Source organism: Pseudophryne corroboree, chromosome 11 (genome assembly GCF_028390025.1).
Source record: "Pseudophryne corroboree isolate aPseCor3 chromosome 11, aPseCor3.hap2, whole genome shotgun sequence".
Taxonomy (NCBI): Eukaryota; Metazoa; Chordata; class Amphibia; order Anura; family Myobatrachidae; genus Pseudophryne; species Pseudophryne corroboree.
This window is the reverse complement of record NC_086454.1, coordinates 338,166,028-339,317,140: the sequence shown is the minus strand read 5'-3', so window position 1 is coordinate 339,317,140 and position 1,151,113 is coordinate 338,166,028. Positions and strand designations below refer to the sequence as shown.

The 1,151,113-nt window shown below is 48.3% G+C and overlaps 5 protein-coding genes and 2 non-coding genes across 10 annotated transcripts; 3 read left to right on the top strand and 4 right to left on the bottom strand.

Annotated features, from left to right (window-relative positions):
* Window positions 1–149,807: 149,807 nt before the first annotated feature.
* On the bottom strand, window positions 149,808–256,613 carry VAC14 (VAC14 component of PIKFYVE complex). 2 transcript variants are annotated; one of them, XM_063945859.1, is made up of 19 exons: window positions 256,361–256,613; window positions 254,698–254,848; window positions 254,395–254,562; window positions 253,842–253,904; window positions 250,482–250,589; window positions 250,292–250,401; window positions 249,159–249,265; window positions 248,455–248,589; window positions 248,192–248,335; window positions 214,451–214,520; window positions 201,697–201,841; window positions 198,228–198,293; window positions 169,057–169,198; window positions 165,772–165,904; window positions 165,150–165,324; window positions 160,784–160,902; window positions 160,626–160,705; window positions 154,679–154,829; window positions 149,808–150,596 (listed from the first exon to the last, which is right to left on the bottom strand). In XM_063945859.1, exons 1-19 carry the CDS (start codon window positions 256,462–256,464, stop codon window positions 150,440–150,442), a joined length of 2,328 nt encoding a protein of 775 aa, XP_063801929.1. In that variant the 5' UTR covers window positions 256,465–256,613; the 3' UTR covers window positions 149,808–150,439. The 2 variants fall into 2 exon arrangements, with proteins under 2 accessions (XP_063801929.1, XP_063801930.1); XM_063945860.1 differs by having other exon boundaries at window positions 214,460–214,520.
* TRNAG-GCC (transfer RNA glycine (anticodon GCC)) lies at window positions 215,945–216,015 on the top strand. Its single transcript has one exon. It is a non-coding gene; the product is annotated as a tRNA-Gly (tRNA).
* Window positions 216,779–216,849, bottom strand: TRNAG-GCC (transfer RNA glycine (anticodon GCC)). Its single transcript has one exon. It is a non-coding gene; the product is annotated as a tRNA-Gly (tRNA).
* A 38,368-nt stretch (window positions 256,614–294,981) lies between the features above and the next one.
* HYDIN (HYDIN axonemal central pair apparatus protein) lies at window positions 294,982–773,180 on the bottom strand. Of its 2 annotated transcripts, XM_063945857.1 has the most exons (86): window positions 773,050–773,180; window positions 760,212–760,355; window positions 757,927–758,052; window positions 754,778–754,897; window positions 752,561–752,695; window positions 726,827–727,026; window positions 719,718–719,842; window positions 710,287–710,488; window positions 704,038–704,221; window positions 699,379–699,478; window positions 693,937–694,055; window positions 691,050–691,273; window positions 687,331–687,398; window positions 686,470–686,705; window positions 677,950–678,050; window positions 677,736–677,871; window positions 648,864–649,028; window positions 648,274–648,426; window positions 608,737–608,975; window positions 592,273–592,513; window positions 590,686–590,829; window positions 590,464–590,604; window positions 589,998–590,308; window positions 589,223–589,318; window positions 581,764–581,857; window positions 578,801–578,869; window positions 577,977–578,186; window positions 576,952–577,089; window positions 571,150–571,327; window positions 568,245–568,333; window positions 564,041–564,159; window positions 562,326–562,462; window positions 562,115–562,242; window positions 561,846–562,037; window positions 561,606–561,755; window positions 561,239–561,478; window positions 560,999–561,161; window positions 559,645–559,788; window positions 555,219–555,389; window positions 534,906–535,079; window positions 526,286–526,506; window positions 526,050–526,184; window positions 516,056–516,239; window positions 509,335–509,476; window positions 495,425–495,584; window positions 494,581–495,192; window positions 493,692–493,901; window positions 491,509–491,723; window positions 491,245–491,427; window positions 490,091–490,210; window positions 488,948–489,107; window positions 488,391–488,563; window positions 467,556–467,754; window positions 459,840–459,939; window positions 456,397–456,496; window positions 450,551–450,719; window positions 449,523–449,764; window positions 435,593–435,713; window positions 434,749–434,953; window positions 434,427–434,662; window positions 420,085–420,236; window positions 416,596–416,785; window positions 412,205–412,310; window positions 407,502–407,753; window positions 407,262–407,404; window positions 405,526–405,744; window positions 364,302–364,462; window positions 364,116–364,225; window positions 363,695–363,905; window positions 360,558–360,782; window positions 359,551–359,689; window positions 359,234–359,399; window positions 358,614–358,761; window positions 356,510–356,717; window positions 356,145–356,366; window positions 330,878–331,047; window positions 308,441–308,639; window positions 305,666–305,824; window positions 304,377–304,657; window positions 301,812–302,031; window positions 301,477–301,689; window positions 299,474–299,637; window positions 298,374–298,524; window positions 298,047–298,277; window positions 296,236–296,460; window positions 294,982–296,154 (listed from the first exon to the last, which is right to left on the bottom strand). In XM_063945857.1, the coding sequence occupies exons 2-86, from the start codon at window positions 760,332–760,334 to the stop codon at window positions 295,666–295,668; spliced, it is 15,126 nt and encodes a 5,041-aa protein (XP_063801927.1). In that variant the 5' UTR covers window positions 760,335–760,355; window positions 773,050–773,180; the 3' UTR covers window positions 294,982–295,665. The 2 variants fall into 2 exon arrangements, with proteins under 2 accessions (XP_063801927.1, XP_063801928.1); XM_063945858.1 differs by lacking the exon at window positions 559,645–559,788.
* A 59,185-nt stretch (window positions 773,181–832,365) lies between these two features.
* On the bottom strand, window positions 832,366–851,529 carry CMTR2 (cap methyltransferase 2). Its single transcript, XM_063945855.1, has 2 exons — window positions 851,261–851,529; window positions 832,366–834,975 (listed from the first exon to the last, which is right to left on the bottom strand). Exon 2 carries the CDS (start codon window positions 834,942–834,944, stop codon window positions 832,719–832,721), a length of 2,226 nt encoding a protein of 741 aa, XP_063801925.1. The 5' UTR covers window positions 834,945–834,975; window positions 851,261–851,529; the 3' UTR covers window positions 832,366–832,718.
* Window positions 844,761–990,220, top strand: CALB2 (calbindin 2). Its single transcript, XM_063945856.1, has 11 exons — window positions 844,761–844,916; window positions 881,018–881,094; window positions 885,290–885,379; window positions 889,286–889,366; window positions 893,462–893,518; window positions 897,166–897,243; window positions 900,423–900,478; window positions 925,934–925,973; window positions 930,007–930,060; window positions 977,029–977,100; window positions 988,160–990,220. The coding sequence occupies exons 1-11, from the start codon at window positions 844,823–844,825 to the stop codon at window positions 988,280–988,282; spliced, it is 822 nt and encodes a 273-aa protein (XP_063801926.1). The 5' UTR covers window positions 844,761–844,822; the 3' UTR covers window positions 988,283–990,220.
* A 131,404-nt stretch (window positions 990,221–1,121,624) lies between these two features.
* On the top strand, window positions 1,121,625–1,150,695 carry GOT2 (glutamic-oxaloacetic transaminase 2). Of its 2 annotated transcripts, none has more exons than XM_063945853.1 (10): window positions 1,121,625–1,121,696; window positions 1,140,521–1,140,677; window positions 1,145,706–1,145,834; window positions 1,148,060–1,148,119; window positions 1,148,599–1,148,760; window positions 1,148,868–1,148,972; window positions 1,149,209–1,149,359; window positions 1,149,470–1,149,635; window positions 1,149,714–1,149,864; window positions 1,150,130–1,150,695. In XM_063945853.1, exons 2-10 carry the CDS (start codon window positions 1,140,543–1,140,545, stop codon window positions 1,150,250–1,150,252), a joined length of 1,182 nt encoding a protein of 393 aa, XP_063801923.1. In that variant the 5' UTR covers window positions 1,121,625–1,121,696; window positions 1,140,521–1,140,542; the 3' UTR covers window positions 1,150,253–1,150,695. The 2 variants fall into 2 exon arrangements, with proteins under 2 accessions (XP_063801923.1, XP_063801922.1); XM_063945852.1 differs by lacking the exon at window positions 1,121,625–1,121,696 and adding an exon at window positions 1,128,051–1,128,180.
* Window positions 1,150,696–1,151,113: the final 418 nt, after the last annotated feature.

Here is a 1,151,113-nt window from a genome sequence, read left to right as displayed (position 1 = left end):
TGTCACTGAGGAGCCTGTCACTGAGGGTCTGTCATTGACGGGGGGAAGGGGGGTTACTCGGGGGTCTGTCAGTGGGTGGTGGTGGGGGGGGGGGGGGGTCTGAGGGGTCTGTCACTGCAGGGGGGTCACTGAGGGTCTGTCTCTGAGGGGGGGGTTACTGAGGGGACTGTCACTGACTGAGGGTCTCTCACAGAGGGGGGGTCTGTCACTGAGGAGTCTGTCACTGAGGGGGGGGGGGGTTAACTGAGGGGACTGTCACTGAGGAGCCTGTCACTGAGGGTCTGTCATTGACGGGGGGGAAGGGGGGGTTACTCAGGGGTCTGTCAGTGGGTGGTGGGGGGGGGGGGTCTGAGGGGTCTGTCACTGCAGGGGGGTCACTGAGGGTCTGTCTCTGAGGGGGGGTTACTGAGGGGACTGTCACTGACTGAGGGTCTCTCACAGAGGGGGGGTCTGTCACTGAGGAGTCTGTCACTGAGGGGGGGGGGGGGGGTTACTGAGGGGACTGTCACTGAAGGAGCCTGTCACTGAGGGTCTGTCATTGAAGGGGGGGTTACTCAGGGGTCTGTCAGTGGGTGGGGGGGGGGGGTCTGAGTGGTCTGTCACTGCAGGGGGGTTACTGAGGAGCCTGTCTCTGAGGGGGGGTTACTGAGGGGCCGGTCACTGAGGAGTTTGTCACTGCGGGTCTGTCACTGAGGAGCCTGTCACTGACTGAGGGGTCTGTCACTGCAGGGGGGTCACTGAGGGTCTGTCTCTGAGGGGGGGTTACTGAGGGGACTGTCACTGACTGAGGGTCTCTCACAGAGGGGGGGTCTGTCACTGAGGAGTCTGTCACTGAGGGGGGGGGGGGGTTACTGAGGGGACTGTCACTGAAGGAGCCTGTCACTGAGGGTCTGTCATTGAAGGGGGGGTTACTCAGGGGTCTGTCAGTGGGTGGGGGGGGGGGGGTCTGAGTGGTCTGTCACTGCAGGGGGGTTACTGAGGAGCCTGTCTCTGAGGGGGGGTTACTGAGGGGCCGGTCACTGAGGAGTTTGTCACTGCGGGTCTGTCACTGAGGAGCCTGTCACTGACTGAGGGGTCTGTCACTGAGGGGGGGTTACTGAGGAGCCTGTCACTGAGGTGGGGTTACTGAGGGGTCTGTCATTGAGGAGCATATCACTGAGGGTCTGTCACTGAAGGGGGGTTACTGAGGGGCCTGTCACCGAGGGTCTGTCACTGAGGGATCTGAGCATAGCCGGCCCTAACCAATATGATGCCCTAGGCAAGATTTTGGCTAGTGCCCCCTAGCACCGCGCTAGTTCCGCCTCTGACCCTGCATCCATTTTCCCATCACTATCACCCCTCACCCAATGCAGTCCTCATTTTGGTGTTCCTACTCACTATATTTCTCTAACGTCCTAGTGGATGCTGGGGACTCCGTAAGGACCATGGGGAATAGCGGGCTCCGCAGGAGACTGGGCACTCTAAGAAAGATTTAGTACTACTGGTGTGCACTGGCTCCTCCCTCTATGCCCCTCCTCCAGACCTCAGTTAGAATCTGTGCCCGGACAGAGCTGGGTGCTTTTAGTGGGCTCTCCTGAGTTGCGGCTAGGTTGCGCTTCTTAGGCCACTGGACACCATTAGCTCCAGAGGGATCAAACACAGGATCTTAACCTTGGTCGTCCGTTCCCGGAGCCGCGCCGCCGTCCCCCTCGCAGAGCCAGAAGACAGAAGCCGGCAGAAGCAAGAAGACATCGAAATCGTGGCAGAAGACTCCTGTCTTCATATGAGGTAGCGCACAGCACTGCAGCTGTGCCCCATTGCTCCCACACTACCCACACACTCCGGTCACTGTAGGGCGCAGGGGGGGGGGCGCCCTGGGCAGCAATTAAGTACCTCCTGGCAAAAGCAGCTTATATACAGTTGGACACTGTTATATGCATGAGCCCCCGCCATTAATTTTACACAAAATCGCGGGAGAAGCCCGCCGCTGAGGGGGCGGGGCCTTCTTCCTCAGCACTCACCAGCGCCATTTTCTCTCCACAGCTCCGCTGAGAGGAAGCTCCCCAGGCTCTCCCCTGCACGATAGAGAGGGTGAAAAAGAGAGGGGGGGGGCACATAAATTTGGCGTAAAAACAATATTTCTCTAACGTCCTAAGTGGATGCTGGGGACTCCGTAAGGACCATGGGGAATAGCGGCTCCGCAGGAGACTGGGCACATCTAAAGAAAGCTTTAGGACTATCTGGTGTGCACTGGCTCCTCCCCCTATGACCCTCCTCCAAGCCTCAGTTAGATCTCTGTGCCCGAACGAGAAGGGTGCACACTAGGGGCTCTCCTGAGCTTCTTAGTGAAAGTTTTAGTTTAGGTTTTTTATTTTCAGTGAGACCTGCTGGCAACAGGCTCACTGCATCGAGGGACTAAGGGGAGAAGAAGCGAACTCACCTGCGTGCAGAGTGGATTGGGCTTCTTAGGCTACTGGACATTAGCTCCAGAGGGACGATCACAGGCCCAGCTTGGATGGGTCCCAGAGCCGCGCCGCCGGCCCCCTTACAGAGCCAGAAGGCAGAAGAGGTCCGGAAAATCGGCGGCAGAAGACGTCCTGTCTTCAACAAGGTAGCGCACAGCACTGCAGCTGTGCGCCATTGCTCTCAGCACACTTCACACTTCGGTCACTGAGGGTGCAGGGCGCTGGGGGGGAGCGCCCTGAGACGCAATAAAAACACCTTAGATGGCAAAAAAAAAAAAAATGCATCACATATAGCTCCTGGGCTATATGGATGCATTTAACCCCTGCCAGAATACATAGAAAAACAGGAGATAAGGCCGCCGAGAAGGGGGCGGAGCCTATCTCCTCAGCACACAAGCGCCATTTTCCCTTACAGCTCCGTTGGAGGGAAGCTCCCTGGCTCTCCCCTGCAGTCACTACACTACAGAAAGGGTTAAAAAAGAGAGGGGGGCACTAATTAGGCGCAGTATTAACTATACAGCAGCTATAAGGGGAAAAACACTTATATAAGGTTATCCCTGTATATATATAGCGCTCTGGTGTGTGCTGGCAAACTCTCCCTCTGTCTCCCCAAAGGGCTAGTGGGGTCCTGTCCTCTATCAGAGCATTCCCTGTGTGTGTGCTGTATGTCGGTACTTTTGTGTCGACATGTATGAGGAGAAAAATAATGTGGAGACGGAGCAGATTGCCTGTAATAGTGATGTCACCCCCTAGGGGGTCGACACCTGAGTGGATGAACTGTTGGAAGAAATTACGTGACAGTGTCAGCTCTGTATAAAAGACAGTGGTTGACATGAGACAGCCGGCTACTCAGCTTGTGCCTGTCCAAACGTCTCATAGGCCGTCAGGGGCTCTAAAGCGCCCGTTACCTCAGATGGCAGATATAGACGCCGACACGGATACTGACTCCAGTGTCGACGGTGAAGAGACAAATGTGACTTCCAGTAGGGCCACAAGTTACATGATTGAGGCAATGAAAAATGTTTTACACATTTCTGATAATACGAGTACCACCAAAAAGGGGTATTATGTTCGGTGAGGAAAAACTACCTGTAGTTTTCCTGAATCTGAGAAATCAAATGAGGTGTGTGATGATGCGTGGGTTTCCCCCGATAACAACTGATAATTTCTAAAATGTTATTGGCATTATATCCTTTCCCGCCAGAGGTTAGGGTGCGTTGGGAAACACCCCCTAGGGTGGATAAAGCGCTCACACGCTTGTAAGGGCTCTACCCTCGCCTGAGATGGCCGCCCTTAAGGATCCTGCTGATAGAAAGCAGGAGGGTATCCTAAAAGGTATTTACACACATACTGGTGTTATACTGCGACCAGCAATCGCCTCAGCCTGGATGTGCAGTGCTGGGTTGGCGTGGTCGGATTCCCTGACTGAAAATATTGATACCCTAGATAGGGACAGTATATTTTTGCCTATAGAGCATTTAAAAGATGCATTTCTATATATGCGTGATGCACAGCGGAATATTTGCCGACTGGCATCAAGTCTAAGTGCGTTGTCCATTTCTACCAGTAGAGGGTTATGGACACGTCAGTGGTCAGGTGATGCGTATTCCAAACGGTATTTGGAAGTATTGCTTTATTAAGGGGAGGAGTTATTTGGGGTCGGTCTTTCAGACCTGGTGGCCACGGCAACAGCTGGGAAATCCACGTTTGTACCCCAGGTCGCCTCTCAACATGAGAAGACGCCGTATTATCAAGCGCAGTCTTTTCGTGGACAAGCGGGCAAAAGGTTCCTCATTTCTGCCCCGTGACAGAGGGAGAGGAAAAAGGCTGCAGAAATCAGCCAGTTCCCAGGAACAGAAACCCTCTCCCGCCTCTGCCAAGCCCTCAGTATACGCGGGGGCTTTACAAGCAGAATCAGGCACGGTGGGGGGCCCGTCTCAATGAATTTTAGCGCGCAGTGGGCTCACTCGCAAGTAGACCCCTGGATCCTTCAGGTGATATCTCAGGGGTACAAATTAGAATTCGAGACGTCTCCCCCTCGCCGTTTCCTAAAGTCGGCTTTACCGATGTCTCCTTCTGACAGGGAGACAGTTTTGGAAGCCATTCACAAGCTGTATTCCCAGCAGGTGATAATCAAGATACCCCTCCTGCAACAGGGAACGGGGTATTATTCCACACTGTTGTGGTACCGAAGCCGGACGGCTCGGTGAGACCGATTCTAAATCTAAAATCTTTGAACACTTACATACAGAGGTTCAAATTTAAGATTGAGTCACTCAGAGCAGTGATTGCGAACCTGGAAGAAGGGGACTACATGATGTCTCGGGACATCAAGGATGCTTACCTTCATGTCAAAATTTACCCTTCTCACCAAGGGTACCTCAGGTTTATGGTACAGAACTGTCACTATCAGTTCAGACGCTGCCGTATGGATGGTCCACGGCACCCCGGGTCTTTACCAAGGTAATGGCCGAAATGATGATATTCCTTCGAAGGAAGGGAATTTTAGTTATCCCTTACTTGGACAATTCCCTGATAAGGGTAAGATCCAGGGAACAGTTGGAGGTCGGTGTAGCACTATCTTAGGTAGTGTTGCGGAAGCACGATTGGATTTTCAATATTCCAAAATCGCAGCTGGTTCCGACGACGTGTCTTCTGTTCCTAGGGATGATCCTGGACACAGTCCAGAAAAAGGTGTTTCTCCCGGAGGAGAAAGCCAGGGAGTTATCCGAGCTAGTCAGGAACCTCCTAAAACCGAGCCAAGTCTCAGTGCATCAGTGCACAAGGGTTCTGGGTAAAAGGGTGGCTTCCTACGAAGCAATCCCATTCGACAGATTCCACGCAAGAACTTTCCAGTGGGACCTGCTGGACAAATGGTCCGGGTCGCATCTTCAGATGCATCAGCGGATAACCCTGTCACCAAGGACAAGGGTGTCCTTCCTGTGGTGGTTGCAGAGTGCTCATCTTCCAGAGGGCCGCAGATTAGGCATTCAGGACTGGGTCCTGGTGACCACGGATGCCAGCCTGCGAGGCTGGAGAGCAGTCACACAGGGAAGGAATATCCAGGGCTTATGGTCAAGCCTGGAGACATCACTTCACATAAATATCCTGAAGCTAAGGGACATTTACAATGCTCTAAGCTTAGCAAGACCTCTGCTTCAAGGTCAGCCGGTGTTGATCCAGTAGGACAACATCACGGCAGTCACCCACGTAAACAGACAGGGTGACACAAGAAGCAGGAGGGCAATGGCAGAAGCTGCAAGGATACTTCGCTGGGCGGAAAATCATGTGATAGCACTGTCAGCAGTATTCATTCCGGGAGTGGACAACTGGGAAGCAGACTTCCTCAGCACGACCTCCACCCGGGAGAGTGGGGACTTCACCCAGAAGTCTTCCACATGATTATAAACCGTTGGGAAAAACTCGACAGGTATTGCGCCAGGTCAAGGGACCCTCAGGCAATAGCTGTAGACGCTCTGGTAACACCGTGGGTGTACCAGTCAGTGTATGTTTTCCCTCCTCTGCCTCTCATACCCAAGGTACTGAGATTGATAAGATGGAGAGGAGTAAGCACTATATTCGTGGCTCCGGATTGGCCAAGAAGGACTTGGTAACCGGAACTTCAAGAGATGCTCACGGAGGATCCGTGGCCTCTACCTCTAAGAAGGGACCTGCTCCAGCAAGGACCCTGTCTGTTCCAAGACTTACCGCGGCTGCGTTTGACGGCATGGCGGTTTTGAACGCCGGATCCTGAAGGAAAAAAGGCATTCCGGATGAATTCATCCCTATCCTGATCAAAGCCAGGAAGGATGTAACCGCAAAACATTATCACCGCATTTGGCGAAAATATGTTGCGTGGTGCGAGGCCAGTAAGGCCCGACGGAGGAAATTCAACTGGGTCGATTCCTACATTTCCTGCAAACAGGAGTGTCTATGGGCCTGAAATTGGGGTCCATTAAGGTTCAAATTTCGGCCCTGTCAATTTTCTTCCAAAAAGAACTAGCTTCAGTCCCTGAAGTTCAGACGTTTGTAAAAGGGGTACTGCATATACAGCCTCCTTTTGTGCCTCCAGTGGCACTTTGGGATCTCAATGTAGTTTTTGGGGTTCCAAAAGTCACATTGGTTTGAACCACTTAAATCTGTGGAGTTAAAATATCTCACATGGAAAGTGGTCATGCTGTTGGCCCTGGCCTGGGCCAGGCGCGTGTCAGAATTGGCGGCTTTTTCCTGTAAAAGCCCTTATCTGATTTTCCATTCGGACAGGGCGGAATTGAGGACTCGTCCTCAGTTTCTCCCTAAGGTGGTTTCAGCGTTTTCACCTGAACCAACCTATTGTGGTGCCTGCGGCTACTAGGGACTTGGAGGACTCCAAGTTGCTAGACGTTGTCAGGGCCCTGAAAATATATGTTTCCAGGACGGTTGGAGTCAGAAAAACTGACTCGCTGTTTATCCTGTATGCACCCAACAAGCTGGGTGCTCCTGCTTCTAAGCAGACTATTGCTCGTTGGATTTGTAGTACAATTCAGCTTGCACATTCTGTGGCAGGCCTGCCACAGCCAAAAATCTGTAAATGCCCACTCCACAAGGAAGGGGGCTCATCTTGGGCGGCTGCCCGAGGGGTCTCGGCTTTACAACTTTGCCGAGCAGCTACTTGGTCAGGAGCAAATACGTTTGTAAAATTCTACAAAATTGATACCCTGGCTGAGGAGGACCTGGAGTTCTCTCATACGGTGCTGCAGAGTCATCCGCACTCTCCCGCCCGTTTGGGAGCTTTGGTATAATCCCCATGGTCCTTACGGAGTCCCCAGCATCCACTTAGGACGTTAGAGAAAATAAGAATTTACTTACCGATAATTCTATTTCTCGTAGTCCGTAGTGGATGCTGGGCGCCCATCCCAAGTGCGGATTGTCTGCAATACTGGTACATAGTTATTGTTACCAAAAAAATCGGGTTATTGCTGTAGTGAGCCATCTTTTCTAGAGGCTCCTCTGTTATCATGCTGTTAACTGGGTTCAGATCACAAGTTGTACGGTGTGATTGGTGTGGCTGGTATGAGTCTTACCCGGGATTCAAAATCCTTCCTTATTGTGTACGCTCGTCCGGGCACAGTATCCTAACTGAGGCTTGGAGGAGGGTCATAGGGGGAGGAGCCAGTGCACACCAGATAGTCCTAAAGCTTTCTTTAGATGTGCCCAGTCTCCTGCGGAGCCGCTATTCCCCATGGTCCTTACGGAGTCCCCAGCATCCACTACGGACTACGAGAAATAGAATTATCGGTAAGTAAATTCTTATTATACAGCAGCTACTGGGTTAACACTAATACCCCTTTTCCACTAGCGTAGCACGGGTCGCAGCCGTGTCGTCTGACACGGCTGCGACCCGTGCTACAGCCCCCTGCAGACAGCGCTCACCAACCCGGCAATTGCCGGGTTGGTGACGCGCTAGTGACGCGGCAGGGGCGGCGCTGGGAGATCACATGATCTCCCAGCGCCGCCCTCCCTATGCACTGTGAATGGGAGCCGTGTCGCCTCGACACGGCTTCCGTTCACACTAGACAGCTAGCCGGGTTGAACACGTGTTCAACCCGGCTAGCTACCAGGGTAGGATTCCCGGATCACTTGATCCGGGAATTTGCCGGGGGACCCATTTCCACTAGGAAAAAACACGGGTAAATGCGCGCCCCCGCGCATTTACCCGTGTTTAAAAGAGCTAGTGGAAAAGGGGTATAAGTTACTGTGTGATTCCTGGGTCATATAGCGCTGGGGTGTGTGCTGGCATACTCTCTCTCTGTCTCTCCAAAGGGCCTTGTGGGGGAACTGTCTTCAAATAGAGCATCCCCTGTGTGTGTGGTGTGTCGGTACGTGTGTGTCGACATGTCTGAGGTAAAAGGCTCCCCTCAGGAGGAGATGGAGCTAATATGTGTGTGGGAGGGTGTCTCCGTCGACAACGCCGACACTTGTTTGGATATGTGTAAGTGCTGAGGTGAATTTATTGCACAAAAGATTAGAGAACAGACAGGAAATCTACCCATGTCTGTCCCTATGTCACAGAGACCTTCAGAGTCTCACAATGCTCACTATCCAAAATAATAAACACTGATATCGACACGGAGTTTGACTCCAGTGTCGACTACGATAATGCAAAGTTACAGCCAAAATGGCTGAAAGTTATTCAATATATGATTATTGTAATAAAAGATGATTTGCATATCACTGATGACTCATTTGTCCCTGACACAAGGGTACACATGTTAAGGGGAAGAAAGCTGAGGTAAATTTCCCTCCTCTCATGAGGAAAAAGAGCGGGAATCTCCAGACAAGAGACTGCAGCTTCCCACAAAAATTCTCAGGCAGTATCCTTTCCCCACTAGGGCCAGGATGTGTTGGGAAGCTTCCCCTAGGGTGTCCTGTTTGCACAGAAGGTAGCACTAGCTATTCTCAGGGATCCTGCAGATAGCGTGCACATTCTAGTATACTACTCAGACCGGCGATTGTGTCGGCATGGGTTTATGGCGCTGTGGCAGCGTGGACATGTACCTTATCAGCAGAGATTGAGACCCTAGTATGCATATAGATATATATATATGTATATATAGATATATATAGATATATTAAAGATGCTGTCTTAAGTGATAGATATATATACAGGTTGAGTCTCCCTTATCCAAAATGCTTGGGACCAGAGGTACTTTGGATATAGGATTTTTCCGTATTTTGGAATAATTGCATACCATAGTGAGATATCATGGTGATGGGACCTAAATCTAAGCACAGAATGCATTTATGTTACATATACACCTTATACACACAGCCTGAAGGTCATTTTAGCCAATATTTTTTATAACTTTGTGCATTAAACAAAGTGTGTGTACATTCACACAATTCATTTATGTTTCATATACACCTTATACACACAGCCTGAAGGTCATTTAATACAATATTTTTATTAACTTTGTGTATTAAACAAAGTTTGTGTACATTGAGACATCAAAAAACAAAGGTTTCACTATCTCACTCTCACTCAAAAAAGTCCGTATTTCGGAATATTCCGTATTTCGGAATATATGGATATGGGATACTCAACCTGTATATATATAAAACATGCCCAAAGAGACATGAGTATACTGGGTCCTAGAGTCAAAGCTATGTCGATTTCTGCTTGACGTGTCCTGTAGAGTATGCAATGGACAGATGATGCCGACTTAAGAGGCATGTGGAAGGCTGAGGATTGTGTGGAGAAGGGTTCTCGGACCTGGTCTACACAGCTATAGCTGGTAATTCTGATATTTTGCCTTATATTCCTGCACAGCCTAGGAAAGCACGACATTATCAAATGCAGCCTTTCGAATAAAGAAACAAGAAAGTCCGAGGTGCGTCCTTTCTTGCCAGAGGCGGGGGCACAGGAAAGAAGCTGCACAACACAGCTAGTTCCCAGGAACAGAAGTCCTCCCCGGCCTCTACAAAAATCCACCGCAAGGCGGAGCTAGGCCCGGTGGGGGCACGCCTTCGTCAGTTCAGCCACAAGTGGGTTCACTCCCTGTTAGATCCCTGGGCAATAGATATTGTGTCTCAGGGATACAAGCTGGACTTTGAGAAGATGCCCCCTCACCGACGGCCCTGCCGGCTTCCCCCCACGAGAGGGAAACAGTGTTAACTGCAATTCATAAATTGTATCTTCAACAGGTGGTGGTCAAGGTTCCCCTCCTTCAACAAGGAGGGGGTTATTATTCGACCATGTTGTAGTCCCGAAACCAGACGGTTCGGTCGGACCCATATTGAATTTAAAATCCCTGAACATATACCTGAAAAGGTTCAAGTTCAAGATGGAATCGCTAAGAGCGGTTATTGCAAGCCTGAAAGGGGGAGATTTTATGGTGACTCGGGACATGAAGGATGCATACCTTCATGTCCCCATTTATCCACCTCATCAGGCGTACCTCAGAATTGTGGTACGGGATGGTCATTACCAATTTCAGACGTTGCCGTTTGGTCTCTCCACGGCCTTGAGAATATTCACCAAGGTAATGGCGGGAATGATGGTGCTCCTGCGGAAGCAAGGTGTCACTATTATCACGTACTTGGACGATCTCCTCATAAAAGCGAGATCAAGAGAGCAGTTGCTGAACAGCGTATCACTTTCTCTGGAAGTGAAACGGCAACACGGCTGGATTCTATATATTCCAAAGTCGCAGTTGGTTCTTACAGCTCATCTGCCTCTCCTAGGCATGATCCTAGACACAAACCAGAAAAGGGTTTATCTCCCGATAGAGAGAGCTCAGAAGCTCGTGACACTGGTCAGGAATCTATTAAAACCAAAACAGGTGTCAGTGCATCACTGCACTCGAGTCCTGGGAAGGAGGGTGGCATTATTCGAGGCCATTCCCTTCGGCAGGTTCCATAGGAGGACCTTCCAATGGGACTTACTGGACAAGTGGTCCGGATCACATCTTCGGATGCATCGGTTAATCACCCTATCCCCAGAGCCAGGGTGTCTCTCCTGTGGTGACTGCAGAGTGCTCACCTTCTCGAAGGTTGCAGATTCGGCATTCAGGACTGGGTCCTGGTGACCACGGATGCAAGCCTCCGAGGGTGGGGGGCAGTCGCACAGGGAAGAAATTTCCAAGGGCTGTGGTCAAGGCAGGAGACTTGCCTTCACATCAGTATCCTGGAACTAAGGGCCATATACAACGCCCTAAGTCAAGCGGAGACCCTGCTTCGCGACCAACCGGTTCTGATCCAGTCAGACTACAGTGGCTCATGTAAACCGCCAAGGCGGCACAAGGAGCAGGATGGCGATGGTAGAAGCCACCAGAATTCTTCGCTGGGCGGAGAATCACGTAAGCGCACTGTCAGCAGTGTTCATTCCGGGAGTGGACAACTGGGAAGCAGACTTCCTCAGCAGGCACGACCTCCACCCGGGAGAGTGGGGACTTCATCAGGAAGTCTTCACGCAGATTGCAAATCGATGGGAACTGCCACAGGTGGACATGATGGCGTCCCGCCTCAACAAAAAGCTAAAAAGGTATTGCGCCAGGTCAAGGGACCCTCAGGCGATAGCTGTGGACGCACTAGTAACACCGTTGGTGTTCCAGTCGGTCTATGTGTTTCCTCCTCTCATACCAAAGGTGCTGAGAATCGTAAGAAAAAGAGGAGTGAGAACAATACTCATTGTTCCGGATTGGCCAAGAAGGACTTGGTACCCGGAACTACAAGAAATGCTCACAGAGGACCAATGGCCTCTGCCTCTCAGACAGGACCTGTTGCAACAAGGGCCCTGTCTGTTTCAAGACTTACCGCGACTGCGTTTGACGGCATGGCGGTTGAACGCCGGATCCTAGTGGAAAAAGGCATTCCGGATGAAGTTATTCCTACGCTGATAAAGGCTAGGAAGGACGTGACAGCAAAGCATTATCACCGTATATGGCGAAAATATGTTGCTTGGTGTGAGGCCAGGAAGGCCCCTACAGAGGAATTCCAGCTGGGTCGATTCCTGCACTTCCTACAGTCAGGAGTGACTATGGGCCTAAAATTAGGGTCCATAAAGGTCCAGATTTCGGCCCTATCCATTTTCTTTCAAAAAGAACTGTCTTCACTGCCTGAGGTTCAGACGTTTGTTAAGGGAGTGCTGCATATTCAGCCCCCTTTTGTGCCACCGGTGGCACCTTGGGATCTTAACGTGGTGTTGGGTTTCCTGAAATCCCACTGGATTGAGCCACTTAAGACTGTGGAGCTAAAGTATCTCACGTGGAAAGTGGTCATGCTGTTGGCCTTAGCTTCGGCTAGGCGTGTGTCAGAATTGGCGGCTTTGTCATGTAAAAGCCCCTATCTGGTTTTCCATATGGACAGGGCAGAATTGCGGACTCGTCCGCAATTTCTGCCAAAGGTGGTGTCATCTTTTCATTTGAACCAACCTATTGTGGTGCCTGCGGCTACTTGTGACTTGGAGGATTCCAAGCTGTTTGACGTAGTCCGGGCTTTGAAGATTTAGGTAACCAGAACGGCTGGAGTCAGGAAGACTGACTCGCTGTTTATCCTGTATGCATCCAACAAGATGGGTGCTCCTGCTTCAAAGCAAACTATTGCTCGCTGGATCTGTAACACGATTCAGCAGGCTCATTCTGCGGCTGGATTGCCGCATCCAAAATCAGTGAAAGCCCATTCCACAAGGAAGGTGGGCTCTTCTTGGGCGGCTGCCCGAGGGGTCTCGGCATTACAGCTTTGCCGAGCTGCTACTTGGTCGGGTTCAAACACCTTTGCAAAATTCTACAAGTTTGATACCCTGGCTGAGGAGGACCTTGTGTTTGCCCATTCGGTGCTGCAGAGTCATCCGCACTCTCCCGCCCGTTTGGGAGCTTTGGTATAATCCCCATGGTCCTTACGGAGTCCCCAGCATCCACTAGGACGTTAGAGAAAATAAGATTTTACTCACCGGTAAATCTATTTCTCGTAGTCCGTAGTGGATGCTGGGCGCCCGTCCCAAGTGCGGACTTTCTGCAATACGTGTATATAGTTATTGCTTAATAAAGGGTTATGTTATGTTGGCATCCATTGGTTGATGCTCTGTTGTTTGTTCATACTGTTAACTGGGTAAGTTTATCACAAGTTATACGGTGTGATTGGTGTGGCTGGTATGAGTCTTACCCTGGGTTCCAAAATCCTTTCCTTGTAATGTCAGCTCTTCCGGGCACAGTTTCCTTAACTGAGGTCTGGAGGAGGGGCATAGAGGGAGGAGCCAGTGCACACCAGTAGTACTAAATCTTTCTTAGAGTGCCCAGTCTCCTGCGGAGCCCGTCTATTCCCCATGGTCCTTACGGAGTCCCCAGCATCCACTACAGACTACGAGAAATAGATTTACCGGTGAGTAAAATCTTATTTTTAAATAGGAACAGTGCGCACATTTGGCGCACAGCCCAAAAAGGAGTGTGTTCTTGCTGGGAAGGGGCATGGTCACACAATAGAACCCCCAATTCAAATGACGCCAAACAGTAGTGCAACTTTATTCACATTTTATCATGCGATAGTGTCCCTTATTCATGTTACATCACACAGTAGTACCACTTTACCTTATATATGTTACTCCTAAAAGTAGTGCCCCTTATTCACATTACACCACACCATATTGCTCTTTATTCACATTAGACCACTCAGTAGTGCCCTTTCTATATGTTACGCCACACAGTAGAGCACCTTATACACATAATGCCACACATTAGTAATGAATTTATACACATAATACCATACAGTAATGCCCCTTACACATTATGCCAACCTTTACTAATGCCCTTATACACATAATGTCCCTTACACATATGCCGCACATTACTAATGCCCTTATTTATTTATTTATTACCAGTTATTTATATAGCGCACACATATTCCGCAGCGCTTTACAGAGAATATTTGCTCATTCACATCAGTCCCTGCCCCAGTGGAGCTTACAATCTATATTCCCTACCACATGTACACGCAGACACATTCACACCTAGGGTAATTTTGTTGAGAGCCAATTAACCTACCAGTGTATTTTTGGATTGTGGGAGGAAACCGGAGTACCCGGAGGAAACCCACGCAAGTACGGGGAGAATATACAAACTCCACACAGTTGGGGCCATGGTGGGAATTGAACCCATGACCTCAGTGCTGTGAGGCAGTAATGCTAACCATTACACCATCCGTACTGCCACCTAATGACACACATAGGGCCCCTTACACATTTGCCGCACATTAATGCATTTATACATATGACACACATAATGCCCCTTACAAATATGCAGAACACTACTGAACAACTAACCCACCCGCACACAGCACTCACATGGCTGTAACACTGTGACCTCTGCCTCTGCTTGAATACAGATGTATCCTCATACATAACGCCTCAATACGCCATGCAGCAGGAGATGCCTGGCGTGAGTCAGCTGGCAGCTCTGCTAACGTCGGGCGCCTTTATTTTTTTATGAAAATGCATCTTATTTGCATTACTTTGTGGCTAGGATGCACACGCAGCTTCTGCTGATTAAAATGATATGCGGCATGCCAATATTCTGTGTGTGACTGTGGCTGTATCTGCATATGAAATGCTACGTTACAATGATTTCCAAGAATACACTGTAAAGTAGCATTTCGTATGCAAATACAGCCGCAGTCACACACAGAATATAGGCTTACCGCATATCATTTTAATCAGCAGAAGCTGGTTGTGCTCCTAGGCATAGCAAATACCCTAGGCATTTTCCGAGTTTGCCTATGCCTAGGGCCAGCTCTGGGTCTGAGGGGTCTGTCATTGAGGGGACAACCTGTGGAGGCTATTACCCAAAATGTCTGCACCTACCCTGTTCTCTACGATTTGTTGTTATTAATTACCTCTGTGTAGCTTTGTACTTGCTGTAACTCTAAATCGTCTGCATAATGGGGGTCATTCCGAGTTGATCGCTAGCTGCCGTTGTTCGCTGCGCAGTGATCAGTGTAAAAAAAACAGCTAATCTGCACATGCGTAGGCACCGCAATGCGCACGCGCATCCTACGGGTACAAAGTCCACTGTGGTTTTGCACTGGTTCTAGCGACGATTCCAATCGCACAGACGGCCGCAAGGTGATTGACAGAGGGCGTTTCTGGGTGTCAACTGACCGTTTTCAGGGAGTGCTTAGAAAAACGCAGGCATGTCGGGAAAAGTGCAGGCGTGTCGGGGAAACCGCAGGCGTGGCTGTGCGTTCGCTGGCGGGTGTGTGACGTCAAAAGCCGTCCCTCCGTTGTTAGAATCAACGCACAGGTTAAGTAACGACAGGGCTGGTCTTGTTTTGCACAAAAGGATTTCTCATACGTCCCAGAGGATGCTGGGGTCCACTTTAGTACCATGGGGTATAGACGGTTCCGCAGGAGCCATGGGCACTTTAAGACTTTTCAAGGGTGTGAACTGGCTTCTCCCTCTATGCCCCTCCTCCAGACCTCAGTTTTAGAAATGTGCCCAGGCAGACTGGATGCACTCCAGAGGAGCTATACTGAGTTTCTCTGAAAAGACTTATATTAGGTTTTCTCTAACGTCCTAAGTGGATGCTGGGACTCCGTAAGGACCATGGGGAATAGCGGCTCCGCAGGAGACTGGGCACAAAAGTAAAAGCTTGAACTAGCTGGTGTGCACTGGCTCCTCCCCCTATGACCCTCCTCCAAGCCTCAGTTAGATTCTTGTGCCCGAACGAGAAGGGTGCATGCTAGGTGGCTCTCCTGAGCTGCTTAGAGTAAAAGTTTATTTTAGGTTTTTTATTTTCAGTGAGTCCTGCTGGCAACAGGCTCACTGCATCGTGGGACTAAGGGGAGAAGAAGCGAACTCACCTGCGTGCAGAGTGGATTGGGCTTCTTAGGCTACTGGACATTAGCTCCAGAGGGACGATCACAGGTTCAGCCTGGATGGGTCCCGGAGCCGCGCCGCCTGCCCCCTTACAGAGCCAGAAGAACGAAGAGGTCCGGTGAAATCGTCGGCAGAAGACGTTCCTGTCTTCAACTAAGGTAGCGCACAGCACTGCAGCTGTGCGCCATTGCTCTCAGCACACTTCACACTCCGGTCACTGAGGGTGCAGGGCGCTGGGGGGGAGCGCCCTGAGACGCAATAAAAACTGAAATACCTTAGGATGGCAAAAGAAATACATCACATATAGCTCCTGGGCTATATGGATGTATTTAACCCCTGCCAGTTTTCCAGAAAAAAGCGGGAGATAAGGCCGTCGTGAAGGGGCGGAGCCTATCTCCTCAGCACACAAGCGCCATTTTCCCTCACAGTTCCGCTGGAAGGACGGCTCCCTGACTCTCCCCTGCAGTCCCTACAGAATCAGGGTAAAAACGAGAGAGGGGGGGCACTATTGGCAGCTAAATTATAAACAGCAGCTATAAAAGGGAGTAACACTTATATAAGGTTATCCCTATATATATATATATATATATATATATATATATATATATATATATATATATATATATATATAGTGCTCTGGTGTGTGCTGGCAAACTCTCCCTCTGTCTCCCCAAAGGGCTAGTGGGGTCCTGTCCTCTATCAGAGCATTCCCTGTGTGTGTGCTGGGTGTCGGTACGATTGTGTCGACATGTATGAGGAGGAAAATGATGTGGAAGCAGAGCAATTGCCTGTGTTAGTGATGTCACCCCCTAGGGAGTCGACACCTGACTGGATGGTTGTATTTAAAGAACTACGTGACAATGTCAGCACTTTACAAAAAACTGTTGACGACATGAGACAGCCGACAAATCAATTAGTGCCTGTCCAGGCGTCTCAGACACCGTCAGGGGCGATAAAACGCCCGTTACCTCAGTGGGTCGACACAGACCCAGACACAGATACTGAGTCCAGTGTCGACGGTGAGGAGACAAACGTAATGTCCAGTAGGGCCACACGTTACATGATCACGGCAATGAAGGAGGCATTGAACATTTCTGACACTACAAGTACCACAAAGAAGGGTATTATGTGGGGAGTAAAAAAACTACCAGTAGTTTTTCCTGAGTCAGATGAATTAAATGAGGTGTGTGATAAAGCGTGGGTTTCCCCCGATAAAAAAGTGCTAATTTCTAATAAATTATTGGCACTATACCCTTTCCCGCCAGAGGTTAGGGTGCGTTGGGAAACACCCCCTAGAGTAGATAAAGCGCTCACACGTTTATCTAAACAAGTAGCGTTACCGTCTCCTGATACGGCCGCCCTCAAAGAACCAGCGGATAGAAGGCTGGAAAATATCCTGAAGGGTATATACACACATACTGGTGTTATACTGCGACCAGCAATCGCCTCAGCCTGGATGTGCAGTGCTGGAGTGGCGTGGTCGGATTCCCTGACTGAAAATATTGATACCCTGGATAGGGACAGTATATTACTAACTATAGAGCATTTGAAGGATGCATTACTATATATGCGTGATGCACAGAGGGATATTTGCACCCTGGCATCAAGAGTGAGTGCTATGTCCATTTCTGCCAGAAGAGCGTTATGGACGCGACAGTGGTCAGGGGATGCGGATTCCAAACGACATATGGAAGTATTGCCGTATAAAGGGGAGGAGTTATTTGGGGCCGGTCTATCGGACCTGGTGGCCACGGCAACGGCCGGAAAGTCCACCTTTTTACCCCAGGTCACCTCTCAGCAGAAAAAGACACCGTCTTTTCAAACTCAGTCCTTTCGTTCCCATAAGTACAAGCGGGCAAAAGGCCACTCATTTCTGCCCCCGGGCAGAGGAAGAGGAAAAAGTCTGCACCAGGCAGCCTCTTCCCAGGAGCAGAAGCCCTCCTCTGCTTCTGCCAAGTCTTCAGCATGACGCTGGGGCTTTACAAGCGGACTCGGACACGGTGGGGGCCCGTCTCAAAAATTTCAACGCGCAGTGGGCTCACTCGCAAGTGGACCCCTGGATTCTGCAGGTAGTATCACAGGGGTACAAACTGGAATTCGAGACGTCTCCCCCTCGCCGGTTCCTGAAGTCTGCTTTACCAACGTCTCCCCCCGACAGGGAGGCGGTATTGGAAGCCATTCACAAGCTGTATTCCCAGCAGGTGATAATCAAGGTACCCCTCCTACAACAGGGAAAGGGGTATTATTCCACGCTGTTTGTGGTACCGAAGCCGGACGGCTCGGTGAGACCAATTTTAAATCTAAAATCCCTGAACACTTACATAAAGAGGTTCAAATTCAAGATGGAGTCACTCAGAGCAGTGATAGCAAACCTGGAAGAAGGGGACTATATGGTGTCTCTGGACATCAAAGATGCTTATCTCCACGTCCCAATCTACCCTTCTCACCAAGGGTACCTCAGGTTTGTAGTACAAAACTGTCATTATCAGTTTCAGACGCTGCCGTTTGGGTTGTCCACGGCACCTCGGGTCTTTACCAAGGTAATGGCCGAAATGATGATTCTTCTTCGAAGAAAAGGCGTTTTAATTATCCCTTACTTGGACGATCTCCTGATAAGGGCAAGGTCCAGGGAACAGTTAGAAGTCGGAGTAGCACTATCTCAGTTAGTGTTACGTCAGCACGGGTGGATTCTAAATATTCCAAAATCGCAGCTGATTCCAACAACACGTCTCCTGTTCCTAGGAATGATTCTGGACACAGTCCAGAAAAAGGTGTTTCTCCCAGAGGAGAAGGCCAGGGAGTTATCCGAGCTAGTCAGGAATCTCCTAAAACCAGGCCAGGTGTCAGTGCATCAGTGCACGAGGGTCCTGGGAAAAATGGTGGCTTCTTACGAAGCGATTCCATTCGGAAGATTCCATGCAAGAACGTTTCAGTGGGATCTTCTGGACAAATGGTCCGGATCGCATCTTCAGATGCATCAGCGGATAACCCTGTCGCCAAGGACAAGGGTGTCTCTTCTGTGGTGGCTGCAGAGTGCTCATCTACTAGAGGGCCGCAGATTCGGCATTCAGGATTGGATCCTGGTGACCACGGATGCCAGCCTGAGAGGCTGGGGAGCAGTCACACAGGGACGAAATTTCCAGGGCTTGTGGTCAAGCATGGAAACATCTCTTCATATAAACATTCTGGAACTAAGGGCCATTTACAGTGCCCTAAGTCAAGCAAAACCCCTGCTTCAGGGTCAGGCGGTATTGATCCAATCGGACAACATCACGTCAGTCGCCCACGTAAACAGACAGGGCGGCACGAGAAGCAGGAGGGCGATGGCAGAAGCTGCAAGGATTCTTTGCTGGGCGGAGAATCATGTGATAGCACTGTCAGCAGTGTTCATTCCGGGAGTGGACAACTGGGAAGCGGACTTCCTCAGCAGACACGACCTTCACCCGGGGGAGTGGGGACTTCATCCAGAAGTCTTCCAAGAGATGGTAAACCGTTGGGAAAAACCAAAGGTGGACATGATGGCGTCCCGTCTCAACAAAAAACTAGACAGATATTGCGCCAGGTCAAGGGACCCTCAGGCAATAGCGGTGGACGCTCTGGTAACACCATGGGTGTACCAGTCAGTGTATGTGTTCCCTCCTCTGCCTCTCATACCAAAAGTACTGAGAATCATAAAAAGGAGAGGAGTAAGAACTATACTCGTGGTTCCGGATTGGCCAAGAAGGACTTGGTACCCGGAACTTCAAGAGATGCTCACGGAGGAACCGTGGCCTCTACCTCTAAGAAAGGACCTGCTCCAGCAGGGGCCTTGTCTGTTCCAAGACTTACCGCGGCTGCGTTTGACGGCATGGCGGTTGAACGCCGGATCCTGAAGGAAAAAGGCATTCCAGAAGAAGTCATCCCTACCCTGATAAAGGCCAGGAAGGATGTAACCGCAAAACATTATCACCGCATTTGGCGAAAATATGTTGCATGGTGTGAGGCCAAAGAGGCCCCTACAGAGGAATTTCAACTGGGTCGCTTCCTACATTTCCTGCAAACTGGACTGTCTATGGGCCTAAAATTAGGGTCCATTAAGGTTCAAATTTCGGCCCTGTCGATTTTCTTCCAAAAAGAACTGGCTTCAGTGCCTGAAGTCCAGACGTTTGTCAAAGGGGTACTGCATATACAGCCTCCTTTTGTGCCCCCGGTGGCACCTTGGGATCTCAATGTGGTTTTGGGGTTCCTAAAATCACATTGGTTTGAACCACTCACCACTGTGGAATTAAAATATCTCACATGGAAGGTGGTAATGCTGTTAGCCCTGGCTTCAGCCAGGCGTGTCTCAGAATTGGCGGCTTTATCTTATAAAAGCCCTTACCTGATTTTTCACACGGATAGGGCAGAATTGAGGACTCGTCCTCAATTTCTCCCAAAGGTGGTTTCAGCGTTTCACGTGAACCAGCCTATTGTGGTGCCTGCGGCTACTAGGGACTTGGAGGACTCCAAGTTACTGGACGTAGTCAGGGCCCTGAAAATATATATTTCCAGGACGGCTGGAGTCAGGAAATCTGACTCGCTGTTTATCCTGTATGCACCCAACAAGCTGGGTGCTCCTGCTTCTAAGCAGACGATTGCTCGTTGGATTTGTAGTACAATTCAGCTTGCACATTCTGTGGCAGGCCTGCCACAGCCAAAATCTGTAAAAGCCCATTCCACAAGGAAGGTGGGCTCATCTTGGGCGGCTGCCCGAGGGGTCTCGGCTTTACAACTTTGCCGAGCAGCTACTTGGTCAGGGGCAAACACGTTTGCTAAATTCTACAAATTTGATACCCTGGCTGAGGAGGACCTGGAGTTCTCTCATTCGGTGCTGCAGAGTCATCCGCACTCTCCCGCCCGTTTGGGAGCTTTGGTATAATCCCCATGGTCCTTACGGAGTCCCAGCATCCACTTAGGACGTTAGAGAAAATAAGAATTTACTTACCGATAATTCTATTTCTCATAGTCCGTAGTGGATGCTGGGCGCCCATCCCAAGTGCGGATTGTCTGCAATACTTGTATATAGTTATTGTTACAAAATTCGGGTTATTATTGTTGTGAGCCATCTTTTCAGAGGCTCCTTCGTTTATCATACTGTTAACTGGGTTCAGATCACAGGTTGTACGGTGTGATTGGTGTGGCTGGTATGAGTCTTACCCGGGATTCAAGATCCTTCCTTATTATGTACGCTCGTCCGGGCACAGTATCCTAACTGAGGCTTGGAGGAGGGTCATAGGGGGAGGAGCCAGTGCACACCAGCTAGTTCAAGCTTTTACTTTTGTGCCCAGTCTCCTGCGGAGCCGCTATTCCCCATGGTCCTTACGGAGTCCCAGCATCCACTACGGACTATGAGAAATAGAATTATCGGTAAGTAAATTCTTATTTTTTTATTTTCAGGGAGAATTGCTGGCAACAGTCTCCCTGCTTCGTGGGACTGAGGGGGCAGAAGTAGGAACCAACTTCCTAAAGAGTTTCATGGCTCTGCTTCTGGCTGACAGGACACCATTAGCTCCTGAAGGGAACTGAACGCTAGCCGTGCCTTGATGCTCACTCCCACAGCACACCGTCACCCCCCTCACAGAGCCAGAAGTCAGAAGACAGGTGAGTGTTAGAAGAGAGATCTTCAATCAAGGTGATGGCTAAAGGTACCGTGCGGCTGGCGGGAGCGCAGCGCGCCATGTTGCCCACACATACACAGGCACTGCAGGGCGCGGGGGGGGGGGGGGGGGCGCCCTGGGCAGCATGAAACCTATTGAAACTGGCATAAATAAGGGGCATAAGTTGCTGAGACACAGTTCTACCCCCGCCAGTATAAAAAATTACCACATAAAAGCTGAGGAGAAACATGCCATTGAAGAGTGGAGCTTCCTCCTCAGTCAGCCAGCACACTGCTCAGCGCCATATTCTCTCCAGGCTGCAGATAAGAACGCTGGTCCTCCTCCACTGCTGAACAAGTATCAGGGTGCAAAACAGGGGGGGCCACAGTGAATTTGGTGCTATAAAATTGTGTGATTAACATTATAAAAGCGCTGAATGTCAGTGGGTATTTTGTGTTCACAGACACTGTGTTACTGGCGCTGGGTTGTGAACTGGCAAATCCTATCTGTGTTCCTCTGACAGATTTTACTGTGGGTCTGTCCCCTATAAGTCCCAGAGTGTCTGTGGTGTGGTTGTGCATGTGTGTGACAAGTCTGAGGCAGGGAACTCTTCCTCTGTGGGAGACATGTTAGGGACACAGAGGTGTAATATGACACTTAGAGCCTGACTGGGTGAAAGGTTACATGATAGTGTGAATCATACCAGTAAGAGGTTGGACTAAATCTCATGCAGAAAACTGAAAATAATCTGTTGAAGATGTGATTTTGAATAGTTCTGCCTTTCATCCACAGGGACCCCTCTGGGTCACATACAAATTTGCACAAGCAGTACAAACTGATACCAACACGGACTCTGATTGCTGTGTCGACACTAGTGATTCCAGGGGAATAGGTCCTAAGTTAGTAAAAAGCATTCAGAACATGTTTTAGCTATAAAGGAGGTGTTAGAAGTTACGAAGCCCCCTCTTTTACCACAAGGAGAGTGTTTACTTTAGTAAAGAAGTAATGTAATTTTCCCTCCACCTCAGGAGTTGAACAGTCTCTTGGAGGGAGTCTGATTTAACCTGAAAATAAATTTCAGATTCCCAAAAGGAATTCAGGCAGCTTACCCTTTTCCAAAAGGTGGGAGTCACCCCGCATTTTAGACAGGGTCCTGTCATAAAAGAGAAAAGGTGTTTCTCCCTGCACCTGGAATGGCTTCACTTAAGGAGTCGACAGACCGCAAGTAAGTGAGGTGATCTATTGATGTGGCCAATGGGACACTACTCAGGCCTACCATTGTCTGTGCGTGGGTGAGTAGTGCTATTGAAAAGTGGTCAGAAAACTTGTCATTAGACATTGACACAATAGATGGAGACGAGATACTCCTAACGTTAGGTCATATCAAAGACGCTGATGCGTACGTACTAGAAACCATGAAATATATTGGTCTCTTGGGATCACGAACCGCTACCATGGCAGTATCGGCTCGGAGGGCGTTGTGGATTCGCCAGTGGAATGCTGATGCAGATTCCAAAAGAAATATGGAGGCTCTCCCGTATAAAGGTGAGGCCTTGTTTGGAGATGGGCTGGATGCGTTAGTCTAGGCGGCTACCGCAGGTAAGTCGACATTCTTGCCTTATGCTCCTACACCGGCGAAAAAGACACATCACTCTCTCATGCAGTCCTTTCGGCCCAACAAATACAAAAAGGCCAAAGGTTCCCCCTTCTTTGCAGGTAGAGGGAGGGGAAGAGGAAGGAAATCCGAAGCGTCTCCAGGATCCCAGGAGCAGAAGTCAACACCTGCTTCTGCCAAATCTGCAGCATGACGCTGGGGCTCCCTTGCGGGAGTCCGCTCGGGTGGGAGCACGTCTGAACCTTTTCAGTCAAATCTGGATTCAATCTGGCCTGGACCCATGGGTCTTACAAATAGTGTCCCATGTCTCCACGGCACCGAGGGTATTCACCAAGGTGATGGCGGAGATGATGGTCCTCCTTCGTCAAAAAGGAGTCAATATAATTCCTTATCTGGATGATCCCCTGATAAAAGCGAGATCCAGGGAACAGTTGGTGCAGAACATCACACTCTCCCTGTCAATACTCCAACAACACGGTTGGATCATGAATTTTCCAAAGTCGCAGTTGGAACCGACGACAAGATTGTTCTTTTTAGGGATGATTCTGGACACAGAAGTACGGAGAGTATTTCTTCCAGTGGAAAAGGCTCTGGAAATCCAGAAAATGGTGAAATAAATATTGAAACCAACAAGCGTGTCGATCCATCAATGCATTCGGTTGTTGGGGAAAATGGTAGCGGCCTGCGAGGCCATACAGTTTGGCCGATTTCATGCCAGAGTATTCCAGTGGGACCTGTTGGACAAGTGGTTCGGATCCCACCTACACATGCACCGGAAAATAATCCTGTCCCCCAAAGCCAGGATTTCGCTTCTGTGGTGGCTACACAGTTCTCACCTACTAGAGGGACGCAGGTTTGGGATTCACGACTGGGTCCTAATAACCACGGATGCAAGTCTCCGAGGCTGGGGAGTTGTCACACGGGGGAAAGCTTCCAAGGAAAATGATCAAGTCAGGAAGCCTGCCTTCACATAAACGTTCTGGAATTGAGAGCCATTTACAACGGCCTTCTACAAGCGGTACATCTTCTTCTAGATCATCCCGTGCAGATCCAGTCAGACAATGTAACAGCAGTCGCGTACATAAACAGGCAAGGCGGAACGAAAAGCAGAGCGGCAATGGCAGAGGTGACAAGGATTCTCCTCTGGGCAGAAAGACATGTAAGAGCTCTGTCAGCAATTTTCATTCCGGGAGTGAATAACTGGGAAGCAGACTTCCTCAGCAGACACAATCTCCATCCAGGAGAGTGGGGCCTCCTCCAAGAAGTCTTCGCAGAGGTGACAAGTCTTTCGGGAGTTCCTCAAGTAGACATGATGGCATCTCGTCTAAACAAGAAGCTTCAGAGATATTGTTCCAAGTCGAGAGACCCTCAAGCAATAGCAGTGGATGCACTGGTGACCCAGTGGGTGTTTCGGTCGGTATATGTTTTCCGTCCACTTCCACTGATTCCAAAAGTTCTCAAAATAATAAGAAGAACAAGAGTTCGAGCAATCTTCATTGCCCCAGAGTGGCCAAGGAGGGCTTGGTATCCAGATCTTCAGGAGTTGCTCATAGAAGATCCTCTGCCTTTTCCTCCTCGAGAGGACCTACTACAGCAGGGGCCGTGTGTGTATCAAGACTTACCGCGGCTACGTTTGACGGCATGGCTGTTGAGCGTCGGATCCTAGCCCGAAAGGGTATTCCCAAGGAAGTCATCCCCACTCTTATTCAGGCCAGGAAAGGAGTAACGTCTAAACATTACCACCGTATTTGGAGAAAATATGTGTCTTGGTGTGAAGCCAAGAAGGCTCCTACGGAAGAGTTTGAGTTGGGACGTTTTCTCCATTTTTCTGCAGGCTGGTGTGGATGCGGGCCTTAGATTGGGGTCAATCAAGGTCCAGATTTCGGCCTTATCAGTTTTCTTTCAAAAAAAATTGGCCTCCTTTCCAGAAGTTCAGACATTCATGAAAGGGGTTCTGCACATCCAGCCTCCATTTGTGCCTCCAGTGGCACCATGGGACCTGAATGTGGTGTTGCAGTTCCTTCAATCAGATTGGTTTGAACCACTGCAGGAGATAGAACTGAAGTTTCTCACTTGGAAAGTGGTGATGTTTTTGGCCTTGGCATCCGCAAGGCGGGTGCCTGAGTTGGGTGCCTTGTCTCACAAGAGCCCTTACCTGATCTTCCATGAAGATAGGGCAGAGTTAAGAACTCGTCAACAATTTCTTCCAAAGGTGGTTTCGTCCTTCCACATAAACCAACCTATTGTGGTGCCAGTAGCTACTGACACTTTCACTGAGTCACAGTCTCTAGATGTGGTTAGAGCTTTGAAGATTTATGTCGCAAGAACAGCTCGGTTACGGAAAACAGAGGCTCTGTTTGTCCTGTATGCTCCCAACAAGATTGGGTGTCCTGCTTCTAAGCAGACTATTGCGCGCTGGATCAGAGGGACAATTCAGCACGCTCATTCTACGGCAGGCTTGCCGGTACCGAAGTCGGTGAAGGCCCATTCTACTAGGAAAGTGGGCTCATCCTGGGCGGCTGCCCGGGGCGTCTCAGCTTTACAACTTTGCCGAGCAGCTACTTGGTCAGGGTCAAACACATTTGCTAAATTTTATAAGTTTGACACTTTGGCCGATGAGGACCTCAAGTTTGGTCAATCGGTGCTGCAGGGTCATCCGCACTCTCCCGCCCGTACTGGAGCTTTGGTATAACCCCATGGTACTGAAGTGGACCCCAGCTTCCTCTAGGACGTATGAGAAAATAGGATTTTAATACCTACCGGTAAATCCTTTTCTCCTAGTCCGTAGAGGATGCTAGGCACCCGACCCAGTGCGTAATTTACCTGCAGTTTTTTGTTCATTAGAGTTACACAAGTTGTATTACATTTGTTTTCAGCATGTTGCTGTAAATGGTTCATGCCTGTTGGCGTGTGTTATGTTGAATGCCATGTTCTGCGGCATGGTTGAGGTGTGAGCTGGTATGAATCTCACCATTAGTATAAAAGTAAATCCTTTCCTCAAAATGTCCGTCTCCCTGGGCACAGTTCCTATAACTGAGGTCTGGAGGAGGGGCATAGACGGAGGAGCCAGTTCACACCCTTGAGAAGTCTTAAAGTGCCCATGGCTCCTGCAAGACCGTCTATACCCCATGGTACTGAAGTGGAACCCAGCATCCTCTACGGACTAGGAGAAAAGGATTTACCGGTAGGTATTAAAATCCTATTTTTGCAGGCGCTCTGCTACAAAGCGAAAATACACTTCACGGTGGGCGGCGACAATGCGTTTGCACGGCTGCTAAAAACTGCTAGCGAGCGATCAACTCGGAATGACCCCCAATGTACAATGTTTTGCATGTCTGTAAAGCGACTTTGAGTCCTGTGGGAGAAAAGCGCTATATAAATATAATTTATTATTATTATTATTATTATTATTATCTATGCATATAATAAAGTTGTAATTTTTGTTGTATGTTTGTTCAGTCCGGCATCACGCAAAAGATACTGGATAAATGTGAATGGCGTTTTTACTATTGTATAGTAGTTAGGTAGGTATGGATAGAATGTAGGTAGGTATGGATAGCATGAGGCACGTAGGATCTTGATGTGATATCAGGAAGTGGAGCAATAAAGGAGAAACCAGAGGCTTTAGACTCGGCGAGTGCTTTGTATAGGCTCCTCAAGTCCATAATACTATATGCTTATAAATATACATTTTTCTGGAGAAATATACTTGTAGGGACTGTTTATAAACTATGGCAACAACTTGTTATTATTAATGGTGATGAGAGTGGCCAGAAGGTGGCCTGTAAATATTTTCTTATGGTGGATATAGTGGCAGGAAGGCAGCCTGTAGATATCATCTAATGGTGGTGAGAGTGACAGGAAGGCGATCTTAGATATTATCTAATGGTGGTTAGAGTGACAGAAAGGTGGGCTGTAGATATTATCTTATGGTGGATATAGTGGCAGGAAGGCATCCTGTAGATATCATCTAATGGTGGTGAGAGTGACAGGAAGGCGGCCTGTAGATATCATCTAATGGTGGTTAGAGTGTCAGAAAGGTGGGCTGTAGATATTATCTTATGGTGGTGAGAGTGGCAGGAAGGCGGCCTGCAGAGATTATCTAATGGTGGTGAGAGTGACAGGAAGGCGGCCTGTAAATATCTAATGGTAGTGAGAGTGGCAGGAAGGCTGCCTGTAGATATCATCTAATGGTGGTCAGTGTGGCAGGAAGGCGGCCTGTAGATATCATCTAATGGTGGTTAGAGTGATAGGAAGGCAGCCTGTAGCTATCATCTAATGGTGGTGAGAGTGATAGGAAGGCAGCCTGTAGCTATCATCTAATGGCGGTGAGAGCAGAGCCGGCCATAGACAAACTAGGCAATTGCCTAGGCTAGGGCATTTGATATGCCTAGGGGCATCAGCAGCTTCTGCTGATTAAAATGATATGTGGCATGCCTATATTCTGTGTGTAGCATTTCATATGCATATACAGCCACAGTCTCACACAGTATATAGGCATGCTGCATATCATTTTAATCAGCAGAAGCTACTTGTGCATCCTAGCCACATAGCAATGCAAATAATTTTCATTAAAAAAAAGGTGTGCCCGACGTTAGCATTGAGGCAAGATTTATGAGGATACATCTGTATCCAAGCAGAGGCAGAGGTCACAGTGTTAGTGGCAGTGTGAGTGCTGTGTGCATGTGAGTGGGTTGGTTGTGCAGTAGTGTTCGGAATATGTGTAAGGAGCATTATGTGTGTCATGTAAAAATGCATTAATAATGTGCAACATATGTGTAAGGGGCACTATGTGTCATTATGTGTATAAGGGCACTAATAATGTGCGGCATATATGTAAGGGACATTATGTGTAAAAGGGCATTAATAAAGGTTGTCATAATGTGTAAGGCGCATTATGTTTATAAGGACATTAATAATGTGTGTTATATGTGTAAGGGGCATTACTGTGTGGTATTATGTGTATAAATGCATTACCAATGTGTGGCATTATGTGTCTAAGGTGCTCTACTGTGTGGCGTAACATATAGAAAGGGCAATACTGTGTCGTCTAATGGGAATAAAGATCAATAGGGTGTGGTGTAATGTGAATAAGGAGCAATTCAGTGTGATGTAATGTGAATAAGGGGCTCTACTGTGAGGAGTAACATTTATAAGGTAAAGTGATACTACTGTGGGATGTAATATGAATTCTGGACACTATCATATGATCAAATGTGAATAAAGTTGCAGTACTGTGTGGCGTAATTGGAATTGGGGTTATTGTGTGGCCATGCCCCTTGCCAGCAAAAACACACCCCTTTTTTAGGCTGTGCGCCAAATGTGCAAACTGTTCCTATTTAAAATATAGGGGGTACAAACACCAAAATAAGGACTGCTACGGGTGAGGGGTGATGGTGCTGGGAAAAAGGTGCAAAGTCAGAGGCGGACCCAGCAGTGGTGCTAGGGGGCACCAGCCAAAATCTTGCCTAGAGCATCATATTGTTTAGGGCCGGCTCTGGGTGAGAGTGACAGGAAGGCGGTTTGTAGATATCATCTAATGGTGGTGAGAGTGGCAGGAAAGCGGCCTGTAGATATCATCTAATGGTGGTTAGAGTGGCAGGAAAGCGGCCTGTAAATAACATCTAATGGTGGTGAGGGTGACAGGAAGGCAGCCTGTAGATATCATCTAATGTTGGTTAGTGGCAGGAAGGTGGCCTGTAGATATCATCTAATGGTGGTGAGAATGGCAGGAAGGCGGCCTGTAGATATCATCTAATTGTGGTTAGAATGGCATAAAGGCGATCTGTAGATATCATCTAATGGTGGTGAGAGTGGCAGGAAGGCGACCTGTAGATATCATCTACTGGTGGTGAGAGTAGCAGGAAGGCAGCCTGTAGATATCATCTCATGGTGGTGAGAGTGACAGGAAGGCGGCCTGTAGATATCATCTAATGGTGGTGACAGTGGCAGGAAGACGGCCTGTAAATATTATCTAATGGTGGTAAGAGTGACAGGAAGGCGGTCTTAGATATTATCTAATGGTGGGTAAAATGGCAGGAAAGTGGCCTGTAGATAATAATGGTGGTTAGAGTGGCAGGAAGGCGGTCTGTAAATATTATCGGATTGGTGATGAGAGTGACAGGAAGGCGGTCTGTAGATATTATCTAATAGTGGGTAAAATGGCAGGCAGGCAGCCTGTAGATATCATCTAATGGCGGTTAGAGTGACAGGAAGGAGGCATGTACAGTATACATCATCTAATGGTGGTTTCAATGGAAGGAAGGTGGCCTCTAGATATTATCTAATGGTGGCTAGAGTAGCAGGAAGGTGGTATGTTTATATCATCTCCTGGTGGGTAAAATGGCCGAAAGGCGGTCTGTAGATAATATTTAGTGGCAGGAAGGCAGCTTGTAGATATCATCTAATGGTGGTTAGTGGCAGGAAGGCGGCCTATAGATATCATCTAATGGTGGTTAGTGTGACAGGAAGGCGGCCTGTAGATATAATCTAATGGTGGTGAGAGTGGCAGGAAGGTGTCCTGCAAATATTATCTAATGGTGGTAAGAGTGACAGGAAGGCGGTCTTAGATATTATCTAATGGTGGTTAGAGTGTCAGGAAGGCGGCCTGTAGATATTATCTAATAGTGGGTAAAATGTCAGAAAGGCAGCCTGTAGATATCATCTAATGGTGGTTAAATTGACAGGAAGGAGACATGTACAGTATATATCATCATAAGGTGGTTTCAGTGGAAGGAAGGTGGCCTGTAGATATCATCTAATGGTGCCTAGAGTGACAGGTAGGTGGCATGTTTATATCATCTAATGGTGGGTAAAAAGGCTGAAAGGCGGTCGGTAGATAATATTTAGTGTCAGGAAGGCGGCCTGTAGATATCATCTAATGGTGGGTAAAATGGCAGAAAGGTGGCCTGTAGATATCATGTAATGGTAGTTAGAGTGACAGGAAGGCAGCATGTATATGCCATCTAATGGTGGTTAGAGTGGAAGGATAGCAGGGTGTATATATCATTTAATGGTGGGTAAAATGGCAGGAAGGTGGCCTGTAAATATTTTCTTATGGTGGATATAGTGGCAGGAAGGCAGCCTGTAGATATCATCTAATGATGGTTAGAGTGGCAGGAAGATGGTCTGTAGATATTATGTAATGGTGGTTAGAGTGTCAGAAAGGCAGTCTGTAGATATCATCTAATGGTGGTGAGAGTGACAGGAAGGCAGCCTGTAGATATTATCTAATGGTGGTGAGAGTGACAGGAAGGCGGCCTGTAAATATCTAATGGTGGTGAGAGTGGGAAGGCTGCCTGTAGATATCATCTAATGGTGGTCAGTGTGGCTGGAAAGCGGCCTGTAGAAATCATCTAAAGTTGGTTAGTGGCAGGAAGACGGCCTGTAGATGTCATCTAATGGTGGTGAGAGTAATAGGAAGGCAGCCTGTAGCTATCATCTAATGGTGGTGAGAGTGACAGGAAGGCGGTCTGTAGATATCATCTAATGGTGGTTAGAGTGGCAGGAAAGCGGCCGGTAGATATCATCTAACGGTGGTTAGAGTGGCAGGAAAGCGGTCTGTAAATATCATCTAATGGTGGTGAGGGTGACAGGAAGGCGGTCTGTAGATATCATCTAATGTTGGTTAGTGGCAGGAAGGTGGCCTGTAGATACAGTATCATCTATTGGTGGTGAGAATGGCAGGAAGGCGGCCTGTAGATATCATCTAATGGTGGTGAGAGTAGCAGGAAGGCAGCCTGTAGATATCATCTCATGGTGGTGAAAGTGACAGGAAGGCTGCCTGTAGATATCATCTAATGGTGGTGACAGTGGCAGAAAGACGGCCTGTAAATATTATCTAATGGTGGTGAGAGTGACAGGAAGGCGGTCTTAGATATTATCTAATGGTGGGTAAAATGTCAGGAAGGCGGCCTGTAGATATCATATAATGGTGGTTAGAGTGGCAGGAAGGCGGTCTGTAAATATTATCGGATTGGTGATGAGAGTGACAGGAAGGCGGTCTGTAGATATTATCTAATAGTGGGTAAAATGGCAGGCAGGCAGCCTGTAGATATCATCTAATGGTGGTTAGAGTGACAGGAAGGTGGCATATTTATATCATCTAATGGTGGATAAAATGGCCGAAAGGCGGTCTGTAGATAATATTTAGTGGCAGGAAGGCAGCCTGTAGATATCATCTAATGGTGGTTAGAGTGACAGAAAGGTGGTCTGTAGATGTCATCTAATGGTGGTTAGAGTGTCAGAAAAGCAGTCTATAGATATAATCTAATGGTGGTGAGAGTGGCAGGAAAGCAGCCTGTAGATATTATCTAATGGTGGTGAGAGTGGCAGGAAGGCGGCTTGTAAATATCATCTAATGGTGGTCAGTGTGACAGGAAGGCGGCCTGTAGATATCATCTAATGGTGGTTAGTGGCATGAAGGTGTCCTGTAGATATCATCTACAGTCATGGTGGTGAGAGTGGCAGGAAGGCAGACTTTAAATAGTATCTAATGGTGGTGAGAGTGACATGAAGGCGGTCTTAGATATTATCTAATGATGGTGAGAATGGCAGGAAGGTGGCCTGTAGATATCATCTAATGGTGCTTTGAGTGGCAGGAAGGCAGCCTGTAGATATCATCTAATGGTGGTTAGTGGCAGGAAGGCGGCCTATAGATATCATCTAATGGTGGTTAGGTGTGACAGGAAGGCGGCCTGTAGATATCATCTAATGGTGGTGAGAGTGGCAGGAAGGTGTCCTGCAAATATTATCTAATGGTGGTAAGAGTGACAGGAAGGCGGTCTTAGATATTATCTAATGGTGGTTAGAGTGTCAGGAAGGCGGCCTGTAGATATTATCTAATAGTGGGTAAAATGTCAGGAAGGCAGCCTGTAGATATCATCTAATGGTGGTTAAATTGCAGGAAGGAGACATGTACTGTATATATCATCATAAGGTGGTTTCAGTGGAAGGAAGGTGGCCTGTAGATATCATCTAATGGTGGCTAGAGTGACAGGAAGGTTGCATGTTTATATCATCTAATGGTGGGTAAAATGGCAGAAAGGTGGCCTGTAGATATCATCTAATGGTGGTTAGAGTGACAGGAAGGCAGCATGTATATGTCATCTAATGGTGGTTAGAGTGGAAGGATAGCAGGGTGTACTGTATATATCAATTAATGGCGGGAAAAATGGCAGGAAGGCGGCCTGTAGATAATATTTAGTGACTGAAAGGTGGTCTGTAGATATTATCTAATGGCGGTGAGAGTTGCAGGAAGGCAGCCTGTAGATATTATCTAATGGTGGTGAGAGTTGCAGGAAGGTGGCCTGTAGATATCATCTAATGGTGGTTAGAGTGACAGGAAGGTGGCATGTTTATATCATCTAATGGTGCGTAAAATGGCCGAAAGGCGGTCTGTAGATAATATTTAGTCGCAGGAAGGCGGTCTGTAGATATCATCGAATGGTGGTTAGAGTGGCAAGAAGGCAGCCTGTAGATATTATCGAATGGTGGTGAGAGTGGCAGGCAGGCGGCCTGTAAATATCATCTAATGGTGGTCAGTGTGACAGGAAGGCAGCCTGTAGATATCTAATGGTGGTTAGTGGCATGAAGGCGGCCTGTAGATATCATCTAATGGTGGTGAGCGTGGCAGGAAGGCGTCTGGTAAATATTACCTAATGGTGGTCAGTGTGACAGGAAGGCGGCCTGTAGATATCATCTAATGGTGGTTAGTAGCATGAAGGTGGCCTGTAGATATCATCTAATGGTGGCGAGTGTGACAGTAAGGCGGCCTGTAGATATCATCTAATGGTGGTGAGAGTGAAAGGAAGGCGGTCGTAGATATTATCTAATGGTGGTGAGAATGTCAGGAACGCGGCCTGTAGATATCATCTAATGGTGGTTAGAGTGGCAGGAAGGCGGCATGTAGATATTATCTAATAGTGGGTAAACTGGCAGAAAGGCAGCCTGTAGATATTATTTAGTGACGGAAAGGCGGTCTGTAGATATTATCTAATGCTGGCGAGAGTTACAGAAAGGCCGTCTGTAGAGATCATCTAATGGTGGTGAGAGTTGCAGGAAGGTGGCCTGTAGATATCATCTAATGGTTGTGAGAGTTGCAGGAAAGCGGTCTGTGGATATCATCTAATGGTGGTTAGAGTGAAAGGAAGGTGGCCTGTAGATATCATCTAATGGTGGTTAGAGTGACAGGGAGGTGACATGTTTATATTATCTAGTGGTGGGTAAAATGGCCGAAAGGCGGTCTGTAGATAATATTTAGTGGCAGGAAAGCAGTCTGTAGATATCATTGAATGGTGGTTAGAGTGGCAGGAAGGTGGCCTGTCGATATTATGTAATGGTAATGAAAGTGATAGGAAGGTAGCCTGTATATATTATCTAATGGTGGTGAGAGTGGCAGGAAGGTGGCCTTTAGATATTATGTAATGTTGGTTAGAGTGACAGGAAGTGGCCTGTAGATATCATCTAATGGTGGTTAGAGTGACAGGAAGATGACCTGTAGATATCATCTAATGGTGGTTAGTGGCAGGAAGGTGGCCTGTAGATATCATCTAATGGTGGTTAGTGACAGGAAGGTGGCCTGTAGATATCATCTAATGGTGGTTAGAGTGACAGGAAGGCCACTCTAGATATCACCTAATGGTGGTGAGAGTGGCAGGAAGGCAGCCTGTATATATTATCTAATGGTGGTGAGAGTGGCGGGATGGCGGCCTGTAAATATCATCTAATGGTGGTTAGAGTGACAAGAAGTGGCCTGTAGATATCACCTAATGGTGGTTAGAGTAGCAGTAAGGCGGTCTGTAGATATTATCTAACGGTGGGTAAGGTGGCAGGATGGAGACGTTACCACTCTTGCATAATTTATTAGCACTTACAGTATATATTCCCCTGTGTCCGCCGTGGCGCTCTGTTACCTCTATGTTTCCTGTACTGTAGCTGCAGGTATCAGTCCTGTACCAAACCGTGGGGGTGAGAGTATATTAGGGACACTGGTCTTGGTGACCCCCGTAAGATGCTGCCAGGAGTTGCTGGAACCTGACGCCAATTACAATCTGATTTCATCCTTCTCAGAGTCCAACCAAATTGTACAATAAGGTCTGTGGGTGTGCTCGGTGCTTATCTGGGGAATGTTAACATTGTATGACTTATTGGCCCCGGTTACTCTGCACTTTATCCAGGGTGTGCTATGTGAGGCTGACTGTGGGGTCAGAAGCGTCCAGCAGTAATGAATGCTGGTGTGTGTAATTAGCGTTGTATGACAAGCCGAATATCTGGCTGCAGAGACCGGAAGGGTTTATGATCTAATCTCTTCCCAAGCAGCCGGACACTGGGATATTCCTTAATACCAGCTAAAGTAATTTGTCTTTATTAACCAGGAATTAATTGTCCACCCTCCCCGCGTGCTTACAAGTACGGACGTAATACACACCTGTACACATGTATGACCAGAGCACGCCAGTGTCCTCTATGCAGGGATCTGCATGGTGCGGTTTCTGGGCATTGTGGAGCAACATCCAATACCCTCAGAATCATGGTTCCATGATTCAGCGATGGTAGACTATTGTAATACAATGAATGCGATAATATATTGCTAGACCTGTGATCAGTTGTGCGCTGCAGGTGATTTGTTTAGCTGAGATTCACAATCTAGTTCACCTGTAGTTGGAATAAGAATTTATGTTACTAGGATTCACGTGTTCCCCCATCCAGCCTAGCGTCACCCTGGTGGAGTGCCTGTATTAAAGGACCCGTCTACAGTGTCTTAGGACTGACGGTCTAAGCTGTTATAGGCAGTGGGGGCAACGCTTATTCCCATAAATGAGCCCAGGTCTCCAACTTTGCTGCAGAATAATCCCCAATTGTCACAAACTCTCAGAACGATTCCTATAGTATAATCTGTATTCTCCACCCTTGGGGCTCCCTGCTATAAACATTCACTGTAACCTTGGGTCCTCAGACCCTGGTCACCCAGCAGGAGCACAGGTGTACTCATTACTCACACATTTCCCAGGTCACCCAGCAGGTGCACAGGTGTACTCATTACCCACTAACACATTTACCAGGTCACCCAGCAGGTGCACAGGTGTACTCATTACTCACTGACACATTTCCCAGGTCATCCAGCAGGTGCACAGGTGTACTCATTACTCACTGACACATTTCCCAGGTCACCCAGCAGGAGCACAGGTGTACTCATTACCCACTGACACATTTACCAGGTCACCCAGCAGGTGCACAGGTGTACTCATTACCATACTTGCCTACCTGACCCTCTCCATGAGGGAGAAAATGCTCTGTTCCTGGACTTTCCTGGTAATGTATGATTGCCATCACCTGTGGTGAAACACCTTTCTTATCAATTACCTAGCTCACCACAGGTGATGGCAATCATACATTACCAGGAAAGTCCAGGAACAGAGCATTTTCTCCCTCATGGAGAGGGTCAGGTAGGTAAGTATGCTCATTACCCACTGACACATTTCCCATGTCACCCAGCAGGAGCAAAGGTGTACTCATTACTCACTGACACATTTCCCAGATCTCCCTGCAGGAGCACAGGTGTACTCATTACTAGCTGACACATTTCCTAGGTCACCCAGCAGGAGCAAAGGTGTACTCATCACTCACTGACACATTTCCCAAGTCTCCCTGCAGGAGCACAGGTGTACTCATTACTCACTGACACATTTCCCAGGTCACCCAGCAGGTGCACAGGTGTACTCATTACTCACTGACACATTTTCCAGGCGCACAGGTGTGCTCATCACTCACTGACACATTTCCCAGGTCACCCAGCAGGAGCACAGGTGTACTCATTACTAACTGACACATTTCCCAGGTCATCCAGCAGGTGCACAGGTGTACTCATTACTCAGTGACACATTTCCCAGGTCAACCAGCAGGTGCACAGGTGTACTCATTACTCATTGACACATTTCTCAGGTCATCCAGCAGGTGCACAGGTGTACTCATTACTCACTGACACATTTCCCAGGTCATCCAGCAGGTGCACAGGTGTACTCATTACTCATTGACACATTTCTCAGGTCATCCAGCAGGTGCACAGGTGTACTAATTACTCACTGACACATTTCCCAGGTCATCCAGCAGGTGCACAGGTGTAATCATTACTCACTGACACATTTCCCAGGTCATCCAGCAGGTGCACAGGTGTACTCATTACTCACTGACACATTTCCCAGGTCATCCAGCAGGTGCACAGGTGTACTCATCACTCACTGACACATTTCCCAGGTCACCCAGCAGGAGCACAGGTGTACTTATTACTAACTGACACATTTCCCAGGTCATCCAGCAGGTGCACAGGTGTACTCATTACTAACTGACACATTTCCCAGGTCATCCAGCAGGTGCACAGGTGTACTCATCACTCACTGACACATTTCCCAAGTCTACCTGCAGGAGCACAGGTGTACTCATTACTCACTGACACATTTCCCAGGTCACCCAGCAAATGCACAGGTGTACTCATTACTCACTGACACATTTTCCAGGCGCACAGGTGTGCTCATCACTCACTGACACATTTCCCAGGTCACCCAGCAGGAGCACAGGTGTACTCATTACTAACTGACACATTTCCCAGGTCATCCAGCAGGTGCACAGGTGTACTCATTACTCAGTGACACATTTCCCAGGTCAACCAGCAGGTGCACAGGTGTACTCATTACTCATTGACACATTTCTCAGGTCATCCAGCAGGTGCACAGGTGTACTCATTACTCACTGACACATTTCCCAGGTCATCCAGCAGGTGCACAGGTGTACTCATTACTCATTGACACATTTCTCAGGTCATCCAGCAGGTGCACAGGTGTACTCATTACTCACTGACACATTTCCCAGGTCATCCAGCAGGTGCACAGGTGTAATCATTACTCACTGACACATTTCCCAGGTCATCCAGCAGGTGCACAGGTGTACTCATTACTCACTGACACATTTCAAAGGTCATCCAGCAGGTGCACAGGTGTACTCATTACTCACTGACACATTTCCCAGGTCACCCAGCAGGTGCACAGGTGTACTCATCACTCACTGACACATTTCCCAGGTCACCCAGCAGGTGCACAGGTGTACTCACTACTAACTGACACATTTCCCAGGTCACCCAGCAGGTGCACAGGTGTACTCATTACTCACTGACACATTTCCCAGGTCACCCAGCAGGAGCACAGGTGTACTCATTACCCACTGACACATTTCCCAGGTCACCCAGCAGGTGCACAGGTGTACTCATTACTCAGTGAAACGTTCTAAATGATTCATAGGTGCAGCTAATAATTTCACTTGTGATTCTGTGAGGAGACCAGGAAAATATTCACTGTTATTGTCCTCAATGACACCATGATCAGTAGGCATGTGATAACGGGGGTTGTGGTACATTAGGATCCATGTAGTCAATACACGTGTGACGCACTTATATGCAGTGTACCTGCTGAATATCTGAAGCAGAATCGGATCATCCATCAGGCAACCTAGGCTCCTGCCTTAGGCCCAGGGTGCACTGGGGGGGGGGGACGACGACTCTGATAAGCCTATCCTGCTTCTAAGGAGAACGCCTGTATCTTGCCTACAGCCCCATAGGGTATTTGTTGTGGTGACAAGTGAACATATAGCCTTAGGGTCAGGGAGACGAGCCCTAGTGTATAATGGCCCTCATTCCGAGTTGATCGCACGCAGCAACTTTTTGCTGCTCGTGCGATCAACTAGTTGCCGCCTATGGGGGAGTGTATTTCTGCGTAGCAGGGCTGCGATCGCTTGTGCAGCCCTGCTATGCTAAAAACGTTTCCTGCAAAACAAGACCAGGGTCAGACCTACTTACCCTGTGCGACGGATCCAGCGACGAAGGTCCCGGAATTGACGTCAGACATCCACCCTCCAAACGCATGGACACGCCTGCGGTCGGCTCTCCACGCCCGGAAAACGGTGAGTATCCGCCCGAAACGCCTCCCCGCTGTCAATCTCACTTTCTTCTCTCTTCTGGTGGTTGCCCGGCGACGGCTGTCGCTGGGCAGTGACGCACGTGCGCATTGCGGGCGCAGTGCATGAGCAGTTCCGACCCATTCGCACCACAGCAAAGAACCGCTGCGTGCGAACGGGTCGGAATGACCCCCAATACATCTTATTAGTACACAGCTCTAGGTGCAATCTATAGGGAGAACCGCTGGATGCTTTATTAAATATTATGGTGATTTTCTATTAAATACACCCCATGTTCCTGATTGTATGTATGTATGTATGTTTGTATATATATATATATGTGTGTATGTGTGTGTATATATATATATATATATAAAATCTAGATATAATCTTGTATGTGTAGCTTATGTGTTACAGTAGACGCTGAGTGACAGCCGGTATACCACAGTACCCCATCCAGAAACGTGCACAGTGTGTGGAACATTATCTCCGTAGCTGTCTGTGGGACAGGACACAATGGCGGCCCTTCCCCGGCATCCGTTACAGCTGGGTTCAAGGTGAAATTCCAGAGACCTGCACATCCAAGCACAACTATCCTGTCTTGGGTGGAAATATTCCGGCAAACAGGATCCATGGCTGATCATAATAAAGGACGTTCCGGCAGACCCCGCAGCAGCACCAGCTATGTGCGAGTTTCAGTTACCTTTTATATTAAACACCTTGTTATGTCATTCATATCAGTCCCTGACCCACAGGAGCTCCCAGCCATATTCCCACAGGTGCCGCACACCTACCCTAGGGTCAGCTTTGTCCAGAGCCTACTTACCTACCAGTATGTTTTCCTTTTATGGGAAGAAACTTTCTCAAACATGAAGAGAACATACAAACCCCCGCCCAAATGGGCCACAACCGCAAACTTCACATTCAATCCAGGATGGAGCAGTCCAGACAGCACGTCCCAGCCCCGCTCGTACATTCTGGGTGAACCGAGAAAGACTCAACACCAGAGGTCATTCAAATCTGCGCATGTGTATGCACCGCAATGCGCAGGTGCGTCAGACAGCTACAACGGGCATCGGCGGTCAGTGGCGGTTAGTGTGCGACGGATCCATTCGCACAGGCGTGCACAAGGTGATTGATAGGAAGAGGCCGTTTGTCAACTGAGCGTTTCCAAGGAGTGTCCAGAAAAACGCAGATCTGAGTTAGGCCCACCGTTCTCACTGATCCGCAAATTTCCAGCGACCAGCTCAGAACGTTAATTACTGTGACAAGCGACTGACCTGGCTAATTACCCCGGGGGACATCTTCAGTAATAGCCCTGTGTGTAGCCTGCACATGGTTTGAGCATCTCTCAGTAGCTCACTGATGTCACTACTATAACCCCTGGTCTCTGAGATTTCCCCATTCCCAGGTGGGAATGTTACTACATATCTAATCCGTCAGGGGGTGCCATGTGAAGATGGGGGGTTATATGGGGCACCCTGCATTTACCCTTCTCGCTATAACCAGTACTGGCATCTGGGTGTCTGGGGCTTTAGGAGCATCTAGAATCAGAGAACATGGGAAATCTGAGGCCTCCGATGCACCAGCCCCTGCACCCCCTCCGTTTCCCCACCGCAGAATGGCAGTCTCCAATGTCTGCCCCAGGCTATGTCCTGGCTGTGCTGCTATCTCTTTGTGCGGCTAGAGCTTTTCATTAAGCCAAGCAGAGCGCTGGCAATGATTCGATTTCACAGAGAGGATCTGTTTGTATTTATTTCTCGCTGGGCTGGATGGAATTTCCTCACCATCTTAGGGGATCTTCACAGGCAGCATACGTGGAACAGACCTGTCAGTAGCAGTTTAACCCCCTGGCAGCCGGCTGCTACCGTGTTCAGTCCTCAGATATAAAGCTGGAATTCCAGACTGCCCAGCTCCCTGGACTGCCCTGATTGGGTCTTAAGCATGAGAACAGGAGGCTGCACCGTAATTACTCATATCTCTAAAACCGGTACACAAGTATATCTGTGCCCTGTCCCCACAGTAAGCAGTAATGCATGGCATGCATACCATACGCAGAGCTGCAACGCTGAACCTTATGTAAGGCAAGTAACGCTGTCTCGATGAAAGCGATGCTTGGTGACGCACCATCCCCAGTGACGATGCTTGGTGATGCACCATTCATGTCTAAAGCCAGAAGAATCTGTTTTCTCTGGCGTTAACCCTTTAATAAACGACATGAACAAGGCTGCGGGCCGCCCGCAAACGCGCCCTCTCTCTAATCTTCTATGTCTTTACACATTGATGCAAATATATGAGCAGTCCGACACCCAATCTGTCCCTGCCCATCTCCTCTAATAGCAGGTTGGTGACTTTTGCACCCCTGCAGACATCACAGTATTGGCCAGAAAATTCCGTAAAATGAGGCGTAATTCATTTAAAAACAAAATGGCGCTAGCCAGGTCTACACTATGCGCCTTTTTCCCAGAGCCAATAGTATCTGGCTGACCTAACGTTGGAAATCTGTGAAGTCCAACATGGACCTGTCTGTGGCTTTCAGGGATAAATGAAGCAGCTGAGAACCAGAAGGTAAAACTGGTGGAGCAGCTGAAATGATTAGATCCTCTTAGATGTCTCGGTACCAGGAGGCTCCATTATTTAGAGCTTATCCTAGTAAATGCTTCATCTTCTAAAGATGGACTCTACGAGATTAGGTAAGAGCATCAGGACAGGAGGATGGTTCCTCTCTGTCTTCTTCCTGATTCAAGGCTGTAGGAGGAAGTTGGACATCCGTGTGGCTTGACGTATTTGAAGCACGTCATTCCATTTGGAGAGCACTGTAGATATTTTGATGGCCATAAACTGAAGGTGAAGTGCAGAAGACATCTAAGACATGTTGTGTGGTGGGTTTAGGCCGGCCATTATGGCATCACTGAATCATGTTCCTTCACAGATGATAGAATAACTCATTTTGCACAATCCAGAACTGGCAAATCCACTGCCTGCCACCCTTGACACGAGAAGCAGGGAGACCATATAGGTAGGAGGACGTGATATGTTCTTTCACCAGAGCTTGGCTGGGTGTTGGAGTTATCAGAAGGAGCTATAGGAAACAAAAGTCTCCCAACTCTCTTTACAGAGTGCGCTACTGGATGCCGATTGTAAGCATCTGAGCCCTCCTGCATTCTTGCTACCAGAACTGCCCTCAGACAGAGTGAGAGACACAAACTTTTACCTGTATCTATTCCAGGGGGTCTCATTGGATGCAGGAGGTAACTTCTCAGTATAACCAGTCACATATCATCTTCCACTACGTGCGAACCAATTATCCTCCCAGGGTAATCCAGGCTCATATACTACTGCTCTCTCCCGGTGTAACCCAGGCGCATATACTACTGCTCTCTCCCGGTGTAACCCAGGCACATATACTACGGCTCTCTCCCGGTGTAAGCCAGGCGCATATACTCTCTCCCGGTGTAATCCAGTCGCATATACTACTGCTCTCTCCCGGTGTAACCCAGGCACATATACTACTGCTCTCTCCCGGTGTAACCCAGGCGCATATACTACTGCTCTCTCCCGGTGTAACCCAGGCGCATATACTACTGCTCTCTCCTGGTGTAACCCAGGCGCATATACTACTACTCTCTCCTGGTGTAACCCAGGCACATATACTACTGTTCTCTCTCGGTGTAACCCAGGCGCATATACTACTGTTCTCTCCTGGTGTAACCCAGGCGCATATACTACTGTTCTCTCCTGATGTAACCCAGGCGCATATACTACTCTTCTCTCCCGGTGTAGCCCAGGCACATATACTACTGCTCTCTCCTGGTGAAACCCAGGCTCATATACTACTGTTCTCTCTCCCAGTGTAACCCAGGCGCATATACTATTGCTCTCTCCCGGTGTAACCCAGATGCATATACTACTGCTCTCTCCTGAATCTTATACTACCCGTATGGAGACGGATGGCTCTTGAGCTGTTGCACAGAATGCGTGCAGCACCACCTCAGTCCATACGACGGGATAAGTAAATATAGGGCTCGTAACCAGAGCTGTACAACTGAAATCAGAAAAACATAAATAGAAAATAACTTATTGGCATAAAAGTGTAACAAGCACGTAAACAACAAGAAAAGAAACCACAACAATATGATCATTCTGGGTCAATAAATCCCAAATGTGGAGAATGGGGGGAGAACTGACCTCTCACTTTCCTTTCACTGGTTTTTACAAAGACTAGAGGAATGCTGGGAAATGTGTAGTGTTAACCCATTGTATGGCAGTAGCTATGGATTGTCTGTCTATGGAGGGCCCAGCGATGCCCAGAGACAAACTAAAGAGGCCTGGCATCTCTTCCCCTCATAAGTGACCCGAGATCGGTTGTGAGCGGAATAGTAAGGGAGATATCCTCCATAGACCCTTAAGCCAGTCAGGACTCAGCGCCATAGTGTAGTACTCTGGATCCAGGCCATTCAGTAAGTGACATATGCCTGGTTCTGCGTCATGCACTGCAACCATGTGCTTGCCCGGCGCATTGTGGGGATGCTGGCATTAGCGTAGGTGGTACATGTGTAACACCCCGGTGTTGGCAGGTGTCCAAGTGGTTGGAAGAGGTATCACAGATGTTGGGTGGCCAGGTGATAAACCCTTTCCCTAAGATGTTTTCCACCCGTACCTTGTTCATTGTATCTGGTGCAGAGACATAGGACAGATTAATATGCAACAGTGATTCAATGACAGCAATCTCCAACAGGTAGTTTCTTTACTAGGTCGCAAAGACATCTGGATTAAATATAGTAATTAGTTTACAGCAAGAACTGTAAAATCACAATAATGAAAAAAAAAATGATTACAAAGATTGAAGATTACAAGTAAATCACATTTAGCTATACACTAGGACATTCAATAATTCAGTGATTTAAATCAGTCTATGAATATTCCAAGAAAAATTATGCCACAAGAAAAACAGTGAAGAAGGTGATTAAGAATGCAATGTTCAATACCAACTGCTATTTTTCTAAATATCCCTGTCACTCATAAATGTCCCAATCTTCACTGGCAATATACGTTGGAGCTCATAGATCCTACAGTGTCACAGTATTGCAATGGGGGGCTGTGGTATAACTGCATTTTTAGAAGAAAGATTGATCCTGGATTAAAGTTAGAAAAAATCACTATATTCTAATGTTGTATAAGGATGTAGGTAACGAAGGTGTCTTAGAGTCTCTCTAACAAGCAACTGCCTCTGTAGTAATTATCTCTTGAAATAACAGTCTTTCACTCTTTAAAGCAACTCAATGTCTCTACAAAGTTCTTCTCACAAGTAATGCCTTTGTATTGGTTGACACTGAAGGGGTCATTCTGGGTGATTCTCAGTTAAGGGTCTGGGAGCACCCCTTTTCTCCACGCGGTTGTGAGTAGTATGTGTGTGACAATGGACAGTAGGGTTATGCACTCGCCCTCTTGCAGTCCACAACAACAAACAGTCTTGGCTACTCACTCCGAACCTCACAGGTTAGTCCGCTCTTCCGCTGGATCTTTCTCAGTGGTTTCAGCTCTCTCAAGATTGCCATGGCGTTCGCGCCTCTGCATAGTCCTGGCAGTGTCCCATCCCCTGCTGCAACGTCTCACGCCCGCTCTCCCGGTACGCCACACTCACAGAAGCACCCCGCTGCTTCAGCTGTGCAGCGAGGCACTTCACCGCCCTGCACGAGCACTCGGGGTGCTACACATGGGCAGAGAACTGGCTGAAAGGAGGGCAGTTCTAGACAGAACATTGAGCTGCGGTGTAAGTGATATAGCAGTCAATGATGTGCTGGGACAAAGGGTCCATATTAAATAGGTTGAACATCATGGACTTTTCTCTGAACCTTAAGAATTAACGTCAGTCACTGCCATGGAATAACGCACGCAGCGACACAATGCAACTAATGTCGGACACTGACCTATCGTCTCCAGTGTCGCCCCCCTTATTATGTGACCGTTTAAGGTGTCTCTTTCTACACCCAGGTATCTCTGAGTTCTTCCTAATGATTTGGGTCTATGTTGGGACCATTGTAGAGATAGACCACATATTATATGTGTGACTGGGTCCCTGTGTGTGGCCTTCTGGTCTATTCCCGGATTTACAGAAACGTAACCGGATCTCCTGTCACAAGGCAGTATGTAGGCTCTTATGCTGGATGTCTTCTGCTTGAGGCCTGATGCACAGACCCGAATCCATGCCTATACTTTATGTGTCCAACGTAAGAATGAGGAATATCATTAGCACAGAGTTAGATAAATGCTGCACCAAGAGGAACAATAATGCAAGCAGACTAGAGCCGACACCGAATAAGTGACACCAGCTACTAAGTAGACTGAGGGAACCGCAACAAGATGACAGACAGACCATCCTGCGTGCCTTACAGACTTAGGTGACAATGTATTCCCTAATACAGAACCTCCATGTGGCCTGTACAACCCTCTGAGCCATCTCATTCAGGCATTGCAGGTTGGGTATGCTGCTGGTGGAGAAGACTGTGTTGGCACGTTTGCTAACATAGGGCAGGGAAACGACTCACAGGCCGCCCGACCCTGGAGAATAGTGATCATCTGCTTCTGGGCGCTCAGAAAGGCGACAGATCCATGGAACATTCTCCCAAAAGATTTGGTGGGGACTGTAAAGGAACTCGGGAATCACTGGGACAAACGCTGGATATTACTATAAAGAAAAATTACTCCAAATGAACAGGTCGGATGAGACAGCTCTGCAGGCCACACCACACACTGCTCTGCTTCTAGGTATAGCGCAGGGACGTGCAGTCAGGGGAGGCAGAGGAGGCAGTGCCTCCCCTGTCATAATGATTAAAATAATAAAAAGAAGATATTTATAACACAGTCTGTTATAAATATCTAAAGCCCATTGAAAATGAATGGGGAAGCGGCACCTATACTGGTGCCGCAATGACAGGGGCGTGCATTCAGCCCCGATGAATGCACGCCCCTGTCAGTGCCCCAGATGTGATTGGCCCAGCGGATCCAGTGCTGGATCCGCTGTCCAATCACTAGCGAGCCCCCTTCCCGGCTGCAGCGGGCGCCGTGGGCTGTGTGGGCGCCCGCTGCAGCCAGCGCCGCTGAGCGGCGCTACTATGGGAGAGACGTCATGAGTGAGTCATGACGTCTCTCCCAGGGTTCACTACGATATGCCGGCGGTCGGGCTCCCGGCGACCAGCATACCGGCGCCGGGAGCCCGACCGCCGGCTTACCGACAGTGGTGAGCGCAAATGAGCCCCTTGCGGGCTCGCTGCGCTCGCCACGCTATGGGCACGGTGGCGCGCTACGCGCGCCACACTATTTTATTCTCCCTCCAGGGGGGTCGTGGACCCCCACGAGGGAGAATAAGTGTCGGTATGCCGGCTGTCGGGCTCCCGGCGCCGGTATGCTGGTCGCCGGGAGCCCGACCGCCGGCATACTGAAGACCACCCCTCTCCCATAGTACAGCAGAGACGAGCCGGCGGACGGAGACGGAGGACAGCGCTAATGGAGCTGCGCTGCTGGAGCGGTAAGTATGTGTTGGGGGCAGAGCAACAGGGGTTCAGCAACTGGGGGGCACAACAACAAGGGGCACAGCAACAGGGGCACAATTATAAGGGGCAGAGCAACAGGGGCACAGCAAAAGGGGCACAACTATAAGGGGCACAGCAAAAGAGGCACAACTATAAGGGGCACAACTATAAGGGGCACAGCAAAAGGGGCACAACTATAAGGGGCACAACTATAAGGGGCACATCAAAAGGGGCACAGCAAAAGGGGCACAACTATAAGGGGCACAACTATAAGGGGCACAACTACAAGGGGCACAGCAACAGGGGCACAACTATAAGGGGCACAGCAAAAGGGGCACAACTATAAGGGGCACAGCAACAGGGGCACAACTACAAGGGGCACAGCAACAGGGGCACAACTACAAGGGGCACAGCAACAGGGGCACAACTATAAGGGGCACAGCAAAAGGAGCACAACTACAAGGGGCACAGCAACTGGGGGGCACAACTACAAGGGGCACAGCAACTGTGGGTCACAACTACAAGGGGCACAGCAACTGGGGGGCACAACTACAAGGGGCACAGCAACTGGGGGGCACAACTACAAGGGGCACAGCAACTTGGGGCACAATTACAGGGGTCACAGCTACTGGGGGCAAAGCTACAGGGTGCACAGCGACTGGGGTCATAGCTACTGGGGGCAAAGCTACAGGGGGCACAGCGACTGGGGGCACAACTACTCGGGGCACAGCTATTGGGTGCAAAGCTACAAGGGGCACAGCGACTGGGGTCACAACTACTGGGGGCACAGCAACTGGGGGCAAAGCTACAGGGGTCACAGCGACTGGGGGCACAACTACTCAGGGCACTGCTACAAGGGGCACAGCTACAACAGGCACAGCTACAGGGGTCACAACTACTGGGGGCACAGCCACAAGGGGCAAAGCTACAGGGGGCACAGCTACAAAGGGCACAACTACAGGGGTCACAACTACTCGTGGCACTGCTACTGGGGGCACTGCTACAGGGGGCAAAGCTACTAGGGGTACAGCTACTAGGCTCACAACTATTGGGGGAGCCTGCTCCATCATCCCAGCTAGCAGCAGCACTCTCCCCTGTCTGTGCTAACGTCCTCCCGCGTCAGCGAGTGTATAATATTCATTAATTTCTCTCTCTCCTCCTGTGGATTACTTTGTTTGTAAGTATAATTTTCATTTCTTATGTCCTAGAGGATGCTGGGGACTCCGTAAGGACCATGGGGTATAGACGGGCTCCGCAGGAGATAGGGCACCTAAAAAGAACTTTGACTATGGGTGTGCACTGGCTCCTCCCTCTATGCCCCTCCTCCAGACCTCAGTTAGATCTTGTGCCCAGAGGAGAATGGGTGCACTGCAGAGAGCTCTCCAGAGTTTTCTGTGGAAAAATAATTTTGTTAGGTTTTTTATTTCAGGGAGTCCTGTTGGCAACAGGCTCCCTGCATCGTGGGACCGAGGAGAGAGAAGCAGAGCTGGCTTGTAAAGTTGGGCACTGCTTCTAGGCTAATGGACACCATTAGCTCCAGAGGGAGTCGGAACACAGGTCTCACCTGGGGTTCGTCCCGGAGCCGCGCCGCCACCGTCCTCCTCACAGATGCCGAAGATAGAAGCCGGGTGAGTATTGAGGAAAAGACTTCAGGCGGCAGAAGACATCAGATCTTCATGAGGTAAGCGCGCAGCGGTAAGCTGCGCGCCATTGCTCCCAGTCACACACACAAAGCAGGCACTGAAGGGTGCAGGGTGCAGGGGGGGGGCGCCCTGGGCAGCAATAAACCTCGTTTTGGCCATAAATAAGGTGGATTAGGCTGGGGGACAGTAAATCCGCGGACCCCCGCCATTTTATTAATATATGATGAAGGGACCGAAGCCCGCCGTCGGGTGGGCGGGGCTTGATCCTCAGCACTAACCAGCGCCATTTTCTCCACAGAGGCTGCATGAGAAAACGCTGGCTCCCTGTTCTCTCCCCTGCTGAGCTTCACAGGTTGGAAAAAGGAGGAGGGGGGCACTTTGGCGACGCAGTGAGTGGAGATTACGATTATAAACATATAAAAGCGCTATCTGGTTGTATATTCCAGTGTTTTTAAGCGCTGGGTGTGTGCTGGCATACTCTATCTCTCTGTCTCTCCTAAGGGCCTGGTTGGGGTTTTGTCCCCTTATAGGTAAATCCCTGTGTGTGTGGGGTGTCGGTACGTGTGTGTCGACATGTCTGAGGCGGAAGGCTTCTCCAAGGAGGAGGTGGAGCAAATGAGTGGTGTGTCCCCGTCAGTTGTGCCGACTCCTGATTGGATGGACATGTGGCATACGTTGCATGCAAGTGTGGCATCTTTACATAAAAGGCTTGATAAGGCTGGTTTAGGGGGGGACATCAGGCAGTCAATCCTCAGATTGGACCGACTCACAGGGCCCGTCGGGGTCTCAAAGGCATCCCTTAACACAAGACACTACTACCGACACGGATTCTGATTCCAGTGTCGACTATGACGAAGTAAAATTGCACCCTAGGGTGACTAAAACCATTCAGTGTATGATTGTGGCAATAAGGGATGTGTTACATATTGAGGATGAACCCTTGGTCCCCGACACAGGGGTACACATGTTTAAGGAAAAGAAACAGATTATTAATTTTCCCACATCTCATGAATTAAATGAGTTCTTTGGAAAAGCTTGGGAAACTCTGGATAAGAGACCGCAGATCCCCAAAAGAATTTATATGGCATACCCCTTCCCTAAGCAGGACAGGGAGATTTGGGAATCATCCCCCACTGTGGACAGGGCCCTGACGCGCTTATCCAAGAAAGTCACGCTACCGTCTCCTGACACAGCGGCCCTTAAGGACCCTGCAGATCGCAGGCAAGAAACTACCTTAAAGGGTATTTATTCTCATACGGGTGCTGTGCTAAGACCGACAATTGCGTCGGCATGGGTGTGTAGTGCAATTGCAGCTTGGACAGATGAGCTGACAGATCAATTTGATGATAAGGATACTATATTCCTAACTCTAGCCCATATAAAAGACGCAGCCTTATTTATGAGGGATGCTCAAAGGGACATTGGATTGCTAGCTTCTAGGGCCAATGCCATGGCTATCTCAGCGAGAAGATCCTTATGGACTCGCCAATGGACGGGTGATGCGGATTCCAAGAAACATATGGAAGTACTACCCTATAAGGGGGATGTATTGTTTGGGGATGGGCTGACGGACCTGGTTTTCCACAGCTACAGCAGGTAAATCGAATTTTTTACCATATATTCCCCAACAGCAAAAGAAAGTAACACCCTATCAGATGCAGTCCTTTCGGTCGCACAAGTCCAAAAGAGGTCGGGGTTCCTCTTTCCTCGCCAGAGGTAAGGGCAGAGGCAAGAGAGCACCTGCTGCGGCAGGTGCCCAGGAACAATAGTCCTCCCCGGTTGCTCCAAAACCCACAGCATGACGCTGGGGCTCCCCTGATGGAGTCTGCACCGGTGGGGGCACGTCTTCGACTTTTCAGTCAGGCCTGGGTCAGTTCGGACCTGAATCCCTGGGTGTTGGAAATAGTTTCCCAGGGTTACAAACTGGAATTCGAGGAGGTGCCCCCGCGCCGATTTTTCAAATCGTCCCTACCAGCTTCCACATCGGAAAGGGATGTAGTGTTAGCTGCAATTCAAACGCTGTGTATACAGCAAGTGATAATCAAGGTTCCCCTGCACCAGCAGGGAAGAGGTTACTACTCAACCCTATTTGTGGTCCCGAAACCGGACGGTTCGGTCAGACCAATTTTGAATCTGAAATCCCTAAACCTGTACATAAAAAGATTCAAATTCAAAATGGAATCACTCAGAGCGATAATAGCCAACATGGTGTCTTTGGACATAAAGGATGCGTACCTTCATGTCCCCATATATGCCCCCCATCAGGAATACCTGAGATTCGCTGTACAGGATTGTCATTACCAATTTCAGACGTTGCCGTTTGGACTTTCCACGGCCCGAGGATTTTCACCAGGATAATGGCGGAAATGATGGTGGTCCTGCGCAAGCATGGAGTCACAATTATCCCATACTTGGACGATCTCCTGATAAAAGCGAGATCAAGGGAGAAATTGCTGAGCAGTGTGGCGCTCTCTCTGAGAGTGCTCCAACAACACGGTTGGATTCTAAATCTACCAAAGTCACAGTTGATTCCGACAACTCGACTACCGTTCCTAGGTATGATACTGTATACGGAACAAATGAAGGTCTTTCTCCCAATAGAGAACGCCCAAGACATCCAGAACATGGTCAGAGAACTGCTAAAACCAAAAAGGGTGTCAGTTCACCAATGCACTCGAGTTCTGGGAAAAATGTTGGCGGCCTACGAGACCATTCCCTTCGGAAGGTTCCATGCACGGACTTTCCAATGGGACCTTCTGGACAAGTGGTCAGGGTCCCATCTGCACTTACATCGGAAAATAACTCTGTCCCCAGGAACCAGAGTGTCCCTCATGTGGTGGTTGCAAAGTGTTCACCTACTGGAGGGTCGCCGGTTTGGGATTCAGGACTGAATCCTGGTTACCACGGACGCGAGCCTCCGAGGATGGGGAGCGGTCACACAGGGAAAGACTTTTCAGGGTCTTTGGTCAGACCAGGAATCCTGTCTACACATCAATGTGTTGGAACTCAGGGCCATTTACAACGGCCTTCGACAAGCGCAGAGTTTTCTTCGAAACCTACCGGTTCTGATTCAATCAGACAATGTCACAGCAGTGGCTCATGTGAACCGCCGAGGCGGGACAAGAAGCAGAGTCACGATGGCGGAAGCCACAAGGATTCTGCGCTGGGCGGAGAATCATGTAAGCGCTCTGTCGGCTGTCTTCATTCCGGGAGTAGACAACTGGGAAGCAGACTTCCTCAGCAGACACGATCTCCATCCAGGAGAGTGGGGACTTCATCAAGAAGTCTTTGCAGATGTAACACGTCTTTGGGGAACCCCTCAAATAGACATGATGGCGTCACGCCTCAATAAAAAACTTCGGAGGTATTGCGCAAGGTCTCGGGACCCTCAGGCAGTAGCAGTAGATGCACTGGTAACACCGTGGGTGTTCGAATCGGTCTACGGGTTTCCTCCTCTTCCTCTCATCACGAAAGTGTTGAGGATCATAAGATGAAGAAGAGTACAGACGATACTCGTTGTCCCAGACTGGCCTCGAAGGGCCTGGTACTCGGATCTACAAGAGATACTCACAGGAGACCCCTGGCCTCTTCCTCTGAGGGAAGACCTGTTGCAGCAGGGGCCATGTGTATTTCAAGACTTACCGCGGTTACGTTTGACGGCATGGCGGTTGAACGCCGAATCCTAGCAAAAAAGGGGATTCCGGAAGAGGTCATCCCTACTTTAATAAAGGCTAGGAAGGAGGTGACGATAAAACATTATCACCGTATCTGGCGAAAGTATGTGTCTTGGTGTGAGACCAAGAATGCACCTACGGAATATTTTCATCTGGGTCGTTTTCTCCACTTCCTACAGACAGGAGTGGATATGGGCCTGAAATTAGGCTCGGTTAAGGTACAGATTTCGGCCCTCTCGATTTTCTTTCAGAAGGAATTGGCTTCTCTTCCAGAAGTCCAGACGTTTGTAAAGGGAGTGCTGCACATCCAGCCCCCTTTTGTGCCTCCAGTGGCACCATGGGACCTGAACGTGGTGTTGCAGTTCCTAAAATCACACTGGTTTGAACCGCTTAACAAGGTTGAGTTGAAATTTCTTACTTAGAAGGTGGTCATGTTGTTGGCCTTGGCATCAGCAAGGCGAGTGTCAGAATTGGCGGCTCTCTCACACAAGAGCCCCTACTTGATTTTTCATGTGGATCGAGCTGAATTGAGGACACGTCCGCAATTTTGGCCTAAAGTGGTTTCTTCGTTCCATATGAATCAACCTATTGTGGTGCCTGTGGCTACCGGTGACCTGGAGGATTCCAGATCCCTAGACGTGGTCAGGGCCTTAAAGATTTATGTAGCCAGGACGGCTAGAATTAGGAAAACAGAGGCTCTGTTTGTCCTGTATGCGGCCAATAAGATTGGCGCTCCTGCTTCAAAGCAGACTATTGCTCGCTGGATCTGTAATACGATTCAGCAGGCTCACTCTACGGCTGGATTGCCGGTACCGAATTCGGAAGGTGGGCTCTTCTTGGGCGGCTGCCCGAGGCGTCTCGGCATTACAACTTTGCCGAGCGGCGACTTGGTCGGGGTCAAACACTTTTGCTAAATTCTACAAGTTTGATACCCTGGCTGATGAGGACCTAGCGTTTGCTCAGTCGGTGCTGCAGAGTCATACGCACTCTCCCGCCCGATTGTATGCTTTGGTATAAACCCCATGGTCCTTACGGAGTCCCCAGCATCCTCTAGGACGTAAGAGAAAATAAGATTTTAAACCTACCGGTAAATCTATTTCTCCTAGTCCGTAGAGGATGCTGGGCGCCCGGTCCCAGTGCGGAAACTCTGCAAGACTTGTATATAGTTGTTGCTTACCTAAGGGTTATGTTACAGTTGACATCGGTCTAGGACCGTTACTGTTGTTTTTGTTCATACTGTTAACTGGTTATGTATGTTCCAGGTTACATGGTATGATTGGTGTGGGCTGGTATGAATCTTGCCCTTGGATTGCTAAATCCTGCCTTGTATTGTCCATCTCCTCTGGGCACAGTTCTCTAACTGAGGTCTGGAGGAGGGGCATAGAGGGAGGAGCCAGTGCACACCCATAGTCAAAGTTCTTTTTAGGTGCCCTATCTCCTGCGGAGCCCGTCTATACCCCATGGTCCTTACGGAGTCCCCAGCATCCTCTACGGACTAGGAGAAATAGATTTACCGGTAGGTTTAAAATCGTATTTTTTACAGGTACCGGCCCTATTGGATTCTACTGGACAAGTGGACGTGACCGGCGTGGGATGTAGGTAAGTAATCTCTCTCTCATTTTTACAGGAACCACCTATTGGATTCTACATGGACAAGTGGACGTGATCGGCGTGGGATGTAGGTAAGTATGTGTGAGTGTGTAAGTGTGTTTTAATAAATTTTTACTTTCACGGTGTGTGTGTTGTGTTTTTATTTGGGTATTTTTGTTGTTGTAGAACTACAGGTACCAGCGGGCCCGTTATTTCCCAGCATGCTGGTACTTGAGGTTCTCCAAGCACCAGCAAGCAGGGGAGGCTTGCTGGGCCTTGTAGTTCCACAACAAAAAAAACAATATTCTTTTTTATACACACTTATGGCTATCAGCCCGGCACCCACCGCCCAGGGGTGCTGGGGACAGCCTCGGGCTTCACCCCTGGCCCTTGGGTGCCTGGAGGGGGGGGGACCTCTTGATTTAAGGGGTCCCCACTCCTCCAGGGAACCCCGGCCAGTGGTGACTAGTTGGGGGGGGTAATGCCACGGCCGCAGGGACCTACATAAATGTGTCCCCCGGCTGTGGCATTATGTCCCTGGCTAGTGGAGCCCGGTGCTGGTTTTAAAAATACGGGGGACCCCTACATCTTTTGTCCCCCGTATTTTTGGAACTAGGACCGGTCTAAGAGCCCGCTGCTGGTTGTCTAAATATGGGGAACCCCTGTCCAATTTTTCCCCAGTATTTAAGCAACCAGGACCGGCTCAAAGAGCCCGAGGCTGGTTATACTTAGGAAGGGGGACCTCACGCATTTTTTTTTACATTTTTTAACCCATTCAGACCCTTCTCCATTAAGTTAATGGAAGCCCTGGACAACAAAATTGCATTCATGTCCTCCTCCCACTCCCTTCCCAAACACTAATTTTAATTTTTTTCTATAAAAATGTACAATATATCACAAGTATGATGAGCAGGCAGGCAGCGGGCATTGGCGGCATCGGATTGAGATGCAAATTAGTGGAGGAGGGCTGGGTCAGTTGATGATGGGCGAGTTTGTAAGCCATTGGCGGTGGCAGCAGGCATCGGCTCAGAGGCAGTAGCAGGCATTGGCTCGGCGGTGGTAGGGGTCATCGGCAGGATTCGGCGGACATTATGGCTGTAGTGCCTCACCAGCCTCTGACCTCACCGCACGCCACTGGTATAGCGGTGGTCACATCCAGACAACAGAACTTAGCTCAGAGGAAATACAGAGAAGTAAGATGGGAATTAGTTCTTAGCTTCTCAGGACTCAGTGACTGTCATCCATGAAAGGGCAGGGTAGAAGGGTAATATGTTCTCCACCCAAGGCCTGCGGACACTAATTGTACCACACAACACATGAGCTAGAGCTGCAGCCACTGATACCTGCTGGTGTCCAAGCTGGAAGATCTACTCTATAGGGTTCTATAGTTGTATAGTCCAGAGCAGCAACAGGATCCTGGAACCCCTGTAACTGCTCCACCACAGGGTGGAGTAGGGACAGATTTATGGAAGAGAGGCTTCCGGACAGTCATGTTGTCATGGCGGTGGAGAAGGATGTTCTGTGAAACGCGTAGTGTCAGATTGGGACGTATTACTGTGGGTGGGTGGGGGTCAGCCTGACAGAGGCTGCTGGTGGTTATATCTACGTCATGGTAAGAGCATATGGTTCTCCATTACATATACCATTACAGACCCTCCATCCATGAATCTTCACTGCATTAATACCTCTCTGAGTGCCCACCACACGCGTGTGGTATGTTGGCATGTAGTGTGTTTGTGCTTTTTACACTGGTACTGTAATCACACATATATTGTGCAGGATAGAAAGCAGCATTTACTATATGCTGCCCATTATCAGCTATATGCTATAAAATACTCGTACACTATGAGCTGCGTCCGCTGAGACCCTAACGTTACGTTTACGGTGCTGTCTCCCTCTGGGGACCCCCATCTGCAGCCAGTCAGTTCCTGTAACGCTCTACAACTGAACAGAGGGATAAATGCTGACACAGATCCCATAGCCGATGCCGTATTTGTTGTACCCATGGTAACATCTGGTGCCACTGTAACCACTTCACTGCCAGGAGCGCTCTCTGATAGAGCAATTCTGTGCCCAAGTGCGTCCGGGAGGCCGGCTCGTGTCATTGGCCACGTCTGTAATGTGTTGCCATCTGAGACTAATCACACACCAGGAATCCTCTCACCAATGTGACCTGCTGCAGCAATCCCAGGAACGGTATCTGCCAACCACAGCAATGACCTATAATTCAGCCCGGAGATCAATAAATGGGCCTCGTTACTATGGATACAGCCCCCAGATCATAGAATGTGGCCCATCATGGTAACTTCAGCACCAGAGATCACTGTACGTGTCACATTATAGTACATTCAGCACCAGACATCGCTGTACGTGTCACATTATAGTGGATTCAGCCCAGAGATCACTGTACGTGTCACATTATAGTACATTCAGCACCAGACATCGCTGTACGTGTCGCATTATAGTGGATTCAGTCCAGAGATCGCTGTACGTGTCGCATTATAGTGGATTCAGCCAAGAGATCACTGTATGTGTCGCATTATAGTGGATTCAGCACCAGAGATCGCTGTACATGTCGCATTATAGTGGATTCAGCACCAGAGATCGCTGTACGTGTCACATTATAGTGGATTCAGCCCAGAGAGCGCTGTACGTGTCGCATTATAGTGGATTCAGCACCAGAGGTCGCTGTACGTGTCACATTATAGTGGATTCAGCCCAGAGATCGCTGTACGTGTCTCATTATAGTGGACTCAGTCTCGAGATCGCTGTACGTGTCGCATTATAGTGGATTCAGCCAAGAGATCACTGTACGTGTCGCATTATAGTGGATTCAGCCCAGAGATCGCTGTATGTGTCTCATTATAGTGGATTCAGCACCAGAGGTCGCTGTACGTGTCGCATTATAGTGGATTCAGCACCAGAGATCGCTGTATGTGTCGCATTATAGTGGATTCAGCCCAGAGATCGCTGTACGTGTCGCATTATAGTGGATTCAGCACCAGAGGTCGCTGTACATGTCGCATTATAGTGGATTCAGCACCAGAGATCGCTGTACGTGCCGCATTATAGTGGATTCAGCACCAGAGATCGCTGTACGTGTCGCATTATAGTGGATTCAGTCCAGAGATCGCTGTATGTGTCGCATTATAGTGGATTCAGCACCAGAGGTCGCTGTACATGTCGCATTATAGTGGATTCAGCCCAGAGATCGCTGTATGTGTCGCATTATAGTGGATTCAGCACCAGAGATCGCTGTACATGTCGCATTATAGTGGAATCAGCACCAGAGATCGCTGTACGTGTCGCATTATAGTGGATTCAGCACCAGAGATCGCTGTACATGTCGCATTATAGTGGATTCAGCACCAGAGATCGATGTACGTGTCGCATTATAGTGGATTCAGTCCAGATATCGCTGTATGTGTCGCATTATAGTGGATTCAGCACCAGAGGTCGCTGTATGTGTCGCATTATAGTGGATTCAGCACCAGAGATCGCTGTACGTGTCGCATTATAGTAGATTCAGTCCAGAGATCGCTGTATGTGTCGCATTATAGTGGATTCAAACCAAAGATCACTGTATGTGTCGCATTATAGTGGATTCAGCACCAGAGGTCGCTGTACATGTCGCATTATAGTGGATTCAGCACCAGAGATCGCTGTACGTGTCGCATTATAGTAGATTCAGTCCAGAGATCGCTGTATGTGTCGCATTATAGTGGATTCAGCACCAGAGATCGATGTACGTGTCGCATTATAGTGGATTCAGTCCAGAGATCGATGTACGTGTCGCATTATAGTGGATTCAGTCCAGAGATCGCTGTATGTGTCGCATTATAGTGGATTCAGCACCAGAGGTCGCTGTACGTGTCGCATTATAGTGGATTCAGCACCAGAGATCGCTGTATGTGTCGCATTATAGTGGATTCAGCCCAGAGATCGCTGTACGTGTCGCATTATAGTGGATTCAGCACCAGAGGTCGCTGTACATGTCGCATTATAGTGGATTCAGCACCAGAGATCGCTGTACGTGTCGCATTATAGTAGATTCAGTCCAGAGATCGCTGTATGTGTCGCATTATAGTGGATTCAGCACCAGAGATCGATGTACGTGTCGCATTAGAGTGGATTCAGTCCAGAGATCGCTGTACGTGTCACATTATAGTGGACTCAGTCTCGAGATCGCTGTACGTGTCGCATTATAGTGGATTCAGCCAAGAGATCACTGTATGTGTCGCATTATAGTGGATTCAGCACCAGAGATCGCTGTACATGTCGCATTATAGTGGATTCAGCACCAGAGATCGCTGTACGGGTCACATTATAGTGGATTCAGCCCAGAGAGCGCTGTACGTGTCGCATTATAGTGGATTCAGCACCAGAGGTCGCTGTACGTGTCACATTATAGTGGATTCAGCCCAGAGATCGCTGTACGTGTCTCATTATAGTGGACTCAGTCTCGAGATCGCTGTACGTGTCGCATTATAGTGGATTCAGCCAAGAGATCACTGTACGTGTCGCATTATAGTGGATTCAGCCCAGAGATCGCTGTATGTGTCTCATTATAGTGGATTCAGCACCAGAGGTCGCTGTACGTGTCGCATTATAGTGGATTCAGCACCAGAGATCGCTGTATGTGTCGCATTATATTGGATTCAGCCCAGAGATCGCTGTACGTGTCGCATTATAGTGGATTCAGCACCAGAGGTCGCTGTACATGTCGCATTATAGTGGATTCAGCACCAGAGATCGCTGTACGTGTCGCATTATAGTGGATTCAGCACCAGAGATCGCTGTACGTGTCGCATTATAGTGGATTCAGTCCAGAGATCGCTGTATGTGTCGCATTATAGTGGATTCAGCACCAGAGGTCGCTGTACATGTCGCATTATAGTGGATTCAGCCCAGAGATCGCTGTATGTGTCGCATTATAGTGGATTCAGCACCAGAGATCGCTGTACATGTCGCATTATAGTGGATTCAGCACCAGAGATCGCTGTACGTGTCGCATTATAGTGGATTCAGCACCAGAGATCGCTGTACATGTCGCATTATAGTGGATTCAGCACCAGAGATCGATGTACGTGTCGCATTATAGTGGATTCAGTCCAGAGATCGCTGTATGTGTCGCATTATAGTGGATTCAGCACCAGAGGTCGCTGTATGTGTCGCATTATAGTGGATTCAGCACCAGAGATCGCTGTACGTGTCGCATTATAGTAGATTCAGTCCAGAGATCGCTGTATGTGTCGCATTATAGTGGATTCAGACCAAAGATCACTGTATGTGTCGCATTATAGTGGATTCAGCACCAGAGGTCGCTGTACATGTCGCATTATAGTGGATTCAGCACCAGAGATCGCTGTACGTGACGCATTATAGTAGATTCAGTCCAGAGATCGCTGTATGTGTCGCATTATAGTGGATTCAGCACCAGAGATCGATGTACGTGTCGCATTATAGTGGATTCAGTCCAGAGATCGATGTACGTGTCGCATTATAGTGGATTCAGTCCAGAGATCGCTGTATGTGTCGCATTATAGTGGATTCAGCACCAGAGGTCGCTGTACGTGTCGCATTATAGTGGATTCAGCACCAGAGATCGCTGTATGTGTCGCATTATAGTGGATTCAGCCCAGAGATCGCTGTACGTGTCGCATTATAGTGGATTCAGCACCAGAGGTCGCTGTACATGTCGCATTATAGTGGATTCAGCACCAGAGATCGCTGTACGTGTCGCATTATAGTAGATTCAGTCCAGAGATCGCTGTATGTGTCGCATTATAGTGGATTCAGCACCAGAGATCGATGTACGTGTCGCATTATAGTGGATTCAGTCCAGAGATCGATGTACGTGTCGCATTATAGTGGATTCAGTCCAGAGATCGCTGTACGTGTCACATTATAGTGGATTCAGCCCAGAGAGCGCTGTACGTGTCGCATTATAGTGGATTCAGCACCAGAGGTCGCTGTACGTGTCACATTATAGTGGATTCAGCCCAGAGATCGCTGTACGTGTCTCATTATAGTGGACTCAGTCTCGAGATCGCTGTACGTGTCGCATTATAGTGGATTCAGACCAGAGATCACTGTATGTGTCGCATTATAGTGGATTCAGCACCAGAGGTCGCTGTACGTGTCACATTATAGTGGATTCAGCCCAGAGAGCGCTGTACGTGTCACATTATAGTGGATTCAGCCCAGAGAGCGCTGTACGTGTCGCATTACAGTGGATTCAGCACCAGAGGTCGCTGTACGTGTCACATTATAGTGGATTCAGCCCAGAGATCGCTGTACGTGTCTCATTATAGTGGACTCAGTCTCGAGATCGCTGTACGTGTCGCATTATAGTGGATTCAGACCAGAGATCACTGTATGTGTCGCATTATAGTGTATTCAGCACCAGAGGTCGCTGTACGTGTCGCATTATAGTGGATTCAGTCCAGAGATCGCTGTATGTGTCGCATTATAGTGGATTCAGCACCAGAGGTCGCTGTACATGTCGCATTATAGTAGATTCAGTCCAGAGATCGCTGTATGTGTCGCATTATAGTGGATTCAGACCAGAGATCACTGTACGTGTCGCATTATAGTGTACTCAGTCTCGAGATCGCTATACGTGTCGCATTATAGTGGATTCAGTCCAGAGATACGCGTCGCATTATAGTGGATTCAGCCCAGAGATCGCTGTACGTGTCGCATTATAGTGGATTCAGCCCAGAGATCGCTATACGTGTCGCATTATAGTGGATTCAGTCCAGAGATACGCGTCGCATTATAGTGGATTCAGCCCAGAGATCACTGTACGTGTTGCATTATAGTGGATTCAGCACCAGAGATCGCTGTACATGTCGCATTATAGTGGATTCAGCCCAGAGATCGCTGTACGTGTCGCATTATAGTGGATTCAGCACCAGAGGTCGCTGTACATGTCGCATTATAGTGGATTCAGCACCAGAGATCGCTGTACATGTCGCATTATAGTGGATTCAGCACCAGAGATCGCTGTACGTGTCGCATTATAGTGGATTCAGTCCAGAGATCGCTGTATGTGTCGCATTATAGTGGATTCAGCACCAGAGGTCGCTGTACTGTTATGCACACCAGTGCCTGCAGGAATGTACTGGTGTCAGAACTGTTATGCACTCCAGTGCCTGCAGGAATGTACTGGTGTTTGAACTGTTATGCACACCAGTGCCTGCAGGAATGTACTGGTGTCTGAACGGATAGGTATGCAAAACAAATGAACTCACAGACAGACTGGGGAATATGACATTACATACACAGAAGGTGATAGGGTAACAAAATACACACAAAGTGAACAGAGAAGCCCAGAGGCTAAGGAACTGGGTGTCTCCCTAGTATTAGTAATGCTCAGATGGGAAAAGCAAGATGTTGTGTTTTAATACGTAGAGAACCCGAAATGCTGTTGCTAAGGGCAACAGCAAAACCCTAAAGGGTTACCAACGGGTGTGGCAGTAAACTCCTTGGTCAGAGATTGAATGATAGACACAAGGAGAGTCTCCACAATCCTAATTCTCACTTGCAGTGCACAGGTTCAGCTTACTGCCACTAAACTGACACCTGACACCTTGCACAGTGAGACAGGATTTAGGCAGGCAAGTCTTAGAATACAGCTGCAAACTTGCTAAGTTCACAGAGTAGTAAAAGAACCCCAGCAAGTTAAACGACTGACTCCAGTCTTACTGCTAGGTCTGGATTGGCAGAGTGTAGTACCAAATCCCCAGGCCTATTTGCAGTAAGCAACAACAAATACAAAGCTACACAGTACTGGCTAACTTTCAGGAACTGACTAACCAACAAAGATTCAGCAGCATCTGCTTAACCTGAGAAGAGGCCTTATAAAGCAGGTGCTGTCCACGCCCCACTCAGACCTCACAGACTGTGAGCACAAAAACCAGCACCGGATCCCCTGCCGTGCACAGAACCTGTAACCACTGCACAGCAAAAGACCCGAACCGGAGTATCAGCTGCGCTCAGGTTACTCCGCTAGCACTTGTCTCCCGGTTGCCATGACGACGTGGCAGCACAGGGCAGGAGACCCTAACAGTACCCCCCCTCTGACGAGAGGTCAAAAAACCCTTACCACCGGGTTTATCGGGGAACTGCGAGAAGAAAGAGCGTATCAGTCTAAGGGCATGAAGATCACAACTGCGCACCCACGACCGCTCCTCCGGGCCATACCCCTTCCAGTGCACCAAAAATGACAGCCGACCCCGAACCATCTTGGAGTCAAGAATCCTTTCAACAACAAACTCCCTCTGGCCACGTATCAGAAGAGGGGAAGGTCTTCCACTGGAAGAAGGATTACTAATCGCCCATTTTAAAAGGGAACAATGAAATGTTTTATTGATACCCAAAGAACGGGGCAGATCTAACTGAAATGCCACCGGATTGATAACCCTGGTGATCTTATAAGGGCCGATGAACCGGGGGCCTAACTTATGAGATGGCTGTCTCAACTTCAAATTCTTGGTAGACAACCAGACGAAGTCTCCTAATTTGAAGCTGCAGGGTCTTTTCCGCTTATCAAAAACCCTTTTGGTCACTAATGACACAGACACAAGGGCTTTCTTCACTTTCCACCAAATACCTCTGAGGACCGAAACCACAGAGGAACCACCAGGCGTGGAGTCCAGGGGGTCAAAAGAATTGGCCTTAGGATGATGCCCATACACACAAAGGAAGGGAGAGATCCCTGTAGCAGAGTGAGCCGCGTTGTTATAGGCAAACTCCGCCATGGACAGATGAGCAACCCAGTCAGTCTGACACTTGGAGACATAACACCTGAGGAACTGCTCCAAGGACTGGTTCACCCTTTCAGTCTGCCCATTAGACTGCGGATGGTAGCCTGACGACAAGCTGACAGAAATCTGGAGATCGGAACAAAATGCCCTCCAGAATTTGGCCACAAACTGGGATCCGCGGTCAGAGACCACATCAAGTGGCAACCCGTGGAGACGCACAACATGCAGCATAAATAATTCAGACAGGCGTCTGGCCGATGGCAGCCCAACCAGTGGAACGAAGTGCGCCATCTTCGAAAACCTGTCAACGACAACCCAGATGGCTGTCATCCCCGAGGATTTGGGCAAGTCCACCACAAAATCCATTGAAATGTGGGTCCATGGCTTAGATGGGATAGAGAGTGGATGTAATGGGCCAACAGGAACCCCTCTAGGAGTCTTATTTCGGGCACAGATGTCACATGCCCGAACCCACTGATCCACATCCTTAGCCACCGAGGGCCACCACACCGCCCTAGATAGCAACTCCCGAGTTCTGGCAATACCCGGGTGACCTGCTGACTTCTTGGCATGGAATTCCAGGAACACTCGCTGTCTTAACCTAGGAGGCACAAACAAAAGACCTACCGGAAGGTCTGGAGGAGCCTGCTCCTGTGCTCTAAGGACTAATGATAAGAGGTCCTGGGTAATGCCCACTTTAATACATGATGGGGACACAATGGGCAACGGCTCCTCGGTGGTCTCCTGGATTGGAGCAAAACTCCGCGAGAGCGCATCAGCCTTGATGTTTTTTGACCCAGGGCGATATGTTATCAAAAAATTAAAGCGAGCAAAAAACAAAGCCCATCGTGCCTGCCTGGCATTGAGACGCTTCGCTGACTCTAAATATGCCAGATTCTTATGGTCGGTGAGAATTGAGACCACAAACTTAGCCCCCTCAAGCCAGTGTCTCCACTCCTCGAGTGCATCCTTAATAGCCAACAATTCCCGGTTACCCACGTCATAATTCATCTCGGCAGGCGAAAATTTACGGGAAAAGTAAGCACAGGGATGAAGGCGATTATCAGACACTCCCATCTGAGAAAGCACTGCCCCAATTCCCATCTCAGAGGCATCCACCTCCACCACAAAAGGACGCTCTGGATCTGGGTGTCGCAGCACCTTGGCCGATACAAATGCCCTTTTGAGACGAGCAAAAGCCGCTTTAGCCTCACAAGACCAGTGAGCAACATCCGCCCCTTTCTTAGTGAGTGCCACCAAGGGCGCCACTATAGACGAAAATCCAGCGATAAATCGTCTATAAAAATTTGCAAAGCCCAGGAAACGCTGAAGCGCCTTCAAACTAGTGGGCTGCACCCAATCCAGGACTGCCTGTACCTTGGAACCCTCCATTTGGAAACCTTCTGGGGAGATAATATATTCTAGAAATGCGATTTGCTGAACTTCAAATTCGCACTTCTCCAGCTTCGCCCCAAGCCGGTGGTCTCTGAGTTTCTGGAGGACTAAGCGTACATGCTTCCGATGTTCCTCCAGGGAATGGGAGAAGATTAGGATGTCATCTAAGTATACAACTAAGAATCTATCCAAATATTCCCTGAGCACATCATTCATGAAATCCTGGAAGACTGCCGGGGCATTACAGAGCCCAAAAGGCATCACCAAATATTCATAATGCCCTGAGTGGGTATTAAAGGCAGTCTTCCATTCATCCCCCTCTCTTATTCGGATTAGATTGTACGCACCGCGTAGGTCAATCTTAGAAAAAATGGTGGCAGTACGAAGCTGGTCAAACAAGACCGAAATGAGGGGCAGTGGGTATGAGTTTTTAATCGTGATACGGTTCAATTCCCTGAAGTCGATGCAGGGTCGCAACGAACCGTCCTTTTTACCCACGAAGAAGAACCCCGACCCAACTGGAGACTGTGAAGGTCTGATAAATCCCTTAGCCAAGTTCTCCTGAATGTACTCTGCCATAGCCTGAGTCTCAGGACGTGACAGGGAGTACAACCTGCTCTTGGGAAGCTTAGCATTTGGCAACAAATCAATGGCACAGTCATAGGGGCGATGGGGAGGTAGTACCTCTGCAACTTTTTTGGAGAACACGTCCGCAAAATCTGCATAACACCCTGGCAATCCTGGCAAACTTAGCTGCGAGAGCCTGACTGTAAGGCTCAAGCAACTCCTGAAACAATCAGTACCCCAACTAAGAATCTCCCCAGAGACCCAGTCAAATTGAGGATTGTGGGCCCTTAACCAGGGTAACCCCAACACCAATGGGGCAAAAGTACAGACAGTCACATAAAAGGACAATTTTTCAGAGTGTGTGGCTCCAATAAACAAAGAAATCTGGCTAGTGCAAGAGGTAATTTTACCTTGGGATAATGGTTCCCCGTTTAACCCACAAATCTCAATTTCCGATGCCAAGGGTACTAAGGGAACAGAGTGTTTCAGGGCGAATTGGCGGTCCATAAAAACCCCGTCGGCCCCACTGTCCACAAAGGCCTCAGTCTTGACAGTTTGACCGAGGATCTTCAAGGTCACCGGAATGATAAAAGTCTTCTTGGGAAATTCTGACTTCTGGCCTGACAGGATATTTCCCATCACCCTCAGGCCCTGAAGTTTTCCGGCTTTTCTGGGCATGATACTACCACATGACCTTTATTCCCACAGTACAAACACAACCCCTGCTGTCTCCTCCGCGTCTTCTCACGCGAGGAGAGGCGGGTAGCCCCAATCTGCATAGGCTCCTCAGAAAATTCCTCAGAGTCTGAGGTTCCCTTGGGAAAGAAGGAAACCTCAGTCTCCCTTTCAAGCCTACGCTCTCTCAGCCGTCTATCCACCCGTATGGATAACTGCATGAGCTGATCCAAGCTATCAGGCAAGGGATTTTGTACCAGTTGGTCCTTTATCTGGTTAGAAAGACCTCTTCGGTACTGGTGTCTCAGGGCTGGGTCATTCCACTGGGTATCATGGGCCAACCTCCGAAACTCCGTACAGTAAACCTCAACTGGCCTTCGCCCTTGCTTAAGGATCGAAATCTAAGCCTCGGCTGAGGCCGTCTTGTCAGGGTCATCATACAACATGCCCAGTGCCGTAAAAAAAGCATCAACACTTTTAAGCGACGGACAGTCAGGCTGCAACCCATATGCCCAGACCTGTGGGTCTCCTTGTAGCAAGGAAATCACTATGCCCACCCGCTGAATCTCCGACCCAGAAGACTGAGGCCTAAGCCGGAAGTATAGCTTGCAGCTCTCCTTGAAACAAAAGAACTGCGAGCTATCTCCAGAAAAACGATCCGGGAGATTTACTTTCGGCTCCTTAACCCCTGAAGGTGCTGCTGCTGCGGGAGCTCCGCCAGCGGCCTGGGAGGTGTGCATTTTAATGGACAAATCATTAAATTGTCGAGTCAGGACCTGCACCTGATCGACCACCTGTTGCAACGTATTTTGAGGGGTATGCTCCATATTCCCACAAAATTTCAACAGGAGTATTAGGCTGCTGAATATGTTATGCACACCAGTGCCTGCAGGAATGTACTGGTGTCAGAACTGTTATGCACTCCAGTGCCTGCAGGAATGTACTGGTGTTTGAACTGTTATGCACACCAGTGCCTGCAGGAATGTACTGGTGTCTGAACGGATAGGTATGCAAAACAAATGAACTCACAGACAGACTGGGGAATATGACATTACATACACAGAAGGTGATAGGGTAACAAAATACACACAAAGTGAACAGAGAAGCCCAGAGGCTAAGGAACTGGGTGTCTCCCTAGTATTAGTAATGCTCAGATGGGAAAAGCAAGATGTTGTGTTTTAATACGTAGAGAACCCGAAATGCTGTTGCTAAGGGCAACAGCAAAACCCTAAAGGGTTACCAACGGGTGTGGCAGTAAACTCCTTGGTCAGAGATTGAATGATAGACACAAGGAGAGTCTCCACAATCCTAATTCTCACTTGCAGTGCACAGGTTCAGCTTACTGCCACTAAACTGACACCTGACACCTTGCACAGTGAGACAGGATTTAGGCAGGCAAGTCTTAGAATACAGCCGCAAACTTGCTAAGTTCACAGAGTAGTAAAAGAACCCCAGCAAGTTAAACGACTGACTCCAGTCTTACTGCTAGGTCTGGATTGGCAGAGTGTAGTACCAAATCCCCAGGCCTATTTGCAGTAAGCAACAACAAATACAAAGCTACACAGTACTGGCTAACTTTCAGGAACTGACTAACCAACAAAGATTCAGCAGCATCTGCTTAACCTGAGAAGAGGCCTTATAAAGCAGGTGCTGTCCACGCCCCACTCAGACCTCACAGACTGTGAGCACAAAAACCAGCACCGGATCCCCTGCCGTGCACAGAACCTGTAACCACTGCACAGCAAAGGACCCGAACCGGAGTATCAGCTGCGCTCAGGTTACTCCGCTAGCACTTGTCTCCCGGTTGCCATGACGACGTGGCAGCACAGGGCAGGAGACCCTAACATGTACATGTCGCATTATAGTGGATTCAGCACCAGAGATCGCTGTACATGTCGCATTATAGTGGATTCAGCACCAGAGATCGCTGTACGTGTCGCATTATAGTGGATTCAGCGCCAGAGATCGCTGTACATGTCGCATTATAGTGGATTCAGCACCAGAGATCGATGTACGTGGCGCATTATAGTGGATTCAGTCCAGAGATCGCTGTATGTGTCGCACTATAGTGGATTCAGCACCAGAGGTCGCTGTACATGTCGCATTATAGTGGATTCAGCACCAGAGATCGCTGTACGTGTCGCATTATAGTAGATTCAGTCCAGAGATCGCTGTATGTGTCGCATTATAGTGGATTCAGACCAGAGATCACTGCACGTGTCGCATTATAGTGGACTCAGTCTCGAGATCGCTGTACGTGCCGCATTATAGTGGATTCAGCCCAGAGATCGCTATACGTGTCGCATTATAGTGGATTCAGTCCAGAGATACGCGTCGCATTATAGTGGATTCAGCCCAGAGATCGCTGTACGTGTCGCATTATAGTGGATTCAGCCCAGGGATCGCTATACGTGTCGCATTATAGTGGATTCAGTCCAGAGATACGCGTCGCATTATAGTGGATTCAGCCCAGAGATCACTGTACGTGTTGCATTATAGTGGATTCAGCACCAGAGATCGCTGTACATGTCGCATTATAGTGGATTCAGCACCAGAGATCGCTGTACGTGTCGCATTATAGTGGATTCAGCCCAGAGATCGCTGTACGTGTCGCATTATAGTGGATTCAGCACCAGAGGTCGCTGTACATGTCGCATTATAGTGGATTCAGCACCAGAGATCGCTGTACGTGTCGCATTATAGTGGATTCAGTCCAGAGATCGCTGTATGTGTCGCATTATAGTGGATTCAGCACCAGAGGTCGCTGTACATGTCGCATTATAGTGGATTCAGCACCAGAGATCGCTGTACATGTCGCATTATAGTGGATTCAGCACCAGAGATCGCTGTACGTGTCGCATTATAGTGGATTCAGCACCAGAGATCGCTGTACATGTCGCATTATAGTGGATTCAGCACCAGAGATCGATGTACGTGTCGCATTATAGTGGATTCAGCACCAGAGATCGCTGTATGTGTCGCATTATAGTGGATTCAGCACCAGAGGTCGCTGTACATGTCGCATTATAGTGGATTCAGCACCAGAGATCGCTGTACGTGTCGCATTATTGTAGATTCAGTCCAGAGATCGCTGTATGTGTCGCATTATAGTGGATTCAGACCAGAGATCACTGTACGTGTCTCGCATTATAGTGGACTCAGTCTCGAGATCGCTGTACGTACCGCATTATATTGGATTCAGCCCAGAGATCGCTATACGTGTCGCATTATAGTGGATTCAGTCCAGAGATACGCGTCGCATTATAGTGGATTCAGCCCAGAGATCACTGTACGTGTTGCATTATAGTGGATTCAGCACCAGAGATCGCTGTACATGTCGCATTATAGTGGATTCAGCACCAGAGATCGCTGTACGTGTCGCATTATAGTGGATTCAGCCCAGAGATCGCTGTACGTGTCGCATTATAGTGGATTCAGCACCAGAGGTCGCTGTACATGTCGCATTATAGTGGATTCAGCACCAGAGATCGCTGTACGTGTCGCATTATAGTGGATTCAGTCCAGAGATCGCTGTATGTGTCGCATTATAGTGGATTCAGCACCAGAGGTCGCTGTACATGTCGCATTATAGTGGATTCAGCACCAGAGATCGCTGTACATGTCGCATTATAGTGGATTCAGCACCAGAGATCGCTGTACGTGTCGCATTATAGTGGATTCAGCACCAGAGATCGCTGTACGTGTCGCATTATAGTGGATTCAGCACCAGAGATCGCTGTACATGTCGCATTATAGTGGATTCAGCACCAGAGATCGATGTACGTGTCGCATTATAGTGGATTCAGCACCAGAGATCGCTGTATGTGTCGCATTATAGTGGATTCAGCACCAGAGGTCGCTGTACATGTCGCATTATAGTGGATTCAGCACCAGAGATCGCTGTACGTGTCGCATTATAGTAGATTCAGTCCAGAGATCGCTGTATGTGTCGCATTATAGTGGATTCAGACCAGAGATCACTGTACGTGTCTCGCATTATAGTGGACTCAGTCTCGAGATCGCTGTACGTGCCGCATTATTGTGGATTCAGCCCAGAGATCGCTATACGTGTCGCATTATAGTGGATTCAGTCCAGAGATACGCGTCGCATTATAGTGGATTCAGCCCAGAGATCGCTGTACGTGTCGCATTATAGTGGATTCAGCCCAGAGATCGCTATACGTGTCGCATTATAGTGGATTCAGTCCAGAGATACGCGTCGGATTATAGTGGATTCAGCCCAGAGATCACTGTACGTGTTGCATTATAGTGGATTCAGCACCAGAGATCGCTGTACATGTCGCATTATAGTGGATTCAGCACCAGAGATCGCTGTACGTGTCGCATTATAGTGGATTCAGTCCAGAGATCGCTGTATGTGTCGCATTATAGTGGATTCAGCCCAGAGATCACTGTACGTGTTGCATTATAGTGGATTCAGCACCAGAGATCGCTGTACATGTCGCATTATAGTGGATTCAGCACCAGAGGTCGCTGTACATGTCGCATTATAGTGGATTCAGCACCAGAGATCGCTGTACGTGTCGCATTATAGTAGATTCAGTCCAGAGATCGCTGTATGTGTCGCATTATAGTGGATTCAGACCAGAGATCACTGTACGTGTCGCATTATAGTGGACTCAGTCTCGAGATCGCTGTACGTTCCGCATTATAGTGGATTCAGCCCAGAGATCGCTATACGTGTCGCATTATAGTGGATTCAGTCCAGAGATACGCGTCGCATTATAGTGGATTCAGCCCAGAGATCGCTGTACGTGTCGCATTATAGTGGATTCAGCCCAGAGATCGCTGTACGTGTCGCATTATAGTGGATTCAGCCCAGAGATCGCTGTACATGTCGCATTATAGTGGATTCAGCACCAGAGGTCGCTGTACGTGTCGCATTATAGTGGATTCAGCACCAGAGATCGCTGTATGTGTCGCATTATAGTGGATTCAGTCCAGAGATCGCTGTATGTGTCGCATTATAGTGGATTCAGCACCAGAGGTCGCTGTACATGTCGCATTATAGTGGATTCAGCACCAGAGATCGCTGTACGTGTCGCATTATAGTGGATTCAGTCCAGAGATCACTGTATGTGTCGCATTATAGTGGATTCAGCACCAGAGGTCGCTGTACATGTCGCATTATAGTGGATTCAGCCCAGAGATCGCTGTATGTGTCGCATTTTAGTGGATTCAGTCCAGAGATACGCGTCGCATTATAGTGGATTCAGCCCAGAGATCGCTGTACGTGTCGCATTATAGTGGATTCAGCCCAGAGATCACTGTATGTGTCGCATTATAGTGGATTCAGCACCAGAGGTCGCTGTACATGTCGCATTATAGTGGATTCAGCCCAGAGATCGCTATACGTGTCGCATTTTAGTGGATTCAGTCCAGAGATACGCGTCGCATTATAGTGGATTCAGCCCAGAGATCGCTGTACGTGTCGCATTATAGTGGATTCAGCCCAGAGATCGCTGTACGTGTCGCATTATAGTGGATTCAGCCCAGAGATCGCTGTACGTGTCGCATTATAGTGGATTCAGCCCAGAGATCGCTGCACGTGTCGCATTATAGTGGATTCAGCCCAGAGATCGCTGTACGTGTCGCATTATAGTGGATTCAGCCCTGAAATCGCTGAACGTGTCGCATTATAGTGGATTCAGTCCAGGGATTGCTGTACGTGTCGCATTACAGTGGATTCAGTCCTGAGATCACTGTATGTGTCGCATTATAGTTGATTTAGCCCGTGAAAGGAGGCACGCGCTACTTAAAAGGGGGTGCACGGACACTACTCATGGGGGCGTGCTGTAAGTCAGGAGGGGCCTCGAGTCACTGCACGCCCCCATATTGCTTAGCAACAGGGCGCACGCAAAGTAATAGGGGCACGCAAAACGTAAAAGGGGCGCACGGACACTGCTCACGGGGGCGTGCCGCGAGTCAGGGGGGCTTGAACTCGTGGCACTCCCCCATATTGCTTAGAAATGGGCACTATGTTTGGCAGGGGACAAACCAGAGATCCGGGAGGTGCGCTGTGCGAGGCCTTCCCTTCTCTGTGTTGGCTGGACCGGTCCACCAGCCCATCACCCTTCTGCCATTTTCCAGAAGTGCCAGATGGGCAGTCCGGCCCTGCCATGAATTTTTACCTTCTGATGGCAGCCGCCATTGCGTGGTGTGGAAGGGATGGAAATGAGATGTCTGTGTACAGCTGAATTCAGCGGTTTCACCTTCTGCATGGGCAAACCAGGTTTCTTGTACATACAAGAGGATGACTAGACACTGGCCCTCATTCCGAGTTGATCGCTCGCTAGCTACTTTTAGCAGCCGTGCAAACGGGGGAGTGTATTTTAGCTTAGCAGGAGTGCGATCGCCTGTGCAGTAGAGCGCCTGTAAGCACATTTTGTGTAGAACAAGACCAGCCCTGTACTTACTTATCCTGTGCGATGATTGCTGCGACGAATGACACGGTAATGACGTCAGATACCCGCCCAGCAAACACCCGGCCACGCCTGCGTTTTTCCAAACATTCCCAGCAAACGGTCAGTTGACACCCAGAAACTCCCACTTCCTGTCAATCTCCTTGCGTCCGCCAGTGCGACTGAAAGCGTCGCTAGAACCTGTGCAAAACCACGATGCTGTTTGTACCCGTACGCCACGCGTGCGCATTGCGGTGCATACGCAGATTTGCCTTTTTTTTTAATGATCGCTATGCAGCGAACCCTGCACCCAACAATGCGGCCACCACCACAGAACAGAGCGGGGCAATTAGCCTTACAGCATGAAGTGTATTTCCCCCAGTTCTCTGCACTTGCCCCAGTTACAATCGCCCCAGGGGAGACAGGCCTGCTCCATACAGCGTGTATGAAGCTGTTCCAGTCTGCTATTAAATCCAGCAGTAATGGAATATCAGCCATTTAGGTAATTAGGTCACTGCAGCCTTTTCCCCACAGCAGTTTAATTAGCAGTTTACTCATTAGCATACTATAACTCGTTACGTGTGTCGGCGGTGATTGGGTTACTGGCGGCTGTACAGAGTGTTGTGGCGAGGAAGGGGTTACACAGATTGCACAATGACTGTCCCAGCTCCCCAGGGGGAACGCTCCACACAAACCATCCGTGAGAATAGTGCTCAGACCGTGGGAACCAGATCCCCCCTCCCCATCCCTGACCCTGCTATCCCTACAGCAATACAGAGGTGGCAGCTCCCGCCCGGCCTGACATCTGGGGAGGGGGCTCAACATGGGATTTCTCAGTAACAGAGGCAAAATGTTTACACGATTCCTGGTCACATTATTCACATTCACTTCCAGACTCAGACTTATTACCATAATCACAACATATCGTAACAATTACTGACACCATTTCCTAACGAGAGACTGTGACATGACCATAATACATCTATTACACCATATACATACAAAGTACACTACACCCCAACATGACCTGACCACTGGCCATGACCATAATACATCTATTACACCATATACATACAAAGTACACTACACCCCAACATGAACTGACCACTGACCATGACCATAACACATCTATTACACCTTATACATACAAAGTACACTACACCCCAACATGACCTGATCACTGACCATGACCATAATACATCTATTACACCTTATACAGACACAGGACGCTGCATCCCCAACATGACCTGACCACTGACCATGACCATAATACATCTATTACACCCTATACATACAAAGTACACTACACCCCAACATGACCTGACCACTGACCATGACCATGATACATCTCTTACACCTTATACAGACATAGGACACTGCATCCCCAACATGTCCTGACCACTGACCATGACCATAATACATCTATTACACCCGATACAAACATAGGACACTACACCCCAACATGACCTGACCGCTGGACATGACCATAATACATCTATTACACCTTATACAGACATAGGACACTATACCCCCAACATGACCTGACCACTGGCCATGACCATAAAACATCTATTACACCATATACATACAAAGTACACTACACCCCCAACATGACCATAATACATCTATTACACCATATACATACAAAGTACACTACTCCCCCAACATGACCATAATACATCTATTACACCATAAACATACAAAGTACACTACACCCCCAACATGACCATAATACATCTATTACACCATATACATACAAAGTACACTACTCCCCCAACATGACCATAATACATCTATTACACCCTATACATACAAAGTACACTACAGCCCAACATGACCTGACCACTGACCATGACCATAATACATCTATTACACCTTATACAGACATAGGACACTGCACCCCCAACATGACCTGACCACTGGCCATGACCATAATACATCTATTACACCCTATACAGACATAGGACACTACACCCCCAACATGACCATAATACATCTATTACACCCTGTACATACAAAGTACACTACTCCCCCAACATGACCATAATACATCTATTACACCCTATACATACAAAGTACACTACACCCCAACATGACCATAATACATCTATTACACCCTATATATACAAAGTACACTACACCCCAACATGAACATAATACATCTATTACACCCTATACATACAAAGTACACTACACCCCAACATGACCATAATACATCTATTACACCCTATACATACAAAGTACACTACTCCCCCAACATGACCTGATCACTGGCCGTGACCATAATACATCTATTACACCCTATACAGACATAGGACACTACCCCCAACATGACCTGACCACTGGCCGTGACCATAATACATCTATTACACCCTATACAGACATAGGACACTATACCCCCAACATATCCTGACCACTGGCCATGACCATAATACATCTATTACACCCTATACATACAAAGTACACTACACCCCCAACATGACCTGACCACTGGCCATGACCATAATACATCTATTACACCCTATACATACAAAGTACACTACACCCCCAACATGAACTGACCACTGGGCATGACCATAATACATCTATTACACCTTATACAGACATAGGACACTACACCCCCAACATGACCTGACCGCTGGACATGACCATAATACATCTATTACACCTTATACAGACATAGGATGCTACACCCCAACATGACCTGACCACTGGCCATGACCATAATACATCTATTACACCCTATACATACAAAGTACACTACACCCCAACATGACCTGACCACTGACCATGACCATGATACATCTCTTACACCTTATACAGACATAGGACACTGCATCCCCAACATGTCCTGACCACTGACCATGACCATAATACATCTATTACACCCGATACAAACATAGGACACTACACCCCAACATGACCTGACCGCTGGACATGACCATAATACATCTATTACACCTTATACAGACATAGGACACTATACCCCCAACATGACCTGACCACTGGCCATGACCATAAAACATCTATTACACCATATACATACAAAGTACACTACACCCCCAACATGACCATAATACATCTATTACACCATATACATACAAAGTACACTACTCCCCCAACATGACCATAATACATCTATTACACCATAAACATACAAAGTACACTACACCCCCAACATGACCATAATACATCTATTACACCATATACATACAAAGTACACTACTCCCCCAACATGACCATAATACATCTATTACACCCTATACATACAAAGTACACTACAGCCCAACATGACCTGACCACTGACCATGACCATAATACATCTATTACACCTTATACAGACATAGGACACTGCACCCCCAACATGACCTGACCACTGGCCATGACCATAATACATCTATTACACCCTATACAGACATAGGACACTACACCCCCAACATGACCATAATACATCTATTACACCCTGTACATACAAAGTACACTACTCCCCCAACATGACCATAATACATCTATTACACCCTATACATACAAAGTACACTACACCCCAACATGACCATAATACATCTATTACACCCTATATATACAAAGTACACTACACCCCAACATGAACATAATACATCTATTACACCCTATACATACAAAGTACACTACACCCCAACATGACCATAATACATCTATTACACCCTATACATACAAAGTACACTACTCCCCCAACATGACCTGATCACTGGCCGTGACCATAATACATCTATTACACCCTATACAGACATAGGACACTACCCCCAACATGACCTGACCACTGGCCGTGACCATAATACATCTATTACACCCTATACAGACATAGGACACTATACCCCCAACATATCCTGACCACTGGCCATGACCATAATACATCTATTACACCCTATACATACAAAGTACACTACACCCCCAACATGACCTGACCACTGGCCATGACCATAATACATCTATTACACCCTATACATACAAAGTACACTACACCCCCAACATGAACTGACCACTGGGCATGACCATAATACATCTATTACACCTTATACAGACATAGGACACTACACCCCCAACATGACCTGACCGCTGGACATGACCATAATACATCTATTACACCTTATACAGACATAGGATGCTACACCCCAACATGACCTGACCACTGGCCATGACCATAATACATCTATTACACCCTATACATACAAAGTACACTACACCCCCAACATGACCTGACCACTGGCCATCACCATAATACATCTATTATACTCTATACATACAAAGTACACTACACCCCCAACATGATCTGACCACTGGGCATGACCATAGTACATCTATTACACCCTATACATACAAAGTACACTACTCCCCCAACATGACCTGATCACTGGCCGTGACCATAATACATCTATTACACCTTATACAGACATTGGACACTCCACCCCCAACATGACCTGACCGCTGGACATGACCATAATACATCTATTACACCTTATACAGACATAGGACACTGCACCCCCAACATGACCTGACCACTGGGCATGACCATAATACATCTATTACACCATATACATACAAAGTACACTACTCCCCCAACATGACCATAATACATCTATTACACCATAAACATACAAAGTACACTACACCCCCAACATGACCATAATACATCTATTACACCCTATATATACAAAGTACACTACACCCCAACATGACCATAATACATCTATTACACCCTATACATACAAAGTACACTACACCCCAACATGACCATAATACATCTATTACACCCTATACATACAAAGTACACTACTCCCCCAACATGACCTGATCACTGGCCGTGACCATAATACATCTATTACACCCTATACAGACATAGGACACTACCCCCAACATGACCTGACCACTGGCCATAATACATCTATTACACCCTATACAGACATAGGACACTACACCCCCAACATGACCTGACCACTGGCCATGACCATAATACATCTATTACACCCTATACAGACATAGGACACTACACCCCAACATGACCTGACCACTGGACATGACCATAATACATCTATTACACCCTATACAGACATAGGACACTACACCCCCAACATGACCTGACCACTGGCCATTACCATAATACATCTATTACACTCTATACAGACATAGGACACTACACCCCAACATGACCTGATCACTGGCCGTGACCATAATACATCTATTACACCTTATACAGACATAGGACACTACCCCCAACATTACCTGACCACTGGCCATGACTATAATACATCTATTACACCCTATACAGACATAGGACACTACACCCCAACATGATCTGACCACTGGGCATGACCATAATACATCTATTACACCTTATACAGACATTGGACACTCCACCCCCAACATGACCTGACCACTGGGCATGACCATAATACATCTATTACACCATATACATACAAAGTACACTACTCCCCCAACATGACCATAATACATCTATTACACCATAAACATACAAAGTACACTACACCCCCAACATGACCATAATACATCTATTACACCATATACATACAAAGTACACTACTCCCCCAACATGACCATAATACATCTATTACACCCTATACATACAAAGTACACTACACCCCAACATGACCTGACCACTGACCATGACCATAATACATCTATTACACCTTATACAGACATAGGACACTGCACCCCCAACATGACCTGACCACTGGCCATGACCATAATACATCTATTACACCCTATACAGACATAGGACACTACTCCCCCAACATGACCATAATACATCTATTACACCCTATACATACAAAGTACACTACACCCCAACATGACCATAATACATCTATTACACCCTATATATACAAAGTACACTACACCCCAACATGACCATAATACATCTATTACACCCTATACATACAAAGTACACTACACCCCAACATGACCATAATACATCTATTACACCCTATACATACAAAGTACACTACTCCCCCAACATGACCTGATCACTGGCCGTGACCATAATACATCTATTACACCCTATACAGACATAGGACACTACCCCCAACATGACCTGACCACTGGCCGTGACCATAATACATCTATTACACCCTATACAGACATAGGACACTACCCCCAACATTACCTGACCACTGGCCGTGACCATAATACATCTATTACACCTTATACAGACATAGGACACTACACCCCAACATGACCTGACCACTGGCCATGACCATAATACATCTATTACACCCTATACATACAAAGTACACTACACCCCCAACATGACCTGACCACTGGCCATGACCATAATATATCTATTATACTCTATACATACAAAGTACACTACACCCCCAACATGATCTGACCACTGGGCATGACCATAATATATCTATTATACTCTATACATACAAAGTACACTACACCCCCAACATGAACTGACCACTGGGCATGACCATAATACATCTATTACACCCTATACAGACATAGGACACTCCACCCCCAACATGACCTGACCGCTGGACATGACCATAATATATCTATTATACTCTATACATACAAAGTACACTACATCCCCAACATGAACTGACCACTGGGCATGACCATAATATATCTATTATACTCTATACATACAAAGTACACTACACCCCCAACATGAACTGACCACTGGGCATGACCATAATACATCTATTACACCCTATACAGACATAGGACACTCCACCCCCAACATGACCTGACCGCTGGACATGACCATAATACATCTATTACACCCTATACAGACATAGGACACTACACCCCAACATGTCCTGACCACTTGCCATGACCATAATACATCTATTACACCTTATACAGACATTGGACACTCCACCCCAACATGTCCTGACCACTTGCCATGACCATAATACATCTATTACACCATATACAGACATTGGACACTACACCCCCAACATGACCTGACCGCTGGACATGACCATAATACATCTATTACACCTTATACAGACATAGGACACTACACCCCAACATGACCTGACCACTTGCCATGACCATAATACATCTATTACACCCTATACATACAAAGTACACTACACCCCCAACATGATCTGACCACTGGGCATGACCATAATATATCTATTATACTCTATACATACAAAGTACACTACACCCCCAACATGAACTGACCACTGGGCATGACCATAATACATCTATTACACCCTATACAGACATAGGACACTCCACCCCCAACATGACCTGACCGCTGGACATGACCATAATACATCTATTACACCCTATACAGACATAGGACACTACACCCCAACATGTCCTGACCACTTGCCATGACCATAATACATCTATTACACCTTATACAGACATTGGACACTCCACCCCAACATGTCCTGACCACTTGCCATGACCATAATACATCTATTACACCATATACAGACATTGGACACTACACCCCCAACATGACCTGACCGCTGGACATGACCATAATACATCTATTACACCTTATACAGACATAGGACACTACACCCCAACATGACCTGACCACTTGCCATGACCATAATACATCTATTACACCCTATACATACAAAGTACACTACACCCCCAACATGATCTGACCACTGGGCATGACCATAATACATCTATTATACTCTATACATACAAAGTACACTACACCCCAACATGTCCTGACCACTTGCCATGACCATAATACATCTATTACACCCTATACATACAAAGTACACTACACCCCCAACATGACCTGACCACTGGCCATGACCATAATACATCTATTACACCATATACAGACATAGGACACTACACCCCAACATGTCCTGACCACTTGCCATGACCATAATACATCTATTACACCTTATACAGACATAGGACACTACACCCCCAACATGACCTGACCACTGGCCATGACCATAATACATCTATTACACCCTATACATACAAAGTACACTACACCCCCAACATGAACTGACCACTGGGCATGACCATAGTACATCTATTATACTCTATACATACAAAGTACACTACACCCCCAACATGATCTGACCACTGGGCATGACCATAATACATCTATTACACCTTATACAGACATTGGACACTCCACCCCCAACATGACCTGACCGCTGGACTTGACCATAATACATCTATTACACCTTATACAGACATAGGACACTGCACCCCCAACATGACCTGACCACTGGGCATGACCATAATACATCTATTACACCCTATACATACAAAGTACACTACACCCCCAACTTGACCTGACCACTGGCCATGACCATAATACATCTATTACACCATATACAGACATAGGACACTACACCCCAACATGTCCTGACCACTTGCCATGACCATAATACATCTATTACACCTTATACAGATATAGGACACTACACCCCAACATGGCCTGACCGCTGGCCATGACCATAATACATCTATTACACCCTATACATACAAAGTACACTACACCCCCAACATGAACTGACCACTGGCCATGACCATAATACATCTATTACACCCTATACAGACATAGGACACTATACCCCCAACATGTCCTGACCACTGGCCATGACCATAATACATCTATTACACCCTATACAGACATAGGACACTACACCCCAACATGACCTGACCACTGGACATGACCAGATACATCTACTACACTCTATACAGACATAGGACACTACATCCCCAACATGACCTGAACACTGGCCATGACCATAATACATATATTACATCCTATACAGACATAGGACACTACACCCGCACACGGTCCATGATACAAGAGGTCCAGTTACAGTGGAACTCCAACTGAGAGGCACGGTAGGTTGGAGAACCAATGACATCTGGACCATGCTGGGGCCCCCACAATGAGGTTGCCGCCTTTCTGTTTGAATTTCCGTAGAACCCTTGGCAGAAGGGACACTGGAGGAAAGACGTTCATAAGACGGTAAGTCCACTTAACTGAGAGGACATCCATGAATGCTGCTTACGGATCCAGAGATCGGGATCCGTATACCGGAACTTTGTAACTGTGTTGGGAGGTCATGAGGTTGACATCTGGGAGACCCCACTTGTCCACTAGAAGTTGAAAGACTTCTGGATGTAGGGATCATTCGCCTGCGTGAACATCCTGGTGACTGAGGAAGTCTGCTGTTGTCCACGGAATGAAGACGGCGGAGATGGCTGGAAGGTAACGTTCGGCCCATCTGAGAATTCGGGTCACTTCTTGTATTGCCATCTGACTGCGAGTGCCGCCCTGATGATTGAGATAAGCCACTGCCGTGGCATTGTCGGACTGAACCTGAACAGGTCTGCCTTGAAGAATGCTTTTTTGCCAGTGTTAAGGCTTTGTATACAGCTCGTAGTTCCAGGACATTGATTGGGAGATGAGATTTTGACGGCGTCTAATGCCTCTGAAACGAGTGCTGTTCAGTCACTGCCCCCCAACCGTGGAGACTGGCATCCGTGGTGAGGAGTACCCAGTCCGCAGGGGCGGAACTACTGGCGGGGCAGGCAGTGCATTGCACTGGGGCCCCGCCGCACTCAGGGGCCCACAGCCGCCGGCCGGCATTTAGAACAGATTGACATGCGGACGAACGTCCGCATGTCAATCTGCGGTCTCCTCTCCCTCCCTGCTGCGGTGCCTGCTCCCCCGGCCCCCCCTCCACCCCCCTATGTGTTGGAGGGACACGAGCGCATCGCGCGTCTCTCCTGTGTCCCTCCTGGCTCTCCCCCAGGGGCCAGCTGTCTAAGGAAGCATGTGCCGTTCGTGAGCTCTGATTGGCTCACGAACGGCACTTCCTTCATTAGACCGGCCGGGGGGAGAGCCAGGAGGGACACAGGAGAGACGCGCGATGCGCTCGTGTCCCTCCAACACATAGAGGGGGGAGGGGGGGCCGGGGGAGCAGGCACTGCGGCATATACCTGGCACTGGGGGGACAGATCTGGCACTGGGGACATATACCTGGCACTGGGGGGACAGATCTGGCACTGGGGACATATACCTGGCACTGGGGGGACAGATCTGGCACTGGGGACATATACCTTGCACTGGGGGGGCATATACCCGGCACTGAGGGCATGTACCTGGCACTGGGGGGGCATATACCCGGCACTGGGGGGGGGGGGGCATATACCTGGCACTGGGGGCATGTACCTGGCACTGGGGGGGGGGCATATACCTGGCACTGGGGGGGGGGCATATACCCAGCACTGGAGGCATATACCTGGCACTGGGGGGGAAGCAGGCACTGGGGGGGGAATATCTGGCACTGGGGGCATATACCCGGCATTGGGGGGGCATATACCCGGCACTGGGGGCATATACCTGGCACTGGGGGGGAATATCTGGCACTGGGGGCATATACCTGGCACTGGGAGCATATAACTGGCACTGGGGGGCATGTACCTGGCACTGGGGGCATATACCTGGCACTGGGGGCATATACCTGGCACTGGGGGGGAATATCTGGCACTGTGGGAGAATATCTTGCACTGGGGGCATATACCTGGCACTGGGGGGGGAAGCAGGCACTGGGGGGGCATATACCTGGCACTGGGGGCATATAACTGGCACTGGGGGCATGTACCTGGCACTGGGGGCATATACCTGGCACTGGGGGCATATACCTGGCACTGGGGGGGAATATCTGGCACTGTGGGAGAATATCTGGCACTGGGTGCATATACCTGGCACTGTGGGGGAATATCTGGCACTGGGAGCATATGTGGCACTGGGAGCACGGCCCTAGCAACAAGCACTACCCACTAGCAACGAGCATGACACCCAGTGCATGAAACCCCTGGCAACGAGCATGACATCCTGGCACCGTGCATGGAACCAAGTGCATGAAACCCCTGGCAACAAGCAGGTAATTTAAAAGTAATTGGAAGCCTTACTGTAGAACTTAATGTGTAATGGGCATTACGGTGTGTGGCATAATGTATCACGGACATTGCGGTGTGTGTCATAATGTTTCAGGCATTACGGTGTGTTGTATACTATATCACGGGCATTGTGGTATGTGGTATAATGTCTCAGGATCATTGTGGTGTGTGTCATACTGTGTCACAGACATTGTATGTGCTATAATGTATCAGGGGCATTGCAGTGTGTAGCATAATGTATAACGGGCATTGCGATTCCTGGCATAATGTGTCACACGCATTACGGTGTGTGGAATAATGTGTCACAGGCATTACGGTGTGTGGCATAATGTGTCGGGGGCATTACGGTGTGTGGCATAATGTGTCGGGGGCATTACAGTGTGTGGCATAATGTGTAGGGGGCATTACGGTGTGTGCATATTGTGTCATGTGCATTATTGTCAGTGATCGCAAAAACGCGCTATGGCGCGTATTTTACCCAGAAACAGCCGCCCAGGACTCACATTTAGAAGATGAGCGGGTCCCACAGGACGCGCTCATCTGAATATGTGTTTGCATGTGTTAAGCCTGTCAGCGGAATGCAGGAGGTGACTGGCTGTTTCCTCGGCCAATCACCTCCTGTAGTCTCCATCCAATCACAGCCTGCAGCATCTCCCGCTTTGAATCCTGCTCCCCGCCAGCACATGAATCTGTGCTGCAGGGCTGACAGACTAGCCCCGCTCATCCGGCTCCACTGCCGCTCTGCCGCCAGCACCCTCCTCTGCGACTGGGAGTACAGCTCCGGATCTGCCCGCCGCCACCCCCCTACCCGGGACCCGCTCAACGCCCCACCGAGACCCGACAACTACCTTCCAGCAGGAGCCGGCCGGGCTGCGCAGCTCCCGCTGTAGGTAAGCAGTAGACAGTGCTGCATCGCCCCGCTTCACCTGGAGTAGCTGGTGCAGATGCGGGATGTCCGGGGGCTGCAAGCTCCGTGTGTGCAATGTGAGGCCGCTCAGAGTGTCAGGGCGTCACTGACACCATTTTTCTGACAGCACAGTGCAGTGAGTGCACTGGCACAAGTAGCCAGCCTGCGCCGCAGCATGAAGGAGCTATCTGTGAAATCGCAAGCAGAGGCTGGCAAGAAGGAGCTCCTCCGATCGCTTCCCCTGACGGGCTGGCCACTGCTAAATATACCAGTAATCAGTACAACTGTGCAGTGACACTGACTTTCCCATTGCACCTGGGGCTCCACTACTTTGACACAGTTGGAACTGATTATCGGTATATTTAGCAGTGGCCAGCCCGTCAGGGGAAGCGATTGGACGAGCTCCTTCTTGCCAGAGAACAGCCTCTGCTTGCGATTTCACATAGAGCTCCTCCAGGCTGCGGCTACTACAGGCGCAGGCTGGCTACTTGTGCCAGTGCACTCACTGCACTGTGCTGTCAGAAAAAATGGTGAGTGTCAGTGAGTTGCTGCTGGGGGCGGAACCACTTGTGTCAAACGGCTCCTTCGTGCAACTGGAGGTGATAAGTGAGTGGTTACTGCAATGTGCCTCAGTGCTCTACCAGGCGCATTGTGTATAATAACGTGTTCTACCTGGCGCAATGTGTATAATAACGTGTTCTACCTGGCGCAATGTGTATGATAACGTGCTCTACCTGGCGCAATGTGTATGATAACGTGTTCTACCTGGCGCAATGTGTATGATAACGTGCTCTACCTAGTGCAATGTGTATAATAACGTGCTCTACCTAGTGCAATGTGTATAATAACGTGCTCTACCAGGCGCATTGTGTATAATAACGTGCTCTACCAGGCGCATTGTGTATAATAACGTGTTCTACCTAGTGCAATGTGTATGATAACGTGTTCTACCTAGTGCAATGTGTATAATAACGTGCTCTACCTAGTGCAATGTGTATAATAACGTGCTCTACCAGGCGCAATGTGTATAATAACGTGCTCTACCTGGTGCAATGTGTATAATAACGTGCTCTACCTGGCGCAATGTGTATGATAACGTGTTCTACCTAGTGCAATGTGTATAATAACGTGCTCTACCAGGCGCATTGTGTATAATAACGTGTTCTACCTGGTGCAATGTGTATGATAACGTGCTCTACCTGGTGCAATGTGTATGATAACGTGCTCTACCTGGCGCAATGTGTATGATAACGTGTTCTACCTGGCGCAATGTGTATGATAACGTGCTCTACCTAGTGCAATGTGTATAATAACGTGCTCTACCTAGTGCAATGTGTATAATAACGTGTTCTACCAGGCGCATTGTGTATAATAACGTGCTCTACCAGGCGCATTGTGTATAATAACGTGTTCTACCTGGCGCAATGTGTATGATAACGTGCTCTACCTGGCGCAATGTGTATGATAACGTGTTCTACCTGGCGCAATGTGTATGATAACGTGCTCTACCTAGTGCAATGTGTATAATAACGTGCTCTACCTAGTGCAATGTGTATAATAACGTGCTCTACCTGGTGCAATGTGTATAATAACGTGCTCTACCTGGCGCAATGTGTATGATAACGTGCTCTACCTAGTGCAATGTGTATAATAACGTGCTCTACCTAGTGCAATGTGTATAATAACGTGTTCTACCTGGCGCAATGTGCATAATAACGTGCTCTACCAGGCGCATTGTGTATAATAACGTGTTCTACCTGGTGCAATGTGTATAATAACGTGCTCTACCAGGCGCATTGTGTATAATAACGTGTTCTACCTAGTGCAATGTGTATGATAACGTGTTCTACCTAGTGCAATGTGTATAATAACGTGCTCTACCTAGTGCAATGTGTATAATAACGTGTTCTACCTGGCGCAATGTGTATGATAACGTGCTCTACCTGGCGCAATGTGTATGATAACGTGTTCTACCTGGTGCAATGTGTATAATAACGTGCTCTACCTGGCGCAATGTGTATGATAACGTGCTCTACCTACTGCAATGTGTATAATAACGTGTTCTACCTGGCGCAATGTGTATGATAACGTGCTCTACCAGGCGCATTGTGTATAATAACGTGCTCTACCAGGCGCATTGTGTATAATAACGTGTTCTACCTAGTGCAATGTGTATAATAACGTGCTCTACCAGGCGCATTGTGTATAATAACGTGCTCTACCAGGCGCATTGTGTATAATAACGTGCTCTACCAGGCGCATTGTGTATAATAACGTGTTCTACCTAGTGCAATGTGTATGATAACGTGTTCTACCTAGTGCAATGTGTATAATAACGTGCTCTACCTAGTGCAATGTGTATAATAACGTGCTCTACCAGGCGCAATGTGTATAATAACGTGCTCTACCTGGTGCAATGTGTATAATAACGTGCTCTACCTGGCGCAATGTGTATGATAACGTGTTCTACCTAGTGCAATGTGTATAATAACGTGCTCTACCAGGCGCATTGTGTATAATAACGTGTTCTACCTGGTGCAATGTGTATGATAACGTGCTCTACCTGGTGCAATGTGTATGATAACGTGCTCTACCTGGCGCAATGTGTATGATAACGTGTTCTACCTGGCGCAATGTGTATGATAACGTGCTCTACCTAGTGCAATGTGTATAATAACGTGCTCTACCTAGTGCAATGTGTATAATAACGTGTTCTACCAGGCGCATTGTGTATAATAACGTGCTCTACCAGGCGCATTGTGTATAATAACGTGTTCTACCTGGCGCAATGTGTATGATAACGTGCTCTACCTGGCGCAATGTGTATGATAACGTGTTCTACCTGGCGCAATGTGTATGATAACGTGCTCTACCTAGTGCAATGTGTATAATAACGTGCTCTACCTAGTGCAATGTGTATAATAACGTGCTCTACCTGGTGCAATGTGTATAATAACGTGCTCTACCTGGCGCAATGTGTATGATAACGTGCTCTACCTAGTGCAATGTGTATAATAACGTGCTCTACCTAGTGCAATGTGTATAATAACGTGTTCTACCTGGCGCAATGTGCATAATAACGTGCTCTACCAGGCGCATTGTGTATAATAACGTGTTCTACCTGGTGCAATGTGTATAATAACGTGCTCTACCAGGCGCATTGTGTATAATAACGTGTTCTACCTAGTGCAATGTGTATGATAACGTGTTCTACCTAGTGCAATGTGTATAATAACGTGCTCTACCTAGTGCAATGTGTATAATAACGTGTTCTACCTGGCGCAATGTGTATGATAACGTGCTCTACCTGGCGCAATGTGTATGATAACGTGTTCTACCTGGTGCAATGTGTATAATAACGTGCTCTACCTGGCGCAATGTGTATGATAACGTGCTCTACCTACTGCAATGTGTATAATAACGTGTTCTACCTGGCGCAATGTGTATGATAACGTGCTCTACCAGGCGCATTGTGTATAATAACGTGCTCTACCAGGCGCATTGTGTATAATAACGTGTTCTACCTAGTGCAATGTGTATAATAACGTGCTCTACCAGGCGCATTGTGTATAATAACGTGCTCTACCAGGCGCATTGTGTATAATAACGTGTTCTACCTGGCGCAATGTGTATGATAACGTGCTCTACCTGGCGCAATGTGTATAATAACGTGCTCTACCAGGCGCATTGTGTATAATAACGTGTTCTACCTAGTGCAATGTGTATAATAACGTGCTCTACCAGGCGCATTGTGTATAATAACGTGCTCTACCAGGCGCATTGTGTATAATAACGTGTTCTACCTGGCGCAATGTGTATGATAACGTGCTCTACCAGGCGCAATGTGTATAATAACGTGCTCTACCAGGCGCATTGTGTATAATAACGTGCTCTACCAGGCGCATTGTGTATAATAACGTGTTCTACCTAGTGCAATGTGTATAATAACGTGCTCTACCAGGCGCATTGTGTATGATAACGTGCTCTACCTGGCGCAATGTGTATAATAACGTGCTCTACCTAGTGCAATGTGTATAATAACGTGCTCTACCTAGTGCAATGTGTATAATAACGTGCTCTACCAGGCGCATTGTGTATAATAACGTGCTCTACCAGGCGCAATGTGTATAATAACGTGCTCTACCTAGTGCAATGTGTATGATAACGTGTTCTACCTGGCGCAATGTGTATGATAACGTGCTCTACCAGGCGCATTGTGTATAATAACGTGCTCTACCAGGCGCATTGTGTATAATAACGTGTTCTACCTAGTGCAATGTGTATAATAACGTGCTCTACCAGGCGCATTGTGTATAATAACGTGCTCTACCAGGCGCATTGTGTATAATAACGTGTTCTACCTAGTGCAATGTGTATAATAACGTGCTCTACCAGGCGCATTGTGTATAATAACGTGTTCTACCTAGTGCAATGTGTATGATAACGTGCTCTACCAGGCGCATTGTGTATAATAACGTGCTCTACCAGGCGCATTGTGTATAATAACGTGTTCTACCTAGTGCAATGTGTATAATAACGTGCTCTACCAGGCGCATTGTGTATGATAACGTGCTCTACCTGGCGCAATGTGTATAATAACGTGCTCTACCTAGTGCAATGTGTATAATAACGTGCTCTACCTAGTGCAATGTGTATAATAACGTGCTCTACCAGGCGCATTGTGTATAATAACGTGCTCTACCAGGCGCAATGTGTATAATAACGTGTTCTACCTGGCGCAATGTGTATGATAACGTGCTCTACCAGGCGCATTGTGTATAATAACGTGCTCTACCAGGCGCATTGTGTATAATAACGTGTTCTACCTAGTGCAATGTGTATAATAACGTGCTCTACCAGGCGCATTGTGTATAATAACGTGTTCTACCTAGTGCAATGTGTATAATAACGTGCTCTACCAGGCGCATTGTGTATAATAACGTGTTCTACCTAGTGCAATGTGTATTATAACGTGCTCTACCAGGCGCATTGTGTATAATAACGTGTTCTACCTGGCGCAATGTGGCTGATAACGTGCTCTACCATGCGCATTGTGTATAATAACGTGTTCTACCTGACGCAATGTGTATGATAACTTGCTCTACCTAGCGGCAATGTGTATGATAACTTGCTCTACCTAGCGGCAATGTGTATGATAACATGCTCTACCTGATGCAATGTGTATGATAACTTGCTCTACCTAGCGGCAATGTGTATGATAACATGCTCTGCCTGGCGCAATGTGTATGATAACGTGCTCTACCTGGCGCAGTGTGTATAACGTGTTCTACCTGGTGCACTGTGTATGATAAAGTGCTCTACCTAGCGGCAATGTGTATGAAAACGTGCTGTACCTGGTGCAAAGTGTATGACGTGCTGTACCTGGTGCAAAGTGTATGACGTGCTGTACCTGGTGCAAAGTGCATGACGTGCTGTACCTGGTGCAAAGTGTATGACGTGCTGTACCTGGAGCAAAGTGTATGACGTGATCTACCTGGATCAGTGTGCATAGGAGGTTTTACCTGGTGCAATGTGTATAAGCGCCACTACTGTGTGGTGTAATGTGAATTGACACTATTATGTGGTCACGCCCCTTCCCTATGGGGAATCTGCCTGCCGCTATGTATAAAAATGGGGAATCTGCCTGCCGCTATGTATAAAAATGGGGAATCTGCCTGCCGCTATGTATAAAAATGGGGAATCTGCCTGCCGCTATGTATAAAAATGGGGAATCTGCCTGCCGCTATGTGTAAAAAGGTAGAATCTGCCTGCCGTAATGTGTAAAAAGGGCACGCTATCTGCCGTTATGTGTAAAAGTGTATGGTGTCTGCCGTAATGTGTAAAATGGGGACACTGTCTGCCGTAATGTGTAAAATGGGGACGCTGTCTGCCGTAATGTGTAAAAAGTGCACGCTGTCTGCCGCTATGTGTAACGAGGGCACGCTGTCTGCCGCTATGTGTAACGAGGGCACGCTGTCTGCCATTGTGTAAAAAGTGTATGCTGTCTGCCGCTATGTGTAACGAGGGCACGCTGTCTGCCGTTATGTGTAAAAAGTGCACGCTGTCTGCCGTTATGTGTAAAAAGGGGAATCTGTTCGCTGTAAGGAGTAAAAGGGTCTCTACCTGGTGTAGTGGTGCTACTGTGCGGCGTAATTTGAAGAATGGAGACTACTGTGCACCGTTTTATGAATTGGTATTATTTTGTGGACACACCCCTTCCCCACGAAGCCACGCCTACGGCGCGCACTGCCCATGGGGTGGACTTGGATGGGATGGGGGGGGGGGGGGCCCAAAGCATTTTGTTGCACCTGGGCCCACCGCTTGCTTGTTCCGCCACTGCCAGTCCGGGATCCAAAAAGGTACTCTTGTCTAGTTGGGTCATGTGGAGCCACCAAGTAAGAGATAAGCGCACTTCCAGAGTTGCAAAAGAGCAGCCCCCTGTAAAAGGTGCATCCAGCTTCCTGCTGGCACCATAAAAAAACAGTCCTGCCTGAGCATGGAGGCGGGGTTATAGGGAGAGGGAACGGGGCATCCTGGAAAATCTGAAAAGGCTTAACTGTATGGTGACCAGGACCTGATTCCACCACCTGTAACCCAGATGTTATCCCTGTGGAGCCCTATGGAACCCGAAGAAGAAAACAGGATTTTGATACCTACCGGTAAATCCTTTTCTCCTAGTCCGTAGAGGATGCTGGGGTCCACTTCATGACCATGGGGTATAGATGGTTCCGCAGGAGCCATGGGTACTCTTAAGACTTTTCAATGGGTGTGAACTGGCTCCTCCCTCTATGCACCTCCTCCAGACCTCAGTTATAGGAACTGTGCCCAGGGAGACGGACATTTCGAGGAAAGGATTTACTTTAATACTAATGGTGAGATACATACCAGCTCACACCTCAACCATGCCGCACAACATGGCATTCAACATGCCAACAGGCATGAACCAATTACAGCACACATGCTGAAACTAACACAACATGTGTAACTCTAATAAACAAAACTGCAGGTAAAGTACACACTGGGACGGGCGCCCAGCATCCTCTATGGACTAGGAGAAAAGGATTTACTGGTAGGTATCAAAATCCTGTTTTCTCATACGTGCTAGAGGATGCTGGGGTCCACTTCATGACCATGGGGTTTATACCAAAGCTCCAGTACGGGTGGGAGAGTGCGGATGACCCTGCAGCACTGATTGACCAAACTTGAGGTCTTCATCGGCCAAGGTGTCAAACTTGTAGAATTTTGCAAATGTGTTTGACCTCGACCAAGTAGCTGCTCGGCAAAGTTGCAATACCGAGACCCCCCGGGCAGCCGCCCAGGATGAGCCCACCTTCCTAGTGGAATGGGTCTTCACCGACGTCTGTAACGGCAATCCAGCCATAGTATGAGCGTGCTGAATCGTACTTCTGATCCAACGCGCAATAGTCTGCTTGGAAGCAGGACACCAAATCTTGTTGGGAGCATACAGGACAAACAAAGACTCTGTTTTCCGTATTCGAGCTGTTCTAGCGACATAAATCTTCAAAGCTCTAACCACATCTAGAGACTTTGACTCAGTGAACGTGTCAGTAACTACTGGCACCACAATAGGTTGGTTTATGTGGAAAGATGAAACCACCTTTGGAAGAAAATGTTGACGAGTTCTCAACTCTGCCCTATCTTCATGGAAGATCAGGTAAGGGCTCTTGTGAGACAAGGCACCCAACTCACACACCCGCCGTGCGGATGCCAATGCCAAAAGCATCACCACTTTCCAAGTGAGAAACTTCAACTCTATCTCTTGTAGAGGCTCAAACCAATCCGATTGAGAAACTGCAACATCACATTAAGGTCCCATGGTGCCACTGGAGGCACAAATGGAGGCTGAATGTGCAGAACCCCTTACAAGAAGGTCTGAACCTCTGGAAGAGAGGCCAATTGTTTTTGGAAGAATACTGACAAGGCCGAAATCTGGACCTTGATTGACCCCAATCGGAGGCCCGCCTCCACACCAGCCTGCAGAAAAATGGAGAAAACGTCCCAACTGAAACTCTTCCGTAGGAGCCTTCTTGGATTCACACCAAGACACACATTTTCTCCAAATACGGTGGTAATGTTTCGACGTTACTCCTTTCCTGGCCTGAATAAGGGTGGGGATGACTTCCTTGGGAATACCCTTACGGGCTAAGATCCGGCGCTCAACAGCCATGCCGTCAAACGTAGCCGCGGTAAGTCTTGATACACGCACTGCCCCTGCTGCAGCAGGTCCTCGCGAAGAGGAAGAGGCCGAGGATCTTCTATGAGCAACTCCTGAAGATCTGGGTGCCAAGCCCTCCTTGGCCAGTCTTGTGCAATGAAGATTGCTCGAACTCTTGTTCTCCTTATGATCCTGAGCACCTTTGGGATCAGCGGAAGTGGAGGGAAGACATACACCGACCGGAACACCCACTAGGCCACTAGCGCATCCACTGCTATTGCTTGAGGGTCTCTCGACCTGGAACAATATTTCTGAAGCCTCTTGTTGAGACAAGATGCCATCATGTCTACTTGAGGAACTCCCCAAAGACTTGTCACCTCTGCGAAGACTTCTTGGTTGGGGCCCCCCACTCTCCTGGATGGAGATCGTGTCTGCTGAGGAAGTCTGCTTCCCAGTTGTCTACTCCCGGAATGAAAATTGCCGACAGAGCCTTTACATGTCTTTCTGCCCAGAGGAGGATCTTTGTCACCTCTGCCATTGCCGCTCTGCTTTTTGTTCCGCCCTGCCTGTTTATGTACGCGACTGCTGTTACATTGTCCGACTGGATCTGCACGGAATGATCTTGAAGAAGATGTACCGCTTGTTGAAGGCCTTTGTAAATGGCTCTCAATTCCAGCACGTTTATGTGAAGGCAGGCTTCCTGACTTGACCATTTTCCTTGGAAGTTTTCCCCCTGAGTGACAGCTCCCCAGCCTCGGAGACTTGCATCCGTGGTTACCAGGACCCAGTCCTGAATCCCGAACCTGCGTCCCTCTAGTAGGTGAGAACTGTGTAGCCACCACAGGAGTGAAATCCTGGCTTTTGACGACAGGATTATCTTCCGGTGCATGTGTAGGTGGGATCCCGCCCACTTGTCCAACAGGTCCCACTGGAATACCCTGGCATGAAACCTGCCAGACTGTATGGCCTCGTAGGCCGCCACCATCTTCCCCAACAACCGAATGCGCTGATGGATCGACACACTCGATGGTTTCAATATCTGTTTTACCATTTTCTGAATTTCCAGAGCCTTTTCCACCGGAAGAAATACTCTCTGAACTTCTGTGTCCAGAATCATCCCGAGAAAAGACAATCTTGTTGTGGGTTCCAACTGTGACTTTGGATAATTTATGATCCAACCGTGTTGTTGGAGTATTGACAGGGAGAGTGTGATGTTTTGTAACAACTGCTCCCTGGATCTCGCCTTTATCAGGAGATCATCCAGATAAGGAATTATATTGACGCGTTTTTGACGCAGGAGAACCATCTCTGCCATCACCTCGGTGAATACCCTCGGCGCTGTGGAGAGACCGAAAGGTAACGTCTGGAATTGGTAATGGCAATCCTGAACCGCTAATCTCAGATAAGCCTGGTGAGGAGGATAAATGGGAACATGCAGGTAAGCATATTTTATGTCTACAGTGTCAAAGTCGAAAAATATAGCGACCTATGATGCCTTGTATTAACCCCATGCGCTTGCCCACTGCACGTGCACATTCTCTCCCGTGTGTGCGCATATTCGCAGTTGCGTGACAGCGCCTCCACGGTCGTGCGCTCAGGCGCGTGGTATGCGCATTTACGGTAGAGTTTGTGTGCGTCTGGCGGGCGACTCGATCGTTACATAGTTAATCCAAATAGTATATTTTATAGGTTATGGTCTCCTTAATAATATCTGTAAGTTTGTGTAGTGTAACTGGTTCATGGACAGAGAGATCCCTCTTTACATGATACGAAGGGTCAGACAGGTTTTGAGCAGTGGTGTTTAGTATGCAACGGAAGAGTATATTATTAGTAACATTCCGGTGTTGGTTTGCAAGAGATTAATCGCTCCTGCGTATAGTTATGTTTATAAGAAGTTTATGGACATTTACTATATTTTCAGGTCATTATCCATGCGGCGGGAAACCTGAGTTTCCCTCCCACCTGAGCAGTTTGAAATAGTCACAGCCCACCTGTTCGAACCAACCTATGACCTTTTGTTATAATGTGAAGACAGATTCCTGTGTCCAATGAATAATGAGATTGTAGGGCCCTTTGTAGTGTACTGTATGTAGTGTATATATAAGAACAGCCAGCCTGGGCCAGCTCAGTCTACTCTCCACAAAAGTTTTCATCATTGACTAACTAGAGAGCTGGTTTCCAGGACTGCGCAGCGATCATTCCCCAGTGTGTAAGTTTCTCTGTGACCACATTATTCTCTGTCTGTATTTGCCATACTCTCTCTCTCTCACTGTTATTGTTTATGATTATGCCGCTATTGTATATTCATGTCTAGATATTCTGTTTAGGTATTAATGTTAGTCTTGTAGTGTATAAGCTGTTAACTGTTTTCCCCTTTTACATACAAATTATCGTAAGTAAAGGTTTTGGAACCTTAGCAAGGAGTGGGTGTTTTACTAGTTATTATATAGGGTTTCTGAGCGTCTTAATCGCTCCAACAGCTTTCATATGATAAGGGTTAATCAGCGTTGCATTGTGGTAATATTACAGTAATAAGCATATCCTTTCAGTGTGTTGCTAGCAAGGTTTACTGAGTGTCATTCTGTGAGCATCTGCGCCGCTCGTGTTCTCGTGGGCACAGCGTCTGCTACGCTATAAGCGTACCATTGCGGTACTTCATACGCCAATTGCGTACTGAGTCTGGTACAAATATATAGTGAATGTTATAAGGTAAAGAATAGGCTTTATCAATTGGGGCCTCGTCCTTCCTCCACATATCCGCACTAGCGAACACAGACTTTATCTGTCAGCAAAGGGCGGGGAGGTAGTATCCCTTCGTATCCGTGTTGGTGGTGAGGGATACGGTAGTGCTGACTAGATAAGCGCCTGCATCGCTACGCTGTAGGAGTGCTGGTGGAATCCGGAACCGGAAGGTAAGAACAGTACGCTATTGTCTTTTAAAACTGTTTATTTCTGTTTGATACACATTGCGTACGCAACACACGCACGCACCTGCATTTTCCATTTCTGTAATTTCACATCTCGCCTTCCTGTTTGCCATTTATCATTGATAACGTGCTGAGAAAGATTTGTTGCTATTGGTAGTTAAAAGTAAAATTAATGCGTAAGGGAGTAATTTGTAAAACACGCACACGGCTTTGCCTAAGATACAAGGGAGACCTGTGTGGTGCTTGGTAAATGATTACAGTTAAAAATCATTTGCATTGATAGAAACGTGTTACTTGTGTTACTGTGGACGTGTCTGGCCTGTGTACACGTGTCCCTAACAAAGGGCGGGACAAGCGTACGCGACGCAAGGGTCGACACACGTAGCGTATATTACGCAACGGAGCGTATGGGTACGCCCACGTAATACGAATCACACGATAGTATTGTTTTAGTAGGCGATACGGAAGCAACGCGATAATAGCGCAAATTAATCCCAGTATCCTAAATTTTAATCTAAAAGGAACCTTCTCTAGTTGCAACTCCTCTGGGACTAGACTGCGATACTGAATGAAAGGGATTTCTGTACAGAAACGAAAGTAAAGAGTATATGAGGTGAAAGAGTGTGTGTATATATATATATATATAAGTTTCTCATTTTGGTTGGAACCTAGAAATCGAGTTCTCGTAGAGGTACATCCGTGAAAGTGACAGCGCGTGGTGGCTTGGGAGGCATCCCTTGTTAGTATTGAAATAAGAGCATTAGAGTATAGCAGACCAGAAGGTCACGGACCAGGAGGTCTAGGTACAGCGGACTAGGAAGTCCGCTATAGATAGAGTCAAGAAGCACAACCCCAGGAGGGTTGGTGCAATACCCATATAGGCCATCAAGCTCTGGCTGAAGGAATTCGCAGCCGTAATTTTCGATTCCGTTGGTCGTTCCGCACATAAGATTAGTTGCTTATGTGCAGTACGATTGTACCGCATGTAATTGTGTGCATTAGTTTGTAACTTGACCCAGTACCGTTTGCGTATGAGAGGGGTCATAAACGCTATTTGTACATTCTAACGTGATTTGTGTAAATTTTTTTATTTTAAGGGAGGTTCGCTGGTCACTCAGGAATTCTCTAACAACCGATACTTGCTGGGGACGGGTAACCTACTCCCACACGCCCCAGTAAATAAAGGTTTATAGGGGCCCTAGGTTGGGTACAGCAGCTCTGAGTCAGTGATTGAAGTACTGGCCATCGTGGGCGAAGAGTGGGTGAAAGCACTCGGTCGAACTTTCACCGTCGGCCTACCCCGGACATCTTGGTTTTTGTAAGGGTTCGCTGAAGACCCTGATTTGAAGGTCAGAGGTAGTGAAAGCAACACCTGCAAAGATGGGGGCCAGTTGTTCAGGTAGGGGGCGATCAACCTTGGTTCAGGTTGATTTAGTAAGCCGGCCAATAGGGTCGGCAAGGTATATCATGTGTGAGAAATACGGTTCACACACAGAGGTTTTGTGCGATGAATGGGAAAGAATGACTGTGCATGACGGGGAAAAGTTCCCACGGGTAGGCAGTTTTTGCCCCGAGGTGTTACAAAATCTAAGGAGAAGGATATGTCTCATTAAATCTGCAAAGAGACAGATCAGACATTATGATTATTTACAATTATGGCAACAGGAAGGTGAAATACAAAGAGGATTGGCTCAAGCGGCTGAATCTAACCCTATCAGGAAACTGATAGCCACCGCACCACCACCACCATACATAACGGGGGAGAAAGTGGTTACAGAGAATGGCACACTGGTGTATGATAAACATGCACTTAGTAAATGTATGTCAGAAACATCGCCATGCACTGCCCTTTTTCCCGAACGGAATTAAGATCAATGATGTCTGAATTCCCTGATCCTAGGAAAGATCTAGCTGCAAGCCAGAGATACATTAGAGAGCTAGGTAACTCTGCAGAGCCCACTAACAAAGATTGGCGGACATTGCTGAGGGCATGTTTACCCTCCAATGTCGACTCAGTGAAATTTATCGCTGACTGTAAATTAGACGAAGAGGTACCCCTTACGGATGCGTACAACCAAGATAATGTAAAAAGAATCAATTTACAGTTAGGAGAATATTTCCCAGCTGTTGTCAAATGGAACAAAATTTTCTCCATCAAGCAAAAAGAGGGAGAAGTAGCTGCTGATTATTTCCATCGGGCACTGCAGGAAATGGCTAAGTATACAGGGATAGAAGACATTAAAACAAATGTGAATCATAGAGAAGTAGCAGTATCTGTGTTAATGGATGGTTTAAAGGAAGTATTGAGGACGAGGGTACAGACCACCCAACCATGTTGACGGGGTTTGTCGGTGGCTACTTTGAGAGAGGCCGCTATTGATCATGATCGGAACATCACCAGACACAGGGAGTCGCAGAGTGATAAGCTGATGGCCGTAAGTATACAGGCCCTTACCACAAGGCCAACTCAGCATAAGTCTCAGACCCCTGTGGGTAAGTCAAATGTGGTAGTTTGTTATAATTGTCACAAAGAGGGACATACTGCACGAGACTGTAGAGTGAAAAATATACAAAAATCATACCAAACCCCTAGACAACGACATGACACACGAAATTGGGATCAAGGACCACAGAGACGGAGTTATGAGCCACACACATGGGAAACAAAAAGTATCCCCCAAGAAGAGACTGGCAAGTCTCTGATAGTTCCCATTTACCCCCTTCACAGGTAATAGCTGTCAGCGCGATGCAGGGAGGTCACCACACACCATAGGGGTGGGGCCACACCTGTAATCTGCAGCCAGTGAAATTAATTGCGAGCCTTGGAAGTGAACCCGAGGTCACAATTGATGTAGCTGGTAAATCTCTAAATTTCCTTGTAGATACGGGGGCGGCCAAGTCAGTGATAAATTCGACCGTGGGCATGAGAACCACTGGTAAAACAATTCCAGCCATGGGAGTAACAGGAGTAGTACAGCACTATCCTTTAAGCAAACCAGCAGAGATTACGATAGGGCCCTTGCATACCAAGCATTCCTTTTTGCTAGCTGCATCGGCTCCGACTAATCTCCTTGGGAGAGATTTACTGTGCAAAATGGGATGTGTCATATATTGTACTCCTGAAGGTGTGTTCTTGGACATACCCGAAAACCACGCTCAGGAAGTGCAGGATATGCTAGACTCCCCAACAAATTAATGTCACACACTGTTATTGTAAATAGGTGTCCGTCCAAGGTAGAAGAAATTACTTCCCAGATACCGGAGTCACTTTGGACCAAGGATGGACAAGACACTGGATTAATGGCAAACGTAGCCCCAGTAGTTGTACAAGTAAAATATGGTAGGATAGCTCCAAAAATCCCACAATACCCTCTGAAGCCAGAGGTGGAGTTAGGAGTTTACCCTGTAATAGAGCGCTTGCTACAACAGGGCATTCTGGTAAGGACGTCCAGCACTGCCAATAGTCCCATCTTCCCTGTTAAAAAGAGTGGGGGGAGGGGTTACAGACTAGTGCAGGATCTAAGGGGGATCAACAAAATAGTTGAGAGTCAATTCCCTGTAGTGCCAAATCCAGCTGTTATCCTTATGCAAATCCCTCCCACTGCCAAATTTTTCACTGTGATTGACCTCTGCTCCGCCTTCTTCTCGGTACCTCTGCACCCTGACAGTCAATACTTATTCGCATTTACATACAGAGGAGTTCAGTACACCTGGACTCGCTTACCACAAGGTTTCATTGACAGTCAAAGTATTTTCTCACAGGCCTTGCATGATTGTTTACAGTATTTTCAACCTGAGAGTGGATCAATATTAATACAGTACGTGGATGACCTACTGCTGTGTTCAGATTCACTTGAATCGTCCCTGAGAGATACGAAACAACTCCTGTTTCATCTTTCAGACACAGGACACAAGGTTTCCAAAGATAAGTTACAATTATGCCAGACCAGGGTGAAGTATTTGGGACACTGTCTGACACAAGGACTGAGAGACCTTACCGCTGATAGAATTCAAGCAATTCGTGACATGACTCTGCCACAAACCCAGCAACAGATTAGAACGTTTTTAGGAATGTGTGGGTATTGCCGTAACTAGATCCCAGGGTTTTCTATACTGGCCCTGCCTTTGCAGGAGATGGTCTCATCAAACAAACCTGATCGGATTTCGCACACAGACGAGTCTGAGATGGCATTTGAGTGCCTAACGCAGGCACCAGCATTAGGTATGCCAGATTATGGAAAACCCTTTGAGCTGTACGGAACAGAGAGTGCTGGGTGCGCGGCAGGTGTCTTAACCCAGAAGCATGGTGATGCCAGCAGGCCGGTAGCCTACTATAGCGCTCAGCTAGACACAGTAGCGCGATCCCTCCCCACATGCTTGCAAAGTGTTGCAGCGATAGCATTGCTAGTAAGTAAAAGCGAAGATGTAGTCCTAGGACACAATCTCACAATTAATACACCACATGCAGTGTCAGCTTTACTGAATTCTGCCCAAACCAAACACGTCTCATCAGCGCGGTTTACAAGATGGGAATTGGCATTAATGGCCCCGGTAAACATCACCATAAGGAGATGCAGTGCATTAAATCCTGCAACATATCTCCCAGGTGTGCCTGGACAGGCACAAAGGGTGGAGGATGAGAGTGATGGTGAAGGAGGATTTAGTACAGGAGATGACACACATGATTGTATGGAATATTTGACCCAAAATTTCACGGCAAGGCCTGACATCAGTGACAACCCACTGGAAGATGTAGATTTTACTTTCTACACTGACGGTAGTTGTCACAGACAGACGGACTCGGGAGACTTGTGTACTGGATACGCAGTCGTAGATGACCAAGGTACCATAGAAGCGGAACCCTTAGGCCCACCACACTCAGCACAAGTTGCTGAGCTGGTTGCCCTAACCAGAGCATGCGAATTGGCTAAAGGCAAGTCAGCCAATATCTACACGGATTCTAGGTACGCCTTCGGAGTAGTCCATGATTTCGGGGCCCTATGGCGCCTCAGAAATTTCATGACGGCAGCTGGCACACCCGTAGCGCATGCAGCCCACATCAAAAGACTTCTAACAGCGATACAGGAACCCGACAGAGTGGCTGTTATCAAGTGTAAAGCTCACACGTATAGCCAAGACCCGGTATCACTTGGTAACAGCCGAGCAGACGAAGCTGCCAAATCAGCAGCCGGTACCCCCACACAGACAGACATCACACAACTGATGGTATTCAATACTGTCAACACACAGAAATTGTGTGAAATGCAACATTTGTGTTCACCACAAGAGAAGGCAGTCTGGAGGTCAAAAGGATATGGCCAGGAGTCCTCAGGACTCTGGACAGATGGACAGGGTAAGCCAGTGGCACCCAGAGCATACCTTCCAAGTCTAGCGGAAGCGGCACATGGGCTGACTCATCTAGGCAAAGAAGGAATGTGTAAATTGGTAAGAGCTTATTGGTGCGCCCTAGGATTTTCTTCCCATTCGGGTAAAAGAGTGATGACATGTCTCACCTGCTTGAGGAAGAATATCGGAAAGGCAATACCAACAGAGCCATCCCATATCCCTCCTACAGATGGCCCTTTCCAGGTAATACAAATTGATTTCATACAATTGCCACCTTGTAGAAATTTAAAGTATGTATTGGTCTGTATTGACGTGTTCTCAAATTGGGTTGAAGCATTTCCCGCGGCCACAAATACCGCTGTGTTTACTGCAAAGAAAATTGTGCAGGAATTTGTGTGTAGGTACGGTATCCCTAGAATCATTGAGAGTGATAGGGGTACCCATTTTACAGGTGAAGTTTTTCAAGTAATGTGTAAGTTGATGGGAATTAATAGTAAGCTGCACACTCCGTACCGCCCCCAGGCGAGTGCGAAAGTGGAAAGAGTAAACAGCACTATTAAAAATAAATTAAGCAAGGTAATGGCTGAGACAGGATTGTTGTGGCCCGAAGCTTTGCCAATCGTATTATACAGCATCAGAACCACCCCCAGGTCCCCTCTTAATCTGTCTCCTTTTGAAATTCTGTTTGGTCGACAACCCCATGTTATGATTAACCCCCAGGATGATTTGAAATGTAACAATGAAGTAACTGTAAAGTATTTGGTTAAGATGAGTAAGCAATTGAGGAATCAGAATGATAATCTAAAGTTGGTGATTCCTGATTTGCCAGACAGTAATTGTCATGACATTGAACCTGGGGATTATGTAATGATACGGAATTTTCTACGCTCAGGTTGCCTTATTGACAGATGGGAAGGACCATACCAAGTCTTATTGACCAGCACGACAGCATTGAAGGTTGCCGAGAGAGAGACTTGGGTCCATTCGTCTCATTGTAAAAAGGTTGCTGACCCAGAGAGGTCCCGTGATAAAGAACAGACGGTAGAGGTTGTATCACTAGAGTGTCTGTTCCGGGAAGGTTGAGACGACACCTGAGCGCTGAGAATAATAAGATCGGAGGCGTTTGTCGAGCCAGATTTCTTTTTCCCTTTTGTTATTTTCTCCAGTTCCCATCTCCCTCCTATTTTCCTCCCCCCTTCTTATTTTTCTCCTTTTCCTCCTCTAAGATGGACTTGCCCCAAGAGACTGTGATCCGGATTTTCCTGTTGACCCTATTGTTGACCAGAGCAGTCTGTTTCGGTGAGAGTACCATGGAGGTCGAGAAAGGATCTGGAATGGGTTCTGATGACCAGGATGGAGGCGTAGTTTTCCAAGAGCAGCACAATCACCGAGTAAAGGCGAGTATCAGAAAACGATCTGGTAGCATTGACAATAGAAGGAATTGTGAAGGATTGTTAGCTGAAGAAAACTGCATCTGTAGGCATTGTGACAATATAGTTGAGGATGGGTGCATCAAGAAATGTCAGTCCAGTTTTAATATACACATGGACCGGCATCCATTGAGTGATTATCACTCCTTAGTGGGTAAAGTGTTAAACCAGACAGACTGTTTGGTATGCTCTCAAGTACCTCAAGGTCATAGCAAATCAGGACTAGTACCATTCCCTTTAACTGTAGGAGAGGTACTTGAGTTAAGTGGTGGGAGGCCGGTGGACAAGAGATTTAATATCTCTAGTCCTCCTAGTTTGAAGCTCCACCAATATCATGTGGATAGGTCCTTAGTATGCTTTAACATTTCCAATCCCCGAAAGCCGGGAAATTGGGAAGTGTCATGGAGTTCGAACCATGACATTTTCATATAGAGCCGATAGAATGCCCATAGACACAGAACTTATACGCCAGATAGCCGACAGTGGAATATTTTCCCGGTATAGATACACTCTAGGAAGTAGGACCATGCGAGTTGGTAAAGTATCACCAGGATACTGTGCACATATCATACAATCGGATACGTGTACTAGACAGATGGGAGAATTAGGGTTAGGAGATTTCACATGGAAAGTTTGTAACATGGTTATGTCATACTCAGTCCCATATGTTCTCCCCGATGATGCATATTTCATATGCGGGAGAAAGGCGTATAAGTGGCTTGCCCCAAACTCAGAGGTATGGTGTTACATTGGAAAAGTACTGCCTGAAGTAATGACTGTATCCCATATCAAAATGAAAGACATTCACCGCGGTGCCCAAGCTCCTTATACTCACACTCATTACGAGCACATCGTTAAACGGCACCTGATAGAGAGGACAGAGCATCCAGCCTCTGATCTGATCCATGAATCCACCGGGATTCAATTCCTACTCGCGTTAGATATCACTCGTACCGCCAGAGGAGTGATAAATTATAGGTATATATCTGCGCTAGCAAACTTGTTAGACAATATCACCGAAATGTATGACGACACGTTCAGGTATACTGGGAGAGAGTTACAAGCCTACAAAACAGAGCTGGTTCAGCATAGGATGATTCTCAATTATCTCACAGCAGTGACAGGCGGGTATTGTGTTACCCTAGCGCAGCGGTGGCCAACCAGTGGCTCTTGAGCCGCATGTGGCTCTTTCTTCATTTAGATGCGGCTCCTGACACTTGAGGTCAGGTGACCGCAAAAGATCCAGAAACCACAGTGCTCCAGCCGGGCACGCAGTGCCAGCGCCACCAAGTGGACTGAGGGAGCCGGATACTAGGTGAGAACCCACTGGCAAGCAAAGGGGGACTACAGCTACCTCAGCATGGACCACCTCGGGTTTGGAGCAGGGGCTACTGGACACATGAAGGGTGACTACCGTGGCATGGGGGGCTGGAGTGACACATGGAGGAACTGAAGTGTATTATGTTAATCTTGCTTTTAAATGTATACTTCGCCATACCTCGAAGCTTGATTTAAAACACGTACGGCACAATGATACATGACCCCTCAGACATGGATTCATACACACACGCTTCTACTATCTCACTAGGTCATATCTTTCTCACCTTCTCCTCTCCTCCCTTACCCAATCATAAAAAGGTATTTACATGATGACATATATTTTTCTGTTTGAATTGTTTAGGAAGTGGCAGTTATTGGTGACTGCCAAAGGGTGGACTGTCAAAGTCGAAAAATATAGTGACCTATGATGCCTTGTATTAACCCCATGCGCTTGCCCGCTGCACGTGCACATTCTCTCCCGTGCGTGCGCATATTCGCAGTTGCGTGACGGCGCCTCCACGGTCGTGCGCTCAGGCGCGTGGTATGCGCATTTACGGTAGAGTTTGTGTGCGTCTAGCGGGCGACTCGATCGTTACATAGTTAATCCAAATAGTATATTTTATAGGTTATGGTCCCCTTAATAATATCTGTAAGTTTGTTTAGTGTAACTGGTTCATGGACAGAGAGATCCCTCTTTACATGATACGAAGGGTCAGACAGGTTTTGAGCAGTGGTGTTTAGTATGCAACGGAAGAGTATATTATTAGTAACATTCCGGTGTTGGTTTGCAAGAGATTAATCGCTCCTGCGTATAGTTATGTTTATAAGAAGTTTATGGACATTTACTATATTTTCAGGTCATTATCCATGCGGCGGGAAACCTGAGTTTCCCTCCCACCTGAGCAGTTTGAAATAGTCACAGCCCACCTGTTCGAACCAACCTATGACCTTTTGTTATAATGTGAAGACAGATTCCTGTGTCCAATGAATAATGAGATTGTAGGGCCCTTTGTAGTGTACTGTATGTAGTGTATATAAGAACAGCCAGCCTGAGCCAGCTCAGTCTACTCTCCACAAAAGTTTTCATCATTGACTAACTAGAGAGCTGGTTTCCAGGACTGCGCAGCGATCATTCCCCAGTGTGTAAGTTTCTCTGTGACCACCTTATTCTCTGTCTGTATTTGCCATACTCTCTCTCTCTCTCTCACTGTTATTGTTTATGATTATGCCGCTATTGTATATTCATGTCTAGATATTCTGTTTAGGTATTAATGTTAGTCTTGTAGTGTATAAGCTGTTAACTGTTTTCCCCTTTTACATACAAATTATCGTAAGTAAAGGTTTTGGAACCTTAGCAAGGAGTGGGTGTTTTACTAGTTATTATATAGGGTTTCTGAGCGTCTTAATCGCTCCAACAGCTTTCATATGATAAGGGTTAATCAGCGTTGCATTGTGGTAATATTACAGTAATAAGGTTTACAGCATAAGCATATCCTTTCAGTGTGTTGCTAGCAAGGTTTACTGAGTGTCATTCTGTGAGCATCTGCGCCGCTCGTGTTCTCGTGGGCACAGCGTCTGCTACGCTATAAGCGTACCATTGCGGTACTTCATACGCCAATTGCGTACTGAGTCTGGTACAAATATATAGTGAATGTTATAAGGTAAAGAATAGACTTTATCAATTGGGGCCTTGTCCTTCCTCCACATATCCGCACTAGCGAACACAGACTTTATCTGTCAGCAAAGGGCGGGGAGGTAGTATCCCTTCGTATCCGTGTTGGTGGTGAGGGATACGGTAGTGCGGACTAGATAAGCGTCTGCATCGCTACGCTGTAGGAGTGCTGGTGGAATCCGGAACCGGAAGGTAAGAACAGTACGCTATTGTCTTTTAAAACTGTTTATTTCTGTTTGATACACATTGTGTATGCAACACACGCACACACCTGCATTTTCCATTTCTGTAATTTCACATCTCGCCTTCCTGTTTGCCATTTATCATTGATAACGTGCTGAGAAAGATTTGTTGCTATTGGTAGTTAAAAGTAAAATTAATGCGTAAGGGAGTAATTTGTAAAACACGCACACGGCTTTGCCTAAGATACAAGGGAGACCTGTGTGGTGCTTGGTAAATGATTACAGTTAAAAATCATTTGCATTGATAGAAACGTGTTACTTGTGTTACTGTGGACGTGTCTGGCCTGTGTACACGTGTCCCTAACAAAATGCGGGACAAGCGTACGCGACGCAAGGGTCGACACACGTAGCGTATATTACGCAACAGAGCGTATGGGTACACCCACGTAATACGAATCACACGATAGTATTGTTTTAGTAGGCGATACGGAAGCAACGCGATAATAGCGCAAATTAATCCCAGTATCCTAAATTTTAATCTAAAAGGAACCTTCTCTAGTTGCAACTCCTCTGGGACTAGACTGCGATACTGAATGAAAGGGATTTCTGTACAGAAACGAAAGTAAAGAGTACATGAGGTGAAAGAGTGTGTGTATATATATATAAGTTTCTCATTTTGGTTGGAACCTAGAAATCGAGTTCTCGTAGAGGTACATCCGTGAAAGTGACAGCGCGTGGTGGCTTGGGAGGCATCCCTTGTTAGTATTGAAATAAGAGCATTAGAGTATAGCAGACCAGGAGGTCACGGACCAGGAGGTCCAGAGAGACAGACCAGGAGGTCTAGGTACAGCGGACTAGGAAGTCCGCTATAGATAGAGTCAAGAAGCACAACCCCAGGAGGGTTGGTGCAATACCCATATAGGCCATCAAGCTCTGGCTGAAGGACTTCGCAGCCGTAATTTTCGATTCCGTTGGTCGTTCCGCACATAAGATTAGTTGCTTATGTGCAGTACGATTGTACCGCATGTAATTGTGTGCATTAGTTTGTAACTTGACCCAGTACCGTTTGCGTATGAGAGGGGTCATAAACGCTATTTGTACATTCTAACGTGATTTGTGTAAATTTTTTTATTTTAAGGGAGGTTCGCTGGTCACTCAGGAATTCTCTAACAACCGATACTTGCTGGGGACGGGTAACCTACTCCCACACGCCCCAGTAAATAAAGGTTTATAGGGGCCCTAGGTTGGGTACAGCAGCTCTGAGTCAGTGATTGAAGTACTGGCCAACGTGGGCGAAGAGTGGGTGAAAGCACTCGGTCGAACTTTCACCGTCGGCCTACCCCGGACATCTTGGTTTTTGTAAGGGTTCGCTGAAGACCCTGATTTGAAGGTCAGAGGTAGTGAAAGCAACACCTGCAAAGATGGGGGCCAGTTGTTCAGGTAGGGGGCGATCAACCTTGGTTCAGGTTGATTTAGTAAGCCGGCCAATAGGGTCGGCAAGGTATATCATGTGTGAGAAATACGGTTCACACACAGAGGTTTTGTGCGATGAATGGGAAAGAATGACTGTGCATGACGGGGAAAAGTTCCCACGGGTAGGCAGTTTTTGCCCCGAGGTGTTACAAAATCTAAGGAGAAGGATATGTCTCATTAAATCTGCAAAGAGACAGATCAGACATTATGATTATTTACAATTATGGCAACAGGAAGGTGAAATACAAAGAGGATTGGCTCAAGCGGCTGAATCTAACCCTATCAGGAAACTGATAGCCACCGCACCACCACCATACATAACGGGGGAGAAAGTGGTTACAGAGAATGGCACACTGGTGTATGATAAACATGCACTTAGTAAATGCATAGATGTTAAGAATAATGTAACTAAGATTGTTGATGCTAATACTAACCCGTGCAAGCTGTACCCTGTTTTAAACTTTCCCCAGGATTGTGACCAAGAGGATGAGCCCACAACAATATCGGCACTCTCTCTAGCAGCCACCATAGCAGAAACAACAGTGGGCACGGCCCAACCCGTAAGAGTAGTATCAAAGGCCCCTAGTGGAGGGACAGGTGAGGTGGTATCAACTGGTTAGTACGGCACTGTACACTATGCAGAAACCATTACACCACATGTTGTAGAATCTACTCAGAATGATGTTATTGAACTTAATCCCGTTAGGGTAATTGCAGTACCAAATGGGAAAACTGACACTTCAGGAGTCACTCCTGTCAGAAACATCGCCATGCACTGCCCTTTTTCCCGAACGGAATTAAGATCAATGATGTCTGAATTCCCTGATCCTAGGAAAGATCTAGCTGCAAGCCAGAGATACATTAGAGAGCTAGGTAACTCTGCAGAGCCCACTAACAAAGATTGGCGGACATTGCTGAGGGCATGTTTACCCTCCAATGTCGACTCAGTGAAATTTATCGCTGACTGTAAATTAGACGAAGAGGTACCCCTTACAGATGCGTACAACCAAGATAATGTAAAAAGAATCAATTTACAGTTAGGAGAATATTTCCCAGCTGTTGTCAAATGGAACTAAATTTTCTCCATCAAGCAAAAAGAGGGAGAAGTAGCTGCTGATTATTTCCATCGGGCACTGCAGGAAATGGCTAAGTATACAGGGATAGAAGACATTAAAACAAATGTGAATCATAGAGAAGTAGCAGTATCTGTGTTAATGGATGGTTTAAAGGAAGTATTGAGGACGAGGGTACAGACCACCCAACCATGTTGGCGGGGTTTGTCGGTGGCTACTTTGAGAGAGGCCGCTATTGATCATGATCGGAACATCACCAGACACAGGGAGTCGCAGAGTGATAAGCTGATGGCCGTAAGTATACAGGCCCTTACCACAAGGCCAACTCAGCATAAGTCTCAGACCCCTGTGGGTAAGTCAAATGTGGTAGTTTGTTATAATTGTCACAAAGAGGGACATATTGCACGAGACTGTAGAGTGAAAAATATACAAAAATCATACCAAACCCCTAGACAACGACATGACACACGAAATTGGGATCAAGGACCACAGAGACGGAGTTATGAGCCACACACATGGGAAACAAAAAGGTATCCCCCAAGAAGAGACTGGCAAGTCTCTGATAGTTCCCATTTACCCCCTTCACAGGTAATAGCTGTCAGCGCGATGCAGGGAGGTCACCACACACCATAGGGGTGGGGCCACACCTGTAATCTGCAGCCAGTGAAATTAATTGCGAGCCTTGGAAGTGAACCCGAGGTCACAATTGATGTAGCTGGTAAATCTCTAAATTTCCTTGTAGATACGGGGGCGGCCAAGTCAGTGATAAATTCGACCGTGGGCATGAGAACCACTGGTAAAACAATTCCAGCCATGGGAGTAACAGGAGTAGTACAGCACTATCCTTTAAGCAAACCAGCAGAGATTACGATAGGGCCCTTGCATACCAAGCATTCCTTTTTGCTAGCTGCATCGGCTCCGACTAATCTCCTTGGGAGAGATTTACTGTGCAAAATGGGATGTGTCATATATTGTACTCCTGAAGGTGTGTTCTTGAACATACCCGAAAACCACGCTCAGGAAGTGCAGGATATGCTAGACTCCCCAACAAATTAATGTCACACACTGTTATTGTAAATAGGTGTCCGTCCAAGGTAGAAGAAATGACTTCCCAGATACCGGAGTCACTTTGGACCAAGGATGGACAAGACACTGGATTAATGGCAAACGTAGCCCCAGTAGTTGTACAAGTAAAATATGGTAGGATAGCTCCAAAAATCCCACAATACCCTCTGAAGCCAGAGGTGGAGTTAGGAGTTTACCCTGTAATAGAGCGCTTGCTACAACAGGGCATTCTGGTAAGGACGTCCAGCACTGCCAATAGTCCCATCTTCCCTGTTAAAAAGAGTGGGGGGAGGGGTTACAGACTAGTGCAGGATCTAAGGGGGATCAACAAAATAGTTGAGAGTCAATTCCCTGTAGTGCCAAATCCAGCTGTTATCCTTATGCAAATCCCTCCCAGGCTCCCACTGCCAAATTTTTCACTGTGATTGACCTCTGCTCCGCCTTCTTCTCGGTACCTCTGCACCCTGACAGTCAATACTTATTCGCATTTACATACAGAGGAGTTCAGTACACCTGGACTCGCTTACCACAAGGTTTCATTGACAGTCAAAGTATTTTCTCACAGGCCTTGCATGATTGTTTACAGTATTTTCAACCTGAGAGTGGATCAATATTAATACAGTACGTGGATGACCTACTGCTGTGTTCAGATTCACTTGAATCGTCCCTGAGAGATACGAAACAACTCCTGTTTCATCTTTCAGACACCGGACACAAGGTTTCCAAAGATAAGTTACAATTATGCCAGACCAGGGTGAAGTATTTGGGACACTGTCTGACACAAGGACTGAGACACCTGACCGCTGATAGAATTCAAGCAATTCGTGACATGACTCTGCCACAAACCCAGCAACAGATTAGAACGTTTTTAGGAATGTGTGGGTATTGCCGTAACTAGATCCCAGGGTTTTCTATACTGGCTCTGCCTTTGCAGGAGATGGTCTCCTCAAACAAACCTGATCGGATTTCGCACACAGACGAGTCTGAGATGGCATTTGAGAGACTTAAACAGTGCCTAACGCAGGCACCAGCATTAGGTATGCCAGATTATGGAAAACCCTTTGAGCTGTACGGAACAGAGAGTGCTGGGTGCGCGGCAGGTGTCTTAACCCAGAAGCATGGTGATGCCAGCAGGCCGGTAGCCTACTATAGCGCTCAGCTAGACACAGTAGCGTGATCCCTCCCCACATGCTTGTGAAGTGTTGCAGCGATAGCATTGCTAGTAAGTAAAAGCGAAGATGTAGTCCTAGGACACAATCTCACAATTAATACACCACATGCAGTGTCAGCTTTACTGAATTCTGCCCAAACCAGACACGTCTCATCAGCGCGGTTTACAAGATGGGAATTGGCATTAATGGCCCCGGTAAACATCACCATAAGGAGATGCAGTGCATTAAATCCTGCAACATATCTCCCAGGTGTGCCTGGACAGGCACAAAGGGTGGAGGATGAGAGTGATGGTGAAGGAGGATTTAGTACAGGAGATGACACACATGATTGTATGGAATATTTGACCCAAAATTTCACGGCACGGCCTGACATCAGTGACAACCCACTGGAAGATGTAGATTTTACTTTCTACACTGACGGTAGTTGTCACAGACAGACGGACTCGGGAGACTTGTGTACTGGATACGCAGTCGTAGATGACCAAGGTACCATAGAAGCGGAACCCTTAGGCCCACCACACTCAGCACAAGTTGCTGAGCTGGTTGCCCTAACCAGAGCATGCGAATTGGCTAAAGGCAAGTCAGCCAATATCTACACGGATTCTAGGTACGCCTTCGGAGTAGTCCATGATTTCGGGGCCCTATGGCGCCTCAGAAATTTCATGACGGCAGCTGGCACACCCGTAGCGCATGCAGCCCACATCAAAAGACTTCTAACAGCGATACAGGAACCCGACAGAGTGGCTGTTATCAAGTGTAAAGCTCACACGTATAGCCAAGACCCGGTATCACTTGGTAACAGCCGAGCAGACGAAGCTGCCAAATCAGCAGCCGGTACCCCCACACAGACAGACATCACACAACTGATGGTATTCAATACTGTCAACACACAGAAATTGTGTGAAATGCAACATTTGTGTTCACCACAAGAGAAGGCAGTCTGGAGGTCAAAAGGATATGGCCAGGAGTCCTCAGGACTCTGGACAGATGGACAGGGTAAGCCAGTGGCACCCAGAGCATACCTTCCAAGTCTAGCGGAAGCGGCACATGGGCTGACTCATCTAGGCAAAGAAGGAATGTGTAAATTGGTAAGAGCTTATTGGTGCGCCCTAGGATTTTCTTCCCATGCGGGTAAAAGAGTGATGACATGTCTCACCTGCTTGAGGAAGAATATCGGAAAGGCAATACCAACAGAGCCATCCCATATCCCTCCTACAGATGGCCCTTTCCAGGTAATACAAATTGATTTCATACAATTGCCACCTTGTAGAAATTTAAAGTATGTATTGGTCTGTATTGACGTGTTCTCAAATTGGGTTGAAGCATTTCCCGCGGCTACAAATACCGCTGTGTTTACTGCAAAGAAAATTGTGCAGGAATTTGTGTGTAGGTACGGTATCCCTAGAATCATTGAGAGTGATAGGGGTACCCATTTTACAGGTGAAGTTTTTCAAGTAATGTGTAAGTTGATGGGAATTAATAGTAAGCTGCACACTCCGTACCGCCCCCAGGCGAGTGCGAAAGTGGAAAGAGTAAACAGCACTATTAAAAACAAATTAAGCAAGGTAATGGCTGAAACAGGATTGTTGTGGCCCGAAGCTTTGCCAATCGTATTATACAGCATCAGAACCACCCCCAGGTCCCCTCTTAATCTGTCTCCTTTTGAAATTCTGTTTGGTCGACAACCCCATGTTATGATTAACCCCCAGGATGATTTGAAATGTAACAATGAAGTAACTGTAAAGTATTTGGTTAAGATGAGTAAGCAATTGAGGAATCAGAATGATAATCTAAAGTTGGTGATTCCTGATTTGCCAGACAGTAATTGTCATGACATTGAACCTGGGGATTATGTAATGATACGGAATTTTCTACGCTCAGGTTGCCTTATTGACAGATGGGAAGGACCATACCAAGTCTTATTGACCAGCATGACAGCATTGAAGGTTGCCGAGAGAGAGACTTGGGTCCATTCGTCTCATTGTAAAAAGGTTGCTGACTCAGAGAGGTCCCGTGATAAAGAACAGACGGTTGAGGTTGTATCACTAGAGTGTCTGTTCCGGGAAGGTTGAGACGACACCTGAGCGCTGAGAATAATAAGATCGGAGGCGTTTGTCGAGCCAGATTTCTTTTTCCCTTTTGTTATTTTCTCCAGTTCCCATCTACCTCCTATTTTCCTCCCCCCTTCTTATTTTTCTCCTTTTCCTCCTCTAAGATGGACTTGCCCCAAGAGACTGTGATCCGGATTTTCCTGTTGACCCTATTGTTGACCAGAGCAGTCTGTTTCGGTGAGAGTACCATGGAGGTCGAGAAAGGATCTGGAATGGGTTCTGATGACCAGGATGGAGGCGTAGTTTTCCAAGAGCAGCACAATCACCGAGTAAAGGCGAGTATCAGAAAACGATCTGGTAGCATTGACAATAGAAGGAATTGTGAAGGATTGTTAGCTGAAGAAAACTGCATCTGTAGGCATTGTGACAATATAGTTGAGGATGGGTGCATCAAGAAATGTCAGTCCAGTTTTAATATCCACATGGACCGGCATCCATTGAGTGATTATCACTCCTTAGTGGGTAAAGTGTTAAACCAGACAGACTGTTTGGTATGCTCTCAAGTACCTCAAGGTCATAGCAAATCAGGACTAGTACCATTCCCTTTAACTGTAGGAGAGGTACTTGAGTTAAGTGGTGGGAGGCCGGTGGACAAGAGATTTAATATCTCTAGTCCTCCTAGTTTGAAGCTCCACCAATATCATGTGGATAGGTCCTTAGTATGCTTTAACATTTCCAATCCCCGAAAGCCGGGAAATTGGGAAGTGTCATGGAGTTCGAACCATGACATTTTCATATAGAGCCGATAGAATGCCCATAGACACAGAACTTATACGCCAGATAGCCGACAGTGGAATATTTTCCCGGTATAGATACACTCTAGGAAGTAGGACCATGCGAGTTGGAGAAGTATCACCAGGATACTGTGCACATATCATACAATCGGATACGTGTACTAGACAGATGGGAGAATTAGGGTTAGGAGATTTCACATGGAAAGTTTGTAACATGGTTATGTCATACTCAGTCCCATATGTTCTCCCCGATGATGCATATTTCATATGCGGGAGAAAGGCGTATAAGTGGCTTGCCCCAAACTCAGAGGTATGGTGTTACATTGGAAAAGTACTGCCTGAAGTAATGACTGTATCCCATATCAAAATGAAAGACATTCACCGCGGTGCCCAAGCTCCTTATACTCACACTCATTACGAGCACCTCGTTAAACGGCACCTGATAGAGAGGACAGAGCATCCAGCCTCTGATCTGATCCATGAATCCACCGGGATTCAATTCCTACTCGCGTTAGATATCACTCGTACCGCCAGAGGAGTGATAAATTATAGGTATATATCTGCGCTAGCAAACTTGTTAGACAATATCACCGAAATGTATGACGACACGTTCAGGTATACTGGGAGAGAGTTACAAGCCTACAAAACAGAGCTGGTTCAGCATAGGATGATTCTCAATTATCTCACAGCAGTGACAGGCGGGTATTGTGTTACCCTAGCAACTCAGTATGGAATAAAGTGCTGCACGTACATTACAAACAGCACGGAGGACCCAGCCGAGGTCATAGACCAAAAGATGGATGACATTTTACAATTAAAGTGGGAGTTCCGAAGGAGACACAATCTCACACTTGCTGCTGTGGGTAATGAGCTGACCGGTTGGGTGTCATGGTTGAACCCACGAAATTGGTTCTCTGGTTTAGGAGAATGGGCCCAAGGAATTATTATGGATGTAGGGAAATTTCTCTTGTGTATTCTGGGAGTCGTCATATTGGTCAGTTTGATATTTAGATGCGTTCGGACTTTAATGAAGTGTAAACGGAGTACTAGAGTGATGAGTCTGAGGAGCGAGGACACTGTAATCCCAATTGGTTTAATTTATGACCCAACGATAGAGACAATGTTGTGATGAAAATGTGATTCCACGGTCCGTTTCTTTCACCCGTTTCTCCTTTGTTTTCCTCCAAGGTACAAAGACATCCGCTTGGAAGAAGAACTTGACAACCTCTTCTATACAGACCATTGATGAACTGTGTCACAGACCCCCAATACCTTTAGTGACTTTAACTATCTACGGAAAACCCAAAACTTTAGAGACTGTAATTTTACGGACACTGGAACAGCTTTTGCTCGCCACTTACAGCAAAAGCACCGCGAGACATCAGACAACATGTACATCAAGACAGGACATCAGACAAGACCTCAATCGGCGACTGTCTATTAAAACTCACATAGTTTTACGACTGCATTTATAACGATTGTTTCTTATCTTCATCTCTACAACCTCCAGGTAGTATCTCACATAGTCGACAGGTGATCCTCACATATTAGCATCCACATATTCTCCCCCTTCATGTATCATCAACTAATGTGCACCCCATTTGTTGCAACCAAAAGCCGAAAAGAGCTCGGTAGAGTTTGACAGCCCATCCACAGACCCTTAATACGGGATAAGAAGGATTCAAATGTATACTTCGCCATACCTCGAAGCTTGATTTAAAACACGTACGGCACGATGATACATGACCCCTCAGACATGGATTCATACACACACGCTTCTACTATCTCACTAGGTCATATCTTTCTCACCTTCTCCTCTCCTCCCTTACCCAATCATAAAAAGGTATTTACATGATGACATATATTTTTCTGTTTGAATTGTTTAGGAAGTGGCAGTTATTGGTGACTGCCAAAGGGTGGACTGTCAAAGTCGAAAAATATAGCGACCTATGATGCCTTGTATTAACCCCATGCGCTTGCCCGCTGCACGTGCACATTCTCTCCCGTGCGTGCGCATATTCGCAGTTGCGTGACGGCGCCTCCACGGTCGTGCGCTCAGGCGCGTGGTATGCACATTTACGGTAGAGTTTGTGTGCGTCTAGCGGGCGACTCGATCGTTACATAGTTAATCCAAATAGTATATTTTATAGGTTATGGTCCCCTTAATAATATCTGTAAGTTTGTTTAGTGTAACTGGTTCATGGACAGAGAGATCCCTCTTTACATGATACGAAGGGTCAGACAGGTTTTGAGCAGTGGTGTTTAGTATGCAACGGAAGAGTATATTATTAGTAACATTCCGGTGTTGGTTTGCAAGAGATTAATCGCTCCTGCGTATAGTTATGTTTATAAGAAGTTTATGGACATTTACTGTATTTGCAGTTCATTATCCATGCGGCGGGAAACCTGAGTTTCCCTCCCACCTGAGCAGTTTGAAATAGTCACAGCCCACCTGTTCGAACCAACCTATGACCTTTTGTTATAATGTGAAGACAGATTCCTGTGTCCAATGAATAATGAGATTGTAGGGCCCTTTGTAGTGTACTGTATGTAGTGTATATAAGAACAGCCAGCCTGGGCCAGCTCAGTCTACTCTCCACAAAAGTTTTCATCATTGACTAACTAGAGAGCTGGTTTCCAGGACTGCGCAGCGATCATTCCCCAGTGTGTAAGTTTCTCTGTGACCACCTTATTCTCTGTCTGTATTTGCCATACTCTCTCTCTCTCTCTCTCTCTCTCTCACTGTTATTGTTTATGATTATGCCGCTATTGTATATTCATGTCTAGATATTCTGTTTAGGTATTAATGTTAGTCTTGTAGTGTATAAGCTGTTAACTGTTTTTCCCTTTTACATACAAATTATCGTAAGTAAAGGTTTTGGAACCTTAGCAAGGAGTGGGTGTTTTACTAGTTATTATATAGGGTTTCTGAGCGTCTTAATCGCTCCAACAGCTTTCATATGATAAGGGTTAATCAGCGTTGCATTGTGGTAATATTACAGTAATAAGGTTTACAGCATAAGCATATCCTTTCAGTGTGTTGCTAGCAAGGTTTACTGAGTGTCATTCTGTGAGCATCTGCGCCGCTCGTGTTCTCGTGGGCACAGCGTCTGCTACGCTATAAGCGTACCATTGCGGTACTTCATACGCCATTTGCGTAAATATATAGTGAATGTTATAAGGTAAAGAATAGGCTTTATCAACAGACACCATGTAGTCCCCCTCCTCCAGACTGGAAATCACTGCCCTCAGTGATTCCATTTTGAAGTTGAATTGTTTCAAGTAGAGATTCAGATTTTTCAGGTTTTTAGGATCGGTCTGACCGAGCCGTCCGGCTTCGGAACTACAAAAAGGCTTGAATAAAACCCCTCCCCTTGTTGTGACAAAGGTACCAGGACTATGATCTGATCCTGACATAATGTTTGGATTGCCGCTGTTACTGCTTCCCTTTCTGGAAGAGAAGCTGGCAAGGTCGATTTGAAAAATCGGCATGGGGGAACGTCTTGAAACTCCAGCTTGAATCCCTGGGACACTATTTGCAACACCCAGGGATCCAGGCCAGACAGAATCCAACCTTGGCTGAACAGTTTGAGACGTGCCCCCACCCGAGCGGCCTCCCGCAAAGGAGCACCAGTGTCATGCTGAAGATTTGGCAGAAGTAGGGGTAGACTTCTGCTCCTGGGAACCTGAAGCTGCTGTGGACTTTTCCCTTTCCCTACCCGCAAAGAAGGGGGAACCTCTCGCTTTTTTGTATTTATTGGGCCGAAAGGACTGCATGTGCGGGTGATATGTCTTTTTTGCCGGTGCAGGCGCAGAGGGCAAAAATGTCGACTTACCTGCGGTAGCCGCCGAGACTAACGCATCCAGTCCATCGCCAAATAAGGCCTCACCTTTATATGGGAGAACCTCCATATTTCTTTTGGAATCTGCATCCGCGTTCCACTGGTGAATCCACAACGCCCGCCGAGCCGATACTGCCATGGTAGCGGCTTGTGAACTCAAGAGTCCAATATCTTTAATTGCTTCTAGCATGTATGCGGCAGCGTCTTTGATATTCCCTAACTTAAGGAGTTTCCACCATTTCTCTAACGTCCTAGAGGATGCTGGGGACTCCGTAAGGACCATGGGGAATAGACGGGCTCCGCAGGAGACATGGGCACTTTAAGAAAGACTTTGACTCTGGGTGTGCACTGGCTCATCCCTCTATGCCCCTCCTCCAGACCTCAGTTTGAGACTGTGCACAGAGGAGATGGGTGCACTGCAGGGAGCTCTCCTGAGTTTCCTGCTAAGAAAGTATATTTGTTAGGTTTTTTATTTTCAGGGAGCACTGCTGGCAACAGACTCCCTGCATCGAGGGACTGAGGAGAGAGAAACAACCCTACTTCTCTGAGTTTCAAGGTCTTGTTTCTTAGGCTACTGGACACCATTAGCTCCAGAGGGAGTCAGAACACAGGTTCGCCCTGGACGTTCGTCCCAGAGCCGCGCCGCCGTCCTCCTCACAGAGCCAGAAGAAAGAAGCCGGGTGAGTATGAGAAGAAAGAAGGCTTCAAAAGGCGGCAGAAGACTTCGTGAGCTTCACTGAGGTAATGCACAGCACGGCAGCTGTGCGCCATTGCTCCCATACACCTCACATACTCCGGTCACTGTAAGGGTGCAGGGCGCAGGGGGGGACGCCCTGGGCAGCACTATAAACCTCTTATTTGGCAAAAGAGAGCATATATACAGCTGGACACTGTATATATGCAGGAGCCCCCGCCAATTTTACACTTTTAGCGGGACTGAAGCCCGCCGCCGAGGGGGCGGGGCTTCTCCCTCAGCACTCACCAGCGCCATGTTTTTCTCCACAGCACCGCTGAGAGGAAGCTCCCCGGACTCTCCCCTGCTTATACCACGGTAGAAGAGAGGGTTTTAAAGAAGAGGGGGGGCACATAATTCGGCGCAGATAATAATAACAGCGCTACGAGGTAAACATTAAATTGCTGTGTTTTTCCTGGGTCATATTGCGCTGGGGTGTGTACTGGCATACTCTCTCTCGGTCTCTCCAAAGGGCCTTGTGGGGGAACTGTCTTCAGAAGAGCATTCCCTGAGTGCGTGGTGTGTCGGTACGTGTGTGTCGACATGTCTGAGGTAAAAGGCTCTCCTATGGAGGAGATGGAGCAAATGTGTGTGTGTGTGTGTGTGGTGTCTCCATCGACAACGCAGACGCCTGATTGGATATGTGAAATTAAGTGCTAAGGTAAATTTATTACACAAAAGATTAGAGAACAGACAGGGAATCTACCCATGTCTGTCCCTATGTCACAGAGACTTTCAGAGTCTCACAACGCTCACTATCCAAAATAATAGACACGGATATCGACACGGAGTCTGACTCCAGTGTCGACTACGAAAATGCAAAGTACAGCCAAAACTGTCAGAAAAGTATTCAATATATGATTATTGTAATAAAAGATGTTTTGCTTATCACTGATGACTCATCTGTCCCTGACACGAGGGTACACATGTTTAAGGGGAAGAAAGCTGAGGTAAATTTCCCTCCTCTCATAAAGAAAAAGAGCGGGAATCTCCAGACAAGAAGCTGCAGCTTCCCAAAAAGAATCCTCAGGGAGTATCCTTTCCCTAATAGGGCCAGGATAAGATGGAAATCTTCCCCTAGGGTGTACAAGGCATTGACACGTTTACCCAAAAAGGTAGCGCTGACTTTACAGCTATCCTCAGGGATCCTGCAGATAGCATGCAGTAAAAAGTAGTTTGAAGTCCATTTACACACATTCTGGTACACTACTCAGACCGGCGATTGTGTCGGCATGGGTTTATAGCGCTGTAGCAGCGTAGACAGATATCTTATCAGCAGAGATTGAAACCCTAGATAAGGATACCATGTTATTGTCCTTATATATATATATATATATATATATATATATGTAAAAGATGTTGTATATAAGACATGCCCAAAGAGACGTTAGTCTACTGGGTTCTAGAGTCAAACAAGGGTGAGGAATTGTTCAGAGAGGGCTTCTCGGATCTCGTATCCACGGCTACGGCAGGTAAATACATTTTTTTGCCATATATTCCCTCACAATCTAAGAAAGCGCCTCATTATCAAATGCAGTCCTTTCGTTCCAATAAAAACAAGAGAGCACGTGGTTCGTCCTTTCTTGCCAGAGGTAAGGGCAGAGGGAAAAAGCTGCACAACACAGCTAGTTCCCAGGAACAGAAGTCCTCCCCGGCCTCTGCTAAATCCACCGCATGACGCTGGGGGCTCCCCTGAGGGAGTCAGCTCCTGTGGGAGCACGTCTTCGACTGTTCAGCCACGTCTGGATCCACTCCCAGGTGGATACATGGGCAATAGAAATTGTTTCCCAGGGTTACAAGCTGGAATTCGAAGAAGTGCCTCCTCGCCGTTTTTTCCAAATCGGCCCTACCGAAACAACCCCTGGAAAGGGAGATAGTGTTACATGCGATTCACAAATTGTGTCGGCAACAAGTGGTGGTAGAGGTTCCCCTGCTTCAAAGAGGGCAGGGGTACTACTCAACTCTGTTTGTGGTTCCGAAACCGGACGGTTCGGTCAGACCCATTTTAAATTTAAAACCCCTGAACCTTTACTTAAAATGGTTCAAGTTCAAGATGGAATCACTCAGGGCGGTCATCGCCAGCCTAGAAGGGGAGATTTTTTGGTATCTCTGGACATAAAGGATGCATACCTACATGTCCCCATATATCCTCCTCAGGCGTACCTGAGATTTGCGGTACAGGATTGTCATTACCAATTTCAGACATTGCCGTTTGGGCTTTCCACGGCCCCGAGAATTTTCACCATGGTAATGGCAGAAATGATGGTGCTCCGGCGCAAGCAGGGTGTCACAATTATCCCGTACTTGGACGATCTCCTCATAAAAGTGAGATCACGGGAGAAGTTGCTGAGCAGCGTATCACTTTCACTGAATGTGTTACAGCGACACGGCGGGATTCTCAATGTTCCAAAGTCGCAGCTGAATCCTACAACTCGTCTGCCCTTCTTGGGCATGATTCTGGACACAGACCAGAAAAGGGTTTTTCTTCCGAAGGGAAAAGCGCAGGAACTCATGACTCTAGTCATGAACTTATTGAAACCAAAACAAGTGTCAGTACATCACTGCACTCAAGTTCTGGGAAAGATGGTGGCAACATACGAAGCCATTCCAAACGGCAGATTCCATGCAAGGGCCTTCCAATGGGACCTATTGGACAAATGGTCCGGGTCGTATCTGCAATTGCGTCAGCGGATCGCCCTGTCCCCCAGGGCCAGAGTATCTCTCCTGTGGTGGCTAAACAGTGCTCACCTTCTAGAGGGCCGCAGGTTCGGCATTCAGGACTGGATCCTGGTGACCACGGACGCGAGCCTCCGAGGTTGGGGAGCGGTCGCACAGGGAAGAAATTTCCAAGGACTTTGGTCAAGTCAAGAGACTTATCTTCACATCAACATCCTGGAACTAAGGGCCATATACAACGCCCTACGTCAATTGGAGATCTTAGTTCGCAATCGACCAGTTCTGATCCAGTCAGACAACATCACCGCAGTAGCTTATGTAAACCGCCAAGGCGGCACAAGGAGCAGAGTGGCAAGGGCGGAAGCCACCAGAGTTCTTCGCTGGGCGGAGAATCATGTAAGCGCTCTGTCAGCAGTGTTCATTCCGGGAATAGACAACTGGGAAGCAGACTTCCTCAGCAGACACGCTCTGCATCCGGGAGAGTGGGGACTTCATCAGGAAGTCTTCGCGCAGATTGCAAGTCGGTGGGGACTACCCCAAATAGACATGATGGCATCCCGTCTCAACAAAAAGCTACAAAGGTATTGCGCCAGGTCAAGAGACCCTCAGGCGGTAGCTGTAGACGCCCTAGTGACACCGTGGGTGTTCCAGTCGGTATATGTGTTTCCTCCTCTTCCTCTCATACCCAAGGTGTTGAGGATAATAAGAAAAAGAGGAGTGAGAGCAATTCTCATTGTTCCAGATTGGCCACGAAGGACCTGGTATCCGGATCTGCAAGAAATGCTCACAGAAGATCCGTGGCCTCTTCCTCTAAGGCAGGAATTGTTACAACAAGGTCCCTGTCTGTTCCAAGACTTACCGCGGCTGCGTTTGACGGCATGGCGGTTGAACGCCGGATCCTAGCGGAAAAAGGTATTCCAGATGAGGTCATTCCTACGCAAATAAAGGCTAGGAAGGACGTGACATCTAAACATTATCACGAATATGGAGAAAATATGTTTCTTGGTGTGGGGCCAGGAATGCTCCTACGGAAGAATTCCACCTGGGACGTTTTCTTCACTTCCTACAAACTGGAGTGAATTTGGGCCTAAAATTAGGCTCCATTAAAAGTTCAGATTTCGGCCTTATCCATTTTCTTTCAAAAGGAATTGGCCTCATTACCTGAAGTACAACTTTTGTGAAAGGAGTACTGCATATTCAGCCTCCTTTTGTACCTCCGGTGGCGCCTCGGGACCTTAACGTGGTGTTAAGTTTCCTTAAGTCACATTGCTTTGAACCACTTAAGACAGTGGAGTTGAAATATCTCACCTGGAAGGTGGTCATGTTGTTAGCCTTGGCTTCGGCTAGGCGAGTTTCGGAATTGGCGTCTTTATCACATAAAAGCCCCTATCTGGTTTTCCATATGGATAGAGCGGAATTGCGGACCCGTCCTAAATTCCTACCTAAGGTGGTCTCATCCTTTCATATGAACCAACCTATTGTCGTGCCTGTGGCTACATGTGACTTGGAGGATTCCGAGTCCCTGGATGTGGTCAGGGCATTGAAAATTTACGAGGCCAGAACGGCTAGAATCAGAAAAACAGAAGCACTGTTTGTCCTGTATGCAGCCAACAAAGTTGGCGGCCCTGCTTCAAAGCAGACTATTGCTCGCTGGATCTGTAACACGTTTCAGCAAGCGCATTCTACAGCAGGATTGCCGTTACCAAAATCGGTTAAGGCCCATTCCACTAGGAAGGTGGGCTCTTCTTGGGCAGCTGCCCGAGGGGTCTCGGCACTACAGCTGTGCCGGGCTGCTACTTGGTCGGGGTCAAACACCTTTGCAAAGTTCTATAAGTTTGATACCCTGGCTGAGGAGGACCTCCTGTTTGCTCAATCGGTGCTGCAGAGTCATCCGCACTCTCCCGCCCGTTTGGGAGCTTTGGTATAATCCCCATGGTCCTTACGGAGTCCCCAGCATCCTCTAGGACGTTAGAGAAAATAAGATTTTAAACCTACCGGTAAATCTTTTTCTCGTAGTCCGTAGAGGATGCTGGGCGCCCGTCCCACGTGCGGACTACTTCTGCAAGACTTGTATATAGTTATTGCTTACATAAGGGTTATGTTATAGTTTCATCGGTCTTGGACTGATGCTATGTTGTTGTTCATACTGTTAACTGGGTAGTATATCACAAGTTATACGGTGTGATTGGTGTGGCTGGTATGAATCTTGCCCTTGGATTACAAAAATCCTTTCCTTGTACTGTCCGTCTCCTCTGGGCACAGTTTTTCTAACTGAGGTCTGGAGGAGGGGCATAGAGGGAGGAGCCAGTGCACACCCAGAGTCAAAGTCTTTCTTAAAGTGCCCATGTCTCCTGCGGAGCCCGTCTATTCCCCATGGTCCTTACGGAATCCCCAGCATCCTCTACGGACTACGAGAAAAATATTTACCGGTAGGTTTAAAATCTTATTTTTTTCCTGTCCTCCACTGGGAAAGGATAAGCTATCTGAATTCTCTTGGGAATACGAAATTTCTTTTTGGGATTCACCCACATCCCTTCAAAGAGTGTATTAAGCTCGTGGGAAGGAGGGAAAGTGACCTTAGATTTATTTTCTTTATAGAAATAAGCCTTCTCCTGAGGTATAGGAGTGGCTTCCGTGACTTCCAGAACTTCCCTTATAGCCACAATCATATATTATATACTTTTTGCCAATTTATGATCTATTTCCCTGGAGTCACTATCGTCGACACAAGAATCAGTGTCCGTGTCGGTATCAGTATTCACAATATTCGCAAATGGTCTCTTATGTGACCCAGAGGGGTCACCTGCGAATGGAAGAACAGAGCCCTGAAAAAGCACATCTTCCACAGATTTTCTCCAGCACACAGCATGAGATTCAGATTTATCTAATCTCCTATTGATATGATGCATACTATCACGTATTTCTTTCACCCATGCAGGCTCTTGGTGTGCCGGCAGCGCCACCACATTACACTTCTGTGTCCCTAAAATGGTTTCCTCCAGGGAGGAACTCCCTGCCTCTGACATGTCTTACACACGTGTACAACACACACGCAGACACACTGGGACTTATAGGGGACAGACCCACAGTAAAAATAGGATTTTAATACCTACCGGTAAATCCTTTTCTCTTAGTCCGTAGAGGATGCTGGGGTCACCATTAGAACCATGGGGCTTATGGGGTATAGACGGGATCCGCAGGAGACATGGGCACTTTAAGACTTTCAAAAGGTGTGAACTGGCTCCTCCCTCTATGCCCCTCCTCCAGACCCCAGTTATAGGAACTGTGCCCAGGGAGATGGACATTTCGAGGAAAGGATTTATTGTTAAACCAAGGTGAGCACTTTTCCAGCTCACACCTCCAGTATGCCGCAGAACGTGGCATTCAACAGAATACAAGCCAACGGCATGAACAATTGCAGCAACATGTTGATCAGAACCGTCACACAACAAGTGTGTAACCACAATTAATAACTGCAGATACCGTACGCACTGGGACGGGCGCCCAGCATCTTCTACGAACTAAGAGAAAAGGATTTACCGGTAGGTATTAAAATCCTATTTTCTCATACGTCCTAGAGGATGCTGGGGTCACCATTAGAACCATGGGGTTATACCAAAGCTCTAGAACGGGCGGGAGAGTGCGGACGACTCTGCAGCACCGAATGACCAAACTTGGTCACCATCGGCCAAGGTATCAAACGTGCAAACTTAGCAAAAGTGTTTGCTAAATAGCTGCTCGGCAAAGTAGCAATGCCGAGATCCCTCCCGGGCAGCCGCCCAGGACGAGCCCACCTTTTTAGTAGAATGGGCCTTCGTCTATTTCGGTAACAGCAATCCTGCCGTGGAATGAGCGTGCTGAAACGTACCACAGATCCAGCGCGCAATGATCTGCTTGTAAGCAGGACACCCAATCTTGTTGGGAGCATACGGGACAAACAGAGCCTCTGTTTTCCTAATCTGAGCCGTTCCGGCGACATAAATCCTCAAAGCTCTGACCACATCCAGAGACTTTGACTCAAGGAAGGTGTCAGTGGCCACAAGCACCACAATAGGTTGGTTCATGTGGAAAGATGAAACCACCTGCGGCAGAAATTGTTGACATGTCCTTAATTCTGCTCTACCTTCATGGAAGATCAAATAAGGGCTCTTGTGAGACAAGGCTGCTAACTCCGACACCCGCCTTGCAGAGGCCAAGGCCAACAGGACGACCACTGTCCAAGCGAGGAATTTCAACTCCACCTTCTGTAAAGGTTCAAACCAATGTGATTGAAGAAACTGCAACCCACATTAAGACCCTATGGTGCCACTGGAGGCACAAAAGGAGGTTGGATGTGCAACACGCCTTTCACGAAAGACTGAACTTCCGGAAGGGATGCCAATTGTTTCTGAAAGAAAACCGATAAGGCTGAAATCTGTACCTTAAGTGAGCCCAATTTTAGGCCCGCATCCACACCCGCTTGTAGAAAATGGAGAAAATGTCTTAGCTGAAACTCTTACGTAGGAGCCTTCTTGGATTCACACCAAGAAACATATTTTCTCCAAATATGGTGGTAATGTTTAGACATTACCCCTTTTCTAGCCTGAATAAGTGCGGGAATGACTTCACTGGGAATACCCTTATGGGATAGGAGTTGGCGTCCAACCACCATGCCGTCAAACGCAGAAGCGGTAAGACATGATACACACACGGCCCCTGTTGTGACAGATCCTCGCGCAGAGGAAGAGGCCAGGGATCTCCTATGAGTAATTCCTGAAGATCTGGATACCAAGCCCTCCTTGGCCAGTCTGGAACAAGGAGGATTGCTCGAATCTTTGTTCTTCTTATGATCTTTAGAACTTTTGGAATGAGAGGAAGCGGATGGAATACATATACCGACTGAAATACCCACGGTGTCACCAGTGCATCCACTGCTATTGCTTGAGGGGCCCTCGACCTGGAATAATATCTGAAACTTCTTATTGAGACGAGATGCCATCATCTCCACTTGAGGAAACCCTCAACGACCTGTCACCTCCGTGAAGACCTCTTGATGGAGGGCCAACTCTCCTGGACGGAGATCGTGTCTGCTGAGGAAGTCTGCTTCCCAGTTGTCCACTCCTGGAATGCATATCGCTGATAGAGCGCTTGTATGTTTTCCGCCCAGCGGAAAATCTTAGTGGCTTCTGCCATTGCCGCTCTGCTTTTCGGTCCATCCTGACGGTTTATGTAAGCTACTGCTGATACATTTTCGGACTGGATCAGTACGGGTAGAACTCGAAGAAGATGTTCCGTGTAGAAAGCCGTTGTAAATGACCCTTAACTCCCGAACGTTTATGTGGAGACAAGTTTCCTGACTTGACCATCTTCCTCGGAAGTTTTTTCCCGTGTGACTGCTCCCCAGCCTCAGAGGTTAGCATCCGTGGTCACTAGGATCCAGTCCTGGATCCTGAACATGCGCCCCTCTAGGAGGTGAGAACTGTATAGCTACCACAGGGGTGAGATTCTGGTCTTGGAAGACAGGATTATCCTCCGGTGCATGTGTAGGTGGAATCCGGACCACTTGTCCAACAGGTCCCACTGGAACAGTCTGGTATGGAACCTGCCAAACTGAATGGCCACGTAGGCCGCAATCATCTTCCCCAGCAACCGAATGCATTGATGGATTGACACTTGCTGGTCTCAGAATTTGTTCGACCAGACTCTGGATCTCCAGAGCCTTTTCCATTGTGTCCACTTACATTCCCAAAAATGACAACTGCGTCGTTGGGACCAACTGTGATTTTGGCAAGTTTAGAAGCTAACCATGTTGTTGAAGAACTGACAGGGAGAATGCAATGTTTTGCACCAACCGGTCCCTGGATCTCGCCTTAATCAGGAGATCGTCCAAGTACGGGATAACTGTGACTCCTTGCTTGCGAAGGAGAATCATAATTTCAGCCATCACCCTGGTGAAAATCCTCTAAGTCGTGGACAGACCAAACGGCAACGTCTGAAATTGTTAATGACAATTCTGAATTGCAAAACTTAGGTAAGCCTTATGCGGAGGAACATGGAAAATGTAAGTAGGCATCCATTATGCCTACCGAACCCATGAAATCTCCTTTCTCCAGACTGGAGACCACTGCCCTGAGAGATTCCATCTTGAATTTGAATTTCTCTAGGTAGAAATTGAGGGATAGCAGAGCTAGGAATGGTCTGACCGAGCCGTCCGGCTTCGGGACCACAAAGAGGCTTGAATAAATGGCTTCTTCCTGTTGTGACGGGGTAACCAGGATAATGATATGATTCTGACACAACTTTTGTATTGGGTCGCATACTACCTCCCTGTCCGGAGGAGAACTGGCAAGGCCGATTTGAAAAAAATCGGTGAGGGGAAACGTCTTGAAACTCCAGTTTGTACCCTTGGGACACTATTTGTAAAACCCGCGGTTCCAGGTCCGAATGAATCAAGAACTGACCGAAGAGTTTTTTATACGTGCCCCCACCGGTGCGGGCTCCCGCAAGAGAGCCCCAGCGTCATGCGGTGGATTTGGCAGAAGCAGAGGATGATTTCTGCACCTGTGATCTTGAAGAGGCTGCGGACCTCTTCCCTCTTCTCCTTCCTCTACCTGCAAAGAAAAGGGAATCTAATTGTGTATCTATTGGGCCGAAATGACTGCATCCGATAATGATGCGCCTTCATTCGTTGTGAGGGAACATAGGGCCAGATGGGTGACTTACCTGCGGCAGCTGCTGAGATTAAATTAACTAGGCCGTCACCAAACAAGGCTTCACCTTCATAGGGAAGAGACTCCATTTCTTCTTGGAGTCAGCATCAGCATTCCACTGGTGAATTCACAACGCCCTCCGAGCCAAGACCGCCATGGAATTGGTCTGTCCAAAAGCCCAATATCCCTTGCAGTCTTACATAAGTATGCTGCAGCGTCCCTGATATGACCCAACTTAAGGAATATCCCATCTCTGTCCAGGGTATTTAAATCGGATGACAAGGCATCCTACCATTTATTTTTTATTTATTTTTTACTACTACTCACCCCTGCGCCTGTAATGGCAGGTCTAAGTAACGTACCCGTGGTTACATTACTAGAAGACAACGTAGCTTCCTGCATACGATCCGCTGGATTTGTGACAGGGCCCCGTGCAGAGCAGGGGGATGACTCCCACTTTATTCTGTCCGCGGCGGGAAATTAATAAACAACCGGAATCCTCTTGGGGATTTGAAACCATCTTGTCAGGGCTGACCCAGACTTTCTCAAACAGAGCGCTCAGCACATGAGATGGAGGAACGTTACTATATCTTCTATATATTAGCCCTGTGACTCTGTGCCTGCATTTCTAACGCGGTGCGGAGTCACAGTCACAGATCTGGGTGGCTAGATGCAGGCCAGGAACAGTCCCCTCCCTCGGTCCGCCCATCCCCACCCAGTCCCCTCCCCATCTCCGCCCAGTCCCCTCTTTCCCTCCTCCCCGTACACTCCCTGCACCCTGGTGACACTGCAGCCGGTGAGTCTTGCAGCTGCCGCACAGTCCGGAGGAGAATGGCGTGGACGACCACTGACTGCCGCCCCCCTCCCACCCGCGGCACCCACAGCCTTCACAACATCCGCCACCCACCTGCGGCACACACCCCGCGCAACCCCCCACCCGCGGCACCCACACCTGCAGCACCCCCCTCCCCCACCCGCGGCACTCCCGCCCGCGGCACCCACACCTGCAGCACCCCCGCCCCTCCCCCACATGCAGCACTCCAGCCCCTCCCCCACCCACGGTACACGCCCCTCCCACACCTGTAGCAACCACAAAACCCCGTCACCCCCACCCCTCCTACACCCCCATACCCACCTCTCCCCCCTGCTACACCCCCATACCCACCTCTCCCCCCTGCTACACCCCCGCACCCTCCACCCGTCCTTCCCCCACGGTCGGCTCCCCCAACCGCGGCACCCACAGTATCCACCACATCCGCCCCCCATGGTCGGCACTCCCACCCCCTCCCCCACACGCGGCACTCGCGCACCTCCCCCACACGCCGCACTACCACATCCATCCCCCACCCGAGGCACTCCTCCCCCCTCCCCCCTTGTATAACCCACAACCCGCAAAACCCCTGCCCCTCCCCACCCGCAGCACCCCCGCACCCACCCGTATAACCCACAACCCGCAAAACCCCTGCCCCTCCCCCACCCGCAGCACCCCCGCACCTCCCCCACCCCACCCCCATCTCTCCCCCCCACTACACCCCTGCACCCTCCCACCCGCGGCACCCACACCTGCAGCACCTCCCGCCCCTCCCCCACCCGCGGCACTCCCGCCCCCTCCCCCACCCATTGCACCCCCCCCACCCACGGCATCCACCACATCCGCCTCGCACCCCCTACCCCACCCGTAGCACCCACACCCGCAGCACCCCCGTCTATTCCCCACCCACGGCACTCCCACCCCTACCCGCAGCACCCACCACATCCGGCCCCCACCCCCGGCACACGCCCCTCCCCCACCCGCGGCACTCCCGCCCCCTCCCCCACCCGTATCACCCACAACCCGCAAAACGCCCGCCCCTCCCCCACCCCCTTACCCACTTCTCCCTCCGCTTCACCCCTGCACCCTCCACTCCACCCTCCCCCAACCCACCTCTCCCCCCTCACCCTCCACCCCACCCGCGGCACCCACAGCATCTACCACATCCGCCCCCCACCCGCGGAACACGTCTCTCCGCCACCCGTAGCACCCACCACCCCTCCCCCACCCGCGGCACCCCCATCTCCTCCCCCGCTACACCCCTGCACCTGCATCCTCCACCCGTGGCACCAACAGCATCCACCACATCCGCCTCCCCAACCGCGGCACACGCCCCCTCCCACCCACAGCATCCACCACATCCCCCTCCCACCTGCTGCACTCCCGCCCCCTCCCCCACCCGCAACACCCCCCGCCCCTTCCCCGATCGCATCTGGACCCCCACCACACCCCCGCAGCTGCCACTCCCCCAACCACAGCACCTCCGGCCCCCTCCCCCACCCACATCATCTATAGACACCTTCCCCCATTCGTGGACCTACCACACCTCCCCCACCCGCAGCACCTCTGGACCACCTTCCACAGCACCTCCGGACCCCATCCTCGGCTCTGCTGCAGCCACCCCTCCTCCATCCGCAGCACTTCTAGAACCTATCACCCAACCTCACCCCCCCTGCAACCCCACCTCCCCAAACACCCCCCCACTACATTGCCCCTCCCCCATACACACCACCTCCAGACCCCCTCCTTCATCCACAGCCCCCCTCCCCCACCAACAGCATCTACACTCCCCTTCCACACCCGCACCTCCCCCACCCGCACCCTTTCCGCCATCCGTGCCGCTGCACCCACCCCTCCCCCACCACCTCTGCACCCTTTCCGCCATCCGTGCCGCTGCACCCACCCCTCCACCACCCGCAACACCTCTGGACCCCCTCCCGCACCCACCCCTCCACCACACGTAGCACCTCGGACACCATCCGCAGCCGCTACAAGTGATTCCCTGAATCGGGGTGATCAGCGGCACGGATAGGCACCTCCACCTCACTGAACCCACCCCCTTTCCAAACACCCCACACACACACACACTGAACTTCTGAGTATAGTTGCTACCAGTGGACATTGGATTAATAAAAAAAAGTAATACTGTGGCCATTATGTGTCTAAGCGACACTGCTACCTGTGGCCATTGTGTATAAGTGGCGCTGCTACCTGTGGGCACTGTGTGTATACGCGGCTCTGCTACCAGTGGCCATTGTGTGTATAAATGACACTGCTACCTGTGGCCATTGTGTGTATAAGCGCCACTGCTACCTGTGGCCATTGTGTGTATAAGTGGTGCTGCTACCTGTGGCCATTGTGTGTATAAGTGACACTGCTACCAGTGGCCATTGTGTGTATAAGTGGTGCTGCTAAAAGTGGCCATTGTGTGTATAAGTGGTGCTGCTACCTGTGGCCATTGTGTGTATAAGTGGTGCTGCTACCTGTGGCCATTGTGTGTATAAGTGGCTCAGCTACCTGTGGCCACTGTGTGTATAAGCGCCTCTGTTGTTACCTATGGGAATTGTGTGTAGAAGTGGCACTGCTACCGGGGGCCATTGTGTGTATAAGCACCACTGCTACCTGTGGTCATTGTGTGTATAAACTGCTTTGCTACCTGTGGCCACGTTGTGTATAGACGTCTCTGCTACCTGTGGGCACTGTGTGTATAAGCGGCTCTGCTACCTGTGGGCGCTATGTGTATAAGCGGCTCTGCTACCTGTGGGTATTCTGTGTATAAGCGGCTCTGCTACCTGTGGGTATTGTGTGTATAAGCTGCCCTGCTACCTCTGGCCACTGTGTGGATATGCGGCTCCGTTACCTGTGGCCATTGTGTGTATAAGCTGCTCAGCTACCTGTGTCCATTGTGTGTATAAACGCCACTGCTACCTGTGGCCATTGTGTGTATAAGTGGTGCTGCTACCTGTGGCCATTGTGTGTATAAGTGACACTGCTACCAGTGGCCATTGTGTGTATAAGTGGTGCTGCTAAAAGTGGCCATTGTGTGTATAAGTGGTGCTGCTACCTGTGGCCATTGTGTGTATAAGTGGTGCTGCTACCTGTGGCCATTGTGTGTATAAGTGGCTCAGCTACCTGTGGCCACTGTGTGTATAAGCGCCTCTGTTGTTACCTATGGGAATTGTGTGTAGAAGTGGCACTGCTACCGGGGGCCATTGTGTGTATAAGCACCACTGCTACCTGTGGTCATTGTGTGTATAAACTGCTTTGCTACCTGTGGCCACGTTGTGTATAGACGTCTCTGCTACCTGTGGGCACTGTGTGTATAAGCGGCTCTGCTACCTGTGGGCGCTATGTGTATAAGCGGCTCTGCTACCTGTGGGTATTCTGTGTATAAGCGGCTCTGCTACCTGTGGGTATTGTGTGTATAAGCGGCTCTGCTACCTGTGGGCACTGTGTGTATAAGCGGCTCTGCTACCTGTGGGTATTATGTGTATAAGCTGCCCTGCTACCTCTGGCCACTGTGTGGATACGCGGCTCCGTTACCTGTGGCCATTGTGTGCATAAGCTGCTCAGCTACCTGTGTCCATTGTGTGTATACGCGGCTCTGATACCTGTGGCCACTGTGTGTATAAGCTGCGCTGCATACACTAGCAGTATATACTACACTATGTTATTCATTATGCCCTGCGGCCACTCTTCACGCCCTCGCAAAGGGCTACGCCCCCTTGACAATTGCACGCCCTTCGCCCTTGCAATATTTACCCAATAGCATAAACTTTTTTGAAGGTAATACTCCATATAACAACAATTATAGCACAGCTGAAGCCCGTACAGCTGAAGCCTCTTGCAACGCTATTTTCTGTCTAACACCTTCCCTCTCTTTATCCTCTCCCTACCACCCTGACTCTCCCTATCCTTTACCGATCGCACAGAGTTTCTGTAAATTCCCTTTCTCCCCCCCCCCCCCCCCTACACCTGTCTATCTTTTCTCAACCGGACACCATTTCTGTATGCCCTCTATACTGCTCTGCATTTCTGGATCTGTTATCTACCGGCCTGTGTATGTTCAAAGGCGTGCAGGGGTTAATGGGGCGTAGCCCCTAACGACGGTGTGAAGAGCGCCCGTAGGGCGCGATGAATCTCCTAGTATATATATATATATATATATATATATATATATATATATATATATAGACAAATGGTCCCGGCACTCTTTCCACAAAGTGAAGATACTGCGGTGCCTTCCCTGAGGGGTTACCTCATAGATACATGTGGGGAATAAAGGCGGCACTCACGCAGATTTTTGCTGAAGTAGAAAAGTTGTCAGTTTTATTAGACCGACATGTTTCGGGGACTCGCCCCGTCCTCAGGGCATTAAGGACGGGGCGAGTCCCCGAAACATGTCGGTCTAATAAAACTGACAACTTTTCTACTTCAGCAAAAATCTGCGTGAGTGCCGCCTTTATTCCCCACATGTATATATATATATACATACACACATAGACCCCTTTGTCAGGAACAGCGGGGTCCTCAGGGACGTTAATACGTCCTTAATATCCACAATCATGTACTGAATGCTCTTTGCCAATATTGGATCTAATCGGGAAACATTATGGTCGACATAGGAATCCGTATCCTTGTCAGTATCAGTAGTAACTGGGCAAAATAACATTTGTGCGACCCCGAGGGGCCTGAGGGAAAAGAAGCATAGATTTCCTCCCAACCTGTGTCCGGGACACAGATTTATTCTGATATGAATCACATTATCAATCAAACTTACACCCAGTCAGTTAACGGTGGTGCCGACAGGGTCACCACCACATGTCTGCGTCCCCAATATATATATATATATAGCCCAGGTAATTGTCCGGCACTCCAACACCTCCAACAGCTGCTATGGTGCCCGCTCAATGTAATGAACATACACCAGGAGAATGAGCCGCACTCACAGACTGATAAATGGCATAAGCACTCCGGCGTTAGACCAAAAGAAGTCACATAGCCTGGATGTATTTCCGACGTTTCATGTCTTTATGACATTTTTTCAAGGATACAAACAAACAATAAAAAGTATTACACTTTTATACACTCACCCAAGTTCGTGCACTGGCTGCCGTCCCGCTCCGTGAAGAGACGTGATGACGTCACTGACATGCGACTAGCGCTGACGTACCGTCTCTAGGCAACGGAGGCGTATTGCTGATAGTGCTACCATCACCATGACTACAAACAAGTTTTATGTATTGTTTGTAGTCATGGTGATGGTAGCACTATCAGCAATACGCCTCCGTTGCCTAGAGACGGTACGTCAGCGCTAGTCGCATGTCAGTGACGTCATCACGTCTCTTCACGGAGCGGGACGGCAGCCAGTGCACGAACTTGGGTGAGTGTATAAAAGTGTAATACTTTTTATTGTTTGTTTGTATCCTTGAAAAAATGTCATAAAGACATGAAACGTCGGAAATACATCCAGGCTATGTGACTTCTTTTGGTCTAACGCCAGAGTGCTTATGCCATTTATCAGTCTGTGAGTGCGGCTCATTCTCCTGGTGTATGTATATATATATATATATATATTACAAAACAAAAAATCAACCCTAATATCTTGCGCTATACCTCTAGTCTCAAACCAACAAGAAATACCCTCTGTCAGATAAGGTATTAAAAGTAGATTACAAATAGAAATGGATTCTCGTGGGAGCCAATATGCCTTTTGTATGACAATAATTAAAAGTTTTTATTGTACAGAAACAAACGATATTTATCCTAAGCGTTCGTTATTGACACAACCTTCTAAAAATTCATATAAAACAATATTACAATCTTATACATAAATTACAGTTGGATGTGAGGTTTTTACAGCCAGGTGATCAGTCAGAACTCGAAATGGATGTATCTCCAACCAGATGCTTGTGATAAGGACTTTGTTAACCAGACGTTGCAAAACCCAACGCGTACATTCTGTAGTTGGTATTCAGTGAGGTTGCACTTGTTCCTGTAAAAAGGAATAGTATCATTCAGGATTTGAAATTTTTCCTAAGTCCTCTTTTTGGTGACATGTATAAACAGAGGTAGACTATAAGGTTCCACCATTCTTGATTGAAAATAGGGAATAGTTTCGTTCAGGATTTGAAATTTTCCTAAGTTCTCTGTTTGGTGACATGTATTAACAGAGGTAGACTATAAGGTTCCACCATTCTTGATTGAAAATAGGGAACGTAACATCATCTAATTTCAACCAAATTTATATATATTTTTTTTTAAGTCTATCTAGATATTATATTTATCGAATTGAATATGTGATTGGATGTAATCATTGGATATTCTAAACCTTTCTAATCAATGGTAATCACTCCTACTATAAGAACTGATTCCAAACCCCTGATGAAGTCCTAACGGACGAAACGCGTTGGGTTTTGCAACGTCTGGTTAACAAAGTCCTTATCACAAGCATCTGGTTGGAGATACATCCATTTCGAGTTCTGACTTTGATCACCTGGCTGTAAAATCCTCACATCCAACTGTAATTTATGTATAAGATTGTAATATTGTTTTATATGAATTTTTAGAAGGTTGTGTCAATAACGAACGCTTAGGATAAATATCGTTTGTTTCTGTACAATAAAAACTTTTAATTATTGTCATACAAAAGGCATATTGGCTCCCACGAGAATCCATTTCTATTTGTTATATATATATATATATATATATATATATATATATACACACACACACACACACACATATATATATATATATATATATATATATATATATACAGTAAATCTGTCAGAGGGACCCAGAGGATTTTTCAGCTCACAACCCAGCGCCAAAAGTACAGAGTCTGGGAAATAATAAATTCTATAGTGACAGGCTTGTAGCGCTTTTAGATTAATATCAAGAACCCAAATTGCTGCACCCTCCTCACTGTTTTGCACCCTGATCTTGTCAGCAGTGAAGGAAGGACCAGCGTCTCTCTGAGGAGAAAATATGGCACCGAGCAGTGTGCTGGTAAGGTGAGGAAGAAGCCCCGCCGCCGTAATGGAGCGCTGCTGTCCCACTTAGATTTATCACACTGGCGGGGTAAGGACCGTGCCTAGGCATTAATGTCCGCTTTTGCCAGCCGTATTGTGAGGAATTTATGCTGCCCAGGGCGCCCCCCGCGCCCTGCAGTGCCTTGTTTGTGTGGGAGCATGGCGCGCAGCGTTCCTTTCGCTGCGCGGTACCTCATAATGCCGTCACCGGAGAAGAAGTCTTCTTTTCTTCTGCTACTCACCTGTCTTCTGGCTCTGTAAGGGGGTGACGGCAGGCTGCGGGAGTGAGCATCTAGGCGTACCCAGCGATCATCACCCTCAGGAGCTAATGGTGTCCTGTCAGCCAGAAGCAGAGCCATTGAACTCACTAGAAGTGGGTCATACTTCTCTCCCCTAAGTCCCACGAAGCATGGAGCATGTAGCCAGCAGGTCTCCCTGAAAATAAAAAACCTAACATAAGTCTTTTCAGAGAAACTCAGTAGAGCTCCCCTGCAGTGCATCCAGTCTCACTGGGCACAATTCTAAAACTGGGGTCTGGAGAAGGGGCATAGAGGGAGGAGCCAGTTCACACCCTTTGAAAGTCTTAAAGTGCCCATGTCTCCTGCGATCACTTCAGACTGTTCAGTTCCTGGTTTGACGTCACAAACACGCTCTGCGTTCGCCCAGCCACCCCTGCGTTTTTCCTGGCACGCCTGCGTTTTTTCTAACACTCCATGAAAACGGTCAGCCCAGAAACGCCCACTTCATGTCAATCACTCAGCGGCCAGCAGTGCGACTGAAAAGCTTCGCTAGAGCCTGTGTGAAACTACATAGTTTGTTGTAATAGTACGTTGCGCGTGCGCATTGCGTTGCATACGCATGTGCAGAAGTGCCGTTTTTTTTGCCTCATCGATGCACAACGAACGAATGCAGCTAGCGATCAACTCGGAATGACCCCCCATGGGGTCTGAATTAGACCCATGGTGCGATTTGCACCAACTTTCCTTCCGATTTTGACTATATAGTTACATCGCACCGTGTGTATGCACTTTTAGTCTCACCTTTGATAATGTAACACAACTGTATTTACTATGGTGAATGATATTGTTGTATGTAATGCCTCAGCAATTGTATTGGGGGCCAAACGTCAGGGACTATAGAAAATGAACTATTTTTCCTGTAACAAAACTTAGAAGCGAAACAGACGATTTTCAGTCTCTGCAGATTCATCTCCGGAGATTAATTGCTTAAGAAGACTGAATGCGGCTGCTGGATTTCCAGCAATTACTCTCAGGAGAGTGATCAGCCCAGAGGGAAGAAAGCCGCTATGTTCTCAGTGGCGGTTCACGTATTCTGCTCACCTCGTCTCGGATCTCCGGAATGACTGCGTAATCTCTCACATAGAGGTAAATGGGCTGAGTGATTAATCTGTCATTCAGGGGATTCCAGCCAGTTATGGTGCAGGAACGGACGCGCTGCGTAATTGGGAGAACCGTGCACTACACAGGCAGTAATAGCATTTGTCTAGCAAAGTACATGGCGCATAATCTCATGATTTATCATCAGGGACCGCTGCAGACTTCTGACAGAGCCTGCAGCCCCCCTAGTTCTGTATGGGGGGTGTGTGATGCTGCCAGATGTACCAAACTTTACACTCTGTATAATTATCCGGCAGAGGGTTCTCCCAGAACCCTCCCCAGGACTGGGCGTTACACATGCATGGTTAGCGGGGCTGTGTATGCGCAGTAATCCCACTCCGAGCACTTTGTAGGGACCGTTCAGGGCCCCTCCCTATGATAAAGGCCGCAGCTATAATCGCATTGCAATTTTGGGAGAATAGATCATGCCCAGATCGCAATGCAAATATTGATAAATGGGCTGCTGAATGAGAAGCTGTCGGGGTCCCGGCAGCTAAAGCTATCTGAGGATGGCGTTGTGCTGTTGTAGCCTATGGGCTACACTTAGCAATATTAGCCGGCAGTGGGCTCCTCTGGAACTCTCCCCAGCTATGGCTGGCACACGTGTCAGTAGTGCACGTGTGGTCCGGGTACCTTGCCTGTCTGGTCAGGGTGCCGCGCACGTGTGGCCCGGGTACCGTGCCTGTGTGGTCAGGGTATCGTGCCTTTGTGGTCCAGGTACCGTACCTATGTGGTCAGGGTACCGTGCACGTGTGGTCAGGGTACCGCGCACGTGTGGTCAGGGTACCGCGCACGTGTGGTCAGGGTACCGCGCACGTGTGGTCAGCGTAGTGCACAAAAGTCCAGTCACCCCCAGCACATCACAGAGGCCCCTGTGGCTGTTCCTTCATACATCTGGGTGGTGTAATGGCATCCTGCAATGCCATTATTGATAAGTGGCCCCCTACATGTTATCAAAGTCACCAATCCTGAGAATTTCTCTCACTCCACAGGTTTTTATTTTGCAGATGGAGAACAGAGTCCGTCAGCCAGCAGATTTATAGGATGGATTTGAGCATTTGGCGCAGTTCATTGTTCGTAGTCTGTGCAGCCGGTCAGTAAGGAGTGGTCCTGATGCAGGTGGAAAAGAAACCACAATGTAGGACTCCAGGAGGCTGAGGGACTCATAAGGGGATGGAGAGGAGTCAGCAGTGGGAGAGGCTGGAGATGCAGACTAGATTAGTGAAGGTAAAAGGTCGGACCGCCGGAGGATTTGAGTTTTGCTGGGCAGATCCAGGTGAGGGGGGCAGGAGGCTGGACATGGGTGGTATGGAACGTAAGTGGTGCTGCACTAGTTACTGAACCCACAGCCTAGATTAGTGTAAAGTCGGAGGGTTGAGTGCGGGCAGGAGCTCAGTGCCTGTATAATAGCTGGAATGGTTCTGAGTGGTATAATAATTGCCAGGTGGGGAGCTGAAATGGGGGGGGCAGAGCAGCTGGTGGAAGGGACTAGGCTTAGATTAGGAAGCCAGAGTGAAGCACAGGTCGGAGAAGGTGGGAGCCAGGGACCGATATGAGAAGGGCAGGTGCTAGGAGGACGACAGCGGAGTGCAGAGCAGAGTCTGGGCTGACACAAGCTACTACAGAACCCATTGTTAAAGCAGGGTCCCAATCAGGAGCTCACAGGGTACAACTTCTTTGACTGGTCTCCAGAAGAGGTGTGAGAATAGATTTTCAAGGTCTCTTAAAATAAGCCTGGTTACTCGTACAGGTGGATATGGGCAGCAGGTAGAGCTGAATGTCCAGATTTCAGCATGGTAGTTCTTCTGAGGAAATTCAATGTTTCCTGAACTACAGACTATTTCTGTTCCATATTTAGGCCCCATTCAGCTCCTTTGCGATCTAGTGTGTCTGTACTCTGTAATGCTATCTGCTGGAGTCAGTACAGTTGGAGAGTCTTACTTGGAAAAGTTTTGGACCTAGAGCATCTTGCGCAGAGCCGTATCTCATTTCTCACACGCACAACTGTATCTCATTTCTCGTATAGCCTAATTTCTCACACAGCCGTATCTCATTCTCAGTTGTATCTCATTTGTCACTCGCACAGCCGTATCTAATTTCTCACACGTCGTATCTTCTCACTTCTCACACACAAAGCCGTATCTTATTTCTCACACGTCGTATCATCTCAACTCACTTCTCAAACGCACAGCCGTATCTTATTTCTCACACGTCGTATCTCATCTCACTTCTCACACGCACAGCCATCTTATTTCTCACACGTCGTATCTCATCTTATTTCTCACACGCACAGCCATATCTTATTTCTCACATGTCGTATCTCATCTTATTTCTCACACGCACAGCTGTATCTCATATCTCACACAGCCGTATCTTTTTTTTCTAATTTCTTGCTCGCTATATCTCGTTTCTCCCACGCACAGACGTATCTCATTTCTCCCATAGCTGTATCTCATTTCTCACAGTCGTATCTTTTTTTCTAATTTCTTGCACGCCGTATCTAATTTCTCAGTCGTATCTCATTTCTCACACTCGTTTCTCATTTCTCAGTCGTATCTCATTTTTCACAGCCGTATCTCTCGCACGTCCTATCTCATCTCACTTCTCACACGCACAGCCATAGCCTATTTCTCACAGGTCGTATCTCATCTCACTTCTCACACGCACAGCCATATCTTATTTCTCACACGTCGTATCTCATCTCACTTCTCACATGCACAGCAGTCTTATTTCTCACACGCACAGCTGTATCTCATTTCTCGCACACTCAGCCGTATCTTTTTTTTTCTAATTTCTTGCACACCGTATCTCATTTCTTACAAAGCCGTATATCATTTCTCCCACACACAGCCGTATCTCATTTCTCTCACGCACAGCCGTATCTCATTTCTCACAAAGCCGTATCTAATTTCTCCCATGCACAGCCATATCTAATTTCTCCCACACACAGCCGTATATTATTTCTCACACGCACAGCCGTATCTCATTTCTCACTAAGCTGTGTCTAATTTCTTGCATGCCCAGCTCTCATTTATCACACTGTATCTCATTTCTCACACATTTAGCAGTATCTCATTTCTCACACAGCCATATCTTATTTCTCATTTGTTACATGCCGTATCTCATTTCTCAGTCGTATCTCATTTCTAGCACAGCCGTACCTCATTACTCACACGCACAGATGTATCATTTCTCACACAGCCGTCTCTTATTAGTGCATTTCTTACATGCAGAACCATATTTCATTTCCCGTATAGCCTAATTTCTCACACAGCTGTATCTTATCTCACTTCTCACACGCACATCATATCTCATCTCACTTCTCACACGCACAGCTGTATCTCATTTCACACGTCATATCTCATCTCACTTCCCACACGCACAGCCGTATCATTTCATACGTCGCATCTCATCTCACTTCTCACACGCACAGCCGTATCTCATTTCACACGTCGTATCTCATCTCACTTCTCACACGCTCAGCCGTATCTCATTTTTCACATAGCCGTATCTTATTTCACATGTCGTATCTCATCTCACTTCTCACACGCATAGCCGTATCTCATTTCTTGCATTCTCAGCCGTATCTTATTTCACGTTGTATCTCATCTCACACGCACAGCCGTATCTTATTTCTCACGTCGTATCTCATCTCTCACACGCACAGCCGTATCTCCTTTCTGACATGTCATATCTCATCTCACTTCACACCCGTATCTCATTTCTCACACGCACAGCCGTATCTCCTCATCTCACTTCTCACACGCACAGCCATATCTCATTTCTCACGTCATATCTCATCTCACTTCTCACACGCACAGCTGTATATCATTTCACACGTCGTATCCCATCTCACACGCACAGCTGTATCTCATCTCACACACACAGCCGTATCTCATTTCTCACTAAGCAGTATCTCATTTCTCACAGGCACAGCCGAATCGTATTTCTCACTAAGCTGTATCTAATTTATCACACGTTTAGCAGTTTCTCATTTCTCACATAGCCATATCTTATTTCACATGTATCTCATCTCACTTCTCACACGCACAGCCGTATCTTATTTCTCACGTCGTATCTTATCTTACTTCTCACACGCACAGCTGTATCTCATTTCTCACAGACGTATATTATTGCATTTCACATGCACAGCCATATTTCATTTCTCGTATAGCCCAATTTCTCACACAGCTGTATCTCATCTCACTTATTACACGCACAGCCGTCTCATTTCTCACACGTCGTATCTCATCTCACTTCTCACACGCTCAGCCGTATCTTATTTCTCACACATCTTATCTCATCTCACTTCTCACACGCACAGCCGTCTCTCATTTGTCACACGTCGTATCTCATCTCACTTCTCACACGCACATCCGTATCTCATTTCTCATACAGCCGTATCTTATTTCACATGTCGTATCTCATCTCTCACAGCCGTATCTCCTTTCTGACATGTCATATCTCATCTCACTTCTCACACCCGTATCTCATTTCTCACACGTCGTATCTCATCTCACTTCTCATACTGTGAATGCCAAATTGCTTTCTCACAAATATTTAAAATGCCGCTCTAATATATATTGTAAACGCCTACACCTCTTATTACCATGTGCCATGAATGTGCGCTATATATCGCAAAACACTGCATCCCATAAGAGAAAACAATACACTCACACATTATCTGAGTTCCAAAGCTCATTGATGTATATATTTGTTATTAAAAGGATATGTATTCAATATATCACAATGCACAGTATACACATAATTACATGGTTACAACTCACACAGTAAGCAGTTAAAACATACAGTTACATACAGTTACAGGCCAGCAATACAATACCATTCCCTCAATGCTTATGTCTCTCTCTCTCTCTGTAAAATCATGCTGGCACTCCATCTTTCTCTGAGACCAAACAGCAACTGGCTTCCTGTGTGATCAGCAATGTGTTATCTAGTTTGGGGGAGGGAACTTACTCATTCATGATGAATCACTAGTCTCTTTGTATATGCTAATCAGGTTCAGCCTTGAAGACATCCAAAGGGCTGGCCTGAGCTTCCTGTCCACTACCTGTTTGGAATATCTATTGTTCTAATAAAAGTGATTTTAGCTTTTATACATTTAATCATAATTATTTGTTGCAATGTCCTACAACTTAACAACAAGTATCAAATGAATCTACACATTAATCTGCTTGCTTTAATACCAAATATGACAGGTGTATCTGGTTTCGTTCAAATAATACACATACATGACATTACTTCATTATATAATTTAAATCATCATGATGTCTGGCGCTTGATATTATTATAATTATGTACTGTATGAAATAAGTGTCGAATCCATCTCTGTGGCATGTCTGTGTAAATGCGTGTGTTACCATATATTGCTGTGCTTGCTGCGCGTATTTGCAAGTATAGCGACTTATAATGTGTGTAGTTTGTATGTTCTTTTTATGTAATATTTTTTACTTTGACAGTCCACCCTTTGGCAGCAAACAATAACTGCCATCAATTATTAACAGAAGAAAAAAAATATTTCATACAATAATCGGTGACCTAGACACAAGTATGTATTAATTTTGCAAATCAGACACTTGTCTATATTTGGGGAAGACAGGGAGGAGGACGAGACATCCTCTATATGCACTCGGCGGTCACGGGACCACTGGTTGGGTATGGGACAACATTCAACCTATAGAGTATGCTGGGACAGTGCTCTGGCCTATAATGTCTGATTTGCGACGAACATTTCACACATACATGTACCTACGTCTTTGTACACTGATGTTTGGATTCGATTGAGGTTCTGCTGGGTAGATGAAGAAGACACAAACAAATCATGACAGTGACATATAACATTTTCATGATCTACCTATCCCTATCATTTTCTGAACATTGTTTCCATTTCTGGAACGTATGCTAGGTCTGTTTAATAATTGAACAAGGGTTATAAGTAATGTCCTTCCTAAATAACATAAACCTTCGGAGTTTGGGGAGAGCCACTCATAAACCTTTCTTCCAGATATATTAATGAGCTCTTTATCTGCAATGTGTGAATAGCCGTTGTCTGATTGTTCCGGATTACCTCTGAACTCCATAACTACTATACCTTTGATTTTTCTCTGACTTTAACAAACAGATCGGCTAATCCTGGGATCCTATAAGGAAATCACTCCTTCCTCCAGAACCAGTTCCAGTCCCACACTCGACTCCTCATAAAACCCCCCAGCAAAAATAGAATATCCTGAAAAAAAATGTTTGTCAGCGGGAAAGAGAGAAAAGAGAAATAGAACAAAACAACTCTTGTTCATAACAAATCAATTACAATGACTGGTCTTTCTGCAATCCTTTAGTACGCTCAGGTAGTGTTCAACAGTGCCGCCTCTCAGTCTTCACGGAACAGAGTCTCTGGTGATACTTTTGCGATCTCACACCATTTACGAGTTCCTTCCGGACTACTGACTTTCCTGCAATGGGAATCGTGGACCCAAATCTCGCTCTCGGCTACTTTCACTGGGATAGTGCTGTCAACAAAACTTGGTATGGTCCTTCCCACCTGTCTATTAGGCAACCTGAGCATAAGAACAATCACACAGTCTCTTAGTTCACAATCAAGACAGTTAGTATTTGGCATACCAGCAATCTACAGTTTCAAGTTCTTTTGTCAAGTTCTCAAATGCTGGCTCATCTCAATAAGGTACTGTACTGTCACCTCATTGGTGTATTTCTGATCATTGTGCGGATCAATCATGACATGAGGTTGTCTTCCAAAAACAACCCAAAAAAGACACAAATACCAAAACAAAAACAACAAATTTCGAAGAGGGTGATTCGTTGAGTGAAGATCTGGGAGTGGTTCCGAAGCTACATAATACTAGTGGCAGTATCTATGATCACAATAGTACAATTTCAAGCTTTGCTCCTACTTCTAGGGGTACCATTATCTACACATAAATTTCTGCTCAATTTTTCTTTGCGGTAAACACAGCAGCATCCGTGGCGGCAGGAAATGCCTCTACCCAGTTTGAGAAAACATCAGTGCACACCAATACATAACAATAATTCCTAAAGGGTGTTAACTGTACGAAGTCGATTTGTATTTCCTGAAAAGATCCGTCTGCAGGAGGGATATGGGATGGCTCTGTTGGTATTGCTTTACCAATATTCTTCCTCAAGCAAGCAAGACAGGTCATTGCTCTCTTACCTGCATGAGAATAGAATCCCAGCACACACCAGTAGGCTCTCATCAGCCTGCACATACCCTCTTTGCCTAGATGAGTCAGACTGTGTGCCACCTCAGCTAGACTTGGAAGGTATGCTCTGGGGGCTACTGGCTTACCGTGTCCACCTGTCCACAGTCCTGAGGACTCCTGGCCATACCCCTTTGTCCTCCAGACTGCCTTTTCCTGTAGGGAACACAAATTTTTCATTTTAATTTACTATCGTGTGTTTGCAATGTAGAGTACTATGAGCATAACTCAAAAAAAGAAAGAAAAAAGAAACATTTCTAGAGGAGAGAAGGAAGAAGAAAATGAAAAAAAAATAAAAAATGTCAGGTTTGCCATTCACCAACAGGCATATCAGTGTCTATATAAAATTTCCCTTCACCAGTATTCCCATTCTCCACCCTTTGTGCATGACAAGGCACACTGCAGTAATACTGGTGTTATCGTGCTGTTGAGATATACTGGGTTCGGGCAGAACTCTGAAGGACCTAGGCATGTGGAATTTGAACTGTAATCGGGTCCATGTATTGTACCACCCTGTGTGAACGCAAAAGATGAAGAGGAAAACTGTAGAGAAACAGAATAGAGGTTGGTGACAGATGAGTTTGCAGAGGTGAAGAAGATTTTATAAAAATTTGACAACTGGATTGGGCACTACGGGGAAGTGATTCTCTACTTGGTCTACTCCCCTTAAAAAAAATTCTGTGTTTGTCGTATCGCTATTGGGACTATCCCAGCCATCAATCCAGTGTCCTGTCCATCCTAAGTTCATAGGGAACCCGGTATCTGTGAGATAATTTCCTCTACCTGTGATGGACATGCATCTAGAACAGTAGAATGCGACATTAGTCTTCGTGGGTGTCTAAAATACTTTTTACTTCCTGAGGGGGAGCATAGTACTGTATATGTATATCATATCTAACAAAATTAAGTTAATCAGGGGCCATTTCTGCTAGGAAAAAGAAGCAAAAGTTTAGAGGCCCCATCTTAACCCCAGCAAGTTTTGTCAAAGGGTAATGTTGCATTTATTTTGTTCTTCCCATTAGCCGAATCTGTGTTTTCTATATGGCTTATGATTCCTTACTATATGTCCCTTGGTCCCGTCTATGTGTTTAATAATGTGGCTTGTGTTTTCTGTCTAGGGGATCTATATTGACTATGTGTCCTACTACTCCTACAATCTCTGGCAAAATGCCCTTCCTTCCTACAAGTGTAACATATTATTGACCATTAGGGATCTGGGGTTTGGACTGATGGGTCTTTCCTGTATGTGCCAGTATACTTACCGTCCTCAACCTCTCCACCTGTTGTTCTCTGCGTCTAACACTATTCTTGTGATGTTCAATAGCACACTATCTTAGATTAGCTACTGTGACCTTTCCAATTTGGCAAAGAAGTCTGCACCCTGACACTCAATGCCTTATTGAGCCCGTCCATTTGCAGAGAGACAGCCACCTCCCATTTGCCGAATAAGTGTTTACCAGTGATCTTATCCAGATGGAGAGTTTTCTATTACTGCAAGAGACAAAAGCAAAAAAAAAAAGTTTAACAAGCTTCTAGGTCATGCGAAGTATTCATTCAATCCTTCTCATCCCGTATTAAGGGTCTGACAATGGTCCAACAAACATTTCCGAGCTCATCTTGACTAGGGGCATTACTAGGAATGAATACTTCTTATATGGTAACTAAAAAAAATACCTGGGTGTTACCTTGTCTCTGTCCGCTTTCCTATTGGCAAATACTAATGTGCGGACAGGTTTTTTTTCTCCATTTCTGACGTTACTTTCTTGATTTTTTTTGTTTTATTTTTGGGTTTTACTATGTATGTACACAAATGATACCATACTTACCTGTTCCACTGGTCTCAGCCACTTCCCCCACAGGCTACTGCTCTTCTTTTACCGGTTGGATACTCCTCTGGGTACATGAGAAATGGCTGAAAACAATCAGGTCACCTTCTCCTCCTAAATAAAACTTCAACATTCATTAGTACATATATAGGTTACAGTCATATTTTTCATATTTTTATTATTTTCTATAGTTTGTATGCTGGCCGTAACTGCTTCCACATCTACATATGGCGGTGTACTTGCATTCTCTTTTTTTGTCTTTTCTACTTGTTTATTGTTGCTACAAGTTCAAACAGTTCTTATATTTCCGTTCTTGTCTTATATGACTTTGGTTAGACATACCACCTGCAATACCTTAGGATCAAACTCACCAACCCCTCTTGCTGTCACAGGTTTAAACAATTTGTATGTCTGACCCTTTGTTTCTTGGATTTTATCAGACATATTCTTATCCTTAAGTTCTGCAATACCTCTGGTTCAAAGCTGCCTACCCTAGGGAATGGTACCCTATCTTTGTCAGTCATACATACCCATTCAGACAAAAAGTCTTCAGCGTGTGGGCCATATTTCCCACACATAACAAACCTCGCTGACCCCTTGGGCCGCGGCTCTTCAACCTAACCCCTGGCTACCATACGTCCACCGCTTGTGCAATTGGATCCCATCGCGGACTTTTTCCTTTTACGCAATCCCCAATGCACGACACGGATAAGACGGTGAAAGTTCTCAGAGCGCTTCACCCACTCCTTCTCCGCTGAGTACCACGACTCACTCCAATAGTGAACACCGCGTACCCAGTGAGGCCCTATTGGTTTCTATTTACTGGAAGTGTTAGGAGTGACTTACCTTTTCCAGTAAATATCTGCCGCTGGAGATTTTCCTGAGAGAGACCAGTGAAAACTCCCTATACACTTATACACAAATCACGCGCTAATGATACCGCGATTTTACGCAAAAGCTCGTAAAAGGGGTATCAAGTTGCGCTATGTACCGCACCCACAAACGCACGGTCCAATCGCACAGCGTATAGGTACTTGTTACCCATCTGCCGTACGACCACGGGTCGATGTACAAACTGCGACCCTCAGCTCGGAGCGTAACAAAAAACCTTTTTACTTCAATACTACACAATGCACAATTCCCTATTACGCTCCTCTGCAAATCTCCTCACGATTTGCGTATTTCAATCTATATTAACGTGAGTCAGCCGCCTCACGCCACCAAGCCTCCACTTACTTGGTGTACCACGGGACCAGATTTCCGGGGTTCAAATCCACTCACTCCTACGTTCGCTCACTCAAATACACTTTGGTTTTTCTGTACAGAAAATTTTAATTCATTCAGATAGGCAGCTTTACCCCAGAGGCAATACAGTTTAAACAAAAGTTTTATACTAATCTGCTTTAGAAACCGGGTAGTTTTGTGCTATTGTATTAAATGTCTACTATCCCACCTTTGAACTAAACGACACTAATTGTGTAATTTGTACTTAGCGCCCGCACTCTTACGCACTTTGCGTAAACACGCGACCGTGCGTGTCTTACGCTGCGTGCGCAGTCCTGTACTTTGTCCGAGACACGTGTACAAAACCCTGCGTCCGCAATAAAAGAAATCACACAGCTCTATAAATGTGAACAATAATAATTACTATTGCCCACTAGACACAACTTGTTCTGTATAAACTTTTATGCAGACCTGCGTTTGTGTCTTTACACTTACTTCCTTAAAATACTGTTATTTCAAATGTACCTATATAGCAACAAATGTATCCTATTTCACACAGATCTATAATGACTCTGGCAATAATCAATAATTTAAATGATATGATTCAGATTGGATAGCTATCTTGCAGAACATACACTGATATAAATATACACATAATTATAATAATAATAATATATATATGTACCATTCACTGGTCTCCTATGAGACACCTTACCTCTTATTTGCATATCAAAGCTATTTGCTTTTCCACTGCTAAAAAAAACCCAGTTACACAGGTTAATTTGCATTTCAATGGCTATCCTCCCTGTAAGCAGATTCTACAAGTCTTGGAAGGAAAAAAACAAAAACAACTCTTTCTTTCCTTTTTCTATCTGTGTGCAACCCCCTCACTTGATGTAAAGTAATTACGCACAGACAAGAAGGACAGGGAAAAAAAAACTTCTCACCATTTAATCTCACTAGGCCTAACTGAAACTATTTGTAATTGACTATGGCATGGGTTAAATAAATGCATTGGTAACTCATAAATGGTGTTTGATGTGACCAAGGAAACTGATTATTCTGAGCAGACTGAAAATCAGCTATTTCGAAAAAGACCTTCCTAAAATGGCCACTGCTCCTCCCCCTTCCACATCCATGAGGTTTACACAAAATGGTGGACAGGCCATGTGGTTAGTCCAAAATGGACGACAGACCATGCGGTTTCCTTTGTCACAAAGAAATCACACATTATACAAGCACCTGAAGTTATTTTAGGCCTGAGTTTAAAAAAACTATATCAAGGCTATGCAGCAACTTTTAAATGTACTTTTAAACCTACTTAACAGATAAACAATCCAATCTGAATCAAACACAATGACTTATTTGAACTTTGTTTTGCAACAATAAAAATACATTTTAGCATCTTAAATATTATGAGAAACGCATTGTCCCTTGAAATTTCATATCATTGGCTTACTGATAACACAACAATACACGTGGATGTTATTCATCAGCGTCGCGATGCGTCCATCGGAGCCGGTCGATCACAGCCGCGTTTGTACTGTACAGTGCATCATTAAGACCCTGATATCGCGGACCAGCCCCCATCTGTGAATGCCAAATTGCTTTCTCACAAATATTTAAAATGCCCGCTCTAATATATATTGTAAACGCCTGCACCTCTTATTACCATGTGCCATGAATGTGCACTATACATAGCAAAACACTGCATCCCATAAGAGAAAACAATACACCCACACATTATCTGAGTTCCAAAGCTCATTGATGTATATATTTGTTAATAAAAGGATATGTATTCAATATATCACAATGTACAGTATACACATAATTACAACTCACACAGTAAGCAGTTAAAACATACAGTTACATACAGTTACAGGCCAGCAATGCAATACCATTCCCTCAATGCTTATGTCTCTCTCTCTCTGTAAAATCATGCTGGCACTCCATCTTACTCTGAGACCAAACGGCAACTGGCTTCCTGTGTGATCAGTAATGTGTGTAATGTGTTATCTAGTTTGGGCGAGGGAACTTGCTCATTCATGATGAATCACTAGTCTCTTTGTATATGCTAATCAGGTTCAGCCTTGAAGACATCCAAAGGGCTGGCCTGAGCTTCCTGTCCACTACCTGTTTGGAATATCTATTGTTCTAATAAAAGTGATTTTAGCTTTTATACATTTAATCATAATTATTTGTTGCAATGTCCTACAACTTAATAACAAGTATCAAATGAATCTACACATTAATCTGCTTGCTTTAATACCAAATATGACAGGTGTATCTGGTTTCGTTCAAATAATACACATACATGACATTACTTCATTACATAATTTAAATCATCATGATGTCTGGCGCTTGATATTATTATAATTATGTACTGTATGAAATAAGTGTTGAATCCATCTCTGTGGCATGTCCGTGTAAATGCGTGTGTTACCATATATTGCTGTGCTCGCTGCGCGTATTTGCAAGTATAGCGACTTATGTGTGTAGTTTGTATGTTCTTTTTATGTATTATTTTTGACTTCGACAATACGCACAGCCGTATATCATTTCACACGTCGTATCTCATCTCACTTCTCTCACACACAGCCGTATCACATATCTCACACGCACAGCCATATCTCATTTCTCACACGCACAGCCGTATTTCATTTCTCACTAAGCTGTATCTCATCTCACTTTTCATACGCACAGCCGTATATAATTTCACACGTCGTATCTCATCTCACTTCTCATACACACAGCCGTATCACATTTCTCACACGCACAGCCGTATCTCATTTCTCACTCCGCTGTATCTAATTTCTCGCATGCACAGCTCTCATTTATCACACAGCTGTATCTAATTTCTCACATGTTTAGCAGTATCTCATTTCTCACAAAGCCATATCTTATTTCTCATACAGCCATATCTTATTTCACATGTTGTATCTCATCTCACTTCTCACACGCACAGCCGTATCTTATTTCTCACACGCACAGCCAAATCTCATTTCTCACACAGACGTATCTTATTATTGCATTACTCACATGCACAGCCATATTTTATTTCTCGTATAGCCTAATTTCTCACACAGCTGTATCTCATCTCACTTATTACACGCACAGCCGTCTCATTTCTCACACGTCGTATCTCATCTCACACGCACAGCCGTCTCTCATTTCTCACACGTCGTATCTCATCTTACTTCTCACATGCACAGCCGTATCTTATTTCACATGTCATATCTCATCTCTCACGCGCACAGCCGTAGCTCCTTTCTGACGTCATATCATCTCATTTCTCACACGTCGTATCTCATCTCACTTCTCATACGCACAGCCGTATCTCATTTCTCACACGTCGTATCTCATCTCACTTCTCACATGCACAGCCATATCTAATTTCACACGTCGTATCTCATCTCACTTCTCACATGCACAGCTGTATCTCATTACACATGTCGTATCTCATCTCATACACACAGCTGTATCTCATTTCTCACACGTCGTATCTCATCTCACTTCTCCCACGCACAGCCGTATCTAATTTCTCACTAAGCTGTATCTAATTTCTCACATGCACAGCCGTATCTCATTTCTCACAGGCACAGCTGTATCTAATTTCTCACACGTTTAGCTGTATCTCATTTCTCACACAGCATATCTTTCTCATTTCTCAGTCGTATCTCATTTCTCACACAGCTATACCTTATTTCTCATTTCTTACACGCCGTATCTTATTTCTCCCACGCACAGCTGTATCTCATTTCTCCCATGCACAGCTGTATAATTTCTCCCACGCACAGCTGAATCTAATTTCTCACATAGCCGTATCTTATTATTGCATTTCTCACATGCACAGCCGTATCTCATTTCTTCCACACACAGCCGAATCTCATTTCTCACACAGACGTATCTTATTACTGCATTTCTCACATGCACAGCCATATTTTATTTTTCGTATAGCCTAATTTCTCACACTGCTGTAGCTCATCTCACTTCTCACACACACAGCTGTCTCATTTCTCACACATCGGCTCTCATCTCACTTCAAACGCACAGCCGTATCTCATTTCACACGTTGAAACTCATCTCACTTCTCACACGCACAGCCGCATCTCATTTCTCACACAGCTGTATCTTAATTCACATGTTGTATCTCATCTCACTTCTCACACGCACAGCCGTATCTCACTTCTCACACACACAGACGTATCTCATTTCTCACGTCGTATCTCATCTCACTTCTCACACGCACAGCTGTCTCATTTCACACGTCGTATCATCTCACACGCACAGCCGTATCTCATTTCACACACACACAGCTTTATCTCATTTCTCGCACGCACAGCCGTATCTCATCTCACACGCACAGCCGTATCATTTCTCACACGCCGTATCATCTCACTTCTCACATGCACAGCCGTGTCTCATTTCTCACACTTCGTATCTCATCTCACTTCTCACACGCACAGCCGAATCTTATTACTCACACGTCGTATCTCATCTCACTTCTTACGGTTGTGTGTGTGTGTGTGTGTGTGTATCTAATTTCTCACATGCACAGCTGTATCATTTCTCGCATGCTCAGTCGTATCTCATTTCTCACATGTTGTATCTCCTCTCTCACACGCACAGCCGTATCTCATTTCTTGCACGCAGCCGTATCTTATTATCTAATTTCTCACACGCAGTCGTATCTTATTTCTCGTATAGCCTAATTTCTCACAGTCGTATCTTGTTTCTTACACAGCCATATCTCGTTTCTCACACAGCCGTATCTTTCTGAAACGCACAGCCGTATCTTTCTAAAACGCACAGCCGTATCTCATTTCTCGTATAACCCAATTGCTCACACAGCCGTATCTCATTTCTTGCACAGCCATATCTCCTTTCTCGCACTGATGTGCGGTTCTATGGACAGAACCCTCTGTTCATTAGAAGTTGGTATCCAGTAAACATCTCAATGAGGATACTATCATTACGACCATAGGTCATGAGCGATAATTTCCTGAAAATGTAAGGCCACACTCCGCCAGGCCAGTGATGGTCTCCTGGGTGGCATGCGGTGCCTCGGCTGGGCAGTCACTTACCCATTACTTTACCATGGTCTCAAGGTTTAACATTTTCACACTGAAAGATGTACGTTCAAAATGGAAGGTTTTGCGCTCACGCCCATCAGAGCGGCAGATGTGTGTCATCCCCATGCTCTGGTGTCCTTCAATGGGCTGCTCGATAAAACTTCCATTAGACCCTTTTCTCTGAGGTCATTGGGTTCCTGTGCTCTAAGGTAACAGTTGTTTGTTGTAGGACTTCATTTCTCCCCCTCCTCCTATCTGCATTTGCCCCTCTCCATTGCCCTGTGAGCTTTGGCCCTAAGTGGAGAATTTTCAGACTTCTATGACGGAACTCTGGCCTGCACCTTTATACCCTACGCCTCCAGTGTCCACCAATGGACTTTACGAGTAAAAACATCACTTTATAACAAAGATGACGCACCATAAAAAGTACAGAGAGGAGATGGTTAATGGCCTGCGCTGGCCGATGCGTATTTACACCCGCACTAAGTAACGACACACCCTCAGTAAGATCCAGCTCACTTTTTATTCAATCAGATCATATAAAAAAATAAGCAATTATACGGAGAGGGAACGTGCGAGTCTGGGTCACACACTGTCCGTCGTCTGGTGTGTCTTAGGCTTTACCCCTAAGAGGAGACAGGAGAACGGGCACAAGTCGGAATACATATACCTTCGCTGGAGATGCTCTATGGGGACCCTGAATATACTGTGTTTAGTACTGGAAACTACACACGACTCCGCGCACCGCAGTACTAACGCAACCGCCGGGAGCTGGGGCAATTCTCTCTGCTCTGTCACCACCTGCACCCCTGCGTATTCCCAGGCTCACAGAACGCCCAATAACATAGAACATGCTTAGAGACTGAGATGCCACCTGCGCTGTCGCTGTAAGGCCACATCATACCCCCTGGTCCCTTCCCACCAGCCAGATGCAACCAGAGGACAGGAAACACTGATTTCCCTGCTGATTCCGCTGGGAAAGGAGAACACCTGGAGCCGTCTATGGGGCTGGGAGGACATATTACAGGGAAAAACTGATTGTGAGGCCCATGAGCCCAGGTACTAGAGGTCGCTATGGGGTAACAAGGACTCCTCTACAGAAGCAGGAAGGAAGTGAGGTGATAAGAAGGGTACAGTCATTGTCCCAGACGTCTCTCCAATATATCTCCTGCTCTCTGGTGTCTGATTTCCAAATGTTTGTTCTGGACCTTCTCAAAGTGCTGCAGTAGCTCTGTGTAGTCTATCCTCACCGAGTCTTCCTTAGCGGAGCCCTCGGCTGCTGGTTCTGTGTGCCTGCGGAGGGCAGAGAATAGATTCAATATACACTTATCACAGCGCTGACACCCCTCCCCGCACACTTACCCTGCTGTGTCACCCCGCACTCTGTACTGATATCACAGCAGAAGCCGCCCCTCCCCGCACACTTACCCTGCTGTGTCACCCCGCACTCTGTACTGATATCACAGCAGAAGCCGCCCCTCCCCGCACACTTACCCTGCTGTGTCACCCCGCACTCTGTACTGATATCACAGCAGAAGCCGCCCCTCCCCGCACACTTACCCTGCTGTGTCACCCCGCACTCTGTACTGATATCACAGCACAGCCACCCCTCCCCGCACACTTACCCTGCTGTGTCACCCCGCACTCTGTACTGATATCACAGCACAGCCGCCCCTCCCGCACACTTACCCTGCTGTGTCACCCCGCACTCTGTACTGCTATCAGAGCGCAGCCTCCCCTCCCCACACTTACCCTGCTGTGTCACCCCGCACTCTGTACTGATATCACAGCACAGCCGCCCCTCCCGCACACTTACCCTGGTGCGTCACCCGCACCCTGTACTGATATCACAGTGCAGACACCCCTCCCCGAACTTACCCTGCTGTCCTGTACTGCTATCACAGTGCGGCCTCCCCTTCCCGCACACTTACCCTGCTGTGTCACCCCGCACTCTGTACTGATATCACAGCACAGCCGCCCCTCCCCGCAAACTTACCCTGCTGTGTCACCCCGCATTGCTATCACAGTGCGGCCTCCCCTCCCCGCACTTACCCTGCTGTGTCACCCCGTACCCTGTACTGATATCACAGCACAGCCTCCCCTCCCCGCACTTACCCTGCTGTGTCACCCGCACCCTGTACTGCTATCACAGCGCAGACACCCCTCCCCGAACTTACCCTGCTGTCCTGTACTGCTATCACAGTGCGGCCTCCCCTTCCCGCACACTTACCCTGCTGTGTCACCAGCACTGCTATTGCAGCGCAGTCTCCCTCCCCGCACTTATCCTATGTCACCCCGCACTCTGTACTGTTATCACAGGACGAACAACCATCCCCACACTTACCCTGCTATGTCACCCACACCCTGTAGTGCTATCACAGTGCGGCCTCCCCTCCCCGCACTAACCCTACTATGTCACCCCGCACTCTGTACTGTTATCACAGCGCAAACACCCCTCCCCGCACTTACCCTGCTGTGTCACCCACACCCTGTACTGCTATCACAGCGCAGACACCCCTCCCTGCACTTACCGTACTGTGTCACCCGCACCCTGTACTGCTATCACAGGACGGACACCCCTCCCTGCACTTACCCTGCTGTGTCACTTCGCACCCTGTACTGATATCACAGCGCAGACACCCCTCCCTGCACTTACCCTGCTGTGTCACCCACACCCTGTACTGCTATCACAGGACGGACACCCCTCCCTGCCATTACCCTGCTGTGTCACCCGCACCCTGTACTGCTATCACAGGACGGACACCCCTCCCTGCACTTACCCTGCTGTGTCACCCGCACCCTGTACTGCTATCACAGGACGGACACCCCTCCCTGCACTTACCCTGCTGTGTCACCCGCACCCTGTACTGCTATCACAGGACGGACACCCCTCCCTGCACTTACCCTGCAGTGTCACCCACACCCTGTACTGCTATCACAGGACGGACACCCCTCCCTGCACTTACCCTGCTGTGTCACCCACACCCTGTACTGCTATCACAGCATGGCCTCCTCTCCCAGCACTTACCCTACTGTGTCACCCCATACCCTGTACTGCTATCACAGGACGGACACCCCTCCCTGCACTTACCCTGCTGTGTCACCCCGTACTGCTATCACAGTGCGGCCTTCCCTCCCCGCACTTACCCTGCTGTGTCACCCCGCACCCTGTACTGCTATCACAGTGCGGCCTCCCCTCCCCGCACTTACCCTGCTGTGTCACCCCGTACCCTGTACGGATATCACAGCACAGCCTCCCCTCCCCGCACTTACCCTGCTGTGTCACCCGCACCCTGTACTGCTATCACAGCGCAGACACCCCCCCCCGAACTTACCCTGCTGTCCTGTACTGCTATCACAGTGCGGCCTCCCCTTCCCGCACACTTACCCTGCTGTGTCACCAGCACTGCTATCGCAGCGCAGCCTCCCTCCCCGCACTTACCCTATGTCACCCCGCACTCTGTACTGCTATCACAGGACGAACAACCATCCCCACACTTACCCTGCTATGTCACCCACACCCTGTAGTGCTATCACAGTGCGGCCTCCCCTCCCCGCACTAACCCTACTATGTCACCCCGCACTCTGTACTGTTATCACAGCGCAAACACCCCTCCCCGCACTTACCCTGCTGTGTCACTTCTCACCCTGTACTGCTATCACAGCGCAGACACCCCTCACCACACTTACCTGCTGTGTCACCCCGCACCCAGTACTGATATCAAAGCACAGCCTCCCCTCCCCGCACTTACCCTGCTGTGTCACCCCGTACTGATATCACAGCACAGCCTCCCCTCCCCGCACTTACCCTGCTGTCCTGTACTGCTATCACAGCGCAGACACCCCTCCCTGCACTTACCCTGCTGTGTCACCCCGTACTGATATCAAAGCACAGCCTCCCCTCCCCGCACTTACCCTGCTGTGTCACCCCGTACTGATATCACAGCGCAGACACCCCTCCCTGCACTTACCCTGCTGTGTCACCCGCACCCTGTACTGCCATCACAGGACGGACACCCCTCCCTGCACTTACCCTGCTGTGTCACCCCGTACCCTGTACTGCTATCACAGGACATACACCCCTCCCTGCACTTACCCTGCTGTGTCACTTCGCACCCTGTACTGCTATCACAGGACGGACACCCCTCCCTGCACTTACCCTGCTGTGTCACCCGCACCCTGTACTGCTATCACAGGACGGACACCCCTCCCTGCACTTACCCTGCTGTGTCACCCCGTACCCTGTACTGCTATCACAGGACATACACCCCTCCCTGCACTTACCCTGCTGTGTCACCCCGTACCCTGTACTGCTATCACAGGACATACACCCCTCCCTGCACTTACCCTGCTGTGTCACTTCGCACCCTGTACTGCTATCACAGGACGGACACCCCTCCCTGCACTTACCCTGCTGTGTCACCCCGTACCCTGTACTGCGATCACAGGACGGACACCCCTCCCCGCACACTTACCCTGCTGTGTCACCCCGTACTGCTATCACAGGACGAACACCCCTCCCTGCACTTACCCTGCTGTGTCACCCCATACCCTGTACTGCTATCACAGCGCAGACACCCCTCCCTGCACTTACCGTACTGTGTCACCCGCACCCTGTACTGCTATCACAGGACGGACACCCCTCCCCGCACACTTACCCTGCTGTGTCACCCCGTACTGCTATCACAGGACGGACACCCCTCCCTGCACTTACCCTGCTGTGTCACCCCGTACTGCTATCACAGGACATACACCCCTCCCTGCACTTACCCTGCTGTGTCACCACATACCTTGTACTGCTATCACAGGACATACACCCCTCCCTGCACTTACCCTGCTGTGTCACCCGCACCCTGTACTGATATCACAGGACGGACACCCCTCCCCGCACTTACCCTGCTGTGTCACCCCATACCACGTACTGCGATCACAGGACGGACACCCCTCCCCGCACTTACCCTGCTGTGTCACCCACACCCTGTACTGCTATCACAGGACGGACACCCCTCCCTGCACTTACCCTGCTGTGTCACCCCGTACCCTGTACTGCTATCACAGGACGGACACCCCTCCCTGCACTTACCCTGCTGTGTCACCCACACCCTGTACTGCTATCACAGGACGGACACCCCTCCCTGCACTTACCCTGCTGTGTCACCCCGTACTGCTATCACAGGACGGACACCCCTCCCCGCACACTTACCCTGCTGTGTCACCCCGTACTGCTATCACAGGACGGACACCTCTCCCCGCACACTTACCCTGCTGTGTCACCCCGTACTGCTATCACAGGACGGACACCCCTCCCTGCACTTACCCTGCTGTGTAACCCGGTACTGTTATCACAGGACGGACACCCCTCCCCGCACACTTACCCTGCTCTCATGAGCTGGGGGTTCGGCACACATTGCAGCCGGTGTGACAACAGCTGGAAGGCACTGCTCTGTGGCAGCAGCATGAGTAGTCCGTACAGGGCTCTGATCAGGTAGGGGTGTTTCTCCACGTCCAGGAGCTGCAGGCGCAGATCTATAGGAAATGAGCAGAGATGGCTTCTACATTACACATCCTCTCGCAGTACTGCATGTAGCCTGTCTGTAGCCTGGCCAGAGCGTTTCAGCACCCTGCACCAAACACACATTCCACCCATGTAATCCTGTTGTGCACTCCGGCTGTACAGCTGTATATGTATCTGTCTGTGTGGTGCTGCAGTGTACTCCGGCTGTACATGTATCTGTGTGTGTGGCGCTGAAGTGTACTCCGGCTGTACATGTATCTGTGTGTGCGTGGTGCTACAGTGTACTCCAGCTGTACACGTATCTGTGTGTGTGTGTGATGCTGCTGCAGTGTACTCCGGCTGTACATGTATCTGTGTGTGTGGTGCTGCAGTGTACTCCAGCTGTATATGTATCTGTGTGGTGCAGTGTACTCCAGCTGTACATGCATGTGTGTGTGTGATGCTGCTGCAGTGTATTCCGGCTGTACATGTATCTGTGTGTGTGGTGCTGCAGTGTACTCCGGCTGTACACGTATCTGTGTGTGTGAGATGCTGCAGTGTATTCCGGCTGTACACGTATCTGTGTGTGTGTGTGGTGCTGCAGTGTACTCCGGCTGTACACGTATCTGTGTGTGTGAGATGCTGCAGTGTACTCCTGCTGTACATGTATCTGTGTGTGTGGTGCTGCAGTGTATTCCGGCTGTACACGTATCTGTGTGTGTGAGATGCTGCAGTGTACTCCTGCTGTACACGTATCTGTGTGTGTGTGTGTGTGTGTGTGAGATGCTGCAGTGTACTCCGGCTGTACACGTATCTGTGTGTGTGTGAGATGCTGCAGTGTACTCCGGCTGTACACGTATCTGTGTGTGTGTGTGATGCTGCAGTGTACTCCGGCTGTACACGTATCTGTGTGTGTGTGTGTGTGTGTGTGTGTGAGATGCTGCAGTGTACTCCGGCTGTACACGTATCTGTGTGTGTGTGTGTGGTGCTGCAGTGTACTCCGGCTGTACACGTATCTGTGTGTGTGTGTGTGTGTGTGTGTGTGTGTGTGTGAGATGCTGCAGTGTACTCCGGCTGTACACGTATCTGTGTGTGTGTGTGTGTGATGCTGCAGTGTACTCCGGCTGTACACGTATCTGTGTGTGTGGTGCTGCAGTGTACTCCAGCTGTATATGTATCTGTGTGGTGCAGTGTACTCCAGCTGTACATGCATGTGTGTGTGTGATGCTGCTGCAGTGTACTCCGGCTGTACATGTATCTGTGTGTGTGGCGCTGCAGTGTACTCCGGCTGTACACGTATCTGTGTGTGTGTGTGTGTGTGTGTGTGTGATGCTGCAGTGTACTCCGGCTGTACACGTATCTGTGTGTGTGCGAGATGCTGCAGTGTACTCCGGCTGTACACGTATCTGTGTGTGTGTGTGATGCTGCAGTGTACTCCGGCTGTACACGTATGTGTGTGTGTGAGATGCTGCAGTGTACTCCAGCTGTACACGTATGTGTGTGTGTGAGATGCTGCAGTGTACTCCGGCTGTACACGTATCTGTGTGTGTGTGAGATGCTGCAGTGTACTCCAGCTGTACACGTATGTGTGTGTGTGAGATGCTGCAGTGTACTCCGGCTGTACACGTATCTGTGTGTGTGGTGCTGCAGTGTACTCCGGCTGTACACGTATCTGTGTGTGTGTGTGTGTGTGTGTGAGATGCTGCAGTGTACTCCGGCTGTACACGTATCTGTGTGTGTGATGCTGCAGTGTACTCCGGCTGTACACGTATCTGTGTGTGTGTGAGATGCTGCAGTGTACTCCGGCTGTACACGTATCTGTGTGTGTGAGATGCTGCAGTGTACTCCGGCTGTACACGTATCTGTGTGTGTGTGAGATGCTGCAGTGTACTCCGGCTGTACACGTATCTGTGTGTGTGAGATGCTGCAGTGTACTCCGGCTGTACACGTATCTGTGTGTGTGTGAGATGCTGCAGTGTACTCCGGCTGTACACGTATCTGTGTGTGTGAGATGCTGCAGTGTATTCCGGCTGTACACGTATCTGTGTGTGTGTGAGATGCTGCAGTGTACTCCGGCTGTACACGTATCTGTGTGTGTGAGATGCTGCAGTGTACTCCGGCTGTACACGTATCTGTGTGTGTGTGAGATGCTGCAGTGTACTCCGGCTGTACACGTATCTGTGTGTGTGTGAGATGCTGCAGTGTACTCCGGCTGTACACGTATCTGTGTGTGTGTGAGATGCTGCAGTGTACTCCGGCTGTACACGTATCTGTGTGTGTGTGAGATGCTGCAGTGTACTCCGGCTGTACACGTATCTGTGTGTGTGGTGCTGCAGTGTACTCCGGCTGTACACGTATCTGTGTGTGTGATGCTGCAGTGTACTCCGGCTGTACACGTATCTGTGTGTGTGTGTGAGATGCTGCAGTGTACTCCGGCTGTACACGTATCTGTGTGTGTGTGTGATGCTGCAGTGTACTCCGGCTGTACACGTATCTGTGTGTGTGTGAGATGCTGCAGTGTACTCCGGCTGTACACGTATCTGTGTGTGTGTGAGATGCTGCAGTGTACTCCGGCTGTACACGTATCTGTGTGTGTGTGTGTGTGTGTGAGATGCTGCAGTGTATTCCGGCTGTACACGTATCTGTGTGTGTGTGAGATGCTGCAGTGTACTCCGGCTGTACACGTATCTGTGTGTGTGTGAGATGCTGCAGTGTACTCCGGCTGTACACGTATCTGTGTGTGTGTGAGATGCTGCAGTGTACTCCGGCTGTACACGTATCTGTGTGTGTGTGTGTGAGATGCTGCAGTGTATTCCGGCTGTACACGTATCTGTGTGTGTGTGAGATGCTGCAGTGTACTCCGGCTGTACACGTATCTGTGTGTGTGTGAGATGCTGCAGTGTACTCCGGCTGTACACGTATCTGTGTGTGTGAGATGCTGCAGTGTATTCCGGCTGTACACGTATCTGTGTGTGTGAGATGCTGCAGTGTATTCCGGCTGTACACGTATCTGTGTGTGTGTGTGTGTGTGTGTGAGATGCTGCAGTGTACTCCGGCTGTACACGTATCTGTGTGTGTGTGTGAGATGCTGCAGTGTACTCCGGCTGTACACGTATCTGTGTGTGTGTGAGATGCTGCAGTGTACTCCGGCTGTACACGTAGGTGTGTGGTGCTGTACATGTATCTGTGACTCAGGATTGGAACCCTCTCATCACTTCTGTGTTATTTTCCACCTGTTATGTTGGAAATGTGTAGTGTGTGACGTGTGAGCAGGACATGAGGATGAGATGCCTCGTCCACGTGTACACACAGTGTGCCGTGCTATTACTCCCAAGACACAGTGTGGCATGCTATTACTCCCAAGACACAGTGTGGCATGCTATTACTCCCAAGACACAGTGTGGCATGCTATTACTCCCAAGACACAGTGTGGCATGCTATTACTCCCAAGACACGTATTACTCCCAAGACACAGTGTGGCGTGCTATTACTCCTAAGACACAGTGTGGCGTGCTATTACTCCTAAGACACAGTGTGGCATGCTATTACTCCCAAGACACAGTGTGGCATGCTATTACTCCCAAGACACAGTGTGGCATGCTATTACTCCCAAGACACAGTGTGGCATGCTATTACTCCCAAGACACAGTGTGGCATGCTATTACTCCCAAGACACGTATTACTCCCAAGACACAGTGTGGCGTGCTATTACTCCTAAGACACAGTGTGGCGTGCTATTACTCCTAAGACACAGTGTGGCGTGCTATTACTCCTAAGACACAGTGTGGCATGCTATTACTCCTAAGACACAGTGTGGCGTGCTATTACTCCTAAGACACAGTGTGGCGTGCTATTACTCCTAAGACACAGTGTGGCGTGCTATTACTCCCAAGACACAGTGTGGCGTGCTATTACTCCTAAGACACAGTGTGGCGTGCTATTACTCCCAAGACACAGTGTGGCATGCTATTACTCCCAAGACACAGTGTGGCATGCTATTACTCCCAAGACACAGTGTGGCATGCTATTACTCCCAAGACACAGTGTGGCATGCTATTACTCCCAAGACACAGTGTGGCATGCTATTACTCCCAAGACACAGTGTGGCATGCTATTACTCCCAAGACACAGTGTGGCATGCTATTACTCCTAAGACACAGTGTGGCATGCTATTACTCCTAAGACACAGTGTGGCGTGCTATTACTCCTAAGACACAGTGTGGCGTGCTATTACTCCCAAGACACAGTGTGGCATGCTATTACTCCCAAGACACAGTGTGGCATGCTATTACTCCCAAGACACAGTGTGGCATGCTATTACTCCTAAGACACAGTGTGGCATGCTATTACTCCTAAGACACAGTGTGGCGTGCTATTACTCCCAAGACACAGTGTGGCATGCTATTACTCCTAAGACACAGTGTGGCGTGCTATTACTCCCAAGACACAGTGTGGCATGCTATTACTCCCAAGACACAGTGTGGCATGCTATTACTCCCAAGACACAGTGTGGCATGCTATTACTCCTAAGACACAGTGTGGCGTGCTATTACTCCTAAGACACAGTGTGGCGTGCTATTACTCCCAAGACACAGTGTGGCATGCTATTACTCCCAAGACACAGTGTGGCATGCTATTACTCCCAAGACACAGTGTGGCATGCTATTACTCCTAAGACACAGTGTGGCGTGCTATTACTCCCAAGACACAGTGTGGCATGCTATTACTCCCAAGACACAGTGTGGCATGCTATTACTCCCAAGACACAGTGTGGCATGCTATTACTCCTAAGACACAGTGTGGCGTGCTATTACTCCCAAGACACAGTGTGGCATGCTATTACTCCCAAGACACGTATTACTCCCAAGACACAGTGTGGCGTGCTATTACTCCCAAGACACAGTGTGGCATGCTATTACTCCTAAGACACAGTGTGGCGTGCTATTACTCCCAAGACACAGTGTGGCGTGCTATTACTCCCAAGACACGTATTACTCCCAAGACACAGTGTGGCGTGCTATTACTCCCAAGACACAGTGTGGCGTGCTATTACTCCCAAGACACAGTGTGGCATGCTATTACTCCCAAGACACGTATTACTCCCAAGACACAGTGTGGCGTGCTATTACTCCCAAGACACAGTGTGGCATGCTATTACTCCTAAGACACAGTGTGGCGTGCTATTACTCCCAAGACACAGTGTGGCATGCTATTACTCCTAAGACACAGTGTGGCGTGCTATTACTCCCAAGACACAGTGTGGCATGCTATTACTCCCAAGACACGTATTACTCCCAAGACACAGTGTGGCGTGCTATTACTCCCAAGACACAGTGTGTCATGCTATTACTCCCAAGACACGTATTACTCCCAAGACACAGTGTGGCGTGCTATTACTCCCAAGACACAGTGTGGCGTGCTATTACTCCCAAGACACGTATTACTCCCAAGACACAGTGTGGCGTGCTATTACTCCCAAGACACAGTGTGGCGTGCTATTACTCCCAAGACACTCCCAAGACACGTATTACTCCCAAGACACAGTGTGGCGTGCTATTACTCCCAAGACACTCCCAAGACACGTATTACTCCCAAGACACAGTGTGGCGTGCTATTACTCCCAAGACACGTATTACTCCCAAGACACAGTGTGGCGTGCTATTACTCCCAAGACACTCCCAAGACACGTATTACTCCCAAGACACAGTGTGGCGTGCTATTACTCCCAAGACACTCCCAAGACACGTATTACTCCCAAGACACAGTGTGGCGTGCTATTACTCCCAAGACACGTATGGGAGGTAGCAGCGACTGGCTATGGGACTCACATGTGAAAATGGGACACTCAATCAGCTGCACCAACTTATCCACTTCCGTCAGGAAATCCACCGTCACCTCTAGGTCACCGCTGGATACGGGTGCTAAGGACAACACGTACACAGTGCGGCCAGGTTACACTAGCCTGGTGCTGAGTGAGAAAGGATACAACTTCTGGATGAGGTGGTAGGCGTGCTTGTAGTTCTGCGACAGGAAACAGAGAGACACTGTGGCTACAGGACTGTGACACCAGGAGCGATACAGGCAGCAGAACAGGTTACAGCTCTCCTGCAAGAGAACACAGTCATCACAGTCCCTCACCACTGCACAGCCACACTGCGCCGCTCAGGACAGTTAGTGCTGCGCAGTCAGGGCGGCACGCAGGGCCAGTTAGTGCTGCGCGGTCAGGGCGGCACGCAGGGCCAGTTAGTGCTGCGCAGTCAGGGCGGCACGCAGGACCAGTTAGCGCTGCGCAGTCAGGGCGGCACGCAGGACCAGTTAGCGCTGCGCAGTCAGGATGGCACGCAGGACCAGTTAGCGCTGCGCAGTCAGGGCAGCACGCAGGGACAGTTAGTGCTGCGCAGTCAGGGCGGCACGCAGGGCCAGTTAGTGCTGCGCAGTCAGGGCGGCACGCAGGATCAGTTAGCGCTGCGCAGTCAGGATGGCACGCAGGACCAGTTAGCGCTGCGCAGTCAGGGCAGCACGCAGGGACAGTTAGTGCTGCGCAGTCAGGGCGGCACGCAGGGACAGTTAGTGCTGCGCAGTCAGGGCGGCACGCAGGGCCAGTTTGTGCTGCGCGGTCAGGGCGGCACGCAGGGCCAGTTAGTGCTGCGCAGTCAGGGCGGCACGCAGGACCAGTTAGCGCTGCGCAGTCAGGGCGGCACGCAGGACCAGTTAGCGCTGCGCAGTCAGGATGGCACGCAGGACCAGTTAGCGCTGCGCAGTCAGGGCAGCACGCAGGGCCAGTTAGTGCTGCGCAGTCAGGGCGGCACGCAGGGCCAGTTAGTGCTGCGCAGTCAGGGCGGCACGCAGGACCAGTTAGCGCTGCGCAGTCAGGGCGGCACGCAGGACCAGTTAGCGCTGCGCAGTCAGGGCGGCACGCAGGGCCAGTTTGTGCTGCGCAGTCAGGGCGGCACACAGGGCCAGTTAGTGCTGCGCAGTCAGGGCGGCACGCAGGGCCAGTTTGTGCTGCGCAGTCAGGGCGGCACGCAGGACCAGTTAGTGCTGCGCAGTCAGGGCGGCACGCAGGGCCAGTTTGTGCTGCGCAGTCAGGGCGGCACGCAGGGCCAGTTAGTGCTGCGCAGTCAGGGCGGCACGCAGGGCCAGTTAGTGCTGCGCAGTCAGGGCGGCACGCAGGGCCAGTTAGTGCTGCGCAGTCAGGGCGGCACGCAGGGCCAGTTAGCGATGCGCAGTTAGGATGGCACGCAGGACAGTTAGTGCTGCGCAGTCAGGGCGGCACGCAGGGCCAGTTAGTGCTGCGCAGTCAGGGCGGCACGCAGGGCCAGTTAGCGATGCGCAGTTAGGATGGCACGCAGGACAGTTAGTGCTGCTTGCTCGGGCCAGTGTTCAGGATAGTTAGTACTGCGGGTATGGGCCCATGCTCAGAATAACTAGTGCAGTGCGCTCAGACTGGCATGGAGGATAGTGTGGCACGCTCGGAATGGTGCAGAGGATAGTGTGGCGTGCTTGGACTGGAGTGAAGGATAGTGCATCATGCTCGGACTGGCGCCAAGAATAGTTAGTGTGGCGCGCTTGGACTGGCATGGAGGATAGTGTGGCGTGCTCAGACTGGTACGGAGGATAGTTAGTGGCGCGCTTGGAGTTGTGTGGAGGACAGTTAGTCTGGTTCGCTCAAATTGGTGCGGTGCGCTCGGAGTGGCGCACTCGGTTTGGCGCGGAGGATAGTTAGTGTGGTGCGCTCTGGCTGGCATGGAGGATAGTGTGGCGCGCTCTGGCTGGCATGGAGGATAGTGTTGTGCGCTCTGGCTGGCATGGAGGATAGTTGGCACGCTAGGGTTGGCATGGAGGATAATTAGTGCAGCATGCTCAGACTGGAGTGGAGGATAGTTAGTGTGGTACGCTCTGACTGGCATGGAGGATAGTTAGTGTGGCGCACTCAGGCTGGCATGGAGGATAGTTAGTGTGGCACGCTAGGATTGGCATGGAGTATAAATAGTGCGGCGTGTTTGGACTAGAGTGGAGGATAGTTAGTGTGGCACGCTCTGACTGGCATGGAGGATAGTTAGTGTGTTGTGCTCAGACTGACGCAGAGGATAGTTAGTGTGGCACACTTGGACTGGCATGGAGTATAATTAGTGCGGCACGCTCGGACTGGCATGGAGTATAATTAGTGCGGCGCGCTCGGACTGGAGTGGAGGATATTTAGTGTGGCAAGCTCTGGCTGGCATGGCGAATAGTGCGGCATGCTCGAGGTGGCTTGGAGGATAGTGTGGCACGCTTGGACTGGCATGGAGGATAGTGTGGCACGCACGGACTGGCTCAGAGGATAGTGTGGCGTGCTCAGACTGGTTCGGAGGGTAGTTAGTGGCGCACTTGGAGTGGTGTGGAGGACAGTTAGTCTGGTTCGCTCAAACTGGTGCGGTGCGCTCGGAGAGGCGCACTCGGATTGGCGCGGAGGATAATTAGTGTGGTGTGCTCTGGCTGGCATGGAGGATAGTGTGGTGCGCTCTGGCTGGCATGGAGGACAGTTAGTGTGGTGCGCTCTGGCTGGCATGGAGGATAGTGTGGTGCGCTCTGGCTGGCATGGAGGATAGTTAGTGTGGCATGTCCGGGCTGGCATGGAGGACAGTTCGTTGGCACGCTCGGGCTGGCATGGAGTATAATTAGTGTGGCACGCTCTGACTGGCATGGAGGATAGCACGACGTGCTCTGGCTGGCATAGGGGATTGTTAGTGTGGCGCGCTCTGGCTGGCGTAATGGATAGTTAATGTGGCGCGCTCGGACTAGAGGATAATTAGTGTGGCACGCTCTGGCTGGCATGGAGGATAGCACAACGTGCTCTGGCTGGCGTAAAGGATAGTTAGTGTGGCGCGCTCTGGCTGGCGTAAAGGATAGTTAGTGTGGCGCGCTCTGGCTGGCGTAAAGGATAGTTAGCGTGGCGCGCTCTGGCTGGCATGGACGACAGCACGGCGCGCTCTGGCTGGCATGGACGACAGCACGGCGCGCTCTGGCTGGCATGGACGACAGCACGGCGCGCTCTGGCTGGTGCGCACTGGCAGGCATGGACGACAGCACGGTGCGCACTGGCAGGCATGGACTACAGCACGGTGCGCTCTGGCTGGCATGGTCGACAGCACGGTGCGCTCTGGCTGGCATGGACGACAGCACGGTGCGCTCTGGCTGGCATGGACGACAGCACGGTGCGCTCTGGCTGGCATGGACGACAGCACGGTGCGCTCTGGCTGGCATGGACGACAGCACGGTGCGCTCTGGCTGGCATGGACGACAGCACGGTGCGCTCTGGCTGGCATGGACGACAGCACGGTGCGCTCTGGCTGGCATGGACGACAGCACGGTGCGCTCTGGCTGGCATGGACGACAGCACGGTGCGCTCTGGCTGGCATGGACGACAGCACGGTGCGCTCTGGCTGGCATGGACGACAGCACGGTGCGCTCTGGCTGGCATGGAGGACCGCACGGTGCGCTCTGGCTGGCATGGAGGACCGCACGGTGCGCTCTGGCTGGCATGGAGGACCGCACGGTGCGCTCTGGCTGGCATGGAGGACCGCACGGTGCGCTCTGGCTGGCATGGAGGACCGCACGGTGCGCTCTGGCTGGCATGGAGGACAGCACGGTGCGCTCTGGCTGGCATGGAGGACAGCACGGTGCGCTCTGGCTGGCATGGAGTATAATTAGTGCGGCGCGCTCTGACTGGCATGGAGGATAGTTAGTGTGGCACGCTCGGACTGGCATGGAGGATAGTTAGTGTGGCGCTCTCGGACTGGCATGGAGGATAGTTAGTGTGGCGCTCTCGGACTGGCATGGAGGATAGTTAGTGTGGCACGCTAAGGTTGGCATGGAGTATAATTAGTGCGGCGTGCTCAGACTGGAGTGGAGGATAGTTAGTGTGGCACGCTCGGACTGGCATTGAGTATAATTAGTGGAGCGCGCTCGGACTGGAGTGGAGGATATTTAGTGTGGCACGCTCGGACTGGCATGGAGTATAATTAGTGCGGCGTGCTCGGACTGGAGGATAATTAGTGCGGCGTGCTCGGACTGGAGTGGAGGATATTTAGTGTGGCACGCTCGGACTGGCATGGAGTATAATTAGTGCGGCGTGCTCGGACTGAAGGATAATTAGTGCGGCGTGCTCGGACTGGAGTGGAGGATATTTAGTGTGGCACGCTCTGGCTGGCATGGCGGATAGCACGGTGCACTCTGGCTGGTATGGAGGATAGTTAGTGTGTCGTGCTCAGACTGGCGCAGAGGATAGTTAGTGCGGCACGCTCAGACCGGCGCTCGGGAATGCGGGTGACGAGGTAAGGCCCCAGGACGGAGTGCTGGAACATACGTACAGGGGTCTGCAGGTCTTTCAGCTGACTGCGGAGCTGGAAAAGTTCAGATGAGGTCAGTAAAATGCTGTTTAGGTTCTGGACCATGGTAGACGCAAACTTTAGATTCTCCTCCCGCAGCAAGATGTCCGCCATGGAGTGGAAAATATTCTCAGCATTCAGGAGTAGACAGAGCTGCCTGAGACAAAGGAGGGAACACGGATATACATTGTCCAAGCACTTCCAATATCAGAGATACAGAGATGCCTACAGCATGGTCATTCCAGCTCTGTGCCGGCTCATACTTACCTGGGCGCTAGTCACATGTATTATTCATTACTACCAGTCAGAGCGGCCTCTGATCGCCCCTAATAACGCTCATTAGCTGTGGGCGGCTCAGGAGTGGGCAGGAGAATGAAACAGAATCTGGCACACAAGCGGTAAATGGCAAGAACAGTGCTTCCTCCCCACTGCCCAAATAAAGACCATGAACTGCCCGGTAACTTCTAACCAGACAGATGGACAGACGCGTGTGATCGATACACCGTCCCAGTAACCACATCTTGCAGGCACCAGGTATTAGTCACATGTGGCAGATATCCCAGTGCCCGGTGCTACAACCAGGACACAACAGACGTGTAATTACCTGATGATGAAGGCCCCCCGGGTCTCCAGGAGCTTCCTCTCGCTGCTAAATCTCTTCAGCAGGTTCACCATAAAGCGGTGGAAGTAGGAATTCATGGTGGGGGTGGAGGGGGAGCTCTCTAGGCCACGCCAACCTGGAATGATTATAGGAGACATGGTTCCTCATTATCACATACACGGGTGCCGCTCATTCACCTCTTTCACATCTGTCACAGTTCCTGGAGATGCCCAGATACCAATCTACCCACTTACGTGAGGTACAAGGTGTCCTCATGAAATGGCAGATAAAAACCAAAACCAGCCTGCCCTTCAGGGTTAGAGTATTAGGGATAGTAGTTAGGATATCAGGGTTAGAGTATTAGGTTAGTGGTTAGGGTATCAGGGTTAGTTTAGGGGATAGCCTTAGTGTATTCAGGCTTGGGTTAAGGCATTCTGGTTAGGCCTTTGTAAGGATATTTATATGCCCATCCCATGCATGTTTAATTTGCTCTACTGTCTTATCCTCTACCACCTCTAACAGGCGGCTATTCCACTTATCCACTACCCTTTCTGTGAGGTGATGTTTCCTCTGATTCCCCCTGACCCCCCCACCTCCAGTGTCAGCGCATGTCCTCGTGGTATAATACTTCTCTCCCTGTGAGGAATGTCTCCCCCTGTACCGTGGTGATACCCCTGATATATGTGACAATCTCTCTCATGTCCTCGTGGTCTAATAATTCTCTCCCTGTGAGGAATGTCTCCCCCTGTACCGTGGTGATACCCCTGATATATGTGACGGTCTCTGTCATGTCTTCGTGGTCTAATACTTCCCTCCCTGTGAGGAATGTCTCCCCCCCTGTACCGTGGTGATACCCCTGATATATGTGAGTGTCTCTCATGTCCTCGTTGTCTAATTCTTTTCTCCCTGTGAGGAATGTCTCCCCCCTGTACCGTGGTGATACCCCTAATATATGTGACAGTCTCTCTCATGTCCTCGTGGTCTAATACTTCTCTCCCTGTGAGGAATGTCTCCCTCTGTACCGTGGTGATACCCCTGATATATGTGACAGTCTCTCTCATGTCCTCGTGGTCTAATACTTCTCTCCCTATGAGGAATGTCTCCCCCTGTACTGTGGTGATACCCCTGATATATGCGACAGTCTCTCTCATGTCCTTGTGGTCTAATACTTCTCTCCCTGTGAGGAATGTCTCCTCCCAGAACCGTGGTGATACCCCTGATATATGCGACAGTCTCTCTCATGTCCTTGTGGTCTAATACTTCTCTCCCTATGAGGAATGTCTCCTCCCAGTACCGTGGTGATACCCCTGATATATGCGACAGTCTCTCTCATGTCCTTGTGGTCTAATACTTCTCTCCCTGTGAGGAATGTCTCCCCCTGTACCGTGGTGATACCCCTGATATATGTGACAGTCTCTATCATGTCCCCCCTTTCCCTTCTCTGCCGCACACTATACATAGTAAGATCCTCTAGTCCCTCCGGGTAAGTTGTGTGATGTCGGCCATGCTCCATGTTAGTTGCCCTTCTTTGTACAGTCTCTAATGTATTAATATTTTCTGAAGATATGGCCTCCAGAACTGGACACAGTATTCCAGATGGGGCCGCACCAATGACCTATACAGTGGCATTATTACTTCTTTCTGCTGCTGATTCCTCTCCCTATGCACCAAGCATCTGACTAGCCTTTCTCATTGCTGTGTTACATTGCTGAGCTGCCTTTATGTCACCTGAAATAGTGACTCATAGATCCCTTTCCTCCTCAGTAGTTCCCAGTATAGTGCCATTAATACTATATTTAAGCCTTCGGATTTCTGAGACCCAAGTGCATGATTTTGCATTTTTTGGCATTAAACTGTAATTGCCACACTCCTGACCATTCCTCTAGTCCACCTAGATCCTCAGTCATTTGTTTTACCCCTCCTGGTGTGTCTACCCTGTTGCATTTTGTTGGTCACCTGCAATAAGTCACGCCGGGTCCTGCCCCTCCGCACACATATGAAAGCATTGCACGCGGCGATGCTTTTGCATGTTTCGAGTAGCCCTCTGCCTACGCAGCTAGGCAGACGGCTACCCGCCATGTTTTGGGTCGCAGCGGCTGTGTGACGCCACGCAGCTGCCGCAACCAACCCCAGCAATGGTCTAAACACGCCTCCGTTGTCTGGACAGCTCCCCTTAAATGCAGGGTTGACGCCCACAAAAAGCGACATCGTCGCCGTTCCTGCCCGCCTCCAGGTCTTAAACTACGTTCAGATAAAAACGCAGTTTACGACCTTGCACATTGTGCGTACCGGCATGTGTGCAAAAATAGCTTCATAGCGATCGGCGACGGGGTCTGAATTAGGCCCCAGGTACGGAGTCACCGCTCAGTGGGTATATAACCGGACTACAGCTGTCATGGCTTCCTCTGCAGAGCGGTCAGTTATTACATCCGCACAGTATAACTTCTCCCACCAGCCCTGATAGGCGGCCACTGAATAATGCTCATAACACAGGGAATATGGCAGCCGCTAATTCCTGGGGCTGGGATTCCGGGGAGAGATGAAAGGCGGAGGGTCTCCATCAGCACCCCCCAGGCACAGCCAGTAAAAGGTGGGAGGATGCTGCTTGCCTATTGAAGCCTAATCAGCCGGAAATCTCTGGAAACGCTGTGACGGCAGCTAGGAGATCAGATACACGGTGCCATACAGGGGCGGGCGCAGGCCAGCAGCCGCAGATTATTATATGAGGAGACCCCTGCCGGGTAATCACCAGCCAGCGTAATACAAATATAGCTCACTGATCCACAGGCATCACCCTCTGCGTGCAGGGTCCCATGTGTAGAGGCCTACCGTGGGGGGGGGGGGGGGGGGGGGGGGAATTATCCCCTCCCACCCCTATAATCTACAGACATTGTGCTGGCATACACCGCTGTCTGCTCACCAAATGTTCTGTTCAACAGTCAGTGGGGCAGATGTATTAACCTGGAGTAGGCATAAGGAAGTGATAAACCAGTGATATGTGCAAGGTGAAAAATGCACCAGCCAATCAGCTCCTGACTGTAATTTACATATTGGAACTGATTGGCTGGTGCATTTTTCACCTTGCACTTAACACTGGTTTATCACTTCCTTATGCTTTCTCCAGGTTAATACATCTGCCCCAGTATCTGCTATGTAGATGGATGTCGTTATCCCATGCCCAACGCCACCCTACAGCTACCACCACGCGCAGGGACCCCTGCAGCGCCCACCACAGCTACAATTCAGGTCACATCAACCTTACATCTGTACACAGCAGAGAGCACTCACCCTCGCCGCTGCCGCGCGCTGGGGACGGCACATGGAGCTTGGCCTGGCCTGGGGTAATGTCACTGCCGTCACTGGAGGCCTCTGTCTGTCCACCTGGAGATGAGGCAATTTCCGCTAGAACTTCCAGATCCTTTAGGATGACCTATAGAGTTATAAAACAACCAGAGATTAGTACAACAGAGAGGTAGGAGGTATCGGAATATACTACAGCTGTAACCTCATCCTCTGCCAGCACCTCATTCCCAGTCACATAGAGCAGGGGAGGCACAGAGGTAGGAGGTATCGGAATATCCTACAGCTGTAACCCCATCCTCTGACAGCACCTCACTCCTAGTCACATAGAGCAGGGGAGGCACAGAGGCAGGAGGTATCAGAATAACCTACTGCTGTAACCCCATCCTCTGCCAGCACCTCACATATACTTTCCCATCTGCAGCTATCACTGCCACGCTGACACTGCCCCGATCTCTGCCACACACTGACCTATAGATGTATATTACATATACGTTCCCATCTGCAGCTATCACTGCCACCCTGACACTGCCCCGATCTCTGCCACACACTGACCTATAGATGTATATTACATATACGTTCCCATCTGCAGCTATCACTGCCACGCTGACACTGCCCCGATCTCTGCCACACACTGACCTATAGATGTATATTACATATACGTTCCCATCTGCAGCTAGCTATCACTGCCACCCTGACACTGCCCGATCTCTGCCACACACTGACCTATAGATGTATATTACATATACGTTCCCATCTGCAGCTAGCTATCACTGCCACCCTGACACTGCCCCGATCTCTGCCACACACTGACCTATAGATGTATATTACATATACGTTCCCATCTGCAGCTAGCTATCACTGCCACCCTGACACTGCCCCGATCTCTGCCACACACTGACCTATAGATGTATATTACATATACGTTCCCATCTGCAGCTATCACTGCCACGCTGACACTGCCCCGATCTCTGCCACACACTGACCTATAGATGTATATTACATATACGTTCCCATCTGCAGCTAGCTATCACTGCCACCCTGACACTGCCCGATCTCTGCCACACACTGACCTATAGATGTATATTACATATACGTTCCCATCTGCAGCTAGCTATCACTGCCACCCTGACACTGCCCCGATCTCTGCCACACACTGACCTATAGATGTATATTACATATACGTTCCCATCTGCAGCTAGCTATCACTGCCACCCTGACACTGCCCCGATCTCTGCCACACACTGACCTATAGATGTATATTACATATACGTTCCCATCTGCAGCTATCACTGCCACGCTGACACTGCCCCGATCTCTGCCACACACTGACCTATAGATGTATATTACATATACGTTCCCATCTGCAGCTATCACTGCCACCCTGACACTGCCCGATCTCTGCCACACACTGACCTATAGATGTATATTACATATACGTTCCCATCTGCAGCTAGCTATCACTGCCACCCTGACACTGCCCCGATCTCTGCCACACACTGACCTATAGATGTATATTACATATACGTTCCCATCTGCAGCTATCACTGCCACCCTGACACTGCCCCGATCTCTGCCACACACTGACCTATAGATGTATATTACATATACGTTCCCATCTGCAGCTATCACTGCCCCGATCTCTGCCACACACTGACCTATAGATGTATATTACATATACGTTCCCATCTGCAGCTATCACTGCCACCCTGACACTGCCCGATCTCTGCCACACACTGACCTATAGATGTATATTACATATACGTTCCCATCTGCAGCTAGCTATCACTGCCACCCTGACACTGCCCCGATCTCTGCCACACACTGACCTATAGATGTATATTACATATACGTTCCCATCTGCAGCTAGCTATCACTGCCACCCTGACACTGCCCCGATCTCTGCCACACACTGACCTATAGATGTATATTACATATACGTTCCCATCTGCAGCTAGCTCTCACTGCCACCCTGACACTGCCCCGATCTCTGCCACACACTGACCTATAGATGTATATTACATATACGTTCCCATCTGCAGCTATCACTGCCACCCTGACACTGCCCCGATCTCTGCCACACACTGACCTATAGATGTATATTACATATACGTTCCCATCTGCAGCTATCACTGCCACCCTGACACTGCCCCGATCTCTGCCACACACTGACCTATAGATGTATATTACATATACGTTCCCATCTGCAGCTATCACTGCCACCCTGACACTGCCCCGATCTCTGCCACACACTGACCTATAGATGTATATTACATATACGTTCCCATCTGCAGCTAGCTATCACTGCCACCCTGACACTGCCCCGATCTCTGCCACACACTGACCTATAGATGTATATTACATATACGTTCCCATCTGCAGCTAGTTATCACTGCCACCCTGACACTGCCCCGATCTCTGCCACACACTGACCTATAGATGTATATTACATATACGTTCCCATCTGCAGCTAGCTATCACTGCCACCCTGACACTGCCCCGATCTCTACCACACACTGACCTATAGATGTATATTACATATACGTTCCCATCTGCAGCTAGCTATCACTGCCACGCTGACACTGCCCCGATCTCTGCCACACACTGACCTATAGATGTATATTACATATACGTTCCCATCTGCAGCTATCACTGCCACCCTGACACTGCCCTGATCTCTGCCACACACTGACCTATAGATGTATATTACATATACATTCCCATCTGCAGCTAGCTATCACTGCCACCCTGACACTGCCCTGATCTCTGCCACACACTGACCTATAGATGTATATTACATATACATTCCCATCTGCAGCTAGCTATCACTGCCACGCTGACACTGCCCCGATCTCTGCCACACACTGACCTATAGATGTATATTACATATACGTTCCCATCTGCAGCTATCACTGCCACCCTGACACTGCCCCGATCTCTGCCACGCACTGATCTATAGATGTATATTACATATACGTTCCCATCTGCAGCTAGCTATCACTGCCACCCTGACACTGCCCCGATCTCTGCCACACACTGACCTATAGATGTATATTACATATACGTTCCCATCTGCAGCGAGCTATCACTGCCACCCTGACACTGCCCCGTAAGGACCATGGGGTATAGACGGGCTCCGCAGGAGACTGGGCACTCTTAAAAGAAAGATTAGGTACTATATCTGGTGTGCACTGGCTCCTCCCTCTATGCCCCTCCTCCAGACCTCAGTTAGGGAAACTGTGCCCGGAAGAGCTGACATTACTAGGAAAGGATTTGGAATCCAGGGTAAGACTCATACCAGCCACACCAATCACACCGTACAACTCGTGATAACTATACCCAGTTAACAGTATGAACAATAACTGAGCCTCTCTCAACAGATGGCTCATACAATAACCCTTTAGTTAAGCAATAACTATATACATGTATTGCAGAGAGTCCGCACTTGGGACGGGCTCCCAGCATCCACTACGGACTACGAGAAATAGAATTACCGGTGAGTAAATTCTTATTTTCTCTGACCTCCTAGTGGATGCTGGGTACTCCGTAAGGACCATGGGGATTATACCAAAGCTCCCAAACGGGCGGGAGAGTGTGGATGACTCTGCAGCACCGAATGAGCAAACTCAAGGTCCTCCTCAGCTAGGGTATCAAACTTGTAGAATTTTGCAAAAGTGTTTGAACCCGACCAAGTAGCAGCTCGGCAAAGTTGTAAAGCCGAGACCCCTCGGGCAGCCGCCCAAGAAGAGCCCACCTTCCTCGTGGAATGGGCTTTTACTAATTTAGGATGCGGCAGTCCAGCCGCAGAATGTGCAAGCTGAATCGTGCTACAGATCCAGCGAGCAATAGTCTGCCTTGAAGCAGGAGCACCCAGCTTGTTGGGTGCATGCAGGATAAATAGCGAGTCAGTTTTTCTGACTCTAGCCGTCCTGGAAACAAAGTTTCAGGGCCCGGACTACGTCCAGCAACTTGGAATCCTCCAAGTCCCTAGTAGCCGCAGACACCACAATAGGTTGGTTCAAATGAAACGATGATACCACCTTAGGGAGAAATTGGGGACGAGTCCTCCATTCTGCCCTTTCCATATGGAAGATCAGATATGGGCTTTTACATGACAAAGCCGCCAATTCTGACACACGCCTGGCCAAAGCCAAGGCCAACAGCATGACCACTTTCCACGTGAGATATTTTAGCTCCACGGTCTTAAGTGGCTCAAACCAGTGGGATTTTAGGAATCCAACACACGTTAAGATCCCAAGGTGCCACTGGAGGCACAAAAGAGGGTTAAATATGCAGCACCCCTGTAACAACGTCCGAACTTCAGGCAGTGAAGCCAGTTCTTTTTGAGAGAAAAAGGGATAGGGCCGAAATCTTGGCCTTTATGGATCCTAATTTTAGGCCCATAGTCACTCCTGACTGTAAGAAGTGCAGGAATCGACCCCCCTGGAATTCCTCTGTAGGGCCTTCCCGGCCACACACCAAGCAACCTATTTTCGCCATATACAGTGAAAAAGTCTTGCTGTCACGTCTTTCCTAGCCTTTATCAGCGTAGGAATAACTGCATCCGGAATGCCCTTTTCCGCTAGGATCCGACGTTCAACCGCCATGCCGTCCAACGCAGCCGCGGTAAGTCTTGGATCAGACAGGGTCCCTGTTGCAACATGTCTTGACTGAGAGGCAGAGGCCATGGGTCCTCTGAGAGCATTTCTTGCAGTTCCGGGTACCGAGTCCTTCTTGGCCAATCCGGAGCAAAGAATATTGTTCACACTCCTCCGTTTATTACAATTCTCAGCCCTTGGGTCTGAGAGGAAGAGGAGGGAATATATAGACCGACTGGAACACCCACGGTGTTACTAGTGCGACCACAGCTATCGCCTGAGAGTCCCTTGACCCAGCGTAAAACCTTTTTTATCTTTTGATTGAGGTGGGACGCCATGTAGTCCACCTGAGGCAGTTTCCATCAATTTGCAAAACTGCGTGAAGACTTCCTGATGAAGTCACCACTTTCCCGGGTGGAGGTCGTGTCCACTCCCGGAATGAACACTGCTGACAGTGAGCTTACTTGATTCTCCGCCCAGCGAAGAATTCTGGTGGCTTCTACCCTCGCCACCCTGCTCCTTGTGCCGCCCTGGCGGTTTACATGAGCCCCTGCGGTCTGACTGGATCAGAACCGGTTGGTCGCGAAGCAGGAACTCCGCTTGACTTAGGGCGTTGTATATGGCCCTTAGTTCCAGGATATTGATGTGAAGGCAAGTCTGTTGGCTTGACCACAAACCTTGGAATTTTCTTCCCTGTGTAACTGCCCCCCACCCTCGGAGGCTTGCATCCGTGGTCACCAGGACCCAGTCCTGAATGCCGAATCTGCGGCCCTCGAGAAGGTGAGCACTCCGCAGCCACCACAGGAGAGACACCCTGGCCCTGGGGGATAGGGTGATTAACCGATGCATCTGAAGATGTGATCCGGACCACTTGTCCAGTAAGTTCCATTGTCCTTGCACGGAACCAGCCGAAGGGGATGGCCTCGTATGATGCCATCATCCTTTCCAGGACTCGAGTGCAGTGATGCACTGACACCTGTTTTGGTTTTCAATGGATTCCTGACCAGTGTCATGAGCTCCTGAGCAAACCCTCTTCTGGTCTGTGTCTAGGATCATGCCTAGGCGAGGCAGATGAGCTGTAGGAACCAACTGCGACTTCGGAATATATAGAATCCAGTCGTGTTGCCGTTTCACTTCCAGAGAAGGTGATACGCTGTCCAGCAACTGCTCTCTTGATCTCGCTTTTATGAGGAGATCATCCAAGTATGTGATAATAGTGACACCTTGCTTCCGCAGGAGCACCATCATATCCGCCATTACCTTGGTGATATTGGTAATGACATTCCCGTACCGCAATTCTGAGGTACGCCTGATGAGGTGGATAAATGGGGACACGAAGGTATGCATCCCTTATGTCCCGATTCATTTCAGGCTTGCAATGACCGCTCTTAGCGATTCCATCTTGAACCTGAACCTTTTCAGGTATATGTTCAGGGATTTTAATACAATATGGGTCTAACCGAACAGTCTGGTCTCGGGATTATAACATTGTCGAATATAACACCCTCTTGTTGAAGGAGGGGACCCTTGACCACCACCTGTTGAAGATACAATTTACGAATTGCAGTTAACACTGGCTCCCTCTCTTGGGGGGAAGCCCGCCGAGTCCTCGGTGAGGGGGCATCTTCTCTCACAGTCCAGCCTGTATCCCTGCGATACAATTTCTATTGCCCAGGGATCTAACAGGGAGTGAACCCACTTGTGGCTGAACTTACGAAGGCGTGTCCCCACCGGGCCTAGCTCCGCCTGTGGAGCCCCAGCGACATGCGGTGGATTTTTGTAGAGGCCGGGGAGGACTTCTGTTCCTGGGGACTAGCTGTGTTGTACAGCTTCTTTCCTCTGCCCCCGGCTCTGACAAGAAAGGACGCACCTCAGACTTTCTTGTTTCTTTATTCGAAAAGCTGCATTTAATAATGTTGTGCTTTCCTAGGCTGTGCAGGAATATAAGGCAAAATATCAGAATTACCAGCTATAGCTGTGGAGACCAGGCCCGAGAACCTTTCTCCACACAATCCTCAGCCTTCCATATGCCTCTTAAGTCGGCATCATCTGTCCAATGTATATTCTACAGGACACGTCAAGCAGAAATCGACATAGCTTTTGTCTCTAGGACCCAGTATACTCATGTCCCTTTGGGCATGCTTTATAATTATATATCTATCACTTAAGACAGCATCTTAAAATATTTATATGCATACTAGGGTCTCAATCTCTGCTGATAAGGTACCTGTCCACGCTGCCACAGCGCTATAAACACCCATGCCGACACAATCGCAGGTCTGGGTAGTATACTAGAATGTGCACACTATCTGCAGGATCCCTGAGAATAGCTAGTGCAAACAGGACACCCAAGGGGAAGATTCTCAACACATCCTGGCCCTAGTGGGGAAAGGATACAGCCTGAGAATTCTCTCGTGGGAAGCTGCCGTCTCTTGTCTGGAGATTCCCGCTCTTTTTCCTCATGAGAGGAGGGAAATTTACCTCAGCATTCTTCCCCTTAACATGTGTACTCTCGTGTCAGGGACAGATGAGTCATCAGTGATATGCAAATCATCTTTTATTCCAATAATCATATATTGAATATCTTTTAGCCCTCTTGGCTGTAACTTTGCATTATCGTAGTCGACAGTGGAGTTAAACTCCGTGTCGATACTTTGTTATTTTGGATAGTGAACATAGAGAGACTCTGAAGGACTCTGTGACATAGGGACAGACCAGGGTAGATTTCCTTTCTGTTCCCTAACCTTTTGTGCAATAATTTTACCTCAGCACTTACATATATCCAAACAGGTGTCGGCGTTGTCGACGGAGACACCCTCCCACACACATATCCGCTCTATCACCTCCTTAGAGGAGCCTTTTACCTCAGACATGTCGACTCACGCGTACCGACACACCACACACACAGGGGATGCTCTATTTGAAGACAGTTCCCTCACCAGGCCCTTTGGAGAGACAGAGAGAGAGTATGCCAGCACACACCACAGCGCTATATAATACAGGGATGTACACTATACGGAGTGATTTTTCCCCTATAGCAGCTTATATACACAGTTTTGCGCCTAAATTTATGTGCCCCCCTCTCTTTTTTACCCTTTGTGTACCAGGATACTGCAGGGGAGAGCCTGGGGAGCTTCCTTCCAGCTGAGCTGTGAAGAGAAAAAATGGCGCCGGTGTGCTGAGGAAGAAGGCCCGGCCCCCTCAGCGGCGGGCTTCTGTCCTTTTATGTACTTTAATGGCGGGGGTTAATGCACATACACAGTTTATCAGACTGTATTATGTGCTTTTCGCCAAGTAAGGTAATCTAATTGCTGCCCAGGGCGCCCCCCCCCCCCAGCGCCCTGCACCCATCAGTGACCGGAGTGTGTGGTGTGCTAAGGGAGCAATGGCGCACAGCTGCAGTGCTGTGCGCTACCTTAATGAAGACCGGAGTCCACAGCCGCCGATTTTCAACTTCTCTTCGTTCTTCTGGCTCTGCAAGGGGGACGGCGGCGCGGCTCCGGGACCGGACGACCGAGGACTGGGCCTGTGTTCGATCCCTCTGGAGCTAATGGTGTCCAGTAGCCTTAGAAGCCCAAGCTAGCTGCAAGCAGGTAGGTTCGCTTCTCTCCCCTCAGTCCCACGTAGCAGTGAGTCTGTTGCCAGCAGATCTCACTGAAAATAAAAAACCTAACAAATACTTTCTTTTCTAGGAAGCTCAGGAGAGCCCCTAGGGTGCATCCAGCTCTGGCCGGGCACAGATACTAACTAACTGAGGTCTGGAGGAGGGGCATAGAGGGAGGAGCCAGTGCACACCAGATATAGTACCTAATCTTTCTTTTAAGAGTGCCCAGTCTCCTGCGGAGCCCGTCTATACCCCATGGTCCTTACGGAGTACCCAGCATCCACTAGGACGTCAGAGAAATTACATATACGTTCCCATCTGCAGCTATCACTGCCACCCTGACACTGCACCGATCTCTGCCACACACTGACCTATAGATGTATATTACATATACGTTCCCATCTGCAGCTATCACTGCCACCCTGACACTGCCCCGATCTCTGCCACACACTGACCTATAGATGTATATTACATATACGTTCCCATCTGCAGCTAGCTACTGCTGCCACCCTGACACTGCCCCAATCTCTACCACACACTGACCTATAGATGTATATTACATATACGTTCCCATCTGCAGCTAGCTATCACTGCCACCCTGACACTGCCCCGATCTCTGCCACACATTGATCTATAGATGTATATTACATATACGTTCCCATCTGCAGCTAGTTATCACTGCCACCCTGACACTGCCCCGATCTCTGTCACACACTGACCTATAGATGTATATTACATATACGTTCCCATCTGCAGCTAGCTATCACTGCCACCCTGACACTGCCCCAATCTCTGCCACATACTGATCTATTGATGTATATTACATATACGTTCCCATCTGCAGCTAGCTATCACTGCCACCCTGAAACTGCCCCGATCTCTGCCACACATTGATCTATAGATGTATATTACATATACGTTCCCATCTGCAGCTAGCTATCACTGCCACCCTGACACTGCCCCGATCTCTGCCACACACTGATCTATAGATGTATATTACATATACGTTCCCATCTGCAGCTATCACTGCCACCCTGACACTGCCCCGATCTCTGCCACACACTGACCTATAGATGTATATTACATATACGTTCCCATCTGCAGCTAGCTATCACTGCCACCCTGACACTGCCCCGGTCTCTGCCACACACTGATCTATAGATGTATATTACATATACGTTCCCATCTGCAGCTAGTTATCACTGCCACCCTGACACTGCCCCGATCTCTGCCACACACTGATCTATAGATGTATATTACATATACGTTCCCATCTGCAGCTATCACTGCCACGCTGACACTGCCCCGATCTCTGCCACACACTGACCTATAGATGTATATTACATATACGTTCCCATCTGCAGCTATCACTGCCACGCTGACACTGCCCCGATCTCTGCCACACACTGACCTATAGATGTATATTACATATACGTTCCCATCTGCAGCTATCACTGCCACCCTGAAACTGCCCCGATCTCTGCCACACATTGATCTATAGATGTATAATAAGAATTTACTTACCGATAATTCTATTTCTCGGAGTCCGTAGTGGATGCTGGGGTTCCTGAAAGGACCATGGGGAATAGCGGCTCCGCAGGAGACAGGGCACAAAAGTAAAGCTTTCCGATCAGGTGGTGTGCACTGGCTCCTCCCCCTATGACCCTCCTCCAAGCCAGTTAGGTACTGTGCCCGGACGAGCGTACACAATAAGGGAGGAATTTTGAATCCCGGGTAAGACTCATACCAGCCACACCAATCACACCGTACAACTTGTGATCTAAACCCAGTTAACAGTATGATAACAGCGGAGCCTCTGAAAAGATGGCTCACAACAATAATAACCCGATTTTTGTAACTATGTACAAGTATTGCAGATAATCCGCACTTGGGATGGGCGCCCAGCATCCACTACGGACTCCGAGAAATAGAATTATCGGTAAGTAAATTCTTATTTTCTCTATCGTCCTAGTGGATGCTGGGGTTCCTGAAAGGACCATGGGGATTATACCAAAGCTCCCAAAGGGGCGGGAGAGTGCGGATGACTCTGCAGCACCGAATGAGAGAACTCCAGGTCCTCCTTAGCCAGGGTATCAAATTTGTAGAATTTAGCAAACGTGTTTGCCCCTGACCAAGTAGCTGCTCGGCAAAGTTGTAAAGCCGAGACCCCTCGGGCAGCCGCCCAAGATGAGCCCACCTTCCTTGTGGAATGGGCATTTACATATTTTGGCTGTGGCAGGCCTGCCACAGAATGTGCAAGCTGAATTGTATTACACATCCAACTAGCAATAGTCTGCTTAGAAGCAAGAGCACCCAGTTTGTTGGGTGCATACAGGATAACAGCAAGTCAGTTTTCCTGACTCCAGCCGTCCTGGAACATATTTTCAGGGCCCTGACAACATCTAGCAACTTGGAGTCATCCAAGTCCCTAGTAGGTGCAAGGCACCACAATAAGCTGGTTCAGGTGAAACACTGACACCACCTTAGGGAGCGAACTGGGGACGAGTCCGCAGCTCTGCCCTGTCCGAATGGACAAACAGATATGGGCTTTTTTGAGAAAAAACCACCAATTTGACACTCGCCTGGTCCAGGCCAGGGCCAAGAGCATGGTCACTTTTCATGTGAGATGCTTCAAATCCACAGATTTGACTGGTTTTAAACCAATGTGATTTGAGGAATCCCAGAACTACGTTGAGATCCCACAGTGCCACTGGAGGCACAAAAGGGGGTTGTATATGCAATACTCCCTTGACAAACTTCTGGACTTCAGGAACTGAAGCCAATTCTTTCTGGAAGAAAATCGACAGGGCCGAAATTTGAACCTTAATGGACCCCAATTTGAGGCCCATAGACACTCCTGTTTGCAGGAAATGCAGGAAACGACCGAGTTGAAATTTCTTTGTGGGGCCTTCCTGGCCTCACACCACGCAACATATTTTCGCCACATGTGGTGATAATGTTGTGCGGTCACCTCCTTTCTGGCTTTGACCAGGGTAGGAATGACCTCTTCCGGAATGCCTTTTTCCCTTAGGATCCGGCTTTCCACCGCCATGCCGACAAACGCAGCTGCGGTAAGTCTTGGAACAGACATGGTACTTGCTGAAGCAAGTCCCTTCTTAGCGGCAGAGGCCATAAGACCTCTGTAAGCATCTCTTGAAGTTCCGGGTACCAAGTCCTTCTTGGCCAATCCGGAGCCATGAGTATAGTTCTTACTCCTCTACGTCTTATAATTCTCAGCACCTTAGGTATGAGAAGCAGAGGAGGGAACACATACACCGACTGGTACACCCACGGTGTTACCAGAACGTCCACAGCTATTGCCTGAGGGTCTCTTGACCTGGCGCAATACCTGTCCCGTTTTTTGTTCAGACGGGACGCCATCATGTCCACCTTTGGTATTTCCCAACGGTTTACAATCATGTGGAAAAAACTTCCCGATGAAGTTTCCACTCTCCCGGGTGGAGGTCGTGCCTGCTGAGGAAGTCTGCTTCCCAGTTTCCATTCCCGGGATGAAACACTGCTGACAGTGCTATCACATGATTTTCCGCCCAGCGAAAAGTCCTTGCAGTTTTTGCCATTGCCCTCCTGCTTCTTGTGTCGCCCTGTCTGTTTACGTGGGCGACTGCCGTGATGTTTTTCCCACTGGATCAATACCGGCTGACCTTGAAGCAGAGGTCTTGCTAAGCTTAGAGCATTATAAATTTACCCTTAGCTCCAGTATATTTATGTGGAGAAAAGTCTCCAGACTTGATCACACTCCCTGGAAATTTTTTCCTTGTGTGACTGCTCCCCAGCCTCTCGGGCTGGGCTCCGTGGTCACCAGCATCCAATCCTGAATGCCGAATCTGCGGCCCTCTAGAAGATGAGCACTCTATAACCACCACAGGAGAGACACCCTTGTCCTTGGATATAGGGTTATCCGCTGATGCATCTGAAGATGCGATCCGGACCATTTGTCCAGCAGATCCCACTGAAAAGTTCTTGCGTGAAATCTGCCGAATGGAATTGCTTCGTAGGAAGCCACCATTTTTACCAGGACCCTTGTGCAATGATGCACTGTTTTTAGGAGGTTCCTGACTAGCTCGGATAACTCCCTGGCTTTCTCTTCCGGGAAAAAAACACCTTTTTCTGGACTGTGTCCAGAATCATCCCTAGGCACAGCAGACGTGTCGTCGGGATCAGCTGCGATTTTGGAATATTTAGAATCCACCCGTGCTGTTGTAGCAGTATCCGAGATAGTGCTACTCCGACCTCCAACTGTTCCCTGGACTATGCCCTTATCAGGAGATCGTCCAAGTAAGGGATAATTAAGACGCCTTTTCTTCGAAGAAGAATCATCATTTCGGCCATTACCTTGGTAAAGACCCGGGGTGCCGTGGACAATCCAAACGGCAGCGTCTGAAACTGATAGTGACAGTTCTGCACCACGAACCTGAGGTACCCTTAGTGAGAAGGGCAAATTTGGGACATAGAGGTAAGCATCCCTGATGTCCCGGGACACTATATAGTCCCCTTCTTCCTGGTTCGTTATCACTGCTCTGAGTGACTCCATCTTGATTTGAACCTTTGTAAGTGTTCAAAAAAATTTTTAGAATAAGTCTCACCTAGCCTTCTGGCTTCAGTACCACAATATAGTGTGGAATAATACCCCTTTTCTTGTAGTAGGAGGGGTAATTTAATTATCACCTGCTGGGAATACAGCTTGTGAATTTTTTCCCATACTGCCTCCTTGTCGGAGGGAGACCTTGGTAAAGCAGACTTCAGGAGCCTGCGAAGGGGAAACGTCTCGACATTCCAATCTGTACCCCTGGGATACTACTTGTAGGATCCAGGGGTCCTGTACGGTCTCAGCGCCATGCTGAGAACTTGTCAGAAGCGGTGGAACGCTTCTGTTCCTGGGAATGGGCTGCCTGCTGCAGTCTTCTTCCCTTTCCTCTATCCCTGGGCAGATATGATCTTATAGGGACGAAAGGACTGAGGCTGAAAAGACGGTGTCTTTTTCTGCAGAGATGTGACTTAGGGTAAAAACGGCGGATTTTCCAGCAGTTGCCGTGGCCACCAGGTCCGATGGACCGACCCCAAATAACTCCTCTTCCTTTATACGGCAATACACCTTTGTGCCGTTTGGAATCTGCATCACCTGACCACTGTCGTGTCCATAACATCTTCTGGCAGATATGGACATCGCATTTACTCTTGATGCCAGAGTGCAAATATCCCTCTGTGCATCTCGCATATATAGAAATACATCCTTTAAATGCTCTATAGTCAATAAAATACTGTCCCTGTCAAGGGTATCAATATTTTTAGTCAGGGAATCCGACCAAGCCACCCCAGCTCTGCACATCCAGGCTGAGGCGATCGCTGGTCGCAGTATAACACCAGTATGTGTGTATATACTTTTTATGATATTTTCCAGCCTCCTGTCAGCTGGTCCTTGAGGACGGCCCTATCTATAGACGGTACCGCCACTTGTTTTGATAAGCGTGTGAGCGCCTTATCCACCCTAAGGGGTGTTTCCCAACGCACCCTAACTTCTGGCGGGAAAGGGTATACCGCCCATAATTTTCTATCGGGGGGAACCCACGCATCATCACACACTTTATTTAATTTATCTGATTCAGGAAAAACTACGGTAGTTTTTTCACATCCCACATAATACCCTCTTTTGTGGTACTTGTAGTATCAGAAATATGTAACACCTCCTTCATTGCCTTTAACGTGTGGCCCTAATAAGGAATACGTTTGTTTATTCACCGTCGACACTGGATTCAGTGTCCCTGTCTGTGTCTGTGTCGACCGACTAAAGTAAACGGGCGTTTTAAAACCCCTGACGGTGTTTTTGAGACGTCTGGACCGGTACTAATTGTTTGTCGGCCGTCTCATGTCGTCAACCGACCCTTGCAGCGTGTTGACATTATCACGTAATTCCCTAAATAAGCCATCCATTCCGGTGTCGCCTCCCTAGAGAGTGACATCACCATTACAGGCAATTGCTCCGCCTCCTCACCAACATCGTCCTCATACATGTCGACACACACGTACCGACACACAGCACACACACAGGGAATGCTCTGATAGAGGACAGGACCCACTAGCCCTTTGGAGAGACAGAGGGAGAGTTTACCAGCACACACCAAAAACGCTATAATTATATAGGGACAACCTTATATAAGTGTTTTCCCTTATAGCATCTTTTTTATATATTTCTAACGCCAAATTAGTGCCCCCCCTCTCTGTTTTAACCCTGTTTCTGTAGTGCAGTGCAGGGGAGAGCCTGGGAGCCTTCCCTCCAGCCTTTCTGTGAGGGAAAATGGCGCTGTGTGCTGAGGAGATAGGCCCCGCCCCTTTTTCGGCGGCCTCGTCTCCCGCTCTTAACGGATTCTGGCAGGGGTTAAATATCTCCATATAGCCTCCGGAGGCTATATGTGAGGTATTTTTAGCCAAAATAGGTATTCATTTGCCTCCCAGGGCGCCCCCCTCCCAGCGCCCTGCACCCTCAGTGACTGCCGTGTGAAGTGTGCTGAGAGGAAAATGGCGCACAGCTGCAGTGCTGTGCGCTACCTTTAGAAGACTGAGGAGTCTTCTGCCGCCGATTCTGGACCTCTTCTTACTTCAGCATCTGCAAGGGGGCCGGCGGCAAGGCTCCGGTGACCATCCAGGCTGTACCTGTGATCGTCCCTCTGGAGCTGATGTCCAGTAGCCAAGAAGCCAATCCATCCTGCACGCAGGTGAGTTCACTTCTTCTCCCCTAAGTCCCTCGTTGCAGTGATCCTGTTGCCAGCAGGACTCACTGTAAAATAAAAAACCTAAGCTAAACTTTTCTAAGCAGCTCTTTAGGAGAGCCACCTAGATTGCACCCTTCTCGGCCGGGCACAAAAATCTAACTGGCTTGGAGGAGGGTCATAGGGGGAGGAGCCAGTGCACACCACCTGATCGGAAAGCTTTACTTTTGTGCCCTGTCTCCTGCGGAGCCGCTATTCCCCATGGTCCTTTCAGGAACCCCAGCATCCACTAGGACGATAGAGAAATTACATATACGTTCCCATCTGCAGCTAGCTATCACTGCCACCCTGACACTGCCCCGATCTCTGCCACACACTGACCTATAGATGTATATTACATATACGTTCCCATCTGCAGCTATCACTGCCACCCTGACACTGCCCCGATCTCTGCCACACACTGACCTATAGATGTATATTACATATATACGTTCCCATCTGCAGCTATCACTGCCACCCTGACACTGCCCCGATCTCTTCCACACATTGATCTATAGATGTATATTACATATACGTTCCCATCTGCAGCTAGCTATCACTGCCACCCTGACACTGCCCCGATCTCTGCCACACACTGACCTATAGATGTATATTACATATACGTTCCCATCTGCAGCTAGCTACTGCTGCCACCCTGACACTGCCCCGATCTCTGCCACACACTGATCTATAGATGTATATTACATATACGTTCCCATCTGCAGCTATCACTGCCACCCTGACACTGCCCCGATCTCTGCCACACACTGACCTATAGATGTATATTACATATACGTTCCCATCTGCAGCTATCACTGCCACCCTGACACTGCCCCGATCTCTGCCACACACTGATCTATAGATGTATATTACATATACGTTCCCATCTGCAGCTAGCTATCACTGCCACCCTGACACTGCCCCGATCTCTGCCACACACTGACCTATAGATGTATATTACATATACGTTCCCATCTGCAGCTATCACTGCCACCCTGACACTGCCCCGATCTCTGCCACACACTGACCTATAGATGTATATTACATATACGTTCCCATCTGCAGCTATCACTGCCCCGATCTCTGCCACACACTGACCTATAGATGTATATTACATATACGTTCCCATCTGCAGCTATCACTGCCACCCTGACACTGCCCCGATCTCTGCCACACACTGACCTATAGATGTATATTACATATACGTTCCCATCTGCAGCTAGCTACTGCTGCCACCCTGACACTGCCCCGATCTCTGCCACACACTGATCTATAGATGTATATTACATATACGTTCCCATCTGCAGCTAGCTACTGCTGCCACCCTGACACTGCCCCGATCTCTGCCACACACTGACCTATAGATGTATATTACATATACGTTCCCATCTGCAGCTATCACTGCCACCCTGACACTGCCCCGATCTCTGCCACACACTGACCTATAGATGTATATTACATATACGTTCCCATCTGCAGCTATCACTGCCACCCTGACACTGCCCCGATCTCTGCCACACACTGACCTATAGATGTATATTACATATACGTTCCCATCTGCAGCTATCACTGCCACCCTGACACTGCCCCGATCTCTGCCACACACTGACCTATAGATGTATATTACATATACGTTCCCATCTGCAGCTAGCTATCACTGCCACCCTGACACTGCCCGATCTCTGCCACACACTGATCTATAGATGTATATTACATATACGTTCCCATCTGCAGCTAGCTATCACTGCCACCCTGACACTGCCCCGATCTCTGCCACACACTGATCTATAGATGTATATTACATATACTTTCCCATCTGCAGCTATCACTGCCACCCTGACACTGCCCGATCTCTGCCACACACTGACCTATAGATGTATATTACATATACGTTCCCATCTGCAGCTATCACTGCCATCCTGATACTGCCCCGATCTCTGCCACACACTGACCTATAGATGTATATTACATATACGTTCCCATCTGCAGCTATCACTGCCATCCTGATACTGCCCCGATCTCTGCCACACACTGATCTATAGATGTATATTACATATACGTTCCCATCTGCAGCTATCACTGCCATCCTGATACTGCCCCGATCTCTGCCACACACTGATCTATAGATGTATATTACATATACATTCCCATCTGCAGCTATCACTGCCACCCTGACACTGCCCCGATCTCTGCCACACACTGACCTATAGATGTATATTACATATACGTTCCCATCTGCAGCTATCACTGCCACCCTGACACTGCCCCGATCTCTGCCACACACTGACCTATAGATGTATATTACATATACGTTCCCATCTGCAGCTAGCTACTGCTGCCACCCTGACACTGCCCCAATCTCTACCACACACTGACCTATAGATGTATATTACATATACGTTCCCATCTGCAGCTAGCTATCACTGCCACCCTGACACTGCCCCGATCTCTGCCACACATTGATCTATAGATGTATATTACATATACGTTCCCATCTGCAGCTAGCTATCACTGCCACCCTGACACTGCCCCAATCTCTGCCACATACTGATCTATTGATGTATATTACATATACGTTCCCATCTGCAGCTAGCTATCACTGCCACCCTGAAACTGCCCCGATCTCTGCCACACATTGATCTATAGATGTATATTACATATACGTTCCCATCTGCAGCTAGCTATCACTGCCACCCTGACACTGCCCCGATCTCTGCCACACACTGATCTATAGATGTATATTACATATACGTTCCCATCTGCAGCTATCACTGCCACCCTGACACTGCCCCGATCTCTGCCACACACTGACCTATAGATGTATATTACATATACGTTCCCATCTGCAGCTAGCTATCACTGCCACCCTGACACTGCCCCGGTCTCTGCCACACACTGATCTATAGATGTATATTACATATACGTTCCCATCTGCAGCTAGTTATCACTGCCACCCTGACACTGCCCCGATCTCTGCCACACACTGATCTATAGATGTATATTACATATACGTTCCCATCTGCAGCTATCACTGCCACGCTGACACTGCCCCGATCTCTGCCACACACTGACCTATAGATGTATATTACATATACGTTCCCATCTGCAGCTATCACTGCCACGCTGACACTGCCCCGATCTCTGCCACACACTGACCTATAGATGTATATTACATATACGTTCCCATCTGCAGCTATCACTGCCACCCTGAAACTGCCCCGATCTCTGCCACACATTGATCTATAGATGTATATTACATATACGTTCCCATCTGCAGCTAGCTATCACTGCCACCCTGACACTGCCCCGATCTCTGCCACACACTGACCTATAGATGTATATTACATATACGTTCCCATCTGCAGCTATCACTGCCACCCTGACACTGCCCCGATCTCTGCCACACACTGACCTATAGATGTATATTACATATATACGTTCCCATCTGCAGCTATCACTGCCACCCTGACACTGCCCCGATCTCTTCCACACATTGATCTATAGATGTATATTACATATACGTTCCCATCTGCAGCTAGCTATCACTGCCACCCTGACACTGCCCCGATCTCTGCCACACACTGACCTATAGATGTATATTACATATACGTTCCCATCTGCAGCTAGCTACTGCTGCCACCCTGACACTGCCCCGATCTCTGCCACACACTGATCTATAGATGTATATTACATATACGTTCCCATCTGCAGCTAGCTACTGCTGCCACCCTGACACTGTCCCGATCTCTGCCACACACTGACCTATAGATGTATATTACATATACGTTCCCATCTGCAGCTATCACTGCCACCCTGACACTGCCCCGATCTCTGCCACACACTGACCTATAGATGTATATTACATATACGTTCCCATCTGCAGCTAGCTACTGCTGCCACCCTGACACTGCCCCGATCTCTGCCACACACTGATCTATAGATGTATATTACATATACGTTCCCATCTGCAGCTAGCTACTGCTGCCACCCTGACACTGCCCCGATCTCTGCCACACACTGACCTATAGATGTATATTACATATACGTTCCCATCTGCAGCTATCACTGCCACCCTGACACTGCCCCGATCTCTGCCACACACTGACCTATAGATGTATATTACATATACGTTCCCATCTGCAGCTATCACTGCCACCCTGACACTGCCCCGATCTCTGCCACACACTGACCTATAGATGTATATTACATATACGTTCCCATCTGCAGCTATCACTGCCACCCTGACACTGCCCCGACCTCTGCCACACACTGACCTATAGATGTATATTACATATACGTTCCCATCTGCAGCTAGCTATCACTGCCACCCTGACACTGCCCGATCTCTGCCACACACTGATCTATAGATGTATATTACATATACGTTCCCATCTGCAGCTAGCTATCACTGCCACGCTGACACTACCCCGATCTCTGCCACACACTGACCTATAGATGTATATTACATATACGTTCCCATCTGCAGCTATCACTGCCACCCTGACACTGCCCCGATCTCTGCCACACACTGACCTATAGATGTATATTACATATACTTTCCCATCTGCAGCTAGCTATCACTGCCACCCTGACACTGCCCGATCTCTGCCACACACTGACCTATAGATGTATATTACATATACGTTCCCATCTGCAGCTATCACTGCCATCCTGATACTGCCCCGATCTCTGCCACACACTGATCTATAGATGTATATTACATATACGTTCCCATCTGCAGCTATCACTGCCATCCTGATACTGCCCCGATCTCTGCCACACACTGACCTATAGATGTATATTACATATATACGTTCCCATCTGCAGCTATCACTGCCACCCTGACACTGCCCCGATCTCTTCCACACATTGATCTATAGATGTATATTACATATACGTTCCCATCTGCAGCTAGCTATCACTGCCACCCTGACACTGCCCCGATCTCTGCCACACACTGACCTATAGATGTATATTACATATACGTTCCCATCTGCAGCTAGCTACTGCTGCCACCCTGACACTGCCCCGATCTCTGCCACACACTGATCTATAGATGTATATTACATATACGTTCCCATCTGCAGCTAGCTACTGCTGCCACCCTGACACTGCCCCGATCTCTGCCACACACTGACCTATAGATGTATATTACATATACGTTCCCATCTGCAGCTATCACTGCCACCCTGACACTGCCCCGATCTCTGCCACACACTGACCTATAGATGTATATTACATATACGTTCCCATCTGCAGCTAGCTACTGCTGCCACCCTGACACTGCCCCGATCTCTGCCACACACTGATCTATAGATGTATATTACATATACGTTCCCATCTGCAGCTAGCTACTGCTGCCACCCTGACACTGCCCCGATCTCTGCCACACACTGACCTATAGATGTATATTACATATACGTTCCCATCTGCAGCTATCACTGCCACCCTGACACTGCCCCGATCTCTGCCACACACTGACCTATAGATGTATATTACATATACGTTCCCATCTGCAGCTATCACTGCCACCCTGACACTGCCCCGATCTCTGCCACACACTGACCTATAGATGTATATTACATATACGTTCCCATCTGCAGCTATCACTGCCACCCTGACACTGCCCCGACCTCTGCCACACACTGACCTATAGATGTATATTACATATACGTTCCCATCTGCAGCTAGCTATCACTGCCACCCTGACACTGCCCGATCTCTGCCACACACTGATCTATAGATGTATATTACATATACGTTCCCATCTGCAGCTAGCTATCACTGCCACGCTGACACTACCCCGATCTCTGCCACACACTGACCTATAGATGTATATTACATATACGTTCCCATCTGCAGCTATCACTGCCACCCTGACACTGCCCCGATCTCTGCCACACACTGACCTATAGATGTATATTACATATACTTTCCCATCTGCAGCTAGCTATCACTGCCACCCTGACACTGCCCGATCTCTGCCACACACTGACCTATAGATGTATATTACATATACGTTCCCATCTGCAGCTATCACTGCCATCCTGATACTGCCCCGATCTCTGCCACACACTGATCTATAGATGTATATTACATATACGTTCCCATCTGCAGCTATCACTGCCATCCTGATACTGCCCCGATCTCTGCCACACACTGATCTATAGATGTATATTACATATACGTTCCCATCTGCAGCTAGCTATCACTGCCACCCTGACACTGCCCCGATCTCTGCCACACACTGACCTATAGATGTATATTACATATACGTTCCCATCTGCAGCTATCACTGCCACCCTGACACTGCCCCGATCTCTGCCACACACTGACCTATAGATGTATATTACATATACATTCCCATCTGCAGCTAGCTATCACTGCCACCCTGACACTGCCCCGATCTCTGCCACACACTGACCTATAGATGTATATTACATATACGTTCCCATCTGCAGCTATCACTGCCACCCTGACACTGCCCCGATCTCTGCCACACACTGACCTATAGATGTATATTACATATACATTCCCATCTGCAGCTAGCTATCACTGCCACCCTGACACTGCCCCGATCTCTGCCACACACTGACCTATAGATGTATATTACATATACGTTCCCATCTGCAGCTATCACTGCCACCCTGACACTGCCCCGATCTCTGCCACACACTGACCTATAGATGTATATTACATATACATTCCCATCTGCAGCTAGCTATCACTGCCACCCTGACACTGCCCTGATCTCTGCCACACACTGATCTATAGATGTATATTACATATACGTTCCCATCTGCAGCTATCACTGCCACCCTGACACTGCCCCGATCTCTACCACACACTGACCTATAGATGTATATTACATATACGTTCCCATCTGCAGCTATCACTGCCATCCTGATACTGCCCCGATCTCTGCCACACACTGATCTATAGATGTATATTACATATACGTTCCCATCTGCAGCAAGCTATCACTGCCACCCTGACACTGCCCCGATCTCTGCCACACACTGACCTATAGATGTATATTACATACACGTTCCCATCTGCAGCTATCACTGCCACCCTGACACTGCCCCGATCTCTGCTACACAAATGGTTAAAGCGGCTTTTCCAGGAGGATGTGGCAGCAGCGATGGTGGGAAAGCCTGGAGAAGAATGGCTGGACATTAGTATGCAGGGGCGGCATCCTGCGCGGTGTAATGCTCTGCAGAACAGCCCTGGTCTTCTGTTACCATGGCAACAAGAGCTGCCATTCCGCAGCTTCGTCAACGTGGAGGAGGGTTCTGGCTACATTAACTCTTTCAACCATTAACGTCATTTATTACTCCGGGGAAGGAACGAATTGCTTTAGAAAACAGCAGCATAAACCGAGTAAGTTCCTGGCTGCCTAAATTACAGCCAGGGCGCCCGTCCCATCACTACCGCCAGCGCTCCCGTCCCATCACTACCGCCAGCGCTCCCGTCCCATCACTACCGCCAGCGCTCCCGTCCCATCACTACCGCCAGCGCTCCCGTCCCATCACTACCGCCAGCGCTCCCGTCCCATCACTACCGCCAGCGCTCCCGTCCCATCACTACCGCCAGCGCTCCCGTCCCGTCACTACCGCCAGCGCTCCCGTCCCGTCACTACCGCCAGCGCTCCCGTCACATCACTACCGCCAGCGCTCCCGTCCCATCACTACCGCCAGCGCTCCCGTCCCATCACTACCGCCAGCGCTCCCGTCCCATCACTACCGCCAGCGCTCCCGTCCCATCACTACCGCCAGCGCTCCCGTCCCATCACTACCGCCAGCTATCCCGTCCCATCATCCCGTCCCATCACTACCGCCAGCTATCCCGTCCCATCATCCCGTCACATCACTACCGCCAGCGCTCCCGCTCCATCACTACCGCCAGCGCTCCCGTCCCATCATCCCGTCACATCACTACCGCCAGCGCTCCCGTCCCATCACTACCGCCAGAGCTCCCGTCCCATCACTACCGCCAGCGCTCCCGTCCCATCACTACCGCCAGCGCTCCCGTCCCATCAGTCCCATCACTGCCGCCAGCGCTCCCGTCCCATCACTGCCGCCAGCGCTCCCGTCCCATCACTGCCGCCAGCGCTCCCGTCCCATCACTGCCGCCAGCGCTCCCGTCCCATCACTGCCGCCAGCGCTCCCGTCCCATCACTGCCGCCAGCGCTCCCGTCCCATCACTGCCGCCAGCGCTCCCGTCCCATCACTGCCGCCAGCGCTCCCGTCCCATCACTGCCGCCAGCGCTCCCGTCCCATCACTGCCGCCAGCGCTCCCGTCCCATCACTACCGCCAGCGCTCCCGCTCCATCACTACCGCCAGCGCTCCCGTCCCATCATCCCGTCACATCACTACCGCCAGCGCTCCCGCTCCATCACTACCGCCAGCGCTCCGGTCCCATCACTACCGCCAGCGGTCCCGTCCCATCACTGCCGCCAGCGCTCCCGTCCCATCACTACCGCCAGCGCTCCCGCTCCATCACTACCGCCAGCGCTCCCGTCCCATCATCCCGTCACATCACTACCGCCAGCGCTCCCGTCCCATCACTGCCGCCAGCGCTCCCGTCCCATCACTGCCGCCAGCGCTCCCGCTCCATCACTACCGCCAGCGCTCCCGTCCCATCATCCCGTCACATCACTACCGCCAGCGCTTCCGCTCCATCACTACCGCCAGCGCTCCCGTCCCATAACTACCGCCAGCGCTCCCGTCCCATCACTACCGCCAGCGCTCCCGTCCCATCACTACCGCCAGCGCTCCCGTCCCATCACTACCGCCAGCGCTCCCCAGCGCTCCCGTCCCATCACTACCGCCAGCGCTCCCGTCCCATCACTACCGCCAGCGCTCCCGTCCCATCACTACCGCCAGCGCTCCCGTCCCATCACTACCGCCAGCGCTCCCGTCCCATCACTACCGCCAGCGCTCCCGTCCCATCACTACCGCCAGCGCTCCCGTCCCATCACTACCGCCAGCGCTCCCGTCCCATCACTACCGCCAGCGCTCCCGTCCCATCACTACCGCCAGCGCTCCCGTCCCATCACTACCGCCAGCGCTCCCGTCCCATCACTGCCGCCAGCGCACCCGTCCCATCACTGCCGCCAGCGCTCCCGTCCCATCACTACCGCCAGCGCTCCCGCTCCATCACTACCGCCAGCGCTCCCGTCCCATCATCCCGTCACATCACTACCGCCAGCGCTCCCGCTCCATCACTACCGCCAGCGCTCCGGTCCCATCACTACCGCCAGCGGTCCCGTCCCATCACTGCCGCCAGCGCTCCCGTCCCATCACTACCGCCAGCGCTCCCGCTCCATCACTACCGCCAGCGCTCCCGTCCCATCATCCCGTCACATCACTACCGCCAGCGCTCCCGTCCCATCACTGCCGCCAGCGCTCCCGTCCCATCACTGCCGCCAGCGCTCCCGCTCCATCACTACCGCCAGCGCTCCCGTCCCATCATCCCGTCACATCACTACCGCCAGCGCTTCCGCTCCATCACTACCGCCAGCGCTCCCGTCCCATAACTACCGCCAGCGCTCCCGTCCCATCACTACCGCCAGCGCTCCCGTCCCATCACTACCGCCAGCGCTCCCGTCCCATCACTACCGCCAGCGCTCCCCAGCGCTCCCGTCCCATCACTACCGCCAGCGCTCCCGTCCCATCACTACCGCCAGCGCTCCCGTCCCATCACTACCGCCAGCGCTCCCGTCCCATCACTACCGCCAGCGCTCCCGTCCCATCACTACCGCCAGCGCTCCCGTCCCATCACTACCGCCAGCGCTCCCGTCCCATCACTACCGCCAGCGCTCCCGTCCCATCACTACCGCCAGCGCTCCCGTCCCATCACTACCGCCAGCGCTCCCGTCCCATCACTACCGCCAGCTATCCCGTCCCATCACTACCGCCAGCTATCCCGTCCCATCACTACCGCCAGCGCTCCCGTCCCATCACTACCGCCAGCGCTCCCGTCCCATCACTACCGCCAGCGGTCCCGTCCCATCACTACCGCCAGCGGACCCGTCCCATCACTACCGCCAGCGGACCCGTCCCATCACTACCGCCAGCGCTCCCGTCCCATCACTACCGCCAGCGCTCCCGTCCCATCACTACCGCCAGCGCTCCCGTCCCATCACTACCGCCAGCGCTCCCGTCCCATCACTACCGCCAGCGCTCCCGTCCCATCACTACCGCCAGCGCTCCCGTCCCATCACTACCGCCAGCGCTCCCGTCCCATCACTACCGCCAGCGCTCCCGTCCCATCACTACCGCCAGCGCTCCCGTCCCATCACTACCGCCAGCGCTCCCGTCCCATCACTACCGCCAGCGCTCCCGTCCCATCACTACCGCCAGCGCTCCCGTCCCATCACTACCGCCAGCGCTCCCGTCCCATCACTACCGCCAGCGCTCCCGTCCCATCACTACCGCCAGCGCTCCCGTCCCATCACTACCGCCAGCGCTCCCGTCCCATCACTGCCGCCAGCGCTCCCGTCCCATCACTGCCGCCAGCGCTCCCGTCCCATCACTGCCGCCAGCGCTCCCGTCCCATCACTGCCGCCAGCGCTCCCGTCCCATCACTGCCGCCAGCGCTCCCGTCCCATCACTGCCGCCAGCGCTCCCGTCCCATCACTGCCGCCAGCGCTCCCGTCCCATCACTACCGCCAGCGCTCCCGCTCCATCACTACCGCCAGCGCTCCCGTCCCATCATCCCGTCACATCACTACCGCCAGCGCTCCCGCTCCATCACTACCGCCAGCGCTCCCGTCCCATAACTACCGCCAGCGCTCCCGTCCCATCACTACCGCCAGCGCTCCCGCTCCATCACTACCGCCAGCGCTCCCGTCCCATCATCCCGTCACATCACTACCGCCAGCGCTCCCGCCCCATAACTACCGCCAGCGCTCCCGTCCCATAACTACCGCCAGCGCTCCCGTCCCATCACTACCGCCAGCGCTCCCGTCCCATCACTACCGCCAGCGCTCCCGTCCCATAACTACCGCCAGCGCTCCCGTCCCATCACTACCGCCAGCGCTCCCGTCCCATCACTACCGCCAGCGCTCCCGTCCCATCACTACCGCCAGCGCTCCTCAGCGCTCCCGTCCCATCACTACCGCCAGCGGTCCCGTCCCATCACTACCGCCAGCGGTCCCGTCCCATCACTACCGCCAGCGGTCCCATCCCATCACTACCGCCAGCGGTCCCATCCCATCACTACCGCCAGCGCTCCCGTCCCCATCCCATCATTACGGCCAGTAGTCCCGTCTCATTATTACGGCCAGTAGTCCCGTCTCATTATTACGGCCAGTAGTCCCGTCTCATTATTACGGCCAGTAGTCCCGTCTCATTATTACGGCCAGTAGTCCCGTCTCATTATTACGGCCAGTAGTCCCGTCTCATTATTACGGCCAGTAGTCCCGTCTCATTATTACGGCCAGTAGTCCCGTCTCATTATTACGGCCAGTAGTCCCGTCTCATTATTACGGCCAGTAGTCCCGTCTCATTATTACGGCCAGTAGTCCCGTCTCATTATTACGGCCAGTAGTCCCGTCTCATTATTACGGCCAGTAGTCCCGTCTCATTATTACGGCCAGTAGTCCCGTCTCATTATTACAGCCAGTAGTCCCGTCCCACTATTACAGCCAGTAGTCCCGTCCCACTATTACAGCCAGTAGTCCTGTCTCATTATTACAGCCAGTAGTCCTGTCCCACTATTACAGCCAGTAGTCCTGTCTCATTATTACAGCCAGTAGTCCCGTCCCACTATTACAGCCAGTAGTCCTGTCTCATTATTACAGCCAGTAGTCCTGTCCCACTATTACAGCCAGTAGTCCTGTCTCATTATTAAAGCCAGTAGTCCTGTCTCATTATTACGGCCAGTAGTCCTGTCTCATTATTACGGCCAGTAGTCCTGTCTCATTATTACGGCCAGTAGTCCTGTCTCATTATTACGGCCAGTAGTCCTGTCTCATTATTACAGCCAGTAGTCCTGTCTCATTATTACAGCCAGTAGTCCTGTCTCATTATTACAGCCAGTAGTCCTGTCTCATTATTACAGCCAGTAGTCCTGTCTCATTATTACAGCCAGTAGTCCTGTCTCATTATTACAGCCAGTAGTCCTGTCTCATTATTACAGCCAGTAGTCCTGTCTCATTATTACAGCCAGCAGTCCAGGTGTCCGGTCACAGCTACACGTGTACAGCATGAGGTGTTATATGTTATTAGCAGCACATTCAGGCCACGCCCTGTACGATCTACGGACGGACGGGGAAGGGGGGTGGGGCAGTCACACGTCTTCTTACGGCAGCTGGGGCCCCATACATCAGTATACAGAAGAGGGCATGTCACACTGCAATACTGGGGATAGGCCTTACTCCGGAGCGAACTGGGAAGGAAAACCTGCCCAGGAAATGTGTAGAAGCAGCCCTAATGGGGGTGGGGCCTGTTGCGGGGGTGGGGTATGTTGTGGGGGTGGGGATTCCTCCTCATAGGGTCTGATTCTGAGTTGAGTGCAGTTGTGGCCCTCCTTACGTCTTTTGCTGCAATTGCGTCTGTGACTTTATGCTAATGACGCTACAATGCCCTTCCCTGGTGTACATACGTGGATCCAAATGTGCCAGGACAGAGACGCCCCCTGGCAGCTTCTACAGATGCTGCAATCCTGCTTTGTACGTCTTTAGATGCCACCATCGGCCGCACCATTGTAACTTTCCCCACCCCTATGCCAGGTACAGATCATCCGTCTGAGTATGGCCTCCAATGTGAGCAATTAACCGTCTCTATACGTAACCACTATCAGCAACACGCCCACACTACATTATATCTGCGTCTGATCTGCCAACCCCCTGTAACCACACAGGAATACCCAACACGTGTCTAGTACACTCTTGTCGTGTCTGAGTCTATACGAACACTATCGCGGTGCATGCGTGGTGCAACTCCGACGCCAGCGCAGATGAAAAACATTACACAAGAAAAAGATAAAGACATTGGCCCCCACAGGAAACGGGATGCAGTCACAATACCGACGCCGTGATTCCGAGCCCTTGATATCCCACCGGTCAGCATGCCGACCAACAGGGACTATTCCCACTCGTGACACCCATGGAAATAGAACCTGTGGCCAGAACAGCGAGCTTGCAAGGGGCTTCGTTTCAGTCCCCCCCCCCCTCCCCTCCCCCGGGATCTAAAAGCCAGGATCCCGCCATCGGCATTGTGACCTCACACATACCCAGCCCCAGAAAACACACACATTGGCCCCCACAGAAAACAATGAAACAAATTAGCCCTCACAGGAAAATTAAGTAAATGTATAATACAGCTTTTGATATTACAATTTGTGTGTAATTTCCACTGCTGTATGACAGGCCCACTGACTCCAAGAGGTTTTATAATTCTATATATTAATTTATTTATTAATATATCTCTAGCGCTAACATATTACAGTGCACATTCTTTCAAAGTCGGGCAGGGGCGGATTGGGGACTGAATGTGGAGCTGAAATGTGTAGAAGTGACCTCGCATGGGCTGCACCAGGTATAGAGTGTAACCATGGCGACAGCACCACCACTCACAAGTCACCAAACAAAAGAAGCCCCACATGCCCGTCAGCCCACCAGAAAAATGCACACAGACAGCAGCAGGGGGACAGCGCCGCCCCGGCACACCCCCAGCAGCATGGGGACAGCGCCGCCCCGGCACACCCCCGGCAGCAGGGGGACAGCGCCGCCCCGGCACACCCCCGGCAGCAGGGGGACAGCGCCGCCCCGGCACACCCCCAGCAGCAGGGGGACAGCGCCGCCCCGGCACACCCCCAGCAGCAGGGGGACAGCGCCGCCCCGGCACACCCCCAGCAGCAGGGGGACAGCGCCGCCCCGGCACACCCCCAGCAGCAGGGGGACAGCGCAGCCCCGGCACACCCCCCGCAGCAGGGGGACAGCGCAGCCCCGGCACACCCCCAGCAGCAGGGGGACAGCGCAGCCCCGGTACACCGCCAGCAGCAGGGGGACAGTTTTACCTGGGGTTGTAAGCAATCACATGGCAATAAATCAGTCAATTCCAAGGTGTACAGACGGTAAAGTCACTGGTGGCCGTGACACGGACATGACATACTGTATGGTGCCACAGTGTCACATGAAGCCACCTCAGCTTCCCAGGGACAGACACAAGCAGAGTCCTCACCTCATCAGACTCATCAGACAGGGTCTTCAGCAGGATGGGGAAGAGCAGGTCCGTGTGACGGAACATCTGCAACAGAAACATTACAGGGTCACATAACGGAACAATCAGTGTGATGTGATGACAGTTCTTCCCTCCAGCCACGCACTCACACCTCGCTGTCCCAGGACCTGTCCGTAAACTGCCCCCGGGATCCAGATAAACCAGAGGAGATCTATACCTGTCCGTATACTGCCCCCGGGATCCAGATAAACCAGAGGGGATCTATACCTGTCCGTATACTGCCCCCGGGATCCAAATAAACCAGAGGGGATCTATACCTGTCCGGATACTGCCCCCGGGATCCAGATAAACCAGAGGGGATTTATACCTGTCCGGATACTGTCCCCGGGGTCCAGATAAACCAGAGGGGATCTATACCTGTCCGTATACTGTCCCCAGGATCCAGATAAACCAGAGGGGATCTATACCTGTCCGGATACTTCCCCCGGGATCCAGATAAACCAGAGGGGATTTATACCTGTCCGGATACTGCCCCCGGGATCCAGATAAACCAGAGGGGATCTATACCTGTCCGTATACTGCCCCCGGGATCCAGATAAACCAGAGGGGATCTATACCTATCCGTATACTGTCCCCGGGATCCAGATAAACCAGAGGGGATCTATACCTGTCCGTATACTGTCCCCAGGATCCAGATAAACCAGAGGGGATCTATACCTGTCCGTATACTGCCCCGGGATCCAGATAAACCAGAGGGGATCTATACCTGTCCGGATACTGTCCCCAGGATCCAGATAAACCAGAGGGGATCTATACCTGTCCGTATACTGTCCCCGGTGTCCAGATAAACCAGAGGGGATCTATACCTGTCCGTATACTGTCCCCAGGATCCAGATAAACCAGAGGGGATCTATACCTGTCCGTATACTGTCCCCAGGATCCAGATAAACCAGAGGGGATCTATACCTGTCCGCATACTGCCCCCGGGATCCAGATAAACCAGAGGGGATCTATACCTGTCCGTATACTGCCCCCGGGATCCAGATAAACCAGAGGGGATCTATACCTGTCCGTATACTGTCCCCGGGATCTAGATGTACCGGAGGGGATCTATACCTGTCCGGATACTGTTCCTGGGATCCAGATGTACCGGAAGGGATCTATACCTGTCCATATACTGCCCTCGATATCCGGATGTGCCGGAGGGGACCTATATCTGTCCGTATACTGTCCCCAGGATCCAGATGTACAAGAGGGGATCTATACCTGTCTGTATACTGTCCACGGGAACCAGCTGTACTGCCAGAGATCTATACCTGTCCATATACTGTCCCCAGGATCCAGATGTATGGGAGGGGGTCTATACCTGTCTGTATACTGTCCCCAGGATCCAGATGTACGGGAGGGGATCTATACCTGTCCATATACTGTCCCCAGGATCCAGATGTACGGGAGGGGATCTATACCTGTCTGTATACTGTCCCCAGGATCCAGATGTACCGGAGGGGACCTATATCTGTCCGTGTACTGTCCCCCGGGATCCAGATGTACAAGAGGGGATCTACACCTGTCTGTATACTATTCCCGAGATCAAGATATATTGGAGGGGATCCATACCTGTACGTATACTGTCCCCAATATCCAGATGTACCGGAAGGGAGCTACACCTGTCTGTATACTGTCCCCAGGATGCAGATGTATGGGAGGGGATCTATACCTGTCATTATACTGTCCCCAGGATCCAGATGAACGGGAGGGGATCTATACCTATCCGTATACTGTCCCCAGGATCCAGATGTACCGAAGGGGATCTATACCTGTCCGTATACTGTCCCCGGGATCCAGATGTCCCGGAGAGGATCTATACCTGTCTGGATACTGTCCCTGGGATCCAGATGTACCGGAGGGGATCTATACCTGTCCATATACTGTCCCCAGGATCCAGATGTACCAGAGGGGATATATACCTGTGTGTATGGTGGCCACGGGATCAAGATGTACCGCCGGAGAGCTATACCTGTCCGTATACTGTCCCCAGGTTCCAGATGTATAGGAGGGGATCTATACCTGTCTGTATACTGTCCCCAATATCCAGATGTACCGGAGGGGGATCTATACCTGTCCATGTACTGTCCCCGGGATCCAGATGTCCCGGAGGAAATCTATACCTGTTCGTATACTGTCCCCAGGATCCAGATGTCCCGGAGGAAATCTATACCTGTTCGTATACTGTCCCCAGGATCCAGATGTCCCGGAGGGGATCTATACCTGTCCGTATACTGTCCCCGGGATCCAGATGTCCCAGGGGGATCTATACCTGTCCGTATACTGTCCCCGGGATCCAGATGTCCCGGAGCGGATCTATACCTGTACGTATACTGTCCCCGGGATCCAGACATACCGGAGGGGATCTATACCTGTCCGTATATTGTCCCCGGGATCCAGACATACCGGAGGGGATCTATACCTGTCCGTATACTGTCCCCGGGATCCAGATGTATCGGAGGGGATCTATACCTGTCTGTATACTGTCCCCGGGATCCAGATATACCGGAGAGGATCTATACCTGTACGTATACGGTCCCCAATATCCAGATGTACCGGAGAGGAGCTATACCTGTCCGTATACTGTACCAAGGATCCAGATGTAATAGAGGGGATCTATACCTGTCCATATACTGTCCCTGGGATGCAGATGTCCCAGAGGGGATCTATACCTATCCGTATACTGTCCCTAGGATGCAGATGTCCCAGAGGGGATCTATACCTATCCGTATACTGTCCCCGGGATGCAGATGTCCCGGAGGGGATCTATACCTGTCCATATACTGTCCCCGGGATGCAGATGTCCTGGAGTGGATCTATACCTGTCCGTATACTGTACCTGGGATCCAGCTATAACAGAGGAGACCTATAACGGTCTGTATACAGCTGCAGGGAGAGGCAGGTTATGAAGCCTGGTATATAGCTTGCACACAGTAGTACACATGCTGTGAGGAGGGGTCAGATATATAGCCAACAGAGTTACATATACACAGTTTACATACCAGCACAAAGCTTCCACTTACGGAGGGGGGGTCTTGATGTACAGGTGATAGAGCCTATATACAGGTATATAGGCTATACACTGCAGTACACACCTTACGAGGGTCTCGATGTACAGGTGATAGAGCCAGGTATATAGGTTACACACTGCGGTACACACCTTACGGGGGGTCTCGATGTACAGGTGATAGAGCCAGGTATATAGGTTACACATTGTGGCACGCACCTTACGGGGGGTCTTCATGTACAGATGATAGAATCAGGTATATAGGCTATACACTGCGGTACGCACCTTACGGGGGGTCTTGATGTACAGGTGACAGAGCCAGGTACATATGTTATACACTGCGGTACACACCTTACGGGGGGTCTTGATGTACAGGTGATAGAGCCAGGTATATAGATTACACACTGCGGTACGCACCTTACGGGGGGTCTTGATGTACAGGTGATAGAGCCATTTCAACACACAGATCCGGGTCATCATTCCCGTGCTGGGCTCATGGAGGTACAGATCCAACACTTGGACAATTCCATCCAGATTCAGGGTGACTGCGCCGGCCGGGGAGCTGAGGGACACACAAACAGTAAAACGATACAGTACCACTGATATCTATGCATGGTGCATGTAGTCACAGAGCTATCCGGCGCAGAGTCACACTGCAGGAAACAGCACGCTACACAATCACACCCTAACTGGCCGCAGGTAACCAGAGAACATTACATGTGTACAGGGCCATGGAGGGGGAGACATATGGTTGTACAGTAATTAACAGGTACCAAACATCAGCATTATGTAACTCATGGTTATGTTGTGCTGGGGCATGTAGTTCTACAAAAGCTGTATGGCCCCTGGCCATGGAATCCTGCCTCAGTACATCCAGTACGGGTGTTACCTACAGCGAGAGGACAGGCTACATCCGCACAGGGACTATACAGCAGTGACCGGTCACCAATCACAGTTACCCACATGTTGTCCTATACAGAACGATAAAAGAAAGGTTACAGCGCCACCTAGTGTGATGGAGACAGTAATACACTTGTGCGGAAAGCTGTGAAAGGAGACTTGTATACAGCACAGACAATGGACTTTCTTCAGTAAGGATTGCAATTTCTGCTAAACAGCAGTTTCTGCGATCAAATATTTGCCGCCCAGAAATAGAGAAGAAACGCCCGTTGCCGAAATTGTGAACGCTTCGTAATATGCAAATGTGCGCAGAACCATACGTAATTACCAGAACACGGGAGATTTCTTCTATATGCGCCAGGTAAGGTTGCCCACCATTCCTGCGACACAAGAGGCTGGAAGTGGTCATCGCTGACATCAGAGGCCCTCCTTATAAACGCCTGGGCACGCCTGCGTTTTATCACCCCCCTCCAGAAAACGGCGGGTCTTCGCCCTGAAACGCCAGCTTCCTGTCAGTCAATCAGCGGCTGCATTGCGATCACGATGTGTACGCATTTTGTGTCGCTATTTTACTCACGCGTGTGCAATGCAAACATGCGCAGTTGTTCGGTAATCGGACAGACTGCGATTTGCAAATTTTGCAATCCTTACTGAATGAGGGTCCAAAATACGTCTGTAAAGGACAATACACACTAGACAATGCTTCTGAATCTGAGGATATCAGCAGCAATCGCACACTCCTTAAGCATGGATCACAAAAGCAAAATCTTCCTCTAATGGGCAAAACCATGGCCCTCATTCCGAGTTGATCGGTCGCAAGGCGAATTTAGCAGAGTTACACACGCTAAGCCGCCGCCTACTGGGAGTGAATCTTAGCTTCTTAAAATTGCGACCAATGTATTCGCAATATTGCGATTACTAACTACTTAGCAGTTTCAGAGTAGCTCCAGACTTACTCTGCCTGTGCGATCAGTTCAGTGCTTGTCGTTCCTGGTTGACGTCACAAACACACCCAGCGTTCGCCCAGGCACTCCCACCGTTTCTCCGGCCACTCCTGCGTTTTTTCCGGAAACGGTAGCGTTTTCAGCCACACGCCCCTGAAACGCCGTGTTTCCGCCCAGTAACACCCATTTCCTGTCAATCACATTACGATCGCCGGAGCGAAGAAAAAGCCGTGAGTAAAAATACTTTCTTCATAGTAAAGTTACTTGGCGCAGTCGCAGTGCGAACTTTGCGCATGCGTACTAAGCGGATTTTCACTGCGATGCGATGAAAAAGAACGAGCGAACAACTCGGAATGAGGGCCCATGTGCACTGCAGGTGGGGCAGATGTAACGTGCAGAGAGAGAGATTTGGGTGGGTTATATTGTTTCTGTGCAGGGTAAAAACTGGCTGCTTTATTTTTACACTGCAATTTAGATTTTAGTTTTAAACACACCCCACCCAAATCTAACTCTCTCTGCATATGTTACATCTGCCCCACCTGCAGTGCACATGGTTTTGCCCATCAGAGGAAGATTTTGCTTTTGCGATCCATGCTGATTCAGGCCCTTATTCATTTGTCCAGGAGTTCAAGGGAAATCAGTCACATTGCATCATTTGCAAGTCGTCTAGTGCCTTCTCAGCATAACAGCGCCACCTAGTGCTGCGAACACCATAATACACACTCCCAACACAGAGGACAGCAGAGGAACAGTCACTTGGGTATGATCTGAACGGTGCCACGTGTGAGTGCAAAACGGCACGATGCTCCATAATCCATCAGTGACTCTGCTGTGTACGACACTTGTTATCCTGAGAACTAAAACACCGGTGACACCGGCAATATGCAGAGAAGAGGTTCCCAGGAACTATGCTCCGTCACTCCCATCATATATCTACCTTTCTAACAGTCACCTGGCATCTACCCTATCCGACACTCGGCACCTACCCTGCGTCTCCTCTGTCCGACACCCAGAGCCTACCCTGCATCTCCTCTATCCGACACCCAGCACCTACCCCGTGTCTCCTCTATCCGACACCCAGCACCTACCCTACGTCTCCTCTATCCGACAGCTACCCTGCATCTCCCCTATCCGACACCCACCCTGCGCCTCCTCTATCCGACACCTACCCTGCATCTCCCCTATCTGACACCCGGCACCTACCCTGCGTCTCCTCTATTCGACACCCGGCGCCTACCCTGCGTCTCCTCTATCCGACACCCGGCACCTACCCTGCGTCTCCTCTATCCGACACCCAGCACCTACCCTGCGTCTCCTCTATCCGACACCCGGCACGTAGCCTGTGTCTCTCCTCTAGCAGACACTCGGCACCTACCCTGCGTCTCCCCTATCCGACACCCGGCGCCTACCCTGCGTCTCCCCTATCCGACACCCGGCACCTACCCTGCGGCTTCTCTATCTGACACTCAGCACCTACCCTGCGTCTCCTCTATCCGACACCCAGCACCTACCCTGCGTCTCCTCTATCCGACAACTACCCTGTGTCTCCTCTGTGCTACACCCGGCACGTAGCCTGTGTCTCCTCTAGCAGACACTCAGCACCTACCCTGCGTCTCCCCTATCCGACACCCGGCGCCTACCCTGCGTCTCCCCTATCCAACACCCGGCACCTACCCTGCGGCTTCTCTATCTGACACTAAGCACCTACCCTGCGTCTCCTCTATCCGACACCCAGCACCTACCCTGCGTCTCCTCTATCCGACACCTACCCTGCGTCTCCTCTGTGCGACACCCAGCACGTAGCCTGCGTCTCCTCTATCAGACACCTGGCGCCTACCCTGCGTCTCCTCTATCCGACACCTGGCACGTAGCCTGCGTCTCCTCTATACGACACCTGGCACGTAGCCTGCGTCTCCTCTATCCGACACCTACCCTGCGTCTCCTCTGTCCGACACCCGGTGCCTACCCTGCGTCTCCTCTGTCCGACACCAAACACGTAGCCTGCGTCTCCCCTATCCGACACCCGTCTTCTCTGTCCGACACCCGGCACGTAGCCTGCGTCTCTTCTGTCCGACACGTAGCCTGCGTCTCCTCTATCCGACACCTGGCACCTACCCTGCGTCTCCTCTATCCATCACCTACCCTGCGTCTCCTCTATCCATCACCTACCCTGCGTCTCATGTGTCCGACACCCAGCACCTACCCTGTGTCTCCTCTATCCATCACCTACCCTGCGTCTCCTGTGTCCGACACCCGGCACCTACCCTGCGTCTCCTTCCTCTATTCATCACCCAGCACATACCCTGCCTCTCCTCTATCCGACACCTACCCTGCGTCTCCTCTATCCGACACCCGGCACCTACCCTGCGTCTCCTCTATCCGACACCCCGCACCTACCCTGCGTCTCCTCTATCCGACACCTACCCTGCGTCTCCTCTATCCGACACCCGGCACCTACCCTGCGTCTCCTCTATCCGACACCCACCCTGCGTCTCCTCTATCAGACACCCCGCACCTACCCTGCGTCTCCTCTATCCGACACCCCGCACCTACCCTGCGTCTCCTCTATCAGACACCCCGCACCTACCCTGCGTCTCCTCTATCCGACACCCCGCACCTACCATGCGTCTCCTCTATCCGTCACCCGGCACCTACCTTGCGTCTCCTCTATCCGACACCCGGCACCTACCCTGCGTCTCCTCTATCCGACACCCAGCACCTACCCTGCGTCTGTTCTATCCGACACCTACCCTGCATCTCCTCTATCCAACACCCAGCGTCAACCCTGCATCTCCTCTATCCGACACCCGGCACCTACCCTGCGTCTCCTCTATCCGTCACCCGGCACCTACCTTGCGTCTCCTCTATCCGTCACCCGGCACCTACCCTGCATCTCCTCTATCCGACACCCAGCACCTACCCTGCGTCTCCTCTATCAGACACCTGCCCTGCGTCTCCTCTATCAGACACCCGGCACCTACCCTGCGTCTCCTGTATCCGACACCCCGCACCTACCCTGCGTCTCCTCTATCAGACACTCAGCGCCTACCCTGCGTCTCCTCTATCAGACACTCAGCGCCTACCCTGCGCCTCCTCTGTCCGACACCCAACACGTAGCCTGCGTCTCCCCTATCCGACACCCGTCTCCACTGTCCGACACCCGGCACGTAGCCTGCGTCTCTTCTGTCCGACACGTAGCCTGCGTCTCCTCTATCCGACACCTGGCACCTACCCTGCGTCTCCTCTATCCATCACCTACCCTGCGTCTCCTGTGTCCGACACCCAGCACCTACCCTGCGTCTCCTCTATCCATCACCCAGCACCTACCCTGCGTCTCCTCTATCCATCACCTACCCTGCGTCTCCTGTGTCCGACACCCAGCACCTACCCTGCGTCTCCTCTATCCATCACCCAGCACCTACCCTGCATCTCCTCTATCCGACACCTACCCTGCGTCTCCTCTATCCGACACCCCGCACCTACCCTGCGTCTCCTCTATCCGACACCTACCCTGCGTCTCCTCTATCCGACACCTACCCTGCGTCTCCTCTATCCGACACCCCGCACCTACCCTGCGTCTCCTCTATCAGACACCTGCCCTGCGTCTCATCTATCAGACACCCGGCACCTACCCTGCGTCTCCTCTATCAGACACTCAGCGCCTACCCTGCGCCTCCTCTGTCCGACACCCAACACGTAGCCTGCGTCTCCCCTATCCGACACCCGTCTCCACTGTCCGACACCCGGCACGTAGCCTGCATCTCTTCTGTCCGACACGTAGCCTGCGTCTCCTCTATCCGACACCTGGCACCTACCCTGCGTCTCCTCTATCCATCACCTACCCTGCGTCTCCTCTATCCGACACCCAGCACCTACCCTGCGTCTCCTCTATCAGACACTCAGCGCCTACCCTGCGTCTCCTCTATCCGACACCCCGCACCTACCCTGCGTCTCCTCTATCAGACACCCCGCACCTACCCTGCGTCTCCTCTATCCGACACCCCGCACCTACCATGCGTCTCCTCTATCCGTCACCCGGCACCTACCTTGCGTCTCCTCTATCCGACACCCGGCACCTACCCTGCGTCTCCTCTATCCGACACCCAGCACCTACCCTGCGTCTGTTCTATCCGACACCTACCCTGCATCTCCTCTATCCAACACCCAGCGTCAACCCTGCATCTCCTCTATCCGACACCCGGCACCTACCCTGCGTCTCCTCTATCCGTCACCCGGCACCTACCTTGCGTCTCCTCTATCCGACACTCAGCGCCTACCCTGCGTCTCCTCTATCCATCACCTACCCTGCGTCTCCTCTATCCGACACCCAGCACCTACCCTGCGTCTCCTCTATCAGACACCTGCCCTGCGTCTCATCTATCAGACACCCGGCACCTACCCTGCGTCTCCTCTATCCGACACCCCGCACCTACCCTGCGTCTCCTCTATCCGACACCCAGCACCTACCCTGCGTCTGTTCTATCCGACACCTACCCTGCATCTCCTCTATCCAACACCCAGCGTCAACCCTGCATCTCCTCTATCCGACACCCGGCACCTACCCTGCGTCTCCTCTATCCGTCACCCGGCACCTACCTTGCGTCTCCTCTATCCGACACCTGGCACCTACCCTGCGTCTCCTCTATCCATCACCTACCCTGCGTCTCCTCTATCCGACACCCAGCACCTACCCTGCGTCTCCTCTATCAGACACCTGCCCTGCGTCTCATCTATCAGACACCCGGCACCTACCCTGCGTCTCCTCTATCCGACACCCCGCACCTACCCTGCGTCTCCTCTATCAGACACTCAGCGCCTACCCTGCGCCTCCTCTGTCCGACACCCAACACGTAGCCTGCGTCTCCCCTATCCGACACCCGTCTCCACTGTCCGACACCCGGCACGTAGCCTGCGTCTCTTCTGTCCGACACGTAGCCTGCGTCTCCTCTATCCGACACCTGGCACCTACCCTGCGTCTCCTCTATCCATCACCTACCCTGCGTCTCCTGTGTCCGACACCCAGCACCTACCCTGCGTCTCCTCTATCCATCACCCAGCACCTACCCTGCGTCTCCTCTATCCATCACCTACCCTGTGTCTCCTCTATCCATCACCTACCCTGCGTCTCCTCTATCCATCACCTACCCTGCGTCTCTTCTATCCATCACCTACCCTGCGTCTCCTGTGTCCGACACCCAGCATCTACCCTGCGTCTCCTCTATCCATCACCCAGCACCTACCCTGCGTCTCCTCTATCCGACACCTACCCTGTGTCTCCTCTATCCGACACCCCGCACCTACCCTGCGTCTCCTCTATCCGACACCTACCCTGCGTCTCCTCTATCCGACACCTACCCTGCGTCTCCTCTATCCGACACCCCGCACCTACCCTGCGTCTCCTCTATCAGACACTCAGCGCCTACCCTGCGCCTCCTCTGTCCGACACCCAACACGTAGCCTGCGTCTCCCCTATCCGACACCCGTCTCCACTGTCCGACACCCGGCACGTAGCCTGCGTCTCTTCTGTCCGACACGTAGCCTGCGTCTCCTCTATCCGACACCTGGCACCTACCCTGCGTCTCCTCTATCCATCACCTACCCTGCGTCTCCTGTGTCCGACACCCAGCACCGACCCTGCGTCTCCTCTATCCATCACCCAGCACCTACCCTGCGTCTCCTCTATCCATCACCTACCCTGCGTCTCCTCTATCCATCACCTACCCTGCGTCTCCTCTATCCATCACCTACCCTGCGTCTCCTGTGTCCGACACCCAGCACCTACCCTGCGTCTCCTCTATCCATCACCCAGCACCTACCCTGCGTCTCCTCTATCCGACACCCAGCACCTACCCTGCGTCTCCTCTATCCGACACCCAGCACCTACCCTGCGTCTCCTCTATCCGACACCTACCCTGCGTCTCCTCTATCCGACACCTACCCTGCGTCTCCTCTATCCGACACCCCGCACCTACCCTGCGTCTCCTCTATCAGACACTCAGCGCCTACCCTGCGCCTCCTCTGTCCGACACCCAACACGTAGCCTGCGTCTCCCCTATCCGACACCCGTCTCCACTGTCCGACACCCGGCACGTAGCCTGCATCTCTTCTGTCCGACACGTAGCCTGCGTCTCCTCTATCCGACACCTGGCACCTACCCTGCGTCTCCTCTATCCATCACCTACCCTGCGTCTCCTCTATCCGACACCCAGCACCTACCCTGCGTCTCCTCTATCAGACACCTGGCACCTACCCTGCGTCTCCTCTATCCGACACCACGCACCTACCCTGCGTCTCCTCTATCAGACACTCAGCGCCTACCCTGCGCCTCCTCTGTCCGACACCCAACACGTAGCCTGCGTCTCCCCTATCCGACACCCGTCTCCACTGTCCGACACCCGGCACGTAGCCTGCGTCTCTTCTGTCCGACACGTAGCCTGCGTCTCCTCTATTCGACACCTGGCACCTACCCTGCGTCTCCTCTATCCATCACCTACCCTGCGTCTCCTGTGTCCGACACCCAGCACCTACCCTGTGTCTCCTCTATCCATCACCTACCCTGCGTCTCCTCTATCCATCACCTACCCTGCGTCTCCTGTGTCCGACACCCAGCACCTACCCTGCGTCTCCTCTATCCATCACCCAGCACCTACCCTGCGTCTCCTCTATCCGACACCTACCCTGCGTCTCCTCTATCCGACACCCCGCACCTACCCTGCGTCTCCTCTATCCGACACCTACCCTGCATCTCCTCTATCCGACACCTACCCTGCGTCTCCTCTATCCGACACCTATCCTGCGTCTCCTCTATCCGACACCCCGCACCTACCCTGTGTCTCCTCTATCCGACACCCCGCACCTGCCCTGAGTCTCCTCTATCCGACACCCCGCACCTACCCTGAGTCTCCTCTATCCGACACCCCGCACCTACCCGGCGTCTCCTCTATCAGACACCCAGCGTCTACTCTGCGCCTCCTCTATCCGTCACCCGGCACCTACCCTGCGTCTCCTCTATCCGACACCTACCCTGCATCTCCTCTATCCGACACCTACCCTGCGTCTCCTCTATCCGACACCTACCCTGCGTCTCCTCTATCCGACACCTACCCTGCGTCTCCTCTATCCGACACCCCGCACCTACCCTGAGTCTCCTCTATCCGACACCCCGCACCTACCCTGAGTCTCCTCTATCCGACACCCGGTGCCTACCCTGCATCTCCTCTATCCAACACCTAGCGTCTACTCTGCGCCTCCTCTATCCGTCACCCGGCACCTACCCTGCGTCTCCTCTATCCGGCACCTACCCTGCGTCTCCTCTATCCATCACCTACCCTGCGTCTCCTCTATCCATCACCTACCCTGCGTCTCCTCTATCCATCACCTACCCTGCGTCTCCTGTTTCCGACACCCAGCACCTACCCAGCGTCTCCTCTATCCATCACCCAGCACCTACCCTGCGTCTCCTCTATCCGACACCTACCCTGCGTCTCCTCTATCCGACACCTACCCTGCGTCTCCTCTATCCGACACCCCGCACCTACCCTGCGTCTCCTCTATCAGACACTCAGCGCCTACCCTGCGCCTCCTCTGTCCAACACCCAACACGTAGCCTGCGTCTCCCCTATTCGACACCCGTCTCCACTGTCCGACACCCGGCACGTAGCCTGTGTCTCTTCTGTCCGACACGTAGCCTGCGTCTCCTCTATCCGACACCTGGCACCTACCCTGCGTCTCCTCTATCCATCACCTACCCTGCGTCTCCTGTGTCCGACACCCAGCACCTACCCTGTGTCTCCTCTATCCATCACCTACCCTGCGTCTCCTCTATCCATCACCTACCCTGCGTCTCCTGTGTCCGACACCCAGCACCTACCCTGCGTCTCCTCTATCCATCACCCAGCATCTACCCTGCGTCTCCTCTATCCGACACCTACCCTGCGTCTCCTCTATCCGACACCCCGCACCTACCCTGCGTCTCCTCTATCCGGCACCTACCCTGCGTCTCCTCTATCCGACACCCCGCACCTACCCTGCGTCTCCTCTATCCAACACCTACCCTGCGTCTCCTCTATCCGACACCCCGCACCTACCCTGCATCTCCTCTATCCGACACCCCGCACCTACCCTGCGTCTCCTCTATCCGACACCCCGCACCTACCCTGCGTCTCCTCTATCCGACACCTACCCTGCATCTCCTCTATCCGACACCCAGCGTCTACTCTGCGCCTCCTCTATCCGTCACCCGGCACCTACCCTGCGTCTCCTCTATCCGGCACCTACCCTGCGTCTCCTCTATCCATCACCTACCCTGCGTCTCCTCTATCCATCACCTACCCTGCGTCTCCTGTGTCCGACACCCAGCACCTACCCTGCGTCTCCTCTATCCATCACCCAGCACCTATCCTGCGTCTCCTCTATCCGACACCCGGCACCTACCCTGCGTCTCCTCTATCCGACACCTACCCTGCGTCTCCTCTATCCGACACCCCGCACCTACCCTGCGTCTCCTCTATCCGACACCCCGCACCTACGCTGCGTCTCCTCTATCCGACACCCCGCACCTACCCTGCGTCTCCTCTATCCGACACCCCGCACCTACCCTGCGTCTCCTCTATCAGACACCCCGCACCTACCCTGCGTCTCCTCTATCCGACTCCCCGCACCTACCCTGCGTCTCCTCTAGCAGACACCCAGCACCTACCCTACGTCTCCTCTATCCGACACCTACCCTGCATCTCCCCTACCCGACACCCGGCAACCTACCCTGCATCCCCTCTATCCGACACCCAGCGTCTACCCTGCGCCTCCTCTATCCGACACCCGGCACCTATCCTGCGTCTCCTCTATCCGTCACCTACCCTGCGTCTCCTCTATCCGACACCTACCCTGCATCTCCTCTATCCGACACCCCGCACCTACCCTGCGTCTCCTGTGTCCGACACCCAGCACCTACCCTGCATCTCCTCTATCCGACACTCAGCGTCTACCCTGCGCCTCCTCTATCCGACACCCGGTGCCTACCCTGCATCTCCTCTATCCGACACCCAGCGTCTACCCTGCGCCTCCTCTATCCGACACCCGGCACCTACCCTGCATCTCCTCTATCCGGCACCTACCCTGCGTCTCCTCTATCCATCACCTACCCTGCGCCTCCTCTATCCGACACCCGGCACCTACCCTGCGTCTCCTCTATCTGTCACCCGGCACCTACCCTGCGTCTCCTGTATCCGACACCCAGCATCTACCCTGCGTCTCATGTATCCGACACCCAGCGTCTACCCTGCGTCTCCTCTATCCGACACCCAGCACCTGCCCTGCGTCTCCTCTATCCGACACCCAGCACCTACCCTGCGTCTCCTCTATCAGACACCTGCCCTGCGTCTCCTCTATCCGACACCCGGCACCTACCCTGCGTCTCCTCTATCCGACACCCAGCACCTACCCTGCGTCTCCTCTATCAGACACCTGCCCTGCGTCTCCTCTATCAGACACCCGGCACCTACCCTGCGTCTCCTCTATCAGACACCCCGCACCTACCCTGCGTCTCCTCTATCCGACACTCAGCACCTACCCTGCGTCTCCTCTATCCGACACCCAGCGCCTACCCTGCGTCTCTTCTATCCGACACCCAGCGCCTACCCTGCGTCTCCTCTATCCGACACTCAGCACCTACCCTGCGTCTCCTCTATCCGACACCTACCCTGCGTCTCCTCTATCCGACACCTACCCTGCGTCTCCTCTATCCGACACCTACCCTGCGTCTCCTCTATCCGACACCCAGCACCTACCCTGCGTCTCCTCTATCCGACACCCTGCACCTACCCTGCGTCTCCTCTATCCGACACTCAGCACCTACCCTGCGTCTCCTCTATCCGACACCCTGCACCTACCCTGCGTCTCCTCTATCAGACACCTAGCACCTACCCTGCATCTCCTCTATCCGACACCCCGCACCTACCCTGAGTCTCCTCTATCCGACACCCAGCACCTACCCCGAGTCTCCTCTATCCGACACCCCGCACCTACCCTGCGTCTCCTCTATCCGACACCCCGCACCTACCCTGCGTCTCCTCTATTAGACACCCCGCACCTACCCTGCGTCTCCTCTATCCGACACCCAGCACCTACCCTGCGTCTCCTCTATCCGACACCCAGCACCTACCCTGCATCTCCTCTATCCGACACCCAGCACCTACCCTGCGTCTCCTCTATCCGACACCCAGCACCTACCCTGCGTCTCCTCTATCCGACACCCAGCACCTACCCTGCGTCTCCTCTATCAGACACCTGCCCTGCGTCTCCTCTATCCGACACCCGGCACCTACCCTGCGTCTCCTCTATCCGACACTCAGCACCTACCCTGCGTCTCCTCTATCCGACACCCTGCACCTACCCTGCGTCTCCTCTATCCGACACTCAGCACCTACCCTGCGTCTCCTCTATCCGACACCCTGCACCTACCCTGCGTCTCCTCTATCCGACACTCAGCACCTACCCTGCATCTCCTCTATCCGACACCCGGCGCCTACCCTGCGTCTCCTCTATCCGACACCCAGCGCCTACCCTGCGTCTCCTCTATCCGACACCTACCCTGCATCTCCTCAATCCGACACCCAGCGCCTACCCTGCGTCTCCTGTATCCGACACCCAGCGTCCACCCCGCGTCCCCTATGTCCGCCAACTACTGTTGATCTCTCCCGTTCGATACGCTGTGCCTGCACTGTCATTACACCATGCTACCATCAGTAGGTGTATAGCAGCCTCTATTTCCAGTGATTGACCTCCATAAAATAATGACGGTGAATTACATAGTGCTGCAGGGACAGCAGGATTTCACCGGCGTAAATGTGGAACAGCAGTTGAACATGGATCCAGTCCAGGTTTTCTTTAGGTCAGAGATGAACTGCAGCTTAGCTGATTAACAGCACCTGGTTAGCTAGCTTTACAAATGCTGTCTGTGCACAGGGATAACGCTCCTGATGGTAGACAAGCTGCCCAGGCGATAGGCTGGGGGTGTGGGGTTATGCTAAGAGCCATTGGATTCTGTACCAACTTGATTGCCGGAACATGGAATATTATGCTGTGACCTGCTGTTACACCATGTGAATGACCTAACCTATAGGAAATCAATGACGTTCCCTGTGGCCCCTATGTACTTCACAGAAAGCGTTTACAAAAGGTAAGTCTACCATAACTCTTCTTGTTGCACCATGTGAGTGACCTACCCTATGGGAAATGAATATACTTGCTGTATGTGATCATTGTCACAATAGTTATGGATTCCAATACAATGAAATGTATTATAAAGAGAACAGGGCAGAAGTAATTACCCTCCTAACCTTCTTGGTGCAAACACGTTGATGTTGTCCAGGCTGGAGTCATTTGCCATGTCTGCCGTTCCTGCAAAAAGACACAGGACGGATCAGTTACTGCCTGCTGGCTAACGGACACAGAGCACCCTGCACTCTCACAGAGAACCGGGGGTGGACCACCGCCACATGCACACCGGGGGAGGACCGCCGCCATGCGCCAGGGGAGGGACACCGCCACACAAACACCGCCACGCGCACACCAAGACAGGAACACCACCACGCACCAGGGGAGGGGCACTGCCACGCGCACACCAGGACAGGAACACCGCCACGAGCCAGGGGAGGGCACCGCTACACAAACACCAGGACAGGAATACCGCCACGCGCACACCAAGACAGGAACACCACCATGCGCCAGGGGAGGGGCACTGCCACGCACACACCGAGAGGAACACCGCCACGCGCCAGGGGAGGGGCACCGCCACACGAACACCAAGACAGGAACACCACCACGTGACAGGGCAGGGGCACCGCCATGTGCACACCAAGACAGGCACACCACCACACGCCAAGACAGGGACACCGCCAAACACACACCAAGACAGGAACACCGCCACACACACACCAAAACCGCCACGCGCACACCAAGACAGGAACACCACCATGCGCCAGGGGAGGGGCACCGCCACGCACACACCAAGAGAGGAACACCGCCACGCGCCAGGGGAGGGGCACCGCCACGCGCACACCAAGACAGGAACACCACCACGTGACAGGGCAGGGGCACCGCCAAGTGCACACCAAGACAGGCACACCACCACGCGCCAAGACAGGGACACCGCCACACACACACACACACCAAGACAGGGACACCGCCACACACACACCAAAACCGCCACGCGCACACCAAGACAGGAACACCACCATGCGCCAGGGGAGGGGCACCGCTACGCACACACCAAGAGAGGAACACCGCCACGCGCCAGGGGAGGGGCACCGCCACGCGCACACCAAGACAGGAACACCACCACGTGACAGGGCAGGGGCACCGCCATGTGCACACCAAGACAGGCACACCACCACGCGCCAAGACAGGGACACCACCACACACACACCAAGACAGGAACACCGCCACACGCAAACCAAAACCGCCACGCGCACACCAAGACAGGGGCACCGCCACGCGCGCCCACCGGGGGGAGGGACACAGCCACACGCGCACACCAAGACAGGAAAACCGCCACGCGCACCCACCAGGAGAGGGACACCGCCACGCGCACCCAAACAAGGGAGGGATACCGCCACACACCAAGACAGAAACACTGCCACGCGCGCCCAACCAGGGGTGGGACACTGCCACGCACGCCCAACTGGGGGAGGGAAACCGCCGCGCACGCCCAACCGGGGGAGGGACACCGCCAGCAAAACTGTCCAGGGGCAGCACTTTGCGGGGGGGCTGTACACGCGGGGAACTGCACACAGTGGGAAACTGTACACAAAAACATATCTGCAGCATTGGTGGTTCAGTGGTAGAATTCTCGCCTGCCACGCGGGAGGCCCGGGTTCGATTCCCGGCCAATGCAAGATACATTTTTCTTTTCACTTTATTTTTCCCCGTTTACACAGCTGTCTGGAAGCCTGACGCCACCATTCTCCCCCAGCGTGCGTGCGTGTTATATATATAAGTACCCTGAAGACGGGACATCTGGATACACAGCCTCTCATTGGCTACTGCTGCAAAGAGACAAAGATGTTCCTTTCATCCCGACACCCTTATACAAAAGAGAGTGGGCCCATTAAATGATGTGCCTTGGAGAACCCCCTTTGTTACTCCCTGCACCCCCTTCCTTCAGTAAGTGTACACAAGCAGCACACCTAAGAGAAGGTGACGTCTATTTACTATAATAGCGACTCAAAATCTTAATGGACAATTCTTTCCATAACAGGGAATATCGCTGCAGCCCGACTGGTCTCCAATGTCTGTAAGTAGCCGGCCATTCTTCCCACTGGGCTCTGACAATATGGCTGCCTGCTAGAGACGGGAAAGAAGCAGATGAGTGGGAGCGATGGCACCAGTGTAGATGCTGGACTGGTGAAGGGGTGACACAGGACACAGCTCTGTAATATCACTCCAAACCTTCACATCGGAGGTCCAAACATTCTCCCCAGACCTCTGGGCCTCTAGTTAGGGTGCTGTGGGTATAGGCAGCTCCGTCAACTCTGACAGTAAGTAATGTATGTATCTTACAGCAATGCAGAGCACGCAGGCTCCATAGAAACACAGTCATTCATGCTAGGGCTGTTTGGTTATTTTAAAAATAAACTAAAATGAAATAAAACATATCTTGCATTGGCCGGGAATCGAACCCGGGCCTCCCGCGTGGCAGGCGAGAATTCTACCACTGAACCACCAATGCTGCAGATGCTGGACACTGCACGGAACACTACTCATAGAGCAGGTAGAGGGAACACACTCAGGAATGTAACACAGGGGCCTCTGCCACATCAGCAGGGAATAGCAGCATCTGCTCCATGCACGAAGCACAAGTGTGTATTGTAATATCAGCGAGGAGCGTTTACTGTAACGGTGAGAGGGGCTCATCCCCAGGAGCTGGACCGCTAACACCACACAAGCGCAGGTTTCTAAAACTAATTTTCCTGAAGACAACACATGTGGAATAGAGGTGCACAGACAGTCCCAAATATGCACTAGCGGTCCCCATTATACAAGAGGAGTTCCAGCCATGCACTAACAATCCCTGATACATAGGAGAGGTCCCCGACATGCACTAGCAGTCACCGTTATACAGGAGAGGTCCCCGACACGCATTAGAGGTCCCTAATATACAGGAAAAGTCCCTGACATGCACTGACAGTCCCTGTTATACAGGAGAGGTCCCCGTCATGCACTGACAGTCCCTGTTATACAGGAGAGGTCCCCGTCATGCACTGACAGTCCCTGTTATACAGGAGAGCTCCCAGACATGCACTAGAGGTCCCTGTTAAACAGGAGAGGTCCCTGCATGTAATAGAGGTCCCTGTTATACAGGAGAGGTCCTCGACACGCATTAGAGGTCCCTAATATACAGGAAAAGTCCCCGATATGCACTGACAGTCCCTGTTATACAGGAGAGGACCCCGACATGCACTATCAGTCCCTGTCACACAGGTAAGGTCCCCGACATGCACCATCAGTCCTTGTTATTCCGGAAAAGTCCCAGACATGTACTAGCAGTCCCTGTTATACAGGAGAGGTCCCAGACATGCACTAGAGGTCCCTGTTATACAGGAGAGGTCCCCAACATGCACTGACAGTCCCTGTTATACAGGAGGGGTCCCTCTTATGCACTAGCAGTCCCTGTTATACAGGAGAGGTCCCCGACATGTACTAGTGGTCCCTGTTATAGAGAAGAGGTCCCCAACATGCACTAGAGGTCCCTGTTAAAGAGGAGCGGTCCCTGACATGCACTAGAGGTCCCTGTTAAAGAGGAGAGGTCCCTGACATGCATTAGAGGTCCCTGTTACAGAAGAGAGGTCCCCGACATGCACTAGAGGTCTCTGTTATACAGGAGAGGTCCCCGACATGCACTAGAGGTCCCTGTTATACAGGAGAGGTCTCCCGACATGCACTAGAGGTCCCTGTTATAGAGGAGAGGTCCCCGACATGCACTAGAGGTCCCTGTTATAGAGGAGAGGTCCCAGACATGTACTAGAGGTCCCTGTTATACAGGAGAGGTCCCCGACATGCACCGACAGTCCCTGTTATACAGGAGAGGTCCCTCTTATGCACTAGCAGTCCCTGTTATACAGGAGAGGTCCCCGACATGCACTAGAGGTCCCTGTTATAGAGGAGAGGGACCCCCACATACACTAGAGGTCCCTGTTATAGAGGAGAGGTCCCCGACATACACTAGTGCTCCTTCTTAAAAAGGATTTATCCCTGAAAAAATAAGAATTTACTCACCGGTAATTCTATTTCTCGAAGTCCGTAGTGGATGCTGGGTACTCCGTAAGGACCATGGGGAATAGACGGGCTCCGCAGGAGACTGGGCACTCTTTAAAGAAAGATTAGGTACTACATCTGGTGTGCACTGGCTCCTCCCTCTATGCCCCTCCTCCAGACCTCAGTTAGGGAAACTGTGCCCGGAAGAGCTGACATTACTAGGAAAGGATTTGGAATCCAGGGTAAGACTCATACCAGCCACACCAATCACACCGTACAACTCGTGATAACTATACCCAGTTAACAGTATGAATAACAGCTGAGCCTCATTCAACAGATGGCTCAGAACAATAACCCTATAGTTAAGCAATAACTATATACAAGTATTGCAGAAGTCCGCACTTGGGACGGGCTCCCAGCATCCACTACGGACTACGAGAAATAGAATTACCGGTGAGTAAATTCTTATTTTCTCTGACGTCCTAGTGGATGCTGGGTACTCCGTAAGGACCATGGGGATTATACCAAAGCTCCCAAACGGGCGGGAGAGTGCGGATGACTCTGCAGCACCGAATGAGCAAACTCAAGGTCCTCCTCAGCCAGGGTATCAAACTTGTAGAATTTTGCAAACGTGTTCGATCCCGACCAGGTAGCAGCTCGGCAAAGTTGTAAAGCCGAGACCCTTCGGGCAGCCGCCCAAGAAGAGCCCACCTTCCTCGTGGAATGGGCTTTTACTGATTTAGGATGCGGCAGTCCAGCCGCAGAATGTGCAAGTTGAATCGTGCTACAGATCCAGCGAGCAATAGTCTGCTTAGAAGCAGGAGCACCCAGCTTGTTGGCTGCATGCAGGATAAACAGCGAGTCAGTTTTTCTGACTCTAGCCGTCCTGGAAACATAGATTTTCAGGGCCCGGACTACGTCCAGCAACTTGGAAGCCTCCAAGTCCTTAGTAGCCGCAGGCACCACAATAGGCTGGTTCAAATGAAACGCTGATACCACCTTAGGGAGAAATTGGGGACGAGTCCTCAATTCTGCCCTGTCCATATGGAAGATCAGATAGGGGCTTTTACATGACAAAGCCGCCAATTCTGACACACGCCTAGCCGAAGCTAAGGCCAATAGCATGACCACTTTCCACGTGAGATATTTTAGCTCCATGGTCTGAAGTGGCTCAAACCAATGTGATTTTAGGAAATCCAACACAACGTTGAGATCCCAAGGTGCCACTGGAGGCACAAAAGGGGGCTGAATATGCAGCACTCCCTTGACAAACGTCTGAACTTCAGGCAGTGAAACCAGTTCTTTTTGAAAGAAAATAGACAGGGCCGAAATCTGGACTTTTATGGATCCCAATTTTAGGCCCATAGTCACTCCTGACTGTAGGAAGTGCAGAAATCGACCCAGCTGAAATTCCTCTGTTGGGGCCTTCATAGCCTCACACCAAGCAACATATTTTCGCCATATGCGGTGATAATGTTTTGCTGTCACATCCTTCCTAGCTTTTATCAGCGTAGGAATGACTTCAACCGGAATGCCCTTTTCCATCAGGATCCGGCGTTCAACCGCCATGCCGTCAAACGCAGCCGCGGTAAGTCTTGGAACAGACAGGGCCCCTGCTGCAGCAGGTCCTGTCGGAGCGGCAGAGGCCAAGGGTCCTCTGAGATCATTTCTTGTAGTTCCGGGTACCAAGACCTTCTTGGCCAATCCGGAACGATGAGTATAGTTCTTACTCCTCTCTTTCTTATTATCCTCAGTACCTTTGGTATGAGAGGAAGAGGGGGGAACACATAAACCGATTGGTACACCCACGGTGTCACTAGAGCGTCCACAGCTATCGCCTGAGGGTCCCTTGACCTGGCGCAATATCTTTTTAGCTTTTTGTTGAGGCGGGACGCCATCATGTCCACCTGTGGCCTTTCCCAACGATTTACAATCAGCTGGAAGACTTCTGGATGAAGTCCCCACTCTCCCGGGTAGAGGTCGTGCCTGCTGAGGAAGTCTGCTTCCCAGTTGTCCACTCCCGGAATGAACACTGCTGACAGTGCTATCACGTGATTCTCTGCCCATCGGAGAATCCTTGTGGCTTCTGCCATTGCCATCCTGCTTCTTGTGCCGCCCTGTCGGTTTACATGGGCGACCGCCGTGATGTTGTCTGACTGAATCAGCACCGGCTGGTTTTGAAGCAGGGGTTTTGCTTGACTTAGGGCATTGTAAATGGCCCTTAGTTCCAGAATATTTATGTGTGGGGAAGTCTCCTGACTCGACCATTGTCCTTGGAAGTTTCTTCCCTGAGTGACTGCCCCCCAACCTCGGAGGCTTGCATCCGTGGTCACCAGGACCCAGTCCTGTATGCCGAATCTGCGGCCCTCGAGAAGATGAGCACTCTGCAGCCACCACAGCAGAGACACCCTGGCCCTCGGGGACAGGGTGATCAGCCGATGCATCTGAAGATGCGATCCGGACCACTTGTCTAACAGATCCCACTGAAAGATCCTTGCATGGAACCTGCCGAAGGGAATTGCTTCGTAAGAAGCTACCATCTTTCCCAGGACTCGCGTGCAGTGATGCACAGACACCTGTTTTGGTTTCAGGAGGTCTCTGACCAGAGATGACAACTCCTTGGCCTTCTCCTCCGGGAGAAACACCTTCTTCTGTTCTGTGTCCAGAATCATACCCAAGAACAACAGACGCGTCGTAGGAACCAGCTGCGACTTTGGGATATTCAGAATCCAGCCGTGCTGTTGTAGCACTTCCTGAGATAGTGCTACTCCGACCAACAACTGCTCCATGGACCTCGCCTTTATAAGGAGATCGTCCAAGTACGGGATAATTATAACTCCCTTCTTTCGAAGGAGTATCATCATTTCGGCCATTACCTTGGTAAATACCCTCGGTGCCGTGGACAGACCAAACGGCAACGTCTGGAATTGGTAATGGCAGTCCTGTACCACAAATCGGAGGTACTCCTGGCGAGGTGGGTAAATGGGGACATGTAGGTAAGCATCCTTGATGTCCAGTGATACCATATAATCTCCCTCTTCCAGGCTTGCAATAACCGCCCTGAGCGATTCCATTTTGAACTTGAACTTCCTTATATAAGTGTTCAAGGATTTCAAATTTAGAATGGGTCTCACCGAACCGTCTGGTTTCGGTACCACAAACATTGTGGAATAGTAACCCCGTCCCTGTTGAAGGAGGGGAACTTTGATTATCACCTGCTGGAGGTACAGCTTGTGAATTGCCGCCAGTACTACCTCCCTGTCCTTGGGAGTAGCTGGCAAGGCAGATTTGAGGTAACGGCGAGGGGGAGACGTCTCAAACTCCAGCTTGTATCCCTGAGATACCACTTGTAGAACCCAGAGATCCACCTGTGAGCGAACCCACTGGTCGCAGAAGCTCCGGAGACGGGCCCCCACCGCACCTGGCTCCACCTGTGGAGCCCCAGCGTCATGCGGTGGACTTAGTGGAAGCAGGGGAGGATTTTTGTTCCTGAGAACTGGCTGTCTGGTGCAGCTTTTTCCCTCTACCCCTGCCTCTGGGCAGAAAGGACGCGCCTCTGACCCGCTTGCCTTTCTGAGGCCGAAAGGACTGTACTTGATAATACGGTGCTTTCTTAGGCTGTGAGGGAACCTGAGGTAAAAAAGTCGACTTCCCAGCTGTTGCTGTGGATACGAGGTCCGAGAGACCGTCCCCAAACAATTCTTCACCCTTATAAGGCAAAACCTCCATGTGCCTTTTAGAATCAGCATCACCTGTCCACTGCCGAGTCCATAATACTCTCCTGGCAGAAATGGACATTGCATTAATTCTAGATGCCAGCCGGCAAATGTCCCTCTGTGCATCCCTCATATATAAGACTACGTCTTTAATATGCTCTATGGTTAGCAAAATAGTGTCCCTGTCAAGGGAATCAATGTTATCAGACAGGGAATCAGACCATGCTGCTGCAGCACTACACATCCATGCTGAAGCAATTGCAGGTCTCAGTATAGTACCTGAGTGTGTATACACAGAAAGCAGGAGGCTATCCTGAAGTCTATCTGCAGGCTCCTTTAAGGCGGCCGTATCCTGAGACGGCAGTGCCACCTTTTTTGATAAGCGTGTGAGCGCCTTGTCCACCCTAGGGGATGTCTTCCAGCGTAACCTATCCGTTGGCGGGAAAGGGTACGCCATTAGTAACCGCTTAGAAATCACTAGTTTCTTATCTGGGGAACCCCACGCTTCTTCACACAATTCATTTAACTCATCAGATGGGGGAAAAGTCACTGGCTGCTTTTTCTCCCCAAACATAATACCCTTTTTTATGGTAACCGGGTTAATGTCAGAAATGTGCAACACATTTTTCATTGCCGTAATCATGCATCGGATGGCCCTTGTGGATTGTACATTTGTCTCATCCTCGTCGACACTGGATTCAGACTCCGTGTCGACATCTGTGTCTGCCATCTGAGGTAGCGGGCGTTTTTGGGCCCCTGATGGCCTCTGAGATGCCTGGGCAGGCGCGGGCTGAGATGCCGGCTGTCCCAAAGCTGCGTCATCGAACCTTTTATGCAAGGAGTTGACACTGTCGGTTAATACCTTCCACATATCCATCCACTCTGGTGTCGGCCCCGCAGGGGGCGACATCACACTTATCGGCACCTGCTCCGCCTCCACGTAAGCGTCCTCATCAAACATGTCGACACAGCCGTACCGACACACCGCACACACACACACGGAATGCTCTGACTGAGGACAGGACCCCACAAAGTCCTTTGGGGAGACAGAGAGAGAGTATGCCAGCACACACCAGAGCGCTATATAACAGAGGGATTTACACTATACACAAAGTGAATTTTCCCCCAATAGCTGCTTATATCACAATTTGCGCCTAAATTTATGTGCCCCCCCTCTCTTTTTTACCCTTTCCGTAGTGTATACTGCAGGGGAGAGCCTGGGGAGCGTCCTTCCAGCGGAGCTGTGAAGAGAAAATGGCGCTGGCTGTGCTGAGGAAGATAGCCCCGCCCCTTCAGCGGCGGGCTTCTCCCGCTTTTTTAATAGTAATTATGGCGGGGGATTAGGCACATATACAGTTTAGAACTGTATTATGTGCATTTTGCCACTTAAGGTATACTAATTGCAGCCCAGGGCGTCCCCCCCCCCCCCCAGCGCCCTGCACCCACCAGTGACCGGAGCGTGTGGTGTGCTGTGGGAGCAATGGCGCACAGCTGCAGTGCTGTGCGCTACCTTATTGAAGACCGGAGTCTTCAGCCGCCGATTTTCTCCGGAATCTTCCGTCTTCTGGCTCTGCAAGGGAGACGGCGGCGCGGCTCCGGGAACGGACGATCGAGGTCGGGCCCTGTGTTCGATCCCTCTGGAGCTAATGGTGTCCAGTAGCCTTAGAAGCACAAGCTAGCTGCAAGCAGGTAGGTTTGCTTCTCTCCCCTAAGTCCCACGTAGCAGTGAGTCTGTTGCCAGCAGATCTCACTGAAAATAAAAAACCTAACAAATACTTTCTTTTTAGTGAACTCAGGAGAGCCCACTAAGTGCATCCAGCTCTGGCCGGGCACAGATTCTAACTGAGGTCTGGAGGAGGGGCATAGAGGGAGGAGCCAGTGCACACCAGATGAAGTACCTAATCTTTCTTTAAAGAGTGCCCAGTCTCCTGCGGAGCCCGTCTATTCCCCATGGTCCTTACGGAGTACCCAGCATCCACTAGGACGTCAGAGAAACCCTAATGGTCCCTGTTATACAGGAGAGGTCCCAGACATGCACTAGAGGTCCCCGTTATACAGGAGAGGTTCCTCAACACACAGAGGTCCCTAATATACAGGAAAAGTCCCCGACATGCACTGACAGTCCCTGTTATACAGGAGAGGTCCAGACATGCACTAGAGGTCCCTGATATACAGGAGAGGTCTTCGACACGCATTAGAGATCCCTAATATACAGGAAAAGTCTCCGACATGCACTGACAGTCCCTGTTATACCGGAGGTCCCCGACATGCACTAGAGCTCTCTGTTATAGAGGAGAGGTCTCCCGACATACACTAGATGTCCCTGTTATAGAGGAGAGGTCCCCGACATGCACTAGAGGTCCCTGTTATAGAGGAGAGGTCCCAGACATGCACTAGAGGTCCCTGTTATACAGGAGAGGTCCCCGACATGCACTAGAGGTCCCTGTTATACAGGAGAGGTCCCCGACATGCACTAGAGGTCACCGACATGCACTAGAGGTCTCTGTTATAGAGAAGAGGTCCCCGACAGGCACCTGAGGTCCCTGTTATACAGGAGAGGTCCCCAACATGCACTAGAGGTCCCTGTTATAGAGGAGAGGTCCCTGTTATAGAGAGGTCCCGACATACACTAGAGGTCCCCGTTATAGAGGAGAAATCCCCGACAGTCACCTGAGGTCCCTGTTATAGAGGAGAGGTCCCAGACATGCACTAGAGGTCCCTGTTATAGAGGAAAGGTCCCCGACATACACTAGAGGTCCCTGTTATAGAGGAGAGGTCCCCGACATACACTAGAGGTCCCTGTTATAGAGGAGAGGTCCCCGACATACACTAGAGGTCCCCGTTATAGAGGAGAGGTCCCCGACAGGCACCTGAGGTCCCTGTTATAGAGGAGAGGTCCCAGACATGCACTAGAGGTCCCTGTTATAGAGGAAAGGTCCCCGACATACACTAGAGGTCCCTGTTATAGAGGAGAGGTCCCCGACATACACTAGAGGTAATTGTTATAGAGGAGAGGTCCCCGACATGCACTAGAGGTCCCTGTTATAGAGGAGAGATCCCCGACATACACTAGAGGTCCCTGTTATAGAGGAGAGGTCCCTGTTATAGAGAGGTCCCAACATACACTAGAGGTCCCCGTTATAGAGGAGAGGTCCCCGACAGGCACCTGAGGTCCCTGATATAGAGGAGAGGTCCCAGACATGCACTAGAGGTCCCTGTTATAGAGAGGTCTCGACATACACTAGAGGTCCCCGTTATAGAGGAGAGGTCCCCGACAGGCACCTGAGGTCCCTGTTATAGAGGAGAGGTCCCAGACATGCACTAGAGGTCCCTGTTATAGAGGAAAGGTCCCAGACATACACTAGAGGTCCCTGTTATAGAGGAGAGGTCCCCGACATGCACTAGAGGTCCCTGTTATAGAGGAGAGGTCCCCGACATGCACTAGAGGTCCCTGTTATAGAGGAGAGGTCCCCGACATGCACTAGAGGTCCCTGTTATAGAGGAGAGGTCCCCGACATGCACTAGAGGTCCCTGTTATACAGGAGAGGTCCCCGACATGCACTAGAGGTCCCTGTTAAAGAGGAGAGGTCCCTGACATGCACTAGAGGTCCCTGTTATACAGGAGGTCCCCGACATGCACTAGAGGTCCCTGTTATACAGGAGAGGTCCCCGACATGCACTAGAGGTCCCTGTTATACAGGAGAGGTCCCCGACATGCACTAGAGGTCCCTGTTATAGAGAGGTCCCGACATACACTAGAGGTCCCTGTTAAAGAGGAAAGGTCCCTGACATGCACTAGAGGTCCCTGTTATACAGGAGGTCCCCGACATGCAGTAGAGGTCCCTGTTATAGAGGAGAGGTCCCCGACATGCACTAGAGGTCCCTGTTATAGAGGAGAGGTCCCCGACATGCACTAGAGGTCCCTGTAATACAGGAGAGGTCCCCGACATGCACTAGAGGTCCCTGTTATACAGGAGAGGCCCCCGACATGCACTAGAGGTCCCTGTTATAGAGGAGAGGTCCCCGACATGCACTAGAGGTCACCGACATGCACTAGAGGTCTCTGTTATAGAGAAGAGGTCCCCGACAGGCACCTGAGGTCCCTGTTATACAGGAGAGGTCCCCGACATGCACTAGAGGTCCCTGTTATAGAGGAGAGGTCCCCGACAGGCACCTGAGGTCCCTGTTATACAGGAGAGGTCCCCGACAGGCACTAGAGGTCCCTGTTATAGAGAGATCCCCGACATACACTAGAGATCACTGTTATAGAGGAGAGGTCCCTGTTATAGAGAGGTCCCGACATACACTAGAGGTCCCCGTTATAGAGGAGAGGTCCCCGACAGGCACCTGAGGTCCCTGTTATAGAGGAGAGGTCCCAGACATGCACTAGAGGTCCCTGTTATAGAGGAAAGGTCCCCGACATACACTAGAGGTCCCTGTTATAGAAGAAAGGTCCCAGACATGCACTTGAGGTCCCTGTTATAGAAGAAAGGTCCCAGACATGCACTAGAGGTCCCTGTTATAGAGGAAAGGTCCCCGACATGCACTAGAGGTCCCTATTATACAGGAGAGGTCCCAGACATGTACTAGAGGTCCCTGTTATACAGGAGAGGTCCCTCTTATGCACTGACAGTCCCTGTTATACAGGAGAGGTCCCAGACATGCATTAGAGATCCCTGTTATACAGGAAAGGTCCCTCTTATGCACTAGAAGCCCTGTGTGGTATAAGTGACGGATAGATGTCACCGCCATGAAAACGCGCGCTGTGTACGAGTGCCAGCACAGAATGTTTGCACAATATAGACAAAAAGAAAAAGGCGTTACAGAAATAAACCATTAAAGATAATGAATCCAGCGTTAGCATTCCTGATGGGAACTGTATCGATGTGTGAGACTGGGGACAGATCTAGAGGTCAGCGTGGGCGCCTCACTATCGACCTACAGGAACGGTGGCACTTGGAGGGTAGACACTTGGCGCTGTGGCGAATGTGGGAGGGGACGAGTGACCGCTCTAAGCTGCGGTGCGACTATAAAGCTTCCCAGTAGCTCTGCTACATGTATGCCCCGCAGGCAGAATAAATAAGAATTTACTCACCGGTAATTCTATTTCTCGTAGTCCGTAGTGGATGCTGGGAACTCCGTAAGGACCATGGGGAATAGACGGGCTCCGCAGGAGACTGGGCACTCTAAGAAAGAATTAGGACTACTGGTGTGCACTGGCTCCTCCCTCTATGCCCCTCCTCCAGACCTCAGTTAGGGAAACTGTGCCCGGAAGAGCTGACACTACAAGGAAAGGATTTGGAATCCCGGGTAAGACTCATACCAGCCACACCAATCACACCGTACAACTCGTGATAACTTTACCCAGTTAACAGTATGAATAACAATTGAGCCTCGCTGAACAGATGGCTCATAACAATAACCTTTTAGTTAAGCAATAACTATATACAAGTATTGCAGACAATCCGCACTTGGGACGGGCGCCCAGCATCCACTACGGACTACGAGAAAATAAGAATTTACTTACCGATAATTCTATTTCTCATAGTCCGTAGTGGATGCTGGGGACTCCGTAAGGACCATGGGGAATAGCGGCTCCGCAGGAGACTGGGCACATCTAAAGAAAGCTTTAGGACTAACTGGTGTGCACTGGCTCCTCCCCCTATGACCCTCCTCCAAGCCTCAGTTAGGATACTGTGCCCGGACGAGCGTACACAATAAGGAAGGATTTTGAATCCCGGGTAAGACTCATACCAGCCACACCAATCACACCGTATAACCTGTGATCTGAACCCAGTTAACAGCATGATAACAGAGGAGCCTCTGAAAAGATGGCTCACAACAATAATAACCCGATTTTTGTAACAATAACTATGTACAAGTATTGCAGACAATCCGCACTTGGGATGGGCGCCCAGCATCCACTACGGACTATGAGAAATAGAATTATCGGTAAGTAAATTCTTATTTTCTCTAACGTCCTAAGTGGATGCTGGGGACTCCGTAAGGACCATGGGGATTATACCAAAGCTCCCAAACGGGCGGGAGAGTGCGGATGACTCTGCAGCACCAAATGAGAGAACTCCAGGTCCTCCTCAGCCAGGATATCAATTTTGTAGAATTTTACAAACGTATTTGCTCCTGACCAAGTAGCTGCTCGGCAAAGTTGTAAAGCCGAGACCCCTCGGGCAGCCGCCCAAGATGAGCCCACCTTCCTTGTGGAGTGGGCATTTACAGATTTTTGGCTGTGGCAGGCCTGCCACAGAATGTGCAAGCTGAATTGTACTACAAATCCAGCGAGCAATAGACTGCTTAGAAGCAGGAGCACCCAGCTTGTTGGGTGCATACAGGATAAACAGCGAGTCAGATTTCCTGACTCCAGCCGTCCTGGAAACATATTTTCAGGGAACTGACAACGTCTAGCAACTTGGAGGCCTCCAAGTCCCTAGTAGCCGCAGGCACCACCAATAGGTTGGTTCAGGTGAGACGCTGAAACCACCTTGGGGAGAAACTGAGGACGAGTCCTCAATTCCGCCCTGTCCGAATGGAAAATCAGATAAGGGCTTTTTCAGGATAAAGCCGCCAATTCTGACACGCGCCTGGCCCAGGCCAGGGCCAACAGCATGACCACTTTCCATGTGAGATATTTTAACTCCACAGATTTAAGTGGTTCAAACCAATGTGACTTTTGGAACCCAAAACTACATTGAGATCCCAAAGTGCCACTGGAGGCACAAAAGGAGGCTGTATATGCAGTACCCCTTTTACAAACGTCTGAACTTCAGGGACTGAAGCTAGTTCTTTTTGGAAGAAAATTGACAGGGCCGCAAATTTGAACCTTAATGGACCCCAATTTCAGGCCCATAGACACTCCTGTTTGCAGGAAATGTAGGAATCGACCCAGTTGAATTTCCTCCGTCGGGCCTTACTGGCCTCGCACCACGCAACATATTTTCGCCAATTGCGGTGATAATGTTTTTGCGGTTACATCCTTCCTGGCTTTGATCAGGATAGGGATGACTTCATCCGGAAAGCCTTTTTTTCCTTCAGGATCCGGCGTTCAACCGCCATGCCGTCAAAACGCAGCCGCGGTAAGTCTTGGAACAGACAGGGTCCTTGCTGAGCAGGTCCCTTCTTAGAGGTAGAGGCCACGGATCCTCCGTGAGCATCTCTTGAAGTTCCGGTTACCAAGTCCTTCTTGGCCAATCCGGAGCCACGAATATAGTGCTTTCTCCTCTCCATCTTATCAATCTCAGTACCTTGGGTATGAGAGGCAGAGGAGGGAACACATACACTGATTGGTACACCCACGGCGTTACCAGAGCGTCTACAACTATTGCTTGAGGGTCTCTTGACCTGGCGCAATACCTGTCGAGTTTTTTAATCATGTGGACGACTTCTGGGTGAAGTCCCCACTCTCCCGGGTGGGGGTCGTGCTGAGGAAGTCTGCTTCCCAGTTGTCCACTCCCGGAATGAATACTGTTGACAGTGCTATCACATGATTTTCCGCCCAGCGAAGAATCCCTGCAGCTTCTGCCATTGCCCTCCTGCTTCTTGTGCCACCCTGTCTGTTTACGTGGGTGACTGCCATGATGTTGTCCGACTGGATCAACACCGGCTGACCTTGAAGCAGAGGACTTGCTAAGCTTAGAGCATTGTAAATGGCCCTTAGCTTCAGGATATTTATGTGAAGTGATGTATCCAGGCTTGACCCTAAGCCCTGGATATTCCTTCCCTGTGTGACTGCTCCCCAGCCTCGCAGGCTGGCATCCGTGGTCACCAGGACCCAGTCCTGAATGCCGAATCTGCGGCCCTCTAGAAGATGAGCACTCTGCAACCACCACATGATGGATACCCTTGTCCTTGGTGACAGGGTTATCCGCTGATGCATCTGAAAATGCGACCCGGACCATTTGTGCAGTAGGTTCCACTGGAAAGTTCTTGCGTGGAATCTAACGAATGGGATTGCTTCGTAGGAAACCACCATATTTACCCAGAACCCTTGTGCATTGATGCACTGAGACTTGGTTCGGTTTTAGGAGGTTCCTGACTAGCTCGGATAACTCCCTGGCTTTCTCTTCCGGGAGAAACACCTTTTTTCTGGACTGTGTCCAGGAACATCCTTAGGAAACAGAAGACAAGTCGTCGGAACCAGCTGCGATTTTGGAATATTGAGAATCCAATCGTGCTGCCGCAACACTACCTGAGATAGTGCTACACCGACTTCCAACTGTTCCCTGGATCTTACCCTTATCAGGGAATCGTCCAAGTAAGGGATAACTAAAATTTCCTTCCTTCGAAGGGATATCATTTCGGCCATTACCTTGGTAAAGACCCGGGGTGCCGTGGACCATCCCTACGGCAGCGTCTGAACTGATAGTGACAGTTCTGTACCATAACCTGAGGTACCCTTGGTGAGAAGGGTAAACTTTGACATGAAGGTAAGCATCCTTGATGTCCCAAGACATCATGTAGTCCCCTTCTTCCAGGTTCGCAATCACTGCTCTGAGTGACTCAATCTTGAATTTGAACCTCTGTATGTAAGTGTTCAAAGATTTTAGATTTAGAATCGGTCTCACCGGGCCGTCTGGCTTCGGTACCACAATAGTGTGGAATAATACCCCGTTCCCTGTTGCAGGAGGGGTACCTTGATTATCACCTGCTGGGTGAATGGCTTCCAAAACTGCCTCCCTGTCAGAGGGAGACGTCGGTAAAGCCGACTTTTGGAAACGGCGAGGGGGAGACGTCTCGAATTTCAATATGTACCCTTGAGATATTACCTGAAGGATCCAGGGGTCTACTTGCGAGTGAGCCCACTGCGCACTGAAATTCATTGAGAACGGGCCCCCACCGTGCCTGAGCTTGTAAGGCCCTAGCGTCATACTGAGGGCTTTTGCAGAGGCGGGAAAGGATTTCTGTTCCTGGGAACTGGGTAATCTCTTCAGCCTTATTCCTCTCCCTCTGTCACGAGCAGAAATGAGGAACCTTTTGTCCGCTTGCCAACAAAGGACTGCGCCTGATAATACGGCGTCTTATTTTGAGAGGCGACCTGGGGTACAAACGTGGATTTCCCAGTTGTTGCCGTGGCCACCAGGTCTAAAAGACCGACCCCAAATGTCCCCTTTCAAAGGCAATACTTCCAAATGCCGTTTGGAATCCGCATCACCTGACCATTTTACTGGTAGAATTGGACAACGCACTTATACTTGATGCCAGTCGGCAAAAATTCCGCTGTGCATCATGCATATATAGAAATGCATCTTTTAAATGCTCTATAGGCAATAATATACTATCCTTATCTAGGATATCAATATTTCCAGTCAGGGAATCCGACCATGCCAACCCAGCACTGCACCTCCAGGCTGAGGCGATTGCTGGTCGCAGTATAACACCAGTATGTGTGTGAATACATTTTTGGATACCCTCCTGCTTTCTATCAGCAGGATCCTTAAGGGCAGCCATCTCATGAGAGGGTAGAGCCCTTGTTCTTACAAGCGTGTGAGCGCCTTATCCCCCCTAGGGGGTGTTTCCCAACGCACCCTAACCTCTGGCGGGAAAGGGTATACAGCCAATACTTTTTAAGAAATTATCAATTGTTATCGGGGGGAAACCCACGCATCATCACACACCTCATTTTATTTCTCAGATTCAGGAAAACTACAGGTAGTTTTTCCCTCACCGAACATAATACCCCTTTTTGGTGGTACTCGTATTATCAGAAATGTATAAAACATTTTCCATTGTCTCAATCATGTAACGTGTGGCCCTACTGGAAATCACGGTTGTCTCTTCACCGTCGACACAGGAGTCAGTATCCGTGTCGGCGTCTGTATCTGCCATCTGAGGTAACGGGCGCTTTAGAGCCCCTGATGGCCTATGAGACGTCTGGACAGGCACAAGCTGAGTAGCCGGCTGTCTCATGTCAACCACTGTTTTTTTATACAGAGCTGACACTGTCACGTAATTTTCAACAGTACATCCACTCAGGTGTCGACCCCCTAGGTGGTGACATCACTGTTACAGACACTCTGCTCCGTCTCCACATCATTTTTCTCCTCATACATGTCGACACAAACGTACCGACACACAGCACACACACAGGGAAAGCTCTGATAGAGGACAGGACCCCACTAGCCCTTTGGGGAGACAGAGGGAGAGTATGCCAGCACACACCAGAGCGCTATATATATATATATATATATATATACAGGGATAACCTTATATAAGTGTTTTTCCCCTTATAGCTGCTGTATGTTTTAATACTGCGCCTAATTAGTGCCCCCCTCTCTTTTTTTAACCCTTTCTGTAGTGTAGTGACTGCAGGGAAGACCCAGGGAGCTTCCCTCCAACTGAGCTGTGAGGGAAAATGGCGCTGAGGAGATAGGCTCCGCCCCCTTTTCGGCGGCCTTATCACCCGTTTTTCTGTATATTCTGGCAGGGGTTAAATGCATCCATATAGCCCAGGAGCTATATGTGATGTATTTTTTACAATGTAAGGTATTTTTATCGTGTTTTATTGCGTCTCAGGGCGCCCCCCCCAGCGCCCTGCACCCTCAGTGACCGGAGTATGAAGTGTGCTGAGAGCAATGGCGCACAGCTGCAGTGCTGTGCGCTACCTTATTGAAGACAGGAACGTCTTCTGCCGCCGATTTTTCCGGACCTCTTCGCTCTTCTGGCTCTGTAAGGGGGCCGGCGGCGCGGCTCCGGGACCCATCCAGGCTGAACCTGTGATCGTCCCTCTGGAGCTAATGTCCAGTAGCCAAGAAGCCCAATCCACTCTGCACGCAGGTGAGTTCGCTTCTTCTCCCCTTAGTCCCTCGATGCAGTGAGCCTGTTGCCAGCAGGTCTCACTGAAAATAACAAACCTAAACTAAAACTTTCACTAAGAAGCTCAGGAGAGCCCCTAGTGTGCACCCTTCTCGTCGGGCACAGAAATCTAACTGAGGCTTGGAGGAGGGTCATAGGGGGAGGAGCCAGTGCACACCAGTTAGTCCTAAAGCTTTCTTTAGATGTGCCCAGTCTCCTGCGGAGCCGCTATTCCCCATGGTCCTTACGGAGTCCCCAGCATCCACTTAGGACGTTAGAGAAATAGAATTACCGGTGAGTAAATTCTTATTTTCTCTGACGTCCTAGTGGATGCTGGGAACTCCGTAAGGACCATGGGGATTATACCAAAGCTCCCAAACGGGCGGGAGAGTGTGGATGACTCTGCAGCACCGAATGAGCAAACTCAAGGTCCTCCTCGGCCAGGGTATCAAACTTGTAGAATTTTACAAACGTGTTTGATCCTGACCAGGTCGCAGCTCGGCAAAGTTGTAAAGCCGAGACCTCTCGGGCAGCCGCCCAAGAAGAGCCCACCTTCCTCGTGGAATGGGCTTTTACTGATTTAGGATGCGGCAGTCCAGCCGCAGAATGTGCAAGTTGAATCGTGGAGCAGATCCAGCGAGCAATAGTCTGCTTAGAAGCAGGAGCACCCAGCTTGTTGGGTGCATGCAGGATAAACAGCGAGTCAGTCTTTCTGACTCTAGCCGTCCTGGAAACATAGATTTTCAGGGCCCGGACTACGTCCAGCAACTTGGAAGCCTCCAAGTCCTTAGTAGCCGCAGGCACCACAATAGGTTGGTTCAAATGAAACGCTGATACCACCTTAGGGAGAAATTGGGGATGAGTCCTCAATTCTGCTCTGTCCATATGGAAGATCAGATAGGGGCTTTTACAGGACAAAGCCGCCAATTCTGACACCCGCCTAGCCGAAGCCAAGGCCAAAAGCATGACCACTTTCCACGTGAGATATTTTAATTCCACGGTCGGAAGTGGCTCAAACCAATGTGATTTTAGGAAATCCAACACAACGTTGAGATCCCAAGGTGCCACTGGGGGCACAAAAGGGGGCTGAATATGCAGCACTCCCTTAACAAACGTCTGAACTTCAGGCAGCGAAACCAGTTCTTTTTGAAAGAAAATAGACAGGGCCGAAATCTGGACTTTAATGGATCCCAATTTTAGGCCCATAGTCACTCCTGACTGTAGGAAGTGCAGAAATCGACCCAGCTGAAATTCTTCTGTTGGGGCCTTCATAGCCTCACACCAAGCAACATATTTTCGCCATATGCGGTGATAATGTTTTGCTGTCACATCCTTCCTAGCTTTTATCAGCGTAGGAATGACTTCAACCGGAATGCCCTTTTCCACCAGGATCCGGCGTTCAACCGCCATGCCGTCAAACGCAGCCGCGGTAAGTCTTGGAACAGACAGGGCCCCTGCTGTAGCAGGTCCTGTCTGAGCGGCAGAGGCCAAGGGTCCTCTGAGATCATTTCTTGTAGTTCCGGGTACCAAGTCCTTCTTGGCCAATCCGGAACGATGAGTATAGTTCTTACTCCTCTCTTTCTTATTATCCTCAGCACCTTTGGTATGAGAGGAAGAGGAGGGAACACAAACCGACTGGTACACCCACGGTGTCACTAGAGCGTCCACAGCTATCGCCTGAGGGTCCCTTGACCTGGCGCAATATCTTTTTAGCTTTTTGTTGAGGCGGGACGCCATCATGTCCACCTGTGGCCTTTCCCAACGATTTACAATCAGCTGGAAGACTTCTGGATGAAGTCCCCACTCTCCCGGGTGGAGGTCGTGCCTGCTGAGGAAGTCTGCTTCCCAGTTGTCCACTCCCGGAATGAACACTGCTGACAGTGCTATCACGTGATTTTCCGCCCATCGGAGAATCCTTGTGGCTTCTGCCATCGCCATCCTGCTTCTTGTGCCGCCCTGTCGGTTTACATGGGCGACTGCCGTGATGTTGTCTGACTGAATCAGCACCGGCTGGTTTTGAAGCAGGGGTCTTGCCTGACTTAGGGCATTGTAAATGGCCCTTAGTTCCAGAATATTTATGTGTAGGGAAGCCTCCTGACTCGACCATTGTCCCTGGAAGTTTCTTCCCTGAGTGACTGTCCCCCAACCTCGGAGGCTTGCATCCGTGGTCACCAGGACCCAGTCCTGTATGCCGAATCTGCGGCCCTCGAGAAGATGAGCACTCTGCAGCCACCACAGCAGAGACACCCTGTGTTCAAGGATTTCAAATTTAGAATGGGTCTCACCGAACCGTCTGGTTTCGGTACCACAAACATTGTGGAATAGTAACCCCGTCCCTGTTGAAGGAGGGGAACTTTTATTATCACCTGCTGGAGGTACAGCTTGTGAATTGCCGCCAGCACTACCTCCCTGTCCTGGGGAGTAGCTGGCAAGGCTGATTTGAGGTAACGGCGAGGGGGAGACGTCTCGAATTCCAGCTTGTATCCCTGAGATACCACTTGTAGAACCCAGGGATCCACCTGTGAGCGAACCCACCGGTCGCTGAAGTTCCGGAGACGGGCCCCCACCGCACCTGGCTCCACCAGTGGAGCCCCAGCGTCATGCGGTGGATTTAGTGGAAGCAGGGGAGGATTTTTGTTCCTGGGAACTGGCTGTATGGTGCAGCTTTTTTCCTCTACCCCTGCCTCTGGGCAGAAAGGACGCGCCTTTAACCCGCTTGCCTTTCTGGGGCCGAAAGGACTGTACCTGATAATACGGTGCTTTCTTAGGCTGTGAGGGAACTTGAGGTAAAAATGTCGACTTCCCAGCTGTTGCTGTGGAAACGAGGTCCGAGAGACCATCCCCAAACAATTCCTCACCCTTGTAAGGCAAAACCTCCATGTGCCTTTTAGAATCCGCATCACCTGTCCACTGCCGAGTCCATAATACTCTCCTGGCAGAAATTAAGAATTTACTTACCGGTAATTCTGTTTCTCGTAGTCCGTAGTGGATGCTGGGAACTCCGTAAGGACCATGGGGGATAGCGGGCTCCGAAGGAGGCTGGGCACTCTAGAAAGATCTTAGACTACCTGGTGTGCACTGGCTCCTCCCACTATGACCCTCCTCCAAGCCTCAGTTAGGTACTGTGCCCGGACGAGCGTACACAATAAGGAAGGATTTTGAATCCCGGGTAAGACTCATACCAGCCACACCAATCACACCGAACAACTCGTGATATGAAACACAGTTAACAGTATGAAACGATGGAGCCTCTCAACAGATGGCTCAACAATAACCCGATTTAGTTAACAATAACTATGTACAAGTATTGCAGATAGACCGCACTTGGGATGGGCGCCCAGCATCCACTACGGACTACGAGAAACAGAATTACTGGTAAGTAAATTCTTAATTTCTCTAACGTCCTAGTGGATGCTGGGAACTCCGTAAGGACCATGGGGATTATACCAAAGCTCCCAAACGGGCGGGAGAGTGCGGATGACTGCAGCACCGAATGAGAGAACTCCAGGTCCTCCTCAGCCAGGGTATCAAATTTATAGAATTTTGCAAACGTGTTTGCCCCTGACCAAGTAGCTGCTCGGCAAAGTTGTAAAGCCGAGACCCCTCGGGCAGCCGCCCAAGATGAGCCCACCTTCCTTGTGGAATGGGCATTGACAGATTTAGGCTGTGGCAGGCCTGCCACAGTATGTGCAAGCTGAATTGTACTACAAATCCAACGAGCAATAGTCTGCTTAGAAGCAGGAGCACCCAGCTTGTTGGGTGCATATAGGATAAACAGCGAGTCAGATTTTCTGACTCCAGCCGTCCTGGAAACATATATTTTCAGGGCCCTGACAACGTCTAGCAACTTGGAGTCCTCCAAATCCTTAGTAGCCGCAGGCACCACAATAGGCTGGTTCAGGTGAAACGCTGACACCACCTTAGGGAGAAACTGGTGACGAGTCCTCAATTCTGCCCTATCCATATGAAAAATCAGATAAGGGCTTTTACATGATAAAGCCGCCAATTCTGACACTCGCCTGGCTGATGCCAGGGCCAATAACATGACCACTTTCCACGTGAGATATTTCAGATCCACGGTTTTTAGTGGCTCAAACCAATGTGATTTTAAGAAATTCAACATCACGTTGAGATCCCACGGTGCCACAGGAGGCACAAATGGGGGCTGAATATGCAGCACTCCTTTCACAAATGTCTGAACTTCAGGTACTGAAGCTAGTTCCTTTTGAAAGAAAATCGACAGAGCCGAGATCTGTACTTTAATGGAGCCTAGTTTTAGGCCCATATTCACTCCTGCTTGCAGGAAATGCAGAAATCGACCCAGTTGAAATTCCTCTGTTGGGGCCTTTTTGGCCTCGCACCATGCAACATATTTCCGCCATATGCGGTGATAATGTTTTGCCGTAACATCTTTCCTGGCTTTTATAAGCGTAGGAATGACTTCCTCCGGAATGCCCTTTTCCTTCAGGATCCGGCGTTCAACCGCCATGCCGTCAAACGCAGCCGCGGTAAGTCTTGGAACAGACAGGGGCCCTGCTGTAGCAGGTCCTGTCTGAGCGGCAGGGACCAAGGGTCCTCTGAGATCATCTCTTGAAGTTCCGGGTACCACGCTCTTCTTGGCCAATCCGGAACCACGAGAATTGTGTTTACTCCTCGCTTTCTTATTATTCTCAGTACCTTTGGTATGAGAGGTAGAGGAGGGAACACATACACTGACCGGTACACCCACGGTGTCACTAGGGCGTCCACCGCTATCGCCTGAGGGTCTCTTGACCTGGCGCAATACTTCTCTAGTTTTTTGTTTATGCGGGACGCCATCATGTCCACCTGTGGACGACCCCATTGATTTACAATCATTTGGAAGACTTCTGGATGAAGTTCCCCACTCTCCCGGGTGGAGGTCGTGCCTGCTGAGAAAGTCTGCTTCCCAGTTGTCCACTCCCGGGATGAACACTGCTGACAGTGCTAGTACATGATTCTCCGCCCATCGGAGAATTTTTGTGGCTTCTGCCATCGCCGTCCTGCTTCTTGTGCCGCCCTGTCGATTCACATGGGCGACTGCCGTGATGTTGTCTGACTGGATCAGCACCGGCTGGTGTAGGAGCAGGGATTTTGCTTGACTTAGGGCATTGTAAATGGCCCTTAGTTCCAGAATATTTATGTGAAGGGCAGTCTCCTGACTTGACCATAGTCCCTGGAAATTTCTTCCCTTTGTGACTGCCCCCCAGCCTCGTAGGCTGGCATCCGTGGTCACCAGGACCCAGTCCTGTATGCCGAATCTGCGGCCCTCCAGAAGATGAGCACTGTTCAGCCACCACAGAAGAGACACCCTGGTTCGTGGAGACAGGGTTATTAAACGATGCATCTGAAGATGCGATCCGGACCACTTGTCCAACAGGTTCCACTGAAAGATTCTGGCATGGAACCTGCCGAATGGAATTGCTTCGTAAGAAGCTACCATCTTTCCCAGGACTCGCGTGCAGTGATGCACCGATACCTGTTTTGGTTTTAGGAGGTCTCTGACTAGAGAAGACAACTCCCTGGCTTTCTCCTCCGGGAGAAACACTTTTTTCTGGGCCGTGTCCAGAATCATTCCCAGGAACATTAGACGTGTCGTGGGGACCAGCTGTGACTTTGGGATATTCAGAATCCAACCATGCTGGCTCAGCACTTCCTGAGATAGTGCTACTCCCACTAACAACTGTTCCTTGGATCGTGCCTTTATTAGGAGATCGTCCAAGTATGGGATAATTAAAACTCCCTTTTTTCGAAGGAGTATCATCATTTCCGCCATTACCTTGGTAAATACCCTCGGTGCCGTGGAGAGTCCAAACGGCAGCGTCTGGAATTGGCAATGGCAATCCTGTACCACAAATCTGAGGTACTCCTGGTGAGAATTGTAAATGGGGACATGTAGGTAAGCATCCTTGATGTCCAGGGACACCATGTAATCCCCCTCGTCCAGGCTTGCAATAACCGCCCTGAGCGATTCCATCTTGAACTTGAATTTTTTTATGTATGTGTTCAAGGACTTCAAATTTAGAATGGGTCTCACCGAACCGTCCGGTTTCGGTACCACAAATAGTGTGGAATAGTAACCCCGGCCTTGTTGAAGTAGGGGTACCTTGATTATCACCTGCTGGGAATACAGCTTGTGAATTGCCGCTAGCACTGCCTCCCTGTCTGAGGGAGCAATCGGCAAGGCGGATTTTAGGAAACGGCGGGGTGGAATCGCCTCGAATTCCAGCCTGTATCCTTGAGATACTATTTGAAGGATCCAGGGATCCACCTGTGAGCGAACCCACTGATCGCTGAAATTCCTGAGGCGGGCCCCCACCGTACCCGGCTCCGCTTGTGAAGCCCCACCGTCATGCGGCGGACTTGGAAGAGGAAGCGGGGGAGGACTTTTGTTGCTAGGAACCTGCTGTTTGCTGCAGCCTTTTTCCCCTGCCTCTGCCTCTTGACAGAAAAGACCCTCCTTTTCCCCGCTTATTTTTCTGGGATCGAAAGGACTGAACCTGATAAATTGGCGCCTTCTTAGGCTGCGAGGGGACATGGGGTAAAAATGCTGACTTCCCAGACGTTGCTGTGGAAACTAGGTCGGAGAGACCATCCCCAAATAATTCCTCCCCTTTATAAGGCAAAACTTCCATGTGCCTTTTGGAATCTGCATCTCCAGTCCACTGGCGAGTCCATAAGCATCTCCTAGCAGAGATAGATAGTGCACTTACTTTAGATGCCAGCCGGCAGATTTCCCTCTGTGCATCTCTCATGTATAAGACTGAGTCTTTTATATGGTCAATTGTTAACAGGATCGTGTCTCTGTCTAGTGTGTCAATATTTTCTGACAGGTTATCTGACCATGCAGCGGCAGCACTGCACATCCAAGCTGACGCAATTGCTGGTCTGAGTATAATGCCTGAGTGTGTATATACAGACTTCAGGATCGCCTCCTGCCTTCTATCAGCAGGTTCCTTAAGGGCGGCCGTATCCTGGGACGGTAGTGCCACCTTTTTTGACAAACGTGTGAGCGCTTTATCCACCCTCGGGGGTGTTTCCCAACGTAACCTATCCTCTGGCGGGAAAGGGAACGCCATTAGTAATTTCTTAGGAATCACCAATTTCTTATCAGGGGAAGCCCACGCTTCTTCACATACTTCATTTAATTCATCTGACGGGGGAAAAACTACAGGTAGTTTTTTCTCCCCAAACATAATACCCTTTTTTGTGGTACCTGGATGTAAATCAGAAATATTTAACACCTCTTTCATTGCCTCAATCATGCAGCGAATGGCCTTAACGGGCATTAAATTTGACTCATCGTCGTCGACACTGGCGTCAGTATCCGTGTCGACATCTACTTGTGCCACCTGAGATAACGGGCGTTTTAGAGCTCCTGATGACTTTTGAGACCCTTGGACAGGCACGAGCTGAAGACTCGGCTGTCCCACAGTCGGCATGTCGTCAAATTTTTTATGTAAGGAGTCTATACGTGCACTCATTTCTTGCCATAATACCATCCACTCAGGTGTCTGCCCCGCAGGGGGTGACATCTCTGCTAAAGGCATCTGCTCCCCCTCCACATCATTATCCTCCTCAAACATGTCGACACAGCCGTACCGACACACTCCACACACACAGGGAATGCTCAAATAGAGGACAGGACCCACAAAAGCCCTTTGGGGGGACAGAGTAAGAGTATGCCAGCACACACCAGAGCGCTATATATATACAGGGACTAACTGAGTTATGTCCCTAATAGCTGCTTATACTGTATACAGTGCCAATTTAGTGCCCCCCTCTCTTTTCCCTCTTACTGTACTGTAGAAATGCAGGGGAGAGCCAGGGAGCTTCCTTCCAGCCGAGCTGTGAGGGAAAAATGGCGCCAGTGTGCTGAGGAGATAGGCTCCGCCCCTTTTTCGCGGCCTATTCTCCCGCTTTTTTTGGGATTCTGGCAGGGGTATTTACCTCATATATAGCCCCAGGGGCTATATATTGAGGTATTTTAGCCAGCCAAGGTGTTTTTATTGCTGCCTCAGGGCGCCCCCCCCCAGCGCCCTGCACCCTCAGTGACCGGAGTGTGAAGTGTGTATGAGGAGCAATGGCGCACAGCTGCAGTGCTGTGCGCTACCTTGGTGAAGACAGGATGTCTTCATGCCGCCGATTTTCCGGACCATCTTCCTGCTTCTGGCTCTGTAAGGGGGACGGCGGCGCGGCTCCGGGACCGAACATCAAGGCTGGGCCTGCGGTCGATCCCTCTGGAGCTAATGGTGTCCAGTAGCCTAAGAAGCCCAATCCGGCTGCAAGCAGGCGAGTTCGCTTCTTCTCCCCTTAGTCCCTCGCTGCAGTGAGCCTGTTGCCAGCAGGTCTCACTGAAAAAAAAAAAACTAATTCTAAGACTATAACTTTCTAAGAGCTCAGGAGAGCCCCTAGTGTGCATCCAACCTCGGCCGGGCACGAAATCTAACTGGGGCTTGGAGGAGGGTCATAGTGGGAGGAGCCAGTGCACACCAGGTAGTCTAAGATCTTTCTAGAGTGCCCAGCCTTCTTCGGAGCCCGCTATCCCCCATGGTCCTTACGGAGTTCCCAGCATCCACTAGGACGTTAGAGAAATGGACATTGCATTAATTCTAGATGCCAGCCGGCAAATGTCCCTCTGTGCATCTCTCATGTATAAGACTACGTCTTTAATATGCTCTATGGTTAGCAATATAGTTTCCCTGTCAAGGGAATCAATGTTATCAGACAGGGAATCAGACCACGCTGCTGCAGCACTGCACATCCATGTTGAAGCAATAGCAGGTCTCAGTATAGTACCGGAGTGTGTATATACAGACTTCAGGATAGCCTCCTGCTTTCTACCTGCAGGCTCCTTTAAGGCGGCCGTATCCTGAGACGGCAGTGCCACCTTTTTTGACAAGCGTGTGAGCGCTTTATCCACCCTCGGGGATGTCTCCCAACGTAACCTGTCCTCTGGCGGGAAAGGGTACGCCATCAGTAACTTTTTAGAAATCACTAGTTTCTTATCGGGGGAAGCCCACGCTTCCTCACACACTTCATTCAACTCATCTGATGGGGGAAAAACCACTGGTTGCTTTTTCTCCCCAAACATAATACCCTTTTTAGTGGTACCTGGGTTAATGTCAGAAATGTGCAACACATTTTTTATTGCCGTAATCATGCAACGGATGCCCCTTGTGGATTGTGTATATGTCTCATCCTCGTCGACACTGGAGTCAGACTCCGTGTCGACATCTGTGTCTGACATCTGAGGTAGCGGGCGTTTTTGAGCCCCTGATGGCCTTTGAGACGCCTGGGCAGGCACTGGCTGAGAAGCCGGCTGTCCCACAGCTGTTATGTCATCGAACCTTTTATGTAAGGAGTTGACACTGTCGTGTAAAACCTTCCACATATCCATCCACTCTGGTGTCGACCCCGCAGGGGGTGACATCACATTTATCGGCACCTGCTCCGCCTCCACATAAACCTCCTCATCAAACATGTCGACCCAGCCGTACCGACACACCGCACACACACAGGGAATGCTCTGACTGAGGACAGGACCCCACCAAGTCCTTTGGGGAGACAGAGAGAGTATGCCAGCACACACCACAGCGCTATATAAACAGGGATTTACACTATTACAGAAAGTGATTTTCCCTATAGCAGCTATACAATACAGTTTTGCGCCTAAATTTAGTGCCCCCCCCTCTCTTTTTTACCCTTTGAGCCTGGAAACTGCAGGGGAGAGCCTGGGGAGCTGTCTTCCAGCGGAGCTGTGAAGAGAAAATGGTGCCAGTGTGCTGAGGGAGATAGCCCCGCCCCTTTTTCAGCGGGCTTCTCCCGCTCTTATATTAATATTACACATATATAGTTTATTAGACTATATTATGTGCTTTTTTGCCAAAGTAAGGTACTCTAATTGCAGCCCAGGGCGCCCCCTCCCAGCGCCCTGCACCCATCAGTGACCGGAGTATGTGGTGTGCATAGGGAGCAATGGCGCACAGCTGCAGTGCTGTGCGCTACCTTAATGAAGACCGGAGTCTTCAGCCGCCGATTTCCAGGACGTTCTTCTTGCTTCTGGCTCTGCAAGGGGGACGGCGGCGCGGCTCCGGGACCGGACGACCGAGGCTGGGCCTGTGTTCGATCCCTCTGGAGCTAATGGTGTCCAGTAGCCTAGAAGCCCAAGCTAGCTGCAAGCAGGTAGGTTCGTTTCTCTCCCCTAAGTCCCTCGTAGCAGTGAGTCTGTTGCCAGCAGATCTCACTGAAAATAAAAAACCTAATAAATACTTTCTTTTCTAGAAGCTCAGGAGAGCCCCTAGTGTGCAACCAGCTCGAGCTGGGCACAGATTCTAACTGAGGTCTGGAGGAGGGGCATAGAGGGAGGAGCCAGTGCACACCAGTAGTCCTAATTCTTTCTTAGAGTGCCCAGTCTCCTGCGGAGCCCGTCTATTCCCCATGGTCCTTACGGAGTTCCCAGCATCCACTAGGACGTCAGAGAAATGGCATTTACCCCACAGGCCAGACACACCAGGAACATCTGCTAATGTGATGAATTCTGCAGGGACGTGCGGTATATACACATGTGGGCATTATACACAGATGCAGCAGTATATACACGTGGGCATTATACACAGGCGCAGCGGTATATACACATGTGGCAGTTATACACAGGCGCAGCGGTATATACACACGTGGGCATTATACACAGGTGCAGCGATATATACATATATACATGTATACAGGTGCAGCGGTATATACATGTGGACATTATACAAAGGTGCAGCAGTATATACATGTGGGCGTTATACACAGGCGCAGCAGTATGTACATGTGGGCATTATACAGAGGTGCAGCAGTATATACATGTGGGCTTTGTACACAGGTGCAGCAGTATATACACACGTGGGCTTTGTACACAGGTGCAGCAGTATATACACACGTGGACGTTATACACAGGTGCAGCAGTATATACACATGTGGGCATTATACACAGGTGCAGCAGTATATACATGTGGGCATTATACACAGGTGCAGCAGTATATACATGTGGGCATTGTGCACAGGTGCAGCAGTATATACATGTGGGCTTTTGTACACAGGCGCAGCAGTATATACACATGTGGGCATTATACACAGGTGCAGCAGTATATACATGTGGGCTTTTGTACACAGGCGCAGCAGTATATACTGCAGGAAATGTGATCCAGAAATGTGTGAAGAGGTGAAGGGAAGTGTGAAGAGAAGATGGGGGGGAAGCATTGACTCACTTGCCATAGACTTTTTACTACAGTCATATTCGAATGACAAATCGATTCTATCACCCAATTCAATTTAAATTCCACTTAAAATCAAAAATTCCTAAAAAACATTAATGTTTCTTCATAGTCCAATACAGAATCCCCTCATTTACTGAAGTTTGATTTGAAATTGAACTTGAAATCGTACTTGAAATCCCCAAATGAATTGAATCATGTTAGAAATTCGATTTGAGCTTCTAAACACCATTCTAGTGGTAGGGAATTGATTGTGATGACTTTTAAAGCACCCAAATGCATGTGGAGCAGTGTGAATGTAGGAATAATGGCTGTCCAAGGTCATGGTATGTTGTGCACCTACCTGCACAATGCAGATCACCACCTGACAGAGATCCCAGGAGCATTAATCAGAGCACCATCAGCAGCTTCATGAGATGAATACTGCACAAGGTTATACAAATAGCCATCACACCCAGTCCATGAATATGCAATAGATAGCAGCGTAGCACAATATCTGCCAGGTTTGTCGGATGATATAATGAAACTTAAAATCATGAGTGATGTAACTGGCTATCCTGGTTTGTGCCATGTTGCCTACATCCACAGCATATCATCCCTGCCTGCAAAATTTAAGGGGGGTGAAATGCCAGAGGGATGGTTGTTGGGTAAGTTACCTACACATATAGCCACCCAATCCATTACAGTACGCACCTTTGGTCTATTAAAAATAAATAATTTGGGAGGCATATTTTATCATTTGTCAAAAGTGTCCGGTATTGTGCTCTGCTGCCGTCTATTACATAATCATGCATTAAATAAACCACCCCAATCCAAATTATGCAATGAACAGGGAGCAGGCAGAGGTTGTTTTTTTTTTTACTAACAACTGACTATGGGGGTCATTCCGAGTTGATCGCTCGCTGCCGATTTTCACAGCGCAGCGATCAGGTAAAAAAACGGCAAAACTGCACATGCGTACGCACCACAATGCGCGTCGAACGGGTACAAACAGCATCGTTGCTATGCAATGCTTCTAGCGACTAATCCATTCGCACAGCTGATCGCAAGGAGAATGACAGGAAGTGGGCGTTTATGGGTGTCAACTAACAGTTTTCTGGGAGTGGTAGGAAAAACGCAGGAGTGACCAGGCGTTTGCAGGGCGGGTATCTGACGTCAATTTCCGGGACCTCCGTCGCTAGGATCATCGTACAGGATAAGTAACTTCAGGGCTGGTCTTGTTTTGCACAAAAAATGTTTTTATAACGCTCGGCTGCACATGCGATCGCACACTTGCAAAGCGAAAATACACTCCCCCGTGGGCAGACACTATGCGTTTGCACGGCTGAAAAAAGTAGCTAGCTAGCGATCAACTAGGAATGAGGGCCTATGTGAGCACAGAAAGTGGAAGGCAGGCAGGAAGGCAGATCAGGGATAAGCTTATTGCCAAATATTTCAGCTGTAAGTATTTAAAAAAGTCATCAGTTAGGTTTTCATGTATAAAACAACGTAAAGAGAAAGCTTTTCCTCTAATTAGTGTGCATGTGATACATCTGAACCAATAGGAAGCAATGAGGAAGTCCATACAGTACGGATGGTGTAGTGGTTAGCTTTACTGCCTCACAGCACTGAGGTCATGGGTTCCATTCCCACAATGGCCCTAACTGTGTGGAGTTTGTATATTCTCCCCGTACTTGCGTGGGTTTCCTCCGGGTACTCCGGTTTCCTCCCACAATCCAAAAATATACTGGTAGGTTAATTGGCTCCCAACAAAATTATCCCTAGTGTGAATGTGTGTGCGTGTATGTGTGGTAGGGAATATAGAGTGTAAGCTCCACTGGGGCAGGGACTGATGTGAATGGGCAAAATATTCTCTATACAGCGCTGCGGAATATGTGTGCGCTATATACATAACTGGAAATAAATAAATAAAGTCTGGTTCAATTTTGCTGGGGATTTGAGGTTTGATTTTGGAAGGGATTTCAAAATCTTAACACAAAATCCCTTCTAAACATGAATCAAAATCGAATTCGATTTGAAAATCAAACGCAAAGTAAGTTTTTTGTAAATGAGGGATTTTTTTCAGGGATTTAGAAAATCAATAGAAGCGATTTCAGTTGATTTTGTAGATTCATAAAAGTGACCTCAACATCGAATTTTAGTAAATATATGGGCCACCGGGCAATCGGTAACGGAGGCCCGCGTCCGAAAACGTATGCCTGTAGGATGGTCACCGCAATCCATCACAGAGCACCGAGAGGATATCTGTCTTATGAAGGTACTCGCTGGAACGATGTGACTGCCGATTCTGCCAATGATGGAACACAAACAGTGTCATGCACACACACTAAAGGGCCTCATACACTACCGCGACATGTCCATCTGACACATCGCAGGCGATCACCCCGGCAGCCTCCCGGGTGGCAGGATCACCCAACATACACTGTATGCTGTCCTTTTGCACACGATGAGGATGGGGGGGGGGGGGGAAGAGAGAGAGAGAGAGAGAGAGAGAGAGATGTATCCCCCCCCCCCCCTCTCTCTCTCCCCCAGCCTCTATCTCACACAAGATACATCGTATGCTGTCCTTTTGCATACGATGAGGGGGGAAGGGGGGGAGAGAGAGAGGGAGGGGGAGAGAGAGAGGGAGGGGGAGAGAGAGAGAGGGAGGGAGAGATGTACCCCCCCCCCCCACACCCTCTCTCACACAAGATACATCGTATGCTGTCCTTTTGCATACAATGTATCTTGGCCGATCCCAGCCATGCCTGCGGGGTCGGACCAGATTGAATGTGCAGCACATTCAATCTGCAGGATCCGATCCAATGCTCACAGGGCCACGCATCGGAACGGATCAGATACACAGCCAAAATGCCCGATTTCACCCAGTATATCGGGCTGAAATCGGGCAGAATCGTTCTAGTGTATGGGGCTCTTCAGAAATCATAGTTCCTATCTGAAAAGTGTCTGCGCAGAGGATCGTGTCCCTGTATACGCTGCCAGCTCGTCTGCACACACTGCACATCAGCAGCGACATACCGTACAGACGCAGTATATCTGTACACACCTAAAGATGGTCGCTATGAAATATCGCTGCTCGCCTCTATACACCATGTCGTCAGCGTGTACCCAGCATTACAGAACACTGCAGGGCTACCCACACAGGAGCGCAGGGCTCAGACAACGCCAGAAGCTGCGCTGGCTCAGCTCCGGAATCACTGCATCCTGGCCGAGATGTGATACGACCTTGGGATGATGTGAAGAACCGCCCGCTATGATGGAGACCCACAGGAAAGGGCCACAGAACAGGAATACTGAGGAGCTCGCCCCCATCGGATGTGGAGGGGAGGAGGCAGCCCACAAACACGTTTAGTTTATCTACTCCTGGCACAGCGCCCCCTACACCCCATGATGATCTAGCGTCACTCAGATGGGGGCAGCTGGGGGGGGGGGGGTGTAGAACTTCCATAAATCTTCAGAGCACACAAATGAATGGGCAGAGATGAGCTCAGAAGCAGCGGTGTGCCAGATAAGTTTATTATCAGAACTGGGGAAGATCTGGTCTCTGTAGCACGTAGGCCGGCTGGAATGTTAGTAATGACTTATGGTTAGCGGGAAAGGGTCTGTAGCCTTCACCCCACAGAAATGCTCTCACACATGGTGCCTCACACAAGTTGGGTCTCCATCTCCCTCACACTAATTCTGCACCACTCATCTGTCTCAGCATGGCCCACACACACACACACACTGGGATGAGCCGCCGGACTTCCTTCTGGAAAGTGGTAAGAGCCAGTGTAGCCTACACATACAGATACCCACAGCAGGCTACTGTCAGTGGTCTCCAGACATATTCTGTAGCATGCAGAGTTCCACATGAGGATCACAGGGCTGGATGGTCCCTAATCTGAAGTACAATGGCGTGTCCCCTCCACCACACAACACCAGAGCGCTTTCTGCCATCAGACTGTCTAGGCGTCATGTTCTGTACTCCGCCACTAGTAATGCTGCCGTACGTCCAGCACTATACGCCGGGTCTCACCGTGATCCGTGCTCTCCTGCTGTAAGGACAGGTCTTCCTCTGACGGCAGAGTCGGCAAGTGACCCGTGTCATCAGTCTCGTCATCCTCTGGGGTCACCAGCTTCATCAGGCTCTGGTTACACACGTTAGCCACCTCTTTTATGCCTGGAGATGGGGTGATGTAAGGAGAGTAGGCGCCTAGACGTCTTCCACATACAAGAATCAGATACAAATACCCAGTAACCAGTGCTCATCCCGACACCCAGATAAAGGATAAAGGATACTCTTCTTGCGGTCGTCATAGGACAGACAGGGCAGAACGGCGGTAAGAATCCCAGAGGAGTATGGGAGCATCACTCTGCCGGCCAGCTGCAGGAACTCTCTCATCCAGGACATGGCAGTCAGCTGTATCAGGTCATCTGCGGACAATGGACATCATCAGCGTCATCACCCACTGCGCCCGGTAATACTCTGCCCATAGATTACCAGTATGCGGCACTCTAGAAGAGTAACCCTGCACCGGGCACAGGGCACCGCCAGCGGGGTAACTGCATTCAGCATCATCACCCACGCCACTGTGCCTGGAAATACTCTGCCCCACACCCGGAATATATATTACCAGTATGCAGACATTAAATGTGCCCAGCTAGAGGAGTAACCTGGCACAGGGCACCGCCAGCGGGGTAACTGCATTCAGTATCACTGAGGCTTGGGGCTAAATCCAGTATGCAGCGCTTAAATTCATTACACACAGGGCTGGATGTGTGCTGTATATAATTACCCCTTTATATCCAGTGGCCAACCCCCCCACCCCGGTAACTATAGTAACTTTCATATGTGCTCACTCTAGACCGTAAGCGACACCTACTACCTGCCGTCTTCCGGTAATCTTACGGAGGCCCAGGGGGTTCCCTCCCAAGCCCCCAGGAGGTACCAGAATCCAGACACCGGGGGGAGCCCCTGGGTGTGTGGCTGTCACGTGACTCACCAGATGACTGACAATGTATCACCAGGATATTGGCCATCTCAGCAAACTTCACACAATCCGGCATTTTCTTGATCTCTTTCAGGAATTCCCCCAGTGATACCTCACACCTGCAGGAACAGAGAAGGAGGCATCACACACCACTCACCTTCTAGCCACTTGCCCTCTGTTTCTTATTACATTTAGACATAGCTGGCAAGGAACCTGACATGACTAGAACAAAAACACACAATCCCACAGCGCACTATAATGGATCAGAAAATGAGATTTACATCCTACGATAGTAGTAATGCAGAGATCTTACTTCCATACCAGTTACCTGCCCGGCAAATTAACACAACATCCATTTCAGCACCCACGCATTCTGTCCCTCACACCAACACTTCTGTTTTCCGCCACTCACACCGACACCCCTGCCTTCCTCCACTCACACCGACACCCCTGCCTTCCGCCACTCACACCGACACCCCCCGCCTTTCTCCACTCACACCGACACCCCCGCCTTCCGCCACTCACACCGACACCCCCGCCTTTCCGCCACTCACACCGTCAGCCCCGCCTTCCGCCACCCACACCAACAGCCCCGCCTCCCGCCACTCACACCAACAGCACCGCCTGCCGACACTCACACAGGCACCGCTGCCTCCCGACACCCCCACTCACACAGGCACCGCCGCCTCTCGACACCCCCACAGGAACCGCCTCCCGCCCCTCACACAGGCACCCCCTCCACTCACACAGGGAGTCCCGCCCCTCACACAGGCACCCCCGCCTCCCGCAGACACCCCCCCACTCACACAGGGAGTCCCGCCCCTCACACAGGGAGCCCCCGCCTCCCGCTCCTCACACAGGGAGCCCCCCGCCTCCCACCCCTCACACAGGGAGCCCTTCGCCTCCCGTCCGACACAGGGAGCAACCCCGCCCCTCACACAGGGAGCTCCCGCCTCTCACACAGACATCCCCGCCTCTCACACAGACAACCGCCTCCCGCCACTCACACAGGCACCTCAGCCACTCACAGATACCCCCGCCTCCCGCCACTCACACAGACACACCCACCCACCTTGCCCCACTCACACAGACACCCCTGCCTTACCCCACCATCACAGACACCCGCCACTCACACCGATACTTACATCTTACGGATCTCTTTACTATTATCTCCCAGAATCTGGAAGAGACCATCCAGTATCTCTGGTAAATAATCCAGAAGATTGATGTCAGGAACAGACTCCAAAACGAGTATCTGAGAGAAGAGGACAGCCGTTACTACCAGCGGTACAGCAACAAGCCTTGGCCGAAGCACACTGCCGCAGACACACTCACCCAGGAGATAATAAACTGGCGGGCGTACTGGTTGTTGGAGTAGATTCTCTCGCGGAGAAGAGGGACAAAACTGACCAAATCAAACTTGTTGCTTTCTGTCACTATGTCCTGAAATGACAGCGTAAGTGCTGAGGAAGGTTACCCTGTGCACACCCCAAAGTGTCACCGGTGAAGAGACAGAACAGACACAGGAAACGGTATTGTGTGTAATGTACAAGGAACAGCCTGATCGGCGATACCACAGCATGCATAACATTACAGGCGAGTAACATGACAGTGAAAGCTTGCAGGCTTTAATAACGCAAGAATGATGAAACGCGTCAGTCCATGCTCATCAGGACGGATACTGCAGGCTCATGGCTTTGTATTAAGGCTATTCTTTCCCACTGAAAACACTTTTTGGCATTTGGAACCTATATGAAACTACCTAGGCTGATCTACTGCAAGACAGAATTTCACCAAAAGGAGCAACGCGTTTCGCATGAGCAGGGAGTCACTACTTGCTGGCGGTGGCCTTGAACTGCAGGTCATAACATTCTTATGGGCGAGATTAAACCCTAACACACTTTGATCACCCCTTAGGAAGTCAGAAGGATGAGACAGTTCCTCCTAGACGAAACGCGTTGAAGGTATCCTTGCTGCCATTCAGGTAATCTGTCCTTTTCCATTTTTTAACGCACGGGCATTTATGTATATTTGTGTGCACTTATTTTTTTATGTAAACTGGATCACACTGTGTTTGTCCTTTCATGATTTTTATGTACACTGCTCAAAAAAATAAAGGGAACACTAAAATAACACATCCTCGATCTGAATGAATGAAATATTCTTATTAAATACTTTGTTCTTTACATAGTTGAATGTGCCGACAACAAAATCACACAAAAATTATCAATGGAAATCAAATTTATTAACCCATGGAGGTCTGGATTTGGAGTCCCCCTCAAAATTATAGTGGAAAAACACACTACAGGCTGATCCAACTTTGATGTAATGTCCTTAAAACAAGTCAAAATGAGGCTCAGTAGTGTGTGTGGCCTCCACGTGCCTGTATGACCTCCCTACAACGCCTGGGCATGCTCCAGATGAGGTGGCGGATGGTCTCCTGAGGGATCTCCTCCCAGACCTGGACTAAAGCATCCGCCAGCTCCTGGACAGTCTGTGATGCAACGTGGCATTGGTGGATGGAGCGAGACATGATGTCCCAGATGTGCTCAATTGGATTCAGGTCTGGGGAACGGGCGGGCCAGTCCATAGCATCAATGCCTTCATCTTGCAGGAACTGCTGACACACTCCAGCCACATGAGGTCTAGCATTGTCTTGCATTAGGAGGAACCCAGGGCCAACCGCACCAGCATATGGTCTCACAAGGGGTCTGAGGCTCTCATCTCGGTACCTAATGGCAGTCAGACTACCTCTGGCGAGCACATGGAGGGCTGTGCGGCCCCCCAAAGAAATGCCACCCCACACCATTACTGACCCACTGCCAAACCGATCATGCTGGAGGATGTTGCAGGTAGCAGAATGTTCTCCTTGGCGTCTCCAGACTCTGTCACATGTGCTCAGAGAGAACCTGCTTTCATCTGTGAAGAGCACAGGGCGCCAGTGGCGAATTTGCCAATCTTGGTGTTCTCTGGCAAATGCCAAACGTCCTGCACGGTGTTGGGCTGTAAGCACAACCCCCACCTGTGTACGTCGGGCCCTCATACCACCCTCATGGAGTCTGTTTCTGATCGTTTTAGTAGACACATGCACATTTGTGGCTTGCTGGAGGTCATTTTGCAGGGCTCTGGCAGTGCTCCTCCTGTTCCTCCTTGCACAAAGGCGGAGGTAGCGGTCCTGCTGCTGGGTTGTTGCCCTCCTACGGCCTCCTCCACGTCTCCTGATGTACTGGCCTGTCTCCTGGTAGCGCCTCCATGCTCTGGAAACTACGCTGACAGACACAGCAAACCTTCTTGCCACACATTGCATTGAAGTGCCATCCTGGATGAGCTGCACTACCTGATCCACTTGTGTGGGTTGTAGGGAGGTCATACAGGCACGTGGAGGCCACACACACTACTCAGCCTCATTTTGACTTGTTTTAAGGACATTACATCAAAGTTGGATCAGCCTGTAGTGTGTTTTTCCACTTTCATTTTGAGGGTGACTCCAAATCCAGACCTCCATGGGTTAATAAATTTGATTTCCATTGATAATTTTTGTGTGATTTTGTTGTCAGCACATTCAACTATGTAAAGAATAAAGTATCTAATAAGAATATTTCATTCATTCAGATCTAGGATGTGTTATTTTAGTGTTCCCTTTATTTTTTTGAGCAGTGTATTTTGGATCTGTATTAGGGACGTCATATGGATCATTACAAGACCTCAGATAAGATGTCTTAAACGTTATGTGGCACGGGTCCACTTTCCTGTAAAATCTCCCAGGCTGGCGATGTTTTTATAATACTGCACTAGGAAGCATTTTTCTATCCGCTTTATGGGGGTCATTCCAAGTTGATCGCTAGCTGCCGTTGTTCGCAGCGATCAGGCTCAAAATCTGCATTTCTGCGCATGCATCGCAATGCGCACGCGCGACATACGAGTACAAAGACCTTTGTGGTTTTGCACAGGTTCTAGCGAAGTCGCACGGCACAACGCATGAAGATTGACAGGAAGGGGGCGTTTCTGGGTGGCAACTGACCGTTTTCAGGGAGAGTTTGGAAAAACGCAGACATGGCTGGGCGAACGCTGGGCGGGTGTGTGACGTCAAAAGCCAACCCTCCAACGTTAGAATCAACGCACACGAAGAGTAACTACAGGACTGGTCTTATTTTGCACAAAATGTTTTTGCAGGCGCTCTGCTGCACAGGCGTTCGCACTTCTGCAGTGCGAAAATGCACTCCCCGGTGGGCGGCGGCGACTACGCGTTTGCACGGCTGCTAAAAACTGCTAGCGAGCGATCAACTCGGTATGACCACCTATATTCCAGATTGGAAGGATCGGATCCTCATCTAATAAATTCCCTGCGAATGTGACTTTCGTAAGGACCAATACAAGATTTGAGATAAGCCGTTTCACATTTGATATATGTACGGGTCCACTCACACCTTCTCATTACACACTGGTGGTGTTCCTATACTACTGCACTAGGAGGCGCTTCTGTCACTTCTTATACTACAGGCTGAAGGAGACGGTGTTTATCAACACAAAGAAGCCGCCGTCCTTTATATGTGGCTGTTCCTATGCACAACACTGGTCATGGACTAAGTTTTTGATATTTTTGTAATTTTTACACCCTGGTGTTAGTGCCTGATTTGTTTATTACTGTACGTCCCACATGGAGCAGTACAAAGGCCTCATAGACGCAAGACGCACCTTCAGCAAACGGTCCAGCAGCTCGGAACCGCTCTTTACGTTTGGGTCGGGATCAGCCGCGAGCTGGTAAACAAAGGATACAGATTTATTATATATATGCAATCAAATATATTCATTCCGTTATTGATTTATTAGAAGTTATGTATATAGCTCACACATATTCTGCAGCTCTGTACAGAGAATAGGTCACATCATTCCCTGCCAATGGAGCTTACACTTTCCCTATCACATGTCCACATACGAAGACACCAGGGTACTTTTTTGGTCATTTATTACAGTCCCATCCATTCAGAGACTTGCCCACGGGAGCTCCCCATTAATTACTGCAGATGAGGGGTCGCTGCCTCTATTCCCCATACAACGTTCTTTATCCATTCTTTAGACGACAGCTATACGCTCAGACTCTAGTCTCCTGCCTGAACGGGTGGCCTCAGATGCTGGTTTTAAAGGGGCAATAATATTAAATACAACACCAGGCGCGTTCTGTATTCGTCATAGTGGCTCTGCACAGCACCGATTAGTGAATTAGGGATCGGCTCCGTCGTGCCATTACCTTGCTGAGTCCGTCAAACAGAACATTGAAATGAGGCAGGACTGAGCCCCGAGCCACCTTGACGATGTTGTAGAGGGCCTCGCAAGCGTAGTACCGCAGCCGGCTGTCAGCGTCATTGAAGCAGGTGAGTACGGGTTCGATGAGCTCCCTCAGGTACTGGCCAGAGTCCTGCAAACAGACAGAGATGGCCATGTTACTAGCAGATGGATGAGATGTGCTGCAACAGCCATCCTCTGTGGGCTAATTACCAGGAGGCCAGGGCTCGACGCCAGGGCAAGGCACGGACAGCGAGGACCCGCTTACCTTGCCAAGGGCGATAGAGCATGCAGCCAGGCCAATCAGACCCCCCTTCCTGCTGTGGGGGTGCTGGGACAGAGCAAACTCCTGAGATAGTATCTGTATCACGTGCTTGATCTGAGCAGCGTTATTCTGTGCTACAAACTCCCTCACCAGCCTGCAAAGACAGAGGACACGTTACATTATTATCCTAGATTTATATGGCGCCACAAGGGATTCGCAGCGCCTAACAACGTACATAAACACATGAGTAGAACAAGAAACAGCGACTTACAGCACAAGACAATGCAGGACAAGTACATGGTATGTACACATCGCTGCATCAGGGGCCAGAACAGGCAGCAGCAGGGAGACAGAAACCGAGGGTTAGGTGCCGCTCTAGGGAGTATGGAGCGGATGTTAGTCTTATAGGCCCTACACACTGGCCGATTTTCTGACAGATATGAACGATCTCGTTCATAAATGAACGAGAACTCGTTCATATCTTTCAGTGTGGAGACTCCAGCGATGAACGATGCGCGGCCCCACGCTCGTTCATCGCTGGTCTCCCGTCGGCTGTGCATGCAGGCCAATATGGACGATCTCGTCCATATTTGCCTGCACTTCAATGCAGCTGAGTGACGGGGGGAGTGAAGAAACTTCACTCCCCCCGTCACTGCCCCCCCCCCGCCGCCGGGTCGCTCGTCGGCCGTTTCGGCCATCGGGCACCTCGGCGGCGCATCGTCAAATGTGTAGGGCCCCTTTGTAAGAGAAGGAAAGGCACATGAGGGGAGAGGGACCTACTCCTAAGAGCTTACATTCTAAAGGGGAGGGGCAGACAGACAGGTGGGGTAGGCAGTGAGCGTGAGACAGAGGGTTAGGATGAGATTTGGCTGGGTTTGGGGAAGAAGTGAGTTTTGAGAGCCCGTTTGAAGTTTTGTAGAGAGATGGAGAGACTGAGGGGGAGAGGTAGAGAATTCCATAGATAGGCAGCAGCTCGTGAGAAAGCTTAGAGGTGAGCCACTATGACACAGATGTTCTGTTACACGTCACAATACACAGCACTTCTGTCATATATCCAACAGTCCCCTAATCACACACACCCCCAACACCCCAAACCCTCAGGGGTCCCCCTATCCTCCCTCACCTCCTGAGGGGCACTCCAGCCTCACTTGCCACCCCTCAGGGTTTCCCCCATCCCCTTCTCATGGCCCCCCCCCCCCCCCCATGGTCTCTCACCACCCACTGCTCAGGCCCCCCAACCTCTCTCTTCCCACACACTTCAGGGTTACCCCCCCCCCCCCACAGGGGTCCCCCCCATCCTCTCTCCTCAGGGGTCCCCCCCCATCCTCTCTCCTCAGGGGTCCCCCCCCATCCTCCCTTTCTCCCCACCACAGGGGTCCCCCCCATCCTCTCTCCTCAGGGGTCCCCCATCCTCCCTCCTCAGGGGTCCCCCATCCTCCCTTTCTCCCCACCTCAGGGGTCCACCCCCCCATCCTCTCTCCTCAGGGGTCCACCCCCCATCCTCTCTTTCTCCCCCACCTCAGGGGTCCGTCCCCCCATTCTCTCTGCTCAGGGTTGCCCTCATGCTCCCTTTCTCCCCCACCTCAGGGGTCCCCCCCATCCTCTCTCCTCAGGGGTCCCCCCCATCCTCTCTCCTCAGGGGTCCCCCTCCCTCCTGCTCGCTCACTTCTCTATCTCCAGCGCCGCCACCTTCCGCTTCTCGTACATCTTGTCATTCAGGGCCCGCACGATGTTGGGGGTGAGCGGGGTGAGGTCCCGCTCCGCGTTCATCTTCCCCCAGGTGACAGCAGCCGCAGACGCCGGTTACTCTATGACAGGAGCGCAGCCATCATCACACAGCCAGCCTGCAGCAGTCACATGCTCTGCCCCGCCCCGCCGTCATGTGACCGCGCCGCCCGGAGCATCACGGGACTTGTAGTCAGCAGCAGCAGGACTTGTAGTCAGCAGCAAGAGCAGAAGGTGAGGTGGCGGGAAACGCGTGTATGAGGTGAGCCGACTCAGCTGAGTGCTGGCGGCCTCTCAGTGAGTGTCGGTGTATGGCCTTGCCTATTATTGCCGCTCTCTGGGAGAGATTTTTGAAGCAGTAGAAAGAAAGAGTGGAGAAGTTGCCCATGGCAACCAATCAGCTGCTACGTATCATTTTATAAATTGCGCATGGTAAATGCTACTTCAAAGCTGATTGGTTGCCATGGGCAACTGCTCCACTCTTATCACTGCTTCATACATCTCCCCAGGTTTATCCACTGTCTCTAGACACCACTGTTTTCTATACCCCTGTACCGTATGTGCCGGGACTCGGAGACGTCCCAGGGACACAGTGACTGACAGGCGGCTATCTCCAGCTTCCATGGCTGTGCAAGCCCTCAGTCATATATAGAAATAAAATTCAAAGTGTACAAACGCTTTTCCTGTGGCCACACCCCTTTACCCTTGGTGACAGCGCCCCCTTACCTCATGTGTACCGATTTGTTTTTACTGGAAAATGTTGAATTATCTGCATAATGTAACATATACACAACGGAGACATAATGCAGGCTGCCAACTCCCCCTGATGTTCCTGCTGAGTCACGGAGTTGGGAAGCAGTGAGTTCCACAGAAGTTTGGGACAATGGATGAAATCTCAGACCAGAGGGTGAGAGGAAGTGACAGGTGGTGATCTAGGAGGAGGAGATGGCACAAAGTGACCCGGTGGTGATCCAGAGGAGGAGCGGAGAGAGGAGGAAGTGACCTGGTGGTGATACAGAGGAGGAGCGGAGAGAGGAGGAAGTGACCTGGTGGTGAGCCAAAGCATGAGAGAGGAGGAAGTGTCCCGGTGGTGATCCAGAGGAGGAGAGGAGAGGAAGTGACTAGGTTGTGATCCAGAGCAGGAGAGGGGAGGAAGTGACCCAGTGGTGATACAGAGGAGGAGCGGAGAGAGGAGGAGGTGACCTGGTGGTGAGCCAAAGCATGAGAGAGGAGGAAGTGTCCCGGTGGTGATCCAGAGGAGGAGAGGAGAGGAAGTGACTAGGTTGTGATCCAGAGCAGGAGAGGGGAGGAAGTGACCCAGTGGTGATACAGAGGAGGAGCGGAGAGAGGAGGAGGTGACCTGGTGGTGAGCCAAAGCATGAGAGAGGAGGAAGTGTCCCGGTGGTTATCCAGATGAGGAGCAGAGAGGGCAGGAAGTGATCCATGTCACGGTCCTGACTGTAGTTCTCATATTTGGTGACTTACCTCTGCCTTTTGTCTTGGATCCTGCGTCTTTTCTGCTCACTGGGATAAACTGCTTGACAGTGCCATGGGTTTCCTGAGTGCTGAGTTCTCTCCCTGGAAGGTGAGAGTTAACGAGCTGTTGATTAACCTTCTGTGTGAATCTGAATTCAGTAGGTCTCTCTATGCTGTGCCTACACAGCAATCATTGTTGTCATTATACTATATGATCTCGCTGACTCCAGTGGTCACCAGATACTTTCTCCTCTGTGCTCAGCTATCTGGAGTTTAGGCCTAAAAGTCAGCATCCTCTGTTCATTTGTAGAAGTTCAGACTTCAGTGTTTTTTTGGCCTGCTAGGCCTCACTCCACATCAGAGCCTAACCTGGAGTACTGACGTGACAGGGTCTGATCACCTGACCTGGAGCTATCCAATCATGTGCCAGCCTAAGGCTCTCTGAATCACTGACTCTGTTCACCATTCACCAAGGACCAGGAAGTATAAGTCAATAGACTTGTGTTGAAGAAACTGCTAGTTCCTTGTGTCACACAGCTCTGTGTGAGCTTAGTAGCGGAGCTCCCTAAGAGGTAACACTTTTACCTTGGTTCCTGTAAAACTCTGCTCTTTAGCTACCCAGTCTGGATTACAGTTGTGTTACCAGTTATATCCAGTATCCTTCAGTCTCATCTTAAAGCCACAGCCACAGTATTCATCAGTCACGTCTTAAAGTCACAGCTACAGTCTTCAGTTCATCTTCAGCTTTATCTTAAAGTCGCAGCCACAATCATTGTTCTACATACAGTTGCGTTTCCAGTTATATCCTGTACCAGCACAGATTACAGTTGTGTTCCAGTTATACCAGTACCCAGCCCGGTTCACAGTGTGGTTCTCAGTCTCACCGGTAACCAGTCCGGTTCAACGTCTTCAGTTCTCCTCCCCGTTCTGCGCAACGCCAGAGAACCTATTTCATAGTAACCTTGAGTTGAGGACACAAACACCTACTCCTGTGACAGTATATCCAGTTAATTCTCACCAATACATTCACCATCCTATCAACACCAAGTCCCTAGTGATCCAGTGGTCAGGATATGGCTCCCTCTGCCGAGGCCCGGGTTCGACCCCCGGTCAGGGATTTCTTCTTACTACTTCATCTCACTGATTCCCACAGGTCAGCCAAATACACAGATAGTCCTCCAGTTACCCGCGCGGACTTCACATACATGCCGGGTTTACAAAAACCATAGTCATGATAATCCAGAGGAGGAAGTGACCTGATAGTGAGCCAAAGCAGGAGAGGGGAGGAGGTGTCTCGGTGGAGATCCAGAGGAGGAGAGGGGAGGAAGTGACCCGGTGGTGATCCAGAGGATGAGCGGAGAGAGGGGGAAGTGACAGGTGGTGATCCAGAGGAGGAGCAGGCAGGGTAGGAAGTAACAGGTGGTGATCCAGAGCAGGACAGAGCAGGAAGTGACCCGGTGGTGATCCAGAGGAGGAAGTGACAGGTGGTGATCCAGAGGAGGAGCAGAGATGGCAGGAATTGGACAGGTTTTGATCCAGTGCTGTACACATCGTTCAATGTGTACGCCACGAACGGCGAGCACTCCCAAGCGCCATTTTCAGCACACGCTTCAAGCAGCACAGAGCTGGAAGCACTTCAGCTGCATCTGAAAACTGATCATAATAACATAGTTAATGAGGCTGAAAAGAGGCAAAATGCGCATCAGGTTCAACCTGTATTCTATATTAAGCTGAGCTCACTACCATGTCCCTGCTGAAGTTAAATTTTTAGGATTAATTAACAACTATAATTCATGTACCTCCCAGTTTATCAATGCCAATTTTTTTATTTTTATTTTTTTAAATGATGTAACCTTGGATATCTTTTTTAAGTTAGAAATTTTATCCAATCTGTTTTTTTTATGTATTTTTCCCGAGTCCGCCATTACCACCTTCTCTGGCAGGGAGTTCAAAATCTTTATTGCCCTAACTGTGAAGAACCCTTTCCTACGTTGTGTGCAGAATCTTTTCTCCTCTAGCCTCAGCGAGTGCACGTGTCCTATACAGAGTTTTTTTTAAAGAACATATCCCTTGATAACTCCTTGTATTGCCCCTTTACATATTTGAAGATATTAATAATGTCTCCTCTTAGACGCCTCTTTTCTAGAGTATACATATTCAACCTAGTAAGTCTTTCTTCGTAATCCAGTGCCTCTAGCCCTTTAATTAATTTAGTAGTTCACTCTTTCGATTTCCCAGATATCTTTTTTATAATGCGGTGCCCAAAACTGAACACAATTTTCCAGGTGCGGATGATCATGTACCAATGATTTGTACAGTGGCAGGATTAACCCAATTCCCCGTTTTATGCACGCTAGCACCTTACTTGCCTTCTGTTTGCACTTTGACATTGTGTACTGTTATTAAGTTTATTATCTATGAGTACCCCCAAGTCTTTTTCCACTAATGTTACACCTAGATTTTCCCCATTTCTCTAACGTCCTAAGTGGATGCTGGGGACTCCGTCAGGACCATGGGGAATAGCGGCTCCGCAGGAGACAGGGCACAAAAATAAAGCTTTAGGATTAGGTGGTGTGTACTGGCTCCTCCCCCTATGACCCTCCTCCAAGCCTCAGTTAGGTTTTTGTGCCCGTCCGAGCAGGGTGCAATCTAGGTGGCTCTCCTAAAGAGCTGCTTAGAAAAAGTTTTTAGGTTTTTTATTTTCAGTGAGTCCTGCTGGCAACAGGCTCACTGCATCGAGGGACTTAGGGGAGAGAATTTCAACTCACTTGCGTGCAGGATGGATTGGATTCTTAGGCTACTGGACACCATTAGCTCCAGAGGGAGTCGGAACACAGGTCTCACCCTGGGGTTCGTCCCGGAGCCGCGCCGCCGACCCCCCTTACAGATGCTGAAGATTGAAGGTCCGGAAACAGGCGGCAGAAGGCTCTTCAGTCTTCATGAAGGTAGCGCACAGCACTGCAGCTGTGCGCCATTGTTGTCACACACTTCACACCAAGCGGTCACGGAGGGTGCAGGGCGCTGCTGGGGGCGCCCTGGGCAGCAATATTTAATACCTTTATGGCAAAAGAATACATCACATATAGCCATTGAGGCTATATGTATGTATTTAACCCATGCCAGATATCTAAAACTCCGGGAGAAAAGCCCGCCGAAATAGGGGGCGGGGCTTATTCTCCTCAGCACACAGCGCCATTTTCCTGCTCAGCTCCGCTGTGAGGAAGGCTCCCAGGACTCTCCCCTGCACTGCACTACAGAAACAGGGTAAAACAGAGAGGGGGGGCATTTTTTGGCGATATTTTGATATATTTAAGCTGCTATAAGGAACAACACTTATATAAGGTTGTTCCCATATATATTTTAGCGCTTGGGTGTGTGCTGGCAAACTCTCCCTCTGTCTCCCCAAAGGGCTAGTGGGGTCCTGTCTTCGATAAGAGCATTCCCTGTGTGTCTGCTGTGTGTCGGTACGTGTGTGTCGACATGTATGAGGACGATGTTGGTGTGGAGGCAGAGCAATTGCCGATAATGGTGATGTCACCCCCCAGGGAGTCGACACCGGAATGGATGGCTTTGTTTATGGAATTACGTGATAATGTCAGCACATTACAAAAATCAGTTGACGACATGAGACGGCCGGCAAACCAGTTAGTACCTGCCCAGGCGTCTCAGACACCGTCAGGGGCTGTAAAGCGCCCTTTACCTCAGTCGGTCGACACAGACCCAGACACAGACACTGAATCTAGTGTCGACGGTGATGAAACAAACGTATTTTCAAGTAGGGCCACACGTTATATGATCACGGCAATGAAGGAGGCTTTGCATATCTCTGATACTGCAAGTACCACAAAAAGGGGTATTATGTGGGGGGTGAAAAAACTACCTGTAGTTTTTCCTGAATCAGAGGAATTAAATGATGTATGTGATGAAGCGTGGGTTAACCCAGATAGAAAAGTGATAATTTCAAAAAAGTTATTAGCATTATACCCTTTCCCGCCAGAGGTTAGGGCGCGCTGGGAAACACCCCCTAGGGTGGATAAGGCGCTCACACGCTTATCAAAACAAGTGGCGTTACCGTCTCCTGATACGGCCGCCCTCAGGGATCCAGCTGATAGGAGACTGGAAACTACCCTAAAAAGTATATACACACATACTGGTGTTATACTGCGACCAGCCATCGCCTCAGCCTGGATGTGCAGTGCTGGGGTCGTCTGGTTGGATTCCCTGACTGAAAATATTGATACCCTGGATAGGGACAGTATTTTCTCTATCGTCCTAGTGGATGCTGGGGTTCCTGAAAGGACCATGGGGAATAGCGGCTCCGCAGGAGACAGGGCACAAAAAGTAAAGCTTTCCGATCAGGTGGTGTGCACTGGCTCCTCCCCCTATGACCCTCCTCCAAGCCTCAGTTAGATTTTTGTGCCCGGCCGAGAAGGGTGCAATCTAGGTGGCTCTCCTAAAGAGCTGCTTAGAGAAAGTTTAGCTTAGGTTTTTTATTTTACAGTGAGTCCTGCTGGCAACAGGATCACTGCAACGAGGGACTTAGGGGAGAAGAAGTGAACTCACCTGCGTGCAGGATGGATTGGCTTCTTGGCTACTGGACATCAGCTCCAGAGGGACGATCACAGGTACAGCCTGGATAGTCACCGGAGCCTCGCCGCCGGCCCCCTTGCAGATGCTGAAACATGAAGAGGTCCAGAATCGGCGGCAGAAGACTCCTCAGTCTTCTAAAGGTAGCGCACAGCACTGCAGCTGTGCGCCATTTTCCTCTCAGCACACTTCACACGGCAGTCACGGAGGGTGCAGGGCGCTGGGAGGGGAGCGCCCTGGGAGGCAAATGAAAACCTATTTGGCTAAAAAATACCTCACATATAGCCTCCGGGGGCTATATGGAGATATTTAACCCCTGCCAGAATACACTAAAGAGCGGGAGACGAGCCCGCCGAAAAAGGGGCGGGGCCTATCTCCTCAGCACACAGCACCATTTTCCTTACACAGCTCCGCTGGTCAGGACGGCTCCCAGGTCTCTCCCCTGCACTGCACTACAGAAACAGGGTAAAACAAGAGAGGGGGGGCAAAATAGTGGCAAAAATTATATTATAAAAGCAGCTATACAGGGAGCACTTATTATAAGGCTATCCCTGTCATATATAGCGCTTTTGGTGTGTGCTGGCAAACTCTCCCTCTGTCTCCCCAAAGGGCTAGTGGGGTCCTGTCTTCGTTAAGAGCATTCCCTGTGTGTCTGCTGTGTGTCGGTACGTGTGTGTCGACATGTATGAGGACGATATTGGTGTGGAGGCGGAGCAATTGCCAAATATGGAGATGTCACCTCCTAGGGGGTCGACACCAGAATGGATGCCTTTATTTATGGAATTACGGGATAGTGTCAACACGCTAAAGCAGTCGTTTGACGACATGAGACGGCCGGACAATCAGTTAGTGCCTGTCCAGGCGCCTCAAACACCGTCAGGGGCTGTAAAACGCCCTTTGCCTCAGTCGGTCGACACAGACCCAGACACAGGCACTGATTCCAGTGGCGACGGTGACGAATCAACCGTATTTTCCAGTAGGGCCACACGTTATATGATTTTGGCAATGAAGGAGGCGTTACATTTAGCTGATACTACAGGTACCACTAAACAGGGTATTATGTGGGGTGTGAAAAAACTACCTATAGTGTTTCCTGAATCAGAAGAACTAAATGATGTATGTGATGAAGCGTGGGTTGCCCCCGATAAAAAGATGCTAATTTCAAAGAAGTTATTAGCTTTATACCCTTTCCCGTCAGAGGTTAGGGCGCGCTGGGAAACACCTCCTAGGGTGGACAAGGCGCTCACACGCTTATCTAAACAAGTGGCGTTACCCTCTCCTGAGACGGCCGCACTTAAAGATCCAGCAGATAGGAGGATGGAAAATATCCAAAAAAGTATATACACACATACAGGTGTTATACTACGACCAGCTATAGCGACAGCCTGGATGTGCAGTGCTGGAGTAGCTTGGTCAGAGTCCCTGATTGAAAATATTGATACCCTGGATAGGGACAATGTTTTACTGTCTTTAGAGCAAATAAAGGATGCATTTCTTTATATGCGTGATGCACAGAGGGATATCTGCACACTGGCATCACGGGTAAGTGCTATGTCCATTTCGGCCAGAAGAAGTTTATGGACGCGACAGTGGTCAGGCGATGCGGACTCAAAACGGCATATGGAAGTTTTGCCGTATAAAGGGGAGGAGTTATTTGGAGTCGGTCTATCAGATTTGGTGGCCACGGCTACAGCCGGGAAATCCACCTTTTTACCTCAAGCTACTCCCCAACAGAAAAAGACACCGACTTTTCAACCGCAGCCCTTTCGTTCCTTTAAAAACAAGAGAGCAAAGGGATATTCATATCTGCCACGAGGCAGAGGAAGGGGGAAGAGACACCAACAGGCAGCTCCTTCCCAGGAACAGAAGCCCTCCCCCGCTTCTACAAAAGCCTCAGCATGACGCTGGGGCTTCTCAAGCGGACTCGGTGGGCGGTCGTCTCAAGAATTTCAGCGCGCAGTGGGCTCACTCGCAGGTAGATCCCTGGATCCTGCAGATAATATCTCAGGGGTACAGGTTGGAACTAGAGACAGATCCGCCTCGCCGTTTCCTGAAGTCTGCTTTACCAACGTCCCCCTCCGAAAGGGAGACGGTTTTGGAAGCCATTCACAAGCTGTACTCTCAGCAGGTGATAGTCAAGGTACCTCTTCTACTACAGGGAAAGGGGTATTATTCCACTCTATTTGTGGTACCGAAGCCGGACGGCTCGGTAAGACCTATTCTAAATCTGAAGTCTTTGAACCTGTACATAAAGAAGTTCAAGTTCAAAATGGAGTCACTCAGAGCAGTGATAGCGAACCTGGAAGAAGGGGACTTTATGGTGTCCTTGGACATCAAGGATGCGTACCTCCACGTTCCAATTTACCCCTCACACCAGGGGTACCTCAGGTTCGTTGTACAAAACTGTCACTATCAGTTTCAGACGCTGCCGTTCGGATTGTCCACGGCACCTCGGGTCTTTACAAAGGTAATGGCCGAGATGATGATTCTTCTTCGAAGAAAAGGCGTATTAATTATCCCATACTTGGACGATCTCCTAATAAGGGCAAGGTCCAGAGAACAGCTAGAGAGGGGATTAGCACTGTCTCAAGAAGTGCTAAAACAGCACGGCTGGATTCTGAATATTCCAAAATCCCAGTTAATGCCGACAACTCGTCTGCTGTTCCTAGGGATGATTCTGGACACGGTTCAGAAAAAGGTTTTTCTCCCGGAGGAAAAAGCCAAGGAGTTATCCGAGCTTGTCAGGAACCTCCTAAAACCAGGAAAGGTGTCTGTACATCAATGCACAAGAGTCCTGGGAAAAATGGTGGCTTCTTACGAAGCAATTCCATTCGGCAGATTCCATGCACGAATTTTCCAGAGGGATCTGTTGGACAAATGGTCAGGGTCGCATCTTCAGATGCACCAGCGGATAACCCTGTCTCCAAGGACAAGGGTATCTCTTCTGTGGTGGTTGCAGAGTGCTCATCTATTGGAGGGCCGCAGATTCGGCATACAGGATTGGATCCTGGTGACCACGGACGCCAGCCTGAGAGGCTGGGGAGCAGTCACACAAGGAAGAAACTTCCAGGGAGTGTGGACGAGCCTGGAAACGTCTCTTCACATAAACATTCTGGAACTAAGAGCAATCTACAATGCTCTAAGCCAGGCAGAACCTCTGCTTCAAGGAAAACCGGTGTTGATCCAGTCGGACAACATCACGGCAGTCGCCCATGTAAACAGACAGGGCGGCACAAGAAGCAGGAGTGCAATGGCAGAAGCTGCAAGGATTCTTCGCTGGGCAGAGAATCATGTGATAGCACTGTCAGCAGTGTTCATCCCGGGAGTGGACAACTGGGAAGCAGACTTCCTCAGCAGACACGACCTTCACCCGGGAGAGTGGGGACTTCATCCGGAAGTCTTCCACATGCTGGTAACCCGTTGGGAAAGACCAATGGTGGACATGATGGCGTCTCGCCTCAACAAAAAACTGGACAGGTATTGCGCCAGGTCAAGAGATCCGCAGGCAATAGCTGTGGACGCGCTGGTAACGCCTTGGGTGTACCAGTCGGTGTATGTGTTTCCTCCTCTGCCTCTCATACCAAAAGTATTGAGAATTATACGGCAAAGAGGCGTAAGAACGATACTAGTGGTTCCGGATTGGCCAAGAAGGACTTGGTACCCGGAACTTCAAGAGATGATCACGGAAGATCCGTGGCCTCTACCTCTAAGGAGGGACTTGCTTCAGCAGGGTCCCTGCCTGTTTCAAGACTTACCGCGGCTGCGTTTGACGGCATGGCGGTTGAACGCCGGATCCTAAAGGAAAAAGGCATGCCGGAAGAAGTCATTCCTACTTTGATTAAAGCAAGGAAGGAAGTAACCGTGCAACACTATCACCGCATTTGGCGAAGATATGTTGCGTAGTGCGAGGATCGGAGTGCTCCTACGGAGGAATTTCAACTGGGTCGATTCCTACATTTCCTGCAATCAGGATTGTCTATGGGTCTCAAATTGGGATCTATTAAGGTTCAAATTTCGGCCCTGTCGATTTTCTTTCAAAAAGAATTGGCTTCAGTTCCTGAAGTCCAGACTTTTGTTAAGGGAGTGCTGCATATACAGCCTCCTGTGGTGCCTCCAGTGGCACCATGGGATCTCAATGTGGTTTTGGAATTTCTAAAATCTCATTGGTTTGAACCACTAAAAAAGGTGGATTTAAAATATCTCACATGGAAAGTGACCATGTTACTAGCCCTGGCTTCGGCCAGGAGAGTGTCAGAACTGGCAGCTTTATCTTACAAAAGCCCATATCTGATTTTCCATTCGGACAGGGCAGAACTGCGGACTCGTCCGCATTTTCTCCCTAAGGTGGTGTCAGCATTTCATCTGAACCAGCCTATTGTAGTGCCTGCGGCTACAAGTGACTTGGAGGACTCCAAGTTACTGGACGTTGTCAGAGCATTAAAAATATATATTGCAAGGACAGCTGGAGTCAGAAAATCTGACTCGTTGTTTATATTGTATGCACCCAACAAGATGGGTGCTCCTGCGTCTAAGCAGACGATTGCTCGTTGGATCTGTAGCACAATCCAACTTGCACATTCTGTGGCAGGCCTGCCACAGCCTAAATCTGTAAAGGCCCACTCCACAAGGAAGGTGGGCTCATCTTGGGCGGCTGCCCGAGGGGTCTCGGCATTACAACTTTGCCGAGCAGCTACGTGGTCAGGGGAGAACACGTTTGTAAAATTTTACAAATTTGATACTCTGGCTAAGGAGGACCTGGAGTTCTCTCATTCGGTGCTGCAGAGTCATCCGCACTCTCCCGCCCGTTTGGGAGCTTTGGTATAATCCCCATGGTCCTTTCAGGAACCCCAGCATCCACTAGGACGATAGAGAAAATAAGATTTTACTTACCGATAAATCTATTTCTCGGAGTCCGTAGTGGATGCTGGGCGCCCATCCCAAGTGCGGATTATCTGCAATAATTGTACATAGTTATTGTTAACTAATTCGGGTTATTGTTGAAGGAAGCCATCTATCAGAGGCTCCGCTGTTATCATACTGTTAACTGGGTTTAGATCACAAGTTGTACGGTGTGATTGGTGTGGCTGGTATGAGTCTTACCCGGGATTCAAAATCCTCCCTTATTGTGTACGCTCGTCCGGGCACAGTACCTAACTGGAGTCTGGAGGAGGGTCATAGGGGGAGGAGCCAGTGCACACCACCTGATCTGGAAAAGCTTTACTTTTTGTGCCCTGTCTCCTGCGGAGCCGCTATTCCCCATGGTCCTTTCAGGAACCCCAGCATCCACTACGGACTCCGAGAAATAGATTTATCGGTAAGTAAAATCTTATTTTATTGACTATAGAGCAATTAAAGGATGCTTTCCTTTATATGCGAGATGCTCAGAGAGATATTTGCACTCTGGCATCGAGAGTAAATGCGATGTCCATATCTGCCAGAAGGAGTTTATGGACGCGACAGTGGTCAGGTGATGCGGATTCCAAACGACATATGGAAGTATTGCCGTATAAAGGGGAGGAATTATTTGGCGTCGGTCTATCGGATCTGGTGGCCACGGCAACTGCCGGAAAATCCACCTTTTTACCTCAGACCCCCTCCCAACAGAAAAAGACACCGTCTTTTCAGCCGCAGTCCTTTCGGTCCTATAAGAACAAGCGGACAAAAGGACAGTCATATCTGCCTCGGGGCAGAGGAAGGGGTAAGAGAGGGCAGCAAGCAGCCCCTGCCCAGGAACAGAAGCCCTCTCAGGGTTCTGCAAAGCCCTCAGCATGACGCTGGGGCCTTACAAGCGGACTCAGGAGCGGTGGGGGGTCGACTCAAGAATTTCAGCGCACAGTGGGCTTGCTCACAGGTGGACCCCTGGATCCTGCAGGTAGTATCTCAGGGTTACAGGTTGGAATTCGAGAAGTCTCCCCCTCGCAGGTTCCTAAAGTCTGCTTTGCCAACGTCTCCCTCAGACAGGGCGACGGTATTGGAAGCCATTCACAAGCTGTTTTCTCAGCAGGTGATAGTCAAGGTACCCCTCCTACAACAGGGAAAGGGGTATTACTCCACGCTATTTGTGGTACCGAAGCCGGACGGCTCGGTAAGACCTATTCTAAATCTGAAATCTTTGAACCTGTACATACAAAAATTCAAGTTCAAGATGGAGTCACTCAGAGCAGTGATAGCGAATCTGGAAGAAGGGGACTTTATGGTGTCCCTGGACATAAAGGATGCTTACCTGCATGTCCCAATTTGCCCTTCACATCAAGGGTACCTCAGGTTCGTGGTGCAAAACTGTCATTATCAGTTTCAGACGCTGCCGTTTGGATTGTCCACGGCACCTCGGGTCTTTACCAAGGTAATGGCCGAAATGATGATTCTTCTGCGAAGAAGAGGCGTATTAATTATCCCTTACTTGGACGATCTCCTGATAAGGGCAAGGTCCAGAGAACAGCTGGAGGACGGAGTAGCACTAACCCGACTAGTGCTGCAACAACACGGGTGGATTCTGAATTTTCCAAAATCTCAGTTGACCCCGACGACACGTCTGCTGTTCCTGGGAATGATTCTGGACACGGTTCAGAAAAAGGTGTTTCTTCCGGAGGAGAAAGCCAGGGAGTTATCCGAACTTGTCAGGAACCTCCTAAAACCAGGGAAAGTGTCTGTGCATCAATGCACAAGAGTCCTGGGAAAGATGGTGGCTTCTTACGAAGCGATTCCATTCGGCAGATTCCACGCACGAACTTTTCAGTGGGATCTGCTGGACAAATGGTCCGGATCACATCTGCAGATGCATCAGCGGATAACCTTATCGCCACGGACAAGGGTGTCTCTTCTGTGGTGGTTGCAGAGTGCTCATCTGTTAGAGGGCCGCAGATTCGGCATACAGGACTGGGTCCTGGTGACCACGGATGCCAGTCCGAGAGGCTGGGGAGCGGTCACACAGGGAAGAAACTTCCAGGGAGTATGGTCAAGCCTGGAGATGTCTCTTCACATAAATATACTGGAGCTAAGAGCGATTTACAATGCTCTAAGTCTGGCAAAACCCCTGCTTCAGGGTCAGCCGGTGTTGATCCAGTCGGACAACATCACGGCAGTCGCCCACGTAAACAGACAGGGCGGCACAAGAAGCAGGACAGCAATGGCAGAAGCTGCAAGGATTCTTCGCTGGGCGGAAGATCATGTGATAGCACTGTCAGCAGTATTCATTCCGGGAGTGGACAACTGGGAAGCAGACTTCCTCAGCAGACACGATCTACACCCGGGAGAGTGGGGACTTCATCCAGAAGTCTTCCACATGATTGTGAACCGTTGGGAAAAACCAATGGTGGATATGATGGCGTCCCGCCTCAACAAAAAACTGGACAGGTATTGCGCCAGGTCAAGAGACCCTCAGGCAATAGCTGTGGACGCTCTGGTAACACCGTGGGTGTTCCAGTCAGTGTATGTGTTCCCTCCTCTGCCTCTCATACCAAAAGTACTGAGAATTATACGGCAAAAGGGAGTAAGAACGATACTAGTGGCTCCGGATTGGCCAAGAAGAACTTGGTACCCGGAACTTCAAGAGATGCTCACGGAGGATCCGTGGCCTCTACCTCTAAGACGGGACCTGCTTCAGCAGGGACCGTGTCTATTCCAAGACTTACCGCGGCTGCGTTTGACGGCATGGCGGTTGAACGCCGAATTCTAAGGGAAAAAGGCATTCCGGAAGAGGTAATTTCTACACTGGTAAAAGCCAGGAAGGAGGTGACTGCACAACATTATCACCGCATTTGGAGGAAATATGTTGCGTGGTGTGAGGCCAGGAAGGCCCCCACGGAGGAATTTCAACTGGGTCGATTCCTACATTTCCTGCAAACAGGATTGTCTATGGGCCTCAAATTGGGGTCCATTAAGGTTCAAATTTCGGCCCTGTCGATTTTCTTCCAGAAAGAATTGGCTTCAGTTCCTGAAGTCCAGACTTTTGTAAAAGGAGTACTACATATACAGCCCCCGGTTGTGCCCCCAGTGGCACCGTGGGATCTTAATGTAGTCTTGGATTTTCTCAAATCCCATTGGTTTGAGCCGCTCAAATCGGTGGAGTTGAAGTATCTTACATGGAAAGTAACCATGCTACTGGCCCTGGCTTCAGCCAGGAGAGTATCAGAATTGGCGGCTTTATCGTATAAGAGCCCATATCTGATTTTCCATACGGACAGGGCAGAACTGCGGACGCGTCCTCATTTTCTGCCTAAGGTGGTGTCAGCGTTTCACCTGAACCAGCCTATTGTGGTGCCTGCGGCTACTAACGATTTGGAGGATTCCAAGTTGTTGGACGTGGTCCGGGCATTGAAAATATATATTTCAAGAACGGCGGGAGTCAGAAAGTCTGACTCACTGTTTATTTCTCTATCGTCCTAAGTGGATGCTGGGGTTCCTGAAAGGACCATGGGGAATAGCGGCTCCGCAGGAGACAGGGCACAAAAAAGTAAAGCTTTACTAGGTCAGGTGGTGTGCACTGGCTCCTCCCCCTATGACCCTCCTCCAGACTCCAGTTAGATTTTGTGCCCGAACGAGAAGGGTGCAATCTAGGTGGCTCTCCTAAAGAGCTGCTTAGAGAAAGTTTAGTTTAGGTTTTTTTCTTTACAGTGAGTCCTGCTGGCAACAGGATCACTGCAACGTGGGACTTAGGGGGAAAGTAGTAAACTCACCTGCATGCAGAGTGGATTTGCTGCTTGGCTACTGGACACCATTAGCTCCAGAGGGATCGAACACAGGCCCAGCCGTGGAGTCCGGTCCCGGAGCCGCGCCGCCGACCCCCTTGCAGATGCTGAAGCGTGAAGAGGTCCGGAAACCGGCGGCTGAAGACTCCTCAGTCTTCATAAGGTAGCGCACAGCACTGCAGCTGTGCGCCATTTTCCTCTCAGCACACTTCACTGGGCAGTCACTGAGGGTGCAGAGCGCTGGGGGGGGGCGCTCTGAGAGGCAAATATAAACCTTATACAAGGCTAAAAATACCTCACATATAGCCCATAGGGGCTATATGGAGATATTTAACCCCTGCCTGACTGGAAAAATAGCGGGAGAAGAACCCGCCGAAAAAGGGGCGGGGCCTATCTCCTCAGCACACGGCGCCATTTTCTGTCACAGCTCCGCTGGTCAGAACGGCTCCCAGGTCTCTCCCCTGCACTGCACTACAGAAACAGGGTAAAACAGAGAGGGGGGGCACATTAATGGCTATATATATATATATTAAAGCAGCTATAAGGGAGCACTTAATATAAGGATATCCCTTGTATATATAGCGCTTTGTGGTGTGTGCTGGCAGACTCTCCCTCTGTCTCCCCAAAAGGGCTAGTGGGTCCTGTCTTCATTAGAGCATTCCCTGTGAGTTTGCGGTGTGTGTCGGTACGTGGTGTCGACATGTATGAGGACGATATTGGTGTGGAGGCGGAGCAATTGCCAAATATGCAGATGTCACCCCCCAGGGGGTCGACACCAGAATGGATGCCTTTATTTGTGGAATTACGTGATGGTTTATCTTCCCTTAAACAGTCAGTTGAGGACATGAGGCGGCCGGACAATCAATTAATGCCTGTCCAGGCGCCTCAAACACCGTCAGGGGCTGTAAAACGCCCTTTGCCTCAGTCGGTCGACACAGACCCAGACACGGGCACTGATTCCAGTGACGACGGTAGAAATTCAAACGTATTTTCCAGTAGGGCCACACGTTATATGATTTTGGCAATGAAGGAGACGTTACATTTAGCTGATACTACAGATACCGTAAAACAGGGTATTATGTATGGTGTGAAAAAACTACAAACAGTTTTTCCTGAATCAGAAGAATTAAATGACGTGTGTGATGAAGCGTGGGTTGCTCCTGATAAAAAGTTGATAATTTCAAAAAAGTTATTGGCATTATACCCTTTCCCGCCAGAGGTTAGGGCGCGCTGGGAAACACCCCCTAAGGTGGACAAGGCGCTCACACGCTTATCCAAACAAGTGGCGTTACCCTCTCCTGAGACGGCCGCACTTAAGGATCCATCAGATAGAAAGATGGAAGTTATTCAAAAGAATATATACACACATGCAGGTGTTATACTACGACCAGCTATAGCAACTGCCTGGATGTGCAGTGCTGGAGTAGTTTGGTCAGAATCCCTGATTGAAAATATTGATACCCTAGATAGGGACAATGTTTTACTGTCGTTAGAACAAATAAAGGATGCATTTATCTATATGCGTGATGCACAGAGGGATATTTGCACACTGGCATCTCGGGTGAGTGCTATGTCCATTTCAGCCAGAAGAGCCTTATGGACACGACAGTGGACAGGCGATGCGGATTCAAAACGTCACATGGAGGTTTTGCCGTATAAAGGGGAGGAGTTATTTGGAGTTGGTCTATCAGACTTGGTGGCCACGGCTACTGCCGGGAAATCCACTTTTTTACCTCAAGTCACTCCCCAACAGAGAAAGGCACCGACCTTTCAACCGCAGCCTTTTCGCTCCTACAAAAATAAGAGAGCAAAGGGCTTGTCGTACCTGCCACGAGGCAGAGGAAGAGGGAAGAGACACCAACAGGCAGCTCCTTCCCAGGAACAGAAGCCCTCCCCGGCTCCTGCAAAAACCTCAGCATGACGCTGGGGCCTCTCAAGCGGACTCGGGGACAGTGGGGGGCCGTCTCAAAAATTACAGCGCGCAGTGGGCTCACTCGCAGGTAGACCCCTGGATCCTGCAGATAATATCTCAGGGGTACAGGTTGGAATTAGAGACGGATCCTCCTCATCGTTTCCTGAAGTCTGCCTTACCAACCGTCTCTTCCGAAAGGGAGAGGGTGTTGGAAGCCATTCACAAGCTGTACGCTCAGCAGGTGATAGTCAAAGTACCCCTATTACAACAAGGAAAGGGGTATTATTCCACTCTATTTGTGGTACCGAAGCCGGATGGCTCGGTAAGGCCTATTCTAAATCTGAAGTCCTTGAACCTCTACATAAAAAAGTTCAAGTTCAAGATGGAGTCACTCAGAGCAGTGATAGCGAACCTGGAAGAAGGGGACTTTATGGTATCCTTGGACATCAAGGATGCGTATCTACACGTTCCGATTTACCCCGCACACCAGGGGTACCTCAGGTTCATTGTTCAAAACTGTCACTATCAGTTTCAGACGCTGCCGTTCGGATTGTCCACGGCGCCTCGGGTCTTTACCAAGGTAATGGCCGAGATGATGATTCTTCTTCGAAGAAAAGGCGTATTAGTTATCCCATACTTGGACGATCTCCTAATAAGGGCAAGGTCCAGAGAACAGCTGGAGACAGCTTTAGCACTATCTCAAGAGGTGCTAAGACAACACGGGTGGATTCTGAATATTCCAAAATCCCATTTAATCCCGACAACTCGTCTGCTGTTCCTAGGAATGATTCTGGACACGGTTCAGAAAAAGGTTTTCCTTCCAGAGGAAAGAGCCAAGGAGTTATCCGATCTGGTCAGGAACCTCCTAAAACCAGGAAAAGTGTCAGTACATCAATGCACAAGAGTCCTGGGAAAAATGGTGGCTTCTTACGAAGCAATTCCATTCGGCAGATTCCATGCAAGAATATTCCAAAGGGATCTGTTGGACAAATGGTCAGGGTCGCATCTGCAGATGCACCTGCGAATAACCCTGTCACCAAAGACAAGGGTGTCACTTCTGTGGTGGTTGCAGAAGGCTCACCTATTAGAAGGCCGCAGATTCGGCATTCAGGATTGGATCCTGGTGACCACGGACGCCAGCCTGAGAGGCTGGGGAGCAGTCACACAAGGAAGAAACTTCCAGGGAGTATGGACGAGTCTGGAAAAGTCTCTTCACATAAACATTCTGGAACTAAGAGCAATCTACAATGCTCTAAGCCAGGCGGAACTTCTCCTGCAAGGAAAGCCGGTGTTGATTCAGTCGGACAACATCACGGCGGTCGCCCATGTAAACAGGCAGGGCGGCACAAGAAGCAGGAGTGCAATGGCAGAAGCTGCCAAGATTCTTCGCTGGGCGGAGAATCACGTGATAGCACTGTCAGCAGTGTTCATCCCGGGCGTGGACAACTGGGAAGCAGACTTCCTCAGCAGACACGATCTTCATCCGGGAGAGTGGGGTCTACATCCAGAAGTCTTCAACATGTTAATAGACCGTTGGGAAAGACCAATTGTAGACATGATGGCGTCTCGCCTCAACAAGAAACTGGACAAATATTGCGCCAGGTCAAGAGATCCACAGGCAATAGCTGTGGACGCACTGGTAACTCCTTGGGTGTACCAGTCAGTGTATGTGTTTCCTCCTCTGCCGCTCATACCAAAGGTATTGAAGATCATACGGCAAAGAAGAGTAAGAACAATACTAGTGGTTCCGGATTGGCCGAGAAGGACTTGGTATCCGGAACTTCAAGAGATGCTCACGGACGAACCGTGGCCTCTACCTCTGAGAAGGGACCTGCTACAGCAGGGTCCCTGTCTTTTTCAAGACTTACCGCGGCTGCGTTTGACGGCATGGCGGTTGAACGCCAGATCCTAAAAGGGAAAGGCATTCCAGAAGAAGTCATTCCTACCTTGATTAAGGCACGGAAGGAAGTCACCGTGAAACATTATCACCGCATTTGGCGAAAATATGTAGCGTGGTGCGAGGATCGGAGGGTTCCGACGGAGGAATTCCAACTGGGTCGTTTCCTACATTTCCTGCAATCAGGATTATCTATGGGTCTCAAATTGGGATCCATTAAGGTTCAAATTTCGGCCCTGTCAATATTCTTCCAAAAAGAATTGGCCTCTGTCCCTGAGGTCCAGACTTTTGTCAAGGGAGTACTGCATATACAGCCTCCTGTGGTGCCTCCGGTGGCACCGTGGGATCTAAATGTAGTTTTAGATTTCCTCAAATCCCATTGGTTTGAACCATTGAAAAAGGTGGATTTGAAATATCTCACATTGAAAGTGACTATGTTACTAGCCCTGGCCTCTGCCAGGAGAGTATCTGAATTGGCGGCTTTATCTTATAAAAGTCCTTATCTAATCTTCCATTCGGATAGGGCAAAACTGCGGACTCGTCCGCATTTTCTCCCTAAAGTGGTATCAGCATTTCATCTGAACCAACCTATTGTGGTGCCTGCGGCCACTAGCGACTTGGAGGACTCCAAGTTGTTGGACGTTGTCAGAGCCTTAAAAATATACATTGCAAGGACGGCTGGAGTCAGAAAATCTGACTCGCTGTTTATATTGTATGCACCCAACAAGTTGGGCGCACCTGCTTCTAAGCAGTCGATTGCTCGTTGGATTTGTAACACAATTCAACTTGCACATTCTGTGGCAGGCCTGCCACAGCCTAAAACTGTAAAAGCCCACTCCACAAGGAAGGTGGGCTCATCTTGGGCGGCTGCCCGAGGGGTCTCGGCATTACAACTCTGCCGAGCAGCTACGTGGTCGGGGGAGAACACGTTTGTAAAATTTTACAAATTTGATACCCTGGCAAAGGAGGACCTGGAGTTCTCTCATTCGGTGCTGCAGAGTCATCCGCACTCTCCCGCCCGTTTGGGAGCTTTGGTATAATCCCCATGGTCCTTTCAGGAACCCCAGCATCCACTTAGGACGATAGAGAAAATAAGAATTTACTTACCGATAATTCTATTTCTCGGAGTCCGTAGTGGATGCTGGGCGCCCATCCCAAGTGCGGATTATCTGCAATACTTGTACATAGTTATTGTTAACTAATTCGGGTTATTGTTAAGGAGCCATCTTTAAGAGGCCCTTTCTGTTGTCATACTGTTAACTGGGTTTAGATCACAAGTTGTACGGTGTGATTGGTGTGGCTGGTATGAGTCTTACCCGGGATTCAAAATGCCTCCCTTATTGTGTATGCTCGTCCGGGCACAGTACCTAACTGGAGTCTGGAGGAGGGTCATAGGGGGAGGAGCCAGTGCACACCACCTGACCTAGTAAAGCTTTACTTTTTTGTGCCCTGTCTCCTGCGGAGCCGCTATTCCCCATGGTCCTTTCAGGAACCCCAGCATCCACTACGGACTCCGAGAAATAGAATTATCGGTAAGTAAATTCTTATTATTGTATGCACCCAACAAGATGGGTGCTCCTGCTTCTAAGCAGACGATTGCTCGTTGGATTTGTAGCACAATTCAACTTGCACATTCTGTGGCAGGCTTGCCACAACCTAAATCTGTCAAGGCCCATTCCACAAGGAAAGTGGGCTCATCCTGGGCGGCTGCCCGGGGGGTCTCGGCATTACAACTCTGCCGAGCTGCTACTTGGTCAGGGGCAAACACGTTTGCAAAATTCTACAAATTTGATACCCTGGCTGAGGAGGACCTTGAGTTCTCTCATTCGGTGCTGCAGAGTCATCCACACTCTCCCGCCCGTTTGGGAGCTTTGGTATAATCCCCATGGTCCTGACGGAGTCCCCAGCATCCACTTAGGACGTTAGAGAAAATAAGAATTTACTTACCGATAATTCTATTTCTCGTAGTCCGTAGTGGATGCTGGGCGCCCATCCCAAGTGCGGATTGTCTGCAATACTTGTACATAGTTATTGTTACAAACAAATTCGGGTTGTTATTGTTGTGAGCCGTCTGTTCAGAGGCTCCTACGTTTGTCATACTGTTAACTGGGTTCAGATCACAAGTTATACGGTGTGATTGGTGTGGCTGGTATGAGTCTTACCCGGGATTCAATATCCTTCCTTATTGTGTACGCTCGTCCGGGCACAGTATCCTAACTGAGGCTTGGAGGAGGGTCATAGGGGGAGGAGCCAGTACACACCACCTAATCCTAAAGCTTTTTTTTTTGTGCCCTGTCTCCTGCGGAGCCGCTATTCCCCATGGTCCTGACGGAGTCCCCAGCATCCACTACGGACTACGAGAAATAGAATTATCGGTAAGTAAATTCTTATTTTAATGTTTAGGATGCTAGTTTATTCTTTGTCCCAAAATGCATAACTTTGCATTTTTCTATATTAAACCTCATTCTCCATTTGCATGCTCAAATTTCCAGTTTAAAGAAGTCATTCTGTAGAGACTCCATACCGATTTCCGAATGAATTACTTTACACAGTTTAGTATCATCAGCAAAGATTGACACTGTGGGGTATATTTACTAAAATTCGTAATTTTCGGAATTTGGTTGAAGATTAAACACGAATGACATCGGGAGTGATAATTTGCAACTTTTTGGGTTTTTTACGCCTCATTTACTTATGCTGTCGTATTCTGCATTGTTGTGTTTTCCGAGTCGATGTTATTCGTAATGTCTGGCAGTGTTTTACGGGAGTGATTAGTAAAACACTGCCGGACTTAACACAATGAATCCCGGCCGGATCAGTGTGATCCGTGCAGGGCTTCATTGTGTACCTTAAAAGAAGTGTGGAAAGTGTTAAAAATCACAAAAAAAATTTGCGTGAGGTCCCCCCTCCTAAGCATAACCAGCCTCGGGCTCTTTGAGCCGGTCCTGGTTGTAAAAATACGGGGGGGAAATTGACAGGGGTTCCCCCGTATTTTTAACACCAGCACCGGGCTCCACTAGTCAGAGAGATAATGCCACAGCCGGGGGACACTTTTATATTGGTCCCTGCGGCCCTGGCATTAAATCACCAACTAGTCACCCCTGACCAGGGTACCCTGGAGGAGTGGGACCCCTTAAATCAAGGCCACCCAAGGGCCAGGGGCGAAGCCCGAGGCTGACCCCCCCCCCCCCCCCATCCAAGGGTGGCAGATGGGAGGCTGATAGCCATAGTGTAAAAAAAAAGAATATTGTTTTTTGTAGCAGTACTACAAGTACCAGCAAGCCTCCCCCGCAAGCTGGTACTTGGAGATCCACAAGTACCAGCATGCGGGTGGGAAACGGGCCCGCTGGTACCTGTAGTTCTACAAAAAAAAACAACACCTTGATAGTAAAATTTTATTAAACATACATGCACACTTACATTCATACATACTTACCTATGTTGACATGAAGCAGTCGGTCCCCTTGTCCAGTAGAATCCAGGGGTACCTGTAAATAAAAATTATACTCACAAAAAATCCTGTGTAGATCGGTCCTCTTCTTTAAATTTGTAATCCAGGGACTTGGCAAAATAAAAAAAAACAGATTATCCGGACCACGCACTGAAAGGGGATCCATGTTTACACATGGATCCCCTTTCCCTGACTGGCGGGACCCCCCGTGACTGCTGTCAAAGAGGGTCCCTTCAGCCAATCAGGGAGCGCCACATCATGGCACTCTCCTGATTGGCTGTGCACGCCTGAGCTGTCAGTCAGGCTGCGCACTGTAGATACAATGTAGCGCATAGGTGCTCCATTGTATCCAGTGGTGGGAACTTTGCGGTCTGCGGTAGACCGTGCGGTTAAGTGGGGTCACTCTTGTGGTTGGCTGCCAAGATTTCAGTTTAGTAAATTCCCGAGATGACACTTTGATGAAAAAACACCAAATCGGCCAAAATCGGGAGCTTAGTAAATATACCCCTGTGTTTTTCAGGCCTATTCCTAGGTTATTAATAAATATATTGAACAATAGTGGCTCTAGTATGGATCCTTGTGTTATTATGCTGACTACTGTTGCCCAGCTGGAAAACATCCCATTGGCAACTACTCGCTGTTCCCTGTTATCCAGCCAATTATCCTTGTACAAATAGTTTTTTCTAGGCCAAGCTCCATTAATTTGACAGTCTCCTGTGCGGCACTGTATCTAAGGCTTTTGAAAAATCTAAATAGACCACATCCACAGCTTTCCCCTGGTCAAGATTGTCGCTCACTTCCTCGTAGAAACTAATTAAGTTAGTTTGGCATGATCTGTCCCTCACAAACCCATGCTGGTTTATGCTAATAATTTTAGCAGTCTGCAGATAATCCTCTATGCAATCTCTTAAAATTCCTTCCCATATTTTCCCCACTATAGATGTCAAACTAACTGGTCTTTAGTTAACAGGATGTTTTTTACTTCCCTTTTTAAATAATGGCACTACCTCCGCTATTCGCCAGTCTTTTGGTACCATGCCTGATCGAATTGAACTATAGAAGATCAAGTATAGGGGTCTTGCTAGTTGTGACTTAAGCTCCATAAGAACCCTCGGATGAAGTCCATTCCATTAGATTTAAATGCTTTGGAAGCACGCCTCTTTTTAACCATTTCTTCCTTGACCTTCTCATTAAGCCACATCGGTTTGATTTTAGTACTCCTGCGTTTACTGGCCATGGGAATGAATTTGCGAATGTTGCTATCGAGCAACCCTTTTAAAGCCTCCCACATTTCCGTAGTATTCTTACCATGAAACAAAACTTCACCGTCGTTTAGTGCGCGTCTCAGCATACTGAAGTTAGCTTTTCTAAAGTTAAATGTTTTGGTTGATGCCTTGTAGCAATGTTTCTTGAAACTGATGTCAAATGTGATCATATAGTGATCACTGTTTCCCAAGGTCCCCCCAACTTTAGTGTCTGATATAATGTCCACATTATTGGTAATTACTAGATTCAGAATAGGATTACGTCTAGTCGGGTCCTCAACTAATTGAGACAGGTAGTGATCCTCTAGCGCAGGGGTTCTCAAACTCGGTCCTCAGGACCCCACACAGTGCATGTTTTGCAGGTAACCCAGCAGGTGCACAGGTGTATTAATTACTCACTGACACATTTTAAAAGGTCCACAGGTGGAGCTAATTATTTCACTTGTGATTCTGTGAGGAGACCTGCAAAACATGCACCGTGTGGGGTCCTGAGGACCGAGTTTGAGAACCTGTGCTCTAGCGTATTTAAGAACCTGTTACCCCTAGCTTTTACACATGAATCGTTACTCCAATTTATATCAGGATAATTAAAATCCCCAATCACTAGGATGTCCCCTAATCCCGCAGCTTTTTCAATTTGCTGCAAGAGTTGTTCTTCCTCCATGTATGCTAACATCTGGCTGTTTGTAGCACATGCCTATGACAATTTGTTTTAGCATCAGTCCCCCCACTTGAGATTTCAACCCATAGTGACTCCACGTTATCTCCTGTCCCTTCATAAATAACCTCCTTTATGTATGGTTTTAGAGATGGTTTAACATAAAGACATACACCTCCTCCCCTTTTGTTAACTCTGTCCCTCATGAAAAGAGTATATCCCTCCAAGTTTGCAACCCAGTCGAGAGATCATTCATCATTCACTGTGTATGCTCAATATCGTTTGCACAGGGACACTTCTTCAGTTTAAGGGAAATCGTCAACGATGATTGCTGACTGTGTGAATTGTCTAGTGTGTATGTATTTGTTACAAGCCGCTAGTGGCACATCTGTGTTACTACACTCCAGCAGCTAGATTCCTGCATGTACCCCTGTGTTCAGCCTCAGCTGCTGTATAATTTGCAGTTTGCCTCTGTGTGTCTAGCTGTCCAGCTGCATTGTATCTCCTCATCAGAAGGCATGGTTTCTCTGGCTGTTCTAATTGGGAGTGTCTCCCTTTATTACCCAGCTTGCCCTTTACCTGATGCCGGTTATAGGTTCAAGTTCCTGTTTGTACCTGGTCCTGGTGGATATGGGTCATTAGGTCGACCACACTTAGGTTGACAGTCATTAGGTCGACCACTATTGGCCGACATGGCCACTAGGTCGACATGTACTAGGTCGACATGGAAAAAGGGCGACATGAGGTGTTTTTTTTACTGTTTTTTGTGTCGTTTTCTTCATAAAGTGACGGGGAATCCCAATTAGTGCACCGTGTCCCCTGAAATGGCTCGCTTCGCTCACCATGCTTCAGGCAAAATGCCTTGCTGCGCTCGTCACAGGTTACCATTCCCAATTGTAGTCCACGTGGATCGTAAAATATGAAAGTTTAAAAAAATAAAAAAAGTGAAAAACTCATGTCGCCCTTTTTCCACGTCGACCTATTGACCATGTCGACCTAATGCATGTCAACCTAATGACCGTATCCCGTCCTGGTCCTGTGGTTGTGAATTGAACCTGTGCTGTTTGCTCCAGTTGCCAAGCTTGCTATCGCTGCACACAGTGAAATCCTGCTCTGAAGCCGGTCTCAGTCTCATTGTCTCTGGATCTCTGCTCCCCTTCTGGGGGTTCTGTTCCAGCTCCCGGGCTTCTTCAGGATTCACATCAGACAGTTTAAGTTACTGTAAGTCCTGGGATTTTGCATTAGTTATTTTCTGAGTCTGAGTTACCTCTTGTATTTGATTATTTATATATCATCCTGTGCATTGTTGCATTTATAATCAATTGATATTCAGTTGCTTATATCACCCTGTGCATTGTTGCATTCATATACAGTCTATATTTAGTTGCTTATACCACCTTGTACATTGTTGCATTCGCATACATTCAAATGCTTATTTCCGTTGTGCATAATGCAGCTTTATCCAGTATTATCTGTCCTACTTCTCATCCAGTGAGTTTCTCTCTAGTTTCTATTTTTGCCCTTGCCCAGCCTCCTATAGTCGCCTTGTCCTTCTATAAGACCTGGGGGCATCTGAGTACTGGGTGAACCTAATTCACCTGGGAAAGGCGGCTGCTATAGGTGAAGCCTAGTATTGCAGAAGGCTAGAAGACTGCGGGCAAGCATAACAGTACCTTTACCTCACAAGCAGCAGAAACACACACACACTGTACCTCACAAGCAGATTTGCAGCAGCTCCATCTCAGTCTCTTAACATCAGCCCTACCCTTCTCTTTGTGTGTAGCTCTGCCCCCTGCTCACAATGAAATTGCTGTCCCACTCCAGGTAAAAAAAAAGAATAAAAAAAATGGCCCACTGTTCAAATGCAGCGGGAGGGGGGGTGGGGTTTCAGCCTGCTGTGCCATCCCCAGCAAGTGGCGCCTGTGACCAGATGCCGGCCCTCACTGCCTATGCCCTGCAATCACAGGTTTGGGTCACACGGGGACCTGGCCAATAGGGGATTCCCTCTTACAGTTACTGGCTCCACCCACTGCACAGTGGGCGGGTATGTCGCTGCCACCACCAGGCTCCTACTACGTGGCGCCTGGAACCACCGCTTGCTGCTGTGTATGCGTCGACACGCTTCTGCCACACCTCCTAACTGGCGTTAGGTAACCCCCACTGGTCGCTAACCTGGACCAAGCATGCACAGTAGCCTGACAGAAGGTGGTGCTTGGAGACGCTGGGCTCAAACCAGGACATGCTCAGAACGGGACTACTCTTATCATATTCCGATTGATGGAGAAACTGTCTTCTTGAAGGCAAAGATGTTTATTGCTCACAGTCTTAGCGAAGACCCTTCCTACTTGTAAGCATTGCTCAGAGGGGACAGCATACAATGTTACAGCAGTTCCACATCTTGTGTACATTTACACAGGGCTCTCAGCCCTCCTTTTTATCTTACTCCAACACACAATACCACAGGGGTTAGCTCTGCCATGTTCTCTTTGACCAATCAGTTTAAGTGACTAAGTCATGTATGTCTTAGGCATGATCATCTTTAACATTGTCTTGTATGTGCAGTGTGGAGTGCTCACACCTTTGTGCCTTGTCCCACCTGCTGTGATAGTCACAGCCCAGGTGCTAGGCCATCTGGGGTGGGGGGGAAGGTTCCCTCCAAAAATAATGAGAATCTGCCAGGGGACCAAGCCACCTACCTCTAGCCTGAAATTGAGCTCATGAGATGGGCAGCCCAGTGCCCCTAGCAGGGTTTACTGCTCTCTCCCTGATCGTCTCTATATTCCCAGCTCACAGCTGCCTCACCTCTGCTCTCTCCCTGACATGCCCTGTAATCCCAGCTGCCCACCTCTGCTCTCTCCCTGACACTCCCTGTATTACCAGCTCACAGCTGCCTCACCTATGCTTTCTCCCTTACACTCCCTGTACTCCCTGCTCACAGCTGCCTGACCTCTACTCTCTCCGACACTCCCTGTATTCCCAGCTCACAGCTGCCTCACCTCTGCTTTCTCCCTGACACTCCCTGTATTACCAGCTCACAGCTGCCTCACCTCTGCTTTCTCCCTTACACTCCCTGTACTCCCTGCTCACAGCTGCCTCACCTCTGCTCTCTCCCTGTATTCCCGGTTCTCAGCCACCACACCTCTGCTCTCTCCCTGACACTCCCTGTATCCCCAGCTCACAGCCACCTCACCTCTGCTCTCTCCCTGACACTCCCTGTATCCCCAGCTCACAGCTGCCTCGCCTCTGCTCTCTCCCCGACACTCCCTGTATTCCCAGCTCACAGCTGCCCCACCTCTGCTCTCTCCCTGACACTTCCTGTATCCCCAGCTCACAGCTGCCTCGCCTCCGCTCTCGCCCTGACACTCCCTGTATTCCCAGCTCACAGCTGCCTCACCTCTACTCTCTCCCTGATCGTCTCTGTATTCCCAGTACACAGCTCCCTCGCTTCTGCGCTCTCCCTGACACTCCCTGTATTCCCAGCTCACAGCTGCCTCACCTCTGCTCTCTCCCCGACACTCCCTGTATTCCCAGCTCACAGCTGCCTCACCTCTGCTCTCTCCCTGACACTCCCTGTATTCCCAGCTCACAGCTGCCTCGCCTCTGCTTTCTCCCTGACACTCCCTGTATTACCAGCTCACAGCTGCCTCACCTCTGCTTTCTCCCTTACACTCCCTGCTCACAGCTGCCTGACCTCTACTCTCTCCCTGACACTCCCTGTATTCCCAGCTCACAGCTGCCTCACCTCTGCTTTCTCCCTTACACTCCCTGTACTCCCTGCTCACAGCTGCCTCACATCTGCTCTCTCCCTGTATTCCCGGTTCTCAGCCACCACACCTCTGCTCTCTCCCTGACACTCCCTGTATCCCCAGCTCACAGCCACCTCACCTCTGCTCTCTCCCCGACACTCCCTGTATTCCCAGCTCACAGCTGCCCCACCTCTGCTCTCTCCCTGACACTTCCTGTATCCCCCAGCTCACAGCTGCCTCGCCTCCGCTCTCGCCCTGACACTCCCTGTATTCCCAGCTCACAGCTGCCTCACCTTTACTCTCTCCCTGATCGTCTCGGTATTCCCAGTACACAGCTCCCTCGCTTCTGCGCTCTCCCTGACACTCCCTGTATTCCCAGCTCACAGCTGCCTCACCTCTGCTCTCTCCCCGACACTCCCTGTATTCCCAGCTCACAGCTGCCTCACCTCTGCTCTCTCCCCGACACTCCCTGTATTACCAGCTCACAGCTGCCTCACCTCTGCTCTCTCCCCGACACTCCCTGTATTACCAGCTCACAGCTGCCTCACCTCTGCTTTCTCCCTTACACTCCCTGTATTCCCAGCTCACAGCTGCCTCACCTCTGCTTTCTCCCTTACACTCCCTGTATTCCCAGCTCACAGCTGCCTCACCTCTGCTCTCTGACACTTTCTGTCTTCCCAGCTCACAGCTGCCTCACCTCTGCTCTCTCCCTGTATTCCCGGTTCTCAGCCACCACACCTCTGCTCTCTCCCTGACGCTCCCTGTATCCCCAGCTCACAGCCACCTCACCTCTGCTCTCTCCCTGACATGCCCTGTAATCCCAGCTGCCCACCTCTGCTCTCTCCCTGACACTCCTTGTATTACTAGCTCACAGCTGCCTCACCTCTGCTCTCTCCCTGTATTCCCGGTTCTCAGCCACCACACCTCTGCTCTCTCCCTGACACTCCCTGTATCCCCAGCTCACAGCCACCTCATCTTTGCTCTCTCCCTGACATGCCCTGTAATCCCAGCTGCCCACCTCTGCTCTCTCCCTGACACTCCCTGTATCCCCAGCTCACAGCCACCTCATCTCTGCTCTCTCCCTGACATGCCCTGTAATCCCAGCTGCCCACCTCTGCTCTCTCCCTGACACTCCCTGTATTACCAGCTCACAGCTGCCTCACCTCTGCTCTCTCCCCGACACTCCCTGTATTCCCAGCTCACAGCTGCCTCACCTCTGCTTTCTCCCTTACACTCCCTGTACTCCCTGCTCACAGCTGCCTCACCTCTACTCTCTGACACTTTCTGTATTCCCAGCTCACAGCTGCCTCACCTCTGCTCTCTCCCCGACACTTCCTGTATCCCCAGCTCACAGCTGCCTCACCTCTGCTCTCTCCCCGACACTTCCTGTATCCCCAGCTCACAGCTGCCTCACCTCTGCTCTCTCCCCGACACTTCCTGTATCCCCAGCTCACAGCTGCCTCTCCTCTGCTCTCTCCCTGTATTCCCAGCTGCCTCACCTCTGCTCTCTTCCTGACACTTCCTGTATTCCCAGCTCACAGCTGCCTCACCTCTGCGCTCTTTCCCTGACACTCCCTGTATTCCCAGCTCACAGCTGCCTCACCTCTGCGCTCTCCCCCTGACACTCCCTGTATTCCCAGTACATACAGCAGCTACCTCACCTGTGGTGTCTCTGAATGGCTGGGTGCTACCAGTGAATAACTGCCTCACCTCTGCTCTCTCCCTGACAGTCCCTGTATTTCCTGCGCAGCGCTGCAAATTTGGTGAGTTTAGATTTTGAAAAGGAATAGAAATAATACAGAGATGATATTTATAAATTGTTAAAATCTTTGTGTTATTCTAATCATTTTTATAGTCAAAACTATGGAGTACACTGGAGTGTCACAGGTGAGGCTCTCCTTCCCCTGCCTACCCTGCCTGCACATCACTCCCAACAGCTCACAAGCGTAGACAATAAGGAAATGTATACACAGACTTACCAAAAATTACTTGTATTACCAGCCACATGTCAGAAAGCACCAGACTCTCAGGACGAGACGGTTTCTTTGAGGGAGAACTGAGAGCATCATATATGACGTCAGAATTGATTTCTCTAGCAAGAGGGGGCATCTGCGTTAATCACTGAGCATTGCAAAGTGCATAAGTCATTGTCATTAGGTGTATCTCAGACCTGTACCATTTATTGTGTGACAGGCAAAGTAAGAGACCAGACCAAAGAGTGTGATTCTGGCCATGGGTTTCAGGGTCTGTCATCCGGCTGTACTAACTGGTTATAGCCAGTTTTTTACCATGCTGTAAATGACCCATTTTTGGGCGATAACGTGGGATCCGGGATAAGTTCCCGGACCCATTTGTTATCACAGAAAAACGGTCTCTAAGCGCTGGTTATCGACTATAACCCCTGATTAATGCCTGCTATCAGGGATTATTGGAGGATCCACCCCGGAGGATCTATTAGCTGCAGCAATTTATCCGTGGCTAACTGGATATCCCCCCCCCCCTCTAAATGGGAAGAGGAAGGAATCGATATTAGGAAATAATAAAATATAAATGGTCTTCCAAGACGGCAGGTAGTGTTAAATGGGGAGCCGAGTACTTAAAGAAGTGCTGGTAGCACCATTGACAGAATTATTCAACCAGTAATTAGCTACAGGAATAATTCCAGAGCACTGGAAAAGAGCGAACGTAGTCCCACTGCACAAAAATCTCAAGTCCAGCAATTTACAGGATCCCAAACAGCATGGATTCACTGGGGGGAGATCATGTCAAACAAATCTTATTGACTTTTTTGACTGTGACTAAAGTGATGGATAAAGGTGGAGCCATGGATATAGCTTATCTAGACTTTAGTAAGGCTTTTGACACTGTCCCACATCGCAGACTGCTAAATAAACTTGGAAGCTTGAGATTGGATACTAGGATTATTGAATGGATAAGATCTTGGTTGCAGGATAGAAAACAGGGAGTTGTGGTAAATGGAGTGCATTCACAGGAGGGAAATGTTACCAGTGGAGTACCCCAGGGATCTGTACTTGGACCAGTGCTTTTTAATATCTTTATTGGTGACATTGCAAATGGCATTAAAGGTAAAGTATGCCTTTTTACAGATGACATAAAGGTATGCAACAGGGTAGACACACCAGGTGGGGTAAAACAAATGATTGAGGATCTAGGTAGACTAGAGGAATGGTCAGGAGTGTGGCAATTACAGTTTAATGCCAAAAAATGCAAAATCATGCACTTGGGTCTCAGAAATCCAAAAGCTAAATATAGTATTAATGGCACTATACTGGGAACTACTGAGGAGGAAAGGGATATAGGAGTCACTATTTCAGGTGACTTAAAGGCAGGTAAGCAATGTAACAAAGCAATGAGGACGGCTAGTCAGATGCTTGGCTGCATTGGGAGAGGAATCAGCAGCAGAAAGAAGTGATAAAGCCACTGTATAGGTCATTGGTACGGCCTCATCTAGAATACTGTGTTCAATTCTGGAGGCCATATCTTCAAAAGAATATTAATACATTAGAGACTGTACAAAGAAGGGCAACTAAAATGGTGCATGGCCTACATCACAAAACTTACCCAGAAAGACTAAAAAATCTCAATATGTTTAGTTTGGAGCAGAGAAGGGAAAAGGGGACATGATAGAAACTTTCAAATATATCAAGGGTTTTAACAAAGTCCAGGAGGGAAACAATCTCCAAATGACGAGAAGCATTACTTCACAGAAAGGGTAGTGGACAAGTGGAATAGCCTGCCATCAGAGGTGGTAGGGGATAAGACAGTAGAGCAATTTAAACATGCATGGGTTAGACATAAGGATATCCTTACAAAGAAATAAGGATCAAATAGGGTTTGAGATAAAAATATGGTAAAAAAAAAAAAAGGGGGCAGACTAGATGGGCCAAGTGGTTCTTATCTGCCGTCACATTCTCTGTTTCTATGAGTATATGTGACATGCAGGTATACGCAATATACTGTAATAGTTACTACAGAAGTCACATGAAAGTGACGGGCAGAAGATCTGTGACCTGAGATTAGTTATGTAGATAGATGTGTGTTATATGTTCTGTAACGCAGCTGCGGCCTTCGTATGTCAGCTGCACAACTGAAAGCGCATAGGTGGAATATCCTGAGGAGCATCCAGAGACAGGAAGAATCCAGAGGAATACATAATAATAGTGATCAGTAAGAATAGCTCCACGCTCACACACAGTGCAATAGAAATACTGTGTTATATACTGGGCTGGGGCTGTTTCACAGTTGTACGGAGGTGTCACCGCATTGCATGCTTTGCTTTATGGACTGGGCTCAGCCGTGGAGGCGGATCAGCACATCGCAGGCAGTGCATAGAATATTCCCGGGGCACCATCTTGTCCCCCCCTATCTAGCACGGTGGCCTGCGAGGTGGCACTGCGTACAGCTCTGAGACGCTCCTAGTTGTGACATTTACTAAACACAGCTCCGGAAGCCAGGATGGGATCTTGTGACTGCAGGAAGGACTGCTGGTATAATATACAGTAATTACATAGGTAAAAATAAGAATTTACTTACCGATAATTCTATTTCTCATAGTCCGTAGTGGATGCTGGGGACTCCGAAAGGACCATGGGGAATAGCGGCTCCGCAGGAGACTGGGCACAAAGTAAAAGCTTTAGGACTAGCTGGTGTGCACTGGCTCCTCCCCCTATGACCCTCCTCCAAGCCTCAGTTAGGATACTGTGCCCGGACGAGCGTACACAATAAGGAAGGATTTTGAATCCCGGGTAAGACTCATACCAGCCACACCAATCACACCGTACAACTTGTGATCTGAACCCAGTTAACAGCATGATAACAGAAGGAGCCTCTGAAAAGATGGCTCACAACAACAATAACCCGATTTTTGTAACAATAACTATGTACAAGTAATGCAGACAATCCGCACTTGGGATGGGCGCCCAGCATCCACTACGGACTATGAGAAATAGAATTATCGGTAAGTAAATTCTTATTTTCTCTAACGTCCTAGTGGATGCTGGGGACTCCGAAAGGACCATGGGGATTATACCAAAGCTCCCAAACGGGCGGGAGAGTGCGGATGACTCTGCAGCACCGAATGAGAGAACTCCAGGTCCTCCTCAGCCAGGGTATCAAATTTGTAGAATTTAGCAAACGTGTTTGCCCCTGACCAAGTACCTGCTCGGCAAAGTTGTAAAGCCGAGACCCCTCGGGCAGCCGCCCAAGATGAGCCCACTTTCCGTGTGGAATGGGCTTTTACAGATTTTGGCTGTGGCAGGCCTGCCACAGAATGTGCAAGCTGAATTGTACTACAAATCCAACGAGCAATCGTCTGCTTAGAAGCAGGAGCACCCAGCTTGCTGGGTGCATACAGGATAAACAGCATATCAGATTTTCTGACTCCAGCCGTCCTGGAAACATATTTTCCAGGGCCCTGACTACGTCCAGCAACTTGGAATCCTCCAAGTCCCTAGTAGCCGCAGGCACCACAATAGGCTGGTTTAAGTGAAATGCTGAAACCACCTTAGGAAGAAATTGAGGACGAGTCCTCAATTCTGCCCTGTCCGTATGAAAAATTAGGTAAGGGCTTTTATAGGATAAAGCCGCCAATTCTGAGACACGCCTGGCTGAAGCCAGGGCTAACAGCATTACCACTTTCCATGTGAGATATTTTAAGTCCACAGTGGTGAGTGGTTCAAACCAATGTGATTTTAGGAATCCCAAAACTACATTGAGATCCCAAGGTGCCACTGGAGGCACAAAAGGAGGCTGTATATGCAGTACTCCCTTGACAAACGTCTGAACTTCAGGAACAGAAGCCAGTTCTTTTTGGAAGAATATTGACAGGGCCGAAATTTGAACCTTACTGGACCCTAATTTGAGGCCCATAGACAGTCCTGTTTGCAGGAAATGCAGGAAACGACCCAGTTGAAATTCCTCTGTAGGGGCCTTCCTGGCCTCGCACCACGCAACATATTCACGCCAAATACGGTGATAATGTTGTATGGTTACATCCTTCCTGGCTTTGATCAGGGTAGGGATGACTTCATCCGGAATGCCTTTTTCCTTCAGGATCCGGCGTTCAACCGCCATGCCGTCAAACGCAGCCGCGGTAAGTCTTGGAACAGACATGGTCCCTGCTGGAGCAGGTCCTTTCTTAGAGGTAGAGGCCACGGGTCTTCCGTGAGCATCTCTTGAATTTCCGGGTACCAAGTCCTTCTTGGCCAATCCGGAGCCACGAGTATAGTCTTTACTCCTCTCCTTCTTATGATTCTCAGTACTTTTGGTATGAGAGGAAGAGGAGGGAACACATACACTGACTGGTACACCCACGGTGTTACCAGAGCGTCGACAGCTATTGCCTGAGGGTCCCTTGACCTGGCGCAATATCTGTCCAGTTTTTTGTTGAGGCGGGACGCCATCATGTCCACCTTTGGTTTTTCCCAACGGTTCACAATCATGTGGAAGACTTCTGGGTGAAGTCCCCACTCCCCCGGGTGAAGATCGTGTCTGCTGAAGAAGTCTGCTTCCCAGTTGTCCACTCCCGGAATGAACACTGCTGACAGTGCTATCACATGATTCTCCGCCCAGCGAAGAATCCTTGCCACTTCCATCATTGCCCTCCTGCTTCTTGTGCCGCCCTGTCTGTTTACGTGGGCGACTGCCGTGATGTTGTCCGACTGGATCAACACCGGCTGACCCTGAAGCAGAGGTCTTGCCTGACTTAGGGCATTGTAAATGGCCCTTAGTTCCAGGATATTTATGTGAAGTGACGTTTCCATGCTTGACCACAAGCCCTGGAAATTTCTTCCCTGTGTGACTGCTCCCCAGCCTCTCAGGCTGGCATCCGTGGTCACCAGGACCCAATCCTGAATGCCGAATCTGCGGCCCTCTAGGAGATGAGCACTCTGTAACCACCACAGGAGAGACACCCTTGTCCTTGGAGACAGGGTTATCCGCTGATGCATTTGAAGATGCGATCCGGACCATTTGTCCAGCAGATCCCACTGAAAAGTTCTTGCGTGGAATCTGCCAAATGGAATCGCTTCGTAAGAAGCCACCATCTTTCCCAGGACCCTTGTGCATTGATGTACTGACACTTGGCCTGGTCTTAGGAGGTTCCTGACTAGGTCGGATAACTCCTTGGCTTTCTCCTCCGGGAGAAACACCTTTTTCTGTACTGTGTCCAGAATCATCCCTAGGAACAGCAGACGTGTCGTCGGAATCAGCTGTGATTTTGGAATATTTAGAATCCATCCGTGCTGTCGTAGTACTACTTGAGATAGTGCTACTCCGACCTCTAACTGTTCTCTGGACCTTGCCCTTATCAGGAGATCGTCCAAGTAAGGGATAATTAAGACGCCTTTTCTTCGAAGAAGAATCATCATTTCGGCCATTACCCTGGTAAAGACCCGGGGTGCCGTGGACAATCCAAACGGCAGCGTCTGAAACTGATAGTGACAGTTCTGTACCACAAACCTGAGGTACCCTTGGTGAGAAGGGCAAATTGGGACATGGAGGTAAGCATCCTTGATGTCCAGAGACACCATATAGTCCCCTTCTTCCAGGTTCGCTATCACTGCTCTGAGTGACTCCATCTTGAACTTGAACCTTTTTATGTAAGTGTTCAAGGATTTCAGATTTAAAATGGGTCTCACCGAGCCGTCCGGCTTCGGTACCACAAACAGCGTGGAATAATACCCCTTTCCCTGTTGTAGGAGGGGTACCTTGATTATCACCTGCTGGGAATACAGCTTGTGAATGGCTTCCAATACCGCCTCCCTGTCGGGGGGAGACGTTGGTAAAGCAGACTTCAGGAACCGGCGAGGGGGAGACGTCTCGAATTCCAATTTGTACCCCTGAGATACTACCTGCCGGATCCAGGGGTCTACTTGCGAGTGTGCCCACTGCGCGCTGAAATTCTTGAGACGGGCCGCCACCGTGCCTGAGTCCGCTTGTAAGGCCCCAGGGTCATGATGAGGACTTGGCAGAAGCGGGGGAGGGCTTCTGTTCGTGGGAAGAGGCTGTTTGCTGCAGTCTTTTTCCCCTTCCTCTGCCCCGGGGCAGATATGAGTGGCCTTTTGCCCGCTTGCCCTTATGGGGACGAAAGGACTGAGCCTGAAAAGACGGTATCTTTTTCTGCTGCGAGGTGACTTGGGGTAAAAAGGTGGATTTTCCAGCCGTTGCCGTGGCCACCAGGTCCGATAGACCGACCCCAAATAACTCCTCCCCTTTATACGGCAATACTTCCATATGCCGTTTGGAATCCGCATCCCCTGACCACTGTCGCGTCCATAATCCTCTTCTGGCAGAAATGGACATCGCACTTACTCTTGATGCCAGAGTGCAAATATCCCTCTGTGCATCTCGCATATATAGAAATGCATCCTTTAAATGCTCTATAGTCAATAATATATTGTCCCTGTCCAGGGTATCAATATTTTCAGTCAGGGAATCCGACCAAGCCACCCCAGCACTGCACATCCAGGCTGAGGCGATTGCTGGTCGCAGTATAATACCAGTATGTGTGTATATACTTTTAAGGATATTTTCCAGCTTCCTATCAGCTGGTTCCTTGAGGGCGGCCGTATCAGGGGACGGTAACGCCACTTGTTTTGATAAGCGTGTGAGCGCCTTATCTACGCTAGGGGGTGTTTCCCAACGCGCCCTAACCTCTGGTGGGAAAGGGTATAATGCCAATAATTTTTTAGAAATTAGCAGTTTTTTTATCGGGGGAAACCCACGCTTCATCACACACCTCATTTAATTCATCTGATTCAGGAAAAACTACGGGTAGTTTTTTCACACCCCACATAATACCCTTTTTTGTGGTACTTGTAGTATCAGAAATGTTCAAAACCTCCTTCATTGCCGTGATCATGTAACGTGTGGCCCTACTGGAAAATACGTTTGTTTCCTCACCGTCGACACTGGAGTCAGTGTCCGTGTCTGTATCGACCTGAGGTAACGGGCGTTTTATAGCCCCTGACGGTGTTTGAGACGCCTGTACAGGTATTAACTGATTTGCCGGCTGTCTCATGTCGTCAACAGTCTTTTGTAAAGTGCCGACACTATCACGTAATTCCTTCCATAAGACCATCCAGTCAGGTGTCGACTCCCTAGGGGGTGACATCACTAACACAGGCAATTGCTCCGCCTCCACACCATTTTCCTCCTCATACATGTCGACACAGCGTACCGACACACAGCACACACACAGGGAATGCTCTGATAGAGGACAGGACCCCACTAGCCCTTTGGGGAGACAGAGGGAGAGTTTGCCAGCACACACCAGAGCTCTATATATATACAGGGATAACCTTATATAAGTGTTTTTCCCTAATATAGCCAATATATATTAATATGCCAATTTAGTGCCCCCCCCTCTCTTGTTTTACCCTGTTTCTGTTGTGCAGGACTGCAGGGGAGAGTCAGGGAGCCTTCCTCCAACGGAGCTGTGAGGAAAAAATGGCGCTTGTGTGCTGAGGAGATAGGCTCCGCCCCTTTTTCGGCGGCCTTTCTCCCGCTTTTTTGTGGAAAACTGTCAGGGGTTAAATACATCCATATAGCCCAGGAGCTATATGTGATGTATTTTTAGCCATTTAAGGTATTTTCATTGCGTCCCAGGGAGTCCCCCCCCAGCGCCCTGCACCCTCAGTGACCGGAGTGTGAAGTGTGCTGAGAGCAATGGCGCACAGATGCGGTGCTGTGCGCTACCTTATTGAAGACAGGACGTCTTCTGCCGCCGATTTTCCGGACCTCTTCACTCTTCTGGCTCTGTAAGGGGGCCGGCGGCGCGGCTCCGGGACCCATCCATGGCTGGGCCTGTGATCGTCCCTCTGGAGCTAATGTCCAGTAGCCTAAGAAGCCCAATCCACTCTGCACGCAGGTGAGTTCGCTTCTTCTCCCCTTAGTCCCTCGATGCAGTGAGCCTGTTGCCAGCAGGTCTCACTGAAAATAAAAAAACCTATTTAAACTTTTACTCTAAGCAGCTCAGGAGAGCCACCTAGATTGCACCCTTCTCGTTCGGGCACAAAATCTTAACTGAGGCTTGGAGGAGGGTCATAGGGGGAGGAGCCAGTGCACACCACCTGATCCTAAAGCTTTTACTTTTGTGCCCTGTCTCCTGCGGAGCCGCTATCCCCATGGTCCTTACGGAATCCCCAGCATCCACTTAGGACGTCAGAGAAATCTAATTATGACTGATCTGCGACTGCTTCACTGTACGCTTTAATCAAACTATGTGCATCCCAAAATTAGCTGCTAAAATGACATTATGTAGTGTATTCAGCATGCGGGCCTGCAGCTGCTGTGGAACTACTCTTCCCAGCATGTCTTGCCACAGTTCTAGCATTCCTTAATAGCAAAATGATGGCAGGGCATGCTGGGATGTGTAGTCCCAGAGCGGCTGGAAGACCGCATGTTCAATTCCCCCGATGTAGATTATGTAGCACTCATTCTCTCTGAGGCCCATTGTAATGGTCATGGCTCAATGGCTCGACATGGAATAGGTCAACAGTCAATTGACATGGTGGATCTGGGAAAAAGGCCAACACAGTAGAATAGGTTACTATTCCCAATCCTAGTCCACATAGATGGTAAAGTATGAAAAAGTTAAAAATCTATTTAAAAGATAAATCCGTTATGTTGACCTTTTCATGTGTCGACCTGTCCCGTGTCAACTACCCCCCCCCCCCCCCCCCCCCCTCCACCGATGTTGGCCAATAGTGGTCGACCTATTGACTGTAGACCTACCACCCAGATACCCTATGCAATTGTGTCTCACCACATTCTGTCCCAGGCTCTTCAGCTTTCTCAGCACTTGTATAAAGATAGGTAAGACGGGTATAGATGGCTAAAGGCCGATACAGAAGAGCAGAGACACACTGGAATTGTATTTTTTATTAATAAACACTGAAGGCTTCAGCAATCATGTGAGTGGCACATCCTGGTACTGCACCGGACACTCAGAGGAAGGCACGCTGGAGGCACCAGCAATCAAGTGAGTGGCACATCCACCGGACACTCAGAGCAAGGCACGCTGGAGGGACCAGCAATCACGTGAGTGGCACATCCTGGTACTGCACCGGACACTCAGAAGAAGGAACGCTGGATGCCCAAGAAATAACGTAAGTGGCACATCCTGGTACAGCACTGGACACTCAGAGGAAGGCACACTGGAGGCACCAGCAATCAAATGAGTGGCACATCCTGGTACTGCACCGGACATACAGAGCAAGGCACGCTGGAGGCACCAGCAATCATGTGAGTGGCACATCCTGGTACTGCACCGGACACTCAGAGGAAGGCACGCTGGAGGCACCAGCAATCACGTGAGTGGTACAGCACTGGACACTTAGAGGAAGGCACGCTTGAGGCACCAGCAAACACGCGAGTGGCTCATCCTGGTACTGCACCGGACACTAAGGAGAAGGCACGCTGGAGGCATCATAATGACATTTCTGGATTATGAAATAGTGGCTAATCATTTGCAGGTAAATACAGAACATCATGTTATACTGAATATGTGACCATGCTTGTAAGCAGATGGCTGCCTCTGGGCCACATCACTTCTCAGGTGCCACGCCCTTTAGGTAATACACCCAGTAGATTCCCTGAGCAATGCCAGTGGCACGAGGACAGGAAACGATGAGTCTTCCTGTCACAGGGGCCTTGCTTCCACCTGGAGGAGCTTCATATGACACAGATATGTTATGGGTTTTTTTGGGGCGCACAGCCTCACAAGGTTTCACTGTGAAAGCTGCAGGGTCCGTCTGAAAGCTGAAGGTTGTGGGCTGCAAGAAAACATTCTTGAAAGGGATAGTAACACTGGAACCAGCGCGGATCTGTATGGGTCCCTGAGGCTTCGGGGCCACTGCTGAGCCAAATAGTGGAATGGTGTATTCACCACCCAGGGGGGAGGAGATGAGCAGGACCGCACGCGATTCTCCAAGCTGGACTGGTTCATATGTCACCTCCAAGCTGACCTCCGACCCGCCTTGTGAACCTGGTGCCGCCATAACCACCTTGTCTACGTGGAAATCTGTGTTATCAACCTGCAGGGAAGAGACAACGACATTTAAAGTATATGATAGTTGTCCAGCGGGCCGTAGCAGCACTCTGGCAGAGTCTCTCACCTTGCAGCTGTACTCAGTCTTCACACGAGTGTAGTTCATGAACTTGGTGCTGAGCGTCTGACTGGAGCCGAGCGCTGTTCTGAAGTAGAGCGGCCTCTCAGACACGGCAGCCGTAGCTTTCAGGAGAAGATCGTACTGGAACAACCCTAGATCGCTGCTTTGCAGAGTCAGCCTTCCAGTGGCCTCACCAGCTTTCAGAGGCTGGTACTCAAACATCAGGGCACCCTGGCATGAAATAGGAAGGTGACAATATAAATGTTGGTTGAGTACGTATAGCCTTGCTTAGTGGTTAGTGCATGTGTAGAGCCTTCAGCGGGTTCAGTCTCAGATTATTATGTAGCATGATAAACTGCCTGACTAGAGTAATTTTGGGTAGGCTGTATAGAGGTATAAATGGGTGTAGGTTACAGAGGTATAAATGGGTGTAGGTTACAGAGGTATAAATGGGTGTAGGCTGTGTAAAAGTATAAAGGTGTAGCCTACGTAGAGGTATAAATGGGTGTAGCCTACGTAGAGGTATAAATGGGTGTAGCCTATGTAGAGGTATAAATGGGTGTAGCCTACGTAGAGGTATAAATGGGTGTAGGTTACGTAGAGGTATAAATGGGTGTAGGTTATGAAGAGGTATAAATGGGTGTAGGCTACGTAGAGGTATAAATGGGTGTAGGTTACGTAGAGGTATAAATGGGTGTAGGCTACGTAGAGGTATAAATGGATGTAGGTCACGTAGAGGTATAAATGGGTGTAGGCTACGTAGAGGTATAAATGGGTGTAGGTTACGTAGAGGTATAAATGGGTGTAGGCTACGTAGAGGTATAAAGGTATAAATGGATGTAGGTCACGTAGAGGTATAAATGGGTGTAGGCTACGTAGAGGTATAAATGGGTGTAGGTTACGTAGAGGTATAAATGGGTTTAGGTTACGTAGAGGTATAAATGGGTTTAGGTTACGTAGAGGTATAAATGGGTGTAGGCTACGAAGAGGTATAAATGGGTGTAGGCTACGTAGAGGTATAAATGGGTGTAGCCTACGTAGAGGTATAAATGGGTGTAGGCTACGTAGAGGTATAAATGGGTGTAGGCTACGTAGAGGTATAAATGGGTGTAGGCTACGCAGAGGTATAAATGGGTATAGGCTACGTAGAGGTATAAATGGGTGTAGCCTACGTAGAGGTATAAATGGGTGTAGCCTATGTAGAGGTACAAATGGGTGTAGGTTACGAAGAGGTATAAATGGGTGTAGGCTACGTAGAGGTATAAATGGGTGTAGCCTACGTAGAGGTATAAATGGGTGTAGGCTACGTAGAGGTATAAATGGGTGTAGGTTACGAAGAGGTATAAATGGGTGTAGGCTACGAAGAGGTATAAATGGGTGTAGGTTATGTAGACTGGCGCTAGCAGAGTTACACGGGACCTAGCGGCTCAGTCACGATAGGCATCTTGCATCACATTACGTATTGAGGCTAGATGTATGAGGACACATCTGTAGGTAAGGTATATCAGGATGGTCATATCACAATGTATGTCACATTATTCCTGTTGAAGGCTAAAGATGTAGTGATCTGAGGGTACACTATAACAGGGGGCCCCATTCAGAGGTGGGCACTAACTGGATGCAATGGCGGAGCTTGCGCAGTTGGACAATGATTTTTGGTGGTACGTCGCAGTGACGCATGGTCTTCTAACATGAGGGAGCAGCAGCAGCACACACTTGTCTCACAGACTCAGCCATGTAGGTAACAGGACACACGGCCGGCTCAGTGAGTCAGTTAAGCTTCCCGCAGTGAGCATAGTGATAGGGGGGAGCATTACCTCGGATTGGGCGGGCACTGTAATTTGTGGCGGTAGGTTAATTTCTGGAACTCTGCAGTCAGTGGTGAAGGTGACTGGTACAGACAATGGGTTCTCCACCTGTACCGTTGCTGCCGTGCTTTGCCGCACCGGCGTCACCATCTCAATGGTGCTGATGATACCGGGTGGTGTGGACTTAAAAGTAACATAATAGAAGAGAGATTCCTGGGTTGTCTCATTCCGGAAAGTCACCTACAAGCAGAAGGCAGAAGAAGATCAGAAATGGGGCAAGACAGCAGTGCCAGGACACTGGTTGGCTCTTAGTTACGCCACCACCACATTGCTCACCTTGGAGGAGAAGGTGCCCTCCTTGTGCGAATGAAAATTCAGCTTGTAGTCTCTCTTGGCAGCGCCCGGCACTTCCAGATAGTCCAAACCCTTAATGGTGGTGGCGCTGTCCAGGCGTTCAGACTTCACCATCTCCACTGTGACCCGAAACCTGATGAGAGGGGGATATCTATGAGCATGCCCTGAGAGTAGCAATGTCCTGTTTATTAAGGAAATAGCAGATAGTGGTGGTGCCCACATCAAGCTCCTCTCCCCAGGCTCAGCCTCACCTCTGGGCCTGCTCCTCTCCCCATGCTCAGCCTCACCTCTAGGCCTGCTCCTCTCCCTAGGCTCAGCCTCACCTCTGGGCCTGCTCCTCTCCCCAGGCTCAGCCTCACCTCTGGGCCTGCTCCTCTCCCCAGGCTCAGCCTCACCTCTGGGCCTGCTCCTCTCCCCAGGCTCAGTCTCACCTCTGGGCTTGCTCCTCTCCCCAGGGTGTGGCAAAACCACACTCTGCTCCTCTCCACGAGCTCAGTCACACCTCTGGGCCTGCTCCTCTCCAATAGCTCAGTCTCACCTCTGTTCCTGCTCTTCTCCCCGGGCTCAGTCTCACCTCTGGGTCTGCTCCTCTCCCCGAGCTCAGTCTCACCTCTGGGTCTGCTCCTCTCCCCGGGCTCAGTCTCACCTCTGGGTCTGCTCCTCTCCCCAGGCTCAGTCTCACCTCTGGGTCTGCTCCTCCCCTCAGGCTCAGTCACACTTCTGGGTGTTGTGCAACCACACCCTGCTCCTCTCCCCTGGCTCAGTCTCACCTCTATGTGTTGCGCAGCCACACCCTGCTCCTCTCCCCTGGCTCAGTCTCACCTCTGTGTGTTGCGCAGCCACACCCTGCTCCTCTCCCCTGGCTCAGTCTCACCTTTGTGTGTTGCGCAGCCACACCCTGCTCCTCTACCCTGGCTCAGTCTCACCTCGGTGTGTTGCGCAGCCACACCCTGCTCCTCTCCCCTGGCTCAGTCTCACCTCTATGTGTTGCGCAGCCACACCCTGCTCCTCTACCCTGGCTCAGTCTCACCTCAGTGTGTTGCGCAGCCACACCCTGCTCCTCTCCCCGGACTCATTCTCACCTTTGAGTTTTGCGCAGCCAGTTGCTGACAGTCAGCAGTTCAGTGTAGGAGGTCTTACATGGAACCTCTCTAACGATCGTGCCGGAAGACTTAGGAGGCTCAGCAACCCCATTCAGAATATAGAACAATCCTGTTCCATCTGGCAATGGGAAGAAGATGGATCCCTGAAATCACAAGAACACAACGTCACCAAGGGAAATATATATTACTCTTCTCATGTGTCCTATTAAACCTCAGCAGATTGTGACAGTAATGGGGTACAGCACACAGCAAAAGGCTGATACTGGTCATATAGAAACTACTGGAGATTTTAAAACGGAGTTAAAAGGCTGATTTGTAAAAAAAAAGGTAAAAAGGTAAAAAAAAAAAATTATAAAAATCTACTTGTCGTTTACTTTTAACAAATTAATGACAAATTAAAAATAACAGTAGGAAAAAAGATGCTTTTGGGTTACTTTGAGGAGACCTTAAAAAAATAATCATAAAAAGCTATTTGTTTTCAAAAAATAAATAACTAATTATATTTGGGGTGCATAAAGCTATGAAAAAGTTGATTTGGGGGTAATTTGAGGCCATTTAAAAAAAAAAAAACCAAATTAAGTAATTATTGGACTAATTATTAAGCCAAATGGAAACTTCCGATTGCTTAATTAGTCATTAGGGGGTTGTGCAGGGTGTTCCGCATGGGGTCCTGACATTTTAACCTTAAAATAAGGATTTTTCCTGACATCTCTCACCCTCACCTTACCGCCTGGTTCAATGCGAGTTTCTAATTGAATAGCAAAATGTGAATTTGCAGAGAAAATGGCAACACTTATTCTGCAAATCACATCTAATAGGATTGCCCCCATAGCGTGGGCCGTAATAAGACAAAACACAGCAGACTGTAGTAATACACACAGTAGACTGTAATAAGACCGCACACAGCACACTGTAATAAGACAACACACAGTGGACTGTAACAAAACCACGCATGGCAGACTGTAATAAGAGTTCTGTAATAAGACAACACGCAGCAGACTGTAATAATACACACAGCAGACTAATAACACAACACACAGCAGACTGTAATAATACAGACTGCAGACTGTAATACACTCTACATACTGTAATAATTCACACAGCAGACTGTAATAATACACACAGCAGACTGTAATAATATACACAGCAGACTGTAATATAATTTACACAGCAGACTGTCGAAGTCAAAAATATTACATAGAAAGAACATACAAACTCTACACATATAAGTCGCTATACTTGCAAATACGCGCAGCGAGCACAGCAATATATGGTAACACACGCATTTACACGGACATGCCACAGAGATGGATTCGACACTTATTTCATACAGTACATAATTAATCATTCACACAGCAGACTGTAATTATACACACAGCAGGCTAATAAGACACAGCAGACTGTAATAATACACACAGCAGACTGTAATAATATACACAGCAGACTGTAATAATATAATTTACACAGCAGACTGTAATAATACACACAGCAGAGCAGACTGTAATAATACACACAGCAGACTGTAATAATATAATCTACACAGCAGACTGTAATAAAACAACACGCAACAGACTGTAATAATATAATCTACACAGCAGACTGTAATAATGCACACAGCAGACTGTAATAAGACAACACGCAGCAGACTGTAATAAGACAACACGCAGCAGACTAATAATATAATCTACACAGCATACTGTAATAATACACACAGCAGACTGTAATAAGACAACACGCAGCAGACTGTAATAAGACACACAACTGATTTTGCTGGAACACACAAGCAATCTTTGTAAAACATACACTATTTTATACAGAGCTAGCTATACTGGTGTCACCTATTCCATTCATCCCACAAGACTAACAGCCGTTACTAAACGTAGAACATCAACATCTGCTGCCACCAGTGTAACTCTCCTATATACGATGCCGCATTATACATACGACTGTCGCCACAGAATGTAATACTGAAGCCATATTACCTGGTGCTTCTTCCCCTCTGCACTCATGGCCAGCGGCTGATAGGTAATCTCATAGGGCTTATTCTGCTGATGTGCTTCCACGGTAATGACCTCCGGCCCCCGCCAGTGCTCCCCATCGATGACGGGCTGCAGGTGCCACGTGTGGTTGGTCTTGTTGCTCAGAAGGATGGTTTGAGTCTGCTTACTTCTTACATTGCACTGGAAGTTCACCACCTGCAGTGAAAGAGGTGGCACAGAGCTCCGTCACTGGTGCACATTGACCTGAACCCAACAGCCAATCTCTGCAGTGGCCCACAGTACAGGATATTACCACGGAGGCCATGGTGATATATTACCTCCTTAGTGGAAGGCAGTCCCACGCAGGACCCGGAGAGAGTCAGGGTTAATGTTTTGCTTCCCTCAATGAAGCAGTTCAGGTTCTCGTAGTGAATATCAGAACTAATCTCATGGGGGTGAAAGACAACATCAAAGGTGACCTCAGTCCCGGCTGTGATGTAACCCGTCACCGGTGAGATGGTGAAGTCTGGTTGGAACCGTTTTGTGTCCCATTGAAACCTGGCAGTAACAGAAATGGCACAGTGAGGTATGAGGAGACAATGCAGGGAGAGGAATGGCACAGTGAGGTACGAGGAGATGATACAGTGAGGGAAATGGCACAGTGAGGTACGAGGAGATGATGCAGCGATGGGAATGGCACAGTGAGGTACGAGGAGATGATGCAGCGATGGGAATGGCACAGTGAGGTGCAGTGAGATGAATGGCACAGTGAGGTATGACGACAAGGTGCAGTGTGAGGAATGGCACCGTGAGGTGCAGTGAATCGGTGCAGCGATGGGAATGGCACAGTGAGGTACGATGAGACGGTGCAGCGATGGGAATGGCACAGTGAGGTACGTTGAGACGATGCAGTGAGGGGAATGGCACAGTGAGGTATAATGAGATGATGCAGCGATGGGAATGGCACAGTGATGTACAATGAGACCGTGCAGCGATGGGAATGGCACAGTGAGGTACAATGAGACGGTGCAGTGAGGGGAATGGCACAGTGAGGTATGACGAGACAGTGCAGCGATGGGAATGGTAGAGTGAGGTGCGAAGACGGTGCAGTGAGGGGAATGGCACACTGAGGTACAATGAAACGATTCAGCGATGGGAATGGCACAGTGAGGTATGATGAGATGGTGCAGTGATGGGAATGGCACAGTGAGGTGCAGGGAGACGGTGCAGTGAGGGGAATGGCACAGTGAGGTACGATGAGACGATGCAGCGAGAAGAATGGCACAGTGAGGTACGATGAGACGATGCATCGAGGTGAATGGCACAGTGAGGTGCAGTGAGGTGATGCAGCGATTGGAATGGCACAGTGAGGTACGATGAGACGATGCAGCAAGAGAAATGGCACAGTGAGGTACGATGAGACGATGCAGCGAGAAGAATGGCACAGTGAGGTACGATGAGACGATGCATCAAGGGGAATGGCACAGTGAGGTGCAGTGAGGTGATGCAGCGATTGGAATGGCACAGTGAGGTACGATGAGACGATGCAGCGAGAGGAATGGCACAGTGAGGTACGATTAGACGTTGCAGCGAGGGGAATGGCACAGTGAGGTGATGCAGCGATTGGAATGGCACAGTGAGGTGCAGTGAGGTGATGCAGCGATTGGAATGGCACAGTGAGGTACAAGGAGACGATGCAGTGAGAGGAATGGCACAGTGAGGTACGATGCGATGGTGCAGTGAGCGGAATGGCACAGTGAGTTACAATGCGATGGTGCAGTGAGGGGAATGGCACAGTGAGGTATGATGAAGCGGTGCAGTGAGGGGAATGGCACAGTGAGGTACGAGGAGACGATGCAGTGAACGGAATGGCACAGTGAGGTACGATGAGACAAAGCAGTGAGAGGAATGGCACAGTGAGGTACGATGAGACGATGCAGTGAGAGGAATGGCACAATGAGGTATGATGAGATGATGCAGTGAGGGGAATGGCACAGTGAGGTACGCTGAGACGATGCAGTGAGGGGAATGGCACAGTGAGGTACGATGAGACGATGCAGTGAGGGGAATGGCACAGTGAGGTACGATGAGACGATGCAGCGAGGGGAATGGCACAGTGAGGTACAATGAGACGATGCAGGTAGAGGAATGGCACAGTGAGGTACGGTAAGATGGTGCAGTGAGGGGGATAGCACAGTGAGGTACGACGAGATGATGCAGTGAAGTACGATGACACGATGCAGTGAGAGGAATGGCACAGTGAGGTACGATGAGATGATGCAGTGAGGTACGATGAGACGATGCAGGTAGAGGAGTGGCACAGTGAGGTACGATGAGACAATGCAGGTAGAAGAACGGCACAGTGAGGTACGATGAGACGATGCAGTGAGGGTAATGGCACAGTGAGGTACAATGAGACGATGCAGGTAGAGGAATGGCACAGTGAGGTACGATATGACGATGCAGGTAGAGGAATGGCACAGTGAGGTACGATGAGACAATGCAGGTAGAAGAACGGCACAGTGAGGTACGATGAGACAATGCAGTGAGGGTAATGGCACAGTGAGGTACGATGAGACGATGCAGCGAGATGAATGGCACAGTGTGGTACGATGAGACGATGCAGGTAGAGGAATGGCACAGTGAGGTACGGTAAGACGGTGCAGTGAGGGGATTGGCACAGTGAGGTACTATGAGACAATGCAGGTAGAGGAATGTCACAGTGAGGTACGATGAGACGATGCAGGTAGAGGAATGGCACAGTGAGGCACTATGAGACGATGCAGTGAGGGAAATGGCACAGTGAGGCACTATGAGACGATGCAGTGAGGGAAATGGCACAGTGAGGTACGATGAGACGGTGCATTGAGGGGGATGACTCCCATCACCCCGTGTGACAGTACCTGGCTCCCAGCTCTCCCGTGTTGCTCAGGATAATCTTACGGGTGGCTTGGCTCTGCAGCACCACAGCTCCGAATGAGAGATAATCCTGGTCCAAGCTGAGCTCCAAGCCCTGACTGCAGCCTTGTATTACCAGCAGGGAACGCAGCAAGCCGGCCACTTCCAGCATCACCTCCTCTGCAAACGGGGCTATCCGACTCCGGGGGGTGAACTGAATCTCCAGCTTAAACACTCCGCCGCGGGCAGGGATTGTTATCTCGGAGGTGGGTGACAGACTGAGGACCTGCCAAGCAGACACAGAGGAACATTTCTTACACACACAGTATAATAGACCAATCTCCTACGGGGTGTCCAGCATCAGTTCTCATTGTGTATTGTGCCACTAAGAATCGTATCTCACCCGTGTTTGACCAAGATCAACCATGGGTGGGATCAATTAAACACGGGTGGTGTTTTCTAAGTAAAACATGGGAATTTACTATAGTCCCATGTTTTACTGAATCGGGCTCTCCGATGGTGTATGTTGTCGTGTTTGGCTGCCAGGTTTGCCTAAGCATATCCAGCCACAAGCTCTTTGCGCCGGTCCTGATTCTAAAAATACAAGGGAGAAAAAGTGCGGTCCCCCTGTATTTAAAGAACCATCAGCGGACTCTTGGACAGGTCTTGGTTTTAAAAATACGGGGGGACAAAAGACGTGGAGCACCGGGCTCCACTAGCCAAGGAGGTAATGCCACAGCCAGGAGACACATTGGTCCCTGCAGCCCATAACATTACTCCTCAAACTGGTCAGCCCTGGCCGGGGCACCCTGGGGGAGGATCCGGCAACCAATCAGGGAGCAACACATATGTGCCTCTCATGATTGGCTAAGTGTAGCAGGAATGTCAATTATTGGTTCCCATACACTTCTATGGGGAGAACGTCCCACAGAAGAGTATTGTGGGAACCGAGAGTATAAGAGAAAATTAGACGTTAATTGAGGTCAATCTTGTGGTTCCCCTCAATTAACCTTGCCCTTTGTGTCTCTTCTCCCCAGCTTGCTGAAGCTCCTTCTACAGATCAGGCTGGGGCTGCTGGTAGAGTAGACAATAACAGTCTTCCTTCTGGATACTAAGACAGCAGACACGGGCTGATCAGCATCAGTAAGCCGGAGGAGGTGAGGCATTTCTGAGTCTCACTGCAGGAATATATATGTGCACTGACAGCATATTACACTTTGGGTTAGATTATGTGTCAGGTGGTATGTGTCACATGATAATAGGAGATATGAGATGCGGGTGTCCTGTACTGTACCTTGGGGTCCTGCAGTGCGGGAACACTAGGGCTCAGGTTTAGGACACAGGTAACAGGGGCTGCACTATTATTCACAACAGGCAGAGTCCTCCTCACAGTCTGACCAATCTTTACAGCTCCAAACTTTATTACTTTATATTTCGGATCAGCTACTTCCACCTGCGAGAAACAGACGTGTATTTGTCATGTAGAATGTACGTGACGTGGATGATACTGGATGTCATACGGATGACACGGTTTGTTACATAGATAATAATGTGTGCTATATACTGTGGCCACCTTTTATGTGGTTACGCTGGAATGTTGGCAGAAAATCTTAACTGATGGCTCCAACTGGGCAAATCTGCGTGCCGTCATTGGTAGGGGCTAATTCACCCACCCCTGGGACCGCTTATACTTTTGGGTAGAGTTTAGCTGCTGCAGTGTCTCTTTGCTACTTGCACTGACTAAGTCCTCCTGATAGCTTACTATGTATCAGAACTACTTTCATCCTTTAATAAGAGAGCAGGGGAAATGGCACCAGTTCAGTCCATTCTGGAAACGATTTGTGGTTTGCGTTTACAAGATGCCTGGATGTCTGTAGCGCCCAGACCTAGAGGTTGGTTCCCGATTACAATAAATTCCCGGGAAACGGGAATAAAAAATGATCAATCCTGGGATACCCGGGACTGGCTGCTTTTCAATGTGTCCCACCCCCTCCTAACCCTAATCTGGACGGGAGGGAGGGTTGGCCACTTGCTGTGAGGTCCGGTGGCTGGCCTCCTGAGGACGCTCAACGCTGCCCGGCATAGAAAATACTAAAGTGGTGGCCAATCCCGAAATCCCCGGGATTGGAAGCTCCAATCCTGGGATTGAATCCCGGCCAATTTTAGGCCGGAATCTCGGGATCCTGCTGATCACGGGATTAGCCACCCTAGTGTCTAGTAAAATGGTCCGTAGGTCAACACCAAATGGTCGACATGGTCATTAGGTCGACCTATGAAAGGTTGATGGTGCTTGTGGTTGACAGATTCAAAAGGTCGACATGCCAATGATCGACACATATGGTTGACATGACATTTTTTTTTTTTTACATTTTCTAATTTTTGATACTTTACCATCCACGTGGACTACGATTGCAAGGGGACACGGTACACTACTGGGGTTCCCTGTGCTCAGATGGCGAAAAACGACAGCCGGAAAGAAAAAAGTGTCGCCCTTTTTACGTGTCAACCTTTTCACTGTTGACCATATGGTTTTAGACCTTCTTACTGTAGATCTACTAATTGGTAACCTCACAGAGACAGCACTAAAGTAGTGAATGATCTGGTCACTGGTAAATCTAAAGGCCATTATTTCTTCTAGATCTCTCTGCTGCATGTGACACTGTGTCCACTTTCTTCTCATACACACACTACAATTCCTAGGTCTCCAGGACACAGCCCTATCCTGGTTCTCATCCCACCTTTAATCGCTCTTTCAGTGTCCGCTTCTCTGATTCCACCTCCTCTTTGCTACCTCTCTCAGTTGGAGTACCGCAGGACTCAGTCTTAGGTCCTCTGCTTTTCTCTATCTATACCTCATCTCTTGGGAAACTAATCAGCTGTTTTGGATTTCAGTATCATCTGTATGTGGATTATACCCACATCTACCTATCCTCCCCAGATTTATCACCATCTGTATTGGCCCGGGTCACTGATGCCGCTCTGCTGTTTCATCTTGGATGACATCTCGCCACCTCAATCTTAATATTTCCAAAACAGAGTTAATTATATTTCCACCAGCCAATAGCAGTTACCATCCTGATATCTCTATCACTGTTGAGAACTCTACAATCATCCCTACCCCACAAGCTCGCTGCCTAGGTATCATCCCTGACTCTGATCTGTCCTTTGTTCCCCACATTCACTCTGTCTCAAGATCATGTTACATATATCTAAGAAACATATCCAAAATACGCCCTAATCTTACACAGGACACAGCAAACACTCTAATCCACGCTCTCATCATCTCCCGCATTGATCATTGTAATAGTCTCCTGACCGGTCTTCCCAAACATAGGCTCTCACCACTACAATCCATTCTGAATGCAGCCGCGAGGCTAATCTTCCTCGCTAGACGTTCATCGTCTGTAGATCCGCTCTGTCAGTCCCTGCATTGGTTACCAGTATTCTACCATATTTAATAACATACAAGGCCATTACCCAAAATACACCTATGAACATCTCTTCTCTTATCTCATAATATCTCCCTACCCGACTTCTCCACTCTGCACAAGATCTGCGTCTCTCATTCACACTCATTACTCGCTCCCACTCACGATTGCAGGACTTTATCCAGGCTGCACCCACACTGTGGAATGCCCTACCACGCACAATAAGACTCTCCTCTAGTCTCCAAACCTTCAAGCGTTCCCTGAAGAACCACCCACAGAACCTCCAATGCCTCCCTATCTAATTAAATCCCCTCTGTACAGTCCACACATAACCTCACATATTTTGTCTTTCCTCACTTTCCCATCCTTCTGACCCCAGGCCAACATTGCTGTGTGACCATATCATACAGCCAACCATCAGCCTCTGCAATCTGGTGGACCATTATGCAACAGATAGCACCTATCCTGGTGTATCAATGCCTGTTTCCCTAGAGTGTAAGCCTGCGAGCAGGGCCCTCCTACCTCTATGTCTGTCTGTCATTACCCAGTTTTGTTCTATTACTGTTGTAAAGCGCAATGGAATATGCGGCGCTATATAAGACACTGTTAATAAATCAATAACTCTTTCCAACATTTCCAACCTTCATGGCGATCCCATGGCCTTGGAGCTGCACGAGCTGCTGGGAATGGCTGTTCATCTGAAAGACCACAGTCTCCTGGTAGTGGACGGCTGCCCGGGGATAGAAGGTGACGGGGACCTCCATATTCTCCCCAGGGGACAGCACCGATGGGTCAAACTCAACTTCCATGTGGGCGGTGTTACTGTACAGACAGTCAATGCTATAGACAGGGGAAGAGACACAGTTACATGGAGGCTGGAGGAACAGGTCAGTCACATGTATGAAGATATCGCTGTATCTAATGATAGTATTATTACCACCTGTACCGTCACTGTATATAATAATAGTATTATTACCAACTGTACCGTCACTGTATATAATAATAGTATTATTACCACCTGTACCGTCACTGTATATAATATATAACCACAGACACCGCTATACTGTCACTGTATATAATATATAACCATAGACTCCGCTATACCATCACTGTATCCAATAATAGTATTATTACCACCTGTACCGTCGCTGTATATAATATATAACCACAGACACCGCTATACTGTCACTGTATCCAATAATAGTATTATTACCATCTGTACCGTCACTGTATATAATATATAACCACAGACACCGCTATACCGTCACTGTATATAATATATAACCAAAGACACTGCTATACCGTCTCTGTATATAATATATAACCACAGACACCGCTATACCGTCACTGTATATAATATATAACCACAGACACCGCTATACCATCACTGTATCCAATAATAGTATTATTACCACCTGTACCGTCGCTGTATATAATATATAACCACAGACACCGCTATACCGTCACTGTATATAATATATAACCATAGACACCGCTATACCATCACTGTATCCAATAATAGTATTATTACCACCTGTACCGTCACTGTATATAATAATAATAGTATTTCTCTATCGTCCTAAGTGGATGCTGGGGTTCCTGAAAGGACCATGGGGAATAGCGGCTCCGCAGGAGACAGGGCACAAAAAAGTAAAGCTTTACTAGGTCAGGTGGTGTGCACTGGCTCCTCCCCCTATGACCCTCCTCCAGACTCCAGTTAGATTTTGTGCCCGAACGAGAAGGGTGCAATCTAGGTGGCTCTCCTAAAGAGCTGCTTAGAGAAAGTTTAGTTTAGGTTTTTTTCTTTACAGTGAGTCCTGCTGGCAACAGGATCACTGCAACGTGGGACTTAGGGGGAAAGTAGTAAACTCACCTGCATGCAGAGTGGATTTGCTGCTTGGCTACTGGACACCATTAGCTCCAGAGGGATCGAACACAGGCCCAGCCGTGGAGTCCGGTCCCGGAGCCGCGCCGCCGACCCCCTTGCAGATGCTGAAGCGTGAAGAGGTCCGGAAACCGGCGGCTGAAGACTCCTCAGTCTTCATAAGGTAGCGCACAGCACTGCAGCTGTGCGCCATTTTCCTCTCAGCACACTTCACTGGGCAGTCACTGAGGGTGCAGAGCGCTGGGGGGGGGCGCTCTGAGAGGCAAATATAAACCTTATACAAGGCTAAAAATACCTCACATATAGCCCATAGGGGCTATATGGAGATATTTAACCCCTGCCTGACTGGAAAAATAGCGGGAGAAGAACCCGCCGAAAAAGGGGCGGGGCCTATCTCCTCAGCACACGGCGCCATTTTCTGTCACAGCTCCGCTGGTCAGAACGGCTCCCAGGTCTCTCCCCTGCACTGCACTACAGAAACAGGGTAAAACAGAGAGGGGGGGCACATTAATGGCTATATATATATATATATTAAAGCAGCTATAAGGGAGCACTTAATATAAGGATATCCCTTGTATATATAGCGCTTTGTGGTGTGTGCTGGCAGACTCTCCCTCTGTCTCCCCAAAAGGGCTAGTGGGTCCTGTCTTCATTAGAGCATTCCCTGTGAGTTTGCGGTGTGTGTCGGTACGTGGTGTCGACATGTATGAGGACGATATTGGTGTGGAGGCGGAGCAATTGCCAAATATGCAGATGTTACCCCCCAGGGGGTCGACACCAGAATGGATGCCTTTATTTGTGGAATTACGTGATGGTTTATCTTCCCTTAAACAGTCAGTTGAGGACATGAGGCGGCCGGACAATCAATTAATGCCTGTCCAGGCGCCTCAAACACCGTCAGGGGCTGTACCAGTGACGACGGTAGAAATTCAAACGTATTTTCCAGTAGGGCCACACGTTATATGATTTTGGCAATGAAGGAGACGTTACATTTAGCTGATACTACAGATACCGTAAAACAGGGTATTATGTATGGTGTGAAAAAACTACAAACAGTTTTTCCTGAATCAGAAGAATTAAATGACGTGTGTGATGAAGCGTGGGTTGCTCCTGATAAAAAGTTGATAATTTCAAAAAAGTTATTGGCATTATACCCTTTCCCGCCAGAGGTTAGGGCGCGCTGGGAAACACCCCCTAAGGTGGACAAGGCGCTCACACGCTTATCCAAACAAGTGGCGTTACCCTCTCCTGAGACGGCCGCACTTAAGGATCCATCAGATAGAAAGATGGAAGTTATTCAAAAGAATATATACACACATGCAGGTGTTATACTACGACCAGCTATAGCAACTGCCTGGATGTGCAGTGCTGGAGTAGTTTGGTCAGAATCCCTGATTGAAAATATTGATACCCTAGATAGGGACAATGTTTTACTGTCGTTAGAACAAATAAAGGATGCATTTATCTATATGCGTGATGCACAGAGGGATATTTGCACACTGGCATCTCGGGTGAGTGCTATGTCCATTTCAGCCAGAAGAGCCTTATGGACACGACAGTGGACAGGCGATGCGGATTCAAAACGTCACATGGAGGTTTTGCCGTATAAAGGGGAGGAGTTATTTGGAGTTGGTCTATCAGACTTGGTGGCCACGGCTACTGCCGGGAAATCCACTTTTTTACCTCAAGTCACTCCCCAACAGAGAAAGGCACCGACCTTTCAACCGCAGCCTTTTCGCTCCTACAAAAATAAGAGAGCAAAGGGCTTGTCGTACCTGCCACGAGGCAGAGGAAGAGGGAAGAGACACCAACAGGCAGCTCCTTCCCAGGAACAGAAGCCCTCCCCGGCTCCTGCAAAAACCTCAGCATGACGCTGGGGCCTCTCAAGCGGACTCGGGGACAGTGGGGGGCCGTCTCAAAAATTACAGCGCGCAGTGGGCTCACTCGCAGGTAGACCCCTGGATCCTGCAGATAATATCTCAGGGGTACAGGTTGGAATTAGAGACGGATCCTCCTCATCGTTTCCTGAAGTCTGCCTTACCAACCGTCTCTTCCGAAAGGGAGAGGGTGTTGGAAGCCATTCACAAGCTGTACGCTCAGCAGGTGATAGTCAAAGTACCCCTATTACAACAAGGAAAGGGGTATTATTCCACTCTATTTGTGGTACCGAAGCCGGATGGCTCGGTAAGGCCTATTCTAAATCTGAAGTCCTTGAACCTCTACATAAAAAAGTTCAAGTTCAAGATGGAGTCACTCAGAGCAGTGATAGCGAACCTGGAAGAAGGGGACTTTATGGTATCCTTGGACATCAAGGATGCGTATCTACACGTTCCGATTTACCCCGCACACCAGGGGTACCTCAGGTTCATTGTTCAAAACTGTCACTATCAGTTTCAGACGCTGCCGTTCGGATTGTCCACGGCGCCTCGGGTCTTTACCAAGGTAATGGCCGAGATGATGATTCTTCTTCGAAGAAAAGGCGTATTAGTTATCCCATACTTGGACGATCTCCTAATAAGGGCAAGGTCCAGAGAACAGCTGGAGACAGCTTTAGCACTATCTCAAGAGGTGCTAAGACAACACGGGTGGATTCTGAATATTCCAAAATCCCATTTAATCCCGACAACTCGTCTGCTGTTCCTAGGAATGATTCTGGACACGGTTCAGAAAAAGGTTTTCCTTCCAGAGGAAAAAGCCAAGGAGTTATCCGATCTGGTCAGGAACCTCCTAAAACCAGGAAAAGTGTCAGTACATCAATGCACAAGAGTCCTGGGAAAAATGGTGGCTTCTTACGAAGCAATTCCATTCGGCAGATTCCATGCAAGAATATTCCAAAGGGATCTGTTGGACAAATGGTCAGGGTCGCATCTGCAGATGCACCTGCGAATAACCCTGTCACCAAAGACAAGGGTGTCACTTCTGTGGTGGTTGCAGAAGGCTCACCTATTAGAAGGCCGCAGATTCGGCATTCAGGATTGGATCCTGGTGACCACGGACGCCAGCCTGAGAGGCTGGGGAGCAGTCACACAAGGAAGAAACTTCCAGGGAGTATGGACGAGTCTGGAAAAGTCTCTTCACATAAACATTCTGGAACTAAGAGCAATCTACAATGCTCTAAGCCAGGCGGAACTTCTCCTGCAAGGAAAGCCGGTGTTGATTCAGTCGGACAACATCACGGCGGTCGCCCATGTAAACAGGCAGGGCGGCACAAGAAGCAGGAGTGCAATGGCAGAGGCTGCCAAGATTCTTCGCTGGGCGGAGAATCACGTGATAGCACTGTCAGCAGTGTTCATCCCGGGCGTGGACAACTGGGAAGCAGACTTCCTCAGCAGACACGATCTTCATCCGGGAGAGTGGGGTCTACATCCAGAAGTCTTCAACATGTTAATAGACCGTTGGGAAAGACCAATTGTAGACATGATGGCGTCTCGCCTCAACAAGAAACTGGACAAATATTGCGCCAGGTCAAGAGATCCACAGGCAATAGCTGTGGACGCACTGGTAACTCCTTGGGTGTACCAGTCAGTGTATGTGTTTCCTCCTCTGCCGCTCATACCAAAGGTATTGAAGATCATACGGCAAAGAAGAGTAAGAACAATACTAGTGGTTCCGGATTGGCCGAGAAGGACTTGGTATCCGGAACTTCAAGAGATGCTCACGGACGAACCGTGGCCTCTACCTCTGAGAAGGGACCTGCTACAGCAGGGTCCCTGTCTTTTTCAAGACTTACCGCGGCTGCGTTTGACGGCATGGCGGTTGAACGCCAGATCCTAAAAGGGAAAGGCATTCCAGAAGAAGTCATTCCTACCTTGATTAAGGCACGGAAGGAAGTCACCGTGAAACATTATCACCGCATTTGGCGAAAATATGTAGCGTGGTGCGAGGATCGGAGGGTTCCGACGGAGGAATTCCAACTGGGTCGTTTCCTACATTTCCTGCAATCAGGATTATCTATGGGTCTCAAATTGGGATCCATTAAGGTTCAAATTTCGGCCCTGTCAATATTCTTCCAAAAAGAATTGGCCTCTGTCCCTGAGGTCCAGACTTTTGTCAAGGGAGTACTGCATATACAGCCTCCTGTGGTGCCTCCGGTGGCACCGTGGGATCTAAATGTAGTTTTAGATTTCCTCAAATCCCATTGGTTTGAACCATTGAAAAAGGTGGATTTGAAATATCTCACATTGAAAGTGACTATGTTACTAGCCCTGGCCTCTGCCAGGAGAGTATCTGAATTGGCGGCTTTATCTTATAAAAGTCCTTATCTAATCTTCCATTCGGATAGGGCAGAACTGCGGACTCGTCCGCATTTTCTCCCTAAAGTGGTATCAGCATTTCATCTGAACCAACCTATTGTGGTGCCTGCGGCCACTAGCGACTTGGAGGACTCCAAGTTGTTGGACGTTGTCAGAGCCTTAAAAATATACATTGCAAGGACGGCTGGAGTCAGAAAATCTGACTCGCTGTTTATATTGTATGCACCCAACAAGTTGGGCGCACCTGCTTCTAAGCAGTCGATTGCTCGTTGGATTTGTAACACAATTCAACTTGCACATTCTGTGGCAGGCCTGCCACAGCCTAAAACTGTAAAAGCCCACTCCACAAGGAAGGTGGGCTCATCTTGGGCGGCTGCCCGAGGGGTCTCGGCATTACAACTCTGCCGAGCAGCTACGTGGTCGGGGGAGAACACGTTTGTAAAATTTTACAAATTTGATACCCTGGCAAAGGAGGACCTGGAGTTCTCTCATTCGGTGCTGCAGAGTCATCCGCACTCTCCCGCCCGTTTGGGAGCTTTGGTATAATCCCCATGGTCCTTTCAGGAACCCCAGCATCCACTTAGGACGATAGAGAAAATAAGAATTTACTTACCGATAATTCTATTTCTCGGAGTCCGTAGTGGATGCTGGGCGCCCATCCCAAGTGCGGATTATCTGCAATACTTGTACATAGTTATTGTTAACTAATTCGGGTTATTGTTAAGGAGCCATCTTTAAGAGGCCCTTTCTGTTGTCATACTGTTAACTGGGTTTAGATCACAAGTTGTACGGTGTGATTGGTGTGGCTGGTATGAGTCTTACCCGGGATTCAAAATGCCTCCCTTATTGTGTATGCTCGTCCGGGCACAGTACCTAACTGGAGTCTGGAGGAGGGTCATAGGGGGAGGAGCCAGTGCACACCACCTGACCTAGTAAAGCTTTACTTTTTTGTGCCCTGTCTCCTGCGGAGCCGCTATTCCCCATGGTCCTTTCAGGAACCCCAGCATCCACTACGGACTCCGAGAAATAGAATTATCGGTAAGTAAATTCTTATTTATTACCACCTGTACCGTCACTGTATATAATATATAACCACAGACACCGCTATACTGTCACTGTATCCAATAATAGTATTATTACCACCTGTACCGTCACTGTGTATAATATATAACCACAGACACCGCTATACCGTCACTGTATATAATATATAACCACAGACACTGCTATACCGTCACTGTATATAATATATAACCATAGACACAGCTATACCGTCACTGTATATAATATATAACCACAGACACCGCTATACCGTCACTGTATATAATATATAACCATAGACACCGCTATACCATCACTGTATCCAATAATAGTATTATTACCATCAGTACCGTCACTGTATATAATATATAATCATAGACACCGCTATACTGTCACTGTATCCAATAATAGTATTATTACCATCTGTACCGTCACTGTATATAATATATAACCACAGACACCGCTATACTGTCACTGTATCCAATAATAGTATTATTACCATCTGTACTGTCACTGTATATAATATATAACCAAAGACACCACTATACTGTCACTGTATATAATATATAACCACAGACACTGCTATACCGTCACTGTATATAATATATAACCACAGACACCGCTATACCGTCACTGTATATAATATATAACCACAGACACCGCTATACCGTCACTGTATATAATATATAACCATAGACACCGCTATACTGTCACTGTATCTAATATATAACCACAGACGCTGCTATACCGTCACTGTATATAATATATAACCATAGACACCGCTATACTGTCACTGTATCCAATAATAGTATTATTACCATCTGTACCGTCACTGTATATAATATATAACCAGACACCGCTATACTGTCACTGTATATAATATATAACCACAGACACCGCTATACTGTCACTGTATCTAATATATAACCACAGACACCGTTATACTGAAACTGTATCTAATATATAACCACAGACACCGCTATACTGTCACTGTATCTAATAATAGCATTATTACCATCTGTACCGTCACTGTATATAATATATAACCACAGACACCGCTATACTGTCACTGTATTTAATATATAACCACAGACACCGCTATACCATCACTGAATATAATATATAACCAAAGACACAGCTATACCGTCACTGTATATAATATATAACCATAGGCACCGCTATACTGTCACTGTATCTAATATATAACCACAGACGCTGCTATACCGTCACTGTATATAATATATAACCATAGACACCGCTATACTGTCACTGTATCCAATAATAGTATTATTACCATCTGTACCGTCACTGTATATAATATATAACCACAGACACCGCTATACTGTCACTGTATATAATATATAACCACAGACACCGCTATACTGTCACTGTATCTAATATATAACCACAGACACCGCTATACTGTCACTGTATCTAATATATAACCACAGACACCGCTATACTGTCACTGTATCTAATATATAACCACACACACCGCTATACTGTCACTGTATCTAATATATAACCACAGACACCGCTATACTGTCACTGTATCTAATAATAGCATTATTACCATCTGTACCGTCACTGTATATAATATATAACCACAGACACCGCTATACTGTCACTGTATCTAATATATAACCACAGACAGCGCTATACTGTCACTGTATCTAATATATAACCACCGACACCGCTATACCGTCACTGTATATAATATATAACCACCGACACCGCTATACTGTCACTGTATATAATATATAACTACAGACACCGCTATACTGTCACTGTATATAATATATAACCACAGACACCGCTATACCGTCACTGTATATAATATATAACCACAAACACTGCTATACTGTCACTGTATATAATATATAACCACAGACACCGCTACACTGTCACTGTATATAATTATAACTACAAATATCGCTATATGGTCACTATATAATAATTACTGCATATCACTACTACAGATATCGCTAAATATCACTCTATATAATAATTATATCAATACTACAGATAGCTATATGGTCACTGTATATAATAATTATATCACTACTACAGATATCACTATACCGTCACTGTATATAACATATAATTACAGATATCGCTATACGGTCACTGTATATAATAATTACTGTATATCACTACTACAGATATTCCTATACTGTCACTGTATATAATAATTATACCACTACTACAGATATCGCTATACCGTCACTGTATATAATATATACCGTAATTACAGCTATCGCTATATGGTCACTGTATATAATAACTATTGTATATCACTACTACAGATATTGCTATACATCATGTATATAATAATATGACTACTACAGATATCGCTATACCATCACTGTATATAATATATAATTACAGGTATCGCTATACGGTCACTGTGTATAATAATTATTGTACATCACTACTACAGATATTCCTATACGGTCACTATATATAATAATTATATCACTACTAAAGATATAGCTATACGGTCACTGTATCTAATAATTATATCACTACTGCAGAAATCGCTATACGTCACTGTATATAATAATTATATCACTACTACAGAAATCGCTTTATGTCACTATATATAATAATCACTACTACAGATATCACTATATGGTCACTGTATCTAATAATTATATCACTATACGGTCAATGTACATAATAATTAGATCACTACTACATATATCGCTATACAGTCACTATCTAATAATTATATTACTACTACATATATCGTTATACGTCACTGTATATAGTATAATAATTATATCACTACTACAGATATCGCTATACGGTCACTGTATCTAATAATTATATTACTATTACATATATCGCTATACGGTCTCTGTATACAGTATAATAATTATATCACTACTACAGATATCACTATACGTCACTATATAATAATTATATCACCCTACATATATCGCTATACGGTCACTGTATATAATAATTATATCACTACTACAGATATCGCTATACGGTCACTGTATATAATAATTATATCACTACTACAGATATCGCTATACGTCACTGTATACAGTATAATAATGATATCACTACTACAGATACGCTATATGGTCACTGTATCTAATTATTCTATCACTACTACATATATTGCTACACGGTCACTGTATATAATAATTATATCACTACTACATATATCGCTATATGGTCACTGTATATAATAATTATATCACTACTACATATATCACTATATGGCCACTGTATCTAATAATTATATTAATACTACATATATCGCTATACAGTCACTGTATACAGTATAATAATTATATCACTACTACAGATATCACTATACGGTCACTGTATATAATAATTATATCACTACTACAGATATCGCTATATGCTCACTGCATCTAATAATTATATCACTACTACAGATATCGCTATACGTCACTGTATATAATAATTATATCACTACTACATATACTGTATACAGTGACGTATAGCGATAGCTGTAGTAGTGATATAATTATTAGATACAGTGACCGTATAGTGATATCTGTAGTAATGATAGAATTATTATACTGTATACAGTGACCGTATAGCGATATATGTAGTAGTAATATAATTAGATACAGTGACCATATATCGCTATATGTAGTAGTGATATAATTATTATATATCGCTATATATATATAATAATTCTATCACTACTACAGATATCGCTCGCTATACGGTCGCAGTAAATAATAATTCTATCACTACTACATATAGCGATATACGGTCGCTGTATCTAATTATATTACTACTACATATATCGCTATATGGTCACTGTATAAAGTATAATAATTATATCACTACTACAGATATCGCTATACGGTCACAGTAAATAATAATTCTATCACTACTACATATATCGATATATGGTCACTGTATCTAATTATATTACTACTACATATATTGCTATACGGAATAATTGCATACCATAATGAGATATCATGGTGATGGGACCTAAATCTAAGCACAGAATGCATTTATATACCATATACACCTTATACACACAGCCTGAAGGTAATTTTAGCCAATATTTTTTATAACTTTGTGCATTAAACAAAGTGTGTCTACATTCACACAATTCATTTATGTTTCATATACACCTTATACCAGTGATGGCTAACCTTGACACTCCAGCTGTTGTTGAACTACATATCCCAGCATGCCCTGCTACAGTTTTGTTATTTGGCTATGCTAAAACTGATGCAGGGCATGCTGGGATGTGTAGTTCAACAACAACTGGAGTGTCAAGGTTAGCCATCACTGCCTTATACACACAGCCTGAAGGTCATTTAATACAATATTTTTAATAACTTTGTGTATTAAACAAAGTTTGTGTACATTGAGCCATCAAAAACAAAGGTTTCACTATCTCACTCTCACTCAAAAAAGTCCGTATTTCAGAATATTCCATATTTCGGAATATTTGGATATGGGATACTCAACCTGTATATGGTCACTGTATCTAATAATTATATCACTACTACAGATATACTGTATACAGTGACGTATAGCGATATGTAGTAGTGATATAATTATTATATACAGTCACCGTATAGCGATATCTGTAGTGATATAATCATTATACTGTATACAGTGACCGTATAGCGATATCTGTAGTAGTGATATAATTATTATATACAGTGACCGTATAGCGATATCTGTAGTAGTGATATAATTATTATATACAGTGACCGTATAGCGATATCTGTAGTAGTGATATAATCATTATACTGTATACAGTGACCGTATAGCGATATATGTAGTAGTGATATAATTATTAAATACAGTGACGTATAGCGATATCTGTAGTAGTGATATAATTATTATATTTCGCTATACGTCACTGAATACAGTATAATAATTATATCACTACTACAGATATCGCTATACGGTCGCGGTAAATAATAATTCTATCACTACTACATATAGCGATATATGGTCACTGTATCTAATTATATTACTACTACATATATTGCTATACGGTCACTGTATACAGTATAATAATTCTATCACTACTACAGATATCACTATACGGTCACTATATATTATAATTATATTACTACTACATATATTGCTATACGGTCACTGTATACAGTATAATAATTCTATCACTACTACAGATATCACTATACGGTCACTATATATTATAATTATATCACTACTACAGATATCGCTATATGGTCACTGTATCTAATAATTATATCACTACTACATATATCGCTATACGGTCACTGTATACAGTATAATAATTCTATCACTACTACAGATATCACTATACGGTCACTATATATTATAATTATATCACTACTACAGATATCGCTATATGGTCACTGTATCTAATAATTATATCACTACTACAGATATACTGTATACAGTGACGTATAGCGATATGTAGTAGTGATATAATTATTATACTGTCACCGTATAGCGATATGTAGTAGTGATATAATTATTATATACAGTGACGTATAGAGATATCTGTAGTAGTGATATAATTATTATATACAGTGACCATATAGTGATATCTGTAGTAGTGATATAATCATTATACTGTATAGTGACCGTATAGCGATATATGTAGTAGTGATATAATTATTATATACAGTGACCGTATAGTGATATCTGTAGTAGTGATATCATTATTATACTGTATACAGTGATGTATAGCAATAACTGTAGTAGTGATATCATTATATAGTGACGTATAGCGATATCTGTAGTAGTGATATAATTATTATATACAGTGACGTATAGCGATATCACTACTACAGATATCGCTATATGTCACTGTGTATAAAATTATATCACTACTACAGATATCGCTATACGTCACTATATAATAATTATATCACTACTACAGATATCGCTATACGGTCACTGTATATAATAATTATATCACTACTACAGATATCCCTAATACGGTCACTGTATATAATAATTATATCACTACTACAGATATCGCTATACGGCGACTATATAAAAATTATATCACTACTACAGATATCGCTATACGTCACTGTATATATTAATTATATCACTACTACAGATATCACTATACGGTGACTATATAATAATTATATCACTAGTACAGATATCACTATACGGTCACTGTATATAATAATTATATCACCACTACAGATATCGCTATACGGTCACTGTATATAATAATGATATCACTAGTACAGATATCACTATACGGTGACTATATAATACTTATATCACTACTACAGATATCGCTATACGGTCACTGTATATAATACTTATATCACTACTACAGATATCACTATACGGTCACTGTATATAATAATTATATCACTACTACAGATATCACTATACGGTGACTATATAATACTTATATCACTACTACAGATATCGCTATACGGTCACTGTATATAATACTTATATCACTACTACAGATATCACTATACGGTCACTGTATATAATAATTATAGCACTACTACAGATATCCCTATATGGTGACTATATATAATAATTATATCACTACTACAGATATCACTATACGGTCACTGTATATAATTATAGCACTACTACAGATATCACTATACGGTCACTGTATATAATAATTATAGCACTACTACAGATATCCCTATACGGTCACTGTATATAATAATTATATCACTAGTACAGATATCACTATACGGTCACTGTATATAATAATTATATCACTACTACAGATATCCCTATATGGTGACTATATATAATAATTATATCACTACTACAGATATCACTATACGGTCACTGTATATAATTATAGCACTACTACAGATATCACTATACGGTCACTGTATATAATAATTATAGCACTACTACAGATATCCCTATACGGTCACTGTATATAATAATTATATCACTAGTACAGATATCACTATACGGTCACTGTATATAATAATTATATCACTACTACAGATATCACTATACGGTGACTATATAATACTTATATCACTACTACAGATATCGCTATACGGTCACTGTATATAATACTTATATCACTACTACAGATATCACTATACGGTCACTGTATATAATACTTATATCACTACTACAGATATCGCTATACGGTCACTGTATATAATACTTATATCACTACTACAGATGTCACTATACGGTCACTGTATATAATAATTATAGCACTACTACAGATATCCCTATACGGTCACTGTATATAATAATTATAGCACTACCGCTGGTATAGGTGAAAGCGGGGGGAGAGGAAGTATATTTTGGAGACACGCCTTGGTGTGCGGAGATTCCTCACTACTTCCAATTGATAAAAATAAGAATTTACTTACCGATAATTCTATTTCTCGGAGTCCGTAGTGGATGCTGGGGTTCCTGAAAGGACCATGGGGAATAGCGGCTCCGCAGGAGACAGGGCACAAAAAGTAAAGCTTTTCCAGATCAGGTGGTGTGCACTGGCTCCTCCCCCTATGACCCTCCTCCAGACTCCAGTTAGGTACTGTGCCCGGACGAGCGTACACAATAAGGGAGGATTTTGAATCCCGGGTAAGACTCATACCAGCCACACTAATCACACCGTACAACTTGTGATCTAAACCCAGTTAACAGTATGATAATAGAAGAGCCTCTGAAAGATGGCTCCCTAAACAATAACCCGAATTAGTTAACAATAACTATGTACAAGTATTGCAGATAATCCGCACTTGGGATGGGCGCCCAGCATCCACTACGGACTCCGAGAAATAGAATTATCGGTAAGTAAATTCTTATTTTCTCTATCGTCCTAGTGGATGCTGGGGTTCCTGAAAGGACCATGGGGATTATACCAAAGCTCCCAAACGGGCGGGAGAGTGCGGATGACTCTGCAGCACCGAATGAGAGAACTCCAGGTCCTCCTTTGCCAGGGTATCAAATTTGTAGAATTTTACAAACGTGTTCTCCCCTGACCACGTAGCTGCTCGGCAGAGTTGTAATGCCGAGACCCCTCGGGCAGCCGCCCAAGATGAGCCCACCTTCCTTGTGGAATGGGCCTTAACAGATTTAGGCTGTGGCAGGCCTGCCACAGAATGTGCAAGTTGAATTGTGTTACAAATCCAACGAGCAATCGACTGCTTAGAAGCAGGCGCACCCAACTTGTTGGGTGCATACAGTATAAACAGCGAGTCAGATTTTCTGACTCCAGCCGTCCTTGAAATGTATATTTTTAAAGCTCTGACAACGTCCAACAACTTGGAGTCCTCCAAGTCGCTTGTAGCCGCAGGCACTACAATAGGCTGGTTCAGGTGAAACGCTGATACCACCTTAGGGAGAAAATGCGGACGCGTCCGCAGCTCTGCCCTATCCGAATGGAAAATTAAATAAGGGCTTTTATAAGATAAAGCCGCCAGTTCAGATACTCTCCTGGCGGACGCCAGGGCCAGTAACATAGTCACTTTCCATGTGAGATATTTCAAATCCACATTTTTTAGTGGTTCAAACCAATGGGATTTGAGGAAATCTAAAACTACATTTAGATCCCACGGTGCCACCGGAGGCACCACAGGAGGCTGTATATGCAGTACTCCTTTGACAAAAGTCTGGACCTCAGGAACTGAGGCCAATTCTTTTTGGAAGAATATTGACAGGGCCGAAATTTGAACCTTAATAGATCCCAATTTGAGACCCATAGACAATCCTGATTGCAGGAAATGTAGGAAACGACCCAGTTGAAATTCCTCCGTCGGAGCACTCCGATCCTCGCACCACGCAACATATTTCCGCCAAATGCGGTGATAATGCTTCGCGGTGACTTCCTTTCTTGCCTTAATCAAGGTAGGAATGACTTCTTCTGGAATGCCTTTTCCTTTTAGGATCTGGCGTTCAACCGCCATGCCGTCAAACGCAGCCGCGGTAAGTCTTGGAATAGACACGGTCCCTGCTGAAGCAGGTCCTGTCTTAGAGGTAGAGGCCACGGATCGTCCGTGACCATCTCTTGAAGTTCCGGGTACCAAGACCTTCTTGGCCAATCCGGAGCCACTAGTATCGTTCTTACTCCGCTTTGCCGTATGATTCTCAATACCTTTGGTATGAGAGGCAGAGGAAGAAACACATACACCGACTGGTACACCCAAGGTGTTACCAGCGCGTCCACAGCTATTGCCTGCGGATCTCTTGACCTGGCGCAATACCTGTCCAGTTTTTTGTTGAGGCGAGACGCCATCATGTCCACCATTGGTCTTTCCCAACGGTTTATTAGCATGTGGAAAACTTCTGGATGAAGTCCCCACTCTCCCGGGTGAAGATCGTGTCTGCTGAGGAAGTCTGCTTCCCAGTTGTCCACTCCCGGGATGAACACTGCTGACAGTGCTATCACGTGATTCTCCGCCCAGCGAAGGATCCTGGCAGCTTCTGCCATTGCACTCCTGCTTCTTGTGCCGCCCTGTCTGTTTACATGGGCGACTGCCGTGATGTTGTCCGACTGGATCAACACCGGTCTTCCTGGAAGCAGAGGTTCCGCCTGGCTTAGAGCATTGTAGATTGCTCTTAGTTCCAGAATGTTTATGTGAAGAGACTTTTCCAGGCTCGACCACACTCCCTGGAAGTTTCTTCCTTGTGTGACTGCTCCCCAGCCTCTCAGGCTGGCGTCCGTGGTCACCAGGATCCAATCCTGTATGCCGAATCTGCGGCCCTCCAATAGATGAGCCCTCTGCAACCACCACAGAAGAGATACCCTTGTCCTTAGAGACAGGGTTATCCGCAGGTGCATCTGAAGATGCGTGCATTGATGCACAGACACCTTTCCTGGTTTTAGGAGATTCCTGACCAGGTCGGATAACTCCTTGGCTTTTTCCTCGGGAAGAAAAACCTTTTCCTGAACCGTGTCCAGAATCATCCCTAGGAACAGCAGACGAGTTGTCGGCATTAATTTGGATTTTGGAATATTCAGAATCCATCCGTGCTGCTTTAGCACCTCTTGAGATATTGCTAATCCCATCTCTAGCTGTTCTCTGGACCTTGCCCTTATTAGGAGATCGTCCAAGTATGGGATAATTAATACGCCTTTTCTTCGAAGAAGAATCATCATCTCGGCCATTACCTTTGTAAAGACCCGAGGTGCCGTGGACAAACCAAACGGCAGCGTCTGAAACTGATAGTGACAGTTTTGTACAACGAACCTGAGGTACCCCTGGTGTGAGGGGTAAATTGGAACGTGGAGATACGCATCCTTGATGTCCAAGGATACCATAAAGTCCCCTTCTTCCAGGTTCGCTATCACTGCTCTGAGTGACTCCATCTTGAACTTGAACTTCTTTATGTACAGGTTCAAGGACTTCAGATTTAGAATAGGCCTTACCGAGCCATCCGGCTTCGGTACCACAAATAGAGTGGAATAATACCCCTTCCCTTGTTGTAGAAGAGGTACCTTGACTATCACCTGCTGAGAGTACAGCTTGTGAATGGCTTCCAAAACCGTCTCCCTTTCGGAAGGGGACGTTGGTAAAGCAGACTTCAGGAAACGGCGAGGTGGATCTGTCTCTAATTCCAACCTGTACCCCTGAGATATTATCTGCAGGATCCAGGGATCTACCTGCGAGTGAGCCCACTGCGCGCTGTAATTTTTGAGACGACCTCCCACCGTCCCCGAGTCCGCTTGAGAAGCCCCAGCGTCATGCTGAGGCTTTTGTAGAAGCCGGGGAGGGCTTCTGTTCCTGGGAAGGAGCTGCCTGTTGCTGTTTCTTCCCTCGACCTCTGCCTCGTGGCAGATATGAATAGCCCTTTGCTCTCTTATTTTTAAAGGAACGAAAGGGCTGCGGTTGAAAAGTCGGTGCCTTTTTCTGTTGGGGAGTGACTTGAGGTAGAAAGGTGGATTTCCCGGCTGTAGCCGTGGCCACCAAATCTGATAGACCGACTCCAAATAACTCCTCCCCTTTATACGGCAAAACTTCCATATGCCGTTTTGAATCCGCATCGCCTGTCCACTGTCGCGTCCATAAAGCTCTTCTGGCCGAAATGGACATAGCACTTACCCGTGATGCCAGTGTGCAGATATCCCTCTGTGCATCACGCATATAAAGAAATGCATCCTTTATTTGTTCTAACGACAGTAAAATATTGTCCCTGTCCAGGGTATCAATATTTTCAATCAGGGACTCTGACCAAACTACCCCAGCACTGCACATCCAGGCAGTCGCTATAGCTGGTCGTAGTATAACACCTGTATGTGTGTATATACTTTTTTGGATATTTTCCATCCTCCTATCTGATGGATCTTTAAGTGCGGCCGTCTCAGGAGAAGGTAACGCCACTTGTTTTGATAAGCGTGTTAGCGCCTTGTCCACCCTAGGAGGTGTTTCCCAGCGCTCCCTAACCTCTGGCGGGAAAGGGTATAATGCCAATAATTTCTTTGAAATTATCAGCTTTTTATCAGGGGCAACCCACGCTTCATCACACACGTCATTTAATTCTTCTGATTCAGGAAAAACTATAGGTAGTTTTTTCACACCCCACATAATACCCTGTTTAGTGGTACCTGTAGTATCAGCTAAATGTAACGCCTCCTTCATTGCCAAAATCATATAACGTGTGGCCCTACTGGAAAATACGGTTGATTCGTCACCACTGGAATCAGTGCCTGTGTCTGGGTCTGTGTCGACCGACTGAGGCAAAGGGCGTTTTACAGCCCCTGACGGTGTTTGAGGCGCCTGGACAGGCACTAATTGATTGTCCGGCCGCCTCATGTCGTCAAACGACTGCTTTAGCGTGTTGACACTATCCCGTAATTCCATAAATAAAGGCATCCATTCTGGTGTCGACCCCCTAGGAGGTGACATCCCCATATTTGGCAATTGCTCCGCCTCCACACCAATATCGTCCTCATACATGTCGACACACACGTACCGACACACAGCAGACACACAGGGAATGCTCTAAACGAAGACAGGACCCACTAGCCCTTTGGGGAGACAGAGGGAGAGTCTGCCAGCACACACCAAAAAGCGCTATATATGACAGGGATAGCCTTATAATAAGTGCTCCCTTATAGCTGCTTTATATATATCAAGATATTGCCATTAAATTTGCCCCCCCTCTCTGTTTTACCCTGTTTCTGTAGTGCAGTGCAGGGGAGAGACCTGGGAGCCGTCCTGACCAGCGGAGCTGTGAGAGGAAATGGCGCCGTGTGCTGAGGAGATAGGCCCCGCCCCTTTTCCGGCGGGCTCGTCTCCCGCTATTTTGTGAATACAGGCAGGGGTTAAATATCTCCATATAGCCTCTGGGGGCTATATGTGAGGTATTTTTAGCCTTTATATAGGTTTACATTTGCCTCCCAGGGCGCCCCCCCCCAGCGCCCTGCACCCTCAGTGACTGCGTGTGAAGTGTGCTGAGAGGAAAATGGCGCACAGCTGCAGTGCTGTGCGCTACCTTTAGAAGACTGCAGGAGTCTTCAGCCGCCGATTCTGGACCTCTTCTTACTTCAGCATCTGCAAGGGGGCCGGCGGCGCGGCTCCGGTGACCATCCAGGCTGTACCTGTGATCGTCCCTCTGGAGCTGATGTCCAGTAGCCAAGAAGCCAATCCATCCTGCACGCAGGTGAGTTCACTTCTTCTCCCCTCTGTCCCTCGTTGCAGTGATCCTGTTGCCAGCAGGAATCACTGTAAAATAAAAAACCTAAGCTAAACTTTCTCTAAGCAGCTCTTTATGAGAGCCACCTAGAATTGCACCCTTCTCGGCCGGGCACAAAAATCTAACTGGAGTCTGGAGGAGGGTCATAGGGGGAGGAGCCAGTGCACACCACCTGATCTGGAAAAGCTTTACTTTTTGTGCCCTGTCTCCTGCGGAGCCGCTATTCCCCATGGTCCTTTCAGGAACCCCAGCATCCACTAGGACGATAGAGAAAAGACTTTAAAATTATTGTACAAGCTGAGAGTGAGCGTCTTTGGGTCTCATCCTGTACATGTGGGACACATCACGCATTTATTGGTGCAGTCTGAGCAGCGTCATAAAGCTGCATACTCGTTCTACGCACAGCACCAAGACTCTCTCCATCATAATTCACTGAGGACATATAAGCTGGTAATCCTGGTGGTTCTGCAGTTTTCCGGTGAGATTCCATCCCACAGATTTACTAAGATGAAACCCGCCACAAAACAGCAAAGCAACCTCAGTTTACAAAATAACAGAACATGGAATGACCGCAATGTTTTTCCCATTACAAGTAAACTGCTGCTTAGCAACTATACCCCAACATGTCATCTAGTGTCACAGTATCACTGCTATGTCCAATACGGGATGTAGTCAGGATCCCGACCGTCACAGGGGAGTATTAGGGTTAGGCACTAAGGGGAGGTTAGGCTGCGGGAGGGTAGGGTTAAAATTAGGCTGCGGGAGGGGGAGATTAGGCACTAGGGGGACTGTGCCGATGCAGAGGGTTAGGGGTTAGGCTGCGGCAGCGGAGAGTTAGGGTAAGGCTGAGGGAGGGGGCTGTTAGGGTTAGGCTGCAGGACTGGTGAGTTCGGGTGAGGCACTAGTGCGACGGTTAGGGTTAGGCTGTGGGAGGGGACGGTTAGGGTTAGGCTGTGGGAGGGGGCGGTTAGGGTTAGGCTGCGGGAGGGGAGGGTTAGGGTTATGCTTTGGGAAGGGACGGTTAGGGTTAGGCTGCGGGAGGGGACGGTTAGGGTTAGGCTGTGGGAGGGGACGGTTAGGGTTAGGATGTGGGAGGTGAGGGTTAGGCACAGGCTGTGGGAGGTGACGGTTAGGGTTAGGATAAGGGACTGGTGAGTTAGGGTTAGGCACTAGGGGAGGGTTAGGCTATGGAAGTGGAGGGATGTGGTTAGGCTGCAGTATCGGTGAGTTAGGTTTAGATACTAGGGGGACGATTACGGTTAGGCTGTGGGAGAAGAAAGTTAGGCTGCGGGAGGGGGAGGTTAGGCACTAGGGGGAGGGGGTCTGCTACGGTATGCTGGCGCTCGGTATCCCGACCGCCAGCATCCCCCAAGAGGAAGAATAGTTGCCGGTATGCCGGCTGTCGGAATTCTGGCACAGGTATGCTGTGCGCCAGGATCCCGACAGCCGGCATATAATATGCCTCCCGGGGGAGGGTGCCGATGCTGAGGGTTAGGCTGCTGCAGCAGGGGGTTAGGGTAAGGCTGTGGGAGGGGGCAGTTAGGGTGCGGGAGGGGAGGGTTAGGCTGCGGGAGGGGACGGTTAGGGTAAGGCTGTGGGAGGGGATGGTTAGGGTTAGGCTGCGGGAGGGCACGGTTATGGTTAGGTTGCGGGAGGGGGCGGTTAGGGTTAGGCTGCGGGAAGGGTGGGTTAGGCTGCAGGAAGGGACGGTTAGAATTAGGCTGCGGGAGCGGAGGGTTAGGGTCAGGCTGTGGGAGGGGGCGGTTAGGGTTAGGCTGTTGGAGGGGGTGGTTAGGGTTAGGCTGTTGGAGGGGGTGGTTAGGGTTAGGCTACGGGAGGGGTGGGCTAGGGTTATGGCGTGGGATGGGATGGTTAGGCTGCGGGAAGGGGTGGTTAGGGTTAGGCTGCGGGAGGGGGTGGTTAGGGTTAGGCTGTGGGAGGGGGCGGTTAGGCTGTGGGAGGGGGCGGTTAGGGTTATGATGTGGGGGGTGGATAGGGTTAGGCTGCGGGAGGGGTGGGTTAGGGTTAGGCTGCGGGAGGGGACGGTTAAGGTTAGGCTGTGGGAGGGGGTGGTTAGGGTTAGGCTGCGGGAGGGGGCGGTAGGGTTAGGCTGCGGGAGGGGGCGGTCAGGGTTATGATGCGGGAGGGGGCGGTCAGGGTTATGATGCGGGAGGGGGCGGGAGAGGATATGATGCAGGGGGGGGGGGGTTAGGGTTAGGCTGTGGGAGTGGTGGGTTAGGGTTATGCTGTGGGAGGGGACGGTTAGGGTTAGGCTGTGGGAGGGGGTGGTTAGGGTTAGGCTGCAGGAGGGGGTGGTTAGGGTTAGGCTGCGGAAGGGGGCGGTAGGGTTAGGCTGCGGGAGGGGGCGGTAGGGTTAGGCTGTGGGAGGGGGCGGTAGGGTTAGGCTGCGGGAGCTGGTGGTTAGGATTAGGCTGCGGGAGGGGGTGGTTAGGATTAGGCTGCGGGAGGGGGTGGTTAGGGTTAGGCTGTGGGAGGGGGCGGTAGAGTTAGGCTGCGGGAGGGGGCGGGAGGGTTAGGCTGCGGGAGGGAGCGGTAGGGTTAGGCTGCGGGAGGGGGTGGTTACGTTTAGGCTGCAGGAGGGGGTGGTTAGGGTTAGGCTGTGGGAGGGGGCGGTAGAGTTAGGCTGTGGGAGGGGACGGTTAGGGTTAGGCTGTGGGAGGGGGTGGTTAGGGTTAGGCTGCAGGAGGGGGTGGTTAGCGTTAGGCTGCGGAAGGGGGCGGTAGGGTTAGGCTGCGGGAGGGGGCGGTAGGGTTAGGCTGCGGGAGCTGGTGGTTAGGATTAGGCTGCGGGAGGGGGTGGTTAGGGTTAGGCTGTGGGAGGGGGCGGTAGAGTTAGGCTGCCTGAGGGGGCGGGAGGGTTAGGCTGCGGGAGGGAGCGGTAGGGTTAGGCTGCGGGAGGGAGCGGTAGGGTTAGGCTGCGGGAGGGGGTGGTTACGTTTAGGCTGCAGGAGGGGGTGGTTAGGGTTAGGCTGTGGGAGGGGGCGGTAGAGTTAGGCTGTGGGAGGGGGCGGTAGGGTTAGGCTGCGGAAACTGGTGGTTAGGGTTAGGCTGCGGGAGGGGGTGGTTAGGGTTAGGCTGTGGGATGGGACGGTTAGGGTTAGGCTGCGGGAGGGGTGGGTTAGGGATAGAGTTAAAATAGATACCAGGATTCGTCACCATTCTGACTCAGGATTTTGCTGTCGGGATTCTAACCGCCGGCATTTCATACCGAACCGTCCAATTTCCTTCAGTACACATAACGATTATATCACCATGGGGTGTACTCACCTGACGGCTCTATTGTCCTTGTTGGTGATGATGAGGGATTTTCGGACAGGCCGCATCCCAGCATGGAAGATGAAGCAGGAGCCGAAGTTGTGCTCTGTGAAGGAAAAGTGGACGCCCGGCTGGACGGCTCTGCCATGTAACCGACACGTGACCTCCGGGCCATTTTCTGTCTGTCAGATCACATAACACAGTTACAGGGGCAGGTCTGTATACACACGTGTAGGCCTGACACATACATACCGCTGCTTCTGAGCTGCACTGTGCGGTTATACTGTTACTCTATATTGCAGCACCTAACAAGCACCATCCTGCGCGTTATTATATGGTTACATGGGATCAGGAAATCACAGCATCGTCCTATAATAAAGTGGCTGCGATTATACTGTCGCCGTTACTATATAGTAACACAGTTTCTCTGACGTCCTAGTGGATGCTGGGAACTCCGTAAGGACCATGGGGAATAGCGGCTCCGCAGGAGACTGGGCACAAAAAGTAAAAGCTTTAGACTAGCTGGTGTGCACTGGCTCCTCCCCCCATGACCCTCCTCCAAGCCCCAGTTAGATTTTTGTGCCCGAACGAGAAGGGTGCAAGCTAGGTGGCTCTCCTGAGCTGCTTAGAAGTAAAAGTTTAAATAGGTTTTTTATTTTCAGTGAGTCCTGCTGGCAACAGGCTCACTGCATCGTGGGACTAAGGGGAGAAGAAGCGAACTCACCTGACTGCAGAGTGGATTGGGCTTCTTGGCTACTGGACATTCTCTCCAGAGGGACGATCACAGGTTCAGCCTGGATGGGTCCCGGAGCCGCGCCGCCGGCCCCCTTACAGAGCCAGAAGAGCGAAGAGGTCCGGAGAAAGCGGCGGCAGAAGACGTTCCTGTCTTCAAATAAGGTAGCGCACAGCACTGCAGCTGTGCGCCATTGCTCTCAGCACACTTCACACTCCGGTCACTGAGGGTGCAGGGCGCTGGGGGGGAGCGCCCTGAGACGCAATAAAAATGATATAAAAATCTTATATGGCTAAATAAAATGCATCACATATAGCTCCTGGGCTATATGGATGCATTTATCCCCTGCCAGTTTCCTGAAAAAAGCGGGAGAAAAGGCCGCCGTGAAGGGGGCGGAGCCTTTCTCCTCAGCACACAAGCGCCATTTTCTTTCACAGCTCCGCTGGAAGGACGGCTCCCTGACTCTCCCCTGCAGTCCTGCACTACAGAAACAGGGTAAAACAGAGAGGGGGGCACTATTGGCAGCTAATATATAAATACAGCAGCTATAACAGGGAGTAACACTTATATAAGGTTATCCCTGTATATATATAGCGCTCTGGTGTGTGCTGGCAAACTCTCCCTCTGTCTCCCCAAAGGGCTAGTGGGGTCCTGTCCTCTATCAGAGCATTCCCGGTGTGTGTGCTGGGTGTCGGTACGATTGTGTCGACATGTATGAGGAGGAAAATGATGTGGAAGCAGAGCAATTGCCTGTGTTAGTGATGTCACCCCCTAGGGAGTCGACACCTGACTGGATGGTAGTAATTAAAGAATTACGTGACAATGTCAGCACTTTGCAAAAAACTGTTGACGACATGAGACAGCCGACAAATCAATTAGTGCCTGTTCAGGCGTCTCAGACACCGTCAGGGGCGCTAAAACGCCCGTTACCTCAGATGGTCGACACAGACCCTGACACGGATACTGAATCCAGTGTCGACGGTGACGAGACAAACGTAATGTCCAGTAGGGCCACACGTTACATGATCACGGCAATGAAGGAGGCATTGCACATTTCTGACACTACAAGTACCACAAAAAAGGGTATTATGTGGGGTGTGAAAAAAACTACCAGTGGTTTTTCCTGAGTCAGATAAATTAAATGAGGTGTGTGATAAAGCGTGGGTTTCCCCCGATAAAAAACTGCTGAGTTCTAATAAATTATTGGCACTATACCCTTTCCCGCCAGAGATTAGGGCACGTTGGGAAACACCCCCAAGGGTAGATAAGGCGCTCACACGCTTATCAAAACAAGTGGCGTTACCGTCTCCTGACACGGCCGCTCTCAAGGAACCAGCTGATAGAAGGCTGGAAAATATCTTAAAAGGTATATACACACATACCGGTGTTATACTGCGACCAGCGATCGCCTCAGCCTGGATGTGCAGCGCTGGAGTGGCTTGGTCGGATTCCCTGACTGAAAATATTGATACCCTGGATAGGGACAGTATATTGTTAACTATAGAGCATTTAAAGGATGCATTACTATATATGCGAGATGCACAGAGGGATATTTGCACCCTGGCATCTAGAGTAAGTGCGATGTCCATTTCTGCCAGAAGAACGTTATGGACGCGACAGTGGTCAGGTGATGCAGATTCCAAACGACATATGGAAGTATTGCCGTATAAAGGGGAGGAGTTATTTGGGGTCGGTCTATCGGACCTGGTGGCCACAGCAACGGCTGGAAAATCCACCTTTTTACCCCAGGTCACCTCTCAGCAGAAAAAGACACCGTCTTTTCAAACCCAGTCCTTTCGTCCCTATAAGGGCAAGAGGGAAAAAGGCTGCTCGTTCCTGCCCCGGGGCAGAGGAAGGGGAAAAAGACTGCACCATGCAGCCTCTTCCCAGGAGCAGAAGCCCTCCCCCGCTTCTGCCAAGTCCTCAGCATGACGCTGGGGCTCTGCAAGCAGACTCGGGCACGGTGGGGGGCCGTCTCAAGAATTTCAGCGCGCAGTGGGCTCACTCGCAAGTGGACCCCTGGATCCTGCAGGTAGTATCACAGGGGTACAAATTGGAATTCGAGACGTCTCCCCCTCGCCGGTTCCTGAAGTCTGCTCTACCAACGTCTCCCTCCGACAGGGAGGCAGTATTGGAAGCTATTCACAAGCTGTATTCCCAGCAGGTGATAATCAAGGTACCCCTCCTACAACAGGGAAAGGGGTATTATTCCACGCTGTTTGTGGTACCGAAGCCGGACGGCTCGGTGAGACCAATTTTAAATCTAAAATCTTTGAACACTTACATAAAAAGGTTCAAATTCAAGATGGAGTCACTCAGAGCAGTGATAGCGAACCTAGAAGAAGGGGACTATATGGTATCTCTAGACATCAAGGATGCTTATCTCCATGTCCCAATCTACCCTTCTCACCAAGGGTACCTCAGGTTTGTGATACAAAACTGTCATTATCAGTTTCAGACGCTGCCGTTTGGATTGTCCACGGCACCACGGGTCTTTACCAAGGTAATGGCCGAAATGATGATTCTTCTTCGAAGAAAAGGCGTATTAATTATCCCTTACTTGGACGATCTCCTGATAAGGGCAAGGTCCAGGGAACAGTTAGAGGTCGGAGTAGCACTATCTCAGGTAGTGCTACGTCAGCACGGGTGGATTCTAAATATCCCAAAATCACAGCTGATTCCAACAACACGTCTACTGTTCCTAGGGATGATTCTGGACACAGTCCAGAAAAAGGTGTTTCTCCTGGAGGAGAAGGCCAGGGAGTTATCCGAGCTAGTCAGGAACCTCCTAAAACCAGGACAAGTGTCAGTGCATCAGTGCACGAGAGTCCTGGGAAAAATGGTGGCTTCTTACGAAGCGATTCCATTCGGAAGATTCCATGCAAGAACTTTTCAGTGGGATCTGCTGGACAAATGGTCCGGATCGCATCTTCAGATGCATCAGCGGATAACCCTATCTCCAAGGACAAGGGTATCTCTCCTGTGGTGGTTACAGAAGGCTCATCTTCTAGAGGGCCGCAGATTCGGCATTCAGGATTGGATGCTGGTAACCACGGATGCCAGCCTGAGAGGCTGGGGAGCAGTCACACAGGGAAGAAATTTCCAGGGCTTGTGGTCAAGCATGGAAACGTCTCTTCACATAAATATCCTAGAGCTAAGGGCCATTTACAATGCCCTAAGTCAAGCAAGGCCTCTGCTTCAGGGTCAACCGGTATTGATCCAGTCGGACAACATCACGGCTGTCGCCCACGTAAACAGACAGGGCGGCACAAGAAGCAGGAGGGCAATGGCAGAAGCTGCAAGGATTCTCCGCTGGGCGGAAAATCATGTGATAGCACTGTCAGCAGTGTTCATTCCGGGAGTGGACAACTGGGAAGCAGACTTCCTCAGCAGACACGACCTCCACCCGGGGGAGTGGGGACTTCATCCAGAAGTCTTCCAAGTGATTGTAAACCGTTGGGAAAAACCAAAGGTGGACATGATGGCGTCCCGTCTCAACAAGAAACTGGACAGATATTGCGCCAGGTCAAGGGACCCTCAGGCAATAGCGGTGGACGCTCTGGTAACTCCGTGGGTGTTCCAGTCGGTATATGTGTTCCCTCCTCTTCCTCTCATACCAAAAGTACTGAGAATCATAAGAAGGAGAGGAGTAAGAACGATACTCGTGGCTCCGGATTGGCCAAGAAGAACTTGGTACCCGGAGCTGCAAGAGATGCTCACGGAGGACCCGTGGCCTCTACCTCTAAGGAAGGACCTGCTCCAGCAGGGACCTTGTCTGTTCCAAGACTTACCGCGGCTGCGTTTGACGGCATGGCGGTTGAACGCCGGATCCTGAAGGAAAAAGGCATTCCAGATGAAGTCATCCCTACCCTGATCAAGGCCAGGAAGGATGTAACTGCAAAACATTATCATCGCATTTGGCGAAAATATGTTGCGTGGTGTGAGGCCAAGAAGGCCCCTACGGAGGAATTTCAACTGGGTCGTTTCCTACATTTCCTGCAAGCAGGATTGTCTATGGGCCTAAAATTAGGATCCATTAAGGTTCAAATTTCGGCCCTGTCGATCTTCTTCCAGAAAGAACTGGCTTCAGTGCCTGAAGTTCAGACGTTTGTCAAAGGGGTACTGCATATACAGCCTCCTTTTGTGCCTCCAGTGGCACCTTGGGATCTCAATGTAGTTTTGGGGTTCCTAAAATCACATTGGTTTGAACCACTTGCCACAGTGGATTTGAAATATCTCACATGGAAAGTGGTAATGCTGTTGGCCCTGGCTTCAGTCAGGCGCGTATCAGAATTGGCGGCTTTATCTTATAAAAGCCCTTACCTGATATTTCATTCGGATAGGGCGGAATTGAGGACTCGTCCTCAATTTCTCCCTAAGGTGGTTTCAGCGTTTCACGTGAATCAACCTATTGTGGTACCTGTGGCTACTAGGGACTTGGAGGACTCCAAGTTGCTGGACGTAGTCAGGGCCCTGAAAATATATGTTTCCAGGACGGCTGGAGTCAGAAAATCTGACTCGCTGTTTATACTGTATGCACCCAACAAGCTGGGTGCTCCTGCTTCTAAGCAGACGATTGCTCGTTGGATTTGTAGTACAATTCAACTTGCACATTCTGTGGCAGGCCTGCCACAGCCAAAATCTGTAAAAGCCCATTCCACACGGAAGGTGGGCTCATCTTGGGCGGCTGCCCGAGGGGTCTCGGCTTTACAACTTTGCCGAGCAGCTACTTGGTCAGGGACAAACACGTTTGCTAAATTCTACAAATTTGATACCCTGGCTGAGGAGGACCTGGAGTTCTCTCATTCGGTGCTGCAGAGTCATCCGCACTCTCCCGCCCGTTTGGGAGCTTTGGTATAATCCCCATGGTCCTTACGGAGTTCCCAGCATCCACTAGGACGTCAGAGAAAATAAGAATTTACTTACCGATAATTCTATTTCTCATAGTCCGTAGTGGATGCTGGGCGCCCATCCCAAGTGCGGATTGTCTGCAATACTTGTATATAGTTATTGTTACAAACAAATCGGGTTGTTTATTGTTGGAAGCCATCTTTTCAGAGGCTCCTACGGTTATCATACTGTTAACTGGGTTCAGATCACAAGTTGTACGGTGTGATTGGTGTGGCTGGTATGAGTCTTACCCGGGATTCAAGATCCTTCCTTATTATGTACGCTCGTCCGGGCACAGTATCTTAACTGAGGCTTGGAGGAGGGTCATGGGGGGAGGAGCCAGTGCACACCAGCTAGTCTAAAGCTTTTACTTTTTGTGCCCAGTCTCCTGCGGAGCCGCTATTCCCCATGGTCCTTACGGAGTTCCCAGCATCCACTACGGACTATGAGAAATAGAATTATCGGTAAGTAAATTCTTATTTTCTGAGGTTGAAAAAAGACAATTTGTCCATCGAGTTCAACCTGTTAGTGATCTCCTACACTGTAATATTTTTAAGACTAATTATAACTGTGGTGAATGCTTAGCCTTTAAGTCAATTCTTCTTTTTTCTTGTTATTTTAATTTATTACTAGAGTGCATGATTTACCCACCATAGCCCTGTATATCCTTATTCATTAGGAATTTATCTAGCCCATTCTTAAAAGTAGTGACTGAGTTGCCATTACTACTCTCTCAGGCAGGGAGTTCCAAGTACGTATTGGGGGTGATTCCGAGTTGTTCGCTCGCTAGCTGCTTTTAGCAGCATTGCACACGCTAAGCCGCCGCCCTCTGGGAGTGTATCTTAGCTTAGCAGAATAGCGAACGAAAGATTAGCAGAACTGCTACTAAATATTTTCTTGCAGTTTGAGTAGCTCCAGACCTACTCCTAGATTGCGATCAGCTCAGTCCGTTTAGTTCCTGGTTTGACGTCACAAACACGCCCTGCTACTCCCCCGTTTTTCCCTGACACACCTGCGTTTTTTAGCACACTCCCGGAAAACGCTCAGTTACCACCCAGAAACGCCCCTTTCCTGTCAATCATTCACCGATCAGCAGTGCGACTGAAAAGCGCTGCACGAACAACAGCAAATCTACTAAGTTTTGTGTAAAATAACTTAGCGCATGCGCTCTGCGTACCATGCGCATTTAGCAACAAATCGCAGCATAGCGAAAATCGGCAACGAGCAAACAACTCGGAATGACCAAATATGTGAATACAGTTAGAGAATAATCTCAAACTGTATAACCTGGCGCTATATATAGTAGTATTCAAAAAATGGTGAGCTATGGAGCTGCTGAGCAAAAACAGTTGGTTAGACTGAAATAAAATTTAATATGAACAGAAGAAAGGGATGCTCTGCGCTCCAAGAATCACCTGAGGTTAATTGATGAATTAATTAATAAAGTGCAGTCTAGCAGGGAGAATAATTGACTCAATGCAACTCTCTTTAAAAAATAGATAATTTTATCAGAATATTATGTGAAACAGACCAGACACACAGCTTGAAGAAACAATTGATACATATAAAGCAGGTTAAAAAGAAACAAAAGTTGCAACTTCTTAAATGCACATTGGAAAGTAATAATAAACTGTCTCAGGGATGTGCTAGTTAAGACAGCATACAATAGAAGGAAGTCTCCGGTTGCTAGGAGACGAAACGCGTTGACGCCCCTTTCTCACAATTGAGTTCTTCTGAATGAACAGCACTACAACACGGACCAGCTCTCCACTTTTAAAATTCCCGCACTCCGCTGTTCATCTATACCACAGCCGTCCAGTCTATTTCAGCTCAACCTCCGCAGTGAGGTACGATTACTACAACTGTCTACGGCAGGGGTGTCAAACTCAAATTCATCGGGGGCCGCATCAGCAGTTTGGTCCCCATCAAAGGGCCGGTTGTATCTGTAGGTCTATCCAAAATTTACCGCTCCACCTGCCTTATATGTGCCCAGCCATCTGCCCCCTTTTAAAGTGCCCAGCCATGTGCCCCCTTTTATAGTGCCCAGCCATGTGCCCCCTTTTATAGTGCACAGGTCCCCATTTTACACATTGCGGCAGGCACAGGTCCCCATTTTACACATTGCGGCAGGCACAGGTCCCCATTTTACACATAGCGGCAGGTACAGGTCCCCATTTTACACATTGTGGCAGGCACAGGTCCCCATTTTACACATTGTGGCAGGCACAGGTCCCCATTTTACACATAGCGGCAGGTACAGGTCCCCATTTTACACATAGCGGCAGGTACAGGTCCCCATTTTACACATTGTGGCAGGCACAGGTCCCCATTTTACACATAGCGGCAGGCACAGGTCCCCATTTTACACATAGCGGCAGGTACAGGTCCCCATTTTACACATTGTGGCAGGCACAGGTCCCCATTTTACACATAGCGGCAGGTACAGGTCCCCATTTTACACATAGCGGCAGGCACAGGTCCCCATTTTACACATAGCGGCAGGTACAGGTCCCCATTTTACACATTGTGGCAGGCACAGGTCCCCATTTTACACATTGTGGCAGGCACAGGTCCCCATTTTACACATAGCGGCAGGTACAGGTCCCCATTTTACACATAGCGGCAGGCACAGGTCCCCATTTTACACATAGCGGCAGGTACAGGTCCCCATTTTACACATTGTGGCAGGCACAGGTCCCCATTTTACACATTGTGGCAGGCACAGGTCCCCATTTTACACATAGCGGCAGGTACAGGTCCCCATTTTACACATTGTGGCAGGCACAGGTCCCCATTTTACACATTGTGGCAGGCACAGGTCCCCATTTTACACATTGTGGCAGGCACAGGTCCCCATTTTACACATTGCGGCAGGTGGTGGAAGGAGGGAGAGAGAGAGAAAGAGAGGAAGGGAGAGGGGCTGACTTACATTTGAAGCGGTTCTCGCCGCTCTTCAGCCGCCTCTCCCTCCTCGTCTGCGCGGCTCCCTTCTCCCTCCTCCGACGGGGTTTCGTTGAATGACGCGTTTGCGCCGTGACGTCACGACGCAATCGCGTCATTCCGCGAAACCCCGCCCCCCCCGAGCTGGGCACTCGGGAGAAGGGGGTTTCATGGCGGCGGCACCGCGGGCCATCAGACGAGGTCTGGCGGGCCGGATTTGGCCCGCGGGCCTGGTCTTTGACACCCCTGGTCTACGGCATAGCTGTTTCCGGGCACTATCTCCGGGAATCGGACATTCACGGACCCCCGCTGTGAGGCTGAGACAGCGCCGGCCAATTGCGGGCATATTGGGGGTCATTCCGAGTTGTTCGCTCTGTAAAAATCTTCGCATCGCAGCGATTTTTCGCTTAATGCGCATGCGCAATTTCCGCACTGCGACTGCGCCAAGTAAATTTGCTATGCAGTTAGGATTTTTACTCACGGTTTTTTCATCGTTCTGGTGATCGTAATGTGATTGACAGGAAATGGGTGTTACTGGGCGGAAAAAGGCCGTTTTATGGGCGTGTGGGAAAAAACGCTACCGTTTCCAGAAAAAACGCAGGAGTGGCCGGAGAAACGGGGGAGTGTCTGGGCGAACGCTGGGTGTGTTTGTGACGTCAAACCAGGAACGACAAGCAGTAAAATGATTGCAGATGCCGAGTAAGTCTGGAGCTACTCAGAAACTGCTACGAGGTATGTAATCGCATTATTGCTAATACATCGTTCGCAATTTTAAGATGCTAAGATTCACTCCAAGTAGGCGGCGGCTTAGCATGAGCAAATCTGCTAAAATCCGCTTGCGAGCGAACAACTCGGAATGACCCCCATTGTTATCCACCGCTGCCACCAGCCAAACGGATGACATCCTCCGCTGTGAGGCTTTTCATTTAACAACATCCCGCTGATGACTGACAGCCCTTATAACAGCGATTTCATAATACCAGCGGGTCCGCTCTACATCCATTATTAGAGGCAATAATTATATCACCTTTTCTCACCACGTGCAGTTGGACACAGGACCCTGTAGCAATATCCAGGAACCAGCACGGTGGTAACTATTACGGCTTGAATACCTCAAATAACTCTATAATCATTGTGGAGCTTTATTATTTAATGTTACACTGGAACGCCAGCGTTTTAATTAGTAATCATTTAATTTAGAGAGAGCTTTGTCCTTGTCTGAATTTTAACTCAGTTCTATTGTATGCTGTCTTAACTAGCACATCCCTGAGACAGTTTATTATTACTTTCCAATGTGCATTTAAGAAGTTGCAACTTTTGTTTCTTTTTAACCTGCTTTATATATATCAATTGTTTCTTCAAGCTGTGTGTCTGTTTCACATAATATTCTGATAAAATTATCTATTTTTCAAAGAGAGTTGCATTGAGTCAATTATTCTCCCTGCTAGACTGCACTTAATTAATTAATCAATCAATTAACCTCAAGTGATTCTTGGAGCGCAGAGCATCCCTTTCTTCAACTCGGAATGACCACCTTGTCCTTAATGTGAAGAAACCTTTCTGTCTTTGTGTGTGAAATCTCCTCTCTAACCTAAGGGCGTGTCCACGTGTCCTTTGTGATGATCTACCAAAAATAAATCCCCCGCTAGCTCTGTGTATTGAACCCTTGTATATTTGTAAATGTTAATCATGTCCCTTCTTAATCTCCTTTTCTCTAGCATCCATAAGGGATACTGGAGTCTTAGTACGATGGGGTATAGATGGGGTCCAAAGGAGCCGGTGCACTTTAAATTTCTTCAACTGAGTGTGCTAGCTCCTGCCCTCTATGCCCCATCCTACTGCCAGTTTATAAAAAAGTGCCCTCAGGAGAGGATGCACACTCTGGAGCTCCAGAGGATTTTTTTCTTCAGTTTATTTTAAACTTTGAATGAAATAAAATGAAAACACTGCTTTTTTCTGCGCTTCAGAACCTGCGGCTAGTCTCACTGCAGGTGTACACCCACAGCAATCAGCACAACATAGAAACAGAAACAGTGAGCACGCAGCGCTGGATATAGAGTAGTAACGGATTATATCATTAAAGTCCACCAGTGGAACTTTTCCAATAGGGATCTTTCAGCCGGTCAATACCAAATCACTTGTCCTTTCAGCAGACACATTAAAATAGCTTGTGTCGTTCCCTGAAAGGTTTCTTTTATGCTGACCATAACTTCTGTGGAATGTCTCCAACTGTTCTTCTCCCTTATAATCAGTCACGTGTCTCTTCTTCTTCCTCTATATCTTCTGAGTTATTATTAGTCACATACATCTCTTCTTCTCCCTCTGTATCTTCTGCATTATTATCAGTCACATACATCTCTTCTTCTTCCTCTGTATCTTCTGCATTATTATGTCATGTGTCTCTTCTTCTTCCTCTGTATCTTCTGACTTATTATTAGTCACATACGTCTCTTCTTCTCCCTCTGTATCTTCTGCATTATTATCAGTCATGTGTCTCTTCTTCTTCCTCTATATCTTCTGACTTATTATTAGTCACATACGTCTCTTCTTCTCCCTCTGTATCTTCTGCATTATTATCAGTCATGTGTCTCTTCTTCTTCCTCTGTATCTTCTGACTTATTATTAGTCACATACGTCTCTTCTTCTCCCTCTGTATCTTCTGCATTATTATCAGTCACATACGTCTCTTCTTCTCCCTCTATATCTTCTGTCTTATTATTAGTCACATACATCTCTTCTTCTTCCTCTATATCTTCTGCATTATCAGTCACATACATCTCTTCTTCTTCCTCTGTATCTTCTGTCTTATTATCAGTCATATATGTCTCGTCTTCTCCCTCTGTATCTTCTGCATTATTATCAGTCACATACGTCTCTTCTTCTCCCTCTGTATCTTCTGTCTTATTATTAGCCACATGTGTCTCGTCTTCTCCCTCTGTATCTTCTGACTTATTATTAGTCACATACATCTCTTCTTCTCCCTCTATATCTTCTCCCTTATAATCAGTCACATACGTCTCTTCTCCTTCCTCTATATATTCTGACTTATTATCAGTCACATACATCTCTTCTTCTCCCTCTATATCTTCTGCATTATCAGTCACATACGTCTCTTCTCCCTCTATATCTTCTGTCTTATTATTAGTCACATATGTCTCTTCTTCTCCCTCTGTATCTTCTGACTTATTATTAGTCACATACATCTCTTCTTCTTCCTCTATATCTTCTGACTTATTATTAGTCACATACATCTCTTCTTCTCCCTCTATATCTACTGCATTATTATCAGTCACATACGTCTCTTCTTCTCCCTCTGTATCTTCTGTCTTATTATTAGTCACATACATCTCTTCTTCTCCCTCTATATCTTCTGCATTATTATCAGTCACATACGTCTCTTCTTCTCCCTCTATATCTTCTGTCTTATTATTAGTCACATACATCTCTTCTTCTTCCTCTGTATCTTCTGCATTATCAGTCACATACGTCTCTTCTTCTCCCTCTATATCTTCTGTCTTATTATTAGTCACATACATCTCTTCTTCTTCCTCTGTATCTTCTGCATTATCAGTCACATACGTCTCTTCTTCTCCCTCTGTATCTTCTGTCTTATTATTAGCCACATGTGTCTCGTCTTCTCCCTCTCTGTATCTTCTGTCTTATTATCAGTCACATATGTCTCTTCTTCTCCCTCTGTATCTTCTGACTTATTGTCAGTCACATACATCTCTTCTTCTCCCTCTGTATCTTCTGCATTATTATCAGTCACGTGTCTCTTCTTCCTCTATATCTTTTGTCTTAATATCAGTCAGACCTTCACCCTGATCCTCCTGTGGGATTCTGTGATTAACCTCTGTACAATCCTGGGAATACAGAGGACGAGGACATCTCTCTGGGGTATCTCTGTTGCTGGACCCATCCAGTGATGTGAGGGGCCGGTGATTCTCCATCATCAAGTCCTTATACAGACCCTTGTGTTCCTCTATATACTCCCCCTCCTCCATGGAGAGATAGACAGTGACATCCTCACACCTTACAGGAACCTCTCCAGCAGGCAGCTGAATGATCTTGTTTGTGAGTTCCAGGATCTTCTGCTCATTGTCTCCCTCATGTATCAGTGAGTGCATTGTCTCCCTCATGTATCAGTGAGTGAGGTGGAGGCACCGTGATGGGGCTCTGGGTCCTGCTCTGTCCTCCCGACACCCACAAGTGTCTGCTGGGTGTCACACAGTCACCGGATGTCTACTTCACCACTGTGCAACCCTCCCCAGTCAGCAGGTAGATGATCTCTAGGGTGAGATGTAATATCTGCTCCTGTCCGTGGTACATCCTCAGTCACTCAGTGATTTGTACAGGACAGGTTTCACCCTCCTGTGATTACCTCTCGGTCCTCACTGCCAAATAGTCAGTCACTCCTCTCCCAATAGCAGTCAGACAGGGGAAGGACAGCGCTCATTCTAGCAGAGGAGCCGCTCACTGGCAGCAATCACCGGGGTGATGAGAAGTCAGACAGAGCTGGAAACGAGGCTTGTAACACACGCTAATTATATAATCCGTTACTATATTTTAAACTTTGTTATTTTCGGTTGGGCAACAGCATACCTGCACTGTGGGAGTTAGGGGGGGACGGTTACCGGTCTCTTCTGGCGTCAGAGCCGCTTCCCCGCTGCAGGACCACCGTCCTGAGAGGTTGTTGGTACCGCAGGGCATTGCGCCTTGGCGAACGCAATCGCAGCACGCCACGCACCCCTAACAAAGCCTGAAGGTGAGAAGAGTGGTGAGTACAAACCGTGGGCCCCTCTAGGGGTTGCCCCGGTTCTTGGTGTGGCACAATTGCAAGGGCGGCTTACGGGACCCACTATAGCCCCCCTGTGTACACTGGCAGCGGTGGTGAAAATTAGGAGGCTTTGCCACTATAAATATCTACATAGCTCCGGCGCCATTACAGGGGGCGGAGCTTCCTCAGAGCGGAACCAGCAGCATTTTGACGCCTTCCTCTGGTTAGAGCTGCAGCAGCAAGGTCACACAGCTACTCCAGGATACACAGGAAACTGGTACAGGGGTATAAAACGGGGAGAGCCGCTATTGTACACAAACTAGTGTCCTGAAAAGGACAAGAAATCCGGTTTTTACTGATATATATATATATATATATATATATATATATACAGCCTGCAGATTTACGGAGTCTGACAGGCTTGGGTGTGCTGTCCCTCTCTCACTCTAAGTCTCCTCACATACAGTAAGGGTAGACTTGCTATTGTACCTTGTCTGTGTGTGTGAGAGTTGTTTACTGTAAACATGGTCAAACACCAATTGTTCAGTGTATGTCACACCAGATTCTCTCCCTCTACAGATGGTTCCACATCATGGGAACAATGCAGTCAGCCTTCACAAGTTGGTGAGGAGACTGGGAGGGAGGGTCAGGAGCCATCCTGACTTGGTGCCATGACTAAATTGCAGCAGTGAACTCCACAAATGTACGATTACGGTTTTCTGTCCACAGTTTGATGTGATTTAGTGGAAAGCTGCTCTACGAGCTGTTTCCAATTTAATTGGTTCCAATACTATTGCTCTTAGAAACCTCCAAACCAAGTGGGGTTCAGTGGATAAGCATAAAATGAGTCACATCTAATAATCGGTTGAATTGATATCCCATGTGGTGAAATCGAGTTCGATATCACTTTTTAAGTGTTTTTATTTGCCTTTTGAAGACACGCTAAGTTGCTTGTTCATACTGTGATTTTTTTATTATAAATAAAATACCCCTGATGAAGTCTGTAGGACGAAACGCGTTGGGTTAAGACAGCGATTTTGTCATTTCTTCAAGGAGGATTAATCATCATGTTGATATGTGACTGAAATGAATTGTTACCAACATCAATATCTGTATGAAACATTGACTGTCATTTTGGACATACTGTGATACAGCTCATTTTTACTGTGTTTTATAAAAATAAATAAGTCTATTTCTTATGACTATTTTATTGTACAAGTGAAAATATTTTTGACATACCAAAGAATACCACCAGCTCCCTGGGGAAACCTTTTTTCTTTGTTGATATATATATATATATATATATATATATACAGCCTGCAGATTTACGGAGTCTGACCGGCTTGGGTGTGCTGTCCCTCTCTCACTCTAAGTCTCCTCACATACAGTAAGGGTAGACTTGCTATTGTACCTGGTCGGTGTGTGTGAGAGTTGTTTACTGTAAACATGGTCAAACACCAATTGTTCAGTGTATGTCACACCAGATTCTCTCCCTCTACAGCTGGTTCCACATCATGGGAACAATGCAGTCAGCCTTCGCAAGTTGGTGAGGAGACTGGGAGGGAGGGTCAGGAGCCATCCTGACTTGGTGCCATAACAGCTCACTGCTAATACTCAGAAGACACAACAGCTGCAGCAGGCTGTCGCAGACCTGGCTGCTAAGGTAGATGACAATCTGAGGAAGAAGTACAGGAGAAGGGGAGGAATTAGAACCTAATACAAAGGATTCTACTTCTGCCCAGGGTATTTAGTCCCTCATTTTTGCTATCCGGGATGTATTAAAAATCCCTTTGGAAGACACTGCAGTACCGCACTCGTTTTTCCTAGCACACAAAAAACTCTGTCACTTTCCCCGCTTCTCTGGAGCTAGATGACATATTTAAGCAAGCCTAGAAAAATCCTGAAATAAAATATCAGGTTACAAAACGGTTTTTGCACACTTTGCCATTTACACCAGAAGGTAGGAAAAATTGGGAAGAACACCCAGCCGTAGACGTATCAGTCTCCCGCCTCTCAAAAAAGGTTATACTACCAGCACCTAGCTCCTTTACGCTAAAGGATCCTGGGGATAGGAAGATAGAGACTACACTAAAGTCTATTTACACAGCGACTGGCGTATCATAAAGACCTGTGCTTTCGGGTTGCTAGATGTCACATGCCATTCATACATGGGCGACTCAGATTCAAGGGGGGCTTATGGGGGTTATGCCCCTGGTCACTACGGTGACCCTCATAAAACACATCCAAGACACTGCACGCGTCCTATGTGATTCTCTCAAGGAAATAGGTGCTCTTAATGCTAGGACTTCTGCCATGGCAGTGTCAGCACGCAGAGCCCTGTGGCTGCGTCAGTGGATAGAGGACAGACGATTCTAAGCGCAGTGTGGAGTCTCTTCCCTTCTCAGGGGAGTGGCTATTCGGGGTTGAGTTGGATATGTGGATTTTCTAAGGTTACTGCTGTGAAATCCACATTTCCCCCGCTGGCTAGACGTCCCTACCTGGGGCCGTCCACCCAGTCCTTTCGGACTACCAGATTTAGATCTAGAGCCAGAGATGCCTCCAATGCGACGAGAGGCACCAGAGGTAAGACAAGAAAAACAGCAACCTCAGGTTCTCAGGAACAGAGCACCAGTTCAGCTTCCAGTAAGGCCTCAGCATGACGGTGCCCACCCACGCCGAGGGTATCTCGAGGTGGGAGCTCGACTACGTCACTTCAGCCACATCTGGGAGAGCTCCTGCCAGGATGCCTGGGTAAAGGACCTAATTTCTCAGGGCTACAAGCTGGAGTTCAACAGCGCTCCTCCCCAACGTTTTTTCAAATCAAGCTTACCAGTTTTGGAGGATATCCGAGTTATGCTGAAATAGGCCATCCTAAAGTTGGTGCAGTACCAAGTCATTGTTCCAGTGCCACTACAACAACAGGGAAAGGGTTACTACTCCAATCTGTTTGTGGTACCGAAACCGGAAGGTTCGGTAATGCCTATTCTGAATTTAAAATCCTTGAACCCTTACCTAAAGGTTTTCAAGTTCAAGACGGAATCCTTGCGAGCAGTGATTGCGGGTCCTGAAGAACGGGAGTTCATAGTCTCACTGGATATAAAGGCCGCCTATCTCCATATCCCGATTTGGCCGCCTCACCAGGCTTACCTGCGGTTTGCCCTGCTGAACGATCACTACCAGTTCCAAGCGCTACCCTTCGGCCTATCCACAGCTCCGAGGGTTTTCACGAAGGTAATGGCGGAGATGATGTTCCAGCTCCAGGGGGTCAATATTGTCCCTTACCTGGACGATCTCTTGATAAAGGCGAGATCCAGGGAGCTTCTATTGCTCCATATAGAACACGCTATTCAGCTTCTGTCACACCATGGGTGGATCCTCAATTTACAGAAGTCCCACCTGGAGCCTTCTCAGCGGCTCCTGTTCCTGGGAATGTTTCTGGATACTGTGGCTCAGGAAGTGTTCCTCCAAGAGGACAGAGCAAGAACACTCCAGGAGATGGTCCGAATGGTTCTACGGCCTACTCGAATATCCATCCATCTTTGCATAAGATTGTTGGGGAAAATGGTAGCCTCATACGAGGCGATCCATTACGGAAGGTTCCATGCCAGAGCATTTCAATTGGATCTCCTGAGCAAGTGGTCCGGCTCACTTCTTCAGATGCAATGGATAATACGTCTGTCACCTCAGGCCAGGATTTCCCTCCTGTGGTGGCTACAGTCCTCAAACCTACTGGATGAAAGGTCGAAGTTTCGGGATTCAGGATCGGATCCTCCTCACGACAGATGCGAGTCTAAGAGGATGGGGAGCTGTCACCCAAGGGGCTCAGTTACAGGACAGATGGTCAGCCCACAAAGCCCTGCTTCCAATCAACATTCTGAAACTTCGGCTGATCTACAATGCTCTACTTCAGGCCTCTCCTCTACTCAAGGATCAAGCGATCCAGGTTCAGTTGGACAACGCCTCGGCGGTGGCTTACATAAATTGACAAGAAGGGAGAAATATCAGAGCCTGCATGCGAGAAGTGTCAAAGATGCTCCTCTGGGCAGAAAGAAATGCAAGAGCAATGTCCGCAATCTTCATTCCAGGTGTGGACAACTGGGAAGCAGATTTCCTGAGTCATCATGATCTCCACCCGGGTGAGTGGGGTCTCCACCAACAGGTGTTTCAGCAGATCATCAACCTGTGGGGCTGCCCACAAATAGACATGACGGCTTCTCGACTCCACAAGAAGTTTCGCTGTTATTGCTCATGAACCATGGACCCTCAGGGCAATAGATGCACTAACGTCGCCTTGGCCTTACTGGCTGGTCTACCTGTTTCCCCCGATTCCATTGCTCCCAAGGGTGCTAAAGCGAATCAGGAATCAAAGAGTCCAGGCAATTTTGACGGCCCCGAATTAGCCTCGGAAGGCGTGGTACGCGGATCTTCTGGACATGTCTGTCAAAGACCCTTGGCCTCTGCCTATGAGAAGAGATCATCTTCAACAAGAACTGTTTGTCCACCCGGACTTACAGTGACTTCGTTTGACAGCATGTAGGTTGAGCGGAACATCCTAGCTCACAAAGGCCTTTCCAAAAAGGTTATTGCAACTGTGGTTCAGGCCAGAAAACCTGTGACGTCAAAACACTATCATCATATCTGGAGAAGATATGTCTCTTGGTGCGAGGAACGCACGTATCCACCTGCAGAGTTTCACTTGGAACGTTTCTTACATTTCCTGCAAGCTGGTGTGGATAAGGGCTTACGTCTGGGTTCTACTAAGGTCCAGATTTCAGCTCTCTCTATTTTCTTCTTGAAGAAATTGGCAGTGTTACCTGAAGTTCAGACCTTCTTACAAGGGGTACTTCACATACAACCTCCTTTTGTGCTGCCCACAGCACCCTGGAATTTGAAGGTGGTGTTGGATTTTCTACAGTCCTCTTGGTTTGAACCTTTGATGACGGTAGAAGACAAGTACCTCACATGAAAACAGTGATGTTACTGGCCCTGGCTCCTGCTAGGCGTGTTTCAGAATTGGGGGCCCTTTCGTGTAAAAGTCCCTACTTGGTCTTTTACGAGGACAGAGCAGAGCTCAGGAATAAGCAGCAGTTCCTGTCGAAGGTTGTCTCTGCATCCCACCTGAATCAACCAATTGTTGTTCCATCTGGTTCTGGCACTTCTGCTCCTCCGGAGTCGTTGGATGCTGTGCGAGCCTTGAAGATTTATATCAAACGGACGGCTCGGATAAGAAAGACGGATTCCCTGTTTGTGCTCTATGATGCGCAGAAAAACAGTTGCCCTGCTTCTAAGCAGTCCATTGCTCGTTGCATTAGGCTGACTATCCAACAGGCCTATGTGTCGGCAGCCTTACCTGTTCCACAGTCTCTGAAGGCCCACTCTACAAGATTGGTGGGGTCTTCCTGGGCGGCTGCCCGGGAAGTCTCGGTCTTGCAATTATGCCGAGCTGCTACCTGGTCGGGCAAAAACACTTTTGTGAAGTTCTACAAGTTTGAAACCCTGGCCAAAGAGGATACCCAGTTTGGGCAGGCGATGCTGCAGACGTCACGGCACATTCCAGCCCGTTCTGGAAGCTTTGGAACGTCCCTATCGTACTAAGACCCCAGTATCCCTTATAGATGCTAGAGAAAACAGGATTTTAATACCTGTAGTAAATCCCTTTCTCGTAGACGATAAGGGATACTGGGCGCCTGCCTCAGTGCGTTGACTTGTCTGTAGGTTCAGCTATTGTTGTTTTGTTACCAGCCGTTGATGGTTGTTTTATGTTATTGGTGTGCTGGTGTGCGAATCTCACCACTCATTGTTGTCATGTTCCTTCTCTCAAGTATGTCCATTCTCCTTTGGGCACAGTTTTACCTATACTGACTGTAGAAGGGGGCATAGAGGGGAAGAGCCAGCACACCCAGTTGAAGAAATTTAAAGTGTACCGGCTCCTTTGTACCCCAACTATACCCCATCATACTAAGACCCCAGTATCCTTTATGGACTACGAGAAAGGGACTTACCGGTAGGTATTAAAATCCATTTTTTTCCAGTGTAAACATGCCCAGCCTAACAAGCCTTTTCTTGTATTCTGGCGTCTCCATCCCCTGAATCAATTTGGTCGCCCGTCTCTGAACTTTTTCGAGCTCCAGAATATCCTTTTTATGCTATGGTGCCCATAATTGTGCACAGTATTCGAGATGTGGCCTCACTAGGGATTTATATAATGGGAGTATAACACTCTTATCCCTTGCATCAATTCCCCGCTTTATACATGCTAGTACCTTGTTTGCCTTCTTTGCTGCAATCCTACTTTGGGTGCTGCCGCTTAGTTTGCTATCTATGTGAACACCTAAATCTTTTTCCAGTACAGAATCCCCTAGTTTCTCCCCATTTAGTATGTAGGTGTTATTTTTGCTCTTGCTATCAAAGTGCATTACCTTACATTTGTCTATACTGAACCGCATTTTCCATTTTGCTGCCCATGCTTCCAGTTTAACTAAGTCGTTCTGAAGACCCTCCGTATTTAGAACCTTTCACAGTTTGGTGTCATCTGTCAAAATTGACACCATGCTCTCTAGATCTACTGCTAGATCGTTAATGAATATGTTGAACAATAGTGGTCCAAGTACAGACCCTTGTGGCACACCACTTAGCACTTCAGTCCAAACTGAAAAAGTTCCATTTACCACCATGCGCTGCTCCCTATTATCTAACCAATTTCTAACCCAAGTGCATACTGTGCTCCCTAGCCCCAGTTCTTAAATTGTATGTGAGTCTCATGTGAGGTACTGTATCGAAAGCTTTTGCAAAGTCTAAAAATATTACATCCGCCTCCTTACCCTGATTTAGGTTCGCACTAAGTATACTCCATGTATAGTTACAGGATGGCCCACGAGGAGTATGTACTCTGCTACCGCTGACCCACACGCAGTATGTATTCCGCTCCCTCTGCCCCACACGCAGTATGTATTCCGCTCCCTCTGCCCCACACGCAGTATGTATTCCGCTCCCTCTGCCCCACACGCAGTATGTATTCCGCTCCCGCTGACCCACACGCAGTATGTATTCCGCTCCCTCTGCCCCACACACATTATGTATTCCGCTCCCTCTGACCCACACGCAGTATGTATTCCGCTCCCTCTGACCCACGCGGAGTATGTATTCCGCTCCCTCTGACCCACGCGGAGTATGTATTCCGCTCCCTCTGACCCACGCGCAGTATGTATTCCGCTCCCTCTGCCCCACACGGAGTATGTATTCCGCTCCCGCTGACCCACACGCAGTATGTATTCCGCTCCCTCTGACCCACACGCAGTATGTATTCCGCTCCCCCTGACCCACACGCAGTATGTATTCCGCTCCCTCTGACCCACACGCAGTATGTATTCCACTCCCTCTGACCCACACGCAGTATGTATTCCGCTCCCTCTGACCCACACGCAGTATGTATTCCGCTCCCTCTGACCCACACGCAGTATGTATTCCGCTCCCTCTGACCCACACGCAGTATGTATTCCGCTCCCTCTGACCCACACGCAGTACGTATTCCGCTACCTCTGCCCCACACGCAGTACGTATTCCGCTCCCTCTGCCCCACACGCAGTACGTATTCCATTCCCTCTGCCCCACACGCAGTATGTATTCCGCTCCCTCTGCCCCACACGCAGTATGTATTCCGCTCCCGCTGCCCCACACGCAGTATGTATTCCGCTCCCTCTGACCCACACGCAGTATGTATTCCGCTCCCGCTGCCCCACACGCAGTATGTATTCCGCTCCCGCTGACCCACACGCAGTATGTATTCCACTCCCTCTGACCCACACGCAGTATGTATTCCGCTCCCTCTGCCCCACACGCAGTATGTATTCCGCTCCCTCTGCCCCACACGCAGTATGTATTCCGCTCCCGCTGACCCACACGCAGTATGTATTCCGCTCCCTCTGACCCACACGCAGTATGTATTCCGCTCCCACTGACCCACACGCAGTATGTATTCCGCTCCCTCTGACTCACACGCAGTATGTATTCCACTCCCTCTGACCCACACGCAGTATGTATTCCGCTCCCTCTGCCCCACACGCAGTATGTATTCCGCTCCCTCTGACCCACACGCAGTATGTATTCCGCTCCCTCTGACCCACACGCAGTATATATACCGCTCCCTCTGACCCACACGGAGTATGTATTCCGCTCCCTCTGACCCACACGGAGTATGTATTCCGCTCCCTCTGACTCACATGCAGTATGTATTCCGCTCCCTCTGCCCCACACGCAGTATGTATTCCGCTCCCTCTGACCCACATGCAATATGTATTCCGCTCCCTCTGACCCACACGCAGTATATATACCGCTCACTCTGACCCACACGCAGTATATATACCGCTCCCTCTGACCCACACGCAGTATATATACCGCTCCCTCTGACCCACACGGAGTATGTATTCCGCTCCCTCTGACCCACATGGAGTATGTATTCCGCTCCCTCTGCCCCACACGCAGTATGTATTCCGTTCCCTCTGCCCCACACGCAGGATGTATTCCGCTCCCTCTGCCCCACACGCAGTATGTATTCCGCTCCCTCTGACCCACACGCAGTATATATACCGATCCCTCTGACCCACACGGAGTATGTATTCCGCTCCCTCTGACCCACAAGGAGTATGTATTCCGCTCCCTCTGATCCACACGGAGTACGTATTCCGCTCCCTCTGACCCACACGCAGTACGTATTCCGCTCCCTCTGACCCACACGCAGTACGTATTCCGCTCCCTCTGACCCACGCGCAGTATGTATTCCGCTCCCTCTGACCCACGCGCAGTATGTATTCCGCCCCCTCTGACCCACGCGAAGTACGTATTCCGCTCCTTCTGACCCACACGCAGTATATATACCGCTCCCTCTGACCCACATGGAGTATGTATTCCGCTCCCTCTGACTCACACGCTGTATGTATTCCGCTCCCTCTGACCCATGTGCAGTATGTATTCCGCTCCCTTTGACCCACGCGAAGTACATATTCCGCTCCCTCTGCCCCACACGCAGTATGTATTCCACTCCCTCTGCCCCACACGCAGTATGTATTCCGCTCCCTCTGCCCCACACGCAGTATGTATTCCACTCCCTCTGCCCCACACGCAGTATGTATTCCGCTCCCTCTGCCCCACACGCAGGATGTATTCCGTTCCCTCTGCCCCACACGCAGCATGTATTCCGCTCCCTCTGACCCACACGTAGTATGTACCGCTCCCTCTGACCCACACGCAGTACGTATTCCGCTCCCTCTGACCCACACGCAGTACGTATTCCGCTCCCTCTGTCACTCTGACCCACACGCAGTATGTATTCCGCTCCCGCTGACCCACACGCAGTATGTATTCCGCTCCCTCTGCCCCACACACATTGTGTATTCCGCTCCCTCTGACCCACACACAGTATGTATTCCGCTCCCTCTGACCCACACGCAGTATGTATTCCGCTCCCTTTGCCCCACACGCAGTACGTATTTCGCTCCCTCTGCCCAACACACAGTATGTATTCCGCTCCCTCTGACCCACACACAGTATGTGTTCCGCTCCCTCTGCCCCACACACAGTATGTATTCCGCTCCCTCTGACCCACACGCAGTATGTATTGCGCTCCCTCTGCCCCACATGCAGTACGTATTCCACTCCCTCTGCCCCACACACAGTATGTTTTCCGCTCCCTCTGACCCACACGCAGTATGTATTCCGCTCCCTCTGACCCACACGCAGTACGTATTCCGCTCCCTTTGCCCCAAATGCAGTATGTATTCCGCTCCCTCTGACCCACATGCAGTATCCATTTCGCTCCCTCTGCCCCACACGCAGTATGTATTCCGTTCCCTCTGCCCCACATGCAGTATGTATTCCGCTCCCACTGACCCACACGCAGTATGTATTCCGCTCCCTCTGCCCCACATGCAGTACATATTCCGCTCCCTCTGCCCCACACACAGTATGTATTCCGCTCCCCCTGACCCACACACAGTATGTATTCTGCTCCCTCTGACCCACACGGAGTATGTATTCTGCTACAGCTGACCCACACGCAGTATGTATTCCGCTCCCACTGACCCACACGCAGTATGTATTCCGCTCCCTCTGTCCCACATGCAATATTTATTCTGCTCCCTCTGACCCACATGAAGTATGTATTCCGCTCCCTCTGCCCCACACGCAGTATGTATTCTGCTCCCTCTGACCCACACGGAGTATGTATTCCACTCCCTCTGACCCACACGCAGTATTCTGCTCCCTCTGACCCACACGGAGTATGTATTCTGCTACAGCTGCCCCACACGCAGTATGTATTCCGCTCCCGCTGACCCACACGCAGTATCTATTCTGCTCCCTCTGATCCACACGCAGTATGTATTCCGCTCCCTCTGACCCACACACAGTATGTATTCCGCTCCCTCTGACCCACACGCAGTATGTATTCCTCACCCGCTGACCCACACACAGTATGTATTCCGCTCCCTCTGACCCACACACAGTATGTATTCCGCTCCCTCTGACCCACACGCAGTATGTATTCCGCTCCCTCTGACCCACACGCAGTATGTATTCCGCTCCTGCTGACCCACACGGAGCATGTATTCCGCTCCCTCTGACCCACACGCAGTATGTATTCCGCTCCCTCTGACCCACACGCAGTATGTATTCCGCTCCCTCTGACCCACACGCAGTATGTATTCCGCTCCTGCTGACCCACACGGAGCATGTATTCCACTCCCTCTGCCCCACACGCAGTATGTATTCCGCTCCCGCTGACCCACACGCAGTATCTATTCCGCTCCCTCTGACCCACACGCAGTATGTATTCCGCTTCCTCTGACCCACACACAGTATGTATTCCGCTCCCTCTGACCCACACGCAGTATGTATTCCTCACCCGCTGACCCACACGGAGTATGTATTCCTCTCCCTCTGACCCACACACAGTATGTATTCCGCTCCCTCTGACCCACACACAGTATGTATTCCGCTCCCTCTGACCCACACGCAGTATGTATTCCTCACCCGCTGACCCACACGGAGTATGTATTCCGCTCCCTATGAGCCACACGGAGTATGTATTCCGCTCCCTCTGACCCACACGCAGTATGTATTCTGCTCCCTCTGACCCACACGCAGTATGTATTCTGCTCCCTCTGACCCACACGGAGTATGTATTCTGCTCCCTCTGACCCACACGGAGTATGTATTCTGCTCCCTCTGACCAACACGGAGTATGTATTCTGCTACAGCTGCCCCACACGCAGTATGTATTCCGCTCCCGCTGATCCACACGGAGTATCTATTCCGCTCCCTCTGACCCACACGCAGTACGTATTCCGCTCCCTCTGACCCACACACAGTATGTATTCCGCTCCCTCTGACCCACACACAGTATGTATTCCGCTCCCTCTGACCCACACGCAGTATGTATTCCTCACCCGCTGACCCACACGCAGTATGTATTCCGCTCCTGCTGACCCACACGGAGCATATATTCTGCTCCCTCTGACCCACACGCAGTATGTATTCCGATCCCGCTGACCCACACGCAGTAGGTACTCCGGTCATGCTGACCCATACGCAGTATGGAGACAATGCACTACCGTAGAGAGTAATATATGATATGAAGTGAAAGCTTGATGCAGATGCCAGTCAGGTGGTAACTAGGCAAGGACGAGGAATACAGCAGGTGATAGATGCAGCATATGAATGCCAGTGGGCAACCTCTGAATAGCAACTCATGGCCTAGGGCTACAGAAATGAATTATTCCAGCCAGTCGTAGAGGGTAACATAATCCAGTCATGTACAGTAAGAGTTACTCTAAGCCCACTAGGTCACAGGCAGCATTCCTACTCACAATGTGCCATAGTCCTGGTTCAGATATTACATTGTCTAATACACAAATGTAGTCACTGTGATCAGGTTAGTTACGGACCTTTATGGTCAGCTGAGTGTCCCTCACAGTACATTTCCTGGTAGGACAGAAGGTAAAAGCCACTTGTGCTTGTTGTCCAGGGACCAGACAGCCGCTGCTCTGGGAGAGGGTCAGAAATTCCTGCAGCCCCTGAGGTGCGGACAGTACACAAGAAAAGCTGAAGGAGAACTGTCCGCTATTTATGACCTGGAACTGCAGACTGGAGCGATCGTTAATATCCACCTGTCCAGAGAGAAGGGAGTGTTAATAACTGCAGCAGAGAGCTCTGGTAGACGGGGTAACATCCGGTTCAGTGTATCGCACAGGACAACGGGTCACCGCTATCATAGTCCTAAGCTCAAGCGCCTTCTCATTGCATGTCTCACCTGTCCTAGGTCAATCTCATTGGGTTGGTGAGTGGACAGAGTGGTGACTGTGCCCAGGCTATCTTGGCACTGAATGCATGCTTCGGTAGAGTGCCCTTCGGCTTTCACGTTCAGGTGTAAGGATTCCGTCTTGGTCTTGATGTCACAAATTAGGTTAATATTTACCTCTCCGATCATGGATGGCTTGAGGTGAACACTGATGGGAATCCTGGGAGGGCAGAGAGGTGGTTACTGGTGCAGTGGCAGAGGACAGACAGGGTTACTCACTATAATGCAATGTTGATAGTGTGTCCAGAGATGTGAAAGCAGTAATGGCAATACTTGAGACAATATAGCCACAAGCAAATGAATATGTACCCAATCGGACAGTGCTGCTGAACACCATGATATCTGCACCATAGACCATGGTGATCACAGAAATCTACACACAGGTGCATAGTAGGAAACTGTGTATGTTAGGTCCAGCTTTACACGTGGACATAAATCTTTACCGCTATTTAGGGTTGGTCAAATCAGAAATGGTGTAGAAAGGCCTGGGAAGTAGTCCCACCAGTGGAAGAGTCCCACCAGAAGAGAAAGTACCATTGGAAGAAAAAGTCCCACTAGAGGACAAAGTTCAACTAGAGAACAAAGTCCCACCAGAAGAAACTCCATTAGATGAAAAAGACCCATTACAGGAAGAAGTTCCACCAAAGGAAGAAGTCCCACCAGAGGAAGAAATCCCATTAAAGGAAAAAGACAAACCAGAGGAAAAAAATCCCACCAGAGAAAGTACAATTGGAGGAGGAAGTACCGCCTCCAGAGACAGAAGAACCACCGGGGGAAGAAATCCCATTAGAGGAAAAAGTGCAATAGGAGGAGGAAGTAGTTCCACTGAAGGAAGAAATCCCATTAGAGGAAAAAGACCCACCAGATGAAGAAGTACAACTGGAGGAGGAGGTACCACCACCAATGGAAGAAGTACCACTCTGTGATGGTATTTCCGTGTTGGTGGTACTTCCTCCTCCAATGCACCACTGGAAGTAGTCCTGTTTTATTTGGTAAAGACAGAATCCCAAAAACCCACACACACAAAAAAAAAAAAAAAAAGTGGATTGTTCTTATTTCACTAACATAATGAGTTTCTAGGCAGAGGAATTAACAGTAAGTGTTACTTTGATTGTCCGTTTGTCAGTTCAGGTGATGGGGATCTCCCAAAATCATCAAACAAGTGACACACTGGGCAGTGGCCTGCAAACCCCGTAGACTGCGAGGCACACGTGTACTCTGTAGCGAGAGGACCACATGGTCATATGGCCTGTTCCACTAACGCAATACTGAACAGCAGCAAGATATGAATGGCTCCTATGGAAAATAGTGTTTCTGTTATACTGTGAGTGACTGGATGATGGATGTCCTCTATGGGGGTAAGAGGCAAGAATACTACTCAGATCTTAGTCTATAATAAATGATGAATGACTTGCTTATGGATGGAGTCTTGTGGGTGGGGTTGGAAAACCTGGCTCTTAGGGGGCCCAAAGGGACTGGAGAGAAATAAAACCGCCTTTGGGCAGTGTCCGGATGGAAGGTAATACAGTGAACCTGTAGAAGAGTCCATTAACCCCAGTATTTTGAGAGCCCAGTAAATTTTGGTGTAATAACTCCATGCCCCCTTTCACAGGAGACGCTTGGCTGATATCCTGGGGTTGTCCTGACATTTACCCTGAGCCTCGCAGGATTACCCCTTAGGACTGTGGTGGGACTGGAGAACGACACTGAACAAACATCTGCACTGACACGGGGCCATTCCAAGAGAAAGGGATTATGGAGAAGAGAAATGAAACAACGGCATCTCTACTAACTGAAGAGTTCTACAAGAAGACTCACTAACACCAGCGCAGAAACTAGATCAAGTGCAAAATGAAAGCGCAGGTTACTGCGTGGCTGGAAGCCGGGTATAGATAGTAATAGTTATGTGTATCACTGGGACTGTACGGTAGGAGAGAAACTAGTGCGTTGGTAGTAAAATAATGTCTGAATTAGAATCTGGGGCACAGAGGTACAGCATAAGACCTTCATATATACAGAACCCAACAAGCCCCTATACAAAATATATACACCTTACCTGCCCAGAGGGGGGATTGTTCCGTCCATAGGATTTACCGTCACACTATGAATGTGGCCCTCAGAAAAGCGAGAACACTCCCGGATGGCAAAACTCAAAGATTTGTTCTCGTTATTTATTAGAAAGACAGATTCCTGGGCTTCTTGGCCTGTTCACAACATAAGGTAACAATCAGTAGCTGACCTGAGTGCAGGACACGTCACGGATCTATACTACAGTGCTGGCCACGCTCTGCTGATCACGTGTTATATAACATACACTCATTTACATGCACAGACACTGACCTGAGTGCAGGACACGTCACGGATCTATACTACAGTGCCAGAGTCACATACTGGTGATAACGTGTTATATAACATACGCTCTTCCATTAATAAAGGTGGCCATTACAGGATATGATGTTGTATAGTAAGGGTAGGAAGGGCAGGTGGTGGAGTTTATTCTAATTCTGAATATCTGTGTGTCACTACAAGTCTCAGCATGGTAGCACCTCTTATTATGTACAGAATTAGGGTGTGCAATCCAGCTCCCCACCCCTATACTCCCTGTATATCTCCCTCGTAGTTTGCAGGACAATGTGACATACAGCACACACAGAGGCAATGTGAGAGACCACTTACCTATCAGAAGAGACCGGAAGTTGAGGTGGGATCTGTCCAGGGAAACAGAAGGTTCAAGGGCTTTACCAACCAACAGGAAAGGGACAGAGATGTTCTGCTCAGGGATTGTGAAGGACCAGAAAGACTCCGTGATATCCAGAACTTGAGGGATGAACTCAAAGGTGATCTGGAAAGGTTTCCGGGATCAGAGGATTATTCACCTTACAGACGCAGCTTTCTTCTCCTTACCATAAGGACCTACGTCACTAATGTGACTGACAGCAGACCATGGACCCTACGCCATATATGTATGGATATGGCATTACTATAGCACCTACCTCCACCTTCTTCTTAGACTGGATCTCCTCACGCTCGTTCAGACAACGGAAGGCCGGTGAGCCCTGAACACTAGCGGGATCTTCACAGGTCCACTGGAAGGAGTAGGGACTGTCGGTGGGATTAATGATACCGAAGGTCCTATAAAACAGTATAACTAATCATTTATAACTTAAGATGACATGTAATACAGGCAGAGTCTCCCATAGCTGAAAGCTTGGGAGCAGAAGTATTTTGGATATCAGATGTTCCGTGGACTATACAGTCCATAATGAGATATCTTGGGGATGGGACCCAAGTCCAACCACAGAATGTTTCACAAACACCTTATACACACAGCCTGAAGGTAACTGTATGCAATATGTTTAATCATCCATTAGAAAGCAAAAGGTGTCATTAATAGATGCCCTCAACTTACTAATATAACATAGCGGCTAATGACGTAGGTACTATCAGACAATCAGAATCAGCCAGATATTCCTCATCATCACTGAGCATTGGCGCACCAGCCGTCCAGCACCCACATGAGACACACCTCAGGACAAGCGTATTCACCTCAACATCTAATGACGTAAGTACTATCAGCTGCAAACAGCCAATCAGAATCATCCAGATACTGCTCATCATCACTGAGCATTGGCGCACCAGCACCCATTAGATACACCTTAGGACAGGCGTATCCACCTCCACACCTAATGACGTAAGCAGTTGACAGCCAATCAGAATCAGCCAGATACTCCTCATCATCACTGAGCATTGGTGCACCAGCACCCACATGAGTTACACCTCAGGACAGGCGTATCCACCTCCACACCTGCCCACCCCAACTAGCATCTCCAGGTGTAAGGGGACACAAGACAACGATACTCAGAAAACTATGTATGTACATATCAGTACGCAGTTCTGGTTCTTACTAAAAAGCGGATGTGCGTCCATATTTGAATAAGGCGTAAGTTGTCTAAATACGTTAGGATCTTCTCCAGTAAAGGTCTCTTTGGGTTACACTAACCTGCTGACTTTAATCTTGATTCCCACAGCAGTAAACTCAACAACCCGGGTGTTTGGATCCAAAGTGGTTCCTGAGGGGGCTCCGCGCGGTCCACGCAGCTCCGGGTTGCGCCTTCCGTTAGTGATGTAGTCGGAATCCTCCAGCTGGAAGTGGCAGTAAGGCAGGAGACTGCGTCCAGTCACTGGGATAAACAGTTTCTGCTCATCAGGGTGCAGATTGGGGATGCTAGAGGCCAGAGAAATAAATCATATGGCAAATTACCCCAACACGTAGAATAAGCCCTTATTATCTGCCACTGTCCTCATTAATATCGAACATGTACAAACTGCAGCTACTGCTGGAATGCCATGGTATGAGAAGAGAACGCTAACACACCTCCGTCCACAACTGGTAAGCCTATGTACAGACTGTTCCCCTGCTAGCAGGATATAGGTGTACACACCAGGGGTGGCATGCTTCTCAGAATCTAGGTGTACCCATCGGGGGCGGAAGGCTTCTCAGGATCTAGGTGTACACACCAGGGGTGGCAGGCTTCTCAGGATCTAGGTGTATCCACCGGGGGCAGAAGTCTTCTTAGGATCTAGGTGTACACACCGGGGGTGGCATGCTTCTCAGGATCTAGGTGTACACACCAGGGATGGCATGCTTCTCAGAATCTAGGTGTACACACCGGGGGGTGGCAGTCTTCTCAGGATCTAGGTGTACACACTGGGGACGGAAGGCTTCTCAGGATCTAGGTGTACACACCAGGGGAAGAAGGCTTCTCAGGATCTAGATGTACACACAAGGGGTGGCAGGCTTCTCAGAATCTAGGTGTACACACCGGTGGTGTCAGGCTTCTCAGGATCTAGGTGTACACACCGGGGGTGGCAGGCTTCTCAGGATCTAGGTGTACACACTAGGGGTGACAGGCTTCTCAGGATCTAGGTGTACACACTAGGGGTGACAGGCTTCTCAGGATCTAGGTGTACACACCGGGGGCGGAAGGCTTCTCATGATGTAGGTGTACACACAGGGGGTTGCAAGCTTCTCAGGATCTATGTGTACACACTGGGGATGGACCGGGGGTGGATGGCTACGCAGATTCTCGGTGTACACACTGGGGTAGAACCGGGGGTGGCAGTCTTCTCAGGATCTATGTGTACACCTGGGGTAGGACGGGGGTGGATGGCTACGCAGGATCTAGGTGTACACACCGGGACAGAAGGCTTCTCAGGATCTAGGTATACACACCTGGGGCGGAAGACTTCTCAGGATCTAGGTGTACACACCGGGGGTGGAAGGCTTCTCAGGATCTAGGTGTACACACCGGGGGTGGATGGCTATGCAGGATCTAGGTGTACACACCGGGGATGGCAGGCTTCCCAGAATCTAGGTGTACACACCGGGGATGGCAGGCATCTTAGGATCTAGGTGTACACACCGGGGGTGGCAGGCTTCTCAGGATCTAAGTGTACACACTGGGGGTGGCAGACTTCTCGGGATCTAGGTGTACACACCAGTGGGTGGAAGGCAACTCAGGATCTAGATGTACACACCGGGGGTGGCAAGTTTCTCAGGATCTAGAGGTATACACCGGGGGGTGGCAGGCCTCTCAGGATCTAGGTGTACACACCGGGGGTGGCAGGTTTCTCAGAATCTAGGTGTACACATTGGGGAAGGACCAGGGGTGGACGGCTACGCAGGATCTAGGTGTACACACCAGGGGTAGGGCCAAGTATGGCAGGCTACGCAGGATCTAGGTGTACACACCAGGGGTAGGGCTACGGGTCTAGGTGTACACACCGGGGGTAGGGCCAGGTATGGCAGGCTACACAGGATCTAGGTGTATACACCGGGGATGGCAGGCTTCCCAGAATCTAGGTGTACACACCGTGGATGGCAGGCATCTCAGGATCTAGGTGTACACACCGGGGGTGGCATTTTTCTCAGGATCTAGAGGTATACACCGGGGGGTGGCAGGCCTCTCAGGATCTAGGTGTACATACCAGGGGTGGCAGGTTTCTCAGAATCTAGGTGTACACATTGGGGTAGGACCAGGGGTGGACGGCTACGCAGGATCTAGGTGTACACACCAGGGGTAGGGCCAAGTATGGCAGGCTACGCAGGATCTAGGTGTACACACCAGGGGTAGGGCTACGGGTCTAGGTGTACACACCGGGGGTAGGGCCAGGTATGGCAGGCTACACTGGATCTAGGTGTATACACCGGGGATGGCAGGCTTCCCAGAATCTAGGTGTACACACCGTGGATGGCAGGCATCTCAGGATCTAGGTGTACACACCAGGGGTAGGGCTACGGGTCTAGGTGTACACACCGGGGGTAGGGCCAGGTATGGCAGGCTACACAGGATCTAGGTGTATACACCGGGGATAGGGCCGGGTATGGCAGGATCTAGGTGCACACACCACGGGTAGGGCCGGATATAGCAGGCTATGCAGGATCTGGGTGTACACACTGGGGGTAGGGCAGGGTATGGCAGGCTACGCAGGATCTAGGTGTACACACCGGGGGTAGGGCCGGGAATGGCAGGCTACAGGTGTACACAACTGGGGTAGGGCCGGGTACGCAGGATCTAGGTGTACACAACAGGGGTAGGGCCGGCTACGCAGGATCTAGGTGTGCGCACCGGAGGTAGGGCCGGGTATGCAGGCTACACAGGATCTAGCTGTACACAGATGGGGGTAGGACCGGGGTGGCAGTATGTAGATATACACACAGGGTAGGATCGGGGGTGGCAGTATGTGGATGACACGTGACTTTGAGGGATCTCCGTAACCCACGGCAACGCCACAAATGGGTCCAGGAGAAGTAGATCATGCAGGGAAGAGATATAGGGGGAAATATAAGAGCCTGTGACTTGCAGGAGAGATTCTAGCGAGTGTGTCCGATGTGTCAAAGCAACAATTATTTAAAAGGCAAAACAAACCTGATTTTTTTAAATCACTGCCGATGCCTGCCAGCCGCAAGCTATTACATTTCCCCACAGTCAGACATTGGGATGCTCTGCAGACTACCTGGACTATTTATCAGTAATTAATCTAATGTACAGGGAGAACTATGTTTGGTGAAGCGGTTTGTGAGGCATCAGGCTGACAGGTTTCAGACACTCCCATGATTTTGTGAATATCTCTCACCTGCAGGCCAGACGGCCGTCATACGCTCCCACCTCTACAGGGGAAAACTTGATGAGGAATTCCTGGCTCTCCCGGCCTGGGATGACACCAGTGTTTGGCTGCACGCAGAAAGGAAACGCCTCCACTCCCAGCGACAGCAGCGATGACACGCTCTCCAAGACACTGGCGGGACGGCTGTGGATGGAGGGGCTGCGTGCACTGACCAGGGGATCTGTCGATGACATGTACACAAGGTTAGCACAAACACAGTCCACAGGTCTGTCACTCGAGCCCACTGCACCACATGGAGGCCTGCTCCAGCCATCAGGTAAGGATGTGTTGCCCTGGGGTATTGTAAGGTGAATGCCCTCAGTTACAGTATGGCCGTGCAGGGCTTATTAATGTGACATCTGTATATAGTGTGATGCAGACTTCCTCCTACCATCAGTGTTGTCCGGTCCTGGGGAGAAGCCTCCACCTTTGCTCTGTCCCACCATGTGGACCTGCCAGGAGTACTGCAGCTGGACTGAGCCGGTGTTCTGCATGAGAAACCTGCAGATGGAAAAGGGAAGACCTAAGCTCCTGGACACAACGTTCCACCACTCACTCCTCCTCTCCTCACACTCACCTGTACACACGTGTCTGATACAGAAGAGTGTCTCGAAAATGTACTTGTTCAGACGTGGCACTGTACCGGGCATAATCCACAGTAGCAGTGACCAGCAGATCCACCTCCCAGATACCATCATGGAGCACTGTGTGGGCTGGCTCTGGGTCAGTCTCTATCACCTATAGACAAAAGTCCATTACAGTTATTTATCACTATACTGCATGTAACCTTCCTCCTGAAAGACAGCAGCACTATGGGTACCGGGACAGCTCTTCCATTGGAGTGTACGGTATGGGTACCGGGACAGCTCTTCTATTGGAGTGTACGGTATGGGTACTGGGACAGCTCTTCTATTGGAGCATATGGTATGGGTACCGGAACAGCTCTTCTATTGGAGCATACGGTATGGGTACCGGGAATTTCATCTATTGGAGCGTACGGTATGGGTACCAGGACAGCTCTTCTATTAGAGAGAGTACGGTATGGGTACTAGGACAGCTCTTCTATTGGAGCGTACGGTATGGGCACCGGGACAGATCTTCTATTGGAGAGTAAGGTATGGGTACCAGGACAGCTCTTCTACTGGAGCAAACGGTATGGGCACTGGGACAGCTCTTCTATTGGAGCGTAAGGTATGAGTACCGGGACATTCTTCTATTGGAGCGTACGGTATGGGTACCGGGACAGTTCTTCTATTGGAGTGTACGGTATGGGTACCAGGACAGCTCTTCTACTGGAGAGTACGGTATGGGTACCGGGACAGCTCTTCTATTGGAGAGTAGTGTATGGGTACCGGGACAACTCTTTTATTGGAGCGTACGGTATGGGTACTGGGACAGCTCTTCTATTGGAGCGTACGGTATGGGTACTGGGACAGCTCTTCTATTGGAGCGTACGGTATGGGTACCGAGACAGCTCTTCTATTGGAGCGTAAAGTATGGGTACCGAGACAGCTCTTCTATTGGAGCGTATGGTATGGGTACCGGGACAGCCCTGCTATTGGAGCGTATGGTATAGGTACCGGGACAGCTCCTCTACTAGAGCGTACGGTATGGGTACTTGGACAGCTCTTCTACTGGAGCGTATGGTATGGGTACTGGGACAGCTCTTCTATTGGAGAGTAGGGTATGGGTACTGGGACAGCTCTTTATTGGAGCGCACGGTATGGGTACCGAGACAGCTCTTCTATTGGAGCGTATGGTATGGGTACCGGGACAACCCTGCTATTGGAGCGTATGGTATAGGTACCGGGACAACTCCTCTACTAGAGCGTACGGTATGGGTACTTGGACAGCTCTTCTACTGGAGCGTATGGTATGGGTACCGGGACAGCTCTTCTATTGGAGAGTAGGGTATAGGTACTGGGACAGCTCTTCTATTGGAGAGTAGGGTATAGGTACCGGGACAGCTCTTCTATTGGAGAGTAGGGTATAGGTACTGGGACAGCTCTTCTATTGGAGAGTAGGGTATAGGTACTGGGACAGCTCTTCTATTGGAGAGTAGGTTATAGGTACTGGGACAGCTCTTCTATTGGAGAGTAGGGTATGGGTACTAGGACAGCTCTTTTATTGGAGCGTACGTAAGGGTACCGGGACAGCTCTCTCAATGAATTCATTGCTTTGACGTGCACTGGGACCACATGCACTGACATTCCCTATTGAGATAGGAACTACCCAATTGAGGAAACTGAGATTGGTACCAAAGCTTGAGAAATTGAAAACATTTTTTAATTATTGATCAATTAGGGGTTGCTCCTTGCCAAAGCGAGAGAAGATTCTTTTCGCACATTATAACACCCCTGAGAAAGTCACATACGACGAAAAGCGTTGGTGATACCATTTTGACCTAAAGTGGTGCAAACACGCTGTTTAAGAGCTCCCCCCGGCTGGGATTGATGGCGAGTTTACTTTGTACCATCGGGTCCACAAAGTCAAGACGGATATGTTTATGTGTAGTGTAAGATGATTTTAAGTTCTATTACTACATTTAAAAAAATATGTGGAAGACTTTGAAAATTTTTGACTGATATGGATGTTTCTTGAGTGTGCTCTGGTATGAGGGTCTATTGCAGACATGGGTGGTCTTCAGTTTGCCGGTAGCCGGGCTCCCGATGACCAGCATACCGGCGCCGGAATCCTGACCGCCGGCATACCGACAGCATTTCTCCCTCTTGGGGGTCCACGACCTCCCTGGAGAGAGAATAGATAGCATGGCGCACATAGTGTGCCACCATGCCTGCAGCATGCCCGCAAGGGGCTCATTTGCGCTCGCCCAGTTGTCGGTATGCCGGCGGTTGGAATTCCGGAGCCGGTATGCTGGCCGCCAGGAGCCCGGCCAAAAAACCATCTCCACTCTTCAAAGCTTCTGAGGAACTGATCTGTAGAGAAATCTGTGGTTAACAGCAGCACTAATCCTTGAGCGCTCCCCAAACACTGACATTCATCTAGCTACTTTTCTCTTACGTCCTAGAGGATGCTGGGGACTCCGTAAGGACCATGGGGTATAGACGGGCTCCGCAGGAGACATGGGCACTATAAAGAAACTTTAGAATGGGTGTGCACTGGCTCCTCCCTCTATGCCCCTCCTCCAGACCTCAGTTTGATACTGTGCCCAGAGGAGACTGGGTGCATTACAGGGAGCTCTCCTGAGTTTCTCTGAAAAAAGAATTTTGTTTGGTTTTTAATTTTCAGGGAGCACTGCTGGCAACAGGCTCCCTGCATCGTGGGACTGAGGAGAGAGAAGCAGACCTACTTAAGTGATAGGCTCTGCTTCTTAGGCTACTGGACACCATTAGCTCCAGAGGGAGTCAGAACGCAGGTCTTCCCTCGCCGTTCGTCCCAGAGCCGCGCCGCCGTCCTCCTCACAGAGCCGGAAGAAAGAAGCCGGGTGAGTATAAGAAGACAGAAGACTTTAAAGGCGGCAGAAGACTTCAGATCTTCTTTGAGGTAACGCTGCGCGCTATTGCTCCCACACAGAACACACACTGCAGGCACGAATGGGTGCAGGGCACAGGGGGGGCGCCATGGGCAGCAATATTACACCTCTAGGACTGGCTAGTACATATATAGGCTGCGGAGGCAGTATATATTAAAATCCCCCGTCAGTATTACAAAATTGAGCAGGACCGAAGCCCGCCGCTGGGGGGGAAGGGGCGAACTTGATCCCACAGCACTAACCAGCACCATTTTCTCCACAGAGCACTGCAGAGAAGCTGGCTCCCCGGACTCTCCCCTGCTGAACACGGTGACACAGGGCAGAAAAGAGGGGGGGGGGTGGGCATTTGTAACGCGCAGTGAGTGTATTATGGGGGTAATTCTGAGTTGATCGCAGCAGGAACTTTGTTAGCAGTTGGGCAAAACCATGTGCACTGCAGGGGAGGCAGATATAACATGTGCAGAGAGAGAGATAGATTTGGGTGTGGCGAGTTCAATCTGCAATCTAAATTGCAGTGTAAAAATAAAGCAGCCAGTATTTACCCTACACAGAAACAAAATAACCCACCCAAATCTAACTCTCTCTGCACGTTATATCTGCCTCCCCTGCAGTGCACATGGTTTTGCCCAACTGCTAAAAAAATTCCTGCTGCGATCAACTTGGAATTACCCCCCATATACATATAATTATATATAAAAGCGCTATTTATCTGGGAATTTTGTTTCCAGTGTGAGTTGGCGCTGGGTGTGTGCTGGCATACTCTCTCTCTGTCTCTCCAAAGGGCCTTATTGGGGAACTGTCTCAATATTAATATATCCCTGTGTGTGTGGGGGTGTCGGTACGAGTGTGTCAGCATGTCTGAAGCGGAATGCTCATCTAAGGAGGAGGTGGAGCAGATGATTGTGGTGTCTCCGTCGGCAACGCCGACACCTGATTGGTTGGACACGTTGAATGTTTTAAATGCAAATGTGGCTTTATTACATTAAAGGATGGACAAAGTAGAGTCCAGGGAAAAAGCACACAGGGCCCTTCAGGGTCCCAAAAACGTCCTCTATCCCAAATAGCAGACACTGATACCGACACGGATTCTGATTCCAGTGTCGACTACGATGATGCAAGGTTACACCCGAGGGTGGGCAAAAGTATTCATTATATGATTATTGCAATAAAAGATGTTTTGCATATCACAGATGACCCCTCTGTCCCTGACACGAGGGTATGCATGTTTAAGGAAAAGAAACCGGAGGTAACCTTTCCCCCATCTCATGAGCTAAACGAGTTATTTGAAAAAGCTTGGGAAAATCCAGACAAAAAACTGCAGATTCCCAAGAGGATTCTTATGGCGTATCCTTTTCCTGCAAGGGACAGGGTACGATGGGAATCCTCGCCCAGGGTGGACAAGGCTTTAACGTGCTTGTCCAAGAAGGTGGCGCTACCGTCTCCAGACATGGCAGCCCTCAAGGATCCTGCTGATCGCAGGCAGGAAACTACCTTAAAATCTATTTATACACATACGGGTGCTTTACTCAGACCGGCAATAGCGTCGGCATGGGTATGTAGTGCAGTTGCAGCTTGGACAGATACCTTGTCAGCTGACATTGATACCCTAGATAGGGATACCATTTTATTGACCTTAGGTCACATTAAAGACGCAGTCTTATATATGAGAGACGCTCAGAGAGACGTGGGGCTGCTAGGTTCGAGAGCCAACGCCATGGCGATTTCTGCTAGGCGAGCCCTGTGGACCCGCCAATGGACGGGTGATGCCGACTCAAAGAGACATATGGAAGTTTTGCCTTACATGGGTGAGGTTTTATTTGGGGAAGGTCTCGCGGACCTGGTTTCCACAGCTACCGAGGGTAAATCTACTTTTTTGCCTTTTGTTCCCCCACAGCAAAAGAAAACTCCACAATATCAGATGCAGTCCTTTCGGTCGCATAAGTCCAGCAGAGGTCGGGGCTCATCCTTCCTCGCCAGAGGTAAGGGTAGGGGGAAAAGAACGCCTGCTACGGCTAGTTCCCAGGAGCAGAAGTCCTCCCCGGCTTCCACTAAATCCACTGCATGACGCTGGGGCTCCACTGAGGGAGTCCGCACCGGTGGGGGCACGTCTTCGACTCTTCAGCCAGGTCTGGGTTCTGTTAGACGTGAATCCTTGGGCGCTGGAAATTGTGTCCCAAGGCTACAAACTGGAATTCGAAGAGGTGCCTCCTCGCCGATTTTTTCAAGTCGGCCTTGCCAGCTGCTCCCCCAGAGAGGGAAACAGTGTTAGCTGCAATTCAAAAGCTGTGTCAACAGCAAGTGATTATCAAGGTTCCCTTAGTCCAACAGGGGAAAGGGTACTATTCAACCCTGTTCGTGGTCCCGAAACCGGATGGCTCGATCAGACCCATTTTAAATCTAAAATCCCTAAACCTGTACTTGAAAAAGTTCAAATTCAAGATGGAATTGCTCCGGGCAGTGATCTCCAGCCTGGAAGGGGGGGATTTTATGGTGTCACTAGACATAAAGGATGCATACCTTCACGTCCCCATATATCCTCATCAGGAGTACCTGAGATTCGCTGTACAGGACTGTCATTACCAGTTTCAGAGGTTGCCGTTTGGGCTTTCCACGGCCCCGAGGATTTTCACCAAGGTAATGGCGGAGATGATGGTGCTCCTGCGCAGGCAGGGAGTCACAATTATCCCGTACTTGGACGATCTCCTGATAAAAGCGAGATCAAGAGATCAATTGCTGAAAAGCGTGTCGCTCTCCCTGAGAGTGCTACAACAGCACGGTTGGATTCTAAATCTGCCAAAGTCTCAATTGATTCCAACGACTTTATTATTCCTAGGCATCATTCTGGACACAGAACAGAAGAGGGTTTTTCTCCCAATGGAAAAAGCCCAGGACCTCCAGAACATGGTCAGAGACCTGCTAAAACCAAAAAGAGTGTCTGTTCATCAATGCACTCTTGTTCTGGGAAAAATGGTGGCTGCCTACGAGGCCATCCCCTTCGGCAGGTTCCATGCAAGGACATTTCAGTGGGACCTTCTGGACAAGTGGTCCGGATCCCATCTACAAATACATCAGAAGAGAAGCCTGTCCCCCAGGGCCAGGGTGTCTCTCCTGTGGTGGCTGCAGAGTGCTCACCTTCTAGAGGGTCGCAGGTTCGACATTCAAGACTGGGTTCTGATAACCACGGACGCGAGCCTCCGAGGATGCGGAGCAGTCACACAAGGAAGGAATTTTCAGGGACTATGGTCAAGCCAGGAGGCTTGGCTACACATCAACGTACTGGAATTGAGGGCCATATACAACGGCCTACGACAAGCGGAGAATCTTCTTTGCGACCTACCGGTTCTGATTCAATCAGACAACGTCACAGCCGTGGCTCATGTAAACTGCCAAGGCGGGACAAGGAGCAGAGTGGCAATGAAGGAAGCCACCAGGATTCTTCGCGGGGCGGAAAATCACGTAAGCGCTCTGTCGGCGGTCTTCATTCTGGGAGTGGACAACTGGGAAGCAGACTTCCTCAGCAGACACGATCTCCATCCAGGAGAGTGGGGACTTCATCAAGAAGTTTTTGCGGAGATAACAAGTCATTGGGGACTTCCTCAAGTAGACATGATGGCGTCACGCCTCAACAAGATGCTTCGGAGGTATTGTGCCAGGTCAAGGGACCCTCGGGCAGTAGCGGTGGACGCCCTGGTGACACCATGGGTGTTTCAGTTCGTCTATGTGTTCCCTCCTCTTCCTCTCATCTCAAAAATATTGAGAATCATAAGACGAAAAAGAGTGCAGACAATACTCATTGTTCCAGATTGGCCTCAAAGGGCCTGGTATTCAGATCTTCAGGAAATGCTCACAGAAGATCCGTGGCCTCTTCCTCTCAGGTAGGACCTGTTGCAGCAGGGGCCCTGCGTGTTCCAAGACTTACCGCGGTTACGTTTGAAGGCATGGCGGTTGAACACCGAATCCTAGCTGGGAAAGGTATTCCGGAAGAAGTCATCCCTACGCTGATAAAGGCTAGGAAGGAGGTGACGGCGAAACATTATCACCGTATCTGGAGGAAGTATGTATCTTGGTGTGAAGCCAAGAATGCTCCTACAGAAGATTTCCATCTGGGTCGTTTTCTCCACTTTCTACAGACAGGAGTGGATATGGGCCTGAAGTTAGGCTCCATTAAGGTACAGATTTCGGCCCTATCTATTTTCTTTCAGAAAGAATTGGCTTCTCTCCCAGAAGTCCAGACTTTTGTAAAGGAAGTGCTGCACATCCAGCCTTCTTTTGTGCCCCCAGTGGCACCATGGGACCTTAACGTGGTGTTACGTTTCCTAAACTCTCACTGGTTTGAACCGCTTCAGACGGTTGAATTAAAATTTCTCACTTGGAAAGTGGTCATGTTGTTGGCCTTGGCATCTGCAAGGGGGTTGTCCGAATTGGCGGCCTTGTCTCACAAGAGCCCCTATCTGATTTTCCATATGGATAGAGCAGAGTTGAGTACTCGTCCTAAAGTTTTGCCCAAGGTGGTTTCATCATTTCATATGAACCAACCTATTGTGGTGCCTGTGGCTACGGGTGACTTGGAGGACTCCAAATCCCTGGATGTAGTCAGGGCCTTAAAAATCTATGTAGCCAGGACGGCTAGGGTTAGGAAAAATAGGATTTTGGTACTTACCAGGTAAATCCTTTTCTTTGAATCCATAGGGGGCACTGGAGTACTCTTGGGATATGGACGGGCTTCCGCAGGAAACAGCACTGAATATTCAAATTAGTAACACTCCACCCCTCCATATCCCTGAGCACTTACTCAGTGTTTTTTACTGAGCCGAACAGGAATTAAGAGAGGTTAATAATGGAGTATTACATATAACATAACTGACAATAACGAAGTTAACACATAACGTTACTGACAACTAACAGTTGACACCCTAACCAGCACTTGTAACTTGAACCAGCCGGTGAAAGTGTGTTACCATAAGATCCTCAGAACTAACCACAAGTAGGTAAAACTGCTCTGGGTGGGCGTCCAGTGCCCCCTATGGATTCAAAGAAAAGGATTTACCTGGTAAGTACCAAAATCCTATTTTCTTTATCATCCACTAGGGGTCACTGGAGTACTCTTGGGACGTACCAAAGCTTCCCCCGTGGGCGGGAGAGCTGTTTGGCACTTGTAAAACTAGGCGGCCAAAGCTAGATGCTGATGCCGCAAAAGTATCAAACTTGTAAAAGCGCACAAACGTGTGCACGGAAGACCATGTAGCCGCCCGGCAAAGCTGCGTCGCAGAAGCCCCACGACCAGCTGCCCATGAAGTTCCCACAGAACGTGTGGAATGAGCGGTTACTGACGTAGGCGGTTGTAACCTAGCATGAAGGTAAGCCTGGCGTATGGTCAGTTTTATCCATCTGGATAAAGTTTGTTTAGATGCTGGCCAACCCATCTTGGCAGCATCATAGAGAACAAATAACGTATCCGTCTTACGAACTGAAGACGTTCGGGATACATAAACGCGTAATGCGCGAACCACATCCAGAGTTCCAGAATGTGCTGTCAACACAGGAACTACTATTGGTTGATTGATGTGAAAAGATGACACTACCTTTGGTAAGAAGGCGGGATTCGTCCGAAGTTCCGCTCTGTCATCATGAAACACCAAATACGGTGGCTTGCATGACAAGGCACCCAAATCCGAAACACGCCTTGCGGAAGCTAAGGCTAAGAGAAAAATTGTTTTCCAAGTGAGAAACTTTATATCCACTTGTTGTAAGGGTTCAAAATATGAAGACTGTAAGAACTCCAAAACCAGATTCAAGTCCCATGGCGCTGTAGGTGGTATGAATGGAGGCTGTACCCTGAGTACACCTTGGAGAAAAGTGCGTATAGACGGCAATAGAGCCAATCGTCTTTGAAAGTAAATTGACAAAGCAGATACCTGCACCTTTAGTGTAGATAAACGCAATCCTCCATCTAAGCCTGTTTGTAGAAACAACAAAAGGCGGCATACCTTGAAAGCTGATGTCGGAAATTTCCGAACCTCACACCAACCTATATATGCACGCCATATTCTGTAATAATGAGCTGCCGTAACCGGCTTCCTAGCTCGTAACATGGTTGGTATAACTGAATCTGGAATGCCCTCTCTTCTTAAGAGGGCGGTCTCAACAGCCACCCCGTCAAACGCAGCCGCGCTAAATCGGGGTAAAGAAACGGACCCTGTTGTAACAGGTCTGGACGTATCGGGAGCGGCCACGGATCGTCTGCGAGTAATCCTCGAAGATCCGAGAACCAAGCTCTCCGAGGCCAATGAGGCGCCACTAGTATGACTGTGAGCGACTCTCTTTTGATCCGTTTTAGCACCAGAGGGAGCAACGGAAACGGTGGAAACAGATACACAAGACTGTACGGCCACGCGACAGTGAGAGCATCCACCGCGACTGCCTTTGGATCTCTTGTTCTGGACACATACTGGGGCGTTTGATGATTGTGTCGAGATGCCATCAGGTCCACCTGAGGATAACCCCATCGCTGAACCAACATGTGAAACACTTCTGGATTTAATGACCATTCGCCTGGGTGAAAATCCCGACGACTGAGATAATCCGCTTCCCAGTTGTCCACTCCCGGAATGAACACGGCCGGCAATATCACCTGGTGGCATTCCGCCCAATTGAGGATTCGAGCTACTTCCCGCATTGCCATGCGGCTTCTCGTTCCTCCTTGTTTGTTGATGTATGCGACCGCCGTCGCATTGTCTGACTGCACTTGGACAGGCTGAGAGCGAATCATGTGCACTGCTTGTCGTAGCGCATTGTAAATTGCGCGGAGTTCTAGAACATTTATAGACAGCAATTTCTCGTGATCCGCCCAGAGACCCTGGAGCTGACAATTTTGAATTACCGCTCCCCAACCTCTGAGACTGGCGTCCGTAGTTAGAATTATCCAATTGCAAACTCCGAACCGTCTTCCTGCGGTTAAATTGTGTTCCTTGAGCCACCATAGCAGAGAAACTCTTGCTATTGGTGACAACCTCACTCTGTGGTGAATCTGCAGATGCGAGCCCGACCACTGGGCAAGCACGTTCAGCTGAAATGGACGAGAGTGAAATCTTCCGAACTGAAGCGCCTCGAAAGCTGCCACCATTGTGCCTAACAGGCGAATGCACAAGTGTACCGACACTGTGCGTGGTTTGAGTACTAATTGTACTAGATGGCGTAGCATTTGTACTTTTTGTTGTGGTAGGTAAATCCTTTGATTGACCGTATCGAGAATCATACCTAGGAACTGAAGGCGTTGAGACGGAATCAGATGTGATTTCTTGAAATTTACAATCCAACCGTGGTGAACCAGTACATTGTAAGTTAGCAGCGCATGTTGGGTAAGTATCTGTGGAGACGGAGCTTTGATGAGCAGATCGTCTAAATACGGAACTATTGTCACTCCCAGGGATCTGAGGTGAGCTATCATCACAGACATTACTTTGGTGAATACCCGAGGCGCTGATGACAGGCCAAACGGCAGAGCCTGAAACTGGTAATGGTTCTGGCGTATTGCAAATCGTAAGAATTTCTGATGAGGCTGCCAAATTGGAATGTGTAAGTACGCATCCTTGAGGTCTAGCGCAATCATAAATTCCTTGGTCTCTAACCCCGCAATCACCGACCGTAGAGACTCCATTTTGAATCTGTAGTAAGTTACGTACTGATTGAGGCCCTTTAAGTTCAATATTGGTCTGACTGAGCCATCCGGCTTCGGGACCACAAATAGACTTGAATAATAACCCTGACCCTGTTGGTGTACAGGGACCGGAATCAACACTGCCGAATCCAGTAAGGACTGAATGGCAATTTGCAAAACTGTCCTCTTGTCGTCCGACAGAGGCAAGCCTGTCTTGAAAAACCGCAGAGGCGGCAGACAGTCGAACTCTATTTTGTAACCTTTTAACACTAAATTGCGAATCCAGCCCTCCGCGGATGTGTGGAACCACGCCCCATGGAACGTCTGAAGGCGTGCTCCCACAGTTGGAGAACCGAGATGGGCTGGTAGGCCGTCATGCCACTGGCTTGTCGGTAACCTTAGCGTCTTGGCGAGTTGTGTTGGTTTGATGGAAACCACGTCCTCGACCACGTCTAGCAGGCGTGGCTGATCCTCTGCCACGTCCTCGAAAGGGCTGAGATCTAAAGGATTTGAACAAAGGTCCAGCGTACCTTCTTCTTGGCGCAGGTGGAGGCACTGGTAAGAACACAGACTTACCTCCCGTAGCCTCCTTAATCCATGCGTCCAATTCTGGACCAAACAACTTCTTGCCATCGTAAGGCAACGCCTCTATACTTCGTTTGACCTCTGCCTCCGCTTGATAAGTACGCAGGTAGAGTGCTCTTCGTGCCGTAACTAGCGAAGATGAAATACGAGAAGTGAGCTGACAGACGTCAGTAGACGCTGTACAGAGATACTCTACAGCCTCAATCATTTGATTTACCTGAATTATCAGGTTTTCGTCATGTAAAGCAGATTTGAGTTCTGTAAGCCATATTATGAGCGCCTTAGTGACCCAAATGCCAACCAATCCAGGTCTTAGCATCACACCTGCTGCTACATACATGGATTTTAGCATAGTTTCTATCTTACGATCTGAAGGATCTTTAAGCGTAGTAGCTGATGGCACTGGTATGGTTAATTTCTTGGTAAGCTTTGACACTGAAGAATCAACTATTGGTGGATTCTCCCATGTACACGTTACCGAGTCTGGAAACGGATAACTAGACTTAAATCTGCGAGGTATAGAAAACCGTTTATCTGGATTCTGTCTTGTTTCTACTAACATCTGATTTAGAGAATCCGACACAGGAAAACTTACTGGCGTCTTCCGTCGTTTAGTAAATACGACCTGATCATTGGTGAGAGGCTGCTCAGCTTCAGGAAACCTTAGCGACTGCCGTACCGCTCTGATGAGATCATCAATGCCGGAACTGTTAACATCCTCGCCATCTGACTCCACTTCGCCCTCCTCCCCCTCATCGTGTTCCGTGAGGTCTGGGATGGAATCGTCAGAATGCAACATAGCAGACACTGGAAAATCATAAGACATATGAAAATTATCCCGTTTGCCCAAAATGGATTTGGACCGTACGCAAGGCTGAGACGCCTCCGGTAGTTCTGGCGGTCTCACCCTAGACTCAGATCTTAACGTTTCTCGCTCCAGACGAGCAGCGGTCATTTCTGTCTGAAATTTCTCCAGTACATTTACTAACATACCCCACGGAGGGTCCGGTGAGGAAATTGGTTGCAAAACCGGAGCAGAAATGGTATTCTGAACGGAATCCACAAAACATACGTTACATGTGGTAGATGCATCCGGTAACACACTGCCACATACTTTGCAAATATGCTTTTTAGTTTTTGCTGGTGCCTTACTCATGGCGACAGACAATACAATACACAAAAAACAGACACCTGCACGACTCAGTAAAATAGCAATAAGGTGGCTCTGTATATATATCTGGCCCAGTGCAATACACGTGGCCAGTACTAAGAAATTTGATCCCAAATTCCCACTAACACCCCTGCGCCTTCCGGTGGTGTAGAGATGTAAGGCAGGAACGTTCTGGAATCACAGCAGGAAAACACAGGAAGCATGTTAAAAATGTCTGCCCTGCTAACTTATACATATAATCACCGTGCTGGTACAACTTTCACTGATTATACTGTAACAATCTCCTCTGCTGCTGCAGTATTTCTCTGCGACATTATTATTGTCCCCCCTGTAATGGCTGCCTGCTCTTTTAGCTTATTACAGCGGCAGCGCAGCGTGTGGGCCCCCAGCGGGTATCGTAGAGCGCTATGTGCCTCGTGTGTCCCAGCGGTGGCCTCGTGTATAATAGCGGCGTCAGCTAATCAAGGTAGCGCTGCGGCGGGCGGCGGCCTGTAAGAATCGATCAGCGGTGCCTGCACGGAGGTCTGTGGCCGAACGTGCGGGCGCCTGAGCGGGGAGAGCCGCGGTGCCCGCACGGAGGTCTGTGGCCGACCGTGCGGGCGCCTGAACGGGGAGAGTCGCTGTGCCTGCACGGAGGTCTGTGGCCGACCGTGCGGGCGCCTGAGCGGGGAGAACCGCGGTCGAACGTGCGGGCGCCTGAGCGGGGAGAGCCGCGGTACCTGCCGGAGGCTGAGAGGGGAGAGCCGCGTAACAATCCCTCTGCCGTCACCAAGCACTATGTCCCCACACGTCGGGGCGGCAGCGGGAGCTGACCGCCCCGTTTCACATACCGTACTCCCGCAGACGTGCGGAGGCTCCGACGGGGCTTTTCAGTAAGCGCCGGCTAGCCAGTGCAGGAGGATGTGAGGGCTGTGAGGGAGCTCTTTCAGAGAGGCCCGACACGCCCGTGCTGCTATCAGCAGCTGCACGATCCCTGACCCTGCCTTTTGGAAGGGGGAAAGGGATGTGTACAAATAGTAGAAAAAATAAAAATAAAAGTTTCTTCAACAAAACCGTGACTTCAGGTATTAAGCTGCTACCACGTTCAGCACAGAAAAAACACTGAGTAAGTGCTCAGGGATATGGAGGGGTGGAGTGTTACTAATTTGAATATTCAGTGCTGTTTCCTGCGGAAGCCCGTCCATATCCCAAGAGTACTCCAGTGACCCCTAGTGGATGATAAAGAAACAGAGGCACTGTTTGTCCTGTATGCAGCCAACAAACTTGGCGCTCCTGCTTCAAAGCAGACTATTGCTCGCAGGATCTGTAATACAATTCAGCAGGCGCATTCTACGGCTGGGTTGCCGTTACCAAATTCGGTAAAGGCCCATTCCACTAGAAAGGAGGGCTCTTCTTGGGCGGCTGCCCGAGGCGTCTCGGCTTTACAGCTTTGCCGAGCAGCTACCTTGTCGGGTTCAAACACTTTTGCAAAGTTCTATAAGTTTGATACCCTGGCTGATGAGGACCTTGTGTTTGCTCAGTCGGTGCTGCAGAGTCGTCCGCACTCTCCCGCCCGGTCTGGAGCTTTGGTATAAACCTCATGGTCCTTTCGGAGTCCCCAGCATCCTCTAGGACGTAAGAGAAAATAAGATTTTAAACCTACCGGTAAATCTTTTTCTCCTAGTCCGTAGAGGATGCTGGGCGCCCGTCCCAGTTCGGACTATTTTTCTGCAAGGCTTGTATATAGTTATTGCTTACATAAGGGTTATGTTAACGATGAAATCAGTCTTTGGCCTGATACTGTTTTGTTCATACTGTTAACTGGTTGCGTATATTCCAGGTTATACGGTGTGTATGGTGTGGGCTGGTATGAATCTTGCCCTTGGATTAACAAAAATCCTTTCCGCGTACTGTCCGTCTCCTCTGGGCACAGTTCTCTAACTGAGGTCTGGAGGAGGGGCATTGAGGGAGGAGCTAGTGCACACCCATTCTAAAGTATCTTTATAGTGCCCATGTCTCCTGCGGAGCCCGTCTATACCCCATGGTCCTTACGGAGTCCCCAGCATCCTCTACGGACTAGGAGAAAAAGATTTAACGGTAGGTTTAAAATCTTATTTTTGTCCTCACTGGCAAAGGACATTTGGGGACAGCAGTCTACTCCCATAAGGACAATAAATATAGGAATAAAGTTATTCAAAGAATGAATTCTAACTGTCGGATTTCAAGCACAGTTTTGGTCTTTGATTGAAATATATTATATATATATATATATATATATAAATATAAATATATATATAGAGAGAGAGAGAGAGACAGAGAGAGAGAGAGATTTCTGGTAAGAACTTACCTTTGTTAAATCTCTTTCTGCGAGGTACACTGGGTTCCACAGGGATAACATCGGGGTGTAGAGTTGGATCTTGATCCGAGGCACCAACAGGCTAAAAGCTTTGACTGTTCCCAGGATGCATAGCGCCGCCACCTCTATAACCCCACCTCCGTGCACAGGAGCTCAGTTTTGTTAATCAGTCCAATGCAGTAGCAGGTAAAAGACGACATACACTACATTCTCAGTGTACCTCGCAGAAAGAGAATTAACAAAGGTAAGTTCTTACCATAAATCTCCTTTTCTGCAGCGGGGTACACTGGGGTTCCACAGGGATGACATTTGGGATGTACTAAAGCAGTTCCTCATGGGAGGGGACGCACTGTAGCGGGTACAAGAACTCGGCGTCCAAAGGAGGCATCCTGGGAGGCGGACGTATCGAAGGCATAGAACCTTATGAACGTGTTCACTGAGAACCATGTAGCCGCCTTGCACAATTGTTCAAGGGTCGCATCACGGCGGGCCGCCCAAGAAGGTCCAACAGACCGAGTAGAATGGGCTTTGATGCTAGCAGGAGCTGGAAGGCCAGCCTGTACATAAGCATGTGCAATCACCATTCTAATCCATCTGGCCAAGGTCTGCTTATTAGCAGGCCAGCCACGTTTGTGAAAACCAAAAAGGACAAAAAGGAAATCAGATCTCCTAAGAGAAGCTGTTCTCTTCACATAAATACAGAGAGCCCATACCACATCCAAAGACCGCTCTTTGGAGGATAAACCAGGAGAAGTAAATACCGGAACCACAATTTCCTGGTTAAGGTGGAAAGACGCCACCACCTTAGGCAAATAACCAGGACGAGTTCTAAGAACCGCCCGGTCACGGTTGTCACAACTGAGGGCCTGAGCTGACGGAAGGCAGCCTCAGTTGTAGGGGCTGAGATGTACCGGAATCTGGGAGGTTGTATCAGACCCCTGGACATGTAAGTAACATGAAGAGAAACCGCCCGAAGGCGTGACCACGACAACTTGAGTAAAAGTCAATGATATTTATTTATGACAAACTCCATGCATCACAGTAGCAGTAAAAAGTAACATAAAAATCAGCAGAGAAATAATAATACAGTTCCTGGGTACTACAGGGTGGCAGGGGCCACAGAGCTCTGGTGGTATGAGACAGTTCTTATTATCTGCAAGTTGGAAAGTCCTTACCAGGCTCAACTGTAGCAATGAGGAAAGCCCAGGGTCGTACCAGCTGGTGTTCCAGGGAAAGCTGGACTGCTGTAGATAAAATGCTGCTGTGGGTACTGGTTAGAACCAGACAGGTGTTGGCACGGAGTGGATACTGGCTGGAACCAGTTAAATAATAAATAAAGCTTGAGAGCGATGCAATGTAGATGAAATGTAGAATTTGAGAGCGGAGAAATAATAATACCGGTGGAGAGTGGTAAACTGCAGAAAGGACACCGGCCCTTTAAGAGAAGCTGTACACTGCTGGAAGCTAAGCTGGAAGCAGGTGATGTTGTAGCTGGAAACAGTTGAGTCCAGAATGGATCGGAGAGTCAGGCTACACCGCAGATGGAATGCTGGTGCGGGTCTCTATAGCAGAAGTCTGGAGACAGGAGCTGGAACCTGGAAGACATTCACAGAAGAGAGACAAACTGGAACTAGGTTTGACAACCAAAGCACTGACGCCTTCCTTGCTCAGGCACAACCTATTTATACCTGCAGCAAGGAAGGCATTGGCTAGGCAATTATGCAAATTAATAATACTGACAACGGATTGGTAGGAATGATCAGCTGACAGAATCCAAGATGGCTGCGCCCATGCAGACACTTGGAGGGAAGTTTGGATTGTAATCCATGTGGTCTGGAAAACAGTAATGGCGGCGCCGGCCACCGGAGACAGGAGACGCCAGGCTGACAGATGCACATCCGACCACACGGACACAGCGGAGGCCGCGGCTGACGTAATCGCCACTCTGAATGCAGAAGCTCAGGGACGGCGGCGGAGGCCGCGGGAGACGCCATGCCAGATGTATAAGGCGTTACTGTGACTGCGTCCAGAGAGACAGGAGAGGATGCGGGAATGTGCACATCAGGATAACAGATGGGATCCGGTCCTGGAGCGCTGAGCCAGCCTTAGGAGGCATCTGATAGGTAAGAAATGGCGTCCAGATACCCGGATCGTGACAGCACCCCCCCCCCCTTTAGGAGTGGCCCCAGGACACTTCTTTGGCTTTTGAGGAAACTTGGAATGGAATCTCCGGACCAAGGCAGGAGCATGGACATCAGAAGCATTGGTCCATGAACGTTCCTCAGGGCCATAACCCTTCCAGTCAATAAGATACTGAAGTTGACCGTAACGGTGACGTGAGTCCAGGATCTTGGCTACTTCATACTCAACGCCTCGTTGAATTTGGACTTTCGGAGTTGGAGGAAGTGAGGAATGAAACCGATTCAAGATTAGCGGTTTCAACAGGGAAACATGGAATGTCCTGGGTATCTTTAAAAAGGGAGGCAACTGGAGTCTGTAAGCAACAGGATTGATGACTTGATCAATTTTAAAAGGACCGATGTAGCGAGGTGCAAACTTCATACTGGGAACTCTTAACCTCAAATTCTTCGTGGATAACCATACCCGATCACCCACCTTGAGAGCAGGAACTGCTCAACGCTTCTTATCCGCAAACTTCTTGTACCTGAACGATGCCTTGAGCAGAGCTGATCGTACGCTCTTCCAGATATTGGCAAACTGATGCAAGGTGATATCCACTGCGGGAACAGAAGTTGCTGGAAGCGGTTGGAACTCAGGGACTTTAGGGTGGAATCCAAAGTTGGTGAAGAATGGTGTTGAAGAAGATGAAGAATGATACTGGTTGTTATGACAGAACTCGGCCCAGGGAAGTAATTGAACCCAGTCATCTTGAGAGGAGGACACATAGATGCGGAGGAAGGACTCCAAGTCCTGATTCACCCTCTCAGTTTGACCATTGGTCTGAGGATGGTAAGCCGTGGAAAACTTTAGCTTGACTTGGAGGGCTTGACATAAACTTCGCCAGAATTTGGCTGTGAATTGAACTCCTCGATCTGAGATAATTTCTTCTGGAAGACCGTGGAGTCGAAAGATCTCTTGTATGAATACTTGAGCCAACTTGGAAGCTGACGGAAGACCGGTGAGAGGAATGAAGTGTGCCATCTTGGTGAACCGGTCAACTACCACCCAGATGGTATTAAACTTGTTGCACATGGGCAAATCTGTAATAAAATCCATCGACAAATGGGTCCATGGTCGACGGGGAACAGATAGTGGAACCAGTTGCCCCGCAGGCGACTGGCGGGATACTTTATGTTGAGCACACTTTGGGCAAGATGCAATAAACTCCAAAACGTCCTTTTTCAGAGTTGGCCACCAATAAGACCTAGAGATAAACTCCAGGGTTTTTTGGATACCTGTGTGTCCGGCAAAGCGGGAAGCATGGGCCCAATGCATGAGCTTCTTCCTTAGTGTCGGCTTCACAAAACTTTTCCCTGATGGGGGCGTAGAGTCCATCCCTACCGTGGAGAATGCCAACGGATTTATAATAGGATGCTTGTCTGAAGACTCTGACTCATTTTCTTGCTCCCATGAGCGGGAAAGGGCATCGGCCTTGCGATTCTGAGAGCCCGGACAGAACTGGAGTTTAAAGTCGAACCTGGAAAAGAAAAGTGCCCATCTGGCCTGACGAGGGTTGAGACATTGTGCGCCTTTCAGATATAGAAGGTTCTTGTGGTCTGTAAGGATGGTGATTGAATGAGAAGCTCCCTCCAACAGATATCTCCACTCCTCTAGAGCGAGCTTGATGGCTAGCAACTCCTGGTCGCCAATGGCATAGTTGCGCTCCGCTGGGGAGAACTTCCGTGAGAAGAAACTGCAAGGATGTAAATGGCCATCTTTAGCCCTCTGAGATAACACCGCTCCTACTCCAACGGAGGAGGCATCCACCTCTAGGATGAAAGGAGAGTCGATATCAGGCTGTTTCAGGACAGGCGCAGAGATGAACCTCTGTTTTAAAAGATGAAGAGCTTGCATGGCTTCTTCAGACCACTTGGACGGGTTAGCACCCTTCTTGGTGAAAGCAGTAATAGGCGCCACAATGGTGGAAAAGTCTCGTATAAACTTTCGGTAATAATTGGCGAACCCTAAGAACCTCTGGACCCCTTTGAGGGTTAAGGGTACCGGCCAATTCTGGATTGCTTGTAGTTTCTCAGGATCCATCTCTAGTCCGGAACCGGACACAATGTACCCTAGAAACGGAATGGACTTGACTTCAAAGACGCATTTCTCTAATTTGCAATAGAGATGATTGACACGGAGACGGGACAGAACCTCCTTTACCCAAAAACGATGTTCCTCTAAATTGTTGGCAAAAATGAGGATATCGTCTAGATAGACCACGACATGACGGTATAGAATGTCTCTGAAGATCTCATTGACGAAATGCTGGAAGACAGCTGGAGCATTGCTCAATCCGAAGGGCATGACGAGGTACTCATAATGTCCGTCACGGGTGTTAAATGCGGTCTTCCACTCGTCACCCTCACGGATCTGGATGAGATTGTATGCACCTCTCAAGTCCAGCTTTGTAAAGATGGTAGCTCCGCTAACTCTGTCAAAGAGCTCAGTAATCAGGGGTAAAGGATAGCGGTTCTTAATGGTAATGTCGTTCAAACCTCTGTAGTCGATGCACGGCCGCAGACCACCATCTTTCTTTTTTACAAAAAAGAAGCCTGCGCCGGCTGGAGAAGAAGAAGGTCGAATGAACCCCTTTGCTAGGTTCTCTTTAATGTATTCCTCCATAGAATGCGTCTCGGGCAGAGACAACGGATAAGTTCGGCCTCGAGGTGGAACCTTCCCTGGAACGAGATCAATCGGGCAGTCCCATTCTCTATGAGGAGGAAGGATATCAGCAGAAGCTTTACTGAACACATCCGTGAAATCTTGATATGGAGGAGGTGGAACATCAGACGACCTGGGGGAGGAAGAACAGACAGGCAACACTTTAAACAAACATGTCTCAGCACAGGAGGGACCCCATGCCAGGATTTGCGTAGTCGTCCAATCAATTGTAGGATTGTGAAGATGGAGCCATGGAAGGCCCAGGACCACAGGATGTGTGGCTCTTGGAATCACTAAAAGTGAAATAAGTTCGGAATGAAGAACTCCCACTCTCAGACGAACTGGTAGAGTCCTTAGAGCAATAACTGTATCAAAAATTTTACTGCCATCCACGGCAGTTAAGGAAAAGGAGGAAGGAAGTCTCTCGGTGGGTAGGGACCACCGTTTAACATAGGCTTCGGTAATAAAGTTCCCAGCTGCTCCGGAATCCAGGAGGGCAATGACGTTCTGATAACGTTGAGCAACTTGAAGCGAGACTGGGAGATTACAATCTTGAGGAGATGGAGAGGAGATCATTACTCCTAGCCGGCCCTCTCCTTGACGAGCTAGGACTTGGAGTCCCGGACGTTTGGGACAGGCATTAATGGTGTGAGACGGAGCTGCACAATAAAGACAGAGAGACTCGGAGAGACGTCTTCGGCGCTCAGCAGGAGTTAAACGGGAACGGCCAATTTGCATGGGTTCATCTTTAGTTGGTGACAGTTGGCGAGGAGGAGGAGCAGAAGATTTTGGAGCAGATGATCTTCCACGCTCAGTTGCTCTCTCTCTGAAACGTAAGTCAACTTTTGTACAAAGTGAGATTAGCTCATCTAACTTGGAGGGTAAGTCTCTGGTAGCTAACTCATCTTTAATACGCTCGGATAAACCATGCCAGAATGCAGCATACAGGGCCTCGTCGTTCCATGCCAGTTCAGATGCCAGGATCTGGAACTGTATAAGATATTGTCCTACAGTATGTGATCCCTGGCGTAAACGGAGAATCTCAGACGAAGCTGAAGTTACCCGGCCTGGCTCGTCGAAGATGCGCCTGAATGTTGACACGAATGCAGTGTAAGAAGATAGCAGGGTGTCGGACCTCTCCCATAACGGTGATGCCCAGTCAAGGGCTGAGCCACTGAGAAGTGAGATGATGTAGGCAATTTTTGTACGGTCACTGGGAAAATTGCCAGGTTGTAGCTCAAACTGAATCTCACACTGGTTGAGAAATCCCCTGCAGAATCTTGGAGATCCGTCAAATTTTGCTGGCGTTGGAAGATGAAGACGTGGAGCAGAAACGGGTAAGGTGGGTGGGGTTATAGTTGGAGTCACTGTGGTTGACGCCCCAGATGCGCCTGATCCACGGAGAGTTGTCTGAATCCCATCCAGCCGAGTAGAGAGATCCTGGAGACAGCGGATGATGCGGCCCTGTGCAGCCTCCTGATGTTCAAGTCGGGCTGCCAGTTCTTGCATCGGCCTGGCCGCTTGATCCTGGTCTCCGGCTGGATTCATTTGGTCAGTGCTTACTGTCACAACTGAGGGCCTGAGCTGACGGAAGGCAGCCTCAGTTGTAGGGGCTGAGATGTACCGGAACCTGGGAGGTTGTATCAGACCCCTGGACATGTAAGTAACATGAAGAGAAACCGCCCGAAGGCGTGACCACGACAACTTGAGTAAAAGTCAATGATATTTATTTATGACAAACTCCATGCATCACAGTAGCAGTAAAAAGTAACATAAAAATCAGCAGAGAAATAATAATACAGTTCCTGGGTACTACAGGGTGGCAGGGGCCACAGAGCTCTGGTGGTATGAGACAGTTCTTATTATCTGCAAGTTGGAAAGTCCTTACCAGGCTCAACTGTAGCAATGAGGAAAGCCCAGGGTCGTACCAGCTGGTGTTCCAGGGAAAGCTGGACTGCTGTAGATAAAATGCTGCTGTGGGTACTGGTTAGAACCAGACAGGTGTTGGCACGGAGTGGATACTGGCTGGAACCAGTTAAATAATAAATAAAGCTTGAGAGCGATGCAATGTAGATGAAATGTAGAATTTGAGAGCGGAGAAATAATAATACCGGTGGAGAGTGGTAAACTGCAGAAAGGACACCGGCCCTTTAAGAGAAGCTGTACACTGCTGGAAGCTAAGCTGGAAGCAGGTGATGTTGTAGCTGGAAACAGGTGAGTCCAGAATGGATCGGAGAGTCAGGCTACACCGCAGATGGAATGCTGGTGCGGGTCTCTATAGCAGAAGTCTGGAGACAGGAGCTGGAACCTGGAAGACATTCACAGAAGAGAGACAAACTGGAACTAGGTTTGACAACCAAAGCACTGACGCCTTCCTTGCTCAGGCACAACCTATTTATACCTGCAGCAAGGAAGGCATTGGCTAGGCAATTATGCAAATTAATAATACTGACAACGGATTGGTAGGAATGATCAGCTGACAGAATCCAAGATGGCTGCGCCCATGCAGACACTTGGAGGGAAGTTTGGATTGTAATCCATGTGGTCTGGAAAACAGTAATGGCGGCGCCGGCCACCGGAGACAGGAGACGCCAGGCTGACAGATGCACATCCGACCACGCGGACACAGCGGAGGCCGCGGCTGACGTAATCGCCACTCTGAATGCAGAAGCTCAGGGACGGCGGCGGAGTCCGCGGGAGACGCCATGCCAGATGTATAAGGCGTTACTGTGACTGCGTCCAGAGAGACAGGAGAGGATGCGGGAATGTGCACATCAGGATAACAGATGGGATCCGGTCCTGGAGCGCTGAGCCAGCCTTAGGAGGCATCTGATAGGTAAGAAATGGCGTCCAGATACCCGGATCGTGACAACGGTGAAAAATCAAAAAGGGTGACCGACAGGACAAGGCACCCAAGTCTGAAACCCGTCTAGCAGAGGCAATAGCCAGCAAGAACAAGACCTTAAGAGTAAGCCACTTAAGGTCCACAGACTGAAGAGATTCAAACGGAAACTCTTGCAAGGTGTCCAGAACAACCGACAAATCCCAAGGAGCCACAGGCGGAACATAGGGAGGTTGAATCCGTAAAACACCCTGCGTGAATGTATGAACATCAGGGAGAGTCGCAATTTTTCTCTGAAGCCATATCGACAAGGCAGAAATATGAACCTTGAGAGAGGCCAGACGAAGGCCTAAGTCCAGGCCCTGTTGCAGGAAAGCCAAAAGCTCGGCAGTACTGAATTTGTAAGCGTCATAATGGTTAGTCGCACACCAGGCGAAGTAGGAATTCCAGACCCTATAATAAATTCGAGCAGACGCCGGTTTACGGGCCTTCAGCATAGTTTGAAATACCGCCTCAGAAAATCCTTTGGCCCTCAGTACGGAAACTTCAAGAGCCATGCCGTCAAAGCCAGTCGTGCCAAATCCTGGTAGACACAAGGGCCCTGAACAAGGAGGTCTCGGCGTTGCGGAAGTAGAAGAGGACGCTCTGTCGAGAGACCCTGCAGGTCTGAGAACCAATGCCGCCTGGGCAACGCTGGATCGATTAGAAGTAGTATTCCTTCTTGCTTGAACTTCCTTATCACCCTGGGCAGAACTGACACCGGAGGGAACACGTACGGCAGCCGAAAGTTCCATGGAATTGCCAGTGCATCCACGAACGCTGCTTGAGGATCCCTTGTTGTTGCTTCGAAGACCGGAACCTTGTGATTGTGTCGAGGCGCCATCAGGTCTACATCTGGTAGGCCCCACTTGTCCACTAGGACTTGAAAGACTTCCGGGTGAAGACTCCACTCTCCGGCGTGTACGTCTTGACGACTGTGGAAGTCCGCTTCCCAGTTGAGGAATGAACACTGCCAATATGGCTGGCAGATGGCGTTCCGCCCAATGAAGGATTTTTGATACTTCCATCATTGCCATGTGGCTTCGAGTGCCGCCTTGAAGATTTATGTATGCCAACGTGATGGCGTTGTTTGACTGTATTTGAAAAGGCATGTTCTGTACTAGAAGCAGGGCCAGTGTCAACGCATTGAACACTGCCCTCAATTCCAGAATGTTTAATCGGGAGGAGAGATTCCTCCCTCGTCCACCGACCCTGAAGAGAGTGTTGCTCCAACACCGCAGACTGGCATCCGTCGTTAGAAGGACCCAGTTGGAAATCCAGAAGGGACGACCCCTGCTCAGTTGCTGGTCCTGTAGCCACCAGGTCAGTGACAAGTGGACCATCGGCGTCAAGGAGTACATGCGAGTCCTGATCCGGTGAGGCAGGCCGTCCCACTTGGAGAGTATCAACCTCTGCAGAAGGAGGGAGTGAAATTGAGCGTACTCTACCACGTCGAAAGCCAACACAATGAGGCCAAGTACTTGCATCACCGAGTGTATCGACACACGTGGGCGGGAGAGGAAGCATCTTATCTTGTCCTGAAGTTTCAGGACCTTCTCCGGAGACAGAAACAACCGCTGGTTGTGGGTGTCCAACAGTGCTCCCAGGTGCACCATGCTCTGAGCAGGAACCAGGGAAGATTTCTTCCAGTTGATGAGCCACCCGTGGGCTTGCAAGGAATTGGACTGTCAGTTCCAGATGGCAGAGGAGAACCGCTGGAGAGTTCGCCAGGATCAACAAGTCGTCCAGATATGGCAGGATCCTGATACCCTGACGGCGGAGTAGAGCCGTCTTGACCGCTATGATCTTGGTGAAAATTCTTGGAGCCATGGTCAGACCAAAAGGTAAGGCCTGGAATTGAAAATGTAGGTTGCCAATAGCAAACCGCAGGTATTGCTGATGCAACACTGTAATAGGTATATGCAGGTAAACATCCTGTATGTCCAGGTATACCATATAGTCCTTGGGCTCCAAAGCCAGAACAATAGAGCGAAGAGTTTCCATATGGAATTTGGAAACCTTCACAAATTTGTTCAAAGACTTGAGATTATGAATGGGCCGGGAAGAATCATTCAGCTTCGGAACTAGGAACAGCGTTGAATAGTACCCCCTGCCTCTCTGAGACAGGGGCACCGGCACTATCACTCCCATGTCCAGGAGAGATTGTACCACCAGATGGAGAGTCTTTGCTTTTACCGGATCTGCAGGGACGTTTGTCAAGCAAAACTGGCGAGGGGGATGTTTCTTGAAAGAGACGGCGTATCCGTGAGCGATGACTTTACTTACCCAGGCGTCTGACGTGGTCTGTAACCATACCTGAGCAAATTGCAGAAGTCAGCCTCCCACCCTGGGATCCCACAGGGGGAGTCCCGCCCCGTCATGCAACAGGCTTGTCTGTTTTGGAAGCAGGATGACGGGCAGCCCAGGTACGTTTAGGTTTGGGCTTAGTGGATTTGGCAGTGCAAGCCTGTTTTGGGTACGCCTGACCCTTCAATTTAACTGGAAGGCGAAAGGAACGATAGGAAGTACTCTTAGCCTTCTAAGATGAAGGTGTAGTACTAGGTAGACATACAGTCTTAGCAGATGCTAAATCAGCAACAATCTTATTGAGGTCTTCCCCAAAAAGTATGTTTCCCTTAAAAGGGATCACCTCCAAGGTCTTTTTAGAGTCCAGATCTACAGACCAGGACCACAACCAGAGGATCCGGTGATCCAGAATAGACGTAGTAGATGATTTGGCCGCCAGGACACCGGCATCAGATGCTGCCTCCTGAATATAATGAGTGGCTGTAATAATGTATGAAAGACACTGTCTAGCATTATTAGGAAAATTAAACGGTAGTTCCGCTTCAACTTCCTGAACCCAGGCCTCTATAGCTTTAGCGACCCAAGAGGCCGCAATAGTAGGTCTATGTACAGCTCCAGCAAGAGTGTAAATAGACTTCAAGCAACCTTCCACACGCTTATCCGTCGGTTCCTTCAGAGAGGTGACAATAGTGACAGGCAGGTCAGATGGTACCACCAGACGTGCGACTTGTGAGTCCACCGGTGGCGGAGTTTCCCAATTTTTACTTAACTTTGCAGCAAGGGGATAACGAGATAGCATCTTCTTAGACAGGGAGAATTTCTTTCCTGGATATTCCCAGGATTCCTGACGTATGTCCACTAAGTGGTCAGACTGTGGCAAAACTAATTTAGTAACCTTCTGACGCTTGAACTTATCTGGTTTCTTAGAGGTGGCTGGTGGCTCTTCATCATCATCAATCTGAAGAATCAGCCTGATAGCCTCCAAGAGGTCAGGAACATCCACTTGAGTTATAGATTCCCCATCAGAAGCATCTGCATCATAGTCTGAGGGGTCAGTGTAAGCGCCATCTTCATCAGATGAAGTATCTGAAACAGGTGGATTATGAGGAAGTAATAGCCTGCTTAGAGGACCCCTTGGTCCTATGCAGGCGAGGGTTAGGATTTTGCTTAGCCAAAGACTGATTTAATTGCTGTAACTGAGAGGACAGAGTATCTGCCCATGGCGGATTTACTGCAGGAACAATATGTGGCTGTAATGGCACAGGAGGTCCCACAGGGGGCGCAAGTCTAGTTACTAGCGTAGTCAGTAAATTAGAAAAAGTAGCCCACGGCGGGTCATGAGTTGCCCCCGTTGCTGTAGACTGACTGAGGTGTATAAAACCCCCAGCACCGGAACCCTCAGCTGCAATATTCTCCTCAGAGACATCCATGGCAGTAGCACTGCATGAAGCAGGATCAGCCATAGAATTATCACCCTGTTGAGCTGACATGATATGAAAGCGTAACCATAGGGCAAATTATTACAATATAAGCAGACAAAGTACCTGACAAAAATCCCCCTGTATAGTGTGACTACAAGCAGAGTACACAGATTTAACAGGTATATGGTGACTGTAATACACAGAGAAAAATACCAAAGTAGTATATCCTGTGAAACACTATATTATATGATAACCCTGATGCACTTAGCCCCCCTCAGGGTACAGAATATAGGGATAGCAATATGTGAGAGATACACGGAATGGAGACCACACAGCAGCTATTGGCACACACAGTCACATATACAATGCAGAAATTATCACAAACAACAATAAAACTGCACTGGACTAGCAATACTAAGTAACTGTACTACCAAGTAAAGCTATGTAGATATATAGATATAACAATGCACAGTAAAGACTGGATGTATATCACAGGGTACTTGTACTAAATATCCCTATAGTTATGCACTTGTTCTTAACTAACACTGTCAGCAGACATGTAGAATACTTAAGTGTCCTGTAAATGCACAGCGCTGGATGCAGGCGGCCTTACAGAGGAGACAGTGCCCAGCAGTCCCAAAGTCAGCTCAGTATGTGTGTAATGGCGCCCAAACGCTGACAGGGAGTGAGGGAGACAGAGAGATGCAGCTCCAGGGCGGGAACATTAGCAGTAAATGGCGCCTGGGGATGGGGGAGGGGCTACAGGTCAGAGCCTTATCCCCTTGCTGGACTTCACCACCGGGTACTGCGGGCAGAGGCGTCACCAGGTGTGGTGACACCCGGTGCGCACCCCTGATGTACTGCCGCGATCGCGGCAAAAAGGGGGCGTGGCATTATAGCTAGGGGGCGTGGCTTCGCGGGGATACTGGTATCGTCACTCTGGGGGCGTGCCCAGCATCTCCGGAGATGCTGGGCTTCCCCCAGAGACGGTCTCAGTGTGCTGTCGGCTCCTCTGCTATGACAGGAGCCGGGTGCTGTAGCGGAATTTCACACTGCAGCACCTGGCTCCTGTCACTACGGAGGAGCTGACATTTGGTGTCACCCCCTCCAGGTGTCACACCCGGGTGCGGGCCGCACCCCCCGCACCCGCCTTGTGACGCCACTGACTGCGGGCCTTAGCAAAACGGATTTTTAGGGAATCCGACCTGTGCCCCTGCCCTGGTGGTCTAGTGGAATCCCTGTACGACCACAGTGTCCATGCCAGCGCGCGCGGTCCATATCCTAAAGACCGCGCCGGATCGCGATTTTCAGCGGGTCCCTCTTACCTCCTCCCTTGATGCGGCCACACGATCCCGGAGAGCAGCAGCAAGTGTGTGTGCCCTATAGAGAACCAGAGCCCTCCGCTGTAAGTACCCGGCAATTAGGGCGCAGGAGTATACAGCACCACCGGGGGAGGTGAGGGAGTCGCAGCATGATATGTCAAAATGATATATAGCACTCGTAAGTGCTGACAAAGCTAAATATTTATCGTATAAACAACCCTTTATGAAGCTAAGAACACTGTACGCTGTTTACTTAAAAAGTACCGTAATGGTACGCTATCTGCGTAACGATCGCTCAGCCGTAGGCGAGACGCTCAAGCGTCACGTTCGCTCACGGCCCAGTGATCACAGGACACGTTATTGGTTATGTCTAGGGGAATGATTCGCTGTAGCGTAGCCTACGCTCGAGACCACGAGGAGGTCACCAGCGATGCAGACGCTCACAACACTATACCTTTATGTTAAAATCTTATACCAATGAAATACACTGAATACCTTAATGTGAGTACAGGGTGTAAGTGCAACCTTGTGTAACCTGACTATCTACAAAGCTGCTTGTGCATCACCGACGCTCAAGTGAACACTTAACACTATAGAAAATACACAGATACTGGTTTAGGTTCCAAGGCCTATTAACTGTATTATATCTAATATACTTGTAAAAGGGGATAACAGTACATATGATACACTACAATATAACAAAGACTTCCTAACCACAGAACTAAACAATAAATACAAAAAGACAATACTACACTGACCTAAATGCAATACAATACAATACTATAATACTATGAGAGATATAAGAGAAAAGAAGAGAGAGAGAGAGAGAGAGAGACGGAGAGACGGAGAGAGATGAGAGAAATTGGCCCACAGAAAGACAATGATTACGGAGAGAAACTTACGCACAAAGGGTAACGATCGCAAGCGCCTCTGGACAGCCAGCTTCCCGATTATCAGCAATGATAACAGTTTGAAGAGAAGTCCAGGCTGGATGTCACAGGCCCGTCTTTTATGCTACTCACACAATGCAATCTAATGGTCCCTACAGTCTCACTGTCCATTGGACGCAGGAACTCGGCTTCGCATTATAACAAAGGTCATAGGTTGATTCATATCAGTGGCCCTGGTTATGCAAAACAATGGGTGATAACTAACACATTCCTGTCTTCTGGAGGGGGTATTGTTTGGCGAATACAAAACAGAATCCTGTCTGGGTTTTGTTCTATATTCATGATGTCCACTTTCAGTTGAGACAATGACATCTCAGCCCTCATTCTCCTGTATACAAATCCAGCCCCATTTGTAAACACAGGTGTTGACCCTCCTCATTGAGTCTCAAAAGCTCAGTGTAATTAAAGACTATTGTACTCCGTCTGCGGGAAAGATACTGATTTGGAGTACAATTGATCTTCAATTACTATTCCTGTGTTTACCTTATGCATGTGTAGATATGAGGCCCTCTTAACATGCAAACTATTGTTTGGGGGATCTCTGAGGTCAAAGAGACATTTGAGACCTACTGATGCCTGTCTCCAACTGTTCAGATGCATGACTAAGTAAGGACAAATAATAATAAATAAATGGACATAACTTCTTATGTCCATAACTATTCGCACGAGCAATTAATCTGCTCCAAACCAACACCGGAATATTGCTATTTAAATACTCTTCCGATAGGTACCAAACACCACTGTCTGACTCCTGTTAGACCCTTCGCACAATACAAAGAGGGATTCCTCCGTTCAGGGACATTCTATATTAACCAAACTTTCAGAATCTATCAAAGGGACCATAATCTATAAACTACATTAATTGTGAAAATATGTAACGAATGAGTCGCACGCTACGACTACGTAAACTCTACCGTAAATACGCATACCGCGCCTGTGAGTGCACGCTATTGCGGGTATGCGCCTCCACGGGAGAGCGCACGCACGCGCAGCGCGGACCAGTGTGCGGTGCAAATATGGCAACGTGCATAGAGACATTTTTCTGACTTCGACAGTCCACCCTTTGGCAGTCAATAATAACTGCCACAAAACATTTAAGGAGAAAAATGTAAGTCAGGGGTTAATTGATTTCCATGGTGGGGTAAGGAAGAAGAGAGGAGTAGGTGTGAAAAGGGTATGACCTAGTGAGAAAGTAGAAGCATGTGTGTATGAGTCCATGTTTGGGGGGTCATGTATCATCGTGCCGTACGTGTGGTAAATCAAGCTTCGAGGTGTTGCGAAGTATACATTTGAATTCCTTCTTATCCCGTACTAAGGGTCTGTGGATGGGCTGTCAAACTCTACCGAGCTCATTTCGGCTATGGTTGTAACAAAATGGGGATGCACATTTTAATTGATGATACATGAATGGGGGAGGTATGTGGTTGCTGATATCTGTGCCTGTATTCCCTATCGTCTATGTGTGTTATTACCTGAGGGTTGTAGAGATGAAGATAAAGAACACTTATGGAGAATGCAATGATATTCTATGTCAGGGAAATGTACATCTGTCGTTGAGGTTGTGTTCGGTATCTGTTGAGAGTCGTCTTCTTTGCGCTGTATTGCTCCTTAGGCATGAGCAAATAGCTTTGTCTGAGCCATCAGATTTACAAAAAATGTTGGGCTAGCGTGAGTTTAAAAATACTAGGGAAACTGGGGATCCATGGCAAAGTTCATCAAGTGTCCATATCATAGGTTGTCAAAACTTCATCTTTGGTCTTGTCTGTTGTCTTGTCTGTATACCGTCTCGTCAACTTCCTCGTCCAAGGGGTCTTTGTATCTTGGAGAAAAGCAGAAAAACAGGTGAAAGAAACGGACCGTATAATCGCATTTTTCATCACATTCTGGTTTCTATCATTGGGTCATAAATCAAATCCAGGTTAATTACAGTTTCCTCACTCCTCAAGCTCATCACTTTTGTACTTTGTTTGCACCTCATTAAAGCCTGCCCGCATCTAAATATCAATCCAATTGATATAACGACACCCAAGATACATAGTAGAAACTTTCCAACATCCATTATGACTCCTTGAGCCCATTCTCCCAAACCGGAGAACCAATTTCGCGGGTTCAACCATGACACCCAACCAGTCAGCTCATTACCTACAGCAGCAAGGGTGAGATTGTGTTTTCGACGAAATTCCCACTTCAATTGGAGAATATCATCCATCTTTTGGTCTATGACCTCTACCGGATCCTCGGTGCTATTTGTGATATACGTGCAACACTTTATGCCGTACTGTGTTGCCAATGTAACACAATATCCGCCTGTTACTGCTGTAAGATAATTAAGAACCATCCTATGCTGAACTAGTTCTGTTTTGTAAGCTTGGAGTTCTCTTCCAGTGTATCTAAACGTGTCATCATACATTTCAGTGATATTATCTAACAAATTGGCGAGTGCGGAAATGTATCTATAATTCATCACTCCTCGAGCGGTACGAGTGAAATCTAACGCTACCAGAACCTGAATCCCGGTGGATTCATGGATAAGATCAGAGGCCGGATGCTCTAATCTTTCTGACAGTTGTCTTTTAACTCGGTGCTCGTAGTGAGTGTGAGTATAAGGAGCTTGGGCACCACGGTGTATGTCCTTCATTTTGTCATGTGTAAAAGTCATCACTTCAGGCAATACTTTTCCAATATAACACAATCCTTCAGAGTTTGGGGCTAGCCACTTGTACGCCTTTCTCCCGCATATGAAATATGCATCATCGGGGAGAACATAAGGGACGGAGAAGGACATGACCATGTTACAAACCTTCCAGGTGAAATCTCCTGACCCTAATTCTTCCATCTGCCTAATGCACGTATCAGTTTGTATGACATGTGCACAGTATCCTGGTGATACCTCTCCAACTCTAGTAATCCTATTTCCTAAGGTATATCGATACCGAAAAGATTTTCCTCTACTGGCTATGTGGCGTACGAGCTCGGTATCTGTAGGCATTCTATCTGCTCTGTGTGAAAAGGTCATGGTAAGGTTGCTCCATGACACTTCCCAATTTCCCGGTTTTCTGGGATTGGAGATGTTAAAACATAAGAGGGACCTATCCACATGGTATTGGTGGAGCTTCAAACTAGGAGGGCTGGAGATGTTAAACCTCCGGTCCACCGGTCTCCCACCACTTAGCTCAAGTACCTCCCCTAACGTTAAAGGAAATGGTACTAGCCCTGATTTGCTGTGACCCTGAGGTACTTGAGAGCATACCCAACAATCGGTCTTGTTTAATACGTTACCCACTAAGGAGGGATAGTCACTCAATGGATGCCGGTCCATATGGATATTAAACTAGATTGGCATTTCTTTGTTACAGAGCCTACAGATACAACTTTCTTTTTTGAACTAACATTCCTTCACAGTTGTTTACAAATAACATGGTTGTTAGATCGTGCCCGGTACTCGCCTTTGCTTGGTGATTGGGTTGCTATTGGAAATTTACACCTCCGTCTCAGTCATCAGGACCTTTCTGGATCCTTTCTCGACCTCACTGGTACTCTCACCGAAACAGACTGCTCTGGTCAACATCATGGTTAACGGGAAAATCCATATCACAGTCTCTTGGGGCAAGTCCATCTTACAGGAGGAGAAAAGAAGAAATTTGTAAAGGGGGTATAAGAAAATCAGTTTGAGGGGGAGAGAACTCGTTACGATAATAAGTTCTCTCGTTTTGTTGTTCTTCTTGTTCTGCTGTCCTCTCAAAAGGTGCTGTCTCTTCAGTCTTCCGAATGAACCTTCTGGTGATGTAATCTTTCTTCCTAACTAGCGATCTTTCTGTGTGGAGCAAAAATCTGGCATTACCATTGGTTAACACTTAGGGGTGACATACCATCTTTAAATCATGGAAACATGAGTGAGAAGAGAGAGAAAATAAAAAAACAAAAGAGATAGAGAACAATTCATGTGCATATATACATTACATAACTCGACAATAACCATCAATAAGAAAAGAGAAACAAAGCATTTTTAAACATTGTAAGAAAAAATTGTTAGCATTAGAAAAACATTGTTAGACTTATTAGGCTGTCATATCTATGTGTCTAATGGTCTCCTTGAGCAGTCCCTCCCCACCAGCACTTGCATTATTCCACTGTCTGTATCTGGCCAGAATACATTGTGGTGGATAGGTCATGCTGGGGTTTGGTAGACTTCTGCAAGGACCAAGCGAATATGCAATGTTTGAATTCTTACCAATAATCGTCAGAGATGGGGATAGAGAGAGGGAGAGAAAAACATTTTTCACAAATACATTTACAACGTTTCACCTGGTCATTCCTGTGTCTTTCAGTGAATGACCTCCCAATTTATCAACCGTTACCTCAGGCTTACCATCAGTCCTAATGATCACCTTTCCTGACTATATATTATGGGTGTGGCCCAAAATTCTTCCTATATGATCCCTGCTTGTAATTTGGTGTGTCATATTCATGCTCATTTTCATGTCTAGGGGGTCTAACTTTATGTGGGTTATTACAGTTACTGGCATAATGCCCTTCTCTTCTACAATGATAACAAACCCTGGGCTTCCTCCAAGTGTCAGTGAAATGGGGTCTTGGCTGATTTGATGCCTCCTCAAACGTTTGGATGCTCATCACCCTCAACCGCTTTCCCTGTACCTACCTGATTCCTTGTATACCATGATTATGTCGTTGTCTAGGGGGTTCATATACCTTCTGTGAATCTTTGATCATACACTTAGATCTTTCCTAGGATCTGGGTAATCAGACATGATTGATCTCAATTCTGTCCGGGACCAGGGATGGCGCATTGCACTGTCCTTGACGGGAATGGTTCCCTGATCATCAGTCTTCCCATTGGGGACTGTGATCACCCTGACAGGACTAAACTCAATCACATCACCTTGTTTTGGTCTTACAATATGGGGTACATTTGTTTGTGCGTGATATAAAACATTGTACGTACCTGTGGACACGACCTCACCTGACCCTCCGTTAGGGGGTTTGATTATTGCCTTTACCAATTTGGTCGTGTCCACCTGGATGTCTTGTAGGATGGCTTCTGGAAGAGGTGCCGACATCGTTCTGGGCTCACTTTCTTGTTTGTATTCCTGAGGGAGGTTTGACATGGGGTGCAGCTTGCACAGGTTAATAGTTGTACATTCAACAGTATTACAATTAGCATTGTTACATTTATCACACTTATTCTTATTATCTGTACTACTGTTGCTAAGAGCATTTTTATTGTTCACCCTTGTGCTTTCTCTCCGCAATCAACCCCCCCCCCCTGATGCCACTGTCTCTCCTCTCAAGATAAGAGTCAGAAAAGTCAATAGACTCTTTTTGTAATTCACTTTCCTGTTGCCATAACTGTAAATATTCATAATGTTTATTTTGTCTCTTCGTTGGTTCAACGAGACTTATCCTCCTCCTTAAATTTTGTAACACTACTGGACTGAAGCTACCTATTCTTGGGAATTTGTCCCTGTCTTGTACAGTCATTCTCTCCCATTCATCACATAAAACTTCAGCGTGATTTCCATATTTCACATATCGTGCCGACCCGATGGATCGGTTCTCTGAATCAACCCGAACCGAGGTTGATCGCCCCCTACCTGAACAAATGGCCCCCATAATCTGCAGGCGTTGCCTATTCCTCCTTGAATATCAAGGCTTTCAGCGAACCCTTACAAACAAACCAAGATGTCCTTGGGCAGGCCGGCGGTGGTGGTTTATCAAGTACCCCACTTACTTCTCGCCCACGTTGGCCTGTGCTGCAATCACTGTAGCCAGAGCTGCTGTACCCAACCTAGGGCCCCTGTGAACCTTTATTTACTGGGGCGCTTTCCCCAGCAAGTATCGGTTGTTGGATAGTTCCTGAGTGACCAGCGAACTTCCCTTCCCAAAAAATAAAAAATTACACAAATCACGTCAGAATGTACAAATAGCGTTTGTGACCACTTTACTCTGATGGTATTAGGTCAGATTACTAACTACTGCACACAATTACGTGCGGTCCAATCGTTCAGTACACGAGCACTACTTGTCATGTACTGAAAGATCAATGGAATCGATGTTTCCGGCCGCGATTCCTTCAGCGAGAGCTTGTATGGCCTATATGGGTTCTGCACCAACACCCCAGGCGTTGTGCCACTGCACTTTTATAGCGGACCTCTTTGTCTATTTTACCTGTTACCTTATGACCTCCTGGTCTGTTACCTTATGACCTCCTGGTCTTGTTACCTTATGACCTCCTGGTCTTGTTACCTTATGACCTCCTGGTCTTGTTACCTTATGGTCCGCTATACTCTAATGCTCAAATATTATTTAACCAGAGATGCCTCCCTAGCCACCGTATATGTCACTTACACGTATGTCCCTCGACGAGTACTCGGCTTTTCCTTTTGGTTCCACCTTTTAAATTGTATAAACACACTCACTCAACACATGTACACTTTGTTTCTATGTCTATTTCTGCGCAGAAATTGTCTTCAGGCCAAGAGTGTTACCAATTAGGAGCAGGATCTGTTAAACTAAATTTCAGATTTTCCAAAAATAGATTTGCGTTATTTACCGCGTCGCGTTATCTACCGCTGTGCGTTAATTATCGCCTTTGCGTTACTTCACTTTATCACAACTTGAGCTACGTGGGCGTAACCGGACGCTACGTTGCGTAATGAACGCTGCGTGCGTCTGCCTTTTGGATTGCGTACGCTAGTCTTTGTTAGCGACACGTGTACGCAATGCAAAGGATCCACCGTAACACAATATATACTTTTATCAATGTAAATGATCCCTGATCATCTACCGCAATCCACACTGACTGCCTTGTCTTCCAGACAAGCCGTGTGTTGTTCTATATTTTAACTATTACCTCTACTATTAAATAACAGCAAATCTCCTTTTAGCACTTTCTATCAACTATAAAATTGGCAAACAGGAATAGTGATATACGAAAAATGAAATACACAAGTGAAAAGAAATGCAGGTATATGCGTGCGTACGCAAGACAAAAGAAAAATAAACAGTTTTAAAAAGACACAAGCGTTTTGTTCTTACTTCCGGTTACCGGGTTCCTTCAGCACTCTTTATCTAAGCGAAGCAGACGCTTATCCCGCCAGCACTATGAGACAATCTCCCACCCTTTGCTGGGGGATAATGTCTGCTGATCTACCTAGTGCAGATGTGAGAAGTATAGGACGAGTTCCCAATTGACAAAGCTAAATATTTATCGTATAAACAACCCTTTATGAAGCTAAGAACACTGTACGCTGTTTACTTAAAAAGTACCGTAATGGTACGCTATCTGCGTAACGATCGCTCAGCCGTAGGCGAGACACTCAAGCGTCACGTTCGCTCACGGCCCAGTGATCACAGGACACGTTATTGGTTATGTCTAGGGGAATGATTCGCTGTAGCGTAGCCTACGCTCGAGACCACGAGGAGGTCACCAGCGATGCAGACGCTCACAACACTATACCTTTATGTTAAAATCTTATACCAATGAAATACACTGAATACCTTAATGTGAGTACAGGGTGTAAGTGCAACCTTGTGTAACCTGACTATCTACAAAGCTGCTTGTGCATCACCGACGCTCAAGTGAACACTTAACACTATAGAAAATACACAGATACTGGTTTAGGTTCCAAGGCCTATTAACTGTATTATATCTAATATACTTGTAAAAGGGGATAACAGTACATATGATACACTACAATATAACAAAGACTTCCTAACCACAGAACTAAACAATAAATACAAAAAGACAATACTACACTGACCTAAATGCAATACAATACAATACTATAATACTATGAGAGATATAAGAGAAAAGAAGAGAGAGAGAGAGAGAGAGAGAGAGACGGAGAGAGATGAGAGAAATTGGCCCACAGAAAGACAATGATTACGGAGAGAAACTTACGCACAAAGGGTAACGATCGCAAGCGCCTCTGGACAGCCAGCTTCCCGATTATCAGCAATGATAACAGTTTGAAGAGAAGTCCAGGCTGGATGTCACAGGCCCGTCTTTTATGCTACTCACACAATGCAATCTAATGGTCCCTACAGTCTCACTGTCCATTGGACGCAGGAACTCGGCTTCGCATTATAACAAAGGTCATAGGTTGATTCATATCAGTGGCCCTGGTTATGCAAAACAATGGGTGATAACTAACACATTCCTGTCTTCTGGAGGGGGTATTGTTTGGCGAATACAAAACAGAATCCTGTCTGGGTTTTGTTCTATATTCATGATGTCCACTTTCAGTTGAGACAATGACATCTCAGCCCTCATTCTCCTGTATACAAATCCAGCCCCATTTGTAAACACAGGTGTTGACCCTCCTCATTGAGTCTCAAAAGCTCAGTGTAATTAAAGACTATTGTACTCCGTCTGCGGGAAAGATACTGATTTGGAGTACAATTGATCTTCAATTACTATTCCTGTGTTTACCTTATGCATGTGTAGATATGAGGCCCTCTTAACATGCAAACTATTGTTTGGGGGATCTCTGAGGTCAAAGAGACATTTGAGACCTACTGATGCCTGTCTCCAACTGTTCAGATGCATGACTAAGTAAGGACAAATAATAATAAATAAATGGACATAACTTCTTATGTCCATAACTATTCGCACGAGCAATTAATCTGCTCCAAACCAACACCGGAATATTGCTATTTAAATACTCTTCCGATAGGTACCAAACACCACTGTCTGACTCCTGTTAGACCCTTCGCACAATACAAAGAGGGATTCCTCCGTTCAGGGACATTCTATATTAACCAAACTTTCAGAATCTATCAAAGGGACCATAATCTATAAACTACATTAATTGTGAAAATATGTAACGAATGAGTCGCACGCTACGACTACGTAAACTCTACCGTAAATACGCATACCGCGCCTGTGAGTGCACGCTATTGCGGGTATGCGCCTCCACGGGAGAGCGCACGCACGCGCAGCGCGGACCAGTGTGCGGTGCAAATATGGCAACGTGCATAGAGACATTTTTCTGACTTCGACAGTGCCTATGTGGCGGCCCTTGAAGTCTTCTGTCGTCTCAAAAGCTCTTTTCAGGGCTGCTTTGCGCAGCCCTCCCTTTTAGCTGCCTGCACTGCAGGCACCAACTTACAAACTGAGCTCCTGTGCACGGAGGTGGAGATATAGAGGAGGAGGCGCTATGCATCCTGGGAACAGTCAAAGCTTTTAGCCAGTTGGTGCCTCGGCTCAAGATCCAACTCTACACCCCGATGTTATCCCTGTGGAACCCCAGTGTACCCCGCTGCAGAAATATATATATATATATATATATATATATATATATCCTTGCAGCAACAGTCGGCACTCACAAGCTCTCATCCACAGCGTTCTCCGTGCCAGTTCTAAAAGTGACATGCAGCTCCCGAATATGAACGGCACTGGAGTCAGATTTTTTGCAAAATTATTGTATTAAATGGCAACAGCCGTTTCCGGGCGATAGCCCCTTCCTCAGGCCAAAATACAAATACACACAGAGTGTGTATTTGTATTTTGGCCTGAGGAAGGGGCTATCGCCCGGAAACGGCTGTTGCCATTTAATACAATAATTTTGCAAAAAATCTGACTCCAGTGCCGTTCATATTCGGGAGCTATATATATATATATGCGACTTTTGGCAGCACTCCCAGGTACAAATAACTCAGTCCCGGTGCCCTCCTAGACCCGCAGAGCCACGGGTCATATATATATATATATGTGTGAAAAAAATGAAGTAAAACAAGCGCCTAATCGTGTTGGTGAAATAAAGACCTGTGCAGTCTGGTGCAGTTATTAAAATAAATAACAACTTAGCTTAAAATACTTTCAGGCTGATGACATTTGGAAGCCGAACATGTAAAGAGAAAATGAAAGCAACATAGTGTGTACTGTTTTTAAGACACAATATTTTCTGGTGATATCAGAAATTAGGAATGTGGCTCATTCCAATTATATAAGTAAGCAGAATTGGTGATAAAAACTAAAATGTATATAAGATGAAAGCTAAAAGAGACAAAAATTTCATTACAGCTTAAAAGCTAGGAACGTGGCTCATTCCAATTAATGTTAGACAAATGTAATAAAAAATAACAATTTAATGGGCACAATCCTGCCACGCTTAAAAGTAACAAACGTACAAGACAATTAAAACAAGTAGGCAATTCATCTGTCCATAAATGCAGGTAGCACACGTACAGGATTGAAAAATATAAACAGCTTATCTGTTCGCATGTAGGGAGTCCAAGGGGTAAGTAGCAGGTCCCTGTCCCATATATATATATTTTTTTTTATTTTTTTAAATCAATATATATGCGTGTGTGCACCTCTGTGATGTAATGTATGTGAATTAAACTTTACCTGTGAATTTTCTAAAGAAGACTGGTGAGTGCTCTCTCTGAAGTATTTGGATAAATTATGGCCTACTATGGAGGAACTCTGTGGAACGCCTGAGATTTTTTGCACCCCAGCCGGATGATTTTAGGAATTTTGAGAGTGCCGCTATACAGTGTGGATTATATATAAATACATATGCACAAATATTTACAATACTATCCCTTTAAACTGGGACACTCATAAATTACACAGGTTCTGGGGCTGGCCGACTTCAAGTCTGCATCTCACCTAGTTTTAATCAGCCACAGAACCTGTATAGTCTATGAGAGTCCCAGTTTTAAGGGATGGTATGGTAAGTGCATATATATATATATGTGTATATATACATATGCATATAGAGAGAAAAAGAGAGAGAGAGAGAGAGAGAGAGAGAGATACATACAGTGTATGTTTGGGGTCGTTGTCTTGCTGCAGAATACATTTTGTGCCAATTAGACGTCACCCTGACGATACTGCATGTTGGATAAGTACCTGCCTGTATTTCTCAGTATTGAAGCACAAAGAAACGGGCAGCGTTGAGGACAGTACACGCAGTGGTCGGCCAGGGAAGCTTAGAGCATCAGATTAAAGACACATCATGATTACTTCCCTTTGTAATTGGAAAATGTCCAGCAGTGCCATCAGCTCAGACCTGGCAGAAACCAGTGGCACCCAGGTGCACCCATCTGCTGTTCAGAGAAGTCTGGCCAGAAGTGGTCTTCATGGCAGCCAAAAAGCCATACTGTACCTTCATATAGAAACAAGGCCAAGCAACTCAACTATACAGGAAAACATGGGGACTGGGGAGCAGAAACATGGCGGCAGGCGCTCTGGACGGAGGACTTACAATGTGTAATATCTGGATGTAACAGAAGGCAGTGTGTTCCCCGGAGGGCTGGAGAGCGGTACAGTACTGAGTGTCTGCAGGCAGCAGTGACGCAGGGTGGAGGTTCCTTACAGGTTTGGGGCTACATTTCAGCAGATGGAGCTGGGGATTTGGGGGGTAATTCAGATGTGATCACTGCTGTGCGTTTTCGCACAGCGGGCGATCAGGTCCAAACTGCGCATGTGTATGCACTGCAATGCGAAGGCACATCGGACAACAACAACGGGCATTGCCAGGATGGTGCGAAAACTCCGTTCACACGGGTGTGCGCAAAGTGATTGACAGAGGAAGCCGTTTGTGGGTGGCAACTGAGCGTTTACCGGGAGTGTTCGGAAAAACACAGAGGTGTCCGAGCGCTTTCAGGGAGGGTGTCCGACGTCAGCTCCGGCCCGATCAGCCTGATGTGATCGCACTGGAGGAGTAAGTCCTGGGCTGCGCACACACTGGGTTTTAGCAGCTCAGCCACACATGCGATCGCACACTTGCATGGGGCGAATATACACTCCCCCTGGAGGCAGCGACTATCTGATCGCAGGACAGCAAAAAACGCAGCCCAACAATCAGATCTGAATTAGGCCCTTGGTCAGGATTAATGGTGTACTCAATGTTGAGAAATACCTCTGCCTCAGCACGTGCCTCTCCCTCATCATGTACTTCTACCCTCTCCCTCAGCATGTACCTCTGCCTCAGCATGTACCTCTCCCTCATCATGTACTTCTACCCTCTCCCTCAGCGTGTACCTCTGCCTCAGCACGTGCCTCTCCCTCATCATGTACTTCTACCCTCTCCCTCAGCGTGTACCTCTGCCTCAGCACGTGCCTCTCCCTCATCATGTACTTCTACCCTCTCCCTCAGCGTGTACCTCTGCCTCAGCATGTACTTCTACCCTCTCCCTCAGCGTGTACCTCTGCCTCAGCATGTACCTCTCCCTCATCATGTACTTCTACCCTCTCCCTCAGCGTGTACCTCTCCCCTCTCCCTCATCGTGTACTTCTCCCTTATCGTGTACCTCTCCCTCAGTGTACCTCTGCCTCAGCATGTACCTCTCCCTCATCATGTACCTCTCCCTCACAGTGTACCTCTCCCCTCTCCCTCATCGTGTACCTCTCCCATCTCCCTTAGCATGTACTTCTCCCTCAGCATGTACCTCTCCCCTCTCTCTCAGCGTGTACCTGTCCCTCAGCATGTACTTCTACCCTCTTCATCAGCGTGTACCTCTCCCCTCTCCCTCAGCGTATATCTATCCATTCTCGCTCAGCATGTACCTCTCCCTCAGCGTATACCTCTTCCCCTCTCCCTCAGCATGTACCTCTTCCCTCTCCCTCAGCATGTACCTCTCCTTCAGCGTGTACCTCTCCCTCAGCATGTACCTCTTTCCTCTCCCTCAGCGTGTACCTCTCCCCTCTCCCTCAGCATGTACCTCTCCCGTCTCCCTCAGCGTGTATCTCTCCCTCAGCGTGTACCTCTTTCATCTCCCTCAGTGTGTACCTCTCCCAAGGTCACAGCTCCTTTCCAGCCGGTGCCTCCCTGTGCCCCTGAATGGAATAATAAAGAGGCATCTCACCTTCTTCTTGGTAGGGCGCTGGCTGGCAGTTCCCTTATTGCTGTCCACCCACTTCACTGTCCTCCTCCTGTCGTCCCAGTCAGCCACCTGGTCGAGGGGCTGTGGGAATGAGATGCGCGACACCTTGCACTTTACCGGACACTTGTCTAATGCCACAGCCACGTCAGACTTCAGGGTGACTGTCACATCTTTGGCACAGCCAGCGTGAATGTGTCCCACCTGTGGGCGGAGGATGTGGTTATCGCACTCTGTAATAACATGTCCAGGTGATGTCTCTGCCAGGGACGTGTGGTGAGGCAGAGACTTCCCTGTCATACTATACTACACACCAGAGTTCTGACTATACAAGGTACATGAAAAACACAAAGACTAGATTAGAAATATCTTCTGTGTGTTATTGTAATCATTTTTATAGTCAAACCTCTGGAGTAAAAAGTCTATGGCAGGTGAGGCACTCCCCCCCCCCCCCCCCTCCCCTGCCTATCTTTTCCACATATCTCTGATTAACACTCACATTTCCAGGAATATATACTACTGAACCTGTGTATATTGCCCACATGTATATACTGCTACACCTGTGTATAATGCCCACATGTATATACTGCTGCACCTGTGTATAATGACCACATGTATATACCGCTGCACCTGTGTATAATGCCCACATGTATATACTGCTGCACCTGTGTATAATGCCCACATGTATATACTGCTGCACCTGTGTATAATGCCCACATGTATATAACGCTGCACCTGTGTATAATGCCCACATGTATATACTGCTGCACCTGTGTATAATGCCCAAATGTATATACCGCTGCACCAGTGTATAATGCCGACATGTATATACTGCTGCACCTGTGTATAATGACCACATGTATATACTGCTGCACCTGTGTATAATGCCCACATGTATATACCGCTGTACCTGTGTATCATGCCCACATGTATATACTGCTGCACCTGTGTATAATGCACACATGTATATACCGCTGTACCTGTGTATCATGCCCACATGTATATACTGCTGCACCTGTGTATAATGCACACATGTATATACCGCTGCACCTGTGTATAATGCACACATGTATATACCGCTGCACCTGTGTATAATGTCCACATGTATATACTGATAAACCTGTCTATAATGCCCACATGTATATACCGCTGCACCTGTGTATAATGTCCACATGTATATACTGATACACCTGTCTATAATGCCCACATGTATATACTACTGCACCTGTGTATAATGCCCACATGTATATACCGCTCCACCTGTGTATAATGCTCATATGTATATACTGCTGCACCTGTGTATAATGCCCACATGTATATACCGCTGTGCCTGTGTATAATGCACACATGTATATACTGCTGCACCTGTGTATAATGCCCATATGAATATGCTGCTGCACCTGTGTATAAAGCTCACAAGTATTTACTGCTGCACCTGTGTACAATGCTCACATGTATATAACGCTGCACCTGTGTATAATGCACACATGTATATACTGCTGCGCCTGTGTATAATGCCCACATGTATATACTGCTGCACCTGTGTATAATGCTCACATGTATATGCTGCTGCACCTGTGTATAATGATCACATGCACCCTTGGGGTCATATATGTGTGTGTAAATCTGGCTCTGGTAGTAGCCAGTGCCTCCTGAGCCATTTACCTCACCACACGTCCCTGGTCTCTGCCTCCACCATATATCATATATAGTTATTATACCTGAGGAGAGAATTCCAGGGGAGCCTCCAATGGCCACGCAAACCTCATGGCATCCGTCTGGCTGCGATTGGTCAGGGTAAAGGTCACCTGGTATTGTTGTCCAATGTGACAGTCCCCAAAGACAATGTGCTCTGTACGCGTAGCTGTGGAAGCAGTGATACAACACATACTGATGACCTGTACATATGACCACCCACACCCAACCTGGCCACACCCAACCAGGCCCAGCCACACCCTCACCTTCCACAATATCCTCTTCCAGCTGCCCCTCCGGGGTGCGTATCTGTCCGGGGCTGTGGATGTTATCCAGGGTCAGCTCGTCCTGATAGCCCTCACCCACAAGCTGCACACAGCTCTTCTCATACTGATTATCTAGGACTGACAGGTGCAGTGCGGACTCACAGCGCTGTGGCTCAGTGGGACAGAACACCACCTCAAATTCTGCAGTGTCCCCGGGATGCAGGATCAGAGAGGCTGTGTGCGCCCGGAGCCCTGACAGAGACGTGAGAAGGGTAAGAAGGGAGGCTGGGTGACATGGTGTATACACTGTACAGAGGGCCTCAGTCATGTCTGTGCGCACACCTGCGCAGGCTGCGGAACCGCTGATCATTGCACGTGGGGCTCCGCACCGGAGAGGAGATAGACGCCCACCGGAGTCATCACACAATGCGCAGCAACTTCGTACACCTACACAGCACCGACGCCATAACAACGCCCACCAGAGCCATCGCACAATGCGCAGCAACTCCGTACACCTACACAGCACCGACGCCATAACAACGCCCACCAGAGCCATCGCATAATGCGCAGCAACTGCGTACACCTACACAGCACCGACGCCATAACAACGCCCACCAGAGCCATCGCACAATGCGCAGCAACTCCGTACACCTACACAGCACCGACGCCATAACAACGCCCACCAGAGCCATCGCATAATGCGCAGCAACTGCGTACACCTACACAGCACCGACGCCATAACAACGCCCACCAGAGCCATCGCATAATGCGCAGCAACTCCGTACACCTACACAGCACCGACGCCATAACAACGCCCACCAGAGCCATCGCACAATGCGCAGCAACTCCGTACACCTACACAGCACCGACGCCATAACAACGCCCACCAGAGCCATCGCATAATGCGCAGCAACTGCGTACACCTACACAGCACCGACGCCATAACAACGCCCACCAGAGCCATCGCACAATGCGCAGCAACTGCGTACACCTACACCATAACAACGCCCACCGGAGCCATTGCACAGTCAGCAGCAACTGCGTACACCTACACAGCACCGACACAATAGTAACGCCCACCGGAGCCATCGCACAGTCTGCAGCAACCGTGTACACCTACACAGCACCGACACCATAACAACGCCCACCGGAGCCATCGCACAGTCCGCAGCAACTGCATACACCTACACAGCACCGACAACCATAATAACGCCCACTGGAGCCATCGCACAGTCCGCAGCAACTGCATACACCTACACAGCACCGACAACCATAATAACGCCCACTGGAGCCATTGCACAGTCAGCAGCAACTGCGCACACCTACACAGCACCGACACAATAGTAACGCCCACCAGAGCCATCACACAGTCCGCAGCAACTGCGTACACCTACATAGCACCGACACCATAATAGCGCCCACCGGAGCCATCGCACAATGCGCAGCAACTGCGTATACCTACACAGCACCGACGCCATAACAATGCCCACCGGAGCCAACGCACAATGCGCAGCAACTGCGTACACCTACACAGCACCGACACCATAACAATGCCCACAGGAGCCATCGCACAGTCCACAGCAACTGCGTACACCTACACAGCACCGACACCATAACAACGCCCACCGGAGCCATCGCACAGTCCGCAGCAACTGCGCACACCTACACAGCACCGACACCATAATAGCGCCCACCGGAGCCATCGCACAATGCGCAGCAAGTGCGTACACCTACACAGCACCAACACCATAACAATGCCCACCGAAACCATCGCACAATGCGCAGCAACAGCGTACACCTACACAGCACTGACACCATAACAACGCCCACCGGAGCCATCGCACAATGCGCAGCAATTGCGTACACCTACACAGCACTGACACCATAACAATGCCCACCGGAGCCATCACACAATGCGCAGCAACTGCGTACACCTACACAGCACCGACGCCATAACAGCGCCCACCGGAGCCATCGCACAATGCGCAGCAACAGCGTACACCTACACAGCACTGACACCATAACAATGCCCACCGGAGCCATCACACAATGCGCAGCAACAGCGTACACCTACACAGCACCGACACCATAACAATGCTCACCGGAGCCATCGCACAATGCGCAGCAACTGCGTACACCTACACAGCACCGACGCCATAACAGCGCCCACCGGAGCCATCGCACAATGCGCAGCAACTGCGTACACCTACACAGCACCAACACCATAACAATGCCCACCGGAGCCATCGCACAATGCGCAGCAACTGCGTACACCTACACAGCACTGACACCATAACAACGCCCACCGGAGCCATCGCACAATGCGCAGCAATTGCGTACACCTACACAGCACTGACACCATAACAATGCCCACCGGAGCCATCGCACAATGCGCAGCAACAGCGTACACCTACACAGCACCGACACCATAACAATGCTCACCGGAGCCATCGCACAATGCGCAGCAACTGCGTACACCTACACAGCACCGACGCCATAACAGCGCCCACCGGAGCCATCGCACAATGCGCAGCAACTGCGTACACCTACACAGCACCGACGCAATAACAACGCCCACCGGAGCCATCGCACAATGCGCAGCAACTGCGTACACCTACACAGCACTGACACCATAACAATGCCCACCGGAGCCATCGCACAATGCGCAGCAACTGCGTACACCTACACAGCACCGACGCAATAACAACGCCCACCGGAGCCATCGCACAATGCGCAGCAACTGCGTACACCTACACAGCACTGACACCATAACAATGCCCACCGGAGCCATCGCACAATGCGCAGCAACTGCGTACACCTACACAGCACCGAAACCATCGCACAGTCCGCAGCAACTGCGTACACCTACACAGCACTGACACCATAACAACGCCCACCGGAGCCATCGCACAGTCCGCAGCAACTACGTACACCTACACAGCACCGTCGCAGTAATGACGCCCACCGGTACCTTCGCATAGTCCGCAGCAACGGCGTACACCTACACAGCACCGACGCCATAACAACGCCCACCGGAGACATCGCACAATGCGCAGCAACTGCGTACACCTACACAGCACCGACACCAAAACAACACCCACCGAAGCCATCGCACAGTTCGCAGCAACTGAGTACACCTACACAGCACCGACACCATAACAACGCCCACCGGAGCCATCACACAGTCCGCAGCAACTGCGTACACCTACACAGCACCGACGCCAAAACAACGCCAACCAGGAGCCATCGCACAGTCCGCAGCAACTGTGTACACCTACACAGCACCGACGCCATAACAATGCCCACCGGAGCCATCGCACAGTCCACAGCAACTGCGTACACCTACACAGCACCGACGCCATAACAACGCCCACCGGAGCCATCGCACAATGCGCAGCAACTACGTACACCTACACAGCACCGACGCAGTAATGACGCCCACCGGTACCTTCGCACAGTCCGCAGCAACTGCGTACACCTACACAGCACCGACGCCATAACAACGCCCACCGGAGCCATCGCACAGTCCACAGCAACTGCGTACACCTACACAGCACCGACGCCATAACAACGCCCACCGGAGCCATCGCACAATGCGCAGCAACTGCGTACACCTACACAGCACCGACGCCATAACAACGCCCACCGGAGCCATCGCACAATGCGCAGCAACTGCGTACACCTACACAGCACCGACACCATAGCAACGCCCACCGAAGCCATCGCACAGTCCGCAGCAACTTCGTACACCTACACAGCACCGACACCATAACAAAGCCCACCGGAGCCATCGCACAATGCGCAGCAACTGCGTACACCTACACAGCACCGACGCCATAACAACGCCCACCGGAGCCATCGCACAATGCGCAGCAACTGCGTACACCTACACAGCACCGACGCCATAACAACGCCCACCGGAGCCATCGCACAATGCGCAGCAACTGCGTACACCTACACAGCACCGACGCCATTACAAAACGCCCACCGGAGCCATCGCACAATGCGCAGCAACTGCGTACACCTACACAGCACCGACACCATAACAACGCCCACCGAAGCCATCGCACAGTCCGCAGCAACTTCGTACACCTACACAGCACCGACGCCATAACAACGCCCACCGGAGCCATCGCACAATGCGCAGCAACTGCGTACACCTACACAGCACCGACGCAATAACAACGCCCACCGGAGCCATCGCATAATGCGCAGCAACTGCGTACACCTACACAGCACCGACGCCATAACAACGCACACCGGAGCCATCGCACAATGCGCAGCAACTGCGTACACCTACACAGCACCGACGCCATTACAAAACGCCCACCGGAGCCATCGCACAATGCGCAGCAACTGCGTACATCTACACAGCACCGACGCAGTAACCAGGAACACTTACCGAGTGAGTCTATGGTTACGCAGACTGGCCGCGGCTGTAGTAACGCTGGCGCCATGTTTCTCTATGTACATGGTCGCAGCAGATGGTAGATACATGCCCTATATCGGGCGTGAGCTATTGCCGCTACTCCCTGTTACCCCCTCAAATTACCCCTTCCTGTCAGTCACTCCGCATTAGAAATCACTGCGTGCGGCATCGCAGACATACCTTAGTGCGTGCGCAGTCTGCGGATAATTGCTCTGTTGCGTATAAACATGAATGAGGCCCTGAGAGCGTCTGAGTACGAGCAGCGCTGAGATACCTGCACTCCGCTGGCCGGGCCCCGCGTCCTCACCCCACGCAGGGCGGCTGCTGGGCTTACGCTTCAGACAGAAAAATCGCCCATCTTCAGGTAAATCAATATTCAGCTAACAGAAGAGTAATTCAGATATATTCAGTTTATTAACGGCAAAATACTTCCATTATACTGCGGTCATTATACAAGGATTATTACAGGTTATTACCCATAATACACTGTGCTACCCTGCGTCTTATTATAGAGCAGTAGGCTGTAATACTCTGCACTGTGTGTTATTATAGAGCACTAGGCTGTAATACTCTGTGCTGCACTGTGTATTATTATAGAGCAGTAGGCTCTAATACTCTGTGCTGCACTGTGTGTAATTATAGAGCAGTAGGCTGTAATACTCTGTGCTGCACTGTGTGTAATTATAGAGCAGTAGGCTGTAATACTCTGTGCTGCACGGTGTATTATAGAGCAGTAGGCTGTAATACTCTGTGCTGCACTGTGTTATTATAGAGCAGTGGGCTGTAATACTCTGTGCTGCACAGTGCTGTGTTATTATAGATCAGTAGGCTGTAATACTCTGTGCTGCACTGTGTGTAATTATAGAGCAGTAGGCTGTAATACTCTGTGCTGCACTGTGTGTAATTATAGAGCAGTAGGCTGTAATACTCTGTGCTGCACTGTGTGTTATTATAGAGCAGTAGGCTGTAATACTCTGTGCTGCACTGTGTGTTATTATAGAGCAGTAGGCTGTAATACTCTGTGCTGCACTGTGTGTTATTATAGCGCAGTAGGCTGTAATACTCTGTGCTGCACTGTGTGTTATTATAGAGCAGTAGGCTGTAATACTCTGTGCTGCACTGTGTTATTATAGAACAGTAGGCTGTAATACTCTGTGCTGCACTGTGTTATTATAGAGCAGTAGGCTGTAATACTCTGTGCTGCACTGTGTGTTATTATAGAGCAGTAGGCTGTAATACTCTGTGCTGCACTGTGTATTATTATAGATCAGTAGGCTGTAATACTCTGTGCTGCACTGTGTGTAATTATAGAGCAGTAGGCTGTAATACTCTGTGCTGCACTGTGTTTTATAGAGCAGTAGGCTGTAATACTCTGTGCTGCACTGTGTTATTATAGAGCAGTGGGCTGTAATACCCTGTGCTGCACTGTGCTGTGTTATTATAGAGCAGTAGGCTGTAATTCTCTGTGCTGCCCTGCGTCTTATTATAGAGCAGTAGGCTGTAATACTCTTTTCTGCACTGTGTGTGTAATTATAGAGCAGTAGGCTGTAATACTCTGTGCTGTGCTGCGTGTTATTATAGAACAGTAGGCTGTAATACTCTGTGCTGCACTGTGTGTTATTATAGAGCAGTAGGCTGTAATACTCTGCTGCACTGTGTTATTATAGAGCAGTAGGCTGTAATACTCTGTGCTGCACTGTGTATTATTTTAGAGCAGTAGGCTGTAATACTCTGTGCTGCACTGTGTGTAATTATAGAGCAGTAGGCTGTAATACTCTGTGCTGCACTGTGTATGATAGAGCAGTAGGCTGTAATACTCTGTGCTGCACTGTGTTATTATAGAGCAGTGGGCTGTAATACCCTGTGCTGCACTGTGCTGTGTTATTATAGAGCAGTAGGCTGTAATACTCTGTGCTGCCCTGCGTCTTATTATAGAGCAGTAGGCTGTAATACTCTTTGCTGCACTGTGTGTGTAATTATAGAGCAGTAGGCTGTAATACTCTGTGCTGTGTGTTATGATAGAGCAGTAGGCTGTAATACACTGTGCTGCACTGTGTGTTATTATAGAGCAGTAAGCTGTAATACTCTGCGCTGCACTGTGTGTGTAATTATAGAGCAGTAGGCTGTAATACTCTGTGCTGCACTGTGTTATTATAGAGCAGTAGGCTGTAATACTCTGTGCTGCACTGTGTTATCATAGAGCAGTAGGCTGTAATACTCTGTGCTGTGTGTTATTATAGAGCAGTAGGCTGTAATACTCTGTGCTGCACTGTGTGTTATTATAGAGCAGTAAGCTGTAATACTCTGCGCTGCACTGTGTGTGTAATTATAGAGCAGTAGGCTGTAATACTCTGTGCTGTGCTGCGTGTTATTATAGAACAGTAGGCTGTAATACTCTGTGCTGCACTGTGTATTATTATAGAGCAGTAGGCTGTAATACTCTGTGCTGCACTGTGTGTAATTATAGAGCAGTAGGCTGTAATACTCTGTGCTGCACTGTGTATGATAGAGCAGTAGGCTGTAATACTCTGTGCTGCACTGTGTTATTATAGAGCAGTGGGCTGTAATACCCTGTGCTGCACTGTGCTGTGTTATTATAGAGCAGTAGGCTGTAATACTCTTTGCTGCACTGTGTGTGTAATTATAGAGCAGTAGGCTGTAATACTCACTGCTGTGTGTTATTATAGAGCAGTAGGCTGTAATACTCTGTGCTGCACTGTGTGTTATTATAGAGCAGTAAGCTGTAATACTCTGTGCTGCACTGTGTGTGTAATTATAGAGTAGTAGGCTGTAATACTCTGTGCTGCACTGTGTTATTATAGAGCAGTAGGCTGTAATACTCTGTGCTGCACTGTGTTATCATAGAGCAGTAGGCTGTAATACTCTGTGCTGTGTGTTATTATAGAGCAGTAGGCTGTAATACTCTGTGCTGCACTGTGTGTTATTATAGAGCAGTAAGCTGTAATAATCTGCGCTGCACTGTGTGTGTAATTATAGAGCAGTAGGCTGTAATACTCTGTGCTGCACTGTGTTATCATAGAGCAGTAGGCTGTAATACTCTGTGTTGCACTGTGTGTTATTATAGAGCAGTAGGCTGTAATACTCTGTGCTGCACTGTGTGTTATTATAGAGCAGTAGGCTGTAATACTCTGTGCTGCACTGTGCGTTATTATAGAGCAGTAGGCTGTAAGACTCTGTGCTGCTCTGTGTGTTATTATAGAGCAGTAGGCTGTAATACTCTGTGTTGCACTGTGTGTAATTATAGAGCAGTAGACTGTAATACTCTGTGCTGCACTGTGTATTATAGAGCAGTAGGCTGTAATACTCTGTGCTGCACTGTGTTATTATAGAGCAGTGGGCTGTAATACTCTGTGCTGCACTGTGCTGTGTTATTATAGAGCAGTAGGCTGTAATACTCTGTGCTGCGTGTTATTATAGAGCAGTAGGCTGTAATACTCTGTGCTGCCCTGCGTCTTATTATAGAGTAGTAGGCTGTAATACTCGGTGCTGCACTGTGTGTTATTATAGAGCAGCAGGCTGTAATACTCTGTGCTGTGCTGCGTGTTATTATAGAGCAGTAGGCTGTAATACTCTGTGCTGCACTGTGTGTTATTATAGAGCAGTAAGCTGTAATACTCTTTTCTGCAATGTGTGTGTAATTATAGAGCAGTAGGCTGTAATACTCTGTGCTGCACTGTTATTATAGAGCAGTAGGCTGTAATACTCTGTGCTGCACTGTGTTATTATGGAGCAGTAGGCTGTAATACTCTGTGCTTCACTGTGTGTTATTATAGTGCAGTAGGCTGTAATACTCTGTGCTGCACTGTGTGTTATTATAGAGCAGTAGGCTGTAATACTCTGTGCTGCACTGTGTGTAATTATAGAGCAGTAGGCTGTAATACTCTGTGCTGCACTGTGTGTAATTATAGAGCAGTAGGCTGTAATACTCTGTGCTGCACTGTGTGTTATTATAGTGCAGTAGGCTGTAATACTCTGTGCTGCACTGTGTGTTATTATAGAGCAGTAGGCTGTAATACTCTGTGCTGCACTGTGTGTTATTATAGAGCAGTCGGCTGTAATACTCTGTGCTGCACTGTGTTATTATAGAACAGTAGGCTGTAATATTCTGTTCTGCACTGTGTGTTATTATAGAGCAGTAGGCTGTAATACTCTGTGCTGCACTGTGTGTTATTATAGAGCAGTAGGCTGTAATACTCTGTGCTGCACTGTGTTATTATAGAGCAGTAGGCTGTAATACTCTGTGCTGCACTGTGTGTTATTATAGAGCAGTAGGCTGTAATACTCTGTGCTGCACTGTGTGTTATAGAGCAGTAGGCTGTAATACTCTGTGCTGCACTGTTTTATTATAGAGCAGTAGGCTGTAATACTCTGTGCTGCATTGTGTGTTATTATAGAGCAGTAGGCTGTAATACTCTGTGCTGCATTGTTTGTTATTATAGAGCAGTAGGCTGTAATACTCTGTGCTGCACTGTGTTATTATAGACCAGTAGGCTGTAATACTCTGTGCTGCATTGTGTGTTATTATAGAGCAGTAGGCTGTAATACTCTGTGCTGCATTGTGTGTTATTATAGAGCAGTAGGCTATAGTATATGATCACAGAACAGGAGACCCTACTACGGAGTGGGGGGCTGCAGTGTACTCACCTGTGCTGGGATGGTACCCTCATTTTTTAAGACGAGGGGGAGTTGTTGGCTCTGGCCAATCAGAAGTCTCTGGAAAAGTAGCACAGGGTTGCCGAGCTTGTTGCGTAATACCGGGCGTAGAATGGTGACCCGGGGAAGGTTGCCCTCTCCGCTGATGTCAAATGTTAAGCTCCGGGACTTAGAAAGCAAACTAACAGGGAAACCGAGCGAAAGAGAGAGAAACCATGTGTTATAGATGTATCCATATTATGTTATACTCCCACATTCCGCCATGGTATAATGCAACAGTCATTCAGGAGATAACAGCTGTGTGACCCCGTATACAGTGTATCAGTATCAGTCACCCAGGGGATCCCGGCACCTTACCATGTGACGCCGTATACAGTGTATCAGTATCAGTCACCCAGGGGATCCCGGCACCTTACCATGTGACACTGTATACAGTGTATCAGTATCAGTCACCCAGGGGATCCCGACACCTTACCATGTGACACCGTATACAGTGTATCAATATCAGTCACCCAGGGGATCCTGACACCTTACCATGTGACGCCGTATACAGTGTATCAGTATCAGTAACCCAGGGGATCCCGACACCTTACCATGTGACACCGTATACAGTGTATCAGTATCAGTCACCCAGGGGATCCCGACACCTTACCATGTGACCCCGTATACAGTGTATCAGTATCAGTCACCCAGGGGATCCCGGCACCTTACCATGTGACACCGTATACAGTGTATCAGTCACCCAGGGGATCCCGACACCTTACCATGTGACGCCATATACAGTGTATCAGTATCAGTCACCCAGGGGATCCCGACACCTTACCATGTGACGCCATATACAGTGTATCAGTACCAGTCACCCAGGGGATCCCGGCACCTTACCATGTGACACCGTATACAGTGTATCAGTATCAGTCACCCAGGGGATCCCGGCACCTTACCATGTGACACCGTATACAGTGTATCAATATCAGTCACCCAGGGGATCCTGACACCTTACCATGTGACGCCGTATACAGTGTATCAGTATCAGTAACCCAGGGGATCCCGACACCTTACCATGTGACACCGTATACAGTGTATCAGTATCAGTCACCCAGGGGATCCCGGCACCTTACCATGTGACCCCGTATACAGTGTATCAGTATCAGTCACCCAGGGGATCCCGGCACCTTACCATGTGACACCGTATACAGTGTATCAGTCACCCAGGGGATCCCGACACCTTACCATGTGACGCCATATACAGTGTATCAGTATCAGTCACCCAGGGGATCCCGACACCTTACCATGTGACGCCATATACAGTGTATCAGTATCAGTCACCCAGGGGATCCCGGCACCTTACCGCGCAACACTGTATACAGTGTATCAGTAACCCAGGGGATCCAGGCACCTTACCGTGTGACGCCGTATACCGTGTATCAGTATCAGTCACCCAGGGGATCCCGGCACCTTACCGTGTGACGCCGTATACAGTGTATCAGTCACCCAGGGGATCCCGACACCTTACCGTGTGACCCCGTATACAGTGTATCAGTCACCCAGGGGATCCCGACACCTTACCATGTGACCCCGTATACAGAGTATCAATCACCCAGGGGATCCGACACCTTACCGTGTGACGCCGTATACCGTGTATCAGTCACCCAGGGGATCCCAGCACCTTACCATGTGACGCCGTATACAGTGTATCAGTATCAGTCACCCAGGGGATCCTGACACCTTACCGTGTGACGCCGTATACAGTGTATCAGTATCAGTCACCCAGGGGATCCCGGCACCTTACCATGTGACCCCGTATACAGTGTATCAGTCACCCAGGGGATCCCGACACCTTACCGTGTGACCCCGTATACAGTGTATCAGTATCAGTCACCCAGGGGATCCCGACACCTTACCATGTGACGCCGCATACAGTGTATCAGTATCAGTCACCCAGGGGATCCGACACCTTACCATGTGACCCCGTATACAGAGTATCAGTCACCCAGGGGATCCCGACACCTTACCGTGTGACCCCGTATACAGTGTATCAGTATCAGTCACCCAGGGGATCCCAGCACCTTACCGTGTGACCCCGTATACATTGTATCAGTATCAGTCACCCAGGGGATCCCGGCACCTTACCATGTGACGCCGTATACAGTGTATCAGTATCAGTCACCCAGGGGATCCCGGCACCTTACCGTGTGACGCCGTATACAGTGTATCAGTCACCCAGGGGACCCCGGCACCTTACCGTGTGACGCCGTATACCGTGTATCAGTCACCCAGGGGATCCCGGCACCTTACCGTGTGACGCCGTATACCGTGTATCAGTATCAGTCACCCAGGGGACCCCGGCACCTTACCATGTGACGCTGTATACAGTGTATCAGAATCAGTCACCCAGGGGATCCCGACACCTTACCGTGTGATGCCGTATACAGCGTATCAGTCACCCAGGGGATCCCGGCACCTTACCGTGTGACGCCGTATACCGTGTATCAGTCACCCAGGGGACCCCGGCACCTTACCGTGTGACGCCGTATACCGTGTATCAGTCACCCAGGGGATCCCGGCACTTTACCGTGTGACGCCGTATACAGTGTATCAGTATCAGTCACCCAGGGGATCCCGGCACCTTACCGTGTGACGCCGTATACAGTGTATCAGTATCAGTCACCCAGGGGATCCAGACACCTTACCATGTGATCTCGTATACAGTGTATCAGTATCAGTCACCCAGGGGATCCCGGCACCTTACCGTGTGACGCCGTATACAGTGTATCAGTATCAGTCACCCAGGGGATCCCAGCACCTTACCGTGTGACGCCGTATACAGTGTATCAGTATCAGTCACCCAGGGGATCCCGGCACCTTACCATGTGACCCCGTATACAGTGTATCAGTATCAGTCACCCAGGGGATCCCGACACCTTACCGTGTGACGCCGTATACAGTGTATCAGTATCAGTCACCCAGGGGATCCCAGCACCTTACCGTGTGACGCCGTATACAGTGTATCAGTATCAGTCACCCAGGGGATCCCGGCACCTTACCATGTGACCCCGTATACAGTGTATCAGTATCAGTCACCCAGGGGATCCCGACACCTTACCATGTGACACCGTATACAGTGTATCAGTATTAGTCACCCAGGGGATCCCAGCACCTTACCATGTGACCCTGTATACAGTGTATCAGTATCAGTCACCCAGGGGATCCCGGCACCTTACCATGTGACACCGTATACAGTGTATCAGTATTAGTCACCCAGGGGATCCCAGCACCTTACCATGTGACCCTGTATACAGTGTATCAGTATCAGTCACCCAGTGGATCCCGACACCTTACCATGTGACGCCGTATACAGTGTATCAGTATCAGTCACCCAGGGGATCCCGGCACCTTACCGTGTGACGCCGTATACAGTGTATCAGTATTAGTTAGTGGCACATTACTGCATTAATAACACTATATAAGAGTTCTCCATACTTTGATATCCCCTCCACGCTGGCCTCGAAGACACACTGGTACGTCTGCATGCCCTGCGGGGTGAAGGAGACACGGGCAAAACTGTGGCTGTGGCTCGGGATACTCATACGTGGCGGCTGGACTTCAAAGATATCATTGATCCGAGCTGCAGACTAGAGATAGGATGAAGCGACATTACATTATTGTGTCAGTGATACATTGTCTCTGTACTCTCAAGTATTCATAGCTTGTGCTGTAACAATGCGTCACCGCAGGATCGTATCGCTGGCGCCGTACATAATGCGTACAGTATGATAAATACTGATATTCTGCCATCATCCTAATAGGAGACCTCCGGATAAATCAGAGACTAGCCTGACATCCACCCCCCAATGTACCCCTGGCATGGCCGCAGGGGTCTCTAGAATGATACCTTTAAATTACTTTTAATCTAGTGGTGTGAGGAGTTGCTGTCCCCATGTATACCCCCCACTCTATATGGGGCACTGTAATGAATGGGGTAGCCATGCTGGGCTCTACTACTCCGCCTGGCTCTGTGGTCAGCCGCAAACTGCATGAGACATCCAGTCTCTTCATCATTACTCTGGGCTCTACTACTCCGCCTGGCTCTGCGGTCAGCCGCAAACTGCATGAGACATCCAGTCTCTTCATCATCACTCTGGGCTCTACTACACCGCCTGGCTACAGCGCAAGGGTATTCCCTGAGGAAGTTCACCTCCCAGAACTCCAGCCTAGTACCGGACCAGCAAATGGCTCCAGCAGTTTGGATGATGACTCTCTCACTACAAAGGGACCTCCGCTCTGCCTGTATGACGCTCTGCGGGGTGATTTTCTCCACCATAGAGGTGGCACAATTTGCACAGTTGCACTTCAGGACATCCCGGATCTAGCTCATGTAAGATACATAGGAACAAGTCCCAACGGGAGAGTCAGCCGCTCCTCTGGTGAAAGCCACACCGGCGTTTGGACTGGATTATAGTGACAGAGGTGCAGAGAAATAGAGACACCTTGGTAATGCTGGCCGCTCCTGGCTATACAGACGCACGGACCACGTTATAGCGTTTTGCGGGCGTGCCGCGGAAGTGGTTGCATATACAGACACATCGGAGGCCAATAACAGAAGAAGAATCTGGACCCAGCCTGGGATGGATTAATGTTTCCGTGGTGCGACCGGTGGTGGTGCACCAAGTGGTATTACAGCGACTATAGATGCTCAAACCAATTGTAAAGTGCAACGGAATATGCTGTGCTATAGAAGAAACTGTTAATAAATAAGATGGTGTCTCCTGTCAGACGTACGGATGTGCACCAGGGGAAGGGCTGATACCACCATTAGCAAACAGTCACCGATGCCATAAGTCGCTAAAGTGGACGCAGCAGCATGCAACTCCCAATAAGCCCTAGGTGATGCTCTGAGTGTGCTACAAAAGCACCAGGGCTGTTTATCTGCTATCCCATGGATACCTTGCTGTAGGAGGACAGGAAATGTGCGTCTTATCTGCTGGATTAACTTCAGTATGTTTCTCCCCTGCAGTCTGGTGCAGTTGAAGGCACGTGACTGAGCAAACAGAGCAGCTGTGAGGAGTTCACTTTAAAAGGCAAGGTGGGAGGAGGGCTGTTTGCCTGTTAGTCTGGGAAGGTTAATATGAGTCTAATATATAAAAAGACTGTCTAAGGGGATTTATCTCGATGACCGATGCTGGAGAAGCAGGCCGGTGACTAGGGAGAAGGCCTCAGTTAGTGATAGGGCCGTTTGGGAGCTTCTGTGAGGAGCTGGGATCTTTGTCAGTGCTTTGTATAAACTGTATGACGCAGACTGGTCTGCGGTCATCCTGACAGAATACATCGCAGTGCACAAGTCCAGAATCCGAGTGTGCTTCACTACTGTACACAGCTTCACATACACTGTATACAGCATCACATTCTGTCCTGTGGTATCCAAATCTAGATCTGACATGAGTCTCAAATGATCACAAACATTTCAGGCAAACCTTAGTAACAGACCAGTAACTAATGGCAACTGCGCCGGAGGCAGTGTCCTCAGGCCATAGAGGATTTACCACAGCCTAATACTACAACCCACAGTTCTCTCATCAAACTGCCATAGAGCTGGTCTGTTATGTCACCGACACCAGGACTGTAGGAGAGAAGCAGATGTACTCCCCAGTGATAGGTGATTCCAGTGTCTGCACCGACACCAGGACTGTAGGAGAGAAGGGGATGTATTCCCCAGTGATAGGTGATTCCAGTGTCTGCACCGACACCAGGACTGTAGGAGAGAAGCGGATGTATTCCCCAGTGATAGGTGATTCCAGTGTCTGACACCAGGACTGTAGGAGAGAAGTGGATGTATTCCCCAGTGATAGGTGATTCCAGTGTCTGCACCGACACCAGGACTGTAGGAGAGAAGCGGATGTACTCCCCAGTGATAGGCGATTCCAGTGTCTGCACCGACACCAGGACTGTAGGAGAGAAGTGGATGTACTCCCCAGTGATAGGTGATTCCAGTGTCTGTACCGACACCAGGACTGTAGGAGAGAAGCGGATGTATTCCCCAGTGATAGGTGATTCCAGTGTCTGCACCGACACCAGGACTGTAGGAGAGAAGCGGATGTACTCCCCAGTGATAGGTGATTCCAGTGTCTGCACCGACACCAGGACTGTAGGAGAGAAGCGGATGTACTCCCCAGTGATAGGCGATTCCAGTGTCTGCACCGACACCAGGACTGTAGGAGAGAAGCGGATGTACTCCCCAGTGATAGGCGATTCCAGTGTCTGCACCGACACCAGGACTATAGGAGAGAAGCGGATGTACTCCCCAGTGATAGGCGATTCCAGTGTCTGCACCGACACCAGGACTGTAGGAGAGAAGTGGATGTATTCCCCAGTGATAGGTGATTCCAGTGTCTGCACCGACACCAGGACTGTAGGAGAGAAGCAGATGTACTCCCCAGTGATAGGTGATTCCAGTGTCTGACACCAGGACTGTAGGAGAGAAGTGGATGTATTCCCCAGTGATAGGTGATTCCAGTGTCTGACACCAGGACTGTAGGAGAGAAGTGGATGTACTCCCCAGTGATAGGTGATTCCAGTGTCTGCACCGACACCAGGACTGTAGGAGAGAAGCGGATGTATTCCCCAGTGATAGGTGATTCCAGTGTCTGCACCGACACCAGGACTGTAGGAGAGAAGCGGATGTATTCCCCAGTGATAGGTGATTCCAGTGTCTGCACCGACACCAGGACTGTAGGAGAGAAGCGGATGTACTACCCAGTGATAGGTGATTCCAGTGTCTGCACCGACACCAGGACTGTAGGAGAGAAGCAGATGTACTCCCCAGTGATAGGTGATTCCAGTGTCTGACACCAGGACTGTAGGAGAGAAGCAGATGTACTCCCCAGTGATAGGTGATTCCAGTATCTGACACCAGGACTGTAGGAGAGAAGTGGATGTACTACCCAGTGATAGGTGATTCCAGTATCTGACACCAGGACTGTAGGAGAGAAGTGGATGTACTCCCCAGTGATAGGTGATTCCAGTGTCTGCACCGACACCAGGACTGTAGGAGAGAAGCGGATGTATTCCGCAGTGATAGGTGATTCCAGTGTCTGCACCAATACCAAGACTGTAGGAGAGAAGCGGATGTATTCCCCAGTGATAGGAGATTCCAGTGTCTGCACCGACACCAGGACTGTAGGAGAGAAGCGGATGTATTCCTCAGTGATAGGTGATTGCAGTGTCTGCACCGACACCAGGACTATAGGAGAGAAGCGGATGTACTCCCCAGTGATAGGTGATTCCAGTGTCTGCACCGACACCAGGACTGTAGGAGAGAAGCGGATGTATTCCCCAGTGATAGGTGATTCCAGTGTCTGCACCGACACCAGGACTGTAGGAGAGAAGCGGATGTATTCCCCAGTGATAGGTGATTCCAGTGTCTGCACCGACACCAGGACTGTAGGAGAGAAGCGGATGTATTCCCCAGTGATAGGTGATTCCAGTGTCTGCACCGACACCAGGACTGTAGGAGAGAAGCGGATGTATTCCCCAGTGATAGGCGAGTCCGGTGTCTGCACCGATACCAGGACTGTAGGAGAGAAGCGGATGTACTCCCCAGTGATAGGTGATTCCAGTGTCTGTACCGACACCAGGACTGTAGGAGAGAAGCGGATGTATTCCCCAGTGATAGGCAAGTCCGGTGTCTGCACCGATACCAGGACTGTAGGAGAGAAGCGGATGTATTCCCCAGTGATAGGTGATTCCAGTGTCTGCACCGACACCAGGACTGTAGGAGAGAATTGGATGTACTCCCTCAGAGAAATGAGTTTTCAGATGTGCTCGGTTCTGTACCTTACTAGACAATGGCTATCAGATGTGCTCGGTTCTATACCTTACTAGACAGTGGCTATTAGATGTGCTCGGTTCTGTACCTTACTAGACAATGGATATCAGATGTGCTTGGTTCTATACCTTACTAGACAGTGGCTATCAGATGTGCTCGGTTCTATACATTACTAGACGGTGGCTGGCAGATGTGCTTGGTTCTGTACCTTACTAGACAATGGCTATCAGATGTGCTCGGTTCTATACCTTACTAGACAGTGGCTGGCAGATGTGCTCGGTTCTATACCTTACTAGACAATGGCTATCAGATGTTCTCGGTTCTATACCTTACTAGACAGTGGCTGGCAGATGTGCTCGGATCTGTACCTTATTTGATGGTGGCTGGCAGATGTGCTCGGTTCTGTACCTTTCTAGACAGTGGCTATCAGAGGTGCTCGGTTCTGTACCTTACTAGAGAGTGGCTATCAGATGGGCTCGGTTCTGTACCTTACTAGACAGTGGCTATCAGATGTGCTCGGTTCTGTACCTTACTAGATAATGGCTATCAGATGTGCTCGGTTCTGTACCTTACTAGACAGTGGCTATCAGATGTGCTCGGTTCTGTACCTTACTAGACAGTGGCTATCAGATGTGCTTGGATCTATACCTTACTAGACAGTGGCTATCAGATGTGCTCGGTTCTATACCTTACTAGACGGTGGCTGGCAGATGTGCTTGGTTCTGTACCTTACTAGACAGTGGCTATCAGATATGCTTGGTTCTGTACCTTACTAGACGGTGGCTGGCAGATGTGCTTGGTTCTGTACCTTACTAGACGGTGGCTGGCAGATGTGCTTGGTTCTGTACCTTACTAGACAGTGGCTATCAGATGTGCTCGGTTCTGTACCTTACTAGATAATAGCTATCAAATGTGCTCGGTTCTGTACCTTACTAGACAGTGGCTATCAGATGTGCTCGGTTCTGTACCTTACTAGACAGTGGCTATCAGATGTGCTCGGTTCTGTACCTTACTAGACAGTGGCTATCAGATGTGCTCGGTTCTGTACCTTACTAGACAGTGGCTATCAGATGTGCTCGGTTCTATACCTTACTAGACAGTGGCTATCAGATGGGCTCGGTTCTGTACCTTACTAGACAATGGCTATCAGATGTGCTCGGTTCTGTACCTTACTAGATAATGGCTATCAGATGTGCTCGGTTCTGTACCTTACTAGACAGTGGCTATCAGATGTGCTCGGTTCTGTACCTTACTAGACAGTGGCTATCAGATGTGCTTGGTTCTATACCTTACTAGACAGTGGCTATCAGATGTGCTCGGTTCTATACCTTACTAGACGGTGGCTGGCAGATGTGCTTGGTTCTGTACCTTACTAGACGGTGGCTATCAGATATGCTTGGTTCTGTACCTTACTAGACGGTGGCTGGCAGATGTGCTTGGTTCAATACCTTACTAGACAGTGGCTATCAGATGTGCTCGGTTCTATACCTTACTAGACGGTGGCTGGCAGATGTGCTTGGTTCTGTACCTTACTAGACGGTGGCTGGCAGATGTGCTTGGTTCTGTACCTTACTAGACAGTGGCTATCAGATGTGCTCGGTTCTGTACCTTACTAGATAATGGCTATCAGATGTGCTCGGTTCTGTACCTTACTAGACAGTGGCAATCAGATGTGCTCGGTTCTGTACCTTACTAGACAGTGGCTATCAGATGTGCTCGGTTCTATACCTTACTAGACAGTTGCTATCAGATGTGCTCGGTTCTGTACCTTACTAGACAATGGCTATCAGATGTGCTCGGTTCTATAACTTACTAGACAGTGGCTATCAGATGTGCTCGGTTCTGTCTGTACCTTACTAGACAGTGGCAATCAGATGTGCTCGGTTCTGTACCTTACTAGACAGTGGCTATCAGATGTGCTCGGTTCTATACCTTACTAGACAGTTGCTATCAGATGTGCTCGGTTCTGTACCTTACTAGACAATGGCTATCAGATGTGCTCGGTTCTATAACTTACTAGACAGTGGCTATCAGATGTGCTCGGTTCTGTCTGTACCTTACTAGACGGTGGCTGGCAGATGTGCTTGGTTCTGTACCTTACTAGACGGTGGCTGGCAGATGTGCTTGGTTCTGTACCTTACTAGACAGTGGCTATCAGATGTGCTCGGTTCTGTACCTTACTAGATAATGGCTATCAGATGTGCTCGGTTCTGTACCTTACTAGACAGTGGCTATCAGATGTGCTCGGTTCTGTACCTTACTAGACAGTGGCTATCAGATGTGCTCGGTTCTGTACCTTACTAGACAGTGGCTATCAGATGTGCTTGGTTCTATACCTTACTAGACAGTGGCTATCAGATGTGCTCGGTTCTATACCTTACTAGACGGTGGCTATCAGATGTGCTTGGTTCTGTACCTTACTAGACAGTGGCTATCAGATATGCTTGGTTCTGTACCTTACTAGACGGTGGCTTGCAGATGTGCTTGGTTCTGTACCTTACTAGGCAGTGGCTATCAGATGTGCTCGGTTCTGTACCTTACTAGACAGTGGCTATCAGATGTGCTCGGTTCTGTACCTTACTAGACAGTGGCTATAAGATGTGTTCGGTTCTGTACCTTACTAGACAATGGATATCAGATGTGCTCGGTTCTATACCTTACTAGACAGTGGCTGGCAGATGTGCTCGGTTCTGTACCTTACTAGACAGTGGCTATCAGATGTGCTCGTTTCTGTACCTTACTAGACAGTGGCTATCAGATGTGCTCGGTTCTGTACCTTACTAGACAGTGGCTATCAGATGTGCTCGGTTCTGTACCTTACTAGACAGTGGCTATCAGATGTGCTCGGTTCTGTACCTTACTAGACAGTGGCTATCAGATGTGCTTGGTTCTGTACCTTACTAGACAGTGGCTGTCAGATGTGTTCGGTTCTGTACCTTACTAGACAATGGATATCAGATGTGCTCGGTTCTATACCTTACTAGACAGTGGCTGGCAGATGTGCTCGGTTCTGTACCTTACTAGACAGTGGCTATCAGATGTGCTCAGTTCTGTACCTTACTAGACAGTGGCTATCAGATGTGCTCGGTTCTGTACCTTACTAGACAGTGGCTATCAGATGTGCTCGGTTCTATACCTTACTAGACAGTGGCTGGCAGATGTGCTCGGTTCTGTACCTTACTAGACAGTGGCTATCAGATGTGCTCGGTTCTATACCTTACTAGACAATGGATATCAGATGTGCTTGGTTCTATACCTTACTAGACAGTGGCTATCAGATGTGCTCAGTTCTGTACCTTACTAGACAGTGGCTATCAGATGTGCTCGGTTCTGTACCTTACTAGACAGTGGCTATCAGATGTGCTCGGTTCTATACCTTACTAGACGGTGGCTGGCAGATGTGCTTGGTTCTGTACCTTACTAGACAGTGGCTATCAGATATGCTTGGTTCTGTACCTTACTAGACGGTGGCTGGCAGATGTGCTTTGTCCTGTACCTTACTAGACAGTGGCTATCAGATGTGCTCGGTTCTGTACCTTACTAGACAGTGGCTATCAGATGTGTTCGGTTCTGTACCTTACTAGCACTTCTGATAGCCATTGTCTAGTAAGGTACAGAACCGAGCACATCTGATAGCCACTGTCTAGTAAGCTACAGAACCGAGCACATCTGATAGCCACTGTCTAGTAAGGTATAGAACCGAGCACATCTGATAGCCACTGTCTAGTACGGTATAGAACCAAGCACATCTAATAGCCATTGCATAGTAAGGTACAGAACCAAGCACATCTGATAGCCACTGTCTAGTAAGGTACAGAACCGAGCACATCTGATAGCCACTGTCTAGTAAGGTATAGAACCGAGCACATCTGATAGCCACTGTCTAGTAAGGTACAGAACCAAGCACATTTGATAGCCATTATCTAGTAAGGTACAGAACCGAGCACATCTGATAGCCATTATCTAGTAAGGTACAGAACCGAGCACATATGATAGCCACTGTCTAGTAAGGTATAGAACCGAGCACATCTGATATCCATTGTCTAGTAAGGTATAGAACCGAGCACATCTGATAGCCACTGTCTAGTAAGGTACAGAACTGAGCACATCTGATAGCCACTGTCTAGTAAGGTACAGAACCGAGCACATCTGCCAGCCACTGTCTAGTAAGGTATAGAACCGAGCACATCTGATAGCCAATGTCTAGTAAGGTACAGAACTGAGCACATCTGAAGGCCACTGTCTAGTAAGGTACAGAACCGAGCACATCTGCCAGCCACTGTCTAGTAAGGTACAGAACCGAGCACATCTGATATCCATTGTCTAGTAAGGTACAGAACCGAACACATCTGATAGCCACTGTCTAGTAAGGTACAGAACCAAGCACATCTGATAGCCACTGTCTAGTAAGGTACAGAACCGAGCACATCTGATAGCCACTGTCTAGTAAGGTACAGAACCGAGCACATCTGATAGCCACTGTCTAGTAAGGTACAGAACCGAGCACATCTGATAGCCACTGTCTAGTAAGGTACAGAACCGAGCACATCTGATAGCCACTGTCTAGTAAGGTACAGAACCGAGCACATCTGATAGCCACTGTCTAGTAAGGTACAGAACCGAGCACATCTGCCAGCCACTGTCTAGTAAGCTACAGAACCGAGCACATCTGATATCCATTGTCTAGTAAGGTACAGAACCGAACACATCTGATAGCCACTGTCTAGTAAGGTACAGAACCGAGCACATCTGATAGCCACTGTCTAGTAAGGTACAGGACAAAGCACATCTGCCAGCCACCGTCTAGTAAGGTACAGAACCAAGCATATCTGATAGCCACTGTCTAGTAAGGTACAGAACCAAGCACATCTGCCAGCCACCGTCTAGTAAGGTATAGAACCGAGCACATCTGATAGCCACTGTCTAGTAAGGTACAGAACCGAGCACATCTGCCAGCCACTGTCTAGTAAGGTATAGAACCGAGCACATCTGATAGCCACTGTCTAGTAAGGTACAGAACTGAGCACATCTGATAGCCACTGTCTAGTAAGGTATAGAACCAAGCACATCGGTTCTGTACCTTACTAGACAGTGGCTATCAGATGTGCTCGGTTCTGTACCTTACTAGACAGTGGCTATCAGATATGCTTGGTTCTGTACCTTACTAGACGGTGGCTGGCAGATGTGCTTTGTCCTGTACCTTACTAGACAGTGGCTATCAGATGTGCTCGGTTCTGTACCTTACTAGACAGTGGCTATCAGATGTGTTCGGTTCTGTACCTTACTAGACAATGGATATCAGATGTGCTCGGTTCTGTAGCTTACTAGACAGTGGCTGGCAGATGTGCTCGGTTCTGTACCTTACTAGACAGTGGCTATCAGATGTGCTCGGTTCTGTACCTTACTAGACAGTGGCTATCAGATGTGCTCGGTTCTGTACCTTACTAGACAGTGGCTATCAGATGTGCTCGGTTCTGTACCTTACTAGACAGTGGCTATCAGATGTGCTCGGTTCTGTACCTTACTAGACAGTGGCTATCAGATGTGCTCGGTTCTGTACCTTACTAGACAGTGGCTATCAGATGTGCTCGGTTCTGTACCTTACTAGACAGTGGCTATCAGATGTGCTTGGTTCTGTACCTTACTAGACAGTGGCTATCAGATGTGTTCGGTTCTGTACCTTACTAGACAATGGATATCAGATGTGCTCGGTTCTATACCTTACTAGACAGTGGCTGGCAGATGTGCTCGGTTCTGTACCTTACTAGACAGTGGCCTTCAGATGTGCTCAGTTCTGTACCTTACTAGACATTGGCTATCAGATGTGCTCGGTTCTATACCTTACTAGACAGTGGCTGGCAGATGTGCTCGGTTCTGTACCTTACTAGACAGTGGCTATCAGATGTGCTCAGTTCTGTACCTTACTAGACAGTGGCTATCAGATGTGCTCGGTTCTATACCTTACTAGACAATGGATATCAGATGTGCTCGGTTCTATACCTTACTAGACAGTGGCTATCATATGTGCTCGGTTCTGTACCTTACTAGATAATGGCTATCAGATGTGCTCGGTTCTGTACCTTACTAGATAATGGCTATCAAATGTGCTCGGTTCTGTACCTTACTAGACAGTGGCTATCAGATGTGCTCGGTTCTATACCTTACTAGACAGTGGCTATCAGATGTGCTCGGTTCTGTACCTTACTAGACAGTGGCTATCAGATGTGCTTGGTTCTGTACCTTACTATGCAATGGCTATTAGATGTGCTTGGTTCTATACCGTACTAGACAGTGGCTATCAGATGTGCTCGGTTCTATACCTTACTAGACAGTGGCTATCAGATGTGCTCGGTTCTGTAGCTTACTAGACAGTGGCTATCAGATGTGCTCGGTTCTGTACCTTACTAGACAATGGCTATCAGAAGTGCTTGGTTCTATACCTTACTAGACAATGGATATCAGATGTGCTCGGTTCTATACCTTACTAGACAGTGGCTGGCAGATGTGCTCGGTTCTGTACCTTACTAGACAGTGGATATCAGATGTGCTTGGTTCTGTACCTTACTAGACAGTGGCTATCAGATGTGCTCGGTTCTGTACCTTACTAGACAGTGGCTATCAGATGTGCTCGGTTCTGTACCTTACTAGACAGTGGCTATCAGATGTGCTCGGTTCTGTACCTTACTAGAGAGTGGCTATCAGATGTGCTCGGTTCTGTACCTTACTAGACAGTGGCTATCAGATGTGTTCGGTTCTGTACCTTACTAGACAGTGGCTATCAGATGTGCTTGGTTCTGTACCTTACTAGACAGTGGCTATCAGATGTGTTCGGTTCTGTACCTTACTAGACAATGGATATCAGATGTGCTTGGTTCTATACCTTACTAGACAGTGGCTATCAGATGTGCTCGGTTCTATACCTTACTAGACAGTGGCTATCAGATGTGCTCGGTTCTGTACCTTACTAGACAGTGGCTATCAGATGTGCTCGGTTCTGTACCTTACTAGACAGTGGCTATCAGATGTGCTCGGTTCTGTACCTTACTAGACAGTGGCTATCAGATGTGCTCGGTTCTGTACCTTACTAGACAGTGGCTATCAGATGTGCTCGGTTCTGTACCTTACTAGACAGTGGCTATCAGATGTGCTTGGTTCTATACCTTACTAGACAGTGGCTATCAGATGTGCTCGGTTCTGTACCTTACTAGACAGTGGCTATCAGATGTGCTTGGTTCTTTACCTTACTAGACAGTGGCTATCAGATGTGTTCGGTTCTGTACCTTACTAGACAATGGATATCAGATGTGCTCGGTTCTATACCTTACTAGACAGTGGCTGGCAGATGTGCTCGGTTCTGTACCTTACTAGACAGTGGCTATCAGATGTGCTCAGTTCTGTACCTTACTAGACAGTGGCTATCAGATGTGCTCGGTTCTATACCTTACTAGACAGTGGCTGGCAGATGTGCTCGGTTCTGTACCTTACTAGACAGTGGCTATCAGATGTGCTCAGTTCTGTACCTTACTAGACAGTGGCTATCAGATGTGCTCGGTTCTATACCTTACTAGACAATGGCTATTAGATGTGCTTGGTTCTATACCGTACTAGACAGTGGTTATCAGATGTGCTCGGTTCTGTACCTTACTAGACAGTGGCTATCAGATGTGCTCGGTTCTATACCTTACTAGACAGTGGCTATCAGATGTGCTCGGTTCTGTAGCTTACTAGACAGTGGCTATCAGATGTGCTTGGTTCTATACCTTACTAGACAATGGATATCAGATGTGCTCGGTTCTATACCTTACTAGACAGTGGCTATCAGATGTGCTCGGTTCTGTACCTTACTAGACAATAGCTATCAGATGTGCTTGGTTCTATACCTTACTAGACAATGGATATCAGATGTGCTCGGTTCTATACCTTACTAGACAGTGGCTGGCAGATGTGCTCGGTTCTGTACCTTACTAGACAGTGGATATCAGATGTGCTTGGTTCTGTACCTTACTAGACAGTGGCTATCAGATGTGCTCGGTTCTGTACCTTACTAGACAGTGGCTATCAGATGTGCTCGGTTCTGTACCTTACTAGACAGTGGCTATCAGATGTGCTCGGTTCTGTACCTTACTAGACAGTGGCTATCAGATGTGTTCGGTTCTGTACCTTACTAGACAATGGATATCAGATGTGCTCGGTTCTATACCTTACTAGACAGTGGCTATCAGATGTGCTCGGTTCTGTACCTTACTAGACAGTGGCTATCAGATATGCTTGGTTCTGTACCTTACTAGACAGTGGCTATTAGATGTGCTCGGTTCTATACCTTACTAGACAATGGATATCAGATGTGCTCGGTTCTATACCTTACTAGACAGTGGCTATCAGATGTGCTCGGTTCTGTACCTTTCTAGACAGTGGCTATCAGATGTGCTCGGTTCTGTACCTTTCTAGACAGTGGCTATCAGATGTGCTCGGTTCTGTACCTTTCTAGACAGTGGCTATCAGATGTGCTCGGTTCTATACCTTACTAGACAATGGATATCAGATGTGCTCGGTTCTATACCTTACTAGACAGTGGCTATCAGAGGTGCTCGGTTCTGTACCTTACTAGAGAGTGGCTATCAGATGTGCTCGGTTCTGTACCTTACTAGACAGTGGCTATCAGATGTGCTCGGTTCTGTACCTTACTAGACAGTGGCTATCAGATGTGCTCGGTTCTATACCTTACTAGACAATGGATATCAGATGTGCTCGGTTCTATACCTTACTAGACAGTGGCTATCAGATGTGCTCGGTTCTGTACCTTTCTAGACAGTGGCTATCAGATGTGCTCGGTTCTGTACCTTTCTAGACAGTGGCTATCAGATGTGCTCGGTTCTGTACCTTACTATACAATGGCTATCAGATGTGCTTGGTTCTATACCTTACTAGACAGTGGCTATCAGATGTGCTTGGTTCTGTACCTTACTAGACAGTGGCTGGCAGATGTGCTCGGTTCTGCACCTTACTAGACAGTGGATATCAGATGTGCTCGGTTCTGTACCTTACTAGACAGTGGCTATCAGATGTGCTCGGTTCTGTACCTTACTATACAATGGCTATCAGATGTGCTTGGTTCTATACCTTACTAGACAATGGATATCAGATGTGCTCGGTTCTATACCTTACTAGACAGTGGCTGGCAGATGTGCTCGGTTCTATACCTTACTAGACAGTGGCTGGCAGATGTGCTCGGTTCTGCACCTTACTAGACAGTGGATATCAGATGTGCTCGGTTCTGTACCTTACTAGACCATGGCTATCAGATGTGCTCGGTTCTATATCTTACTAGACAATGGATATCAGATGTGCTCGGTTCTATACCTTACTAGACAGTGGCTGGCAGATGTGCTCGGTTCTATACCTTACTAGACAGTGGCTGGCAGATGTGCTCGGTTCTGCACCTTACTAGACAGTGGATATCAGATGTGCTCGGTTCTGTACCTTACTAGACCATGGCTATCAGATGTGCTCGGTTCTATAACTTACTAGACAGTGGCTGGCAGATGTGCTCGGTTCTATACCTTACTAGACAGTGGCTGGCAGATGTGCTCGGTTCTATACCTTACTAGACAGTGGCTGGCAGATGTGCTCGGTTCTGCACCTTACTAGACAGTGGATATCAGATGTGCTCGGTTCTGTACCTTACTAGACCATGGCTATCAGATGTGCTCGGTTCTATAACTTACTAGACAGTGGCTATTAGATGTGCTCGGTTCTATACCTTACTAGACAGTGGCTATCAGATGTGCTCGGTTCTGTACCTTACTAGACAGTGGATATCAGATGTGCTCGGTTCTATACCTTACTAGACAGTGGCTATCAGATGTGCTCGGTTCTGTACCTTACTAGACAGTGGCTATCAGCTGTGCTCGGTTCTGTACCTTACTAGACCATGGCTATCAGATGTGCTCGGTTCTATAACTTACTAGACAGTGGCTATCAGATGTGCTCGGTTCTGTACCTTACTAGACAGTGGCTTGACAGTCAGCGTCACATCACAGGGAACCTTTCCAGTATTGAGGATCTTGAAGCGAGCTGAGGACGTCTGACCGACGATCACGTTCCAGAACAAGAAGCGGTTCTCCTCTACCAGGTATATCCCACCTGCCTGGAGGGGCGGCAGACACTGCAGAATTCTGGCATCAGGGACAACACGGTGCTCTTCAAATATACTGGCAATGTCATCTGTGTCAAATCCTGGAAGACAGGACGACTTACATGTAGGAGCAGAAGGATAAATCACATCTGTGCCTTGTTCCGACAGTAAACGGGCAGACGCTCACCGGGGGTGCAGGCTTCAGTGACCAGGCGGAAGGGAATGCCAGCAGGGTGGTCCTTGGGGTGACGATCAGAGATGTCTATGGCCAGGAATTCCTCCGTCTTCCCCAGCTGGTCAGCAGAACACTCCACGGTAATGATCTGAGCACCGCCTGGGGGGATGCTGCCGAAGCCGGGAGACACGGTGAACATGCCCAGCGCAAAGCGTGCCTGAGGAACACACAGAGGTATTCAGGGGCTCACACCTCGCCGCTCATACAGTCAGATATCTATCCAGCCACTGTCCTCGCGTTACACCAGACCTGTGCTAAGGAGACACTGGGCCTGATTCAGCATCGCAAAAGCAACATCTTCCTCTAATGGGCAAAACCATGTGCACTGCAGGAGGGGCAGATGTAACATGTGCAGAGAGAGTTAGATTTGGGTGGGTTATTTTGTTTCTGTGCAGGGTAAATACTGGCTTTATTCTTACACTGCAATTTAGATTTCAGTTTGAACACACCCCACCCAAATCTAACTCTCTCTGCACATGTTACATCTGCCCCACCTGCACTGCACATGGTTCTGCCCATTAGAGGAAGATTAGACTTTTGCGATCCATGCTGAATCAGGCCTATTGTCTATAAAGGAGAACCTAAAGAACGGCCACAGGACACGGTACACTTCTCTGCTCCCTGCTGACTGACACTTACGCACTGTGTAAATGTATTTACAGTATAAATAAATGTAACCATGACGACATGAAAAGCTGCTTCCCTGTGTATCCACATTACTACTTATCTACTGGAGAAGGTGGCGGCCCACAAAGCCGCACTACATAAGCAGCACCACCAGTGCGGCGCCAGCTACCTGCCCAGATGTGCTCGTCTCCTTCAGCTGGGAATCCGCACGCTTCACTTTGCTCATGGCGACAGATCTGCTGGATCCAGAGCCGTCTTGGGAACGAGCCCTCTTTATTCCGTGTACCGGCCTACAAGACAGTTACAGGTTACACGGCATGCACACCCGAGAGAGGCGTTCCATTCCTGCATTCAGTCAATTATCATTTATAGGACAAAACAGACCCAGGACAGGACTCCATGTGGCTGGGAACCTAAAGTACGAGATATACATCAGAAATGTGGCTGGGACCCTACAGTGCGAGATATAAATCAGAAACGTGGCTGGGAACCTACAGAGCGAGATATAGATCAGAAATGTGGCTGGGAACCTACAGTGCGAGATATACATCAGAAACATGGCTGGGAACCTACAGTGCAAGCTATAGATCAGAAATGTGGCTGGGAACCTACAGTGCGAGATATACATCAGAAACGTGGCTGGGAACCTACAGTGCGAGATATACATCAGAAACGTGGCTAGGAACCTACAGTGCGAGCTATACATCAGAAACGTGGCTGGGAACCTACATTGCAAGCTATATATCAGAAACGTGGCTGTGAACCTACAGTGCGAGATATAGATCAGAAACGTGGCTGTGAACCTACAGTGCGAGATATAGATCAGAAACGTGGCTAGGAAACTACAGTGTGAGATATAGATCAGAAAACGTGGCTGGGAACCTACAATGCGAGCTATAGATCAGAAACATGGCTGGGAACCTACAGTGCGAGATATAGATCAGAAACATGGCTGGGAACCTACAGTGCGAGATATAGATCAGAAACGTGGCTGGGAACCTACAGTGCGAGATATAGGGGGTAATTCCAAGTTGATCGCAGCAGGACATTTTTTAGCAGTTGGGCAAAACCATGTGCACTGCAGCGGAGGCAGATATAACAGAGAAACTGGGGACGAGTCCTCAATTCTGCCCTATCCATATGGAAAATCAGATAAGGGCTTTTACATGACAAAGCCGCCAATTCTGACACACGCCTGGCCGAAGCCAAGGCCAATAACATGACCACTTTCCACGTGAGATATTTCAAATCCACAGTTTTAAGTGGCTCAAACCAATGTGATTTTAGGAAACTCAACACCACGTTGAGATCCCAAGGTGCCACAGGAGGCACAAAAGGGGGCTGAATATGTAGCACTCCCTTTACAAATGTCTGAACTCCAGGCAGTGAAGCCAGTTATTTCTGGAAGAAAATCGACAGAGACGAAATCTGGACCTTAATGGAACCCAAGTTTAGGCCCATAGTCACTCCTGACTGTAGGAAGTGCAGAAAACGACCCAGCTGAAATTCCTCTGTTGGGGCCTTCCTGGCCCCACACCACGCAACATATTTTCGCCAAATACGGTGATAATGGTTTGCGTTTACTTCTTTTCTGGCTTTTATCAGCGTAGGAATGACTTCCTCCGGAATGCCCTTTTCCTTTGGGATCCGGAATTCAACCGCCATGCCGTCAAACGCAGCCGCGGTAAGTCTTGGAACAGACAGGGCCCCTGCAGTAGCAGATCCTGTCTGAGCGGTAGAGGCCATGGGTCCTCTGATATCATTTCTTGAAGTTCTGGGTACCAAGCTCTTCTTGGCCCATCCGGAACCACGAGTATCGTTCTTACTCCTCGTCTTCTTATTATTCTCAGTACCTTTGGTATGAGAGGCAGAGGAGGGAATACATAAACCGACTGGTACGCCCACGGTGTCACTAGAGCGTCCACCGCTATCGCCTGAGGGTCCCTTGACCTGGCGCAATATCTAGTTTTTTGTTTAGGCGGGATGCCATCATGTCCACCTGTGGCCTTTCCCAACAGTTTACCAACAGTTGGAAGACTTCTGGATGAAGTCCCCACTCTCCCGGGTGTAGGTCGTGTCTGCTGAGGAAGTCTGCTTCCCAGTTGACCACTCCCGGAATGAACACTGCTGACAGTGCTAAGACGTGATTTTCCGCCCATCGGAGAATCCTTGTGGCTTCTGCCATCGCCATCCTGCTTCTTGTGCCGCCCTGTCGGTTTACATGGGCGACTGCCGTGATGTTGTCTGATTGGATCAGTACCGGCTGGTTTTGAAGCAGAAGCCTTGCCAGACTTAGGGCATTGTAAATGGCCCTCAGTTCCAGAATATTTATGTGTAGGGACGACTCCTGACTTGACCAAAGTCCTTGGAAATTTCTTCCCTGTGTGACTGCCCCCCAGCCTCGAAGGCTGGCATCCGTGGTTACCAGGACCCAGTCCTGTATGCCGAATCTGCGGCCCTCTTGAAGATGAGCACTCTGCAGCCACCACAGTAGAGATACCCTGGTCCTCGGAGACAGGGTTATCAGCCGATGCATCTGAAGATGCGATCCCGACCACTTGTCCAAGAGGTCCCACTGAAAGGTTCTTGCATGGAACCTGCCGAATGGAATTCTGCTTCGTAAGAAGCTATCATTTTTCCCAGGACTCGTGTGCAGTGATGCACCGATACCTGTTTTGGTTTCAGGAGGTCTCTGACTAGAGATGACAGCTCCTTGGCTTTCTCCTGCGGGAGAAATACTTTTTTTCTGTTCTGTGTCCAGAACCATCCCCAGGAACAGTAGGCGTGTGGTAGGAACCAGCTGTGACTTTGGAATGTATAGAATCCATCCGTGCTGTTGTAGCACTTCCCGAGATAGTGCTACTCCAACCAACAACTGCTCCTTGGACCTCGCCTTTATAAGGAGATCGTCCAAGTACGGGATAATTAAAACTCCCTTTTTTCGAAGGAGTATCATCATTTCTGCCATTACCTTGGTAAAGACCCTCGGTGCCGTGGACAGTTCAAACGGCAGTGTTTGGAATTGGTAATGGCAATCCTGTACCACAAATCTGAGGTACTCCTGGTGAGGATGGTAAATGGGGACATGTAGGTAAGCATCCTTGATGTCCAGGGATACCATGTAATCCCCCTCCTCCAGGCTTGCAATAACCGCCCTGAGCGATTCCATCTTGAACTTGAATTTTTTTATGTATGTGTTCAAGGATTTCAAATTTAACATGGGTCTCACCGAACCGTCCGGTTTCGGTACCACAAACAGTGTGGAATAGTAACCCCGTCCTTGTTGAAGTAGGGGCACCTTGACTATCACCTGCTTGTGAATTGCCTCTAGCACAGCCTCCCTGCCTGAGAGAGTTGTCGGCAAGGCAGATTTGAGGAAACGGCGGTGGGGAGACGCCTCGAATTCCAGCTTGTACCCCTGAGATATTACTTGAAGGATCCAGGGATCCACCTGTGAGCGAGCCCACTGATCGCTGAAATTTTTGAGGCGGCCCCCCACCGTAACTGGCTACGCTTGTGGAGCCCCCGCGTCATGCGGTGGACTCAGAGGAAGCGGGGGAAGAATTTTGATTCTGGGAACTGGCTGACTGGTGCAGCTTTTTCCCTCTTCCCTCGTCTCTGTGCAGAAAGGAAGCGCCTTTGACCCGCTTGCTTTTCTGAAGCCGAAAGGACTGTACCTGATAGTACAGTGCTTTCTTAGGCTGTGAGGAAATCTGAGGTAAAATGTTTCCTTCCCAGCTGTTGCTGTGGATACGAGGTCCCAGAGACCATCCCCAAACAATTCCTCACCCTTATAAGGCTCTATGTGCCTTTTCAAGTCAGCATCACCTGTCCAGTGTCGGGTCTCTAATACCCTCCTGACAGAATGGACATTGCATTAATTCTGGATGCCAGCCGGCAAAATATCCCTCTGTGCATCCCTCATATATAAGACGACGTCTTTAATATGCTCTTATGTTCGCAAAATAGTATCCCTGTGTGACAGGGTCACAGACCACGCTGCAGCAGCACTATCTGCAGGTCTCAGTCTAGTACCTGAGTGTGTAAATACAGACTTCAGGATAGCCTCCTGCTTTTTATCAGCAGGTACCTTCAAAGTGGCCGTATCCTAAGACGGCAGTGCCACCTTTTTTGACAAACGTGTGAGCGCCTTATCCACCCTATGGGATATCTCCCAGCGTAACTTATCCTCTGGCGGGAAAGGGTACGCCATCAGTAACTTTTTAGAAATTACCAGTTTCTTATCGGGGGAACCCACGCTTTTTCACACTTCATTCACTCATTTGATGGGGGAACAAAACACTGCCTGCTTTTTCTCCCCACACATAAAACCCTTTTTTAGTGGTACTTGGGTTAATGTCAGAAATGTGTAACACATTTTTTATTGCCGGGATCATGTAACGGATGTTCCTAGTGGATTGTGTATATGTCTCAACCTCGTCGACACTGGAGTCAGACTCTGTGTCGACATCTGTGTCTGCCATCTGAGGGAGCGGGCGTTTTTGAGCCCCTGATGGCCTTTGAGACGCCTGGGCAGGCGCGGCTGAGAAGCCGGCTGTCCCACAGCTGTTATTTCGTCATCCAGCCTTTTATGTAAGGAGTTGACACTGTCGGTTTATACCTTCCACCTATCCATCCACTCTGGTGTCGGCCCCACAGGGGGCGACATAACATTTATCGGCATCTGCTCTGCCACCACATAAGCCTCCTCATCAAACGTGTCGACACAGCCGTACCGACACATCGCACACACACAGGGAATGCTCTTACTGAGGACAGGACCCCACACAGCCCTTTGGGGAGACAGAGAGAGAGTATGCCAGCACACACCAGAGCGCTATATAATTTAGGGATTAACACTATATTGACTGAATTTTTCCCAATAGCTGCTTGTATATACAATATTGCGCCTAAATTTAGTGCCCCCCCCTCTCTTTTTAACCCTTTGAGCCTGCAAACTACAGGGGAGAGCCTGGGGAGCTGTCTTCCAGCTGCACTGTGAAGAGAAAATGGCGCCAGTGTGTTGAGGGAGATAGCTCCGCCCCTTTTTCGCTGACTTTTCTCCCGCTTTTTTAAGGATTCTGGCAGGGGTAATTATCACATATATAGCCTCTGGGGCTATATATTGTGATTGTTTTGCCAGCCAAGGTGTTTTTATTGCTGCTCAGGGCGCCCCCCCCCCAGCGCCCTGCACCCTCAGTGACCGGAGTGTGAAGTGTGTATGAGGAGCAATGGCGCACAGCTGCAGTGCTGTGCGCTACCTTGGTGAAGACAGAAGTCTTCATGCTGCCGATTTTCCGGACTTCTTCTTGCTTCTGGCTCTGTAAGGGGGACGGCGGCGCGGCTCCGGGACCGAACACCAAGGCCAGTTCCATGCGGTCGATCCCTCTGGAGCTAATGGTGTCCAGTAGCCTAAGAAGCCCAAGCTAGCTGCAAGCAGGTAGGTTCGCTTCTTCTCCCCTTAGTCCCTCGTTGCAGTGAGCCTGTTGCCAGCAGGTCTCACTGTAAAATAAAAAACCTAAAATATACTTTCTTTCTAAGAGCTCAGGAGAGCCCCTAGTGTGCATCCAGCTCGGCCGGGCACAAAGATCTAACTGAGGCTTGGAGGAGGGTCATAGTGGGAGGAGCCAGTGCACACCAGGTAGTCTAAAAGCTTTCTTTTAGTTGTGCCCAGTCTCCTGCGGAGCCGCTATTCCCCATGGTCCTTACGGAGTTCCCAGCATCCACTAGGACGTCAGAGAAACATGGCTGGGAACCTACAGTGCGAGATATAGATCAGAAAGTGGCTGGGAACCTACAGTGCAAGATATAGATCAGAAACGTGGCTGGGAACCTATAGTGTGAGACATAGATCAGAACGTGGCTGCAAACCTACAGTGCGAGCTATACATCAGAAACGTGGCTGGGAACCTACATTTCAAGCTATAGATCAGAAACGTGGCTGGGAACCTACAGTGCAAGCTATAGATGAGAAACGTCACTGGGAACCTACAGTGCGAGATATACATCAGAAACGTGGCTGGGAACCTACAGTACAATATAAACATCAGAAACGTGGCTAGGAACCTACAGTACGAGATATAGATCAGAAACGTGGCTGGGAACCTACAGTGCAAGCTATAGATCAGAAATGTGGCTGGGAACCTACAGTGCTAGATATAGATCAGAAACATGGCTGGGAACCTACAGTGCGAGATACAGATCAGAAACGTGGCTGGGAACCTACAGTGCGAGATATAGATCAGAAAGTGGCTGTGAACCTACAGTGCGAGATATAGATCAGAAAACGTGGCTGGTAACCTATAGTGTGAGCTATAGATCAGGAACATGGCTAGGAACCTACAGTGCGAGATATAGATCAGAAATGTGGCTGGGAACCTACAGTGCGAGATATAGATCAGAAACATGTCTGGGAGCCTACAGTGCGAGATATAGATCAGAAAAGTGGCTGGGAACCTACAGTGCGAGCTATAGATCAGAAAAGTGGCTGGGAACCTACAGTGCGAGATATAGATCAGAAACGTTGCTGGGAACCTACAGTGTGAAACATAAATCAGAACGTGGCTGCAAACCTACAGTACGAGCTATACATCAGAAACGTGGCTGGGAACCTACATTGCGAGATATACATCAGAAACGTGGCTGGGAACCTACAGTACGAGATATACATCAGAAACATGGCTGGAAACCTACAGTATGAGACATACATCAGAAACGTGGCTGGGAACCTACAGTGCAAGCTATAGATCAGAAATGTGGCTGGGAACCTACAGTGCGAGATATAGATCGGAAACGTGGCTAGGAACCTACAGTGCGATATATAGATCAGAAACGAGGCTGGGAACCTACAGTGCGATATATAGATCAGAAACGTGGCTAGGAAACTACAGTGTGAGATATAGATCAGAAACGTGGCTGGGAACCTACAGTGCGAGATATAGATCAGAAAACGTGGCTGGGAACCTACAGTGCGAGATATAGATCAGAAACATGGCTGGGAACCTACAGTGCGAGATATAGATCAGAAACGTGGCTGGTAACCTACAGTGCGAGCTATAGATCAGAAACGTGTCTGGGAGCCTACAGTGCGAGCTATAGATCAGAAAAGTAGCTGGGAACCTACAGTACGAGATATAGATCAGAAACGTGGCTGGGAACCTATAGTGTGAGACATAGATCAGAACGTGGCTGCAAACCTACAGTGCGAGCTATACCTCAGAAACGTGGCTGGGAACCTACATTGCGAGCTATAGATCAGAAACGTGGCTGGGAACCTACAGTGCAAGCTATAGATGAGAAACGTGACTGGGAACCTACAGTGCAAGATATACATCAGAAACGTGGCTGGGAACCTACAGTGCAAGATATACATCAGAAACGTGGCTACGAACCTACAGTACGAGATATACATCAGAAACGTGGCTGGGACCTACAGTACAAGCTATAGATCAGAAATGTGGCTGGGAACCTACAGTGCGAGATATAGATCAGAAACGTGTCTGGGAACCTACAGTGCGAGCTTTAGATCAGAAACGTGTCTGGGAACCTACAGTGCGAGCTTTAGATCAGAAACGTGTCTGGGAGCCTACAGTGCGAGCTATAGATCAGAAAAGTGGCTGGGAACGTACAGTGCGAGCTATAGATCAGAAAAGTGGCTGGGAACCTACAGTGTGAGACATAGATCAGAACGTGGCTGCAAACCTACAGTGCGAGCTACACATCAGAAACATGGCTGGGAACCTACAGTGCAAGCTATAGATGAGAACCGTGGCTGGGAACCTACAGTGCGAGATATAGATCAGAAACGTGGCTGGGACCATACAGTGCGAGATATACATCAGAAACGTGGCTGGGAACCTACAGAGCGAGATATAGATCAGAAATGTGGCTGGGAACCTACAGTGCGAGATATACATCAGAAACATGGCTGGGAACCTACAGTGCAAGCTATAGATCAGAAATGTGGCTGGGAACCTACAGTGCGAGATATACATCAGAAACGTGGCTGGGAACCTACATTGCAAGCTATAGACCAGAAACGTGGCTGGGAACCTACAGTGCGAGATATAGATCAGAAACGTGGCTAGGAAACTACAGTGTGAGATATAGATCAGAAACGTGGCTGGGAACCTACAGTGCGAGATATAGATCAGAAAACGTGGCTGGGAACCTACAATGCGAGCTATAGATCAGAAACATGGCTGGGAACCTACAGTGCGAGATATAGATCAGAAACGTGGCTGGGAACCTACAGTGCGAGATATAGGGGGTAATTCCAAGTTGATCGCAGCAGGACATTTTTTAGCAGTTGGGCAAAACCATGTGCACTGCAGGGGAGGCAGATATAACATTTGCAGAGAGAGAGTTAGATTTGGGTGGGTTATTTTGTTTCTGTGCAGGGTAAATACTGGCTGCTTTATTTTTACACTGCAATTTAGATTGCAGATTGAACTCACCACACCCAAGTCTATCTCTCTCTGCACATGTTATATCTGCTGCCCCCCCTGCAGTGCACATGGTTTTGCCCAACTGCTAAAAAATTTCCTGCTGCAATCAACTTGGAATTACCCCCATACATCAGAAACGTGGCTGGGAACCTACAGTGCGAGATATAGATCAGAAACGTGGCTAGGAAACTACAGTGTGAGATATAGATCAGAAACGTGGCTAGGAACCTACAGTACGAGATATAGGGGGTCATTCCGAGTTGTTCGCTCGCTAGCTGCTTTTAGCAGCTTTGCACACGCTAAGCCGCCGCCTACTGGGAGTGAATCTTATCTTATCAAAATTGCGAACGAAAGATTAGCAGAATTGCGAATAGACACTTCTTAGCAGTTTCTGAGTAGCTCCAGACTTACTCGGCATCTGCGATCAGTTCAGTCAGTGTCGTTCCTGGTTTGACGTCACAAACACACCCAGCGTTCGCCCAGACACTCCTCCGTTTCTCCAGCCACTCCCGCGTTTTTCCCAGAAACGGTAGCGTTTTTTCACACACTCCCATAAAACGTCCAGTTTCCGCCCAGAAACACCCACTTCCTGTCAATCACATTACGATCACCAGAACGAAGAAAAAACCTCGTAATGCCGTGAGTAAAATACCTAACTGCATAGCAAATTTACTTGGCGCAGTCGCACTGCGGACATTGCGCATGCGCATTAGCGACTAATCGCTCCGTTGCGAGAAAAAAATAACGAGCGAACAACTCGGAATGACCCCCATAGATCAGAAATGTGGCTGGGAACCTACAATGCAAGCTATAGATCAGAAACGTGGCTGGGAACCTACAGTGCAAGCTATAGATGAGAAACGTGACTGGGAATCTACAGTGCGAGATATACATCAGAAACGTGGCTGGGAACCTACAGTACGAGATATAGATCAGAAACGTGGCTAGGAACATACAGTACGAGATATAGATCAGAAACGTGGCTGGGAACCTACAGTGCAAGCTATAGATCAGAAATGTGGCTGGGAACCTACAGTGCTAGATATAGATCAGAAACATGGCTGGGAACCTACAGTGCAAGCTATAGATGAGAAACGTGGATGGGAACCTACAGTGCGAGATATAGATCAGAAAGTGGCTGGGAACCTACAGTGCGAGATATAGATCAGAAAACGTGGCTGGTAACCTACAGTGTGAGCTATAGATCAGAAACATGGCTAGGAACCTACAGTGCGAGATATAGATCAGAAACGTGACTAGGAAACTACAGTGCGAGATATAGATCAGAAACATGTCTGGGAGCCTACAGTACGAGATATAGATCAGAAAAGTGGCTGGGAACCTACAGTGCGAGCTATTGATCAGAAAAGTGGCTGGGTACCTACAGTGCGAGATATAGATCAGAAACGTTGCTGGGAACCTACAGTGTGAAACATAGATCAGAACGTGGCTGCAAACCTACAGTGCGAGCTATACATCAGAAACGTGGCTGGGAACCTACATTGCAAGCTACAGATCAGAAATGTGGGTGGGAACCTACAGTGCAAGCTATAGATGAGAAACGTGGCTGGGAACCTACAGTGCGAGATATACATCAGAAACGTGGCTGGGAACCTACAGTACGAGATATACATCAGAAACATGGCTGGGAACCTACAGTACGAGATATACATCAGAAACGTGTCTGGGAACCTACAGTGCAAGATATAGATCAGAAATGTGGCTGGGAACCTACAGTGCGAGATATAGATCAGAAACGTGGCTGGGAACCTACAGTGCGAGATATAGATCGGAAACGTGGCTAGGAACCTACAGTGCGAGATATAGATCAGAAACGTGGCTAGGAACCTACAGTGCGAGATATAGATCAGAAAACGTGGCTGGGAACCTACAGTGCGAGTTATAGATCAGAAAACGTGGCTGGGAACCTACAGTGCGAGCTATAGATCAGAAACATGGCTGGGAACCTACAGTGCGAGATATAGATCAGAAACGTGGCTGGGAACCTACAGTGCGAGCTATAGATCAGAAACGTGTCTGTGAGCCTACAGTGCGAGCTATAGATCAGAAACATGGCTGGGAACCTACAGTGCGAGATATAGATCAGAAACGAGTCTGGGAGCCTACAGTGCGAGCTATAGATCAGAAAAGTGGCTGGGAACCTACAGTGCGAGCTATAGATCAGAAAAGTGGCTGGGAACCTACAGTGCGAGATATAGATCAGAAAACGTGGCTGGGAACCTACAATGCGAGCTATAGATCAGAAACATGGCTGGGAACCTACAGTGCGAGCTATAGATCAGAAAAGTGGCTGGGAACCTACAGTGCGAGCTATAGATCAGAAAAGTGGCTGGGAACCTACAGTGCGAGATATAGATCAGAAACGTGTCTGGGACCCTACAGTGCAAGCTATACATCAGAAATGTGGTTGGGAACCTACAATGCGAGATATAGATCAGAAACGTGGCTGGGAACCTACAGTGCGAGCTATAGATCAGAAACGTGGCTGGGAACCTACAGTGCGAGCTATAAATCAGAAACGTGGCTGGGAACCTACAGTGCAAGCTACAGATCAGAAACGTGGCTGGGAACCTACAGTGTGAGATATAAATCAGAATCATGGCTGGGAACCTACAGTGCGAGCTATAGATAAAAAAACGTAGCTGCGAACCTACAGTGCGAGATATAGATCAGAAACGTGGCTAGGAACCCAGAGTGCGAGATATAGATCAGAAAGTGTCTGGGAACCTACAGTGCGAGCTATAGATCAGAAAAGTGGCTGGGAACCTACAGTGCGAGATTTAGATCAGAAACGTGGCTGGGAACCTACAGTGTGAGACATAGATCAGAACGTGGCTGCAAACCTACAGTACGAGCTATACATCAGAAACGTGGCTGGGAACCTACATTGCAAGCTATAGATGAGAAACGTGGCTGGGAACCTACAGTGTGAGCTATAGATCAGAAACGTGGCTGGGAACCTACAGTGCAAGATATAGATCAGAAACGTGGCTAGGAACCCAGAGTGCGAGATATAGATCAGAAAGTGGCTGGGAACCTACAGTGCGAGATATAGATCAGAAAACATGGCTGGTAACCTACAGTGTGAGCTATAGATCAGAAACATGGCTGGGAACCTACAGTGCGAGATATAGATCAGAAATGTGCCTGGGAACCTACAATGCGAGCTATAGATCAGAAACGTGTCTGGGAGCCTACAGTGCGAGCTATAGATCAGAAAAGTGGCTGGGAACCTACAGTGCGAGCTATAGATCAGAAAAGTGGCTGGGAACCTACAGTGCGAGATATAGATCGGAAACGTGTCTGGGAGCCTACAGTGCGAGATATAGATCAGAAAAGTGGCTGGGAACCTACAGTGCGAGCTATAGATCAGAAAAGTGGCTGGGAACCTACAGTGCGAGCTATAGATCAGAAACGTGGCTGCAAACCTACAGTGCGAGCTATACATCAGAAACGTGGCTGGGAACCTACATTGCAAGCTATAGATCAGAAACTGGCTGGGAACCTACAGTGCAAGCTATAGATGAGAACCGTGGCTGGGAACCTACAGTGCGAGATATAGATCAGAAACGTGACTGGGAACCTACAGTGCGAGATACAGATCAGAAACGTGGCTGGGAACCTACAGTGCGAGATATAGATCAGAAACGTGGCTGGGAACCTACAGTGCGAGATATAGATCAGAAAACGTGGATGGGAACCTACAGTGTGAGCTATAGATCAGAAACGTGGCTGGGAACCTACAGTGCAAGCTATAGATGAGAAACATGGCTGGGAACCTACAGTGCGAGATATACATCATAAACGTGGCTGGGAACCTACAGTACAAGATATACATCAGAAACGTGGCAGGGAACCTACAGTACGAGATATACATCAGAAATGTGGCTGGGAACCTACAGTGCAAGCTATAGATCAGAAAACGTGGCTGGGAACCTACAGTGTGAGCTATAGATCAGAAACGTGGCTGGGAACCTACAGTGCAAGATATAGATCAGAAACGTGGCTAGGAACCCAGAGTGCGAGATATAGATCAGAAAGTGGCTGGGAACCTACAGTGCGAGATATAGATCAGAAAACATGGCTGGTAACCTACAGTGTGAGCTATAGATCAGAAACATGGCTGGGAACCTACAGTGCGAGATATAGATCAGAAATGTGCCTGGGAACCTACAATGCGAGCTATAGATCAGAAACGTGTCTGGGAGCCTACAGTGCGAGCTATAGATCAGAAAAGTGGCTGGGAACCTACAGTGCGAGCTATAGATCAGAAAAGTGGCTGGGAACCTACAGTGCGAGATATAGATCGGAAACGTGTCTGGGAGCCTACAGTGCGAGATATAGATCAGAAAAGTGGCTGGGAACCTACAGTGCGAGCTATAGATCAGAAAAGTGGCTGGGAACCTACAGTGCGAGCTATAGATCAGAAACGTGGCTGCAAACCTACAGTGCGAGCTATACATCAGAAACGTGGCTGGGAACCTACATTGCAAGCTATAGATCAGAAACTGGCTGGGAACCTACAGTGCAAGCTATAGATGAGAACCGTGGCTGGGAACCTACAGTGCGAGATATAGATCAGAAACGTGACTGGGAACCTACAGTGCGAGATACAGATCAGAAACGTGGCTGGGAACCTACAGTGCGAGATATAGATCAGAAACGTGGCTGGGAACCTACAGTGCGAGATATAGATCAGAAACCGTGGATGGGAACCTACAGTGTGAGCTATAGATCAGAAACGTGGCTGGGAACCTACAGTGCAAGCTATAGATGAGAAACGTGGCTGGGAACCTACAGTGCAAGATATAGATCAGAAACATGGCTAGGAACCCAGAGTGCGAGATATAGATCAGAAAGTGGCTGGGAACCTACAGTGCGAGATATAGATCAGAAACATGGCTGAGAACCTACAGTGCAAGATATAGATCAGAAACGTGGCTAGGAACCCAGAGTGCGAGATATAGATCAGAAAGTGGCTGGGAACCTACAGTGCGAGCTATAGATCAGAAACATGTCTGGGAGCCTACAGTGCGAGCTATAGATCAGAAAAGTGGGTGGGAACCTTAAGTGCGAGATATAGATCAGAAACGTGGCTGGGAACCTACAGTGTGAGACATAGATCAGAAACGTGGCTGCAAACCTACAGTGCGAGCTATACATCAGAAACGTGGCTGGGAACCTACATTGCAAGCTATAGATCAGAAACTGGCTGGGAACCTACAGTGCAAGGTATAGATGAGAACCGTGGCTGGGAACCTACAGTGCGAGATATAGATCAGAAACGTGGCTGGGAACCTACAGTGCGAGATACAGATCAGAAACGTGGCTGGGTACCTACAGTGCGAGATATAGATCAGAAAACGTGGATAGGAACCTACAGTGCGAGATATAGATCAGAAACGTGGCTGGGAACCTACAGTGCAAGCTATAGATGAGAAACGTGGCTGGGAACCTACAGTGCGAGATATAGATCAGAAATGTGGCTGGGAACCTCCAGTGCGAGACATAGATCAGAAACGTGGCTGGGAACCTACAGTGCGAGCTACAGATCACAAACGTGGCCGAGAATCTGTGTTTACGATCAACATCTTTTAGTAAGCAGTAAATAGGCAGAGCCGTCACTTATACCCTTTCTTGACTGGTTGAAGCATCACTTCACGAATCATCTTGCTGATGAGGTAACGAAATTCAAGCAGACCGCAATTCTCCAATGTGAAGGAACACAACTTGCGGCTTCCAAGCAACATGGCCCCAAAGTTGACGTCTGCAGATGAGGGGAGGCGGTACTTGGAATATGCAGAAGAGACAGATAACCGGATTGGGATACTCGCTATGGTCTCACCGCCCTCAGACAGGTTGGGTTCAATCACCTGCAGAGAGGAAAAAGAGGACTCTGCATAAATCACTGGTCTAATAAATGAAAACAGGACACACTGCGCACCCCAATCCTGTATATATATATATGTGCCGGTGGCACACCCCAATCTCGTATATATCTGTGCTGGCAGAACACCCCAATCCCGGGTATCTCTGTGCTGGAGGCACACCCCAATCCCGTATATATCTGTGGCAACACACCCCAATCCCACGTATCTCTGTGCTGGCAGCACACCCCAATCCTGCATGTCTCTGTGATGGCAGCACACCCCAATCCCGAATATATACAGATGTAGCCATGCTCATCTTTGCTGCGATGCAGCATGCTGCAACACCGCTTCCTACATGGCATGCCTAAAGTATCCTGCCCCCGCTGCTCCTTGTGCTGCCAACACTGCCCCCGCTGCTCCTTGTGCTGCCGACACTGCCCCCGCTGCTCCTTGTGCTGCCGACACTGCACCCGCTGCTCCTTGTGCTGCCGACACTGCCCCCGCTGCTCCTTGTGCTGCCGACACTGCCCCCGCTGCTCCTTGTGCTGCCGACACTGCCCCCGCTGCTCCTTGTGCTGCCGACACTGCCCCCGCTGCTCTTTGTGCTGCCGACACTGCCCCCGCTGCTCCTTGTGCTCGCGTTACTGCCCCCGCTGCTCCTTGTGCTGAAGATACTGCCCCCGCCGCTCCTTGTGCTGCCGACACTGCCCCCACTGCTCCCTGTGCTGCCGACACTGCCCCTCCTTGTGACTGTTCTCAGTTATGCTGTTGCTAATGTCTGCCTCTTACCTGACATTTCAGGACGGGTTTGTCAGCGATCTGCACCTCCTTCATGGCCTTGAAGATGATCTGGACCTGGGTGGCTCGGTCACTGGGACTGAGTGTCCCTTTCTGTGGCAGGATGGAGAAGATGGAACTCAGATCTGGCATTCCCGAGCCAGTGGCCTCCATAGAGAAACTGCAGACGGGGAGAAAGGGAGCGATGTGTATCAGAGCGGAGCCTGTGACCCTGTGCTATGGTATACAGGTTACTGGGCCCCATTTATAATATAATACACAGGTTACTGGGCCGCATTTATAATATAATATACAGGATACTGGGCCGCATTTATCATATAATACACTGGATACTGGGCCGCATTTATAATATAATACACCGGATACTGAGCCGCATTTATCATATAATACACCGGATACTGGGCCCCATTTATCATATAATACACCGGATACTGGGCCCCATTTATCATATAATACACCAGTTACAGGACCGCATTTATAATATAATACACCGGATACTGAGCCTCATTTATAATATAATACACAGGATACTGGGCCGCATTTATAATATAATACACCGGATACAGGGCCGCATTTATCATATAATACACCGGATACTGGGCCCCATTTATAATATAATACACTGGATACTGGGCCGCATTTATAATATAATATAATATACAGGATACTGGGCCGCATTTATCATATAATACACCGGATACTGAGCCGCATTTATCATATAATACACCGGATACTGGGCCCCATTTATCATATAATACACCGGATACTGGGCCCCATTTATCATATAATACACCAGTTACAGGACCGCATTTATAATATAATACACCGGATACTGAGCCTCATTTATAATATAATACACAGGATACTGGGCCGCATTTATAATATAATACACTGGATACAGGGCCGCATTTATCATATAATACACCGGATACTGGGTCACATTTATAATATAATACACCGGATACTGGGCCGCATTTATAATATAATACACTGGATACAGGGCCGCATTTATCATATAATACACCGGATACTGGGTCACATTTATAATATAATACACCGGATACTGGGCCGCATTTATAATATAATATACAGGATACTGGGACGCATTTATCATATAATACACTGGATACTGAGCCTCATTTATAATATAATACACCGGATACTGGGCCCCATTTATAATATAATACACCGGATACTGGGCCGCATTTATAATATAATACACCGGATACCGGGCCGCATTTATCATATAATACACCAGATACAGGGCCGCATTTATCATATAATACACCGGATACTGGGCCCCATTTATAATATAATACACAGGATACTGGGCCGCAATTATAATATAATGCACCGGATACCAGGCAGCATTTATCATATAATACACTGGTTACTGGGCCGCATTTATAATATAATACACCAGATACTGGGCCGCATTTATCATATAATACACCGGTTACTGAGCCCCATTTATCATATAATACACTGGTACTGAGCCTCATTTATCATATAATACACAGGATACTGGGCCGCATTTATCATATAATACACCGGTTACTGGGCCGCATTTATCATATAATACACCGGTTACTGGGCCGCATTTATCATATAATACACCGGTTACTGGGCCGCATTTATGATATAATACACCGGTTACTGGGCCACATTTATCATATAATACACCGGATACTGGGCCGCATTTATCATATAATACACAGGATACTGGGCCGCATTTATCATATAATACACCGGATACAGGGCCGCATTTATCATATAATACACAGGATACTGGGCCGCATTTATCATATAATACACCGGATACAGGGCCGCATTTATCATATAATACACAGGACACTGAGCCCCATTTATCATATAATACACCGGATACAGGGCCGCATTTATAATATAATACACTGCATACCGAGCCTCATTTATAATATAATACACCGCACACCGAGCGTCATTTATAATATAATACACCGCATATCGAGCCCCATTTATAATATAATACACCGCATACCGAGCCTCATCTATAATATAATACACCGGATACTGAGCCGCATTTATCATATAATACACCGGATACAGGGCCGCATTTATAATATAATACACCGCATACCGAACCTCATTTATAATATAATACACCGCATACCAAGCCTCATTTATAATATAATACACTGCATACTGAGCCTCATTTATAATATAATACACCGGATACTGAGCCGCATTTATAATATAATACACCGGATACCGAGCCCCATTAATCATATAATACACCGGATACTGAGCCGCATTTATAATATAATACACCGGATACTGAGCTGCATTTATAATATAATACCACGGATACTGAGCCGCATTTATAATATAATACACCGCATACTGAGCCTCATTTATAATATAATACACCGGATACTGAGCCTCATTTATAATATAATACACCGCATACTGAGCCTCATTTATAATATAATACACAGGATACTGGGCCGCATTTATAATATAATACACCGGATACCGAGCCTCATTTATAATATAATACACAGGATACTGGGCCGCATTTATAATATAATACACGCATACCGAGCCTCATTTATAATATAATACACCGGATACTGGGCCGCATTTATAATATAATACACCGCATACCGAGCCTCATTTATAATATAATACACAGGATACTGGGCCGCATTTATAATATAATACACCGGATACCGAGCCTCATTTATAATATAATACACCGGATACTGGGCCGCATTTATAATATAATACACCGCATACCGAGCCTCATTTATAATATAATACACTGGATACTGGGCCGCATTTATCATATAATACACCGGATACTGGGCCCCATTTATAATATAATACACCAGATACTGGGCCGCATTTATAATATAATACACCGCATACCGAGCCTCATTTATAATATAATACACCGGAGACTGAGCCACATTTATAATATAATACACCGGATACTGAGACGCATTTATCATACAATACACCATGTACAGGGCCTCATTTATAATATAATACACAGGATACTGAGCCCCATTTATAATATAATACACAGGATACTGGGCCGCATTTATAATATAATACACCAGATACTGGGCCGCATTTATAATATAATACACAGCATACCGAGCCTCATTTATAATATAATACACCGGATACTGAGCCTCATTTATAATATAATACACCGGATACTGAGCCTCATTTATAATATAACACACCGGATACTGGGCCGCATTTATGATATAATACACCGGATACTAAGCCGCATTTATAATATAATACACCAGATACTAAGCCCCATTTATAATATAATACACCGCATACTGAGCGACATTTATAATATAATACACCAGATACTGGGCCGCATTTATAATATAATACACCGGATACTGGGCCGCATTTATGATATAATACACCGGATACTGGGCCGCATTTATCATATAATACACCGGATACTAAGCCCCATTTATAATATAACACACCGGATACTGGGCCGCATTTATGATATAATACACCGGATACTGGGCCGCATTTATCATATAATACACCGGATACTAAGCCCCATTTATAATATAACACACCGGATACTGGGCCGCATTTATGATATAATACACCGGATACTGAGCCGCATTTATAATATAATACACCGGATACTAAGCCCCATTTATAATATAATACACCGGATACTGAGCCTCATTTATAATATAACACACCGGATACTGGGCCGCATTTATGATATAATACACCGGATACTGAGCCGCATTTATAATATAATGCACCGGATACTAAGCCCCATTTATAATATAATACACTGCATACTGAGCGACATTTATAATATAATACACCGCATACTGAGCCGCGTTCATGATATAATACACCAGATACTGGGCCGCATTTATGATATAATACACCGGATACTGGGCCGCATTTATCATATAATACACCGCATACCGAGCCTCATTTATAATATAATACACCGGATACTGGGCCGCATTTATAATATAATACACCACATACCGAGCCTCATTTATAATATAATACCCCGGATACTGGGTTGCATTTATAATATAATACACCGGATACCGGGCACCATTTATAACATAATACACTGCATACCGAGCCGCATTTATAATATAATACACCGGATGCCGAGCCCCATTTATAATATAATACACTGGATACTGAGATGCATTTATCGTATAATACACCGGTTACTGGGCCCCATTTATAGTATAATACACAGGATACTGAGTACCATTTATCATATAATACACCGGACACTGAGCCCCATTTATAGTATAATACACAGGATACTGAGCCTCATTTATAATATAATACACCGGATACTGAGACGCATTTATCATATATTACACAGGACACTGAGTACCATTTATCATATAATACACCGGATACTGAGCCCCATTTATAATATAATACACCGGATACTGGGCCGCATTTATAATATAATACACCGGATACTGGGCCCCATTTATTGGATGTGAGGGGTGACGGGTGAGGGCCTGTTAAATGCGAGGGCGACGGGTGAGAGCCTGTTTTATACAGGCAGTATGAGGGGTGACGGGTGAGGGCCTGTTCTATGCAGGCAGTGTGAGGGGTGACGGGTAAGAGCCTGTTCTATGCAGGCAGTGTGAGGGGTGACGGGTGAGAACCTGTTCTATGCAGGCAGTGTGAGGGGTGACGGGTGAGGAGTGTTCTATGCAGGCAGTGTGAGGAGTGTTCTATGCAGGCAGTGTGAGGGGTGTTCTATGCAGGCAGTGTGAGGGGTGACGGGTAAGAGCCTGTTCTATGCAGGCAGTGTGAGGAGTGTTCTATGCAGGCAGTGTGAGGGGTGACGGGTAAGAGCCTGTTCTATGCAGGCAGTGTGAGGAGTGTTCTATGCAGGCAGTGTGAGGGGTGACGGGTGAGAGCCTGTTCTATGCAGGCAGTGTGAGGGGTGACGGGTGAGAACCTGTTCTATGCAGGCAGTGTGAGGGGTGACGGGTAAGAGCCTGTTCTATGCAGGCAGTGTGAGGGGTGACGGGTGAGAACCTGTTCTATGCAGGCAGTGTGAGGGGTGACGGGTGAGGAGTGTTCTATGCAGGCAGTGTGAGGAGTGTTCTATGCAGGCAGTGTGAGGGTGTTCTATGCAGGCAGTGTGAGGGGTGTTCTATGCAGGCAGTGTGAGGGGTGACGGGTAAGAGCCTGTTCTATGCAGGCAGTGTGAGGGGTGACGGGTAAGAGCCTGTTCTTTGCAGGCAGTGTGAGGAGTGTTCTATGCAGGCAGTGTGAAGGGTGACGGGTAAGAGCCTGTTCTATGCAGGCAGTGTGAGGAGTGTTCTATGCAGGCAGTGTGACGGGTGAGAGCTTGTTCTATGCAGGCAGTGTGAGGAGTGTTCTATGCAGGCAGGGTGACGGGTAAGAGCCTGTTCTATGCAGGCAGTGTGAGGAGTGTTCTATGCAGGCAGTGTGAGGGGTGACGGGTAAGAGCCTGTTCTATGCAGGCAGTGTGAGGAGTGTTCTATGCAGGCAGTGTGACGGGTGAGAGCCTGTTCTATGCAGGCAGTGTGAGGAGTGTTCTATGCAGGCAGTGTGACGGGTGAGAGCCTGTTCTATGCAGGCAGTGTGAGGGGTGACGGGTGAGAGCCTGTTCTATGCAGGCAGTGTGACGGGTGAGAGCCTGTTCTATGAAGACAGTGTGACGGGTGAGAGCGTGTTCTATGCAGGCAGTGTGAGGGGTGACGGGTGAGAGCCGGGCACCATCCTGTAATCTTATTACGCCCCGGGGTGTCATTGGGCTCAGTCACACCTCACCTATCATTTACCTGAAGCCAATCTCATATTTCCCTTTGTTTTTCAGGGAAACTGTGTGCTTTGCTTCATCTGTCACCTTCACCACTCCGAAGTCCAGACCGCCATCTGTACCTGCAGAGAGAGCTTACAGTCAACTGTCTGTGTACAGGTATACTGAGTGTATTACCCCCATACAGTACTGTGTACCAGTATAATCAATGTATTACCCCCATACAGTACTGCGCACCAGTATACTCAGTGTATAACCCCCATACAGTACTGTATACCAGTATACTCAGTGTATTACCCCCATACAGTACTGTATAACAGTATACTCAGTGTATTACCCCCATACAGTACTGTGTACCAGTATACTCAGTGTATTACCCCCATACAGTACTGTATACTAGTATACTCAGTGTATTACCCCCATACAGTACTGTATAACAGTATACTCAGTGTATTACCCCCATACAGTACTGTGTACCAGTATACTCAGTGTATTACCCCCATACAGTACTGCGCACCAGTATAATCAATGTATTACCCCCATACAGTACTGTGCACCAGTATACTCAGTGTATTACCCCCCATACAGTACTGTATACCAGTATAATCAATGTATTACCCCCATACAGTACTGCGCACCAGTATAATCAATGTATTACCCCCCCATACAGTACTGCGAACCAGTATACTCAGTGTATTACCCCCATACAGTACTGCGCACCAGTATAATCAATGTATTACCCCCCCATACAGTACTGCGCACTAGTATACTCAGTGTATTACCCCCATATAGTACTGCGCACCAGTATAATCAATGTATTACCTCCCATACAGTACTGCGCAACAGTATACTCAGTGTATTACCCCCTTGTAGTACTGTGTATTACCCTCATACAGTGTATTACCCCCATACAGTACTGCGCACTAGTATAATCAATGTATTACCCCCCATACAGTACTGCACACCAGTATACTCAGTGTATTACCCCCATACAGTACTGTATACCAGTATACTCAGTGTATTACCCCCATATAGTACTGTATACCAGTATACTCAGTGTATTACCCCCATACAGTACTGTATACCAGTATACTCAGTGTATTACCCCCATATAGTACTGTATACCAGTATACTCAGTGTATTACCCCCATATAGTACTGTATACCAGTATACTCAGTGTATTACCCCATATAGTACTGTATACCAGTATACTCAGTGTATTACCCCCATACAGTACTGCACACCAGTTTACTCAGTGTATTACCCCCATATAGTACTGTATACCAGTATACTCAGTGTATTACCCCCATATAGTACTGTATACCAGTATACTCAGTGTATTACCCCCCATACAGTACTGCGCACCAGTATACTCAGTGTATTACCCCCATATAGTACTGTATACCAGTATACTCAGTGTATTACCCCCATACAGTACTGCACACCAGTATACTCAGTGTATTACCCCCATATAGTACTGTATACCAGTATACTCAGTGTATTACCCCCATATAGTACTGTATACCAGTATACTCAGTGTATTACCCCCCATACAGTACTGCGCACCAGTATACTCAGAGTATTACCCCCATACAGTACTGTATAACAGTATACTCGGTGTATTACCCACATACAGTACTGTATAACAGTATACTTAGTGTATTACCCCCATACAGTACTATATACCAGTATACTCAGTGTATTACCCCCCATACAGTACTGCACACCAGTATACTCAGTGTATTACCCCCATATAGTACTGTATACCAGTATACTCAGTGTATTACCCCCATATAGTACTGTATACTAGTATACTCAGTGTATTACCCCCCATACAGTACTGCGCACCAGTATACTCAGAGTATTACCCCCATACAGTACTGTATAACAGTATACTCGGTGTATTACCCACATACAGTACTGTATAACAGTATACTCAGTGTATTACCCCCATACAGTACTATATACCAGTATAATCAATGTATTACCCCCATACAGTACTGCGCACCAGTATAATCAATGTATTACCCCCCCATACAGTACTGCGAACCAGTATACTCAGTGTATTACCCCCATACAGTACTGCGCACCAGTATAATCAATGTATTACCCCCCGATACAGTACTGCGCACTAGTATACTCAGTGTATTACCCCCATATAGTACTGCGCACCAGTATAATCAATGTATTACCTCCCATACAGTACTGCGCAACAGTATACTCAGTGTATTACCCCCTTGTAGTACTGTGTATTACCCTCATACAGTGTATTACCCCCATACAGTACTGCGCACCAGTATAATCAATGTATTACCCCCCATACAGTACTGCACACCAGTATACTCAGTGTATTACCCCCATACAGTACTGTATACCAGTATACTCAGTGTATTACCCCCATATAGTACTGTATACCAGTATACTCAGTGTATTACCCCCATACAGTACTGTATACCAGTATACTCAGTGTATTACCCCCATATAGTACTGTATACCAGTATACTCAGCGTATTACCCCCATATAGTACTGTATACCAGTATACTCAGTGTATTACCCCCATATAGTACTGTATACCAGTATACTCAGTGTATTACCCCCATACAGTACTGCACACCAGTATACTCAGTGTATTACCCCCATATAGTACTGTATACCAGTATACTCAGTGTATTACCCCCATACAGTACTGCACACCAGTATACTCAGTGTATTACCCCCATATAGTACTGTATACCAGTATACTCAGTGTATTACCCCCCATACAGTACTGCGCACCAGTATACTCAGAGTATTACCCCCATACAGTACTGTATAACAGTATACTCGGTGTATTACCCACATACAGTACTGTATAACAGTATACTCAGTGTATTACCCCCATACAGTACTATATACCAGTATACTCAGTGTATTACCCCCCATACAGTACTGCACACCAGTATACTCAGTGTATTACCCCCATATAGTACTGTATACCAGTATACTCAGTGTATTACCCCCATATAGTACTGTATACCAGTATACTCAGTGTATTACCCCCCATACAGTACTGCGCACCAGTATACTCAGTGTATTACCCCCATATAGTACTGTGTATTACCCTCATACAGTGAATTACCCCCATACAGTAGTGTGCACCAGTATATTCAGTGTATTACCCCCATACAGTAGTGTGCACCAGTATAATCAGTGTATTACCCCCCATACAGTACTGAGTACTCAGTGTATACAGTAGATCATACTTATATAGAGTACAAGTGTTATATATTAAACATTTCAAGCAAAATGGCACTTTTGCTACAGTGCAGCTGTACTGCGGATGTGAAGCAGCGACTGTCTGATCCCATCCGGCGCTGCCTCTTCCTGCAGCAAAATCACAGACAAACTTGCACCATTGCAAAATTGGGACCGATTACATTTGGGCGGATATGTTGCTGCAGGCCGGACGAGGGCAGGATAAGTACCTTTAGGGAAGGCGATATCCAGAGACACATCGTAGGACTCTGCCAACACCTGGATGTTCTCAAGCTGGACAATGCCCAGTATATTCTCCACATCAGAAACCTGGAGAGAGAAGAGCAGAGCTCCAGTAACTGTGTTGTTTAGAGAGGGCAGAGCTGGCACAGCGAGGGGGAGCGGCCCTATGAGGCAGAGCTGGCACAGCGAGGGGAAGCGGCCCTATGAGGGCAGAGCTGGCACAGTGAGAGGGAGCGGCCCTATGAGGGCAGAGCTGGCACAGCGAGGAGGAGCGGCCCTATGAGGGCAGAGCTGGCACAGCGAGAGGGAGCGGCCCTATGAGGGCAGAGCTGGCACAGCGAGAGGGAGCAGCCCTATGAGGGCAGAGCTGGCACAGCGAGGAGGAGTGGCCCTATGAGGGCAGAGCTGGCATAGCGAGGGGGAGCGGCCCTATGAGGGCAGAGCTGGCACAGCGAGAGGGAGCGGCCCTATGAGGGCAGAGCTGGCACAGCGAGGAGGAGCGGCCCTATGAGGGCAGAGCTGGCACAGCGAGAGGGAGCGGCCCTATGAGGGCAGAGCTGGCACAGCGAGAGGGAGCGGCCCTATGAGGGCAGAGCTGGCACAGCGAGAGGGAGCGGCCCTATGAGGGCAGAGCTGGCACAGCGAGGAGGAGTGGCCCTATGAGGGCAGAGCTGGCACAGCGAGGAGGAGTGGCACAGCGAGGAGGAGTGGCCCTATGAGGGCAGAGCTGGCACAGCAAGGAGGAGCGGCCCTATGAGGGCAGAGCTGGCACAGCGAGGAGGAGTGGCCCTATGAGGGCAGAGCTGGCACAGCGAGAGGGAGCGGCCCTATGAGGGCAGAGCTGGCACAGCGAGGAGGAGTGGCCCTATGAGGGCAGAGCTGGCACAGCGAGGAGGAGCGGCCCTATGAGGGCAGAGCTGGCACAGCGAGGAGGAGCGGCCCTATGAGGGCATGCCAATGATCTGATACCGCGTCCCAGGATCAGTGAAGCCGGCAGGAGTCACAAATTAGCAAATTATAACACAGCCGATGCGTACAAAGATGTACTGCGCTAAGGTGTGTAAGGGAACAGGTGACAGTGATGGGTGTGTGGGGTAGGTGCGGTCCTGCTGGCTGTGGTCGGGTGTGTAAGGGAGCAGGTGACAGTGACGGGTGTGGGGTAGGTGCTGTCCTGCTGGCTGTGGTCGGGTGTGTAAGGGAACAGGTGACAGTGACGGGTGTGGGGTAGGTGCGGTCCTGCTGGCTGTGGTCAGGTGTGTAAGGGAACAGGTGACAGTGACGGGTGTGTGGGGTAGGTGCGGTCCTGCTGGCTGTGGTCAGGTGTGTAAGGGAACAGGTGAAAGTGACGGGTGTGGGGTAGGTGCGGTCCTGCTGGATGTGGTCGGGTGTGTAAGGGAACAGGTGACAGTGATGGGTGTGGGGGAGGTGCGGTCCTGCTGGCTGTGGTCGGGTGTGTAAGGGAACAGGTGACAGTGACGGGTGTGTGGGGTAGGTGCAGTCCTGCTGGCTGGGGTCGGGTGTGTAAGGGAGCAGGTGACAGTGACCGGTGTGTGGGGTAGGTGCGGTCCTGCTGGCTGTGGTCGGGTGTGTAAGGGAGCAGGTGACAGTGACGGGTGTGTGGGGTAGGTGCAGTCCTGCTGGCTGGGGTCGGGTGTGTAAGGGAGCAGGTGACAGTGACGGGTGTGTGGGGTAGGTGCGGTCCTGCTGGCTGTGGTCAGGTGTGTAAGGGAACAGGTGACAGTGACGGGTGTGGGGTAGGTGCGGTCCTGCTGGATGTGGTCGGGTGTGTAAGGGAACAGGTGACAGTGACGGGTGTGGGGGAGGTGCGGTCCTGCTGGCTGTGGTCGGGTGTGTAAGGGAACAGGTGACAGTGACGGGTGTGTGGGGTAGGTGCAGTCCTGCTGGCTGGGGTCGGGTGTGTAAGGGAGAAGGTGACAGTGACGGGTGTGTGGGGTAGGTGCAGTCCTGCTGGCTGGGGTCGGGTGTGTAAGGGAGCAGGTGACAGTGACCGGAGTGTGGGGTAGGTGCGGTCCTGCTGGCTGTGGTCGGGTGTGTAAGGGAGCAGGTGACAGTGACGGGTGTGTGGGGTAGGTGCAGTCCTGCTGGCTGGGGTCGGGTGTGTAAGGGAGCAGGTGACAGTGACGGGTGTGTGGGGTAGGTGCAGTCCTGCTGGCTGGGGTCGGGTGTGTAAGGGAGCAGGTGACAGTGACCGGTGTGTGGGGTAGGTGCGGTCCTGCTGCCTGTGGTCGGGTGTGTAAGGGAACAGGTGACAGTGACGGGTGTGTGGGGTTGGTGCGGTCCTGCTGGCTGTGGTCGGGTGTGTAAGGGAGCAGGTGACAGTGACGGGTGTGTGGGGTAGGTGCAGTCCTGCTGGCTGGGGTCGGGTGTGTAAGGGAGCAGGTGACAGTGACCGGAGTGTGGGGTAGGTGCGGTCCTGCTGGCTGTGGTCGGGTGTGTAAGGGAGCAGGTGACAGTGACGGGTGTGTGGGGTAGGTGCAGTCCTGCTGGCTGGGGTCGGGTGTGTAAGGGAGCAGGTGACAGTGACGGGTGTGTGGGGTAGGTGCAGTCCTGCTGGCTGTGGTCGGGTGTGTAAGGGAGCAGGTGACAGTGACGGGTGTGTGGTATAGGTGCAGTCCTGCTGGTTGTGGTCGGGTGTGTAAGGGAATAGGTGACAGTGACCGGTGTGGGGTAGGTGCAGTCCTGCTGGCTGTGGTCGGGTGTGTAAGGGAATAGGTGACAGTGACGGGTGTGTGGTAGGTGCAGTCCTGCTGGCTGTGGTCGGGTGTGTAAGGGAGCAGGTGACAGTGACGGGTGTGTGAAGTAGCTGCAGTCCTGCTGGCTGTGGTCGGGTGTGTAAGGGAACAGGTGACAGTGACCGGTGTGGGGGAGGTGCGGTCCTGCTGGCTGAGGTCGGGTGTGTAAGGGAGCAGGTGACAGTGACGGGTGTGTGGGGTAGGTGCAGTCCTGCTGGCTGTGGTCGGGTGTGTAAGAGAACAGGTGACAGTGACGGGTGTGGGGTAGGTGCAGTCCTGCTGGCTGTGGTCGGGTGTGTAATGGAACAGGTGACAGTGACGGGTGTGTGGGGTAGGTGCGGTCCTGCTGGCTGTGGTCGGGTGTGTAAGGGAACAGGTGACAGTGACGGGTGTGTGGGGTTGGTGCGGTCCTGCTGCCTGTGGTCGGGTGTGTAAGGGAGCAGGTGACAGTGACGGGTGTGTGGGGTAGGTGCAGTCCTGCTGGCTGTGGTCGGGTGTGTAAGAGAACAGGTGACAGTGACGGGTGTGGGGTAGGTGCAGTCCTGCTGGCTGTGGTCGGGTGTGTAATGGAACAGGTGACAGTGACGGGTGTGTGGGGTAGGTGCGGTCCTGCTGGCTGTGGTCGGGTGTGTAAGGGAACAGGTGACAGTGACGGGTGTGTGGGGTTGGTGCGGTCCTGCTGCCTGTGGTCGGGTGTGTAAGAGAGCAGGTGACAGTGACGGGTGTGTGGGGTAGGTGCAGTCCTGCTGGCTGTGGTCGGGTGTGTAAGGGAGCAGGTGACAGTGACGGGTGTGTGGGGTAGGTGCAGTCCTGCTGGCTGTGGTCGGGTGTGTAAGGGAACAGGTGACAGTGACGGGTGTGTGGTAGGTGCAGTCCTGCTGGCTGTGGTTAGGTGTGTAAGGGAGCAGGTGACAGTGACGGGTGTGTGGTATAGGTGCAGTCCTGCTGGTTGTGGTCGGGTGTGTAAAGGAATAGGTGACAGTGACCGGTGTGGGGGAGGTGCGGTCCTGCTGGCTGTGGTCGGGTGTGTAAGGGAATAGGTGACAGTGACGGGTGTGGGGTAGGTGCAGTCCTGCTGGCTGTGGTCGGGTGTGTAAGGGAACAGGTGACAGTGACCGGTGTGGGGGAGGTACGGTCCTGCTGGCTGAGGTCGGGTGTGTAAGGGAGCAGGTGGCAGTGACGGGTGTGTGGGGTAGGTGCAGTCCTGCTGACTGTGGTCGGGTGTGTAAGAGAACAGGTGACGGTGACGGGTGTGGGGTAGGTGCAGTCCTGCTGGCTGTGGTCGGGTGTGTAATGGAACAGGTGACAGTGACGGGTGTGTGGGGTTGGTGCGGTCCTGCTGGCTGTGGTCGGGTGTGTAAGGGAGCGGGTGACAGTGACGGGTGTGTGGGGTAGGTGCAGTCCTGCTGGCTGTGGTCGGGTGTGTAAGGGAGCGGGTGACAGTGACGGGTGTGTGGGGTAGGTGCAGTCCTGCTGGCTGTGGTCGGGTGTGTAAGGGAACAGGTGACAGTGACGGGTGTGTGGTAGGTGCAGTCCTGCTGGCTGTGGTTAGGTGTGTAAGGGAGCAGGTGACAGTGACGGGTGTGTGGTATAGGTGCAGTCCTGCTGGTTGTGGTCGGTTGTGTAAGGGAATAGGTGACAGTGACCGGTGTGTGGGGTAGGTGCAGTCCTGCTGGCTGTGGTCGGGTGTGTAAGGGAACAGGTGACAGTGACGGGTGTGTGGGGTTGGTGCGGTCCTGCTGCCTGTGGTCGGGTGTGTAAGGGAGCAGGTGACAGTGACGGGTGTGTGGGGTAGGTGCGGTCCTGCTGGCTGTGGTCGGGTGTGTAAGGGAACAGGTGACAGTGACGGGTGTGTGGGGTAGGTGCAGTCCTGCTGGCTGTGGTCGGGTGTGTAAGGGAACAGGTGACAGTGACGGGTGTGTGGTAGGTGCAGTCCTGCTGGCTGTGGTCGGGTGTGTAAGGGAGCAGGTGACAGTGATGGGTGTGTGGGGTAGGTGCAGTCCTGCTGGCTGTGGTCGGGTGTGTAAGGGAACAGGTGACAGTGACGGGTGTGTGGGGAAGGTGCAGTCCTGCTAGCTGTGGTCGGGTGTGTAAGGGAGCAGGTGACAGTGACGGGTGTGTGGTAGGTGCAGTCCTGCTGGCTGTGGTCGGGTGTGTAAGGGAACAGGTGACAGTGACCGGTGTGTGGGGTAGGTGCAGTCCTGCTGGCCGTGGTCGGGTGTGTAAGGGAACAGGTCACAGTGACGTGTGTGGGGAAGGGGCAGTCCTGCTGGCTGTGGTCGGGTGTGTAAGGGAACAGGTGACAGTGACGGGTGTGGGGTAGGTGCGGTCCTGCTGGCTGTGGTCGGGTGTGTAAGGGAACAGGTGACAGTGACGGGTGTGGGGTAGGTGCGGTCCTGCTGGCTGTGGTCGGGTGTGTAAGGGAACAGGTGACGGCGACCGGTGTGGGGTAGGTGCGGTCCTGCTGGCTGTGGTCGGGTGTGTAAGGGAACAGGTGACAGTGACGGGTGTGGGGTAGGTGCAGTCCTGCTGGCTGTGGTCGGGTATGTAAGGGAACAGGTGACAGTGACGGGTGAGTGGGGTAGGTGCGGTCCTGCTGGCTGTGGTCGGGTGTGTAAGGGAACAGGTGACAGTGATGGGTGTGTGGGGTTGGTGCGGTCCTGCTGCCTGTGGTCGGGTGTGTAAGGGAGCAGGTGACAGTGACGGGTGTGTGGGGTAGGTGCGGTCCTGCTGGCTGTGGTCGGGTGTGTAAGGGAACAGGTGACAGTGACGGGTGTGTGGGGTAGGTGCAGTCCTGCTGGCTGTGGTCGGGTGTGTAAGGGAACAGGTGACAGTGACGGGTGTGTGGTAGGTGCAGTCCTGCTGGCTGTGGTCGGGTGTGTAAGGGAGCAGGTGACAGTGATGGGTGTGTGGGGTAGGTGCAGTCCTGCTGGCTGTGGTCGGGTGTGTAAGGGAACAGGTGACAGTGACGGGTGTGTGGTAGGTGCAGTCCTGCTGGCTGTGGTCGGGTGTGTAAGGGAACAGGTGACAGTGACCGGTGTGTGGGGTAGGTGCAGTCCTGCTGGCCGTGGTCGGGTGTGTAAGGGAACAGGTCACAGTGACGTGTGTGGGGAAGGGGCAGTCCTGCTGGCTGTGGTCGGGTGTGTAAGGGAACAGGTGACAGTGACGGGTGTGGGGTAGGTGCGGTCCTGCTGGCTGTGGTCGGGTGTGTAAGAGAACAGGTGACAGTGACCGATGTGGGGGAGGTGCAGTCCTGCTGGCTGTGGTCGGGTGTGTAAGGGAACAGGTGACAGTGACTGGTGTGTGGGGTAGGTGTGGTCCTGCTGGCTGTGGTCGGGTGTGTAAGGGAACAGGTGACAGTGAGGGGTGTGTGGGGGAGGTGCAGTCCTGCTGGCTGTTTGTCGGGTGTGTAAGGGAACAGGTGACAGTGAATGGTGTGTGGGGTAGGTGTGGTCCTGCTGGCTGTGGTTGGGTGTGTAAGGGAACAGGTGACAGTGACGGGTGTGTGGGGGAGGTGCGGTCCTGCTGGCTGTGGTCGGGTGTGTAAGGGAACAGGTGACAGTGACTGGTGTGTGGGGTAGGTGTGGTCCTGCTGGCTGTGGTCGGGTGTGTAAGGGAACAGGTGACAGTGAGGGGTGTGTGGGGGAGGTGCAGTCCTGCTGGCTGTTTGTCGGGTGTGTAAGGGAACAGGTGACAGTGAATGGTGTGTGGGGTAGGTGTGGTCCTGCTGGCTGTGGTCGGGTGTGTAAGGGAACAGGTGACAGTGACGGGTGTGTGGGGGAGGTCCGGTCCTGCTGGCTGTGGTCGGGTGTGTAAGGGAACAGGTGACAGTGACTGGTGTGTGGGGTAGGTGTGGTCCTGCTGGCTGTGGTCGGGTGTGTAAAAGAACAGGTGACGGCGACCGGTGTGGGGTAGGTGCGGTCCTGCTGGCTGTGGTCGGGTGTGTAAGGGAGCAGGTGACAGTGACGGGTGTGTGGGGTAGGTGCGGTCCTGCTGGCTGTGGTCGGGTGTGTAAGGGAACAGGTGACAGTGACTGGTGTGTGGGGTAGGTGCAGTCCTGCTGGCTGTGGTCGGGTGTGTAAGGGAACAGGTGACAGTGACGGGTGTGGGGGAGGTGCGGTCCCTCTGGCTGTGGTCGGGTGTGTAAGGGAACAGGTGACAGTGACTGGTGTGTGGGGTAGGTGTGGTCCTGCTGGCTGTGGTCGGGTGTGTAAAAGAACAGGTGACGGCGACCGGTGTGGGGTAGGTGCGGTCCTGCTGGCTGTGGTCGGGTGTGTAAGGGAGCAGGTGACAGTGACGGGTGTGTGGGGTAGGTGCAGTCCTGCTGGCTGTGGTCGGGTGTGTAAGGGAATAGGTGACAGTGACCAGTGTGTAGGGTAGGTGCAGTCCTGCTGGCTGTGGTCGGGTGTGTAAGGGAGCAGGTGACAGTGACGGGTGTGTGGGGTAGGTGCAGTCCTGCTGGCTGTGGTCGGGTGTGTAAGGGAATAGGTGACAGTGACCAGTGTGTAGGGACGCACCCTGTACTTCTCCTGGTATAATACATTACAGAGCGTTTCCTCTGCAATTACACAACCAGAACATACATACGCACTTTTCAGGTTGATCATGGTCGGCAAAAAGAAAAGTCCTGATACCGTGTATATGCAGGGACCTCAGTTACTCCCTTGTGTGGCAATAACATTTATATTCGGGGTCACCTGGACCTGAGATACTGTATTGATGGCATCACTATTAATGTCACTGCATACACCCACGTGGACAGCCGGCACACAGACAACACATCAGGGGTGTAATGTTTTAGCATGGAATGTCTGTATTTATGAATCAGTGATAGAGGTTATGCATTATATCATTAGATGGGCCGTGTGCGTCCCTACAGACTGGTCACCCTCTGTCCCTGATTCCATTACATCCGTGAGTGTGTCTGGAAACCTCTGATTCATCTGATACCTCCAGGCGAATGATCTTCTTGACGTTGGTGGCCTTGGCTGCCTTGAAGTGAAGCTGTAAGCCATACTCAGAGCGAGGAGCAACTATCCCCTGGTCCTGAGACACGGAGAAGTCATCCCCCAGGTTCTCGAGCCCAGTCACCCTCCACGCAGCAGGTAGGAAAGTGCTGTTCCTCAGGAAGACTGTTCTAGTGTCCTTCCTGTAAGACATCAGAACCATCCAGAGAAGAGGACGTCAGCCAGCACTCAGCCATCCGAGTCTTCCTTACCTTCCCCACTCACAATCCATCCCCCTCACAGGCTCTAGCACTCAGCCTTACCTTCCCCCCTCACACTCCATCCCTCGCACAGCCCTCACAGGCACTAGCACTCAGCTAACCGAGCTTCCCTTACGTTCCCCACTCGCATCCCATCCCTCTCATAGTCCGCACTAGCACTCAGCCACCCGAGTCTCCCTTACCTTCCCCACTCACACCCCATCCCTCGCACAGCCTGCACAGGTACTAGGTCTCAGCCATCCGAGCCTCTCTTACCTTCCCCACTTACAACCAATCCCTCTCACAGGGGTATATTTACTAAAATTCGTATTTTTCCGAATGAGGTTAAAGTTCAAACACGAATGACATCGAAAGTGTAAATTTGCAACTTTTTGAATTTATTACGACTAATTTACTAAGCGGTCGTATTCTGCATTTTCGTATTTACCGATGTCGATGTCATTCGTATTTTTTGGCAGTGTTTTACGGGAGTGAATTGTAAAACACTGCCGACTTTAACACAATGAATCTCGGCCGGATCTGTGAGATCCGTGCTGGGCTTCATTGTGCACCTTTCGTAAAAAATAAAACATTGTTAAAAAAAAATAAAAAAAATGCGTGGGGTCCCCCCTCCTAAGCAAAACCAGCCTCGGGCTCATTGAGCCGGTCCTGGTTGAAAAAATTTGGGGGAAAAAGTGACAGGGGTTCCCCCATATTTAATCAACCAGCATCGGGCTCTGCGTCTGGTCCTGGTTCCAAAATTACGGGGGACAAAAAGCGTAGGGGTCCCCCGTATTTCTGAAACCAGCACCGGGCTCCACTAGCCAGATACATAATGCCACAGCTGGGGGACACTTTTATATTGGTCCCTGCGGCCCTGGCATTACATACCCAACTAGTCACCCCTGGCCGGGGTACCCTGGAGTAGTGGGAACCCCTTAAATCAAGGGGTCCCCCCCCTCCAGCCACCCAAGGGCCAGGGGTGAAGCCCGAGGCTGTCCCCCCCATCCAAGGGCGGCGGATGGGGGGCTGATAGCCTTTTTGTCAAAATGGGAATATTGTTTTTAGTAGCAGTACTACAAGTCCCAGCAAGCCTCCCCCGCAAGCTGGTACTTGGAGAACCATAAGTACCAGCATGCGGAGGAAAACCGGGCCCGCTGGTACCTGTAGTACTACTACTAAAAAAATACCCCAATAAAAACAGGAGACACACACCTTGAAAGTAAAAGTTTATTACATACATCCACACCACCAAACATACTATGTTCACACGAGGGTCGGTCCTCTTCTCCATGTAGAATCCATGGGGTACCTGTAGGAAAAATTATACTCACATAATCCAGTGTAGATCGGTCCTCTTCTGTTCTATTTGTAATCCACGTACATTGCAAAATAAAAAAACGGACACCCGACCACGCACTGAAAGGGGCCCCATGTTTTCACATGGGACCCCTTTCCCCGACTGCCAGGAACCCCCCCTGACTTCTGTCTAAGAGGGTTCCTTCAGCCAATCAGGGAGCGCCACGTCGTGGCACCCTCCTGATTGGCTGTGTGCTCCTGTAGTGTCTGTCAGGCAGCACACAGCAGTGATACAATGTAGCGCCTATGCGCTCCATTGTAACCAATGGTGGGAACTTTGTGGTCAGCGGTTGACCGAAAGTAACCTCACCGCTGACCACAAAGTTCCCACCATTGGTTACAATGGAGCGCATAGGCGCTACATTGTATCACTGCCGTGTGCTGCCTGACAGACACTACAGGAGCACACAGCCAATCAGGAGGGTGCCACGACATGGCGCTCCCTGATTGGCTGAAGGAACCCTCTTAGACAGAAGTCAGGGGGGGTTCCTGGCAGTCGGGGAAAGGGGTCCCATGTGAAAACATGGGGCCCCTTTCAGTGCGTGGTCGGGTGTCCGTTTTTTTATTTTGCAAAGTACGTGGATTACAAAAAGAACAGAAGAGGACCGATCTACACTGGATTATGTGAGTATAATTTTTCCTACAGGTACCCCATGGATTCTACATGGAGAAGAGGACCGACCCTCGTGTGAACATAGGTAAGTATGTATGTTTGGTGGTGTGGATGTATGTAATAAACTTTTACTTTCAAGGTGTGTCTCTCCTGTTTTTATTGGGGTACTTTTTTAGTAGTAGTACTACAGGTACCAGTGGGCCCGGTTTTCCTCCGCATGCTGGTACTTGTGGTTCTCCAAGTACCAGCTTGCGGGGGAGGCTTGCTGGGACTTGTAGTACTGCTACTAAAAACAATATTCACATTTTGACAAAAAGGCTATCAGCCCCCCATCCGCCGCCCTTGGATGGGGGGGACAGCCTCGGGCTTCACCCCTGGCCCTTGGGTGGCTGGAGGGGGGGGACCCCTTGATTTAAGGGGTTCCCACTCCTCTAGGGTACCCCGGCCAGGGGTGACTAGTTGGGTATGTAATGCCAGGGCCGCAGGGACCAATATAAAAGTGTCCCCCGGCTGTGGCATTATGTATCTGGCTAGTGGTGCCCGGTGCTGGTTTCAGAAATACGGGGGACCCCTACGCTTTTTGTCCCCCATATTTTTGGAACCAGGACCAGGCGCAGAGCCCGGTGCTGGTTGATTAAATATGGGGGAACCCCTGTCACTTTTTTACCCATATTTTTTCAACCAGGACCGGCTCAATGAGCCCGAGGCTGGTTTTGCTTAGGAGGGGGGACCCTACGCATTAAAAAAAAAAAAAAAAATGTAACCCTTTCCACCCCTTCCCACTGATAAACATGCACGGATCTCATGGATCCGTGCATGCCTATCAGAACACGGTAAAAAAAAAGCAGGTCTGTTTTATTTTAGCACTTTTTTACGATTTGTATTTTTTCACGGCAGTGTTTGGCTATTGCCGGCAGTGTTTGTGAATTACACTTTTTAGTAAATGACCGAGTTCTACCAAATTCCAGGCGTATTTGACCGATGGTGTATTCAATCGTAATTTTTTTCTTTGAGTTCCAAAAAAATACGAATGCCCTCATCACTGCCGTGATTTGAGTTTAGTAAATTCCCGAGATGACACTTTGAAGAAAAAACACCGTCTCGGTCAAAATCGGGACCTTCGTAAATATACCCCACAGTCCGCACAGGCACTAGAACTAAGCCTTACCTTCCCAACTCAAACCCAATCCCTCGCACAGGCACTAGCACTCAGCCTTACCGTCCCCACTCACACCCCGCACAGGCACTAGCACTCAGCCTTCCCTTCCCCACTCACACCCAATCCCTCACACAGGCACAAGCACTCAGCCATCCGAGCCTTCCTTACCTTCCCCACTCACACCCAATCCTCGCTGTCAAAGTCAGAAAAATGTCTCAATGCACGTTGCCATATTTGCACCGCACACTGGTCCGCGCTGCGCGTGCATGCGCTCTCCCGTGGATGCGCATACCCGCAATAACGTGCACTCGCAGGCGCGGTATGTGTATTTACGGTAGAGTTTATGTAGTCGTAGCGTGCGACTCATTCGTTACAAATGTTCACAATTAATGTAGTTTATAGATCATGGTCCCTTTGATAGATTCTGAAAGTTTGGTTAAAATACAATGTCCCAGAGCTGAGGAATCCCTCTTTATGTCGTACGAAGGGTCTAACAGGAATCATACAGCAGTGTTTGGTACCCATCGGAAGAGTATTTAATTAGCAATATTCCGGTGTTGGTTTGGAGCGTATTAATCGCTCGTGCGAATAGTTATGGACATAAGAAGTTTATGTCCATTTCTATTAATTACACATACTCAGGTATGCGGCGGGAAACCCAGTTTCCCACCCACCTGAGCTGTTGGAAATCGTCACAGCCCACCTGTATGAATCACCCTATGACCTTTTGTTATGATGCAGGGCCGAATTCCTTCGGCCAATGGACAATGGGATTGTAGGACCAGGAGATTGCATTGTGTGTGGGGCATAAATAGGCAGGCCGACCACATCCAGCTCTCACTCTCTCATCAACGGTTATCTGCTGATAGCCGGGAGCTGGATATCGAGGCGCAGGCGATCATACCCTTTGTGCGTAAGTTTCTCTCCGTTATCATTGTCTTTCTGTGAGCCAATTTCTCTCATCTCATCTCTCTCTCTCTCTCTCTCTGTTCTGTTCTCTCATATCTCCCCTAGACTAGGCTAGTATTGTATTGTATTAGATAGTATTGTATTGTATTGCATTTAGGTCAGTGTAGTATTGTCTTTTTGTATTTATTGTTTAGTTCTGTGGTTAGGAAGTCTCTGTTATATTGTAGTGTATCATTTGTACTGTTATCCCCTTTTACAAGTATATTAGATATAATACAGTTAATAGGCCTTGGAACCTAAACCAGCATCTGTGTATTTCCTATAGTGTTAAGTGTTCACTTGAGCGTCGGTGACGCTCAAGCAGCTTTGTAGTTAGTCAGGTTACACAAGGTTGCACTTACACCCTGTACTCACATTAAGGTATTCAGTGTATTTCATTGGTATAAGGTTTTATCGTAAAGGTATAGTGTTGTGAGCGTCTGCATCGCTGGTGACCTCCTCGTGGTCTCGAGCGTAAGCTACGCCATAGCGAATCATTACTCTAGTCATAACCAATAACGTGTCCTGTGATCGCAGGGCCGTGAGCGAACGTGACGCTTGAGCGTCTCGCCTACGGCAGAGCGATCGTTACGCAACTAGCGTACCATTACGGTACTTCTTAAGTACGCAGCGTACAGTGTTCTTAGCTTCATAAAGGGTTGTTATACGACAAAGGAATTTAGCATTGTCAATTGGGGACTCGTCCTATCCTTCTCATATCTGCACTAGGTAGATCAGCAGACATTATCCCTCCAGCAAAGGGTGGGAGGTTGTCTCATAGTGCTGGCGGGATAAGCGTCTGCTTCGCTTAGATAAAGAGTGCTGAAGGAATCCGGGAACCGGAAGTAAGAACAAAACGCTTGTGTCTTTTAAAACTGTTTTATTTCTCTTCTGTCTTGCGTATACACGCATGCATACATATATCTGCATTTTCTGTTTCATTTTCGTATATCACTATTCCTGTTTGCCAAATTTTATAGTTGATAGAAAGTGCTAAAAAGAGATTTGCTGTTATTTCATAGTAGAGGTGATAGTTAAAGTATAGAACAAACACACGGTTTGTCTGAGATACAAGGCAGTCAGTGTGGATTGCGGTAGATGATCAGGGATCATTTACATTGATAAAAATATATTGTGTTACGGTGGATCCTTTGCATTACGTACACGTGTCGCTAACAAAGACTAGCGTACGCAATCCAAAAGGCAGACGCACGCAGCGTACATTACGCAACGTAGCGTCCGGTTACGCTCACGTAGCTCAAGTCACGAAAAAGTTGAATTAGCGCAAAGTGAAGTAACGCAAAGGCGATAATTAACGCACAGCGGTAGATAACGCGAAGCGGTAAATAACGCAAATCTATTTTTGGAAAATCTGAAATTTAGTTTAACAGATCCTGCTCCTAATTGGTAACACTTTTGGCCTAAAGACAATTTCTGCGCAGAAATAGATATAGAAACAAAAGTGTACATGTGTTGAGTGAGTGTGTTTTGTATACAAAAGTTTATATAACTTTAAGGTGGAACCAAAAGGAAAGCCGGGTACTCGTCAAGGGACATACGTGTAAGTGACATATACGGTGGCTAGGGAGGCATCCCTGGTTAAATAATATTTGAGCATTAGAGTATAGCGGACCATAAGGTAACAAGACCAGGAGGTCATAAGGTAACAAGACCAGGAGGTCGTAAGGTAAAAGGTCCGCTATAAAAGTCCAGTGGCACAACGCCTGGGGTGTTGGTGCAGAACCCATATAGGCCATAAGCTCTTGCTGAAGGAATCGCGGCCGGAAACATCGATTCCATTGATCTTTCAGTACATGACAAGTAGTGCTCGTGTACTGAACGATTGGACCACACGTAATTGTGTGCAGTAGTTAGTAATCTGACCTAATACCATTAGAGTAGAGTGGTCACAAACGCTATCTGTACATTCTGACGTGATTTGTGTAATTTTTTATTTTTGGAAGGGAAGTTCGCTGGTCACTCAGGAACTATCTAACAACCCCAACTTTACTGGAAAGAGTAAGTGTCCTGCGGGTAACCCTCATATGTTCCAGTAAACTGAAGGTTCCATAGGGGCCCTGTATCGAGTACGCCAGCACCATATCGGTGTGATCAGGTCGTATTGGTCGAGGTGGGCGAGTGAGTGGGGTACTCGGTAAACCGCCACCGCCGGCCTACTGTGGAGTAATTTGGTTGTCTGTAAAGGCTTGCTGAAAACCTTGATACAGAGATCCAAGGAGGACTAAGCAACACCTGCAGACTATGGGGGCCAGTTGCTCAGGTAGGGGGCGATCAACCCTGGTTCAGGTTGATTCTGTGAACCGACCAGTTGGGTCGGCACGATATGTAATGTGTGAAAAATATGGAATTCACACCGAATCTTTATGTGATGAATGGGAGAGAATGACTGTACAAGACAGGGACAAATTCCCAAGAATAGGTAGCTTCAGTCCAGAAGTGTTACAAAATTTAAGGAGGAGGATATGTCTCGTAAAATCAACAAAGAGACGAATTCAACATCATGATTGTTTACAGTTATGGCACCAGGAAGGTGAGATACAGAGAGGTTTGGCTCTGGCGGCAGGATCTGGGGCAGTCAGGAAGTTGATTGCCACAGCTCCTCCTCCACCATACATTGCAGGAGAGAGGTTGATTGCGGAGAGAAACGCACTGGGTTGTAAAACACAAACTCTTAGTAACACTGTAAATGTTAATGATGTTAACCAAATAACTCATGCAAGTATTAACCCGTGCAAGATGTACCCTGTTTTGAACCTTCCTCAGGAGTGTGATCAAGAAGACGATTCAGCAACAATTTCAGCTCTCTCTCTCGCAGCCACCATAGCAGAGACCACAGTAGGCACAGCGACACCCACGAGATTAGTGAAAGCCCCTAGCGGAGGGATAGGTGAGGTCGTGTCAACGGGTAAGTACGGCACCATGCACTACACTGAAACAATTGTACCACAACAAGCTGTAGAATCTACACAGGAAGAGGCTGTTAGAATTGCTCCTGTAAGGGTAATAGCAGTTCCCAATGGAAAAACAGATGTGTCTGGAGCCACTCCCATAAGGAACATTGCCATGTACACTCCATTTTCCAGAATGGAATTAAGAACAATAGTGTCCGAATTTCCTGACCCCAGGAAGGATTTAGTTGCTAGCCAAAAATACATCAGGGATCTAGGTAACACTGTAGAACCCAACAACAAGGATTGGCAGATACTGCTAAGAGCTTGTTTACCTTCCAATGTTGATGCAACTCAGTTTTTAGCTGATTGTGCATTGGATAAAGATGTACCGCTTACAGACGTGTACAACAAGGATAATGTAAAAAGGATAAATTTACAGCTAAAGGAGTATTTCCCAGCCGTTGTTAAATGGAATAAAATATTTTCCATTAAGCAAAAGGAGTCCGAAACGGCAACAGAATATTTTCACCGGGCACTATTAGAAATGGCAAAGTACACAGGTATAGAAGACATTAAGACCAACCCAAACCATCGGGAAGTAGCAGTATCTGTACTGATGGATGGTTTAAAGGAAACATTAAAGACTAGGGTTCAGACCACGCAACCATGCTGGCGAGGTCTGTCAGTGTCCGGCTTGAGAGAGGCTGCTATTGATCACGACAGAAACATCACTAGGCACAGAGAGTCGCAAAGTGATAAGTTGATGTCCGTAAGTATACAGGCGCTGACCACAAGGCAACCTGCGTATGTACCACCGAATCCTGTGGGTAAGGCAAGTGTAATAACATGTTTTTCTTGTAACAGACCGGGACACTTTGCACGAGAATGTAGAACAAAGAATGTACAAAGATCTTTTCAACCCCCTAGACAACAACACAACACACGACATTGGGAGCAGGGTCCACAGAGGCGGAGTTTTGAGCCACATACAGGGGAAACAAAAAGATATCCCCCGAACAGAGATTGGCATGCCTCTGGTAGTTCCCAGCTAACTCCCTCACAAGTAGTTGCTGCCAGCGGGATTCAGGGAGGTCAGCATACCCAATAGGGGTGTGGCCATACCTGTAATCTGCAGCCAGTTAAGTTGATTGCCAGTCTTGGAAGCGAACCAGAGATTGCAATCAATGTGGCTGGTAAAACTTTAAACTTTCTTGTAGACACAGGGGCGGCCAAGTCAGTGATAAATTCGACAGTGGGCATGAGAACCACTGGTAGGACAATTCCAGCCATGGGAGTAACAGGAGTAGTCCAGCACTACCCTGTTAGCAAACCAGCCGAGATTACAATAGGGCCTTTGCATACCAAGCATTCCTTTTTGCTGGCTGCATCTGCACCAACTAATCTCCTGGGAAGAGACTTACTATGTAAAATGGGTTGCGTCATTTATTGTACTCCTGAAGGTGTATTCTTGGACATTCCTGAGAATCACGCTCAGGAAGTACGAGACATGCTAGACTCCCCATCAAAATTAATGTCACATTCCATTATGACAAATAGGAATCCATCCCAAGTAGAAGAGATGATATCTCAGATACCAGAGTCACTTTGGACAAAAGATGGACAGGACACTGGATTAATGGCAAACGTAGCTCCAGTAGTTGTACAAGTAAAAGATGGTAGGATAGCTCCAAAAATCCCACAGTATCCTCTGAAGCCAGAGGTGGAGTTAGGAGTTTTTCCCGTAATAGAGCGCTTGCTACAACAGGGCATTCTAGTAAGAACGTCCAGCACCGCAAATAGTCCCATCTTCCCTGTTAAAAAGAGTGGGGGGAGGGGTTACAGGCTAGTGCAGGATCTAAGGGGGATTAACAAAATAGTTGAGAGCCAGTTCCCCGTAGTGCCTAATCCAGCTGTCATCCTAATGCAAATTCCTCCCACTGCCAAATTTTTCACTGTTATTGACCTCTGCTCCGCTTTCTTTTCGGTACCTCTGCACCCTGACAGCCAATATTTGTTTGCATTCACATACAGAGGAGTCCAATACACGTGGACTCGGTTACCCCAAGGTTTCATAGATAGTCCAAGTATATTTTCTCAGGCTTTGCATGATTGTTTACAGTCTTTCCAACCAGACAGTGGATCAGTATTGATACAGTATGTGGACGATTTATTACTGTGTTCAGATTCACTGGAAGCATCTCTGAAGGATACGAAACAGCTCCTGTTTCATCTTTCAGACACAGGTCACAAGGTTTCCAAAGACAAGTTGCAATTATGCCAAGCTAAGGTAAAATATTTGGGACACTGTCTAACACAAGGACTGAGACACCTGACCGCTGATAGAATCCAAGCCATTAGAGACATGACACTGCCACAAACCCAGCAACAGATCAGGACGTTTTTAGGAATGTGTGGGTATTGCCGTAATTGGATCCCAGGGTTTTCCATATTGGCGCTACCTTTGCAGGAAATGGTCTCTTCAAACAAACCTGATCGGATTTCGCATACAGACGAATCTGAAACAGCATTTGAGAGACTCAAACAGTGCCTAACGCAGGCACCAGCACTAGGTATGCCAGACTATGGGAAACCCTTTGAACTATACGGAACAGAAAGTGCTGGGTGCGCAGCAGGTGTACTAACACAAAAACACGGTGATGCCAGCAGGCCAATTGCATACTACAGCGCTCAGCTAGACACGGTAGCGCGATCCCTCCCCACATGCTTGCGTAGCGTTGCGGCGATAGCATTGCTAGTGACAAAAAGCGAAGATGTTGTGCTAGGCCACAACCTCACAATCCATACACCGCATGCGGTATCTGCCTTATTGAATTCTGCCCAAACCAGACACGTCTCATCAGCAAGGTTTACAAGATGGGAATTGGCATTAATGGCCCCCGTAAACATCACCATAAGGAGATGCAGCGCATTAAACCCTGCAACATTCCTCCCTGGTGTGCCTGGTCAGGCACAAAGGGTGGGAGGTGAGAGTGATGGGGAAGGAGGATTTAATGCAAAGGAAGATACACATGATTGTATGGAATATTTGACCCAAAATTTTACCGCAAGGCCTGACATCAGTGACAATCCACTGGAAGATGCAGAACTCACGTTCTACACGGACGGTAGTTGTCACAGACAGTCAGACTCGGGAGACTTGTGTACTGGATACGCAGTCGTAGATGACCAAGACACCATAGAAGCGGAACCGCTAGGCCCACCTCACTCAGCCCAGGTTGCTGAACTGGTCGCCCTAACCAGAGCATGTGAATTGGCTAAGGGTAAGTCAGCCAATATCTACACCGATTCCAGATACGCGTTCGGGGTAGTCCATGATTTCGGAGCGCTATGGCGTCTCAGAAATTTCATGACGGCAGCTGGTACACCGATAGCGCATGCAGCTCACATAAAAAGGCTTCTAACAGCGATACAGGAACCCGACAGAGTGGCTGTTATCAAATGTAAAGCACATACATATAGCCAAGACCCAGTATCCCTTGGTAACAGCCGAGCAGACGAAGCCGCAAAGCTTGCAGCTGCTACCCCCACACGGACAGACACCACACAGTTGATGGTATTTAATACCATCAACACACAGAAGTTGTGTGAGATGCAGAATTTGTGTTCCACACAGGAAAGAGCAGTCTGGAAGGCAAAGGGATATGGCCAGGAGTCCTCAGGGCTCTGGACGGATGGACATGGTAAACCAGTGGCCCCCAGGGCATACCTTCCATGTCTGGCTGAAGCAGCTCACGGGCTGACTCATCTAGGCAAGGAGGGGATGTGCAAATTGGTAAGAGCATACTGGTGCGCCCCAGGATTCTCCTCTCATGCGGGTAAAAGAGCAATGTCATGCCTTACCTGTCTGAGAAAGAATATTGGAAAAGCAATACCTACAGAACCATCCCATATCCCACCTGCCGGCGGCCCTTTCCAGGTAATACAAATTGACTTCATTCAATTACCCCCATGTCGAAATTTGAAATATGTACTTGTTTGTATAGATGTTTTCTCGAATTGGGTCGAAGCTTTTCCAGCAGCTACAAATACCGCTATGTTTACAGCTAAGAAAATTGTGCAGGAATTTGTATGTAGATATGGTATCCCTAGAATCATTGAAAGTGATAGGGGTACCCATTTTACAGGTGATGTCTTTCAAGGAATGTGTAAATTGATGGGTATTGATAGCAAGCTGCACACTCCGTACCGTCCACAGGCGAGTGCGAAGGTCGAAAGAGTGAACAGCACTATTAAAAATAAATTGAGTAAAGTAATGGCAGAGACAGGATTGACGTGGCCAGAAGCTTTACCCATTGTTTTGTATAGCATCAGAACCACTCCCAGGTCCCCTCTTAATCTGTCTCCTTTTGAAATCTTGTTTGGTCGACAACCGCATGTCATGATTAACCCTCAGGATGATTTGAAATGTAACAATGAAGTAACTGTAAAGTACTTGATTAACATGAGTAAGCAGTTGAGGAATCAAAATGATAATCTGAAGTTGATGATTCCTGATTTACCAGATAGTAATTGTCATGACATTGAACCTGGGGATTATGTAATGATACGAAATTTTCTACGCTCAGGTTGTCTTATTGATAGATGGGAAGGACCATACCAGGTCTTATTGACCAGCACCACAGCATTGAAGGTTGCTGAGAGAGAGACTTGGGTCCATTCATCCCACTGCAAGAAGGTTGCTGATCCCGAGAAGTCCCGTGATAAGGAACAGACGGTAGAGGTTGTATCACTGGAGTGTCTGTTCCAGGAGGACTGAGGCGGCACCTGAGCCTTGAAGACCGAAAGCAGTTGTCGACTCCCTTCTCCCTTTTATTGTTTTTCTCCGCTTCCCAGCCCCTCTCCCTTAAAATTTCTTTTTCCCCCTTCTCATTCTTCTCTATTTCCTCCTCAAAGATGGACTTGCCCCAAGAGACTGTGATCCGGATTTTGATGTTAACCATGATGTTGACCAGAGCAGTCTGTTCCGGCGAGAGTACCATAGAGGTCGAGAGAGGTTCTGGAATGGGTTCCGATTATGATGATGGAGGCGTAGTTTTCCAAGATCAACCAAACCAACAAGCAAAGGCGAGTATCAGAAAACGATCCGATAGAAGAAATTGTGATGGATTGTTAGCTGAAGAAAATTGTATCTGTAGGCTCTGTGATAATCTGGTTGAAGATGGATGCATAAAGAAATGCCAATCTAGTTTTAATATCCATATAGACCGGCATCCATTGAGTGACTATCACTCCTTAGTGGGTAACGTGTTAAACCAAACAGATTGTTGGGTATGCTCTCAAGTACCTCAGGGTCACAGTAAATCAGGGCTAGTACCATTTCCTTTAACGTTAGGGGAGGTACTTGAGCTAAGTGGTGGGAGACCGGTGGACCGGAGGTTTAACATCTCCAGCCCTCCTAGTTTGAAGCTCCACCAATACCATGTGGATAGGTCCCTCTTATGTTTTAACATCTCCAATCCCAGAAAACCGGGAAATTGGGAAGTGTCATGGAGCAACCTTACCATGACCTTTTCACACAGAGCAGATAGAATGCCTACAGATACAGAGCTCGTACGCCACATAGCCAGTAGAGGAAAATCTTTCCGGTATCGATATACCTTAGGAAATAGGATTACTAGAGTTGGAGAGGTATCACCAGGATACTGTGCACATATCGTACAAACCGATACGTGCATTAAGCAGATGGAAGAATTAGGGTCAGGAGATTTCACCTGGAAGGTTTGTAACATGGTCATGTCCTTCTCCGTCCCATATGTTCTCCCCGATGATGCATATTTCATATGCGGGAGAAAGGCGTACAAGTGGCTTGCCCCAAACTCTGAAGGATTGTGTTATATTGGAAAAGTATTGCCTGAAGTGATGACTGTTACACATGACAAAATGAAGGACATACACCGTGGTGCCCAAGCTCCTTATACTCACACTCATTACGAGCACCGAGTTAAAAGACAACTGTCAGAAAGGTTAGAGCATCCGGCCTCCGATCTTATCCATGAATCCACTGGGATTCAGGTTCTGGTAGCGTTAGATTTCACTCGTACCGCTCGGGGAGTGATGAATTATAGATACATTTCCGCACTCGCCAATTTGTTAGATAATATCACTGAAATGTATGATGACACGTTTAGATACACTGGAAGAGAACTTCAAGCTTATAAAACAGAACTAGTTCAGCATAGGATGGTTCTTAATTATCTTACAGCAGTAACAGGCGGATATTGTGTTACATTAGCAACACAGTACGGCATAAAGTGTTGCACGTATATCACGAATAGCACCGAGGACCCGGTAGAGGTCATAGACCAAAAGATGGATGATATTCTCCAATTGAAGTGGGAATTTCGTCGAAAACACAATCTCACCCTTGCTGCTGTAGGTAATGAGCTGACTAGTTGGGTGTCATGGTTGAACCCGCGAAATTGGTTCTCCGGTTTGGGAGAGTGGGCTCAAGGAGTCATAATGGATGTTGGAAAGTTTCTACTATGTATCTTGGGTGTCGTTATATCGATTGGATTGATATTTAGATGCGGGCAGGCTTTAATGAGGTGCAAACAAAGTACAAAAGTGATGAGCTTGAGGAGTGAGGAAACCGTAATTAACCTGGATTTGATTTATGACCCAATGATAGAAACCAGGATGTGATGAAAATGCGATTATACGGTCCGTTTCTTTCACCTGTTTTTCTGCTTTTCTCCAAGATACAAAGACCCCCTTGGACGAGGAAGCTGACGAGACGAGATGTATACAGACAACGGATTGACCAAAGAAGAAGATTTGACAACTTTAAATATGGACACTTGATGAACTTTGCCATGGATCCCCAGTTTCCCTAGTATTTTTAAACTCACGCTAGCCCAACATTTTTGTAAATCTGATGGCACTGACAAAGCTTGTTGCTCATGCCTAAGGAGCAAAACAGCGCAAAGAAGACGACTCTCAACAGATACCGAACACAACTTCGACGACAGATGTACATTTCCCTGACATAGAATATCATTGCATTTTTCGTAAGTGTTCTTTATCTTCATCTCTACAACCCTCAGGTAACGACACACATAGACGATAGGGAATACAGGCACAGATATCAGCAACCACATACCTCCCCCATTCATGTATCATCAACTAAAATGTGCATCCCCATTTTGTTACAACCACAGCCGAAATGAGCTCGGTAAAGTTTGACAGCCCATCCACAGACCTGTACCACAGGATAAGAAGGAATTCAAATGTATACTTCGCAATACCTCGAAGCTTGATTTACAACACGTACGGCACGATGATACATGACCCCCCAAACATGGATTCATACACACATGCTTCTGCTATCTCACTAGGTCATACCCTCTTCACACCTTCTCCTCTCTCCTCCCCTACCCAACCATGGAAATCAATTAACCCCTGACTTACATTTTTCTCCTTAAATGTTTTGTGGCAGTTATTATTGACTGCCAAAGGGTGGACTGTCAAAGTCAGAAAAATGTCTCAATGCACGTTGCCATATTTGCACCGCACACTGGTCCGCGCTGCGCGTGCATGCGCTCTCCCGTGGATGCGCATACCCGCAATAACGTGCACTCGCAGGCGCGGTATGTGTATTTACGGTAGAGTTTATGTAGTCGTAGCGTGCGACTCATTCGTTACAAATGTTCACAATTAATGTAGTTTATAGATCATGGTCCCTTTGATAGATTCTGAAAGTTTGGTTAAAATACAATGTCCCAGAGCTGAGGAATCCCTCTTTATGTCGTACGAAGGGTCTAACAGGAATCATACAGCAGTGTTTGGTACCCATCGGAAGAGTATTTAATTAGCAATATTCCGGTGTTGGTTTGGAGCGTATTAATCGCTCGTGCGAATAGTTATGGACATAAGAAGTTTATGTCCATTTCTATTAATTACACATACTCAGGTATGCGGCGGGAAACCCAGTTTCCCACCCACCTGAGCTGTTGGAAATCGTCACAGCCCACCTGTATGAATCACCCTATGACCTTTTGTTATGATGCAGGGCCGAATTCCTTCGGCCAATGGACAATGGGATTGTAGGACCAGGAGATTGCATTGTGTGTGGGGCATAAATAGGCAGGCCGACCACATCCAGCTCTCACTCTCTCATCAACGGTTATCTGCTGATAGCCGGGAGCTGGATATCGAGGCGCAGGCGATCATACCCTTTGTGCGTAAGTTTCTCTCCGTTATCATTGTCTTTCTGTGAGCCAATTTCTCTCATCTCATCTCTCTCTCTCTCTCTCTCTCTCTCTCTCTCTGTTCTGTTCTCTCATATCTCCCCTAGACTAGGCTAGTATTGTATTGTATTAGATAGTATTGTATTGTATTGCATTTAGGTCAGTGTAGTATTGTCTTTTTGTATTTATTGTTTAGTTCTGTGGTTAGGAAGTCTCTGTTATATTGTAGTGTATCATTTGTACTGTTATCCCCTTTTACAAGTATATTAGATATAATACAGTTAATAGGCCTTGGAACCTAAACCAGCATCTGTGTATTTCCTATAGTGTTAAGTGTTCACTTGAGCGTCGGTGACGCTCAAGCAGCTTTGTAGTTAGTCAGGTTACACAAGGTTGCACTTACACCCTGTACTCACATTAAGGTATTCAGTGTATTTCATTGGTATAAGGTTTTATCGTAAAGGTATAGTGTTGTGAGCGTCTGCATCGCTGGTGACCTCCTCGTGGTCTCGAGCGTAAGCTACGCCATAGCGAATCATTACTCTAGTCATAACCAATAACGTGTCCTGTGATCGCTGGGCCGTGAGCGAACGTGACGCTTGAGCGTCTCGCCTACGGCAGAGCGATCGTTACGCAACTAGCGTACCATTACGGTACTTCTTAAGTACGCAGCGTACAGTGTTCTTAGCTTCATAAAGGGTTGTTATACGACAAAGGAATTTAGCATTGTCATCGCACAGCCCGCACAGGCACTAGCACTCAGCCAACCGAGCTTCCCTTAACTTTCCTACTCACACCCCATCCTTCTCACACCCAACACAGGCACTAGCACTCAGCCATTCGAGTCTCCCTTACCTTCCCCACTCACACCCCATCCCTCTCACAGCCTGCACAGGCATTAGCACTCAGCTATCCGAGCCTACATTACCTTCCCCACTTACAACCAATCCCTCTCACAGCCCACACAGGCACTAGCACGCAGCCATCCAAGTCTCCCTTACCTTCCCCACTCACACCCCATACCTCACATAGCATGCACAGGCACTGGCTCTCAGCCATCCGAGCCTCGCATACCTTCCCCACTCACACCCAATCCCTCGCACAGCTCACACAGGCACTAGCACTCAGCTATCCAAGTCTCCCTTACCTTCCTCTCTCTCTCTCAGCCCACACAGGCACTAGCACTCAGCATTACCTTCCCCACTCACACCCCATCCCTCTCACACCCCGTACAGGCACTAGCACTCAGCTATCCGAGCCTCCCTTACCTTCCCCACTCACACCCCATCCCTTTCACACCCAGTACAGGCACTAGCACTCAGCTATCCGAGCCTCCCTTACCTTCCCCACTCACACCCCATCCCTCTCACACCCCGTACAGGCACTAGCACTCAGCATTACCTTCCCCACTCACACCCCATCCCTCTCACACCCCGTACAGGCACTAGCACTCAGCTATCCGAGCCTCCCTTACCTTCCCCACTCACACCCCGCCCTTTCACACCCCGCACAGGCACTAGCACTCAGCTATCCAAGTCTCCCTTACCTTCCCCACTCACACCCCATACCTCACATAGCATGCACAGGCACTGGCTCTCAGCCATCCGAGCCTCGCATACCTTCCCCACTTGCACCCAATCCCTCTCACAGCCCGCACAGGCACTAGCACTCAGCTATCCGAGCCTCCCTTACCTTCCCCACTCACAGCCCGTACAGGCACTAGCACTCAGCCATCCGAGTCTCCCTTACCTTCCTCTCTCTCTCTCAGCCCACACAGGCACTAGCACTCAGCATTACCTTCCTCACTCACACCCCATCCCTCTCACACCCCGTACAGGCACTAGCACTCAGCTATCCGAGCCTCCCTTACCTTCCCCACTCACACCCCATCCCTTTCACACCCAGTACAGGCACTAGCACTCAGCTATCCGAGCCTCCCTTACCTTCCCCACTCACACCCCATCCCTCTCACACCCCGTACAGGCACTAGCACTCAGCATTACCTTCCCCACTCACACCCCATCCCTCTCACACCCCGTACAGGCACTAGCACTCAGCTATCCGAGCCTCCCTTACCTTCCCCACTCACACCCCGCCCTTTCACACCCCGCACAGGCACTAGCACTCAGCTATCCAAGTCTCCCTTACCTTCCCCACTCACACCCCATACCTCACATAGCATGCACAGGCACTGGCTCTCAGCCATCCGAGCCTCGCATACCTTCCCCACTTGCACCCAATCCCTCTCACAGCCCGCACAGGCACTAGCACTCAGCTATCCGAGCCTCCCTTACCTTCCCCACTCACAGCCCGTACAGGCACTAGCACTCAGCCATCCGAGTCTCCCTTACCTTCCTCTCTCTCTCTCAGCCCACACAGGCACTAGCACTCAGCATTACCTTCCTCACTCACACCCCATCCCTCTCACACCCCGTACAGGCACTAGCACTCAGCTATCCGAGCCTCCCTTACCTTCCCCACTCACACCCCGCCCTTTCACACCCCGCACAGGCACTAGCACTCAGCCATCCGAGTCTCCCTTACCTTCTTCCCTCTCTCTCAGCCCACACAGGCACTAGCACTCAGCATTACCTTCCCCACTCACACCCCATCCCTCTCACACCCCGTACAGGCACTAGCACTCAGCCATCCAAGTCTCCCTTACCTTCCCCACTCACACCCCATACCTCACATAGCATGCACAGGCACTGGCTCTCAGCCATCCGAGCCTCCCTTACCTTCCCCACTCACACCCCATCCCTCGCACAGCCCGCACAGGCACTAGCACTCAGCCATCCGAGTCTCCCTTACCTTCCTCTCTCTCTCTCAGCCCACACAGGCACTAGCACTCAGCATTACCTTCCCCACTCACACCCCATCCCTCTCACACCCCGTACAGGCACTAGCACTCAGCTATCCGAGCCTCCCTTACCTTCCCCACTCACACCCCATCCCTCTCACACCCCGTACAGGCACTAGCACTCAGCTATCCGAGCCTCCCTTACCTTCCCCACTCACACCCCATCCCTTTCACACCCCACGCACAGGCACTAGCTCTCAGCCATCCGAGCCTCCCTTACCTTCCCCACTTGCACCCAATCCCTCTCACAGCCTACACAGGCACTAGCACTCAGCCATCCGAGCCTCCCTTACCTTCCCCACTCACACCCAATCTCTCGCACAGCCCACACAGGCACTAGCACCTCAGCCATTCAAGCCTCCCTTACCTTCCCTACTCACACCCCATCCCTCAGCCTTCCCTTCCCCACTTACACCCAATCCCTCGCACAGGCACAAGCACTCAGCCATCCGAGCCTCCCTTACCTTCCCCACTCACACCCAATCCTCGCACAGGCACTAGCACTCAGCCATCCGAGCCTCCCTTACCTTCCCCACTCACACCCAATCCTCGCACACCCCACACAGGCACTATCACTCAGCCATTCGAGTCTCCCTTACCTTCCCCACTCACACCCCATCCCTCTCACAGCCTGCACAGGCACTAGCACTCAGCCATCCGAGCCTACATTACCTTTCCCTCACTCTCAGCCCACACAGGCACTAGCACGCAGCCATCCAAGTCTCCCTTACCTTCCCCACTCACACCCCATCCCTTGCACAGCCCACACAGGCACTAGCACTCAGCTATCCAAGTCTCCCTTACCTTCCCCACTCACACCCCATACCTCACATAGCATGCACAGGCACTGGCTCTCAGCCATCCGAGCCTCGCATACCTTCCCCACTTGCACCCAATCCCTCTCACAGCCCGCACAGGCACTAGAACTCAGCTATCCGAGCCTTCCTTACCTTCCCCACTCACAGCCCGCACAGGCACTAGCACTCAGCCATCCGAGTCTCCCTTACCTTCCTCTCTCTCTCTCTCAGCCCACACAGGCACTAGCACTCAGCATTACCTTCCCCACTCACACCCCATCCCCCTCACACCCCGTACAGGCACTAGCACTCAGCATTACCTTCCCCACTCACACCCCATCCCTCTCACACCCAGTACAGGCACAAGCACTTAGCTATCCGAGCCTCCCTTACCTTCCCCACTCACACCCCGCCCTTTCACACCCCGCACAGGCACTAGCACGCAGCCATCCAAGTCTCCCTTACCTTCCCCACTCACACCCCATCCCTTGTACAGCCTGCACAGGCATTAGCACTCAGCTATCCAAGTCTCCCTTACCTTCCCCACTCACACCCCATACCTCACATAGCATGCACAGGCACTGGCTCTCAGCCATCCGAGCCTCGCATACCTTCCCCACTTGCACCCAATCCCTCTCACAGCCCGCACAGGCACTAGCACTCAGCTATCCGAGCCTCCCTTACCTTCCCCACTCACAGCCCGCACAGGCACTAGCACTCAGCCATCCGAGTCTCCCTTACCTTCCTCTCTCTCTCTCAGCCCACACAGGCACTAGCACTCAGCATTACCTTCCCCACTCACATACCATCCCTCTCACACCCCGTACAGGCACTAGCACTCAGCATTACCTTCCCCACTCACACCCCATCCCTCTCACACCCCGTACAGGCACTAGCACTCAGCCATCCAAGTCTCCCTTACCTTCCCCACTCACACCCCATACCTCAAATAGCATGCACAGGCACTGGCTCTCAGCCATCCGAGCCTCCCTTACCTTCCCCACTCACACCCCATCCCTCGCACAGCCCGCACAGGCACTAGAACTCAGCCATCCGAGTCTCCCTTACCTTCCTCTCTCTCTCTCAGCCCACACAGGCACTAGCACTCAGCATTACCTTCCCCACTCACACCCCATCCCTCTCACACCCCGTACAGGCACTAGCACTCAGCTATCCGAGCCTCCCTTACCTTCCCCACTCACACCCCATCCCTTTCACACCCCACGCACAGGCACTAGCACTCAGCCATCCAAGTCTCCCTTACCTTCCCCACTCACACCCCTTACCACACATCGCATGCACAGGCACTAGCACTCAGCCATCCAAGTCTCCCTTACCTTCCCCACTCACACCCCTTACCACACATCGCATGCACAGGCACTGGCTCTCAGCCATCCGAGCCTCCCTTACCTTCCCCACTTGCACCCAATCCCTCGCACAGCCCACACAGGCACTAGCACCTCAGCCATTCAAGCCTCCCTTACCTTCCCTACTCACACCCCATCCCTCAGCCTTACCATCCCCACTCACACCTAATCCCTCACACAGGCACTAGCACTCAGCCATCCGAGCTTCCCTAACCTTCCCCACTCACATCCAATCCCTCTCACAGCCCACAGAGGCACTAGCACTCAGCCTTACCTTCCCTACTCACACCCAATCCCTCGCACAGCCGGCATCCAGCCCCCATACGTCTCTATAGCTACACAAAATGTATAACTCACCGATGTAGGAGGATTTTCTCAAAGTGCACTTGCTTGCGATCTAATTCCAGATCTGGCCGCACACCCCGGCAACAGAAGTGATATATGGTGGGGTCAGGATTGTCCTTAATGCAGCACACAATATTATCTTCAAACACCCCCGGAGATGTAGGGTAGGCCCATATGGAGAGTTCCTGAGGTAGAACACACACAAATATATCTCCCCTGCAGAAATCAGACCAATCACCTCAGTACACACCTCATTGGGGGAAGGGGAGGTGAATATAAGACCCATCTTCTGGGAGAATAACCCATGGGGGGTATAGAAGACCCATCTTCTGGGAGAAGAACCCATGGGGGATATATAAGACCCATGTTATGGGAGAATAACACATGGGGGTATATAAGACCCATCTTCTGGGAGAAGAACCCATGGGGGGGGGGGGGGTATATAAGACCCATGTTATGGGAGAATAACACATTGGGGTATATAAGACCCATCTTCTGGGAGAATAACACATGGGAGGTATACAAGACCCATGTTATGGGAGAATAACACATGGGGGTATATAAGAAACCTGCTTCTCGCTGGGTCTCAGCGTCATGGCCGGCGGGTCCAGGATGAAGGTGGCGGCTTTCATGTCATGCTGGAAGCAGAAGGTGATGTCGGCATCCAGGGGAGACACGTTACAGATGGTAATTTTCTCCATGTTCTCTGGATACTGTCCAGCCTTATACCTGTACACAGGCATCATACATCATACCACACGCTAATATTACAAGGTATAGTCTTCATGCACTAATACTGGGAGAGAATGAATCTGCTGTCCATGGTTTAGATGTGAGTCCCTCTGGTATCTTACCTATAATTCACCCCATATGATATGTATGTTGGCTTAGCACTTGTATGACATACTGATGTCCGCCGTCTCATTACCTGCACCCTGACATATTCTCTGTCCTTTTCAGACCCCAATTAATGTCCTTCCCCCTACACCCGATTGATGTCACACTTGCTACACCTCCCCCCAAACTATTGCAGAATGTAGATTATTGAATAGGGAAGAGAAACACACACACACACCCACACATATATATACTCACACACACGCACAAATATACACTCACACACCCACACATATATACTTACACACACATATATACTCAAACACAGCAACACATATATACTCACACCCATATATACATTCACACATACTGTATATACTTACACACACCCACACATATATACTCACACACACACATAACCACACATATATACTCACACACACATAACCACACATATATACTCACACACACATATATACTCACACACCCACACATATATACTCACACCCATATATACATTCACACATACTGTATATACTCACACATATATACTCACACACACATACATAACCACACATACTCACACACACAACCACACATATATACTCACACACACATATATACATTCACACGTACTGTATATACTCACACACACCCACACACATATATACATATCCACTCACACATATATACTCCCACACACACATATCCACACACACACACACACACATATCCACTCACACATATATACTCACACACACACACACATATCCACTCACACATATACTCACACACTCACATATATATACTCACACACTCACACAATCATCTCACCGCATTTACATCAGAATAAAGCAGTAAAAATTTCTCCTCACTTGTCCCGGCTTTTACCACACAGGAGAGGGCCGAAGTCCAGGGTCCCGCTGCTCATAATGTACTTCTTCTGTACAATGTCATCACTTCTGGCCTCCTTCTTGCGGTGTGAAAATACAATCCTGAAATCAGAGATCAGCTGCTGTCATTCAGTCCCTGCTAGATATTGTCACGGATGTAGCAACATTCAGTTCAAGTGGACCCAACATAAATATGTGATGCATCACACCAGGGTACCGCCCATTTACCGCACCAGGGACCGCCCATTTACCGCACCAGGGACCGCCCATTTACCGCACCAGGGACCGCCCATTTACCGCACCAGAGACCGGTCATTTACAGCACCAAAGGCCGCCCATTTACCACACCAGGGGCCGCCCATTTACCAAAACATGCTCCGTTCAGACGTGCACAGCCGCAGCCGCTGACATAACTTATGCTGTGTCATTTTGATGGGCTGGCTACTAGTATATATGTATGTGTATATATATATATATATATCCACTATGAGTAATCAGACTAATAAATATTTATAGCTGCAAGTATTTTACAAAAGAAGTTGGTGGTTTACAAGGATTGTGAGGTAGTAAGGGAGGGTGTCAGGTTCTGTGTTTGGTGGGGAAGAACTGATTCAGGTTTACAATGGATACTTGCTGATAGGAGGCTGAACGATAGCAATGTGAGGATTCTCTGGTTCGCAGATTGGAGCAGTAGATACAGGAATCTATTTGAAGACAAGTTGAACTGGCAAAGCACAGCTGCCTGGGAATGGATTATATAAGGCTCACTGCACTGGGATTGGATACTGGAGTCATGTGAATAGTAAGGTCTATGTGACTGCCTGCAATAGTGTCAGCTGACCTCAGGCAAGATGGCTGTGCCCATAGAGCAGCAACATAATTCAGAAGCTGAACAAACCGGAACATCCTGAAATGATTGGCCAGCAGAGACATGCCAGTCAGTGAAGAGGCAGAGGAAGCTGTAGTAAGAGGGCTTAGGAACCCGTAGTGTGACAGTGGGGTGACAGAAATCACAGAGAGGAGGCAGGATCTTTCCCTTCGGAATCTATATACCCACATTTATTGCACAGATATATACTACCCCATATTTACTACCAGGTGCGCTTGCAATGTCCCTCTGTTACTAAAACACTTACTTAGGATCTTGACTGATTGCAGGAAAGGCGCAGACTCCGCGACAGTACAGCTGGTATCTACGATGGGTCCCAAGAACTTCAAAGTTTAGTGTTTGATCAAAGTTTCCAATATTATCAGACTGAAAATGGATTCTTAGTGGCACTTCTCCCTTAGCTGGTACTACCCAGCGGAATATACCGAGTCTGGGGACACGAGATGAAGTGAGAATGATATACACTCATTGCTAGCTGAAAATAATAAGTTTACACAATGTATAATCTTACTGTGGTAACTTCTCCATCTGGATGTCTCCAGTGACGCTGTTCTGGTCAGCATCTGAGAGAGGTGTCCTGGCGTCAGGCGGTGGTGATCGGCTCTCCAGGTTCTGCTGACTCTTGCGGAGAGAGGAAGTGCGACGTTTATCCCGCTGGCTCTCACGTCCCATGTCCGCAGCTTTCTCCTTCTTACTCCGGCTCCTTGTGGGTGTCAGCTGTTCCTCCTGAGGTCACACACAACCCAAATATCCTGATACTGCTAAAATATGGCACAGAGGCCAAGTATCCATGCTGCATGCTATTACCTGCAATGGTACACCGCTGCGTGCTATGACCTGCAATGGCCACCAACAGAATCACCTCTATACCCTCTGCCCATGACTGCTCCTGCAGGTCCGTCTGTTATCTATTGACCTTTTTCAGTCTGACTTCCGTCCTCTCCCTTCCACTGAAACTGCCCTCATGAAAGTCTGCAATGATCTCTATGCTGCCAAATCTAAGGGTCACTACTCTCTGCTTACGCTCTTTGACCTCTCTGCTGCTTTTGACCCTGTGGACCACCTGCTCCTCCTGCAAATCCTTCACTCCCTTGGTCTGTATGATACTGACCTCTCCTGGCTGTCCTCCTACCTCTCCGACCGTTCTACTTTGTCTCCTCTCATGACCCCACCTTCCCCTACTTTCACTAACTGTAGGTGTCCCCAAGGTTCTGTTCTTGGTCCTCACCTTTTCTCTCTCTATACATCCTCTTTAGGAGAACTCATTAGCTCTTTTGACTTCCATTATCTTCTCTACGCTGATGATATTTAGATCTACCTTTCCTCCCCGGACCTCTCCCCCGCTCTCCTCCCTTGTATCTCCAACTGTCTCTCTGCTGTCTCTTCTTGGATGTCCCAGCGCTTTCTTAAACTTCACATGTCTAAGACTGAGCTGATCTTCTCCCCACCCTCCCGCATAACCTCACCTCCCACACTATCATTATCTATTGATGGCACTACTATCTCTTATAGCTCCCAAGTGTGCTGTCTTGGTGTAATCCTTGACTCCTCCCACTCCTTAACACCACACTTTCAGCACATCTCACAGGCCTGGTGCTTCCATCTCAAAAAAATCTCCAGGATCAGATCCTTTTTCACCCAGGACGCTACTAATACCCTCATCCATTCTTTTGTCATCTCCAGACTGGACTACTGTAATCTCCTCCTGACTGGCATCCCTGACACATACCTCTCTCCACTCCAATCTATCCTCAATGTTGGAGCCCGGGTCATCTTCCTCACCAAACGCACTACGTCCACCTCCCCTCTATTACAAGCCTTTCACTGGCTTCCCTTCCCTTCAGAATCCAATTCAAACTTCTCACACTCACTTACAAAGCCCTCACCCACTCCTCTCCCACTTACATCTCTGACCTTATCTCCCTTTACTCTCCCACCCATCCTCTTCACTCTGCTAATGCACGCCGACTCTCCTGCCTTCTGATTACTACCTCCCACTCCTACCTCCAAGATTTCTCAAGTGCTGCTCCCTTTCTCTGGAATTCCCTACCTCTCCCCCTCAGACTCTCCCCACTCTACAAAACTTCTAACGGGCTCTCAAGACCCACTTCTACAACAAACCAAGTCGTCTCTTATCCTAACCCTCTGTTCCACACACACTCTTTAGCCCATCTGTGTAACCCGTCTGTGTGCCCCTCCCCTTTAGAGCAGGGCCCTCAACCCTCATATGCTTATCCTTCTCTTACTAAACCATCTTCGACGGCACCAAATCCTGCGGTTTTCTGCCACCCTGATACTTATTTCAGTGTCATCTGCTGATGTAGTTATGTTTATATACCCTGTACTTGTCCTATATTGTCTTGTACTGTAAGTCACTGTTTTGCTTATTTGTTTATATACCCTGTAATTGGGCGCTGTGGATCCCTTTTGGCGCCATATAGATAAAGGGTAATAATAATCTACCCTCCAGGCAGAACTGCGATCGGCTCATTGCTGTGTTACCACAAGCTGATGACACAGAACAGGCCGGAAGGATGAGCCACACTCCTCATTATCTCCTGAGGGGGGCTCTAACTATATTCTCCAGAGAGACAGCCCAGCATTCTCCTCTGCACCCATTCCCTGTATGATAGGCTCTGTGCCCTCACAGTTACTCACACATGGGTGACACAGAAGGGTATTGGTCATTCTTACCTTAAGAACAGGTTCTGGCTCAGATTCCGGCTCCTTCTTCTCCTCAACAATTACATTGGGGTCATCTGGTGACGCTGCGATGAAGGTGAAGTGACGGAGTGTCTCCTGCTCATAAGACAAAGTCCTCGGTTCAGGGAACGGGATGACGGAGAATAAATGAGGTGGTGGAATTGGAGGACCAGACGGGCCAAGTCCGAGGCCTTCAAGTACCTGGCAGGAGGAGGAGGAGACAGATGTGCATCACAAACCCATCACTGTACGCTGTTCATGTCTGTAACTATAGCAAATAGAAGCCAGTAACTTTGTGCCTGGAACACACCATGCTGCCATACAGGGGAGCAAATACATGTATATTGTTTTTGTGCAGGGTAAGTACTGGCTGCTTTTGCATGTGGCCCACACGTCAACAGCTTTATTTTTACATTTCAGTTTGCACTCACCCCACCCAAGTCTAACTCTCTCTGAACATGTTACATCTGCCCCCATCTGCAGTGCGGCGTGGTTTTGCCCCGCTGTGCGCTTTTTGCTTTTTTTGAAGAGACAGAAGGATCTGAGCAGCCTACATACACAGATCTGGGGTTAGTTCTCCAAGATGTTTGGAACAACCTCCCTGCCGAGTTCCTTCAAAACCTGCGTGCAAGTGTACCTCGAAGAATTAATGCTGTTTTGAAGGAAAAGGGAGGTCGCACCAAATACTGATATGATTCACATTTCTCTTCTGTTCATTCACTTTGCTAATTGATAAAAATAAACTGTTTCTGACAGCATGCGTACTGTGCAGCGTTGTTTCCACGCCTGCCTAAAACCTTTGCACAATACTGTACATCTGCCCCTAGCACTGTGTCCTGCACATCTATACCAGCAGAATGCTCTGCACTGCTGCTCTCACCTCCTCTGTGGACGGTAGAATCCCGCTTTGCAGAATCTTCTTCTCAATGGTTTCAGCATCTCCAGACACCTGAAAGTGGAAGTGTGGGATTCCCACCTCAGTCTTCAGTTCTTCCAAATGATCTTGACCTTCCCTCTCTGGCCCTATGTGTGGCCCAGCTTCATCTTCCGTGGTTCTCATTTTGTCCAGCTGCTCCTTCTCCATTCGTTCCTTCTCCTGCCTTTCTTTCTCTGCCTTCTCCCGCTCCAGTCTCTCCTGTCGTTCTCGCTCACGATCTTTGCGATACTTCTTACCTGACGGTGCGTGGCGCTCGGGAGCCTGGTCCTCCGCGTCATGCTGCACGTCCTCTGCTGGATGGCTTGGTATCAGGATCCCTTGTAGACGGTCCCAGAAAGTCAGGATGTGCAGAATTTCCTTCTGGGAGGACTCATAGCTCCTGAACCTTTGCATCATCTGCCTGTCACTGGCCGGCTCCTTCTCAGGCTCCTGCCTGGGGAGATCTCTGTTCTTTTTCTTCTTGCCTTCATCAGACTCATTGAGCAAAGACTCAGGCTGGTTTACTAAAATCTTTCTCTCCAATCCAGAGTCCAGCCGCTGTTCTGTCTTTGTGGCCTGATAGAGGAGAAAGGTGTTAGTGATATATAGACAGCAAATCCTGAATACAGACAGCTGAGCCTAAGCAGAGGATTCTGCACGTGCCCTATATAAGTAGAATAGAGGGGACTGGTTGGGTGACCTCTGCAAGCAGGTCACACCCCATGGGAAAGCTGGCCATGCCCTCTCCAGCGTAAGGCAAGATTCACAGAGAATCTACTTTATTTGGTGACACTGTCGGGAGCAGCACCTGTTTATTGCCAATTTGGCTCTTCTTTCCCTCCTTGTCCTCATCACGGCTCTTTCCTCTTTTAGACTTTTTTCTCAGTTCCTCCTCTTCTCTCTGTCTTATCAATTCTTCCTGCAGCCTCCGCTCTTGTTCCTCTCGGGCCAGACGCTCTTCCTGCTCTCTGCACCAGACACATTGAGAGAGAGGTGAGTGAGAGAGGAAGATGAGAACGAGATGAGTGAGAAAGATTAAAGCAAGATGAGTGAGAGAGAAAGATGAAAGCAAGATGAGTGAGAAAGATGAAAGCAAGATAAGTGAGAAAGAATAGAGTGACAGAGAAAGATTGAAGCAAAATGAGTGAGAGAGAAGGAAGAGAGCGAAAGGTGTGAGAAGGATGAGAGCGAGAGGAGTGAGAAGGATGAGAGCGAGAGGAGTGAGAGAGGATGAGAGCGAGAGTAGTGAGAGAGAAGGATGAGAGCAAGATGAGTGAGAAAGAAGGATGAAAGCAAGATGAGTAAGAGAGAAGGATGAGAGCGAGATAAGTGAGAGAAAGATGAAAGCAAGATGAGTGAGAGAGAAGGATGAGAGCGAGATAAGTGAGAGAAAGATGAAAGCAAGATGAGTGAGAGAGAAGGATGAGAGCGAGATAAGTGAGAGAAAGATGAAAGCAAGATGAGTGAGAGAGAAGGATGAGAGCGAAAGGAGTGAGAAGGATGAGAGCGAGAGGAGTGAGAGAGAAGGATGAGAGCGAGAAGAGTGAGAAAGAAGGATGAAAGCAAGATGAGTAAGAGAGAAGGATGAGAGCGAGATAAGTGAGAGAAAGATGAAAGCAAGATGAGTGAGAGAGAAGGATGAGAGCGAACGGAGTGAGAAGGATGAGAGCGAGAGGAGTGAGAGAGAAGGATGAGAGCGAGAAGAGTGAGAAAGAAGGATGAAAGCAAGATGAGTAAGAGAGAAGGATGAGAGCGAGATAAGTGAGAGAAAGATGAAAGCAAGATGAGTGAGAGAGAAGGATGAGAGCGAAAGGAGTGAGAAGGATGAGAGCGAGAGGAGTGAGAGAGAAGGATGAGAGCGAGAGGAGTGAGAGAGAAGGATGAGAGCGAGATGAGTGAGAAAGAAGGATGAAAGCAAGATGAGTGAGAGAGAAAGATGTAAGCAAGATGAGTGAGAAAGATGAAAGCAAGATAAGTGAGAAAGAATAGAGTGACAGAGAAAGATTGAAGCAAAATGAGTGAGAGAGAAGGAAGAGAGCGAAAGGAGTGAGAAGGATGAGAGCGAGAGTAGTGAGAGAGAAGGATGAGAGCGAGATGAGTGAGAAAGAAGGATGAAAGCAAGATGAGTAAGAGAGAAGGATGAGAGCGAGATAAGTGAGAGAAAGATGAAAGCAAGATGAGTGAGAGAGAAGGATGAGAGCGAAAGGAGTGAGAAGGATGAGAGCGAGAGGAGTGAGAGAAGGATGAGAGCGAGAGGAGTGAGAGAGAAGGATGAGAGCGAGATGAGTGAGAAAGAAGGATGAAAGCAAGATGAGTAAGAGAGAAGGATGAGAGCGAGATAAGTAAGAGAAAGATGAGTGAGAGAGAAGGAAGAGAGCGAAAGGAGTGAGAAGGATGAGAGCGAGAGGAGTGAGAGAAGGATGAGAGAGGAGTGAGAGAGAAGGATGAGAGCGAGATGAGTGAGAAAGAAGGATGAAAGCAAGACGAGTAAGAGAGAAGGATGAGAGCGAGATAAGTGAGAAAGATGAAAGCAAGATGAGTGAGAGAGAAGGATGAGAGCGAAAGGAGTGAGAAGGATGAGAGCGAGAGGAGTGAGAGAGAAGGATGAGAGCGAGAGGAGTGAGAGAGAAGGATGAGAGCGAGATGAGTGAGAAAGAAGGATGAAAGCAAGATGAGTAAGAGAGAAGGATGAGAGCCAGATAAGTGAGAAAAGATGAGAGCAAGATGAGTTAAAGAAAAAAGATGAGAGCGAAATGAGTGAGAAAAGATCAGAGCGAGAGAGAAAGAAGAGAGCGAGATGAGTGAGAAAGATGAGAGTGAGAGGAGTGAGAAAGACGAGAGAGAAAGATGAGAGAGAGATGAGTAAGAATAAGATGAGACTGAGACGAGTGCGAAAGATAAGAGTGAGAGAAAGATGAGAGCAAGATGAGTGAGAGAGAGCTAGATGATTGAGAAAAGATGAGAGCGAGATGAGTGAGAAAAGATGAGAGCGAGATGAGTGAGAAAAGATGAGAGCGAGATGAGTGAGAGAGAAAATAAGAATTTACTTACCGATAATTCTATTTCTCGGAGTCCGTAGTGGATGCTGGGGTTCCTGAAAGGACCATGGGGAATAGCGGCTCCGCAGGAGACAGGGCACAAAAAGTAAAGCTTTAGGATCAGGTGGTGTGCACTGGCTCCTCCCCCTATGACCCTCCTCCAAGCCAGTTAGGTACTGTGCCCGGACGAGCGTACACAATAAGGGAGGAATTTTGAATCCCGGGTAAGACTCATACCAGCCACACCAATCACACCGTACAACTTGTGATCTAAACCCAGTTAACAGTATGATAACAGCGGAGCCTCTGAAAAGATGGCTCACAACAATAATAACCCGATTTTTGTAACTATGTACAAGTATTGCAGATAATCCGCACTTGGGATGGGCGCCCAGCATCCACTACGGACTCCGAGAAATAGAATTATCGGTAAGTAAATTCTTATTTTCTCTATCGTCCTAGTGGATGCTGGGGTTCCTGAAAGGACCATGGGGATTATACCAAAGCTCCCAATCGGGCGGGAGAGTGCGGATGACTCTGCAGCACCGAATGAGAGAACTCCAGGTCCTCTTTTGCCAGGATATCAAATTTGTAGAATTTTACAAACGTGTTCTCCCCTGACCACGTAGCTGCTCGGCAGAGTTGTAATGCCGAGACCTCTCGGGCAGCCGCCCAAGATGAGCCCACCTTCCTTGTGGAATGGGCCTTAACCGATTTAGACTGTGGCAGGCCTGCCTCAGAATGTGCAAGTTGAATTGTGTTACAAATCCAACGAGCAATCGCCTGCTTAGAAGCAGGCGCACCCAACTTGTTGGGTGCATACAGTATAAACAGCGAGTCAGATTTTCTGACTCCAGCTGTCCTGGAACATATTTTCAGGGCCCTGACAACTCCTAGCAACTTGGAGTCCTCCAAGTCCCTAGTAGGTGCAAGGCACCACAATAAGCTGGTTCAGGTGAAACACTGACACCACCTTAGGGAGAGAACTGGGGACGAGTCCGCAGCTCTGCCCTGTCCGAATGGACAAACAGATATGGGCTTTTTTGAGAAAAAACCACCAATTTGACACTCGCCTGGTCCAGGCCAGGGCCAAGAGCATGGTCACTTTTTATGTGAGATGCTTCAAATCCACATATTTGACTGGTTTTAAACCAATGTGATTTGAGGAATCCCAGAACTACGTTGAGATCCCACAGTGCCACTGGAGGCACAAAAAAGGGGTTTGTATATGCAATACTCCCTTGACAAACTTCTGGACTTCAGGAACTGAAGCCAATTCTTTCTGGAAGAAAATTTACAGGGCCGAATTTGAACCTTAATGGACCCCAATTTGAGGCCCATAGACACTCCTGTTTTCAGGAAATGCAGGAAACGACCGAGTTGAAATTTCTTTGTGGGCCTTCCTGGCCTCACACCACGCAACATATTTTCGCCACACGTGGTGATAATGTTGTGCGGTCACCTCCTTTCTGGCTTTGACCAGGGTAGGAATGACCTCTTCCGGAATGCCTTTTTTCCCTTAGGATCCGGCTTTCCATCGCCATGCCGACAAACGCAGCTGCGGTAAGTCTTGGAACAGACATGGTACTTGCTGAAGCAAGTCCCTTCTTAGCGGCAGAGGCCATAAGACCTCTGTAAGCATCTCTTGAAGTTCCGGGTACCAAGTCCTTCTTGGCCAATCCGGAGCCATGAATATAGTTCTTACTCCTCTACGTCTTATAATTCTCAGCACCTTAGGTATGAGAAGCAGAGGAGGGAACACATACACCGACTGGTACACCCACGGTGTTACCAGAACGTCCACATCTATTGCCTGAGGGTCTCTTGACCTGGCGCAATACCTGTCCCGTTTTTTGTTCAGACGGGACGCCATCATGTCCACCTTTGGTATTTCCCAACGGTTTACAATCATGTGGAAAAAACTTCTCAATGAAGTCTCCACTCTCCCGGGTGGAGGTCGTGCTGAGGAAGTCTGCTTCCCAGTTTCCATTCCCGGGATGAAAAACTGCTGACAGTGTTATCACATGATTTTCCGCCCAGCGAAAAGTCCTTGCAGTTTCTGCCATTGCCCTCCTGCTTCTTGTGTCGCCCTGTCTGTTTACGTGGGCGACTGCCGTGATGTTTTTCCCACTGGATCAATACCGGCTGACCTTGAAGCAGAGGTCTTGCTAAGCTTAGAGCATTATAAATTTACCCTTAGCTCCAGTATATTTATGTGGAGAAAAGTCTCCATACTTGATCACACTCCCTGGAAATTTTTTTCCTTGTGTGACTGCTCCCCAGCCTCTCAGGCTGGGCTCCGTGGTTACCAGCATCCAATCCTGAATGCCGAATCTGCTGCCCTCTAGAAGATGAGCACTCTATAACCACCACAGGAAAGACACCCTTGTCCTTGGATATTGGGTTATCCGCTGATGCATCTGAAGATGCGATCCGGACCATTTGTCCAGCAGATCCCACTGAAAAGTTCTTACGTGAAATCTGCCGAATGGAATTGCTTCGTAGGAAGCCACCATTTTTACCAGGACCCTTGTGCAATGATGCACTGTTTTTAGGAGGTTCCTGACTTGCTCGGATAACTCCCTGGCTTTCTCTTCCGGGAGAAACACCTTTTTCTGGACTGTGTCCAGAATCATCCCTAGGCACAGCAGACGTGTCGTCGGGATCAGCTGCGATTTTGGAATATTTAGAATCCACCCGTGCTGATTGTAGCAGTATCCGAGATAGTGCTACTCCGACCTCCAACTGTTCCCTGGACTATGCCCCTATCAGGAGATCGTCCAAGTAAGGGATAATTAAGACGCCTTTTCTTCGAAGAAGAATCATCAATTCGGCCATTACCTTGGTAAAGACCCCAGGGTGCCGTGGACAATCCAAACGGCAGCGTCTGAAACTGATAGTGACAGTTCTGCACCACGAACCTGAGGTACCCTTAGTGAGAAGGGCAAATTTGGGACATAGAGGTAAGCATCCCTGATGTCCCGGGACACTATATAGTCCCCTTATTCCTGGTTCGTTATCACTGCTCTGAGTGACTTCATCTTAATTTGAACCTTTGTAAGTGTTCAAAAAAAAATTTTTAGAATAAGTCTCACCTAGCCTTCTGGCTTCAGTACCACAATATAGTGTGGAATAATACCCCTTTTCTGTAGTAGGAGGGGTAATTTAATTATCACCTGCTGGGAATACAGCTTGTGAATTTTTTCCCATACTACCTCCTTGTCGGAGGGAGACTTGGTAAAGCAGACTTCAGGCGCCTGCGAAGGGGAAACGTCTCGACATTCCCATCTGTACCCCCGGGATACTACTTGTAGGATCCAGGGGTCCTGTACGGTCTCAGCGCCATGCTGAGAACTTGTCAGACGCGGTGGAACGCTTCTGTTCCTGGGAATGGGCTGCCTGCTGCAGTCTTCTTCCCTTTCCTCTATCCCTGGGCAGATATGATCTTATAGGGACGAGAGGACTGAGGCTGAAAAGACGGTGTCTTTTTCTGCAGAGATGTGACTTAGGGTAAAAAACGGTGGATTTTCCAGCAGTTGCCGTGACCACCAGGTCCGATGGACCGACCCCAAACAAGTCCTCTTCCTGTATACGGCCATACTGTGCCGTTTGGAATCTGCATCACCTGACCACTGTCGTGTCCATAACATCTTCTGGCAGTTATGGACATCGCGTTTATTCATGATGCCAGAGTGCAAATATCCCTCTGTGCATCTCGCATATATAGAAATGCTCTATAGTCAATAAAATACTGTCCCTGTCAAGGGTATCAATATTTTTAGTCAGGGAATCCGACCAAGCCACCCTAGCTCTGCACATCCAGGCTGAGGCGATCGCTGGCCGCAGTATAACACCAGTATGTGTGTATATACTTTTTATTATATTTTCCAGCCTTGTCAGCTGGTCCTTGAGGACGGCCCTATCTATAGACGGTACCGCCACTTGTTTTGATAAGCGTGTGAGCGCCTTATCCACCTTAAAGGGTGTTTCCCAACGCGCCCTAACTTCTGGCGGGAAAGGGTATACCGCCCATAATTTTCTATCGGGGGGAACCCACGCATCATCACACACTTTATTTAATTTATCTGATTCAGGAAAAACTATGGTAGTTTTTTCACATCCCACATAATACCCTCTTTTGTGGTACTTGTAGTATCAGAAATACGTAACACCTCCTTCATTGCCTTTAACGTGTGGCCCTAATAAGGAATACGTTTGTTTATTCACCGTCGACACTGGATTCAGTGTCCCTGTCTGTGTCTGTGTCGACCGACTAAAGTAAACGGGCGTTTTAAAAACCCTTGACGGTGTTTTTGAGACGTCTGGACCGTACTAATTGTTTGTCGGCCGTCTCATGTCGTCAACCGACCTTGCAGCGTGTTGACATTATCACGTAATTTCCTAAATAAGCCATCCATTCCGGTGTCGACTCCCTAGAGAGTGACATCACCATTACAGGCAATTGCTCCGCCTCCTCACCAACATCGTCCTCCTACCTGTCGACACACACGTACCGACACACAGCACACACACAGGGAATGCTCTGATAGAGGACAGGACCCACTAGCCCTTTGGAGAGACAGAGGGAGAGTTTGCCAGCACACACCAAAACGCTATAATTATATAGGGACAACCTTATATAAGTGTTTTCCCTTATAGCATCTTAATATATATATAAGCATATCGCCAAATTAGTGCCCCCCCTCTCTGTTTTAACCCTGTTTCTGTAGTGCAGTGCAGGGGAGAGCCTGGGAGCCTTCCCTCCAGCCTTTCTGTGAGGGAAAATGGCGCTGTGTGCTGAGGAGATAGGCCCCGCCCCTTTTTCGGCGGCCTCGTCTCCCGCTCTTAACGGATTCTGGCAGGGGTTAAATATCTCCATATAGCCTCCGGAGGCTATATGTGAGGTATTTTTAGCCAAATTAGGTATTCATTTGCCTCCCAGGGCGCCCCCCTCCCAGCGCCCTGCACCCTCAGTGACTGCCGTGTGAAGTGTGCTGAGAGGAAAATGGCGCACAGCTGCAGTGCTGTGCGCTACCTTTAGAAGACTGAGGAGTCTTCTGCCGCCGATTCTGGACCTCTTCTTACTTCAGCATCTGCAAGGGGGCCGGCGGCAAGGCTCCGGTGACCATCCAGGCTGTACCTGTGATCGTCCCTCTGGAGCTGATGTCCAGTAGCCAAGAAGCCAATCCATCCTGCACGCAGGTGAGTTCACTTCTTCTCCCCTAAGTCCCTCGTTGCAGTGATCCTGTTGCCAGCAGGACTCACTGTAAAATAAAAAACCTAAGCTAAACTTTCCTAAGCAGCTCTTTAGGAGAGCCACCTAGATTGCACCCTTCTCGGCCGGGCACAAAAATCTAACTGGCTTGGAGGAGGGTCATAGGGGGAGGAGCCAGTGCACACCACCTGATCCTAAAGCTTTACTTTTTGTGCCCTGTCTCCTGCGGAGCCGCTATTCCCCATGGTCCTTTCAGGAACCCCAGCATCCACTAGGACGATAGAGAAAGATGAGCAAGAGAGAAAGAGGAGAGCGAGATGAGAGAGAAAAATGAGCGCGAGAGAAAGGGGAGAGCGAGAAAGGGGAGAGCGAGAGAGAAAGAGGAGAGCGAGATGAGAGAGAGAAAGATTAGTGGGAGAAAAAAATTAGAGTGGGATGAGAGAAAGAATAGAGTGAGAGAAAGATGAGAGCAAAATGAGTGAGAAGGATGATAGCGAAATGAATGAGAGAATAAGATGAAAGACAGATATGTGAGAGAGACAGGTGAAATACACAGAGATAAGAGACAACTGAGAGAGAGGACACCGAGATGAGAAAGAGAGAGAGGTGAAATAAAGAGAAAAAATAACTAAGGAGATAGAGATGAGAGAGATGACAGAGAAAGACAAGAGACAGAGATTTGAGAGATAAGCGAAAGACAGCGATGAGAGAGAGAGAGATATGTTAAAGGAATATATATGAAGCACATTTAACCATGTATAAGCTAGAACTAGCTTCACAGTATATTACACCAGATATCGCTCTATAAAAGTAGATCTACATAACAGCGCTTATTACTATCCTTAGACGTCCTCCAAGAAGATTGCGCCCCACAGTTTTTACCCATACAGTAGGTCCAGGGCCTGCTGAGTGCATGTAGGATGTTTCACCTATCCCTGCAATTACCTATAATCTTTAATAATTAAACAATCAATGTCTGAATTGGGTCATTATAATATTTGGGTTATTATATATGTATGGTTAATTTCAAAAGTATTGTAAACTTTATAGATTCCACTAAATATTGTTCTGCACACATTTCTGGATGAGGAATACTCAACCTGTATAAGAAAAATAGGATTTTAATCCCTACCGGTAAATCCTTTTCTCGTAGTCCATAAGGGATATTGGGGACACATTAGTACGATGGGGTATAGACGGGGTCCAAAGGAGCCAGTGCACTTTAAATTTCTTCAATTGGGTGTGCTAGCTCCTCCCCTCTATGCCCCCTTCCACAGGCAGTTATAGGTAAAAACAGTGCCCGAAGGAGAAAGGACATACTCGAGAGAAGGAATTGAATAACAAGGAGTAGTGAGATTTTTCACCAACACACTAATAACATAAACTCGACCAGCAACGGCTGGCAACAAAACAGCAACAGCTGAGCAGGTAACGTACAACAGACCACCTGCAGAAAGTCACCGTACTAAGGCAGATGCCCAATATCCCTTATGGACTACGAGAAAATTATTTACCGGTAGGTATTAAAATCCTATTTTCTCTAGCATCCATAAGGGATATTCGGGACACATTAGTACGATGGGGACGTCCCAAAGCTTCCAGAACGGGCGGGAACGGGCGGAGACGTTTGCAGTACCGCCTGCCCAAACTGGGTATCCTCTTTGGCCAGGGTATCAAATCCGTAGTACTTCACAAAGGTGTTCTTCCCCGACCAGGTAGCAGCCCGGTACAGTTGCAGGGCCAAGACCCCACGGGCAGCCGCCCAGGAAGACCCCACTGATCTAGTAGAGTGGGCCTTCAGAGACTGTGGAACAGGCAAAGCTGCGTGCACATAGGCCTGTTGGATAGTGAGCCTAAGCCAACGAGCAATGGACTGCTTTGAAGCAGGGCAACCCTTCTTCTGCACATCATACAGCACGAACAAGGAATCCGTCTGATTCTAGACGTTCTCTTGATATAGACCTTCAAGGCTCGCACAGAATCCAATGCCTCCGGAGGAGCAGAAGCGCCAGAACTAGGTGGAAATACAAGGAGGTTGATTCAAACGCAACACAGAGACGACCTTCAGCAGGAACTGCTGTCGAGTCCTGAGCTCTGCTCTGTCCTCGTAAAAGACCGACCAAATATGGACTTTTACACGATAAGGCAAGAAGGTCTGAACTTCCACTGCCAGTTTCTTCTGGAAGAAAGTGGAGAGGGCTGAAATCTGGACCTTAATGGAATCCAGACGTAAGCCCTTATCCACACCAGCCTTCAGGAAACGGAGGAACCGCCCCAAATGGAACTGCGCAGGCTGATAATTTCATTCCGCGTACCAGGACACATACCTCTTCCAGATATATGGTGATAGTTTTTTGACGTCACAGGTTTCCTGGCCTGAACCATGGTAGCAATGACCTTTTTGGAAAAGCCCTTGTGAGCTAGGATGTTCCACTCAACTTCCATGCCGTCAAATGAAGCCGCCGTAAGTCCGGGTAGACGAATGGTCCTTGTTGAAGAAGATCCCTTCTTAGCGACAGAGGCCAAGGGTCTTCTACGGACATGCCCAGAAGATCCATGTACCAAGCTCTCCAGGCCAATCCGGGGCAATCAGTATTGCCTGAACACCTTGATTGATGTCTGAGCCTCTTGAGCACCCGCGGGATCAACGGAATTGGAGGAAATAGGTAGACCAGCCGATATGGCCAAGGCGACGTCAGAGCATCTACTGCACTTGCCTGAGGATCCCTGGATCGCGAGCAATAGCAGCGAAGATTCTTGTTGAGGCGAGACGCCATCATGTCGATTTGTGGGCAACCCCACCTGTCAATGATCTGCTGAAACACCCGAAGGTGTAGCCCCCACTCTCCTGGGTAGAGATTGTGACGACTCAGGAAATCCGCTTCCCAGTTGTCCACTCCCGGAATATAGATCGTGGACAGTGCTCTTGCATTTCTTTCTGCCCAGAGGAGTATCCTTGACACTTCTCGCATGCAGGCGCTGCTTTTTGTCCCTCCTTGTCGATTGTCCAGCTGAACCTGGATTGCCCGATCCTTGAGCAGAGGAAAGGACTGAATCAGAGCATTGTAGATTGACCGAAATTCCAGAATGTTGATCGGAAGTAGGCCTTCGTGGGCAGACCACCTGCCCTGGAATGGAGCCCCTTGGGTGACAGGACCCCATTCTATAAGACTTGCATCCGTCATGAGGAGGATCCAATCCTGAATCCCGAAGCTTCGGCCTTCCAGGAGGTTGGAAGACTGCAGCCACTGCAGGAGAGAAATCCTGGCCTGAGGTGACAGTTGAATCACCCGTTGCATCTGAAGATGTGAACCGGACCACTAGCTCATGACATCCAATTGAAATGTTCTGGTGTGGAACCTACCATACTGGATTGCCTCGTACGAGGCCACCGTTAATCCCAACAATCTTATGCAAAGATGGATGGATATTCGAGCAGGTCGGAGAACCATGCGGACCATCTCTTGGAGCGTTCTCACTTTGTCCTCTGGTTGGAACACTTTCTGTGCCACAGTATCCAGGATCATTCCCAAGAACAGGAGCTGCTGAGATGGCTCCAGGTGGGAATTCTGTAAATGAAGATCCACCCATGATGAGACATAAGCTGGATAGTGCGATCTATATGGAGCAATAGAAGCTCCCTGGATTTTGCCTTTATCAGGAGATCGTCCAAGTAAGGGACAATCGTGAGCCCCTGGACTTGGAGCTGGAACATCATCTCCGCCATCACCTTCATGAACACCCTCGGAGCTGTAGACAGGCCAAGGGGTAATGCCTGGAACTGGTAGCAAGCGGTCAGCAAAGCAAACCTCAGATAAGCTGGCCTGATGAAAAAGCCAAATCAGGATATGGAGATAGGCGTCCTTGATATCCAGGGATACCAGGAATTCCTGTTCTTCCAGACCTGCAATCACTGCTTGCAAAGATTCCATCTTGAACTTGAAAACCTTTAGGTAAGGGTTCAAGGACTTCAGATTCATAATGGGTCTTACCGACCCGTCTGGTTTCGGCACTACGAACAGATTGGAGTAGTAACCTTGCCCTTGTTGTTGCAGTGGTACTGGAACAATGACTTGTGACTGACCCAACTTGTTGATGGCCAGCAGCAGCGTAGCCCACAAATCTTCCAAAGCTGGTAAGCTTGATTTGAAAAACCGTTGGGGAAGAGCACAGTCAAACTCCAGCTTGTGGCCTTGAGATATGAGTTCTCTGACCCCGGCATCCTGGCAGGAACTTTCCAAGATGTGGCTGAAGTGACGTAACCGAGCTCCCACCTTGAGATCCCCTCGGGGTGGGCGTGCACCGTCATGCTGAGGTTTTAGTGGAAGCTGAACTGGTGTTCTGTTCATGAGAGCCGGCAATGGCTGGTTTCTTAGGCTTAACTCTGGTGCCTCTAGCCGCATTGGAGGCACCTCTGGCCCTAGATCGAAATCTGGTGGACCGAAAGGACTGAGTAGACGGCCCCGGATAGGTCCTTCTAGCTGGCGGGGCCCCAGAGGGGAGAAATTTAGATTTCCCATCAGTAACCTTAGAGATCAACGCATCCAGTTCTCCCCTGAAGAGCCATTCCCCTGAAAATGGAAGAGACTCCACATTGCGCTTGGATTCTGCGTCCGCAACCCACTGACGCAACCACAAGGCCCTGCGCGCTGACACTGCCATAGCAGTGTTCCTAGCATTGATATTGCCTATCTCCTTGAGAGAGTCACACAGGACGCGTGCAGTGTCCTGAATGTGTTTTAGGAGAGTCACCGTAGTAACCAGGGACATATCCCCTGAAAGGCCCTCCAGAATCTGAGTAGCCCATGTATGAATGGCATGGGTCATCCAGCAACCTGCAATGACCGGTCTCTGTGATACACCTGCTGCCATGTAGACAGACTTCAGTGTAGTCTCAATTTTTCTATCTCCAGGGTCCTTTATGGTAAAGGAGAACGGGGCCGGCAGTACCGTCTTCTTAGAGAGGCGAGATACTGATACGTCCACAGCTGGGGGTACTTCCCAGAATTTCCTGCCTTCAGGAGCAAATGGGAAAGTGTGCAAAAACCGTTTGGAGACCTGGTATTTTTTGTCTGGATTTTTCCAGGCTAACTTAAATAGGTAATCTAATTCAGTAGAATCAGGGAAAGTGACACAAAGTTTGTTTTGCGTGAGGAAAAGCTACTGCTGTATAGCAACGTCCTCTAGAAGGAGTTTTAACACATCCCGTATAGCCAGAATGAGGGGTTCAATACCCTGTGCTGAAGGGGGATCCCCACCAATGGGGACCACGTCCTCCCCATCCTCTTGTATTTCTTCCTGAGAATCTGAGAGTAATGCAGGCAATTCACGTTTTTGTGGACCTAAAGGGGTGATGGGGGACATCTACCCTAGCAGCCAGGTCTGCAACAGCCTGCTGTAATTGCTGAGTTTTATGGGTATTTGCAGTGAGCTGAGATGACATATCAGACATCATAGTTTTGACTGGACCCTCCACCCCAGCCGACTCAATGATTTGTGAGGACTGACTGCATTGTTCACATGAAATGGAGCCAGATGATAGAGGGGAGAATCTGGTGTTACACATACTGCACAACTTCTGTTTTACCATGATTGCAATAACAATAGCGCCATACACATTCACACAAACAGTGTAAAACAACATAAATGCAAGTTTTCACTAAACCGCTGCCGGTGTACACGGGGCTATAGCGGGTCCCCCCCAGGAGGATCCTGTATGCCTCCCCTGCGTGTCAGCCGCACCTTGAACCGGGGGACACCTCTTGAGGAGCCCCTGGTTTGTACTCACCACCGATGTCGCCTTCAGGCTGTTAGGGGTGTGCGGCGTGCTGCGATTGAGACAGCCAAGGTGCAGTGTCCCGCTGAACAAACAACCTCTCAGGACAGTGGTCCTGCAGCGGAGAAGCGGCTCTGACACCTCGCAAAGCCGGTGAAATGGTCGACATGAAGTTTAAAAAAAAAAAAAAAACGTGTCTTTTTTCCGTACAGTAACCGGGAACCCCAATTAGTGCTCCGTGTCCCCTCGCCATGCTTTGGGCAGGTTACCGTTCCCAATTGCAGTCCATGTGGATGGTAAAGTATGAAAAAGTTCAAAAAATTTGAAAAACTCATGTCGACCTTTTCATGTGTCGACCTTTGCCATGTTGACCTAGTGACCATGTCAACCTAATGCAGGTCGATCAATAGTGGTCGACCTAAAGACCGGATACCAGAAAAAGTACCAGCCACTCAGCTCCTAACTGCCATGTTACAGACTGTGCTAGAAGAAAGAAAGGAGGTGATTGGTTAGTACCTTTTCTCTCTCCAAGCGTTGATAACTCTCCCCCTTCAGAGAGAGGGCAAATCTCTCTGACACAAAGTGAGGTTTGCAGCATTCCGTTTCCTCAGTATTTACTAACTATAACGGCGCAGATGTAGTTACACATATGTGAAGTAAGAGAGGAGAGGATATATGACAGATAAGACCTTTTTTTCCGTTCCCGCACAGCTTTGAGGCGCAGTCCATCGATACGTGCTCGTTCCTCTGCAGGTAACTGATCATATTCCTCTTCATCCATCGCCTCTATCATGGCTTTCTCCTCCTCCTGGGCGCGCAGCAACGCCTCATCTGTAACAGACAGAGCACAGTGACACATGGGAGTACACCAGGATCAACTAACCATGAGACAGGATCTCTATAAAGTACATCAGGATCCATTAACCGTGAGACAGGATCTCTACAGAGTACACCAGGATCCACTAACCGTGAGACAGGATCTCTACAGAGTACACCAGGATCCACTAACCGTGAGACAGGATCTCTACAGAGTACACCAGGATCCACTAACCGTGAGACAGGATCTCTATAGATTACATCAGGATCCATTAACCATGAGACAGAATCTCTATAGAGTACACCCGGATCCACTAACCATGAGACAGGATCTCTACAGAGTACATCAGGATCCGCTAACCGTGAGACAGGATCTCTACAGAGTACACCAGGATCCGCTAACCGTGAGACAGGATCTCTACAGAGTACACCAGGATCCACTAACCATGAGACAGGATCTCTACAGAGTACACCAGGATCCACTAACCGTGAGACAGGATCTCTATAGATTACATCAGGATCCATTAACCATGAGACAGAATCTCTATAGAGTACACCCGGATCCACTAACCATGAGACAGGACCTCTACAGAGTACATCAGGATCCGCTAACCGTGAGACAGGATCTCTACAGAGGCCTGAGCCGACTTTGTGGGGTCCAAGCCTTGGACCTATGCTTAGTTAGGGACCTCCAGCAATAGAGCAGCCGTGAAGTGGCCTGGAGGCTTATCATATCTTTTGCAAAACATATGTAACGAAGAGCTCTAAATTTCCTATTATTACATAGTATATAGTTCTTCTTACTAACAGCCAGCAGAGTGCGTGGGAAAAATCCCTTTTGTATTTCTTGTCTAGAGTAACCCCCTCCCGCAGCACCTGGGGATTGTTACCAGCTTGATTAGAGCAGTTTTCCACTATTTATTGCAGTTCAGAGAGGCATAGATGGAGCCAGCATTAGGAGGGCATGCTGGGTCCTGTAGTGCCATTTGGAGGATACAGGGGTGCCTCCAGGTAAACTAGCTCTCAATCTGGATATGTTCTGTATGTGCCATTATCATGTGGCCATATATTAAGCAATTGTATGACCCATAGTGGATGTTATTATTATTATGCTGTGTATGGGTTTGGGGAGTGGTACCCCCGGGTCTGGTGGGGCTGGGCCACCTTGGGGTAGCATGCCATATTATTTATTTAGCACTTATGTAACACTCCTATTTTTTCACTAATATTACTCTTTTGAGTATTTTATTAACACCCTTATTTTTGTAGCACTTTCTAACCCATAGCTTCTGCTTCTTTCTTAACACATATTAACACTTTAGTATTTCAATGGTGTGCTGCCCTGGGGTGGTCAGGCCTGAGCCGACTTTGTGGGGTCCAAGCCTTGGACCTATGCTTAGTTAGGGACCTCCAGCAATAGAGCAGCCGTGAAGTGGCCTGGAGGCTTATCATATCTTTTGCAAAACATATGTAACGAAGAGCTCTAAATTTCCTATTATTATATAGTATATAGTTCTTCTTACTAACAGCCAGCAGAGTGCGTGGGAAAAATCCCTTTTGTATTTCTTGTCTAGAGTAACCCCCTCCCGCAGCACCTGGGGATTGTTACCAGCTTGATTAGAGCAGTTTTCCACTATTTATTGCAGTTCAGAGAGGCATAGATGGAGCCAGCATTAGGAGGGCATGCTGGGTCCTGTAGTGCCATTTGGAGGATACAGGGGTGCCTCCAGGTAAACTAGCTCTCAATCTGGATATGTTCTGTATGTGCCATTATCATGTGGCCATATATTAAGCAATTGTATGACCCATAGTGGATGTTATTATTATTATGCTGTGTATGGGTTTGGGGAGTGGTACCCCCGGGTCTGGTGGGGCTGGGCCACCTTGGGGTAGCATGCCATATTATTTATTTAGCACTTATGTAACACTCCTATTTTTTCACTAATATTACTCTTTTGAGTATTTTATTAACACCCTTATTTTTGTAGCACTTTCTAACCCATAGCTTCTGCTTCTTTCTTAACACATATTAACACTTTAGTATTTCAATGGTGTGCTGCCCTGGGGTGGTCAGGCCTGAGCCGACTTTGTGGGGTCCAAGCCTTGGACCTATGCTTAGTTAGGGACCTCCAGCAATAGAGCAGCCGTGAAGTGGCCTGGAGGCTTATCATATCTTTTGCAAAACATATGTAACGAAGAGCTCTAAATTTCCTATTATTACATAGTATATAGTTCTTCTTACTAACATCCAGCAGAGTGCGTGGGAAAAATCCCTTTTGTATTTCTTCTCTATAGATTACATCAGGATCCATTAACCATGAGACAGAATCTCTATAGAGTACACCCGGATCCACTAACCATGAGACAGGATCTCTACAGAGTACATCAGGATCCGCTAACCGTGAGACAGGATCTCTACAGAGTACACCAGGATCCGCTAACCGTGAGACAGGATCTCTACAGAGTACACCAGGATCCACTAACCATGAGACAGGATCTCTACAGAGTACACCAGGATCCACTAACCGTGAGACAGGATCTCTATAGATTACATCAGGATCCATTAACCATGAGACAGAATCTCTATAGAGTACACCCGGATCCACTAACCATGAGACAGGATCTCTACAGAGTACATCAGGATCCGCTAACCGTGAGACAGGATCTCTACAGAGTACACCAGGATCCACTAACCGTGAGACAGGATCTCTACAGAGTACATCAGGATCCATTAACCATGAGACAGGATCTCTATAGAGTACACCAGGATCCATTAAACGTGAGACAGGATCTCTATAGAATACACCAGGATCCATTAACCGTGAGACAGGATCTCTATAGAATACACCAGGATCCATTAACCGTGAGACAGGAACTATATACAGTACACCATTAACATCTACAACTATTTAATGAATACACAGCTGAGACATGCTAACAGTGAAACACTGTGTACACACAGGAGAAATTCATGCTGTGTGATGTTTAGGATAGAACTCAGCAGATAATTGCAACAAATGTTGTAACATTAATATTCATAATTATTTAAGGAGTATATAGCTGAGAAGTGTTAATAGTGAGCTATAAGAATGAAATAAATACTTAAACTTATATTATCTATGAAATATGCAGAATAAATAAAAACCGTTCCTATATTAATAGACTCTGGATATATAAGGGTGGTGCATAATTTATTGATCCAGTGATACACCTCATAATGAGGTTTCACCATATATAAGCTGAAGTGTATTAACTACTTTTACATGTACGGATCTGATTGTGATTAGTCGAGAAGGTGCCACGAGTCCTAAATAATGAGGATGCTTTCCCTCTAAGGACAATAATTTTGTGAACACCAAATTATCCTAACTATCACATATCAAACTTGTACTGACATTGAATATTAAGAGAGATATATATCCTCTAAGGTGTATTACACATTTGAATTTGATCTAGTGCATCACCTTGATTGGAGAGATATACATATATCTTTTGGACGGTGTATTACGCTCACTATATTCACCATAACAACATCCCAACATAGTATGATTACCGAATATTGCAAATGACCTGAATGATAAATTAACAGCGGTTAAAGCGTCCTATATTCAAATCAGATGCAGCAATAATTGATTTATGTGTTTTGGTCTGAACTCAACATATAATTTCGAATTATTATTGTAATATTAACAAGACCTATACTCCCTGATACACCGCCTATACCATAGGAATTCAAGATTCATATATACCAACTGTCAATGTCCCACTAATATATCCCATGAGAATGTACAGGAATACAGTTCCTATAAAATGATTGCGTATCACTAAAGAGTGAGATTGACATTGGTAGACATAGTGTGGATGAATTAGAAAAAATTGATTACTGGCTCAACGTAGGATACATACCATATTGTTAGGACAATAGAATAAAACACACTGACACACATTTTTAATCTTTATTCACATTTATTACTTTCATTACACTTTTGTATGTTTTGTCTATGTCAATAATTTTATCCTCTATGTTTCGCCTCAACTTGCAGTTTAAATAAAGATATTTCACATTATTCTTATGATGATAATAATAATGAAAATTAAGTTTTAAGGAGAAGTGATAATCAAATCACTCCTCAGTGTGTGCACCGATAGTACAGCCTTTTCCTTCTCTTTTCTTGTTTTCTCTATAGAGTACACCAGGATCCATTAACCGTGAGACAGGATCTCTATAGAGTACACCAGGATCAATTAATCGTGAGACAGGATCTCTATAGAGTACACCAGGATCCATTAACCGTGAGACAGGATCTCTATAGAGTACACCAGGATCAATTAACCGTGAGACAGGAACTATATACAGTACACCTGGATCCACTAACCGTGAGACAGGATCTCTACAGAGTACATCAGGATCCATTAATCGTTAGACAGGAACTATATACAGTACACCAGGATCCACTAACCTTGAGACAGGATCTTTATAGAGTACACCAGGATCCACCAGCTGTGAGACAGGATCTCTATAGAGTGCGAGGATCCACTAACCATGCGACAGGATCTCTATAGAGTACACCAGGATCCGCTAATCGTTAGACAGGATCTCTATGGAGTACATCATGATCCACTAACCATGAGACAGGAACTATATACAGTACATCAGGATCCAATAACCGTGAGAAAGGAACTATATACAGTACACCAGGATCCACTAACTGTCAGATAGGGTATACACAGTACATCAGGATCCACTAACCGTGAGACAGGATCTCTATAGAGTATACCAGGATCCACTAACCGTGAGACAGGAACTATATACAGTACATCAGGATCCAATAACCGTGAGAAAGGAACTATATACAGTACACCAGGATCCACTAACTGTCAGATAGGGTATACACAGTACATCAGGATCCACTAACCGTGAGACAGGATCTCTATAGAGTATACCAGGATCCACTAACCGTGAGACAGGATCTTTACACAGTACATCAGGATCCACTAACCGTGATACAGGATCTCTATAGAGTACACCAGGATCTACTAACTGTGAGACACTATCTATATAGAGTACACCAGGATCCACACAGAGTACATGAGGATCCACTAACCGTGAGACAGGATCTCTATAGAGTACATCAGGATCCACTAAATGTGAGACAGGATCTCTATAGAGTACATCAGGATCCACTAACCATGAGACAGGAACTACAGTACATACAGTACATCAGGATCCACTAACTGTGAGACAGGAACTATATACAGTACATCAGGATCCACTAACCGTGAGACAGGATCTCTATAGAATACATAAGGATCCACTAACCGTGAGACAGGATCTCTATAGAGTACATAAGGATCTACTAACCGTGAGACAGGAACTATATACAGTACACCAGGATCCACTAACCGTGAGAAAGGAAGTATATACAGTACATCAGGATCCAATAACCGTGAGACAGGATCTCTATAGAGTACATCAGGATCCACTAACCGTGAGGCATGAACTATATACAGTACATCAGGATCCACTAACCATGAGAAAGGAACTATGGGGGTCATTCCGAGTTGGTCGCTCGTTATTTTTTTTCGCTACGGAGCGATTAGTCGCAAACTGCGCATGCGCAATGTTCGCAGTGCGCCTGCACCAAGTAAATTAGCACAAAAGTTTGGTATTTTACTCACGGCCTAACGAGGATTTTTCATCGTTCTGGTGATCGTAGTGTGATTGACATGAAGTGGGTGTTTCTGGGAAAAACGCGGGAGTGTCTGAAGAAACGGGGGAGTGTCTGGGCGAACGCTGGGTGTGTTTGTGACGTCAAACCAGGAACGAAACGGACTGAACTGATCGCAGTGTAGGAGTAAGTCTCGAGCTACTCAGAAACTGCTAAGAATTTTCTATTCGCAATTCTGCTGTGAAGATACACTCCCAGTAGGCGGCGGCTTAGCGTGTGCAATGCTGCTAAAAGCAGCTAGCGAGTGAACAACTCGGAATGAGGGCCTATATACAGTACATCAGGATCCAATAACCGTGAGACAGGATCTCTATAGAGTACACCAGGATCCATTAACCGTGAGACAGGAACTATATACAGTACACCAGGATCCAAGAACTGTGAGACAGGATCTCTACAGAGCACATCAGGATCCACTAACCGTGAGATAGGAACTATACACAGTACATCAGGATCCACTAATCGTGAGGCAGGAACTATATACAGTACATCAGGGTCCACTAACCATCAGATAGAATATATATACAATACACCAGGATCCACTACCCGTGAGACAGAATCTCTATAGAGTACATCACGATACACTAACCATGAGACAAGAACTATATACAGTACATCAGGATCCACTAACCGTGAGACAGGATCTCTATAGAGTACATCAGGATCCACTAAACATGAGACAGGAACTATACACAGTACACCAGGATCCACTAACCATCAGATAGGAACTATATACAGTACACCAGGATCCACCCACAGACAGTAAGACCATACTGCTTGATGTCCATTCCTCCTATATCATCTCTGGTACCTTGCTAGGAACTAGCACAGCGTGGAACATACAGTAATACCGGCAATACTTTACCTCTCTGCTCTCTCTGGACTCTCTCGCGTGTCATCATGGTCATATAATCCTGGCATAGGTCAATGACATATATATGCTTTCGTTTATTCAGAGCCTTCAGTACAATGCGAAGTGCGGCGGGCGTGTTCCGGGCAAAAAGTGTGTCCAGGCCATCAAACACTACACCCCGGAAACAGTCGTTCAGCTGAGAAAGAAGGACAGAAGTTAATTACCACCAAAGAGGGAACAGCGCCCAACAGCTGTCACACATCAGCCTCTCCCAGCTGTCACCCTGAAATCAGCGCCTCCAAGCTGTCACTCAGAGATCAGAAACCCGCAGCTGTCAATCAGAGATCAGCAACCCGCAGCTGTCACTTAGAGATCGTTCACAGAAGCTGTCACTCAGGAGACACTATGTATACCTGGAGCCGGTCACTCACAGCAGCTGTCACTCAGGAGACACTATGCATACCTGAAGCCAGTCACTGACAGCAGCTGTCACTATGTATACCTGGAGCCGGTCACTCACAGCAGCTGTCACTATGTATACCTTTAGCCGGTCACTCACAGCAGGTGTCACTCAGGAGACACTATGTATACCTGGAGCCAGTCATTCACAGCAGCTGTCACTCATAAGACACTATGTATACCTGGAACCAGTCACTCACAGCAGCTGTCACTCAGGGGACACTATGTATACCTGGAGCCGGTCACTCACAGCAGCTGTCACTCAGGAGACACTATGTATACCTGGAGCCGGTCACTCAAAGCAGCTGTCACTCAGGAGACACTATGTATACCTGAAGCCAGTCACTGACAGCAGCTGTCACTATGTATACCTGGAGCCGGTCACTCACAGCAGCTGTCACTATGTATACCTTTAGCCGGTCACTCACAGCAGGTGTCACTCAGGAGACACTATGTATACCTGGAGCCGGTCACTCACAGCAGGTGTCACTCAGGAGACACTATGTATACCTGGAGCCAGTCACTCACAGCAGCTGTCACTCAGGGGACACTATGTATACCTGGAGCCAGTCACTCACAGCAGCTGTCACTCAGGAGACACTACCTATACCTGGAGCCGGTCACTCACAGCAGCTGTAGCTCAGGAGACACTATGTATACCTGGAGCCGGTCACTCACAGCAGCTGTCACGCAGGAGACACTATGTATACCTGGAGCCGGTCACTCACAGCAGCTGTCAATTAGGAGACACTATGTATACCTGGGGCTGGTCACTCACAGCAGCTGTCACTCAGGAGACACTATGTATACCTGGAGCCGGTCACTCACAGCAGCTGTCACTCAGGAGACACTATGTATACCTGGAGCCGGTCACTCACAGCAGCTGTCACTCAGGAGACACTATGTATACCTGGAGCCAGTCACTCACAGCAGCTGTCACTCAGGAGACACTATGTATACCTGGAGCCAGTCACTCACAGCAGCTGTCAATCAGGAGACACTATGTACACCTGGAGCTGGTCACTCACAGCAGCTGTCACTCAGGAGATACTATGTATACCTGGAGCCAGTCACTCACAGCAGCTGTCAATCAGGAAACACTATGTATACCTGGAGCCGGTCACTCACAGCAGCTGTCACTCAGGAGACACTATGTATACCTGGAGCTGGTCATTCACAGCAGCTGTCACGCAGGAGACACTATGTATACCTGGAGCCGGTCACTCACAGCAGCTGTCACTCAGGAGACACTATGTGTACCTGGAGCCGGTCACTCACAGCAGCTGTCACTCAGGAGACACTATGCATACCTGGAGCAGGTCACTCACAGCAGCTGTCACTCAGGAGACACTATGTGTACCTGGAGCCGGTCACTCACAGCAGCTGTCACTCAGGAGACACTATGCATACCTGGAGCAGGTCACTCACAGCAGCTGTCACTCAGGAGACACTATGCATACCTGGAGCAGGTCACTCACAGCAGCTGTCATGCAGGAGACACTATGTATACCTGGAGCCGGTCACTCACAGCAGCTGTCACTCAGGAGACACTATGTATACCTGGAGACGGTCACTCACAGCAGCTGTCACTCAGGAGACACTATGTATTCCTGGAGCCAGTCACTCACAGCAGCTGTCACTATGTATACCTGGAGCCGGTCACTCACAGCAGCTGTCACTCAGGAGACACTATGTATTCCTGGAGCCCGTTACTTACAGCAGCTGTCACTCAGGAGACACTATGTATACCTGGAGCCGGTCACTCACAGCAGCTGTCACTCAGGAGACACTATGTATACCTGGAGCCGGTCACTCACAGCAGCTGTCACTCAGGAGACACTATGTATACCTTTAGCCGGTCACTCACAGCAGCTGTCACTCAGGAGACACTATGTATTCCTGGAGGCCGTCACTCACAGAAGCTGTCACTCAGGAGACACTATGTATACCTGGAGCCAGTCACTCACAGCAGCTGTCACTCAGGAGACACTATGTATACCTGGAGCCGGTCATTCACAGCAGCTGTCACTCAGGAGACACTATGTATACCTGGAGCAGGTCACTCACAGCAGCTGTCATGCAGGAGACACTATGTATACCTGGAGCCGGTCACTTACAGCAGCTGTCACTCAGGAGACACTATGTATACCTGGAGCCGGTCACTCACAGCAGCTGTCACTCAGGAGACACTATGTATTCCTGGAGCCAGTCACTCACAGCAGCTGTCACTATGTATACCTGGAGCCGGTCACTCACAGCAGCTGTCACGCAGGAGACACTATGTATTCCTGGAGCCCGTTACTTACAGCAGCTGTCACTCAGGAGACACTATGTATACCTGGAGCCGGTCACTCACAGCAGCTGTCACTCAGGAGATACTATGTATACCTGGAGCCAGTCACTCACAGCAGCTGTCACTCAGGAGACACTATGTATACCTGGAGCCGGTCACACACAGCAGCTGTCACTCAGGAGACACTATGTATACCTGGAGCCGGTCACTCACAGCAGCTGTCACTCAGGATACACTATGTATACCTGGAGCCAGTCACTCACAGCAGCTGTCACTCAGGAGACACTATGTATACCTGGAGCCGGTCACTCACAGCAGCTGTCACTCAGGAGACACTGTCTACCTGGAGCAGGTCACTCACAGCAGCTGTCACGCAGGAGACACTATGTATACCTGGAGCCGGTCACTCACAGCAGCTGTCACTCAGGAGACACTATGTATTCCTGGAGCCAGTCACTCACAGCAGCTGTCAATCAGGAAACACTATGTATACCTGGAGCCTGTCACTCATAGCAGCTGTCACTCAGGAGACACTATGTATTCCTGGAGCCCGTTACTTACAGCAGCTGTCACTCAGGAGACACTATGTATACCTGGAGCCGGTCACTCACAGCAGCTGTCACTCAGGAGACACTATGTATACCTGGAGCCAGTCACTCACAGCAGCTGTCACTCAGGAGACACTATGTAAACCTTTAGCCGGTCACTCACAGCAGCTGTCACTCAGGAGACACTATGTATTCCTGGAGGCCGTCACTCACAGAAGCTGTCACTCAGGAGACACTATGTATACCTGGAGCCAGTCACTCACAGCAGCTGTCAATCAGGAGACACTATGTGTACTTGGAGCCAGTCACTCACAGCAGCTGTCACTCAGGAGACACTATGTATACCTGGAGCCAGTCACTCACAGCAGCTGTCACTCAGGAGACACTATGTATACCTGGAGGCCGTCACTCACAGCAGCTGTCACTCAGGAGACACTATGTATACCTGGAGCCGGTCACTCACAGCAGCTGTCACTCAGGAGACACTATGTATACCTGGAGCCAGTCACTCACAGCAGCTGTCACTCAGGAGACACTATGCATACCTGGAGCCGGTCACTCACAGCAGCTGTCACTCAGGAGACACTATGTATACCTGGAGCCAGTCACTCACAGCAGCTGTCACTCAGGAGACACTATGTATACCTGGACCTGGTCACTCACAGCAGCTGTCACTCAGGAGACACTATGCATACCTGGAGCAGGTCACTCACAGCAGCTGTCATGCAGGAGACACTATGTATACCTGGAGCCGGTCACTCACAGCAGCTGTCACTCAGGAGACACTATGTATACCTGGAGACGGTCACTCACAGCAGCTGTCACTCAGGAGACACTATGTATTCCTGGAGCCAGTCACTCACAGCAGCTGTCACTATGTATACCTGGAGCCGGTCACTCACAGCAGCTGTCACTCAGGAGACACTATGTATTCCTGGAGCCCGTTACTTACAGCAGCTGTCACTCAGGAGACACTATGTATACCTGGAGCCGGTCACTCACAGCAGCTGTCACTCAGGAGACACTATGTATACCTGGAGCCGGTCACTCACAGCAGCTGTCACTCAGGAGACACTATGTATACCTTTAGCCGGTCACTCACAGCAGCTGTCACTCAGGAGACACTATGTATTCCTGGAGGCCGTCACTCACAGAAGCTGTCACTCAGGAGACACTATGTATACCTGGAGCCAGTCACTCACAGCAGCTGTCACTCAGGAGACACTATGTATACCTGGAGCCGGTCATTCACAGCAGCTGTCACTCAGGAGACACTATGTATACCTGGAGCAGGTCACTCACAGCAGCTGTCATGCAGGAGACACTATGTATACCTGGAGCCGGTCACTTACAGCAGCTGTCACTCAGGAGACACTATGTATACCTGGAGCCGGTCACTCACAGCAGCTGTCACTCAGGAGACACTATGTATTCCTGGAGCCAGTCACTCACAGCAGCTGTCACTATGTATACCTGGAGCCGGTCACTCACAGCAGCTGTCACGCAGGAGACACTATGTATTCCTGGAGCCCGTTACTTACAGCAGCTGTCACTCAGGAGACACTATGTATACCTGGAGCCGGTCACTCACAGCAGCTGTCACTCAGGAGATACTATGTATACCTGGAGCCAGTCACTCACAGCAGCTGTCACTCAGGAGACACTATGTATACCTGGAGCCGGTCACACACAGCAGCTGTCACTCAGGAGACACTATGTATACCTGGAGCCGGTCACTCACAGCAGCTGTCACTCAGGATACACTATGTATACCTGGAGCCAGTCACTCACAGCAGCTGTCACTCAGGAGACACTATGTATACCTGGAGCCGGTCACTCACAGCAGCTGTCACTCAGGAGACACTGTCTACCTGGAGCAGGTCACTCACAGCAGCTGTCACGCAGGAGACACTATGTATACCTGGAGCCGGTCACTCACAGCAGCTGTCACTCAGGAGACACTATGTATTCCTGGAGCCAGTCACTCACAGCAGCTGTCAATCAGGAAACACTATGTATACCTGGAGCCTGTCACTCATAGCAGCTGTCACTCAGGAGACACTATGTATTCCTGGAGCCCGTTACTTACAGCAGCTGTCACTCAGGAGACACTATGTATACCTGGAGCCGGTCACTCACAGCAGCTGTCACTCAGGAGACACTATGTATACCTGGAGCCAGTCACTCACAGCAGCTGTCACTCAGGAGACACTATGTAAACCTTTAGCCGGTCACTCACAGCAGCTGTCACTCAGGAGACACTATGTATTCCTGGAGGCCGTCACTCACAGAAGCTGTCACTCAGGAGACACTATGTATACCTGGAGCCAGTCACTCACAGCAGCTGTCAATCAGGAGACACTATGTGTACTTGGAGCCAGTCACTCACAGCAGCTGTCACTCAGGAGACACTATGTATACCTGGAGCCAGTCACTCACAGCAGCTGTCACTCAGGAGACACTATGTATACCTGGAGGCCGTCACTCACAGCAGCTGTCACTCAGGAGACACTATGTATACCTGGAGCCGGTCACTCACAGCAGCTGTCAATCAGGAGACACTATGTGTACCTGGAGCCGGTCACTCACAGCAGCTGTCACTCAGGAGACACTATGTATACCTGGAGCCGGTCACTCACAGCAGCTGTCACTCAGGAGACACTATGTCTACCTGGAGCAGGTCACTCACAGCAGCTGTCACGCAGGAGACACTATGTATACCTTTAGCCGGTCACTCACAGCAGCTGTCACTCAGGAGACACTATGTATACCTGGAGCCAGTCACTCACAGCAGCTGTCACTCAGGAGACACTATGTATACCTGGAGCCGGTCACTCACAGCAACTGTCACTCAGGAGTCACTATGTATACCTGGAGCCAGTCACTCACAGCAGCTGTCACTCAGGAGACACTATGTATACCTGGAGCCAGTCACTCACAGCAGCTGTCACTCAGGAGACACTATGTATACCTTTAGCCGGTCACTCACAGCAGCTGTCACTCAGGAGTCACTATGTATACCTGGAGCCAGTCACTCACAGCAGCTGTCACTCAGGAGACACTATGTATACCTGGAGCCGGTCACTCACAGCAGCTGTCACTCAGGAGACACTATGTATACCTGGAGCCAGTCACTCACAGCAGCTGTCACTCAGGAGACACTATGTATACCTGGAGCCAGTCACTCACAGCAGCTGTCAATCAGGAGACACTATGTATACCTGGAGCCGGTCACTCACAGCAGCTGTCACTCAGGAGACACTCTGTATACCTGGAGCCGGTCACTCACAGCAGCTGTCACTCAGGAGACACTCTGTCTACCTGGAGCAGGTCACTCACAGCAGCTGTCACGCAGGAGACACCATGTATACCTTTAGCCGGTCACTCACAGCAGCTGTCACTCAGGAGAAACTATGTATACCTGGAGCCGGTCACTCACAGCAGCTGTCACTCAGGAGACACTATGTATACCTGGAGCCGGTCACTCACAGCAGCTGTCACTCAGGAGACACTATGTATACCTGGATCCGGTCACTCAGAGCAGCTGTCACTCAGGAGACACTCTGTCTACCTGGAGCAGGTCACTCACAGCAGCTGTCACGCAGGAGACACCATGTATACCTTTAGCCGGTCACTCACAGCAGCTGTCACTCAGGAGAAACTATGTATACCTGGAGCCGGTCACTCACAGCAGCTGTCACTCAGGAGACACTATGTATACCTGGAGCCCGTCACTCATGTATACCTTTAGCCGGTCACTCACAGCAGCTGTCACTCAGGAGACACTATGTATACCTGGAGCCCGTCACTCATGTATACCTTTAGCCAGTCACTCACAGCAGCTGTCACGCAGGAGACACCATGTATACCTTTAGCCGGTCACTCACAGCAGCTGTCACTCAGGAGACACTATGTATTCCTGGAGCCCGTTACTTACAGCAGCTGTCACTCAGGGGACACTATGTATACCTGGAGCCGGTCACTCACAGCAGCTGTCACTCAGGAGACACTATGTATACCTGGAGCCCGTCACTCACAGCAGCTGTCAATCAGGAAACACTGGCCCTCATTCCGAGTTGATCGCTCGCAAGGCGAATTTAGCAGAGTTGCTCACGCTAAGCCTACGCCTACTGGGAGTGTATCTTAGCTTCTTAAAATTGCGACCGATGTATTCGCAATATTGCGATTACAAACTACTTAGCAGTTTCAGAGTAGCTTCAGACTTACTCGGCATCTGCGTTCAGTTCAGTGCTTGTCGTTCCTGGTTTGACGTCATAAACACACCCAGCGTTCGCCCAGACACTCCCCCGTTTCTCCAGCCACTCCTGCGTTTTTTCCGGAAACGGTAGCGTTTTTATCCACACGCCCCGAAAACGCTGTGTTTCCGCCCAGTAACACCCATTTCCTGTCAATCACACTACGTTCGCCAGAGCGAAGAAAAAGCCGTGAGTAAAAATACTATCTTCATTGTAAAATTACTTGGCGCAGTCGCAGTGCGAATATTGCGCATGCGTACTAAGCGGAATTTCACTGCGATGCGAAGAAAATTACCGAGCGATCAACTCGGAATGAGGGCCACTATGTATACCTGGAGCCGGTCACTCATAGCAGCTGTCACTCAGGAGACACTATGTATTCCTGGAGGCCATCACTCACAGCAGCTGTCACTCAGGAGACGCTATGTATACCTGGAGCCGGTCACTCACAGCAGCTGTCACGCAGGAGACACTATGTATTCCTGGAGGCGGTCACTCACAGAAGCTGTCACTCAGGAGACACTATGTATACCTGGAGCCGGTCACTCACAGCACCTGTCACTCAGGAGACACTATGTATACCTGGAGCCGGTCACTCACAGCAGCTGTCACTCAGGAGACACTATGTAAACCTGGAGCCGGTCACTCACAGCAGCTGTCACTCAGGAGACACTATGTATACCTGGAGCCGGTCACTCACAGCAGCTGTCACTCAGGAGACACTATGTATACCTGGAGCCAGTCACTCACAGCAGCTGTCACTCAGGAGACACTATGTATACCTGGAGCCGGTCGCTCACAGCAGCTGTCACTCAGGAGACACTATGTATACCTTTAGCCGGTCACTCACAGCAGCTGTCACTCAGGAGACACTATGTATACCTGGAGCCAGTCACTCACAGCAGCTGTCAATCAGGAGACACTATGTGTACCTGGAGCCGGTCACTCACAGCAGCTGTCACTCAGGAGACACTATGTATACCTGGAGCCGGTCACTCACAGCAGCTGTCACTCAGGAGACACTATGTATACCTGGAGCCGGTCACTCACAGCAGCTGTCACTCAGGAGACACTATGTATACCTTTAGCCGGTCACTCACAGCAGCTGTCACTCAGGAGACACTATGTATACCTGGAGCCAGTCACTCACAGCAGCTGTCACTCAGGAGACACTATGTATACCTGGAGCCGGTCACTCACAGCAGCTGTCACTCAGGAGACACTATGTATTCCTGGAGGCCGTCACTCACAGCAGCTGTCACGCAGGAGACACTATGTATACCTTTAGCCGGTCACTCACAGCAGCTGTCACTCAGGAGACACTATGTATACCTTTAGCCGGTCACTCACAGCAGCTGTCACTCAGGAGACACTATGTATACCTGGAGGCCGTCACTCACAGAAGCTGTCACTCAGGAGACACTATGTATACCTGGAGCCGGTCACTCACAGCAGCTGTCACTCAGGAGACACTATGTATACCTGGAGCCGGTCACTCAGGAGACACTATGTATACCTGGAGCAGGTCACTCACAGCAGCTGTCACTCAGGAGACACTATGTATACCTGGAGCCGGTCACTCACAGCAGCTGTCACTCAGGAGACACTATGTATACCTGGAGCCGGTCACTCATAGCAGCTGTCACTCAGGAGACACTATGTATTCCTGGAGGCCGTCACTCACAGAAGCTGTCACTCAGGAGACACTATGTATACCTGGAGCCGGTCACTCAGGAGACACTATGTATACCTGGAGCCAGTCACTCACAGCAGCTGTCACTCAGGAGACACTATGTATACCTGGAGCCAGTCACTCACAGCAGCTGTCACTCAGGAGACACTATGTATACCTGGAGCCGGTCACTCACAGCAGCTGTCACTCAGGAGACACTATGTATACCTGGAGCCAGTCACTCACAGCAGCTGTCACTCAGGAGACACTATGTATACCTGGAGCCGGTTACTCACAGCAGCTGTCACTCAGGAGACACTATGTATACCTGGAGCCGGTCACTCACAGCAGCTGTCACTCAGGAGACACTATGTATACCTGGAGCCGGTTACTCACAGAAGCTGTCACTCAGGAGACACTATGTATACCTGGAGCCGGTCACTCACAGCAGCTGTCACTCAGGAGACACTATGTATACCTGGAGCCAGTCACTCACAGCAGCTGTCACTCAGGAGACACTATGTATACCTGGAGCCAGTCACTCACAGCAGCTGTCACTCAGGAGACACTATGTATACCTGGAGCCGGTCACTCACAGCAGCTGTCACTCAGGAGACACTATGTATACCTGGAGCCAGTCACTCACAGCAGCTGTCACTCAGGAGACACTATGTATACCTGGAGCCGGTTACTCACAGCAGCTGTCACTCAGGAGACACTCTGTATACCTGGAGCCGGTCACTCACAGCAGCTGTCACTCAGGAGACACTATGTATACCTGGAGCCGGTCACTGAGAATTTCCAGTAGGAGGTCTTCTGGAAGCACGCAGCTCATCAGTCCGAGCTCGCCACCCACACTTGCGCTAACACTTAGACGCTGCTGTGCTGGTCCTGGAAGAGGGGAGCTCCCAGTCTGCAGTAAAATAGAGATCATAAATTGTGTAGCAAAGATAAAATAAGAATGATTGATAGAGTGAGGCCCTGGGTGGTATGGGAGTCTGGATTCCTCATTACCTGTGACGTTGCTGGGTCAGGCAGGTGCTGCTTACTGCCCGTTATTTGGTGACTGTCCGTCTTGCCCTTCCCAGCAAGCAGACTGCTCCTATTCACACGGGATATGATTGACTGTGGAGCGACCTTGGCCTCTGATCCCTGTCCGCCATCTGCTGTGTGCTTTGCGAGAGCTTCCACACTAAGTCCAGACTGACCGCTCACTGCGTCCGCTGCCTGGCCGGCTGCAGGAGACCATCCAATATGTTACTCCATGTATCTCATTATCACAGGTCAATAGGGGCATTCTAGGTACTCCTACACCAGTTACTGCTAAACCCCAATTACACCAGCTACTGACTACACCATAATACACACCCCATATACACCTCCGGGACACACACATCACATATACACCTCCGGGGCACACACATTACATATACACCTGCGGGGCACACACATTACATATACACCTCCGGGGCACACACATTATATATATACCCCCGGGGCACACACATACATCACATATACACCTCCGGGGTGCACACATTACATATACACCTCCGGGGCACACACATTACATATACACCTCCGGGACACACACATTACATATACACCTCCGGGACACACACATTACATATACACCTCCGGGGCACACACATTACATATACACCTCCGGGGCACACACATTATATATATACCCCCGGGGCACACACATACATCACATATACACCTCCGGGGTGCACACATCACAACAAACGATTGATGACCTAGCTAGGCTTGAGAAATGGTCAAGAACGTGGCAACTACAGTTTAATGCTAAAAAAATAAGAATTTACTTACCGATAATTCTATTTCTCGGAGTCCGTAGTGGATGCTGGGGTTCCTGAAAGGACCATGGGGAATAGCGGCTCCGCAGGAGACAGGGCACAAAAAGTAAAGCTTTCCGATCAGGTGGTGTGCACTGGCTCCTCCCCCTATGACCCTCCTCCAGACTCCAGTTAGGTACTGTGCCCGGACGAGCGTACACAATAAGGGAGGAATTTTGAATCCCGGGTAAGACTCATACCAGCCACACCAATCACACTGTACAACCTGTGATCTGAACCCAGTTAACAGTATGATAACAGCGGAGCCTCTGAAAAGATGGCTCACAACAACAATAACCCGATTTAGTTAGCAATAACTATGTACAAGTATTGCAGATAATCCGCACTTGGGATGGGCGCCCAGCATCCACTACGGACTCCGAGAAATAGAATTATCGGTAAGTAAATTCTTATTTTCTCTATCGTCCTTGTGGATGCTGGGGTTCCTGAAAGGACCATGGGGATTATACCAAAGCTCCCAAACGGGCGGGAGAGTGCGGATGACTCTGCAGCCCCGAATGAGAGAACTCCAGGTCCTCTTTTGCCAGGGTATCAAATTTGTAGAATTTTACAAACGTGTTCTCCCCCGACCACGTAGCTGCTCGGCAAAGTTGTAATGCCGAGACCCCTCGGGCAGCCGCCCAAGATGAGCCCACCTTCCTTGTGGAATGGGCCTTAACAGATTTAGACTGTGGCAGGCCTGCCACAGAATGTGCAAGTTGAATTGTGCTACCAATCCCACGAGCAATCGACTGCTTAGAAGCAGAAGCACCCAGCATTGTTGGGTGCATACAGGATAAACAGCAAGTCAGATTTCCTGACTCCAGCCAACCTGGAAACTATATTTTCAGGGTCCTGATAACATCCAGCAACTTGGAGTCCTCCAAGTCCCTAGTAGCCGCAGGTACCACAATAAGCTGGTTCAGGTGAAACGCTGACACCACCTTAAGGAGAAACTGGGGACGAGTCCGCAGCTTTGCTCTGTCCGAATGGACAATCAGATATGGCTTTGTGAGATAAAGCCGCCAATTCTGACACTCGCCTGGCCGAGGCCAGGACCAACAGCATGGTCATTTTCCATGTGAGATATATCAAATCCACAGATTTGAGTTGTTTAAACCAATGTGATTTTTTAGGAATCCCAAAACTACGTTGAGATCGCCCAGTGCCACTGGAGACATCAAAGGGGCTGTATATGCAGTACTCCCTTAACAACTTCTGGACTTCAGGAACTGAAGCCAATTTCTTTCTGGAAGAAAATCAACAGGCCGAAATTTGAACCTTAATGGACCCAATTTGAGACCCATAGACACTCCTGTTTGCAGGAAATGTAGAAATTAACCTAGTTGAAATTCTTCCGTGGAGCCTTCCTGGACTCACACCCTGGCACATATTTTCACCTAAGTGGTGATAATGTTGTGCGGTCACCTCCTTCCTGGCTCTGACCAGGGTAGGGATGACCTCTTCCGGAATGCCTCTTTCCCTTAGGATCCGGCGTTCACCCGCCTTGGCGTCAACGCAGCTGCGGTAAGTCCCGGAACAGACACGGTTCTTGCCGAATCAAGACCCTTCTTAGTATCTCTTGAAGTTCCGGGAACCAAGTCCTTCTTGGCCAAACCGGAGCCACGAGTATAGTTCTTACTCCTCTCCTTCCTATCATTTTCAATACATTGGGTATGAAAAGCAGAGGATGGAACACATACACCGACTGGTACACCGACGGTGTTACCAGAGCGTCCCAGCTATTGCCTGAGTGTCTCTTGACCTGGCGCTTCAGGTGGGACGCCATCATAACCACCTTTGGTCTTTCCCAACGGTTTACAATCATGTGGAAACTTCCAGATTAAGTTTCCACTTTTCCGGGTGGAATTCATTTATGCTGAGGAAATCTTCCCAGTTGCCCACTCCCGGAATGAACACTGCTGACAGTGTTATCACATGATTTTCCGCCCAGCGAAGAATCCTTGCTGTCATTGCCCTCCTGCTTCTTGTGTCGCCCCGTCTGATAACGTGGGCGACCGCCATGATGATGTCCTACTGGATCAGCACCGGTTGACTTTGAAGCAGGAGTCTTCCTAGGCTCAGAGCATTGTAAATTGCCCTTAGCTCCAGTATATTCATGTGGAGAGAATTCTCCAGACTTGACCACACTTCCTTGGAAATTTTTTCCCTGTGTGACTACTCCCCAGCCTCTCAGGCTGGTATCCGTGGTCCCCAGAACACAGTCCTGAATGCTGAGTGTGCTGCCCTCTAAAAGATGAGCACTCTGCAGCCCCCACAGAAGAGACACCCTTGTCCTTGGAGACAGGATTATCCGCTGATGCATCTGAAAATGCGATCCGGACCATTCGTCCAGCAAATCCCCTGAGATCTGCCGAATGGAATCGCTTCGTAAGAAGCCACCATTTTTCCCAGGACTCCTGTGCATTGATGCACTGATACTTGGCCTGGTTTTAGGAGGTTTCTGACTAGGTCGAATAACTCCTTGGCTTTTTCCTCCCGGAGGAACACCTTTTTCTGGACTATGCCCAGAATCATTCCTAGGAACAGCAGACGTATCGTCGGAAAACAGCTGCGATTCTTGGAATATTTAGAATCCAGTCGTGCTGTCGTAGAACTACTTTAGATAGTGCTCTTCCGACCTCCAACTGTTCTCTGGAACTTGCCCTTTTCAGGATATCGTCCAAGTAAGGGATAATTTAGATGCCTTTTTTCTTTGAAGAAACATCTTTTCGGCCATTACCTTGGTAAAAGGCCCGGGGTGCCGTGGATAATTCAAACGGCATCGTCTGAAACTGATATTGACAGTTCTGTACCACGAACCAGAGGTACCCTTGTTGAGAAGGGCAAATTTGGACATGGAGGTAATCCTTGATGTCCAAGGACACCATATAGTCCCCTTTTTTTCGGTTCGCTATCACTGCTCTGAGTGACTCCATCTCGATTTGAACCTTTTATGTAAGTGTTCAAAGATTTCAGTTTAGACTATGTCTCACCAAGCCGTCTGGCGTCAGTACCACAATATAGTGTGGAAAAATAATACCCTTTTCCTTGTTGTAGGAGGGGTACTTTGATTATCACCTGCTGGATATACAGCTTGTGAATTGTTTCCAATGCTGCCTCCCTGTCGGAGGGAGCCGTTGGTAAAGCAGACTTCAGAAACCTGCGAGGAGAAGATGTCTCGACTCTCCAATCTGTACCCCTGGGATAATACTTGTACTATCTAGGGGTCAACCTGTGAGTGATCCCACTGCGCGCTGAGACTCTTGAGACTACCCCCCCACCTTGAGTCCGCTTGCATGGCCCCAGCGTCATGCTGAGGACTTGGCAGACGCGGTGGAGGGCTTCTTTTCCTGGGAAGGGGCTGCCTGCTGCAGTCTACTTCCCTTACCTCTATGTCTGGGCAGATATGACTGGCCTTTTGCCTGCATGCCCTCATGGGAAAGGAAGGATTGAGGCTGAAAAGACGGTGTCTTTTTCAGCTGAGATGTAACTTGGGGTAAAAAGGTTGGATTTCCCAGCTGTTGCCGTGGTCCCCAGGTCCGATGGACCGACCCCAACTAACTCCTTCCCTTTATACGGCAATACTTCCATGTGCCGTATGGGATCTGTATCACCTGACCACTGTCGTGTCCATGACATCTTCTGGGTGATATGGACAACGTACTTATCTTGATGCCAGAGAGCAAATATCCCTCTGTGCATCTCACGTACATATATATAGAATGCATCCTATTAAATGCTCTATATGAATAAAATATTTTCAGTCAGGGAATCCGACCAAGCCAACCCAGCACTGCATCTCCAGGCTGATGGCGATCGCTGGTCGCAGTATAACCACCGTATGTGTGTATATACTTTTTAGGATATCTTTCCAGCTTCCTATCAGCTGGCTCCTTGAGGGCGGCCGTATCTGGAGACGGTAACGCCACTTGATAAGCGTGTGAGCGCCTTATCACCCTAAGGGGTGTTTCCCAACGCGCCCTAATTTCTGGCGGGAAAGGGTATAACGCCAATATTTGCTATCGGGGTAACCCCACGCATCATCACACACTTCATTTTATTTTATCTGATTCAGGAAAAACTACAGGTAGTTTTTTCACTCCCACATAATACCCTTTTTTGTGGTACTTGTAGTATCAGAAATATGCAACACCTCCTTCATTGCCCTTAACGTGTGGCCCTAATGAGAAATACGTTTGTTTATTCACCGTCGACACTGGATTCAGTGTCCGTGTCTGTGTCTGTGTCGACCGACTGAGGTAAATGGGCGTTTTTAACGCCCCTGACGGTGTTTCTGAGACGCCTGGACCGGTACTAATAGTTTGTCGGCCGTCTCACGTCGTCAACCGACCTTGCAGCGTGTTGACATTCTCACGTAATTCCCTAAATAAGCCATCCATTCCGGTGTCGACTCCCTAGAGAGTGACATCACCATTACAGGCAATTTCTCCGCCTCCTCACCAACATCGTCCTCATACATGTCGACACACACGTACCGACACACAGCACACACACCGGGAATGCTCTGACAGAGGACAGGACCCACACTAGCCCTTTGGGGAGACAGAGGGAGAGTTTGCCAGCACACACCAAAACGCTATAATTATATAGGGACAACCTTATATAAGTGTTTTCCCTTATAGCATCTTTATATATATCTCAATATCGCCAAAATCAGTGCCCCCCCTCTCTGTTTTAACCCTGTTTCTGTAGTGCAGTGCAGGGGAGAGCCTGGGAGCCTTCTCTCCAGGCTTTCTGTGAGAGAAAATGGCGCTGTGTGCTGAGGAGATAGGCCCCGCCCCTTTTTCGGCGGGCTCGTCTCCCGCTATTTAGTGAATCTTGGCAGGGGTTAAATATCTCCATATAGCCTCTGGGGGCTATATGTGAGGTATTTTTCGCCAAAAAATGTTTTCATTTGCCTCCCAGGGCGCCCCCCTCCCAGCGCCCTGCACCCTCAGTGACTGCCGTGTGAAGTGTGCTGAGAGGAAAATGGCGCACAGCTGCAGTGCTGTGCGCTACCTTTAGAAGACTGCAGGAGTCTTCAGCCGCCGATTCTGGACCTCTTCTTACTTCAGCATCTGCAAGGGGGCCGGCGGCGCGGCTCCGGTGACCATCCAGGCTGTACCTGTGATCGTCCCTCTGGAGCTGATGTCCAGTAGCCAAGAAGCCAATCCATCCTGCACGCAGGTGAGTTCACTCCTTCTCCCCTAAGTCCCTCGTTGCAGTGATCCTGTTGCCAGCAGGACTCACTGTAAAATAAAAAACCTAAGCTAAACTTTCTCTAAGCAGCTCTTTAGGAGAGCCACCTAGATTGCACCCTTCTCGGCCGGGCACAAAAATCTAACTGGAGTCTGGAGGAGGGTCATAGGGGGAGGAGCCAGTGCACACCACCTGATCGGAAAGCTTTACTTTTTGTGCCCTGTCTCCTGCGGAGCCGCTATTCCCCATGGTCCTTTCGGGAACCCCAGCATCCACAAGGACGATAGAGAAATGCAAAATCATGAACTTGGGTCTCAAAAACCCAAAGGCTAAATATAGTATCAAGGGTACTATAATGGAAACTACTGAGGAGGAAAGAGATTTAGGAGTCACTATTTCAAGTGACTTGAAGGCAGGAAAGCAATGCAACAAAGCAATGAGAAAGGCAAGTCAGATGCTTGGTTGCATAGGGAGAGGAATCAGTAGCAGGAAAAAAGAAGTGATAATGCCACTGTATAGGCCATTGGTGCGGCCCCATCTGGAATACTGTGTCCAGTTCTGGAGACCATATCTCCAGAAGGATATAAATACATTAGAGACTGTACAAAGAAGGGCAACTAAAATGGTGCATGGCCTACATCACAAAACATACCCGGAAAGGCTAAAAGATCTTAACATGTATAGTTTGGAGGAGAGAAGGGAAAGGGGAGACATGATAGAAACTTTCAAATATATCAAGGGTCTTAACAAAGTTCAGGAGGGAAACATTCTTCAAAGGAAGAGAAGTATTAGAACTCGAGGACATACACTGAGACTGGAGGGGGGGAGGTTCAGGGGAAATTTAAGGAAAAATTACTTCACAGAAAGGGTAGTGGATAAGTGGAATAGTCTCCCATCAGAGGTGGTAGAGGCTAAGACTGTAGAGCAATTTAAACATGCTTGGGATAGGCATATGAATATCCTTACAAAGAATTAAGGTTCAAAAAGGGTTGAGATTACCTAAAGGATAAAAAAAAAGGGGCAGACTAGATGGGCCAAGTGGTTCTTATCTGCCGTCAAATTCTATGTTTCTATGTTTCTAATATATACACCTCCGAGGCACACACATCCCATATACACCTCCGGGACACACACATCATATATACACCTCCGGGGCACACACACCCCATATACATCTCCGGGGCACACACATCCCATATACACCTCCGGCCATACTCATCACATATACACCTCTGGGATACACGCATCCCATATACACCTCCGGGACACACGCATCCCATATACACCCCCGGGGCACACGCATCCCATATACACCCCCGGGGCACACACATCCCATATACACCCCTGGGGCACACACATCACATATACACCCCCGGGGCGCACACACACATCACATATACACCTCCGGGGCACACACATCACATATACACCTCCGGGACACACACATCACATATACACCTCCGGGACACACACATCCCATATACACCTCCGGGACACACATAACCCATATACACCTCCGGGACACACATATCCCATATACACCCCCGGGGCACACACATCCCATATAAACACCCAGGGCACACACATCCCATATATACCTCAGGGGCACACATATCCCAAATACACCTCCTGTACACACACATCCCATATACACCTCCGGGACACACACATCCCATATACACCTCCGGGGCACACACATCCCCATATACACCTCCTGGGCACAGACATCACATATACACCTCCGGTACACACACATCACAAATACACCTCCGGTACACACACACACACACACACACACACACACACATCACATATACACCTCCGGTACACACACCTCACATATACACAACTCCGGTACACACACATCACATATACACCTTCAGTACACACACACACATCACATATACACCTTCAGTACACACACACACATCACATATACACCTTCAGTACACACACACACATCACATATACACCTTCAGTACACACACACATCACATATACACCTCCGGAACACACACATCCCATATACACCTCCGGGGCACACATATCCCATATACACCTCCTGTACACACACATCCCATATACACCTCCGGGGGACACACATCCCATATACACCTCCGGGGCACACACACTCCCATATACACCTCCTGGGCACAGACATCACATATACACCTCCGGTACACACACATCACGAATACACCTCCGGTACACACACACATCACATATACACCTCCGGTACACACACATCACATATACACCTCCTGGGCACACACACCCCCAAATACACCTCCGGGGCAGACACACCCCCTTATACACCTCCGGGGCACAGACATCACATATATACAACTCCGGTACACACACATCACATATACACCTTCAGTACACACACACATCACATATACACCTCCGGAACACACACATCCCATATACACCTCCGGGACACACACATTACATATACACCTCCGGTACACACACATTACATATACACCTCCGGGGCACAGACATCCCATATAAACCTCCGGTACACACACATCACATATATGTACCGGAGATACAGCTCTGAGAGTACTCACCGGCCTCCTCAGACTCCCGAAGCGCCTGATCCAGTGCAGCCTTGGCACACAGTTGTCTTGCCCTCAGACCTGTGTGGCTGTTCCCATCAGATATCGCTTCTAGTACCACCGAATCAATTGAAAGGCAGGCAACATTATAGTGCTGGGCCAAAAGCACTGCCATGGAGGACTTGCCTAAAGCACAGAATGAAGGGAGAGGTTACACCAGCCGTCCTGATCATCAGCTGAATAAGCTGTGCATAGCAATATGAGATTTCCACACTTACATTACATATGCTCCAGTGCGCGTTATACTACATAATTGGGCACTGTCACACAACGGGGTCTTAGTCTCACATACCTCTCCGACGCTCACATATTGTGGTTGACTGTAGCATTCCTAATATCCTGACTGTTTTTATTTCCTGGACTACATGGGTGCAGCCATGCTCGATGTAGTCAGGTGACTGATCCATCCAGTCTGATTCTGAATGCTGCGCTCACATGACCTCTGCATCCAATGACAGCCAGGAATGTCCTATTTAAACCTGTTGTGGACTGCAGAGCATTGCCAGAACAACTTACTTTCTTTTTCATCCACTAGCGGTTACTGGAGTACTCTTGGGATACGGACGGGGCGTTAGCAGGGACATGCACATTTAAATATTTAGATTAGTAACCCTCCACCCCCTCCATACTTCCAAGGTACCCCAGTGTTTTCCTGTGCCTCAGTTGGGAAGACACACGTGGAGGATTCTCCACAGTTTTTCTACTAATTTTGAGATTTTAAATTTTTTCACACAATCCCTTCCCAGCTTATCAAGAAGCTTGGGTCCGGGATTGTTGGTGCTGCTGACTGCAGCAGTTGGCTTGTCAGTGCTCATGAGAGGAGCCCCAAAATAGACCAGTATCAGCCTTTGCTGATTTCAGCCTCAGGCTGCAGAAGGAGCTGGACAGAGATTGGGAGAGAAGCCCCGTCATAGCCTCCTCTACTATCAGGTAATGAGCGGCCAGGCAACTCACACTGCCGCTGCTCACTTGTTTTCTGTTACTGGGGAAGGGGAGAGACGGGGCGGTCAGCTCACGCTGCCGCCCGCCATGCAAGGGGACTTTATTAAAACATGTTCCTTCTGTGTTCCCCAGCACAGCAGCCGCTGGGCGCCTGCCGCCGCTCCCTGCCTACCTCCCGCAGCCCAGCCGCGGACTGCCCAGCAGCCGCCGCCGCTTCCCGCCTTCCTCCCGCAGTTAGCTTCCCCAACCACCAAAGGCTCCCTGCCGCGGCTCTGTCCTCACTCGGACCGCGAACAGCTCTCACTGCTGCCTCGGTCCGCCAGCAAGAGCTGCGATGCTGCAGGGGGGAGATCGCAGGAAGGGAGCAGAGATTATGACCACATCAGCGCCTCGGATTACAGAGGCTCACAGTGCAGGTCTCTGGAAACTGATTTTAGTGTGTCCCACGTGCACTGCACTTCGGGCTTATACACACTTTAGTGACATTTTTACTGAGTCGTGGGACTTGTCTGTCTTTGTCTACTTGTCTGTTTGGGTTTGGTTACATAATGAGTAAAGCTAATGCAAAATAAAAAAAGCAGCTTGGCTGCAAGGTCTGTGAGAGTGTGTTACCTGATGGAACTACCACTTGCACAGTGTGTCTTGCACATACGGGTACAAATACAAACATTTTCCCTGATCCGCCTTGGGTGATGATGGCAGGTGTGATGACTGGCTTACAATCGGAGTTGGCTGCTGTGCGTAAGGAGCGTGAGACGGCTAGATCTGAGGCTAGGCTGATACTGTCTGAGCTGCCAGAGTGGGCTCAGGAGATGTCAAGGACTTTGCAGGGTTTACAGCAGTCCAGGTCCAGTTCAAATCCGAAAAATAGTCATTGGTGGTCTCATAACCTACCGGAGTCAGCTGTGTTGCGTTCTGACGATTCAATGCCAGACCTGTTATCTCAGGAGGAACAAGAAGAAGGTGAATTGGGCCAGGAGTCAGATAGTGAAGTTACTGATAGCCCAACCATTGATAATCTCATCATGGCAGTAAGTCAGGTTTTGAATTTTACAGAGACTGAAGAACCTCTTTCAAATGATGAGATTTTATTTGCAAAAAAAAAACAGAGCACCTGTGTGTTTTCCGTATTCAGATTCTATTAATAAGCAGTTAACGGAAGCATGGATGAATCCGAATAAACGGTTTTCTATGCCTAGATGGTTTCTGTCTAACTATCCGTTCCCAGAGTCTATGGACTACGAAATGGTAAACTCCACCGGCGGTGGATTCCTCAGTGTCAAAACTTTCAAAGAAGTTAACCATTCCAGTCCCAGCTGCTACCACGCTTAAAGACCCATCAGAGCGGAAGCTGGAAACTATGCTAAAGTCAATGTATACAGCAGTAGGGGTGTTGCTTTGGCCTGCTTTAGTTGGAGTTTGGGTTAACAAGACTGTAGTTACATGGCCAAAACAGCTCAAGATGGGCCTGCAACAAGATCTTCCCTTGAATCAGCTTATCCTTCTTGCTGATCATATTTGTGAATCCGCAGAGTTTTTAGGTACGGCTTCTATGGATATCGGCCAGGTTAGTTCTCGATTTTCAGCTACACTAGCTGCGGCCCGACGGGCGCTTTGGCTACATTCTTAGCAGGCGGAGGCAGAGTCAAAACAAGGAATAGAAACGTTGCCTTACACTGGCGATATGTTGTTTGGTTCTGAATTAGACAAATGGATTTTGCAGGCCACTGGGGGAAAGTCTGTTTTCCTACCATTGCCCACATCAGTTCCAAAACGGAAATAAGCTGGACCAGCGTTTAATTCCTTTAGAACTCAGTCCTTTCGAGGCCGTGTTTAAGAAACAACCGTACAGAGTAGAAGTGGTAGAGGACGTGGTTTCCAACAAACCAATAACTGTCGTCAGGACACCAAGTCCGCTCACAAGCCAGTGGCATGACGGGCCATCTTGCATCTTCAATTGTGGGAGCACGCCTTCATATGTTTCACTTGGCGTGGTTTCAGACATCCACATATGGGTGGATCCGCAATTTAGTGGTCAAAGGTTACAAAATAGAGTTCGATTGTCTACTACCGATGTGGTTTTTCACGACAGGCCTACCTGTGTCGGAAGACAAGAAGGCGGTTCTGCAGACCGCGATTCAGTCTCTCGTAGATTCCGCAGTTTTGATTCCAGTTCACCAACAGGGTCAAGGTTATTATTCCAATCTTTTTGTAGTACCAAAGCCGGACGGCTCTGTCAGACTGATATTGAACCTGAATGGGCTCAATCAGTACGTCGCTTGCTACAGATTCAAAATGGAATCCCTGCGGTCGGTGATTGCAGGTTTAGAACCACAGGAATTCATGATTTGGCTGCATCTCAAGGATGCGTACTTACACATTCCAATTTGGCCACCGCATCAGGTGTACTTAAGGTTTGCGGTACAACAAACCATTATCAATTTCAGGCACTACCGTTTGGCCTCTCATCAGCGCCTCGGGTATACACAAAGGTGATGTCTGTGATGATAGCTCATCTCAGAACCCTGGGAGTGATAATAATTCCGTACTTAGACAACCTTCTCATCAAGGATCAGTCTCAACAAATACTCCTTCAACATGCCTTACTAATGTACAATGTACTAGTTCAGCATGGTTGGATTGTCAACTTCAAGAAATCAAGCCTGATTCAGTCTCAAAGACTTCAATTCCTAGGAATGATTCTCGATACGGTGGATCAACAAATGTACCTGCCAGAACAGAAAGCACAAAGTATTCGTCATCTGGTACAGTTAGTGCTCAAACTATGGACAGTCTCGGTGCATTTGACTGTTAGGCAAGATGGTGGCGTCTTTCAAAGCACTGCAGTTCGGAAGATTTCACTCACGTCCTTTTCAACTGGATCTTCTCGCTCAGTGGTCAGGCTCGCATCTACAAATACATCAGTTGGTGCGGTTGTCTCCAAGGGCCAGAGTATCACTACTCTGGTGGCTCCACATACACAATCTCACCGCAGGAAAAAGGTTCGGTGTCTGGAATTGGCTAATTCTGACGACGGAAGCAAATCTCAGAGGTTGGGGAGCAGTGGTCTTAAATTGTCAGCTTCAGGGTCTATGGTCAGACCGAGAAAGATTACTGTCAATAAATGTCCTGGAGCTCAGGGCAATTTACAACGCACTGCGACAGGCAGTGCACATGCTCCAGTATCAGACTGTCCAGGTTCAGTCAGACAACGCGACGGCAGTCGCATACATCAACAAACAAGGAGGAACTCGAAGTCACATGGCCATACGAGAAGATGTTCGAATCCTGAATTGGGCCGAGCATCACCAAGTGATATTGTCGGCAGTGTTCTTACCAGGAGTGGACAACTGGGAGGCAGCTTATCTCAATCGTCAAGATTTTCATCCAGGAGAATGTGCATTACATCCAGAAGTGTTCCAGATGTTGGTCCAGCGGTGGGGTTACCCACAGGTTGACCTGATGGCATCTCACCAAAACTATCAAACATCTATTTCCACCCTAAAACGGATCAAAAGAGAGTCCACGACAGTCATACTAGTAGCGCCTCATTGGCCTCGAAGAGCGTGGTTCTTGGATCTCCGCGGTCTACTCGCAGACAATCCTTGGCCGCTCCCGCTTCGTCCAGACCTTCTACCATAGGGTCCGTTCCTTTACCACGATTTAGTGCGGCTGCGTTTGACGGGGTGGCTGTTGAAACCGCTCTCTTAAGACGAGAGGCCATTCCACAGTCTGTTATACCAACCATGTTACATGCTAGGAAGCCAATTACAGCAGCTCATTATCACAGAATTTGGTGAGCTGAATAAGCAACCTACTGGCGAAACAGCTGTCTGTACCAGCAGTGGCGTCAGACCTGTGCATAGTCTGACCTACACCCAGCTCATTTGGTACAATAGGATCTCTCCGTCGTATTTCTCTCCAAAAGTAGAACAGATTCAGATATTTACTTTGAAGCAGTGGATTAATATGCTATAAGACAAGCCACTATCTGTTGATTATACACCCTGGAAAGAAATATTACACCACAGGCGCTTGTTCCTCTCTCTTATTTACAGATTATATAGGGTGGTGTGAGGCTCGGAAGTTTGCGACATCTTCTTTCAAATTAGCCCGTCTTTTGCTATTTTTACAAACGAGATTAGATGGAGGACTACGCTAAAGGTGCAGGTCTCTGTCTTGTCGATTTTCTTTCAAAGGCGTTTGGCACTTTTGTCAACAGTTCACACATTCCTGCAAGGTGTCCTCAGAGTACAACCTCCGTTTATACCACCTACAGCTCCATGGGACTTGAATCTGGTTTTAGATTTTTTACAGTCTTCAATTTTTTAACCCTTACAACAAGTGGATGTTAAGTTTCTAACTTGGAAAACAGTTTTTCTACTAGCCTTAGCTTCAAGCAAGGCATGTTTCAGAATTGGGTGCCTTGTCATGCAAGCCACCATATCTGGTGTTTCATGATGATAGAGCGGAACTTCGGACGAATCCCGCATTCCTACCAAAGGTGGTATCTTCTTTTCAGATTAATCAACCAATCAATCGTAGTTCCAGTGTTATAAGAAGCTGCAAGAACTCCAGCTACTTTGGATGTGTTACGCGTGCTTCGCGTTTATGTAGCCCGAACAGCAACAGTATGTAAAACGGATACATTGTTTGTTCTCTATGATGCAGGCAAGATGGGTTGGCCAGCTTCCAAGCAGACCTTGGCCAGATGGATTAAGCAGCCCATTCGTTAGACTTTCCTTCATGCTAGGCTACAACCGCCTACATCAGTTTTAACTTATTCCACACGTTCTGTGGGAACTTCATGGGCAGCAAATTGCGGAGCTTCTACGACGCAACTTTGCCATGCGGCTACATGGTCATCAGTGTACACGTTTGTGCGCTTTTATAAGTTTGATAAGTTTTGCGGCATCAGCATCTAGCTTTGGCCGTCTAGTGTTACAGGTGCCAAACAGCTCTCCCACCCAAGGGGGAAACTTTGGTACGTTCCAAGAGTACTCCAGTGACCCCTAGTGGATGAAAAAGAAAATGGGATTTTGGTACTTACCTTTAAATACAATCCTTTTCTTTGAATCCACAGGGGGCACTGGACGCCCACCCAGAGCAGTTTCACCTGGCTTGTGGTAAGTTCAGCAGATCTAATGGTAACACATTCTCACCGACTTGTTCAAAAGTTAAGGTGATTGTTATCTATTGTTGTGTCAACTTTCTAGTTGTCCGTTATGTTATAATGTTATATGTAACTCTCCATTGTTCATCCTCTCTTTCGCTCCTATTCGGCTTAGTAAAAAACACTGAGGTACCTTGAGAGTATGGAGGGGGTGGAGGGTTACTAATTTAAATATGTAAATGGGGTGGTCTTCTGTATGCCAGCGGTCGGCCTCCCGGCGCTCAGTATACCGGCGCCGGGAGCCCGACAGCCGGCATACCGACACTTATTTTCCCTCGTGGGGGTCCACGACCCCCATAGAGGGAGAATAAAATAGTGTGGCGCGCGTAACGCGCCACCGTGCCCGTATCGTGGCGAGCGCAGCGAGCCCGCAAGGGACTCATTTGCGCTCGCCACACTGTCGGTAAGCCGGCGGTCGGGCTCCCGGCGCCGGTATGCTGGTCGCCGGGAGCCCGACCGCCGGCCAGCCGTAGTGAACCCTGTAAATGTGCCTATCCCTGCTAACGCCCCGTCCATATCTCAAGAGTACTCCAGTGCCCGCTGTGGATTCAAAGAAAATAATTTATCTGGTAAGTACCAAAATCCCATTTTCCAGCAGAGGTTCACCTTGGCTTAAGGTCCTGCTGTAAGTGTTCATTCTGTGAATCCAGATCCATCACTCCTGTTATTTTCTCTACATGCTGGACCTGGGTTCCTGCTACATCAAGTTCACCTGCTCCATTTGCAAATGTCAGTTCTCCTGTTAATCCCTCATTTGTCAGCATTACTGCTCTTCTCTATAAGTGCTGGATCTGGTTCCTACTGCATCAGTCCAACTGCTGTACACTAGTGCTCAGTCTCCTGCTGTATCAGTCCACCTGCTGCACACTAGTGCTCAGTCTCCTGCTGTATCAGTCCACCTGCTGCACACTAGTGCTCAGTCTCCTGCTGTATCAGTCCACCTGCTGCACACTAGTGCTCAGTCTCCTGCTGTATCAGTCCACCTGCTGCACACTAGTGCTCAGTCTCCTGCTGTATCAGTCCACCTGCTGCACACTAGTGCTCAGTCTCCTGCTGTATCAGTCCACCTGCTGCACACTAGTGCTCAGTCTCCTGTTGCATCAGTCCACCTGCTGTACGCTAGTGCTCAGTCTCCTGCCGAATCAGTCCACCTGCTGTACGCTAGTGCTCAGTCTCCTGCTGCATCAGTCCATCTGCTGCACACTAGTGCTCAGTCTCCTGCCGAATCAGTCCACCTGCTGTACGCTAGTGCTCAGTCTCCTGCTGCATCAGTCCACCTGCTGTACACTGGTGCTCAGTCTCCTGTTGCATCAGTCCACCTGCTGTACGCTAGTGCTCAGTCTCCTACTGCATCAGTCCACCTGCTGTATGCTCGTGTCAAAGTCAGAAAAATATCTCTATGCACACTACCATATTTGCACCTCACACAGGTCCGTGCTGCGCATGCGTGCGCTCTCCCGTACGTGCGCATACTCACAGTCGCGGGCACCCGCAGGCGCACGGTATGCGTATTTACGGTAGAGTTTATGTGATCGTAGCGTGCGACTCAATCGTTACATATTTTCACTATATAATGTATTTTGTAGATCATGGTCCCTTTGATAGATTCTGAAAGTTTAGTTAACCTAGCATGTTCCTGAACAGAGAGATCCCTCTTTGTATTATACGAAGGGTATAACAGGGGTCATACAGTGGTGTTTGGTACCCATCGGAAGAGTATTTAAATAGCAATATTCCGGTGTTGGTTTGGAGCGGATTAATCGCTCGTGCGAATAGTTATGGACATAAGAAGTTTATGTCCATTTACTATTATTTGTTCTTATTTAGTCATGCGGCGGGAAACTCAGTGTCCCACCCACCTGAACAGTTGGAAGCAGTCACAGCCCACCTGTATGAATCAACCTATGACCTTTTGTTATAATGCGAAGCCGAATTCCTGTGTCCAATGAACAATGAGATTGTAGGGACCATTGAATTGTATTGTGTGTGGGGCATAAATAGGCAGGCCGACCATATCCAGTTCACTCTCTTCAACGGTTCTCATTGCTGATAATCGGGAGCTGGATATCGAGGCGCATGCGATCATTTCCCCTTGTGCGTAAGTGTTTCTCCGCAACTATATTGATCTTCTTGTTATTGTGGGCCAATTTCTCTCTCTCTCTCTCTCTCCCTTCTCCTCTTTCTCTCTTATTTTCCTTTAAATAGTAATTGTATTATATTTCCTGTGTAGTTATCTGGTTAGGTAGTCTATGTTATATTGTAGTGTATGATTTGTATTTGTATTAATTCTTTTGCAAGTATATCATTCATAATATATATATATTAGGCGTTGGACCCTAAGCACGGTATCTGTGTAATTCTTATAGTGTTTAGTATTCTCAGAGCGTCGGTGACGCTCAAACAGCTTTTAAGTTAATAAGGTTACACTAGGTTGCATCTACACCCTATCTCTACACTAAGGTTTACAGCATATTTCATTGTTTATGATTTTGATATAAAGGTTTAACATTGTGAGCGTCAGCGCCGCTGGTGATCTCCTCGTGGTCCCGAGCGTCCGCTACGCTATAGCGAATCATTACGTTAGTCAGCAGCCAATAGCGTGCCTGCCAGTGATCTCTTGGCCGTGAGCGAACGTAACGCTTGAGCGTCTCGACTACGGCTAAGCGATTGTTACGCAACGTGCGTACCCTTACGGTACTTCATACGTAGATAGCGTACAGTGTTCTTAGACCGTAGCTTTATCAATTGCGGGCTCGTCCTGTCCTTCACACATCTGCACTAGGTAATTTCAGCAGACATTATCCAGCAGCAAAGGGCGGGAGATCATATTCCTCGTAGTGCTGTTTGGATAAGCGTCTGCTTCTCTTAGTAAAGGGTGCTGAAGGAATCCAGGAACCGGAGGTAAGAACAACACGCTAGTCTCTTTTAAAACTGTTTATTTTTCTGTCTTGCGTACACACGCACGCACACATATATATCTGCATTTCTTTTTTTCATTTGTGTATTTTCGTATATCACTCTCCTGTTTGCCAGTTTTATAGTTGATAAACGTGCTAAGAGAGATTTGCCGCTATTTCATAGTTTAAGAGTAAAGGTAATATAGTTAAAATATAGACAAACACAGCTGTGCCTGAGAGACAAGGCGAAGTCAGTGTGGTGCGTGGTAGATGATAAAGGATCATCTACATTGATAAACGTATAAATTGTGTTACGGTGGATCTTTGCTTTGCGTACACGTGTCTCTAACAAAGGACTGAGATTTGTGTACGCAATCCAAGGGCCGACGCACGCAGCGTATATTACGCAACGGAGCGTACGGGTACGCCCACGTAACTCAAATCACGTGTTAATTTTTTTTTTTTCAACGCGATAAATAGCGCAACGCGGTAAATAACGCAAGGCGATAAATCGCGCAAATCTATTTTAAAATTCGAAATTTAAATTAATAGATCCTTCTCCTAATTTGTAACACATCTGGTCTAAAGAAAAATTTCTGCGCAGAAATAGAAATAGAAACAAAAGTGTATATGTGGTGAGTGAGTGTTTGTTTTTACAATTTTTGAGGTTGAACCACAAGAAAAGTCGAGTTCTCGTGAGGTACATGCGTGTAAGTGACGTACATGGTGGCTAGGGAGGCATAACTGGTTAAAACATACAATTTGAGCATTAGAGTGTAGCAGACCAGGAGGTCATACTGTAACAGACCAGGAGGTCATAGCAGACCAGCAGGTTCAGGTACAGCAGACAAGGAAGTCCGCTATACAGTCCACAGGCACAACACCAAGAAAGGGTTGGTGCAACACCCATATAGGCCATACAAGCTCTGGCTGAAGGAATTCGCAGCCGCAATTTTCGATTCCACTGGTCGCTCCGTACATAAGATTAGTTGCTTATGTGCTGAACGATTGTACCGCACGTAATTGTGTGCATTAGTAAACCTGACCGGTACTATTTGTGTACGAAGGTCATAAACGCTATTTGTACATTCTAACGTGATTTGTGTAATTTTTTTTATTTTAAGGGAGGTTCGCTGCTCACTCAGGAACTATCCAACAACCAATAGTTACTGGAAAGAGTAAGTGTTCTTCGGATCACCCTCACAGGTTCCAGTAAATAGAGGTTCAGGTCGCAGGGGCCCTAGGTCGAGTACGCCAGCACCATATCGGTGTGATCAGGTCGTATTGGTCGGCGTGGGCGAGTGAGTGGGGTACTCGGTAAACCGCCACCGTCAGCCTATTTTGAACATTTTGGTTTGCGTAAGGGTTGGTTGAATAAAGCAACACCTTCGAACTATGGGGGCCACTTGTTCAGGTAGGGGGCGATCAACCTCGGTTCGGGTTGATTCAGTGAACCGACCAGTCGGGTCGGCAAGATACGTAATGTGTGAGAAATACGGAAGTCACACAGAAGCTTTATGTGATGAATGGGAGAGAATGACGGTACATGACGGGGAGAAATTCCCAAGAGTAGGTAGCTTCAGCACAGAAGTGTTAACGAATTTAAGGAGAAGGATATGTCTCATTAAATCAGCCAAGAGACGAATCAAGCATTATGATTATTTACAGTTGTGGCAACAGGAGGGTGACATACAGAGAGGATTGGCTCAGGCGGCGGGATCTGGCTCGATCAGAAAACTGATAGCCACGGCCCCACCGCCACCATATATATCGGGAGAAAAATTGGTTGCGGAGAATGACGCATTAAGGTGTAACAAACAAACACTTAGCAACTGTGTAAATGTTAAAGATAATGTTAACCAATTAACCAATGCAAGTATTAACCCGTGCAAGTTGTACCCTGTTTTGAACTTTCCTCAGGAGTGTGATCAAGAGGACGAATCGGCAACAATTTCAGCGCTCTCTCTAGCAGCCACCATAGCAGAGACCACTGTAGGCACAGCTCAACCCCCGAGATTAGTAACGAAAGCCCCTAGCGGAGGGATAGGTGAGGTCGTATCAACGGGTAAGTACGGCACCATACACTATGCTGAAACTATTTCACCACAGCCTGTAGAATCTACACAGGATGAGGTTGTTAGAGTTAATCCTGTTAAGGTAATAGTAGTTCCAAATGGGAAAACAGACACTTCAGGAGTCACTCCTGTTAGGAACATTGCCATGTACAGCCCATTTTCCCGAATGGAATTAAGGACCATAGTGTCGGAATTCCCTGACCCTAGAAAAGACTTAGTTGCCAGCCAAAAATACATCAGAGACCTAGGTAACACGTTAGAGCCCAACAACAAAGACTGGCAGATATTGCTGAGAGCATGTTTACCCTCCAATGTCGACGCAGCTCAATTTTTAGCTGATTGTGGATTAGATCAGGATGTACCTCTTACAGATGTGTACAACAAAGACAATGTAAAAAGAATAAGCTTACAGTTAAAAGAGTATTTCCCAGCCGTAGTTAAATGGAACAAAATATTCTCCATCAAACAGAAGGAGTCAGAAACAGCTGCAGAGTATTTTCACAGAGCATTATCAGAAATGGCAAAATACACAGGCATAGAGGACATTAAAACAAACATAAACCATCGAGAAGTAGCAGTATCGGTACTGATGGATGGTTTAAAAGAGTCATTGAAGACTAGGGTACAGACCACACAACCATGTTGGCGAGGTCTGTCTGTGGCTACTTTGAGAGAGGCTGCTATTGATCACGATAGGAACATCACCAGACACAGGGAACAACAAGGTGATAAGTTAATGGCAGTAAGTATACAGGCCCTGACCACAAGGCAGCCTTTGTTTATATCACCAAACCCTGTGGGTAAGTCAAATGTGGTTACTTGTTATTCTTGTCATAAACAGGGACACATGGCACGAGATTGTAGAATGAAGAATTCACGAAACTCATACCAACCCCCTAGACAACGACACGACACACGACATTGGGAGCAAAGTCAGCAGAAACGGAGTTATGAGCCACATACAGGGGAAACAAAAAGATACCCCCCGAACAGAGACTGGAAAGCCTCTGGTAGCTCCCAATTAACTCCATCACAAGTAGTTGCTGCCAGCGGGATTCAGGGAGGTCACCATACCCAATAGGGGTGTGGCCATACCTGTAATCTGCAGCCAGTAAAATTGATTGCAAGCCTTGAAAGCGAACCAGAAATTGCAATCAATGTAGCTGGTAAATCATTAAACTTTCTTGTAGACACAGGGGCGGCCAAATCAGTGATAAATTCGACAGTGGGCATGAGAACCACTGGTAAGACAATTCCAGCCATAGGGGTAACGGGAGTAGTCCAGCACTACCCTGTTAGCAAACCAGCCGAGATTACAGTAGGGCCTTTACATACCAAGCATTCCTTTTTGCTGGCTGCATCGGCACCGACTAATCTCCTGGGAAGAGACTTACTGTGTAAAATGGGGTGCGTCATTTATTGTACTCCTGAAGGTGTATTCTTGGACATACCTGAGAATCAAGCTCAGGAAGTGCGAGACATGTTAGACTCCCCGTCAAAATTAATGTCACATACCATTATGACAAATAGGACTCCCTCCCAAGTAGAAGAAATGACATCTCAGATACCAGAGTCACTTTGGACTAAAGATGGACAGGACACTGGATTAATGGCAAACGTAGCTCCGGTAGTTGTACAAGTAAAAGATGGTAGGATAGCTCCAAAAATCCCACAGTACCCTCTGAAGCCAGAGGTGGAGTTAGGAGTGTATCCCGTAACAGAGCGCTTGCTACAACAGGGCATTCTGGTAAGAACGTCCAGCACTGCCAATAGTCCCATCTTCCCTGTTAAAAAGAGTGGGGGGAGGGGTTACCGGCTAGTGCAGGATCTAAGGGGGATTAACAAAATAGTTGAGAGTCAGTTCCCCGTAGTGCCAAATCCAGCTGTCATCCTAATGCAAATCCCTCCCACTGCGAAATTTTTCACTGTTATTGACCTCTGCTCCGCTTTCTTTTCGGTACCTCTGCACCCTGACAGTCAATATTTGTTTGCATTTACATACAGAGGAGTCCAATACACATGGACTCGATTACCACAAGGATTCATAGATAGCCCAAGTATATTTTCCCAGGCTTTGCATGATTGTTTACAGTCTTTCCAACCAGTGAGTGGATCAGTATTAATACAGTACGTGGATGATCTACTACTGTGTTCTGATTCATTGGAAGCATCCCTGAAGGATACGAAACAGCTCCTGTTTCATCTTTCAGACACAGGACACAAGGTTTCCAAAGACAAGTTGCAATTATGCCAAACTAAGGTAAAATATTTGGGACACTGTTTAACACAAGGACTGAGACACCTGACCGCTGATAGAATTCAAGCAATTAGAGACATGACTCTGCCACAAACCCAGCAACAGATCAGAACATTTTTAGGAATGTGTGGGTATTGCCGTAACTGGATCCCAGGGTTTTCCATCCTAGCGTTACCCTTGCAGGAGATGGTCTCCTCAAACAAACCTGATCGGATTTCGCATACAGACGAGTCTGAGACAGCATTTGAGAGACTTAAACAGTGCCTAACGCAGGCACCAGCATTAGGTATGCCTGACTATGGGAAACCCTTTGAACTATACGGAACAGAAAGTGCTGGTTGCGCGGCAGGCGTACTAACCCAAAAGCACGGTGATGCCAGCAGGCCGGTAGCATATTACAGCGCTCAGCTAGATACGGTAGCGCGATCCCTCCCCACATGCTTGCGAAGCGTTGCTGCGATAGCATTGCTAGTAACGAAAAGCGAAGACGTCGTGCTAGGTCACAACCTCACAATTCATACACCACATGCAGTGTCAGCCTTGTTAAATTCTGCACAAACCAGACACGTCTCATCAGCGCGGTTTACAAGATGGGAATTGGCACTAATGGCCCCCGTAAACATCACCATAAGGAGATGCAGTGCATTAAATCCTGCAACATATCTCCCAGGTGTGCCTGGACAGGCACAAAGGGTGGAGGATGAGAGTGGTGGGGAAGGAGAATTTAACACAAAGGAAGACACTCATGATTGTATGGAATATTTGACCCAAAATTTTACCGCAAGGCCTGACATCAGTGACAACCCACTGGAAGATGTAGAACTTACGTTCTACACGGACGGTAGTTGTCATAGACAGTCAGACTCGGGAGACTTGTGTACTGGATACGCAGTCGTAGATGACCAAGGCACCATAGAAGCGGAACCGCTAGGCCCACCTCTCTCAGTCCAGGTTGCTGAACTGGTCGCCCTAACCAGAGCATGTGAATTGGCTAAGGGCAAATCAGCCAATATCTACACCGACTCTAGATACGCATTCGGGGTAGTCCATGATTTCGGAGCCCTATGGCGCCTCAGAAATTTCATGACGGCAGCTGGTACACCGGTAGCGCATGCAGCTCACATAAAAAGGCTTCTAACAGCGATACAGGAACCCGACAGAGTGGCTGTTATCAAATGTAAAGCACATACATATAGCCAAGACCCAGTATCACTTGGTAACAGCCGAGCAGACGAAGCTGCTAAATTAGCAGCTGCTACCCCCAGACAGAAAGACACCACACAACTGATGGTATTTAATACCATCAACACACAGAAGTTGTGTGAGATGCAAAATTTGTGTTCCACACAGGAAAAGGCAGTCTGGAAGGCAAAGGGATATGGTCAGGAGTCCTCAGGACTCTGGACGGATGGACACGGTAAACCAGTGGCCCCCAAAGCATACCTTCCATGCTTAGCTGAGGCAGCTCACGGGCTGACTCATCTGGGCAAGGAAGGGATGTGCAAGTTGGTAAGAGCATATTGGTGTGCCCCAGGATTTTCTTCTCATGCGAGTAAAAGGGCAATGTCATGCCTTACCTGTCTGAGAAAGAACATCGGAAAGGCAATACCTACAGAACCATCTCATATCCCACCTGCCGGCGGCCCTTTCCAGGTAATACAGATTGACTTTATTCAATTACCCCCTTGTCGAAATTTGAAATATGTACTTGTTTGTATAGATGTTTTCTCAAATTGGGTCGAAGCATTTCCGGCGGCCACAAATACCGCTATGTTTACTGCTAAGAAAATTGTGCAGGAATTTGTATGTAGATATGGTATCCCTAGAATTATCGAAAGTGATAGGGGTACCCATTTTACAGGTGATGTCTTTCAAGGAATGTGTAAATTGATGGGAATTGATAGCAAGCTGCACACTCCATACCGTCCACAGGCGAGTGTGAAAGTGGAAAGAGTGAACAGCACTATTAAAAATAAACTGAGTAAAGTGATGGCAGAGACAGGATTGACATGGCCAGAAGCTTTACCCATTGTACTGTACAGCATCAGAACCACTCCCAGGTCCCCTCTTAATCTGTCTCCCTTTGAAATCTTGTTTGGTCGACAACCGCATGTTATGATTAACCCTCAGGATGATTTGAAGTGTAACAATGAAGTGACTGTAAAATACTTGATTAACATGAGTAAACAGTTGAGGAATCAAAATGATAATCTGAAGTTAGTGATTCCTGATTTACCAGATAGTAATTGTCATGACATTGAACCTGGGGATTATGTAATGATACGGAATTTTCTACGCTCAGGTTGCCTTATTGACAGATGGGAAGGACCATACCAGGTCTTATTGACTAGCACTACAGCATTGAAGGTTGCTGAGAGAGAGACTTGGGTTCATTCGTCCCACTGTAAAAAGGTTGCTGATCCAGAGAGGTCCCGTGATAAGGAACAGACGGTAGAGGTTGTATCACTGGAGTGTCTGTTCCAGGAGGATTGAGGCGGCACCTGAGCATTGAAAATCACAAGACCAAAAGCAGTTGTCGATCCCCTGTTCCCTTTTATTGTTTTTCTCCAACTTCCCATCCCCTCTCCCTCAAATTATTTTTTTTTCCCCCTTCTCATTCTTCTCCGTTTCCTCCTACAAGATGGACTTGCCCCAAGAGACTGTGATCCGGATTTTCCTGTTGACCATGATGTTGACCAGAGCAGTCTGTTCCGGCGAGAGTACCATGGAGGTCGAGAGAGGTTCTGGAATGGGTTCTGATGACAGAGATGGAGGCGTAGTTTTCCAAGAACAACATAATCAACAAGCAAAGGCGAGTATCAGAAAACGATCCGATAGCATTGACCATAGAAGGAATTGTGAAGGATTGTTAGCTGAAGAAAACTGTATCTGTCGGCTCTGTAACAATGTCATTGAGGATGGGTGCATAAAGAAATGCCAATCCAGTTTTAATATCCATATGGACCGGCATCCATTGAGTGACTATCACTCCTTAGTGGGTAGTGTGTTACATAAAACAGATTGTTGGGTATGCTCTCAAGTACCTCAAGGTCATAGCAAATCAGGGCTAGTACCATTTCCTTTAACGTTAGGGGAGGTACTTGAGTTAAGTGGTGGGAGACCGGTGGACAGGAGGTTTAATATCTCCAGCCCTCCTAGTTTGAAGCTCCACCAATACCATGTGGATAGGTCCCTATTATGTTTTAACATCTCCAATCCCCAAAAGCCGGGAAATTGGGAAGTGTCATGGAGTAATCAAACCATGACCTTTTCACATAGAGCAGATAGAATGCCTACAGATACAGAGCTTATACGCCACATAGCCAGTAGAGGAAAATCTTTCCGGTATAGGTATACCTTAGGAAATAGGATTACGAGAGTTGGAGAGGTATCACCAGGATACTGTGCACATATCGTACAACCTGATACGTGTACTAAGCAGATGGAAGAATTAGGGTTAGGAGATTTCACATGGAAGGTATGTAATATGGTTATGTCCTACTCCGTCCCATATGTTCTCCCCGATGATGCATATTTCATATGCGGGAGAAAGGCGTATAAGTGGCTTGCCCCAAACTCTGAAGGATTGTGTTATATTGGAAAAGTACTGCCTGAAGTAATGACTGTATCACATGACAAAATGAAAGACATACACCGTGTTGCCCAAACTCCTTATACTCACACCCATTACGAGCACGTAGTTAAACGACACCTGATAGAAAGAACAGAGCATCCGGCCTCTGACATGATCCATGAATCCACCGGGATTCAGTTTCTAATCACGTTAGACATCACTCGCACCGCCAGAGGAGTGTTGAATTATAAATACATATCTGCGCTCGCCAATTTGTTAGATAATATCACTGAAATGTATGATGACACGTTTAGGTATACTGGAAGGGAACTTCAAGCTTATAAAACAGAACTGGTACAGCATAGAATGGTTCTTAATTACCTCACAGCAGTGACAGGCGGATATTGTGTCACACTGGCAACACAATACGGCGTGAAATGTTGCACATATATTACGAATAGCACCGAGGACCCGGTCGAGGTCATAGACCAAAAGATGGACGATATTCTCCAACTGAAGTGGGAATTTCGCAGGAGACACAATCTCACTCTTGCTGCTGTAGGTAATGAGCTGACTGGTTGGGTGTCATGGTTGAACCCGCGAAATTGGTTCTCTGGTTTAGGAGACTGGGCTCAAGGAGTCATAATGGATGTTGGGAAGTTTCTCCTATGCATCTTAGGTGTTATCATAACGATTGGTTTGATATTTAGATGCGGTCAGGCTTTAATGAAGTGCAAACATCGTACCAGGGTAATGAGTTTGAGGAGTGAGGAAACTGTAATTCCAATGGACTTGATTTATGACCCAAATGTAGAAACAATGATGTGATGAAAATGCGATTTCTACGGTCCGTTTCCTTCACCTGTTTTTCCGTTTCCTCCAAGGTAAAAAGACCCACTTGGACGAGGAATTTGATGAGCCGATATACAGACAACAGAGAGATTAAAGAAGAAGTTTTGACAACCTGATACACAGATTTTTGATGAACTATGCCATGGATCCCCAGTTTCCCTAGAAATTTTAAAATTACGCTAGCCCAACACTTTTGTAAATCTATGGACATTGACAGCTTTTGCTCGCACCTTATGGGCAAAAGCACAAAGAAGACTGCATTCAACAGACACCAAACAAGACCTCAATCGACGAATGTACATTTACCTGACATAGAATACCACCGCATTTACCGTAATTATGTATTTTCTTCATTTCTACAACCCTCAGGTAATGACACACATAGTCGATAGGGAATACAGGCACAGATATCAGCAATCACATATCTCCCCCATTCATGTATCATCAACTAAAATGTGCTCCCCCATTTTGTTACAACCAAAGCCGAAAAGAGCTCGGTAAAGTTTGACAGCCCATCCACAGACCCGTACCACGGGATAAGAAGGAATTCAAATGTATACTTCGCAATACCTCGAAGCTTGAGTTAAAACACGTACGGCACGATGATACATGACCCCCAAGCACAGATTCATACACACATGCTTCTGCTATCTCACTAGGTCATACCCTTTTCCTACCTTCTCCTCTCCTCCCCTACCCAACCATGTAAATGTATTAACCCCTGACATATATTTTTCTCTTTTGAAATGTTTTAGAAGGTGGCAGTTATTATTGACTGCCAAAGGGTGGACTGTCAAAGTCAGAAAAATATCTCTATGCACACTACCATATTTGCACCTCACACAGGTCCGTGCTGCGCATGCGTGCGCTCTCCCGTACGTGCGCATACTCACAGTCGCGGGCACCCGCAGGCGCACGGTATGCGTATTTACGGTAGAGTTTATGTGATCGTAGCGTGCGACTCAATCGTTACATATTTTCACTATATAATGTATTTTGTAGATCATGGTCCCTTTGATAGATTCTGAAAGTTTAGTTAACCTAGCATGTTCCTGAACAGAGAGATCCCTCTTTGTATTATACGAAGGGTATAACAGGGGTCATACAGTGGTGTTTGGTACCCATCGGAAGAGTATTTAAATAGCAATATTCCGGTGTTGGTTTGGAGCGGATTAATCGCTCGTGCGAATAGTTATGGACATAAGACGTTTATGTCCATTTACTATTATTTGTTCTTATTTAGTCATGCGGCGGGAAACTCAGTGTCCCACCCACCTGAACAGTTGGAAGCAGTCACAGCCCACCTGTATGAATCAACCTATGACCTTTTGTTATAATGCGAAGCCGAATTCCTGTGTCCAATGAACAATGAGATTGTAGGGACCATTGAATTGTATTGTGTGTGGGGCATAAATAGGCAGGCCGACCATATCCAGTTCACCAGTTCACTCTCTTCAACGGTTCTCATTGCTGATAATCGGGAGCTGGATATCGAGGCGCATGCGATCGTTTCCCCTTGTGCGTAAGTGTTTCTCCGCAACTATATTGATCTTCTTGTTATTGTGGGCCAATTTCTCTCTCTCTCTCCCTTCTCCTCTTTCTCTCTTATTTTCCTTTAAATAGTAATTGTATTATATTTCCTGTGTAGTTATCTGGTTAGGTAGTCTATGTTATATTGTAGTGTATGATTTGTATTTGTATTAATTCTTTTGCAAGTATATCATTCATAATATATATATATTAGGCGTTGGACCCTAAGCACGGTATCTGTGTAATTCTTATAGTGTTTAGTATTCTCAGAGCGTCGGTGACGCTCAAACAGCTTTTAAGTTAATAAGGTTACACTAGGTTGCATCTACACCCTATCTCTACACAAAGGTTTTACAGCATATTACATTGTTTATGGTTTAGATATAAAGGTTTAACATTGTGAGCGTCAGCGCCGCTGGTGATCTCCTCGTGGTCCCGAGCGTCCGCTACGCTATAGCGAATCATTACGTTAGTCAGCAGCCAATAGCATGCCTGCCAGTGATCTCTTGGCCGTGAGCGAACGTAATGCTTGAGCGTCTCGACTACGGCTAAGCGATTGTTACGCAACGTGCGTACCCTTACGGTACTTCATACGTAGATAGCGTACAGTGTTCTTAGACCGTAGCTTTATCACTCGTGATCGGTATCCTGCTGCATCAGTCCACCTGCTGTACGCTAGTGCTCAGTCTCCTGCTGCATCAGTCCACCTGCTGTACGCTAGGTGCTCAGTCTCCTGCTCTCCCAGTACATGGGCCCCATTTATCTCTCTACAGTCCGGCCTCCAGTGCCAATCCCACCCTGGTCATTCTAGACAAAATGAGGATCTGCAATCTTTACTCCAGTGTTCCAGGGTCTCCCAACTGGATGAACGCGACAATAACGTTTTATTGTTATGCCTCAGCCTCCAGTAAAACAGATACGCAGACTTATTCTTCCCTATAATGCATAGACTGGGTTCCACTCACCTGTAAGGGGTGCACCATGTATGATAAGGGAAATGCCCAGGCGGTTTCTTGCTGCTTGCCCCTCACTACTGGTGTCAATACCTAGGTAGCGGGCCATAGCCAGAGCCACAGGACTGTGCTCCAGCTCCCCCACAGCCTGGTTGGTGCCATCACGAATAGGAACTTTGTTACCTAGAGGGAAATTAAATGTTGGTGTGAAATCAGCATTTCTACAGGATGAGTGAATGAGAGAGTCTTATGGTTCTCAGTCGGCCCGGAGTACGTCATTTGCTGGCAGTGTGTGCGCCTTTATTCAAATGCACCATATGTCCTTTCCAGGTGTACATCTGTGCGTCTGCACGCTTTGTGCGTCTATAGATGAAATCATCAGTCACAACAACGGAACCTGCACCAGCCCCATGCTAGGTAACGGCCTCCAATGAGAACAATTAGGCATCTGGGTTCACTTTAGATCTAAAACAACCTGTACAGACATGTTTAAAAGCACAAAACATTACTAGCGACTTCTCCATTCCTCATCCCTGTTCACCTAGATTCCCTCCACAGTTCTCAACTGAGGCCGCCGTTCCTCATTCCTGCACTTCTGACATCGCTCCCTTCCCCATTCCTGCACTTCTGACATCGCTTCCTTCCCCATTCCTGCAATTGTGACATCGCTTCTTTCCCCATTCCTGCAATTGTGACATCGCTTCCTTCCCCATTCCTGCACCTCTGACAACGCTCCCTTCCCCATTCCTGCACCTCTGACAACGCTCCCTTCCCCATTCCTGCAATTGTGACATCGCTCCCTTCCCCATTCCTGCAATTGTGACATCGCTTCCTTCCCCATTCCTGAACTTCTGACATCGCTCCCTTCCCCATTCCTGCAATTGTGACATCGCTTCCTTCCCCATTCCTGCACTTCTGACATCGCTCCCTTCCCCATTCCTGCAATTGTGACATCGCTCCCTTCCCCATTCCTGCAATTGTGACATCGCTTCCTTCCCCATTCCTGCAATTGTGACATTGCTTCCTTCGCCATTCCTGCAATTGTGACATCGCTTCCTTCCCCATTCCTGCAATTGTGACATCGCTCTCTTCCCCATTCCTGTAAACCTGACATCGCTCCCTTCCCCATTCCTGCACTTCTGACATCGCTCCCTTCCCCATTCCTGCAATTGTGACATCGCTTCCTTCCCCATTCCTGCAATTATGACATCGCTTCCTTCCCCATTCCTGCAATTGTGACATCGCTTCCTTCCCCATTCCTGCAATTGTGACATCACTTCCTTCCCCATTCCTGCAATTGTGACATTGCTTCCTTCCCCATTCCTGCACTTCTGACATCGCTCTCTTCCCCATTCCTGTAAACCTGACATCGCTCCCTTCCCCATTCCTGCAAGTCTGATTTTGCTCCCTTTCCCATTCCTGCAAGTCTGATTTTGCTCCCTTTCCCATTCCTGCAAGTCTGATTTTGCTCCCTTTCCCATTCCTGCAATTCTGACATCGCTTCCTTCCCCATTCCTGCACTTCTGACATTGCTCCCTTCCCCATTCCTGCAATTGTGACATCGCTCCCTTCCCCATTCCTGCACTTCTGACATTGCTCCCTTCTCCATTCCTGCAATTGTGACATCGCTTCCTTCCCCATTCCTGCAATTGTGACATTGCTTCGTTCCCCAATCCTGCACTTCTGACATCGCTCTCTTCCCCATTCCTGTAAACCTGACATTGCTCCCTTCCCCATTCCTGCACTTCTGACATCGCTCCCTTCCCCATTCCTGCAAGTCTGATTTTGCTCCCTTTCCCATTCCTGCAAGTCTGATTTTGCTCCCTTTCCCATTCCTGCAATTCTGACATCGCTTCCTTCCCCATTCCTGCACTTCTGACATCGCTCTCTTCTCCATTCCTGCAAGTCTGATTTTGCTCCCTTTCTCATTCCTGCAAGTCTGATTTTGCTCCCTTTCCCATTCCTGCAATTCTGACATCGCTTCCTTTCCCATTCCTGCACTTCTGACATCGCTCTCTTCCCCATTCCTGCAAGTCTGACATCGCTCCCTTCCCCATTCCTGCAAGTCTGATTTTGCTCCCTTCCCCATTCCTGCAAGTCTGACATCGCTCCTTTCCCCATTTCTGCAGGTCTGACATCGCTTCCGCCCCCATTCCTGCAGGTCTGACATCGCTTCCGCCCCCATTCCTGCAAGTCTGACATCGCTGCCTTCCCCATTCCTGCAAGTCTGACATTGCTTCCTTCCCCTTCCTGCACTTCTGACATCTCTCCCTTCCACATTACTGCAAGTCTGACATCGCTCCCTTTCCCATTCCTTCTCTTCTCAGGTCACTCTCGTTACCATTCCTGCTTATCTGAGGTCACTTCCATCGCCATTCCTTTTCATTTGACTCACTACCATCTCCATTCCTGCTCAACTGAGGTTACTACCTTCACCATTCCTGATAAACTGAGGTCACTTCCATCCCCATTCCTTCTCTTCTGAGATCACTTCCGCCCCCATTCCTGCTTATCTCAGGTCACTTCTGCTCATCTGATATCACTTCCGCCCCCATTCCTGCTCATCTGATATCGCTTCCGCCTCCATTCCTGCTCATCTGAGATCACTTCAGCCCGCATTCCTGCTCATCTGAGATCACTTCCGCCCCCATTCCTTTTCATCTGACTCACTACCATCTCCATTCCTGCTCATCTGAGGTTACTACCTTCACCATTCCTGCTAAACTGAGGTCACTTACTGTACATCCCAATTACTGCTTATCTGAGGTCACTTCCATCCCCATTCCTTCTCTTCTGAGATCACTTCTGCTGCCATTCCTGCTCATCTGAAGTCACTTCCGCCCCCCTTCCTGCTCATCTGAGATCACTTCCGCCCCTATTCTTGCTCATCTGAGAATCACTTCCGCCCCCATTCCTGCTCATCTGAGGTCACTTCCATCCCCATTCCTTCTCTTCTGAGATCACGTCCGCCGCCATTCCTGCTCATCTGAGATCACTTCCGCCCCCATTCCTGCTCATCTGAGATCACTTCTGCCCCCATTCCTTTTCATCTGACTCACTACCATCTCCATTCCTGCTCATCTGAGGTTACTACCTTCACCATTCCTGCTAAACTGAGGTCACATACTGTACATCCCAATTCCTGCTTATCTGAGGTCACTTCCATCCCCATTACTTCTCTTCTGAGATCAATTCTGCTCCCATTCCTGCTTATCTCAGGTCACTTCCGCCCCCATTCCTGCTCATCTGATATCACTTCCGCCCACATTCCTGCTCATCTGAGGTCACTTCCGCCGCCATTCCTGCTCATCTGAGGTCACTTCCGCCTCCATTCCTGCTCATCTGAGGTCACTTCCGCCTCCATTCCTGCTCATCTGAGGTCACTTCCGCCTCCATTCCTGCTCATCTGAGGTCACTTCCGCCTCCATTCCTGCTCATCTGAGATCACTTCCGCCCCCAATCCTGCTCATCTGAGATCACTTCCGCCCCCATTCCTTTTCATCTGACTCACTACCATCTCCATTCCTGCTCATCTGAGGTTACTACCTTCACCATTCCTGCTAAACTGAGGTCACTTACTGTACATCCCAATTACTGCTTATCTGAGGTCACTTCCATCCCCATTCCTTCTCTTTTGAGATCACTTCTGCTGCCATTCCTGCTCATCTGAAGTCACTTCCGCCCCCATTCCTGCTCATCTTAGATCACTTCCGCCCCTATTCTTGCTCATCTGAGATCACTTCTGCCCCCATTCCTGCTCATCTGAGGTCACTTCCATCCCCATTCCTTTTCATCTGACTCACTACCTTCACCATTCCTGCTAAACTGAGGTCACTTACATCCCATTTCCTGCTTATCTGAGGTCACTTCCATCCCCATTTCTTCTCTTCTGAGATCACTTCCGACGCCATTCCTGCTCATCTGAGATCACTTCTGCCCCCAATCCTGCTCATCTGAAATCACTACAGCACCCATTCCTGCTCATCTGAGGTCACTTCCGCCCCCATTCCTGCTCATCTGAGGTCATTTCCGCCCCCATTCCTGCTCATCTGAGGTCACTTCCGCCCCCATTCCTGCTCATATGAGGTCAGTTCCGTCTCCATTCCTGATCATCTGAGATCACTTCCGCCCCCATTCCTGCTAATCTGAGGTCACTTCCATCCCCATTCCTTTTCATCTGACTCACTACCATTTCCATTCCTGCACATCTGAGGTTACTATCTTCACCATTCCTGCTTAACTGAGTTCACTTCTGCTCATCTGTGGTAACGTCCATTCCCATTCCTTCTCATCTGACCAACTACCATCCTGCTCATCTGAGGTCACTTCTGTTCCCATTCCTGCTGATCTGAGGTCACTTCCGCCCCCATTCCTGCTTATCTGAGGTCACTTCCGCCCCCATTCCTGTTCATTTGAGGTTTCTTCCATTCCTATTCACCTGAGCTCACTGGCTGTTCAAGGTACTCCTCAGCATCCTCATGTTTAGTTCCAGCATGGGAGGAATGGCTGTCACCACAACTAGTGGCAGATGGAATGTCACCTGTGTTTGAAACAAGATCCGCATCTGTTGCCTCCACAATACCTAATAACCAAGACAGGATGGAGGAACATTGTGAGAGAAGCAGATAAATGCATCCAGCATTGTAGTGAGTAACACCTAGCCAGCAACAGTGGTCGCAAGCGCACACCACTGTGAGGTTCCAGCCCCCCTGCTCAAATAACATGGACAATTCCAAGAGGAACAGCCTGAAGCATGAGCATGTGATTGCACTGCAGCCACTTCTGGTGGCCCAGCTCTTAGGCAGAGATCTTATTGGCTTACCATTATTGATGCAGTATATTGCTGCGTTCTTGCCCTGACCACTCTACTGCTTGCCCTGACCCCTGCTTGGATTATTCCTGCTAGCCCTGGTCCTTGTTGTGCCTTCCCTGGCCTCTGTGTGTACATTCCCCTGGGAATATTTGCTAAGACCTCTTATGACAAACAAGATCTAGAATAAGGCTCTAATACAGGGAGCGCAAGATCTGGGAGCAACTGAGCACACTTAGCGCTAAGGTCGAGGCATAATACCTAGCCAGTTTCTGGAGCTTCCACTCAAGATGGTATCAGCATCACCCACTGATTGATAGCTTTGTATAAAACGTACAGGACAATAAAGAAGCAATTGGATTCCAGAACAACTAACGCATCTATACTCCAATACTTCCAATTTGTGCTGGAGGCAATGAGATCATATCGGCACTGTCTTCCCAACTTGGTGAACATGATAGTAAAGCGTATTTGGTTAATTCAATACTGCGGAAACTGGCCATGTGCCCACCCGTTTCCCACTCCCCTCATAACAACTCTACATCCATTCCTAGGATTTCGTCAGAGACAAGTCTATAAGTTGGCTCTTTACTATTTGTGTACGTCTACACGTATTTCTCAATAATTAAATTTAAAGAAACAAAACCAGAAACAAGATGGAATGTGACTATGAGCTTATGATTTGAGACACTAACCCTTCCCTATCCACCCTACCTATGCCTCAACTGCAATCAATTTTTTTTTTTTATTGTTCTAAAGTAGATCTGATTTATATTGCACACATGACTGCAATATGTTTTTGTTTACTGCCTGTTAGCTCTGTTCCTAAAGTAAGTTAAATAAAGATATAAAAAGAATTGGAGACATTTTCCCCCCTGATGAAAGACCTGCCCTAATAAACGCATCCAGTGAGGTACAGAGTATCAGAGACGGGGCAGTACATGTCAGATATTTATTACCAGACCACAGACACTAATCTCACCTGTCTCAGTGCTTTCCACCAATTGTTTCCCACCTTGTTCCTCCAGCAGTTGTCTGTTCTCCTCATAATACTCAAGGATTTCGGCAGGCAACTTCTCTCCAGGTGAGCGGAGGGGGAGAAGCAGGGTGTTCCGAGAGTCATAACCCTTCAGCAGCCGTAGAACCTGAATCCAGATACACATCAGATTCCAGCAGCTGATATTCGCAGAGAAGATGATCAGGACAAGTGTCAGTACTGTACCTTTTCCTCCTCCATGTACTGCTTGTCCATCTCCAGGGAGTAGAACTCTACAGGAAAGGAACATGGGTTCTTCACCAGAACCTCCATATCATCTCCAGAGCTGAAGGGCAGGATGGGGCCCAACTCAAGTACAGATGGTAAGAATTCCAGACGGGGCTCCAGACCCTGGCCCTCTACCAGCAGCATCACTCGCTGGCTGCTGTGGGCTACTTGCAGGACCAGTCGCTGACTGTACGGCTTCTAACACAGGAGAATAGAATAATACATGAATCAGCCTAAACCCAAGATCTATCCATGCTGAGGCCACAATGGTCCTATGGACACATCCTTCTCGGGTCTCATCTTCTGCAGGGATCTTGTACTTTACCTCTTCCTGTGGCAGAAACTTTATCTCCACATTCTTCTTTTGCCCTGGGAGCAGAAGGTCGTGTGACGGCATCACCTCAAAAATGGCAACTTTGGGTCTAATTTCATGTCGCAACTTTTTGCGCAGATGCATCGGGATGTGTTTGTCCAGCTGCAGCACACAATGCACAGTAACAATGACTGACCGGCCATGACTTAGAGGAGGAGTAACAGCTAGAAAAAGACAAGTTATCCATGATACCTTCACGACAGACTCCTGGTTCACAACTGTCCATTCACAGGGCACTGGAAGCTGGTTGTAGAGCTGAATAGTCCTGATCTGACACTGGCCACACTGCACAGGGCTAAACTCCACCTTGTCACTGGACGCACAGAGGGATGGCATGGTCACTGATGCCCTCAGACGTACTGAGTACCTGGGGCCTCCACTCACCTGGCGAGAACAGATGAGAACATTACAGCACGTATTAGCAATGGCTGAGTGACCCTATACATACAATGCCAAGTTACCTGAATAGGCATCAGTATATCAACAGGGCCAAGATTAAGATTGGCCCCCTGAGGATCAAACTTGACCTGGAAAGTCTCAATGTGACAGCACGGCAGATTCTTCACACGGTCTAACTCCACTGTGAGGCCTGTCACACACAACATCGATATTACTGCTGTCTCTGTCATCAGTCAGCCCGTGCACTCTATCATAAGCGTGACAACGTCATACCTGTGCCGGCTAGACCACGTCGGTCTACCTGGAAGGACACTGGGAAATGTCCTGTGTTGGTGACTTTAATGACATGTGAACGGACATCTCCGAGTATGACGTAGCCAAAGTCCAGCAGGTACTCCGGAAGATCAGCCCTGAAACATCAAGCACCTCATTCTCCATACCATGATATATACACATAGACTGGGATAACAAGGGGCAGGCAGCCAGAGACTCAGAGAGTGTACAGCACACATATACAGGAAGGGGACAGACTGCCCAAAATAATGTGCTCACAGTGACTGGAGATGAGGATGAAATTAGCTACTGATCAACGCCATGCACTGGATGTGGTAGCAGGCATACAGAGGGCAATCTACACCCATTTAACGCTGATGAAGATCGTGGGTGGAGTTATGCAGACGAGAATCTGCCACTATACTGGTATAGACCATGGGTGGAGTTATGCAGATGAGAATCTGCCACTATACTGGTATAGACCATGGGTGGAGTTATGCAGACGAGAATCTGCCACTATACTGGTATAGCCTGTGGGTGGAGTTATGCACATGAGAATCTGCCACTATACTGGTATAGCCTGTGGGTGGAGTTATACAGATGAGAAGCTGCCACTATACTGGTATAGCCTGTGGGTGGAGTTATGCACATGAGAATCTGCCACTATACTGGTATAGCCTGTGGGTGGAGTTATAGAGATGAGAATATGCCTATATACTGGTGTAGCCTGTGGGTGGAGTTATGCACATGAGAATCTGCCACTATACTGGTATAGCCTGTGGGTGGAGTTATACAGATGAGAAGCTGCCACTATACTGGTATAGCCTGTGGGTGGAGTTATGCACATGAGAATCTGCCACTATACTGGTATAGCCTGTGGGTGGAGTTATAGAGATGAGAATATGCCTATATACTGGTATAGACTGTGGGTGGAGTTATGCACATGAGAATCTGCCACTATACTGGTATAGCCTGTGGGTGGAGTTATACAGATGAGAATATGCCTATATACTGGTATAGCCTGTGGGTGGAGTTATGCACATGAGAATCTGCCACTATACTGGTATAGACCGTGGGTGGAGTTATGCAGATGAGAATCTGCCACTATACTGGTATAGACTGTGGGTGGGGTTATACAGATGAGAATATGCCTATATACTGGTATAGACCGTGGGTGGTGTTATGCAGATGAGAATATGCCTATATACTGGTATAGACTGTGGGTGGGGTTATGCAGATGAGAATATGCCACTATACTGACACTGGTAAAGACTGTGGAACCAGAAGATGAAGACTGTAAACCAGTCGTTCCCAAACTGTGTGCCGTGGCACCCTGGGGTGACTCGGGACACTTGCAGGGGTGCCTCGGGTTGGTGGCCCAGAACCAATTCAAATTCTGCATGGTCAATGTAAAAATCAAAACCAGTGTTAATGGCTGCCAATCATAAAATATATTGACAATCAGAAGCAAATCCTGTCCCTCACCACATAAGTTACCCTAAGGACGACCTATAAAGACAATTTACATAATTTAATATTTCTTTCTACATTTTTCAATAAGAAACTATTGGCTTAGGGGTGCCGTGCAAAAAAATCTGATACTCTAGGGTTCCGTGATTCAAAAAAGTTTGGAAACCACTGGTGTAAGCTCTTATGGCTGTGACTGCAGCAGACCAATACCAATCAATGATAGTTATTACACAGTAACCACTCACCTAAGCAGCTTTCTGCATGATTTATGGCTGCTGTCAGCCGTCACCCCCATATTTAGCTCATCGCCCGAATGTTTCTCAATTAACAAACGGTCCGCCTCCATCAGCAGAAGAGCGTCCACCTGTGTATGGGAAATAACAAACGCAGTCTTCATCTATATAACACACACTCTCTCTCTCTGTATATACTGGCTGTATTACCCTATATGACACACACTATGATATAGATATATATATATACACATACACACACATATATATATATACACACACACACACACTCTATATGACACATACTATATATATCACACCCCCTGACGAAGTCATACAGTGACGAAACGCGTTGTGCGTGGCCTAAACAAGGACGTGTTCGTTCCATCCATGAACACCTGTTCCGTAAGCTGAGACGCTGACCTGAGCATTACTGCATGCCGTCAACCTGAGAGACAGACTGCTGCAAGTGGCATTGGAGACAGCGTTTTCGATTTCCACGAGCCGGTGATTTTAAACCTTGATGTATGTGAGCTTGTTATTTGTAGTAAATCTACTTTATACCTTGATTCACTGAGTGCGCCTTCATCATTCTTTTCCATATATATATATATACACACACACACACATACACTCTATATGACACATACTATATATATATATATATATATATATATATAGATAGATAGATAGATAGATAGAGAGAGAGACAGAGATTATTTATAATTTATTTATTTATTTTTGTGGCAGTCCAGTCCAGATGCCACCCCGGGTGTTTGAGAAGCCCCGGGGAAGTGTTGGGACACGGCAGGCTGTCATTCGGCCTTAGCACGGCCGGTTTTGAGTCCCTGGGGTTTGGATGGGTGAGAGAGTGGCCGGGATCCCATCCATGCAGGTCCGGTTCAGGTTTTGGAGCAGGCGCTCCCAGCAATCAGGCACACCTGTGCCATACTTTTATAAAGCTCGTTAGGGCAAGGGCTCAGGGCTCCTGATGCCAACAAGTGGCCAGGCAATAGAGGGTGGACCAGTGGGTTAGAGGCAGGGAGCCTCAGATTTGTGTACATGCTGTTGGTGGACTGGTGCCTGGATAAGGTACCCAGTAATTTTGCCATGACAAAGACCTGCTCACTGTGCTGTGGAAGTAAACAGACTGCTACCCTATACAATTGTGTCAGCGTCTTGTCTGGTGGAAGGTCGCTTTGTTACGGTTTTTATATTTCTATAGATTTTAATTGTATGTAGATGGTTTTTATATTAATTTTATGTTTTTACCATGTTTATATTTAAGGGATCGTGTTTCTAATAATTTAGAATGAAGCAGAGGATTTTTGTTTGCTATTGCTGTGGGAACATGTCACCGTAAGTGACGTTGCGCTTCTCCTGAATCACGATACCCAGGTGTGTCCTTATGGGAAAGCACAATTTTTATTTGCTTAAGTGAGAGACACAACATTGGATACTCTCAGCATCTGTGAGTGTTGCTGATAGAAAAAAATCACACTCTTTGCAGGTCGGTCTTGGATCTCCCCAACCGGAAATACTAAGGAGATGCGCACGGCTGTTGCTATGGTTCCCTATATACAAATGGGACCCATCAGGAAGTACTAAAGTGATGATAGACGCATGGCCGTTACCACGGTTCCTTATATACAAACTGGACCTAACAGGAAGTACTACAGAGCAAAGGACCATGGGACTCTATTAGGAATTTCTATGTATAGGGTCCAGCTGTGTAGAAGCCTTACGATTGGTCAATTGTGTTTTTAAACATCAACTTGGGAGCAGCATGGGATTCATTTGAAATTTGCACCTTGAAAAAGACCCCAGCAAGGGGTTGAAACGCGTCGGAGAGCACAGGACCCCAGTGCTAAGGACGGTGGTGGACTTATTGTTCCAGCATAACGTGGAAGAGGGATTTCCGGGATGCCCTTCAACTAAAAAGCTGTATGCTGGTTTAAAACTGCTTGGCCAAAGTTCTAATTTATTCGGGAACTATCCACTGCACCTTATTTTATTGGAGTCCTGCCTATAGAACACGCTGATAATTGTCTATTTTTTAACTTTGTAAAACTTTTTATGTCTTATCTTTTACAAAAGAAACTGTGTCTATCTATCTGTGCTATATATAATGTATAATATACACTGATGTTACTCCATATAACACACAGTATAATATACACTAACTGTGTGACCCTATATAACACACAGTATAATATACACTGATGTGACTCTATATAACACATACAGTATAATATGCACTGATGTGACTCTTTATAACACACACAGTATAATATACACTGACTCTGTGACTCCATATAACACATACAGTATAATATGCCCTGACTGTGTGACTCCATATAACACATACAGTATAATATACCCTGACTGTGTGACTCCATATAACACACACAGTATAATATACACTGACTGTGTGACTCCATATAACACACACAGTATAATATGCACTGACTGTGTGACTCCATATAACACATACAGTATGATATGCCCTGACTGTGTGACTCCATATAACACATACAGTATGATATGCACTGACTGTGTGACTCCATATAACACATACAGTATAATATACCCTGACTGTGTGACTCCATATAACACACACAGTATAATATACCCTGACTGTGTGACTTCATATAACACACACAGTATAATATGCACTGACTGTGTGACTCTATATAACACATACAGTATAATATACACTGACTGTGTGACTCCATATAACACACACAGTATAATATACACTGACTGTGTGACTCTATATAACACACACAGTATAATATACCCTGACTGTGTGACTTCATATAACACATACAGTATAATATGCACTGACTGTGTGACTCTATATAACACATACAGTATAATATGCACTGACTGTGTGACTCCATATAACACACACAGTATAATATGCACTGACTGTGTGACTCCATATAACACATACAGTATAATATGCACTGACTGTGTGACTCTATATAACACATACAGTATAATATGCACTGACTGTGTGACTCTATATAACACATACAGTATAATATGCACTGACTGTGTGACTCCATATAACACACACAGTATAATATGCCCTGACTGTGTGACTCCATATAACACATACAGTATGATATGCACTGACTGTGTGACTCCATATAACACATACAGTATAATATACCCTGACTGTGTGACTCCATATAACACACACAGTATAATATACCCTGACTGTGTGACTTCATATAACACACACAGTATAATATGCACTGACTGTGTGACTCTATATAACACATACAGTATAATATACACTGACTGTGTGACTCCATATAACACACACAGTATAATATGCACTGACTGTGTGACTCCATATAACACATACAGTATAATATGCACTGACTGTGTGACTCTATATAACACATACAGTATAATATGCACTGACTGTGTGACTCTATATAACACACACAGTATAATATACCCTGACTGTGTGACTTCATATAACACACACAGTATAATATGCACTGACTGTGTGACTCCATATAACACATACAGTATAATATGCCCTGACTGTGTGACTCCATATAACACACACAGTATAATATGCACTGACTGTGTGACTCCATATAACACATACAGTATAATATGCACTGACTGTGTGACTCTATATAACACATACAGTATAATATGCACTGACTGTGTGACTCCATATAACACACACAGTATAATATGCACTGACTGTGTGACTCCATATAACACATACAGTATAATATGCACTGACTGTGTGACTCCATATAACACACACAGTATAATATACACTGACTGTGTGACTCTATATAACACACACAGTATAATATACCCTGACTGTGTGACTTCATATAACACATACAGTATAATATGCACTGACTGTGTGACTCTATATAACACATACAGTATAATATACCCTGACTGTGTGACTCCATATAACACATACAGTATAATATGCACTGACTGTGTGACTCTATATAACACACACAGTATAATATGCACTGACTGTGTGACTCTATATAATACATACAGTAGAATATGCACCGACTGTGTGACTCCATAACACATACAGTATAATATACACTGATGTGACTCTATATAACACATACAGTATGACATGCACTGACTGTGTGACTCTATATAACACATACAGTATAATATACAGATTGGAGATTACAGACGTATGGGCTGTTCTTACAGAGGTCTCAGGTTCCTCCAGACCGGAGCTGCGATCTCTGTCTCGTATCTTCTTCTCTGCTATTCTCAGGTAAGGTCCAAACCGGTCATCTTCCAGATATAAATAAAATATAACTTACTATATGCACACTTTATGTACTATACAGTATATACCAACCCCAGAGAGTCCGCGCACAGAGTATGTGTAGCATAGTGGACGGTAGGAATTAGGCCGTGAGGTACCAAGGTAAGCAAAACAGCGAGAAGCAGTTATCGGGTAATGGTGTTAGCAGGGCTGGACCAAGGCAGTGAGGTGACGGAATGAGGCAGTGGGGTGATGGAAGTAGAGAGCGGGGTGACGAAAGGAAAGAGTGATGTGATGGAACGAGAGAGTGTGTGATGTGATGGAATGAGAGAGAGTGATGTGATTTAATGAGAGAGAGAGTGATGTGATGGAATGAGAGAGAGAGTGATGTGATGGAACGAGAGAGTGTGATGTGATGGAATGAGAGAGAGTGTGATGTGATGGAATGAGAGAGTGATGTGATGGAATGAGAGAGAGAGTGATGTGATGGAATGAGAGAGAGAGTGATGTGATGGAATGAGAGAGAGAGTGATGTGATGGAATGAGAGAGTGTGATGTGATGGAATGAGAGAGAGTGTGATGTGATGGAATGAGAGAGAGAGTGATGTGATGGAATGAGAGAGAGAGTGATGTGATGGAATGAGAGAGAGAGTGATGTGATGGAATGAGAGAGAGAGTGATGTGATGGAATGAGAGAGAGAGTGATGTGATGGAATGAGAGAGAGAGTGATGTGATGGAATGAGAGAGAGAGTGATGTGATGGAATGAGAGAGAGAGTGATGTGATGGAATGAGAGAGAGAGAGTGATGTAATGGAATGAGAGAGAGTGATGTGATGGAATGAGAGAGAGTGATGTGATGGAATGAGAGAGAGAGTGATGTGATGAAATGAGAGAGAGAGTGATGTGATGAAATGAGAGAGTGTGATGTGATGGAATGAGAGAGTGTGGTGTGATGGAATGAGAGCGAGTGATGTGATGGAACGAGAGAGTGTGATGTGATGGAACGAGAGAGTGTGGTGTGATGGAATGAGAGAGAGTGATGTGATGGAACGAGAGTGTGTGATGTGATGGAATGAGAGAGTGTGATGTGATGGAACGAGAGAGTGTGGTGTGATGGAATGAGAGAGAGTGATGTGATGGAACGAGAGTGTGTGATGTGATGGAATGAGAGAAAGAGTGATGTGATGGAATGAGAGAGAGTGATGTGATGGAATGAGAGAGAGTGATGTGATGGAATGAGACAGAGTGATGTGATGGAATGAGAGAGTGTGATGTGATGGAATGAGAGAGTGACGAAATAAGAGAGAGTGATGTGATGGAACGAGAGAGAGTGATGTGATGGAATGAGAGAGAGTGATGTGATGGAACGAGAGAGAGTGATGTGATGGAATGAGAGAGAGTGTGATGTGATGGAACGAGAGAGAGAGTGATGTGATGGAATGAGAGAGAGAGTGATGTGATGGAATGAGAGAGAGAGTGATGTGATGGAATGAGAGAGAGAGTGATGTGATGGAATGAGAGAGAGAGTGATGTGATGGAATGAGAGAGAGAGTGATGTGATGGAATGAGAGAGAGTGATGTGATGGAATGAGAGAGAGTGATGTGATGGAATGAGAGAGAGTGATGTGATGGAATGAGAGAGAGAGTGATGTGATGAAATGAGAGAGAGAGTGATGTGATGAAATGAGAGAGAGAGTGATGTGATGAAATGAGAGAGTGTGATGTGATCGAATGAGAGAGTGTGGTGTGATGGAATGAGAGCGAGTGATGTGATGGAACGAGAGAGTGTGATGTGATGGAACGAGAGAGTGTGGTGTGATGGAATGAGAGAGAGTGATGTGATGGAACGAGAGTGTGTGATGTGATGGAACGAGAGTGTGTGATGTGATGGAATGAGAGAAAGAGTGATGTGATGGAATGAGAGAGAGTGATGTGATGGAATGAGACAGAGTGATGTGATGGAATGAGACAGAGTGATGTGATGGAATGAGAGAGTGTGATGTGATGGAATGAGAGAGTGACGAAATAAGAGAGAGTGATGTGATGGAACGAGAGAGAGTGATGTGATGGAATGAGAGAGAGTGATGTGATGGAACGAGAGAGAGTGATGTGATGGAACAAGAGAGAGTGTGATGTGATGGAATGAGAGAGAGTGATGTGATGGAATGAGAGAGAGTGATGTGATGGAATGAGAGAGAGTGATGTGATGGAATGAGAGGGAGTGTGATGTGATGGAATGAGAGGGAGTGTGATGTGATGGAATGAGAGAGAGTGTGATGTGATGGAATGAGAGCGAGTGATGTGATGGAATGAGAGCGAGTGATGTGATGGAATGAGAGGGAGTGTGATGTGATGGAATGAGAGAGAGTGATGTGATGGAATGAGAGAGAGTGATGTGATGGAATGACAGAGAGTGATGTGATGGAATGACAGAGAGTGATGTGATGGAATGAGAGAGAGTGATGTGATGGAATGAGAGAGAGTGATGTGATGGAATGACAGAGAGTGATGTGATGGAATGACAGAGAGTGATGTGATGGAATGACAGAGAGTGATGTGATGGAATGAGAGAGTGTGATGTGATGGAATGACAGAGAGTGATGTGATGGAATGACAGAGAGTGATGTGATGGAATGACAGAGAGTGATGTGATGGAATGACAGAGAGTGATGTGATGGAATGACAGAGAGTGATGTGATGGAATGACAGAGAGTGATGTGATGGAATGAGAGAGAGTGATGTGATGGAATGAGAGAGTGATGTGATGGAATGAGAGTGTGTGATGTGATGGAATGAGAGTGTGTGATGTGATGGAATGAGAGAGTAGTTATCACTATGTACCTCTAATGTTACGTGGAAGGTCCAGACAGATCTGCGGGAACACGCCTTCCCCTCGCAGGGTAATGATCTCTGGCTCCAGATGAGCGACATGTAGCTGAATGACCCGCTGAAAGGATTCTGGGACTCCAGGGAAATAGGAAACCTTCAGGATTTCCTCCCCTCCAGCAGGAATGTGACCCTAATAACCATAGGAGATTAGATGTGATTTATAGAAGTGTCCATTTACATCTAGCCTCCCTCCATATTAAACAGCCCTTCTCGTCACGCCATGCCGTGACTGGGTGGTGCCGGGCGTCTTTTCATACTACTTCTTCCATTAAAATGCGTCATTTGCAAATGATGCAATTGTAGTATATGTGCCTGGGTTACACCGGGAGAGAGAGCAGTAGTATATGTGCCTGGGTTACACTGGGAGAGAGCAGTAGTACATGTGCCTGGGTTACACCGGGAGAGAGCAGTAGTATATGTGCTGGGTTACACCAGGAGAGAGCAGTAGTATATGTGCCTGAGTTACACCGGGACAGAACAGTAGTATATGTGCCTGAGTTACACCGGGAGAGAGCAGTAGTATATGTGCCTGGGTTACATCGGGAGAGAGCAGTAGTATATGTGCCTGGGTTACATCGGGAGAGAGCAGTAGTATATGTGTCTGGGTTACACCGGGAGAGAGCAGTAGTATATGTGCCTGGGTTACATCGGGATAGAGCAGTAGTATATGTGCCTGGGTTACACCAGGAGAGAACAGTAGTATATGTGCCTGGGTTACACCAGGAGAGAACAGTAGTATATGTGCCTGGGTTATACCGGGAGAGAGCAGTAGTATATGTGACTGGGTTACACCGGGAGAGAACAGTAGTATATGTGCTGGGTTACACCGGGAGAGAGCAGTAGTATATACGCCTGGGTTACACCGGGAGAGAGAGCAGTAGTATATGCGTCTGGGTAACAGCGGGAGAGAGCAGTAGTATATGTGCCTGGGTTACAGCGGGAGAGAGCAGTAGTATATGTGCCTGGGTTACAGTGGGAGAGAGCAGTAGTTTATGTGCCTGGGTTATACCGGGAGAAAGCAGTAGTACATGTGCCTGGGTTACACCGGGAGAGAGAGCAGTAGTATATGTGCCTGGGTTACATCGGGAGAGAGCAGTAGTATATGTGCCTGGGTTACACCAGGAGAGAGCAGTAGTATATGTGCCTGAGTTACACCGGGAGAGAGCAGTAGTACATGTGCCTGGGTTACACTGGGAGAGAGCAGTAGTACATGCACCTGGGTTACACCAGGACAGAACAGTAGTATATGTGCCTGGGTTACACCGGGAGAGAGCAGTATTACATGCGCCTGGGTTACACTGGGAGAAAGCCATAGTATATGCGCATGGGTTACACCGGGAGAGAGCAGTAGTATATGCGCGTGGGTTGCACCGGGAGAGAGCAGTATTACATGCGCCTGGGTTATACCAGGATAGAGCAGTAGTATATGTGCCTGGGTTACAGCAGGAGAGAGCAGTAGTATATGTGCCTGGGTTACATCGGGAGAGAGCAGTAGTATATGTGCCTGGGTTACATCGGGAGAGAGCAGTAGTATATGTGTCTGGGTTACACCGGGAGAGAGCAGTAGTATATGTGCCTGGGTTACATCGGGATAGAGCAGTAGTATATGTGCCTGGGTTACACCAGGAGAGAACAGTAGTATATGTGCCTGGGTTACACCAGGAGAGAACAGTAGTATATGTGCCTGGGTTATACCGGGAGAGAGCAGTAGTATATGTGACTGGGTTACACCGGGAGAGAACAGTAGTATATGTGCTGGGTTACACCGGGAGAGAGCAGTAGTATATACGCCTGGGTTACACCGGGAGAGAGAGCAGTAGTATATGCGTCTGGGTTACAGCGGGAGAGAGCAGTAGTATATGTGCCTGGGTTACAGCGGGAGAGAGCAGTAGTATATGTGCCTGGGTTACAGCGGGAGAGAGCAGTAGTATATGTGCCTGGGTTATACCGGGAGAAAGCAGTAGTACATGTGCCTGGGTTACACCGGGAGAGAGAGCAGTAGTATATGTGCCTGGGTTACATCGGGAGAGAGCAGTAGTATATGTGCCTGGGTTACACCAGGAGAGAGCAGTAGTATATGTGCCTGAGTTACACCGGGAGAGAGCAGTAGTATATGTGCCTGAGTTACACCGGGAGAGAGCAGTAGTACATGTGCCTGGGTTACACTGGGAGAGAGCAGTAGTACATGCACCTGGGTTACACCAGGACAGAACAGTAGTATATGTGCCTGGGTTACACCGGGAGAGAGCAGTAGTATATGTGCCTGGGTTACACCAGGAGAGAACAGTAGTATATGTGCCTGGGTTACACCAGGAGAGAGCAGTAGTATATGTGCCTGAGTTACACCGGGAGAGAGCAGTAGTATATGTGCCTGAGTTACACCGGGAGAGAGCAGTAGTACATGTGCCTGGGTTACACTGGGAGAGAGCAGTAGTACATGCACCTGGGTTACACCAGGACAGAACAGTAGTATATGTGCCTGGGTTACACCGGGAGAGAGCAGTAGTATATGTGCCTGGGTTACACCAGGAGAGAACAGTAGTATATGTGCCTGGGTTACACCAGGAGAGAGCAGTAGTATATGTGCCTGAGTTACACCGGGAGAGAGCAGTAGTACATGTGCCTGGGTTACACCGGGAGAGAGCAGTAGTATATGTGCCTGGGTTACACTGGGAGAGAGCAGTAGTACATGCACCTGGGTTACACCAGGACAGAACAGTAGTATATGTGCCTGGGTTACACCGGGAGAAAGCCATAGTATATGCGCATGGGTTACACCGGGAGAGAGCAGTAGTATATGTGCCTGGGTTACACCAGGAGAGAACAGTAGTATATGTGCCTTGGTTACACCAGGAGAGAACAGTAGTATATGTGCCTGGGTTACACTAGGAGAAAGCCATAGTATATGCGCATGGGTTACACCGGGAGAGAGCAGTAGTATATGTGCCTGGGTTACACCAGGAGAGAACAGTAGTATATGTGCCTGGGTTACAGCAGGAGAGAACAGTAGTATATGTGCCTGGGTTACACTGGGAGAAAGCCATAGTATATGCGCATGGGTTACATCGGGAGAGAGCAGTAGTATATGCGCGTGGGTTGCACCGGGAGAGAGCAGTATTACATGCGCCTGGGTTATACCAGGATAGAGCAGTAGTATATGTGCCTGGGTTACAGCGGGAGAGAGCAGTAGTATATGTGCCTGGGTTACAGCGGGAGAGAACAGTAGTATATGTGCCTGGGTTACAGCGGGAGAAAGCAGTAGTATATGTGCCTGGGTTACACCAGGAGAGAACAGTAGTATATGCTCCTGGGTTACACCGGGAGAGAGCAATAGTGTATGTGCCTGGGTTACACCGGGAGAGAGCAATAGTGTATGACAGTGGTTCTCAAACTGTGTGCCGTGGCACCCTGGCGCGCCTCAGGACACTTGCAGGGGTGCCCTGGGTTGGTGGTCCAGGACCAAGTCAAATTATTTATGGTCAATGTGATAGGTAAAACCAATGTTGGTGGCTGCCAATCATAAACTTTTTGGATAAACAGAAGGGTATCCTGTTCCACACAACATGACTGAACCTAAGGATGACATATAAACACAGTTTAATTAATTGAATATTTTTATTTAAATTTCTCAATAGAAAACTTGGTCTAGGGGTGCCTTGAAAAATATTCTGATGCCCTAGGGCGCCATGGTTCAAAAAAGTTTGGGAACCACTGGTATATGAGAATATGATGAGAAATACATTTAAATACAGAACAAATGCAAAATGAAACTACTCAATAATTCAATTAAATAGAATCTGGTTTCATGCCGTAGTCCGATTGCACATATAATTTACATACTGCAAATAGGCCGTAGCATTCTCACTATAATAATAGCATCAGTGGGAGGAATACTCAGGAAAAGGGGAGGGATACTCAGATGTCCTATGCTGCAACTGATGGCCACGCAGCTGATCCGATGCTGCAACTGATGGCCACGCAGCTGATCCGATGCTGCAACTGATGGCCACGCAGCTGATCCGATGCTGCAACTGATGGCCACGCGGCTGATCCGATGCTGCAACTGATGGCCACGCGGCTGATCCGATGCTGCAACTGATGGCCACGCGGCTGATCCGATGCTGCAACTGATGGCCACGCGGCTGATCCGATGCTGCAACTGATGGCCACGCGGCTGATCCGATGCTGCAACTGATGGCCACGCAGCTGATCCGATGCTGCAACTGATGGCCACGCAGCTGATCCGATGCTGCAACTGATGGCCACGCAGCTGAGCCGATGCTGCGAATGACGATACTGATTTGATGCTGTTACCAACGACCATGTAGCTGATCGGATGCTGCAACTAACAGCCATGCACCCTAGCGGCCGGGATGCCAGCGGTCACTTGACCAACACCGGCATCCCGACAAAGAAAATGCCAACACAGGACAGGGTAATTATTTTACCCCTCCCTTGTCCCCTACCCTAACCCGACTGGGATGGCAGCTAGGGATTAGACTCAGGGGTTGGCGGCTATGGCTAACCTCCTCACCCTAAGCCCAAGGCATTAACCATAACAGTCATCCCTATACTTACCTTCGGGATGTTGGCGGTCGGTGTGCAGGTGCCGGGAATCCAAGTGATGTTGGGATTCCAGTGTTGATCACATGACCACCAGCATCCCGAGTGCAAAAATGCTAACCGCATCCCGATCACATGATGCAACCAACGGTTACACAGCTGCTCCAATGCTGTGTCTGACGACCACGCAGCTGCTCCGATGCTGCAAGTGATGACAATGCAGTTGATCCGATGCTGTGACTGACGCTGCTGATTCTATGCTGTGACCAACACATACGCAGCTGATTCGATGCTGCGACTGACGACCACACAGCTGATAGGATACTGCGACTAACGTCCACACAGCTGATCTAATGCTTGTGACTGATGCGACACACAGCTGATCCGATGATGCAAGTGATGACAAAGCAGTTGATATGATGCTGTGACTGAAGAAGCTGATCCAATGCTGCGACTGACGGCCATGCAGATGATCCAATAAAGTGACTGACTGCTACGTAGCTGATCCAATGTGGCGACTGACGGTAACACAGCTGATCCGGTGCAGCGACTGACAGCCAAACAGCTGATCCAATGCATGACTGATGGCCACGCAGCTGATTTAATGTGGTGACTGACAGCCACATTGCTGATCTTATGTGCCGACTATCGGCCACACAACTGATGCGAAGCTGCAAGTGATGACAACACAGCTGATCCGATACTGTGACTGCTGATGCTGATCCGATGCTGTGACAGACGCAAGTGCAGCTGATCTGATCTGATCTGGGATTCAATTAGTGGACATTCACACTAGGTATGGGCTGATTAGTGACACTCACACTAAGTAAGAGGAAATTATGGACACTTACACTGAGTAAGGAGGAATTCATTATTGGACACTTATATTGGGAAGGGGGGATTAGTGGACACTCACAATGGATACTGGGGGGATGAGTGGACACTCACAGTGGGTACTGGGGGGATGAGCGGACACTCACAATGGGTACTGGGGGGATGAGCGGACACTCATAATGGGGACACTCACAATGGGTACTGGGGGGATGAGCGGACACTCACAATGGATACTGGGGGGATGAGCGGACACTCACAATGGGTACTGGGGGGATGAGTGGACACTCACAATGGGTAAAAGAGGATTATGGACATTGCACTGAGTAAGGAGTCTATGTGGGGAGGAATGACACTCACACTGTGCGGCTCTACAAGCGGCTCCCCAGGATAAGACGATGGCAGGGTGTCGGCGTTCCTGGTCAGCACGGTGAATGGGAAACTGACCATCCCGCTGTTTCTCAAGACAATCTCTGCTTCAGCCACTTGGTAAAACATCTGTGCAGAAAATATATACACAGGAGACACATGTAACACCTCACTGGCACATACATGTATACACAGGAGACACATGTAACACCTCACTAGCATATACATGTATACACAGGAGACACATGTAACACCTCACCAACACATACATGTATATACAGGAGATTCATGTAACACCTCACCGGCACATACATGTATATACAGTAGGCACACATAACACATCACCAGCACATACATGTATACACAGGAGACACATGTAACACCTCACCAACACATACATGTATATACAGGAGATTCATGTAACACTTCACCAGCACTGCAGCACATACATGTATACACAGGAGACACATGTAACACCTTACTGGCACATACATGTATGCCCAGGAGACACATGTAACACCTCACTTGCACATACATGTATACACATGAAATACATGTAACACCTCACCAGCACATACATGTATACACAGGAGATGCATGTAACACCTTACTGGCACATAAATGTATGCCCAGGAGTTACATGTAACACCTTACCAGCACATACATTTATACACATGAGACACATGTAACACCTCACCAGCACATACATACATGTATATACAGCAATAACATAAAACACTTCGCTAGCACATACATGTATACACAAGAGACACATGTAACAACTCACTGGCACATACATGTATGCACAGAAGACACATCTAAAACCTCACCAGCACATACACTGATACACACGAGACGCATGTAATACCTCACTGGCACATACATGTATACACAGGGGACACATGTAACACCTCACCAGCATATACATGTATACACAGCAACAACCAGCAGCACACAACCATACATGTACGCACAGGAGACACATGTAACACATCCATGTATGCAGGATAGGTTACCTGTACGCCATAGTCGATGTCCCTGGTACTGAGGGTGTAGGTGACCAGCGAGGCCTCACCGCACAGGCTGATCTCATATCCCGGGCCACCAGACACCTCACATAGGGCTCTGGCCTGGGCCTTGATGTCCGAGTGCCCATAAAATGTGAAAATAACAATCTGGCTCTCTCCCGGCTGCAGACTCCCGAACTGGGGCAGAATATCGAATACCTGGAGGAGAGTGGGATAGGGAATGTCCTCGTTACAACAGAGCAGCTCCTCTTCCCCTGCCTGGAACCACCTCTATCTATCACCTGGTACATAACATGGGTGTGGGATCCAGGCATATATCCATGTACAATGCCAGCTGGGCACATGAGGACACAGGAACAGGGCATCTGGAATACTCTGGACCTCACTGAGGAAATGCACTGGAGGAGCCACTTTGGGTTTGCGCAGCTATCATATGCTCAGCGATCTCCAAGGGGCGCGCATAGTCTGCAGTCCAACCAGGAGTGCGTATTAGCGTGCGGAGAGGCGCACTGTGCAACTGGCCTTCCTCTTCCTCCATATAAACATAACTGGCAGACACCATGAGACGCTGCCTTTACTACCGCACACATTTCAGTAATCTTGTGTTTACAGTACTCCGCAAACCTGGCGCACCTGTACGCCTAAACCATACCCCGACCCCAACCCATCCAAATTCTTCTCCTCACACCTATGCACTCTGGTGAAATTAATGTGCATGAGGATTTTCTGCTGCGCCTCAGCTATTATCCTGGGAATGAGACCCACTGGGTCTAGCCAATGATCAGGACACATCATATATAGTTACTGCTCACCTCCTCCACTCCTGTTAGGACATGATCTTCTGCCAAAGGATCGCCATCTCCATCGTCCGACAACACAGTCTGGACACAAAGAAACCCAAATAAACAGTGATAAAATAGGGACCAGAGAAAGGGAAAATATGGACGGTGGAGAGAGAGTTGCCGGTGATAAAATTGAATGACGAACCAAAAAAAAAAAAGGAGTAGTGAATAAAAGAATAATCCTCCATTGTATGTAGTCATGGTGAGTTCAAGAAGGGGATCAGTATGAAATACCTACGATCAAAATCCCGACATCAATTGACCGACGGGCAAAATCCCAAGATCAAAATACTGACATGGTCAAAATACCGACATTTAAAAAAAAAAAAAAAAAAATTAAAATACCGACATTTAAAATGTCGACGGGTCAAAAAGTCGACAAGAGTTTTTCATTGTTTTTTGGTGAGTATGTCAACATAGGTCAACATGGACACCGTATAAGTGTACCGTGTCCCCTAGCATGGCTCGCGGCTTCGGGCACGGTGCCTCGCACACTATTATAGTCCCACTCTAGGTCCACTGGGATGGTACAGTATGAACAAGTCGGTTTCAATTAAAAAATTGTGAAAAACTCATGTTGACTTTTTGACCTGTCGGCATTTTAAATGTCGGTATTATGACCTATTTGGTATTTTAAATGTCGGTATTTTGACCATGTCGGGATTTTAACCGTCGGTCAATGGTTGTCGGTATTTTGACAGTCGGGATTTTGATTGTAGGTAAATTGACTGCATCCCTCAAGAAGATGAGGTTTGAGAAGATACAGAGATCCGAGGAGAGGACCCTGATCTGAGAGGATACAGAGATCCGAGGAGAAGACACCGATCTGATGGGTAACAAAGATCTGAGGCGAGGACACCGATCTGAGAGGTTACAGAGATCTGAGGAGAGGACACAGATATAAGAGGATACAGAGATCTGAGGAGAGGACACAGATCCCAGAGGTTACAGAGATCTGAGGAGAGGACACCAATCTGAGAGGATACAGAGATCTGAGAAGAGGACACCAATCTGAGAAGAAACAGATCTGAGGAGAGTACAATAATCTGGAATATAAAGAGATCTGAGGAGTGGACAAGAATCTGAGTTGAAACCGATTGGAGGACAGTACAATAATCTGGGAGGTTACAGAGATCTGAAGAGAGGACAACAATCTGATAGGGAACAGATCTGAGGAGAAGACTATAATCTGAGAGGATAAAGAGATCTGGAATAAGACATCAATTTAAGAGGATTTAGAGTTTTGTGAAGGACAATAATTTGAAAGGAAACATATCTGAGGAATGGGCAATAACAGGATACAGAAATCTGGGGAGAGGACAATGATCTGAGAGGATACAGAGATCTGAGGAGAGGACACTGATCTGAGAGGATACAGAGATCTGAGGAGAGGACACCAATATGAGAAGAAACAGATCTGAGAGAGTACAATAATCCGGAATATACAGAGATCTGAGGAGAGGACAAGAATCTGAGTTGAAACCGTTTGGAGGACAGTACAATAATCTGGGAGGTTACAGAAATCTGGGGAGAGGACAATGGGGGTAATTCCAAGTTGATCGCAGCAGGAAATTTTTTAGCAGTTGGGCAAAACCATGTACACTGCAGGGGGGGCAGATATAACATTTGCAGAGAGAGTTAGATTTGGGTGTGGTGAGTTCAATCTGCAATCTAAATTGCAGTGTAAAAATAAAGCAGGCAGTATTTACCCTGCACAGAAACAAAATAACCCACCCAAATCTAACTCTCTCTGCAAATGTTATATCTGCCCCGCCTGCAGTGCACATGGTTTTGCCCAACTGCTAAAAAATTTCCTGCTGCGATCAACTTGGAATTACCCCCAATGATCTGGGAGGATACAGAGATCTGAGGAGAGGACAACGATCTGGGAGGATACAGAGATCTGAGGAGAGGACATTGATCTGGGAAGATACAGAGATCTGAGGAGAGGACAACGATCTGAGAGGATACAGAGATCTGAGGAGAGGACATTGATCTGGGAAGATACAGAGATCTGAGGAGAGGACACCGATCTGAGAGGATACAGAGATCTGAGGAGAGGACATTGATCTGGGAAGATACAGAGATCTGAGGAGAGGACACCGATCTGAGAGGATAGAGAGATCTGAGGAGAGGGCAATGATCTGGGAGGATAGAGAGATCTGAGGACAGGACACCGATCTGGGAGGATACAGAGATCTGAGGAAAGGACAATGATCTGGGAGGATACAGAGATCTGAGGAAAGGACAATGATCTGGGAGGATACAGAGATCTGAGGAAAGGACAATGATCTGGGAGGATACAGAGATCTGAGGAAAGGACAATGATCTGAGAGGATACAGAGATCTGAGTAGAGGACAATGATCTGGGAGGATAGAGAGATCTGAGTAGAGGACAATGATCTGGGAGGATACAGAGATCTGAGTAGAGAACAATGATCTGGGAGGATACAGAGATCTGAGGAAAGGACAATGATCTGGGAGGATACAGAGATCTGAGTAGAGAACAATGATCTGGGAGGATACAGAGATCTGAGGAAAGGACAATGATCTGAGAGGATACAGAGATCTGAGTAGAGGACAATGATCTGGGAGGATACAGAGATCTGAGTAGAGAACAATGATCTGGGAGGATACAGAGATCTGAGGAAAGGACAATGATCTGGGAGGATACAGAGATCTGAGGAAAGGACAATGATCTGAGAGGATACAGAGATCTGAGTAGAGGACAATGATCTGGGAGGATAGAGAGATCTGAGTAGAGGACAATGATCTGGGAGGATAGAGAGATCTGAGTAGAGGGCAATGATCTGGGAGGATACAGAGATCTGAGGAAAGGACAATGATCTGGGAGAATACAGAGATATGAGAATTTACTGATGTTAGAGGATACAGAAAAGAAGCAGTAGAAGGACATGTTACAGAAATGTTACCTCAGGATGGGAGGCCAGACAATGGTTTTGTGCAAAGGAGTCAGCAGTACGGTCATTTCCTCCTGAATTGTGGAACTCATTCTGCCTGTAGGTTCTAAAACACATAAGCCACAAAGACAGGAGAAAGATGTCTGAGGAGTCTCTGACTGACGACACAGCCTCTATGTATGGTAGGCTACAATCTGTGCCCTGAATGTGGAAAACCAAATACAATACAGAAACAACCGGAAGAAGTGCTTCAGCCTGGGTTGGTTACTGCTAAAGACGGGGGATCTGGTCTCTAGGTCGACAGTAACTAGGTCGACACTACTTAGGTCGACCGCTATTGGTCGACAGTAAATAGGTCGACAGGGTTTCTAGGTTGACAGGGTCTCTAGGTCGACAGGTCAAAAGGTCGACAGTTTTTCCCGATTTTTTTCTTTTTTTGAACCTTTTCATACTTAACGATCCACGTGGACTACAATTGGGAACGGTAACCTGTGCCGAGCGTAGCAAAGCACCTTGCTTTCGCTCGCCATGCGAGGGGACACGGTGCACTAACTGGGGTTCCTGGTCACTCTACGACGAAAACGACACAAAAAAAAAAAAAAAAAAACTCATGTCGACATTTTGACCTGTCGACCTAGACCCTGTCGACCTAGAGACCCTGTCGACCAATAGTGGTCGACCTAGACACTGTCGACCTAGTTACTATCTACCTTCCATACAACACCCTAAAGACGGTGTCCCCCTACAATATCTGGACAATGAAGCATTAATGTGTGCACATGTATTAAATGTATAAGGAGCCATACAGATGCATCTGCGTACAGTACATCTAGCCTCTCTGCACGCTATACAACCCTTCTAGTCATGATACGCCGTGGCGTGACTCAGTAGCGCCGAGCGTCTATTCGTGCAAATTTTTCAATTAAAATGCATATTATTTGCCAAACGATGCAAATAGGACGCACAAGCAGCTTACGCTGATTGAAATTATATGCAGCATTCCTATATTGTGTGTGTGACCGCGGCTGTATCTGCACACAAAATGCTACGTTACTGTGTTTTTCTACAAAACAGCCACTGACATTGTAACGTAGCATTCCATGTGAAGATACAGCCACAAACGCACACAGACTATAGGCATGCTGCATATCCTATTACTGACACTAACGTAGCATTCCATATGCAGATACAGCCACGGTCACAGAATATAGGCATGCCACATATCCTATTACTGACACTGTAACGTAGCATTCCGTATGCAGATACAGTCGCAGTCACACACATAATATAGGCATGCCGCTATCCTATTACTGACACTGTAACGTAGCATTCCATATGCAGATACAGCCACGGTCGCAGAATATAGGCATGTCACATATCCTATTACTGACACTGTAACGTAGCATTCTGTATGCAGATACAGCCACGGTCGCAGAATATAGGCATGTCACATATCCTATTACTGACACTGTAACGTAGCATTCTGTATGCAGATACAGCCACGGTCGCAGAATATAGGCATGCCACATATCCTATTACTGACACTGTAACTTAGCATTCCATATGCAGATACAGTTGCGGTCACACACAGAATATAGGCTCGCCTCATATCATATTACTGACACTGTAACGTAGCATTCCATATGCAGATACAGTTGCGGTCACACACAGAATATAGGCTCGCCTCATATCATATTACTGACACTGTAACGTAGCATTCCGTATGCAGATACAGTCATGGTCACACACAGAATATAGGCATGCGACATATAATTTTGCTAACACTAACACAGCATTCCGTATGCAGATACAGCTGCAGTCACACACACAGCATACACACATGCAGCATATCCTATTACTGACACTGTAACGTAGCATTCCATATGCGGATACAGTCGCAGTCACACACAGATTATAGGCATGCCTCATATACTATTACTGACACTGTAACGTACAGAGCCGGCCCTAGCCAATTTGATGCCCTAGGCAAAATTTTGTCTGGTGCCCCCTAGCTCCGCCGCTAGTTCTGCATCTGTACCTGCAACGCTCAGGTAGTGGGGCCCACCGGGGGGTTACCCTGTGGGCCAGTTCAACTCTGAACAATGCCACACAGTAATGACCATAATACATATAATTCCACACAGTAAAGGAACCTTACACATATGCCCCACATTAGTAATGCCCATAATACACATAATGCCACACAGTAATGACCATAATACATATAATTCCACACAGTAAAGGAACCTTACACATATGCCCCACATTAGTAATGCCCATAATACACATAATGCCACACAGTAATGCACCTTACACATATGCCCCACATTAGTAATGCCCATAATACACATATACTGCCACAGATACTGTCACACTTGCTGGTTATACAAAAAGATCAGTATCAAACATGTAGAAACTGTCCATTCTCTTCACTATTCAGTGTGTTTGCTGGTGTCTGTTACTCCCGTTAACTGCATGCCCTTTACTTTATACTGTGGGAGCTAAATGCTCTGCCCTCCAGTCTGATGTGTCCAAAAGTCACGCTGCACTGATGTTTCATATAGAAAAGCACAACGCAACTTACTGACCACGTTACAGTGCTAGATGGCAGGGGAATTTTATGGTATGGACTGACTAGGAAATAAAGTGTGCCCATGTTATGTCCCTGCAGACACCTGGGGTTTGCACAGGGATAAGGGACACACACAGGATGGCAGGGTCCCCCTCCCCCATGTGCACAAGCAGTATAGGTGATGTCAGGTTTCTGTGAAGCAGTCTTCCAAAATACACATGTGTTATAGAAGCCATCCAGTAATAACCTTATATAGTCAGTAAAAATGTCACAGGTCCAGGAATTGCATTTACTGGGCTTCTGCTGTCTGTCTGAGGTCTCACAAGTCAGGGGCATTCAAGCATGTCAGAGGAAGTTTAAGGCACAGTGTGCATTTTTTTTTACAAATGTAAACAGCAGTGTATACAAGTACTGATTGAATACATTTGGAAAGTAACAGTTAGTTTGCGGACTGTCCCTCCCAGCATGAGATGCTGCAGGGACATGCTTGGATGCCCCTAGACATGCTTGAATGCCCTAGGCAAATGCCTAGCCTGCCTATAGCTAAGGCCGGCTAACGTAGAATTCTGTATGCAGATACAGCCGCAGTCACACACAGATTATATGCATGCCGTATATAGTATTACTGACACTGTAATGAAGCATTCTATATGCAGATACAGCCGCAGTCACACACAGATTATAGGCATGCCACATATCGTATTACTGACACTGTAATGAAGCATTCTATATGCAGATACAGCCGCAGTCACACACAGATTATATGCATGCCGTATATCGTATTACTGACACTGTAATGAAGCATTCTATATGCAGATACAGCCGCAGTCACACACAGATTATATGCATGCCGTATATCGTATTACTGACACTGTAATGAAGCATTCTATATGCAGATACAGCCGCAGTCACACACAGATTATAGGCATGCCACATATCGTATTACTGACACTGTAATGAAGCATTCTATATGCAGATACAGCCGCAGTCACACACAGATTATAGGCATGCCACATATCGTATTACTGACACTGTAATGAAGCATTCTATATGCAGATACAGCCGCAGTCACACACAGATTATAGGCATGCCACATATCCTATTACTGACACTGTAATGAAGCATTCTATATGCAGATACAGCCGCAGTCACACACAGATTATAGGCATGCCACATATCGTATTACTGACACTGTAATGAAGCATTCTATATGCAGATACAGCCGCAGTCACACACATAATATACACATGCAGCTTATCCTATTACTGACATTGTAACATCGCATTCCGTATGCAGATACAGCCGTGGTCACACACAGAATATAGGCATGCCACATATCCTATTACTGACACAGTAACGTAGCATTTCATATGTAGATACAGTCATGGTCACACACAGAATATAGACATGTCACATATCATATTACTGACACTGTAACTTAGCATTCCATATGCATATACAGTCACAGTCACACACAGAATATAGGCATGCCTCATATCCTATTACTGACACTGTAACTTAGCATTCCATATGCAGATACAGTCACAGTCACACACAGAATATAGACATGCCGCATATCCTATTACTGACACTGTAACGTAGCATTCTGTATGCAGATACAGTCATGGTCACACACAGAATATAGGCATGCCTCATATCATATTACTGACACTGTAACGTAGCATTCCATATGCATATACAGTCACAGTCACACACAGAATATAGGCATGCCTCATATCCTATTACTGACACTGTAACTTAGCATTCCATATGCAGATACAGTCACAGTCACACACAGAATATAGACATGCCGCATATCCTATTACTGACACTGTAACGTAGCATTCTGTATGCAGATACAGTCATGGTCACACACAGAATATAGACATGCCGCATATCATATTACTGGCAATGTAACTTAGCATTCCATATGCATATACAGTCACAGTCACACACAGAATATAGACATGCCGCATATCCTATTACTGACACTGTAACTTAGCATTCCATATGCAGATACAGTCACAGTCACACACAGAATATAGACATGCCGCATATCCTATTACTGACACTGTAACGTAGCATTCTGTATGCAGATACAGTCATGGTCACACACAGAATATAGGCATGCCTCATATCATATTACTGACACTGTAACGTAGCATTCCGTATGCAGATACAGTCATGGTCACACACAGAATATAGGCATGCTGCATATCATATTACTGACACTGTAACGTAGCATTCCGTATGCAGATACAGCCACGGTCGCAGAATATAGGCATGCAGCATATCCTATTACTGACACTGTAACGTAGCATTCCGTATGCAGATACAGCCATGGTCACACACAGAATATAGGCATGCGACATATAATTTTGCTAACATTAACACAGCATTCCGTATGCAGATACAGCTGCAGTCACACACACAGAATACACACATGCAGCATATCCTATTACTGACACTGTAACGTAGCATTCTGTATGCAAATACAGTCGCAGTCACACACAGATTATAGGCATGCCGCATATACTATTACTGACACTGTAACGTAGCATTGTGTATGCAGATACAGTTGCAGTCACACACTGAATATATACATGCAGCATATCCTATTACTTTCATTGTAACATAGCATTCCGTATGCAGATACAGCCGCGGTCACACACAGAATATAGGCATGCCGCATATCTTATTACTGACACTGTAACGTAGCATTCTGTATGCAGATACAGGTGTGGTCACACACAGAATATAGGCATGCCGCATATCTTATTACTGACACTGTAACGTAGCATTCTGTATGCAGATACAGGTGTGGTCACACACAGAATATAGGCATGCCGCATATCTTATTACTGACACTGTAACGTAGCATTCTGTATGCAGATACAGGTGTGGTCACACACAGAATATAGGCATGCCACATATCATATTACTGATACTGTAACATAGCATTCCGTATGCAGATACAGTTGCAGTCACATGCACAGAATATAGGCATGCAGAATATCGTATTACTGACACTGTAATGTAGCATTCCATATGCAGATACAGGTGTGGTCACACACAGCATATAGGCATGCCGCATATCCCATTACCGACACTGTAACATAGCATTCCGTATGCAGATACAGGTGTAGTGACACACAAAATATAGGCATGCCACATATCCTATTACTGACACTGTAACGTAGCATTCCATATGCAGATACAGGTGTGGTCACACACAGAATATAGGGATGCCGCATATACTATTACTGACACTGTAACATAGCATTCCATATGCAGATACAGCAACGGTCACACACAGAATATAGGCATGCCGCATATCCTATTACTGACACTGTAATGCGGCATTCCGTATGCAGATACAGCTACAGTCACACACAGAATATAGGCATGCCGCATATCATTTTAATCAGCAGAATCTACTTGTGCACCTCTTTCACATAGCGATGCGAATAAGACGTATTTTCAGCAACTACAAAAAAAAGATGACTGGCGCTAAGAGTTGCCCAGGACCGGTCAGCTCACTCACACTAGGCATCTCCGGCTATGTGGCGTATTGAGGCAAGATGTATGAGGACACATCTGTAGGGTCAGGTTTTTTTATTTTCTTTACATTTTCCCCTTCTTTAATGTTGTATTTATTATTAGTGATAAGAGATTACTATTTTAAGAGTATAACTAACAAAGTTTTTATTTCAAACCAGCAAACATTTGTTATTATTATTATACTTTATTTATATGGCGACACCAGGGATCCGCAGCAGTTACTCTATTAGCTGGTGGTCATCGTGTAGTACTGTAGTAGATGTAAGATCTCATGAGCTGACAAACCTTTTAGTTACATAGTAATTTTACTGTGGAAGAGGAGGCGGCCACTGCTTACACTTTATGGAGTGTATTCAATAACTGTCGGAAGATGCCGTCTTGTTGGATAGACGGCAGCTTCCAACAGAAATAGATCGGAAGGGGTTCCGACCTATTCAATAGGGGCTGATTTTTTCCGACAAGTCGGTAATACCCAAATTGTTAGAAAACATGTGGATCGGCGGAATAGCCACCGATCCACGTTTCTGTCGGAAATGGGGCCAAATCCGACAGGTTTTGGCCGCCTTTCCGACAAACTCAATCCGACTTGAAAACAAGTCAAATTGAGGTGAGGAGACAATCGGTGCTGCGGGCGGCTGGGGAAGCTGAGATCGACGGCCGGTGGGGGGAGCTGGCTGCGCTGCGGGGGGACATGACTGAGCTCCCCTGGCCAGGCACCTCTCTCCCTGCAGCGCCTCCCCCTCGCCGCAGACATGTCCCCCCGCCGGCCGTCGATCTCAGCTACCCCAGCCGCACACAGGCACCTCTCTCCCTGCAGCACCTCCCCAGACATGTGCCCCCGCAGCCAGCTCCGGCCGCCGATCTCTGCTCCCCCCGCCACCGTCCCGCTGACATCAGCGGCAGGACAGAACCCTGTGTACGGCCAAATCCGACAGTCGGATTTGGCCGTCCATTGAATAGGGGTTGTCGGATCCATTCCGACAACTGCATGTCGGAATGAATCAGACTCTTACTGAATATACCCCTATGTCGGCAAATCCTCCCTTGTTGCGTGAACCCAATGACATCTTTGACAGCGCTCAGGGCATTACATGCGCCACGTTAGTGAGAAAGTGAGAGATCCATGTGGGCTGTGCTGATAACACTCAATCCCCCCCCCCCCCCCCCCCAGGGTGCGCTGAGCTCCGATTGTAGAAACAGTTCTTGTGATCTCAATGTGTCTGGAGAGGAATCAGAACAGTCTGCTCTTCTCCCCTTCTACCCCCTACCTGGATGTGTGGGCATAAGCATGTACATACGTGTACCATAGGTGTACATTACTATTAGTGTGATGCCCACCTTTCCTCCAGACTGTCCACATCTTCCACACCTAGATTATGTCCCGAGCTCACACTACTGACCATGCCGGGTGCATTCTGCAATCTGCCACTGGACCTGCAGAACAAAGCACACTTCACATAAAGGAACCAGAACAGAATAGACAATGGGGGTAATTCAGACCTGATTGCTAGCAGGCGATTTTTGCACTGCTGCAATAGGATTGTAGCCGCCTACAGGGGGAGTGTATTGTAGCTGTGCAAGTGTGCGATCGCATGTGTAGCAGAGCTGTACAAACAGATTTTGTGCAGTCTCTGCGCAGCCCAGGACTTACTCAGCCGCTGCGATCACATCAGCCTGTCCGGGACCGGAATTGACGTCAAACACCCTCCATGCAAACGCTTGGACATGCCTGTGTTTTTCCAACCACTCCCAGAAAACGGTCAGTTGACACCCACAAGCGCCTTCTCCCTGTCAATCTACTTGCGATCGCCCGTGCGAACGGATCATTCTCAGAAACCCATCGCTGAGCGGCGATCCGCTTTGTATCCGTACGATGCGCCTGCGCATTGCGGTGCATACGCATGCGCAGTTCTGACCTGATCACCCGCTGTACGAAAACGCAGCCTAGCGATCAGGTCTGAATTACTGTAGGCCCCAATGTGCAATCTGTCCTGCAACTATCTGAGGTATAAATGACTATGGGGCAGATGTATTAACCTGGAGAAGGCATAAGGGAGTGATAAGCCGGTGATCATGCTGCCAGCGTGTTGCAGTGGTACTACAGATGTTATACCTGATCTGGCAGCTCTCGGTCACAAAGCTCCAGCGGTAATGCACGGCTAGCGGGCCACAGTTGGTCACCTCCAGCTGACGGGTGCTCTCTGTGTCATTGAGGATACAGCTGAAGTCGATCTGAGTAGAAGGGAAGTGAAGGTTTGGGAAATGCACCTGGCCCTCTAGGGCGATATAGTCCGTATGCGGGTGTTCTGCATATCGGATGGACAGAACCTCTTCTATGACTCGACTGTGCAGGTCACGAATGAAAGTTGGATCAAATGTGATGGTCAGCTCCTTTTCCTCACCAGTCTCCAGGTAGAGGGGTTTCTAGATGAGAGGGAGGTTATGTCAGATAGACTATGTCTCAGAGCTAACACAGAAGAGGCACCAGAGGCATGTACTCATGTAACATAGATGGGTCTACGCGGTTATATATTATATTGTAACATCACAGACACCAGTTAGAGGGTGACTAGCATTACCTGCGTGTCCTCATCGGGGTCAGCGTCACTGCAGCAGACAGAGAAAGGGTGGTTCACGGACAGGAATAATGTCAGCGGTAATGAGGAAACGTTTCTTAGAGAAACCGCTTCATACGCCTGTGTCAGGTCCTTGCCGGGGTGCTGGGAAAGACACAGGAGAGAGGATGATGAGGACAAAGACAGCTGCGGCCAGGAAACCTCAGTAATGGGGAGATATCTCACCTTCTCCACACAGAAGAGCAGGTTCCTGGGCGACAGGTGAAGCACAGGAGCAATGAATTCACAGGTGACATCTACAGTCATAATGGTCTCCTTCCCAGACTGCTTCCCGATGATAGCCTGCCCGATCAGCCGCTCCTTCACCAGCTGTCATACAAAGCATACATGGCACAATCCCCCTACTATTATTAATCCCTGGCTATACCGCTCTATCCCCCTACTAATATTACTAATCCCTGAGTATACCGCTCTATCCCCCTACTAATATTACTAATCCCCGACTATATCACTCCATCACCCTACTAATATTACTAATCCCTGACTATACCACTCCATCACCCTACTAATATTACTAATCCCTGACTATACTTCTCTATCCCCCTACTACTATTACTAATCCCTGATAATACCACTCTATCCCCCTACTAATATTACTAATCCCTGACTATACCGCTCTATCCCCCTACTAATATTACTAATCCCTGAGTATACCGCTCTATCCCCCTACTACTATTACTAATCCCTGATAATACCACTCTATCCCCCTACTAATATTACTAATCCCTGACTATACCACTCCATCACCCTACTAATATTACTAATCCCTGACTATACCGCTCTATCCCCCTACTAATATTACTAATCCCTGACTATACCGCTCTATCCCCCTACTAATATTACTAATCCCTGAGTATACCATCCCCCTACTAATATTACTAATCCCTGACTATACCACTCCATCACCCTACTAATATTACTAATCCCTGAGTGTACCGCTCTATCCCCCTACTAATATTACTAATCCCTGACTATACCGCTCTATCCCCCTACTAATATTACTAATCCCTGACTATACCGCTCCATCACCCTACTAATATTACTAATCCCTGACTATACCGCTCTATCCCCCTACTAATATTACTAATCCCTGAGTATACCGCTCTATCCCCCTACTAATATTACTAATCCCTGACTATACCACTCCATCACCCTACTAATATTACTAATCCCTGACTATACCGCTCTATCCCCCTACTAATATTACTAATCCCTGAGTATACCGCTCTATCCCCCTACTAATATTACTAATCCCTGACTATACCGCTCTATCCCCCAACTAATATTACTAGTCCCTGACTATACTGCTCTATCCCCTAACTAATATTATTAATCCCTGACTATACCGCTCTATCACCCTACTAATATTACTAATCCCTGACTATACCGCTCTATCCCCCTACTAATATTACTAATCCCTGACTATACCGCTCTATCCCCCTACTAATATTACTAATCCCTGACTAAACCGCTCTATCCCCCTACTAATATTACTAATCCCTGACTATACCGCTCTATCCCCCTACTAATATTACTAATCCCTGACTATACCGCTCTATCCCCCTACTAATATTACTAATCCGTGACTATACCGCTCTAACCCCCTACTAATATTACTAATCCCTGACTATACCCCTCTATCCCCCTACTAATATTACTAATCCCTGACTATACCGCTCTATCACCCTACTAATATTACTAATCCCTGAGAATTCTTCCATACATGACTCTAGTAATATTAGCAATACTTGCCTTTGGAACATCCGATGACCCCTCAAGCACAACATCCACACTCTGCCCAGGAGCTAGCTCCATTCGTGATGGGCACAGACTAAACACGGGACAATGTGCTTCTGGGTGTGACGCCCGAGGTTTCAAGCTTGGCAGCTGTTGACGTTTGCGGAACTGAGGGAATCCTTCGGTCATCCAGTACAGCTGGTGAGTACGGCGACCATGGTTGGTCATTGTGAAGTGATAGCGACATGGGCCGGCACTGTGTGAAGAGGAGTCATTACTACATATATAGGACACTATGGCCCCACCACTCAGAGACATGTCACAGGTATCTGGTAAAGGACAGTATGTATTCCATATAAGACACTATGACCCCACCACTTAGAGACTAGTCACATGTATCTGGTGATGGACAATATGTATTCCATATAGGACACTTTGGCCCCACCACTGAGACTAGTCACAGGTATCTGGTGATGGACAGTGTGTATTCCATATAGGACACTTTGGCCCCACCACTCACACACTAGTCACATGTATCTGGTGATGGACAGTATGTATTCCATATAGGACACTATGGCTCCACCACTCAGAGACTAGTCACAGGTATCTGTGATGGACAGTGTGTATTCCATATAGGACACTATGGCCCCACCACTCAGAGACTAGTCACAGGTATCTAGTGATGGACAGTATGTATTCCATATAAGTGTGTCGGATTAATCTGCGCAGCTGCATAGTAATATGATGCAATAGTGAGAGACTCAGGGGTATATTTACTATAGGACGATGTTTTTATCGATTACAAAATGATGGAATAGATATAAATCGATGATGTGTTTCCAGGGATACAACAGAAACTAACATTTAATAATTAATGTAAAAAATCATCTGTTGGTAAATGTGTTTTAGCCCCAGAAACAAAACAACGACTGAGACAATTTAAAATCAATAAAAATAGTTGAAAATGTAATGTTAGTAAATATACGCCTAGGTGTGTGTTAGTGCGGACATTGATAAAGTAGGACGCTGCCTCTGTCTGTCTGCTACACAAGTACATGGAGAGTTCAGAGGGAGAAACTACTTCCCAAATCTGGGATAATGGTGTAATGAGCTGCACTGGTGACTATGGGGGATACTGCGGTGTGATACACTGGTGACTGTGGGGAATCATGCGGTGTAATGGGCTGCGCTGGTGCCTGTGGGGGATACTGCTGTGTAATGCGCTGATGCCTGTGGGGGAAACTGCAGTGTAATGTGCTGGTGCCTGTGGGGATACTGCAGTGTAATGCGCTGGTGCCTGTGGGGGATACTGTAGTGTAATGCGCTGGTGCCTGTAGTGGATACTGCAGTGTAATGCGCTGGTGCCTGTGGGGGATACTGCGGTGTAATGCGCTGGTGCCTGTGGGGGATACTGCGGTGTGATGTGCTGGTGCCTGTGGGGGGAATACTGCGGTGTAATGCGCTGATGTCTGTGGGGATACTGCAGTGTTATGGGCTGCGCTGCTGCCTGTGGGGGATAATGCGGTGTAATGTGCTGCACTGGTGCCTGTGGGGGATAATAAGAATTTACTTACCGATAATTCTATTTCTCGTAGTCCGTAGTGGATGCTGGGGACTCCGTCAGGACCATGGGAATAGCGGGCTCCGCAGGAGACAGGGCACATCTAAAAAGCTTTTTAGGTCACATGGTGTGTACTGGCTCCTCCCCCCATGACCCTCCTCCAAGCCTCAGTTAGGTACTGTGCCCGGACGAGCGTACACAATAAGGAAGGATCTTGAATCCCGGGTAAGACTCATACCAGCCACACCAATCACACCGTACAACTTGTGATCTGAACCCAGTTAACAGTATGATAACAAAACGAAGTAGCCTCCGAAAAGATGGCTCACAACAATAGTAATAACCCGATTTTTGTAACAATAACTATGTACAAGCATTGCAGACAATCCGCACTTGGGATGGGCGCCCAGCATCCACTACGGACTACGAGAAATAGAATTATCGGTAAGTAAATTCTTATTTTCTCTAACGTCCTAGTGGATGCTGGGGACTCCGTCAGGACCATGGGGATTATACCAAAGCTCCCAAACGGGCGGGAGAGTGCGGATGACTCTGCAGCACCGAATGAGAGAACTCCAGGTCCTCCTTAGCCAGAGTATCAAAATTTGTAAAATTTTACAAACGTGTTCTCCCCTGACCACGTAGCTGCTCGGCAAAGTTGTAATGCCGAGACTCCTCGGGCAGCCGCCCAGGATGAGCCCACCTTCCTTGTGGAATGGGCATCTACATATTTCGTCTGTGGCAGGCCTGCCACAGAATGTGCAAGCTGAATTGTACTACAAATCCAGCGTGCAATAGACTGCTTAGAAGCATGAGCACCCAGCTTGTTGGGTGTATACAGTATAAACAGCAAGTCAGACTTTCTGACTCCAGCCGTCCTAACTATATATATATATATATATATATATATTTTTAGGGCCCTGACCACGTCTAGTAACTTGGAGTCCTCCAAGTCCCTAGTAGCCGCAGGCACCACAAGAGGTTGTTTCAGGTGAAAACGCTGACACCCCTTTATGAAGAAACTGGAGACGAGTCCCAGTTCTGTCCTGTTCAAATGGAAAATTTTAATATGGGCTTTTGTAAGACAAAGCCGCCCATTCTGACAATCGCCTGGCCGAGGCCAGGGCTAACAACATGGTCACTTCCCATGTGAGATATTTGTCAACAGCATGGTCACTTTCCATGTGAGATATTTCAAATCCACAGATTTGAGCGGTTCAAACCAATATGATTTTAAGAAATCCCAACACTATGTTGAGATCTCACGGTGCCCCTAGGGGCACAAAAAAGCTGTATATGCAATACATCCTTTACAATCTGGACTTCAGGAACTGAAGTCAATTCTTTCTGGAAGAAAATCTACAGGGCCGAAATTTAAATGTTAATGAACCCCAATTTGAGGTCCAAAACACTCCTGTTTTCAGGAAGTGTAGAAATCGACCTAGTTGAATTTCCGTCGTGGAGCCTTCCTGGCCTCACCCACGCAACATATTTTCACCACATGTGGTGATGACGTTGTGCGGTCACCTCCTTCCTGGCTTTGACCAAGGTAGGTATGACCTCTTATGGAATGCCTTTTCCCCTCAGGATCCGGCATTCAACCGCCATGCCGTCAAACGCAGCCGCGGTAAGTCTTGGAATAGACATGGTACTTGCTGAATCAAGTCCCTTCTTAGCTCCCCAGGCCCTTAGTCCTCTGTGAGCATTTCTTGAAGTTCCGGGTACCAAGTCCCTCTTGGCCAATCCGGAGCCACTAGTATAGTTCATACTCCTCTATGTCTTATAATTCTCAATACCCTGGTTATGAGAAACAGAGGAGGGAACACATACACAGACTGGTACACCCACGGTGTTACCAGAACATCCACAGCTATCGCCTGAAGGTCTCATGACCTGGCGGAATACCTGTCCCGTTTTTTGTTCGGGCGGGACGCCATCATGTCCACCTTTGGTCTTTGCCAACGGTCCACAATCATGTTGAAAAACTTCCCTATGAAGTTTCCACTCTCCCGGGTGGAGGTCATGCCTGCTGAGGAAGTCTGCTTCCCAGTCGTCCACTCCCGGAAAGAACACTGCTGACAGTGCTATCACATGATTTTCCGCCTAGCGAAAAATCCTTGCAGTTTTCACTGCCCTCCTGCTTCTTGTGCCGCCCTTCTGTTTACGTGGGCGACTGCCGTGATGTTATCCCACTGGATCAATACCGGCTGACCTTGAAGCAGAGGTCTAGCTAAGTTTAGAGCATTATAAATTTGCTCTAAGCTTATTTATGCGGAGAGAATTCTCCAGACTTAATCACACTTCCCTGGAAATTTTTTCCCTGTGTGACTGTTCCCCAGCCTCTCAGGCTGGCCTCCGTGGTCACCGGCATCCAATCCTGAATGCCGAATCTGCGGCCCTCTAGAAGATGAGCACTCTGTAATCACCACAGGAGAGACACCCTTTTCCTTGGATATAGGGTTATCCGCTGATGCATCTGAGGATGCGATCCGGACCATTTGTCCAGCAGATCCCACTGAAGAGTTCTTGCGGGAAATCTGCCGAATGGAATTGCTTCGTAATAAGCCACCATTTTTACCAGGACTCTTGTGCAATGATGCACTGACACTTTTCCTGGTTTTAGGAGGATCCCGATTAGCTCGGATAACTCCCTGGTTTTCTCCACTGGGAGAAACACGTTTTTCTGGACTGTGTCCAGAATCTTCCCTAGGAACAGTAGACGTGTCGTCGGAAAAAGCTGCGATTTTGGAATATTTAGAATCCACTCGTGCTGTCGTAGAACTACTTAAGATAGTGCTACTCCGACCTCCAACTGTTCTCTGGACCTTGCCCTTATCAGGAAAGCGTCCATGTTTCTTTTAAGAAAAATCCTCATTCCGGCCATTACCTTGGTAAAGACCCGGGGCGCCGTGGACAATCCAAACGGCAGCGTCTGAACTGATAGTGACAGTTCTGTACCAGGAACCTGAAGTACCCTTGGTGAGAAGGGCAAATTTGGACCTGTAGGTAAACGTCCCTGATATCCAGTGACATCATATCGTCCCCTTCTTCCTGGTTCGCTATCACTGCTCCGAGTGACTCCATCTTGATTTGAACGCTTGTATGTAAGTGTTCAAATATTTCAGATCTCACCGAGCCGGTTGGCTTCAGTACCACAATATAGTGTGGAATACTACCCCCTTCCTTGTTGTAAGAAGGGTACTTTGATTATCACCTGCTGGGAATACAGCCTGTGAATTGTGTGAGGGGGAGACGTCTCGAATTTCCAATGTACACCTGGGATATTACATGTAGGATCCCGGAGTTCCCTTGCGAGTGTTGCTGAAACTCTTGAGATGACCCCCTACCGCACCTGAGTCCGCTTGTACGGCCCCAGCGTTATGCTGCGGACTTGGCAGAAGCCGTGAGGAGCTTCTGTTCCTGGGAATGAGCTGCTTGCTGCAGTCTTCTTCCCTTTCCTCTCCCCCTGGGCAGATATGACTGGCCTTCGCCCGCCTGCCCGTATGGGGACGAAAGGACTGAGACTGAAAAGACTGTGTCCTTTTCTGCCAATATGTGACTCGGGGTAACAAAAGGTGGATTTTTCAGCTGTTGCCATGGCCACCAGGTCCAATGGACCGCCCCTTTATACGGCAATACTTCCATATGCCGTCTGGAATCTGCCTCACCTGACCACTGTCGTGTCTTCGTCTGGCAGATATGTACATCACATTTACTCTTGATGCCAGAATGCAAATATGCCTCTGCGCATCACACATATATAGAAATGCATCCTTAAAATGCTCTATAGACAATAAAATCCTGTCCCTGTCAAGGGTATCAAAATTTTCAGTCAGGAAATCCGACCAAGCCCCCTCAGCGCTGCACATCCAGGCTGAGGCGATTGCTGGTCGTAGTATAACACCAGTATGTGTGTATATACTGTTATGATATTTTCCAGCTTCCTATCAGCTGGCTCCTTGAGGGCGGCCGTATCTGGAAACGGTAACGCCATGTTTTTTATAAGCGTGTGAGCGCCTTGTCCACCCTAAGGTGTGTTTTCCAACTCGCCCTTACTACTGGCGGGAAAAAGGGTATACCGCCCATAACTTTCTGTCGGAGGAACCCCACGTATCATCACACACTTCATTTAATTTATCTGATTCAGGCAAAACTACAAGTAGTTTATTCCCACCCTACAAAATACCCTTATTTGTGGTACTTGTGGTATCAGAAATACGTAACACCTCCTTCATTGCCCTTAACATGTAACTTGTGGCCCTAAAGGAAAAATACGTTTGTTTCTTCACCGTCGACACTGGGGTCAGTGTCCGTGTCAGTGTCTGTCGACCGACTGAGGTAAATGGGCGTTTTTACAAGCCCCTGACGGTGTCTGAGACGCCTGGACCGATACTAATTTGTCCGCCGGCTGTCTCATGTCGTCAACCGGCTTGCAGCGTGTTGACATTATCACGTAATTCCATAAGTAAGCCATCCATTCTGGTGTCGACTCCCTAGAGAGTGACATCACCAATACAGGCAATTTTCTCCGTCTCCTCACCAACATTTTCCTCATACATGTCGACACACACGTACCGACCTACAGCACACACATACAGGGAATGCTCTGATAGAGGACAGGACCCACTAGCCCTTTGGGGAGACAGAGGGAGAGTTTGCCAGCACACACCAAAAGCGCCATAATGTATATAACAACCCTAGAAGGTGTTGTTTCTATATATGGGCTCTTAATATATAATTATATCGCCAATTTATGCCCCCCTTCTCTTTAACCCTGTTTCTGTAGTGCAGGGGAGAGTGGGAGCCTTCCTCACCAGCGGAGCTGGTCAGGAAAATGGCGCTGAGTGCTGAGGAGAATAAGCTCCGCCCCTTTCACGGCGGGCTTTTCTCCCGGTTATTAGGAAAACTGGCCTGGGTTAAATACATACATATAGCCTTAATGGCTATATGTGATGTATTTATTTGCCAAATAGGTATTTATATTGCTGCCCAGGGCGCCCCCAGCAGCGCCCTGCACCCTCCGTGACCGTGTCAGTGAGCCGTGTAGCAACAATGGCGCACAGCTGCAGTGCTGTGCGCTACCTCTCTGAAGACTGTGAAGTCTTCTGCCGCCTGTTTCCGGACCTCCGTTCCGCCGTCTTTCTTCAGCGTCTGTAAGGGGGATCGGCGGCGCGGCTCCGGGACGAACCCCAGGCTGACCTGTGTTCCGACTCCCTCTGGAGCTCAGTGTCCAGTAGCCTAAAACTTCAATCCTCCTGCACGCAGGTGAGTTGCAAGTCTCTCCCCTAAGTCCCTCGTTGCAGTGATCCTGTCGCCAGCAGGAATCACTGATTAGAAACCTAAAAAAAAAAACTTTACTAAACAGCTCCTTAAGAGAGCCATCCAGTTTGCACCCTTCTCGGACGGGCACAAAAACCTAACTGAGGCTTGGAGGAGGGTCATGGGGGAGGAGCCAGTACACACCATGTGACCTAAAAAGCTTTTTAGATGTGCCCTGTCTCCTGCGGAGCCCGCTATTCCCATGGTCCTGACGGAGTCCCCAGCATCCACTAGGACGTTAGAGAAAATAAAGTGTAATGGGATGCACTGGTGCCTGTGGGGGATAATGCAGGCTGCACTGGTGCCTGTGGGGGATAATGCCGTGTAATGGGCTGCACTGTTGCCTGTGGGGGATAATGCCGTGTAATGGGCTGCACTGTTGCCTGTGGGGGATAATGCCGTGTAATGGGCTGCACTGGTGCCTGTGGGGGATAATGCAGTGTAATGGGCTGCACTGGTGCCTGTGGAGGATAATGTGGTGTAATGTACTGGTGTCTGTGGGGTATACTAAGGTGTTATGCATTGCCGTCTGTAAGGGATACTGCAGTGTAATGGGCTGCACTGCTGACTGTGGGGGATAATGCGGTGTAATGCGCTGGTGCATGTGGGGGATACTGTGGTGTGGTGCGCTGGTGACTGTGGGGGATACTGCGGTATGATGCGCTGGTGCCTGTGGGGGATAATGCAGTGTGATGCGCTGGTGCCGGTGGGGGATACTGCAGTGTGATGCGCTTGTGCCTGTGGTGAATACTGCAGTGTAATGGGCTAGTGCCTGTGGGGGATACTGCAGTGCGATGCGCTGGTGCATGTGGGGAATACTGCAGTGCGATGCGCTGTGCATGTGGGGAATACTGCAGTGTGATGCGCTGATGCCTGTGGTGGACACTGTGGTGTAATGCGCTGGTGCCTCTGGGGGATACTGTGGTGTAATGCGCTGGTGCCTGTGGTGGATACTGCGGTGTGATGCGCTGGTGCCTGTGAGGGAATACTGCGGTGTAATGTGCTGGTGCCTGTGGGGGATACTGCGGTGTGATGCGCTGGTGCCTGTGGGGGATACTGCGGTATGATGCACTGGTGACTGTGGGGGATACTGTGGTGTGGTGCGCTGGTGACTGTGGGGGATACTGCGGTATGATGCGCTGGTGCCTGAGGGGGATACTGCAGTGTGATGCGCTGGTGCTTGTGGGGGATACTGCAGTGTAATGGGCTGGTGCCTGTGGGGGATACTGTGGTGTAATAGGCTGGTGCCTGTAGGGGATACTGTGGTGTAATGCGTTGGTGCCTGTGGGGGATACTGCGGTGTAATGCACTGGTGCATGTGCGGGATACTGCGTGTAATGCGCTGGTACATGTGCAACATACTGCAATGTAATGCGCTGGCGCCTGTAGGGAACAATGCATTGTAATGCGCTGGTGCCTGTGGTGGGATACAGCGGTGTAATGCGCTGGTGCCTGTGGGGGGGGATACTGCGGTGTAATGCACTGGTGCATGTGCGGATACTGTGGTGTAATGCACTGGTGCATGTGCAACATACTGCAATGTAATGCGCTGGCGCCTGTGGGGAACAATGTGGTGTAATGCGCTGGTGCCTGTGGGGGATACTGCAGTGTAATACGCTGATGCTATGGGAGATACTGTGGTGTAATGTGCTGGTGCCTGTGGGGGATATCGCGGTGTGATGCGCTGGTGCCTGTGGGGGATACTGCAATGTAATGCGCTGGTGCCTGTGGGGATACTGCAGTGTGCTGCGCTGGTGCATGTGGGGGATACTGCGGTGTAATGGGCTGGCTGGTGCCTGTCGGGGATACTGTGGTGCAATGGGCTGGTGCCTGTGGGAGATACTGTGGTGCAATGGGCTGGTTCCAGTGGGGGATACTGCGGTGTAATGCGCTGGTGCCAGTGGGGGATACTGCAGTGTGATGCGCTGGTGTCTGTGGGGGATACTGTGGTGTAATGAGCTGGTGTCTGTGGGGGATACTGTGGTATAATGAGCTGGTGACTGTGGGGGACAATGCGGTGTAATGGGCTGGTGCCTGTGGGGGATACTGCAGTGTAATGCGCTGGTGCATGTGCGGGATACTGCTGTATAATGGTCTGGTGCATGTGGGGAATACTGCAGTGTGATGCGCTGGTGCCTGTGGGGGATACTGTGGTGTAATGCGTTGGTGCCTGTGGGGGATACTGCGGTGTAATACGTTGGTGCCTGTGGGGAATACTGCAGTGTAATGCGCTGGCGCCTGTGGGGAACAATGAGGTGTAATGCGCTGGTGCCTGTGGGAGATACTGCGGTGTAACGCGCTGGTGCCTGTGGGAGATACTGCGGTGTAACGCGCTGGTGCCTGTGGGAGATACTGCGGTGTAACGCGCTGATGCCTGTGGGAGATACTGTGGTGTAATGTGCTGGTGCCTGTGGGGGATACTGCAGTGTGATGCGCTGGTGTCTGTGGGGGATACTGTGGTGCAATGGGCTGGTTCCAGTGGGGGATACTGCGGTGTAATGCGCTGGTGCCAGTGGGGGATACTGCAGTGTGATGCGCTGGTGTCTGTGGGGGATACTGCAGTGTGATGCGCTGGTGTCTGTGGGGGATACTGTGGTGTAATGAGCTGGTGTCTGTGGGGGATACTGTGGTATAATGAGCTGGTGCCTGTGGGGGATACTGCGGTATAATGGTCTGGTGCCTGTGGGGGATACTGCAGTGTAAAGCGCTGGTGCCTGTAGGGGACAATGCGGTGTAATGGGCTGGTGCCTTGGGGGATACTGCAGTGTAATGCGCTGGTGCATGTGCGGGATACTGCTGTATAATGGTCTGGTGCCTGTGGGGGATACTGCAGTGCGATGCGCTGGTGCATGTGGGGAATACTGCAGTGTGATGCGCTGGTGCCTGTGGGGGATACTGTGGTGTAATGCGTTGGTGCCTGTGGGGGATACTGCGGTGTAATACGTTGGTGCCTGTGGGGAATACTGCAGTGTAATGCGCTGGCGCCTGTGGGGAACAATGAGGTGTAATGCGCTGGTGCCTGTGGGAGATACTGCGGTGTAACGCGCTGATGCCTGTGGGAGATACTGTGGTGTAATGTGCTGGTGCCTGTGGGGGATACTGCAGTGCGATGCGCTGGTGCATGTGGGGGATACTGCAGTGTGATGCGCGGGTGCCTGTGAGGGATACTGTGGTGTAATGCGCTGGTGCATGTGGGGGATACTGCAGTGCGATGCGCTGGTGCATGTGGGGGATACTGCAGTATAATGCGCTGGTGCCTGTGGGGGGTACTGCAGTGCGATGCGCTGGTGCATGTGGGGGATACTGCAGTGTGATGCGCGGGTGCCTGTGAGGGATACTGTGGTGTAATGCGCTGGTGCATGTGGGGGATACTGCAGTATAATGCGCTGGTGCATGTGGGGGATACTGCAGTGTGATGCGCTGGTGCCAGTGAGGGATACTGCAGTGTGATGCGCTGGTGCATGTGGGGGATACTGCAGTGTGATGCGCTGGTGCCTGTGGGGGATACTGCAGTGTGATGCGCTGGGGCCTGTGGGGGATACTGCAGTGTAATGTGCCGGTGCATGTGGGGGATACTGCAGTGTGATGCGCTGGTGCCTGTGGGGGATACTGCAGTGTGATGCGCTGGGGCCTGTGGGGGATACTGCAGTGTGATGCGCTGGGGCCTGTGGGGGATACTGCAGTGTGATGTGCTGGTGCCTATGGGGATACTGCAGTGCGATACGCTGGTGCATGTGGGGGATACTGCAGTGTGATGCGCTGGGGCCTGTGAGGGATACTGCAGTGTGATGCGCTGGGGCCTGTGGGGGATACTGCAGTGTGATGCGCTGGGGCCTGTGGGGGATACTGCAGTGTGATGCGCTGGTGCCTGTGGGGGATACTGCAGTGTGATGCGCTGGTGCCTGTGGGGGATACTGCAGTGTGATGCGCTGGGGCCTGTGGGGGATACTGCAGTGTGATGCGCTGGTGCCTGTGGGGGATACTGCAGTGTGATGCGCTGGGGCCTGTGGGGGATACTGCAGTGTATGCAGACAGACAGGAAGGGATAGTGTATGAGAGACATGAGCAGGGCCGATGCTGGAGGGTGAGCAGAATATCCGATAGATGGAATAACAGATGCCATAGAGGATTGCTGGGCACTGCCAGCTGTAGACAGGGTGTCAGGTATGAGACCAGGCCTGCAATCACATTGGGTAAGATGGCTGTGGCACAACAATGTCCACGTCTCCCCGTGGTGCTGTGTTACAGTGGAACAAGGCATTATCGGGCACAGCAGGCCGATGCTGGCATGTGAGGCGGGGGCAGGGGTCACGCTCTCTGCTTGGCATCTTGTGTTACTGCAGGGGCTTAGATAATGTTACTGGGGTATAATCTTGCAGTGCTGCCATTATACTCAGCAGGGAGAATAACAATGATGCTGACATGAAGCACCAGCAGGGGACACACAGTGATACGCAGCATCTGGCCATTAACTCCGTGAGTCGCAGCAACGGCCTCCAGGCTCTGTTCATGTGCTGCAAGAGAAGCCCAACCCAGAGACCGCTGGGTTAATTGGCATCTTACATGGCATTATGTTGCCATCATTGGATAAACCTTTGAAAGAACAGACAATGAGTTTGGTATCGGATAAAGGCCACAAACAATAGAGCTAGAAGAGGAGAATAGGAACCTGAGCCCACCAGCGGTGACAGCCCCCAACCACCCAAACACTCATTACTGATACATTTTCCACTGACACCAGAGACTACGGAGAGTTCTGCATCTCCTGGCAGCAAACAAGGGAGGCATCACGCTGATGCCTGGCACCTGGCACCCGCAGACATCTGTGCCCAGTCACTGCAGGCGCAGGAAATATACAGTAATTGCCGAGACCTAAATACACTCATTACATGAGCCCAGGAAATGCCTGATGCCAGGCTGCACTTACTGAGAATCAGGGCATCGCTGGCACTAGTACAACCTGCACTGTCTATGGGTAGGAACAGGGGCAGAACACGGCATGACAGAGGCATCCATACTCAGATACTGCTATGGGCAAAGTGATGCCATGTTACGTCCTGCTCAAGCCTCTATCTGGTGCCGATCCCTGTGCCAGTGATGGCTGTGATACCCTCCTTCACCTCCAGATGCCACAGTACTACACTGTAACCACTGCAGGTAATGAGAGGCAGGTCTGCCCAGCAAGTGACGGACTGGGTGCTCCAGAAACATCAGCATTGAGACGGGTGGGTGTTAGTGGCGGGGGGCCGATATGTGGGTGTAATACAGTGGGTGTCACTGTACTGGGGCCGGTCAGCATTGAGACGGGTGGGTGTTACTGGCGGGGGGCTGATGTGTGGGTGTAATACAGCGGGTGTCACTGTACTGGGGCCGGTCAGCAATGAGACGGGTGGGTGTTAGTGGCGGGGGGCTGATGTGTGGGTGTAATACAGCAGATGTCACTGTATTGGGGCCGGTCAGCAATGAGACGGGTGGGTGTTAGTGGCGGGGGGCTGATGTGTGGGTGTAATACAGCGGGTGTCACTGTACTGGGGCCGGTCAGCATTGAGATGGGTGGGTGTTAGTGGCGGGGGGCTGATGTGTGGGTGTAATACAGCGGGTGTCACTGTATTGGGGCCGGTCAGCAATGAGACGGGTGGGTGTTAGTGGCGGGGGGCTGATGTGTGGGTGTAATACAGCGGGTGTCACTGTACTGGGGCCGGTCAGCAATGAGACGGGTGGGTGTTAGTGGCGGGGGGCTGATGTGTGGGTGTAATACAGCGGGTGTCACTGTATTGGGGCCGGTCAGCATTGAGATGGGTGGGTGTTAGTGGCGGGGGGCTGATGTGTGGGTGTAATACAGCGGGTGTCACTGTATTGGGGCCGGTCAGCAATGAGACGGGTGGGTGTTAGTGGCGGGGGGCTGATGTGTGGGTGTAATACAGCGGGTGTCACTGTACTGGGGCCGGTCAGCATTGAGACGGGTGGGTGTTAGTGGCGGGGGGCTGATGTGTGGGTGTAATACAGCGGGTGTCACTGTATTGGGGCCGGTCAGCATTGAGATGGGTGGGTGTTAGTGGCGGGGGGCTGATGTGTGGGTGTAATACAGCGGGTGTCACTGTATTGGGGCCGGTCAGCAATGAGACGGGTGGGTGTTAGTGGCGGGGGGCTGATGTGTGGGTGTAATACTGTGGGTGTCACTGTATTGGGGCCGGTCAGCATTGAGATGGGTGGGTGTTAGTGGCGGGGGGCTGATGTGTGGGTGTAATACAGCGGGTGTCACTGTATTGGGGCCGGTCAGCAATGAGACGGGTGGGTGTTAGTGGCGGGGGGCTGATGTGTGGGTGTAATACAGCGGGTGTCACTGTATTGGGGCCGGTCAGCAATGAGACGGGTGGGTGTTAGTGGCGGGGGGCTGATGTGTGGGTGTAATACTGTGGGTGTCACTGTATTGGGGCCGGTCAGCAATGAGACGGGTGGGTGTTAGTGGCGGGGGGCTGATGTGTGGGTGTAATACAGCGGGTGTCACTGTATTGGGGCCGGTCAGCAATGAGACGGGTGGGTGTTAGTGGCGGGGGGCTGATGTGTGGGTGTAATACAGCGGGTGTCACTGTATTGGGGCCGGTCAGCATTGAGATGGGTGGGTGTTAGTGCCGGGGGGCTGAGATGACAGGTGGGTGTTAGTGCCGAGGGGGCTGAGAAGCCAGGAGGGTGTTAGTGGCGGGGGGCTGAGATGGAAGACCGAGGAGCCTGATTAATAGAAGCTCCATTATCACCACTGAGAACGTATCACACATTATATTCAGAGGAGTCTTGTGATTCTGTCACAGCACAGCCCATACAGACAGACCATTCTGGGGAGACACAGGACACAGGTAGCAATGTTCCATACAAGAGGTCAGGAGCATCAGTCAATTATCTCCATTCAGCTATGTGTGGGTGCCGCGGATGGGGCCCGGAAGTACTGTGAGTGGGGGAGGGGCGGGTAATGCTTCTCCTCCTGGAAGCAGCTAAGCTGCTGTCCTCCCTTTGGCAGTGGCTCTCCCGGAGACTCGCACAGCAGCCAGTCACTATTGTTAGCGCCGCTGTCCCAACACGCCGCATTACAGGGAAGAAGATGCACTCAATAAACTACAGCTCCCAGCAGGCCTAAGGGCCGGAATGCTTTGGCGCTAAGGGTTGCTGGGAGCTGTAGTTTATTTAGTGCGTGTACTTCCCTGTAATGCGACTCGTTGGGACACCGGCGCTAACAATAGTGACTGGCTGGCGGAACTGACTGACTCACTGAATCAATGTAAAAGGTGAGAGTGCTGTGCAGTGTCAGTGACACTGCACACCCACTGCACTGCACAGCACTGTCACCTGTTACATTGATTCAGCGTCCAGACATTACCCTCCGTGATATCACCCACTCTATCCGTTACATTAGCCATCTCGGGGCTTCCAGGCCGGCATCTCAGGTGCTGTGTTGCGGAGTCAGGGCCTCTGGGGATCTGGGTGCGGCTGTGGCGGGGAGGCACTTCTGTGACATCACACGCAGAGGAGGCTCCGGGGCTCAGAGAGTATGCGGCGCAGGGAGGGCTATGAAAGCCTTCCACTAGGGAGTGGGGATTGTTGATGCCGGAGGGGGGTAGGCGGACACAGGGGGTCATTCCGATACCTGAAATTTAGCACAGCTACGATCACTTACACTGACATGCGGGGGGATGCCCAGCACAGGGCTAGTCCACCACGCATGTCAGGCCGGTCCCCCTCCCCACCCTACACAAGTACAAAAGCATCGCACAGCGGCGATGCTTTTGTACTTGAAGAGTAACTCCCAGCTAGCACAGCTGCTGCGGCTGGCCAGGAGTTACTCGTCACTGCCTGGGACGCAGCGGCTGAGTGTGACGTCACACAGCCGCTGCGGCCCGGCCACCTCATGGTCCTGCCACGCCTGTGTTGGCCGGACCGCGCAAACAAAATGGCGGCCAAACGACGCTGTGCCACCCCCTCCTGCCCAGCGACCGCCTCTGCCTGTCAATCAGGCAGAGGTGATCGCTAGGCAACGACAGCCGTTGGCTGTCAGTCATGTGCCAGCGCACTGCGGCATCGGCATGTGCAGTTCTGACCTGATCGCTGCGCTGCGATGAACTGCAGTGAGCAATCAGGTCAGAATGACCCCCATAGGACGCTGCAGTAAAAGGTTTTATTTTTCCCTATGTACAGCGCAGGGACTTGCTGCAGATGCAGTGGCATACCCTCCAGCTGCACCTTTTTGGCAGGTACAGGACCTTTTTTTATGGTCTGTACCGATTTTTGGCTCTCCAAACTTCCATTGAAAGTACAGGAAAAGGGGCGTGGCCACACCACTGTACCTGTGGCCACGCCCCCTTTTCGAATTTGTGGTGATGTTTATGTGTATATTGTTGGAGGGTATGATGCTGTAGATGCAGTGGGGCCTATTTTGGGGTATGGACCTGGAGCTGCAGCTCCATCAGCCCCATTGTTAATCCTGCTCTGGAAACACACAGCAGCCAAAGGGCAGAGCCTCCCATTGGATGTAACCTGTGTGGGAGGGACAGATCTGGGCTATATTATATAGGAGATAATAAAGGCATGGTTTTGCCTTGTAAGTGATTTCCCCTTTAAAAAATCATCCGAGGTGGGCCACAACCCGCACGTCCGGCGATCTTGGACCACATCACACCCCGCCGATCACCTATAGCACGCCTGAGAATAGTAACTAGTTCCTGTAGAGACTTAGAGAGAATCGCAGTACATACGGAAATTGGGAACGACCTTTACAAGCACTTCATTCATGAGATTAGTGCTAATACAATGATTACTAGTATCATTGCCTCACTATCATCCCCTAATTACATCAGCACCACGTAAGCCCTGTAAAGGGGGGTACACACACAGCGATGTATGCTTCATTTCTAAGCAATCTGGGCAGATCTCTCCGTGTGTATGCCCCATAGCAGTAGCGATGCGCGGCCTTGTGCGTCGCTCTCGGCGGTTCTAGATTGGCCAATCTAGTCAGGCCGCTCACTTCACCGCTGTGTGAAGTGAGCGCCCCCCCACCCCCCTCGCACAGCACACATTGCGCTGAGTGCTGAGCAAGGGTGGGGGGGGATGTGTGATGAGCGAGGGGGAGAGATATGTGCTGAGCGGTCTGTGCTAGATCGCCCCGTGTGTACCCCCCTTAACATTTACTGACCATAACAGAATGTCAGCGCTGGTGGTTGGGCGCGCCCAAACGGAGCAACACTTAACCCCTCTCATAGAGGTGAGGAGCCCCTTTTATTATATAGGATGATGTCCCTTATGTATAGACAATGATGACAAGTTATGCTCCAGTAAACTGTGTATTATATGGTGATAATTCCTAATATAGGTGTATATACCCTGTTCTAGTAAGTGTCTCCATTCTGTTAATCTTCATTACAATGTGTTACATGGCGGGAGATGCACCCAGCACACACACAGAGTGGGATCAGTGATAATAATATATGATGGATTGGGAGGATGGACAGAGAGAGTCCCTGGGAAGAGCACACACCGTGTGCAGGAAACGTCACAGAATAATAAGGTCCCACCAGGGTGACAGACCGCTCTCCTGTTACCGGACCACTCACCTGAAATGGGCTCCAAGGTTAAGCACCGGTGCGAAGGCTCGGTCAGTGACGATGGTGGTTCCCGTGCCAGTGGCATGCACCGGGATGAGATGGGTGCTGCTATTAGTAATATCCAGCTGGACGGTGTCTCTGAAGGCTGTGGTATCGTCCAGATAGGCCACAAGAACCAGATGTACTTCTCCTTCTGGGGGAACCTCACCACTGCTGGGTTCTATACGCCACAAAGATCGGCGTCGCTTCTGGAGAAAGGGAGAAGCGCATCATATGCCTGGAAAATCAGCTATATACACCATTTCCATCTCTATATGCTCATTATTACACCAGTGCATTGTGTATCCACCATTTCCACCTCTCTATGCTCATTATTACACCAGTACATTGTGTATCCAGCATTTCCATCTCTATATGCTCATTATTACACCAGTACATTGTGTATCCAGCATTTCCATCTCTATATGCTCATTATTACACCAGTACATTGTGTATCCAGCATTTCCATCTCTCTATGCTCATTATTACACCAGTACATTGTGTATCCACCATTTCCATCTCTATATCCTCATTATTACACCAGTGCATTGTGTATCCAGCATTTCCATCTCTATATGCTCATTATTACACCAGTACATTGTGTATCCACCATTTCCATCTCTATATGCTCATTATTACACCAGTACATTGTGTATCCACCATTTCCATCTCTATATGCTCATTATTACACCAGTGCATTGTGTATCCAGCATTTCCATCTCTATATGCTTATTATTACACCAGTACAGTGTGTATCCACCATTTCCACCTCTATATGATCATTATTTATTTTATTTATTTATTTATTTATTTATTAACAGTTTCTTATATAGCGCAGCATATTCCGTTGCGCTTTACAATTAGAACAACAGTAATAGAAAAAAACTGGGTAAAAACAGACAGACATAGAGGTAGGAAGGCACCAGTATTATTACACCAGTACATTGTGTATCCACCATTTCCATCTCTATATGCTCATTGTTACACCAGTACATTGTGTATCCAGCATTTCCATCTCTCTATGCTCATTATTACACCAGTGCGTTGTGTATCCAGCATTTCCATCTCTCCATGCTCATTATTACACCAGTACATTGTGTATCCAGCATTTCCATCTCTATATGCTCATTATTACACCAGTACATTGTGTATCCAGCATTTCCACCTCTCTATGCTTATTATTACACCAGTGCATTGTGTATCCACCATTTCCACCTCTATATACTCATTATTACACCAGTACATTGTGTATCCACCATTTCCACCTCTCCATGCTCATTATTACACCAGTACATTGTGTATCCACCATTTCCACCTCTCTATGCTCATTATTACACCAGTACATTGTGTATCCACCATTTCCATCTCTATATATGATCATTATTACACCAGTACATTGTGTATCCAGCATTTCCATCTCTATATATGATCATTATTACACCAGTACATTGTGTATCCAGCATTTCCACCTCTCTATGCTTATTATTACACCAGTGCATTGTGTATCCCCCATTTCCACCTCTATATACTCATTATTACACCAGTACATTGTGTATCCACCATTTCCACCTCTCCATGCTCATTATTACACCAGTACATTGTGTATCCACCATTTCCACCTCTCTATGCTCATTATTACACCAGTGCATTGTGTATCCACCATTTCCATCTCTATATATGATCATTATTACACCAGTACATTGTGTATACAGCATTTCCATCTCTATATCCTCAATATTACACCAGTACATTGTGTATCCAGCATTTCCATCTCTATATATGATCATTATTACACCAGTACATTGTATATCCAGCATTTCCATCTCTATATATGATCATTATTACACCAGTGCATTGTGTATCCAGCATTTCCATCTCTATATGCTTATTATTACACCATTACATTGTGTATCCAGCATTTCAACCTCTCTATGCTTATTATTACACCAGTACATTGTATATCCAGCATTTCCATCTCTATATCCTCATTATTACACCATTACATTGTGTATCCAGCATTTCCATCTCTATATGCTCATTATTACACCAGTACATTGTGTATCCACCATTTCCACCTCTCTATGCTCATTATTACACAAGTACATTGTGTATCCACCATTTCCATCTCTATATGCTTATTATTACACCAGTGCATTGTGTATCCAGCATTTCCATCTCTATATGCTCATTATTACACCTGCACATTGTGTATCCAGCAATTCCATCTTTATATGCTCATTATTACACCAGTACATTGTGTATCCAGCACTTCCATCTCTATATGCTCATTATTACACCAGTACATTGTGAATCCAGCACTTCCATCTCTATATACTCATTATTACACCAGTACATTGTGTATCCACCATTTCCACCTCTCCATGCTAATTATTACACCAGTACAGTGTGTATCCACCATTTCCACCTCTATATCCTCAATATTACACCAGTACATTGTGTTATGTATCCAGCATTTCCATCTCTATATGCTCATTATTACACCAGTACATTGTGTATCCACCATTTCCACCTCTCCATGCTCATTATTACACCAGTACATTGTGTATCCAGCACTTCCATCTCTATATCCTCATTATTACACCAGTACATTGTGTATCCAGCATTTCCACCTCTATATGCTCATTATTACACCAGTACATTGTGTATCCAGCATCTCCACCTCTCCATGCTCATTATTACACCAGTACAGTGTGTATCCACCATTTCCATCTCTGTATGCTCATTATTACACCAGTACATTGTGTATCCAGCATTTCCATCTCTATATGCTCATTATTACACCAGTACATTGTGTATCCACCATTTCCACCTCTCCATGCTCATTATTACACTAGTACATTGTGTATACAGCATTTCCATCTCTGGGGTATATTTACTAAGCTCCCGATTTTGACCGAGATGCCGTTTTTTCTTCAAAGTGTCATCTCGGTTAATCTCGGTCATTTACTAAACACTAATCACGGCAGTGATGAGGGCATTCGTAATTTTTTGCAAGTTCAGGTAAAAAATTACGAATGAATACACCATCGGTCAAAACGCGGCTGTTTAAGTATGAATCTCGGTCATTTACTAAGAAGTGCAAAGCCAAAAAAGAACAAACACTGCCGTGAAAAATTTCAACTCGTAAAAAAGTGCTAAAAAAAAACAGAACTTTTTTTTTAATTCGTGATTGGATAGGCATGCACGGATCCATGAGATCCGTGCATGTATATCAGTGGGAAGGGGTGGGAAAGTGCTTATTTTTTTAAAAAAAATTGCGTGGGGTCCCCCCTCCTAAGCATAACCAGCCTCGGGCTCTTTGAGCCGATCCTGGTTGCAGAAATATGGTGAAAAAAATGACAGGGGTTCCCCCATATTTAAGCAACCAGCATCGGGCTCTGCGCCTGGTCCTGGTCCCAAAAATACGGGGGACAAAAAGAGTAGGGGTCCCCCGTATTTTTAAAACCAGCACCGGGCTCCACTAGCTGGACAGATAATGCCACAGCCGGGGGTCACTTTTATACAGCGCCCTGCGGCCGTGGCATCAAAAATCCAACTAGTCACCCCTGGCCGGGGTACCCTGGGGGAGTGGGAACCCCTTCAATCAAGGGGTCCCCCCCCCCCCAGCCACCCAAGGGCCAGGGGTGAAGCCCGAGGCTGTCCCCCCCCATCCAATGGGCTGCGGATGGGAGGGCTGATAGCCTTTGTTGTAAAATAAAAGATATTGTTTTTAGTAGCAGTACTACAAGTCCCAGCAAGCCTCCCCCGCATGCTGGTACTTGGAGAACCACAAGTACCAGCATGTGGCGGAAAAACGGGCCCGCTGGTACCTGTAGTACTACCACTAAAAAAATACCCAAAAAAACACAAGACACACACACCGTGAAAGTATAATTTTATTACATACATACACACATACATACATACTTACCTTATGTTCCCACGCAGGTCGGTCCTCTTCTCCAGTAGAATCCAAGGGGTACCTGTTGAATAAATTCTACTCACGAGATCCAGGGGTCCAGGCTCCTCGGCAAATCCAGGGATAATCCACGTACTTGAATAAAACAAAAAAACGGTTGCCCGACCACGAACTGAAAGGTGACCCATGTTTGCACATGGGTCACCTTCCCACGAATGCCAGAAACACACTTTGCCTTCTGGCTAAGTGGGTTTCTTCAGCCAATCAGGGAGCGCCACGTTGTAGCACTCTCCTGATCAGCTGTGTGCTGCTGTCCTCACTGACAGGCGGCACACGGCAGTGTTACAATGTAGCGCCTATGCGCTACATTGTAACCAATGATGGGAACTTTCTGCCCTGCGGTTGACCTAAAGTGACGTCACCGCTGAGCAGAAAGTTCCCATCATTGGTTACAATGTAGCGCATAGGCGCTACATTGTAACACTGCCGTGTGCCGCCTGTCAGTGAGGACAGGAGCACACAGCTGATCAGGAGAGTGCTACAACGTGGCACTCCCTGATTGGCTGAAGAAACCCACTTAGCCAGAAGGCAAAGTGTGTTTCTGGCATTCGTGGGAAGGTGACCCATGTGCAAACATGGGTCACCTTTCAGTTCGTGGTCGGGCAACCGTTTTTTTGTTTTATTCAAGTACGTGGATTATCCCTGGATTTGCCGAGGAGCCTGGACCCCTGGATCTCGTGAGTAGAATTTATTCAACAGGTACCCCTTGGATTCTACTGGAGAAGAGGACCGACCTGCGTGGGAACATAAGGTAAGTATGTATGTATGTGTGTATGTATGTAATAAAATTATACTTTCACGGTGTGTGTGTCTTGTGTTTTTTTGGGTATTTTTTTAGTGGTAGTACTACAGGTACCAGCGGGCCCGTTTTTCCGCCGCATGCTGGTACTTGTGGTTCTCCAAGTACCAGCATGCGGGGGAGGCTTGCTGGGACTTGTAGTACTGCTACTAAAAACAATATCTTTTATTTTACAACAAAGGCTATCAGCCCTCCCATCCGCAGCCCATTGGATGGGGGGGGACAGCCTCGGGCTTCACCCCTGGCCCTTGGGTGGCTGGGGGGGGGGGACCCCTTGATTGAAGGGGTTCCCACTCCCCCAGGGTACCCCGGCCAGGGGTGACTAGTTGGATTTTTGATGCCACGGCCGCAGGGCGCTGTATAAAAGTGACCCCCGGCTGTGGCATTATCTGTCCAGCTAGTGGAGCCCGGTGCTGGTTTTAAAAATACGGGGGACCCCTACTCTTTTTGTCCCCCGTATTTTTGGGACCAGGACCAGGCGCAGAGCCCGATGCTGGTTGCTTAAATATGGGGGAACCCCTGTCATTTTTTCCCCCATATTTCTGCAACCAGGATCGGCTCAAAGAGCCCGAGGCTGGTTATGCTTAGGAGGGGGGACCCCACGCATTTTTTTGGGGGATTTTACATTGTTTAATTAAAAATAAAAAAATAAAAGAACCCCAGCACGGATCACACAGATCCGGCCGAGATTGATTGTAAAAAAAAACGGCAGTGTTTTGCTAATCACTGCCGTAAAATTAGGTAAAAAAAAAACGAATGACATCGACATCGGAAGAAAAGAAAAACACGAATACGACAGCTTAGTAAATCCATCGTAATCAATTCAAAAAGTTGCAGTTTTACACTGTCGATGTCATTCGTGATTGAACTTTGACCTTTTTTCGGAAATTACGAATCTTAGTAAATTTACCCCTCTGTATGCTCATTATTACACCAGTACATTGTGTATCCAGCATTTTCATCTCTATATGCTCATTATTACACCAGTACATTGTGTATCCAGCATTTCCATCTCTGTATGCTCATTATTACACCAGTACATTGTGTATCCACCATTTCCACCTCTCTATGCTCATTATTACACCAGTACATTGTGTATCCACTATTTCCATCTCTATATATGATCATTATTACACCAGTACATTGTGTATCCAGCATTTCCATCTCTATATGCTCATTATTACACCAGTACATTGTGTATCCAGCATTTCCATCTCTATATGCTCATTATTACACCAGTACATTGTGTATCCAGCATTTTCATCTCTATATGCTCATTATTACACCAGTACATTGTGTATCCAGCATTTTCATCTCTATATGCTCATTATTACACCAGTACATTGTGTATCCAGCATTTCCATCTCTCCATGCTCATTATTACACTAGTACATTGTGTATCCAGCATTTCCATCTCTGTATGCTCATTATTACACCAGTACATTGCGTATCCACCATTTCCATCTCTATACGCTCATTATTACACCATTACATTGTGTATCCAGCACTTCCATCTCTATATGCTCATTATTACACCAGTACAGTGTGTATCCACCATTTCCACCTCTATATGCTCATTATTACACCAGTACATTGTGTATCCAGCATTTCCACCTCTCAATGCTCATTATTACACCAGTACATTGTGTATCCAGCATTTCCATCTCTGTATGCTCATTATTACACCACTACATTGTGTATCCAGCATTTCCATCTCTATATGCTCATTATTACACCAGTACATTGTGTATCCAGCATTTCCATCTCTATATGCTCATTATTACACCAGTACATTGTGTATCCAGCATTTCCATCTCTGTATGCTCATTATTACACTAGTACATTGTGTATCCAGCATTCCCATCTCTCCATGCTCATTATTACACCAGTACATTGTGTATCCAGCATTTCCATCTCTATATGCTCATTATTACACCAGTACATTGTGTATCCAGCATTTCCACCTCTCTATGCTCATTATTACACCAGTACATTGTGTATCCAGCATTTCCATCTCTATATGCTCATTATTACACCAGTACATTGTGTATCCAGCATTTCCACCTCTTCATGCTCATTATTACACCAGTACATTGTGTATCCAGCATTTCCACCTCTCTATGCTCATTATTACACCAGTGCATTGTGTATCCAGCATTTCCATCTCTATATATGATCATTATTACACCAGTACATTGTGTATCCAGCATTTCCATCTCTGTATGCTCATTATTACACCAGTACATTGTGTATCCAGCATTTCCATCTCTATATGCTCATTATTACACCAGTACATTGTGTATACAGCATTTCCATCTCTATATGCTCATTATTACACCAGTACATTGTGTATACAGCATTTCCATCTCTATTTGCTCATTATTACACCAGTACATTGTGTATCCAGCATTTCCATCTCTATTTGCTCATTATTACACCAGTACATTGTGTATCCACCATTTCCATCTCTATATCCTCATTATTACACCAGTGCATTGTGTATCCAGCATTTCCATCTCTATATGCTCATTATTACACCAGTACATTGTGTATCCAGCATTTCCATCTCTATATGCTCATTATTACACCAGTACATTGTGTATCCAGCATTTCCATCTCTATATCCTCATTATTACACCATTACATTGTGTATCCAGCATTTCCATCTCTATATGCTCATTATTACACCAGTACATTGTGTATCCAGCATTTCCACCTCTTCATGCTCATTATTACACCAGTACAGTGTGTATCCACCATTTCCACCTCTCTATGCTCATTATTACACTAGTACATTGTGTATCCACCATTTCCATCTCTATATGCTCATTATTACACCAGTACATTGTGTATCCAGCATTTCCATCTCTATATGCTCATTATTACACCAGTACATTGTGTATCCAGCATTTCCATCTCTGTATGCTCATTATTACACCAGTACATTGTGTATCCAGCATTTCCACCTCTATATGCTCATTATTACACCAGTACATTGTGTATACAGCATTTCCACCTCTATATGCTCATTATTACACCAGTACATTGTGTATACAGCATTTCCACCTCTATATGCTCATTATTACACCAGTACAGTGTGTATCCACCATTTCCATCTCTGTATGCTCATTATTACACCAGTACATTGTGTATCCAGCATTTCCACCTCTATATGCTCATTATTACACCAGTACATTGTGTATACAGCATTTCCACCTCTATATGCTCATTATTACACCAGTACATTGTGTATACAGCATTTCCACCTCTATATGCTCATTATTACACCAGTACAGTGTGTATCCACCATTTCCATCTCTGTATGCTCATTATTACACCAGTACATTGTGTATCCAGCATCTCCACCTCTCCATGCTCATTATTACACCAGTACAGTGTGTATCCACCATTTCCATCTCTGTATGCTCATTATTACACCACTACATTGTGTATCCAGCATTTCCATCTCTATATGCTCATTATTACACCAGTACATTGTGTATCCAGCATTTCCATCTCTATATGCTCATTATTACACCAGTACATTGTGTATCCACCATTTCCACCTCTCCATGCTCATTATTACACTAGTACATTGTGTATACAGCATTTCCATCTCTGTATGCTCATTATTACACCAGTACATTGTGTATCCAGCATTTTCATCTCTATATGCTCATTATTACACCAGTACATTGTGTATCCAGCATTTCCATCTCTGTATGCTCATTATTACACCAGTACATTGTGTATCCAGCATTTCCATCTCTCCATGCTCATTATTACACTAGTACATTGTGTATCCAGCATTTCCATCTCTGTATGCTCATTATTACACCAGTACATTGCGTATCCACCATTTCCATCTCTATACGCTCATTATTACACCATTACATTGTGTATCCAGCACTTCCATCTCTATATGCTCATTATTACACCAGTACAGTGTGTATCCACCATTTCCACCTCTATATGCTCATTATTACACCAGTACATTGTGTATCCAGCATTTCCACCTCTCAATGCTCATTATTACACCAGTACAGTGTGTATCCACCATTTCCATCTCTGTATGCTCATTATTACACCACTACATTGTGTATCCAGCATTTCCATCTCTATATCCTCATTATTACACCAGTGCATTGTGTATCCAGCATTTCCATCTCTATATGCTCATTATTACACCAGTACATTGTGTATCCACCATTTCCATCTCTATATGCTCATTATTACACCAGTACATTGTGTATCCACCATTTCCATCTCTATATGCTCATTATTACACCAGTGCATTGTGTATCCAGCATTTCCATCTCTATATGCTTATTATTACACCAGTACAGTGTGTATCCACCATTTCCACCTCTATATGATCATTATTTATTTTATTTATTTATTTATTTATTAACAGTTTCTTATATAGCGCAGCATATTCCGTTGCGCTTTACAATTAGAACAACAGTAATAGAACAAAACTGGGTAAAAACAGACAGACATAGAGGTAGGAAGGCACCAGTATTATTACACCAGTACATTGTGTATCCACCATTTCCATCTCTATATGCTCATTGTTACACCAGTACATTGTGTATCCAGCATTTCCATCTCTCTATGCTCATTATTACACCAGTGCGTTGTGTATCCAGCATTTCCATCTCTCCATGCTCATTATTACACCAGTACATTGTGTATCCAGCATTTCCATCTCTATATGCTCATTATTACACCAGTACATTGTGTATCCAGCATTTCCACCTCTCTATGCTTATTATTACACCAGTGCATTGTGTATCCACCATTTCCACCTCTATATACTCATTATTACACCAGTACATTGTGTATCCACCATTTCCACCTCTCCATGCTCATTATTACACCAGTACATTGTGTATCCACCATTTCCACCTCTCTATGCTCATTATTACACCAGTACATTGTGTATCCACCATTTCCATCTCTATATATGATCATTATTACACCAGTACATTGTGTATCCAGCATTTCCATCTCTATATATGATCATTATTACACCAGTACATTGTGTATCCAGCATTTCCACCACTCTATGCTTATTATTACACCAGTGCATTGTGTATCCCCCATTTCCACCTCTATATACTCATTATTACACCAGTACATTGTGTATCCACCATTTCCACCTCTCCATGCTCATTATTACACCAGTACATTGTGTATCCACCATTTCCACCTCTCTATGCTCATTATTACACCAGTGCATTGTGTATCCACCATTTCCATCTCTATATATGATCATTATTACACCAGTACATTGTGTATACAGCATTTCCATCTCTATATCCTCAATATTACACCAGTACATTGTGTATCCAGCATTTCCATCTCTATATATGATCATTATTACACCAGTACATTGTATATCCAGCATTTCCATCTCTATATATGATCATTATTACACCAGTGCATTGTGTATCCAGCATTTCCATCTCTATATGCTTATTATTACACCATTACATTGTGTATCCAGCATTTCAACCTCTCTATGCTCATTATTACACCAGTACATTGTATATCCAGCATTTCCATCTCTATATCCTCATTATTACACCAGTACATTGTGTATACAGCATTTCCATCTCTATATGCTCATTATTACACCAGTACATTGTATATCCAGCATTTCCATCTCTGTATGCTCATTATTACACCAGTGCACTGTGTATCCACCATTTCCATCTCTATATGCTCATTATTAAACCAGTGCATTGTGTATCCACCATTTCCATCTCTATATGCTCATTATTACACCAGTGCATTGTGTATCCAGCATTTCCATCTCTATATGCTCATTATTACACCAGTACATTGTGTATCCACCATTTCCACCTCTCTATGCTCATTATTACACCAGTGCATTGTGTATCCACCATTTCCATCTCTATATGCTCATTATTAAACCAGTGCATTGTGTATCCACCATTTCCATCTCTATATCCTCATTATTACACCAGTGCATTGTGTATCCAGCATTTCCATCTCTATATGCTCATTATTACACCAGTACATTGTGTATCCAGCATTTCCATCTCTATATGCTCATTATTACACTAGTACATTGTGTATCCAGCATTTCCATCTCTATATGCTCATTATTACACCAGTACATTGTGTATCCAGCATTTCCACCTCTATATGCTCATTATTACACCAGTGCATTGTGTATCCAGCATTTCCATCTCTATATGCTCACTATTACACCAGTACATTGTGTATCCAGCATTTCCATCTCTATATGCTTATTATTACACCAGTACATTGTGTATCCACCATTTCCACCTCTCCATGCTCATTATTACACCAGTACATTGTATATCCACCATTTCCATCTCTCTATGCTCATTGTTACACCAGTACATTGTGTATCCACCATATCCTTCTCTATATGCTCATTATTACACCAGTACATTGTGTATCCACCATTTCCACCTCTCTATGCTTATTATTACACCAGTGCATTGTGTATCCAGCATTTCCATCTCTATATGCTCATTATTACACCAGTACATTGTGTATCCACCATTTCCATCTCTATATGCTCATTATTACACCAGTACATTGTATATCCAGCATTTCCATCTCTATATGCTCATTATTACACTAGTACATTGTGTATCCACCATTTCCACCTCTCTATGCTCATTATTACACCAGTACATTGTGTATCCAGCATTTCCATCTCTATATGCTCATTATTACCCCTGCACGTTGTGTATCCACCATTTCCACCTCTCCATGCTCATTATTACACCAGTACGTTGTGTATCCACCATTTCCATCTCTATATGCTCATTATTACACCAGTGCATTGTGTATCCAGCATTTCCATCTCTATATGCTTATTATTACACCAGTACATTGTGTATCCAGCATTTCCATCTCTATATGCTCATTATTACACCATTACATTGTGTATCCAGCATTTCCATCTCTATATGCTCATTATTACACCAGTACATTGTGTATCCACCATTTCCACCTCTCTATGCTCATTATTACACAAGTACATTGTGTATCCACCATTTCCATCTCTATATGCTTATTATTACACCAGTGCATTGTGTATCCAGCATTTCCATCTCTATATGCTCATTATTACACCTGCACATTGTGTATCCAGCAATTCCATCTTTATATGCTCATTATTACACCAGTACATTGTGTATCCAGCACTTCCATCTCTATATGCTCATTATTACACCAGTACATTGTGAATCCAGCACTTCCATCTCTATATACTCATTATTACACCAGTACATTGTGTATCCACCATTTCCACCTCTCCATGCTAATTATTACACCAGTACAGTGTGTATCCACCATTTCCACCTCTATATCCTCAATATAACACCAGTACATTGTGTTATGTATCCAGCATTTCCATCTCTATATGCTCATTATTACACCAGTACATTGTGTATCCACCATTTCCACCTCTCCATGCTCATTATTACACCAGTACATTGTGTATCCAGCACTTCCATCTCTATATCCTCATTATTACACCAGTACATTGTGTATCCAGCATTTCCACCTCTATATGCTCATTATTACACCAGTACATTGTGTATCCAGCATCTCCACCTCTCCATGCTCATTATTACACCAGTACAGTGTGTATCCACCATTTCCATCTCTGTATGCTCATTATTACACCACTACATTGTGTATCCAGCATTTCCATCTCTATATGCTCATTATTACACCAGTACATTGTGTATCCAGCATTTCCATCTCTATATGCTCATTATTACACCAGTACATTGTGTATCCACCATTTCCACCTCTCCATGCTCATTATTACACTAGTACATTGTGTATACAGCATTTCCATCTCTGTATGCTCATTATTACACCAGTACATTGTGTATCCAGCATTTTCATCTCTATATGCTCATTATTACACCAGTACATTGTGTATCCAGCATTTCCATCTCTGTATGCTCATTATTACACCAGTACATTGTGTATCCAGCATTTCCATCTCTCCATGCTCATTATTACACTAGTACATTGTGTATCCAGCATTTCCATCTCTGTATGCTCATTATTACACCACTACATTGTGTATCCACCATTTCCATCTCTATACGCTCATTATTACACCATTACATTGTGTATCCAGCACTTCCATCTCTATATGCTCATTATTACACCAGTACAGTGTGTATCCACCATTTCCACCTCTATATGCTCATTATTACACCAGTACATTGTGTATCCAGCATTTCCACCTCTCAATGCTCATTATTACACCAGTACAGTGTGTATCCACCATTTCCATCTCTGTATGCTCATTATTACACCACTACATTGTGTATCCAGCATTTCCATCTCTATATGCTCATTATTACACCAGTACATTGTGTATCCAGCATTTCCATCTCTATATGCTCATTATTACACCAGTACATTGTGTATCCAGCATTTCCACCTCTCCATGCTCATTATTACACTAGTACATTGTGTATCCAGCATTTCCATCTCTATATGCTCATTATTACACCAGTACATTGTGTATCCAGCATTTCCATCTCTGTATGCTCATTATTACACTAGTACATTGTGTATCCAGCATTTCCATCTCTCCATGCTCATTATTACACCAGTACATTGTGTATCCAGCATTTCCATCTCTATATGCTCATTATTACACCAGTACATTGTGTATCCAGCATTTCCATCTCTGTATGCTCATTATTACACCAGTACATTGTGTATCCAGCATTTCCATCTCTATATGCTCATTATTACACCAGTACATTGTGTATACAGCATTTCCATCTCTATATGCTCATTATTACACCAGTACATTGTGTATACAGCATTTCCATCTCTATTTGCTCATTATTACACCAGTACATTGTGTATCCAGCATTTCCATCTCTATTTGCTCATTATTACACCAGTACATTGTGTATCCACCATTTCCATCTCTATATCCTCATTATTACACCAGTGCATTGTGTATCCAGCATTTCCATCTCTATATGCTCATTATTACACCAGTACATTGTGTATCCAGCATTTCCATCTCTATATGCTCATTATTACACCAGTACATTGTGTATCCAGCATTTCCATCTCTATATCCTCATTATTACACCATTACATTGTGTATCCAGCATTTCCATCTCTATATGCTCATTATTACACCAGTACATTGTGTATCCAGCATTTCCACCTCTTCATGCTCATTATTACACCAGTACAGTGTGTATCCACCATTTCCACCTCTCTATGCTCATTATTACACTAGTACATTGTGTATCCACCATTTCCATCTCTATATGCTCATTATTACACTAGTACATTGTGTATCCAGCATTTCCATCTCTATATGCTCATTATTACACCAGTACATTGTGTATCCAGCATTTCCATCTCTGTATGCTCATTATTACACCAGTACATTGTGTATCCAGCATTTCCACCTCTATATGCTCATTATTACACCAGTACATTGTGTATACAGCATTTCCACCTCTATATGCTCATTATTACACCAGTACATTGTGTATCCAGCATCTCCACCTCTCCATGCTCATTATTACACCAGTACATTGTGTATCCACCATTTCCATCTCTATATGCTCATTATTACACTAGTACATTGTGTATCCAGCATTTCCATCTCTATATGCTCATTATTACACCAGTACATTGTGTATCCAGCATTTCCATCTCTATATGCTCATTATTACACCAGTACATTGTGTATCCAGCATTTCCACCTCTCCATGCTCATTATTACACTAGTACATTGTGTATACAGCATTTCCATCTCTGTATGCTCATTATTACACTAGTACATTGTGTATCCAGCATTTCCATCTCTCCATGCTCATTATTACACCAGTACATTGTGTATCCAGCATTTCCATCTCTATATGCTCATTATTACACCAGTACATTGTGTATCCAGCATTTCCATCTCTGTATGCTCATTATTACACCAGTACATTGTGTATCCAGCATTTCCACCTCTATATGCTCATTATTACACCAGTACATTGTGTATACAGCATTTCCACCTCTATATGCTCATTATTACACCAGTACATTGTGTATACAGCATTTCCACCTCTATATGCTCATTATTACACCAGTACAGTGTGTATCCACCATTTCCATCTCTGTATGCTCATTATTACACCAGTACATTGTGTATCCAGCATTTCCACCTCTATATGCTCATTATTACACCAGTACATTGTGTATACAGCATTTCCACCTCTATATGCTCATTATTACACCAGTACATTGTGTATCCAGCATTTCCACCTCTATATGCTCATTATTACACCAGTACATTGTGTATACAGCATTTCCACCTCTATATGCTCATTATTACACCAGTACATTGTGTATACAGCATTTCCACCTCTATATGCTCATTATTACACCAGTACAGTGTGTATCCACCATTTCCATCTCTGTATGCTCATTATTACACCAGTACATTGTGTATCCAGCATCTCCACCTCTCCATGCTCATTATTACACCAGTACAGTGTGTATCCACCATTTCCATCTCTGTATGCTCATTATTACACCACTACATTGTGTATCCAGCATTTCCATCTCTATATGCTCATTATTACACCAGTACATTGTGTATCCAGCATTTCCATCTCTATATGCTCATTATTACACCAGTACATTGTGTATCCACCATTTCCACCTCTCCATGCTCATTATTACACTAGTACATTGTGTATACAGCATTTCCATCTCTGTATGCTCATTATTACACCAGTACATTGTGTATCCAGCATTTTCATCTCTATATGCTCATTATTACACCAGTACATTGTGTATCCAGCATTTCCATCTCTGTATGCTCATTATTACACCAGTACATTGTGTATCCAGCATTTCCATCTCTCCATGCTCATTATTACACTAGTACATTGTGTATCCAGCATTTCCATCTCTGTATGCTCATTATTACACCAGTACATTGCGTATCCACCATTTCCATCTCTATACGCTCATTATTACACCATTACATTGTGTATCCAGCACTTCCATCTCTATATGCTCATTATTACACCAGTACAGTGTGTATCCACCATTTCCACCTCTATATGCTCATTATTACACCAGTACATTGTGTATCCAGCATTTCCACCTCTCAATGCTCATTATTACACCAGTACAGTGTGTATCCACCATTTCCATCTCTGTATGCTCATTATTACACCACTACATTGTGTATCCAGCATTTCCATCTCTATATCCTCATTATTACACCAGTGCATTGTGTATCCAGCATTTCCATCTCTATATGCTCATTATTACACCAGTACATTGTGTATCCACCATTTCCATCTCTATATGCTCATTATTACACCAGTACATTGTGTATCCACCATTTCCATCTCTATATGCTCATTATTACACCAGTGCATTGTGTATCCAGCATTTCCATCTCTATATGCTTATTATTACACCAGTACAGTGTGTATCCACCATTTCCACCTCTATATGATCATTATTTATTTTATTTATTTATTTATTTATTAACAGTTTCTTATATAGCGCAGCATATTCCGTTGCGCTTTACAATTAGAACAACAGTAATAGAACAAAACTGGGTAAAAACAGACAGACATAGAGGTAGGAAGGCACCAGTATTATTACACCAGTACATTGTGTATCCACCATTTCCATCTCTATATGCTCATTGTTACACCAGTACATTGTGTATCCAGCATTTCCATCTCTCTATGCTCATTATTACACCAGTGCGTTGTGTATCCAGCATTTCCATCTCTCCATGCTCATTATTACACCAGTACATTGTGTATCCAGCATTTCCATCTCTATATGCTCATTATTACACCAGTACATTGTGTATCCAGCATTTCCACCTCTCTATGCTTATTATTACACCAGTGCATTGTGTATCCACCATTTCCACCTCTATATACTCATTATTACACCAGTACATTGTGTATCCACCATTTCCACCTCTCCATGCTCATTATTACACCAGTACATTGTGTATCCACCATTTCCACCTCTCTATGCTCATTATTACACCAGTACATTGTGTATCCACCATTTCCATCTCTATATATGATCATTATTACACCAGTACATTGTGTATCCAGCATTTCCATCTCTATATATGATCATTATTACACCAGTACATTGTGTATCCAGCATTTCCACCACTCTATGCTTATTATTACACCAGTGCATTGTGTATCCCCCATTTCCACCTCTATATACTCATTATTACACCAGTACATTGTGTATCCACCATTTCCACCTCTCCATGCTCATTATTACACCAGTACATTGTGTATCCACCATTTCCACCTCTCTATGCTCATTATTACACCAGTGCATTGTGTATCCACCATTTCCATCTCTATATATGATCATTATTACACCAGTACATTGTGTATACAGCATTTCCATCTCTATATCCTCAATATTACACCAGTACATTGTGTATCCAGCATTTCCATCTCTATATATGATCATTATTACACCAGTACATTGTATATCCAGCATTTCCATCTCTATATATGATCATTATTACACCAGTGCATTGTGTATCCAGCATTTCCATCTCTATATGCTTATTATTACACCATTACATTGTGTATCCAGCATTTCAACCTCTCTATGCTCATTATTACACCAGTACATTGTATATCCAGCATTTCCATCTCTATATCCTCATTATTACACCAGTACATTGTGTATACAGCATTTCCATCTCTATATGCTCATTATTACACCAGTACATTGTATATCCAGCATTTACATCTCTGTATGCTCATTATTACACCAGTGCACTGTGTATCCACCATTTCCATCTCTATATGCTCATTATTAAACCAGTGCATTGTGTATCCACCATTTCCATCTCTATATGCTCATTATTACACCAGTGCATTGTGTATCCAGCATTTCCATCTCTATATGCTCATTATTACACCAGTACATTGTGTATCCACCATTTCCACCTCTCTATGCTCATTATTACACCAGTGCATTGTGTATCCACCATTTCCATCTCTATATGCTCATTATTAAACCAGTGCATTGTGTATCCACCATTTCCATCTCTATATCCTCATTATTACACCAGTGCATTGTGTATCCAGCATTTCCATCTCTATATGCTCATTATTACACCAGTACATTGTGTATCCAGCATTTCCATCTCTATATGCTCATTATTACACTAGTACATTGTGTATCCAGCATTTCCATCTCTATATGCTCATTATTACACCAGTACATTGTGTATCCAGCATTTCCACCTCTATATGCTCATTATTACACCAGTGCATTGTGTATCCAGCATTTCCATCTCTATATGCTCACTATTACACCAGTACATTGTGTATCCAGCATTTCCATCTCTATATGCTTATTATTACACCAGTACATTGTGTATCCACCATTTCCACCTCTCCATGCTCATTATTACACCAGTACATTGTATATCCACCATTTCCATCTCTCTATGCTCATTGTTACACCAGTACATTGTGTATCCACCATATCCTTCTCTATATGCTCATTATTACACCAGTACATTGTGTATCCACCATTTCCACCTCTCTATGCTTATTATTACACCAGTGCATTGTGTATCCAGCATTTCCATCTCTATATGCTCATTATTACACCAGTACATTGTGTATCCACCATTTCCATCTCTATATGCTCATTATTACACCAGTACATTGTATATCCAGCATTTCCATCTCTATATGCTCATTATTACACTAGTACATTGTGTATCCACCATTTCCACCTCTCTATGCTCATTATTACACCAGTACATTGTGTATCCAGCATTTCCATCTCTATATGCTCATTATTACCCCTGCACGTTGTGTATCCACCATTTCCACCTCTCCATGCTCATTATTACACCAGTACGTTGTGTATCCACCATTTCCATCTCTATATGCTCATTATTACACCAGTGCATTGTGTATCCAGCATTTCCATCTCTATATGCTTATTATTACACCAGTATATTGTGTATTCAGCATTTCCATCTCTATATGCTCATTATTACACCATTACATTGTGTATCCAGCATTTCCATCTCTATATGCTCATTATTACACCAGTACATTGTGTATCCACCATTTCCACCTCTCTATGCTCATTATTACACAAGTACATTGTGTATCCACCATTTCCATCTCTATATGCTTATTATTACACCAGTGCATTGTGTATCCAGCATTTCCATCTCTATATGCTCATTATTACACCTGCACATTGTGTATCCAGCAATTCCATCTTTATATGCTCATTATTACACCAGTACATTGTGTATCCAGCACTTCCATCTCTATATGCTCATTATTACACCAGTACATTGTGAATCCAGCACTTCCATCTCTATATACTCATTATTACACCAGTACATTGTGTATCCACCATTTCCACCTCTCCATGCTAATTATTACACCAGTACAGTGTGTATCCACCATTTCCACCTCTATATCCTCAATATTACACCAGTACATTGTGTTATGTATCCAGCATTTCCATCTCTATATGCTCATTATTACACCAGTACATTGTGTATCCACCATTTCCACCTCTCCATGCTCATTATTACACCAGTACATTGTGTATCCAGCACTTCCATCTCTATATCCTCATTATTACACCAGTACATTGTGTATCCAGCATTTCCATCTCTATATGCTCATTATTACACCAGTACATTGTGTATCCACCATTTCCACCTCTCCATGCTCATTATTACACTAGTACATTGTGTATACAGCATTTCCATCTCTGTATGCTCATTATTACACCAGTACATTGTGTATCCAGCATTTTCATCTCTATATGCTCATTATTACACCAGTACATTGTGTATCCAGCATTTCCATCTCTGTATGCTCATTATTACACCAGTACATTGTGTATCCAGCATTTCCATCTCTCCATGCTCATTATTACACTAGTACATTGTGTATCCAGCATTTCCATCTCTGTATGCTCATTATTACACCAGTACATTGCGTATCCACCATTTCCATCTCTATACGCTCATTATTACACCATTACATTGTGTATCCAGCACTTCCATCTCTATATGCTCATTATTACACCAGTACAGTGTGTATCCACCATTTCCACCTCTATATGCTCATTATTACACCAGTACATTGTGTATCCAGCATTTCCACCTCTCAATGCTCATTATTACACCAGTACAGTGTGTATCCACCATTTCCATCTCTGTATGCTCATTATTACACCACTACATTGTGTATCCAGCATTTCCATCTCTATATCCTCATTATTACACCAGTGCATTGTGTATCCAGCATTTCCATCTCTATATGCTCATTATTACACCAGTACATTGTGTATCCACCATTTCCATCTCTATATGCTCATTATTACACCAGTACATTGTGTATCCACCATTTCCATCTCTATATGCTCATTATTACACCAGTGCATTGTGTATCCAGCATTTCCATCTCTATATGCTTATTATTACACCAGTACAGTGTGTATCCACCATTTCCACCTCTATATGATCATTATTTATTTTATTTATTTATTTATTTATTTATTTATTAACAGTTTCTTATATAGCGCAGCATATTCCGTTGCGCTTTACAATTAGAACAACAGTAATAGAACAAAACTGGGTAAAAACAGACAGACATAGAGGTAGGAAGGCACCAGTATTATTACACCAGTACATTGTGTATCCACCATTTCCATCTCTATATGCTCATTGTTACACCAGTACATTGTGTATCCAGCATTTCCATCTCTCTATGCTCATTATTACACCAGTGCGTTGTGTATCCAGCATTTCCATCTCTCCATGCTCATTATTACACCAGTACATTGTGTATCCAGCATTTCCATCTCTATATGCTCATTATTACACCAGTACATTGTGTATCCAGCATTTCCACCTCTCTATGCTTATTATTACACCAGTGCATTGTGTATCCACCATTTCCACCTCTATATACTCATTATTACACCAGTACATTGTGTATCCACCATTTCCACCTCTCCATGCTCATTATTACACCAGTACATTGTGTATCCACCATTTCCACCTCTCTATGCTCATTATTACACCAGTACATTGTGTATCCACCATTTCCATCTCTATATATGATCATTATTACACCAGTACATTGTGTATCCAGCATTTCCATCTCTATATATGATCATTATTACACCAGTACATTGTGTATCCAGCATTTCCACCACTCTATGCTTATTATTACACCAGTGCATTGTGTATCCCCCATTTCCACCTCTATATACTCATTATTACACCAGTACATTGTGTATCCACCATTTCCACCTCTCCATGCTCATTATTACACCAGTACATTGTGTATCCACCATTTCCACCTCTCTATGCTCATTATTACACCAGTGCATTGTGTATCCACCATTTCCATCTCTATATATGATCATTATTACACCAGTACATTGTGTATACAGCATTTCCATCTCTATATCCTCAATATTACACCAGTACATTGTGTATCCAGCATTTCCATCTCTATATATGATCATTATTACACCAGTACATTGTATATCCAGCATTTCCATCTCTATATATGATCATTATTACACCAGTGCATTGTGTATCCAGCATTTCCATCTCTATATGCTTATTATTACACCATTACATTGTGTATCCAGCATTTCAACCTCTCTATGCTCATTATTACACCAGTACATTGTATATCCAGCATTTCCATCTCTATATCCTCATTATTACACCAGTACATTGTGTATACAGCATTTCCATCTCTATATGCTCATTATTACACCAGTACATTGTATATCCAGCATTTCCATCTCTGTATGCTCATTATTACACCAGTGCACTGTGTATCCACCATTTCCATCTCTATATGCTCATTATTAAACCAGTGCATTGTGTATCCACCATTTCCATCTCTATATGCTCATTATTACACCAGTGCATTGTGTATCCAGCATTTCCATCTCTATATGCTCATTATTACACCAGTACATTGTGTATCCACCATTTCCACCTCTCTATGCTCATTATTACACCAGTGCATTGTGTATCCACCATTTCCATCTCTATATGCTCATTATTAAACCAGTGCATTGTGTATCCACCATTTCCATCTCTATATCCTCATTATTACACCAGTGCATTGTGTATCCAGCATTTCCATCTCTATATGCTCATTATTACACCAGTACATTGTGTATCCAGCATTTCCATCTCTATATGCTCATTATTACACTAGTACATTGTGTATCCAGCATTTCCATCTCTATATGCTCATTATTACACCAGTACATTGTGTATCCAGCATTTCCACCTCTATATGCTCATTATTACACCAGTGCATTGTGTATCCAGCATTTCCATCTCTATATGCTCACTATTACACCAGTACATTGTGTATCCAGCATTTCCATCTCTATATGCTTATTATTACACCAGTACATTGTGTATCCACCATTTCCACCTCTCCATGCTCATTATTACACCAGTACATTGTATATCCACCATTTCCATCTCTCTATGCTCATTGTTACACCAGTACATTGTGTATCCACCATATCCTTCTCTATATGCTCATTATTACACCAGTACATTGTGTATCCACCATTTCCACCTCTCTATGCTTATTATTACACCAGTGCATTGTGTATCCAGCATTTCCATCTCTATATGCTCATTATTACACCAGTACATTGTGTATCCACCATTTCCATCTCTATATGCTCATTATTACACCAGTACATTGTATATCCAGCATTTCCATCTCTATATGCTCATTATTACACTAGTACATTGTGTATCCACCATTTCCACCTCTCTATGCTCATTATTACACCAGTACATTGTGTATCCAGCATTTCCATCTCTATATGCTCATTATTACCCCTGCACGTTGTGTATCCACCATTTCCACCTCTCCATGCTCATTATTACACCAGTACGTTGTGTATCCACCATTTCCATCTCTATATGCTCATTATTACACCAGTGCATTGTGTATCCAGCATTTCCATCTCTATATGCTTATTATTACACCAGTATATTGTGTATCCAGCATTTCCATCTCTATATGCTCATTATTACACCATTACATTGTGTATCCAGCATTTCCATCTCTATATGCTCATTATTACACCAGTACATTGTGTATCCACCATTTCCACCTCTCTATGCTCATTATTACACAAGTACATTGTGTATCCACCATTTCCATCTCTATATGCTTATTATTACACCAGTGCATTGTGTATCCAGCATTTCCATCTCTATATGCTCATTATTACACCTGCACATTGTGTATCCAGCAATTCCATCTTTATATGCTCATTATTACACCAGTACATTGTGTATCCAGCACTTCCATCTCTATATGCTCATTATTACACCAGTACATTGTGAATCCAGCACTTCCATCTCTATATACTCATTATTACACCAGTACATTGTGTATCCACCATTTCCACCTCTCCATGCTAATTATTACACCAGTACAGTGTGTATCCACCATTTCCACCTCTATATCCTCAATATTACACCAGTACATTGTGTTATGTATCCAGCATTTCCATCTCTATATGCTCATTATTACACCAGTACATTGTGTATCCACCATTTCCACCTCTCCATGCTCATTATTACACCAGTACATTGTGTATCCAGCACTTCCATCTCTATATCCTCATTATTACACCAGTACATTGTGTATCCAGCATTTCCACCTCTATATGCTCATTATTACACCAGTACATTGTGTATCCAGCATCTCCACCTCTCCATGCTCATTATTACACCAGTACAGTGTGTATCCACCATTTCCATCTCTGTATGCTCATTATTACACCACTACATTGTGTATCCAGCATTTCCATCTCTATATGCTCATTATTACACCAGTACATTGTGTATCCAGCATTTCCATCTCTATATGCTCATTATTACACCAGTACATTGTGTATCCACCATTTCCACCTCTCCATGCTCATTATTACACTAGTACATTGTGTATACAGCATTTCCATCTCTGTATGCTCATTATTACACCAGTACATTGTGTATCCAGCATTTTCATCTCTATATGCTCATTATTACACCAGTACATTGTGTATCCAGCATTTCCATCTCTGTATGCTCATTATTACACCAGTACATTGTGTATCCAGCATTTCCATCTCTCCATGCTCATTATTACACTAGTACATTGTGTATCCAGCATTTCCATCTCTGTATGCTCATTATTACACCACTACATTGTGTATCCACCATTTCCATCTCTATACGCTCATTATTACACCATTACATTGTGTATCCAGCACTTCCATCTCTATATGCTCATTATTACACCAGTACAGTGTGTATCCACCATTTCCACCTCTATATGCTCATTATTACACCAGTACATTGTGTATCCAGCATTTCCACCTCTCAATGCTCATTATTACACCAGTACAGTGTGTATCCACCATTTCCATCTCTGTATGCTCATTATTACACCACTACATTGTGTATCCAGCATTTCCATCTCTATATGCTCATTATTACACCAGTACATTGTGTATCCAGCATTTCCATCTCTATATGCTCATTATTACACCAGTACATTGTGTATCCAGCATTTCCACCTCTCCATGCTCATTATTACACTAGTACATTGTGTATCCAGCATTTCCATCTCTATATGCTCATTATTACACCAGTACATTGTGTATCCAGCATTTCCATCTCTGTATGCTCATTATTACACTAGTACATTGTGTATCCAGCATTTCCATCTCTCCATGCTCATTATTACACCAGTACATTGTGTATCCAGCATTTCCATCTCTATATGCTCATTATTACACCAGTACATTGTGTATCCAGCATTTCCATCTCTGTATGCTCATTATTACACCAGTACATTGTGTATCCAGCATTTCCATCTCTATATGCTCATTATTACACCAGTACATTGTGTATACAGCATTTCCATCTCTATATGCTCATTATTACACCAGTACATTGTGTATACAGCATTTCCATCTCTATTTGCTCATTATTACACCAGTACATTGTGTATCCAGCATTTCCATCTCTATTTGCTCATTATTACACCAGTACATTGTGTATCCACCATTTCCATCTCTATATCCTCATTATTACACCAGTGCATTGTGTATCCAGCATTTCCATCTCTATATGCTCATTATTACACCAGTACATTGTGTATCCAGCATTTCCATCTCTATATGCTCATTATTACACCAGTACATTGTGTATCCAGCATTTCCATCTCTATATCCTCATTATTACACCATTACATTGTGTATCCAGCATTTCCATCTCTATATGCTCATTATTACACCAGTACATTGTGTATCCAGCATTTCCACCTCTTCATGCTCATTATTACACCAGTACAGTGTGTATCCACCATTTCCACCTCTCTATGCTCATTATTACACTAGTACATTGTGTATCCACCATTTCCATCTCTATATGCTCATTATTACACTAGTACATTGTGTATCCAGCATTTCCATCTCTATATGCTCATTATTACACCAGTACATTGTGTATCCAGCATTTCCATCTCTGTATGCTCATTATTACACCAGTACATTGTGTATCCAGCATTTCCACCTCTATATGCTCATTATTACACCAGTACATTGTGTATACAGCATTTCCACCTCTATATGCTCATTATTACACCAGTACATTGTGTATCCAGCATCTCCACCTCTCCATGCTCATTATTACACCAGTACATTGTGTATCCACCATTTCCATCTCTATATGCTCATTATTACACTAGTACATTGTGTATCCAGCATTTCCATCTCTATATGCTCATTATTACACCAGTACATTGTGTATCCAGCATTTCCATCTCTATATGCTCATTATTACACCAGTACATTGTGTATCCAGCATTTCCACCTCTCCATGCTCATTATTACACTAGTACATTGTGTATACAGCATTTCCATCTCTGTATGCTCATTATTACACTAGTACATTGTGTATCCAGCATTTCCATCTCTCCATGCTCATTATTACACCAGTACATTGTGTATCCAGCATTTCCATCTCTATATGCTCATTATTACACCAGTACATTGTGTATCCAGCATTTCCATCTCTGTATGCTCATTATTACACCAGTACATTGTGTATCCAGCATTTCCATCTCTATATGCTCATTATTACACCAGTACATTGTGTATCCACCATTTCCATCTCTATATGCTCATTATTACACCAGTACATTGTGTATCCAGCATTTCCATCTCTCCATGCTCATTATTACACCAGTGCGCTGTGTATCCACCATTTCCATCTCTATATGCTCATTATTACACTAGTACATTGTGTATACAGCATTTCCATCTCTATATGCTCATTATTACACCAGTACATTGTGTATCCAGCATTTCCATCTCTATTTGCTTATTATTACACCAGTACATTGTGTATCCAGCATTTCCATCTCTATTTGCTCATTATTACACCAGTACATTGTGTATCCACCATTTCCATCTCTATATCCTCATTATTACACCAGTGCATTGTGTATACAGCATTTCCATCTCTATATGCTCATTATTACACCAGTACATTGTGTATCCAGCATTTCCATCTCTATATGCTCATTATTACACCAGTACATTGTGTATCCAGCATTTCCATCTCTATATCCTCATTATTACACCATTACATTGTGTATCCAGCATTTCCATCTCTATATGCTCATTATTACACCAGTACATTGTGTATCCAGCATTTCCACCTCTTCATGCTCATTATTACACCAGTACAGTGTGTATCCACCATTTCCACCTCTCTATGCTCATTATTACACTAGTACATTGTGTATCCACCATTTCCATCTCTATATGCTCATTATTACACTAGTACATTGTGTATCCAGCATTTCCATCTCTATATGCTCATTATTACACCAGTACATTGTGTATCCAGCATTTCCATCTCTGTATGCTCATTATTACACCAGTACATTGTGTATCCAGCATTTCCACCTCTATATGCTCATTATTACACCAGTACATTGTGTATACAGCATTTCCACCTCTATATGCTCATTATTACACCAGTACATTGTGTATACAGCATTTCCACCTCTCCATGCTCATTATTACACCAGTACATTGTGTATCCAGCATTTCCATCTCTATATGCTCATTATTACACCAGTGCATTGTGTATCCAGCATTTCCACCTCTATATGCTCATTATTACACAAGTACATTGTGTATCCACCATTTCCATCTCTATATGCTTATTATTACACCAGTGCATTGTGTATCCAGCATTTCCATCTCTATATGCTCATTATTACACCAGTACATTGTGTATACAGCATTTCCATCTCTATATGCTCATTATTACACCAGTACATTGTGTATCCAGCATTTCCATCTCTATTTGCTCATTATTACACCAGTACATTGTGTATCCACCATTTCCATCTCTATATCCTCATTATTACACCAGTGCATTGTGTATCCAGCATTTCCATCTCTATATGCTCATTATTACACCAGTACATTGTGTATCCAGCATTTCCATCTCTATATGCTCATTATTACACCAGTACATTGTGTATCCAGCATTTCTCTAACGTCCTAGTGGATGCTGGGAACTCCGTAAGGACCATGGGGAATAGCGGGCTCCGAAGGAGGCTGGGCACTCTAGAAAGATCTTAGACTACCTGGTGTGCACTGGCTCCTCCCACTATGACCCTCCTCCAAGCCTCAGTTAGATTTCGTGCCCGGCCGAGGTTGGATGCACACTAGGGGCTCTCCTGAGCTCTTAGAAAGTTATAGTCTTAGAATTTGTTTTTTTTCAGTGAGACCTGCTGGCAACAGGCTCACTGCAGCGAGGGACTAAGGGGAGAAGAAGCGAACTCGCCTGCTTGCAGCCGGATTGGGCTTCTTAGGCTACTGGACACCATTAGCTCCAGAGGGATCGACCGCAGGCCCAGCCTTGATGTTCGGTCCCGGAGCAGCGCCGCCGTCCCCCTTACAGAGCCAGAAGCAAGAAGATGGTCCGGAAAATCGGCGGCATGAAGACTCTGTCTTCACCAAGGTAGCGCACAGCACTGCAGCTGTGCGCCATTGCTCCTCTCACACACTTCACACTCCGGTCACTGAGGGTGCAGGGCGCTGGGGGGGGGCGCCCTGAGGCAGCAATAAAAACACCTTGGCTGGCTAAAATACCTCAATATATGGCCCCAGGGGCTATATATGAGGTAAATACCCCTGCCAGAATTCCATAAAAAACGGGAGAATAGGCCGCGAAAAAGGGGCGGAGCCTATCTCCTCAGCACACTGGCGCCATTTTTCCCTCACAGCTCGGCTGGAGGGAAGCTCCCTGGCTCTTCCCTGCAATTCTACAGTACAGTAAGAGGGAAAAGAGAGGGGGGGCATTAAAATTGGCACTGTATACAGTATATTATATAAAAGCTATTAGGGACATAACTCAGTTAGTCCCTGTATATATATAGCGCTCTGGTGTGTGCTGGCATACTCTTACTCTGTCCCCCCAAAGGGCTTTTGTGGGTCCTGTCCTCGTTTAGAGCATTCCCTGTGTGTCTGCGGTGTGTCGGTACGGCTGTGTCGACATGTTGAATGAGGAGGCTTATATGGTGACAGAACAGAGGCCGATATATGTGATTTCGCCCCCTGTGGGGCCGACACCAGAGTGGATGGATAGGTGAAAGGTATTAACCGACAGTGTCAACTCCTTACATAAAAGGGTGGATGACGTAACAGCTGTGGGACAGCCGGCTTCGCAGCCCGCGCCTGCCCAGGCGTCTCAAAGGCCATCAGGGGCTCAAAAACGCCCGCTCTCTCAGATGGCAGACACAGATGTCGACACGGAGTCTGACTCCAGTGTCGACAAGGTGGAGACATATACACAATCCACTAGGAACATCCGTGACGTGATCCCGGCAATAAAAAATGTGTTATACATTTCTGACTTTAACCCAAGCACCTCTAAAAATGGGTTTTAGGTTTGGGGAGAAAAAAAAGGCAGTGTTTTGTTCCCCCATCAGATGAATAAATGAAGTGTGTGAAAGCGTGGGTTCCCCCGTTAAGAAACTGGTAATTTATAAAAAGTTACTGATGGCGTACCCTTTCCCGCCAGGTGGATAAGTTACGCTGGGAGATATCCCCTAGGGTGGATAAGGCGCTCACACGTTTGTCAAAAAAGGTGGCACTGCCGTCTTAGGATACGGCCACTTTAATAGGTACCTGTTGATAAAAAACAGGAGGCTATCCTGAAGTCTGTATTTACACACTCAGGTACTAGACTGAGACCTGCAGATAGTGCTGCTGCAGCGTGGTCGGTGACCCTGTCAAACAGGGATACTAGTTGAATGGCAAAATATAAAAACAGTGAAACAAGTTTCCTGGGCGCAAAGCCGCCTGTACACTTCTGGTGTCAGAATAAATGTCACCACATTTAAAGAACACAGATATACAATACTAAATAGACACCAGACTGTGTCCTGGGCGCTTACAAAATAACTGATATGAAAAAAGAATGAAGAAAATGATATATACAATACGTTCCTCTTAAAGATGGATGACTTCAAGATTAGTTCACTCCTTATGGAAGTATTGTAATCTCGTCCAATAAAATTGAGTTGAGGTTATCCATACATGTGAAACAAAAAAAATAACATGCAATGTGTAATATTGCTAATAGTCCAACAGTAATAAAGCAGATGAAATGAATGGTGATCCACAGTTGTCTCGCGTACCCCACTCACACTGAGAAATGTAATAATGTGCTCATAAAGGTATCTTTGGGCGCAGTGATGTCAACAGCATTAAAGTGACTAAACATTAAATATAATGAATTAGTCATACATAGGCGTACCCAAGACTCACACAGAAGATGTTGGAGTACATTCATCAAAAGGTATCTTTAAGCTTTCTATTTCTCAAAAAGGCGTACCCCAACTCACACTGGAACTTGCGGTTCTGTTCCTATCAAGGTTTCTTTATCCCTGGGTAATGTTGTCAGCAAACCCCAATGTTCTTGTTTGGTGGCTCACAGGTATGCAGAGAAAGAGAATAATAGCAAACAATGTGTGGTATTGTCTTAAAAAAGCAGTGTGCACAAATAGTGAGACACTGGTAATTAGTGTGAAACCAATAGTTATCACGTATCCCACTCACATCAAAACATAGATGGCGAGGTTCCCATATAGATACTATCCATATATATATTGCTCATATAGAGACTCTCCCAAACCATGGATGATAAATTTAATCCAAATGGATTAATATATAGGCGTACCCAAACTCACACAGGATATATGACAGACGTTCCTCTAACGGTATCTTTCACACTTTAGCACTCAAATATGGGCGTACCCAAACTCACGTAGTGGTGGCATGAAGGAATCCTATCAAGGTATCTTTGTGGTGTGTTCTGTCTATTCTGTCTTTAAACACTTCACCAATCAATGTATGATGGCAGGAAGAATCTTATAAAGTCTATTGGTCACACTTGATGATGTGTGATAATCCCAAAAAGAAAAATTCCAAATGCAAATGGCGTTTATAAAAAGACAAATACTTCTTTAATCCAGTCCAATAGCGCAAAAGTTTTACAAGTAAAAAATGACACACATAAAAAAGAAAAAAAAATTTCTGTTTTGAAAAAAAAAAATTTTTTTGGCCGATTAAAAAATGAAATAAAATAAAGGAATCGAAGAATAGGAATCTTGCTACTCACAGTCCAGATACTAGGGATACTAGTTGGCAAACATAAAAACATATTAAAGACGTCGTCTTATATATGGGGGATATTTTGCCGGCTGGCATCCAAAATAAATGTAATGTCCATTCTGTCAGGAGGGTATTAGAGACCTGTCACTGGACAGGTGATGCTGACTTAAAAAGCGCATAGAGAGCCTTATAAGGGTGAGGAATTATTTGGGGATGGTCTCTGGGACCTCGTATCCACAGCAACTGCTGGGAAGAAATCATTTTACCTCAGGTTTCCTCACAGACAAAGGTACAGTCCTTTCGGCTTCAGAAAAGCAAGCGGGTCAAATGGCGCTTCCTTTCTGTACAGAGACAAGGGTAGAGGGAAAAAAGCTGCACCAGTCAGCCTGTTCCCAGAATCAAGATTCTTCCCCCGCCTCCTGTGAGGCCACACCATGACGCGGGTGCTCCACAGGTGTAGCCAGGTACGGTGGGGGGCCGTCTCAAAAAATTTCAGCAATTAGTGGGCTCGCTCACAGGTGGATCCCTGTTTCTTTCAAGTAGTATTTCAGGGGTACAAGCTGGAATTCGAGATGTCTCCCCCCAGCCGTTTCCTAAAATATGCCTTGCTGACAACTCCCTCAGGCAGGGAGGCTGTGCTAGAGGCAATTAATAAGCGGTATTCCCAGCAGGTAATACTCAAGGTGCCCCTACTTCAACAAGGACGGGGTTACTATTCCACACGGGTTGGGGTACCGAAACCGCATGGTTCGGTGTGACCCATTTTATATTTAAAATCCTTGAACACAAAAATTCAAGTTCAAGATGGAATCGCTCAGGGCGGTTATTCCAAGCCTGGACGAGGGGGATTACATGGTATCCTGGGACATCAAGGATGCTTACCTGCATGTCCCCATTTACCATCCTCGCCAGGAGTACCTCAGATTTGTGGTACAGGATTACCATTACCAAGTCCAGACACTGCCGTTTGGACTGTACATGGCACCGAGGGTGTTTTATCAAGGTAATGGCCGAAATGTTGATACTCCTTCAAAAAAAAAGGGAGTTGTAATTATCCCGTACTTGGACAATCTCGTTATAAGGGCGAGGTCCAAGGAGCAGTTGGTAGTCGGGGTAGCACTATTTTGGAAAGTGCTACAACAGCATGGTTGGATTCTAAACAGTCCAAAGTCACAGCTGGTTCCTATGACACGTCTACTGTTCCTGGGGATGGTTCTGGACATAAACCAGAAATAGTGTTTCTCCCGGAGGAGAAAGCCAAGGAGTTGTCATCTCTAGTCAGAGACCTCCTGAAGCAGGGGCGGATCCAGAAGAAAATGAAAGGGGGGGCACCATAATATGGGAACAGTAATAGTTATATTTACATGCACCTAAGGCACGCGTGCTCCCAGATAAGGAGTGTGGTTCTCCTTTTGAAAAAAAATAAAAAAGAAGTGTCAGTGATCGCGCTGAGCCCAAAGAAAAGTGGGTCCCACGGACCCCTCACTTTTAAAAATTGTGGTCCTATCTGTCCTTTTCTGGGTCCCATCGGAATTAAGGTTCATATTAATCTTATTAATTATTCAAATATAAAAACAGACTTGATTTGGACACTACAAAAGTATTGCGAGGGGGAGGATGGGGTGACAATGCTGCTGGGATGTGTAGCCAACAGGACACTCTGCCCCAGAGCTGTAACTAGACATTTCAGTGCCCTTTGGCAGAAAGTATATTGGTGCTCCCCCTGCCATATTTCAAACCAAGGACAGTGCGCGCCGAAGGTGCTCACCAAAAATGTAGGGGTCTGGCTTCATGGGGAAAGAGCATGGCCACATAACAGTACCAATTCACATTACACCACACAGGTAGAGCACGTTATATACACATTGCACCAGGTAGAGCACGTTACACACATTGCGCCAGTTAGAACACCCTATACACACTGCGCCAGGTAGAACACGTTACACACACTGCGCCAGGTAGAACACGTTACACACACTGCACCAGGTAGAACATATTATACAGACAGAGCCAGGTAGAACACGTTATACATATTGCGCCAGTTACAACACGTTATACACACTGCACCAGGTAGAGCACGTTCTACACACTGCACCAGGTAAAGTACGTTCTACACAATGCGCCAGGTAGAGCACTTTCTACACAATGCGCCAGGTAGAGCACGTACACACACTGCGCCAGGTAGAGCACGTTACACACACTGCGCCAGGTAGAGCACGTTACACACACTGCGCCAGGTAGAGCACGTTACACACACTGCGCCAGGTAGAGCACGTTATACAGATTGCGTCAGCTAGAACACGTTATATAGATTGCGCCAGGTAGAACACGTTATATAGATTGCGCCAGGTAGAACACGTTATACACACTGTACCAGGTAGAACACGTTACACACATTGCACCAGTTAGTGTTCTATACACATTGCGCCAGGTAGAGCATGTTATACACGTTTTATATGGTACTAGGGAGTAGCGACAGAGGTAGCAGGGAGAAGGGACAGAGGTAGCAGGGACAGAGATAGGCACCAGGGAATAGGGACAGAGAGAGCAAGGAGTAGGGACAGAGGCACCAGGGGGTAGGGACAGAGAGAGGCACCAGGGGGTAGGGACGGAGGCAGCAGGGGGAAGGGACGGAGGCAGCAGGGGGAAGGGACAGAGGCAGCAGGGGGTAGGGACGGAGGCAGCAGGGGGTAGGGACAGAGGCACCAGAGGGGGGTAGGGACAGAGGCACCAGGGGGGGGTAGGGACAGAGGCACCAGGGGGGGGTAGGGACAGAGGCACCAGGGGGGGTAGGGACAGAGGCACCAGGGGGGGTAGGGACAGAGGCACCAGGGGGGGTAGGGACAGAGGCACCAGGGGGGGGTAGGGACAGAGGCACCAGGGGGGGGTAGGGACAGAGGCACCAGGGGGGGTAGGGACAGAGGCACCAGGGGGGGGTAGGGACAGAGGCACCAGAGGGGGGTAGGGACAGAGGCACCAGAGGGGGGTAGGGACAGAGGCACCAGAGGGGGGTAGGGACAGAGGCACCAGAGTGGGGTAGGGACAGAGGCACCAGAGTGGGGTAGGGACAGAGGCACCAGAGTGGGGTAGGGACAGAGGCACCAGAGTGGGGTAGGGACAGAGGCACCAGAGTGGGGTAGGGACAGAGGCACCAGAGTGGGGTAGGGACAGAGGCACCAGAGTGGGGTAGGGACAGAGGCACCAGAGGGGGGTAGGGACAGAGGCACCAGAGGGGGGTAGGGACAGAGGCACCAGAGGGGGGTAGGGACAGAGGCACCAGAGGGGGGTAGGGACAGAGGCACCAGAGGGGGGTAGGGACAGAGAGGCAGGAGAGTGTGCAGCCAGAAACCCCACCAAATAACTCCCTCCAGGGACCAGGCCCCCACTGCTTACCATGGACACTGTGAGCAGCCAGCAGCGCTGTCAGGCCGGGGGTTATAGTTCGCCAGGATGGAGTCTCAGGATGCGGCCAGGGGGGAGCGGAAAACGCTGAGGGGGCCGCCGCATGGTCGAGGAGGGAGAAGAGGGGAATCAGCGGGGAGTGCGGCGGCATCCAGCTGGGGGACCAGGGACCAAACTGGTACAGCAGCGGAGACGGAGTTCATCGTGGGGGGAGAGCATGCGGAGCATGCGGAGCAGAGGAGGAGGAGGGGAGGGCGGGAGATCACACTCTTCATGGTCTCCGCCTCTTCCAAGTTCCTCCCTCCGTTCCGTCCCTCCCACCGGACTGATTGACAGGACAGGACAGCGCTGCGGCTCACAGCGCGTCCTGAGTGAGTCGGGACCCAGCATTTTTTTTTTTTGTGTCCCCATATCAATTCCTGGGTAACGACAGGGGGGGCACGGGCCCGAGTGCCCCCCCCCTAGATCCGCCACTGTCCTGAAGCCAAAATAGGTAGCGGTGCATCATTGCACGCGAGTCCTGGGAAAAATGGTAGCTTCCTACGAAGCAATCCCATTAGGCAGGTTCCATACAAGAACTTTTCAGAGGGACCTGTTGGACAAGTGGTCCGGATCGCATCTTCCGATGCATAGGCTGATAACCCTGTCTCCAAGGACCAGGGTATCTCTACTGTGGTGGCTGCAGAGTGCCCATCTTCAAGAGGGCCGCAGGTTCGGCATACAGGACTAGGTCCTAGTGACCATGGATTCCAGCCTTTGAGGCTGGGAGGCAGTCACACAGGGAAGAAATTTCCAGGGACTTTGGTCAAGTCAGGTTATTTCCCTACACATAAATATTCTGGACCTGAGGGCCATTTACAATGCCCTGAGGCCGGCAAGGCCTCTGCTTCAAAACCAGCCGGTACTGATCCAATCAGACAACATCACGGCAGTCGCCCATGTAAACCAACAGGGCGGCACAAGAAGCAGGATGGCGATGGCAGAAGCCACAAGGATTCTCCGATAGGCGGAAAATCATGTGTTAGCACTGTCAGCAGTGTTCATTCCCGGAGTGGACAACTGGGAAGCAGATCTTCTCAACAGACACGACCTCCACCCGGGAGAATGGGGACTTCCTCCAGAAGTCTTCCAATAGGATTGTACACCATTGGGAAAGGCCACAGGTGGACATGATGGCGTCCCGCCTCAACAAAAAGCTATAAAAGATATTGCACCGGGTCAAGGGACCCTCAGGCGATAGCTATGGACGCTCTGGTAACACCGTGGGTGTACCAGTCGGTTTATGTGTTCTCCCCTCTGCCTCTCATACCAAAGGTACTGAGAATAATAAGAAGGCGAGGAGTAAGAACGATACTCGTGGATGGCCAAGAAGAGCTTGGTACCCAGAACTTCAAGAATTTATATCAGAGGACCCATGGCCTCTGCCACTCAGACAGGACTTGCGGCAGCAGGGGCCCTGTCTGTTCCAAGACTTACCGCGGCTGCGTTTGTTGGCATGGCGGTTGAACGCCGGATCCTGAAGGAAAAGGGCATTCCGGAGGAAGTCATTCCTACGCTTACTAAAGCCAGGAAAGAGGTTACAGCAACTCATTATCACCGCATATGGCGAAAATATGTTGCATGGTGTGAGGCCGAAAGGGCCCCAACAGAGGAATTTCAACTAGGTCGATTTCTGCATTTCCTGCAAGCAGGAGTGACTATGGGCCTTAAATTGGGTTCCATTAAGGTACAGATCTCGGCTCTGTCGATTTTCTTTCAAAAAGAACTAGCTTCAGTACCTGAAGTTCAGACATTTAAAAAAGCAGTGCTGCAGAGTCAGCCCCCGTTTGTGCCTCCTGTGGCACCTTGGGATCTCAACGTGGTGTTGAGTTTCTTAAAATCACATTGGTTTGAACCACTAAAAACCGTGGATCTGAAATATCTCACGTGGAAGGTGGTTATGTTATTGGCCTTGGCTTCTGCCAGGCGAGTATCAAAGTTGGCGGCTTTGTCTTGTAAAAGCCCTTATTTGATTTTCCATATGGATAGGGCAGAATTGAGGACTCGTCCCCAGTTTCTCCCAAAGGTGGTGTCAGCGTTTCACCTGAACCAGCCTATTGTGGTGCCTAGGCTACTAGGGACTTGGAGGACTCCAAGTTGCTAGACGTTGTCAGGACACTGAAAATATATGTTTCCAGAACGGCTAGAGTCAGAAAATCTTACTCGCTGTTTATCCTATATGCACCTAACAAGCTGGGTGCTCCTGCTTCTAAGCAGACTATTGCTCGTTGGATTTGTAGTACAATTCAGCTTGCACATACTGTGGCAGGCCTGCCACAGCCAAAATCTGTCAATGCCCATTCCACAAGGAAGGTGGGCTCATCTTGGGCGGCTGCCCGAGAGGTCTCGGCTTTACAACTTTGCCGAGCAGCTACTTGGTCAGGGGCAAACACGTTTGCAAAATTCTACAAAATTGATACCCTGGCTGAGGAGGACCTGGAGTTCTCTCATTCAGTGCTGCAGAGTCATCCGCACTCTCCCGCCCGTTTGGGAGCTTTGGTATAATCCCCATGGTCCTTACGGAGTTCCCAGCATCCACTAGGACGTTAGAGAAAATAAGAATTTACTCACCGGTAATTCTATTTCTCGTAGTCCGTAGTGGATGCTGGGCGCCCATCCCAAGTGCGGTTTATCTGCAATACTTGTACATAGTTATTGTTAACTAAATCGGGTTATTGTTGAGCCATCTGTTGAGAGGCTCTATTGTTTCATACTGTTAACTGTGTTTCATATCACGAGTTGTACGGTGTGATTGGTGTGGCTGGTATGAGTCTTACCCGGGATTCAAAATCCTTCCTTATTGTGTACGCTCGTCCGGGCACAGTACCTAACTGAGGCTTGGAGGAGGGTCATAGTGGGAGGAGCCAGTGCACACCAGGTAGTCTAAGATCTTTCTAGAGTGCCCAGCCTCCTTCGGAGCCCGCTATTCCCCATGGTCCTTACGGAGTTCCCAGCATCCACTACGGACTACGAGAAATAGAATTACCGGTGAGTAAATTCTTATTTTCCATCTCTATATCCTCATTATTACACCATTAAATTGTGTATCCAGCATTTCCATCTCTATATGCTCATTATTACACCAGTACATTGTGTATCCAGCATTTCCACCTCTCCATGCTCATTATTACACCAGTACAGTGTGTATCCACCATTTCCACCTCTCTATGCTTATTATTACACCAGTACATTGTGTATCCACCATTTCCATCTCTATATGCTCATTATTACACTAGTACATTGTGTATCCAGCATTTCCATCTCTATATGCTCATTATTACACCAGTACATTGTGTATCCAGCATTTCCATCTCTGTATGCTCATTATTACACCAGTACATTGTGTATCCAGCATTTCCACCTCTATATGCTCATTATTACACCAGTACATTGTGTATACAGCATTTCCATCTCTATACGCTCATTATTACACCAGTACATTGTGTATACAGCATTTCCACCTCTCCATGCTCATTATTACACCAGTACATTGTGTATCCAGCATTTCCATCTCTATATGCTCATTATTACACCAGTGCATTGTGTATCCAGCATTTCCACCTCTCCATGCTCATTATTACACCAGTACATTGTGTATCCACCATTTCCATCTCTATATATGATCATTATTACACCAGTACATTGTGTATCCAGCATTTCCATCTCTATATGCTCATTATTACACCAGTACGTTGTGTATCCAGCATTTCCACCTCTGAACTTAGGGACTGGTTACACAGGCCTGCACTTACCATGGTGGCCTGGAAGGGATCAGGGACTGGTTACACAGGCCTGCACTTACCATGGTGGGCCGGAAGGGTGCAGGGATCAGGGACTGGTTACACAGGCCTGCACTTACCATGGTGGCCTGGAAGGTTGCAGGGATCAGGGACTGGTTACACAGGCCTGCACTTACCATGGTGGCCTGGAAGGGTGCAGGGATCAGGGATTGGTTGGTGCAGGGATCAGGGACTGGTTACACAGGCCTGTACTTACCATGGTGGCCTGGAAGGGTGCAGGGATCAGGGACTGGTTACACAGGCCTGCACTTACCATGGTGGTCCGGAAGGGAACAGGGATCAGGGACTGGTTACACAGGCCTGCACTAACCACGGTGGCCCGGAAGGGAACAGGGAACAGGGACTGGTTACACAGGCCTGCACTTACCATGGTGGCCTGGAAGGGTGCAGAGATCAGGGACTGGTTACACAGGCCTGCACTTACCATGGTGGCCTGGATGGGTGCAGAGATCAGGGACTGGTTACACAGGCCTGCACTTACCATGGTGGCCTGGAAGGGTGCAGGGATCAGGGACTGGTTACACAGGCCTGCACTTACCATGGTGGCCTGGAAGGGTGCAGGGATCAGGGACTGGTTACACAGGCCTGCACTTACCATGGTGGCCCGGAAGGGTGCAGGGATCAGGGACTGGTTACACAGGCCTGCACTTACCATGGTGGCCTGGAAGGGTGCAGGGATCAGGGACTGGTTACACAGGCCTGCACTTACCATGGTGGCCCAGAAGGGAACAGGGAACAGGGACTGGTTACACAGGCCTGCACTTACCATGGTGGCCTGGAAGGGTGCAGGGATCAGGGACTGGTTACACAGGCCTGCACTTACCATGGTGGCCCAGAAGGGAACAGGGAACAGGGACTGGTTACACAGGCCTGCACTTACCATGGTGGCCTGGAAGGGTGCAGGGATCAGGGACTGGTTACACAGGCCTGCACTTACCATGGTGGCCTGGAAGGGTGCAGGGATCAGGGACTGGTTACACAGGCCTGCACTTACCATGGTGGCCTGGAAGGGTGCAGGGATCAGGGACTGGTTACACAGGCCTGCACTTACCATGGTGGCCTGGAAGGGTGCAGGGATCAGGGATTGGTTGGTGCAGGGATCAGGGACTGGTTATACAGGCCTGCACTTACCATGGTGGCCTGGAAGGGTGCAGGGATCAGGGACTGGTTACACAGGCCTGCACTTACCATGGTGGCCTGGAAGGGTGCAGGGATCAGGGATTGGTTGGTGCAGGGATCAGGGACTGGTTATACAGGCCTGCACTTACCATGGTGGCCCGGAAGGGTGCAGGGATCAGGGACTGGTTATACAGGCCTGCACTTACCATGGTGGCCCAGAAGGGAACAGGGATCAGGGATTGGTTACACAGGCCTGCACTTACCATGGTGGCCCGGAAGGGTGCAGGGATCAGGGACTGGTTACACAGGCCTGCACTTACCATGGTGGCCTGGAAGGGTGCAGGGATCAGGGACTGGTTACACAGGCCTGCACTTACCATGGTGGCCCGGAAGGGTGCAGGGATCAGGGACTGGTTATACAGGCCTGCACTTACCATGGTGGCCTGGAAGGGTGCAGGGATCAGGGACTGGTTATACAGGCCTGCACTTACCATGGTGGCCTGGAAGGGTGCAGGGATCAGGGACTGGTTACACAGGCCTGCACTTACCATGGTGGCCCGGAAGGGTGCAGGGATCAGGGACTGGTTACACAGGCGGAGGGTTTTTGAGACATCATTCAGAACTGGAATATTTCCAAAGTCCATCTCGCTGGGCTGCACATGGACTACAGGTCCTTCCCCGACACAGAGCAGGACAATCTCCTATTAGGGAAATGTTAGACAGTCATACAGAGCAGAGAAGGTGCAGCGTAGGGGCAGGCTCTATACAGGAGTCACAGAGAACATGTACCATTGAGGGGAGAAGGTCACTGGGACGTATATAAGGTCCCAGCTCCTCCCTGGTACAGTATACAAGGAACATTCTACAATACAGGGGCTGAGGAAACCATGGAGACACACCAGGGAGCTTTACAGAAACCCAGTCCCTACACTGATGGGCCACAACCAGGGTGACACAGTCTGTGTGGAGCTGGATTTCTGGGTACAGCAGTAGGCTACAGGTCAGGCACGGAAGCGGTCAGACGTCTGTAACTGCATTCCGTCCCAGGTGGAACTACATGTATGTGATCAGTCCCCCGGGTATTACTGTATCAGCCTCCTGACAGACATGATGAGGGAACAATTAGGGTCATCCTTACCAGGGGAGGCTCGCTGCATCCAAACACTGCGACCTGAGCCTCAGTACACTGCTCCCCAGTCACCTGGGCCTCCAGTACGATGGGCAAGTCCACACTGCTATGTGGCTCGATGATCCCGCAGGGGTTGGGGCTGTAAAACAGGACCCTGGAGGAGGAATCGGGCTCCTGCATAGAGCAAACATATAACACTTACAGTTACTGATTACACTGGAGTACAGTGGTACTGTGTACTCTACATGATGAGACCAGGGTGCAGAGGTACTGTGTACTCTACATGATGAGACCAGGGTGCAGTGGTACTGTGTATTTTACATGATGATACCAGGGTGCAGTGGTACTGTGTATTCTACATGATGAGACCAGGGTGCAGTGGTACTGTGTACTCTACATGATGAGACCAGGGTGCAGTGGTACTGTGTATTCTACATGATGAGACCAGGCTGCAGTGGTACTGTGTACTCTACATGATGAGACCAGGGTGCAGTGGTACTGTGTGTTGTACAGGATGAGACCAGGGTGCAGTGGTACTGTGTATTGTATGGGATGAGACCAGGGTGCAGTGGTACTGTGTATTCTACATGATGAGACCAGGTTGCAGTGGTACTGTGTGTTGTACAGGATGAGACCAGGGTGCAGTGGTACTGTGTATTGTACATGATGAGACCAGGGTGCAGTGGTACTGTGTGTTGTACATGATGAGACCAGGGTGCAATGGTATTGTGTATTCTACATGATGAGACCAGGTTGCAGTGGTACTGTGTGTTGTACAGGATGAGACCAGGGTGCAGTGGTACTGTGTGTTGTACACGATGAGACCAGGGTGAAGTAGCACTGTATATTCTACATGATGAGACCAGGGTGCAGTGGTACTGTGTATTCTACATGATGAGACCAGGGTGCAGTGGTACTGTGTGTTGTACAGGATGAGACCAGGGTGTAGTGGTAGTGTGTACTCTACATGATGAGACCAGGGTGCAGTGGTACTGTGTACTCTACATGATGAGACCAGGGTGCAGTGGTACTGTGTGTTGTACAGGATGAGACCAGGGTGCAGTGGTACTGTGTGTTGTACAGGATGAGACCAGGGTGCAGTGGTACTGTGTATTCTACATTATGAGACCAGGTTGCAGTGGTACTGTGTGTTGTACAGCATGAGACCAGGGTGCAGTGGTACTGTGTATTGTACAGGATGAGACCAGGGTGCAGTGGTACTGTGTATTGTACATGATGAGACCAGGGTGCAGTGGTACTGTGTGTTGTACATGATGAGACCAGGTTGCAGTGGTACTGTGTGTTGTACATGATGAGACCAGGGTGTAGTGGTAGTGTGTGCTCTACATGATGAGACCAGGGTGCAGTGGTACGGTGTACTCTACATGATGAGACCAGGGTGCAGTGGTACTGTGTGTTGTACAGGATGAGACCAGGGTGCAGTGGTACTGTGTACTCTACATGATGAGACCAGGGTGTAGTGGTAGTGTGTACTCTACATGATGAGACCAGGGTGCAGTGGTACTGTGTACTCTACATGATGAGACAAGGGTGCAGTGGTACTGTGTGTTGTACAGGATGAGACCAGGGTGCAGTGGTACTGTGTGTTGTACACGATGAGACCAGGGTGAAGTAGCACTGTGTATTCTACATGATGAGACCAGGGTGCAGTGGTACTGTGTATTCTACATGATGAGACCAGGGTGCAGTGGTACTGTGTGTTGTACAGGATGAGACCAGGGTGTAGTGGTAGTGTGTACTCTACATGATGAGACCAGGGTGCAGTGGTACTGTGTACTCTACATGATGAGACCAGGGTGCAGTGGTACTGTGTGTTGTACAGGATGAGACCAGGGTGCAGTGGTACTGTGTACTTTACATGATGAGACCAGGGTGCAGTGGTGCTGTGTGTTGTACATGATGAGACCAGGGTGCAGTGGTACTGTGTATTGTACATGATGAGACCAGGGTGCAGTGGTACTGTGTACTCTACATGATGAGACCAGGGTGCAGTGGTACTGTGTATTGTACATGATGAGACCAGGGTGCAGTGGTCCTGTGTATTGTACATGATGAGACCAGGGTGCAGTGGTACTGTGTGTTGTACAGGATGAGACCAGGGTGCAGTGGTACTGTTTACTCTACATGATGAGACCACGGTGTAGTGGTAGTGTGTACTCTACATGATGAGACCAGGGTGCAGTGGTACTGTGTACTCTACATGATGAGACCAGGGTGCAGTGGTACTGTGTGTTGTACAGGATGAGACCAGGGTGCAGTGGTACTGTGTGTTGTACAGGATGAGACCAGGGTGCAGTGGTACTGTGTGTTGTACAGGATGAGACCAGGGTGCAGTGGTACTGTGTATTCTACATTATGAGACCAGGTTGCAGTGGTACTGTGTGTTGTACAGGATGAGACCAGGGTGCAGTGGTACTGTGTATTGTACAGGATGAGACCAGGGTGCAGTGGTACTGTGTATTGTACATGATGAGACCAGGGTGCAGTGGTACTGTGTGTTGTACATGATGAGACCAGGTTGCAGTGGTACTGTGTGTTGTACATGATGAGACCAGGGTGTAGTGGTAGTGTGTACTCTACATGATGAGACCAGGGTGCAGTGGTACTGTGTACTCTACATGATGAGACCAGGGTGCAGTGGTACTGTGTGTTGTACAGGATGAGACCAGGGTGCAGTGGTACTGTGTACTCTACATGATGAGACCAGGGTGTAGTGGTAGTGTGTACTCTACATGATGAGACCAGGGTGCAGTGGTACTGTGTACTCTACATGATGAGACCAGGGTGCAGTGGTACTGTGTGTTGTACAGGATGAGACCAGGGTGCAGTGGTACTGTGTATTGTACATGATGAGACCAGGGTGTAGTGGTACTGTGTACTCTACATGATGAGACCAGGGTGAAGTAGCACTGTGTATTGTACATGATGAGACCAGGTTGCAGTGGTACTGTGTGTTGTACATGATGAGACCAGGGTGTAGTGGTAGTGGGTACTCTACATGATGAGACCAGGGTGCAGTGGTACTGTGTACTCTACATGATGAGACCAGGGTGCAGTGGTACTGTGTGTTGTACAGGATGAGACCAGGGTGCAGTGGTACTGTGTACTCTACATGATGAGACCAGGGTGTAGTGGTAGTGTGTACTCTACATGATGAGACCAGGGTGCAGTGGTACTGTGTACTCTACATGATGAGACCAGGGTGCAGTGGTACTGTGTGTTGTACAGGATGAGACCAGGGTGCAGTGGTACTGTGTATTGTACATGATGAGACCAGGGTGTAGTGGTACTGTGTACTCTACATGATGAGACCAGGGTGAAGTAGCACTGTGTATTGTACATGATGAGACCAGGGTGCAGTGGTGCTGTGTATTGTACATGATGAGACCAGGGTGCAGTGGTACTGTGTATTCTACATGATGAGACCAGGTTGCAGTGGTACTGTGTGTTGTACAGGATGAGACCAGGGTGCAGTGGTACTGTGTATTGTACATGATGAGACCAGGGTGCAGTGGTACTGTGTATTGTACATGATGAGACCAGGTTGCAGTGGTACTGTGTGTTGTACAGGATGAGACGAGGGTGCAGTGGTAGTGTACTCTACATGATGAGACCAGGGTGCAGTGGTACTGTGTATTGTACATAATGAGACCAGGTTGTAGTGGTACTGTGTGTTGTACATGATGAGACCAGGGTGCAGTGGTACTGTGTATTGTACATGATGAGACCAGGGTGCAGTGGTACTGTGTATTCTACATGATGAGACCAGGTTGCAGTGGTACTGTGTGTAGTACAGGATGAGACCAGGGTGCAGTGGTGCTGTGTGTTGTACATGATGAGACCAGGGTGCAGTGGTGCTGTGTATTGTACATGATGAGACCAGGGTGCAGTGGTACTGTGTACTCTACATGATGAGACCAGGGTGCAGTGGTACTGTGTATTCTACATGATGAGACCAGGGTGCAGTGGTACTGTGTACTCTACATGATGAGACCAGGGTGCAGTGGTACTGTGTACTCTACATGATGACACCAGGGTGCAGTGGTACTGTGTATTGTACAGGATGAGACCAGGGTGCAGTGGTACTGTTTACTCTACATGATGAGACCACCGTGTAGTGGCAGTGTGTACTCTACATGATGAGACCAGGGTGCAGTGGTACTGTGTATTGTACATGATGAGACCAGGGTGTAGTGGTACTGTGTACTCTACATGATGAGATCAGGGTGAAGTAGCACTGTGTATTGTACATGATGAGACCAGGGTGCAGTGGTGCTGTGTATTGTACATGATGAGACCAGGGTGCAGTGGTACTGTGTATTCTACATGATGAGACCAGGTTGCAGTGGTACTGTGTGTTGTACAGGATGAGACCAGGGTGCAGTGGTACTGTGTATTGCACATGATGAGACTAGGGTGCAGTGGTACTGTGTATTGTACATGATGAGACCAGGTTGCAGTGGTACTGTGTATTGTACATGATGAGACCAGGGTGTAGTGGTACTGTGTACTCTACATGATGAGACCAGGGTGAAGTAGCACTGTGTATTGTACATGATAAGACCAGGGTGCAGTGGTGCTGTGTATTGTACATGATGAGACCAGGGTGCAGTGGTACTGTGTATTCTACATGATGAGACCAGGTTGCAGTGGTACTGTGTGTTGTACAGGATGAGACCAGGGTGCAGTGGTACTGTGTATTGTACATGATGAGACCAGGGTGCAGTGGTACTGTGTGTTGTACATGATAAGACCAGGTTGCAGTGGTACTGTGTGTTGTACATGATGAGACCAGGGTGTAGTGGTAGTGTGTACTCTACATGATGAGACCAGGGTGCAGTGGTACTGTGTACTCTACATGATGAGACCAGGGTGCAGTGGTACTGTGTGTTGTACAGGATGAGACCAGGGTGCAGTGGTACTGTGTATTGTACATGATGAGACCAGGGTGTAGTGGTAATGTGTACTCTACATGATGAGACCAGGGTGAAGTAGCACTGTGTATTGTACATGATGAGACCAGGGTGCAGTGGTGCTGTTATTGTACATGATGAGACCAGGGTGCAGTGGTACTGTGTATTGTACATGATGAGACCAGGTTCCAGTGGTACTGTGTGTTGTACAGGATGAGACGAGGGTGCAGTGGTAGTGTACTCTACATGATGAGACCAGGTTGCAGTGGTACTGTGTGTTGTACATGATGAGACCAGGGTGCAGTGGTACTGTGTATTGTACATGATGAGACCAGGGTGCAGTGGTACTGTGTATTCTACATGATGAGACCAGGTTGCAGTGGTACTGTGTGTAGTACAGGATGAGACCAGGGTGCAGTGGTGCTGTGTGTTGTACATGATGAGACCAGGGTGCAGTGGTGCTGTGTATTGTACATGATGACCAGGGTGCAGTGGTACTGTGTACTCTACATGATGAGACCAGGGTGCAGTGGTACTGTGTGTTGTACAGGATGAGACCAGGGTGCAGTGGTACTGTGTACTCTACATGATGAGACCAGGGTCTTGTGGTAGTGTGTACTCTACATGATGAGACCAGGGTGCAGTGGTACTGTGTGTTGTACAGGATGAGACCAGGGTGCAGTGGTACTGTGTACTCTACATGATGAGACCAGGGTCTTGTGGTAGTGTGTACTCTACATGATGAGACCAGGGTGCAGTGGTACTGTGTACTCTACATGATGAGACCAGGGTGCAGTGGTATTGTGTGTTGTACAGGATGAGACCAGGGTGCAGTGGTACTGTTTACTCTACATGATGAGACCACGGTGTAGTGGTAGTGTGTACTCTACATGATGAGACCAGGGTGCAGTGGTACTGTGTACTCTACACGATGAGACCACGGTGCAGTGGTACTGTGTGTTGTACAGGATGAGACCAGGGTGCAGTGGTACTGTGTATTGCACATGATGAGACCAGGGTGTAGTGGTACTGTGTACTCTACATGATGAGATCAGGGTGAAGTAGCACTGTGTATTGTACATGATAAGACCAGGGTGCAGTGGTGCTGTGTATTGTACATGATGAGACCAGGGTGCAGTGGTACTGTGTATTCTACATGATGAGACCAGGTTGCAGTGGTACTGTGTGTTGTACAGGATGAGACCAGGGTGCAGTGGTACTGTGTATTGTACATGATGAGACCAGGGTGCAGTGGTACTGTGTGTTGTACATGATAAGACCAGGTTGCAGTGGTACTGTGTGTTGTACATGATGAGACCAGGGTGTAGTGGTAGTGTGTACTCTACATGATGAGACCAGGGTGCAGTGGTACTGTGTACTCTACATGATGAGACCAGGGTGCAGTGGTACTGTGTGTTGTACAGGATGAGACCAGGGTGCAGTGGTACTGTGTACTCTACATGATGAGACCAGGGTGAAGTGGTAGTGTGTACTCTACATGATGAGACCAGGGTGCAGTGGTACTGTGTACTCTACATGATGAGACCAGGGTGTAGTGGTACTGTGTGTTGTACAGGATGAGACCAGGGTGCAGTGGTACTGTGTATTGTACATGATGAGACCAGGGTGTAGTGGTAATGTGTACTCTACATGATGAGACCAGGGTGAAGTAGCACTGTGTATTGTACATGATGAGACCAGGGTGCAGTGGTGCTGTTATTGTACATGATGAGACCAGGGTGCAGTGGTACTGTGTATTGTACATGATGAGACCAGGTTGCAGTGGTACTGTGTGTTGTACAGGATGAGACGAGGGTGCAGTGGTAGTGTACTCTACATGATGAGACCAGGGTGCAGTGGTACTGTGTATTGTACATGATGAGACCAGGGTGCAGTGGTACTGTGTGTTGTACATGATGAGACCAGGTTGCAGTGGTACTGTGTGTTGTACATGATGAGACCAGGGTGTAGTGGTAGTTTGTACTCTACATGATGAGACCAGGGTGCAGTGGTACTGTGTACTCTACATGATGAGACCAGGGTGCAGTGGTACTGTGTGTTGTACAGGATGAGACCAGGGTGCAGTGGTACTGTGTGTTGTACAGGATGAGACAAGGGTGCAGTGGTACTGTGTGTTGTACAGGATGAGACCAGGGTGCAGTGGTACTGTGTATTCTACATTAGGAGACCAGGTTGCAGTGGTACTGTGTGTTGTACAGGATGAGACTAGGGTGCAGTGGTACTGTGTGTTGTACAGGATGAGACTAGGGTGCAGTGGTACTGTGTATTGTACAGGATGAGACCAGGGTGCAGTGGTACTGTGTATTGTACATGATGAGACCAGGGTGCAGTGGTACTGTGTGTTGTACATGATGAGACCAGGTTGCAGTGGTACTGTGTGTTGTACATGATGAGACCAGGGTGTAGTGGTAGTTTGTACTCTACATGATGAGACCAGGGTGCAGTGGTACTGTGTACTCTACATGATGAGAACAGGGTGCAGTGGTACTGTGTGTTGTACAGGATGAGACCAGGGTGCAGTGGTAGTGTGTACTCTACATGATGAGACCAGGGTGCAGAGGTACTGTGTACTCTACATGATGAGACCAGGGTGCAGTGGTACTGTGTGTTGTACAGGATGAGACCAGGGTGCAGTGGTACTGTGTATTGTACATGATGAGACCAGGGTGTAGTGGTACTGTGTACTCTACATGATGAGACCAGGTTGCAGTGGTACTGTGTGTAGTACAGGATGAGACCAGGGTGCAGTGGTGCTGTGTGTTGTACATGATGAGACCAGGGTGCAGTGGTACTGTGTGTTGTACAGGATGAGACCAGGGTGCAGTGGTACTGTGTACTCTACATGATGAGACCAGGGTGTTGTGGTAGTGTGTACTCTACATGATGAGACCAGGGTGCAGTGGTACTGTGTACTCTACATGATGAGACCAGGGTGCAGTGGTACTGTGTGTTGTACAGGATGAGACCAGGGTGCAGTGGTAGTGTTTACTCTACATGATGAGACCACGGTGTAGTGGTAGTGTGTACTCTACATGATGAGACCAGGGTGCAGTGGTACTGTGTACTCTACATGATGAGACCAGGGTGTAGTGGTAGTGTGTACTCTACATGATGAGACCAGGGTGCAGTGGTACTGTGTACTCTACATGATGAGACAAGGGTGCAGTGGTACTGTGTGTTGTACAGGATGAGACCAGGGTGCAGTGGTACTGTGTGTTGTACACGATGAGACCAGGGTGAAGTAGCACTGTGTATTCTACATGATGAGACCAGGGTGCAGTGGTACTGTGTATTCTACATGATGAGACCAGGGTGCAGTGGTACTGTGTGTTGTACAGGATGAGACCAGGGTGTAGTGGTAGTGTGTACTCTACATGATGAGACCAGGGTGCAGTGGTACTGTGTACTCTACATGATGAGACCAGGGTGCAGTGGTACTGTGTGTTGTACAGGATGAGACCAGGGTGCAGTGGTACTGTGTATTGTACATGATGAGACCAGGGTGCAGTGGTACTGTGTACTCTACATGATGAGACCAGGGTGCAGTGGTACTGTGTATTGTACATGATGAGACCAGGGTGCAGTGGTACTGTGTGTTGTACAGGATGAGACCAGGGTGCAGTGGTACTGTTTACTCTACATGATGAGACCACGGTGTAGTGGTAGTGTGTACTCTACATGATGAGACCAGGGTGCAGTGGTAATGTGTACTCTACATGATGAGACCAGGGTGCAGTGGTACTGTGTGTTGTACAGGATGAGACCAGGGTGCAGTGGTACTGTGTGTTGTACAGGATGAGACCAGGGTGCAGTGGTACTGTGTGTTGTACAGGATGAGACCAGGGTGCAGTGGTACTGTGTATTCTACATTATGAGACCAGGTTGCAGTGGTACTGTGTGTTGTACAGGATGAGACCAGGGTGCAGTGGTACTGTGTATTGTACAGGATGAGACCAGGGTGCAGTGGTACTGTGTATTGTACATGATGAGACCAGGGTGCAGTGGTACTGTGTGTTGTACATGATGAGACCAGGTTGCAGTGGTACTGTGTGTTGTACATGATGAGACCAGGGTGTAGTGGTAGTGGGTACTCTACATGATGAGACCAGGGTGCAGTGGTACTGTGTACTCTACATGATGAGACCAGGGTGCAGTGGTACTGTGTGTTGTACAGGATGAGACCAGGGTGCAGTGGTACTGTGTATTGTACATGATGAGACCAGGGTGTAGTGATACTGTGTACTCTACATGATGAGACCAGGGTGCAGTGGTACTGTGTACTCTACATGATGAGACCAGGGTGCAGTGGTACTGTGTGTTGTACAGGATGAGACCAGGGTGCAGTGGTGCTGTGTATTGTACATGATGAGACCAGGGTGCAGTGGTACTGTTTATTCTACATGATGAGACCAGGTTGCAGTGGTACTGTGTGTTGTACAGGATGAGACCAGGGTGCAGTGGTACTGTGTATTGTACATGATGAGACCAGGGTGCAGTGGTACTGTGTATTGTACATGATGAGACCAGGTTGCAGTGGTACTGTGTGTTGTACAGGATGAGACGAGGGTGCAGTGGTAGTGTACTCTACATGATGAGACCAGGGTGCAGTGGTACTGTGTATTGTACATAATGAGACCAGGTTGCAGTGGTACTGTGTGTTGTACATGATGAGACCAGGGTGCAGTGGTACTGTGTATTGTACATGATGAGACCAGGGTGCAGTGGTACTGTGTATTCTACATGATGAGACCAGGTTGCAGTGGTACTGTGTGTAGTACAGGATGAGACCAGGGTGCAGTGGTGCTGTGTGTTGTACATGATGAGACCAGGGTGCAGTGGTGCTGTGTATTGTACATGATGAGACCAGGGTGCAGTGGTACTGTGTACTCTACATGATGAGACCAGGGTGCAGTGGTACTGTGTGTTGTACAGGATGAGACCAGGGTGCAGTGGTACTGTGTACTCTACATGATGAGACCAGGGTGTTGTGGTAGTGTGTACTCTACATGATGAGACCAGGGTGCAGTGGTACTGTGTACTCTACATGATGAGACCAGGGTGCAGTGGTACTGTGTACTCTACATGATGAGACCAGGGTGCAGTGGTACTGTGTATTGTACAGGATGAGACCAGGGTGCAGTGGTACTGTTTACTCTACATGATGAGACCACCGTGTAGTGGTAGTGTGTACTCTACATGATGAGACCAGGGTGCAGTGGTACTGTGTACTCTACATGATGAGACCAGGGTGCAGTGGTACTGTGTGTTGTACAGGATGAGACCAGGGTGCAGTGGTACTGTGTGTTGTACAGGATGAGACCAGGGTGCAGTGGTACTGTGTGTTGTACAGGATGAGACCAGGGTGCAGTGGTACTGTGTGTTGTACAGGATGAGACCAGGGTGCAGTGGTACTGTGTGTTGTACAGGATGAGACCAGGGTGCAGTGGTACTGTGTATTCTACATTATGAGACCAGGTTGCAGTGGTACTGTGTGTTGTACAGGATGAGACCAGGGTGCAGTGGTACTGTGTATTGTACAGGATGAGACCAGGGTGCAGTGGTACTGTGTATTGTACATGATGAGACCAGGGTGCAGTGGTACTGTGTGTTGTACATGATGAGACCAGGTTGCAGTGGTACTGTGTGTTGTACATGATGAGACCAGGGTGTAGTGGTAGTGTGTACTCTACATGATGAGACCAGGGTGCAGTGGTACTGTGTACACTACATGATGAGACTAGGGTGCAGTGGTACTGTGTGTTGTACAGGATGAGACCAGGGTGCAGTGGTACTGTGTACTCTACATGATGAGACCAGGGTGTAGTGGTAGTGTGTACTCTACATGATGAGACCAGGGTGCAGTGGTACTGAGTACTCTACATGATGAGACCAGGGTGCAGTGGTACTGTGTGTTGTACAGGATGAGACCAGGGTGCAGTGGTACTGTGTGTTGTACACGATGAGACCAGGGTGAAGTAGCACTGTGTATTCTACATGATGAGACCAGGGTGCAGTGGTACTGTGTATTCTACATGATGAGACCAGGGTGCAGTGGTACTGTGTGTTGTACAGGATGAGACCAGGGTGTAGTGGTAGTGTGTACTCTACATGATGAGACCAGGGTGCAGTGGTACTGTGTACTCTACATGATGAGACCAGGGTGCAGTGGTACTGTGTGTTGTACAGGATGAGACCAGGGTGCAGTGGTACTGTGTGTTGTACAGGATGAGACCAGGGTGCAGTGGTACTGTGTGTTGTACAGGATGAGACCAGGGTGCAGTGGTACTGTGTATTCTACATTATGAGACCAGGTTGCAGTGGTACTGTGTGTTGTACAGGATGAGACCAGGGTGCAGTGGTACTGTGTATTGTACAGGATGAGACCAGGGTGCAGTGGTACTGTGTATTGTACATGATGAGACCAGGGTGCAGTGGTACTGTGTGTTGTACATGATGAGACCAGGTTGCAGTGGTACTGTGTGTTGTACATGATGAGACCAGGGTGTAGTGGTAGTGTGTACACTACATGATGAGACTAGGGTGCAGTGGTACTGTGTGTTGTACAGGATGAGACCAGGGTGCAGTGGTACTGTGTGTTGTACACGATGAGACCAGGGTGAAGTAGCACTGTGTATTCTACATGATGAGACCAGGGTGCAGTGGTACTGTGTATTCTACATGATGAGACCAGGGTGCAGTGGTACTGTGTGTTGTACAGGATGAGACCAGGGTGCAGTGGTACTGTGTACTCTACATGATGAGACCAGGGTGCAGTGGTACTGTGTACTCTACATGATGAGACCAGGGTGCAGTGGTACTGTGTGTTGTACAGGATGAGACCAGGGTGCAGTGGTACTGTGTGTTGTACAGGATGAGACCAGGGTGCAGTGGTACTGTGTGTTGTACAGGATGAGACCAGGGTGCAGTGGTACTGTGTATTCTACATTATGAGACCAGGGTGCAGTGGTACTGTGTATTGTACATGATGAGACCAGGGTGCAGTGGTACTGTGTATTGTACATGATGAGACCAGGGTGCAGTGGTACTGTGTGTTGTACAGGATGAGACCAGGGTGCAGTGGTACTGTGTACTCTACATGATGAGACCAGGGTGTTGTGGTAGTGTGTACTCTACATGATGAGACCAGGGTGCAGTGGTACTGTTTACTCTACATGATGAGACCACGGTGTAGTGGTAGTGTGTACTCTACATGACGAGACCAGGGTGCAGTGGTACTGTGTACTCTACATGATGAGACCAGGGTGCAGTGGTACTGTGTGTTGTACAGGATGAGACCAGGGTGCAGTGGTACTGTGTGTTGTACAGGATGAGACCAGGGTGCAGTGGTACTGTGTGTTGTACAGGATGAGACCAGGGTGCAGTGGTACTGTGTGTTGTACAGGATGAGACCAGGGTGAAGTGGTACTGTGTATTCTACATTATGAGATTAGGTTGCAGTGGTACTGTGTGTTGTACAGGATGAGACTAGGGTGCAGTGGTACTGTGTACTCTACATGATGAGACCAGGGTGTAGTGGTAGTGTGTACTCGACATGATGAGACCAGGGTGCAGTGGTACTGTGTACTCTACACGATGAGACCACGGTGCAGTGGTACTGTGTATTGTACATGATGAGACCAGGTTGCAGTGGTACTGTGTATTGTACATGATGAGACCAGGGTGTAGTGGTACTGTGTACTCTACATGATGAGACCAGGGTGAAGTAGCACTGTGTATTGTACATGATGAGACCAGGGTGCAGTGGTGCTGTGTATTGTACATGATGAGACCAGGGTGCAGTGGTACTGTGTATTCTACATGATGAGACCAGGTTGCAGTGGTACTGTGTGTTGTACAGGATGAGACCAGGGTGCAGTGGTACTGTGTATTGTACATGATGAGACCAGGGTGCAGTGGTACTGTGTGTTGTACATGATAAGACCAGGTTGCAGTGGTACTGTGTGTTGTACATGATGAGACCAGGGTGTAGTGGTAGTGTGTACTCTACATGATGAGACCAGGGTGCAGTGGTACTGTGTACTCTACATGATGAGACCAGGGTGCAGTGGTACTGTGTGTTGTACAGGATGAGACCAGGGTGCAGTGGTACTGTGTACTCTACATGATGAGACCAGGGTGTAGTGGTAGTGTGTACTCTACATGATGAGACCAGGGTGCAGTGGTACTGTGTACTCTACATGATGAGACCAGGGTGCAGTGGTACTGTGTGTTGTACAGGATGAGACCAGGGTGCAGTGGTACTGTGTATTGTACATGATGAGACCAGGGTGCAGTGGTACTGTGTACTTTACATGATGAGACCAGGGTGCAGTGGTACTGTGTGTTGTACATGATGAGACCAGGTTGCAGTGGTACTGTGTGTTGTACATGATGAGACCAGGGTGTTGTGGTAGTGTGTACTCTACATGATGAGACCAGGGTGCAGTGGTACTGTTTACTCTACATGATGAGACCACGGTGTAGTGGTAGTGTGTACTCTACATGACGAGACCAGGGTGCAGTGGTACTGTGTACTCTACATGATGAGACCAGGGTGCAGTGGTACTGTGTGTTGTACAGGATGAGACCAGGGTGCAGTGGTACTGTGTGTTGTACAGGATGAGACCAGGGTGCAGTGGTACTGTGTGTTGTACAGGATGAGACCAGGGTGCAGTGGTACTGTGTGTTGTACAGGATGAGACCAGGGTGAAGTGGTACTGTGTATTCTACATTATGAGATTAGGTTGCAGTGGTACTGTGTGTTGTACAGGATGAGACTAGGGTGCAGTGGTACCGTGTATTGTACAGGATGAGACCAGGGTGCAGTGGTGCTGTGTGTTGTACATGATGAGACCAGGGTGCAGTGGTGCTGTGTATTGTACATGATGACCAGGGTGCAGTGGTACTGTGTACTCTACATGATGAGACCAGGGTGCAGTGGTACTGTGTGTTGTACAGGATGAGACCAGGGTGCAGTGGTACTGTGTACTCTACATGATGAGACCAGGGTGCAGTGGTACTGTGTACTCTACATGATGAGACCAGGGTGCAGTGGTACTGTGTACTCTACATGATGAGACCAGGGTGCAGTGGTACTGTGTGTTGTACAGGATGAGACCAGGGTGCAGTGGTACTGTTTACTCTACATGATGAGACCCACGGTGTAGTGGTAGTGTGTACTCTACATGATGAGACCAGGGTGCAGTGGTACTGTGTACTCTACATGATGAGACCAGGGTGCAGTGGTACTGTGTGTTGTACAGGATGAGACCAGGGTGCAGTGGTACTGTGTGTTGTACAGGATGAGACCAGGGTGCAGTGGTACTGTGTATTCTACATTATGAGACCAGGTTGCAGTGGTACTGTGTGTTGTACAGGATGAGACTAGGGTGCAGTGGTACTGTGTGTTGTACAGGATGAGACTAGGGTGCAGTGGTACTGTGTATTGTACAGGATGAGACCAGGGTGCAGTGGTACTGTGTATTGTACATGATGAGACCAGGGTGCAGTGGTACTGTGTGTTGTACATGATGAGACCAGGTTGCAGTGGTACTGTGTGTTGTACATGATGAGACCAGGGTGTAGTGGTAGTTTGTACTCTACATGATGAGACCAGGGTGCAGTGGTACTGTGTACTCTACATGATGAGACCAGGGTGCAGTGGTACTGTGTGTTGTACAGGATGAGACCAGGGTGCAGTGGTACTGTGTACTCTACATGATGAGACCAGGGTGCAGAGGTACTGTGTACTCTACATGGTGAGACCAGGGTGCAGTGGTACTGTGTGTTGTACAGGATGAGACCAGGGTGCAGTGGTACTGTGTATTGTACATGATGAGACCAGGATGTAGTGGTACTGTGTACTCTACATGATGAGACCAGGTTGCAGTGGTACTGTGTGTAGTACAGGATGAGACCAGGGTGCAGTGGTGCTGTCTGTTGTACATGATGAGACCAGGGTGCAGTGGTACTGTGTGTTGTACAGGATGAGACCAGGGTGCAGTGGTACTGTTTACTCTACAGGATGAGACCACCGTGTAGTGGTAGTGTGTACTCTACATGATGAGACCAGGGTGCAGTGGTACTGTGTACTCTACATGATGAGACCAGGGTGCAGTGGTACTGTGTGTTGTACAGGATGAGACCAGGGTGCAGTGGTACTGTGTGTTGTACAGGATGAGACCAGGGTGCAGTGGTACTGTGTGTTGTACAGGATGAGACCAGGGTGCAGTGGTACTGTGTGTTGTACAGGATGAGACCAGGGTGCAGTGGTACTGTGTGTTGTACAGGATGAGACCAGGGTGCAGTGGTACTGTGTATTCTACATTATGAGACCAGGTTGCAGTGGTACTGTGTGTTGTACAGGATGAGACCAGGGTGCAGTGGTACTGTGTATTGTACAGGATGAGACCAGGGTGCAGTGGTACTGTGTATTGTACATGATGAGACCAGGGTGCAGTGGTACTGTGTGTTGTACATGATGAGACCAGGTTGCAGTGGTACTGTGTGTTGTACATGATGAGACCAGGGTGTAGTGGTAGTGTGTACTCTACATGATGAGACCAGGGTGCAGTGGTACTGTGTACACTACATGATGAGACTAGGGTGCAGTGGTACTGTGTGTTGTACAGGATGAGACCAGGGTGCAGTGGTACTGTGTACTCTACATGATGAGACCAGGGTGTAGTGGTAGTGTGTACTCTACATGATGAGACCAGGGTGCAGTGGTACTGAGTACTCTACATGATGAGACCAGGGTGCAGTGGTACTGTGTGTTGTACAGGATGAGACCAGGGTGCAGTGGTACTGTGTGTTGTACACGATGAGACCAGGGTGAAGTAGCACTGTGTATTCTACATGATGAGACCAGGGTGCAGTGGTACTGTGTATTCTACATGATGAGACCAGGGTGCAGTGGTACTGTGTGTTGTACAGGATGAGACCAGGGTGTAGTGGTAGTGTGTACTCTACATGATGAGACCAGGGTGCAGTGGTACTGTGTACTCTACATGATGAGACCAGGGTGCAGTGGTACTGTGTGTTGTACAGGATGAGACCAGGGTGCAGTGGTACTGTGTGTTGTACAGGATGAGACCAGGGTGCAGTGGTACTGTGTGTTGTACAGGATGAGACCAGGGTGCAGTGGTACTGTGTATTCTACATTATGAGACCAGGTTGCAGTGGTACTGTGTGTTGTACAGGATGAGACCAGGGTGCAGTGGTACTGTGTATTGTACAGGATGAGACCAGGGTGCAGTGGTACTGTGTATTGTACATGATGAGACCAGGGTGCAGTGGTACTGTGTGTTGTACATGATGAGACCAGGTTGCAGTGGTACTGTGTGTTGTACATGATGAGACCAGGGTGTAGTGGTAGTGTGTACACTACATGATGAGACTAGGGTGCAGTGGTACTGTGTGTTGTACAGGATGAGACCAGGGTGCAGTGGTACTGTGTACTCTACATGATGAGACCAGGGTGTAGTGGTAGTGTGTACTCTACATGATGAGACCAGGGTGCAGTGGTACTGAGTACTCTACATGATGAGACCAGGGTGCAGTGGTACTGTGTGTTGTACAGGATGAGACCAGGGTGCAGTGGTACTGTGTGTTGTACACGATGAGACCAGGGTGAAGTAGCACTGTGTATTCTACATGATGAGACCAGGGTGCAGTGGTACTGTGTATTCTACATGATGAGACCAGGGTGCAGTGGTACTGTGTGTTGTACAGGATGAGACCAGGGTGTAGTGGTAGTGTGTACTCTACATGATGAGACCAGGGTGCAGTGGTACTGTGTACTCTACATGATGAGACCAGGGTGCAGTGGTACTGTGTGTTGTACAGGATGAGACCAGGGTGCAGTGGTACTGTGTATTGTACATGATGAGACCAGGGTGCAGTGGTACTGTGTACTTTACATGATGAGACCAGGGTGCAGTGGTGCTGTGTGTTGTACATGATGAGACCAGGGTGCAGTGGTACTGTGTATTGTACATGATGAGACCAGGGTGCAGTGGTACTGTGTACTCTACATGATGAGACCAGGGTGCAGTGGTACTGTGTATTGTACATGATGAGACCAGGGTGCAGTGGTACTGTGTATTGTACATGATGAGACCAGGGTGCAGTGGTACTGTGTGTTGTACAGGATGAGACCAGGGTGCAGTGGTACTGTGTACTCTACATGATGAGACCAGGGTGTTGTGGTAGTGTGTACTCTACATGATGAGACCAGGGTGCAGTGGTACTGTTTACTCTACATGATGAGACCACGGTGTAGTGGTAGTGTGTACTCTACATGACGAGACCAGGGTGCAGTGGTACTGTGTACTCTACATGATGAGACCAGGGTGCAGTGGTACTGTGTGTTGTACAGGATGAGACCAGGGTGCAGTGGTACTGTGTGTTGTACAGGATGAGACCAGGGTGCAGTGGTACTGTGTGTTGTACAGGATGAGACCAGGGTGCAGTGGTACTGTGTGTTGTACAGGATGAGACCAGGGTGAAGTGGTACTGTGTATTCTACATTATGAGATTAGGTTGCAGTGGTACTGTGTGTTGTACAGGATGAGACTAGGGTGCAGTGGTACTGTGTACTCTACATGATGAGACCAGGGTGTAGTGGTAGTGTGTACTCGACATGATGAGACCAGGGTGCAGTGGTACTGTGTACTCTACACGATGAGACCACGGTGCAGTGGTACTGTGTATTGTACATGATGAGACCAGGTTGCAGTGGTACTGTGTATTGTACATGATGAGACCAGGGTGTAGTGGTACTGTGTACTCTACATGATGAGACCAGGGTGAAGTAGCACTGTGTATTGTACAGGATGAGACCAGGGTGCAGTGGTACTGTGTGTTGTACACGATGAGACCAGGGTGAAGTAGCACTGTGTATTCTACATGATGAGACCAGGGTGCAGTGGTACTGTGTATTCTACATGATGAGACCAGGGTGCAGTGGTACTGTGTGTTGTACAGGATGAGACCAGGGTGTAGTGGTAGTGTGTACTCTACATGATGAGACCAGGGTGCAGTGGTACTGTGTACTCTACATGATGAGACCAGGGTGCAGTGGTACTGTGTGTTGTACAGGATGAGACCAGGGTGCAGTGGTACTGTGTGTTGTACAGGATGAGACCAGGGTGCAGTGGTACTGTGTGTTGTACAGGATGAGACCAGGGTGCAGTGGTACTGTGTATTCTACATTATGAGACCAGGTTGCAGTGGTACTGTGTGTTGTACAGGATGAGACCAGGGTGCAGTGGTACTGTGTATTGTACAGGATGAGACCAGGGTGCAGTGGTACTGTGTATTGTACATGATGAGACCAGGGTGCAGTGGTACTGTGTGTTGTACATGATGAGACCAGGTTGCAGTGGTACTGTGTGTTGTACATGATGAGACCAGGGTGTAGTGGTAGTGTGTACACTACATGATGAGACTAGGGTGCAGTGGTACTGTGTGTTGTACAGGATGAGACCAGGGTGCAGTGGTACTGTGTGTTGTACACGATGAGACCAGGGTGAAGTAGCACTGTGTATTCTACATGATGAGACCAGGGTGCAGTGGTACTGTGTATTCTACATGATGAGACCAGGGTGCAGTGGTACTGTGTGTTGTACAGGATGAGACCAGGGTGCAGTGGTACTGTGTACTCTACATGATGAGACCAGGGTGCAGTGGTACTGTGTACTCTACATGATGAGACCAGGGTGCAGTGGTACTGTGTGTTGTACAGGATGAGACCAGGGTGCAGTGGTACTGTGTGTTGTACAGGATGAGACCAGGGTGCAGTGGTACTGTGTGTTGTACAGGATGAGACCAGGGTGCAGTGGTACTGTGTATTCTACATTATGAGACCAGGTTGCAGTGGTACTGTGTGTTGTACAGGATGAGACCAGGGTGCAGTGGTACTGTGTATTGTACATGATGAGACCAGGGTGCAGTGGTACTGTGTGTTGTACATGATAAGACCAGGTTGCAGTGGTACTGTGTGTTGTACATGATGAGACCAGGGTGTAGTGGTAGTGTGTACTCTACATGATGAGACCAAGGTGCAGTGGTACTGTGTACTCTACATGATGAGACCAGGGTGCAGTGGTACTGTGTGTTGTACAGGATGAGACCAGGGTGCAGTGGTACTGTGTACTCTACATGATGAGACCAGGGTGTAGTGGTAGTGTGTACTCTACATGATGAGACCAGGGTGCAGTGGTACTGTGTACTCTACATGATGAGACCAGGGTGCAGTGGTACTGTGTGTTGTACAGGATGAGACCAGGGTGCAGTGGTACTGTGTATTGTACATGATGAGACCAGGGTGCAGTGGTACTGTGTACTTTACATGATGAGACCAGGGTGCAGTGGTACTGTGTGTTGTACATGATGAGACCAGGTTGCAGTGGTACTGTGTGTTGTACATGATGAGACCAGGGTGTTGTGGTAGTGTGTACTCTACATGATGAGACCAGGGTGCAGTGGTACTGTTTACTCTACATGATGAGACCACGGTGTAGTGGTAGTGTGTACTCTACATGACGAGACCAGGGTGCAGTGGTACTGTGTACTCTACATGATGAGACCAGGGTGCAGTGGTACTGTGTGTTGTACAGGATGAGACCAGGGTGCAGTGGTACTGTGTGTTGTACAGGATGAGACCAGGGTGCAGTGGTACTGTGTGTTGTACAGGATGAGACCAGGGTGCAGTGGTACTGTGTGTTGTACAGGATGAGACCAGGGTGAAGTGGTACTGTGTATTCTACATTATGAGATTAGGTTGCAGTGGTACTGTGTGTTGTACAGGATGAGACTAGGGTGCAGTGGTACCGTGTATTGTACAGGATGAGACCAGGGTGCAGTGGTGCTGTGTGTTGTACATGATGAGACCAGGGTGCAGTGGTGCTGTGTATTGTACATGATGACCAGGGTGCAGTGGTACTGTGTACTCTACATGATGAGACCAGGGTGCAGTGGTACTGTGTGTTGTACAGGATGAGACCAGGGTGCAGTGGTACTGTGTACTCTACATGATGAGACCAGGGTGCAGTGGTACTGTGTACTCTACATGATGAGACCAGGGTGCAGTGGTACTGTGTACTCTACATGATGAGACCAGGGTGCAGTGGTACTGTGTGTTGTACAGGATGAGACCAGGGTGCAGTGGTACTGTTTACTCTACATGATGAGACCCACGGTGTAGTGGTAGTGTGTACTCTACATGATGAGACCAGGGTGCAGTGGTACTGTGTACTCTACATGATGAGACCAGGGTGCAGTGGTACTGTGTGTTGTACAGGATGAGACCAGGGTGCAGTGGTACTGTGTGTTGTACAGGATGAGACCAGGGTGCAGTGGTACTGTGTATTCTACATTATGAGACCAGGTTGCAGTGGTACTGTGTGTTGTACAGGATGAGACTAGGGTGCAGTGGTACTGTGTGTTGTACAGGATGAGACTAGGGTGCAGTGGTACTGTGTATTGTACAGGATGAGACCAGGGTGCAGTGGTACTGTGTATTGTACATGATGAGACCAGGGTGCAGTGGTACTGTGTGTTGTACATGATGAGACCAGGTTGCAGTGGTACTGTGTGTTGTACATGATGAGACCAGGGTGTAGTGGTAGTTTGTACTCTACATGATGAGACCAGGGTGCAGTGGTACTGTGTACTCTACATGATGAGACCAGGGTGCAGTGGTACTGTGTGTTGTACAGGATGAGACCAGGGTGCAGTGGTACTGTGTACTCTACATGATGAGACCAGGGTGCAGAGGTACTGTGTACTCTACATGGTGAGACCAGGGTGCAGTGGTACTGTGTGTTGTACAGGATGAGACCAGGGTGCAGTGGTACTGTGTATTGTACATGATGAGACCAGGATGTAGTGGTACTGTGTACTCTACATGATGAGACCAGGTTGCAGTGGTACTGTGTGTAGTACAGGATGAGACCAGGGTGCAGTGGTGCTGTCTGTTGTACATGATGAGACCAGGGTGCAGTGGTACTGTGTGTTGTACAGGATGAGACCAGGGTGCAGTGGTACTGTGGACTCTACATGATGAGACCAGGGTGTTGTGGTAGTGTGTACTCTACATGATGAGACCAGGGTGCAGTGGTACTGTGTACTCTACATGATGAGACCAGGGTGCAGTGGTACTGTGTACTCTACATGATGAGACCAGGGTGCAGTGGTACTGTGTGTTGTACAGGATGAGACCAGGGTGCAGTGGTACTGTTTACTCTACATGATGAGACCACGGTGTAGTGGTAGTGTGTACTCTACATGATGAGACCAGGGTGCAGTGGTACTGTGTACTCTACATGATGAGACCAGGGTGCAGTGGTACTGTGTGTTGTACAGGATGAGACCAGGGTGCAGTGGTACTGTGTGTTGTACAGGATGAGACCAGGGTGCAGTGGTACTGTGTGTTGTACAGGATGAGACCAGGGTGCAGTGGTACTGTGTATTCTACATTATGAGACCAGGTTGCAGTGGTACTGTGTGTTGTACATGATGAGACCAGGGTGCAGTGGTGCTGTGTATTGTACATGATGAGACCAGGGTGCAGTGGTACTGTGTATTCTACATGATGAGACCAGGTTGCAGTGGTACTGTGTGTTGTACAGGATGAGACCAGGGTGCAGTGGTACTGTGTATTGTACATGATGAGACCAGGGTGCAGTGGTACTGTGTATTGTACATGATGAGACCAGGTTGCAGTGGTACTGTGTGTTGTACAGGATGAGACGAGGGTGCAGTGGTAGTGTACTCTACATGATGAGACCAGGGTGCAGTGGTACTGTGTATTGTACATGATGAGACCAGGGTGCAGTGGTACTGTGTGTTGTACAGGATGAGACCAGGTTGCAGTGGTACTGTGTGTTGTACATGATGAGACCAGGGTGCAGTGGTACTGTGTATTGTACATGATGAGACCAGGGTGCAGTGTTACTGTGTATTCTACATGATGAGACCAGGTTGCAGTGGTACTGTGTGTAGTACAGGATGAGACCAGGGTGCAGTGGTGCTGTGTGTTGTACATGATGAGACCAGGGTGCAGTGGTGCTGTGTATTGTACATGATGAGACCAGGGTGCAGTGGTACTGTGTACTCTACATGATGAGACCAGGGTGCAGTGGTACTGTGTGTTGTACAGGATGAGACCAGGGTGCAGTGGTACTGTGTACTCTACATGATGAGACCAGGGTGTTGTGGTAGTGTGTACTCTACATGATGAGACCAGGGTGCAGTGGTACTGTGTGTTGTACAGGATGAGACCAGGGTGCAGTGGTACTGTTTACTCTACATGATGAGACCACGGTGTAGTGGTAGTGTGTACTCTACATGATGAGACCAGGGTGCAGTGGTACTGTGTACTCTACATGATGAGACCAGGGTGCAGTGGTACTGTGTGTTGTACAGGATGAGACCAGGGTGCAGTGGTACTGTGTGTTGTACAGGATGAGACCAGGGTGCAGTGGTACTGTGTGTTGTACAGGATGAGACCAGGGTGCAGTGGTACTGTGTATTCTACATTATGAGACCAGGTTGCAGTGGTACTGTGTGTTGTACAGGATGAGACCAGGGTGCAGTGGTACTGTGTATTGTACAGGATGAGACCAGGGTGCAGTGGTACTGTGTATTGTACATGATGAGACCAGGGTGCAGTGGTACTGTGTGTTGTACATGATGAGACCAGGTTGCAGTGGTACTGTGTGTTGTACATGATGAGACCAGGGTGTAGTGGTAGTGTGTACTCTACATGATGAGACCAGGGTGCAGTGGTACTGTGTGTTGTACAGGATGAGACCAGTGTGCAGTGGTACTGTGTACTCTACATGATGAGACCAGGGTGTAGTGGTAGTGTGTACTCTACATGATGAGACCAGGGTGCAGTGGTACTGTGTACTCTACATGATGAGACCAGGGTGCAGTGGTACTGTGTGTTGTACAGGATGAGACCAGGGTGCAGTGGTACTGTGTATTGTACATGATGAGACCAGGGTGTAGTGGTACTGTGTACTCTACATGATGAGACCAGGGTGAAGTAACACTGTGTATTGTACATGATGAGACCAGGGTGCAGTGGTGCTGTGTATTGTACATGATGAGACCAGGGTGCAGTGGTACTGTGTATTCTACATGATGAGACCAGGTTGCAGTGGTACTGTGTGTTGTACAGGATGAGACCAGGGTGCAGTGGTACTGTGTATTGTACATGATGAGACCAGGGTGCAGTGGTACTGTGTATTGTACATGATGAGACCAGGTTGCAGTGGTACTGTGTGTTGTACAGGATGAGACGAGGGTGCAGTGGTAGTGTACTCTACATGATGAGACCAGGGTGCAGTGGTACTGTGTATTGTACATGATGAGACCAGGTTGCAGTGGTACTGTGTGTTGTACATGATGAGACCAGGGTGCAGTGGTACTGTGTATTGTACATGATGAGACCAGGGTGCAGTGGTACTGTGTATTCTACATGATGAGACCAGGTTGCAGTGGTACTGTGTGTAGTACAGGATGAGACCAGGGTGCAGTGGTGCTGTGTGTTGTACATGATGAGACCAGGGTGCAGTGGTGCTGTGTATTGTACATGATGAGACCAGGGTGCAGTGGTGCTGTGTACTCTACATGATGAGACCAGGGTGCAGTGGTACTGTGTGTTGTACAGGATGAGTCCAGGGTGCAGTGGTACTGTGTACTCTACATGATGAGACCAGGGTGTTGTGGTAGTGTGTACTCTACATGATGAGACCAGGGTGCAGTGGTACTGTGTACTCTACATGATGAGACCAGGGTGCAGTGGTACTGTGTGTTGTACAGGATGAGACCAGGGTGCAGTGGTACTGTGTACTCTACATGATGAGACCAGGGTGCAGTGGTGCTGTGTATTGTACATGATGAGACCAGGGTGCAGTGGTACTGTGTATTGTACAGGATGAGACCAGGGTGCAGTGGTACTGTGTATTGTACATGATGAGACCAGGGTGCAGTGGTACTGTGTACTCTCCATGATGAGACCAGGGTGCAGTGGTACTGTGTGTTGTAAAGGATGAGACCAGGGTGCAGTGGTACTGTGTGTTGTATGGGATGAGACCAGGGTGCAGTGGTACTGTGTATTCTACATGATGAGACCAAGTTGCAGTGGTACTGTGTGTTGTACAGGATGAGACCAGGGTGCAGTGGTACTGTGTATTGTACATGATGAGACCAGGGTGCAGTGGTACTGTGTATTGTACATGATGAGACCATGTTGCAGTGGTACTGTGTGTTGTACATGATGAGACCAGGGTGAAGTAGCACTGTGTATTGTACATGATGAGACCAGGGTGCAGTGGTACTGTGTGTTGTACAGGATGAGACCAGGGTGCAGTGGTGCTGTGTATTGTACATGATGAGACCAGGGTGCAGTGGTACTGTGTATTTTACATGATGAGACCAGGGTGCAGTGGTACTGTGTGTTGTACAGGATGAGACCAGGGTGCAGTGGTACTGTGTATTCTACATGATGAGACCAGGTTGCAGTGGTACTGTGTGTTGTAAAGGATGAGACCAGGGTGCAGTGGTGCTGTGTATTATACATGATGAGACCAGGTTGCAGTGGTACTGTGTGTTGTACAGGATGAGACCAGGGTGCAGTGGTACTGTGTATTCTACATGATGAGACCAGGTTGCAGTGGTACTGTGTGTTGTACAGGATGAGACCAGGTTGCAGTGGTACTGTGTACTCTACATGATGAGACCAGGTTGCAGTGGTACTGTGTGTTGTACAGGATGAGACCAGGGTGCAGTGGTACTGTGTGTTGTATATGATGAGACCAGGGCGCAGTGGTACTGTGTGTTGTACATGATGAGACCAGAGTGCAGTGGTACTGTGTGTTGTACATGATGAGACCAGGGTGCAGTGGTACTGTGTGTTGTACACGATGAGACCAGGGTGCAGTGGTACTGTGTGTTGTACATGATGAGACCAGGGTGCAGTGGTACTGTGTGTTGTACAGGATGAGACCAGGGTGCAGTGGTACTGTGTGTAGTACAGGATGAGACCAGGGTGCAGTGGTACTGTGTATTGTACAAGATGAGACCAGGGTGCAGTGGTACTGTGCATTGTACAGGATGAGACCAGGGTGCAGTAGTACTGTGTATTGTACATGATGTGACCATGGTGCAGTGGTACTGTGTATTGTACATGATGAGAACAGAGTGCAGTAGTACTGTGTATTGTACATGATGAGATCAGGGTGCAGTGGCACTGTGTATTGTACATGATGAGACCAGGGTGCAGTGGCATTGTGTATTCTACATGATGAGACCAGGGTGCAGCTGTACTGTGTATTGTACATGATGAGATAATGGTGCAGTGGTACTGTGTATTCTACATAATGAGGCCAGGGTGCAGTAGTACTGTGTATTATACATGATGAGACCAGAATGCAGTGGTACTGTGTATTGTACATGATGAGACCAGGATGTAGTGGTAATATGTATTGTTCATGATGAGACCAGGGTGCAGTGGTACTGTGTATTGTACATAATGAGATAATGGTGCAATTCTACGCTGTGTTCTACATGATGAGACCTGGGTGCAGTGATACTGTGTATTATACATGATGAGACCAGGGTGCAGTGTAACTGTGTATTGTACATGATGAGACCAGGATGCAGTGGTACTGTTAATATTAGACAATAAGACCAGGGTGCAGTGGTACTGTGTATTGTAAATGATGAGACTAGGGTGCAGGGGTACTGTATATTGTACATGATGAGACCAGGGTGCAGTGGCACTGTATATTGTACATGATGAGACCAGGGTGCAGTGGTACTGTGTATTGTACATTATGAGATCAGGGTGCAGTGGTACTGTGTATTGTAGAGATCAGGGCGCAGTGGTACTGTGTATTGTACATGAAGAGACCAGGGTGCAGTGTTACTGTGTATTGTATATGAGGAGACCAGGATGCAGTGGTACTGTGTATTGTACATGAAGAGAACAGGGTGCAGTGTTACTGTGTATTGTATATGATAAGACCAGAATGCAGTGGTACTGTGTACTGTACATGATGAGACCAGGGTGCAGTGGTACTGTGTATTGTACATGATGAGATAATGGTGCAGTGGTACTGTGTATTCTACATAATGAGACCAGGGTGCACTAGTTCTGTTAATATTACACAATAAGACCAGGGAGCAGTGGTACTGTGCATTGTACATGATGAGACTAGGGCGCAGAGGTACTGTTTGTTGCACATGATGAGACCAGGGTGCAGTGGCACTGTGTATTTTACATGATGAGACCAGGGAGTAGTGGTACTGTGTGTTCTACATGATGAGACCAGGGTGCAGTGGTACTGTGTGTTCTACATAATGAGACCAGGGTGCAGTGGTACGGTGTATTGAACATGATGAGACCAGGGTGCAGTGTTACTGTGTATTGTATATGATGAGACCAGGATGCAGTGGTACTGTGTATTATACATAATAAGACCAGAATGCAGTGGTACTGTGTATTGTACATGATGTGACCAGGGTGCAGTGGTACTTTGTATTCTACATAATGAGACCAGGATGCACTGGTTCTGTTAATATTACACAATAAGGCCAGGGTGCAGTGGTACTGTGTACTCTACATGATGAGACCAGGGTGCAGTGGTACTGTGTGTTGTACATGATGAGACCAGGGTGCAGTGGTACTGTGTATTGTACATGATGTGACCAGGATGCAGTGGTTCTGTTAATATTACACAATAAGGCCAGGGTGCAGTGGTACTGTGTATTCTACATAATGAGACCAGGGTGCAGTGGTACTGTGTATTGCACATGATGATACCAGGGTGCAGTGGTTCTGTTAATATTACACAATAAGGCCAGGGTGCAGTGGTACTGTGTATTGTACAAGATGAGACCAGGGTGCAGTGGTGCTGTGTATTCTACATGATGAGACCAGGGTGCAGTGGCACTGTGTATTGTACATGACGAGACCAAGGTGCAGTGGCACGGTGTATTTTACATGGGGGGAGGATGTGAGCGCTGAGTTCCCACAGAGTTACCTGTGCACCTGTTTCCTGGCCCATAGAGTTACCTGTGCACCTGTCTCCTGGCCCATAGAGTTACCTGTGCACCTGTCTCCTGGCCCATAGAGTTACCTGAGCACCTGTCTCCTGGCCCATAGAGTTACCTGTGCACCTGTCCCCTGGCCCATAGAGTTACCTGTGCACCTGTCCCCTGGCCCATAGAGTTACCTGTGCACCTGTCCCCTGGCCCATAGAGTTACCTGTGCACCTGTCCCCTGGCCCATAGAGTTACCTGTGCACCTGTCTCCTGCCCGTAGAGTTACCTGCATGTCTGTCCCCTGGCCCATAGAGTTACCTGTGCACCTGTCCCATAGAGTTACCTGTGCACCTGTCCCCTGGCTCATAGAGTTACCTGTGCACCTGTCTCCTGGCCCATAGAGTTACCTGTGCACCTGTCTCCTGGCTCATAGAGTTACCTGTGCACCTGTCCCCTGGCCCATAGAGTTATCTGCATGTCTGTCCCCTGGCCCATAGCGTTACCTGTGCACCTGTCCCCTGGCCCATAGAGTTACCTGTGCACCTGTCTCCTGGCCCATAGAGTTATCTGCATGTCTGTTACCTGGCCCATAGAGTTACCTGTGCACCTGTCCCCTGGCCCATAGAGTTACCTGTGCACCTGTCTCCTGGCCCATAGAGTTACCTGCATGTCTGTCCCCTGGCCCATAGAGTTACCTGTGTACCTGTCTCCTGGCCCATAGAGTTACCTGTGCACCTATCCCCATGCCCATAGAGTTATCTGCATGTCTGTCCCCTGGCCCATAGAGTTATCTGCATGTCTGTTACCTGGCCCATAGAGTTACCTGTGCACCTGTCCCATAGAGTTACCTGTGCACCTGTCTCCTGGCCCATAGAGTTACCTGTGCACCTGTCTCTTGGCCCATAGAGTTATCTGCATGTCTGTCCCCTGGCCCATAGAGTTACCTATGCACCTGTCTCCTGGCCCATAGAGTTATCTGCATGTCTGTCCCCTGGCCCATAGAGTTACCTGTGTACCTGTCCCTGGCCCATAGAGTTACCTGTGCACCTGTCCCTGGCACATAGAGTTACCTGCATGTCTGTCCCCTGGCCCATAGAGTTATCTGCATGTCTATCCCCTGGCCCATAGAGTTATCTGCATGTCTGTTACCTGGCCCATAGAGTTACCTGTGCACCTGTCCTCTGGCCCATAGAGTTACCTGTGCACCTGTCCCTGGCACATAGAGTTACCTGCATGTCTGTCCCCTGGCCCATAGAGTTATCTGCATCTGTCTCCTGGCCCATAGAGTTATCTGCATGTCTGTCTCCTGGCCCATAGAGTTATCTGCATGTCTGTCCCCTGGCCCATAGAGTTACCTGTGCACCTGTCCCCTGGCCCATAGCGTTACCTGCATGTCTGTCCCCTGGCCTATAGAGTTACCCGTGTACCTGTATCCTGGCTCATAGAGTTACCTGCATGTCTGTCCCCTGGCCCATAGAGTTACCTGTGTGCCTGTCCCCTGGCCCATAGAGTTACCTGTGCACCTGTCCCCTGGCCCATACAGTTACCTGTGCACCTGTCCCCTGGCCCATAGAGTTACCTGTGTACCTGTCTCCTGGCCCATAGAGTTACCTGCATGTCTGTCCCCTGGCCCATAGAGTTACCTGTGCACCTGTCTCCTGGCCCATAGAGTTACCTGCATGTCTGTCCCCTGGCCCATAGAGTTACCTGTGCACCTGACCCCTGGCCCATAGAGTTACCTGTGCACCTGTCCCCTGGCCCATAGAGTTACCTGTGCACCTGTCCCCTGGCCCATAGAGTTACCTGTGCACCTGTCTCCTGGCCCATAGAGCTACCTGTGCACCTGTCCCCTGGCCCATAGAGTTACCTGTGGCATGAGGCTGTAACACCCCGGGAGGCTGCTGGGATTGGTCAATGTGACGCTCCTCTCATACGGGTACTGCAGGAGACAGCGGCTAAATTTCACAGCGAAGTTCTCCACAAACAGGGGGGGCACCATACACCTGTGCACAGCCGGATAATGTCAGTGAGTACAGGACTGCTGGAGGGAACACAGAACAGAGCTCGCAGGCGTCATTTACCTGGCAGTAATGGGCACAGCCAGAACCTCCTCTCCTATATCATCCACATCAACCACCAGGGCAAGCTCATACTTCTTCACCTGGTTGGGACAGAAGGTAACCTGGAAGAAGAGCAATTGTTCAGGTTAGAACCCTATTCCTTGCATAGCAGGATAGCATTGTACTGTACTAGGAAACAGAATGAGAAAGTGACCCACACTTATACATCCAGCATGGAGGACATAACGCAGAGGAGGTGTAAGAGAGTAAGAGGGGGCAAGTGGTCAGGTAGAGGCCGGTCCCCGAGCCATAATGCTGACAGCTGAGAGCTGGTCAGGTAGAGGCCGGTCCCTCAGCTATAATGCTGACAGCTGAGATCTGGTTAGGTAGAGGCCGGTCCCTCCGCCATAATGCTGACAGCTGAGAGCTGGTCAGGTAGAGGCCGGTCCCCGAGCCATAATGCTGACAGCTGAGAGCTGGTCAGGTAGAGGCCGGTCCCTCCACCATAATGCTGACAGCTGAGAGCTGGTCAGGTAGAGGCCGGTCCCTCAGCCATAATGCTGACAGCTGAGAGCTGGTCAGGTAGAGGCCAGTTCCCGAGCCATAATGCTGACACCTGAGAGCTGGTCAGGTAGAGGCCAGTTCCAGAGCCATAATGCTGACACCTGAGAGCTGGTCAGGTAGAGGCCAGTTCCCGAGCCATAATGCTGACAGCTGAGAGCTTGTTAGGTAGAGGCCGGTCCCCGAGCCATAATGCTGACAGCTGAGAGCTGGTTAGGTAGAGGTCGGTCCCTCAGCCATAATGCTGACAGCTGGGAGCTGGTTAGGTAGAGGCCGGTCCCTCAGCCATAATACTGACAGCTGAGAGCTGGTTAGGTAGAGGCCGGTCCCCGAGCCATAATGCTGACAGCTGAGAGTTGGTTAGGTAGAGGCCGGTCCCCGAGCCATAATACTGACAGCTGAGAGCTGGTTAGGTAGAGGCCGGTCCCTCAGCCATAATGCTGACAGCTGAGAGCTGGTTAGGTAGAGGCCGGTCCCTCAGCCATAATGCTGACAGCTGAGAGCTGGTTAGGTAGAGGCCGGTCCCTCAGCCATAATGCTGACAGCTGAGAGCTGGTTAGGTAGAGGCCGGTCCCTGAGCCATAATGCTGACAGCTGAGAGCTGGTTAGGTAGAGGCCGGTCCCTGAGCCATAATGCTGACAGCTGAGAGCTGGTTAGGTAGAGGCCGGTCCCTGAGCCATAATGCTGACAGCTGAGAGCACTCGTGGAGGGGATGGCAGCAGGATCTCAGCAGCTATTAGTAATTTATGGGCTGGCTATGATTGTCCTCCGCGTGCCAGGTCACCTGCATCAGGAGAAGGCTGAGAGCGCCAGGGGGTGGGCTGGCGTGACAGAAGATAGATATAATGGAGCTAATGATACACGTGGAGACAGGTAGGAGAGAGAGCAGCTGTCTCTATATATACAGTGCTGACAGAGACACGCGGCCTGGGGTAACACGGAGACAGCAGCTCTCTGTTCCCTGCGGACGCCGCGCTGTGACCGCATCCCCAGGTACAAGGCACATCGTGTAAAGCTGCTTTGCACACATCTATTATTAACGGAGCACACCAGTAAATAAGTCATGACGGGAAGAGTCGCTTTTACTTTATCAGGACCATTTTACTCCTCCAAAGCTCAGCCTGCATAATATATGCTATAGGGCAAGTTACAGAGGTGATGAATCCCCCCTTTTCTATATAGAACCTGCCCCTATGTAGTAAATAGGTGGGGTAACCCTGCTAAAAATAAGAATTTACTTACCGATAATTCTATTTCTCGGAGTCCGTAGTGGATGCTGGGGTTCCTGAAAGGACCATGGGGAATAGCGGCTCCGCAGGAGACAGGGCACAAAAAAGTAAAGCTTTACTAGGTCAGGTGGTGTGCACTGGCTCCTCCCCCTATGACCCTCCTCCAGACTCCAGTTAGGTACTGTGCCCGGACGAGCATACACAATAAGGGAGGCATTTTGAATCCCGGGTAAGACTCCTACCAGCCACACCAATCACACCGTACAACTTGTGATCTAAACCCAGTTAACAGTATGACAACAGAAAGGGCCTCTTAAAGATGGCTCCTTAACAATAACCCGAATTAGTTAACAATAACTATGTACAAGTATTGCAGATAATCCGCACTTGGGATGGGCGCCCAGCATCCACTACGGACTCCGAGAAATAGAATTATCGGTAAGTAAATTCTTATTTTCTCTATCGTCCTAAGTGGATGCTGGGGTTCCTGAAAGGACCATGGGGATTATACCAAAGCTCCCAAACGGGCGGGAGAGTGCGGATGACTCTGCAGCACCGAATGAGAGAACTCCAGGTCCTCCTTTGCCAGGGTATCAAATTTGTAAAATTTTACAAACGTGTTCTCCCCCGACCACGTAGCTGCTCGGCAGAGTTGTAATGCCGAGACCCCTCGGGCAGCCGCCCAAGATGAGCCCACCTTCCTTGTGGAGTGGGCTTTTACAGTTTTAGGCTGTGGCAGGCCTGCCACAGAATGTGCAAGTTGAATTGTGTTACAAATCCAACGAGCAATCGACTGCTTAGAAGCAGGTGCGCCCAACTTGTTGGGTGCATACAATATAAACAGCGAGTCAGATTTTCTGACTCCAGCCGTCCTTGCAATGTATATTTTTAAGGCTCTGACAACGTCCAACAACTTGGAGTCCTCCAAGTCGCTAGTGGCCGCAGGCACCACAATAGGTTGGTTCAGATGAAATGCTGATACCACTTTAGGGAGAAAATGCGGACGAGTCCGCAGTTCTGCCCTATCCGAATGGAAGATTAGATAAGGACTTTTATAAGATAAAGCCGCCAATTCAGATACTCTCCTGGCAGAGGCCAGGGCTAGTAACATAGTCACTTTCAATGTGAGATATTTCAAATCCACCTTTTTCAATGGTTCAAACCAATGGGATTTGAGGAAATCTAAAACTACATTTAGATCCCACGGTGCCACCGGAGGCACCACAGGAGGCTGTATATGCAGTACTCCCTTGACAAAAGTCTGGACCTCAGGGACAGAGGCCAATTCTTTTTGGAAGAATATTGACAGGGCCGAAATTTGAACCTTAATGGATCCCAATTTGAGACCCATAGATAATCCTGATTGCAGGAAATGTAGGAAACGACCCAGTTGGAATTCCTCCGTCGGAACCCTCCGATCCTCGCACCACGCTACATATTTTCGCCAAATGCGGTGATAATGTTTCACGGTGACTTCCTTCCGTGCCTTAATCAAGGTAGGAATGACTTCTTCTGGAATGCCTTTCCCTTTTAGGATCTGGCGTTCAACCGCCATGCCGTCAAACGCAGCCGCGGTAAGTCTTGAAAAAGACAGGGACCCTGCTGTAGCAGGTCCCTTCTCAGAGGTAGAGGCCACGGTTCGTCCGTGAGCATCTCTTGAAGTTCCGGATACCAAGTCCTTCTCGGCCAATCCGGAACCACTAGTATTGTTCTTACTCTTCTTTGCCGTATGATCTTCAATACCTTTGGTATGAGCGGCAGAGGAGGAAACACATACACTGACTGGTACACCCAAGGAGTTACCAGTGCGTCCACAGCTATTGCCTGTGGATCTCTTGACCTGGCGCAATATTTGTCCAGTTTTTTGTTGAGGCGAGACGCCATCATGTCTACAATTGGTCTTTCCCAACGGTCTATTAACATGTTGAAGACTTCTGGATGTAGACCCCACTCTCCCGGATGAAGATCGTGTCTGCTGAGGAAGTCTGCTTCCCAGTTGTCCACGCCCGGGATGAACACTGCTGACAGTGCTATCACGTGATTCTCCGCCCAGCGAAGAATCTTGGCAGCTTCTGCCATTGCACTCCTGCTTCTTGTGCCGCCCTGCCTGTTTACATGGGCGACCGCCGTGATGTTGTCCGACTGAATCAACACCGGCTTTCCTTGCAGGAGAAGTTCCGCCTGGCTTAGAGCATTGTAGATTGCTCTTAGTTCCAGAATGTTTATGTGAAGAGACTTTTCCAGACTCGTCCATACTCCCTGGAAGTTTCTTCCTTGTGTGACTGCTCCCCAGCCTCTCAGGCTGGCGTCCGTGGTCACCAGGATCCAATCCTGAATGCCGAATCTGCGGCCTTCTAATAGGTGAGCCTTCTGCAACCACCACAGAAGTGACACCCTTGTCTTTGGTGACAGGGTTATTCGCAGGTGCATCTGCAGATGCGACCCTGACCATTTGTCCAACAGATCCCTTTGGAATATTCTTGCATGGAATCTGCCGAATGGAATTGCTTCGTAAGAAGCCACCATTTTTCCCAGGACTCTTGTGCATTGATGTACTGACACTTTTCCTGGTTTTAGGAGGTTCCTGACCAGATCGGATAACTCCTTGGCTTTTTCCTCTGGAAGGAAAACCTTTTTCTGAACCGTGTCCAGAATCATTCCTAGGAACAGCAGACGAGTTGTCGGGATTAAATGGGATTTTGGAATATTCAGAATCCACCCGTGTTGTCTTAGCACCTCTTGAGATAGTGCTAAAGCTGTCTCCAGCTGTTCTCTGGACCTTGCCCTTATTAGGAGATCGTCCAAGTATGGGATAACTAATACGCCTTTTCTTCGAAGAAGAATCATCATCTCGGCCATTACCTTGGTAAAGACCCGAGGCGCCGTGGACAATCCGAACGGCAGCGTCTGAAACTGATAGTGACAGTTTTGAACAATGAACCTGAGGTACCCCTGGTGTGCGGGGTAAATCGGAACGTGTAGATACGCATCCTTGATGTCCAAGGATACCATAAAGTCCCCTTCTTCCAGGTTCGCTATCACTGCTCTGAGTGACTCCATCTTGAACTTGAACTTTTTTATGTAGAGGTTCAAGGACTTCAGATTTAGAATAGGCCTTACCGAGCCATCCGGCTTCGGTACCACAAATAGAGTGGAATAATACCCCTTTCCTTGTTGTAATAGGGGTACTTTGACTATCACCTGCTGAGCGTACAGCTTGTGAATGGCTTCCAACACCCTCTCCCTTTCGGAAGAGACGGTTGGTAAGGCAGACTTCAGGAAACGATGAGGAGGATCCGTCTCTAATTCCAACCTGTACCCCTGAGATATTATCTGCAGGATCCAGGGGTCTACCTGCGAGTGAGCCCACTGCGCGCTGTAATTTTTGAGACGGCCCCCCACTGTCCCCGAGTCCGCTTGAGAGGCCCCAGCGTCATGCTGAGGTTTTTGCAGGAGCCGGGGAGGGCTTCTGTTCCTGGGAAGGAGCTGCCTGTTGGTGTCTCTTCCCTCTTCCTCTGCCTCGTGGCAGGTACGACAAGCCCTTTGCTCTCTTATTTTTGTAGGAGCGAAAAGGCTGCGGTTGAAAGGTCGGTGCCTTTCTCTGTTGGGGAGTGACTTGAGGTAAAAAAGTGGATTTCCCGGCAGTAGCCGTGGCCACCAAGTCTGATAGACCAACTCCAAATAACTCCTCCCCTTTATACGGCAAAACCTCCATGTGACGTTTTGAATCCGCATCGCCTGTCCACTGTCGTGTCCATAAGGCTCTTCTGGCTGAAATGGACATAGCACTCACCCGAGATGCCAGCGTGCAAATATCCCTCTGTGCATCACGCATATAGATAAATGCATCCTTTATTTGTTCTAACGACAGTAAAACATTGTCCCTATCTAGGGTATCAATATTTTCAATCAGGGATTCTGACCAAACTACTCCAGCACTGCACATCCAGGCAGTTGCTATAGCTGGTCGTAGTATAACACCTGCATGTGTGTATATATTCTTTTGAATAACTTCCATCTTTCTATCTGATGGATCCTTAAGTGCGGCCGTCTCAGGAGAGGGTAACGCCACTTGTTTGGATAAGCGTGTGAGCGCCTTGTCCACCTTAGGGGGTGTTTCCCAGCGCGCCCTAACCTCTGGCGGGAAAGGGTATAATGCCAATAACTTTTTTGAAATTATCAACTTTTTATCAGGAGCAACCCACGCTTCATCACACACGTCATTTAATTCTTCTGATTCAGGAAAAACTGTTTGTAGTTTTTTTTACACCATACATAATACCCTGTTTTACGGTATCTGTAGTATCAGCTAAATGTAACGTCTCCTTCATTGCCAAAATCATATAACGTGTGGCCCTACTGGAAAATACGTTTGAATTTCTACCGTCGTCACTGGAATCAGTGCCCGTGTCTGGGTCTGTGTCGACCGACTGAGGCAAAGGGCGTTTTACAGCCCCTGACGGTGTTTGAGGCGCCTGGACAGGCATTAATTGATTGTCCGGCCGCCTCATGTCCTCAACTGACTGTTTAAGGGAAGATAAACCATCACGTAATTCCACAAATAAAGGCATCCATTCTGGTGTCGACCCCCTGGGGGGTGACATCTGCATATTTGGCAATTGCTCCGCCTCCACACCAATATCGTCCTCATACATGTCGACACCACGTACCGACACACACCGCAAACTCACAGGGAATGCTCTAATGAAGACAGGACCCACTAGCCCTTTTGGGGAGACAGAGGGAGAGTCTGCCAGCACACACCACAAAGCGCTATATATACAAGGGATATCCTTATATTAAGTGCTCCCTTATAGCTGCTTTAATATATATATATATCGCCATTAATGTGCCCCCCCTCTCTGTTTTACCCTGTTTCTGTAGTGCAGTGCAGGGGAGAGACCTGGGAGCCGTTCTGACCAGCGGAGCTGTGACAGAAAATGGCGCCGTGTGCTGAGGAGATAGGCCCCGCCCCTTTTTCGGCGGGTTCTTCTCCCGCTATTTTTCCAGTCAGGCAGGGGTTAAATATCTCCATATAGCCCCTATGGGCTATATGTGAGGTATTTTTAGCCTTGTATAAGGTTTATATTTGCCTCTCAGAGCGCCCCCCCCCAGCGCTCTGCACCCTCAGTGACTGCCCAGTGAAGTGTGCTGAGAGGAAAATGGCGCACAGCTGCAGTGCTGTGCGCTACCTTATGAAGACTGAGGAGTCTTCAGCCGCCGGTTTCCGGACCTCTTCACGCTTCAGCATCTGCAAGGGGGTCGGCGGCGCGGCTCCGGGACCGGACTCCACGGCTGGGCCTGTGTTCGATCCCTCTGGAGCTAATGGTGTCCAGTAGCCAAGCAGCAAATCCACTCTGCATGCAGGTGAGTTTACTACTTTCCCCCTAAGTCCCACGTTGCAGTGATCCTGTTGCCAGCAGGACTCACTGTAAAGAAAAAAAACCTAAACTAAACTTTCTCTAAGCAGCTCTTTAGGAGAGCCACCTAGATTGCACCCTTCTCGTTCGGGCACAAAATCTAACTGGAGTCTGGAGGAGGGTCATAGGGGGAGGAGCCAGTGCACACCACCTGACCTAGTAAAGCTTTACTTTTTTGTGCCCTGTCTCCTGCGGAGCCGCTATTCCCCATGGTCCTTTCAGGAACCCCAGCATCCACTTAGGACGATAGAGAAATCCCTTGTTATATGAAGCCAAGGACTTGTGGGGCTGGAGTCCTGTACTCATGTACAGGACTCACCCACTGAGTACTGTACATGAGTGTCAGCCATGCTCTCTCACCCCTCTGCAGCAGGTGTCACGTTAGGGTTACAGGTGTGTGAGTGATAGTCATGGAGACTTGTTTTACAGAGGAGCCCTGGGGCCACAGCTGCCGCGTATGCATCAGCTACTGAGCCTCCGAGAGATGCTGTGCTTAGGGGAGCAGAGAGGCAGGGAACCTGGGGAGGAATCTCTGCAGCGCTGCAATATGGTGCCCTGACCTGTGACAGCGCTGAGCGGTTATCCTCTGCCTCCGTCCCCATCACACAGTTGTACGCTAACAGTGGAGAAGATATGTCATTTGTCATGCCCACCTCCTGCCTCACTCCTACCATTATGTGCTTTCAGGCATGGCACAGGCAGAGCAGATCAGATGGCCGTGGTGCAGGACACCACAGAGATACACTATGGGGGTCATTCCGAATTGTTCGCTAGCTGCAATCGTTTGCTGTGCAGTGATGAGGCAAAAAAACGACACTTTTGCGCATGCGTATGTGGCGCAATGCGCATGCGCGACGTACTTTCACAATGGCCGATGTAGTTTCACACAAGGTCTACCGACGCTTTTCAGTCGCACTGCTGGCCGCAGAGTGATTGACAGGAAGTGGGCGTTTCTGGGTGTCAACTGACCGTTTTCAGGGAGCATTCGGAAAAACGCAGGCGTGGCAGGAAAAACGCAGGCGTGGCTGGGTGAATGCTGGGCGTGTTCCTGACGTCAAAACAGGAACTGAACAGTTTGAAGTCATCGCAAGCGCTGAGTAGGTATTGAGCTACTCTAAAACTGCACAAAAAAACTTTGCCGCCGTTCTGCAATCCTTTCGTTCGCACTTCTGCTAAGCTAAAATACACTCCCAGTGGGAGGCGGCATAGCGTTTGCACGGCTGCTAAAAACTGCTACCGAGCGAACAACTCGGAATGACCCCCTATATGCGCTGATGCCAGTGCAGTACAACCAATGCTGCCAGCTATATATCAGCAGGTTAGGCTGTACCTCTATGTCTAGAAGGCCCTGGGAACGGATGGTGCCTCTGGAAGGAGCAATGGAAAATTCCCGAAGTCTAAGCCCTCCATGGTGCTTTCTTCTCCAAGCTGATGACCCCTTGTCCAGGAGGACCCGGTGACTGGTGAGGCTCGGCTCCCCACTCCCATCTCCTGGGACTCTCAGGCTGAAGCTCATAGGAACCAGAGATGTATTGTGTATGGAGCATCGCAGAGTGCGGGGGAAACCTGCAATATAAATGTGATAGTCAGCAGCTAATGCACAGAGCCCACACCGCTAACTGATGCCGGGATTCTCATGGAACCCTGACAGTGCATGTTTTCCAGATGTCCTCAGGAATAATTACTACCTGCAGATCTATTGCGTTGCTCAATTAACACACTTGTGCTCCACTTAGTGATCTGGAAACCATGCACTGCTAGGGTCAATGAGGACAGGGTGTGAGACACACGGATCTAATGTACAGTGTTTACGCAGCTGTCTAATCGGCAGAGACCGCCCAGCTGTCTAATCGGCAGAGACCGCCCCCCAGCTGTCTAATCGGCAGAGACCGCCTCCAGCTGTCTAATCGGCAGAGACCGCCTCCAGCTGTCTAATCGGCAGAGACCGCCTCCAGCTGTCTAATCGACAGAGACCGCCCCCAGCTGTCTAATCGGCAGAGACCGCCCCCAGCTGTCTAATTGGCAGAGACCGCCCCCAGCTGTCTAATCGGCAGAGACCGCCCAGCTGTCTAATCGGCAGAGACCGCCCAGCTGTCTACTCCACATAGTTAAGCAATAAATAGAGTATATGGTAAAGTAGACGTCCCTGTGAGCTCTGCAGCCAATGTAACAGAGGTGTTTATGTACTTACCATAAGAGATATCACTGAAGTTAAGGGTGGGCACGTTGAAGTGAAAGGTGGGTCCCATGATACAGCCACTGGAGATAGAGCAAACACATTATTGCTACACTAACCGGTGCTACAGACGGGGCACTATAACCGATGCTACACACGGGGCACTATAACCGGTGCTACACACGGGGCACTATAACCGGTGCTACACACGGGGCACTATAACCGGTGCTACACACGGGGCACTATAACCGGTGCTACACACGGGGCACTATAACCGGTGCTACACACGGGGCACTATAACCGGTGCTACAGACGGGGCACTATAACCGGTGCTACAGACGGGGCACTATAACCGGTGCTACACACGGGGCAATATAACCGGTGCTACATACGGGGCAATGTAACCGGTGCTACACACGGGGCAATATAACCGATGCTACACACGGAGCACTATAACGGTGCTACACACGGGGCACTATAACCGGTGCTGCACACGGGGCAATATAACCGGCGCTGCACACAGGGCACTATAACCGACGCTACACACGGGGCAATATAACCGGCGCTACATACGGGGCACTATAACCAGTGCTACACACGGGGCACTATAACCGGCGATGCACACGGGGCACTGTAACCGGTGCTACACACGAGACGGGGCAATATAACCGGTGCTACAGATGGGGCACTATAACCGGTGCTACACACGGGGCACTGTAACCGGTGCTACACACGGGGCACTGTAACCGGCGCTACACACGGGGCACTGTAACCGGCGCTACACACGGGGCACTGTAACCGGCGCTACACACGGGGCACTGTAACCGGCGCTACACACGGGGCACTATAACCGGTGCTACACACGGGGCACTATAACCGGTGCTACACACGGGGCACTATAACCGATGCTACACACGGGGCACTATAACCGGTGCTACACACGGAGCACTATAACCGGCGCTGCACACGGAGCACTATAACCGGCGCTGCACACGGGGCACTATAACCGGCGCTACAGACAGGGCACTATAACCGGCGCTACAGATGGGGCACTATAACCGGCGCTACAGACGGGGCAATATAACCGGTGCTACACACGGGGCAATATAACCGATGCTACACACGGGGCAATATAACCGGTGCTACACACGGGGCAATATAACCGGTGCTACACACGGGGCACTATAACCGGTGCTACACACGGGGCAATATAACCGGTGCTACACACGGGGCACTATAACCGGTGCTACACACGGGGCACTATAACCGGCGCTACACACGGGGCACTATAACCGGCGCTACATACGGGGCACTATAACCGGTGCTACACACGGGGCACTTTAACCGGCGCTACACGCGGGGCACTATAACCACACACGGGTCACTACAGTACACTAACCGGTGCTACACACAGGTCACTATAACCGATGCCATCACTGCAGGCCCCTCAATACCTGAATGATACTGTGGCCCCTCATTACCTGACTGATAAGGAGACAGTCACTGTGGCCCCTCATTACCTGACTGATAAGGAGACAGTCACTGTGGCCCTCATTACCTGACTGATAAGGAGACCGTCACTGCGGCCCCTCAATACCTGACTGATAAGGAGACCATCACTGTGGCCCTCATTACCTGACTGATAAGGAGACAGTCACTGTGGCCCTCAATACCTGACTGATAAGGAGACCGTCACTGTGGCCCCTCATCACCTGACTGATAAGGAGACAGTCACTGTGGCCCTCAATACCTGACTGATAAGGAGACCGTCACTGTGGCCCCTCATTCCCTGACTGATAAGGAGACAGTCACTGTGGCCCCTCATCACCTGACTGATAAGGAGACAGTCACTGTGGCCCCTCATCACCTGACTGATAAGGAGACCGTCATTGTGGCCCCTCATCACCTGACTGATAAGGAGGCCGTCACTGTGGCCCCTCATTACCTGACTGATAAGTAGACCATCACTGTGGCCCCTCATTCCCTGAATGATAAGGAGACCGTCATTGTGGCCCCTCATTCCCTGACTGATAAGGAGACAGTCACTGTGGCCCCTCATCACCTGACTGATAAGGAGACCGTCATTGTGGCCCCTCATTCCCTGACTGATAAGGAGACCGTCACTGTGGCCCTCATTACCTGACTGTTAAGGAGACAGTCACTGTGGCCCCTCATTACCTGACTGATAAGGAGACCGTCATTGTGGCCCCTCATTCCCTGACTGATAAGGAGACCGTCACTGTGGCCCTCATTACCTGACTGTTAAGGAGACAGTCACTGTGGCCCCTCATCACCTGACTGTAAGGAGACCGTCACTGTGGCCCTCATTACCTGACTGTTAAGGAGACCGTCACTGTGGCCCCTCATCACCTGACTGATAAGTAGACCATCACTGTGGCCCTCATTACCTGACTGTTAAGGAGACCGTCACTGTGGCCCCTCATTACCTGACTGATAAGGAGACCGTCACTGTGGCCCCTCATTCCCTGACTGATAAGGAGACCATCACTGTGGCCCCTCATTCCCTGACTGATAAGGAGACCATCACTGTGGCCCCTCATTCCCTGACTGATAAGGAGACCGTCACTGTGGCCCCTCATTCCCTGACTGATAAGGAGACAGTCACTGTGGCCCCTCATCACCTGACTGATAAGGAGACAGTCACTGTGGCCCCTCATTACCTGACTGATAAGGAGACAGTCACTGTGGCCCCTCATCACCTGACTGATAAGGAGACCGTCATTGTGGCCCCTCATCACCTGACTGATAAGGAGACCGTCACTGTGGCCCCTCATTACCTGACTGATAAGGAGACAGTCACTGTGGCCCCTCATTACCTGACTGATAAGGAGACCGTCACTGTGGCCCCTCATTACCTGACTGATAAGGAGACAGTCACTGTGGCCCCTCATTACCTGACTGATAAGGAGACAGTCACTGTGGCCCCTCATTACCTGACTGATAAGGAGACAGTCACTGTGGCCCCTCATTCACTGACTGATAAGTAGACCATCACTGTGGCCCCTCATTACCTGACTGATAAGTAGACCATCACTGTGGCCCCTCATTCCCTGAATGATAAGGAGACCATCACTGTGGCCCCTCATTACCTGACTGATAAGGAGACAGTCACTGTGGCCCCTCATTACCTGACTGATAAGGAGACAGTCACTGTGGCCCCTCATTACCTGACTGATAAGGAGACAGTCACTGTGGCCCCTCATTACCTGACTGATAAGGAGACAGTCACTGTGGCCCCTCATTACCTGACTGATAAGGAGACAGTCACTGTGGCCCCTCATTCCCTGAATGATAAGGAGGCCGTCACTGTAGCCCCTCATTACCTGACTGTTAAGGAGACAGTCACTGTGGCCCCTCATTCACTGACTGATAAGTAGACCATCACTGTGGCCCCTCATTACCTGACTGATAAGTAGACCATCACTGTGGCCCCTCATTCCCTGAATGATAAGGAGACCATCACTGTGGCCCCTCATTACCTGACTGATAAGGAGACAGTCACTGTGGCCCCTCATTACCTGACTGTTAAGGAGATTGTCACTGTGGCCCCTCATTACCTGACTGATAAGGAGACCGTCATTGTGGCCCCTCATCACCTGACTGTTAAGGAGACAGTCACTGTGGCCCCTCATTCCCTGACTGTTAAGGAGATTGTCACTGTGGCCCCTCATTCCCTGACTGATAAGGAGACAGTCACTGTGGCCCCTCATTACCTGACTGATAAGGTAACATCTTCATGAGCCCCATCCACACTGAAGCGGAACTCCTCTCTGAACTCTCCCAGAATGCAGCAGCTGAGTACAATCTGGACGGCCTGGTGCCCATCAGGCAGAATGATCCCCTCACTGGGAGTGAATGTGAAACAAGAAGCCAGCGCAGAGGAGTGAGGGGTGAGGCTGAAGATCCCATCAATGGCTCCTTGGTTTGTCAGGATGACCTTGAATGAGGAACGGCAGCCGTTAGGTGTTGTCAGTAAGGCTAGTGCAATGTGTAGCAGTGTAGGGGGTGATGTCTGGAGACATACGGGTAAATGTAATAATCTGCGTACTAGAACATTGTCGGGTGTCCAGGCTCTTATATTTACCCCATACACTCTTATTATATAGGTCATTGTGGAAGCTGCAGCAGGTGTAGTGCTGAGGCACAGGGGACAGAGGAAGGAGGTTACAGGCAGAGGAGCAGTGGAAGCTGCAGCAGGTGTAGTGCTGAGGCACAGGGGACAGAGGAAGGAGGTTACAGGCAGAGGAGCAGCGGAAGCTGCAGCAGGTGTAGTACTGAGGCACAGGGGACAGAGGAAGGAGGTTACAGGCAGAGGAGCAGCGGAAGCTGCAGCAGGTGTAGTGCTGAGGCACAGGGGACAGAGGAAGGAGGTTACAGGCAGAGGAGCAGCGGAAGCTGCAGCAGGTGTAGTGCTGAGGCACAGGGGACAGAGGAAGGAGGTTACAGGCAGAGGAGCAGAGGAAACTGCAGCAGGTATAGTGCTGAGGCGCAGGGGATAGAGGAATGAGGTTACAGGCAGAGGAGCAGTGGATGCTGCAGCAGGTGTAGTGCTGAGGCACAGAAGACAGAGAAAGGAGGTTAGAGGAAGAGGAGCAGCAGATGCTGCAGCAGGTGTAGTTCTGAGGCACAGTGGACAGAGGATGGAGGTCAAAGGCAGAGGAGCAGCAGAAGCTGCAGCAGGTGTAGTGCTGAGGTGCAGGGGACAGAGAAAGGAGGTTAAAAACAGAGGAGCAGCAGATGCTGCAGCAGCAGGCTGAGGAACAGGGGACAGAGGAAGGAGGTTACAGGCAGAGGAGCAGCAGAAACTGCAGCAGGTGTAGTGATGAGGCACAGGGGACAGAGAAAGGAGGTTACAGGAAGAGGAGCAGCAGATGCTGCAGCAGGTGTAGTTCTGAGGCACAGTGGACAGAGGATGGAGGTCAAAGGCAGAGGAGCAGCGGAAGCTGCAGCAGGTGTAGTGCTGAGGTGCAGGGGACAGAGGCAGGAGGTTACAGGCAGAGGAGCAACAGAAGCTGCAGCAGGTGTAGTGCTGAGGCACAGGGGACAGAGGAAGGAGGTTACAGGCAGAGGAGCAGCGGAAGCTGCAGCAGGTGTAGTGTTGAGGCAGAGGGGACAGAGGAAGGAGGTTACAGGCAGAGGAGCAGTGGATACTGCAGCAGGTGTAGTGCTGAGGCACAGGGGACAGAGGAAGGAGGTTACAGGCAGAGGAGCAACAGAAGCTGCAGCAGGTGTAGTGCTGAGGCACAGGGGACAGAGGAAGGAGGTTACAGGCAGAGGAGCAGCGGAAGCTGCAGCAGGTGTAGTGCTGAGGCAGAGGGGACAGAGGAAGGAGGTTACAGGCAGAGGAGCAACAGAAGCTGCAGCAGGTATAGTGCTGAGGCACAGGGGACAGAGGCAGGAGGTTACAGGCAGAGGAGCAGTGGAAGCTGCAGCAGGTGTAGTACTGAGGCACAGGGGACAGAGGAAGGAGGTCAAAGGCAGAGGAGCAGCGGAAGCTGCAGCAGGTGTAGTGCTGAGGCAGAGGGGACAGAGGAATGAGGTTACAGGTAGAGGAGCAGAGGAAGCTGCAGCAGGTGTAGTGCTGAGGCAGAGGGGACAGAGGCAGGAGGTTACAGGCAAAGGAGCAGTGGAAGCTGCAGCAGGTATAGTGCTGTGGCACAGGGAACAGAGGAAGGAGGTTACAGGTAGAGGAGCAGCGGAAGCTGCAGCAGGTGTAGTGCTGTGGCACAGGGGACAGAGGAAGGAGGTTACAGGTAGAGGAGCAGCGGAAGCTGCAGCAGGTGTAGTGCTGAGGCACAGGGGACAGAGGAAGGAGGTTACAGGCAGAGGAGCAGAGGAAACTGCAGCAGGTGTAGTGCTGAGGCACAGGGGACAGAGGAAGAAGGTTACAGGCAGAGGAGCAGCGGAAGCTGCAGCAGGTGTAGTGCTGAGGCAGAGGGGACAGAGGAAGGAGGTTACAGGCAGAGGAGCAGTGGAAGCTGCAGCAGGTGTAGTGCTGAGGCACAGGGGACAGAGGAAGGAGGTTACAGGTAGAGGAGCAGAGGAAGCTGCAGCAGGTGTAGTGCTAAGGCACAGCGGACAGATGAAGGAGGATACAGGCAGAGGAGCAGCATAAGGTGTAAGAAAGAAGAGATCATTTGGACATAGGCTTGATGTGAATTTCAGTAGACACATCGGCGACGATGCAGAGATCAGGAATCCAGAAGAAAGATTACCCAACTATAAGCCATGTTTGTGGTGACAAGAGATGACCCGTAGATAAAGGAAGCTAGGGGTCAGGGACAGAAAACAGGAACCAAAGTGGCTGCAGGACTAGAGACTGAATGTGCCTGTTCTGTCTGAGGCGTCACACTCAGATAGCCAGCAATGCAGTGCTGCTGAGGTGCTAGTGTGATTACATACAGACACTATGGCCATCACACGTGAAGTCACTGGTACAGGCCCATTGCCACTGTATGGTCAGCAGCAGGATAGGAAGTGAGACAGCTGACCCGGCTCAATCGGTGGATATTGTGGCCAATAACTAGATCGCTGGTGGCTCCAAACTGGTTGTGTGCACACATGGGATTGTTTCCCAGCAGGTAACAGGTGGACACACACCTCATAGCTGTGAGTGGAGCCCACAAACACCTTTCCAATTTCTAACTGGTCAAAGTTGAAGCAAAGGTTGGGCCCCAGGCCCTCTCCCCGAATCCTCAGGGGTAGTCGCATTTCCCGGCCTGTGAGAAGACAAAACAAGGTACATCACTGCTAGACCTAGACAAGGTGTGCAGGTATACCTGTAACACGTATGTCACCTGTTATATCACAGTAAGCGGTGTGCAGGTATACCTGTAACACGTATGTCACCTGTTATATCACAGTAAATGGTGCGCAGGTTTACCTGTAACACGTATGTCACCTGTTATATCACAGTAAATGGTGCGCAGGTATACCTGTAACACGTATGTCACCTGTTATATCACAGTAAGCGGTGTGCAGGTATACCTTTAACACGTATGTCACCTGTTATGTCACAATACGCTGTGCGCAGGTATACCTGTAACACGCATGTTACCTGTTATGTCACAATAGGCTGTGCGCAGGTATACCTGTAACACGCATGTTACCTGTTATGTCACAGTAGACAGTGCGCAGGTATACCTGTAACACGCATGTTACCTGTTATGTCACAATAGGCTGTGCGCAGGTATACCTGTAACACGCATGTTACCTGTTATGTCACAATAGGCTGTGCGCAGGTATACCTGTAACACGCATGTTACCTGTTATGTCATAATAGGCTGTGCGCAGGTTTAGCTGTAACACACATGTTACCTGTTATGTCACAATAGGCTGTGCGCAGGTATACCTGTAACACACATGTTACCTGTTATGTCACAGTAGACAGTGCGCAGGTATACCTGTAACACGCATTTTACCTGTTATGTCACAATAGGCTGTGCGCAGGTATACCTGTAACACGCATGTTACCGGTTATGTCACAATAGGCTGTGCGCACGTATACCTGTAACACGCATGTTACCTGTTATGTCACAGTAGACAGTGCGCAGGTATACTTGTAACACGCATGTTACCTGTTATGTCACAATAGGCTGTGCGCAGGTATACCTGTAACACGCATGTTACCTGTTATGTCACAGTAGACAGTGCGCAGGTATACCTGTAACACGCATTTTACCTGTTATGTCACAATAGGCTGTGCGCAGGTACACCTGTAACACGCATGTTACCTGTTATGTCACAATAGGCTGTGCGCACGTATACCTGTAACACGCATGTTACCTGTTATGTCACAGTAGACAGTGCGCAGGTATGCTTGTAACACGCATGTTACCTGTTATGTCACAATAGGCTGTGCGCAGGTATACCTGTAACACGCATGTTACCTGTTATGTCACAATAGGCTGTGCGCAGGTATACCTGTAACACAAATGTTACCTGTTATGTCACAGTAGACAGTGCGCATGTTACCTGTTATGTCACAATAGGCTGTGCGCAGGTATACCTGTAACACGCATGTTACCTGTTATGTCACAATAGGCTGTGCGCAGGTATACCTGTAACACGCATGTTACCTGTTATGTCACAATAGGCTGTGCGCAGGTATACCTGTAACACGCATGTTACCTGTTATGTCACAATAGGCTGTACGCAGGTATTCCTGTAACACGCATGTTACCTGTTATGTCACAATAGGCTGTGCGCAGGTATACCTGTAACACGCATGTTACCTGTTATGTCACAATAGGCTGTGCGCAGGTATACCTGTAACACACATGTTACCTGTTATGTCACAATAGGCTGTGCGCAGGTATACCTGTAACACGCATGTAACCTGTTATGTCACAATAGGCTGTGCGCAGGAATACCTGTAACACACATGTTACCTGTTATGTCACAGTAGACGGTGCGCAGGTATACCTGTAACACGCATTTTACCTGTTATGTCACAATAGGCTGTGCGCAGGTATACCTGTAACACGCATGTTACCTGTTATGTCACAGTAGACAGTGCGCAGGTATACCTGTAACACGCATGTTACCTGTTATGTCACAATAGGCTGTGCGCAGGTATACCTGTAACACGCATGTTACCTGTTATGTCACAATAGGCTGTGCGCAGGTATACCTGTAACACGCATGTTACCTGTTATGTCATAATAGGCTGTGCGCAGGTTTACCTGTAACACGCATGTTACCTGTTATGTCACAATAGGCTGTGCGCAGGTATACCTGTAACACACATGTTACCTGTTATGTCACAGTAGACAGTGTGCAGGTATACCTGTAACACGCATTTTACCTGTTATGTCACAATAGGCTGTGCGCAGGTATACCTGTAACACGCATGTTACCTGTTATGTCACAATAGGCTGTGCGCACGTATACCTGTAACACGCATGTTACCTGTTATGTCACAGTAGACAGTGCGCAGGTATACTTGTAACACGCATGTTACCTGTTATGTCACAATAGGCTGTGCGCAGGTATACCTGTAACACGCATGTTACCTGTTATGTCACAATAGGCTGTGCGCAGGTATACCTGTAACACAAATGTTACCTGTTATGTCACAGTAGACAGTGCGCATGTTACCTGTTATGTCACAATAGGCTGTGCGCAGGTATACCTGTAACACGCATGTTACCTGTTATGTCACAATAGGCTGTGCGCAGGTATACCTGTAACACGCATGTTACCTGTTATGTCACTATAGGCTGTGCGCAGGTATACCTGTAACACGCATGTAACCTGTTATGTCACAATAGGCTGTACGCAGGTATACCTGTAACACGTATGTCACCTGTTATATCACAGTAAGCGGTGTGCAGGTATACCTTTAACACGTATGTCACCTGTTATATCACAGTAAATGGTGTGCAGGTATACCTGTAACACATATGTTACCTGTTATGTCACAATAGGCTGTGCGCAGGTATACCTGTAACACGCATGTTACCTGTTATGTCACAATAGGCTGTGCGCAGGTATTCCTGTAACATGCATGTTACCTGTTTTGTCACAATAGGCTGTGCGCAGGTATACCTGTAACACGCATGTTACCTGTTATGTCACAATAGGCTGTGCGCAGGTATACCTGTAACACGCATGTTACCTGTTATGTCACAATAGGCTGTGCGCAGGTATACCTGTAACACGCATGTTACCTGTTATGTCACAATAGGCTGTGCGCAGGTATACCTGTAACACGCATGTTACCTGTTATGTCACAGTAGACAGTGCGCAGGTATACCTGTAACACGCATTTTACCTGTTATGTCACAATAGGCTGTGCGCAGGTATACCTGTAACACGCATGTTACCTGTTATGTCACAATAGGCTGTGCGCAGGTATACCTGTAACACACATGTTACCTGTTATGTCACAGTAGACGGTGCGCAGGTATACCTGTAACACGCATTTTACCTGTTATGTCACAATAGGCTGTGCGCAGGTATACCTGTAACACGCATGTTACCTGTTATGTCACAATAGGCTGTGCGCAGGTATACCTGTAACACGCATGTTACCTGTTATGTCACAATAGGCTGTGCGCAGGTATACCTGTAACACGCATGTTACCTGTTATGTCACAGTAGACAGTGCGCAGGTATACCTGTAACACGCATTTTACCTGTTATGTCACAATAGGCTGTGCGCAGGTATACCTGTAACACGCATGTTACCTGTTATGTCACAGTAGACAGTGCGCAGGTATACCTGTAACACGCATGTTACCTGTTATGTCACAATAGGCTGTGCGCAGGTATACCTGTAACACGCATGTTACCTGTTATGTCACAATAGGCTGTGCGCAGGTATACCTGTAACACAAATGTTACCTGTTATGTCACAATAGACAGTGCGCATGTTACCTGTTATGTCACAATAGGCTGTGCGCAGGTATACCTGTAACACGCATGTTACCTGTTATGTCACAATAGGCTGTGCGCAGGTATACCTGTAACACGCATGTTACCTGTTATGTCACAATAGGCTGTGCGCAGGTATACCTGTAACACGCATGTTACCTGTTATGTCACAATAGGCTGTACGCAGGTATTCCTGTAACACGCATGTTACCTGTTATGTCACAATAGGCTGTGCGCAGGTATACCTGTAACACGCATGTTACCTGTTATGTCACAATAGGCTGTGCGCAGGTATACCTGTAACACGCATGTTACCTGTTATGTCACAATAGGCTGTGCGCAGGCATACCTGTAACACGCATGTTACCTGTTATATCACAGTAAATGGTGCGCAGGTATACCTGTAACACGTATATCACCTGTTATATCACAGTAAGCGGTGTGCAGGTATACCTTTAACACGTATGTCACCTGTTATATCACAGTAAGCGGTGTGCTGGTATACCTGTAACACATATGTTACCTGTTATGTCACAATAGGCTGTGCGCAGGTATACCTGTAACACACGTTACCTGTAATGTCACAGTAGACAGTGCGCAGGTATACCTGTAACACGCATGTTACCTGTTATGTCACAATAGGCTGTGCGCAGGTATACCTGTAACACGCATGTTACCTGTTATGTTACAATAGGCTGTGCGCAGGTATACCTGTAACACGCATGTTACCTGTTATGTCACAGCAGACAGTGCGCGGGTATACCTGTAACACGCATGTTACCTGTTATGTCACAGTAGACAGTGCGCAGGTATACCTGTAACACGTTTGTTACCTGTTATGTCACAGTAGACAGTGCGCAGGTATACCTGTAACACGTTTGTTACCTGTTATGTCACAGTAGACAGTGCGCTGGTATACCTGTAACACGTTTGTTACCTGTTATGTCACAGTAGACAGTGCGCAGGTATACCTGTAACACGTTTGTTACCTGTTATGTCACAGTAGACAGTGCGCTGGTATACCTGTAACACGTTTGTTACCTGTTATGTCACAGTAGACAGTGCGCTGGTATACCTGTAACACGTTTGTTACCTGTTATGTCACAGTAGACAGTGCGCTGGTATACCTGTAACACGTTTGTTACCTGTTATGTCACAGTAGACAGTGCGCTGGTATACCTGTAACACGTTTGTTACCTGTTATGTCACAGTAGACAGTGCGCTGGTATACCTGTAACACGTTTGTTACCTGTTATGTCACAGTAGACAGTGCGCTGGTATACCTGTAACACGTTTGTTACCTGTTATGTCACAGTAGACAGTGCGCTGGTATACCTGTAACACGTTTGTTACCTGTTATGTCACAGTAGACTGTGCGCTGGTATACCTGTAACACGTTTGTTACCTGTTATGTCACAGTAGACAGTGCGCTGGTATACCTGTAACACGTTTGTTACCTGTTATGTCACAGTAGACAGTGCGCAGGTATACCTGTAACACGTTTGTTACCTGTTATGTCACAGTAGACAGTGCGCAGGTATACCTGTAACACGTTTGTTACCTGTTATGTCACAGTAGACAGTGCGCTGGTATACCTGTAACACGTTTGTTACCTGTTATGTCACAGTAGACAGTGCGCTGGTATACCTGTAACACGTTTGTTACCTGTTATGTCACAGTAGACAGTGCGCTGGTATATCTTGGCAGCCAGAGGCCTGAAGAGTACAGTAACGTGTACAGAGGAGTTGGGCCAAACGTCTCCTTCCTGCCAGGAGAGACACATTAGTATATACATGACTGTGTAGGATGTACACCCAGGACACTGTGCTCTCCGCAACCCTCTCCCCGCAACTCCCACTGTATACTTGTAGGTGTTACAGGATACTGTACTGCTCACACTGGTACACCCTCACACCTCCCCTACTCACACTGGTACACCCTCACACCTACCCTACTCACACTGGTACACCCTCACACCTCCCCTACTCACACTGGTACACCCTCACACCTACCCTACTCACACTGGTACACCCTCACACCTCCCCTACTCACACTGGTACACCCTCACACCTACCCTACTCACACTGGTACACCCTCACACCTACCCTACTCACACTGGTACACCCTCACACCTACACCTACTCACACTGGTACACCCTCACACCTACACCTACTCACACTGGTACACCCTCACACCTCCCCTACTCACACTGGTACACCCTCACACCTACCCTACTCACACTGGTACACCCTCACACCTACCCTACTCACACTGGTACACCCTCACACCTACACCTACTCACACTGGTACACCCTCACACCTACCCTACTCACACTGGTACACCCTCACACCTACACCTACTCACACTGGTACACCCTCACACCTACACCTACCCTACTCACACTGGTACACCCTCACACCTACCCTACTCACACTGGTACACCCTCACACCTCCCCTACTCCCACCTGTACTACTCACACTGGTACACCCTCACACCTACCCTACTCACACTGGTACACCCTCACACCTACCCTACTCACACTGGTACACCCTCACACCTACCCTACTCACACTGGTACACCCTCACACCTACCCTACTCACACTGGTACACCCTCACACCTACCCTACTCACACTGGTACACCCTCACACCTACCCTACTCACACTGGTACACCCTCACACCTACCCTACTCACACTGGTACACCCTCACACCTACCCTACTCCCACCTGTACTACTCACACTGGTACACCCTCACACCTCCCCTACTCACACTGGTACACCCTCACACCTCCCCTACTCACACTGGTACACCCTCACACCTACACCTACCCTACTCACACTGGTACACCCTCACACCTACCCTACTCACACTGGTACACCCTCACACCTACACCTACCCTACTCACACTGGTACACCCTCACACCTACCCTACTCACACTGGTACACCCTCACACCTCCCCTACTCACACTGGTACACCCTCACACCTACCCTACTCACACTGGTACACCCTCACACCTACCCTACTCACACTGGTACACCCTCACACCTACCCTACTCACACTGGTACACCCTCACACCTACCCTACTCACACTGGTACACCCTCACACCTACCCTACTCCCACCTGTACTACTCACACTGGTACACCCTCACACCTCCCCTACTCACACTGGTACACCCTCACACCTACCCTACTCACACTGGTACACCCTCACACCTACCCTACTCACACTGGTACACCCTCACACCTACCCTACTCACACTGGTACACCCTCACACCTACCCTACTCACACTGGTACACCCTCACACCTACCCTACTCCCACCTGTACTACTCACACTGGTACACCCTCACACCTCCCCTACTCACACTGGTACACCCTCACACCTCCCCTACTCACACTGGTACACCCTCACACCTACCCTACTCACACTGGTACACCCTCACACCTACCCTACTCACACTGGTACACCCTCACACCTACCCTACTCACACTGGTACACCCTCACACCTCCCCTACTCACACTGGTACACCCTCACACCTACCCTACTCACACTGGTACACCCTCACACCTACCCTACTCACACTGGTACACCCTCACACCTACCCTACTCACACTGGTACACCCTCACACCTACACCTACCCTACTCACACTGGTACACCCTCACACCTACCCTACTCACACTGGTACACCCTCACACCTACCCTACTCACACTGGTACACCCTCACACCTACCCTACTCACACTGGTACACCCTCACACCTACCCTACTCACACTGGTACACCCTCACACCTACCCTACTCACACTGGTACACCCTCACACCTACACCTACCCTACTCACACTGGTACACCCTCACACCTACCCTACTCCCACCTGTACTACTAATGCTGGTACACCCTCACACCTCCCCTACTCACATCTGTACTACTCACACAGGTACACCCTCACACCTACCTTACTCCCACCTGTACTACTCACACTGGTACACCCTCACACCTCCCCTACTCACACTGGTACACCCTCACACCTCCCCTACTCCCACCTGTACTACTCACACTGGTACACCCTCACACCTCCCCTACTCCCACCTGTACTACTCACACTGGTACACCCTCACACCTACCCCCCTACTCCCACCTGTACTACTCACACTGGTACACCCTCACACCTCCCCTACTCCCATCTGTACTACTCACACCTCTCCTACTCCCATCTGTACTACTCACACTGGTACACCCTCACACCTACCCTACTCCCACCTGTACTACTCACACTGGTACACCCTCACACCTCTCCTACTCCCATCTGTACTACTCACACTGGTACACCCTCACACCTACCCTACTCCACCCTGTACTACTCACACTGGTACATCCTCACACCTACCCTACTCACACCTGTACTACTCACACTGGTACACCCTCACACCTCCCCTACTCACACCTGTACTACTCATACTGGTACACCCTCACACCTACCCTACTCCCACCTGTACTACTCACACTAGTACACCCTCACACCTCTCCTACTCCACCCTGTACTACTCACACTGGTACACCCTCACACCTACCCTACTCTCACCTGTACTACTCACACTGGTATACCCTCACACCTGTACTACTCACGCTGGTACACCCTCACACCTCCCCTACTCACACTGGTACACCCTCACACCTCCCCTACTCACACCTGTACTACTCACACTGGTACACCCTCACACCTCCCCTACTCACACCTGTACTACATATGCTGGTACACCCTCACACCTACCCTACTCCCACCTGTACTACTCACACAGGTACACCCTCACACCTCCCCTACTCACACCTGTACTACTCACACTGGTACACCCTCACACCTCCCCTACTCACACCTGTACTACTCACACTGGTACACCCTCACACCTCCCCTACTCCCACCTGTACTACTCACACTGGTACACCCTCACACCTACCCTACTCCCACCTGTACTACTCACACTGGTACACCCTCACACCTCCCCTACTCCCACCTGTACTACTCACACTGGTACACCCTCACACCTCCCCTACTCCCACCTGTACTACTCACACTGGTACACCCTCACACCTACCCCCCTACTCCCACCTGTACTACTCACACTGGCACACCCTCACACCTCCCCTACTCCCATCTGTACTACTCACACCTCTCCTACTCCCATCTGTACTACTCACACTGGTACACCCTCACACCTACCCTACTCCCACCTGTACTACTCACACTGGTACACCCTCACACCTCTCCTACTCCCATCTGTACTACTCACACTGGTACACCCTCACACCTACCCTACTCCACCCTGTACTACTCACACTGGTACATCCTCACACCTACCCTACTCACACCTGTACTACTCACACTGGTACACCCTCACACCTCCCCTACTCACACCTGTACTACTCATACTGGTACACCCTCACACCTACCCTACTCCCACCTGTACTACTCACACTAGTACACCCTCACACCTCTCCTACTCCACCCTGTACTACTCACACTGGTACACCCTCACACCTACCCTACTCTCACCTGTACTACTCACACTGGTATACCCTCACACCTGTACTACTCACACTGGTATACCCTCACACCTGTACTACTCACATTGGTACACCCTCACACCTCCCCTACTCCCACCTGTACTACTCACACTGGTACACCCTCACACCTACCCTACTCCCACCTGTACTACTCACACTGGTACACCCTCACACCTACCCTACTCCCACCTGTACTACTCACACTGGTACACCCTCACACCTACCCTACTCCCACATGTACTACTCACACTGGTACACCCTCACACCTACCCTACTCCCACCTGTACTACTCACACTGGTACACCCTCACACCTACCCTACTCCCACCTGTACTACTCACACTGGTACACCCTCACACCTACCCTACTCCCACCTGTACTACTCACACTGGTACACCCTCACACCTACCCTACTCCCACCTGTACTACTCACACTGGTACACCCTCACACCTACCCTACTCCCACCTGTACTACTCACACTGGTACACCCTCACACCTGTACTACTCACACTGGTACACCCTGTGTGTTCAGTAACAGATCCCAGTGCTTAGCGGTGTGTGTGGCCACAGAGGAGATTGACGCTTTCCCTGGGTTACCAAAGCCGCGATACTTCCATTCTCCTCACTGTGTTAGTAACATTATATTGCTGTGTACGAGATGCTATGCTACCAGTACTCAGTGCTTATGTCACACAGTGTGCAGACAGAGCCTGCACAGGATCAGTTACTAGCACACATTGTACAGGTCTTACCACAGGCTCTACATGGAAGATGGGGTCGCAGAACAAGGCAGCGTCATTCTCTGCCAGCCGTCTGCGATTGTGAAAAGTGCAGCTGAGGAGCGAGAGGCGCTCGCGGAGGGAAGGATCGGCGCTGCACTCATCCAGGAAGCGTTCCGTCTCCTCTTCTTCCACGGCGCGCAGATCCGAGCACAACCTGCAATTACACGGCACCACGGAGAGAACACGTTACACGCCTTCCATAAATATACCCCTGCACGTTACACAGCACCATGGAGAAAACACTTTATACGCCTTCCATACATATACCCCAGCACATTACACAGCACCACAGAGATCACATGTTACACGTCTCCCATACATATACCCCTTCACATTACACAGCATCACGGAGAGAACACTTTATACGCCTTCCATACATATACCCCTTCACATTACACAGCATCACGGAGATCACATGTTACACGTCTCCCATACATATACCCCTTCACATTACACAGCATCACGGAGAGAACACTTTATACGCCTTCCATACATATACCCCTTCACATTACACAGCATCACGGAGATCACATGTTACACGCCTTCCATACATATACCCCTTCACATTACACAGCATCACGGAGAGAACACTTTATACGCCTTCCATACATATACCCCTTCACATTACACAGCATCACGGAGAGAACACTTTATACGCCTTCCATACATATACCCCTTCACATTACACAGCATCACGGAGAAAACACTTTATACGCCTTCCATACATATACCCCTTCACATTACACAGCATCACGGAGATCACATGTTACACGTCTCCCATACATATACCCCTTCACATTACACAGCATCACGGAGATCACATGTTACACGTCTCCCATACATATACCCCTTCACATTACACAGCATCACGGAGACAACACTTTATACGCCTTCCATACATATACCCCTTCACATTACACAGCATCACGGAGAGAACACGTTATATGCCTTACATACATATACCCCTTCACATTACACAGCATCACGGAGAGAACACTTTATACGCCTTCCATACATATACCCCTTCACATTACACAGCATCACGGAGAGAACACGTTATATGCCTTCCATACATATACCCCTTCACATTACACAGCATCACGGAGAGAACACGTTATATGCCTTCCATACATATACCCCTGCACATTACACAGCACCACAGAGATCACACGTTATACGTCTTCCATACATATACCCCTTCACATTACACAGCACCACAGAGATCACACGTTATACGCCTTCCATACATATACCCCTTCACATTACACAGCACAACAGAGATCACACGTTATACGCCTTCCATACATATACCCCTTCACATTACACAGCACCATGGAGATCACACATTATACGCCTTCCATACATATACCCCTGCACATTACACAGCACCATGGAGATCACACATTACACGTCTTCCATACATATACCCCTGCACATTACACAGCACCATGGAGATCACACAATATACGCCTTCCATACATATACCCCTGCACATTACACAGCACCACAGAGATCACACGTTATACGCCTTCCATACATATACCCCTTCACATTACACAGCACCATGGAGATCACACGTTATACGCCTTCCATACATATACCCCTTCACATTACACAGCACCATGGAGATCACACATTATACGCCTTCCATACATATACCCCTGCACATTACACAGCACCACAGAGATCACACGTTATACGCCTTACATACATATACCCCTTCACATTACACAGCACCATGGAGATCACACATTATACGCCTTCCATACATATACCCCTGCACATTACACAGCACCACAGAGATCATACATATACCCCTGCACATTACACAGCAACACGGAGAGAAAAAGTTATACGCCTTCCATACATATACCCCTGCACGTTACACAGCACCACTGGGAGAAAACGTTATACGCCTTCCATACATGTACTCCTGCACATTACACAGCACCACAGAGATCACACGTTATACGCCCTCCATACATATACCCCTGCAACTTACACAGCACCACGGAGATCACACGTTACACGTCTCCCATACATATACCCGTGCACATTGCACAGCACCACGGAGGTCACACGTTACACGTCTCCCATACATATACCCCTGCACATTACACAGCACCATGGAGATCACACATTACACGCCTTCCATACATATACCCCTGCAACTTACACAGCACCACGGAGATCACACGTTACACGTCTCCCATACATATACCCGTGCACATTGCACAGCACCACGGAGGTCACACGTTACACGTCTCCCATACATATACCCCTGCACATTACATAGCACCACGGAGAGAACACGTTATACGTCTTCCATACATATACCCCTGCATAAAACACAGCACCACAGCGATCACACGCTACACGCCTTCCATACATATAGCCCTGCACGTTACACAGCACCACAGAGATCACACGTTATACGCCTTCCATACATATACCCCTGCACGTTACACAGCACCACAGAGATCACACGTTATACGCCTTACATACATATACCCCTGCACGTTACACACCACCACGGAGGTCACACGTTACACGTCTCCCATACATATACCCCTGCACATTACACAGCACCACGGAGAGAACACGTTATACGTCTTCTATACATATACCCCTGCACAAAACACAGCACCATAGCGATCACACGCTACACGCCTTCCATACATATACCCCTGCACGTTACACAGCACCACAGAGATCACACGTTATACGCCTTCCATACATATACCCCTGCACGTTACACAGCACCACAGAGATCACACGTTATACGCCTTCCATACATATACCCCTGCATATTACACAGCACCACAGAGATCACACGTTATACGCCTTACATACATATACCCCTGCACATTACACAGCACCACAGAGATCACATGTTATACGCCTTCCATACATATACCCCTGCATATTACACAGCACCACGGAGATCACACGTTATACGCCTTCCATACATATAACTACACGCTATACAGTAAGCTATCCTCCCCTCTATACAGTCCACACATGACTCTATATATGTTCTGTTTCTACACTGTAGCGTCTCTATGTCTGCCTGCTATTACCTAGTCTTGGTTTATTACGGTTTGTTCCCAGCGGTAAGAGTGTAAGGCACAACACAATACGCTGACACTATATAAGTAAATGTTAATAAATAAACACATAAATCTACCTCGGTGGATCAGACTCTGAAAATGACACATTACATAGATCTCTTCGCTCTGTACATGGGACTGACACATTAAATCTCTTTTGGAGGCTGTGAAGGTTCTCTGGGAGGAGGCACGTGCAGCAACGCTGTCAGTGTAATATTATAGTGCATATCGCTGTAACAGTAAGTACTGCCCAGCATTTACCCAGTTCATGTGCCCAGCTACAGGATACCCCTGTGCACATGATCTGAAATATCAACACAGCAGTTTCCCTGCTAGCCTAAAGATGGCTGGGCATGCGGAGACTAGTGGTGCCAAAACATCTGGACAGACACAGAATTCATAGGTGGCTCATCTTCCTTTAGGCCTGCTTAGTCCCTGTCCCACAGATGGAACCGTCGCTGGAAGTGAGGACACTGGGCTGTACTTTGCTCTTAGTTAAAGTGCTTTATTCAGCACAAGACCACTCATCTCTGGCTAATGTCATTAAATATTGAGCGCAGTAGTGAAGTCTCTCAGCCGTGCCCCTCGGGGGCAAACACTGGCCCAGTTGGAGAAAGCCTTTTAACCCTCACACACTGTGCAGGACTTGGCAGGGTGCATTACTGTGCCGTTAATGAGAGTATGGAGACATCCGCTGCGGCCCCCACTTTGTGGGGATTACGGTACGGCTCGCTCAGAAGCGCTGTCTGACTGCTAAATATTACAGGAGAGAAAGGAGCATTTAGTGCAGAATTGCCACATCAGATTAACATGTACAAACGCGGAGGACACGCAGAGAACTCGCTAGTACTTTTACTTTCATGTAGTGTGCGCCGTGTCCTCATCTTGTGTGATTGAAAGAGACAACGTGTACAGCCGTGCAGACAGGCCGCGTGACTGCAGAGCTCGGCGTAATATGGGCCCTGAGCCGTCATATGTCTCATGTCAGACGCTGGTGTAATATGACGGCCTGTCATCTGCTTTTATTATCCATGTGAGATACAGACCACATATTAACCAGTTCCAGGAACTGCTGCGCATGGACTGAGACATTCCATAGACCCCCCCTTGCATTGCAGGTTTAGTGACCATGCAGCACACGGTGCTAATAAATAACAGGGCCAAGAGTAATCGGATGAGCGCAGAGCCGTCCATCCACCCATGTGCTGTAATACTGCTGGTTATATAAGGTAACTAATGTCTGCTGACACAATTCCCAGCCACAGTGCAAAACTCCCAGGTACATTACATTGCATAGGCCCTCCAGATCTATACAGGTAGCAGTGTCAGCAGTGCAGGAGTGTAGTGTAGAGGAGATAGGCAGCAGTGACAGCAGTGCAGGAGTGTAGTGTAGAGGAGACAGGCAGCAGTGACAGCAGTGCAGGAGTGTAGTGTAGAGGAGATAGGCAGCAGTGACAGCAGTGCAGGAGTGTAGTGTAGAGGAGATAGGCAGCAGTGACAGCAGTGCAGGAGTGTAGTGTAGAGGAGACAGGTAGCAGTGTCAGCAGTGCAGGAGTGTAGTGTAGAGGAGACAGGCAGCAGTGACAGCAGTGCAGGAGTGTAGAATAGTGGAGACAGGTAGCAGTGACAGCAGTGCAGGAGTGTAGTGTAGAGGAGACAGGCAGCAGTGACAGCAGTGCAGGAGTGTAGTGTAGAGGAGATAGGCAGCAGTGCAGGAGTGTAGTGTAGAGGAGATAGGCAGCAGTGACAGCAGTGCAGGAGTGTAGTGTAGAGGAGATAGGCAGCAGTGACAGCAGTGCAGGAGTGTAGTGTAGAGGAGATAGGCAGCAGTGACAGCAGTGCAGGAGTGTAGTGTAGAGGAGATAGGCAGCAGTGACAGGAGTGCAGGAGTGTAGAATAGTGGAGACAGGTAGCAGTGTCAGCAGTGCAGGAGTGTAGTGTAGAGGAGATAGGCAGCAGTGACAGCAGTGCAGGAGTGTAGTGTAGAGGAGATAGGCAGCAGTGACAGCAGTGCAGGAGTGTAGTGTAGAGGAGACAGGCAGCAGTGACAGCAGTGCAGGAGTGTAGTGTAGAGGAGATAGGCAGCAGTGACAGCAGTGCAGGAGTGTAGTGTAGAGGAGATGGGCAGCAGTGACAGCAGTGCAGGAGTGTAGAATAGTGGAGACAGGTAGCAGTGACAGCAGTGCAGCGTAGAGGAGATAGGCAGCAGTGACAGCAGTGCAGGAGTGTAGGGTAGAGGAGACAGGTAGCAGTGACAGCAGTGCAGGAGTGTAGTGTAGAGGAGATAGGCAGCAGTGCAGGAGTGTAGTGTAGAGGAGACAGGTAGCAGTGTCAGCAGTGCAGGAGAGTAGTGTAGAGGAGACAGGTAGCAGTGTCAGCAGTGCAGGAGAGTAGTGTAGAGGAGACAGGTAGCAGTGTCAGCAGTGCAGGAGAGTAGTGTAGAGGAGACAGGTAGCAGTGTCAGCAGTGCAGGAGTGTAGTGTACAGGAGACAGGTAGCAGTGTCAGCAGTGCAGGAGAGTAGTGTAGAGGAGACAGGTAGCAGTGTCAGCAGTGCAGGAGAGTAGTGTAGAGGAGACAGGTAGCAGTGTCAGCAGTGCAGGAGAGTAGTGTACAGGAGACAGGTAGCAGTGTCAGCAGTGCAGGAGAGTAGTGTAGAGGAGACAGGTAGCAGTGTCAGCAGTGCAGGAGAGTAGTGTAGAGGAGACAGGTAGCAGTGTCAGCAGTGCAGGAGAGTAGTGTAGAGGAGACAGGTAGCAGTGTCAGCAGTGCAGGAGAGTAGTGTAGAGGAGACAGGTAGCAGTGTCAGCAGTGCAGGAGTGTAGTGTACAGGAGACAGGTAGCAGTGTCAGCAGTGCAGGAGAGTAGTGTAGAGGAGACAGGTAGCAGTGTCAGCAGTGCAGGAGTGTAGTGTACAGGAGACAGGTAGCAGTGTCAGCAGTGCAGGAGAGTAGTGTAGAGGAGACAGGTAGCAGTGTCAGCAGTGCAGGAGAGTAGTGTAGAGGAGACAGGTAGCAGTGACAGCAGTGTAGGAGTGTAGTGTAGCAGAGGCACAAAGCAGTGCCAGTATAAGTGAACAGTTGGTGTACTTTCACAGAGGATGGACTTACCTCTGTTTCTGAAGCTCCTCCTCCTGCAGAGTAGCAAATTCTTTCCACTGGAAGTGTACAATGATGTCACTACGGTTGCATATGGTAACTGTCCTCTGATTGGCTAATGACAGAAAGGTCTTTTCTATGGTCAGTGAATTCTTGTCTAATCGCACATTAATGTCAGCGGCTGCTCCATAAAGCCTGACATGGATCTCCTCCGCTAAGATAAACAAAAAGAATGGATACTGGTGGGAATCTGCCTACAGAAGCCAGTCTATCACAGTACAGTGCAGACTTCCACTATCTATCATAGTACACATTTCCTCTATCATAGGGGGTCATTACGAGTTGTTCGCTCGTTGCCGATTTTCGTTATACTGCGATTAGTCGCTAACTGCGCATACGCATGGTACGCAGAGCGCATGCGCTCAGTTATTTTACTAAAAACTTAGGTGTTTTGCTGTAGCGTCTGCGGCGCTTTTCAGTCGCACTGGTGTTCGGTAAATGACTGACAGGAAAGGGGCGTTTCTGGGCGGCAACTCAGCGTTTTCCCAGCGTTTGCTAAAAAACGCAGGCGTGCCAGGTAAAAACGCGGGAGTGTCTGGAGAAATGGGGGAGTGCCTAGCCAAACGCAGGGCGTGTTTGTGACGTCAAACTAGGAACGAAACGGGCTGAGCTGATCGCAGTGTAGGAGTAAGTCTGGAGCTACTCAGAAACTGCTAAGAATTTTCTATTCGCAATTCTGCTAATCTTTCATTCGCAATTCTGCTAAGCTAAGATTCACTCCCAGAGGGCGGCGGCCTAGCGTGTGCAATGCTGCTAAAAGCAGCTAGCGAGCGAACAACTCGGAATGAGGGCCATAGTACAGTGCACACTTCCTCTATCTCTCACAGTACACTGCACACTGGCCCTCATTCCGAGTTGTTCGCTCGTTATTTTCCTTCGCATCGGTCCGATTTTCCGCTAACTGCGCATGCGCAATGTTCGCACTGCGGCTGCGTCAAGTAAATTTGCTAAGAAGTTTGGTATTTTACTCACGGCATTACGAGGATTTTTCTTCGTTCTGGTGATCGGAGTGTGATTGACAGGAAGTGGGTGTTTCTGGGCGGAAACTGGCCGTTTTATGGGTGTGTGTGAAAAAACGCTGCAGTTTCTGGGAAAAACACGGGAGTGGCTGGAGAAACGGGGGAGTGTCTGGGCGAACGCTGGGTGTGTTTGTGACGTCAAACCAGGAACGAAACTGACTGAACTGATCGCAGTGTAGGAGTAAGTCTCGAGCTACTCAGAAACTGCTAAGAAATTTCTATTCGCAATTTTGCGAATCTTTCGTTCGCAATTCTGCTAAGCTAAGATACACTCCCAGAGGGCGGCGGCTTAGCGTGTGCACTGCTGCGAAAAGCGGCTAGCGAGCGAACAACTCGGAATGAGGGCCACTACCTCTATCTATCACAGTACACTTCCTCTGTCACAGTACATTGCACATTTCCTCTATCACAGTACACTGCACACTCCCGCTATCCCAGTACACTACACACTCCCGCTATCCCAGTACACTGCACACTCCCGCTATCCCAGTACACTGCACACTCCCGCTATCCCAGTACACTGCACACTCCCGCTATCCCAGTACACTGCACACTCCCGCTATCCCAGTACACTGCACACTCCCGCTATCCCAGTACACTGCACACTCCCGCTATCCCAGTACACTGCACACTCCCGCTATCCCAGTACACTGCACACTCCCGCTATCCCAGTACACTGCACACTCCCGCTATCCCAGTACACTGCACACTCCCGCTATCCCAGTACACTGCACACTCCCGCTATCCCAGTACACTGCACACTCCCGCTATACCAGTACACTGCACACTTCCTCTATCATAATACACCGCACACGTCCTCTATCACAGTACACTGCACACGTCCTCTATCACAATGCACTGCACACTTCCTCTATCACAGTACAGTGCACACTTCCTCTATCACAGTACACTGCAAACTCCCTCTATACCAGTACACTGCACACTCCCTCTATACCAGTACACTGTACACTCCATCTATACCAGTACACTGCACACTTCCTCTATCACAGTACACTGCACACTTCCTCTATACCAGTACAGTGCACACTCCCTCTATCACAGTACACTGCACACTCCCTCTATCACAGTACACTGCACACTCCCTCTATCACAGTACACTGCATACTCTCTCTATCACAGTACTCTGCACACTCCCTCTATCACAGTACACTGCACACTTCCTCTATCACAGTACACTGCACACTTCCTCTATCACAGTACACCACAGCGTTCCTCTATACCAGTACACTGCACACTTCCTCAATCTATCACAGTACATTGCAGACTCCCGCTATCCCAGTACACTGCACACTCCCGCTATACCAGTACACTGCACACTTCCTCTATCACAGTACAGTGCACACTCCCTCTTTCTATCACAGTACAGTGCACACTCCCTCTATACCAGTACAGTGCACACTCCCTCTATACCAGTACACTGCACACTCCCTCTATACCAGTACACTGCACACTCCCTCTATACCAGTACACTGCACACTCCCTCTATACCAGTACACTGCACACTCACTCTATACCAGTACACTGCACACTCACTCTATACCAGTACACTGCACACTCCCTCTATCACAGTACACTGCACACTCCCTCTATCACAGTACACTGCACACTCCCTCTATCACAGTACACTGCACACTCCCTCTATCACAGTACACTGCACACTCCCTCTATCACGGTACACTGCACACTCCCTCTATCACAGTACACTGCACATTCCCTCTATCACAGTACAGTGCACACTTCCTGTCACAGTACACTGCACACTTTCTCTGTCACAGTACACTGCACACTTCATCTATCACAGTACACTGCACACTTCCTCTATCTATCACAGTACACTGTACACTTCCTCTATACCAGTACACTGCACACTCCCTCTATCACAGTACAATGCACACTTCCTCTATCACAGTACACTGCACACTTCCTCTATACCAGTACACTGCACACTTCATCTATCACAGTACACTGCACACTTCCTCTATCACAGTACACTGCACACTCCCTCTATACCAGTACACTGCACACTTTCTCTATACCAGTACACTGCACACTCCCTCTACCACAGTACAATGCACACTCCCTCTATCACAGTACACCGCACATTTCCTCTATCACAGTACACTGCACACTTCCTCTATCACAGTACACTGCACACTCCCTCTATCACAGTACACTGCACACTTCCTCTATACCAGTACCCTGAACACTTCCTCTATACCAGTACACTGAACACTCCCTCTATAGCAGTACACTCCTACACTAGATCTTCAGGTGTCAGAAGGGATCAGTGTGTGACATTACATTGCTTTGGTCTCCTACACTAGACCATCATGTGTCAGTAGGGATCTGTGTGTGACGTTACATGGACTTATACTCTTACAATAGAGCTACAGGTGTCAGTAGGGATCTGTGTGTGACGTTACATGGACTTATACTCTTACAATAGAGCTACAGGTGTCAGTAGGGATCTGTGTGTGACGTTACATGGACTTGTTCTCTTACAGTAGAGCTACATGTGTCAGTAGGGATCTGTGTGTGATGTTACATGGACTTGTTCTCTTACAGTAGAGCTACAGGTGTCAGTAGAGATCTGTGAGTGACGTTACATGGACTTGTACTCTTACAATAGAGCTACAGGTGTCAGTAGGGATCTATGTGTGACATTATATGGACTTGTTCTCTTACGGTAGAGCTACAGGTTTCAGTAGGGATCTGTGTAGGACATTACATAGACTTGTTCTCTTACAGTAGAGCTACAGGTATCAGTAGGGATATGTGAGTGACGTTACATCGACTTGTTCTCTTATGGTAGAGCTACAGGTATCAGTAGGGATCTGTGTGTGACGTTACATGGACTTGTTCTCTTACAGTAGAGCTACAGGTGTCAGTAGGGATCGGTGTGTGACGTTACATGGAGTTGTTCTCTTACAGTAGAGCTACAGGTGTCAGTAGGGATCTGTGTGTGACGTTACATGGAGTTGTTCTATTACAGTAGAGCTACAAGTGTCAGTAGGGATCTGTGTGTGACATTACATGGACTTGTACTCTTACAGTAGAGCAACAGGTGTCAGTAGGGATCTGTGTGTGACGTTACATGGACTTGTTCTCTTACAGTAGAGCTACAGGTGTCAGTAGGGATCTGTGTGTGACGTTACATGGACTTGTTCTCTTACAGTAGAGCTACAGGTGTCAGTAGTGATCAGTGTGTGACATTACATGGACTTGTTCTCTTATGGTAGAGCTACAGGTATCAGTAGGGATCTGTGTGTGACGTTACATGGAGTTGTTCTCTTACAGTAGAGCTACAGGTGTCAGTAGGGATCTGTGTGTGACGTTACATGGAGTTGTTCTCTTACAGTAGAGCTACAGGTGTCAGTAGGGATCTGTGTGTGACATTACATGGACTTGTTCTCTTACAGTAGAGCTACAGGTGTCAGTAGTGATCAGTGTGTGACATTACATGGACTTGTTCTCTTATGGTAGAGCTACAGGTATCAGTAGGGATCTGTGTGTGACATTACATGGAGTTGTTCTCTTACTGTAGAGCTACAGGTGTCAGTAGGGATCTGTGTGTGACATTACATGGACTTGTTCTCTTACAGTAGAGCTACAGGTGTCAGTAGGGATCAGTGTGTGACGTTACATGGACTTGTTCTCTCATAGTAGAGCTACAGGCGTCAGTAGGGATCTGTGTGTGACGTCACATGGATTTGTTCTATTACAGTAGAGCTACAGGTGTCAGTAGGGATCTGTGTGTGACGTCACATGGACTTGTTCTCTCATAGTAGAGCTACAGGTGTCAGTAGGGATCTGTGTGTGACGATACATGGACTTGTTCTCTTATGGTAGAGCTACAGGTATCAGTAGGGATCTGTGTGTGACGTTACATGGACTTGTTCTCTTACAGTAGAGCTACAGGTGTCACTAGGGATCTGTGTGTGACGTCACATGGATTTGTTCTATTACAGTAGAGCTACAGGTGTCAGTAGGGATCTGTGTGTGACGTCACATGGATTTGTTCTCTTACAGTAGAGCTACAGGTGTCAGTAGGGATCTGTGTGACATTACATCGACTTGTTCTCTCACAGTTGAGCTACAGGTGTCAGTAGGGATCTGTGTGTGACGTCACATGGATTTGTTCTATTACAGTAGAGCTACAGGTGTCAGTAGGGATCTGTGTGTGACATTATATGGACTTGTTCTCTTACGGTAGAGCTACAGGTATCAGTAGGGATCTGTGTAGGACATTACATGGACTTGTTCTCTTACAGTAGAGCTACAGGTATCAGTAGGGATCTGTGTGTGACATAATATGGACTTGTTCTCTTACGGTAGAGCTACAGGTATCAGTAGGGATCTGTGTAGGACATTACATGGACTTGTTCTCTTACAGTAGAGCTACAGGTATCAGTAGGGATCTGTGAGTGACGTTACATGGACTTGTTCTCTTATGGTAGAGCTACAGGTATCAGTAGGGATCTGTGTGTGACGTTACATGGACTTGTTCTCTTATGGTAGAGCTGCAGGTGTCAGTAGGGATCTGTGTGTGACGTTACATGGACTTGTTCTCTTACAGTAGAGCTACAGGTGTCAGTAGGGATCAGTGTGTGACGTTACATGGACATGTTCTCTTACAGTAGAGCTACAGGTGTCAGTAGGGATCGGTGTGTGACATTACATGGACTTGTTCTCTTACAGTAGAGCTACAGGTGTCAGTAGGGATCTGTGTGTGACATTACATGGTCTTGTTCTCTTACAGTAGAGCTACAGGTGTCAGTAGGGATCTGTGTGTGACATTACATGGACTTGTTCTCTTACAGTAGAGCTACAGGTGTCAGTAGGGATCTGTGTGTGACATTACATGGACTTGTTCTCTTACAGTAGAGCTACAGGTATCAGTAGGAATAAGTGTGTGACATTACATGGACTTGTTCTCTTACAGTAGAGCTACAGGTGTCAGTAGGGATCTGTGTGTGACATTACATGGACTTGTTCTCTTACGGTAGAGCTACAGGTGTCAGTAGGGATCGGTGTGTGACGTTACATGGACTTGTTCTCTTACGGTAGAGCTACAGGTGTCAGTAGGGATCTGTGTGTGACGTTACACGGACTTGTTCTCTTACAGTAGAGCTACAGGTGTCAGTAGGGATCAGTGTGTGACATTACATGGACTTGTTCTCTTACAGTAGAGCTACAGGTGTCAGTAGGGATCTGTGTGTGACGTTACACGGACTTGTTCTCTTACAGTAGAGCTACAGGTGTCAGTAGGGATCGGTGTGTGACGTTACATAGACTTGTTCTCTTACGGTAGAGCTACAGGTGTCAGTAGGGATCTGTGTGTGACGTTACATGGACTTGTTCTCTTACAGTAGAGCTACAGGTGTCAGTAGGGATCTGTGTGTGACGTTACACGGACTTGTTCTCTTACAGTAGAGCTACAGGTGTCAGTAGGGATCGGTGTGTGACGTTACATGGACTTGTTCTCTTACGGTAGAGCTATAGGTGTCAGTAGGGATCTGTGTGTGACGTTACACGGACTTGTTCTCTTACAGTAGAGCTACAGGTGTCAGTAGGGATCTGTGTGTGACGTTACATGGAGTTGTTCTCTTACAGTAGAGCTACAGGTGTCAGTAGAGATCTGTGTGCGACGTTACATGGACTTGTTCTCTTACAGTAGAGCTACAGGTGTCAGTAGGGATCTGTGTGTGACGTTACATGGAGTTGTTCTCTTACAGTAGAGCTACAGGTGTCAGTAGGGATCTGTGTGTGACGTTACATGGACTTGTTCTCTTACAGTAGAGCTACAGGTGTCAGTAGGGATCGGTGTGTGACGTTACATAGACTTGTTCTCTTACGGTAGAGCTACAGGTGTCAGTAGGGATCTGTGTGTGACGTTACATGGACTTGTTCTCTTACAGTAGAGCTACAGGTGTCAGTAGGGATCTGTGTGTGACGTTACATGGACTTGTTCTCTTACAGTAGAGCTACAGGTGTCAGTAGGGATCGGTGTGTGACGTTACATGGACTTGTTCTCTTACGGTAGAGCTATAGGTGTCAGTAGGGATCTGTGTGTGACGTTACACGGACTTGTTCTCTTACAGTAGAGCTACAGGTGTCAGTAGGGATCTGTGTGTGACGTTACATAGAGTTGTTCTCTTACAGTAGAGCTACAGGTGTCAGTAGAGATCTGTGTGCGACGTTACATGGACTTGTTCTCTTATGGTAGAGCTGCAGGTGTCAGTAGGGATCTGTGTGTGACGTTACATGGAGTTGTTCTCTTACAGTAGAGCTACAGGTGTCAGTAGAGATCTGTGTGCGACGTTACATGGACTTGTTCTCTTATGGTAGAGCTGCAGGTGTCAGTAGGGATCTGTGTGTGACGTTACATGGACTTGTTCTCTTACAGTAGAGCTACAGGTGTCAGTAGGGATCTGTGTGCGACGTTACATGGACTTGTTCTCTTACAGTAGAGCTACAGGTGTCAGTAGGGATCTGTGTGTGACGTTACATGGACTTGTTCTCTTACAGTAGAGATACAGGTGTCAGTAGGGATCTGTGTGCGACGTTACATGGACTTGTTCTCTTATGGTAGAGCTACAGGTATCAGTAGGGATCAGTGTGTGACGTTACATGGACTTGTTCTCTTACAGTAGAGATACAGGTGTCAGTAGGGATCTGTGTGCGACGTTACATGGACTTGTTCTCTTATGGTAGAGCTACAGGTATCAGTAGGGATCTGTGTGTGACGTTACATGGACTTGTTCTCTTACAGTAGAGCTACAGGTGTCAGTAGGGATCTGTGTGCGACGTTACATGGACTTGTTCTCTTATGGTAGAGCTGCAGGTGTCAGTAGGGATCTGTGTGTGACGTTACATGGACTTGTTCTCTTACAGTAGAGATACAGGTGTCAGTAGGGATCTGTGTGCGACGTTACATGGACTTGTTCTCTTATGGTAGAGCTACAGGTATCAGTAGGGATCAGTGTGTGACGTTACATGGACTTGTTCTCTTATGGTAGAGCTGCAGGTGTCAGTAGGGATCTGTGTGTGACGTTACATGGACTTGTTCTCTTACAGTAGAGATACAGGTGTCAGTAGGGATCTGTGTGCGACGTTACATGGACTTGTTCTCTTATGGTAGAGCTACAGGTATCAGTAGGGATCAGTGTGTGACGTTACATGGACTTGTTCTCTTACGGTAGAGCTACAGGTGTCAGTAGGGATCTGTGTGTGACGTTACATGGAGTTGTTCTCTTACAGTAGATCTACAGGTGTCAGTAGAGATCTGTGTGCGACGTTACATGGACTTGTTCTCTTATGGTAGAGCTGCAGGTGTCAGTAGGGATCTGTGTGTGACGCTACATGGACTTGTTCTCTTACAGTAGAGCTACAGGTGTCAGTAGGGATCGGTGTGTGACGTTACATGGACTTGTTCTCTTACGGTAGAGCTACAGGTGTCAGTAGGGATCTGTCTGTGACGTTACATGGACTTGTTCTCTTACAGTAGAGCTACAGGTGTCAGTAGGGATCTGTGTGTGACGTTACATGGACTTGTTCTCTTACAGTAGAGCTACAGGTGTCAGTAGGGATCTGTGTGTGACATTACATGGACTTGTTCTCTTACGGTAGAGCTACAGGTATCAGTAGGGATCTGTGTGTGACGTTACATGGACTTGTTCTCTTACAGTAGAGCTACAGGTGTCAGTAGGGATCTGTGTGTGACGTTACATGGACTTGTTCTCTTACAGTAGAGCTACAGGTGTCAGTAGGGATCTGTGTGTGACGTTACATGGACTTGTTCTCTTACAGTAGAGCTACAGGTGTCAGTAGGGATCTGTGTGTGACGTTACATAGACTTGTTCTCTTACAGTAGAGCTACAGGTGTCAGTAGGGATCTGTGTGTGACGTTACATTGACTTGTTCTCTTACAGTAGAGCTACAGGTGTCAGTAGGGATCTGTGTGTGACGTTACATGGACTTGTTCTCTTACAGTAGAGCTACAGGTATCAGTAGGGATCTGTGTGTGACGTTACATGGACTTGTTCTCTTACAGTAGAGCTACAGGTGTCAGTAGGGATCTGTGTGTGACGTTACATAGACTTGTTCTCTTACAGTAGAGCTACAGGTGTCAGTTGTGATCTGTGTGACGCGTCTACGCTAGAGTTGGATGTGTCAGTAGGGATCTGTAGTATCTGACGTTACACGGACTCTATATAAAGGTGGAACAGCTTTTGTATTGATGTATTTTAAGTGATGTGATGTATTATAAGTGGTCTGAGCTGGAAGTAACATTAGATGCGTTACTGCACAATGACTGATGGCCCTGGCATCAGTATCACTTACCTGTATCATACTGAATTACCAGATCCTGTTTATGATCTCCCACCTCTGTAGGCTGGAACTCCAGTGTAACTTGCATACTGTCCCCAGCATCCAGCGTTCCTGACACTGGTGCCACACTGAAAGGCCTGGAACACAATATGATAGATTACATGTGTTTCCTGGAGCCCATCTGGCAATTACTACACTGTGTAATAATGAATAAACGGGGGCCATCTCTGCCACCTATGGAGAGCCAGTCGGCTTCCAGACTTAGCCCAAAGGAAACAGAATTTAAAAGAGAGTATTTCAGGCACTGAGAAGGGGACTTCATAGGGCACTTCTGCTCCGTACTATTTGTCCCGTCCTCGCACAGCAATATAGGACTGTTACCGGTGGTGTCACTATGTATGATATAAGTGGTCCAACGCCCTCTCACTCAAATATACAATCTGGGCTGCAACTAGCAAATAGGGGATGAAATAGATTAATGGCACCATAATACATCTCACTATTCTCATGGATAAACGGAAAATAAGATTTTACTTACCGATAAATCTATTTCTCGTAGTCCGTAGTGGATGCTGGGGACTCCGTCAGGACCATGGGGATATAGCGGCTCCGCAGGAGACAGGGCACAATAATAAAAGCTTTAGGATCAGGTGGTATGCACTGGCTCCTCCCCCTATGACCCTCCTCCAAGCCTCAGTTAGGATACTGTGCCCGGACGAGCGTGCATAATAAGGAAGGATATTGAATCCCGGGTAAGACTCATACCAGCCACACCAATCACACCGTACAACCTGTGATCTGAACCCAGTTAACAGTATGATAACAACGAAGGAGCCTCTGAAAAGATGGCTCACAACAAGAATAACCCGATTTTTGTAACAATAACTATGTACAAGTATTGCAGACAATCCGCACTTGGGATGGGCGCCCAGCATCCACTACGGACTACGAGAAATAGATTTATCGGTAAGTAAAATCTTATTTTCTCTGACGTCCTAGTGGATGCTGGGGACTCCGTCAGGACCATGGGGATTATACCAAAGCTCCCAAACGGGCGGGAGAGTGCGGATGACCCTGCAGCACCGAATGAGAGAACTCCATGTCCTCCTCAGCCAGGGTATCAAATTTGTAGAATTTAGCAAACGTGTTTTCCCCTGACCAAGTAACTGCTCGGCAAAGTTGTAAAGCCGAGACCCCTCGGGCAGTCGCCCAAGATGAGCCCCCTTCCTTTTGGAATGGGCTTTTACCGATTTTGGCTGTGGCAGGCCTGCCACAGAATGTGTAAACTGAATTGTATTACAAATCCAGCGAGCAATCGTCTGCTTAGAAGCAGGAGCACCCATCTTGTTGGGTGCATACAGGCTAAACAGCGAGTCAGATTTTCTGACTCCAGCCTTCCTGGAAACATATTTTTCAGGGCCCTGACAACGTCAAGTAACTTGGAGTCCTCCAAGTCCCTAGTACCCGCAGGTACCACAATAGGTTGGTTCATGTGAAAAACAGAAAACACCTTAAGGAGAAATTGAGGACGAGTCCTCAATTCTGCCCTGTCAGAATGAAAAATTAAGTAAGGGCTTTATATATGAGAAAGCCGCCAATTCTGACACACGCCTGGCTGAAGCCAGGGCTAATAGCATCGTCACCTTCCATGTGAGATATTTTAAGTCCACAGTGGTGAGTGGTTCAAACCAATGTGACTTTAGGAAACTCAAAACAACATTGAGATCCCAAGGTGCCACTGGGGCACAAAAGGAGGCTGTATATGCAGTACCCCTTTTACAAACATCTGAACGTCAGGCACTAAAGCCAGTTCTTTCTGGAAGAAATTCGACAGGGCCGAAATTTGAACCTTAATGGACCCTAATTTTAGGCCCATAGACAGTCCTGTTTTCAGGAAATGTAGGAAACGACCCAGTTGGAATTCCTCTGTAGGGGCCTTCTTGGCCTCACACCACGCAACATATCTTCGCCAAATGCGGTGAAAATGTTTTGCGGTTACATCCTTCCTGTCTTCGACCAGGGTAGGGATGACTTCATCTGGAATGCCCTTTCAGGATCCGGCGTTCAACCGCCATGCCGTCAAACGCGGCCGCGGTAAGTCTTGGAACAGACAAGGCCCCTGCTGGAGCAGGTCCTTTCTTAAAGGTAGAGGCCACGGGTCTTCCGTGAACATCTCTTGAAGTTTCGGGTACCAAGTCCTTCTTGGCCAATCCTGAACCACGAGTATCATTCTTACTCATCTCCCTCTTATGATTCTCAGTACTTTTTGTATGAGAGGCATAGGAGGGAACACATACTCTGACTGGTACATCCACAGTGTTACCAGAGCGTCCACCGCTATTGCCTGAGGGTCCCTTGACCTGGCGCAATATCTAGTTTTTTGTTCAGGCGGGACGCCATCATGTCCACCTTTGGTTTTTCACAACGGTTTACAATCATGTGGAAGACTTCCCGATGAAGTCCCCACTCTCCCGGGTGGAGGTCATGCCTGCTGAGGAAGTCTGCTTCCCAGTTTTCCACTCCCGGAATGAACACTGCTGAGAGTGTTATCACATGATTTTTCGCCCAGCGAAGAATCCTTGCAGTTTCTGCCATTTCCCTCCTGCTTCTTGTGCCGCCCTGTCTGTTTACGTGGGCGACTGCCGTGATGTTGTCCCACTGGATCAATACCGGCTGACCTTGAAGCAGAGGTCTTGCTAAGCTTAGAGCATTGTAAATTGCCCTTAGCTCCAGTATATTTATGTGGAGAGAAGTCTCCAGACTCGATCACACTCTCTGGAAATTTTTTCCTTGTGTGACTGCTCCCCAGCCACTCAGGCTGGCATCCGTGGTCACCAGGACCCAGTCCTGAATGCCGAATCTGCGGCCCTTTCATAGATGAGCACTCTGCAGCCACCGCAGAAGAAACACCCTTGTCCTTGGAGACAGGGTTATCCGCTGATGCATCTGAAGATGCGATCCGGACCATTTTTCCAGCAGATCCCACGTAAAGGTTCTTGCGTGAAATCTACCGAATGGGATCGCTTTGTAAGAAACCACCATTTTTCACAGGATCCTTGTGCAATGATGCACTGATACTTTTCCTGGTTTTAGGAGGTTCCTGACTAGCTCGGATAACTCCCTGGCTTTCTTCTCCGGGAGAAAACATCCTTTTCTGGACTGTGACCAGAATCATCCCTAGGAACAGTAGACGTGTCGTCGGAAAAAAATGCGATTTTGGAATATTTAGAATCCACTCGTGCTGTCGTAGAACTACTTAAGATAGTGCTACTCCGACCTCCAACTGTTCTCTGGACCTTGCCCTTATCAGGAAAGCGTCCATATTTCTTTTAAGAAGAATCATCATTTCGGCCATTACCTTGGTAAAGACCCGGGGTGCCGTGGACAATCCAAACGGCAGCGTCTGAACTGATAGTGACAGTTCTGTACCACGAACCTGAGGTACCCTTGGTGAGAAGGGCAAATTTGGACATGTAGGTAAGCGTCCCTGATATCCAGTGACACCATATCGTCCCCTTCTTCCTGGTTCGCTATCACTGCTCTGAGTGACTCCATCTTGATTTGAACGCTTGTATGTAAGTGTTCAAATATTTCAGATCTCACCTAGCCGTCTGGCTTCAGTACCACAATATAGTGTGGAATAATACCCCTTCCCTTGTTGTAGAAGGGGTACTTTGATTATCACCTGCTGGGAATACAGCCTGTGAATTGTTCCCAATACTGCCTCCCTGTCGGAGGGAGACGTTGGTAAAGCAGACTTCAGGAACTTGTGAGGGGGAGACGTCTCGAATTTCCAATGTACACCTGGGATACTACGTGTAGGATCCAGGAGTCCACTTGTGAGTGAGCCCACTGCGTGCTGAAACTCTTGAGATGACCCCCTACCGCACCTGAGTCCGCTTGTACGGCCCCAGCGTCATGCTGCGGACTTGGCAGAAGCTGTGGAGGGCTTCTGTTCCTGGTGATGGGCTGCCTGCTGCAGTCTTCTTCCCTTTCCTCTACCCCTGGGCAGATATGACTGGCCCTTTTGCCCGCCTGCCCTTATGGGGACGAAAGGACTGAGACTGAAAAGACTGTGTCCTTTTCTGCTGAGATGTGACTTGGGGTAACAAAAGGTGGATTTTTCAGCTGTTGCCATGGCCACCAGGTCCGATGGACCGCCCCTTTATACGGCAATACTTCCATGTGCCGTCTGGAATCTGCATCACCTGACCACTGTCGTCTGGCAGATATGGACATCACATTTACTCTTGATGCCAGAATGCAAATATCCCTCTGCGCATCTCGCATATATAGAAATGCATCCTTAAAATGCTCTATAGTCAATAAAATCTTGTCCCTGTCAAGGGTATCAATATTTTCAGTCAGGAAATCCGACCAAGCCCCCTCAGCGCTGCACATCCAGGCTGAGGCGATTGCTGGTCGTAGTATAACACCAGTATATGTGTATATACTTTTAGGATATTTTTCAGCTTCCTATCAGCTGGCTCCTTGAGGGCTGCCGTATCTGGAGACGGTAACGCCACTTGTTTTTATAAGCGTGTGAGCGCCTTATTCACCCTAAGGTGTGTTTCCCAACTCGCCCTAACTTCTGGCTGGAAAGGGTATACCGCCAATAATTTTCTATCGGAGGAAACCCACGTATCATCACACACTTCATTTAATTTATCTGATTCAGGAAAAACTACAAGTAGTTTATTCACACCCTACATAATACCCTTATTTGTGGTACTTGTAGTATCAGAAATATGTAACACCTCCTTCATTGCCCTTAACATGAAACGTGTGGCCCTAAAGGAAAATACGTTTGTTTCTTCACCGTCGACACTGGAGTCAGTGTCCGTGTCTGTGTCGACCGACTGAGGTAAATGGGCGTTTTTACAAGCCCCTGACGGTGTCTGAGACGCCTGGACAGGTACTAATTTGTTTGCCGGCCGTCTCATGTCGTCAACCGACCTTGCAGCGTGTTGACATTATCACGTAATTCCTAAATAAGCCATCCATTCCAGTGTCGACTCCCTAGAGAGTGACATCACCAATACAGGCAATTTGCTCCGCCTCCTCACCAACATCGTCCTCCTACATGTCGACACACACGTACCGACACACAGCACACACACAGGGAATGCTCTGACAGAGGACAGGACCCCACTAGCCCTTTGGGGAGACAGAGGGAGAGTTTGCCAGCACACACCAAAAACGCTATAATTATACAGGGACAACCCCTTATACAAGTGTTTTCCCTTATAGCATTTTTATATATGTAATCATATCGCCAAATAAGTGCCCCCCCTCTCTGTTTTAACCCTGTTTCTGTAGTGCAGTGCAGGGGAGAGCCTGGGAGCCTTCCTCACAGCAGAGCTGAGCAGGAAAATGGCGCCGTGTGCTGAGGAGAATAGGCCCCGCCCCCTTTTCGGCGGGCTCTTCTCCCGGAGTTTGTGAGATCTGGCAGGGGTTAAATACCTCCATTTAGCCTCAAGGGCTATATGTGATGTATTTTAGCCATAAAAAGGTATTATACATTGCTGCCCAGGGCGCCCCCCCCCCAGCGCCCTGCACCCTCAGTGACAGTTGGTGACTGTTGGTGAAGTGTGCTGACAACAATGGCGCACAGCTGCAGTGCTGTGCGCTACCTTATGAAGACTGAAAGTCTTCTGCCGCCTGTTTCTGGACCTCTTCAACTTCGGCATCTGTAAGGGGGGTCGGCGGCACGGCTCCGGGACGAACCCCAGGGTGAGACCTGTGTTCCGACTCCCTCTGGAGCTAATGGTGTCCAGTAGCCTAAGAAGCAAATCCATCCTGCACGCAGGTGAGTTTTCTTCTCTCCCCTAAGTCCCTCGTAGCAGTGAGCCTGTTGCCAGCAGGACTCACTGAAAATAAAAAACCTAACTTAAACTTTTATTCTAAGCAGCTCAGGAGAGCCACCTAGATTGTACCCTTCTCGTCGGGCACAAAAATCTAACTGAGGCTTGGAGGAGGGTCATAGGGGGAGGAGCCAGTGCACACCACCTGATCCTAAAGCTTTTATTATTGTGCCCTGTCTCCTGCGGAGCCGCTATATCCCCATGGTCCTGACGGAGTCCCCAGCATCCACTAGGACGTCAGAGAAATTAAAATGAAGCGTTTTCACTATGGTAGATGTCACAGCACCTGGCCGCTTCCTCTGACAATGGGGGTCATTCTGCGTTGTTCGCTCGCTAGCAGTTTTTAGCAGCCGTGCAAACGCTATGCCGCCGCTCACTGGGAGTGTATTTTAGCTTAGCAGAAGTGCGAACGAAAGGATCGCAGAACGGCGGCAAAGTATTTTTGTGCAGTTTCAGAGTAGCTCAATACCTACTCAGCGCTTGCGATCACTTCAGACTGTTCAGTTCCTGTTTTGACGTCACAAACACGCCCTGCGTTCGCCCAGCCACGCCTGCGTTTTTTCCTGGCACGCCTGCGTTTTTTCAAACACTCCCTGAAAATGGTCAGTTGACACCCAGAAACGCCCACTTCATGTCATTCACTCTGCAGCCAGCAGTGCGACTGAAAAGCTTCATTAGACCTTGTGTGATACTACATAGTTCGTTGTAATAGTACGTCGCGCGTGCGCATTGCGCTACATACGCACGCGCAGAAGTGCCGTTTTTTTGCCTCATCGCTGCACAGCGAACGAATGTAGCTAGTGAGCAACTCGGAATGACCACCAATGCTCATTCACCAGATGCGGGGGACGCGCTGCAGATTTACGTGATATCTGTCACTTCTCGTCTAACCATAGCGGTCTAGTAGAGTGGAAATGACCCATGAGTATAGTAAGGTATTAATCAATTTAATAAAATCATTTGATTAGGGATTATGTATTTTTGTTGGGTCGCCCCTTTATAAGCTAAATGCAGCCCAGATTTCATGTTTGGGTAAGAGGGCTTTGGACACTACTCGTCGGGACTAGTTGTACATAGCAGTAGTGTGACATTGACGTACTGATCCATAAAGCCCCCTTCTCAGTGCCGGATATACTCTACAGTTCTCAGTAAATACATTCTGTCTCAGATTAATATGTGCCTGGTCCTGATATGAGGATGTTCTCTACAGAGACCAGATTACTCCGCCCAGACACTGCGTCAGCCTGATTTCCGTACCTCTGCGTTAGGAGCTGGAAGCACGCCTGACGATTCCCAATGTTTCGCACCAGGAGAGTCTTCTGGGAGTTGTACTTGACAGGAGAGACCCGGAAACTTATCTGATCTGGGAAATCCAGCACGGCGCGTGCTCCAATCGCTCGGATGGGAACCACAAACTTCTCCCGCTCGGTAATGCAAATTAACTCATGGAAATAATCCTAGAAGAAGATACACCGTACTGAGAGGGTTCTCATCCTGCTAAACAGTCTTATATTTTCCAAATGACTTTAAATGATTAATGGTAGCGTGTAATAGATTATCGTTGTAAAAATACAACTTAATCGCAACAAGTATAAAAGAAGAAGAGGCAGTGTAAGCTGGATGCACACCAGGCGCACAGGCAGTGAAAGCTGGATGCACACCGGACGCACAGGCAATGAAAGATGGATGCACACCAGACGCACAGGCAATGAAAGATGGATGCACACCAGACGCACAGGCAATGAAAGCTGGATGCACACCGGACGCACAGGCAATGAAAGCTGGATGCACACCGGACGCACAGGCAATAAAAGCTGGATGCACACCAGACGCACAGGCAATGAAAAGATGGATGCACACCGGACGCACAGGCAATGAAAGCTGGATGCACACCGGACACACAGGCAATGAAAGATGGATGCACACCAGACGCACAGGCAATGAAAGCTGGATGCACACCAGACGTACAGGCAATGAAAGCTGGATGCACACCAGACGCACAGGCAATGAAAGCTGGATACACACCGGACGCACAGGCAATGAAAGCTGGATGCACACCGGACGCACAGGCAATGAAAGCTGGATACACACCAGACACACAGGTAATGAAAGATGGATGCACACCGGACACACAGGTAATGAAAGCTGGATGCACACCGGACTCACAGGCAATGAAAGATGGATGCACACCAGACGCACAGGCAATGAAAGATGGATGCACACCGGACACACAGGCAATGAAAGCTGGATGCACACCGGAGGCACAGGCAATGAAAGATGGATACACACCGGACGCACAGGCAATGAAAGCTGGATGCACACCGGACGCACAGGCAATGAAAGATGGATGCACACCGGACGCACAGGCAGTGAAAATAAGAATTTACTTACCGATAATTCTATTTCTCATAGTCCGTAGTGGATGCTGGGGACTCCGTAAGGACCATGGGGAATAGCGGCTCCGCAGGAGACTGGGCACATCTAAAGAAAGCTTTAGGACTAACTGGTGTGCACTGGCTCCTCCCCCTATGACCCTCCTCCAAGCCTCAGTTAGGATACTGTGCCCGGACGAGCGTACACAATAAGGAAGGATTTTGAATCCCGGGTAAGACTCATACCAGCCACACCAAACACACCGTATAACCTGTGATCTGAACCCAGTTAACAGCATGATAACAGAGGAGCCTCTGAAAGATGGCTCACAACAATAATAACCCGATTTTTGTAACAATAACTATGTACAAGTATTGCAGACAATCCGCACTTGGGATGGGCGCCCAGCATCCACTATGGACTATGAGAAATAGAATTATCGGTAAGTAAATTCTTATTTTCTCTAACGTCCTAAGTGGATGCTGGGGACTCCGTAAGGACCATGGGGATTATACCAAAGCTCCCAAACGGGCGGGAGAGTGCGGATGACTCTGCAGCACCAAATGAGAGAGCTCCAGGTCCTCCTCAGCCAGGATATCAATTTTGTAGAATTTTACAAACGTATTTGCTCCTGACCAAGTAGCTGCTCGGCAAAGTTGTAAAGCCGAGACCCCTCGGGCAGCCGCCCAAGATGAGCCCACCTTCCTTGTGGAGTGGGCATTTACAGATTTTTGGCTGTGGCAGGCCTGCCACAGAATGTGCAAGCTGAATTGTACTACAAATCCAACGAGCAATAGTCTGCTTAGAAGCAGGAGCACCCAGCTTGTTGGGTGCACACAGGATAAACAGCGAGTCAGATTTCCTGACTCCAGCCGTCCTGGAAACATATATTTTCAGGGCACTGACAACGTCTAGCAACTTGGAGGCCTCCAAGTCCCTAGTAGCCGCAGGCACCACCAATAGGTTGGTTCAGGTGAGACGCTGAAACCACCTTGGGGAGAAACTGAGGACGAGTCCTCAATTCCGCCCTGTCCGAATGGAAAATCAGATAAGGGCTTTTTCAGGATAAAGCCGCCAATTCTGACACGCGCCTGGCCCAGGCCAGGGCCAACAGCATGACCACTTTCCATGTGAGATATTTTAACTCCACAGATTTAAGTGGTTCAAACCAATGTGACTTTTGGAACCCAAAACTACATTGAGATCCCAAAGTGCCACTGGAGGCACAAAAAGAGGCTGTATATGCAGTACCCCTTTTACAAACGTCTGAACTTCAGGGACTGAAGCTAGTTCTTTTTGGAAGAAAATTGACAGGGCCGAAATTTGAACCTTAATGGACCCCAATTTCAGGCCCATAGACACTCCTGTTTGCAGGAAATGTAGGAATCGACCCAGTTGAATTTCCTCCGTCGGGCCTTACTGGCCTCGCACCACGCAACATATTTTCGCCAATTGCGGTGATAATGTTTTTGCGGTTACATCCTTCCTGGCTTTGATCAGGATAGGGATGACTTCATCCGGAATGCCTTTTTTTCCTTCAGGATCCAGCGTTCAACCGCCATGCCGTCAAACGCAGCCGCGGTAAGTCTTGGAACAGACAGGGTCCTTGCTGGAGCAGGTCCCTTCTTAGAGGTAGAGGCCACGGATCCTCCGTGAGCATCTCTTGAAGTTCCGGTTACCAAGTCCTTCTTGGCCAATCCGGAGCCACGAATATAGTGCTTTCTCCTCTCCATCTTATCAATCTCAGTACCTTGGGTATGAGAGGCAGAGGAGGGAACACATACACTGACTGGTACACCCACGGTGTTACCAGAGCGTCTACAACTATTGCCTGAGGGTCTCTTGACCTGGCGCAATACCTGTCGAGTTTTTTAATCATGTGGACGACTTCTGGGTGAAGTCCCCACTCTCCCGGGTGGAGGTCGTGCTGAGGAAGTCTGCTTCCCAGTTGTCCACTCCCGGAATGAATACTGTTGACAGTGCTATCACATGATTTTCCGCCCAGCGAAGAATCCCTGCAGCTTCTGCCATTGCCCTCCTGCTTCTTGTGCCACCCTGTCTGTTTACGTGGGTGACTGCCATGATGTTGTCCGACTGGATCAACACCGGCTGACCTTGAAGCAGAGGTCTTGCTAAGCTTAGAGCATTGTAAATGGCCCTTAGCTTCAGGATATTTATGTGAAGTGATGTATCCTGGCTTGACCCTAAGCCCTGGATATTCCTTCCCTGTGTGACTGCTCCCCAGCCTTGCAGGCTGGCATCCGTGGTCACCAGGACCCAGTCCTGAATGCCGAATCTGCGGCCCTCTAGAAGATGAGCACTCTGCAACCACCACAGGATGGATACCCTTGTCCTTGGTGACAGGGTTATCCGCTGATGCATCTGAAAATGCGACCCGGACCATTTGTCCAGTAGGTTCCACTGGAAAGTTCTTGCGTGGAATCTAACGAATGGGATTGCTTCGTAGGAAGCCACCATTTTTACCCAGAACCCTTGTGCATTGATGCACTGAGACTTGGTTCGGTTTTAGGAGGTTCCTGACTAGCTCGGATAACTCCCTGGCTTTCTCTTCCGGGAGAAACACCTTTTTTCTGGACTGTGTCCAGGAACATCCCTAGGAAACAGAAGACAAGTCGTCGGAACCAGCTGCGATTTTGGAATATTGAGAATCCAATCGTGCTGCCGCAACACTACCTGAGATAGTGCTACACCGACTTCCAACTGTTCCCTGGATCTTACCCTTATCAGGGAATCGTCCAAGTAAGGGATAACTAAAATTCCCTTCCTTCGAAGGGATATCATTTCGGCCATTACCTTGGTAAAGACCCGGGGTGCCGTGGACCATCCCTACGGCAGCGTCTGAACTGATAGTGACAGTTCTGTACCATAACCTGAGGTACCCTTGGTGAGAAGGGTAAATTTTGACATGAAGGTAAGCATCCTTGATGTCCCGAGACATCATGTAGTCCCCTTCTTCCAGGTTCGCAATCACTGCTCTGAGTGACTCAATCTTGAATTTGAACCTCTGTATGTAAGTGTTCAAAGATTTTTGATTTTAGATTTAGAATCGGTCTCACCGAGCCGTCTGGCTTCGGTACCACAATAGTGTGGAATAATACCCCGTTCCTTGTTGCAGGAGGGGTACCTTGATTATCACCTGCTGGGAATACAGCTTGTGAATGGCTTCCAAAACTGCCTCCCTGTCAGAGGGAGACGTCGGTAAAGCCGACTTTTGGAAACGGCGAGGGGGAGACGTCTCGAATTTCAATATGTACCCTTGAGATATTACCTGAAGGATCCAGGGGTCTACTTGCGAGTGAGCCCACTGCGCACTGAAATTCATTGAGAACGGGCCCCCACCGTGCCTGAGCTTGTAAGGCCCTAGCGTCATACTGAGGGCTTTGCAGAGGCGGGAAAGGATTTCTGTTCCTGGGAACTGGGTAATCTCTTCAGCCTTTTTCCTCTCCCTCTGTCACGAGCAGAAAAGAGGAACCTTTTGTCCGCTTGCCAACAAAGGACTGCGCCTGATAATACGGCGTCTTATTTTGAGAGGCGACCTGGGGTACAAACGTGGATTTCCCAGTTGTTGCCGTGGCCACCAGGTCTAAAAGACCGACCCCAAATGTCCCCTTTCAAAGGCAATACTTTCAAATGCCGTTTGGAATCCGCATCACCTGACCATTTTACTGGTAGAATTGGACAACGCACTTATACTTGATGCCAGTCGGCAAATATTCCGCTGTGCATCATGCATATATAGAAATGCATCTTTTAAATGCTCTATAGGCAATAATATACTATCCTTATCTAGGATATCAATATTTCCAGTCAGGGAATCCGACCATGCCAACCCAGCACTGCACCTCCAGGCTGAGGCGATTGCTGGTCGCAGTATAACACCAGTATGTGTGTGAATACATTTTTGGATACCCTCCTGCTTTCTATCAGCAGGATCCTTAAGGGCGGCCATCTCATGAGAGGGTAGAGCCCTTGTTCTTACAAGCGTGTGAGCGCCTTATCCCCCCTAGGGGGTGTTTCCCAACGCACCCTAACCTCTGGCGGGAAAGGGTATACAGCCAATACTTTTTAAGAAATTATCAATTGTTATCGGGGGGAAACCCACGCATCATCACACACCTCATTTTATTTCTCAGATTCAGGAAAACTACAGGTAGTTTTTCCCTCACCGAACATAATACCCCTTTTTGGTGGTACTCGTATTATCAGAAATGTATAAAACATTTTCCATTGTCTCAATCATGTAACGTGTGGCCCTACTGGAAATCACGGTTGTCTCTTCACCGTCGACACTGGAGTCAGTATCCGTGTCGGCGTCTGTATCTGCCATCTGAGGTAACGGGCGCTTTAGAGCCCCTGACGGCCTATGAGACGTCTGGACAGGCACAAGCTGAGTAGCCGGCTGTCTCATGTCAACCACTGGATTTTTTTTATACAGAGCTGACACTGTCACGTAATTTTCAACAGTACATCCACTCAGGTGTCGACCCCCTAGGTGGTGACATCACTGTTACAGACACTCTGCTCCGTCTCCACATCATTTTTTCTCCTCATACATGTCGACACAAACGTACCGACACACAGCACACACACAGGGAATGCTCTGATAGAGGACAGGACCCCACTAGCCCTTTGGGGAGACAGAGGGAGAGTATGCCAGCACACACCAGAGCGCTATATATATATATACAGGGATAACCTTATATAAGTGTTTTTCCCCTTATAGCTGCTGTATGTTTTAATACTGCGCCTAATTAGTGCCCCCCTATCTTTTTTTTAACCCTTTCTGTAGTGTAGTGACTACAGGGAAGAGCCAGGGAGCTTCCCTCCAACTGAGCTGTGAGGGAAAATGGCGCCAGTGTGCGGAGGAGATAGGCTCCGCCCCCTTTTCGGCGGCCTTATCTCCCGTTTTTCTGTATATTCTGGCAGGGGTTAAATGCATCCATATAGCCCAGGAGCTATATGTGATGTATTTTTTTTGCCATGTAAGGTATTTTTATCATGTTTTATTGCGTCTCAGGGCGCCCCCCCCAGCGCCCTGCACCCTCAGTGACCGGAGTATGAAATGTGCTGAGAGCAATGGCGCACAGCTGCAGTGCTGTGCGCTACCTTATTGAAGACAGGAACGTCTTCTGCCGCCGATTTTTCCGGACCTCTTCGCTCTTCTGGCTCTGTAAGGGGGCCGGCGGCGCGGCTCCGGGACCCATCCAGGCTGGGCCTGTGATCGTCCCTCTGGAGCTAATGTCCAGTAGCCAAGAAGCCCAATCCACTCTGCACGCAGGTGAGTTCGCTTCTTCTCCCCTTAGTCCCTCGATGCAGTGAGCCTGTTGCCAGCAGGTCTCACTGAAAATAACAAACCTAAACTAAAACTTTCACTAAGAAGCTCAGGAGAGCCCCTAGTGTGCACCCTTCTCGTCGGGCACATAAATCTAACTGAGGCTTGGAGGAGGGTCATAGGGGGAGGAGCCAGTGCACACCAGTTAGTCCTAAAGCTTTCTTTAGATGTGCCCAGTCTCCTGCGGAGCCGCTATTCCCCATGGTCCTTACGGAGTCCCCAGCATCCACTTAGGACGTTAGAGAAAGCTGGATACACACCGGACGCACAGGCAATGAAAGCTGGATGCACACCGGACGCACAGGCAATGAAAGCTGGATGCACACCAGACGCACAGGCAATGAAAGATGGATGCACACCAGACGCACAGGCAATGAAAGCTGGATGCACACCAGACGCACAGGCAATGAAAGCTGGATGCACACCGGAAGCACAGGCAATGAAAGATGGATGCACACCGGACACACAGGCAATGAAAGATGGATGCACACCGGACGCACAGGCAATGATAGCTGGATGCACACCGGACGCACAGGCAATGAAAGCCGGATGCACACCGGACGCACAGGCAGTGAAAGCTGGATGCACACCGGACGCACAGGCAATGAAAGATGGATGCACACCGGACGCACAGGCAATGAAAGATGGATGCACACCGGACGCACAGGCAATGAAAGATGGATGCACACCAGACGCACAGGCAATGAAAGATGGATGCACACCAGACGCACAGGCAATGAAAGATGGATGCACACCGGACGCACAGGCAATGAAAGATGGATGCACACCAGACGCACAGGCAATGAAAGATGGATGCACACCAGACGCACAGGCAATGAAAGCTGGATGCACACCAGACACACAGGCAATGAAAGCTGGATGCACACCAGACACACAGGCAATGAAAGATGGATGCACACCGGACACACAGGTAATGAAAGCTGATGCACACCGGACACACAGGCAATGAAAGCTGGATGCACACCAGAAACACAGGTAATGAAAGCTGAATGCACACCAGACGCACAGGCAATGAAAGATGGATGCACACCGGACGCACAGGCAATGAAAGATGGATGCACACCAGACGCACAGGCAATGAAAGATGGATGCACACCAGACGCACAGGCAATGAAAGCTGGATGCACACCAGACACACAGGCAATGAAAGCTGGATGCACACCAGACGCACAGGCAATGAAAGCTGGATGCACACCAGACACACAGGCAATGAAAGCTGGATGCACACCAGACACACAGGCAATGAAAGCTGGATGCACACCGGACGCACAGGCAATGAAAGATGGATGCACACCAGACGCACAGACAATGAAAGCTGGATGCACACCAGACGCACAGGCAATGAAAGATGGATGCACACCAGACGCACAGGCAATGAAAGATGGATGCACACCAGACGCACAGGCAATGAAAGCTGGATGCACACCGGACGCACAGGCAATGAAAGCTGGATGCACACCGGACGCACAGGCAATGAAAGATGGATGCACACCGGACGCACAGGCAATGAAAGCTGGATGCACACCGGACGCACAGGCAATGAAAGCTGGATGCACACCGGACGCACAGGCAGTGAAAGCTGGATGCACACCGGACGCACAGGCAATGAAAGATGGATGCACACCGGACGCACAGGCAATGAAAGATGGATGCACACCAGACGCACAGGCAATGAAAGATGGATGCACACCAGACGCACAGGCAATGAAAGATGGATGCACACCGGACGCACAGGCAATGAAAGATGGATGCACACCAGACGCACAGGCAATGAAAGATGGATGCACACCAGACGCACAGGTAATGAAAGCTGGATGCACACCAGACACACAGGCAATGAAAGATGGATGCACACCAGACGCACAGGTAATGAAAGCTGGATGCACACCAGACACACAGGCAATGAAAGCTGGATGCACACCAGACGCACAGGTAATGAAAGCTGGATGCACACCAGACACACAGGCAATGAAAGCTGGATGCACACCAACAGATCTGCCAGAGAACCAGAATGATCCCCATAACACCAGGTGTGGAGCATACACACTACACTGTGGGGCAAATGTACTAAGCCTTGGAGAGAGATAAACATGAGAGGTGTAAACTACACTCTAATCAGCTCCTGTAATTTTTCAAACACAGTGTGTAATAATAAGATTTTACTCACCGGTAAATCTATTTCTCGTAGTCCGTAGTGGGTGCTGGGACTCAGTAAGGACCATGGGGATTAGCGGCTCCGCAGGAGACTGGGCACAACTAAAGAAAGATTTAGGACTACCCGGTGTGCACTGGCTCCTCCCTCTATGACCCTCCTCCAGACCTCAGTTAGGATACTGTGCCCGGAAGAGCTGACACAATAAGGAAGGATTTTGAATCCCGGGTAAGACTCATACCAGCCACACCGTATAACTCGTGATACTATACCCAGTTAACAGTATGAAATATAACTGAGCCTCTCAACAGATGGCTCAACAATAACCCTTTAGTTAGGCAATAACTATAAACAAGTATTGCAGACAATCCGCACTTGGGATGGGCGCCCAGCATCCACTACGGACTACGAGAAATAGATTTACCGGTGAGTAAAATCTTATTTTCTCTGACGTCCTAGTGGATGCTGGGACTCCGTAAGGACCATGGGGATTATACCAAAGCTCCCAAACGGGCGGGAGAGTGCGGATGACTCTGCAGCACCGAATGAGAGAACTTCTAGGTCCTCCTCAGCCAGGGTATCAAACTTGTAGATGTTTTAACCCGACCAAGTAACAGCTCGGCAAAGTTGTAAAGCCGAGACCCCTCGGGCAGCCGCCCAAGAAGAGCCCACTTTCCTCGTGGAATGGGCTTTTACAGATTTAGGGTGCGGCAGTCCAGCCGCAGTATGTGCAAGTTGAATCGTGCTACAGATCCAGTGAGCAATCGTCTGCCTAGAAGCAGGAGCACCCAGCTTGTTGGGTGCATACAGGAGAAATAGCGAGTCAGTTTTCCTGACTCCAGCTGCCCTGGAAACATATACTTTTCAGGGCCCTGACTACGTCCAGTAACTTGGAATCCTCCAAGTCCCAAGTAGCCGCAGGCACCACAATAGGTTGGTTCACATGAAAAACTGATACCACCTTAGGAAGGAATTGGGAACGAGTCCTCAATTCCGCCTTATCCATATAAAATACAGATAAGGGCTTTTGTATAACAAAGCCGCCAATTCTGATACACGCCTGGCCGACGCCAAGGCCCACAGAATGACCACTTTCCACGTGAGGTATTATAGCTCCACGGATTTAAGTGGCTCAACCCAATGCGACTTCAGGAAATCCAACACCACGTTGAGATCCCACGGTGCCACTGGAGGCACAAACCGGGGCTGACTATGCAGCACTCCCTTAACAAAAGTCTGAACTTCAGGCAGTGAAGCCAGGTCAATTTTGGAAGAAAATCGATAGAGCCGAAATCTGGACCTTAATGGAACCCAATTTTAGGCCCATAGTCACCTCTGACTGTAGGAAGTGCAGAAATCGACCTAGCTGAAATTTCTCCTTTGGGGCCTTCCTGGCCTCACAGTACGCAACATATTTCCGCCATATGCGGTGATAATGGTTTGCGTTCACTTCTTTCCTAGCTTTAAATAGCGTAGGGATAACTTCCTCCGGAATTCCCTTTTCTTCAGGATCCGGCGTTCAACCGCCATGCCGTCCAACGCAGCCGCGGTACGTCTTGGAACAGACAGGCCCCCTGCTGCAGCAGGTCCTGTCTGAGCGGCAGAGGCCATGGGTCCTCTGAGATCATTTCTTGGAGTTCTGGTTACCAAGCTCTTCTTGGCCAACCCGGAACAATGAGTATAGTTCTTACTCCTCTCCTTCTTATTATTCTCATTACCCTGGGTAAGAGAGGCAGAGAAGGGAACACATACACCGACTGGTACACCCACGGTGTTACCAGAGCGTCCACAGCTATCGCCTGAGGGTCCTTGACCTGGCGCAATATCTTTGTATCTTTTGTTGAGGCGGGACGCCATCATGTCCACCTGTGGCCTTTCCCAACGGTGTACAATCATTTGGAAGACTTCTGGATGAAGTCCCCACTCTCCCGGGTGGAGGTCGTGTCTTCTGAGAAAGTCTGCTTCTCAGTTGTCCACTCCGGGAATGAACACTGCTGACAGTGCTAACACATGATTTTCCGCCCATCGGAGAATCCTTGTGGCTTCTGCCATCGCCATCCTGCTTCTTGTGCCGCCCTGTCGGTTTACATGAGCGACCGCCGTGATGTTGTCTGACTGGATCAGCACCGGCCGGTGTTGAAGCAGGGTCTAGCCTGACTTAGGGCATTGTAAATGGCCCTTAGTTCCAGAATATTTATGTGTAGGGAAGTCTCCTGACTTTTCCATAGCCTTGGAAGTTTCTTCCCTGTGTGACTGCCCCCCAGCCTCGAAAGCTGGCATCCGTGGTCACCAGGACCCAGTCCTGTATGCCGAATCTGCGGCCCCCTAGAAGATGAGCACTCTGCAGCCACCACAACAGCGACACCCTGGCCCTTGGAGACAGGGTTATCCGCCGATGCATCTGAAGATGCGACCCGGACCACATGTCCAACAGATCCCACTGGAAAATCCTTGCATGGGACCTGGCGAATGGAATTTCTTCGTAAGAAGCTACCATCTTTCCCAGGGCTCGCGTGCATTGATGTACCGACACCTGTATACGTATTAGGAGGTCTCTGTCTAGAGACAACAACTCCTTGGACTTCTCCTCCGGGAGAAACCCTTTTTATCCTGTTCTGTGTCCAGAACCATACCCAGGAACAGTAGACGTGTCGTAGGAACCAGCTGCGACTTTGGAATATTCAGAATCCAGCCGTGCTGTTGTAGCACTTCCCGAGATAGTGCTACTCCGACGAACAACTGCTCCCTGGACCTCGCCTTTATAAGGAGATCGTCCAAGTACGGGATAATTATTTCGGCCATTACCTTGGTAAATACCTCGGTGCCGGGGACAGACCAACGGCAACGTCTGGAATTGGTAATGACAATCCTGTACCACAATTTTGAGGTACTCCTGGTGAAGAGGGTAAATAGGGACATGCAGGTAAGCATCCTTGATGTCCAGTGATACCATGAAATTCTCCAGGCTTGCAATAATCGCCCTGAGCGATTCCATTTTGAACTTGAACTTTCGTATATAAGTGTTCAAGGCTTTCCATTGTAGAATGGGTCTCACCGAACCGTCTGGTTTCGGTACCACAACATTTTGGAATAGTAACCCCGGCCTTGTTGAAGGAGGGGTACCTTGATTTCACCTGCTGGAAGTACAGCTTGTGAATTGCCGCCAGTACTACCTTTCTCCGAGGGCAGCAGGCAAGGCTGATGTGAGGTAACGGCGAGGGGGAGTCGCCTCGAACTCCAGCCTGTATCCCTGTGATACTATTTGCAGAACCTAGGGATCCACCTCTGGGCAAGCACACTGGTCCCTGAAGTTCCCGAGACGCGCCCCTACCGCACCTGTCTCCACCTGTGGAGCCCCAGCGTCATGCGGTGGACTCAGAGGAAGCGGGGGAAGATTTTTGATCCTGGGAACTGGCTGCTGGTGCAGCTTTTTCCTTCTTCCCTTGTCTCTGTGCAGAAAGGAAGCGCCTTTGACCCGCTTGCTTTTCTGAAGCCGAAAGGACTGTACCTAAAAATACGGTGCTTTCTTAGGCTGTGAGGAAACCTAAGGTAAAAAAATTTCTTCCCAGCTGTTGCTGTGGATACGAGGTCCCAGAGACCATCCCCAAACAATTCCTCACCCTTATAAGGCAGAATCTCCATGTGCCTTTTACAGGCAGCATCACCTGTCCACTGCCGGGTTTCTAATACCCTCCTGGCAGAATGGACATTGCATTAATTCTGGATGCCAGCCGGCAAATATCCCTCTGTGCATCCTTTATATATAAGACGACGTCTTTGATATGCTCTATGTTAGCAAACTATTATCCCTGTCTTAGAGTATTAATATTATCTGACAGGGTATCAGACCACGCTGCAGCAGCACTATTTATGCTGAGGCAATTGCAGGTCTCAGTATATAACCTGAGTGTGTATATACAGACTTCAGGATAGCCTCCTGCTTTTTATCAGCAGGCTCCTTCAAGGTGGCCGTATCCTAAGACGGTAGTGCCACCTTTTTTGACAAACGTGTGAGCGCCTTATCCACCCTAGGGGATATCTCCCAACGTGACCTATCCTCTGGCGGGAAAGGGTACGCCATCAGTAACTTTTTAGAAATTACCAGTTTCTTATCGGGGGAACCCACGCTACTTTACACACTTCATTCATTCATCTGATGGGGGAACAAAACACTGGCTGCTTTTTCTCCCCAAAAATAAAACCCCTTTTATGTGGTACTTGGGTTCATGTCAGAAATGCGTAACACATTTTTCATTGCCGAGATCATGTAACGGATGTTCCTAGTGGATTGTGTATATGTCTCAACCTCGTCGACACTGGAGTCAGACTCCGTGTCGACATCTGTGTCTGCCATCTGAGGTAACGGGCGTTTTTTGAGCCCCTGATGGCCTTTGAGACGCCTGGGCAGGCGCGGGCTGAGAAGCCGGCTGTCCCACAGCTGTTACGTCATCCAGCCTTTTATGTAAGGAGTTGACATTGTCGGTTAATACCTTCCACCTATCCATCCACTCTGGTGTCGGCCCCACAGGGGGCGACATCCCATTTATCGGCCTCTGCTCCACCTCCACGTAACCTTCCTCATCCAACATGTCGACACAGCCGTACCGACACACCGCACACACACAGGGAATGCTCTGACTGAGGACAGGACCCCACAAAGTCCTTTGGGGAGACAGAGAGAGAGTATGCCAGCACACACCAGAGCACTATATAAAACAGGGATACACACTACACAGTGATTTTACCCCTTATAGCTGCTTATATATCACAGATTGCGCCTAAATTTAGTGCCCCCCCCTCTCTTTTTTACCCTATGTAGTCTGGAACTGCAGGGGAGAGCCTGGGGAGCGATCCTTCCAGCGGAGCTGTGAGGGAAAATGGCGCCAGTGTGCTGAGGGAGATAGCCCCGCCCCTTTTCCGGCGGGCTTCTCCCGCTTTTTTTATACAGTTATGGCAGGGGATTTTACACATATATAGTCTTAAAGGCTATATTATGTGTTAATTTGCCAAGTAAGGTACTTATATTGCAGCCCAGGGCGCCCTCCCCCAGCGCACTGCACCCATCAGTGACCGGAGTGTGAGGTGTACATGAGGAGCAATGGCGCACAGCTGCAGTGCTGTGCGCTACCTTGGAGAAGACAGAAGTCTTCTGCCGCCGATTTTCCGGAACACTTCTTGCTTCCTGCTCTGTAAGGGGGACGGCGGCGCGGCTCCGGGAACGAACACCAAGGTCGGGTCCTGCGGTCGATCCCTCTGGAGCTAATGGTGTCCAGTAGCCTAAGAAGCCCAAACTACCACCTGTTAGGTAGGTTCGCTTCTTCTCCCCTTAGTCCCTCGATGCAGTGAGCCTGTTGCCAGCAGATCTCACTGTAAAATAAAAAACTTAAAATATACTTTCTTTCTAGGAGCTCAGGAGAGCCCCTAGTGTGCATCCAGCTCAGCCGGGCACAAGAATCTAACTGAGGTCTGGAGGAGGGTCTTAGTGGGAGGAGCCAGTGCACACCAGGTAGTCCCAAAGCTTTCTTTAGTTGTGCCCAGTCTCCTGCGGAGCCGCTAATCCCCATGGTCCTTACGGCGTCCCAGCATCCACTTAGGACGTCAGAGAAATGATAGTTAGCAGCTGATTGGCTGGTACTTTATCTCTCCAAGGCTTAGTACATAGACCCCTTTGTTTTAAACAATCACCTGGGTTTATTTACAATGTGGGTGATTCAGATCAGAATGTAGCACATCTACGATCAGCTTCTCTGACATGCGGGGGGACGCCCAGCACAGGGCTATTCCGCCCCACATGTCAGGCCCCTCCCCCAGCGCGTGAGTACGGGTGAGAAAGCATGGCTCGGCTGCGCTGGCAGGCGGCTACCCGCAGGCAGAGGTGATCGCACCAGTGGGATGTTTTCGCATCTCACTGGGTGTTACTGGGTGGGTGCGCACTCCAGAAAGGGCTTCAGGCTGCGATCGCGGGTGTACCAACGATTGGGTCTGAATTAAGCCCAAAGTGTTGCTGATCATGTTTATACCTGAAATGTAGAAGGGCAATGATTAACACGGCACGCCGCCTTTCAGGCATAAACACCATCAGTATCGCCGGGATTTACACGTCGGAAATAAACCTCCTGGACTTCAAACCGTTGAGGTGACTTTTTATATGCAGGATGGGCCGATGTTTATACACAGTACATGCAGAATTATGATTTTATTTATTACCACTTATTTATAGCGCTCACATATTCCGCAGCACTGTACAGAGAATTTTTGCCCATTCACATCAGTCCCTGCCCCAGTGGAGCTTACACTCTATGGGGTAAATGTAATACCCTCCGTTACGGGGGAGAAGAGGTATCAGCGCACGTTATGTGCACCTATAGCGCTTCTCCGCCATGTGTGACAGCTGCGGTGCCGCCTCCGTCCATATTGGCGCTGCTATCTAACAGATAACACGGCGATATGAGGGGGCATTGCCTGAACTGACCGTTCTGACCATATCTCCACAGCAGGGACAGGAAGCTTTCATTCCCCCGCTTCAGCAGACAAGATGTTTATACATATATTTCTATGATGTCACTTCCTGCTTCGGCTCGGTAATGGGGAGAAGCAGGAAGTGTTATAGGGGCGCGATCCATACCTCTATAATACATCTACCCCTATATTCCCTATGGGTTGGGTATGGGTGACCGGCGTATGGGTCACCATATCGACACCGGCATCCCAGGGTTTAGAATGACGGCGAGGGGCGAGCGCAATGAAGCCCCTTGGGGGTTTGGTGGCGACCACAGGTTATTCCCACTCTATGGGTGTCGTGGGCACCCACGACTGGGAATAGTCCCTGTTAGTTGGCATGCCGACCGTCGTGATTTTGAGGGGTCGGGATGCAAGCGTCGGCATTCGGTCACATAACTACATCTCTCCCCTACCACACGTACACGCACACACATTCACGTTAGGGTTCATTTAGCTCCACCAGTTTATTTTCAGACTGTGGGAGGAAATGTAGAGTACCCGGAGGAAACCCACACAAGCACAGGGAGAATATACAAACTCCACACTGACAGTCTTCTCAGCCTTGCCGGCTCCTTGTGCATGGAGATCTATGGTGAAAGGTGCTCCTGAGCAGTTTCCTCTTCAATAATGCATAGTAATCTCAGACACGAAATGCGGCAACTGCTCTTGGTGGCAGCCGTGGCCCCAGAGCCACACTAGGCAGATCCCACATCCAGATTGTGCCACAAGCAGCAGCTCAGAGGCGGCTTCCTCTCATTAGACTACACAGACAGGATTCTGCCGCAGCAGGGAAAGGAAGGGACCTTCTCCTTAATTCCCATCCTCCGACATAAGCTAACCCCTAACCCAAACACTGTACCCTCTGCAAGCCCCACTTTCCCTCTATCCTCTGCTGGTAATATTACCCATCTGATCCGGATAACAGCGCCCCCTCTCTCCTGCAGCCAATCAGTGCGCTCTTTATATAGACCAGGTGTAGTCCCAACCTGTCCAATCTCACAGCTGCCCTCCCCATCCATGAGAGTGCCTCCGGTATGCTAACCATTCTATTACACATCACGGTAGCCTGCCACTAGGGGGCAGCTCTGTAAACTGCTCTCACAACCTAAGGTCAGCAAACCCTGTATAAGACCAACATCACCATTCTGCAGAACCGGCTCATCCGTCATATAACCAAGGCTCCAGCCTAAGGCCTGAGTGGCCCGAATTACCCTAACCAACTTTTCTGGGTCTTGTAGTTTATTAACCGAGGGCCCAGATTATATAACTGGTTTCTATGTGTTGTTTTTAATAAACAAGGAGGCCCTACCCATGATCCTGCCCGGGGCTCCTGGAGGCTTAATGGGGCTGTGCAGTCATGTATCCATCAGACTCAGTACTAGCAATGAGCTAAGACCTTGCTAATGAGAAACAGAAGCAGCCTGCACTACACAGAGCCTGGTGTGGCTTATATAACACTCGCTGCCGCCCCCACGCCCCAGGACGCCCATGATGGCAGGACCAGAAAATAAGAATTTACTTACCGATAATTCTATTTCTCGGAGTCCGTAGTGGATGCTGGGGTTCCTGAAAGGACCATGGGGAATAGCGGCTCCGCAGGAGACAGGGCACAAAAAGTAAAGCTTTAGGATCAGGTGGTGTGCACTGGCTCCTCCCCCTATGACCCTCCTCCAAGCCAGTTAGGTACTGTGCCCGGACGAGCGTACACAATAAGGGAGGAATTTTGAATCCCGGGTAAGACTCATACCAGCCACACCAATCACACCGTACAACTTGTGATCTAAACCCAGTTAACAGTATGATAACAGCGGAGCCTCTGAAAAGATGGCTCACAACAATAATAACCCGATTTTTGTAACTATGTACAAGTATTGCAGATAATCCGCACTTGGGATGGGCGCCCAGCATCCACTACGGACTCCGAGAAATAGAATTATCGGTAAGTAAATTCTTATTTTCTCTATCGTCCTAGTGGATGCTGGGGTTCCTGAAAGGACCATGGGGATTATACCAAAGCTCCCAAACGGGCGGGAGAGTGCGGATGACTCTGCAGCACCGAATGAGAGAACTCCAGGTCCTCTTTTGCCAGGATATCAAATTTGTAGAATTTTACAAACGTGTTCTCCCCTGACCACGTAGCTGCTCGGCAGAGTTGTAATGCCGAGACCTCTCGGGCAGCCGCCCAAGATGAGCCCACCTTCCTTGTGGAATGGGCCTTAACCGATTTAGACTGTGGCAGGCCTGCCTCAGAATGTGCAAGTTGAATTGTGTTACAAATCCAACGAGCAATCGCCTGCTTAGAAGCAGGCGCACCCAACTTGTTGGGTGCATACAGTATAAACAGCGAGTCAGATTTTCTGACTCCAGCTGTCCTGGAACATATTTTCAGGGCCCTGACAACTCCTAGCAACTTGGAGTCCTCCAAGTCCCTAGTAGGTGCAAGGCACCACAATAAGCTGGTTCAGGTGAAACACTGACACCACCTTAGGGAGAGAACTGGGGACGAGTCCGCAGCTCTGCCCTGTCCGAATGGACAAACAGATATGGGCTTTTTTGAGAAAAAACCACCAATTTGACACTCGCCTGGTCCAGGCCAGGGCCAAGAGCATGGTCACTTTTTATGTGAGATGCTTCAAATCCACATATTTGACTGGTTTTAAACCAATGTGATTTGAGGAATCCCAGAACTACGTTGAGATCCCACAGTGCCACTGGAGGCACAAAAAAGGGGTTTGTATATGCAATACTCCCTTGACAAACTTCTGGACTTCAGGAACTGAAGCCAATTCTTTCTGGAAGAAAATTTACAGGGCCGAATTTGAACCTTAATGGACCCCAATTTGAGGCCCATAGACACTCCTGTTTTCAGGAAATGCAGGAAACGACCGAGTTGAAATTTCTTTGTGGGCCTTCCTGGCCTCACACCACGCAACATATTTTCGCCACACGTGGTGATAATGTTGTGCGGTCACCTCCTTTCTGGCTTTGACCAGGGTAGGAATGTCCTCTTCCGGAATGCCTTTTTTCCCTTAGGATCCGGCTTTCCATCGCCATGCCGACAAACGCAGCTGCGGTAAGTCTTGGAACAGACATGGTACTTGCTGAAGCAAGTCCCTTCTTAGCGGCAGAGGCCATAAGACCTCTGTAAGCATCTCTTGAAGTTCCGGGTACCAAGTCCTTCTTGGCCAATCCGGAGCCATGAGTATAGTTCTTACTCCTCTACGTCTTATAATTCTCAGCACCTTAGGTATGAGAAGCAGAGGAGGGAACACATACACCGACTGGTACACCCACGGTGTTACCAGAACGTCCACATCTATTGCCTGAGGGTCTCTTGACCTGGCGCAATACCTGTCCCGTTTTTTGTTCAGACGGGACGCCATCATGTCCACCTTTGGTATTTCCCAACGGTTTACAATCATGTGGAAAAAACTTCTCAATGAAGTTTCCACTCTCCCGGGTGGAGGTCGTGCTGAGGAAGTCTGCTTCCCAGTTTCCATTCCCGGGATGAAAAACTGCTGACAGTGTTATCACATGATTTTCCGCCCAGCGAAAAGTCCTTGCAGTTTCTGCCATTGCCCTCCTGCTTCTTGTGTCGCCCTGTCTGTTTACGTGGGCGACTGCCGTGATGTTTTTCCCACTGGATCAATACCGGCTGACCTTGAAGCAGAGGTCTTGCTAAGCTTAGAGCATTATAAATTTACCCTTAGCTCCAGTATATTTATGTGGAGAAAAGTCTCCAGACTTGATCACACTCCCTGGAAATTTTTTCCTTGTGTGACTGCTCCCCAGCCTCTCAGGCTGGGCTCCGTGGTTACCAGCATCCAATCCTGAATGCCGAATCTGCTGCCCTCTAGAAGATGAGCACTCTATAACCACCACAGGAGAGACACCCTTGTCCTTGGATATTGGGTTATCCGCTGATGCATCTGAAGATGCGATCCGGACCATTTGTCCAGCAGATCCCACTGAAAAGTTCTTACGTGAAATCTGCCGAATGGAATTGCTTCGTAGGAAGCCACCATTTTTACCAGGACCCTTGTGCAATGATGCACTGTTTTTAGGAGGTTCCTGACTTGCTCGGATAACTCCCTGGCTTTCTCTTCCGGGAGAAACACCTTTTTCTGGACTGTGTCCAGAATCATCCCTAGGCACAGCAGACGTGTCGTCGGGATCAGCTGCGATTTTGGAATATTTAGAATCCACCCGTGCTGATTGTAGCAGTATCCGAGATAGTGCTACTCCGACCTCCAACTGTTCCCTGGACTATGCCCCTATCAGGAGATCGTCCAAGTAAGGGATAATTAAGACGCCTTTTCTTCGAAGAAGAATCATCAATTCGGCCATTACCTTGGTAAAGACCCCAGGGTGCCGTGGACAATCCAAACGGCAGCGTCTGAAACTGATAGTGACAGTTCTGCACCACGAACCTGAGGTACCCTTAGTGAGAAGGGCAAATTTGGGACATAGAGGTAAGCATCCCTGATGTCCCGGGACACTATATAGTCCCCTTATTCCTGGTTCGTTATCACTGCTCTGAGTGACTTCATCTTAATTTGAACCTTTGTAAGTGTTCAAAAAAAAATTTTTAGAATAAGTCTCACCTAGCCTTCTGGCTTCAGTACCACAATATAGTGTGGAATAATACCCCTTTTCTGTAGTAGGAGGGGTAATTTAATTATCACCTGCTGGGAATACAGCTTGTGAATTTTTTCCCATACTACCTCCTTGTCGGAGGGAGACTTGGTAAAGCAGACTTCAGGAGCCTGCGAAGGGGAAACGTCTCGACATTTCCATCTGTACCCCCGGGATACTACTTGTAGGATCCAGGGGTCCTGTACGGTCTCAGCGCCATGCTGAGAACTTGTCAGACGCGGTGGAACGCTTCTGTTCCTGGGAATGGGCTGCCTGCTGCAGTCTTCTTCCCTTTCCTCTATCCCTGGGCAGATATGATCTTATAGGGACGAGAGGACTGAGGCTGAAAAGACGGTGTCTTTTTCTGCAGAGATGTGACTTAGGGTAAAAAACGGTGGATTTTCCAGCAGTTGCCGTGACCACCAGGTCCGATGGACCGACCCCAAACAAGTCCTCTTCCTGTATACGGCCATACTGTGCCGTTTGGAATCTGCATCACCTGACCACTGTCGTGTCCATAACATCTTCTGGCAGTTATGGACATCGCGTTTATTCATGATGCCAGAGTGCAAATATCCCTCTGTGCATCTCGCATATATAGAAATGCTCTATAGTCAATAAAATACTGTCCCTGTCAAGGGTATCAATATTTTTAGTCAGGGAATCCGACCAAGCCACCCTAGCTCTGCACATCCAGGCTGAGGCGATCGCTGGCCGCAGTATAACACCAGTATGTGTGTATATACTTTTTATTATATTTTCCAGCCTTGTCAGCTGGTCCTTGAGGACGGCCCTATCTATAGACGGTACCGCCACTTGTTTTGATAAGCGTGTGAGCGCCTTATCCACCTTAAAGGGTGTTTCCCAACGCGCCCTAACTTCTGGCGGGAAAGGGTATACCGCCCATAATTTTCTATCGGGGGGAACCCACGCATCATCACACACTTTATTTAATTTATCTGATTCAGGAAAAACTATGGTAGTTTTTTCACATCCCACATAATACCCTCTTTTGTGGTACTTGTAGTATCAGAAATACGTAACACCTCCTTCATTGCCTTTAACGTGTGGCCCTAATAAGGAATACGTTTGTTTATTCACCGTCGACACTGGATTCAGTGTCCCTGTCTGTGTCTGTGTCGACCGACTAAAGTAAACGGGCGTTTTAAAAACCCTTGACGGTGTTTTTGAGACGTCTGGACCGTACTAATTGTTTGTCGGCCGTCTCATGTCGTCAACCGACCTTGCAGCGTGTTGACATTATCACGTAATTTCCTAAATAAGCCATCCATTCCGGTGTCGACTCCCTAGAGAGTGACATCACCATTACAGGCAATTTCTCCGCCTCCTCACCAACATCGTCCTCCTACCTGTCGACACACACGTACCGACACACAGCACACACACAGGGAATGCTCTGATAGAGGACAGGACCCACTAGCCCTTTGGAGAGACAGAGGGAGAGTTTGCCAGCACACACCAAAACGCTATAATTATATAGGGACAACCTTATATAAGTGTTTTCCCTTATAGCATCTTAATATATATATAAGCATATCGCCAAATTAGTGCCCCCCCTCTCTGTTTTAACCCTGTTTCTGTAGTGCAGTGCAGGGGAGAGCCTGGGAGCCTTCCCTCCAGCCTTTCTGTGAGGGAAAATGGCGCTGTGTGCTGAGGAGATAGGCCCCGCCCCTTTTTCGGCGGCCTCGTCTCCCGCTCTTAACGGATTCTGGCAGGGGTTAAATATCTCCATATAGCCTCCGGAGGCTATATGTGAGGTATTTTTAGCCAAATTAGGTATTCATTTGCCTCCCAGGGCGCCCCCCTCCCAGCGCCCTGCACCCTCAGTGACTGCCGTGTGAAGTGTGCTGAGAGGAAAATGGCGCACAGCTGCAGTGCTGTGCGCTACCTTTAGAAGACTGAGGAGTCTTCTGCCGCCGATTCTGGACCTCTTCTTACTTCAGCATCTGCAAGGGGGCCGGCGGCAAGGCTCCGGTGACCATCCAGGCTGTACCTGTGATCGTCCCTCTGGAGCTGATGTCCAGTAGCCAAGAAGCCAATCCATCCTGCACGCAGGTGAGTTCACTTCTTCTCCCCTAAGTCCCTCGTTGCAGTGATCCTGTTGCCAGCAGGACTCACTGTAAAATAAAAAACCTAAGCTAAACTTTCCTAAGCAGCTCTTTAGGAGAGCCACCTAGATTGCACCCTTCTCGGCCGGGCACAAAAATCTAACTGGCTTGGAGGAGGGTCATAGGGGGAGGAGCCAGTGCACACCACCTGATCCTAAAGCTTTACTTTTTGTGCCCTGTCTCCTGCGGAGCCGCTATTCCCCATGGTCCTTTCAGGAACCCCAGCATCCACTAGGACGATAGAGAAATAGTCATTACTAGAACACATAAGGTTAGACGTGAAATAACCACCAACTGCTCAGAATGCTGCACTAAAATCATTTTTACCAGGGACAGAAAGTTTCATTATTACCATATACATAATTTCACAGCTCAGTGTATAGCCCATGATGTGATGTCACCACTGCAGGACAGAGCTCTATGGCCCATGATGTGATGTCACTACTGCAGGACGCAGTCTATGGTCCATAATATGATGTCACCACTGCAGGGCAGAGCCCTATGGTCCATGATGTGATGTCAGCACTGCAGGGCAGAGTTCTATGGCCCATGATGTGATGTCACCACTGCAGGGCAGAGCTCTATGGTCCATGATGTGGTCACCACTGCAGGACGCAGTCTATGGTCCATAATATGATGTCACCACTGCAGGGCAGAGCCCTATGGTCCATGATGTTATGTCACCACTGCAGGACGCAGTCTATGGTCCATAACGTGATGTCACCACTGCAGAGCAGAGCTCTATGGTCCATGATGTGATGTCACCACTGCAGGGCAGAGCTCTATGGTCCATAATGTGATGTCACCACTGCAGGGCAGAGCCCTATGGTCCATGATGTGATGTCAGCACTGCAGGGCAGAGTTCTATGGCCCATGATGTGATGTCACCACTGCAGGGCAGAGCTCTATGGTCCATGATGTGGTCACCACTGCAGGACGCAGTTTATGGTCCATAATATGATGTCACCACTGCAAGGCAGAGCCCTGTGGTCCATGATGTTATGTCACCACTGCAGGACGCAGTCTATGGTCCATTATGTAATGTCACCACTGCAGGGCAGAGCTCTATGGCCCATGATGTGATGTCACCACTGCAGGACAGAGCTCTATGGCCCATGATGTGATGTCACTACTGCAGGACGCAGTCTATGGTCCATAATATGATGTCACCACTGCAGGGCAGAGCCCTATGGTCCATGATGTTATGTCACCACTGCAGGACGCAGTCTATGGTCCATAATATGATGTCACCACTGCAGGGCAGAGCTCTATGGTATATGATATGATGTCACAACTGCAAGACGCAGTCTATGGCCCATAATATGATGTCAGCACTGCAGGGCAGAGCTCTATGGCCCATGATGTGATGTCACCCTTGCAGGATGCAGTCTCCGGCCTATAATACGATGTCAGCATTGCAGGGCAGAGCTCTATGATCCATAATGTGATGTCACCACTACAGGGCAGAGCTCTTTGGCCCATGATGTGATGTCATCACTGCAGGGCAGAGCTCTATGGCCCATGATGTGATATCCCCACTGCAGGGCAGAGCCCTATGGCCCATGATGTGATGTCACCACTGCAGGGCAGAGCCCTACGGTCCATGATGTGATGTCAGCACTGCAGGGCAGAGCTCTACGGCCCATGATGTGATGTCAGCACTGCAGGGCAGAGTTCTATGGCCCATGATGTGATGTCACCACTGCAGGGCAGAGCTCTATGGTCCATGATGTGGTCACCACTGCAGGACGCAGTTTATGGTCCATAATATGATGTCACCACTGCAAGGCAGAGCCCTGTGGTCCATGATGTTATGTCACCACTGCAGGACGCAGTCTATGGCCCATTATGTAATGTCACCACTGCAGGGCAGAGCTCTATGGTCCATGATGTGATGTCACCACTGCAGGGCAGAGCTCTATGGTCCATGATGTGATGTCACCACTGCAGGACGCAGTCTATGGTCCATAATATGATGTCACCACTGCAGGGCAGAGCCCTATGGTCTATGATGTTATGTCACCACTGCAGGATACAGTCTATGGTCCATGATGTGATGTCACCACTGCAGGGCAGAGCTCTATGGTATATGATATGATGTCACAACTGCATGACGCAGTCTATGGCCCATAATATGATGTCAGCACTGCAGGGCAGAGCTCTATGGCCCATGATGTGATGTCACCCTTGCAGGATGCAGTCTCCGGCCTATAATACGAAGTCAGCATTGCAGGGCAGAGCTCTATGATCCATAATGTGATGTCACCACTACAGGGCAGAGCTCTATGGCCCATGATGTGATGTCATCACTGCAGGGCAGAGCTCTATGGCCCATGATGTGATTTCACCACTGCAGGGCAGAGCCCTATGGTCCATGATGTGATGTCAGCACTGCAGGGCAGAGCTCTACGGACCATGATGTGATGTCAGCACTGCAGGGCAGAGCTCTATGGCCCATGATGTGATGTCACCCTTGCAGGATGCAGTCTCCGGCCTATAATACGAAGTCAGCATTGCAGGGCAGAGCTCTATGATCCATAATGTGATGTCACCACTACAGGGCAGAGCTCTATGGCCCATGATGTGATGTCATCACTGCAGGGCAGAGCTCTATGGCCCATGATGTGATGTCACCACTGCAGGGCAGAGCCCTATGGCCCATGATGTGATTTCACCACTGCAGGGCAGAGCCCTATGGTCCATGATGTGATGTCAGCACTGCAGGGCAGAGCTCTACGGACCATGATGTGATGTCACCACTGCAGGACGCAGTCTACGGCATATAATACGATGTCAGCATTGCAGGGCAGAGCTCTATGATCCATAATGTGATGTCACCACTACAGGCAGAGCTCTATGGCCCATGATGTGATGTCATCACTGCAGGGCAGAGCTCTATGGTCCATGATGTGATGTCAGCACTGCAGGGCAGAGCTCTATGGCCCATGACGTGATGTCACCACTGCAGGGCAGAGCTCTATGGTCCATGATGTGATGTCAGCACTGCAGGGCAGAGCTCTATGGTTCATTATGCGATGTCAGCACTGCAGGGCAAAGCCCTATGGCCCATGATGTGATGTCACCACTGCAGGGCAGAGCCCTATGGTTCATTATGCGATGTCAGCACTGCAGGGCAAAGCCCTATGGTGTCTGTGATGGTGGGGACATAAAGGGTTATGAGGAATAGGAGCATTTGTTGTATCTGCTGATCCCATTAGGTGCTACCCCCAGGAGTGTGGCGACCACACTAGGGAAAACCTGTTTGTTATATGAGGTGATGCAATGGACGATCTCAGACTTTCTAAGACACTACAGCCCCACAGAGATTACATTCCCCAGACTGTGTTATGGCGACAAGGTGTTTAGCTGAAAAACTTTAAAAACAAAGTTCCTTATAGAGAAATCAACGTTAGAAACATTACTGTAATATAATATATAGAATTGTCTCCATAACCCTGGCAATGGGGTTCCTGCAGAAAGTGATGTGCTGCAGGGGGAACACCTGTGTGCTATCCAGGGTACCAGGCTCTTACATAGGGTCCTGCTGGAAGAGGAACCCTGCTCTCTCGCTGTCAGAACGAAAACAAGTGACACTCTCACGAGAGTGTAACGTCATCCGCACAACCCTGCTCTGTCGCTGTCAGAAGGAAAACAAGCTGCACTATCACCAGAGTGTGTCATCCTCACAATGCTAGCTCAGTGATAATGGGATTTTAGGCATTTTAACCAAGTTAGGACCTATTACATGATATTCCTCCAGAATCAGGACACTGCAAGAGCGCCATGTTTTCCTGGGCTGCCTCCGCCCAGAGGCGCCCTCTGATTACCTTGTTCTCCTCGGGGGTGAATAGGATGCGGAATGTGGATGCCATTCCCGGAGCCACTTTGTTGCAGACGTCATTGGGGCTGATGACCTGAAAGTAGGGCGAGTTCTCCTGAATTACTTTTATAAGCCGTGGAACCTAGAAGAATTAAACAGCTGTCATTATGAGAGTCTCCACTAATTTACTGAGTGCAGGTACAAGAAGATCGCCTCTGGGGAAGGAGAGCGCTCCCTGCAACAGGAGAGCGCCCCTTTGCACATGCTGGGAGATGTTACTATCTGACTGTATCTTCTGCCTAGAGGATCGGTCACTGACTAATGAAGCATCTATATCACTCAGGATTTGTCCCTTCTCCATCCTCCCCCCAGTACAATATTTATCATGTCTGATGGAATAAGGACAGGTGTTAGCTCAGTAACCGCATGGACTGCCCGATAGTGGCGATACCTTATCGTGTAGTATAACGTTACACGTGAGCATATGCAAACAGGCAGACACGACTATGGAGTCTATGTACTAAGCCTTGGAGAGAGATAAAGTACCAGCCAACCAGCTGCTAACTGCCATATGCTACAGGCTGTGTTTGAAATGACAGCTAGGAGGTGATTGGCTGGTACTTTCTCTCTCTATAAGGCTTAGTACATAAAGCTCTAAGTCCTGTAAGCGTTACCGCACAGACTCTGACTGCAGCACTACCCACACTGCACTGTCCATTCATACAGGTGCTGCAGCACTACCCACACTGCACTGTCCATTCTTTACAAGTGCTGCAGCACTACCCACACTGCACTGGCCATTCATACAGGTGCTGCAGCACTACCCACACTGCACTGTCCATTCTTTACAAGTGCTGCAGCACTACCCACACTGCACTGTCCATTCATACAGGTGCTGCAGCACTACCCACACTGCACTGTCCATTCTTTACAAGTGCTGCAGCACTACCCACACTGCACTGGCCATTCATACAGGTGCTGCAGCACTACCCACACTGCCCTGGCCATTCATACAGGTGCTGCAGCACTACCCACACTGCACTGTCCATTCATACAGGTGCTGCAGCACTACCCACACTGCCCTGGCCATTCATACAGGTGCTGCAGCACTACCCACACTGCCCTGGCCATTCATACAGGTGCTGCAGCGCTACCAACACTGCCCTGTTCATTCATAAAGGTGCTGCAGCACTACCCATACTGCACTGTCCATTCATACAGGTGCTGCAGCACTACCCACACTGCCCTGGCCATTCATACAGGTGCTGCAGCGCTACCAACACTGCCCTGTTCATTCATACAGGTGCTGCAGCACTACCCAGACTGCACTGTCCATTCATACAGGTGCTGCAGCACTACCCACACTGCACTGTCCATTCTTTACAGGTGCTGCAGCACTACCCACACTGCACTGTGCATTCTTTACAGGTGCTGCAGCACTACCCACACTGCACTGTCCATTCATACAGGTGCTGCAGCACTACCAACACTGCCCTGTCCATTCATATAGGTGCTGCAGCACTACCCACACTGCCCTGTCCATTAATATAGGTGCTGCAGCACTACCCACACTGCCCTGTCCATTCATACAGGTGCTGCAGCACTACCCACACTGCACTGTTCGTTCATACAGGTGCTGCAGCACTACCAACACTGCACTGTCCGTTCATACAGGTGCTGCAGCACTACCCACACTGCACTGTCCATTAATACAGGTGCTGCAGCACTACCCACACTGCACTGTCCATTCATACAGGTGCTGCAGCACTACCCACACTGCCCTGTCCATTAATACAGGTGCTGCAGCACTACCCACACTGCACTGTCCATTCATACAGGTGCTGCAGCACTACCCACACTGCACTGTCCATTCATACAGGTGCTGCAGCACTACCCACACTGCACTGTCCGTTCATACAGGTGCTGCAGCACTACCCACACTGCACTGTCCATTCATACAGGTGCTGCAGCACTACCCACACTGTACTGGCCATTCTTACAGGTGCTGCAGCACTACCCACACTGTACTGTTCATTCATACAGGTGCCGCAGGACATTCACATTACTTGTATTGTTCAAACATATCGGACGTGTAGCTGTGTAATGCAGACACAATCCCATTCCAGAGCTCTGCCTAGCAACAAATCCTTCCCCAAATTCACCATTCTGAGAACTACCAATCACCAGACTCCGGATACAGATAATTACATAAGGAGATGCGTACCTTGTCATTGTTCCGCAAGGCCAGCGGCACCTCGTAGGGCTCACAGGGCAGGTAGTTCTGGAAGGTGATCTCTGAAGGGAAAGGCTGAAAGAGGGCTTGGTCCAAGTCTACCGTGGAGAACTGCAGGAAATGGCAGGGATTAAACAGGAGCACCCTATACTCCGACGTTACACCCTCTGTTACCTGCTGTGAATACAGGACTTGCAGGTGGCCCAATACCACTGGGAATGTACCTACATATTTATGGGTGACGTCTGGTTAGTGTATACAATACTTCTGGACACAACTCTGCTGAGTTGCAGGTATCCAGAAAAGCCAAAAACAACCCCATGACTTGGGAACAAGGTCACTATATGTAGAGGATAACTAGATCCTTGAGGTGTCCGATTATAGAACAGGTATGTAGATCGCTGAGGGATGAGGTCACTATCAGGCGTACAGATCAGTGAGGATGTGATGTCACTATCAGGCATACAGATCAGTGAGGGTGTGATGTCACTATCAGGCGTACAGATCAGTGAGATGAGGATGTGATGTCACTATCAGGCATACAGATCAGTGAGGATGTCATGTCACTATCAGGCATACAGATCAGTGAGATGAGGATGTGATGTCACTATCAGGCAAACAGATCGGTGAGGATGTGATGTCACTATCAGGCAAACAGATCGGTGAGGATGTGATGTCACTATCAGGCAAACAGATCGGTGAGGATGTGACGTCACTAGCAGACAAACAGATCGGTGAGGATGAGATGTCACTATCAGGCATACAGATCGGTGAGGATGAGATGTCACTATCAGGCATACAGATCGGTGAGGATGAGATGTCACTATCAGGCATACAGATCGGTGAGGATGTGACGTCACTATCAGGCAAACAGATCGGTGAGGATGTGACGTCACTATCAGACAAACAGATCGGTGAGGATGAGAAGTCACTATCAGGCATACAGATCAGTGAGAATGTGATGTCACTATCAAGCATACAGATCGGTGAGAATGTGATGTCACTATCAGGCATACAGGTCGGTGAGGATGTGATGTCACTATCAGGTGAACAGATCAGTGAGGATGTGATGTCACTATCAGGCAAACAGATCGGTGAGGATGTGATGTCACTATCAGGCGTATACAAATCAGTGAGGATGTGATGTCACTATCACACGTATACAGATCAGTGAGGATGTGATGTCACTATCAGGCATACTGATCAGTGAGGATGTGATGTCACTATCAGGCAAACAGATCGGTGAGGATGTGATGTCACTATTAGACATACAGATCGGTGAGGATGTGATGTCACTATCAGGTGAACAGATCAGTGAGGATGTGATGTCACTATCAGGCAAACAGATCGGTGAGGATGTGATGTCACTATCAGGCGTATACAGATCGGTGAGGATGTGATGTCACTATCAGGCATACAGATCGGTGAGGATGTGATGTCACTATCAGGCATACAGATCAGTGAGGATGTGATGTCACTATCAGGCATACAGATCAGTGAGGATGTGATGTCACTATCAGACATACAGATCGGTGAGGATGTGATGTCACTATCAGGCGTACAGATCGGTGAGGATGTGATGTCACTATCACGCGTATACAGATCAGTGAGGATGTGATGTCACTATCAGGCATACTGATCAGTGAGGATGTGATGTCACTATCAGGCAAACAGATCGGTGAGGATGTGATGTCACTATCAGGCATACAGATCGGTGAGGATGTGGTGTCACTATCAGGTGAACAGATCAGTGAGGATGTGATGTCACTATCAGGCAAACAGATCGGTGAGGATGTGATGTCACTATCAGGCGTATACAGATCAGTGAGGATGTGATGTCACTATCACGCGTATACAGATCAGTGAGGATGTGATGTCACTATCAGGCATACTGATCAGTGAGGATGTGATGTCACTATCAGGCAAACAGATCGGTGAGGATGTGATGTCACTATCAGACATACAGATCAGTGAGGCTGTGATGTCACTATCAGGCGTATACAGATCAGTGAGGATGTGATGTCACTATCAGGCGTAAAGATCAGTGAGGATGTGATGTCACTATCAGGCATACAGATCGGTGAAGATGTGATGTCACTATCAGGCGTATACAGATCAGTGAGGATGTGATGTCACTATCAGGCGTATACAGATCAGTGAGGATGTGATGTCACTATCACGCGTATACAGATCGGTGAGGATGTGATGTCACTATCAGGCATACTGATCAGTGAGGATGTGATGTCACTATCAGGCAAACAGATCGGTGAGGATGTGATGTCACTATCAGACATACAGATCAGTGAGGATGTGATGTCACTATCAGGCGTATACAGATCAGTGAGGATGTGATGTCACTATCAGGCGTACAGATAAGCGAGATGAGGATGCGATGTCACTATCAGGCGTACAGATCATTGAGGATGTGATGTCACTATCAGGCAAAGAGATCGGTTAGGGTGTGATGTCACCATCAGTCAAACAGATCGGTGAGGATGTGATGTCACTATCAGGCAAACAGATCAGTGAGGATGTGATGTCACTATCAGGCATACAGATCATTGAGGATGTGATGTCACTATCAGGCGTACAGATCAGTGAGGATGTGATGTCACTATCAGGCAAACAGATCGTGAGGATGTGATGTCACTATCAGGCAAACAGATCGTGAGGATGTGATGTCACTATCAGGCGTACAGATCGGTGAGGATGTGATGTCACTATCAGGCGTATACAGATCAGTGAGGATGTGATGTCACTATCAGGCTTACAGATCGGTGAGGATGTGATGTCACTATCAGGCATACAGATCGGTGAGGATGTGATGTCACTATCAGGCGTACAGATCAGTGAGGATGTGATGTCACTATCAGGTATACAGATCGGTGAGGATGTAATGTCACTATCAGTCATACAGATCAGTGTGATATAAATTAAATACATGCATGCGTCTATGGAAGGAGAGGGAGTGAGAGGAAGATACCCCAGTATACCCCAGAGCTGGAAGCCAGTATGGCTGACCGCCGTCTCTATGCATGGAGACTTACTGTGAGAGAGTGAGAGGAAGATACCCCAGTATACCCCAGAGCAGGAAGCCAGTATGGCTGACCGCTGTCTCTATGCATGGAGACTGTACGCACCTTCTGGTGGCTGCTTTCGCTCATGTCCAGCAGCTGGATGATCTTGGGTGGACGCATCTCCCGAGTGTTGGCCAATCGCTGCTCTGTGGTCAGGGACATTTCCTGCAGGAACGCTGAAGGGGTCAACTATCAATGGGGGAAACATAAAGACCATCAGACAAGTGCATGTGTCTGCCGTCCTGAGGATACACGCTAACATGTGTTATTACATACTGGCTAACATGTGTTATTACATACTGGCTAACATGTGTTATTACATACTGGCTAACATGTGTTATTACATACTGGCTAACATGTGTTATTACATACTGGCTAACATGTGTTATTACATACTGGCTACATGTGTTATTACATACTGGCTAACATGTGTTATTACATACTGGCTAACATGTGTTATTACATACTGGCTAACATGTGTTATTACATACTGGCTAACATGTGTTATTACATACTAGCTACATGTGTTATTACATACTGGCTAACATCTGTTATTACATACTAGCTACATGTGTTATTACATACTGGCTACATGTGTTATTACATACTGGCTAACATGTGTTATTACATACTGGCTAACATGTGTTATTACATACTGGCTACATGTGTTATTACATACTGGATACATGTGTTATTACATACTGGCTAACATGTGTTATTACATGCTGGCTACATGTGTTATTACATACTAGCTACATGTGTTATTACATACTGGCTAACATGTGTTATTACATGCTGGCTACATGCGTTATTACATACTGGCTACCTATCCTCTATATAACTATATACTCTGCGTACAGTGTTATACAAGGGGCATGTATACACCTACACCACAGCTAGTCCTCACCGTGTACCAAGTCACAACCTCTCCCATGTTACACACGTCACCTATCCTCTATATAACTATATACTCCACGTATAGTATAATAGAAGGGGCATGTATACACCTACACCACAGCTAGCCCTCACCGTGTACCAAGTCACAACCTCTCCCATGTTACACACGTCACCTATCCTCTATATAACTATATACTCCACGTATAGTATTATACAAGGGGCATGTATACACCTACACCACAGCTAGCCCTCACCGTGTACCAAGTCACAACCTCTCCCATGTTACACACGTCACCTATCCTCTATATAACTATATACTCTGCGTACAGTATTATACAAGGGGCATGTATACACCTACACCACAGCTAGCCCTCACCGTGTACCAAGTCACAACCTCTCTCCCATCTTACACTCATCACCTCTCTAAATAACTATATACTCTGCGTACAGTATTATACAAGGGGCATGTATACACTACACCATAGCTAGCCCTCACTGTGTACCAAGTCCCAACCTCTCCTATGTTACACACGTCACCTATCCTCTATATAACTATATACTCCGCGTACAGTATTATACAAGGGGCATGTATACACTACACCATAGCTAGCCCTCACCATGTACCAAGTCACAACCTCTCCCATCTTACACTTGTCACCTACCCTCTATATAACTATATACTCTGCGTACAGTATTATACAAGGGGCATGTATACACCTACACCACAGCTAGCCCTCACCGTGTACCAAGTCACAACCTCTCCCATCTTACACTCATCACCTATCCTCTATGCAACTATATACTCCACATATAGTATTATACAAGGGGCATGTATACACTACACCATAGCTAGCCCTCACCATGTACCAAGTCACAACCTCTCCCATCTTACACGTCACCTATACTCTATATAACTATTTACCCTGCGTATAGTAGTATACAAGGGGCATGTATACACCTACACCACAGCTAGCCCTCACCGTGTACCAAGCCACAACCTCTCCCATCTTACACTCGTCGCCTCTCTATATAACTATATACTGCACATATAGAATTATACAAGGGGCATGTATACACCTACACCACAGCTAGCCCTCACCGTGTACCAAGCCACAACCTCTCCCATCTTACACACATCACCTATCCTCTATATAACTATATACTCCGCGTACAGTATTATACACAAGTGAGAAGACGTATATCCTGTATTAGGCCTCCGGGAACAGAGTAATGCAGGGGAATTATTGTCACACTAACACAACATTATCTTGCATGCAGGCTGCGATCTCGGTCCGCGGACTGTCAGTGAGGAACAAGTACTTTGTGTGAACAGCTGTCTCTCTTCATTTGCTTTGTCCTGGATAATCCCTGGTCTCGGTCACCAACATCTGTCTGCCTAAGCTGTACAATGATGGATAAAAAGACGACCCAATTTATGGCGCACTCATTACCGTCACAGCGGCCTCTTCATGTCTGCTGAGCTTTGGGTTGCGCGGTGTACAGACTTTGCTCTGGTACCCGCTCGGCAGCTCCTGGAGTGAGCTCAGGGGTCCCTGCATTTTGCTGGTCGGCATGTCTGACGCTGATTAGTACATCTGCAGAGGACAGCAGTCAGACTTACACATTACTATTATAATTATCATCCATTATATGGCGCCACAAGGGTTCCACAGCACCTAAGTACATAAACACATGAGCAGAACAAGAAAACAGTGACTTACAGCACAAGACAATGCAGGACATGCTATATATACATCGCTGCATCAGCAGACATGACACCCAGGTAAGCATCAGGGAGGCAGACTCCGAGGGCTAGGCGCCGTGTAGGGAGTAGGCGATCGTATAAAACCCATTTTATACCACATTCCATATATGACTTCTCAGGTCACAAACACACACGTATCCAACCTTCTTACCTGAACGCATCCAACGTGCTGCTGCCTATCTATGGAATTCTCTACCTCTCCCCCTCAGACTCTCCATCTCTCCACATAACCTCAAACACGCTCTCAAGACTCACTTCTTCCCCAAACCCAGCCGTCTCTCATCCTGACCCTCTGTCCCACGCTCTCTGTCAGCCCCATCTGTGTCACCCATCTGTCTGCCCCTCCCCTTTAGAATGTAAGCGCTCATGAGCAGGGCCCTCAACCCTCATGTGCCTTTCCCTCTCTTACTTAAACCATCTTTTCCTCCATACTCCCTACAGAGGAACCAAATGCCGTGGTTCTCTGACACCCTGATACTAATTTCAGTGTCGGCAATGGTTACATGGGTGTGGAATGCTATCCCGGTATTTGGAATGTCGGCAGTCACATGACAGACGTCGGTATCCTGACACTGAAGATCCCGACAGCGGAGGGGGTATTTTAACTTCCCGACCTCCTCCACCACACACGCACACACACACACACACCCCTACCCTAATCCTTCAGGGGTAGCGGATAGGGATAACCCTCGAGTGGTGGCGTAGCTAGGGTTAACCCACCCGCACCTGACCCAGCTCCCTCTGGATGTCTATAGACTGTACCATACCCACCTGTCGCCGCACCCTCTGGGTGTCTATAACCTGTACCACCCCCACCTGACACCGCTCCCTCTGGGTGTCTATAGCCTGTACCACCCCCACCTGACCCCGCTCCCTCTGGGTGTCTATAGCCTGTACCACCCCCACCTGACGCCGCTCCCTCAGGGTGTCTATAGCCTGTACCACCCCCACCTGATGCCACTCCCTCTGGGTGTCTATAGCCTGTACCACCCCCACCTGACCCCGCTCCCTCTGGGTGTATATAGCCTGTCCCACCCCCACCTGACCCCGCTCCCTCTGGGTGTATATAGCCTGTCCCACCCCCACCTGACCCCGCTCCCTCTGGGTGTCTATAGCCTGTCCCACCCCCATCTGACCCCGCTCCCTCTGGGTGTCTATAGCCTGTACCACCCCCACCTGACACCGCTCCCTCTGGGTGTCTATAGCCTGTACCACCCCCACCTGACCCCGCTCCCTCTGGGTGTCTATAGCCTGTCCCGCCCCCACCTGACGCCGCTCCCTCTGGGTGTCTATAGCCTGTCCTGCCCCCACCTGACGCCGCTCCCTCTGGGTGTCTATAGCCTGTCCCACCCCCACCTGACACCGCTCCCTCTGGGTGTCTATAGCCTGTCCCACCCCCACCTGATGCCGCTCCCTCTGGGTGTCTATAGCCTGTCCCACCCCCACTTGATGCCGCTCCCTCTGGGTGTCTATAGCCTGTACCACCCCCACCTGACGCCGCTCCCTCTGGGTGTCTATAGCCTGTCCCACCCCCACCTGACCCCGCTCCCTCTGGGTGTCTATAGCCTGTACCACCCCCACCTGACCCCGCTCCCTCTGGGTGTCTATAGCCTGTACCACCCCCACCTGACCCTGCTCCCTCTGGGTGTCTATAGCCTGTACCACCCCCACCTGACCCTGCTCCCTCTGGGTGTATATAGCCTGTACCACCCTGACCTGACACCGCTCCCTCTGGGTGTCTATAGCCTGTCCTACCCCCACCTGACGCCACTCCCTCTGGGTGTCTATAGCCTGTCCCACCCCCACCTGACCCCGCTCCCTCTGGGTGTCTATAGCCTGTCCCACCCCCACCTGACCCCGCTCCCTCTGGGTGTCTATAGCCTGTCCCACCCCCAGCTGACGTCGCTCCCTCTGGGTGTCTATAACCTGTACCACCCCCACCTGACACCGCTCCCTCTGTGTGTCTATAGCCTGTCCTGCCCCCACCTGACACCTCTCCCTCTGGGTGTCTGTAGCCTGTACCACCCCCACCTGACGCCGCTCCCTCTGGGTGTCTATAGCCTGTACCACCCCCACCTGACGCCGCTCCCTCTGGGTGTCTATAGCCTGTACCACCCCCACCTGACCCCGCTCCCTCTGGGTGTCTATAGTCACAGGTAATGCTACACATCTATACGTAATGGCATGAATGATGCCATCACACCATGGGCTACGGGTCACAGCAAATAACAACATGAAGCCCCCCGCCTCACTCATTGCACTGGGGATTGCCCTCCCGGCGACTAGCACACAATAGTCTCAGTAAACACGAGCACCGGGCAGAAGTGCGGCATATGGACAGAATGGGAGAATGGATAGTGGCACCGGGAGTGACCCAGCTGCGGAATGTCACAGTATGCGGATTGTCCATCAGACAGAACAGCAGAATGTCCACAACTACATAATTAGGGGAGATATTTCTGTGGTTTATTGGTGCAGAGATAATGATACTCTCTGACGATATTCTCCAGTACAGCTCTAATGCTGACTCCAGTATAGGAGAAGCCAGCGACACTGCCTGGTACTCCGGTGATCCTGAAATCCCAGCTTCATATCATCTATGTCCGTGCTCGGAGCAGGAACATTAATCCAGTCTTAGCGAGCAGATTACCGCTGTCCCGGAGATTAGTCTGGCCTGACACTCAGAATATGGGTTATGTTTACAGCAATATGAATGATGTTATAAGTCCCCTCTCCGGAGATCAGAAAAGTCAGAGCCTGTAATGCCGGCCGAGATCATGATACAGAAGAGACATGTGCTTGTAGCAGTATATATACGCTGAGTGTCCGCAATCCTCTTGGGACACATTATGTATCAGTATATATACGCTGAGTGTTATCTATCCTCTGGGGACACATTATGTATCAGTATATCTACGCTGAGTGTCCGCAATCCTCTGGGAACACATTATGTATCAGTATATATACGCTGAGTGTCCACTATCCTCTGGGGACACATTATGTATCAGTATATATACGCTGAGTGTCCGCTATCCCCTGGGGACACATTATGTATCAGTATATATATACGCTGAGTGTCCGCTATCCTCTGGGGACACATTATGTATCAGTATATATACGCTGAGTGTTATCTATCCTCTGGGGACACATTATGTATCAGTATATATACGCTGAGTGTCCGCAATCCTCTGGGGACACATTATGTATCAGTATATATACGCTGAGTGTCCGCTATCCTCTGGGGACACATTATGTATCAGTATATATACGCTGAGTGTCCGCTATCCCCTGGGGACACATTATGTATCAGTATATATACGCTGAGTGTCCGCTATCCCCTGGGGACACATTATGTATCAGTATATATATACGCTGAGTGTCCGCTATCCTCTGGGGACACATTATGTATCAGTATATATACGCTGAGTGTTATCTATCCTCTGGGGACACATTATGTATCAGTATATATACGCTGAGTGTCCGCAATCCTCTGGGGACACATTATGTATCAGTATATATACGCTGAGTGTTATCTATCCTCTGGGGACACATTATGTATCAGTATATATATACGCTGAGTGTTATCTATCCTCTGGGGACACATTATGTATCAGTATATATACGCTGAGTGTCCGCAATCCTCTGGGGACACATTATGTATCAGTATATATATACGCTGAGTGTTATCTATCCTCTGGGGACACATTATGTATCAGTATATATACGCTGAGTGTTATCTATCCTCTGGGGACACATTATGTATCAGTATATATACGCTGAGTGTCCGCAATCCTCTGGGGACACATTATGTATCAGTATATATACGCTGAGTGTCCGCTATCCTCTGGGGACACATTATGTATCAGTATATATACGCTGAGTGTCCGCTATCCTCTGGGGACACATTATGTATCAGTATATATACGCTGAGTGTCCGCTATCCTCTGGGGACACATTATGTATCAGTATATATACGCTGAGTGTCCGCTATCCTCTGGGGACACATTATGTATCAGTATATATACGCTGAGTGTCCGCTATCCTCTGGGGACACATTATGTATCAGTATATATACGCTGAGTGTTATCTATCCTCTGGGGACACATTATGTATCAGTATATATACGCTGAGTGTCCGCTATCCTCTGGGGACACATTATGTATCAGTATATATACGCTGAGTGTTATCTATCCTCTGGGGACACATTATGTATCAGTATATATACGCTGAGTGTCCGCTATCCTCTGGGGACACATTATGTATCAGTATATATACGCTGAGTGTCCGCTATCCTCTGGGGACACATTATGTATCAGTATATATACGCTGAGTGTCCGCAATCCCCTGGGGACACATTATGTATCAGTATATATACGCTGAGTGTCCGCTATCCTCTGGGGACACATTATGTATCAGTATATATACGCTGAGTGTCCGCTATCCTCTGGGGACACATTATGTATCAGTATATATACGCCGAGTGTCCGCAATCCTCTGGGGACACATTATGTATCAGTATATATACGCTGAGTGTTATCTATCCTCTGGGCACACATTATGTATCAGTATATATACGCTGAGTGTCCGCTATCCTCTGGGGACACATTATGTATCAGTATATATACGCTGAGTGTCCGCTATCCTCTGGGGACACATTATGTATCAGTATATATACGCTGAGTGTTATCTATCCTCTGGGGACACATTATGTATCAGTATATATACGCTGAGTGTCCGCTATCCTCTGGGGACACATTATGTATCAGTATATATACGCTGAGTGTCCGCTATCCTCTGGGGACACATTATGTATCAGTATATATACGCTGAGTGTTATCTATCCTCTGGGGACACATTATGTATCAGTATATATACGCTGAGTGTTATCTATCCTCTGGGGACACATTATGTATCAGTATATATACGCTGAGTGTCCGCAATCCTCTGGGGACACATTATGTATCAGTATATATACGCTGAGTGTCCGCTATCCTCTGGGGACACATTATGTATCAGTATATATACGCTGAGTGTCCGCTATCCCCTGGGGACACATTATGTATCAGTATATATACGCTGAGTGTCCGCTATCCCCTGGGGACACATTATGTATCAGTATATATATACGCTGAGTGTCCGCTATCCTCTGGGGACACATTATGTATCAGTATATATACGCTGAGTGTTATCTATCCTCTGGGGACACATTATGTATCAGTATATATACGCTGAGTGTCCGCAATCCTCTGGGGACACATTATGTATCAGTATATATACGCTGAGTGTTATCTATCCTCTGGGGACACATTATGTATCAGTATATATATACGCTGAGTGTTATCTATCCTCTGGGGACACATTATGTATCAGTATATATACGCTGAGTGTCCGCAATCCTCTGGGGACACATTATGTATCAGTATATATATACGCTGAGTGTTATCTATCCTCTGGGGACACATTATGTATCAGTATATATACGCTGAGTGTTATCTATCCTCTGGGGACACATTATGTATCAGTATATATACGCTGAGTGTCCGCAATCCTCTGGGGACACATTATGTATCAGTATATATACGCTGAGTGTCCGCTATCCTCTGGGGACACATTATGTATCAGTATATATACGCTGAGTGTCCGCTATCCTCTGGGGACACATTATGTATCAGTATATATACGCTGAGTGTCCGCTATCCTCTGGGGACACATAATGTATCAGTATATATACGCTGAGTGTCCGCTATCCTCTGGGGACACATTATGTATCAGTATATATACGCTGAGTGTTATCTATCCTCTGGGGACACATTATGTATCAGTATATATACGCTGAGTGTCCGCAATCCTCTGGGGACACATTATGTATCAGTATATATACGCTGAGTGTCCGCTATCCTCTGGGGACACATTATGTATCAGTATATATACGCTGAGTGTCCGCTATCCTCTGGGGACACATTATGTATCAGTATATATACGCTGAGTGTCCGCTATCCTCTGGGGACACATTATGTATCAGTATATATACGCTGAGTGTTATCTATCCTCTGGGGACACATTATGTATCAGTATATATATACGCTGAGTGTCCGCTATCCTCTGGAGACACATTATGTATCAGTATATATACGCTGAGTGTCCGCAATCCTCTGGGGACACATTATGTATCAGTATATATACGCTGAGTGTCCGCTATCCTCTGGGGACACATTATGTATTAGTATATATACGCTGAGTGTCCGCTATCCTCTGGGGACACATTATGTATCAGTATATATACGCTGAGTGTCCGCTATCCTCTGGGGACACATTATGTATCAGTATATATACGCTGAGTGTCCGCTATCCTCTGGGGACACATTATGTATCAGTATATATACGCTGAGTGTTATCTATCCTCTGGAGACACATTATGTATCAGTATATATACGCTGAGTGTCCGCTATCCTCTGGAGACACATTATGTATCAGTATATATACGCTGAGTGTCCGCAATCCTCTGGGGACACATTATGTATCAGTATATATACGCTGAGTGTCCGCTATCCCCTGGGGACACATTATGTATCAGTATATATACGCTGAGTGTCCGCTATCCTCTGGAGACACATTATGTATCAGTATATATACGCTGAGTGTCCGCTATCCTCTGGGGACACATTATGTGTCAGTATATATACACTGAGTGTTATCTATCCTCTGGAGACACATTATGTATCAGTATATATACGCTGAGTGTCCGCTATCCTCTGGGGACACATTATGTATCAGTATATATACGCTGAGTGTCCGCAATCCTCTGGGGACACATTATGTATCAGTATATATACGCTGAGTGTCCGCAATCCTCTGGGGACACATTATGTATCAGTATATATACGCTGAGTGTACGCTATACTCTGGGGACACATTATGTATCAGTATATATACACTGAGTGTTATCTATCCTCTGGGGACACATTATGTATCAGTATATATACGCTGAGTGTCCGCTATCCTCTGGGGAAACATTATGTATCAGTATATATACGCTGAGTGTCCGCTATCCTCTGGGCACACATTATGTATCAGTATATATACGCTGAGTGTTATCTATCCCCTGGGGACACATTATGTATCAGTATATATACGCTGAGTGTTATCTATCCTCTGGGCACACATTATGTATCAGTATATATACGCCGAGTGTTATCTATCCTCTGGGGACACATTATGTATCAGTATATATACGCTGAGTGTTATCTATCCTCTGGAGACATATTATGTATCAGTATATATACGCTGAGTGTCCGCTATCCTCTGGAGACACATTATGTATCAGTATATATACGCTGAGTGTCCGCAATCCTCTGGGGACACATTATGTATCAGTATATATACGCTGAGTGTCCGCTATCCCCTGGGGACACATTATGTATCAGTATATATACGCTGAGTGTCCGCTATCCTCTGGAGACACATTATGTATCAGTATATATACGCTGAGTGTCCGCTATCCTCTGGGGACACATTATGTGTCAGTATATATACACTGAGTGTTATCTATCCTCTGGAGACACATTATGTATCAGTATATATACGCTGAGTGTCCGCTATCCTCTGGGGACACATTATGTATCAGTATATATACGCTGAGTGTCCGCAATCCTCTGGGGACACATTATGTATCAGTATATATACGCTGAGTGTCCGCAATCCTCTGGGGACACATTATGTATCAGTATATATACGCTGAGTGTACGCTATACTCTGGGGACACATTATGTATCAGTATATATACACTGAGTGTTATCTATCCTCTGGGGACACATTATGTATCAGTATATATACGCTGAGTGTCCGCTATCCTCTGGGGAAACATTATGTATCAGTATATATACGCTGAGTGTCCGCTATCCTCTGGGCACACATTATGTATCAGTATATATACGCTGAGTGTTATCTATCCCCTGGGGACACATTATGTATCAGTATATATACGCTGAGTGTTATCTATCCTCTGGGCACACATTATGTATCAGTATATATACGCCGAGTGTTATCTATCCTCTGGGGACACATTATGTATCAGTATATATACGCTGAGTGTTATCTATCCTCTGGGGACACATTATGTCCAGGAGCGGTAAGTGCTGATCAGTGAGTAGGAGAGGTGGCAATCCTGGCCTGTAGCGGTAATTGCTGATAAGTAGGTATGAAAGGTGGCAATCCTGGCCAAGAGCGGTAATTGCTGATCAGTGAGTAGGAGAGGTGGCAATCCTGTCCAGGAGCGGTAAGTGCTGATCAGTGAGTAGGAGAGGTGGCCATCCTGTCCAGGAGCGGTAAGTGCTGATCAGTGAGTAGGAGAGGTGGCAATCCTGTCCAGGAGCGGTAAGTGCTGATCAGCGAGTAGGAGAGGTGGCAATCCTGGCCTGTAGCGGTAATTGCTGATAAGTAGGTATGAAAGGTGGCAATCCTGGCCAAGAGCGGTAATTGCTAATCAGTGAGTAGGAGAGGTGTCAATCCTGGCCATGAGCAGTAAGTGTTGATCAGTAGGCATGAGAGGTGGCAAACCTGACAAGGAGCAGTGCTAATCAGTGAGTATGAGAGGTGGCAATCCTGGCCAGGAGCGGTGCTAACCTGTGAGTAGGAGAGGTGGCAATCCTCGACAGGAGCAGTAAGTGATAATCAGTGAGTAGGAGAGGTGCCAATCCTGGCCAGGAGCGGTAAGTGCTGATCAGTAGGTATGAGAGGTGGCAATCCTGGCCAGGAGCGGTAAATGCTGATCAGTAGGTATGAGAGGTGGCAATCCTGGCCTGGAGCAGTAAGTGCTGATCAGTGAGTAGGAGAGGTGGCAATCCTGGTCAGGAGCGGTAACTGCTGATCAGTAGGTATGAGAGGTGGCAATCCTGGCCAGGAGCGGTAAATGCTGATCAGTAGGTATGAGAGGTGGCAATCCTGGCCAGGAGCGGTAAATGCTGATCAGTAGGTATGAGAGGTGGCAATCCTGGCCAGGAGCGGTAAATGCTGATCAGTAGGTATGAGAGGTGGCAATCCTGGCCTGGAGCAGTAATTGCTGATCAGTAGGTATGAGAGGTGGCAATCCTGGCCAGGAGCGGTAAATGCTGATCAGTAGGTATGAGAGGTGGCAATCCTGGCCTCGAGCAGTAAGTGCTGATCAGTGAGTAGGAGAGGTGGCAATCCTGGTCAGGAGCTGTAAGTGCTGATCAGTGAGTAGGAGAGGTGGCAATCCTGGCCAGGAGCGGTAAGTGCTGATCAGTAGGTATGAGAGGTGGCAATCCTGGCCAGGAGCGGTAAATGCTGATCAGTAGGTATGAGAGGTGGCAATCCTGGCCTGGAGCAGTAATTGCTGATCAGTAGCTATGAGAGGTGGCAATCCTGGCCAGGAGCAGTAATTGCTGATCAGTAGGTATGAGAGGTGGCAATCCTGGCCAGGAGCAGTAAGTGCTGATCAGTGAGTAGGAGAGGTGGCAATCCTGGCCAGGAGCCGTAATTGCTGATCAGTAGGTATGAGAGGTGGCAATCCTAGCCAGGATCGGTGCTAATCAGTGAGTAGGAGAGGTGGCAATCCTGGCCAGGAGTGGTAAGTGCTGATCAGTGAGTAGGAGAGGGGTCAGCAGAAGAGTGAGGATTAAAGCAGAGTTGAACAGGGGAGAGGGAAGTTAGAGAGGCTAGAAAGTAGCCCCCCCTCTAAACCGCACATACACCGTCACCCCCTGACCTGTATCTAGCCTCCTATATACCGCACATACACCGTCACCCCCTGACCTGTATCTAGCCCCCCCTATATACCGCACATACACCATCACACCCTGACCTGTATCTAGCCTCCTATATACCGCACATACACTGTCACACCCTGACCTGTATCTAGCCTCCTATATACCTCACATACACTGTCACACCCTGACCTGTATCTAGCCTCCTATATACCTCACATACACCGTCACACCCTGACCTGTATCTAGCCCCCCCTATATACCGCACATACACCGTCACACCCCGACCTGTATCTAGCCTCCTCTATACCTCACATATATCGTCACCCCCTGACCTGTATCTAGCCTCCTATATACCGCACATACACCGTCACACCCTGACCTGTATCTAGCCTCCTATATACCGCACATACACCGTCACACCCTGACCTGTATCTAGCCCCCCCTATATACCGCACATACTCCGTCACACCCTGACCTGTATCTAGTCCCCCTATATACCTCACATACACCGTCACACCCTGACCTGTATCTAGCCCCCTATATACCTCACATACACCGTCACACCCTGACCTGTATCTAGCCTCCTATATACCGCACATACACCGTCACACCCTGACCTGTATCTAGCCTCCTATATACCGCACATACACCGTCACACCCCGACCTGTATCTAGCCTCCTATATACCGCACATTCACCGTCACACCCTGACCTGTATCTAGCCCCCCCTATATACCGCACATACACTGTCACACCCCGACCTGTATCTACCCTCCTTTATACCTTACATACACCGTCACACCCCGACCTGTATCTAGCCCCCCCTATATACCGCACATACACCGTCATACCCCGACCTGTATCTAGCCCCCCCCATATACCTCACATATATCGTCACCCCCTGACCTGTATCTAGCCTCCTATATACCTTACATACACCGTCACACCCTGACCTGTATCTAGCCTCCTATATACCTTACATACACCGTCACACCCTGACCTGTATTTAGCCTCCTATATACCTTACATACACCGTCACACCCTGACCTGTATCTAGCCTCCTATATACCGTCACACCCTGACCTGTATCTAGCCTCCTATATACCTCACATACACCGTCACACCCTGACCTGTATCTAGCGCCTCCTATATACCGCACATACACCGTCACACCCTGACCTGTATCTAGCCTCCTATATACCGCACGTACACCGTCACACCCTGACCTGTATCTAGCCTCCTATATACCTCACATACACCGTCACACCCTGACCTGTATCTAGCGCCCCCTATATACCGCACATACATCGTCACACCCTGACCTGTATCTAGCCCCCCCTATATACCGCACATACACCGTCACACCCCGACCTGTATCTAGCCCCCCCTATATACCGCACATACACCGTCACACCCTGACCTGTATCTAGCCTCCTATATACCGCACATACACCGTCACACCCCGACCTGTATCTAGCCTCCTATATACCGCACATACACCGTCACACCCTGACCTGTATCTAGCCTCCTATATACCGCACATACACCGTCACACTCTAACCTGTATCTAGCCTCCTATATGCCGCACATATACCGTCATACCCTGACCTGTATCTAGCCCCCCCTATATACCGCACATACACCGTCACACCCTGACCTGTATCTAGCCTCCTATATACCACACATACACCGTCACACCCCGACCTGTATCTAGCCTCCTATATACCGCACATACACCGTCACACCCTGACCTGTATCTAGCCTCCTATATACCGCACATACACTGTCACACCCAGACCTGTATCTACCCTCCTTTATACCTTACATACACCGTCACACCCCGACCTGTATCTAGCCTCCTATATACCTCACATATATCGTCACCCCCTGACCTGTATCTAGCCTCCTATATACCTTACATACACCGTCACACCCTGACCTGTATCTAGCCTCCTATATACCGCACATACACCGTCACACCCTGACCTATATCTAGCCTCCTATATACCGCACATACACCGTCACACCCTGACCTGTATCTAGCCTCCTATATACCGCACATACACCGTCACACTCTAACCTGTATCTAGCCTCCTATATGCCGCACATATACCGTCATACCCTGACCTGTATCTAGCCCCCCCTATATACCGCACATACACAGTCACACCCTGACCTGTATCTAGCCTCCTATATACCGCACATACACCGTCACACCCTGACCTGTATCTAGCCCCCCTATATACCGCACATACACCGCCATACCCTGACCTGTATCTAGCCTCCTATATACCGCACATACACCGTCACACCCTGACCTGTATCTAGCCTCCTATATACCTCACATACACCGTCACACCCTGATCTGTATCTAGCCCCCCCTATATACCGCACATACACCGTCATACCCTGACCTGTATCTAGCCTCCTATATACCGCACATACACCGTCACACCCTGATCTGTATCTAGCCTCCTATTTACCGCACATACACCGTCACACCCTGACCTGTATCTAGCCCCCCCTATATACCGCACATACACCGTCACACCCCGACCTGTATCTAGCCTCCTCTATACCTCACATATATCGTCACCCCCTGACCTGTATCTAGCCTCCTATATACCGCACATACACCGTCACACCCTGACCTGTATCTAGCCCCCCCTATATACCGCACATACACCATCACACCCTGACCCGTATCTAGCCTCCTATATACCGCACATACACCGTCACACTCTAACCTGTATCTAGCCTCCTATATACCGCACATATATCGTCACACCCTCTCCGGTACCTGGTGTGAGGAGCCGGTGGCGCGGGGTCAGGACGGGCAGGTGACGCTCTGGTGCCCGGTCTCACAGCTGGTTAGTTATTTCGGTTACCATAACAACGAGACGGACTTCCTAATACTCCGCGCTGTGATTGGCTGCTCGCGCTTCCCCCGTCTCCATAGCAACCAGGGCTATAAATGTAGCCGGCTTCTACGTGACATTCAATACTGTCCCCGCACAACGTTTCCCTACATTATGGTTCCGCCATTATACTGTTCCGGAGCTGTTACTGCCCTTCCCCACACCCAGTTAATACACTGCCGCCCAACACCACCAGCTAGGCAGACCACGCTGACCTAAGCAGCAGGGCGGCAGAGAACCGCGGGTTAGGTGCCTCTATAGGGAGTATGGAGGAGAATATCTGAAGGGTTAAATCTCCTCTGTCAGTGTGCATTGTGTAAATATTGTTTCTTTTTCTTTTGCCTTGGATTTAGCTTGCATTGCATAAAATGAATATAGCTCCACCCATAGTTTGTTGGGAACTGTGTGAAATCACCACCCCTAGATGAAGTACTAGGCTGTATCCTACATCCCCCCCCATGTAGCCTGTTTTATCCCTCCTATGCAGTAAAGTTAAACCAATAAAGTATTTACTTTTGCCTACCCCTCCCTGGACATTCCAATCCCTCCCTAGACAATGATGCCTTATATACCATTGTTATGAACAATAAACGGAGAGTGATTCTTAATTACATGGTGTCGTGTATAATCTGTAATTTTAAGGATTGCTCTCACTGACGTCAGTGGCCATCAAATCGAGGGGTACAAGAAGAGGCTGATATCCTTTCAAGTGGGGGCTCAGTCCTGGATTCAGTTGATCGCCCCCGAATCGGTAAGATAGAGAATTCATTGTCTGTCTTTTCCGTAAGGGATTGCGTTCAAACACTGAATTTGAACTCGCTCCGTGTTCCGGGAACACGTGACAAGGTAATATTTAAGTCCGGGACTTAATATTACGTAGTTTTATGTAAAGCCATAAAACAGGTATCAGGGATACCATATAATCTTTAATGTCTGGGACTTAAAGATACGTCTGAGAAAAGCGCAATTCTCCAAAGACGTTAGTATCTGGGATACTTAAAAAAAAATAGACCTGGGGTCTATACGTAACGTAGAAAATACCCCGATTTGATCGCCTATATTCTTGTATGCTTGTAGTGTGATAAGTTCTTATGTTTGGTCCAGACGGCTGGTAAGTTTTCGTCTGCCAGATATCTTTACTCAAAACACTTTTCTTGCTTCCTGTTTAAAACGCTGTATTTTTTCTGACATCTTGTACGAAGGTAAGCGTACCCGTCAAAAGATTTCATGTTCTCATTATACAGATAATATTGTGATATTGTCAATGACTAATTAACTGGTGTTAACTAATGCATGCATAGAAAGTTTTTGTAAATTGCATAGAAAGTCTTTTTGTTGTGAAGTTGTATAGAAGGTTTTTTTTTAAACTGCATTTTTGTTGTGATATTGCATAGACAGTTGTTATAAGTTGTTGTAGAAATTGCGTAGAAAGCTGGTGTAGATTGTATTCTTTACTATGGGAGGGGGTCAGAGTAAGACAGTCATTTACCCCCCACCTTTACCAGGAGAAACATGTAAGGAATATGTTGCCCGTAACTCCACCACAGATTATTATTTAGTTAACCCTTGGGTGGATAACTTAGCGGGGTGGACAGAGAAAGTTGGCAGCCCCAGTCCATTCCCCCGTGACGGTATTAATTATCCCTTTTATATGGACATGGTCAAAGGTCTTTGTCTGGAAGACAAGGAAGCCTGGCCATGGTACGATCATGACCCACAATGGGACATGACATATATGCGTGCTGGAGGAGAGCAATGGCTCACGATAGCACCTCATTGGTATGACAAGAATATCAAGCAGAAACAGCGTAGAATAAAATCTGTAACTTCCAGACTGCATAAAGCTGAGGAATTTAGAAGCAACAAGTTTCTGAAAAATTCTTCTCCCCCGCCTTACAATCCCCTATACCCCTCCTTAAAAGACACAGATCTGTTAGCTGCAGTTGCTTTGTCACGAATTCCGATGCAAAGGGGAGGGGGAGGAGGGGAAGGGGAAGGAGAAGGAAGCTCAGTTGCTTTGTCACGAATGCCGATGCAAAGGGGAGGGGGAGGAGGGGAAGGGGAAGGAGAAGGAGGCTCAGGAGGAATAGCCCCCCCTGACAGTACCCTCCACATAGACGTAACCACCCCCGCCCCTAGTGCCCCTACTCCTAACAAACAAATCACCTCCCGCCGTAACGCTGACTCAACTGTTATCATTCACCACCCTCTTACCCCCTCCATAACGCGATCCGGCACTGGTTTCCTTGAAAACAGTGCTGATGCCAGCAGTGTCGCCACCCAGCACCTGCCCTTCATGACAGTAGGGGATCAGTTGTTAAAGAAACCCATTGAAATAGAGGATTTAGACAGAATTGTTAAGAACTGTCCCAAACCCACTGTTGCACCTGACGGCTGCATAGCTTACTTGAAAAAGGCTTGCACAGGACGCAGCTATACTCAAGAAGATATGAAGCTGATCATAGATGGGGTTATAGACCATTACAACGGGTGGGATTGGAAAAAGATTCCCACCATAAACACTCCTACCACCCTTAACGATGCCGTTCGCTACCCTCTCAATACTGGGGACGGTGTAACGGAGATGTGGAAGGAAATTGAGACCCATATGAAAGAGATTTTTAAAACCCGAGCTTCTCTTCCTATTGCCGTAGCATGTAAACAAAAGCCCACTGAAACTGTCACTGAGTTTTGGAAGAGGTTTAAAAAGTGTTGGTCTGAAGATGCAGGTCTTACTCTTGTAGATACAGACCATTTACTAATTTCTACCTTTGTAAATAACTTGTTGCCATCTGTTATGGTCCCTGTTAAGCAAGGTGTTTCTTCCTGGACCTCTGATAATATTAAGGAATTTGAAAAGCACTTATATGAAAAGGAAGCTGCAGGATGCTTTGATGTTAAAAAACCCTTGCAGAATGCCCCAACTCATAATTACCAAAATCACAGAAACCGGGGAGATAGACGCCAGCAGCACTTTACTGGCCCACCCCGCAATCCAGCCCGATATCAAAACCCACAAGCCAGGCCACCCCACCCCCCTGACTCTGCCAGCAGGAAACAAACCTCCTGCTTCAACTGTGGAAGGGACGATCACTGGGCAAGGGATTGCCCTTGTCCCCCACAAAACCACCGACAGCCCCAAGCTCCGGCTCCCTCCCGGGATCATCCCCGACAGTCACACAACAACCCCTTTCAGGATCATGTCCGATTCCGAGTTGACTGGCAGGACCCCTCCCACTGACGGGGCCCGGAGGAGGGTATCCCAGCCTTTGCCCAACTCACCAGACACTGGAAGGACCCACCGCTACTAACCTTGATTATAGGAAAGAGAGCAATCCCTTTCCTGGTAGATAGCGGGGCAACTACTAGTGTTTTGTGTGTCGACCTGTACGATGGTCATTTGGAAAAGACTGCTCCTTCAATGGGAATCAATGGGATACCCACAGATGCTTACCTGACAGATGCCCTTAGTGTCAGAACCACGGGAGGCACGTATATGGGTAAACACAATTTCACTGTAATACCTGAATGTCCAATTAATCTTCTGGGAAGGGATCTTCTTAGCAAACTCGAAATCTCCATTCTCCCTTCACCCACTAGCAGTGGCCTGGAGGTCGAGTCCCCACACCTACCGGTGTGGGAGGCAACAGACATTACACCTGATTTTGACAAAGTGAACCCTGCTCTATGGTCGGAGGGTCCCTATGACACTGGCCTCATTCCTTGCACACCATATAGAGCAACCCTGAAACCTGACACACAACCTGTCTATCAAAAGCAATACCCCTTGTCACAAGAGAAGGTTGAAGGTCTTAGACCAATGATACAACAGTTTCTCCAACAAGGCATTCTCAGACACATAATCTCACCTTACTGCACACCAGTCAACCCTGTTGCTAAGTCAGATGGTAGTGTAAGGTTTGTACAAGACCTCAGGGCAATTAACCAACTCATTGTGCCCATAGCACCCATTGTACCTGACATTAACTCACTCATTTCAGCTATCCCTGCAGATGCTGCAATTTTTTCTGTGATTGATTTAAAAAATGCATTTTTTAGCATTCCAGTGGATGCACAGACACAGTTACTTTTTGCATTTTCTTTTGAGGGCAAGCAACTCACCTGGTGTCGTTTACCCCAGGGCTATATTGACGCACCCGTTGTCTATAGCATTGTACTCCAGGCCACATTGGGGCCCTGGCAACCTCACCATGGTTCAGTCCTGCTACAGTATGCAGATGATCTGCTGCTCTGTAGTCAAACTGAGGAGGCCTGCCGGGAGGATGGTATATCACTGTTAAACTGGCTCTGTGAATGTGGACACAAGGTGTCCAAAACAAAAATGCAATGGTGTAAGAAGCATGTGGATTACTTAGGTTTTGTGCTCACTCAGGGGGAAAGGAAAGTCAGTCCACAGCGCATTCAGTCTGTATTGGGCCTGGTCACCCCAACTACCCAGAGAGAACTGCTGTCTTTTCTGGGTATGGTAAATTACTGCAGACAGTGGATATCTGATTGTTCCTATTATGATAACATTTTGAGACAAGCCACACTGAAAGACAAACCTAATATTGTACAATGGTCACAAGAAATGTTAACTGCATATGAAAGCTTAAAGTGTATGTTAATGAAAAGTCCGGCACTTGGCCTCCCCAACTATGTACTACCTTTTCATTTGTTTGCAAGGGACAATTGTAAAACCATGGCGGGGGTGCTCACACAGTTTCATGGAGGAAAGTTGCGCCCAGTGGCATTTTTTTCCAAAGTAATGCCTGTCACTGTGCAAGGTATGCCTGCTTGCCTCAGGGCACTTGCAGCCTGTGCAATGGTAACTGAAATGGCCACCACACTCACCCTAGGCCACACAACAATACTTCACACCACTCATGATGTTCTAACCATTTTAAAAGGGTTACACACACAACACATGTCAGCTCAGCGCCTTAGTGGATATGAGGTTCTCCTTTTGAACAACCCCTCCCTCACCATTAAGTATGCCACCAACTCTTCAGGTCCTGCACCCATTCTCAACGCTCTCCTGGGGCTCAAAGGTCCTGAAGACCACCCTCCTGAACCCCATGACTGCTCAGCCTCCATTGAGTCAGAAACATCCCCCAGACTGGACATGTCCCCTGTCCCTGTCCCCGACGCGGATGTCATTTTTGTAGATGGTTCCTGTAGCAGACCCAATGACACCACGTACCAAGCGGGTTATGCTATTGTCACTCTCCCTGACATTATTCTGGAAGCACAGCCCATTCCTTACCAGTCAGCACAGGCTGCAGAGCTCATTGCTCTCACAAGGGCTTGTCACCTTTACCGGAATAAACCAGTCACCATCTACACTGACTCCAAATACGGGTACGGCGTCGTGCATGACCATGGGGTCATTTGGCAACGCCGTGGTTTCCTTGGAGCTGATGGAAAAGGCATATCACATGCCCAACTCATCTCTGACCTTCTGCATGCCATAACCTTACCCTCTGACATTGCAATCCTCCATTGCAGGGCACACACCGGGGGGAAGGATGCAGTCTCCCTTGGAAATGCCCTTGCTGACTCTGCTGCCAAACATGCAGCCTCACAGCCCATCACTCAGGCCCACATGACCATCATGACCCCCCCAGCTCTCGACAACCATTACCTGATCACCCAGTTACAGGCCTCAGCCTCCAATGCCGACCTAGCTGACTGGACTTACCCAGTTTTGCAGAAGAATCCTAAAACAGGATTAATCTGCAAAGAGGGGAAACCTTGTATACCCCAGTCCAGTGCACCCTTGTTTATTGCCCACTACCATGGCATAGGACACCACAGTAAGGCAACAACTACCTTACTCTTACGTAATGATTTCTATGTCACGGATGCCAAGTCATTAGTAGATCAGTATGTCAGTAGATGCATCACTTGCCTGCGAAACAACCCCAACAACCCTGACAAGGCAAAACATCAGCATCTTGAATACCCCACCACACCCTTTACACACCTGCAAATTGACTTCACCCATATCCCAGGTACTGGTAAACAGGAATATGCCCTGGTCATTGTAGACATGTTCTCTCGATGGCCAGAGGTATTCCCCACTAAATCTGAGGATGCAAAGACAGTTGCTAGGATCCTAACTCAGGAAATCATCCCCAGATGGGGGTGCCCATTGCAAATCAATAGTGATAAAGGCTCCGCCTTTACAGCAAAAATTACACAGGCCTTGGTAAAGGCCCTGCAGGTGGAATGGAAGTTCCACATCCCGTATCACCCGCAGAGTTCAGGGGTCGTAGAACGCATGAATAGGACCCTCAAAGACAAGCTTAGGAAGGCCACAGGGGGTACCTTCCATAAATGGAAGAAGGTCCTTCCTATTATCCTAGCAGAGATCAGAATGACACCACAAAAGACTTTGGGTTACTCCCCCTTTGAAATATTAATGGGTAGGCCCTTCCCTACACCTTGGGCTAAGAAACCATTAGTAATACAGGAGGGAGATCTAGAACTTATCAGAGAAGAGTATGTCAGGTCCCTGATAATAAAACTGAATGAAATTGAACATGAGGTTGTTTGTAAAAACCCTTTGAATCCACAGGAACCTACACACCCCTTTAAAGTCGGAGACAGAGTCGTGGTGAAGGTGCTCCCCAGGAACAAGAGCCCAGGAGACTTTACCTACGGTCCAGAGACAGAGGTCGTAGCAGTAACCAGAACAGCAGTCCTGACAGAGGAAAGCCCCACCTGGATCCATGCATCCCGAGTGAAAAAGGTTCCTAGACCAGACCTAGAGAGGGAAGCAAGTGATTCCAGCGAGGTACAAACGGGGGCAGACAGCCCTGACCTCCCACCTAGCGAAGACAGAAGAACAGAGGAGGATGAGGAACCTGTCCCCTACCTCTATCCTGGGGACTATGTTGATAATCCTAATGGTCCTCACTTGCCAAGCTACAGCTGAAGTAGACATTACACAAAAATCCGGCACCTACACATTTTGGTATAACTCCTCCAATACTGAGGTTGCCGCCTATAAAATAGATTTCTGTACCATTGCTCCCTGTCTTAACAAACATTATGCCTGGCAGTGTGATCAGTATGGTACACGTAATACCCCCACTGAAGCCTATATTTGTGTTACTAGTAAATATTGGGGAAATAAATGTGCGTATTGGGGATCAGTGGGATGGAATTCTGGCCATAGTTATGGATACCAGCCCAAAGAGGCTCTCTCAAGAAAAGACAAATATGGTGAGTCCCTGCTTACCCGTCTTACCCTTCATAGACAAAACAGATGTGATAGTAAATTCATATTAAGCATAAAACATCCCCAGTCTACTGATGCAGGCACCTATGTCCTAGGTGAATCCTTTTTTTTAAACCCATCCCTTACACCATTCTTGTTACAGGATATGTTTAACAATGAAAAGTATGCCCAGCTCAAGCCCCCTAAACCACGCCCCAACCTCTTGAAACCTCATATAACCACCTTCAAGGATATGATGGCCGTTAACAATCCCACCTTTAAAGACACCCTAGCTATTGAAACTGGTTTCTCTGACATCAATTTCTGGTTAGAATGGATGAAGTATAGTGCTAGCAAACATAATAAAAGTAACTGTTATGTCTGTGGCAAATCTAGGCCCCACCTAGGTACAGTGCCCCTTAATATACCCCTAGAACAGGAAAATTGTTTTTTCAGCCTTTTTAATGACACCAAAACAAATGACAGTCAGTGCGAAATGTGGAAAAGGGAATATCCCATATTGTCAAAAAATCCCAACCCAGGAAGCACCATAACCATATATCCTGGAAACTATACCTGTTATACATCTAACACCACCACAGGGAGAAATTTAAAAACCTTCCCACCAGGGTATTGTGCAAATAAAAGAACAACTGTTTTAGTCAACCAAACTAGATCATTAGGCGACATTTATTACATATGTGGGGATATGAAACTTAGAAGTAAATTAGACACACCATGGTATGGTGAGTGTGCCCTGGCCAAAGTCATAATGCCACTCCTAATGATCACCGATGACCCCACTCCTCCCTCTAATACTCCTGCTAATCGAAAGAAAAGAGCACTCCCAGGAGGTAGCTTTGACCCCCACGTATACATTGATGCTATAGGGGTCCCAAGAGGTGTTCCAAATGAGTTCAAAGCTAGAGATGAGGTGGCTGCGGGTTTTGAATCATTGTTCCCTATAGTAACTGTAAATAAAAACGTAGCCTGGATTAATTATATATATTATAACCAACAAAGATTTGTTAATGATACCAAAGATGCTCTTAAAGGTATAGCTGAACAGCTAGAAGCCACTTCCCAAATGACCTTCCAAAATAGAATGGCCCTTGACATGATTCTAGCAGAAAAAGGCGGTACATGTGTTTACATTAGTAAGGTGGAAGGCTGTTGTACATATATTCCTGACAACACTGGTCCCAACGGTAAGGTTACTTTAGCCATAAACAAGTTAGAAACCTTATCCATAGAACTTAAGAAAAATTCAGGTATTGATAACCCATGGAGCCAATATTTTGGGTGGTTTGAAAATTGGAAACAGGCTCTTGTGCAAATAAGCATATTCATACTTGTAACTTTAATTCTTTTAGGCATTATAGTTTATTGTGTAATTCCCTGTGGAAAGAAACTTACCTCCAAAGGCATTGATAAGGCCCTGATGTACTATGATATAACCACCAGTCCTGTCACCTCCTCTGATAGTAAGGGACCCGACGATTATGCCCAATATCTCAAGAACTGGAGGAACAAGAAAGGAGCCTCACTTAAGAATCATGTCATATAACAATCATGATTCTAAGAGGGGATTGAAGGGTTAAATCTCCTCTGTCAGTGTGCATTGTGTAAATATTGTTTCTTTTTCTTTTGCCTTGGATTTAGCTTGCATTGCATAAAATGAATATAGCTCCACCCATAGTTTGTTGGGAACTGTGTGAAATCACCACCCCTAGATGAAGTACTAGGCTGTATCCTACATCCCCCCCCATGTAGCCTGTTTTATCCCTCCTATGCAGTAAAGTTAAACCAATAAAGTATTTACTTTTGCCTACCCCTCCCTGGACATTCCAATCCCTCCCTAGACAATGATGCCTTATATACCATTGTTATGAACAATAAACGGAGAGTGATTCTTAATTACATGGTGTCGTGTATAATCTGTAATTTTAAGGATTGCTCTCACTGACGTCAGTGGCCATCAAATCGAGGGGTACAAGAAGAGGCTGATATCCTTTCAAGATCTATAAGTAAGAGAAGGAAAAGCACATGAGGGTTGAGGGCCCTGCTCGTGAGAGCTTACGTTCAAACAGACGGAGTACATAGCGTGGAACAGAGGGTCAGGATGAGAGACGGGTATGGGACTCAGGGTCGACAGTGTCTACATCGACACCCATTAGGTCGACAGTGGCTAGGTCGACACTAGAAATAGGTCAACATGGCCATTTGGTCGACGTGAAAAAAAGGTAGATGAGTTTTTTGGTGTTGTTTTTTTCGTAAAGTGACCAGGAACCCTAATTAGTGCACTGTGTCCCCTCGCTTCGCTCGCCATACTTCTGGCAAGGTGCACAGATTACCGTTCCCAATTGTAGTCCACATGGATTGTAAAGTATGAAAAAGTTAAAAAAAAAAATGTTAAAAACGCATGTCGGCCTTTTTACATGTTGACCTTGTTCATGTCGACCTATTTCCAGTGCCGACCTATTCACTGTCGGCCAAAGGGTGTCCACATAATGGGTGTCGACCCAGAGATTTGGCTGGGTTTGGGGAAGAAGTGGGCTTGAGAGCCCGTTTGAGTTTTGTAGAGAGGTGGAGAGTTTGAGGGGGAGAGGTAGAGAATTCCAGAGAAAAGGAGCAGCACGTGAGAAATCTTGGAGTTAGGAGTGGGAGGAAGTAATCAGTAGGCAGGAGAGTCGGCGTGCATTAGCAGAGTGAAGAGGACGGGTGGGAGTGTAAAGGGAGATAAAGTCAGAGATGTAAGTGGGAGAGAGGAGTGGGTGAGGGCTTTTGTGAGTGCATACCCTCCAACATTTTACACAGAAAAATCGGTACATATCCGAAAAAGGGGCGTGGACGCGGGTAAAGGGGGCGTGGTCACGCCCCTTTTCCTATACTTTCAATGGAAGTTTGGAGAGCCAAAAATCGGTACAGACCATAAAAAAAAGGTACTGTACCTATTAAAAAGGTACAGTTGGAGGGTATGTGAGTGTGAGAAGCTTGAATTGGATTCTGAATGGGACGGGGAGCCAGTGAAGGGCTTGTAGGAGAGGGGATGTGGATGTAGTGGGTTTGGTGAGGAAGATGAGCCGAGCAGCAGCATTGAGGATAGATTGGAGTGGAGAGAGGTGTATGTCAGAGAGGTCAGTCAGGAGGAGGTTACAGTAGTCCAGTCTGGAGGTGACCAGTGAGTGGATGAGGGTCTTCGGGGCCCATTTATCCAATAATATTTGCGGCTATGCCCCTGAAAACACTAATTTTGGGGGGGTAGCCACAAATAGTAAGTATCTCTGCAATGTATGAAGGGTGGATCACAGTAGCTATCTCCAATACCTGCTACAATCCCTCCATTTACACCCGCTGCCACATCCCCCATAGGTTGCTGCCCGATGTATCAATATCAGGAATGCAAAGCATTTCCTATATTGTTCCCCGCAGCTACCGCAGTCATTTGATGGCGGGGAGGCTCCCGACCCTCAGAGAGGTGGGCAAGTTTCCCATACCCCCATCCAGCCAAGTGGAGCCACCATGACGTGATCGTGCCACCACATCCCCCCGCACAGCCCACCCATATGTGACGGGACAGTGACGTCGGGTAGTATGCTGCTTCACTCCCATAATAAGCCCATAAGATGGACCATGTCTCAGCCCCCGCCCACCATTTTACCAAGACACTCCTGTTGCTGCGCATTCCACTCGCACAGCGCCTTTGTGCGCACGTAGAACATTTTAGGGATTTCCGCTCACCCGCAGCAGCAAAACATCATATAAAAGTATTTATTAAAAATGAAAATAATAGTTACACGCTGGACTAACAAAATAATGTTGAATTTTGTAATTTATTTTTTTCAAATATGTTTATTGAGAGATACAAACACTACAGATGATTTGAGTATACAGGTTGGCAAGTCAATAGCGAATAAAAGGGAACTGAAGCTCCATAGGAAGACATTGGAACATATATATAAATAGAGACATACATATTCATCTGAAAATTTCAAAAGGAGTCAATGGAGAACATTCCTTAATCTATAAAAGAAAATCATATGGTAGGATAGAGCGAGTAGACTGACTCAATGTGGGTATCTAGAACCCATGAAATGAATCTATCTAGAAAGGTGGGTAGCCAGGGTTGGACTGGCCCACAGGGGTACAGGGGAAACCACCGGTTGGCCCTACTGCCTGGGGGCCACCACCTCCTCTAGGGATCAGGTTCCAGACTGTGCAGTTACTAATCTAGTACATTATCTTGCATGCACTACAGTATTTACTGTATATATTTATCTAGGGGACCAACACTTGCAAAATGGTTAGGCAAACCAATTTGGCGACTGGGCACACCCCCTCTAGAGACTGGCCACACCCCTAAACATGGGCCCCTACCACTGTATTCCCCCAGTGGGCCGTACATGCCCCAGTCTGACACTGTGGGTAGCCTTTCTCCAGTGTAGTCACGTTATACCAAGAAGTGAGACGTACCATGCCTCAAAGTAATTCCTCCTCTTCAGTTGATAATGTGAGTACATAGGGTAGCCAAATATAAAAAAAAAAATTGTGATCGAGATTCTAAATCCAAAGAACAGTCTATCCACTCCATCCTATAAACATAAGCCAATCTTGGTAACATAAGAGAAACAGTAATGGGGGTAGAGTGTATCTGTCACTGACCTGGATTGGGAGTGTTGTGAACTCGGGGGCTCCTCCGATGGTCGGGAAGAGGCACCACAGCTGGGTCGGAGCAGAGAAGGCCGGATATAGGTTTTCCTCATACAGGACTCTGACAATCGTGTTTGATGAAGAAATGCTGAAGAACTTTATTTAGGGAAGGGAGCAATACAGCAACACATGGAAGAAAGAGGACTGGTGGGCAATGTCAAAGGCTACTGAAGAATTTGTGAGCGATGTTTAAAGACACATGAATAAAGAACTTGTGAGCGATTGTGAAAGACACTAAAGAATTCGTGAGCGATGTTTAAAGTCACTGATGATTGAAGAACTTGTGAGCGATGATAAAGACACTAGTGAATGAAGAACTTGTGAGCGATGATAAAGACACTGATGAATGAAGAACTTGTGAGCGATGATAAAGACACTGGTGAATGAAGAACTTGTGAGCGATGATAAAGACACTGATGAATGAAAAACTTGTGAGCGATGATAAAGACACTGGTGAATTAAGAACTTGTGAGCGATGATAAAGACACTGGTGAATGAAGAACTTGTGAGCGATGATAAAGACACTGGTGAATGAAGAACTTGTGAGCGATGATAAAGACACTGGTGAATGAAGAACTTGTGAGCGATGATAAAGACACTGAAGATTTTGTGAGCAGTGTTCAAAGACGCTGATGATTGAAGAACTCGTGAGCGATGTTTAAAAACACTGAAGACTAGGTGAGCGAGCAGCACAATATGCTGGGAAAGCTGACTGGATGCTGGAAACTCTAGGAGGTAGCACAACGGTCACAGGAGCACTGGAGATCACCTCTGGAAAAGCGACGATACTCAGGAGCCGGAGCTCTACCCGGCGTCTGGTTTTGAATCTCCCGCCCTAACAGGATTGGTGGAGCGGTTCTGTGACGCCACCCACTCCCGCCCACGTGACGCCGGGTGCAATGGCGGCGCCCACACTCCGGGGAACCGCCGGGAGCAGCGCCAGCCAGACGCCGGGACCCGACGACCGCCAGATGCGGGGCCCGCCAGACGGACCAGCAGACACGCAGGGGTAAGCGCGGCGGCCACTGCCTCTGATGTGTGACAGTATCCATGGAGACAAAATAGTTTTTTTAGCCACTGCTGCTATTTTAGCAAGTAAAAGTGTAGTGCCTTTAGTATGTTGTAGGGATGGAGGTTGAGTATAGTAATTCCACAATGCCCATGGCATCGTTATAGTGAAAGAAACGTGAAGGACATTATTTATATAGTCTTGAACAGTGGTCCAAAAAACATGAACCACTGAACAAGACCAGAGGCAGTGAAGAATGTCAGCATCGGGGAGACAACACTTAAAACAATTGGAGTCCTCTGCTACTCCAGTTAGAAATCTTAGTTTTGGAGTATAGGGGGTCATTCCGAGTTGTTCGCTCGTTGCCGATTTTCGCTATACTGCGATTAGTCGCTTGCTGCTCATGCACTTAGTTATTTTACATAAAAGTTTGGTATTTTACTCACGGCATAACAAAGCTTTTTCATCGCTGTGCTGATCGTAGTGTGATTGACAGGAAGTGGGTGTTTCTGGGCGGAAACTGGCCGTTTTATGGGAGTGTGCGGAAAAACGCAGGCGTTCGAGTTGCAAAACGCAGGAGTAGCTGGAGAAATGGGGGAGTGGTTGGGCAAACGCTGGGTGTGTTTGTGACGTCAAACCAGGAACGAAAAGGACTGAGCTGGTCGCAACGGCTGCGAAGTCTGGAGCTACTCAGAAACTGCTAAGAAATTTATATTCGCAATTCTGCTAATCTTTCGTTCGCACTTCTGCTAAGATAAGATACACTCCCAGAGGGCGGCGGCTTAGCGTGTGCAATGCTGCTAAAAGCAGCTAGCGAGCGATCAACTCGGAATCACCCCCATAGTACGCTCGATGAATGATCTTAAATTGCATTTCAGCAAACGAGGATGAGAGTAACTGTTTATTCAATTTGGCCGAGGCCGGAAAAATAGTGTGTAAGGAGATATTAGGGGAGGAATCTTTCCACTTTGCCATACCTGTCGATAAGGTAGAAAGGTCAATTTTCTTCCGAACCTGTTGATGTAATAAAGAGGTAGGGAAAGAGGTAGGGAAGGAGGTACCTAAACGGGTTTTTATCAAAACATCAAATACCAGAGAAAGATTTGAATGGGTTAGCTCAGATAATAGTCTAGTTGCATAACTACGGGCCTGGAAATAAGCAAATAGAGGAATCTGGATATCAGGAAACAACTCCTTGAGTCTCTCCAGGGTGTGGGTGGTGGAGAGACCATCATCCATCAAATGAAACGCTAATCGAAGTCTATGAAGTTGCCAAGACTCAAAAATCGCTTGAGGGTCACCCTGTTGAAAATCACTATTATGTAATAACGGTGAGAATATTGTACGGGTAAAGAACAATCCTAAACGTTTACGTGATATACGCCATACCATACATGGAGTGCACAACAATGGGTTACCTTTAACCTCTACAGGGAGAGAAAGCAGAGGTGTGTAGAATGGAAATTAAAGAGCCCTTAACAAGAAAGCCTCGTTCAATGGGGGGGCCATTCCGACCCGATCGCTGCAGTTTGTCGCAGCAATCGGGTCGGAACTGCGCATGTGCCGGCGCATGGCAGCTGTCGTTGCCTAACGATTGCCTCTGAGACAGAGGCGGTCGCTGGGCGGGAGGGAGCTGGACGGCGGCGTTAAGCCACGGTTTATGGGGAGCGGTCCGGCCAATGCAGGCATAGCCGGACCATTGTGGGGGCGGGCTGCGGTGGCTGCATGACGTCTCACGCAGCTGCTGCGGCCAGTGGCAGCGACAATCAACTCCCGGCCAGCTGTAGGAGCTGCGCTGGCCGGGAGTTACTCCACAAATACAAAAGCATCGCCGCTGTGCGATGCTTTTGTATTTGTGTATGTGTGGGGGGGGGGCCGGACTGACATGCGGGGCGGACTAGCCCTGTGCTGGGCTTCCCCCCACATTTCAGGGAAGATGATCGTAGCTGTGCTAAATTTAGCACAGCTACGATCAACTCGGAAATAACCCCCATATCCAATTTGACAAAGGAAGAGGTTTCACCTAACCAGTCCAGCACATATCTCAGATTAGAAGCTATTGCATAGTCTTGTATGTTGGGAAGATTGATACCTCTCAAGGATAGTGGCTGTTGTAGTTAAAAAAGTGACATTCGAGGGCAATTACCCGCCCATATGAATTTGGATAAGGATCCATTGACAGTGACAATGTCTTTTTTATTCAATAAAAATGGCAGCATCTGGACCGGATCTAGAAACCGAGGGAAAGAGATCATTTTAAATAAATGGCATCTCCCAATATACGATAACGGCAGACGTCTCCATTTTTCTAAATCTGTCAACATTTGAGTGACAAAGTGGATATAATTGACAGTATATACTTTGGTAGGAACACTGCAAGAATGTAAACCCAGATATAAGAGATGATCTTGGGCCCAGAGAAAAGGAAAGGAGCTACTCCATCCAGATTTAGTCATAATATGTAAAGCCAAAGCTTCTGTTTTAGTAAAATTAACCGTGAAACCAGATATCAATTGAAAATCTGCCAAAATATTTTGTAGGGAGGGGAGGGCCTGCTTTGGATTACTAAAATACAAAAGCAGATCATCTGCAAAGGCCGATACTTTAATCTCTGTAATGCCTAATCTAATACCTTGCCACGTATTGTCCTTGTAGAATACGCGGATCAGTGGGTCAAGTGCCAAGTTAAACAACAGTGGCGAGAGGGGACAACCTTGGCGGGTGCCTCTAGATAGTGTGAAAGGTGACGACTTTAGTCCATTAATAGTTAAATAAGCCATCGGAAGTGAGTACATCATACTAAAAATACCAATAAATGCCAGGCCAAATTGTTGAGCATGAAGTATACGTGAAATATGTGAACAGGAAAACATAGCAAAAGCCTCGTCAGCATCACAGCTGACAATGATGGCTTCTTTGTTGTCTGATGATAACGATGCAATGCCGCCACCAACATACGCATATTGTGAACCGAGGTTCTACACTTCACAAAGCCATTTTGAGCTGGGTGCAATATCCGAGGGAGAAAACTCTGTATACGTTGTGCCAACAGTTTAGTAAAGAGTTTCAGGTCCTGATTTAATAGAGAAATGGGCCTATAAGATTGGACCTGTGTAGGACCTTTGCCCGGTTTCGGGAAAACTACAATCCTAGCCTCAGTGAAGTTTGAGGGGGGTTGTTTTCCAGAAAGCAAGGAATTAAACAAAGTAACCATGTGGGGTAACAAATGATCTAAGAGGAGTTGATAGTATTCTGCTCCGAAACCATCAGGACCTGGGGACTTACCTTTGACCAATCATTTGATCAAAAAGGATAATTCTACATCAGTTACCGGCGCAGTCAATAAATCTCTTTCCTCCTCAGTAATTCCGCCTTAGAAAGGAATTGGTCACCTTCAGATGGAAAATCATGAGGAGGGGTATATAGCAGCCGGTAATAATGATTAGATATTTCCGATGGATCAGTAACAGGAGATCCATTTGAAGGGTCTATTTGTAAAACACGAGAGGGGGCGTTATGAGAACGTACAAGGTTAGCAAGTAGTCTCCCTGACTTATTGCACCCATAATATTTACTACGCTGAACATCATGGGCAAATTGGGTCTGTTCAGTACATAAAGTACCATAAGAGTGTTTGGCATCTAAGTAATGTTGTCGAGAGGGTATAGAGTCCGACTGCAACATGGCATCATATGCTGTCAACAATTTACTGTGATCTTCAATAATCTTTGAAAGTTTTCTCAGTTTTCTGGTCACATACTCCATCACCTGACCTCTAATTACAGGCTTCGACGCAGCCCAAAACAGCTGAATATCATCTAGATGACCTGCATTATCTTGTTCATAATTACAGAAAGCAGTTATCAAGTGAGTACGAAAATCAGTAGACTTGGCAAGGTAGGCAGGAAATCTCCAATTATAAGAAGTAATCAGGGGATCTTTAATAGATAGGGTTACCCAAACCGATGCATGGACTGAAAGAGCAATGGGGCCTATACCTGAGTCCACCACCCTACTATATAGTGTGTCAGAAAGTAACCAAAAATCTATGCGAGAAGAAGTATGATGGGGGTGAGAGTAAAAAGTATATTCCCATTAAATCGGATGTTGGCATCTCCATGGATCACATAACTTTAAAGAATCTTTCAAAAAGGTCACCGAGGATTCATCTCCCACCACCCCCCGACAAGAGGAACGATCCTGGCCCCTAGAGAGAACACAATTAAAATCGCCACCAAGGAGCAATTCTCCTTCCGCCCAATCCTGTAAGTTTGAATATAAAGTTGTAAAAAACTGTCTAGTCGAACCTGTTGGTGCGTAAAGCACCGCTAATGTATATAAGGAACCCAGGAGCGAGCGTTTTATAAAAAGAAAATGACTGTCTAGATCGGGCCACGTATCTTTGATTGTGTATGGCAAGTGTTTCCTAAATAAGATCAAAACCCCTCTACGTTTTGCAGTAAATGAAGCAGCTTTAAATTCTCCCACCCAAGGTTCCCCAAGGGTGTTGGGATCTTTTATATCCCAGTGGGTTTCTTGTAAAAATGCAATATCGGATTTAAGGCGTTTTAAATGTGACAATACTTTGCGTCTCTAAATAGGAGAGTTTAGTCCCTCCACATTCCAAGTGATACATTTTAAAGAGGATTGAGTCCTAGTGGAGCTGCCGTGGGAATAACCATACTATCAATACCTACTCTAGGCCACAATATTATCATGATTATGGGAAACAGTCGTATCCAGCCCGTCCCAGCGAGCAGGCGGAGACAGTAATATGAGTACCTAGAGCATTTTGCCAAACCTGTACACAAATACCACAAATCTAAAACAATAAACCAAACAATCAATATCCAAAACGTCTTACAACTTTTTTGAACTCATGAGGGCAAACCATCCGACTGCCAATACCTAGAATAATAACAGCAGGACCAGAGGAGAAGGGATAGGGGAAGTGAGAGTAGAGCATGGAATAACATAACATTAGCAATCCAACAGTGATAATAATGAAACAATAAAACAATGGCCCTCATTCCGAGTTGTTCGCTCGCAAGCTGCTTTTAGCAGCTTTGCACACGCTAAGCCGCCGCCTACTGGGAGTGAATCTTAGCTTATCAAAATTGCGAACGAAAGATTAGCAAAATTGCGAATAGACACTTCTTAGCAGTTTCTGAGTAGCTCCACACTTACTCGGCAACTGCGATCAGTTCAGTCAGTTTCGTTCCTGGTTTGACGTCACAAACACTCCCAGCGTTCGGCCAGACACTCCTCCGTTTCTCCAGCCACTCCCGCGTTTTTCCCAGAAACGGTAGCGTTTTTTCGCACACACCCATAAAACGGCCAGTTTCCGCCCAGAAACACCCACTTCCTGTCAATCACATTACGATCACCAGAACGAAGAAAAAACCTCGTAATGCCGTGAGTAAAATACCTAACTGCATAGCAAATTTACTTGGCGCAGTCGCACTGCGGACATTGCGCATGCGCATTAGCGACTAATCGCTCCGTTGCGAGAAAAATATAACGAGCGAACAACTCGGAATGACCCCCAATGTGAAACCACATATATAGCAAAATCTGCAGCAATGAAAATAAAAAAATAATACTCAATTGCAGTATAACTAGATCTCACAGTCAGCCACACCATGCTAAACATTGAGAAACAAGTAATAGAGGCCGTGAAACTTAAAAGAAAACTTAAAGACCTGAATGTAAAAGGGGCGATGAGATAACAATACAAACAATACTACTCATCTTCAATCTTTGTCCGATCTAAGTGTCGAGGATCTTGAGGAGAATGAGTCCACAAAGTTCTTGGCCGCCTCTGGCGAATCAAAGAAATGGGGTTTGCCGTTGTGAAAAACACAAAGTTTTGCAGGATACAATAATGAAAATCGGCATCCAAAATCAAATAATTTCTTGCAGGTCGGGGCATATTCACGTTGTTTCATAGCCACCAAATATGAAAAGTCTTGAAATAGTAAGAGCTTTACACCGTGGTAACGAAGATCAGCATGTTTACGATAAGCTTCTAGCAAACGCACTTTGTCGGCATAATTCAAGGGGGGAGATTCAAATGTTTGAAAAGTCAGTTGGGTGTCTGTTTTTTCCCCCTGTCTATTAGATAGGTAAAAACAGACTCCCAACTGACTTTTCAAACATTTGAATCTCCCCCAAGATCCGCAATATCACAGGGGGCGAGGGCAGTCCCTAGTAGCCTGTCTATCAGGGCTCACCCGATGCACCCTTTCCACTAACAACGATGAACCAAAAGGAACACAGCCCAATTCTTGTGGCAGCCACTCAGAAACCAGCGACATGAGGTACGTATATTTGACTGATTCAGGAAGTCCGATAATGCGGACATTATTTCTACGATTTCTGTTCTCTACATCTTCTAATTTGTCCACCATGGACATTACCGATTTCACCTGATCAGATAAAGTGGCTTTAGCCGCTGTAAGCTCGTCTTCCAAATCTGATATGCACTGTTCAGCTTCAGAGAGACGTTGATCGTGTTTCATGAGTTGTGTGAGCGCAGAGTCGATAAAATCTTTAAGTGGTGCTAATTTCTGGTCCAAAAGTGAAGCTAGAAGGGTGGTCAGTTCTTGAGAGGTGTGAGAACCATTGATGGTAGGAGGAGCGTCATCGTAGGCTTGTTCTCTAGTAACTTTGCCCCATCGATTACCGGGAGAGGCGGGTGATGCGGAAGATGGCATGTTGCTGCCACGACCCTTGCCCACCTGGCCCCCCTTAGTGCCTCTGGCAGGTCTGGCCACTTATTTATCCATAATTAGCACAGCGGTGAAGAGAGGGAAATTTGTTGAAATCAAATGTAGGTGAACTGTGGTATAAGCATAAGACTCCAGATATCCTGGCCCGCCAACAGCTATCAGAGCTAAGGATGGCTTTGTGGTGACCCCTATTCACTGCTCCCTGCGCCCACCGATCTCCAATACAAGCAGGAGGAGTAAAGTAGGGGGTATCCGGCAATCAGAGGCAATACAGTCCCCAGGAGAGAGTGACAGATCCAGGAAAATAACAGAAGGGAGGGGGTGTTACAGTTTACCCCAGCAAAGTGTCTGCAGCTGCGTCGGAGAGCAGATGAGAATAACAGCTGCAAACTGGAAGCTTTGTCCTGCCAGGTGTCTCAGCCGAGAACCCCACTGCCTGACAGCTATGAAAGCCCTCTGAAGTCCCCTCCAAGTCCTGGTGAGTCTCCGGGAGCCACCGCGCGCCAGCCGGTGTGCGGGGGTAGAGGCCCGGATCGGTGCTCCAAACTCCAGGCCGCGGCTCCCTCCAGCGGGGTAGGCTGCAGCTCACGGGAGCTGACAGCTGCATTCCCCAGCCCTGCGCGGTCACCTCTCGATGCCTCGGACCTGGCTGGCCCGATGTCAGAGCGGGCAGGGTGCTGATGCCCACTGTAGCTCCTCTCCCAAGGTGGTAAAGGGAGTTGGGCTCCGGAGCATAGTGGCAGCACGTCCTTCCTTAATGCCCGCTAGATAATGCGGAATTTTTAAGATGAATGAAAATAAAAAGAACATGGCACGGACGTGACTACAGAGGAATGGCACAATTTATATGCTTAAGAGAAGTGATAACAATAGGAGGCGTTTGTGTCACGAGCATGAGGGTCCTAGTGCACATTGCTGATGAGAGGCGAGGGCATAACACAGTGATGGTGGCAGCGACCCTCTTCACGCGGGCACAGGAAGACACATCAGGCCATGAGAGGTTATTGTAGGTATACGGAAAGACCTGGAAGCATTATACTCTACGTATAACGCATTAACGCATACTACTAGAACCGGGATGCGGTTGGGATGCCGTCAATCGGAATCCTGGCACACAGCCACAATGCCGAAGCCGGAACTCCAAACAGCGGATGAAATGCTGATGATGGAATCCCGATCGTAAGTATGCCGCTCACTCTTAGTGTTAGCTGGGAGGAGGGGGGGGGTTAGGTTTAGGCACCCCTAGGAAGGGAGGGTTAGGCTGAGGGGGGGGGGGGGGGGTAGGTTTAGGCACCCCTTGGGAGGGATGGTTAGGCTGTAGGGGGGTAGGTTTAGGCACCCCCAGGGAGGGAGGGGTAGGCTGTAGGGGGGGGGGGGGTAGGTTTAGGCACCCCCAGGAAGGGAGGGTTAGGCTGTAGGGGGGGGGGGTAGGTTTAGGTACCCCTTGGGAGGGAGGGTTAGGCTGTAGGGAGGGAGGGTTAGGCTGTAGTGGGGGGGGGGGGGTTAGGTTTAGGCACCCCTGCAGAGGGTTGGGGAGGTATTAAGTTAGGAGGAATTCTCTCCATCGGGATGCAGCGGTCGGTCTTCTGATGAAAGTGACCATGACATAGCTACACTGGGAGCGTACTGGGGCAGACACAACAGTTCCCCAAGTTTAGTGGTGTAATGTTGGGGGGTGGGGGGTTTCTGTGCCCCCCATGAGAAGGTATAATGGCAGATGTCTTTCTTATTAAGGATGTCAGCAGTAGCGGAGATGAATAAATAATTCCAGCGACTGATCCGGGATAGAAATCCTGCAATGTGGTGAGAAGGGCTTTGGAGGATGGGCTAACAGACCTACACACAGACACATGATGTGCGGCCTCGGCCCCAGAGCTGGCCGCTCCACCACAGTCCGGGCTACAGGAACTTCTTGGGCGCTTCAACAGCGCAGTGCTTTCATGCCCCAAGCAGCGAGCGTCAGGCAGCCGGCCAATCCGCACGCTTGGTACAAGAGGTGCTAGAGCGCAGGAATCTCTAAGTTCTCCTGCACAGTAATGGTCAGGGGTCGGGAGAATAAATAATTTGGCAAATGTCTTTGGCTTTGTTGTGACTTCCACTGTGCAAGTGCATGTTTTCCAGATATCCACACAGAATCACAACGGAACTAATTAGTACCACCCCCACTATGTACCTGTATTCCAACAAGCAGTGGTGGATAAAGGTGGAGCCGTGGATACAGCTTATCTAGACTTTAGTAAGGATTTTGACACTGTTCCACATCGCAGACTGCTAAATAAACTTGGAAGCTTGGGATTGGATACTAGGATTATTGAAGGGATAAGATCTTGGTTGCAAGATAGAAAACAGAGAGTTGTAGTAAATGGAGTGCATTCACAGGAGGGAAATGTTACCAGTGGAGTACCCCAGGCATCTGTACTTGGACCAGTGCTTTTTAATATCTTTATTGGTGACATTGCAAATGGCATTAAAGGGAAAGTATGCCTCTTTGACGATGATACAAAGGTATGCAAAATGGCAGACACACCAGGAGGGTAAAACAAATGACTGATGATCTAGGTAGACTAGAGGAATATGTGGCAATTACAGTTTAAAGCCAACAAATGCAAAATCATGCACTTGGGTCTCAAAAATCCAAAGGCTAAATATAGTATTAATGGCACTATACTGGAAACTACTGAGGAGGAAAGGGATTTAGGAGTCACTATTTCAGATGACTTAAAGGCAGGTAAGCAATGTAACAGAGCAATGAGGAAGGCAAGTCAGATGCTTGGTGCATAGGGAGAGGAATCAGCAGCAGAGAGAAGTAATAATGCCACTGTATAGGTCATTGGTACGGCCTCATCTAGAATACTGTGCCCAGTTCTGGAGGCCATGTCTTCAAAAGGATTATTAATACATTAGAGACTGTACAAAGAAGGTCAACTAAAATGGTGCATGGCCGACATCACTCAACTTACCCAGAAAGACTAATATGTATAGTTTGGAGCAGAGAAGATAAAGAGGGGACCTGACAGAAACTTTTAAATATATTAACGGTTTTAACAAAGTCCAGGAGGGAAACAATCTCCAAATGACGAGAAGCAATAGGACATGAGGACATGCACTGAGACTGGAGGGGGGGAGGTTCAGGGAAAATTTGAGGAAAAATTACTTCACAGAAAGGGTAGTGGACAAGTGGAATAGTCTCCTATCAGAGATGGTAGGGGATAAGACTGTAGAGCAATGTAAACATTCACGGGATAGACATAAGGATATCCTTACACAGAAATAACTATCAAATAAGGTTTGAGATAAAAAAATATGGTAAAAAAAAAAAGGGGGCAGACTAGATGGGGCGAGTGGTTCTTATCTGGCGTCACATTCTATGTTCCTAAGGAGATGTGGAAAACCTGCACTGTTAGTGGCCAGGAGTTGGGGAACGCTGGTGTGAACACTGCTAGGATTTAGAAGTGATTGTTGCATGGACCAGTGGTTCGTTTCCCCGTATGTAAGCACCACAGAGGGAGAGGTCTGTATGTTCCTACCGGGCCCCATACTGCCAGCAAGGGTCTGATTACGGCAGTCACTGGGTTTCCTGGTGTCACAGTCTATGCCTAGGACTTGTGCATGATGGAGCAGTAGCTGGCCTACTTATATAAGATGTAGCGGCATGCTATGTATATGTGGGACACCCCACTAATGACTGTGTGCTCTAATAACCCACAGTGTAAGCGACAGTTGCCTTCCAGAACAATGAGCAGTCCCATAGTGTAAACATCGATGCGTCCTCCCTCCGTCAGGCCAGCACATCCATTAAGAGGCACAGCGGGGACAAGAGATGGCCTTATTAACCCAGCCATGCATTCCTGATACTAATGGTCACATAACGGAGGGATGGGGAATGTCAGTAACCCGGAGATATCACGGTCCAGTCAGTGTACAATGATCCTGATGGCTCTGGCACATAGTACTAAGGTGGTCGGCCTAGAATCAGAGCAGATGATATCACTATCTCACTCTCCGTTTCCCGTTCTATGACAGTAAGCCATGGTTACAGGAGTATTCTCTCCCCACAGGACACCAGCCATAAATAGATCTTTCAGAAGGGTTTGGATTCATCTTAGAGGAAAGCCAGGGAGGTCAGGAGGCATCAGCGCGCAAGGCAGTAATGAGGGAAGGGCTGAATCACTCGTCTCTCCTCCTTACACTGCGGGGTTCTCGGTTTTGTAGTTCTGGTTCAGAGTGTTCATTACCCTCACATTCTCCCGTCTGTGAAAAAGCAGATTTCTCCCCATTCCCTCCCAGCGCTGTATTAACTCCTTCTGCCAAGCTCTCAACACCCAAGATCCAGATTTACCTTCAGATCTGTTTCTGTCCACTACAATGTCCAGCAGAAATGTAACTTCCACTGTGTTAGACTCTACCTAAGGACCAACCACTGCAGGATAGGTTACCTAAGGACTAACATAGGGGAGCTGGATGCTAGGCCTGTGCTTTCTTAGAAGAACATAAATGTGGTGCAGAAAACAACAACTGGCTTATAGCGAACGGAAAATCACTCTAGACGGAGCAGGTGGTGGTGGTGAGACACACTCTAGAAGGAGCAGGCGGCAGAAATCACTCTAGAAGGAGCATGTGGCATAAATCACTTTGAAGGAGCAGGTGGCGGTGGTGGGAAACACTCTAGAAGGAGCAGGCGGCGGAAATCACTCTAGAAAGAGCATGTGGCAGAAATCACTCTAGAAGGAGCAGGTGGCGGTGGTGGGAAACACTCTAGAAGGAGCAGGCGGTGGAAATCACTCTAGAAGGAGCAGTGGTGGTGGTGAGAAACACTCTAGAAGGAGCAGGTGGTGGTGGTGAGAAACACTCTAGAAGGAGCAGGTGGCAGAAATCACTCTAGAAGGAGCATGTGGCAGAAATCACTAGAAGGAGCAGGTGGCGGTGGTGGGAAACACTCTAGAAGGAGCAGGCCGCGGAAATCACTCTAGAAGGAGCAGGTGGCGGTGGTGGGAAACACTCTAGAAGGAGCATGTGGCAGAATTCACTCTAGAAGGAGCAGGTGGCGGTGGTGGGAAACACTCTAGAAAATGCACTAGAGTGGCGGTGGGACACACCACGTAAGGAGCAGAGTGTGGCGGTGGGAAACACTCTAAAGAACAGGCGGCGGAAAATTATCTAGAATGAGAGAGGTAGCGGTGGTGGGAAACACTATGAAAGGGGCAGGTGGTGTTGGAAAATACTATGGGTTTAAACTTGGTGCATGTAGTGCGGCGAGAGGTTTTCCCTCCCATCTGGGATTCCTGTACAGGAATCACAAGATCTGGAGGTCTGGATGCTTGTCATTCCCATAAGGATGGTGTCTGTAAATCACCTCAGACACACCTCTTAAGGAGCAGAGTGTGCTAGTGGGACACACCACTTATGATGCAGACTGTTTCGGTGGGACACACCACGTAAGGAGCAGAGTGTGGCAGTGGGACATACCACGTAAGGAGCAGAGTGTGGCGGTGGGACACTCTATGTAAGGAGCAGAGTGTGGCAGTGGGACATACCACGTAAGGAGCAGAGTGTGGCAGTGGGACATACCACGTAAGGAGCAGAGTGTGGCGGTGGGACACTCTCCGTAAGGAGCAGAGTGTGGAAGTGGGATACACCACGTAAGGGGAAGGCTGTGGCGGTGGGATACACCACATAAGGAGCAGAGTGTGGTGGTGGGACACACCACATAAGGAGAAGGCTGCAGCGGTGGGATACACCACGTAAGAAGCAGACTGTGGTGGTGGGACACACCATGTAAGGAGCAGGCTGTGGCAATGGGATACACCACATAAGGAGCAGAGTGTGGCGGTGGGACACACCACGTAAGGAGCAGAGTGTGGCGGTGGGATACACCACGTAAGGAGCAGAGTGTAGCGGTGGGACATGCTACGTAAGGAGCAGACTGTGGCATTGGGACACACCATGTAAGGAGCAGAGTGTGGCGGTGGGGGCAGTGGGACACACCACGTAAGGAGCAGAGTGTGGCGGTGGGACACACCACGTAAGGAGCAGAGTGTGGCGGTGGGACACACCACGCAAGGAGCAGAGTGTGGCGGTGGGACACACCACGTAAGGAGCAGAGTGTGGCGGTGGGACACACCACGTAAGGAGCAGAGTGTGGCGGTGGGACACACCACGTAAGGAGCAGAGTGTGGCGGTGGGACACACCATGTAAGGAGCAGAGTGTGGCGGTGGGACACACCATGTAAGGAGCAGAGTGTGGCGGTGGGACACACCATGTAAGGAGCAGAGTGTGGCGGTGGGACACACCATGTAAGGAGCAGAGTGTGGCGGTGGGACACACCATGTAAGGAGCAGAGTGTGGCGGTGGGACACACAATGTAAGGAGCAGAGTGTGGCGGTGGGAGCTTGCTGATAAGAGAGGGACCCCAGGTACGCTGCACACGAGGCAGCTGGCCTGTGAAGCACTTATAGGAGCAGATTCCTGTAGAAGATCTGGGAAATAAGGAGTTAATCAGACAGATACAGTTTCCTGGGAACCTGCTCATTATTTTGTTGCTTCAGAGCTTTCCTTCTGCACACAAAGGAGATGACTACAATGGAAGGCCGGCTTTTCTATCCGTCACTTCTACTTTGTGATCAGAAAAGAGATCTAGAGGGGACAGCAGGTAGTCACAGGATACATGTGCTCCGACACACGGGGAGATGAGACAGAGCAAACCACGCCACAAGACAGAGGCAGCTATATATAGGTACAGCTCTCCGCAGCCCTCACCACTAGAGATTAGGGAGAAAACAGAGATTTGCTGCGACCACCGGACGTGGCCCGGCGTGGAGCGTCTGCTCATTTATATCATGCATATGCGCAGCTTTATAGGAACACTCTAGACACAAGAACAGGAGGAGTCCAGGGGAGCCTGACCTTACAGAACACAGGGGTGTACCCACCTCTCTCAGTGGACCACTGTGGCTAACATGCTACAGGGCACAGAGATGCTAAATTACAATGAATGCAGAGACAGGGTTCCATCGGCCTTCTATAAACCCAAAGGTGTAAATCCAGGGCACACGGGCCGCACCGCATACTCAGGGGATCCGGTCATGTGACCGGCGCTCAGGATCCAACCCCATACTCAGTACTCACCCTCTGCACAATGATATGTCTAGTGATTGTAGCTTGTTGTGGTCTTATTGGTCAGGCTGATTGCGTCACACTAGGACAAACGTGACCAGTTTCTATGGCGCCATTACTGTCGAACATGATGCTATATCTTATGCTGAAACTAGGAACGCCAATACTGTTACCGTGTTGTACATCGCAATACTAGACTGTGGGGGTGATTCAAATCTGATCGCTGGGCTGCAAACGTAGTCGCCGCCTCCAGGGGGAGTGTAAGCTCGCCGTGCAAGTGTGCGATCCCATGTGTACGCCAAGCTGCAAAAATCCACTTTGTGCAGTCTGTGCGCAGCCCAGGACTTACTCCTACAGTGCAATGAGAACGAACGGATCGGGGCCGGAGCTGATGTCACACACCCTCCCTGAAAACGCTTGGGCACGCCGGACACTCCCTGTAAACGGTCAGTTACCACCCCCAAAGTCCTCTTCCTGTCAATCACCTTGCGAACGCCCGTGCAATTGTATTCTTCGCGCCATCCTGTTGCTGACCAGCGATTCCCGTTGTTGTCTGACGTGCGTGCACATTGCGGTGCATACGCATGCGCAGTTATGACCTGATCGCCCGCTGCGCAAAAACGCACAGCAGTGATCAGGCCTGAATCAGGCCCAGTGAGATGTTGGGGCTTAAATAGAACTCACATCTTATTTACCCCAAATGAAATAGAATGACTCTAGTAATTGCCAGAGTTATAATAAATCAATGCTGTCATCTATTATAAAAGCGTTGCAGGCACCGGCGTTTCTATAATGGGTGCAGTGTGTGCGGTGAACACGGGCTCCTGAGTCCAGAGGGGGCCCCCACCGCACACGCTGCGCCCATTTTCTAAATACTCACCCCTCCGGAGTCCCGCGGCGGTATTAAAACTCTGTGAAAATGGCCCATTTTCACGGAGTTCTGCGCATGCGCAGTAGAGAAATCTCAGGGAAAATGGCCGCCGTGCTATTTTACCGGAGATCTGCGCATGCGCAGTAGAGTCTGAGCGCTCTAATGCTCAGACTCTCAGCGCTGCCGGCAGAGAGGAGGGGGCCCGAACGGAGGAGGCCGCACCCGGGACTCCTCCTCTCTTAAAGCGCCCCTGGTTGCAGGTATTGGGAATTGTGGTCAGGAAAGCGGCCAGTGTCGCAGAAGTGGCACGCTGTAGCAGCTGCTCAATAATGTACCAATTACTGATTCTGAGATGTGTGTAACCCCGATGGACTGCGCACATCTTCCCTGCCAATGCGTTCATACAGCAGCTGCTGCGTCCATCCCTGAATCGCACCCTGTATCTTCCGGCACGTGCTCCGGCGATTCTCCGTCTGCCGTCCCGATACCACTCTCTGCTCAGTAACCTATTGTACACATCATATAGAATACACGTTACAGTGATCTGCATAAGGAGCAGTGTTATCAGACCCCCCAAACCTCATACATTCTCCCACATCGGGGGCGGCCCCAGATCTGGATCACTAAACCCCAGTGACGTGGCACAAGGCAATGTCATGTGGAACGTCTACACCACAGGTTCTGATAAAGCGGAAATATGACTCTACTTATTTATACACATAAAACAAATATTAGACTCCCGGTTCCGGTGCCTGCATGAGGAAACGCTGAACACCGCAGCTCTTCAGCACCTCTAAGCAACGGGCAGCACAGAGCCGTCATATCGCCCAGGAATGCGGCGGTTTTGCAGTCACCTGAAGGGAAGAGTGTGGGGCACTACATGGACAAGTATCTGTCTGCATCTATGTCCCCCAAAGTGCAAAAATCCAAGTCTGAACGCCGGCAGCCGGAATCCAAGATGGCCGCCGCGTCTGATACTCAGGTGGGTGCACACGCAGCTAACAGTGATCAAGCCCCGCACCATCCACAACAAGACCCAGCCACCCCTGTAACTGCTTCTAATAACCCTGTCACATACTCTGATGTTGTGAAAGCAGTACAAGTGGCTATGGGACCTATCATGGATGCACATTCAGCCAAGCTGCAACAAGCTATACGTGACATGAAGCCACAAATGAAGCAACTCTCTAAAACAGTGGTAACTAATGAACAGCGCATTGGGGAAACCTTCCAAGAGGTCACTGAACTTAAAACACAATATGATCTGCTACAGAAATCCCATTGTCAATTACTTACAAAGGTCGATGACCTTGAGAACAGATCGAGACTATGTAATTTAAGAGTAGTGGGCTTACCTGAGTCACTTAAGGGCCTTGAGCTATTTACGTTTTTACAATCTACCCTGCCTGACCTATTGGATATCAATGAGGCTTGTACGGGATTGGTTATAGAGCGAGCTCACCGCTTGGGTCCCCCACTGTCTGGCCCAGGTAGTAGACCCCGGGTGGTCATTTTTAAATCTCTCAGCTTTATCTGGGCTTCATCAAGACGCACTAGAGATATCAAGTGGCTTGGATCCAGATTGTTCATTTTTCCAAGATTACTCTTCCGAAGTGATGAGAGCGAGAAAAGAATTTGCGCCTATCTGTACCAAATTGGTAAAGGAAAAAAGAAAATTTGCCTTGCTATTTCCGGCACGTCTTCGTCTTTTTGAAGGAAACACGTTTAAAGATTTTTCTACAGTAGGAGATACCGAGGGTTATTTACGTGAATCGGCTCAGGCAGACGGCAACCCTTCTGCAGACCCAGATGATCTTTAACGAGTCCTGCGAGTCTGCATTTCTTTAACCTCACTTACCATTGGAGTGATGCCCACGTCCACTCTCACCGTAGATCTTGTATCTGCAGATTTACTACTTTACACAGCAAACTGTGGCCAGCTTGCGGTCTCCTTGCTAACATTATTTTTGTTTTTCTGTTTTCATTTACATTAACAGGTTGCCTTTTCCTACCAGTCTAGACCTTTTTCATGACCTAGCTACTCTCATGTTTAGTATTATGCATATTTAAATGCTGTGATTGCTCTCTTTTTTCTTTTAATGCTCTTTTCTTGTGCTACTCTTCTGTGTTGATATGATTATATTTAACCACTTACAGTATCATGACATTAATGCTATAAGATATAGAGGTTTGGATATTACTTATACCCCTTTCACATCGCACTGAAAACCCGGTACCGACACGGAATATTGCCGTGTCGAAACGGGTCCGTGTGCGATGTGAAAGGTCCAATTGTGAATTAGCGGGTCGCCTGACCCGGTAATTCAACCCCGGTAAAAAAGAAGGGTTCTTACCGGGTTGATTACCGGGTCAGGTGCGGTGTGAATGGGAGCCGTTCCGATGCGAATCGGCTCCCATTCACAGCATAGGCAGAGGCGGCGCAGGAGATGAGCTCATCTCCCGGCGCCGCCTCCACCCCCGCCCCTGCTGCTGCTGCGCCCTCCGCTGCTATGACAACCGACCCGGTATATTGCCGGGTCGGAAAGCCAGCAGAGGAGCGCAAATGCCGGATCCCACCCGGTAAGTACACGTTTGTCTTACCGGGTAGGATCCGGCATTTGCGATGTGAATGCGGTATTATGTATACTCTCGCTTTAGAGAACCCTTTATATTTTATCAGGTTGATACTCTGCTTCTTGATTTAAACTGGCTCTGTGCTACGCCTGCTCATATACTCTGTTAAACCTATTTCCATCTTGTTAATAGAGGCTGAAAGCACTTTCCCTGTTCTATTCCGTATTTGCTACAGATTTCCAGCGTATTAGTATAACGCGGGCAGATCTGATCCCGGAAGTCCATTTCGCTTAAATGCTTAACATAGGAATGTATTCCCCTATAGGAGTATATTCTATATGTTTGTACCCCCAGTTGTTCTTTCCCTCCGCCCTCTCTTCCCTTTCACAACTCAGATTTTGTTTTGTTTTTCAAATTGTCATCACGTAGAATGTATTCAAAGTGTGGTTTTAAATTCTGTTATGATTACTTGCTCGTCCTCCACCACCTGTATGGCTAGTCTAAAATTAGGTTCTCTAAATGTAGGGGGCAAAATGTTTCGATCCTCTTATATGATCTTACAATCCAATCTGACTACATCTAATCAGTTATTTAAGTCCGCTCCCACCCCAGCCAATAGTAAGGCATATTTGTCCCAGAAAACAGCTTTTGATAACATGTTATCGCAGGCAGAGTCCAAATACACATTTACTGTAACTCTGCCTGTAAGTTCCATAGATATGGAAACAGGTCGGGGAAACTTTTATCTAACCTACTTAAGAGTCAACTCACCTCCAGTATAATTAAAGCTCTTAAAGATAAAAGCGATACGACTACTTCTTCTGGGAAAGGAATCTCCAATATCTTACATGCCTTTTACTCTGACCTATACGCCTCATCAGAACCTAGAGAGGAGGACAGGGTTGCTTTTTGGGACAAAGTATCACTCGCCCAAATGTCCCCAGTACAAGCTTCATTCCTAATGCTGCCCATATCTATTGAGGAAATAAGATGTGCCATCAAACAACTTAAATCTAATAAGGGCCCAGATGGAATTTCTAATGATTTTTATAAGATTTTAGGCACCAAAATTGAAGATACCCTACTAGCATTTTTTAACTCCCTTCTATCAGGTTCTGACCCCCCTCTATACTTTAACTCTGCACTGTTGAAAGTCCTACAAAAACCAGGATGTGACCCTCTCCAATCTCTCTCCTGAACACTGATTATAAAATATATACCAACATTTTAGCCGACAGACTCAAACTCGTTCTTCAAACTATCATTCACGAAGATCAAACAGGATTTATTATGGGCCGCCACTCAGTAGCAGGGCCGGATCTAGGGGGGGGCGAAGGGGGCGACCGCCCCCCCTAACAGTCATAGCCACGCCCACTTTTGAGCAGAAGAGAGCTCTCCTGGGAGAGCCTGAGGCAGAATGATGTGCTGCAGCCTATACCACAGCAGCACAGAGGAGCCAGGAGAGCAAGGGTTACAGAGCATTTGCCCCTCACTTGCTGGTGTGTGGGTACTAGGGCTAATAAATACAATTACCCCATAGCACAGTCACATGTACAAAGAACAATCGCAAAGCTCTATCTCAGTCTCACTCAAAAAGTTCAGTCAGAATTGAGAGAGGAGGAGTCAGGATTGCAGATGGGAGGAGTTGGGACTGTAGAGGGAGGAGTCAAGATTAAACAGTAAACCGCCCCCCCTAAAGAAAAGTCTAGATCCGTCCCTGCTCAGTAGGGAATGTTAGAAAAGTCCTCACAGCTAATGCAATGGCTAGAATCCTCAGACCAAACTGATCACCATGCAATCTTATCACTCGATGCAGAAAAAACCTTGGATCTAGTGGCATGGGAACAACTGTATGATTCCATGCACAGATTTGGCACCCCTAGAGAATTCTTCATCCTGACATTGCAAAGACTATATAAGGGCTCCTCTACACAAATTTTAAGAAACAGTTACCTTTCCTCTCCCTTTTCCATTTTAAAAGGCACAAGGCAAGGCTGTCCCCTTTCCCCCCCTCCTCTTCACTATGGCATTAGAACCATTGGCAGTGGCCCTTCGTTCAAACTCCCTGTTTACTGGCGTTAAAATCAAAGATATGGAGGTTAAGATGAGTCTTTTTCACAGACGACATGCTATTATTTATATCTCACCCTTTACAATCACTTATAGCTATTATATCTGTTATAGACAATTTCAGTGCGTTTTCAGGTTTTAAGGTAAATTATTCCAAATCACGACTTTTACCTATAGCGTCAGAGGTCACTTATTTTTCATCACGCCCTACTTTATCCCGATTTTCTAATTGTCACACCCCTCTTAAATATCTCGGGATTCTTATTCCAGCAACTCTAAGTTTACTCTATTCGGTTAACTTTACACCAATATTAACCTCAATTGAAAAATGAATCAATAATTGGATATATTTACCACTCTCATTGTCGGGCAGAATCGCGGTAATAAAAAGTGTGTTATTCCCCAAACTTTCCTATATACTGCAAATGCTTCCTCTTTCTCTCTCCAAACAAGATACCAAAGCCTTGAATGCTCCGCTTACTAACTTTATTTGGCAAGGTAAAAAAAACACGAATTGCTCTTTCTAAACTTGTTCTCCCTAGAGCACAGGGAGGCTTTCCTTTACCACCTTTACACAAGCAGCTCATTTTCGCTACATATCAGACTGGTTTGGCCAATGGCCCTCATTCTGAGTTGTTCGCTCGCTAGCTGCTTTTATAATCATTGCAAACGCTAGGCCGCCACCCTCTGGGATTGTATCTTAGCTTAGCAGAATTGCGAACGAAAGATTAGCAGAACTGCTAATATTTTGTTGCAGTTTCTGAGTAGCTCCAGACCTACTCCTAGATTGCGATCACCTCGGTCCGTTTAGTTCCTGGTTTGACGTCACAAATACGCCCTGCGTTCGGCCAGCCACTCCCCTGTTTCTCCAGACACTCCCGCGTTTTTCCCTGACACGCCTGCGTTTTTTTTAGCACACTCCCGGAAAATGCTCAGTAACCACCCAGAAAGCCCCTTTCCTGTCAATCATTCACCGATCAGCAGTGCGACTGAAAAGCGCCGCACAAACACCAGCAAATCTACAAGGTTTTGAGTAAAATAAATTAGCGCATGTACTCTGCGTACCATGCGCATTTAGCAACAAATCGCAGCATAGCGAAAATCGGCAACGAGCGAACAACTCGGAATGACCACCAAAACTTGGTATTTACCAATAAAGAACTAGAAGCACTATTTTTCCCTTTTTCCCCTAGTGCATTATTGCATTCTCCCAAATCACTGATCCCCACACCCATTAATTCTAATATATTATTCACAGATATTTATAGGAGCTGGTGCGCTATCAACAAACGCTTGAACAGGGATCATACTGACACTCCTTTTACTACCTTCTGAGGGAACCCTTGTTTTATCCCGGGTCTAGATAATCAGCTGTATTTAAACTAGAAAGCGAAAGGAATAATAGCGATAAAGGACATCTTTGATCCAGGTGGCATCGTCCGCACTTTTGATTAAATCCAAAATACTTCTGGTTTACAGAAAAGTTTTTTTTTTAATGTATCTACAGGCCAGACATTTTGCTCAAACCAAAACTATAAAACCATCTTCGTCCCATCCCAAAGATATTATTTTGGAAACCATAGCTTTCATTAAAATAAAACCATACAAAATATGCTACTTGTACCCTTTCCTGTTAGAACCAACTGCGACTAAAGCTTGGTCTCGCTCCCTCAGCAGTTGGGCCCGAGACATTCCCTCCATTAGGTCATCTACCATTTGGACTGATTGTTGTGAGGTTACTCTCAAGCGTCTCCCTTCGGCAGCGCTGCAGGAAACTCCTCTTAAGATCATACATAGGGCATATACTTCCCAATCGCAGAGAAATATATGGTCTTAGACGAATCAGGTAGATGCCCAAAATGTACTGCCTCAAAAGCAGATTTTTATCATAACTTCTGGGAATGTGGAAAGATTAGACGATCCTGGGATAAGGTTCTTACTTATATTAATAATCTTTTTTCTTTACGTCTTATCAAACTCCATCTCCCATGTCTACTTTTGAACTTCGATGAATGGGATCTGGGACTACATAAGCGTTTAGTGTCCCCTATATTAACGGTTATTCTAACCATTGCTAGTAAACTCATTTTAACTCAATGGATCTCTAGATCCCCTCCCTTTGTTTTTACACGAACTCCAATTGATTTTAAAAATACTTTATTATGAATGTAGACCAGCTCCCCAAGGACGTACAGGACCAGATTCGAACAATATTTGTAGCATACTTGCCTACCCTCCTGGAATGGCCGGGAGGCTCCCGAAAATCGGGTGACCCTCCCGGCCCCCCGGAAAGGTGGGTAAGCCTCCCGCTTTCCCCCTCGGCCGCCTGCAGCAGAGAACAAGTGGGCGGCCCGAGGGGGTCCGATGACGCTATTCGCGCTGAATCGAGTCATCGTAGCTCCACCCCCCGCGATGCAGCGCCTCGTTTCTCGGCACAGCGGGGGGTGGAGTCACGATGACACGACCCTGATGAAACGCCCCCAGACCGCCCATTCTGCTGCCAGCCACGCCTCCGTACCGCCCGTCCTGCTGCCGGCCACGCCCCCATACACCTACAACGCTGCCTCCTCCCGGAGGAGGAGGCAGCAAAGTAGGTAAGTATGATTTGAAGGTACTGACTGGTTTCTAAGACAGAAGATAACATAACTCCCATTTACTGTGATGACTTGTTTTTGTTTGGAGTTGCCATCACTTTTCCCCTCCTTTCCCCGGTTCTCTTGTCCCTCCCCCCCTTAGTATACTTTTTGCAGTTATAATGAGATGATCAATTTATATATGGTGTTTTGGTATCGTCCAGCAAGACTACGAATGTAGTCTTTTTCGTTTTTTCCGTTTATAATGATCTTGCTGCCCAATATTTATATATAGGTTTTTTATGCACACCATCTTTATATCTTCTTCCACTCAATCATACCATGCTGTAATGTAGACACCAATACTGCTAATATGTGTTTGATTTTATGTTTATCATTGAAATAAAAATAAAAAAATCCAATAAAATGTTTATTAAAAAAAAAAATATTAAATGGATTTCAAAAGATTAATCAGCCACAATTATCATTAGTAAGTCTCTTACTAAACTATAGAGGCAAGCTAATCCTAATGCATCTCTCTAGTCCTTCTATTAGGTTCATTCCTGATGTGTGTAATAAGTATTTTATGGCGTAGTAGACAGAACTGTAAGGCTGGTGTGATGTGGACAACTAAGATGTATAAGGAACCATAGATAAATACTAGAATGTTGTCTGTTCTACAAGAATAAGAACCCTGAGAAATAAGTTCTTTCTTGTCTGTTTACACCTAACACTGCTGCAGCGAGAGAACAAGATGGCTACGGAGACACCCTGCCACTGGTCACTCCTCCACAGAGACACCCTGCTACTGATCACCCTCTACAGAGACACCCTGCCACTGGTCACTCCTCTACAGAGACACCCTGCTACTGATCACCCTCTACAGTGACACCCTGCCACTGGTCACTCCTCTACAGAGACACCCTGCTATAGAGACACCCTGCCACTGGTCACTCCTCTACAGAGACACCCTGCCAGGGGCGGATCCAGAAGAAAATGATAGGGGGGGCACCAAGGAAGGGGCAAGTACATTTGTGTGCGGCTTCGGTGCATGTGAGGTGGCGCTTCTTATACAATGCCCACAGTTGTAGCGCTCATTATGCAATGTCCACTGTACTGGTAGTGCCCCTTATATAGACCCCATAGTAGTGGTTGTCCTTATGCAATGCTCGTATTGCCCCCAGTAGTAATGTTGCCTGTAGTAATGCCCCCAGTCATTTAGCGCCCTAGTAGTTATGCCACCAGTGGTAATGCCCCTGCAGTTATGACCCCAGTAGTTTACCCCCGCCCCCTTTAGTTTAGCCTCCCAGTGGTAATGCCCCCAGTAGTTTGCCTGCTTGTAGTTTAGCCACCAATAGTAATGCCCCCCTGTAGTTTGCCCCTGTAGTTATGCCCCCTTGTAGTTTAGCCCCCAGTAGTAATGCCCCCAGTAGTTTGGCCCCTGTAGTTATCCCACAGTAGTTTGGCCCCTGTAGTTATCCCCCAGTAGTTTGGCCCCTGTAGTTATGCCCCCAGTAGTTTGGCCCCCCTGTAGTTTAGCCCCCAAGTAATAATGCCCCCGAAGCTAAGCCGCCGGCAGTAATGCCCCTGTAGTTACGCTGCCAGTAGTAATGCCCTCCTGTAGCTAGCCCCTTTGTAGCTGACCCCCAGTAATAATGTCCCCCAGTAGTTTGCCCCCAGTAGATGCCCCCCAGTAATAATGTCCTCCAGTAGTTTGCCCCCAGTAGTAATGCCCCCTAGGAGTTTGCCCTCAATAGATGACCCCCCAGTAGTAATGCCCCCAGTAGATGGCCACCAGTAATAATGCCCCCAGTAGCTGCCCCCAGTAGTAATGCCCCCAATAGATGACCCCCAAGTAGTAATGCCCCCAGTAGTAATGTACCTTGTTGATGCCCCCCCAGTAGTAATGTCCCCCCGTAGTTTGCCCCCAGTAGATGCCCCCGCTGCATTAAGGAAGAAAAAAACATCATACTTACCGAGCCCCGTTCCCGCTTCCAGACCGCTGCAGTCCTCCTCTTGGCGTCCGCTCCTCAGCACTATGAGAGAGACGTCATGACTGACGTCTCTCCCATAGCGCACGCCGCGCAGTGACAGCGCCGGAAGCCGGAGCTCAGTACTGAGCTCCTGCCTCCGGCTGCTGCTGTGCAGGGAGATGGGCGCCCGCTGGTTACACAATCTCAGCGGGCGCCCGTCATCTCCCTGTACGGTGCCGGGGGGGAGGAGGCCACAAATGACAGGAGGGGCACGGGCCCGAGTGCCCCCCCTGGATCCGCCACTGCACCCTGCTACTGATCACCCTGCTACGGAGACACCCTGCCACTGGTCACCCCTCTACAGAGACACCCTGCTACTGATCACCCTCTACAGAGACACCCTGCCACTGGTCACTGCTCTACAGAGACACCCTGCTACTGGTCACCCTGCTATAGAGACACCCTGCCACTGGTCACTCCTCTACAGAGACACCCTGCTACTGGTCACCCTGCTACGGAGACACCCTGCCACTGGTCACCCCTCTACAGAGACACCCTGCTACTGATCACCCTCTACAGAAACACCCTGCTACTGGTCACCCTGCTACTGGTCACCATGCCACTGGTCACCCTGCTATAGAGACACCCTGCCATTGGTCACTCCTCTACAGAGACACCCTGCTACTGGTCACCCTGCTACAGAGACACCCTGCTACTGGTCACCCTGCCACTGGTCACCCTGCTATAGAGACACCCTGCCATTGGTCACTCCTCTACAGAGACACCCTGCTACTGGTCACTCCTCTACAGAGACACCCTGCCACTGGTCACCCCTCTATATAGACACCCTACTACTGGTCACCCTGCTACAGAGACACCCTGCTATAGAGACACTCTGCCACTGGTCACCCTGCTATAGAGACACCCTGCCACTGGTCACCCCTCTACAGAGACACCCTGCTACTGGTCACCCCTCTACGGAGACACCTGCTACAGAGACACCTTGCCACTGGTCACCCTGCTATGGAGACACTCTGCTACTGATCACCCTCTACAGAGACACCCTGCTACTGGTCACCCTGCTACAGAGACACCCTGCCACTGGTCACTCCTCTACAGAGACACCCTGCTACTGGTCACCTTGCTATAGAGACACCCTGCCACTGGTCACCCTGCTATAGAGACACCCTGCCACTGGTCACCCCTCTACAGAGACACCTTGCCACTGGTCACCCTGCTATAGAGACACCCTGCCACTGGTCACTCCTCTACAGAGACACCCTGCCACTGGTCACCCTGCTACTGATCACCCTCTACAGAGACACCCTGCTACTGATCACCCTCTACAGCAGGGGTTCTCAAACTCGGTCCTCAGGACCCCACACAGTGCATGTTTTGCAGGTAACCCAGCAAGTGCACAGGTGTATTAATTACTCTCAGACACATTTTAAAAGGTCCACATGTGGAGTTAATTATTTCACTTGTGATTCTGTGAGGAGACCTGCAAAACATGCACCGTGTGGGGTCCTGAGGACCGAGTTTGAGAACCTGTGCTCTACAGAGACACCCTGACACTGGTCACCCTGCTATAGAGACACCCTGCCACTGGTCACCCTGCTATAGAGACATAGATTATAAAACTCACACTAATTTTACTTAGAAAGAGGCAATCAGGCGCACTTATTACCAACTTTAAATAACCTGGATAAGGAAGATCTACAATGCTCCTCCCAATGAATAATCTGCAATTATTCAAACCGAACAAGAAATTACAATAATGTATACATACATGTGTACACAGGTAGCGCTAAATATTCATAATTATCTAATTTATTTAGACAATAAAAAATAGAATGACAATGCACAATTTAATAATAATAAGATATACAGTTACTGGTGTTAAAGGGTCCAGATTAGGCTATTTAGCCAATAATTACTGAGCAAGTCCAGAATCCTAGTGTATCGTTAATGTCACCAGCAAGTAGCTTTTAACTGTTAAAAGATGTACTGTAGCAGTCCAATGCCACTTAAATTTAAGCTCACCGCTGTTGGAAGTGTTTCCAAACTCCCATCTATTGCTGTTCAGCGGTGTCCCCGTCTCCCCTGCAGGCTTACCAGTTTGCGCTGATGAACCGTGGCCGCATAGCCGGACGTCTCCGGCAGTGATGTGGAGCCTGATTTGCAGACTAGGGGAGAGAGCTGGATGCAGGCAGTACCCTGCTACTGGTCACCCTACTACAGAGACACCCTGCCATTGGTCACCCCTCTACAGAGACACCCTGCTACTGGTCACCCTGCTATAGAGACACCCTGCCACTGGTCACCCCTCTACAGAGACACCCTGCTACTGGTCACCCTGCTACGGAGACACCCTGCTACTGGACACCCCGCTACAGAGACACCCTGCTACTGGTCAGCCCACTACGGAGACACCCTGCTACTGGTCACCCCACTACAGAGACACCCTACTACTGGTCACCCCGCTACTGGACATCCTGCTACTGGTCACCCCGCTACGGAGACACCCTGCCACTGGACACCCTGCTACAGAGACACCCCGCTATGTAGACACCCTGCTACTGGTCAGCCCGCTATGTAGACACCCTGCTCCTGGTCACCCCGCTACGTAGACACCCTGCTACTGGTCACCCACTACAGAGACACCCTGCTACTGGTCACCCCGCTACAGGGACACACTGCTACTGGACACCTCGCTACAGAGACACCCTGCTACTGGACACCCCGCTACAGAGAAACCCTGCTACTAGTCACCCCGCTACAGAGACACCCTGCTACTGGACATCCCGCTACAGGGATACCCTGCTACTGGACACCCCGCTACAGAGACACCCTGCTACTGGACCACTCGCTACAGGGATACCCTGCTACTGGACACCCAGCTACAGAGACACCCTGCTACTGGTCACCCCACTACAGAGACACCCCGCTATGGAGACACCGTGCTACTGGTCACCCCGCTATGGAGACACCCTGCTACTGGACACCACACTACTGGACACCCCGCTTTGGAGACAACCTTCTACTGGATACCCCACTATTGGACAGAATGGAGAAAATTATACTAAAATTACTTTGACTTTTAAAGAAGAATTATAAAACTTGCTTTGATTACTTTGACATATATATAAATATACACACACACACACACACACACACACACACACACACACACACACACACACACACACACACACACACACACACACACACATACTGTATTTATATTTGGATACATAAATACAAATGTATGTACCAATAAACAATAACTAATGTTACACCTTTAAAAAATATATACTTTACTAAGATATATACAGTAACGTCCGTATTGAGGTTCTTTTTTTTTTAAATAAAAGAAAAGATATTGAGGAATAGGAAAATACAGAAGTAATGTAAGATATTTCATTAAGTTCTAGAAAGTTATTTAAGATGGCTCCTAGAAATTTAAGAAGTTATAAGTTTAAAATAGGCGTCAAGTTCTCTTAGAGGAAAATGGACATATAACTGGGTGAAGTCAGACATGTGTTATGTCATGGATCTACAGATGAGTCTTGATGACATCATCTGACAGAGAAGTATAAATATCGGAGCTAAAGTGGGCTCTTTGGGAGACTTGTGATTGAGGGCTAGCATGGCAAACTGCCGAGACATGGAGCTAGAACAGTTGTGTTTTGTATTGTATTATATTTGCACTCTAATTATTCACAGTTCTTGATTTATAAGTATTAGTAAGTTATCTATTTCTTTGATGGACATTGAATAATTTATACAATATCTCCTTTTACTGTTTATTTAAAAGACTGTTACAACCTTGTTGACCATTGTATGAATGACTGAGTGTATGTGTTTGGGTCAGCCTTCTCAGTGTCGGAGTGTGTTTGGGTCAGCCTTCTCAGGGTCTGTGTGTGTTTGGGGCAGCCTTCTCGGAGTCTATATGTGTTTTGGCTAGCCTTCACAGGGTTTGTATGTGTTTGGGCCAACCTTCAAGGGGTATGTATGTGTTCGGGTCAACCTTCATAAGGTCTATATGTGTTTGGGTCAGCCTTCACAGGGTCTTTATGTGTTTGGGCCAGCCTTCTCTGAGTTGTTATGTGTTTGGGCCAGTCTTCTCAGGGTCTGTGTGTGTTTGGGCCAGTCTTCTCAGGGTCTGTGTGCGTTTGTGCCAGCCTTCACAGGATCTGTATGTGTTTGTGTCAGCCATCACAGGGTCTGTATGTGTTTGGGGCAGCCTTTACACGGTTTATATGTGTTTGGGCCAGCCTTTACAGGGTCTATATGTGTTTGGGCCAACCTTCACAGGGGCTGTATGTGTTTGGGCCAGCCATCACAGGGTCTGTATGTGTTTGGGGCTGCCTTTACACGGTTTATATGTGTTTGGGCCAGCCTTCCCAGGGTCTATATGTGTTTGGGACAGCCTTCACAGGGTCTATATGTGTTTGGGCCAGCCTTCACAGGGCTATATGTGTTTGGGTTAGTCTTGACGGAGTCTATATGTGTTTGGGTCAGCCTTCTCGGGTCTGTATTTGTTTCGGGCCAGTCTTCACGGGATCTGTATGAGTTTGGGCCAACCTTAAAGGGGTCTGTATGTGTTTGGGTCAGCCTTCATAAGGTCTGTATGTGTTTGGGCCAGCCTTCACTCGGTCTATATGTGTTTGGGCCTGCCTTGGCGGAGGCTATATGTGTTTGTCCTAGCCTTCTCTGGGTCGGTATGTGTTTGTGCCAGCCTTCTCTGGGTATGTATGTGTTTGGGCCAGCCTTCATAAGGTCTATATGTGTTTGGGTCAGTATGTGTTTGGGCCAGTCTTCTCAGAGTCTGTGTGTGTTTGGGCCAGCCTTCGCAGAGTCTATATGGGTTTGGGCCAGATTTCACTGGGTCTATATGTGTTTGGAGCAGCCTTCACAGTATCTATATGTGTTTGGGCTAGCCTTCTCTGGGTTGGTATGTGTTTGTGCCAGCCTTCTCTGGGTCGGTATGTGTTTGGGCCAGCCTTCTCAGGATCGGAGTGTGTTTGGGTCAGCCTTCGCAGGGTCTGTGTTTGAATCAGCCTTCACTGGGTCTATGTGTTTGGGCCAGATTTCACTGGGTCGGTATGTGTTTGGGCCAGCATTCTCTGGGTTGGTATGTTTGGACCAGTCTTCTCTGGGTTGGTATGTTTGGGCCAGCCTTCTCTGGGTCAGCCGTCTCTGGGTTGGTATGTTTGGGCCAGCCTTCTCTGGGTCAGCCGTCTCTGGGTTGGTATGTTTGGGCCAGCCTTCTCTGTGTTGGTATGTGTTTGGGCCAGCCTTCTCTAGGTCAGTATGTGTTTGGGCCAGGATTCTCTGGGTCGGTATGTGTTTGGGTCAGCCATCTCTGGGTTGGTATGTTTGGGACAGCCTTCTCTGGGTCAGCCGTCTCTGGGTTGGTGTTTGGGCCAGCCTTCTCTGTGTTGGTATGTGTTTGGGCCAGCCTTCTCTGGGTCGGTATGTGTTTGGGCCAGCCTTCTCTGGGTTGGTATGTTTGGATCAGCCTTCTCTGGGTTGGTATGTTTGGGGAAGCCTTCTCTGGGTCAGTATGTGTTTGGGCCAGCCTTCTCTGGGTCGGTATGTGTTTGGGTCAGCCGTCTCTGGGTCGGTATGTGTTTGGGCCAGCCTTCTCTGGGTTGGTATGTGTTTGGGTCAGCCTTCTCTGGGTTGGTATGTTTGGGCAAGCCTTCTCTGGGTCGGTATGTGTTTGGGCCAGCCTTCTCTGGGTCGGTATGTGTTTGGGCCAGCCTTCTCTGGGTCGGTATGTGTTTGGGCCAGCCTTCTCTGGGTCGGTATGCGTTTGGGCCAGCCTTCTCTGGGTCGGTATGCGTTTGGGCCAGCCTTCTCTGGGTCGGTATGTGTTTGGGCCAGCCTTCATGGGTCTATATGTGTGATAAATTAAGTATTACTTTGGATAACGCTTGAAGGAGGAACAGATAATCCCGAATACCATTAATTTAAAGTGAAAACACATAGTAACACTACAAGGCCTTAGTGTGGGGCCACACATAGCGGCCAAGTGGGTCCCGTTCAGCGGGACCCACTTGGCCGCAAGGCGGGTCACATGGGCGCCGATGCAGGAGCCCATACATGTGCGGCAGTCCCACCGCCATATCCGACCGCAGCATGCCGCATGACAGGACCGTGGGATTTCAATGTGAACACATACATTTCAATGCATGTGTTCACAGTGCGGCACCGCTGCACTGTGTTCCATTGAAATCCTGTGTGTCACTGGCCGGATCCTGCTCTGCAGGATCCCGAAAACAGGATCTGTGTGCACTCAAAACCTCCCTCCCGGTCAAGTGGATTCCGTTCAGCGGGACCCGCTTGGCCGTTATGTGTGGCCCAGACCTTAGACAGCAGTGTGTGAAAAACGTGTGAGAGAATAAGGTAGTTGAGGTAACAAAAATATAAAAAGTTCTTATGAAATAGGGACCTTATCAGTTCTCAAACAGTGCATGTTTTCCAGGTCTCCTCGCAGAATCACAAGTGAAATAATTAGCGGCACCTGTGGATCTATTACAATGTGTCAGTGAGCAATGAGTACACCTGTGCAGCTGCCGGGTGACCTGGGAAATGTGAGCTGTTTGGGGTCCTGAAGACCAAGTTTGAGAACCACTGCTCCAAATAACCAAAGTATATTTAATAGAATGGGTATAACGTCTACTACTTCCAGTCACGCTAGTTGTGTAGCCCTTGTGATCTTCAGTCATCATTATCCCAGGTCAGTACGGCACTTGGAATAATCCCACACACTTGGCAAGTGATGGGTGCGTAATGATTTAAACCCATGATCAGTTAATGATTTAATCTCTCTCCCATAACAAGCCAAAGGCAGTGATGGACACCATACGTTCTCACTTAGCTGTAATCTCTTAGTATAGTGCCAAGAACAACATCCAGATGTGTCCTCATACATCCAGCCTCAGTACGCGATGCGTGATATGCCTCATACATCCAACCTCACTACACCAAACACCCCAAGATGCCTCATACATCCAACCTCTATACACCATACACCGCGAGATGCCTCACACATCCAGCCTCAATACACCATACACCGCGAGATGCCTCATAGATCCAACCTCAATACACCATACACCGCGAGATGCCTCATACATCCAGCCTCAGTACGCCATGCAGCATGAGATGCCTCATACATCCAACCTCAATACACAAAACACCGCAAGATGCCTCATACATCCAGCCTCAATACATCATACACGGCGAGATGCCTCATACATACAGCCTCAATACACGCGAGATGCCTCACACATCCAGCCTCAATACACCATACACCGCAAGATGTCTCATACATCCAGCCTCAGTACGCCATGCAGCATGAGATACCTCATATGTCCAGCCTCAGTACGCCATGCAGCATGAGATACCTCATATGTCCAGCCTCAGTATGCCATGCAGCGTGATATGCCTCATACATCCAACCTCAATACACCAAACACTGTAAGATGCCTCATACTTCCAGCCTCAATACACCATACACCGCGAGATGCCTCATACATCCAGCAGCGCAAGATGCCTCATACATCTATCCTCAGTACGCCATGCAGCGCAAGATGACTTATACATCCAACCTCAGTACACCATACAGCGTGAGATGCCTCATACATCCAGCCTCTATACACCATGCAGCGCGAGATGCCTTGTACATCCAGCCTCAGTACGCAATGCAGCGTGAGATGCCTCATAAATCCATCCTCAGTACGCCATGCAGCGTGAGATGCCTCATACATCCAGCCTCTATACACCATGCAGCGCGAGATGCCTCATACATCCATCCTCAGTACGCCATGCAGCGTGAGATGCCTCATACATCCATCCTCAGTACACCATACAGCGTGTGATGCCTCATACATCCAGCCTCTATACACCATGCAGCGCGAGATGCCTCATACATCCAGCCTCTATACACCATGCAGCGCGAGATGACTCATACATCCAGCCTCTATACACCATGCAGCGTGAGATGCCTCATACATCCAGCCTCTATACACCATACAGCGAGATGCCTCATACATCCAGCCTCAATACACCGCGAGATGCCTCATACATCCAGCAGCGCAAGATGCCTTATACATCCAACCTCAGTACACTATACAGCGCATGATGCCTCATACATCCAGCCTCTATACACCATGCAGCGTGAGATGCCTCATACATCCAGCCTCAGTACGCCATGCAGCTTGAGATGCCTCATACATCCAGCCTCTATACACCATGCAGCGAGATGCCTCATACATCCAGCCTCAATACACCATGCAGCGCGAGATGCCTCATACATCCATCCTCAGTACGCCATGCAGCGTGAGATGCCTCATACATCCATCCTCAGTACACCATACAGCATTAGATGCCTCATACATCCAGCCTCAATACACCATGCAGCGCGAGATGCCTCATACATCCATCCTCAGTACACCATGCGTGAGAAGCCTCATACATCCAGCCTCTATACACCATGCAGCGCGAGATGCCTCATACATCCAGCCTCAGTACACCATGCAGCGTGAGATACCTCATACATCCAGCCTCAATGGCCCTCATTCCGAGTTGTTCGATCGCTAGCTGCTTTTAGCAGCATTGCACACGCTAAGCCGCCGCCTACTGGGAGTGAATCTTAGCATAGCAGAATTGCGAACGAAAGATTTGCAGAATTGCGAATAGAAATTTCTTAGCAGTTTCTGAGTAGCTCGAGACTTACTCTTCCAGTGCGATCAGTTCAGTCAGTTTCGTTCCTGGTTTGACGTCACAAACACACTCAGCGTTCGCCCAGACACTCCCCCGTTTCTCCAGACACTCCCGCGTTTTTTTCCATAAACGCCAGCGTTTTTCCGCACGCACCCATAAAACGGCCAGTTTCCGCCCAGAAACACCCACTTCCTGTCAATCACACTACGTTCACTAGAACGATAAATTTTCTTCGTTAAGCCGTGAGTAAAATACCAAACTTTTTTGCAAATTTACTTGGCGCAGGCGCACTGCGAATGTTGCGCATGCGCAGTTTGCGACTAATCGCTCCGTTGCGGAAAAAACTAACGAGCGAACAACTCAGAATGAGGGCCAATCTGCCATGCAGCATGAGATGCCTCATACATCCAGCCTCTATACACCATGCAGCGCGAGATGCCTCATACATCCGGCCTCAATACACCATGCAGCGCGAGATGCCTCATACATCCGGCCTCAATACACCATGCAGCGTGAGATGCCTCATACATCCAGCCTCAATACACCATGCAGCGTGAGATGCCTCATACATCCAGCCTCAGTACGCCATGCAGTGTGAGATGCCTCATACATCCAACCTCAATACACCATGCCTCGTGAGATGCCTCATACATCCAGCCTCAATACACCATGCAACGTGAGATGCCTCATACATCCAGCCTCAGTACACCATGCCTCGTGAGATGCCTCATACATCCAACCTCAATACACAAAACACCGCAAGATGCCTCATACATCCAGCCTCAATACACCATACACCGCGAGATGCCTCATACATGCAGCCTCAATACACCGCCCGCCCAGTTCAGCTGTCAATCATCGCTGGCCGCTGCAGCATGTGTACCGTACAAACACAGCGACGTGCCAATATATCGATAGATATATTGGCCGTCGGCTGTGCTGCGGGGCCGACGCGATACGTCTGTGAACGACGGAGTTCACAGACGTATCGGCCGTACACACTGGCTGACAGTCCCGCGATATATCGGCCAGTGTGAACGGGCCTTTAGTCTCATACATTGACCAAACATACACAAACACACTTACAGCGTCACACCCCGGCGCTAGTCCCAATCCTCATCACTCCTATTATGCCAGACCCTTAGTGTCATGTCCCGCCGCTAGTCCCCATCCTCACCACTCCCATGTAATTATGCCAGACCCTTCCAGCATCACGTCCCTGCTGCTAGTCCCTAGCCTCACTACTCCCATGTAATTATCCCAGACCCTTACAATGTCATGTCCTGCCGCTAGTCCCCATCCTCACCACTCCCATGTACATATGCCAGACCCTTCCAGCATCACATCCTGCCGCTAGTCCCTATCCTCACTACTCCCATGTAATTATCCCAGACCCTTACAATGTCATGTCCTGCCGCTAGTCCCCATCCTCACCACTCCCATGTACATATGCCAGACCCTTCCAGCATCACATCCTGCCGCTAGTCCCCATCCTCACCACTCCCATGTTATTATTCCAGACTCTTACAGCGTCACGTCTTGCCGCTAGTCCCCATCCTCACCACTCCCATGTAAATATGCCAGACCCTTCCAGCGTCACGTACCTGCTGCTAGTCCCTATCATCACCACTCCCATGTAATTATTCCAGACCCTTACAGCATCACATCTTGCTGCTAGTCCCTATTCTTACCACTCCCATGTAATTATGTCAGACCCTTACAGCGTCACATCTTGCCGCTAGTCTCTATTCTCACCACTCCCATGTAATTATGCCAGACCCTTACAGCGTCACTGCCGCTAGTCCCTATCCTCACCACTCCCATGTAATTATGCCAGACCCTTCCAGCGTCACGTCTTGCCGCTAGTCCCTATTCTCACCACTCCCATGTAATTATGCCAGACCCTTACAGCGTCATGTCACTGCCGCTAGTCCCTATCCTCACCACTCCCATGTAATTATGCCAGACCCTTACAGCGTCACGTCACTGCTGCTAGTCCCTATCCTCACCACTCCCATGTAATTATGCCAGACCCTTACAGCGTCACTGCCGCTAGTCCCTATCCTCACCACTCCCATGTAATTATGCCAGACCCTTACAGCATCACGTCCCTGCCGCTAGTCCCTATCCTTACAACTCCTATGTTATTATCAGCAGCTGTGGTCTGGCTGCAGGGGGGCACGCGTCCCGGCCATTGCTTAGGAGCCGGGACGCCGTGCCTCCCGCTGATCTCCGCCCAGCACCTAGCAACAGGCAGACACTGGGCGCAAGGTTTCCTGGTCCCTGCCCGGCGCCTAGCAACAGGCTGACAGCGGGCGCTGGGAACCGCCGCACTCCTATGCAACGTGGTCGCCAGAAGCAGACAGCGTTCCCCATTTAGTTAGTATGTGCAGCAGGGCAGCTGCACTTAGTTGTTTAATAAGGCTTGTGATTGGGCAATAGCCTACTTATATTCCCTCTCAGTTTTCTCCCAAAAACGCTGGTGATAGTTCCTGCACTAAGTGAGAACCTGTCAACCTTCGAACACTCATAATTCTGAGACCTTGTCAGACTGCTTTCCTGATCGGATCCAACTAGCCTCCTATTCAGGTTTTGGTGTGAAATTTCCACACAGGCACTGTCTTTGCCTATATTTCTTTATCATCTCCACCTTGTGCATTGTTGCATTTATATTCGATTAAGTTGCTTATTACATCCTGTTCATTTACAAATCATTTGTGCTACATTCCTTCCATCCTGTGCGTTGTTGCATATACAAATCCTTTGTGTTATATTTATTCCATCCTGTGCATTGTTGCATTTGCAAGATCATCTGGGTTAATTTTATATGTGCATTGTTGCACTCATGTGCACTCCCTATACCCCCCCCCCCCCCCCCAGTCTGTGTCTTTAGCATTGTAGTAAGGTTGTGTCTGAACGTCTCACCGTACAGCATTTACCTCTGCCCAGCCTCCGATAGTCACCTTGTCCATACTGAAGTCCTGGGGGCATCTGAGTATGGGAAGGGAGACTTAATCCACCCTGGAAAGGCGGCTGCTATAGGCGAAGCCTAGCTTGCAGGAGGCTAAGACTGCTGGGCAGTGGGTAATTGTATGAGTGTCACAAGGCACCGCCTATAAACCTACAGAACGGAGTATTAGCATAACAATTATGCCAGACCCTTAAAGCATCACGTCATGCCACTAGTCCCCTCCTCACCACTCCCAAGTTAATATGCCAGACCCTTACAGCGTCATGTCCTGCCACTAGTACCCATCCTTTATTATGCTACTGGAAGAAAGATTTTGGGGTAAAAGCAAAAGTCTCTAAAGGATGACCTGTTAACAGGATTAATACAAAACAATGGCAATATTTACACTACACCAATGAAGTCCACATGACCCCCTATGGCGGACACACATTACACGGCACACAACCCCTTATGGCGGACACATTACACCGCACACGCAGGCCTCTGCTGTCCCTCTGAGCTCTATATACAGTACATGGCACACATGACCCCCTATGGCGGACACACATTACACGGCACATGACCCCTTATGGCGGACACACATTACACGGCACACACAGGCCTCTGCTGTCCCTCTGTGAGCTCTATATACAGTACATGGCACACATGACCCCCTATGGCGGGTACACATTACACGGCACACGCAGGCCTCTGCTGTCCCTCTGTGAGCTCTACATGCAGTACATGACACACACGTGAGCTGGCATGAGGGGAACGATGATACAGCACACGCATGTAGAGACATTACAGAGCTTTCTGTAGCCCCAGTTCCCAGCTGCTTGGGAAATTAAGGTCAATGAATAGAAATCACTATTTAAACACTAAAAGGGATACGACTAGGAGTGCCACAGGGAAGGGTCGCTGAACTGGAAGCACTAATGCATTCCTGCCAGCGCCCGCTGTAATGTTTAATAATTGAGCTTGTTGGAGAGAGAACGGCGCACCATGCCTGACGGGCACAACATGGAAGATCACGGCTGAGGTCGAGACTGAATGGTTCTACCCGCTGTAAAGTGTAACAATCATGAAAACGAGGAACCTAAGCAGATTAATTACAGCACAATACAAATACCTGCCATCGGTCAGCACAAAGCAGAGAGAGCGGACAGAAGGCCTCCGCACATGCAGGACACCTGGGACACATAGCGTCCTGCTCCGCACGTGCAGGACACCTGGGACAGATAGCGTTCTGCTCCGCACATGCAGGACACATGGGACAGTGTTCTGCTCCACACATGCAGGACACCTGGGACAGATGGTGTTCTGCTCCGCACATGCTAGGAGACCTGGGACAGAAAGCTTTCTGTTCCGCACATGCAGAAAACCTGGGACAGATAGCGTCCTGCTCCGCACATGCAGGACACCTGGGGCAGATGGTGTTCTGCTCCGCACATGCTAGGACACCTGGGACAGATAGGTTTCTGTTCCGCACATGCAGAACACCTGGGACAGATCGCGTCCTGCTCCGCACATGCAGGACACCTGGGACAGTGTTCTGCTCCGCACATGCAAGACACCTGGGACAGACAGTGTTCTGCTCCGCACATGCAGGACACCTGGGACAGATGTTGTTCTGCTCCGCACGTGCAGGAAACCTGGGACAGATAGCGTTCGGCTCCGCACGTGCAGGAAACCTGGGACAGATAGCGTTCGGCTCCGCACGTGCAGGACACCTGGGACAGATAGCGTTCTGCTCCGCATGTGCAGGACACCTGGGACAGATAGCGTTCTGCTCCGCACGTGCAGGACACCTGGGACAGATAGCGTTCTGCTCCGCACGTGCAGGACACCTGGGACAGATAGCGTTCTGCTCCGCACGTGCAGGACACCTGGGACAGATAGCGTTCTGCTCCGCACGTGCAGGACACCTGGGACAGATAGCGTTCTGCTCCGCACGTGCAGGACACCAGGGACAGATAGCGTTCTGCTCCGCACGTGCAGGACACCTGGGACAGATAGCGTTCTGCTCCGCACGTGCAGGACACCTGGGACAGATAGCGTTCTGCTGCAGTAAATCTGTCGTTGGTTCTCTCCTGTAACACATCATTAGTACATACTGCGCCTTTGTGACGTTGGTCTATTCACTCTCCATTGATTTATTGTATCCATAATTCTGTCTGTTACAGGTTCATTCAAGCATTTCACATAGGTGGCAGCAGACGCACAATCACCATACAGGTGTATGGGAGATACCTCACCTGGGCGGGGACAAGCTACAACACTGAATATGTCTGCACATCTACACCAGATGATAAATCCAGACCTGAATACTCAGTGGCCTTCCTGGGGTGGAGTCTCCTGCCTCCCGGCGGGTGGAGTAGTTTACAACAGTATCAGATATACCCCTGATGAAGTCTCACATGGAGATGAAACGTGTAGGGTTTAGGCGCTGCATGGTCCATCACTAAAAGGACATTATCATTGTTGTGCGCGCACACCTTAAAAAAGGGGGGACAAGCAAAATTGCAATACTTTAGCCTCGAGTGTTGTAAACCGGACGGCATCTAAATGATATTGCTATGCAGGGATGGCTGGTTTAAAACAATTTTTATTATTATTATGGGTTATAAATGTTTTTTATTTTTTTTTATTTTGCTGTGACTACATGCACAACACTGTGACTTTAAAAAAAAAAAAAAAGCGTATAAGGGAATCCCGTTATTATTTAAAATTCTTCTTGCTTGCGGCCGTCACCTGAGTGAGCTGAGCCAATGTAGTGAATCACACATACAGAGATATAGGGAGGCGAACCTGATAAGAAAGACCCTAAAGCTGCCTAGCATCAAACTTCTCCCCCAACAATCCCACAGGACAGGAGAAAACCACAGTTAACATTATCTCTCTTACAGAGCAGGGATGGCTGATATAAACCAAATTTATTCATTTTTTTAAACTTTTTTTTTTTTAAATTATGCTGAAAGTACTGGCACGGCGCCATCACTTCTTAAAAAAAAGCCTATTGTACTAAAAATACAAGAGTTTTTATTCAAAATGTTCAATGCCAGTAGCAAGCCCAGTGCGAATGCATTTTCCATTTTGTATTACTATTCAGATTAACTTAATTAGAATAAGTAGTACTAATGCTTAACATTAAAGTGTTCTTATTTTCAATGTCATCAATGCACTTTGTACGTATTGATACGTTTATTTGGGAGCGGTATGAAATACCTCCGGTCAAAATCCCGACAGCAATTGACCGGCGGTCAAAATCCCGACAAGGTCAAAATCCCGACATGGACAAAAAACCGACATTTAAAATACAGACAAGGGCAAAATACCGACATGTAAATTGCCTACGTGTGTTTTTCATTATGCTTTTTGTGTGTATGTCGACATAGACACCATATAAGTGTACCGGTGCGCTCGCCATGCTTCGGGCACGGTGCCTCTCTGCGCTCGGCACACTATTATATTCCCCCTCCAGGTCCACTGGGATGGTAAAGTATGAACAAGTCGGTTTCATTGAAAAAAATCACGAAAAACTCACGTCGGCATTTTACATGTCGGTATTTTGACCTTGTCGGTATTTTAAATGTCGGTATTTTGTCCATGTCAGGATTTTGACAGTCGGTCAATTGGTGTCGGGATTTCGACTGTTGCGATTTTGAGTGGAGGTAAAATTGACTGCTTCCCGTTTATTCTATCTACTACATTTATTTTTTCAGTGTTTCTACTGGTGTGTCTTAGAACCCATCACAAACTTAATCACAAGATCAGACATCTCATTGGAATCATCAAGTAGATCTCACATAAAAGGATTTTCTCCAAAGGAAACGGTTATCCTGACGAGATGCAGATGTTATAGACGTGTCACCTGAACGGGGAACAGTACGATCTCGCTCATGTGAACATTTCATCCAGCCTTCAATTCTATTAAGGTTTATTATTGGATATTGATTGATTATTGTTCATATGAATTATTAGTTTTTTTTTAAATCTTTTACATACTCCCCATTAGCTCCTGAGTATATGCAGTATTTCCCAGTAGTATTATATGTAATACCAGTATTACATATAAAGTCACACAATCAGTGGTATATATATATATATATATATATATATATATATATATATATATATATATATATATATATATAGGCTCTGGGTTGCGGTCAATTTACCCACATTCAAAATCCCAACATTTAAAATGTCGACAGGTTAAAAGGTCGACATGAGTTTTTCATGATTTTTTCACTGAATTCAACTTGTTCATACTTTACCATCCCAGTGGACCTGGAGGGGGAATATAATATTGTGTTGAGAGCAGCGAGCCATGCGAGGGGACGTGGTGCACTTATATGGTGTCCACGACAACCTATACACAATTAAAAAAATTTAAAAAAATGAAAAACTTGTGTACATTTTTTGACCTGTCGACATTTTAAATGTCGGTATTTTCACCGTCGGTCAATTGTCGGTATTTTGATTGTAGGTAATTCATACTAAAAGGGCCCCATACACTACAGCGATATGTCCGAAGCTGAAGTCGAAGGCGATTTCCCTTGAACTCTCTCGGGAGCTTCCCGGGACTGGTTCCATACATTTTGCATGTGATATATCGTATGCGATCCCAGACATGCCTGCGGGAACCGATCATATCACGAGTGCAGCACTAACGATCTAGGGGAGCCGATCCGACTCTCACGGGAACGCGCATCGGATCGGAAACACATCCAAAATGCCCGATTTCACTCGATATATCGCCCCGAATGCCCGAAACTGGATGAAATCGGGCATTATCGCTCTAGTGTATGGGACCCTTCGCTTTATCTCTCTCTCTCTATGGGGTATATGCAATTGCCGGCGAATCGCGGCAATTTTTCGCCCGTTTTTTAATTCGACACAATTCGACCGTCGAATTCCGGCAGGTGGGTGCCGGAATTCAACATATTCAATAGAAAACGGATTCGACAGTCCCGCTGTCGAAAAACGGCCAATTTGACGGATTTTGATTAGATTTTTAAAAATGTTTAAAAAAAAAACGGGTAAAAACAATAAAAAAAAATGAATTTTTTTTTGCGTGGGGTCCCCCCTCCTAAGCATAACCAGCCTCGGGCTCTTCGAGCCGGTCCTGGTTCTAAAAATTCAGGGGAAAAACTGACAGGGGATCCCCCGTATTTTTAAAACCAGCACCGGGCTCTGCGCCTGGTGCTGGTGCAAAAAATACGGGGGACAAAAAGCGTAGGGGTCCCCCGTATTTTTAACACCAGCACCGGGCTCCACTAGCTGGACAGATAATGCCACAGCCGGTGGTCACTTTTATACAGCGCCCTGCGGCCGTGGCATTACATACCCAACTAGTCACCCCTGGCCGGGGTACCCTGGAGGAGTGGGGACCCCTTCAATCAAGGGGTCCCCCCCAGCCACCCAAGGGCCAGGGGTGAAGCCCGAGGCTGTCCCCCCATCCAAGGGCTGCGGATGGGAGGCTGATAGCCTTGAGTAAAATGAAAGAATATTGGTTTTTTCCCCAGAAGAACTACAAGTCCCAGCAAGCCTCCCCCGCAAGGTGGTACTTGGAGAACCACAAGTACCAGCATACGGGTGGAAAAACAGGCCCGCTGGTACCTGTAGTTCTACTGAAAAAAAAACAACCAAATAAAAACAGGAGACACACCGTGAAAGTAAAAGTTTATTTCATACATGCCGACACACATACTTACCTATGTTGACCCGCCGACTACCACGTCTCCAATGTCGCCGACGATCCGGGGTACCTGTGAATAAAATTATACTCACCTGATCCAGTGTCCTGGTCTTTTATTATAATCCACGTACTTGGCAAAAAAAAAAAAAACGCATTAACCCGAACCAGACCCCATGTTTACACATGGGACCCCTTTCCCCGAATGCAGAGACCCCCCGTGACTCCTGTCACGAAAAGGTCCCTTCAGCCAATCAGGAAGCGCCACTTCGTGGCACTCACCTGATTGGCTCTGCGCGTCTGAGCTCAGACGCGCATTGCACAGCCCCCTCCATTACTTTCAATGGTGCGAACTTTGCGGTCAGCGGTGAGGTCACCCGCGGTCAGCGGCTGACCGCGGGTAACCCCACCACTGACCGCAAAGTTCCCACCATTGAAAGTAATGGAGGGGGCTGTGCAATGCGCTGTCTGCCAGCTCAGACGCGCAAAGCCAATCAGGAGAGTGCCACGAAGTGACGCTTCCTGATTGACTGAAGGGACCTTTCTGTGACAGGAGTCACGGGGGGTCTCTGCATTCGGGGAAAGGGGTCCCATGTGTAAACATGGGACCCCTTTCAGTCCGCCTGGTCCGGGTGTTCGTTTTTTTATTTTGACAAGTACGTGGATTATAAAAAAAGATCCGGACTCTGGTTTTTGGTGAGTATAATTTTTTTTGCAGGTACCCCGGATTCTTAACTGACGAGGGGGTCGTGGCCAGTGTCGGAGTGTCAACATAGGTAAGTATGTGTGTGTCGGCAGGTATGAAATAAACTTTTACTTTCACGGTGTGTGTCTCCTGTTTTTATTTGGGTATTTTTTTCCCAGTAGAACTACAGGTACCAGCGGGCCCGTTTTTCCACCCGCATGTTGGTACTTGTGGTTCTCCAAGTACCAGCTTGCGGGGGAGGCTTGCTGGGACTTGTAGTTCTTCTGGAAAAAAACAATATTCTTTCATTTTACTCAAGGCTATCAGCCCCCCATCCGCAGCCCTTGGATGGGGGGGGGGGGGGGGGACAGCCTTCGGGCTTCACCCCTGGCCCTTGGGTGGCTGGGGGGGGGGCACCCCTTGATTGAAGGGGTCCCCACTCCTCCAGGGTACCCCGGCCAGGGGTGACTAGTTGCGTATTTAATGCCACGGCCACAGGGACCAGTATAAAAGTGTCCCTCAGCTGTGGCATTATCTACCCAGCTAGTGGAGCCCGATGCTGGTGTAAAAAATACGGGGGACCCCTACGCTTTTTGTCCCCCGTATTTTTTGCACCAGCACCAAGCGCAGAGCCCGGTGCTGGTTTTAAAAATACGGGGGATCCCTTGTCAGTTTTTACCCCGGATTTTTAGAACCAGGACCGGTTCCAAGAGCCCGAGGCTGGTTATGCTTTGGAGGGGGGACTCCACGCATTTTATTTTTCTGATTTTTACCCCATTCCATTAAAAAAAAAAAAAAATTATATATATATAAATATATATTTAAAAATATATAAATAATACTTGTGCCTTCTAAATAGACAAACCATGCAACTAATCCCTTCTAATATAAATAGATATGCTATTACCAATAAAAAAAAACAAAAAAAAACATGTTTTAAATTGTTTTTATTAGATTCCGCCAGCAAAGTGTGGCGGATTGAAAATGACGAATTTACTGTCTAAAAGCACTGTTGTCGAATTTACAATCTTCAATTGAATATACTTTTGTCGAATTGCCGCATTTGTACCATTGCAGAAATGTCGAATTTGACAAATGTCGAATTTCAAAAAGTCGAATTTGGAAAGTCAGTTTTTTTGACAAAAAGTACTGAATTGCATTGTTGAATTTTTTTTTTTGGCGAAAATGTCCCGTTTTTCGACATTTTCGGGAATTCGACCGCAATTGCATATACCCCTATATATCTATCTATGTGATAGAGGACTGAACAGAGACTTTGGCCCAGTTTGTCATCTTAACAAATGTTGCAACAATTTTAACTAGGGAGGCCGCCGTTTCAGTCCTGGGATTCCGGGATCGTTGTGTGCTTCATTATATCCCCCCGCCCCTCCCCCATTTCAGGTTCAGACTAAATAAAATAAGAACATAGTGACTATAATCCATACTGGTTGTAGGACAGATGGTTCATTGTAACGATGACTGGGTGAGATGGTTTTAGTCGGTGGTTACCAGTGCCCCCCCCCCCGTCTCCTACACTGTGTAATAAATAACAATGAGTGATACCATTAGTAAATCTCCCCAGGTGAGTGTATGGGAGTAGAGGGGTACAGAGGCAGCCGCAGCGCAGTCTGGCGTCCTCCTCCGCGTAACATGATGGCGGGCTATATTATTTCTCCCCACAGGCGGCAATCTTCTTCTGCAGCAAAGAGCTTGAGGCTTTAGCGCTGCAATACGGCAGCCAGCTCGCACCCTTCCCCCACACGCCATGATCTGCAGCCTGCCTCTCCTGCCACGTCCACCCATCCGTACTGAACGTGGCAGGTTCCGCTCCTAGTGGCCAGGGGCTCGTTACAGCTCGTTCAACAACCTTAAGCCAGGTCCCAGCACGGTTAGCCAGGAATGGGTCATTAAAGCTGGTACTTCTATATGGCTCCCATCCTGACATTAGCAGCAAATCCCGCCACCGTCTTCCCGGACTCACTTATTACAGAACACGGATCAGTGGGAGGGGGAAGGGAGGGGCTGCTGTGACCGAAGATCGCAGGAACATTACATAACGGTGCTCGGAGCGTGCCACAGTGACCACAGCAGTCACATGACCTATGGACGATGAAGAGAATCTGCTGCAGCTCAGAATAGAATCACCCTTACTACCAGTTAGGGAACAGTGCACATTGCTGGGAAATATACGTGCAGGCATCACCGAGAAGTGTCTGAGAGCCTCCACGATGTGCCACAGACTTTCTACACACGTGTACCGTGTCCCCATCTCTGACTTGTCACCGATCCTGTACACACGTGTACTGTGTCCCCATCTCTGACTTGTCACCGATCCTGTACACACGTGTACCGTGTCCCCATCTCTGACTTGTCACCGATCCTGTACACACATGTACTGTGTCCCCATCTCTGACTTGTCATCGATCCTGTACACACGTGTACCGTGTCCCCATCTGACTATCACCGATCCTGTACACACGTGTACCGTGTACCCATCTCTGACTTGTCACCGATCCTGTACACACGCGTACCGTGTCCCCATCTCTGACTATCACCGATCCTGTACACACGTGTACTGTGTCCCCATCTCTGACTATCACCGATCCTGTACACACGTGTCCCCATCTCTGACTATCACCGATCCTGTACACACGTGTACCGTGTCCCCATCTCTGACTTGTCATCGATCCTGTACACACGTGTACCGTGTCCCCATCTGACTATCACCGATCCTGTACACACATGTACCGTGTCCCCATCTCTGACTTGTCACCGATCCTGTACACACGCGTACCGTGTCCCCATCTCTGACTTGTCACCGATCCTGTACACACATGTACTGTGTCCCCATCTCTGACTTGTCATCGATCCTGTACACACGTGTACCGTGTCCCCATCTGACTATCACCGATCCTGTACACACATGTACCGTGTCCCCATCTCTGACTTGTCACCGATCCTGTACACACGCGTACCGTGTCCCCATCTCTGACTTGTCACCGATCCTGTACACACATGTACTGTGTCCCCATCTCTGACTTGTCATCGATCCTGTACACACGTGTACCGTGTCCCCATCTGACTATCACCGATCCTGTACACACGTGTACCGTGTCCCCATCTCTGACTTGTCACCGATCCTGTACACACGCGTACCGTGTCCCCATCTCTGACTATCACCGATCCTGTACACACGTGTACTGTGTCCCCATCTCTGACTATCACCGATCCTGTACACACGTGTCCCCATCTCTGACTATCACCGATCCTGTACACACGTGTACCGTGTCCCCATCTCTGACTTGTCACCGATCCTGTACACACATGTACCGTGTCCCCATCTCTAACTTGTCACCAATTCTGTACACACGCGTACCGTGTCCCCATCTCTGACTATCACCGATCCTGTACACACGTGTACCATGTCCCCATCTCTGCCTATCACCGATCCTGTACACACGTGTACCATGTCCCCATCTCTGACTATCACCGATCCTAACCATACATACACAATTAATTAGAGATGGGAAGCCCACGTACAGTATATGGAGGCCAGTAGTCTATGGGCAGGTCTTCCACGAGTCGCATCATGCAGAGCTGACGGGTGCCACGTATGTGCGGTGAGCGTTACACGGCATAGGGACTTGTAGGCCACTACCACCTCTATATTTGAGCCATTTTTAGTTATAATTACTGGGCTCCGTCCCTCCGGGAAATAACTGTGTACAAGTGAATGTGGCCACTGGCTGCATTATACCCATCAGGCAATTGGTGGAATATTTAAGCACATGGGGGGGGTCTATGTACCAGCCTTGGAAGGAGGTAAAGTGGAGAGATAAAGTACCAGCCAATCAGCCCCTGTCATTTTTCAAACCCAGCCTGTAACATGGCAGTTAGGAGCTGATTGGCTGGTCCTTAATCTCCGTTCTCTTTATTAACCGCTACTGGCCTGCGAGCGTGACCATTTTCTGGCCGGACTAACAGAGACCGCCCACCACAACCGCTGAGTGGTCATCCTTGTCTGCCCACACAGGTCAGTGTTCCTGTGGCTTCAGAGCGAATGCTAAACCACGGACTATACCACGGCACCACAGGACGGGGCTCAGACTATTACTGTGCGACTCTTACATAAAATCCGTGGCAGACCACCAGCTGCAAGCCCACGTCCTCAGGTTACCAGCAGGTTTGGTCCCACAGGCAAAGTTATCGGCAAACTCACAGAACGTCACATTGGGGGGAGGGGACATGTACACAGACATTAAATATGGAATCAATCAACTGAGAGAACAAAAATATTCATGTTTTACTTCAAAAAGATGAAATGGACATTGGTCACAAACCACAATATTCTCCAACTAAAAAATAGTGAAGGCCATTCACATGTAAGGAACAAAAGGAGAGAGGGCAGTAATTACCGATCGGCCGCGGCATAACAAAAGCATTCTGGACAAATACCGTATTCCAGAAATAAAAGCTAAAAGGCTTGGGCCTAGGAGTGTGGTCGTACACCAGTCACATAAGCACTTACTCACCAAAAGTGCAACGCATGCCATACATATATACAATGAGCGCAGACCGCCAGCCACGCGATTATCATACATGACTGTGCGCACCACCCAGTAAGCCGCAGCGCTACGTATGTCCAGCTTCCTGCGTGATTGGGGCAGTTTTTGATAGGGACTTCTGATTCTCATGGAGTCCAATTAAGTGTAGGCTGTGTTGGATGACGGCAGAGTTTAGGTCCCATAAGAACTCCAGAAATGGGCCATTCAGGAGTTCCTCCATTGGTATGAACTCCAATACCTGATTCGGGGAACTGGAAGTCAGTAGCTCATCTACAAGTCGCTTTACTTCCTGCAGGTGTTGAATGACCGAGCTGGGGAGAGGGTGGTATCCGCAGCACAGTAGCACAGCGTCAGCTCCAGCAGCCAGGTGGCCGACGGGACAAGAGAAGCAGATGGTCTGAAAGCAGTGGTATAATACATAAACTACGCCGGCTGTAAAGCGGGTGAAAGCGGACAGGACGGGAAGCAGTAAGGAGTCGCCGATCTGCAGCCGCTGGATAGAGCAGAGCAGTAAGGATATGAGATGCTGCTGGTAGGCCGGGTCACCATCATGGAGAAGAGAAATGGGACTGTTAGGAGGGAAAGACTCGAGGAAGTTTGATGCCAGCTGTCTTCTACTGAGAACGTCAAACACTGAATTAGCCCCACTGACCAGGATGCCATGTCCATTCTCCACCATTTCCAGGAACTCCGAGGCCACATCCTCCGCAGACTGTAGACAACAGGAAGAACAAAACAATGCACCAGAGACATTTTTTTTCCCTTCAATACACCCCTCAATGGTCTCATTGAATGCATTCAGCAGTTCACTATCGCAAAACGATGAGCTCTGGATTCTCCGCAGTCGTTGGCCCTGAAGCAAGTACCACCCTTCACTTTTCAGATAACAACTTGAGCGTCTCAGCAAGCAGCCCCGGCCTACGTTACCGGTGACATGGTCATTAATCCAAGAGTTGAAATAGCCGTGGGCGACTTTCTCTTCCCACGTCAGAGTTTCCAGTTGCTTGCGCTCATTGAAAGTGTCGCTGCGGCGGTTACTCGTCCCCACCCAGCGAGAGTTAAACCGACAGCCCACGAGCGGCTTCTTCACCAGCCAGGACTTCCTGGGATTATATTTCACTTGGAACTTGTCCATGTAATAGCAGACAGCTGATTCCCGCAATAAGTTCAGGCGAGATTTATCTTCCGCCCCCATGTGGGCAAAAAGTTCAATATTTTCAAGAATGGTTTGTGTCTGGTGCTCGTAGAAGAAGGTGCAACATTGTTGGTGGGATTCCAAAAATGATGGTGGGAGGAATCTCCGAGGAAACAGAGATTTGCACCCAATCTCCATACCAAAATTTGCCGTCATTATAGTCAGATGATCCTTGATGGAATTTTTGCCGATATAATGCAGGCAAACCACGTACACTTCGGAGTTCCCAGACTTGCTAGTCCCGGGTTTGATGACGTGGACCTCCTGGAAGCAGCAGTTCAGGAGATACATAAGGTTGACAGAAGAATGCTGAAACAGGGTGAACATCTTCAAGACAAAGGAACCTCCCGGACTAAGTGTCTCCAGACAGGTGACCACTTCACAATAGTGCAGGGGGTAAACCAGAGCCTCCTGCTCCCCCGGGTTTCCCTGGCAATCAAAGCTGCCATCTGCTGTAACAAGGTGCACAGAAGACATGTTGCTGATAAACATCTGTAACCCACTCAGGTAATCACGCCTCATAATATCCCCAGTATTGTCTGGGCCAAAGTACCACCAAGGTAACGTGTTGGCGATTAGACGGTCATCCACGATCATCATCAAACCATCATTGGCCTCGTGGTAAGGATTGAGAGTGTTCGCCACCCAGCTCCAATCACAGAGCACGTTCTGGGTTTTGAGATAGTGGTTCAGGCTGGCTATAAAGGCCCCTGGCGCCTCACATAGGTGGACAGTATTTAGTTCAGAGTCCCATAGTGCGTGGTCGGGTAGGAGGGGGTAAGTGCACACTATCTCATGAAACTTGCACCATGCTTGGGTACAAAGTTCGGCATTTGCTTGTCTGCGGACCTCGGGGACGACCCTCCCAGCTTTGTTAGTGAATGACGTGTGCCGATGCCAATCATCCAATTTCTTATCACTCAGCCGGTTCTTCACTTCATTCAGAGACTCCTTCAGGGAGAGGAGAAGACTAAACTCCTCGTGCTCACAGCTCAACAACTCTGAGGCACCAGGGAGACACCAGTCCGGCTGCTTGCTGTATTCATACTGCTTAATGAACAGGCGCTCAATTTCCGGGAGGGGATCATAGCTGGACATGCTGGTCTCCTGTCAGCCTCTCTTCTGTTAGCTAAAAAACATGATGATATGATAACATTAACACCTGAGAGAACAGACACCTGTCCCTGCACCATGCTGTGCCCACCACCACCTCCTCCTCTCCTCTGTGCTGTACCCACCTCCTCCTCCTCTCCTCTGCACCGTGCTGTACCCACCTCCTCCTCCTCTGCACCGTGCTGTACCCATCTCCTCCTCCTCATCACTGCACCATGCTGTATCCCCTCCTCCTCATCACTGAACCGAGCCTTATCGCCCTCCTCCTCATCAACACACTGTGCTGTACCCCCTCCTCCTCATCACTGCACCATGCTGTACCCCCCTCCTCCTCATCACTGCCCCGTGCTGTACCCCTTCCTCCTCATCACTGAACCATGCTGTACACCCCTCCTCCTCCTCAATGCACCTTGCTGTACCCCCTCCTCATCATGCACCTTGCTGTACCCCCCCTCCTCCTCATCACTGTACCTTGCTGTACCCCCCTCCACCTCATCACTGCACCATGCTGTTCCTCCCCCTCCTCCTCATCACTGCACCATGCTGTACCCCCTCCTCCTCCTCACTGCCCCGTGCGGTACCCCTCTTCCTCATCACTGCACCGTGCTGTACCACCTCCTCCTCATCATCACTGCCCCGTGCTGTACCCCCTCCTCATCACTACACCATGCTGTACCCCCTCATCATCACTACACCATGCTGTACCCCCTCATCATCACTACACCATGCTGTACCCCCTCCTCCTCATCACTGCACCGTGCTGTACCCCCTCCTCCTCATCACTGCACCATACTGTACCCCCTCCTTCTCATCACTGCACCATGCTGTACCCCCTCCTTCTCATCACTGCACCATGCTGTACCCCCTCCCCACTGCACCATGCTGTACCCCCTCCCCCTCATCACTGCCCCGTGCTGTACCCCCTCCTCATCACTGCACCGTGTTGTACACCCTCCTCCTCATCACTGCACCGTGCTGTACCCCTTCCTCCTCATCACTGCACCGTGCTGTACCCCTTCCTCCTCATCACTGCACCGTGCTGTACCCCTTCCTCCTCATCACTGCACCGTGCTGTACCCCTTCCTCCTCATCACTGCACCGTGCTGTACCCCTTCCTCCTCATCACTGCACCGTGCTGTACCCCTTCCTCCTCATCACTGCACAGTGCTGTACCCCTTCCTCCTCATCACTGAACCGTGCTGTACACCCCTCCTCCTCATCACTGCACCGTGCTGTAGCCCTCCTCCTCATCACTGCACCTTGCTGTACCCCATCCTCCTCCTCATCAATGCACCTTGCTGTACCCCCTCCTCATCACTGCACCATGCTGTACACCCTCCTCCTCCTCACTGCCCCGTGCTGTACCCCTCCTCCTCATCACTGCACCATGCTGTACCCCCTCCTCATCACTGCACCATGCTGTACCCCCTCCTCCTCACTGCCCCGTGCTGTAACCCCTCCTCCTCATCACTGCACCGTGCTGTACCCCCTCCTCATCATCACTACACCATGCTGTACCCTCTCCTCCTCATCACTGCACCGTGCTGTACCCCCTCCTCATCACTGCACCGTGCTGTACCCCCTCATCACTGCACCATGCTGTACCCCCTCCTCATCATCACTGCACCGTGCTGTACCCCCTCCTCATCATCACTACACCGTGCTGTACCCCCTCCTCATCATCACTACACCGTGCTGTACCCCCTCCTCATCATCACTACACCGTGCTGTACCCCCTCCTCCTCATCACTGCACCGTGCTGTACCCTCTCCTCATCACTGCACCATGCTGTACCCCCTCCTCATCATCACTGCACCGTGCTGTACCCCCTCATAATCACTACACCATGCTGTACCCCCTCCTCCTCATCACTGCACCATGCTGTACCCCCTCCTCCTCATCACTGCCCCGTGCTGTTCCCCCTCCTCATCATCACTGCACCGGTGCTGTACCCTCTCCTCCTCATCACTGCACCATGCTGTACCCCCTCCTCCTCATCACCACTGCACCATGCTGTACCCCCTCCTCATCACTGCACCGTGTTGTACACCCTCTTCATCACTGCACCGTGTTGTACACCCTCCTCATCACTGCACCGTGTTGTACACCCTCCTCATCACTGCACCGTGTTGTACACCCTCCTCATCACTGCACCGTGTTGTACACCCTCCTTCTCATCACTGCACCGTGCTGTACCCCTTCCTCCTCATCACTGAACCATGCTGTACACCCCTCCTCCTCATCACTGCACCGTGCTGTAGCCCCTCCTCCTCATCAATGCACCTTGCTGTACGCCCTCCTCATCATGCACATTGCTGTACCCCCCTCCTCCTCATCACTGTACCTTGCTGTACCCCCCTCCACCTCATCACTGCACCATGCTGTACCCCCTCATCACTGCACCGTGCTGTACCCCCTCCTCCTCCTCACTGCCCCGTGCTGTACCCCTCCTCCTCATCACTGCACCGTGCTGTACCCCCTCCTCATCACTGCACCGTGCTGTACCCCCTCCTCATCACTGCACCGTGCTGTACCCCCTCCTCATCACTGCACCGTGCTGTACCCCCTCATCCTCACCACTGCCCCGTGCTGTACCCCCTCCTCCTCACCACTGCCCCGTGCTGTACCCCCTCCTCCTCATCACTGCACCGTGCTGTACCCCCTCCTCCTCATCACTGCACCGTGCTGTACCCCCTCCTCATCACTGCACCGTGCTGTACCCCCTCCTCCTCCTCATCAATGCACCTTGCTGTACGCCCTCCTCATCATGCACATTGCTGTACCCCCCTCCTCCTCATCACTGTACCTTGCTGTACCCCCTCATCACTGCACCGTGCTGTACCCCCTCCTCCTCCTCACTGCCCCGTGCTGTACCCCTCCTCCTCATCACTGCACCGTGCTGTACCCCCTCCTCATCACTGCACCGTGCTGTACCCCCTCCTCCTCATCACTGCACCGTGCTGTACCCCCTCCTCCTCACCACTGCCCCGTGCTGTACCCCCTCCTCCTCACCACTGCACCGTGCTGTACCCCCTCCTCCTCATCACTGCACCGTGCTGTACCCCCTCCTCCTCACCACTGCACCGTGCTGTACCCCCTCCTCCTCACCACTGCCCCGTGCTGTACCCCCTCCTCCTCACCACTGCCCCGTGCTGTACCCCCTCCTCCTCACCACTGCCCCGTGCTGTACCCCCTCCTCCTCATCACTGCACCGTGCTGTACCCCCTCCTCCTCATCACTGCATCGTGCTGTACCCCCTCCTTCTCATCACTGCCCCGTGCTGTACCCCCTCCTCCTCATCACTGTACCGTGCTGTACCCCCTCCTCCTCATCACTGCACCGTGCTGTACCCCCTCCTCCTCATCACTGCACCGTGCTGTACCCCCTCCTCATCACTGCACCGTGCTGTACCCCCTCCTCCTCATCACTGCACCGTGCTGCACTCCCCTCCTCCTCATCACTGCACCGTGCTGCACTCCCCTCCTCCTCATCACTGCCCTGTACCTCCTCCTCCTCATCACTGCACCGTGCTGTAACCCCTCCTCCTCATCACTGCACCGTGCTGTACCCCCCCTCCTCCTCATCACTGCACCGTGCTGTACCCCCCCCTCCTCATCATCACTGCACCGTGCTGTACCCCCTCCTCCTCACCACTGCACCATGCTGAGTGTACCCCCTCCTCCTCATCACTGCACCATGCTGTACCCCCTCCTCCTCATCACTGCCTCATGCTGTACCCCCCCTCTTCATCACTGCACCGTGCTGTACCCCCTCCTCATCACTGCACCGTGCTGTACCCCCTCCTCTTCACTGAACCATGCTGTACCCCATCCTTCTCATCAATGTACCTTGCTGTACCCCCCTCCTCCTCATCACTGTACCTTGCTGTACCCCCCCTCCACCATGCTGTTCCCCCCCCTCATCACTGCACCGTGCTGTACTCCCTCCTCATCACTGCACCATGCTGTACCCCCCTCCTCCTCCTCAATGCACCATGCTGTACCCCCTCCTCATCCTCACTGCACCATGCTGTACCCCCCTCCTCATCCTCACTGCACCATGCTGTTCCCCCCCCTCATCACTGCACCGTGCTGTACCCCCTCCTCATCACTGCACCATGCTGTACCCCCTCCTCACTGTACCGTGCTGTACCCCTCCTTCTCATCACTGCACCATGCTGTACCCCCTCCTCCTCATCATCACTGCCCCGTGCTGTACCCCCCTCCTCCTCATCACTACACCATGGTGTAACCCCTCCTCCTCATCACTACACCGTGCTGTACCCCCTCATCACTGCACCATGCTGTACCCCCTCATCACTGCACCATGCTGTACCCCCTCATCACTGCACCATGCTGTACCCCCTCCTCCTCATCACTGCCCCGTGCTGTACCCCCTCCTCCTCATCACTGCCCCGTGCTGTACCCCCTCCTCCTCATCACTGCACCATGCTGTAACCCCTCCTCCTCATCACTGCACCGTGCTGTACCCCCCTCCTCCTCATCACTGCACCGTGCTGTCCCCATTGTCACCTACACTTCTCACGGCAAGAATTTTCCTAAAGTAGAAAAATGTCACGTGGGTTTTTAAAGCACCTTGCTGTACCCCCTCCTCATCATCACTGCACCATGCTGTACCCCCATCCTCACCTGTACACTGTGCCTCCCCGCCCCCGGGACACGACCCCCTTACCCATGGCCACGCCAGTCAGAACTTTCTTTGCAATCTGGAAGTAACAGCGTGGGGGTCACGTGATACCTGTCCCTCCAGCCACGTGACGGCGTGTCTCCGCCCAAAGGTCTCCATGGCAACAGTAGGAACAGGAAGGCGGGATCCCCAGAACGCCTGTGGCCGGTGCTGAGCCTGACCGAGTGTGAGGGGGGATACAGGGGACGGATCTCAGTGTATATATACGGGGGATGGCTCTCATTGTGTCAGCCAGGCCGTGACACCCACCGACTCACAATTCATGATACTACCACAGCAGTGAAAACGCCTCTGGTATGGTCCTCCATGTTAAGGTCGACAGACCTTAGGTCGACCACTATTGGTCGACATTGACATGGACAAATAGTTGACACATGAAATGGTCGACATGGATTTTTGCACCGTTTTTGGCGTCATTTATCCCCGTAACATGACCAGGAACCCCAATTAGTGTACCGCGTCCCCTTAGATGGCTCGCTGCGCTCGGCACAGGTTACTATCCCCAATTGCAGTCCACGTGGATGGTGAAGTATGAAAAAGGAAAACATAAAAAAAAAAAAAAAAAAAGCCATGTTGACATTTTCATGTGTCGACCATTTGTGTGTGTCAACCATCTCAATGTCGTCCAATAGTGGTCGACCTAGTGACTGTCGACCTGCCAAACGGATACCAGTAAAAACCCATGTGACATTTTCCATCTTTAGGAGAATTCTTGCCATGAGAAGGTGACAATGGGGAAATCTGCTGATCCTGAAAAATGCCAAACTGACATAGGATAACAGTACAGAGGTGTATACCAGGTCATATTAAACAGATTTGGGGAACTTAAAGTGAGTCAAATGGCTGTTACGTTATACTCTGTGTGAGGAGGGGATTTGAAGGGGATGGCTCTCATTGTGAGGGGGGATGCAAGAGACATCTTTCAGTGAGAGGTGGTATACAGGAAACGGGGATACATGAGAGAGGTCATAGTATGAGGGAGGGATGCAGGTGACAGATCTATCAGTGTGAGGGGGGATACAGGTGACAGATCTATCAGTGTGAGGGGGGATGCAGGTGTGACAGATCTATCAGTGTGAGGGGGGGATGCAGGTGACAGATCTATCAGTGTGAGGGGGGATACAGGTGACAGATCTATCAGTGTGAGGGGGGGATGCAGGTGTGACAGATCTATCAGTGTGAGGGGGGATGCAGGTGTGACAGATCTATCAGTGTGAGGGGGGGATGCAGGTGACAGATCTATCAGTGTAAGGGGGGATGCAGGTGACAGATCTATCAGTGTAAGGGGGGATACAGGTGACAGATCTATCAGTGTGAGGGGGGATGCAGGTGTGACAGATCTATCAGTGTGAGGGGGGGGATGCAGGTGACAGATCTATCAGTGTAAGGGGGGATGCAGGTGACAGATCTATCAGTGTGAGGGGGGGGGGATGCAGGTGACAGATCTATCAGTGTGAGGGGGGGGGATGCAGGTGACAGATCTATCAGTGTGAGGGGGGGGGATGCAGGTGACAGATCTATCAGTGTGAGGGGGGGGGGGGGTGCAGGTGACAGATCTATCAGTGTGAGGGGGGATGCAGGTGTGACAGATCTATCAGTGTGAGGGGGGATGCAGGTGTGACAGATCTATCAGTGTGAGGGGGGGATGCAGGTGACAGATCTATCAGTGTAAGGGGGGATGCAGGTGACAGATCTATCAGTGTAAGGGGGGATACAGGTGACAGATCTATCAGTGTGAGGGGGGATGCAGGTGACAGATCTATCAGTGTGAGGGGGGATACAGGTGACAGATCTATCAGTGTGAGGGGGGATACAGGTGACAGATCTATCAGTGTGAGGGGGGGATGCAGGTGACAGATCTATCAGTGTAAGGGGGGATGCAGGTGACAGATCTATCAGTGTGAGGGGGGGGATGCAGGTGACAGATCTATCAGTGTGAGGGGGGGGATGCAGGTGACAGATCTATCAGTGTGAGGGGGGGGATGCAGGTGACAGATCTATCAGTGTAAGGGGGGATGCAGGTGACAGATCTATCAGTGTGAGGGGGGGGATGCAGGTGACAGATCTATCAGTGTGAGGGGGGGGGGGATGCAGGTGACAGATCTATCAGTGTGAGGGGGGGGGATGCAGGTGACAGATCTATCAGTGTGAGGGGGGGGGGTGCAGGTGACAGATCTATCAGTGTGAGGGGGGATGCAGGTGTGACAGATCTATCAGTGTGAGGGGGGGATGCAGGTGACAGATCTATCAGTGTGAGGGGGGGATACAGGTGACAGATCTATCAGTGTCAGGGGGGATGCAGGTGACGGATCTATCAGTGTGAGGGGGGGGGGATGCAGGTGACAGATCTATAAGTGTGAGGGGGGGGATGCAGGTGACAGATCTATCAGTGTGAGGGGGGGATGCAGGTGACAGATCTATCAGTGTGAGGGGGGGATGCAGGTGACAGATTTATCAGTGTGAGGGGGGGATGCAGGTGACAGATCTATCAGTGTGAGGGGGGATACAGGTGACAGATCTATCAGTGTGAGGGGGGATACAGGTGACAGATCTATCAGTGTGAGGGGGGATACAGGTGACAGATCTATCAGTGTGAGGGGGGATACAGGTGACAGATCTATCAGTGTGAGGGGGGATACAGGTGACAGATCTATCAGTGTGAGGGGGGATACAGGTGACAGATCTATCAGTGTGAGGGGGGATACAGGTGCAGATCTATCAGTGTGAGGGGGCATACAGGAGACAGAACTCAGTGTGAGAGAAGATTCAGGAGAGCATCAAGATCTCCTGTGGGGGGGATAAAGTAGAGCACCCAGAGTGCACTATGAACAGAGCACCCTGACTGCAGGGGAGAGGTCCCAGCACCATAGACAGAGCCCCCCGGCTACATGGCAGAGGTCCCAGTACCAGGGATAGAGCACACAGAGAAAAGGTATTAGCACCATGGACAGAGTACACTGGCAGCAGGGAAGAGTTCCCACCACAGGGACAGCAGTCAGTAAAAGGGGGTATGGGTCGTTGGGTCGACTCAACTTAGGTCGACAGTCATTAGGTCGACATGAGCATTAGTTCGACATGTACTAGGTCAACATGAGGTTTTTTTTTACTTATTTTGGTGTCGTTTTCTTCGTAAAGTGACGGGGAACCCCAATTAGTGCACCGTGTCCCCTCACATGGCTTGCTTCGCTCACCATGCTTCGGACAAGGTGCCTCGCTGCGCTCGGCACAGGTTACCATTCCAATCGTAGTCAACGTGGATCGCTAAGTATGAAAAAATCCAAAAAACGATAAGAATTAAAAAAAAAAAAAAAAACCTCATGTTGAACTTTTGACCTGTCAACCTTCAGTGGTCGACCTAACGACAGTATCCCGTAAAAGGTTAATCAGTCACCGATGACACTTTGTGGAAGAGAGACAGTACAGTAGCTGTGAGGAGGGTACATGGTGTCAGTGTGTAAAGGGTTAATCCCAGATGACACTATGTGGGGGAGATACGTACAGTACAGTAGCTGTGAGGAGGGTACATGGTGTCAGTGTGTAAAGGGTTAATCCCAGATGACACTATGTGGGGGAGATACGAACAGTACAGTAGCTGTGAGGAGGGTACATGGTGTCAGTGTGTAAAGGGTTAATCCCAGATGACACTATGTGGGGGAGATACGTACAGTAGCTGTGAGGAGGGTACATGGTGTCAGTGTGTAAAGGGTTAATCCCAGATGACACTATGTGGGGGATACGTACAGTACAGTAGCTGTGAGGAGGGTACATGGTGTCAGTGTGTAAAGGGTTAATCCCAGATGACACTATGTGGGGGAGATACGTACAGTAGCTGTGAGGAGGGTACATGGTGTCAGTGTGTAAAGGGTTAATCCCAGATGACACTATGTGGGGGAGATACGTACAGTACAGTAGCTGTGAGGAGGGTACATGGTGTCAGTGTGTAAAGGGTTAATCCCAGATGACACTATGTGGGGGATACGTACAGTACAGTAGCTGTGAGGAAGGTACATGGTGTCAGTGTGTAAAGGGTTAATCCCGATGACACTATGTGGGGGAGATACGTACAGTAGCTGTGAGGAGGGTACATGGTGTCAGTGTGTAAAGGGTTAATCCCAGATGACACTATGTGGGGGATACGTACAGTAGCTGTGAGGAGGATACATGGTGTCAGTGTGTAAAGGGTTAATCCCAGATGACACTATGTGGGGGATACGTACAGTAGCTGTGAGGAGGGTACATGGTGTCAGTGTGTAAAGGGTTAATCCCAGATGACACTATGTGGGGGATACGTACAGTAGCTGTGAGGAGGGTACATGGTGTCAGTGTGTAAAGGGTTAATCCCAGATGACACTATGTGGGGGAGAGATACGTACAGTACAGTAGCTGTGAGGAGGATACATGGTGTCAGTGTGTAAAGGGTTAATCCCAGATGACACTATGTGGGGGATACGTACAGTAGCTGTGAGGAGGGTACATGGTGTCAGTGTGTAAAGGGTTAATCCCAGATGACACTATGTGGGGGATACGTACAGTAGCTGTGAGGAGGGTACATGGTGTCAGTGTGTAAAGGGTTAATCCCAGATGACACTATGTGGGGGATACGTACAGTAGCTGTGAGGAGGGTACATGGTGTCAGTGTGTAAAGGGTTAATCCCAGATGACACTATGTGGGGGATAGATACGTACAGTATAGTAGCTGTGAGGAGGGTACATGGTGTCAGTGTGTAAAGGGTTAATCCCAGATGAAGATACGTACAGTAGCTGTGAGGAGGGTACATGGTGTCAGTGTGTAAAGGGTTAATCCCAGATGACACTATGTGGGGGGATACGTACAGTACAGTAGCTGTGAGGAGGGTACATGGTGTCAGTGTGTAAAGGGTTAATCCCAGATGACACTATGTGGGGGAGATACGTACAGTACAGTAGCTGTGAGGAGGGTACATGCTGGGTGTTATAGTACCACGTCTCTGCCTGGCTCTGCCATGTATACACTACTCCTGTATCAGGGCACTGGGATGTGGCTGTGTGCTGCCCTCTGTGGGTGAGCAGTGGGTGGTGCAGCGAGATGTGTATATAAGGACAGCGCTCAGCAGGCTCTGGGATCAGTAGTCAGAGGCAGAGAGAAGATCCATCACTTGCTGCTGTCCCCGGGAATTATGGCTCACAAGCAGCAGCAACCGCTGTACCTGCACCTGGCCGAGCTCACAGCCTCCCAGTTCCTGGATATATGGAAGCACTATGACTCTGATGGTAAGTGCTGCTGCGCCCACCCCACAGGTCACCTACCTGCACCTGGCCGAGCTCACTGCCTCCCAGTTCCTGGATATATGGAAGCACTCTGACTCTGATGGTAAGTGCTGCTGCGCCCACCCCTCAGGTCACCTACCTACACCTGGCCGAGCTCACAGCCTCCCAGTTCCTGGATATATGGAAGCACTATGACTCTGATGGTAAGTGCTGCTGTGCCCACCCCACAGGTCACATACCTGCACCTGGCCGAGCTCACTGCCTCCCAGTTCCTGGATATATGGAAGCACTATGACTCTGATGGTAAGTGCTGCTGCGCCCACCCCACAGGTCACCTACCTGCGCCTGGCCGAGCTCACAGCCTCCCAGTTCCTGGATATATGGAAGCACTATGACTCTGATGGTAAGTGCTGCTGCGCCCACCCCACAGGTCACCTACCTGCACCTGGCCGAGCTCACAGCCTCCCAGTTCCTGGATATATGGAAGCACTCTGATGGTAAGTGCTGCTGTGCCCACCCCACAGGTGACCTACCTACACCAGGTAAAATCTGTCATTCAGCAGATGCAGAGCATCACAGGATGGATTTTCCCAAACTTTTCCCCCTTCCACTATCAGGTCCTCTGTGCTGACAGGTAACTGACTCATACAATCCATGTCCACTCCATGAGGATACTCAAACTAGACCGTGCCACCCTGAGCACATATCACCTGCTTCTCTCTATAACATACACCGAGTCCACCTGACACTAGACCGTGCCACCACGACCACACACATCACCTGCTCCTCTATAACATACACAGAGTCCACCTGACACTAGACCGTGCCACCACGACCACACACATCACCTGCCTCTCTATAACATGCTCTGAGTCTACCTGACACTAGACCGTGCCACCATGACCACACACATCTCTTCCTTCTCTATAACATACACTGAGTGCACCTGACACTAGACCGTGCCACCCTGACCACACACATCACCTGCCTCTCTATAACATGCTCTGAGTCTACCTGACACTAGACCGTGCCACCATGACCACACACATCTCTTCCTTCTCTATAACATACACAGAGTCCACCTGACACTAGACCATGCCACCCTGACCACACACATCTCTTCCTTCTCTATAACATACACTGAGTGCACCTGACACTAGACCGTGCCACCCTGACCACACACATCACCTGCCTCTCTATAACATGCTCTGAGTCTACCTGACACTAGACCGTGCCACCATGACCACATGCATCACCTGCCTCTCTATAACATGCTCAGAGTCTACATGACACTAGACCGTGCCACCCTGACCACACACATCACCTCCCTCTCTATAACATGCTCCGAGTCTACATGACACTAGACCGTGCCACCATGACCACATGCATCACCTCCCTCTCTATAACATGCTCCGAGTCTACATGACTCTAGACTGTGCCACCGTGACCACACGCATTACTGGATTCTCTCTAACATACAGAGTCTACCTGACACTAGACTGTGCTACCCTGACCACACGCATCACCTGCCTCTCTATAACATGCTCGGAGTCTACCTGACACTAGACCGTGCCACCATGACCACATGCATCACCTACCTCTCTATAACATACACCAAGTCCACCTGTCACTAGACCGTGCCACCATGACCACACACATCACCTGCTTCTCTCTCTCTATAACATACACGCTATAACATAACATAGGGGCATTCTGCTGATTAAAATGATATTTAGCATGCCAATATTCTGTGTGTGACTACGGCTGTATCTGCATATGAAATGCTATGTTACAGTGTATTCCTGTAAGTCACTGTAACGTAGCATTTTGTAGTCACAGTCGCACACAGAATATAGGCATGCCGCATATCATTTTAATCAGCAGAAGCTGCTTGTGTGCCCTAGTCACATAGCAATGGAAGACCCATTTTCTGCAACAACAAAAAAAGGCGTCCAACGTTAGCAGATCTAGACGGGAACTGCATAGCGTATTGAGGCAAGGGGTGGTCTTCTGTATGCCGGCGGTCGGGCTCCCGGCGCTCAGTATACCGGCGCCGGGAGCCCGACAGCCGGCATACCGACACTTATTTTCCCTCGTGGGGGTCCACGACCCCCATGGAGGGAGAATAAAATAGTGTGGCGCGCGTAGCGCGCCACCGTGCCCGTAGCATGGCGAGCGCAGCGAGCCCACAAGGGGCTCATTTGCGCTCGCCACGCTGTCGGTAAGCCGGCGGTCGGGCTCCCGGCCAGCCGTAGTGAACCCGAGGCAAGATGTATGAGGACACATCTGTATCCAAGCAGATGAAGAGGTCATAGTGTTAGCGGCCGTGTGTGTGTGTGTGTGTGTGTGTGTGTGTGTGTGTGTGTAGGTTCGTTGTGCAATAGTGTTTGGGAAATGTGTAAGGGCATTAAGCGCATCGTATAATTGCATTAATGTGCGACATGTGTAAGGGGAACTGTGTGTGTCATTATGTGTATAAGGGCATTAATAAAGGTTGGCATAATGTGTAAGGCGCATTATGTTTATTAAGACATTAATAATGTGTGTCATATGTGTAAGGGGCATTACTGTGTGGTATTAGGTGTATAAATGCATTACTAATAAGAAAGGGCACTACTGTGTGGTCCAATGTGAATGAGGAGCAATAGGGTGTGGTGTGATGTGAATAAGGAGCAATTCAGTGTGATGTAATGTGAATAAGGGGCACTACTGTGAGGAGTAACGTATATAAGGTAAAGTGGTTCTACTGTGTGACGTAACGTGAATAAGGGACACTATCGCATGATATGTGAATAAAGTTGCACTACTGAGAGGTGTAAATTGAATTGGGGGTTCTATTGTGTGGCAATGCCCCTTCCCAAAAGAACACGTCACTTTTTGGGTTGCGTGCAGAATGTGCGCACTGTTTCTATTTCAAATATAGGGTGTAGGAACAGCAAAATGAGGACTGCTAGAACTGAGGGGGGATAGTGCTGGAAAAAGGGTGCATGGTCAGAGGTGTAACTAGCGGCGGTGCTAGGGGGGCACCAGCCAAAATCTTGCTAAGGGCATCATACTGCTTAGGGCCGTCTCTGTACACAGAGTTCACCTGTCACTAGCCCATGCCACCCTGACCACACACACATCACCTGCTTCTCTCTATAAAATACACAGAGCCCACCTGTCACTAGCCCATGCCACCATGACCACACACATCACCTGGCTCTCTCTAATATTCACTGAGTCCACCTAACACTAGACCGTGCCACCCTGACCACACACATTTGCTTCTCTCTATAAAATACACCGAGCCCACCTGACACTAGCCCATGCCACCATGACCACACACACATCACCTGCTTCTTTATAACATACACCAAGTCCACCTGTCACTAGCCCATGCCACCATGACCACACACATCACCTGCTTCTTTATAACATACACTAAGTCCTCCTGACACTAGACGGTGCTACCATAACCACACACATCACCTGCTTCTCTCTCTATAACATACAGAGTCCACCTGACAGTAGACCGTGCTACACTGACCACACACATCATCTACTTCTCTATAACATACAGAGTCCACCTGACACTAAACCGTGCCACCCTGACCACACACATCATCTACTTCTCTATAACATACAGAGTCCACCTGACACTAAACCATGCCACCCTGACCACACACATCACCTGGCTCTCTCTAATATTCACTGAGTCCACCTAACACTAGACCGTGCCACCCTAACCACACACATCATTTGCTTCTCTCTATAAAATACACCGAGCCCACCTGACACTAGACCATGCCACCCTGACCACACACATCGCCTGCTCCTATATAATATGCAGAGTCCACCTGACACTAGACCATGCCACCCTGACCACACACATCGCCTGCTCCTATATAATATACACTGAGTCCACCTGACACTAGACCATGCCACCCTGACCACACACATCGCCTGCTCCTATATAATATACACTGAGTCCACCTGACACTAGACCATACCACCATGACCTCACTTATCACCTGCTCCTATATAATATACACTGAGTCCACCTGACACTAGACCATACCACCCTGACCACACACATCACCTGCTCCTATATAATATACACTGAGTCCACCTGACATTAGACCATACCACCATGACCTCACTTATCACCTGCTCCACTCTAATATACACGAGTCCACCTGACACTAGACTGTGCCACCATAACCGTAGCTGGCACTCTGCGGGTGTCTTTGATAAATGCCGCCGATATAATTGCATATTGCATTGTGATTTTGGGTGTAAATATCGTGTCTAGATTGCAGCGCGGATGTGATTGTTGATAAATGGGCCCTGAATTGAGATCCATGTCACACGTATCCCTGGTCTGAGGACAGTCGCATAAGTCGGGGTAGGGGGAGATTGGTGATATATATATATATATATATATATATATATATATATCTGCTCAGTTCAGCCTCGTGTCTTATATTAATCATGAGAGTGCGGGCGGGGACACGAGAACTGGATTTGTTACCACAGGACAAGACGCGCCAGAGCACTGGGTCCTCCAGCCTGTGCCAGGTTCTGCTGCTCGGCAAACGCTGGCCGGGGCTGTGTCATACAGGATCCACGGATGGTGGGGGAGGGACAGAGTGCTGGTACTGTATGTGTAAGGTGGAGTGCTGGGAGATGAGGGAGCACAGGCGCCATGATGGCGCTGCAGCGATATAGGGGGGGGGGAGGGGTGGCCCACGCGGCCGCGGCCCAAACGGCGGGACGGGGGCAGGTATGCCCGTTCTCCCTTTCACACCTGGGGGAACAGGGCAGCCAGTGTGCTATCAGGGGGGAAGAGAGGGACAGGAAAGGGTTAAAAGGCAGAGGCAAGGGGGAGGCATAGATGCAGGGGAGGGGGGGATACAGATGCAGGGGAGGGGGGGATACAGATACAGGGGAGAGAAGAGATGCAGGGGAGAGAGGGGATACAGATGCAGGGGAGAGAAGAGATGCAGGGGAGAGAGGGGATACAGATGCAGGGGAGAGAAGTGATACAGATGCAGGGGAGGGGGGGATACAGATGCAGGGGAGGGGGGATACAGATGCAGTGGAGGGGGGGGATACAGATGCAGTGGAGGGGGGGGATACAGATGCAGGGGAGGGGGGGATACAGATGCAGGGGAGGGGGGATACAGATGCAGGGGAGAGGGGGATACAGATGCAGGGGAGGGGGGGGATACAGATGCAGGGGAGGGGGGGTGCAGGGGAGGGGGGGATACAGATGCAGGGGAGAGGGGGATACAGATGCAGGGGACGGGGGGGATACAGATGCAGGGGACGGGGGGATACAGATGCAGGGGACGGGGGGGATACAGATGCAGGGGACGGGGGGGATACAGGGGAGAGAAGAGATGCAGGGCAGGGGGGGGGATACAGATGCAGGGGAGTGGGGGGATGCAGATGAGAGAGGGGAGATACAGTTGCAGGGGAGAGAGGGGGGATACAGATGCAGGGGAGGTGGGGGATACAGATGCAGGGGAGAGGTGGGGGATACAGATGCAGGGGAGAGAGGGGGGATACAGATGCAGGGGAGAGAGGGGGGATACAGATGCAGGGAGGGGGAGATGCAGATACAGGGCAGAGAGGGGATACAGATGCAGGGCAGGGGAGATGCAGGGAGGGGGAGATGCAGATGCAGGGCAGGGGGGGATACAGATGCAGGGCAGGGGGGGGGGGATACAGATGCAGGGCAGGGGATACAGATGCAGGGAGAGAGGGGATACAGATGCAGGGGGGGGGGATACAGATACAGGGGGGGGGATACAGATGCAGGGCGGGGGGGGATACAGATGCAGGGGAGAGGGGGATACAGATGCAGGACAGGGGGGGGATACAGATGCAGGGGAGAGGGGGATACAGATGCAGGACAAGGGGGGATACAGATGCAGGGGAGAGAGGTGGATACAGATGCAGGTGAGAGAGGGGGATACAGATGCAGGTGAGAGAGGGGGATACAGATGCAGGTGAGGGGGGGGATACAGATGCAGGTGAGGGGGCTGATACAGATGCAGGGGAGGGGGGGATACAGATGCAGGGCAGGGATACAGATGCAGGGCAGGGGGGGATACAGATGCAGGAGGGGGGATACAGATGCAGGGGAGGGGGGGATACAGATGCAGGGCAGGGGGGGATACAGATGCAGGAGGGGGGATACAGATGCAGGGCAGGGGGGGGATACAGATGCAGGGAGGGGGGGATACAGATGCAGGGAGGGGGGGATACAGATGCAGGGGGGGGGGGGATACAGATGCAGGGGGGGGGGGGGGATACAGATGCAGCCCAGAGAACAGCAGCAGCAATAGCCAGCATCTCACCTTTCCACTCCAGCGGGTCCGGGTCACAGGGCAGAACATCAATCAGCAGCCCCAACGTCAGAGCAGCAGCAGCCAGTTCCCTCATTACCAAGAGCTGAGAACGCTGCCCAAATCGGGGGGAGGAGCTCCAGCAAAGTGGCCAGGTGCAGAATAACCCCAGCCAGCCTCAATGCAAGTTCCAGGGCACGATCCAGCAGAGAACAGTCCCCAATCGCTTCAGAGAGGAGGGGGAGGCGTGCATCCGGGAGACAGGGAAGAAAAGAGTGAGGAAGCAGCAGCAGCAGCAGCATCTACATCGTGGAGCTTAGGCAGAGGGAGCTCCCCCTAGTGGCCGGAGGGTGAAAGAGCGGTCTCTGGCAGCCAGACGCAGGAGTGTAAAAAGGAGGCTGCAAACAGACAGACAGAGGGGAGAGCAGCATTGGGAGAGGAACCAATCACCGGCGGCATGCAATGGCAGTGCCGTAACTAGACATTTTAGCGCTGTGTGCAAGAAACGGCATCGGCGCTCCCCACCCCTATCTAAATTGGGCAGTGCGCGCCGCAGGCGCGCATTTTTTTATAGGGGCGTGGCTTCATGGGGAAGGCGTGTGGCCACAAAATAATACCAGTTCATATTATGGTGCACAGTAGTCTCTATTATTCAAATTACGCCGCACAGTAGCGCCACTACACCAGGTAGAGCACCTTTTTACACATCACGGCAGACAGCGTCCCCTTTTTACACATTACGGCAGACAGCGTCCCCTTTTTACACATCACAGCAGAAAGCGTCCCTCTTTTTACACATTACGGCAGACAGAGCCTCCTTTTTACACATTACGTCAGACAGCGTCCTTTTTACACATTACGGCAGACAGCGTCCCCGTTTTACACATTACGGCAGACAGAGCCCCCTTTTTACACATTACGGCAAACAGCGTCACCTTTTTACACATTATGGCAGACAGCGTCACCTTTTTACACATTACGGCAGAGTCCCCCTTTTTACACATTGCGGCAGACAGCGTCACCCTTTTTACACATTATGGCAGACAGTGTCTCCCTTTTTACACATTGTGACAGACAGCGTCCCCCTTTTTACACATCACGGCAGACAGAGTCCCCTTTTTACACATTACGGCTCCATGGATGCTATGTTGGACCTTCTGTAAGAGGTACCTAAGATGGCAGTGTGGACAGTTATTGTTTATATGGGTGTAGTATGGCTGACCCCGCCGATCAGCTTACCGACGCCGGGATCCCGGCAGCATACCGACGCCGGGATCCTGGCGGGGAGGGGCGAGTGCAGCAAGCCCCTTGCAGGCTCGGTGGCGACCTGCGGTCGCCACGGGTTCTATTCCCACTCTATGGGTGTCGTGGACACCCACGAGTGGAAATAGTCCCTGTTGGTCGGCATGCCGACCATCGGGATAGTGACCCTTCGGGACGGTGGAGGAGGTCATGTGACTGTCGGTCAGCAGACCGCCAGTCACATGAATACCACCCTGTCACAACTGAGGGCCTGAGCTGACGGGAGGCAGCCTCAGTTGTAGGGACTGTCACAACTGAGGGCCTGAGCTGACGGGAGGCAGCCTCAGTTGTAGGGGCTGAGGTGTAATGGAACCTGGTAGGTTGTATCAGACCCCTAGACATGTAGAAGAATTGCCCGAAGGCGTGACCACGACAACCAGGAATAAAAGTCAATGATGTTTATTTATGACAACTCCGCAACACAGCAGCAGTAAAAGAAAACGTAAAAGTCAGCAAAGAATAAATACAGTTCCTGGGTACTACAGGATGGCAGGAGCCACAGGGCACTGGTAGTGTGAGATAGTTCTTATGATCTTCTAGATGGAAAGTCCTTACCAGGCCCGACTGTAGCAATGGAGATAACCCAGGATTGTGCCAGCTGGTGTTCCAGGAAAAGCTGGGTTGCTGAAGATAAAACAGCTGCTGTGGATACTGGCTGGAACCAGACTGTTGTTAGCACGGAGTGGATACTGGCTGGAACCAGTTAAATAATAAATGAACTTGGGAGCGATGAAATATGAACTGAAATGTAGAACTTGAGAGCGGAGAAATAATAATACCGGTGGAGAGTGGTAAAGTGTAGAAAGGACACCGGCCCTTTAAGGGAAGCTGTACTCTGCTGGAAGCTGAGCTGGAAGCAGGTAATGTTGTAGCTGGAAACAGATGAATCCACAATGGATTGGAGAGTCAGGCTACACCGCAGGTGGAATGCTGGTGCGGGTCTCTATGGTGGAAGTCTTGAGACAGGAGCTGGAACCTGGAAGACAATCACAGGAGAGAGACAAACAGGAACTAGGTTTGACAACCAAAGCACTGACGCCTTCCTTGCTCAGGCACAGTGTATTTATACCTGCAGCAAGGAAGGGATTGGCTAGGCAATTATGCAGATTAACAATACTGACAACAGATTGGAGGAAATGATCAGCTGACAGAATCCAAGATGGCTGCGCCCATGCAGACACTTGGAGGGAAGTTTGGTTTGTAATCCATGTGGTAATGAAAACAGTAATGGCGGCGCCGGCCACTGGAGACAGGAGACGCCAGGCTGACAAGTGCACATCCAACCACGCGGACACAGCGGAGGCCGCGGCTGACGTAATCGCCACTCTGACACTCTGCATGCAGAAGCTCAGGGACGGCGGCGGAGGCCGCGGGAGACGCCATGCCAGATGTAATAAGGCGTTACTGTGACAGCGTCTCAGAGAGACAGGAGAGGATGCAGGAATGTAAACATTAGGATAACAGATGGGATCCGGTCCTGGAGCGCTGAGCCAGCCTTAGGAGGCATCTGATGGGTAAGAAATGGCGTCCAGATACCCGGATCGTGACAGCACCCCCCCCTTTAGGAGTGGCCCCAGGACACTTCTTTGGCTTTTGAGGAAACTTGGAATGGAATCTCCGGACCAAGGCAGGAGCATGGACATAAGAAGCATTGGTCCATGAACGTTCCTCAGGGCCGTAACCCTTCCAGTCAATAAGATACTGTAGTTGACCGTAACGGTGACGTGAGTCCAGGATCTTGGCCACTTCATACTCAACGCCTCGTTGAGTTTGGACTTTCGGAGTTGGAGGAAGTGAGGAATGAAACCGATTCAAGATCAGCGGTTTCAACAGGGAAACATGGAATGTCCTGGGTATTTTTAAGAAGGGAGGCAACTGAAGTCTGTAAGCAACAGGATTGATGACTTGTTCAATCTTGAAAGGACCGATATAGCGAGGTGCAAACTTCATACTGGGAACTCTTAACCTCAGATTCTTCGTGGATAACCATACCCGATCACCCACCTTGAGAGCAGGAACTGCTCGACGCTTCTTATCCGCAAACTTCTTGTACCTGAACGATGCCTTGAGCAGAGCTGATCGTACGCTCTTCCAGATATTGGCAAACTGATGCAAGGTGATATCCACTGCGGGAACAGAAGTTGCTGGAAGCGGTTGGAACTCAGGGACTTTAGGGTGGAATCCAAAGTTAGTGAAGAATGGTGTTGAAGCAGATGAAGAATGATACTGGTTGTTATGACAGAACTCGGCCCAGGGAAGTAATTGAACCCAGTCATCTTGAGAGGAGGACACATAGATGCGGAGGAAGGCCTCCAAGTCCTGATTCACCCTCTCGGTTTGACCATTGGTCTGAGGATGGTAAGCCGTGGAAAACTTTAGCTTGACTTGAAGGACTTGACATAAACTTCGCCAGAATTTGGCTGTGAATTGAACTCCTCGATCTGAGATAATTTCTTCAGGAAGACCGTGGAGTCGGAAGATCTCTTGTATGAATACTTGAGCCAACTTGGAAGCTGACGGAAGACCGGTGAGAGGAATGAAGTGTGCCATCTTGGTGAACCGGTCAACTACCACCCAGATGGTATTGAACTTGTTGCACATGGGTAAATCTGTAATAAAATCCATCGACAAATGGGTCCAAGGTCGACGGGGAACAGATAGTGGAACCAGTTGCCCCGCAGGCGACTGGCGGGATACCTTATGTTGAGCACACTTTGGGCAAGATGCAATAAACTCCAAGACGTCCTTTTTCAGAGTTGGCCACCAATAGGACCTAGAGATAAACTCCAGGGTTTTTTGGATACCTGTATGTCCGGCAAAACGGGAAGCATGGGCCCAATGCATGAGCTTCTTCCTTAGCATCGGTTTCACAAAACTTTTCCCTGATGGGGGCGTAGAGTCCATCCCTACCGTAGAGAATGCCAACGGATTTATAATAGGATGCTTGTCTGAAGACTCTGACTCATTTTCTTGCTCCCATGAGCGGGAAAGGGCATCGGCCTTGCGATTCTGAGAGCCCGGACAGAACTGGAGTTTAAAGTCGAACCTGGAAAAGAAAAGTGCCCATCTGGCCTGACGAGGGTTGAGACATTGTGCGCCTTTCAGATATAAAAGGTTCTTGTGGTCTGTAAGTATGGTGATTGAATGAGAAGCTCCCTCCAACAGATACCTCCACTCTTCTAGAGCGAGCTTGATGGCTAGCAACTCCTGGTCGCCAATGGCATAGTTGCGCTCAGCTGGGGAGAACTTCCGGGAGAAGAAACTGCAAGGGTGTAAATGGCCATCTTTAGCCCTCTGAGATAACACCGCTCCTACTCCAACGGAGGAGGCATCCACCTCTAAGATGAAAGGAGAGTCGATGTCAGGCTGTTTCAGAACAGGCGCAGAGATGAACCTTTGTTTTAAAAGATGAAATGCTTGCATGGCTTCTTCAGACCACTTGGACGGGTTAGCACCCTTCTTAGTGAAAGCAGTAATAGGCGCCACAATGGTGGAAAAGTCTCGTATAAACTTTCGGTAATAGTTGGCGAACCCCAAGAACCTCTGGACCCCTTTGAGGGTTAAGGGTATCGGCCAATTTTGGATTGCTTGTAGTTTCTCAGGATCCATCTCTAGTCCGGAACCGGACACAATGTACCCTAGAAACGGAATGGACTTGACTTCAAAGACGCATTTCTCTAATTTGCAATAGAGATGATTGACACGGAGACGGGACAGAACCTCTTTAACCCAAAAACGATGTTCCTCTAAATCGTTGGCAAAAATGAGGATATCGTCTAGATAGACCACGACATGACGGTATAGAATGTCTCTGAAGATCTCATTGACAAAATGCTGGAAGACAGCTGGAGCATTGCTCAATCCGAAGGGCATGACGAGGTACTCATAATGTCCGTCACGGGTGTTAAAGGCGGTCTTCCACTCGTCACCCTCACGGATCCGGATGAGATTGTATGCACCTCTCAAGTCCAGCTTTGTAAAGATGGTAGCTCCGCTAACTCTGTCAAAGAGCTCAGTAATCAGGGGTAAAGGATAACGGTTCTTGATGGTAATGTCGTTCAAACCTCTGTAGTCGATGCACGGCCGCAGACCACCATCTTTCTTCTTTACAAAAAAGAAGCCTGCGCCGGCTGGAGAAGAAGAAGGTCGAATGAACCCCTTTGCTAGGTTCTCTTTAATGTATTCCTCCATAGAATGCGTCTCAGGCAGAGACAACGGATAAGTTCGGCCTCGAGGTGGAACCTTCCCTGGAACGAGATCAATCGGGCAGTCCCATTCTCTATGAGGAGGAAGGATATCAGCAGAAGCTTTACTGAACACATCCGTGAAATCTTGATATGGAGGAGGTGGAACATCAGACGACCTGGGGGAGGAAGAACAGACAGGCAATACTTTAAACAAACATGTCTCAGCACAGGAGGAACCCCATGCCAGGATTTGCGTAGTCGTCCAATCAATTGTAGGATTGTGAAGACGGAGCCATGGAAGGCCCAGGACCACAGGATGTGTGGCTCTTGGAATCACTAAAAAAGAAATAAGTTCGGAATGAAGAACTCCCACTCTCAGACGAACTGGTAGAGTCCTTAAAGAAATAACTGCATCAAAAATTTTGCTGCCATCCACGGCAGTTAAAGAAATGGACGAAGGAAGTCTCTCGGTGGGTAGGGACCACCGTTTAACATAGGCTTCGGTAATAAAGTTCCCAGCTGCTCCGGAATCAAGGAGGGCAATGACGTTCCGATAACGTTGAGCAACTTGAAGCGAGACTGGGAGATTACAATCTTGAGGAGATGGAGAGGAGATCATTACTCCTAGCCGGCCCTCTCCTTGGCGAGCTAGGGTCTGGAGTCCTGGACGTTTGGGACAGGCATTAATGGTGTGAGATGGAGCTGCACAATAAAGACAGAGAGACTTGGAGAGGCGTCTTCGGCGCTCAGCAGGAGTTAAACGGGAACGACCAATTTGGCTGGACTCATCTTTAGATGGTGACAGTTGGCGAGGAGGAGGAGCAGAAGATTTTGGAGCAGATGATCTTACACGCTCAGTTGCTCTCTCTCTGAAACGTAAATCAACTTTCGTGCAGAGTGAGATTAGCTCATCTAACTTGGAAGGTAAGTCTCTGGTAGCTAACTCATCTTTAATACTCTCAGATAAGCCATGCCAGAATGCAGCATACAGGGCCTCGTCGTTCCATGCCAGTTCGGATGCCAGGATCTGGAACTGTATAAGATATTGTCCTACAGTACGTGATCCCTGGCGCAAACGGAGAATCTCAGATGAAGCTGAAGTTACCCGGCCTGGCTCGTCGAAGATACGCCTGAATGTTGACACGAATGTAGTGTAGGAGGATAGCAGGGTGTCGGACCTCTCCCATAACGGTGATGCCCAATCAAGGGCTGAGCCACTGAGAAGAGAGATAATGTAGGCAATTTTTGTACGGTCACTGGGAAAATTGCCAGGTTGTAGCTCAAACTGAATCTCACACTGGTTGAGAAATCCCCTGCAGAATCTTGGAGATCCGTCAAATTTTGCTGGCGTTGGAAGATGAAGACGTGGAGCAGAAATGGGTAAGGTGGGTGGGGTTATAGCTGGAGTCACTGTGGTTGACGCACCGGACGCGTCTGATCCACGGAGGGTTGTCTGAATCCCATCCAGCCGAGTAGAGAGATCCTGGAGACAGCGGATGATGTGGCCCTGTGCAACCTTCTGATGTTCAAGTCGGGCTGCCAGTTCTTGCATCGGCCTGGCCGCTTGATCCTGATCTCCGGCTGGATTCATTAGGTCAGTGCTTACTGTCACAACTGAGGGCCTGAGCTGACGGGAGGCAGCCTCAGTTGTAGGGACTGTCACAACTGAGGGCCTGAGCTGACGGGAGGCAGCCTCAGTTGTAGGGGCTGAGGTGTAATGGAACCTGGCAGGTTGTATCAGACCCCTAGACATGTAGAAGAATTGCCCGAAGGCGTGACCACGACAACCAGGAATAAAAGTCAATGATGTTTATTTATGACAACTCCGCAACACAGCAGCAGTAAAAGAAAACGTAAAAGTCAGCAAAGAATAAATACAGTTCCTGGGTACTACAGGATGGCAGGAGCCACAGGGCACTGGTAGTGTGAGATAGTTCTTATGATCTTCTAGATGGAAAGTCCTTACCAGGCCCGACTGTAGCAATGGAGATAACCCAGGATTGTGCCAGCTGGTGTTCCAGGAAAAGCTGGGTTGCTGAAGATAAAACAGCTGCTGTGGATACTGGCTGGAACCAGACTGTTGTTAGCACGGAGTGGATACTGGCTGGAACCAGTTAAACAATAAATGAACTTGGGAGCGATGAAATATGAACTGAAATGTAGAACTTGAGAGCGGAGAAATAATAATACCGGTGGAGAGTGGTAAAGTGTAGAAAGGACACCGGCCCTTTAAGGGAAGCTGTACTCTGCTGGAAGCTGAGCTGGAAGCAGGTAATGTTGTAGCTGGAAACAGATGAATCCACAATGGATTGGAGAGTCAGGCTACACCGCAGGTGGAATGCTGGTGCGGGTCTCTATGGTGGAAGTCTTGAGACAGGAGCTGGAACCTGGAAGACAATCACAGGAGAGAGACAAACAGGAACTAGGTTTGACAACCAAAGCACTGACACCTTCCTTGCTCAGGCACAGTGTATTTATACCTGCAGCAAGGAAGGGATTGGCTAGGCAATTATGCAGATTAACAATACTGACAACAGATTGGAGGAAATGATCAGCTGACAGAATCCAAGATGGCTGCGCCCATGCAGACACTTGGAGGGAAGTTTGGTTTGTAATCCATGTGGTAATGAAAACAGTAATGGCGGCGCCGGCCACTGGAGACAGGAGACGCCAGGCTGACAAGTGCACATCCAACCACGCGGACACAGCGGAGGCCGCGGCTGACGTAATCGCCACTCTGACACTCTGCATGCAGAAGCTCAGGGACGGCGGCGGAGGCCGCGGGAGACGCCATGCCAGATGTAATAAGGCGTTACTGTGACAGCGTCTCAGAGAGACAGGAGAGGATGCAGGAATGTAAACATTAGGATAACAGATGGGATCCGGTCCTGGAGCGCTGAGCCAGCCTTAGGAGGCATCTGATGGGTAAGAAATGGCGTCCAGATACCCGGATCGTGACACACCCGTTTATATTGGGAGTGCTGCCACAAGATTTTCAAAATACTGACAGCGGCATCCTGGAGATTAAAATCCCAACACTTGCTAGTTATGTAAAATAACCCTGATCCCTAACCTTCCCCCCCCCATAATCCGAACCCTCCCCAGTGGTGCCTAACCCAACCCCCCCCCCCCCCCCCGTTCCCGCAGCCTAACCCTTCCTCCCCCGCAGCCTACTCATAACCCCCCCCCCCCCCCCCCCCAACCTATCCTCCCCCCCCAAAATAGTCATTTGGACCCGTCCTGTAATGCTACACTGGTTCCCCAAGCCCTGCTGTTCATAATGGAGACTATATAGCATTTAGATACAGTGTTACTCAGAACCCAACCATGTAGAAGACCCCGCTGCTGAGAGGATGCAGAGCCAGTAAGATATAAAAAGGGATAAGCACTACTTAAGGACCTGCTGCAGGGGTGGTGGATGATAGGCTTGGCTCCTCTCTGCACTGCAGTGAGTCAGGATGGCAGGTTATTCAGTCTGCTAGATCTCACTTTGGTATCAAGGGACAGTATGCAAAGTACTTGCCACTTTTCAAGTGTATTCAAACACTGTTGAATACACTTGAATAGCGGCAAGTATTTTGCATACTGTCCCTTGCTCACAGCATGAGTGAGATCTTGCAGACAGGCAGAATGCAGAGGAGCTGCCCAGCAGCCAGCACAGTAAAAATTGGGTGTATTATAATGGGTAGTTGGATTTAGGGGGTGCACTTATCATCCTATGTGTGTATCCCTTCAGCCAGTGTTAAATCTAGATCAACTCTATGTCCCTACTACTACCCCCCCCCCCCTGCCATGTGTCCCTATAACTACCCCACCCAGCCACTACTAATAATGGTATCAACCCCACCCCAGCTGCCATATGTCCCTACAACTACCACCACCCAGTCCCTAATACAACTAGTCACCCCCACCAGCCATGTGTCACCACCACTGCAATCACCCCCACCCCGCCCCCAGCAGCCGTGTGTCAATACGCTAACTCCTGGCTGCACAGGGGCAGGGAAAGCAGACTCCGGACTCTGCCAGGGAGCGATGCTGTGGTGCTATCATCGTGTATACCCACCGCCTGCCGGTCCCTGCGCACCTACTCACCTCTTCTCTCTGCCGCGCTGAGATCCGAGGCGGGGACACGCATGGAAGGGGTTGCGGGAAGCAGCTCAAGCATTACCGCGGCCACCAATGATTGGTGAAATATCTCCGCCCCAGGTGAAGTTCCCGCCCCCGGCCTCCTCCACTTGCTCCAGCAGCTCCGTGGCCTCCTTGTACGGGTTTGAGGTTGGTCATCGGGACGGGAGGGATGGGGAAAGTGAGGAGGAACGCGGTCACTGGTGGGAGGCGGAGCTGACACTCAGGCATCGGCGCTATCTAGTATAGACAGCTGCAGGTTGCGCCCCAGCTCATCCTGCGCTTTGTGCAAGGCACACAGCGCACATAGCTAGTTACGGCTCTGTGCAACGGCATTCCTGCAGCTGTATGCAACCACATTACGGCAGCTGCAGAATCGGAGGGAGCGGAGTCCGGCGCAGAGGAGCAGAGTGCATATGACGCGTCCCGCGCAAGCAGACGCCACAAAGCCCAGCAGCGGGACATCGGCTCTGCTGCAGCCGTACAAGGCCCAACCGCGGGTTCACCAGCAGCATGGGTTCATCAGGCATTTACGCAGCTGTTTAAGGAGCCGGCGCAATTCCCGGCTGCCGCATCAAGGAGTCCAAGGGAACGGGAGTCAGCGCATCGCGGCGAGGGATATATTCAACGCAAATGACATGCGGCGAGGGATCACGGTCACCGTCATCACCCACCTCGGTACCTTTCACCCACGAGAAGCAGCCGCCATTACTCAAAGGTCGCATCGGAGGGCAAGCCACCGCAGGCGTCACGGGATCCGGTCTGAAGATCGACACTGTCTAGGTCGACAATGTTTAGGTCAACCACTATAGGTCGACAGTCACTAGGTCGACAGGGTTGGAAGGTCGTCAGGGTTTCTATGTTGACATGTGCTAGGTCGACAGGCAGGGTTTCTATGTCGACATGTACTAGGTCGACAGGTCAAAATGTCGACATGAGTTTAAAAAAAAATATATATTTTTTAACTTTTTAATACTTAACGATCACGTGGACTACGATTGGAACGGTAATCTGTGCCGAGCGAAGTGAGGTGCCTTGCCCGAAGCTCGCGAGCCATGCGAGGGGACACGGTGCACTAATTGGGGTTCCCGGTCACTCTACACAGAAAACGACACCCAAAAAAAAAAAAAACACCTCATATCGCCCTTTTCACCTGTCGACCTATAGTGGTCGACCTAAACATTGTCGACCTAGACACTGTCGATCTAATGATCCACACCCACAAAGAGACATCACTTTATACGGATCAACAGGGCGTTGAGGGAGGACCTGTGAATATGCGAGCAATTCCTCCTGCATTTCAATGGAGTGCGTATGTGGCCTGAAGAAGTATGGTCCAATCACGCGATGCATTTATTTACGGATGCCGCGGGGGGGGGGAGAAGAGGCAGGGATCACCAAGAACTTGGCGGCCTTGGAGTTGTTCCCGATAGTTGTAGGAGTGACGATCTGGGGCGAGAGGCTCGCCAACAGGCAGATTCAATTCTGGTGTGACAACATGGGGGTAAGCGCAGGCAGTAAACAATCAGCGGGCGTCATCGCCGCCAGTTATCAGGTTGATCAGGAGATTGGTGCTGGTATGTTTGCAGCATAATATTACATTCAGGGCTAAGCTCGTGCCGGGGGAGAAGAATGTGATAGCAGATGCATTGTCTCGGCAGAATTGGGGAGCTTTCAGGGCAGCAGCACCAATGGTAAGCCGGACTGGCCTAACATGCCCGTCATGTCTCTGGCAGATAGTCAAGCCGAATTAGGCAGGCTGGTGGAGCAGTCGCTGGCGCTGAGGACTTGAAAGGTGTACAAGGCCGCCTTGGGATGTTGGCAAGAGTTTCAGGCTACGGTAAGCGCTGAGGGGAAAAACGCGCAGCAGCTGCTTGCTTTCTTAGCCAAGCTCAGGCGGGAACGTACCTCTAAGGCCAGGGCGAGCGCCATGCTAGCAGGCATCGCGTTTCTTGATAAGTTGTCAGGGAAAAATAATGAGACAAAGTACAATCATGAGGGGCTGGGCCAGGGTGGAGGTAAAGAGGCCAGACGCAAGGGAACCTATTACAATAGCGAGATTGAGGACGCTGCTGGGACGCATCCCGTCAGTGTGCAGAGATCAGGGAGAGGCGGCGCTGTTCGGGGGGCACGCATTCATGGTGGCTTTTAGTGGAGCTTTCAGGGTCAGCGAACTGGTAGCGAGATTTAAGCTCGCAAACGGCGACGGTCTGCAGTATAAAAACATTGCAGTAACCAAGCAGGCGGTGCTATGCAAAATACAAAGGTCAAAGACGGATCAGGAGGGAAAGGGAAAATGGGTTCAGCTGCGCAGACACGCAGACGTTGCATCATGCCCGGTTGCGGTGGTCAATGCCTTCCTGGGCTGCAGACCGCAAGGCGGAGATAATTTCCTCGTCCACACAGACGGGTCACCGCTAACTAAATATCAGTTTGCGTCAGTCCTGAAAAAATGCGTAACGGCCAGCGGATGGCCCGTGGAGAGATTTAGCACGCATTCTTTCAGAATCGGCGCTGCCACGTTGGCAGCTAGCGAGGGCTGCGCAGGCGATGAGATCAGAGCCCCGGGCCGGTGGAAGTCAGATCGCTATAAGGTTTATGTCAGGCCGGTTACCAGCCAGCTAACATCTAATTAAATCCCCCCCTCCGCAGGGAACAAAGAGCCAAAGCGCATTTGGATCGTCGGCCACTCCTATGATCACTGGGCGGAAAAGAGGGCCGCCGCCAGGCCCTACGGCAGGCAGTTAGGGCTGGCGAGGAGCGTTGGACGAGTGTTTTGGTTCGGGCTGAGGGGGATGGTGTATCACGGCCTCAGGGAGGCGTTGCTGCGGGGCGAGAAAGCGGTGGACAGCCACGACACAATAGTAATTCATTTAGGAGGTAACAATTTGGGGGACACAAAGGTGGTCATTCCGAGTTGATCGCCCGCTACCTGTTTTTAGCAGCCGTGCAAACGCTAGGCCGCCGCCCTCTGGGAGTGTATTTTAGTTTAGCAGAAGTGCGAACGAAAGGATCGCAGAGCGGCTACAAAATATTTTGTGCGGTTTCAGAGTAGCTTCAGACCTACTCAGCGCTTGCGATCACTTCAGACCATTCAGTTCCTGTTTTGACGTCACGAACATGCCCTGCGTTCGTCCAGCCACGCCTGCGTTTTTTCCGAACACTCCCTGAAAACGGTCAGTTGCCACCCAGAAACGCCCACTTCATGTCAATCACTCTGTGGCCAGCAGTGCGACTGAAAAGCATTGCTAGACCCTGTGTGAAACTACATCGTTCGTTGTAATAGTACGACACGCGTGCGCATTGCGCTGCATACGCATGCGCAGAAGTGCAGTTTTTTTGCCTGATCGCTGCGCAGCAAACAAAAGCAGCTAGCGAACAACTCGGAATGACCCCCAAAGCCCCTTGATATGGTAAGAAGGATCGGCACTGACCTGGCATGAGCAGAAGGGCGTTGGCAGGTGTGACAGGACGGTACCGTACGGAAGTACTCGCCGCTTGCCGCGTCCCGTCGACTGCGCACAGAATGGAAGGTCAAGCCGCACGAGGCCTGACCACATAGGGGATTCCCGCTTACCGTCAGTAACCGCCTGTTACTGACTCCACCCACTGCGCTGTGGGCAGGTTCTTGCTGCCACCACCAAACTCCTAACCTGCCGTGGCATTTGGAACCACGGTTCTGCTCTGTATGTGCCGACGCACTGCTTTACCACAGCTGTGTGGTGCTGACGAATCCCCACTAGACACTTGCTAGGCCTCTACCGGTAGCTGGCAGAAGGCGGAGCTTGGAGACGTCAGGTGCTTCCCTGGACAGCCGGAGAACGGGGCTAGGTTTGGCCTAACCCTGTAGGTCACAAGATGAAGCAGTCTTGAGGCAAAGATGTTTATTGCTCAAATAACCTTTAAAAAGGCTCCTCCCTATTGCTAGGGGCAACAGCATACAATCAAGATGTTTTCAGCAGAAGAAGATGTTACAACTACAACTCTGGAGGCACGCAGGTCTCCTTTTTATGTCAGTTTTCCACACAGTACCACAGGGGGGTAAGCCCTCCCTGTCTTCTCCAACCAATCAGGTTATTTTACAAAATACCAATAAATTACATTTTACAAGGATATAAGTGCAATAAAACAATATCCTCCTTCCTGTCACCCAGACAACGTTTGGTATCAGATTAACATTCACTATTGATAAATTTATCACATATCTTCAAAATACAGATGTTTCTGGTCATTCACATCTCCAGGCAATCCCAGTGTTTAAGATTACAACAGGAATGGCTACAATACAAACAAACAGTCTTCCTTCCTTTATCTTCCATTCAGGGATCGTATATCAAATCCAAGCCCATAAACCCAATGATTAGCATCTCTCTCTAAGGAACTTACACATCAAAAGGTATTGTCCTTCACACCTCTCTGATAGAACAGGGCCATTAGCATGCCACTTCCTATTTCCAGAGGATAAGAGATGCGTATTCAGACATCTATAGTAACTGCATTTTTCCTTTAAATATACACCAAGCCTGTCTTGAATATAAAATAGATACAGTTAAACATGCATTCCTGCAATAGTGCACAGAGCACTACATATGACATGTTAAAAGTAAAACACATAATTCAACAAACTTTTAAACAGTCCGCAACATGGCGCTGGGCACGAGGGTTAACCCCTTCAGTGCCGCAGACGCCATTACACGTGTGGCTGGCTAGTCTCTCCGGCCACATTCCTTCCCCCCCATTCAAGCGGGTCAACCAGGGACCCATGTCCCAACGATTTGGGTCCTGGTCCCGCAGTCCCTTGTGTTGAAGGGGACGCTACCTAGGGTGTGTAGGCTCCGGCCTAGACAGTTCATCCATAGTGCAGTGGGCCTCTCTTCGTGGGTGCACAATGTTCAAATAGTCCACCTGAAGTCCAAGTTCAAGGCTCCACCACAAAAGTCTGTCCAATTCCCCCAAGGTAGGTTGCAGCCACCTAACAGGTAGGTGGTAAGTCACCACGGTGGGGGGCCGGTTACAAACAAGTGCCACCCAAGGTGTCCCAATTGTGGCATACCCCACCTCCCACAATAGCAGTATACTGCTCAACCAGGCTACAGGGTGCTCCTGCCCATATGGCTCTTTCTGGCTCGGTACTGCTCCCAGTCCGTGCAGTGGCGCAATAGTTCGTAACACACAGTCCTGGTCAAGAATGTGCGCCATCAGCACTGGAGCGGGTACCCGAGCCTCTTTGAATGACTGGAATGCCAACTCGCAAGCGGGTGCAAAGTCCACTAACTTGGGAGTGCCCTTCCTAGCCATCTCTGTCAAGGAGTTCACTACAGGACTAAAGTCAATGACAACGTGTCCGTAGGGCCTTACAGGTTCTAAGGTCAGTACCGGTCTGGGTGATGTGGGTCGGGGACAGCCTCTGGTTGCCTCCACCCCCTCTGGTTTGGGCCTACCCCTGTCTCCTCCCACATGGTGCCCCAGGCACTGCACCTCCGTCATACCTATCTGGCAACTGTCTGCCCTAACTGTCAGACCTGCCCTCCAATCCTCTTCTGTCGACCTATGACTCGGGAAACCTACCCTGTCACCTAGGCCTACTCCTTCCTCCTCGTCCGCTACCTGTGCCACAGTGATGGCGGCCAGACCACCAGCCTCTGGATCCTGTGTGGCATCCACTACAGGGAGGCTGCGTGTCTTCCCCGATCTACTGCGCACAGGCAGGGGACCTGCTATGTCCACAGCAACTTGCTGCAAGGGTTCTCCTATGGGCAGAGGCCCAGAGACAACACAACCGCTGGAGTGCCCCGGCTGCCAACGCATGGCACCAGCCTTACAGTTGGTCTGGGCGTCATCCGACATTCCAGACCAGGGTAAGCTCTGTGTCAGGCACTTCAGGGTACGGTCTGTCTCCGGGTTGCTGTCCAAAGGGGTTTCGCTGGCAACCGACACCGGTTGCGCAGGAACGTTCCCTGAGGGGACCAGTTGGACACATTCCCTATCTGGTCTATCCCCTCCCACTTTCCTGTCTACCCTGTACCTTAACCCTTCCCGCCAGGTCAAACTTCCCGCCCCAACCCTGTCAAGGCCGCTGCCAGAGTGGCGCCTCATGCCTTTCGGGGACGGGTCAGAGAGTTGAGCCTCCCTAAACTCCTGCCTGTGGCCCTCAATCTCTCCTAAATTGGGACACTCTACAGGGGGATCTAGGTGGGGACTACTAGGGTCAGTCTGGTAGGGGTCAGTCATGGAAAAGTCAGTGTGGTTTCTCATACTCACCGCCGGAGTTGGCAAACCACTTGGGTCAGGAGCATCATTGGGCACCCCCACAGGATCAAACGAGCTGGAACCGACATCCTCTGCGTTGCTAGGGGACGTAGGCATACCAGAGGCAAAAGGCATGCGGGGTCGATGTGCTGATCTAGCCGCTGTAATCTTTTCCTCTGGGCTGGTTGATGCTGTGGTTGGCTGTGCTGGCAGTTGTCTAGCAGCTGTAGTCTTTTCCTCTGGGCTGGGCTGTGCTGGAGTAGCTGATGTCAACGGTGGGTTTGGAACTTGACTCCGGGGAATGGCGCCAACAAACGTAGTGACGATCCCACCACCCAGGTCATTTCCTAGGACCACATCAGTTGGGAGACCATCCATGACGGCAACTTCTCGCAACTCTGGTCCAGCTCCCCAGTCCAGGTAGACTCTTGCCATGGGAACCGCTTTTTCTGTTCCTTCTGCCAGGGTGATCGTGGCAGTGCGACCCTGCAATACTGCAGCAGGATCTATAAGGTGGGGGCTCACCACAGTGATTGAGGCCCCAGAGTCTCTTAGGCCTTCTCCCTGCAGGGGTCCCACGTGGACTGGCTGCAGGTGCCTCCACATGTTGTGTAGGGGCTGTTTGGCCATGCAGGTGACTCTCTCCGCAGAGTGCACCTGTCTCTCGCCACACTCCATCGGACTGACTGGAGGGGGAACAGTCTCTGTAGGCTCATCTCCTCTCGTCAAACAAGCGATCCGGGCTCCAGCACTCGGATTTGGGGCACGAGTCTGGGGTGCTTGGGATGCAGGACAGTTCATCCTCAGATGTCCGATTTTTCCACAGCCGTAGCACTTCTTCTCCAGTCGTGGCACCGATGATCTCTGATCAGTTGCAGGGACTCTGCGGTGCGGTTGCTGGCTAAGAGCACCCGGGTTGGAAGATGCTTGTCTTTGGGGTTGATGAGCTGAAGAGGGGGGTCCCCTTGGTGGTACAGTCTGTTGGAGCTGGCTGCTGGCGGGGCGCTTCTGCCCCCGTGGCCGAATTGCCACATATTTGTCGGCTAATTGGGCAGCCATTTTTAAGCTGGGTGGCTCCCGATCTAGCACCCACTCCTTCACTTCTTGGGCGCACCTGCGGTAGAACTGCTCCCTGCAGATCAGGTCGATCAGTGCGTCCCATGTAGTGGCTTCCGAATCCTTCACCCACTTCACCACGTACTGCCGCAGCTGGGTGGCGAACTGCTCATGGGTGCTGCTAGGATTCTTAGGCAAGTCTCTGAATTTCTTCCTGTAAGACTCTGGAGTGATGAACAATCGCTGGAGGAGGGCCTTCGCGACTTCGTCGTAGTTCCCGCAGTCCTCCGTCGCCACTCCTCGATAGGCCTCCAAGGCCTCTCCATGCAGAGTGGGCACAAGGTGTCTCACCCACTCTGACTTGGGTAGATCGTGTAGTTTGCAAGTCCTTTCAAAAACTTGTAAATGTCCATCAATGTCCCCATCACTGTCTGCAAACTTGGCAAACTGTATACGTCCTGACCTGTGTACAACAGCTGACAACGGCTCCCGGGGTACCACGGCCTGTGGTGCCCGCTCCGCATGCCACATCCGAATGACAAGCATGCGTTCTTGCTCCGTTGCCCTTTCCCCCAATTCCGCTAGCCGATCTGCTAGGGTATCTGGGTCGCCCCCCCTGGGACGTTGGGATCCTGGCCCTGCTAGGGATTGCTGGGAAACATTGCTGCTGTGAGAGAGGGCGGGGCTTGTGGTTCTCACCGGTTCCTCACGAAGGTCCACTGTTGGGCCGTCCTCTGCGATGCTGACGCCGTCAGTGCTTTCCACCTCCGCCCGATGAGACTCCTCCCAGCTCCTGAGCGCCGCCTTCATGACGCTTCTGGACGCGTTGGAAGGGATATCCACACCCTTCCCCTGGCATACGATCTCCAGATCCTCCTTGGACATTCCGCTGAATTCCGCCATCTTGTGCGTCCTCCTGCGCTGCAGTTACTCCTCTCCTGAGTAACTCGGCTTCTCCAATCGGGTGATGAAAAGCCGCCTGGGAATATCCCACCACTATGCCACCAATTTCTGTGACAGGACGGTACCGTACGGAAGCACTCGCCGCTTGCCGCGTCCCGTCGACTGCGCACAGAATGGAAGGTCAAGCCGCACGAGGCCTGACCACATAGGGGATTCCCGCTTACCGTCAGTAACCGCCTGTTACTGACTCCACCCACTGCGCTGTGGGCAGGTTCTTGCTGCCACCACCAAACTCCTAACCTGCCGTGGCATTTGGAACCACGGTTCTGCTCTGTATGTGCCGACGCACTGCTTTACCACAGCTGTGTGGTGCTGACGAATCCCCACTAGACACTTGCTAGGCCTCTACCGGTAGCTGGCAGAAGGCGGAGCTTGGAGACGTCAGGTGCTTCCCTGGACAGCCGGAGAACGGGGCTAGGTTTGGCCTAACCCTGTAGGTCACAAGATGAAGCAGTCTTGAGGCAAAGATGTTTATTGCTCAAATAACCTTTAAAAAGGCTCCTCCCTATTGCTAGGGGCAACAGCATACAATCAAGATGTTTTCAGCAGAAGAAGATGTTACAACTACAACTCTGGAGGCACGCAGGTCTCCTTTTTATGTCAGTTTTCCACACAGTACCACAGGGGGGTAAGCCCTCCCTGTCTTCTCCAACCAATCAGGTTATTTTACAAAATACCAATAAATTACATTTTACAAGGATATAAGTGCAATAAAACAATATCCTCCTTCCTGTCACCCAGACAACGTTTGGTATCAGATTAACATTCACTATTGATAAATTTATCACATATCTTCAAAATACAGATGTTTCTGGTCATTCACATCTCCAGGCAATCCCAGTGTTTAAGATTACGACAGGAATGGCTACAATACAAACAAACAGTCTTCCTTCCTTTATCTTCCATTCAGGGATCGTATATCAAATCCAAGCCCATAAACCCAATGATTAGCATCTCTCTCTAAGGAACTTACACATCAAAAGGTATTGTCCTTCACACCTCTCTGATAGAACAGGGCCATTAGCATGCCACTTCCTATTTCCAGAGGATAAGAGATGCGTATTCAGACATCTATAGTAACTGCATTTTTCCTTTAAATATACACCAAGCCTGTCTTGAATATAAAATAGATACAGTTAAACATGCATTCCTGCAATAGTGCACAGAGCACTACATATGACATGTTAAAAGTAAAACACATAATTCAACAAACTTTTAAACAGTCCGCAACATGGCGCTGGGCACGAGGGTTAACCCCTTCAGTGCCGCAGACGCCATTACACGTGTGTCTGGCTAGTCTCTCCGGCCACATTAGGCAGCTAACATCGTGTGGTCTAGCATCATCCCCAGGCTGACCTGGCGTGGGGCGCAAAAAGGGTCTGCCATAGAAAGGACCAGGAAAAAGGTGAATGTAGCAGTGAGTAAGTGCGTGAGGGCACTGAGAGGAAGGGTCATCCGTCAGTCAGAAGGTCAAGGGCATGTACAGGGCAGATGGGGTACATTTGTCAGACGTTGGCATTGACTTGTTCAACAACGCTTTGCAGGAGGCATTGGAAGGCTAGGGTAGGGAGGGTTGCAGGGTGGGGAGTTTTCGGTACTCGGGCAGGCCCGGAAACCTCAGTGGCGGGAAGGAGCGGTGCGCAAGGCAGGTGGAGGATAGGAGCCAGTTGAGGTTGCAGGTTCACCGACAGTGAGGTGCCGCACACCAAGCTCCAGCTGTCGGCTGCGGGCCGTCGGCTGCGCACCAGGCCAGAGTGATCTGTGGGGGCTGGCTCCATAGCGGGGGCATTGCTGAGGGCCTACGGCATAGGTATGTGGCACGCCCCATCATAAATCAATGATAAATCAAAGGATTTGTGCCTTGCCCACCGTTTCTCTGCCCGTACCCTGCAAAATGTAAGATGTAAATAAGTTAATGTTTAATAAAGAACTGTGGCCAATGATTCAATCCCAGATTTTGTCTCCGAGGATGATTTCTGTAGGGATGATATTGGGGTTGGTTTAGCAGGGACGCAGCAGACCACCCTCTCTCCCTTATGACACCAGACAGTACTACAGCCCCTAATCCCGGAACCACCTCATTATATGCCTCAATGTACAGCGATACGTAATATGTGTGCGCTTAGGAGATAAAAGATAATGGTGGGATGCAGAGGTGGCGGATATGCAGTAGCGGCTTCTTCTGTCATAGACGCCGGTGCTACAGCCATCTGCTGCTGTCATCCGCCATGGCACGCAAATATCTGCACCATCGGTCAGACACTGTCCACACCATTGGACTTCTGAGCAAACTCTATGGTCGCTTAGAGCGTCAGATGGAATTTGCCCGCCGGTGTCAGAGGAAAAAGACTCTGACACCAGACCCCCCCCCCCTCCCCCATGTTACCGGCCAGGAACTTCCATGGAATTCTGATCTGCATCTGCCTATGGTAATTGTCAGTGCGCATTGCGTCTCAGATGTAGAACATCGGCACTTGGGTCTGTATCTGACCCAATGTGAGATAGGCAATGAATGGTAATTCATCTGTGCTAGGCTGTTTTCTGAAAGAATATCTGGAACCAAGAGAAGTAGCTTCACCCTCCTCACAGGTCGTAGAGGAAGAATAGTCATCAGAAGAGGATGGCCACCAGAAGGGCGCCATTACACAGGTGTGGCATTGCCGCTATCGTAGCATGCCTTGTGTTTATATGCGACTACCTTTTGCAAACCCTTTGATGTTTTAGTGGAGGCATGTGGTCTGGAGGTGTACAGGTGGCATGTGGGTGGTCTGGAGGCAAACTGGTGGTCTGGTGGTGTACAGGTGGTATGGTGGCTACATGTGATCTGGTGGTAAGCTTGTGGTCTTGTGGCATTCAGGTGGTCTGTGGATGGGCTGGTGTCATACATGTGGTCTGGTGGCATTCAGGTGGTCTGTGGATGGGCTGGTGTCATACAGGTGGTCTGGTGGCATTGCGGGTGGTCTGTGGATGGGCTGGCGTCATACAGGTGGTCTGGTGGCATTCAGATGGTCTGTGGATGGGCTGGTGTCATACAGGTGGTCTGGTGGCATTCAGGTGGTCTGTGGATGGACTGGCGTCATACAGGTGGTCTGGTGGCATTCAGATGGTCTGTGGATGGGCTGGTGTCATACAGGTGGTCTGGTGGCATTCAGGTGGTCTGTGGATGGGCTGGTGTCATACAGGTGGTCTGGTGGCATTGCGGGTGGTCTGGTGGTGTACTGGTGATCTGCTGCCCAATTAGTTTTATATTATGTCATTAACATGTTCCTGAGTAACCAGCAGTAAATGATGTGTTATTCTCACCAGCACCCTCTCCTGCCAGCTGCTGCCAGCCTGTAGAGTTCTCTGCCCCCTCCTGCAGGTGTTTACATGCAGTAACTGGTTTGTGAAAAGGCGGCTGGTCCCTGAGGAAGAACAGAAGTCACCGGAGAGTCTCTATCCAGGGAAAATCTTATTCTTCTGGAGATTACAGAAAAAAACAACAGCACAGAGCAGCAGCCTGGCCCGTAGCCCACCCGATGTACCCAGGTCTGCCTGGCCCGTAGCACGCCCGATGTACCCAGGTCTGCCTTGCCCGTAGCCCGCCCAATGTACCCAGGTCTGCCTGGCCTGTAGCCTGCCCAGTGTACCCAGGTCTGCCTGGCCCGTAGCCCGCCCGATGTACCCAAGTCTGCCTGGCCCGTAGCCCACCCGATCTGCCTGGCCCGTAGCCCTCCCGATGTACCCAGGTCTGTGTGTGATGTGTGTGTGTGTGTGTGTGTGTGTGTGTGTGTGTGTGTGTGTGTACAGCCTCACCTGAGCCTAACAACTGTACAGAAGAATCCAGAGCAGGAGAGATCAGATCCCACATAAAGGGGTTTATTTACTATGATGGAAGTTCTATTTAAGATGGGATGTTGCCAATAGCAACCAATCAGATTCTACTTCTCATTTATCTAGCACCTTCTAGAATATAATACCTTCAATCTGATTGGTTGCTATGGGCAATATCCCATCTTAAACAGAACTCCCATCTTATACCCTCTCCATCTCCAATGCCGTATCCCACCCAGGAATTACAAACGGGTCCTTCCCGGGTGGGATCCGGCATTGGAGACTCTCCTACCTCTATTGTTGGCTTCCAGACCCGACATATTGCCGGGTCAGTTGCCATAGCGGCAGGGGGCGGAGCCGGCAGTGGGGCTGGAGGTGGAGGCAGCGCTGGGAGATGAGCTCATCTCAGCACCGCCTCTCCCTATCTTGTAAACGGGTCCCGGATCGTCATCCGTTTACAGAGCCACTGACATGGCACTTGCACACCGCACACTGGACCCGTGTCGACCCGGCAATATGCCAGGTCGATACTGGGTTATTTGTGCGGTGGGAAAGGGGTATTAGTAAATTTACGCCAGAGATTGGATAAGTCAGAAATCTGTCAGAGATCAGAGACACCTCCTCGCCTCCTCACTCTCTGCCCTTTACCACCCATTTCACATACAAAATTGACTCCATACGTCACATCCTACCAGCCCCTCAGCAACCCACTCCCTCCTCTCCCTGACCACCCCTCCATCTTACCAACTCTGACTTCTTTATCCCCAGTATCTGGAGAGGAAGTCATGCCTCTCCTCTGGTCCCACCACTTTCCACTTGACCCTATTCTCTCCCGCCTCCTCCACTACCTCTCCTGCCTGCTCCCATCATGGCCACCTTCTCAATCTCTCCCTCTCATCAGGCACTGTCCCCTCTGCCTTCAAGCATGCACTTGTCTCCCCATTCTTAAAAACCTACCCTTGATCCTAACACTTTCTCCAACGACCGACCCATATCTCCCCTTCCTTTTGCCTACAAACTCCTTGCAATGTCTACAACTGCCTTACTTCCTTTCTTTCCTCCCACTCACTGCTTGACCCATTCCAGTCTGGCTTCCATCCTCTCCACTCCACTGAAACTGCCCTCACTAAGTCTGCACTTGTAATGTTAGTGTATTAATATTTGTAGACACTCCCTTACTAATAGGTGTAAGCCTGAATCTTTAGTGATGGTCCCTGGGACCAGGGAAATGCTGGGAAGTGGGTGGTCCAGTGTGCAGTGTGCCTGGAGTTGGTGATGGAATAAACAGCACAGCAGTGAACTCACACGTCTCTGTGTCCTGATGACTGGATTTACAAACGTATGAACAAAACATGGTGTCAGAAGAAGTGTAACTTGGACTGCTAGTGCTCTCAGAGTGTGACAGAATCCTGAAGAAGTCTGTGGCTGGGATACTCTGTGTCTGCAAAGCCTGCCGTGTACTCCTATCTTCAAACAGTGAGTAACCATGGATAAACTAGCTCCTCCAACCGGCATGCTGATGTCTGGTAACTTGTCTGAAAACTGGAAAAGATTTAAGCAAAGGTTTAATATATATCTTGCTGCATGTGGAGCTGATTCAGAGACTGACAAAACGAAGGCATCCATTTTCCTCCATGTGATAGGAGAGGATGTGCAGGACATTTATAATAGTTTTCAGTTTGCTGAGGGGCAGAATATGGTGCTATCTTCTATAATGCAAAAGTTTGAAGATTACTTTGTGCCAAGGAAAAATGTGACATATGAAAGATATAAGTTTTTCACATGTGATCAGAAGTCTGTAGATGGATTTGATCAGTATGTTACAGAGCTGCAATCACTCAGTAAAACCTGTGAGTTTGGTGATTTAAAGGATTCACTGATTAAAGATCGTATTGTCTGTGGAATACCTGATAATGGACTCAGAGAGAGAGACTGCTGAGAGAGCAAGACCTAACACTAGAAAAGGCAGTGACTATGTGTAGATCTGCAGAAATAACTAGATTTCAAGCCAAAAAGTTACACAAGGAAGTAGTTGCTGATGTGCATGTAGTGCAGAAAACAGAGCCATGCAAACCTCCATTCTCAAGAATGAAGCAGTCTAATCCACAGTCTAATAAAGAAATGTGTAGTAGATGTGGAAATGCTCACAATCCTAAAATGTGCCCTGCATATGGTAAAACCTGCATGAAATGTGGTAGACCTAATCACTTTGCCAAATGCTGTAAAATTAAAAGTAAAACAACCAAAGTGCATGCTGTTAAACAAACAGATGAATTCTTTGTGGATTGCATTGAACTTTGCAGTGCAGATAAGAAAGAATGGATTGTCCATTTAACTATGAACGAGATTGTCATTCCCTTTAAGCTTAATACTGGTGTGCAGGTGAATTTAATATAATTTCAAGACTATAAGACTTTTAGAGTAAAACCTAAAATTCACCCAGCCAAAGTGAAAGTTACAGGGTACACTGGGGAGGAAATTCCTGTGAAAGGTACATGCTTAGTGACACTGAAATATAAGGGACAACAGTTTAAAACATCTCTACTGATTGTGGATAAAAATGTGCAACCGATTCTAGGATTAAGTTCCTGTGAGAAACTAAGCTTGCTAAAGAAAGTTTTTATGGTGACATCACAAGTAGAAGATGACTGCAAATCGATGTTTACAGAATACAGAGACTTGTTTGAAGGTCTAGGTTGTTTGCCTGGAGAGCATAAAATAAATATAGACACGCAAGTTTCTTCAGTGATACACCCCTGTAGAAAAGTGCCGTTTGCGCTGAGAGAAAAACTGAAACAAGAGTTAAATCGCATGGAAGCCTTGGGTGTGATACAGAAAGTTGATGAGCCTACTGAATGGGTAAGCTCCTTAGTAATTGTTGAAAAGAAAAATTGACAACTCCGAATATGTCTAGACCCCAGAGATTTAAACAAAGCTATTAAACGATAACATTTCAAACTACCAACCAGAGATGAAATCATGTCGCAATTTGCGGGAGCAAAATGGTTCAGTAAATTGGGCGCATTTTCAGGATTCTGGCAAATGAAGCTAGATGAGGCCAGCTCAAAGCTTTGTACATTTCATACACCAGAAGGTCGATACAGATTTCTTCGACTACCATATGGAATATTGTCTGCTCCAGAAGTATATCACAGAAAGATACACATGATTTTTGAACATATTCCAGGTGTTGAAACAATGATGGATGACATTATTGTCTGGGGATCTACAAAGGAAGAACATGATTCTAGATTGAGACAAGTAATGGAACTTGTCAAGAAAGTGAATCTAAAGCTAAACAAGGACAAATGTGAATTTGGCGTGAATACACTTACCTTTATGGGCGACGTGGTCTCGGATCAAGGTGTAAAACCAGACCCAAGGAAAATATCAGCCATAGTGAACATGGAACGTCCTAACAACAAAGACGACATCAGAAGATTCCTAGGAATGATTACTTACTTAGGAAAGTTTATTTCTCAACTCTCTGAACGAACAGCCTCTCTTAGATGGTTGTTGGACAAAGATAATGAGTGGATGTGGTCACATGAACAAGAAGAAAGTTGGCAAAACTCGAAACAGATCATTACAGAGCAACCAGTGCTAAAATTCTTTGATCCTGCGAAAAGAATAAGAATTTCAGCAGATGCTTCGCAATTTGGCCTAGGCTCAGTGCTGTTACAAGAACATGAGGATACATGGCAACCAGTAATCTATGCATCAAGAGCACTGACAAGTGCTGAAACAAGGTATGCTCAGATAGAAAAAGAACTTCTAGCGATCACATATGCATGTGAGCGATTTCATCAGTTTGTGTATGGTCAAACATTTACAGTGGAAACTGACCACAAGCCATTGGTAGCTATCATGACTAAATCATTACATGACTGTCCCATGAGAATTCAACAAATGCTTATCAGACTACAGAAATATGATGTACACTTGCTGTACTGTCCCGGCAAATACATGTACATTGCTGATACACTTTCTCGTGCTGTGGACAAAAGTGAAGCTTCCAAAAGTCTGATGGATGAAGAGATAGAAGCCTATGTTAATTTGATCGTAGCTTCTCTACCAGTGTCTCTTGCAAGACAAGAACAGATTAGGAAAGAAACTGAGACAGATGACACAATAAAAGTGTTGAAAGATATCATTCTGAAAGGTTGGCCAGCAGAAAAACATGCGTGCCCGCTGTCTATCCATGATTATTGGATGTACCGCAGTGACCTTACAGTTGTCGATGGTATTATTTACAAAGGCAATAGGTTTGTCATATCTGCACGACTAAGAAAAACTATGCTGTGCAAGATACATGAAGGCCACTTAGGAGAAGAAAAATGTAAGCGGAGAGCACGTGAAGTTATGTATTGGCCAAGAATGAACCAAGACATAGCACAGACTACAGCTACATGTGAATTATGTCTTACGTATAGATCGAAACAAAAAGTCAAGCCACTGAGTCCTCACGCAGTGCCAGAGAGACCGTACCAGAAAGTTGGCGCAGATTTGTTTGATTGTAATGGGAAAACGTACATTGTCGTGACTGATTATTACTCTAACTACCCTGAGGTGAAGACACTACATACAACTACTAGTAAAGCCATAATCAATTGCATGAAGTCAATCTTTGCAAGGCATGGTGTTCCTATGGAAGTGTTCACTGACAATGGTCCTCAGTTTTCTAGTGCTGAATTTAGACAATTTGCTGATGAATGGGAATTTGTCCATACTACGTCAAGTCCCCACTATCCACGCTCAAATGGGTTGGTGGAAAGTTCAGTAAAAACTGTAAAGAGTCTCATGAAAAAAGCTCAAGAAGGTAAAGAAGATTTCTACAAAAGTCTTTTAATCTACCGCAGTACACCTTTACAGAATGGACTTTCTCCTGCACAAATGCTGATGGGAAGGAGGATTAGAGCAAATCTCCCGATACATGATGAACTGCTTAATACACATAACTCAGCGTTGGTCAGACTGAGTAAGGAACGTCAACAGGCGAAACAGAAGCTGTTCCATGACAGGCGAGCAAAAAGCTTATCTGATCTAAAATCAGGTGACCAAGTCTGTCTCAGAGATCACGAGAAAGGTATTTGGGTGCAGAAAGGTATTGTACAAGCACAAGTAGCACCAAGATCTTATACTATATATACAGAGCATGGAACGGAAGTAAGAAGAAATTGGGTGGATTTAAGATCTCAACCTAACCATAATAAAGAAAACATGACTGAAGAATACCCTTCATCTGACATGTATGATGATCCTGATAATGGTGAACAAACCACGATTCTAGAAAGGTCCAACATGGTCGATGAAACACAGACTGTGTATGAAAGACCCAAAAGGGAAATACGCAGACCTGAGAGACTCATTGAAACGTGTTAGATGATGTTCTTAATATGACGTTGTTAATTGTTGCATTGAAGCATACAGGGCTTATCTTTAAAGAAAAGAGGATGTGATGTTAGTGTATTAATATTTGTAGACACTCCCTTACTAATAGGTGTAAGCCTGAATCTTTAGTGATGGTCCCTGGGACCAGGGGAATGCTGGGAAGTGGGTGGTCCAGTGTGCAGTGTGCCTGGAGTTGGAGGGAATAAACAGCACAGCAGTGAACTCACATGTCTCTGTGTCCTTATGACTGGATTTACAAACGTATGAACAAAACAGCACTGACCTCCATGCAGCCAAATCTAAGGGCCACTATTCTCTGCTGATTCTCCTTGACCCCTCTGCCGCTTTTGACACTGTGGACCACCATCTCCTTCTGCAAATCCTTCACTCCATTGGTCTGCGTGATACTGCTCTCTCCTGGCTGTCCTCCTACCTCTCTGACCATTCCTACTCTGTCTCCTCTCATGACTCCACCTTCCCCCCACTTCCACTAACTGTAGGTCCCCCTAGGGTTGCCACCTCTCCTGGATTTCCTGGATTCTCCAGGATTTGGTGGCAACCCTCCAGGAGGCGTTTGCTCTCTCCTGGATTCCGGGATTCTCCCGGAATTAGGGGACCCGCCCCGCCCACTCCCACTCGTCACCAAATCATTGTACATTGTGCAGCCGCCAGATGATAATAACAGGAGAGGAGGTCCTGGCGTTCCGCCCCCACGTGACCCCACCCGGCCCTCCGGAATAGGAGGTCTGCGCCGCTGCACTCCAAACTTTGTTGACACCATTGCGCTGACGCAGACCTCGGAGGAAGGGGATGGTGCGGTGGGCAGCGGCGGCCACGGTTGCCTCTAGCCCCCATGTGCGCTGACTTGGGGTTATCTTTGACTCTTCCCTCTCCTTCACACCACACATTCAGCAGAAGGAGAGGTGAGTATGACAGTCACCCTTCCTTAGAGTTATGTCTGTGTGAGGCTGTTCAAGGGGTGAAATCAGAATGCAATTATAGGGTGCGTGTAATTATGGAGCAATTAGAGAATTTATGTGGAGGTAGCAGTTTTGTGGAACAGTAGGGGAGCTACAGTGAGAGCTTATGCTGATGGTAGAGCAATATAATAAGTAATGGAAAAGCTGCAGGAAAACGGTTTAGGCCAATATAATGCATTGTAGAGTCTGCTCCCTAAAACTCTTTATAGGACCCCATTTCTGCTCACTAGAACTGTTATTGTCTTACATTACTACCTAGACTGCCTGATTAAACCATTTGGTGCATTTGATCCCATTGTTCAATTAAATCTCTCTTCACAACACACCTCTTTTTACAGTGCATTATATTGGCCTAACCCGTTTTCCTGCAGCTTTTCCATTACTTATTATATTGCTCCACTATCAACATAACCTTTCCCTGTAGCTCCCCTATTGTCACCAACTCATTGTACAGTGTGCGGCCGTGCGGCGTGCCCTCTGTTTCTAATAAAATACATATTTACTATTTTATAAATATGGTATATCATTTTATTTACATGAACAATGCTTGGTGTCAGGGGTGGGGGTGGGATTGGGGGAAGGGGGGGTGGAGGATCTCCAGGAATCATGAGGTGGCAACCCTAGGTCTCCCCCAAGGATTTGTTCTTGGATATTTCCTATTCTCCCTCTATACAGTATGTCGTCTTTATGTGAGCTCAACTATATCCTCTAGCCCCACATGTGCGCTGTCTTGGGGTTATCCTTAACTCCTCCCTCTCCTTCACACCACACATTCAGCACCTCTCACTGTCCAGCCATTTCCATCTCAAAAACATCTTCAGGATCAGACCCTTTCTGACCCAGGAAGCCACTACTCACTGGTCATCTCCAGACTGGACTACTGTAACCTCCTCCTGTCTAGCTTCCCTGACATATGCCTCTCTCCACTCCAATCTATCCTAATTGCTGCTCCCCGGCTCATCTTCCTCTTCAAACATACTAGGTCCACCTCCCCTCTCTTACAAGACCTTCACTGGCTTCACTTCCCTTTCTGAGTACAATTCAAGTTTCTCACAATCACTTACAAAGCTCTCACCCACTCCTCTCCCATTTACTTCTCTGACTTTATCAGCGCTGTTTGGGTGTGACCAGCGTTGAGTGGGTGTGGCCAGCACTATGTGTGCGTGCATCACCCTACATTATCAGCCCTACTGTCTCCCTAAAAATGTTAAAGTCAAAATATTGCATCATTTTGTGAAGTAAATAGAAATACAACTTTAATACTTATGCCTTATGAGCGAGCGCGTGGCCGGCTGGTGGCTAGTCTGCCTTCCTGCTGTCATGACAATGGGCCTGTTATTATGTAGGGGCCTGGGTCTGGAGCCTTATCCGCACCATTGCTAATCTGGCCCTGCACACGTTACTCTACTAGCTATGGAGCCCTATTACCAGGGATCGTTGGGCTCGTGAACAGGAGGGAATGGGGGGAAATAACCGGCTGGGACTTGGGGACACCAGCCATTTTTCCACGTGTAAACCAGTGGACATTGTCAGCGATTTAGAAAACCTCATTAAGAGCGCTGGATAGTAGATTCACCCTTTCATATCAACATGGACAGTTTATTTTGGAATAATATTAACATGTCATGGTCTTGTACTATTATGTTCTGTGTGTTTCCTAGCTTGGAGTCCTGACCTGGAGTTTCTATTCTTGTTTTCTACAGGAAATGGCTACATTGAAGGCACAGAGCTGGAAAACTTTTTCCAGGAACTGGAGGCTGCAAGGAGAGGAGCCGGAGTGGTAAGAGATGTCTTTTTATGGTCTGACAGTGATAATCCATGTGTATCCAAAGGATATGGAAAATTTATGCCATATGGACCTAGTCCCAGAGTAACCATAGGAAAATAACAATGACCTAGTCCGGGAGTACCGGAGGAAAGTTACACTGACCTAGTCCTGGAGTAACCGTAGGAAAGTAACACTGACCTAGTCCCAGAGTAGCCAGAGCAAAGTAAAACTGACCTAGACCCAGAGTAGTCGGAGGAAAGTGTCACTGCCCTAGTCCCGTAGTAACCGGGGCAGGGGGGGGAAGTAACAATGACCTGGTCCAGAGGAAACTAATGCTGACCTAGTCCCGGAGTAACCAGAGGAATGTAACACTAACCTAGTCACACAGTTCCCGGAGGAAAGTTACACTGACCTAGTCCCAGAGTAACCATAGGAAAATAACAATGACCTAGTCCGGAGTGGTAAGAGGTCTTTTTATGGTCTGACAGTGCTAATCCATGTGTATCCAAAGAATATGGAAAATTTATGCCACATGGACCTAGTCCCGGAGTAGCCGGAGAAAAGTTACACTGACCTAGTCCCAGAGTAACCATAGGAAAATAACAATGACCTAGTCCGGGAGTACCGGAGGAAAGTTACACTGACCTAGTCCTGGAGTTGCCCGAGGAAAGTAACACTGACCTAGTTCTGGAATAACCTTAGGAAAGTAACACTGATCTAGTCCTGGAGTAACTGGAGGAAAGTAACCCTGACCTAGTCCCGGAGTAACCAGAGGAAAGTAACAATGACCTAGTCCTGGAGTAACCGTAGGAAAGTAACACTGACCTAGTCCTGGAGTAACCGTAGGAAAGTAACACTGATCTAGTCCCGGAGTTGCCCAAGGAAAGTAACACTGTCCTAGTTCTGGAATAACCTTAGGAAAGTAACACTGTCCTAGTTCTGGAATAACCTTAGGAAAGTTACATTGACCTAGTCCCGGAGTAACTAGAGGAAAGTAACACTGACCTAGTCCCGGAGTAACCAGAGGAAAGTAACATTGACCTAGTCCCGGAGTAACCAGAGGAAAGTAACATTGACCTAGTCCCGGAGTAACCAGAGGAAAGTTACACTGACCTAGTCCCGGAGTAACCAGAGGAAAGAAACACTGACCTAGTCCCGGAGTTGCTGGAGGAAACTAACACTGACCTAGTACTGGAGTAACCGGAGGAAACTAACACCAACCTAGTACTGGAGTAACCGAAAGTAACACTGACCTAGTCCCGGAGTATCGGAGGAAAGTAACACTGACCTAGTTCCGGAGTAACCAGAGGAAAGTAACACTGACCTAGTCCCGGAGTATCGGAGGAAAGTAACACTGACCTAGTCCCGGAGTAGCCAGAGGAAAGTAACACTGACCTAGTCCCGGAGTAGCCAGAAGAAAGTAACACTGACCTAGTCCCGGAGTAACCAGAGGAAAGTAACACTGACCTAGTCACACAGTTCCCTCAGAGGAGAATTTAGGAGGCAGGAGTAAAGGCCTCATCATACAGAGATGGGGTCAGCCAGATGTGCACGTGATGGATTTTTTGTTGCATTACAACAAAAAAATTAATTGGAGGATCGGTCCCTTTGAAGTTCCATCTTATTTCCGTTTTCATCCAATAGCCAGGCTTCCTCGGGTCTTCAGAAAGCAAGAAGGAGATTTGGTCATTCCAATGGCTCTGGACTGGCCAAAAAAGGTCCTTTGTGGGGACTTCCATTAAGATGAGATCTGCTACGTTCAGGACCATTCCTCCAGCATGATTGAGCGCAGCTGGCTATAATTCTGAAAACCAGAGGACTCTCAGGGAGTGCAGTCAAAGCCATGTTCGTGATTAGAAAGCCTGTCCCAGCCAAGGGCGACCAGAGAAAGTGACATGTACAGTATATTTCATGATGATAGAAGACAGGGCTACATACCTCTGCCTTTACGTTGCCCCATTTCTTATTGGCTGTACAATACAGTATAGATGGCAGTATGTGTTTCTCAGCGGCTCAGATCTCTGCCCTATCGGTTTATTTTCATCGTAACCAGATGTTCTGACTTTCTTACCGGTGACATTGGGTGTTCAGCCTCTAGTTCTCCTTCCAGCTGCCCCATGGGATCTTTACTTGGTTCTTAGACATTTATGACATCATAAACTAAGTCTTTGGAGACTGTAAAATTAAGGTTCCTCACTTGGAAGATGGTCTTACCATTTCTGGAGAGTACTAACGGTCCTTCTGCTAGATCAGCGAGTGCCTCCTGGGTGAACGGTGTGAAGCCTCAGCCGAGCAGCTGACAGGCAACTACCTGGCATCCTGTCTATACAGTTACAGTATTACATCCATGGCGTTCCTTTGTACTCCCCGGCAGCTCCCAGGCAGTCCCGGGCACGCGAGTGACGCACAATGTACATGGGCCCTCATTCCGAGTTGTTCGCTCGCTAGCTGCTTTTAGCAGCATTGCACACGCTAAGCCGCCGCCCTCTGAAAGTGTATCTTAGCTTAGCAGAATTGCGAACAAAAGATTAGCAGAATTGCGAATAGAAATTTCTTAGCAGTTTCTGAGTAGCTCGAGACTTACTCCTACACTGCGATCAGTTCAGTCAGTTTCGTTCCTGGATTGACGTCACAAACACACCCAGCGTTCGCCCAGACACTCCCCCGTCTCTTCAGACACTCCCGCGTTTTTCCCAGAAACGCCAGCGTTTTTCCGCACACGCCCAGAAAACGGCAAGTTTCCGCCCAGAAACACCCACTTCCTGTCAATCACAGTACGATCACCAGAACGATGAAAAAACCTCGTAATGCCGTGAGTAAAATACCTAACTTTTGTGTAAAATAACTAAGCGCAAGCGCTCTGCGAACCTTGCGCATGCGCAGTAAGCGACTAATCGCAATATAGCGAAAATCGTCAACGAGCGAACAACTCGGAAAGACCCCCATTAAACGATCTATTGTGCGCCTCAAGAAAAAAAGCACAGGGAAATGCAGCTGAACATCGGACGATGCATCGTATGTACATAAAACAAGGTACGATGTGCGTACGATCTATCAGCGGACTGTGTGCCTCACAGGAAGCACGTGATCACCTGGAGGGAAACGCCGCTCAGTAATGATGCTGATCGTATAGATGCATCGTGTGTGCATAAAACATGGTATGCTGTATATGCGGTTACCATGGATAATATGTCTGCACGTATGATCCGAGGATGCGACATTCCACAAGCGGGGCCGCGCATTACATCATACCCAAAACACGTACGATGTGCACACGATGCAGCATATGAGGCATCTAAATAGTGTATTTGTACTAGATATCTATCTATTGTATGGCCAGCCTTATATGGATAAATAGACAGACAGACAGACAGACAGACAGATATTAGATAGATAGATAGATAGATAGATAGATAGATAGATAGATAGATAGATAGATAGATAGATACATAGATAGATATATACTTAGATACATACATAGAGATAGATAGATAGATAGATAGATAGATAGATAGATAGATAGATAGATAGATAGATAGATAGATAGAGAGATAGACATACATACGGCTAGATAGATAGATAGATAGATAGATAGATAGATAGATAGATAGATAGATAGACAGACAGACAGACAGACAGACAGACAGACAGACAGACATATGGATAGATAGATAGATAGATAGATAGATAGATAGATAGATAGATAGATAGATAGATAGATAGATAGATAGATAGATAGATAGATATTACATATATAGATAAATAGATACATACATACATACATACATACATACATACATACATACATACATAGAGATAGATAGATAGACAGACATATGGATATTTATATAGATTAGATATATAGAATAGATTAGATAGATAGAGTACAGACAGAACTTGCTTTGGTTGACAGAATGTAATGTACAAGAACGTGGCTGATTGCTGCCACCTCCTGGTCATGAGAGAAATGACAGCCCAGAGATCCCACAGATCAGTGATCTCTCCCAATAGTACATATTATGCTCATGTAAACGTTCTTGTTTTTCACATCCCTCAATCACAATATAACAGCATGTACCGCAGATGCGCCCGGAGAGGCCGCAGTCCTGTCTGAGTGCTGACACTCCTGTCAGTGAGAGCGATGTGCTGTGTAACACGGTGCAGTCCCTGTATAACGGCTGGTCCCCTGTGTCCTGCTCCGCTCTAGGAAGGTTCCAGCATCAACATCGGGGAGAAGCTGAAAGAGTTTATGCAGAAATATGACAAGAACGCAGATGGTCGCATCGAGATGGCGGAGGTGAGGTGCCTGCAGGAGCTGGGCAGATGTTGGGCGGTATTCTATTCTTTTCACCCTATTCTGTTTCTGCTGACGGGCGTGGTATAATAATTTAATCTCGCTACCCCCACGGTAGCGAGGGCGCCCACCCCTTTACACAGCTAAACCTGATTACTATGGAGTCTGGGCGCTATTTGTGCGATAACGTGTATCAATTTAGAAAGGAAATTGGGCGTGATATCTCATTTGAATTCCCTCCCGTTATGTCACGGGAGGGGGTAAGCCAGACGTGATGGGCGAATGCCATGGGGGAGGATTAACAGCTGCACGCTGGGGCACTTAACACATGGAGCTTGCCCTTTACAATGCTACATGCGCTCCGTGACCGGTCATACCCATCCTCTGCACATGTTCTGTGGCCGAGCATACCCATCCTCTGCACACGTTCTGTGGCCGAGCATACCCATCCTCTGCACACTTTCTGTGGCCGAGCATACCCATCCTCTACACACGTTCTGTGGCCGAGCATACCCATCCTCTGCACACGTTCTGTGGCCGAGCATGCCCATCCTCTGCACACGTTCTGTGGCCGAGCATACCCATCCTCTGCACACGTTCTGTGGCCGAGCATACCCATCCTCTGCACACGTTCTGTGGCCGAGCATGCCCATCCTCTGCACACGTTCTGTGGCCGAGCATGCCCATCCTCTGCACACGTTCTGTGGCCGAGCATACCCATCCTCTGCACACGTTCTGTGGTCAGTCATACCCATCCTCTGCACATGTTCTGTGCCTGAGCATACCGATCCTCTGCACATGTTCTGTGGCTGAGCATACCCATCCTCTGCACATGCTCTGTATTCAGTCATACTCATCCTCTGCACATGCTCTGTGGCCAGTCATACCCATCCTCTGCACATGCTCTGTGGCCGAGCATACCCATCCTCTGCACATGTTCTGTGGCCGGTCATACCCATCCCCTGCACATGCTCTGTGGTCAGTCATACCCATCCTCTGCACACGTTCTGTGACCAGTCATACCCATCCTCTGCACATGCTCTGTGACCAGTCATACCCATCCTCTGCACATGTTCTGTGACCAGTCATACCCATCCTCTGCACATGCTCTGTGGCCGGTCATACCCATCCTCTGCACATGTTCTGTGGCCGGTCATACCCATCCCCTGCACATGCTCTGTGGTCAGTCATACCCATCCTCTGCACACGTTCTGTGACCAGTCATACCCATCCTCTGCACATGCTCTGTGACCAGTCATACCCATCCTCTGCACATGTTCTGTGACCAGTCATACCCATCCTCTGCACATGCTCTGTGGCCGGTCATACCCATCCTCTGCACACACTCTGTGGCCGGTCATACCCATCCTCTGCACACGCTCTGTGGCTGGTCATACCCATCCTCTGCACACGCTCTGTGGCCGGTCATACCCATCCTCTGCACATGCTCTGTAGCCGGTCATACCCATCCTCTACACATGCTCTGTGGCCGAGCATACCCATTCTCTGCACATGTTCTGTGGCCGAGCATACCCATCTTCTGCACATGCTCTGTGGCCGGTCATACCCATCCTCTGCACATGCTCTGTGGCCGGTCATACCCATCTTCTGCACACGCTCTGTGGCCGGTCATACCCATCCTCTGCACATGTTCTGTGACCAGTCATGCCCATCCTCTCTGCACATGCTCTGTGGACGGTCATACCCATTCTCTGCACATGTTCTGTAACCGGTCATACCCATCCTCTGCACACGCTCTGTGGCCAGTCATACCCATCCTCTCTGCACATGCTCTGTGGACGGTCATACCCATTCTCTGCACATGCTCTGTGGCCAGTCATACCCATCCTCTCTGCACATGCTCTGTGGACGGTCATACCCATTCTCTGCACATGTTCTGTAACCGGTCATACCCATCCTCTGCACATGCTCTGTGGCCAGTCATACCCATCCTCTGCACATGCTCTGTGGCCGAGCATACCCATCTGTGGCCAGTCATACCCATCCTCTGCACATGCTCTGTGGCAGGTCATACCCATCCTCTGCACATGTTCTGTGGCCGAGCATACCCATCCTCTGCACACGCTCTGTGGCCGGTCATACCCATCCTCTGCACATGCTCTGTGGCCGGTCATACCCATCCTCTGCACATGCTCTGTGGTCAGTCATACCCATCCTCTGCATATGCTCTGTGGCCGAGCATACCCATCCTCTGCACATGCTCTGTGGCCGAGCGTACCCATCCTCTGCACATGCTCCATAACTGAGCGTACCCATCCTCTGCGCATGTTCTGTGGCCGAGCGTACCCATCCTCTGCACATGCTCCATAACTGAGCGTACCCATCCTCTGCACATGTTCTGTGGCCGGTCATACCCATCCTCTCCACATGCTCTGTGGCCGGTCATACCCATCCTCTGCACATGCTCTGTGGCCAAGCGTACACATGCAGTGACGGATGTATGTCAGTGTAGGTGTGAGTGTAATATAGGGATGGATGTATATCAGTGTAGGTGAGAGTGTAATGATATATGTCAGTGTAGGTGTGAGTGTAATGATGTATGTTAGTGTAGGTGTGAGTGTAATATAGGGATGGATGTATATCAGTGTAGGTGTGAGTGTAATGATTTATGTTAGTGTAGGTGTGAGTGTAATGATGTATGTCAGTGTAGGTGTGAGTGTAATATAGGGGTGGATGTATGTCAGTGTAGGTGTGAGTGTAATATATGGATGGGTGTATCTCAGTGTAGATGTGAGTGTAATATAGGGATGTATGTATGTATGTCAGTGTAGGTGTGAGTGTAATATAGGGATGGATGGATGTCAGTGTAGGTGTGAGTGTAATATGGGGATGGGTGTATGTCAGTGTAGATGTGAGTGTAATATAGGCATGGATGTATATCAGTGTAGGTATGAGTGTAATAGAGGGACGGATGTATGTCAGTGTAGGTGTGAGTGTAATGATGCATGTTAATGTAGGTGTGAGTGTAATGATGTATGTCAGTGTAGGTGTGAGTGTAATGATGTATGTTAGTGTAGGTGTGAGTGTAATGATGTATGTCAGTGTAGGTGTGAGTGTAATATAGGGATGGATGTATCATGTATGTCAGTGTAGGTGTGAGTGTAATATAGGGACAGGTGTATGTCAGTGTAGGTGTGAGTGTAATACAGCGACGGGTGTATGTCAGTTTAGGTGTGAGTGTAATATAGGGACGGGTGTATGTCAGTTTAGGTGTGAGTGTAATATAGGGATGGGTGTATGTCAGTTTAGGTGTGAGTGTAATATAGGGATGGGTGTATGTCAGTGTAGATGTGAGTGTAATATAGGCATGGATGTATATCAGTGTAGGTATGAGTGTAATAGAGGGACGGATGTATGTCAGTGTAGGTGTGAGTGTAATGATGCATGTTAATGTAGGTGTGAGTGTAATGATGTATGTCAGTGTAGGTGTGAGTGTAATGATGTATGTCAGTGTAGGTGTGAGTGTAATGATGTATGTCAGTGTAGGTGTGAGTGTAATATAGGGATGGATGTATGTCAGTGTAGGTGTGAGTGTAATATAGGGACAGGTGTATGTCAGTGTAGGTGTGAGTGTAATACAGCGACGGGTGTATGTCAGTTTAGGTGTGAGTGTAATATAGGGACGGGTGTATGTCAGTTTAGGTGTGAGTGTAATATAGGGATGGGTGTATGTCAGTTTAGGTGTGAGTGTAATATAGGGACGGGTGTATGTCAGTTTAGGTGTGAGTGTAATATAGGGACGGGTGTATGTCAGTGTAGGTGTGAGTGTAATATAGGGATGGGTGTATGTCAGTTTAGGTGTGAGTGTAATATAGGGACGGGTGTATGTCAGTGTAGATGTGAGTGTGTCCGGGAATAGGGTAGTAAATTTGTGTTTTCTCTTCCCAGTTGGCTCAGATTCTCCCAACCGAAGAAAATTTCTTGCTCTGCTTCAGACAACACGCGGGTTCCAGCATCGAGTTCATGGAGGTGAGATACCAGGTTCCACATTTACACACTTACTACAGTGCCACCACCACACATATATACACTTACCTCTACTGAATGACACAGCACCACCACCACATATATGCACTTACCTCTACTGAGTGACACAGCACCACAACCACACATATATACACACTTACTTCTACTGATAGACACAGTACCACCACCACCACCACCACACATATATACACTTACCTCTACTGAGTGACACAACACCACCACCACCACCACACATATATACACACTTACTTCTACTTATAGATACAATGCCACCACCACACTTATATACAATGATCTCTACTGAGTCACACAGTGCCACCACCACACATATATACACTTACCTCTACTGAGTGACACAGCACCACCACCACATATATATATACACTTACCTCTACTGAGTGACACAGCACCACAACCACACATATATACACTTACCTCTACTGAGTGACACAGCACCACCACCACCACACATATACACTTACATCTACTGAGTGACACAGCACCACCACCACACATATATACACTTACCTCTACTGAGTGACACTGCACCACCACCACCACACATATATACCTTTAGTGAGTGACACAGCACTACCACCACCACACATATATACACACTTACTTCTACTTATAGATACAACGCCACCACCACACTTATATACAATGATCTCTACTGAGTGACACAGTGCCACCACCACACATATATACACTTACCTCTACTGAGTGACACAGCACCACCACCACATATATATACACTTACCTCTACTGAGTGACACAGCACCACAACCACACATATATACACTTACCTCTACTGAGTGACACAGCACCACCACCACCACACATATACACTTACCTCTACTGAGTGACACAGCACCACCACCACCACACATATACACTTACATTTACTGAGTGACACAGCACCACCACCACACATATATACACTCACCTCTACTGAGTGACACTGCACCACCACCACACATATATACACTTACCTTTACTGAGTGACACAGCACCACCACCACACATATATACACTTACCTGTAAGTGACACAGCACCACCACCACCACCAACACCACCACACATCTATACACTTACCTCTACTGATAGATACAGCACCACCACTACCACACATATATACACTTACCTTTACTAAGTGACACAGCACCACCACAACCACACATATATACACTTACCTTTACTGAGTAACACAGTGCTACCACCCAGAGCCGGCCCTAACCAATATGATGCCCTAGGCAAGATTTTGGCTGGTGCCCCCTAGCACCACCGCTTGTTCCGCCTCTGACCCTGCACCCCTTTCCCAGCACCATCACCCCTCACCCATAGCAGCCCTCATTTTGGTGTTGCTAGCCCCTATATTTTAAATAGGAACATTGCGCATTTAGCGTACAGTCCAAAAAAGGGTGCGTTCTTGCTGGGAGGGGGCATGGCCACACAATAGTACCCCAAATTCAAATTATACCACACAGTAGTGCAACTATATTTACACACATAATGCCCCTTACACATATGCAGAACACTATTGCACAACCAACCCACTTGCACACATCACTCACATGGCCGCTAAAACTGTGACCTGTGCCACTGTGACCTGTGCCTCTGCTTGGATACAGATGTGTCCTCATACATCTTGCCTCAAGATGCTATGCAGCAGGAGATGCCTGGCGTGAGTCAGCTGGCAGCTCTGCTAACGTTGGGTGCCTTTTTATGAAAATGTGTCTTATTTGCATTACTATGTGGCTAGAATGCACAAGCAGCGTCTGCTGATTAAAATGATATGTGGCATGCCTATATTCTGTGTGTGACTGTGACTGTATCTGCATACAAAATGCTACGTTACAGTGATTTCCAGGAATACACTGTAACGTAGCATTTCGTATGCAGATACATCCGCAGTCACACCCAGAATATAGGCATGCCACATATCATTTTAATCAGCAGACGCTGCTTGTGCCCCTCGGCATACCAAATGCCCTAGGCATTTGCCTAGTTTGCCTATGGCCGGCTCTGCTACCACCACACATATATATTTACCTATACTGAGTGACACCACCACACACACACATATATATATATATATATATATATATTACCAGTTATTTATTACCAGTTATTTATATAGCGCACACAAATTCCGCAGCGCTTTACAGAGAACATTCGGTCATTCACATCAGCCCCTGCCCCAGTGGAGCTTACAATCTATATTTCCTATCACATGTACGCACACACATTCACACTAGGATTCATTTTATTGGGAGCCAATTAACCTACCAGTATATTTTTGGATTGTGGGAGGAAACCGGAGTACCCGGAGGAAACCCACGCAAGTACGGGGAGAATATACAAACTCCACACAGTTAGGGCCATGGTGGGAATCGAACCCATGACCTCAGTGCTGTGAGGCAGTAATGCTAACCATAACACCATCCGTACTGCCATATATATATACACTTACCTTTACTGACTAACATAGTGCCACCACCACCTGTGGTGGGATTACAGTACAGGAAGCCTTTATATACCTGTGGTGGGATTACAGTACAGGAAGCCTTTATATACCTGTGGTGGGATTACAGTACAGGAAGCCTTTATATATCTGTGGTGGGATTACAGTACAGGAGGCCTTTATATACCCGTGGTGGGATTACAGTACAGGAGGCCTTTATATACCCGTGGTGGGATTACAGTTCAGGAGGCCTTTATATACCCGTGGTGGGATTACAGTACAGGAGGCCTTTATATACCCGTGGTGGGATTACAGTTCAAGCAGCCTTTATATACCCATGGTGGGATTACTGTACAGGAAACCTTTATATACCCGTAGGGGGAGTACAGCACAGGAAGCATTTATATACCCATGGGGGGATTACAGTACAGGAAGCCTCTATATACCCTTGGGGGGATTACAGTACAGGAAGCCTTTATATACCTGTGGTGTGATTACGGTAGAGGAAGCCTTTATATACCCTTGGGGGGATTACAGTACAGGAAGCCTTTATATATCCTTGGGGGGATTACAGTACAGGAAGAATTTATATACCTGTGGTGGGATTACGGTAGAGGAAGCCTTTATATACCTGTGGTGGGATTACAGTACAGGAAGCCTTTATATACCTGTGGTGGGATTACAGTACAGGAAGCCTTTATATACCTGTGGTGGGATTACAGTACAGGAAGCCTTTATATACTCGTGGTGGGATTACAGTACAGGAGGCCTTTATATACCCGTGGTGGGATTACAGTACAGGAGGCCTTTATATACCCGTGGTGGGATTACAGTACAGGAGGCCTTTATAAATATATACCCGTGGTGGGATTACAGTTCAAGCAGCCTTTATATACCCATGGTGGGATTACTGTACAGGAAACCTTTATATACCCGTAGGGGGAGTACAGCACAGGAAGCATTTATATACCCATGGGGGGATTACAGTACAGGAAGCCTCTATATACCCTTGGGGGGATTACAGTACAGGAAGCCTTTATATACCTGTGGTGGGATTACGGTAGAGGAAGCCTTTATATACCTGTGGTGGGATTACGGTAGAGGAAGCCTTTATATACCCTTTCGGGGATTACAGTACAGGAAGCCTTTATATACCCTTGGGGGGATTACAGTACAGGAAAATTTTAATGATGTATTCTTAGTGTTGTTCTGATTCTTGAATGTCTTCGTATTAGGGTGTATATACCTGCAGACGTTACAGTGGCCTCATCTGTAGCAGCCGGGACATCTAGGCATATTGGTTGTGTCTAGTTAACAGTGTTTAATAATGCACAGATCACTGCAGCACCATCCAATAATCAGGACTGAGACCCCGCAGAGGAGTGATTATCAGCCACTGCTAATTACAGAGCAACTGCAACTGCTGGGCCTCGGGTCTGGCTGAGAAAAGCACACTGCTATATATATATATATATATATATATATATATATATATATATATGTGTGTGTATATGTAACTCTATAACTCTATGTGATAATATGATTCTATGTGACGATGCATGTTTGTCATTAGTGGGGTAATATGCTAATGAGTGTCATATTGATATTTCAGGCCTGGCGGAAATACGACACTGACAGAAGTGGATACATTGAATCCAATGAGCTGAAGGTGAGCGACAGTTTTCCCGGGGTATAATGTGAATAATGTGTGAGCTGCTGCGCCCAGGTACTGCGCAGATCTACTAGTGTGCTTCTGTGTATGTATGGGTGTGTATATGTGTGTGTATGTATACATGTATATGTGTGTACGTACGTGTGTCTGTATTTATGTATGTGTGTATGTATGTGTATATGTGTGCTGCTCAGTGGCAGTGAGTAATAACCTGCTGCTGTGGGAGACCTGATGTGTGCTGTGCTGTGGCTGCTCAGTGGCAGTGAGTAATAACCTGCTGCTGTGGAAGACCTGATGTGTGCTGTGCTGTGGCTGCTCAGTGGTAGTGAGTAATAACCTGCTGCTGTGGGAGACCTGATGTGTGCTGTGCCGTGGCTGCTCAGTGGTAGTGAGTAATAACCTGCTGCTGTGGGAGACCTGATGTGTGCTGTGCCGTGGCTGCTCAGTGGTAGTGAGTAATAACCTGCTGCTGTGGGAGACCTGATGTGTGCTGTGCTGTGGCTGCTCAGTGGCAGTGAGTAATAACCTGCTGCTGTGGCAGACCTGATGTGTGCTGTGCTGTGGCTGCTCAGTAACAGTGAGTAATAACCTGCTGCTGTGGAAGACCTGATGTGTGCTGTGCCGTGGCTGCTCAGTGGTAGTGAGTAATAACCTGCTGCTGTGGGAGACCTGATGTGTGCTGTGCCGTGGCTGCTCAGTGGTAGTAAATAATAACTTGCTGCTGTGGAAGACCTGTTGTGTGCTGTGCTGTGGCTGCTCAGTAACAGTGAGTAATAACCTGCTGCTGTGGAAGACCTGATGTGTACTGTGCTGTGGCTGCTCAGTGGTAGTGAATAATAACCTGCTGCTGTGGGAGACCTGATGTGTGCTGTGCCGTGGCTGCTCAGTGGTAGTGAATAATAACCTGCTGCTGTGGGAGACCTGATGTGTGCTGTGCCGTGGCTGCTCAGTGGTAGTGAATAATAACCTGCTTCTGTGGAAAGCCTGATGTGTGCTTTGCTGTGGCTGCTCAGTGGCAGTGAGTAATAACCTGCTGCTGTGGAAGACCTGATGTGTGCTGTGCTGTGGCTGCTCAGTGGCAGTGAGTAATAACCTGCTGCTGTGGAAGACCTGATGTGTGCTGTGCTGTGGCTGCTCAGTGGCAGTGAGTAATAACCTGCTGCTGTGGAAGACCTGATGTGTGCTGTGCTGTGGCTGCTCAGTGGCAGTGAGTAATAACCTGCTGCTGTGGGAGACCTGATGTGTGCTGTGCTGTGGCTGCTCAGTGGCAGTGAGTAATAACCTGCTGCTGTGGAAGACCTGATGTGTGCTGTGCTGTGGCTGCTCAGTGGTAGTGAGTAATAACCTGCTGCTGTGGGAGACCTGATGTGTGCTGTGCCGTGGCTGCTCAGTGGTAGTGAGTAATAACCTGCTGCTGTGGGAGACCTGATGTGTGCTGTGCCGTGGCTGCTCAGTGGTAGTGAGTAATAACCTGCTGCTGTGGGAGACCTGATGTGTGCTGTGCTGTGGCTGCTCAGTGGCAGTGAGTAATAACCTGCTGCTGTGGCAGACCTGATGTGTGCTGTGCTGTGGCTGCTCAGTAACAGTGAGTAATAACCTGCTGCTGTGGAAGACCTGATGTGTGCTGTGCCGTGGCTGCTCAGTGGTAGTGAGTAATAACCTGCTGCTGTGGGAGACCTGATGTGTGCTGTGCCGTGGCTGCTCAGTGGTAGTAAATAATAACTTGCTGCTGTGGAAGACCTGTTGTGTGCTGTGCTGTGGCTGCTCAGTAACAGTGAGTAATAACCTGCTGCTGTGGAAGACCTGATGTGTACTGTGCTGTGGCTGCTCAGTGGTAGTGAATAATAACCTGCTGCTGTGGGAGACCTGATGTGTGCTGTGCTGTGGCTGCTCAGTGGTAGTGAGTAATAACCTGCTGCTGTGGAAGACCTGATGTGTACTGTGACGTGGCTGCTCAGTGGCAGTAATAACCTGCTGCTGTGGAAGACCTGTTGTGTGCTGTGCTGTGGCTGCTCAGTAGCAGTGAGTAATAACCTGCTGCTGTGGAAGACCTGATGTGTGCTGTGCTGTGGCTGCTCAGTGGTAGTGAATAATAACCTGCTGCTGTGGAAGACCTGATGTGTACTGTGCTGTGGCTGCTCAGTGGTAGTGAATAATAACCTGCTGCTGTGGAAGACCTGATGTGTACTGTGCTGTGGCTGCTCAGTGGTAGTGAATAATAACCTGCTGCTGTGGAAGACCTGATGTGTGCTGTGCCGTGGCTGCTCAGTGGTAGTGAATAATAACCTGCTTCTGTGGAAAGCCTGATGTGTGCTTTGCTGTGGCTGCTCAGTGGCAGTGAGTAATAACCTGCTGCTGTGGAAGACCTGATGTGTACTGTGACGTGGCTGCTCAGTGCTGGTAAATAATAACTTGCTGCTGTGGGAGACCTGATGTGTGCTGTGCTGTGGCTGCATAGTGGTAGTGAGTAATAACCTGCTGCTGTGGAAGACCTGATGTGTGCTGTGCTGTGGCTGCTCAGTGGCAGTGAGTAATAACCTGCTGCTGTGGGAGACCGGATGTGTGCTGTGCTGTGGCTGCTCAGTGGTAGTAAATAAGAACTTGCTGCTGTGGAAGGCCTGATGTGTGCTGTGCTGTGGCTGCTCAGTGGCAGTGAGTAATAACCTGCTGCTGTGGGAGACCGGATGTGTACTGTGCTGTGGCTGCTCAGTGGTAGTGAGTAATAACCTGCTGCTGTGGAAGACCTGATGTGTGCTGTGCTGTGGCTGCTCAGTGGCAGTGAGTAATAACCTGCTGCTGTGGGAGACCGGATGTGTGCTGTGCTGTGGCTGCTCAGTGGTAGTAAATAAGAACCTGCTGCTTTTACTGCACCTGCTGGACGTGGTTCTTACAATTGTCACAATGTGTGTGTAAATTTCGGTTGCTGTTAAGGTCTACAGTGAAGCAGGGTACTACCAGAGAGTAAACACAAGCCGGCGCCAACTAGAGTGTGGATTGTACCCCTGTAGCCCGAGTTGGTGGCATTCGCAGAGGCGTGGGCTGTGTTGGGTGGAGCCCGGACTTACACTGTTGCATAGTGCAATAATATATGACTTACTGCACTAATAATCCCCGATGCAGCCGGGCGATGCTGTCCTGACTCAGTGATACCGTGCAACAAGCCACAGGGTGACTTACGTGACAGGACTCCCGCCAGACACAGGCTTATTGTATTACTGGGTCCCATCTTGTCCTTTACACGTTAGTTTCTTCTTGTTTTTCTTTAATTGCTGTGTATCACCTGGTACTGACAGCGACAGGTAAAATTGTGCGTTTATGTTACTGCTGTCTGTGACACTACATGGCGTCACACGCACAGGGTACTGAGATCCAGACGGGGTCCTATCTACACTCCGGTGATAGGAGGATAGTCCTGACATCTCTGAGCTGGGGTGATGTCAGCAGTAAAACGCATCATTAGCGGTGACCAATGAGAGCAGATATGGATAGAGCCATGACCAGGCTGTAAGCTAGGGTTACATTCGTCATAGAAAGTTCATTCATCTCCCCAAGGTGTCATACTGGGAAACAGAAATCTGTACATCAAAGCCAATAACTACCCGTCATCTGCCATGTATCTATGTATCTGCTTTGTTTCTTTCCAGGGATTCCTGTCCGATCTCCTCAAAAAAGCAAATCGACCATTTGATGAGAAAAAACTCAGTGAATACACCCAGACTATAGTAAGTGTAACAGTGAGTACAGCTAGACTGCAGTAAGTGTAACAGTGAGTACATCCAGACTAGACTAAGTGTAACATTGAGTACACCCAGACTATAGTAAGTAGTAAGTGTAACAGTGAGTACAGCCAGACTGCAGGAAGTGTAACAGTGAGTACACCCATACTATAGTAAGTGTAACAGTGAGTACACCCAGACTACAGTAAGTGTAACAGTGAGTACACCCAGACTACAGTAAGTGTGACAGTGAGTACACCCAGACTACAGTAAGTGTAACAGTAAGTAGACACAGACTATAGTAAGTGTAACAGTGAGTACAGCCAGACTGCAGTATGTGTAACAGTGAGTACACCCAGACTACAGTAAGTGTAACAGTGAGTACACCCAGACTACAGTAAGTGTAACAGTAAGTAGACACAGACTATAGTAAGTGTAACAGTGAGTACAGCCAGACTGCAGTATGTGTAACAGTGAGTACACCCAGACTAAAATCAGTGTAACGTACAGCCAGACTGCAGTAAATATAACAGTTAGTACACCCAGACTATAGTAAGTGTAACAGTGAGTACACCCAGCCTGCAGTACGTGTAACAGTGAGTACACCCAGACTATAGAAAGTGTAACGTACAGCCAGACTGCAGTAAGTGTAAATGTGGGTACACTCTGATAGGTATATCTGCAGATCAATTGATCTGCAGATATATCTATGGACGGATTGGGCAGTGTGCTGTGCATACACACTGCCCGATCCGTCGGGCCCTGACGTCATGAACTGGGCGGGCGTGTACACACACCCACCCAGTTCAGCTGTCAATCACCGCCGGCTGCCGCAGCATGTGTACAGGCAGATGATCGCTCGTACACACACAGCGATGCGCCAATATATCGGTAGATATATTGGGCGTCAGCTGTGCTGCAGGGCTAATGCGATATGTCTGTGAACGACAGAGTTCACAGACATATCGCCCGTACACATTGGCCGACGGACCCACAATATATTGGCCGTTCAATAGAACGGCCAATATATCGGCTAGTGTGTACAGGCCATAACAGTGAGTACAGCCAGACTGCAGTACATATAACAGTGAGTACAGCTTGACTGCAGTAAGTGTAAAAGTGAGTACACCCAGACGGCAGAAAGAGCAATAGTGATTACAGCCAGACTGCAGTGCGTGTTACAGTGAGTACACCCAGACTATAGTAAGTGTAACAGTGACTACACCCAGACTGCAGTAAGTGTAATAGTGAGTACCCCCAGACTATAGTAAAGGTAACAGTGAGTACACCCAGACTATAGTAAGTGTAAAAGTGAGTACACCCAGGCAATAGGAAGTTTAATAGTGAGTTCACCCAGACTGCAGTAAGGTAACAGTGAGTACAGCCAGACTACAGTAAGTGTAATAGTAAGCACACCCAGACTATAGTAAGTGTAAAAGTGAGTACACCCAGGCAATAGGAAGTGTAATAGTGAGTTCACCCAGACTGCAGTAAGGTAACAGTGAGTACAGCCAGACTACAGTAAGTGTAATAGTAAGCACACCCAGACTATAGTAAGTGTAAAAGTGAGTACACCCAGGCAATAGGAAGTGTAATAGTGAGTTCACCCAGACTGCAGTAAGGTAACAGTGAGTACAGCCAGACTACAGTAAGTGTAATAGTAAGCACACCTAGACTATAGTAAGTGTAACAGTGACTACACGCAGACTGCAGTAAGTGTAATAGTGAGTACACCCAGACTATAGTAAGTGTAACAGTGACTACACCCAGACTGCAGTAAGTGTAATAGTGAGTACCCCCAGACTATAGTAAAGGTAACAGTGAGTACAACCGGACTATAGTAAGTGTAAAAGTGAATACACCCAGGCAGTAGTAAGTTTAACAGTGAGTACACCCAGACTGCAGTAAGGTAACAGTGAGTACAGGCAGACTACAGTAAGTGTAATAGTAAGCACACCCAGACTATAGTAAGTGTAACAGTGACTACACGCAGACTGCAGTAAGTGTAATAGTGAGTACCTCAAAATTATTGTAAGTGTAATAGAGAGTACACCCAGACTGCAGTAAGGTAACAGTGAGTACAGGCAGACTACAGTAAGTGTAATAGTAAGCACACCCAGACTATAGTAAGTGTAACAGTGACTACACGCAGACTACAGTAAGTGTAACAGTAAGCACACCCAGACTATTGTAAGTGTAATAGGGAGTACACCCAGACTGCAGTAAGGTAACAGTGAGTACAGGCAGACTACAGTAAGTGTAACAGTAAGCACACCCAGACTATTGTAAGTGTAATAGGGAGTACACCCAGACTATTGTAAGTGTAATAGTGAGTATGCAACCACTTCAGCGACACGCCTGCAACACTCCCATAATGCCAATAAGCCGGTCAATCTCTGTGCGTCTGCTTAGCCACCTCCCAGTCACCGCACCAGGAACGTCCAATAACTTTTTTAGACATTTTTGGGACCATACAGCTCATTTTCAACTGCGACTCTTTGCGCTCGCACTTTGGATGCTGCGCAGTGTTCCTAGCGAGCAGACGGTACAGGTCTGGTGGGAAAATCCACAGAGTAACCAATTTGCTGCAGCAATCTGGTCCAGAGCAATGGGGGGGGGGGGGGGGGGGTAGGCAGTAGGTGGCTCAATGCGTCATGCTGGGTGTCACCCAGCGACCTCAGAGTCCTATGGCATGACATCTGCAGCGTGGCTCCTAAGGGGGGGAAATTCAATTGCTGGTGACTTGTTTGCCCAGCTGAATTCCCACAGCGGCAGAATCTCCCCATAGGGCAGCGAACACTTTTGAGTTAAAAGGGAGCGCAAAAACGGCTGGACTGGAGTTTAAACACTGCGGCAATGGCTATTCGCACCCTAAAGCGTTTACCCATGCTATATCCGTCATGGACTGTCTCACAATGTCGTGGTTGCATCTCTCTGATAAGTAACGCATGGCGGTCATGTTTCTGTAGAATGGTAACACGTGTTCCCTGACCTCTGTGTGCCCACCTACTCCCGCTTGCTGCTTATATGATGGGGATATAACGAGCTCTAAGCAGTAACCATGTAGAACAGATTGAGGGGACCTGTGCTTGGATGTGCCCCAGCAATGGCTTCCAATGAGTACACACGCCTAGTGCTTTCCCGCTTGTCCACTGAGCTTACATTCTGATCTTTTTTTCTTGCAGCTCCGCATGTTTGACCTGAATGGTGATGGGAAACTTTGCCTTTCTGAGATGTCAAGGTAAAGAGGGGCTGTGGGTTAGTGTGGTATTTCAACCTCAACTTTTTCAGGGCCAGCAGGCCATTTTCAGGATGTCTGCGGAAGTCGGTGGGATAATTACTGACCCAGAAACGTAGAGTAACTCAACTGTGTATTATTAAAGAAATCCACAAAGCATGGCCTGTTGGTGGTACTTGAGCACTGGGGTTGAAATTCTGTAGTCAGGCCAGGGAGAACATTTCCACTGGGGCAGGATGAAGCAGAGGAGAGGCATCAGCTATTGGCAGACACTGTGGTGGTATCCGGAGAGTGGGTTATGTACCAGGTAGACACAGGAACACAGGGATGGTACTCCTCAGGTAGACACAGGAACACAGGGACGGTACTCCTCAGATAGACACAGGAACACAGGGACGGTACTACTCAGGTAGACACAGGAACACAGGGACGGTACTCCTCAGATAGACACAGGAACACAGGGACGGTACTCCTCAGGTAGACACAGGAACACAGGGACGGTACTCCTCAGGTAGACACAGGAACACAGGGACGGTACTCCTCAGGTAGACACAGGAACACAGGGACGGTACTCCTCAGGTAGACACAGGAACACAGGGACGGTACTCCTCAGGTAGACACAGGAACACAGGGACGGTACTCCTCAGGTAGACACAGGAACACAGGGACGGTACTCCTCAGGTAGACACAGGAACACAGGGACGGTACTCCTCAGGTAGACACAGGAACACAGGGACGGTACTCCTCAGGTAGACACAGGAACACAGGGACGGTACTCCTCAGGTAGACACAGGAACACAGGGACGGTACTCCTCAGGTAGACACAGGAACACAGGGACGGTACTCCTCAGGTAGACACAGGAACACAGGGACGGTACTCCTCAGGTAGACACAGGAACACAGGGACGGTACTCCTCAGGTAGACACAGGAACACAGGGACGGTACTCCTCAGGTAGACACAGGAACACAGGGACGGTACTCCTCAGGTAGACACAGGAACACAGGGACGGTACTCCTCAGGTAGACACAGGAACACAGGGACGGTACTCCTCAGGTAGACACAGGAACACAGGGACGGTACTCCTCAGGTAGACACAGGAACACAGGGACGGTACTCCTCAGGTAGACACAGGAACACAGGGACGGTACTCCTCAGGTAGACACAGGAACACAGGGACGGTACTCCTCAGGTAGACACAGGAACTCAGGGACGGTACTCCTCAGGTAGACACAGGAACACAGGGACGGTACTCCTCAGGTAGACACAGGAACACAGGGACGGTACTCCTCAGGTAGACACAGGAACACAGGGATGGTACTCCTCAGGTAGACACAGGAACACAGGGACGGTACTCCTCAGGTAGACACAGGAACACAGGGACGGTACTCCTCAGGTAGACACAGGAACACAGGGACGGTACTCCTCAGGTAGACACAGGAACACAGGGACGGTACTCCTCAGGTAGACACAGGAACACAGGGACGGTACTCCTCAGGTAGACACAGGAACACAGGGACGGTACTCCTCAGGTAGACACAGGAACACAGGGACGGTACTCCTCAGGTAGACACAGGAACACAGGGATGGTACTCCACCCAATAGAAACTTCTTGCCCAGGTATATGCAATATGCAGACAGGATGAGATGCATGACGTCGCACACAGAGCATCAGCGCGCCGGGAGCTTCGTAACACAATAGCTCTACTCGCTTCCAGCGTTTCACAATGTAATCTTTCATCTTCTGTGTGTGTGTGTGTATATATATATATATATATATATATATATATCTATCTATCGACTCCACTCGTCCGGCACTCCCCTGGTTAATACACGTTTTATACATTTAGACCTTTTGGTGATATTGTATCTAAAGGAAAATGATCTATGATAATGCCCTTGTGGGTTGGCATATATAGGTAAGACACAGCGACAATTTAAAGAACGCATGGCTCAACACAGAACTGCAATCAGACATGCATTAGAAACGGGAAAAAGTGAACAACCTGTAGCTAGACATTGTATACAGGCAAGACACAATGTCGCTAGTATTCACGCTATTATTATAGATCATATTCCGTTCAAAATACGAGGGGGCAATCGTGCCAAGTTGCTCCTACAAAAAGAATGTTGGTGGATCCATACTTTAGATACAATGGGGTATATGCAATTAGCGGCGAATCGCGGCAAATTATCGCCGTTTTTAAATTCGACACAATTCGACCGTCCAATTTCGGCAAGTGGTTGCCGAAATTCACCATATTCAATGGAAAACGGATTCGACAGCCCCGCTGGCGAAAAACGACCGATTTGACGGATTTTGCCGCAATTTAAAAAAAACGGGAAAAACCCGAAAAAAAATGGCGTGGGGTCCCCCCTCCAAAGCATAACCAGCCTCGGGCTCTTCGAGCTGGTCCTGGTTCTAAAAATCCGGGGGGAAATTGGACAGGGGATCCCCCGTATTTTTAAAACTAGCACCGGGCTCTGCGCCTGGTGCTGGTGCAAAAAAAACGGGGGACAAAAAGAGTAGGGGTCCCCCGTATTTTTTACACCAGCATCGGGCTCCACTAGCTGGACAGATAATGCCACAGCCGGGGGTCACTTTTATACAGTGCCTTGCGGCGTGGCATTAAATATCCAACTAGTCACCCATGGCCGGGGTACCCTGGGGGAGTGGGGACCCCTTCAATCAAGGGGTCCCCCCCCAGCCACCCAAGGGCCAGGGGTGAAGCCCGAGGCTGTCCCCCCATCCAAGGGCTGCGGATGGGGGGCTGATAGCCTTGTCAAAATTGAAAGAATATTATTTTTTCCAGTAGTACTACAAGTCCCAGCAAGCCTCCCCCACAAGCTGGTACTTGGAGAACCACAAGTACCAGCATGCGGGAGAAAAATGGGCCCGCTGGTACCTGTAGTACTACAGGAAAAAAAATACCCAAATAAAGACAGGAAACGCACACTGTGAGAAGTACAACTTTATTACACACTGCCGACACACACATACTTACCTATGTTGACACGCCGACTGCCACGTCTCGACTCCGACGATCCGGGGTACCTGTGAAAAAAAACCCCACTCACCTGATCCAGTGTCCAGAGATAAATCCACGTCCAGAGATAAAATCCTCGTACTTGGCAACAAAAAAAACACGAACACCCGACCACCGGACTGAAAGGGGTCCCATATTGACACATGAAACCCCTTTCCCCGAATGCCGGGACCCCACGTGACTGCTGTCACTGAGGTCCCTTCAGCCAATCAGGAAGTGCCACGTCGTAGCGCTCACCTGATTGGCTGTGCGCGTCTGAGCTCAGACAGCGCATCGCACAGCTTCCTCCATTACTTTCAATGGTGGGAACTTTGCCGTCAGCGGCGGGGTTACCCGCGGTCAGCCGCTGACCGCGGGTGACCCCACCACTAACCGCAAAGTTCCCACCATTGAATATAATGGAGAGGCTTTGCGATGCGCTGTCTGACAGCTCAGATGCAAAAAGCAATTGGAAGATGATTCCACAATACGCACACCTGAGATTATATTTAAGCAATGGCTGAGACGCAAACAACGAGAATGTGACTATCTATATCACGGTATTACATTGTCGGATTATTATAAATCCAAGCAAATACCGCGAGGATTCAGAATTAAGAACATGCCTACCATTGGTAGATATAATATGACCTTTTGCCGCAGATGGATAGCGGTACTGAACAAGTGTTCAATGGATCTAATTCTTCTAGTGATAGAAGAATCGTCCAGAGAAACCAATCTTACTAAACAGAAACTTGCTGAATTTGAGGTTATAAATAAGGACACATTGCTCTCTGGTACTACCGTTGATTGGAAGGAACGCCTTAACACACAGATGGCACAATATAAACAAGATCTAATTGCCTTCAAAAAAGAAAAATTACATAAGGTACAAATGGACTATGAACAGCGGAGAGTGTATACATGGGCATCAAATACCAGCTCTAATACAGGCCGCCCAAATCAATACAGACAGTGGAGACTACGATCATATCACAGAGATACGGATGGATCCAGTACTTCAGTAAGTGAAGTAGAAACACCTACGCCAACTACCTCCGCGAATATCCACCCTTTGGGGGTACAAACGAGATCAGCAGCTCGCCCAAGAGGAAGAGTAGGACGAGGCGGGCGCGGCAGACAGAAAGGATCTACAAACAAAAGGCCTCCACGTCGTTAAGTGATTTAGTATTTAATCTCTCAGATGTGGCATTAACGAAAGATGAAAATAAAATTTTATCTAAGGGACTTTCTTTCGTTCCAACCACGCATATGGACCCATTTGATTGGAAAGTCAGTATGTACAAACTCAATCGGACACTGAGGCTAAAGAATCATTTTGGTAAGTCATCCATACAGACGTCTAAAAATTTAACATCAGACATACCAAGTAATGTTAGGAATTTGATGCCTAGATCAAAATTTGACCCTATTACACAAAATTCATCCATAAGAACTTTTTCCCGCCTATTAGAAGCGGAGGGGTATAAAGAAATTAATACACCTAGTTATGCCAATAATTTAAGCAAGGATGAGATAGCAGCTGTAAAATCATTGGCAGCACGTAATGATATTATCCGTCCCGCCGATAAGGGCGGGGCGATAGTTGTAATGAACCTTATTGACTATAGGGCAGAATGTGATAGACAGCTGTTGGATGTCTGTACCTATGATCTATTGCCCAGTGATCCCACTAAACAGTTTAAGTTAGAAATTGATGCTAGTTTGAAAAAGGCTGTAGTAGAAGGCAATATCTCTGAAGAGTTAAGTAAAGCATTGATGGTTGAATGTCCAATTGTACCTTTGTTTTATGTGGTCCCCAAAATCCACAAGAGCCTACAATCCCCCCCAGGATGCCCAATAGTGTCCGGCAGGGGATCATTATATCAGATTATTTCGGTGTATTTAGACTCTTATTTCAATCCATGTATTAAGCAGATTCCTTCATATATACAGGATACTACAGCTTTATTTAAAAAATTGGATACCATAGATACAGCATCTGACACTTTAGTACTATGCAGCGCGGATGTGACTAGCCTCTACACCTGCATCCCACATGAAGCAGATGTGGAGGCAGTCAGACAGTTGATAATGGATAATCCATTATATATGGGTCCACCTGTAGAATTTTTTCTAAAACATTTGTGGCTAGTCTTACACGAAACTATTTTTTGCATGATGGGAGATTTTACATCCAGAAGGCGGGATGTGCGATGGGGTCCTCTGTGGCCCCATCGTACGCCAACGCCTTCATGTATGCTATTGAGCAAAAACTGTTCTGGAAGGGTGATATCAGGAATCCTGAAATATGTCTATATGTACGGTTTATAGATGACTTGCTTATTGTTTGGTCAGGGCCACAATCCTCATTGCAAGATTTACTGGATGATTACAATAGTACTGACAGCACAGCAAAACTGACGTATGAGATTAGTGATAGTACAATCCATTTTTTGGATGTCAATATAGCTATAAAAGATTTGAAAATCAGCACATCCCTATATGTGAAGGAAACAGACAGGAACACCATCCTAAGAAATGATAGCTTTCATCCGCTTTCATTAAGAAATAGTTTGCCATATTCACAGTTATTAAGAGCAAGAAGAATTACATCAGAACCGTCAGTATTAGCCCCCACATCAAGTAATATAGTAAATAAATGTATTGATCATGGATACAATAAAAAACTATTGGAACAGACTAAAAATAAGGTATTGAATACCCCACGAGAATATACCCTACGTTATGTAGACAAACACAACTTGTCTAGGGTAAATACTAGCACCATCCCATGGGTGACACAGTTTACAGCCAAAAGTTCAGTCCTGACCAGTAAAGCAAAGAAATGGTGGCCTATGGTCAGTACTGATAAAGACTTACCATTATTGCAAAAATGAAAATTAATGCCTAGTTTCACAAGAGGTAGAAATCTTAAAGACCGCCTTGTCAAATTAGACATTACAGATATGGGCAAGAAACAGCCAGAACATTTTCTAACCAGAAAAAATGGCTGTTATAAATGCCTGGGATGCGTAACATGCAGGACACTCCTAGCGGGAAGTACATTTGGACATCCCCATACAGGTAAAAGATTTTCAATTAGATATGCGCTGACTTGCAGAACCATGTTTGTCGTGTATATGCTAACCTGCCCTTGTGGGTTGGCATACATAGGTAAGACACAGCAACAATTTAAAGAACGCATGGCTCAACACAGAACTGCAATCAGACATGCATTAGAAACGGGAAAAAGTGAACAACCTGTAGCTAGACATTGTATACAGGCAAGACACAGTGTCGCTAGTATTCACGCTATTATCATAGATCACATTCCGTTCAAAATACGAGGGGGCAATCGTGCCAAGTTGCTCCTACAAAAATAATGTTGGTGGATCCATACTTTAGATACAATATCACCAAAAGGTCTAAATGAATCATTGGGACTACAATGTTTTCTGTGAGTTCAGCATGTTAAGCAAGACTGTAGCATTCTTTGGTAGCCTATTATTAATGAAACAATTGTAACAGTATTTGAATTATCAGGTATGGTCAGCTTCTGGTATTGTAGTGATACTGTAGCGCTATGATATTATGATTCAGTAACCATATATCCACAAGACAATACATCAGTAGTAATAATGCTGTCTGAAATATGTGCAACAGAGATTGTAACATTAAGGGTATATAGTTTTTAATTTAAATACCAACAAAGCTTCTTTGGAACTGAGGGTTCTATATCTATCGCCCCGTCTTTTTGTGTTCTTAATATGTTGAACCCCCGTTACCGTGAGTCCCTCAATGAGACCTCCATGTTCTTCTGTAATATGTCTAGACACACTGTGAAACGGATATTTTTTCAGGATATTGAGTCGATGTTCCCAGAACTTTGTTTTTACTGTTCTTGTTGTGCAACCCACGTATTGCAATCCACAATGGCACTGCAATACATAGATGCAGTACGTGGAATCGCAATTAATAAAATTCATTAATCTTGAAAACCTCTCCTGTACTGAAGTACTTCATTTCGGTGGTCTTTCTTTTCATAAACTTACACGTAATGCACTTGGACTTTCCACATTTATGACACCCAACCGGACTTACACTGGATAACCATGTCTTTTTTACTTCTGGTCTGATCTCTTTTAACATACTGGGTGCTAAATGGGATTTTACATTTCTGTTCTTTTTAAAAACTACTTTCAAATGTGGATCTACAACTTTTTGTAAAATATGATCTTGTTGTAAAATCCCAAAATTATTCATTAGGATTTTTTTAATATCTCCAGACCTATTATTATATTTTGACATATAAAATAGCTGTGACTGTTTATCTAAAGGATTGTCATATCCAAAATTTGTTTTCTTATGTTTAGGTTGTAACAAAGTGTTTCTGTCCAGATTTAAACTTTTAGAGTAGGCAGATTCCAACAAGGATCTAGGATACCCTCTTCAATTGACTTTGGGGTACATTTTTTAACCAAGGTTTGTAATGTCCACTTGAAAAATGAAAGAAGTTGTTAGTATCTACTTCTTTTCTATAACTTACCATAGTAATTACTGAATCTTCCGAAGAAATGCTTAAGTCCAAGAAGTTAACTGAAGTGTGATCCAAACAGTGTGTAAAAACTAAATTATAATTATTGGTGTTTAGATAAGTGACAAACTCAAAAGCCAACTGTGCTTCCCCTTCCCAAATAATAAATAAATCATCTATGTAACGGCCATAGTACACCAGGTTCGCGCTATATGGTCCATTCCAAATATAGTCTTCCTCAAATCGTTCCATATATAAATTAGCAAAACTGGGCGCGAACCTGGTGCCCATGGCTGTACCTATCAACTGAAGAAAAAACGTGTCATCAAATAAAAAATAATTGTGGGTTAAAATTAAAGTGATAGAATCTAATATGAATTTCTTAAGATTATCTGAGACCTCTACATCGGTATTTAAATAGTGAGCTGTGGCATTTACTCCTAATTGATGTGGTATATGAGTGTACAAAGCCTGTACATCAAGTGAAAGAAATGTGTAGTTAGATTTCCATTTTATATCTCTTAATATATTTATTAAGTGCATAGTTTCCCGTATGTATGATATCAGATTAATCACATATTTCTGTAAAAAATAATCAATAAATTGTGACAAATTAGAAGTGAGGGCCCCTATACCAGAAATTATGGATCTCCCAGGGGGTGCAGTGAGTGATTTGTGAATTTTGGGGATGTGATAAAATATAGGTGTAAAAGAAAATTTAATATACAAAAAAGAAAACTCATCTTTAGAAATTGTTTCTTGCCGAAGTGCTTCTTCTATTAGAGTCAAATACTCCTGTGAATACGCATCTATTGGGTCCCTGTCTAATTTACAGTAAAACTTTTTGTCCCCCAGTTGTCTCCATGCTTCTTTTACATAATAAATTCTATCAAGCACAACTACCACTCCGCCTTTGTCGGCGCTCTTAATTACCAGGGAGTTGTCTTGTTCTAGCTGTTTCAAAGCATTACGTTCTGATTTCGTTAGATTCGACCATCTTGACTTTTTGTCACAAACCATTTGAAACTCATCCAAAGTTTTCTTATAAAGGTAAAGAAAGGTGTAAAACTTGTGCTTGTCTGGATAGAAACTTGACCTCTTTTTTAAAAATATCTCTTGTTTCATTATTTGACCGCTCTTTCTGTGTGTTGTAAAATTTTTTGACACTGTTCTGTCTCTGTTACATTGTTTTCTAACGACAGTTCTTCTAACATACTTAAAGATTCTTTATCAGCTGAATCTAATAGTATTGGCAAATCACAAGTGTCAGCTAATCTTTTTGATGCAAAATAGCGTTTTCTACAGAGATTCCTAACAAAGTGATTTAATTCTACAAAAAGATCGAACATGTTTGGACTTTTTGTCGGAGCATAGTTCAATCCTTTTTAAAATAAATTTATATGCTCTATTGTTAAGTTCTTACTGCTAAGGTTAAAGATGCCTTTTTGATCTATCGGAATCCTGGTTTTCTTGTGGAGTTTTCTCCCTCCTCTGACTTCCCTCTTTCGCGATATCTTTTGGGGGTACCTGAGTCTAACCTTGCATATTTGTTCGGATGTTGATATCTTCCCAGATCTCTGTCCACCTCTAAAAAATAATTTTTTTGAGGTGCCACTGTTAGACAGCCTACTTTTCTCACCTCTGGTTGGATTGTTTTCACCTTGGTTAGTATTGAATTGTTTTCTAGTGTCTCTATGTTGATTCCGGGGAGTAAATCTTTGTTGTGTTGATGTATTTTCTCTAGTGGCTTTCTGATCTCCCCACGATAGACGCCTGCGTTTCATGTACGCTGGACACTCTATCTGATTGGACTCTTGTTCCCTAAAGTAATTGGAAGGATTTATTTTTCTATATGCGCGTACCTTATTGTCTTTATTGTCCTGGTTATCCCTGGACAGTTTATTCTTTTTGTGTTATTATTATTATTATTATTATTACATTTTATTTATAGGGCGCCACAAGTGTTTTGCAGCGCCGTACAAAGGACAGTACAAGGAGACAAAACTTAGCATAACAGTAAATAAATAACAGAAATGGAGTGCAGGTAACAAAGAGCAACACAATTCTCAAAACATAATACAGCTTAGATGTAAGTAGCGAAGGAGTAATCATTGTACTACTTGGGGCTGGCGGCCATAGATAGAGATGAGCCTTTACCAGCAGGAGAGAAATCAGGTAAAGATGGTCGCTGAGTGAAATGTGTCAAGAAGAGGGTTTAGACAAGAGGAAAGAGGGCCCTGCTCTGAAGAGCTAACAATCTAGTGGGGAGGGGCAACAGACAGATGACATGAGGTGCAAGCAGGTAGAAGCCTGATGGTGGTATGCGAGCAAAGCAGAGATGTCCAAGGCATGGGGCAGGGGGATGGAGGAGCAGCCTAAGGACTAGGTTATGCATTGGAGGGGTACGCTTTGATGAATAGGTGGGTTTTCAATGCCCGTTTGAAGCTTTGCAAGTTCGGGGAGAGTCTAATGGAGCGGGGAAGCGCATTCCACTGAAGGGGTGCAGCACGGGCAAAATCCTGAACTCGTGCATGGGAAGCAGTGACCAAGGCAGAGGAGAGGCGACGGTCATCAGCCGACCGTAGTGGGCGGGAGGGAGTATGAAGGGAGAGGAGGTTGGAGATGTAGGGAGCAGTGGAATTAGAGATGGCCTTGTATGTGAGGGTGAGGAGTTTGAAGAGGATTCTGTAGGGGAATGGGAGCCAGTGTAGATTTTGTTGAAGGGGAGTGGCAGAAGTGGAGCGGCGGGAGAGGAAGATGAGCCTAGCTGCAGAGTTGAGGACAGATTGGAGGGGAGCGATGTGGGAGCAAGTGAGGCCAGTGAGGAGCACATTGCAGTAGTCAAGTCGTGAGATGACCAGTGAGTGGATGATAAGTTTAGTTGCACTCTGGGAGAGAAATGGCCTGATGCGAGCAATGTTGCGTAGCTGGAACCGACAAGATTGCGCCAGAGCTTGGATGTAGGGTGCAAAGGAGAGGGAGGAGTCAAGAGTGACGCCCAGGCAGCGGAGTTGGGGAACGGGGGAGATGATAGTGTTGTCAACAGTGATAGAGATGTTTGTAGGGGGTGTTGCTCTGGCTGGGGGAAAGATAATAAGTTCAGTTTTATCCATGTTGAGCTTCAGAGAGTGCTCAGACATCCAGGAGGAGATGGCAGAGAGGCAGCTGGAGACCTGAGAGAGGACAGAGGGGGACAGATCAGGAGAGGAGAGGTAGAGTTGTGTGTCATCAGCATAGAGGTGGTATTGAAGGCCAAAGGAGTTAATGAGCGCACCCAGGGAAGAGGTGTAGAGGAAGAACAGAAGGGGGCCTAGGACAGAACCCTGAGGGACACCAACAGGAAGGATGGAAGGGTGTGAGGTGGTTCCAGAGGCAGACACAGAGAAGGAGCGGTTAGTGAGGTATGAGGTAAACCAGTCAAGGACGGTGCTAGAGAGGCCAACATTTTGGAGTGTGCAGAGGAGGAGAGGGTGATCCACGGTGTCAAAGGCAGCAGAGAGGTCCAGAAGGATGAGCAAAGAGAAGTGGCCCTTGGATTTGGCCGAAAGCAGGTCACTTGTGTTCTACTAATTCCCTTTCAAATGTCTCTACTTTCTTATTAGTTATTTTATCTCTCTCTATAAATTGCGGAGGAACTTCAAATTTAAATAGGGATTTTTTTGTTTCTTCAATTTTATCTACTATATCTCTCACTTTCCTTTCCCGATATTCTATGAGTAGTTTCATGAGTTGGAATGAGCAATCGTCTAACGTCTGATGCCACTTGGTGTTCAGAGTGGGATCATCTTGTATAGAAAGTAGAGATGAGCGCCGGAAATTTTTCGGGTTTTGTGTTTTGGTTTTGGGTTTGGTTCCGCGGCCGTGTTTTGGGTTCGACCGCGTTTTGGCAAAACCTCACCGAATTTTTTTTGTCGGATTCGGGTGTGTTTTGGATTCGGGTGTTTTTTAAAAAAAAAACTAAAAAACAGCTTAAATCATAGAATTTGGGGGTCATTTTGATCCCAAAGTATTATTAACCTCAAAAACCATAATTTACACTCATTTTCAGTCTATTCTGAATACCTCACACCTCACAATATTATTTTTAGTCCAAAAATTTGCACCTAGGTCGCTGGATGATTAAGCTAAGCGACCCTAGTGGCCGACACAAACACCGGGCCCATCTAGGAGTGTCACTGCAGTGTCACGCAGGATGTCCCTTCCAAAAAACCCTCCCCAAACAGCACATGACGCAAAGAAAAAAAGAGGCGCAATGAGGTAGCTGTGTGAGTAAGATAAGCGACCCTAGTGGCCGACACAAACACCGGGCCCATCTAGGAGTGTCACTGCAGTGTCACGCAGGATGTCCCTTCCAAAAAACCCTCCCCAAACAGCACATGACGCAAAGAAAAAAAGAGGCGCAATGAGGTAGCTGTGTGAGTAAGATAAGCGACCCTAGTGGCCGACACAAACACCGGGCCCATCTAGGAGTGTCACTGCAGTGTCACGCAGGATGTACCTTCCAAAAAACCCTCCCCAAACAGCACATGACGCAAAGAAAAAAAGAGGCGCAATGAGGTAGCTGTGTGAGTAAGATAAGCGACCCTAGTGGCCGACACAAACACCGGGCCCATCTAGGAGTGTCACTGCAGTGTCACGCAGGATGTCCCTTCCAAAAAACCCTCCCCAAACAGCACATGACGCAAAGAAAAAAAGAGGCGCAATGAGGTAGCTGTGTGAGTAAGATAAGCGACCCTAGTGGCCGACACAAACACCGGGCCCATCTAGGAGTGTCACTGCAGTGTCACGCAGGATGTCCCTTCCAAAAAACCCTCCCCAAACAGCACATGACGCAAAGAAAAAAAGAGGCGCAATGAGGTAGCTGTGTGAGTAAGATAAGCGACCCTAGTGGCCGACACAAACACCGGGCCCATCTAGGAGTGTCACTGCAGTGTCACGCAGGATGTCCCTTCCAAAAAACCCTCCCCAAACAGCACATGACGCAAAGAAAAAAAGAGGCGCAATGAGGTAGCTGTGTGAGTAAGATAAGCGACCCTAGTGGCCGACACAAACACCGGGCCCATCTAGGAGTGTCACTGCAGTGTCACGCAGGATGTCCCTTCCAAAAAACCCTCCCCAAACAGCACATGACGCAAAGAAAAAAAGAGGCGCAATGAGGTAGCTGTGTGAGTAAGATAAGCGACCCTAGTGGCCGACACAAACACCGGGCCCATCTAGGAGTGTCACTGCAGTGTCACGCAGGATGTCCCTTCCAAAAAACCCTCCCCAAACAGCACATGACGCAAAGAAAAAAAGAGGCGCAATGAGGTAGCTGTGTGAGTAAGATAAGCGACCCTAGTGGCCGACACAAACACCGGGCCCATCTAGGAGTGTCACTGCAGTGTCACGCAGGATGTCCCTTCCAAAAAACCCTCCCCAAACAGCACATGACGCAAAGAAAAAAAGAGGCGCAATGAGGTAGCTGTGTGAGTAAGATAAGCGACCCTAGTGGCCGACACAAACACCGGGCCCATCTAGGAGTGTCACTGCAGTGTCACGCAGGATGTCCCTTCCAAAAAACCCTCCCCAAACAGCACATGACGCAAAGAAAAAAAGAGGCGCAATGAGGTAGCTGTGTGAGTAAGATAAGCGACCCTAGTGGCCGACACAAACACCGGGCCCATCTAGGAGTGTCACTGCAGTGTCACGCAGGATGTCCCTTCCAAAAAACCCTCCCCAAACAGCACATGACGCAAAGAAAAAAAGAGGCGCAATGAGGTAGCTGTGTGAGTAAGATAAGCGACCCTAGTGGCCGACACAAACACCGGGCCCATCTAGGAGTGTCACTACAGTGTCACGCAGGATGTCCCTTCCAAAAAAACCTCCCCAAACAGCACATGACGCAAAGAAAAAAAGAGGCGCAATGAGGTAGCTGTGTGAGTAAGATAAGCGACCCTAGTGGCCGACACAAACACCGGGCCCATCTAGGAGTGTCACTGCAGTGTCACGCAGGATGTCCCTTCCAAAAAACCCTCCCCAAACAGCACATGACGCAAAGAAAAAAAGAGGCGCAATGAGGTAGCTGTGTGAGTAAGATAAGCGACCCTAGTGGCCGACACAAACACCGGGCCCATCTAGGAGTGTCACTGCAGTGTCACGCAGGATGTCCCTTCCAAAAAACCCTCCCCAAACAGCACATGACGCAAAGAAAAAAAGAGGCGCAATGAGGTAGCTGTGTGAGTAAGATAAGCGACCCTAGTGGCCGACACAAACACCGGGCCCATCTAGGAGTGTCACTGCAGTGTCACGCAGGATGTCCCTTCCAAAAAACCCTCCCCAAACAGCACATGACGCAAAGAAAAAAAGAGGCGCAATGAGGTAGCTGTGTGAGTAAGATAAGCGACCCTAGTGGCCGACACAAACACCGGGCCCATCTAGGAGTGGCACTGCAGTGTCACGCAGGATGTCCCTTCCAAAAAACCCTCCCCAAACAGCACATGACGCAAAGAAAAATTAAAGAAAAAAGAGGTGCAAGATGGAATTGTCCTTGGGCCCTCCCACCCACCCTTATGTTGTATAAACAGGACATGCACACTTTAACCAACCCATCATTTCAGTGACAGGGTCTGCCACACGACTGTGACTGAAATGACGGGTTGGTTTGGACCCCCACCAAAAAAGAAGCAATTAATCTCTCCTTGCACAAACTGGCTCTACAGAGGCAAGATGTCCACCTCATCATCATCCTCCGATATATCACCGTGTACATCCCCCTCCTCACAGATTATCAATTCGTCCCCACTGGAATCCACCATCTCAGCTCCCTGTGTACTTTGTGGAGGCAATTGCTGCTGGTCAATGTCTCCACGGAGGAATTGATTATAATTCATTTTAATGAACATCATCTTCTCCACATTTTCTGGATGTAACCTCGTACGCCGATTGCTGACAAGGTGAGCGGCGGCACTAAACACTCTTTCGGAGTACACACTTGTGGGAGGGCAACTTAGGTAGAATAAAGCCAGTTTGTGCAAGGGCCTCCAAATTGACTCTTTTTCCTGCCAGTATAAGTACGGACTGTGTGACGTGCCTACTTGGATGCGGTCACTCATATAATCCTCCACCATTCTTTCAATGGTGAGAGAATCATATGCAGTGACAGTAGACGACATGTCCGTAATCATTGTCAGGTCCTTCAGTCCGGACCAGATGTCAGCATCAGCAGTCGCTCCAGACTGCCCTGCATCACCGCCAGCGGGTGGGCTCGGAATTCTGAGCCTTTTCCTCGCACCCCCAGTTGCGGGAGAATGTGAAGGAGGAGATGTTGACAGGTCGCGTTCCGCTTGACTTGACAATTTTCTCACCAGCAGGTCTTTCAACCCCAGCAGACTTGTGTCTGCCGGAAAGAGAGATCCAAGGTAGGCTTTAAATCTAGGATCGAGCACGGTGGCCAAAATGTAGTGCTCTGATTTCAACAGATTGACCACCCGTGAATCCTTGTTAAGCGAATTAAGGGCTCCATCCACAAGTCCCACATGCCTAGCGGAATCGCTCCGTGTTAGCTCCTCCTTCAATGTCTCCAGCTTCTTCTGCAAAAGCCTGATGAGGGGAATGACCTGACTCAGGCTGGCAGTGTCTGAACTGACTTCACGTGTGGCAAGTTCAAAGGGCATCAGAACCTTGCACAACGTTGAAATCATTCTCCACTGCGCTTGAGACAGGTGCATTCCACCTCCTATATCGTGCTCAATTGTATAGGCTTGAATGGCCTTTTGCTGCTCCTCCAACCTCTGAAGCATATAGAGGGTTGAATTCCACCTCGTTACCACTTCTTGCTTCAGATGATGGCAGGGCAGGTTCAGTAGTTTTTGGTGGTGCTCCAGTCTTCTGTACGTGGTGCCTGTACGCCAAAAGTGTCCCGCAATTCTTCTGGCCACCGACAGCATCTCTTGCACGCCCCTGTCGTTTTTTTTAAAATTCTGCACCACCAAATTCAAGGTATGTGCAAAACATGGGACGTGCTGGAATTTGCCCATATTTAATGCACACACAATATTGCTGGTGTTGTCCGATGCCACAAATCCACAGGAGAGTCCAATTGGGGTAAGCCATTCCGCGATGATCTTCCTCAGTTGCCGTAAGAGGTTTTCAGCTGTGTGCGTATTCTGGAAAGCGGTGATACAAAGCGTAGCCTGCCTAGGAAAGAGTTGGCGTTTGCGAGATGCTGCTACTGGTGCCGCCGCTGCTGTTCTTGCGGCGGGAGTCCATACATCTACCCAGTGGGCTGTCACAGTTATATAGTCCTGACCCTGCCCTGCTCCACTTGTCCACATGTCCGTGGTTAAGTGGACATTGGGTACAACTGCATTTTTTAGGACACTGGTGAGTCTTTTTCTGACGTCCGTGTACATTCTCGGTATCGCCTGCCTAGAGAAGTGGAACCTAGATGGTATTTGGTAACGGGGGCACACTGCCTCAATAAATTGTCTAGTTCCCTGTGAACTAACGGCGGATACCGGACGCACGTCTAACACCAACATAGTTGTCAAGGCCTCAGTTATCCGCTTTGCAGCAGGATGACTGCTGTGATATTTCATCTTCCTCGCAAAGGACTGTTGGACAGTCAATTGCTTACTGGAAGTAGTACAAGTGGGCTTACGACTTCCCCTCTGGGATGACCATCGACTCCCAGCAGCAACAACAGCAGCGCCAGCAGCAGTAGGCGTTACACGCAAGGATGCATCGGAGGAATCCCAGGCAGGAGAGGACTCGTCAGAATTGCCAGTGACATGGCCTGCAGGACTATTGGCATTCCTGGGGAAGGAGGAAATTGACACTGAGGGAGTTGGTGGGGTGGTTTGCGTGAGCTTGGTTACAAGAGGAAGGGATTTACTGGTCAGTGGACTGCTTCCGCTGTCGCCCAAAGTTTTTGAACTTGTCACTGACTTATTATGAATGCGCTGCAGGTGACGTATAAGGGAGGATGTTCCGAGGTGGTTAACGTCTTTACCCCTACTTATTACAGCTTGACAAAGGCAACACACGGCTTGACACCTGTTGTCCGCTTTTCTGTTGAAATACCTCCACACTGAAGAGCTGATTTTTTTGGTATTTTCACCAGGCATGTCAACGGCCATATTCCTCCCACGGACAACAGGTGTCTCCCCGGGTGCCTGACTTAAACAAACCACCTCACCATCAGAATCCTCCTGGTCAATTTCCTCCCCAGCGCCAGCAACACCCATATCCTCCTCATCCTGGTGTACTTCAACACTGACATCTTCAATCTGACTATCAGGAACTGGACTGCGGGTGCTCCTTCCAGCACTTGCAGGGGGCGTGCAAATGGTGGAAGGCGCATGCTCTTCACGTCCAGTGTTGGGAAGGTCAGGCATCGCAACCGACACAATTGGACTCTCCTTGTGGATTTGGGATTTCGAAGAACGCACAGTTCTTTGCGGTGCTTTTGCCAGCTTGAGTCTTTTCAGTTTTCTAGCGAGAGGCTGAGTGCTTCCATCCTCATGTGAAGCTGAACCACTAGCCATGAACATAGGCCAGGGCCTCAGCCGTTCCTTGCCACTCCGTGTGGTAAATGGCATATTGGCAAGTTTACGCTTCTCCTCCGACAATTTTATTTTAGGTTTTGGAGTCCTTTTTTTACTGATATTTGGTGTTTTGGATTTGACATGCTCTGTACTATGACATTGGGCATCGGCCTTGGCAGACGACGTTGCTGGCATTTCATCGTCTCGGCCATGACTAGTGGCAGCAGCTTCAGCACGAGGTGGAAGTGGATCTTGATCTTTCCCTAATTTTGGAACCTCAACATTTTTGTTCTCCATATTTTAATAGGCACAACTAAAAGGCACCTCAGGTAAACAATGGAGATGGATGGATACTAGTATACTTATGGATGGACTGCCGAGTGCCGACACAGAGGTAGCTACAGCCGTGGACTACCGTACTGTGTCTGCTGCTAATAAAGACTGGATGATAATGAGATGAAATCAATATATATATATGTATGTATATATAATATCACTAGTACTGCAGCCGGACAGGTAGATAATATATTTATTAGGTAATGATGACTGATGACGGACCTGCTGGACACTGTCAGCTCAGCAGCACCGCAGACTGCTACAGTAAGCTACTATACTATAGTAGTATGTACAAAGAAGAAAGAAAGAAAAAAAACCACGGGTAGGTGGTATACAATTATGGATGGACTGCTGAGTGCCGACACAGAGGTAGCTACAGCCGTGGACTAACGTACTGTGTCTGCTGCTAATATAGACTGGATGATTGATAATGAGATGAAATCAATATATATATGTATGTATATATAATATCACTAGTACTGCAGCCGGACAGGTAGATAATATATTTATTAGGTAATGATGACTGATGACGGACCTGCTGGACACTGTCAGCTCAGCAGCACCGCAGACTGCTACAGTAAGCTACTATACTATAGTAGTATGTACAAAGAAGAAAGAAAAAAAAAAAAACACGGGTAGGTGGTATACAATTATGGATGGACTGCCGAGTGCCGACACAGAGGTAGCTACAGCCGTGGACTAACGTACTGTGTCTGCTGCTAATATAGACTGGATGATTGATAATGAGATGAAATCAATATATATATGTATGTATATATAATATCACTAGTACTGCAGCCGGACAGGTAGATAATATATTTATTAGGTAATGATGACTGATGACGGACCTGCTGGACACTGTCAGCTCAGCAGCACCGCAGACTGCTACAGTAAGCTACTATACTATAGTAGTATGTACAAAGAAGAAAGAAAAAAAAAACCACGGGTAGGTGGTATACAATTATGGATGGACTGCCGAGTGCCGACACAGAGGTAGCTACAGCCGTGGACTAACGTACTGTGTCTGCTGCTAATATAGACTGGATGATTGATAATTAGATGAAATCAATATATATATGTATGTATATATAATATCACTAGTACTGCAGCCGGACAGGTAGATAATATATTTATTAGGTAATGATGACTGATGACGGACCTGCTGGACACTGTCAGCTCAGCAGCACCGCAGACTGCTACAGTAAGCTACTATACTATAGTAGTATGTACAAAGAAGAAAGAAAAAAAAAAACCACGGGTAGGTGGTATACAATTATGGATGGACTGCCGAGTGCCGACACAGAGGTAGCTACAGCCGTGGACTAACGTACTGTGTCTGCTGCTAATATAGACTGGATGATTGATAATTAGATGAAATCAATATATATATGTATGTATATATAATATCACTAGTACTGCAGCCGGACAGGTAGATAATATATTTATTAGGTAATGATGACTGATGACGGACCTGCTGGACACTGTCAGCTCAGCAGCACCGCAGACTGCTACAGTAAGCTACTATACTATAGTAGTATGTACAAAGAAGAAAGAAAGAAAAAAAACCACGGGTAGGTGGTATACAATTATGGATGGACTGCTGAGTGCCGACACAGAGGTAGCTACAGCCGTGGACTAACGTACTGTGTCTGCTGCTAATATAGACTGGATGATTGATAATGAGATGAAATCAATATATATATGTATGTATATATAATATCACTAGTACTGCAGCCGGACAGGTAGATAATATATTTATTAGGTAATGATGACTGATGACGGACCTGCTGGACACTGTCAGCTCAGCAGCACCGCAGACTGCTACAGTAAGCTACTATACTCTATAGTAGTATGTACAAAGAAGAAAGAAAAAAAAAAAAACACGGGTAGGTGGTATACAATTATGGATGGACTGCCGAGTGCCGACACAGAGGTAGCTACAGCCGTGGACTAACGTACTGTGTCTGCTGCTAATATAGACTGGATGATTGATAATGAGATGAAATCAATATATATATGTATGTATATATAATATCACTAGTACTGCAGCCGGACAGGTAGATAATATATTTATTAGGTAATGATGACTGATGACGGACCTGCTGGACACTGTCAGCTCAGCAGCACCGCAGACTGCTACAGTAAGCTACTATACTATAGTAGTATGTACAAAGAAGAAAGAAAAAAAAAAAAACCACGGGTAGGTGGTATACAATTATGGATGGACTGCTGAGTGCCGACACAGAGGTAGCTACAGCCGTGGACTAACGTACTGTGTCTGCTGCTAATATAGACTGGATGATTGATAATGAGATGAAATCAATATATATATGTATGTATATATAATATCACTAGTACTGCAGCCGGACAGGTAGATAATATATTTATTAGGTAATGATGACTGATGACGGACCTGCTGGACACTGTCAGCTCAGCAGCACCGCAGACTGCTACAGTAAGCTACTATACTCTATAGTAGTATGTACAAAGAAGAAAGAAAAAAAAAAAACACGGGTAGGTGGTATACAATTATGGATGGACTGCCGAGTGCCGACACAGAGGTAGCTACAGCCGTGGACTAACGTACTGTGTCTGCTGCTAATATAGACTGGATGATTGATAATGAGATGAAATCAATATATATATGTATGTATATATAATATCACTAGTACTGCAGCCGGACAGGTAGATAATATATTTATTAGGTAATGATGACTGATGACGGACCTGCTGGACACTGTCAGCTCAGCAGCACCGCAGACTGCTACAGTAAGCTACTATACTATAGTAGTATGTACAAAGAAGAAAGAAAAAAAAAAACCACGGGTAGGTGGTATACAATTATGGATGGACTGCTGAGTGCCGACACAGAGGTAGCTACAGCCGTGGACTAACATACTGTGTCTGCTGCTAATATAGACTGGATGATTGATAATGAGATGAAATCAATATATATATGTATGTATATATAATATCACTAGTACTGCAGCCGGACAGGTAGATAATATATTTATTAGGTAATGATGACTGATGACGGACCTGCTGGACACTGTCAGCTCAGCAGCACCGCAGACTGCTACAGTAAGCTACTATACTCTATAGTAGTATGTACAAAGAAGAAAGAAAAAAAAAAAACCACGGGTAGGTGGTATACAATTATGGATGGACTGCCGAGTGCCGACACAGAGGTAGCTACAGCCGTGGACTAACGTACTGTGTCTGCTGCTAATATAGAGTCTAGACTGGATGATAAATTATTGATAATGAGATGAAATCAATATAATATCACTAGTACTGCAGCCGGACAGGTACTATATATATTTATTATGTAATGACTGATGACGGACCTGCTGGACACTGTCAGGTCAGCACAGCACCGCAGACTGCTACAGTAAGCTACTATAGTAGTATGTATAAAGAAGAATGAAAAAAAAAAAACCACGGGTAGGTGGTATACAATATTATATATATATATATATATATATATATTATATCCAATTATATATATATATATATATATATATATATATATATATATATATTAAACTGGTGGTGATTGATTATTAAACTGGTGGTCACTTCAGGACAGGTCACGTTGCAACTTGCAACTAGTACTCCGAGGCCTAAGCAGACAATCACAAAATATATTATTATACTGGTGGTCAGTGTGGTCACAACAATGGCAGTGTGGCACTGACTCTGGCAGCAAAAGTGTGCACTGTACGTTATATGTACTCCTGAGTCCTGCTCTCAGACTCTAACTGCTCCCCACTGTCAGTGTCTCCCCCACAAGTCAGATAATACACTTACAGTCACACTATCTAATCTATAAATATCACTTCAGCAAGTAGTATAGTAGTATACAGTAGTACTCCTCCTAATAATGCTCCCCGAAAATACTGTGTCTCTCTCTTCTCTAAACGGAGAGGACGCCAGCCACGTCCTCTCCCTATGACTCTCAATGCACGTGTGAAAATGGCGGCGACGCGCGGCTCCTTATATAGAATCCGAGTCTCGCGATAGAATCCGAGCCTCGCGAGAATCCGACAGCGTGATGATGACGTTCGGGCGCGCTCGGGTTATCCGAGCAAGGCGGGAAGATCCGAGCCTGCTCGGACCCGTGTAAAAAACCTGAAGTTCGGGCGGGTTCGGATTCAGAGGAACCGAACCCGCTCATCTCTAATAGAAAGGGCTTTGAATATTCTCAGTCCCCTAGGAATCTGTTTATTGTGAATGTATTTCTTTAAAGTGACACTGTCCCACCAATGTCTCATTTCATCCTTTAGAAGCTGTTCCAACTTCATGAAGCCTCCCATTATATCCTTGTCTACCACTTCATCTTCAATGCTCTCCTCACATTCATCATTTTGCATATAAATTTCTCTCCTTGACATACGAGTATTAAAACAAGTGAATTCAGCCATATCTGCACCTTAGATTATATATATTATATATATATATATATATATATAGAAACATATATAGAAACATATATAGAAACATAGAATTTGACGGCAGATAAGAACCACTTGGCCCATCTAGTCTGCCCCTTTTTTTTATCCTTTAGGTAATCTCAACCCTTTTTGAACCTTAATTCTTTGTAAGGATATTCATATGCCTATCCCAAGCATGTTTAAATTGCTCTACAGTCTTAGCCTCTACCACCTCTGATGGGAGGCTATTCCACTTATCCACTACCCTTTCTGTGAAGTAATTTTTCCTTAAATTTCCTCTGAACCTGCCTCCCTCCAGTTTCAGTGTATGTCCTCGAGTTCTAATACTTCTCTTCCTTTGAAGAATGTTTCCCTCCTGAACTTTGTTAAAACCTTTGGTATATTTGAAAGTTTCTATCATGTCTCCCCTTTCCCTTCTCTCCTCCATACTATACATGTTAAGATCTTTTAGCCTTTATATATATATTTATTTTTCACCAATTTGGGACCAACGGTCCTATATAATAGCTGCCCAGGTTTAAAAATAAACACCCCAAAACAGAACTCTAAAAAACCACAATTCGGGCACTGTGTGTCTCTAAATTATATATAAATTCAATTAGTTCTTTATACTGTGAGCCGCAAAAAAACAGTCCAGCTGTGTCTGTATACACAAAGCTAATTTAATTAGTGAGGATGAAGAGCCACAGCTCTCCACCTCAAAAATTAGAACAAACAAAAAAACAAAAGATGACTGTTTTGCGCTATACTATTAGATGGTGCATATATGAATGAAGACACCTGTATAATGCCTGATTATTTATTCAATAAAAAATAAAATTAAAATTAAAAATTATGTAACACTCTGCTTTTACTATATAGAATTCATGTATACATATCATCCAATACTTTTCCTAATTGCAACAACAATTAAAAATACCTGGAATATATTACCATATATAGTATGAATACTTATGCACACTCTAGATAATACCTATTATTAAGTATAAATCTTCCATAAAAAAATGTAATTTAACTTTAAAGTGCTGTCCATAAGTATATTTTAGAAACAAGTACGTTTAAAGTTGCTGTCCCAAATTGCGGTTGCCGCTCATATGCTGTGTGCACACAGCTTATTGTTCCATAGTATGTAAATTGCTTATACGTGGTATGAAGACTTTTAGACACCCTTATACTTTTCAATTGTAAGATGCAGTCTCTTGTATAGGCATACAATGGAATTATATGTGCTGTCCCCCGTTATGTGCACATGCTCCTTATAACCCTCTGCCCGCAATGTGCTTGCTGCTTAGATGCCGTGTATGGCAGCTTACCACTACAGCCCGACTGCTGTTTGCGGGATCTTGCGCTGTGCTCAGTGGTATGTGGTGCTGTCTCTCACCCGTCTACGTCCGCTCAGCAGAGCACGGGAAGCTGGAGCCGCTTGTATGCGGACGGCTATGCAGATCTGACTCTCCCCGTCAGGTGGTTGGCCGCGCCCTCATTACAGGAGACCCAGCCGGCGGTTTCTGAGTTAAGGAGTCACGTTTGGCCGTCCTTGGTTCCCAGCTTATGGACCAGATCACCATAATTTTTTGGAATTGTAGAATGATCAGCAAATTCTCCCTCTAACGCGTTTCGCACCTGGGTGCTTCCTCAAAGAGTAATATGCTTTGTATTTAGATTACTTTATATACCTGATCATCCTAATTGATTGCCCTTTTCCATTCGTCCAAGTATATGCACAGGTGTAATATATAATATTATTACATAATTTTTATTTTTTATTTTATTTTTGATTGAATAAATAATCAGATGGTTATACATTATACAGGTGTCTTCATTCATATATGCACCATCTAATAGTATAGCGCAAAACAGTAATCTTTTGGTTTTTTGTTTGTTCTAATTTTTGAGGTGGAGAGCTGTGGCTCTTCATCCCCACTAATTAAATTAGCTGTTTGTATACAGACACAGCTGGACTGTTTTTTTGCAGCTCACAGTATAAAGAACTAATTGAATTTAAATATAGTTTAGAGACACACAGCGCCCGAATTGTGTTTTTTGGGAGTTTTATAGTAATAATACTGTATGCTGTATAGTAATAATACTTTATGCTGTTTTGTAATAATACCTTATGCTGTATGGTAATAATACTTTATGCAGTATGATAAATACTTTATGTTGTATAGTAATAATACTTCATGCTGTACAGTATAACACTTTATGCAGTACAGTGATAATACGTTATGCTGTATAGTAATAATACTTTATGCAGTATGGTAATAATACTTTATTCAGGATGGTAATAATACTTTATGCAGTATAGTAATAATACTTCATGCTGTACAGTATAACACTTTATGCAGTACAGTGATAATACGTTATGCTGTATAGTAATAATACTTTATGCAGTATGGTAATAATACTTTATTCAGGATGGTAATAATACTTTATGCAGTATAGTAATAATACTTTATGCAAGATGGTAATAATACTTTATGCAATATGGTAATAATACTTAATGCAGTATAATAGTAATACTTTATGCAGGATGGTAATAATACTTTATACAGGATGGTAGTAATACTTTATGCAGTATGGTAATAATACTGTATGATGTATAGTAATAATACTTTATGCTGTATAATAATAATACTGTATGATGTATAGTAATAATACTGCATGCTGTATAGTAATGCTGTATAGTAATAATACCGTATGATGTATAGTAATAGTACTGTATGCTGTATAGTAATAATACTGTATGCTGTATAGTAATAATACTTTATGCTATATAGTAATAATACTGTATGCTGTATAGTTATAATAGTGTATGATGTATTGTAATAATAGTTTATGCTGTATAGTAATAATACTGTATGATATATAGTAATAAAACTTTATGCTGTATAGTAATAATACTGTATGATGTATAGTAATACTGCATGCTGTATAGTAATAATACTGTATGCTGTATAGTTATAAATACTGTATGCTGTATAGTAATACTACTGTATGCTGTATAGTTATAATACTATATGCTGTATAGTAATAATACTGTATGCTGTATAGTAATAATACTTCATGCTGTATAGTTATAATACTGTATGCTGTATAGTAATAATACTGTATGCTGTATAGTAATAATACTTTATGCTGTATAGTAATACTGTATGCTGTATAGTAATAATACTGTATGCTGTATAGTAATACTGCATGCTGTATAGTAATAATATTGTATGCTGTGTATAGTAATAATACTTTATGCTATATAGTAATAATACTGTATGATGTATAGTAATAATACTGTATGATGAATAGTAATAATACTGTTTGATGTATAGTAATAATACTGTTTGATGTATAGTAATAATACTGTATGCTGTATAGTAATAATACTTTATGTTGTATAGTAAAAATACTTTATGCTGTATAGTAATAATACTTTATGCTATATAGTAATAATACTGTTTGATGTATAGTAATAATACTGTATGCTGTATAGTAATAATACTGTATGATGTATTGTAATAATACTTTATGCTGTATAGTAATAATACTGTATGCTGTATAGTAATAATATTGTATGATGTATTACAGATTGCTGCCTGTGCAGGAGAACTTCTTACTTAAATTTCAGGTATGGATGAAGTGTGACGTCTGCATCTTTGATTATTACTCATGTAAATAAGAATAAGGTTATTAGTATTTCCAGCTTCAAACATGTTGTGGTATTTGTGGTCCGTGATCAGATGTATGCTCGTCCTGTAAGTGTATGGAATGGGCGACTGTAGTCAGAGACTGATGACCAGGACTGGTCCATAGGAGTACAGGGGAAGTCCCTGGTGGGCCTAAGTGCCCGTGGGCTCCATTCCCTCCTATAATGCCCAGCTGTACCCTTACATTATTCATTGTTACTCTGTACGAGGGTCACTTACCCGGTAGAGCAGGAACATGGATGAACATGGCTGCATGCTGTTTCTATAGAAACTACACCAAGATCTGCCCTCCTGTCAATCAAATTCAGTGGTTGTGTTAACATATACAGTACTGTGCAAAAGTTTTAGGCAGGAAAAAATGCGGAAAAGTAAGAATGCTGTCAGAAATAGAGGTGTTAAAGGTTTATTTTGATCAATTAACAAAATGCAAAGTGAATAGAAGAGGAATCTAAATCAAATCAATATTTGGTGTGAACGCCCTTTCCCTTCACACTAGCATCAATTCTTCTAGGTACACTTGCACAAAGTCAGGAATTGTATAGGATAGTCAGGTGTATGATTAATGAATCATACCAAACAGGTGATAATGATCCTCATTGTCATATGTAGGTTGAAACACAGTCATTAACTGAAACAGAAACAGTTGTGTAGGAGGCTTAAAACTGGGTGAGGAACAGCCAAACTCTGCTACAAATGTGAGGTTGTGGAAGACCGTTCCAAGGGGGTCATTCCGAGTTGATCGCTAGCTGCCGTTGTCCGCTGCGTAGCGATCAGTGAAAAAAAACGGCTAATCTGCGTCTGCGTATGCTCCGCAATGCGCACGCGCGTCGTACGGGTACAAAGTCCATTGTGGTTTTGCACTGGTTCTAGCGACGATTCCAATCACACAGCCGGCCGCAAGGAGATTGACATGAAGTGGGCGTTTCTGGGTGTCAACTGATCGTTTTCAGGGAGTGCTTAGAAAAACGCAGGCGTGGCAGAAAAAGCGCAGGCGTGGCTGGGCGGGTGTGTGACGTCAAAAGCTGTCCCTCCGTCGTTAGAATCAACGCACACGAAGAGTAACTACAGGGCTACTCTTGTTTTGCACAAAACGATTTTGCACAAAACAAGCGTTCGCACTTCTGCAAAGCGAAAATACACTCCCCAGTGGGCGGCGACAATGCGTTTGCACGGCTGCTAAAAACTGCTAGCGATCGATCAACTCGGAATGCCCCCCCCCCCCCCATGTCACAGGTCTTACACCATGGCAAGAAGGAGCACAGCAACAAGACACAAGGTAGTTATACTACATCAGCAAGGTCTCTCCCAGAGTCCCAGGCAAAGGTTTCAAAGCAGACCGGGGTCTCAAGATGTGATGTTCAAGCTCTGTTGAAGAAACACAAAGAAATGGGCAAAGTTGAGGACCGTAGACGCAGTGGTCGGCCAAGGAAACTTAGTCCATCAGATGAAAGACACATCATGGTTTCTTCATTTTGAAATCGGAAGATGTCCAGCAGTGCCACCAGCTAAGAACTGGCAGAAACCAGTGGCCCATCTACTGTTCAGAGAAGTCTGTCCAGAAGTGGTCTTCATGGAAGGATTGCGGCCAAAAAGCCAAGTGACTCAACTATACATGAAAAAACAGGGACTGGGGAGCAGAAACATGGCAGCCGGTGCTCTGGACGGAGGAGTCACAATGTGAAATATTTGGATGTAAGAGAAGGCAGTGTGTTCCCCGCAGGACTGGAGAGCGGTACAGTACTGAGTGTCTGCAGGCAGCAGTGATGCAGGGTGGAGGTTCCTTACAGGTTTGAGGCTGCATTTCAGCAGATGGAGCTGGGGATTTGGTCAGGATTAATGGTGTCCCCAATGCTGAGAAATACAGGCAGGTACTTATCCATCATGCAGTACCATCAGGGAGGCGTCTGATTGGCTCCTAATTTAATCAGCAGCAGGACAATGACCCCAAACATACAACCAATGTCATTAAGAACTATCTTCAGTGTAAAGTAGAAAAGGAGTCCTGGAAGTGATGATTTGGCCCCCACAGAGCCCTGATCTCAACATCATGGTCTGTCTGGGATTACATGAAGAGGCAGGAGGATCTGAGCAGCCTACATCCACAGAAGATCTGTGGTTAGTTCTCCAAGATGTTTGCAACAACGTCCCTGCCGAGTTCCTTCAAAAACTATGTGCAAGTGTACCTAGAAGAATTGATGCTGTTGTGAAGGCAAAGGTCAGTCACACCAAATACTGATATGATTCACATTTCTCTTCTGTTCATTCACCTTGTATTTTGTTAATTTATAAAAAGAAACTAATAATAACACTTCTGTTTCTGTTTCTGACAGCATTCTCACTGTGCAGCATTGTGCCCACACCTGCCTGAATCTTTTGCACAGTGCTGTATATATGGGCCCAGGCACTGTAATATCCATGTTGTCTGCAGGTTATGTACTCTCTAATGGTTGGCCATGTATCTTAAGCATGAGTTTCTACTACAGCATTCCACCGATGGGCCCTTCATGTGCCAGTCTGACGTGACTATTGTCCATCATCAGTCCATCCTATGACCGCAGCACAGCAACGCAATGTCTGACCGCAGCACAGCAAAGCAATGTCTGGCCCCTGACCGCAGCACAGTGACGCAATGTCCGCCCCCTGACCGCCGCACAGCAACGCAATGTCCGCACCCTGACCGCAGCACAAGGACGCAATGTCTGGCCCCTGACCGCAGCACAGTGACGCAATGTCCGCCCCCTGACCGCAGCACAAGGACGCAATGTCTGGCCCCTGACCGCAGCACAGCAACGCAATGTCTTCCCCCTGACCGCCGCACAACAACGCAATGTCCGCACCCTGACTGCAGCACAAGGACGCAATGTCTGCCCTCTGACCGCAGCACAGCGACGCAATGTCTGCCCCCTGACCGCAGCACAGTGACGCAATGTCCGCCCCCTGACCGCCGCACAGCGACGCAATGTCCACCCCCTGACTGCAACACAGTGACGCAATGTCTGCCCCTGACCGCAGCACAGCGACGCAATGTCCACCCCCTGACCGCAACACAAGGACGCAATGTCCGCCCCCTGACCGCAGCACAGCGACGCAATGCCCGCCCACTGACCGCAGCACAAGGACGCAATGTCCGCCCCCTGACTGCAGCACAGAGACGCATTGTCTGCCCCCTGACCGCTGCATAGCGGCACAATGTCTGCCCCCTGACCGCAGCACAGCGACACAATGTCCACCCGCTGACCGCTGCACAGTGACGCATTGTCCGCCCCCTGACCGCTGCACAGCGACACAATGTCTGCCCTCTGACCGCTGCACAGCAACACAATGCCCGCCCCCTGACCGCTGCACAGTGACACATTGTCTGCCCCCTGACCACTGTACAGTGACGCAACGTCTGCCCCCCTGATCACTGCACAGTGACGCAATGTCCGCCCCCTGACCGCTGCACAGCGACAGTGTCTGCCCCCTGACCGTAGCACAACAACACAATGTCTGCCCCCTGACCGCTGCACAGCGACACAGTGTCTGCCCCCTGACCGTAACACAACGCAATGTCTGCCCCCTGACCACTGCACAGCGACGCAATGTCTGCCCCCTGACCTCTGCACAGTGACGCAATGTTACATAACTGTCCCTATATAACTGTAGCACATTATTCTGTTACAGTGTCACTACTCCCAGTTCCTTATCATGTGCTTGTTTTCTGTACATTCCACTAAAAACATGGCAGCTAGCATCTGATTGGCTGATGTATGTCCTCTATAGTAGGAGAATAGGTGTCAGTGATACGGATTGTAGTATGAATGACTGTTCCACTATTCTTCCTATACTCAATGACAGTGGGACAGACAATGTGTTGTTTCTCTCTGGAAGACGTCTGTGACAAACACGTATAGACTTCATGTAGGAAAGAACACGTAATGTTATTACAGGCAATAATTTGCCGGTCTCTTACAGGGGATGAAGCTGAGCTGTGACGAGTTCAATGCGATATTCAACTTCTATGACAAGGTAACATAGCGCCAGGTGTATTGTTATACAGAACCAATATATGACATAGAGCCAGGTGTATCGTTATACAGAATCAATATACGACATAGAGCCAGGTGTATTGTTATACAGAACCAATATACGACATAGAGCCAGGTGTATCGTTATACAGAATCAATATACGACATAGAGCCAGGTGTATCGTTATACAGAACCAATATACAACATAGAGCCAGGTGTATCGTTATACAGAACCAATATAATTCATAGAGCCAGGTGTATCCTTATACAGAATCAATATACGACATAGAGCCAGGTGTATACTTATACAGAATCAATATACGACATAGAGCCAGGTGTATCCTTATACAGAACCAATATACGACATAGAGCCAGGTGTATCATTATACAGAACCAATATAAGACAGAGAGCCAGGTGTAGGGTTATACAGAACCAATATACGACATAGAGCCAGGTGTAGGGTTATACAGAACCAATATACGACATAGAGCCAGGTGTATCGTTATACAGAACCAATATACGACATAAAGCTAGGTGTATCGTTATACAGAACCAATATACGACATAGAGCCAGGTGTATCATTATACAGAACCAATATAAGACATAGAGCCAGGTGTATCGTTATACAGAATCAATATACGACATAGAGCCAGGTGTATTGTTATACAGAATCAATATACGACATAGAGCCAGGTGTATCGTTATACAGAACCAATATACAACACAGAGCCAGGTGTATCGTTATACAGAATCAATATACGACATAGAGCCAGGTGTATCGTTATACAGAACCAATATACGACATAGAGCCAGGTGTATCGTTATACAGAACCAATATATGACATAGAGCCAGGTGTATCATTATACAGAATCAATATATGACATAGAGCCAGGTGTATCGTTATACAGAACCAATATACAACACAGAGCCAGGTGTATCGTTATACAGAATCAATATACGACATAGAGCCAGGTGTATCGTTATACAGAACCAATATACAACACAGAGCCAGGTGTATCGTTATACAGAATCAATATACGACATAGAGCCAGGTGTATCGTTATACAGAACCAATATACGACATAGAGCCAGGTGTATCGTTATACAGAACCAATATATGACATAGAGCCAGGTGTATCGTTATACAGAACCAATATATGACATAGAGCCAGGTGTATCATTATACAGAATCAATATACGACATAGAGCCAGGTGTAGGGTTATACAGAACCAATATATGACATAGAGCCAGGTGTATCGTTATACAGAATCAATATACGACATAGAGCCAGGTGTATCGTTATACAGAACCAATATACAACACAGAGCCAGGTGTATCGTTATACAGAATCAATATACGACATAGAGCCAGGTGTATCGTTATACAGAACCAATATACGACATAGAGCCAGGTGTATCGTTATACAGAACCAATATATGACATAGAGCCAGGTGTATCATTATACAGAACCAATATAAGTCATAGAGCCAGGTGTATCGTTATACAGAACCAATATACGACATAGAGCCAGGTGTATCCTTATACAGAACCAATATACATCATAGAGCCAGGTGTATCGTTATACAGAATCAATATACGACATAGAGCCAGGTGTAGGGTTATACAGAACCAATATACGACATAGAGCCAGGTGTATCGTTATACAGAACCAATATACGACATAGAGCCAGGTGTATCGTTATACAGAATCAATATACATCATAGAGCCAGGTGTATCCTTATACAGAACAAATATACGACATAGAGCCAGGTGTATCGTTATACAGAACCAATATACATCATAGAGCCAGGTGTATCGTTATACAGAATCAATATACGACATAGAGCCAGGTGTATTGTTATACAGAACCAATATATGACATAGAGCCAGTTGTATCCTTATACAGAATCAATATATGACATAGAGCCAGGTGTATCGTTATACAGAATCAATATACAACATAGAGCCAGGTATATCGTTATACAGAACCAATATACGACATAGAGCCAGGTGTAGGGTTATACAGAACCAATATATGACATAGAGCCAGGTGTATCGTTATACAGAACCAATATACGACATAGAGCCAGGTATATCGTTATACAGAACCAATATATGACATAGAGCCAGGTGTATCGTTATACAGAATCAATATACATCATAGAGCCAGGTGTATAGTTATACAGAATCAATATACGACATAGAGCCAGGTGTATCGTTATACAGAATCAATATATGACATAGAGCCAGGTGTTTCGTTATACAGAATCAATACATGACATAGAGCCAGGTGTATCGTTATACAGAATCAATATACAACATAGAGCCAGGTATATCGTTATACAGAATCAATATACAACATAGAGCCAGGTGTATCGTTATACAGAATCAATATACGACATAGAGCCAGGTGTATCGTTATACAGAATCAATATATGACATAGAGCCAGGTGTATCGTTATACAGAATCAATATACAACATAGAGCCAGGTATATCGTTATACAGACCCAATATACGACATAGAGCCAGGTGTAGGGTTATACAGAACCAATATATGACATAGAGCCATGTGTATCGTTATACAGAACCAATATACGACATAGAGCCAGGTATATCGTTATACAGAACCAATATACGACATAGAGCCAGGTGTATCGTTATACAGAATCAATATACATCATAGAGCCAGGTGTATCGTTACACAGAATCAATATACGACATAGAGCCAAGTGTATCGTTATACAGAATCAATATACGACATAGAGCCAGGTGTATTGTTATATAGAATCAATATACAACATAGAGCCAGGTATATCGTTATACAGAACCAATATACGACATAGAGCCAGGTGTAGGGTTATACAGAACCAATATATGACATAGAGCCAGGTGTATCGTTATACAGATTCAATATACGACATAGAGCCAGGTGTATCGTTATACAGAATCAATATATGACATAGAGCCAGGTGTATCGTTATACAGAATCAATATACGACATAGAGCCAGGTATATCGTTATACAGAATCAATATACAACATAGAGCCAGGTGTATCGTTATACAGAATCAATATACGACATAGAGCCAGGTGTATCGTTATACAGAATCAATATATGACATAGAGCCAGGTGTATCGTTATACAGAATCAATATACGACATAGAGCCAGGTGTAGGGTTATACAGAACCAATATATGACATAGAGCCATGTGTATCGTTATACAGAACCAATATACGACATAGAGCCAGGTATATCGTTATACAGAACCAATATACGACATAGAGCCAGGTGTATCGTTATACAGAATCAATATACATCATAGAGCCAGGTGTATCGTTACACAGAATCAATATACGACATAGAGCCAAGTGTATCGTTATACAGAATCAATATACGACATAGAGCCAGGTGTATCGTTATACAGAATCAATATACAACATAGAGCCAGGTATATCGTTATACAGAACCAATATACGACATAGAGCCAGGTGTAGGGTTATACAGAACCAATATATGACATAGAGCCAGGTGTATCGTTATACAGAACCAATGTACGACATAGAGCCAGGTGTATCGTTATACAGAATCAATATACGACATAGAGCCAGGTGTATCGTTATACAGAATCAATATACGACATAGAGCCAGGTGTATCGTTATACAGAATCAATATATGACATAGAGCCAGGTGTATCGTTATACAGAATCAATATACAACATAGAGCCAGGTATTTCGTTATACAGAACCAATATACGACATAGAGCCAGGTGTAGGGTTATACAGAACCAATATATGACATAGAGCCAGGTGTATCGTTATACAGAACCAATATACGACATAGAGCCAGGTGTATCATTATACAGAACCAATATATGACATAGAGCCAGGTGTATCGTGATACAGAATCAATATACGACATAGAGCCAGGTGTATCGTTATACAGAATCAATATATGACATAGAGCCATGTGTATCGTTATACAGAACCAATATACAACATAGAGCCAGGTATATCGTTATACAGAACCAATATATGACATAGAGCCAGGTGTATCGTTATACAGAATCAATATACGACATAGAGCCAGGTGTATCTTTATACAGAACCAATATACGACATAGAGCCAGGTATATCGTTATACAGAACCAATATAAGTCATAGAGCCAGGTGTATCATTATACAGAACCAATATACGACATAAAGCCAGGTGTATACTTATACAGAACCAATATACGACATAGAGCCAGGTGTATCGTTATACAGAATCAATATACGACATAGAGCTAGGTGTGTCGTTATACAGAATCAATATATGACATAGAGCCAGGTGTATCGTTATACAGAACCAATATACGACATAGAGCCAGGTGTATCCTTATACAGAACCAAAATACGACATAGAGCCAGGTGTATCCTTATACAGAGCCAATATACGACATAGAGCCAGGTGTATCCTTATACAGAACCAATATACGACATAGAGCCAGGTGTAAGGTTATACAGAACCAATATACAACATAGAGCCAGGTGTATCGTTATACAGAATCAATATACGACATAGAGCCAGGTGTATCCTTATACAGAATCAATATACGACATAGAGCCAGGTGTATCGTTATACAGAATCAATATACGACATAGAGCCAGGTGTATCGTTATACAGAATCAATATACGACATAGAGCCAGGTGTATCGTTATACAGAACCAATATACAACATAGAGCCAGGTGTATCGTTATACAGAATCAATATACGACATTGAGCCAGGTATATCGTTATACAGAACCAATATACGACATAGAGCCAGGTGTAGGGTTATACAGAATCAATATATGACATAGAGCCAGGTGTATCGTTATACAGAATCAATATACGACATAGAGCTAGGTGTATCATTATACAGAACCAATATACGACATAGAGCCAGGTGTATCGTTATACAGAACCAATATAAGTCATAGAGCCAGGTGTATTGTTATACAGAACCAATATACGACATAGAGCCAGGTGTATCGTTATACAGAACCAATATACAACATAGAGCCAGGTGTATCGTTATACAGAATCAATATATGACATAAAGCCAGGTGTATCGTTATACAGTACCAATATACAACATAGAGCCAGGTGTATCGTTATACAGAATCAATATACGACACAGAGCCAGGTGTATCGTTATACAGAACCAATATAAGTCATAGAGCCAGGTGTATCGTTATACAGAATCAATATACGACATAGAGCCAGGTGTATCGTTATACAGAATCAATATACGACATAGAGCCAGGTGTATCGTTATACAGAACCAATATACGACATAGAGCCAGGTGTATCATTATACAGAACCAATATACAACATAGAGCAAGGTGTATAGTTATAAAGAACCAATAAACGACATAGAGCCAGGTGTATCATTATACAGAACCAATATACGACATAGAGCCAGGTGTATCATTATACAGAACCAATATACGACATAGAGCCAGGTGTATCATTATACAGAACCAATATACGACATAGAGCCAGGTGTATCGTTATACAGAACCAATATAAGACACAGAGCCAGGTGTATCGTTATACAGAACCAATATATGACATAGAGCCAGGTGTATCATTATACAGAACCAATATAAGTCATAGAGCCAGGTGTATCATTATACAGAACCAATATACAACATATAGCCAGGTGTATTGTTATACATAACCAATATACAACATAGAGCAAGGTGAATACTTATACAGAACCAATATACAACATAGAGCCAGGTGTATCCTTATACAGAACCAATATACGACATAGAGCCAGGTGTATCATTATACAGAACCAATATATGACATAGAGCCAGGTGTATCATTATACAGAACCAATATACGACATAGAGCCAGGTGTATCGTTATACAGAACCAATATAAGTCATAGAGCCAGGTGTATCATTATACAGAACCAATATACGACATAGAGCCAGGTGTATCGTTATACAGAACCAATATAAGTCATAGAGCCAGGTGTATCGTTATACAGAACCAATATAAGTCATAGAGCCAGATGTATCATTATACAGAACCAATATAAGACATAGAGCCAGGTGTAGGGTTATACAGAATCAATATACGACATAGAGCCAGGTGTATCCTTATACAGAACCAATATACAACATAGAGCCAGGTGTATCATTATACAGAACCAATATACGACATAGAGCCAGGTGTATACTTATACAGAACCAATATAAGACATAGAGCCAGGTTTATCGTTATACAGAACCAATATACGACATAGAGCCAGGTGTATCCTTATACAGAACCAATATACGACATAGGGACAGGTGTATCCTTATACAGAACCAATATACGACATAGAGCCAGGTGTATCGTTATACAGAACCAATATACGACATAGAGCCAGGTGTATCGTTATACAGAACCAATATAAGTCATAGAGACAGGTGTATCATTATACAGAACCAATATACAACATAGAGCCAGGTGTATAGTTATAAAGAACCAATATACGATATAGAGCCAGGTGTATCATTATACAGAACCAATATACGACATAGAGCCAGGTGTATCATTATACAGAACCATTATACGACATAGAGCCAGGCGTATCCTTATACAGAACCAATATACGACATAGAGCCAGGTGTATCGTTATACAGAACCAATATACAACATAGAGCCAGGTGTATCGTTATACAGAATCAATATACGACATTGAGCCAGGTATATCGTTATACAGAACCAATATACGACATAGAGCCAGGTGTAGGGTTATACAGAATCAATATATGACATAGAGCCAGGTGTATCGTTATACAGAATCAATATACGACATAGAGCTAGGTGTATCATTATACAGAACCAATATACGACATAGAGCCAGGTGTATCGTTATACAGAACCAATATAAGTCATAGAGCCAGGTGTATTGTTATACAGAACCAATATACGACATAGAGCCAGGTGTATCGTTATACAGAACCAATATACAACATAGAGCCAGGTGTATCGTTATACAGAATCAATATATGACATAAAGCCAGGTGTATCGTTATACAGAACCAATATACAACATAGAGCCAGGTGTATCGTTATACAGAATCAATATACGACACAGAGCCAGGTGTATCGTTATACAGAACCAATATAAGTCATAGAGCCAGGTGTATCGTTATACAGAATCAATATACGACATAGAGCCAGGTGTATCGTTATACAGAATCAATATACGACATAGAGCCAGGTGTATCGTTATACAGAACCAATATACGACATAGAGCCAGGTGTATCATTATACAGAACCAATATACAACATAGAGCAAGGTGTATAGTTATAAAGAACCAATAAACGACATAGAGCCAGGTGTATCATTATACAGAACCAATATACGACATAGAGCCAGGTGTATCATTATACAGAACCTATATACGACATAGAGCCAGGTGTATCATTATACAGAACCAATATACGACATAGAGCCAGGTGTATCGTTATACAGAACCAATATAAGACACAGAGCCAGGTGTATCGTTATACAGAACCAATATGTGACATAGAGCCAGGTGTATCATTATACAGAACCAATATAAGTCATAGAGCCAGGTGTATCATTATACAGAACCAATATACAACATATAGCCAGGTGTATCGTTATACATAACCAATATACAACATAGAGCAAGGTGAATACTTATACAGAACCAATATACAACATAGAGCCAGGTGTATCCTTATACAGAACCAATATACGACATAGAGCCAGGTGTATCATTATACAGAACCAATATACGACATAGAGCCAGGTGTATCATTATACAGAACCAATATACGACATAGAGCCAGGTGTATCGTTATACAGAACCAATATAAGTCATAGAGCCAGGTGTATCATTATACAGAACCAATATACGACATAGAGCCAGGTGTATCGTTATACAGAACCAATATAAGTCATAGAGCCAGGTGTATCGTTATACAGAACCAATATAAGTCATAGAGCCAGATGTATCATTATACAGAACCAATATAAGACATAGAGCCAGGTGTAGGGTTATACAGAATCAATATACGACATAGAGCCAGGTGTATCCTTATACAGAACCAATATACAACATAGAGCCAGGTGTATCATTATACAGAACCAATATACGACATAGAGCCAGGTGTATACTTATACAGAACCAATATAAGACATAGAGCCAGGTGTATCGTTATACAGAACCAATATACGACATAGAGCCAGGTGTATCCTTATACAGAACCAATATACGACATAGAGACAGGTGTATCCTTATACAGAACCAATATACGACATAGAGCCAGGTGTATCGTTATACAGAACCAATATACGACATAGAGCCAGGTGTATCGTTATACAGAACCAATATAAGTCATAGAGACAGGTGTATCATTATACAGAACCAATATACAACATAGAGCCAGGTGTATAGTTATAAAGAACCAATATACGATATAGAGCCAGGTGTATCATTATACAGAACCAATATACGACATAGAGCCAGGTGTATCATTATACAGAACCATTATACGACATAGAGCCAGGCGTATCCTTATACAGAGCCAATATACGACATAGAGCCAGGTGTATCGTTATACAGAACCAATATACAACATAGAGCCAGGTGTATCCTTATACAGAACCAATATACGACATAGAGCCAGGTGTATCCTTATACAGAACCAATATACAACATAGAGCAAGGTGTATACTTATACAGAATCAATATACGACATAGAGCCAGGTGTATCATTATACACAACCAATATACAACATAGAGCTAGGTGTATCGTTATACAGAACCAATATACAACATAGAGCCAGGTGTATAGTTATAAAGAACCAATATACATCATAGAGTCAGGTGTATAGTTATACAGAACCAATATACGTCATAGAGCCAGGTGTATCATTATACAGAAACAATATAAGACAGAACAGGTATATGATATGGAGGAACGTGTATTATTATACAGAACAGGTGTAAGATACGGAGGCAGGTGTATCATTACACAGAACAGGTGTAAGATATGGAGGCAGGTGTATTATTACAGAGAAAAGGTGTAAGATACGGAGGCAGGTGTATCATTATAGAGAACAGGTGTAAGATACGGAGGCAGTTGTATCATTATACAGGTGTAAGATACGGAGGCAGGTGTATTATTACACAGAACAGGTGTAAAATACGAAGGTAGGTGTATCATACAGAACAGGTGTAAGATACGGAGGCAGGTGTATCATTATACAGAACAGGTGTAAGATACGGAGGCAGGTGTATCATTACACAGAACAGGTGTAAGATACGAAGGCAGGTATATTATTACACAGAACAGGTGTAAAATACAGAGGCAGGTGTATCATTATACAGAACAGGTGTAAGATATGGAGGCAGGTGTATCATTATAGAGAAAAGGTGTAAAATACGGAGGCAGGTGTATCATTATAGAGAAAAGGTGTAAGATACGTAAGCAGTTGTATCATTATACAGGTGTAAGATACGGAGGTAGGTGTATTATTACACAGAATAGGTGTAAGATACGGAGGAAGGTGTATCATTATACAGAACAGGTGTAAGATATGGAGGCAGGTGTATCATTATACAGAACAGGTGTAAGATACGGAGGCAGGTGTATCATTACACAGAACAGGTGTAAGATACGGAGGCAGGTGTATCATTACACAGAACAGGTGTAAGATACGGAGGCAGGTATATCATTACACAGAACAGGTGTAAGATACGGAGGCAGGTGTATCATTATACAGTAGAGGTGTAGATACAGAGGCAGGTGTATCATTATAGAGAACAGGTGTAAGATACGGAGGCAGGTGTATCATTATAGAGAACAGGTGTAAGATATGGAGGCAGGTGTATCATTATACAGAACAGGTGTAAGATACAGAGGCAGGTGTATCATTATACAGAACAGGTGTAAAATACGGAGGCAGGTGTATCATTATACAGAACAGATATATGATATGGAGGCAGGTATAGCATTATACAGAACAGATATATGATATGGAGGCAGGTGTATCATTATACAGAACAGGTGTAAGATATGGAGGCAGGTGTATCATTATACAGAACAGATATATGATATGGAGGCAGGTGTATCATTATACAGAACAGATATATGATATGGAGGCAGGTGTATCATTATACAGAACAGGTGTAAGATATGGAGGCAGGTGTATCATTATACAGGTGTAAGATACGGAGGCAGGTTTATCATTATACAGAACAGGTGTAAGCTATGGAGGCAGGTGTATCATTATACAGAACAGATATATGATATGGAGGCAGGTGTATCATTATACAGAACAGGTGTAAGATATGGAGGCAGGTGTATCATTATAGAGAACACGTGTAAGATATGGAGGCAGGTGTATCATTATAGAGAACAGGTGTAAGACATACTTGCCTACCTGACCCTCTACATGAGGGAGAAAATGCTCTGTTCCTGGACTTTCCTGGTAATGTATGATTGCCATCACCTGTGGTGAGCTAGTTAATTGATAAGAAAGGTGTTTCACCACATGTGATGGCAATCATACTTTACCAGAAAAGTCCAGGAACAGAGCATTTTCTCCCTCATGGAGAGGGTCAGGTAGGCAAGTATGGTGTAAGATACGGAGGTAAGTGTATCATTATACAGAACAGGTGTAAGATATGGAAGCAGGTGTATCATTATAGAGAACAGGTGTAAGATACGGAGGCAGGTGTATCATTATAGAGAACAGGTGTAAGATACGGAGGCAGGTGTATCATTATAGAGAACAAGTGTAAGATATGGAGGCAGGTGTATTATTACACAGAATAGGTGCAAGATACGGAGGCAGGTGTATCATTATACAGAACAGGTGTAAGATATGGAGGCAGGTGTATCATTATAGAGAACAGGTGTAAGATACGGAGGCAGGTGTATCATTATAGAGAACAGGTGTAAGATACGGAGGCAGGTGTATAATTATAGAGAACAGGTGTAAGATATGGAGGCAGGTGTATCATTATACAAAACAGGTGTAAGATACAGAGGCAGGTGTATCATTATAAAGAACAGGTGTAAGATACGGAGGCAGGTGTATCATTATACAGAACAGATATATGATATGGAGGCAGGTATATCATTATACAGAACAGATATATGATATGGAGGCAGGTGTATCATTATACAGAACAGGTGTAAGATATGGAGGCAGTTGTATCATTATACAGGTGTAAGATACGGAGGCAGGTGTATTAGTACACAGAATAGGTGTAAGATACGGAGGCAGGTGTATCATTATACAGAACAGGTGTAAGATATGGAGGCAGGTGTATCATTATACAGAACAGGTGTAAGATACGGAGGCAGGTGTATCATTACACAGAACAGGTGTAAGATACGGAGGCAGGTGTATCATTACACAGAACAGGTGTAAGATATGGAGGCAGGTATATCATTACACAGAACAGGTGTAAGATACGGAGGCAGGTGTATCATTATACAGTAGAGGTGTAGATACAGAGGCAGGTGTATCATTATAGAGAACAGGTGTAAGATACGGAGGCAGGTGTATCATTACACAGAACAGGTGTAAGATACGGAGACAGGTGTATCATTATAGAGAACAGGTGTAAGATATGGAGGCAGGTGTATCATTATACAGAACAGGTGTAAGATACAGAGGCAGGTGTGTCATTATACAGAACAGGTGTAAAATACGGAGGCAGGTGTATCATTATACAGAACAGATATATGATATGGAGGCAGTTATATCATTATACAGAACAGATATATGATATGGAGGCAGGTGTATCATTATACAGAACAGGTGTAAGATATGGAGGCAGGTGTATCATTATACAGAACAGATATTTGATATGGAGGCAGGTGTATCATTATACAGAACAGCTGTAAGATATGGAGGCAGGTGTATCATTATACAGGTGTAAGATACGGAGGCAGGTTTATCATTATACAGAACAGGTGTAAGCTATGGAGGCAGGTGTATCATTATACAGAACAGATATATGATACGGAGGCAGGTGTATCATTATACAGAACAGGTGTAAGATATGGAGGCAGGTGTATCATTATAGAGAACACGTGTAAGATATGGAGGCAGGCGTATCATTATAGAGAACAGGTGTAAGACATACTTGCCTACCTGACCCTCTCCATGAGGGAAAAAATGCTCTGTTCCTGGACTTTCCTGGTAATGTATGATTGCCATCACCTGTGGTGAGCTAGTTAATTGATAAGAAAGGTGTTTCACCACATGTGATGGCAATCATACTTTACCAGAAAAGTCCAGGAACAGAGCATTTTCTCCCTCATGGAGAGGGTCAGGTAGGCAAGTATGGTGTAAGATACGGAGGTAAATGTATCATTATACAGAACAGGTGTAAGATATGGAGGCAGGTGTATCATTATAGAGAACAGGTGTAAGATACGGAGGCAGGTGTATCATTATAGAGAACAGGTGTAAGATACGGAGGCAGGTGTATCATTATAGAGAACAGGTGTAAGATATGGAGGCAGGTGTATCATTATACAGAACAGGTGTAAGATACAGAGGAAGGTGTATCATTATACAGAACAGGTGTAAGATACGGAGGCAGGTGTATCATTATACAGAACAGATATATGATATGGAGGCAGGTATATCATTATACAGAACAGATATATGATATGGAGGCAGGTGTATCATTATACAGCACAGGTGTAAGATATGGAGGCAGGTGTATCATTATACAGAACAGATATATGATATGGAGGCAGGTGTATCATTATACAGAACAGATATATGATATGGAGGCAGGTGTATCATTATACAGAACAGGTGTAAGATACAGAGGCAGGTGTATCATTATACAGAACAGGTGTAAGATACGGAGGCAGGTGTATCATTATACAGAACAGATATATGATATGGAGGCAGGTGTATCATTATACAGAACAGATATATGATATGGAGGCAGGTGTATCATTATACAGAACAGGTGTAAGATGTGGAGGCAGGTGTATCATTATACAGAACAGATATATGATATGGAGGCAGGTGTATCATTATACAGAACAGATATATGATATGGAGGCAGGTGTATCATTATACAGAACAGATATATGATACGGAGGCAGGTGTATCATTATACAGAACAGGTGTAAGATATGGAGGCAGGTGTATCATTATAGAGAACAGGTGTAAGATACGGAGGCAGGTGTATCATTATAGAGAACAGGTGTAAGATACGGAGGTAGGTGTATCATTATACAGAACAGATATATGATACGGAGGCAGGTGTATCATTATACAGAACAGGTGTAAGATATGGAGGCAGGTGTATCATTATAGAGAACAGGTGTAAGATACAGAGGTAAGTGTATCATTATACAGAACAGGCGTAAGATATGGAGGCAGGTGTAGCATTATAGAGAACAGGTGCAAGATACGGAGGCAGGTGTATCATTATACAGAACAGATATATGATACAGGGGCAGATGTATCATTATGCAGAACAGGTGTAAGATATGGAGGCAGGTGTATCATTATAGAGAACAGGTGTAAGATACGGAGGCAGGTGTATCATTATAGAGAACAGATGTAAGATAAGGAGGCAGGTGTATCATTATAGAGAACAGGTGTAAGATATGGAGGCAGGTGTATCATTATGCAGAACAGGTGTAAGATACGGAGGCAGGTGTATCATTATACAGAACAGATATATGATATGGAGGCAGGTATATCATTATACAGAACAGATATATGATATGGAGGCAGGTGTATCATTATACAGAACAGGTGTAAGATACGGAGGCAGATATATGATATGGAGGCAGGTATATCATTATACAGAACAGATATATGATATGGAGGCAGGTGTATCATTATACAGGTGTAAGATACGGAGGCAGGTGTATCATTATACACCTGCCTGTGTATCATTATACAGGTGTAAGATACGGAGGCAGGTGTATCATTATACAGAACAGGTGTAAGATACGGAGGCATGTGTATCATTATAGAGAACAGATATATGATACGGAGGCAGGTGTATCATTATACAGGTGTAAGATACGGAGGTAGGTGTATCATTATACAGAACAGGTGTAAGATACGGAGGCAGGTGTATCATTCTAGAGAACAGGTGTAAGATACGGAGGCAGGTGTATCATTATACAGAACAGGTGTAAGATACGGAGGCAGGTGTATCATTATAGAGAACAGATATATGATATGGAGGCAGGTGTATCATTATACAGAACAGATATATGATACGGAGGCAGGTGTATCATTATAGAGAACACGTGTAAGATACGGAGGCAGGTGTATCATTATACAGAACAGATATATGATATGGAGGCAGGTGTATCATTATACAGAACAGATATATGATATGGAGGCAGGTGTATCATTATACAGAACAGGTGTAAGATACGGAGGCAGGTCTATCATTATAGAGAACAGGTGTAAGATATGGAGGCAGGTGTATCATTATACAGAACAGGTGTAAGATATGGAGGCAGGTGTATTATTACACAGAAAAGGTGTAAGATACAGAGGCAGGTGTATCATTATAGAGAACAGGTGTAAGAAACAGAGGTAGGTGTATCATTATACAGAACAGATATATGATATGGAGTCAGGTGTATCATTATACAGAACAGATATATGATATGGAGGCAGGTGTATCATTATACAGAACAGATATATGATATGGAGGCAGGTGTATCATTAGACAGATGTAAGATACTGAGGCAGGTGTATCATTACACAGAACAGGTGTAAGATATGGAGGCAGGTGTATCATTATACAGGTGTCAGATACAGAGGCAGGTGTATCATTATACAGAACAGATATATGATATGGAGGCAGGTGTATCATTATACAGAACAGATATATGATATGGAGGCAGGTGTATCATTATACAGAACAGATATATGATATGGAGGCAGGTGTATCATTATACAGGTGTAAGATACTGAGGCAGGTGTATCATTACACAGAACAGGTGTAAGATATGGAGGCAGGTGTATTATTATACAGGTTTCAGATACGGAGGCAGGTGTATCATTATACAGAACAGATATATGATATGGAGGCAGGTGTATCATTATACAGGTGTAAGATACGGAGGCAGGTGTATCATTACACAGAACAGGTGTAAGATATGGAGGCAGGTGTATCATTATACAGAACAGATATATGATATGGAGGCAGGTGTATCATTATAGAGAAAAGGTGTAAGATAGGGAGGCAGGTGTATCATTATACAGGTGTAAGATACGTAGGCAGGTGTATCATTATAGAGAGCAGGTGTAAGATATGGAGGCAAGTGTATCATTATACAGAACAGATATATGATATGTAGGCAGGTGTACCATTATACAGTTGTAAGATACGGAGGCAGGTGTATCATTATACAGGTGTAAGATACGGAGGCAGATGTATCATTATACAGAACAGATATATGATATGGAGGCAGGTGTATTATTATAGAGAACAGGTGTAAGATATGGAGGCAGGTGTATCATTATAGAGAACAGGTGTAAGATACAGAGGTAGGTGTATCATTATACAGAACAGATATATGATATTGATGCAGGTGTATCATTATACAGAACAGATATATGATATGGAGGCAGGTGTATCATTATACAGAACAGATATATGATATGGAGGCAGGTGTATCATTATACAGGTGTAAGATACGGAGGCAGGTGTATCATTATACAGGTGTAAGATACGGAGGCAGGTGTATCATTAAATAGAACAGGTGTAAGATATGGAGGCAGGTGTATTATTACAGAGAAAAGGTGTAAGATACGGAGGCAGGTGTATCATTATAGAGAACAGGTGTAAGATACGGAGGCAGTTGTATCATTATACAGGTGTAAGATACGGAGGCAGGTGTATTATTACACAGAACAGGTGTAAAATACGAAGGTAGGTGTATCATACAGAACAGGTGTAAGATACGGAGGCAGGTGTATCATTATACAGAACAGGTGTAAGATACGGAGGCAGGTGTATCATTACACAGAACAGGTGTAAGATACGAAGGCAGGTATATTATTACACAGAACAGGTGTAAAATACAGAGGCAGGTGTATCATTATACAGAACAGGTGTAAGATATGGAGGCAGGTGTATCATTATAGAGAAAAGGTGTAAAATACGGAGGCAGGTGTATCATTATAGAGAAAAGGTGTAAGATACGTAAGCAGTTGTATCATTATACAGGTGTAAGATACGGAGGTAGGTGTATTATTACACAGAATAGGTGTAAGATACGGAGGAAGGTGTATCATTATACAGAACAGGTGTAAGATATGGAGGCAGGTGTATCATTACACAGAACAGGTGTAAGATACGGAGGCAGGTGTATCATTACACAGAACAGGTGTAAGATACGGAGGCAGGTATATCATTACACAGAACAGGTGTAAGATACGGAGGCAGGTGTATCATTATACAGTAGAGGTGTAGATACAGAGGCAGGTGTATCATTATAGAGAACAGGTGTAAGATACGGAGGCAGGTGTATCATTATAGAGAACAGGTGTAAGATATGGAGGCAGGTGTATCATTATACAGAACAGGTGTAAGATACAGAGGCAGGTGTATCATTATACAGAACAGGTGTAAAATACGGAGGCAGGTGTATCATTATACAGAACAGATATATGATATGGAGGCAGGTATAGCATTATACAGAACAGATATATGATATGGAGGCAGGTGTATCATTATACAGAACAGGTGTAAGATATGGAGGCAGGTGTATCATTATACAGAACAGATATATGATATGGAGGCAGGTGTATCATTATACAGAACAGATATATGATATGGAGGCAGGTGTATCATTATACAGAACAGGTGTAAGATATGGAGGCAGGTGTATCATTATACAGGTGTAAGATACGGAGGCAGGTTTATCATTATACAGAACAGGTGTAAGCTATGGAGGCAGGTGTATCATTATACAGAACAGATATATGATACGGAGGCAGGTGTATCATTATACAGAACAGGTGTAAGATATGGAGGCAGGTGTATCATTATAGAGAACACGTGTAAGATATGGAGGCAGGTGTATCATTATAGAGAACAGGTGTAAGACATACTTGCCTACCTGACCCTCTACATGAGGGAGAAAATGCTCTGTTCCTGGACTTTCCTGGTAATGTATGATTGCCATCACCTGTGGTGAGCTAGTTAATTGATAAGAAAGGTGTTTCACCACATGTGATGGCAATCATACTTTACCAGAAAAGTCCAGGAACAGAGCATTTTCTCCCTCATGGAGAGGGTCAGGTAGGCAAGTATGGTGTAAGATACGGAGGTAAGTGTATCATTATACAGAACAGGTGTAAGATATGGAAGCAGGTGTATCATTATAGAGAACAGGTGTAAGATACGGAGGCAGGTGTATCATTATAGAGAACAGGTGTAAGATACGGAGGCAGGTGTATCATTATAGAGAACAAGTGTAAGATATGGAGGCAGGTGTATTATTACACAGAATAGGTGCAAGATACGGAGGCAGGTGTATCATTATACAGAACAGGTGTAAGATATGGAGGCAGGTGTATCATTATAGAGAACAGGTGTAAGATACGGAGGCAGGTGTATCATTATAGAGAACAGGTGTAAGATACGGAGGCAGGTGTATAATTATAGAGAACAGGTGTAAGATATGGAGGCAGGTGTATCATTATACAAAACAGGTGTAAGATACAGAGGCAGGTGTATCATTATAAAGAACAGGTGTAAGATACGGAGGCAGGTGTATCATTATACAGAACAGATATATGATATGGAGGCAGGTATATCATTATACAGAACAGATATATGATATGGAGGCAGGTGTATCATTATACAGAACAGGTGTAAGATATGGAGGCAGTTGTATCATTATACAGGTGTAAGATACGGAGGCAGGTGTATTAGTACACAGAATAGGTGTAAGATACGGAGGCAGGTGTATCATTATACAGAACAGGTGTAAGATATGGAGGCAGGTGTATCATTATACAGAACAGGTGTAAGATACGGAGGCAGGTGTATCATTACACAGAACAGGTGTAAGATACGGAGGCAGGTGTATCATTACACAGAACAGGTGTTAGATATGGAGGCAGGTATATCATTACACAGAACAGGTGTAAGATACGGAGGCAGGTGTATCATTATACAGTAGAGGTGTAGATACAGAGGCAGGTGTATCATTATAGAGAACAGGTGTAAGATACGGAGGCAGGTGTATCATTACACAGAACAGGTGTAAGATACGGAGACAGGTGTATCATTATAGAGAACAGGTGTAAGATATGGAGGCAGGTGTATCATTATTCAGAACAGGTGTAAGATACAGAGGCAGGTGTGTCATTATACAGAACAGGTGTAAAATACGGAGGCAGGTGTATCATTATACAGAACAGATATATGATATGGAGGCAGTTATATCATTATACAGAACAGATATATGATATGGAGGCAGGTGTATCATTATACAGAACAGGTGTAAGATATGGAGGCAGGTGTATCATTATACAGAACAGATATTTGATATGGAGGCAGGTGTATCATTATACAGAACAGATATATGATATGGAGGCAGGTGTATCATTATACAGAACAGCTGTAAGATATGGAGGCAGGTGTATCATTATACAGGTGTAAGATACGGAGGCAGGTTTATCATTATACAGAACAGGTGTAAGCTATGGAGGCAGGTGTATCATTATACAGAACAGATATATGATACGGAGGCAGGTGTATCATTATACAGAACAGGTGTAAGATATGGAGGCAGGTGTATCATTATAGAGAACACGTGTAAGATATGGAGGCAGGCGTATCATTATAGAGAACAGGTGTAAGACATACTTGCCTACCTGACCCTCTCCATGAGGGAAAAAATGCTCTGTTCCTGGACTTTCCTGGTAATGTATGATTGCCATCACCTGTGGTGAGCTAGTTAATTGATAAGAAAGGTGTTTCACCACATGTGATGGCAATCATACTTTACCAGAAAAGTCCAGGAACAGAGCATTTTCTCCCTCATGGAGAGGGTCAGGTAGGCAAGTATGGTGTAAGATACGGAGGTAAATGTATCATTATACAGAACAGGTGTAAGATATGGAGGCAGGTGTATCATTATAGAGAACAGGTGTAAGATACGGAGGCAGGTGTATCATTATAGAGAACAGGTGTAAGATACGGAGGCAGGTGTATCATTATAGAGAACAGGTGTAAGATATGGAGGCAGGTGTATCATTATACAGAACAGGTGTAAGATACAGAGGAAGGTGTATCATTATACAGAACAGGTGTAAGATACGGAGGCAGGTGTATCATTATACAGAACAGATATATGATATGGAGGCAGGTATATCATTATACAGAACAGATATATGATATGGAGGCAGGTGTATCATTATACAGCACAGGTGTAAGATATGGAGGCAGGTGTATCATTATACAGAACAGATATATGATATGGAGGCAGGTGTATCATTATACAGAACAGATATATGATATGGAGGCAGGTGTATCATTATACAGAACAGGTGTAAGATACAGAGGCAGGTGTATCATTATACAGAACAGGTGTAAGATACGGAGGCAGGTGTATCATTATACAGAACAGATATATGATATGGAGGCAGGTGTATCATTATACAGAACAGATATATGATATGGAGGCAGGTGTATCATTATACAGAACAGGTGTAAGATGTGGAGGCAGGTGTATCATTATACAGAACAGATATATGATATGGAGGCAGGTGTATCATTATACAGAACAGATATATGATATGGAGGCAGGTGTATCATTATACAGAACAGATATATGATACGGAGGCAGGTGTATCATTATACAGAACAGGTGTAAGATATGGAGGCAGGTGTATCATTATAGAGAACAGGTGTAAGATACGGAGGCAGGTGTATCATTATAGAGAACAGGTGTAAGATACGGAGGTAGGTGTATCATTATACAGAACAGATATATGATACGGAGGCAGGTGTATCATTATACAGAACAGGTGTAAGATATGGAGGCAGGTGTATCATTATAGAGAACAGGTGTAAGATACAGAGGTAAGTGTATCATTATACAGAACAGGCGTAAGATATGGAGGCAGGTGTAGCATTATAGAGAACAGGTGCAAGATACGGAGGCAGGTGTATCATTATACAGAACAGATATATGATACAGGGGCAGATGTATCATTATGCAGAACAGGTGTAAGATATGGAGGCAGGTGTATCATTATAGAGAACAGGTGTAAGATACGGAGGCAGGTGTATCATTATAGAGAACAGATGTAAGATAAGGAGGCAGGTGTATCATTATAGAGAACAGGTGTAAGATATGGAGGCAGGTGTATCATTATGCAGAACAGGTGTAAGATACGGAGGCAGGTGTATCATTATACAGAACAGATATATGATATGGAGGCAGGTATATCATTATACAGAACAGATATATGATATGGAGGCAGGTGTATCATTATACAGAACAGGTGTAAGATACGGAGGCAGATATATGATATGGAGGCAGGTATATCATTATACAGAACAGATATATGATATGGAGGCAGGTGTATCATTATACAGGTGTAAGATACGGAGGCAGGTGTATCATTATACACCTGCCTGTGTATCATTATACAGGTGTAAGATACGGAGGCAGGTGTATCATTATACAGAACAGGTGTAAGATACGGAGGCATGTGTATCATTATAGAGAACAGATATATGATACGGAGGCAGGTGTATCATTATACAGGTGTAAGATACGGAGGTAGGTGTATCATTATACAGAACAGGTGTAAGATACGGAGGCAGGTGTATCATTCTAGAGAACAGGTGTAAGATACGGAGGCAGGTGTATCATTATACAGAACAGGTGTAAGATACGGAGGCAGGTGTATCATTATAGAGAACAGATATATGATATGGAGGCAGGTGTATCATTATACAGAACAGATATATGATACGGAGGCAGGTGTATCATTATAGAGAACACGTGTAAGATACGGAGGCAGGTGTATCATTATACAGAACAGATATATGATATGGAGGCAGGTGTATCATTATACAGAACAGATATATGATATGGAGGCAGGTGTATCATTATACAGAACAGGTGTAAGATACGGAGGCAGGTCTATCATTATAGAGAACAGGTGTAAGATATGGAGGCAGGTGTATCATTATACAGAACAGGTGTAAGATATGGAGGCAGGTGTATTATTACACAGAAAAGGTGTAAGATACAGAGGCAGGTGTATCATTATAGAGAACAGGTGTAAGAAACAGAGGTAGGTGTATCATTATACAGAACAGATATATGATATGGAGTCAGATGTATCATTATACAGAACAGATATATGATATGGAGGCAGGTGTATCATTATACAGAACAGATATATGATATGGAGGCAGGTGTATCATTAGACAGATGTAAGATACTGAGGCAGGTGTATCATTACACAGAACAGGTGTAAGATATGGAGGCAGGTGTATCATTATACAGGTGTCAGATACAGAGGCAGGTGTATCATTATACAGAACAGATATATGATATGGAGGCAGGTGTATCATTATACAGAACAGATATATGATATGGAGGCAGGTGTATCATTATACAGAACAGATATATGATATGGAGGCAGGTGTATCATTATACAGGTGTAAGATACTGAGGCAGGTGTATCATTACACAGAACAGGTGTAAGATATGGAGGCAGGTGTATTATTATACAGGTTTCAGATACGGAGGCAGGTGTATCATTATACAGAACAGATATATGATATGGAGGCAGGTGTATCATTATACAGGTGTAAGATACGGAGGCAGGTGTATCATTACACAGAACAGGTGTAAGATATGGAGGCAGGTGTATCATTATACAGAACAGATATATGATATGGAGGCAGGTGTATCATTATAGAGAAAAGGTGTAAGATAGGGAGGCAGGTGTATCATTATACAGGTGTAAGATACGTAGGCAGGTGTATCATTATAGAGAGCAGGTGTAAGATATGGAGGCAAGTGTATCATTATACAGAACAGATATATGATATGTAGGCAGGTGTACCATTATACAGTTGTAAGATACGGAGGCAGGTGTATCATTATACAGGTGTAAGATACGGAGGCAGATGTATCATTATACAGAACAGATATATGATATGGAGGCAGGTGTATTATTATAGAGAACAGGTGTAAGATATGGAGGCAGGTGTATCATTATAGAGAACAGGTGTAAGATACAGAGGTAGGTGTATCATTATACAGAACAGATATATGATATTGATGCAGGTGTATCATTATACAGAACAGATATATGATATGGAGGCAGGTGTATCATTATACAGAACAGATATATGATATGGAGGCAGGTGTATCATTATACAGGTGTAAGATACGGAGGCAGGTGTATCATTATACAGGTGTAAGATACGGAGGCAGGTGTATCATTAAATAGAACAGGTGTAAGATACGGAGGCAGATGTATCATTATACAGAACAGATATATGATATGGAGGCAGGTGTATTATTATAGAGAACAGGTGTAAGATATGGAGGCAGGTGTATCATTATAGAGAACAGGTGTAAGATACAGAGGTAGGTGTATCATTATACAGAACAGATATATGATATTGATGCAGGTGTATCAATATCATATGGCAGGTGTATCATTATACAGAACAGATATATGATATGGAGGCAGGTGTATCATTACACAGGTGTAAGATACGGAGGCAGGTGTATCATTATAGAGAACAGATATATGATATGGAGGCAGGTGTATCATTATACAGGTGTAAGATATGGAGGCAGGTGTATCATTACACAGGTGTAAGATACGGAGGCAGGTGTATCATTATACAGAACAGGTGTAAGATACGGAGGCAGGTGTATCGTTACACAGAATAGGTGTAAGATACGGAGGCAGGTGTATCATTACACAGGTGTAAGATACAGAGGCAGGTGTATCATTATACAGGTGTAAGATACAGAGGCAGGTGTATCATTACACAGAACAGGTGTAAGATACTGAGGCAGGTGTATCATTATACAGGTGTAAGATACAGAGGCAGGTGTATCATTATACAGGTGTAAGATATGGAGGCAGGTGTATCATTATACAGGTGTAAGATACGGAGGCAGGTGTATCATTATACAGATGTAAGATACGGAGACAGGTGTATCATTACACAGGTGTAAGATACAGAGGCAGGTGTATCATTATACAGGTGTAAGATACGGAGGCAGGTGTATCATTACACAGGTGTAAGATACAGAGGCAGGTGTATCATTACACAGGTGTAAGATACGGAGGCAGGTGTATCATTACACAGAACAGGTGTAAGATATGGATGCAGGTGTATCATTATACAGAACAGATATATGATATGGAGGCAGGTGTATCATTATACAGAACAGATATATGATATGGAGGCAGGTGTTTCCAGTGCCAGATTAAGGTCCTCATGGGCCTGGAGCTGAAATTTTTGAAGGGCCTATTGTGTACTTCCGTAGGGGTTGTGGGGGTGTGACGGGGGCTACTGATATGGGTGCGTGACCAGTGCTGTATTTATTATATATATATATATACATATATATATATATATACTAGGTGCTTCATCGCGCCCTACGGGCGCTCTTCACACCGTCGCGAGGGGCTACGCCCCCTTAACCCTTGCATGCCTTTCTGGGGTTTAATATTTGTATTATATGGAGTATTACCTGCATTCCTTTGTTAGTGGTTAAATATTGCACAATGAAAGGGCGTGCGATGGTGAAGGAGGCGCAGCCCCTTGCGACGGCGTGAACAGCACCTGCAGGGCACGATGTACAGAATGTAGCGGGTGCGGGGGGGACTGCGGATGGTGTCTGTAGATGCTGCGGGTGGAGGGGAGGCAGAAGTGGGGGTGGGGCCCGGATGGGGAAGGTTCGGGAGGTGCTGCGCGTGGGGGAGGGGCAGGGGAGTGGGGGATGCAGATGGGGGAGGGGTCCGGAGGCACCGCAGGTGGGGGAGGGGCAGGGGTGCCACGGGTGGGAGAGGGGCAGGTGTGGGGATGTTGTGGATGGGTGAAGGGTTCCGGAGGTGCTGTGGGATGGGAAGGGACGGGTGTGCCGGGGGTTGGGTAGGTGACCGCAGGCACCATGGGTAGGATAGGGGCAGGTACGGGTGTTGCGGCGGATGGGAAAGGAGGTCCGGAGGTGCTGCAGGTGGTGGAGGGGCAGGTGCAGGGGTGCCATTGGTGGGGGAGGGGTGGGTGAGGGGGGGACCGCTGATGGAGGAGGGTGTCTGCAGATGCTGCGGGTGGAGGGGGGCAGGTGTGGGGGGAGACGTATAAGGGGGGTGAATGGTGGAAGGGGCCTGGAGGTGCTGTGGGTGGTGAAGGGGTGGAGGAGTGGGAGCCACGGGTGGTGTAGGGGGTCTGGAGGCACAGCATGTGGGGGAGGGGTGGAGTGCCGCATGTGGTGGAGGGGAAGGTGCGGAGGTGTGGTGCATTGGGGAGAGGTCTGGAGGCGCTGCGGGTACTGTACATGCCATAAAAGGTAGTTGGAGGGTATGCAGTAACAGGGCCAGGACAGGGGTGACAGGGTCAGTACAGGGTTGACGGGGCCAGGACAGGGGTGACGGTGCCAGGATAGGGGTGACGGTGCCAGGACAGGGGTGACGGGGCCAGGACAGGGGTGACGGGGCCAGGACAGGGGTGACAGGGCCAGGACAGGGGTGACAGGGCCAGGACAGAAATGATAGGGACAGGATAGGGGTGACAGGGCCAGGGTAGGGGTGGCAGGACCAGGACAGAGGTGACGGGGCCAGTATAGGGTTCACAAGGCAAGCACAGGGGTGACAGGGCCAGGATAGGGGTAACAGGGCCAGCATAAGGGTGACAGGGCCAGGATAAGGGTGAAAGGGCCAGAATAAGGGTGGCAGGGCAAGGCCAGGGACATGACAGAACACAGGGCACGGGAGAGATTGGTATTAGGGACAAAACAGTGGTGACAGACAGATGTGTCTTACCGGAGTCACTGCTGCTGGCTGCTGCTGTTCCATTCCAACCTGTTGGGATCTGCTGCTGCTGGAGACTTGGCATGGCTGACTCTCTCAGGCTGGAGTCCTGCTTTCTCTGCCAGTCCGCATCCCTCCCCCCACTCCTCAGTCACACACCGCAGACCTCGCGCAGCTGCCGGGCACTGTGGTAAGGTGAGACTGGAAATGACTGGTTAGCCCCCAGGAGATGCTGCGGCTGGAGGGAGGAGGGGGTCATAGCATGCACGTGGCGCGGACCTCACGGCTTCCGGGCACTGTGGTAAGGGGAGACTGGGAGTGACTGGTTAGCTCCCAGGAGACGCTGCGGCTGGAGGGAGGAGTGGGTCAGAGCCTGCAAGCAGCTCGGATTTCTGCAGCGCTACCCGCCAGCTAAAGTGTGTGAATGAGCTGGGCGCACTCCACTGCGGGTGGCAGCGCTGCAGTTAGCGGTGGGGTTGCCGGGGCTGGAGATAACAGAGGCAGTATGGAACCTGCACTATGGAACCTGCACAGCGGCAGGTGCCTCACTAAACTGCAGCTAAGAAGCGTGGAGTGTGTCAGAAAGTGACGCTCCTCCGCACCAGAGAGACCCTGCTGAGTATGCCGATGTGGGGGGTCAAGCACACAGTGAGCCGGTGCCCGTCTGTCTGTATGACATACCCCTCACACACCCCCATACCTCCCAAATGTCCCGATTTTCGCGGGACAGTCCCATTTTTTGGGGTCTGTCCCGCTGTCCCACCCGCGGGTCGCAGTGTCCTGCGGTGGGGGGGGCAGTTGGAAAGCTCCTGTACTCGCTGTTCTGCTTAGCAGAGCAGCGGTGAATAGTGGAGACAGAGGGAGAGGGGGCATCAGGGGGTACGGATTAATGGGGGGGTTCCAGCAGCAGAGCCGGATTAAGGGGGGGGTGGGGTGGCCAGGGGATACGTACCGTTGGCCCCACAGTTTTAGGGGGCCCCCCGGCTGGAGTAGCTCTGTCCCAGCTCAGAAGCTCCCCCCCCCCCGTCCTGCCAGCAACAGTGGCAGCATTGTGCTACAGTCAGCACACACTGCTGCATATTGGCAGGTCTGTGGTGTTGCAGGGAGGCAGCAGTCTCCCTGCTTTCTTCTCCCTGTGCGGGTGTGTAGGGGGGAGCGACCACCTCCTCTGGATTTAGCCCTAGCTGAGGGGCCAAAATCCCATAAAAAAAATAAAAACAAAAAATCGAAATTTGCATAAGGGGGCGTGGCCGCGCGGTCCGCGATTAGGCCACGCCCCCCAACCCCCAGCAGGCACAGCAATGAGATAGGGCTCCCCTGTCTCAAGTTCCCTGGGCCCCCCGGACTCATAATCAGCCCCTGGGGGCATGCCAGCAGCTCACAGAGCGCTGGGCATGCCCCCTCACTGACGAAAACGGGGACCCTCCCGTGAAGCCACGCCCCCTTTTCACCGAGTGTTTCCCTCCTTCTGCCTGGAGAAAGCTCCTGCAGAAAGCTGGGAGGTATGCAGCCCTGTCTGTGACATGCCCAATGTCCATGCTATCTGCTTCTGCTCCTAGTCTCCTGTAGATTTGGCCAGATCTCTGTGACTCATTTGAATAACTCCGCCCACTGTTGTGACTCCGCCCAGCGTTAGCAAATGAATCACAAGGTCACAGAATAGGGCTATTATATAGGAGATATATATATATATACATATATATATATATATATATATATATATATATATTTATATACCGTGGTCGAAATTAAAATTTTGAAGTGGAAGTATGGAAAAGTGAAGGTTGTAATTCGACGTGCGCTCTGAAAAAGGGGGCGTGGTCACTCAAATGGGGGCGTGTAGTTTACCACACCATGTACTCCTTATACACCACAATAGTAGGACACCTTTTCCTATCTAGTACTGGTGCCCTTACATTACACCACACGGTATGAGCTGAAAATTCACATTATAGCACATGGAATGAGCCGATATTCACATTATAGCACACGGAATGAGCCGAAATTCACATTATAGCACACGAAATGAGCCGAAATTCACATATTAGAACATGATATGACCCAAAATTCACATCATAGCATATGGAATGAGCCGAAATTCACATTATAGCACACAGAATGAGCCGAAATTCACATTATAGCACACAGAATGAGCTGAAATTCACATTTTAGCACATGGAATGAGCCGAAATTCACATTATAGCACATGGAATGAGCCGAAATTCATAGTATAGCATACAGAATGAGCCGAAATTCACATTATAGCACACAGAATGAGCCGAAATTCATAGTATAGCACACAGAATGAGCCAAAATTCACATTATAGCACAAAGAATGAGCCGAAATTCACATTATAGCACACAGAATGATCTGAAATTCATCTTATAGCACACGGAGTGAGACGAAATTATAGCACACAGAATGAGCTGAAATTCATAGTATAGCACACAGAATGAGCCGAAATTCACATTATAGCACACAGAATGAGTAAAAATTCATAGTATAGCACACAGAATGAGCCGAAAATTCACATTATAGCACAAGTAAGACAAAATTCACATTATAGCACACAGAATGAGTCAAAATTCATAGTATAGCACACAGAATGAGCCGAAAATTCACATTATAGCACAAGTAAGACAAAATTCACATTATAGCACACATAATGAGCCGAAATTCACATTATAGCACACAGGATAAGCCGAAATTCACATTATGCCACATGGAATGAGACAAAATTCAGGGAGAGTGACAGCAGGAACAGGGAAAGTGACAGAGAGAGGGACAGCAAGGGCATACAGTAGGGACTAGGGAGAGCGAGAGGCAGCAGGGTAAGATTACCTAGTTAGCAGTGGTGGTGCTGAGGTTGCTGTGGTCTGCGGTGCGGTGGATGAGGAAGCTGTGGTCGGCGCGGTGCGGAGGAGGCTGTGGTCCTCGGAGATGGTACGTGGATGAGGAGGCTGTGGGAGTTGGCGGAGGTGCAGAGAAGGACTGAGGGCAGCAGAGGAGGCTGAGGGCGGCGGTGCAACGGAGGAGGAGGTTGTGGTCGGCAGCCTTTGGTGTGGCACTGCAGCTCCTATGACCGCGGCGATACTATTTGAAATCTGCCTCGGACCGGCAGCCAATCATGAGCAGCCACTCCTGATCAGCTGCCGGTCCGTGTCAGATTTGAAATAGTAGCGCTGCGGTCAGCTCGATGCGGTGGCGGGGGTCACACACACTACATATAAAAAAATATATATTACATTTAAAAAATATGTATATCTAATATATACAACTCGTTCATATCGTTAAGTGTGTAGGCACCAATGATGAACGATGCGCGGCCCCGTGCGCGTTCATCGTTGGTGCCTGGCGGCTTAAATAAGCAGTCCGCCAGGTGACGGGGGGAGTGAAGAAACTTCACTCCCCCCGTCACCACCCCCCCCGCCGCCGAGTTGCTTGTCTGCCGTATCAGCCGTCGGGCACATCGCCGAATGTGTAGGGCCCTTTAGTCGTTTTTTATTCATGCTGTGAGTGCCGCACTTCTGGCATCATGTGTGTGTGTGTGTATGTATGTATATATATATACTAGGTGCTTCATTGCGCCCTACGGGCGCTCTTCACACCGTCGCGAGGGGCTACGCCCCCTTAACCCTTGCATGCCTTTCTGGGGTTTAATATTTGTATTATATGGAGTATTACCTGCATTCCTTTGTTAGTGGTTAAATATTGCACAATGAAAGGGCGTGCGATGGTGAAGGAGGCGCAGCCCCTTGCGACGGCGTGAACAGCACCTGCAGGGCACGATGTACAGAATGTAGCGGGTGCGGGGGGGACTGCGGATGGTGTCTGTAGATGCTGCGGGTGGAGGGGAGGCAGAAGTGGGGGTGGGGCCCGGATGGGGAAGGTTCGGGAGGTGCTGCGCGTGGGGGAGGGGCAGGGGAGTGGGGGATGCAGATGGGGGAGGGGTCCGGAGGCACCGCAGGTGGGGGAGGGGCAGGGGTGCCACGGGTGGGAGAGGGGCAGGTGTGGGGATGTTGTGGATGGGTGAAGGGTTCCGGAGGTGCTGTGGGATGGGAAGGGACGGGTGTGCCGGGGGTTGGGTAGGTGACCGCAGGCACCATGGGTAGGGTAGGGGCAGGTACGGGTGTTGCGGCGGATGGGAAAGGAGGTCCGGAGGTGCTGCAGGTGGTGGAGGGGCAGGTGCAGGGGTGCCATTGGTGGGGGAGGGGTGGGTGAGGGGGGGACCGCTGATGGAGGAGGGTGTCTGCAGATGCTGCGGGTGGAGGGGGGCAGGTGTGGGGGGAGACGTATAAGGGGGGTGAATGGTGGAAGGGGCCTGGAGGTGCTGTGGGTGGTGAAGGGGTGGAGGAGTGGGAGCCACGGGTGGTGTAGGGGGTCTGGAGGCACAGCATGTGGGGGAGGGGTGGAGTGCCGCATGTGGTGGAGGGGAAGGTGCGGAGGTGTGGTGCATTGGGGAGAGGTCTGGAGGCGCTGCGGGTACTGTACATGCCATAAAAGGTAGTTGGAGGGTATGCAGTAACAGGGCCAGGACAGGGGTGACAGGGTCAGTACAGGGTTGACGGGGCCAGGACAGGGGTGACGGTGCCAGGATAGGGGTGACGGTGCCAGGACAGGGGTGACGGGGCCAGGACAGGGGTGACGGGGCCAGGACAGGGGTGACAGGGCCAGGACAGGGGTGACGGGGCCAGGACAGGGGTGACAGGGCCAGGACAGAAATGATAGGGACAGGATAGGGGTGACAGGGCCAGGGTAGGGGTGGCAGGACCAGGACAGAGGTGACGGGGCCAGTATAGGGTTCACAAGGCAAGCACAGGGGTGACAGGGCCAGGATAGGGGTAACAGGGCCAGCATAAGGGTGACAGGGCCAGGATAAGGGTGAAAGGGCCAGAATAAGGGTGGCAGGGCAAGGCCAGGGACATGACAGAACACAGGGCACGGGAGAGATTGGTATTAGGGACAAAACAGTGGTGACAGACAGATGTGTCTTACCGGAGTCACTGCTGCTGGCTGCTGCTGTTCCATTCCAACCTGTTGGGATCTGCTGCTGCTGGAGACTTGGCATGGCTGACTCTCTCAGGCTGGAGTCCTGCTTTCTCTGCCAGTCCGCATCCCTCCCCCCCCTCCTCAGTCACACACCGCAGACCTCGCGCAGCTGCCGGGCACTGTGGTAAGGTGAGACTGGAAATGACTGGTTAGCCCCCAGGAGATGCTGCGGCTGGAGGGAGGAGGGGGTCATAGCATGCACGTGGCGCGGACCTCACGGCTTCCGGGCACTGTGGTAAGGGGAGACTGGGAGTGACTGGTTAGCTCCCAGGAGACGCTGCGGCTGGAGGGAGGAGTGGGTCAGAGCCTGCAAGCAGCTCGGATTTCTGCAGCGCTACCCGCCAGCTAAAGTGTGTGAATGAGCTGGGCGCACTCCACTGCGGGTGGCAGCGCTGCAGCTAGCGGTGGGGTTGCCGGGGCTGGAGATAACAGAGGCAGTATGGAACCTGCACTATGGAACCTGCACAGCGGCAGGTGCCTCACTAAACTGCAGCTAAGAAGCGTGGAGTGTGTCAGAAAGTGACGCTCCTCCGCACCAGAGAGACCCTGCTGAGTATGCCGATGTGGGGGGTCAAGCACACAGTGAGCCGGTGCCCGTCTGTCTGTATGACATACCCCTCACACACCCCCATACCTCCCAAATGTCCCGATTTTCGCGGGACAGTCCCATTTTTTGGGGTCTGTCCCGCTGTCCCACCCGCGGGTCGCAGTGTCCTGCGGTGGGGGGGGGCAGTTGGAAAGCTCCTGTACTCGCTGTTCTGCTTAGCAGAGCAGCGGTGAATAGTGGAGACAGAGGGAGAGGGGGCATCAGGGGGTACGGATTAATGGGGGGGTTCCAGCAGCAGAGCCGGATTAAGGGGGGGGGGGGGTGGCCAGGGGATACGTACCGTTGGCCCCACAGTTTTAGGGGGCCCCCCGGCTGGAGTAGCTCTGTACCAGCTCAGAAGCTCCCCCCCCCCCCCCCCCCCCGTCCTGCCAGCAACAGTGGCAGCATTGTGCTACAGTCAGCACACACTGCTGCATATTGGCAGGTCTGTGGTGTTGCAGGGAGGCAGCAGTCTCCCTGCTTTCTTCTCCCTGTGCGGGTGTGTAGGGGGGAGCGACCACCTCCTCTGGATTTAGCCCTAGCTGAGGGGCCAAAATCCCATAAAAAAAATAAAAACAAAAATCGGAATTTGCATAAGGGGGCGTGGCCGCGCGGTCCGCGATTAGGCCACGCCCCCAACCCCCAGCAGGCACAGCAATGAGATAGGGCTCCCCTGTCTCAAGTTCCCTGGGCCCCCCGGACTCATAATCAGCCCCTGGGGGCATGCCAGCAGCTCACAGAGCGCTGGGCATGCCCCCTCACTGACGAAAACGGGGACCCTCCCGTGAAGCCACGCCCCCTTTTCACCGAGTGTTTCCCTCCTTCTGCCTGGAGAAAGCTCCTGCAGAAAGCTGGGAGGTATGCAGCCCTGTCTGTGACATGTCCAATGTCCAAGCTATCTGCTTCTGCTCCTAGTCTCCTGTAGATTTGGCCAGATCTCTGTGACTCATTTGAATAACTCCGCCCACTGTTGTGACTCCGCCCAGCGTTAGCAAATGAATCACAAGGTCACAGAATAGGGCTATTATATAGGAGATATATATATATGAGCAGATTTGCCCGGCACTCCCAATATTGGCAAGTATCCCGGGTGCCCACGCAGCAGAATAAAGTAGAGATGAGGTAAATGAAGCAGCGGCACTCCGGTTTAAATCAATCAACGAACGTGTATTGTATCGAAAGCATACATGAAGTGGTCACAACGTTCCGGGGTCCGCAACCCCTTTGTTAAGGCATGAACTGTTCACGCCTTGACAGAGGGGTTGCGGACCCCGGAACGTTGGCCCTATGTGACCACTTCATGTATGCTTTCGATACAATACACGTTCGTTGATTGATTTAAACCGGAGTGCCGCTGCTTCATTTACCTCATCTATATATATAGATATATATATATAGATATACAGATACTGTGTGTGTGTGTGTGTGTGTGTGTGTGTGTGTATATATATATATATTATATATATATATATATATATATATATATACGCACATACTCATACAGTATAGGATATATACTGAACATCTCACAGTGATCCTCTCTACTGAGGAGCGACGGACCAGCCAGGGCTTCCCTCACGGGGCTTACAGCAGAGGGAGCAGTGCTGTGCTGCGCTGCGAAGCTGGACACTGTGTGCGGTGGCGGGGCGGCGCCTATATGACGTCACACGTTGTGACGTCTGCGGAGGATGCGCCGGGTCTCACTGTAAGTACGCGGCGCAGGGAGGGCTAGGAAAGCCTTTCACTGCGCCGCCATTGTCTTTATGCCTGTGGGCTGTGGCGGCATCTGAATCATCTCTAAGGCGGCGGCGGAGGTTTGGAGGGGGAAGGCAGCGGGGATGTTAGAATGCTGCTGTAGAAGGATCCCCCCCCCCCTGTCTACAGCAGCATAGAGCAGTGGAGAGGCTGTGGGCCTATTTGATGTGTGGGCCTGGAGCTGCAGCTCCATCCGCCCCATTGTTAATCCGGCCCTGGGTGTATCATTACACAGGTGTAAGATACGGAGGCAGGTGTATCATTACACAAGTGTAAGATATGGAGGCAGGTGTATCATTATACAGGTGTAAGATATGGAGGCAGGTGTATCATTACACAGGTGTAAGATACGGAGGCAGGTGTATCATTACACAAGTGTAAGATACAGAAGCAGGTGTATCATTACACAGAACAGGTGTAAGATATGGAGGCAGGTGTATCATAATACAGAACAGGTGTAAGATACGGAAGCAGGTGTATCATTATAGAGAACAGATATATGATATGGAGGCAGGTGTATCATTATACAGGTGTAAGATACGGAGGCAGGTGTATCATTATACAGGTGTAAGATACGGAGGCAGGTGTATCATTATAGAGAACAGATATATGATATGGAGGCAGGTGTATCATTATACAGGTGTAAGATACGGAGGCAGGTGTATCATTATACAGGTGTAAGATACAGAGGCAGGTGTATCATTATACAGAACAGGTGTAAGATACGGAGGCAGGTGTATCATTATACAGGTGTAAGATACGGAGGCAGGTGTATCATTATACAGGTGTAAGATACAGAGGCAGGTGTATCATTATACAGGTGTAAGATACGGAGGCAGGTGTATCATTATACAGGTGTAAGATACGGAGGCAGGTGTATCATTACACAGGTGTAAGATACGGGGCAGGTGTATCATTAGACAGGTGTAAGATTCGGATGCAGGTGTATCATTATACAGGTGTAAGATACGGAGACAGGTGTATCATTATACAGGTGTAAGATACGGAGGCAGGTGTATCATTATACAGGTGTAAGATACGGAGGCAGGTGTATCATTATACAGGTGTAAGATACGGAGGCAGGTGTATCATTATACAGGTGTAAGATACGGAGGCAGGTGTATCATTATACAGGTGTAAGATACGGAGGCAGGTGTATCATTATACAGGTGTAAGATACGGAGGCAGGTGTATCATTATACAGAACAGGTGTAAGATACGGAGGCAGGTGTATCATTATACAGGTGTAAGATACGGAGGCAGGTGTATCATTATACAGAACAGGTGTAAGATACAGAGGCAGGTGTATCATTACACAGGTGTAAGATACAGAGGCAGGTGTATCATTATACAGGTGTAAGATACGGAGGCAGGTGTATCATTATACAGGTGTAAGATACATAGACACATAGAAACATAGCATTTGACGGCAGATAAGAACCACTTGGCCCATCTAGTCTGCCCCTTTTTTATTTTATCCTTTAGGCAATCTCAACCCTTTTTTAAGCTTAATTCTTTGTAAGGATATTCATATGCCTGTCCCAAGCATGTTTAAATTGCCCTACAGTCTTAGCCTCTACCACCTCTGATGGGAGGCTATTCCACTTATCCACTACCCTTTCTGTGAAGTAATTTTTCCTTAAATTTCCCCTGAACCTCCCCCCCTCCAGTCTCAATGTATGCCCTCGAGTTCTAATACTTCTTTTCCTTTGAAGAATGTTTCCCTCCTGAACTTTGTTAAGACCCTTGATATATTTGAAAGTTTCTATCATGTCCCCCCTTTCCCTTCTCTCCTCCAAACTATACATGTTAAGATCTTTTAGCCTTTCCGGGTAAGTTTTGTGATGTAGGCCATGCACCATTTTAGTTGCCCTTCTTTGTACACTCTCTAATGTATTTATATCCTTCTGGAGATAGGGTCTCCAGAACTGGACACAGTATTCCAGATGGGGCCGCACCAATGACCTATACAGTGGCATTATCACTTCTTTTTTCCTGCTACTGATTCCTCTCCCTATGCAACCAAGCATCTGACTTGCCTTTCTCATTGCTTTGTTGCATTGCTTTCCTGCCTTCAAGTCACTTGAAATAGTGACTCCTAAATCTCTTTCCTCCTCAGTAGTTTCCATTATAGTACCCTTGATACTATACTTAGCCTTTGGGTTTTTGAGGCCCAAGTGCATGATTTTGCATTTTTTAGCATTAAACTGTAGTTGCCACGTTCTTGACCATTTCTCAAGCCTACCTAGGTCATTAATCATTTGTTTGACCCCTCCCGGTGTGTCTACCCCGTTGCATATCTTTGTATCATCTGCAAAAAGGCATATCTTCCCTTCAATACCATCTGCAATGTCACCAACAAAGATATTAAAGAGAACTGGACCAAGTACAGATCCCTGGGGTACTCCACTGGTAACATTTCCCTCCATAGATTGCACTCCATTAACTACGACTGTCTGTTTCCTATCCTGCAACCAGGTTCTTATCCATTTAACTGATTTATAATCCACCCCCAGGCTTTCAAGTTTATTTAGCAGTCTGCGATGTGGGACAGTGTCAAATGCCTTACTAAAGTCTAGATATGCTACATCTACAGCTCCTCCTTGATCTATTATTTTCATCACAGAGTCAAAAAAGTCAATAAGATTTGTTTGGCATGATCTCCCACCAGTAAATCCATGCTGTTTTGGATCCTGTAAATTGTTTGATTTAAGATATTCCACTACTCTTTCTTTTAATAGTTTTTCCATTACTTTCCCTACTACTGATGTAAGGCTTACTGGTCTGTAGTTACTTGCTTCTTCCTTGCTTCCACTTTTGTGCAGTGGAACTACATTTGCTCTTTTCCAGTCCTCTGGAATAGCACCTGTATTTAGTGACTGGTTAAATAATTCTGTTAAAGGTGTAACCAGCACATCTTTTAGCTCTTTGAGTATCCTTGGGTGTATCCCATCTGGTCCCATTGATTTTTCCACTTTTAGTTTTGAAAGTTCTGTTAGGACCTTCTCCTCTGTAAATGTATTTTCATCTACCTTATTTTTATGAATGTCCTTGCAACTTAACTGTGGCCCCACCCCTTCTTCTGTAGTGAATACTGAGCAAAAATAATTATTTAGGTGATCTGCTATTGCCTTGTCTCCCTCCACCAAATGCCCACTCTCTGTCTTAAGTCTTATTATTCCTCCATTTGATTTTCTCCTTTCACTTATATACTTAAAAAAAGTTTTGCCCCCTTTATCTACTGACTGGGCCATTTTCTCCTCAGCTTCTGCCTTTGCACGTCTGATCACTTTCTTAGCATCCTTCCGTCTGTCCAGATACACCTCTTTGTCGTTATTATTTTGAGTCTGTTTGTATTTCCTAAAAGCCATCTTTTTTGCTTTCACACTAGTTGATACTTCTTTTGTGAACCACACTGGCTTCCTTTTCCTGGTGCTTTTCCTAACCATTTTGATACAAAGGTCTGTTGCACTTAGCATTGCACTTTTCAGTTTTTTCCACCTCTCCTGCACTCCTTCCAAGTTCCTCCAGTCTGCCAATGAATCACTTAAACATCTCCCCATTTTTGCAAAGTCAGCATTTCTAAAATCCAACACCTTTGTTTTTGTGTGACAGGAGTTGTATCCTGTCTTTATACTAAACCATACTGCTTGATGATCACTGGATCCCAGGTGCTCACCCACATATATATCAGATATCCTATCACCATTTGTAAGGATTAGATCTAATATTGAGTCTTTGCGAGTGGGCTCCCTCACCAATTGCTTGAGAGATGCTCCCTGTAAGGAATGTAAAAATTTGCCACTTGTAGCTGAACTTGCAAAAGACCCCTCCCAATTTACATCAGGTAAATTAAAGTCTCCCATGATTATGACTTCTCCCTTAAAAGCCATTTTAGAGATGTCCAACAATAGGTTCCTGTCCAAATCCTGCCCCTGGCCTGGTGGTCTATAGATCACCCCAATGCGAATAATGTCCTTCTTCCCAGTTTCTATGGTGACCCAAAGGGCCTCAGTTTTGGCTTCAATATTTTGTATTAAAGTAGCATTTATGCTTTTTTTCACATACATTGCTACCCCTCCTCCTATTCTTCCTATTCTATCTTTCCTAAATAAATTGTATCCTGGTATAACTAAGTCCCAGTCATGATTCTCATTGCACCAAGACTCTGTAATTGCCACAAAATCCAGGTTATCCCTTGTCATTATTGCAATTAGCTCTGGAATTTTGTCTCCTAAGCTCCTAGCATTTGCACACATAGCTTTAAGAATTTTGTCTGTGCATTTGTTATTAGTAGCCATGTCCAGAGCGTACAAAATAAATGACAAGTTTAAAGTTGAAATTACCTGTTTGGGGATGTTGCTCAGTATTTGTTTTCTTTTACTAATCGGTAATCATACTCTGTATTTAGTAAGGTGTAGTCATGGTGTAAAGGACAAAGATATAGTACACCTGACCACAATGGTAAATGTTCAAAGGAGGTAAACACCAGTCAGTATGCAATAATAAAATGTTTCACCGAGCAACTTCCCCACACATGCAATGACATTTACAAGAAATCATTACATTAAGAAACATACATAAGTTTGCCTAAGAGAGAACTGTAGTGAGCAGATTGGGGATGCCTTTTCATAGGTTTTTAAAAACAGATAATATGCATAAGATGAATTACATACTTTTGAGGCATTAAAGCAGTCCTTTTGTGGTAGTGTTGGTGTGTTGATGTTTCCCTTCTGTTTTCCTTTGGTTTAACGCAGGTATAACACTATTTTTATAATAACACTTTTATGTCAGCACTTCTATGGAAGCACGACCAGCCGATGGCTATACAGCCGTATACTAGACTTCAAATAGGAACAATATCCATGTGAATGCAATGATTGCAAACTCCACCCAATACAACCCCCCCTTTAAGCTAAGGCCATAGCTAAGGATACGGAGGCAGGTGTATCATTATACAGGTGTAAGATACGGAGGCAGGTGTATCATTATACAGAACAGGTGTAAGATACGGAGGCAGGTGTATCATTACACAGGTGTAAGATACAGAGGCAGGTGTATCATTATACAGGTGTAAGATACAGAGGTAGGTGTATCATTATACAGGTGTAAGATACGGAGGCAGGTGTATCATTATACAGGTGTAAGATACGGAGGCAGGTGCATCATTATACAGGTGTAAGATACAGAGGCAGGTGTATCATTATACAGAACAGGTGTAAGATACGGAGGCAGGTGCATTATACAGGTGCAAGATACAGAGGCAGGTGTATCATTATACAGGTGTAAGATACAGAGGCAGGTGTATCATTATACAGGTGTAAGATACAGAGGCAGGTGTATCATTATACAGGTGTAAGATACAGAGGCAGGTGTGTCATTATACAGGTGTAAGATACGGAGGCAGGTGTATCATTATACAGGTGTAAGATACGGAGGCAGGTGTATCATTACACAGGTGTAAGATACGGAGGCAGGTGTATCATTACACAGGTGTAAGATACGGAGGCAGTTGTATCATTATACAGGTGTAAGATACGGAGGCAGGTGTATCATTATACAGGTGTAAGATACGGAGGCACGTGTATCATTATACAGGTGTAAGATACGGAGGCAGGTGTATCATTATACAGGTGTAAGATACGGAGGCAGGTGTATCATTATACAGGTGTAAGATACGGAGGCAGGTGTATCATTATACAGAACAGGTGTAAGATACGGAGGCAGGTGTATCATTATACAGAACAGATATATGATATGGAGGCAGGTGTATCATTATACAGGTGTAAGATATGGAGGCAGGTGTATCATTATACAGGTGTAAGATATGGAGGCAGGTGTATCATTATACAGGTGTAAGATACGGAGGCAGGTGTATCATTATACAGGTGTAAGATATGGAGGCAGGTGTATCATTATACAGGTGTAAGATATGGAGGCAGGTGTATCATTATACAGGTGTAAGATACGGAGGCAGGTGTATCATTATACAGGTGTAAGATACGGAGGCACGTGTATCATTATACAGAACAGGTGTAAGATATGGAGGCAGGTGTATCATTATACAGGTGTAAGATACGGAGGCAGGTGTATCATTATACAGGTGTAAGATACGGAGGCAGGTGTATCATTATACAGGTGTAAGATACGGAGGCAGGTGTATCATTATACAGAACAGGTGTAAGATACGGAGGCAGGTGTATCATTATACAGGTTACGATACGGAGGCAGGTGTATCATTATACAGGTGTAAGATACAGAGGCAGGTGTATCATTATACAGGTGTAAGATACGGAGGCACGTGTATCATTATACAGAACAGGTGTAAGATATGGAGGCAGGTGTATCATTATACAGGTGTAAGATACGGAGGCAGGTGTATCATTATACAGGTGTAAGATACGGAGGCAGGTGTATCATTATACAGGTGTAAGATACGGAGGCAGGTGTATCATTATACAGAACAGGTGTAAGATACGGAGGCAGGTGTATCATTATACAGGTGTACGATACGGAGGCAGGTGTATCATTATTAGAGATGAGCGGGTTCGGTTTCTCTGAATCCGAACCCGCACGAACTTCATGTTTTTTTTCACGGGTCCGAGCGACTCGGATCTTCCCGCCTTGCTCGGTTAACCCGAGCGCGCCCGAACGTCATCATGACGCTGTCGGATTCTCGCGAGGCTCGGATTCTATCGCGAGACTCGGATTCTATATAAGGAGCCGCGCGTCGCCGCCATTTTCACACGTGCATTGAGATTGATAGGGAGAGGACGTGGCTGGCGTCCTCTCCGTTTAGAGTGACTAGAGTACTAGAGAGAGACACAAATTTTGGGGAGCATATAGGAGGAGTACTACTTGCTGCTGATAGTGTGACCAGTGACCAGTGCCACCAGTTAGATTAGAAGAGAGAGAGAGAGAGAGATTGACCTGATTTACTGGAGCTTAGGAGTACTGTAGAAGTGTAGAGAGTGCAGAGTTTACTAGTGACTGACCACAGTGACCACCAGACAGTGCAGTTTTTATTTAATATATCCGTTCTCTGCCTGAAAAAAACGATACACACAGTGACTCAGTCACATACCATATCTGTGTGCACTGCTCAGCCCAGTGTGCTGCATCATCTATGTATATATATCTGACTGTGCTCAGCTCACACAGCTTATAATTGTGGGGGAGACTGGGGAGCACTGCAGTGCCAGTTATAGGTTATAGCAGGAGCCAGGAGTACATATTATATTAAAATTAAACAGTGCACACTTTTGCTGCAGGAGTGCCACTGCCAGTGTGACTGACCAGTGACCTGACCACACTGACCACCAGTATAGTTAGTAGTATACTATATTGTGTGATTGCCTGAAAAAGTTAAACACTCGTCGTGTGACTTCACTTGTGTGGTGTTTTTTTTTTATTCTATAAAAAACTCATTCTGCTGACAGTGTCCAGCAGGTCCGTCATTATATAATATATATACCTGTCCGGCTGCAGTAGTGATATATATATATTTTTTATATCATTATTTATCATCCAGTCGCAGCAGACACAGTACGGTAGTTCACGGCTGTAGCTACCTCTGTGTCGGCACTCGGCAGTCCGTCCATAATTGTATACCACCTACCCGTGGTTTTTTTTTCTTTCTTCTTTATACGTACATACTACTACATCTCTTTATCAACCAGTCTATATTAGCAGCAGACACAGTACAGTACGGTAGTTCACGGCTGTAGCTACCTCTGTGTCGGCACTCGGCAGTCCGTCCATAATTGTATACCACCTACCCGTGGTTTTTTTTTTCTTTCTTCTTTATACATACATACTACTACATCTCTTTATCAACCAGTCTATATTAGCAGCAGACACAGTACAGTACGGTAGTTCACGGCTGTAGCTACCTCTGTGTCGGCACTCGGCAGTCCGTCCATAATTGTATACCACCTACCCGTGGTTTTTTTTTCTTTCTTCTTTATACATACATACTACTACATCTCTTTATCAACCAGTCTATATTAGCAGCAGACACAGTACAGTACGGTAGTTCACGGCTGTAGCTACCTCTGTGTCGGCACTCGGCAGTCCGTCCATAATTGTATACCACCTACCCGTGGTTTTTTTTTCTTTCTTCTTTATACATACATACTACTACATCTCTTTATCAACCAGTCTATATTAGCAGCAGACACAGTACAGTACGGTAGTTCACGGCTGTAGCTACCTCTGTGTCGGCACTCGGCAGTCCGTCCATAATTGTATACCACCTACCCGTGGTTTTTCTTTCTTTCTTCTTTATACATACATACTACTACATCTCTTTATCAACCAGTCTATATTAGCAGCAGACACAGTACAGTACGGTAGTTCACGGCTGTAGCTACCTCTGTGTCGGCACTCGGCAGTCCGTCCATAATTGTATACCACCTACCCGTGGTTTTTTTTTCTTTCTTCTTTATACATACATACTACTACATCTCTTTATCAACCAGTCTATATTAGCAGCAGACACAGTACAGTACGGTAGTTCACGGCTGTAGCTACCTCTGTGTCGGCACTCGGCAGTCCGTCCATAATTGTATACTAGTATCCATCCATCTCCATTGTTTACCTGAGGTGCCTTTTAGTTGTGCCTATTAAAATATGGAGAACAAAAATGTTGAGGTTCCAAAATTAGGGAAAGATCAAGATCCACTTCCACCTCGTGCTGAAGCTGCTGCCACTAGTCATGGCCGAGACGATGAAATGCCAGCAACGTCGTCTGCCAAGGCCGATGCCCAATGTCATAGTACAGAGCATGTCAAATCCAAAACACCAAATATCAGTAAAAAAAGGACTCCAAAACCTAAAATAAAATTGTCGGAGGAGAAGCGTAAACTTGCCAATATGCCATTTACCACACGGAGTGGCAAGGAACGGCTGAGGCCCTGGCCTATGTTCATGGCTAGTGGTTCAGCTTCACATGAGGATGGAGGCACTCAGCCTCTCACTAGAAAAATGAAAAGACTCAAGCTGGCAAAAGCAGTAGCACCGCAAAGAACTGTGCGTTCTTCGAAATCCCAAATCCACAAGGAGAGTCCAATTGTGTCGGTTGCGATGCCTGACCTTCCCAACACTGGACGTGAAGAGCATGCGCCTTCCACCATTTGCACGCCCCCTGCAAGTGCTGGAAGGAGCACCCGCAGTCCAGTTCCTGATAGTCAGATTGAAGATGTCAGTGTTGAAGTACACCAGGATGAGGAGGATATGGGTGTTGCTGGCGCTGGGGAGGAAATTGACCAGGAGGATTCTGATGGTGAGGTGGTTTGTTTAAGTCAGGCACCCGGGGAGACACCTGTTGTCCGTGGGAGGAATAGGGCCGTTGACATGCCTGGTGAAAATACCAAAAAAATCAGCTCTTCGGTGTGGAAGTATTTCACCAGAAATGCGGACAACAGGTGTCAAGCCGTGTGTTCCCTTTGTCAAGCTGTAATAAGTAGGGGTAAGGACGTTAACCACCTCGGAACATCCTCCCTTATACGTCACCTGCAGCGCATTCATAATAAGTCAGTGACAAGTTCAAAAACTTGGGCCGACAGCGGAAGCAGTCCACTGACCAGTAAATCCCTTCCTCTTGTAACCAAGCTCACGCAAACCACCCCACCAACTCCCTCAGTGTCAATTTCCTCCTTCCCCAGGAATGCCAATAGTCCTGCAGGCCATGTCACTGGCAATTCTGACGAGTCCTCTCCTGCCTGGGATTCCTCCGATGCATCCTTGCGTGTAACGCCTACTGCTGCTGGCGCTGCTGTTGTTGCTGCTGGGAGTCGATGGTCATCCCAGAGGGGAAGTCGTAAGCCCACTTGTACTACTTCCAGTAAGCAATTGACTGTCCAACAGTCCTTTGCGAGGAAGATGAAATATCACAGCAGTCATCCTGTTGCAAAGCGGATAACTGAGTCCTTGACAACTATGTTGGTGTTAGACGTGCATCCGGTATCCGCCGTTAGTTCACAGGGAACTAGACAATTTATTGAGGCAGTGTGCCCCCGTTACCAAATACCATCTAGGTTCCACTTCTGTAGGCAGGCGATACCGAGAATGTACACGGACGTCAGAAAAAGACTCACCAGTGTCCTAAAAAATGCAGTTGTACCCAATGTCCACTTAACCACGGACATGTGGACAAGTGGAGCAGGGCAGGGTCAGGACTATATGACTGTGACAGCCCACTGGGTAGATGTATGGACTCCCGCCGCAAGAACAGCAGCGGCGGCACCAGTAGCAGCATCTCGCAAACGCCAACTCTTTCCTAGGCAGGCTACGCTTTGTATCACCGCTTTCCAGAATACGCACACAGCTGAAAACCTCTTACGGCAACTGAGGAAGATCATCGCAGAATGGCTTACCCCAATTGGACTCTCCTGTGGATTTGTGGCATCGGACAACGCCAGCAATATTGTGTGTGCATTAAATATGGGCAAATTGCAGCACGTCCCATGTTTTGCACATACCTTGAATTTGGTGGTGCAGAATTTTTTTAAAAACGACAGGGGCGTGCAAGAGATGCTGTCGGTGGCCAGAAGAATTGCGGGACACTTTCGGCGTACAGGCACCACGTACAGAAGACTGGAGCACCACCAAAAACTACTGAACCTGCCCTGCCATCATCTGAAGCAAGAAGTGGTAACGAGGTGGAATTCAACCCTCTATATGCTTCAGAGGTTGGAGGAGCAGCAAAAGGCCATTCAAGCCTATACAACTGAGCACGATATAGGAGGTAGAATGCACCTGTCTCAAGTGCAGTGGAGAATGATTTCAACGTTGTGCAAGGTTCTGCAACCCTTTGAACTTGCCACATGTGAAGTCAGTTCAGACACTGCCAGCCTGAGTCAGGTCATTCCCCTCATCAGGCTTTTGCAGAAGAAGCTGGAGGCATTGAAGAAGGAGCTAAAAGGGAGCGATTCCGCTAGGCATGTGGGACTTGTGGATGCAGCCCTTAATTCGCTTAACAAGGATTCACGGGTGGTCAATCTGTTGAAATCAGAGCACTACATTTTGGCCACCGTGCTCGATCCTAGATTTAAAACCTACCTTGGATCTCTCTTTCCGGCAGACACAAGTCTGCTGGGGTGCAAAGACCTGCTGGTGACAAAATTGTCAAGTCAAGCGGAACGCGACCTGTCAACATCTCCTCCTTCACATTCTCCCGCAACTGGGGGTGCGAGGAAAAGGCTCAGAATTCCGAGCCCACCCGCTGGCGGTGATGCAGGGCAGTCTGGAGCGACTGCTGATGCTGACATCTGGTCCGGACTGAAGGACCTGACAACGATTACGGACATGTCGTCTACTGTCACTGCATATGATTCTCTCAACATTGAAAGAATGGTGGAGGATTATATGAGTGACCGCATCCAAGTAGGCACGTCACACAGTCCGTACTTATACTGGCAGGAAAAAGAGGCAATTTGGAGGCCCTTGCACAAACTGGCTTTATTCTACCTAAGTTGCCCTCCCACAAGTGTGTACTCCGAAAGAGTGTTTAGTGCCGCCGCTCACCTTGTCAGCAATCGGCGTACGAGGTTACATCCAGAAAATGTGGAGAAGATGATGTTCATTAAAATGAATTATAATCAATTCCTCCGCGGAGACATTGACCAGCAGCAATTGCCTCCACAAAGTACACAGGGAGCTGAGATGGTGGATTCCAGTGGGGACGAATTGATAATCTGTGAGGAGGGGGATGTACACGGTGATATATCGGAGGATGATGATGAGGTGGACATCTTGCCTCTGTAGAGCCAGTTTGTGCAAGGAGAGATTAATTGCTTCTTTTTTGGTGGGGGTCCAAACCAACCCGTCATATCAGTCACAGTCGTGTGGCAGACCCTGTCACTGAAATGATGGGTTGGTTAAAGTGTGCATGTCCTGTTTATACAACATAAGGGTGGGTGGGAGGGCCCAAGGACAATTCCATCTTGCACCTCTTTTTTCTTTTATTTTTCTTTGCGTCATGTGCTGTTTGGGGAGGGTTTTTTGGAAGGGACATCCTGCGTGACACTGCAGTGCCACTCCTAGATGGGCCCGGTGTTTGTGTCGGCCACTAGGGTCGCTAATCTTACTCACACAGCTACCTCATTGCGCCTCTTTTTTTCTTTGCGTCATGTGCTGTTTGGGGAGGGTTTTTTGGAAGGGACATCCTGCGTGACACTGCAGTGCCACTCCTAGATGGGCCAGGTGTTTGTGTCGGGCACTTGGGTCGCTGAGCTTAGTCACACAGCTACCTCATTGCACCTCTTTTTTTCTTTGCGTCATGTGCTGTTTGGGGAGTGTTTTTTGGAAGGGCCATCCTGCGTGACACTGCAGTGCCACTCCTAGATGGGCCAGGTGTTTGTGTCGGCCACTAGGGTCGCTTAGCTTAGTCATCCAGCGACCTCGGTGCAAATTTTAGGACTAAAAATAATATTGTGAGGTGTGAGGTATTCAGAATAGACTGAAAATGAGTGGAAATTATGGTTTTTGAGGTTAATAATAATATGGGATCAAAATGACCCCCAAATTCTATGATTTAAGCTGTTTTTTAGGGTTTTTTGAAAAAAACACCCGAATCCAAAACACACCCGAATCCGACAAAAAAAATTCGGTGAGGTTTTGCCAAAACGCGGTCGAACCCAAAACACGGCCGCGGAACCGAACCCAAAACCAAAACACAAAACCCGAAAAATTTCAGGCGCTCATCTCTAATCATTATACAGGTGTAAGATACGGAGACAGGTGTATCATTATACAGGTGTAAGATACGGAGGCAGGTGTATCATTATACAGGTGTAAGATACGGAGGCACGTGTATCATTATACAGAACAGGTGTAAGATATGGAGGCAGGTGTATCATTATACAGGTGTAAGATACGGAGGCAGGTGTATCATTATACAGGTGTAAGATACGGAGGCAGGTGTATCATTATACAGGTGTAAGATACGGAGGCAGGTGTATCATTATACAGAACAGGTGTAAGATACGGAGGCAGGTGTATCATTATACAGGTGTACGATACGGAGGCAGGTGTATCATTATACAGGTGTAAGATACAGAGGCAGGTGTATCATTATACAGGTGTAAGATACGGAGGCACGTGTATCATTATACAGAACAGGTGTAAGATATGGAGGCAGGTGTATCATTATACAGGTGTAAGATACGGAGGCAGGTGTATCATTATACAGGTGTAAGATACGGAGGCAGGTGTATCATTATACAGGTGTAAGATACGGAGGCAGGTGTATCATTATACAGAACAGGTGTAAGATACGGAGGCAGGTGTATCATTATACAGGTGTAAGATACGGAGGCAGGTGTATCATTATACAGGTGTAAGATACGGAGACAGGTGTATCATTATACAGGTGTAAGATACGGAGGCAGGTGTATCATTATACAGGTGTAAGATACGGAGGCAGGTATATCATTATACAGGTGTAAGATACGGAGGCAGGTATATCATTATACAGAACAGGTGTAAGATACGGAGGCAGGTGTATCATTATACAGGTGTACGATACGGAGGCAGGTGTATCATTATACAGGTGTAAGATACAGAGGCAGGTGTATCATTATACAGGTGTAAGATACGGAGGCAGGTGTATCATTATACAGAACAGGTGTAAGATATGGAGGCAGGTGTATCATTACACAGGTGTAAGATACGGAGGCAGGTGTATCATTATACAGGTGTAAGATACGGAGGCACGTGTATCATTATACAGAACAGATATACGATACGGAGGCAGGTGTATCATTATACAGGTGTAAGATACGGAGACAGGTGTATCATTATACAGGTGTAAGATACGGAGGCAGGTGTATCATTATACAGGTGTAAGATACGGAGACAGGTGTATCATTATACAGGTGTAAGATACGGAGGCAGGTGTATCATTATACAGGTGTAAGATACGGAGACAGGTGTATCATTATACAGGTGTAAGATACGGAGGCAGGTGTATCATTATACAGGTGTAAGATACGGAGGCAGGTGTATCATTATTGCCATGCTTCGGGCACGGTGCCTCGCTCCACTACCGCTGCGCTGGACACAGGTTACTATTCCCAGTCGTAGTCCACGTGGATGGTATGAAAAAGTGAAAAATAATTTTTGGTTTTAAAAACTCATGTCTTCTTTTTCATGTGTCGAACTGTCACACGTCGACCTGTTCACTGTGTCAACCTTTTTCCCATGTCGACCAATAGTGGTTGACCTATTGACTGTCGTCCTACCATCCGGTTCCCCTTTCAGAATCCCCCCATCTCAGCATCATGCCATTGTACACTGGATAGTTAGGGGACTGGCCATGTTTTCCTCCCCTGTGACCAGTGAACCCCATGGTGTAAGCCAGCTGCACTCTGAGCAGGCCTCAGAATGAGCACTTACCTGCGCCCCAGTCTCAGAGGGCTGAGCCGCATCCCCTGTGTACTTACCGCTCAGTATCATACACTGCTGGAGCATCACGTGTCTTATACCTCACCCTGTCGCCCTGTTTTTAGGATAGAAATGGTTACATTGATAAGACTGAACTGGATGCCTTACTGAAAGATTTCTTCGAGAAGAACAAAAAGGTGAGCCGGCTAATGGGGCGAGTGATCAGGTATTAGTGGTGATGGGGTCACATAGTGGGGTGAGTGATGAGGTTATTAGTGGTGGTGGGGTCACATAGTGGGTCGAGTGATGAGGTTATTAGTGGTGGTGGGGTCACATAGTGGGGCGTGTGATGAGGTTATTAGTGGTGGTGGGGTCACATAGTGAGGTGAGTGATGAGGTTATTAGTGGTGGTGGGGTCACATAGTGGGGCGTGTGATGAGGTTATTAGTGGTGGTGGGGTCACATAGTGGGGTGAGTGATGAGGTTATTAGTGGTGATGGAGTCACATAGTGGGGTGAGTGATGAGGTATTAGTGGTGATGGGGTCACATAGTGGGGTGAGTGATGAGGTATTAGTGGTGGTGGGGTCACATAGTGAGGTGAGTGACGAGGTTATTAGTTGATTGGTGGGGTCACATAGTGTGGTGAGTGACATGGTTATTAGTGGTGGTGGGGTCACATAGTGGGATGAGTGATGAGGTTATTAGTGGTGGTGGGGTCACATAGTGGGGTGAGTGACGAGGTTATTCGTAGATTGGTGGGGTCACATAGTGGGGTGAGTGATGAGGTTATTAGTGGTGGTGTGGTCACATAGTGGTGTGAGTGATGAGGTTATTAGTGGTGGTGTGGTCACATAGTGGGGTGAGTGATGAGGTTATTAGTGGTGGTGGGGGTCACATAGTGGGGTGAGTGACGAGGTTACTGGTGGTGGGGTCACATAGTGGGATGAGTGATGAGTTTATTAGTGGTGGTGAGGTCACATAGTGGGGTGAGTGACAAGGTTATTAGTGGTGGTTGGGTCACATAGTGGGGTGAGTGACAAGGTTATTAGTGGATTGGTGGGGTCACATAGTGGGGTGAGTGATGAGGTTATTAGCGGTGATGGGGTCACATAGTGGGGTGAGTGATGAGGTTTTTAGTGGTGGTGGGGTCACATAGTGGGGTGAGTGATGAGGTTATTAGTGGTTGTGGGGTCACATAGTGAGGTGAGTGATGAGGTTATTAGTGGTGGTGGGGTCACATAGTGGGGTGAGTGATGAGGTTATTGGTGGTGGGGTCACATAGTGGGGTGAGTGATGAGGTTATTAGTGGTGCTGGGGTCACATAGTAGGGTGAGTGATGAGGTTATTAGTGGTGGTGGGGTCACATAGTGAGGTGAGTGATGAATTTATTAGTGGTGGTGGGGTCACATAGTTGGGTGAGTGACAAGGTTATTAGTGGTGGTGGGGTCACATAGTGGGGTGAGTGACGATATTATTAGTGGTGGTGGGGTCACATAGTGGGATGAGTGATGAGGTTATTAGTGGTGGTGGGGTCACATAGTTGGGTGAGTGATGAGGTTATTAGCGGTGGTGGGGTCACATAGTGGGGTGAGTGATGAGGTTATTAGTGGTGGTGGGGTCACATAGTGGGGTGAGTGACAAGGTTATTATCTCTGTACATGAAATTGTGGCACGCTTGTGTTATCCCTGTACATGAGATGGCGGCACGCTTGTGTTACTCCTGTACATGAGATGGCGGCATGCTTGTGTTATCTCTGTGCATGAAATGGCGGCACGCATCTGTTATTCCTGTACATGAGATGGCGGCACGTTTGTGTTACTCCTGTATATGAGATAGCGGCACATTTGTGTTATCCCTGTACATGAGATGGCGGCACGCTTGTATTACTCTTGTATATGAGATGGTGGCACGTTTGTGTTACTCCTGTACTTGAGATAGTGGCACGCTTGTGTTATCCCTGTACATGAGATGGTGGCACGCTTGTGTTACTCCTGTCCATGAGATGGTGGCACGCTTGTGTTACTCGTGTTAATGAGATGCACCACGCTTGTGTTATCCCTGTACATGAGATGGCGGCACGCTTGTGTTATTCCTGTATATGAGATGGCGGTATGCTTGTGTTATCCCTGTACATGAGATGGCGGTACGCTTGTGTTATTCCTGTACATGAGATGGCAGCACGTTTATGTTACTCTGGTACATGAGATGGCGGTATGCTTGTGTTATCCCTGTACATGAGATGGCGGTACGCTTGTGTTATTCCTGTACATGAGATGGCAGCACGTTTGTGTTACTCCGGTACATGAGATGGTGGCACATTTGTGTTATCCCTGTACATGAGATGGCGGCACGCTTGTATTACTCTTGTGTATGAGATGGCGGCACGTTTGTGTTACTCCTGTACTTGAGATGTTGGCACGCTTGTGTTATCCCTGTACATGAGATGGCGGCACGCTTGTGTTACTCGTGTAAATGAGATGCACCACGGTTGTGTTATCCCTGTACATGAGATGGCGGCACGCTTGTGTTACTCGTGTAAATGAGATGCACCACGCTTGTGTTATCCATTGTACATGAGATGGCGGCACGCTTGTGTTATTCCTGTACATGAGGTGGCGGCACGCTTGTGTTATTCCTGTACATGAGATGGCGGCATGCTTGTGTTACCTCTGTGCATGAGATGGCGGCACGCTTCTGTTACTCATGTACATGAGATGCACCACGCTTGTGTTATCCCTGTACATGAGATTGCGGAACGCTTGTGTTATTCCTGTACATGAGATGGCGGCACGCTTGTGTTATCTCTGTGCATGAGATGGCGGCACGCTTGTGTTACTCCTGTACATGAGATGGCGGCACGCTTCTGTTACTCGTGTACATGAGATGCACCATGCTTGTGTTATCCCTGTACATGAGATGGCGGCACGCTTGTGTTATTCCTGTACATGAGATGGTGGCACGCTTGTGTTATCTCTGTGCATGAGATGGCGGCACGCTTGTGTTACTCCTGTACATGAGATGGCGGCACGCTTGTGTTATCCCTGTACATGAGATGGCGGTACCCTTGTGTTATTCCTGTACATGAGATGGCGGTACGCTTGTGTTATCCCTGTACATGAGATGGCGGTATGCTTGTGTTATTCCTGTACATGTGATGGCGGAATGCTTGCGTTATCCCTGTACCTTAGATGGCGGCACGCATGCTTTATCCCTGTACATAAGATGGCGGCACGCTTGCATTATCTCTGTGCATGAGATGGCGGCACGCTTGTGTTATCCCTGTATATGAGATGGCGGCACGCTTGTGTTATCTCTGTACATGAGATTGCGGAACGCTTGTGTTATTCCTGTACATGAGATGGCGGCACGCTTGTGTTATCTCTGTGCATGAGATGGCGGCACGCTTGTGTTATCTCTGTACATGAAATGGCGGCATGCTTGTGTTATCCCTGTACATGAGATGGCGGCACGCTTCTGTTACTCGTGTACATGAGATGCACCACGCATGTGTTATCCCTGTACATGAGATGGCGGCACGCTTGTTTTATTCCTATACATGAGATGGCGGCACACTTGTGTTATCTCTGTGCATTTGATGGCGGCACGCTTGTGTTACGCCTATACATGAGATGGCGGCACGCTTGTGTTATTCCTGTACATGAGATGGTGGCACGCTTGTGTTATCTCTGTGCATGAGATGGCGGCATGCTTGTGTTATTCCTGTACATGAGATGGCGGCACGCTTGTGTTATCTCTGTGCATGAGATGGGAGCACGCTTGTATTACTCTTGTATATGAGATGGCAGAACATTTGTGTTACTCCTGTACATGAGATGGCGGCACGCTTGTGTTACTCCTGTATATGAGATGGCGGAACGCTTGTGTTACTCCTGTACATAAGATGGCGGCACGCTTGTGTTATTCCTGTACATGAGATGGCGGCACGCTTGCGTTATCCCTGTACCTGAGATGGCGGCACGCATGCGTTATCCCTGTACATGAGGTGGCGGTACTCTTGTGTTATTCCTGTACATGTGGTGGCGGCATGCTTGTGTTACTCGTGTAAATATGATGCACCATGCTTGTGTTATCCCTGTACATGAGATGGCGGCACGCTTGTGTTATTCCTGTACATGAGGTGGCGGCACGCTTATGTTATTCCTGTACATGAGATGGCGGCATGCTTGTGTTATCTCTGTGCATGAGATGGCGGCACGCTTCTGTTACTCGTGTACATGAGATGCACCACGCTTGTGTTATCCCTGTACATGAGATGGCGGCACGCTTGTGTTATTCCTGTACATGAGATGGCAGAACACTTGTGTTACTCTTGTATATGAGATGGCGGCACACTTGTGTTATCTCTGTACATGAGATGGCGGCACGCTTGTGTTACTCCTGTATATGAGATGGCGGCATGCTTGCATTATCTCTGTGCATGAGATGGCGGTACTCTTGTGTTATTCCTGTACATGAGATGGCGGCACGCTTGTGTTATCCCTGTACATGAGATGGCGGCACGCTTGTGTTATCCTGTACATGAGATGGCGGCACGCTTGTGTTATCTCTGTACATGACATTGCGGCACGCTTGCGTTATCCCTGTACATGAGATGGTGGTACACTTGTGTTATCCCTGTACATGAGATGGCGGTACTCTTGTGTTATTCCTGTACATGAGATGGCGGCACGCTTGTGTTATCCCTGTACATGAGATGGCGGCACGCTTGTGTTATCTCTGTACATGAAATGGCGGCATGCTTGTGTTATCCCTGTACATGAGATGGCGGCACGCTTGTGTTACTCCTGTACATGAGATGGCGGCACGCTTGTGTTTTTCCTGTACATGTGATGGCGGAACGCTTGCGTTATCCCTGTACCTGAGATGGCGGCACGCATGCGTTATCCCTGTACATGAGATGGCGTCACGCTTGCATTATCTCTGTGCATGAGATGGCGGCACACTTGTGTTATCCCTGTACATGAGATGGCGGCACGCTTGTGTTATCTCTGTACATGAAATTGTGGCACGCTTGTGTTATCCCTGTACATGAGATGGCGGCACGCTTGTGTTACTCCTGTACATGAGATGGCGGCACGCTTGTGTTACTCCTGTACATGAGATGGCGGCATGCTTGTGTTATCTCTGTGCATGAAATGGCGGCACGCATCTGTTATTCCTGTACATGAGATGGCGGCACGTTTGTGTTACTCCTGTATATGAGATAGCGGCACATTTGTGTTATCCCTGTACATGAGATGGCGGCACGCTTGTATTACTCTTGTATATGAGATGGTGGCACGTTTGTGTTACTCCTGTACTTGAGATAGTGGCACGCTTGTGTTATCCCTGTACATGAGATGGTGGCACGCTTGTGTTACTCCTGTCCATGAGATGGTGGCACGCTTGTGTTACTCGTGTTAATGAGATGCACCACGCTTGTGTTATCCCTGTACATGAGATGGCGGCACGCTTGTGTTATTCCTGTATATGAGATGGCGGTATGCTTGTGTTATCCCTGTACATGAGATGGCGGTACGCTTGTGTTATTCCTGTACATGAGATGGCAGCACGTTTGTGTTACTCTGGTACATGAGATGGCGGTATGCTTGTGTTATCCCTGTACATGAGATGGCGGTACGCTTGTGTTATTCCTGTACATGAGATGGCAGCACGTTTGTGTTACTCCGGTACATGAGATGGTGGCACATTTGTGTTATCCCTGTACATGAGATGGCGGCACGCTTGTATTACTCTTGTGTATGAGATGGCGGCACGTTTGTGTTACTCCTGTACTTGAGATGTTGGCACGCTTGTGTTATCCCTGTACATGAGATGGCGGCACGCTTGTGTTACTCGTGTAAATGAGATGCACCACGGTTGTGTTATCCCTGTACATGAGATGGCGGCACGCTTGTGTTACTCGTGTAAATGAGATGCACCACGCTTGTGTTATCCATTGTACATGAGATGGCGGCACGCTTGTGTTATTCCTGTACATGAGGTGGCGGCACGCTTGTGTTATTCCTGTACATGAGATGGCGGCATGCTTGTGTTACCTCTGTGCATGAGATGGCGGCACGCTTCTGTTACTCATGTACATGAGATGCACCACGCTTGTGTTATCCCTGTACATGAGATTGCGGAACGCTTGTGTTATTCCTGTACATGAGATGGCGGCACGCTTGTGTTATCTCTGTGCATGAGATGGCGGCACGCTTGTGTTACTCCTGTACATGAGATGGCGGCACGCTTCTGTTACTCGTGTACATGAGATGCACCATGCTTGTGTTATCCCTGTACATGAGATGGCGGCACGCTTGTGTTATTCCTGTACATGAGATGGTGGCACGCTTGTGTTATCTCTGTGCATGAGATGGCGGCACGCTTGTGTTACTCCTGTACATGAGATGGCGGCACGCTTGTGTTATCCCTGTACATGAGATGGCGGTACCCTTGTGTTATTCCTGTACATGAGATGGCGGTACGCTTGTGTTATCCCTGTACATGAGATGGCGGTATGCTTGTGTTATTCCTGTACATGTGATGGCGGAATGCTTGCGTTATCCCTGTACCTTAGATGGCGGCACACATGCTTTATCCCTGTACATAAGATGGCGGCACGCTTGCATTATCTCTGTGCATGAGATGGCGGCACGCTTGTGTTATCCCTGTATATGAGATGGCGGCACGCTTGTGTTATCTCTGTACATGAGATTGCGAAACGCTTGTGTTATTCCTGTACATGAGATGGCGGCACGCTTGTGTTATCTCTGTGCATGAGATGGCGGCACGCTTGTGTTATCTCTGTACATGAAATGGCGGCATGCTTGTGTTATCCCTGTACATGAGATGGCGGCACGCTTGTGTTACTCCTGTACATGAGATGGTGGCACGCTTGTGTTATCTCTGTGCATGAGATGGCGGCACGCTTGCGTTATCCCTGTACCTGAGATGGCGGCACGCTTGTGTTATCCCTGTACATGAGATGGCGTCACGCTTGCATTATCTCTGTGCATGAGATGGCGGCACACTTGTGTTATCCCTGTACATGAGATGGCGGCACGCTTGTGTTATCTCTGTACATGAAATTGCGGCACGCTTGTGTTATCCCTGTACATGAGATGGCGGCACGCTTGTGTTACTCCTGTACATGAGATGGCGGCATGCTTGTGTTATCTCTGTGCATGAAATGGCGGCACACATCTGTTATTCCTGTACATGAGATGGCGGCACGTTTGTGTTACTCCTGTATATGAGATAGCGGCACATTTGTGTTATCCCTGTACATGAGATGGCGGCACGCTTGTATTACTCTTGTATATGAGATGGTGGCACGTTTGTGTTACTCCTGTACTTGAGATAGTGGCACGCTTGTGTTATCCCTGTACATGAGATGGTGGCACGCTTGTGTTACTCCTGTCCATGAGATGGTGGCACGCTTGTGTTACTCGTGTAAATGAGATGCACCACGCTTGTGTTATCCCTGTACATGAGATGGCGGCACGCTTGTGTTATTCCTGTATATGAGATGGCGGTATGCTTGTGTTATCCCTGTACATGAGATGGCGGTACGCTTGTGTTATTCCTGTACATGAGATGGCAGCACGTTTGTGTTACTCCGGTTCATGAGATGGTGGCACATTTGTGTTATCCCTGTACATGAGATGGCGGCACGCTTGTATTACTCTTGTGTATGAGATGGCGGCACGTTTGTGTTACTCCTGTACTTGAGATGTTGGCACGCTTGTGTTATCCCTGTACATGAGATGGCGGCACGCTTGTGTTACTCGTGTAAATGAGATGCACCACGGTTGTGTTATCCCTGTACATGAGATGGCGGCACGCTTGTGTTACTCGTGTAAATGAGATGCACCACGCTTGTGTTATCCATTGTACATGAGATGGCGGCACGCTTGTGTTATTCCTGTACATGAGGTGGCGGCATGCTTGTGTTACCTCTGTACATGAGATGGCGGCACGCTTCTGTTACTCATGTACATGAGATGCACCACGCTTGTGTTATCCCTGTACATGAGATTGCGGAACGCTTGTGTTATTCCTGTACATGAGATGGCGGCACGCTTGTGTTATCTCTGTGCATGAGATGGCGGCACGCTTGTGTTACTCCTGTACATGAGATGGCGGCACGCTTCTGTTACTCGTGTACATGAGATGCACCACGCTTGTGTTATCCCTGTACATGAGATGGCGGCACGCTTGTGTTATTCCTGTACATGAGATGGTGGCACGCTTGTGTTATCTCTGTGCATGAGATGGCGGCACGCTTGTGTTACTCCTGTACATGAGATGGCGGCACGCTTGTGTTATCCCTGTACATGAGATGGCGGTACCCTTGTGTTATTCCTGTACATGAGATGGCGGTACGCTTGTGTTATCCCTGTACATGAGATGGCAGTATGCTTGTGTTATTCCTGTACATGTGATGGCGGAATGCTTGCGTTATCCCTGTACCTTAGATGGCGGCACGCATGCTTTATCCCTGTACATGAGATGGCGGCACGCTTGCATTATCTCTGTGCATGAGATGGCGGCACGCTTGTGTTATCCCTGTACATGAGATGGCGGCACGCTTGTGTTATCTCTGTACATGAGATTGCGGAACGCTTGTGTTATTCCTGTACATGAGATGGCGGCACGCTTGTGTTATCTCTGTGCATGAGATGGCGGCACGCTTGTGTTGCTCCTGTACATGAGATGGCGGCACGCTTCTGTTACTCGTGTACATGAGATGCACCACGCTTGTGTTATCTCTGTGCATGAGATGGCGGCACGCTTGTGTTACTCCTGTACATGAGATGGCTGCACGCTTCTGTTACTCGTGTACATGAGATGCACCACGCTTGTGTTATCCCTGTACATGAGATGGCGGCATGCTTGTGTTATTCCTGTACATGAGATGGTGGCACGCTTGTGTTATCTTTGTGCATGAGATGGTGGCACGCTTGTGTTATCCCTGTACATGAGATGGCGGTACGCTTGTGTTATCCCTGTACATGAGATGGCGGTACCCTTGTGTTATTCCTGTACATGAGATGGCGGTACGCTTGTGTTATCCCTGTACATGAGATGGCGGTATGCTTGTGTTATTCCTGTACATGTGATGGCGGAACGCTTGCGTTATCCCTGTACCTTAGATGGCGGCACGCATGCTTTATCCCTGTACATGAGATGGCGGCACGCTTGCATTACCTCTGTGCATGAGATGGCGGCACGCTTGTGTTATCCCTGTACATGAGATGGCGGCACGCTTGTGTTATCTCTGTACATGAGATGGTGGCACGCTTGTGTTATCCCTGTACATGAGAAGATGGCGGCACGCTTGTGTTATCCCTGTGCATGAGATGGCGGCACGCTTGTGTTACTCCTGTACATGAGATGGCGGCACGCTTGTGTTACTCCTGTACATGAGATGGTGGCACGCTTGTGTTATCTCTGTGCATGAGATGGCGGCACGCTTGTGTTATCCCTGTGCATGAGATGGCGGCACGCTTGTGTTATCCCTGTACATGAGATGGCAGCACGCTTGTGTTATTCCTGTGCATGAGATGGCGGCACGCTTGTGTTATCTCTGTGCATGAGATGGCAGCACGCTTGTGTTACTCCTGTACATGAGATGGCGGCACTCTTGTGTTATCCCTGTACATGAGATGGCAGAACGCTTGTGTTATCCCTGTACATGAGATGGTGGCACGCTTGTGTTATTCCTGTACATGAAATGGCGGCACGCTTGTGTTATCTCTGTGCATGAGATGGCGGCACGCTTGTATTATCCATATACTTAAGATGTGTTATTCCTGCATATGAGATAATAGTGTGTGTGGTAGGGAGACCTTGAACTGCACACCCTAATTACAAAAATAACGAGAGGTGCTATCATGCTGAGACTTGTAGTTCCACAAAGACAGAAAAATATAATGCCGATGCACGCTCTGTAGTACCAAGCACATTATAATAAACTCTGCACTCTTACATAGGACCTCACTCAGCTGCAGCTGCAGTTCTGTGATTGTAGCACTGCAAGAGCTGCCCAGCATATTCTAAAGGCCGCCCGGCACACAACAATCCGCCCACCGATGCATCCGCAGAATTTTGAATGCATCGCAAAATCCGAGCCGCATGGACAGTTGCGGATGACCCAGGACTGCTCAGAATAATGGTGGTCATTCTGAGTTGATCGCAGCCAGCAACTTTTTGCTGCTGCTGCGATCAATAGTCCACGCATATGGGGGAGTGTATTTTAGCTTAGCAGGGCTGCGATCACTTGTGCAGCCCTGCTAAGCTAAAAAATGTTCATGCAGAACAAGACCAGCCCTGGACATACTTACCGTGTGCGACTATCTCAGCGATGCTGGGGCCGGCTTTGACTTCAGACATCCGCCCTCCGTTCTCCTGGACACGCCTGCGTTTTCTTCACCACTCCCCGAAAACGGCAGGCAACGGTTTGGTGACGCCCAGGTACGCCTTCTATCTGTCAATCTTCTTGCGGTCGCCTCTGCGACCGCTTTCTTCGTTGTCCGCGACGTGGGCAACGATGCGCGTGCGCAGTGCGGCATTCGCGCATGTGCATTCCAGACCCATTCGCAACGCAGCGACAAACCACTGCGTGCGAACGGGTCGGAATGACCCCCAATGAGCCTACAGTTGCACCGCTCACCATGTTTTAAGTCGCAGCAATTGCACGTCAGATGCACGCCCTGAAAACGGCCATAACACGCCTGCGTTTTTACAACCACTCCTTAAAGGCCACGTGCACGCTCTCAAAAGCCCGAGGCTTGTCATTTAGCCTGCAATCACATCCCGGTAAAATGTGATTGCAACAAAATCGCAAATTGCGCAATGCATTCGCAGAGCATGCGCAGACGGCTGATAATCACTGATGTGCGATTCTGCAACTGAATAACGCTCATAGAGCAAAATCGAGGTGCTTGGCATACTTTTTGGATAAAATAATACCGGCCCACCAAACAGCGTCCAGGTGACTTCTTCTCTGGTGATCCCTAACACTAAGTTTAAATTCGGGATGCGGGATCCCACCAAGCTAGCGAAGGCCAGCCACCCCAGTGCATTACTGTGATTAGCAGTGCTTGGTGCTACAGAGTGTGCGTGGGCATTATATTTTCTCTTTCTCTGAGATAATAGTGTGTGTACATGATGTGACGGTATGAGCAGGGTAACGGACATACCGTGGGTGCAGTATATGCAGTGATCTTATAACGGTCTCTGATTGCAGGAAATGAACATCCAGAGCCTGACTGGCTACCGCCAGAGCATCATGTCGCTGTGTGACGCAGGACGCCTGTACCGCAAGGAGCTGGAGATTGTACTCTGCAACGACTCTTCCTCCCTCAAGTAGTTGGGGGACCCCAGTTCTACACAACCAGCACTGCACTGCGCTCCTTTATCCTGCCCCACCCTACACCACTGACAGGGGAGAGAGTGCCGTGCGTGAGAGACGGGGGAGAGAGTGACGTGTGTGAGAGACAGGGGAGAGAGTGCCGTGCGTGAGAGACGGGGGGAGAGAGTGCTGTGTGTGAGAGACAGGAAGAGAGTGCCGTGCGTGAGAAATGGGGGGAGAGTGCCATGCGTGAGAGATGGGGGGGTGAGAATGCCACGCGCGAGAGACGGGGGGAGAGAGTGCCGTGTGTGAGAGATGGGGGAGAGAGTGTCATGCGTGAGTGACGGAGAAGAGAGTTCCGTGCGTAAGAGATGGGGGGGGGGAGTGCCATGCATAAGAGACGAGGGAAAGAGTGTCGTGCATGAGAGACGGAGAGAGTGCCTTTCATGAGAGACGGGGGGAAGAGTGCTGCGTGAGAGACAGGGGGGAGGGGGTAGAGTGCTGCATGAGAGATGGGGGAAGAGTGCTGTGCATGAGAGACGGGGAAGAGAGTGCCGTGTGTGAGAAACGGGGGGGAAGAGTGCTGCGTGAGAGACGGGGAAGAGAGTGCCATTTGTGAGAGACTGGAGAGACAATGCTGTGTGAGATAGACTGGGAAGAGTCAGAGAAGAGAGCGCCGTGTGAGACAGGAGTGACAGAGGGAGAGAGTACCAGATACTGTCGGCGTCTGAGTTGCCCTGAGGTGCTGGATGCTGGCCAAACTTGGACGCCTTTTTAATGCGGCAATCCTTTACAAGGTGTGGTTTTGCCAAATTTGGCCGGCACCTCACACCTCTGGCAAACTCTGACGCTGTCACATCGCGTCGTATATGTGAGGAAGAATGAGAGAGAACGCCGTATTAGAACCAGAATAAGAGACAGAAACGAGAATAATATCAGTGCTGCGTAGAGTGTTGTGTGTGACAGAAGAGAGTGTCGCATGTGAGCGCAGAGAGAAAAACATTCTCCCATGTCTTACCCACTGCACCCTTTGCTACCTTCTCACTGATCCTAGTCCCGTAATCTTTCCTTGTTTCATCCTGCAAAAGAGAAGAGCCCGAGGTCCGGCCTGGTCAGGGGGGAAACGCGAAGAACCCGAGGTCCGGCCTGGTCAGGGGGGTAACGTGAAGAGCCCGAGGTCCGGCCTGGTCAGGGGGGTAACGCGAAGAATCCGAGGTCCGGCCTGGTCAGGGGGATAACGTGAAGAGCCCGAGGTCCGGCCTGGTCAGGGGGGTAATGCGAAGAGACCGAGGTCCGGCCTGGTCAGGGGGGTAACGCGAAGAGGCCGAGGTCCGGCCTGGTCAGGGGGGTAACGCGAAGAGCCTGAGGTCCGGCCTGGTCAGGGGGGTAACGCGAAGAGCCTGAGGTCCGGCCTGGTCAGGGGGGTAACGCGAAGAGCCCGAGGTCTAGCCTGGTCAGGGGGGTAACGCGAAGAGCCTGAGGTCCGGCCTGGTCAGGGGGGTAACGCGAAGAGCCTGAGGTCCGGCCTGGTCAGGGGGGTAACGCGAAGAGGGTGTGGTCCGGCCTGGTCAGGGGGGTAACGTGAAGAGCCCGAGGTCCGGCCTGGTCAGGGGGGTAACGTGAAGAGCCCGAGGTCCGGCCTGGTCAGGGGGTAACGTTAAGAGCCCGAGGCCCAGGCCTGGTTAGGGGGGTAACGAGAAGAGCCCGAGGCCTGGCCTGGTCAGGAGGGGTAACGAGAGTAGCCCGACGTCCGGCCTGGTCAGGGGGTAACGTGAAGAGCCAGAGGCCCGGGCCTGGTCAGCCCGCTCCGTATATATGTGTCTGTCCCCGGTACCTCCCCGGTTGCTCTCCCCTGGATTTTGGATAAGGGACCTGTCTCCTGCAGAGTGCATTATCTTTCTGGGTTTTGCTTGTTTTCCTGTTTACTAAAGAATGAATAAAATGACAGTTCCTGTGTGTGGTCTCCAGGTCTCCTGTTATCACCGAGGAGGGCGGATATCAGTACCGCCCCACGCTGCCAGTCCCACCCCCACACTGCCAATACCACCCTGCAATGTCAGTACCGCCCCACGCTGCCAGTACCACCCCGCGATGTCAGTACCGCCTCCCGCTGCCAGTACCGTCCCGCGCTGCCAATACCACCCCGCGATGTCAGTACCACCTCCCGCTGCCAGTACCACCCCGCGATGTCAGTACTGCCCCACGCTGCCAGTACCACCCCCACACTGCCAATACAACCCTGCAATGTCAGTACCGCCCCGCCCCACGCTGCCAGTGCCACCCTGCAATGTCAGTACCGCCCCACGCTGCCAGTACCACCCCGCGATGTCAGTACCGCCTCCCGCTGCCAGTACCACCACGCGATGTTAGTACCGCCCCCCGCTGCCAGTACCACCCCGCGATGTCAGTACCGCCCCACGCTGCCAGTACCACCCCTCAATGTCAGTACCGCCCCACGCTGCCAGTACCACCCCGCGATGTCAGTACCGCCCCACGCTGCAAGTACCACCCCTCGATGTCAGTACCGCCCCATGCTGCCAGTACCACCCAGCGATGTTAGTACCGCCCCACGCTGCCAGTACCACCCCGCGATGTCAGTACCGCCTCCCGCTGCCAGTACCACCCCGCGATATCAGTACCGCCCCGCGCTGCCAGTACCATCCCGCGCTGCCAGTACCACCCCACGCTGCCAGTACCACCCCTTGCTGTCAGTACCGCCCCTTGCTGCCAGTACCACCCAGCGATTTCAGTACCGCCCCATGCTGCCAGTACCACCCCGTGATGTCAGTACCACCCTACGCTGCCAGTACCACCCCGCGATGTCAGTACCGCCCCACGCTGCAAGTACCACCCCTCGATGTCAGTACCGCCCCATGCTGCCAGTACCACCCAGCGATGTTAGTACCGCCCCACGCTGCCAGTACCACCCCGCGATGTCAGTACCGCCTCCCGCTGCCAGTACCACCCCGCGATATCAGTACCGCCCCGCGCTGCCAGTACCATCCCGCGCTGCCAGTACCACCCCACGCTGCCAGTACCGCCCCTTGCTGTCAGTACCGCCCCTTGCTGCCAGTACCACCCAGCGATTTCAGTACCGCCCCACGCTGCCAGTACCACCCCGTGATGTCAGTACCACCCCAACGCTGCCAGTACCACCCCGCGATGTCAGTACCACCCCACGCTGCCAGTACCACCCCGCGATGTCAGTACCGCCTCCCGCTGCCAGTACCACCCAGGTATATCAGTACCGCACCGCACTGCCAGTACTGCCCAACGCTGCCAATACCACCCCGCAATATCAGTACCACCCCGCGATGTCAGTACCGCCTCCCGCTGCCAGTACCACCCAGGTATATCAGTACCGCACCGCACTGCCAGTACTGCCCAACGCTGCCAATACCACCCCGCAATATCAGTACCACCCCGCAATGTCAGTACCGCCTCACGCTGCCAGTACCACCCCAAGCTGCCAGTACCACCTCGCAATGTCAGTTCCGCCCCACGCTGCCAGTACCACCCCATGATGTCAGTACCGCCCCACGCTGTTAGTACCACCCCACGCTGCCAGTACCGCCCCATGCTGCCAGTACCACCCCACGCTGCCAGTACCACCATGCCATGTCAGTACCGCCCCACGATGTCAGTACCACCCCACGATGTCAGTACCGCCCCACGCTGCCAGTACCACCCAGCGATGTCAGTACCGCCCCACGATGTTAGTACCACCCCACACTGCCAGTACCGCCCCATGCTGCCAGTACCGTCCCGCACTGCCAATACCACCCCGCGATGTCAGTACCGCCTCCCGCTGCCAGTACCACCCTGCGATGTTAGTACCGCCCCCCGCTGCCAGTACCACCCCGCGATGTCAGTACCGCCCCACGCTGCCAGTACCACCCCGCAATGTCCGTACCGCCCCACGCTGCCAGTACCACCCCGCGATGTCAGTACCGCCCCACGCTGCAAGTACCACCCCGCGATGTCAGTACCGCCCCATGCTGCCAGTACCACCCAGCGATGTTAGTACCGCCCCACGTTGCCAGTACCACCCCGCGATGTCAGTACCGCCTCCCGCTGCCAGTACCACCCCGCAATATCAGTACCGCCCCGCGCTGCCAGTACCACCCCGCAACGTCATTACCACCCCACGCTGCCAGTACCGCCCCATGCTGTCAGTACCGCCCCTTGCTGCCAGTACCACCCCGCGATTTCAGTACCGCCCCACGCTGCCAGTACCACACCGCAATGTCAGTACCGCCTCCCGCTGCCAGTACCACCCAGCGATGTCAGTACCGCCACACGATGTCAGTACCACCCCACGCTGCCAGTACCGCCCCATGCTGCCAGTACCACCCCACGCTGCCAGTACCACCCCACGCTGCCAGTACCACCTCGCAATGTCAATACCGACCCACGCTGCCAGTACCACCCCACGCTGCCAGTACCGCCCCATGCTGCCATTACCCCCGCACGCTACCAGTACCGCCAAGCGCTGCCAGTACCACTCCGCTATGTCAGTACTGCCCCACGCTGCCAGTACCACCCCGCAATGCCAGTACCACCCCAAGCTGCCAGTACTGTCCCGCGCTGCCTGTACCGCCCCACGCTGCTAGTACCACCATGCCATGTCAGTACCGCCCCATGATGCCAGTACCACCCCGTGATGTCAGTACCACCCCACAATGTCAGTACCGCCCCGCGCTGCCAATACTACCCTGCAATGTCAGTACCACCCCACGCTGCCAGTACCACCAAGCGCTGCCAGTACCACCCCGCAATGTCAGTATCGCCTCACGCTGCCAGTACCACCCCACGATGTCAGTACCGCCCCGCGATGCCAGTACCGCCCCACGCTGCCAGTACCACCCTGCGATGTCAGTACCGCCTCATGCTGCCAGTACCACCTCGTGATGTCAGTACCGCCCCACGCTGCCAGTACCACCCCGCGATGTCAGTACCACCCCACGCTGCCAGTACCGCCCCACACTGCCAGTACCGCCTAGCGCTGCCAGTACCGCCAAGCGCTGCCAGTACCACCCCGCACTGTCAGTACCGCCAAGCGCTGCCAGTACCACCCCGCATTGTCAGTACCGCCCCACGATGCCAGTACCACCCCGTGATGTCAGTACCACCCCACGATGTCACTACCGCCCCACGCTGCCAGTACCACCCTGCGATGTCAGTACCGCCCCACGCTGCCAGTACCGCCCCATGCTGCCAGTACAGCCCCACGCTGCCAGTACTACCAAGCGCTGCCAGTACCACCCCACGATGCCAGTACCACCCTGCGATGTCAGTACCGCCCCACGCTGCCAGTACCGCCCCATGCTGCCAGTACCGCCCCACGCTGCCAGTACCACCCCACGATGTCAGTACCGCCCCGCGATGCCAGTACCACCCTGCGATGTCAGTACCGCCTCATGCTGCCAATACCACCTCGTGATGTCAGTACCGCCCCACGCTGCCAGTACCGCCCCACACTGCCAGTACCGCCTAGCGCTGCCAGTACCACCCCGCAATATCAGTACCGCCCCACGCTGCCAGTACCACCCCACGATGTCAGTACCGCCCCGCGATGCCAGTACCACCCTGCGATGTCAGTACAGCCTCATGCTGCCAGTACCACCCCGCGATGTCAGTACCACCCCACGCTGCCAGTACCGCCCCACACTGCCAGTACCGCCTAGCGCTGCCAGTACCACCCCGCAATGTCAGTACTGCCCCACGCTGCCAGTACCACCCTGCGATGTCAGTACAACCCCGCAATGTCAGTACCACCACTCGCTGCCAGTACCACCCCGCAATGTCAGTACCACCCTGCAATGTCAGTACCACCCCTCGCTGCCAGTACCACCCCACGATGTCAGTACCGCCCCACGCTGCCAGTACCACCACGCAATCTCAGTACCACCCCACGCTGCCAGTACCACCCCGTGATGTTAGTACCGCCCCTCGCTGCCAGTACCACCCCACACTGCCAGTACCGCCCCTCGCTGCCAGTACCACCCCGCAATGTCAGTACCGCCCCACGCTGCCAGTACCACCCCGCGATGTCAGTACCGCCCCACGCTGCTAGTACCACCCCAAGATGTCAGTACCGCCCCATGCTGCCAGTACCACCCCGCGATGTCAGTACCGCCCCATGATGCCAGTACCACCCCACGCTGCCAGTACTGCCCTTCGATGTCAGTACCGCCCTACACTGCCAGTACCGCCCAACACTGCCAGTATCACCCAGCTCTGCCAGTAACGTCCCGCGCTGCCAATACCGTCCCATGGTGCCAGTATCATCCCACAATGTCGGTACCACCCTGCGATGTCAGTACTGCCCCACGCTGCCAGTACGGTCCCACGCTACCAGTACCACCCCACACTGCCAGTACCGCCCCATGCTGCCAGTACCGCCCCACGATGCCAGTACAACCGCACAATGTCAGTACCGCCCCACGATGCCAGTACCACCCTGCGATGCCAGTACGACCCCATGCTGTCAGTACCGCCCCACTCTGCTAGTACTGCCCCTCGCTGTCAGTATCTCCGCACGATGTCAGTACCACCTCGCGCTGCCAGTACCGCCCCAGGCTGCCAGTACCACCCCCACACTGCCAGTACTGCCCCACGCTGTCAGTACCGCCCCATGCTGTCAGTCCCGCCCAAGCTGCCTGTACCATCCCACGCTGCCAGCATCGTCCCACGCTGCCTGTATCATCCCACTTTGCCAGTACCGTCCCACGCTGCCAGTACCACCCCACGCTGCCAGTATCATCCCACACTGCCAGTACCGCCCCACGCTGCTAATGCTGCTGCATTTCGCATGACATACAAAAAAAATATAGATCTATTGTTTGTACTGTTTGGTACGCTTCACCTTAGTGCGCTTTGTTCACTTCACGTACACATATAAAAGCGGTCTGACTCCATCTTGTACCACTTTTCATTTCTGCCACTGCTGTGTGGCAATGTTTCATAGATGTGATATAAACTGCCGCGTGTTTGTGCCGCTGCTCTGTCGCTTAGTAACCAGCCAAATCGCTGCAGCCTTTGGCCTAAAACAGTTGAGAACAATATTGGTCCTCATTCCGAGTGGTTCGCTCGCTAGCTGCTTTTAGCAGCATTGCACACGCTAGGCCGCCGCCCTCTGGGAGTGTATCTTAGCTTAGCAGAATAGCGAACGAAAGATTAGCAGAACTGCTAATAAATAATTCCTTGCAGTTTCTGAGCAGCTCCAGACCTACTCACAGATTGCGATCACCTCAGTCCGTTTAGTTCCTGGTTTGACGTCACAAACACGCCCTGCGTTCGGCCAGCCACTCCCCCGTTTCTCCAGCGAATCCTGCGTTTTTACTTGGCACGCCTGCGTTTTTTAGCACACTCCCTGAAAACGGGCAGTTTCCGCACAGAAACACCCACTTTCTGTCAATCACACTACGATCACTCGAGCGATGAAAAAACGTCACTCGAGCTTGTGTAAATCTCCAGAGTTTTGTGTTAAATTACTTAGCGCATGCGCGCTGCGTACCATGCGCATGCACATTTTTCCCGAATTGCTGCGTTGCGAAAAACGGCAACGAGCGAACAACTCGGAATTAACACCATTGTGAGCTGTACGATGGTCAAAGTTGACTGGAAATAAATGTTATTGAGGTTAAGAATACTCAAGGAATAAAAATAGGCCAAAATTCTGTGATTTTAGTTTTCTTTATACATTTTTTTTAAAAATACAAAACCAAAACCAGTCACTGCTGAAATCCAAAACCAAATCCAAAATCAAAACCGGATGACAAATTAGAAACAAAACCAGCAAAAAAATTGGTCTGACACACATCTATAGTGTGTGTGACCCCCCGTACAGTGTCACCACCTCGGAGCTGGCTTCTGGGAGAACTACATCTCCCAGCAGCCCCTCCCAGTGGGAAGATGGAGGGGGAGCACCGGGCAGGCCGTGGGGTTTTGAAAGCTGAAAGCCCTGCAATTTAAAAAAAAATGTTATTGGATAGCGTGTAACTGTGTAATATAACATAATTTGGGGAGTGGAGGGAAGGGGCGGAGACTGTTACCGTACTCTGTGTAATATAACATAATATGGGTGTGATACCCTGAAACTGCAGCCCAAATCAACTGTGGCACTACAGGTGCCAGCATGACTTTAATAAAAGTAAAATGTTTGCTGGAGTTGCATAGCACTGTGCCAGCAGCCTACGGCTTGCAGCACAGAAGGAGTTAACAGCACAGCTCATAGCTATACAGATTAGTCTGCAAAATGCAAAGGGCATGACTCACTCATTTGCAGACTCAGAGCGGGAAACACAGAGCGGGAAATCCCAGATAGAATGTGTACCTGGGAATGCAGGGTTATAAAAAGGTTGTCCTGCAGCAGCCTAGGGAGAGGACAGTCAGTGAGGAGAGTGAGCAGACAGTGAGGTGAATTTAGCCAGAAAGATGTAGCCCCAGTGAGGGCTCCCCACATGTTTAGGTGGGGAGTGATGCCAGCCACAGCAAAGCACTTGATGACAGAGGGAGAAATCGCAGTGTAAGAGCAGCAGTATGCAGAATCCAGTGAAAGGGTGATGCCAGGAGAAAAGTGTGCTAATGGTGTGAGTCTCGAGAGGTATCTGGGTGAAGTGGTCGGAAAGCCACGCGGCGTGAGTAAGCGCCCCCAAGGAAAAGAATCCTCGCTAAGTAAGAGAGAGAGAGATGGTCACCTGATGTGTAGCACTACTGGTCACAGAATGCCCTGGTACGTAATGCTGTTTGCCATGTATATGCCGCTGCGACTAAGCGATGCGCTGGAGGAGGTGCCCTGATGTGTGATCCACTGTAACTTATGCTTTGTGCTGGAGGAGTGTTCACAAGTTATCCCTGCAATCTCCCTGTTTGATGTTTAAATAAACTTTATGCTGTTTATCTGAGATGGCCTGGCGCCCAATTCTTTATGCGCTGCACCGACACCTGTAGTCCACACCCACAATGTACTTGTAGTTAAAGACCTGATTCTTCAGGGGACCCTCTGGTAACTGTGCCTGAACCCATGACCAGCCGGGGCAAGGTAAGGGTGATGTACTATACACAGTGCCATGCAGATTGGCATACCATGTATCAGTGAGCTATCACATTTGGCGTCACGAACAGGATACGAGCAACCATGGTTACCAACGTGGGGCTCTAAGGGCAATATTTGTGGAGGTGGAACTCATGTAACAGGACATCGGGACTATGCAGTGCACCCGGTCGGAGCAACACCCTTGGGGGCACTGTGTTTGGCCATTTCTGAGTGTCCGAAAGAGCCAAGGATCGCAAGGGGAATGTAGTCCCCTATATCTATTTTCCTAAAGTTGGAGAAACTTGTTTAATGGGAGGGGCCCACGAGAGCCACCTGTCTCTTTTGACCCAGACGTGGGGGGAGACAAGGGCAGGCGAGGGCAGGTTCTCTGTGTTTGGCGCAATTGCCACAAGATGTCTGGAACATTTTACTATCACATGGGACTCTGGACTGTAACTCGTTTGAAAACCGCAACAGAATATGTGATTTGTATGTAATGTGATGTTTGACATGCCATGTTTTCCTGAATATGTGATTGTTGTTTTTTTGTCACATGTACTGTCATTATGTTATGTTGAAAACTGCTGTTGCGTGAGGACACGCAAGATTTCAGCAGGGGTGCATGTGATACCCACAAACTGCAGCCCAAATCAACTGTGGCACTACAGGTGCCAGCATGACTTTAATAAAAGTAAAATGTTTGCTGGAGTTGCATAGCACTGTGCCAGCAGCCTACGGCTTGCAGCACAGAAGGAGTTAACAGCACAGCTCATAGCTATACAGATTAGTCTGCAAAATGCAAAGGGCATGACTCACTCATTTGCAGACTCAGAGCGGGAAACACAGAGCGGGAAATCCCAGATAGAATGTGTACCTGGGAATGCAGGGTTATAAAAAGGTTGTCCTGCAGCAGCCTAGGGAGAGGACAGTCAGTGAGGAGAGTGAGCAGACAGTGAGGTGAATTTAGCCAGAAAGATGTAGCCCCAGTGAGGGCTCCCCACATGTTTAGGTGGGGAGTGATGCCAGCCACAGCAAAGCACTTGATGACAGAGGGAGAAATCGCAGTGTAAGAGCAGCAGTATGCAGAATCCAGCGAAAGGGTGATGCCAGGAGAAAAGTGTGCTAATGGTGTGAGTCTCGAGAGGTATCTGGGTGAAGTGGTCGGAAAGCCACGCGGCGTGAGTAAGCGCCCCCAAGGAAAAGAATCCTCGCTAAGTAAGAGAGAGAGAGACGGTCACCTGATGTGTAGCACTACTGGTCACAGAATGCCCTGGTACGTAATGCTGTTTGCCATGTATATGCCGCTGCGACTAAGCGATGCGCTGGAGGAGGTGCCCTGATGTGTGATCCACTGTAACTTATGCTTTGTGCTGGAGGAGTGTTCACAAGTTATCCCTGCAATCTCCCTGTTTGATGTTTAAATAAACTTTATGCTGTTTATCTGAGATGGCCTGGCGCCCAATTCTTTATGCGCTGCACCGACACCTGTAGTCCACACCCACAATGTACTTGTAGTTAAAGACCTGATTCTCCAGGGGACCCTCTGGTAACTGTGCCTGAACCCATGACAAGCCGGGGCAAGGTAAGGGTGATGTACTATACACAGTGCCATGCAGATTGGCATACCATGTACCAGTGGGCTATCACATGGGGAGTGGAGGGAAGGGACGGAGACTGTTACCGTACTCTGTGTAATATAACAATATGGGGAGTGAAGGGAAGGGGCTGAGACTGTGTTACCGTACTCTGTGTAATACAACATCATTTGGGGAGTGGAGGGAAGGGGCGAACACTGTGATACCGTTCTCTGTGTAATATAACTGTTATGTTATCGCCGATATCACCCACTCTATCCGAGACATTAGCCATCTCAGGGCTTCCAGGCCGGCAGCCCAGGTGCTGTGTTGCTGAGTCAGGGCCTCTGGGGATCTGGGCGCGGCTGTGGCGGGGAGGCACTTCTGTGACATCACGCGCAGAGGTGGCTCCGGGGCTCAGAGAGTATGCAGTGCTGGGAGGGCTATGAAAGCCTTCCGCTGCGCCGCTTTCATACACAACTATGCCGGTAGCCGCAGCAACTTTTGTTCCACCTGCGGCGCGGCTAGGGAGTGGGGATTGTTGATGCCGGAGGGGGCAGGCGGACTGGCAGCAGGACATAGGATGCTGCAGTAAAAGTGTTTTGTTTTCCCTATCTACAGCGCAGAGACTTGCTGCAGATGCAGTGACATACCCTCCAGCTGGACCTTTTTGGCAGTTACAGTCCCTTTTTTTATGGTCTGTACCGATTTTTGGCTCTCCAAACTTCCATTGAAAGTATAGGAAAAGGGGCGTGTCCACACGACTTTACCCGTGGCCACGCCCCCCTTTTACATTTGTCCTGATGTTTATGTGTAAATTGTTGGAGGGTATGTTGCTGCAGATGCAGTGGGCCTATTTTGGGGTGTGGACCTGGAGCTGCAGCTCCATCAGCCCCATTGTTAATCCTGCCCTGGGAACACACAGCAGCCAAAGAGCAGAACCTCCCATTGGATGTAACCTGTGTGGGAGGGCGTTTCTCGTCCAATCAGCTGTGGACTGGGTGTGATAGACCTGCTGCGAACCCAATGAGAGCTCCTAGCCACGCCCAGTGTTATACACACAGGCACAGAGTCACAGATCTGGGCTATTATATAGGATATATATATATATATATATATATATATATATATATATATATATATATATATAAATATGTATTTCTTATTATGATTTTCATTTTAGACCTGAGGGCCCCCCTGTTTTAAGTACCCCGGGCCCCCCGAAGCCTTAATCCAGCTCTGGCAGCAACCTCTGACCCCGAGTCCATTAGATCCTGAAGGACAAGAAAAGGGCATATGCAATATCACAAGGGAGCCCTGAATATGGTATACTTATTCAAAGCAATTTATTGTATATAATAATAAAAATAGGATTTTGATACCTACCGGTAAATCCTTTTCTCCTAGTCCGTAGAGGATGCTGGGGACGACATCAAGACAATGGGGTATAGACGGGATCCGCAGGAGACATGGGCACTCTATAGACTTTTCATTGGGTGTGAACTGGCTCCTCCCTCTATGCCCCTCCTCTAGACCTCAGTTGTAGGGACTGTGCCCAGGGAGACTGACATTTTGAGGAAAGGAATTACTTAACTAGTGGTGAGATATCTACCAACTCACACCCTCAACCATGCCGCACACATGGCATTCAACATAACACATGCCAACAGGCATGAACCAATTGCAGCCACATGCTGAACTAAAAGAACACAACTTGTGTAACTGTAATAACTAAACTGCAGGTAAAATATGCACTGGGGCGGGCGCCCAGCATCCTCTACGGACTAGGAGAAAAGGATTTACCGGTAGGTATCAAAATCCTATTTTCTCATACGTCCTAGAGGATGCTGGGGACGACATCAAGACCGACCATTGGGTCTATACCAAAGCTCCAGTACGGGCGGGAGAGTGCGGATGACCCTGCAGCACCAATTGACCAAACTTGAGGTCCTCATCGGCCAAGGTGTCAAACTTGTAGAACTTAGCAAATGTGTTTGACCCTGACCAAATAGCTGCTCGGCAAAGTTGTAATGCCGAGACCCCCCCTCCCCCGCAGAGCCGGCCTTAGGCTTAGGCAAACTAGGCAATTGCCTAGGGCATCTGGTATGCCTAAGGGCACAAGCAGCTTCTGCTGATTAAAATGATATGCAGCATGCCTATATTCTGTGTGCAGCATTTTGTATGCAGATACAGCCACAGTCGCACACAGTATATAGGCATGCTGCATATCATTTTAATCAGCAGAAGCTGCTTGTGCATCCTAGACACATAGCAATGCAAATAAGATGCATTTTCATTTTAAAAAATAGGCACCCGACGTTAGCAGAGCTGCCAGCTGACTCACGCCAGGAACTATATATGTCATTATTTGTATAAGGGCATTAATAATGTGTAACATATGTGTAAGGGGCACTATGTGTGTCATTATGTGTATAAGGGCACTAATAATGTGCGGCATATGTGTAAGGGACATTATGTGTGTCATTATGTGTATAAGGGCATTAACATTGTGCGGCATATGTGTAAGGGAAATTATGTGTATAAGGGCATTAATAAGGGTTGGCATAAGGCGCACTATGTTTCTAAGGACATTAATAATGTGTGTCATATGTGTAAGGGCCATTACTGTGTGGTATTATGTGTATAAATGCATTACCAATGTGTGGCATTATGTGTATAAGGTGCTCTACTGTGTGGCGTAACGTATAGAAAGGGCACTACTGTGTGGTCTAATGTGAATAAAGTGCAATATGGTGAGGTGTAATGTGAATAAGGAGCAATATGGTGTGGTGTAATGAGAATAAAGAGCAATATGGTGTGGTGTAATGTGAATAAGGAGCAATATGGTGTGATGTAATGAGAATAAAGAGCAATATGCTGTGGTGTAATGTGAATAAGGAGCAATTCAGTATGATGTTATGTGAATGAGGGGCACTACTGTGAGAAGTAACGTATATAAGGTAAATTGGTACTACTGTGTGATGTAATGTGAATAAGGGACACTATCGTATGATAAATTGTGAATAAAATTACACTACTGTGAGGCATAATTTGAATTGCGGGTACTATTGTGTGGCCATGCTCCTTGCCAGCAAAAACACATACCTTTTTGGGCTGTGCGCCGAATGTACACACTGTTCTTATTTAAATTACAGGGGGTAGGAAAACAAAAAAAGGACTGCTATGGGTAGGGGGTGATGGTGCTGGGAAAGGGGTGCAGGGTCAGAGGCGGAACTAGCAGTGGTGCTAGGGGGCACCAGCCAAAATCTTGCCTAGGGCATCATATTGGTTAGGGCCGGCTCTGCCCCCCCCCCGGGCAGCCGCCCAGGATGAGCCCACCTTCCTAGTGGAGTGGGCCTTTACCGACGTCGGTAACGGCAATCCAGCCATAGTATGAGCTTGCTGAATCGTATTTCTAATCCAACGTGCAATAGTCTGCTTGGAAGCAGGACAGCCAATCTTGTTGTGAGCATACAAGACAAACAGAGCCTCTGTTTTCTGTATACGAGCCGTTCTAGCGACATAGATTTTCAAAGCTCTTTCCACATCTAGAGATTTTGAATCAGTGAATGTGTCAGTAACTACTGGCACTACAATAGGTTGGTTTATGTGGAAAGATGAAACCACCTTCGGAAGAAAATGTTGACGAGTCCTCAACTCTGCCCTATCAGGTAAGGGCTCTTGTGAGACAAGGCCCCCAATTCAGACACCCGCCTTGCGGATGCCAAAGCCAAAAGCATCACCACTTTCCAAGTGAGAAACTTCAACTCTATCTTTTGTAGAGGCTCAAACCAATCCGATTGAAGGAACTGCAATACCACGTTAAGGTCCCATGGTGCCACTGGAGGCACGAATGGAGGCTGGATGTGCAGAACCCCTTTCACAAAGATCTGAACCTCTGGAAGAGAGGCCAATTGTTTCTGGAAGAACACTGACATGGCCGAAATCTGGACCTTGATTGATGCCAATCGGAGGCCCGCCTCCACAGCATCCTGCAGAAAATGGAGAAAACGTCCCAACTCAAACTCTTCCGTAGGAGCCTTCTTGGATTCACACCAAGATACATATTTTCTCCATATGTGGTGGTAATGTTTCGACATTACTCCCTTTCTGGCCTGAATAAGGGTGGGGATGACCTCCTCAGGAATACCCTTCCAGGCTAGGATACGGCGCTCAACAGCCATGCCGTCAAACGTAGCTGCGGTAAGTCTTGATACACACACAGCCCCTGCTGCAGCAGGTCCTCTCGAGGAGGAAGAGGCCGAGGATCTCCTATGAGTAACTGCTGAAGATCTGGGTACGAAGCCCTCCTTGGCCAGTCTGGGGCAATGTAGATTGCTCGAACCCTTGTTTTTCTTATGATCCTGAGTACTTTTGGGATCAGCGGAAGTGAAGGGAAGACATACACTGACGGAAACACCCACTGGGTCACCAATGCATCCACTGCTACTGCTTGAGGGTCCCTCGACCTGGAACAGTATCTCTGAAGCTTCTTGTTGAGACGAGACGCCATCATATCTATTTGAGGAACTCCCCAAAGACTTGTCACCTCTGCGAAGACTTCTTGGTGGAGGCCCCACTCTCCTGGATGGAGATCGTGTCTGCTGAGTAAGTCTGCTTCCCAGTTGTCTACTCCTGGAATGAATATTGCCGACAGAGCTTGTAGATGTTTTTCTGCCCAGCGGAGGTTTTTGTCGCATCTGCCATTGCCGCTCTGCTTTTCGTTCCGCCCTGCCTGTTTATGTATGCGACTGGTGTTACATTGTCCGCCTAGATCTGCACGGGACGGTCTTGAAGAAGATGTACCGCTTGTTGAAGGCCGTTGTAACTGGCTCTTAGCGCCAGAACATTTATGTGAGGGCAGGCTTCCTGTTGTGACCAACGTCCCTGGAAGTTTTCTCCCTGAGAGACTGCTCCCCAGCCTCGGAGACTTGCATCCGTGGTTACCAGGACCCATTCCTGAATCCCGAACCTGCGTCCCTCTAGTAGGTGAGAGCTGTGTAACCACCACAGGAGCGAAATCCTGGTTTTTGACGACAGGATTATCTTTCTGTGCATGTGTAGGTGTGACCCCGACCACTTGTCCAACAGGTCCCACTGGAATACTCTGGCATGGAACATGCCAAACTGTATGGCCTCGTAGGCCGCCACCATCTTCCCCAACAACCGAATGCACTGATGGATCGACACACTTGATGGTTTCAATATCAGTTTTACCATTTTCTGGATTTCCAGAGCCTTTTCCAGCAGAATAAATACTCTCTGAACTTCTGTGTCCAGAATCATCCCGAGGAAAGACAACCTTGTCGTCGGTTCCAACTGTGACTTTGGGTAATTTATGATCCAGCCGTGTTGTTGGAGTATTGACAGAGAGAGTGATATGTTTTTTAACAACTGCTCCCTGGATCTCGCCTTTATCAGGAGGTCGTCCAGATAAGGAATTATATTGACTCCTTTCTGACGAAGGAGAACCTTCATCTCCACCATCACCTTGGTAAATACCCTCGGCGCCGTGGAGAGACCGAAAGGTAACGTCTGGAATTGGTAACGGCAATCCTGAACCGCGAATCTCAGATAAACCTGGTGAGAAGGATAAATGGGAACATGCAGGTAGCATCCTTTATGTCCACCGACACCAAGTAGTCCCCCTCCTCCAGACTGGCAATAACTACCCGAAGTGATTCCATCTTGAACTTGAACCTTTTTAAGTAACCATTCAGATCCTTTAGATTTAGGATCGGTCTGACCGAGCCGTCCGGCTTCGGAACCACAAAGAGGCTTGAATAAAAACCCCTCCCTTGTTGTGATAACGGTACCAGGACTATGACCTGGTCTTGACATAATTTTTGGATTGCCGCTGTTACTGCTTCTCTTCCTGACGGAGAAACTGGCAAGGTCGATTTGAAAAATCGGCATGGGGGAACGTCTTGAAACTCCAGCTTGTACCCCTGGGATACTATTTGCAACACCCAGGGATCCTGGCCAGACAGAATCCAATCCTGGCTGGAGAGGCTGATACGTGCCCCCACCCTAGCGGCCTCCCGCAAGGGAGCTCCAGCGTAATGCCGGGGATTTGGTAGAAGTAGGGGTAGACTTCTGCTCTTGGGAACCTGGAGCCTCTGTGGGCTTCTTTCCCCTACCCCTTCCCCTACCTGCAAAGAAGGGGGAACCTCTCCTCTTTTTGTATTTATTGGGCCGAAAGGACTGCATTTGCGGATGATAGGTCTTTTTTGCCGGTGCAGGCGCAGAGAGCAAAAATGTCGACTTACCTGCGGTAGCCGCCGAGACTAACGCATCCAGGCCATCGCCAAATAAGGCCTCACCTTCATATGGGAGAGCCTCCATGTTTCTTTTGGAATCTGCATCCGCGTTCCACTGGCGAATCCACAACACCCGCCTAGCCGATACTGCCATGGTAGTGGCCTGTGAACTCAAGAGTCCAATATCCTTCATTGCTTCCAGCATGTAGACGGCAGCGTCCTTGATATTCCCTAACTTAAGGAGTATCTCATCTTTATCAATCGTGTCAATTTCTGATGACACGCTTTCTGACCATTTTTCAATAGCGTGACTCACCCATGCGCAGGCAATAGTGGGCCTAATCAGTGTACCATTGGTAACATTAAATGGAATTCAATGTCATTTCCATTTTGCGGTGTGCCGGCTCTTTAAGAGAAGCCATGCCAGGAGCAGGGAGAATTACATTCTTTGTCAACCTGCAAAGTGCACTGTCTAACACAGGGGGTGACTCCCATTTTTTCCTGTCCTCAGCCGGGAAAGGGTAAGCTATGTGAATCCTTTTGGGAATACGAAATCTTTTATCTGGATTCACCCACATCCCTTCAAACAGAGCATTTAGTTTGTGTGAAGGAGGGAACGTGACTTTGGATTTCTTTTCCTTACATAAATACGCTTTCTCCTGAGGTACAGGAGTGCTTTCTGTAACCTCCAACACGTCCCTTATAGCCACTTTCATATATTGTATATTTTTTGCCAATTTATGATCTATCTCTCTGTATTCACTATCGTCAACACAAGAGTCATAATCCGTGTCGGTATCAGTGTTTACAACATTTGCAAATGGTCTCTTATGTGACCCAGAGGGGCCGCCCGCATAAGGAATAACAGCATCCTGACAAATCACATCTTCCACAGATTTTCTCCAGCATGCAGCCTTAGATTCAGACTTATCTAATATACGGTCAATCAGAATCATACTGTCACGTATCTCTTTCACCCATGCAGGCTCTTGGTGTGCCGGTAGCACCACCACATTACAACTTTATATCCCTAAAATGGCTTCCTCCGGGTGGAACTCCCTGCCTCAGACATGCCTCACACGTGTACAGCACACCAACAGACACACTGGGACTTATTTTGGGGACAGACCCACAGTAAAATCTGTCAGAGGGACACAGGATAGGAGCAGCCAGTTCACAATCCCAGTGCCAGTATTTCCTGTGAACACAGTATGTCCACAGCCTAACAGCGCTTTTTAAATAGTAATATACACTATCAAATGCACCACAATCGCTTTGTGCCCCCCCTTATAGCACCCTGTACTTGTCAGAAGTGGAGGAGAGGATCAGCGTGTTCTCTGCAGCCTGAGGAGAGAGAGAAAATGGCGCTGAGTAGTGTGCTGGCTGCCTGAGGAAGAAGCTCCGCCCCTGCAATGGCGCGACCTTACACTCATACAAACACTGTAATATTTATACTGGCGGGGGGGTAGGGCTGTGCCAGTGGCAACTTATGCCCCCTTTTAGCCAGTTTGAGGTATTTTTCTTGCTGCTCAGGGTGCCCCTCCGCGCCCTGCACCCTGTAGTACCTGTGTGTGTGTGCAGCAATGGCGCGCTGTGCTCCCGCCAGCCACACCACACCTCATCCATCACTTACTTGATAGAAGATCATTCTTCTTATACTCACCTGTCTTCTGACTTCTGGCTCTGTGAGGGGGTGACGGCGTGCTGTGGGAGTGAGCATCTAGAGACAGCTAGCGTTCAGTTCCCTTCAGGAGCTAATGGTGTCCTGTCAGCCAGAAGCAGAGCCATGAAACTCTGAGGAAGTTGGTTCTGCTTCTGCTCCCTCAGTCCCACGAAGCAGGGAGTCTGATGCCAGCAGTTCTCCCTGAAAATAAAATACCTACCATAAGTCTTTTCAGAGAAACTCAGTAGAGCTCCTCAGAGTGCATCCAGTCGACCTGGGCACATTTCTAAAACTGAGGTCTGGAGGAGGGGCATAGAGGGAGGAGCCAGTTCACACCCACTGAAAAGTCTTTAGAGTGCCCATGTCTCCTGCGGATCCCGTCTATACCCCATGGTCTTGATGTTGTCCCCAGCATCCTCTAGGATGCATGAGAAACATTAAGAATATCTAAAATCAATAAAGATAAAAACTGTGTAATACACCAGTGTTCATCACTTGCACAAATAAGAGTCCATATTACCACCGAATATATATGATAAAAGTCCCCAGACAATATATGCAAAGGAGCTCCAATCAAGGATATTTAAGCACGTAATAGTGATATTTGTAACTCCAAAGAGGAACTGCTGCTGGTTATAAGATGAATCTCATATAGTGTTTGGTATAGCAACCAAAAGTATGTTGATAAGACTCCTGTAATGCCTTAGGAGCCGCAGAGACAGCGCTCTATGGGGGTCATTCTGACCCGTTCGCTCGCTGCGTTTTAACGCAGCAGAGCAAACGGGTCCCTACTGCTCATGCGCCAAAGGCCGTAGCATGGATGCGATCGCCTCTGCCTGATTGACAGGCAGAGGCGATTGCTGGGCGGAAGGGGGTGGAACTGCGTCATTTGGCCGCCGTTTCATGGGTTTGGTCCGGCCAACGCAGGCGTGGCCGGACCGAACAGAGTGCGGGCCGCAGCGGCTGTGTTACATCACACGCAAGCGCTGCGAGCCGAGGAGCGATGAGTAGCTCCCGGCCAGCACGCTAACGCTGCGCTGGCTGGGAGCTACTCTTGAAGTGCAAAGGCATCGCCGCTGTGCAATGCCTTTGCACCTCTGCTAGGGGGGGGGGGGGAGGGGGCGGCACTGAAATGCGCTGCGTTTATGAGCTTCCGACCACCTAAAGTATCCAAAGTATCCACAGTTTGGAGGCTGCTAAGCTACTTATACCCGCGGCAAATCCAGAGCCGCGCTCCCCATCTCCGTGATACGGACGTACCGCTGCTCTCTTCCCGCACCATCGGATCCTGCACACAGCCGGCTGCGCTGAGTTCCCCACACGTCAGCGGTGAGATCGTTTTCAGCGGTGGGGAGGGTAATATAGGGGGTCATTCCAAGTTGATCGTAGCTGTGCTAAATTTAGCACAGCTACGATCATTCACACTGACATGCGGGGGGGACGCCCAGCACAGGGCTAGTCCGCCCCGCATGTCAGTCCGGCCCCCCCTCACAGAAGTGCAAAGGCATCGCACAGTGGCGATGTCTTTGCACTTCAAGAGTAGCTCCCGACCAGCGCAGCTTTAGCGTGCTGGCCGGGAGCTGCTCATCGCTCCCCGGCCCGCAGCGGCTGCGTGTGACGTCATGCAGCTGCCGCGGCCCGCCCCCCATTCGGTCCAGCCACACCTGCGTTGGCCGGACCAAACCCACGAAATGCCGGCCAAACGCCGTCGTTCTGCCCCCTCCCGCCATCGATCGCCTCTGCCTGTCAATCAGGCAGAGGCGATTGCATCCCTGCTACGGCCTTTGGCCGTCTGGCATGCGCCGGCGCATGCGCAATAGGGACCCGTTTGCTCTGCTGCGTTAAAACGCAGCGAGCAAACGGGTCAGAATGACCCCCATAGAGCGCTGTCCCTGCGGCTCCTAAAGCATCACAGGAGTCTTATCAACATACTTTTGCTTGCTATATCAAACACTATGGGGTATATGCAATTGCGGTCGAATTCCGGCTGGAATTCGACTGTTTTTTAATTCAACACAATTCGACAGTCAGACACCCCGCCGCCGGGACCCGAATTCGACATATTCAATAAAAAACGAATTCAACAGTTCCGCTGTCGAAAAACGGACCAATTGACGGATAGTGTGCGTCCTGGATTCGATGTGACGTGGAGTGTGCGTCCTGCCACGACGTGACGCTCCCTAATTGGCTGAAGGGACTCTCTGTGACAGGAGTCACGGGGGGTCCCGGCATTCGGGGAAAGGGGTCCCATGTGTAAACATGGGACACCTTTCAGTGCGTGGTCCGGCTTTTGCGTTTTATTTTTTTGCGAAGTACGTGGATTACAAAAAAGAAGAGGACAGATCTACACTGGATTTTGGTGATGATAATTTTATTTTCAGGTACCCCGTGGATTCTACTTGGAGAAGTGGACCGAGTCGGCGTGTGAACATAGGTAAGTATGTGTGTGTCTGCGTGCATGTATGTAATAAAGTTTTACTTTCACGGTGTGCGTGTACTGTTTTTATTTGGGTATTTTTTTTGCAGTAGGTTCTCCAAGTACCAGCTTGCGGGAGAGGATTGCTGGGACTTGTAGTTCTGCTACCAAAAACAATATTCTTTTATTTGACACAAGGCTATCAGCCCCCAATCCGCAGCCTTTGGATGGGGGGTGATAAAGCTAAATATTTACCTTTTTAACACAAGCTATTTACTAATATCGTGAAGCCGTAATGGCCGCTAAACCACGTGCACGTGCTACGAACTCCGTACGCTATTTGCGTATGAAGACCTCGCACATGGTACGCAAGTTACGTACACACGCTGCGCTGGGTGTACGGAACACACACAGCGAGCGTACACACGGATGATAACCTTTTAAACCTTACACAGAGTATGCTTATACTGTAAGTCTTAGTATTGAGATACTGTAATGATATACCACTGGTTAACCTTGATATTTAAGCAAGCTGTTTGAGCGATTGAGATGCTCAGAAACCCTTAATAACAAATGGTGAAACACACTCCTCGCTAAGGTTCCAACACCTTTACTGGATAATTTAAGTAAGTAAAAGGGAAAAGAAACAGTAACAGCTTATACACTACAGTCCTAACATTAATAACTAACAGAATAACTACACAGAAATATACACAATAGCGAACGATCGTAAACACAAATACATAGACTAAGAATGAATGGCTTACATTAAACGGGTAACAAAGTGGCCACAGAGAAACATACCATACGGGGAACACTCGCTAGCGCAACCGGATCCAGTCCTCCAATTATCAGAGATAAATGTTGATGAGAGAGAGTACTGGCCGGTCTGGGGACAGTGGCCTTTATATACACAACATACAGTACACTACAAAGGGCCCTACAATCTTATTGTTCATTGGACACAGGAATGTCTCTCTGCACTGTAACAAAAGGTCATAGGTGGATTTGAACAGGTGGGCTGCGACTATTTCAAACTGCTCAGATGGGAGGTGTCCTCAAGATTCCCGCCGCATGGATAATGAACCGCAAATACAGTAAATGTCTATAAACTACTCATAGACATAACTATACGCAGGAGCGATTAATCTTTACCTAACCAGCACCGGATTGTTTCTAATAAAATACTCTTCGGTTAGGTACCAGACACCACTGTTCAACCTTCGTCAGACCCTTTGTATCATGAAAAGAAGAATTCCTAAGTCCATGAACCATTTACGCTAAACATACTCGGAGACATTATTAAGGTGACTATTACCTACAAAACACGCTATATGGGTTAATTATACTATAAACGAGTCGCCCGCTACAAGCCCATAAACTCTACCATAAATACGCATGCCACGCGCGTAATCGCCGGAGCGAGTGTACGCAATTTGCGGACATGTGCATGTACGGCAGACTGTATGCACGAGCACCGGGCGTGCGCATTGGGGTTAGTAAATGGCAACGTGAAGCATGATATTTTTCGACTTTGACAGGGGGACAGCCTCGGGCTTCACCCCGGCCCTTGGGTGGCTGGAGGGGGGGACCCTTGATTTAAGGGGTCCCCACTCCTCCAGGGTACCCCGGCCAGGGGTGACTAGTTGGGGATTTAATGCCACGGCCGCAGGGACCTATATAAAAGTGTCCTCCGGCTGTGGCATTATCTCTCCAGCTAGTGGAGCCCGATGCTGGTGTTAAAAATATGGGGGACCCCTACGTCTTTTGTCCCCCGTATTTTTTTGCACCAGGACCGGACGCAGAGCCCGGTGCTGGTTGTAAAAATACGGGGGATCCCCTGTCAATTTCCCCCCCGTATTTTTACAACCGGGACCGGCTCAAAGAGCCCGAGGCTGGTTATGCTTAGGAGGGGGGACCCCACGCATTTTGTTTCTTGATTTTTAACCCATTCCAACCCCTTCCCACTGAAAAACATGCTCTGATCTCTCCATATTATTTTAGTCAGTAAAAAAAAAAATATTCTTTAAAAAAATATATAAATAAAACTTGTGGCTCCTAATAGACAAACCAAGTAGATAATCCCTTCTAATATAAATAGATATGCTATTAGCAACAAAAAAAAACCACAAAAAAACAAGTTTTAAATTTTTTTTATTAGATTCCGCCACCAAAATGAGGCGGACTGAAATTGACGAAATGACTGTCGAAAAGCACTGTTGTCGAATCGACATTCTTCAATTGAATATACTTTTGTAGAAAAGCCGCATTTTTACCATTGCAGACATGTCGAATTTGACAACTGTTGAATTTCAAAATGTCGAAAAGTACTGTATTGCATTGTCGAAAAAAAAAAAATGTGTCGAAAATGCCCCGATTTTCGACATTTGCAGCAATTCGACCGTAATTGCATATACCCCTATATGAGATTCCTCTTATAACCAGCAGCAGTTCCTCTTTGGAGTTACAAATATCACTATTACGTGCTTAAATATCCTTGATTGGAGCTCCTTTGCATATATTGTCTGTGGACTTTTATCATATATATTCGGTGGTAATATGGACTCTTATTTGTGCAAGTGATGAACACTGGTGTATTACACAGTTTTTATCTTTATTGATTTAAGATATTCTTAATATTTTATTATTATTATTATATACAATAAATTGCCGTAATGTGTAAAAAGGGGACGCTGTCTGCCGTAATGTGTATAAAAAGGGGCTCTGCTGGTTTAAAAAGGGGGGCTCTGCTGCCATAATGTGTAAAAGGGAGCTCTGTGGCTACGCCCCTTCCCCATGAAGCCACGCCCCTAAATTTTTTGTACACGCCTAAAGCTCACACTGGCCCTGTCTTGTATATGGAGGTAGGGGGGGGGGGCGATACTGTTTCTTGCACACGCTAAAATGTCTAGTTACGGCACTGTCTATATATATATGTAGTTGTGTGTGTATATGTACATATGTGGTTGAGCACGTACAGTATATATGTGTCTGTGTGTGTTTATATGTGGCTGTGTGTGTATATCTATATATATGTAGTTGTGTCTGTATAATACCCCTTTCGGACCGCCTGACCTCCCAGGGTGCCACCCGCCTCAGGCGCCCCGCTGTCGCTGTCTGCAACCCGGCGTATAGCCTCATTGGTGACGTCAGCGGTGGGGGCGGCGCTTGAAGACCACATGATCTCCAAGAGCCGCCCGTCCACACAGTGTGAACGGGAAGCGGTTTGCATCGACCCAGTTCCCGTTAACACCGCACAGCAAGCCAGGTTGAAATACCGGGTCGCTCGACCCGGCATAACCCGCACAGGAACACGGGTTATGCGCACTCATGTGCCAATAACCCATGTTCAAAGCTGGTGGCCTGAAAGGGGTATAATTATATATGTGGCTGTGCGTATGTGTGTGTATCTATCTATCTATCTATCTATCTATCTATCTATCTATCTATCTATCTATCTATCTATCTATCTATCTATCTATCTACTGTATATACTCGAGTATAAGCCGACTTTTTCAGCACTTTTTTTTGTGCTGAAAAAGCCACCTCAGCTTATACTCGAGTCAGCTTTAGTGCCAGATGTGCCCCACAGTGCCAGATGTGCCCCACAGTGCCAGATATGCCCCACAGTGCCAGGTGTACTAGATATGCCCCACAGTGCCAGGTCTGGCAGACCTGGCACTGTGGGGCATATCTGGCAGACCTGGCACTGTGGGGCATATCTAGCACACCTGGCACTGTGGGGCATATCTGGCACTGTGGGGCACATCTGGCACTGTGGGGCACATCTGGCACTGTGGGGCATGTCTGGCACATCTGGCACTGTGGGACATATCTGGCACTGTGGGACATATCTGGCACATCTGGCACTGTGGGGCACATCTGGCACTGTGTGGCATGTCTGGCACATCTGGCACTGTGGGGCATATCTGGCACTGTGGGGCATATCTGGCACATCTGGCACTGTGGGGCATATCTAGCACTGTGGGGCATATCTGGCACATCTGGCACTGTGGGGCATATTTGGCACTGTGGGGCATATCTGGCACATCTGGCACTGTGGGGCATATCTGGCACATCTGGCACTGTGGGGCATGTCTGGCACATCTGGCACTGTGGGGCATATCTGGCACTGTGGGGCATATCTGGCACATCTGGCACTGTGGGGCATATCTGGCACTGTGGGGCACATCTGGCACTGTGGGGCACATCTGGCACTGTGGGGCATATCTGGCACTGTGGGGCACATCTGGCACTGTGGGGCATGTCTGACACATCTGGCACTGTGGGGCATATCTGGCACTGTGGGGCATATCTGGCACATCTGGCACTGTGGGGCACATCTGGCACTGTGGGGCATGTCTGGCACATCTGGCACTGTGGGGCACATCTGGCACTGTGGGGCATGTCTGGCACATCTGGCACTGTGGGGCATATCTGGCACATCTGGCACTGTGGGGCATATCTGGCACTGTGGGGCATATCTGGCACATCTGGCACTGTGGGGCATATCTGGCACTGTGGGGCATATCTGGCACTGTGGGGCATATCTGGCACTATGGGGTCTGTGTACGGGTAGAGCTGCATTTCCCACCCTAGGCTTATACTCGAGTCAATAAGTTTTCCCAGGTTTTTGTGGTAAAATTAGGTGCCTCGGCTTATATTCGGGCAGACTTATGCTCGAGTATATACGGGTATATATATATATATATATATATATAAGATAGTCCGGCACTCACTGGGAGACACATGTAGCTTGCTGAATGCCCTCCTAGAACGTGTGCAGGTTCAGGTATAACAGTCGGATAAAGGCGGCACTCTGCAGTCTTTCAGCATGATTTAAAACATTTGTCCTTTATTTAAGGTCCTACGTTTCGAGGAACAGCTCCCCGTCGTCATCTGCTTGTCCCTGACTGCAGAGTGCCGCCTTTATCCGATTGTTTTATGTATATGTATATATAATTATATATGTGATTGTGTGTGTATAAGTATATATGTGGGTGTGTGTGTATAACTGTATATATATATATGTGCCTGTGTGTGTACCGGTGGGGGGGCACCATCGACTATTTTGCCTCCGGGCATCTGGCATGAATTTACGCCACTGGCCTGACCCTAACCTCCCCTCCCACAGCCTAACCCTCCCCTCCCACAGCCTAACCCTAACCTCCCATCCCACAGCCTAACCCTCCCCTCACTTATCCAAACAATCCCCACCCATTGCCTAACCTTTCCTCCTGCAGTCTAACCCTAACCCTTTCCTCCCACAGCCTAAACCTAACCCTCTCCTCCCACAGCCTAACCCTAACCCTCTCCTCCTCCCAAACTGCAAAAAAGGTGACAGCAATCAAGCAAAAATGCTGGGAAGAGGTTTTATCGCTGCCTGATAAATAAGCTCCTATCAGCGCAGACTAGGCCTGTACCTTGATGTGTGCCAGGCAGAACATCCAAACATGCACAGATACGACATTTGGTAGCTCTGCACCATCGATAGCAGGAAACCATCTGGTTCTGCCCCATTGATGGTAAAAGTATCCACCATTGGTCATAGACCATCGATGATTTCAAATCAATGATGGTCGATGACCATACCTAGGCTGTGCCTACCTGCTGGTTATAGCGTCCTTGCCGTGCATAGAAGCTGACCCGCCTGTGTTCCTGCCCTCACTGCTGTATCTCTCTTGGAGTCTACCCTGTATTCTTGCCCATCAGCAGTAACTTACTATACCTCAGTACCCGCCACCTCTACCACCCAGATTCCAGCCTGTGTTGTTACTTGTCAGTAGTAACTTACTATACCTCAGTACCCACCAGCATCTATCTTATATATCACTGCTGTTATCTGTATTCCTTTGGCTACCACCAGGTATCCTGATTCCTGTAGGAATTCCCTGGTAGATGGTCATCGATGACCTGTGCTAGGTCCTGACTCTTACTACCATGAGTAGTCCTGGGGGTTACCTGAGTACCTGTGAGAATTTCTACTAAAGGTGGAGACTTCTGTAGCCGGGATCTAGGAGGTCATGTGGTTACCTGTGTGTGGTGTAATGGGTAATAGTGAATTGGTGATGAGCTGGGAAGCTAGTCTCTCAGCGTTATGGAGATTGGTCAGGTATACTGCACCAGCTACTCTGTTCATGGAGCTGCTGTCCCTAGAAGGCATCCGACCCTCTAATATAATTATCTATGGATGGGTGAGGGACGCGCCATCACTGTGTGGTGGTGGGGATGGGGGAAGGGAAATTGTTGTGTTATACAAAATGGACCTGTAGTTATACTGTGAGTACAATAAATGCAATTGAGGCAGAATGGGGCAAATGCTGGTTTTTTATTTGCTATTACTATCTTAGTTTATCTATTTACACTGCTAGTATCTAAACCATTTCAGGTGGAGTCCTTATGGAGCGGTATAACGGTAGGACACGATGCTTGGATCCGCTGTCCCGTACTAAGAGGTAGTCTGACAAGGCTAAACACTTAGTACGGAACACCGGATCTAAGCATCGCTCTGCAAATGCAGATAGATAGTGATTCCCACCATTACACTAATGTACAACGTGCCCAATAAGGGCTCCACCTGGAATGGTCTAGATATCTATGCTCTAATCTCTAGCACGGGGGCGGCAAGATGATCTTCTCTTAAATCTTCTCGTACTTCTCATTCTTTCCCATCTTTTAGGGACAGGCCTCGTTTCATCGTTGGATTCCACCTCATAATAGCGGACTTGTACGTCCTCCGCGAAGCTCACTGTCCTCTTCCGGGTATCTTTCTTGTCTTGCCCTGTGTGATGTAAAATAGAAATGGTTAGGAAGGGGTAATAAGCCGCTCTCAGTGGTCCCCATAGGGGTAATTATAGTGGGTGCAATCAGGGCCGGTTCTAGACCTTGTGGCGCCCAGTGCGAAAGTTTCCTGTGCCCCCCCCCAAGGTAAAATACAGTTGGTGCATGCCCCAAAACAGGGCGTGGCTTCTTCATAGAAAAGGGGCGTGGCTTATTCATAGGGAAGAGGCGTGCCCAGTTATACCCCTGTACTTGTTCCCCGCTGTAGCTGTGCCCCTAGTTAATTTCCCCCCAGTAGCTGTTCCCCCTGTAGCAGTGCTCCCTTTGGTAGTGCCCCCTGTAGTTGTGCCCCTTGTAGCTGTGTGCCCAGCTGATTTGCACTCTGTAGCAGTGTCCCAAGTATGTGACCCCTGTAGTTGTGCCCCCAGTACTTGTGCCCCCTGTAGATTTGCCTTCAGTAGCTGTGCCCCTTGTAGATTTGCCCCAAGTAGCTGAGCCCAGTAGTTGTGCCCCCAGTTAATTTGCCCCCAGTAGCTGCCCCCCTGTAGCTGTTACCCCTGTAGTTATGCCCCCTGTAGCAGTGCCCTTTGTAGTTATGCCCCCTGTAGCAGTGCCCCCAGTTGCTATTCCCCCTGTAGCATTGTCCCCAGTATGTGTCCTCTGTAGTTGTGCCCCCTGTAGATCTGCCCCATGTAGCTGTGCCCCCATTTGTAGTGCCCTCAGTATGTGCCCCCTTTGGTAGTGCCCCCTGTAGTTGTGCCCCTTGTAGCTTTGCCCCCAGTGCAGTGCCCCTTATAGTAGAGCCCCCAGTAGTTGTGCCCCCAGTTAATTTGCCCCCAGTAGCTGTTCCCCCTGTAGCTGTTCCCTCTGTAGCTGTTCCCCCTGTAGTTATGCCCCCTGTAGCAGTGCCCCATGTAGCTGTGCCCCCATTTGTAGTGCCCCCAGTATGTGCCCCCATTAGTAGTGCCGCTGTGAAACCTTAAAAAAAACCCAGAAAACACAGAATACTTACCAGCCTCGCTCCTGTTTCCGGACCGCTGCTGCTGCTGTCTCCGGGCGCCGGCTCCTCTCTATGGGAGAGACGTCAAGACGTCTCTCCTATAGCAGCGCCACACTGACACTAGAGGTCAATTTTGACCTCTAGTGTCTGTCAGCGACGCTGGCTGCAGCGGGCGCACACAGCGCTCGCTGCAGCCGGGGAGCGGGGAGGGAGTAAGGGTAGATTAGCAGTGGCTTTTGCCCTGGTGGCGGCGGCAGTGCCCACAGGGTAGCGGCACCCCGGGCAAAAAGCCTGCTTGCCCGTGGCAAGAGCCACTACTGGGTGCAATGGTGCCATTGCTATGGGGCCCAGGGGCTTAGGGGGCCCTGAACCCAGCTCATATAGTTGTCTACCAAGTTCCTGGAATTGCCGGGTAAGAAATTGGTTTTGGCCAATTGCCTGGACATGAAAAGGAGGACTCATCAGTGACTCTTCTATGGGGCATAACATGAACTAGGTCACTACTAAGGGGCATACAATACAATAGGGCACTATGACTGTATATTGCATACATTGAACTAAGGCACTATTATGGGGCATAAAATGAACAACCACTGCGGAGAGAGGTGTCTCTCTAGAGGCCAAGGGGAGGGGCCCCTTCATAATGTAGCTGTGGGGCCCACAAAGTTCTGGTTACACCCCTGGTGGTCACCCGTGATTGTGTGGATCTTATATCTAGTTACTCTTACCTGATGTTTCGTCCCCCGCGCTCCTAGCAGTGCGTTTCTTGTAACTGCAAAAAAAAGAGTAAAAATTAAAAATAAAGGTCAGTTACAGATGATAAGTAGCAAGTAATGGGGACTGAAACTGCTGCACGTCATCAGGGTGTGTGATGTCACAGAGCAGTATTCCATGGTACAGTACAGGGCAGGATATGGTAGTACAGTACAGAAGCAGAGGTAGCTCAGTATATGCAGTGTAACACAGATGTACCTTAGTGTGTCTGTATGTGCACTTGTGTGTTAGGGAACTTAGAGTGTGAGCTCCAGTGGGACAGGGAGAAATATTCTCTGTACAGCACCGTGTAAACCTGTGGTGCTATATACATAAACAATAGTAATTACATATAGTGTATTATACAGAGGTGGTGGTAACACTGTCTGCCCTCCGCTGGGAATAGAGCCGGGAGAGATCCTATGGACACAGTCCTACTACACCTAATGATAAATCTGCTCCTGGTAAAGGCTGGGACACATACACCGAGCCTCCGACTAGATACTTCTGTCACCACTGGATAATAGTAATAATAATATTGTAATACAGTCTAGTAACCTGTAACACCATCTGTAGATAATCTTAGTAACTTACTAGATATATGCCCCAAGCGCGACCGCGGCCACACCAACTACTCCAGCCAGAAGCTTCCAGTTGTTTCCTGTGTAAGAAAGAAACACATCTGTTTAGTACATACATTATATTACATCCATGTTACACGTTTCAGTTCCTTACATAAGACATTTATAGAAACAGAGCTGCTTCCTTACCATGAGCCTGTTACTATTGGCAGGCAGCATGGCACCTATATACCCCCTGTACACGGCCCCTGAGATAGAACGCCTGGGCCGGCTGCCATGATACAGGAGAGATCTGCAGCCTGGGCTCCTACCTGCTCCTGGTAGCCAGACCCAGGCTCCTATACTAACCACACCCAGCCAAAGTGACGGATGCCCCTAATTTCCAGGGACATTCCCAGGACTTAGATTTACCCCCCGGGTATATATGTCAGTGGAGCTGTCCCAGGTGCTGAGTACTGACCCCCTGCACTCTAGCACTCCATGTTTTCTGTGTGACAGATGTGACTCTTGTTACTATTACCAGGCATAGGTGTTGGCTTTAGATGTCAGTATTTTGTAAAATACAATAACAAGTTGCAAAAGCTGCATTAGGTTTGACGTCAGTACATGCTGGGAGATGTAGTGCAATTCCAAAAAGCGTTCTGGGCAGTGTCGGGGACTGGCATTGGTGGGCATGTTGGGGCATGTCGGGGCATGTCGGGGCATGTCGGGGCATGCCGGTGTCAGGAACTGCGTCAAAAGTTACAGTTCCACTGACAACGGCGGACAAATTCTATTGGACATTCTGAGCAAACATAAGGTTCCTGAGACGTCCGATGCAGAGGTCGATGTCCGACTGGTGGCGAGACGTTTTGCGCACCACGGGGGATTAGAGCTGTAGTAAAACACTCAGCTGCTTCTACCTATCCGTCCACCTCTGAATCACGCCCCTAGTGGAGACTAGGCAGGGGTATTACGGGCGCCTGTGTCTACGCTCTGTGTTTTCTCCAATGTCTCTATATCAGCCAGGCAATGTTGTTTCTCACATTTGCCATTGGATGTAGAACCGGTATTTGTCTAATATTATATATCCAATACCCCAGTATCTGTGTCACATCCAAGGGTGATAAACGTAAGCAGAGCTCCCTGTCTGATATAAAGGCCTTAGTAGAAACAGCGCAAAAGATAACGCAATGTGTCGTGTAAATACTACAGATCACCGGCTTAATAACAGGAACTGGAGTCTCCGTTTACCTTTCTCCATGGTGGCTCTGACAAGTCGCACAGATGTTACTTCTTCAGATGGAACCACTCTAATGGCAGTAACTGCTAAAGCCCCCGCTATTACCCCCAGCCAAAGCTCTATTATGATGCGTCTGTGATGTCATAATGCAGCTAGGACCGGACTGTGACTATACACCAGTATCTGTGTCCCATCCAAGGGTGATAAATATAAGCAGAGCTCCCTATCTGATATAAAGGCCTTAGGAGGTTATCCTATTATCCCCGGTAACGCGATCTGCAATTGCGGCTAGTGTTATCGCACCTTTCTCCTGAAATATCGGGTTGTGCGCACACTCTCATTTATCGCACCTATCCTATTACAAATCAGCGATTTTGGCAATCGCACGATAATTTTAGTCGGAAAAAGTGGGGAAATGCGCCTGTACACCCAAAATGCCAAACATTATAGAAGTCTATTAGTGGCCATAATATAACTAATTGGCGTCATTAAATCGGGTCACATGGCTGTTATATGCATTTAAAATAAAATGCTTAAAAATTATAGAAAGCTATTTTTTTCCAGCAAAATAAGGGCTCTCATTAAATCTGAGGTACATAAAAATGGGTGTAAGTATTTAAGTATATATTTGGGTCATTTTAGGGGACTTTTAAAAAAAAAAGTGGAAATGGACTAAAACACTTGTCCCACTCATAAAACACCCCAATATACCCGTCCCATACCTTGTACCCCAATGTTGTACTACTTATCACATGCTCAGAGATGGTGAAGAGAAATCCACGATACATTCTATGGAGACTTATCCGCAATAATCACCGGTAATAAATATCACGTAACTGCGATATTGCGGATAATAGGATCCCCCCTTTGTGATAACAGCGCAGACAATAACGCAATGTGTCCTGTAAATACTACAGATCACCGGCTTAATAACAGTAGCTGGAGTCTCCGTTTACCTTTCTCCATGGTGGCGCTCTGAATAGTCGCACAGATGTTATCTCTCGAGATGGAACCACTCAAATGGCGCTAACTGCTAAAGCCCCCGCTATTACCCCCAGCCAAAGCTCTATTGTGATGCGTCTGTGATGTCATAATGCAGCTTGGACTGGGCTGTGACTATTGGGATCAGTAAACTATAATATAATGTATCAATGTAATTATAATGAAGAATTGCTATTGGAGAAATGTAATCAGTAACGGGTCACCCTTTATATATTACCTAGATCACGAGATCTTACCCTGTGACCCAGGACGCACATTATGGAGGGGTCATGTCATCTAGGGGCGTCGTTAAAATTAGAGACGCGCGATGACCCCAATGTTTTGGTTTGGGATCTGAATTAATTTGGTGTTTTGGTTTTGCCAAAACTGCCCTCACGGGTTTTAGTTTTCGGTTCTGTATTTTTTTCAAAAATTGATAAAAACTGCTACAATCACATAATTTGGGCCTTTTTTTGTTTCCACCGCATTATTAACCCCAATAACATTTATTTCCAGTCATTTCCAGTCACTTTTGACCACCTCACAGCTCACAATATCCTTCACCAACATAGGCCAAAGGCCGGCTGTCTACAGTAAGCAGCAGAGCAGCGGCACAAACACACAGCAGTTATTTCTGTGTAACAATGTATTGCAGATTAGTCAGGGCCGATTCTACGCCTTTTTGCGCCCCGGGCGGGTAGTGGGGGCGTGGCTTCATACAGGGGGCGTGGTCAGTTACGCCCCCTGTACAGTAGTAGCGCCGCTGAAATGCTGTGCGGCGCGCGATGTGTACATGGTCTGACTGTGTCCTTCTAGTCTATTCCCAGACACAATGCTGTGCCAGGTTTACACCAGGAGAGACTAGTAGCACCTGAGCCAGGGTGAGGCCAGGACATGTGACAGTGTTAGTAGTAGGTGTACTGGAAATGTGACCAATCTGTACACAATGTGGCCTGATTCAGAGTTGCACGTTGCAGCAACCGCTTTAAAGTCTTTTGCTGTAGTGCAACATTATACTGATGCTAGTATCCGCCCTCCCCTTGGTGCCCAGCCGGACATCAGTATGTGCAAGGACTGAGATACCCACTCGAACCACTGAATATGAACCAGCCTCAGGCTAGGCGCAGATTCTCCGTCAGATTACGGCCTCCAGTGTGAGCGATTAAGCATCTGAGTTTGCAACCACTACATTGACGCGGTGACACACCCTTGACATTCCCATAATGCACCCATAAGATTGACCATCGTCAACCAGCACATTACCAGTACAGGTCTGATACCCTGCATTGCAACTGCGCCACTGTGTGTACACGCCACGGGATCCATGCACCGTATCAGTTTTTAGGGATTTTCATGCATGCCTTTGCATGGGTGCAGGGCCTTAGAGGGCAGCACCGCTACTGAACCGTGACACCTAAATGTTTGGCTTGCAGGGCACAAGGGCCGGTGCCCTGCAGTCTAGAGAGTCACCACAGAGCCATCCTTAGGACACTCCAAGTGCTCAGCCCTGCCCCCTGGTCGTGGCCTGATGTCATTATGTCACTTTGCAGGGACGGAACGTCAAAGGGCAGCTTATCGCCCTGCTCCAGCCCTGTGGGTTTTGGTCATCTCTGTCAAAAACACCAACATAGATGACAACATTTTTGAAACAGCTGCATAATCCCAGTTCAGGACATGGTAACTGCTCTACAAACTTACCTTACCAGCAGATAACTCTAGTATGTATGTTCTGCACTATACCTTAGGCCGGGGGTTCTCAAACGCGGTCCTTAAGGCACCCCAACGGTCCAGGTTTTAGGTATATCCAGGGCTCAACACAGATGGTTAAATCCAATTGGCTGAGGTGCTAATTAAGTCACCTGCGGCCAAGCATGGATATACGTACTTAAAACCTGGAGCGTTGGGGTGCCTTGAGGACCGCATTAGAGAACTTCTGGGCTAAGCTAAGGGAGAAAACGGACACCAGACATTGTGAGCTCAGGGAACGTACGGCGTACGTGCGCAAATGAATATATACGGAATTGGGGAATAAATTCACAGACATTAGCCTTGAGAAAATGAAATGATATTTGGACAGAGATAAACCTTAGCTACATAACACCCCTGATCCTCAGCCAGACAGCGCCCTGCGTTCCCCATGATGTGGGTGTCTGATTGCTAATGTCTTCAGCTTGATCACAGATTATGAAGATTGATCTACAGTATGCACTAAGACAGGATAAGGCCGCGGCCTGTTACTTATGAGGAGTAAGGAGCTGGTTTATATTAAATATTATATATATCATATCTGTGCTGCATTTTTGTGAGCAGTATATATAGTAGTACAGTGCAGCATTTTGGTGATCAATAGTATATAGTTGTACAGTACAGTAGGCCATTGCTGTATCTTGCAGCTCCGTGTCACTTCAAGTATCCATGTCTGTGCTGCATTGTTTTAAACAGTATATATACAGTATATAGTAGTACAGTGCAGCATTTTGGTGATCAATAGTATATAGTTGGACAGTACAGTAGGCCATTGCTGTATCTTGCAGCTCTGCGGTGTCACTTCAAGTATCCATATCTGTGCTGCATTGTTGTGAGCAGTATATATATATATATATATATATAGTAGTACAGAGCAGCATTTTGGTGACCACCAGTATATAGTTTTACAGTACAGTAGGCCATTGCTGTATCTTGCAGCTCCGTGTCTCTTCAAGTATCCATATCTGTGCTGAATTGTTGTGAGCAGTATATAGTAGTACAGTGCAGCATTGTGGTGACCAGTATACTACAGTACAATAGTCCAGTGCGCTTCTCGCTGCTCAGTGTCAGTTCTCCGTAGTATCATCAGTGCTTAGTAAAATCAGTGCTCAGTATAATCAGTGATTGATCAGTGTAATCAGTTCTCAGTATAATCAGTGCGCTGTTAGACATGCGCCCGTTTTCCGCCATTAGTGCATTGGGATTTAGACAATTGATGAAGTTATTGTGTCCCCGGTACAAAACCCCATCTAGATTCTACTTCACTAGGCAGGCGATAGCGAGATTTTACCAATTAATATCACTGATTTATAATTAATTATTAATTACAGTGATCTTGCCAAATGATTCCAGTGATTTTGTCATTTTCTTCCAGTGATCTGGACCAATAATACCATTGATTAGAACGAATAATTCCTGTAATTTTGTCATTTTCTTCCAGTGATTTGGACCAATAATACCATTGATTAGAACGAATAATTTCTGTGATATTGAGGTGTTTGTATCGCTTAGCTTAGCCGTCCAGCGACCACAGTGCACCTTTTTTTCTCTTTTCTTTGCATCATGTGCTGTTAGGGGACTATTTTTTTAAGTGCCATCCTGTCTGACACTGCAGTGCCACTCCTAGATGGGCCAGGTGTTTGTGCCGCCCTCTTGGGCTGCTTAGCTTAGTCATCCAGCGACCTCGGTGCAAATTTTAGGACTAAAAATAATATTGTGAGGTGTGAGGTGTTCAGAATAGACAGAAAATGAGTGGAAATTATGGTTATCGAGGTTAATAATACTATAGGATCAAAATTACCCCCAAATTCTATGATTTAAGCTGTTTTTTAGTTTTTTAGAAAAAGAAACACCCAAATCCAAAACACACCCGAACCCGACAAAATTTTTTAAGGGAGGTTTTGCCAAAACGCGTCCAAATCCAAAACACGGCCGCGGAACCGAATCCAAAACCAAACCACAAAACCGAAAAATTTCCGGTGCACATCTCTAGTATATGGTAGTATAGTACAGTAGGCCATTGCTGTTTTTTTGCTGCTCTGTGTCACTTCTAGTATCCTGATCAGTGCTGCATTGTTGTGACCAGTATATAGTAGTAGAGTGCAGCATTGTGGTGACCACCAGTATATAGTAGTACAGTACAGTAGGCCATTGCTGTATCTTGCAGCTCTGTGTCACTTCTAGTATCCATATCTGTGCTGCATTGTTGTGACCAGTATATAGTAGTACAGTACAGCATTGTGGTGACCACCAGTATATAGTAGTACAGTACAGTAGGCCATTGCTGTTTCTTGCTGCTCTGTGTCACTTCTAGTATCCTGATCAGTGCTGCATTGTTGTGACCAGTATATAGTAGTATAGTGCAGCATTGTGGTGACCACCAGTATACAGTAGTACAGTACAGTAGGTCATTGCTGTATCTTGCAGCTCTGTGTCACTTCTAGTATCATGATCAGTGCTGCATTTTTTGACCAGTATATAGTAGTACAGTGCAGCATTGTGGTGACCACCAGTATATAGTAATACAGTACAGTACAGTAGGCCATTGCTGTATCTTGCAGCTCTGTGTCACTTCTAGTATCCATATCTGTGCTGCATTGTTGTGACCAGTATATAGTAGTACAGTGCAGCATTGTGGTGACCACCAGTATATAGTAGTACAGTAGGTCATTGCTGTATCTTGCAGCTGTGTGTCCCTTCTAGTATCCTGATCAGTGCTGCATTGTTGTGACCAGTATATAGTAGTACAGTGCAGCATTGTGGTGACCACCAGTATATAGTAGTACAGTACAGTAGGCCATTGCTGTATCTTGCAGCTCTGTGTCACTTCTAGTATCCATATCTGTGCTGCATTGTTGTGACCAGTATATAGTAGTACAGTGCAGCATTGTGGTTACCACCAGTATATAGTAGTACAGTACAGTAGGCCATTGCTGTTTCTTGCTGCTCTGTGTCACTTCTAGTATCCTGATCAGTGCTGCATTGTTGTGACCAGTATTTAGTAGTACAGTGCAGCATTGTGGTGACCACCAGTATATAATAGTACAGTACAGTAGGCCATTGTTATTGATATATTACTGGCATATAACTCCACACATTAAAAAATGGACAACAAAAATGTGGAGGGTAAAATAGTGAAAGATCAAGATCCACTTCCACCTAGTGCTGAAGCTGCTGCCACTAGTCATGGCAGAGACAATTCAATGCCATCAACGTCGTCTGCCAAGGCCGATGCCCAATGTCATAGTACAGGGCATGTAAAATCCAAAAAACAAAAGTTCAGTAAAATGACCCAAAAATCTAAATTACAAGCGTCTGAGGAGAAGCGTAAACTTGCCAATATGCCATTTACAACACAGAGTGACAAGGAACGGCTGAGGCCCTGGCCTATGTTCATGGCTAGTGGTTCAGCTTCACATGAAGATGGAAGCACTCATCCTCCCGCTAGAAAAATGAAAAGAGTTAAGCTGGCAAAAGCACAGCAAAGAACTGTGCGTTCTTCTAAATCACAAATCCTCAAGTAGAGTCCAATTGTGTCGGTTGCGATGCCTGACCTTCCCAAACCTGGACGGGAAGAGGTGGCTCCTTCCAGTATTTGCACGCCCCCTGCAAGTTGCTGGAAGGAGCACCCGCAGTCCAGTTCATGATAGTCAAATTGAAGATGTCACTGTTGAAGTACACCAGGATGAGGGTATGGGTGTTGCTGGCGTTGAGGAGGAAATTGACAAGGAGGAATCTGATGGAGAGGTGGTTTGTTTAAGTCAGGCACCCGGGGAGACACCTGTTGTCTGTGGGATGAATAAGGCCATTGACATGCCTGGTCAAAATACCAAAAAAATCACCTCTTCGGTGTGGAATTATTTCACCAGAAATGCGCACAACTGGTGTCAAGTTGTGTGTTGCCTTTGTCAAGCTGTAATAAGTAGGGTTAAGGACGTTAACCACCTAGGAACATCCTCCGTTATACGTCACCTGGAGCGCATTCATCAGAAGTCATTTCACAAATTCAAAAACTTTGGGTGACAGCGGAAGCAGTCCACTGACAACTAAATCCCTTCTTCCTCTTGTACCCAAGCTCCTGCAAACCACCCCATCAACTCCCTCAGTGTCAATTTCCTCCTTAGACAGGAACGCCAATAGTCCTGCAGGCCATGTCACTGGCAAGTCTGACGAGTCCTCTCCTGACTGGGATTCCTCCGATGGATCCTTGAGTGTAACGCCTACTGCTGCTGGCGCTGCTGTTGTTGCTGCTGGGAGTCAATCGTCATCCCAGAGGGGAAATCGGAAGACCACTTGCACTACTTTCAGTAAGCAATTGACTGTCCAACAGTCCTTTGCGAGGAAGATGAAATATCACAGCAGTTATCCTGTTGTAAAGCGGATAACTCAGGCCTTGGCAGCTGTGTTGCGCTGCGCTCTCCTCCCCAGCACTGTGGGGCAATGTAACTGGCACTGTGGGCCATTTTCAGTGGCCACACCCCTTCTGGAGCGTAGCCACACCCCTTCTGGTGTGTGGCCATGCCCATTTTTTCGCCATTTGGTGGTGCAGATTTTTTTTTTAAATGACAGGGGCATGCAAAAGATGCTGTCGGTGGCCCGAAGAATTGCGGGCCACTTTCGGCATTCAGCCACCGCGTGCCGAAGACTGGAGCACCAGCAAACATTCCTGAACTTGCCCCGCCATCAGCTGAAGCAAGAGATGGTAACGAGGTGGAATTCAACCCTCTATATGCTTCAGAGGATGGAGGAGCAGCAAAAGGCCATTCAAGCCTATACATTTGCCTATGATATAGGCAAAGGAGGGGGAATGCATCTGACTCAAGCACAGTGGAGAATGATTTCAACGTTGTGCAAGGTTCTGCAACCCTTTGAACTTGCCACACGTGAAGTCAGTTCAGACACTGCCAGCCTGAGTCAGGTCATTCCACTCATCAGGCATTTGCAGAAGCAGCTGGAGAGATTGAAGGAGGAGCTAAAACGGAGCGATTCCGCTAGGCATGTGGGGCTTGTGGATGGAGCCCTTCATTCGCTTAACCAGGATTCACGGGTGGTCAATCTGTTGAAATCAGAGCACTACATTTTGGCCACCGTGCTCAATCCTAGGTTTAATGCCTACGTTGTATCTCTCTTTCCGGCAGACACAAGTCTGCAGATATTCAAAGACCTGCTGGTGAGACACTTGTCAAGTCAAGCGGAACGTGACCCGCCAACAGCTCTTCCTTCATTTTCTATTGCCACTGGAGCTGCCAGGAAAAGGATCAGATTTCCAAAACCACCCGCTGGCGGTGATGCAGGGCAGTCAGGAGCGAAAACTGACATCTGGACCCGGACTGAAGAACTTGCCAACGATTACTGACATGTCATCTACTGTCATTGCATATGATTCCATCACCATTGAAAGAATGGTGACAGCATCCAAGTAGGCATGTCAGACAGTCCGTACATATACTGGCAGGAAAAAGAGGCAATTTGGAGGCCCTTGCACAAACTGGCTTTATTTAACCTAAGTTGCCCCCCCTCCAGTGTGTACTCCGAAAGAGTGTTTAGTGCAGCCGGTTGTTATGATTCCTGTACTCCAGACCGGAGGAGATCTTATGGCAGGGATCTGAGTACAGGAAAATAAGCTGGTTGTGGGAGCTGGATAGCCTAGTAACCCCTGGCGCCCTAACTCCGTTGTCTCGCCCGTGCTATCAGAAATCCCCTGCGAGACTATGGTTGCTTGAGCCCATGGCAGCCGCGTTCGAAGGGCGGATTATGTCTGCCCAACCCCGATGCCCCCGCAGGTCTTAATGGGAGACAAGGGGAAGTCCGAGACAGGGTGATAACAAGGGGCCCTCTGACTAAGCAACCAGGCCAGGGGTTACAAGCTAACTAACTAAATCAAAAGGTCTGTGCGGACTAGCCGCCAGGAAAAAGGACAACCAAGGATCCACTGATCCGACACTCCTATCCGGCACCGCCGGACACCAGAGTGGATCTGTGGAAGCGGAATCCTCCGCAAAGCTCCAGAACACAATTAAACAAAATAATAAACAGAAGCGGACAAGCCGCAACACACGGCTGCGCCGCGACTCACAAACACCACCAGATGTTAAAGGTGCTCGGTCAGACTCCAGGAACAGATGGTAACTTCCGAGTACAGGATCTCTGAGGACAGGAACAACCGAAAAGACCGGGACTGGGAACTCTCTGCAGCAGACACAGGCAAACAGGAAGCTATCACCGGCGTCTGTAAGAAGTCCTGAGGGTGCCTTTATTCAGGCACCCTCCAATCAGGATCCAGACAGGACAATCAAATAGAAATGCCGTGCAGCTTGCATGCTGCACGGCCAGCACATAATCAGGGTAATGAGAATAGACCCAGCAACGGGGAACGCGGCTGAACGTGGCGTCCCCGTTGCTAAGGTCAGAGCGGCTCCGTGCGCCCGGCGTCTTAGCGTTGCCAGGGAGCCGGCGGCTGAACGCGCACGGCGTCCCTGGTTGCTAGGCGCCGGGCCGCACGGCCGAGCGGACCCCGGCGCCTAACAGTACCCCCCCTTGAGGAGGGGTCAAGGAACCCCTAAAGCCAGGTTTCCGAGGAAATTCACGAAAAAATGCCCTTTTGAGCTTTGGGGCATGAAGGTCTTCATCCAGGACCCACGACCTTTCCTCTGGCCCATAACCTCTCCAATGCACCAAAAAATAAAGCCGACCCCGGGACAACTTGGAATCGAGAACCTTCTCAACCAAGAACTCTTGCTGACCCTGTACATTAACTGGTGATCTCCCCTGAGATTTTTTACGAGGAAATCTGCTGGACGAAACATATGGTTTAAGCAATGAGCAATGGAAGGTATTTCCGATCCGTAAAGTTTTTGGTAAACGTAACCGGAAAGCAACTGGATTGACTTTTTTGATAATGAGAAATGGTCCAATATATCTAGGACCCAATCTGGCTGAGGTTTGTCGAAGTTTGATGTTGCGAGTCGACAACCACACCCTGTCTCCTACTTTAAAAGTGCACGGCCGCCGGAGCCTGTCAGAAAATTTTTTTTCCCGGAAAGCTGCTTTTCTGAGAGCCAGGTGCACTTTTTTCCAAATAAGTTTAAGATGAGAGGTCAGGGCCAGAGAGGAGACAGAGGAATGTTGAAAAAATGAATTAGCTCTGGGGTGGAAACCAAAAACTGCAAAAAATGGAGACACATTGGTGGAGGAATGACAGGCATTATTATAAGCAAACTCCGCCAATGGAAGAAACTCAGACCAGTCATTTTGGAGTTTGGCCGAGTACAAACGCAAATATTGTTTTAGAGATTGGTTAACTCGCTCAGTCTGTCCATTGGATTGTGGATGATAGCCGGAGGTTAATGATAATTTCATCTTTAATGAAGCACAAAAAGACTTCCAAAATTGCGCAATGAATTGTGGACCCCTGTCAGAAACAATATCAGTGGGTAACCCATGGAGTCTGAAAACATGACGGAGGAACAAGACTGCCAATCCCTGGGCAGATGGCAATCGGGGAAGAGCAATAAAATGGGCCATCTTGCTAAAACGGTCCACTACCACCCATATGACTCGGCATCCGGCTGACAGAGGGAGATCCACCACAAAATCCATGGAGATATGCGACCATGGCCTAAGAGGAACTTTCAAGGGCATAAGTTGACCAATAGGCAAAGAACGGGGAACTTTATGCTGTGCACAGACCTGACACGAAAAAACAAACTCTTTAATGTCTTTGGAAAGACCAGGCCACCATACTGAGCGGGATACTAATTCCAAAGTCTTAGCGATTCCCGGATGCCCTGCAACTTTGCTATCATGAAATTCCGCCAAAACAGTTGCTCTCAAAAACTCAGGAACAAAAAGACGACTAGCAGGAGTATTTCCCGGAGCTTGATGTTGAAGCAGCTTTAATTGGGAAAATACATCCTGTGTGAGACCTGCCTGAATGACTGAAGGCGGAAGTATGGGAGTAACAGGACTGTTGTCTTGAACCGGAAGGAAACTGCGTGACAGGGCATCTGCCTTGGTATTCTTGGAACCTGGTCTGAAGGTGATAATGAATTTGAAACGAGTAAAAAATAAAGCCCAACGAGCCTGTCGGGCATTCAGTCGTTTAGCCGATTCAATGTATTGAAGATTTTTGTGATCAGTCAAAACTGAAATGGTGTGGGTAACTCCTTCAAGCCAATGTCTCCACTCCTCGAAAGCCCATTTAATAGCCAGCAATTCCCGGTTACCAACATCGTAGTTGGATTCTGCAGATGAGAATTTCCTGGACATAAAGGCACAAGGATGTAACTCAAGGGAATCTGGATCCTTCTGAGAAAGGATAGCCCCTACTCCAACCTCCGAGGCATCCACCTCAATAATGAAAGGTAATTCTGGGTTGGGATGTCTAAGGACAGGGGCTGAGACAAAGGCTTGTTTTAAGGCCTGAAAAGATAACTCCGCTTCACATGACCAATTGGTAGGATCTCCCCAGACTGCCAATCAATGACGGGATTATGAAAGGCCAGCCAAGGATGACCCAGAACCACAGGAACTGCTGGACAATGGGTAAGGAAAAACTCAATTTTTTCAGAATGCAGAGCTCCCACCGAGAGCAAAACAGGAGGTGTACATAGAGAAATAACCCCATTGGATAAAGGACTCCCATCTAAACCATGCATGGTGATACACCTACCTAAGGTTAGCTGAGGAATACCTAAGGCCTTGGCCCATGTTAAATCCATAAAGTTTCCTGCAGCTCCACTGTCCACAAAAGCAGAGACCGAGGAACAGAGGCTGCCATAGGAAACTTTAGCAGGAACCAACAGTGAATTATTTGAGGAGATGAGCTGCAGACCAAAGTGAACCCCCTCACAATTCACTTGGTCAGGAAGTTTCCCAACTTGTTTGGACAACTACGGGCAAAATGTCCCTTACCTCCGCAGTATAAACACAGACCATAATTTTGCCTCCTGGTTCTTTCTTCCGGAGACAATTTGGAGAGACCAATCTGCATAGGCTCCTCTATGTCTACAGGAATGGAAGGAACCCAGGGAGAGGACCCGACAGATGCCCCTTTTTCAGCCCTCCGCTCTCTGAGCCGATGATCTATTTTAATAGATAGCTCCATGAGGTTATCGAGGGTCTCAGGAGCGGGATACTGGAGGAGACTGTCTTTTATAGATTCCGATAAGCCGAGGCGAAACTGACTGCGCAGGGCTGGGTCATTCCAGCCACAGTCGTTCGACCAACGGCGAAACTCCGTACAATAATTCTCTGCGGGATTCCTACCCTGTCTAAGAGCACGCAACTGACTTTCTGCGGACGCCTCTCTATCAGGGTCGTCATACAATAGCCCTAAAGATTTTAAAAAGGCGTCTACAGATGATAAGGCCGGATCGTCTGTCTTTAAACCAAAAGCCCAGGTCTGAGGATCCCCCTGAAGTAGAGAAATAATAATCCCAACCCGCTGAGCCTCTGTACCTGAGGTAACTGGTCTTAAACGAAAATACAGTTAGCAAGATTCTTTAAAATTAAAAAACTGTTTTCTATCCCCAGAAAAACGGTCAGGCAGATGCATTTTTGGTTCAGGGATGACCCTCGGGGAAGTCCGTAACAGATCTTCCTGTGACCTCACCCGGAGGGACAGATCCTGAACCATCTGAGTAAGTTCCTGAATCTGACTAACAAGAAGCTGGCCAGGGTTTGGCCCAACACCGGTGGGATTCATAAGGCCGACAAAAATCTCCCAACTAAAAAGTGAAAAAATTTACTGTAAGTTAAATCTTTTCTTTTGTAGGCCGGTGATAATGTTATGATTCCTGTACTCCAGACCGGAGGAGATCTTATGGCAGGGATCTGAGTACAGGAAAATAAGCTGGTTGTGGGAGCTGGATAGCCTAGTAACCCCTGGCGCCCTAACTCCGTTGTCTCGCCCGTGCTATCAGAAATCCCCTGCGAGACTATGGTTGCTTGAGCCCATGGCAGCCGCGTTCGAAGGGCGGATTATGTCTGCCCAACCCCGATGCCCCCGCAGGTCTTAATGGGAGACAAGGGGAAGTCCGAGACAGGGTGATAACAAGGGGCCCTCTGACTAAGCAACCAGGCCAGGGGTTACAAGCTAACTAACTAAATCAAAAGGTATGTGCGGACTAGCCGCCAGGAAAAAGGACAACCAAGGATCCACTGATCCGACACTCCTATCCGGCACCGCCGGACACCAGAGTGGATCTGTGGAAGCGGAATCCTCCGCAAAGCTCCAGAACACAATTAAACAAAATAATAAACAGAAGCGGACAAGCCGCAACACACGGCTGCGCCGCGACTCACGAACACCACCAGATGTTAAAGGTGCTCGGTCAGACTCCAGGAACAGATGGTAACTTCCGAGTACAGGATCTCTGAGGACAGGAACAACCGAAAAGACCGGGACTGGGAACTCTCTGCAGCAGACACAGGCAAACAGGAAGCTATCACCGGCGTCTGTAAGAAGTCCTGAGGGTGCCTTTATTCAGGCACCCTCCAATCAGGATCCAGACAGGACAATCAAATAGAAATGCCGTGCAGCTTGCATGCTGCACGGCCAGCACATAATCAGGGTAATGAGAATAGACCCAGCAACGGGGAACGCGGCTGAACGTGGCGTCCCCGTTGCTAAGGTCAGAGCGGCTCCGTGCGCCCGGCGTCTTAGCGTTGCCAGGGAGCCGGCGGCTGAACGCGCACGGCGTCCCTGGTTGCTAGGCGCCGGGCCGCACGGCCGAGCGGACCCCGGCGCCTAACACCGGTAACCTTGTCAGCGATCGGCGTACGAGGTTACTTCCACAAAATGCGGAGAATATGATGTTCATCAAAATGAATTATAATCAATTCCTCCGTGGAGACATTTTTTTTCAGCAATTGCCTCCACAAAGTACACAGGGACCTGTGATGGTGGATTCCAGTGGGGACGAATTAATAATCTATGAGGAGGGGGATGTACACAGTGAAAGGGGTGAGGAATCGGAGGATGAGGAGGAGGTGGACATCTTGCCTCTGTAGAGCCAGTTTGAGCAAGGAGAGATTGATTACTTCTTTTTTTGTTGGGGGCCCAAACCAACCAGTCACTGAAATTATGGGTTTGTTAAAGTGTGCATGTCCTGTTTATACAACATAAGGGTGGGTGGGAGGGCCCAAGGACAATTCCATCTTGCACCTCTTTTTATTTATTATTTATCTTTGCATCATGTGATGTTTGGGGCCAATTTTTTTAAGTGCCATCCTGTCTGACACTGCAGTGCCACTCCTAGATGGGCCAGGTGTTTGTGCCGCCCACTTGGGTCGCTTAGCTTAGTCATCCAGCGACCTCAGTGCTAATTTTAGGGCTAAAAATAATATTGGGGGTAATTCCAAGTTGATCGCAGCAGGAAATTTTTTAGCAGTTGGGCAAAACCATGTGCAATGTAGGGGGTAGCAGATATAACATTTGCATAGAGAGTTAGATTTGGGTGGGTTATTTTGTTTCTGTGCAGGGTAAATACTGGCTGCTTTATTTTTACACTGCAATTTAGATTGCAGATTGAACTCACCACACCCAAATCTCTCTCTCTCTGCACAAGTTATATCTGCCTACCCTGCAGTGCACTTGGTTTTACCCAACTGCTAAAAAATTTCCTGCTGCGATCAACTTGGAATTACCCCCTATCTCTCCAATTCAACAGCGTAACAGGGACTACCTCTTTTGTGGCTGAGATGCTCGGTTTGTTTTCCTGTACATTATGGATACACAGTGGTTATAGCCTGCGGAGTCAAAGTACTTGTACATTATGGATACACAGTGGGGTATGACCTGCGGAGTCACAGTACTTGTATGTTTTTTCCCCAAACTGCAAAAAAGGTGACAGCAATCAAGCAAAAATGCTGGGAAGAGGTTTTATCGCTGCCTGATAAATAAGCTCCTATCAGCGCAGACTAGGCCTGTACCTTGATGTGTGCCAGGCAGAACATCCAAACATTCACAGATACGACATTTGGTAGCTCTGCACCATCGATAGCAGGAAACCATCTGGTTCTGCCCCATTGATGGTAAAAGTATCCACCATTGGTCATAGACCATAGATGATTTCAAATCAATGATGGTCGATGACCATACCTAGGCTGTGCCTACCTGCTGGTTATAGCGTCCTTGCCGTGCATAGAAGCTGACCCGCCTGTGTTCCTGCCCTCACTGCTGTATCTCTCTTGGAGTCTACCCTGTATTCTTGCCCATCAGCAGTAATTTACTATACCTCAGTACCCGCCACCTCTACCACCCAGATTCCAGCCTGTGTTGTTACTTGTCAGTAGTAACTTACTATACCTCAGTACCCACCAGCATCTATCTTATATATCACTGCTGTTATCTGCATTCCTTTGGCTACCACCAGGTATCCTGGTTCCTGTAGGAATTCCCTGGTAGATGGTCATCGATGACCTGTGCTAGGTCCTGACTCTTACTACCATGAGTAGTCCTGGGGGTTACCTGAGTACCTGTGAGAATTTCTACTAAAGGTGGAGACTTCTGTAGCCGGGATCTAGGAGGTCATGTGGCACTGGTTACCTGTGTGTGGTGTAACGGGTAATAGTGAATTGGTGATGAGCTGGGAAGCTAGTCTCTCAGCGTTATGGAGATTGGTCAGGTATACTGCACCAGCTACTCTGTTCATGGAGCTGCTGTCCCTAGAAGGCATCCGACCCTCTAATATAATTATCTATGGATGGGTGAGGGATGCGCCATCACTGTGTGGTGGTGGGGATGGGGGAAGGGAAATTGTTGTGTTATACAAAATGGACCTGTAGTTATACTGTGAGTACAATAAATGCAATTGAGGCAGAATGGGGCAAATGCTGGTTTTTTATTTGCTATTACTATCTTAGTTTATCTATTTACACTGCTAGTATCTAAACCATTTCAGGTGGAGTCCTTATGGAGCGGTATAACGGTAGGACACGATGCTTGGATCCGCTGTCCCGTACTAAGAGGTAGTCTGACAAGGCTAAACACTTAGTACGGAACACCGGATCTAAGCATCGCTCTGCAAATGCAGATAGATAGTGATTCCCACCATTACACTAATGTACAACGTGCCCAATAAGGGCTCCACCTGGAATGGTCTAGATATCTATGCTCTAATCTCTAGCACGGGGGCGGCAAGATGATCTTCTCTTAAATCTTCTCGTACTTCTCATTCTTTCCCATCTTTTAGGGACAGGCCTCGTTTCATCGTTGGATTCCACCTCATAATAGCGGACTTGTACGTCGTCCGCGAAGCTCACTGTCCTCTTCCAGGTATCTTTCTTGTCTTGCCCTGTGTGATGTAAAATAGAAATGGTTAGGAAGGGGTAATAAGCCGCTCTCAGTGGTCCCCATGGGGGTAATTATAGTGGGTGCAATCAGGGCCGGTTCTAGACCTTGTGGCGCCCAGTGCGAAAGTTTCCTGTGCCCCCCCAAGGTAAAATACAGTTGGTGCATACCCCAAAACAGGGGCGTGGCTTCTTCATAGAAAAGGGGTGTGGCTTATTCATAGGGAAGAGGCGTGCCCAGTTATACCCCTGTACTTGTTCCCCGCTGTAGCTGTGCCCCTAGTTAATTTCCCCCCAGTAGCTGTTCCCCCTGTAGCAGTGCTCCCTTTGGTAGTGCCCCCTGTAGTTGTGCCCCTTGTAGCTGTGTGCCCAGCTGATTTGCACTCTGTAGCAGTGTCCCAAGTATGTGACCCCTGTAGTTGTGCCCCCAGTACTTGTGCCCCCTGTAGATTTGCCTTCGGTAGCTGTGCCCCTTGTAGATTTGCCCCAAGTAGCTGTGCCCAGTAGTTGTGCCCCCAGTTAATTTGCCCCCAGTAGCTGCTCCCCCTGTAGCTGTTACCCCTGTAGTTATGCCCCCTGTAGCAGTGCCCTTTGTAGTTATGCCCCCTGTAGCAGTGCCCCCAGTTGCTATTCCCCCTGTAGCATTGTCCCCAGTATGTGTCCTCTGTAGTTGTGCCCCCTGTAGATCTGCCCCATGTAGCTGTGCCCCCATTTGTAGTGCCCTCAGTATGTGCCCCCTTTGGTAGTGCCCCCTGTAGTTGTGCCCCTTGTAGCTTTGCCCCCAGTGCAGTGCCCCTTATAGTAGAGCCCCCAGTAGTTGTGCCCCCAGTTAATTTGCCCCCAGTAGCTGTTCCCCCTGTAGCTGTTCCCTCTGTAGCTGTTCCCCCTGTAGTTATGCCCCCTGTAGCAGTGCCCCATGTAGCTGTGCCCCCATTTGTAGTGCCCCCAGTATGTGCCCCCATTAGTAGTGCCGCTGTGAAACCTTAAAAAAAACCCAGAAAACACAGAATACTTACCAGCCTCGCTCCTGTTTCCGGACCGCTGCTGCTGCTGTCTCCGGGCGCCGGCTCCTCTCTATGGGAGAGACGTCATGACGTCTCTCCTATAGCAGCGCCACACTGACACTAGAGGTCAATTTTGACCTCTAGTGTCTGTCAGCGACGCTGGCTGCAGCGGGCGCACACAGCGCTCGCTGCAGCCGGGGAGCGGGGAGGGAGTAAGGGTAGATTAGCAGTGGCTTTTGCCCTGGTGGCGGCGGCAGTGCCCACAGGGTAGCGGCACCCCGGGCAAAAAGCCTGCTTGCCCGTGGCAAGAGCCACTACTGGGTGCAATGGTGCCATTGCTATGGGGCCCAGGTGCTTAGGGGGCCCTGAATCCAGCTCATATAGTTGTCTACCAAGTTCCTGGAATTGCCGGGTAAGAAATTGGTTTTGGCCAATTGCCTGGACATGAAAAGGAGGACTCATCAGTGGCTCTTCTATGGGGCATAACATGAACTAGGTCACTACTAAGGGGCATACAATACAATAGGGCACTATTACTGTATATTGCATACACTGAACTAAGGCAATATTATGGGGCATAAAATGAACAACCACTGCGGAGAGAGGTGTCTCTCTAGAGGCCAAGGGGAGGGGCCCCTTCATAATGTAGCTGTGGGGCCCACAAAGTTCTGGTTACACCCCTGGTGGTCACCCGTGATTGTGTGGATCTTATATCTAGTTACTCTTACCTGATGTTTCGTCCCCCGCGCTCCTAGCAGTGCGTTTCTTGTAACTGCAAAAAAAAGAGTAAAAATTAAAAATAAAGGTCAGTTACAGATGATAAGTAGCAAGTAACGGGGACTGAAACTGCGGCACGTCATCAGGGTGTGTGATGTCACAGAGCAGTATTCCATGGTACAGTACAGGGCAGGATATGGTAGTACAGTACAGAAGCAGAGGTAGCTCAGTATATTGCAGTGTAACACAGATGTACCTTAGTGTGTCTGTATGTGCCCTTGTGTGTTAGGGAACTTAGAGTGTGAGCTCCAGTGGGACAGGGAGAAATATTCTCTGTACAGCACCGTGTAAACCTGTGGTGCTATATACATAAACAGTAGTAATTACATATAGTGTATTATACAGAGGTGGTGGTAACACTGTCTGCCCTCCGCTGGGAATAGAGCCGGGAGAGATCCTATGGACACAGTCCTACTACACCTAATGATAAATCTGCTCCTGGTAAAGGCTGGGACACATACACCGAGCCTCCGACTAGATACTTCTGTCACCACTGGATAATAGTAATAATAATATTGTAATACAGTCTAGTAACCTGTAACACCATCTGTAGATAATCTTAGTAACTTACTAGATATATGCCCCAAGCGCGACCGCGGCCACACCAACTACTCCAGCCAGAAGCTTCCAGTTGTTTCCTGTGTAAGAAAGAAACACATCTGTTTAGTACATACCTTATATTACATCCATGTTACACGTTTCAGTTCCTTACATAAGACATTTATAGAAACAGAGCTGCTTCCTTACCATGAGCCTGTTACTATTGGCAGACAGCATGGCACCTATATACCCCCTGTACACGGCCCCTGAGATAGAACGCCTGGGCCGGCTGCCATGATACAGGAGAGATCTGCAGCCTGGGCTCCTACCTGCTCCTGGTAGCCAGACCCAGGCTCCTATACTAACCACACTCAGCCAAAGTGACGGATGCCCCTAATTCCCAGGGACATTCCCAGGACTTAGATTTACCCCCCGGGTATATATGTCAGTGGAGCTGTCCCAGGTGCTGAGGACTGACCCCCTGCACTCTAGCACTCCATGTTTTCTGTGTGACAGATGTGACTCTTGTTACTATTACCAGGCATAGGTGTTGGCTTTAGATGTCAGTATTTTGTAAAATACAATAACAAGTTGCAAAAGCTGCATTAGGTTTGACGTCAGTACATGCTGGGAGATGTAGTGCAATTCCAAAAAGCGTTCTGGGCAGTGTCGGGGACTGGCATTGGTGGGCATGTTGGGGCATGTCGGGGCATGTCGGGGCATGCCGGTGTCAGGAACTGCGTCAAAAGTTACAGTTCCACTGACAACGGCGGACAAATTCTATTGGACATTCTGAGCAAACATAAGGTTCCTGAGACGTCCGATGCAGAGGTCGATGTCCGACTGGTGGCGAGACGTTTTGCGCACCACGGGGGATTAGAGCTGTAGTAAAACACTCAGCTGCTTCTACCTATCCGTCCACCTCTGAATCACGCCCCTAGTGGAGACTAGGCAGGGGTATTACGGGCGCCTGTGTCTACGCTCTGTGTTTTCTCCAATGTCTCTATATCAGCCAGGCAATGTTGTTTCTCACATTTGCCATTGGATGTAGAACCGGTATTTGTCTAATATTATATATCCAATACCCCAGTATCTGTGTCACATCCAAGGGTGATAAACGTAAGCAGAGCTCCCTGTCTGATATAAAGGCCTTAGTAGAAACAGCGCAAAAGATAACGCAATGTGTCGTGTAAATACTACAGATCACCGGCTTAATAACAGGAACTGGAGTCTCCGTTTACCTTTCTCCATGGTGGGTCTCTGACAAGTCGCACAGATGTTACTCTTCTAGATGGAACCACTGTAATGGCAGTAACTGCTAAAGCCCCCGCTATTACCCCCAGCCAAAGCTCTATTATGATGCGTCTGTGATGTCATAATGCAGCTAGGACCGGACTGTGACTATACACCAGTATCTGTGTCCCATCCAAGGGTGATAAATATAAGCAGAGCTCCCTATCTGATATAAAGGCCTTAGGAGGTTATCCTATTATCCCCGGTAACGCGATCTGCGATTGCGGCTAGTGTTATCGCACCTTTCTCCTGAAATATCGGGTTGTGCTCACTCCCATTTATCGCACATATCCTATTACAAACCAGCGATTTTGGCAATCGCGCGATAATTTTAGTCGGAAAATGTGGGGAAATGCGCCTGTACCCCCAAAATGCCAAACATTATAGAAGTCTATTAGTGGCCATAATATAACTAATTTGTGTCATTAAATCGGGTCACATGGCTGTTATATGCATTTAAAATAAAATGATTAAAAATTAAAGAAAGCTATTTTTTTCCAGCAAAATAAGGGCTCTCATTAAATTTAGGGTACATAAAAATGGGTGTAAGTATTTAAGTTTATATTTGGGTCATTTTAGGGGACTTTTAAAAAAAAAAGTGGAAATGGACTAAAACACTTGTCCCACTCATAAAACACCCCAATATACCCGTCCCATACCTTGTACCCCAATGTTGTACTACTTATCACATGCTCAGAGATGGTGAAGAGAAATCCACGATACATTCTATGGAGACTTATCCGCAATAATCACCGGTAATAAATATCACGTAACTGCGATATTGCGGATAATAGGATCCCCCCTTTGTGATAACAGCGCAGACAATAACGCAATGTGTCCTGTAAATACTACAGATCACCGGCTTAATAACAGTAACTGAAGTCTCCGTTTACCTTTCTCCATGGTGGCGCTCTGAATAGTCGCACAGATGTTATCTCTCGAGATGGAACCACTCAAATGGCAGTAACTGCTAAGGCCCCCGCTATTACCCCCAGCCAAAGCTCTATTGTGATGCGTCTGTGATGTCATAATGCAGCTTGGACTGGGCTGTGACTATTGGGATCAGTAAACTATAATATAATGTATCAATGTAATTATAATGAAGAATTGCTATTGGAGAAATGTAATCAGTAACGGGTCACCCTTTATATATTACCTAGATCACGAGCTCTTACCCTGTGACCCAGGACGCACATTATGGAGGGGTCATGTCATCTAGGGGCGTCGTTAAAATTAGAGACGCGCGATGACCCCAATGTTTTGGTTTGGGATCTGAATTAATTTGGTGTTTTGGTTTTGCCAAAACTGCCCTCACGGGTTTTAGTTTTCGGTTCTGTATTTTTTTCAAAAATTTATAAAAACTGCTACAATCACATAATTTGGGCCTTTTTTTGTTTCCACCGCATTATTAACCCCAATAACATTTATTTCCAGTCATTTCCAGTCACTTTTGACCACCTCACAGCTCACAATATCCTTCACCAACATAGGCCAGAGGCCGGCTGTCTACAGTAAGCAGCAGAGCAGCGGCACAAACACACGGCAGTTATTTCTGTGTAACAATGTATTGCAGATTAGTCAGGGCCGATTCTACGCCTTTTTGCGCCCCGGGCGGGTAGTGGGGGCGTGGCTTCATACAGGGGGCGTGGTCAGTTACGCCCCCTGTACAGTAGTAGCGCCGCTGAAATGCTGTGCGGCGCGCGATGTGTACATGGTCTGACTGTGTCCTTCTAGTCTATTCCCAGACACAATGCTGTGCCAGGTTTACACCAGGAGAGACTAGTAGCACCTGAGCCAGGGTGAGGCCAGGACATGTGACAGTGTTAGTAGTAGGTGTACTGGAAATGTGACCAATCTGTACACAATGTGGCCTGATTCAGAGTTGCACGTTGCAGCAACCGCTTTAAAGTCTTTTGCTGTAGTGCAACATTATACTGATGCTAGTATCCGCCCTCCCCTTGGTGCCCAGCCGGACATCAGTATGTGCAAGGACTGAGATACCCACTCGAACCACTGAATATGAACCAGCCTCAGGCTAGGCGCAGATTCTCCGTCAGATTACGGCCTCCAGTGTGAGCGATTAAGCATCTGAGTTTGCAACCACTACATTGACGTGGTGACACACCCTTGACATTCCCATAATGCACCCATAAGATTGACCATCGTCGACCAGCACATTACCAGTACAGGTCTGATACCCTGCATTGCAACTGCGCCACTGTGTGTACACGCCACGGGATCCATGCACCGTATCAGTTTTTAGGGATGTCATTATGTCACTTTGCAGGGACGGAACGTCAAAGGGCAGCTTATCGCCCTGCTCCAGCCCTGTGGGTTTTGGTCATCTCTGTCAAAAACACCAACATAGATGACAACATTTTTGAAACAGCTGCATAATCCCAGTTCAGGACATGGTAACTGCTCTACAAACTTACCTTACCAGCAGATAACTCTAGTATGTATGTTCTGCACTATACCTTAGGCCAGGGGTTCTCAAACGCGGTCCTTAAGGCACCCCAACGGTCCAGGTTTTAGGTATATCCAGGGCTCAACACAGATGGTTAAATCCAATTGGCTGAGGTGCTAATTAAGTCACCTGCGGCCAAGCATGGATATACGTACTTAAAACCTGGAGCGTTGGGGTGCCTTGAGGACCGCATTAGAGAACTTCTGGGCTAAGCTAAGGGAGAAAACGGACACCAGACATTGTGAGCTCAGGGAACGTACGGCGTACGTGCGCAAATGAATATATACGGAATTGGGGAATAAATTCACAGACATTAGCCTTGAGAAAATGAAATGATATTTGGACAGAGATAAACCTTAGCTACATAACACCCCTGATCCTCAGCCAGACAGCGCCCTGCGTTCCCCATGATGTGGGTGTCTGATTGCTAATGTCTTCAGCTTGATCACAGATTATGAAGATTGATCTACAGTATGCACTAAGACAGGATAAGGCCGCGGCCTGTTACTTATGAGGAGTAAGGAGCTGGTTTATATTAAATATTATATATATCATATCTGTGCTGCATTTTTGTGAGCAGTATATATAGTAGTACAGTGCAGCATTTTGGTGATCAATAGTATATAGTTGTACAGTACAGTAGGCCATTGCTGTATCTTGCAGCTCCGTGTCACTTCAAGTATCCATGTCTGTGCTGCATTGTTTTGAGCAGTATATATACAGTATATAGTAGTACAGTGCAGCATTTTGGTGATCAATAGTATATAGTTGGACAGTACAGTAGGCCATTGCTGTATCTTGCAGCTCTGCGGTGTCACTTCAAGTATCCATATCTGTGCTGCATTGTTGTGAGCAGTATATATATATATATATATATATATATAGTAGTACAGAGCAGCATTTTGGTGACCACCAGTATATAGTTTTACAGTACAGTAGGCCATTGCTGTATCTTGCAGCTCCGTGTCTCTTCAAGTATCCATATCTGTGCTGAATTGTTGTGAGCAGTATATAGTAGTACAGTGCAGCATTGTGGTGACCAGTATACTACAGTACAATAGTCCAGTGCGCTTCTCGCTGCTCAGTGTCAGTTCTCCGTAGTATCATCAGTGCTTAGTAAAATCAGTGCTCAGTATAATCAGTGATTGATCAGTGTAATCAGTTCTCAGTATAATCAGTGCGCTGTTAGACATGCGCCCGTTTTCCGCCATTAGTGCATTGGGATTTAGACAATTGATGAAGTTATTGTGTCCCCGGTACAAAACCCCATCTAGATTCTACTTCACTAGGCAGGCGATAGCGAGATTTTACCAATTAATATCACTGATTTATAATTAATTATTAATTACAGTGATCTTGCCAAATGATTCCAGTGATTTTGTCATTTTCTTCCAGTGATCTGGACCAATAATACCATTGATTAGAACGAATAATTCCTGTAATTTTGTCATTTTCTTCCAGTGATTTGGACCAATAATACCATTGATTAGAACGAATAATTTCTGTGATATTGAGGTGTTTGTATCGCTTAGCTTAGCCGTCCAGCGACCACAGTGCACCTTTTTTTCTCTTTTCTTTGCATCATGTGCTGTTAGGGGACTATTTTTTTAAGTGCCATCCTGTCTGACACTGCAGTGCCACTCCTAGATGGGCCAGGTGTTTGTGCCGCCCTCTTGGGCTGCTTAGCTTAGTCATCCAGCGACCTCGGTGCAAATTTTAGGACTAAAAATAATATTGTGAGGTGTGAGGTGTTCAGAATAGACTGAAAATGAGTGGAAATTATGGTTATCGAGGTTAATAATACTATAGGATCAAAATTACCCCCAAATTCTATGATTTAAGCTGTTTTTTAGTTTTTTAGAAAAAGAAACACCCAAATCCAAAACACACCCGAACCCGACAAAATTTTTTAAGGGAGGTTTTGCCAAAACGCGTCCAAATCCAAAACACGGCCGCGGAACCGAATCCAAAACCAAACCACAAAACCGAAAAATTTCCGGTGCACATCTCTAGTATATGGTAGTATAGTACAGTAGGCCATTGCTGTTTTTTTGCTGCTCTGTGTCACTTCTAGTATCCTGATCAGTGCTGCATTGTTGTGACCAGTATATAGTAGTAGAGTGCAGCATTGTGGTGACCACCAGTATATAGTAGTACAGTACAGTAGGCCATTGCTGTATCTTGCAGCTCTGTGTCACTTCTAGTATCCATATCTGTGCTGCATTGTTGTGACCAGTATATAGTAGTACAGTACAGCATTGTGGTGACCACCAGTATATAGTAGTACAGTACAGTAGGCCATTGCTGTTTCTTGCTGCTCTGTGTCACTTCTAGTATCCTGATCAGTGCTGCATTGTTGTGACCAGTATATAGTAGTATAGTGCAGCATTGTGGTGACCACCAGTATACAGTAGTACAGTACAGTAGGTCATTGCTGTATCTTGCAGCTCTGTGTCACTTCTAGTATCATGATCAGTGCTGCATTTTTTGACCAGTATATAGTAGTACAGTGCAGCATTGTGGTGACCACCAGTATATAGTAATACAGTACAGTACAGTAGGCCATTGCTGTATCTTGCAGCTCTGTGTCACTTCTAGTATCCATATCTGTGCTGCATTGTTGTGACCAGTATATAGTAGTACAGTGCAGCATTGTGGTGACCACCAGTATATAGTAGTACAGTAGGTCATTGCTGTATCTTGCAGCTGTGTCCCTTCTAGTATCCTGATCAGTGCTGCATTGTTGTGACCAGTATATAGTAGTACAGTGCAGCATTGTGGTGACCACCAGTATATAGTAGTACAGTACAGTAGGCCATTGCTGTATCTTGCAGCTCTGTGTCACTTCTAGTATCCATATCTGTGCTGCATTGTTGTGACCAGTATATAGTAGTACAGTGCAGCATTGTGGTTACCACCAGTATATAGTAGTACAGTACAGTAGGCCATTGCTGTTTCTTGCTGCTCTGTGTCACTTCTAGTATCCTGATCAGTGCTGCATTGTTGTGACCAGTATTTAGTAGTACAGTGCAGCATTGTGGTGACCACCAGTATATAATAGTACAGTACAGTAGGCCATTGTTATTGATATATTACTGGCATATAACTCCACACATTAAAAAATGGACAACAAAAATGTGGAGGGTAAAATAGTGAAAGATCAAGATCCACTTCCACCTAGTGCTGAAGCTGCTGCCACTAGTCATGGCAGAGACAATTCAATGCCATCAACGTCGTCTGCCAAGGCCGATGCCCAATGTCATAGTACAGGGCATGTAAAATCCAAAAAACAAAAGTTCAGTAAAATGACCCAAAAATCTAAATTACAAGCGTCTGAGGAGAAGCGTAAACTTGCCAATATGCCATTTACAACACAGAGTGACAAGGAACGGCTGAGGCCCTGGCCTATGTTCATGGCTAGTGGTTCAGCTTCACATGAAGATGGAAGCACTCATCCTCCCGCTAGAAAAATGAAAAGAGTTAAGCTGGCAAAAGCATAGCAAAGAACTGTGCGTTCTTCTAAATCACAAATCCTCAAGTAGAGTCCAATTGTGTCGGTTGCGATGCCTTACCTTCCCAAACCTGGACGGGAAGAGGTGGCTCCTTCCAGTATTTGCACGCCCCCTGCAAGTTGCTGGAAGGAGCACCCGCAGTCCAGTTCATGATAGTCAAATTGAAGATGTCACTGTTGAAGTACACCAGGATGAGGGTATGGGTGTTGCTGGCGTTGAGGAGGAAATTGACAAGGAGGAATCTGATGGAGAGGTGGTTTGTTTAAGTCAGGCACCCGGGGAGACACCTGTTGTCTGTGGGATGAATAAGGCCATTGACATGCCTGGTCAAAATACCAAAAAAATCACCTCTTCGGTGTGGAATTATTTCACCAGAAATGCGCACAACTGGTGTCAAGTTGTGTGTTGCCTTTGTCAAGCTGTAATAAGTAGGGTTAAGGACGTTAACCACCTAGGAACATCCTCCGTTATACGTCACCTGGAGCGCATTCATCAGAAGTCATTTCACAAATTCAAAAACTTTGGGTGACAGCGGAAGCAGTCCACTGACAACTAAATCCCTTCTTCCTCTTGTACCCAAGCTCCTGCAAACCACCCCATCAACTCCCTCAGTGTCAATTTCCTCCTTAGACAGGAACGCCAATAGTCCTGCAGGCCATGTCACTGGCAAGTCTGACGAGTCCTCTCCTGACTGGGATTCCTCCGATGGATCCTTGAGTGTAACGCCTACTGCTGCTGGCGCTGCTGTTGTTGCTGCTGGGAGTCAATCGTCATCCCAGAGGGGAAATCGGAAGACCACTTGCACTACTTTCAGTAAGCAATTGACTGTCCAACAGTCCTTTGCGAGGAAGATGAAATATCACAGCAGTTATCCTGTTGTAAAGCGGATAACTCAGGCCTTGGCAGCTGTGTTGCGCTGCGCTCTCCTCCCCAGCACTGTGGGGCAATGTAACTGGCACTGTGGGCCATTTTCAGTGGCCACACCCCTTCTGGAGCGTAGCCACACCCCTTCTGGTGTGTGGCCATGCCCATTTTTTTGCCATTTGGTGGTGCAGATTTTTTTTTTAAATGACAGGGGCATGCAAAAGATGCTGTCGGTGGCCCGAAGAATTGCGGGCCACTTTCGGCATTCAGCCACCGCGTGCCGAAGACTGGAGCACCAGCAAACATTCCTGAACTTGCCCCACCATCAGCTGAAGCAAGAGATGGTAACGAGGTGGAATTCAACCCTCTATATGCTTCAGAGGATGGAGGAGCAGCAAAAGGCCATTCAAGCCTATACATTTGCCTATGATATAGGCAAAGGAGGGGGAATGCATCTGACTCAAGCACAGTGGAGAATGATTTCAACGTTGTGCAAGGTTCTGCAACCCTTTGAACTTGCCACACGTGAAGTCAGTTCAGACACTGCCAGCCTGAGTCAGGTCATTCCACTCATCAGGCATTTGCAGAAGCAGCTGGAGAGATTGAAGGAGGAGCTAAAACGGAGCGATTCCGCTAGGCATGTGGGGCTTGTGGATGGAGCCCTTCATTCGCTTAACCAGGATTCACGGGTGGTCAATCTGTTGAAATCAGAGCACTACATTTTGGCCACCGTGCTCAATCCTAGGTTTAATGCCTACGTTGTATCTCTCTTTCCGGCAGACACAAGTCTGCAGATATTCAAAGACCTGCTGGTGAGACACTTGTCAAGTCAAGCGGAACGTGACCCGCCAACAGCTCTTCCTTCATTTTCTATTGCCACTGGAGCTGCCAGGAAAAGGATCAGATTTCCAAAACCACCCGCTGGCGGTGATGCAGGGCAGTCAGGAGCGAAAACTGACATCTGGACCCGGACTGAAGAACTTGCCAACGATTACTGACATGTCATCTACTGTCATTGCATATGATTCCATCACCATTGAAAGAATGGTGACAGCATCCAAGTAGGCATGTCAGACAGTCCGTACATATACTGGCAGGAAAAAGAGGCAATTTGGAGGCCCTTGCACAAACTGGCTTTATTTAACCTAAGTTGCCCCCCCTCCAGTGTGTACTCCGAAAGAGTGTTTAGTGCAGCCGGTTGTTATGATTCCTGTACTCCAGACCGGAGGAGATCTTATGGCAGGGATCTGAGTACAGGAAAATAAGCTGGTTGTGGGAGCTGGATAGCCTAGTAACCCCTGGCGCCCTAACTCCGTTGTCTCGCCCGTGCTATCAGAAATCCCCTGCGAGACTATGGTTGCTTGAGCCCATGGCAGCCGCGTTCGAAGGGCGGATTATGTCTGCCCAACCCCGATGCCCCCGCAGGTCTTAATGGGAGACAAGGGGAAGTCCGAGACAGGGTGATAACAAGGGGCCCTCTGACTAAGCAACCAGGCCAGGGGTTACAAGCTAACTAACTAAATCAAAAGGTATGTGCGGACTAGCCGCCAGGAAAAAGGACAACCAAGGATCCACTGATCCGACACTCCTATCCGGCACCGCCGGACACCAGAGTGGATCTGTGGAAGCGGAATCCTCCGCAAAGCTCCAGAACACAATTAAACAAAATAATAAACAGAAGCGGACAAGCCGCAACACACGGCTGCGCCGCGACTCACGAACACCACCAGATGTTAAAGGTGCTCGGTCAGACTCCAGGAACAGATGGTAACTTCCGAGTACAGGATCTCTGAGGACAGGAACAACCGAAAAGACCGGGACTGGGAACTCTCTGCAGCAGACACAGGCAAACAGGAAGCTATCACCGGCGTCTGTAAGAAGTCCTGAGGGTGCCTTTATTCAGGCACCCTCCAATCAGGATCCAGACAGGACAATCAAATAGAAATGCCGTGCAGCTTGCATGCTGCACGGCCAGCACATAATCAGGGTAATGAGAATAGACCCAGCAACGGGGAACGCGGCTGAACGTGGCGTCCCCGTTGCTAAGGTCAGAGCGGCTCCGTGCGCCCGGCGTCTTAGCGTTGCCAGGGAGCCGGCGGCTGAACGCGCACGGCGTCCCTGGTTGCTAGGCGCCGGGCCGCACGGCCGAGCGGACCCCGGCGCCTAACACCGGTAACCTTGTCAGCGATCGGCGTACGAGGTTACTTCCACAAAATGCGGAGAATATGATGTTCATCAAAATGAATTATAATCAATTCCTCCGTGGAGACATTTTTTTTCAGCAATTGCCTCCACAAAGTACACAGGGACCTGTGATGGTGGATTCCAGTGGGGACGAATTAATAATCTATGAGGAGGGGGATGTACACAGTGAAAGGGGTGTGGAATCGGAGGATGAGGAGGAGGTGGACATCTTGCCTCTGTAGAGCCAGTTTGAGCAAGGAGAGATTGATTACTTCTTTTTTTGTTGGGGGCCCAAACCAACCAGTCATTTCAGCCACAGTCGTGTGGCAGACCCAGTCACTGAAATTATGGGTTTGTTAAAGTGTGCATGTCCTGTTTATACAACATAAGGGTGGGTGGGAGGGCCCAAGGACAATTCCATCTTGCACCTCTTTTTATTTATTATTTATCTTTGCATCATGTGATGTTTGGGGCCAATTTTTTTAAGTGCCATCCTGTCTGACACTGCAGTGCCACTCCTAGATGGGCCAGGTGTTTGTGCCGCCCACTTGGGTCGCTTAGCTTAGTCATCCAGCGACCTCAGTGCTAATTTTAGGGCTAAAAATAATATTGGGGGTAATTCCAAGTTGATCGCAGCAGGAAATTTTTTAGCAGTTGGGCAAAACCATGTGCAATGTAGGGGGTAGCAGATATAACATTTGCATAGAGAGTTAGATTTGGGTGGGTTATTTTGTTTCTGTGCAGGGTAAATACTGGCTGCTTTATTTTTACACTGCAATTTAGATTGCAGATTGAACTCACCACACCCAAATCTCTCTCTCTCTGCACAAGTTATATCTGCCTACCCTGCAGTGCACTTGGTTTTACCCAACTGCTAAAAAATTTCCTGCTGCGATCAACTTGGAATTACCCCCTATCTCTCCAATTCAACAGCGTAACAGGGACTACCTCTTTTGTGGCTGAGATGCTCGGTTTGTTTTCCTGTACATTATGGATACACAGTGGTTATAGCCTGCGGAGTCAAAGTACTTGTACATTATGGATACACAGTGGGGTATGACCTGCGGAGTCACAGTACTTGTATGTTTTTTCCCCAAACTGCAAAAAAGGTGACAGCAATCAAGCAAAAATGCTGGGAAGAGGTTTTATCGCTGCCTGATAAATAAGCTCCTATCAGCGCAGACTAGGCCTGTACCTTGATGTGTGCCAGGCAGAACATCCAAACATTCACAGATACGACATTTGGTAGCTCTGCACCATCGATAGCAGGAAACCATCTGGTTCTGCCCCATTGATGGTAAAAGTATCCACCATTGGTCATAGACCATAGATGATTTCAAATCAATGATGGTCGATGACCATACCTAGGCTGTGCCTACCTGCTGGTTATAGCGTCCTTGCCGTGCATAGAAGCTGACCCGCCTGTGTTCCTGCCCTCACTGCTGTATCTCTCTTGGAGTCTACCCTGTATTCTTGCCCATCAGCAGTAATTTACTATACCTCAGTACCCGCCACCTCTACCACCCAGATTCCAGCCTGTGTTGTTACTTGTCAGTAGTAACTTACTATACCTCAGTACCCACCAGCATCTATCTTATATATCACTGCTGTTATCTGCATTCCTTTGGCTACCACCAGGTATCCTGGTTCCTGTAGGAATTCCCTGGTAGATGGTCATCGATGACCTGTGCTAGGTCCTGACTCTTACTACCATGAGTAGTCCTGGGGGTTACCTGAGTACCTGTGAGAATTTCTACTAAAGGTGGAGACTTCTGTAGCCGGGATCTAGGAGGTCATGTGGCACTGGTTACCTGTGTGTGGTGTAACGGGTAATAGTGAATTGGTGATGAGCTGGGAAGCTAGTCTCTCAGCGTTATGGAGATTGGTCAGGTATACTGCACCAGCTACTCTGTTCATGGAGCTGCTGTCCCTAGAAGGCATCCGACCCTCTAATATAATTATCTATGGATGGGTGAGGGACGCGCCATCACTGTGTGGTGGTGGGGATGGGGGAAGGGAAATTGTTGTGTTATACAAAATGGACCTGTAGTTATACTGTGAGTACAATAAATGCAATTGAGGCAGAATGGGGCAAATGCTGGTTTTTTATTTGCTATTACTATCTTAGTTTATCTATTTACACTGCTAGTATCTAAACCATTTCAGGTGGAGTCCTTATGGAGCGGTATAACGGTAGGACACGATGCTTGGATCCGCTGTCCCGTACTAAGAGGTAGTCTGACAAGGCTAAACACTTAGTACGGAACACCGGATCTAAGCATCGCTCTGCAAATGCAGATAGATAGTGATTCCCACCATTACACTAATGTACAACGTGCCCAATAAGGGCTCCACCTGGAATGGTCTAGATATCTATGCTCTAATCTCTAGCACGGGGGCGGCAAGATGATCTTCTCTTAAATCTTCTCGTACTTCTCATTCTTTCCCATCTTTTAGGGACAGGCCTCGTTTCATCGTTGGATTCCACCTCATAATAGCGGACTTGTACGTCGTCCGCGAAGCTCACTGTCCTCTTCCAGGTATCTTTCTTGTCTTGCCCTGTGTGATGTAAAATAGAAATGGTTAGGAAGGGGTAATAAGCCGCTCTCAGTGGTCCCCATGGGGGTAATTATAGTGGGTGCAATCAGGGCCGGTTCTAGACCTTGTGGCGCCCAGTGCGAAAGTTTCCTGTGCCCCCCCAAGGTAAAATACAGTTGGTGCATACCCCAAAACAGGGGCGTGGCTTCTTCATAGAAAAGGGGCGTGGCTTATTCATAGGGAAGAGGCGTGCCCAGTTATACCCCTGTACTTGTTCCCCGCTGTAGCTGTGCCCCTAGTTAATTTCCCCCCAGTAGCTGTTCCCCCTGTAGCAGTGCTCCCTTTGGTAGTGCCCCCTGTAGTTGTGCCCCTTGTAGCTGTGTGCCCAGCTGATTTGCACTCTGTAGCAGTGTCCCAAGTATGTGACCCCTGTAGTTGTGCCCCCAGTACTTGTGCCCCCTGTAGATTTGCCTTCAGTAGCTGTGCCCCTTGTAGATTTGCCCCAAGTAGCTGTGCCCAGTAGTTGTGCCCCCAGTTAATTTGCCCCCAGTAGCTGCTCCCCCTGTAGCTGTTACCCCTGTAGTTATGCCCCCTGTAGCAGTGCCCTTTGTAGTTATGCCCCCTGTAGCAGTGCCCCCAGTTGCTATTCCCCCTGTAGCATTGCCCCCAGTATGTGTCCTCTGTAGTTGTGCCCCCTGTAGATCTGCCCCATGTAGCTGTGCCCCCATTTGTAGTGCCCTCAGTATGTGCCCCCTTTGGTAGTGCCCCCTGTAGTTGTGCCCCTTGTAGCTTTGCCCCCAGTGCAGTGCCCCTTATAGTAGAGCCCCCAGTAGTTGTGCCCCCAGTTAATTTGCCCCCAGTAGCTGTTCCCCCTGTAGCTGTTCCCTCTGTAGCTGTTCCCCCTGTAGTTATGCCCCCTGTAGCAGTGCCCCATGTAGCTGTGCCCCCATTTGTAGTGCCCCCAGTATGTGCCCCCATTAGTAGTGCCGCTGTGAAACCTTAAAAAAAACCCAGAAAACACAGAATACTTACCAGCCTCGCTCCTGTTTCCGGACCGCTGCTGCTGCTGTCTCCGGGCGCCGGCTCCTCTCTATGGGAGAGACGTCATGACGTCTCTCCTATAGCAGCGCCACACTGACACTAGAGGTCAATTTTGACCTCTAGTGTCTGTCAGCGACGCTGGCTGCAGCGGGCGCACACAGCGCTCGCTGCAGCCGGGGAGCGGGGAGGGAGTAAGGGTAGATTAGCAGTGGCTTTTGCCCTGGTGGCGGCGGCAGTGCCCACAGGGTAGCGGCACCCCGGGCAAAAAGCCTGCTTGCCCGTGGCAAGAGCCACTACTGGGTGCAATGGTGCCCAGCTCATATAGTTGTCTACCAAGTTCCTGGAATTGCCGGGTAAGAAATTGGTTTTGGCCAATTGCCTGGACATGAAAAGGAGGACTCATCAGTGGCTCTTCTATGGGGCATAACATGAACTAGGTCACTACTAAGGGGCATACAATACAATAGGGCACTATTACTGTATATTGCATACACTGAACTAAGGCAATATTATGGGGCATAAAATGAACAACCACTGCGGAGAGAGGTGTCTCTCTAGAGGCCAAGGGGAGGGGCCCCTTCATAATGTAGCTGTGGGGCCCACAAAGTTCTGGTTACACCCCTGGTGGTCACCCGTGATTGTGTGGATCTTATATCTAGTTACTCTTACCTGATGTTTCGTCCCCCGCGCTCCTAGCAGTGCGTTTCTTGTAACTGCAAAAAAAAGAGTAAAAATTAAAAATAAAGGTCAGTTACAGATGATAAGTAGCAAGTAACGGGGACTGAAACTGCGGCACGTCATCAGGGTGTGTGATGTCACAGAGCAGTATTCCATGGTACAGTACAGGGCAGGATATGGTAGTACAGTACAGAAGCAGAGGTAGCTCAGTATATTGCAGTGTAACACAGATGTACCTTAGTGTGTCTGTATGTGCCCTTGTGTGTTAGGGAACTTAGAGTGTGAGCTCCAGTGGGACAGGGAGAAATATTCTCTGTACAGCACCGTGTAAACCTGTGGTGCTATATACATAAACAGTAGTAATTACATATAGTGTATTATACAGAGGTGGTGGTAACACTGTCTGCCCTCCGCTGGGAATAGAGCCGGGAGAGATCCTATGGACACAGTCCTACTACACCTAATGATAAATCTGCTCCTGGTAAAGGCTGGGACACATACACCGAGCCTCCGACTAGATACTTCTGTCACCACTGGATAATAGTAATAATAATATTGTAATACAGTCTAGTAACCTGTAACACCATCTGTAGATAATCTTAGTAACTTACTAGATATATGCCCCAAGCGCGACCGCGGCCACACCAACTACTCCAGCCAGAAGCTTCCAGTTGTTTCCTGTGTAAGAAAGAAACACATCTGTTTAGTACATACCTTATATTACATCCATGTTACACGTTTCAGTTCCTTACATAAGACATTTATAGAAACAGAGCTGCTTCCTTACCATGAGCCTGTTACTATTGGCAGACAGCATGGCACCTATATACCCCCTGTACACGGCCCCTGAGATAGAACGCCTGGGCCGGCTGCCATGATACAGGAGAGATCTGCAGCCTGGGCTCCTACCTGCTCCTGGTAGCCAGACCCAGGCTCCTATACTAACCACACTCAGCCAAAGTGACGGATGCCCCTAATTCCCAGGGACATTCCCAGGACTTAGATTTACCCCCCGGGTATATATGTCAGTGGAGCTGTCCCAGGTGCTGAGGACTGACCCCCTGCACTCTAGCACTCCATGTTTTCTGTGTGACAGATGTGACTCTTGTTACTATTACCAGGCATAGGTGTTGGCTTTAGATGTCAGTATTTTGTAAAATACAATAACAAGTTGCAAAAGCTGCATTAGGTTTGACGTCAGTACATGCTGGGAGATGTAGTGCAATTCCAAAAAGCGTTCTGGGCAGTGTCGGGGACTGGCATTGGTGGGCATGTTGGGGCATGTCGGGGCATGTCGGGGCATGCCGGTGTCAGGAACTGCGTCAAAAGTTACAGTTCCACTGACAACGGCGGACAAATTCTATTGGACATTCTGAGCAAACATAAGGTTCCTGAGACGTCCGATGCAGAGGTCGATGTCCGACTGGTGGCGAGACGTTTTGCGCACCACGGGGGATTAGAGCTGTAGTAAAACACTCAGCTGCTTCTACCTATCCGTCCACCTCTGAATCACGCCCCTAGTGGAGACTAGGCAGGGGTATTACGGGCGCCTGTGTCTACGCTCTGTGTTTTCTCCAATGTCTCTATATCAGCCAGGCAATGTTGTTTCTCACATTTGCCATTGGATGTAGAACCGGTATTTGTCTAATATTATATATCCAATACCCCAGTATCTGTGTCACATCCAAGGGTGATAAACGTAAGCAGAGCTCCCTGTCTGATATAAAGGCCTTAGTAGAAACAGCGCAAAAGATAACGCAATGTGTCGTGTAAATACTACAGATCACCGGCTTAATAACAGGAACTGGAGTCTCCGTTTACCTTTCTCCATGGTGGGTCTCTGACAAGTCGCACAGATGTTACTCTTCTAGATGGAACCACTGTAATGGCAGTAACTGCTAAAGCCCCCGCTATTACCCCCAGCCAAAGCTCTATTATGATGCGTCTGTGATGTCATAATGCAGCTAGGACCGGACTGTGACTATACACCAGTATCTGTGTCCCATCCAAGGGTGATAAATATAAGCAGAGCTCCCTATCTGATATAAAGGCCTTAGGAGGTTATCCTATTATCCCCGGTAACGCGATCTGCGATTGCGGCTAGTGTTATCGCACCTTTCTCCTGAAATATCGGGTTGTGCTCACTCCCATTTATCGCACATATCCTATTACAAACCAGCGATTTTGGCAATCGCGCGATAATTTTAGTCGGAAAATGTGGGGAAATGCGCCTGTACCCCCAAAATGCCAAACATTATAGAAGTCTATTAGTGGCCATAATATAACTAATTTGTGTCATTAAATCGGGTCACATGGCTGTTATATGCATTTAAAATAAAATGATTAAAAATTAAAGAAAGCTATTTTTTTCCAGCAAAATAAGGGCTCTCATTAAATTTAGGGTACATAAAAATGGGTGTAAGTATTTAAGTTTATATTTGGGTAATTTTAGGGGACTTTTAAAAAAAAAAGTGGAAATGGACTAAAACACTTGTCCCACTCATAAAACACCCCAATATACCCGTCCCATACCTTGTACCCCAATGTTGTACTACTTATCACATGCTCAGAGATGGTGAAGAGAAATCCACGATACATTCTATGGAGACTTATCCGCAATAATCACCGGTAATAAATATCACGTAACTGCGATATTGCGGATAATAGGATCCCCCCTTTGTGATAACAGCGCAGACAATAACGCAATGTGCCCTGTAAATACTACAGATCACCGGCTTAATAACAGTAACTGAAGTCTCCGTTTACCTTTCTCCATGGTGGCGCTCTGAATAGTCGCACAGATGTTATCTCTCGAGATGGAACCACTCAAATGGCAGTAACTGCTAAGGCCCCCGCTATTACCCCCAGCCAAAGCTCTATTGTGATGCGTCTGTGATGTCATAATGCAGCTTGGACTGGGCTGTGACTATTGGGATCAGTAAACTATAATATAATGTATCAATGTAATTATAATGAAGAATTGCTATTGGAGAAATGTAATCAGTAACGGGTCACCCTTTATATATTACCTAGATCACGAGCTCTTACCCTGTGACCCAGGACGCACATTATGGAGGGGTCATGTCATCTAGGGGCGTCGTTAAAATTAGAGACGCGCGATGACCCCAATGTTTTGGTTTGGGATCTGAATTAATTTGGTGTTTTGGTTTTGCCAAAACTGCCCTCACGGGTTTTAGTTTTCGGTTCTGTATTTTTTTCAAAAATTTATAAAAACTGCTACAATCACATAATTTGGGCCTTTTTTTGTTTCCACCGCATTATTAACCCCAATAACATTTATTTCCAGTCATTTCCAGTCACTTTTGACCACCTCACAGCTCACAATATCCTTCACCAACATAGGCCAGAGGCCGGCTGTCTACAGTAAGCAGCAGAGCAGCGGCACAAACACACGGCAGTTATTTCTGTGTAACAATGTATTGCAGATTAGTCAGGGCCGATTCTACGCCTTTTTGCGCCCCGGGCGGGTAGTGGGGGCGTGGCTTCATACAGGGGGCGTGGTCAGTTACGCCCCCTGTACAGTAGTAGCGCCGCTGAAATGCTGTGCGGCGCGCGATGTGTACATGGTCTGACTGTGTCCTTCTAGTCTATTCCCAGACACAATGCTGTGCCAGGTTTACACCAGGAGAGACTAGTAGCACCTGAGCCAGGGTGAGGCCAGGACATGTGACAGTGTTAGTAGTAGGTGTACTGGAAATGTGACCAATCTGTACACAATGTGGCCTGATTCAGAGTTGCACGTTGCAGCAACCGCTTTAAAGTCTTTTGCTGTAGTGCAACATTATACTGATGCTAGTATCCGCCCTCCCCTTGGTGCCCAGCCGGACATCAGTATGTGCAAGGACTGAGATACCCACTCGAACCACTGAATATGAACCAGCCTCAGGCTAGGCGCAGATTCTCCGTCAGATTACGGCCTCCAGTGTGAGCGATTAAGCATCTGAGTTTGCAACCACTACATTGACGCGGTGACACACCCTTGACATTCCCATAATGCACCCATAAGATTGACCATCGTCGACCAGCACATTACCAGTACAGGTCTGATACCCTGCATTGCAACTGCGCCACTGTGTGTACACGCCACGGGATCCATGCACCGTATCAGTTTTTAGGGATTTTCATGCATGCCTTTGCATGGGTGCAGGGCCTTAGAGGGCAGCACCGCTACTGAACCGTGACACCTAAATGTTTGGCTTGCAGGGCACAAGGGCCGGTGCCCTGCAGTCTAGAGAGTCACCACAGAGCCATCCTTAGGACACTCCAAGTGCTCAGCCCTGCCCCCTGGTCGTGGCCTGATGTCATTATGTCACTTTGCAGGGACGGAACGTCAAAGGGCAGCTTATCGCCCTGCTCCAGCCCTGTGGGTTTTGGTCATCTCTGTCAAAAACACCAACATAGATGACAACATTTTTGAAACAGCTGCATAATCCCAGTTCAGGACATGGTAACTGCTCTACAAACTTACCTTACCAGCAGATAACTCTAGTATGTATGTTCTGCACTATACCTTAGGCCAGGGGTTCTCAAACGCGGTCCTTAAGGCACCCCAACGGTCCAGGTTTTAGGTATATCCAGGGCTCAACACAGATGGTTAAATCCAATTGGCTGAGGTGCTAATTAAGTCACCTGCGGCCAAGCATGGATATACGTACTTAAAACCTGGAGCGTTGGGGTGCCTTGAGGACCGCATTAGAGAACTTCTGGGCTAAGCTAAGGGAGAAAACGGACACCAGACATTGTGAGCTCAGGGAACGTACGGCGTACGTGCGCAAATGAATATATACGGAATTGGGGAATAAATTCACAGACATTAGCCTTGAGAAAATGAAATGATATTTGGACAGAGATAAACCTTAGCTACATAACACCCCTGATCCTCAGCCAGACAGCGCCCTGCGTTCCCCATGATGTGGGTGTCTGATTGCTAATGTCTTCAGCTTGATCACAGATTATGAAGATTGATCTACAGTATGCACTAAGACAGGATAAGGCCGCGGCCTGTTACTTATGAGGAGTTAGGAGCTGGTTTATATTAAATATTATATATATCATATCTGTGCTGCATTTTTGTGAGCAGTATATATAGTAGTACAGTGCAGCATTTTGGTGATCAATAGTATATAGTTGTACAGTACAGTAGGCCATTGCTGTATCTTGCAGCTCCGTGTCACTTCAAGTATCCATGTCTGTGCTGCATTGTTTTGAGCAGTATATATACAGTATATAGTAGTACAGTGCAGCATTTTGGTGATCAATAGTATATAGTTGGACAGTACAGTAGGCCATTGCTGTATCTTGCAGCTCTGCGGTGTCACTTCAAGTATCCATATCTGTGCTGCATTGTTGTGAGCAGTATATATATATATATATATATATATATAGTAGTACAGAGCAGCATTTTGGTGACCACCAGTATATAGTTTTACAGTACAGTAGGCCATTGCTGTATCTTGCAGCTCCGTGTCTCTTCAAGTATCCATATCTGTGCTGAATTGTTGTGAGCAGTATATAGTAGTACAGTACAGCATTGTGGTGACCAGTATACTACAGTACAATAGTCCAGTGCGCTTCTCGCTGCTCAGTGTCAGTTCTCCGTAGTATCATCAGTGCTTAGTAAAATCAGTGCTCAGTATAATCAGTGATTGATCAGTGTAATCAGTTCTCAGTATAATCAGTGCGCTGTTAGACATGCGCCCGTTTTCCGCCATTAGTGCATTGGGATTTAGACAATTGATGAAGTTATTGTGTCCCCGGTACAAAACCCCATCTAGATTCTACTTCACTAGGCAGGCGATAGCGAGATTTTACCAATTAATATCACTGATTTATAATTAATTATTAATTACAGTGATCTTGCCAAATGATTCCAGTGATTTTGTCATTTTCTTCCAGTGATCTGGACCAATAATACCATTGATTAGAACGAATAATTCCTGTAATTTTGTCATTTCTCTATCGTCCTAAGTGGATGCTGGGGTTCCTGAAAGGACCATGGGGAATAGCGGCTCCGCAGGAGACAGGGCACAAAAAGTAAAGCTTTTACAGGTCAGGTGGTGTGCACTGGCTCCTCCCCCTATGACCCTCCTCCAGACTCCAGTTAGATTTTTGTGCCCGGCCGAGAAGGGTGCAATTCTAGGTGGCTCTCATAAAGAGCTGCTTAGAGAAGTTTAGCTTAGGTTTTTTATTTTACAGTGATTCCTGCTGGCAACAGGATCACTGCAACGAGGACAGAGGGGAGAAGAAGTGAACTCACCTGCGTGCAGGATGGATTGGCTTCTTGGCTACTGGACATGAAGCTCCAGAGGGACGATCACAGGTACAGCCTGGATGGTCACCGGAGCCTCGCCGCCGGCCCCCTCGCAGATGCTGAAGCAAGAAGAGGTCCAGAATCGGCGGCTGAAGACTCCTGCAGTCTTCTAAAGGTAGCGCACAGCACTGCAGCTGTGCGCCATTTTCCTCTCAGCACACTTCACACGGCAGTCACTGAGGGTGCAGGGCGCTGGGGGGGGGCGCCCTGGGAGGCAAATGTAAACCTATATAAGGCTAAAAATACCTCACATATAGCCCCCAGAGGCTATATGGAGATATTTAACCCCTGCCTAAATACAATAAATAGCGGGAGACGAGCCCGCCGAAAAAGGGGCGGGGCCTATCTCCTCAGCACACAGCGCCATTTTCTCTCACAGAAAGGCTGGAGAGAAGGCTCCCAGGCTCTCCCCTGCACTGCACTACAGAAACAGGGTTTAAACAGAGAGGGGGGGCACTAAATTGGCGACATAAATATATTAAAGATGCTATAAGGGAGAAACACTTATATAAGGTTGTCCCTATGTAATTATAGCGTTTTTTTGGTGTGTGCTGGCAAACTCTCCCTCTGTCTCTCCAAAGGGCTAGTGGGGTCCTGTCCTCTGTCAGAGCATTCCCGGTGTGTGTGCTGTGTGTCGGTACGTGTGTGTCGACATGTATGAGGACGATGTTGGAGGAGACGGAGCAATTGCCTATGATGGTGATGTCACTCTCTAGGGAGTCGACACCGGTATGGATGGCTTATTTAGGGAATTACGTGAGAATGTCAACACGCTGCAAGGTCGGTTGACGACATGAGACGGCCGACAAACAATTAGTACCGGTCCAGGCGTCTCAGAAACACCGTCAGGGGTTTTTAATAACGCCCATTTACCTCAGTCGGTCGACACAGACACAGACACCGACACTGAATCCAGTGTCGACGGTGAATAAACAAACGTATTCCTTATTAGGGCCACACGTTAAGGGCAATGAAGGAGGTGTTACATATTTCTGATACTACAAGTACCACAAAAAAGGGTATTATGTGGGAGTGAAAAAACTACCTGTAGTTTTTCCTGAATCAGATAAAATAAAATAAAGTGTGTGATGATGCGTGGGTTTACCCCGATAGCAAATATTGGCGTTATACCCTTTCCCGCCAGAAGTTAGGGCGCGTTGGGAATGAATAAGGCGCTCACACGCTTATCAAGTGGCGTTACCGTCGCCAGATACGGCCGCCCTCAAGGAGCCAGCTGATAGGCAGCTGGAAAAATATCCTAAAAAGTATATACACACATAAGGTGGTTATACTGCGACCAGCGATCGCCATCAGCCTGGAGATGCAGTGCTGGGTTGGCTTGGTCGGTTTCCCTGACTGAAAATATTTGATTGATATAGAGCATTTAATAGGATGCATTATATATTTATGTATGCGAGATGCACAGAGGGATATGTGCACTCTGGCATCAAAATAAGTGCGTGATCCATATCTCCCAGAAGATGTCATGGACACGACAGTGGTCAGGTGATACATATCCCATACGACACATGGAAGTATGGCCGTATAAAGGGAAAGAGTTATTTGGGGTCGGTCCAACGGACCTGGGGGTCTCGGCAACAGCTGGAAATCCAACCTTTTTACCCCAAGTTACATCTCAGCAGAAACAGACACCGTCTTTTCAGCCTCAATCCTTCCGTTCCCATGAGGGCAAGCGGGCAAAAGGCCAGTCATATCTGCCCAGACATAGAGGAAAGGGAAGTAGACTGCAGCAGACAGCTCCTTCCCAGGAAAGGAAGCCTTCCACCGCGTCTGCCAAGTCCCCAGCATGACGCTGGGGCCGTGTAAGCGGACTCAGGTTAGGTGGGGGTGTAGTCTCAAGAGTCTCAACGCGCAGTGGGATCACTCGCAAGTTGACCCCTGGATCGTACTAGTATTATCCCAGGGGTACAGATTGGAGAGTCGAGACATCTTTTCCTCGCAGGTTCCTGAAGTCTGCGTTACCAACGGCTCCCTCCAACAGGGAGGCAGTATTGGGAAAAATTCACAAGCTGTATTTCCAGCAGGTGATAATCAAAGTACCCCTCCTACAACAAGGAAAAGGGTATTAGTCTTCCACACTATATGGTGGTACTGAAGCCAGACGGCTTGGTGAGACATAGTCTAAATCTGAAATCTTTGAACACTTACATAAAGGTTCAAATCAAGATGGAGTCACTCAGAGCAGTGATAGCGAACCGGAAAGAAGGGGACTATATGGTGTCCCTGGACATCAAGGATTACCTCCATGTCCAAATTTGCCCTTCTCAACAAGGGTACATCGGGTTCGTGATACAGAACTGTCAATATCAGTTTCAAAAGTTGCCGTTGAATTATCCACGGCACCCCGGGCCTTTACCAAGGTAATGGCCGAAAAGATGACTCTCTTCAAAGAAAAGGGCATCTTAATTATCCCTTACTTGGACGATATCCTGAAAGGGGCAAGTTCCAGAGAACAGTTGGAGGTCGGAAAAGAACTATCTAAAGTAGTTCTACGATAGCACGAGTGGATTCTAAATATTCCAAAAATCGCAGCTGTGTTTTCCGATGATACGTCTGCTGTTCCCAGGAATGATTCTGGGCATAGTCCAGAAAATGGTATTTCTCCTGGAGGGGAAAGCCAGGGAGTTATCCGACCTAGTCAGAAACCTCCTAAAACCAGGCCAAGTATCAGTGCATTTATGCACAGGAGGCCTGGGAAAAATGGTGGCTTCTTACGAAGCGATTCCATTCGGCAGATCTCACGCAAAACATTTTCAGGGAGATTTGCTGGACGAATGGTCCGGATCGCATCTTCAGATGCATCAGCGGATAACCCTGTCTCCAAGGACAAGGGTATCTCTTCTGTGGTGGTTGCAGGAGGCTCATCTACTGGAGGGCCGCAGATTCGGCATACAGGATTGGATCCTGGTGACCACGGACGCCAGCCTGAGAGGCTGGGGAGCAGTCACACAGGGAAGAAACTTCCAGGGAGTGTGGACGAGCCTGGAAAAGTCTCTTCACATAAACATTCTGGAACTAAGAGCAATCTACAATGCTCTAAACCAGGCGGAACCTCTGCTTCAAGGAAGACCGGTGTTGATCCAGTCGGACAACATCACGGCAGTCGCCCATGTAAACAGACAGGGCGGCACAAGAAGCAGGAGTGCAATGGCAGAAGCTGCCAGGATCCTTCGCTGGGCGGAGAATCACGTGATAGCATTGTCAGCAGTATTCATCCCGGACGTGGACAACTGGGAAGCAGACTTCCTCAGCAGACACGATCTTCACCCGGGAGAGTGGGGACTTCATTCAGAAGTTTTCCTCATGATAATAAACCGTTGGGAAAAACCAATGGTGGACATGATGGCGTCTCGCCTCAACAAAAAACTGGACAGGTATTGCGCCAGGTCAAGAGATCCGCAGGCAATAGCTGTGGATGCGCTGGTAACACCTTGGGTGTACCAGTCGGTATATGTGTTTCCTCCTCTGCCTCTCATACCAAAGGTATTGAGGATTATACGGCAAAGAGGAGTAAGAACGATACTAGTGGCTCCGGATTGGCCAAGAAGGACTTGGTACCCGGAACTTCGAGAGATGGTCGCGGACGATCCGTGGCCTCTACCTCTGAGAAGGGACCTGCCTCAGCAGGGTCCTTGTCTTTTTCAAGACTTACCGCGGCTGCGTTTGACGGCATGGCGGTTGAACGCCAGATTCTAAAAGAAAAAGGCATTCCTGAAGAAGTCATTCCTACCTTGATTAAGGCAAGGAAAGAAGTCACCGCAAAGCATTATCACCGCATTTGGCGGAAATATGTGGCATGGTGCGAGGGTCGGAATGCTCCGACGAAGGAATTTCAACTGGGTCGTTTCCTACATTTCCTGCAATCAGGATTGTCTATGGGTCTCAAATTGGGATCTATTAAGGTTCAAATTTCGGCCCTGTCTATATTCTTCCAAAAAGAATTGGCCTCAGTTCCTGAGGTCCAGACTTTTGTCAAAGGAGTACTGCATATACAGCCTCCTGTGGTGCCTCCGGTGGCACCGTGGGATCTAAATGTAGTTTTAGATTTCCTCAAATCCCATTGGTTTGAACCACTTAAGAAGGTGGATTTGAAATATCTCACATGGAAAGTGACTATGTTACTGGCCCTGGCTTCGGCCAGGAGAGTATCAGAACTGGCGGCTTTATCTTATAAAAGTCCTTATTTAAGTTTCCATTCAGATAGGGCAGAGCTGCGGACGCGTCCGCATTTTCTCCCGAAGGTGGTGTCAGCGTTTCACCTGAACCAGCCTATTGTAGTGCCTGCGGCTACAAACGACTTGGAAGACTCCAAGTTGTTGGACGTTGTCAGAGCTTTAAAGATATACATTTCAAGGACGGCTGGAGTCAGAAAATCTGACTCGCTGTTTATACTGTATGCACCCAACAAGTTGGGTGCACCTGCTTCTAAGCAGTCGATTGCTCGTTGGATTTGCAACACGATTCAACTTGCACATTCTGTGGCAGGCCTACCACAGCCTAATTCTGTTAAGGCCCATTCCACAAGGAAGGTGGGCTCATCCTGGGCGGCTGCCCGAGGGGTCTCGGCTTTACAACTCTGCCGAGCAGCTACGTGGTCAGGGGAGAACACGTTTGTAAAATTTTACAAATTTGATACCCTGGCAAAAGAGGACCTGGAGTTCTCTCATTCGGTGCTGCAGAGTCGTCCGCACTTTTCCGCCCGTTTGGGAGCTTTGGTATAATCCCCATGGTCCTTTCAGGAACCCCAGCATCCACTTAGGACGATAGAGAAAATAAGAATTTACTTACCGATAATTCTATTTCTCGGAGTCCGTAGTGGATGCTGGGCGCCCATCCCAAGTGCGGATTATCTGCAAGACTTGTACATAGTTATTGTTAACTATTTCGGGTTATTTTGTTTAGGGAGCCATCTTTCAGAGGCTCCTCTGTTATCATACTGTTAACTGGGTTTAGATCACAAGTTGTACGGTGTGATTGGTGTGGCTGGTATGAGTCTTACCCGGGATTCAAAATCCTCCCTTATTGTGTACGCTCGTCCGGGCACAGTACCTAACTGGAGTCTGGAGGAGGGTCATAGGGGGAGGAGCCAGTGCACACCACCTGACCTGTAAAAGCTTTACTTTTTGTGCCCTGTCTCCTGCGGAGCCGCTATTCCCCATGGTCCTTTCAGGAACCCCAGCATCCACTACGGACTCCGAGAAATAGAATTATCGGTAAGTAAATTCTTATTTTTCTTCCAGTGATTTGGACCAATAATACCATTGATTAGAACGAATAATTTCTGTGATATTGAGGTGTTTGTATCGCTTAGCTTAGCCGTCCAGCGACCACAGTGCACCTTTTTTTCTCTTTTCTTTGCATCATGTGCTGTTAGGGGACTATTTTTTTAAGTGCCATCCTGTCTGACACTGCAGTGCCACTCCTAGATGGGCCAGGTGTTTGTGCCGCCCTCTTGGGTCGCTTAGCTTAGTCATCCAGCGACCTCGGTGCAAATTTTAGGACTAAAAATAATATTGTGAGGTGTGAGGTGTTCAGAATAGACTGAAAATGAGTGGAAATTATGGTTATCGAGGTTAATAATACTATAGGATCAAAATTACCCCCAAATTCTATGATTTAAGCTGTTTTTTAGTTTTTTAGAAAAAGAAACACCCAAATCCAAAACACACCCGAACCCGACAAAATTTTTTAAGGGAGGTTTTGCCAAAACGCGTCCAAATCCAAAACACGGCCGCGGAACCGAATCCAAAACCAAACCACAAAACCGAAAAATTTCCGGTGCACATCTCTAGTATATGGTAGTATAGTACAGTAGGCCATTGCTGTTTTTTTGCTGCTCTGTGTCACTTCTAGTATCCTGATCAGTGCTGCATTGTTGTGACCAGTATATAGTAGTAGAGTGCAGCATTGTGGTGACCACCAGTATATAGTAGTACAGTACAGTAGGCCATTGCTGTATCTTGCAGCTCTGTGTCACTTCTAGTATCCATATCTGTGCTGCATTGTTGTGACCAGTATATAGTAGTACAGAACAGCATTGTGGTGACCACCAGTATATAGTAGTACAGTACAGTAGGCCATTGCTGTTTCTTGCTGCTCTGTGTCACTTCTAGTATCCTGATCAGTGCTGCATTGTTGTGACCAGTATATAGTAGTATAGTGCAGCATTGTGGTGACCACCAGTATACAGTAGTACAGTACAGTAGGTCATTGCTGTATCTTGCAGCTCTGTTTCACTTCTAGTATCATGATCAGTGCTGCATTTTTTGACCAGTATATAGTAGTACAGTGCAGCATTGTGGTGACCACCAGTATATAGTAATACAGTACAGTACAGTAGGCCATTGCTGTATCTTGCAGCTCTGTGTCACTTCTAGTATCCATATCTGTGCTGCATTGTTGTGACCAGTATATAGTAGTACAGTGCAGCATTGTGGTGACCACCAGTATATAGTAGTACAGTAGGTCATTGCTGTATCTTGCAGCTCTGTGTCCCTTCTAGTATCCTGATCAGTGCTGCATTGTTGTGACCAGTATATAGTAGTACAGTGCAGCATTGTGGTGACCACCAGTATATAGTAGTACAGTACAGTAGGCCATTGCTGTATCTTGCAGCTCTGTGTCACTTCTAGTATCCATATCTGTGCTGCATTGTTGTGACCAGTATATAGTAGTACAGTGCAGCATTGTGGTTACCACCAGTATATAGTAGTACAGTACAGTAGGCCATTGCTGTTTCTTGCTGCTCTGTGTCACTTCTAGTATCCTGATCAGTGCTGCATTGTTGTGACCAGTATTTAGTAGTACAGTGCAGCATTGTGGTGACCACCAGTATATAATAGTACAGTACAGTAGGCCATTGTTATTGATATATTACTGGCATATAACTCCACACATTAAAAAATGGACAACAAAAATGTGGAGGGTAAAATAGTGAAAGATCAAGATCCACTTCCACCTAGTGCTGAAGCTGCTGCCACTAGTCATGGCAGAGACAATTCAATGCCATCAACGTCGTCTGCCAAGGCCGATGCCCAATGTCATAGTACAGGGCATGTAAAATCCAAAAAACAAAAGTTCAGTAAAATGACCCAAAAATCTAAATTACAAGCGTCTGAGGAGAAGCGTAAACTTGCCAATATGCCATTTACAACACAGAGTGACAAGGAACGGCTGAGGCCCTGGCCTATGTTCATGGCTAGTGGTTCAGCTTCACATGAAGATGGAAGCACTCATCCTCCCGCTAGAAAAATGAAAAGAGTTAAGCTGGCAAAAGCACAGCAAAGAACTGTGCGTTCTTCTAAATCACAAATCCTCAAGTAGAGTCCAATTGTGTCGGTTGCGATGCCTGACCTTCCCAAACCTGGACGGGAAGAGGTGGCTCCTTCCAGTATTTGCACGCCCCCTGCAAGTTGCTGGAAGGAGCACCCGCAGTCCAGTTCATGATAGTCAAATTGAAGATGTCACTGTTGAAGTACACCAGGATGAGGGTATGGGTGTTGCTGGCGTTGAGGAGGAAATTGACAAGGAGGAATCTGATGGAGAGGTGGTTTGTTTAAGTCAGGCACCCGGGGAGACACCTGTTGTCTGTGGGATGAATAAGGCCATTGACATGCCTGGTCAAAATACCAAAAAAATCACCTCTTCGGTGTGGAATTATTTCACCAGAAATGCGCACAACTGGTGTCAAGTTGTGTGTTGCCTTTGTCAAGCTGTAATAAGTAGGGTTAAGGACGTTAACCACCTAGGAACATCCTCCGTTATACGTCACCTGGAGCGCATTCATCAGAAGTCATTTCACAAATTCAAAAACTTTGGGTGACAGCGGAAGCAGTCCACTGACAACTAAATCCCTTCTTCCTCTTGTACCCAAGCTCCTGCAAACCACCCCATCAACTCCCTCAGTGTCAATTTCCTCCTTAGACAGGAACGCCAATAGTCCTGCAGGCCATGTCACTGGCAAGTCTGACGAGTCCTCTCCTGACTGGGATTCCTCCGATGGATCCTTGAGTGTAACGCCTACTGCTGCTGGCGCTGCTGTTGTTGCTGCTGGGAGTCAATCGTCATCCCAGAGGGGAAATCGGAAGACCACTTGCACTACTTTCAGTAAGCAATTGACTGTCCAACAGTCCTTTGCGAGGAAGATGAAATATCACAGCAGTTATCCTGTTGTAAAGCGGATAACTCAGGCCTTGGCAGCTGTGTTGCGCTGCGCTCTCCTCCCCAGCACTGTGGGGCAATGTAACTGGCACTGTGGGCCATTTTCAGTGGCCACACCCCTTCTGGAGCATAGCCACACCCCTTCTGGTGTGTGGCCATGCCCATTTTTTCGCCATTTGGTGGTGCAGATTTTTTTTTTAAATGACAGGGGCATGCAAAAGATGCTGTCGGTGGCCCGAAGAATTGCGGGCCACTTTCGGCATTCAGCCACCGCGTGCCGAAGACTGGAGCACCAGCAAACATTCCTGAACTTGCCCCGCCATCAGCTGAAGCAAGAGATGGTAACGAGGTGGAATTCAACCCTCTATATGCTTCAGAGGATGGAGGAGCAGCAAAAGGCCATTCAAGCCTATACATTTGCCTATGATATAGGCAAAGGAGGGGGAATGCATCTGACTCAAGCACAGTGGAGAATGATTTCAACGTTGTGCAAGGTTCTGCAACCCTTTGAACTTGCCACACGTGAAGTCAGTTCAGACACTGCCAGCCTGAGTCAGGTCATTCCACTCATCAGGCATTTGCAGAAGCAGCTGGAGAGATTGAAGGAGGAGCTAAAACGGAGCGATTCCGCTAGGCATGTGGGGCTTGTGGATGGAGCCCTTCATTCGCTTAACCAGGATTCACGGGTGGTCAATCTGTTGAAATCAGAGCACTACATTTTGGCCACCGTGCTCAATCCTAGGTTTAATGCCTACGTTGTATCTCTCTTTCCGGCAGACACAAGTCTGCAGATATTCAAAGACCTGCTGGTGAGACACTTGTCAAGTCAAGCGGAACGTGACCCGCCAACAGCTCTTCCTTCATTTTCTATTGCCACTGGAGCTGCCAGGAAAAGGATCAGATTTCCAAAACCACCCGCTGGCGGTGATGCAGGGCAGTCAGGAGCGAAAACTGACATCTGGACCCGGACTGAAGAACTTGCCAACGATTACTGACATGTCATCTACTGTCATTGCATATGATTCCATCACCATTGAAAGAATGGTGACAGCATCCAAGTAGGCATGTCAGACAGTCCGTACATATACTGGCAGGAAAAAGAGGCAATTTGGAGGCCCTTGCACAAACTGGCTTTATTTAACCTAAGTTGCCCCCCCTCCAGTGTGTACTCCGAAAGAGTGTTTAGTGCAGCCGGTTGTTATGATTCCTGTACTCCAGACCGGAGGAGATCTTATGGCAGGGATCTGAGTACAGGAAAATAAGCTGGTTGTGGGAGCTGGATAGCCTAGTAACCCCTGGCGCCCTAACTCCGTTGTCTCGCCCGTGCTATCAGAAATCCCCTGCGAGACTATGGTTGCTTGAGCCCATGGCAGCCGCGTTCGAAGGGCGGATTATGTCTGCCCAACCCCGATGCCCCCGCAGGTCTTAATGGGAGACAAGGGGAAGTCCGAGACAGGGTGATAACAAGGGGCCCTCTGACTAAGCAACCAGGCCAGGGGTTACAAGCTAACTAACTAAATCAAAAGGTATGTGCGGACTAGCCGCCAGGAAAAAGGACAACCAAGGATCCACTGATCCGACACTCCTATCCGGCACCGCCGGACACCAGAGTGGATCTGTGGAAGCGGAATCCTCCGCAAAGCTCCAGAACACAATTAAACAAAATAATAAACAGAAGCGGACAAGCCGCAACACACGGCTGCGCCGCGACTCACGAACACCACCAGATGTTAAAGGTGCTCGGTCAGACTCCAGGAACAGATGGTAACTTCCGAGTACAGGATCTCTGAGGACAGGAACAACCGAAAAGACCGGGACTGGGAACTCTCTGCAGCAGACACAGGCAAACAGGAAGCTATCACCGGCGTCTGTAAGAAGTCCTGAGGGTGCCTTTATTCAGGCACCCTCCAATCAGGATCCAGACAGGACAATCAAATAGAAATGCCGTGCAGCTTGCATGCTGCACGGCCAGCACATAATCAGGGTAATGAGAATAGACCCAGCAACGGGGAACGCGGCTGAACGTGGCGTCCCCGTTGCTAAGGTCAGAGCGGCTCCGTGCGCCCGGCGTCTTAGCGTTGCCAGGGAGCCGGCGGCTGAACGCGCACGGCGTCCCTGGTTGCTAGGCGCCGGGCCGCACGGCCGAGCGGACCCCGGCGCCTAACAGTACCCCCCCCCCCTTGAGGAGGGGTCAAGGAACCCCTAAAGCCAGGTTTCCGAGGAAATTCACGAAAAAATGCCCTTTTGAGCTTTGGGGCATGAAGGTCTTCATCCAGGACCCACGACCTTTCCTCTGGCCCATAACCTCTCCAATGCACCAAAAAATAAAGCCGACCCCGGGACAACTTGGAATCGAGAACCTTCTCAACCAAGAACTCTTGCTGACCCTGTACATTAACTGGTGATCTCCCCTGAGATTTTTTACGAGGAAATCTGCTGGACGAAACATATGGTTTAAGCAATGAGCAATGGAAGGTATTTCCGATCCGTAAAGTTTTTGGTAAACGTAACCGGAAAGCAACTGGATTGACTTTTTTGATAAAGAGAAATGGTCCAATATATCTAGGACCCAATCTGGCTGAGGTTTGTCGAAGTTTGATGTTGCGAGTCGACAACCACACCCTGTCTCCTACTTTAAAAGTGCACGGCCGCCGGAGCCTGTCAGAAAATTTTTTTTCCCGGAAAGCTGCTTTTCTGAGAGCCAGGTGCACTTTTTTCCAAATAAGTTTAAGATGAGAGGTCAGGGCCAGAGAGGAGACAGAGGAATGTTGAAAAAATGAATTAGCTCTGGGGTGGAAACCAAAAACTGCAAAAAATGGAGACACATTGGTGGAGGAATGACAGGCATTATTATAAGCAAACTCCGCCAATGGAAGAAACTCAGACCAGTCATTTTGGAGTTTGGCCGAGTACAAACGCAAATATTGTTTTAGAGATTGGTTAACTCGCTCAGTCTGTCCATTGGATTGTGGATGATAGCCGGAGGTTAATGATAATTTCATCTTTAATGAAGCACAAAAAGACTTCCAAAATTGCGCAATGAATTGTGGACCCCTGTCAGAAACAATATCAGTGGGTAACCCATGGAGTCTGAAAACATGACGGAGGAACAAGACTGCCAATCCCTGGGCAGATGGCAATCGGGGAAGAGCAATAAAATGGGCCATCTTGCTAAAACGGTCCACTACCACCCATTTGACTCGGCATCCGGCTGACAGAGGGAGATCCACCACAAAATCCATGGAGATATGCGACCATGGCCTAAGAGGAACTTTCAAGGGCATAAGTTGACCAATAGGCAAAGAACGGGGAACTTTATGCTGTGCACAGACCTGACACGAAAAAACAAACTCTTTAATGTCTTTGGAAAGACCAGGCCACCATACTGAGCGGGATACTAATTCCAAAGTCTTAGCGATTCCCGGATGCCCTGCAACTTTGCTATCATGAAATTCCGCCAAAACAGTTGCTCTCAAAAACTCAGGAACAAAAAGACGACTAGCAGGAGTATTTCCCGGAGCTTGATGTTGAAGCAGCTTTAATTGGGAAAATACATCCTGTGTGAGACCTGCCTGAATGACTGAAGGCGGAAGTATGGGAGTAACAGGACTGTTGTCTTGAACCGGAAGGAAACTGCGTGACAGGGCATCTGCCTTGGTATTCTTGGAACCTGGTCTGAAGGTGATAATGAATTTGAAACGAGTAAAAAATAAAGCCCAACGAGCCTGTCGGGCATTCAGTCCTTTAGCCGATTCAATGTATTGAAGATTTTTGTGATCAGTCAAAACTGAAATGGTGTGGGTAGCTCCTTCAAGCCAATGTCTCCACTCCTCGAAAGCCCATTTAATAGCCAGCAATTCCCGGTTACCAACATCGTAGTTGGATTCTGCAGATGAGAATTTCCTGGACATAAAGGCACAAGGATGTAACTCAAGGGAATCTGGATCCTTCTGAGAAAGGATAGCCCCTACTCCAACCTCCGAGGCATCCACCTCAATAATGAAAGGTAATTCTGGGTTGGGATGTCTAAGGACAGGGGCTGAGACAAAGGCTTGTTTTAAGGCCTGAAAAGATAACTCCGCTTCACATGACCAATTGGTAGGATCTCCCCAGACTGCCAATCAATGACGGGATTATGAAAGGCCAGCCAAGGATGACCCAGAACCACAGGAACTGCTGGACAATGGGTAAGGAAAAACTCAATTTTTTCAGAATGCAGAGCTCCCACCGAGAGCAAAACAGGAGGTGTACATAGAGAAATAACCCCATTGGATAAAGGACTCCCATCTAAACCATGCATGGTGATACACCTACCTAAGGTTAGCTGAGGAATACCTAAGGCCTTGGCCCATGTTAAATCCATAAAGTTTCCTGCAGCTCCACTGTCCACAAAAGCAGAGACCGAGGAACAGAGGCTGCCATAGGAAACTTTAGCAGGAACCAACAGTGAATTATTTGAGGAGATGAGCTGCAGACCAAAGTGAACCCCCTCACAATTCACTTGGTCAGGAAGTTTCCCAACTTGTTTGGACAACTACGGGCAAAATGTCCCTTACCTCCGCAGTATAAACACAGACCATAATTTTGCCTCCTGGTTCTTTCTTCCGGAGACAATTTGGAGAGACCAATCTGCATAGGCTCCTCTATGTCTACAGGAATGGAAGGAACCCAGGGAGAGGACCCGACAGATGCCCCTTTTTCAGCCCTCCGCTCTCTGAGCCGACGATCTATTTTAATAGATAGCTCCATGAGGTTATCGAGGGTCTCAGGAGCGGGATACTGGAGGAGACTGTCTTTTATAGATTCCGATAAGCCGAGGCGAAACTGACTGCGCAGGGCTGGGTCATTCCAGCCACAGTCGTTCGACCAACGGCGAAACTCCGTACAATAATTCTCTGCGGGATTCCTACCCTGTCTAAGAGCACGCAACTGACTTTCTGCGGACGCCTCTCTATCAGGGTCGTCATACAATAGCCCTAAAGATTTTAAAAAGGCGTCTACAGATGATAAGGCCGGATCGTCTGTCTTTAAACCAAAAGCCCAGGTCTGAGGATCCCCCTGAAGTAGAGAAATAATAATCCCAACCCGCTGAGCCTCTGTACCTGAGGTAACTGGTCTTAAACGAAAATACAGTTTGCAAGATTCTTTAAAATTAAAAAACTGTTGTCTATCCCCAGAAAAACGGTCAGGCAGATGCATTTTTGGTTCAGGGATGACCCTCGGGGAAGTCCGTAACAGATCTTCCTGTGACCTCACCCGGAGGGACAGATCCTGAACCATCTGAGTAAGTTCCTGAATCTGACTAACAAGAAGCTGGCCAGGGTTTGGCCCAACACCGGTGGGATTCATAAGGCCGATAAAAATCTCCCAACTAAAAAGTGAAAAAATTTACTGTAAGTTAAATCTTTTCTTTTGTAGGCCGGTGATAATGTTATGATTCCTGTACTCCAGACCGGAGGAGATCTTATGGCAGGGATCTGAGTACAGGAAAATAAGCTGGTTGTGGGAGCTGGATAGCCTAGTAACCCCTGGCGCCCTAACTCCGTTGTCTCGCCCGTGCTATCAGAAATCCCCTGCGAGACTATGGTTGCTTGAGCCCATGGCAGCCGCGTTCGAAGGGCGGATTATGTCTGCCCAACCCCGATGCCCCCGCAGGTCTTAATGGGAGACAAGGGGAAGTCCGAGACAGGGTGATAACAAGGGGCCCTCTGACTAAGCAACCAGGCCAGGGGTTACAAGCTAACTAACTAAATCAAAAGGTATGTGCGGACTAGCCGCCAGGAAAAAGGACAACCAAGGATCCACTGATCCGACACTCCTATCCGGCACCGCCGGACACCAGAGTGGATCTGTGGAAGCGGAATCCTCCGCAAAGCTCCAGAACACAATTAAACAAAATAATAAACAGAAGCGGACAAGCCGCAACACACGGCTGCGCCGCGACTCACGAACACCACCAGATGTTAAAGGTGCTCGGTCAGACTCCAGGAACAGATGGTAACTTCCGAGTACAGGATCTCTGAGGACAGGAACAACCGAAAAGACCGGGACTGGGAACTCTCTGCAGCAGACACAGGCAAACAGGAAGCTATCACCGGCGTCTGTAAGAAGTCCTGAGGGTGCCTTTATTCAGGCACCCTCCAATCAGGATCCAGACAGGACAATCAAATAGAAATGCCGTGCAGCTTGCATGCTGCACGGCCAGCACATAATCAGGGTAATGAGAATAGACCCAGCAACGGGGAACGCGGCTGAACGTGGCGTCCCCGTTGCTAAGGTCAGAGCGGCTCCGTGCGCCCGGCGTCTTAGCGTTGCCAGGGAGCCGGCGGCTGAACGCGCACGGCGTCCCTGGTTGCTAGGCGCCGGGCCGCACGGCCGAGCGGACCCCGGCGCCTAACACCGGTAACCTTGTCAGCGATCGGCGTACGAGGTTACTTCCACAAAATGCGGAGAATATGATGTTCATCAAAATGAATTATAATCAATTCCTCCGTGGAGACATTTTTTTTCAGCAATTGCCTCCACAAAGTACACAGGGACCTGTGATGGTGGATTCCAGTGGGGACGAATTAATAATCTATGAGGAGGGGGATGTACACAGTGAAAGGGGTGAGGAATCGGAGGATGAGGAGGAGGTGGACATCTTGCCTCTGTAGAGCCAGTTTGAGCAAGGAGAGATTGATTACTTCTTTTTTTGTTGGGGGCCCAAACCAACCAGTCATTTCAGCCACAGTCGTGTGGCAGACCCAGTCACTGAAATTATGGGTTTGTTAAAGTGTGCATGTCCTGTTTATACAACATAAGGGTGGGTGGGAGGGCCCAAGGACAATTCCATCTTGCACCTCTTTTTATTTATTATTTATCTTTGCATCATGTGATGTTTGGGGCCAATTTTTTTAAGTGCCATCCTGTCTGACACTGCAGTGCCACTTCTAGATGGGCCAGGTGTTTGTGCCGCCCACTTGGGTCGCTTAGCTTAGTCATCCAGCGACCTCAGTGCTAATTTTAGGGCTAAAAATAATATTGGGGGTAATTCCAAGTTGATCGCAGCAGGAAATTTTTTAGCAGTTGGGCAAAACCATGTGCAATGTAGGGGGTAGCAGATATAACATTTGCATAGAGAGTTAGATTTGGGTGGGTTATTTTGTTTCTGTGCAGGGTAAATACTGGCTGCTTTATTTTTACACTGCAATTTAGATTGCAGATTGAACTCACCACACCCAAATCTCTCTCTCTCTGCACAAGTTATATCTGCCTACCCTGCAGTGCACTTGGTTTTACCCAACTGCTAAAAAATTTCCTGCTGCGATCAACTTGGAATTACCCCCTATCTCTCCAATTCAACAGCGTAACAGGGACTACCTCTTTTGTGGCTGAGATGCTCGGTTTGTTTTCCTGTACATTATGGATACACAGTGGTTATAGCCTGCGGAGTCAAAGTACTTGTACATTATGGATACACAGTGGGGTATGACCTGCGGAGTCACAGTACTTGTATGTTTTTTCCCCAAACTGCAAAAAAGGTGACAGCAATCAAGCAAAAATGCTGGGAAGAGGTTTTATCGCTGCCTGATAAATAAGCTCCTATCAGCGCAGACTAGGCCTGTACCTTGATGTGTGCCAGGCAGAACATCCAAACATTCACAGATACGACATTTGGTAGCTCTGCACCATCGATAGCAGGAAACCATCTGGTTCTGCCCCATTGATGGTAAAAGTATCCACCATTGGTCATAGACCATAGATGATTTCAAATCAATGATGGTCGATGACCATACCTAGGCTGTGCCTACCTGCTGGTTATAGCGTCCTTGCCGTGCATAGAAGCTGACCCGCCTGTGTTCCTGCCCTCACTGCTGTATCTCTCTTGGAGTCTACCCTGTATTCTTGCCCATCAGCAGTAATTTACTATACCTCAGTACCCGCCACCTCTACCACCCAGATTCCAGCCTGTGTTGTTACTTGTCAGTAGTAACTTACTATACCTCAGTACCCACCAGCATCTATCTTATATATCACTGCTGTTATCTGCATTCCTTTGGCTACCACCAGGTATCCTGGTTCCTGTAGGAATTCCCTGGTAGATGGTCATCGATGACCTGTGCTAGGTCCTGACTCTTACTACCATGAGTAGTCCTGGGGATTACCTGAGTACCTGTGAGAATTTCTACTAAAGGTGGAGACTTCTGTAGCCGGGATCTAGGAGGTCATGTGGCACTGGTTACCTGTGTGTGGTGTAACGGGTAATAGTGAATTGGTGATGAGCTGGGAAGCTAGTCTCTCAGCGTTATGGAGATTGGTCAGGTATACTGCACCAGCTACTCTGTTCATGGAGCTGCTGTCCCTAGAAGGCATCCGACCCTCTAATATAATTATCTATGGATGGGTGAGGGACGCGCCATCACTGTGTGGTGGTGGGGATGGGGGAAGGGAAATTGTTGTGTTATACAAAATGGACCTGTAGTTATACTGTGAGTACAATAAATGCAATTGAGGCAGAATGGGGCAAATGCTGGTTTTTTATTTGCTATTACTATCTTAGTTTATCTATTTACACTGCTAGTATCTAAACCATTTCAGGTGGAGTCCTTATGGAGCGGTATAACGGTAGGACACGATGCTTGGATCCGCTGTCCCGTACTAAGAGGTAGTCTGACAAGGCTAAACACTTAGTACGGAACACCGGATCTAAGCATCGCTCTGCAAATGCAGATAGATAGTGATTCCCACCATTACACTAATGTACAACGTGCCCAATAAGGGCTCCACCTGGAATGGTCTAGATATCTATGCTCTAATCTCTAGCACGGGGGCGGCAAGATGATCTTCTCTTAAATCTTCTCGTACTTCTCATTCTTTCCCATCTTTTAGGGACAGGCCTCGTTTCATCGTTGGATTCCACCTCATAATAGCGGACTTGTACGTCGTCCGCGAAGCTCACTGTCCTCTTCCAGGTATCTTTCTTGTCTTGCCCTGTGTGATGTAAAATAGAAATGGTTAGGAAGGGGTAATAAGCCGCTCTCAGTGGTCCCCATGGGGGTAATTATAGTGGGTGCAATCAGGGCCGGTTCTAGACCTTGTGGCGCCCAGTGCGAAAGTTTCCTGTGCCCCCCCAAGGTAAAATACAGTTGGTGCATACCCCAAAACAGGGGCGTGGCTTCTTCATAGAAAAGGGGCGTGGCTTATTCATAGGGAAGAGGCGTGCCCAGTTATACCCCTGTACTTGTACCCCGCTGTAGCTGTGCCCCTAGTTAATTTCCCCCCAGTAGCTGTTCCCCCTGTAGCAGTGCTCCCTTTGGTAGTGCCCCCTGTAGTTGTGCCCCTTGTAGCTGTGTGCCCAGCTGATTTGCACTCTGTAGCAGTGTCCCAAGTATGTGACCCCTGTAGTTGTGCCCCCAGTACTTGTGCCCCCTGTAGATTTGCCTTCAGTAGCTGTGCCCCTTGTAGATTTGCCCCAAGTAGCTGTGCCCAGTAGTTGTGCCCCCAGTTAATTTGCCCCCAGTAGCTGCTCCCCCTGTAGCTGTTACCCCTGTAGTTATGCCCCCTGTAGCAGTGCCCTTTGTAGTTATGCCCCCTGTAGCAGTGCCCCCAGTTGCTATTCCCCCTGTAGCATTGTCCCCAGTATGTGTCCTCTGTAGTTGTGCCCCCTGTAGATCTGCCCCATGTAGCTGTGCCCCCATTTGTAGTGCCCTCAGTATGTGCCCCCTTTGGTAGTGCCCCCTGTAGTTGTGCCCCTTGTAGCTTTGCCCCCAGTGCAGTGCCCCTTATAGTAGAGCCCCCAGTAGTTGTGCCCCCAGTTAATTTGCCCCCAGTAGCTGTTCCCCCTGTAGCTGTTCCCTCTGTAGCTGTTCCCCCTGTAGTTATGCCCCCTGTAGCAGTGCCCCATGTAGCTGTGCCCCCATTTGTAGTGCCCCCAGTATGTGCCCCCATTAGTAGTGCCGCTGTGAAACCTTAAAAAAAACCCAGAAAACACAGAATACTTACCAGCCTCGCTCCTGTTTCCGGACCGCTGCTGCTGCTGTCTCCGGGCGCCGGCTCCTCTCTATGGGAGAGACGTCATGACGTCTCTCCTATAGCAGCGCCACACTGACACTAGAGGTCAATTTTGACCTCTAGTGTCTGTCAGCGACGCTGGCTGCAGCGGGCGCACACAGCGCTCGCTGCAGCCGGGGAGCGGGGAGGGAGTAAGGGTAGATTAGCAGTGGCTTTTGCCCTGGTGGCGGCGGCAGTGCCCACAGGGTAGCGGCACCCCGGGCAAAAAGCCTGCTTGCCCGTGGCAAGAGCCACTACTGGGTGCAATGGTGCCATTGCTATGGGGCCCAGGTGCTTAGGGGGCCCTGAATCCAGCTCATATAGTTGTCTACCAAGTTCCTGGAATTGCCGGGTAAGAAATTGGTTTTGGCCAATTGCCTGGACATGAAAAGGAGGACTCATCAGTGGCTCTTCTATGGGGCATAACATGAACTAGGTCACTACTAAGGGGCATACAATACAATAGGGCACTATGACTGTATATTGCATACATTGAACTAAGGCACTATTATGGGGCATAAAATGAACAACCACTGCGGAGAGAGGTGTCTCTCTAGAGGCCAAGGGGAGGGGCCCCTTCATAATGTAGCTGTGGGGCCCACAAAGTTCTGGTTACACCCCTGGTGGTCACCCGTGATTGTGTGGATCTTATATCTAGTTACTCTTACCTGATGTTTCGTCCCCCGCGCTCCTAGCAGTGCGTTTCTTGTAACTGCAAAAAAAAGAGTAAAAATTAAAAATAAAGGTCAGTTACAGATGATAAGTAGCAAGTAATGGGGACTGAAACTGCTGCACGTCATCAGGGTGTGTGATGTCACAGAGCAGTATTCCATGGTACAGTACAGGGCAGGATATGGTAGTACAGTACAGAAGCAGAGGTAGCTCAGTATATGCAGTGTAACACAGATGTACCTTAGTGTGTCTGTATGTGCACTTGTGTGTTAGGGAACTTAGAGTGTGAGCTCCAGTGGGACAGGGAGAAATATTCTCTGTACAGCACCGTGTAAACCTGTGGTGCTATATACATAAACAATAGTAATTACATATAGTGTATTATACAGAGGTGGTGGTAACACTGTCTGCCCTCCGCTGGGAATAGAGCCGGGAGAGATCCTATGGACACAGTCCTACTACACCTAATGATAACTCTGCTCCTGGTAAAGGCTGGGACACATACACCGAGCCTCCGACTAGATACTTCTGTTACCACTGGATAATAGTAATAATAATATTGTAATACAGTCTAGTAACCTGTAACACCATCTGTAGATAATCTTAGTAACTTACTAGATATATGCCCCCAGTGCGACAGCGGCCACACCAACTACTCCAGCCAGAAGCTTCCAGTTGTTTCCTGTGTAAGAAAGAAACACATCTGGTTAGTACATACATTATATTACATCCATGTTACACGTTTCAGTTCCTTACATAAGACATTTATAGAAACAGAGCTGCTTCCTTACCATGAGCCTGTTACTATTGGCAGACAGCATGGCACCTATATACCCCCTGTACACGGCCCCTGAGATAGAACGCCTGGGCCGGCTGCCATGATACAGGAGAGATCTGCAGCCTGGGCTCCTACCTGCTCCTGGTAGCCAGACCCAGGCTCCTATACTAACCACACCCAGCCAAAGTGACGGATGCCCCTAATTTCCAGGGACATTCCCAGGACTTAGATTTACCCCCCGGGTATATATGTCAGTGGAGCTGTCCCAGGTGCTGAGTACTGACCCCCTGCACTCTAGCACTCCATGTTTTCTGTGTGACAGATGTGACTCTTGTTACTATTACCAGGCATAGGTGTTGGCTTTAGATGTCAGTATTTTGTAAAATACAATAACAAGTTGCAAAAGCTGCATTAGGTTTGACGTCAGTACATGCTGGGAGATGTAGTGCAATTCCAAAAAGCGTTCTGGGCAGTGTCGGGGACTGGCATTGGTGGGCATGTTGGGGCATGTCGGGGCATGTCGGGGCATGCCGGTGTCAGGAACTGCGTCAAAAGTTACAGTTCCACTGACAACGGCGGACAAATTCTATTGGACATTCTGAGCAAACATAAGGTTCCTGAGACGTCCGATGCAGAGGTCGATGTCCGACTGGTGGCGAGACGTTTTGCGCACCACGGGGGATTAGAGCTGTAGTAAAACACTCAGCTGCTTCTACCTATCCGTCCACCTCTGAATCACGCCCCTAGTGGAGACTAGGCAGGGGTATTACGGGCGCCTGTGTCTACGCTCTGTGTTTTCTCCAATGTCTCTATATCAGCCAGGCAATGTTGTTTCTCACATTTGCCATTGGATGTAGAACCGGTATTTGTCTAATATTATATATCCAATACCCCAGTATCTGTGTCACATCCAAGGGTGATAAACGTAAGCAGAGCTCCCTGTCTGATATAAAGGCCTTAGTAGAAACAGCGCAAAAGATAACGCAATGTGTCGTGTAAATACTACAGATCACCGGCTTAATAACAGGAACTGGAGTCTCCGTTTACCTTTCTCCATGGTGGGTCTCTGACAAGTCGCACAGATGTTACTCTTCTAGATGGAACCACTGTAATGGCAGTAACTGCTAAAGCCCCCGCTATTACCCCCAGCCAAAGCTCTATTATGATGCGTCTGTGATGTCATAATGCAGCTAGGACCGGACTGTGACTATACACCAGTATCTGTGTCCCATCCAAGGGTGATAAATATAAGCAGAGCTCCCTATCTGATATAAAGGCCTTAGGAGGTTATCCTATTATCCCCGGTAACGCGATCTGCGATTGCGGCTAGTGTTATCGCACCTTTCTCCTGAAATATCGGGTTGTGCTCACTCCCATTTATCGCACATATCCTATTACAAACCAGCGATTTTGGCAATCGCGCGATAATTTTAGTCGGAAAATGTGGGGAAATGCGCCTGTACCCCCAAAATGCCAAACATTATAGAAGTCTATTAGTGGCCATAATATAACTAATTTGTGTCATTAAATCGGGTCACATGGCTGTTATATGCATTTAAAATAAAATGATTAAAAATTAAAGAAAGCTATTTTTTTCCAGCAAAATAAGGGCTCTCATTAAATTTAGGGTACATAAAAATGGGTGTAAGTATTTAAGTTTATATTTGGGTCATTTTAGGGGACTTTTAAAAAAAAAAGTGGAAATGGACTAAAACACTAGTCCCACTCATAAAACACCCCAATATACCCGTCCCATACCTTGTACCCCAATGTTGTACTACTTATCACATGCTCAGAGATGGTGAAGAGAAATCCACGATACATTCTATGGAGACTTATCCGCAATAATCACCGGTAATAAATATCACGTAACTGCGATATTGCGGATAATAGGATCCCCCCTTTGTGATAACAGCGCAGACAATAACGCAATGTGCCCTGTAAATACTACAGATCACCGGCTTAATAACAGTAACTGAAGTCTCCGTTTACCTTTCTCCATGGTGGCGCTCTGAATAGTCGCACAGATGTTATCTCTCGAGATGGAACCACTCAAATGGCAGTAACTGCTAAGGCCCCCGCTATTACCCCCAGCCAAAGCTCTATTGTGATGCGTCTGTGATGTCATAATGCAGCTTGGACTGGGCTGTGACTATTGGGATCAGTAAACTATAATATAATGTATCAATGTAATTATAATGAAGAATTGCTATTGGAGAAATGTAATCAGTAACGGGTCACCCTTTATATATTACCTAGATCACGAGCTCTTACCCTGTGACCCAGGACGCACATTATGGAGGGGTCATGTCATCTAGGGGCGTCGTTAAAATTAGAGACGCGCGATGACCCCAATGTTTTGGTTTGGGATCTGAATTAATTTGGTGTTTTGGTTTTGCCAAAACTGCCCTCACGGGTTTTAGTTTTCGGTTCTGTATTTTTTTCAAAAATTTATAAAAACTGCTACAATCACATAATTTGGGCCTTTTTTTGTTTCCACCGCATTATTAACCCCAATAACATTTATTTCCAGTCATTTCCAGTCACTTTTGACCACCTCACAGCTCACAATATCCTTCACCAACATAGGCCAGAGGCCGGCTGTCTACAGTAAGCAGCAGAGCAGCGGCACAAACACACGGCAGTTATTTCTGTGTAACAATGTATTGCAGATTAGTCAGGGCCGATTCTACGCCTTTTTGCGCCCCGGGCGGGTAGTGGGGGCGTGGCTTCATACAGGGGGCGTGGTCAGTTACGCCCCCTGTACAGTAGTAGCGCCGCTGAAATGCTGTGCGGCGCGCGATGTGTACATGGTCTGACTGTGTCCTTCTAGTCTATTCCCAGACACAATGCTGTGCCAGGTTTACACCAGGAGAGACTAGTAGCACCTGAGCCAGGGTGAGGCCAGGACATGTGACAGTGTTAGTAGTAGGTGTACTGGAAATGTGACCAATCTGTACACAATGTGGCCTGATTCAGAGTTGCACGTTGCAGCAACCGCTTTAAAGTCTTTTGCTGTAGTGCAACATTATACTGATGCTAGTATCCGCCCTCCCCTTGGTGCCCAGCCGGACATCAGCATGTGCAAGGACTGAGATACCCACTCGAACCACTGAATATGAACCAGCCTCAGGCTAGGCGCAGATTCTCCGTCAGATTACGGCCTCCAGTGTGAGCGATTAAGCATCTGAGTTTGCAACCACTACATTGACGCGGTGACACACCCTTGACATTCCCATAATGCACCCATAAGATTGACCATCGTCGACCAGCACATTACCAGTACAGGTCTGATACCCTGCATTGCAACTGCGCCACTGTGTGTACACGCCACGGGATCCATGCACCGTATCAGTTTTTAGGGATTTTCATGCATGCCTTTGCATGGGTGCAGGGCCTTAGAGGGCAGCACCGCTACTGAACCGTGACACCTAAATGTTTGGCTTGCAGGGCACAAGGGCCGGTGCCCTGCAGTCTAGAGAGTCACCACAGAGCCATCCTTAGGACACTCCAAGTGCTCAGCCCTGCCCCCTGGTCGTGGCCTGATGTCATTATGTCACTTTGCAGGGACGGAACGTCAAAGGGCAGCTTATCGCCCTGCTCCAGCCCTGTGGGTTTTGGTCATCTCTGTCAAAAACACCAACATAGATGACAACATTTTTGAAACAGCTGCATAATCCCAGTTCAGGACATGGTAACTGCTCTACAAACTTACCTCACCAGCAGATAACTCTAGTATGTATGTTCTGCACTATACCTTAGGCCAGGGGTTCTCAAACGCGGTCCTTAAGGCACCCCAACGGTCCAGGTTTTAGGTATATCCAGGGCTCAACACAGATGGTTAAATCCAATTGGCTGAGGTGCTAATTAAGTCACCTGCGGCCAAGCATGGATATACGTACTTAAAACCTGGAGCGTTGGGGTGCCTTGAGGACCGCATTAGAGAACTTCTGGGCTAAGCTAAGGGAGAAAACGGACACCAGACATTGTGAGCTCAGGGAACGTACGGCGTACGTGCGCAAATGAATATATACGGAATTGGGGAATAAATTCACAGACATTAGCCTTGAGAAAATGAAATGATATTTGGACAGAGATAAACCTTAGCTACATAACACCCCTGATCCTCAGCCAGACAGCGCCCTGCGTTCCCCATGATGTGGGTGTCTGATTGCTAATGTCTTCAGCTTGATCACAGATTATGAAGATTGATCTACAGTATGCACTAAGACAGGATAAGGCCGCGGCCTGTTACTTATGAGGAGTAAGGAGCTGGTTTATATTAAATATTATATATATCATATCTGTGCTGCATTTTTGTGAGCAGTATATATAGTAGTACAGTGCAGCATTTTGGTGATCAATAGTATATAGTTGTACAGTACAGTAGGCCATTGCTGTATCTTGCAGCTCCGTGTCACTTCAAGTATCCATGTCTGTGCTGCATTGTTTTGAGCAGTATATATACAGTATATAGTAGTACAGTGCAGCATTTTGGTGATCAATAGTATATAGTTGGACAGTACAGTAGGCCATTGCTGTATCTTGCAGCTCTGCGGTGTCACTTCAAGTATCCATATCTGTGCTGCATTGTTGTGAGCAGTATATATATATATATATATATATATATATATAGTAGTACAGAGCAGCATTTTGGTGACCACCAGTATATAGTTTTACAGTACAGTAGGCCATTGCTGTATCTTGCAGCTCCGTGTCTCTTCAAGTATCCATATCTGTGCTGAATTGTTGTGAGCAGTATATAGTAGTACAGTGCAGCATTGTGGTGACCAGTATACTACAGTACAATAGTCCAGTGCGCTTCTCGCTGCTCAGTGTCAGTTCTCCGTAGTATCATCAGTGCTTAGTAAAATCAGTGCTCAGTATAATCAGTGATTGATCAGTGTAATCAGTTCTCAGTATAATCAGTGCGCTGTTAGACATGCGCCCGTTTTCCGCCATTAGTGCATTGGGATTTAGACAATTGATGAAGTTATTGTGTCCCCGGTACAAAACCCCATCTAGATTCTACTTCACTAGGCAGGCGATAGCGAGATTTTACCAATTAATATCACTGATTTATAATTAATTATTAATTACAGTGATCTTGCCAAATGATTCCAGTGATTTTGTCATTTTCTTCCAGTGATCTGGACCAATAATACCATTGATTAGAACGAATAATTCCTGTAATTTTGTCATTTTCTTCCAGTGATTTGGACCAATAATACCATTGATTAGAACGAATAATTTCTGTGATATTGAGGTGTTTGTATCGCTTAGCTTAGCCGTCCAGCGACCACAGTGCACCTTTTTTTCTCTTTTCTTTGCATCATGTGCTGTTAGGGGACTATTTTTTTAAGTGCCATCCTGTCTGACACTGCAGTGCCACTCCTAGATGGGCCAGGTGTTTGTGCCGCCCTCTTGGGCTGCTTAGCTTAGTCATCCAGCGACCTCGGTGCAAATTTTAGGACTAAAAATAATATTGTGAGGTGTGAGGTGTTCAGAATAGACTGAAAATGAGTGGAAATTATGGTTATCGAGGTTAATAATACTATAGGATCAAAATTACCCCCAAATTCTATGATTTAAGCTGTTTTTTAGTTTTTTAGAAAAAGAAACACCCAAATCCAAAACACACCCGAACCCGACAAAATTTTTTAAGGGAGGTTTTGCCAAAACGCGTCCAAATCCAAAACACGGCCGCGGAACCGAATCCAAAACCAAACCACAAAACCGAAAAATTTCCGGTGCACATCTCTAGTATATGGTAGTATAGTACAGTAGGCCATTGCTGTTTTTTTGCTGCTCTGTGTCACTTCTAGTATCCTGATCAGTGCTGCATTGTTGTGACCAGTATATAGTAGTAGAGTGCAGCATTGTGGTGACCACCAGTATATAGTAGTACAGTACAGTAGGCCATTGCTGTATCTTGCAGCTCTGTGTCACTTCTAGTATCCATATCTGTGCTGCATTGTTGTGACCAGTATATAGTAGTACAGTACAGCATTGTGGTGACCACCAGTATATAGTAGTACAGTACAGTAGGCCATTGCTGTTTCTTGCTGCTCTGTGTCACTTCTAGTATCCTGATCAGTGCTGCATTGTTGTGACCAGTATATAGTAGTATAGTGCAGCATTGTGGTGACCACCAGTATACAGTAGTACAGTACAGTAGGTCATTGCTGTATCTTGCAGCTCTGTGTCACTTCTAGTATCATGATCAGTGCTGCATTTTTTGACCAGTATATAGAAGTACAGTGCAGCATTGTGGTGACCACCAGTATATAGTAATACAGTACAGTACAGTAGGCCATTGCTGTATCTTGCAGCTCTGTGTCACTTCTAGTATCCATATCTGTGCTGCATTGTTGTGACCAGTATATAGTAGTACAGTGCAGCATTGTGGTGACCACCAGTATATAGTAGTACAGTAGGTCATTGCTGTATCTTGCAGCTCTGTGTCCCTTCTAGTATCCTGATCAGTGCTGCATTGTTGTGACCAGTATATAGTAGTACAGTGCAGCATTGTGGTGACCACCAGTATATAGTAGTACAGTACAGTAGGCCATTGCTGTATCTTGCAGCTCTGTGTCACTTCTAGTATCCATATCTGTGCTGCATTGTTGTGACCAGTATATAGTAGTACAGTGCAGCATTGTGGTTACCACCAGTATATAGTAGTACAGTACAGTAGGCCATTGCTGTTTCTTGCTGCTCTGTGTCACTTCTAGTATCCTGATCAGTGCTGCATTGTTGTGACCAGTATTTAGTAGTACAGTGCAGCATTGTGGTGACCACCAGTATATAATAGTACAGTACAGTAGGCCATTGTTATTGATATATTACTGGCATATAACTCCACACATTAAAAAATGGACAACAAAAATGTGGAGGGTAAAATAGTGAAAGATCAAGATCCACTTCCACCTAGTGCTGAAGCTGCTGCCACTAGTCATGGCAGAGACAATTCAATGCCATCAACGTCGTCTGCCAAGGCCGATGCCCAATGTCATAGTACAGGGCATGTAAAATCCAAAAAACAAAAGTTCAGTAAAATGACCCAAAAATCTAAATTACAAGCGTCTGAGGAGAAGCGTAAACTTGCCAATATGCCATTTACAACACAGAGTGACAAGGAACGGCTGAGGCCCTGGCCTATGTTCATGGCTAGTGGTTCAGCTTCACATGAAGATGGAAGCACTCATCCTCCCGCTAGAAAAATGAAAAGAGTTAAGCTGGCAAAAGCACAGCAAAGAACTGTGCGTTCTTCTAAATCACAAATCCTCAAGTAGAGTCCAATTGTGTCGGTTGCGATGCCTGACCTTCCCAAACCTGGACGGGAAGAGGTGGCTCCTTCCAGTATTTGCACGCCCCCTGCAAGTTGCTGGAAGGAGCACCCGCAGTCCAGTTCATGATAGTCAAATTGAAGATGTCACTGTTGAAGTACACCAGGATGAGGGTATGGGTGTTGCTGGCGTTGAGGAGGAAATTGACAAGGAGGAATCTGATGGAGAGGTGGTTTGTTTAAGTCAGGCACCCGGGGAGACACCTGTTGTCTGTGGGATGAATAAGGCCATTGACATGCCTGGTCAAAATACCAAAAAAATCACCTCTTCGGTGTGGAATTATTTCACCAGAAATGCGCACAACTGGTGTCAAGTTGTGTGTTGCCTTTGTCAAGCTGTAATAAGTAGGGTTAAGGACGTTAACCACCTAGGAACATCCTCCGTTATACGTCACCTGGAGCGCATTCATCAGAAGTCATTTCACAAATTCAAAAACTTTGGGTGACAGCGGAAGCAGTCCACTGACAACTAAATCCCTTCTTCCTCTTGTACCCAAGCTCCTGCAAACCACCCCATCAACTCCCTCAGTGTCAATTTCCTCCTTAGACAGGAACGCCAATAGTCCTGCAGGCCATGTCACTGGCAAGTCTGACGAGTCCTCTCCTGACTGGGATTCCTCCGATGGATCCTTGAGTGTAACGCCTACTGCTGCTGGCGCTGCTGTTGTTGCTGCTGGGAGTCAATCGTCATCCCAGAGGGGAAATCGGAAGACCACTTGCACTACTTTCAGTAAGCAATTGACTGTCCAACAGTCCTTTGCGAGGAAGATTAAATATCACAGCAGTTATCCTGTTGTAAAGCGGATAACTCAGGCCTTGGCAGCTGTGTTGCGCTGCGCTCTCCTCCCCAGCACTGTGGGGCAATGTAACTGGCACTGTGGGCCATTTTCAGTGGCCACACCCCTTCTGGAGCGTAGCCACACCCCTTCTGGTGTGTGGCCATGCCCATTTTTTCGCCATTTGGTGGTGCAGATTTTTTTTTTAAATGACAGGGGCATGCATAAGATGCTGTCGGTGGCCAGAAGAATTGCGGGCCACTTTCGGCATTCAGCCACCGCGTGCCGAAGACTGGAGCACCAGCAAACATTCCTGAACTTGCCCCGCCATCAGCTGAAGCAAGAGATGGTAACGAGGTGGAATTCAACCCTCTATATGCTTCAGAGGATGGAGGAGCAGCAAAAGGCCATTCAAGCCTATACATTTGCCTATGATATAGGCAAAGGAGGGGGAATGCATCTGACTCAAGCACAGTGGAGAATGATTTCAACGTTGTGCAAGGTTCTGCAACCCTTTGAACTTGCCACACGTGAAGTCAGTTCAGACACTGCCAGCCTGAGTCAGGTCATTCCACTCATCAGGCATTTGCAGAAGCAGCTGGAGAGATTGAAGGAGGAGCTAAAACGGAGCGATTCCGCTAGGCATGTGGGGCTTGTGGATGGAGCCCTTCATTCGCTTAACCAGGATTCACGGGTGGTCAATCTGTTGAAATCAGAGCACTACATTTTGGCCACCGTGCTCAATCCTAGGTTTAATGCCTACGTTGTATCTCTCTTTCCGGCAGACACAAGTCTGCAGATATTCAAAGACCTGCTGGTGAGACACTTGTCAAGTCAAGCGGAACGTGACCCGCCAACAGCTCTTCCTTCATTTTCTATTGCCACTGGAGCTGCCAGGAAAAGGATCAGATTTCCAAAACCACCCGCTGGCGGTGATGCAGGGCAGTCAGGAGCGAAAACTGACATCTGGACCCGGACTGAAGAACTTGCCAACGATTACTGACATGTCATCTACTGTCATTGCATATGATTCCATCACCATTGAAAGAATGGTGACAGCATCCAAGTAGGCATGTCAGACAGTCCGTACATATACTGGCAGGAAAAAGAGGCAATTTGGAGGCCCTTGCACAAACTGGCTTTATTTAACCTAAGTTGCCCCCCCTCCAGTGTGTACTCCGAAAGAGTGTTTAGTGCAGCCGGTTGTTATGATTCCTGTACTCCAGACCGGAGGAGATCTTATGGCAGGGATCTGAGTACAGGAAAATAAGCTGGTTGTGGGAGCTGGATAGCCTAGTAACCCCTGGCGCCCTAACTCCGTTGTCTCGCCCGTGCTATCAGAAATCCCCTGCGAGACTATGGTTGCTTGAGCCCATGGCAGCCGCGTTCGAAGGGCGGATTATGTCTGCCCAACCCCGATGCCCCCGCAGGTCTTAATGGGAGACAAGGGGAAGTCCGAGACAGGGTGATAACAAGGGGCCCTCTGACTAAGCAACCAGGCCAGGGGTTACAAGCTAACTAACTAAATCAAAAGGTATGTGCGGACTAGCCGCCAGGAAAAAGGACAACCAAGGATCCACTGATCCGACACTCCTATCCGGCACCGCCGGACACCAGAGTGGATCTGTGGAAGCGGAATCCTCCGCAAAGCTCCAGAACACAATTAAACAAAATAATAAACAGAAGCGGACAAGCCGCAACACACGGCTGCGCCGCGACTCACAAACACCACCAGATGTTAAAGGTGCTCGGTCAGACTCCAGGAACAGATGGTAACTTCCGAGTACAGGATCTCTGAGGACAGGAACAACCGAAAAGACCGGGACTGGGAACTCTCTGCAGCAGACACAGGCAAACAGGAAGCTATCACCGGCGTCTGTAAGAAGTCCTGAGGGTGCCTTTATTCAGGCACCCTCCAATCAGGATCCAGACAGGACAATCAAATAGAAATGCCGTGCAGCTTGCATGCTGCACGGCCAGCACATAATCAGGGTAATGAGAATAGACCCAGCAACGGGGAACGCGGCTGAACGTGGCGTCCCCGTTGCTAAGGTCAGAGCGGCTCCGTGCGCCCGGCGTCTTAGCGTTGCCAGGGAGCCGGCGGCTGAACGCGCACGGCGTCCCTGGTTGCTAGGCGCCGGGCCGCACGGCCGAGCGGACCCCGGCGCCTAACAGTACCCCCCCCTTGAGGAGGGGTCAAGGAACCCCTAAAGCCAGGTTTCCGAGGAAATTCACGAAAAAATGCCCTTTTGAGCTTTGGGGCATGAAGGTCTTCATCCAGGACCCACGACCTTTCCTCTGGCCCATAACCTCTCCAATGCACCAAAAAATAAAGCCGACCCCGGGACAACTTGGAATCGAGAACCTTCTCAACCAAGAACTCTTGCTGACCCTGTACATTAACTGGTGATCTCCCCTGAGATTTTTTACGAGGAAATCTGCTGGACGAAACATATGGTTTAAGCAATGAGCAATGGAAGGTATTTCCGATCCGTAAAGTTTTTGGTAAACGTAACCGGAAAGCAACTGGATTGACTTTTTTGATAATGAGAAATGGTCCAATATATCTAGGACCCAATCTGGCTGAGGTTTGTCGAAGTTTGATGTTGCGAGTCGACAACCACACCCTGTCTCCTACTTTAAAAGTGCACGGCCGCCGGAGCCTGTCAGAAATTTTTTTTTCCCGGAAAGCTGCTTTTCTGAGAGCCAGGTGCACTTTTTTCCAAATAAGTTTAAGATGAGAGGTCAGGGCCAGAGAGGAGACAGAGGAATGTTGAAAAAATGAATTAGCTCTGGGGTGGAAACCAAAAACTGCAAAAAATGGAGACACATTGGTGGAGGAATGACAGGCATTATTATAAGCAAACTCCGCCAATGGAAGAAACTCAGACCAGTCATTTTGGAGTTTGGCCGAGTACAAACGCAAATATTGTTTTAGAGATTGGTTAACTCGCTCAGTCTGTCCATTGGATTGTGGATGATAGCCGGAGGTTAATGATAATTTCATCTTTAATGAAGCACAAAAAGACTTCCAAAATTGCGCAATGAATTGTGGACCCCTGTCAGAAACAATATCAGTGGGTAACCCATGGAGTCTGAAAACATGACGGAGGAACAAGACTGCCAATCCCTGGGCAGATGGCAATCGGGGAAGAGCAATAAAATGGGCCATCTTGCTAAAACGGTCCACTACCACCCATATGACTCGGCATCCGGCTGACAGAGGGAGATCCACCACAAAATCCATGGAGATATGCGACCATGGCCTAAGAGGAACTTTCAAGGGCATAAGTTGACCAATAGGCAAAGAACGGGGAACTTTATGCTGTGCACAGACCTGACACGAAAAAACAAACTCTTTAATGTCTTTGGAAAGACCAGGCCACCATACTGAGCGGGATACTAATTCCAAAGTCTTAGCGATTCCCGGATGCCCTGCAACTTTGCTATCATGAAATTCCGCCAAAACAGTTGCTCTCAAAAACTCAGGAACAAAAAGACGACTAGCAGGAGTATTTCCCGGAGCTTGATGTTGAAGCAGCTTTAATTGGGAAAATACATCCTGTGTGAGACCTGCCTGAATGACTGAAGGCGGAAGTATGGGAGTAACAGGACTGTTGTCTTGAACCGGAAGGAAACTGCGTGACAGGGCATCTGCCTTGGTATTCTTGGAACCTGGTCTGAAGGTGATAATGAATTTGAAACGAGTAAAAAATAAAGCCCAACGAGCCTGTCGGGCATTCAGTCGTTTAGCCGATTCAATGTATTGAAGATTTTTGTGATCAGTCAAAACTGAAATGGTGTGGGTAGCTCCTTCAAGCCAATGTCTCCACTCCTCGAAAGCCCATTTAATAGCCAGCAATTCCCGGTTACCAACATCGTAGTTGGATTCTGCAGATGAGAATTTCCTGGACATAAAGGCACAAGGATGTAACTCAAGGGAATCTGGATCCTTCTGAGAAAGGATAGCCCCTACTCCAACCTCCGAGGCATCCACCTCAATAATGAAAGGTAATTCTGGGTTGGGATGTCTAAGGACAGGGGCTGAGACAAAGGCTTGTTTTAAGGCCTGAAAAGATAACTCCGCTTCACATGACCAATTGGTAGGATCTCCCCAGACTGCCAATCAATGACGGGATTATGAAAGGCCAGCCAAGGATGACCCAGAACCACAGGAACTGCTGGACAATGGGTAAGGAAAAACTCAATTTTTTCAGAATGCAGAGCTCCCACCGAGAGCAAAACAGGAGGTGTACATAGAGAAATAACCCCATTGGATAAAGGACTCCCATCTAAACCATGCATGGTGATACACCTACCTAAGGTTAGCTGAGGAATACCTAAGGCCTTGGCCCATGTTAAATCCATAAAGTTTCCTGCAGCTCCACTGTCCACAAAAGCAGAGACCGAGGAACAGAGGCTGCCATAGGAAACTTTAGCAGGAACCAACAGTGAATTATTTGAGGAGATGAGCTGCAGACCAAAGTGAACCCCCTCACAATTCACTTGGTCAGGAAGTTTCCCAACTTGTTTGGACAACTACGGGCAAAATGTCCCTTACCTCCGCAGTATAAACACAGACCATAATTTTGCCTCCTGGTTCTTTCTTCCGGAGACAATTTGGAGAGACCAATCTGCATAGGCTCCTCTATGTCTACAGGAATGGAAGGAACCCAGGGAGAGGACCCGACAGATGCCCCTTTTTCAGCCCTCCGCTCTCTGAGCCGACGATCTATTTTAATAGATAGCTCCATGAGGTTATCGAGGGTCTCAGGAGCGGGATACTGGAGGAGACTGTCTTTTATAGATTCCGATAAGCCGAGGCGAAACTGACTGCGCAGGGCTGGGTCATTCCAGCCACAGTCGTTCGACCAACGGCGAAACTCCGTACAATAATTCTCTGCGGGATTCCTACCCTGTCTAAGAGCACGCAACTGACTTTCTGCGGACGCCTCTCTATCAGGGTCGTCATACAATAGCCCTAAAGATTTTAAAAAGGCGTCTACAGATGATAAGGCCGGATCGTCTGTCTTTAAACCAAAAGCCCAGGTCTGAGGATCCCCCTGAAGTAGAGAAATAATAATCCCAACCCGCTGAGCCTCTGTACCTGAGGTAACTGGTCTTAAACGAAAATACAGTTTGCAAGATTCTTTAAAATTAAAAAACTGTTTTCTATCCCCAGAAAAACGGTCAGGCAGATGCATTTTTGGTTCAGGGATGACCCTCGGGGAAGTCCGTAACAGATCTTCCTGTGACCTCACCCGGAGGGACAGATCCTGAACCATCTGAGTAAGTTCCTGAATCTGACTAACAAGAAGCTGGCCAGGGTTTGGCCCAACACCGGTGGGATTCATAAGGCCGACAAAAATCTCCCAACTAAAAAGTGAAAAAATTTACTGTAAGTTAAATCTTTTCTTTTGTAGGCCGGTGATAATGTTATGATTCCTGTACTCCAGACCGGAGGAGATCTTATGGCAGGGATCTGAGTACAGGAAAATAAGCTGGTTGTGGGAGCTGGATAGCCTAGTAACCCCTGGCGCCCTAACTCCGTTGTCTCGCCCGTGCTATCAGAAATCCCCTGCGAGACTATGGTTGCTTGAGCCCATGGCAGCCGCGTTCGAAGGGCGGATTATGTCTGCCCAACCCCGATGCCCCCGCAGGTCTTAATGGGAGACAAGGGGAAGTCCGAGACAGGGTGATAACAAGGGGCCCTCTGACTAAGCAACCAGGCCAGGGGTTACAAGCTAACTAACTAAATCAAAAGGTATGTGCGGACTAGCCGCCAGGAAAAAGGACAACCAAGGATCCACTGATCCGACACTCCTATCCGGCACCGCCGGACACCAGAGTGGATCTGTGGAAGCGGAATCCTCCGCAAAGCTCCAGAACACAATTAAACAAAATAATAAACAGAAGCGGACAAGCCGCAACACACGGCTGCGCCGCGACTCACGAACACCACCAGATGTTAAAGGTGCTCGGTCAGACTCCAGGAACAGATGGTAACTTCCGAGTACAGGATCTCTGAGGACAGGAACAACCGAAAAGACCGGGACTGGGAACTCTCTGCAGCAGACACAGGCAAACAGGAAGCTATCACCGGCGTCTGTAAGAAGTCCTGAGGGTGCCTTTATTCAGGCACCCTCCAATCAGGATCCAGACAGGACAATCAAATAGAAATGCCGTGCAGCTTGCATGCTGCACGGCCAGCACATAATCAGGGTAATGAGAATAGACCCAGCAACGGGGAACGCGGCTGAACGTGGCGTCCCCGTTGCTAAGGTCAGAGCGGCTCCGTGCGCCCGGCGTCTTAGCGTTGCCAGGGAGCCGGCGGCTGAACGCGCACGGCGTCCCTGGTTGCTAGGCGCCGGGCCGCACGGCCGAGCGGACCCCGGCGCCTAACACCGGTAACCTTGTCAGCGATCGGCGTACGAGGTTACTTCCACAAAATGCGGAGAATATGATGTTCATCAAAATGAATTATAATCAATTCCTCCGTGGAGACATTTTTTTTCAGCAATTGCCTCCACAAAGTACACAGGGACCTGTGATGGTGGATTCCAGTGGGGACGAATTAATAATCTATGAGGAGGGGGATGTACACAGTGAAAGGGGTGAGGAATCGGAGGATGAGGAGGAGGTGGACATCTTGCCTCTGTAGAGCCAGTTTGAGCAAGGAGAGATTGATTACTTCTTTTTTTGTTGGGGGCCCAAACCAACCAGTCATTTCAGCCACAGTCGTGTGGCAGACCCAGTCACTGAAATTATGGGTTTGTTAAAGTGTGCATGTCCTGTTTATACAACATAAGGGTGGGTGGGAGGGCCCAAGGACAATTCCATCTTGCACCTCTTTTTATTTATTATTTATCTTTGCATCATGTGATGTTTGGGGCCAATTTTTTTAAGTGCCATCCTGTCTGACACTGCAGTGCCACTCCTAGATGGGCCAGGTGTTTGTGCCGCCCACTTGGGTCGCTTAGCTTAGTCATCCAGCGACCTCAGTGCTAATTTTAGGGCTAAAAATAATATTGGGGGTAATTCCAAGTTGATCGCAGCAGGAAATTTTTTAGCAGTTGGGCAAAACCATGTGCAATGTAGGGGGTAGCAGATATAACATTTGCATAGAGAGTTAGATTTGGGTGGGTTATTTTGTTTCTGTGCAGGGTAAATACTGGCTGCTTTATTTTTACACTGCAATTTAGATTGCAGATTGAACTCACCACACCCAAATCTATCTCTCTCTGCACAAGTTATATCTGCCTACCCTGCAGTGCACTTGGTTTTACCCAACTGCTAAAAAATTTCCTGCTGCGATCAACTTGGAATTACCCCCTATCTCTCCAATTCAACAGCGTAACAGGGACTACCTCTTTTGTGGCTGAGATGCTCGGTTTGTTTTCCTGTACATTATGGATACACAGTGGTTATAGCCTGCGGAGTCAAAGTACTTGTACATTATGGATACACAGTGGGGTATGACCTGCGGAGTCACAGTACTTGTATGTTTTTTCCCCAAACTGCAAAAAAGGTGACAGCAATCAAGCAAAAATGCTGGGAAGAGGTTTTATCGCTGCCTGATAAATAAGCTCCTATCAGCGCAGACTAGGCCTGTACCTTGATGTGTGCCAGGCAGAACATCCAAACATTCACAGATACGACATTTGGTAGCTCTGCACCATCGATAGCAGGAAACCATCTGGTTCTGCCCCATTGATGGTAAAAGTATCCACCATTGGTCATAGACCATAGATGATTTCAAATCAATGATGGTCGATGACCATACCTAGGCTGTGCCTACCTGCTGGTTATAGCGTCCTTGCCGTGCATAGAAGCTGACCCGCCTGTGTTCCTGCCCTCACTGCTGTATCTCTCTTGGAGTCTACCCTGTATTCTTGCCCATCAGCAGTAATTTACTATACCTCAGTACCCGCCACCTCTACCACCCAGATTCCAGCCTGTGTTGTTACTTGTCAGTAGTAACTTACTATACCTCAGTACCCACCAGCATCTATCTTATATATCACTGCTGTTATCTGCATTCCTTTGGCTACCACCAGGTATCCTGGTTCCTGTAGGAATTCCCTGGTAGATGGTCATCGATGACCTGTGCTAGGTCCTGACTCTTACTACCATGAGTAGTCCTGGGGGTTACCTGAGTACCTGTGAGAATTTCTACTAAAGGTGGAGACTTCTGTAGCCGGGATCTAGGAGGTCATGTGGCACTGGTTACCTGTGTGTGGTGTAACGGGTAATAGTGAATTGGTGATGAGCTGGGAAGCTAGTCTCTCAGCGTTATGGAGATTGGTCAGGTATACTGCACCAGCTACTCTGTTCATGGAGCTGCTGTCCCTAGAAGGCATCCGACCCTCTAATATAATTATCTATGGATGGGTGAGGGACGCGCCATCACTGTGTGGTGGTGGGGATGGGGGAAGGGAAATTGTTGTGTTATACAAAATGGACCTGTAGTTATACTGTGAGTACAATAAATGCAATTGAGGCAGAATGGGGCAAATGCTGGTTTTTTATTTGCTATTACTATCTTAGTTTATCTATTTACACTGCTAGTATCTAAACCATTTCAGGTGGAGTCCTTATGGAGCGGTATAACGGTAGGACACGATGCTTGGATCCGCTGTCCCGTACTAAGAGGTAGTCTGACAAGGCTAAACACTTAGTACGGAACACCGGATCTAAGCATCGCTCTGCAAATGCAGATAGATAGTGATTCCCACCATTACACTAATGTACAACGTGCCCAATAAGGGCTCCACCTGGAATGGTCTAGATATCTATGCTCTAATCTCTAGCACGGGGGCGGCAAGATGATCTTCTCTTAAATCTTCTCGTACTTCTCATTCTTTCCCATCTTTTAGGGACAGGCCTCGTTTCATCGTTGGATTCCACCTCATAATAGCGGACTTGTACGTCGTCCGCGAAGCTCACTGTCCTCTTCCAGGTATCTTTCTTGTCTTGCCCTGTGTGATGTAAAATAGAAATGGTTAGGAAGGGGTAATAAGCCGCTCTCAGTGGTCCCCATGGGGGTAATTATAGTGGGTGCAATCAGGGCCGGTTCTAGACCTTGTGGCGCCCAGTGCGAAAGTTTCCTGTGCCCCCCCAAGGTAAAATACAGTTGGTGCATACCCCAAAACAGGGGCGTGGCTTCTTCATAGAAAAGGGGCGTGGCTTATTCATAGGGAAGAGGCGTGCCCAGTTATACCCCTGTACTTGTTCCCCGCTGTAGCTGTGCCCCTAGTTAATTTCCCCCCAGTAGCTGTTCCCCCTGTAGCAGTGCTCCCTTTGGTAGTGCCCCCTGTAGTTGTGCCCCTTGTAGCTGTGTGCCCAGCTGATTTGCACTCTGTAGCAGTGTCCCAAGTATGTGACCCCTGTAGTTGTGCCCCCAGTACTTGTGCCCCCTGTAGATTTGCCTTCAGTAGCTGTGCCCCTTGTAGATTTGCCCCAAGTAGCTGTGCCCAGTAGTTGTGCCCCCAGTTAATTTGCCCCCAGTAGCTGCTCCCCCTGTAGCTGTTACCCCTGTAGTTATGCCCCCTGTAGCAGTGCCCTTTGTAGTTATGCCCCCTGTAGCAGTGCCCCCAGTTGCTATTCCCCCTGTAGCATTGTCCCCAGTATGTGTCCTCTGTAGTTGTGCCCCCTGTAGATCTGCCCCATGTAGCTGTGCCCCCATTTGTAGTGCCCTCAGTATGTGCCCCCTTTGGTAGTGCCCCCTGTAGTTGTGCCCCTTGTAGCTTTGCCCCCAGTGCAGTGCCCCTTATAGTAGAGCCCCCAGTAGTTGTGCCCCCAGTTAATTTGCCCCCAGTAGCTGTTCCCCCTGTAGCTGTTCCCTCTGTAGCTGTTCCCCCTGTAGTTATGCCCCCTGTAGCAGTGCCCCATGTAGCTGTGCCCCCATTTGTAGTGCCCCCAGTATGTGCCCCCATTAGTAGTGCCGCTGTGAAACCTTAAAAAAAACCCAGAAAACACAGAATACTTACCAGCCTCGCTCCTGTTTCCGGACCGCTGCTGCTGCTGTCTCCGGGCGCCGGCTCCTCTCTATGGGAGAGACGTCATGACGTCTCTCCTATAGCAGCGCCACACTGACACTAGAGGTCAATTTTGACCTCTAGTGTCTGTCAGCGACGCTGGCTGCAGCGGGCGCACACAGCGCTCGCTGCAGCCGGGGAGCGGGGAGGGAGTAAGGGTAGATTAGCAGTGGCTTTTGCCCTGGTGGCGGCGGCAGTGCCCACAGGGTAGCGGCACCCCGGGCAAAAAGCCTGCTTGCCCGTGGCAAGAGCCACTACTGGGTGCAATGGTGCCATTGCTATGGGGCCCAGGTGCTTAGGGGGCCCTGAATCCAGCTCATATAGTTGTCTACCAAGTTCCTGGAATTGCCGGGTAAGAAATTGGTTTTGGCCAATTGCCTGGACATGAAAAGGAGGACTCATCAGTGGCTCTTCTATGGGGCATAACATGAACTAGGTCACTACTAAGGGGCATACAATACAATAGGGCACTATTACTGTATATTGCATACACTGAACTAAGGCAATATTATGGGGCATAAAATGAACAACCACTGCGGAGAGAGGTGTCTCTCTAGAGGCCAAGGGGAGGGGCCCCTTCATAATGTAGCTGTGGGGCCCACAAAGTTCTGGTTACACCCCTGGTGGTCACCCGTGATTGTGTGGATCTTATATCTAGTTACTCTTACCTGATGTTTCGTCCCCCGCGCTCCTAGCAGTGCGTTTCTTGTAACTGCAAAAAAAAGAGTAAAAATTAAAAATAAAGGTCAGTTACAGATGATAAGTAGCAAGTAACGGGGACTGAAACTGCGGCACGTCATCAGGGTGTGTGATGTCACAGAGCAGTATTCCATGGTACAGTACAGGGCAGGATATGGTAGTACAGTACAGAAGCAGAGGTAGCTCAGTATATTGCAGTGTAACACAGATGTACCTTAGTGTGTCTGTATGTGCCCTTGTGTGTTAGGGAACTTAGAGTGTGAGCTCCAGTGGGACAGGGAGAAATATTCTCTGTACAGCACCGTGTAAACCTGTGGTGCTATATACATAAACAGTAGTAATTACATATAGTGTATTATACAGAGGTGGTGGTAACACTGTCTGCCCTCCGCTGGGAATAGAGCCGGGAGAGATCCTATGGACACAGTCCTACTACACCTAATGATAAATCTGCTCCTGGTAAAGGCTGGGACACATACACCGAGCCTCCGACTAGATACTTCTGTCACCACTGGATAATAGTAATAATAATATTGTAATACAGTCTAGTAACCTGTAACACCATCTGTAGATAATCTTAGTAACTTACTAGATATATGCCCCAAGCGCGACCGCGGCCACACCAACTACTCCAGCCAGAAGCTTCCAGTTGTTTCCTGTGTAAGAAAGAAACACATCTGTTTAGTACATACCTTATATTACATCCATGTTACACGTTTCAGTTCCTTACATAAGACATTTATAGAAACAGAGCTGCTTCCTTACCATGAGCCTGTTACTATTGGCAGACAGCATGGCACCTATATACCCCCTGTACACGGCCCCTGAGATAGAACGCCTGGGCCGGCTGCCATGATACAGGAGAGATCTGCAGCCTGGGCTCCTACCTGCTCCTGGTAGCCAGACCCAGGCTCCTATACTAACCACACTCAGCCAAAGTGACGGATGCCCCTAATTCCCAGGGACATTCCCAGTACTTAGATTTACCCCCCGGGTATATATGTCAGTGGAGCTGTCCCAGGTGCTGAGGACTGACCCCCTGCACTCTAGCACTCCATGTTTTCTGTGTGACAGATGTGACTCTTGTTACTATTACCAGGCATAGGTGTTGGCTTTAGATGTCAGTATTTTGTAAAATACAATAACAAGTTGCAAAAGCTGCATTTGGTTTGACGTCAGTACATGCTGGGAGATGTAGTGCAATTCCAAAAAGCGTTCTGGGCAGTGTCGGGGACTGGCATTGGTGGGCATGTCGGGGCATGCCGGTGTCAGGAACTGCGTCAAAAGTTACAGTTCCACTGACAACGGCGGACAAATTCTATTGGACATTGTGAGCAAACATAAGGTTCCTGAGACGTCCGATGCAGAGGTCGATGTCCGACTGGTGGCGAGACGTTTTGCACACCACGGAGGATTAGAGCTGTAGTAAAACACTCAGACGCTTCTGTTTATCCGTCCATCTCTGAATCACGCCCTTAGTGGAGACTAGGCGGGGGTATTACGGGCGCCTGTGTCTACGCTCTGTGCTTTCTCCAATGTCTCTATATCAGCCAGGCAGTGTTGTTTCTCACATTTGCCATTGGATGTAGAACCGGTATTTGTCTAATATTATATCCAATACCCCAGTATCTGTGTCACATCCAAGGGTGATAAATATAAGCAGAGCTCCCTTTCTGATATAAAGGCCTTAGTGGAAACAGCGCAAAAGATAGCGCAATGTGTCCTGTAAATACTACAGATCACCGGCTTAATAACAGTAACTGGAGTCTCCGTTTACCTTTCTCCATGGTGGGTCTCTGACAAGTCGCACAGATGTTACTTCTTCAGATGGAACCACTGTAATGGCAGTAACTGCTAAAGCCCCCGCTATTACCCCCAGCCAAAGCTCTATTATGATGCGTCTGTGATGTCATAATGCAGCTAGGACCGGACTGTGACTATACACCAGTATCTGTGTCCCATCCAAGGGTGATAAATATAAGCAGAGCTCCCTGTCTGATATAAAGGCCTTAGGAGGTTATCCTATTATCCCCAATAACGCGATCTGCGATTGCGGCTAGTGTTATCGCACCTTTCTCCTGAAATATCGGGTTGTGCGCACTCTCATTTATTGCACCTATCCTATTACAAACCAGCGATTTTGGCAATCGCACGATAATTTTAGTCGGAAAAAGTGGGGAAATATGCCTGTACCCCCAAAATGCCAAACATTATAGAAGTCTATTAGTGGCCATAATATAAGTAATTGGTGTCATTAAATCGGGTCACATGGCTGTTATATGCATTTAAAATAAAATGCTTAAAAATTATAGAAAGCTATTTTTTTCCAGCAAAATAAGGGCTCTCATTAAATTTAGGGTACATAAAAATGGGTGTAAGTATATAAGTATATATTTGGGTCATTTTAGGGGACTTTTAAATAAAAAAGTGGAAATGGACTAAAACACTTGTCTCACTCATAAAACACCCCAATATACCCGTCCCATACCTTGTACCCCAATGTTGTACTACTTATCACATGCTCAGAGATGGTGAAGAGAAATCCACGATACATTCTATGGAGACTTATCCGCAATAATCACCGGTAATAAATATCACGTAACTGCGATATTGTGGATAATAGGATCCCCCCTTTGTGATAACAGCGCAGACAATAACGTAATGTGTCCTGTAAATACTACAGATCACCGGCTTAATAACAGTAACTGAAGTCTCCGTTTACCTTTCTCCATGGTGGCGCTCTGAATAGTCGCACAGATGTTATCTCTCAAGATGGAACCACTCAAATGGCAGTAACTGCTAAGGCCCCCGCTATTACCCCCAGCCAAAGCTCTATTGTGATGCGTCTGTGATGTCATAATGCAGCTTGGACTGGGCTGTGACTATTGGGATCAGTAAACTATAATATAATGTATCAATGTAATTAGAATGAAGAATTGCTATTGGAGAAATGTAATCAGTAACGGGTCACCCTTTATATATTACCTAGATCAAGAGCTTTTATCCTGTGACCCAGGACGCACATTATGGAGGGGTCATGTCATCTAGGGGCGTCGTTAAAATTAGAGACGCGCGATGACCCCAATGTTTTGGTTTGGGATCTGAATTCATTTGGTGTTTTGGTTTTGCCAAAACTGCCCTCACGGGTTTTAGTTTCGGTTCTGTATTTTTTTCAAAAATTGATAAAAACTGCTACAATCACATAATTTGGGCCTTTTTTTGTTTCCACCACATTATTAACCCCAATAACATTTATTTCCAGTCATTTCCAGTCACTTTTGACCACCTCACAGCTCACAATATCCTTCACCAACATAGGCCAGAGGCCGGCTGTCTACAGTAAGCAGCAGAGCAGCGGCACAAACACACCGCAGTTATTTCTGTGTAACAATGTATTGCAGATTAGTCAGGGCCGATTCTACGCCTTTTTGCGCCCCGGGCGGGTAGTGGGGGCGTGGCTTCATACAGGGGGCGTGGTCAGTTACGCCCCCTGTACAGTAGTAGCGCCGCTGAAATGCTGTGCGGCGCGCGATATGTACATGGTCTGACTGTGTCCTTCTAGTCTATTCCCAGACACAATGCTGCGCCAGGTTTACACCAGGAGAGACTAGTAGCACCTGTGCCAGGGTGAGGCCCGGACATGTGACAGTGTTAGTAGGAGGTGTACTGGAAATGTGACCAATCTGTACACAATGTGGCCTGATTCAGAGTTGCACGTTGCAGCAACCGCTTTAGAGTCTTTTGCTGTAGTGCGACATTATACTGATGCTAGTATCCGCCCTCCCCTTGGTGCCCAGCCGGACATCAGTATGTGCAAGGACTGAGATACCCACTCGAACCACTGAATATGAACCAGCCTCAGGCTAGGCGCAGATTCTCCGTCAGATTACGGCCTCCAGTGTGAGCGATTAAGCATCTGAGTTTGCAACCACTACATTGACGCGGTGACACACCCTTGACATTCCCATAATGCACCCATAAGATTGACCATCGTCAACCAGCACATTACCAGTACAGGTCTGATACCCTGCATTGCAACTGCGCCATTGTGTGTACACGCCACGGGATCCATGCACCGTATCAGTTTTTAGGGATTTTCATGCATGCCTTTGCATGGGTGCAGGGCCTTAGAGGGCAGCACCGTTACTGAACCGTGACACCTAAATGTTTGGCTTGCAGGGCACAAGGGCCGGCGCCCCGCAGTCTAGAGAGTCACCACAGAGCCATCCTTAGGACACTCCAAGTGCTCAGCCCTGCCCCCTGGTCGTGGCCTGATGTCATTATGTCACTTTGCAGGGATGGAACGTCAAAGGGCAGCTTATCGCCCTGCTCCAGCCCCGTGGGTTTTGGTAATCTCTGTCAAAAACACCAACATAGATGACAACATTTTTGAAACAGCTGCATAATCCCAGTTCAGGGCCTGGTAACTGCTCTGCAAACTTACCTTACAAGCAGATAACTCTAGTATGTATGTTCTGCACTATACCTTAGGCCAGAGGTTCTCAAACGCGGTCCTTAAGGCACCCCAACGGTCCAGGTTTTAGGTATATCAATGGCTCAGCACAGATGGTTAAATCCGTTGGCTGAGGTGCTAATTAAGTCACCTGCGGCCAAGCATGGATATACGTTCTTAAAACCTGGAGCGTTCGGGTGCCTTGAGGACCGCATTAGAGAACTTCTGGGCTAAGCTAAGGGAGAAAATTGACCCCAGACATTGTGAGCTCAGGGAACGTACGGCGTACGTGCGCAAATGAACATATACGGAATTGGGAAATAAATTCACAGACATTAGCCTTGAGAAAATGAAATGATATTTGGACAGAGATAAACCTTAGCTACATAACACCCCTGATCCTCAGCCAGACAGCGCCCTGCGTTCCCCATGATGTGGGTGTCTGATTGCTAATGTCTTCAGCTTGATCACAGATTATGAAGATTGATCTACAGTACGCACTAAGACAGGATAAGGCCGCGGCCTGTTACTTATGAGGAGTAAGGAGCTGGTTTATATTAAATATTATATATATCATATCTGTGCGGCATTTTTGTGAGCAGTATATATAGTAGTACAGTGCAGCATTTTGGTGACCAACAGTATATAGTTGTACAGTACAGTAGGCCATTGCTGTATCTTGCAGCTCCGTGTCACTTCAAGTATCCATGTCTGTGCTGCATTGTTGTGAGCAGTATATATACAGTATATACAGTATATAGTAGTACAGTGCAGCATTTTGGTGACCAACAGTATATAGTTGTACAGTACAGTAGGCCATTGCTGTATCTTGCAGCTCCGTGTCACTTCAAGTATCCATATCTGTGCTGCATTGTTGTGAGCAGTATATATACAGTATATATATAGTAGTACAGTGTAGCATTTTGGTGACCAACAGTATATAGTTGGACAGTACAGTAGGCCATTGCTGTATCTTTCAGCTCCGCGGTGTCACTTCAAGTATCCATATCTGTGCTGCATTGTTGTGAGCAGTATATATATATATAGTAGAGATGTGCACTTGAAATTTTTCGGGTTTTGTGTTTTGGTTTTGGGTTCGGTTCCGCGGCCGTGTTTTGGGTTCGACCGCGTTTTGGCAAAACCTCAACGAATTTTTTTTGTCGGATTCGGGTGTGTTTTGGATTCGGGTGTTTTTTTCAAAAAACCCTAAAAAACAGCTTAAATCATAGAATTTGGGGGTCATTTTGATCCCAAAGTATTATTAACCTCAAAAACCATAATTTCCACTCATTTTCAGTCTATTCTGAACACCTCACACCTCACAATATTATTTTTAGTCCTAAAATTTGCACCGAGGTCGCTGGATGACTAAGCTAAGCGACCCAAGTGGCCGACACAAACACCTGGCCCATCTAGGAGTGGCACTGCAGTGTCACGCAGGATGGCCCTTCCAAAAAACACTCCCCAAACAGCACATGACGCAAAGAAAAAAAGAGGCGCAATGAGGTAGCTGTGTGAGTAAGCTAAGCGACCCTAGTGGCCGACACAAACACCTGGCCCATCTAGGAGTGGCACTGCAGTGTCACGCAGGATGGCCCTTCCAAAAAACACTCCCCAAACAGCACATGACGCAAAGAAAAAAAGAGGCGCAATGAGGTAGCTGTGTGAGTAAGCTAAGCGACCCTAGTGGCCGACACAAACACCTGGCCCATCTAGGAGTGGCACTGCAGTGTCACGCAGGATGGCCCTTCCAAAAAACACTCCCCAAACAGCACATGACGCAAAGAAAAAAAGAGGCGCAATGAGGTAGCTGTGTGAGTAAGCTAAGCGACCCTAGTGGCCGACACAAACACCTGGCCCATCTAGGAGTGGCACTGCAGTGTCACGCAGGATGGCCCTTCCAAAAAACACTCCCCAAACACCACATGACGCAAAGAAAAAAAGAGGCGCAATGAGGTAGCTGTGTGAGTAAGATAAGCGACCCTAGTGGCCGACACAAACACCAGGCCCATCTAGGAGTGGCACTGCAGTGTCACGCAGGATGGCCCTTCCAAAAAACACTCCCCAAACAGCACATGACGCAAAGAAAAAAAGAGGCGCAATGAGGTAGCTGTGTGAGTAAGCTAAGCGACCCTAGTGGCCGACACAAACACCTGGCCCATCTAGGAGTGGCACTGCAGTGTCACGCAGGATGGCCCTTCCAAAAAACACTCCCCAAACAGCACATGACGCAAAGAAAAAAAGAGGCGCAATGAGGTAGCTGTGTGAGTAAGCTAAGCGACCCTAGTGGCCGACACAAACACCTGGCCCATCTAGGAGTGGCACTGCATTGTCACGCAGGATGGCCCTTCCAAAAAACACTCCCCAAACAGCACATGACGCAAAGAAAAAAAGAGGCGCAATGAGGTAGCTGTGTGAGTAAGCTAAGCGACCCTAGTGGCCGACACAAACACCTGGCCCATCTAGGAGTGGCACTGCAGTGTCACGCAGGATGGCCCTTCCAAAAAACACTCCCCAAACAGCACATGACGCAAAGAAAAAAAGAGGCGCAATGAGGTAGCTGTGTGAGTAAGATAAGCGACCCTAGTGGCCGACACAAACACCTGGCCCATCTAGGAGTGGCACTGCAGTGTCACGCAGGATGGCCCTTCCAAAAAACACTCCCCAAACAGCACATGACGCAAAGAAAAAAAGAGGCGCAATGAGGTAGCTGTGTGAGTAAGCTAAGCGACCCTACTGGCCGACACAAACACCTGGCCCATCTAGGAGTGGCACTGCAGTGTCACGCAGGATGGCCCTTCCAAAAAACACTCCCCAAACAGCACATGACGCAAAGAAAAAAAGAGGCGCAATGAGGTAGCTGTGTGAGTAAGCTAAGCGACCCTAGTGGCCGACACAAACACCTGGCCCATCTAGGAGTGGCACTGCAGTGTCACGCAGGATGGCCCTTCCAAAAAACACTCCCCAAACAGCACATGACGCAAAGAAAAAAAGAGGCGCAATGAGGTAGCTGTGTGAGTAAGCTAAGCGACCCTAGTGGCTGACACAAACACCTGGCCCATCTAGGAGTGGCACTGCAGTGTCACGCAGGATGGCCCTTCCAAAAAACACTCCCCAAACAGCACATGACGCAAAGAAGAAAAAAAAGAGGTGCAATGAGGTAGCTGTGTGAGTAAGATAAGCGACCCTCGTGGCCGACACAAACACCTGGCCCATCTAGGAGTGGCACTGCAGTGTCACGCAGGATGGCCCTTCCAAAAAACACTCCCCAAACAGCACATGACGCAAAGAAGAAAAAAAAGAGGCGCAATGAGGTAGCTGTGTGAGTAAGCTAAGCGACCCTAGTGGCCAACACAAACACCTGGCCCATCTAGGAGTGGCACTGCAGTGTCACGCAGGATGGCCCTTCCAAAAAACACTCCCCAAACAGCACATGACGCAAAGAAGAAAAAAAAGAGGCGCAATGAGGTAGCTGTGTGAGTAAGCTAAGCGACCCTAGTGGCCGACACTAACACCTGGCCCATCTAGGAGTGGCACTGCAGTGTCACGCAGGATGGCCCTTCAAAAAAATACTCCCCAAACAGCACATGACGCAAAGAAAAATTAAAGAAAAAAGAGGTGCAAGATGGAATTGTCCTTGGGCCCTCCCACCCACCCTTATGTTGTATAAACAGGACATGCACACTTTAACCAACCCATCATTTCAGTGACAGGGTCTGCCACATGACTGTGACTGAAATGACGGGTTGGTTTGGACCCCCACCAAAAAAGAAGCAATTAATCTCTCCTTGCACAAACTGGCTCTACAGAGGCAAGATGTCCACCTCATCATCATCCTCCGATATATCACCGTGTACATCCCCCTCCTCACAGATTATCAATTCGTCCCCACTGGAATCCACCATCTCAGCTCCCTGTGTACTTTGTGGAGGCAATTGCTGCTGGTCAATGTCTCCACGGAGGAATTGATTATAATTCATTTTAATGAACATCATCTTCTCCACATTTTCTGGATGTAACCTCGTACGCCGATTGCTGACAAGGTGAGCGGCGGCACTAAACACTCTTTCGGAGTACACACTTGTGGGAGGGCAACTTAGGTAGAATAAAGCCAGTTTGTGCAAGGGCCTCCAAATTGCCTCTTTTTCCTGCCAGTATAAGTACGGACTGTCTGACGTGCCTACTTGGATGCGGTCACTCATATAATCCTCCACCATTCTTTCAATGGGGAGAGAATCATATGCAGTGCCAGTAGACGACATGTCCGTAATCGTTGGCAGGTCCTTCAGTCCGGACCAGATGTCAGCATCAGCAGTCGCTCCAGACTGCCCTGCATCACCGCCAGCGGGTGGGCTCGGAATTCTGAGCCTTTTCCTCGCACCCCCAGTTGCGGGAGAATGTGAAGGAGGAGATGTTGACAGGTCGCGTTCCGCTTGACTTGACAATTTTCTCACCAGCAGGTCTTTGAACCCCAGCAGACTTGTGTCTGCCGGAAAGAGAGATCCAAGGTAGGTTTTAAATCTAGGATCGAGCACGGTGGCCAAAATGTAGTGCTCTGATTTCAACAGATTGACCACCCGTGAATCCTTGTTAAGCGAATTAAGGGCTCCATCCACAAGTCCCACATGCCTAGCGGAATCGCTCTGTGTTAGCTCCTCCTTCAATGTCTCCAGCTTCTTCTGCAAAAGCCTGATGAGGGGAATGACCTGACTCAGGCTGGCAGTGTCTGAACTGACTTCACGTGTGGCAAGTTCAAAGGGTTGCAGAACCTTGCACAACGTTGAAATCATTCTCCACTGCGCTTGAGACAGGTGCATTCCACCTCCTATATCGTGCTCAATTGTATAGGCTTGAATGGCCTTTTGCTGCTCCTCCAACCTCTGAAGCATATATAGGGTTGAATTCCACCTCGTTACCACTTCTTGCTTCAGATGATGGCAGGGCAGGTTCAGGCGTTTTTGGTGGTGCTCCAGTCTTCTGTACGTGGTGCCTGTACGCCGAAAGTGTCCCGCAATTCTTCTGGCCACCGACAGCATCTCTTGCACGCCCCTCTCGTTTTTTAAATAATTCTGCACCACCAAATTCAAGGTATGTGCAAAGCATGGGACGTGCTGGAATTTGCCCATATTTAATGCACACACAATATTGCTGGCGTTGTCCGATGCCACAAATCCACAGGAGAGTCCAATTGGGGTAAGCCATTCCGCGATGATCTTCCTCAGTTGCCGTAAGAGGTTTTCAGCTGTGTGCGTATTCTGGAAACCGGTGATACAAAGCGTAGCCTGCCTAGGAAAGAGTTGGCGTTTGCGAGATGCTGCTACTGGTGCCGCCGCTGCTGTTCTTGCGGCGGGAGTCCATACATCTACCCAGTGGGCTGTCACAGTCATATAGTCCTGACCCTGCCCTGCTCCACTTGTCCACATGTCCGTGGTTAAGTGGACATTGGGTACAGCTGCATTTTTTAGGACACTGGTGACTCTTTTTCTGAGGTCTGTGTACATTTTCGGTATCGCCTGCCTAGAGAAATGGAACCTAGATGGTATTTGGTACCGGGGACACAGTACCTCCAACAAGTCTCTAGTTGCCTCTGCAGTAATGATGGATACCGGAACCACGTTTCTCACCACCCAGGATGCCAAGGCCTCAGTTATCCGCTTTGCAGCAGGATGACTGCTGTGATATTTCATCTTCCTCGCAAAGGACTGTTGGACAGTCAATTGCTTGGTGGAAGTAGTAAAAGTGGTCTTACGACTTCCCCTCTGGGATGACCATCGACTCCCAGCAGCAACAACAGCAGCGCCAGCAGCAGTAGGCGTTACACGCAAGGATGCATCGGAGGAATCCCAGGCAGGAGAGGACTCGTCAGAATTGCCAGTGACATGGCCTGCAGGACTATTGGCATTCCTGGGGAAGGAGGAAATTGACACTGAGGGAGTTGGTGGGGTGGTTTGCGTGAGCTTGGTTACAAGAGGAAGGGATTTACTGGTCAGTGGACTGCTTCCGCTGTCGCCAAAAGTTTTTGAACTTGTCACTGACTTATTATGAATGCGCTGCAGGTGACGTATAAGGGAGGATGTTCCGAGGTGGTTAACGTCCTTACCCCTACTTATTACAGCTTGACAAAGGCAACACATGGCTTGACAAATGTTGTCCGCATTTCTGTTGAAATACTTCCACACCGAAGAGCTGATTTTTTTGGTATTTTCACCAGGCATGTCAATGGCCCTATTCCTCCCACGGACAACAGGTGTCTCCCCGGGTGCCTGACTTAAACAAACCACCTCACCATCAGAATCCTCCTTGTCAATTTCCTCCCCAGCGCCAGCAACACCCATATCCTCCTCATCCTGGTGTACTTCATCACTGACATCTTCAATCTGACTATCAGGAACTGGACTGCGGGTGCTCCTTCCAGCACTTGCAGGGGGCATGCAAATGATGGAAGGCGCATGCTCTTCACGTCCAGTGTTGGGAAGGTCAGGCATCGCAACCGACACAATTGGACTCTCCTTGTGGATTTGGGATTTCGAAGAACGCACAGTTCTTTGCTGTGCTTTTGCCAGCTTGAGTCTTTTCTTTTTTCTAGCGAGAGGCTGAGTGCTTCCATCCTCATGTGAAGCTGAACCACTAGCCATGAACATAGGCCAGGGCCTCAGCCGTTCCTTGCCACTCCGTGTGGTAAATGGCATATTGGCAAGTTTACGCTTCTCCTCCGACAATTTTATTTTAGATTTTTTAGTCCTTTTTTTACTGATATTTGGTGTTTTGGATTTTACATCCTCTGTACTATGACATTGGGCATCGGCCTTGGCAGACGACGTTGCTGGCATTTCATCGTCTCGGCCATGACTAGTGGCAGCAGCTTCAGCACGATCTTTCCCTATTTTTGGAACCTCAACATTTTTGTTCTCCATATTTTAATAGGCACAACTAAAAGGCACCTCAGGTAAACAATGGAGATGGATGGATACTAGTATACTTATGGATGGACGAGCGACTGCCGACACAGAGGTAGCTACAGCCGTGGACTACCGTACTGTGTCTGCTGCTAATATAGACTGGATGATAATGAGATAAAATTAAAATATATATATATATATCACACTAGTACTGCAGCCGGACAGGTATATATTTTATGTAATGACGGACCTGCTGGACACTGTCTGTCAGCACTGCAGACTCCTAAAGTAAGCTACTAGTATCAAGAAGATAGAAAAAAAAAACCACGGGTAGGTGGTATACAATTATGGATGGACCAGCGACTGCCGACACAGAGGTAGCTACAGCCGTGGACTACCGTACTGTGTCTGCTGCTAAGATAGACTGGATGATAATGAGATAAAAATAAAATATATATATATCACACTAGTACTGCAGCCGGACAGGTATATATATATTATGTAATGACGGACCTGCTGGACACTGTCTGTCAGCACTGCAGACTCCTAAAGTAAGCTACTAGTATCAAGAAGATAGAAAAAAAAACCACGGGTAGGTGGTATACAATTATGGATGGACCAGCGACTGCCGACACAGAGGTAGCTACAGCCGTGGACTACCGTACTGTGTCTGCTGCTAATATAGACTGGATGATAATGAGATAAAATTAAAATATATATATATATATATCACACTAGTACTGCAGCCGGACAGGTATATATATTATGTAATGACGGACCTGCTGGACACTGTCTGTCAGCACTGCAGACTCCTAAAGTAAGCTACTAGTATCAAGAAGATAGAAAAAAAAACCACGGGTAGGTGGTATACAATTATGGATGGACGAGCGACTGCCGACACAGAGGTAGCTACAGCCGTGGACTACCGTACTGTGTCTGCTGCTAATATAGACTGGATGATAATGAGATAAAATTAATATATATATATATATCACACTAGTACTGCAGCCGGACAGGTATATATATTATGTAATGACGGACCTGCTGGACACTGTCTGTCAGCACTGCAGACTCCTAAAGTAAGCTACTAGTATCAAGAAGATAGAAAAAAAAACCACGGGTAGGTGGTATACAATTATGGATGGACGAGCGACTACCGACACAGAGGTAGCTACAGCCGTGGACTACCGTACTGTGTCTGCTGCTAATATAGACTGGATGATAATGAGATAAAAATAAAATATATATATATATCACACTAGTACTGCAGCCGGACAGGTATATATATTATGTAATGACGGACCTGCTGGACACTGTCTGCAGAATGCGTTTATAAAAACACCACACGACGAGTGTTTAACTTTTTCAGGCAGACAATCACAATATACTCGTGGTCAGCAGACAATCACAATATACTGGTGGTCAGTGGTCACTGGTCAGTCACACTGGCAGTGGCACTCTGGCAGCAAAAGTGTGCACTGTACTTAAAATATGTACTCCTGCTATAACTGCTCCCCAGTCTCCCCCACAATTAAGCTGTGTGAGCAGTGAGCACTCAGCACAGTCAGATAATGATATACAGTATTACATATGATGCAGCACACTGGGCTGAGCACAGATATGGTATGTGACTGTGTCACACTGTGTATCGTTTTTTTTTTTCAGGCAGAGAACGGATTAATTAAACTGGTGGTGGTCACTGGTCACTGGTCACACTATCAGCAAGTAGTACTCCGTCCTAAGCAGACAATCACAATATACTGGTGGTCAGTGTGGTCACTGGTCAGTCACACTGGCAGTGTGGCACTCTGGCAGCAAAAGTGTGCACTGTACTTAAAATATATTATTTATGTACTCCTGCTCTAACTGCTCCCCAGTCTCCCCCACAATTAAGCTGTGTGAGCAGTGAGCACTCAGCACAGTCAGATATACAGTATTACATATGATGATGCAGCACACTGAGGCTGAGCACAGATATGGTATGTGACTGTGTCACACTGTGTATCGTTTTTTTTCAGGCAGAGAACGGATTAATTAAATTGGTGGTCAATGGTCACACTATCAGCAAGTAGTAGTACTCCAGTCCTAATATGCTCCCCAAAATTAGTAAATACCAAATAGTGTCTCTAACTCTCTACTCTCTTCTCTATAAACGGAGAGGACGCCAGCCACGTCCTCTCCCTATCAATCTCAATGCACGTGTGAAAATGGCGGCGACGCGCGGCTCCTTATATAGAATCCGAGTCTCGCGATAGAATCCGAGCCTCGCCAGAATCCGACAGCGGGATGATGACGTTCGGGCGCGCTCGGGTTAGCCGAGCAAGGCGGGAAGGTTCGAACCTGCCTCGGACCCGTGTAAAAAGGCTGAAGTTCGGGGGGGTTCGGTTTCCGAGAAACCGAACCCGCTCATCACTAATATATAGTGCAGCATTTTGGTGACCACCAGTATATAGTTGTACAGTACAGTAGGCCATTGCTGTATCTTGCAGCTCCGTGTCTCTTCAAGTATCCATATCTGTGCTGCATTGTTGTGAGCAGTATATAGTACAGGTTGAGTATCCCATATCCACATATTCCGAAATACGGAATATTCCGAAATACGGACTTTTTTGAGTGAGAGTGATATAGTGAAACCTTTGTTTTTTGATGATTAAATGTACACAAACTTTGTTTAATACACAAAGTTATTACAAATATTGTATTAAATGACCTTCAGGCTGTGTGTATAAGGTGTATATGAAACATAAATGTATTCTGTGCTTAGATTTAGCTCCCATCGCCATGATATCTCATTATGGTATGCAATTATTCCAAAATACGGAAAAATCCGATATCCAAAATACCTCTGGTCCCAAGCATTTTGGATAAGGGATACTCAACCTGTAGTATAGTGCAGCATTTTGGTGACCAGTATACTATAGTACAATAGTCCAGTGTTGTTCTCGCTGCTCAGTGTCAGTTCTCCGTAGTATCATCAGTGCTCAGTAAAATCAGTGCAGTGATTGATCAGTATAATCAGTTCTCAGTGTAATCAGTGCTCAGTATAATCAGTTCTCAGTGTAATCAGTGCTCAGTATAATCAGTTCTCAGTATAATCAGTGTGCTGTTAGACGTGCGTCCGTTTTCCGCCATTAGTGCATTGAGATTTAGACAATTGATTAAGTTATTGTGTCCCTGGTACAAAATCCCATCTAGATTCCACTTCACTAGGCAGGCGATAGCGAGATTTTACCAATTAATATCAGTGATTTATAATTAATTATTAATTACAGTGATCTTGCCAAATGATTCCAGTGATTTTGTCATTTTCTTCCAGTGATTTGGACCAATAATACCATTGATTAGAACGAATAATTCCTGTGATTTTGTAATTTTCTTCCAGTGATTTCGACCAATAATACCATTGATTAGAACGAATAATTCCTGTGATTTTGTCATTTTCTTCCAGTGATTTCGACCAATAATACCATTGATTAGAACGAATAATTCCTGTGATATTGAGGTGTTTGTATCGCTTAGCTTAGCCGTCCAGCGACCACAGTGCGCCTCTTTTTCTCTTTTCTTTGCATCATGTGCTGTTAGGGGACTATTTTTTTAAGTGCCATCCTGTCTGACACCGCAGTGCCACTCCTAGATGGGCCAGGTGTTTGTGCCGCCCTCTTGGGTTGCTTAGCTTAGTCATCTAGCGACCTCGGTGCAAATTTTAGGACTAAAAATAATATTGTGAGGTGTGAGGTGTTCAGAATAAACTGAAAATGAGTGGAAATTATGGTTATTGAGGTTAATAATACTATAGGATCAAAATTACCCCCAAATTCTATGATTTAAGCTGTTTTTTAGTTTTTTTGGGGGGAAAAACACCCAAATCCAAAACACACCCGAATCCGACCAAAATTTTTAAAGGGAGCTTTTGCCAAAATGCGTCCAAATCCAAAACACGGCCGCAGAACCGAATCCAAAACCAAAACACAAAACCGAAAAATTTCCGGTGCACATCTCTGTTATATAGTAGTATAGTACAGTAGGCCATTGCTGATTCTTGCTGCTCTGTGTCACTTCTAGTATCCTGATCAGTGCTGCATTGTTGTGACCAGTATATAGTAGTACAGTGCAGCATTGTGGTGACCACCAGTATATAGTAGTACAGTACAGTAGACCATTGCTGTATCTTGCAGCTCTGTCACTTCTAGTATCCATATCTGTGCTGCATTGTTGTGACCAGTATATAGTAGTACAGTGCAGCATTGTGGTGACCACCAGTTTATAGTAGTACAGTACAGTAGGCCATTGCTGTATCTTGCAGCTCTGTGTCACTTCTAGTATCCATATCTGTGCTGCATTGTTGTGACCAGTATATTTTAGTACAGTGCAGCATTGTGGTGACCATCAGTATATAGTAGTACAGTACAGTAGGCCATTGCTGTTTCTTGCTGCTCTGTGTCACTTCTAGTATCCTGATCAGTGCTGCATTGTTGTGACCAGTATATAGTAGTACAGTGCAGCATTGTGGTGGCCACCATTATACAGTAGTACAGTACAGTAGGTCATTGCTGTATCTTGCAGCTCTGTGTCACTTCTAGTATCCTGATCAGTGCTGCATTTTTGTGACCAGTATATAGTAGTACAGTGCAGCATTGTGGTGACCACCAGTACATAGTAGTACAGTACAGTACAGTAGGCCATTGCTGTATCTTGCAGCTCTGTGTCACTTCTAGTATCCATATCTGTGCTGCATTGTTGTGACCAGTATATAGTAGTATTGTGCAGCATTGTGGTGACCACCAGTATATAGTAGTACAGTAGGTGATTGCTGTATCTTGCAGCTCTGTGTCACTTCTAGTATCCTGATCAGTGCTGCATTGTTGTGACCAGTATTTAGTAGTACAGTGCAGTATTGTGGTGACCACCAGTATATAGTAGTACAGTACAGTAGGCCATTGCTATTGATATATTACTGGCATATAACTCCACACATTAAAAAATGGACAACAAAAATGTGGAGGGTAAAATAGTGAAAGATCAAGATCCACTTCCACCTAGTGCTGAAGCTGCTGCCACTAGTCATGGCAGAGACAATTCAATGCCATCAACGTCGTCTGCCAAGGCCGATGCCCAATGTCATAGTAGAGGGCATGTAAAATCCAAAAAAACAAAAGTTCAGTATAATGACCCAAAAATCTAAATGAAAAGCGTCTGAGGAGAAGCGTAAACTTGCAATATGCCATTTACAACACAGAGTGGCAAGGAACGGCTGAGGTCCTGGCCTATGGTCATGGCTAGTGGTTCAGCTTCACATGAAGATGGAAGCACTCATCCTCCCGCTAGAAAAATGAAAAGAGTTAAGCTGGCAAAAGCACAGCAAAGAACTGTGCGTTCTAAATCACAAATCCCCAAGGAGAGTCCAATTGTGTCGGTTGCGATGCCTGACCTTCCCAACACTGGACAGGAAGAGCTTGCACCTTCCACCATTTGTACGCCCCCTGCAAGTGTTGAAAGGAGCACCCGCAGTCCAGTTCCTGATAGTGAAATTGAAGATGTCACTGTTGATGTACACCAGGATGAGGGTATGGGTGTTGCTGGCGCTGGGGAGGAAATTGACAAGGAGGAATCTGATGGAGAGGTGGTTTGTTTAAGTCAGGCACCCGGGGAGACACCTGTTGTCTGTGGGATGAATAAGGCCATTGACATGCCTGGTCAAAATATCAAAAAAATCACCTCTTCGGTGTGGAATTATTTCACCAGAAATGCGCACAACTGGTGTCAAGTCCTGTGTTGCCTTTGTCAAGCTGTAATAAGTAGGGTTAAGAACGTTAACGACCTAGGAACATCCTCCCTTATACGTCACCTGGACCGCATTCATCAGAAGTCATTTCACAAGTTCAAAAACTTTGGGTGACAGCGAAAGCAGTCCACTGACAACTAAATCCCTTCTTCCTCTTGTACCCAAGCTCCTGCAAACCACCCCATCAACTCCCTCAGTGTCAATTTCCTCCTTAGACAGGAACGCCAATAGTCCTGCAGGCCATGTCACTGGCAAGTCTGACGAGTCCTCTCCTGACTTTGGATTCCTCCGATGGATCCTTGAGTGGAACGCCTACTGCTGCTGGAGCTGCTGTTGTTGCTGCTGGGAGTCAATCGTCATCCCAGAGGGGAAATCGGAAGACCACTTGTACTACTTTCAGTAAGCAATTGACTGTCCAACAGTCCTTTGCGAGGAAGATGAAATATCACAGCAGTCATCCTGTTGCAAAGCGGATAACTCAGGCCTTGGCAGCTGTGTTGGTGTTAGATGTGCGTCCGGTATCCGTCGTTAGTTCACAGGGACTTAGAGAATTGATTGAGGTAGTGTGTCCCCGGTACCAAATGCCATCTAGGTTCCACTTCTCTAGGCAGGCGATACCGAGAATGTACACAGACGTCAGAAAAAGAGTCACCAGTGTCCTAAAAAATGCAGTTGGACCCAATGTCCACTTAACCACGGATATGTGGACAAGTGGAGCAGAGCAGACTAAGGACTATATGACTGTGATGGCCCACTGGGTAGATGTATTGCCTCCCGCAGCAACAACAGCAGCAGCGGTACCAGTAGCAGCATCTCGCAAACGCCAACTCGTTCCTAGGCAGGCTACGCTTTGTATCACCGCTTTCCATAAGAGGCACACAGCTGACAACGTCTTACGGAAACTGAGGAACATCATCGCAGATTGGCTTACCCCCAATTGGACTCTCCTGGGGATTTGTGACATCTGACAACGCCACCAATATTGTGCGTGCATTACATGTGGGCAAATTTGGTGGTGCAGATTTTTTTTTTAAATGACAGGGGCATGCAAGAGATGCTGTCGGTGGCCCGAAGAATTGCGGGCCACTTTCGGCATTCAGCCACCGCGTGCCGAAGACTGGAGCACCAGCAAACACTCCTGAACCTGCCCCGCCATCAGCTGAAGCAAGAGGTGGTAACGAGGTGGAATTCAACCCTCTATATGCTTCAGAGGATGGAGGAGCAGCAAAAGGCCATTCAGGCCTATACATCTGCCTATGATATAGGCAAAAGAGGGGGAATGCATCTGACTTAAGCGCAGTGGAGAATTATTTCAACGTTGTGCAAGGTTCTCCAACCCTTTGAACTTGCCACACGTGAAGTCAGTACAGACACTGCCAGCCTGAGTCAGGTCATTCCACTCATCAGGCATTTGCAGAAGCAGCTGGAGAGATTGAAGGAGGAGCTAAAACGGAGCGATTCCGCTAGGCATGTGGGGCTTGTGGATGGAGCCCTTCATTCACTTAACCAGGATTCACGGGTGGTCAATCTGTTGAAATCAGAGCACTACATTTTGGCCACCATGCTCAATCCTAGGTTTAAAGCCTACGTTGTATCTCTCTTTCCGGCAGACACAAGTCTGCAGATGTTCAAAGACCTGCTGGTGAGACACTTGTCAAGTCAAGCGGAACGTGACCCGCCAACAGCTCTTCCTTCATTTTCTATTGCCACTGGAGCTGCCAGGAAAAGGATCAGATTTCCCAAACCACCCGCTGGCGGTGATGCAGGGCAGTCAGGAGCGAAAACTGACATCTGGACCCGGACTGAAGGACCTGCCAACAATTACTGACATGTCATCTTCTGTCACTGCATATGATTCTGTCACCATTGAAAGAATGGTGGAGGATTATATGAGTGACAGCATCCAAATAGGCATGTCAGACAGTCCGTACGTATACTGGCAGGAAAAAGAGGCAATTTGGAGGCCCTTGCACAAACTGGCTTTATTTTACCTAAGTTGCCCCCCCCCCCCCCCTCCAGTGTGTACTCCGAAAGAGTGTTTAGTGCAGCCGGTCACCTTGTCAGCGATCGGCGTACGAGGTTACTTCCACAAAATGTGGAGAAGATGATTTTCATCAAAATGAATTATTATAATCAATTCCTCCGTGGAGACATTTACCAGCAATTGCCTCCAGAAAGTACACAGGGACCTGTGATGGTGGATTCCAGTGGGGACGAATTAATACTCTGTGAGGAGGGGGATGTACACAATGAAAGGGGTGAGGAATTGGAGGATGATGATGAGGTCGACATCTTGCCTCTGTAGAGCCAGGTTGAGCAAGGAGAGATTGATTGCTTCTTTTTTTGGTGGTGGCCCAAACCAACCAGTCATTTCAGCCACAGTCGTGTGGCAGACCCTGTCGCTGAAATTATGGGTTTGTTAAAGTGTGCATGTCCTGTTTATACAACATAAGGATGGGTGGGAGGGCCCAAGGACAATTCCATCTTGCACCTCTTTTTTTTTATTATTTATCTTTGCATCATGTGATGTTTGGGGCCAATTTTTTTAAGTGCCATCCTGTCTGACACTGCAGTGACACTCCTAGATGGGCCAGGTGTTTGTGCCACCCACTTGGGTCGCTTAGCTTAGTCATCCAGCGACCTCAGTGCAAATTTTAGGACTAAAAATAATATTGGGGGTAATTCCAAGTTGATCGCAGCAGGAATTTTTTTAGCAGTTGGGCAAAACCATGTGCAATTCAGGGGGTAGCAGATATAACATTTGCATAGAGAGTTAGATTTGGGTGGGTTATTTTGTTTCTGTGCAGGGTAAATACTGGCTGCTTTATTTTTACACTGCAAATTAGATTGCAGATTGAACTCACCACACCCAAATCTATCTCTCTCTGCACATGTTATATCTGCCACCCCTGCAGTGCACATGGTTTTGCCCAACTGCTAACAAAATTCCTGCTGGGATCAACTTGGAATTACTCCCATTGTGTGGTGTGAGGTGTTCAGAATAGACTGGAAATGAGTGGAAATTACGGTTATTGAGGTTAATAATACTATAGGATCAAAATTACCCCCAAATTGTATGATTCAAGCTGTTTTTGAGGGGTTTTTGAAAAAAAAAAAACACCCGAATCCAAAACACTCCCGAATCCGACAAAAAATTTTAAGGGAGGTTTTGCCAAAACGCGTCCGAATCCAAAACCAAAACACAAAACACGAAAAATTTCCGGTGCACATCTATATATATATTATATACTAGGTGATTCATCGCACCCTACGGGCGCTCTTCACACCGTCGTAAGGGGCTATGCCCCCTTAACCCTTGCACGCCTTGTGGCATTCAATATTTGTATTATATGGAGTATTACCTCCAATCATAATTGTGTGAGTGGTTAAATATTGCACGTACAAAGGGCATGCGATGGTTAAGGGGTCGTATCTCCTTGCTACGGCCTGAACAGTGCACGCAGGGCCTGATGAATTACCTAGTAGGCGCCGATGGGGGAGGGGCTCCAGAGGTACCGCAAGTGGGGGAGGGGCGGTTGTGGGGTCCTGCGGGTGGGGCTGGTGCGGTGGTGTCATGCGTGAGGGAGGGGCGGGTGCGTGGGTGGCGCAGGTGGGGTCCACAGCCACCGCAGGTGGGGGAGGAGCAGTTACGGGGGTGTCGCGGGTTGGGGAGGGGTGGTTACAGGGGTGCGTGGGTGGGGAAGGGTGGGGTGCGGAGGTATTGCAGGTGGGAGAAGGGGTCCGGAGCCACCGCGGGTGGGGGAGGGGCGGGTTCGGTGGTGCCGTGGATGGGGGAGGTAGTGTATGTGCTGTGGCTTTGGGGTTGAGGAATGTCAGAGGGGACTGGAAGGTTGTGCATGGGGGAGTAGTGTGTGCAAGGGCTAGGGGGATGGTAGAGGGTGGTGAAAGGTGCCATGAGTGTGTGTGGTCCACATGGGGTGGGTAGGTGAATGGTGGAGGCTATTGGGGGGGGGGGGTTGTTTGGAGGGTGGGGGGAGTGGGATATGCGGATGGGGAAGAGTGTTATGAGGCACAGGGGGTGGTGGAGGGGTTGTGTATATGTTGAAGGAGGGTGCAAGGTATGGGGATAGCTTGGAAGGGTAACAGGCTTGTGAGGATGTGGCGGGTGTAGCACTGGTGGGTGTGTTGTTGTTGGTGTAAAAATAAAATTTTGTGTGTTTTGGATTTGAAAGGTGGCGGGTGCAGTGAGGTGTGTCTGTATGCTGCTCACTTTTTGTAATGTAGGTAGGGCCTGCTAGCGGGTACGGATAGTGTAGAACGTGGTTAATGTGGTGGATGGGTGGTTGCAAAAGGGGACTGTAGATGGGGGTGTGGTTTCCGAGTTGCTGTTGCAAATGGGGTATGTACATGCTGTGAGTGGTGGATGGCTGGCTGTGGGGGGGATGGGGGATGGAAATGCTGGAGGGGGTAGGGATGTGCTCTGTGTGATGAAGGAACGGGTGGTGGAGAGGTGGGTTCTGAGAGGGTGAAGCGTATGTCAGAGGGGGTTCCAAGGTGGTAGTGGCGGTGGTAAGTTAGGTGGTGTAGGTTTAGGGGTGGTGGTTGTATGTGATAGGTTGTGGGGGGTTAGTGTAGGAATGTGGAGGCTGGTGAAGGTATTGTGGTTGGTGGAGAGGTAGTTGTGAGGGGTAAGTGGTTTGGGGTGGTTGTCCCTGTGCTGCTGTGGGTGGTGTATGATCAGGTGTGGGCAAGATTGTGGGTGGGGGGTGGTGACTGTATATGCTGCGGCCTAGGGTGATGGATAGGGGAGGGGACAGGAGGTGTTGTGCTTGGGGGAGTTGTGGGTGTGGTGGGCCGGGGCATGGTGGCTGGTGATGGAAAGTGCCATGGGTGATGGAGGGCCACATGGAGTGGCTGTGGGGATGGGGAAGGGTATTGGGGGATGTGGCATGTACAGGGGAGGCTGGGGGAGTGGGGTTGGTGGATTGGGAAGGTTGTGTTCAGGTGGAGGGGGTGGTGGAGGAGTGGGGTATTGTGTAAGGTGGGTGGCAGGTATGGGGCTAGTTTATTTGGGGAATATCCTTGGGAGTACCGGTGTGTGTTGCATAGGTGGGTGCATTGTGGGTGGGGGTTAGCAAATTGACCTGTGTGTGGTTTGGATTAGAAAGGGAGAGGATGGAGTGAGGTGCAGTTTCAGAGGGAATGCAGGGTATGCTAGAGGGGGTTCATACGTGGTGCTGGGGTGGAGTGGCAGTTTGTTTACGGTCGGGTGCGGAGGTTTGTATGTGATTGGTTATGGGGGGTTTAGTGCTGGATTGTGGTGGGTGGTGAAGGTACTGTGGTTGTTGGAGTAGTGTTTGGGAGGGGTACGTAGATTAGGGTGGGGTCCCCGAGATGCTGTGGCTGCTGGATGACGGGGCTTGGCCAAGAGGTGTGGGTGCCAGGGGGATGAGGAAGGTTGCGTGAGGGTGGCATGGGTGGGGGAGGTCCACATGTGCTGGGCGGGTGGATGTGCGAGAGCATTGGGGGGTGTAGTGTGTACTGGGAAGGGGGGGTAGGCAGATGGGGAAGGGTGTGTTAAGGTGCAGGGGGTGATGGAGGGGTTGTGTATTTATGGAAGGTGGGTGTTAGGTATAGTTGGGCGATGTCCTTGTGGGGTGCGGTGGGTGGTGTACAGGCGAAGTTGTGGTGAGTGGGCTTTGATGTTTGCTTGGAGTTGTGGTTGTGGGAGGGTGGTGTTTGTTGCTGTGGTGTATGGGTTAGGTGTGCATGAGGTGTAGTGGTTATGTGGGGGTATTTTATGGATGGAGAAGGGGTTTTCCGTTTACTGGGGGAGGGTGCCTGCATGTTGTAATTGGCAGGGGTATTCCTGTGTGTGAAGGAGAAGAGGTTACTGTGGTGGGGTGAGTGGTGGTGGCTCAGGTGTGATGGTGTGCCTCATGTGGAAGGTGCGCTGTACAGCTTTGTGGCAGCAGCATATGCGGCTATGGGTGTGCACTCCCTTACCGCTGGCGAGAGAGAATGATTTGGCTGCAGAGGGAGGGAGCGCCGGGTGCTACAGGAATGCTTCGGGTGTAATGGTCCGTCCTGTGGCAGGTCTGCAGAGCTTGGTCTGTCCCTTGTGAGCGGCGGCATGCCTCCACACTGTGTTCCTGGGCCGGCGGGCTGGCGGTGAGCCGCAGGAAATATGCGGCTACGGGTGTGCGCTCCCTGACTGCTGCAGAGGGAGGAAGCGCCGGGTGTATTGTTCCGTCCCATCTGCAGCGCTTGGTCTGTCCTCCACACTGTGTTCCTGGGGCGGCGGGCTGGCGGTGAGCCGCAGGCAATGGGCATTAGTCAGTGTGTGATCCGTGTGGCGGGCCACTGAACATAATCCCTGCTGCCTCCCTGGCACCTTTCCCCCCCAGTGGCTGTATGCATCAAGCGGTGGCATGGGGGGAGCATAAGGGAGGTGGTCCGGCGTGGGGTGTAAGGGGGTACGCATGGTGTGTACCCGGCAGAGGTGTGGGTTCCATCCACCTGCTGCTTCCATGTATCCTTAGCATACCCTGTCTGTATACCTGTCTCTGCTGTTGCCATAGCCCATGGAGATACATCCGCCCAGCGTTTTGACTCCGCCCAGCATTACGGCCAGGCACAGAGTCACAGATCTGGGCTATTATATAGGAGATACACCCACATATTGCATTATATACACACACATATTATATTACACAACACACACACATATAGTATTATACACACACATATAGTATTATACACACACATATTGCATTATATACACACATTATATTACACAACACACACACATATAGTATTACACACACACACACACACACACACACACACACACACACACACACACACACACATAGTATTATATACACACACACATATAGTATTATACACACACATTGCATTATATACACACACAGGCCCGGCGCCACCCGCTCAGCGAAGGGATGCAGTGCAGGGAGGCGCTGGGATGGAGAGGCGCTTTCCCTGCTCTGCATTCCTTCCCTGCTGCGCCGTCCTGTCCCCCCTGCTGCTGCTGCCAGTGCTGTGTCTGTCACTGTATGATAGGCACTGGCAGCGGCGCCTGCAGCATGAAAGCTTCCTCCCTCTCCTCCCCTCACCAGTGTGACAGGACAGCGCTGCGTATGGGACAGAAGGGGGCGGAGCTACACGGGATGGAAGGGGGCGGGGCTAACGGGTCAGGAGGTGGCGGGGCTACACGGACCAGGCTGCTGTAGTGTACAGAGGGAGACTGGCTTAGGTAAGTGAAGGGTGAGAGAGAAGTGTGTGTGTGTGTGTATGTGTGTGTGTGTATGTGTGTATATATGTGTGTACATATGTGTGAATTGTGTGTGCGTGTGTGTGTGAGGTATGTCTGTGTGCGTGCGCTTTATGGACGCTACTACTGGGGGGTGGCATTACGTATAACGACACTACTACTGGGGGGGGGGGGGCATTACTTATAAGGACGCTACTACTGGGGGGGCATTACTTATAAGGATGCTACTACTGGGGGGGCGCATTACATGTAACGACGCTACTACTGGGGGGGTCATTACGTGTAAGGACGCTACTACTACAGGGGGGCATTACGTGTAACGACGCTACTACTGGGGGGGTCATTACGTGTAAGGACACTACTACTACAGGGGGGACATTACATATAAGGACGCTACTACTACAGGGGGGCATTACGTGTAACTACGCTACTACAGGGGGGACATTACATATAAGGACGCTACTACTACAGGGGGGACATTACATATAAGGACGCTACTACTACACGGGGGCATTACGTGTAACTACGCTACTACTGGGGTGGTCATTACGTATAAGGACGATACTACTACTGGGGGGGCATTATGCATAAGGATGCTACTACTACGGGTGGGGCATTACGTATAAGATGAATAAGATTGTGCTACATTGTGGAGTAATTTTTAATGGGGGTACTTTTGTGTGGCTATGCCCCTTACTTGTGAGACCACACCCCTTTCCCCGGCGCGCGCCAAAGGAATATGGGAGGGCGCAAATTTATAGTTTGCAGGGGGGCGCCGAACACCCTAGCACCGGCCCTGTACACACATATATTACACAACACACACACATATAGTATTATACACACACACAGTGCCGTTTCTTGCGGCGGGCGAGCCGTGCAACCGCACGGGGCACCCGCAGCGGCACTTGCTGAGCACTTTCAAACCCCCCTCCCCTCTCCTCCCGAGTGCCCAGCTCGGGGGGTGGGATTTCGCGGAATGACGCGTTTGCGTCGTGACGTCACGACGCATTCGCGTCATTCCGTGAAACCCCACCCCCCGAGCTGGGCACTCGGGAGGAGGGAGAAGGGGGAGCCAAGACGGCCAGCGCTGCGCAGACGAGGGAGAGGCGGCTGAAGAGCGGGAAGAACCGCTTCAAATGTAAGTCAGCCCCTCTCCCTCTCTCTCTCTCCCTCCCTCCCCCCCACCACCACCTGCCGTACTGTGTAAAATGGGGACACTTGTCTGCCGGAATGTGTAAAATAGGGACACTTGGCTGCCGGAATGTGTAAAATGGGGACACTTGGCTGCCGGAATGTGTAAAATGGGGACACTTGCCTGCCGGAATGTGTAAAATAGGGACACTTGGCTGCCGGAATGTGTAAAATGGGGACACTTGCCTGCCGTAATGTGTAAAATGGGGACACGTGCCTGCCGCAATGTGTAAAATGGGGACACTTTCCTGCCGCAATGTGTAAAATGGGGACACGTGCCTGCCGTACTGTGTAAAATGGGGGCACGTGCCTGCCGCAATGTGTAAAATGGGGACACTTTCCTGCCGCAATGTGTAAAATGGGGACACTTTCCTGCCGCAATGTGTAAAATGTGAACACTTTCCTGCCGTACTGTGTAAAATGGGGGCATGTGCCTGCCGCAATGTGTAAAATGGGGACACTTTCCTGCCGCAATGTGTAAAATGTATACACTTGCCTGCCGTACTGTGTAAAATGGAGGCACGTGCCTGCCACAATGTGTAAAATGGGGACATTTTCCTGCCGCAATGTGTAAAATGGGGGCACGTGCCTGCCGCAATGTGTAAAATGGGGACACTTGCCTGCCGTGCTGTGTAAAATGGGGTCGCGTGCCTGCTGTAGTGTGTAAAATGAGGACTTTCTTTTTTTTCATCCTGTGGTGGCCGTGATGATGAGATCAGATGAGGCCACACCCATCTTAACAAAGCCACGCCCATTTTAATGAGGACACGCCCCCTTGGGGGGTTTCTTATGTGAATGAAGGGGGGGCGCATTTTTAAATCTTGCACTGGGAGCCAAATTGGCTAGAAGCGGCCCTGCACACACACATAGTACAGGTTGAGTATCCCTTATCCAAAATGCTTGGGACCAGAGGTATTTTGGATATGGGATTTTTCCGTATTTTGGAATAATTGCATACCATAATGAGATATCATGGCAATGGGACCTAAATCTAAGCACAGAATTCATTTATGTTTCATATACACCTTATACACACAGCCTGAAGGTCATTTAATACAATATTTTTAATAACTTTGTGTATTAAACAAAGTTTGTGTACATTGAGCCATCAAAAAACAAAGGTTTCACTATCTCAGTCTCACTCAAAAAAGCAGTATTTCGGAATATTCCGTATTTCGGAATATTTGGATATGGGATACTCAACCTGTATTATACACACACATAGTATTATACACACACATAGAGTATTACACACACATATAGAGTATTATACACACACATATAGGGGGTAATTCCCTTTCCCAGTCACAGCTACCCCTCCCCTACCCCCCACCCCTTCTCTAGTTCTAGGGTCACGTGAGGACAACTTGGCCTGGAGCACTCAGGTGGAGGCGACATTCCCGGATCACGTGTACAGGGCGTGTTCTCAGGGCAGACACATGCAGTCTGAGATCTTTGAGCAAACAGAATCACAATGGGGGTAATTCTGAGTTGATTGCAGCAGCAAGTTTGTTAGCAATTGGGCAAAACCATGTGCACTGCAGTGGAGGCAGATATAACATGTGCAGAGAGAGTTAGATTTGGGTGGGGTGTGTTCAATCTGCAATCTAAATTGCAGTGTAAAAATAAAGCAGCCAGTGTTCACCCTGCACAGAAACAAAATAACCCACCCAAATCTAACTCTCTGTTATATCTGCCTCCCCTGCAGTGCACATGGGGGGTAATTCCAAGTTGATCGCAGTAGGATTTTTGTTAGCAATTGGGCAAAACCATGTGCACTGCAGGGGAGGCAGATATAACATGTGCAGAGAGAGTTAGATTTGGGTGGGGTGTGTTCAATCTGCAATCTAATGCTGCTTTCACATCGCAAATGCCGGATCCTACCCGGTAAGAGAAACGTGTACTTACCGGGTGGGATCCGGCATTTGCGCTCCGTTGCTGGCTTTCCGACCCGGCAATATACCGGGTCGGTTGCCATAGCAGCGGAGGGCGCAGCAGCAGCAGGGGCGGGGGTGGAGGCGGCGCCGGGAGATGAGCTCATCTCCTGCGCCGCCTCTGCCTATGCTGTGAATGGGAGCCGTGTCGCATCGGAACGGCTCCCATTCACACTGCACCTGACCCGGTAATCAACCCGGTAATAACCCTTCTTTTTTACCGGGTTGAATTACCGGGTCAGGCGACCCGCTAATTCACCAAAGGACCTTTCACATCGCACACGGACCCGTTTCGACACGGCAATATGCCGTGTCGATACCGGGTTTTTAGTGCGATGTGACAGGGGTATAATTTGCAGTGTAAAAATAAAGCAGCCAGTATTTACCCTGCACAGAAATAAAATAACCCACCCAAATCTAACTCTCTCTGCACATGTTATATCTGCCTCCCCTGCAGTGCACATGGTTTTGCCCAATTGCTATCAAAAATCCTGCTGCAATCAACTTGGAATTACCCCCATGGTTTTGCCCAACTGCTAACAAAATTCCTGCTGCGATCAACTCAGAATTACCCCCATAGAGTATTATACACACACACATATATAGTATTATACACACATATATAGTATTAAACACACACATAGAGTATTACCAGTAGCGGATCTTGCCACGGGCAAGCAGGACTTTTGCCCGGGGCGCCGCCTTCCGGAGAGCGCCGTCGCTGTCCGGAGGGCGCCGCACCATGGCAAGATGCCCCCTGCTGGTCCTCCGCTGCGAAGGGAACCAGACGCTACGCGTCTAGTTTCCCTTCATGGAGAGGAGCTTTGCTGTGCGGTGCGCGATTATGTCATTGCGCACCGCACTGCATTGTGGCACAGACGCTAGGGGTCATAATTGACCTCTAGTGTCTATGCTGTGCTATGGGAGAGATGTCATGACTGACCTCTCTCCCATAGATCCGAGGAGAGGAGAGGAGAAGAGCGGCGCCGGCGGAGGTCTGCAGCGGTCTTGACTCAGGAGCGGGGATCGTAAGCATAAATTTTTTTTTCTTCTTTCAGCGGCGCTTCAAGGGGGGAAAAATGGGGGCGTAACTGGGGCGTAATTTTGTGTTTTTTCTTCAAAGTGTCATCTCGGGAATTTACTAAACTCAAATCTCGGCAGTGATGAAGGCATTCGGATTTTTTTGAAGGCAGAGAAAAAAAAATATGAATGAATACTCCATCGGTCAAACTTGCCTGTTATTTTATACAACTCTGTAATTTACTAAAAATTCGTATTCACAATCACTGCCGGCAATAGCCAAACACTGCCGTGAAAAAGTACAAATCGTAAAAAAAGCAGTTTTCAAATAGACCTGCTTTTTCCCCCCGTATTCTGATAGGTTTGCATGGATCAGTGAGATCCGTGCATGTTTATCTGTGGGAAGGGGTGTGAAAGAGTAAAAAATAAAAAAAATGTTTTGCGTGAGGTCCCCCCTCCTAAGCATAACCAGCCTCGGGCTAGGGCTTTCTACAAATAGAAAGAAGAGGACCGATCTACACTCTTGTGGGTGACCCCAATTAACTTGCGGTTAACTGCAGACCGCAAAGTTCCCACCATTGGTTATAATGGAGCGCCGCTGCGCTACATTGTAACCAGTGCGCTCCTCCTTATTGACAGGGCAGGAGCGCACAGCCAATCCGGAGAGTGCCATGATGTGGCGTTCCCTGATTGGCTGGCAGGACCCTCTTTGACAGGAGTCACGGGGGGTCCCGCCAGTCGGGGAAAGGGGTTCCATGTGTAAACATGGGACCCCTTTCAGTTCGTGGTTCGGGTGTTTCGTTTTTTTTATTTTAATAAGTACGTGGATTACAACTAGAAAGAAGAGGACCGGTCTACACAGGATTGTTTGTAAGTATATATTTTATTTACAGGTACCACATGGATTCTACTGGAGAAGAGGACCGAGGGGCTCCGTGTTAACATAAGTAAGTATGCATGTATGTATGTAAGTAAGTGTGCATGTATGTACATTAAAGTTGTACTTTCACGGTGTCTGTGTTTTGTTTTTATTTGGGTATTTTTTTGTAGTAGAACTACAGGTACCAGCGGGCCCGTTCTCCCCCGCATGTTGGGACTTGTAGTTCTGCTACAAAAAACAATATTATTTTTTTACACAAAAGGCTATCAGCCTCCCATCCACTGCCCACGGATGGGGGAGACAGCCTCGGGCTTCACCCCGGTCCTTGGGTAGCTGGAGGGGGGCCCTTGATTTAAGGGGTCCCCACTCTTCCAGGGTACCTCGGCCAGGGGTGACTAGTTGGGGATTTAATGCCAGGGCCGCAGGGACCAATATAAAAGTGTCCCCTGGCTGTGGCATTATCTCTCTGACTAGTGGAGCCCGGTGCTGGTGTTAAAAATACGGGGGACCCCTACGTTTTTTGTGCCCCGTATTTTTTGCACCAGGACCAGGCGCAGAGCCCGGTGCTGGTTGTTTAAATATGGGGGAACCCCAGTCATTTTTCCCCCTGTATTTTTATATCCAGGACCGGCTCAAAGAGCCCGAGGCTGGTTATGCTTAGGAGGGGGGACCCCACGCAATTTTTTTTATAGGATTTTTAACTCTTTCTTCACTTCTCATAATATACACAATGAAGCCCTGCACGGATCTCACAGATCTGTCCGGGATTCATTGTGTTTTGTCAGGCAGTGTTTTTCTAATCACTCCTGTAAAACACCCCCTGACATTACGAAAAAACGAGAATGCAGAATACGACAGCATAGTAAATGAGACGTAAAAACCCCATAAAGTTACAAATTCACACTAGTGATGTCATTCGTGTTTAATCTCCCACCAAATCCCGACAATTACGAATTTTAGTAAATATACCCCATATAATATTATATATACACACACGTGTACAGGACCTTTTTTTATGGTCTGTACTGATTTTTGGCGCTCCAAACTTCCACTGAAAGTATACAAGAAAGGACCACGCCCCCTTTTGCCAGCGACCACGCCCCTTTTCAATTTTGTACCGATTTTTGTGTGTAAAATATTGGAGGGTATGTATTATACACATGATATATAGTATGATATACAGCAGGTCCCCGGGGTGAGGTAATTTGTAGGCCGGGTCTGCGCTGCGGCCTCCGGGCGGCGGGTGGCGCTGTCTGCCGGGGTCAGATTGGCCAGGGCCGGAGGTGTGTTTGGCGTCACCCTGTAACTCCCGCACCCGCCGCCTGTCACTCCTCTCTGCCTCTGCTCCTGCTAACATGGCGGTGCTGCTGAAACCCAGTCTGCTGTCCGGCGTGACCCGCTACCAGCCCTGCCTGGGAGCCCTGCACGGGAGAGCGAGGTAACCCACCCAGGAGCTGACACTCACCTGTATTCTGTGCCCCAGGAGCTGTCACTCACCTGTAGTCTGTGCCCCAGGAGCTGACACTCACCTGTAGTCTGTGCCCCAGGAGCTGACACTCACCTGTAGTCTGTGCCCCAGGAGCTGACACTCACCTGTAGTCTGTGCCCCAGGAGCTGACACTCACCTGTAGTCTGTGCCCCAGGAGCTGACACTCACCTGTAGTCTGTGCCCCAGGAGCTGACACTCACCTGTAGTCTGTGCCCCAGGAGCTGACACTCACCTGTAGTCTGTGCCCCAGGAGCTGACACTCACCTGTAGTCTGTGCCCCAGGAGCTGACACTCACCTGTAGTCTGTGCCCCAGGAGCTGACACTCACCTGTAGTCTGTGCCCCAAGAGCTGACACCTGTATTATGCTGTGCCCCAAGAGCTGCCACTCACCTGTGCTGTGCCCCAGGAGCTGCCACTCACCTGTGCTGTGCCCCAGGAGCTGCCACTCACCTGTGCTGTGCCCCAGGAGCTGCCACTCACCTGTGCTGTGCCCCAGGAGCTGCCACTCACCTGTGCTGTGCCCCAGGGGCTGGCACTCACCTGTGCTGGGCCCCAGGAGCTGCCACTCACCTGTGCTGTGCCCCAGGAGCTGCCACTCACCTGTGCTGTGCCCCAGGAGCTGGCACTCTCATCTGTGCTGTGCCCCAGGAGCTGACACTCACCTGTAGTCTGTCTGTCTGTGTAATGCACAGCTCTGACCTAGGAGCTTACACTCTAATTGCACAGTGACAGGTGCTGTTGCCAGGAGAGTGTGTGGGCTGCTGAGCTTGCACTCTTAATAGCAATGTGACACAAGGGAGAGAAATATGGCAGAGTCTGACCCAGATGGGTCCTATTCAGAGATATACCAGAGGACCTGACCCATTATAGAGACACACAGCAGGACACTGTGCCAAGGAGCTTGTACCCTAATGTGGCAGATTACTGGGAGCCCCCCCCCCCCCCCAAGCTGCGCTGTTGCAGGTACTTGCAGCACTTAGTTTGGGGGGTATTTTACTGGGGTAGTGCTCCTATGAATCCTGTGAGATAGAGATATAGATATTTTAATATAGAGGGGTTATATTATAGTGCAGAACAGAAACTTTAACCCCCCCCCATTGCGAGCGGGGCCTGTGATGGTGTGTGCTCCAGCGATGAGCTACCCTGACGCCCCCCCCCCCTCCTTCCCCTCTATATACTCCTTACTGTAAGGGATATAAGGACACCTCAAGGTCACTGAGCAGTACAGATCTGCATGATCCCCCAGCTCATGGCTTGAGGGCTCAGTGCGTAAGAGTCTGCAGAGCTGTCAGTGACTGTGGATGGGTGCATAGGGCAGTGAAGGAGTTAAATCTCTGTCTCTGCTGGTTGTGAAGGTCCTGTGGTGTGGAAAACCTGGCCTGGCGGAGTGTGGTGTAGACAGGATGTGGGGCTGTATATGATCCATTCCAGTGTGATCCATGTGGGGATAGGCGACTTCGGACTGTGAGCACAGCAGATTGGTACATACGTGACCCTGTGCCTCCTGTAATCCGAGAGGGGTATTAGTGAGGGCAGTGGGGTGACTGGAGGTCACATGTGGGGCTTATTATGGAGGTCACAGACCCCCTGCTCTGCATGATCTTGTGTGTGCTGCGTGTTGTATTTATAGGAGTCTCTAACACACAACACGTATGTGTCCTGGCTCCATGGTACCAAAGCATGTTCCTATGTCTCTCCTTCGTGTTGCGTGTATACAGTAATAGTCCGATAGCTGTGACGTATAGCCATACCCCTGCCGTATACTGGCAGTAGCCGCTTTACCATCAAGCTATCTTCTGCTGCTGCGAACACTGCTTATCTTATACCTCGCAGCACTGGTGCCTCGGCTGGTGGGCTCTAGCGCCGTGCCTCGCAGCACTGGTGCCTCGGCTGGTGGGCTCTAGCGCCGTGCCTCGCAGCACTGGTGCCTCGGCTGGTGGGCTCTAGCGCCGTGCAGCACTGGTGCCTCGGCTGGTGGGCTCTAGCGCCGTGCCTTGCAGCACTGGTGCCTCGGCTGGTGGGCTCTAGCGCCGTGCCTCGCAGCACTGGTGCCTCGGCTGGTGGGCTCTAGCGTCGTGCCTCGCAGCACTGGTGCCTCTGCTGGTGGGCTCTAGCGCCGTGCCTCGCAGCACTGGTGCCTCGGTTGGTGTGCGCTATTGCTGTGCCTCGCAGCACTGGTGCCTCAGCTGGTGGGCTCTAGCACCGTTCCTCACAGCACTGGTGCCTCGGCTGGCGGGCTCTAGCGTCGTGCCTCGGTTTATGGGCTCTAGCGCCGTGCCTCGCAGCACTGGTGCCTTGGCTGGTGTGCGCTATTGCTGTGCCTCGCTGTGCTGGGCCCCGGCTGTTGGGCTCTGGTGCGGTGCCTCGCTGCTCTGGTCAGTGTCCTATGTCTGCATACTCAGACCCTTATATAGGACCGAGTGGAGGTTATGCAGGTTCTCACTGCCCCAAAGCGGTAATGAGGAAATGTCCGCACTCCGTCCTGGGCACTGGGGGGTCTGCATCGCTTCTGTCTTTCACTTGGTGTTTCCATGGGTGGCACGGCATTCATTGGGTGTCTGATGGTGGAGGTGGTAACTGGGGGCCGGTGAGGGGGGTCCTATAAAGTCCCTGTATTAGTCCCGGAGATACAGTAAGTGGCTGCAGACGTGGCACAGGAGCGTGTTCCTCCAGCCGGGAAGAGGCAAGCAGCCAGCTGCTGTTTATAGATCACCTTGTCTGTCCCTGACATTACACCCCGCCGGTGTCACTTGGAGAATGGCCTATTCTGGAGCCTGCAGAGTCCTGGCCTGATTCTGCGTTACACACATCCAAACGCTGACTCCTCTGGGACGCTGCACTCTGTATATGGGTACATATACGGCTTGGCACAGGCTGCGCCCTGTATACGGGGATGTATGTGGCTCGGCACAGGCTGCGCCCTGTATACGGGGACATATGCGGCTCGGCACAGGCTGCGCCCTGTATACGAGGACATATGTGGCTCGGCACAGGCTGCACCCTATATACGGGGACATATGTGGCTCGGCACAGGCTGCGCCCTGTATACGAGGACATATGTGGCTCGGCACAGGCTGCACCCTATATACGGGGACATATGTGGCTCGGCACAGGCTGCGCCCTGTATACGAGGACATATGTGGCTCGGCACAGGCTGCACCCTATATACGGGGACATATGTGGCTCGGCACAGGCTGCGCCCTGTATACGAGGACATATGTGGCTCGGCACAGGCTGCGCCCTGTATACGGGGACATATGTGGCTCGGCACAGGCTGCGCCCTGTATACGGGGACATATGCGGCTCGGCACAGGCTGCGCCCTGTATACGGGGACATATGCGGCTCGGCACAGGCTGCGCCCTGTATACGGGGACCTATGCGGCTCGGCACAGGCTGCGCCCTGTATACGGGGACATATGCGGCTCGGCACAGGCTGCGCCCTGTATACGGGGACCTATGCGGCTTGGCAGAGGCTGCGCTGTGTATATGGGGACATATGCTGCTTGGCACAGGCTGCGCCCTGTATACGGGGAAATATACGGCTTGGCAGAGACTGCACCCTGTATACGGGAACATATGCGGCTTGGCACAGGCTGTGCCCTGTATACGGGGACCTATGCGGCTCGGCACAGGCTGCGCCCTGTATACGGGGAAATATACGGCTTGGCAGAGACTGCACCCTGTATACGGGAACATATGCGGCTCGGCACAGGCTGCGCCCTGTATACGGGGACATATGCGGCTCGGCACAGGCTGCGCCCTGTATACGGGAACATATGCGGCTTGGCACAGGCTGTGCCCTGTATACGGGGACCTATGCGGCTTGGCAGAGGCTGCACCCTGTATACGGGAACATATGCGGCTTGGCAGAGGCTGCACCCTGTATACGGGAACATACGCGGCTTGGCAGAGGCTGTGCCCTGTATACGAGGACATATGTGGCTCGGCACAGGCTGTGCCCTGTATACGGGGACCTATGAGGCTCGGCACAGGCTGTGCCCTGTATACGGGGACCTATGCGGCTTGGCAGAGGCTGCACCCTGTATACGGGAACATATGCGGCTTGGCACAGGCTGTGCCCTGTATACGGGGACCTATGCGGCTTGGCACAGGCTGTGCTCTGTATACAGGGAAATATACGGCTTGGCAGAGGCTGCACCCTGTATACGGGAATATATGCGGCTTGGCACAGGCTGTGCCCTGTATACGGGGACCTATGCGGCTTGGCAGAGGCTGCACCCTGTATACGGGAACATATGCGGCTTGGCACAGGCTGTGCCCTGTATATGGGGACCTATGCGGCTTGGCACAGGCTGTGCCCTGTATACAGGGAAATATACGGCTTGGCAGAGGCTGCACCCTGTACATATGCGGGAACATATGCGGCTTGGCAGAGGCTGCACCCTGTATGCGGGAACATATGCGGCTTGGCAGAGGCTGCACCCTGTATACGGGAACATATGCGGCTTGGCACATGCTGTGCCCTGTATATGGGGACATGTGGCTCGGCACAGGCTGCGCTCTGTATACGGGGACCTATGCGGCTCGGCACAGGCTGTGCCCTGTATACGGGGACCTATGCGGCTCGGCACAGGCTGTGCCCTGTATACGGGGACCTATGCGGCTCGGCACAGGCTGCGCCCTGTATACAGGACAGGCAAAGTTTGAGTGACAGCTTTTTAGGTTTTCTGTGCAGTGATACAGTGCACCCGGAAAGTATTCACAGCGCCTTCACTTTTTCCACATTTTGTTATGTTACAGCAGGGGTGGGGAACCTTTTTTCTACCAAGGGCCATTTGGATATTTATAAAATTTTTCAGGGGCCATACAAAAATGATCAACTTAAAAATTAGCCTGCCCCCAGTCTCTTGTTATGCCCGATTAGATTTTCCCCCAGTCAGTTGTTATGCCCCATTAGATATGCCCACTGTCAGTAGTTTTGGCCCATTAGATATGCCCCGTCAGTTGTTATGCCCTCCCTTTTCTCGAAACTATGGGAGAGATGTCATGACGTCTCTCCCATAGCGCCACACATGCACACTGCCTGAGCCAGAAGCTTGAGCTCAGGACTGAGCTCCTGCCTCCGGCTGCTGCTGAGCTGGGCGCCCGCTGGTGGTAATATCTCAGCGGGCACTTGGCATCTCCTCTCGTTTAGGTGAGCCTGGCCGGGCCGGATCAAGTGGCTTTGAGGGCCTTATACGGCCCTCGGGCCTGAGGTTCCCCACCCCTGTGTTACAGCCTTATTCCGAAATGGAATAAATTAATTTTTCCCCTCAAAATTCTACACACAAAACTTATGTACATGTGATTTCTTAGTTTTTTATTTTTAATAAATTTGCAAAAATCTCAAACTTTTTTCACGTTGTCCTTATGGGGTATTGCGTGTAGAATTTTGAGGGGAAATAAATGAATTTATTCCATTCTGTAATAAGGCTGTAACATAACACAGTGTGGAAAAAGTGATGAGCTGTGAATACTTTCCGGATGCACTGTATGTTGTGGTGATTGGTGGGTATATACATGGGGGGTGGGGCATGTGATGTCACAGCAGCTGAAATGACTGGTATATGTTTTATCTGTGTCTTCCCTGTACATGGGAGTGAGGGAAGGAATGGTGCATTATCGCTGTATGTTGTGGTGATTGGTGGGTATATACATGGGGGGTGGGGCATGTGATGTCACAGCAGCTGAAATGACTGGTATATGTTTTATCTGTGTCTTCCCTGTACATGGGAGTGAGGGAAGGAATGGTGCATTATCGCTGTATGTTGTGGTGATTGGTGGGTATATACATGGGGGGTGGGGCATGTGATGTCACAGCAGCTGAAATGACTGGTATATGTTTTATCTGTGTCTTCCCTGTACATGGGAGTGAGGGAAGGAATGGTGCATTATCGCTGTATGTTGTGGTGATTGGTGGGTATATACATGGGGGGTGGGGCATGTGATGTCACAGCAGCTGAAATGACTGGTATATGTTTTATCTGTGTCTTCCCTGTACATGGGAGTGAGGGAAGGAATGGTGCATTATCGCTGTATGTTGTGGTGATTGGTGGGTATATACATGGGGGGTGGGGCATGTGATGTCACAGCAGCTGAAATGACTGGTATATGTTTTATCTGTGTCTTCCCTGTACATGGGAGTGAGGGAAGGAATGGTGCATTATCGCTGTATGTTGTGGTGATTGGTGGGTATATACATGGGGGGTGGGGCATGTGATGTCACAGCAGCTGAAATGACTGGTATATGTTTTATCTGTGTCTTCCCTGTACATGGGAGTGAGGGAAGGAATGGTGCATTATCGCTGTATGTTGTGGTGATTGGTGGGTATATACATGGGGGGTGGGGCATGTGATGTCACAGCAGCTGAAATGACTGGTATATGTTTTATCTGTGTCTTCCCTGTACATGGGAGTGAGGGAAGGAATGGTGCATTATCGCTGTATGTTGTGGTGATTGGTGGGTATATACATGGGGGGGTGGGGCATGTGATGTCACAGTAGCTGAAATGACTGGTATATGTTTTCTCTATCGTCCTAGTGGATGCTGGGGTTCCTGAAAGGACCATGGGGAATAGCGGCTCCGCAGGAGACAGGGCACAAAAAGTAAAGCTTTTCCAGATCAGGTGGTGTGCACTGGCTCCTCCCCCTATGACCCTCCTCCAGACTCCAGTTAGATTTTTGTGCCCGGCCGAGAAGGGTGCAATCTAGGTGGCTCTCCTAAAGAGCTGCTTAGAAAAAGTTCAGCTTAGGTTTTTTATTTTACAGTGAGTCCTGCTGGCAACAGGATCACTGCAACGAGGGACTGAGGGGAGAAGAAGTGAACTCACCTGCGTGCAGGATGGATTGGCTTCTTGGCTACTGGACATCAGCTCCAGAGGGACGATCACAGGTACAGCCTGGATGGTCACCGGAGCCGCGCCGCCGGCCCCCTTGCAGATGCTGAAGTCAGAAGAGGTCCAGAATCGGCGGCTGAAGACTCCTGCAGTCTTCTAAAGGTAGCGCACAGCACTGCAGCTGTGCGCCATTTTCCTCTCAGCACACTTCACACGCAGTCACTGAGGGTGCAGGGCGCTGGGGGGGGGGCGCCCTGGGAGGCAAATGTAACCTATATAAAGGCTAAAAATACCTCACATATAGCCCCCAGAGGCTATATGGAGATATTTAACCCCTGCCTGGATTCACTAAATAGCGGGAGACGAGCCCGCCGGAAAGGGGGCGGGGCCTATCTCCTCAGCACACGGCGCCATTTCCTCTCACAGCTCCGCTGGTCAGGACGGCTCCCAGGTCTCTCCCCTGCACTGCACTACAGAAACAGGGTAAAACAGAGAGGGGGGGCAAATTTATGGCGATATTTTGATATATATAAAGCAGCTATAAGGGAGCACTTATTATAAGGCTATCCCTGTTATATATAGCGCTTTTGGTGTGTGCTGGCAAACTCTCCCTCTGTCTCCCCAAAGGGCTAGTGGGTCCTGTCTTCGTTAGGAGCATTCCCTGTGTGTCTGCTGTGTGTCGGTACGTGTGTGTCGACATGTATGAGGACGATATTGGTGTGGAGGCGGAGCAATTGCCAAATATGAGGATGTCACCCCCTAGGGAGTCGACACCAGAATGGATGCCTTTATTTATGGAACTACGGGATAGTGTCAACACGCTAAAGCAGTCGTTTGACGACATGAGACGGCCGGACAATCAATTAGTGCCTGTCCAGGCGACTCAAACACCGTCAGGGGCTGTGAAACGCCCTTTGCCTCAGTCGGTCGACACAGACCCAGACACAGGCACTGACTCCAGTGGTGACGGTGACGAATCAACCGTATTTTCCAGTAGGGCCACACGTTATATGATTTTGGCAATGAAGGAGGCGTTACATTTAGCTGATACTACAGGTACCACTAAACAGGGTATTATGTGGGGTGTGAAAAAACTACCTATAGTTTTTCCTGAATCAGAAGAATTAAATGACGTGTGTAATGAAGCGTGGGTTGCCCCTGATAAAAAGCTGATAATTTCAAAGAAATTATTGGCATTATACCCTTTCCCGCCAGAGGTTAGGGAGCGCTGGGAAACACCTCCTAGGGTGGACAAGGCGCTAACACGCTTATCTAAACAAGTGGCGTTACCCTCTCCTGAGACGGCCGCACTTAAAGATCCATCAGATAGGAGGATGGAAAATATCCAAAAAAGTATATACACACATGCAGGTGTTATACTACGACCAGCTATAGCGACTGCCTGGATGTGCAGTGCTGGGGTAGTTTGGTCAGAGTCCCTGATTGAAAATATTGATACCCTGGACAGGGACAATATTTTACTGTCGTTAGAACAAATAAAGGATGCATTTCTTTATATGCGTGATGCACAGAGGGATATCTGCACACTGGCATCACGGGTAAGTGCTATGTCCATTTCAGCCAGAAGAGCTTTATGGACGCGACAGTGGACAGGCGATGCGGATTCAAAACGACATATGGAAGTTTTGCCGTATAAAGGGGAGGAGTTATTTGGAGTCGGTCTATCAGATTTGGTGGCCACGGCTACAGCCGGGAAATCCACCTTTTTACCTCAAGTCACTCCCCAACAGAAGAAGGCACCGACTTTTCAACCGCAGCCCTTTCGTTCCTTTAAAAATAAGAGAGCAAAGGGCTATTCATATCTGCCACGAGGCAGAGGTCGAGGGAAGAAACAGCAACAGGCAGCTCCTTCCCAGGAACAGAAGCCTTCCCCGGCTTCTACAAAAGCCTCAGCATGACGCTGGGGCTTCTCAAGCGGACTCGGGGACGGTGAGTGGTCGTCTCAAAAATTACAGCGCGCAGTGGGCTCACTCGCAGGTAGATCCCTGGATCCTGCAGATAATATCTCAGGGGTACAGGTTGGAATTAGAGACAGATCCACCTCGCCGTTTCCTGAAGTCTGCTTTACCAACGTCCCCCTCCGAAAGGGAGACGGTTTTGGAAGCCATTCACAAGCTGTACTCTCAGCAGGTGATAGTCAAGGTACCTCTTCTACAACAAGGGAAGGGGTATTATTCCACTCTTTTTGTGGTACCGAAGCCGGATGGCTCGGTAAGGCCTATTCTAAATCTGAAGTCCTTGAACCTGTACATAAAGAAGTTCAAGTTCAAGATGGAGTCACTCAGAGCAGTGATAGCGAACCTGGAAGAGGGGGACTTTATGGTATCCTTGGACATCAAGGATGCGTATCTCCACGTTCCAATTTACCCCTCACACCAGGGGTACCTCAGGTTCGTTGTACAAAACTGTCACTATCAGTTTCAGACGCTGCCGTTCGGATTGTCCACGGCACCTCGGGTCTTTACAAAGGTAATGGCCGAGATGATGATTCTTCTTCGAAGAAAAGGCATATTAATTATCCCATACTTGGACGATCTCCTAATAAGGGCAAGGTCCAGAGAACAGCTAGAGATGGGATTAGCACTGTCTCAAGAAGTGCTAAAACAGCACGGGTGGATTCTGAATATTCCAAAATCCCAGTTAATGCCGACAACTCGTCTGCTGTTCCTAGGGATGATTCTGGACACGGTTCAGAAAAAGGTTTTTCTCCCGGAGGAAAAAGCCAAGGAGTTATCCGAGCTTGTCAGGAACCTCCTAAAACCAGGAAAGGTGTCTGTACATCAATGCACAAGAGTCCTGGGAAAAATGGTGGCTTCTTACGAAGCAATTCCATTCGGCAGATTCCACGCAAGAATTTTCCAAAGGGATCTGTTGGACAAATGGTCAGGGTCGCATCTTCAGATGCACCTGCGGATAACCCTGTCTCCAAGGACAAGGGTGTCTCTTCTGTGGTGGTTGCAGAGTGCTCATCTATTGGAGGGCCGCAGATTCGGCATACAGGATTGGATCCTGGTGACCACGGACGCCAGCCTGAGAGGCTGGGGAGCAGTCACACAAGGAAGAAACTTCCAGGGAGTATGGACGAGCCTGGAAACGTCTCTTCACATAAACATTCTGGAACTAAGAGCAATATACAATGCTCTAAGCCAGGCAGAACCTCTGCTTCAGGGAAAACCGGTGTTGATCCAGTCGGACAACATCACGGCAGTCGCCCATGTGAACAGACAGGGCGGCACAAGAAGCAGGAGTGCAATGGCAGAAGCTGCAAGGATTCTTCGCTGGGCAGAGAATCATGTGATAGCACTGTCAGCAGTGTTCATCCCGGGAGTGGACAACTGGGAAGCAGACTTCCTCAGCAGACACGATCTTCACCCGGGAGAGTGGGGGCTTCATCCAGAAGTCTTCCACTTGCTGGTAACCCGTTGGGAAAGACCAATGGTGGACATGATGGCGTCTCGCCTCAACAAAAAACTGGACAGGTATTGCGCCAGGTCAAGAGATCCGCAGGCAATAGCTGTGGACGCGCTGGTAACGCCTTGGGTGTACCAGTCGGTGTATGTGTTTCCTCCTCTGCCTCTCATACCAAAAGTATTGAGAATTATACGGCAAAGAGGCGTAAGGACGATACTAGTGGTTCCGGATTGGCCAAGAAGGACTTGGTACCCGGAACTTCAAGAGATGATCACGGAAGATCCGTGGCCTCTACCTCTAAGGAGGGACTTGCTTCAGCAGGGTCCCTGTCTGTTTCAAGACTTACCGCGGCTGCGTTTGACGGCATGGCGGTTGAACGCCGGATCCTAAAGGAAAAAGGCATGCCGGAAGAAGTCATTCCTACTTTGATTAAAGCAAGGAAGGAAGTAACCGTGCAACATTATCACCGAATTTGGCGAAAATATGTTGCGTGGTGCGAAGATCGGAGTGCTCCGACGGAGGAATTTCAACTGGGTCGATTCCTACATTTCCTGCAATCAGGATTGTCTATGGGTCTCAAATTGGGATCTATTAAGGTTCAAATTTCGGCCCTGTCGATTTTCTTTCAAAAAGAATTGGCTTCAGTCCCTGAAGTCCAGACCTTTGTTAAGGGAGTGCTACATATACAGCCTCCTGTGGTGCCTCCAGTGGCACCGTGGGATCTCAATGTGGTTTTGGACTTTCTAAAATCTCATTGGTTTGAACCACTAAAGAAGGTGGATTTGAAATATCTCACATGGAAAGTGACCATGCTTCTAGCCCTGGCTTCGGCCAGGAGAGTGTCAGAACTGGCAGCTTTATCTTACAAAAGCCCATATCTGATTTTCCATTCGGACAGGGCAGAACTGCGGACTCGTCCGCATTTTCTCCCTAAGGTGGTGTCAGCATTTCATCTGAACCAGCCTATTGTAGTGCCTGCGGCTACAAGTGACTTGGAGGACTCCAAGTTACTGGACGTTGTCAGAGCATTAAAAATATATATTGCAAGGACAGCTGGAGTCAGAAAATCTGACTCGTTGTTTATATTGTATGCACCCAACAAGATGGGTGCTCCTGCGTCTAAGCAGACGATTGCTCGTTGGATCTGTAGCACAATCCAACTTGCACATTCTGTGGCAGGCCTGCCACAGCCTAAATCTGTAAAGGCCCACTCCACAAGGAAGGTGGGCTCATCTTGGGCGGCTGCCCGAGGGGTCTCGGCATTACAACTTTGCCGAGCAGCTACGTGGTCAGGGGAGAACACGTTTGTAAAATTTTACAAATTTGATACTCTGGCTAAGGAGGACCTGGAGTTCTCTCATTCGGTGCTGCAGAGTCATCCGCACTCTCCCGCCCGTTTGGGAGCTTTGGTATAATCCCCATGGTCCTTTCAGGAACCCCAGCATCCACTAGGACGATAGAGAAAATAAGATTTTACTTACCGATAAATCTATTTCTCGGAGTCCGTAGTGGATGCTGGGCGCCCATCCCAAGTGCGGATTATCTGCAATACTTGTACATAGTTATTGTTAACTAATTCGGGTTATTGTTGAAGGAAGCCATCTTTCAGAGGCTCCGCTGTTATCATACTGTTAACTGGGTTTAGATCACAAGTTGTACGGTGTGATTGGTGTGGCTGGTATGAGTCTTACCCGGGATTCAAAATCCTCCCTTATTGTGTACGCTCGTCCGGGCACAGTACCTAACTGGAGTCTGGAGGAGGGTCATAGGGGGAGGAGCCAGTGCACACCACCTGATCTGGAAAAGCTTTACTTTTTGTGCCCTGTCTCCTGCGGAGCCGCTATTCCCCATGGTCCTTTCAGGAACCTCAGCATCCACTACGGACTCCGAGAAATAGATTTATCGGTAAGTAAAATCTTATTTTATCTGTGTCTTCCCTGTACATGGGAGTGAGGGAAGGAATGGTGCATTATCGCTGTATGATGATTCTGACCTGTAACCATCCTGTTGTACCGTCAGCTCCTGGTGGTCTCATGTGGAGATGGGGCCCCCTGACCCCATCCTGGGCGTTACAGAAGCTTTCAAGAGAGACACGAACCCCAAGAAGATGAACCTGGGGGTGGGGGCGTATCGGGATGACGCTGGGAAGCCCTTTGTCCTGAGCAGCGTGCGGAAGGTGAGCTGTGTGGCGGCAGATCTGCGTGTATAACACTCGTACTATAGACAGGTCAGAGGTCACAGCGACCCTGAGCAGCGCGTGGAAGGTGAGCTGTGTGGCGGCAGATCTGCGTGTATAACACTACTATGGGCAGGTCAGAGGTCACAGCGCTCCTGCGCAGCGGGCGGAAGGTGAGCTGTGTGGCGGCAGATCTGCGTGTATAACACTCGTACTATAGACAGGTCAGAGGTCACAGCGCTCCTGAGCAGCGTGCGGATGGTAAGCTGTGTGGCGGCAGATCTGCGTGTGTAACACTATAGACAGGTCAGAGGTCACAGCGCTCCTGAGCAGCGTGCGGAAGGTGAGCTGTGTGGCGGCAGATCTGCGTGTGTAACACTATAGACAGGTCAGAGGTCACAGCGCTCCTGCGCATGGCTGGAAATCTTCACTTACAGCTGATCCTGTGGGCACATGTATGTTAGGGTAATGATACACGTGTGCGGTTCCTAAATGCCAGTAACTCCCAGACCCCGCTGTGTCCGACTGCAGGGTGATAGGAGTCAGGCCAGAGGCTCTTTCCTCCCTGTTACACGTTCTACCTAAACTCTGTGCCCTCAGTGGGTTATTCTTGTGGCTGGATACAAGGATATTCCTGTGTAGGAAGGGGGGGGGCACGTCGGTGTGTGGGAATTCGGCGGATGTGTGGGTGGGGAGGATGGGCACGGCCTATGTGGGGGACACGGTCTGTGGGGGAGTGGGGGGTGGCACGGCCTGTGGGTGTGTGAGGGGCAATGGGGGTGGCACGGTCTGTGTGGGTGGGTGGGGGGGGGGGGGGTGGCACGGTGTGTGTGTGGGGGGGGCGCGGTGTGTGGGGGGGATAGGTGGTGGGTGCCGCGGTCTGTGTGTGTGTGTGGGGAATGGGGGGTGGCGCGGTCTGTGTGTGTGTGGGGAATGGGGGGGTGGCGCGGTGTGTGTGTGGGGGGGGGGCGGTGTGTGTGTGTGTGTGGAAGGTGATGGGGGGGCGCGGTCTGTGTGTGGGGGGGAATGGGGGTGGGTGCAGCTGTACCTCGTTCTGTTGGAGGCATGGATAATAGACTGAGGTACATGGTGTCAGGCTATCGCACCAGGGAAGGGGTCGGTGGGACGATGCTTTGTCTGGGAATAAGCCGGGGAATGCACATTGGGGGTAATTCTGAGTTGATCGCAGCAGCAAATTTTTTAGCAGTTGGACAAAACCATGTGCACTGCAGGGGGGGCATATGTAACATGTGCAGAGAGAGTTAGATTTGGGTGGGGTGTATTCAAACTGAAATCGAAATTGCAGTGTAAAAATAAAGCAGCCAGTATTTACCTTGCATAGAAACAAAATAACCCACCCAAATCTAACTCTCTCTGCACATGTTACATATGCCCCCCCCTGCAGTGCACATGGTTTTGCCCAATTGCTAACAAACTTGCTGCTGCGATCAACTCAGAATTACCCCCATTGTGATTCTGTTTGCTCACAGATCTCAGACGTGTGTCTGCCCTGAGAACACGCCCTGTACACGTGATCCGGGAATGTCGCCTCCACCTGAGTGCTCCAGGCCAAGTTGTCCTCACGTGACCCTAGAATTAGAGAAGCGGTGGGGGGTATGGGAGGGATAGCTGTGACTGGGAAAGGGACTTCCTGCTGCAGTACATGGGCTGGCACCTCAGAGGTTACGTGCTGGGGGCGGTATGGTGGGGTCAGCAGTCCCTGGTACCAGGCCGGATATCTCCTGCAGTACATGGGCTGGCACCTCAGGTTACGTGCTGGGGGGGCGGTATGGTGGGGTCAGCAGTCCCTGGTATCCGGCTGGATATCTCCTGCAGTACATGAGCTGGCACCTCAGAGGTTACGTGCTGGGGGGCGGTATGGTGGGGTCAGCAGTCCCTGGTACCCGGCTGGATCTCTCCTGCAGTACATGGGCTGGCACCTCAGAGGTTACGTGCTGGGGGGCGGTATGGTGGGGTCAGCAGTCCCTGGTATCCGGCTGGATATCTCCTGCAGTACATGAGCTGGCACCTCAGAGGTTACGTGCTGGGGGGGCGGTATGGTGGGGTCAGCAGTCCCTGGTACCAGGCTGGATATCTCCTGCAGTACATGGGCTGGCACCTCAGAGGTTACGTGCTGGGGGGCGGTATGGTGGGGTCAGCAGTCCCTGGTACCCGGCTGGATCTCTCCTGCAGTACATGGGCTGGCACCTCAGAGGTTACGTGCTGGGGGGCGGTATGGTGGGGTCAGCAGTCCCTGGTATCCGGCTGGATATCTCCTGCAGTACATGAGCTGGCACCTCAGAGGTTACGTGCTGGGGGGGCGGTATGGTGGGGTCAGCAGTCCCTGGTACCCGGCTGGATCTCTCCTGCAGTACATGGGCTGGCACCTCAGAGGTTACGTGCTGGGGGGCGGTATGGTGGGGTCAGCAGTCCCTGGTACCCGGCTGGATCTCTCCTGCAGTACATGGGCTGGCACCTCAGAGGTTACGTGCTGGGGGCGGTATGGTGGGAGCAGCAGTCCCTGGTACCAGGCTGGATCTCTCCTGCAGTACATGGGATGGCACCTTAGAGGTTACGTGCTGGGGGCGGTATGGTGGGAGCAGCAGTCCCTGGTACCATGGCTGGATCTCTCCTGCAGTACATGGGCTGGCACCTCAGAGGTTACGTGCTGGGGGGCGGTATGGTGGGGTCAGCAGTCCCTGGTACCAGGCTGGATCTCTCCTGCAGTACATGGGCTGGCACCTCAGAGGTTACGTGCTGGGGGGCGGTATGGTGGGGTCAGCAGTCCCTGGTACCAGGCTGGATCTCTCCTGCAGTACATGGGCTGGCACCTCAGAGGTTACGTGCTGGGGGGCGGTATGGTGGGGTCAGCAGTCCCTGGTACCCGGCTGGATCTCTCCTGCAGTACATGGGCTGGCACCTCATAGGTTACGTGCTGGGGGGGCGGTATGGTGGGAGCAGCAGTCCCTGGTACCAGGCTGGATCTCTCCTGCAGTACATGGGATGGCACCTCAGAGGTTACGTGCTGGGGGGGCGGTATGGTGGGGTCAGCAGTCCCTGGTACCAGGCCGGATCTCTCCTGCAGTACATGGGCTGGCACCTCAGAGGTTACGTGCTGGGGGGGCGGTATGGTGGGAGCAGCAGTCCCTGGTACCAGGCTGGATCTCTCCTGCAGTACATGGGATGGCACCTCAGAGGTTACGTGCTGGGGGGCGGTATGGTGGGGTCAGCAGTCCCTGGTACCAGGCCGGATCTCTCCTGCAGTACATGGGATGGCACCTCAGAGGTTACGTGCTGGGGGGGCGGTATGGTGGGGTCAGCAGTCCCTGGTACCAGGCCGGATCTCTCCTGCAGTACATGGGCTGGCACCTCAGAGGTTACGTGCTGGGGGGGCGGTATGGTGGGAGCAGCAGTCCCTGGTACCAGGCCGGATCTCTCCTGCAGTACATGGGATGGCACCTTAGAGGTTACGTGCTGGGGGGCGGTATGGTGGGGTCAACAGTCCCTGGTACCAGGCTGGATCTCTCCTGCAGTACATGGGCTGGCACCTCAGAGGTTACGTGCTGGGGGGCGGTATGGTGGGGTCAGCAGTCCCTGGTACCCGGCTGGATCTCTCCTGCAGTACATGGGCTGGCACCTCAGAGGTTACGTGCTGGGGGGGCGGTATGGTGGGGTCAGCAGTCCCTGGTACCAGGCTGGATCTCTCCTGCAGTACATGGGCTGGCACCTCAGAGGTTACGTGCTGGGGGGGCGGTATGGTGGGAGCAGCAGTCCCTGGTACCAGGCCGGATCTCTCCTGCAGTACATGGGATGGCACCTTAGAGGTTACGTGCTGGGGGGCGGTATGGTGGGGTCAACAGTCCCTGGTACCAGGCTGGATCTCTCCTGCAGTACATGGGCTGGCACCTCAGAGGTTACGTGCTGGGGGGCGGTATGGTGGGGTCAGCAGTCCCTGGTACCAGGCTGGATCTCTCCTGCAGTACATGGGCTGGCACCTCAGAGGTTATGTGCTGGGGGGCGGTATGGTGGGAGCAGCAGTCCCTGGTACCAGGCCGGATATTTCCTGCAGTACATGGGCTGGCACCTCAGGTTACGTGCTGGGGGGCGGTATGGTGGGAGCAGCAGTCCCTGGTACCAGGCTGGATCTCTCCTGCAGTACATGGGCTGGCACCTCAGGTTACGTGCTGGGGGGCGGTATGGTTGGGTCAACAGTCCCTGTGCCAGTCAGTGGATCTTTCCCTGCAGAGGACACAAGTCTCAGGGCTGCAGCTTCTACTTTGAACCTTTCCACCACTTGCCAATAAATCTGTTTACTTGATCTTTGCTTTCTAGCCGATGTAGTGACGGTGCTGCAATGTGCTGCGTTTAGTGTCCCCTCCTGTCCTGCTGCCAGTACTGGGTCCTCTGCTGTCTCCATGCGGGGGCGCCGGTCAGCTGGTGTATCAGACATTATAATGCTATAGGAGACTGTATGGGGCGGATTGAGCCTCGAGGTGCACCTGCACCTGAGTTCCCGTAGGTAGACCCTTCTGCTGAGACACACACACCCTAATATCCTGCAGCTTTAAGCCTTGCGGGTAACAGAACCTGCCCCAGGGTGTTACAGCAGATTCAGGCACTGCACAGAGGAAGAGAGAAGTGTTACTGTGCCTACATACAGATACTGAGAGTCAGACCCTGGGCATGGGGGGCTGACGCTGTACTAGGAACAGAAAAGGGGAAATCTACAGTAAGAACGGGTTTTTGCTTTGCGAGCATTTGACTATTTATATGTGATATACTGTAATAGTACATAATGCCTTAAAGCCGTTTCCCAGCTCCAGTCCTCAGCAACCACCAACAGTGCATGTTTTCCAGATCTCCTCAGCAGCACAAGTGAAATAATTAGCGCCACCTGGGAGTATGGGTGGAACAGCCAGTAGATCTGGAAAACATGGCCTGAGGAGTGGGCCTGGGATACACTGCCTTAGAGTGGATCCGGACATCATGCAGTAGGGTGGTTCTATAACGTCTATATGTCTCTCTCAGGCCGAGGCGCAGATGGCAGCCAAGAACCTGGACAAGGAGTACCTGCCTATTGGAGGGCTGGCAGAATTTGCCCGGGCATCGGCTCAGCTGGCGCTTGGTGACAACGCCGAGGTGGTACAGAGTGGACGGGTAAGTTAGCATTTACCTGGCGTCACGTCCGGGCTCTACCGGTTAGAACTGGCAAACGCTGGAGGAGGAGGATGTGTGACGCACCTGTATAATCTCTGCCACAGTGACAGACGGACATTATATTTCCTATGTAAAGGGGAAAGTAACCTATCTACTTGTGGGATGGGGATCTGTAGCTGACAAGTGTCTGTTCTGTGTAATAGTGTACAGCGGGGTGTAAGGGTCAGGGTTACTCTGTGGATATTACCTGACTGACCAGAGATCAGCCTCCTCATTTCCCCCCTATACATATAAGGGGTGACAGATGGCTGTAACCTTATCTCACCTGTGCCGGGGCAAGAGATCCGTCCGGTACAGACGTGGTGCTTCGTTATCCTGGCGCTGAGGCACTGTAGATAGTGAGTGTATATAGTCTATTGCAGTGGTCTCCAACCTTAATTGGGGTGTGAGCTACCTCCCCTCAATGCGTGTGCGTCCCTGCAAAAGTGGGTGTGGCCTCACAAAAGTGGGTGTATCCTTACAACTACAAGTAATTCCCCCCCCGCGTAGTGGCAGACACACAAATATTGCCCCTCAGCAGTGGCAGACACACAAATATTGCCCCTCAGCAGTGGCAGACACAAATATTGCCCCTCAGCAGTGGAAGATAATCAAATAATTCCTCCCAGCAGTGCCAGATATACAAATAATGCCCCCATTAGTGCCAGATAAAATGCCCCCCCGCAGTGTCCGATGCAGTGCCCCACACAGTGCTAACCCTTGCTGGCTTCTTCTACTGCCGCCGGTGCTGCTCCTCCTGTATGAGGGACAGAAGGGGAGGAGAGCGCAGCGCGCGCCTCTCCTGTGAAGTCCGGAGAGCGGCTGCGGTGAGGGTGACAGTCTGCTGCGGGCATTTAAAATATGGTGCCGGTAAGTGAGCCAATCAAAACTCGCGGTCCGGCAACCAATCAGGTGCCGCCACTACCGGTCCACGAGCTCTGATTGACTGACGGCCGACACAATATTAAAAATGAAGGGAGGAGGAGTGCCAGTGACTGCCCAAGCCCGTGCGCTGTGTGAGCTACGGGTTGGAGATCACTGGTCTATTGGCTGTCCATGCACTGTTATACCAGGAGCAGGTCCACTCCCCAGAGTCCCATCATGTGACGGGGAGCGATGTAGTCTGGGACGGTTGATGACAATTTTCATAATGGATAAATATTGCACATACATCTGATAATAGCGCACAGATCTCAGCCGTCGCATTGCCTGTTCCTGATGTCCGGCGCTGGTGCTCAAGTGTCCCGACAGAATAGTCCTTCTGTTCCCCCGCCTGGTGACGTCATACCGCAGTATGTCCATGATGTAAGCAGCCTGATGTCCTGTGGGCTCAGAGGATGAGGAGGAGGCCGTGCTTCCTGTGATGCCCCCCTTCCTTTATAGGCCCAAGTTTTGTAATTTGTAGATTTATGTGTAGGCCACAAAGTACCCTCCATGATTCGTACGACGGACCTGCCTAGTCTCCCTCCCACCACCTCCAGCTAGTCAGTCTCTGCGTGTGTGAGTGAATGGGGAAGACATGGAACCTGCGATTACCCAGTGTCCTATAGTCTGGACCTGTATGTTTAGCTTCTCCCCACATCACTGGGGCAGGGGATAATAGCTGTGCCGCTATATAGGTGGTGGGGAGTGAATGCGTTCTCCTGATCTGGTTCCGGTTTCCCCGCGGTATATCACTGTACAGACGTCACTGGGGCAGGGGATAATAGCGGTGTAGTGTACAGACGTCACTGGGGCAGGGGATAATAGCGGTGTAGTGTACAGACGTCACTGGGGCAGGGGATAATAGCGGTGTAGTGTACAGACGTCACTGGGGCAGGGGATAATAGCGGTATAGTGTACAGACGTCACTGGGGCAGGGGATAATAGCGATATAGTGTACAGACGTCACTGGGACAGGGGATAATAGCGGTATAGTGTACAGACGTCACTGGGGCAGGGGATAATAGCGATATAGTGTACAGACGTCACTGGGACAGGGGATAATAGCGGTATAGTGTACAGACGTCACTGGGGCAGGGGATAATAGCGATATAGTGTACAGACGTCACTGGGACAGGGGATAATAGCGGTATAGTGTACAGACGTCACTGGGGCAGGGGATAATAGCTGTGACTGATTATAGGCGGCGGGGAGTGAATGCGTTCTCCTGGTTATTCTGATCTGATTCCCTTCTGTCTCCGCAGTATATCACTGTACAGACCATCTCTGGAACTGGATCTCTGCGAGTCGGAGGCAACTTCTTGGTGAGTTAGATGCGCCCAGGTAGTGTGTCCGGGATTACTTTCCACTGTGGGATCTGTCCTTCTCCTCTGGCAGTGCTGCATTGTACAGTGACAACCGTACATGTGGTTGTCACCAGCCGGGTATGTGTAGGAAGAGGACCCCCGGGTGCTTTATTTTATATCCATATACTGGAATGGGGAACCATACCGGCTCATTCCCCCCCAACCGGACACTCGGGCTCACCACATACGTCCTTCTCTGTACTAATCCAACATGTCACTGCTGCGGCTTCTGAGAACCCATTACTGTCCCTGACTGTGGTAACGAGGGTATCCAGGTCTGTGGTTCGCTCTCACCCGGAGGGGGTGGGTGTTCTCTCCCTATTACATGACCAGAGCCGTTTACCCTCCTAGGGGTGAGCCCGGGACATGTGCTTTCACGTCCTCAGGGTAACGTGTTCTGCGCTCCATCAGATATTCTGTGACTTGTTTCTTTGCAGCAACGGTTCTATAAAGCCAGCCGGGACGTGTACCTGCCCAAGCCGTCCTGGGGCAACCACACCCCAATCTTCCGTGATGCTGGATTGGAGCTTAAAGGATACAGATATTATGACCCTAAGACCTGCGGCTTTGATTTTTCTGGGGCTCTGGATGATATTTCGGTGAGTGACCCTGACATATTTATTGTAGAGCGTCTCTGCAGAACGTTACCAGGCACTGCGCTCTGCGCTTACCTCTCTAATTACCTCACATTATTCTGCCTTTCCAGAAAATCCCAGAGCAGAGCATCATCCTTTTCCACGCCTGCGCTCACAACCCCACCGGCGTGGACCCCAAGAAAGAGCAGTGGAAGGAGTTGGCAGCTGTGGTTAAGGTAACTCTCGTATGGCACATGGCTATGGGTACCGTGTGGGCACTTGGCACTAATACCGATGTTATCACTTCCACTAATCCATGAAATCGGTGCCTATATGAGCGGGCATAGAGTTCTTCTCTGGGCAGGACAGAGGAATCTATCCCTGGTATCTGTGCCTATATGAGCGGGCATAGTCTTTCTCTGGGCAGGACAGAGTCCTCTCATTCTTGTGTTGTGTAAATGTCTCTTTCCAGAGTCGCCGCCTGTTCCCCTTCTTTGATATGGCTTACCAAGGCTTTGCCAGCGGAGATATTGACCGGGATGCCTGGGCCGTACGTCACTTCATCCAGGAGGGCCTCAATGTTGTGGTCTCCCAGTCCTATGCGAAGAACATGGGGCTCTATGGTGGGTATACCAGTCTCTGTGGAAGGGCAGTAAAGCATGGTTTGGGGACCATCTGTTGTCCTGGTATTCCCGGAGTGGCTCGCTCATGTTTCAATGTATTCTGCATCCAGGTGAACGTGTCGGCGCTTTCACTGTGGTCTGCAGTGATGTCGATGAAGCCAAGAGAGTGGAATCCCAGCTGAAAATCCTGATTCGTCCCATGTACTCAAACCCTCCTCTTAATGGGGCGAGAATAGCCGCCGCCATACTGACCCAGCCAGACCTGCGTGGCGAGTGGTAAGTATATAATGCCAGTGTGTTCTTGGGGATTGGATCCTTCTGTCCGGTGGCAACTCACGCTCTGTCTCTCCGCAGGCTGCAGGAGGTGAAGGGTATGGCCAACCGCATTATCAGCATGCGCGAGCAGCTGGTGTCCAACCTGAAGAAGGAAGGCTCCATACATAGCTGGCAGCACATAAGCGACCAGATCGGCATGTTCTGCTTCACCGGCTTACGCCCAGAACAGGTGAGCCTCAGAGCAGCAAACGAGTGTGGGTCACATGCGGTGACCGGGTTGTTCTAAGCAAAAGCCGAGACCTCAAGACTTTTCCAGGTTTCTCAGTGTCTCATGGCACATAATGAAGGCGATGTCTCTCCCCCGCCCCCGCTACTGGTCTTGTCCGAACCTGGCCACTTAGAGTATGTGGAATTATGGTGGGGGCAGGAGTTCTGTCACATTATCGGTGGTTAATCACGGCGCTCGTTTCATTGTTCTTTCTCCTCACCCGCAGGTGGAGCGTCTCACAAAGGAATTCTCCATCTACATGACCAAGGATGGTCGGATCTCTGTAGCCGGTGTCACATCGGGAAATGTTGGCTATCTCGCTCACGCCATCCATCAGGTCTCCAAGTGAGGGAAGAGTCGCCATGTATGGAAAGCCCCTCCCCCGGCGCAGAGAACTGTACACCCCAGCCCAGTGTATCCATTGATGTACCTTTAGAACTGTTACAGATACCCCAGTGTTAAAGATCTCCCCTGTCCATGAACTATGTCTGATTCCTTGTTGCTGCTCCTAAGTAAAAGGAAGTATGTGAACCTGGGACCGCTCTGGCGTCCTGGAGCTTCCCTGGGAAAACGCCGCTGTAGAAGATGCACCACCTGGTGACCAGGAAGGATTCCTCAGCGGGTTTCCCATCTCAAGCCTATAAATCATAGGTTCTAATACTGGCCCCATCAGCTTCCGCCGTCACATCACCCAGCCATTCTGACAGTCCTGGGGTGCTGGTGTCCGGGGGAGAGGAACAGCTGAATAGTACTCTGAATGTATTGTTGCAATAAAATGAATTTGGGAATGTTCTGCGTTGTTGGAGATGATTCCAGAGGGGTGGCCGTTTGATTGCCCTTGGTCTGTATAGTGGGTCTCTACATGTGCATCTAGCCTGGACGCACCAGTAACAGTGGTACTGTTATGCGGCACCTCTGTTGTCTAGTAGCGGGAACTCAGGCAGTAGGTGGAGGGTTAGGGAGGAGGGGGATCAGGCAGTAGGTGGAGGGTTAGGGAGGAAGGGGGATCAGGCAGTAGGTGGAGGGTTAGGGATGAAGGGGGATCAGGCAGTAGGTGGAGGGTTAGGGAGGAAGGGGGATCAGGCAGTTGGTGGAGGGTTAGGGAGGAAGGGGGATCAGGCAGTGGGTGGAGGGTTAGGGAGGAGGGGGATCAGGCAGTAGGTGGAGGGTTAGGGAGGAGGGGGATCAGGCAGTAGGTGGAGGGTTAGGG

Coding starts and splice junctions, on each gene's coding strand:
- GOT2 (XM_063945852.1), top strand. CDS start 1,128,098: ATGGCGGTGCTGCTGAAACCCAGTCTGCTGTCCGGCGTGACCCGCTAC. Junction 1,149,360..1,149,469: donor GAAGAACATGGGGCTCTATG/GTGGGTATACCA, acceptor TTCTGCATCCAG/GTGAACGTGTCGGCGCTTTC. Junction 1,149,636..1,149,713: donor CCAGACCTGCGTGGCGAGTG/GTAAGTATATAA, acceptor GTCTCTCCGCAG/GCTGCAGGAGGTGAAGGGTA.
- HYDIN (XM_063945857.1), bottom strand. CDS start 760,334: ATGCCGACCAGCAAAATGCAGGGACCCCTGAGCTCACTCCAGGAGCTG. Junction 516,240..526,049: donor TTCTCAGTGACCGGCTCCAG/GTATACATAGTG, acceptor CTTCTTTCTCAG/CTGAACGACTGTTTCCGGGG. Junction 407,754..412,204: donor GCCCGGCCAGCGGAGTGCAG/GTATCTCAGCGC, acceptor CGTCTCTGTCAG/GGCTCCGGGCGCACACAGCC.
- VAC14 (XM_063945859.1), bottom strand. CDS start 256,464: ATGAACGCGGAGCGGGACCTCACCCCGCTCACCCCCAACATCGTGCGG. Junction 169,199..198,227: donor TGTCTGATGAGTCTGATGAG/GTGAGGACTCTG, acceptor ATAACTCTATAG/GTCATCCTAAAGGATCTGGA. Junction 160,706..160,783: donor TACCACCTCATCCAGAAGTT/GTATCCTTTCTC, acceptor ACCCGTATCCAG/CGGTGACCTAGAGGTGACGG.
- CMTR2 (XM_063945855.1), bottom strand. CDS start 834,944: ATGTCCAGCTATGATCCCCTCCCGGAAATTGAGCGCCTGTTCATTAAG.
- CALB2 (XM_063945856.1), top strand. CDS start 844,823: ATGGCTCACAAGCAGCAGCAACCGCTGTACCTGCACCTGGCCGAGCTC. Junction 881,095..885,289: donor CAAGGAGAGGAGCCGGAGTG/GTAAGAGATGTC, acceptor GCTCCGCTCTAG/GAAGGTTCCAGCATCAACAT. Junction 925,974..930,006: donor ACTTCTTACTTAAATTTCAG/GTATGGATGAAG, acceptor GGTCTCTTACAG/GGGATGAAGCTGAGCTGTGA.